The sequence below is a fragment of the Tetrao urogallus genome, assembly GCF_951394365.1.
Source record: "Tetrao urogallus genome assembly, chromosome: 2".
Classification (NCBI taxonomy): domain Eukaryota; kingdom Metazoa; phylum Chordata; class Aves; order Galliformes; family Phasianidae; genus Tetrao; species Tetrao urogallus.
In genome coordinates this window covers 59,200,032-60,353,464 of record NC_136814.1, presented here as the reverse complement: position 1 = coordinate 60,353,464, position 1,153,433 = coordinate 59,200,032, and the positions used below count along the sequence as shown (strand labels likewise).

The 1,153,433-nt window shown below is 36.9% G+C and overlaps 7 protein-coding genes across 8 annotated transcripts; 6 read left to right on the top strand and 1 right to left on the bottom strand.

Moving 5' to 3' along the window:
- Positions 1–47,346: 47,346 nt before the first annotated feature.
- PKIB (cAMP-dependent protein kinase inhibitor beta) lies at positions 47,347–51,934 on the top strand (the record flags this gene model as incomplete). Its single annotated transcript, XM_079550062.1, has 2 exons — positions 47,347–47,494; positions 51,849–51,934. 2 exons carry the CDS (start codon positions 47,347–47,349, stop codon positions 51,932–51,934), a joined length of 234 nt encoding a protein of 77 aa, XP_079406188.1.
- A 12,543-nt stretch (positions 51,935–64,477) lies between these two features.
- Positions 64,478–67,529, top strand: FABP7 (fatty acid binding protein 7; the record flags this gene model as incomplete). Its single annotated transcript, XM_079532836.1, has 4 exons — positions 64,478–64,550; positions 65,075–65,247; positions 65,860–65,961; positions 67,479–67,529. 4 exons carry the CDS (start codon positions 64,478–64,480, stop codon positions 67,527–67,529), a joined length of 399 nt encoding a protein of 132 aa, XP_079388962.1.
- A 2,833-nt stretch (positions 67,530–70,362) lies between these two features.
- On the top strand, positions 70,363–82,452 carry SMPDL3A (sphingomyelin phosphodiesterase acid like 3A; the record flags this gene model as incomplete). Its single annotated transcript, XM_079550234.1, has 8 exons — positions 70,363–70,477; positions 72,174–72,387; positions 72,860–73,004; positions 76,038–76,134; positions 77,316–77,494; positions 78,598–78,778; positions 80,819–80,943; positions 82,141–82,452. 8 exons carry the CDS (start codon positions 70,363–70,365, stop codon positions 82,450–82,452), a joined length of 1,368 nt encoding a protein of 455 aa, XP_079406360.1.
- A 62,112-nt stretch (positions 82,453–144,564) lies between these two features.
- Positions 144,565–192,129, top strand: CLVS2 (clavesin 2; the record flags this gene model as incomplete). The annotated part of the gene is made up of 5 exons (XM_079532623.1): positions 144,565–144,953; positions 153,916–154,090; positions 183,753–183,863; positions 187,573–187,793; positions 192,042–192,129. 5 exons carry the CDS (start codon positions 144,565–144,567, stop codon positions 192,127–192,129), a joined length of 984 nt encoding a protein of 327 aa, XP_079388749.1.
- Positions 192,130–248,328: 56,199 nt separating this feature from the next.
- On the bottom strand, positions 248,329–443,922 carry TRDN (triadin; the record flags this gene model as incomplete). Its single annotated transcript, XM_079550350.1, has 39 exons — positions 248,329–248,471; positions 257,448–257,495; positions 258,438–258,482; positions 259,141–259,176; positions 260,459–260,485; positions 264,494–264,514; positions 265,399–265,446; positions 267,046–267,063; positions 268,506–268,550; positions 273,033–273,080; positions 274,019–274,045; positions 286,006–286,035; positions 294,717–294,767; positions 295,346–295,396; positions 296,071–296,121; positions 299,179–299,229; positions 299,728–299,778; positions 302,616–302,639; positions 305,260–305,307; positions 310,701–310,727; positions 311,995–312,027; positions 312,131–312,160; positions 322,167–322,220; positions 324,797–324,832; positions 343,286–343,348; positions 344,190–344,248; positions 356,186–356,261; positions 372,545–372,604; positions 377,147–377,341; positions 378,244–378,303; positions 380,491–380,550; positions 382,019–382,069; positions 384,531–384,585; positions 388,740–388,849; positions 389,271–389,321; positions 405,772–405,909; positions 411,961–412,002; positions 418,715–418,921; positions 443,901–443,922. The coding sequence occupies 39 exons, from the start codon at positions 443,920–443,922 to the stop codon at positions 248,329–248,331; spliced, it is 2,292 nt and encodes a 763-aa protein (XP_079406476.1).
- Positions 443,923–509,174: 65,252 nt separating this feature from the next.
- NKAIN2 (sodium/potassium transporting ATPase interacting 2) lies at positions 509,175–1,009,004 on the top strand (the record flags this gene model as incomplete). Of its 2 annotated transcripts, XM_079550097.1 has the most annotated exons (6): positions 509,175–509,228; positions 742,221–742,358; positions 781,803–781,883; positions 940,827–941,027; positions 992,577–992,637; positions 1,008,919–1,009,004. In XM_079550097.1, the coding sequence occupies 6 exons, from the start codon at positions 509,175–509,177 to the stop codon at positions 1,009,002–1,009,004; spliced, it is 621 nt and encodes a 206-aa protein (XP_079406223.1). The 2 variants fall into 2 exon arrangements, with proteins under 2 accessions (XP_079406223.1, XP_079406224.1); XM_079550098.1 differs by lacking the exon at positions 940,827–941,027.
- Positions 1,009,005–1,060,465: 51,461 nt separating this feature from the next.
- RNF217 (ring finger protein 217) lies at positions 1,060,466–1,113,752 on the top strand (the record flags this gene model as incomplete). Its single annotated transcript, XM_079532863.1, has 7 exons — positions 1,060,466–1,061,077; positions 1,090,894–1,091,127; positions 1,098,445–1,098,609; positions 1,102,510–1,102,765; positions 1,110,488–1,110,559; positions 1,112,415–1,112,474; positions 1,113,625–1,113,752. 7 exons carry the CDS (start codon positions 1,060,466–1,060,468, stop codon positions 1,113,750–1,113,752), a joined length of 1,527 nt encoding a protein of 508 aa, XP_079388989.1.
- Positions 1,113,753–1,153,433: the final 39,681 nt, after the last annotated feature.

Here is a 1,153,433-nt window from a genome sequence, read left to right as displayed (position 1 = left end):
AGAGTTTCGAGAATGTAATGGCAGAACTCCAAACCGGAGCTCTCATACTATATTTGGAAAGGTCTAATAAAAATGCAAGATAATCAACCAATTTTAAACCATCCACTGAGTTCTCAGGTATTTAAAGCTCCCATTGTAAACTGAGTTACTGTAATAAATGGATAAAAAATCTTGACAACAAATTCCAGGCATTCTTGTTCACATCAGGAAAATGAAGATAGTAAAATAAGGGGATTTTAGGTTCAGAACCCCAATTTAAAATAGTATAAAATCCTAACTTTTCCGCTGCCTTCATTTATTATCATATATAATGATGATAAAAAGCTTGACATAGTGTAGTGTAGTGTAGTGCTTTGTAGTGTAAGCATTGAAAAACCCACATGTAATACCCATCTTTAGCTGAACCTGTCCAGTCCTGAGTATTATCTATACATGGAAAACCTCTGTGAGGGTCACTCATCGTTTGGCTGGAGGTTAATGGAAGGATAAGGGCTCAGGTAGATTTGCACCGGTTGTAATGAGACTTCCAAAAAAGGATTTCAGAGTGAATAGTCTAGAGTCCTTTGCAATAACGTAAAAACTATATCAAAATCAATGTCTAAAATTTCGAGATCACTCAAGAAGCTTTCAAAGCTTGAGTAATATAATACAATCTTATGCAAACGGATGTACAGGGCTGGATGATTCCTCCATACACCCTAACAAGCCAGGTCTTAACTTTCGAGTTTTCATTGCAACGCAACCATTCACACCCAGAACTTGCTACACTGTCCCCAGGGCAGCACTTCGGGAAGAATACTCAGAGCTATTGCTGCCCAGCTGCCGCTCGAGGCGCGTCCCGGCGGGCGGGAGCCCTCCGTCAGGCTGCAGGCGCAGCGCGGCCCCGGGACGGCAAGGGGGCGGCCGCCGGCGGGGCCGGGCTCCCGCGGGGGCGGCGCTCGAGCGGGCGGCAGCGGAGCGGCGGGGCAGCTGCGCCCGGAGCCGGGCTCCTGCGGCCGGCAGAGCCCCGCCGAGCGGGGACCCACAGGCGTGCAGGTAACGCGTGTCCGTGCCGGGACGACCGGTCCTGCGGGCATCCCCTCGGCTCGGGTCTGCCCTAGTACGCGGCTGGGGAGGAGGACGGGGAGAAGTGAGAACAGGAGAGGGGAGCCCGGGTGCTCCGGGGCAATTTGAACATCTGGTGTACCGGGAGGGCTGCTGCTGGGCGTCCCACCGTGTCACCGGGAGAGTCTGCGCCGCGCTGCCCTGCAGATCGGCACCAGGTGTGATGTTGTTAGGGCTGTGTTCTAACGCTTAGGATTTGCCGGGAGAAACTACGAGTAGATGTCATCGGGAGGTTGCATCTCATCGCGGAGAAAACTAAAGTGACGTTTTCCTCAGGCAGAAAAGCAATCAGAAGTGCTCTTGTTGCGATTTCTCTCTCCCAGATTCTATTTCTACAATTAATCAGTACTAGGAACATAGAAAAGTACGGAGTTAAAATAATCTGCTCTGCTCACGTGGTGGTACTGCTTAGTAAGATTAAAATACATTTCTGAAAAATAAGTCTTGTGCATAATGTCTATAACTGAAGTTGAGTGACAAGGGAATGAAGTAACCCTTAGTTTGTCAATGCAGAAGATGGCCCTGAGAAGTCAGTTAAAATACGTCACTGACTTCCATCCTTCTGTGATTGTTAGGAGAGTCCTTAAAAGAGTGTTTTGAACACTGACAAGAAGGAATTTTTCTGATTGCAACAAGATTGTGGCAGTGTGACGGTTTTTCTGAATTCAGTTAGAATAGATGCGCCTCTGCATTTGTGAAAAGTTCTTTGTGGACTCAGGAGGCCAGGCAAGGGCTTTCAGAGAAGGAAAAAGTGAAAATATTATAAATATTTTGCAGCGATACATAAAGTGGTCTCCATCATGCTGTTTGGTTGGTACAAATACACCCAGTCCTTGAATGTTTGAATTTTGGAAAATAGTGACATTTTAGTAATTTCAGGAAAATCTTTGCCTTTGGGAGCAGCAGAGTTAGAAATGATGAATGTGAAAATAGATAGGGTGTGCTGGCTTACCCAGTATACCTTCATCCCGTTTTGTACACAGCAAAATCCAGATTGGAGCCTGAAAATGTGTGAAGTAAAAGCCATGACTGTTTGTTTACCTTTCCTCACTGAAAAAGCCATAGGGATGATGATGGTCTAGATGTTTTTTGTTTATTTGGTTGGTTGGATATTTTTTTCTATTGTTATTATTCCCTTTGAAATAATAAATGTCTTTTTTACGATGTCTGTGAAATGTTACACTGTGACTGATAAAAACCATTTATGTGGAAGTAAAAATAAATTGGAACTTCACTAGAAATATCCAATTAACTTCTGAAAACGATCACTTTACCATTAGCATGTTTCATTCTATAGACATTTTGAAATAAACCCTGTTGGAATAGACTGATCTATTTTGTCTTTGATACGTCAAGACCGTTACAAATTTAAGCAAAGAAGCACAACATGCATCAGCACACTATGAAAATATTAATGGGCTTCAAAATCAAGACAAATATAAAAAAATATTGATGTAAGTCACAAAATACAGAGATAGAAAAACTCATTGCATATTGTTAATGTGCCTGGGAGAGCAAAATTTTTCCCTTACATCCATTTGTTGGTTGATCCTATTCAAGTAATATTTTCTGCCAGTGTAATGGTGGACGTTTTTAATGTATCATTCAGAATGTACCTTCTTTCCTTGGCTTTCAAAACCTGGGAGAATCCTGCGTACTTTTCTCCATCAGCTAAAGATGATTCTCTTGTGATACTGAACACTGTCTGAACTCCTATCGGGCTTCTTCCTGCAATTTATTGATTTATTTTTCTGTTGAGTGTACTCTAGGGCCTTACTTACCCCTGTTTTGGAGAAAAGGGAGGCTCTGCGAAAACAGTGAGGGAAATTTGTGTTCTCTCTCCATTTCTTGAGTGCTGAAGAACTTTCATTCACTGCACGTGTTAGCACGTTCCTTGTTTTCTCAAACAGTTTTGTGAGCAGTGAAACGATTGAAGATTAAGAATTGAGCAATAGCTCACATGGAAATGAATTATCAACCTATTATGTCAGGCTTGGAAATGCCAACAGTTGTTATTGTATCATATTGACTCGATTTGTATTTGAGTAACCTCGAGCAGTGACTTCTCTTCAGAAGATACGTAATGAAGTTGTGGCTTTCTGGAGAATAAGGAAGCACACTTTAATACCAGACATGCCAGAAAGACAACCATACCAGCTTTATCCTAAGTCTGTCTTTGTCATTTAAAAGTATACATTTCTCAAAGGCTGCTGATGACTTGATTTATTCCACTGTTTGGCAGCCAGGCTGGCCACACCCATGGGACTGTTTTGCTCTGTGACAGCCTGCACCAAAAGGCAGTAATTATAAAAATACATCCAATAGATCTTTCCTGGTAGGCATATTTGAATAGTCAAGTACTTATGTTTTAGAATTTGGATAGTCAAATATTCTTTGTTAGAGTGGATTGAGATTCTGGCATTTAAATTTTTGCAAGGGCGTGGAGATCATCCAGATTTTTGTTGCAACCTGTGAGTGTGGCTTAGCAGAAATTGTAGGAAATCAAGAATGGTGATCAGTGTGAAAAGCTCCAAAATCTATCTTTCCACGCATATAATAATATCTTCTTTACCAGACATAATAGTTCTAATTGTGGGAGGTTTCCCAGTTTGAGATTTCTGTATATTATTTCTTGCCTTCTGTCCTGACTATATTTTTTCACCTGTTTTCCTACAGAGATGAAGTTGAAATAATAATGATGTCCAATTGATAACTCCACTCATAGTCCTGCAGTAATTTTCTTTTTTTTTTTTTTTACCCCTGGTTATCAGTTTCAACCAGTATAAATATAAGAGCAGAGATTTCAAAGTGATAAAATTCTGACACACCTCAAGACTGCTGGTGACCAGGGAGATAAGAGAGGTGATGTTGATGCCCCACTGAGGGAAGGGCAGTGGCAAGCATTCAGCTTATTAGGCACCAGAAGAATCTTGTAGGTACTCCATAGGATGCTGAACATCATAGCTTTTGCTGCTCACAAGGTTGATGATTACAGCTTTCAATTTCTGTGCTCCTTGGGAGTGCAGAGTCTCTGGGATGTTTTGATCATGCATTTTCTTCTCTGTAGTCAGTTCAAATAAGCTCTTGTCAGAGATGTTTCCAGTAATGAGATAGATGGCAGTGCTGCTGTTGTTCCTCAACTTTATAAATCTGATGTGTTGCTTTCCTAACCCCTAATTTAATACTTTTTGATACAGGTCAATAACCTACAGAGGAGTAATTTTCTTTGTTGTCCTGTCTCAGTGCAAACATTTGGTTGCTGTGAGCACAATAAAATGTACTCCTTTCCACAGTCAGTTTCTCTGAGTTTCATGCAAGTTTTTGATCAGGATGTTATTTGTTTCTTATTGTCACTACTGTTTCTTCTGGTTACGTCTGCATCTGAACTTCCTCTTCTGCTTTCTTTTCATAGAATGGTGTCAAAACAATGTGTGCATTATGACAGCAGAAAGATAATCAGGATAAATAGGAAAATGTGTCGTAAGCTTATCTAGCTTATTTTTTATAAATAACTATTGCTCTTATTGTCTTTTAAGTGGCAAGCATTCTAATTATTTTTTTCTGTTACGTAACTGCAGTTAAGAGAATTATTTGTGGGATACTGATGGATAATTACCAATTTTCTTCTTCCTTGCTTTTCCAGTATTAATGCTATTACAGTATTTGCCTTTCTTCTCTCTTTCATTACTTTTCTTGAAAATAACTTTGGATGTTTGGATCTAGAAAGTTTTAATGCTAGTTGATTTGTTAGCTTAATCCTACTGTACAAGTCCTATTGACTGGACTTGCTGTCTGTGCATGAATGTATACAAATTAAATCATCTGAGAAAAGTGCTTAGTGGCTAATGCTGATTTCTTGTTAAATATTCATCTGCTTTCAGGTCGTGTTAAGTTCTTCTTTACATACTATAGAAATCATTTAAATATTATTAAAATCAGCATTCCCCACTCAGAGTGTTGAGCTTGAATAGCAATTACATTTGACTCTATTCTACTGGTTTATATTAGTTAGAGGGAGAAGGAATGAAGCACATAAAAATGTTTGTTTTTTTTTTCCTGCAGAAGCAAGAATGTATGCAGGTGTGACAGCTTGCCCTGCCTCCTCATCTTGTACTGTGACAGGGATGAACAGCCACCTTCCCCACTGCAAGGGTCAGGGCCTCCTGGCACTCGCAAAGTTGAGCTCCATGGCAGTGCCCACTACTGCATGCAGTGAGGCCAGGTCTGCTCCTCTGGTCATCACCCAGCTGGTTGGAGAGGCTTTTCCCTCTTCTGCCTCTCCACCCCAGCCAGCACCTCGAATTATTGCTTCTCTTCTGGGAGCATGGGATGTAGCACCACATGTAGGTGCTACCCAGTCTGCTTCAGTTAAGCTGGATCCAGAGGGTCTCGGAAACCTTTGCCAGTGAGAGTGTTTAATGTGAATCTCTTTGGCAGATCTGATAGGGTGTGGAAACACCTGGGGTTATGTCGGCAGGTCTGGGAAGGAAGGGCAGTGACATCCTGCAGAGAAAGGGAAACAGCCCGAGGCCAGGAGAGTGGGTTGGGATGTGACAACCAGCAGCTGGGCTCTGAGCAGCCTTCTGGCTTGACTCAGCTGCAGACAAAGCAGCATAGCTGGCTTCAGCCTGAAAAAGAGTGTCAACAGAAGGAGGCAAAGGTTCCACCAAATTGTCAGATATCTGTTCCTGTGGAAAGATGTGTACTTTGAGCAGTCTCTGAACTTAGAGACTAAGCATTTGTACAGAAGCTCTTACAGCTCACTTTCCGCAACACAGTAAGTACTGAATGTTTGCAGCAGAAGCTCTTCTCTATGTGCTTTCCTGGATATATAGTACAGATCTTTCCTTGATAATGGCAATTCTGTGCTAGGCTATGCTGCAAAGACACAGATTTTAATTAAAAATGCAATTTCACTGTGTTGTCTTTCGGAGGATCACAGGGAAACAATTGCTGATCGGGAAGCACTTCCTTCTTTTTTTCTTCTGTAATCCATATTATGCAGTATTTGCTACATGTGTTATGTTAGCAACAAGTTGTCTTCCTCTCTGTTGGCTTTCCCCTTCCTGTCTGCACATTCCATCTGAATGAGGAAGGTGAAGTGGGCTTGCTGCTCACGACGTTTATGTCTGCAGACCAAAGCACACACTGATGTAGGACAGGGGAATCATTTCTGCCACTTTCCAGCCTTCTTGGACAAACAGACCACCATTTATTAGCCTTTTTTTGTTACTTTTAAACTGGATCACAGCATTCCATGGAGAAACCACAAGTTTGACAATAGACTCCTGAACAACCTGAAACTGTGTTCAATCGTGCAACTGCAGAGTTGTTGAAGCATCCTTGCAAGAGATGTAGGAGCAGCTTTTCCTCTTAAATCAAAGCTGATTTGGAGGCAGCCTTGAGTGAGACTGAACTTATGCACCTTTCTTTGTGTAAGGAGGAGCTAGTAAGTCAAGAAACAAGTATTCAAGTGAATATTGCTGTAGTGCACAAAACATTCTTATAAAACAAATCTAAATGCTTTCGGATCTCTTTATGATTATTATTCCAAATGGAATAAGCTGACTTGTAGGATATCCTCCAAAGCATCTTGAGTCAGTTGTAAATTCGTAGTGACTAGCAGTGCTCACATGGTAGGTCTTAATAGAAAACGAACCAACAAAAATTCAAGTGATGAAAACCAAGGAGGAAGTTTCAGTCTGTGTGCCCTAAGCATTAATAGCACTATTTCTTTGTACTTCGCAGACTTTATTGCATTAGAGCTTGTAAATTTTTGCCACGATATGGCATGTTACAACTAGGAAGCTTCGCAGAGGTATCTTAGGAGCTCTGTGGGTTTCAGTACATTAATGTGCTACAGAAAAGACTTGAAAATGTGGTATTTCATGAGCTCTGTACCGTTGTTTAGTGAAAGAGATACTAGACAGACATTAATAAAATTTATGCAACTATGCTTTCTGTCTGGATAATGAATTCCTTTTTGTTCAGATTTGACACATTCTTTAAATTCCATTTTGCCTAGCTTTGAGTCCTGCTTAATTTGTATTCTCTAGGTGAGATCCTCACCCATTGGTATTTATGATGTCTTCATTACAAGGTGTCTGCTTAGGCAGAACCAGAAGTCTTGGCAGCTGCTGCATATTTCACACAAGCTAATGAAAGTGTTCTGTCACACACCACCGTGTGATGCCAGAAAGATTATTTCTAAGTTGAATATATGCCCTTCCAGTGTCTTGTAAAAAATAGCTGTAATTCTTGGTCAGTGCGTAGTATGCTTTGTTCATAAGTAATCAGTAACTACAAAGTTGGATATTAGAGTCCTTAACAAAGAGAGTATTTGTCTAACAGTGTCAGTAAGATTTGCCATGGAAGTATTTATATGAAGTACTTGGTCTCTTCTGTCTGTTGTGGACAGTGTTTGGTTAGCTGTGAGGGATAAAAGGAGCAGAAGACAGGAAGAGGATATCTGGAAGTTCTATCTCCGAGTGGAAAGCAGTTCTGAAAATAGTATTTGCAATGTAACTAGAGTTTCCCTCAAGGTACCACACAGAAGGATGTGGCTTGCTCAGTGCCTGAAGTATATCGACATATGTCAAGGCTCAGGCAGTTTTGAATAGCACTGTTTGATTTGGCAGCTGGCGTGACAGGATGTTAAGCAATCATGTGGCACCTCATTTTAATTTAAGCCTAAGGTACAGTGGGAATACTGGAGCTTTTCTGCTGCTGTATGAATAAAAATCTGGAGGACTAGCTTTATATACAGTCCTTGGAAAAAGGAAAGCTGCTCTGGAACCAAGGAGCAGAACAAAGCTCTTTGTTTCTGCTGCCAAGGGTGATTCCAAGGGTGAATGGGATGTTCTTACAGAGAAAACCTGTAGCTGGAAGATGAGGTAGATGCCAGGTATGGTGGTTTGCCTGCAGTCCTGCCTGGAGCAGAGACTTGCTTGGATGTACTTGGATAATGCTGCAGCTCAAGTTCACCAGGGCTGTCAGCATGACCCATTTCCCTCTCATAGAAGGCTTCTTCCCTCAGGGAATGTTGGGGGACCAGGGCTGGCCCAGCCTTAAGGAGGTGGTGGAGAAAGGGAGATGGAGATATGAGGAATCTCATCTGAACCAAGGGAAAAATTTACTCCTTGTGGAGCAAGCTGCAAGGGAAGGCCATGCTGGCTCCATCTTCAGGGTTTCCAGCCCCAGCCACGCTCAGCCTTGAGCACCTGGCCTGGCCTCAGCTCAGCCTATTTCCAGGGCTGGGCCATGAGCATCCTAAGCACCCCTGCCAGGCCCAGCTGTCCTGAGATCCCACCATCCAAAGTACAAAGCTAAGTCTCTGAGTGGTTCTTGTCAAGATCTCATTGCCATCTGCGCATGAGAAACAACAAAAAAGAGAGACCCTTGTTTCCCAGACTAGAAGAAGGACGGTGGCAAATTATTAAGAAATAACAAAGAGGTCATTACAACAGTATGCAGGTTTGCAATCCCCATCTTTAAAAGAGATTACATTGCATTAGCAATATATTTAATACGATTGCATTCAATTTTGTGAAATCATTTGTAAGTGTACTCCACGTGCTCTGTTTCAGGCTTCAAGTATAACTCAGTGAGCAGCTGCTTTTGTTAACCTAAGAAAAGCTTTCTGCAGAGCACAATGAACTATTATGAATAGCAGGGACTACTGTAAACATGTTTTGCTTGAGCGTTTGCATGTGATACTTATGTTCTACTAATTCTCTTGCTTTCTTGGAAGTAGTTGTCACTTGTAAAGATGTGATGTTGAGGCTTTGAAGAAAAAGGTCTCTTGGTGGAGATAGGCTCCTTAACATACATTTTTTGTTTTTTTTCTTGTAAAACTCAAATATTAAAAATTCTACACCACTGTTCTTGTGTTTTCTTTAAGTGTCTTCTCAGGGGAGCTGGAATGCAGTGAAACCTTGTGAGGATGAAGTCTCTGGAGGAGACAGTCATTCACTACTGTGTTATTAAGACTGTAGGTTGCTTCTACTTAGAGAGAGAGAGAAAGGCAAAATAAAAGCAATTGCTTCCACAGTCTCACTTAAACAAATATCAAGCAAAAAGCTCCTGTCAGTGTTGTCAAAGTTAGTTCATAAGCAGTAATTGAACATATGTTCCTGAGTAGTATAAAGGAGTTTGAGTTAACAAGCCAGAGGTGCTTTCAACCACCTCCTTGCTCTTCCCCCTCATTACTTGGAAATTGTCACTAGCAGTGCTTGCTGTTTACATCAGAGAGCTTAAAAAAGCTTAAGAAGATGAGCGTGTGAGGGCTCAAAGAATATTTTTTTTCCTCTCCTTGAGATTTCATTTGTTTGCTGGAAAAGCTAGAATTATGAAAGGAATTAAACTGAATAAAAAACCTCTTCCATTTACTAATGGAGGCATCCCTTTATTGATGTGGTTATAAGCTCTCCACTCCAATGTGAAAGACACATATCACAGAGCCAGGGCACAATGTCCTTACAAAAAGGACACTGGGAGGACAGTGGTAGCTTTTGCTGTTCTGAATTTGGTAGCTTTGTTACTGATAGTTTGCAGAGAGTGCACGCACTCTCCATGCAGTTTCTTTTATAAATAGATTCCCTCTTTTGTTTACCTTTGCTCCTTCCAGATTCTCATTACTTAGACGTAGCTGGAAGTAGCACTTAAAATAGAATAAATGGGAACAAATTCTCAAACAGATTTAATAGAGCCAGCTTTTTTTTTTTCTGTTCTACCAAGTTTTGAAAGTAAAATAACTATATATTCATAACACAAATTCATTAGACTTCACTGCTTATTAAAATAACTCCAGATGGAAATCTAGTTGCTGTAATCCCATTTAAGTAGGGACAGCTACTTGTTTTGAGTGAGCTATAACAAATCATGCTTCTCACCATGGAAATTGAATTCTGTTACGGGAAACTCACTTATTTTGAATGGAAATAGTAAAAGATTTAATTGTATAGTCTCTGTGTTAATTAAGTGACTGGTTAATAACTCAACATTTGTAGAGAGTTTAATTATGTCACGTAAAGAGAACAAACAAATTTGTATCCTCCTTTAGAAAGAAGTAGTAATTGTTGAAGCATTTAAAGAGAACAGAAGAAAACTGAACTAATTTACCCAGCTGACCTATTTTGCAAGTTCACATGAAGTGATATTTGCCTCTTTTGACATCCAAACAATATCAATTAAAGCCTTGTACTGTAAAGATCTTAAAAGTTGTTTATTCCTTAAATTTCTATAAAATTTCTTTAAATTTCTATAGAAAGCTATTGCTTAAAACTGGTTACAAATTTATACTATGGAAAAAGTGAAAGATGAGATGCAGGGACATATTTCTTTTTAAAAGGGAACTTTTAAGATATATTTGATTGCTTGATCAGCTTTTGCTATAAGTATTTGACGATGAATGTTTTCTAATAGTATGTTATGAAATGGTCATTATTTTATCTATTTCTGTGCTTTTTTTAGTATGATTTTTCTGCCTAGAGCTTAAGAAAAAGTGTTTAAGATTACAGTGGATGCAAATGTGTTTTGTTGTTGAAGTAAATTCACATTTTGGACTATGGAGGCAAACACTCCTCCCCTCTGATTTTGTGCCTTGCAAATAGATACAAATACAATCAATGCTTTTCAAAGCTTGTTGAAAGCTCATGGATGTGTTGAGTGAGTGAGTAATCGGTCTGACAGTGAATGGGAGCACATGTTTTTAAAAGGGGGATGAACATGGAGGAAAGATGCTTAGCCCTATTGACCTGTGAGAGGAAGAATTGTGTTGCTGAGATGCAAGGCTCCCAGTCTCTTTTTGAGAAGCTTGTAAGCAGGTTGATATGCCTGTGACTCTGTAGTTGGACAACATTTTCAAATTCCAAGGTGACAGCAACAAACCACACATGAGCTGAGCTGGCAGGTGGTTCTGGCTCCATTCCAGCCATTCTGAGTTGAAAATGAGACAATCTAGACAGCTGAACAAAATATGTGCAGAGTAAGACCTAGTTCTGATTTTTCTGGTATTCATGTTGACCTGTCCTATATTTTCAGGCAAGGAGCTGGTGGAGACACATGCTTTCTCAACTGAGTTCTCTTTAAGACTTGATCTCACAAGAGAGAGTGTAGGGGTTCAGAAGCATGAGAATAGATGGCTCATTACTAAATGGGATGTGATGATGAGGAAGATGCTAAGTCTAAAGCAATGTGGGAGCTAAAATCAGCTTGGTGTTTTGGGATCTGTACTTGCACAGATCCAGCAGGAGTGTGTCAGTTGGTACAGTAAGCACTGAAGTTGTGAGCAGTTTGAGTAGTTCTGGGGTTGTTCAAAGGTGTGCATCCTCGAAGAGGGAAAAACCCCTAAGCTGTGTAAAGAATATTACAGCATATCTATGGCTAGTGTCGGTATGTGAGTTTCAAAACTTGTTAAGCAAATAAGCATATGGGCTGCAGTGTCTAAAAGGCACATTGGCTTTTTTGAGCAAGAACATAACAGGCACTCTTCTCCATTTTATGTCTCTTTGGAAAGTGTCTTCACACATTTTATTGTATATTTATGACTCTGAATTTAGAGAGGGAGGCTGGGGAGAAAGGGAAGCTGAGGAGACAGCAGTGCTGGGATTTGATGGAGATAAGCACCAGTTTGTTTGCAAATTGAAGCTGCAGAGGAGCGCAGTGATGTGTTATATTGTTAATTATGTTTCAGTGTAAAAGCTGCTGCTCAGGAGAAAAAGTCATTTCCAGTAACAGCTCTGGAGCTGGAGCTCCAAGCAGAAGCGCTTGCCTACATGAATGTGGTGCTTTGTATCTTTTGGTGAACTGTGACATGTGAAATGATCCTGCTGTACATAAAAATAGAACCTAACTGTGCAGAACAGTCAAGCACTTACTGAGACTCCAATTTCAATGTTTAAACTGTGAACATAATATCAAGAAAAAAAAAAAAAAAAAAACAACCCAAATTCTGTGGCATCTAGCTTCTGAAGAAAATTGCTTCCTCATTTTCTAAACTAGAGAACCAAAAATCAGTCATAGGTTTTGTTTGTTTTTGTTGTTGCTTTGCCTTGGACTGTGCTGTATTTGGTCACAAATAGCAGCAAAATAGCTCACAAAGTTCCTGTGCTTCTCATTTGGATCACTGAGTTTGTAGGATGCAGTTGCACCTGCCGTTAAACACATGGCGCAGGAACTGTGGCAGGTTATTTTCCTCTGTCAAGGTAGAAGACACTTTGATAGTAGTACTGACCTGTATCATAGAATCATAGAATCGTAGCATTGTAGAATGGCCTGGGCTGAAAAGGACCACAATGATCATCTAGTTTCAAACCCCCTGCTATTTGCAGGTTTGCCAACCACCAGACCAGGCTGCCCAGAGCCACATCCAGCCTGGCCTTGAATGCCTCCAGGGATGGGGCATCCACAGCCTCCCTGGGCAACCTGTTCCAGTGTGTCACCACCCTCTGTGCAAAAAAATTCCACCTAACATCTAACCTAAACCTCCCCTATCTCAGTTTAAAAACATTCCCCCTTGTCCTATCACTATCCACCCTTATAAACAGCATTTGCCCCTCCTGTACTGTTAAGCTTCTTCTGTTCTGGTTGCAAACACTACCTTGTTCTCTTTCATAGCTCGGGAAAACTCTCATGTTGCAATGTACCATTTTTTTGGACAGGAAATGTAATAAAAGTCTATACATACAGGGTGAGTCTACATAATCGGGAAATAAATCTGTAATCAAGCTTGAACACCTGTAGGAAAGGTGACTTTTCGCAGTTTAGGCTGTGGCATCGCACAGATGCTCCCCGTTGTGGTTTGGCAGAGGCCAGCAGTATGTTTTCAGTCTGAAGAAAGGGTTCTGAGAGTGCTTTACAGGCCTGAGATCCTGTAAAACAGTCTACAGGAAAGTGTGTGTTCTCATGAAGAAATTTCAAGTTGCCCTGTAATCTGTAATAGTCTTGAGAATAAACTTTACCTTCTGAGTTGTAAGTCAAAGCCTTCAGAATGCAGAACAGACAATGTTACAGGGAAACTTTATTGAAAGATTGAATAGTTTCCTTTATTTAATGAGGCAAATGGGTGACATCCTCAGGCTTCAGTTGTGCCAAACAGATGATAAAGGAAAATCATTATTTGTGAAAAAGTTTAAAATTCCAGGTGTTTCTTGACACATAAGTAAAGCATTCTGTATAATCCAAGTGATCTGACATCACACTGACTGAGGTCCATTATTTCACTTTAATTATATTTCCCTACAGCCATCTCCAATGAACTATTTTGAGTTACTTAATAAGCAATCTGAAATGACTGCTATGTGAAACCGCATCTATTAAATACAGCTTTTCTGGATATGTAGCTTCAGCATATTCTCTTGCTGATTGAAATCTCAGTAAGGCTGTTGTTTTATCCTGCCTTTTATTTATTTGTTTGTTATACCTGTTTACAGTTTCAAGTAAAACTTCCACTTGCAATGGACTTAAAATGAGCTTCAGGTTCACCATCCTTTGACTAATTTATTTTGTCAACGTCAATATATGGTATCTGGAAACAACTTTTCAACCTCCAATTCTGTAGCTGAAAAACTGTACTTACAGGAGAGCGATTTATTTGTGAATGGTGCTGCTTTTTTTTCTTCATAGAGATGTAAATTTCATATGTTCATTGAATAATTTGATGGCCCCAGATGTTTTCAAAATGAACTTGTCTCTAGAAATAAATAATGAAATTTAGTGAGCATGAAAACTGAGAGGACAGTATAAGACCAGCTGACTGATGCATCCATAGGAAAAACCCATGGTAGGAAGAAAAATGAGTAACAGACACAGAACTGAACAGTGGTATTTGTGGCAGGGTAGCTCTCCTGTTAGATAATAGATGTGATAGTGCTGCTAATTCTGTGCTGTCTCCTCTCCTTCATGCTGCCCTGAGAATTCTCTGGAATACCACAGAAGCACTAAGTGCAAACAGTGAGAGAAGACCCAGTACCATATAGAAGAAGCTGGCTGTGGGGCTGTATGGGCATGCATTCTTCTGAGACTGAACGCAACCCCAGAGGAAACCTGGCTGAATCATGAGGGCTATGCCACATGCTTATTTGGTTCTGTGAGATCTATCCTGCACCTTGCAGGTTATCTCAAAGCAAGAGCAGGTTCTTCAGGGCTTTCTGTTTGAGGAAAAAACTTCACAGCCACTCTGGGCCCCATTTTCACAGCTTGACCACGTTCACTACAAATCTTTGCCCAAAGTGAACTTGCCTTGTGAATGATGTATCTTGGATCGAATGGTGCCACTTGCTCAGCCTCACCTTGTATGTCGTTTGCTCCAGCCCCCTAAATCGTGCCATGTCCCCCAGCAGGCTACCCTCGTATGCAGGACTCTGGTGCTGGGTTGCCATTGGACACAGCAGTCATGGATTGGCCTTGCCACTGCTGAACAGTGGGAATGAATTATGGGATGTCTTTTTAATACATGTAAGCTATAAATGTTCTATTAAGAGCAAAGTGGATTGTACATAAACATATTCTTCCTGTTGCTGTGCATACTTGAGAGATGAAGCAGGAATAATAGTTGGTGAATTAAAATCAGAATTACATTCACTTACAGGCTGCTAAAAGCCACATAAGTAGTCTCCTGTCATATATAAACGATTTACATAGCAGACAGAAAGGCAAGAATGCCATTAGAATGCCTGAGGTTTGGTTTCATAGCACAGTGAATCCGGAGGTGACCTTTAGTTATCATCAATGTGATATCCTTGGAGATACCAGGCGCCAAGGGTTCCTTCCTTCCCAGGGCTTATCTGGGGCTTGATATCAGCGATACCTGATGCGGAACAACAAGCTGCCGATCAGCCTGCTAGGTTAAAAGCAACTGTAGCAGATATCATTGCGGATCCTGCATGACAGTAACTCAGGTGCTAACAAGCACAGGGATTTGTGCAGGAGATGGAGGGAGAAAGTGCTCTGATAAAGCGGCATGAAACTGAGGAGGGAAAATCTCTGAAGTGTGACAGAGTGGGGGATGCTGTGGTCAATCTGGGCATGAGATGGCAGTTTTCAAACACACTTCTTTTTAGGCTTATCATCTTCCTGCTTTAGCATCAGTTATGTTTATTGTTGTTGTTGTCATTGCTATGTGAAAATGCAAATAGTGTGTTTTTCTGATGTGTAAAATTGCATTCTCATACTGATAGTGCCAAGAGGTCTTGCAAGGGGGATTGCAAAACACTTGTGAAAAGTCTGTTTTGTGGATGAACTATAATGGAATATGCAGTTGGTAGGGCTGGGCCATAGCGATTCCTGCTCTCCCTCTCCTGCTTTTTGCAGAAATGCTGTTGTTCAGGGGAGGGCTAAGAGGTGCAGTCTTAATCCTCAGGGATCTCCTTGGGCTGCAGCTGTGCCTGATCTAAGCTTTGCGTATTCTAAGAACAAAATCCAAGGAAAACTTTCTGTTGTCCCTTTACACCTCCTAAGGGATCAGAGACAATTTACAGTCTTTCCCAGGGGCCCACTGCCCCTCACCTCCAAATGTCATTCAGCCTTAGGCAAGCCCTGGTGGAGCAGCGGATTTCTGCAGCTGAGCACCAGCAAGCCACTGCAAGCTGTGGCTGTGGTGGCTGTGGGCTTCTGGCATCCTTTTCCTTCAAACATGTTTGTTTGAAAGAGGGTTTTAGTTTTGGAACTGCTGACTTCAGCTCTCATATCCATGCTTTATTTACAACAGATGCATCATATAAGCCGTCATGTCCTGACTGTCCAATGTCAGGGATGTCTCTGTAGGCAGGAGAGCAGGTGTTGTACCTTTGGAGCATTTGCCTTTTAAATTTCCACAGTGTCACCTTGCTTGAAAGGGCACCGCCTGTGGAACTGATTGCTGCCCTTTTGGAAGGGCAGCCTGCAGCCCTGTAAGGCTGCCTCTGCAGCCACCAGCAAGAGTGCCAGGGCTTTGGGGATGATCGATACAGAAAAACCTGTGTACTCAGCTGTATATACTCTGCAAAACTTACTTTTTCTCATTCGAGCAGAGTTCAGTGCAAGTACAGGGGTCACACAACTTCAATAGGAGGACAAAATTGATAATCTTTATGCTCTTTCCTGATTGAGCTTTTTCAATCACTAGAGAGCTTTTTCGTTCCCTTATTCTTTTTTGAAATCAAAAACCAAACCAAATGAACAGATAATAGAGTCTTTTCCCTTGAAAGCTATAATGTCTTATTAGCCCAAAATACCCATGCAATTTGCCACTTTCACATTCTGCTTTTTGCCTTTCCAAAATCAGCAGACGATCTGAGTTTTCCTTGCTACAGGAGGAACTGGTTCTTCCCATCTGGAGGGCTACTGTAAGGCTAGTTGGAGGACATCTCATGGACCAGCTACTGGAAGTGGAAAATCAAAACTGAAGATGTTTTTTATGCTCTTCTTTTCACTGAAAATCTGATGTAATTCCTTGTTTCAGCACAAGGCTGCAAACATCAAAGCCTGTGTGTGCTGTGTCTGGAAAGGGGTGGTTTTACCTATATCAGTGTAGACTAAATTATTTGAAGGACCTGGGTGTCCTGGTGGACTACAGGTTGGCCATAAGCCAGCTGCGTGCCCTGGTGGCCTAGAAGGCTGGTGGTATCCTGGGGTGCATTAAAAAGAGTTGGCCATCAGGTTGAGGGAGGTGATCCTACTCCTCTGCTCTGCCCTAGAGAGGCCAGAATACTGTGTCCAGTTCTAGGCTCCCTAGAGGGAGATTTCATTTGTGTCTTTTTAGTTTATTATTTTATTTTCATATTTTCCTACAGATAACAAGAAGAATTGTACTGGATCAGATTGAATGGCTGTTATTAATTATTAATATGTTATTATTTACCTGCTAGACTCCTCAATTATTTCTCCAGATGTTCACATCCAGGATTGATTTGCTATAGACATCCAGGTGTTGCTACTTAATGTCACCTGTGTGACACCAACCAACTTCTGTTTGGGAAACAATTGAGATTTGCAACAACTTCCAGATTCTGTGGACATCTGAAATGCTAAGACATGTGCAGTGGAAAGCAAGCCATACACCCACCTGTGGAAGTGTGGGAATTTGCAGTACTGGCCAAGTGACAAGACATACAGAATGAAAGCCCTGGTCTTTTCAAAGCCGAGCCTTACTACTGCATTATCCTTATTTCTTTTCATTTATTCTTATTTCTTCCTTACTGTCTTCTGCCAGCTGTGTGACTGTCTCCTTGTCCCGACCCCAGATATGCCCACTGTTTTTGTTCAGGTGTGTAGAGAAGTTGCCGGTGCCTTATAGAGTAAGAAGTTTTGGGGGCAGGAACATTGTCTCCCAGCACACAAAGATGTACTGAGGTGAGATGAGTTGCTAGGTGCACTGAACACCCTTCAGATCATTTAGCTGCTGCTCTTTTGGTTTCAGAAGGTATACGTTCAGATGTCTCAGAGGAGAAGAATGAAATAGGAACTTGTCACTGCTCTGGAAGAAACCAAAATAATCCTGGTGATTCCTAACATGCTGTTTAGGCATACAGAGCTACTTAATGTTCTGTTTGTCAAACAGAAAAAAATGTATATTAAAGGTAGCTTCTAAACTAGTGCCATTAAAACTGAAGCCTAATTACAGTAGATGTTTTCTATACTGTGTCACTTGCCCATGTTTGTAGAGCTTTCATATGAGAAGTGCAGATATTCAGCAGGAGTTCAAATCAGATATTCAGTAAGTACGCACAGCCAGAAGTTTTGAAGAGAAGGATGGTTACTTTGGCCTCCTTCATGTAGAATGACTTGGGCTTGAAGATTTTCTGTTGCTGGAAACAAGTTTTTTTGGGGGGTATTCATTCCTGAATGTTGAGAACAGACTTTAAATATCTCAATGTTTGAAATACTTATGAATAAGTTGAAGTAACACAGGATATGAAAAACAGTTTTTTCCATCTGCAGCTGTGAAATTTCTTCTGAATGCAGTAGAATGTTCTTGCTTAGGCAAGTGACTGGTAGAGGAAGGAGCTACAACAGGGAATAGAAGCAGCTTAAGCATGATTAATCTCTTGATGTTCTGTTGACATTTTTCTTTTTAACTTAATAGAAGCAGAATTTCTGAAATATGGGTGTTTTTTTTTCCTTATTTCACTATAGATAACACTCATGACACAAGTTACGTAGCTTAATAGTTTACAACATGAGATCAGAAATTAAATTAACCTCTTATATCTGTTCTGAGGTAGAACTCTCATATCTGTCTGGGAATGATGAAAATGTGGAAATTGATAAGCTGCATCCTTTTTTTTTTTTTTTTTTTTTTAAGATAAATTTCTCAAATGTGGATTTGCAGTGTGGAAATCAGGCCTGCCAGTATTCTTTCATATCTAGCACAGTCTGCATGAGGAGGATTAAGTGGTCATGCACCTTCCTGACATTCAGAGATGTCTGACCAAAGGCAGAATTCTGCACTGCTAGTCCAAGCCTTGATAAAATCCCTCTATTCTGAATCTGAAGTCCTGAGAAGGCTCTCCTGATTTCAGTGTGACTTGGGTTAGGTGCTCAATGCATGTTAACTTCATATATTTATTTTTTTAATACAGATTCTTCCTGCCCCCATTTTCTTTAATTCAGAGCTCTCTGTACTGCATAGGCCCAACAATGAAGTGGACAACGCTGACACCAAAGTCAATATAATTAGGTTATACAAGGTGGGAATTACGATAAAGAACTTCTGCATTGGAGAGACCATGTGTAAACTCATTAAAAAAAAAAAAAAAAAAAAAAAAAAGGATGGTGGAATCTGTAAAGCTATTCTGTGTGCATATTATGGTGTCTTATTAAAGCACTGCATGAACTAAACTTCCATGTTTATGTATTTCCAAAGATAGAGCAAGCTGTCCTTATGCAGCCAAAGAGATGCTCTAATTACTGTCATGGGAGCAAGTAGGAAACCTAAGAAGGAGACAGCTCTGTCCCTAGGATGAACTTTTGGTCCTTCATCTGCTGTAGGGCTTTCTCCAGCCAGCAAGACTCTGGATCTCCACAGTTGTCATTAAATGCCTTTCAGGTGAGATCAGCACTTTGGAGGCTGACTCCTAACAATGGTGAAAAGTGACCTGAAGGCAGAGTGAGCCAAATACTAAGTGTGTCAGGATCCTGTGACTGAGAAGCACTTCATCAGTATGATCTATAGGCTGTGTCTTTCTGTGGATGATGGGACAGGGCTGTCTCCTCTGTGTTACTCTTCTCCAGTCCATGGTGGACAAGGAACAGATGCACATTTGATATAACTGTTTGGAGAAGCTAATTGCTGGTGGTTGCTCCATCTAAATCACAAGTAAATGAAAACCATAAATTCTCTCTTAGGAGGCATGTCTCTGTCTTGGTTTCGAGGCTGTTCAACAAGATTTGGGCAGTGCTACAGCATGGACTGTTGGTGCCCTTATTCCTCACTGCTTCTGAGAACTGTAGTTTTTAATGTTTTTCAAGGTTAAATAATAATAAAAAATTCAACAGAATCAGTATCAGCATCATCTATCACAGCATAATGGCAAATCTGTCATGGAAGCCAAGCTCTGTCTTCGCTTTTTGCTCTTCTCTGAGACAAAGAAAGAGAAGGGAAAAAAAGCTAGCGAATACTTCCAGGTGGTTGCATTGAAGTTTAGAAATTAGAACTGGGCTAGGGGAACACAGCCTTCGATGTAGGTTCCAGAGAAGCAAATTTGAATTTGAAAGAGGAATACAAAAGGTAGAATTTTTGACTTGTTTTGCTTGTTTGTTCTAGTGTTCTGCTTATGTTTGCTTTTTACGGGCCAAATTTTTATCAGGCAAATATCATTCCACTACAATCTTACACTAGTACAGAAGGAAAGTATATTATCAAATATAGTGGTTTGCTGTTTGTAGTCATATAAATAAATGTTCAGCAAGCTATTTACTATAGTTGTTTATACAAATTATAGTTGTTTAACACCAGAAGAAACAAAAGAGCCAGAGAGTAGATGTAGTTATATAAAGATTGTATTTCCAAGAGAGCACTGGGAGTAAAAAGGAAACAGTCTAAAAGGCACATATCATGTCTTTGGGGCTCATGTACATAAAGATAGTAGTAAAGAAAAGCAGCTGGAGCAGAGCACTGGTTTAGCATTTCTAAACTTGCAGTGTTAATGGCTTCTACAGTGGTGCTGAGTCAGCTGCATAGGAGTGCAAGGTTTGTGATCTTGAAGTCAGCAAAAGCATATGGAGAGAAGGTAATGAAAATATTCATGAGATCTGTGACCCTTACTGTTTTGTTGTATTTTTTTTTGTCTTAATGATGACCTTGGTTTTAGAAATGAATGTGGAAGACAAATGAATCATCATTTTGGTGTGGCAAATACAATAGTATTGTGCAATATTCTGTTCTTTGCTGGGTTTTTCTGTAATGCCTGCATGGAAATGCCTTCCATGTTGACCTGCATGGTAAATGAGTTATTTATGACAAAACTCTTTCAGGTCAAAGGTAGACTGTTTCTATTCATTCTACTGCATAGTCTTTAAACTAAGGATTTTGGAATTGTGGCTTTTTAGTTTTTTCTTATTGGCTGTTAGAGCTCAGGGAGCTTTCTCACTTGCTCTAACAACTTACTTGCATGTTTCTGATCTTCCGTTGTCATTTCCCTTTGCAAAATGTAACGGATATAATCAAAGTATGGCCTTTGATCGTAAGGATCATCCAGCATCAGTGGGTCTGTTCTTCAGTTGATTCCTATGCAGTTTGAAAACCATAATTTGGTCCTGTCATAGTTTAAAACTGAAATCATTAGCGGCTTCTGAATTTTGATTTTGGAACAAACATTTTACCTATTGGGGTCTGGTGCCCTGCTGGACAATAATGCCACCTGCTGAGAGACAAGTCAGAAGTGGAGCTGAATAGATTTAATTCCACACGAAAGCAGATGTAAAGCACAGCTTCCTTGCGCATAATGGAACTCTGTGACTGCCTATCCTTACTCCTGAAGTGTTACAGAGAGCACAAATACCTTGAACAGCTTTCAGGAGGTATCTGTATTTCACGACTACTTGTTAGTGAAATACTGCTGAACTTAATTTGTAGGAGAAAACTACAGAGATGATTGCTTTTCACCAAATTGGCACTTTAATGAGGTGTATTAACACTCTGCTGCAAAGGCTTACATATCATCAATTCCCTTTATTTTTCTAGCTTCAAAACAGCATGCAGCTTGGTTCTATCTCTGCTCCTCGTTTTGTTCATGTAACACACATGTAAGAAAGAGGCCAACAGCACACTGAAGTTCAGGGCAACTCGATTTTTTTCCTATCTAAGCAAAATAAACATCTGTGTCTTTTTCTGATTTGACATTTCAGCTGTAGTATATGCAAAGTGATACAAGCACTTATCTATCTTAACAGCTGCCATATATATATGTCATGAATGCCCACTTTACAAAGATTAGGACAGCCCTAGTGAAACGAGTAGAATGGAAGAAGTTACAGCTTTTTTCTAAGTGATCTTCTAATGATTTAAGAAGTTATTCCTGGAGCTGACCAGTTGTCTGGGAATGAGTTGTGGGAGCATTTTTGTAAGCTATTTTTGTGTATCACCCCAGATAAGCTCAAAAACTTGTGAGCATGTAACTTACTCTGGTGGGTCAAAGGTGGGACAGGCTTCAGTAAGCTTAGTGAAGGATGTCTCATTACCCACTACCCACTGACCCAGTGTCTACTCACAGTATTTTTGCACACGTCTCCAGGGTGCTGTAAGAATTTCAAGCAAGTTTGTTACTAGCATTATGACAGCTAGATATACAGCTATGATCAGTCAATGGCATTGGCAGATTCAGTTGCTGTCCTGTTCTGAAATCGTGCCTAATGAAAGAGGGGCACTGTCACACAATAAATGTTTACACCTGAGACTTACATGAAAAATAAAACATAGATGAATGGAAGATATAAGAGGTGGTTGTTTCTGTTCAAATGGCTTCCATTTTTGAAGGAAAATTACAAAGTGCTAGGCTGTCAGAAAGCAGTGATATTTAGGCATCTAATCAATTAGACAATACCAAGACTATCTTACTGAGGCTGGCTGAAGTTTGTGCATGGGTCTTTGTGTTGGAATTATTTTCATCCACATTTAGTAATGTGCCTGCTAGAATAATGACAGGCAGCAGGCTGTTGAAAACAGTTATAGCTGGAAACTGCTAGAGTGGAGGGGAGGGGGAGGGGAAAGGGGAAAACAAACAAACAAAAAACAATGTAGAGATATCAGCAACTTTGCTGATGCTTTGGCTGCTGGATATTTCTGGGATGAGTATGGCAGAAATTTGCCCTGCAAGCTGAATGCAGAAATCGTTGTCGAAAAGATCATTTTCTTCAGGAATTTTTACCCAGAGAGAGGAACACATTTCTAATGAAAAATAAAAGTAAGTAACAAGCTGGGAAAGAAAGGGAAAAGAAGCTGATGAAATTTCTATTTAATTAGCACTTGTAAAGACTGCTATCTTGGGAAGGTGAAGAGGCATTACAGTGCGAATATTTATGCATTGTTTCAGCTACCAGAGTATGGCTGTATTCTCAGAAGTCACTTTTAATGCTCAAGGCAAAAAAAAAATGCAAGGTATCATTTACATGCTGTACTTTGTTGCTTGCCATTCTGTTTGGCACAGAACCATTGCTCTTTTACCACTGACCTTTTTTATTTTCTACCATTTTTTTCAATTGATATATAAAAACTAGGGTTGAATGGAGGAATTAAATGATTATAATGTACAATTTCCATTTTTGTTAGAAGAGAACATTTTCATGGTAGCCATAAACTTCCACCTGCAGTTTTCCAGGAGTCTGTTTCTTTAAAAAGATGTTTTCAAGATTGATTGGTATCAGGTGCGCAGTGCCGTGTGATTTAGGCGTTACTATGGTGATAACTCTTTTTAGAGAGGATGTCAGGGACCATAATTGCACTTAAAAAATCCTATGTGCAGTATGATAACCTGCACGGAAATAAGCTGTAGCCTCCCTCAGATTTAGGTCTATCTGTGTGACTGAGTCACAACTGCAAACCACCAAAGATTACAGACTGTTTTAGGGGGAGATTGCTCTCCCTCTCAATTTCTGTGTGACAAATAGGCAGGATCAGCTCTACCAGCTGAAAAAATGAGATCATTCTGAGCTGAGTCCCTCCCCGTCTACTTTTGAGTCTGTGGCTTTCTCTGTGTCTCAGCCTAGCAGATCCAGCCTGTAGGTGCTCTGGTGAAGTCCACAGTCTTTCAGTTATGTCCACCTTGTGCTAGGGCTTATGAATAAAGGGATTTTTCTTACTTCCACACTAATATCTCCCCGGTTGCACAGTGGACGGTGATAAGCCTGGACCTCTTCCTCAGTCTTCAACGAATCTCTGACTGGTGATTAAAATTACATTTCCCGAAGTTGAACTTACTCTTCAAAATGCTCCTTGCTCATCCCTTGTATGTCTTAGGTCCTAGCACTGCAGCTATACATTTGCTTTTTTCACAGTGCAGCCAGCAGTAGTGATACACTTGTTCACAAAATTCTAACTTATGCCCCAAGCCCTGCAACTGTCCCTCTCTGTAGAGTGCCCATGCTCAGTTTCCATAGCCTGTAGATCCTGGATTTCTGCTTCAAGCCAAATAATATATAGTTCTTTCGCAGAGTAATAAACTCACAAAGCTTATTAGCTTGAATTCTGTGTCAGTAAGATGGAAGGAAAAAAGGCAGGTTGATAAAGTGTGAGGAAACCATGACCGGGCTTCAAGGCCAAGAGGCATGGGCTGAAGAAGCAGTGGAGTCAGGGGTTTCTGTGCTGTTCTGTCCCAGCTCCTCCACCCCAGCTATTGTTGCTCAGCAGCAGCAAGGAGCTTCATGCTCACCTCCTCTCATTGTGTATTAACAGGATGGTATGAGTAACAAGATGAATCCTGTTTTTTGTGCCTTGGCCCTTTTAGTCTTCTCAGAGGATTTGAGCTCTGGGCCATGGCTGCCTGTATGTCAGCTTACCAGGCTGCTACATGCTTTCAAACACAGGGAATGAACTCCTGCTAGTAAATAACATTTCCTTGGAGTTTATTAATGACAGAAACTTCTGATGAAAGCTTGCAGATTGCTACAATTTTAGCAGAGCTTGATCCTTTAAGTCATTAAGTAACTTCATCTCTCCCCAATACCTGCAGAACTCAAAAATACTCAGGACTTATCAGAATTAAGAATATAAAGTTGCATATTTTGACCTGTTGTCCCTTCATGGTCTTAAGCCTGTGACTGCTATTTTGAAAGACCAAACTTGAAAATATGAGCAAATGAGCAATTATGGCCCCAGCTGAACAGAGTACTTATGTGTGTGCTTTTAAGTGTGCAATTACAAAAATTAAACACGACGGAATGCTGTAATCTACTGGAGCTATGCAGTACAATGATGTACAGAGCCACAACTTTAGAGTAAATGTGCCATTTGATTTAATATTGCTCTGTAGCTCAGTTCAATGATTTGACATTATCCTCTATTGTATTTGAGTTTTCTTTTGCTGTATAATAAGTAGGCTCTAATACAATAAATAAACGGAATTTAGTAAAATAGCTAAAGGTGGGTGAATTCAGCACTGCCATGTCCCTACTCTTTTAAGAATGTGCCCATCAGCCATTCCTTTTGAAGCCAGAATTACTACCAGAGTTAAATTATTTGATTTAATTTTCCCATTGATTTTTAATGGTATTTATCAGCTAATTGGATTTAAACAGTCCTTAATACAAGCACCAAGCAGTTTGAAAAATTTGCTCAAAAGCAAATAAGGAGCTAAACAAGTCAGACTTGGTAGAGCACAGAGTACAGACACCAATATGGAGAAGGTTGAAATCCAAGGGGATGATAAACAACAACATCTGTCCTTTCAAAGACCATGTTTGTTAATAAAGTTATAAATAAACATGGTAATTGGCTGCTTTGCATCTAGCCATATAAATGAGACTGGAAAATGCCAGCCAAAGCTGCTATGGACCACAGAGTCAGCTGAATTGTTTGGCATAAAAGTGAGAGCTTTCACGGTTTTTTTTTCTTATTTGAGAAAACAGTGACACAGGATGTTACTTAATTTACTGATTATTGCCTTAGTCTTTTCATTTTTGCTTCAGTTTCCCTGATTTCTTGTTTCTCTCTGGGAAAGGCTTTCAATTCTGATTTTGCTGCATTCCCCTATGTAATAGAAACACACAACAGAAAACCATCTGGAAACCAGTACCGGTGCCAGCCCCATTCAGAATAACTGAGCTGATTTTTTGATGCCTGATTTGTATATCACATGCTCTGCCTGACAGGAAATCTGGTGCTATGCCAGTTTCACAAAGATGGAGGCTTTCAGAATGCAAAGTAATGTGGATTCAGTTGAAAGCTCTCCATCTTTTGGGCACTTCTCTGGGTGAGCAGCTCAGTCTGAAAACTCTCAGTAACTGTGATGGTCTTAATCCTGCTTTGTTCATTGCCTTCAGTGAACTTAATGTTACTTGGGAGACTGTGCTGGCAACAAGGAAGGTGTAATGAGATACTGAGTTGCATTTGTTAGACTGTGTCTGGAAGAACGTGACTCACTTTGCCTCTGCCTTACAAGAAGGATGTTGATAACTGGAGCAGAAGACCATGAGGTAAGTCAGGGAAAAAACATTTGCAGTGTGAATAGAGGCTGAAGGTTTGGGGCTTTCACAGCCTGGAAAAGAGTCTAGGGGGGTCTGAGAGTGGCCTTCCCTTACCTACAAAGTATTACTGAGAAGATGGAGTTAGGCTCTTTATAGTGTTGCACAACAGAGAGGACATAAGATTGTGGTTTCAAACTAGAGCGTGGCAGATTCTGACTTGAGGTAAAGAAAAGCTTTTTTTGCCATGAAAACAGTTAAGTCCTGGCAGAGATTGCTCAGAAAGGTTGTGGAGTCTCTGTCCTTGGAGGCATTCAAAACCCAAATTTTTGGACAAATCCCTGAGCAACTTGGTTTGTATAGTAGAGCCTGCTTTGATCAGGAGGTTGGAATAGATGTGGTCCCTTCCAACTTGAATTTTTCTTTTAATATATATCACCAAGTTTTCAGCCTTACTTCATCCTATGCTTCTGGCTCTGTCCCAGACGTCTCCTGGCTGCATGTCCTGTCCCATTTGGAGACCTGTGAGTAATCCAAGATATCACTGCTGTTCACTGTCAAGTGAGCCTTGACATGATAGAAAGTATGTTGGTTTTGAGGTGTTGGCAGGTGGTTACTTTGAGACAACCCTACCTTGACTTCTTAAAAGAGGTGATTAACTAGGATTAGTAGGCAACTGTCCAAACAGGAAGTATCTTTTTGTTTTCCTTCCATGCTGCCAGAAATGCACTTTAACAAATACCTGGATGAGTTGATATAAGTAAAATAGAAAAAATATATTTTTTTTTTTATTATTATTTTATTTTTTATTTTATTTTATTATTATTTTATTTTTTTTTATTTTATTTTATTTCTGCTTTTACAAATTAAGAAATAATATTTCTTTCAAGAGTTTTAACATCAAATAAGTTCAAAGATTTTGTGTTCAGAGTCCAAAATTAAATGGAAGAATTTCTGAGAGTAGAAGCAGGAAATGAGCCAAAGACAGTGACTTTGAATGTCAAATGAACAGTGTATGTTCATTTAGACAAAAAGACAGATGTTTGTGGACCATACAACAGTAAGGGGCAGGGGAATGAGTGACTTTCTGCATTAGTGAAGTGCAGAATATGTTCAACTTGCTCTGTACCAGAGTTGAAACGTATGCCACTCTATCCTTGCTGCCTTTTAACTGCTTAGTAAAAAGATGGCTTTGACCAGAAGAGTAAATTATTAATTTCCACCTGTTTGCCATATCAATTTACTTTCATCTGAATAGCAAAACTTGTTCTGTTAGCCTGTTCTCAATGTGAAATAAATGGTTACTGCACCCCCTCCTCCCCCCAGACATTGACATTTTAGGATATTCCTAAATTTATTTCTGTTTAGTATTCAGAAGAATGTACAAGCAGCCTCTGAAAAACCACCAGAGTTTGCTTCCCCTGAGATATTTCTTTATGGCTCCTTCACTCCATCTATTTGTAAAGTCTTCAGCAAAGTCAAGTAGGATATCTTGTTTTGATTTAATTAAGCTTTCGATTGTCCCAGAAGTGGTGACCCTAATTTATTTTCATATGCAGAACTCTTTTAGAAGACTGGGCAGGATGAAGTTGAACTATTTTATTTTTCCTAATGCTAATGCTTCCTTTCCCCCCTATTAGAAAATATTAGAAAAACTCAAAAAGCTCATGCTTTTCTTCAGGAACAAAGTCAGAAATAAAGTTAGGAAAATTGCAGAATTTATTTTCTTTCCTAAAATTAGAGGACTCTCAGGTCTTATTTCTAAAGTTGATTAATGATATATAATTCTTCTAAAATTGTGATGAAATATAACACTTTCTCTTTGGACCAGTCCTGAATCTTTAGTAAGGCATCTTTGGGGGGCTGAAATTTGCTAGTGGCTGACAGTGAGTGTTCTCTTAGCAGTTGTTAAGAGTTCACTGACTTCAAATCCAGTCATTAACTTGAGAAGTAACTGAGAATATCTCTCTAGAAAGGCAAATGCAACTCGAGTGTCTGGAGATTGAACTCATAGTAGAAACACAGCTGATGTAGAGGTGACACTCAGAAATTCCAAACCAAATACCTAATTGTCTTTGATTCATTTTATGTGTATTAAAGACTAGTTTTTCTCAAGCACGGTGCATTTGACAGCTTATGCTGACCTCCTTTACTGTTTTTTTCAGGGCTCTAACTCCAATATTTTGGGCAAATTCATGCATGCAAAGCGTTTAAACTTCACTAAGACTAGCAAGATGAAAATGTTTATTTTCTTGTGAGTTTTGTTGCCCTAGAAATGTCTAGAAGTTCCTCCAGAGCAAATAATCACTGATTGAGTATGGTACTTGCAATTAATACATGCAATTGAAAATCTTTCAATTCTTCAGTTGACTCTTCAGTTTTCTCTTAATCCTGTTTCTTTCTTATTACCATGGACAAATTCTAACAAGTAGGGAGAGAAGGAGAGTGAGATAAGACAAACTATTAGTTATTCTGAGCCAAGAGAGCATGAGTCAACAGAGGAAATCGTAACTGTCCTATAATCAGATTAGCAGGTCTGTTTTGTGATTCATCTCATTTACTTTCAGTTACAAAAAAGGTAGATCTTTTGCAACTGTTGCTTCTAACACAGCATCTTGTTGGAATGCTTTCTTTATCAGTATTTTGCCAATGTAATACTGGCAGTGCAAAGAAAATATTGTTTCAGAGAAATCATTAGCAGTCCCTTGGAACATGATCAATGTTTTCAGTGTCAAGTCTTACTTAAATAAACGGACAATGTTTTTAATTTAATTTTGTTTTCATTTTACTCATGTTTTCTTTAACTCCTCCTAACAGCTCAGTGCTCTGGATGTTTTTACTTGCCTTTTTGGGAGCTAAATAGAGAAGAGGACAGGCAAGAATTCATGATTTAGGGAGGCAAAATGAGTACAGTCATTAATAGCTTTAGTGGAAAACGTGGGAGTTTTGAACCTTGTACTGACACCAAAGGCTCTTTCTTCTGCTGTAAGAACTAGTCACTGCACAAATCATAGAAGAAGTCTAGATTTCAAGCATAATATTTTTCCCTCTGTTTCAAGTGGTGGCCTGACATGCCAATCCTGACCTCAACTTCTGTGGCATGCCACTTTTTTTCCTATAAAGAAGACATTGTTACTTATAATCAAATAAATAAAGTAATATATTAGAATATTAGTCATTGAAGTGTGAAGATTGTAGCAAAAGTTAATTGACATTGAAAGGACTGAATTTCACTTAGAATACTTTCACTGTCTTATGCACATTGGAAATTACTGTTGGTCAGCTTAATCTTTTCCCTAGCTAAATCAAAGCATTCACCTAGGAGACAGAAGCTCAAGGCAGTTTTCCTTAAAAACTCTAAGTATGCTCTTCTAGGCATATTTTCAAAAAAAAGGATTGAGCCCTGCTTGGTGATTTGAAGGGGTCATAGAATTGTTTGAGTTGGAAGGTACTGTTAAGGGTCATCTAAGTCCAACTCCTCTGCAATGAACAGGGACACTGACATCTAGATCAGGTTGCTCAGAGCCCCATCAGCCTGACCTTGAACATCTCCAAGGAAGGGGCATCTACTGCGTATCTGGGCAATCTGTTCTAGCGCTTCACCACCCTCACTGTAAAAAACATTTTTCTATATCCAGTCTAAATCTCTCCTCTTTTAGTTTGAAATAATTTCCCCTTGTCCTGTCACCACAGGAATGTTAAGGAATCTGCTAAGGAATCTGCCTCCTTCCTTATAACCCCTCTTTAAATACTGAAAGGCCACTGCCAGGTCTCCCCAGCGCCTTCTCTTCTCCAGGTTGAACAGCCCCAGCTCTCTCAACCTATTCTCAATAGGGAGATGAATCATTGCAGAGGTGGTTATTTCTTCATCTGATTAACTTGCTGGTGAGTAAATGGAGGCACTTCTTCAGCAAAGCCAAGTCTGCAATGGCTAAGGATCCCTAGGCATGCCTTTCTCCCAGGTATTATCTATTGACTAGTTTCAGGTGACTCTCCTTTTATACGTGAGATCTGTAGATTGAAGCAGTTTTCTGAATCAATCTCATTGGTGCTTTGGCATCTACTTGCATGATTTGGATTCATTCTACCTTGCAGGGCTGGTACCTCAAGTGAAAGTATAGTGGCACCCATCTTAAGTGCACACACTGAAAAAGGAAGAAGTGTCCAGACCCAGATGTTGTGAAGAACTGTAGTTGGTAGAACAAGAAATGAGGCATGATAAGGTCCAGGGACAGTATTGGCCTTCATAGTGACAATCCACAAAAAGCTTAATTTGTATATGGCTAATATGTAAGTTATTCAATTAATACAATTTACTCCATCTTTGCTCACTTCAGAGATATTTTTTTTTCTCATCAGGTGTAGTATGAGCCTGTACAGTTCCATAGCCAGTCAAATTTAGAGAAGTCTCTTTTCATCCATAGTCACGTTACTTTAAAGTCCTTTGCAACAGTACAAGGTGGAAAAATAATTTAGATGACATATGTCTCAGACATCAATGTAGAAGCGTGTGTATTATGTCCATATAATACAAAATAAATGCTAAATGACCTGAAATGGCCTTTGTATGCATAGGTGAGCATTTGATTTATAAAACTAAGAGCATTCTGGACATAAATATCATATCTCATGCTCTAGCTTTAATTTATTTACAGATTTTGTAAAGAATAGCTTGGTTGAAGTATAGTCAGTAGTTCTTGAGCTCAGACTTAACTGAGCTCAAGCATACTGAGCTTAAGTTGAGAAGACTTTGTAAACTTTCTTCATCTGTTTAAAAAATAATAAGTAAACTTCTTACTGTAGAAAAAGTCAGCAAGGAAAAGTCTGAGCAGTACAATTTGGAAAATAATTTTCTTGGAATGGAAATGCAAAATTCTTTCTTAATAAATGATGACATGCCAGAATAGACTTTCCACAGCCCAAACATCTTGTTGCATGGGAGACTGTAATTACTCTGAGCATTGCAAGACCAATGAAGTTTATCCACGTTTACAGCAAATAATCTGTCCTTACATATGTAATGAGTGAACTTTAATCAGAGCATCCTGCTACTTGTAAGGAAGCTGTCAGATGAAGAATAGCTTATCTTGCACCAAGCCACTTGCCAAAAGTGTTGTTGCTGAGTCACAGTTTCAGAAGCTGCAGCTACAGCTCAGAAAAATCTGTCCTTGTGAAAAGCTGGTGAAAACCCTGGAGAGCTTCAAAGGTGTAGAATATATGTGCTTCTGAACTTCAGAATAGAAGAGAGAGAACTCATTGACAGACTTTTTATGTATGCATGTTTTTTTCTTCCTCTCTCAGAACTTAGGTAAATACAGAGCATCTAAAATCAACAAATCAAATGTCAAATCAGAAAGGGCACGTATGTGAAAAAAGCATTTCAGTCTGAGGGTGTGGCTTGGAGCACTGACTGTACCCACTGCCTGTCCAGTAATACAGCAGCTCAGGTAAAAACATGATTTTCAGTATTCAGGAAAGAAAGAGATTTGGAATGAAAGAATGTTTTACCTTCAAAGTTACCTGTTTCTTAAGTAGAACTCGATTCTTGCTTTGACTTAAAGCTGTATTTGTAAAATCAACAAAGTATATCTTGTATGTGACCAAGGATGGTTATGTTAATTGAGCAAAGCCAATAAGATAGGCATAATTGACAAACACAAGAACAAAACTAATTTAGAAGGTGCTAAAGGCTGCAGGGAAGGCTGCAATTTTTCATGTAAATGTTTGCTTATTTATGGTAGCAATTACTGTTACAAAAATATTGAGGTGGAGGTCAAGAAGTGATACAACTGATTCTGCATCATTTTGAAATACAGTAATCTCCGTAATGAACTCACATCTACTTCAAAATGCTGATCTTCATACTACTATTCTAGTAACTTTCTGGACAGTTGTTTTTTATAATTTGTACCTTTGGAACGTCAGGGGTTTGTACTGTGTTTGTACAGAGCTTCAAGAATTAATATCGACTAAGGTGATAAAGTGCAAAAAAGGAATGTAAATCTATGCAAACTGATCTCTATTTTTGCTAACTTACTTTATGATTCTACTGACATCTACTCAAATATCCTGTTTTATATAAGCCTTTTTCCCTTTAGTAAGGAAATAATTGGCTGATGTGAACATTTTGTGGGATGACCCTGATCTCAGTTGCCTGGATGAGGAGCTACGAGAGATGGTTTAGTGCTTGTGGTACTAATAGGAATGGGAGGGTGGTTGGACTAGATGATCTTGCAGGTCATTTCCAACCTTGTGATTCTGTGATTCTGTGATATATGAGGGCTGCTCCAAAAGTAATGCCTTCTATTTTATTTTGTCCGCCCACAACATCAGGGGCAGATGTTGGTGGCCTGGCAGTGGAGGTTGAATCTTCCCATCAGTACTCAAGTACATCTTGCTGCATGTGACAGATGGCAGCAGAGGGGCAGCCTCTGGTATCTGGCATGGAAGTGTGTATGAAGCAAAGGTGTGTCATTTTATTTCTCCATGTGGAAAAAATTGCACCTGTTGATATTCATGGACACTTGCTGAGCATTGGAGACCAAGTGTGGATGTGAGCACAGTGAGGGGGTGGGCAGTACGTTTCAGCAGTGGTGACAGTGGCAGTGAATCACCTCCTCGTGTGCAGATATTTATGACCACAGCAGGCAAGCTCTTCTTCATCACTCATGAAAATGCATAGCTAAAGGTGGTGACTGTGTTGAAAACCAGTGTTTTGTAGGTGAGAATTTGCTCTGTCAAACAGTTATTATATAACAGTTATTGTGCTCTTTGTATCTGCTGTACCTTCCGTAAAAATAAATAGGAGGTTTTACTTTCAGAGTGATCTACATACATCTGGAGGAATGCAATCCCAGAGGCATTGTCCCAGATTCACAGCAGTAGTTTAATTCAACTTGGGTCCTGTGTCAGAAGAAGTCTACCCAGCAGTAAATAAAACCCCATCTTCCCTTTGCTTTCCTAGCTGTAGGTATCTGACCCTTGGAAAATGTCTTTGTATAAGTGGTTGAGTCATTTTCTTGATTGAGAAGTTCGTTTTTCCTCAGTGTTCCTTTTCTTGTTTTTCCTTGTTGATGCACTCTGCATATAAGAGCTTTTTTTTTATTATTTGTATAGCTTCAAGTTGTTTCAGCCTTTCAGATTTTTTAAAGCAGGGAGGCTTTTCCAATGTCAGTCTGCCTCTCTGGTAGATGTGTACTGGCAGGTTATTTTTGAGGAGATGCTGGAAGCCAAGCTACCCTTGCCTGTCTGGATGTTCCCTGCTGTGATCGCTCACAGCTCCACCAATGGCTTTCTCCTCTTGCTAGCTCATACCCAGCACATCTTCAGGAACAATCATTTTGGGGGCCGGATGCATGCCTGAACCATGGACTGTAATGTACTTGGCATTTTAGTTGACGAGACTGGCCAACTGATTCTCTTCCCTGCAGGCCAGTTGATTCTCCACACAAATCTGCTGATATCTAATACAAAATTAAGCAATGTGGTTATTTCCAGGTAGCTTTTTTTGAGTGCTGTGACACAGTGTGTAGATGCTGAAATATCTGTTGTAGTAGACATTTGCTGCAAGTTGGGTGGAAAAGTATTGTTTATCTCATAAGTGTGAAAGCAGTTTTTATGCTGCAGTGTTGTCTTGGCTGGCTGTTGACATCTTCTGAATTATCATTTCTGATAGATGCCATTGAATAGACACAGCTTGCTTTCTTATGTAGCATCTAGGCAGTAATTACTACCTTTGGAGTGAATGCGGCAGCACAGCTTGTGCAGAGAATTTCACTCTTTCCAGAGGATGGAGAATTCATTCTAAGACACTGTTGTTAAGGACTGAGTGTAGAAAGTTGATTTTTCTACCATAAATGCCCTAAATGAAAATGTGGAAGATTTAAAGGCTTCCTGCCAAGGCATATGATCCTTCTGTATGTGGACGTATTCTTTACTTATTTGAAAGGTGTTTAAGTTTTCTTTCCCCCTTGGCAATAATTCAGCTTTCCCTTGGAAAGCTGTAGTCAGTTCAAAGTCAGACACTGAGATCATGTTTTAGTTGTTCCTGTGATACTCAGTAACCCCTTTTTGCTATCCTGTGAGCTCTCATTTTGCTGTCCTTATGCTCTCATCTGCTATATTCTGTCACTTAAATTCTCTACCTCTTGTAGGCAGGGATTTAATAAAAACAACAACAAACAAAATCAGAACAAATAAAACAAGCAAACAAGCGTAAAAAACCCCAATAGCAATTATTTTATGAGGCTTCATAAGTGTCCACCATTTCTAAGGAGCTTTAGTTAACGAGCTGTGCATGTCTCTGTGTTGCTGTTAACAAATTAGACAAACAGAAAAAGAACTCTTAAATGCAAAAGTTCCTAGCCTTGCTGATGTTTTCCTTCTTGCTTAGCTTTTACATACATGCAACAAAGATTTCTTTGTCTTCGTAGGCCTTCCATTTAAACATTAGAGTAAGTATCTATCCGGAATAATGAATGTGGTTAGATTAAAAAAAAACCCGAACCTCTAGATTTATGTCCACATTTTATTCTTTGCCTGTGAGTGTCAGTGCTTTACAGAGCTCTCTCTTGAGAAGTGCAGAAGTGGCTTCAATTTTATTGTGGATGCATTTCTTCCTGCTTCAGAGAGGTAGAGTGATTAATCGGGCAGGTCTGGGGAAAGCCTCTGTTTATGTGGCCCTTCACACGCAGACTGTCACGGCCGTCCTACTGAGAGACCTGTATCACTGCCAGATTTTTGGAGTGCCCCATAGCCAGGAGGAGCCTGAGATGGGGCATTGACCATAAGTAACTCTGAGCTGAACAAAGAATGCTGCGTGCCTTGGACCTCCCCTGTCGGTTCTCCACACAGTCCTTGTGAATTCCAGGGACTTAAAATTTTGGGATGACTTTTACAGTTTTCAAGGCAGGAACAATTCCTGCCTCTTTTTTTTTTTTTTTTAATCCCTCAAAATGAATGAGCAAGTCTTTTGTGGAGTGATATCTGCAGAGATTTCTTTTTTATCAGCTTTTTCCTAAACCTCTGTTTTGCTGAACAAATCTGTAGTGACTGATATTACAAGGAACAGAATATTAGTGCAGCATAGAGGGCTATTCAGTGAAAATCTACAACTAAGAAAAATCTGAATTATTTCTTCTTCTTTTTTTAAAGAAAAACTCATGAATAAAATAAAAATAAACTTTGCAACAGCTTACTTGAAAGTAGCCTGTACAAATGTGGTGAAGAAAATCAAACAAAAGTGTCCCATGTTCCCTGTGGCCTTCTGTATCTCTTCCAGGTGATCATCTGAGAAAAAACAGTGGACTGAAATCACATCATCTGCAGTTCTCCACTCAGATTCACTTGAAAGTTTAGAGCTGTACTCATCTCCAATGTTGACTGGAGTTTAGAAAAACAGAATCCACTGTCTCTAAGGATATACGTTGAGCAGGAAAGCATAGCAAGCATCCTTCTTATTTTTGTCTTTTCAAAAATGCAAGCCTCAATGGAGAAGTAAATGCCAGGAGGCAAAATAAAACGTAAATATTTGGAATGCTAGAACAACATTAAACAGAGCCCCAGTTATGCTAACACGGTTATTATAATATCTAGGGTTTTGTTTTGAAAATCATAACTCTGTATTTCTGCAAACAAAACTCTCCTGGATCTTCCATCAAGCAATGCAATTTAGTCTCTCTGTTTCTGGGAAAAAATTCATCTTTTTAGAGTGCATCCTCCAAGACTGTATTTGTGTTGGTTTAAATCCATCTGAAAAAATAAATTTTGCTCAGTGATATTGCCTATCTATTTTCCTTCTTCTCTCCCTGCCTGCTTAGTAAGACAAAATTGGGAAAAATTCAATTCTGAGGGATTTGCTTGGAAAAATAAATAAAAAATTAATTTACACTGCCAGGTATCATGCTGTAATATGATTAGGCTGGCAAAGATAAAACAAAGGAAATGTTTAGAGCATTTGAAATTTTAGGAAAGGTCATTAGCTGAAGTGGATGGGAAATATTTTGTTTCTGAGCATTCAGCAGTTCCTGATCCCACACAACATGTTACATGCACGTGCACATAGGCCAATTGCTGTGGACGCTGGTAGCTTATGATGGCGGTATTCCAGTTTAATATAAAGCCTTAGGGCTACAAAATGTCAGTGCTGAAGAGTAATCCGTTGCCAACTGGCAACTGCTTCTCTCAGGCACTCATTGTTCAACTTTCCGACTGATCACAGACATGGTGCTTGCTGTTTAACTCCCTCCCTCTCGGTAGGAAATCCTACCCAATTCTGCTCTGAAGAAAAACTGAGTGGAAAAATCTTTCTCAGACTGGTCTTGTTTGTTCCTTTTTCTGTTGTTAGTGGGAGAAGGTCTTTCGTCTGATGTGTCAAAACTGAACCCATTTTTCACTTTTTCAGAATACAGCAGACAGAAATGTTAAATTAAAAATAATGAGGACAAAGGACAAATGAAAGCTGATGGTTGAACTTTTAAAACTAAAATGTTCATCAAGTAAACTAGTATGCAGGCCTGCAAACTGAAATTATTTGTATGACAGACAGGAAGAAGACTCGTTGTCTTTTTTATGTTTTAGTTTCCATCCCTCCACCTTTCCTTAGGCATGGGTGGCCCGTGCAGATTAAGAAAGTTAAATAAAAATTCTGTGCTTGGTTGCATTCCAGCTAAAAATAGCTTAAGGATCTAGCCATGCTTGATTCAATTCCTTTCTAAAAGCACACTTTTTTTTTTTTTTTTTTTTTTTTTACTTTCTCCCTGAAAACTTTTAAGTGTCCTGTTTGTACTGGCTGTTTTCACAGCCTCATTATGATTTGGGACTTAAAAAGTGTTTTTGCTTGGTTCTTATTTAAAGCTCTTTAAAAGATGTTTCTATAGTTAGGCATGTTTACTGAAGGAGAATGTACCAAAATAGAAAAGACTGAGAGTGATCTGTCTTGATTAGAACTATTTTTAATTAAATTAATTTACAATATATTAAATCAATCATGTGGAAATTTTCTGATTGCCAGCACAGTACATGCCTTGGAAATGGCAGTTTGGTGTTTATTCTTGTACAACAGGTAGGCCATAGTACTTGGTGGTAGAGATTTGGTTTTAGAGCTCACTTTTTTTTGAAGTGACAGTAATTCTCCTCAATTGCTGAATAATCTCAGTGAGACCGTAAAACCATTTCCTTAGTATATTTTACTGAGATTTTGATCAAAATGTCTGTTTCACCGAGCTACTCTGAACTGTGAAGGTCTAAGACAGTAAGGCTGTTTAATATCCTAGAGTAAGGGCACTGGAGGGTAATCGAGCTGATTCATACTTTCATAAAATGGAAGTACATTGAAAGGCTACAGTATTAAACCAAATGAATCCCAAGCGTAATTCCACTGACTTGTTTAGCCTTATAACTAGTATGAATTTCACCTATTAGGCCAATTCTCTTGGGGGAAGGAGACGCTCTGAAATAGCATAAAAGTCGGGGAGTTTATAAATCACTGCGATTGCTTTTAGGAGAGCTGCAGAAGGAAAAAAAATGGAACCATCTAAAAATAGGAAGGCAAGAGCAAGTTGAGTGCTACAGTAAACCCTTCACCTGAGTGTAAAATTAATCCAAATCAATTGCAAGGAAAAAGTTCTTAGTACATACTGTGTTTAGTCATACAGCCTACTTGTTTCCATCATTGGTCCTCAAGAAATTGTGGTTTCAGGGTTCTGGTTTTTTTTTCTCAATAATTTGAAATTTTATTTCTGCAGTGTTATTCAGTGCAGCAGGCTGTAGCTGGTTTATTCCCAGGAAATTTAGGGACAAGATGCTCTCAAATATTTATGCCACTATTCTGTGGAAAACTTAGACAAGCTTTTACTCCAGTCTCATATTTTTCTCACAGATGAGTAAATCTAAGACTTGCCCCACTTTCAGCTTCTCTGCCTGTATGCACACGCAGATCTCCAAAGTCTCTGACCATTACATCAGCCATGATCATCTCTGTGTAGACAAATCACCAAGGGCCTGAACAGGCAGGTGTCCAATCCAGTGGAGATGAGTGTTTTCTCCACAAATCAGAGTTGGAGAAATCCCTCCTGGTGATGTGTTGTTGAGTGTTAGAGAGCATATTCCTACCTCAGTGTCTTAGAATCATAGAACATACTGAGTTGGAATGGACCACAAGGATCACTGAGTCCAACACAGGCTCCACACAGGACTGCCTGAAATTCAAACCCTATGTCTGAACCCTTCTTGAACATCTAGGGCTCTGCCCACTGCCCTGGTGTAAAGTGAAATTGAAATGAAAAATTATTAATTTGATACTGAAGAAATATTGTAAATGAAGTAAAATAAATGCTAAAGCATAAGGAAAATATAAATGCAACGTGCAGAGCAAGGGAAAAAGGTGGAAATGAGAATCGAGATTTAGAATTCAATTTCAGAAGAAAATGCAGAAATGCAGTAAAACACAAATTCTCAAAACGTAGCCTTACGTTCTATTGATTTTACATCTCTGTGAATGTTAAAGCCACTGGGTTGTTGAGCAGTAGGAGGCTTCAGTGCATCAGGATGACTTGCAGGTCAGAGTTAGCTCTGTTCTGTTTGTGTTAGGCTTCACATGCCAAGTGATTGTTTTCTTCCAGGGCTCACTTGGAAGCCCTCAGATTACTGTGAAAAACACAGAAGCCTCCATTGGTTCATCTTTTTCAGAGAGCAGACTGAACAAAAGTGATTTTCTTTCCATCATCTGTGTTGGCCTAAGGATGTGGTTGAGACAGAGTTTTTTTGGAGGAGAAAGTATCTTTTATTAGTTAGGTAAATGTCCTTGGAAGAACTTTTGGGTATACTAATTCTCCTTCAAAGTGAGATGGTATTTTAGAATTATCCTAAAATAGCTCTCTTATATTTATAAAGTCAAAGACCTTTTACTAGCATTGAGCTAATAAAATAATATTTTATTACCTAACTAAACATTGATTCAGTTGAGCAAACACATTTTGCTTTCCAGCATCCTATCCACTGAAGAATGCCAAATGCAGTATTCTGGTTGGGTTTTCCAGAATCGTGGGTGAGCTAGAAGAAAATTTCAGGAAAACCAAGTCATTTGTGGGTAAAAGAAGCAAGTGAGGGACAGAATAAACTATAGGGAAAATAGTTATGCAGAACTTCATGGTGAAACTGAAGAACTTGAGATGATGGAAACCCTGAGAGCCATGTCTTGTAGCCATCACCCCAGTATTTCACTCAAACATCCGAACAGCTACTGAACTGATATTTGCTCTTTGTGAATAGAGTGGAATAGGTGCTAGCATCAACAATAAGCACTAGTGAATTATCTGAAGTTGTCATCAGCTTTGCCTTGCAATCTGGTTTTTAAAGAAGCTAGTCAAATAATAAAAACTTGACCAGTGTTAGATTTAGAAACTCCTTCATGAAAATAACAAGCAAGTTTTGTTGCAGTTTGCTGTTAAGGAAAATAAAATTAGCTTTTGCTACTTTGGTAGTACATTAGTTCTTTGATTACCCAATAAGGAGTTGAGGGTTAAGCTGGTTTAACTTTGAATACTGTATTCAGACCTGTATGAGCAATTAGCAATGAAATGCTAAATATCCCTTCAGGTTTTTCATTTTTTCCTTTAGAAGAAAAAACTGCTGCAAGTAATTATTCATCTGGAAATAGTGATATTGTTGGTCTGGAAACAGTGACTTCTCCTTGTGTGTTTGGCACTATGAAGTTAGAATGCAGAAAAAAAGAAAAACTAAAGTAGGAGTTTTACTCCAGCATAAGGAGACAAGTTGGTGCTTAGATTTCAGTACACTTCAGCTCTTCCAAAACATCCAGCAGGCATGAACTATACATAGCATCTCAAGAAAGAGTATTCTCTCCTGTATTTAGACAAAGAAGCATAATGGAATGCAATTGCAAAACTGGCTAAACACAAATGTTTCCACATCAGTGAGGTGCAGTTGACCCTGAAAAGGGAAGAAGCCCAGATGTACATAGGGTGCACTATTTTACAGGTACAGTCCAGTTCAATCTGAGGTTGGGTCTAGCGCTGCCTATATGAAAAAGTGCTTTACTAATGTACATAGTGTGTCTTTTAAGCCAGTGTAGATCTATTTGTTTGAATTTCCCTGAGTTTCGCTGCACTAACAAAGGACAAAACATAGCCTTATGTAGTTTTATAAAGTGCTCATAAACCAATAAATTCAGTACTTCAAATATTTGTTGTTATTTAAAAAACTGAAAGAAACAGCTAGTAGGTTCAAAGGAGGAAGAATCATACAAATAGATAATGATTAATATGTTTTAAAATATAATTATGAAATGTTACCTAACCATGACAAAGATAAGAAAACCAAATGTCAGCTTTCATTTGCATAAATAAAATTATAAAATGCTTCTGAGAGCTTGTATTGTTTTTTAATTGAAATTGTTACATGTTTAAAAGCCTAGGGACTTAGCCAGCTACCTGCTGCTATTCATACATTATTCCTTTCTCACTAACTAGCTGGAAAGAAGGACTGAGTTTTATAAAGGCAGGACAGGTTTTTCTTCAAACTTGCTTCTGCTTCCCTCTGGAAGTCTGAACATATTGCAGACTGGGACCTTGCTCCCTAGTAAGGAGCTGCTGCAGAAGCTCACCTTGCAGCTCCTTGTTCTTTTGAGGAGTTCACACAATGTCAGTTGATGGAGGCCATCACTGATACTACATCGTCAGTTAACAAAATGTTCTATCATGTGTGATGTTAACAAAATTATTTATGCTTCTAAAAATAAAATTTAGAAATCTGTAGTTAAGTAAGCTCTTCTTTCTTGCATGGACTCTTGGTTTTCTGTATGTGGGCATATTGGGATAATTATACATATAATCTTTTAAGCAAATAAATGCCTGCTTTACTACTACCTAGCTAGTTTGCTGCTAATCTGTAGCTTCTGCTGGCGATCTCCAATGGAGCTGATCTTCTGAAAACATCCCCAAATGTTACTGTTCTTGCCTGCATCCAACTTGCCATCCAGATGAGCTCCTCATTACATGATTTCATCCCTCTTCAGTAATTTTTCAGAGCTCTCCTTTCTTGTCTTTCCAGTTAGCCTCTCCCAATGTACAAACAAACACAGTCATAGTCTCCTATTTCTCTGTCATCCCTGTGCTCCTGTCTTTTGCTTTCTGCGCTGCTTCAGCTACACTGAGTGGCTTGTTGAAGCAGTTTCCTTCCACAGGGAGAGCAAGCTGAGGACTAAATCACTCACTGAATCTCATAAAGAATACAGTACTGACATGCATGTGTGTGCTGGCTTTTATAGCTATGCATTTGTGTGTGCTTCAGGAAGTGTCCCTGGGACTCTGGGGCCACAGCTATCAAAGCACAGGGAAAATTCCCCCCCAAAGAATTCATAGTTCAGAGGCTGGGGAACAAAATGATGAGAGAATGTGGGGAAAAAGTATGATGTGAGCATGATGATAGCAACACAACTAATAGTCTCTCTTGCCTGGTATTGACTGCCTTCAGCTACTGTCACTTCATTTATCGCTTGCTGTAGAGAACTTCTGATTAAGTTGTCAGTATTATGACCCATTCCCCTTTATTCCTTATTTTTTTTCACAACAGGACATTTGTACCATTACTTAGTGCTATTATTAGTCTTGTGATTTGTTTTTCTGTATATCAGAGCACCATGCATATCGTGCATATAACGCATATCATAGCAAGCCTATTCTATTCTATATGGCTTTGTAGAAGGTAAACCTTACTGTAGCATAGAAGTAAAAAAAGCAACACAACTAAAAAGTTGTGTAGCTTTTTCTCTCTTTTCTTTTGGACAGAAGATGTTTGTGATAGTCCTTAATACTTAACAAAATTAATTCTCCATATTGAGCCATTTCTAATGAAAACACAGATAAGATATATCTAGAATTGTACCGAGGCATACAAACTGTCAGCTCCTCTATTTATTCTGCAGCTTTGGCTAAGCTTTCAGATTCTGTACCCTAAACTGATGAGCACCTGAAAATATGATCAAGATCTTGGACTTTGACTCAATGCTTCTGAAACCAGGGCAGGAAATGAAGGAATTGTGTAATCTTGCTATCTTGGGCTGACTGGTTTGGGACTAAGTGATAAAAATTTCCAAAAATCTCATCTGGGATCCACTTTTGCACATTATCAGATTATATTGCCCAAGGAACAAAGAGGAAAGGTAAGTCATACCAAGAGCATACCCAATACCTAGAGCAGAAAAGCACAGCTTTGTGTCCCGCTGTGTACATTGCCAATAACCCTGAATGAAAACCTGTTATACAACGTACTGAGCCTTCAGATGTTATACCGCAAATGTCATATGACTTATGGGCCCCCAGCTGAGATATAAGGTGCAGAAGGATCCAGGCATGTTTCTACACTGTAGATTCATTGAGACAGGAAATAATTTATTTTCTCTGAATGGGAAAACAGCTTACAAATTTTTTAGAGGACTTGAGCTGGAGATGCCCTGGAATACCTGAAAGGTACTAGAAGGCCAAATCTATCATGGAAAATTAAAAGGAACTTGTTTCAACTTCAGTGATATATTAAAAACCCTGAAAGCTAAAGAATTTACTTCTTTGCCTAAGTGCTTCATTTTTAACTTTTGTATACTTGTCTGTATTTTTTTCACCTTGCCATTTAAGAAATCTATAAGCCCAAAACAATAAAGATTTCTGGTTTTGATAGAGATATGCTATGCATGTGGTCTCCTAGCACTAGGCGTAGATATGCGTTATAAATTTAATTGGAGGGGAAAAACATGAAACAGAAATCTACTCACAAAAAATATAACGTAACAGCACAGGCTACTATTAGTCATTGTCATAATCTCTGAGCCGTTTTCATTGAAATCATGACTGTTCTTAATTTTTTCCCTTTCTTTGGCCCAGTGCTACCTCAGCATTAAGCATGAGGATTACATTAACACAAATGAGAACATTCTTATTCTGATGTCTTTGAGAAAAGCAGCAAAGCCAGCAGGATGCAGCAGCACCAGAAGAGGATGTGAAAGCATGGCAATTGTATAGCAAGTGGTTTTCATTTGGGTTTTACAGTGAGAAGTACTTCATTCTATTAAGTTTTCTGTTTTCCTTCCTGAAACACTTCTGCAACTACAAACCTTAAGGGAAAAGGTGCTTGAAGAACACTCTTACTGCTTAAAAGTAAAGCAAGAAAATAAACACAGGATACTGAAATGCATCTTACAGCATGAGACCATCAAGACACAAAATTGATCAGTCCAGCTCTAGCAGTATTACACAGCTACTGTGTTTTGCAGATGCTTCTTAGGGGTTTTCATTTTTTTCCAGTCTATTCTCAGTAATGGTCATTCAAAAGGAACAATGTTTGGGAAGTGCACCATTCTGTTCAATACTGCAGACAAAGACAGAGATCTAAGAGAAAAGTTTCCAAAAGGAGAAAAGTGTGTTTGAGTGGCAAAGACTGATGTGTTTGGTTGTTCAGCCTCCTATGCAGAGCTCCAACAACACCAGTGTCAGAAACATTTTTGACATTTCCTGAGGAATAGTTTGTCCTTCTACAGAGAACAAAACCAGTATTTTCAATCTGTGTAAGACAGTGAAAAGATCAGAGAGAAAAAGATCCCTCACGAACATGTATGGTGATGATTTATCTACTTCCTAGCAGAGAGGATGAGGAAGAGACAGTGCTGACATTTAATGTGGATCATAGTACTTGTTACAACTGAGCATTGTAAAGCATTTTTCCCTTGATCCTCAACATGAGTTGTTTCAGGAGAAGTATTTTTTCTTTCCCTTTGTCATTTATTTAAACAAATTCCTATCAGCTTCTGTGACTTGTCCTTCGAAAGAGACCGACAATGCTGCTGACAAAGGAGGACTCAAAGATTAACTATCTGTCTCACATAGACATGCTGGTAGTTTTCTTTGAGGACACTTGGATGTCTGATAGATTTGCTTATCAGTTTTTTCTTCTCTTTTCTTCTCTCTTGGTAGCCAGTTTGCACAAGCAGACGCTTCCTACTCCCATGTACACCAGAGTGGTCAGTTCTGCAGCTGCGTGGTCCTGCAGGCATTTTGGAGGGCTATTGGAGAAGGTTAACTCCTCACTCCTGAAAACCCCTTAGCACAGTGTCATGGCCCAGTAATAATAAGCAAAGTTAATCTGGTGTCATGGAGTACTGGTGGAATACTTGATGGCATAGTTTTTGTAATTTATCATGACAGTCAAAGACCTTGGATTCTAATTTAAGTAGGAGAGCTTTTTTGGAAGTCCACCTGCCTTCCTCTGTTGACACTTTGTAAACAGCCACCTTCCCTGTGTGACTCATGTCCCACTCAGTGCCTTTCAGTGTCTGGACCACATGGGTCTTGCTGTGATAAAATAAGAGAGGCAGGAAAGCAGGCAATCTTTTGCTCTAGCAATCTGTCACTCTTCTTTTACAACTGTGTGCCAATAGTGTAATGAGTGGTGACATGGGAGGAACATGACAATAATTTAGAAGCTGAGAGAAGCAACTGCATGCTGGCATTGGCAAGGTATGTGTATATTTATCTTGGGTAAGAGTACAGAAAAATGAGTGCAGTGAAGCTGCAGGAGATGTTGCCAGCAGGAGGAGGAATGGCATTGGGAAAATTGCAGCCTTGCACACTGTGATTATTATTTACCCTGTGAAGAAGCAAGAAAAGTGCTAAACATAACACAGGTAAGATGCCTGCCTCAAAAAGGTAGTTACTTCCTGAGGGAAATATTAAAAAAATTAAAGCTGGAGGCAGATAAAGAGCAAAGAAACTAAACTATTCTAAGACAGCACCAGGATGAAACTGAACAAATTTCTTAGAATGGAAGAAAGAAATGGCATTTGGCTATAGTACAGTAGAAAGCTACTTTGAATATGGTCTGTTGAACCTTTGGAGTTACGTTTTGATTCATATGAATATAAATGGACCAAAGTTTTGATTTATATCATCAATTATAATCCTGCTGGAATAGTCCCTTATCTTTGGAATATACTTGATCAGTGTCAATGTCTGAGTTAAGACCTTTCCTGTCCAAATTAGAAGTGTGCTAGCTCAGTGAGAAGCCCTTAGCATTTGAACTCAGCCTTCTCCTCATCTCTGATACCTGAAGTTTGGTACAAAAAAAAGCGAAGGTGAAACCTTCACTTTTAATGGTAACTGCTATTCAGAAGACAGTATGCTTTTATTATTTTTAGATAGCTACATTTGAATTACATCCACCAGTCTGACAGATGATGGGCTGATTTTCTGCCCAACAGATGTTCCAAGATTTGTCTCTGCAGGCTTTTTAAATCAAGTACATAAATCAAAATTCATGTACATGGAAGCAAGTCAGACTGTGTCCTTCATTATCTTTGCCTTGTGTTGTGCACTGGAGGAAGATTACATCGGGGAGAGAGAGCCTGGTGTGGAAAATGGAGAAAAAAGAAAAAAAAAAAAAAGAAGAAGAAGACAGACTTGAGAAGGTCTTTGCTGTGTTTTAACGTTAATGTCAGTCTGTTGATCTTCAAGTGAGTAGCAGTCAGCTCAGAACTGCGTTGTCCTACCAACTGCATGAGCTGAACTGAATGTGCAAGCACTGTGGCCATGCTGGTATTTTGTCACTGCGAACGAAACTTAACAGCTTTATCCAGCAAAGGAAGATGCTGTTTATTGTTCTGAAGTGTAATTTACAGTGTCTTGCAACTCTGAAGAAATATATGTTGGACAACTACAGTTAAGTGAATATGAACACTCAGAAAAAAAAGAAACAAAAAAAACACCATGAGACTGCGTCTGTGAATTTGGATTCATTCTCCTTATTTTGATATTTCTTGTAAAGTGTCAAGCTCATTCATTTCAGTGAATATACAATATAATACTGTACCTAAATCAGAATTGTCATACATATATCTTGTATATTTTCTCAACATTGGATGCTCAAATTTTTCTATTGCTTCAATGTTTTTGTTACTTATGGAAAGGATTCATTTGGACTTGCTCTGACTGTTTTCACATAAGATGGGAACTTCAAAATCTCAAGGTCAGAAACTTTAATCACTGACTTTATTTAAAGAAAGTTGTTCATTTGTTAGTTAAGTCATCTTTCAGATGTGCAGATTTTATTCATGTCATCACTTCCTGCCAAGTAGGATTCATTTATTTTATTATTCAGTATTCAGAGATATAGAGATAGTTAAGAATATTTATTATTGTAGTTGAGTATCACACATGAAAAGAAGTTTGAGAGAGAAAAGGAAAATGCTCTTTGCTGTTGATACACAAGGGCAGCATCAGTAATTGAAGTGCTGCTGCTCCCTTCTTGCACATCAGAATAGGTTAGGTTTGATTTAAAGATCTGCCTCAGTTTTTCTATCCATGAAAGGAGAGTACCAATAATTTCTAGCCCTAGCAGGAATTTAGAATGGTGATCATGATGCTCTGTTTCTTACATGAAGAACAGTAAAAATGGAACTTTGAACTTTGCTTATCTAATTCTTATTCTAAATACAGGCAGTCATCAATCAAGCTGGTACTCTTTCATCAGATTGTCTCCAACCCCATCTGTACACTTTCCTACATAATGTGCTGACTATAGCTACACTAAGACACAACATTCCTGTTGCACTCTACACAGAACTGCACTTATTTGAGCAAGTATTGTTTTTGATTGAGCAGTTAATGGCAAATTATTAGGAATTACTCTGTTAATTAATGGAAGTCATGATGTGCAAATCTGGTATGATAATCATTTGTGATACTTAATAAAACAGGGGTAATGGAAGTTTTTTCAAACTGTCCTTGCATGCTACTTGCGATGAAGTATCTGCCTTCTGCTTCAAGTGCTCTCACTTCAGCTGCTGCCCTGAGGTGTGATCCTTCACACATATCTATGCCTTAACCAAAGCCCATTTTCATCAGCAGGAATTTTCACATTCAATTCCATGAGCTTTGAGAAAACTCAGCACCACTGGTTCTGTTAAGCACAGGATTGCATTATTTATTCAGAAAAGGCACGTGCATGAGCTGGAGTTAGACCAAATTAGTTATTTCCGTAGGAGCAGAGGAAAGCAAGTGGTTTGGTATTTGTAGGCTTAAGAAATTTTTTGCAGATTTTTATTTTTAGTTTGTTGAGAGGCCTTTTTATACAATTTACTCCCCGTGAAAGGAATTTGTTGTAATAACATCCTAAATAAGAGTCCAAACAAGATTCCTAATAAAGAAAAGCTAATGGTTCATGGAGACAGTATGACTAAACAGAATTTCAGTTCCCTTCCCCATGGCAGTGTGGCAAAAACCACTTGAAAGCGATGCTCGGGTGTAAGAAGCCACACAAGTGGTGGACAGAACAGTCTGTTGCTGACCTTATCTACAGGTTTCCTGTAGATACACAACTGCTCATTATGCTCCTCAGTTGTGCAAATGGCAACATAATAGAATGCACAGAGGTTCTTCTCTAAGGCTTTAGCACCCAGCATTGAAGTACATGGCTTTACTAAGAAAAGACCCTCTGGGGCAAACAAAGCCCATGGCTGTTGTGTTGATCTGGTGAATAGAATCCAGACTGAAGAAGCAGACCTGTTTAGTGTTCTGATTCCAGGCTACACCTTTTTTCTTCTATTTGTTCTATCTACAGATGTTGCTATGAGGAAAAGAGTCAGCAATGACTGATGTGGAGCCCCTGGTGACAGACTTCGCAGCATCGGGCAGGGCAGGCCGCCGCAATGCCTTACCTGACATCCTGGGCTCTCCTGCTGGTGCCGGGACCTCGGACTTGCCGCACAAACTGGCCGAGCTGTCTGTTTCTGAAGGTAGCACCTGTGTGTTCCAGAAGCGGGCATCTGCATGTAGCCATCCTTTGCTTTCTCCTTAAGACTTCTGGCACCATGTAATTTTGATGTCAGTGCCAATAGTTCTTTCTTCATTCGGGTTTAAGTTCAGTCTTCCAAAACAGTTTTGTACTCCTAACAAGACAAGTTAATTTTAACCCAGACTGAGTCTGCCATATCCACCCACAGACTCCCTGTGCAGAAGTCTGGGGAAGGGTGCTGGGAACTGAATGCTGGCTCACATGAAGAAGAGGAACCACAGTTGCATTGCTGGACAGCTTGGCAAACCACCATGCCAGCTATTAATTAGAGTCTCCTCTTGCTCAAGGGTAGCTTAGCACAAGACAGTAAGCTGTGCTGCTGATCCAATTACAGCTATCATTCTAACTTAGAGATAAAAATTAGGAGTGCTGAGTCCTCCTGCTAAGCTTCAGACTTTGCTGTCTGAGATCAGTTCTGCATTTCTGATGCTGATGAAGTGAGAATTATAGGTTGCCTCTGAGCATGGGTTGCTCCTACTTTTTAAATCTTGATTTGGAAGAATATTTTTCTTCTCATGCCTGCCGCTCCCAAGGTGGTCCCACTTCCAGCAGCAGCAGTGGTCTGCAGGCAGCAGAGTAGGAGGCAAGCCTGTGCTGAATGGTAGAGGGCTCATGAATTCCAACTGAAATAGGTTACAGGAAAATTCTCAAGCTCGAAGGTTGTATATCGTGCTTCTATATTACTTGAAGTAGTGTTGAATTTACATCCTCTTAAAGCACCATAAAACTGTGGGAAATTCTTTGATTACAAATTGTCCTTGTTTTGATCATTTCATTTATATTCATGTATTTGGACTTTTGTAATTGAAGCCCATCTGGGGCCTGTTGAAGGACTTCTGGGGGTGAAGAAGAGGATGAGTAGAGATATCACTTCTACGAGGAATGAAAAGAGAGACTGGATCACAACGTCCTCTCTTGAAACTAGGAAGGGGAGGAAAAAACATTATCTGAATGGGTGCTGGAAGGAGGCATTACTTTTGCAAAAGGAAAGGCCAAGGATTTATGAAGAGGAGAGGACAGACATAAATAAGTGAAAGCCAGCAAGGACAGTTATATATGCCTAGGTGGAAGGGCAGTACTGAGGAGAACTGGGGGAATCTGGAAAAGCAGATGGAAGGGCACTGTGTTAAGAGTGCATACAAGGTTACGCAGGTCAGTAACGGCAGATGAGACGCAGTTCAGACTCCTTGAATTTGAGATGTCCTTGCAGATGTCCTCTTTCTGGTGTACGTGATTGCAGCATTGCAAATCCATTCCAAAGTATAGACAGGCAATTAACATTTAATGCTTTCATTTTCAAATATCTTCTTTTTAATTCCGAAAAAGCTCTTCCACTTGGCACCATTGCACACAGTGACCAGGGGCCACGTTTCTGCAGGAGGGAACTGTTTCCCTTGTCAAAGAGGAGGCAGGTGGGAATTTGACATTGTGGAAGTAAAGCTCTTGGACTGGGAAGTCCAACCCATTGGAATATTCATTGCTATGCTATGAATAACTAACCTTTGTATTGCTTAGAGCAATTAAGCTTGAGGGGCATACATAAAACCATGTTAAACAAAGCTCAAAAAATACAACAGTACAGGTAAGTTCCTCATGTTTGTTTCATTTTGACTCTGGAAAATTGGAAATAATATACTTTTTAAGGCATGGAAAATTTTTCTCCGATATATATATATTTTTTCCTGCATAAAAGTAAACATGAAAGAGTGGGTATCTTCTTAAAAGAAATGTTAAAGTACAAGATAATAGAAGTACTCCAGACAGAGTAATCCTTTCCTGGTGCTCATCCAAGTGCATTAAGAAGAAATGAAACACAGCTACATTAGTTTGAGCAGTATGTACCAGTGCTTTCTTAAAAACAAAAGGAGATTTGAAGAACAATTCATAGCATGGAATTATCCTTTGCTTTTTTCATTGGCACCAGAGCACTCCCAGAAGGAGTAATTGCTGTTATCAGCATTTTGCAGTCATGATAATAAGTGAATGCAGGATACAGCTAGACACACTGTGACTAGTGGACACTGCTTGGGTGCTTTTGTGAATTGGGAATTCCGCAAGCATCAAAATGGGAATTGCAGCCTCATTTTCTTGTCAGTTAAACATCCAATTGGGCAGCAAGCAAAACTGAGGGAAAGTCATCAAAATAAAACGAAAGTTTACAATGCCATGACTGGGAAATTGTTTGTTTGTGATACATTTGGGGCTGTAATGGACAAAACTTGCTTGTCTTTGGCTTTAGCAATAAGCTGTTAAAATGAAAGCCATTGCCAGCTCAGAACAAAGAGGTTAGATAAATGAGAAAAGCAGAGAAGATAGAACATGTGGCTATATAAAGCATGCCCTATTTTTTTCTGAAAGATTTAGTGAAGACTACGGGGAATGGTGAGGAGGGCTCTCCATCTTGCTTCACATTTAGCTAATGCTCATTGGATCATACATTTCTTTTCCTTCTAAAAAGCTGTCACTTGCTGTCAGAGTGAAAGGTCAGAAACGGGATTTGCTAATACCTTCTGTCCGGTTTAGAAGATAAAAGAGACTTTGCATATATTCTTTATGAAAATGCAAGGACCATTGCTGTGTGATACAAATTTCTGTGCACTCTGGACATTCCACTAAATTAATATTCACTTTGAAATGAATGGAGATGTTTTGGCATCAGCTATTTTTCACAGAGCCCAAGTCTGACAGGAAGGCTATCTGTACCCTACCCACCTCTGCTGATGTGTTAGTTTTGGAGAGTTGATACTTCCCAAAGGTAGTCTGATGGGAAGCTATAGTGGAACCATATTAAACAATCATAGAGTCATAGAATCATAGCATCATAGAATGTTCTGGGTTGAAAAGGACCACAATGATCATCTAGTTTCAACCCCCTTGCTATGCGCAGGGTTGCCAACTACTAGACCAGGCTGCCCAGAGCCACATCCAGCCTGGCCTTCAATGCCACCAGGGTCGGGGCATCCACAACATCCTTGGGCAACCTGTTCCAGTGTGTCACCACCCTCTGTTGTGATATCAGTTGATCACTGTAATCTGCTTTGGGGGTCTGTTCTGCTAATAATTTATGTTGCTTGGTGAAAATAATTCTAGGTAACTGTGTATAACTGTCTGGATACACAGCAGCTTAGCACCTGTAGCACCTGTGCTGTAAATAAGTTTGGATTTCCTCTAGCAAACTCTGTTTACCCTGTCTACAAGACTCCACTAATATTGGACATCAAGCCCCAAACAGAAGCAGACAATAGAGGACATGATTCTGTCTTTCCTTAAAAGTGCTGTGCTATGTAATACTGAAGAATGTCAAATAACTGAGTTCTTAATTTACCAGTGTTAAACTATGAAGCCTCCAAACCAGAGGCTGTTGCAGACGACATCAAGCAGTTTATTGTGTACAGTGGTGTAAATTTACTGTGGTAAGCGGTGACGAATATATATAATATTGTCTGTTTGTGATGTGTTAATGGCAAATCTCCAGGGAAATTCCTGAAATTTGACCTCTTAGATTATGATTATTAAATCAGATAAAAGTTGGAAGATGAATCAACCAGATTTGCAGAAGCTACGGTCTGTCTTAGGTCTGAGTATACAAACTGTTTTGTTACCATTGTTAATGCTATGTGAGACTTGAGGACAGTGTGAAAATAATTGTGCTTTGCAAGGAAATCAAGGCAAGAGGAGCTGTCATTTCTCAGTGAGAGAATATGGGCTTCAGAAGAGACAGAGCAGAATTCCACATATCTAATGATGACCATGACCATGAATCAGTTCTGCTGGTGTGCTTTTATTTGTACTAGCCATGTCATCGTTCCATTCTGATCTATGAAAGAGTGAACTTCAAAATCAGAATTACAAAAATATATATATATATACCCTCATCTTGTGAAAAAAAAAATAATTCTGCTATGTTTTTAGTGGCAAAGAAGGTCAGACAAATAATGGACATGTTCATAAAACGTAATGTTATCTACCAGAATCTAAACTGTGCTCAGAGGAGTGCTATATTCTAACCTGACTTTGAAAACAACTCAGAAAAAAAGAAAAGTTATATCTGATCTGATGCTTAAAATTTATCAGAATGTGCAAGGAGCATGGAAATCAGAACCAATAGGAAATTGTTTTTGGACAATGTCTGTGCAGGTTCTTTATATTTTGAGTTTATCACTCTTTCCAGAGCACCCATGAGTTTGGTAATAAAGAGCCAATCCAAATAGAAGTGATCGATAAGCCCAAATATTTGACTGTAATTAAAAAGCTGTAAGAATGTGTGCATTATAAATGTTTGTGTTTTTTTCTAGATGAAGGAGCAGAGGGTGGAGAAGTATCATCGTCCAAAGCCTTGCTGGAAAGTCAAGAGGCAGAAGGAAAGAGCAGCAATTCCTAATACCTAAGGACTGCTCGACTGATGAAACCTGTCGACAGACTTTGCAGAGTTTCCCTGTTACCTATTTTGAAGTGTGGTAGCAATTGCAACAGCACAGGAGAGACTTTCGTGACACACTTATATGTAGATGGCTTTAACATGGAACTACTGTTTTTTCTGCTGTTGTTCATCAGAAAAAATGTTCTACACATCCAAATGGGAAGAGAACTAAAGAATGTATCTGTTCTGCTTCTTTTTTTTTTTTTTCTTTTTTTTTCTTTTTTTTTGTTTTTGTTTGTTTGCTTAATGATTACTTTATTCACCCAAACTAATCTTCTTTGGGAGTTTTAATGAACATAGATAGCAGATGTACCAGGTAATGATTACTTTAAAATAAAAGTCCTATTTCTTAATTTTCTAAAATAGCTTCTTTGTTACACAGAGGTGTATTCACTCTCCTTTAAGATAATAAATATGTATTAGATTACAGACCCAATCTGCAGTATATCTTCAGAGATTTTTGTTCTCATTAGGTATAAGAAGATGGATGTGACAAATAGGAAAACTAACTTTTTTCTCTCTTCTTCCTGACTTCAAAGCATTTTGTTTAGCATTTAAACTACCAGTGTTCATTTTTTAAGTCTCTTTACACTCTATTTAATTATGGCAGATCATCTCACCTATCCCACTCCTAACAGTCTTGCTATTTCTGTCATTTCTGTTTTCAGGCTTATTATTGTAGCTGTTCATGTATATCTGAAATAAAATAGCCATGTTTGTAAGTGATTAAAACTGTTCATCTCACTATGGAAATTAAATAGCTAACGTATTTTCTGTCTTCTGTTGAATCTTTGATGTTTCTTTTATATGACAAGACTCAAAACCCCATAATAATATATAATTATTGCATCTCATTTTTGCTTTACTGTTTGCTGCTGATGAAAGTGTTCCAGTGTGATTTTTACAGAGTTTTATCTATTTAAATGTTGGGGTTTTTGTTTTGTTTTGTTTTGGTTTTTTTTTTTTTTGTGTGTGTGTGTGTGTGTGATGAAGGCCATGCTCCTGAAACTACCCAGCATGCAGTCCTTTACTGTAGGAATCCAAGATTCATGCACAGACACCCTTACTGCTGTCTAGAGCTGCAGCTGTTTTTTGTACTTTGTGAGACTTGACCAATACTGACAATCACATTATTTTATTTACCCACACAGTCTCTCTGCTTGGCTGTGGCAAGATGGAAGTAGTGTCCCACATAGGCACATCACACAATTGACTGATATTCCACCTACAAAATATTTGTGAATTTTATGGCTGGACATCTTGCAAGAGGCTTTTCCACATAGCTACCATTCATAATAGGCTTTTGCATTTATTAATAGGCTGTCTTTTAGGGACCATTCAGTAAAGGGTGGATTTTATCCAGCTGAAGCAACACTGGGTTCTCTCCAGCTATCTGTGCTCATTCAACAAGTGCAGCATCCCAGAGTTGCTTTCAAGTTTGAAATAGGAAATAACATACTCCACTGTAGCAAAACGGGTGGCTTAAGACAGTCTGAAAACTTGAGCTAGCAGAGGACAAAAGCTGAAAACCACAATGGAGAGGGACATAAAATTAACTGTATTTGTGATGCACACTTTTGTTCTGTGTTACAGTCCTTTTCTCATACTCCAGTCTCCTTTATAGCATCGGGACACATGAAAGCGTTCAATTTAAGATGTTAAAATGATCCAATGGGATTCAAGTAGTTGAGTATTACTGAAGCAGAATTCCTTATACGCTTTAAGTGGAGCGTATGTTAAAGTGCTCTTCTGGGTCACAGCCTATATTGAATTCTTCTTTCACAGTTGCAGCACTGGATATATTTAGAATTTTCTCTTACGTTAAACAGACTCTGAAATTTGGGTTACAGGAACAGATACTTAAATATTTTTCTACTTTGAAAAGCTTTGAAGGTTTTTTGTTTTTATTTTTCCTATTAAAATACCAATCGTGAACCAATTAAAGTTAGCAAATTATTCATGTGTTAAACCGCCTATAAAATTACTCAGCAGACATACATACGTACCACTACTCACAGATATTGAATTTAGAACCTTAACCAGGGTGATAAACAAGTAGGAGAATTGGTGCTTACTTTTGCTGTATGAACCTGTCATTGAGAGTGTAGAAAGAAGCTTAAGAAGAAACTCTGCATAAGATGTAAAGACAAACAGGAAGATTTAAAATGCAACTCAGTTAAAAACAATTGGCATGAGAGACATTGTGCTGAAAACTTTGGTCCAGAAGAATTTATTAGTTCTGTATTACTCCTCACTCAGGCAGACAGGAGTTAGCCAAGCCCCTTCTGAGCTCTTTGGGTACCTCAAGGCCACGGTACCCAGGAATCAGGGGTTTAAGCAGGGTTACTGTCCGAAGTATAGCTAGAGTTGGGCAAGCTCTGGTTCCTTTTCTTGCTGGTATCTAGAAGATAGACAGTAACTCCTGCTGGACTTTAGCTGTGCCTGTAAAGAGCTAAGTGCTTCTGAATACTCCCTGCTGAGCCAGTTTATCCAGTTTTAACTAATATCCAGGACATACCACCTTCCTATTAGCTCAGATAATGAATAATTAATGCTAGTGTTTTCTCTTAATCCATATAGTTACAAAGTTATGGCCATGAATCAGCAGAATATTCTAAAATATGCTTAGCTTTAATTGTAGATTAGTCTCACTGAAGTAAGTAGAAATACTTAGTGCTTAAAATTAGGTGCATATTTAATTAACTTGATAAATTACAGCAGCAAACTTCTATTAAGGCTAATTTTGTATTATAACGCATTAATCCCAATTTCCATTTGCAGCAAATGCAGCACAGGTAATAGCATCTTTTTCATCAGCATAAAAGCACCATCCTGGGCTTTTATACAGAGCCAAGACGTTTATTTTAGTACCAAGCAAAAACAGTAACTTTATTGTCTCCAAATTTCAGAACTCAGTGAGGTAAAGATTAATTCTCAGCCACTCTGCATACTTAAAAAAAAAAGGATAGAAAATAAAACTCTGTAACTTAATTGTGCATACATTAGAAAATTTAATAATTTAGATTCTTCGAACACATAAAAAAAAATGGCCTCTTTTTCAGATATCATTAAGAAGGTAATTTTCTTTTGTTCAGCTGTTCATCATGAGCTCCATGTAAGAGGCAAGTGAACATGCTGAGGCATATCTTCTGTTATTATAAATTAGGAAAGTTCCATTTGTTTTCTGGAAGGCAATGAAGGAGTAAGTAGATTTTAAGGTAGGGGACTGATTATTAGAACAATCTAATTTATGCTTTCTCATGATTTCTCATGATTTATGCTTTCTTATGATTTCTCATTTAACTACCTTCATCTGTGCCACATACTATCATTCTGGTGTAACTGCATAGGCTGAGCTTTAAAAAGAAATGCTGGATGAAATGATCATCAAAGCACTGGTATACTTTATAAGGAATTTCCAAAGCATTGATGGTAATGTATAGGTCATATCCAGTTGTCACTGAAGGAAAAGACTGTTTTACATCAACTGCAGTTTTAACTCAGGAGTTACTAAGTGTACAGAAAATGTCTCCCATTCTGTAAAGTCCTTGAACAAATACTTGAGGCAAGGAAACTACTCACTGGTAACATCATATAATTTTGCATTGTTCAAGACATTGTATTTGATTATATGGACCTATGATCCTACTCACAGTGACCAATTCTCTGTTGCACAACATTCACTCCAGCTCATAACAGGGCAGTAATGACTTACAGTAATGACGAAACATATACAATGTTTTGCATACATTGTATGTTTCCAAATTGGGCCTTGCAGATGAAGAGTTATGCATATTCATATTTCTTCAAGTTTACCATGCAAGCCAGTCAATTTCAAAGTGTATTTTAATTAGTAACTCACTTCATGAATGCTGTTAATAAACAGATTATGATAAATGATAAACTGGCTGCTATATGCGTATATACCATGTATTTATTTAAATAATCCTTAGCTACTTCTATGTAAGAGTCACATCAAAACATTAGCTGATTGTTAATTTTTGCTTGTTATACCAGTATATTTATACTTATACTACAACGGCCTACTGTTTGACAATAGGATATGTGGAAGTGTATCTTCTATATCATTCCCAAATAGTGAGAGGATACACAGTTATTACACGTTGATAAATACAGTGGTGATCATATGGAGTCTTAACTGTGCTTGCATTAGTTAACAATGACAACACAGCAGTAGGTATATGATATGCAATCCACACTTTACCATAATGTATTCCAAATATCTTTTACATATTTCAGGATGCAGCAGATTACTTAGGGTTGATTTGTATTCCTCTGTTCTGCCTGCTGGTGCTTTGTGTGTGGTAAAACACATGAGGAAGAATTAAAGAGTCAGAGATTTCCATACTGATTTCTCCACCAGTTTTGCACAGGCTATATTTGCTCTGCTGAGATCTGCAGATCTGCTGTGAATCGCGAGGGGTGCCCAGGTCACCCCAGCACAGACCTGAAGGGCTGAGCCCGCTGGAGTGCACTGATTGTGCTATCCAAAGCGGTTTGGCTGAAAGCAGCAAGAGCTTAACTGTCCTGCCATCTAGTGGGATCCTCAGCCTGCCAGGTAGCCTGCTTGAATAAACTGAGTCTGGTGATCAAGAAACCTAAAATGAGCAAAGTGCAAGGCAGCTGGCCTATCAGTTTATCTGAGGCACTCACAGGTTTTTACTAGGGGTCCGTGCATCTTGTAAGAGTCATGTGATCCTGAGCATGCAGAAAGGTAACTGCAAACAGCAGTCTCTCATCACTGAGAATACTGTTCTAATGGATTGTGTAGGCTGGGAAAATAGCCCTAGCTAAACACTCTCAGCTACACAGTGCTGTCACTGATCCTTCCTGGTGTCACTTCCAGCTCACTCCCTTGCACAGTGTCTGCCCACATAATGTTCCATCCCTGCTCTGTGCTTTGGGTCGGGGTGCTAACACCACCACATGACAGTTTTGATTTTTTCAAGCAGAACTATTTCACCTTCCCTACTTGAAGCTGTTCTATACTGGGTAATGATTAGCAGTAAGTGGAGACCTGCTATTTTATTATTTCACTTTATCTCCCTGCTCAGCTGGGTGAGAACCAGGTCACGCTCACGAGGCCGGGCACGAGATGGCGCCCGAGCCCACGCCAGGCCAGCTGCCGGGCCCTGAGTGTTCATTGCCGCGCCCGCCTCAGAAATGGCAGAGTTCGGTCCTCTCCCTGTAAGAACCGAAGGGGAGAGCTGCGGCAGCGCCCCGCAGCCCGGCCCCGGTAGGGACCCACAACACGCTCCGCAGGGGAGCCGAGCGCAGCCGGCAGAGGGCGCTGCCGCCCGCCCTGCTGGGGCCTCGGCTACCGCTGCTAACAGCCGGTACAGCCGGTCTGCGTCTCGTCGAGCGGGTAGCCTTCTGCTTGAAGCATCCAACCAGCCTGCCCATTCCGGTCCTCCCCTGTGCCTGAATTTCATATTTAACGCCATTCAAAGCTTGCATCAATCTCATCGCTGCCTCTCCTCAGTGCTTGCCCCTTGCTTTGCTCACTTAGACCTCCTCATGCCTCCTTATATCCAATATCACCAGGTAGTGCTTTAAACAGCAACCTGAGTAATGCAGTTGACACAACAGAAAGGAAGAGATGCCGTCCAGAAGGACCTGGGCAGGATGGAAAAGTGGTCCACATGAACCTAATAAGGTTTAACAAGGGCAAGTGCAAGGTGTTGCTCTTGGGTCAAGGTAATCCCAGATTATCTGGGGAAGATTTCATTGAGAGCAGCCCTGCAAAGAACAACTTGGGGATTCTGGTGGATGAAAATCTGATCATAAGCCAGCTGTGTGCTCTTGCAGCCCAGAAGGGTAACTCTGTCCTGGGTTGCATCAAAAGGAGGATGGCCAGCAGTGCAAGGGACATAATTGCTCCCCACTGCTCTGCCTTTGTGAGGGCCCATCTGGAGTACTGCATCCAGGCCTGGGGCCCCCAACATAGGAAGGATGCAGGGATGTTGGAGGGGGTTGTTTAGCTTGGAGAAGAACAGGCTCTGGGGAGACCTCACTGCAGCCTTCCAGTTCTTAAAGGGAAGTTATAATCAGGAGAGAGACAGACCTTTTACATAGCCTGATAGTGACAGGACAAGCGGGAATGGCTTTAAACTAAAAGAGGGGAAATTTATGTTAATTTTCAGGAAAAAATCTTCATTCAGAGGATGGTGAAGCACTAGCACAGGCTACCCAAAGAAGCTGGGCTCAATATTTTGAGGTGTTCAAGGCCAGGTTGGATGGGGCCCTGAGCTGCCGTATCTGGTGGGTGCCAACCATGTCTGCAGCTTGAGCTATAACCTGAATAGTCTGTATTGTGTACTTAAAGTTGCTCTAGAGAAAAGTAGCATGTGATCATGCAAATAGAGCTGGTTTTGCAACGTAAGGAAGTGCTAAAATAAGTTTATCCCAGGCATGTCCTTTTAGACAGCCTTCGATCTCTTGACTTCATGGTGTTTTTCTTTTGTTGTTGTTGTTGTTTTTAACATGAGCTTTCAGGAGTGGGAATTTCTAGCTAAGTTTATAAAAGATAGAATGAAATACTGATATGTAAGAATGAAAATAATTGTAGTTGGGGAGACAAAGGACAGTGAGAAGAGTTAAAAGACAGAAAGCTGTGTCACTTCCCTCTGCAGTCCTTCATTAAGCAAAGCAGCCAAGCCCATCTTGGCATGAGTGAGTCAGACCTGCTCTTGCACCTTTCCTTGCTTCCGGACTCTGGATGTCTTCAGCACTGGCTGTAGCTCCCACCACCTGCTCAAGGAAGTTTCAAAGGTCTGGAGGAAGATGCTACTAGAAGCCTTGCTGAAATATTACAGAGTGATTTAAGGAGCTTGTGATAAACAGAGGCTCTTGGTTGTGTTTACCACGGTCCTATGGTGGAGGAGATATTTTGAAACATGAACATGGATGCATAAATTTAAAGGAATAGTAGATGTATCTATACATCTCCACTTGGCAATTGCTTCAGGACAGTCCTGGAAGTGAGTCCCATGATTATCCAGGCAGGGATACTACATGCCTAGTTTCTTTCTAATGCTTATCTGCATCTTCTCCTGTTGCAGAGTCTGGATCTGACAAAGCATAATCCTACACACATGGCTGGATGTGTCTTTTAAGTCTCTTAGTCTAGACTTACTCATTGTGACTGTCTCATGTGATTTCTTGCATAATCCAGGATATGGAACTTCTCTGAATTTCTTCCTCTATCACGTCTAAAAAAAAAAAACATGCTTGTACCTTTTAATCCAGTTTACAGCTGACAGGAATTAAATGTATAATAAGGTGGTTTTAAAGTTATTCTGGTACTTTACAACAATTATGCACTTTATTTGTAATATAAATTTATATAGACTTAACTTCTACTTAGAAGCTTTCATACCTTTGTATACTAGACTGAAGATCCAGTCTTATTTTAGTTTCTCCAGGGTTAATCTCCTAACAGCAAAGACGATGAGTTTTCCCCAAGTTTGTCTTGTTATTAGTTCTTATTTAAAGCTAGTAATAGGCTATTTTGCAATGCTTAAACTTGCTCTTGAACTTTATGTTTGAGGAAGCTTATGTATTTAGACTTGTGAAAACTGAAAAATAATTCGTTTCACACAAACCAATGTGTAAAGCAGGGATATATTTGCACTATGTAAATGAATTGACAAGGAAGGTATGTAATTATATCTAGGTCACCTAGTATGAGCTAACATTTCAGAAGTACTTCTGCCTGATCTGTGATAGGCATATTTTCCTTAACAACAGACCCATAAGTTGATAATCTAATTAAATTATTTATCAAGACTGTGGAACTCAGCATTTTTTTCAAGGTTACATTAACCATACCTGGATCCCTCTGCCAGTTTAGGACTTCAAAGGAAATGGCTTGTGCCACATGAGAGATTTTGAATCAGAGGAAACAATGCCACAGGGGTGTGGCTTTGGCAGGCTGTGACTCCCCTGTCAGTCCACAGCTGGATAAACAGAGAGGCATCCAGGTAATATCCAAATGTTCAAGACTGCTTATGTTGAATGTCAAATATTCTCAGTAAGTATTAGGCAGCCTCCATGGCATTTACTAGGGCTGCAGAAAGATAACATATTACTTAGAGATTACCTGTATCTTTAATACTGTAAAATTTGGATTGCTGATGTTAAAAAGCATTCCCTATGTTTGTTATAATCACAGAATTGCAGGGCTTGGAAGGGGCTTCAATAGAACATTGAGTCCAACCCTTCTGAAGGTACCCTACAATAGGTTGCACAGGTAGACATCCACACGAGTCTTGAATATCTCCAGAGAAGGAGACTCCACCAGCTCTCCTGGCAACATGTTCCAGTGCTCTGCCACCTTTGCCATAAAGAAATTCTTCTGCGTGTTAGTATGAAACTTCCTATGTTCAAGTTTTAGGCCATTACTCCTTGTGCTATCGCTACACACCACTGAGAAGACCCTGGCCTCATCCACTTGCCTCTTACCTCCCTTTAGATATTTATAAATATTTATCAGATTCCTCCTCAGTCTTTTTTTCGCCAGGCTGAGCAGACCCAGGTTACTCACCCTTTCTTCATATAGAAGGTGCTCCTGAACCTTAATCAGCTTTGTAGCCTTCTGCTGGATTCCTTGTAAGAGATCACTCTCTTTTTTTGAACTGGGGAGCCCAGAACTGGACACAGTATTCTAAATATGGCCTTACTAGGGCAGAGCAGATGGAGAAGGTAACTTCCCTTGCCATGCTGGCTATGCTTTTTGTAATGCAGTCCAAGATACCATTGGTCTTCTTGGCCGCAGAGTAATACAGCATCCTTAGATTCTGCTCCACTAGTATTCTCACTGGTCTGTTCTGAACACCAAGTTTACACAAGTCTTCCAGAGTCGGTCAAACTAGAATCTAGTCAAACGCAAGTCATCTATTCGGCTTAAACATGTGCACTATTCTTATGTTTATACAAATTGCAATATTTTAACTTAGTGTGTTCACCCTATTTGTATGGCTTCAAAGTTTCACTCAGAGTCACTATTGCCCCTGCAATAATCATTTATATATTTATTTCAACCAAGCTAACATCACACTTAGCCAGGCTAATATTGTACAAGAGCTGCTTCAAAAGTAATGCCTCCTATTTTATTATGTTGGCCCACAATGTCAGAGGTGGATGCTGGTGGTGTCTTTTTCACTAGGCATTTCTCTCTTTTGTTTAAACAAGGATTTCTGAAGAGCTGCATATCAATAGAGTAAACCTAGTGTTTTTCTATGACTCACCAAAAGCACTTAAATTGTTTATTTTTATTAGCTGGATCAGCAAATCTCTTAGACAACTAGAGAACATATGAGATAATTTTAGTTAAGGACATTCTACTGCCCTCTTTGCCATTACATATTTCTGCAGCACCAAAAATCAAATCACACTCAGCCCTGAAGCTACACCACCCCATCTGACATAATAGATACTAAACTCTAGCCCTTTCTGTATTACATGGACATCAGAGCCACACAGAAGTCACATCAGGGCTTCATACAAGGTTAGAGAGTGCTGAGAATACCCTAGCCTGCTCTATGTAAATGAAAGAAATATTTACTTTCAGATACACATTATTTTTGATTCACTTAATTCATATGTAGCTCCCTGTGTATTTCAGAATGCTAAGAGATTCCTCAAATTCCTGAATCAGTTGGGACCCTGAATCATGCTGGTTTTCAATGGAATTTTATACTTACAAGGCCTTGGTGTTTCAATATTTGCTTTCACATCAGAGGAGTTAGGATCTGATATCACTTTGCATACATGAGAACATGTGAAAATATTCTCCAGCTGCAGAACCTTTGCTGATCCAAACACAGAAATGTTTCAATAATGCAGTCAACACTGAATTATCTGAAATTCTTATAATGTAATATCTCCTTAACTGTTAACCAAACTCTACTCTATAGAGTAATGTCTTATTCCTGGCTATTGTACTACAAGGATGTGAAATGATAGGTTTAACTGAGTTGCTTTAGGAAGGGAACTCCTCCTGTGTTAGATCCACAGAGAGACTTGCAGAAGGCTAGATAAACCTTTCTTCAAACACTATTTCTTCAAACACTATTTGCACCAATTTTTCTACTTTTCCATAATCAATATACTAAGCCTTTTGTGATTGGCTGCACTGATTCGTTTCTCAGCTGCTCCCAGCACTGAGTATGAGGTATTCATGTATAACAACTGCTTAGTCAAACTTTGCCATCGCAGTTGCCTGATGACAGTTTTGTGCTGCTCTCCTTTTTTTCCCCTTGAACAAGTGAATTTTTTTAAGGGCTGAGTGGAGCTGACCTGAGGCTGCTCCTCTATTCTTGGAATGCCTGAGGACATGTGAAGCAGGGCTTGAACACGAGGGAAGAGTAGCAAAAACCAGGTTTTGTGTCCTGTATTCAAAGGTTGAAGGTTAGACCAGTCCCACATTCACCCTAAATGACCTTTGGGAGCCAGGGTTACTCATTACATAGTGCTGTCTTGCTACAGTATTTTCATCTTTCAAGTTGTTCTTTCACAGAGATTTCAAATGTGCCTACTTGACACTGCTCAAGTGGCATAAAGAGTTCAGTATAAATGAGAACGTCCCCAGGTGGCCAGAAGGAAATCTCTGGAGATACCATTCATCACATCAGTTTTCTGTGCTATGGCATATACAGTCTGTTGAAACCTTCACAGTCTCCTCAGAGTTTAACAGGAACTCTAAGCTTGTCTCTTATGCAGCAAATTACACAAGGTCAGTATATTTCACACTGCTGTGTGATTCCAGAGAACAGAAAAGCATTGCTATAGGCTTGTGCTAGCTGTTGACATGAACACATCTCTGGCATAAAGACCTACAAGACAAGGCAATGGAAAGTGTTTCTGGCTGTGGTCACCCCAGAAGATGTCGGTAATGCAACATAGATCCTCTTTCAATCCTCTTTCAATCCTCTTTCTGGTTTATCCTGCTCCCAGATCATCACCACCATAGACAGGTGGGATCTCACCATCATATAACCTAGTGCCATGACTTTGGCAACCTGACTAAGAAGCAGAGGGAATGTGGACATTTTATCAGACCCTGTTTAACATCTGAAGCATGGTGCAAAGTGTGAAAGTGTTATTTTTACTGAAGACTAAATACTTGTCTTAGCCAAGAATGTTGAGAAATCCTGGTAGAACTGAGCCATCAGTGTAGGTGTGATTGCTTAAATTAGGTTGGATCCTGAAGTGGCTGCCTCCCGGGGGTCAGGCTGCAGTGCTGCAAAAATGAATATACAAGACAGAAGAATCTTTGAATAGTCCAGCTACCAGCAGTGGCATTGCTTCACTTTTACGAGTTTTCTATCCTGCAATATCCATGAGGCTGTTTCTGTGCAACAAGACCCAGAGAATAGAAAGAGCAAGGAGACATCCCAGGGCTCTCTGCATTCGTAAAGCATCAGAAGCAGCAGCACCAGAAGGATCAGCGGAGACTCCAGGGCTTCTGCAAATAGTATCTATTTGAGCATATATGTCCATGATGCTCTTCCTCTCCCTGTTTTTGATCACAAGTTGAAAAGTCTTGGAAATACAGCTCAGAAGAGTTGAAGACTCCCAGAAACAAAGGTTCAGAAACTTCAGAAACAAAGAAAGTCGGATATAAACCAAGGAGCTGCGGGAGGGCATGCGTAACCACTGACACTTTATGTCTCTGCCTGTACTTCAAATAAAGGAGATGGAAAATTAAAGAGAAGTAGTCCCTACCCTTAGTTAGGCTATCAAGACTAACAAAACTTGTGTTTTGTGGTGTGAGGAATTAGGATTGTATCCCTGGGGTTCAGAGAGGAGTTAATTCTTCTGAGGACAAGTAAAAAGTGATAAATCAAGCGTCAATGCCCTAGACTAAAAGAAGGTGCCACAGCACAAAAGCCAGAAAGAAAAGCTAATGGTGGCCTAAAAATAATGTTGAGAAGACTAATAGTTATTATGGCTGGCCCAGGTAGACAGTTGTTGAGGTTTTATTCCCAAATCACAGAAAACTGCCTTCACTTAGCCCCTGAGCTTTGTTGTGAGAACTGAGAGCTAGAATCAAGGCTGTGGAATCCGCTCGGGAAAATCGCCCAAAAACCTTGTCCTACTGAGCTGGGCAACCTCCTGCAAGACACAAAAGGGACAGGCCCCAGTGCTTCTAGTGGATTTCAAAGAATAAGTAGAAGAAAGAAAACTCTCCGTCCAGATGGAAAAAAAATAAATAAAAAAAATTCCCGCCGCTGGGATAATGATGCCGCCCTGCGGGCGCCCCATCACCCGTCGGCCCCACCAATCCCCGAGCAGCCCGATTTGCCGCGGGGCGGGGAGAGCCCTCCAAGCGGGGCGGGCAGACTCCGGCCCCGGCCCCGTCCGGCCCTGTGGGCGGCTCTCCCGCCGCTCCCCTCCCGCCGGCCCCCCGCCGGGCGCGGGCTTTAAATGCGGGACGGTGAGGCGCCTGTGGTGTTTCCCGGCACTCCGGCAACCGCTGTCATGGTTGAGGCGTTCTGCGCGACGTGGAAGCTGGCGGACAGCCACAATTTTGACGAGTACATGAAGGCGCTGGGTAGGTGCTACCGGGAGATCCGGAGCCGAGAATATGCATCACAGTGAAATACAAAATAAATCGGAGTCCTACAGAAGAGCTATCGGGGAGAACGAGAGCCCCCTGCTCCTTGCCGGGGGTGCCCGGGTAGCTATGCGGGAAGCTCAGTGTCGGGATGGCTGCCCTCAGCCTGCTGCAAGCAGCCCCGGGTCACGGGAGAGCGTGGGATAAGAGCTGAGCTGCTGCAGCTACGCGGCAGACAAATAGAGATAAGCGTTGTGCCGGGGCATCATCCGGGCGGCCCCGGCCCCGCGGCGTTGCGCGGGCTCCGCGAGGGGTGATCCAACGCCTCACCCACGTGGAGGGACGGGTGTGCGGGGATGGAAGCGAGACGGGAAGCAGCATCGCACTGCGGCGTCCCAAAGCTGTAGAGCGGGGGAAGAATTGTCTGCGCCTGTGTGTGTGAACGAAAGGGTGTATATAAAAAAAAAAAAAAAAAAAAAAAAAAAGCGGGTGATGATTTCTGCTTTTCCCTGGCGGTGTAGGAGTGGGGTTTGCGATGCGGCAGGTGGGGAACGTGACTAAGCCCACGGTGATCATCAGCAGCGAGGGGGACAAAGTCGTGATCAGGACTCAGAGCACTTTTAAAAACACAGAAATCAGCTTTAAACTGGGCGAGGAATTTGATGAAACTACCCCCGACGACAGAAACTGCAAAGTAAGTGACCTCTCGTTCAGAGAATCCCTTCTTTTCTCCCCCTTCCCAGTGGTATCCTTGCACGGTGGGGTGGAAGGGAAAATGTAACTGTTGCCGCAGTTGTAGCGCTACGAAGGATGGGGGGGAAAAAGACAGGATTGCATTGTATTTGGTGACGTGTGCTGGGTCTTTTTTTGAATCAGCGTATTGTGTTTTCAGCCCCATTTCTCCTGTCCAGTGCTGAGGAGTTCTTTTTTTCCATTTTTCTTTACTTTCGACACAAAGACCATTTAGCGTAACCCTTTCCAAAATGAAAGAACGCTTCTCCCTCTGTCTTTAGGGGCTCAACATAAATGTTATCCCAAAGCACATCCAAAATGATGGTTCCTGAGAGACTAGAACTCTAAAGAAAAAAATTTTTCCCATTTTTTGATACGAACATGAATTGTATGGATCCCATCCTTAAAATAAGGATGATTCATGTACTTTGCTTTGCCTGCCTGGGACCACTTTATTGTCGTAGGTCCTCGTATCTGTTGAAAAGAATTCCATTGAGAAGTATATGCTTACCCTGTGAGTAGAATTTCAAATATCCCAGGTAAATGAGTGTTTGTATTCTTTAATATCTCACAGTCAGTTGTGACCCTGGATGGAGACAAGCTAGTGCATGTACAGAAATGGGATGGCAAAGAGACAAACTTTGTAAGAGAAATAAAGGATGGCAGAATGGTAATGGTGAGTACAAAAGTCACTGAGCATTCATGTACACCACTAACGCTCCTCCTTCACATTTGCCTCAAGCTTGTGAATTTCGCAGGTATCTGTAACACAGAACCTAAACCCAGGATGAAGCTAGTGGACACTTCTCAGATCATTACTTTTTGTTTGGCATCTTGCTGGAAAATTGCTGATGGCTCTGTGGCTCCAGGCAGGACAGTCTGTGGGTTCTCGAAGTGCATCCTTTCTAGAGTTCATGGAAATGCCCAAATGAATACATATTGCAAATCACAATTTTAATACATGCATTTATACATAACATAATTTCTTTTGAGTTGTGAAATATAATAATCAAGAATTTAATATGTAGACAGTGCTCTGTTCAGATTTCTTTAATAGCTTGTTCCGTATATGCACATGTAAATAATAGAGAATTACACAGAACAAGTATTTCTCCAGGAGAATAAAACTTCAGTACTACAGGAGGTAATAGCTTTTCCTATTTCATACAAAAGGACTTATTCTCCCTTTCTTGTTTAAAAATGTTTAAAATAGCATTTGTACAAAAATAAAAAAAAATAATTTTTGTTTTAAGTTTGTTCTCTTGCCGAATTTTCAGGAGTAGGAGTATGGGGTGAATAAGTGGCGTAAGTTACTCTAATGTCCAGGCTGATTTTCATGGCTATGTTTGGTATACGGATGTATCTTGCAGGGGAAAAAAACAAAAAAACAAAAAACAAAAAAACTTCAACCACAGTAATATGTGTAAATTGGCTGTTGGATGAAAACAGTTTGCTTTGTTTTCTGAATACTTCAGAGAACACTCTTGTGGATGGAGAATTCCAAACAACAAAAACTTCTTATGGTCAGTGCAACACAATGTGACAGTGATTCAAGGAAAACTACGTGCTTTGTTTTTTGGGAACATCTACATGCATATGCAGGAAAGCATTTCCTTCAGAATTTGAATGCAGTTGGAGGCAGTATTCCACTTAGTGAAATACTCAAGCTTACATTCTGCAGTCAGCGTTGTACACTACTGTAGAAACCAGAATACTTGGTAGTTTTAGCCACATGAGTGTATAGGGTGCATTTATCTTAGTATGAGATTCTTCTTAAGTGTATGCTTATGTAGAATAACATAGAACATGAAAATAGAGAAGTTAGCTTTAAAATTCTACGTTTTGCAAGTAGATCAGCATTGGCAAAATAAGTATTAAATCTTTTTCAAACCAAAGCTGTATTTGAGAAATTGTATTCACAAAATTAGAAAGACATTTCTGTCCTTACCTTGGTTGTATTGCAAAAGTGCATTATGAGCTTCTTAGGTTTGAAAGCAAGGAGAAAGTTGGATTTATTATGGCACCTACAACTTTGAGATTTCTCTTGTTACTTACTTAAAATATCAGTAATCTTGGCAACTTGTTTATTATGCTATGTAGCTTATAGACAAATCTTGTTCTTGTACAGACTTCTTAACGTGTTAGCCGTTACAGAAAATGGTTGAGCATCTAATACTTCTCTTTTCCTTGCAGACCCTTACCTTTGGTGATGTGGTGGCTGTTCGCCACTATGAGAAAGCATAGAGTTCACCTTACCAGATGTTACATCTAGTGGATGGATTAATGTACTGTCCAAAATTGAAAGTAGCTTAAATGTACATTTCTGACATTGAAAGGTTAATAAAGAATTTTTTTTTCTGGGGGGGGGGGGGGTATTTTTTTTTTTTTTAAAGAAACTTTTTGCCATCAAGTTGGCAAGCTTTTGCTGTATATTGCAACAAGATAAAATTTGCATAAAAACTCTGAAACATTTGTTTTGTTTTGTTTTTACAGTAAATGAAATATATTTGAGTTGTTTTAGAATGGAGATCCAACAAATTAAAAGATTTTTTAAACTTGTGCTCCTTTTTGTGTTTCTTGGGCCAATAGTCCAGTGTTTTAGAGGGAGCTGCTGTACAAGTTCCTTTTTTCTCAGTTGAACAGCAGAAAAACATAGTCCATGCTGCCCCAGTGATCTATACTATGTGGAAAATGGAAAAAGTGCCTTCCTACCACTGAAGTGGCTTTTTGCTGAAGAAATCTAAAGCCCTAGTAGGCAAATAGGTGAAAGGCTCAACCCAGTTTCAGCTAGTCTCTTGGATCTTGTGATCTGGGACAGGCTGAGGTCAGCACGTAGATAACCTTTGATGTCGTTTTGGTTTTAATAGTTAAGAGAAGTTTGTTTTGTTTCAGCAAAACAAAACACAGCATATATACAAAAGACTGGAGTACATCAGAGTGCAGAGAATCAAGTGTTTCATAGGGTGAGAGGAAAGAACCAACGTGACAGGGTGGGTCTGGGGGAACCACAAGCACAAAGCTTGCCTTTCATCAGTCTCCACAGGGCTGGGAAGAGACAGGGGAAATAATATCAAACAAACCTTTTGGGCTTCTTCTTCCTGTGCTGTAGTTTTACAGCTAATATGTAATGGGTGTAATAATAACGTGCACTCTGAACAAAAAGAGAAATTAAAACTTTATCCTGTGTAATATTCCATAACAGATTAGTATGGTGGAAGAGTGCCCTACTTTTCAGCTTATTAGGAACACTGAAATGGGTTGCTGGCATTACAGAGGAGCATAGTTGGAAGATCTCATGTTTTCTAGTGTGCTGACCCATGACCCATTTTGATATGCTGGTACTATACCCTCTCACCCAGGCTGAGGGAGCACAGCACTCAGCTACTTGGGGCTGTGCAGGAGGGGGCCCAGTCTTCCAGGCCTCATCCTGCAACTGTGCTTCTTTTGATCTGCCCCCAGTGTCATGAGAAGTGGCCTCCTACATCCATGTACAGCATTCTTCCCTTCACTTTTGCTTTTTCAGAAAAGGAAGAACATCCGGGTGTTTATCTCTTATGGAGAGCAGTATAAATGTAGAAGAATGAGTCTTCAACTATAAACAATCATAAATACATTTTAAATGGTGCATATTGCTAGCTTTTAAAATCTAGGAGATGTCTTCTTTCATCAGAGAAATGAAAACTTGTTTCACTGACATAGGGAGCTTCATTCTCTGTGTTTTGGGCTGCTTCAGGTTTTCTATAGTACGTGTACTTGAGCAGCGCCTTCTGCCCTTGAGTTTTTTTTGCCCAGTTACATTTCAGTCTCTGTGCCTAATGCTGTTCCCATCCGTCTGCCTGTGCAGCTGCCTCCCAATCCACACGCATTCACTGTGTGACTGCATTCCTGTAGCCCTTGGAGGAAAGCAGGAGCAACCTTTGTCACAGGTAGTGCAGTCTAGGGTTCCCCCCAGTAGGATTCATGTTCCTGATGAGTGATGAGACCATGAAGTAAAAACCCACAGTTTTGTCACATTTAGAAAAGGAACAAAGGGAGAGAGATTGTTAAAACTTGCTTTATACGTTGTTAAAGCTTGGTTTAAACGTTTAATGGTGGATATTTTACATTGCTGCCACTTAAAAAAAAAAAAAAAAAAAAAAAAGGCTTTTTTCTATGTTCTATATGTAACATGTGAAACCATCATTACTGACAAAGTATTTTGCTGTTCTAAGAGGAACAGTGTTAACGCCAAAGTAAATACGGGTAAGAGAAGTGGTGGTTGGGAAGTGCCTGCAGCACTGTGGGAAAGACCACAGAAACGCCGAATGAGGGGCCTGCAGCCCTGCCAGCCCTGCCTTTGCCAACACCGGAAAGCAGAGCCAAGCAGAAAGCACTCACAGTGGGGGACACTGAGGGGCAGCTGGGGATTCTTGACAGCTATTCTGATTTGCTAACCAAACTGACACTGAGCCATTCACAGGAGGCTGTTCCTTAGCAGATCTTTAACTACGAAGCAACAGGGACTCAGCAGCAACAGGGACAGCTTACAGTATGCCTCAGCACTTTCCTTAATAAAAATAGCACACTTTTAATACTGAAGCTGTATTCCTCGACTTTCTTAGATGTATGTTAAGCAATCAGAAGCAATTTAACGTGTATACTAAAAGAAACCTTCCTTCCATAAAGATTCTGTGGACATGTTTTAAACTCCTGTATGACTCCTGAGCGCTGCCTGAACACAGGGACAAGGCCTTCCCTAGGGCTGCAGGCATTGTGGGCACGCAGCACCTCGGCCATCAAGGTGTTTCGCTTGACCAGAGCCATCAGGGTGAGGCCAGGCCGTGCTCCAGGAGCAGTGCTTGCTGGCAACGCGGCCAGGCCGGATGCCCCTTTTGGGAATAAAGGAGGCAGCCCTGGACGTCACAGCGATTCCCCGGCACCGAGCAGACAGCCCGGGTTCAGGCGTCGCTCGCACCGGGGCGGAGCGCGGCGGCGGCGGCTTCCGGCGGCCCCGGCCAGGTTGCGAAAGGTTAAGGCTTGCCCGAGCCGTCCCGGGCTCACCCCTTTCCTCCTCTAGGGCGCTCCCGGTACCGCCGACATGGAGTCGCCAGTGGGGCACGCCGCCCGCCTGGCCCTCGGCCTGGTGCTGCTCTGCTCTGCGCTGCGAGCTGCCGCGGCGGCGCCGGCCGGCCCGGGGCCCCGCTCCGCTGTGGGTGAGTGCGCCTGGAGGGCAGCGGCCGAAGCGGGCGGCGGGAGGGTTACGGATGAGGGGTGGCCCTGTCCCTGCTGACGGGTGCCCGTCAGGGAGCTCGGCTGCCGCCTGTAGGAGCCGGGCCGGCCCGCACCTCCTGCCCTGTCCGAAGTCGGGAGTTGTTTTGTGCCTCCCTTCGTGGCTTTACCAAATATAGCCAGCTGCGCTTCTATATCCAACTAGCTGCAATATCGAGTCAGTTTTAAATATGTAATTACGGTGCCGTTCAGGTTACGGGAGGGTTAAATGGAGCCTTTACGTAGCTCCCAGGGTACCTGGCACTCCAGGCAGCAGCGGGTAGGTGAGGTGAGCCCTGCCCTGCCGGCGGTGTGTGCGCTGCAAACACTGGCTGTGCGTCTGTGCTGTCAGCCGGCAAACACGCTTTGATCGGCCTGACTCCAGCACGGTGACAGACACAGGTGAGTGCTTTGGCACTGGCTCCGCGGGACTTTCAGTTCCTGTGGCTCACAGACACCACAAACCAATGCAGAGCCGCATTCACGTGTTTCTGTGTCTCTCGTGGTGTTGTGGATCTCAGAGGTTACTGCTGAGCTTTGCTTCCTGAAACAAAACTCCAAAGGGTCAGCTCGTGTGCTGCCTGCTCTGTCACTGACTGAGAATGTGGCCCTGGGAAAATCAATTGGTGGCAGTCCCAGTTTTACAGCAGGTAACCCGGATACACATTCCTTTTCCAAATGCTTTGAAACTGACAGAAAGAAAATATTCATATATTTTACTGAATGTAAAAGCTGGCAGTTTCACACAAGCATAGTTCATCATGTTCAACATATTGCCATACATCTTAGTGCTTCTTCTTTTTTCTTTTTCTTTTTTTTTTTTTTCCTTCACGTGTGGTGCTAAGCACCACTAAGCACCATTCTCAGCAGTGGCTGAGAGTGTGTCAGCCTGGACAGTACTGGGTAGGTAAGGCTTTCTGATAAGGAGCCCAGTCAGTCTGTTGGCAGCTCCTTGCACTCATGCTGTATCCTGCTATTTTTTTCTAGATTGTTATACTTAATAGTAACTTCAAGCCAGGCAAGATCTAGGAAAATAATTAAGATTACAACTACCTCACTTTTTAGTTGGTGTAATTCAGAAGTCCGTCTATCACCTCTTCTGCTCTCTATCACTTCCTCAACTATCGAGTTTCCAGATTTTTATAAGTGAAGAGCTTTATATACCAGCCCATACCAACCTCCAATTTTAATTTTTTTTTTCTGCTGAATTGCTTAAACCCGTGCTTCTGTTACCATTTTTTTCTAAGCAGATTGTATGAAGGACTCACACCAGGAATGCACCTCTCAAACACATTAACCAGACAGGAAAATTAGCAATTTGTTTTAAAATAATTCTCCAAAACTTCAAAGAGAAATGGCAGTAGAAAAACTGGAGCAAACTTTGAGTTACCCATGTGTATCCTGTTCATGTCTGCAAGTTGTAATCATAAAGCCACAAAATCACTACTTTTTTTTTAAAGAAAAAGACTTGCATTTTTCAGAAATCAATGTCAGCAATTCCTGGTGATATTTAGATTCAGCTAATAAGTACTTTTTTTTTTTTTTTTTTTTTTTTTTTTCTCCAGGCTATATAAGGAATGGTATTCTTGAAAACCTGTTGGAAATAATGCATTTTCTTTAACTTTTGTTTTCTGAAAACAGGGCAGTTCTGGCATATATCTGATCTGCACTTAGATCCAACTTACCACATCACTCCTGATCACACCAAAGTTTGTTCTTCTTCCAAAGGAGCCAATGCCTCTAACCCAGGCCCTTTTGGAGACTTTTTATGTGATTCTCCTTATGAACTTATTTTGTCAGCATTTACTTTCATGAAGGATTCAAAACAGCAGGCTTCATTCATGATTTGGACAGGGTAAGTGTTCAAGTCACTCTACGGAGCAATACTTCACAAATTTGTATTTGCACCAACACATCTCATTTTAGTATCTAAAAAATACTACTTTCTAGAGTTTGTTTTCTTGTCTGATTGGCTAGTAAGTGAATGATTGAGCATTATAAGGCCTCAGGAACAGATCTTAATCTCTGTAATCATTTGAAGATACTGTTCATTGGGACATTTACAACATGACTGTTAGTGCAAATTAATAGAAGTGGTGAAGGGAGAGTAAGTGTAAAGAAAGATCAGAGAAATAAGTGACTGGAATGAATTGTCATGGAAGGCACTGGATTTTCTAAGTCTTAAGGGCATTAAATGTGAAGTGGGTTCTTTTTTTTCAGAAGATGCCCTTTGTTGGATTCTGTGAGAGGTAACTACAATCAACAGTATTACAGCTTACAACTTCTAATCTTAAATTCTTTGTTCATAAAATTTTCTCTTTTTTCAGAGATAGCCCTCCTCATGTTCCAGTGGAAGAACTCTCCACAAAGTTGGTCATTAATATCATTGGCAATATGAGTTCTACAATTCACAGTTTCTTTCCAGATCTTCAGGTTTTTCCAGCCTTGGGAAATCATGATTACTGGCCACAGGTAGAGCAAATGAGAAACTTGTTTATGTACCATACTGAACTTGTTCTTCAGAGGCCAAGTTTAAAAAAAAAAACAAACATTACAGTAGTGGAATACGTGTGACTATTATTCTGGAAATAGATCCTGCAGATCTCCAATTAGCATTTAAAATTATCAAGAATTCCAATCAAGAATACAGAGTCACGTCTATGTGTTAAATTACCCAAACAAATGCTTGTGTCAGGTAAAATCTGTATTTTGCCTGAGGTGATGCAAATTTGGTTCTAATCATTCTTCATGGCTTAGAACAACCAGGTCTTACCAATGTGTTTCATTTACACTCTCATTTTTCCTTGCTGTGTAAGTCAGGCAAGTGTGTATCACAACCATCGGACAGAGATACATCCTCAGTGCATATGGCAGCATGTGGTAGGATTCAAGGCATACTGGAATGCCTACTAGAAACCTATCTATGTACATCACTGACTTATTTTTTTAATCAGAGACTGTTGGAAGAATTTTTGAAGTGTACAAATGTATTTTGTAAATAGTTTTGACACTGTTATTAAAATATCATTTTTTTTCTTTCCTCATTCAACTGTTAGAAATATTCCCATTGACAATTTACTGGATATGTGGGCCACTGCAGCTGAGAACAGTGCTTCTTTGCTTTCAGTGTTGTATGGATATTGTTCTTGGCACAGCTCAAAAATAAACAGTTGCTTCATTTGTCGTAGTGCAAGTTGATCTGGCAGTGCTCAGGACTGAGAAACAAATTCAGTCATTGGATCTGAGAGGATCGGAAGGGATGTTTAGCAGGTCAACTAAAATAATTTATAAAGACATTTATTCCAGCCTTCTGTGCTATTCATTAGGCCTGTAATGGAATACTTGCTACAGTAAATGATTTTGGTATACTAGTATCATTGTCTGGAGTTAGTGGTTCCCAAACCTGGGAGTAATAGAAATGCTTGGAGAAGGGAATGGATTGTATGAGAAGGAAAATCAGAGCTAATAATGTAGTGTAGCTTGGAGCTGTAGGTGCCTGGATGAAGACAGGACTTCAGTCTTTTGTGTTCCGATGCTTGTAGTATAGCTTGACCTTGTCATTTGCAGTAACAGGAGATCAGGTTGGTTCACCAGAGACTATTGGTAGAACATTTTACCACCTTAAATGAAGTTTAAATTCAATTGAATTGGTTGTATTTATTTGTCTGCTTATTTATTTATTTATTTATTACTGTGTTTGCAGAGAGGAGTTGTCCTTCAGCATTCTCCTTTGGTATAGAGGGGAAAAAGCTGTGTACAGTAACCTTTCAGACAAAGAATGAAGTAAATCCACGTGGCAGACAAGTCTAGTGGCTTTTATGACAGATGAGAGCTTGTTTATGAAATTGAATTTGAAGGTGGAAGAAATACTGTCAGCAGGGGCAACTGGACACCAAATAGCATTTTGAAACAGGCTGCTCATTGGGAAAACTGTTGTATTTTCTCTGTGCTAAAACACACGAGTATTTCTGTGTTGCTTTGTTTGAAATGTCACACTTTTCTAATGTGCAGAACTATGTTCTATCACTGTTGGAGAAAGACTGTGGGTTTAGAAATTCCCCACTATGAGATTGTTGGATTTTTTTATTTTATTTTATTTTTTTCTTTTAAAGATGTTTCTGCTTTTCTTGTGGATATGCTTGGCAAGATGTGCTGAAGACTGGAAGCCATGTGGAGCAAACCACATGCCATAGGCTGTTTCAGGGTCTGTGAAGGCTGTTTGCTTATTGTGCACCAGAGAACTTTATTGCTTTCTTTTATGTACTGACCTATCATAACAGTTTCATGATCTTGGATGATTTTTCTTGCAGAACCTATTAAAAGTACTGGTCAAGTTAATCAGGCACTGGAATACCTTTCAAGTTGTGTATTGTGACCTTCATTTTTCTGCATAGGCTCACTTTGTTTCACATTCTTGTCCCTGCTTACAAGTGCCCTAACTGCTGCTTGATCTGAGTGTTCACAGAAGGCTGGATTGCCTTTTAGAGCCTGAGACCAAACCAATTTGAGGCCATAATGTGGCCTGTTATCTAAAATCAGACTTTGCTGTGTCTGTTAGTGACTTAACTCTGGCTGAACTGATGTGGCGCAAAGCTTTCTTAGTAACTAATATCTGTGCACTGAAGGCAACAAATGTCTGAACAGACTCCTGATTGCACCACTTCTAGGCTGAGACTTATTGCCTAAGCCTCTAATAAAGTATGTTTAGTTTCAAAGATCTAAGGTCAAATTTTGAGCTTAAGAAAACATATACTGTAAGAGTGTTCCTATTTTTTGACCCTGGATTTTTTTTCTTCTAGCACTAAGCATCCAAGCAGCTATCTTAGGAAAGACAAGGATAAGCTGGAATCATCCTGTTGGGCTCAGATGTGAGCGTGGCAGTAGTGTAGGCTGGAGTAATTGGGCATTACTTGGCTTAGACTGAAAAGTGTTACAGTCCTTGTTAGAGCAGGTGGGAGAAAAGACTAAAAACCTTATATTTTAAATGCTTTGTCATCAGAACTATATGAAGTCGAAGATATATTGGCAAATTTAATCAAAATATTTCTTAGCACCTTAGTGGAATTTTGGGGAGCTGCTGTGAACCCCAAGTTGCATGAAAGAATCATCTTCTATATAATAAACTTGAGTTCAAGGTTGTCCTCCAGGAGACTGTATTTTCAAAAGGCAAATGAACTGTACATCTTCTGTTTATAGTTTTGCAGAATGTATGGTTTTCCACTCCACACTATGGTGTGCTCCTAAGGCTTGAAATATTTCTGACATTAGTTTATCAGTGCATTAACATTCAAGAAATGTAAACCATGCTGTCAGTTCTGAATAAGCTCATATGTTTGTTCTTGATCAGCATTAGTGGATGGAGAGAGGTTCTTTTTTTCTTTCTTAAGTTCTTCCTGGTGATGACTGGTTACATTTGTGTTTTCAGAAAAGTCAGGTGGGATGTTGGTTTTGTTTTTATACATATGGCTGAATGACAGCACTTAGGAAGGTTATACTGTCTCACAGGATCAGCTTCCTGTAACGACCAGTGAAGTTTACAATGCTGTAGCAGATTTCTGGAAGCCTTGGCTAACTGATGAAGCCATCAGCACCTTCAGAAAAGGTAAAGAACATCAGTAATATATTGTAAGGCTAAGGCTTAGAGAACTAATAATCCTACAGATTTGCCCCCTTTGCTCAGGTAAGTCACACAGGTTCTATCAGTTCAATGAACTGATAGTGCTTCTTCTGGAAGAAGCTATTTATCTTTTTGTATGTCACTGTTTATCTTCAGGATACGTTTGTTCTCCTCTGGTGCAATAATTACTACTGCTTTTTGTAACACGTGCAGTTTTATTGGCTTTGCACAAGTACTTGTAAAGCTACCTTCAGGGTTTCATAATAAAAATAGCTTTCTAGATGCACAAGAAGAGTTAACTTTCGCTTTACAGAAATTGATTAAATGCTCTCTCTGTTTTGATACTACATGTATTTCAGAGTAAGTTTGTAACTGTATATTTCCTAAATTCATAACAGCACATAGTCTTTCTTACATTGTTAATTCCATTGTGTTTGTATTCAGCTTCCTAAACTGGGAAACTATTTATATCCTTATTATGATTTTCATTTAGCAAAGGACTAGAAGATTCAACTCAATTTCCAACCCAGAAATTATGGATTTGGAATTTTAATTTGTGTTTTTGTGACCTCTGGATAAGAATGGAATTAAGTATTCTAATAGTAAAGTAAAACTCAGCAAGGCAGATCTAATAGTGTTACAGCTGTATTGTCGTTGCTTCTCTGGAGTCTGGTGAACTATGAAATTGCACTCATTGATGTTCTGTATGCCATGGAGGATTTTAGGAACTTGGACTCATAGAAAAATAAGATGTTTACTCGTAATTATTTTCCAGTCTAAAGTTAACAGACTTTCAAAGTACAGGGCTACTAAACTCAAACAGTTCTTCCAAGAGGAAAGAGGAACGTGTGTGCTTGTAGTATTTTAGGGAATGTGTACTTTTAGCAGCTACTGCATCTCTGTCTATGGAAGAAATATGAACTGGATAAAGGCATACGAAAGCTCAAACACAAAGCAGTTACAGGAAAAAAAAAAATCATGAAATATTCAGTATCAACTTTTCCTACTAAAATGTTGGTGAAAACAGATTCTTAAGATGTTCTGGTGGTGGTACATGGCTTGGCTAAGAGTGACATGTTCAATGTTACTAGAATGAACAATGCTAGATTCTTTTTCAGTGGCTTGAAACTTTTTTTTTTCAGATGATGTTGATCTTATTTTCACAGGTGGCTTTTACACACAACTGTTTGAATCAAATGTGAGCTCTGAACCACTCAGGATAATCAGTTTGAACACAAATTTGTATTACAGCCCAAACCATGTGACTGTGAATATCACAGACCCAGCCAACCAGTTGGCCTGGCTGGAAGGAATACTAGAAGCCTCTTCACAAAAGAAGGAAAAGGTAGGGGCCATGAACAGAACCCACTGGCATGGTTTGTTTAAACTTTGACAATTTAAAAAAAAAAGAGAGAGAGACAGTGAAAATATAAACATTATTCATGTTACCAAAGAGATTGCAAATGCTGAAGTTGCATGTGAACGTAGTAATAGTTCTTCCTTGAATATTCATATTGTGTACATACTGCAATAATCAATAAATTAATTGAATACCCTTTCTGAAATTATGCAGTAAAATTCCTTTTCTTACCTACCTATGTACAATACTGTAGGAACCGGAATGAAAATGTTTTCACTTTTGCTTCTGAATCTTTTTATTCATAGCCTTTAATTTTAAAATGTGCACTCTTGGTCTGAGACAAAAATTAGTATATTTTACATTTTTATGTAATTATGAATATAAAGAAAAAAGATTTTATTAACCACAAAACTTAGTCAAGCTGTAGCTATTGCTGCAGTCTGAGCGTTAATAATTAACTGCCTTATAAGTTCTTAAAATGAGGTTATAAAATGTTGGCTCATTTTAATTGACTGATGTGGGGATTGCATTGTTAGCTGAGCAAGAAAAGTGTTTAATTTGAAACCTGTTTACAGAGCTTGTCTTCTTTTTACTAACAAGGAAAATAGTAACTTTTTTAAACATTGTAATACAAAAGAGAGAGTAGGAATCCATTTTCAGTCCAAGACAGGGATTTTAACTAGCTCTTGTATTCTGCTGAATGTCAGAGCATGCAGTCTCTATAAAATTCTAACATAACATTTTCTTATTATCCTCTTGAAACGTCAAGTCATAACTCTTGCTGTAATAACTTATTAATTATGTCAAATGAAAAAAAAATGTTTTTCTTTGCACTATAGACATGCATAGACTTATCAGAACTTTTCAAAGATACACTGAATTCATGAAGAAAATAGTACTTTTCTCATTACAAGTTTAAACTTAGAGTTTGTGTTTTGTCTAGCAAAACTGTGGTCATTTCCAGCTTTCAGAATGCCATGTCAGAGATAACGATGATTAACACGGTTTTATAATAATGCTAAGTTACAGTTAAAAATGTGAGTTTTGAAGGAAGATGCTAATTGTGCTTTTTCCATCTAATTCCTTAGGTATATGTAATAGGACATGTACCAATAGGATATTTGCCGTTTGCAAGAAATACCACAGCTATCAGAGAATATTACAATGAGAGACTGGTAAAAATATTTCGCAAATACAGTAGTGTTATTGCTGGCCAATTTTTTGGACACACACATAGAGATAGTATCATGGTCCTCCTGGATGAAGAAGGTAGTGATGTTTGTTGAATCCTTCATCTTATTCTTTTTGATTAAAAGCAAATTAATATTTTCTTGCATAGTGTTATCAGTCAGACTCTGGTAGAAATGGAAATTGGGAAATTCTGCTGTTTTTCTGCAAGAATTCAAGTCTCGCACACTTCCAATTTTTTTCTTTCTTTTTTTTTTTTTTTCTGAAATCAGAAAAGACTCTGCAAGCTTCCTATTTTTATTTTTATTTTTATTTTTTTTTAATGAATGCTTATGCCTAGACAAGAATTTCTAGTCTTAGCTCTCTACTTTCTCAGTGACAGGGGCAAATTGTACTAGCTAGTTGCTATTGTGTAATGTGTCAAAGAGAATGTTCTCAGGCCAACTAGACATGCTCTGTGTTCTTATGTTTCCTGCATCATTACTGTGCCTCTCTGCTGAGTTCCCTGCTGCTTTGAAGTTAATTAAGATAAGGGTAAGCAGGAGGCAGGGGAAAAAAAGTCTCTGCTTGTTGCATCTCTTAGATCAGCTAATTTCCCTTCATGAAAAGCACCCAGGTTTGAAAATGTTGTTTATTGCTTTGAAATCCCTTAGTTTTAGTCATGGATATGTATGTACTCTTACATCTTTAGCTGAATCTCTCTAACAATTAGCTAGTGAAATGGATATTTGTATATATACCACAGTGAGTGGTCCACTGCTTTGGTTTATGTAAAATACTCAAATGTTAAGCTGCTCTTCATCTTTCTGCTTTATGTGAACTCCTAAAAGTAGTGCCTGAAATAATGACTGGGATCATAGAATCATTAATGTTGGAAAAGACCTCTAAGATCATTAGTCCAACTGTCCATATACAGTGATAGGTTTACTCAAAGAGATCTAGACAGCTGCCAAGATACGTCGTATTCGAGTTTACCTTTTTGCATGCAGTTATCATGAATTAATGCCAAATAAAAAGGAATCCAGTCAAAGTGAAAGAAATGGCCTGTGATATGTTTAAATGGTTTTTCAAGGCAGACATATACCCACATATTTTTGGACCTTGTCCTATTTGTGCATAAAATCAACACCTGTACTACAGATTTCACTCAAGAAATACAGAACTTATAAAAATTTTCATATGCAAGTAGCAAATTATTTTAATAATTCTGCATTTTTTGACAGAATTCAAACAGTGAACTTTAATGTAGCTAAATGCAGCTCATGTTTATTTGTACTGTTTTAGGCTCTCTTTTACTGATGTCATTTTTCTTTTAGAAAATTTTAGAAAATTTCAGAGAATTCAAAGTTCATATCGTACTGATTGATGTAGCCAATATCAATGTGCTGAGATACAGAGTTCAGTTCTATCTCTGCTAGAAGCATCTACTAATTTCCTAGCTTTTAAAGCTTATGGCCTTGTGATTTCACTGCTGTGGTGTCAGAGAAAGGAGTAGTTAAGGTTGTTTTTTTTTTTTTTTTCTTCCACAGGGAACCTCAAAATATCCTTGATGCATATTCTATTTATTGAAACCTTTGCACATCCTCATGTTTCAGTTGCTCTGAAGTGTTCATATCCTAGGTTCTGGGCTGGTCTAGATGTGTGAAGATATCAGTTTATGATATCTTAATGTTTCTAATAATATTATAACTACATGAAGAAAAAGTCCAAAAAGCAACATATAAAGTACAACATGAAGATTCAAAGTTCAGAATATTTCTTCAGTAGAAATGTGCAAAATAAAGAGACCTTAGTTGTAGGGAAGACCATTTAGCACTTAGGTAGTTGAATTGGTGGGAAGCCTCTAATATAGATAAATTTCACTGATATGCAGTGGAATGTGGGCTGTGGTAATTCAGTAATTAACCCTTTTTTTTTTTTTTTTTTTGTTACCGAGTGGACGTGTAGAAGGAGTTCACAGTGATGCAGCTAATCCAGGGTTTAAAATAAATAAATAAATAAAATTGTGATGCACCTAAGTCAGTAACTATAGTTCTTCCTGTAGTGGTTTTCCCCAGAAACATTATTTAAAAAATTAATGACTGAAGGTTAACTGTTTCCTCATCTTTCCTTTTCCTGCAGGGAAGCCAGTAAATTCCTTGTTTGTGGCACCTGCTGTAACCCCAGTGAAGAATGTATGGCAAATGGAGTCCAATAACCCAGGTGTCAGATTGTATCAATATGATCTCCTTAATTATAGCTTGCTGGTAAGTAAGGGTTTTAAAACATGTTTAAGGCTTTTGAAATACTTAAGTACATTGTCATTACAAATTACAGCAGGATGTCAGCCTTTGTAGTATTATGGTAATCGGTGGAACTTAGGTGCTTACCATTGTTTTTCTTCCTGGGAAAAGAAAATGAAATCAGACAATTTCATCAGTCTGTCTCTATCTGCAAGACTACTCAGTACTTCCTGTTCTCTATGAATATCTTACAATATGGAAGCAAAAATGATTACAAATTTCTGAGCAGAACCCTCAAATTGCAAGGAACAGGAGAGCTCTGCAATACTGAAAAAAGCTTGCCTAAATCCTGGGCTCCTTTACATACCAGTCTTTGCTGGAGACTGCCTGGGCTTTGGGAGGCAATCCATGAAATGCTTCTAAGGGTTGTAGAACTGCAGATAAAGAAAATCACACTTTTAGCCATGTGATGCCTTTTATGTAGCTTTCTAAATAACGTTTCTACTTTTAATAGGAAATTGTAAGGAAACTTAGACAAATTAGGATACTTCTATAGACTTATTTGATTTTTTTTTGGAGAGAAATTGAATCCTATAAAGCTGTTTTGGCTCTAACTAACTTAGATGTTCTCTGGGTAATTCAGGGTAAAATCTTGCCCTTGCTGAGTTCAGTAACAATGCATCCTGGAGCTTGATTGAAACTGGGGATTTCCTCTGGAGATCTATGCTAATATGGACTGCTCCTTTCTTGCACAGATTTCATTCCTGTATCTTCATCATTTCTTTTTCCCTGAATTCTTCCTGGGCCATTATTTTTTCCCTCTCATTTTGCTGTTCAAGCAGAACCCATAGAGGAAAAAAAAAAAAAAAGGAAAAAAAAAAAAGGTTCTGTGTTTCACCTTGTTGCCTCAGTCCCAAACCAGACACAACCAAAGTGGCATTTTCTTTACAGTTTGGACAGGAAAGATTTCTAACAGTGCCACTGTTTCCTTTTGTCTTCCTTTTTTCTTCTCCCCATCCCCCCACGATTACCACACTGCATGTTCCAGTTTTGGGTGTAAGCCCAGCTCTTGGGGTGGGACGTGACCTTCTATTCAGTTGTAAATAATGAGGAGTGACAGCTTCCTAATCAATATATCACTCTGGGGACTTAATGAAGCAGGGAAGAAAGCAATACAGCCGTGCCTTTTTTTTTTTTTCTTTTTTCTTTTTTTAACTGTAGGATCTTTGGCAGTTTTACATGGACCTCAGAGATGCCAACAAGAAAAATGAATCAAACTGGAAATTAGAATACATCTTGACTAAAGCTTACGGCATTGAAGACTTGAAGCCAGAAAGTTTATATGAAATGGCCAAGCAGTTGTCTGTGCCACATAGCACGTTGTTTGAGCAGTATTACAATAACTTCATTGTGAGTTATAACAAAACCATTGTCTGTGAAGAGGGGTGCAAGATCTGCCAAATATGTGCAATCCAATATCTGGATTATTCCTCATACACAGATTGTATCAATCAGGAAGAAGCATGGAGATGAAATCTCCAATGCAATTTATGCTAAAGATAACCAGAGCCTTTGATTTAATGAACCCTCTCATCCTCTCACTCAAGCTCTGACGCACTGGTGTGGAACCTGTGGGACTTCTCCGAATTTCAGGGGAGTAATAAATCTCCCTAGATCTTCCTTCTTGTAATCACGTTTTCCTTCCATATCCCAATGAAAGTTTATTGGCTATGTAACAGTGGGCAGATATTTGGCTGTTTTTTCAAGTGTCTTGTGCCTCCTGTAAGAGGCATTAGAAAATGTGGGAATAGAAGTTAGTTCTTTGGAAATCCAAGCCTGCTATTAGGGTTTATACATGTAGGCAATGCCATTTCAGGCATGAGATTTATATATGGACAGATTTCAGTCATTTGCAGATATTTTCAAAGCATAATTTTCAAAACCTGTGTTTGCTGAGGCTGGAGTGGAGTTACCTTGTTGATATGATGCCAGTATTAGGCATCTTCCTGTCCCTGTGCCAAGTTTCCTTTTCTCTCTTAAAGAGCTGTTAAATCCAGCTCTGTTTAGAGGCATGTTCTAATGTCAGCATCGATGTCACTTGATGGATCACGAAACTGCAAACTGAAAATGCTTAGTGCAATTTTAGAGTAAGTGTCCAGCACCAAGTGCCTCTTTCATATAATAGGGCTGTGTGTATTAGTACTGCTCTCAAGCAGTCAACTGCTATAAGATTTTGCAGTACACTGTGAATTTAAATTGATAAATAACAATCATTAGACAAAGCATATACATATTGTGTCCAGTACATGTAAACACATGTCATATTTTTTGGGTTTCTCAGGTTTATTTTTTCAAAGAGCACTCTAATTCTTAATGTGAAGCTTATCATATGTATCAATTTACTGTGATTACGTGTGCAAGATGATAATATTAAAAAGACAGTTTTTCTATAGTATGTAATCAAGAACAGCAAGTTAACAGGAATTTTCTGCAGACTGTGTGAGGAAGTACAGAAAAAATTCAGTGGTAAAAAGTGATTATTCTCTCTATGTTTCTTGGTTGAGTTTCTCATGGCTGCGTTCATTAAAAAATGCTTCTATTACCAGTGTCATTTCTCCAAGGGCAAGCAAAGTTATGGGTGGATAGCATGCAGGCAATAATAGGACAGCTGAGGTTGCTCCAGTTTGTCGGGTGGGTTTTGTTCAACTCAGTTTTGTGCTTTGGACAACTGTCTCTTTCACTGTTCTGGGTTTTTTGCTTTGTTTTCATTTTTTTTCTGACTTCTGGTTAAACTTAATACTACCGAAAAAAAAAAAACCCAAAAAACAAAAAAACCCCAACCAACTACAAGGCATCCTGGAAACGTGCAATAAAAATTACCTAGCTACATTCTTCGTCTGTTGCTGAATCTTAGGGAAAGACTTGAACTGTGTAGCAGATTATTAGCTACGGAGCTCTTGGATGCTGTTAATGATCTGTTTGGATTGTTGCTTCCTAGATTTTTTTTTTTTTTTTTTGGTATGTGTTACTATTTAGTGAGCATGAGCAAATAAATGTCTTCAAATGTCTAAATACCAAATTATGCTTGAGATTTTTTTTTTTTTTAAAAGACATACAATCTGAATTTATCTGAACTTTAGCTGAAGCTTTAATTGGAGCCAATAGTTGGTATGGCACCAGCCAAGGAAGTTGTTTCAGCCAGAGGGATTTATCCCTCAAAGAGTTGCATTTAGCCGGGGTATGTCCATCAAGATGCATCCTGTTAGGCAGGCTGGCATTCTCTGCTTCTACTATATGTAACTACTTGTGCAAAGTGCAAACTGAACTGGCCAAGAAGGATCCAGGAATAGTTTGACTGCATCAGCTTGTAAATAGGAAATAAAATACAAAGAACTAAGAGCTGCTAAGAATTTTACACTGAAAAAATCCTAAGGTAGATCACATAAACTTAAAAGTCACCTGTATCTAAGACGAAATAGAAGGTGATATTTTTTTATTTCAGATTCATGCTGTATTTCTCTATGAATCTAAAAATATTTTAGAAGTAAGTTATGTTTTCCTGACAGCAGACTTTTTTTTTTCTTTTTTTTTGTGGAATCATAACAATTAAACATCAAAAAGGAATGACATGATAAAACTTCTGACTCCCACAGACAACATTCCACATTTCAAATGATATTTTGTGGCCCCATCTTCAATGAAAGGCTCGGAGGAATATTTTTAAGGCTGCATATGACAGAAAGACAAATTACACCACCTAGTGGAGTAGAAAACTTTGCATATATCTATACAGTTTGAGATGTATTGAAAGGGAGAGTTATTTCTCAAATCTTCTAGGACTTACCTGCTAATTATCTCTTTTGCAGCAGTACTACCATGTTGCTCATTTCTTCCTGAGTATTAAATGATTTCAGGCTCCTAGAGTCCATGCCACTTAAGGGGAGCCTGAACCCCGAGGTAAGTGCAGGTCTCGGCCGATAAACTGAGAATAACTGAAGTTTACAGAAGGGATCTTCAGAGGCCAGCTCAGCTAGCCAGGAGTAAAGCAAGTGATGGAAACAAAAGATTTCCTTCCAATTAGTTTTCATGCTTTGCTTCTCTCCTGGAATTAAGTACCTGAGCTTATGTCTACCTTAAAAGGTACCGCCACCTAATAGGAGCACTTCCTTTAACAAGAGATTTGGTTCTGAGAAACTGATTCCACTGCAGCAGATCCCGTTTGCAGTTGCAGGACACTAGATGTACCCTTGAAGTGCACCCACTGTCTGCACTGCATCTGAAAGACCACTCTCCATGAGCACTCTACAGCCTGAATGAAAGCACAGTAAGTGGGAATGATCATTAAACTCAGATGAGAGGTGTGCTTCTGATTCAAGCTAAAAGTAAGGTACGCCCTGAGGCCACTATTGTTTTAGATTGGGGAACTGACTGCTGTCTCATCATTTCTATTTTTCCACTTGTCAGCTTGAAGAGATGACTGGAGGAGATGGGCAGTGTGTGTTAGTGGAAGTGGTGTTGAGCTTGAGTTGCCTGAAGACAGAAATAGGTAATGAGGTACTCCTAGTTTCCTGTGATGCATTTTCTGTGTGGGCAATTGATGAACACACAGAATCTTTAAGGATGAGTATCTAGTTTAGCAGTCATGTAAGTTCTCTTTGTTGAAGCAGACATTTCAAGAGGGTGAGCTGTCACATTTGTCTAAGAATAAAACCACTGGGAAATCCCTGATGCACAATGAAGAGGAACTGTGCCAATGTTCATGAAGAATGGGACTGTAAATGTCTAGAAAAGACTAGCTGCTTTCCTTCTTTACTTCCCAAAAACTGGAGGGAGACTTTTTTTTTATCTGCTTAGTGCTACAGCTTTCAGGAGAGAAAAAAAAAAAAAAAAAAAAAAAAAAAAAAAAGAATCGCTGTAATTTCACTTGTCATCTGTCAGCTCCAGCTTTCTTGTTCTGATGGAGGAAAATCCTACCTGGGAATTCTGCCCAGTTTTGTTAGTCACTGGTGACATGAATGTTGTTTTCATATTAATGTGAACTATCATAGCTATAGAAATTCAAAGAAAACACATGGACAAAAAATTAACCAAAAATGTTAACCATCACACATTTAATTAGTTTTTGATAACTGTGGAAGTGGCAAAGGCAGTTTGCTAAATGAACATTTCCAATGTTACTGGATTACTTACATCAGATCCTGTGAACGAGCAGTTTGTGTTTTTCAGAGCTGCCCCTGCAGGTGTAAGAGGAGTCACCAACAGGACAGAAGGTGCAGAAGATGTCTGACTGAAATCACAATGAGGGAGCTGCTTAAAAGCAAGGATACTGAAAGTAAAACCAATGGAAATCTGGCAAGTTGCAGCTCAATGCACTCAGTGAAGCAGTGGGAGGAGCGCTGATGATGTTAAACACGTGCTTATAAATGTAGACAAATTACAGATTTTCACATGCAACTTACATTGCATTCAATGGTAGATCTATATTTAAAGAGCACCTGAAAAAAATCCTTCAATTGTCTTTATTTTAATCTAGTGATCTGAATCTAGCTGTTAAATGTGTGACAGATAATTGCTGAAATATTCCTTTGTCATGTCTTCTAATGCACAGAAGGTAAAAGAAAATTAGCACACTGTTCTCATACCCCATAAAACTCTGAGTTAGATTTTAAAGCAACCACTCAGACATCAGGAATATTTAAGCTCAAAAAATTTCTGTGGAACTAGATTTTTTCCTGTCCTGAAAATCATCCTGAGACTTCAATATGTTGCACTGGAATAAAATCAAGACTTTGCTGAGGTTTTAGGCAGGGAGATATGCAAAGTGGAGTTTTGCACCTGAGCCTGATACCTTGTCTTCGGTAGTTGCTCTGCATCTGTCATGGTGCTGAGTGTGCTTTCTCCTCCTACCCTGGAACATACCTTTCAAATTAAAATTTGCTTTAGAACCATTGCATTAATATGAAATACCTGGAACTTGAGCAAGGCCTTTGACATGGTTCCCTACCACATTCTTATCTCCAAATGGGAGGGATATGGATTTGATGGGTGGACCACTCGATGCATAAGAAACTGGTTGAAAGGCCACAGACTGAGGGTGGTCTATGGTTCTGTGTCCAGATGGAGGCCGGTAATTAGTGGCGTCCCCCAGGGGTCTGTCTTGGGACCGGTGCTCTTTAACATCTTTATCAGTGACATTGATGATGGAATTGAGTGCACCCTCAGCAAGTTTGCTGACGGCACAAAGCTGAATGGTGCGGTCAACATGGTGGAAGGAAAGGATGCCATTCAGAGGGACCTCGACAGGCTGTAAAGGTGGGCCCGGGTGAACCTGATGAGGTTCAACACAGCAAAGTGCAGAGTTTTGCATTTGGGACAGAGGAATCCCAGGCATCCATACAGAGTGGAAGGAGTGGTCCTTGAGAGCAGCCCTGCAGAGAAGGACCTGGGGTCTTGATAGATAAAAAGCTTAACATGAGCCAGCAGTGTGCCCTTGCGGCTCGGAAGGCAAATGGTATCCTGGGCTCCATCAAAAGAGGGGTGGCCAGCAGGGACAGGGAGGTGATTGTCCCCCTCTACTCTGCTCTTGTGAGTACATCCGGAGTACTGCGTCCAAGTGTGGAGCCCCCCGTACAAAAAAAGATAGGGAGCTGTTGGAGAGGGTCCAGAGGAGAGCCACAAAGATGATCAGGGGACTGGAGCACCTCTGCTATGAAGACAGGTTGAGGGAGCTGGGCTTGTTCAGCCTAGATAAAAGAAGGCTGCATGGTGACCTCATTGCAGCCTTTCAATACCTAAAGGGAGCCTACAAACAGGAGGGGAATCAACTTTTTGAAAGGGTTGATAACTGCAGGATAAGGGGAAACAGTTTTAAGTTGAGGAAGGGGAGATTTAGTTTGGATGTTAGGGAGAAATTCTTTACAGGGAGAGTGGTGAGGTGCTGGAACAGGCTGCCTAGAGAGGTTGTGGATGCCCCATCCCTGGAGGTGTTCAAATCCAGGTTGGATGGGGCCCTGGGCAGCCTGGTCTAGTATTAAATGGGGAGGTTGGTGGCCCTGCCTGTGGCAGGGGGGTTGGAGATTCATGATCCTTGAGGTCCCTTCCAACCCTGGCCATTCTGTGATTCTGTGATTCAGTGAAAAAATCTGATAGTGACACAACACTTTCAGCTGGAAAGTGTGTGAAGCAATTTTCAAGAACTTCTTCCACTTGATAAACAGTTGAACATCTTGCTTGTCCAACAAAATACACCAATATTTGCATTCAAGCAGTTCTTTCATCCTATGTAATTTATGATTTCTGATGGTTCTTGTGGGCTGGATGATCATCTGATAAAAACTGACTTCAGACTACTGAGGTTAATTATGAATTAATTAATAAAATATTGAATAGCCTTAATTGAGATTTGGGAATAGGTTTTCAAGACATGATCAAAATATTTGTGGGACATAATGCAGTCCTACCTCAATTAGCAGATTTGGGTAACAGTAGTAATTATTAGCCATAGTGCTTATTCTGGAATAATTCTTCTTGTAGACTGGATGTATGAGGTAACAGAGCTCTCCTGCTGTGTTATGCAGGTGAAATCTTCCAAGCTACCTGGGATGTTTGCATTGATTTGTGTCGTGTCAATACAATACCATCTGACTTAAACATACAAACCCAAATTAAAAGAGTTGGAAGTTGGGCCTCCTGGGTCTGGGTATTCTGGTTCGATGGTTGTTGGCTGTAGATGCAGAACACTTAAGCAGTGCGTCTGGGGAGGAGAGATGATCTGCATCTTTCATATTTTTATGTTTCCAAGGCTGCTAAACGATGGCAGTTTCTGTAGGTTCTTGTATAGGCAATGAAATTAGCAACTTCTCCAGTCTAGCAGGATCTTTCTTCTTGTGGGTGTGATAAGAAAAGACTGTAGTGGTGTCACTCAAAATATATGCAGAAAAGTTATTCTTCCAGATGGGGATGGAACCTTAAAACTCCTGCATACTGCTGTGGCTTCTTATACCTTATAAAGTGGGAAGCACCTGTTTTTAGACATTCTGAAAAGCCTTTCCTGGCCAACTGCTCATTCCTAATTTGTTGGATGTTTGAGGTAGAACTTGTCCCTTGTATTGGAATATTTTACACCTACAGAAACTGCTATCTGCCACAAAACATTTCAAAACTAGTTGAAACAGGAGACTTTGGTAAAGTATCCCACTAAAAGATTCTGATGTTGTTGCAGCTGATTGCAATGAACCGTGCATTTTACCTAGCCTTAATTGAGTCACTGCAAAGAACATTTAACTTAGCCTCACAGGAGGGGATATTTCATGTTGTTTTTACATCAACCTAGATGAAACCTTCCAACATTTCTAACAGACTTTGTTGATAGCTAACAAGACATGCTTCAAGCCGTCTGTTCTTAAGTCTCCTCTTTTTTTCTTTTTTCTTTTTTTTTAATCTAATTGAAAGTATTTATACAGAACTTGAAATTCTGGACAGGCACAGGATTTTACTCAGAATAATTGCTGGTGTACAATAGAGGGCTTTTCTACAGTATTTTTTTTGTGTGTGTTTCTCTCCTCCTCCAGTCTGCAGCCAAAGCAAATTTCTGCTAAGCTGTGTCAAAAAACCATAGCAACTATCTTGTGACAGATCTGAGTAGGTTCTGTTCTTCAAAGGATTAATCTTACATTGCCATGCTCCCATCCAGTGTGATTCTGAGCATTTTTTGCTAAAAACTTGCTAAATATTTGTGTGAGTTGAGTGTTCCCATCATAGCAACCGATGGGCGAAGCATAGTGTGTTAGTCACAATGTGTGGCAGTGGGAGGTTTCAGGGATGCTGGGGTTCTCTCACGAGGCGGGAGGAGTGGGAGCAGGTTGGAGGCAGAGCTGGCAGGGCAGAGGGGAGAGCAGAGCAAATTGGTGGGCTCCTTCGGGCACACATCTGATGGTTTCCTTTGGGCTGTGGGTATTAGAGACCTACTCATGGCTTGAATGTGTCTCCTCTCATTCCAGCAGCACAGGCTACCCGCTCTCAGCAGCTGATGAAATAGCCATCATTTGTTTCCTCAGCTCTCTACTCAAAGTTTTAAGCTTGTCCTCCAAATCTCCATGTTTTTTTGCCATTATTTTTGCTATTACTTGTTTCTTTTTGCATAGTGTCAGTTCAAATCAATGTGTGTTTTCAGTGGAGTTAAGGATACGCCAACTCCAAAGTTAAGCTTTGAACGATCAAAACAATCTGCGTTTACTGGCCTAGTGTTCCAAAAACTGTCCCAGCTGCCCACTGGAGTTTGCATTCTTGAATATACCAGTTGCCTATGATAGTAACAGCCAGTTCAAATACTTCTTGGAATTTAGAGTCCAGAAAAATGAATAGTTAGCAAATTTTAATGTTGCTCTTCTTGTATCTTAATTGCCAATATTTGCCCTGATACACGAGCAAGAAAAGCCTGAAGACAGAAAGTATTTCTGCACTCTAATCATACTTGCTATTTTCATATGATGATACACAACAGCAGTTGTTATGTGATCAGCCGGGTGGAAGCAGAAGTGACTGTTTGTTCATGGAAGGCAGGTGGTCCTCAGCCCCCACAATGTTCTGGAGTGCCATTGGGATGGAAAATAGGATCCCATCGTACCTAATGATTTATGTGAAAACATGTCAGAGCTTCTCAATGCCTTGAAGGAGATGTTTTCCCACGGAAATTTGCATATCTGACCTAGTGCTGTCCTTATGTCTTTACATCAGACCATTCTAAGCAGCCACTACATGGGACAAAATAACAGTCAGAGCCTCATAGTATGCCATGTCCTTTGCAGATATGTTGAGTCCCTTTTGGGGCCCCAAACTGCATTTGGTCTCTTTTGCTTTGCTTTCCCCCCTGAAACAGCTCTGAGGCTTTTATAAAGAGACCTTTCCTCTCCTAAGCTGAGGTGAGGCACATCATGATCACGGGAGGGGAAAAACTGTTGCTTCAGCTGCGCTTTGAGGAGTGTTATGCTACTGCTGAATGAAACCTCATGATAGATTTTTTTTTGGCTGTCTCTGAATTCCCTCTTCTTAGGTTTGTTCTCAGGTGGCAATTTTTTCTAACACCTTGTATATGTGTAGGTGAGGTGAGAGAACAGCATCTGTCTTTAAACTGCAGTGTTTAGTTCTGTGTGATTTATTGCTTATTGGGTGTTCAGCTTGAAGAATCATCTCTGCTCATTTCCTTTGTTTAGGTATAAAACCCATCTGTCAGTCAGCAAAAGCACAAAATGTGTTTCTCATGATTTTAGAAATCAGACTACAGAAAGTGTTTGGTTTTTTTCCCCCCATGTATTTGAGGAAGGAGAGGAGGATACTCTGGAAAATGAGGAAGATGTGGTAAAAATGTGAATTAACCAACACTAGTGGGTTGAACTGTGTGGGCTGAGACTTAGACTGACAGGCATAGGATTGATATGACTGCAGTGAGGTCAGGATGAGCCCTGCATCTATGTGTTTCAGCCCTGCATATGAGAAGGCAAATAACACATGGACTGCAAGCTGTGTTTTCCATTCATTGTACAGGGTGAAAAAAGCCTTCATATATATGCCAAGTGTACAGAAAAGAATGTATTAGAAACAGTGATTTTGTTTTAAACTTTTCATTGTTAACCAGACAGGACTTGAGCTTGTTGAATTCCTTACTTAATTCTGTGCCTGCCACTGTGGTTTTCAGCATCTGGCCAATTTTTATTTCAAGAATATCCTTATTTGTATTTGTCCAAATTTATCAAGACTTTGTCATTCACTGACATGCAAAATAATTTGAATTTAGTGCTTACAGAATATATACTAAACTTATATATATGTTATCTAGAAAGCATATAAAATCACGAGAAAAGCCATCTCTTTTCTGTTGCAACTTTTTGGGCATTCAGAATCAGTAAAAATTTCTGTTTCCCTGCAGAGCTGATACCAGTTCTCCAATCTCACTTTTTTACACTCATTCTCTCTGTTCTACATCCGTTCATCTCCCAGTTATGAATCAGAAGTGTTATGAAGAAGACACACTCTTCATTTTGTTGAGCATTGTAAAATATTCACTAGAATCATGTAAGGATTTGTCCCACTCCTGGCAGAAAGCAGTTCTAAAAACAGTGTGGTCCTTTGTTTGCCAGAAGCATAGTAACAAATGGATTATGTGTAAGAGCCATCTATAGAGCTTTTATTTCATCTCCATTCAGGCTCTACATGTTTTGCACTGCTTTTAATGAGGCTGCCTGAACTATGGTAACCCCACGGCACATTTGTAAGCAAGAGATATCAGACGAATTGGCCCCTTCCAGGGCTGCATTATGAGGTAATCTGCTTTCATTACAGGATTTATTTTATAGGTGGTAGACCTCAGTGAGAAGACGCTGCAGGCACAAGCAGCACTTATCTGCTCTGTAAGGCCAAGTTCAGAATCTGCATGAATGTGAATCTGCTTTCCCACAGTTCAATCTCCTTTCCTTGCGAGGCTGGAAACACAACCTTTTTGTGCATGACCCCTTGTTTGCTCCCCTTCTGACTTAGACTCATACTGGAATGATTGATAGTCTTTTATAAAATACTCCATAAAGAACTATTTTACTTCCACATCGGCATGAAAGCTTGGGTCCCACATACAAAACAAGTACAAAAACAAGCATCTCACATCAGAATGAAAAGCCTCTTCTTCCTTCTGCCTTTCTGAAGTGTGCAGATTATTCTCTGCAACTGGAAATGTTTATTCCCCTGGCAGTAGAACTGACTGTTGTCAAAAACAACCAAATACATATTCAGAGCATAGATAGATGCCTTATTTTTTCTCTAGAGGCCTATGAATATTTTACTTTTTTTTTATGTACCTCTTTTTTTTTTCTTTATTTCTTTTCTTTTTTCTTTTTTAAAAATGGTTTGCAAATTTTACCAGAAAAAAACAGGATTCACAAGTTGCAGAGCCTACTTAAGGCTTCTGTAGTTTGTCTGAATGTAATCTGTTCTCCTGAACTTCTGTTTGTTCTGCTGCTCTTCAGACACCATCAGAATCAAAACCAGCTTGTTTTTTTAGAGGGAATATTGCTACAGTTCAGAAGATGATTATAAGCACAGTAACAAAGCCACTTAGCAGCCTCATCTTCCTCCTCTCTGGAGATATTTTCTATATGTTGCTTAAAGTTTGTTGTTGTTAGACACCATAGTTCAATAAATTCTTACCTTTGTAAGTAGAGAACCCAGTGAAAACCTGGGGGTGGTGGAAGCTGTATAAGAGATGCTCTTGTTTTGGATCACCACAGATCCAAACCTGAAGTCCAGAACAGGACTTAGAAGTTCAAGTGTTGAAGTCAACACTTGACTTCTTCAACATTTGAAGAAGATTGTTAGGATTTCAGATCTCGTGCCTGGAAGGTGGCTTTCTCTACTGGCAGTAAGGTAAAATCAGATTGAACTGTGTACTGTTGAGTCTTAATAAGAATCCTAACAACACTGAACACCTAGAAGTAATTGTTTTCTTCATCATCTCGCAACTGTGAAGAGCAAAACCCTGTGACTAACAGACTCATGAAACAAACAAGATAGGTCTTATAACACAGCTTGTTATTGTAGGAAAAAAAGAAAAAAAAATTCTAATGATGCAGACAAATCGATTAGCAAAGAAAACTGCTTGGAGGAAGACATTACATTTTTCTTTCTTTTTTTCCCTATCAATAATGAATTGACACCAAACATTTCCTGGCTCCATTTAATGTAAAAATATTCAGTGGCAGGTTCAGAAATTTTTCCAGTTACTTTATTCATAGTTTTTCTTAGAAAAAAAGAGGTCAATTTTCCAAATGCCTTCAGTTTCTGGTGTTACTAGTGCAGTTGCAGCATGTGCATTAATGAGACACAGTAAGGTAAGGAGAAACAGACCTTGAATGTGAGTGCATGGCTTTGCTGTACATAGCAATATCACAGTTTTGGCTTTATCATTTTTTATATGTCGATCTCCAAATGCCAATACCTGGAAGGCAGCCTCTCATATCCTGAATGAAAAAGGTCATTACACTTTACGTGCATACACTTCATGTCGTTGAGCTGCAGAAACAGGAAGCACCTGAATACTCCTGAGAAATGGACTGAAATAGAGCAAAGAAAGATTACTTATGTGTTTGGAAGTGCTTGAAAAGGCTGATGAAAAACTTGAGGGAAGGGTTTTTGTAAAATTACTATTTATATTACTGGCTGATAAGAACATGCTTACTTAGTAGTGCTTTACTCTTGTACTTCAACTCAAGGTTTTGATGAGTATGAAGGAATCCTATTCAATCATTTGGGTACTTATTTCCATTATAATTAACAATTGATGAATTAATTTCCAAACTTTAATTAGGCAATTTAGATACAGCACATTTCAAATTCAAGGCTCTGGGAGGCATTTAAGAGAATGAAACTATACACTGTCAGGAGTCTGTTATGCGAGTTTAAGAGATACCTGTCTTGATAGGTTACAACAAGTAACCTATCTAACTAAGTAAGTTGACTTATAGTTTAGAGGATTTAATTTTAGAGTGAAAGATTCTTCCCATTCATCTTCCTCCCCTCCCCTTAACATCTAATATTTTCTTAGAAAAATATGGTTATATGCTTTCAGGGTCTTGCCTGTATGAAAACAAGCTGCAGTCTTAATCTGTCAAGGGGCTGTAGCTATTTGTGAGCAACAAAGTGTTTGGATGTCTCACCACAGGAGTCAACCTTTGATGGGCTGAGTGAAGACAGAATGATGACTGAAAGAGCTAAGTTAGTTAACAAGTTTGTTACCAAGTGTAAATCCTGCATTTGCTAATGTGAAAGAACCTCAAGTATTTAATCAGACCTTTCTGTGGCAGGTGTCTGGTGAGATCACACAGTAAGCGTGAGAAAAGTGTCTCTCCTTCCAGGAGTGTAACTCATTTTAAGAATTAGAACTGAAAAGTCCATCATAAACAATCACCACATTTTGATAAAGGTTTTTGTTGTTGTTGTTGTTGTATTTTTTTGTTGTTTTCTTTTTTTTTGGGGGGTGGGGGGTGGGCTTTGGGGAAGGGGGTTTAGTGGTGTTTTGGGAATAATGAATATTTTTTAAATAACATGAAAATTTCTAAAATAATAAAAACTGCAACTAGTTTTAAACTCATTACCTAAATGCCTCAATTCAAATAGATACTTGCATACATTCACACATTTGGCTTGCTCCTTGTCCTAGAAGAAGCTGTGCCACAATTTTGGGGTACGGCTACCTGTCAACCAACTTACACGCACTTGAATATACACTGAGGGCAATGATACCCATGATACCATGATACCATGCTGATTTATGTCGGTTGAGATCTGGCTTTATACCCTATGGGAAAGAAAAAAAAAAGGTTAGTTTTCTTCCCCTCTGCCAGCCCCAGTTTCACAGAACACTTCCTCCAGCTCATCATCATCATCATCTCTGTGCCTGCCAGGATGCAGGGAGCCCTCAGTGTGGCAGGAGGACCCCATGCTCAGCTGGCACCCTGTTGGCCTCTCAGTGCTCCCCCCAGCCTTTCTGTGGGCCCGCCGAGGTGTGAGGCAGCCAGCAGCTCGTTGTGTTCCATATGTGGACAGAGCATGACCAGTTTGGCGGCAGCCACTCAGCACCGGGCTTTGCTGTTACATCAGCGTCAGCCCACAGCGTAGCCAGGCAGAGCCAAACAGGCTCTTCGTTGTTTTTCCTCTCTTAATGGACAAGAAGAAAGCCTGGGAAAAGAGCAGGGATCCCAGACCTTCCTTGAGAACAGCCGTATATTGTCTGCATGGTAATGAAGGGAACAAAACAAAGAGCGCACAACTCCTCCCCCCCCCTCCCTCCCTCCAAGTCAGGATTCACAAAAGCAGAAGAATAATCCGGAGGAGTGAGACAGGGCAGCAAAGGATGCTGAGGAAATTACCGGCAGTCCCACAGCTCCCTGACCGTGCTGAGGTCTCCGGGGGTGCCAGTCAGCTGCAGCCATCCTTGTTTCCGTCCGTCACAGTGATGCCCTTACAGCAGGGCTGAGGGGCTTGTGGTAACACAGCAGTGGGATGTCTCTTAGAAAAAGCATTATAGTGCACAGCATGCATTTGTGATGCCGGTTTTCTGTTCCACCCACAAATCCAAGGTGGTGAGCACACACGGATCATCTTTATTCATGCATTTATGTATTCTTATATTACCTTAAGAGAATGTGATGCTTAGTTTATTCTGTTCTGAGATTCAAAAGAAGTTGGATTTTCTGTTTGCAATGACAGTCTTAGGTGTCCAGGAAAATTGAACTGGGGAAGCGCTGGACACTCTGATTCATTTCCATCTTCTGGGGACAGATGCAGCTCCTGTGAAATGTCTGCTCCATTTTCCATGTTGTTCCTTTTCTAAAATGTCAAAAGGAGTGCATCGTTGGGGTGGCTGGGAGGAACCTTATTCACCCTAGGTGTTCTATGGTTGCTGCTGTTCAGTTAAACCAAGTGGCAATGATAATGTAGTTATTTGGGAATTGAGATCTCTTGGTCTCAAAACACCTCTGAGAATTATCAGTAGCTGTCTAGCAATTTACAGTTGTGTTTTCTTCATCATCAGTCTTTTACCATGTTTTCATGAGAATATTGTTGCATAAATTAAGCTAGTCTTTCCCTTTTCCAGTGTTTAGCCTTCTAATTTATGGGAAACAATCACTCCTTCCCAGACTTCTCTTGGATACTCCTAAAAAGCCAACCTCTTTCTGAAACACTGTTTAACATTGTTCTTGTCTAGTCTGCGAACATGGCGATTCTTTTAGAGAAAATGATGTGGAGAAGGGTTGGGTGCACATCAGGATTAGGCCTGAGGATGCTACGTTTGTATGTTTTCATTGCATACAACACATCTAGTAGCTCAAGTCAGGGCTCTTTGGTAGCCTTCCTCTGATCTGCTCCACTTTATCTTGTTTTTTGATCAGAGCAAACCAGAACAGTGGATGAAGTCCTACTGGTTCATAAAGCAGCATTCAGACCTCTTCATCTCTATGAGAATTCCACTTCTTTATGTGCCCTAAAACAGGCACTGCATAGCATTGCCTCACAACCATTCTGTGATTAACCAACACATACAGGTTTACTCCTTTTTTATTATGTGTTGTATGATATGAAAGACAGTGTAAAAGTTCTCCAGAGAAATAAAGAAATTTATATATACATGGATTACCCATTCATAAAGCCTTTCTGTTCTCTGCAGTGATACGTTTTTCCACTAACACACGAGATCTGATTTTAGCCTGCATCATTATGAATGTTACCACTGGTTACCACTACTTAAAACAACAACAACAACAAAAAGTTGCTATAATTAAAACAGAGTCCTCATTCAGATGTGCTTTTACAAAGAAAGACCTCTGTGCATGTTCTCTGTTGTGACAGTACATTCTGACAGGCAGAAAATGGGAAGAATTGTCTCAGCTTTTTACGCTACTGTGAGCATGATGGTAATTAGTTATGTAAATAGATGTGTGCTGTTCATTTTTGTTGACAAAACATACCCCCTTTGCACATGAAGATGAATTGCAGTTTCCCGTAAAGAACAAAGTCCCTAGCAAATGTAATAAATTTACAAATAACCTTGCAAAAGACTTCTTGGAAGTGCAGTGTGGGTTGTGATCCATTATTTAAATGTGTCAGTTCTTCAGTGCTGTAGCCCACTTAGAGCAAGGACCTGAAAAAACACTTTTTTTTACACTGAAACTTAATTTGAGTGAAATGGAGACAAACGAATACCTAAGCAAACTACAGTCTGGTTCACACCATCTCTCTACCCTTCCCAGAGACCAATGGGATCTTTGTAAACTCCTGGCAAGGATGTATTTTCTCTTTCTCAGGTGGGAGATGATAAAACAGCAATCTTGGCTTCAGCAGCTTTTCCCAAAGATTATGGAATTGGTTTAATTAACTCAAATTGATTCTATCAAAGTTTCTCCTTCATTTCACAAAACAAATAAATAAACAAACAAATAACAACAACAAAACAAACAACAAAAACCAAAAAAACCCACATGGAGATGTATGATGAATCTGAAATAATTTGGGAGCCAATTTACATGTCGGGCAAAGCATTTCTTCCTCTTTCAAATTAGTGTGCAACTCTTTAGTGCCCTCCCGTGTTCCAGTTCGGAAATGCCTATGTCATGCAGTGGAACACTTCAGCCGTGGTTAAGAACATTACATTGTGAATTTATTCCTAAAAGGAAAAATCATTGTTGTTTGTTTTCTCTCCAAATTCCACTAATTTGTATCGGAAGTGGAGAGCATCACGTTTCATTCATTTGGAGAAGAAGAAATCAAAGAGCAGAATAGGAGAGTGTGAAATCTCTCTTCTTATTTTGCGCATGATAGTGACTTCTTGGTGAAATACGTCAGAAATGCAAATGGAAATGAAGTTCAAGTTAATAGCTAAAACTCTCCACTCTCTACATCCCTCAAGAACTCTTTCATCTGGATCATTTAGCACTGAACATGCTGTGCATTTTACACGGATGAGGGAAGATCTGTGTGCTGTGCACCATCTAAATAGTCACATTAATCAAAGAAAAGAATGTAAGGGTATCATAAGGAGTGATAAAGGCAATGTACAGAAGAGTGAATGAAAGATCTCTCGTGCTTGTAGAGGCAGAATGCTCTCATCATCAGTACTTGAAGACAGCTTCATGGATGCAGTGGACAGCCAGCGCACTGTCTCCCCTGCCTATCTGCTCCATTTATGACTTCACATCCTTGGTGCAGAGTCTCAGTAAAATTTACTTAGGCAACATCCATCTCATTTCTTATCTAGTAGAAAATAGTTTTCCCATATGTCTGATTCTTTCTGTCTCATCTTTCCTTTTTCCTCAATAATGTATTCAGTTCCTAGCTTTGGTTAGCATCGTAAACAGTGGTGATGTGAGAGGCATAAGCAACATGAGGTGTTTTTGTTGCTTTGTTCTATTTTCTTCCTATTATCACTCTGTGGAGTAGAGGGAAATTTAAGCCCTGCTTTCCACTGGTTTCTTTCTGCCATGCAGTGTGTACTAAAAGGATTGGTCCATCTGTCTTCCTTTAGTACACAGCTACCTTTTTCATAACTAAAATTGGATCTTATAATCCATAAGACACTTATATGGGTTAGTTTATCTTAAAATTATGTAAAGACAAGTAAATGGAAAAAACACAGTTACTAGAATATATATGTCAAAGATTTCTTCTTCCTTTAGATAATCCAGTTATTTTAAAAAGAAGCAGAAGTTAATCTTAAAAGCTAAGTTTATACAAATCAATTATGAATATTGCTTCAAAATCCCACATGCATTTAATGTTTTATTTTTATTTATTTGTTCATTTGTTTATTGTTACATATTACATATCTCAGTTAAAACAGTGGAAACAAAAATGCATATTATGTTTTTTGGTTATTGGAAGTAAACATTTTCAAGCAGTAGTTTTCAAATGGTAATTTGAAAATGTTTCAAATGTTTGGATTAGCTGTGGCTGTGTCAGGACTGAACTGAAGATTTGTAACATTTATCAGAACATCTGAAACAACCTGTAGCTGATTTGTGCTTTAGCTTTGACTATATCATGATCATCTCTACAGGTCAATCTGTGCAGACTTCACTTTAAGATCATACATTTGAGATATTCACATGCCACGCAGCCATACTCACAGATGTGTAGATAGATATCTGCCCACAGAAATTCAAATTTAGAAGGAACAGTGGGTTCTCTTCTTAGATAAGCCTGGTTAGAAAAAAATAGTCTTTGAATACAGAACAAAGACAACAGTATTTCAGAAATGCATGTAGTATCATTTCAAGGTTTTGCTGAGAATAAATCCATCCTATTATTTGCTATTTCAACTACTCAGAGAATTTTAGAAGCTGGCGAGCTTACCACCCTGCAGCACCATACTGGCTGGCAGTGCCGTCTACCCATGGTCACTCTGAGTCAATTCACTTTTTATCATCACGGTGAAGCAAAAGCATTATCTCATGAGACTATTATGTTTCTGTGCCTTTATCTCCAAACACTGGGAAAATTTGTCTTTATCTGCCTTTTGCTGAAAATAAATGTTGGAGCACAGAGCTGTCTATGGCTGCTGCTCACAGCAGTGAGAGATTTTGTATCTGTTGCTAAGCCTTCAAAACCAAGATGTTGTTATGGTTGTCTAAACCTCATTAAAAACTTCTGGGTTGAACAATAGCTTTTTTGAAGGATAAAGGTAAGAAATGATTAAGCTTCTGAAAGTATTCAGGGAGCTAAAACAAAAAGAGCTTCCGCCTAAAATAAAGACAAAGCATGAATATGTTTTGCTATGTGATGGTTTTCAGATCCGTGAGGTATGGACTGACAAAAATAGCTGAGAAAAAAAAGTCTACAGGAGGCAGATAGAAATAGAGATGAAACTAGAAAATATTTGGTCTAAGTGTTGTTCAGAAAAGGATGTTGATCTATGTGCTATGAAATTTATTCTTGCTACTTAATTTCTCTTGCATTCAGGAAAGGTGACTTCGTAATAAGTTGCTTGGTTCTACTAATTTCTGCTCCATTTGAAATAACTCATGAGACCCCAGACTCTAGGCTAGAAAGGGAAAATATCATCTTTTCTTTGAAAGAGATAATTTGGTTATAATGCTTCCTTTATTCTGAAATACAATTAATTGCATAGCATTAGATAGCATTAGAGTGTTCCTTACTGAACTGCAGTGGGTGTCTGTGGGTAACAAACAGCGAACGAGTCAGTTGCCTGTGCCTCAGTAGAGAATGTGAAGAAATCTGAGTCATGGGCATTATCATTTCTGATTCCAAATGAAATCAGGAGAGGTTAGTCTGAAATCTCCCTGCAGATGACTAATGTGTTCTAAAGAAGTTTAGAAAATACCACCAATATTGAAGTGTGGAAATACCTTCCAGTTATGATTGGATTTGATTACGATTAGATTCCTGAAGTCTACTGGGAGCAACCATATTTTCAGTTGCAATGTTCTTAGTTTATCTCACTTCTACGATCCAACTGAATTTTTAGCAGGAAAATGTTTTCAAACTGTAATTGGCTTATTTTGGCAAAATACATTTTTACTTTCTTTTCTGGCAAGGACTGTCTTTTACTTGTTGATCTGTAGCACAAAGCAGGAAATTTCACGCAGAGTCTTGAACAAATATGGCTTGACGATGTTCCAGCAGTGGCCATGAAGGTCACAGACTTTATCTGTCACTAGATTTCTCTACTTTGCTAGTTTATTTTCTTTCCTAGAAAAGAGACATTATTATTGAACCACCTGCTTGGAAAACAAGCAAACAAGCAAAGAAAAATCCATCCAAGCCAATCATGGTTCCACAAGGCAGGAGCTCCTAAAGATCTCTGCTGATACTCAGATCTTGGCTTGCCATCAGATTTGGACTATTTTCTTTTCTCTTCTTATTTATGTAGTTGACATCAGCTGAAACTGCTAACTTTGGGATGCTCAGCTGCTCTTCCCTTCCTTCAGTTTCACAAATGTGTACGGACTACTGCTGCAAACTCTGCTTCAGCCTTCCTTTCCCTCTAAGAAAGAGAGGTGTTTATCAGATGTTGCTGCTTCTTGTCCTAGGTTGTTGGCTAGTGATCCATCAAAAACATAAATGCAGATCAAAGAAAGAGTTCAAGCAAATAGGACTGTATTGCAGCCTTTTAACTGGAGTATATTTGCTCAGTGCGGTGCACAAAATTCCCCCACTCCAAAACACTTATCCTTAATTATTCAAAATCCTATACCACAGAGACTGCTTTTGTTTTTTGTTTTTTCCTCAAAAAAACAGAAGTTGGATTTTGTATCTGTCATGCTGTGAATGATACCTTAATACAACTTTCAAAAATGAAAATAAAAAGTACTACAAAAAGTAATGTATTTAAGCTCAATATGTCATATAATAAGAATATGCCATTACGAGTCACGTAATTTACTGACCCAACAGTTCAGAAAACTAAATTTCATTTCAGATTGCACTTTAGCTAGCTAAGTGCTAGTTTAAGTATAGCTACCTTTTTGTTTTAGGACTGCTAATTCTTTTAGCTTGAGAAAGAACTTGATGATATTGCTGTATCATGGTAATGCTGCATTAGTAGCAGATGTTGCATACCTGAGGTAAAAACATGCAAGCATTTCAGCTACAAGCTTTCATGCAGATAGTATATAGCAGATACAAGCAACTCATTCTATCCTAAGCAAAAACAGTTAATGAAAGGTAAGAATTACCTTTCAGATAGCTATTTATTATGCATGTAAAATAGTGACAGAATCAGATATGATTTCATTGTACATTTTTGGAATTCATTTACATTACATATTTTCAGTTTGTATGACTAACTATGCAGGGTTTAAAAATGATTTCTAAATGAAATTAAATATCATGGTAATGTTACACAGAATAGTGAAGGATGTTTGACACTTGGTGCTTCTCTGAAGAAGGGTTATAATCCTGCAGCATAGCACTGGATCACAAAAGTAACTGAAATATTCTGATACAAAATAAAATACTCCACTGTCAGCTTCTACAAATATGAAGTACATCATCAGCCTCTATTTTCAGACGTAGGCTAGGGGTGAGCAAGAGATTGATAGGGGATACAACTGAGACAGCTGTCTTGATCTGGCAGAAAGGATATTCTGTATGATGCAATATCACACTGAGCAACAGAAACTGAGGTAGGTGAAGAATGAAGTGAGGTTTTTGGCTTCCATCTTGTCAGAGACTGACTGGCTTGTATGACATGGTATATGACTGCCTTTGCATCACTTGTTTTTTTCCCCTCTTTCCTTCGTCCATTAAATTGTGTTTATCTTGGCCCACAAGGTTTCTCATGTTTGTTGTGAACAAAGAACTGTGTAGGTTATTGGCAGCTGGTTGAAATCCAAACAAGTTCAACTTGAGGATCCCATGTAAAATTCAAGTGCCTTTAGTTAGAGACAACAACTAGATCTGTTTCTCTGGATGCAGGCAGGCAGTATTCTGGCATTTGCAGCTTGAGCCGTAATCAGTCTGGGAACAAGGCCAGAGCTGAAACAGGCCTGGGCCCTCAGCAGGGCAGGGGAGTCCCCAGGGGAGGCTGGGTGACCCAGTGCCCTTAGAAAGTGTTTGGTTCGTTAGCGAGGTGCAGCCAGGTTAAAACAAAACCATTTTAGTGCAATATAACCCAGAGCTCTTTCAAAATCACAAAAGGAATAAACTGCAAACTATCTTTTTAGCGCAACAATAGCAATAATCTTACTGTTTTCAGAATATCTGCACTGTAAGAGGCATCTGAAAACACCTAATGTATAACTCTTTATTAGTTGTCTCACTTTTTTATGCTGTAAAATGCACTGGTTACTTTTTCTAGCTTCTTCTGCAGAAAGTTGCTTGTCTCTTAGGAGTAGATTGGTCCCACGATCTCTTCTTCTGACTATGTCTTTTATCTCCTGAGGCTGATATTTTTCACCATTATCAAGTTTTTGCCTTTGACATAATTTTATGTCTTTCAAACTGTTAATTTCCTTGCTGTGTTTTACCTTCTGCTCACAGTTTTGTCCAGCATTTTTTCGGCTTGCTGAATTTTCATCTCAGCTATATTTAGCAACATATCTTCATGTCTCCTTTTTCTCTTTCACTCTAAATTTATCTATAAAACATCCTTTTTCTTTCTTTAGAGCCTCTTTTTCTAATTTCCTCATCCTTCTCTCAGTCAGCTGACCAAGGATATCTTGAGATCTTTGAAGCTTTTATTCCTCTGTAATTCTCTTGCTAAACTCATTGGCTTTGGCCTGGTGATTAATTTACTTTAGACATTCATGTTTTCTCTTTTCTTTGTATGAGTTTAGAGTTTAACTCTTCTTCAGTTTCTTTCAAACACTGTTTCTTAAAAGCCTGAGCAAACTTGTCTCTGAGCAGAATACAGTTCACATCTCCAGTAGCTCTCTCTATGATCTGCATCTCTCTCAGCTATTTTTCTTGAAAATGTTTATTTCTTCTACTATCTTAGAGATTTGATCTTTCAAGTTTTACCTTGCACTGGTTTTCTTCCACCTGTGGCAATCTCTGTCGTTTCTTCTCTCAAAACATTGGTTGTTTTGGCCTGGCCTCCTGATGACATTCCCCATCCAGCCTGCACTCAGCCTTCCTTGTATCCCACTCTCTTTGCTACCTTTTTCAGGCTTTCTGCCAGCAGCTGTCACCTTTCTTTCTCTGCTCAGGATCTTATTTTCTTATTCTGTCTTCTCTCCTCATTCTCAGAGGCCTGTAGCTGCCTCTTCTTGCATATCCTGCTCTTTCTGGCAGCCAGACAGCACTAAAGCAGTCATCTCCCCACCTCTTTCAAGAGTGAAATCCTGAATAACCCTTCTAGCCTTGACCTGTGCTAACAGCAACAACTCTGGCTCCTTTCTTCCTGCCTTGCTGTAGATGGCCCATCCAGCAAGAAACAGGATAGGCAGGGGAAGGTAGGCACAATGACCTAGCCTGCCTCAGTTTCTGGGGATATGATGCACAAAAGGCAGAAACTTCCATAGGAAAAACCAGGAAAGCTTCATCCAAAGCCAAGTGTCTTGTCAGGTGGATGGGAAAGTCCCCCAGCCTAGAGGAGTGCGCTGATAGGCATGAGGGAGCATCCCACTCTGTCCTCTGTCCCATTTAATGAGGAAGACAATGCCATCTAATCTGGTTGCCATTCTCCTGGGATGCCCCTCACTAGGTTGGGACTCTTGTAAGTTTTTTGGAGTGTGTCACACACACCACTGAATTGCTGTCACTTTCCCAGAACCCACACCTAAACATCCATAGGATTTCACTAGTATTACAACCATCCTTCCTACCCTCTTTAAAATGAGAAGAGTGAAGTTGACAAAAATGTTATTTAGGGTGGTAAGGACTATACTAAGGATAGTCGGGACTAAGGATAATCTTAATATGGTGTATTTCTATCAGAGATACTCATGAGGTGAGTATTGTTGTACTGCAAATACCATAAGGAGTCCACCCATGGTATTACAGAAGAATCTTAATGGATGTTTGTGATGTGGTTGTGCTTGCACTTCATTTTAGTCACAGATAGGAATGCCAGCAATGCTTAAGCACTGACCTTATGGACCTGAGGAGGAATGTCCAATACTCAATCCCTTCGTGAATATAGTCTCTAGTTCTGCCAATGTAATGAATACCTCTTTCAACAAGGAGCTTGTGGTCCATCTAATATGAAGGTTCATCAGATCACTGTGCCCCGTACCAAAGAAGGTCACTTGGTCTCTCTGTTTGCCTTCTAGTCATGCTACAGAACAGAATGATAGAGGCTAGTGTACTTATCTCTAATACCGCTAAAATAGGTTGTTATGATTTAAATTGGCTGAAGCTCTTTTAAATCTTGGTATGTACACCGAGTTGTACAGTTAGAAATGTTAATCCACTGTGGATCTTAGTAAGATGGAGATTGTCTCTAATCAATAATTAGGAGGCACAGTCTTCTCAGAGATGGTTTTCAGTTAAACTTCCAATGAAAGAAGCTGTGTTTCTATCAGACTCATCAGTGAGTGTTAACTATTTTAGCAATGAGTGCATTTTCAATAGTGCTGTAATGCAGGGTTAGTCAGTTTGATGTACTCTGACAGTCAATATATTGTGTAAATTTCATTAAAATTATTAACTTTATTTCATTTTCAACATAAATTTTTTTTAAATGTAAGTTCTGTTTGATGGCTGAGAAATTTCCATTTGATGTTTTCATACACCTCTCTTGAATATGAATAAGTACTGCGTACCCATGTTGAAGATTTGGCCTGAGTTTTCTTAGGTCACACTACCTTCTTTAAAATTTGATCGAGAAATTTAGATTATTCCAGTACTCTGATACAGCAGCTTTGTGCATGCAGTTTCTTTAAACATAAAAATAAAAATAACTCCCTGAACTCATGAATGAATAGTAATGCAAGCTCACTGCCCCTCCTTGTGTATATCTGCTCTTCTCCTATATTACAACAGATAAAATTTGTAATAAGAAGAGTTCTTACTCTCTTTTAAAGAGGCAGAGGTAATTCAATTTTAGGATTATTATTTTGGTAGTTTCTACATACGTAGCTCAGAGCAGAGCTCAAATGGTGAATGATGCAAATGAAAACATATGGCCTTCTCAAACTATTTGATTTATGAAATGACTTATGAAAATGGAACATATGGGTAATGAATTAGAATGGGACCAATTATTTGGTATGTAACAACAATGCCTACAGAAACAAGGAGATATACTAAAAATACAGTAAACATGCTGAAAATTTGAAAATTTGAGTACTTTTATACAAAAAAAAAGAAGTCTGCCAGCCTACAACATTCCTTTCAATTGATATTTCAAAAAAAAAAAAAAAAACTTTTTTTTTTTACAAAAGAACAACAACAACAAATAGAACTCGAACACCCAAACCAAAACAGCAATCTAACACAAATATTATCAATTATAATTAATTAATATTATTATTATAATATTATATATTATATATATATAATATATATAATTATATATATTATTACATATATAATTATATAATATATATATATAATATATATATATAATTATAATAATTAATATTATCAATCAAAAACCAAACAAACAGCAATCTAACAAAAATATTAATACCAAACTATTGATATTTTTCCTCAGAACCTCATACATCTCTGTAAAGTAAACAAAAAAGGTTGCCCTTGTTTTAGAGGGGGGGAACTGAAGAGGACAAATTGGAACATAGGATGTCTCTGTTGAGCAAACAATTGAGTCAGTCTTTTCTGACAGGTTGCACTGACCTCCTCTTCCTCTCTGATAAACCAACTGCACTTGCATGTATTTGTAGTATAGTTCTGACACTACTGACATAACTGAATTTGGAGTTACTCACCATGGATTTTGTAATCAGAGGTGGCTCTTGCCTGGAATTTTACATTACTTAGCCTACATTTCTTCATGCTGGACAGGTTGTGGGGAAGTGGGGCTTGCCTGAAGTTTTATCTGAAATATTGAGGAGCAACATTTTTCTGAGGAAATATCATTTTTAAAAGTATGAATGTCAGCTCTTTGGCTCCTCACATAGCTTAGAGAAGACAGCTTCAGAGAAGATGCCAGGCAGAGACACAGTGACTTCTGGCTATTTGTCTGAGTACAAAAGCTCCTCTGCCCCTATTTCTTTAGTTATGACATATACACACTGGTGCTGTCAGATGTTTAGGTCAGAGTCTGAGTGCTGTATCATTTCACTAGCCTTACAGCCCTATGAAAACTAAACAAGAACATGTTATATGAAGGTGGTATTATTAATAAGAATTGTATAATTTACACGATAGTATAGCTCATTAAGGCATATAAGTAGCCACGAGTTTCCTTTCACAGTATAAAAGGGGAATGGCTTTATGCTAATGATCAAAACATACTTCTAAAAGTTCATTAAAATGCTTAAAACATCTTTTTTTTTAGTGGACATGTTGTCAGATTTTTGAGACACAGAATAGCTGCTGCAGTCAGCCATTAAATCAGTCTTTAGATAATTGAGTACTAAAATAACTGTATAAGTAGAGTAATAATACAAATGGAACTCAAAGCCAAATATTTTATGGTACTTCATTCCTTGTACCTGAAATGGCTATGTGTCTAGGGAAATCTAGCTTTCCTCTCACCTGCCCATGAGATGGAACAATTCAAATAAACTCCTTGCTAAACAACATTAGTAAGATATACCCATGAGAGCTGAAACAGAAGTGGCTATTTTTTCCCACTCTCATTGTTTCTTACTCCTGCAGTTTAGTTACAACACTTGGCTGATCATATAATGCATTTGTTTTGCAGGGTCTGAAGCAGAGATCCAGAGTTCATACTTTGGATTACATCTAAATGGCTATAAAATTTAATTATAAAAACCAAGCCATGGTAAGAATACATCTTTCACGATATGGTCAGATATAGACAGTGAGGCTTAAAGAGATAAATGGATTAAGGACTCTGGAATAAATCTTTTCTTCAGGAAATAAATTAAGTATGTGAAAAAATTGCTATCTGATATGAGAAATGCTGGAGGTGAAAGGTTTATGACCTGAACCAAGACAGAAGTTTAGGGTGGATTGCTTGTATCACATGCAGTAAACAGCATATAACTGCATGCTTACGGAAGAAAACATTTGACAACATTATATTAAAACTAAACAGACTGGTTCTTTAGCTCATATGGAAAGGTGTCTGTCTATTGATTCTGATAGTGTAGTTTTACATGTGGCTTGTCCTAAGAAAATGTTTCTTGGCTTATCCCTAGGTGGTAAGAAATACTGCACATAGAGACAGAGCTGATCAGTAGAATAAATATTTAACCTGTCCCTTGTTTCTTGCAACCTAGATGTTGGTTCAACTTTTGCCAGAGGAGAAACTACCTTTAATGTTCATTTCCTGGTGTCTAAGAAGTTTAAGCCTGCTAGTATGATGCCAGACACATGAAAGCTGTCCTGTGTCAGCCTCCCTGCTGGAGGGGGAGCTGCCTACCAGAATAAAATGAAACCGTTATGTCTTGATGGTAAACAGATATGAGTGGTGATAGCAAGTAGTACTGATGATGCTTACATTTGCTTTAATTCAAGCCCTAAAAATGATAAAAATGTTGCAAGAAAGGACTGAGGGGTCTATGGAGGGGCAGCAATGTATTTTCTCATCTGAGCGGCTCAGCCCATGAGAGGTTTGTCACTGTAACCAGGTTTTTCCCATTCAAGCTGCTCCCTGGCAGCAGAGAGCATTCTTGAGGGAGTCCAGTAGGGTGCACTAGGAGGCTGCTACACATGCTGCTGCTGGGAAATGGCACTCAGATCAAACAATGTGAGGATTAATTTTTTTGTGCTGGCTTTTTTTTTTTTTTTTTTTTTTTTCCTTTAAAGGTGACTATATTAATTTGGAAAACAACAGTACCTTTTATGAGTGATCAAAGCTGTCATGTAAGAAATTGCAGGGGAACTTCACATATTCAGGCTATAACAGTGCCAAGTTGGGCAGCTTTCCTCAGAGAGGCATTATAAATACAATTTCATTTTGTGAGCACTCTGAAATTGCAGCAGAATCATTCATAACGTGATTGAGGTCAGCGATTTTATCTCAAAATAGGTCCCGCTAATCACTCGGCTTCATGTGTTATTGGTTGTGAGGAAGACTCTAATTATGTTTCAACCCTGTGAAGGGGCTGGTTAACACAAAGAAATCTCATCTTCTTTTATGATGTGTTCAGCCCAGCAGTTACTTTTGTTCTAAATTGGGCCTGGCAGCCTCCAGGGTGAGTGATTGACATGTCAGTGTGCTAACAGAAGCCAGAACAAATTCTCTTGTCTGACACCTCCTTTCCTCCTCTGAATATTAATGATGAGTGACCCAGCTGAGTGAATGAAAAGTGCACGCGTCCCTTGTGGCTCCATGCAGATGCTCAGAGATGACAGCGAGCCCTGCCCAGGAGAGGATGCAAAACCATAAAGCCATCTGGTATTACGGAGTGAGCTTAATCTGTTCACTGGCTAGGCCAAATGCTTGGTAAATCAAATGTTGACAGGAAGGAATTCACAATATTTGTGCTTTAAAAATATAGTCAAAACAGCACTGAGATAACTAGCAACCATGGGTGAAACCCTAGACAACACAAGGAGTGCAGCTCAGCTTTTGAGCTAGGTAAATGGCAAGAAATATCTAAAATTGTTTCAGATAAGATAATAAGCCATTTGTTTTCTTTAATAGTGTTTACAGTTACCTTGGGATTGGCTTCATGTAGCACAGGATGTTGGTGATCATCACAGGTTTTATAGCACTTCATCACAATTTCCTAAAACATCCAGTCCTGGAAGCCATTACAGTCAATCAGTATTTCTCAGCCAATAATTATAATTTGGTTGATTCAAATCTTCTGTCTGTTTTTAGCCAGGAATGGGTGGTATTTATTATTACAAACTGACAGTACAAACAGACAGTATTAAATGTGTAGTAAGACTATTCAGACTAGAAGATACAATGCATTATCAGTGAGCAGATTTCTTTATTTGATCATGTCAGTTTTATTCATTCTTTTAATAAAATAGATTGCCTTTGGTAATGCACCAATTAAAGTTATCCTACTTAGGTGTTTCTAGTATCTCACTAAGTGACTGCCACAATAGACAACAACAAAAAGAATCCATACTAACAGGCAATGAATTATTTCTCATTGTGAGGCCCAAATTCAGCTCAAAGATGAAGTATCTTTTCTCACCACATTTTGCATATAATCTCTTTTATCTCCAGAGCAGTAAAAATACAATCTATTTCCACATTCAGTGCCTTTCATCTTTTGCAGATGCTGTAGTTGAATACCCTTTGTGCTCTCACACTACCCCAAAGATTGGTGAGTCTTTTGGATCCCTACAGGACACTCTTGTATTCACACATGAAGCAAATCTTGCACTGATTATTACAAACCATTCCTCTTGACAGCTTTTCTATTTCCTTCTATACCACACGACAGCCCAGTCAGACATATCTAGTTGCTGCAAAATCATTTCTTCTTGCACTTCAAATCCTTTTGTGTGGTCCCATTTGATTACCTGCCTTGGTTCTTTCCCATCTTCCAAATTTTTTCCACTTACCCCAAAGGGCCCTGCTCACCTCCCTTTTATTTCTCAGCAGCTGATGACATTAACTTTGGCTGATCCTTTTTCACTTGTCATGGCATACATTTCACCTAACTTTTCAGTCTAAGAGCTAAATGTCTGGTCTAAGCCAGATGCCTAAGTTAGTGGAGAGAAAGGATACTTTCAGAGCACATTCATTTCATCCAAGTCAGATATAAGTATCTAAGTTAAGTCAGGTGGTCTCTGCATATTCCCTTCATGGTTTGGCTGGTGCCTTACAAAGCATGGAAAATCAATCTCACTTTTAGTCCATTGTCCCAGAGGTTTCATAAGTACCATGTTCCCTTTTTCTTCAAGGTCTTCTATACTAGTACCTCATCCTCACCCCTGGGATCCATCCATTTGCTATTACTTTTTCTACTTAGATGTGCTATTTAAAATCTTGGTCATTGAGAATGTACATAAACTTTTATTATAAAAAAGAGCTTGAAAATAATTTTAAAAAGTTTCTGCTAACTTCTCAGCACTTTATGGATTGAACTTTTGTTTCTAGGGTACGGCCATGTTTCTCTCAGAGAGTGCCTTTCTATTCCTGTTGTACATACAGTAAGAATGCTAAAGTTTACAAATTAAAAAACTTCCAACAGATACCTAAATGATACCTGTGACACCAGCCCCATAAAGATAGGGTACAACTGACGGCCAGGCCTGCTGTATGCAGAGTGATGACTCAGGCTCAAGTTTGGACATGAGTTATTTAGATTCAGAATGGATTTTTTTTTTTTTAAATTATGTTACTTGTTTGAACACAATCCTTTCCCATCATTACAGCAGCAAAATCAATAATCCAAAATGGCCCGTAACGTTTGATTTTTCATTATTCTACAACAAAATATTTGACAAAATATTATAAGCTGATAAAAATCGTATCTTCTTTCTTTAATTTTGCATTTTAAAAATAGCCAAGTACTTAATTTCTAAGCATTTACAAAGGGAATCACTCTGGGGTTAAACCACTGCAGGAAAAAAATCATCTGTAAGCAGGATTTTGTACTTTTAGGGTTGTTTTTTTTTTTTTTTTCCATGCAGATAAAAAGCTAAATCATAAATGTCCCATAAGAACAATTGTCAAAGGTTCATAAAGAATATAGAGCTGCACCTCAAAGATTTATGACAATTCATTTATTGGTCCAACTGAAAAGTAAAGAAGTTTTTTCAGCTGTAGTTTGCTGTCTAATGAGTTGTGCTTCTTCAGATTAAGTAGAATGAGATGATGAAATGTGTAAGTACTAAAAAAATTGATAAATGCCATCAGGTTCTTTTTCCAGAATTAAAAATATATCACAACTATGTCATTCCAATGGACAAAGCCTCTTCAATAAAGCCATATGCTTTTTCTCACGTCTACCAAATTCAGCTCTGAAACTGCCAGAGAAGGCATTATTTCCTCATAAAATGTTTCTAGGTTTCTTGTTCCATCTGCCTGGATGCCCAACTTGCTTTCTGCCTCTCCACTGCAGTGTCCTGAAAAGACAGTTCAACAAAGAACAGGTCTCCAAGGCTTGGATTCAGGACAGCAGGTACATGGATTTTGCTCCTGGAGGAAAACTATTTTGCTAAAGCATGCTGTAAGAAAAAGGAGGCCTTTCTATGATATTTTAAATGCTTAACTTTGACTTTTCATGTTGGATGTATGTATACATTTTTTGATGGGCGACAGTCAGCAAGTTCTTTTGCAGACTGTGCCCCATGATTTTCAGCCAAGGCAGAACCAATGCTGGAAATCTCATAGCAAAAGTGAATTTTCTCACACTCATGAGAGCAAATTCAGTCTGTGAAGAAGCATAGTAGGTGTGTGTATGTATCAGTTCTTCTGGCTAAGCCATGCTCTAAAAGGAAAACCAAGAACCAACCAACCAAAATAAAAAAACTGGCAGGAGAACAAAGTTCAATCAGAGAAAGCTTTTATCACAACAGATATTCCAAGTGCCTCCAACAAAGAGAGATGGTAATAAATCAGAGCTAAATTATTGAAAGGTTAGCTGCATTGTTCCCCTATAGAATGCTAAGAGAATTGCTCCTATTAGGATGAGATTTAGGGGGATGGGAATTAGGAGAGGCCAAGTTTCCATCTGTCAGGGCCAAAGCAGAGGTACTGTGCAGATGGGATAGATCTCAGTGGAATGGATGCAATCCAGTTATCCTGTGTCTCTAGGATGCATAGGATAGAATGTTAGGATTTTTAGTGTCCAGTTCCAGGGAAGAAAAAATCTGTTACAGTAATTCAGAGTGCCACTCCGAGTAGACTTAACTCAGTTTCAGATGGTCAGAACCACTGAAGAACATTTCTCTCTTCTAAAAAAGATGTTAATCTGAACTATTTGGTCACTACTTGAACTACTGAGTGAAGCCCTCACACATGATGGATGATCGGGCAGGAGCAATACAGGAACACAGTGTGCCATGGTTCTCTGTGTCTACTCATACTGAGCTTTCAGGCCAGTGGGAAACCACTGTTGTGCTCATGGTGTTCAGGAGGATTAAAAATAGCACTGAAAAAAGGCTTTCTATTCTATTTTTTAAAAGGGTGGACATGCACAATAAAAAATCCAGCATGGATTTAAGGTTAGGGATAGAAGGGAGATAAGGAGCTTAAGCCCCTTGCGTTAGCACTAACTGGTGCTGTGCACACACGCTGTGACTGTGACTGTGTCTGAGCTCATGCCAGTGCACAGCCTTCCCACTGCAGTAGGGCCAGGAAAGCAATTGGTCTGTCAGCTGGGCACACCATAGACTCTGCTCTTCAGCTGTGTCCTGCAGGTTAAGTAAAACTAATGAGAACATACAGAAGTAACCCTGCTGTCAAGGGGGTCCAGCCTGAACGTACCTACTAGAGTTGCTTTGCAGCTGAGTCAAAATCGTTACAAGAAGCACACAGTGAACATTCTTGTCCAAGTGTAAAGCAGGTTGTTTCAAATATTTAATTTCATATTCAAGCTCAGGGAAGGTAGACTGAGGTTGGATATAAGGAAAAAGTCTTTTACAGTGACAGAGGCAAGGCACTGGGACAGGTTACCCAGTGTTGTGGCTGATGCCCCATCCGTGGAGAGAAGGCTGGATCAAGCCCTGGGAAACCTAATCTAGCTGTGATGTTCCTGTCCATTGCAGGGGAGTTGGACTAGAAGGCCCTCAGAGGTCCCTTCCAACTTTAAGGATTTCATGTTTCTATGATATTTCAATCAAACACTGCCTCCCTCCTCTCAGCAAAGCACAAACACCCCTACACAAGCACTACACTAAACCAAAAAACCATGTCTGACAGTATACCCTGACATCTTGAAGGATCAAAGAGATCAATAGCTTGGGTTTACCACAGAAATATAAACAGACTTCTGAGTCTTTATTAGCCATATCCCAGTGGATGTCAACCCTGTTCACAACAGGGTGTTGGAACTAGGTGATCTTCAAGGTCCCTTCCAACCAAAACCATTCTGTCATGTGATATTCTATGCTGATTTCCATTGCAGCTCACTGAATTCCTACCTTGGGATTTACTATCAGTACAACTGAAATAAATAGCACGTGAGGCTTAGTGTTAACAGATTCTAAGCACATGCATCTCTAACTGAAATAATTTTAATCTTATCTAACTACATCAATATTATGAGGTGAAACAACAATAGGTATGCCTTCATCTTGTCTACAGTGCAACTTTCACTGTCTGCATCAGTGATGCTGCAAAACAGCTGAATTAAGCTGCAGTACTTGCTATTCTGAACATGGGCTAAGTGACTGAAAACTGTTTTGAGAGATTAGCGGATGAAATATATACTGTTCACATTTTTTTTGCATCCACAAAGATAAGGATCCAGTTGTAGCAAGAGCTGAGCATAACAGATGATCCATCCCAGCTGAAATTAGTGATAAGCTGTCTTCTGACTTCAGCAGTGCAAGATTTTTACTTTGCACGCTTTTAATGAATTTATGAAGTTTACGTTTTGTTTTTGTTCTTTCAGTGGAAACTAAAACGTGAGGGAAACAAATTGTATTCTATTTGTGGTTCCATTTAGGAATACATTGCATCTATTATATCTCCATTTTATTTCCTTCCTATGATATACATAAGCAGAGATTTATTGATCTTCTTTTTATCGTTCTCGCTGTATTTTCCTGGGAATAGATCTACTTCTAAATCAGGCATATATTGCAGCTGTCATCAAATGTTTAATGATTTTTCCAATTCTTGTGTCTTAAAATAATTCTGAAAAAAAGATTTATTTGTCCATTAGTACCATGTTGTTTTCTCAGTGGAAGAGGTAAAGTTTAAATAATGCAACTGTAACAGAATTTTAAGAGATTTTTAAAGATGTAATTTGTCACAAGTGGAATTACTGAAATATTATTTTATAAAGTCATATTTATTATAATTTTCCCTTCTTCTTTATGTATTTGGCTATCATGGATATTTTTCCCTCTATCAACAAAGTTTATTACTACTTAATTTTTATCATCCAGAAAAATTACTCTATTTTACTTCTAGCCTCTTTATAACCATGCTCTGTTCTCATCAGACTTACCCATTATTCACGGAAAAATTTCTCACTACAAAGAGATTTTCAGCTACTGATCAGTTTACGTCACATGAAACTGATAGAAAGTACAGTTCAGGAAGGCTGCATTAAACTTGATCAACCCTGTCCACAGTGCGCTTCCTACTAATAGCTACTCACTTACAAATGCATTCTCTGCATAGAAGGACTAATTGTGCCAGTAATAACCAGGAAAAGGTGACAAATTTATGATCGTGATCATGCTATTAGTAGAGGGGGAGGCAGTACAGTATAGCAGCAGAACTGATTTATGTGCAGATACCAACTTTCTCTTCAGCGTAGCATGTTGTAGAGAAAAGCTGGTTTTCACAGCTCCTAAATCCAGCCAGTTCTTACCTGGAAAGGGATTTTAGGTCATTGCCATTCAAGACACCCCTTGAATTTTTGGAGAAATAAAAAGTTTGCAAATAAAATGTTACTTCATTTCATAACTGAAAAGCTTTTGTGCAGTTTGAAAATATGAGAAATCTATGAGATTTTTTTTGGAAACAACAATACTTTTGAAGAACAAAATTATTGGTGTGCCATTGGGAATCCCCGTGGGTTCACTAAGAATCTTCTAATATTGGTTTGTGAGGTAATGAACTTTGTAGCAGTCCTTGTAAGTAACACTTTGTGGTGTTCTACAACACAGAACTTTCTTAGATTATGTAATAGGTGATATATAATAAATGAATTAAAGCAAACAAGCAACAAAATGAACTGGCAAAATATATAGGTGTATAATATGCATACATTTCTAAAAAAGTACATAGTATGAGAGTCAGCACTTCCATACTTTTAACTAAACTAGTGATACAGTTTCTAATTCATTATCTTTAAACTGTCAGTAACCCACAGAGCATGAAAATGAGTGCTATCAAAGATGTCTGTAAATGCACTTCAAATGCTGATAATGCAGTATGTTGAGGTCCTTGTCCATCACAAAATGTAGTTTTGTGGGCAATGCTCCACAGAAATTCTCTTTCTCAGCAGCTGTGCAAGTCTAGTTTGAATCAGCAACTAAAAAATCCATCTCACTGACCACAAAGAAGAAAATTTCCAAAACTGGGGGAGACCTTGATTTGCACTCTTCCCAGTGACATGTCTTTTCTTTAGAGGAAATTGCCAAAGACTTGTAAAAGACTGCCTTGAAAGAAGTATTCTGGAATAAAGGTAGTTTTTTTTGGATAACCAATTATTATCTCCTCCTTTGCCCGTTTTTCCATTAGGGAATGTGTTGTGAGGTTTGAAGTGCTCATGAGAGTTCTCAAAGCCACAGAATGAACAAAGAGTGAGGGAGAGATTGAAGGAAGGAAGGAAGGAAGGAAGGAAGGAAGGAAGGAAGGAAGGAAGGAAGGAAGGAAGGAAGGAAGGAAGGAAGGAAGGAAGGAAGGAAGGAAGGAAGGAAGGAAGGAAGGAAGGAAGGAAGGAAGGAAGGAAGGAAGGAAGGAAGGAAGGAAGGGACAGAGGGGGGGAGGAAGGAAGGAAGGAAGGGACAGAGGGGGGGAGGAAGGAAGGAAAGGAAGCAAGAATCCAATGCTTTTTCCTAATCTCCCATGAAAGAGCAAAGCGTGTTTTTTTTTTTTCTCCCTCTAGCTGTTCTAGTTTTCGACAGCCTTTCCTATCCAGTTTTCAAACAGTCAATACTTCTTGCTTCATTGTTTCCTCCAGCAATCATACACACTTACTCAAACAAAGAAAAGGTAAGGAACTCAGAGAAATTCTACACCTCTCACTGCATTAAGTTGCTGCATGAAACCCTATTTCCAAATCCAAGATTTACTTTCCTTCCCTGTCAGATGGCTTTGACTATCGAGTTAGAGAAATTGATTCATGAGGAAAGGTTAAGGAGCTAAATAGAAATAGCTTGGCTGCACAGTGACTAAGACAGATGGGAACATCATAATAGCCTCCAGAATACTATTGGACTGAGAAGGAAGGGTCTCTGGGGAAAGGCATAAAACAGAATGTGGCTCATTTTTTGAGTCTTCCAATTGTCACTAAACCATCATGGTAAAAAGGGAAGCAGGTGGCCACTTAACATACTTTTTGAATTTAAATAAGTCCCAGCAGAAGCACTTTGTCAGTTATGGGTTATCATAAGTGTTCAATATTAGCCTTGCTCCTTTAGATCAAAGCTCTGTCCATCTGTGGCTCCCGCCTCCTGCATCACTGTGTGGCAGATGCTCTGGAGCTGAGCAAATTCACAGTGTTCCTTCCCTTGGTCTTCTCCCAGTTCCCAGCAGTTTGTGTCTTAGGGTTTTCTTCGGGTTTTATTAAGTATATGAGTTTAATACCTACAAATTTAACTAACCTTCAATATTTGTCTACTTTTGAACCTAATAATGATTTTGATGTTGGGAATGATTTTCCCATCTTAGTTACGTGTGCAGTGCAACTGTTGTCCAGTTAGTAGATTGTATTTTCTTGACTGTTATGTTGAAAGACATAGTAGATGTCTTTCTAGTTATTCAGACTGTGAGTTCAAGCTTTCCTTCATTTTCTTCCTTTCCAAGACTGTCCTGGTCTATGCAGTCTCTAATCTTAAAGTCTTGCTCTAAATAACCATTCTACATTTCTTGTGATCTTTTGCTTTTTTGCCTATTACTGAGCAAGGTTGACATGTTCACAGTGCCATAGGGTGGGTCCAATTCTCATTCCTATGCAGTGGTAGTAAATAATATTGTTTTTGTCTGATTGTTTTGTCCCAGGTGTCTTCGATCACTAGATGTTGAAAATATTTTATCCACTGTCCCAGTCTAATCTTTGCACATATGCATCAGGGAGGCCTAATTCTTTTACTTCTCTCCCACTGAATACAAGGAAAAAGGTTTTTCTTTCCTCCTCCACAGTTACATGGATTTTAAAAGGGTAATTCTTGCCTTTGTCCAAGAGCTAAAGGCATAGAACAGATGGACGGGCAAGGATTCTTATTTTCTTTATTCCTTCTATGTGTCAAACAGATTGCTGCTTTCAGCAGCAGTTGTAATGTGAGAAAGAGGAAGAGGAGAATGAAAGATTTACATAGGTGAAGAGAGGAGAGATAGTAGATTTAATGAAGAAAGATGACAAAGATGGCAAGTGGAGGTAGTTCATGGCAGCAATGCTTTTTTTGAAACATCCCCAGTTTGGTTTAGGCTGTAGAATGCATACAGCATTGATAGGGTTAGGTTAATTCAGCACAGAAATAAAAGCAAAGTTCAATTAACCCCATGTGTGCATTGCCTGAGTTTGCTAAGAGCTTTGCCAGTAAGTGCACATTCATTTGTAATGTAATGACTTTAAGCAACAGAGATGCAAATATTATTTCTAAAATCTCTCTGATAAAGCTGCTTTGGAACTAAAAGACTCCAAGCTTTCTTTATGTCAGTACTTCCCTAAACCAACAGAACCTGCAGAAGAACATGTTCCTTCTAAAAATAAATCTTTTCTTGTTCAAAGATATTGGCAAGATTAGAAGAACACAGGAATCTGAGAAAACGTGCATTAATATACTTTCATAGCTTGTGCTATTCAAAAGCTGTCATTTAAAAAACTGATGTTCAAGCAATTAACAGTAATATTAACATGCCAAACTATAATTTAACTGAAGCTTTGTGACTAAGACACAATAAAGATAAGAAAATGTCAAGCAATCAATGTTCTTTAGGAAACTCCAAAGGGGGAAGCAACTTGAACATATCATAGTGCTCATTTCACTTGATAATCTCTCAGAGGTTTTCCAGAAAAACTCAAATATCATATATCAGTCCTCATATACATACAAGAACATCTCCTACGGATACCTCTGTGAGCGACAAAACCCTAAAAGTGGGGAAGTTTCCCCCATTTGAAAACAGAACATTACATAGTATAACAGTATGCAAATTTTTTCAGGATAATCACATTTCATGTGGAACTCTAAATATAAATTAAGATGAACAAAGTTCTGGCATGCAGAGAAAAGAATGTGCTTATACTGATAGCACTGTAGTAGACATTGAGTGCAGTATTTTAAAAATTACTGACAAATTGCTTTGAGCCATTCAGTAAAAATTATTTTTCCTGATAGAAATGCAGCTTAGCATTCATGAAGAATATTATAAAGATCCAGTTTTTTTCTGTGTAGTTTGCGTTCCATTTTGTAATGAAAAAAAGACAGTGAAAAAGATATTTTTAATCTATAAAAATATCAACTTACTGAGTGTTTTGTTACTACTTCCTCTAATAAGATGCTTTCTCTAAGTCTCTGCTTTCCTGTAATCAAATTTCAAATAGAGGCTATATTTTTTCACAGTATGTCACTGGAGTAAGACAAAGAGATCCACTGTAATTTAATATACTCTTAAATTCTGCGCTTTCCTCCACTATCTGTCCTGATGGGGAAAAAGACAGATGTATGCAGTATCAATTCCATCATTTCCAGATGCGACCTTTGCTTTGGAAGGAAATTTGCTCTCCAGAATTGGACTTCTTTAGCATTATGATTTTGACTGAGAATACTGGATTAACCTGATGAACATGAAGATTTTTCTACATGAAAGAAATAATTCATGAGCTATTTTGCTGTTTTGCTCTAGCAGAGCAATTCCAGGCTCTCCTGGCTCATATACAGCACTGTGAAAAAAAATGCCATATACAAATGCTCTGCTTTTGTAGCACATTGTTTTAGGCATCCCTCATCTCCAGGATTTATATACTATGTGGTAAAGAAAATGTCAAAAAATTCAATCATAACTTTTATTTTAAAACTTAAGTTTTTATACAGTTCTTCAGAAGGAGATATAGTGAAACAGCCTTCTAATCATTGCCTTTTATGTTACTGAAACCACAAGAAATGATGAAATAAAAGAGGAATATATTTGTATATGTTTAACTTGGCTGTTTCTTGCTGATTCATACCAATTTTCAGTATAATGATAGAATACCAGGCAATAAATAAGTTAGAAGTAATCATTTCTGCACTCAATATCCATAATATGTTTTCGTACTTCATTTTTGCCATATACAGCTACTTATTTTCCTGCAGGTCGTGCTTACACTACTCTACTTTATAGCTTGCCTCTTAAAAGTGTGGCCTATTTATTATCTCTTATTTGGATTTATATTGTCAAAATCTGCTTCTATTTACCATGCTAGCCCAGCTTCCATACCTTCTTTTAGCAGGTATCTTTTTCTCACCTTTTTATTGAAATAATTTTGGGGTATTTTGCACGTGGACTATTTAAAACTACTTTTTCCAAGGCTATCTACAAAGCATGTTCACTGTTTGCCTTCAGGGTCTCTTTTGTAAGTGGTGTCTGCCAAAACCTACAAAAACTGTTAAGCTACTGCCAGTCTGAGGGTGCTGCTTTTTCCACTGACCTCTGCATTAAGAAGCTTTCTGAGAAGCTCAGAAATTGAGCCTGTCTGACAGTGACAAACAAAAATCATGTCAGAGCAAAGTAACTCTCCTCTAAGAATGAGAAGCAAAATAGAAATAGGAGCAAATGTTTGTGAATATACTGGATTAGCTTGAAAGAGCCAAGGGGAAGTACCTAGGAGCACTTCTTTTAAAGAACACTGTTGGATGTGCTATATTTTTAGTGAAATCTCGAAAATTCAACACAGAACATGCTGGTGGCATACTGACCTTGAGGCCAGCTGACCCTGAGCTTGCAGGGTCTTATTTAATAACTTGTAGGACTAACAAGGACAAGCTGTGACAAAAAACATGTGTCTTTAAAGTAAAATAAAAAAGTTTTGTTTTTTCTATAACCTACTCATGCTTAAAGTGCTTAAATACCAAGCAGCATTTCCATGCTGTACCCCAGGCAAGGCAGAGCAGATCCACTTTAGCTTAATACATGCTGCACTGGCTGAAGCCTCGAGGAAGGTTCATTAGTTTTGCTGTTGTAAAAGCAACTTAGTCAGCTCCCTTTTCTGAGACACAGATAAGCACATTTTCTAAAGTAAAGGGAACTTACTTTTCTATGCTTACCTGTACCATATGTTTTCTTGGAGCATTCAAAGAAGCACTTCCTAGGAACAAAAATCGTAATAGCTCACAATGCTAGAAGAGTCTGTAAGGATTTGGGTTTTTAAATCTTTGTCCACTACCAAGGCAAAGAATACAATATTCATAACCAGGAACTAAAAATTCTGGCAGCTACTTTGATAATTCTAGAAGACAGAAGACATTAAGTGAACTGGAGTAGATGCAGAGTGGTAAAGTTGAGAGTCTGATGCAGCTGCTCTGGCTGGAGCTCATCCAAAGAGTAGGATAGTGACTACAATTTCAGTGTCAGTAGTCTTTTTTCACTGACTCCAGTGGAAATCCAAGTCAATCTCTGGGAAGAATTCCACCAAAAAAAAGACATTTCCATTTGGCCTTCATGTTTGTAGTTACACACACAATGGTTATTGTAGAAAGAAATGTGAGAAGCTGAAGAAAGATGAAACCTTGTGGAGGGGTGATTCATTTCACCTAATGCAAGCCAATCTAAAAGGTCAGTACCTGACCTAAGCCAGTTGTCTGGGCTCCTTATCGTCAGAAAAAGCACAGAGATAGAATGTTGTCCAAGGGGTGACCAACCTTATGTATGATAGACATCCATCTCAGGATAGAGATAGTGAATTGACAATGGAGATGGCTCTCCTTGCAGCAACTAAGCTGCTATTCTAGGCAAGATATTTAATTTCTAAATGGCTAAAAGTTAAGCAGATTGAGTCCCTCATTCTTCCTCTAATCACCAGAATATATTTTGTTTCCTAATTGCCCATGCATAACTTCTTGTACCATTTATTTTGGATATATTATTATTTATACAATATTTAAAAGTTGTATTTACATCTTGTCAATTTTTTAAATTAAAATGACAGAATAAAATAACGGTATTGATTATTACTTATATTTATCTTAGCCACTTTATTCATTGTGTTTTAAGCAGATTAAAGCTTAATAGGAAGCACAAAATATTGCAGTACGGAAATTATGCTTGCAGGTGTCAAAAGATAGAGAAGGTTTATTTATAAAGGTAAAGAAAACATTGCTTCTTCTAAGGAGCACATTTTTATTTCCTGTCTTCTCCAATCATTGCAAAGCCACTAGAAGTCTTCAGGCCGTTAGTGAGCAATACAAAGAGTAAAAAGCATTACATCAGTAATATTCATTTGCCTTCCTTTCCTTGTCTCTCTGTCCTCTGTTTATCTGTCTCTCTCTCTCTTTTGTCTTTTCTCAACAAAGCACATCTGTTTCTTTTTAAATAGGTGTGATACTCCCTTGGGCTGAACTACGCTTCAGCAGATGCAGAGTGTATGTAGAAGTGTGGCTTGTTGCCTATATCTTAATTTGGGAGCCAATTCTGTGAAATGAAATTGACTTTTCCTTGTCATCTGCTGACATATCAAATCAGGTAGAGGCAAGAAATACATACCTGGATTAGGTAGTGAAAAAGATGAAACAAATTCAACAAAGCTAGTTGATGTGTTCATGTTTGGAGAGGGTCACCAGCAATAGATAAGGCAAATTAACAAAGAAACTATCAAATACAAAAGTCCACTGGAGATTGCAAGGCCTGCTTAAACTTCTGTTTTTAATGCTTTCTAAAGAGACAATCTGTAATCATGCTGTCTCCCATGGGGAGAATGCCTATGAACATGCTGTGGTTGCAGGCCAGTGAGTGAGTACTGGCTGTTTGTCTGGGGTTTCTAGCACTCTGGAGACCATAGGGAAGGTCCTGGTCCTGACAACCCAGAAGCCCAGGATTGGTCTACATTAGGGTGAGGAGTCCTGCTTTTTCTGTTTACCACACAGCAGTGTGGTAAGCAGCTTGATTTGGTTCTCTGTCCCGTCCTGTCTTGTTCTGTCCAATTCTATCCCATCTTATCCTATCATCAATTCTATTGTCATATAATATAACATGTAATTTACAAGGCATTTTATAACAAGAGCTTAATCCAGCAACTAATACTTCGCAGGGGAAGTCTGAAGACTTCAGTAGTGCCATAGACATACTGCGCATTTGCAGAGGGAAATGGTGAAACAGAAACTACATTTGAACTGACAGCATTCATATTCCATAAAGTTGTGGAGTTTTGAACTTCCTTACCACAGTTCTCCAGTCTTGTACTCAGCACTCTTTGACATGAGTTTTTCTAAACACCCAACTGATTCCAGAATCCAAGTCCTGTTGACACCAAAGTGCTTGAAGTACCTGCCCATATCTTTTTCTTGATAGTAGGAAGGTTGAGGAAAGAAGGAGCAGCAGCTGTGCTGGTGTGTGCAAGTATTTGATTTTCCCTTTGAAATGGTAGCTATGACTCTCAGAGGGGGATAGTGATTACATTCTTGGAATGTGTAAGTTATAAAACTACCCTTGTGATCAGTTAAAAAATGTGTAGAAAAGCACTTGCCTTCAGGAGAGTTAATGTTAAAGTTTCATTTCCTCTAGAGACAAATATCAACTCAGAGGAGCAGGAGAAGATAGAAAAGAATGAACCAGTTAACTGTAAGAGTGTGGGGGTCATTCTTATATAATTCCAGACATTTTTGCAAAAGCTGGAATATTAAATCTCACTAGGTGGAGAGATACATGCAGACTAAGGGCAACCTAGAGGGAAATTGAACTAATGAAAGTTTTCTCTCTCAGTAGTATGTAAAGAATGTCTCCAATATTGTGCTCACTAAAATAGTGTCTCTAGGCGATATGAGAATAATCATAGCTAGAAATTACACTTCCCTACTAGAATCACATGAACAAGAATAAAAGCTGTGTCTGAAAGAACATGAGCTGTAGATTTCTGCAAGCTGTCTTACTTTTAATGGTATTTGAGGATCTGAGATTTTCTAACATAATGAGATTTCTGGCTGGATTAGACAACATCTTCATTCCCTTGAATCCTTCAGCAATGTTGATTACTGTCTGATTTTCTTCTTCGTTCATATTTGGTTTGTGGAGTTTCTATACTGGAGTTGTTAAAACAATCTATTTGACTATGTCTATTACGACAGAGCTACGAGACATAATTTCGTTGAAGGATTAATCTACATTTACTAAAATTGAAAGAACTCCTGAGAATTATCCTAATAATTTTCAAGAAAGGACTGGAAGAGTTTATGTGTTTATATAGACTCCAGGATTTTACAAGAAAGAGAGCTTGTGAGAAATAGGATCTTAAGGCCAAAGATCATAGAATCACAGAATGATTGAGGTTGGAAGGGACTTTTGGAAATCAACCAATTCAGACCTCTGGCTTAGAGCAGGGCCAGCTGGACTACGTTGCTTAAGGTCACATCCAACGATCTGGGTTTACAATAATTCCAAGAATGGAAAACCACACAATCTCTTTGGGCAACTAGTTACCGTGTTTGATAACCCTCAGTGAGAAAAAGCTTTTTCTTATGTTTAAATGGAATTTCCTTTATTTGTGTCCATTTCTTCTTTTTACAGTCTGACAGAAGGTGTTCTCTACCCCATCAAGGATGCCCAAGGATGTTGTGGATACCTCATCCCTGGATGCATTCAGGGCCAGGCCGGATGCAGCTCTGCAGCTCTGGGCAGCCTGGTCTAGTGGTTGGCACCTGAACAGGACACTGTTCTCCTGAATTCAATTTGTGGTCCTGCTTTTCCCCTTGTTTCCTCCTCTCAGCATCCTGAACTCTGACCTTTCATGGCCACCATCTCATGATCACTGCAGCCAAGGTGGTGCCTTGTAGACCTTCACATAACTGACTGGTTCTTCCTCTTTGTAGATATGGGGTCCAGTAGAGTGGTCTCTCTTCATCATCACAATTGCCTGTGCTAGTAATGCACTTCAGAAACCTCCTAGATTGCACTTCTGTATTGTCCTTCCACCAGATATAGGAGTGGTTAAAATCTCCTACAAGGACCAGGGCCTGCAAACATGGGGCTTCTTCCAGTTGTCTGAAGAAGGCCACACTTATTCCCAGTTGCAGGTCAGTAGCTGACACATACCACAACACCTCAACCATTTTGGTCTGTATACCCATTCTGACTCATATACTGACATCTGGCTCATTATCTTTCCCCAGGCAGAGCTCCATGCATTCCTGCTGCTCTGTCATGTAAAGGACAACTTCACCTGCTTGATTACTCAGCCTGTTCTTTCTAAAGAGAGCATCCCCTACTCTCCGCTATGATCCTCAGGGTGTACACACGTGCGTGGCTAGACACAGAACAGCCCTTGGTCATTCATTTACGCTTTAACCTGAGGAACAAGATAACTCTGGTTCCAATACCATTCAGTTGTATAAGAGAAGTTGTTAGGTTGCACATCAGTAACTCCTATTGCATATTAGTCCATTTTAATCTCTCTCTCTTCAGCCTGGTTGCCGTATGTTACATCAATCTTAGAGTTCACCTATTAGACTAGACTGCTGGAAAACCTGAAAACTGAAAACTGAAATTTGGCCACTTGTGAGCAGAAAAAATAAATCTAGCATTTTCCCTACACATTTTAAAAATGGTTAAGTAAGATATACATCGCTATGTTACTGTATCCTTTAGTTAAAGAAAGACAAAAAAGCTGTAGGAAATATGCTCAGTTTAACAAAAATAGCAGGGTCCTAGTTAGATGTAGCTACTTAAATGATAAGGTGATGAGGAATCCAGATCCTTGGACATTTGAGTGGAATTAATCAATTTTAACTAACTGATTTTAATACCATGCAATCAGTTTTCTTTACCTGAATATTATAAAAACATTTGTGTATTAGTTGTTACAACTCATATAAATCTTTATTCATGTTAATAAAAAGGTTTTTAAAAAATTATTCTATCTCTTGAAATATTACTATTGGATATTCCACTGTGCTATAACTATTGCCTGCAAAAAGAAAAAACAAACAAACAAACAAAAAAACCTCTTGAAGAACTTTTAACATCATCTTCATGAACTCTGTTCTATACACTTGTCCCTTCTACTTTTTCTTTCCTGTCTATATTATCATTAATTTCCATACTGCACAGATGAAATGAACTGCCCCGTTTCTTCTTACAAATTGTAAGATATCTTGGTAGCAGACCTCTGATGTCTGCTGGATACCAGTTCTGGCAGATGCTGTAAAACTTACCCAAATGGAAATATCTCTTTCCTTGACCCAAATGGAAATTTTTCTTTCCTAGAAATGACAAGCATTTTAATGCAAATTTACTTGCAGGGAGATATGCTGTAACCTTTCTTGGCCTTTCTAGAGGAAAAGTCAGTTAATGGCCTGTGTATGCCTCCCTAGCAAGTCGTGAACATTTAAAATGGGAATGCAGACGGAGACATTGCTTGCCATCTAATTTCTAGTAACTAGAAGGTCAATAATTTCCTTTCTTCCTGTCCTAAAGTGATGTTTTAGGGATTTCAATATCCTGATTTTGGCAAACTGATTGATACTGACAGGAAATAAGTGAGAGGGGACCCAAAGTCCCTGCTATCAGAAGGATTTGATTCAAGTTGAAATGCTATGTGCACTGATAAAATATAACTATACCACTTTACATATGGCTTATTCCTTCTGTGTTCTTGCACCACAATGCTGTGTGGTATGGTATTCTCAAGTCACTTTGATCACATAAAATGTTATATATAATGATACATATCCTAGATTGTTACAATTACAAATGTATAAATGTCTCAGGTTAATCAAAATCTCGGAATGTGTGTTCTCAGTATTGTCTAGAAAAGAAATGAAGTAAATCCAATTTAAATATCCATCGACTATTTTGTGATAAACATGTTGGAAGAAAGTGGGGTAGCGTTGCTACCATGTATGAATAACCACACATTCATCCTTTCATGGTTTCATGAGAGTTTGTTGACTCCCATTTACCTTGAGTATAGAATAAAGAATAGCGATTACAAACCCTGTCTGCCCCTGCTCTGGCTCAGGGTACTGCCTTTAAAATAGTGTTTGCAGAGAAAATCCAAAGGATCCTGTACAAGTGGAGGATGTTACCATTTTTATTTATTCTCTTGCTCCCTGCCAGTTGTTCTGGAGCTTGGGATAACTGATGCAGTTTACCTACTGGAACCTGCATAAAAATTATCTGCACTTTTAAGAGAAATGAAGAAGGTTTCATACCTCATATAGGACAACAAGAGCCAAGCATATAACCAAAACAAAAGTCCAATTTGTAAATCATTTCCACTTATTTAAGTAGGAAAGATGAATAAATTTTCCTACTTCGTATCCTTTTAACTTTCTAATTCTTAACAGACAAGCTGACATCTCAAACTGATATAGTTGATGTCAATTACTGTCTACAAGAATCGCAAAAGTGACAGAGGCTGAAGGTTGCTGTAAATTAATTATTTTGTGAATAAATTCTGGAAAATCACTAGTTGTGATTTCATTTAGTGATCTTCTCTGATCTGAATTGCTCTGGCTAGTCATCTTTGTACTTCTATCATATCACTGCTAAGAGGGAAATGAGTGCATTTTTGTCCTCAGACTGCAGAAAGGAGAGATAAATGAAGCATTGACGTAGGATTCGAAAGAGAATCCAAGGATAATTCATTAACTGATGACTAATGGAATATATGCTGACAGCCTACAGAGAGCTATCTGCTTTCTGGGTTCTTTTTTTTTTTTTTTTTTCTTTTTTCCTAAGTGATCACCTGCATGAAAAGATAGAGGAAATCTACAGTGATTAATTTTGTAGTAGTATTTTCATACAGCCCATTGTTCTAGTTAATATGTGGACACAGCTATGTTAAGCGCAGAGAAGAATGGAGGACAATTTTTTTCATGAGTGAGAGTGTAGGAATTAATGATTGATGGATAGTTATAGATGAGCACTGCAAAAAGCAAGCAAAGAAGATCACAAATAAACAACCCCAAGCTCAGCTTAAAAGTTCATTCTAGAAACGGATGTAATTGGATCTTTTGCAGCTTTTTTTTTTTTTTTGTCTGAGATTGTCTCTAGGTTTTCAGGAATCCACCTCTTCCCTGTTTGCCAGAAAGCATTTCTTACATTCTTAGAACATTTCATTTCCTGTTCTAAAAATTTCTTCATCCCTTTTTTAGGGTCCTTGTTATTTATACAGTTCTGGCTCTTTTAGATGATTACTACCTCCCACCAACATATGCTGTATTTTTTTTATTTTAAAATTAGGAGTAAAATCAAATTACTATGGGATAGAGAATCTTTCTCAGATTTGGACAACTGAAAGAAGTCTGAACTGGGTGCATCCTTGCGGGGATTATTTTCTAAGGAAAGGTTAATTTCCCTGCACAGAGGAAGAAGTCAACTCCTCTTTTGAGCTTTTGAAATTCTCCTCCCTCCGTTTTCCTCTGCTTCTGTAATCTGGCTGTGCTGAAGGACACCTACAAGAGTCAAGTGTCACCTTGCAACTGGCTAGCAGAAAAAAATCCCTGAATGGAAAAGCGCAGTTTTGCAATTAAACTTAAATCTCTCTTTTTGTGATGTCTCTTTCATTTCTCCTTCTACAGTTCTGCTTGTATTATTTTGACAAGGACTTCTGTAAACTCCCAAGATGCCAACCTGAAACTGACAGGAATGGTGGCAAAAATACTCGACGCGCAAATTCTTCTGACGGACTAAGAGTAGTCTGTCGTCTGCTGGAATCACCTTTCTTTTTCTCCCTGTGCATTTCTCCTGCTCTGCCCTCCATACACACCTCGGTGACAGCCTGAGGGTGTCAAGCGTAATTCTGCAAAGACACAGAGAAGGAGAAGAAAATGCCAAATGTCAAGTCTATCCCATGACCTTCTGCTACAGCATAAACTGAAAATAGCAGCTCTGGGAAAGCAGCCTGTTAGCTTTTTTAGTCTTGATAGGTTGAATTGGCTTTCAAGTGTTTTCACAGCTACTCTGGAGAATTATCAGTACTTAGGGTCTGATGCACTGTCTGCTGAAATCTGTAAGACTCCTTTCACTGACTGCAGTGGACTGAATGCTGACCCTGGTTTTCACCATGAGTCTTCTGTACCAAAACAATCTAATGATGCATGTTTGTAAAACTATAAAAAATTCCTACCATTAGCCTGTAAAATTAAGGAGACAAGGGGATGAGTCTTTTGTATTGGAAATACAAATTCAGTAAAGTTGTCTGGAAGCATGTGAGATCAGATACGTGTTGTTATAGATTAAAAAAAGCTTTTTTTTTTTACAATTACTGCTGCAGTAACATTTCTATTGTTATTGATCCAGTGCTGTATTATGGAGCTTTTCTGAAGAAAACTGTTTGCTGTCATTGCCAAAGCTCACCATTCTGTTGTATTGTCTAAGTAGTAACATTCAAGAGAAATATGAATAAACACACTGAAAAGAACATATCTTTGCAAAGACAAAACACTGACTTTGATAAAAATTGAATGAAATTGCAACATTTAGATAACCCATCTCCTTGAATATTTACCATTCTAGCTGATTCTGTTTTAAAACAAAGATTCTTCACTTCAAAGAGCTGATGTTTTACAACTACTCACTTCAATGTTTGTTTGTGCTCTGGATACCTGCCTTTACTGCCATTTACCACAAATGCTGATATGTGTATGCACACATTGTATAGGCAAAAGATAATGGTAGATCTTAATAAACAAGCTGGTGATAAATATTCACTTTTCAATGCAAGAGTTGTGTTAAATTAATTGATGTTACTTATTTCACATCTTTTGGAGCTGGAGTTTGCATGGGAAAGAATTGTTGTATGAAGTATAACATTCCACAGGTTTGCAAAATTAGGTTTGATTTTCCTAACATCTGTGAACTTATTTTCAACACTTCAGTCGCAAATAAAATCCACTTGAACAAACTTGTCATATAAATAACTTGCAGTACTGAAGACATGAGTTCAAAGTAAAAATGGGGAAGATATAGTCCCTACTTGGCAAGAAGAGCTAATATATCCTAGCAGTCAGAGCAGGTGGCTGGAGTGGCTTAAGTAATCCATGCTTTTTTTTTTTTTTTTTTTTTTTTCCCCAGGAAATTTCTTTAGATATCCAAAACTTAACAAAACAATCTATTCCTTTAGAACAAGAATGCTAGTGTATAGATGAAGTCTTCTTCCACTTGTACTTCTTCTATTGAACAAATAATTTTCAGCACTGTCTCCCCATTTATCATCTTAGACCTCCAGTTATTGCACCTCATCTTCCCTTGTACCCCTTTGCAATACAATCATATGCTGAACTGTCCTTAATCTGTATTTATGCCCAAGTAAAACATACTGGGCTTTTATAAATTCAGTTTGAAATAGCCACGTGGTGGGGCAAACATTAAAAAAAAAAAAAAAAAAAAAAAAATCTTTGGTTTGATTCTCATCTCTTACCACTGCAAATCAAGGATAATCCTTCTGAGGCTATTGGAGTTACATAACAACATAAGGAGGTGCTTGCTCCAGCTGGATGTTCTTGACTCTTTTTAAGCAAGGGTCTGGTAATATAATCAAAAGCAGTGACAAATCCTTAATAGATACCTATTGTTCACAGTCAAATGGCCTTTTAGGTCAATTGTCAAATGGCCTTTAAGGTCAACTATCAAATTGCTTAATAAGCATTAGTATCTTATGTTATCTTATGATATTAGTATCTTATGTTATGTTATGATATTAGTATCCATTCAGTGCCTAGTGTTGAGTGATACATTCCTGACAAGCAAAAGAAAATCCAGTTACCTACTTTTCTTAATTGAATCTTCAGGAAATGTTTAAATTTTAATATGGCAGCTGGCCATACAATACGGATATTTTCAAGGTCTCTTTAGAAGAATAATATTTTTGTAACTTTCATAAAAGTAAAAGACAGAACCAATTTGCTGCTGCAGCTATGAAGAAAACAGCATAAAATCTTTGTCTGGATAGAATCTCGGAGAATATTACAAAAAAGTCATAGAAAATGTTATATTGCATGTCTGATTTCCATTCTCTTGGACCAGCCAGCTTGTGTTAGGAGGGTTGCTATGAAACAAATGCCACCAAACAGGAGCTATCTGTCATAAGCACTTCTGTGAAGAGGAAACAATTACAGGCCTTTTGCAACTATTCTGAGGCCAGTTTTATAAAGTTCTTCAGAATCAGGTAAGTGGCCATTGAGTTTCAAGTTACAGGAGACATCCAGCTCTGAAAGTAAGAAGACTTGTGTTCACTCATGGCTCTACAGCAGTGTTTCTCAGACTGTTTTGGAGGATCAGTTAATGCTCGTGATAAAAATACATCCCAAACTTTGCTTGTGTGTATGCAATACTACTGAGATGAGCATGAGATTCCTGTCTTCTTCCTTTTGTAGGGGTGTATGTGTGAGGGAGGGGTGTGCATGTGCACACTTCACAGTAGAAACAAATTTACCAAGCAGAAACAGGTGCAAACCATGCCTGTATCTCACACAATTTTATAACTGTTAAATACTATTTAATTGTTTGTTTGTTTGTTTGTTTGTTTATTGCAGTTTTAGCTTTATTTTATGGCTATTTCCTCTGTAAAGAAAAGGAGAATCTGTCTGGATTCTTGCTACTTTAAAAGTCAGCATAGCTTTCTGCCCTTTAAAAATTATAATAAATGTAACTGGCAGGACTTTTGAGACTCAAGAGCTAGATTTTCTGTGGCTGAATAAATAGTACCCTGAAAATAGATTCCATTGTCTTCAAATGCCATGGGATGACTCTGACCTTTGAATGTAAAGTTTCAGATTAGTAAGTTTTACCCCAAAAGATTCTCATTAGCATTTGTGGCAGTTAAAAAGCTGAATGCTATTCTGCTGAACTAAAATTTAACTCTATACCATGGACGATGAATTCATATAATGAAAGTTGGAGGAAGCGCAAAATACACTTTCTCATTTTCTAACATTACCTTGCAACAGATTTGAGCATATTCTGGACTCATTATGTGTTGTCCTGGTAGTTTAAGACTTCATGACATTTGGACTTGAGATGTTTAAAGATTTATTTAACACTTCTTTGATGTAGGAATATCAAATAAGTTTTATCAAATCTGTAGAAGGTGCTTTCTTTTACAAAATGCTTCTCATTTTTAAGGCTGTTTACCCTGTTGGACAAAGAATCTATAGAACTACACCTGCTCCTCCATCAAGCGTGTTTTCTATATATTAAGCCGCATTGTCTATGTATTTTTTACAAAATCTTGGAAACTCATCTGCTCCATCTGATGATGTCAGTTTTGCTTCTCCCTGAGTTTTACGAATTCCTTGGCAGTAATTTTCTTAGTTAGCACTGCGGTATGTCATTGCTTATTTTTATTTCACTATTAACAGTGAGACAGTTGACCTCACAGACATTACGCTTTACAGATTCACTTACATTTTTAAGGCCAGAGGCACTGCTGTGTTAGTCTATGCTAACACAGAAGTTATAGAAATATAGAAGAAATATTCTTCCTTACTTGCAGAAATTTGAGTTTCCTTACTTCTCAAGGGCAGAAGGAAAATTCCCCCTGACTTTGTGCATCAAGACTTTATAATCTGCAATACATTTTTCCCTGAACTGACATGCAGAAACAAATAAACTCATAGGTTTGGTGTGATCACTTCAGAGAGGTAATTCACTGGAAGAAGCTGAAAGTTAAAGTTTATAAGGGAATGTCTGCATTCAGAAGAATTCTATACAGGAGACTTGTCAAACAAGGACCACATTTTATTTTTATCTACAGGACCATACTGTTACCTCTTGACTCCATTTTTTCCCCTACATTTACAATTTGATGACAGGGACACAGATTCAAAATGTCTTCTCTTCAACACAGAATCACAGAATCACAGAATTGTAGGGGTTGGAAGGGACCTCTAGAGATCATTGAGACCAACCTCCCTGCCAAAGCAGGTTCCCTACACCAGGTCGCACAGGTAGGCATCCAGGCAAGACTTGAACATCTCCAGAGAAGGAGACTCCACAACCCTCCTGGGCAGCCTGTTCCAGTGCTCCGTCACCCTCACCGTAAAGAAGATCTTGAGCACATTTGTGCGGAACTTCCTATGCTCCACACACAGAATACACTCAGACCTCTCTTAGCTGTTTGAAAGTGCATTTCTTCTGCTCAGAGGTCTCATTTTCACCAAGAACAACCCACAGCAGATGCTGGCATTTCTCCTTGAACAGGGTAGGTTAAACGAGGACTCCTCTTGCTGCTATGAGCATTTCTGTGTGCCTTAATTTGTGCCTCACCTCTTCTTTGCTCCCCTATCTTCTGCATTGCCTTTGTGAAGGAAGTTTAGACACGGAACCCATGATTCCTCAGTGATTGTTATTTAATATCCAGTGTGAATCAAACAGTACTTGGAAATCTCAGTTTGTCAAAAGTGTTCAGCAACCACCTTATGTTGGACTCCTTTTTTTCCATGAACTTTCTAGGTATAAAGGGGTCTAACACTTACACAGGCAAAACTAAAAGCAGTTGCTTGCCTCTGTAATTAACATATTGATTATAGGAGTACTTTTTGCCACTTAACACATCATAGTTTCACAAACAGTAAAACAACCAAATAATAGCTAATGTTTAAATTTGTCACCGAAAAAATGGGAAGAAAACTCTTTAACTCTAATGTGCTGTTACAAAGCCAGCATTCCTTTATCCTTATGATATTTACCAGGTGACTTGACAAAACAAGCATGTGCTTTCAGATTTCAAGTACTACATTTAAACAGGGCATACATACAAAATACATTGGCGTACATACTCATTCTTTTCCAAGAACTCATGAATATATGCTACTGCCTCTCTAGAATGTGCAAAAAATAGCTTTGGAGGTCATCTCCCCCTTATTTCATCCTCATAACTTTGTCATTATCTTCTTCCCAGTGCCCCTTGGCAGACCTTTAGCTATTTTCTCCCAGTTTGGCAAACCTTCATGTCTTGTTTATGCTATAATGAGCAACTTTCTCTCTTGGTAAAATGTACCTCTAAACAACTTATATGAAATAAAAAAAAAAAGTCCTTGCACCTGGTGGATGCAAAGATAAAAGTACTCTATTGTGGCTTCAGTGCTTCAGTGAGCCAGGGATCATTCAGAAAAACAAGACTGTTCACATACCAAGCAAAGCTAAACTGGAAAGTTTTAGAACTAGAACACATTAATTCCTTTTGCTAAACTAATGTACTGGTCCTTAAGCTAATATAGTGATCCTTATTGCTAAACCAGCCTATATCAACTTCCGCTGGAAGTAAATATACAATTCTATATTGTGGCTGGCAGGTGGAACACAAAAGCTATGGGCAACCCTTGCCTTCCAGAGCACCAGCTGAAGTTCAGGCGTGATTGCTGAAGGCATTTCAAGTGACTCTGAATGTCTGTACTTTTGCAGCTGAATTGAATCTTAAGTGACTGAATGAAGTATAAAATTAGCATTTCTAAGGTGATAAAATCAAATCACCTGCAGCGGTAGCTGCATTTTTGGAAATGAACTAACTTCATTTCCAAAAACAAATGTGTCAACGGTTGGTAGTGTTGAGCTCTTTCCATCCATACTTTCAAAGAAGACTGAGCTTTAATTTGCTATTGCAGTTTCTGTCTGTAATAAGTGCAGATAAGCTCTCCGTAAGCCATGTGGGTAAGGTTAGAAAACATAGCCCCCTCTCTGCTCCTTCTAGTCCAAGGATTTTCAGTGTCTCCATTTATTTTGAAAGACGTTAACAGCAGAAGGTAATTTTGCTACTTGATAGCTTTGAGTGCAATCTGTTTTTGACTTAGTAAATAGATGAAGCTCTCAAATACCCTGAATTCTTTAATTGGAAAAAGAAAAAAAAATACTGGAATCAAAATAGAGAGGCAAAAAGCTTATTCATGCCTCGCAATATTCTGAAAAAAAATAATAATAAATCATGAAATATGTGGATGATATTCCAAGTTTTCAAAGAAGGGAAGAATAATGGAAAATCCTAATGAAATTAGGCTGCATCACCAAACACAGTCCATGTTTGTACACAGTACCTTGCCACACAAGTATTTCTACTGTGATGGTGATCCAATGCATTTTCCTGAACAAGCTGAAAGTTTTGCCTTAGGAAAACAAGCTGATTTGAGCTTTATTCACTTGCTTTGCTTTCAGGCAGTTTTTGCTATTTCAAGGTGACTGACAGAACTGAAACAAGTTTACAAGCTCAGACATGTTAATTCATATAAATTCTGACATTTAAGATCAGAATGGGTATTTCAGTGAAGATTTCTGGGCAGTACTATACTGTAATGGTAGATGAAAATAATCAGCTTTTATAGATGGCATGTGGTTTTGTTCATTCTGCTTATGGAAGGTGACATCGAAGTTCATAAGAGTTCACCTGTAGATTATACCAAGTAATCTGCTGATCAGTGAATATAACCAAGTCAACAGTGAGAAATTAGTTACTGTGTCTTGATGTGGGGACTAAACAGTACCAGATATGGTGTTGTGATACTGGAGGACTAATATCAGTAGTTGTAACCAGCTTACAACTGGCAATGTCACATACATCATTATTCCTGTTGATATTATGGGGTGTTATCACAACCTGCTGGAGAGGAGCTCTTCATGGAAGGACCTATGTGCTCAGGTGGACAGCAGGTTGGCCATAAGTCAGCAGTGTGCCCTCGTGGCCAAGAAGGCCAGTGGTATCCTGGGGTGCATTAAAAAGAGCATGGCCAGCAGGTTGAGGGAGGTGATAATTTCCCTCTACTCTGCCCTGATGAGGCCACATTTAGAATACTGTGTCCAGTTCTGGGCTCTCCAGTTCAAAAAAGACAGAGAAGGAGTCCAGTGGAGGGCCACAAAGATGACTAAGGGCCTGGAGCATCTCCAATATGAGGAAAGACTGAGTCACCCCATTCTGTTCAGCCTGGGGAAAAGAAGACTGAGGAGAGACCTGATTAACATTTATAAATATCTAAAGGGAAGTGGGAAGCAAATGGGTGAGGCCAGGCTCTTCTCAGTGGTGTGTAGTGATAGGACAAGGAGCGATGGCCTAAAACTTGAACAGAGGAAGTTCAATGTAAACATACAGAAGAATTTCTTTAAGGTAAGAGCAATGGAGCACAGGAACAGGTTGTTCAGAGAGGTGGTGGACTCTCCTTCTATTCAAGACCCATCTGGAGGTCTGTCTGTGTGACCTATTGTACGGTACCTGCTTTAGCAGTGAGGCTGGACTTGATGATTTCTTGAGGTCCCTTCCAACCCCTGCAATTCTGCAATTCAGTGATTCTGATTATTTGAGTTAAGCTTACCTAAAGAATGCTGAAAACAGTATAGTACTAAGAACTACTTACGAAACTGGTAATGAAATCACATATCATGGGAAAAGTATCCTAAAAAAAGATGTTACATTAAAGCAAAAAAATTTCTATATGTCTCAATCAGGAGACATGATGTGGTACAAAGAGTCATATTTAAGGATAAAACATGATGCTGTGCACACCATCAGGCATCCATGTCACCTAAACTGTAGAAGAGACTTACAGTGAAGAAGTGTAAAGTTTTCTGACCATGTGGACAAAGTGGGAGTTAAAAATATTGTAAAAAAATATCAGGAAACGGGAGCTGGGAAACAGAATATGATAGTTTAAATAGGAAATGTTTACTTGCTTGGTAGAAAATGAGCTCCAAACATGATATATAGTTAGACAAACAGAAAAAATAAGTCAGGGAGTACAGTAATAAGCCACAGAAACCTCTGCAAAGGCTGTATTATCAGCAACAGAAGACCATTCTTTATGAAAACAAAGCACTGTTGTCTATCCAGTCAGACAAAAGTTGCAGCTAACTCCAAAATCAAATCCAGAAAGAGATTTTGAAGCTGGACAATCTTAGTTTCCCTGAATTCAACATTGAAAAGGTGAAAGTGTGTCCCCACTAGACAAAGGAGTTCTTCAAGTAACTGTATGGTCAGGATTCTACCTGATAGCATCTCTCCCATCAGGATCTGAAGAATCCAATCCTAGATGCGACAGTGCTCAGCCTCCCAAACTGTAAGCTAAATGAGGCTTACTGAAGTTAGAAGCACCTTAATTTGCACAGCCAGAACAGACATTACCTGGTTTCCAATGCAGTGAATTTAGTAGCTACTCTGGCATTAGTAATCAGTACCATAAACTAGCCTGGATTTTTCAATCTACATGACATCCATATGCGGCTGTCACTCATCTGGTGCATATGTTGTTATATATAAAAGGACATCTTCTACTTAGAAACACAACTTTGGATACTGACTTCAAGAAAGTCAAGGCAAAGACCACCATCATCTGGAGCAGAGTTGCACATCTTTCCTGTACTTGCATAAAAATGAATAATTTTATCCCCTAACTGCAATTATCCATTTTTAATAAAATGAGCATTTATTCCAAACTTTCCAATCTTCAACATTCTGTATTAATTTTGTACCTAAATTTTAGAATGTTTAATGTCCTAACTCATTATTTGACTAAGCTTACTGGAACTATTGGCTCAGTTGTGAGTTCCTATGCTTTTATTTCTCACATATCTCTGATATGCAAATTTTTATAGAAATGAATGACTGCATTGCTTCCAGTTAATGCAGTATTAATATAACAATGAACTTCATTATATAGCCAGATACCTTTTAACTTACAGTACATTAATATTTGAACTTGCTTGATAAAAAGTCCTTAGAATTGCCTATTTTAAAAAAAAAAAAAAAAAGTTCAGATATTAAGATATTTTGTGGTGGTCTAATGCTAGATGAAACTTTCTTTTTTGTTTATCATTTGCCTGTGATGTGCTGACTTTTCTAAATCACAGTTCATTTTTTTGATCTAGAAATTGATGTCAGATTGTCTGTTCCAACAGTAAAAATGGCATGGCAAGTAGATAGAAGAAGAAAGCCCAGCAAAATGGTGTCCCCAGGATGCTAATACCCTGCCCTGCTCACACCCATTTCAAATGCTATAAATTCAAATTACAGAGATTTTGCGGACAGGAAGAGGAGAGACATTTTACCTGAGCTTTATAGCAATCTCCAAATTAAAGAAAACATAGCTACAAAATAAAGTACTCTGTCAGTCTACGGTAGATAAGATGAAAAGCAATGGGCTAAATTGCAGCAGGTGAAAGGTAGATTAGACCTTGGGAAAAATGTGCGGTGTGGATACTGAAGGTCTGGGACAGGCTGCCTAGAGAAGCTGTAGAGCTGCTGGAGATTTTTAAACACCATTCAGAAAACCATTTATCAGGATAGGGGATAGATAAACTAGACAATCTCTTAAAAACTCTTCTAGTTCTATTTTTTATGATTTTTTTTTTTTTTTTTTAAAGTAGGCTTGTCATACTGAAGTATTTATCTGATTAAGGTCTGATGCTATCACTTGTCTACTGTAGGGCTATTTATTCTTATGTTGTTAGATATATGATGATGAATAAAAGACATAGATGACTAGTTTACTTTCTAAAGCCAATTTTTCAGCTGGTCAGCATTTGAATTTACAGATGGATTGTCAACATAGCTTAGTTCTAGATGTTCCCTTGTTCCAGTTACGAAGGAACTTCATAGGTCTAGCATCTTGACCCTTTCTATGTATCTGCTTAATTAAAGCAGGAATTCAAGAACTTAACACCAACTCAGATACTGTCCCTTAGTCTTCTATGCTACGCCATTGTAAAGGTATGCTACGGAGCCATAAAGACGCTTATTCTGAACCTCTATACTTGTTCTTGTGCTCTTAAAATGTTTAAATGAACTTTCTAAATCACTTTAGAAAATGGGACCTAGACTGAATTTATCTGCTTTTGATTAAGCCATCATTTAGGTCTGAAATTATATTTAGCCCTTTTCAAAATCTTCAAGAACGTGCTTAATTATATACACCTACACAAATACTTTGCTGAAGAGAAATGGATGCTGGCATGTATTCCCGTTTTTATGTACTTTCAAATATGTTATTAACCTCTTCAGCTATATCATAGCTAAATGAGACAAACGCTCTTGGATACTTAATCCTATACCCACGTTTTCATGAAGTAATACTTGGAGCAGGATGCTGAGGATAATATAAATGAAGCCTAAGATGGCAGCAAGAGCTGTCCAAAGTCTTAAACCAACTTCACAGAAAGTAAGGTATCAATAACATCAATACTGGTCTTAATTGAGTTTTTATGATGGCTGCTCCAAAAGTAATGCTTTCTATTTTATTATGTTGGCCCATGATGTCAGAGGTGGATGCTGACGTGGCAGTAGAGTAATAGAAAACCAATTTTCTATTACATGTTGTTTTGTATGGCATGTTGTTTTATGGATGGCAGCAGAGGGGCATTCTGACACAATGATATCTGACATGGAAGTGCCTATGAAGCAAAGGGGTTAAAATGAATTCTTCCATGGAGAAAAAATTGTACCCATTAACACTGCATTCACATTTGCTGAATGTTTATGGAGACCAAACAGTGGATGTGAGCATGGTGAGGCAGTGGGTGGTGCGTTTCAGGAAAGGTGACAGCGATGTGGAAGATAAGCCACATTCCAGATGGACATGCACAGCTGTCACACTGTGAAATGAAAAATGTTTTTATGAGCTCATTCATGCAAACTGGCAGATTACAATCGGGGAAGTGTATGGAGCTGAATATTGGTTTCAGTGCATTGGAAACAATGGTGGCAATGTTGAAAAGTTTGCTCCAGGTGGGTGCCATAAACACACGTGAACAGAAAGAACACTGTATGCAAGTTTGTCAGGACCTATTAAACCAATATGAGGCTGAAAGTAAGTTTCCTGCATCACAGGATTACTGAGGATGAGATGTGGTATAACGACTACGAGCCGGAGTCAAAATGGCTGTTCATGAGGTGGTGACTTGTGAATTCCTCATTGAAGAGAAAGCTCAAGACATATCTCTCAGCAGGTTAAGTGACAAGCACTCTCTTCTGGGATAGCAAAGGAGCGATCCTTCTAGATTTCCTGGAACCATCAACTCTGACCGCTACATTGTGACAGTGACTAAGCTAAGTCTCAAATGTCCAGAGTCAGGCCAGAGAAGACACCCTTTCTCTTGCGACATGATAACGCCAGGCCCCACAGCACTTTGAAGACCATAGAAAACACTGCCCATCTTGGCTGAGCTGTCCTACCACACTGACTGTATAGATTTGGTGCTTTCTGACTTCCACCTGTTCAGCCTGATGAAAGATGGACTGTGTGGGCAGCATTTTCCCAGCAAGGATGCTATCATAACAGCTGTGAAACAGTGGGTCACCTCTGCCGGTGCAGATTTTTATAAGCGTGGCATTCAAGCTCTTCTTCATCACTGGTGAAAATGCATGGCTAATGGTGATGATTATGTTCAAATAGTTCACTGTAGCCGAGAACTTTCTCTATCAAACAGTGATTATTGTACTCTTTGTAGTTTCTATAGAAATAAATAAGAGGCATTACTTTCTGAGTGACCTAAATTTTTAGTTTCATGCCTGTATTCCATATTTGTTCCTGAATGCTCCAGTCTATTACTGATGTTATACAATTTTGTTCTGAATGCCAATCAGCAACCTGGTACAACCTACACAAACACCTTTGTACCTTATTTGTGTTTTATTTTTATTTCAAATCAGGTGCTTAATTGTAGTGCTTGTAGGATTGCAAGACTCAGATTTTAGTTCAGAAAAATGTAACTATAAAAATATCAAGGAAAAATAATATTTTGTAAGAAAATGTGAAAGGATGCTTAGATTTACATAATGGCATTATTCAGATACCCTGCTGTTTCACAGAGGGAAAAGTGCATGTGCACAATAAATAAATTACACTGTGCCATCAATATGTTGCATTTAACTGCATTAGAGGCTTCATTCTTTTCTCCTCATGACTTAGGTAGCACGACATGTTGGAAAACACATATTTCTTCATTATATTATTTAAATGGTTTGGTAGATCTGCTTCTAGATGATAAAGACAATTTTATTGCTCCTACCAAGTTGTTTATACTTAAAACAAATCTTTCATGCTTTTATACACAAAGTTTCAAAATATTTTTAAATGTTAGCATCTTAATAAGCCCCAACTGTGGCTTGGGTAGAATATGACCAAAATCTTGTTTCATTGATTTGCTCTACCTTCAGGCTGCCTTGCTGCATGCATTTTTCTTAATGAGATCCTTCTGAATCCACTCGGATCAGGAGAGAGCTCTGTAAACTGTTTCATTCATGATGACGACATTTTGACCTATGATTCAACTACAGAATTCACTAAAAAAAGTTTTCTTGAAATTCTGTTACTGGCTGTTGAATTTCATTCTAATGTGATGAAGTACTTGCTAGAAATTTTTATATCAGTAAATCCATTTTTATGGAAATTGATCTGTTCTTTGAAAATGAAGCTTGTTAAATAGGATTTCTTTGGTTGGTGAAATAATTTATTTGCTTCTAGATTTTTTTAATCCTCTACCTTTGCACTTTTTCACTTTTTCCTTTTTTTTTTTTTTTCTTGTGTGTGTGTGTGTGTGTGTCTGTGTGTGTGCTTTTTCTATTTAGGAAAGGGTGAAGAGAGGAATCAATTAATTTGGTCAAGAAGGGGAAAAACAAAAAGATAATTGCAAACGAAAGTTTTCAGATAAACTTCCATGTATTTTCTTAACTTTTTAAAAATTATTTTAATCTTCTGATTTAACTTTTTATGTAATTTCAGAATTATAATATTTCAATTTTTGCCAGCTCAGTTTTTTTTCCCTCTTCACTGCATTTGTGTACTGAAATACATGAGAAAAATCTGCTATGTGTGTATGTTTCCCTTTGTAAAAGAAAAAACAAATTAAGGGATGTGTTACTGGAAGTCATATATGGGCTTGATTTTTCAAGATGAATGCCCACAGTCTGCCTGGCACAAAGTGAATTTGAGGCACTTGTCACATGACCTACTCTTTTATAGATTTGTAACAGAGGAAATGGCAGAGCAGTAGCATTAGAAAGGGGAAATGATGACAGGGAAAGCCTGGTCAGCAGTTCCCTATGGCAAATGGAAACAGCTACTCTGAAAGGGTCACTCAGAAGAATATGTGAGTAATATACAGGTAGACAGTGAGAGTGAAGGAAAAGGAAGACTTAACAGTGATACAAACTGGCACAAAACAAAACAAAACAAAAAAAAAAAGAAAAGCACAAACTATTTCTGGAGCAATGACTACTCTAAGAAAGAGTTACCAACCACACATTTACCACATATATGTAAGGAAGCTACTTCAAAAGCATCTTAGGAAACAGAGAATATCAAAGAATATCCGAAGTTGAAAGGGACCCACAATGATTATTAAGTCCAGCTCCTGGCTCCACATGGGACCACCCAAAAATCAGATCATGTGTCCAAGAGCGTTGTCCAAACACTTTTTGAACTCTGGAGGCTTAGGACCATGACCACTGCCTTGGGAAGCGTGTTCCATGCCCGACCATCCCCTGGTGAAGAACCTTTCCCTAAAACTCACCAGACTCTCCCCTGACAAAGCTCCATGCCGTTTCCTCTGGTCCTACTGCTGTCACCAGAGAGCAGAATTCAGCGCTGCCCCTCTGCTACCCTCATGAGGAGCTGTAGGCTGCTATGAGGCCTCCCCTCAGCTTCCCCTCCCATAAAGAGTTGGCTTTTCTAGAGAGCAATTCAGTCCTTAGCTGGACCGTGCTCCTTCCTCTCTTGTGTGGCATCCCACAGTACACGGTATAGCTGGATGGAAGAAATAGGGACTCTCCCACACTGGCCTACCTTTAGATCATGTCATTCGTGCCCAGGAAGGACTGTTTCTGCTGCCCTCCCAGCCACTCACATTGCAAGTATTTTGAGATTGGGCTGCTGTGAGGAAATAGGTAAAACCCGTATTGGCACAAGGTTTCTGGTGAAGAACTGTTAGATCTCATAGAACACTGTGAGAACAAAACCTCCCTGAAGTCCCCTGGTGAGTAATGATTTTGCCATCTCACACCTCTCCCGGCATAGCCCCACACTCGCTGCCAACAGCTCCCCCTGCTGCTGACCTCATATGTTCCACCTGAAGCTTTGCAGAAAACGCAGGGCACCATTTAATTGTTTTTATGAGTATCTTTATTTGTCTTAGAACTCAGCCTATACTTCCCACTGGTCTCGTTCCCATCTGCACTCTGCAAACGGATCAGTGATTTCACTGCCTTTTCAATAATTCAGGCTGTGTGCTTTAGCGATGTCATCTCGGGAAAGAAGCACCAAGGCGCTGCGCTTCCCACCGGCGGGAGGAGGAGGCGCACGGCGGAGGCTTCCCTGAACCTTTCGCTTCATTTTCAGAGACATTAGCATCAGAAAGGTCCAGTCCCTCAGACAAAGGTCAGATGCTCTTCAGCGGGAACTTTTCCCTGAAATCTGACCGCAGACCCAAACTTTCTGCATCAAAAAAGCATCTTTCCTCACTGACATCTCCAATATACAGGAGCACGGTATTTTTGCTCATTGCAACACAATGCATTTTAAGACATGCGAGGCCAAAACAGAAGGCTGCTGTATTTCAAGCCCAGGCTCTTACTCCTACAACGCTGCACGTTAAGAAATGCCGCCCCGAGAGGGCTGGAGGCAGCACACAGGCCTCTGATGACACCCCGAGCTCTGCGCGGCCCCTCCCGCAGCAACACCACCATCTTGCAGCTCTCGGCGCCGGCGCAAATTCCGCGCAACGCCGCGGGCAAAGGCTGAGTCTCCGCTTCTCCCCATCCTGTCCGCGGGGGCGGTGTCCGCTGGCGTTGTCGGCGCTCTGCTGCCTGGGCGTGTGTCCGTCCGTCTGTCTGTCCGTCCGTGTCCCCGCAAGGCGGGGCCGCGCAGACCGCGCCGGCTGCTGCCATCTGGGAGCCGGGGCGTGGAGCGGAGGAGGGCGCAGGGGGGGGACGAGCATCCTTCAGGCCGAGGCTCCGTTCGTTTCTGCGGGTTCCGTGCCCGCTCTTGGGCACCGGTACCAACGAAGTACCTGCAGAATCGGTTTGCCTCCTCCTCCTTTTTTTTTTTTTTTTTTTTTTTTTTTTTTTTTTTACCTTGGTGATTTTTTATTTTTATTTTTATTATTATTTTTTTTTTCCCTCCCACGAAGAAGCTTCCGAAACTGGGCGAGAGCTGATTTCCCGTAGATGGTGCCGCGGCGGGGAGGGCAGCTCCCTTGCCACCCCCGGGCCGGGGGAGCAGCCCCCGGCTCCGCTCGCCCTGCCTAGCGGCTCTTTCCGCGGCACCGGTAGCGGGGCGAGCGGCAGCCGTCAGCCCGCAGCCCCGTCCCCGGTGGCGGGCGGCGGCGCCTCCGCTGAGAGGCTGCGGGGAAGATGCGGCCCGGAGAAGCCCGCCGCGGGGAGGGCGCTATGCGGGAGAGATAACGCGGCTCCGCCAGCAGCCGGGGGCGTCGCGGTGCCGGCGGGGGGAGTCAGCAGCCCCCGGGACCCGGGAACCTCCGGAGCGGGCCGGAGAACGGCGGGACGCAGCCCGGCGGCGGGAAGCGGCGATTTGCCGTGCCCGGCTCCGCGCCTCGGGACCGGCGTGCGGGAGGCTGAGGAGCGCGGGCGGCAGCAGGAGGAGGAGGAGGAGGAGGAGGAGGAGGGCAGCGCCATGACTCACTTACAGGCAGGGCTCTCCCCTGAGACTCTGGAGAAAGCCCGGCTGGAGCTGAACGAGAACCCCGACACCTTGCACCAGGACATCCAGGAGGTGCGGGACATGGTCATCACCCGGCCGGACATCGGCTTCCTCCGCACCGATGATGCCTTCATCCTACGGTTCCTGCGGGCCAGGAAGTTTCAACACTTCGAGGCGTTTCGCCTCCTGGCCCAATACTTTGAGTACCGCCAGCAGAACCTGGACATGTTCAAGAGCTTCAAGGCCACCGACCCGGGCATCAAACAGGCGCTGAAGGATGGTTTCCCTGGCGGGCTAGCCAACCTGGACCACTATGGCAGGAAGATCCTCGTCCTTTTTGCTGCCAACTGGGACCAGAGCAGGTAAATGCGGGGCCACCTGCCTGCTTTTATCCCTTCTTCCCCAGGGGGATGTGTGGGAAAAGCTGTGCCAGAGCAGAGGGAGTGGGTGGGTGGATAGTGGGACACACGAGCAGGGCAGCAGCCTGGAGGTAAGGGAGGAAAAGAAATGTATTTGATGACTTAGCACCTCTTCAGCCCTTTCATCCTTTAGGTTCTGAATTTTTGGGAGCTGCTCAGGTGCTCTTCTCAGTCAGGTGCTTTGGGGTTTATGCCCATCTGCTTCCCCTTCACCACAGGGGTTGATATGGCAGATGCTATGCTCAACCCTGACAAAGGCTGGCTGCACTCATTGTGCTGGTCTCCCTGCTTCAGCACACACAGAGCTGCTCAGGTACAGTAGGACAAAGTGGGAGATACTCTTTGCAAATCAAGGGTGTCCATCATGGTTTTGGAACTGAGAAGTTTGCCCGTGCAAAAAGCTGAGGCTCCAAATCCTTTCCCTCATCTAAAGAAAGCCCTTTCTGAGCCACCTGGAAATGCTGGGATGAAAGTTACTAAACCATTTCTTTTCCCCACTCATGCTACTCTGAGTGTGAATCCACTTGCTGGTATGATCCAGGCATACAAAGCTCTGGTGGCAGGTTGAAGGAGGCTGATGCAGTCTCCAGAATAATCTCATTCTTCTGGGGACTGCTCTAGCCTGAAGATGACTTGGCAGGCTGGCCAGAAAACTGCCTATCATTAGGGCCCTTTCTTTTAGCTTTTGGCTGGGTATTATAAGACTGTCAGATGCCATGCCTATTTTCTCCTGCAGTCGTAAATCACCAACACAGCTTGACTTCAGAACATGTAAGTGTGTGCATCCATAAAGAGAGGACTCTAAAACCTGCAGCTTTGAGCACTGCATCTCTAGGCTTCTCCAGGGTCTTCAGTGCATGTAGATTTAAGATCTGCAGCACTTAGTGAGAAAATCAAAACACCTGCTAGTTGCCTTCACCCACATTATCCTATACAGACAACACAATCTGGGCAGTGGCAGTGCTGAGCACTGAGGGATCTCCCTCAGCTGCTTTGAAACGGGCAGGACACAAATGTTGATCATAGTGGATAGAATGGGTGCAGAAGTATAAGTGTTTGTGCAGGGCCCACCCACAGGCTGTCCATGGCCATTGTGGGAGGGGGCTCATTCTGCTCCCATTACCAGTGGGTGCTTCAGCTGGAGTGGATCTCTACCTGCTGTGCCTTTCTTCCTCCAGATAGAGTGGCCACATACATGCTGCCTGCCAGAGAAGCTTCCTTGCCCCTGCTAGCCCTTGGGTTGTACCCAGGGGTCAGAAAGTTGCTGTCTAGCACAAACTGAAACTGCACCCACCACCACACTGACCAGGAAAATACAGATGGAGGTGGGCAGACCTGGGGCCAGATCCTCACTCTGGTGTGGTTTTCTGGCATATGGAGCCACTGACGAGAAGTGATGAGCCAGGGTGATATGGCTGGGGACTCTGAGGAGCTTCATTGTCCTTCCTAGGGACCAGGTCAAATTCTTATTTTAAAAACAGCTCCACAAACTCTTAAAATCAGCAAAGGAGGAGTTAGCAGAGGAGTGGATGTTCAGGCCATTTATTAAATCATGCATCTACCATGAAGAATTTCCCATGTTTAAGATAGCATGGACTGCTAAATGCCATTATTTCTCAGTAATGAAGAAAATTCCTGAAACTTTCTGACGCTTTGCAGATCATCAGCACTTAATCAGATGAATGCCAAGAACTGGAAACCTACCCTAAGGAACCTGCTTTAGCAGGGGAGGTGGAGTATATGATCCCCTGAGGTCCTTTTCAACCCCTACGATTCTGTGGTTTTGTGTAACCTGAGCTCAGACAGATTAGCACTTCAAAAAACATATATATATATATAAATTGCCATGTGAATAGAATAACTTCATTTTCTTCTTAATTTTGATTGTGCTGATATTTAAATTGCAGGAGACCAGCTGACACAACAGTACATTTACTGTGATTTTTGTCCGTAAGTGCTGTTGGTACAATTCTTTATCTTACAACAGCAGAGTGACTGAGGTCCACCAGCATACCCAATGGCCATGTCTGCAGCAGAGCTCCTGCTCCTCAGCAGCACATGCCTCAAGCATGCTCTCCTCTGGCTGAGAGATTCATTTTGAGACCACAGCACAGACAAAGGGGAGAGCCCTGGAGCCTAGCTGTGGGGAGTGGCTTGCTCCGAGGCTCAGAACACATCAGCAACAGACCTGGGAATGAAGCTAGGCCACTCTTTCTTCCTAATTATCCATTTCCATTATCTGTTGTCCAGCAGCTGCATCTATGGGGTATTGTGTGGGGAGCACACTGAGGCTTCTGCACAGTATGTCTCAAGCTCATGCTCTAACTGATTTGAAATAGTGAAGCAAGTAAACAGTGTTCCTCTGACAGCAGTGCTGGGAGGATTCCTTTTCAAAGTTTGTTTTGTTAGGACCTTATTACATGCTTCATAAACTAAGTGAATAGAGCACAGCAAGTCTCCAAATTTATTATGGCCAGCATGGAACCATTAGAAATAAAAAGTTCTGAGGTTTTTTTTTTTTTTTTTTTTTTTTTTTTAAGATGAGTTTCAGACATGCTATAAGTAATTTATTTAGCATCAGTAGTCTTTATCATTTACACTGTTCCAATTAGAATGAAAAGCATGGGAGGCAAGAATTCCTATGGTAAAACAAACCCGTCTACTCAGTGTTAAATCATTAAATTAAAGCAGGGCCTGATAACTGTACCAGCTGTCCTTCCTTCTGAACAACTAAATCAGGATCAAGTAGCCCAAAAGCTTTCCAGACCCTGTTCACTCTCCATCATCCTTGCCAAGATGACACTTGGGGTAGTGGGATCAGCCTCCCATATGAGCTTCCAGGTCATGGATTCATATCTGTGTGTGGCTTGTAGGTGTGTATTTGCATTTGAAGATTCCACTTTTTCACATGTCCAGATGGTGAAGTTGTTTTGGGTTAATGGAATGAATAACTTCAGCTCTCACAGCAAAGGATCTTTTGCTGTTCATGTTCTTCAGTATGCTTTGTGGCATCTGTACACAAGCTCCTCATAAAATTGGTCCATTTTGATGCTATTTTCTTGAGCTCTTTCCTTGTATTAGCTATCTCAGAGATTTCCTAGAAAGTGCAGGAGACAAGTACACTAATTCATGGTTCTTGTCTGTGGTGTAGTGACCATGAAGCAAGGAAATCTGAGTGTGTATACCTTGTGTATATTTTGAGGGCTCTTCTTTCACTGAAATTGTGAAAAAATTATTAAGCCAGAACAGTAGATTAGAAGTGAGATGATGGCTCAGACTCAGATAGCTTTCTTCTTTAAGCCACAGTGGCACAATGGCTCATTTGAAAGAAATCTTTACTTGCCAAGACAGAGATGATACTAAAATACAAGTTGTGGATTCTATACGTGTTTGGCACTTTCAGGAGACATGTGGTTTAAATTCAAGCAAAGGATTTGTCATTTATGTCTTCTAGTTAACAGTTTGCGCCTTGAGTGACATAATCATTCCACCCAGTTTTAATCCTCAAATTAACTTAAAACTTTTTGATATTGTGGGTAGGATGGCAATTAAGACAATAGGATAACTGCCAAATTGGATTATCTGTTGTTCAATTTGAATGTGAACTGGCTGGAATCAAAATGTGTCTAAACATAAGATGTGGTGGTTGCCACCTATCACCAAAGATGTTTGGTATTAAAAACAGCTGTCCGCTAGATTTGACAAGACTTCTGTCTCCTGTGTTCTCCCTATCCCGTCCTTCTCTTGGCCATGTGGAAACCACAGTGGCTTCTGGTAGCAGAGTTAAAAGGTGAAAGATTGTAGTGAAGTACTACCAAGAATGTCTTCCAGACTGTTTTTCCTATAAACCATTTGAAAACTTTGATGCTGTTTGTATCCCTTAAAAAATTCTCATAGAACTATTCTGTAAATTGCTGCCACTGTTAAATAACGAGAGAGTGGGATGTTCAGCAGGTTGAGCTGTTCTGTTCTTGACAAATCAAGGCCTCAGTGAGTGATTACTCTAGCAGGCCTTGTTGCTGTAGAAATGGTAGCCCTCTTACATTTATAAGAATCACTGTCAGCATGGCTATTAACTTGTCAAGCCTTTCTAGCCTCATTGCCTCAAAGTCAACTGGAACAGAACATTTCAGGAGGCAGTAGAGCGTATCTACACGCTGGTCCCCACCTCATTTGAACTCAAGCTGGGGTTGACATAGAAAAGGAACATTACGAGTGTATTATGTATGTGATGATGTATTTTCAGCTTGTGTTACTCACTTTAACAGCCAGGCTAAAGAAGTTGTCTGAGCTCTTCATTGAATTAAGCATGACTCTATAAATAGAGGACATTAAATACATATAAATTAGCCATGAGTTCTAGATTATCCTAGGAATTAGTGGTACCTTGCTAGCTACAGAGTGTGCTGGAAGAGTCTGCTGGAACAAGGGAACGTTGGGCATAAATAAAGCAGGACTTGTCTGTGCCCAGCTCACCTCCAGGCTGCCTCAAGACATGCACAGCAGTAAGGCTGCTAGTGCACCCTGCTTCCAACAGCTCTGCAGCCAATGCCTTGGAACTGGGACCAGAGTGAAATGAGGGTCTCCTAAATAAGCACTGCAACTTAGCACACATCAGTAAGAATAAAATGATTGTGTCTTTTCTTCATATTTTGTTCTCTTTACATTAAAGGTTAACGTGTTATATTTTTTTCTTTTTGCTTTAAAGTATAGAAAAGCAGTCAGAGCCAATTTGTACCAAATTTATTTCACAGTCACTAGTAGCTCTCATCCTGCTTTTCTCCCTTTTCATTGGTTGTATTTCTGTATCTATATAGAATATAATTTCAGTGTGGAGTGAAAGCTTCAGCAGTGCAATCCCAAGGACTGGGAGTTAACGCTATCTTATCTAGAGAAAGGCTTTTTCTAAGAAAAATAAGCTACCTACTTGGAGTTTGTAGAAGTTGATGGTAATCTGCAAAATATTAAAGTAAAAGCCTGCATTAAACCAGTAATTTGAATATCACCTAAAAGCTGCAGTTTCTGCATCAGCTTTTACATAGTGCTCTCGGTGCTGTATTTCTGCAGAAATATAATTTATTAAATGCAGAATAATGTATATTTCTCAAACCAGTATACTGGTTTTTCAGAGGCTCACAATTCGTGAAGGATTGGGAGTTCAGCTTTTAGCTGTAAAGGTGCAAAGTACATTTCATCACACATCTCTGAAAGCTGAAATGGTAATTATTTTGGCAAATATTTCTATCAAGGTTTTGGCTGGAACAAAGCTAATTATGGGGAAGCACTTCCCTATGTGGAATAACTAATGCAGCAGTAAGATCACATGGCTGTTGTGAAAAACAGCTCCCAATTCTCAGATGTTATTTATCCAGGGTAATATTGCAGTTGTCTTACCTACTGGTTAAATTTCCAGTGCTTGTCTGGAGATTGGCTGTATCAGATAGTTTGTGTGAGATTATGTAAAGAAGTTCAGTGCCATTTGGGTTAGCTTGTGGTTGGCTGTAGGCAATGGAATAGCCATAGGTTAGCTTGATGTGTGTTTTTTTTGTGTATCTGAATCAAGTAAATTTTTCCACCTTCTGTTTATGTGGGATTTTCATGTCCCTAAAGCCCAGCTATGATTGGAGAGCACCTGTTGTGGTAAAGCCTGTGCATCCTGGTGCAAATGTGAGCAGTAGTAGCAGTGAGGTGAAATGCTGGACAACATGTAGCTGTCTGTACACAAATAAGTCTACTGTGTGAAAGCTTTACTATAGTTTCCTTAATCATATTTCATTTGCTTGGATTGTTCAGGTGGTACATTCAGTACTCAGCTTGCCATTTGCAGCACCTGAGATTTCATCTATCACACCAAGCTCACATTTCTGGCTTACCTCAGCATGTGTCCAGCAGAAAAGCTGCTTTAAATATCCATTAATGGATTTGTGTTTCTTGTCTGGTTTTCTGTACTGTACTTAAGTAATGTATCAGAAGCAGAAGAGGAGATCCATTACAGAATGAAAGATCACTCTTATTTCCAGCTAATTGCCCTAAAGCGTATTAGAGGGGGGAAACTTGGTTATCAATGTCAAGTCCCTGTGTAAACCTAATGTGGATTTTCAGACTTAAATGAGTATCTCAGATACTTCCCTTTGACAGAGAGAGTTGTTGCTTGCTTCTAGCTAGATATTTGTTCTTCAGGATGTTGTTTTCAACGAGAAAACAACCTTTTGTTTTTTACATTGGGTAAACATACAACATTGTCATTGTCACTGTAGACAGTATTTCTCACACTAAGCAAACATGCAATAGGCGATGGTGAATATACTATATATAGATTTGTGGAGACCCAGCCCTGTGGCTATTGGTTACTCTCTGTGGTGGCTGAAGTCCTCGTTGATATCTAACAGTTTTCCCACTGTCTTGAGCAATTTCAGGATATTATTAGGTACATACATACATATATAATTCAAGTATATATATATATATGTAAATAAATAAAGATGTACTGTTTACAGAACTGATCAAACAAAGCAAAGTAGCCTTTTGCCACCAGAGAGCCATTAATCTAAGGCATACAATATCTTTTTAAAGTCCCATAGGGAGAGTGTTTAGGGATCTATTGCAGGAAACTGGGAATCTTGGACTGGAGGTTGGTGTTTCCACTAGCCTCCTGCTTTGTGGAGCCCCTGTCATGGACAATAAGGTCACCTAAATAAGGTAGCACATACGGCAAGTGGGATTGAGGCTAACTGTATAATTTGAGTAATTCCAATTTATTTTTCTTGTAAATATGAGATCTGATAGAAGGTCTGCCTAAGGCTGAGATATTTGTAAATAGCTGCTGTCACATTGCCTCACCTGGGGATGCTTTCCTTCTCTGTGCCACCTTTCCCCTTGGAAGATCTCTTACAGAGTGTATTTCTATCTAATTTTATATTAAAAAATACTAATTCTGAGACATGCCCCATTGGTTTTGAAGGCAGTTGGGCACTCTCCAGCCCTGCCCCTGAACCCAAACACAATGCTGTGTACCTCACCCCCTCAGACAAAGTATGCTTTGATCCTAATTCTGGCAGTTATACAAGACATTGACCGTACAGGGGAACTTCAGTACTCTTCTTGATTAGGCATCCCCTAATGTCTTTGCATGCCTGTGCTGTAGCGGATAGGTTAACTGGTGACTCAAGGTGCATTAAGACCATTTTAGTGCCAGTGTAATCTTCTATAGCCTTCCTGCTGCAGAACACCCTGAACATATCTCATTTCACTTCGGTCAGGAAAGAGACGATGGATGATTTCATTTTTCCTCAAGTCACTTTTTACACTACGGAGTTGTGGATATTTGTTGCTTGTTCAGAGACATCAACAGCAACTTTGGCATTTCCGCCTCCCTAATGGATGTTGCATGCAGCAATTGGGCTAGGGGAGCTGTTTTGCCTGGAGAGAGGGAGAGAGCATCAACTGGGCCAAGCCTGAGGCACTGTCTGTGCCTGTGGGAAGCTTTACCCAGGTTTGCTTCACTGTACCTTCTGCAGAAATGGGGTCCTGGGATTACAGCTCTTTGATCTCCCTGTGGAAAAATTTCCATTTGCAGTAATGGCCTTTTCTTTTTTCTTTTTTTTTCTTGCCAAAAGGAAATAGAGAATTTCAGAATTTTGAGGACTTCCATAGGGAAATTACAGAGAAGAATTTTTCTTCTGCAGTTCTCTCTCTCTACTGGAAAAATCTGAACAATAAAAGGGACATACAAAACTACCTGCAAATGTGAGCTCTTTGAACAGTAAAAAATTAGAAAAAAGTGACTTCTCAGAAAAGTGGAAAATAGAGAGAGGAGAATATGAAAACTCTTATCCTAGTCAACCAAACCAAATTCAAATCAAAGAAAGAGTTTTTAAAATGAAGAGAAATATCATAGTAAACAATAGTTCCCCTATTCTTTTCAGAGGAAAACAAGCTTTTTCTTGTTGACTTGAGTTAGGCTGACATTAATTATCCCCTTTCCCGGGACTGTGTAGTCAGGAGATTCCTCAACTTTTATTAGGCTAAAACAAAACTACGTGGAAAAATGTGAGAAGTTAGCTGGATCAGACGGCTATCACTTTTTTTCCTTCTTTCAAAACATAGTATTGTGTATAATGGAACAGTGCACACACTGTATTAAAAGAAGTAGCATTTAATATAATTTAATGCTTTATTGAAATAGGCATATGTACTTTTTGCTGGATATACAATATAGTGGAGATTTCTCTGAAAGTTCAGAACATTGAGAACTTCTGTGTTTGATAATGTCACAGGGCCTTATTGAAAGGACCAGAGACACCAGAGAAAGGCTATTACTCTTAACCAGAGGCACTCCAACCCTATTGTATGTTACTTTCCAGTTTTGAGATCCTTGAGGCTCATTACAGATCAGCCTTCTTTGTAGATTTAAGAGAAAACATTACGGGTAAGAGGATCATGTGGAAATTCCATTTTTTAATAGGGTAATTTTGGGAGGCTATTTTTTCAATTATTTGAAAAGAAAATATAGGAGGAAACTTTGGATCTATGTTTCTGGTATTAGACTCAGATTTGATATAATTATGATTTCAGGAAAATACTATTTGTATACATTTGTACAGACATTTGAGATAATATCCAGAATAATTAGGCAGTCTCCTAGAAAAAAGTTCAAATTTGCTTTTGGTGTTTCATATTCTTGTATTCTTTTGGTTGGCTGATGGTCTAGATATATGTAATCATTCCTCAGAGGATGAAGTCAACTAACCAAGCTTTTGAGATCTTCCTAAGCTTACATATCCACGACTTCTGAAGTTATGTATGCTGTTGGACTCTGGATAAACAGTGCAAAGGAGGAATGTTCAGAACTTCCACCATACCTTGATGTACATGGCTTAACCGATTCTTGCTTTCACATTCACAGGTACACACTGGTGGATATTTTGCGCGCCATACTTCTTTCTTTAGAAGCCATGATAGAAGACCCTGAGCTTCAAGTGAATGGATTTGTTTTGATTATAGACTGGAGCAACTTCACCTTCAAGCAGGCCTCCAAGCTCACACCAAGTATGCTTAGGTTAGCCATAGAGGGCCTTCAGGTAATATTCTTCTTTCTTTCTTTTCCCAATTCTTTTTTTTTTTTTTTTTTATTTTTGGCAGTTCATTGTAAATCTGGAAGGCTAAGAAAGCACCAAAACAAAAACAAGAATTATGCATCCTTCCAAATAGCAAGGCTCTTAGCACCTTAATGTATCTTCAGACAAATTACAGTGGAGGAAGCTAATATGTGAGCTCAGTCTGCTAACTGCACTAAGTCCTGGCATGTAGGCTCCTTCTTTGCCATAAATAAGAGGGAATATCTCTGTCTTTATCCCAAAGTGACTGTCTTCCTGCAAATTCAGACCATAGCTTCTGCAGCTGCAACTTAGAAACAATCAGTTGATTTGTCATTCTGAACGGGCTAATGGAGTGTGGGGTGCTGCTGCCTTGCTAGGCCATTTGTTTTGTTGGCTGTACTGGAGACAAACTCACACTATATCAGTTGGCCTGAAAAGTGTGGGACAGATAGTATTTACTCATGGAAAGGCCAGCATGTGCTTGACTTTTTATTGGGTTAGGATTAATTTGAGTGGCATCTTTTAGGACTGAGTATGCTGTGATTTAAATTTCTTTCTGCTCCTTCTACATGTACTTTACGTGGAACAGGCACAAACGTGGAAAACATACTGTTGACTCCTGTGGTTTTTTAATGCTTATTAAAATTAAAAACTGGAATCCATGAAGTGGTTGTTTCCTGTAGAATCTTGAGATACTGTGTTAAAAATACCTGTAATTCACTACTAAACAAGGTAGTGTACTTTGATTTTTCAAGGACGTATACTTATTTTCTGTGATATTTTCATCCTTTTTATGTTTTTATTACTTATAAAGCAGAATAGCAACCTCAACTTTGAACTTGCTTCTTTGATATTGAACTTTGATATTGCTATTTTGAAGAAACATGTATAGCAGTAATTTGGAGTTTTGATCTAAATCTTCAAATGGCTGAAAGAGTACTCAGCCTGCTGTTGCACACAGAAAGGTAGTGACAGTCATTAATGATGATTTGAATTTTCATTTTGTTGTGCTTACTTATGCAATGGTGTACTTACATAGTTTCAAATGTATATCACAAAGCAGCAGTGGGATCTGTGCTTTAAAAGTCCTGTTTTCTTCTATTGCTTTCAACATTGTTTTCTTCTTTGTGTTGCTTTTCAAAGTTAGCAGTTGTTTTCTCATTTAGATCATGAATAAATACTTCAGTACTCCTTGCTTTTAAATTATGGTGTCTCTTCTTGTACTTTAACCAGAGGTTATTTTGAGGATGTCAGTGGATAAGTTAGTTGGACTCTTAAACTGTGTTCTCACGGCATTAGTTGTTTCATTGCTGAGTTGAGGTGAAGTCCATTTGATTAGTTTACCCATCTGGAGACAAAACAGTCCCCAGTTTTGTATGTGCTAATATCCTCAATCTGACAGTGGTAAGCACCTAGGGCATTATTTTCTCACTGTCTCCAGTCTTGTTGACTTCAGGTAAGTAGAGATGCAACTCTATGTAGATTTATCTTGGAATCAATGAAAAGGGCTCAAGCCAATTGCATTGATCATCTTGGACAGCAAACCTCCCTTCAGAAATAATTATGATGAGGAAAAAAAGAAGAGAATATCTTGGTAGAAAGATTATGCAGAGAAACCCTGGGCAAGGGATGCATTTACTTGCATCTTCTTGCAGCATTTAGTGCCTAAAATATTCCATTTCCTTACACTCTATAATGATTGCCTTTTATTTTTAACAAAAATTTGTAGCAGAAACATAATTCTGAACAACATTAAAGTAAGAAGCACTGAGGTAGTGTGAAGAAGAATAAAAGCAGCTCAGCCACACAATTTATTTGTGATCTTTGTAAATACTCTCTGTTTAATCACAGAAATAGAATTTACTTTGGCTTATAAGATTTAACAGGGCTCAAGATGCTTAAAGTTACCACTTAGAGAATTTAAATATTTTTCTTACTTGGGTGGGAAGGGAAAATGGGATTAGTGACCACTATATTTGATATTAACCAAGTCTCTTTGCCTCCTCAATGAAATCTACTAAATTTGCATTTTATTTGGTTAGCTTTCATTATGAATAGAATATGGCAAGTTCCAAACTGAACTTACTACAAGCTATGGCATTTCCAGGCTCTTCATAACTGTTTATTTTTCAAGAAATGTCTATTGAAAGTATAATAAATAAATACATACAGTTTTCCACTGTATGCAGGCTCTGCTTTACACTTTGTCTACATGTATGTGTTAAATGGGAGCATGAAAAGAATCATGCCCCTGATTTACTTGAATACATTAGAAAAATATTAAAAGCACATGCAGTTGCTTTCAGGAAAATAACCTTTTGGCTATGGAATTTTTTAATCTTAAAGGACAGTGATTATCTGTGATTCAGCAATTAACTAATATGAATTTCTAGCATATCCATTCCAACTGTGCCGTGCCATCCAGCTGGTGCAGTGTAGACCGCTTTTGATTTTCAGATCAAAGGGGATTACTAGCCAAGAAACGGTTATTGTCTCCTGTGGAGGTTGAGGCAGTTGGCTGGGATTCTTGACACTGCAGTCCTGGCTGATTCACCGGCCTTGTCCTTGTGGAAAAGAGCAATACACTTCACTGTGGATGCAAGTGGGTGTGGGATTTATGTTGTTCCTAGTCAGTGAGAAAGAATTTAAACTTAGATTCCTTATCTTTTCTGTAATGAAGGATAAGCTCATAAGCAAATGTAACATGTAGTATTCTATTTTCTGAGAATGGTTTGTCTGAGTTAGGTAAATATGAGTACCTAAAAGCTCAAGGCTGTGAAATCTGGGCAGAAGGAAGCATCAAATACACAAGAGTGAAACTCTTAAACTCATGTCCTGACTTAGCACCTGGCAAAGTACTGACTCTTGCCAGAGTATTCAGTCCTAATCTTTAGGTGCCCCAAAAGGGAGTTGGCTTTGATGATTTCTTGATGTCCCTTCCAACCTCTGCAATTCTGTGATTCTGTGCAATTCTGTGATTCTTTATCCCTTACTTTTTTCTGTTTTCATAGCTTGGAATACTTGGGCAGAAGGAAGAAAGAGGTTCTAGGTATGATTCTTTTATTTGTGATAGCTGCTTTATAGCTACTTGGGCTTTTATTATTCATCAGGGCACCGTTGTTTTCAGAAAGAAGTTAAAAAACCGTGTCAAAGACTAAAAATTCAATTTCAAAATTATATTGAAAGTTTTTTGCAGACTGGAAAGTTGTGGGCATACACGAAACGCTCTGTGTGATGGCTGATTAACTGATAATTAGGATTTTAAAAACTTGGACTCTAAATCATTCTTGAATACTTTATTTCTATTTAGCTCACAGTAGTGCTTGTAAACTGTATACAGATTGATTTTGCACGTTCCCATACAGATAGGTTTTGCAAAACTGCGTAAGTATCGAAGGCTGAATATTAATGCATTTTGCCTAAGTGAAAAACTGGGGAACAAGAGATAATACACGTTTACACTGCAAACTGAACATATATGGGGACAGTCAGTACTGTCGCAGAAGACAGAAGACTTTCAAATTGAGGATTTTTACAGGGAGACAGTGAAAGCCTTGTGGGGACAAGGCAGGCCGTTCAACTGATCATGACTTCTTTTTGTAACAGAGGGAGGATTCACAAGCTAAAACAAACTGGTTACTGTGAACATGAAAATAAAACAGAAAGATCACAGAGGCAGCATATTTGCAGCTACTATAGCTATCCAAAACATCTTTCAGTCAGCTGTTCTTGTGAATTGTGAGCATAATATCCCCAGTCAGATTTGCCTCAGTAGTGTAAAGTGGAAGTAAAAGAGACCAGAGCATGTAGAATCCGGTGATGAAAAGGACAGGGCTTTCTATGCCCATTTTCTCTGAATATAAACTTCATTAGTATCTTACAGGGAGTCCGATCTGAACATTATGGTTGGTTCGTTTTCATTTTATTAAACATCCATATACAGTGCTGAAATTTAGTCATCTAGTTCTGTATTACATCTGTGCAACAAACAATTTGTCTGTCAGGATCTACTAGAACAAAGAGCCTCTGAAAATACTATTTTTTTTTTCTTTTTTTAAGGTTTGCTGGCTATTTGCTGTGAAAAAAGAGTGGGCTGGAGCTGATTGTTAATGCTGGCTCTTCACCTGATGTTTGGATAGGCTAAACCCGCCAGTTAAGAAAGCTTGAGTGCATTTGCTTACAGGCATGTCCATATAGACACAGCTGTTCTTCAGCACGATCCATGTTGTTAAAAACCTATTATTTGAAGGCAGACTAATTCATTTGCTTGCCAGATTTTGTTATGATGCTCATCAATAAAAGGCACTGTATTCCTTTTTAATGTTAATATATTTATTCACACAAACACACTTTAAAGATATGGGGATACTCTTCTCTCTCTCTCTTTTTTTCTCTCCAGGTGAGAGCTATTCCACTGAAAAATTACTGCTAAAAATGTCTACTAATTTGTGGTGCCCACTGTGATCTTGTTTTTGTGCACTTTTAATATTTTCCCTGTCCAGCTGCCTTTGACTCTCAGTGAGGAGGAAGATTTGAAGATTTGATCCTGAACTGTCAAGCCAGGAGCCTGGATTCTAGCATTATGTAAATTTAAAGTTTCTTATTAATTGCTCTTTGCATCTGTCTCTATGTGGGCTGCTACCTCTTTGAAATAAGTGGTAGGAAGCAACAAAACTTTCTCCCCAGAAATTGTATTTTGCTGAAAGCCACAAGGACCTGTAATGGGGTTAAATATCCATCCTGCAAATTCTGCTGCTGGAGTTAGTGGAGTAACTGACTGTAGTGGTTTGTCATCCTCTTTTTGAAGCAGTATGAGGAAGAGAGTGGGCACTTTGCCATTGTTTCGCAGCTATTTGCTGTAAGCAAGGCTTGATGAGTTGTGAGGATCCTGGCTTTCATTCAGACTCCTTGATCTAGCTGGCAGATTCTTAGGCCTGTTCCTTCTGCCCTCTTCCTCCGAGCCTTTGTCCCTGTCCTGCCACTGCCTTAATTCCTTATCCCACTCCTTTCCACATTGTCTTATTTTGTACCAGTCTTCACTGATGTCTTGGTGTCATGCTCTGAAATCTCAGCTGCTGTGGGTGATTGCATGGCATGGTAAGATCATCCCAGATTCCTAAGGAGATCTCAGCCTTTTCTTGTCCCTCTGTCCAAATATTCTCCACATATGGTATCTAGTCAGCTTCAAATCTCCTTACTGCTTCCCTGTAACCAGGGTTCTCATTGCTTTTTGTGTCACTCTGGAAAGCAACATTAGAGAATGAGTCCTGATCTCTTCATGTATGAAATAAACGAGGCCTCTGGCCACAAAGCTGTTAAAGAAACTGTCCTTGCAGTTGCTCAGTCTGAAGCTGGTCTGTTTGATATAGATGACTCAGAGCTCATTGGGCCTGGAGACAACAGGAACGTCTGGCAGAGGTAGTGGAATGACACTGCATGATCAGGGAAGATATATCTGAAGATTTCTTCTGCTTTAACAAGCTAGCCACGATTAGTGTAAAGGCCAATGAAAATAGTTACCAACTCCCCATCATCCTGTTAATAGAGAGAAGCATCCAATTAATATTATTGCTGCTTGAGAGAAAGAACATAGAAGAGATTTTTTCTATATGTACACACTACCTCTTTCATTAGCCTTTGTTAAACGCTAATGACTTTTCATTTTTCTTTTTTAATTTGGGAAACTGAATCTATCTGTATTAAATATTGATAATAAATAAATTGCCTCAGTTAAGCTAAAGAGTTAGAGTTATGCTAAGGTGAATGCCACCAGCATGAAAAAAGAAGGGCTTGCATCATAAGCTTGGCAAAGGGAATTAACTCTTGGTTCCATCATTGTCTTCCTGTCTCTAGTAGACCATACTCAGTGAATACATGGTTATGACCATTCCTCAATTTTAAAATATATAATAATTTTTTGAAATGATTTTCTTCAATCAAGACTTAAATATTTCTCTTTGCTTGCATATCGTAAGTTTTTCCATATCAGAAATAAAACTAATTTGTTCTAAATTGTAAAGACAGAGACAGAAGACATGTTTTAAGGTCATAGTTCACCTTCCTCGTAAGGCATGATTAGCTCTCATGTATTATATTTTCAACTACTTTGCACAGTTTAATGTAAAGGCTTAAAGGCAGGTATGGCTCATTCTTTGGAGACCTTTCCACAGCTACTTTCTCTTCAGATTTTCTCTCAGTGCTAATCCTTATTTTTTTATTTTGTAATGTCACCCCCTATAAACCCTTCGTTATTTCATCAGATGCTGTTGGGTCCAAAGCAGAAACTGGTGTGTGAATATCTGTTTTTGATTCACAATAAGGCAAAAAATTGCATTATTTGATGAAGTATCTGCAGCAACAATGATGTGGAATCAGAACCTAAGGAGATTCTTCCTGTCTTGTTTGCCAGAGGGGATGTAAGATTTGTGGTCTCTTTCTTAGTATGAACATCAGCAAAATCCTTCTTATGTTTGGAACTTAAATTTGCTTTTTGTTAAAGTGTTCAGACTGCCTATGTTATCTATCTATTTTTTATGTACTTCTTCTAGTTTTACCTCAGAAAGATATGTTGGATCATTTTTGGAATTATTTTCTGATATTAGTATAACCTTTGTTTTCTGTGACACAAATCCTCTGTGATCTTATTAGGCTGTGCACAGTTGGCTTTCTGTTACTGTCTTCTCTACGTGGTGTCTTTGCACATCATCCCTGTCTTATTAACTAAACTGTCAGTGCTCTCTCCCCAAAATATTATAGTGCAATTTATTGTGATTGTTTTGTTCATTCATTTATTTTTCTTATCAAGGGTTCAGTTCCTATAAAAATTATTTTTTTTTAGTCCAATTTAATTCAGTTTATAAGCAAAAATTTGGCTTTGGTTATAAGTGGTTGTCATATGGGAAAAACTGCAAACGTTCCTAATGTTGAAAAAGCACACATGGGAGACTTCCTTGGGTGAACTGCTACAAAAATGTGTAATTATATTGTTTAGCTGGAGATGTTTTTTTCTCATCTTATGTTTCATAATCATAAAAAATTAGAATGGTTTGATTCTCATTTGTTTTAATTGCTGCAACTGTGTTTAAATAGGTGTTACTCTAGTGCTCTAAACTCACTCAGGATCTGCAAGTTTAGATTTGTAACATGTAAAGAAAACTACATTTTAAAGGAAAAAATAAGTAAAAGAAAAACAACTTGGATAATATATCAAAAAAGAACAGCAAAACAAAACAACAGCAATAAACCCACAGAAAAGAAACTAACCAAAGGCAAAACAGATTTCTCCATTCATTTCCTGCGTATTCTGTGAAGATTGAAAGAAGTTCCTAAAAAGCAATTTCGAGTTATTATTGTGTAGAATGGAAAAAGAATGCTTGTAATCCATTCCAGTGTCTTCTGCAATGAAAAAGAATGAGCACTAATGTTTGTCTAAATGTAATGAATATCCGAACATGGATGTGGACTGAGCTCTGAGATGGCTGCACTTATCTTTCGTTTTGTGGAGGTCTGAGTGTAGATTCAGTAAAAAAAAATACATGTAATCCAACACTCGAAACTGGTAAAGTCCTGTGTCAACATCTCACCCCAGACAGTTCTGGCTATGCTATAATGCTTACTGCTTCTTGGATTAGATTGAATGTGGTGCCTCACAGTTTAGGCCTGAGTTTCAACTATAAGTAGGTACTCATTGTTATGGCTGACTCGAATAACATACAATCTGAGGTTAAAGAATGTCTTCAAATGTATTTGTTAATATCTTGCTTGTGTAAGTTGGTTCTTAGGAATCTGTTAAACATTCTGGAAGAACCCAGAAATCCAGAAAGCTGAATTTCAACTTTCTGCACTTCTGCACTAAAATTTCTCTCTAAAATAGGTTTTTAAAGCTACATTGTCATACCTGTGATAATTAGCCTGTTTCACACCACCAAATATTATCAGTGGCTTTTAGCTTTGCTTGGTAATCACACCACCACTACATGGTGACTTATATGTTAGCTCAAGACTCCAGCAAGATATTTGCATTACAAGGTGATTCAGTTAAGTAGTTACAATTGATGAGGGATTATATATCACTGTGGAGCTGGCTGAGCCCTCTACCCACTTGTTTTCCCATTCTTTCTCTTTGGTGGTTTTAAGTTAGAATTGCAAGTAAGGTTTGCTGAGTCTTGCTTTTCAAATCATTTTATTATGAATATTCAGCAATTGATTTTCACTGGAAAACCTGAGGGCATCTTCATACTATTGCTATCAGTATGATCCAATTCTGTTCTCCACAGAAATTCAGCAGGGGTGCAATTTAATGAGACCAGTGAAAGAAATCTGACCTCTTTATTTATAGAACACTAATTGATCAGGGTAGCTGTAGTAAGAGGAAACTTCAGAGAAAATCAATGCTGTATCAAATGAAAGTAGCACTCAAGCCCTTAAAGAGAGGTGCATGGAAAGCCAATTAAGTATGAATCTATTTGATGATCCATGGGAAAAGCTAGGACCATGCTTGTTCTTACTTCAAGTTACAGGAAATAAATCAAACTAAATAGTATCTAACTTACAATGTTATCCTTGTGATATATTTTCCTCTTCATCCTGTTGATATTCTCTCCCATTAAATCTTGATGAATTATATTGCTTTCATATGGAAACCTTAAAGCATTTTCTTTTAAGAGCCTACCTTTGACTGCCTTATGCAATTTTTGTAATGAGATCTGATATCCCTTCCTGAAGATAGCAGCAATATTGCATCATGAGTGCGCAGCCTCTTGGTTTTCTATCTAGGACTCTGTCACAGTCCAAAGTCTCAGGGGTTTCACTTAAATGCAGGGAGAATGTGATTGTTTTATGTTCATTTTCATTCCTGTCATCCAAATACTACCAAAGTTCTGGTAGATACAAAACTTAATCACATATATTATTGCTGGTGTTTCTCAAAGATGATGCAACGTGTTTGCAGCATATGCAGATGTTTGCTCTCTTTTCTAATTGCATTTTTTTCTTCTTGAAATCTGCTAGAAGTCCTGATCAAACCTCTATGCTCCATTACGAAGAATTAAAAAAAATAAAAATAAAAATAAAATACAGAGCAAAAGGGAGAATTACTGCTTATGCCTTACACACAAAACTGTTCCAGCTAGTAGCATGTGTCTCTCTTCCTTTGGTGCTTAACTGTGTTTGCAATTAAATGGATAAAAACCTTGCTTTCTTTTACAGTATGTATAATATAATGCATTCATTCATTTTCTGAGGAAGAATTCACATGCTTTTTTTTTATTCAGTAGCATAATCAAAGACACTGCATTAAGGAGTTGTTGTATAAATAATTCTGTTTTTCTGCTTTTGATTGGGAAAGGAGTAAATAATCTGTACCTTCCATGAATGCTGAATTTCTGTGGGCTAAGTTAATATCATGCCAACAACTGAGTTAATAATGCTGCATTTTTAGTTCATTCAGTTTTAAGCATAGGTAATGACATAGGGTTGTGCTTTAATTAGCTGGATGAATAATGTCAAAAATATTGTCAATTATCAATATGGTTTTCATCTTTCTGTAAGCCCTGGTTGGAATCTAGTTCCCAGTGACATCAGCAGTTGCCGTGGTGAAGTTTCATAAGCTACTCTTTAATCTTTCATCATATCACAGGCTAAGGAAGCAGACATGAAGACTCAGATGAAAAAAAAAACCAACCACATACATTTGTAGCATTGATGTATTCTCTGAAAAAGTATAAAAGGCATGTCTCTGTGTTTTTAGAAAGAAAAATTTGCTGCGTTGGTGAGCATACTATCAACCACATATATCATCTACACAACACCGTGAAAACATAATTTGTAGGATGTAAGCAGAGCTGAAATGTGTTGTGCTTGAGAGCAGTCAAAAGCAAGGATGACACCAGGGCCTGAATAGTGATAAATAGCTTGGTGCTGTTATGCACAGTGTTGGAAAATGGAGGTAAGGATGATAAGTTTAGCAGCTCTTCTTGATACATTGGACTTTTGGTAAAAGTGGAACATTGTTCAGTTCTAGGCGAGATAAAACAGTGTAGTTTTAAATTACTGAACAGGAGTCTGGGGAAATCTCCATGTAATCTACCAACATGGAGATGTTTGAGTTCATATCTGTGGAGTTGTGTGTCCTGGCTGACACATAGCGAGAGAAGTGGAAGGGACTGAGGGTTGAGTACTTTCAGCCCATATGAAGAAAGACTAAGAAACAACCTCAGGAAAAGATAGAGCAGGAAGGAAAGCCAACAAAGCAAATAAAAATTGTGATCAAGTGTAATACTAGTTTTCTGTGGGAGGACAGGCTACAGAGTCTGACTTTCATTAGGACCTCTGAATGCAGAACAGTGAAGAGCTATAGAGCATCTTAAGGATACCAAATGAGCAATGTGCACAGTTAGGAGGGCAAATGGAAAGTAGACTGCGACTATGTCTGTTGCACTGAGCTGAATTAAGAGTAGAAGTATCTGTATCAGCAACGAGGAACACAAAAGCATCATCTAAATCTTTCATTTAGAACAACTCCCTGAAATAGCAATTTGGTTCAAAATGTAATTGTCTCATTCTATGCTGTTTTGCCTACATCACTGTCTAGAACTTTAACGTGCTTGTGTCATTACAGCATTGTGGCTTTAAGAATACCATCATTATAATTGTCATTTGCACCATTCTTCTCTGCAGTTTGTTTCTGGATAGTTTTTACTTTACCTAAGCTTTGTACTATACCTAAGCTAGGAACCACTGAACAGAACTGGATGCCAATCCAGAGTTTGTCTGTGTGCTTTTCAATCTGTGATGTGGCTCCTTTTTGGGAAAAGAAATACAGTTACAATTTCGTAGTTGTTTTGCCACACTAGAAATGAAGTGATGATAATTTTACAACTTGGAAATGGAAAAGATGTTGAAGAGGCAGTAAAGAACAAGGCTACAACTGTTCTACTTCATTTTGCAAATGCATTAATTGAGAAAAAAACCCTAGAAAAGCCAAATTGAAACTTTTTTTTTTTTTAAACAGACCTTGATGTTGAAATTGATTTCCTTTAAAATCATGAGGTCTAACTCACAAGACTTATGTTTTCCCTGAGGCTTTTCTTTCCTGGAAAGGTTTTTGGCAATTTTAACTTAGTCAGAAGTAGAACATTAAGCAGTAATTTATGTTGTATAGCATTGTTTCCTAAAGAACTACCTTCTCACACATAGGTCCATACTGGTGAAACAGTGCTGAATAGAATTTAAACAGGTCTTAATAGAAGAAGTTATCCGTGAGAGAATGCTGTTGCATTTTTTTACCAGCACCAGCTTGACACTTGTGTCCTTGAAAAATACTGCTTGTGTGCGTGACAGACTGCTACAGGACTGGGACATAGGTTATTGCTGTGAGATGGGAGCCTTTCGGAAATCCTCTGAGTCAGTGGTGCCATCTGTCTCTATTCCCAAAATTAGTCTGGAATGGTGCGAGCAAAGTTCTGTCATGCTATTCAGCTTTTTATTTGGCATTCCAGAGCTTGGATCAACTGCAGGCTGATGGGGAGGCTGGTTTAGAATAACTTGTTTTGTTCCATAATCTGCAGTGAACTCTGGGCATAATCTGCTTTGATTCACATATTGTATTATAGGAGACATTTTTCTGCTAAGTGGAACTTTTTTTTTTTTTTTTTTTGCCATTAGTGCATCAGACTGGGCTACATGCTGTTTTCTGTTTACACCTCCTCACTTAGAAGTTTGTTTTTGTTTTGAACACAATTAAAAACTACAAAGGAGATTCAGTCAGACTCATTTAGAATTTAGTCTGCAGTTATCCTCATCCACATAGTGTCATTCTGATTTACTTCTCTGCTTTTCCTTGTGAAAGATGTGTTCTTGTTCTTCTTTTCTTGGGTTTGATCATTCTTACATGGACTGAAGTTCACATCCCTGGACTCATCAGACCAAAATTGATACCTACACTGTTGTCAAGGAAGGCATTTTAGGTGGTGGTCTTGCACTGAGAGCAATGGTCTTAGAAGAGAACAGGACTTTATGGATGAAAACAAGGATATTTGATTAGCACAGAGTTTTGGGGGATTGCAGTAGCACTACAGAAAATAAAAAAATAAGAGAATTTGAGCTTCATGTTGGTTAGTGAGCTTTCAGCCAAGTAGTATGAAATATGAGGCTTGTCTGTGGAAGACAGAATGTAGGGAGATGTGTTTCAGCCTGGGGATGGCAGCTAAACGCTTGCAAGTGAAGCAAATTCTGCAGGGATAGCACCTAGTGGGAAGAGAATGTTAAAGAAGGGCGGAGTTCTTTGTGTCTGTGTAAAAACAGGAACTGAACAGGTGCTAAATGGGAAACAGAGTAGAGTTAGGAAAAAAAGAAAAGGTCTAGAGGAGGATGTAAATACAAGGGTGAACTGTAGAAGTGTGGGGAGGGCAGTCTGCGAAGAATGGAGAGGCTGGGAAGGGGATAGAAAATGGATACAGCTGTTGAGGGCATCCCATTTCTTAAGGAATGATAATTGAATAGAGGAGAGATGAAGAGTGAAGGAGACAAATGCATTTATATGCTAAAGAAAATGACAAGGGAAGAAGAGGGAGAGAAAAGAGGAGCCAGTGCTGCAAGAAAATGTAATTGGGAGTACAATTAAAGGAACTGGTACTAAAAAGCCTCATCTGTTGGTAGGTTTCCAAGGTAACAAGTGAAAGTGTCATGGGGCAGGTGAGACTGAAATGTGGAGCACATCTGCTGTGCAGTGTGACTTGAGGGGTTGTGGTTTCATGTTTAGGTATGCTGTTAGTTTTGTCCTCATTTTCGTGTTCCTAAAATAGATCCTAAGTTTCCCTTAGCATTACTTAACAGTGAATCAAAACCAAGATTTAAACATCTTTAATTAGTTTTAACAATCAAATTTCTAGTTAACACATTTAATATAATAAGGCTGCTGTCCATTACGGGCAGAAGAACTTCAAGCAGGGAGCTTTTGTCAAAGCCTATCAAACCTCTGCTACTGTTTTCTTGAGCTACGTAAGATGATCCAGTGCAGGAGGTCAGAACTTTCCAGTCTGCACTGCCTCTGGTCTTCTTTATCAGACATCCTCACACTTTTCCTTGCCCTGTACTCATGCTGTATGCATGTGTGATCTTTGGTGCATCATGGTGCCTGCAGCCTGCAACCTCCTGCAGCCCTGCAGTGCCCACCTGTCAACAGAGATCACCAGAGACAGTGTCAATTTGATATGAATTTCAACAAAGCTAGGCCTGCCAGATTGGACAGAGAGTTACTTGCTTGAATTTCAAAATTTTGGTTTCTGGTTTGATTCTTGCTTCAGGCATTATTTCAGATCCCATGTCTGGAAAAAAAAAAAAAAAAAAAGTATCTTCTCTTTCTGGCTAGAAGCTGTGTTCAGGGCAATGTGGTATGATCGTTTCTGGGAATACTTTACATCTGCAGTAATGCTAGATCACCCACTTACTTGTGCATATGAACAGCAACTGCAATTTTTACTGCTTTGTGTGGTACTGGACAACGCATCTTGGTGTGATGGATACAGGCTAGGGAAGGTTTATAGTTTGTGTGGATAAACTATATATATCCTGATAATCATGCCATGATACTTTTGTCTTATAAAGTTGATACTCTAGCAGAATGTGTATATCAAGCTTTCTGCATTGGTGCTGGATTCTATTAACCTGTCACCACTAGTTTAGCAATAGCACTTCAGAAAAGATCACTTAATTTTTTTTTTAATTTTTTTTTTTTGTGACTGTATCTACTTTTATGTCAAAAAACACACAGTGAGGGAGAGTTTTTTTTGCCCCAACAAATAGAATACTTGTAAACTGATTTTTCTTCTGTGAAATACAGGACCATGAAAAGGTCTTGATCACAGTACTTTTTTACTATGAATTCAACTTCTCTGCTAGCCTAGCTTATATTTGCTTTGGGGCTGTGCTTTTTCAGCCTGCTGATGATAGGAGGTAAATTATTTTTAATATGATGTTTATGAAGTCTCTCATACATAAAAAGGGTTCAGTAGATATTCAGTAATAGAGAACCATTTTCTGCCAGAAAATAGTTGATAAGCATAGTTTTGAATAAAAAGTGTCTTACAGCCTTGGTGATGTTCTCTTTAAGATCATGAGAACTCACTGTTAACATGAATAAGCATATTACTGGTTACTGGGTTACTTTAGACTTGTTAATTCTGTGCTCAGACTGGGCCTGCTTCCAAGGTGGCACTTTCTGTGCCCTCACTTCCCCTAAGCACAAATTTCATAATTGATCCTCATCTGTTAAGGTTGATACTCTTGAGTTACTACTGAGTTAGGAAGAATATTGGCAGAATTTCCAAACACGCAGGTGTCATGTTGTGTCCACGTGCATGTGCACATGCACATTTATTTTTTATTTTTTATAATATAATAAAATTCACCAAGAAAGTGTCTGGCTGCATGGTGAAGTATGGCCCATCCGATGTTGTACAAATACAGTGCCATCCATGTATCAGTTCCTCAGATTATTTTATTTAATCTTATTTAAGATTACCTACTTAACATTGCTCTTAAGTAACACTACATTGCTCAATTCTAAAGGGAAGGAACTGGGATACTGAAGAGCTAAGAAAGTAATAATTAGAAAGTGTTCTGCTTGGAGAACAGTTTACATATTGAAAGTATTTCCACTCTATTTTCTGGGCTGTACAGAATTTGGACAAGAAAAGTTTCAACAACAGAATATGAACAAAAGAATTTATGTGATACTAATTTTCTTAAGAAAAAGCTATCCAGTAGAGTTCACTACAGTGGGTGAAAACAGCTCTCAAGACTCCTTAAAATGTATTTACACAATAGACTTCATAGTGCTTGAGTGGTCACTCTGTTTAATTAGTGGTACTTAAAAGATTTAATCAGTATAATCAATAGTATTTAGAAGGTCTGTAGCTTTCATTTGAAAGTGAATTTGTTTTGTGTAAGACATAATAACGTTACACTACTTCATATTTTTATGAGTTTTCCACTGTTTTATAATGGGCAGCTGCCAGTGGAGAGTATTTCTAACACAGTGCAGCAATGTCTGTATTAATAAAGGAGACATGCCCAGGGCTGCTGCCTGCTGTTGAGGCCATGGAATAGCTACATCCTGGCTATTAAAGTTGTTGTCATCTTAAACAAATGGCTACACGTGAAGACCCTTTTGAGAGTGGTGTTGAAGTACACAAACTGCCAAAATGTTTGGAAAAGTGCAGGGTGGCTTTGATCTTCTCTAAATTTCACGGTATAGTTGTTTGAGTTTTTCCTCTATGAATGCTTTTGGGTGCTAAATGCCCGACATAGATGTTACTTGGGTTTTGAAAAACATTATTTTGTGCATCTTGGTATTTCCTCTGGTACATTTTAAGAAGATAGACAGATTACGGACTACACTTAATGCAGTCAAACTGGTGCCAAGTCCCCAAAGACCTCAGGAGAGCAAGCTCCATTTGAAGAACATTGTTTTGGAGATCTTTGCACTCACCCTTGCAGGTGAGTGGAGGAGAAAAGCTGGAATGTCACAGAGTTGAGTTTAGCGGGATCACCTGCTATTAGCTTTCATGTACTTATAATTGGAAGTGTTTGCAGTGTGATGACAAGAGTGCATCTTGCATCAAATGAATAGTCATGTCTGGAGTTTTTCAGCGTCTGGTGACACTTTGAGGCAGCCAAAAGCTGCAGTAAATATGCTGGAGTCAGCTGAAGGTGTAGCATTTAGATGGACAGAATTAGATTACTTGAGCTGTTATTTGATCAAGACATTGGGGTTAATACCTCTACTTCTATAGTGGCACCATGGGGCTTTGTACAAATAGAAGTGGTCAAGGCCTCAATTGCACTTTTCTGCTGAAAGCTGGCAATTCCAGCAAGCACAGCAATCTCCTATGGTGTTGCAGGAACTTAGGCAGAGCTGAGTCAGGAGGAGCCATGTACTGAAGTGCCAGCACCATTGTGCAGCACTGTGGCTGCCACCTGGAGATGAATCTGCACAGCCTCATTTCTCAGGTGACCTATGCCACAGTTGCTGAGATAGTTTCCAGAAGCACAACAACTTAAAATAACAAAGAAATCTGTATACTCAGAATTTATTGAGACAAAGACAGTGCTCACCTGTAGTTTCTTCATCACACAGCTTCATACGTCAGTTCTGCATGCAGTTCAATTTCTGATCCTGGTGTATGCTTGCATTTTATATAATCACATCAAATAACAAGGTGGAATCTATTAGGATAGCATGAGGTGCTATGTTTGTACACATGTGAAAACACATGTAAAACAGGACATTCTTGTTTTAAAAATTTAAGCAGAAATATTATAAGCTTAGAGACTACATTCTTTCTAAGAAGAGTTATATATTTTCCATCCAGGGTAAATGAAAATGCTCATGTAAAGTGTCTCCTTTGTAGAGAGCTTTTTCTTCCTTCAGGCAAATATCAAATGGGTCAGAACTGAACCATTTTGTTTGGGAAGACTGCCAGTACCAAATGGAGTATCCAGACACCTCACGTACCACCTCCAGGCTGTATCTGTTCCTGTTTTCAGGAGAGACTACTGTGCACCATGGAAAATAGATTTCAACCAAATAATGTTCTCTGTATAAGGCGATAGAAGCCTAGAGCACTCAGAGCACTAAAACTGCAACTCCTAGTGGTAGCCAGCAAGCATTTTGAGATAATTTTTCCTCTTTTTTTTATTTTTTTATTTTTTTTAAATCCCCCCTCTTTCCCCTCTGTTCTGTATTGCAGCAAACTCAAATTCAAAGGTTGCCTTTGCCTTTTGTACACTGGCAGATTTAGCTGCTGCATTCTTATCACAAAACACTTAAATATTCATGCTGCTTTTAATTTTAGTGCTGCAAGGCTGTGGTAGTGGATATGATGGTGCAGAAAATTGTGGTCAGAAAATGGAAGGCTTTTTAAGCTTGAGCTGTGTGTGAATATTTTTCAGTTGGCCTCAAAGTGAGCAAAGCTGACTGGAGTATTGCTTTAAATTATCTATTTCAGTAAATGCACAGCCATGATCTTTAAATAGTTAAGCATACAGCTGGTGTCTGGTATCTAGAATGTGGCTTGAAATATTATTCATTCAGGATAAGAACAGATCTTGGATCTGTTGTACTAAAATGTATAAATATGGACACATCAGCAGATTCTTTTTCCCGAATTGCCAAAAAGAAGGGTAACAGTGTAGCATATTAAAATTAATCTTATTTCAATTGGAATTTATTACATTTGAGGGAATTTAAGTGAATTATCTGTACAGTTCATATTTCCTTCTTTGCTGGCAGTAGGCAGCCTGTCTCTCTATGGTTGGCATTTGTCTGATTAATTGGCCCTTTGTTTTCCTTTCTTTTTGTATATAGCTTATTCTAGTCCTTTCTCTTTTTCATATGGTAGCATCACATTAGCTCAAGGTCTGTGAACTAAAATGGATTAAAAGTCACGAAGCAGCACTAATACATAATTGATCTACCAGTAGAACTCAAAGAACTGATTCTCATTCAGAGATAAGAAATGCCTACTTTTTTGTCTTATGCTGACAGTCTGAGCTCTGAAGTCTGTTTCAGATTAAAGTGAATAGGTTACCGGAAACTGACAAATAGTGTTTAGACAAATAATGTTCAGACAAACAGAAACAGACAGTGGTTTATTACCCATGACAATAATCTATTTACAATATTAATGTGATATTTCATTTGAGGTATAATTATTTTCATACTCAAAAAGACTCATAATTTTGACACATTTTAAAATTTCATTGTGTTTTTGTTCACTGGCTCTTGAAAATGCCTTATGTCTAAGATATGTTATGTGGTTTGGGTCTGTATTTGTCTCTTGCTGTGATCCTATACCTGTTAGTACCTAATGGAAGATTTTAACCGCTTAACTATTTTCTGTGGAGGTATGATATGTGTGTGCCATTCACTTCAGATTCCCTCAACAACTACATGCTTTTGCAAGTGGACAGACTGAAAAAGGCTGCGTCTGCTCACATTAACATTGGCTCTGATTTTGCTTCAGCTTGGCATATGTCACTTTTCTTAGTTGCTGAGGAATGACTCTTGACTGTTCAGTTAAAAGGAGATGGAAGCTTGTTTAAGGCTTAATAGGCTTAATGTTTAATAATATCCTCACTGAAGTGAATTCTTCTGTATTTTCAGGCTCCTGTGAAGGTACACATGGCAGTCACAGCAGGGGCGTTTGCAGCTATAGCATGAATGACAAGAGTATGATGGTTGCACAGTTGTGTGACTAATAGCCTGTGTATGCCGGATGGTGTAGCAAGGTACAGCCAATGGTGCTAATGGATAGGAAACAAGCAACAGTCTTTAGGGTGTTTCTCCCTTCCATTAAGTCCATTCAGGCATGCCATATGTCATCATCCATGTACTGGGGATTTAATTCTCCTCTTGGTATCAACTGCTAACACTGCAGTGAAAGTAATGTAAGAAAGCAGAAAATTTAAGTCATTCTGGTAGAAGAGGGCTGCAAATCAAAAGGTGACTAAGTGAGAAGAGTAGTAAGAAAGGAGTAGTAAGAAAATAGTACTTCTTGTGCTTTTTTTTTAAGGCTGTGTATGTGATAAATAGGTTGCCCAATTTTAGCATACTGCATTAGACTTGAGACATTACAATCTGAATACTACATTAACAGTACAGCAGTAAACATTACACAAAATACAGTTACTAACATTTAAGATGTTACATGTGCAATAAAAATATCTTTTATTAAACAAATGCTATACTTGGAAAAAGGCATTCTTTCACATGCAGTCACTCTTTATTAGGTTGGTAATGCTATGAGCATAGCAGTAATCAGCCTCAAAATGGAAACTGAACTTACTTCCTAGAGACTTTGTTATTGAAATTAATCAGTGTTGCACGCTTTCCTTGCAACTGTTCCCTTTGTAACATTTCTGAAAAGCTGAACTTCTAGGTATGTATAGATCCATATAGAGGAGAGAAGCTCATTCCCAGCTTTTGGAAGCTAAGCTTGTTCAGCCTTCTGCAGGCAGCTTGGCAGTATCAACACCTTGTTAATCCTTGTCCAGTAAATAAGATGTATGAAACTTTGAAGTTTTCAAGTAAGTCAAGTCTTCATTTAGGTGATTAAGGCTTTCATATTTTATGCTGTTACTTCTGATGAAAAGATGACTGATCTCAGGCAAACCAAGAGCTTGAGTACATTACACAGGGTAAAAAAGTCTACCTGCAGATCATTTTTTTTTTTTTATTTATCTTGAGAAGTCTATCTTCACATTGGTTGGTGATGAACTTGAAAAACAACCTTGGGAAATGAAGAAATTTTTGAAAATATACAAAGACCTCCTGTAGTTTTGTATTTTTTTGTCAGTGGCTAACTTGGTTAGAATTGGCAGCGTGCTCTCTTTCGTTGTTTTCTTATGTTCAGAACAAACAGTTTGTATTCTGGTTTGTGTCCATGGCCTCTCGTCTTGGCAATGGGCAGCACCTCTTTGCATCTTCCCTGCAGGTATGCATACAGACAGATAAGATGTCCTGAGCCTTCTCTTCTCCAAGCTAGACAGCCCAATCTCTCTCAGCCTCTCCTTGAAAGTCAGGTGCTACAGTATCTTAGTTGTCTTGTGTCCCTTTGTTGGCTTTAATCCAGTGTATCTCTGTCTGCCTTGTACTGGGGAGCCCAGAAGTGGACTGGCACTCCAGACGTTGCCAGAGTCCAGTTCTTTTTCTCTGTGAGTATCCATATAACATGGAATGAAGCTACAGTTATTTTTTTCTTCTTGAGAAGAGATTCACATGGGCTGCACTTTGGTCTTAGAAATGCAAATATCTTCTTGCTACTTTTGATCTTCTCCCTCCTGAAACCTTTTGGGTATGAGTTTTCAAGAGCCACAGAAGTGGGATTTCAGGATAGGGTAAATGACATTTTTTCATTATTAACACAGTAATTGCATATTATGTGTCCTAGATATGTATGATAAAATAAATATTCATTTATTTGCCCAGTTTTTACGAACCTCTGTTTTTTGACTGTTGGGGTTTATGTTGCAGCAGCTAACACAGAAACAGCCATGCTCGCGTGACTTAAAAAGACAAGGTATTGGTGTCTGGAGTTAGAATTTATTAACAATGATTAACAGTAATACTCCAGAGTAATAACCAGATTTATAGTTCTCCCTCAAATAATACTGTAATTCCTTGGGCTTCCTGGAGGGTTTTATGTGTGCATACTGCCAGCAGTCATTCAGAAGAGAGAAACTGTGGTGGGGTTACCTTATAGGAAGCCACATCTTTTCAAGCATCTTTGCAAAGAGAAAGCACAGATCGGCAGTTCAGACTGAGGCTTTCTTAAAGCCGGAAGGCTGACATAAATCTACATTTTATGCTATGATAAAGACGTTTGAACACTTTTTGGAACTGGTATCGTTTTTTACTGCTGAAAACTGACCTTTTGAAAATTTATATGCTTCGTAGTTCAAGATAACTCTACTTTTAATAAAATATAATACTTATTAATGGATCTCAAGTCAGATATTCAATTTCCCTAGTAATTTAAAGCTTAATTAGGCTGCATTCTAGATCTCAGTGGCTGTCCTTAACTGATTCTTCTTTAGTCAGTATCCCTCCAATTTTACAGTTCAGTTCAATTCTCAGGACTCTAATTTGCATAGAGTGACAGGTTAAAATTGGATAGCTAGAAGGATTTCTGCTTTTAGTGCCTGCTGCATTGGTGAAGATTAATTCCTCATAGTATGAGGAGATATGGCTTATGAAGTAACTTTTGAATCATTGCAGTTTTCAGTCTGTTGTATTGTTGTAAATTGAAGCTGGTGAAGTGATGATCTAATTTTAATGTGGCCTGTCTGAAACTAAATGTTACATATGTGGAGAGTTTTCCATAATTATATTGTAGACAACAATTTATGAGTTCTTCATCTGTTGGAAAAAAGGGGATTGTTTTGATTGGAGAATTGTTTTTTTCAGATCAGTGGTTAGTTGCTGCCACAACAAAGAAGCTTGCATTTTTACCTCTGTTCACCCTATTCATTTGCAGACCTGTGCACTTTGTTGCCTATATAGGTAATATATACAGTTCAGATGTAATTTCTTGCAGATTTTGGTTGAAATCCTTAGATAGGCTCTGGTTCATCTGGGAAATTTCCAATTGGGATGATATGCAGATACGATACAGAAACTATAAGATTTGGTATTTGCTTACCCTGCTTGAGATTAGGTCTGCAAAATCCATTCAGTCTTCACCTGTTATAAAAAAACGTGGGTCCTCTGTGTAAGACTGTTATTCATTTCTCTTTCCCTGACTTTCTATTCAAATTTTGAAGATGAACTACAGAAGAAATATGATGAATATGTTTTTCTCTTGTGCATCATGGTAATTTCTCTGTATTCCTCTTTGAATTAAGTTTAATTTAATCTCTTCCTTTTCCTCCGCTCCTTACTCTTATGCTATTGCTCTGATTCCTGCCCTCTCATTGTTTCTCCCTATCTTTGTTGTTTTCCAAATGTTTCTCTTTCCTCTTCTCTGAAAGAACTGTGAGATCACACAAGAGATCATGTTTTGGTTATATCTCACAGAACAAATAGGTGTATCTTCCCTAAGGCAAATTTATGTGTGATGTTACATAGTCTTCTAACATGTGGAAGTGGTCACAGTGTGAGGCAGAAGCTGCGTATATTTGTGCTCCTCTTTGAAATGGCCTTGGGGTTGTGGGAAGCTTCCCTCATCATGAAAAGCACCATGACAATCATCCTGTGGGCAGTGAACTCAGTAGAGACCATGGGCTTTTTGGGATCAGGTTAACCTCTTTGACTAAAAGATGGTGACTTCATGACCATGTTGGTAGGAGTTCAGATGCTGGTGTGGCATTTCACCCTCCTAAGTGCCATTCCTGACCAAAGACATTTGCCTTCAGAAATTTGATTATGATATATTTTAGGAATGGTAATTTCCTGAATTATTTTTATTCCATCAACATTACAAAGGTAGTGCTATTATATTTATGCACTGCACCATTTTCACAGAATCATAGGAATTGGAGAGAAGTTCTAGAATTCAGCATCCAACCGCCCTGCTAAAGCAAGTTCCCTGCAGAATTTGTAAAGGAAAATGTCCAGGTAGATTTTCAATATCTCAAGAGAAGGAGACTCCACAGCTTCACTGGGCAAGCCTGTTCCAGTGCTCTATCACCTTCAAACTGCTGGCTCATGCCGAAACTCATGTCCACCAGGACACCCAGGTCCTTCTCCACAGAGCTCCTTTCCAGCTCCTAGCCTGTAGTTATTGCACATAGTTATTCCTTTTCAGATGCAGGACTCTGCACTCACTCTGGTTGAACCTTGTAAGGTTTCTCTCCACGCAAGTGTACTCCCTAGCCTGTCCGGGTCTTGCTGAATCACGGCGCAGCCTACTGGTGTGTCCCCCCCTCCTCCCAGCAAACTTGCTGATAGCATAGTGTTTTTCCATTTGTCTGTAAACTTAATTTAATAAGACATTCACAAGCTGCCTAGAAAATGGATTCTTTTCCCCTATGGGAATTTCCACATCTGATAATTGCCTATTGTAAAAAATGATTTCCATCACAGGAAAAGAAGATGGTATGGAAGAACCTACTCTACTGACTATCTCTTACTGCTTTTCTGGTTTTGCCGATTTGGGAACAGCATTACACTTTGAAAAGAAATTTTTTTTTCCTTTCTATTATCTCACATTCCAAACTGTTAAAGTGTTATGCAAAATTTTTAAAAAAAAAGAGCCAGGATTTGTAGCTGAAGATAGAATTCTCCTTGGAAAACAGCATTTTAAAATTTCCTTTATAAAATTAAATTCTTCGTATTCCCAAATTCAAGATGAAAATTGAGCAAAGGGAAAAAAATACTCAAACCCCCCAAACCGCTGTCAAAACAAGAAAATATTGCTTAAAGAATTTCACACAATTTCTAATTGAACTTTAACTCCTACAAAATATCAGGCCAAAAGACTCTTGAAGTTAATTTACAAAAATGAAGTAATTCTAAATGCAGAGGAGAGCTTTTATGCAAAATATTTTCTTTATCAAGTGCATGTAATTAAAAAAAATGACAGTGATTGGAGTTCTCTAAATAATGGAAACATGAATTCTGTATGATTTATATATTATTATATTCATATATAAACATGCATACAAAAAAATGTCTTTTAAATCACTACCCACCTAATTAATCTTATCAATATATAGTTTTTATGATTAACATATTGAAATGAAAGATGCAAGATTATTTGAAATTATAACAGATACTTCAGTGAAAAGAGCAATGTTCTCACTGTATGGATATAATCTCTCTCTGTTCTCAACTCATTCAATTTAACATATTTCTATATGAGCTGTGAGATAAAAGGACTAATAGAAATGAAAAGGAGAACTGCCAAAAGTCAAATTGCCTCATTGGAAGCTTCTTAGCAAAATTACAACATCCAGTTCTAGATAATTAAATCTTATTTTGTAGGAGTGTCACTGAATGATGTTAATTTGCCTGTAGGTAGTGCTCTTTAAGTTGAACAGAGTAACAAAAATTTATTTGGGCACTTTTAGTTTGTGTTAGAAATGGTTTAACATTGTTTAATGAAAAAGGAAAGCTTCAGCTGAGGGATAACAACACCGTACTTACAGAGGAAAATCATTAAAGCAACTAACTAGCATATGAATATATCCATATATTTTTAGATAGGAGGAAATTTCTTAGTCAATATCTCTTTCATTGAAACTAGTTTTGATTCAGATTATGTAGATGTTACAAATATTTCAGAGATCTATAAAAATTTCACCAGCTTTGAAAAAAATGAAACCTGAAAAATGAAATGTCTGGTTGCTTTTTCAGCAGTCTAATAGTAAAAGTGGTCTATAATAGATTGCAATTAAACATCTGCTTTAGTATCTTGAATTTCTTTATGTTAAGAAAGTTTTGGGGCTCAAACCTTAAAAAGTTTAGCACAGAGAAGTAGATCACAAGATGAAGTCTCCTGTTGCTACAAGCTGGAGAGCAGCTTCCTCATAATTTAATAATCATTGTCTCAAAGTCTCTGACGAACTTTATAATCCTCCTAACTCGGGATATTCCATGATTCTATGAAAATGCGTTAGCTTGCTTCCCCCCGTATTTGTTTTATGTTCATGATTCGAGTCTCTCTGCTGTTTTTCAGTCAAGCTGTGGTCATGGTAAACTGTTACACTTTTGTTTGGGTGTCATTGTTGTCCTTTGTTTTGAATGAGTCTTTTCTCATCTGTCATTTATTTTCTGTAGCATGATTATAGATAGCATCTGCCTTCTGGTATTCCATAAGCCGAACGGTCCTAATTCTCCTAGAATCTTTATCATCCCACCATACCAGTGGATACAATCGCAGTTTAAAGCCATGTCTTGAGCAGGTATGGTTTTTTTAGACATTGTAAATACTTTTGTCAAGGATGGATGCCTGCAGGAAGCTTGGTATTAGAAATGTTTTATTTTCTAATTCCTTCAATGAAAATTGCAGTTTTGGAGCAAAACTTTTCTTATGTGCACAGCAGTGGCTCTTTGTTCCTCTGGTACTTCAAACCTTGTAGTACCAAGGAAGTGAAGCTTGAATTTTCCAGTTATGGCTTTTCTGTCTCTGATTTTGCATGGTTTCCTCTTTAACATACTAAAAATTAAGTTTAGTCATGCTGCATCTTTCATCTTACAGAATGTTTCAGTATTTTTCTCATGGAGCTTTCCATTATGAAAGTACTGTTTGGGCTCATTATAATGACTTTTTTTCTCTGCAGTGCTTGATTTTTTTGAATAACTGGAGGAGATCTGAATTTTTCTTTTTTTTTTTTAACTTTTCTTAAGTGACTTTTAAGATATTAATAATTCAATATGCCATCTTTGAACTTGTGATTTTTATTATGAATATACAATTTTCACAGTCTTGACCCTGTAACCTCTGGTTGACTGTGGATGCTATGACCTGAATTCAGCACAGTACTCAAACATAGCCTTAAGTAAAGCTTTTTTTTTTTTTTTTTTTTTTTTAATTGTCTAGACAGTCCATTGAAGGATATATCGAGACTGTCCACAAAAAAACAGCTTCACTTGCTGTCACCATAAGGACAGCAAACCCTCAGAATAGAACTCTTGAGCATATGTGCCTAAGCACAGTGTTTGTGCATGGTAAGGCATGTCTGGACAAGGTGGTAGGCAATGTGCTCATGCAGCCAAGATGTGGCTGGGCTGTAAGTGCATCTCTGGGCTTTCAGAATGTGACTGGAACTCTTTTAACAGCTGTGAAAACAAAGATTAACTCAGTACTGATTTCATCTGGAGGAACTAAAAGTAGACAGGATATTTGAATGACAAATTTTATGTGGAGATGACAATATTGTGATTTTAAAAAGTTTGTTTATTTTTCATATTTTTTATTATCTTAGTTATCTTAGTACGATAATAATGCTCACACCACTAAGAAGACCCTCATACTCAGTTGGAATTTGGGCACTTTCCTCTCTTAAGTACTGATAATATTGTATACTGGTTTTGGTGTTATTACATGTGCTACAGATATTTCTTCAGGCCTTCAGTTTCTTCAGAGAAGGCCAGGTAATCCAAGGTAATTTCTTCAGATCATGGTTGAGCCTAGCACAGGGTGGGATGTGGTGTGAAGCAAGAGGAAACCTGGCCTCTCAGCATGTGCTATGAGTTGTAAGAGCAGCTAACTCCTTGGGAAGAAAGTGAAGGGAGTCAGATCTTTCAAACTGTGAGAGGAAGAGAAAAAACTGCTGTGTGTGAGTAAAACTCTGCTGTTAGGAAATCCAGTAGAGTGTGTCAGGCCTTGACTGACCTGGAGGCATTAGAGGAGAGGTCAGTTAGTGCCATGCAATGGTAATCAAACGGCACTGTAGAGTAAGGCTGCACTTCTTCCTTGACAGCACACTCTTAATTGTCATTTATGTGCCTTGTATCACAAGGAACACAGGCCTTAATTCTAAATTCCTGTCTGCCTGTGTTGGTGGAATGGCTACATCACAAGATATCTGGAGTATCTTTACGTTGTTTTCTGCTTACAGGTTATAGCTTATTGTGAATGCTAAAATCCTTATGTTTTGCATATATAATTAGACCTTTTCAGGGGTTTGGTAATTCCCCATCTGATTTATTACTTTTCTAGTAAAATGCATGGCTTACTTTGTGGCTGATCTCCATTTCTGGCATGGGATATCTTTTGCTAAAGATTTGTATGATTCATGGCTTACAGGCTTTTCTGTAGAAATACAGAATGTGTAGAGAAGCAGTCATGACTACCACCTTACCTGTGACTTCATTATATAAAACCAAAACAAAACACAACACACAAGAGTCAGTGATTTGGAGAAAATTCTTACCTGCTGTTTGTGTAGAATGGCCATCTGTCGGGCAAATCCCAATGCACTAGTCAGATAGATTTGAGAAGAGCCAGACAACCTTATGATGCCTCTTTCTCCAGCAGCTGTTGTTTTTTTTTTTTTTTTTTTTTTTTGTCTTATGTGCTGATGAGGCAGGTTTTTTTGTTTGTTTGTTTTGTTGTTTTTCTTTTGTTTCTTTTTTTTAAATCTGTATTCAGAAGATTTTGAATTCTACTCTTGGCACTGTTGATAATGCAGAATATTTTGACCAAGTCACCCATTCTCATTATGGGCGTAAATTTTTTGGGTACCCACTTAGAACTGAAATTGCACATGGGTGTAGTCACATAAAATGTTAAATATCCAAGAACTTCAGTCAGGTTTGGAAACCACCTTTAGAATTGCTGAAAAACACCAAGATGAGCTTCTTGTAATGTCAAATGGCATATCCTATTGGAGGATCATTGCAGACATTCACAATTGTCCATGTAAATGGATTCCAAGATGCAGGAAAATCGTGAAGTGTCAAAGTAGTAATTTCTAAACATACTCCATTTATCTCTTAGAAATGTAATATCTTCATAAATAACCAAATTGTCAGGGAATCCATTTTGAGTACACAATAGAATACAATTGCTGTTGGCTCTGCTCAGTGTGCATTCATGCGTAGCCTATTGAGATCTTCTCATTCAAAAATTGTCAGTTTCTGTGGGAGGCATTTTTTAAGCAGTAAAGAATAAGCATTCCATAGTTTTGTGTGTGTAATTTTGGGGGCACTTGTACTAATTTTAAAACTTTATAATAATTATGCAGGAAGGCATTACTGTTAGGGATGTCTTGTTTATTTTGTTGTATTCTGTGTTAGATTATAAAAAATGTTTGATCTTTGCAAGTCTTAACATAGTTAACATTTCAGTGTTAATTCTGAAGATATCTTCAAAGACATTTAGATGGCAAAATATATCTTCTGCAGATATAGTGAGTGTTCTTTTGTGTTTGCAGCCTGCTGCATTGCACTTCCTTGCTGGATAAACCAAATACACGCAACCTTCCATAGATGAATGGTATCTCCTGCAACAAAAGGTTAAGATGTCATCCAATGATTTATCCTTCCCACTGGATTCATTGGGTTCCTGTGATAGGGACAAAATTTACTACCTTTCATATATCAGAGGTTGTGCTCTCAAAATGGTGCTTGGGGATTTATGATATTGAACAGGGTGAATTACATGTCATATTATCAACCATCCTGTCTGACATTTAGTGTTGGCAGGAAATGGGCATTTAGCAAGTAGCACAATCTTCCAGTAGGATTGTTTTATTTCAAGGATTTTGTTAATCAAATATTTCTGAAGAAAATCTTCAAAATAGACCGTTAATCACATTGGCATCTGTGGCCATCTAGATGTTAGTGGTGTCTGTTTAAGCTGTCAACCTCCCTGCAGAATATTTTTAAGGTATTGTCTTCTTCATGAAAGTATTTCTTCCTTGAATCCACACAGATGTTGGAATTACAAGGTAAGTGGCACGCAGAAAAAGGGTGACAGAGAGTAAGGGAAAAGGAGATACTGTATTAATCACATAGATTGAGATTCTGAAAAACAAGTTTGCACATGTGTGTCGGCATTTGTCAGTTCTATATAACACATATGCATATGTGCAAGACAATTAAATCTTTATTCTGATTACAGTTTTGCATCACGTCGTGTTGCTTCTGAGTGGATAAGACTGCCTTGGTTAGGAGTGCCTACCAGTATCTGAATGGTACTGTTCAGAGAAGCAAATGGCCTCTTCAGTCTTCTTTTTTGCAGCAGTTCTGATAACTCTAGCAGAATATGGAAATTTCTTGGCACATACACTTTTTCAAAGTATGTTACTAACTGGCGACATTTCATTAAAGGTTTCCTTCCTGCTTTCCTTATTTGAGAACTCTTGCTTGGTTGATATAGCTTATGACTTTTTCTTGTCTTTTTTTTTTTTTTTTTTTTTTTTTTTTTACAGTGCTCTATGACCTTAAATCAATATGCTTCAAATGGTGCTTTGTGAGTTATATCTAGACTAGTGGATACTTGTATATGGCCTGCTATCTTGTCTCCAGGGGAAAAAAAAAAGAAGTGTATTTAAACAGATGGTCCTGACAAAATATTTGATTGCCTCATTCTGAGGTTCTGATCCCTCTGACACTGGCCTGAATCTGCATTATTGCAGCCACACAAGAGTGGGAGATGTAGCTGGCAAACATGTCCTTGTCTGTACCTATATTGTCAAGCAAGAGATAGGAATGGCTGCTGCTGTAAGAAAATATGGTTTTGATATAAGTGACTATCATGATTGCCTGGGATATGGACCACATGTTGAATAAAGGTTCAAAAGGAGGCCATTTATTTAGTAAACTTGTACACCTAACACGATAAAGGTTCTGACATAACCTGGGGAAACAAAAAAGGGGCTTTCGTCAAGTCTGATGCCTGTAAATCTAGGCAATATGGGAAGCAGCAGCAGCTTATTGCATTGTTTGAGTATATGATCAATCAGACAAAGAGAAAATCAGGACACGTGGTGAGTTTGGAAATAGTATTTCAGGACAGAGTGTCTGTCCTCTTCAGACTGCCAAATCCTTTGGCATATTCTCTTCACTTAGAAACTGAAAATGCAAATCAGAAACTTTACTAGGGAGTTATCTACCCTTTGTGTTTTTCTATAAGAAAAAAATGTCATTTCTTCAATACAGATATTCTATCCATACATTTAAGTTCCCAGAAGGCTTCTGCCAACATGAGAAAAATTATGGTCTAATGTATTTTCAGTTTTGTGAAATATGAATAATACTGGAGAGATTTTTAATAGTAGTGGAAATCAGAGGGACATTTCCAGTGCTCTTTAGTGACACTGGTAGTGATAAGTAAATAAAATGAATAAAATTTCAAAGAAATGGGAAGGAGAAAATATTGCATTGATAAGATATGGACAAGTGATGTGTGTTCAGAGCACTTCTGGAGCTTAGAAAGACCGTCCGTTCTTGTTTTTTGAATGTCATTGCTGTTTCATCACAGTTCTCAACCAGTCTGCTCCTTGGATGTGTTGCTCCTTGGTATAGAAGATTGACGCACACTGAAAGGACACCTTTTTTTGAAAAATATTTCTTTTCATTTAAGCTATAAAAATAAAAACATTCAGTATTTTAAAAAACATATTTGATATATGTGTGTGCTACTTCTGTTAGGAGTTAACATTGCATCTACTATTTTTTTTTTCTCATGTACAGGACAGTTTTCCAGCTCGCTTTGGAGGAATACATTTTGTCAATCAACCATGGTATATTCATGCCCTCTACACAGTTATACGGCCCTTTTTAAAGGAGAAGACACGAAAAAGGGTATTCTTTTTTTTCATTTTCTATTATCTGGTAATTGTAGTCAGCAGATGTATTGTAATATAAATAGATTGTTATTGGTGGAAAGTTTTTAATTGCAATTGCATTGTAAAAACCTTCTTTAGCTGTTTTACAGACATCCTTCAAGGACCTTGTAAACAGTGTTTTTAAATGTATTTTTGCATACAAGCATATGATTCCTTCTGGATTATATAATGGTATTGTCAGCATTGCAATTTCTATAAGAAAGTTGTGGCAAAATAAAATTTGGGAATGATTTGTGTCTTTCTCTTATGATAGACACATTGAATACCAAGTCTTTTCCTAGTGATTTCTTTGACACTAGTATAAACTAAAATACAACATGCACAGTAGCTTGAAAATAGTCACTTGAGTTAAAGCCAGTGAAAGGAAATATGTGTGCATGTGTCTGCATAAGCACAAGCAGTCTCTCAGACGTTGATTAATTTGCAGCATTTGCATCAGTGCAATTAAGTTACAGCTTGGTAGCACATAGAATGATATTATTTCTGTAACAGGAAATTTGTCATCCAGCAAAACATAGCATTCCATACAAAATCATTACAAAGAGCATGATGATAATTTTTGCTTGTTCACTTACAGGATCAGGTCTCTAAGGAGCTCTGTTTTTTTCTCTGCAAAGAGTCTACAAGGCTACAATGTTCCTTGGTGTTTACCTGTTTTTTACTGACATTATGCTTTAGAGGCCTCTGTATTCGCAGATTTTTAACTATAGATTACAAAGGCTTTTATGTAATATTTGTTATAAATATGCAAATGAAAACTCATTCTGCAGGATTCAGTTGCGCTCAACTGATTACAGCTTCAATGTAGAACAATACAGTGCCAGATATGTTTGAGGCCTATCCAAGCCAAGGACCATCTGTCTACAACCAGGCAGCGCAGTACACCTCCTGGGTTTGTTACAAGATTAAAAATAAGTGACAAGGCAGTGCAATGATCAGGTATCTAAGTATTTATTGAGACATCTGAGTCAGTGGCTGGTGGCTCCAGCTCTTTCAGCCTGGCCTCGTAGGAGAGGTGTTCCATCCCTTGGATCGTTTTTGTGGTCCTCCTCTGGATGCGTGCTCCAACAGGTCTGTGTCTCTCATATACTGAGGACTCCACATCTGGACATGGTACTCCAGGTGAGTCTCACCAGCACAGAGAGTAGAGGGGCAGGATCACCTGCCTTGACCTGCTGGCCACGCTTTTTTTGATGCAGCCCAGGATATGGTTGGCTTTCTGAGCTGTGAGGGCACATTGCTGGCTCATGTTCAGCTTCCCATCCACCAGCACCCAAGGTCTTTTTCATCAGGGCTGCGCTCAATCCTTTAATCCCCCAGCTTGTATTGGTGTGGGGGTTGCCTCGACCCAAGTGCAAGACCTTGCATTTGGATTTGGATTTGTGAGCCTGGGCTCACTGCTCAAGCCTGCGTAGGGTCCTCTGAATGGCATCCTGTAGCTCTGGAGTGTTGACTGCACCTCACAGTTTGGTGTCATCAGAAACTTGCTGAGGGTGCAATTGATCTCCCTGTTGACGTAATTGATGAAGATATTAAAGAGTATCAGTCTCAGCACTGACACCTGTAGGACACCACTCGTCACTGATCTCCATCCAGACACCGAGCCACTGACTACCACTCTCTGAATTTGATCTTGCAGCCAGTTCTCTGTTTGCTGAACAGTCTACCCATCAAATCCATATCTTAACAATATGGAGAGAAGGATGTTGTGGGATACAAAGTGTCATAAGCCTTACTGAAGTCCAGATAGATGACATCAGTGGCTCTTCACTTGTCCAAATGCAAACTTTTTACAGCAGTTTTTGTTAATTCTTAGTCAGTTCTTCCATTAGTCAGATAGTTAAATATTGCAGTTAATAACGTTTGTTTTTCAATAGGAAAGAGAACAAATTATTGTGAGGAAAAAAAAAAATCCCACAGAATTATCTTCAGAAGTGTATGAAGATCTCATTATTTATCTTTCATGTATTTCCTGAATTATTTTTGCAGTTTTTGAGAGGTCTGGTAGATTTGCAACTGATAATTGCATTGAGATAAATGTAGTACTCAGCATATATAAAGCAACTGCTAAAATAGTGAAACATCCAGTTTGAAAATGACCATAAAATAAATTGCTTTTGCTATTAATATTTGTTCTATCACTCAAAGATAACTCCTTTCTGAGAAGGAAATACTGTATTTGCATGTTTACATTAAACTTTCTGTCTATGCAGCTGACTGGAAGATGACAAAATTTGTGACTGTTTCTTTTCTCATTCCCATTACAGCATCAGTTTTCCAGTTGAGGTACAGAGATGTCCCACAACCAAGTGGGCTAAAATATGAGACAAGCATATATTTGCTTTTTTTTTTTTTTTTTTTGTCTGTCTGCCTTTTGAATTTAACATATGATAAATCAAGGGTTAGCTCCCCAGAGAAGTTACTGCAAGGTGAAGTAGGATAAAAACTGGTGGCACTCCATGTGCATGCACACCCTGTCTTCCCCATGGAGAGCAAGAGGCAGCGGTATGAGGCAATAACCTCCCTTGCTTACTTGGCTGCTTCTGCACAAGTCAATTAAAAGAGGACTGGGCACTGCCATTCCTACTGTTTAATTGTACAGGCACTCTCTGGCATGGCACTGGCCAGTGCCAGCTAGTACTCTCTTAGACATTGCCTTGGAACAATTCAAGGATTAGTAAGTAGTGTTGATGAGTTCTGTTCTGGAGATAAAGGGAATTTAACTCTGTGGATGTAAACTGTGCTGTAGTACTTGCTCCTGGTACAAGAAATGAATCCTGGCCTTTTTGCTACTCTAGAAATCTTCTTTGAGCTATCTGTGAAGCCACACTCAAGAGAAGGCATATCCTCTCAATGGAAGGTCTACAGATCCTCCAAAGTGGGAGAAGGCTATCCAAATCCAGAGATCCTCCATTTTTAGTACTCATTGATCACCTGTTGCAGATTTCTGAGGAGAAACAATGAGGTTAAATATAAACAGAAGTATAAATGTCAGTGTAGGTATATGTGCATATTGTATACATACATACACTATATATATGTAAATGTAAAGCGTATCTGAAAATAAATCAGTCAATAAAAATTCTGATTGACAATATCAAATAGTCTATCAGAATTCCCTTGTTGTCACTGAAAGTATTTTACTGTTATTACTTGCTTTGTTGCTTGCCATGTACAAACAGAAGGAAGAAATTTTCTTCATTATATTCTTGTTTGTCTTTTTAATTTTCTTTTCATAGAACTCAAGGGTGGATGCTTGGAAGTCAATATATTCCTTAATGTATATAATGAATGCTAATTTTATTTACTGAATTATGTGCTTATTTTATGTACTTAATTTATTTCTCAGGATTAGGAGAAACAAATTACAAAAGATAAGCAGTCTGTCTGTCTTGACTTCTGTCTGTCTTGTTAGTCAGCATTAGTTCATACAATCCTTACGTTGCTTGTCCTGCAAACATTAATGCTTTAATTGCTTTGTAGGTGTATGAACATTGTCTGACTGTACTGAAGGTAGAAGTAATGTGTGCCTTGTTGGCTATTGTGTTAGCCCAACATAGGCATAAAATTGGAACGGTACAATATTCTGTCATAATAATGATGTAATTTGGGCTTTGATGATTTTTGTGATACTGTTTTGTTTTTATCTTTTTATATAAATACAGATATTCCTTCATGGTAATAACCTCAACAGTCTACATCAGCTGATACATCCTGAGATCCTGCCTTCAGAGTTTGGAGGAATGTTGCCCCCATATGACATGGGAACATGGGCAAGAACACTGCTAGACCACGAGTATGATGATGACAGTGAATGCAATGCGGACTCCTACAATGCTCCAGCAAAAGATATAGAAAAGGACCTCTCTCCTAAGTCCATGAAGAGGTGGGTTAAAGATACTAATATGTTAACCTCATATTGCCATGAGGTTAACATTTGCCTTCTCACAAAATCATAGAATCACAGAATTGTAGGGGTTGGAAGGGGCCTATAAGTGAGCATTGAGTCCATTCCCCTGCTAAAACAAGATCCTTGTAGAAGGTCACACAAGTATTTATCCAGATAGGTCTTTATTATCTCCAGAGGAGACTCCACAACCTCTCTGGGCAGCCTGTTCCAGTTCACTCTCACAGTAAAGAAATTCTTCATTGTGTTTGTATGGAACTTCTATGTTCCTTGTTTATGAACCTGTTGGTAGTTTCCTCAGCTTATTAGGTATAAGGACTTTTTTTTCCTTAAGAAGACTCTTGGCTATAATCCACAGCATTAATTTTCGCCTCTTGTCCTATCACTAGTTGCTAGGCAGAAGAGGCTGACCAATTCATGCAGTGAACATATGGGACAGAGAATCTACATAAACTCTTTCAAATTAAGTTGGAATATGCTAACTTGAGAATTCATTTTCAGAACTTGGCATTTGGTGCAGAAAGAAGAGAGAATTTGGAAGCAAGTCAAACAGGAGAAAATATTTTGAGACTTGTCAGCCAGGAAAATGATGTTGTCTGGAGTATATCTTAAAGACTTGTTAAGACAGTGTAGCTTGAAAGAGATATATTTTTTAGGAAATGGGGCGGAGAAAATTGCCATAGAAATAAAAACAAACACATACACACACACAAAGAAAAACAACAAAATAACAAAAGATTTTATATCAGAAATCTAAAATACATTGAAAGTGGGAAATGTTCAGAGCCTGGCTGGGAATGAACTAGGATAAGTAAAGTTAAAAAAGATTGTGAATGCATATGAAAAAGATGCAACTACCACAATTGTTTGAGAAAATAGGACAGGAAAAGAGTAGCAAGGGGAGAGCAAGAAAATGAGTGGCATATTTATATACAATTTGTACTTAGAATTATGTAACAATTGTACATATGTAGAATTATTTGTAGCAAGAATTATGAAACAGTAGAGAAGCTTACTTGGAAAAATGGGTGGAATGTAGGAGCTGAAATACGGAATTCTTAGTGATGCAATTAAGCCATGAGAGGAAGTTGCCTCATACAAGGATGCAGGAAGGACCCATGAGCAATTCTTTGACAAGACTTTCTGAAGCAGAGTTTCCCAGACTACTCTGAAGAAATACTTTGGAAAAGCAGCAGATTGACAGATTCTTTTTTCTTTAAGGGGAGAAAGCATACCTACTTTCTTCTCATTTAACTGGTGCTGAAAAGTCTTTCAAGCCAACTTATACTTCATTATATACTTCTAATTGATCTGCAGTTTACTGTCAGATATTCTTTCAATATAGGCTAGCTGACGCTGTAGGAAACCTATTGCAGAAAATAAGGATGTTGAAAATTGGATCTATGTTAAATCCAGCTGAAATTTCCTCACCATCATTATATTCATTTTCAGTTAGCATATCTGCAGTACCTGCTGAATCCTCCTTCCCAGCTGTTGGATATAAAAGGTACTAAGTAGGCTTACTGTGATAGTACCAAGTAGGAGGGAGTGGTAGCAAAATTCTGGACAAAATCCCACAGTTTTGTAGTATTAGCTGCACAAACATTTTAAAAATAGAAATAAAGAAGTTAGGATAGGTAGAAAGAGATAAACACTATAAAGTTTAAAATTAAATTTAACTTGAATTGGATATCGGACAGATTATACTTCTCTCTGCTTAAAACCACATTAAGTGTGGTATGTTACTGCAGAAACAGGACATCTGAAAACATGAGGTAGGTCAGTGAAAGTGCTTAAGTTCATAGGCAAAATTTCACAAGGGTAACAAATTGCCAACAGTTACCTTGTTTAATTTGGTTTGGCAGTCTAGAATTAACTTCTTGCTTTGAAACATTATCATTCATAAACCAAGATTATGCTAAGAGTTCATTTCTTTGTTATTCATTTTTCCCTTTACGTGAACCACTGAAGTTCCTTAAGATCTGCTTGAACTTTGGATAAATTGGATGACCTCTCCTTGAAAAAAAGGCTGATCGTGGGTAGATTGGTGGAGATAAGGAGAAATTAACCCCACCAAATAGTGTAAATCTCTTATGAGAACACCTTCACAATGTGACACTGCTGCAGCTGTCTCAGTAATTGTATTTAGTTTGTGGCCATGTACACCCATGGCTCTCATGGCTGAGGCATTCAGATGGGGTCACAAGGATCTGCACATCTAACTCCGCAGGGCAGATGTCTGAGTTGACCAAGTTTGCAAATTATCTTTGTATAGCTTTGGTTCCTTGCCTCTGCAATGAACCTCTGTCCTGTTGTGACTTGTGAGAATATATTCAGCAATGTCTGTAAAGTTGTTTGGGAGACAGAAATAAAAGATGTTACAGATTTACATAAATACTTTCCCTTTTATGTGACTTTGTTCAGGAATTGCTGCTGAATTGGAAGACAATAATTGTTGATTTAAATAAAATGAAAGCTATTTCTTCTTCTTCTACAAGGAATTTGTTCTCCTGAGCTTGCAAACCATAGGTTAGGATTTGTGCAGTTTCATTTTCACATCTGTCTTGGAATTGGGAAGCTTGGAGGCCCTGAGAATTTATGGTCGTTACTGCCTCTCTGGGAATTTGAGTCCCGGTTTGCCTACTTTTCATCTCTCCTTTAATTCCACAGATGAGAAATGGAAACTTCAGTTTCTCAGATATTGGCAGCCTAAGAAGGCTCAGTCTGCTGTTAGTACTTAAATTCAATTGGGAATTCTATGAAATTAGTATGCTCCCACAGCATTTTTTATCTTGGTGAACTGGATCTTCCAGTACAGTTTCCCACCAGTAATTTTTAATCAGCTTTGATTTAAAAAAAGCCTTTTCATTTCACTGGTTTAACTTTTTGCCTGTTGAGCTGACTAACATTCTAGATGACGGTTATTGTACAGTATTATTTTTAATTGTGTTTATCACAAGAGAGGCCATCAGATTTTCAAAGTTGATTTTCTCAATTGTAGCACTGGTAAGAGCATAATTACTGTTTGAAAATATCCTTGAATTTCAAGAATTCACATGAAGTTTGATTCAGATGTTTTTCCTTGTTTGTTTTTTTAAATGTTTTCCTTATAGTTTTTGAAAAAAAAACAAATCAACTCCTGCAAGCAGACTCATTCATTGGCTTCAGGGGATCGTTCTAGAGTGGGATACTGATAATATGTTTTTATCTTAAATTGATCAAGATTTTTCTCTGTGCTGTAGTCTTTAAGGTGGGCAAACTTGTAATGTTTCTTCTGATCAAAAATTTGTACCTATATTGTTGAGATGCACACACATTCTAGCCATATAAGTCCTCTTTGCAGGAAGGAAGAGAAATTTATATCTCTAGCAGTAGATTCATCACACTTTAAAGGAAACATCTATCAAATATTTCTTTTACTGTACCCTAGAAGTGTCTGTTTTTTGACAATCTTGTGACATGATGTGAGACTCATTCTTACCACTTCAGGCTTTGTTTCCAACAGAATGTTTTATTTTGCTGGAGGCTGGGGCTTCTTTCTCCCTCACAAATGGCCGTTGCATGGTATCCATACCAGTGTCATGCTTCTGTGCTGAATCAGAGAATCTGGAAAAGATTTACAATCATCACTGAATTCGTCCTTTTGCCATCCTTTTCTGCTGTGTTTAACTGAGCTGACAAGCGAGTTTGACAGATGTGTCCACTGCTCCAGAAATCCTGCTGGCTATGGCAGGCTTCCCCAGGGTTGGCTTAGGAGCATGCTCTGTTGCATTAAGTGCTGTTTGCAAAAGGAACAAATACACCTCTAGCTAATACATGCCACTAATTGCTGCATGCCGTTTGCCAGCTGGGTGGCTGAATTATGCCTTCTTTACCAGACAACTGCTTTCTGGTAGAGGAGGTCAATGCTTACATCAGTACAAAAGACAGCTTAGTTTGCTCTTTGTTATGTGCTAAGGACGTGCTTTACTTGCTCCTTCACTGAATAAAGGAGGATCTATTTTATTGCACTTTTTGCCCCTATTTCCACAAACCAACTCAGAGCTCTTTAAAGGCATGTATCCACTCTTTAAGGGTATTTTCTGACCATTTGTGTTGACTGGATGCTCAGTGTAACAGTATCATTGTTTTTAAGCCCTGGCAGAAAGGAAAAGCAAAAGAAAGCTGAGATTTATCTTCATTTGTTTTCATCTAGAAATGTCAAATAAGCATGTTGCCCTTCTGCAGGTCTCAGTCAGTGGTGGATCCTGGGGTGCTAAAACGCATGGATAAGAATGAAGAAGAAAACATGCAGCCTTTGCTTTCCCTTGACTAACAGTTCCTGAGCATCAAACATGAACTGCAGTGGAAGGCACTCAGCAACAAGCAAACCATTGGGAAAGAGTGTACCAGCTGGAATCCTATTTACTCATGTTTATGTAGCATAATGGAAGCAGGCACAAGATTTTACTATTCTGCCTGAATTCTGGATGCCCTGGGGTGAAAAGGAAGAGAAGAAAGAAGGAAAATAATTAAAAATAGGAATCAGTAATTTATTCTGTAAGTGCCAACCTGTTTGTAAATACAACATAATCCTCTACTTTGACTTTCTAAGATATGGTAAGCAAATGCTATGAGTGACTTCTAAATATGTCAGTGAAGTGCATCGTACAAAAGAGTAGAAAATGTGCTTGCATACACACGTGTGCACACACAGAGAAACACGTACTGGACAAGAAAAAGTATCAAAGCCAATTAAATGTTGTCCTTCTTATAGGAAGCCATACTGCAGCTAGTATATTGACTGCAATATACAGTATATTCTCTGCAATGCTCAGTAATGTGCAAAGATAAAGAGGGATTATAAGAACTTGGGGATGCTGTAGCCAGTCAAGTATTTCCTAAATGTAGGAATTTATTTCCAACTAACTTTGTGGCTTAGAATTGTGACTTAGCATAAACCATGTAGCATTGTGAAGAAGATAACAGATGAGCTGGAGCCAACTCTTTGACAGTTTGATGTTTGGCTGTATGAGTCTGTGAGGTTTCTTCCTTAACTTTTTATTTACAGTTTGCAAGTAACCCAGCGTGTTACCCTAAACTGGGTGCTGTAATGTGGGTCATGTTGGAGTTATTTCTCTTGCATTTTGGGTGCACGTCAAGAAGTTTTCCAGAACTCTGTTCTCCCTCGTAATGAGAAAATAATCCTCTAAATTCAGTGTAAGAACCAATGTTTGAAGTTAAAGCCTGGCAGCAGAGTTCAAAAGTTAATCACTGAATCCTGTGCATTGGGAGACTTGGATACATACATATATATATTTTTTACCAATCTCTGACAAACATGTAAGGTGACATTGTTAGGCAAGTATATTTAATTGAAGGTTTATACAGGAAATCATACCAATTCAGTGTACTTAGATATATTATAGATTGTATATTGAGATGACTTCATGATTAATATAGTGCAACTTTCCATAGAACAACAGCATCCCACTCCAAGCAAGGATTTATATGAATAAGTTGTAGTCAAATATCTCAGCCTATGTGTTTGGGGCACTTTTTTGTTTGTTTGTTTGTTTTTGTAGTGTAAGTGTATGTATTTAACATGTGCCATAATAGAAAAATATGTTTTACCTCAAAAGGGCAACAGGTTTCAGTAGGTATTAAGTCAGCTGAAATGCAGGGGCTGTATAATCATTGTGTGTTGACACGAGTACCATTTGTTATATGCTGAGACAGGAATACATCCTTTGAACTAGACAGACATTTCTTATTAAGGCTTAACTTTGCAATCAGAATAAGACAGCATGGGATGCTCACCTAAACATCCAAATAATTGGAGATATTGCAACGCAGTGATTAGAAATATGCTCAACAGATGACCACTAGGGAGGCAGTAGCTCATAGGTACCTTGCCTCTGAAGCTCTGTGGTAAGAGTTTACTCCATCACTTCAGTATTCACTGAAATTTCAAAATTGCTGGTTATGGTTACCTCTCCTTGCCTAGGATGATTCCAGATTTCAGAAATGGTGGACTGTGGAGAGTTGAGAGAAATCTTGCAAATGTGTCATCTCAGAATTTGTCCATGGTGGCAACTTTGGCATTCCTCAGTGCTGAGATAAGCCAGTCTCTTCCAGGATCGCCCCTGATTAGCTCAGGCAGTACATAGATAAAGCAGTTCATTAGGAATACTGATAAATAGAATATGCTTCAACATGCATATTGCAGAAACTTGTCTGAACCAGTCATCTTTTCACACTCTTATTTCTATTTTCATGATATGTGTTATGGAGAAACAAAGGGAAAAGATACAGAGCCTGAATTTGAGAAGTATTAATCAGTGGCAGTTGCAGAAAGGGTGATTGGGAACTGTAGCTGCCTACATCTTTGCAGTCTGTCCTACAAATTTTCAGTAGGTGAAAGTATTGTAATACTACTTCCACTCTTTGATGGGCTTGAATGTATGATGAGTTCTTATCTACAATTTTATTCTATTTTTTATGATTCTTGTAACATCATGCTATATAGTTAAGATGTATCTCTAGGATTTATGTAAGTGCCATATTTGAATGTATGTTATACATTCCCACATCTATGGCTAGTGGAATAGTGTATTGCTGTAGCTGATTCTTAAATCCTTACTAGATAAACTGTAATATCAGTATAAATGTTCTCTTCGTAAGGGCTTTGGGATTTAGTCACATCTGTGTAAACTGTGACACAGTAGTGATCAAAGTCTTCACAGATGCTGTTGTATACTTGGGCCAAACCTTAGTGTGAGCCAGCCCAGCACTGATTGCAGAGTACACCAGCTGTCTGGACAGAAAATGCAAATGCCTCTTAATCCTGACAGAGTATCTTTGTAGGAAAGTATATCTGCTCAACTGTATGAAGCTTCTGCATACCAACTGATAAATTTATTTTGTTTGTGAGGTCTTTATTAGCTGTAATTTATGTAACGTTTTCTGATGCCTGATTTCAGCTTGAAATTAGTGAGCATTAATTATTATTTACAGTTAGTGAAAGTGGGGTATATTATAAATTTGCATTACTTGGTCTTCATCTTTCACCAAGAACAAACCTACTTTTTCAATAAGATCCTCACTGTTAAGGAGTTAGGCTACAGCTTTTATTTCACTGAAGCAAATTCTTGCAGTAGTAACTGCAGTTGTGACACTGGAAAAAATGGATAAAAATGGATAAGAAAACCAATTTTCTGTCACATGCTCTTGGTATTCTTTGAAGGCTTTTCTCTTTTACTCGTTAGAGTACATAAAGTGTTTTCCCCTTCTCCCTGCTTCTTGTAGAAAATCTTTATAGATAGGTCAATTTTTAATAGCTGAAATTTGGACTGAAAACTTTTTCCAATCTTTATTATGATGAGACTTAATGTTGAATTTTTATAGCAGAATTGAAGTGCTAAAAATAAAATTCAAATGTTTGGGAGGGTCATTTTTATTTCTGACCTTTGTTGTATACTGGGTAGAATAAATCTTGTGCTTATGCATGCTGATATGCATACCAGAAGAATCCTGCCATATGAGGAACTTAGTGGAAAGACTGGATTCACCTGTTCAACCAGCTAAGTGAAAAAAAAAAAAATAAAAAGGAGAAAAAATGTGTAAAATTGATTTAATGCTTTTGACAAGAACAAAAAAATGCTTTCATAGAGTCTTTTCCACAAAAGACTATTGAACATACATGGAGAAGTTGTGGAAACTTTAATGCCCAAAGCTCTTTGATCCTGCAATGACAGATGTGCAAGTCTGTTGGCCTTATAAAGACAGGTAATCAGTCCCACTAAGCTCCAACAAACATGCAGGTTCCCAATAGATATTAGGTGTAATATAGCTTTAAGAAGTCTTTACAAAAATGTAAATTTATTGTACAGCATATTTAAAAAGATGTTTTGCACTCTGCAAACATGAGATGCCTATCACTAAAGATATTTATAATGGTATACATAACACAGAATTAAAGAAAATAGGTGTAGAAGGGACCTCAAGATGTCAGCTGTATTGTTGTGTGGAAGAGCAGATTTTCTTCAGTCGTGTTTCTCTTAAAGAATTGTTTTAACTCAGTACATTGCATGGAATGTTCTTTGTATCATTTAAACACAGCCACAGCAAAGCCTAAGCACAATATCTGACAAAATTGTAACTTGATCATATTACGTTAATTTCTTTTATTATTTACTTTCATTATTTCTCTTTGGGAAATTAAAAAAGTTTACCAAATATAATAATTCTACCATTCAGAATTACCTGTAAATCAATTTACAGTAAGCTCTGGTCATGTCCCTGTTAATATATTGTTTTTATTACTATTAATGTATTCAACTGTTCAGATTTTTGAAAGGCATGTTTGGAAGAACATGCGCTTAAGAAAAAAGTTCAAAATAAGACTTAAGGATTGCAGGCAGGGGAAAGCTGAGTTTGTTTTGGATAATTTTTACTTGCCTCTGGGGCAAGTCCTTTTGAGCTATCAACAGGATTAGGTACTAGGACAAATTTGTAAGAATATCAGTGTGAAAAACAAGAGACAAGATCTCAAAGAGATTGAGTACTGAAAAATCACTTGGCTAGCTGTGTAATGTCCTTTTAATGAAAGGCATTTTGTGAGTAGCTTCTGTGCATGCATTTGTGGTGTTGAGACTTTGGACTTTCATCCAAAAACTTTAAAATATAATATGAAATCAAGAAAATAATAATCATCCCATTTCTCAGGTAGCAATATGGAAACAGTCAGTTAGAGACGTTCAAATCTCAAAAGAATACATTTGTGTTGAGTTTATGTATGGCAAAAGCAATGCTTTGATCACTCAGTCTGGTTTGAAATGAAAGAAAGAAAATCTTTTTTGTGAGAAGAATGTCTAGCTGTTGATTCAGTCATGCCCAGTTTCCTTAGAAATGTCCTACGCATTTTAGCTTGAGCCCTTTGCAAACCAGGGATGGTTTGCTTGAGTTACATCTGAATGTACGTGCCTTCTGCTGAGGAGCTGGTAAAAAAGGAGTATGTCCCCAAAATGAAATAACATTTTCACCACCTAACTGATGAAAAACTGTTTACTGTTGGCTGCCCAATAGAGAACTCTGAACCTGTCAAGGGAGGATCTCTTCATGATGGCTTTGAACAGTAAGTCCTGTTAGCCATATAAGGAACACTGACATTTCATTTGGAGGCATTCTTAAGTGACCTCCAGTGAAAGTGCAGGCTAGCTAGATAGGATTCCACATTCTGTACTGTCTTGTAAATTTTAATGATGCTTTTTCAAAGGTCTGTATTTAGGACATTAACTTTGACGTATCATTCAGTCTGCATTTCAGCTTCCATTTGAGCAGGAATTTTTTTTCCTATCAGATTCTGGGATCTTAGTTTGTTTCCTTTACACGAGTCTGTTGCCACAAATATGGCACTGAGCCCTGATGGAATGCACAAGTTGCAACTTGATTTTGCTGTTTAAAAATTGGTGCAGTTGAAGCATGGGTCACAAGCTCACACTAACGTGTCATTTATTCTCCAGTGTTTTGTGTATATAAAGTGCTTTGATTGATAGCAGATATATCAAACTCCAGTTTAAAATTTAAAAAAAAAAATAATAATTTCTACAGTGAGTTCAAAATCTGAGTTGGTGATATTTCTGCAGAATTCAAGGAAAGGAAACACTGCTCTAAGGGAAAACGTGGATGCTCTTTTTATGGCATGCTATTTATGTTAAAACACAACCAAAGTATTTTGTCTATGGGAACTCTAGTCAGGCAATTCTTTTGTCTCTGTACCAATCACAAACAACAAGCCATCTCTAATAAAGAGGTGTGACAAATCTATTTGCTTTTGGCAAATGATTTCCAGTGAATTGCCATATCTCAACAGCAGACAGATGGTGGGAATTAATTAGGATTTGTATTTAATATGGAAATACTGCTGTGATTCCTTAAAATGCTGCTACATCATCAGCAATGCACAGCAGTGCCTAAAGGCAAGCATCTCAAATGGGGTCCCTTGGTTAATAAAAATTTAAGGGGACAAAACAAAGAGAAGAGATAATAGAAAATTGATAAAATGCAATAATTAAAGACAGAAGGTGGCCTGTACTGGAAACCTGGAATGGCAAAAGTTATGTGAAGGTCTACCACATATATTATGAGTAGAGTTCCCATTTTGTTCCCACACCATTTCACTTGTATGGCTATAATGGAGTTTCCCAAATCTTCAGAAGATGCTTCTGAGCTACCTTGTGAAATCACATACAGAGTGGTTGAGCCTGAGAACATGACTTCACAGATCAGTGCTTGACATCAGATCATCAGCTAGAGAGGAGACCCGGGCTGATTGAGACTTGGGCACTTGAAGGAAGATGCAAACTGCTGTGCCCTGCCTGGCTGAAGAAGTCATGCAGGAAGAGAAGGCAAGGAGCCATACACCCAAAAGTAAAGGTGGGAGGCCTGTGGAATAAAGGACAATGGGGAGGTGGAGTGAACAGAACAATCATTGGAATAAAATGGTGAGAGAGGCTTTCATTTGCTCTGTAATTGATGTTAAAGAGGCTTTACAAAGCCCAATGGCGAATTTGCCATCAGAAGGGTAAAAAAATATATTTCTCACTTTCCAATACAAACTTGATTTTGATGTATTTAAACCTGATACGTACAGCAGGCCTGAACTGTCTCCACTGCTGTTTCCAATGGGGCTTTGGGATGTGGGCATCACATAGCATCCAGGAACTGCAAAGCTCATGTTCACAAACCTGTCCAGAGGAGGAGAAGGAAGGGATATATTCTGCAAGTCCCTGCTACAGAGGTAACTTCACAGGAGAATGAATTCAAGTCTGTTTTGCCCTATCATCTGTATCTGCGTAGAAGGCTGTGAGCATAAATGGTACAGAGACCTCCCCTACACACCATGGTGCTGTGCGATAATTATGCAGCCTTCAAGCTATTGCTAATGGTGTGTCCTGTATCATTAACAGGTCTGCTGGTGATGTTAGTAGTAGCCACTAGGCACCCAGAGTGGAGATGATTTAAAGGAAAGAGAATTTTATGAACTACGCTTAAATATAAACATACTAAATTGGTGATTGTTGCAAGTAATGGCTAAGATTATAATGAATTAAAGGTTTTCAGTGTTTGGTTGCATTGTATCCTTGATGAGACTTAGCGTGTAATCAATTTCCCTGAAATATGATTTTCCATGAGGTTCATGTGCACCTTTCATGCTTCAGTGGCAGAAGGAATTGAATGGTAGAAAATATTTTAAAGCTATAAATTTATTCAGATGGACACTTGTAAAATACCTATCTGTATTAAAAATAAATTTTGCAATTAACTAGGTTTCAGCTTGACAATAATAGCTCTTAAATCAGTTGGCTCTAGCATTTTCATGGACTGTTGTATGAAATGTATCCTGCTAACCTTTCTCATGTGCATTCTTTTTTTTTTTTATCCCTTGCATTCCACAACATCTTGTTTTCTGTATATAATTCATTCTGTGTGTAACTGGGGAAAACTGTTAAAGGAAAAAAAAAACAACCAACGAAACACTGACGATCTACAGACAGGAGTTTGAAAGCTATTATTTTAAAAGTTTCCCTTACAGAAATCTCTGGTGAGTGAATCTCCCTTCCAGAGTGAAATGGAAGATGGAATAGAGACTGACTCCACCATAGATGAATACAAAAAAAAGATTTGGACTAGAAATCCATAAAGGTGTAGATAGACAATTACCGGGATAGCTTTTGTGATTTAAGGTGTTGCCTCCTCCTGGCTGTTAACAATCACTCTTCAGCTAGATTACTGCCCCAACACTTACGCAGTAGTAGATTATGACAGCAGTCCTTTTCCAATGAATGTTGTTAACAAGCTCACACTGTTGGTTCTGTTTTCATGCATGTGTAAAAACATTCATGTAATCTATTAGAACATCTTAGATGATAGTGATTAACAGCTAGTCATGGCAACATCTAAAATTGCAGAAGCTAGGTTGGCTGTCTGTGCCTTAAGCCTCTCCTGATCTGTAGTACTTGTGTAGTAGTGACCACTGAATACTTTTTTCTTTCTTTTTTTTTTTTTTTTTTGCATGCAGTAATCTACTTTGGAGCCTTGCAGAAAAGCCTATAGCACCATATCAAGAATTCAGAAGTTAGAGAAGTAATGTACAAACAGCATTTGTATCCTCAGGATAAATTTTGTTTGTTCGTTTCTAATATAGTATTGTTAGGACTCAGGGGGTCTGAGATTTGTAAAGTCAGGACAAGTCTATCAGTCATGTTCTATGTATATTTTCATTAAGTATTCTATTTTCACAACTTGTTGTCAGTTTGAACTTTATTATTGGACCTAGTAAGATTGTTACTTATGGTCTGTTGTGTTCCAACCTAAAATCTGAAGATTAAGCAACTTGTGAAACATGTCACTCTTTATAGTGCATATTTAAATATCATCAGTTCTCTGTGATCAGTGGGCTGCTTTGGAGGGTACTACTACTTTAAGTCACTGTTGGATACTGAGGAAGAATTACATTGTTAAATAAAATATGACCAAATGAAAATTAAAATACATATATATTTTTGTGTTGTATTTGGAGTGTTTGTCTGGCTTGCTAGCACTAAAAAAAAAAAAAAATACATGTGAAGGACAGATGTTAATGAACTCCATTTTTACAGGCTTTGGAAAGAAACTATTTCTTTCTGCTCAACATTAGGCTTTATACACCTAACACATTACACCTTTACAATGATATGGGTAAAATACAAATGCCCAGGTAGCCCAGACATGGGATCCGGTTGGAGTCTCTTGCAGCTCCTGTTGACTACCTCACCTTGGTTTCCTACTAGAGGAGTCCAGGCTGCAGGACATGGGGAGGAGGACCAGTTTTGTGTTTGGCCTAATGGAAGTGGGTTGTTGGTGCCCACTACAATAGAGCTACAGGGTAATTTAGATATATGGCATCATCAAAGCAGGTAGTCAGGAAGGGAAGAGCAATCCTACTAATTCCCTAATGGATTATAGAGCTAAGATTTTGCTATCAGACACCAGTGGTTTTTTTGTTTGTTTGTTTTGTTTTTGTTTGTTATTTTAAAAACACAAGCTAAAGGTCATACACACCTTCCAGCCAAATGGAGTAGCAGTGTAGCTCCCACTTCCACTGTATGTACCTCCATACTTTTTGGCCACAAGGGCACACTGCTGGCCCATGGCTGAGCTCTTGTACACCAGAACACCCAAGTCCTTCTCTGCAGAGCTCTTCACCAGTTGACTATCCTCTAACCTATACCGATGCACGTGGTCATTCCTCCCCATGTGTAAGACTCCACACTTGTCCTTATTGAACTAGAGCAGGTTCCTTTCTGCCCAAATCTCTGGTCTGTTCGTCTCCATAGCAGCACAGCTTTTTAACATCTCCACTACTCACCTCAGATTCACATCATCAGCAGACTTCTTGAAGGTGTACTCTATTCCCTCATAATGCAACAGAAAGCACAGCAGAAACAACAGAGCAGTAAGATTCCAGGCTGTAGCAAGTGCAGAACAGCTCAAATACAACAGCCGTAGACACAGAAATAAAGAAAAAAATACTACTTACCTTCAGAAGGCCTCAGATATACAGAGATCTCCAGCAAGATACTCCTACCTCCACTGTCAACCTTTAAATGAGCTCTCGGAAGAGGTGCGTCCAGGTTCCACCCCTTCCAGTTGCTCAGGTGCATTGAATGCACCTGAGATCTCATAGATTGGCGCTGCCTTTCACTATTTCAGGCTGTGACTTAGCATTTCTGCTACACCCTTCAGATTAATTTACCTCAATTCCTGCTTGTATCTTGACAGGCCTGGTTGGCCTTCTAGATATGTACAGAAGGTTAGCTAGTCAAAAGCACTTCCAGCACCCGAATCCTGACTGACAGAGTGTTCCTTCCCCTCTGGATAAATTAGTAGGCTGTCAAACAATCTTTCTTCCCTTCATCCATCTACTTAACTGTTGAAAACTCTGGAGATTAACAACCAAGAAACGTGTATATGCATCAAAAATATGTTGTATTGATCAAAATAGAGGGAATATTTTTATGCTACTTTTCTATTCATATCTATTCTATTTATATCAAACGTATTAACTTTTCTATCACTGAAGTTTTTAAAAAAACAGTGAAAATTATTTAATATTAATAAAAATCATTTTTAAAATGTTACTTACAACAATGGTAATGATAGAGGATGCAGTTAATTATACAAATTGATAGCAATATTTTTTATTTCAATCTCTGAAAACAAATACATTTCCTTAATAGATGGCACTTCTTCACGAAGCAAGAAATACTACACCTAGTCACAGAATCCCTGCAGAAAACCTAACCTGATGAAGAAGCTGGAATTTAAATGATCACAGAATCACAGAATCACAGAATTGTAGGGGTTGGAAGGGACCTCCAGAGATCATCGAGTCCAACCCCCCTGCCAAAGCAGGTTCCCTAGACCAAATGATGGTCTCAATGAAAAAAAAAATATATATATATTTGATATATATATATATATATATTTGATATATATATCAAAATCTGATTTTATTTTGATGTGCTAACTGAAAAATTGCAAAATTTGAATATGAAAATTTTTTTTTTATTATTTTTTGATTTTTTAATTTTTGTTTTCTATATTGACACAATGCTGAAAAATTACAACATTCAAAAGCTTACAGTTCATTTTTTTCACAATTTAATAAATTGTGAAATTTATTAATTTTCATTGCATATAAATTTTCACAATTCTTATCAAGGTACCAACAAACAAGAAAATAACCTGAAATATTAAAGTGATCAGCATAAAACATAAAGCACAGCTGTTTATCAGACTATCAACTGAAAATTTTCTAGTTATTAAGGCTTTACATTAGCACTAGATCCTCTTAATGCTTGGATAACAAAGATCCCAATGATCTTCTGTACAGAAAACAGTAACAAAGGAGAAAAGATACAAGGCATATCACAGCTCATTCTGATCTGTTTATTTCATTCTTCATACATATGACTTCTTTAAAATATCTAGATCCATGCACTGCCTCTGAGTGATCTTTTTTGGAACTGACGCCCCATGTACAAGCACATTAAACCATAATAACATCTTATGTTATTATAGTGTGATTGCTTTCAAGCTACTTCAAAGCATTTGTGGACTAAACTTGACAATGAAATAATTCTAGAGCTCTAAAGAAAGTGTTTGGAAAAATCCTTCAAGAGATATATCAAGTACCTAGTTCTTCAAGGGACATGGTTTGCTGTTCACTTTAGGGCACAATGGTCTTCAAACCCAAAATAAGTGAAAAGAAAGCAAAAAAGCAAAAAATGCATGTATCTGCTAGAAATATTGTCTGACTTAATAGGCTTAAATAAGCTGACTTAATAAGCAATCTTGCAATGGAAAATTGACTTTGGCTTACTCTTTAGTTCACACTATGATAATACTGCCATACCGTAACGTTTTGATAAAATGCAGAGGAAACCAAAGTGCAATGTGGATTGGTTAAAATGCAGGCAGGCATTATGTAAGATTTACCTCAAGTCAGAATTCTTGTGAATGACATACTTACACTTTTTTTTCTTTTTTTTTGAGGATCTTTACAGAAGTTTTCAGAAAAGACATGAGTTACTACCACCGATTCTTTGCTTCTTTATTAAGTTCCATTACCTTTATTTTTTCCCTACATTATGAAAGGGAGTAGATGGTCCTTTTATATAGGGATTTCTTTACTCTCCACTTATTGCCTGTATTCTGTCTTCTAATTTTATCAATTCTGACGTTATTTTTGTGTCATTTTTTTCAAAGGAAAGTGAGGAGATAAGTCATTTTTTTTTTTTCCTTTTGAAGGTAATTAACCAAGTGATGTTTTCATAACTCAGCAGCTGTAGACATTTATTTTTGGCTGTTTGATTTCAAAACCTCTCACCCCATCCTCCCTGTTTATTATTCAAGGATCAGCTGTTCATAATTATTAAATATAAGCATCTCAGCTGTGTGCAATGATACCAATTTTCTGCCTAGTTTCCTTTTCCTGGAAGCACCTTATCACTGCAATATAAAACTCATTGACAGCAATTTACACCCTTGTGTAGATAGTAAAATGTATAAAATGTTGCTTAGCTTAAGTATTTTCCTCTGAAAACAATTAATTTTACCTTATCATAATTTTCCCTTGTGCAAAAAATATACAATAATAATATAGCTTTTTCATTTATTTTACTTCAGAAAAGAATTTTTCTGTTACAAATAACTATCAGCAAACATGTATTTTTTGGATGCAACATCCAGTTACTTGCTTATTGCCTTTTGTCACTGTTTGTTTATAGTGTGTAATTTGTTGTTGTCAGATTACTGAATTGAGTTCGTGTTATGGGCTGAAGCCACTAAATGGAGGCTGTGAAGGCTGGTTGCAGAATGGTTCATGATTTGGATTTGGAATGTACAAAGTTTTTGTTTTTGTTTTTTTCCCTATAAATGATATTTGACGTGGTTCTTAGTCTCTTGAGGATTTTTTTTGTCACTTATCCTCACTGAGTATGGCACCCTAGGGATAAATGTATAGGTGCTTTCAGAGAAATCATTTTGGAAAGGCAGAGAATGTAACTGTCAGCGTTCTTGAGCTCAGTTTCCCAAAGGAACTTTTTATGTTGTGACAAAACTTCCGCAGGCTTATAGTGTTACTGGTGTTGATTTCAATATTCTAGTTTGCAGTTTTTATGCGCAAGAGCATTTTGAGTAAAATGATATTAGCCTTTAGTTTTCCTTTTCAAAATGTCTTTAATTTTAAAATGATTTCATGACATATGTAGCTAAAATCATTAAAATGATTTTATTTTTTATTGAAACTGCTATTCTGATTACCAGTATTAAAATGATATCATTAATGAGCCTGAATGACTAACATTAAATTTTTTGAAGGCAACCTCAGATCGTATTTGGTTTGGTTATGTTGGAATGAATTGAAACTACCACAATTTCCCATGGAAAAGGAATTCTTAGATTGAAGCTTCTCTATTGTTCAATTTCTGTCAAGAGAAATGAAAGGCAGTAAACATATAAGTTCTTTTCACTAATGCATCCAACAAAGATTAGAGAATAAAAAGAATGCTGTAAGTTACTTACTTGCTGATTTCCTGAACTAGAATATAATCAGATAATGAGCTCCTATCTTAAAATATAAGACTGGGCTTCTGAGAAGTTTAGCTCATGCCTGCACCTGCTCTATAGATTTAAGTAACTCAACCTTCTGCTTTATTACTTGCATAACACTTATAACCATGGCGTACATTTTTCCAGAGCAGGGCAGTGTTGCTTAATTTAATGCTATTTGAATTTCATATAGTAGTTCAGTAACAGAGATAATCAGAAACTGGTGTTATCTGCAAATTTACTCAGTGCCCTCATGCAGATCAGCAGTAAAGATTGAAAATGACTGGGTCCTTGACCTTGGGGGATCACCACTAGTGACCAGTCACCAGCTGGACTTAACTCCATTCACCACCACTCTCTGGACCTGGTCCTCCAGCCAGGTCCATATGCAGCAAAGAATGTACCTGTCCCAGCCATGGGCTGCCAGCTTCTGCATGAGAATACCGTGGGAGGGAGTGTCAAAGGCTTTGCTGAAGGTAGACCAGATCAACAGCCTTTTCCCTCATCTACCAGGCAGGTTGCTAGATCATAGAAGGAGATCAGGTTGATCAAGCAGGACCTGGTCTTGTGAACCCATGCTGGCTAGGCCTGATCTCTCTGTTGTCCCACACATGCCATGTGATCTTCCTCAGGACAATCTGCTCCATAAACTTCCCTGGCGCTGAGGTCAGGCTGACAAGCATGTAGTTCTCCACATCCTCCTTGCGACCCTCCTTGTAGTTGAGAGTCACATTGGCAAGTCTCCAGTCTTCTGGGACTTCTCCAGTTGGCCAGGAACACTGATAGATTATGGAAAACAGCTCAGCTATCACCTTCACCAGTTCCCTCAGAACTCTCGGATGGATCTCATCTGGCCCCATGGACTTGTGGCAGTCTGGGTGGAATAGTAGGTCTCTGTGTCCTCCTGAATCATGGGGGTTTAGTCTGCTCCCTTCCCAACTGAGAAAAACCAGGTCAAAGAGTAGGGTACCTTGAGGATACCTGGTGTGACTTTTAAAGACAGACATAAAGAAGGCATTGAGAACCTCAGCCTTCTCCTTATCCTTAGTGGTCACGTTCCCAGCCACATCCATTAAAGAACAGAGATTTTTCTTGATCCTCCTCTTACTGTTATTATATTTGTAAAAAAATTTCTTGTTCCTTTTTACCCCAGTGGCCAAGTTGAGTTCAAGCTGGGAGAGCATTAGGATACACGTAAAATGCATGTAATTCTCATGTGTAAGGGCCCCCTTTCTTTTCTGATCAGTTAATCAAATGAAAATCAACTATATAAATTGATTTTATATATTAGCAAAAAGCACACCACATGCTGGTGCATTATTTACAAGAGATTATCTCCCCTTTGCAGTGCTAATGACCGCCATCAACAGTCAGTCTAGAAAGGACATTTATAAGTTGGCTTGCACAGAGAGGACATAATAAAACTAAAAGTTCACTGAGAGGGATAACAAAGATGATGTTACAGTATCTGCACATGGGGAATAAATGCAATAGGACAGTTAAGCACAGAAAATAGCCTGTGGGGTTTGAGGCATACAAACTCATGAATGGCTTGGAGAAACTGAATAGCTTTATTTTTCTATTTTTAAATATAAGAACAAAGAGTCACCACCCAAAATGATCTGTAAGCACATTTGGAACACACAAAAGGAGGTGTGTCTTCATGTGACCTGTAATTCAAATCTGTCCTTCATTGCCGCATGGCACTGTAGGTGCTGAAAGTATAAATGATTTCAAAAGACGTTTTCATAAAATAATTATTTCTATAAGGTCATTATAGGCTAAAAAAATGTATAGCCACTGACTCAGGGAGTTCTTGAGATACAAGAATATGTGCAGTTCATCAAGGGAACACAATTGCCTGCTTGCAGTATTCATATATCCTTCCTGAGCATCTGCACCTGCCCATTGTTGGAAAAGACCAGGCAGGACTTCAATCAGGCCTAGATGGACAAGGACACATCCATGAAATATTACAGAATCACAGAGTCACAGAATTATTGGGGCTGGAAGGGACCTCTAAAGATCATCTAGTCCACCCCCTCCCCCCCACCAAAGCAGGCTCCCTAGACCAGGTTGCACAGATAGGTGTCCAGGGTCTTGAATGTCTGCACAGGAGACTCCACAACCTCCCCGGGCAGTTTGTTCCAGTGCTCCATCACCTTTACCTTGAAGAAGTTCTTATGCATAGTTGTGAGGAACTTCCTATGCTCCAGTTTATGGCTGCTTCCCCTTGTCCTCTCTCCACACACTACTGAAAAGAGTCTAGCCCTGTCCCTTTGCCTATTGCACTTTAGATATTTATAGACATTGATCAGGTCTGCTCTGAGTCTTCTTTTCTCAAGGCTGAGCAGACCCAGGTCACTCAGGTAGGTAGATAGGGTAGATGCTCCAGGTCCTCCACTGGACTCTTTTCAGGCAGTCCTTGGTTTTTTTTGCTTATTTTTCACCTGAATGTTTTCCTTATCCCCAGTGAATTACATCTTCCCAATGTATATCTGTATATATGTTTATGATTATACCTATACCTTTAACTATATATTTTTTTCCAAGTTGGCAATCTTCCCTTAATGTCTCTCTGCAAATATAATAGGCAATTATTTCTTCTTCATTATGCTTAAATTGCTCATTGCTCCTCCTCCGTCAGCCAAATTAAATGTACTACAGCATTTTGAAGACACTCCATCTATCCTGAGACAGGGTTCTTTACATAATCTAGACTCCAAATGTTATGTTTTGCACTGTTAATTTTGAAGGGAACTACCTGCAGACATGGTGTGATTTGTTTGGATGTAATGGTACAGCTACAGGTTACTTATCTGAAGGAGAATGTCCAAATTTGAGCTACATGTGAGTTAGCCGTACATGCTCTAGTCACTAAGAAAAAAAATTGCTTCTAAGGCATTAGTCATCCTGTCTAGGGAAAACTGTTGGCATTACTGGCAAGAGAAGCATACTGGGAAACTGAAATTGCATACATGCTGCACAGAATCAGTATAGAAAATAGAATGTTTCCTTCTTAAATTATTGAATGCTGAGAGTAAGCCATTTCACAACATTTACTTGTCATGAAAATGTAAGTCTCCAAAAGGAAAATGTTTGCTTAATATAATATATTTAATCAAGACCTTAATCTTTGAAGAGATGCTGTGTATATGTGTTCCCATTTCCTGCACAAAAGACATGTTGACTAGTATAATGAAATGTACTCAGTCTACTCTTCAGGAGCAAAGAAAAAGAAATGTATGAAATTATGGCTCAAACTTTTCCCAAGTTGTTGTTAATGATGATGAATATTAAAGTTTTCAGAAGTGTGAGGCATGCAGGCTTGGTCTTTCCACACTGCAGTGGATCTTAAAAGAAAGTGACTCTTAGCACATTCTGTATATACTGAAAAGTAAACAAGCTTTTGGGATGTATGTATACCATACTTTGAATTTTTTTCTTCTTTCTTAAAAAAAACAGCAACAAAAACAAAACAACCTTGAAATCATAGGCAACCATGCCAGATCTAAGGACTCACTGCCTATAAATCTTGACACTTGATTTTCTGAGGTCAATCAAATTCTTGAAAAACTCAGCTTCTACTAAAACAGCAATGCAGATTCAGGCTTTCTGCTTGGAGTCTTTACTCTGAGCTCTCCCAGTCCCTTTTGCTAAGAGGATACCGTAACCCAGAGATCCTGAGCTGTTTTAAGTGGTTTAATTAGAGCACACCCTTTTACATTTTTGGATTATTCTCATTTTATTTACATTTTGGGTTATTCTCTTGTTGTGTAAACTGCAGGAAACCTTCAGTATGAGATTCTGCTTGCTTTTGTTGGGTGGTATAAATAACTTAGCCTCTGCTCTAAGCAATAACTTAGTGAGTTTGAGCAGTGGCTGAACACTGACTCATGAGAACAGAGAATGGAAATGCAGCTCTCGTTCTTGGAACAACAGTCAGTGCAGGTAGGATTATTACTTGCAGAAAATTTTTTCATAGCAGCTTGTTGCATAATTTTAAAGGACGAATATCCTCTTATATACTGACTGTAAAAGAGGCAAAAGAGCAGAAGGAAAGTCAGATATGAGAGCCAAGCATTTAAAGTACTAGGATATCTATCTTATTATGTGGGTTTGAGTTCTATTCTAATGCTAAAATCTCTCATTTAACACAAGTGCAACTGTATACCTGCCATTTGAGGCAGGGTGTTGAGTTGTTGCTAGATGTGCAGTCAGACATGGGAAGTTGGAGATTGCTCTCCTTCAGAAGAGACTGGCTTCATGTGCAGAGCCAAAGCCTATGTATTGCCGTATACCCAAATGTGGCTGCTTTTCAGAATGAGTACCATCTGTAGATTTGGGAGCCTGCAATTAAGTGTGACCAGGCAAAATCTGTTTCACTAGAAATCATGATATTCCGAGGCCCAAGTTTAGTGCAAAATGGCAGCTCATTCTTTCTAGCAATTTTAAAAAACCTTCTTCCTGTCTTCTCAAGAACTGTCTGTGCTTCTAACTCATTCAATAGCTCTTGCTTTCAAGAGTATCACAGTACTACCATCTTCAGCCATGCTTTGTCTATTCTTTGGTGTACAAATTGTACCATTTTCTTCTGTCACATTTTCATGGAGAGGTGGATAGTAGCAACGATTACTATGCAAGTTTGAACTTTTTTGTTTTGTTTTGTTTTGTTTTCTTTAATTCAGAGAGTTCTGTTCTAGTTCTAATGTTAATGTTAATGAACAATGACTAATGTTAATGAACAAAAAAGAAATGCTATCAATAATGGTTAAAAGGCAATTTAAAGAGTTTGCAGCAGGAAAAGAAAATGCTGTGCAGAAACTAGTTTTATAAATTTCAGACTTTCTTCTTAAAAGATACAGGTGGTAGCTTCCCTGTCATGAGAAATTGGAAAAGATTGGAAATCAATCAATCCTTCCACAGGAATCTATTAGACTAGGTTAATCATAGCAATCTATTACACCTCATTGATTGATTCTGCATCACTCTCTGATTTCCTGGACTTGCATTTACCAATGATTTAGGATGGCTGGCATCTCTAAAATACATGAATTGACTGTACTACTACTGTGAGTAAATTCTTATATAAGGATGCATATTAATCATAACCTGACTGAGTGCTTTAGTGTGAAGGTATGTGTTGTCATGGTTTTATGATTTTTGGTTATCGGTATTCCACATCATGTAGTGCACTGGGAATTCAACTGCTAATGCTCAAGTTCCGGGTACCTGTTTGGAAGAGAAGAAGAACTACATTCCTCAGGGGGCTTTGCGGTCGAGAGGAGATATAACTCCTGGCAAGGTCTCCTTATGCGCTCTTCTTCTTCCACTCCTTTTCTTCGTCTGCTCTTCTTTCGTCTCCCTGCTGCTCAACTGGATTGCACGTCTCACCTCAGCGTTGTGGTGAGGCCTATCCACCTTTCAGACATTCTCTCTCTCATTATATTTGATTTATTAGCTTCAATTTAATTATATTGTATTATGGTGTGTTATCTTGCATTCCAATACTCTGTTTAGTAAATTAGTTTGTTTCTCCTCAAATCGTTGCCGCTGTTTTTGGTTATTTTGGGGTCCCCTGTTCCCTTTTCTGGAGGAGCGGATTTTGCAAAATCCCTCTGCCCTGCTAATCACGGAACTGGGCCAAACCAGCCCGTAAGCCGTTGACATCATAGCCTGAGTGCTTTAGTGTGAAGATATGTGTTTGCTCTCACACAGGAGCTGGTCAGGAGTTAGATTTTTTTCCTGGTGTGGGGATGACCTGAAATGATCTTCCCATTGGATCCAAGGATATGAAGGAGGAAATTAGCACTGAGCACATTTTGATATTTGCCAATGTTTAATGTAGTATTTATGTTGATATTTACTAAGATTCTTCTAAACAATACTTACAGAAGCAGAAAGCAGCTATGTTTTTAGGCAAGTACTGGGGGAAGAATTAAATATACATTTTAATTTGCTGGGAGAAAGGAGCATATTTCCTGTTAGTAGAGTAACAAGAGCAATTAATCATGTAATGTATTTATGTATGATACTGAAATGTTTGTCTAAAAAAGTCTAAAAGTCTAATTAGTTAATTAGGAAGTGTGAACATTGGAAGACCTTATAAGACATTCCTGCATTTTCTAAGAAGGCTGATCTTCAGAAATATTTTTACTCCAAGGATACTGAACAGTAGATATGTATTGAATAACTTGTAATGTTTTAAACCAATAATCATAGTGTATATATGCTTATTTCAGTTATGTAGTCTGAATAACATGTTAAGGAATGGAAACATTTATTTAAAGCAAAAACCTGTAAGATATGTCATTTATTGTGTTAGTCATAAGCCAAGAAGAAAGGTGGATATCAGTTTCTCTTAAAAAGTTTATTTGTTTATTTGAAGATTTGTAGTAAACATTTATTTTATTGTTTTACTATATAAACATAAATATTTATTTTAAGGAAATAAGTAGTTTAATGTGTTTGAAAAGGTTTATCTAACTGAAAAAAATGCATATTTAATTGATTTATATATGTCCAAGAGCCCAGAAACATGCAGCCATACATCACTTCATTTCCACAGATATTTTGAGTAGAATTAAGAGTACTTCTCCAGTTGTCATGGAATCAACAAGTTGAGTCCTGCTGACGAAATGTCATTTTTAGTCTGACTGTATAGGTAAAGGATCAGGAGACTGAGCACAACCCCAAGGAGGGCTCTTAAATCTTCTGCAGGATCCATAGAATGTTGGCTGATGGGAATCTTGTGCAACACTTCAATTAAAAAAAAAAAAAAAGAAATCAACAAACAACCGAGGAGGTCTTACTCCTAAGAAACATGTCTATTTCCCACTCTCTTAATATTGAGGAGAAACAAGTTTCCCATCTTTATCTTGTGCACCAGATTGAGCTGAATAGAAGCAAGGATACAGGATATGGGACCTTGCACTTGTCACCACACTGAGTGAGAGTGCTGAGACTCTCTTAAGAACTGAGAGCCAGGAGCATAATTCAGGAGTAACCTCCTTTCAACTAATTCTCAGCACCACACACATGTGTGAGAGTGCTGAGCAACACTGTTAGCAAAGAAGGCAAAGGGCAAAGGAAAATTGGCTGTGAGCATAGCAATGTTGTGCTGTCTGGTGATTCTGTATGGCACTTCACTTCTTCTGAAACAGCTCATACTTTTGTCCACTGGGTGCTACACATAGAAAAGAGATGGATGCAATGAAGAATGGCAGTGAGCAAGGTATCTGTGTGTTTAGGCTGTGACAATTCTTGGTAGTTTCTCCTCTAGCATTCCTGTGCTGGCCTTATTTGTGTCCCATACAGAGGTATGCTCTTATCCCCAGCTTCTATTCCGCTATTTACACACTTGCAGTGACTTTGTTATCTCTCTTTTACCACATTATCACACTGGAAGTTCCTGCTCAGTAGTTTTCTCAGTGTGGTTCTCACAGACTGCCTGTTCTATATGCAGTATTTAATTTGAGAGGCATGGTCCAGATGCTTCAGCCTAGATACTTGGCATTTAAAAAGTTTATTTTTTTTGAGTGCACCCAGACTGACAAGTTGTGTGCCTTCATCATTACTATCTGCCACTTTGACAAGCTCTGTGTTATCAACAAATGCTACTAGCAGTAATATTGTGGTTTTTTTCAGAGCATTAATAAAACATTATTGAATTAATCTCTGCAAAGGGATCATTGTTAGAATATTCCTCATTTGATGATTCTCCATTGACAGCTGCATTTGGGCATCTGCCAATTAGTGATTCTTAATACACATAATGTGTTCTCTATTGGCTTATAAAAGACTAATTTTATAATAAAACTCACATGTGGTACTAAATCAAACACCTTATGAAAGGCAAAATTGCCAATTTTTATCAAGTGAGTTAAAAATCTAATCAAGAAAAAACAGAGGTAAAATCACTATGTGGATGGAGTTAAAGAATTTGAATCAAAACTTCTTCTAAAGAGAAAAGAATTTAAATATCTTTTTACAGCTAATTTCTCTAAGGAAATTAAGAACTGAGAGCCAGGAGCATAATTCAGGAGTTACCTCCTTTCAACTAATTCCTTTGCCACCTACAATGAATAAGTGAAAGAATGTCAGGTGTAGCATCTGCAATAGGAGGAAATGAAGATACTTTCTCTTGCTTCTCTCTCACTAGCAGTTTCCTCCCTGAATATTCTTGCTATTCAAACTGTTTATTACAATTTGTGAGAGAGGCCTTAATGCACTGTGGACAAAAGAGGAGGGGGACCTGCTCTGTTGAGTTCTGTCAGTCTTTTCCCACAGTGCAACTTCTACACAGCCTCCAGGGGCTGAGACTCCACCAGTTCCCCAGGTAGACTGTTCAATGCTTGATCACCCTCTCCACGAAGAAATTCTTCCTGATACTGAATATAAACCTCTAGCAAAGTTTGAGACCATTTCATCGTGTCCTATCACTTGTCACCTGAGAAAAGAGACTGACATTCTCCTTGCTGCAACTCTTTTCATGTTGCTTTAGAGGGAGAGGAGGTTTCTCCTTAGTATCTTCTTTTCCGGACTAAACAACTCTAGTTCTCTCAGCTGTTCCTCATATGTCTTGTTTTCAGTCCCTTCACCGGCTTCTTCCCTTCTCTTTGCACACTCTTGAACAACTCAACATCCCGCTTGTAGTGAGTGGCCCAAAACTGAGCAAAGTATTCAAGAATTCAAAGGGGCAATTAGTGGTCACACTATGTCCATGCAGGCCAGATGCTGTTGGCCTTCTTGGTCACCTGAACACACTGCTGGCTTGTGTTCAGCTGGATTTTTACCATCACTCCAAGCTTCTTTTCTGTCAGGCAACTTTTCAGTCACAATTCCCCAAGCCACTACCACTACATAGAATTGTTATGACCCAAGTAGAGTACCTAATACTGAGACTTGTTGAATGGCTTGCTATTGGACTTGACCCATAAATCTAGCCTCTGCAAAGTTTTCCATGGTGTTTTGCTTCTTCTCCTGGGTAACTAGCAACAGGACAAGAGAAAATTGGATATCAGATTGGATATTATGAACTTCATTCACTGGAACTCTTTTAGCCTGGCCTTACAGCCGATTCTTAACTCAGTAAACCTTACACCTGTCTAAGCCACAAGCAGACAGTTTTTTCCAGGAAAACACAGCAGGAAACATGCTTGTCTAAATGCTTGACTAAAATCCAGGTAAACAACATCCACAACCTTTCCCTCAACTACTCACTAGGTCATCTTATCATAGGAGATAAGGCTAGTCAGGCAGGACCTGCCTTTCATAGACCCCAGTGGCTGCATCCAATCATTTGATTATCCTATGAATACTGTGTGATGTCCTTCAAGATGATATGTTCCATAAACTTCCCTGGTATGGAAGTTGGACTGATATGCCTTTAGTTCTCTGGATCTGCCTTCCTGCCCTTCTTGTAGATTGGAGTTACATCTGCTCACCTCCAGTCAACTGAGACCTCCCTGGTAAGTTAGAACAGCTGGCAAATTATTAAAAGTAGCTTGGTGAGCATTTCTGTCAACTTCTTCAATACAATTGAATGACTTCCATCTGGTCCCATAGACATATGTTCAAATGAAATTCAAACATATTTTCATTCTTCATTTTTTCAATCATATTCTTCAGCTATTTTCAGACACTTTAGCTCTGACTAACCTGAATGTAGAAGCTAGTACTGCCCCTCAAATACTGGCTCATCTCTGATTTAGAAGTGAATCCTTATACTTATGTCAGTTGTTTGCCCATGTTTATTTCCACTTGGAATGCAAGTATATGTGTGTGCAGATACTTGATCTGTGATTACCCAGCTGGCGTTTATGCACGTAAATCTACAAACATCCACAAACATCTGTGTTTGCTTGTCACAGAAAGTCTGGTTCTCAGTGAGTTAAATGCCATCCTAGTTAAAAACATAGCTTCATACCATATAGGTCTATTTATATATAATAGAATCTATGAGTCCCAGGTCTGAAAGAACAGTCATAAACTCTGCATAATGCTGAGTTGGTGCTGAGTTATTTTTATGAGTTTAATAGATTGCTGTGAGTCTATAAACCTATTAATAGTAACACTGGTAGAGCTTTGTACAGGTTTTCTGACAAGGTGGAACTGAAAACAATATAGGTGATGTTACTGTGTATGTACTTTATGAACAAATGTGATTCCCCTTTGTTTGATTTGATAACTATGAAAAAATGATTGTAGAGCCTTCACCCAAAAATACAAAAGTAAGCAGAAAATAAGGAGAATAATTTTCTAAATGAAGTATGCCCAATTAAGCGTGAGGTAGCTAAATGCCTGATTGCACTCCCAATTTGCACATTAAATTTCATGCTTGCTTAATCGGTTCGGGTAATTGTGCGTGCAGATGAACAGGTAGTCACGTAACCCATCATTTATGTAAGTAACTAACTGACACATATAAGTGTAATTACTTTCTTTGTAACCAAATCCAAATTCTGACTCCTTAAAGTTCATTAAGAACAAGTCCATTCAACAGGAAATTAAGACCAATGATCCACTGACAAAGGTAAATTCACCCAAAGTGAGATGTTATCTTGCCAATCTAGATTATCCTAGAATGTTTTCTTTTCATCTGGGTGTGGAGGATACCATCTTGTCTGGAAGTGATAGATGGCAAGATCTTTGCAGATGTAAGCCTAGAAACAAAAAATTACTTTTAGTATCTACTAAGTTGTTAATATTATTCTTAAGAGGATTAAAAACAGAAATAATTGATCAATTCACTAATGATTTTTATATTAAATAGCATAGACACCATATAGGCACCTAATATATTAATGTGAGAAACGTAGTCTCATCACTGTTGTGATGTAACAGGCATAACACAGATGGGATAATTCATTTGACTGGAAGATGAACGTAAATTTTTACAGTATGCTCATGAAGGACAAGCAAAGAAGGGAAAACTTATTATAATGTGCATGCAAGATAACACACTTGCTTAGAGGTTGCAAGTAAATTTATGACAACATGTTTTAGGTAATATTTAAAGAGAAGAGGGAATAAAGACTGCAAATTTGTGTGGAAAAAAACCCAAAATTAATCTCAATGGGAACACAGAAAAAAAAAAAAAAAAGAGAGAGAAAAAAAGATGAAATATCTGTTATTTGAGATAGAATCTGGGCTTTATGGTAGAAAATAAGCAGAACATGAGTTAGTAATCTTGCACAGATATTAACATGGGGAAGTATGCTTAGAAAAACAGCCCATGGGATGTCTTCTTCTCTCAGATCTGTATGACCAAACTGTTTGTTGTGGTCCTTACACCTTGAGAAATATGTGAAGCAGCTGGAGAGAGTCCAGGAGATTTTCTTGTGAAGATAGATTTTGGGGAAACACTGAAAGAATAGAACCTGTATAATACACAGAATGGGAAATGGTCAGGCTGAGGTAACAGACTTTACGTGAATAAAAGTGTGATAAAAGGTTGAGAGGATAAGCTCTTTTCTAAGTCTTTGGACCTCTTAAAACTGTTAAACAACGTAAAACTGTTGTTTTAAGGAAGAGAAGATCAAATTAGATATTAGGAAACATTTTCTAATTATCAGGTAAGCAATAGTGCTTGTCAAAAATACAGCTTTGTGTACTATGAGCAGACATCTGCAGAGGTTGTAAAAATCTTAATTGCTAGAGATATTAAAAACAGCTTAGCCATGTATTTGTTATGAATGATATAGGGATAATTTCTCCTACAGGGCTGTGTTAACTGATTTTCTCAGGGTTGCTCCCGACTGTTCTTTATATAATTCCATTAATTTATAGTTAGGTTTAAAATCATGTATTTTTAGTAATTGCTTAGGCTTTTACAAAACCAGAATTGAGAATACTTTAATAAATTAGCTACCAGCAATTCCTGACCTTCTATTGGCCTCTTTATTTAGTGGGTCTTTCTAGAAAAACTGGTTTTGCAGTTTACTTGTGCTCATCCCTATGGAGAGACCCTAAGGGAAGGTTGATGGTAATATCTCTGTCCTAGAGAGAAACAGTCATGAAGACTTTATTCCTCTGATGCTGACTAATCCAAATGGTCAGGGCTGTCTGGATTGGGTAATTCACAAGGTCTCTCAAGGACAAAATGATTGTCTACTTTTTTTTTTATTATTATTTGTTATCCTTCATGCTCTGAGCATCTATGGGAGGTAACTGAAAATATAGCAAAATCCTGAGATCTATAAGTTTAACCTTTAAGGAGAGCTTCTTTTGAATCTTTCATCCAAAAACCTGAAAGCCGGAAAAAGATACTGAGGAGGGAAGACCGTTGTCTGCCTTTAAACTTTTCTGAAGTCTCTATCCATAGAAGTTACAAACAGCCTCAAGAGAAAGTTGAAGAAAAACAAAAAGTCAATGTTTTATTAAAATAGATATGTCTTATATTTTAATTCAGACTACTGAATTGAATTATTTTAAAAATTTTGATTCTTGCAATGAGGATTCAACAAAGTTTACTAATTATTTCATGAAAGATTAAGATTAAAATTGGCTTCTAAGGTCAACATATGCTGCAAAGTCTTTTTTGTAAAACACCCCTTTACCCCTTTATTTTTATGAATACCAATTTCTATCACCTATGACTGAAGTTTTGTAGGTATAATTCTGAATTTGTTACCTTCATCTCTGACAAATAAGCCTCTATTTTGTCTTACAGCAGTCTCTGTGTTATTAGGCAATGAAATGACTGAATGAAAGCAGCAAATTGAGTAGGTCTGGTCTGACAGAGAGTGAATTCAAGGAGGCAGCTCAGAGATGTCCACCCCCTGGTGCAGTGGAGCGGGAGGTTATGTTAGCAGCAACTGCAACAGGAGGTTCTCTAGAAGCCACAACCAGAAGTTCTGCAAGAGTCAAGCAAAAGTAGGTATGTCAGTCTTGGATCTCAGCTGAGCTTCCAGAGCCATGTACTGAGACCAGAGCCTACTGGCCACCATGCTGCAGGAAAAAGCTCTGAGTTAGAAATGAGTTACTGAAAACTTACGATGCCATGCAGAGATTTGCCTGGACTAGGTTAAACAGGTGTTAGTAAGATTCCTGGCCTCTGAGACATTATTGTGCAAGGCAGAATCCTTTATGGGGAGCTCAACTCAACTGGGGTTATGGTTTCTTCTCTGAGAGAAGACAAATACATTTGCCATTTATATTTATAATAAAAAGATCACTGCCAATTCAGACTGAAAATCATAGCCATATTTTTCTCGCTGCTTTTTAAAACTTTCAAGGATCTCTGCACCATTAAATAGTCAGGCATACATTCAAGCAAGCTCTCTATTCAAAACATGAGGCAAAACCACTGATGCTGGAAACTCAGATACATAATCTTTATGCAAGAAGCTTTTTTGCAGTATGTTGATGCTGCTTTCAGACCGTTTTACAGCTATTAGAATTGTGCTTTACTAGAGTATATCTTCCCTGCACTAAAGTAATTAATTTAAATGGGATGGCAATAGTGATTGAACCTTCCCACCAATACAACTTTACATTTTGCTCCATACAACTGATGACAGAAGAAGGGAAATCTGGCAGAGTGGAATTTGACCTGGTGTATATGAAACAAAGGTGTGTCACTGAATTCCTCCATGTGGAAAAAATGACACCCACTGACATCCACTCATACCTGCTGAATGGTTATAGAGATCAAATAGAGGATGTGAGCACAGTGAGGTGGTGGATAGTGCATTTCAACAGTAGTGACAGTAATATGAAAGAGAAGTTCTGGATGGCCATGTACAGCTGTCACACCAGGTAATGAAGACTGCTTGACCAGCTCATCCATGTGAATTGGCTAACAGTGGTGACTATGTTGAAATAAATGACAAAGGGTCAGATGACTAAAAACTCTTAATTGTAAGCAGAGAACAAAACTGGGCTAGGAAGCTGAAATAAGTGACATCTTGAAGGTGTCTCTGAATAAGCTTTTATGTTTTCTACAGAAAGGTGTCAGCTATCATCTGTCCAGAATATATAGCAACAAACATGATGGCATTAAATTCTAAGTATTTTTTCAATCAAGATTCTTCTAAAATTCAAGTGAATCCATGCAGATTCTCCATTTAAGAACTATTTTACTTAGCAGTAGCTGAAAAAAAAAAGTATATCACATTTGAGTTGCTCGTATAGCTGAAGAAATCACGGTAAGAGCTTGATGACCATCTATTTTCTATATTAATTTTGCCAGATCCAAGTTTCTGTAAAAATTTTCATTTTATTTGGTGGCTTAATAAATTTCTTTCCTCCTAGTGTGATCCAAACTTAGGTAAATGAAAATCATAATTTTGTAAGTAAGAACATAGATCTTATATTTCACTAAGTTGTCCATAAAAGGTGCTTAATTTGTGTACTTAATTTATTTCTCAGGATTAGGAGAAACAAATTACAAAAGATAAGCAGTCTGTCTTGTTAGTCAGCATTAGTTCATATAATCCTTACGTTGCTTGTCCTGCAAACATTAATGCTTTAATTGCTTTGTAGGTGTATGAACATTGCCTGACTGTACTGAAGGTAGAAGTAATGTGTGCCTTGTTGGCTATTGTGTTAGCCCAACATAGGCATAAAATTGGAACGGTACAATATTCTATCATAATAATGATGTAATTTGGGCTTTGATGATTTTTGTGATACTGTTTTGTTTTTATCTTCTTATATAAATACAGATATTCCAGCTTTTCTTGAGTAGCGGCAACTAATACTTAATACTGACAGTGCCAACTAACTGTTCAGGAATAGCTGGTAATATTTGTGTAAAAACAGTGCAGCACTGGAACACAGCACCCTGAAAAGCTTTTGCAGCTTTATCATTGGAGGTTTTTAAAAAGTACAGCAGGCAAGAATTTGTTAGGAACAATTTAGACATAGCTTATCTAGCATACTCAAGATTCTTCTAACCTTGTTTTCTATTATTTACTTGTTTATATCACATATCTTGAACTAATTTTTTAAGCTCCATTTCCTGTCACTGTGAGAATGCAGACTGTCAATGAAAAATAAGTTCCCACTGTTCCCGCCATCACAGGAGTGCTGAAATAATTGACTCTAAGGTAGCCTGAGGATCCAGCACAAGAAAAATTTAATAGTAAAATCCCACTCTTAAAACACATTGTTCTGTGAACAACAGAACGGAGGAGGCCTATTTTCCTGTGGATACTTGGGTCACATTTCTTGCCTCTCCATTTTAACAATCTTAATTCCCTGCAACTACTCCATTCCCCTTGTTACCTTTTTCAATCTGTCAGGACAAGTCCTTCAGCTTTCTTATATTAGCAAGGGATATTGTTCCTCCCCAAGAATCTCCTTTGCTCTACCTGTCTCTTCAAAATGCTGCTGGGGCAAGCAACAACATTCCCTGAGTGACTCAAAGTTGTGAAAATGGTGACTGGCAACTGTTGCTACTGGGCAACATAAACAGGAGAGGTGATGTGCCCCTGCCTTTCCAAAATCAGCCCCACCATTAGCAATTTTCATTTATTGCCATTTGCAGGCCTTAATATTTTTGAGACCCCAATACTTCTGAGGTCTTGATTAAAATTAGATAGCATCCAAAAGTTATTCTGAGAGACTGGCAGACACACAATGTGATCACTGAAATTTCAATTAAATTAGCTAAAATAAACTTTCAAGATAATGAAGCTTTTGGGAATCAGGCCCACGATTCTCAAACTGTTGGCAGGGGTAGTTCTGAACAAAATGTACTTTATAATAAATAATTCTATAATCCAGAATCTTGTAAGCAGTCTCACTGGCTGCTTTAAGTCAGCTTCCATTTTTGTCAGGAGTGTAGCTTCACTCTTTCATTTTACCCACAATGGTGTGGAATTGTTCTGAAAAATTAATACATATTTCTCTGAAATTTAGACTGATTCCAAGTAACTTAAAATAAGAGATTTAAAAGCTGATAATGGATGTCTTGCAGGGGTGATTAAAAAAATGTAAACACTAGGGAGTTGTATGTTCTAATGTCAGGAGTTCTTTCAGAAATACAAATGTGTTCCTTTATACTACCTACACTTGGGAAAGCACAAAATATACTGATATTAATTCTTATTACTATAACTTGTTTTGTCAGAGGCTATACATTTTCTTTAAAATGAGTTTAGATTATTTTTCCATTGCAGGTAATGATTGTAAAACTGAAGATCATCTTTGGAATATAAAACCTTGACAGTAGTTTATTAAGTAATGCAACTTTTAAAATATTTTGTGTGTAGAATTTTGGTTTTGATAACTAAATTGAAAAGAATTCATAAATCTGAAGAACAAGAATGAAATGTTAATTTGTACCGTGAGCAGAACTAGTATTTATGAAATAATCACTTCAAATACTTAAAAATAATATTCAGAAAATTAAAAAAAAAAAAAAAGTAGTCCCAAAGGACTCTCTTTCAAATATGTTTTGATGTTCTCTCCAGTGATTTACTATGGCAGAAAAGAAACGCCAAAGATTGCACAGTAGCAGGAGTTCATGGCTTTGCTGTGGTCATCTAACCTAATTCAGTTAGAACGCCAGATCTGGAATTAGTAGCTCTAAAATTTAAACTGAGAGGATTATTCTCTGCTTGGTGGTGAACTGCAGTTCTTTTCGGGTTACAAGTATAAAGTAGAAAATGGATGTGGAAAAGACTCATCATCAAAGACCATCCCACAAATAGCATCTGAAGACTATGTACAGAAAATAATATTTCTTCACTGCTATGCTTTTTCTATAGTTAAAACAGCAGTAAATCATAGTGGCTTTGACTTCTGAAATTTTATTCTCAGTAAGATTTTGTTATCCTCAAGCCAGAGGAAAAAAAAAAGCTCACATTCTTTCTCAAAGTGAAATTGGAACTTACTGTCATCGCATTCTCTGTCATCTCCTTTTGGACTGAAGCAGTAGAGTGAGTTTGGACATGGAATATTTGAGACCGAAGATTTGGATTTCACAGAATAATGTTTGGAAAACCAATTGCTTTAAGTGTCAAAACATGGGGTGAGAAAGGAATGTCTTTCCCTGGACAGTGATAATTGTTATCTAAAAGATGTCTAAAAGACATTATGGCCTAAATTTTGACATCTAAAAGATCAGAAATTATCTTTTACAGATGTGCATAGATAGAAATTATATAATCTGCTTTTCAGATGAGAATTCTCCTCATTGATTCTTAGTTTTTTCTTCTTAGTTATTTCCACCATAATCACATGTTGTGGTGAAATTACCCTGATGTACAATCACCACACCAGATTTTCTAGGATATTTGGTGATGTGGAAATGCAAAGCAACAGCCAAAAATAATGGGACCTTGGGGCCATATGCCCTGAAGAGAGCCCCTGGAGGGACCACGAGACCATATTTTGGCTTCATCCTCAGGCTTTCTAGCCTAAGCCATGCTCAGCTCTGAGCTACCCAGCCTGGCCTCAGCACTGAGACTGCTGTGGGTCTGAATTGCAGACACTCAGAACTCCTGGCCAGGTCCAGCTGTCCTGAGATCCTGTGGTATCTATGGTAACCTGTGTGTACAATCAAGATGTTATAATCACAATATAATCAAGAGAATTAGGCAAAGTAGACGACGATCACAAAAGAGAATAAGTGGAAGAGCTTACCCTGCGGCTGAGCTCACCAAAAAACACCAAGAAAAGTGATCTCCAGAAGAGATCCTTCCTCTCTGGTAGCCAGCTCTTAAATAGGTCTAGGAGGGGTGGAGCCAGGCTTCCGGCAGCACAGGTGAATTGCCTTCACCTGTGCTCCTCTGGCTGACTCATGGCTCGCCTCAGGTAATCAATCAGAGGTTCAGGCTGTGACTCAGCAGTTCCCATACACCTGTGATTAATGCACTTTACTTTCATTAACTGTGGTATTTCCAAATTCTTACTAATTTCTGACCACATTTCTCTGGGTAAGGATGAGTTTAGAGACAAGACTGCAGGTGGTGTTGCCAGAATTGTGTAGATGACAGAGTTAAAGCTGATCTGAAATGCACAGAGCCAACAAATCTAATTGTGTGATTCCAGCTTCTGTTATGCTGCTCCACATATGAAGAGCAAAACATCTGCCTTCTCTGGAATGGCCAAATGAAAGTTTTGTTATGAAATGGAGTCTTTGCATCAAAAGGTTTGATCACCTGTATGGAGAAAAATCACTGAGTATTTTGAATTTAATAAAATCTCTTTGATTTAGAATAACAGAAATTAAGAAACTCCAAATATTTATATGGTAATAAAGTGACTTCTCAGTATTTCGCTCATTGGATGAGTATGTCTCTGTAGACAGCAGCTTACAGACACTGCCAGTAAAGTAATTGTTTCTGAAAAGGTCCTGGGGCTTTTTGCTTGGAGTACTGGAATGCCTTTTTCCCTCTAAATGTTAGGCCTTTCCATGACTTCTTTTCACTGTGGACTACTAGTTCACCACCTTTCCATTCTAGTCTAGCAATTACTGTCCCTTACATTTCAATAAAATTGGCCATTTTCCTAAAAAAAAAATGACAGAAAGGAAGGAAGGAATGAGGGAAGGAGGAAGGAAGGAAGGAAGGAAGGAAGGAAGGAAGGCCTCAGCTATACCACCATTAATCATGTTGGACAGTATCAACAAAAATAGCACATTAGATAGCTAACAATCACTTTATCTAATCTGGATTTTAGCAGCAGTATGTGAGCTATAGGATCCACACAACAAATATCAGCTTCCCAAGCCAGTGAACTGCTATGCATTCATAAAGAAAAACTTGAATTCTACTATTAAGTAGAATCATTTTTGTACCAGGACTATTGGTAGTGGAAATGTTATCACGGACAGACCCAGAGTGAGGGAATATGTGCCCTGGCTAGTCAATGCAGACTTGCCCAGCCAGACAGTGGGGGAAGCTGCAAGTCACATTCTCTCTCAGATACTTCTTTCTTAAATTATACTTGTTCTCTTTACATTGCTGACAAGGGCTCCAATGATGAGGAAGGGATCCTGTGGTGACTTCCATCTACCATTCAGTGAGGTGAACTCTTGCATCCTAGTCTAGGAAAGTTTTGGGTAGGCCATAACTCTAAACTCACCTGCATTGATCATGAGTCATCTTTAAACCTTAACTGTTAGCGCAGGTGATGGAGATGTTCTTCAAAATATGCTATCCTGCCCTCCCAGTAGTGATTAATGAATTTTGTATCACAAAGCAAAGAGATTTCTGAAAGATTTATAGCATGTTAATTAGAGCTTTTGTAAGATCCAATTAAGAACATACATATTTTTGAAAGTGAGTTGTGTTATTCAGAAACAGCTTGATGATACTCCTATTTGTGTGTTCAACACTTTACATTTGAGCTGGCAAAGGAAAAAGTGAAATGACAGGCATGGCTAACCTGATCTAAATGTAGCATTGTTAATAGCAATCTAAGAGTCTGTCTTATTTTCCTCTGCAGCTATAAAATGATGAACAATGGTTCTTTGTTACTTGATCAAAGTTTTTTTTAATCTACTGCCAAGATCATTTTAGTTTGCTGAACCAAAATAACAGATATCTGCTGAAGTGGGCATGAGTGAATTGTTATGCTGTTAACTTTAGTCAAGAACATAAATATATACTCAAAGAAGAATTTGGTATAACATGAGGATTTATCATTCATATTTATAATTCTCATTCATCCACTAAAAAACCCAAATATATATATGTATAAATTTGCAGATGGAAAGCATCAGTTCAACAGGTGCATGTCTGTAGGAGCTGCAGTTACCATAATGGTAATGGATAGCTGATTAATCAGTGAGCTGGCTGGAAACTTGTGTTTAGTTCAGTTTTCAGATCTCTCATATGACTTACATGACCTTGGGTAAATCACACTTACACACAACATCTGGCATTTTATGCATTTCATAACCCATGAAGAATGAGTAGGAAGCCACATAGCCCAGCTTTTACCACCCTTACACCTTACTGATTTTCTCTGATAGAAATTGGTCCTGCATTACTTAGTGTAACAGAGGTTCCAATACTAAGCATACCATGGTTGGAATTGGAATTCAGTCTGAAGGAATCACAAGGAAGTTTTGGTTAGAAGGAAGCTCAGCAAGTCACCCGGTCTCACCTTCTGTGCAGACCTGAACTACTGCCAAAGTTGTATCATTTTGCTCATGAAATGACTTGGCCAGTGAAATATTTCTTAAATTTCTGAGGATAGAGCTTCCATAGTATTCCTGGGTGCCTACTCTGACGGTGACATTTTTTTCTCTTGTTGCACCTTGTGAGAATGACACCTCCAGGAAGAACTCTCCACCACTGCAAGGATGCACTGTTGCCTCAAGTTTAGCTTGATTTCCACCATCATCCTCATGAGTTTTTTTTCTTTTTTCTTCCCACAGAATTCAGTAGCCTGTACAATTCTGTGGATTTTTCTTGCCACTTGGTACAAAAGTTTGCCTTTATTGAAGCTCCCTGTGTCCTCTGTCACTTCATCTGTTGAGGTCTTCAGTCAATCACTGATGCACTGTGACGATACATTTTATCTCTCTTCCACAGGTGGTCACCGAACAAGTTAAACATATGGGATTCATTATTAAACTCTGTGGGATAAAACTGGCTGCCAATTAAACTCTGGAACATTAATCATGACTTCAACCTAATTTTTGGTCCAGCAAGTGATTCACCTACCTTGTAGTTTAGCCATCCAGTCCACTAATCTAAATCTTACAGAGATTATTATTGTTATGTTTTTATTTCTAGTCCCATTGTTATAACTTCCAATTTAGCTCACTGAGTTAATGACAGTGAAACACACAGAGAGAAGAAGTTTTCCATTTTCATTTAGCAATAAAGAGGATTGATTTCAGTGTTTGAATAAGCTATCAAGCAGAATCTGTTCTGGGCAGTTTACAGCTCAAATATTGCAATTTTATTGCAGGAAGGAAGGAATCCTGAGTCAGGCTGACAAGGAATAAATAGTGACGCTCCAGTCAGTGCCAAGGGACACCATCAAGGATGCACAATGACAGTGCTGGTTGAGAGGATGATAGAGCAGTGCTGAGGGTCTGCACAGGAGGTCTGGTTCAGGGGACTGTGGACATTTTGAAAAGTCCTAAAATGAGAAGGATAATTACTCCTCAAACTATAAGTGAATTCCAAAGATTAATTGTCACAGCCATCTCATTTACTCTTTGCCTGCTGCCCTCCCTCCCTGTAGGTATGTTATCATTTTGTGCAGCTTACTGGTTGGGCATTAGACTCCCAGAGGGATGATGTTAGCAGGAGTTAGCACACTCAATTTCCCTGAAGCAGGAATGTTGAAAATATGCATATGCAGTTCATTAATTTTTGTTCTCATTAGAGTTCTATGAAGCATATTTATTTTACTGCTATTTATACTGTTATCTCTGGAGTTGTGTATTTACAATAAAGTATTAATGTTATGAATCAAATTCCCAGAAAAGTACTGCTACATTTTCAGTGCTATTCCTACAGTACATTTAATTCAACAGTGTGTCTGACCTTGAGAATAATGTAAATGAATTTAAGAGCAATAGGCCTGTTCACTTTAAATGAAATTAAGTATTTGCTGCAAATGAAGGATTTCAACACTTGTGTTCAAATTTTTGAAAATATTTCTTTTTCTCCACAATGGAGAAAAATTGTGTTTAGAGAGCAGTGAGGTACTTTTTCCATTTTGAAGGGAAGAATTCTAAAAACACGTTAGGAGATGGAACCAGAATCTGTAAAAGCACAGCTGCCTGAAGGGAGAGGTAACAGGAGAAAACCATTAAGTAATTGGATTAACCTCTATTTGGCCTTTCTCAGCTGACTGATATTTGTTTTGATAGCATGCTGTTTGTTTCCATCTGGGTTTGCACACAATATAGAGGCTTTTCACAAAGACTGAAAAGAAAGCTGAAGAATGCATCTTAGTAAAAGCCCCTTAATGAGTAATAAAGTAATACATCTTTCTGAGTCTTGAAAAGTAAAGGAAGGTTATCCACGTAGCCATAGTCTGAATAATACTAATGGAGAGACTGTCTTATGCACAGCTGTTTTCCAAACTGCAGCTATGAGGAAAACGTGCAGAAAGTAGGAAGCAAATGACAAAAAAAATCTTCTTCTTTTACTTGAAAATGGATTTACTAGAAAAAACAACAACAACAACAACAACAACAACAAAAACCCACAACTATCTTGAGTTAGAATAAAACAACAAAATCTAAGGATTTGCAAAATTGAAGTCCAACTGATTCAAGTAAAATATTTTTCACTAATTTTTAATATTAACAAGTTAAACTGGAAATCTTTAGCTTAATTGAAAAACAAGATTATTTTCAAAGAAAAAAGTGTAATATTCTTGTTAGATAAGATATAAACTGTTCTGACAATTTTGAAAGTAATGTAAAAATAATATTTCTTCTAAAATCCTAGCCTATTGTGCAGGTACATTATTGTAAAAACTCTCTAACACAAGTACATTTTGTAGCATCTGTGGGAAATGCTTATTTGAATTAGGGTCACCATTTTCATATTTAGTATGAGGAGAACTTCAGCAAGCATAAATTACATCTTCCATTTATGTGAACAAGTTACAAGGTTTCCTTTATCTGCTGTAAATGGATCTGGTGTCAGTGGGGTCGAGCTCACGACCTTGAGCTGAATCCATCCAGAATATCCAACTCAGCCTGTGTGTATTATTGAGATGGGTGTGCAGCCAAGGGCTGGATGGCTGATGTCTAATTTGAAAAGAACTAAAATGCTGGTTACAGAAAACAGCAGGAACAGATGGCAAAGATAATATTGCTAGTTTTGACTTGGAAGAGTCAGGTAGGAATGAAGTTAGTTCACTGCTGATGCTAAAAAAATCAGAGAGCTATTATAGAGAAACGTATGTGGTTATCTTCCTTGTCCTTCACTCTTATTTAGTTAAGCAGCTGAACTTTTTTTTTCTTCTTTTTTTTCTTTTTTTTCTTTTTTCTTTTTTTTTTTTTTCTGCAGGTCTAACATTTGGTAGCTATTACTTTCAGCTTAGATTTTGTAATGTATTTTACTCAGGGCTATTCTTTGCAACCATCTGGAGACTGAAAGTGTAGCACAATTCAAGTATCTATTCATTAAGAACACATCTTTCTGGAGTGTACAAACTAATGTTTCTGTATTTGTACCATCTACACAGTAGGAACTAAATGGATTTTTTTTTTTTTTAATTTGCTGGCCTGGGACCAGCTTTGCTGTAGTCTCCAGTATGTTATTGCTGTAGTTGGAAGGAGACATGTTTCATCCCTTGCCTCAAAATGACCCAAATGTATACAAAGGACATTGCAATCATCTACCTACTTGACAGGGTCCTGGAGACCAGCAGTGAGTCTGGCAGACATGGGGCAAACCACATCGGGGTGCATTAAACACAGCACAGCCAGGTGGTCAAAAGAAGTGATACTCCCACTGCATTTAGCATTCATGCAGCCTCGCCTTGAATACTGTGTACAGTTCTGGGCTTCAAAATATAGAAAGTATTGTAAAGTCCTTGAAAGGATTCAGAGGAAGGCAACAAAGCCGGAAACAAGCTGGAAGGCATGTCCTGTGAGGAGACGCTGAGGACATTGGGTTGCCCAGCCTGGAAAGGCAGAGGCCAAGAGGCAACCTCACTGCTCCCTGCAGCTCCCTGAGGAGAGGAAGCAGAAGGAGGTGCCGGGCTCTGTCCCTGGTCACTGATGGCCTGGTGGGAATGGTACAAACTGCACCGTGGAGGGGCAGATGGGCACTGGGAAACATTTGTTTACTGTGAGGGCAGTCAAATCCCAGAAAAGCCTTCATAGAAAGGCTTCTATGTCACTTCATTGACATGATGTAACTTCTGGTTTTTCCCAGAGGTCAATCAGTTGGAGTTGAAAACCTTTGTAGGTCTCTTCCAACTGAACTATTTTGTGTCAATAGCTTCAAAAGAATTTTGATTGTATAACACTGAATGTAATTCTGTGCATGGCTGCTTTTCTGTATCTTTAACAGTCTTTGGAAAAAAAGCTCATTTTACCACATAAAATGGTTTGACTCAAACTAGTATATTTTGCTTAGCTTAGTTATCTGAGGTGGAATTTTCATAAAAAGTCAAAATTTTGGATCCAAAATATTATAATATATCTGGAATTTCATGCCTCCTTTGTGACCTCACAGATTTAGGTGTAGAGCTGAACAAAGCTAATGAAATCTGATTACGTTTTACAAATATTTTTCCACTGTGCAATTTTCTTATGACAGTATTTTACTAGAAATTGTCATGCTTCCCTTGTGTAGAAGATAGAGTGCTGGACTAACTTCTGATTCTTTGAATCTTTGAAGAATACAGAATGTAAATGGTTCCTAGAGAAAAGTAACTTCCAGTACTATAGTTTAAGACTTACAACTTCTTCCTTTCAAATTTCGTGTTGGAATTCAACAAGAGACAAACAATGAAATTAGAATGACAAAAAATATTTCAGACAATATATTTTCCTATTAAAAAATCACTGGTAAGCCCAAAGAAAATAGTATGGACTTGTGCAATCTCTACTTTTTATTATAAAGAGGAACAGAACTTGAACTTAAATTGCAAAAGAATTCTTTACCTTTGTGATTATCTTATGAAACAAAATCAGATGTAAATACCAATCCATGCAAACGTACACACTAAGAAACCTTTCCAGAGGGGCTTGCTGGATTGGGTATATCAGGTGTATAGAAAGAGAAAATATAGAGTTTTAGATAAATGTGATCATGCAGGATCACATTTATCAGACTATTTGTGCCAAAGGATCTTAGTAGTAAGCTGTGCATTCAGTTTTCATGCAGCAGAACTAACTATGCCCTAAGCATCAAATATAGACCAAATGGCGATTCTAACATTTCATTCTCCATCTTTGTTCATGTTGTAGGCTGGAAACAAATACAATTCTTTTTCCTGCAATTATTTTTCTTCCCGAATACTGCTACTGATATTCACTTATGCTTCTTTGCAGAGGGTAAAGATATCTCATTCCTTACCTAACTATTAAATATCTGGAAGTTGCAGAAAGTACTATTCTGAGACTTTAGTGTAGAGACAGTTGGTCATTCTACATGCTTTTGCTTTTGCTGTGATTAAGGCTGAAAACATCCAACTCCACAAGAAGCTAAAGATCTGGAAGTTAAGAGCTGATAATCTGATGTCAGTAAGCAGCACTGAATTATTTGAATGTTGAATGATTTATAGATAATAATGGGTTTTCTTGAGGCAAGAGGAAAGTGTGTTGTTAGGGAATATCATGTATCATATACTCTTGCAGACATAAAACAGAGGGAAAGCCTTACTTAATCCCTGAAAAAGTCTCACTGCATTTAAGTTTCTTGTTTATTTTTCTTCTCTGATCAGAAAAGAAAATTTATGTGCCCTGTCTTCTTATTTCTTCACTGTTTGAATGTTTCTTACAATGTTGTCATTTTATATATATTGACTTAGAAAAGACTTCAGAAATAACTACTTAGGAAGCCAATGTGGTGCATAGGTGAGATGCCCTTGGTGTGTTTATTTAGTTAAGGTAACTTTCATTCTCTTCTCTCAATATGCTTAGAAATTTTAATAGGCACACTTAAAGGAGACTGTAACAAATGTGGTATCTCTTTTTGCTCTCAATAAGATTATGTGCTTCCTCATTTTGAAAATATTTTCTGTAGTTACAGGAAGCAGAAAAGGTTGAGTTCATATCTTGTATAACTCAGATTGGATTTGAATTTTGTTATAACCAATAACTGATAATTCATGTTAGGAAATATGTTCTGAAAATCCATAAAGGGGAAATTGGCTTAAATGAGGGGACCGGGATGAAATGAATTATTTTCTAGCAGCTTATTTCAGTGGTCAAATATCCCTGCCCTGAAATCTTAATTGCACAAAAAATTTTGGTCATTTTCCAGAAAACTATAGATGATAGGTTCTAAAAGCACAGGCAGTGTATTATGGGTCAAATATTATGCACTGTCACAAATTTAGATCTGAAGCAAATATGTATTTCAGTCAGGACACTTAATATAAGTTGAGTGATAAATTAAATATAAATTAAACGTACAACAGAATTTGATGTTAGGAAAAGCAAAGGTGTCAAAACATGAATCCAGAATTTGAACTATTTTCTTTCCTAAGCAGAAGTGTTAAAAGAAATACATAATGTTTTTTTTTATAACTATATTGTTACAGGGAGCTGAAACAATAGTTTTTTCTCTATATATGTATACATATATGTATACATATATATACACATTCAATTTTCTTGTATCTACATCACACAGATAATAAACCTCTCCATCAGTTATCCTCATTCTTACGCTTTTTCACTTCTATAAATTTACTGTCAGGTCACAGTCTGCCTGTGAACATCCTCCTTCTCTGCAGTACCTTATTTCATCCCTCCCTGTTGTGCTAGCTCCTAAGATCATGTAGCTCTTTCCTCTACTCCCTGAATTGATATTATTATTTCTTGAGTTTTATAATATTTTTGATATTATGGTTCTACTTATTTTATCCTGATGAAGTTTTTTTGGCAATTAAATTATTTCTGCTGAAGAACATCCTCCTGAACCTTCATTTCTCTTATGTTCTCCCTTGTCTGGCACACTGATTTCGGATGGGCTACAAAACTGATCTGGTGGTGATGATTTTCCCCACATAAAAAGCAACTATGTTATTTTTTTCAAGGTTACATCAGAGTTTTAATACAGAAATATGTGTGACAATAAATACTAATTTATTTAACGGTAAAGAAATCAGACACAGAAGTCAGGTCAGTATCTTCACAGATAGACTGACCATTGACATAAATACACATGTTGCAAAGACTGCATGATCCTAGGAAAAAAAAAATTAGTATTCAGTCACTCATATCTAGAACTTGAAATTGAAATCACACTGTAATTTATTCTAACATTTCATAAGCAGAGATATCAGTTAAGAAACAAATCCAATACAGTTGCAGGCAGCAAAATATTGAAAAATCTTAGAAGACTACATACTGGATAAATGTTTCTATATTATTTATAAGATATTACATATTATACTAGGCCTTTCTAATGAATAGCAATGATGTGGCACAACTGGGAACCATTACATTGGATAAAAAACATAGGAAAATTAGCCTGATGAATGCACAGTTTGTCTTTTGATCTTCATTCTATGAACAGTTCCAAAACGCTACAAGAAATCTTTTGGATTGCAACGAAGTTTACTTTGTTCCAAGAATTACCAGACTGTAGTGGAGGTGGAGTGTGGGGCTTTTTTCTATTGCAAGTGAAATTGCTGGAAAATTGAAGAAGAGATTATGCACATTTAGCTGAATCTGACTGAGAGGGACAAACCAACCAAGCTATGAAAAAGACAATTGTACTTATCTAATATGTTAGAAAATTCTATCCATAGAATCTATCATCTATTATTTTAATGTTACTTACAAAAATTGTCCTTTAAATAAATGATTTTATTGCCTATTTCATGATAGTTATTGAATTTGAAAAAGTTTTTAATGGGAATTTTTTTTTCTAATCAAGGGAGGCCATCTTTTCTTTCAGAGGCTGTAGGAAAAGGGAAGGCAGAAAGAGGGAAGATAAAAAGCTAGAAATAATAGAAACTAAAGAGAACTATTATTTTCCCAAAAAGCTGATATTTTTCAATCTGAGAAAAACTGCTGTGGCATAAACTGTTTGATGATGTGTTCCAATGCTTTCATTGCAAGTCAAATAAAAATAATTGTTTAAATATCACAAATTATCAGAATTACCTAACACAAAACACAGAAACAAAATATTTCTTATAGTATTAATTTCTTCACTCTTAAGAGAATACACTTCTGTTCTAGTGATTTGCATGTTGAAAATAATAACAGTTCAGATGGCATTGCTTCGTGGTGTTCAGAGAGTAGAAAACTATTGCTTGTCTGGAGCTAATGCTGTGCCTTTTATGCAGATTAGCCATTGCCAATACATTTATGGACGGTTAAAAGTAACTAATAATTTGACTAAATTCAGTGGAGTTTTGCTAAACTGACTAACAGTGTATGTGACTAAGCATTGGCCCTTGGATTATAGATCAGATATAGAAGCCTCATTTCAGCAGTTGGTTCAGCGGGGTTATGTCGCACCAATGCTAACAAAACCTCACTAAACTAGCTTCCACGTTGGAGTAAGTTCAAAATCAAAGTTAACTGAAAAAAAAGTGAAAAAAGGGTCTTCTCCATAGTCACAGTTCTGATCATAACTGAAAACATTAAAGTAAATCAGGAAAGATGATCACAGTTGTTCCTTGGTTGGCCTGGGACGTGTTTTCTTTCAGTGTTCTAACTGAGAAGGAACTGCTCTATTTGTGAGTGAAGTGCATTTAAGTAGTTTTGGACCATAAGTTTGTCTACAGATGCGATATGTCTTTCTCCATCATTGGTTTTGCCTGTTATGGTCTTAGCATGACAGATTTTTCAAAATCTAACAGTTCAGGAAACGTCCTCTCTAGGCTCTTATTTTTATTGAGAAAGCATGCTATAAGGGAAATAAAGATCATCTCATCCAAACAGCATGAGAGCTCATTGTTCACCTCTTTCAGAATGATTCATGAAGCTTCTGAAAATGATTAAGAGGGAGATAGGGGAGAGAAATAGAGGAAATCTGATGTTAAAAAGTACTCATAATTAGGAGCTGTCTCAAGTAGTTTTCTGGGGTAAAAGTCTCCTTTAAAAACAATCAGAATTAACATTGTTGCCCTAAGTTAGAGGAGGATTGTAATTTATTTTTCATTAATTAACTAAAGAAAGAGAATGTAAAGGTGATATGAATTAATGCAATTGGAAATTGGAAACCTTGAATAAATGGCAGAACATCAAAAGACAAGGCATTTCCACTTCAGTAACATACAGGAAAGTAGAGGTCACCCTACTTAAAGATTTAAAAATTTAAATCATTCTGATGGGAAACATGTCCCTTGTCATAGCTCAAGCCAATTCAGATTTCAACTTTACCAACTCATACATTACAGTTTTTGACAAAATATTTTGATCCAAAGAAGACCATGCATAGAAGATGGACTGTGTGAGTGGAAAAAGGTAATAGTAATACTAATATATTATGTCAGCAGAACTTTCCAGTTTGGTGCAGAATTATTATTAAACTTACAATTCTGATAGATGGAAACTGGCTTCTTGAAAACTGCCTGTAGAAACAGAATTTTTGAGAACTTTTTGAGACCATTTTCTTAAAGAAATGAGCTGATGAGACTTTATGACTTTTCGTGTCTGTTTTCCTCATTCACTTTTGAATTGTTAAGGCAAACTTCAGCCAAATATGATAAAGAAGACAGTTTTTGAAGTGAATTTGTTTCAGCAAATATCGCACAAAGTGGTGCTTAGTCAGACGAGAGATTCCCACATTGATGATCCGTCTGTTTGAATGTAGATGGAAACAGGAACCACAGTAGGCTATTCAAGTGATAGTGCAGATCAGCATGTCTTCAAGAAGTGAAGTCTTGGCCAGCCTGTTACCCAGCAGATAAAAATGATGAGCATACCATAAGAGAAGGGGAAATTCATGACATCGTGGGAGAAGCTTATAAGGATTTGACAGGTTATTCCAAAACAGTGAAAATCACAGGAATTGGGAAGGGAATCATTGTTTTAGAGGGATATGACAGAATCATTAGTTGAGCTGCTTCAGAACACTTGCTGTTGTTTCTTCTCTTAATTTGTTCATTTCAACATTAATCATGCTGTTCTCCTTAATTATTTTTTGCCTTCCTCCTCCTTAGTTTCCCATATGTGCAATGATACTGATGTTCTTCCCGTGTCTTGCAAACACTCAGATTATTTAAAAAAAATGTTATTAGTCTACTGGAAGGCATCAAATAAGATAAGCGTAATTAAACAAATAGGACAATGTCCGAAGATGATTTTGGCAACAATGTGGCATGAAAATTTTATTTAGAGAAAACTAATTCTGTTAATGTGTTGTTGGACTGGTAAAAAGGAAGGAGTTCTGGAAAGAATCTTCCTGGCAGTTGTGGAGAGATATAAACCTTTCATGACTGAAAGAAATAATATGCAGTCTGATTTGCTTAAGAATACAGAAAAGTATGATCACCACTTGAATGAATGAACAAATTTCATGGGACATATCAGACAGAAAATGCCAATGTGAATCTTAGAAAGGCTTGTAGGTTCAAAACTGTGCAAATAAGCCCAATGATGAATCATTACAATTACTTTTTGAAAGGACTGGTTATGTTTATGTAGCACATTTTGACTGTTATCCTGTATGCCTCTTCACTTCATTCATGTAAATCAAAACATAGATTATACAGACTAAAAAATCATGCATATTTCAGACACTTACTTGTAGAAATCATGTTCATTCATCTCTGAGGATGAGTCAAAAACCTAATGGATGTTACTAAGTTATTTAAGTAGTCAGCCTAGACTATTTAACTAGTTCATGGAGAAGGATAAACACTTTCATAAAATGATTCAGAGGAATCAGAATCAGCTTATGTCTTAACTAGATATATTAAATGATTATACATGAGTGGAGTGACACAGACCAAATCTGGATATATTTAGTGGGAGGAGCCCACTATAGTGTGTCTTTCTTGTTGGTACTCTAGAAAATAGCCAGGGAGAAAAAAAGGGTACATTTTATCATGTTAATTTATTGTGGAGTGAAGGTGGCCATATTGCATTCAGGCTGAAAAAGAACCAAAGTACAGTGTTACCAGAACAGTATGGGAAGAAATGATGACTCATGATCCCATTTCTTCAGATAATGTTGGAGCTTCTCAGCTATGTATAATCTCTTGAATAAAGCTTGTTGAAATAATAGACTTGTTAATAATATTAGTCTATGTGAAAGTCTTACTAGTGGTAATTAATGTATTACATACTTAAAAACACTGAAGGAGTGGCTTAACATGGCACTGAACACAGACGCATACCAGGTGCTGAAGCAAATGCAAAAATAATTTCAGAGCTGATAACTGTAACCAAGAAATAGAAATGGGAGCTGTACAGTGAAAGATTTCTATTGCTAGTGGAAGGATGACAAAACAGGAAATACACTTCTCTGTATTTCTGTGTTTTCACTTTGTTTAGTCCTTTATCTCAAAAAATATTATTCTTATTTTTAGAGATGAAAGTAAAAAAAAGTATGATGGTGTTATTTCCCCCCCTGTAGTTCTCAACAGTCTAAATTATCTGGATGTATAAAATATAAGCTATTCTGTTTGCTATTCTGTTCTCATAACTACTATCAGCTGTTATCTCCGGGTATGCTGTAAATATATTCTTGAAAGCAAATTTAATTGTTTTTATTATTTTATTTTACAAGCAATATTTTTAACTCAAATGTCCTCAGAAGAATTCAATCTTACATTTAAAAGCATTTTATGAGGGTATTATTGTCAGTGGTGGGTGTTAGTTGGATGGGACTAGAGAAACCACAGAGCAGCAAAGGCATTTGTTGACATTGCAGAGTTCTCCCACTGGCTCACCAGAGCAATTCATTCCTTATTTCATTCACTGAAAGAGTCAGATTGCCTAAATCCACAAGATTAAAACTTTGGGAACTGCTGATGAGTGGAACAAAGAGTGGGAGGCAGTGGCTCTGGCTTTGTAATATGGGATTCTTTTCATCAGATGAAGCGAAATAGAAAAATAATTGGTTTCACAGTTGGCTGCACTATCATGTAGAAATAATGCTCAGACAATAGCAGATCTGGCTTGAAACCAGCTTCCAGTGTTGAGCCTTGGTATCCCAATACTATTCCCCATTCCTCTACAGCTGTTTGACTATAAAATTTAGTCAACTACCAACACGTTTCATGAGCACTGTGGTGTAGAAAATGAATAGGTAAATTTTCAGTAGTTGTGCAATAACAGGTTATTTTTGTTTGTCTCCTTAACAGGAGATGAATTGTTTCATTGTGTGGTTCTGTGCTGTCACACTCTAAGGTCTTATCACTCACACCAACACATTTTCAAAAAAAAATAGTTTTAATAAAGAAGGACAATGGCATCCTGGCTTGTATCAGGAATAGTGTGGTGATCAGGACTAGGGAAGTAATTCTACCCCTGTACTTGGCACTAATGGGGCCCAATCTCTGGCACTGTGGTCAGTTTTGGGCATCTCAATACAAAAGGATACTGAGGTGCTGGAATGGTTAGAAAACACCTAGTTTATTTCACGGTGAAACAGTGAAGAGCTCCAAAATTTTAACAATGTGGAAGCAAAGATCCATTGCTTTATAGATGCTGCAAGGGAAGGAGAATTTATTGTGGTTGAAATAATATTGCTGGCTAGCTAAGCCTTTTTTCCTCCATCACACAGAAAGGAAAAAGATGACTTTCAACTTAATTCTTTAAATTGCCTCTTCTTTCTCTGTTGCCCTAAGAGCAATTAAATATTTGGACACATCCCTTAAGTCACTGACTAGCTTTATATTAAAACATAAGGGAAAGAAAAAAGGGAAAGCCAAATTGGAAAGACTGAATAATAAGTTCTGAACTGCAACCAAGGACACAAAAACTTGTGTGTGATGTCAGCCCATTAAGCAGTGCTTTAATAGGGTGAATTGCAATACAGTTTGCCAGCACCTCTTCACATATAAGCTCCTCTGCACTCATTCATTCCATATGTAAAGGAGATACTGAAAGCCTTAGTATGACTCTATATTTTCCAAGGAATAAATAAGAATTTTAATGTTTACACATTAGAATTTAACACACTAAAATCTTCTATTTATCATGTGATGACAAAAAAGCATTCAGAAATTATGTATTCCTTACCAGCTTTGTATTAATCAATTTGTGTTTCATTGGAACTATTCCTTATCTGCAGTATAAAAAAAAGTATTTATATTTATTAAAGAATTCTTATTAAGCTAATTTTAGTTATAGATTCTAATTTAAAAGAAAGTTTCATTAATTTTATGAAGAAGTACAAACACTAAAAATAATTAATAGAAATCCTTTAGTAGTACTGTTACACTATACTTTTGGGATTATGGTATATAGTGGGTTTCAAGAAAGGCAGCCCTAAGAAGATCAGTGACCAAGATGAGATAACAACAGCTTATCAGCCAGTGAGCAGCATGTCATGAGGATGCTGTGTCTGCTCCTTCCAAGGGCTCTCATCATAGCAAACACCTGGCTGAAAGCAGTCATTGAGTCCTCTGAGGCCTCTCCAGACACAGGAACCAATGGCAACCCAGACAGAGATCCTCAGGGAGCATGCAGCTAACTAGGACTCAGACTGCAGGGTGTGCCCGAGCTTTCTGTCAATGTCTGCTGACAGAAATGAACACACCTGGGAGGTGTGCCTGGGTTGAAGAACTGCTCAGTCTGGGGGCAGAGCTCTGGGAGGAGGTGGGCTGTCTGGGAGGAGGTGTACTAGGGAACCAGAGAGAGAGATGGACTGGTGGAATTGTTCTCTGCCATCCCTTGAGACAGATGAGTCAACCAGGCACAGCATAAGAAATGAAGAATCCTCTACCCTTCTGCCACCATGCAGAAGGAGGTGACCTAAGGGACAGAAGGGAATGGAATCAGATTTCTGCTTTGGGCAGCAGGCTAAGCCCCTCCCTGCCTACCTCACCTTCACAGGTGCTCTTAAACACCAGATATGAGACTCTGAAACTTGATGGACAGGCAAATCATGATATGGTTAAAGGTCCATCCATATCAAAGAGGTCACCTAGAGCTCACGAGCCTATCTCCCATATCATAACAACATCTGCCAAGAAGAACAAAGGTGATGTTACAGCTCAGTCATTTCTGAGGAGAAGAGAGGGCCTGATATTCTGATCAGACCTGACTCATAAGGAAGCCTGCTGCCTCCTTGGGTCCTGGGTAAGAGACATTATGAGAAAAATCACTAGCCTGGTATAGCCCTCTGATTGGTATCCGTTATTGTTTTTTCATATTAGTGGTGATGAGGTAGCAAAAAGAAATCCAAGGTCGATCAAAAGGGACTTCCAGGCTTTTGGGTGATTTGTCAAGATCTCTCCGTTAAGACCTCTCTACTTTTGAGGGACTCAATAGTTTCTATTAATTTAGTGTTGTCTTGTAAAAATAATAATAATAAAAAAACAGCATTAACATTGACAGTGATAAAGAAAAAACAAAAGAAGGACTGATATTTTGGTCTCTCTTGATGTTATAACACACTAAAGTAGGAGTAAAATATGTTCGGTATGCAAGAAGTGTGACAGGGCTGTGTACACAGAGCTCTATCAGCTTTGGTAGGCATCTGACACAGCAGAAATGTCTTGCACTCTGGACAATTGAGGAGTAAGGATAGCCCAGCAAGGGATTGCCTCCACAGTGTTATCATTGAGGAATTGTCTGAGGTATTTATAATGTACCCAATAATTGAAACAATCCTTATATTCTATGTAATTCTGCAAGAGGGAGAGGTAGGCATGGAACAGTTGGGAAAATATTGTTTAGAGTTTGAGATGATTAACACTCATGTTGTTTTGAATTCCATCTGGCTGCTGGTGTATTAACTTTCTATTATACTGTTTCCTGTGTTAAATCTTCTAATTCTTGAGGAGAAAATTGGAGGGACATGGAAAACAGCCAACTTCTTTGTGGGTCTAGGGACCCAACAGCCAGGTTAAGCACTTGGTACTTAGAGACAGATTTTCCTTGCTTGGATCTGCAGTAACTATGTGCTACAAGAAGATATTTCGAACATGAGTAAATGCTTGTGTAGCATATCCCCCATCATAATCACTGCAAAGATACGAAGCCTCCAGTGCCACGTTATTATTGCCCACTTTTCATTCAGTAGATATAGATATGTAGATAGTGATAACTTTTGTGAAACATCATCTCTTCATCTGATGAGAACAATGTCCGATTAGAAAGTCAAGTGAAGACATACTCTTATGACATCTAGGTGACAGGCTATTAAAACAAGAGAGGGAAAAATAAGAGGCAGTAATGTACCAAATCTAGTACTTTCTTTTTGGCAACTAAAAATTGTATGAGATGCAGAGAATGTTGCATTGCACTTTATAGATAAATAAATTTTTCTAAGATTGTGATTGTATTGAAGCATGCCAAAGTTAAGCATGGTATATAGTACCATACATGAACCTTATACTGTTTCAGCCCTATGAAATCTAGAGAGATCTGCTCTTAACTAGTTGAAAATACAGCAAATGAAGAAAGATGACTTTTTCTTGGGCCTAATTCATCCTACCTCTCAGATAGTTACTGCAGAAAATGTAGACTGTCATCAGGAGTTACCTCATGTCTCTCATCACTGACTACAGATTTAAAATTGACTGAGCTACTGCCTTAGGCTGGACACCTGACAGACCACTGATAAAGTTAAATGAGATAAATAACATCTAAAGTGCCCATTGAGTGATACGGTTCTGAATTCACTGTGAACTTCAGCTGTTCTACTTTTGTGTAGCAGATTTTCACTATGACCTACTGGGAAAGAAGAAATACAGCCTCAGAACGTAAAAAGGATTATAGATTTATTCTGATAATGTCTAGAGTAATAGAAATCTATTGGTTGGTTGTTTTTCACTTCTATATGTCTATAGAAATTAGAATAGCTGCAGGTACAGGAATCTTAAATAACAGGATTTTCGCTTCTACATGTTGCTAGTACTCAACATTTCTGAATGTCTCCTTGGGATTCACAGATGTTTCATTATCAAAGTGAGCTCTGAACTACAAAAATTAAGTTTAATGCAGCCCAACATTTTCAAATGTATTTGAAAATATGCCATAATAATGAAAAATAGAATGCAAGTATTTCTACAAAAACACCTCAATGGTGTTTTGGAAGCTGGTTATCTTCAGAGGAACCTGTACTGTCTCCTCATGTCAGAAATTTTTCATACAACCTACTTGTAATTTGCACGGGAAATGAAATGAATTCTCTATTCATAAAAGTAAACAGGGACATGACACATCCAAAGATATTGCCTCGGAAATAGTTGCAGTATTGAGCAGCTCTCCAGTTGTGACTTTCTTCTCATCTGCTTTCACTCCTGTCTTCCATTGGTTCCAGAGGTGACCAAGTCCTTGCAGTCTTGGTCTCTCCTTCCAGCTGGAGTGGGAAGAAATGGAAGATGATTTTCCTCAGCAAGGAGAACTTTCTTTAGGTCATGTGCACTAATGTTTGTGCCTTTAAGCTATCACCCTCATGTATGTGATTTTCTACACAATAGCTTACCCACAGCTGTCTTTCTCACAAGTCCCGCAACTTCCCAATTTAAATTTAATCATTTTCTTTCACTTAAAAATTTTTGGTTAAGTTCTATATATAACAAAGGAAAAAAAACACAAGAAATAGATGATTTAAAATTAAATAAGGAACTTAATTATACTATAGTTCTACAGTTCTATGACAAGCCTAAAACACTCAGCTCCATACTAAAATTAGACATTTGTATCTTAGCCAATGATTTTATTTTTAGAGCATGTTAGTAGTAGATGATGAATGTAAGAGAAGGGCTTTAACGCTGTAAAACTCTACATGTATCTAAACAAAAATAGAGGACAGTACATTCTTTGTAGCAAAAGATTCGCAGTGGTTGAACAGCATATAAGCTACAGAAGCAGTCTCGATATAAAGGATGGAAAATGTCAAATGGGATCTTACTCAAACCTTGTTAACTGCTCTGTTGCTACATTTTTTTTTTTTTCACAGAATCTGTGATGTCAACTAAATTGCAGAAACCCTTCTCTCTGCAGTGTGTCAATCACTACCATCCACAATACAGAAGTTCACAAGCAGATGTATCTTTAAAGTACTCCTTATTTATATATATATAAATAAAGTATATAAGTATATAAATACTTATTTAAAATAATGACAAAAGTGAATAGGTCTCCTTTACATGGATTATCTGACAATATTTTTACAATCTTTGGTTACATGGGCTTAAAATTCCCACTAATTTTATTTCACCAAAACTGTAGGACACCTAAACACTACTAAAACCTGAAAATGTCTAAATTATTTTTTTCCTTAAATCATTACATTTCAGGCAAATTAGAGGCATGCTACTGGCTATTTTCTGAAGGCTGAAGCACCCAGATGTTCCATTTTCAGTGACACTTCATGTTTAATAACCTCACCATCATTGGTAATAACTCTCTGCTTTTGGTTTGAAAATGAAGATGTGAAAAGATGCTTTGATACTTTAGTTTTCTGTTTTTTAGGGAAGCTACCAAGATGGTTAGCTAAATGACCAATCAGTTCAAAATTTGGATTCAAAGTTGGATCCAAACATCCTACAAGTCTATATGATCCTGTTAACTTCAATGGCCACACTACTTGTGCCCAGAGATGATAAATAAATTGGTGAGATTTTCATGGGAAAACACACTTGCGAGTTAACTAAAAAGGAAAATTTGCCTGACTTAAATAGTTATGTGTGATCCTAAAAATTTTTTAGAAAGGCAGATAAACAGATAAAGACTTCTGCCTTCCAAACCATCTCCAAGCAGCAGTGATTTATACAGGTTTTCTCAAACTAAACTTTTACCCACTCAAAACAAGGTCAAGGAGAGAACAAAGAGAATCAGTTTGGAGAAGGAGTGACCATGTCTCTTTGACAGGAAGATACAATACTTAGTGAGGCATATGGAACATTCTCATCAAGTTGTCATCATGTTGCCTTTTTACTCATTGAAATACTACAGCTAGGCTGTAATTTAACAGCATGGTACTCAAGGCTCCCTCTTTGCATTGCTTCTGAAAGAAAAAAAACAAGTTGGGTTGCACTATCATTTATATATCTGTCTTGTAGCTAGAAAATATGTTTGATTATTAATGTCAGCAACTTTGTTTTCCCATTTCCTTAAGAGATTCAAAACTAAGAGAACCTTCATTCTGTAGTGCCCCTCAGTGGAATAAAGAAGTTGTTGATGTGTTTCTGTCTAACTTTTTCAATAATTACGATTTTTCTCTTTGGTGATTTGATTTCAGACAATTATTGCTTTTTCTGGAAGCTAGAACTTAGCATGCAGTAGATAGGAGAACAATTGTATTTCTGAGTAAATTTTACCACAAAATAAATGAGAAAACTTATAAAAGTGAAAAGTATCCTGTATAAAAATATTCTTCCAGTACTGGAAAATGAGACTATTTGGGATTTTCTTAACAGAGAACAAGAAAGAGAACCTAGGGGTCAAAATGGTCATCTAAACAAGGATATACTTCTCTCTTTGAGAATAAGCTATCTATACAAAGTAACAGGCTGAAAGCTGTAAACAAATTTTGTCTGTGTGTATTGGTAAAACAGAGCCTCCTTTCCCTGCATGCATGATGAACACATCACTGAATTATTTAAATTGCTGGGATTTTGGACCAAGTAAATTAAAATAATGTTCTAATAATTTTACTAATTTCTGTTATAATAAGAGATAAAACAGTGGACAAAACTCCTGAGGAAGTATTTACAGCAATATCTAATACAATCTTTGAGACACGAGTACAGAAGAAAGGATTGTTGTTGTGTGGAGGACGTTATTACAAACAAGCACACAAAAAATTTCATAAATGAAGACAGCAAGCACAAAGGATCATGTTCCTTCTTTTTTGATTAAAAAGACAACGGCTCCTACATTAAGAAGCACACTTTGTACAGGAATGCTTTGCTCACAGGTGAATAATATGATTCTTTATCTCTTAGTTAATTGGGAATTTTTTGAGAACTTTAGTCAGGACAAATGGGTAATATGAAAGCTGTATATCTGACCTTTTCAGCTGTATAAATAATATATAAATCATATTTTAATTTACCCTTGTATTTCTTAGTTCTGAAAAACTACAAGATAGGAGAAATAGATTCATCTTCAGTATATTATTCTTTTTTATGAATATTCATAATCATAGGAGGTTCATTCATGAGAATTCTCACAAGACATTTCCTTTTTTTTTATCAGTTATCAGCCCTTCACACTTTCACATTCTCCTCCCAGTAGTGTTCACATTCCTTTATCTTTTCTTCTTGGCTTCCAGTGTCTTGTATCCTTGGTAAGAAGTGCTAGTGTTGGTATGTAACTGTGAAGAGTTAGCTGCTGACTCTATGTGAAGCCCAAAGCAGCTTAAACAAGTGCTTTCTCTAAGGGAGAAAGACTTTCATTCATTTCTCACTGTACCAGGTGGATTATACAGTAGGATGCTGGAGTGGATAATAAAGCACTAAGTAAGATAGGAAAGGGAAGAGACTCAGTTGCTCTTCTGAGTGTTTATGCTCTGGCAGATAAAGACATCCCTCTGCAAGTGGGCTTACTGCATTTCTGTTCTCTTCTGTTGGATTAAAGCAAAATTTCACAGAACTTTTTCTGCAGGGAATTTTGCATCTAAGCTGGACCATACTAAGTTGTAAATGGCAGTGTAGAGAAAAAGCTAGGGTATTTCCAGGGTTTGGGATCAACAGGAGAAATCTTCATAGTGATAACAAATTAAACATGTTCTGTCTTGAGTTCTAAGTGGAAAACGTAATATGGAACAAATAGAAATTTGTTGGCATTCTGCATCAATTAGTAAGAGCAGGATGTGTATAGATCTGTGCAACAACAAGCTGCAGTGTGCTACCTTTTGCTAACAGCCAAATTCTACCTAGATATTTGTTCACTGCTTCAGCAGGATAGGGGAAGAAAACTGGAAGAATAGAAATGAGAAGGCTCATGGGAAGAGGGAGCTCAGGGAGCTTGCTTGCTAATTTCCACCATGGACAAAGCAGGCATAGTTTTGTGAAAGTTAAATTTATTGCCAATTAAAATAAATGTCATTAATAAAAATGTCATTAATAATTGGACTGTAGGAAACAGAAAGGCAAACATTCAGACAAAACCCTTCATCCCCCTTTTCCAGAGTCTACTTCAGTCTCAACCGCCCCTCCTTGATCAATTAGAAATGACCCATTGTGAGAACCCATGGTTTGCTGGAAAGAGGGGATGAGAATTAATTAACTCTAGAAGCTGTAAAAGGCTGAAATTAGACTCCAGCTGCAACAGAAGTAACAGTGTGAAACAATGAATGCGGTCAGAGGGCTGAAGATGAGATCAGTGAACTGTATTAGCAGGAGCAGGCAGCTCTCTGGTGATCACTTTGCTCTTGGCTGAGCAACGTAAAATTTATCTATTGGGCTTCTGCAAGCCTTGATGAAGCCTTTCTGTTCCTGTTTACTTCAGCAGAATTTTAGCATCTCAGGGAAAGGTGAACTGCAAGAGGAGTTTCATCTCATGAAATGTTGATTCACCTGCACAACAATCCTATGGAGCAATAAGCCTTTCATGTGCAAAGACTCACCAAACTCCATGGGCAGAGAGACTTCAAATCCCAAAACAGGGATATGCAATTAGTTATGCTGTCTTCAGACCATAGTCTGGTTCTTGCATCACCTCCTGGGTTTTAGCAATTGCTAGTATAGACAAGCCATAGTTCTTAAAAGTGTTAAAAAAATCTTATTGTAAAAAAATCTCACAATTTTTGGTCTCTCTGTTTCTTGGCCATCGAGATCATCTTGACCTCAGATTAGCTATAGGAGAATGCATTTTTCTTTCTTTTCTTTTTCTTTTTTTTTTTTTTTCCTAGTTTTACAATAATAGTTTAAATAAGTATCTTGACAAATGTGGGTTATTTTGGTACCAAATGAAGTTCTGTCTTAAATGGCTGTAAATAATTTGACTGAACTGTTAGAGTATAATCCATAAAAAAAGTGTGTGGAAACACTAGTTAAGTATTGCAAAAAGCCCATTAGGAGTGAATAAAATGGGGAACGATTCATTTTCAGCTGTAAGAAATGCCATCTTCATATTTATAGGATTTGCAATTACTTAGCAGTAATTACTTAGTAATTACTTAGTAGGAATAAAATTTTACATACATAAACTCCTACCTTCCACTTTTGCATTCACAAAAACAATCTTACAGTCACAGAAACACAGTATATAACCTTTATTTTTCAAAACAGATAACAATCAGCGTATGATTTTGAAATATTTCAGGCTAATTTGAGTAAAGCCATGCAATTCAAATAATACTTTTTAAGGTTCCAGTTGAATTTAAAGAGAAAAATGCTTGCCATTTTGAGAGCACAACTGTTTCCTTTGTTCTTAGAGGATATCAGATTGATATTAGAGAAGAAAAATAAATAGCTCATTTCATATTACTTTTTCAGTGATAATCAATATTTATGTTTACAAAGCGCTCAGAGGCATAACTGAGACATTATGGGAATGATACATGAAACATATCCTCACCACCTCTCAACTCAAATGAGAAAGAAAGGTTATGGCTAATCATAGTGTATGGAATTGACAGTGGTAAAAAATGTTGAAAAAAATGAAGGCTTATAGTGCAATCTTGCTTTGATTATTGAAATTGGATAAAGTCCTGAACGAAATTAAATGATTTTTGGAAAGTTATAGTCTTATTTTAAGATTCACAATACAAGCCTAAGGCAATAACATCCATAATAATATACACATAATCATAAATTGGGGAAAAAAAACAAAACCAAAACAATAGAACCCAACACTGGAAATATAAAAAGGCCTACTGAAACAAAAGTAACAAGTGACATTTTATCATGAAATATTCTCTGCCAGCAGCTTTATATCACTGTAAATCTGCGAAAATGATTTAACAGGTAACAGCGGAGGCCTGAACTTTTTTTTATCTGCCATGCACTCCAGTATGGAAAGAGCTACTCCTAGAGAATGATCCTACCTCTTTTCAGAAACCATTATCTAAGTCGCTTGTTGCAATCACAGATTTTACAGCAAAGGACAAAATATGAGACTGGATCTAGTCTATGTGAGGCCGTGATCAATAATCAGAGTATCAGCTTGACTCAACAGTGCAACAGCAAAGCAATCTGAATTGCATTAGTTTGTCAGAGATTCAGTTGTCCGAAACACATGTGAGTCCGTTATTTAATTGAGATATGAACAGGTTGGCAGGCAGAGAGAATAGGGAAAAGCAGTGATATTGCCTGGAATTATGCAGAAAATAGAGCAATGGATTGTTACAGGTGTGGTCAGATGCTACAAGTATCCAGTTGTACAATGAATGTAGTGTTCCTTCAGCTGGTAGTTGTGTCTCTAAGATCACTGCTGTACCTTTCATAGATTAAATGCAAGCATACAGCAGCTTGAGAAAATGCGTAGCATTTTACATTGTCAGATGTATAAACAAGTAAGGTACTGATTTTCAGTTACGGGTTTTCAGGGATCTAATGTCTTCCCATCACTTTCTTAAGGTAACCAATCAATTATTTCTATAGAAACAAACAAAAGAAAGTTGAAGATAGGCTTATTTACTTTCAGTTCTCATCTATAATTTATCAACAGGGATGTATTCTGAAAAAATCCTTCTACTAGCTCAGAAACTCTGTCTATGGGGAGGAGTTACTTCTAGTAAAATCAACTACCTGGATTATTGCATATGCTTCTGATTTTATTTTTATTTTTTCTCTCACTGATCTGAGATTGTAACAAATTGGCATGCATGCACCCTGGGTATTTGGATTGGTTTCATGTTTTGACCAGCATCATATATCACAGCTTTTCATCTTATGCTCATAGAAAATGGTTGGCTGGTGTATTCTCAATTTTCATGGTTTTTGCTGCAAATAGATCTGATTTTGTTTTGTTTTGTTTTGCTTGTTTCTTGGGATCGTCATGTTGATAAAACATCGATTTTTCTCACCTTTGCCATGTTGTTTTACTTTCTCTTCTCACTTTGGGCTTCATAACGTGAACTACTTGTATTTTGCCAGCAGGCAGGGCAAACATAGTGCCTTTAACTGCTTCAGGTTAAACAGAAATATCCATCATTAGCATGACTTGAAGAATCAACTTACTGGTAGTATGCTGAGCTGCTGATAGCAACTGTGAACTTCAAGACACACTAGTCAATGAGAAATAAAAATAGCACCAGTTGCAGGGCACATTTTCATGATTTATTGAGACTTTCTCCTGTCAGCAATTTGATTGAACTTTAAGAAGAAGTGATTTAGGATTGCCGGCAGTCTTGCAATCTTGCTGATATAAAAGCTATGTTCAGCCTCACACTCCCTAGTTAAGAATAAATGGAAAACAGACTGACTTTAATGCTGAGCAGGTTAAGAAAAACGGAGCTAAAGAGGCAGGAAATCACACACACGCTCACACGCACAATCAGGCCAATGCTTTGTTAGCAGCCTTTCCATGAGAAATGGGGTGCTTTTACTTCTCTGCCTTTGTCAAACACAGCTTATTACTCTTTGTTTTGCCCGTGTCTCATGGAAACTTTTCCAGGTACATGTGACAAATGGATCACATTCTTGCAATGACAAGTACCACTGTGACTACTGTGGACCTCAGCAGAAAAGATAATGTGCAAAATGCGAGCAATCACAGGACTCAGTCTCTCTACTGTCCTGGCTTCCTTGTCTTTCTCTTGGAAGTCTTTGAGTGACTCTTTTCTTCCTTGTCTGAAAAAGGATTGGTAGGAAACTGCAGTCCAAATCCGTTAGGTCCGTTTATGAAAACACATTGAAAATAGCGGACAGGAGCTAGGAAAACAAAGAAGAGATGGTTAACATTTATAATTTCCAAATCGACACCATGAGTCTCTGTTGTATTCCCTCAGAAAAGGACTGTATAATTTAATTCCCATTAATTGAGTTACAACAACACACATCTTTAGTGTCTCACAAGGCAGATTCCACATGTCAACAAGATTTTAGCTGAAGAGTTCAGCATGAGATATTTGTAGAAGTTTAGAAACTATAGACAATTTACATTTTTTTTTCCATTATTCCACACAGTTGTAGGCCTTTTTTTTTTTTTTTTTTTTTTTTTTTTTTTTTCCCACAGAATATTTACATTCTAGGATAGCTGAGTGGAAACTCCTGAAAGCAACACGCATATTTTCTGATCTTGTATTTCACAGACACTTTCAGATAGATTGAGAAGTTCCAGTAGGTCTCCAGTGAAATGGTGATGGTGTCATTTTCTATTAGGGTTCAGATGAGTATATACATGTATCTATTGGTCTGAAAAGGGCAATACATGGCACTGGCTCCTTTTTTTGATTTTTGAGCACTGCTCTGTATAGTCACACTTAATTGTGCAATGTTTTAAAGGTTTTCAGGAACAGATCTTTTCAGCACAGATGAAATAGACCTTATTTGTTACAGAAGCTGAGTTGTGTGGACTCTGAAATTAATGCTGACAAGATTTTAAAAGATAACTATGAGTCTGGCATGCATTTGTGAAAATGATTGGAGGAGTGCTGGAATCTGAAAAAGTTAGTTCTCATACAATTATTTTTCTGCTGACCATTTCTTTCCCCTGCTGTTCATTCCACATTAAAAAAAAAAAAAAAAAAAAAAAAAAAAACCAAAAAACAAGCTGTTTATTGTAACAGGTCCGATCTGAGATGGACTCCAAGGCTCCCTTGTGTTTTGAACTCAAAAGCAAGGTTTGTTTATTTACCGCCAAGTCACAATAAAAAGTTGAACACAGAATGGTGTGTCAGAAATGCTGGTATGTTCAACCCAATTATTTTATCCTCTGTGGCTTTCTTGCTTCACTCATTCAAAGGTTAAGTATATACTGTCTAAAAGGCTCACTTGAAAGTGATGTTAGAAATAAGATTCTTCTGAAAATGACTTACTGCTTTCCCTCTAAATCTAAGAATAGAACCATTTTTTCCCCTCAGGCTATTGGTATTTTCACTGTGGTCCTCTGTAAGATGAATCCAGGATCTCTTTTAGAAAGATGAAATTAGATTAGAGAAATCACCTTCTGATTAGAGCCCACAGCAAGGATATAGAGATTATTATAAAGGCATTTATAGAAACATGGAATCATAGAATCACAGAGTTGGAAGGGACTCACAAGAATCATGGAGTCCAGCTTCTGCCTCCACACAGGACCACCACTGAAATCCTACATATGAAAATGTTGTCCAATTCCAGCAGTCTTGGTGCCTGTTTCATGCTTGACCACCCTCTGGTGAAGATCTTTTCCCTAACCCCCAAATGACCCTCCCCGGATGGAGCTCCACGCTGTTCCATTGGATCCTGACACTGTCACCAGACAGCAGAGTTCAGTGCTACTCCTCCACTCCCTGTGAGGAGCTGTAGGCCACCATGAGGTCTCCCCTCAGCCCCCTCTGCTCTGGGCATCTCTTAATGTGGATCAGCTATATTCTCTGTGTTTGCTTACTGTGTGGTATACAGTAGTTTCTGGGATATATAATATTCACAATTAACAGGCTGATTTCACTCAGTAAGATATCTTTCCTAAGTAAAGCTAATTAAAAACAATAAATTGCCACAAAAGAAGCTATGATTAAAACCAATCGTTTCCTATCAAAATGCTCTGCCAGAGATTTCTCAATAGGTTTCACTTAATTTAAAAAAAAATAAATAATCAAGACTAAAATCGACTCCCACTGAGCGTCAATTTGATAAAAAAATATTTTATGGGAAAGAAATTGCCAATTTAAAACTCACCTTTATCTTTTTAAATGGAAATAATTTCTGCATATTCCTCTAATGGATATAAAAATTTTAAAAAAACTGAAATAAAATTTAAAAATAATTTAAAAAATAGTCAGTAGCCAGTTCACTCTTCCTTATGAAGAAGGCAAGTAGGGTATCATGCACTTTCTAGCCGCAGTAAATACCAGTGAGTACTTTATTTAAAGACAGTAGAAATCGTTTCAAAAATAACTGTGCATGCCGTCAGAATGCAAAATTCAACTCTTTCTTTCACACATTCAGTAAGTCCTGATACATACTAGATCTTTTATAGGAAGTACTTTAAACATGTTTATATATATCATAATCAGCATGCTTGACACCACAGCATTTTGTAAAGAGGTTATTTTTAGTTTTTGGATGGTATTCAAACTTTTTTTTTTTTTTTTTTTCAAATTGTCTTGGTTGGTTAGTTTTCCTATTAATACTCCCAGCACATAACTGCTCCTCATTGTTTGCCTTTTTTTTTTTTTTTTTTTTTTTTTAAAGCATATAAAACAAACCCAGTCGCCTATACACAAGAAATCCTTTTCCACTATTTCTCTTTAATGTTGTCCTTTTTCAGCTGCTTTATCATGCAAACCTGAGCTGCAAAAAAAATGCAGATAAAATGTCATTCAAACAAATGCCAACATCTTTGGAACTATGTATGTATCAGAATCTGCAGCATTGTTACGATGCACCATAGCTAGGAAACAAATTGAATTTTGGCATGCAAAGAGGACTATGAATGTAACCCCTTCTGCTTTTATAATTCCCACATTAAATATGAATACAGAATGTGTCTTCTAACTGAAGAATGTTCCCAATTCTAATGTATTGTCTCATATCTTCAGGGCAAATGTTATTTAAAAAAGAGAGATGAGCAGTAGGAAACATGGCTTGACGTTATAATTCTTTCCCTAGATTATCAGAGGAAAAAGTCTTATATCTGGACTTATGCTTTTGGATAGGATGTAATTTATGATAGCTTTCAATTCTTTAGCAAAAGAGGAAAAAGACTGGGTGTCATGCTTGAGGCCTTTTTTCATTAAAAAGTTACTCTAATGCTTTAATCATCTTCATGACCCTTTGCTGGATTCTCTCCAGTAAATCCACATTTCTCTTGTATTGGGGAGCCCAGAATTGGACCCAGTAAACTACACATGCCCTTACTAATGCTGGTGTATCCACGGCTCCTAATTTTAAGCCATCTGCAAACTTCTGACAGTACACTCTGCCTCATCATTAGTACAATTAATGAAGACATTAAATAGGATCGACTCCTGTGCTCACTCTCTGACATTTCCAGCTTAAAATCCCCATAATAAAAATGATCATACGTCTCACTTTCATGGACTTTATGCATACTGAAAATCAAGTCCAAGTGAACTTTTGTCCTTCTGCTCCACAAGAGGTTTCCGGTATCCCTAAGCTCATCTTAGGAGACCTGCTTTACATTTTGACAGGTGTACCATCCCAGTGAAACTCCTGGGGAGTACACTGCTATCTGCTCTCCAACTTTGTACCATGGATCACCACAACCTGGGCCCTGTCATTCAGACAGTTTTCAATCCGTATCACTGTTTGCTCATCCAGCCCTTACTTCTCCATGAGCATCCTATTGCTGATAGTGCTGAAACCGGTAGACAGCGTTCACTTCTCATCTCAGCTTAACACAGCTACCAGTGCACTCAATCAGAGAAATTATCAGGTAGATCAAGCATTTTTTCAGTGACTATCTTGAAGGATTTTGTCTGTAGATGTCAGTGATCAAACCCAGACCTTTATATGAAATGGATAAATCGTGTCTAGTGTTCTACAGTACTAATGACTCTAATGGATCTGGAATGCTGTTAGTGCAAAGGAACAGGCAGCTGTGTCCTGCTTGTATTATTCTGTAATTTTGTACTCTTGCTGATCTTCTAGGAAGAGGTGTGAATTTGAATGTCTCCAGATAAGAGCAGTCTGAAAAACTGTCAAATTAACTGGGACAGCAGTTCCTAATTATAAACCAGTTCTGACAACAAATAAACTCGAGGTAAGGTAACAGAACTGACAAACTCAGACAAGATTAATAAAGGGGGTTAGTACAGTGGTTGGGGTAGATGTCGCAGATGTCCTCCTGTAGTAGGAGCAGCATAAATCCAAAATTCTTCTAGATCATCCACGTGACTTTGATTATTTCAAAAAAGAGTACCACTTAACTTCGATTACAATATCAGTGTGCAGAGAGGCTACCCATAAGTGTATAATTAAAATAAAAATGGATGTTTTTCCTATTTGTGGTTTGTATGTACAGATTTTGAATTTAAAACTCATTACAATCTACAGTTTTCTAGTGATATTTAATTGGCTTCAGATCAGATCATAAAGCTTTCATAGTTTACCTATGACTATGTCTGATATTTCCCCCTTATGTGAATTTTTAGAACAGGAATATTAATTTGAGTTAACTTTTAAAATAGATTAACTAGCCCACACAAAAATTGATGCGTGGGAACTCATCTAGAATTAAAGCAGCCCCAGTGAAATTGTCTTCAATTTCAAAATAGGTTCAACCAGATTAAATCAAAGTCACTTTAGTTCTTAATATGTGATCACTCAAGCATTTTGCACTGTTTAACCTCTCCTTAAACTTTTTCTTATTAACACACGGTATTTGTCCATATCAGTGGTTTGACAAGCCTACTGAGAGTTAGTCTCCAACTATTTCATAAAGATCAGCTTCAGAATGGTGGAATTACTAAGATCAAGTTACTGGAAAGGTTGAATAGGCAGCCTTGGTTCTCAAACCCTAACAAACCTCAAACATTGAACCATTCATGGCCAGTACTTAAAAGGTGTATGCCTGAAGATCAGAGGCTGTTCTACATGAACTCTCTTGCAGGCAGCATTACCATGCTGCTTGTTCTACTATCATGCTGCATGCTTACAGTGAAGAATGGTGATGACCCTGGGGAAATCTTGCTGCATGAGAAGATCTGTGTAGACACAGGACTTGTAAATGAATGGACACTGATCTTACTTAAAAGTTTTTGAAAAACTCTCAGTGTGCCAGTTCCTTCTATTATTTTTTAGCCAATGGTACACATCCTGATGTCCAGGAAAAACAGTATGAATATTAATGATTTATTGCTGAATGTTAGTGAGGAAAAAAAAAAGATAAACATCTAATTCAAGTTATTTCAAGGATGTTACTACTGTTTTCATTACTACCCTCAGAGACGCAGCTATTAATGTTCTCTTTATTGATCTATGCTTTTATTTTGAGAAAAGATTTAATATCTTTTCTATATTTTTGGGCAGCTTCTCTGGTGAAGTTGTATTCATATGATCAGTTTTGAGAGAGTGAGTCTGTGCAAACGATGTTCTGAAAGAAACTACTGACAAAATACTGGAATCATCACAACTCTGAGATATACGGGCTACCTGGATGATGAGCAAAGTAGAAAATATATTATCCACAGTTCATCAGAATGATGAGTTTCTCACCTATCTCACCTATAGGAGCAATCTATTTTGCACTCTCTTCTGACTACTGTGTATTTTATTTTATTTTATTTTATTTTATTTTATTTTATTTTATTTTATTTTATTTTATTTATAGTAGTTCAATTCTTATATTTTATGGAATCAGACAAATATGTTTCTGCTTAATGATATTAACAGAGTGCATCTACAAAATGATTAAATAAACCATACTTCAAATATGGAGTCTCCAAATACTTCATGCCAGTGAGAAAGAAAAAAGGAAAGCATTCTCATTCTCAGTGAAAATAATGATCAGAGGAAAAAAATCTTATATTGCATTTCTGACAAGTTTGTGACCCCTGAGCCCTGAGGAAACATCCTTAAATATCTCACATTCAATAGAACTTTCACCTTTTTTTTTTTTTCCTTTCTGAAATTTGGAGATCATACTTGCATTGGAAAATATGTTAGAGATACAAATGGTGAAAGGCAACTAAATAATTTTATAAATACAAACTAATCACCATATGCTAATACAGACACATAATGACTTCACCCATTGCAGCTGCTGAGGTTTTCATGTGCAATCTTTTGCTGATAATATGTTGAAAATATTATTTTTATGCTGGAAAACATCTGAGAAACAGTGTTCCAGAAGCAGAGAATAAATCTAGTTGAGAAATGCTTTTTTTCATAGAAAAGATAGCGTAGTATATTCAAATAAAGGATGTTTCAATTGGACCTAATGGTAAGTTTAATTTTTCCAGATGTACAATATCTTTGACTAGACATAGGAGTTCATAGGATAGAAAATCTTATGTCCAAGAAACTGTCAACCTCTTAGCAATTTATAAGGGTAGATACATGAATTATGTAAGACACAGGATGCTGGGGAATTTAGCATGACTAATTTGATTTCTATTTACCTTTAAAACAATCCACATATTTCTGTAGTTTAACCTATTTATACAGGTTTAAGATCAATCTCATTATTTCTCACTTTTCAAGCTCTTTCATCACTGCCTCTCTTTAATTTTGCCATATTTGCATATTTGTCGTTTAAGATAACAGCTTAAAAAAAAGTCAATCTCTTTAGCTAACAGTGTGACAAATGAAAGAAAGTGTTTCCTGGGCTTTCAGCCATAAGGACAGTTACATGGCAATTGCAATAAACATAATCATGTACTGGTTACTTTAAATTTTCATGCTCTGATGTGAGCATTGAAGCAGATTAGGACTTAGAGTCTACAGTTGTTTATATAAAGGATATGGAAGACAACTCTCATCACAAAGTTGAATTTGTACTCTTCTCAAATTCTACTCCAAATGCCCAAAAATCTGCTTGTGTCTGCTTGTGAATAAATTTCTTGTAAGGCAGAAGGAAAAACTAGTGCCTAAGTTTCATTCTGAGCACAGGTGTCAGTTTTGACACTTAGGACAGGAGAAAGTAGGGGGAAGAATTTTGAGTAATTGCTTGCAGCTCTACAGGGGAGAGAAATTTAGTGTCTACTGCACATATCACCACTGCTTATATGAAAGGTACAGAGATGCTTAAAATTCTGTCCAAATGTGAAACTTTCTGAAAACTGAAGATATATTCATCTTTTTAAATTGCTTATTTCACTTTATCTGAGTGCTTCATAATACCGGGAAAAGGCTGAACTTCTCTGATCAGATCAATCTAAGTACATGTGAATCTAATCTATTCAGCTTTTCAAACTGGAAAGGAGATTTACTATTTAAATTTTTAGATTCGCTCAGAAAGTGTAAATCCCATTTATCAGCAGAAATTATTACAATTTGGTGCATTGGAGAAAATGCTCTGTCTTCATCTTCAAACAACACAGGAAGAATAAATCAACTTCAAAAGGACATGACCTACAATTCAGTCTCAGCTTTTAAATTCTCAAACTGAGCAAATACCAAAGAACAACACTGAAAAGAAAAAAAAAAGTTGATGTTCTTTTGGAAACCTTTCACCCACTTTCTGAAAGCTTACTAATTCTATTTAGTGGACAAAGAAGATACTGACGTAAAGTTATGTTTGTGAAGCCAGTTACACAGGACTGTTTGCATAGAGTTGTTTCTGATCTAGGAAACATCCAGTCAGTTGTGTGATATTAGAATATAATTAGATTAACCAATAACAGCAATTATTGTTAATAAAAACAGTTTTCGAATGATGCAAACTTTGGTGTGCAGAAGACACGATAATTAGTTTAGCACACGCTTATCTTGAATTTGTAATTTTACTACAGAAGAAAATCTCTGCTTTAATTCATTAATTTACTTGTTATTTGCTGTCACTATTGCTATACTGTTAGAATGGGTATGACTTTTAGCATAGGGTCTACATTCTGTGTATTTTGGTCAATTACAGAATTATAAAAATACTAAGAGGAATTTAATTTTATACCTGATTCTAAAATTGCATGCATTCCCTATCAAAGAAAAAATATATAAAAGGCTAAGCTAAGCCAAGCCATTCTTATATAGATATATCTAGCGGCACTCATACAACAAATTCTTGTGAGCTATGTGTGCAGCACACTACCATTTGGGAGCTTGAGTTTAACATTTCATTCACATTTTCTTTCCCTTGATGTCTGATTGCACTGCATATGTTTTGCACTTAGCTATCATTTTTAGGTTTATTAAAATATTTATATTTAAAATTTATAGATACATATTTATACATACATAAATGTATCTACACGTGCATCACACATTTTCCATCATATATATGGGATTGTAAAACATTCTGCCTATAGTAAGCATGGAGAAAAAAAAACAAAAAACAACATACAACAAAGCAATCTGAATTATTTGAGATGAAGTCATTTTCTCGACTGTCTAAGAACAACAAAGTTTTAACAGGAAGATTCATATTAATATTTAGTACATATTTTGGTTTTACATAAGTACATAAGTTACATCTCAAGGTGAGATAAATAACCTAGATCCTTGTCTAGTGTGAATCAGTGCAGTTCCACTGAAGTTGCAGGGATCAATATCAGTCAAGTATCTGGAATGTATTTTTATTCTTATCTTAAACTAGGAAAAACATGGAGCAAACAATAACGCAGTGAGAGGAGATGTCCTCCTCAGATGCCCTACTCTTTTTCACCTTTTTTTTTTTTTGTGGAGAGGATGTGAATTTGAAGAGACAATATTTATTCTTGTAAGAACAAATAAATGGAACACAGTCCTCATTATGTAGTTTTGCTACGGAACAGATTTTCTATGAGAAACACACGCTTATTTACATAAATTACTGCCAAATTAATTATAGGTCACTTGGTTTATAATTAGCTACTTATTTCTTTAGAAGTTTAGTAAAATCATAAAGCAATACAATTTGAATACATTGTTTTCCACAGGAATAATACTTGTGGGTCTTACTTACTTTGTTTTCCTTGCATCATGTTGCCTTGACATGAATAACAGATACAAAACGGCTGTAGGAGTGACATCTCTTACAACAACAGGAACACTTTGGAAAGGAAAAGGAATTTCTTTTATGAAAAAAGAAGGAAAACTATATACCTGATGTCAGGTTGTGGTGTTTTGGAGCTTCTTTTGCTGGTGGAGCTCCTAAAAAACAAAACATAGATCATAACTTAGTTTTCTGTTTAAGGACGAAACATTTAATTAGATTTCAGTGAGAAACATCCTGGTGTTGGAATGAACTATGAGATAGTATTGGTATGATCCCAACTGTTTTTCAAATATGACTTTCTTTAAGCATAGAAACTGTATGTCTAGTAAACCCATAGAGGCAGACTGTTCCTAGTTTAGTAGATCTGCACTAGTACAATTAAGCATATGTTATTCTTTGAGATTCCAAGATTTTAATCATACATAGCACCAAATTGTTCTTGAAGACTAACGTATGTAGATCTGACTTCAAATCTTCACTTCTGTAAAAATCTCACAGCCTTTAGCAAATGTAAAGAGGATGTTTGTGTCATAGACCACTAACTTAAAATGTATTAGTGTATATTACTATTGATTATCTTCAGAGGTATAGAAGAAATAATTTCTATTAATATAGAGAAACAATCAGGGTGGTGCTTTATCAAAATGTTAACCAGACTATAAAAGACCATGAAGTATACAACACACACAAAAAAGTGTTCTGTTATGACACAATCATTCTACAATATGAGGTGGATGATCTAAAGCATCAAACAAGCTATGGAAGTGAACAATACACCACCATATCAGCGACCATAGCAGCAGACTGATTAGGGTAACCCGCTCATCTGAGGACACAGAGCCAGAGCACCCAGTAGATCAGCTAATGATGTACCACTTTTGGGGTCACAGACAGGGCACCTCTGCAGCCAGATTGGACATAGAGCTGTAGTACTTGATGTTGACACTTAGAGGAGCCATCAGACATTCAGTTACTGGGAATCTCCACACAATTTCATCATTTTGGTGTACTTGCATATGTTTAAAAATGTTAACAAAGCTCCTCTTTCCAACCCCATGAAAAAAGCTGGTTTGCAGAGATTTTCATCCATTTATTACCTTTGTGTTTTTCATCTTTCAGATGTTTCTTCTCAGTTGCTTTTTCTAGGCAGAAAAATGAAAGGTAACTGAGTCCAAGGTTGGAAATAATTTAAATTCTAATTCTTAATAGATTATTATCTAGACTTTTCAAGTACAATTCTTTGAAAATTAATACAGTCTTTTAGGAGCTTTTTCATATACAAATATATGTAAAATTATGATCTGATATTATTGTACAGTCATAGAATCATAGGTTTGTGTTGGAAGAGACCTTAACGACATCTAGTTCCAAGCCCCCTGCCATAGGCAGGGTTGCAAAACACTAAGTCAAGTGCTAGATCAGGCAGCCCAAGGCCCCATCCAGCTTGGTCTTGAACACTTCCAGGTACGGGGCATTCACAGCTTCCCAGGAAAGTCGTTCCAGTCTCTAAGTGAAGAATTTCTGCCTAACATCTAAAGTAATTCTCACCTCTTTTAGTTTAAAATCTTTCCCCCTTGTCCTGTCACTACCAGACAGTGTAAAAAGTCTGTCCCTTTCCTGATTATAAGCTCACTTTAAGTATTGGAAGGCTGAAAGGAGGTCTCCCCAGAGCCTTCTCTTTTCTAGGCTGAACAAGTTGAGCTCCTTCCACCTGTCTTCATAGGGGAGGTGCTCAAGTACTCTGATCATCCTTGTGATCTTCCATCTACACACACATGCATACACAGAGTAATTTCCTACCTTCTTTTTGCTTAGACGTCTTTCCTTTTTTCGGGGCTAGAAAGAATTGCAAGGAAAGAACATTAAGTGACAGCTCTCAGAAACATAATATAATCATAGAATCATAGAACGGTTTGAGTTAGAGGGGACCTTTAAGATCATCTAGTTCCAACTCCCCTGCTATAGGCAGGAACACCTCCCTCTTAGAGCAGGTTGCTCACAACCCCATCCAGGCTGGCCTTGAATGCTTCCAGGAAGTAGGCATCAACAGCCTCTCTGGGCAACCTGTTCCTCAAAGCAAAGAATTATTTTCCTCATATCTAATCTAAAACGAGGCTCTCACAGCAAACACATCGCACAGAGCTGATCTCCTTAGTAATTTTCCTGGAAAAACTGGGCTAAATGTGTCTCATGGCATATATACAATGGATCTAATATTACAATAATAGTTGTTACCCTAGTGGTAGTAGCAGCTCTGAGCTTTCCGAACAGCCTTTGGAAATCTTCTGAATATTGCTTGTTGTAGAGTACTTCAGAAAGTTCTGATCGAGACTTTGGGCACTAGAATTCTGTAATTCCCTAGCAACTGAGAGAATTGCCTAACTGTTCATTGCCAAAACTGCACCAGGGAAGGATCCCTTTGCCTTCTACCTTCTTCTTACTATATTTCCTTGGGCAAACCTGATTGCCTGAAACAAATAAACAGCAGGACTTGGAGCTAGATGTACCTTCAGAATTGCCAGATATGACCATTCTGAAGTCATACAGCAATAGATTCTTCTTTATTTGATTTATTTATTTTTTTCTCAAATTGTACATCCACTTAGAAAACGTGTTCTTTCTTTCTGACGTCCTTTTCTCCAGACTCCGAACAAGAGTGGTTGGTCTGTGATTCCATTCAACAAGGCAGACTGACTGAAAGTAAGTGAGGTGTATTGCTGGCAGGTGCCTAAACCCATTTCATTATTCCCTGTTGACTATAGCAGAAAACTAGCAGGCTGCTTTCAAAGTGTTCATTTTCACTTAGCATGGTCCAACCACTTCTAATATGAATTTCCTCAATGTCTTCTGATGCCTATGTAATCTGATTATTGCTAGCTTGCTCAGTGCTTATCATCTGTGTATATCTCCCAAGAAACGTGCTACAGAACAGTTAAAATAAGATAAAATAATCAACTGATAAAAGCATTCTTTGATAGAGAACTTTACATCTGCATTTATGTCAGTTTACCAGTGCTGGTTCACATCAGCATTGTTAACTGTTGATGAATGTTACGTGCTCTTCAACAACGTTCATTATTTCTTTCTACAAGACATAGCAGAAAAATGTAACATTTACCTGTTATTTGGATTTCACTTGTTGACTCTACAGGAAAATTGTTAAAAATGAGGATGAAGGGGGAAGGAAAAGAATATGAGGCTTAGTACCATGGTTGCTTTTTTTTTTTTTTTTTTCCTCAAGAAAAGTAACCATTTAAATAGATCTTCTCTTTCATCTGCAACTTTTCTGCAGGATATTAATTTGCAATAAAAAGTGTCTTAATGGCATGTACATAGGATTTCACAGTGAAAGCTAAGAGCCCCACTCTTTGAAGTACTATAATCCAGCATGCAATGGTTAATGCAAGTGCAAACACTGTACCAATCAAAGCTTTCAAGCAAGTGAATATTTAGAGCTCTTTTAAAACATGAACTCAAGGTTATAGCTGCCTTTGCTCTTTCCCCCCAAAACATATTGTTTATTACCTCTCTTTTCTTATCATCTACACATCTCAACCAAAGACTGACTCTTGAATAGCTGACATTCACCTCTGTATAACTTTCTCCTGCACCATCAGACTCCCCCCCCTTTTTACAGTAAAAGCTCTTGGAAGCTGGAAAAACTTTTGATTATGTGTTTGTATAGCACAAAATCAGCATATATTAATACCCGTAATAGTTAAAGATAATTGAGCAACACAATGAGATAAAAATTCCCTGGTGTAAATGATCATTACTCTTTTGTAATCAAAAGAATTTATGATGTCGGGATTTGGAATCCATGAGATTCTTACCCCTCACTTCTTTGCTAGTCCGTTTTATTTTAGAACTTCATTGTAAGTAAGGAAAATAACCTTGAATAAGGTCACAGAGCACTTTGGGGTCTCCTCTGACTGAATTATCCCAATGTTTACTTCCTTGTTGAATACTGACATAAGATGAATGTGAGGTTCTACAGATGATGGAAACCCACATGAAGGCAAAAATCTTTCAATACCCTCTTTTACAACAGGAAGTATGAGCAATTAAGCATAGCTTTCACTAACATATCCCAGGAAACTTTGAGTCTTGATTTTGGTTCGTAAGGAGAGTCATAAATTTCAGTGCTCAGAACAGGAACCTCAGGCACTCAGTAAAGGCCAATTTTACTGCTATTAAATGCTAACATGCTTAAATCCTTTAATATTTACAGTTCTGCTTATAATCTTGCCCACAGATGTTGAAAACTTGTACATTACAGCATTCTGAGTATATTAAAACTGCTTCTCATTTTTATTTAAGAAAATGTTCTCTTTGAGGTACTAAATCTGCAAAATGGATTAATGTTCTGACTCCTTAACTAGGAGTTGCCTAACTCTGAGGGACAGGCTCAGTTTTCTCTGCAATTTCTAATATTTACGTTCAGATGATTATTGTTTGCCTCCTATAGATCACATAAATTCTAATTTGGGATTAGAAATTCTCTTAGTTGACCCAAAGCATGGTTTGTTTTACTTCTGTTGTATTCAAGATAGAGGACATTTTCTTTTTCCAACACATCAAGAAGTTCCCACTTACTCTCAGATCTTTGGAAAACACTTTGCCTCTACCGTAGTATTCTCATTACGGAGTTAAATGGCAATAAAGTTTGGCCAATGCTGAAATTTTGCTTAAAATACCAGCCTCTATAGTCTTCCTGTTTTTTTTGTTGTTGTTGTTGCTTTGTTGTTGTTGCTTTTTTTTTTTTTTTTTTTTTTTTTTTTTTTGGCAAAACTGTTTACAGTTTGGTGCAATTTCCTGCATGAGTCTGAAATACTATAGTTTTGTCCTCTGTTCAAGGTGACTTCTCTCACAGTTTGAGAATCCTTAGTGAGTATGCGGAGATTATGAATTTCATTTAAAATCCAAATTGGACATAGGGTCAATTGCTGTCATTGACCTTCATGTGAGCTAAACTAAGAAAATAAGTAAACTAATTACTTTTATAATAACATAATAATTAACAAGTGACTATAAAAATGCATTTGGTTTTAATTTGGGGAATTTTCAAACTCAGCCTTGTATTTCTGTTTATTGTTGGTAAATCATTTGATGATAGAAAATCTACCAGTTCAATCCACATTTAATTCAACATTAAGATTACCTGGGGTGTAATATATGAATAGATTTGGCCCAGGATGAATGTATGGATTTATTATTTGGTCTTAACTAGACCTAAACTCCAAAGTCAGTGAGCTTTTGTGTCCATGACTGTATCTCATGCTGAATTACAGAATAGCTACCTCATGTTCCAAGTAGCAAGCATACTATACATCTGGCTGAGAATTATATGAAGCAAAGATATACTGAGCTTTAGAAAAAAAAAAGGAAGGAGGAATTCAAATACTGTTCTCCTTTGAGTGGAAAAAAAAAAAAAAAAAGTAGTTTTTTAGCTCAGATGTTTAAAATCTTAAACTAGATTTATTCAAGGAGAGTTAGTTCAGAATAGGGAGTATAAATATAATTATTTTTGTGTATAATAATGGGTCTGTTTGATACTACTTTTTTCTTTTCCTTTTTCTTTCTTTTTTTCTTTTTCTTTTTCTTTTTTTAAATCATTGTTAACCTTTATAATCATTTGAAGCAGCAGAATATAATTTCAAGACTGTAGTACAAATATCTCCAAAGGTCAAAAGAAAATATCTTGGCTGTTCATTATATTCCAAATATGTCAGGTGATACAGTTTTTGATATAATAGCCATATAGGCAGTGACTTTTGGTTAAAAGATTGTTACTGTGGAAAGCATGAGTTAATTTCTGATGCTTCTGTAACAGAAGAGAGTATCATCAGTAGGTCTACTGTATAAACTAGTACAGAAGATAGATCCACTGGACACAAAACTGAACAAATTTGAGTAATAGAATTAAACAAAGGAAAGAATACCTAAAATATGGGCAAAAAGAAAAAAATACGTAAAAACAACTGCCAAAAGACAATACACATAGCTTCATGGGACATGATAATTTTTTAATGATGATGTAAATGCTTAACACTAGTATTTAGGCTTGCAGGAGATCCTTCTGCAGAGGCATATTTCAGATGCTTCATGTTCCCTATTTCCTCTTAGAGATGTGATCCAGATCAGCACTATGTCTTTTTACAGTTGTATAAAAGCAGTTATTTGTCTTGTCTAACCTACAGCACCTAATGAGGAGATTAATTTATGAATCTTAATAGAACCAGCTTGCTTTGCCATATTGTCAACTTCTGAAACAGGAAGAGGACTGTGCCACAAGGGGCTTAGTCTTACATTTGTGTACTCTTTATAGATTACTTAACATCAGAATAACACATGGTTTGGTCTTGATGTGCCAGACAAAATTCAAGAAAGAAATCAAAGATTCTATCCTAAGGAGACTCCAACTAATTGAACAGTGAAGGTGCATACTTTACAACACTCACAATTCAAAGTGTGAAGTGTAAACATTGCCCTTCTGATTGTTGTCTGATCATGATTTGACATATGTAACATGTAATTACTAGCCACAATAAGCATAGATTACAGCCTTTAGACATTCAGAAGTCTTAATGACCTTACGAAGACATTATCAAATGTTCTCAGTGGAATCTTTGTTATGCAAAATATTTCCCTTGAATACTCTTTTCTTCAATTTAACTTTAGTTATTTTTTATTAAGGTGAAAAAAGTATTAAAACAAGGCCAATAAAATATGTTTATTATATTCATGAAATAAATCATCTCCAAAGCACAAAAGAAGTTCTGTAAAGATTTTCTAATTCAGCTACTATATTGTAATTTTAGAAAAAGATGAATTTACATAAAGTTACATTATGTACCTGCACTCATCTAAAATCACCAGAACATTAATTATGCATCTAGCATAATTTCCTTTACTGTTATAAATAGTAAAAATTTCAGAATTTGAATACTGCCACTTCACAGCATTTTATTGCAAATGTGTTTTGATGTATTCGGATGTTACTAAGCAGACTAAGAACAATGTAAGCATATAATTAGTGTAAGCAAGAAAATACTAATAACTAAAAAGAAAAAAATTACTAAAATGTGAATTGAGACAACATGCATCTGAAAAACAGGTTTATATTGCATAGAAAGCAAGGCATGGCACGTACTTGCAGTTGTTTTCAGTTTGACTGGGAATAAAAAAGAAGAAAAATGGTCAGAACAGTGAGATGCAGCATAACATTTCCATGCTGGAGAACTGCTTTATTTGTACTTTGTATTTACTGAATATTGAAAAAATTTAGTAACTGTACTGTAATTAAAAACAAACTAATGATGGATAATAATAGTAGGCATATTTTTCTCTGCACATGGTAATCACTATGCTATAGTAAAGGATGAATAATATGATCAATAATAACTTTATTTCTTCACCTATTTCCTTACACTGAGAAGAGTAGAGAGGACTTGTTAAACCCTTGGTGACTGCTTCACCTCAAAACTGAACTATGCAGCTTCCTATAACTGCAGCAATTTTGCTCTATCTTATGCAGGAGAGGTTGCAAAGGAATTATGATATGCAGGGACAGATACCACGAACCGTGGCTGTTGCCAGATCATGAACTGACATGATCTGAACATATTACTAGTATGGAAAACTAAATTGCTGATGTTGCTGAGGAATTAAATCATGCAGGAAGGCTGTAAAGTCCAAATAAAAGGCAGATACCAACAAATAATTCCCAAAATGAAGCCATTTAAAATAAACATCTTAAAACAATGGTTCAAATTCTTCATCAGCATAGCTTCTTTGATGCCAGTGGAATTACAAAACAGAAAATTGACCTTTGAGATATGTATATATATATCTTCAGAAAATGACAAAAGGCACTGTAAATAAGTACTGTGCTAGGTTTGCTATGGTATGACATGTAAAAGATGTTCGATGCTGCAAAATAGCTCACAGGACCATGATTTTGTTCATTCTGACATTTGTCATATGCAATTATATTTTCCTATTTGTTTAAAGAACAGTTTCAAAAGTAATAAACACATAAAATGCAGGAGTGCCTACCTGGCTTTGTATGTGGAACATCTTTTTCATGCCTGACTGCTTCATGCTCTAGACAAAAGAAAGAACATAACGAAATTGTCATGTTTCTAAGTTATGTTGTGTCTTTTTTTTTTTTTTTTTTTTTTTTTAATTAAGAAGGACTGCATGTATGCTTTTCAGAAAAAAAAGTTACTTTTCTATTGCTTCATGCAGTTACTTTGGAAAGAAGCCAAATGACTACTTGCTAACAGATTATCCTCTAAGGAATCTGCTACAAAATTATGAACTTCAGTAGTATTGCACATGGCTTCACATAAATGGCTGCAATTAATTTTAGTGGGAGCTATGCACACATATTAAGGAAAAAGTCAGTTTAGAAAAGGATTCCCCTCAATTTCTGAAGTGCAATTTACATCCACTCTCCAACCTTGTTATTTGGAAGGAGAATACAAACCATACCCAGAAACCTTTTGCTCAACCTTTATGCTGAGTCAGGAATAATACCATTGAATTCCCAAAGCTTTGAAGACATCCCATTCTGTATGAATAAACTGTATATCGCTGTGGGAAATTAGAGAACTAGCAGTGCTTTGCAGGCCACGCACTTTTTTCCTCCTTTTTTTTTTATATCATAATTATTATAGAAAATAATGAGATTTGGTATAAGATTGCTAGAAATAGAAAGGATGATAAAAGGGTCTAGCACTATGTAATCTGTACCAAAGCTATGTCTATTTAAAAGGAATTAAAAAAAAAAAAAACAAAACAATACCAACAAACCAGATTTTGTAGCATAGTAGCAGCTAAGCTGTATGTATGAAAAATAGGGGCCGTGGTATATTTTAGAGTTGAGGAATCAATGGACTATTATGATGGCCTTGTATCTAGGCTTCTTTCTGAGCAACAAGTAGGATGCAAAGAGTGTTATAAAGTGCAAATGTTTAAAATGTGAGTAACCCCTAAAAAAAAGAGCAATGTGTTTCATCACTTCTGCCATTTGATGAATAACTGAACACCTAGAAACTATGATTGCAGGTGAACATATATTCCAGGAAATGCTAAGATTTAGACAAGATAAGGAATTTCAAGCTTTATGAGGTTTGAATTAAAAATTATGAGAGTGATATTTTTCTCAAGTTCAGGCTTTTCCTAGGAGTGGAGGTTTATGGGAACACAATCATTCTATTTTTTTTTTTTTTTTTAACTTTTGCAGTTTATATTTGCATGCTGAAGGTATGAAAGATACAGAAATTTAACATGCAGGCTGCATACTAAATTAGTGCATGGGCTTTTCGGTTCTTGACGGAGAAAATTGCTAGATTTAGTCGCATTAGAAATATTGTATTCATATGAGTAGGAAAACAATGCAGTGATTTTTTTCTTAATCAGTAGTATTAATTAAAAGCATTTAATTCTTAACAATGAAATTTAAAAAGCTTATCACTGCTATATTAATACCTGTATTATTAGACCAGGAAAGAGCAATGACAAGACAATATGTTAAATGAAAATACTCAAAGACATAGGAAAAGGCGGGGGGAGAGGAAGGTGGATAAATACACAATAATTTAAAGCAAAACAAGGAAGTATTAAGGGAAAGTTTCCATGTATTCACACATATCCAGCTATATTACAGGAATTTTTCTGATCAAGGTAGGTACCACGTACTTGCTGGCTTTGCCTGGACTACAGAAGACAAAAGAAGGTGAACTGTAGCATTTAGATATAAAAAAGATTTCTTTGCCATTTTAATATTCAAATATTCTTATCATATCATGATTCTCATTTTTTCTTAGCTTTCCCCACTCAGGTAAACGTGTACAGCATTCAAGCTGCTAAAATGCAGATAGTCTTTAACATACATAGACCTTTGCAAGTTCCTCTGTCTAACTGCTCTTGTTGAAATAATGCCACAGCCTACTTGTTTGGCTATTGCTAATTTGTAAAACATTCTGGTTAGAAATATATTGAGGCCATTTCTCCAACTCTATTAACAGAAACATTGTTCATGGTTTTGAACAAGCTACAGCAGTTTATGGTTAGATAAAAGCTATCAAAACTTTCCTGGTTATATAGTGCTACAAAATATCACTTCAAGTTAAAATGATTGATTAACTTGTGAGTTCTTACAGAAAGCAATATAACCAACAGGTTATGTGAACGTTCACAATTAGAGACAGAACAATACTATTCAGTATAGAATCTATTCTGCTACTGAAGTGAAGGAAAACCACATACCAAATGAGAATGGAAATGAGGTAGCAAAATGCACTATTCAGCTTAAAATAAAATGGCATTTTATTTTATTGAGAAAATTCATTATCATCACTACAACAATCATCACATCATACCAACACCATCTGTTGATTTTACATAATTGTCTGAGATTTGGCGACTTTTCATTGATTTTGGAGTAAAGAATGCTCCTAGTAGAAATATAGGCCGATATCTAGTTAAAATCTTCCCCCCCCAAAAAAACAACTGTGTAATCCGTGAGAAATTATGAGAATGTTCTAATTGCTTGAGTGACACTCCAGGGCTTCTACACAAGTTAATGTTGCTTGAACCATTATTATCACAAAATCTACAAGGACCCCAAGGCCTATAAGTAAGACCTATAAGTTATTTCCAAAATCAGTTTTTCCATGAGAAAGCCAGATTGAGATGCATTCAAGTTCCTAAACCACCTAGTGATTCATCCTCCTACGTCATTCCCTGCATGTGCAGTTCTCTGTGCTGTAAATTCAGTCACAGGAAGGTTCTGAGCTTGGGGAAAAAATAATAATAATAATAAAAAAAATCAGTGATTTGCACTGGAGATAAACTTGGGAGAGATCTGATTTACAGCTCCACTCCATTCCATTAGCCCATCTCTGGCACAGGAGGAAAAATCAGCACAGAGCTGAAACACCTCGACCTGGCATTGTCATTGGAAAGACTGTTGGAACTGCATTTGCATTTGCCACTCTGCTAGATTTGCACAAAGAACCATTTTCAGCCACGTATTTCAAAATATCATAAAAACTGACTGTAATGTAAGTGTATGACATTGGAAGAATTATGAATAGTGTTTAATGCTCCCCACACTCACAGCCCCCCTAAAACAGGAAATAATGACTTGTTCCTACCTGATTTCTCAGTGGGAGCTGTCTTTTGTTGTTTAATTTTCTCCTCTGTATTGTGAAAGCAGCATAAAAGTTAGAAATTCATACTGTGTTAGCATAGGTACATATAACCGGAAAAACATTTCTAAACATTATATGTATGGTTCACAGTGGCAAAATAAATGCATGCCTTTGTCATCACTATCTCACAATGGTATCGTAAAAGAGCATGCATGCATGCATTGTGAGTTCTGGCTATGTGGTGAGATCATACACAACGGAAAAATAAATTAGTGGGACTAATGCTTGTCACCAGATAACAGCCACATACCTGTTAATGTCTTTCAAGTAGGCATTAAGATGGAAACTGTATTTCTATTATACAACTAATATAACTTTGTGGACCTTGCCCCGATTCCTAAGTTCAACAGTTAGATACTATGTGACCCTGAAAACTCAGATGTTGCCTAGGCACAAACATTGACTTATACATCTACAATTTGAACACAGGAAATGTATGGAGACCCTCAAGAACATGTTAACTCACACAGGCACATCCATCCAGGGCAGTGTCAATATGAATGACAGTTCACATAATACTGGCTTAGCTTACTTAGACCTAGCAGGATATCTGTCACGAAGCCTTACAGAAGACCTGAGTTTCTGCTAGTTTCATGAGAAAAGCTGCCCAACCCCACAGACTTCTGAACTGCCTGTGGCCTCGCTCAGCACGGCTCTCAGGTGACACAGGCACATGTCAACATCAGCCTCCAGACCTGAGCAGATGTCCTACAGGCAAGCAGGTGGTGAAACTTCAGGAATAAGGCAAGTCAGGTGAGAATTGTAACATTTGTTTTCAGATCTCTACCCAATGACTTGAACATTCCTCTTTCTGATCTTCTAAAAGCTCTGCTCCCACTTTCTCACTTTACCCATATCTGAATTTAAAATTCTTTCTTAACACCTATTTTTCCACATTCACATACAACACTATTTAAGACACTATTTTAGACATATTCAGAACGTATTTCCACTTCCTCTCTGATGGAGGCATTTACAGCCACAGGCTTCTGGCCCTTCTCTTTCTCTCAAGACCTCTGCTGGGTATCAGCTTCAAGCTGAAACAGGTCAGCTTGGATAGAGCTATCTTGTCCCCTAAAGACATACAACTAATCTGAGCACTAGCTGACTAGAAATACTGCTGGATAGTCTGTGCATGCACAAAACTTCTTGGCTCTTGAGCAGGAGCAGTGTTTCCAACCTGCCAAATGTCCTTAAACATGGGAGAAAGCATCAGAGACGGGTGGAAAGGAACTGCCTGTGAATCGCCGTGTTACCTCTCTACCAGTGCACCCTTATGGTCAACATTAAGATCTACTTCTTTTTTGTGGGAGCAGTTTCTGTAGACTCTAAATGTCTAAGGTGGATACTAGACCCTAGTCTGCACTCTGACTAAGCATGTAGAATGGAATTTAGAGTGTAACTTCTACGTAACTTCTTTGTTTTTTCCTCCTGAGGGTAGAGAGAAGGTTCATCTGCTTCTCTGCAACCATTAATTTTTAACTTAACTCTCTGAGATTCCCAGAGCTATACACATGCCAAACAGGATAAACAGGGCTATTGCCATTTTATCATGTGGCAACAGACAGAGAAGCAGTCTCATTTTTGCAGTCTGTGCTTTTTGTAGGGAAGTATTGAGGGGAGAAAATACAGGGAAAAGTAAAGCTCAATTTCGGTTGATCTTTTCTATTCTTTGGAAATAAAGAAAAAGATTTGCACTGCTGTGCTTTACAGTTGTCATCTGGTGGGTGGTGATTTAATTTCTTTTCACCCGTATTAAGTTTAGAGCTTTTTTTTTCCCCTTACTCAGCTATTGTTATGAATGCAGTGAATTAAAAATCTCATCTCTGTTTCATGGCTGCCTGTGAAAGTGGAAATGTTTTTATAGCACAAGCAGCAACTTGCTGAGATCAGGTATTCTCTTTCTGCTCTTTGAAGACCTTTAACATATTAATTAATTCACATATTCACTTATTGAAATTAGGATATTGAGTTTTCTATACACTAATAAACAAAACAAATGAAAAAACAACCCAAGGATTGGTGACTTTATACATAACCCTTTAACTCTTCACTGGATTAATGACAAGTAAAACTCAGAATGTGTGTAGCTTTTTTGTAGCTTCTCTTTATTTGGACATTATCCCTGCTCTCTTTAACACTAGATTGGATATTCTTTCTTTTTCTAATTCTGATGAGAATTTACATCAATGCTTGCCCTATAACTGTAGGAATCTACAAACCAAATCTGTGAGTGGATGGCATGTCTGATTCATCTAAAAGTATGAGGAGGACTTTCTTTTCAAAGCAAATTCATTTCTGAAAATAGTGTGTCTTGAATGGGCCTAATAACATGCATTCATCTGGAGATAAATGCAGTAATTCTTTGGTATTTGTTCACCTATCTACTCCGCAACTTAACTGTACAGCAACTATTGATCTTCTGATTCCACTGGAGAGCACCATGAAGGCTGCATCTCCTCTTTTCCTGGCAGATCTCCAGATCGTGACTGTATGGCTTTTTGTCTGTGTCCAAAAACTGGTTATAAGTAGAAGGAAACCAAATGAGCAAATTAGCAAACCTTAAGAATTTACAGTCTCTACAAGGGAACACTCTTCAAGAAATCAAGAATTTTCACAAAATCATATCAGTTTACTAAACTTTCCATGTGGAGAAAAGCAGTGAAAAGAACTACGTTTGACCAAAATACAAGAAATGCTTCAGCCTTTTATCATAGATATTTTATACCTCATTTAATTCTTTTATTACTATATCATGAGGACTCCAACAGTAACATTAAAAATTTGATGACTTCGTAAAGATACAAAAATTCCAAAATATTATCATTTGTGAAATATTCGGAATTATAAAAAAAATTCTAAAATACTAGAGACTTTTTTAATTTTCTCTGCAGCACTTCTGTGCAGTACTACCAGCATTAATATTCATTTTTTGGGGGATATCTAATTTAAATAGGAAAAATATAAAGCTGTAAATATTTCTGTGTATTTCAGGTAGCTTTAGATGATTTACAGCAGGAAAGAATCCTCCCGCTTTACCTGCTTCTGCACATCCCCTAAACACTTTTTAATTTCCCTATAGAATCACTCTATTTTCTGAGATTCTCTAGTTACTCGGTCATGTGACACTTCTAAAACTGATGACAGCAGACATAAGAATAATAGTTTGAAGCTGCTCTGTATCAAGGTGAAAAAGGAGGCCGCTGCTTTGTACAGAACGAGGCTTTTGTAATTCAGCTGCAAACTCATAGAGCTCTCATTGGCAGGCAGAAGCATTATTACCACCTGTGTTGGCACATTAATACTTGCAGTCATCATCTGAAGTTCAGAAGAGCCAATGCTCTCCAAAGGAACTGTTAATCACTGGAAATTTTTTACGATAAAGGAAATGTAGCAAGTCTTTTTTTGTTTGTTTGTTTTGTTTTTAATTATTATTATTATTATTTTCAAATTCCAAAGGCTTTAATCTGGAATTTACTATACCAGAGCAAACTTCTCATCAGTCTGATGTACAGGCTATGATAAGATGCTCTGATGTTTGCAAGTGCCTTACAATATAAATTCAGTTAAGTGTTAATATCTCGATCAAAAAAAGCTAATTGTGCAGATAGAGCTGGTTCCGTTTTGGTGGGTAGGGGAACTGTTGTGCTGCCTGCCTTGGTGACACAATAATGGGCATTAAGACCCCTGCCATCACATGCAGTGCCAGACAAAGTGACTTTCTCACCAGGGCATGTCCACCTCAGCCAAGCTCACCCACCCCTGTCTGCTGGCTAAAACATCTGCTAGCTCTTAATATCTGAAAGGTGGACAAGGAGGCAACATTTCTTGGTGTGTGCCTTTAAAGGCTGGAGTGAGGAACATTCCTTTTTTTTGTCCTGTTGACTCAAAAACAGCAGTATAACTAAATCAGTTGTTAAAGTCTTGTAGGGAACTGTCAAACTGTCCATGAAATATTTAACTTGCAATTTGGACACCGTATTATAAAAACAAAAGAGAAGTAAAAGTACAGGAAAAAAAATTGTTATCTTACAAATAATCCCCCCCCCCCCAAAAAAAAATTAGGAAAAGAAAAAGATGAAAAACAAGGCTTTTTGGTCACCATTGAACAAGGTTTTAAGGGGTTTATTTGATTATTTATTCGTGACTCATTTTTTATGCGAAATTTAAACAGCAGCACTACCAAAATTGTTCATTAGACACCAACGCAATGGCCATACAGCCTTCAGCCAGATCACATGGAGCTATATATGCAGAGCAATAGATGAGATATGCTGTCAGTCTTGTTTCTTTACAGCAGACAGATTGTAGGTCTCTGTCTTCCTCCTCAAAAAGTACAATGAGGACCAAAGCCCCAGTCACACAACAAAATCTCACAAGCACGTAACTCAAGCCTCTAAGTTTTGCAGACCCCAGTGGTCCATATTGAGCTGAGCATGGAGTGACTGGCAATTGAATTACCAAACTTACCTGGCTTAGTGTGAGAGATTGATTTTTCATGTTTAATATGTTCATGCTCTGCAAATAAGAAGAACCCCTACTTTAGAGGTTTTTCATTTTTACATTTTAAAAATAAAAAGATTCTCTTTATAATTTTAGGAAGTTATTTTGCATTATGTGTTAACATTAGACTTGATTTTTATAAATGCTAGTCTTGAAAAAAGATTTAAAAAATCTTTCTCAAAATCAAAATAATAATAAAAAAAAAATTCTCATCATTTCTCCTTGATGTTTAATGTAGAAAATATTGAAGCTTTTTTTTTTTTTTTTTTTTTTTTTTTACTTTAGAAATGAAGCAGTATTGCATCAAATGGAAAAGAAAGCTTAATATACTGCATAAACAAAAATTAGCTTTTCATATTTCTCTGTCATCCTGGGACCAGTTTTTCTGGATTCCACGTATGCAATGTGAAGCAGTGACAGAAATAAATATTACATTTTATTAATACACAAGCTGAATGCAATTTTGGAGCTTTTAAAAACATTGATATTAGAAAATATAATATGGAATAGAAAAAGGAAAGCAAAGGAATATCAGAGGAAATACTAAAAACATATTTCATTCTGATTTATAGCAGCTATGTCTAAACTGCGCAGCACAGCAGGAGGTAAATCCCTCCATTTTATGGGTCAGAGCTTGGACAAGGAAGCGCACAGACCCTTCCTGGTCTATGTTACTCATGATTTCTGCCAGTGCCTCATGGAAAAAGAAGGCACAGTTTAGTTCTTATCCAAACCTGAACCGGAGTAGAGTTTCCACACATGCTGGGGCTTGTGAAACATACCTGATCCTGCGCTACAGAGACTGTCACTGAACGTCAGTTTCAAAAGTCAAAATTTCCTGTGAGCGTTTGCTGATGAATCTCACTTTGTGCTGCCAAGACTTTGAAGATGTAAAAAAGTATCTTTCTCTTAAAACCTGAAGTAACAGCATTCTTCAACAACTTTATACTTACTGTGTTCGTGAGGTTTCTCTGAAGTGCCTAGAAGTAACAAAAATCTTTTAATACTTTTATGACTACAAAACAGGATTTAATGCATTTATTTGTGACATTTGCAAATGGATAGAACATTTAACATTCAGTTAATTCTCTATTAAAATGTTTGACACTTTATATATTCTTTATACTATCCATCTCAGCCACCTAACTGGGACACTTAAGAAACATAGGCGCTTTAAAATCCTCATTGAGCTGATGCTTGATACAACTGCCTCTGTCAGACTTCTACGTGTCCTTTGTGGGCTGAGTTGCCTGCACTAAACAATGGCCATGTCTGTAACCTAAGTTAGTGACACTGGTAGGCGAGGTGCCCAGTTCAGTGTTGGTTATTCAAATCTGGAAGTGCCCAATACTGGAAAAAAAAAATAGATAATACTTGTTGGAGTGACAAAGTGACACCTAAGGCAAACTAAATCAGACCTTATGTCAGCCCTGACAAACACACCTGACAGTAAGGTCAGTACGCTTTAGATGTATAAGTGACACTCCAATGAGCAGAAAGAAATATCTGAAAATAAGTGGGGTGCAACTAAACAAAAAGCCTCATTGCTTCACTGCCACATCTCTTAAACTTTCCACTTCTTTTTGTTTCCCCAGAAAAGAACAGATTAAATAAAATTAAAACCTGAACTAATGGTTTGCATGAGCAATGAGAGAGAGGTAAAAGCTTAGGAAGTCATGCCCCATACCATTAGTAGTGCTATGGAAGGAAATCCAGTGCTTAGGCCTGGCTTGCCATGTGGATTTTTCCTTTTAACTTTTGTAAGGCAGGTGTTTCTCAGGCCATAAAGGCTCTGCCACCTGTATGTATCAGTCTGCCACAGTCTGAGAAGATGCAGCAGTGCAGGATGAGCTGCCTTTGCAGGCCCAGACACACAAGCAGTAATTTCTGTTTTACTCGCTTTCACCATCGTAGAATCATAGAATCATAGAATTGCTTGGGTTGGAAGGGACCTCAAGGATCATCAAGCTCCAAACCCCCTCCTGCAGGCAAGGGCTGCCAACCACCATATCTAATACTAGACCAGGCTTCCCAGGGGCCCATCCAATCTGGCCTTGAACACCTCCAGGGATGGGGCATCCACAGCCTCTCTGAGAAGCCTGTTCCAGCACCTAACTACTCTCTTGGTAAAGAACTTCCCCCTGATATCCAACCTAAATCTTCCCTCCTTCAATTTAAAACCATTTCCCCTTGTCCTGTCAAGGGGCTTTCCTGCTTTCCTGGAAGGGGCAAAGCCTTTTCATTTTACGTCAAGTATCTGTTTAATCCAAGTTGTCTCTGTGATGTGAAGAGTCAATGGAGATGACATGAAGAATAAAGCAAAAATAATGGAACATTTTATTGGGGCAGTAGATTAAAGATGCAAATTAGAGGGACATACTTGCTTACAAGTTTAGTCAAATCCCAATGTAGTTGAGTATCCAAGAAAAATGTTGGAAATCTGAAAAGATGATTCACTTTGTATTGTATCAAAAGGTGTTATGAGATGCACTCAACAGCTACAAATTTCTGTTTACTAAAGGAAATTCATGGAAAATATAAAAATATCCTGCACTTTGGGTGCTCGTATACTGACTTATATAACAGACTAGTGTTATTCTTACAATTAAAAAACATCACCTATAATGATCAGAGGTACACCCTGCCTTCTGTTTCTGGTGTAACACAGCATACATATACAGATAAAAAACAAATCAGAGACGAAAAAATGAAAATCTCAAATTAAAAAAAGATTACAGACCATGTCAGCTATGTTAAAATTTAGCATAAATAATAATTTGTTCTGCCAAATATGCCATGACTTCAGTCAGTTAAATATTAAGCTTATTATTAAGCTTCATTTGTGCCATATTATTTCATCAAAGATGACATTCGAACTACTTACACAGCAAACAAAACCCCAAAATGGAATCCCAAGAATCTTATTTCCTTTTTTTCAGTATCATAGTTGTTTGTGACACAGATATCCAGACTATTAACTCAGTGAAAACGTGATGATAAAAACTAGATGTCAATTATCTATTCAGAATTTCCAGAATATTTTATTATATATTATATGGTATTTAATTTAGAGAGTGAGAAATTAAAGGTTGTGTTCTGCTGCTCTCCCTCATCTCATGTACTATATTGTTCTGAAAGTGAACCTATATTCAATTTTTGTGCTTAAATAATATTTCTTTACACAGTACCTAGACAAGCTTTGATACTCCACGCTGCAGAATGCGCGAATGTTGAAAATTTTCATCATTTTGAAAAGTGAGTAGGCAAATTACAGAAGAGTCTACTTAGAACATGAAATACTATTTCTGGCTTAGGAAGTGTCTGAGATGAGGTCATGGGAGATCGTGAGACTCTGTTATGTGACTGTTTCCTTTTGTACTCTTCCCTAGACTTAGTGTTTTGGGTATTGGATTAGATAAACTCTTGATATCTCTTCAAACAGCTGCTCTGATGTTATTAACTAGCAGCACTATCATCTGGGTAAATAACCCCTTGTTTTTCACAATGTTTTAAAAGTCAGTCCTTAGTAATTGTTTTATCTCTATTTGCTTAACACTTAAAGAAGAAAAAGGATCAGATGCAGATCTAATGAGAATAGAGAAAGCTTTGATGAAATACTTGAAGCTACATAACATCTGAATTAGATCAATGAAACTATCTAGGTCTAAGCTCAGCAGAAACTTTTTTGAAATTTCTTTTATGTCATTCTAAATTAATCTTGGTAACTGGGATTAATAGTTATCTTGCTGTATTTCACATTTGCTTAGAATTTTCTTTGACTCTTGTCTGCTATTCTGAATGCCAGAAGGGTATTAATTATATACAGCATATTTTTGTAAATTAGCTTCAAATAGGGGTTCAGAATAGAAGTCTTCTGGTTTATTGAACGGTAAATTGGTGAGGTTAAAAGAAGAACATACTTTTTGATTACAACATGGCTATTTTCCATCTGGATAACAGTTATTTGCTGTTCAGATACAAATATATCATCAAGCATGCATACTCTGTAAGGAAATAATATGTTATGCAGGAAATGGAAGCAACACTAGAACTATTTCTTTTAGTGAAGAATAACAAAATACTAATACATTATGTAGCTGAGAAAACTACTTTTTATTGCATAAATACCTGTGTATGATAAATAAGATAGTTACTTTCCATTATACTAAATACAAACCTAGTTCATCACCCATTAAAGAAAGCACAAAGGCTAACAGGATTTGGACTGGGTATTAGATTAGCACAATAGTGACATCACTCTGATGATGAATTAATGGAATTCTCAAGATTTGAGCCTAAATTTATGGTTGAAACAGTTTTGTTCTAGGCAAATGCAAGGGTTTTCGGATTGGGGAGCAACTGTGTTATCAAAAAGACAAGCGGAGTAAAATACATTCCTTATATTTGGACAGTTCAGAAGGCCTTAGATCACATAAACTTTGGAAAATGATAAAAATATAATGCAAAGAGATTCATCACAACTTAGCATTGTACAAGAGCAGTAGGAGGCTCTGTGAAGTTATTGCCTCACTACTTATTGCCACTTATGGGAGCAGTCATAGAATCATTAAAGGTGGAAAATACCACTAAGATCATCTAGTCCAAGCATAAACCATCACCACCATGCCCATGACCATGTCCCTCAGTGCCATACCTACACAGTTCTGCAAAACTTCCAATCAAATGTTCCCACAAGTTTTCCTGATCAGCAAACCTGACCTCTTATATCTGCCTATGTCCTCCTCGATTCCTGCTGGCTGGCTAAGCAGCTGGCATACCGATTGTGCAGAAAAAACAGCCTAATGAGCATAAGTCTAAAAAATTACTCATCAAAAAGTAGATTAGTTGCAGCACGGTTCTGTTAAGAGACTGGTTTATGCTCTCCCTCATCCTTGCTCTAGGTTAGGACATTTCCTCAACAGTATATGGCCAATAGTTACACTATGGAAGGGTCAAAGTAAAGAAAGCATGAAGAGTGTGGTAGTGACATAAATAAAGGGAGCTGGTATGTGAATATTGTAAATTGAATGCTCTGTAAGCCTTACCTTTACAGAATCTCTTAATTTCCTTCAGAGTTCATTTTATATTTCTGTTTAATTTTAAATATATCTTCAGGATATTTGTCCAGGTTTCTACCCATTAAGGAAGTACTATGCCACATTAGCAAGACAGGTATTACATACTAAGAGATTTGTTGAGTTTATCTGCAAAGTCTGCTAAAGATAAAGGAAGCAGAGAAACCAGATTTCCAGAAAGTACTTTCCATCTTGTTTAATAGCAGAGAGTGTTTGTTTTAGTCTCTACAGCATCACAAACTTCTTTGGGCTACCATTTCAGCATGAGTCTTGCGACTAGTGAGGGCGATAGTGTACGTGACTAAAGGCCGTCACTCCCAAAAATGCCATGATTTGGCATTAAAATTAATAATTAATTGCTGCCATTAGAATGTATAGGGTATTAACCTCTGACAGATCAATATTTCTGCTATTCACCAAAAGTGAGCAGGCTGTTCTCACAGTCTCTACTGCCTTATTTCCACTACCAGATAAATGCCTTCCTGCAGTTAGCATGTTTGTGTCCTTGCTGTTTGATTTGTCATTTACCTTAGGGCTGCATAGTGAAGAATGAGATGACTCTTGGTTCTGGGAGATTTTGCTGTAATTCTCTAGAGCCACTTTTTTTTTTTTTTTAATTTATTTTTAACAGAAATTCAACACTGTTTTATATAACTGGGAAAAACAAAAAGTACTTCACAGAGAGAATGGAAGAAAAAAAACTTTACCACGGGGTAAATATAATAGAACTAGCAAAGAAATACAGACATTTGCAATATTTTTAAATGTTTTTTAATGAGAGGAATTGCTTCTACTTGATTCTGAGATGCATGCCTTTAGGGAGCATCAGTAATGATCCCAATCTTTCTCTGTTTCCCAGTTTGTCAGTTAAACAATAGAACTGCACTGGGAAGTATAAGTCTTGTTGAAACAGCAATCTCATATGATAGCAGTAAAAGCTATTGCCTTTAAAGTACTATAAGTCTTAAAATCCCAGGAGTACACATCTTCCATCGACGGAGCTGGAAAGTATAAAATTTCAGCCAAATGCAGATGAGATACATGTTCTGTATTAATGCATTTCATCTTTAGGTACGTGTGTTGAAAGGCCTGAAGAGCTTCCTCTCAATATCCTCAGCTTCTGGCGTTTTCATGTGCTCTTCTCTGAAATTATGGGATGGGAACATATAGATCAGGGAGAATATGCTTAACAAGCCTTTATTTAAGTAATATTTTTTTCTTTTACGTATAATTAAGGTAGAACATAGCAAAGCTCAGGCCATATTTTATATTAAAAAAAATTATTGGCACATAAAGGGTAACTGAGTGAAATCAGGCAGATTAAGATACGTAGGTTGTTAGAGTGATTACATCTTTTTCTGAATATTAACACTAGTTTCTACAAAAATAGTGTTGTTTACCATTCCAGATAAGCAATTGGAGCTGAAAGGAGTGCCTCTTGCAGGTGTTGTTAATACTTATTAATATTTAGATGTTCAGTCTATTTCATAATGCCTGTTATTTGTTAAAGAAGCCAGACTAATTCCCTGGGTCCAGACTCCATGCAAGTATCTTGACTATGAGCATTTTTTTTTTAGCTCCTTCTTAAATATGAATGAATTTTATGTATAACCATGGATGACATATATATTACTACATGAATGTAAAATAGTGGTCATTAAGACAACAATGAGATGACCTAACCAAAATCTAGAAAAGAAAATCGGAAAAGAGATTAGTTCATATTAGGAATGGAAAATAATAAGAAAGCAATTAGCACTTGAAAAAATGGACTTTTCCCAATATACTATCCATATTAATATGTTGATTAAATCAGAGGACTAATGGCTAGCTTCTAGGGGCAGAATATCCTAAGCCATAATTTTTTCTCATGAATTGCTGCTGATCTCTTCTTTTTGCTTTGATTACAACTTTGTAAGAGCACAGTTTCTTTGAGTATTCATTTACAACCGTCTTTGTATGGGGTAATAACCGAATATTTGTCCCATGGGTAAATTTTTAGCCAATTAACCATGTGCTATATGGATATTCATGTGTTTAATTATATTATGCTGATTGACAGCTGAAAGTGTTGCTGACAATGCTAATATACATGTGTTACACCTAACTTATAGGAATAACACAGGCCACCAATTACACAGATCACACTTCCCTCAGAAATCACAGCTGTTGAGTAATCATTATAAACTAGTTTAGCTGTCTTCCTTTATTGGCAGCAGGGGCTGAATAAATTACTGCTGCACTTTAACAGAAACCACAATCATAACTGCATTTGAAATGCTATGCAAGATCTGCCAATGTGAATTGTTTTCCAGGTTTATCATTTAATAATACACACAGAAAATTGTAGCGTTGCCACAGTTTTACCTTAAAGGGACTACAAAGATTTAACTGACATCAGGTTTTAGATTGTCTTGTTGAGAATGTAATTTTGGGTAAGTTTAAAAATATATTGATGTAAGTTTAACACCATTGGTTTTTTGTGCCTTAACTTAATAATGAGTACAATAAAAATTAAGTGAAAGGATTCTAAACATGGATTTTGTAGCTTAATGCTAAGCATTCTAGATTAAATATTTACATTAGCCCCGCTGTCTATATATAACAAGAATAGCTATTTAGTCAACTACTAATAAAAGTAAATAACTTTCTTCTTTTTCACACTCTTTTCTTTTGATGTTAAGCTCTTAGAAGAGGAAAACAAAGGTTTAAGGAGGGTTGTTGAGGTAAGAAACAAACTATCCTGATGTTTATTGCAGTATGTTTTACGTTTTTTTTATTAATCCTGAACTGTGTACCTTGTTATTGCCAGATCAGAAATACACAGAATTCCAGGAGGAAGATCGTTGTATCCTGACAGATATCTAAGGCAGATTAATCACTCAATCCCTCTCTGGGACTCTTATTTCTCTCCAATAACTCTTAAATAAGACAAGGGTGAATAGCTTCAACTTATAAGCCTCACTTTAGACTTCTAAATTTGTGTGAGATAAAACCTTTTAAAAGTTAGCTCATCTGAAGTGTTTTAAATTTGTGAATTCAGTGAAGATGCATAACATGGATTGGTCTTGAGCCCAGCGCACTTACTGCTCCTCTGCCTATTTTCTACTTCCATTGAATGGGTAATCTGGAGGGTGTATTCCTGTCATGTCTTATCCTAATGCAAGTACTTGCAACATGAAAAGCACAGGAGCCTGTTTCCTCAAGATCTGGCCATCACTTAACGGTGGTTTTGAATGAGAGCATTAAGACTCAGCCCTGCAGAATGCACATTCATTATTTATTTTCTCTGAGATTGTTGAGACAAGGCGTACAGAGGCCAAGCAAATTTCTGCTATTCAATGTCTACTTTTCAGTCTATCTTCCATATTTCATGTAAATTCTACATTTGTTTTCCTGGAAAACGCCTTGGTTTTGCTTCCTCAGCATTGGAAGCCAAAAAACACTGATGTATAACAACAGTTGTCTATGAAATGAAAAACATCTTTAGGCAGGAGTAGATTAATATTAAAAAGTACCTTGTCTGTTACTAAAGTCTCTCATAAAATCGGTTTTTCTGTTTAATAAAGACAGCACTATTTTGTTCTTTATCTGATTCAGGAGGGCAACGCTAACAACCGGTTCGCAGATCCCTTGGGCTCCATCTTGTGGCGAATTCAATGAGTGTTATCCCTTGGGAGAGAGTCCTACCTCGAGCTACAGTCAAAATAGCACTGATTATTTTACACAACATAGTTGATTGTGACTGCTTGTTTCATTTTCTCACACACACAAAAAATATATTTAATACTATTTTTCAGATCAGAATTTAAATAAATATTCTACTTTTGTTTCTCCATTTAGAAATACACATTCTGCCAGGGGGATGCATGATGCACTTCACAGTTATGCAATTAAGGCATCTAATTTCTTGTCTTTTGAAGCATTTTAAAAAACTACATTATGGAGATGGGGTTTATATTACACCAGAGATAACTGCAGCTGAACAAAACTCCCATGCTGCCATGGGCTTTATTAATAAGATGGTTGCCTTACTTTTTTTTCTGGTCAAAATCAAACATAAGCAGTTCTGAAATCCAGTACTACCCAGTTCATTTTCAGTTTGACAAGCATCATGATTTTTCTATACATTTCAAAGGGATATTGCTTTTCCTTAGCCAGTTTGTACCACACTGTATGGGGATCAACAATTTCCCATTACCATGAACAATTCTAAGAATTTTTTTTATTGGATTGGCAAAAAAAAAAAAAAAAGTTTGGATCTTGAATGTATATATTTTACTTATTTTATGCATTTGTTTTATACTAGTTGCACTCAGACTATATATTTTTTGTTTACACCATAATGTGTTTATTGCAAAAACACAAATTTTGATCATGCGTGCCATCCTATCAATTTTCTGTTAATGAAACTTGTCAGCTGAATGTGTTTTTAGCCTTCTAAAAACTGTTAAATGAATTTAAGAGCAAGCTGCCAGAGTGATAATGCTGAAAACCAGAAGTAATGTTATCGTCTACTAACATTAATATGCAAATAACTTCTGTACCTCACTGACTTACAAGAGTTTATAACATCAAACAATCTATATAGGAAATGAGAATTCCAGAAGACAACCAGTCTAACTGTCCTAGAAGTAAGACAGAGCTCCCTCTCTCACTCATTAGCTGTAAGGAACCTACAGAAACAGATTTCCTGGCAGATCAGGTTCTCAATTCATGTTATGCAATGACATGGTTCTTACGCTTATGCACGTGGATTTGTAATCCTCTGGGATTATGTGGTTGTTAAATCCTGTTTGACTTCTCTAGATGTTTTTTCACTATAATCACAGAAGTAATGAATCTTCAGGGAAAGTTTCCCAAAACTGACCTTGAGAGAGAATTTACTAAACTTTTTAAGGTTGTTTGTTTGACATCCCCATCTCAGTCCATGACCTCTTCAGTCAGAAATCAATCAGGTATGGAAGCTATGAAGTGAATTGAGAAATTGGCTTTAATCTGGCTCCATTTTGCACAAAGCATTTTTGGAACATTCTGTAACTATGCAACAATTTTTGAGTGATAAATGTGCTGTTTTTGTTTACCATATTAACACTTTGTTCCTGCATTGAAAAGGTCACATAGAACTGAAATTTGCTGAAACGTTTTGGTATTAAAGTTCTGTTTATCATTTTCTTGAGGTACACTGAAACTGATGGGCTTTATTTCACATCACTAATATCCAGTTCTGTTCTAATCCATGTAAATTTTGACTTGTGCTTTTAAAAAGAGTTAAATTTTTTTTTTGTCCTAGCAGCAAAATTTGCTCTTGGGGATTTTAGGAAATGCCTTCGTCACGCAGAGTTGCTGCCTCTTGCCCTTTAGAAACTGACAGTTCTTTATACGTTCCTATGATGGCTCCTCTGTCCCACACATGTTGAAATACGGCATAACATGATTCTGTGAGCTGAAGCTGACTGTTTTCTTCAGACTTCAGACGCAAAGTCTTAGGGAACTAACTTTTCAAATAGAAGGGATTAATGCATAAATTTCATGCATAAACTGTGCCCAACTGTTCCTTGCTAGAATCACTCATTTTCTCTATTTAGATAAATCAATGAAATTTATAAGCCTTTTCCATCTTAATTCTGTTCTTTTCTGCCTTTTTCAAACCCCTTTATGTCTGATTTATGCTGTGTACAGAATGTACTGTCGAAACTAAGTGTCATTCCATCTTTATCTCTTCTCTTCTTATGATGGCTTGTCACCCTGCGTTGCTCATTATTAACGCTTTTCTAACTGAAGGGTGTGAATTGGAATAAGAAGGAATAATTGAAGAAAGCTTCATAGACAATACAGTGCCTATGTACTTCATGATTCGCATGAGAAATGATAAAGTGCTATTTGAACTGTGCATGCTAGTACCATAATGTATTTTGGATAATGAGCCAGTCAATTTAGAGCACTGCCTGGCTACTTCTATTATTTTTGCAGCTGGGCAAAAGAATACTGTATACTAAAGGAAAAACAGCAAGCATTTCTTCTTTGTATTGCCAGTCGAAGGAATACACATGCAGCCTGGAGCAATTTTCAATAATAACACAATAAACAAAAATAAATAAAATCTGACAGTATCAGGAGTTAGCTATTAATATGCCATATTTTCTGTTTGGAGCCTGCAGAAAGTGTGAAGCTGGATGTGGAAACTAAAGTATGCTATGTTCATCTTTGGGAAGAGGCCCATTTTCCAGCTTAGTGCCTAAGACAGGAACTTTAATTAATAGCCAGTTTTCCTTACTTGCTGGAAGATGTCAGATCAACAAGTTTTTCACTACAATCACAACCTTCCTTCCTGAAAAATGTTGGACTTAGAAACCCAACAGTAAGTTTAATAATAATAATAATTAAAAAATAAAGAAATTATTTTAAGAAGAATGACTTTTAGCTCTATTCACACCTCTACATTTCTGCAAAGTAATTAGCTGCAGGAAGTTCACTCCTCAGCCAAGTGCTTGAAAGTATCCTACAAGTTCCTCCTGGCAAAATCCTCTGAATTAATTAAAAAAACAATTTTTTTTTTTTTATAAGCAAATATATAAAGAACAATTAAAAAAAAAAAAGAAAAATACATCAACCTGTTATGCCTCAGTTACTGCAAATAAATCTTTGGACAAAATACCCTGCTTGATGCCTGTTCAGCAGGGTGGCTTTTTTAATAACCAAGATTAATTTTATTATTCTCTTAAACACATGAAGTGAAATGTTGGCTCCAATGGAGTGAATGGGAATTTTGCCACTGACATCAACAGCCAAGATTTCACTCATGAACTGTTAAAACAGTTAAGACTACTATTTCTTTTTTCCAGTTCAATTAATGACTCTGTACAGGAATAACGGGGGGGGGGGGGGGGGGGGAGGAGGGGGAGGAAAGAAAAAAAAAAAAAAGCAGGATTAAAAATGTCTTCATGAATAGCCAGCAAAGAATGGCTCTGATGTTCAGCTATGTGAATCCTAGGATCTTCAAATTCTTTTGAAATGACAAAAGAAACATCTCCCTCCTCTTTACTCCCTCTCTCCCCCTCACCCTTTCACCCCCACAAAAAAAGAAAAAGAAATTAATATCCTTCATAAATAAAGAACCAGTTCTACTCACATTTACTAAACACTAAATCTAAAAAAAATATCTATAGAAATCTATGGATAAGTTCTGAGATTGTTCCCAGATAAACATGCAGCATGTGGCTCACTAATCAAATAATCAATAACGTTGATTCTATTAAATAAAACATCACTGTTAATGATAGTATTTCATCATTTTTGCAATTGAATTAAAATAGAAAAGTGATAAAAAATGATAATACAATAAATAGATACATCCAATAAATACAGGATGTTTATCTTTACAAACTTTAATTACTATTCTAGGTTCTGTTTCAGGATGAAGTTTTCTACCAATCTGTTAAAATACCAAAGAGTGACTTTAACAAAGCTTACGTTCATGTTACATGCATATCTGGAAAGAGGAAATTAAATGCACTATAGAAAGCACATTCTGCAAAGAACAAGCAGTCAGGTCAGCATGCATGGTGCACTAGAAGTTTTGTTCTCTTTGACAGATCCTAACACGATAACAAAAGCCTGCCATTTTCTTCCCAATCAGAACGATGAAGTATCTGATTCTGGGCATAGTTTGCCTATGGTAAGAAGGAGCAAACAATACTGGGAATGACAACTATGTTATCACAGTTGGAGTAGACAAAGCTGGCTGATGGTAGCACATGAGGTGGTGTATGTCATCGCAATTGTATCACTGAATGAAAAAAAACATTTTTCATAGCAGTCAGAGCCTGAAAGACACTTCAGTCAAGGGAAAATAATTGGCTTACCTTTCTTCTCCTCTTGCTTCTTCACTGCAGCTGAAATGGAAACAAAAACAGTATTTTTTCACAACTGAATTTAATAACATGTAGTATAAGTAAAAATAACTCAAACTTTCTAATATCTCAAAAATTACATATATTATGCAATATAGGAATAGATTTCTTTGGCAAAACAAGAAACTGATAATCAGAAATCTGATCTGTTTCCTCAGACTCCTAACTCTATGATTAATGAGAGCAAGATCCATCTTACCAGATTCTCACATTTTAGTAACAAAGTCAGTGTTCCTCTCAGACACTAATAACGGCAGATAAGAGGAGTAGAGTGAATAAATAAATGAGATGGAGTGTATTTCAGACTAGGAAGGCATGAATTAGAAAGCAGAGACTAAAGGAATGGTATTATGAACCATTTGTGTCTTAAAAAAACCCAACAAAACAGCAACATATGAAGACATGTTTGGTTTCTAATCTTCTGCCTAAGACAGGAAATTGTAAGATCTGGGAAGGAACACAGACCACAAGCTAACTGTTGTATTTTCCTTAGGTTAAGAAACCGGGAATCAGTTCCCCCAGAACAAACTGCTGCGTGACTGCTATCCAATTTCTAGACCCAAAAAAATGCCCCAAAAGCTCAACTTGGGGTTCCAATACAGAATCACATTTATCCACAGGGAGTACAGTGAAAGTGTATCAAGATTTTAGTCAAAGGACTGAAACATCTGAAATAGGAGACAGTTACCTACATTTGCAGATTATTGCTCCAAACCTGATGGAAGTTAGCCAAACTTATACCTAAGTCCATCTGAATTCCATGTACTACCTATTTCCCAACCTTCATTTATAGAACCTTCTAAGAATGCCAATTTATTTTGAAATTATCTGCTAGGATAAGTGTAGCTCTAGGATAAGTGTAGTGAGCCCTGCCTTAGGCTAGCATTTGCTGGCTACAGAAGACAGAAGAATTCACATTTGTAGCTCTTAAACCCCTGAAAATTGTACCCAGCAACAAACTGTCAATGCAAATGGATCTGCTGTGGTGCTGAAGCTGGAAAGAAAATTAGCAGAAGCATTGCTCTGCCCTTCCTTTGGAGAATGGGCCCAAGAAATCAAGGGTCATGAGGTCGGAGGAGAGAGCAGGCATTCTCTCAAAGGTTTGCATTTTGAGTTTCAGAGCTGATCTCTTCCTTTTCAGTGTTCTTAAACTAAAAAGCTACTATTTTTCTACTTTTTGTTTGTTTGTTTGTTTGTTTGGCAGTGTATTTGGTTAAAATAGAGAAAAAAGGAAAAGCCTGAACCTGAAATTACTGAAATGGTATTTACAAATGGCTTGAGGCAAAAATGAAGTAGATTTTAAAGATTTTTCATGCTGTAGGCCTCTTATTCTACTTTGAGAATAAAACAAATGTTTACTATCTCAGGAATGTGTCCAGGAGTGGAAAAAAAATTAATGTCTAGAATCAGTAAAGAATAGGCACAAAGATTCCAGGATTGGTCTTCTTTGTAATCACTTTTCTTTCATGGGTGACGTGTGCATCAAACCCATGAAGTGTGCATTTAGTATAATGGTCATTTCAGAGGATTTAGTATTTTTTCCCCAGAAGCTGCTATAGAAGCCTCAATGGCTCTCAGAAAGCTTTTTACTAATTAATTTCTGATCCACACAGACCAAAAATTTAGTATGCCATTAAATCATGTGGTGGCATCTGTTTGAATTTTCACCTTGGCCATGATTTTTCTGGTGGCATTCACTGTAAATACTCAGCAAATCTTAAGACTAACTACTGTTGCCAGTAGCATTGCTCTGATCAAATCCTATTATTCAAACTTATAACAACTAGGAAAAATTGAAAAAGAGCACAAATAACACCATTCACATGACTCTTTTGGAAGATGAGCAATGTGTTAGTAACTGAAATGCAGAAAAAAAGGATGGATAGATCAGTCAAAGAATTTGGCCTAAAAATGATAAAAACTTGTTTACCTGCTGAGAACAAATGTAATACATCATAGTGAAGGACATGAAATAAAGTAGAAGGATGAACTAGAGAAGATGATACTCAGATATCAGAGATGGTCTTAAGTGTATTCTTTTTCAATGTTGTTTGGAGTAAGAACAAATTCCTATGCTGTTTCTGTGCTATACTGATGATAGTTATTACCTATTTCTTGAATTAGGAATTTGTGCCTACAGATCATGATAAAATAAGATGCCATTAACAATCATAAATGACAGTGACTCTAGCCAGTCACTGTTTTTTCTTTCCCAAGCTTATTCAATTTCAATCATACATTTCCAGTTCTTATCAGTATTATACAAAGAAAAATGTTTATGAGGGAAACATAACATAAATGGGAAACACCCCATTTTTTCAGGGATAATGAATCCAGAATAACAGTCAGTACATAAACCAAAAATCCTCACAGATTCAGAATGGATATATCGTATTTAACTTGGATCAGAAATTTAAATTTGAATCACCAGCAGTCCTTTAATTCCACACGGGTGGTTCAGAGGGATTTATTCCTGAGCTTAACAGAAATACTTTTTAAAAATCTTGAAAATGTCTTGTAAGCACCATTTCCTATTCAACAATAGTCTGATCTTTGTGGCTTGATAGCCCAGCAGTAGCCAGGAAGTAATACTTAGTTTGAATACTGTAAAATAAATTATTCTTCCATGAATTCTACTTTTCTTTTAGAAGAAATTGATTTCCATCCTGAGGCATGAAATTTAACTTCCTTTCTAAATTTATAATAATTAATTATGAAAAGTTGAGCTATGAAAACTGCTCTGCCATGTAAATATCTAGTTCCTCTGTGGTGTTTTTGAAGAGCCCTTGACATAGACTCATGATTTACAGTCCTCCAATAGTGATCATACTAATTAATCCCACAGGTAACCTGAGTCTTCCTATTTCTTATTTGACAAGTAAGAGAATTATTTCTCTCCATTTCTCTTCTGTTTCTCTTTCCTATCCTGCTCTGGTGCCACATTATCATGTAAGAGTTTTGCATACAGCACTCCAGGACAAGATGCACTTTTGATTTATGCTTTATGACTTGATGTCCTAATGCATCTGCATATGGAAGAAAGTTCATTCAATTTTCTGCGTAAAAACTTAGGGACCTTTTTAGAATTTATTAAGGTTATTCAGAGACATATTCTTCCCAATCTATCTTCCCATATTTCCCTCCCAATCTGTATTGCATTATGGTTAGTGACACTACATTTTTTTTCCATTCTGCTGTCCATTCACCTGGTAAATTCAGTGTGTCACAACTCCTTCTGATCCTGAACTCTTTAGTAAATCTTATGGCATCAAAACATTTCATTACATTACTCTTTCCATCTTCTGTTAATTAAGGAACATAACACATCTAGGCAAGGAATTATTTTATGAATGGGCTTTAATACGGAAATGAATCAATAACTGTTTCTTAATCAAAGACTGAATTTTTTCAATAATGTCCCAGTTATGCAGCAGCTATTAAATTTCTGCAGTGCTTCCTATTCTGGAACTTTTTATAGGCCTATTTAAACCATCCCATAAAAGCTGTGTTTTATTGAGGTCTATGAAGCACTTACCTCTAAGACACAATTTCTCTTTTTAGAAACCATGCAACCTTGACTCTGTCACTTAATTTTCTAGACATGTTTTTGTCCTGACTTTAATCATGATTTCACCTTTTTCCTGACTGATTCTTCAGTCTCTGAATAACTCTTGAGAGTTAAAATATATTTAGCCCAACACACCTTCAGACAGTAACTTCTTTTGCTGAAGTTGTCAGAAGTTTTGACTAAGTTCTAACATTTATTTTGATAACAGACATAAGACCTGCAGTAAGACAAAAATAAAGCACAGACTCATTCCACATGTCAGGTACTTTATGATAACTGCTCATTGCATGCTGTTATGCTGAAGTGAAAATTGCCTCATGCAAGCAGCTACAGCAAAGCAGCTGGCAGCCACTAGTTGATACTGCCTTTGCCCATCTCACCATAAATTGTCCATCTGTTCATAGTCTGAGAAGAAGGTGCAGTTTTAAAATATTTATGAACCATATAAAGTGATATTTCTCTCTCAGATATTCCTAACAGATATTTTGTCTCTCTTTGTCTGTCTTTCTAAGCTCAGAATTGCTCTTCTGCCATGTCAATGACAATGTCAAGAGAAATTTTTATCACATTAAAAATCAGTATAGTGAGCATCAGAAAGGACAATTTAGCCTTTCAATTGTCTAGAGCATCTGTGTTTAGAATAATTTTCACTGAGTATCAGAAAACACCTTTCCTGCCCTTTCCCTCTTCTAGTTCAGGTTTTAATGAACAGGCTTGGTGGAATGACTTCTCATTTGATTATCATCACCGATTTTGTTATTAATGGGTAAGGAATATGTTGTGGTTGAAATCCCCTGCAAACTGGATATTTCTTTTGTTCTAATTTGCAAGAACTGGCTGTGAGACCTACTAAGAAAAATTTCATTCACTAGGTAACATCCAAAAAAGTTAGTAGCACTTTTTTCTTCATTACTAGCAATGCCTTAATGAGAATACATAAGCCCACTTTACTAGAATGAAAGCAGCACGAGTGTGTGAGTTCTGTTTCAGCACAGACTCTTTTGCACTTCAAGTTATTCTTATTCCAGGGAGCAGGAATAAGGATATAAAATGAACAGAAATCATGGACGTCTTTGGATTTAGATCACTTGGATCACCTCAACAGCCCATAAAGTCATTGGGTAGAAGCACTAACAGAGCGAGTGCATTACTGAGATCCTTGGACTGTATATGCAGTCTGATCCTTCTTCTCATTGATAGTGAACAGGAAATACCAACTACCTACAGGAATCTTTCTTCTCCTGTGCCTATGTAGGTTCCTGACACTTAATGCCTACTAGGTTCAAGCATGCTTCCAAAGATAGGTAAAAATCTTTTTTTAATAACATAGCAAAAGAGCAAGGAGCAGAGGAGAGCTAACCAGACTTCTTGTCTTTCTACAGCATGAGAAGGCACAAATCTCTTACTACCTCTCTCATCTTTCAGAGGAAGTGCCCAAAGTACTAACAGCAGTTTTTCACTTGAACAGTGCAATAAAGAGAGCAATATTCTCGGGACCAAAGGTAAGCAATAAAGCAGAGGGATACTGAATCTGTAATTTGTTGAGAAGCATATAATTCTGGGCAGGGAAAATCCTTATTATTGGTCTCAAATATTGTGTGAAATGAATGTTTTGCAAAATTGTCTTTTACCGCACAAGAATGTATAAACAAAAAGTTACATATATGCACTCAGAGGACTTGCATTATGAAGAAATGGGAATTCTAGCATGTGCCTACCTCCAGGAAATAGCCTAAATATCAGTCGGCATACTTTCACTTATGAACACATTTTGTCTACTGAATATATGCCTCCACATATGTATGCGCATGCTACTTCATTTTGGTTTGACTGAAAAAAAAAATTGCCTCAAAACAAGCAAACATCAAACAAAAAGTATGAAATGATAAGGACAAAGTTACATTTTATTTATTAAAAAAACTGCTCCATTTTCATTTTATATGAACTGTTTTTTTAATTAAAATTTTAGCTCTTTTTTTTTTTTTTTTTTTTAAATGGCTTACATTAATATTGTGCATTTTTTATTGCTGTTCTTCTCTTCTTTTCTATATCTATTTGAAGACTTTTTTTTTGGAGAAGTTCTGCCTTACAATAGGAATTTACTACCTTACCCTGCATCTCAGTCTTGGCATTTATAAATCAGTCATTATCTTGATGTCTGAGTTTTAAAGCTCTGGTGCCTTCTTGAAGTATTTCTAATCGGCACTGTTCAGAAATGAGATGACCAATTCTGCCATAGTTGGACCACATAGGCAGGCTCGTGTAGCAAATTTTATACACCTTATATATATAGAATATATAGAATATATAGATACATAACTTATATTTAAGCTCTATTATTCAGTAATTTCTATTGTAATTTTACCTCCAACTTTTGCAAATTCAACATTCATTTTTCAAAATGTGTTTGTCTTAACAAAGTGGGGATTAGACTGTGGTCACTTCAGTTAATGCAGTTTATACTGGATTAGACAGATCACTGCAAAGTGGCAAACCACTGCAACTTCTCCAGGTGTTTTTCTGGTTAGCTATTTTAAACTAAGATGTCTATTAAAGAAGCTTCTTGTGTACCCTTAGTTGTCTAAAAAAGGTACCTCTTGTTCTTACTTCTTTACATGGCAATGATCACAAAATTTCTGGAGCACTTTCCCTACAAAGGCTTTTCTCAAACCGTCTGATCTATGTGACATGTCACTTATTATTTTTAAGAAAGAGAGGTTTAGTGAGGCACAGCATCCCACAAGGATGCTTAAAGCCACTTTGTGCATTGGGGTTACAGTTTTCTGACAAAATGTCAATATCTTGTCATACATATTCAGTGTCACCGAGTTAGTTGTATTTGTTTTTGGAAGTACTGCACGCATATGAATTCCATCATCTAAGAAATGGCTTGTGAATATCTCTCACAAGGAATTGAGCTGAACTGTCTGCGAAGTGAGCTTGTATAAGATTTGCTTTGTCATGAACTTCGGTGACTGAAAAATGACTGAATCCTATTATAGACTGTGAGGTTGCTTCACTATACACATGTATTCAACCTGAAATCTTCCCATTTAAATTTCATTTTTCTGTTAAACTCCAGGGCTCTTAAAGGGTCTGCAGTTCTGCTCAGAATAACCACTTTACAGAATTACGATAAACAATACTTAAAGAAAACGATTGGCCCAATGTGCCAGGTAGCATCTAATTTAAATGATTTAAGTTCTTATAGAGTCAATTGGAGACAAAGAGAAAAGCAGAGTGCTGTGAGATACCAGTTTTTCTCAGTGAACCAGCAAGGCATCAAGCACATCCACAAGTAACCTGCAAGGATGAATGCTAGCCAATAGGGAAAACCAGAGTTGATATTTCTCATCTCACTCAGGAAGCTGGCAGAGGCTCTGTGGAGTCAACACTTTTAGCCTGCAATGGACTATGGCTTTGCTCATCTTAGCATCCTGCCAATATTATGAAAACCAATCAGCTCTTTTTCAGGCTTCATCCAAGTCATTGCTCTTAGTCACAAGAATATCAGGTCTCTCTAATGTAACCTTGTACTGCATATTTGGCACAAAATATTCGTATCTTGGCTCTTGTAAGCTATAAGACACAACCACACAAGATTTTTTATGCCTCTTGCAGTGTTTCAATTTGTAATTTAAAAAAAAAAAAAAGCCTAAATGGAAGAGTTGTGTGTGATATGTCCTATGAAATACAATGTTAGTGGAGTTGTTTCCTGGTAGAGTTTTATTCTCAAAAACTTTGAGCACAAACCACTTCACATGCAGTCAGTGAAAACCAGCAGCGTTTAGATAAACGTTATCTTCCTTGATAGAACATGTTTTGGCTGATAAAACTGAGTTAATCAGCTCATTTTTTAAACTTTCATTTCTTGTACCACTGAGTGTTTGGCAGTTCACTCAATCCAATTCATTAGCAGTGCATCTAGAAAACTCTTGTGGATATAGAATCATAGAATCCTTAGCATTGAAAGGGACCTTTGAAAGTCATCCTGTATAACTCCTCTGCAATGAAGGGACATGAACAGCTAGATCAGGTAGCCCAGGGCCTGATCCAGCTTTGCCTTGAATATCTCCAGGGATGGGGCATCAACCACATCTCTGGGCAGCTTGCTCCAGTGCCTCACCACCCTCACAGTAAAATACTTGTTCCTTACATCGAATCTAAATCTACACTCTTTAAGTTTGAAACCATTTCCTCTTGTTCTATCACCACAGACCCTGCTAAAGAGTCTGTCCCCTTCTTTCCAGTAGCTCCCATTTACGTTACTTCCTTATACTATTTGATCTTTTATAATAAATAATGTTTTATTTTATTACCACTACATTTAAATAAATCAGTCTTTAAATCAAAAATATTTTTGGATGTTGAAGAAAAAATTAAATTAAAAACTCAACAGGAAGTTCAATATTCAAATATATTAGACTCTAACTAATGTTTAATGCCTCAATAAACTACCTAAACTTACATATGTTTGCAAGAACTGAGTCAGAAGCCAATAGGACTCGGTTTCCTAAAGCTTGAATATAAAGCTAAGTTGTATTGAAATATTAGTGTACCAAGAAAAAAAAAAAAGTACTTCAGTATTCATTGTTGACTAAAGTAAGCTGAAAGAAATTGCACAATAATGCATCAATATTTTCTTCATGTCCTAGACCTTGAAATAACAATCTGAGCTCACCCACTCTGCTTCAAAAAGATCCAGACTATTTAAGACCTGTTTTATTATAATCATAGTTTTATCATTGTCTAAAAATGCCGAGGTCATGCCCTATATTTTGCAGCTGATCTTTATTTGATGACTAGTACTGATATTTCAGTGTAAGAGAGAGTAAATCACAGTAAAATAATATATTATAGAAGCGAAATACAATGTGAAAGGAGGAATTTAAATAGCAAGAATGAGAAGAAATTAAGAAAGAGGAAAGAAAGACCCTATAGCTTTTGAGGCTAAACAGTACTGATGACATCTTAGTCTCATATAGATCTCTTCTTTATCACACAAATAAAAAAAAGGTACAGAAGTGAAGGATGCTATTCGAAGACAGCATAGCTAAGTCTTAAATTAGAGTTCTACTCAACTTGTGATTTTTACCTTTATCCTTTGTCATAGCTGGGACTTTAATTTCCTTTCCTTTTGAAGAATCTGAAAAAAATATCAGACAAAAAAAAAAATGAAGGGGAAAGTCAGCTATGACAGTATATACTATATCTGTCTATACTGTAACAAACATATATAACTCCTGATTAACCAAAATTTTGAAAAAGATAGGTGTTAGGAATTAGAATTTCTATTTATTTCAATACAAGGCTCAAATTAGAATTTGAAAACTAAACAAAAATAATTCCTACTAAATTACCTGGCAAAGACACTGCATTTCAAATCATACTCTCGGATTTATGAAGTCTATCACTTAAGTCTATCATGAGTTTAGAAACAGCTCTGTTACTAACTTACTGAAGTGGACCGGAATTGGCTACAGTTAACTGTCAAGCAACAGTTAAAGAACATCATAGTGATGAACATGATTTCATAATTTCTGAATTATGTAAGATGATATTCACTTTGATGTATGAGATTTATTAAGGGACAAGAAGAGAGCTATAGCTCCTTTTCACTAAAAACCTATAATACAAAAATGAAAAGAAATTGCAATATATATTGATACCAATAGGCTGTGTAAAGATAATGTGTTATTTCCTAACTACATGATGTGACATTACCCTTTTCCTTTAAGACTGTTGGAGCCATCACATCTTTTCTTTTACCAGTCTCTAGAAAGAAACATTTAACATTTATCACAAGTCAGGTTAGAGAAATAAGATGACACTTGAAAAGAAAACAAGTTAGACATTTTGATATTTTGAGAGCAAAAAAGATGTGATAATTAAATGGATTTAACAGCGTGGAAACAAAGAACAGGACAAAACTGTAAGGTCTTTCATTCATCCTTTTAGACTTGGATGTGCAAAAAAATAAACAAAAAAAACTTCCAATATGTCATTACTGTCTCTGCATTTGGGGGAAACTGTTAACCTTTCTCTCAAGCAGGCAATGAAAAACAATTATTTACAAGGTGAAAAGCAATTTAATAGACTAGCTAGTGTTAATAAAATTTTCTTTTACTGAACCCAAGTTAAAATTTAATCCACACAGATACGGTTAAAATATTAGAACTTGAATGCCAGAGGCTTCTGATAAAGGTAAATGGGAACTTTATTTTTTGATTTAACACAAGGACAAGAACTCAGTTATTCTTTTAACATCAAGGAGGTGTACTGCCTGTGAATAAAAGCACACTTTCTACATGTTTGTAGCCCTTTAAAATCACAGGAAAGCTGGGTATAAAATAACAGCAGTATATCAGAATAACAGCAGTATATCAGAATGTATATTCGTATACACTGTTCTGATAATCAGTTCTGAAATTCTTAACTTCTCTACCTACCTTTTTCCTTTGACCCTTCTGGATTCTTGGGATTTTTTCCTTTCAGTGATTCTGTAGGAAATAATTGAGTTTTTGAGATGCACGATATAAGCCTTTGACCTTTATTTACCTTACCTCTAGAGACAATATTGTAGTTCTTAAGATGTAACACTATTACTAGCAATCATGGTAATAAATATAATATAAATAACTCTGTCAGTGAAGACCTCACTAGGTAGAAACTAGGAAGGATTAAGGCAAATACAATTAATGCCAAAGAATTAGGAATTTTTAGGGCCTTATCCAACACTTCACGAAGGAAGGATTATTTTGGTTTTCTCTCATGGGCTGAAGCCAAATTTTTTTGCCTTAGTCCTTTAGATAGCATGTTTCCAGTATCGGCAAATGCAGGAAAAGCATATCATATGATAAATAAACAGTTGATATAAAGTACAAATACAAAATGTATATATTTTTGAAAGCAACTGCCTCTTGAAGTATTAAGTGTGTGTATCAGAGAACATTAGTAGAAAATCGTAATGGGTTTATATACATTCTTGGTTTAAGTGAGAGAACATCAGAGTCTGCACAATGCTGAGTAGACCTAATTATACTCCATCTGTTAGGTTATACCACCTAAACAACTAAAAAAAAACCAAAACCACTTTGTTTATTCCAGATTAACATTAACAAAATTTTCAGTATGAAAAAAACCAAAACCATAAACGGATCTTGATTAAAGAAAATGTATTTCAAAATAAGCTCATAAGTGACAGTCCTACTGGCTGTCATGGCAGCAGAATGTGATCCCACTTATCCAACTGGCTTCAAGTGTGACTTGCTACAGAAAAAGTTGACTTACAGTGTGGTTGAATCCTTTAGAGAAATCACACCATGACTAGATAAGTACTTAAGCAGGGAGCTTGGTCTTCACAGTAGCAGGTGGATTCCTTCAAGGGATTCAGAGAAAACTTCAGTGTGAAGACTAAAATCTTTTGAAGAGGCTATAGAAGAAGTGTGCTTGACCATTTGTGCATGTCTGTGATTTCAAAGATAAGCAGCCACTATTTCAGCCACCAGGACAAACCAATACATTTTGACTGGTGGTGACCACAAGGTATTTTTTGTCTCTTGCGTACCTCATCTACAATTGGCTAGTCCTAAAATAAATTCAGCACTTTGGACTCTCATTCTTTTGGATGCCTTTGTTAATCAGTGCAGGATATTTTCGCTGGGGCATCGTCTTATTCAACATGCTTCTGAGATCAGCATCTTGCTTCCCTTCCAGGGAGCAGAACTTCCTCGTCAGAGACTTAAGCAGGGACTCACTAAAGGTGGTTCAAACTTTTTGTCTCTACTGACCATTTCCCTGGTCCCAGAAAAGGGAAAGATCGAAATTGTCTTAAAGCCAATATTTATACTGCTGCTTTCCTCCTGCATCCTAATCCAAGAGTGAAGCTCAGGAGCTAAGAAAGTGATAATGAAGTATGCAACAGCAGTATACGAACTTTAGTGTAAAGATCTAGTTTTCATACAAACAGCAGCAACAAATATGTAAATGTAAATAGAAGGAAATACTAACTCAAGCAATATTGCTTTTCGGCGCTTTCCTTTAAAGTCAGAGGGGGTATCATTTCTATGTAGGTGTGTCACAAAATAGCTTTCTATGTTTAGAGAAAAAAAATGTTCCAGACAAAAATGCTATGGGCAAATGTTATTTCATTGTACGTTTACTTCAAAGGAAGCATCTGAATTGCTCAACAGAAGTAAATCAGTACATTTGTTTATTTAATGTCAGTGTGCTCTTATGTTTATGGCAAAAAGGCAATACTCACTACTTATTTCCCCTGACACTCTGTGCATATAAATAAATACACTTATTATCCACCCAGAAGTTACGTAAGCAAAGATGCAAATACATCCTAAAACATGGCAGAAGCAAACAAGAGAGAAAGAAAGAGCATTTGTTTGGAAAACAGATTGTGTAGCACAAAGTATGAGTGAATTTGCATTATCTGTACAGCACAAACACTGTCATCTTAATAACTCAACATAACTCACAATGCAATTCAAGTGCATCTGTTAGAAAAATTTTGTGAAAAGTTGCATATAGTATGTCATAAGCTTTTTAGTGTTACTGTTAGAGATTCTGTATGAACCAGCTTCTACTATCATTAGCTGGGTAATATATCAAAAAACTGCATGACAAATTATAGCCTAGAGTTTCCTTGTCTTCACATTATTTGAATATGCTCATGTCAACAGCAAATCAACTCTTATATTAATTATTCTAAGTGGCCTTTTTTCTTGAGCTGAAAAGCTAGTTATAAATTCAGTAGATGTGAGATAACATTAGTGAAAAGAAAAGGGAAGGAAATATATTTTTCCAGTGTTCACCTTAATCATTCCCAATAAAATGAGACTGTAAGATTGAAGATATTTTATTCACATCATAAAACAGATAGGTTAACACTGTAATATTGTGATCTACGGAGTATCTCAGAGCTTCAAATTCGAGAATTTATTTTCTCTGACTCATTTTTAAATAGTGCTATTGCCAAAACAATTGTAGGACAGAAGAACAGAAGCTTTGGATTCAAAATGGATTCAAAAGAAGCTCTTAAAACAGAGGAATTCGAGTTTTGGGTCTCTTCACTGTGAAGTGCTCACATCCACTGTTTAGTCTCCGTGAAGGTTCAGCAAGTGTCAGTGAATGTCAATGGGTGCCATTTTTCCTGCATGGAGGAATTCAATGAGACACCATTTCTTCATATGTACTTCCATGTCAGATGCCATTTTGTTAGTCTGCCCCTCTGCTGCCATTACTTTCAGAGCCCTCATACATTTTCTATTGTTCAGAAAACAAGGTTTTTAGGAAAAATCTTAACTATAACTCAGAAAGTCTTTGTGATATTTAATTAATTTTGAGTCTCCTGAACATTAATTGTTCTATTTATGGTTTTTTGGTCTTTTTTTGCTGTAAATCCCTTATGTAATTTTAACCAATTAAATATTGATTGGATAAGATTTCTAAAAGATTAAATTTCCAATGATTATTTTTAAATGAATACATTCATTCTACATTGTGTGGTTTTAAAATAAGTATTATATTATTTTGTGTATCCTTACCTTTATCTTTTAGAGCTGTAGGATTCTTTCCTTCCTTTTCTTTGCCATGTTCTGTAAAAATAATTTATTAATCTTCAAGCTAGAGTGATAAAAGGTTAAACCTCTGGGATAACGATTGATTGAATAATTGGTGGTTTCTAACTGAGCCATGATACTAATTTAATGTGTAGTACAAAACACTATGTGCACTTTGTGCATGCTCACAAAGTGAAGAAATGAAAATTTCTTAATTTTGATATAAGAAAAAATATCACTGAAAAATCACTTATTTCACTCTGCAGCATGTAATAGAAAATGCTATCAAGTGTTCTTAAATTCTGAGTTTGGACTTCTACGTTGTTTTTTTTAACATGTTTCACGTTAGTGAAGATTTATCTGCACTGCTGATAATACTAATAAAGTTTTATTACAAATTTACTGAACTATTATTACACTTATAAATTCCTTTCTAAGATGTAAGATAAAAACAAAATGCCCAATTCATTGCAAGATATTTTCTTGATGTGAATATATCCTTAGGTTTTCTACAATTATGTCCTATGACATTACCTTTATCCTTGATAGCAGCTGAATATTTCAATTCTTTCTCTTTTCCAGGATCTGTAAAAAAATGTATTTGTACACCAACAAAGTGACAGTCAGAAGCAATAATGGAGTGAAACTAGAAGACTTAAGCTTCAGAGAATGTATATCATATGAGAGACTACAACTATGTACTGGAAGAAACAGTGTCAAGCAGTGACTGGGAAAGTTGTACAAAATTCTCCCTTTTCTGTTCACCAAGTGCAGGTCACAAAATGTCTTCTACTGATTTAATTATGATGTCTATCAATGTGTAAAATTTTACTTATTGTGGGATAAGTATATTATGTCAACTTCCTTAAGTAGAGAAGGCAAAAATCACCCTTTGACGATTTTGACTTATAAGAAGTGGTTCCAGTCTACTTCCCTCATCTGGGATTCTCCATTCATGCTGAGCAGGTCCAAGGATCTCCTTATTGAAACTGTTCTTTCATGAGTGTCAGATGCATGCCAAAAGGGAGAGCAGCACAATAGTGAAATAGGTCAAAGAGGTATTTTTATTCTGCCTCCCAATGAGTAGTGAAGATGGCTATGTGGCATCATCCTTAATGGAAACTGGATGATGAGGGATAGTTACCTGACCAGCAGGAAATAAGCAATAGTTTTGTTTTGGATAAAACAAGAGATTATGATTCTGGTCTGATGAAATGTATCCTAAACTTCCCCTCTTTTCCAAAATCAGGAGGACAGATGAATCTGTTCCAAACAAATTAGTCAGAAAAAAACCAGAAACTTGGATTTTGAATTTCCGCATGCTGAGTGTTTTAACTCTCTAATGATTTCAGGGGTTTAAATATATTATCTGAGAAGCATTAATTAAGTGGCATTTTCTGGAAAAGAAACACAATGTCATTCATCATATATGAAGTAAAACTTTATCGCAACCAAGAAACTCAGCAGCAACTCAGTGCCAGAAAATCTTGAAGAGCTTTGTAAGAAGGTCCCCTTGGTTTCTCAAAATGGGATAAGATTCCTTGTTAGAAGGAAACTGCATTGTGTCTAGTAGACAGATCTGACAGAACTTGCAGCAGCTGCAGTGGGTAGTTGTGATGATTGTTTACTGTCTGAAAGCACACACAGTTCACAAATTGGCACCTTTGTAATGAAAGCATTTAACATATCCAATAGCAATTTATCATTATTAATACTGTTTCTTATTCATAATTTACTACTGGGGTCCATATAAGACAAGATGAGTTTATGGGGAATTTACATCAAAAGAATTCAGCCATAATATAACTTTATTTATGCTTATTTAAATATATTATTTATTTATTTATTTAAATACATTATTTAATATGACAGAAGTAAATAGGTGAAAAAATAACATTTACTTTTGACATTAAAACACATTTTCTGGAGTGGCTGGCTTCAAGGGTTAAATGTTTAATTCTTCTTCACCTTCTAAGCTGTGCCTCTAAAATGGCCATACAATTAGACTGTACAATTTTGAAAAGAGATTTGGGAGAGGAATTTGTAAAACAATGTAAAAAAAAAAAAAAAGCAAAATGAAATTTCACTGTAATAAAGCTGTCTTTTTCCATCCTCATCACATCTGCTTCAGTATCTGCCTGTGCTCTCCTGCTTCTACCTGCTTCTCAGGATTTTATGATTCAGTCATTAATTTACAAATTTAGAAGACTTTTCATTTCAATTACAGATTTAGAAGACACTTCGAATATCCATGGAACATACATAGGAGAACTAAGTAACTCTAATAAGCCCTTTCAAAAACCTAAGCAACATTAGTATTTAAATACTAAGCTAATGCCAATTGCCAATGTTAATAGAAAAAAAAGAATCATTGAGAAGGCTGAAAAATACTCTCTTCTGTGCTCATGAGTTACTGAAAAATTCCAAATTTCCTTATTCATTACAGCACTCTACAACGAGAGGAGTTTGGAAGACACAAACGTTTCCTCTCTTGCTTCACTCTCTCATTATTACTTCTTTTCTAAAAAATAATTTCTGATTAATCCAAAAAATAAATAATATGCTACCTTGTCAGTATGGAATTAAATTATTTAATGCACAGTATAAAACCTCTTGTGTTCAGGAGCATTTCCAGGGTAATAATTTACAGCATGTCCATTGTTAATAAGAGTTACCTAAGCTGTTTTAAAAAAAAAAGGCTGGACATGGTTCTGAGCAACATGGTCTAGCTGTAGGTGTCCCTGTTCATTGCAGAGGAGTTAGACTAGATGGCCTTTAAGTGTCCATTCCAAATCAAGCAATTCTATACTTCCATGAATCTGTCAAACTCTGGCATAAGTTGCAGCACAAGTTCCACAAGAGCTTTGCTTTGTACTGATTTCCAGTGCTAAACATATATTGAGATCAGAAAGCATAGTTGAAACCTATAGAGTGCACAACAGGTTTGGAGAGATCTGTAGTGAGTTTAACAGACTTGGAGACAAGAATTTATTGTGGAAAAAAAATATATTTGTACACTTTGCAAATAGGTTAATCATAAGTGCATAGCAAAAGTCTCTTCCTTTTGTCACTGAAGAATACAACGTTATGGGATGAAACTTTGGCTTAAATAGACTCACATGTCTTCACATATCCATTATTACTAGTCTGAACCTACCTGTGTGATCTATTCTAGGGTACCTGCTTTGACAGGGGGCTTGGACTTGATGATCTCTTGAGGTCCCTTTAAACCCCTGCAATTCTGAGATTCTGTGATTCTGTTACAAATATCATCTTTGCTGTGTCAGCTCTAGTTTATCTACCACAATCTTGTCCAATTCTCAGTAATAGCAGCATTTTTTTATACACATTATTTTCCACTTATAGATAAAACATTGATTTATCCATTACAGGAAGAAGTAATATCTAAATATTTTGCTTACTTGCATGTTTCATCTTTGGTTTATCTGAGGAAAGAGAAAAAGAAGGAAAGAAAAGGTGAAAAGATAAAATAAAAAAAGAATTATTATAATACATATTCATGTAGGAAAATATTTTTAATTCAAGCAGCTATTGAAAATGTATTCAAAGAAATATTGTTCCTATATACTTAAATACAGCTTGAAAGTGATTTTGACTCTATTGTTGCTTGGCAGCATGTATGAAAAAATTTCATTGTTCTCATCTAGTACCACGCAGACATGAAACCGAAGCATAAAAATACCCATCTCATAATAGCCTGTTTTAAGTGATGCTAGCTTTCTTATAACCTTTCTTAATTCTAGTAGGTAACATGAGAAAATATTTTTGCCTTTTCCTCATTTTATCAAGCTACTTCCTGACTTTTTTTTTCTATTTGCTACACAAATAGAGCTATTCACACTCTAGCACTTCTGGAAGCCTCCTTATATTTCGTATTTTTCTTATATCACAAATTCTAATTTTAACCAGCTCCCTCTGCTTGTTAACATGTATCCTGGTATACAATAGTTAGCACAATAAGATTTCATTTCTCAATTCCTTCAAAATTCCTTCAATTTAAATATTATTTTTTCACAAATTCAACTTTTCCTCATTAAGAAAAGGAGTCTTCACTTTTCCTCAGATCTTTTAGACTACTATGACCTGTTAATTAAGTGTAGATTTCTCTTTAGTCAAAACACAACTGAGTGCTGCTTCCATCACCATATATTTTTACAGTTCCATAAGAAATACAGAAGTGCTAATATTCAAAAAATCATCTGAAAAGTGCTTCTGGCTTATTTGCCTTGGAATGAGCAACATATTGGCAGTACACACAGGACACAGAAATGAGAAGCAGAAGCAGTAACTATCTGAAAGTATACATGTTCACTTGTACGCTGCAGAGGAACAGAGCTGCCTGCCAGTAGATGGAAGTAGCTGCAGAAGTAGTTGAGATAGATATTTTATGTTGTTCTTATCCCTTTGACTTGCAAAAACTAGGTGGTCATGGGCACGGGGAGATAGAATTTCTCCTGCTGATTGCAGGTGGAAAAATTACTTTGGCCCAGTTCTGAGCATCTCAGGAATCAAAACCAATGATTTAAAAATCCCAGCTCAATGCCAACCAGGTAAAACTATGGTTTTTACTGCTCCATCTGTGCTCTGTATAGCACAGATAACATTATTTTGAAGATAACATCCCATCTATTGATGGTATATCGTAGAAGAGACAAATCTTTCAGCAAACACCACTTTGTTGTATGAGATGGTCAAATAGAAGGAAGGCAGTGCAGATAGCACTTGTGCAGAAATTAGAAAATTAGAAAACTGAAAATAGCATGGCAATACCCAGAGTAACAATGAATTAAATCTAGGCTAAGGCCTAACTAATTATAACATTTTCCATGACAACTAACAAGCAGTTGACAGCTGCTGCAGGATGCCCACACTATCTTGAATAATGCTGAGTAAAGCTGAAGCTGAAAAACTAGAGAAAGGAACAATAGCTCCATTGACGAAAGTTACAGCTGTAATAATTCCCTTTACATTATTCTAAAGGTCACTTGCAAGTTTTAGAAAGACTCCAGTATGAATGAAAATGCCAAGTTCATCATTAGGTCCCTAATGGGCAATTGGAGAATGAGTAAATACATAAATCACCTTGATAGGCAGTTAGCAGCAAAACAGTATAGGTTAGGGTATGTATCATATAAAGGAAGCCAAGTCTTACACGCTTTAGGTCTATCATTAGTTTTACTGCTCTGCTTTTTGCCATAAAATACAGAGAATTTTTTTTTTTTAAAGCGAACTAGAAGCAAGGATATAAAACTGAAAATGTACAATAATAATAAATACAATTGTATATAATGGAGAAACGGGAGTCCTGATAGGAGAGGACTCGCTCGCTCCCTTACGACCATACTTAGTGCCAAGAAGTCTGTGACCAAGTAGTCAGTCCAACATTTAAGCAATGAGATCTCAGTATTCAGGCAATTGGGCTGGGAGCCCTTGCAGAGGACAAGCACTGCCAGCTGCCAAACACCAAGCATATCTCATGTGTTTTTTGAAGTTTGGCAGCTTCATGTTGATATCCTCTGAGCCTTCTGCACTTCAGAAGCTGACATTGACTGTCATCTTTTTCCTTTCTAATCTGTTTGACCTCTGCATTATTTTATCACTGTCCTTGGTTTCTTCATCTAGATGCTTTAAGATTCCAACCTTTTTCTTTATATTTTCACTACCATCTTGGTGGTGGTGGACGGAGATTTGCATTAACCTTAGTGTTGACCATTCCATGCTTTTTTCTGCTCTGGGTGACCTGGGAAACTGTACATAGATGTACCAGCTGAAAAACATTCCATTAACACTTACAGTTCTTGTATCCTCTCTTCTGTTGTTTTTACTCTGAGACCTTACGATTCATACCTCATCCATACAAATCATACCCCACCCCAAGGTTCTTCTACAAACATCTGTAAGTTCTGCTATCAAAAGCCTCTTAAGCCTTTCAGAGCAACAGATTTAAAGGTTGCTGTCATCCAGCAGTCTGAATCTGAGGTTTTTGTTTCTGTGCAGCTGCCTTTCAAAGAGAGACAATGCCAACATGCTTTGTTTTCTTTTTACCTTTCTCTGCTGCCTTTGTTGCTTTTACTTCCTTCTTTTCATGTACTGCTGCAAAGCAAAGATAAGGTGTAAATAACATTTCTGGTCAGAAGCATTACTCCAACAGACAAAGCTTTTCTTAAATGCCTACAGATTACTTTGAAACAAATGAATATTTCAGAGATTTGCAACCATGAGATCTCTTTGTTTCTGATATATGACTACATAACATTTTACATACTACATACATTTGGCCTATTTAAAAAAAAAAAAAAAAAAAAAAGAGGAAAAGCAAACAGGGAATTTCTTTTAAAAAAGGATTTTACAACTTTTCTTTTTTCTTTTTTTTTTGTGGAAAAGAGACTACACTGCTGTGTGTATCATCTTAACTGAGGAAACAGCAAAGCAAAGCGTTGCACAGCCATGTGTGGCTTCTCCATGCAAGTATGGTTGTTTCTGCACCAGCAGAAAATTCCAGCCTGCATCCCTGACACAGCAAGCTATTTCCATGTGTTCTCATTTTCAAGCACGTATTTAGTCTTACATCTTATTGTATCTTACTAAGAAGGGTTCACAGTCAGACTAAGACTTTAGTGTAGACACCTAAATTAGTCCTTGTGAATTCTGCAGTTTCTGAGCACGAGAGAAGAAAATCAGATCACTTGTGCAGCCTGGCTGTTGGTTCTCTACTGATACTATAGGGAAGCAGCAGTAACAAGATCAGGATGCCTGAACATATTCAAACAACTATGACCAAGCTTTAGCTTGCACACTCCCCAAACTGTTTTGCACAGATTCAGAGATAGGGGACAGAGGCTACTTGTTTTTACTTCCATGCTAAGGATTGCATCATAGAATCATAGAATGGTCTGGATTGAAAAGGACCACAATGATCATTGAGTTTCAATCCCCCTGCTATGTGCAGGGTCGGCAACCACTAGACCAGGCTGCCCAGAGCCACATCCAGCCTGGCCTTGAATGCCTCCAGGGACGGGGCATCCACAATCTCATTGGGCAACCTGTTCCAGTGCGTCACCACCCTCTAACAGGGGTCTAACATGATCTAACAGGAGAAGGCTCAAGAAAAAATCTCTTCAGACTTAATTCTCCTGGGAAGCTTACTCAGTGCTTTGTAATCTCTTACACTCTGTATGGAAAATTTGGCAATGTACAGGACCTCCTGTAGATTTCTCAATCTATGTAGAACAACATATATTTTGGTTCATCTAATTTAATTATTCAGGATTAAGTCTTGCAAATATGTAAACATGCTTCTTTAGCTGTAAATGACTACTATCATCTCACATGTGTAAAGTTGAGCTTTTATAGTTGTAATTTATAGCCATCACGCAGAGTGAAAATAGCTGCTTTTAGTTTGAAAAGGTATCCTCCTACAGGGTGCAATAGATGAAAAGGTGGCATTCAGAAAATGTGCTTCACTGTTATTGCCTAGTTTAGAAGAGCTGTAAAGAGTAAGCAATCAGCATACATGGCAAGTTGTACATTGGAAAATTAATTTACTTCAAATGATCAGTATCTTAAGCACTGAAAAATCTTTGCAGCTATAGTGTTATCAGCACAGAACATCCACTCAGCTTGTTAGCATTCTAACCTGACAAGTACAGGAATGTTTCAGTGGTAGTAAATTAAGTGTGAATTTTAGAGTCAAGGTACATAGTGAGGTCACGTTCTGTTATTGTTATTTATGACAAGCAATTCACTGAATTAAAAATGCTTCCAGACATGCTCACTACTCTTTCAGGGATGCCCTGGTGGCCACCCTGGGTCCAAGCTTGTAGCCCAGCAGCATGGAAGCCTTGTCAAGCTGCTGGGTCCAAGAAAACCTGCTCAGCTGTGGGCAGTCTGCAGTGCCTGCAAGTGGACAGAATACCAGAAGAAGGATCTTCTGTTCCCATTAGGAACTCTTTTCAGAGATTCACTGAAATGTCAGGTGTGGACAGATGAATTACTTAAGATTGAATAGGATGGACCAGCTCTCATGTATCAATCATTTCCTGACACTTGTTCTTGCTTATTGCAGGTGCTGTGGTGCGAGTGTGTGTTTGAAGGCAACTTCCATATAAACAGTGAAATACTGTACCTCTGCACCTCAGTTACATCAGTTAGCATGTTTTATTGAAGTTTGCCTGAAAGTTAATTCAAAGCTGAAGGGATGACTGACTGTATCCATAAAAAACATAGAACCTCAGTTCCTTCTCAAGTATCTAACTTCATGTTTGCGTCATTGAACATACAGAAAAGAGGAGCAAAATATTTTGATATTTATTGTAGATCTCTGCTATTAACATCCATGTTACTTAGGCCTTGTAATAAATCGGTAATAGATTCCTGATATAAATTAAATTCAGTGATTCTGCCTACTTGTCCAGGTAAATGTGGGCATTGAGTCTTGCCACTGTGAGCATAGAGCTTTAAAAATCTTGCTGAAATAGTCAAATATTGAGAAACAAGTTTAATATATGTTTTAAAAAAACATACGGAAACAGGTGCTAGGAAATAAATTCACATACTTTCCAAAATGCATTTTTGCTCAGCTACTCTAAAATTAATTTTTGTTTATCCTGTTAGCTAATCTAAAGCAGTTTGATTTTGTTCAATGTCTTAAAACAAGAATACTGATAGAATAAAAATTGAAACTAGCTTCTGGATACTGAAGATCAATACAATCTTCTGAGATGAACTGGTATTTACAATCATCAAAATTGTGTGGCAAGGTAGACAAAGTACAGTTACAATGAGGGAACCAGCCACTCTTGAGCAGTACTGAGGCTAATATATAAAAATAACTAGCTATTGCTACCAATACTATTCTGGCTACCAGTGCATTCAGCAATGTAGCAGTGCTTCTCTGAGAGTTTGTAAAAAAATTGCTGAGATAGATCAGCACTTTAATAGCTGTTGGGAACTGGCAAGTAGCATTATTTAGACATAGCAGAGCAGTGTTTGGAAGGACAAATAGGACGACGCTTTATCATCTCAGCTTTTTGAGAAGGAGGTGACACGGCTTTGGAGATGTTGAGAGGTCTTTTAGTCTCAAGGTAATTAGTGTCACTTTAATGGTCTTCATAAATAGAAAGCCTAAACACACAGAATCACTGTTTGGAATGAGACTCTGCATAAGATTTTGTCTTATTTGTATTAGAATAGGGGAAAGTTTTCTGAGTTGTTCAAAAAAGGAAAACAAGGAAATAAAGAGAAGCAGTAAAAGACAAAACAAAAGCAGACTGAAAAGCTTGTTCAGATTTGATGAAAAGTATCGCTGCTAAAGACTGCTAAAATTTGTCTATCATTGTAAAAAAATAAATCTAGAAGAAAACAACAGCATTTTTACATTATTCTTAGTAAAATTAGGAAGAACAGCTGTTCTATTCTGTATTTAAAAAACATATATTGCTTTTTTTCCCCTAGAGTTCAAGGCATCTTTGAGTTTCAAAATTTGCAACATAGACATAAATGATTTGTTAGTAAGTAATTTTTCAGAAATTAACAATTATTCCAGAACTAAAATCAGCTGTTTCTCTTTAACGTTGATTGGTGACTGCTGTTATTTACTTAAATATGGAAGAATTAAAGGTTCAATATTAGGCTGATCCCATGATTAAACTGAGATGGCCGAAACCAAAATTTTTGGTTGTAAGACTATTCTTTTGACAGCAGAAAAAAGCAAAATGGTTCCTGTCAGTCATAATCAAAGCACACAGTTTTCATTTATCCTTAGCAAACTCTGTATAAGAGGAGTGTGCCTTAATTCTAGAACTCATATGTTAGCGTTCTTTTCCATCCTTCAAAATGCTGGGAAGAAGATAAAGACAAATTGCATTTGCAAGTGCTTGTCTCTTATCTAAAGAAATATGAAGTACACTATTTGGCAGACAAACTTGGGGAACCAGGTACAGAGGTAAAGACTCTTGTTTCATAGACCCCACTAATTCTGGATGTAACCATCACAAATGACCTAAAGAAAACAACTCTTAATAATAGGTAAATATAGTTGGAACAAGATGTACAAAAGGCCTATGACAACATTTCCCAGTAGTGGTGAAAGAAAACTTCGAGTTTGCAGAAATTGACTCAATTCTGCAAGAAAAATTCTTCACGTTTTTCAGATTCTAATGGATAAAAGTTTGGCAGGAATGAGTTCACAGTTTTGAAATGTTGGCATAGAATGTTATAGAAGAAATAAAATGTATCAAAAAGATTTCCTTAGAGTCTTCAAGCAGTAGTGGAAAGCTTTATTCAGACACCTAGAGAATCAAGACTACTTTTATTTTCTGTTTTGTTTGGTGGGAGAAAAAGGAGAACAAATTAAAGTTTAAATTAGTCTGTTTTCTGTTTTGCTCAATAAAATTAACTTCATGGCAATGACAGCATTATGAACATAGTCCATGAAGAAGAGAGCTTAAAAACATCCAATAAAGAGAATGCTGCATCAGCTTTAATTTGCTTACATTAATCTCCAAGTGATTCTGCACCCCTTCCTCACATTAGAGAAGAGCACTCTACTGACTTCCACTGACGCCTCTGAGATAAACTCTCAAAGAAGATACTTGAGTGACAGCGGGATATTAAAACATGTTAATTTGCATTTCTCTGGTTTGACTTGTGACAGACAGCTTTGGAAGCCATGGATCACAAGTTCTGAGCAGTTAATAAAATAGCACTGTTGTTTCAAGAGGAATGTTTGTAAAGGAAGGTGGTCTTTAAATAGGAATAAACACAGTAGTGCAGGGATTCAGGATGAAGTGCTTTTGCAGTTTGTAATATCATCACTTTTTTCACTTGTTCTTAAGATATATGTGACAGCGGTAACATTCCTGAAGACAATTTGGGGCTAAATCCTTTTATGTATGTAAAAAGTCAGATGCAAACATTCAGTTTGAATTTAAGCCCCTAAGGCTTCTGACCAATCCAAGTGCTCTGTGCCTTCAGGGAAGGAACAGATGGTGGAGAAGAATCTGATGCCACCATATCAGCTCCATATCTCCCACCTTCTCCTGTTGACAGTTCTCAGATGAAAATAAGGAAAACACTGAACTTCTCTTTAAAACCTCCTAGACTCAGTAAACACCTAATCCATCACTGGTTTTCAGCCACAGCTGGACAGATGAAAAGAAAAATATGACCCTGTATTAGGATCCAGAGGACACTGATTATTTATACTTTATTTCTCTCACAAAAACCTTGTGGTCTCAGTTAAGGTCAAAAAAAGAATTTGAAAGAGTTTTAGAACTAGAGTTTGCAAGTCCATTGACAATTTGAGAAAAAGAAACCTGTTTTTCAGGAGACTTTGAGGTGTTGCAAGGAAGGAGCCATTAACATTTAAAAGGTCCACTTTCTTTTACACCTGCCAGCATCTTTGTCACTAGAGGCTTTCTCATTAAGAACAGAGTTAACACCAGTACTTTTTCATTTCAGTTTATAAACTGAAAAAATTTACTCACTTTTTGACTTCATGGTTTCTACAGATGCTGTTAAATAAAAAAAAAATAATAATTACGGGGAATACATTGTACAATTACATAAAATCCTCTTATGATCAGACTTACAGAATAGAACAGGATATCCTAATATATTCATCATCTGCTCAATCTGCTACCCATTTACACAGAACAGCCTAGTAGCTCACTTATTAGTTTTTATTCAGGGGAAAACTGAGACACACATATGTTACTTGTTTGGATAGTCTGATGGCAGCTGACTAATAAACCTGCAGCTTAAAAGCAAAAGAAATCAAGGTCAACAGGTAAAGTATATGACAAGGTTTCACAGCTTCACCATTTTCAGGTAACAAGAGAAGGGGGAAAAACACGTTTTAGGATGAAACATGGGTGGAGAATATGCAACAGAAGTCTCCTTTTAGTTATTTCAGTTATTTAGGGAAGTTAAGACCATTTTCCTTCAAGCTCTTGAAAGCTTTAGGCACAGTTTAGGAAAAAGAACCATTTTAATATTCATACAGGTGGCAACCAATTTTCCAAAGTATTGCTTGAACGTATCTTTCAGTTTCATCTGCTTATTATTCTTCATAGTTAAAGTACCTAAATCCAAATTAATTGAACAACCACACTTTCCTTTCCCATTATTGATACCTTCATTTTGAAGAACTGTGACAGGTTTTTCTGCTATAGCAGAGTTTTTTTTTCCCCTATAGTTTGACTGTCTACTGTAGGTAATTTTTGCTCAGGAGTTGTATGTGATAAAATAGAATCATTAGATGAATTAGTCATCAAACTTGGCAGTAAAAGGAGTTGAGAATCTTTAGGTTATTCCAAATTTAGTTAAAATGGAGAAGTAAAATGCTGTCAGGAATAAGAGCACTTAGCTACAGCAATAAAATGTGTAGATGATTGAAATAATACTAGAACAAAGCCTACTTCTTTTTTCCCCTCCAAATACTGAAACTCTTATTTTATGTTTTGTTCTCTACAGGTTTGCTCTAATCTTCAAGCAGGGCCCCTTCCTCCCTGAAAATATCAAAAGTCTATAAAAAGATGAAATAAAACAATCTCACCCTCATTATTCTTCTCAGCTACATTTGATAAGATCTCAGTTTCAGAAGGCCAAATGTCTGCATGGCTGCTCCAGTGTCTGTCACTTGCCCAAGTACATTCAAATAAATCAACGGATCATAATCACTGGCTTCACTTCTCTTGTCCCTTTAACTAATCCTGTCTGAACTTAAAATCAAACCAAATAAATGTGACTCTAAAGCTTATTGTTTTTCACAGGTCTTACCATGTGCTTTTAGGTCTTTCTTCGCTGTTCTGGCTGTTAAAACAAACATGAAACAAATACTTACTTATAGCAGGAATTATATTCAAACAGTAAGATTGTTGGAAAGTAACATGAAAAAAAAAATGAGAATATTCACCAGTTTCCACTGATTTTTCTTTCTTGTGATCTGAAAAAGAAAAAATATACAAGTATACTTTCATTTTCTTTGGACAGTAATTTTCATGTTATCAGCGACTTGTGTTCTCTTGGGTTAGATGAGCCTTTCTCTGTCTTTTGGTACACGAAAATGAAAGCTTTATAGTTATCATTCTTTATTTCTTTATCCCTGGTGGTTTTCATGCTATGCAAATGGGATCAGTTTAGCTGCTAATATTGGACATCAAAGAATTTAACTCATATTGTAAGGTGCTAAAGGGAATCCTAGCAGCAGTGAGAGTTAAAATACACGCAGGTTTACCTCATGGTGGCCTGTGAACCTGCCATATGTGCTTCTGTGGGCAACTGTGATATGCTACTTGCTTCTTGTCATAGGGAATGGAGAATGTGATTCTATGATCTCATCCAGCCACTGCAGCTTTTCAGCCATAGTCCAGCCTTAATCACCAAAGTAAGGTGGGATATGCAGCTGAAAAACTTCATCCACCTAAATCCTGTACCCTGAGGCAAACTATGTCTGGGATTGGCACATTTTTAACAGCAATTTCTGTAAGGGCTCTTTTGATCAGGATTCGCATCCAAATTCCTTCAGAGAAGGAGTACACAGCCAACCAGAGGGAAGAGGGAGGAGATTACTGAGCTTGCCTCTCAGGAACTCAACATTATCTACCAGTCAAGACTAATGTTTATAATAACAAAACAAACAAACAAACAAAAAAAAACCCCTCAGCTTTCAAAATTGGCATATGGTGCCTGCGGATTCTTTTAAATAGCATATGTAAAAGTTTTGGTGTGTTCAGCATTTGATCTACACAGGAGAAGTATCTACATTTAAAATATTTGAGCTGACTAATGGAAAGAACAACAGCAGTTTGCATTAAATACAAACATCTACCCATGCTACATTTTCTCCATGTTTATTACGTGAGTTATTTGTATTAATGCTGTAGTATGAGGTCCAGGAATAGTAGTGCCTTAATATTCAACTTTAACTCTAGAATCAAGGTATAAAGTTCCATATGCAAAGTGACTATGCTGTACCTCAATAAAATAAAGCCTATCCTTAAGTATGACTTATCCTTCAACGGAAGAAGTAAGAAATAATTTCAATAGGAAATAGAATATTTTAACCAATAACATATTAGTATAAATAGAATTTACATTCAATATTAATTCATGTCCAATATTAATACAATATTGATTTTTGATATTAATATTAAAAGTGGACATCTAAAAGAAATAAACATCATGTAGAGCTATGAAAATAATTGGTATTTTTAAAGGCAGGCTTATACCAATTATTAAAAAATACAACCATTAAGTTTTTAAATGCAATGTGTCATTACTACGCACTCCTACTCACAGTATATTTGTATCATGCAAAGCATGTTCAATCTGCAAAGAAATATTCATTTCTATTCTGTTTTTAAACCTACCTGAAAAGCCAGCTTATATATATATTAAAGCAAAATATAGCCTCTAGATAAAGGTTTGTTTTGAGATGTAACAAAAAAAGAAACAAAAAAAAAACACAAAAAGACCCACAAACAAAACAACACAAACAAACAGCAACAAAAAATAAACACAAAAGAGTTTCATTTTTTGTCCTTTTACCAAAAACTTTACTGATGATGTAATGTCATGACAATTTCATAAGCAATTTTGATCAGTCAAAATCTGTACTTCAAAGCACAAAGACTAGTTGCCTGAAATCAGGGACCCAGCTTCTATATTGTTACATAAGGCACACTTGAATGTATTTATTACATAATGAGCTTTATATCAAATTATCTTTGGTACTTTACTGACACATTGTAATATATGACATGAGAGTCAATGGAAAAGTTCGTGCCTTGGGTTGCTGTGGCCAAGCAACAAGCTGCAAATACAAATTTTCCAGCAATATGAATACCTGGTGCAGAGAGAATAGGTTGGCACTAAGTAGTTCATTATCTGGATAAATCTTATGTTTCTCTCATGGTGTCCTAGCTTAGGTGGCAATCCTAGTAAATGCCAAGGAGGAGAAGAAGCAAAAAGTGAGAGGACAGAAGTTTGGAACTCATTGGTTTGGCTGACTCAGTGAGCATGATCTTAACAACAACTTTGGCCTTTGTTTTGTGCAGCCCAAGCACTCTTTGGAGTATCCAATTCCATTCAGGTATTTTAGGACTCATTCTGTGAAAGAAGAGTTTTGGTTGGTTTTGTTGGGTTTTTAGTTTTTCTTTTGCTTTGGAGTGCTTCTTGAAAACTGAAAGTAATGTACTTCTACTTTAGTGATACGGAGGCAATTATTTTTCCCTCTGGCTGTCAGATCTTATGAGATCAGAGAACAATATGACATTAGCAAACCTTGGCAAGTGTTTTTGCAAAATATAACATTTTTCAGTTGTTTAGCTTTGTTTCCTGTTTTTCAAACTGTAAATATCAAGGAAGTTCAGGAGAGCTTTTTAATAATAGTGTTACTACCAAAAGCACTTGAAAAGAAGCACGCTATCACAAAGTACATTAGAAAAGAAAAAGTCAATAAGTAGCAATACTGCATGTCAAGCAGCACTTCTGTGAAATAGGGGATACAATATTTTAAGTGTGACTTCCCCTGGTATTATACTGGAATGAAATGAAACATTTAATTGCATGAACCATAAACTTCACATCTAAATCTTTTCTTTTTGGCTTCATATTATTATTACTTGGTTTCAATTTTATTTATTTATTTTGATAGCAGCTAGTTAGTATGATGCTAACTAATGATACTGTCAACGCGAAGCACGTTATGCATTAGCCATGATATTTGTCATTACTTTTATCTATAAAGTTTTTTTGTACTTTTTTGTAAAGAAATTTACAAAATGTTTTCATTTTTGGAAATTTCTGCAAGTAGTATATTATTTTTCTAACATGCATGAAATAGAGATTTGATTTAGTTTGGTATTTTATCATCTTAGTAAACTCTGAAGATTTCGAGAAATGGCTTTTCCCTTTTATGAAAAATGGCAAAGTTATGTATAAACTGCTCTTTAAACCACATATGGGCATTTTTTGTTCATTACTGGTAGTACATTCCTGGACATCCCAGGAGCAGGTGGAAGACAGCAAAGAAACTGATCTTGCATTCTTAATTTTCCCTAGATTCTTTCCTAAAAAGTGTCAACAGTCCTGAAAAGCATCCAGACTGGCACATTTGCTGTGGTATACTTTAATCTTCAGTAGCAGGGTGGACAGTCAGAAATGGTGGCCCTCTGCCATCTCCCAGGAGATAAGAATTGACATTCTATTCTGGTTTGTATATATATGTGTGCACATGTGTGTATGCTATGCTCTAATCCAGATACGTTCAAGAAGGTTTTTTAAAAATATTCTATTGTGGATGCACACAGATTAGGAAAAAGTTTACATAAATAACATTTCAAGTGCTTTTCTTATTCTCGGGTATATGTAACACCAAAAACCAATGTGATTTTGATTGTGTTCTGTAGCTGCAAAAAAAAGTGGTTTCTGTACTGTTTAGTTTTGCCACAAGTATTTTAATGAATCTAGTTAAAGCCTACTGTTGTCATATTCTGTGTAGTGTCTAGAATACTTAAATCCTCAGAGCAAAAAGTTAGGCTGGTGTTACAGTCATGTAATCTTTGCTTTATAGGCTATGTGCCTGTCATTTCCCCTCTCAGTTCTTTATAGCTTGTTGGCTAACTAAAACCAAACAAAATAGAGTAATAAAGCTCTTCAAGATATCCTTTCAATTAGAGTACTGTAAGCATAAACCACTGCCAGATGCAGAAAAGTTTCCTTTAGACTCTCTCAGTGAAAGGAAAGAATGCAATATGAGCTGAATCATGTTTTTAGATCGGAGATAATCCACACAAGAATGCTTCACACTACACCACTCAAAATTTTTCAAATTGCTCCCCAGAATTATTTGTTCTGTTACATCTGACTACTGCTTCCCTGACTGGATCAGTGTAGGGAAATCCACTGTCAATTTCACTGCCATCATACAGTTCAGATTATAAAGATAATGAACTGAACTAATACATTTCTTTCTGGAATAAGAACACACTTGGAAAATACTTTTGGTGAAATCATGTCACACACACTTGCTTATATTAGCATTTTTCAACTCTTCGGATAAGGAAGATCATTTTCTGCAGATTTCTGTATCATTACCTTTGTATTGTAAATCTCCTACCATGTGGGAAAAACATTTTGCAACAAAGGGGAAATAGAAAAGAGGTCTAGAAAAAATGTAAATGTTTTCAGTCCAATCTATTGAATTTTCAGATTTTCTTCATGAACAGAAAGTGATAACTGAAGAGGGAAGACATCACTACTGAGAAATGTCTCAGTATTTCTCAGTATGTCTCAGGAGCCCACAGAGCCCTTTCATGTAGAATCACATTATATCTGTACCAAATCAGTATGGTTATACTGAAGCCTAAGGATGAAACTGTCTCTGGGAAGAGGTAGATACTTTTCCTCTCTCAAGTCTGAAATGTACTACTGGTTTCTACAAATGTTGTGATAATCAAGAGAAGAGGAACTGTCATAAGGAATAAATGAAAAGAGAACAGATTTCAAGTGTTTGTCCCGACAACCTGGCAAATCTTTTCTCTTGGAGAAAAACATCTCACAAGGACTCATGTAAATGTAAATATGGATGCTCAAGTCAATACTCCTAAAGTGCATGTTTATGTAAATGAAGAGTAGATTCGGTCACTCCTAAGAAAACAACACTGAGAGCTTTTGTTGCATGACAATGGGAAGGTGCACCCACAGATCAGCCGCAGCAGGTGTGTGCATGCTCTTCGGCTACAGCAAGAAGTAATTCAATTTTGCCTAACCTTCTCTCACTTTACCGTAAAAAGTAAAATGACTCAGGGTAGTTTGGAGAGTGTCAATAATTTGGGTAATTCTAAGTCTTTACTTTTTGCTCATGCTTCAACTTGTTCGTAATGCATCTTCTTTTGACAAGACAATATCTTCAAGATCTGTAAACCACTGAAAATTTTAGAATATTTCAGAAAAGAAAGAAAATTGCAATAAATTGTAGTTCAAGATTTTACCTGTCACTAGGTAAACGTGATATGCAGTTTAGATTAGTAAATTGATTAAAAACAAAAAACAACAAAAAACCCCACTAGATTATAAAATGTAATGCACCAAGATCCTACAGGAATAAATGTAAGTGAAAGATACTGAACTTAGAACAGAAGCTGTAAGAGTAGTGCCTGACTTGGAGCTCAGTGCTGATGTTGACTGTCCAATAAGAAAACGGTAGAAGGAGGCAATGACTGAAAGATTTTGTGTATATGTTCTCAAAGTGTGAGTCGAAAGACATACAAGTGGTTAGATATTTTTAAAGGCTTCTATGACTAACTTAACTAGGTCATGAATCTTTTTAAGGGGTATCTAAAGAGACAGAATCATGCAGGAGGACATCAACAGAAGATGCTAGAAGTGTGCAGCTCTGACAGCCAGTAAAATGCTGGAAGCTGTCTAGAGCATGTCTGAAATAAAATCTGCAACTAATATTTCTGAAACACATAAATCTCCAAGAAGCTGCCATACCAGGGAAAACTCATCATGTTATTTGTAGCACTGCAGAACGAGCTAGTGCTGAACACTGGTAATAGCATGTTTTGTACTTCTGATACTACACCGCAACATGTTGATGCAGAGACATATCTGTAGTAGACCTCTATGATATAAAAAACTCATACCTAAGAAAGCTCAGGGTGAAGGATATTATTTATACTCTCTATCCTTACTAACATAGTACTTCAAAATTCAAAAACATTATAAACCCCATATGAATGTAATTATATATATAATATAATCATAAGTTTTATAGAAAACTCTAGTCCACCTTACCTCTTTTGACTGAATAGAGGTACCCCTTCTCTGAAAATAAAGTTTTATTTTTCTTATGGCCTCAATGGGCAAGGTGAGGCATATTTATTCCCTTTCTATCCAAATGAAGGTGATACCAATTACCAAAGATGAATATCTGAGAATGTAATTGTATACACAGTGTATGTGATAGACTGGATTCAACACAGCTTGAACACATGACTCAAGAGAGACTGAAAGATATGATAAATGCTTTGAAATTGGGTCCAATTCATTATGAAAGAGAAATTAATCATAAAAGAAATTCAGGGCTATGAAATCTTACCAGCCACAGAACAAACCCCCTTAAAATGCCAATTTCCATTAAAAAAAAGTGGACATCTAATCCTTTTAATTCTCATTTGTATTTAAATAGCATTTAATTTTGATGCTTTCCATCACTGCTACTTTAATGTACTAAAGTACCAAATCATTTCTTTTTTTTTTTTTTTTTTTTTTGTAGTTAACTTGCTCCCCCTGCCTTGTTCTTGAAGTAATGCTATCCTAGTGTTAGCATTACAACAGTATATTTCTGCACTGTGGGATTTAATAATATCTTGGAATAGTCAAAGAAACAAAGATGCATTTTTAAGTATACTTTTAGTATAGCATAACTATAGTGTGAGCAAAAGTACAGGAAATTATTTTAATCTGATACTGAAATGCAGCATTCTGTAAGGAAAGTTCAAATGTAACAGTAATATGCCAGGCTAGGAGACTAGGTATCTCATAATCCTAGCAAAACTAGGAAAAAAAATAGTAAAAAATATCCTCAATTCTAGGTAACTTACTCAAGTTTTTAAAAATGGAGGGACAAAAACTGGATTTCAGATTAGAAAGCTTAGTGTAAAATAAGCTACTTCATGCTTCATTTAAATAAATCTAGTATGTGAAAATCCAAAGTAGTAAAGTAAAATCTTCTAATATTGGAAAATTCTTCCCTCATTGTGATATAAGTCAAGAATTCATTTTTCCGATACCATTAAGAGTTGGATAATGACCCAGCTTACATGATCCAGTGGACAATATAAGACCTTTTGGTCTGCAATATCTTCTTAGACTTGAGTGGGAATGAAAATCTTAGTAGGCTGGAAGAATTCGTAGAATTTATCAACATCCACGCAGTAGATTTTTGTGAATATTAAGAAATGGTTGTGAGTGGCAGACTACAATAGCTGCAAAGTATTTACTGCTGAGAGTATGACGCATTCCTTGCAGACAAGGAGCAGAGTCAGCTGTTAAGCTTCACTAACAGACCAGAGAAAACTCTCTGGGACAAATAGGTGAGGATCAAGTCCCAGCTTCTTCAGTTTAGTGCGAAACTGTCTACTGTGCAAAGATAGCCAAACCTGTAACTCTACCTTTAAGACCAGAAAGAAACCAAACAATTCAGAGAAGAGGCTATATTTAGATACCCCAAAAGTTAAGGTGAGATTGAGGAACAGTTGTGCTAATCTGGACCAAAAGAAAACTTCTGCTGTTCAAAAGGAATTCTATACAATGGTTTGGTTTTTTTTCTTTTTTTTTCTTTTTTTCTTCTTTCCTTTCTTCTTACCAATAGTGAAGAAACCAGAGGCATAATAAAATAATAATAATTCTAGTACAATTGATGGAGTGCGTTTGAGAAACTGGATGCAGCCCTGTCTGAGCCCTCTCTGTCATACTGATTTTATTCTTTCTGAATACCAATTAAATTTCACTGATTTTCTGGGGCAAATGGTGCTCAAATTATGAACCCAAGGGGAGTAATGAATAAGATTTTTTGAATGTGGTGTGAAGAGGAAGACAGGACTAATTAGGCATTAAAAACATATTACATTAAATTACATTGCATTAAAAACAATTATGCAATTACGTGAAAGTACAAAATTTGTTAAATACACTATGAAACCAAATTAAAAATTGCAAGACCATTCCAGGGAAATTCTTAGCTGCAATCAGGACTTAAGTTTTTATAATGGCGGAAAGAGTTGGGTTTGATTTTAAACCAAGCAAATCATGAGGGAGAAACAGTCACTGGCACTAAGAGAATTTGCAGCAATGTGTGTAACGTTGGGTATTTCATGGCGGGCACATGCAGACTCCTGACTCTAGCTAAGGGAGTACATGGGTCTTGGTGGTTTTGAAGTTCCTTGCTGCCCACCAGGAAAACCAGCAACCTCTCTGTTCTTACCAAACAGTTCCCTGTGTCTCGTGGGCATGTTTCACATACTTCCATCCCTGCCTGTCACTGCCCTGTACTTGCTCTTCTTTTTCTCCCTGTAGGATAACAGCACTTGTCCAGGGAAGCGGTGGAGTTACCATCCCTGATGGTGTTCCAGAAATGTGTAGATGAGGCACTGAAGGACATGGTTTAGTGCATGGTGGGGATGATTGGACTAGTGGTCTTGGAGGACTTTTCCAAACTTAATGATTCTACAAAACTATTACACTTTTCTTTGAAGTCAAGTTCTCTTTCCAGCTCAGCTTCAGAGAGGAAATCTTTCCAGTTATATATAAGTACATTTGAAAATGTCCACTCTGAATATCAATTAACAGATAGTCATGGAGGTTGTGTTCCCATAGCACGCATAAGTTTCTAGACTGAGAAGTTCTCATAGACTTCAAAATTTCACAGTAATTTTCTCTGCTTTCTCCATACAAAAAAAAAAAAAAAAAAGAAAAGAAAAGAAAAGAAAAGAAAAGAAGCTAAAAATAGTGCACAGTGTGTTAGGCAGGGATTTCGTTACCAGTGATGTTAAGATCAAGAACATATGTGGTGTAGAAGCACTGAAGATGACCAGCTGTGCTCTCAGTCTGTGCTGTCATTCTGTTAACAAGAATAAGCCTTCAGCTTTAGGCATTCTGGGGTACAGGTTGCAAAGTAATAAGATATGTGGAAGAAATTGAAATATGAAATTGGGTAATGTATTTAATTTACTGTACTAATAGGCAGCAGTCTAGTTAAAATGTTGCCAAACAAGCATATTTAATATTTGCTGTGGTGATTTATACTGGGGATAAATTAATTTTCAGAGAACAGTTACATCTGGGGATGGGAAAAATAAAGTAAAAGTCAAAAAAACTACTGCTTTGTCCCATTTTTAAGGAAGATGAGATTTTTAGAATTGAATCAGAAGAGACAAATCCATTTAATTTTTCCATAATAAGCCATGCCAGTATTTCCTCTTTTCCTTGTCACAAGCAGATTGCTGCAATCGCCATTCTTGCCAAGAAACAGACTCATTGGAATATTTTTCAAAAAAGAACACAAATATTGGATGAATGCAGGTGGAATAAATTAATTATAAGCATATGGTTCTAACATAATTATTTCTGCAGTGTAGTGTCGAGACGTCTAAGAATCCAGCTATATGATACTCCCTGGCAACAAAGCTGCTTTAAGAAATTATCATGGACATAAATGTTTGTTGAGTCAGACTTAGTGAAATGATTCAGACAGAATACCCTGTGCCACACACACATTTCTAAGACATTTTTTTAACTAGCCCATGGCAATGATGTGGTTTACGCTGTTTATCCAGTTGTGCTAGCACAAGAGAACACAGAAGGCAGGGACTGGGAGAATCTTTGAGGAAAAAGCACTTCTTAGATCAGCTTCACACAGTTAACTGCTCTATAATAAGCCAGTCTGTATCAGCTGCATTTCAAGTCTGAAAGTCATTTTGCAATAGAGACAATCAAAATGTTACTGGCTAGCATTGACCCCTATCCAGTTCCCAGTCTCCTCTACCAGTGTAAGGTATCACTCTCTACTCTCTTATTTGATAAATGTGTGAAGTAGATTAATGAAAAGGTTGGAATTAGAGAAAGAAAGTTAAAGAACAGTCTCTTAAAAAAAAAAAAAAAAAAAAAGAGGAAAAAGAGCACAAATCAACAAAAGAACTCTGCTAGAGGCAAGAAGAAGCAGGGACAGTGGACAGGCCATGGAGACAGCCCTTTGCCTGGAACAGCACAATAATTTAGATCAAACTGACAAAAAAACAAACAAACAACAACAACAACAACAAAATCCAACAAAACCAAAACAGTGTCTTTTCTATAATCCAGCAGATGGTGCTATGATGCAATAAACTGGTTAAAAAATAAGTACAAGAAATATGAGAAAAGTGAACCTTTTGCTCCTTTACCTGGTGCTGCTGCTTTTTTAGTAGCTGGAGAAGCTGCAGGGGCTTTTGTTGGCTCTGAAAAACAAACCAAACAAAACAAATTAAAACAATCACTACAAACTGGTATAAAAAACAGAAATGTGAGGAAAGGCTTCCAGTGAGGCACATACAGCCTGCAGTAATTTCTCCACTGAAGAGTCGGACAAAGAGATTACCCAAAGAGAATTGAGCAGAGCTGCTCTCAAGTAACTCAAAGGCATCAACAAAATGGGCAGGAGTAGTAAGCTCTTGTCATAAGACACTGAATCCCTTATCTGGTTCTACTGAATTATTCCATATTCACTGGCAAAGCACAGAGTGGTGAGTAACCAAGGTTTTGGGCTGGGCCTCCCCACCCAGGCAGCTGCTGGGAGCAGAGAGCCTCCATGTCTGGTCTTGCACCTGTGTGAGCAAGGGCTCCTGAACTAGACTGCAGAAGCTGGTATCTGCCCTTGGCGGAGTAGCAGATACAGAATGGCACCTCCTTGATTCCCACAGCTATTCAAACTGCTATCCATTCCCCTAATCCCAATCTCTCCCTGATGGAAAAACAACAGCAACAATTGCACTACCTCTGCAAAGTACGTCCACATAGGCATGGAGGAATCTTGACAATGATGAACATGAGGGAACAATTTCATGTGGTTTGGTACTGCATTTGAAAAAGTAATTGCCTGGTTCTTCTAGGGAAGCAGGGCTACTTAGCTTGTGCTTGTTTGTTGTTCTCATAAAACATTTGCATTATCTTCTCTATATTGAGGTAGAACATTTCCTTGCGGAAAGAAGTCCCAAACAGGGAACACAGCACATAGATTCCCAAAGCAGACATGAAGAATCTTAACCCTGTGTAGAAGAACCTGAAATGCCTTCTAGATTTATTTACTCTTTAGTGGAGTTTAATTAATTCTTTTTATCCTCAGGAACTGAAAATAGACAGTACTTAAACCAGTATAAAATAATAAATTTCTATAAGTTAACTCCAGATTTTCATATCAACCAGAAGATCATCTAACTTAAAATTCGCATTTCCATATTTTGAGAGGAAATAATTAATCATTTCCATCACAATCTGTATTACTGAATGTCAAAAAAATGTTAGTTAATCCTTCACATCTGTCAAGAGTTATTACCAAGAAAAAGAATGTGGTTATCAGGAATGCAATCTTGAGTTATTCCCCTCCAGTCTTTCAGATTGTCTTGTGAAACAAAATATGAAAATAAAATATAGTTTTGCATGTGTGAGATTGTTTTGTTTCCATCCATATAAAAATCTGCAGCGGATAGTTACATCCTAACTTATTTATTATCATAGTGTTGTAACTACTTGGGGTGCTCACTCCTCCTTCAGAGGAATATGTAGAAAACCTTGAAGAATTCTCCTAAGGACTACTTTCCTGAGTACCTGTTCCTGCAGAAGAAACAGCAGACACAGTATGCATGTTACACAATTGTCTGGGTGGATTTCATAGAGAACTGCAGGACTCCTGCATCTATTCCTTCTGAGCTCTCAGCTAGAACTTGTTGACCAACAAGACTTGATTTTGGTTTTCATAACATCTGTGAAACAAATTAAGTTATATTCTTTTTGCTCTGTTATTATTATTTTTTTTTAATTTACATTTGGAATACTTTGGAGCAATTTTTTTTTTTCAACAGTAAGATTTGTATATTACTTATTTACATTCTCACTAATGTTGAAACAAAGTACCAAATGTTTTCAACTTCTTTATTGTTTGGAAGTATATGCTTTTTAGTTCATAACTTACAAATTATTTCTGTGCTAGGATTTTGCCTATTTATATGAAAAATTTTCAGATGAAAATAAGAATAGTGGGGGATTCTTCTGCCATAAGGCTAAGAACATTGTATTAAGTATTGTATATAGCATCTGGAGTTAGTGCATTCTTTAATCATGAACTTGTATGAGTTTTCAAAGTCCCATAGTTGCAGAGCAGAGATAAGAGCAGATGAAATCTTGTCTGTGTACCAGTGTAACTATGTCATACTATTATTACTGTACTGAGGCATTGATGCTTATGGTTTTGTTGAAGAAAAAGGTCTAATTATTCCCTTGTTAACAATGCCATGTTCCCAGAGCAATTTTGTTCTTTATGCAGAAGAGCCCAGCCCCTACCTCTCTTGTGCCTTTAATGTTCCTTTTCCATATTTGTGATAACTAGATAGGCAGGCAGGACTGTGGTTTTGCATTTGTGAAGATAAATTTGATGATCCTTTGGCACACCAGACTTTCTGTCTTCTCAGCCCATTTACCAAACTTGCTGCCACTGAGAGCATGTTCAGCTGAGAACTCATTTGACATATTCTTACCCATGAAATCTTTGTTTTCAAAGACGGTGACAAAAAGGAGAGGAAGGCAAAACTGTCAGTCACAAAGAGAAATGTGAAAATAGAAGTAGAATAAGAATGGTTTCAGGTAGCAGGAGGCAACTGAAAACTAGACATGTAATTTTTCAGTTATAAATGGTGTAGCTACTATATTATTTGTGATTTCTACAATTCAATAACAATTATTGTGGATTATTGAAATGTGCTGTTTGAAACTGTATGACATGTAAAAGAGATCATAACCTAATGCACAAGTAGCATCTTACTTCTGAGTTCTTTGGTCACAGCAGCTTCTTTTTTATCTGTCAGAAGAAAAGAAAAGAAAAAAAACAACATATGCATTAAAACATATAGGCAAAAAGTATATAGATGAACAGAAAATTTCAGCTCGTGCTTTATTGTTGCAAAGTGCATTTGAATGATACAGTGAATCATTTATTTTCTGTTTCATGGTGAAGTTGTACTAATTTAAATGCAAGTGTAAATGTAACAAATCTGTGCGAAGGTGTATATTTATTTTCAATTTAGTGAGATTCAATATATGGTCGAATTACAATGGCATACATGTACTAACTGAGCCATGGCTGCATACCATGTGCACATTCTCAGGTTTTAGAAATGTAAGGGAAGAACAGAGTTGAACAATTAAAAGCATTAGTCTCCCTGCCACTGTTGACACCATGCAATTGACGCCTAGTTTGGAAGGCTCTGCTCAGTCCTAGCCAAAACTAGTCGCCATATGCTTCCCACATATCATAACAAATCAAAGATTTAAATCTAAAGAATAAAGAGACAAAGCTTCTGAGATGTCCCTCCAGTCCAGTCTGAAAGATTGCTGCTAGGATAGGAAGAAGAGATGCAGGTAATAATGGTAGATGATGCTTCTTTGAGTGCTCATGAAGGGAAGTACATCCTCTCTAATAATTAACAGGGTGCCTAGAATATAAGCAGGATAGTCCTTCTGACCACAACATATGAATGATAAATCAATTTTGCTCTTAAGTACTAAAACAAGAAATATTTCAGGGTAGAAGCTGCCAAAGCAAGTAGCTTTCAAAACCAAGATTTGTGTTATTGATCACAATATAAACTTACTTTAATTTCACAGCTCGCAAAATTACTGTGAAATAGCTGATATGAGATAAAAAAATGCAAATGACTGCCAAGTATTCTAATAAAAAGTCTTCAAAAATTCAATGCAAAACACATTCCATTTTGGGTTATACGCTGCTCTGAACTGAAATGTTTCTAGGTTAATCCTCAGCTTCCACTAACTCTCTATGAAAGCATGTTTTGCAGGCATTACTTCAAAGTATGATAATTACCACATTCAGATGAAATTAATCATGAAGCAGCTTTCAGCTACGTTATCTGGCTAAGAAGCCTATTGAAGCCTTAAAGAAGTGCCTATAGGTTGCCAGATATGGAAATCTTAAAAGGTGTATATTGCAGTGATATGAATCATTTATCACAATAATCTTCTGTTGCTGGAGGATATAAAAAAATAAATAAATTGGCAGCACCATTTAGAATAACAGACAGGATCTAAATAGAGCCCTCAAGCTCATTCTTTCCTTCTTTCATATAAGCCATCAATTATTAGGACAACATATTTTAATATATTCTCAAGACATAATTTATGTTAAAAGAATTAATGTGATTTTTCCATTTTTTGAAATACAAAATATATAGTAAATTTTGTGTAAATATCTGGACAGCCTTTCTAGTAAGATCTTGATTTTTTTTTTTTTTTTTTTTTTTTTTTGGAGAGCAGAAAAATTAACAATAGCTGATTTTAATAACATTTGATGATAAAAAATGCAAATGCTTTTATTCTTCTCTTCATGCCAAGATGCCTAAACTTAGATTCCTAATGCCATACTTACGCAAGTAAGATTGAATGATTTACAGAAAATTGTCTAGAGAAGGTTTATTAGGACCCTGATCTACAGGGATTGTCTGATGGTATATAACATTTACATCTAGACACATCACACTAGATTTAAATAAATGTTAGTAAATTAATGCTAGTTAAAAAGAACTGAATAATTGGTCAATCTCACAGGAGGCATAACTTATCATGACTTCTGAAGTCCCTAAAAGTAATTGCTTGCTGTGAGTCACAAATTGTAGATAACTAAGCAACTAAAAAGTAGTAAATAGCTGAACAATTAGTTATATTAGGGTAATTAAAATTGGGGAGCTTTTTGCCTTATTTGTTTTTGCTTTGCAAATGTCTTGGTTTTACCTTTTTAATTAAGAGACAGTATATGTGGTTGGGGAAGGAAGTTTGTATTACAACAGGTTTTCATAGCAATTATTTTTTTCTCAAAAACAACTACAAAAGGAACAAAATCTCTCTGGTATTTCTACTACCTCATTAATGGTTCTGTTTTTCAGGTGAATTATGAAGAGGAATTTCTGGAAAAAGTTATCTTATTTCAAACATCACTTCTAGGCATCATATAAACATTATCCTAAATAGTCCTTGCCAGTCAGCCTGGGATGATAATCTCCAGAGCTTTAGGTCACTTTCTTTTTAAAGATTCACATCTGAAATCTTGCAACTGAGAAGGTATACGTGTGTCATGAGAATTATGCCTAAACTTATTGGAAGCAAACTAACATCATTAAGACATACATAGAATACGAAGGGAAATATGGTTGCTCTAGTAACCTTGACTAGAAATGCAGTCAAAGACACTGCAACCACTAGTATTGGTGACTGAACTTCTTGATATACAAAAGCAAGGAATTCACTTCTACTGCAGTGTAAATAAAGCAATAAATAAATTTTAATAGACTGTGGGGACTCACTGCAAGAGATGGATGAGACTTCACAATCCAACCTTCTTCCACATCAGTACCAAAACTCAGAGTACTCTATTTTTAGGAGTTGCTGAAGACCTATTTTATATTTATGTCTTCTTGAAAAGTTTGCATAAATAATCCACTTACTCAGAGGTCCAAAAGCATTGGACTGCTCTAGACATTGTTTTTTTTTTGCAATAGGCTTTATGGGAACTGTGAGGTCACGGTTTGAACCAGTGATTGAGCACCTGGTGAAGGGGCATAGCCAGCAGATGGTAGCAATTCACCTTTGTGACTGGAAGGCTTTCCTTTTCTAACCTCATTTAAGAGCTGGCAGCCACACTAGAAGCAGCTTTTCTTGGAGATTGCTTTCCTTGGAGTGTTTGGAAAACTCTGCTCCTTAGAAAGGGATATGCAGTTCATTCTTTATTACCGGATTGTGACATCAACCTTTCTTGGGTGATCCTAAAAGCTGATTTAAAGCAACTACATCTGCTGCTGCTTATCTTTATATATGCTATAGCTAACAAAATTATTTGTTAGCTGTGGAGAACTGTGGAGCGTCCTTTTCTGTTTGCAGAATTGTTTGAAGACAGTTATATTCTTGTCTACATTCTCAAAAAGTGAATATGATTTTACAAGGTCTGCTCTTCTGAGATGAATGAACAGTATTTTTTTTACCTGCTCTTGACGAATGCTGAAGAATAGCGAAAATCTTCTTTTTTAATTAAAAGACACCAAATATTTCAACAAACACGATCCAACTCTGTTCTTATCTGCACAGGGTAAGTGGATCAGTTTTGAATTCAAGCTAGGAATGAGCATCTGGCAGCCAGCATAGATGTAGCACAGTGAAATAGAAAAAGCAGTACTCTATTCTTTTTCCTCTTTTAGCACATAGCTATGTCTTTTCCTCAGGCCTCAATCAGCATTCTTTTGAAGTAAACTATCAGTACACAGTATTTGCAAATGATATGTAAACTACACGAGGCAAGAAAAAAACCACATCCCTTTAAGAACATATCCCTTTAAGCTCAATAGCACCTTTCATGCCATTCAGTCCCTAGGAGGTTCATAATAAGCCATTAGGCAAGGGTGCCCCAGCACTCTAGTACAGAGTATAGCTGTTTGAGTTTAAACAAATCCTGAAAATATGGTATTTCAAACATTGCTCTGATATGATTTGTAGGTCTAAGGTTCAAACAAAATTTTGGAGATTTTGCAGTAGACTTGCTATACAATGTCTATTGTACATTTGGGAATAGCAGTAGAAATTGAACAGCTTTGTTCAATCTCTAATCTCTCTATATAAACATCAGTTCCGGAAACTAAATGGCTTTCAAGTTTTACTCTCTGGAAAGGTTTCTCCGTGTTTTTTCTTTCTTGAAAATGTTCTCTAATATGTTTAATGGAACAAAAAAGTCCTAAATTAAAGGTATTCTTTAGATAAACTAATGTTTCAAAGAAGATACATCGACATCTTTGCTAATGCTTCACTGATTAAAATAGCTGCTAGAACCTTATCAAAGAATATGACAGTAATATCATATTTACAGACAGAAACTAATTTCAGCATCATTTAGTAACCACAGTGTCTGAATTAAACAGTAGATAATATCCTAATCAAACATCATGTAACTCAGCAGGTAAGATTCAGAATGCAAGACTTCTGAGGCTGATCTGAACAAAGCACCAAGACCCCGGGGAATTACTAGATACTTCTGAAAAACATGGTTTGCTAAATCAAAAACGGAAGGAGGAACTCTCATCCTACACCTCACTTATCAGTGATCAGCTGCCTTTTAGCTGATGATCATATACTAAAATGGATTTATCAAACAACGTTTGTTGGCTAACAGTCTATGATTACCCACAGAAAAAGAGTTTTATAATGAAGATGCCTCACACAATATGACCAGTAGTACCACCGGCTGTCTCAAAGATTTCCAGTAAGTCTTACAGAAACTTGCTTGTCCTTGCTTGTTTTATATGATTTATTTTTATAATCATCTTGAAAAAATCATATTTTCCAAAGTGCTGTGTATCCACAGTAAAAATCTTTTGGTCTTATTGACCGAAACACAACTGAGAGCACACATTAGAATTTTGGTTTTTGTTTCACAGATGCAGTACAATAGCAGAGTTTTAAGATAAGATAGTGCACCTCCAAAATGTGACAGCTAACACTCCCTTTGGAGTAATGCTCACAAGAGGAAATTTTGTTAGCAGGTGGCATTTGATCATTGAGAATTTCCATCATGTGAATGATATACATAATTAAAGTCTCTTAGAGACCAGTTCAGTACAGTCTGCTCTCAAGCTAGCAGATGTACCAGAATTCAAAAACAACTTATTATGTAGAAAGATTTGCAGTTAATGTGATTTAGGAGAAAGACACCCTAGATAGATGAGTGTCATGAAATTAATAATGAACTGCTATTGAACACATAGTAGTTAAATAATCATTTTAAAACCTTCAAATATATTGAGATGTATTATAGTTAAGCATTTCTTTTTCTTTTTTATTTACTAGAAGTTATAAAATGTCTTTTTTTCCCTACAAAATAGTAAAAATTTCAAGTACAATTCTGACACTGAAAATCGTTTACTTCTGAACTTCCTCTTAAAATTGATAACTCCATTGCTTTCTAATTTATATATATTTGATGATATTTTAACTCAAATTTTATAGTATTAACAAAGTCACTATCATCTTAACCATATCTCGAAGTTTTGGGGTGCATTAATTTTTATTTTAATTTCAGTCACTGAGAAAATGTATCCTTGCTAATATTCGCAATTTTTCAGAGTGTCTGAACTTTCTGTTTTAAAGTGTATGTTTTATGATAATGTGATTCAAAATGTCATATCAAGGAGAATTAAAATAATATTGTTTTTTCTTTTCAGTGGGATCAATAACTAGCAAGACTCTATCTAAATTGCACTTACTAAGAATCCTTTCTTAACATGCTTTTCTGAAATCGCTATTAGCATAAAATAATTGTTCAGAAATACCAATACTTCGCCCACGTGGAAGATTCTGTCTTTGTACTAGAACTTGGTTTTGTTCCCTTCTTTATTCATTGGGCAAGATACCAACATATGTTGTATGACAATTACTGAAAAAGATTCTCCTTGACTCTCCAAAATGTTTTTGGTAAGTGTGAGAAATTCTAGCATTTTTGTAGTCTTCTTGACTGCTTTGTAAATATACAAAAAAAGTATCTGAATAATCATAGAATAGAATTAAAGAATCATATTAACACAGTAGTAATAGACCTAATAGCTACCCCTTCTGCAGAGTTCAGGAAATGTTATATGGGGAGGTCAGTAAGTATCGAGTCTCAGACGGCAGGATTTGTGTCTAAACCTCTCCAGGCAGGACAGCAAGAGAAGGAAAAGTGCAGAAGACATTACTGTTTCCGGGTAGAATCTAGAGGAAATGGAGCTACTATCAGGTAAATTCAAGGTCTCTGAAGTGACGTGAGACTAAATTATAAGAATGATAATGGAGAAAAAAACATGAGATAAAAAAGGGTTTGAAGAATTTAGGTTTATGAAAAAGCTGATAACATTCTTGGTGATAGCACTTCTTTAAAATTCTGACATCATTAAAATTTATTTCACAGATTGTTGTGGAAGGGGTAATTTTATATTTTTGTCTTGGGTATTTTAGAAAAAGTACATATTTAACATAAAATAAATTGCTTTTAAGCACCTCTTAATGAATAATCAAATATTTTATCTCCTTTACTCTACACGAGAAACATATTTCCTTGTGAAAAGAATGTTAAGATATTAGCCATTTATTTTAAATAAAGCCAACAGTTAAAACCTGGAATGTATCAGATAACCTAGAAGATAACGGATAAGTTATTTATAAATAGAATTTTGATCTTCATATTTTATCATTATTGGCTTATTATCTAAACATAGCTGAACAGTTATTTAAAAAAAAAACAAAGTTTTAAATATAATTCAGAGTAGCTGGGTACCTGTATCCTTGTGCCACCATATGTGACAAAAGAGTCCTAATTTCACCTCAAAGAGATTTCTCAAGATTATTTGAAAAAATTTCTTTCAAAGGCTCAAAAAATGTAGAGAGTCATAAGCAAACAAGTGATTCATCTGCATTTGTAGTAAGAAACATTCTGCACTTTGGGAACAGCCGACTTCCACTGTACCAGTGACTCATGGTTCCACTAATTACTGATTTCTCCTTTCTACTTCATAATTGCTGGAATGGATTCTGTTTCCCCCACTGCAATGCAGGTGCAGACATGTTCTATTGCCTTCAGAATTCATCAGGAATGATTTAAAAAAGCAAAACTCTGGAGCACGATATGAAAGCACAGTCATCCGTACACAGGAAGACGTAAGTGCACTTAATTACACATGCTGCAGTCATTTAGGGAAAAAGTAATGATTTTTGTGTAGCATATGTAGGCAATAACATTAATTCCTAAAATTTCAGAGTCAGATCTTTTCCTGGAATAAACTGGCATTTGAATTAGTGGAAATGTAACAGCTGAAATTTTTCTTCAAAATTTTTACCTTTTCTTGAAAAAAGATGGGGAATATACTATCTGTACAACTTTCTTAAGAAAGGTCTGCACCAATACTTCCTGAGTTAATCACAAGAGGGTTTTTTTAGTCATAATGGGCTTTGTTAAGTGTATACATGCTATGCATCCTTCTGATGCATCTTTACTTGTTAACACATTTCAATTTCTTCCATATTGTCAGATAAAGGGCTGCACAGATAGCATCTGTAGACATAAGATACAGATATATTTTACTTCTGAACATGGATTCAGTCAGCATCCCCAAGCCAAGGAAAGGGAAATCTTAAATAGTGTAATGTCCATATGTTCATCTTTATAGGTGGCACACTACCCTTGTTACACTCTATGAGAGTGAAGTGAAGCAGAGTAAGTGAGAGTGAAGTGAAGAGAGTAAGTGAAGCAAAATCTATGAGAAAGCAACCTCATGCAGAATCTACTGCAATCAAGCTAAAAATCAATTCACTTATAACCCAAGCTATGTATAGCTCTTCCACTATAGCTCTTCCACTTAAGAGCCTGGTCTGTTATACAAATCATTCAATAATACTTCATCTGACTTAGTCTCTCAGAGTGACATATGGCAAAAGCACAAATTTGGCTCTACTTCCTGAAAAACAGATAAATATGAGAACAAGCGAGGCCATTGGGAACATTTATTGTAAGGTTAAACAACCTTAACTAGGAGTAAAGCACAAAGGATGCCATACTATAAATCATGGATACTGTCGGTCTATGAACTTTCCTAAGAGAAAAGCATCCAAGGGATGGAATTACACTTTGGAAAATGTGTCATGGAAGACTTTATCAAATATGTATTAATTAAAACCTAGTATAAAAAAACTAAGTCTTAATTTCAGGGTCAAAAGAGTACAATTTTTTTGTTTAAAAACTGAAGTGAAAGGAAAGAACAAAATCAGCCTTATCCAAAACGCCAAAGATTTCCACTAACTTTATTTAGATCTCCACAAAGCCTTCAATTTTTCCTTTGAACAACAGCAGAAATTTTATAGCAGTGTGTAGGTATGTCATCACCACCTGATGATGTGTCTGTGCATGGGTGTTTCACATATAACGATTATCTTAAACATCAGGCCTGCTGACTGCTGTACACCTTATTTTAAGGGAACAGATCTGTTTCCTTACATTTAAAAGATTAGCTTTTTGTTGTTTGAGGCATGTTCTAATCCTGTTATTTCTGGATATGACTGGAAAAATAAGAACTACATTAATCTCTCGACCAACATAAACAGAGTTGATGCAGTAAATTAGATTCTTTAATTAAAGCTATGCCACCCAGCTGCTTGCATGACACAGGTACTTTGTACATATCTGAATGTCCAAAGGCAAAATGATTGTTTGGTTACCTGTGTGGTATTTAGATTGAATGTCACCCTCAAGTTTGATATGTATTCTGTTATCTAGATTTCTTATATTGTCTTTCTCCAAAACCTTTTTTACAATGACACTGCAGAAAAGATGCTAAAATGACTTCTCTGCTTTACTCAAAGAATATTTTCTTGTTATTTAATCAAAAAGTGACTTTGTAGTTTAAATCCAAGCTTCCTCCTCTTTGTCTTTATTTACTGAAAGTCTCGTATTTCTAATTCTTTGCCAGCAAGATATTACCACCATTTTCCTTTATCCTTCTTTGCTCAGTTGTAGTCAAAGATGGAAAAAAACAAACACAGTGAAACATGCCCAGGCTGAGCAATATTCAGCGTAGTTTAGAAAGCACTTAACATATGGGCATTAGTAAAGGCTGAACCACTGAAAGGTGCTTGAAGTTCATTCATCTGCTGCTAGTATTTCTTGGGAAGAACAATTCATTTACAATCATAGAATGGAAAAGAATAATTTGAGTTGGAAGGGACTCTTAAAGATGACCTGCTCCAACTCCCATGCAATGAATAGGGCCACCTACAGCTAGATCAGGTTGCTCAGAATCCTGCCCAGCCTGACCTTGAATATGTCCACAGACGAAGCATTCGCCATCTCTCTGGGGAACTGGCTTAGTCTCACCATTCAGTGTCTCACCACTCTTATAATAAAAAACTTCTTCCTTCTATCCAGTGTAAATCTCCCCTCTTTTAATTTGAAATCATTCATCCACAGTCAATTGCAATGAAAAATCAATTATATATTGAGCCAGTTGTTACTGTAAGGTCAAGGAGAAACAAGGGAAAGGTAGGACAAAAACTTGTTTCTACCTCTGTCTCTGGAGTTCACCTCACTTATAGTTCTTACTTGACCTTGAAGGGTGTAAGTGGTTGGTCTTAGAATAAGTAACATTAGTATTACTATTCCCACCCTTTCAGTAGGTAATAACATATAATATTTTCAGAGCCACCGCAGTGACCTTACCACCTCTGTACTTTTTTCAGAATCAGTGGGAGTTATGTGCCTGGCCTACTTTGATGTGTTTGTAAATCCTGCTATGTGCCACACTGCTTCTTTAGGCACCTAAAAATCTTTGAAATTGTGTTGTCAGTCATTGCTGAAAATGGAGCTTAACATTCAAAGTCCACTGAGGGCTCTGAAACTTTCAGGTTAGGATACACGGGACATCTTTTGAGCTACCTTTTGTCTTTATTCAGGAACAGACTCCCCTAGTGTCCAGTCATACAGAGACCGTAATGATTGCTTTTCTGCTTTGTTTGCACTGCCCCTCACTGTGATCTTGCTTTTATTTTTCTGTCTTGAGTGATACAATTTGATTTTCACTAAGTAGTTATATTTGTCTCTTGATGTTTTCTGGAAATATCAATTGAAAAATCAGACTCTTTAATTTTTCATGAAAACTGAGTATTTAGAAAATTATTATGAATTATGTGCTTCATCTTGCAAAGCACATAAAAATAAATTGAAAGAGAACTCTCATTCTTCCAGAAAACCTGCAGGACTTGTCTCCAATGGCATTTCTTCACTGATTTTCTACTACATTCTCTGTTGTCTTGTCATATGTATCTCTGAGATTGTACATGTATAATGTTCAGGACTAGAATAAGCCATCACATTATCTAAATTGAAATTTTGTTGCTGAGTCTCCTGTATTCCAGGTAGTTACTTTTTCAGTGGATGCCTATCTTCCACTAGGTAAACAATGCTCTTCTACACAATCCTCTTCTATGTAAATCAAGGAAAGCAAAACCATGGTAGTTTATCATGTAGTGTTAAGAACATGTACCTCATTTTCAGTCTGAAGTCACTCAGCTTCAGCTTCCACTTATTCATCCTTTGTTTAACTTTTTCTAGTAGTCTAAAGGAGCTGCAGCAGGAAGAATCAATCTCTTTTTCCTGCAAGTTCTTAGAATTCACTCTAACAGTCATCTCTTTTTAAAGATATGAATACTTTACCTCTATGATGAATATCCTTAATTTATAAATTACTTCAGTGACTTTTTCTATTTTTTGTCCAGTTCAGACACCACATTTATATGCATCCTTCAGCCTCTCTATTGCCTTCCACACAAGTGACATGTGGCCATGGCCATTGTTCCCTGTTGCAAGGTTCACAGTTGAACACTGCAAATTCACAGTTGTAGGAAAGAAACAAAACAAAACAAAACAAAACAAACAAACAAAAACACCAAGAAATAACCTCAGCTTGCCATTCACCTTGTCAGTTTTAAAGATATTCTGTGGATGTAAATGCAAATGGTAATATAATGCATGAGACATTAAGGAATTGAGCCCTGAGGTTAGAGAGACTATATTTGGGTGTCATGAGAGAATATAACTCTGAGTAATGGGATAAAATTAAGCAAGTGAAAATTTAGGCAGACTAGAATGAAACACTTCTTAACTCTGAGAGATCTATTAGGTTGTAGAATAATCTGTGGGAATTGATGGAGGCTGGGCTACAAACTGAACTGGATAAAGCACTAGATGATATTCTGCAAGAAATTATCCAGCATTGCCAAGAGAAAGGATTAGATGACCTACAGGTCATTTTCATCTCTACTTTCTGTGATTTTGCTGTACAAAGACCCACAAATATGAAATTGTTAACAAAATCATGAGATGTCAATACACCCTGTCAGGGAAAGAATAGTGAATAACATCACCTGCTGGTAACCATGCAAGAATCCTAATCTAGCATTTCTGTGTGTTAGAAAATGCAACCAGAGCTGTAGGCTGCATGCTCAGTTCGTGTCTGAAAAGAGAAACCTCTACCAATGCAAAAATGTCAGGAAACAGCAGGTGAGCTATGAATAGGAACCAGAAGAGGAGGAGGAAAGAACAGAATCAGGATGGGCTTGAGAAGCATAATCGTGTCATGAATAAATTAGTCAGGAATGAATCAGCATGTTGTGCAAGGATTGAAACCTGAAGCTCCAGTAAACCAAGTGGAAAAAGTAGAAATTTTTGTAGGCTTTGGTGTATAAGCATTGATTCACATAATAGTAATACAATATTGAAGGGCTGAGACCATAGCCAGTGTCTTTGCCAACCTTTGTACAAACACAGCAAGCCATGGCCCCCACAGAAACCAATATGTGGATGGGCGAGCTGAGAGTGAAAGCTCTCAGGAGAGCTTCAGTAATAACCTAAGGAAAGATCACACACAGTTTTGAGGTGTATGTGTTCCTAAATTTGATCTGAACTTATATCTCACTGTTCTTCCTTAATTTTTGCTGTTACAGATTCATTTTATTAGCATGAGGAATCACTAGACAACTCACTGTGTATTATTTCTGTTACTTAATCTTTGCATTTCTCTTCTCCCAGTCTTTCCAAACCAAGCTGCAAATGAATATGAATTACAGACACCTGTACTATGTCTAGCTAGAATGAGGTTAATTTTCTTCACAGTAGCCCACTATGGTGCTATGTTTTGGACTTGTGGCTACAACAGTCTTGGTAGCACACCGATATCTTTGCTATTACTGAGCAGTGGTTGCAAAGCATCAAGGCTTTCTCTGTTGCAATGCTGACCCTTTTTTCTCTTTCTGCCTCCCTACATCAAGTAATGAAAAATTTATGAGGGACACAGCCAGGACAGCTGACTTAAGTTTGCCAAAGCAATATTCCACACCATACGAAAATGTGTGCAAGCAAGAAAACTCGAAGTAGAGGAGTAAAAGGCAGAAAGCTCTTCTTACAGTGTGATCATTGCTCAAAGTCTGGTTGGGCAGTGATCAGCCCACTGGAAGGTGTGTTATATGGCAGCCTCAAAATCTCATTTTATTTTTCTTCGTTTTACTTATTAAGAAGTCCTTATCTTGATCTATGCATTTTCTCACATATCTTTTCCTGTTGTTTGCCCTTTCTCATTGTGGGATGCGGAGCGAGTAAGTGACATCCTGGGTGCTTAGCTGCTGGATAGAGTCAGCCTGCCATTGTGCCCTTTTTAATTAAAAAAAAAAAAAAAAAAAAAAAGTTTAGAATGAATCAGACTTCTTTCTATACGTTACAACAACTGCTGTAAAAATAGAAAAATAGACCTGGACAGTCCAAATGGCACTTAGTACCTTAGTTTGTCACCACTGTAGTTTTTCCCTTTTTCTCATACTTTTCTAGCTAGACAGAAGAAAAACTGTGAATAAACTTATTTTTTTTTCTGTTCATGACCAGTCACTTCCAAAATATCTTGGGCTATCTTCGTCTGACTTGACACCTCAAATTTGCCTTTGTAAGCAGCCTAAACTGAGACAGCTGCTACATCCCACTGGCCCTTGCAGAGCTAAAACTGGGGTTCTTCTAAAAGCATCCACCATTCCGCTGTCTGCTGACATCTATCGTGTGACATCTTTCTCATTAGGCAACATGAAACACATGGCAATGTTCATGCTGGGGACAGCATGCTGAAAGCTGTCAGCACTTAAGCTAAATATGCTGCTGGGAGTGAGCAGGGCAGAGTGAGGAGTTTCCAACCCTGCTCTTGAGACACAGCAAAGATGTATTCCTACAGATGTGTGCAAGCAAGCAAGTATGAGATCAACATCTGGTTCCCAGACAAAAGCACTCAATCCACTGCAGATTGATTCACCCAAAGCACTTCAGGTAGTGTGCTGTGCATCCAGTCCTCTAAATGACTGGAGTATGTGAAGTACATAATTGTCATAAGGTATATTTTAATTGATCTGGAAGTAGCGGTTCTCTAAAATATTACTTCTGAGAGTGATGTGAAACCCGAATGACACTGTAATACCTTTTCAGACATTACAGTAATAGGAGAAGGAGCTGGATGAAATAAGTAAAAGGTACATCATTTTATCAATGACTTTTAAAATATCCACATTTGAAAACGAACAATAAAAAACATGCAGACAGAATAAAATAAAAAGATAATTGTCCACCAGATGTCACTAGCTCTTTTCTTATAACAGAACTATTTATATCAAATCTGAAAGGGTAAGGTTGAGCCAAGAAAGTTGCAAAACTAAATGCCTTTTCTGTTTCTTCTTTCTTGCTTTCTAAGACTGGCATTTAAAACAAATTAAACACAACTGATGACAATATATCATGCAGAAAAATCCCTGAGAGCTGAGAAGTCATATTTTCTCATGCCTGATTATCTCCCCTCTGCTCTGCCTACTTTCTACTGCAACACTGACTGAACATAGACTTCACTCTCAGCTACTTGATCTCACTGAATGACAAAATAGTGGGAGTGACCTAGCTATCCTGGCTCCTTGGCAGTTACAAGGAATTGTTTTCAGTTTTTACATCTGTGATCAACTTTTATTTTATTTTCTCATAATAGCAGAGTGATTTTTCATGACTGTTATAGTGACATCACTGCGGTGTACTTTAGTGTCTGTATCTTTAGCCCCATAGCAACTTTTTCTGTTCAGGAGACAAAGATTTACTTAGGTTGTAAGTAATTCCCAATTCCCTCCTCTCCTAACACTTTGTGGAGTGAAACATATGACACCATAACATGCATCACAGATGTTTCCATAACAGTGGATGTGCAAGCATTGTGACTTAGTTCTCTTTTTTAGATAGAGACTGCAGTGATCCTTCATAAGGCTCAGATGAAAGACACTGGTCTACTGGGTGAGTGAGTGAGCCACTGGTCTACTATGAGTGGGTGAGTAGTCTACACAACACAACCCTAACTTGTTTTATCTCTGTTAAGGAGAGCTGATCAGAGTGGTCGATACCTGCAAATAATAAAGGTGTCAGGAAATTTGGGATGTTTAATCCAGCTAGCACTGATTTGGTGCTCAGAAGATATATATTACAGACTCAGTGAAAATCTGGCCTGCATGACATATCTAGACCTGAATTTATGTTTGTAGAAAGTGAGGGAAAAGGCACTAACTACCCTTGCAAAAGAGTTAAAGGATTTATTATGGGACAATGCTGCTCAAGATCTAGGTATTTTTACTACCATAATCATTTGAAATTATGAAGCTATAACTGGAATGTAAGATCATCAATGACAGCTGAGCAGAGCTTTAGTTAGGAAATAGTGTAAAGATCCAGGGTGACATTTTCTGTGTTTTATCAGCTCCCTTATTACCTATGCTATTTCTTGTGAGAACAAAACAAAACGGGAAAGAAGGAATCAAAGGCAAATGCTGCTCAGGAACTTTATGAATTTTCAGAAGGAGCAGCAAAGCTCCAGACAGTTGGGACCATTAGAAGACAATCTTCAGGCAAACTACAGGTATATGAAGAACATCAAACTCCACATAATGTTGTTTCCGTTAAAAAATAAAGTCTGATCTGACCTTACTATCAGAATTACTTTTTACAAGCTCAGATAGTAAGCAGAATATAAGAATGAAAGGGGGAAAAACTTCTTTCTCTCAGTCCATTTCTTGTTTGTAATTTGTGAACCAGGATGCTTTGAGCAACTATTCCCACCTTCATAATGATTCTCTGTCACATTTCAGTGTTTTACAAGAAGTTAGAGGCCATGTTTACTTCCACCCCAGGCTAGTGGTGTTTCTAAAAGCCCCAGTTTATCCAGGAGTCTGGACACCAAAGTTTTGGAAGAGAGATTCCTCAGTTCTTTCAGACTGGAGGCTGAATCCCTCTGATCTGAATCATCCTTCCCACAGGAGCCTTGGAAAGCCAGGCAAAAGCATTTCTCTGCTCAGGCTCAACACATCCCATCACAGGGATTTGGAGATGTAGTTTCCTCCTCATCCTGAATAGCTCCGGATAGAATTTCTTAAAATGGTTTGAAGTGTGACTGTGCCATACCCTTGTGCCTGACAATTATGTTTGTTTAAGCAAGACCTCTAAGTTTGTAACAATGGAATTATCTATTTTTCAGGACAATTAACACAATGTTTTTGTACTAGCTGAAGGTCAGAGGATTAATATGGTTTTATCTACAGTGCATTTTTAAAAGCTAATTAATAATCATTCAGTTCATTTTGTACTAAAGACTGAGGACATTTCACATTAGATGACTTTTGCTCCTCTACAGCAACAGAAGACAAGGAGAGAGAGAAATGCAGTGAGAGAGGCACTGAGAAGGAGTGAAATGGTATGCAAATAAACAAATACATCACACAGATGCAGCTAATGGAGAGCAAGAAAAAACTATACTCTGGTAAATTGTTTCCTGGACAAAGGGGCTAATCTAAAGCATTAATCAGCAAAAATATTCAGCATTTGCTGGGGAATGATGAAGCACTTATTGTTAGAGGAAGAGAGGTGGAGAGGAAGTGCTGCTCTCAGGGCATTATTTTAGAGAAGTTTGCATCACCCACTGCTTATGAAGCATCCCCACCTCTCCATCATGTTTGCATCCAGCAGTCTAGTCTGTATATTGCACCAAGGAGATCACTTGGGTAATAGGTCAGATGTGAGGCTTCCAAGAGGCTCTGCATGGAGGTGAGGAACAGGAGAGGGAACATGAATCAAGAGGGCATCTTCTGGCAGCAGCACCGCTTTCTGGTACAGGGATGGAAACAGGTGGTGTCAAGGAAGCAGCATGCTCCTTGGCTCTTGGGACATCAGTGTTTGGGGAGAGCAGAATGATAGAAAACAGAGATGTTCAGGGATAACATAGTGGCTTGAAAACAATGGGAAGGAGTTTATTAGGGCCACAAAAAAGGTCCAAGTGATGGAACACCTCTCCTACGAGGACAGGCTGAGAGAGCTGGGGCTGTTCAGACAGGAGAAAAGAAGGCTACAAGGTGACCTGATAGCAGCCTTTCAGTATCTAAAGTGTGTGTGTGGGGGGGGGGAGGAAAGAGGGGGGGTTAAAAATGAAGGGGACAGACCCTTTAGTAGAATCTTTTCTGATGGGATAAGGTGAAAATATTTCAAACTAAAGGAGAGGAGATTTAGACTGGATATAAGAAAGAAGTATTTTACAATAAGGGGTGGTGAGGCACTGGAACAGGTTGCTCAGAGAGGGATGCCTCATCCCTGGAGACATTCGAGATCAGTCTGGACAGGGTTCTAAGCAACCTGATCTAGCTGTGGATGTCATTTTCATTGCTGGGGAGTTGGACCACATGACCTTTAAGAGACCTTCCCAACTAAGGATTCTATGATATTAATGCAGTGGCCACTGTATAACCTTTTAATGGGAAAAGTTAACAATATGGGAAGCCTCTTCTACTCTCTTACTTGTGGATATTTATTGATGCTGCTGATTAAGCGCTCTGAAATTTTTTCATTGTGTCTGCCCAAAGCGCATAAATTCTATCAGACACGGAAGCATCTCCTTTCAAAACTGGGCTATGCACCACTATTCTGTTGATCAAATGTGGCAATTATTTCAGGCTTAAAACCTTTTAGGGATAACAATAGGTACTGCCAATCAAAGCTAGAAAATACACATGCATTCAAAGAGAAAACTGAATGAGGAATAACAACAACATGTGTAGCAAGAATATATTATGGATTACCATCCTCTTACACAAAGGCTAGTAAACTCTTTAAAATGCAGCAACCTACAGAGCTTATAAAAGGGACAGGAATGTGCGGAAGTCTTGGTTTGTCTAATCTGTGTCTTTTTAGCATTGGTCGGATGACTCATTGGATTTAGCAACAGCTTGTGAAGATGAGCATATTAATAACTTTGTGCTGCAGCTCTGGCATAAAATGTAATATTTTAAAATTCTGTATTCTCAAATGAAATACAAGCTTGGAACTAGAATAGAGTTAGGAGAGATATTTGAATTGTCAGCTTATTTTCTTTTAAAATATGTGCTTATACATTTAAATATGCAACTTGTGAAAGGCTATCCCTCCCTCAGTGTTCCTCTTGCTACTATAGTAGATTGAATTGTACTTAAATATGGGGCTGCCAGTACAGTACTTTATGGTATCCAGAGTTGTCCTCTGTATTTTTATTTTATGGAGCATAAATTAACATTGAACAGGGAAACATATGTAGATCATACATGACAAAATGGCAAATACATGCATATTCAGATTTGCATATGTAATCTACAGCATTAGTAAAGAATGGGATGTGTCATTTTGCCTTTTGATAAAGTTCAACAGATTTAAATAATTAGGTAACATAACACAAGCCTTACTTTGAGGATGTAGCAACTAAAATCCTAAATCTTTCAGTCTTAATTTCAACCTTTTTCCAGAATTACTCTAGTCTACAGAAAGACTCATTTGTGCTCTGTATGACCTGCAGATTATGTAGAATATATTTAGCAAACTAGAAAGCAGAACCAGTGTCTTTAGGTGTTAAAACGACGACCTAGGCCACTAGACTGACCCTTTCATTTCTGTATGATTTTAATGAGAACTGATTTTAATGAGACAGCTGTGTACCTTACTGGAGATATTTTTGCATTTGTATGTTAAATCTGCTCACAAATGTACTGAAATAACAGGGAAGAAAAATTACAATTATCTTAGATCCAAAGGTTAATTTCCTGTCTGATTGAAATTTGAATCTTTCAATATTAAATACTATAAAACACCATGGATCGATTTAAGGACACTTACTAACTTCATTTTTAATCTTAAAAATATATATTTTGAGTGTGGATAAAGTCTCGGAAAAATAATTAAACTATTTTCTACTACAGTAAGTGATTTGATATGCAGATGTTACTATTTATTACTTAAAATGATTTGAACTTGTGAAAAAAATCATGCAAAATTCAATGCACCACGTTCAGTTTTTTCATGTCATGTACTCTTTTAAACTGCTTCTTCTTTTACTGATTTCAAGTACAAACTGAAAATTGTGCGTATAGTCTGTAGATATATATATGCACATATATAATATGCATAAAACACTATAGATATTTTATGTAATGTAAATGCAGTAGTTAAAATACACTGTGATATATATGTATACATATCTATTTCTAGCTTGGATTCTTAATTGATAATGAATTGTGAGCATCACTATCTCAAAAGAGTTAAAACTGAAAGTGCTCAAACTAACCGGTCAGATATCTATTGCAGAGAAAGGAGACTTCATCTTCTTACCTGCTTTTTTAATTTCAGGGGTGGCTGTTTTCTCTTGTGCTTTCTCTTTTTTCCCTTCTTTTTCTAAGATTTAATCAAAGAAAGTCATTTGATAAGTTATAACACTGAATCATACACTCAAATATGCATTCATCTAAGCCCTGGTGAGCACATTCTGAAAAAAAGTACTTTATCTGGGAGTTTAACTCAGACTATTCCCTTATAGCACTTGCACCTGACTAGATACAGAGCAATCAGCTGAAAACGAAAATTAATCAGCATGCATCAACTATGAATGATTTTGACCCTCAATAATTCATCAAAGGCTAGACGAAAATCATCAGTGCATGAACATAGTACCTTTTAGCTTAAGTTCCAGTAGCAATGAAATCATTAATAAATAATAAATGACATAAATATTTTTTCCATCAAAGAAAACTCCTAATGGATTTTAGATGCTTCCTGGGAATGAATAATCCAAAGTTTTATTTAGGTGAATATTAAGGCTTTGCAGTTTGGTCACTATAATTTTTGTTTGTGATTCTGTTAAAAAAAATCAAATCAACAAATCCCACTATCATATATTTGTACACAGTAATCTAAGTGATATACTGAGTTTAGTATATGGCAGTACCGATGTGTACGGTTATTTATAAGGTCTCCATTAAATTGCCTAACAAGCCCATATATGGCCACCAATCATGATTTTTTTATTTTTTCAGGAAAAGAGTTCAGAAAATATCAGTCATTAAACTCATCAGATACTGAAGAAGAAGCAGTAACATGCAAATGTTGATTAAGGAAATAAAGGAGAGGAATACAGAGCCAGAACCATAGGACTAGCCTAATCAAAATCAGCAGGATTTGATTCAGGAGGGGGAATAAAAGCTGAATGAAGTCAACAAGAAACATTAACAAATCATACCTTTCTTCTTAGTTTCAGAGGTAGTCCTCCTTACATCCATCACTTTCTTTTCCTCCTTTCTCTCTAAATATGGAAAGAAAAGGTTGACTATTTTCATACATATGTATGCATGTTTGTGTATATATATATATATATATATATGTATATAATCTGGCATGAAAATTCTTAAATTACTGTAATAGGTACTAAATTTGATAAGCTAGCCACTTATTTAGGAGTTTAACATCAGCATCTTAGAAATACATCTTGCTTCTCAGAGAGTATATTTGAAGTTAAGGATAGAACTGGAACTAGTGCATACGTCAGATACTTACTACAGTAAATACTAATTTAAGAAATCATGCTCATTATCCTGGTAGGAGTTTATTATGGTGATTCAGTAGCCATGCACCTGTGCTGCCCAAGTGTTTCTTTAAGAAATCTAACTTAGTGGCAGCAAAATATAAATGATACTCAGGAATGGATGCATAATGCCATGAAAAGCCTGCCTAAGTAATATGCCTTTTTAACTCTTTTAATGAATTGAACCTTTGAAACTGTCTTAGGACTTCATGGAGAACTGCAGTTAACAGATTACCTACAAATAAAACAATTCATTCTTATACATCATCTGCCTCCATTTTTTCGAATAATTGGACAGAGGCAGAAATAAGGATAATGTCTTTGCTTTTTTTTACAAAAGCTATGACAATTTAATTACTTATTCCATGAACATTATTAATTAGAAAATTGTGATTTCAGCAGGGTAAATCAGGAAGTTATGATTCTTATTTTTAATTCCAGGAAATGAATCCTCATTTAAATGGGGAAGAATACAAGAGTGTTAGAATAGCTAACTTAAATACTTTTTATTTTTTAACTCTTCATTTACATAGAAAAAGGAAAATTTATCATCTTCAGGTTGTGCTGCACGGCTTAGGATGTTGATTAAATTAATGGAACTACTTTTATTTTTGTGATACTTTACTTTATGAATGTGGATAAGAAAGCAAGCTTTATTACCATAAAAAATGGCACAAACACAGGAGCAGAGGTCTGTGAGTCTTTTTTTGAAAATTATTTAAGGGGTAGGCATATTTCCTGAAGCCAGAAGATCCAAGAAGCAATTATACTATCATCCCTTGCATAAATTAAAATGAAGATAAAGGAACTTACTTTTCATTTCCCCAGCTACCACAATAGAATTTTATTCTTTGTGAAAAAATATGTACAAACAGGGAATGAAAAAAATTAATTAACACACTGCACAGTGTGCTTCCTATGCCAAAATGAGGGTATGCTTGATAGGAAAAAACGATATTTTCATAGAGTACATGAATTTCACAATATGTCCATGATTGTTTCATAAACAGTTATTTTGCCTACCATGGAGTGGTTTCACCAATATCCAGGTTCTCCTCTAACCATACTTCTGCTGAATTTCTGACAGCGATGTTTATATTAAGGTTAATATTACCACGATTCATTTCTTTCTTGTTTGAAATGTGTTTTCTCAATGCATTTCTCTTGTCATTGTTGTGACAAAATGAAGCGGAAAATCATTGCATGCATTTTTCAGAATTGTTCTCCCCATATTTTGTGTTTAAATCTACCTGCTTAATTTGTGAGCATACTGGACTTCAGGCTTCAGATTCCTTTGTGTCTTGAGTACACTTTATGGTACTCAGGTTTCTTGAGTACCTGCAGAGTGTTGGAAGATTCTTTTGTTTGGTATATTTTAATATTCTTGTTATTGTCTAGCTCTAAGGTTCCCCGAGTTTCTGTCTCACGCTTTGAAACAGTGTTTCAGAAACCCATGCTAGAGATCATGGACATCTGAAAAGAAAATGCTCTTCAGCCTTAGATTACACAATGAACAGTGTAATAGCTTTGCTTTCCTTGCTACATACGGTTTTTAGTTTTTCCTTTCCACATGTAGTCAACTCTTTAATTTCTAATGCATAGTTTGTTTGCTAACTCCACCTGATTAAACTGAAAACGTTTAACATAGCAAGCCTGTCAGTTACTGTCAGAAAAAAAGCTTCCTTCTACCTTCTTTCTTCTAACCTTTACTCCTAGCAACCACGAATGAACTGCTACTAGTATTTCTGTGTTTTCTCTTCCATTTATTTTTTACGACTCCCTCTGTTCTGGTGGAACAGCTGATTAATTGCTTTTGCTTCAACATATTCCATGTTCCAGGTGGCGCACAGGATGCACTGTAAGCCTTAAGTCTTCACAATCAAAAAACTCTTTTTAATCAGAGACCATTTCTGTCTTTGTGCAGCATATCACAAGGTTCTGGGGCTCACCTGTGTCACATAAAATCCACTCTGCATATCACAGAAATATTCAGAGTTAAATGTGTTCTGAGAGTCATGAACTGAGACATGAAGCTCTGAGAAATAGAACTTTGAATAGTAGACTTATGGAGGGTAGCAAGGAGGAGGCTGCAATTAACTTAAAGAGCAAAGAGAATATATCCCTGGCTGCAGAGATTTTATTGCTAAATTCTTCCACCAATTAATTCAACTGATAGAATTTTCTAATACAAGGCTCTTAAGTAACAATATTCAGAGTGCTCAGTGAGCCTAGTGGCATCTCTACCTGTTACAAATTTTCTAGAGGATGTTTACAGAGAGGTATAAAAGTACTGTGGCTCCCAATTACCACTAATGCTGCCCAATGTCATGCATAATCTTGGTCAAAATCTCAGGGAAAGCAGTTTCAGAATTTCCATCAAATTCTCAGTTGCATCTAGCCCCATTGATGCCCTTTACACTTATTGCTGACAAAACTTTATGTAAGTGAGATGATAAATTTGGTAGGTCTGTACTATATAAAGAATTATTTATGATTTAAGGAAGAAGTTCAATTTCTTGAATTTATTTCTCCTAAGCCTGAGTAGTTCAACTTTAGAATATGGCATATTAAGTGTATATTTAGCACCAGTAAAAATAACAATTTTTGAAACTGTAAATGCAGTGGTATTCCTCTGGATATGTACACTAAATGGCAGAGGAAGTAAATAAATAGGAAATTTGACAAGTCTTCTGCACTATAAGTTATAAATTCCTGTTATTTGAAAGTGATTTTTTGTTAAAAATACAAGTAGGAGGATTATACAACTCTATGGATCAGTGACATAGAGGGATCATCATACGCATAATAGTGGGTTATGTAAGAGAACACAAAATGTTTCTGATGATTCAAGATTGACTACAAGATGAATTCAACTGTCTTTTTAAATATCTGTTGTTATTATTACTGTTACTTTTAGCTGATAATGTAATTAACACTATATTTTTTTTTCCCAACAGCAGCACTAGATGTGGCTGATATCTTTATGTGCAGGTGTAATATGGATGCAGACATGAAGATCTCACTTTTAAAAGCCTGCAATACTTTTTCAAGAGTGAGATATTAGCTGATGATAGAGTATAAGGCAACAGGATCAATCAGGAAGTAGAGCAATGGACTTTGCATTTAGTCAATTTATTTCATATTTCTACGTAAAATTGGAATTTAGTTTACGACAAGGAGGAAACTGATTAATATAAGATTCAATTAAAGCAGTTATATGTTTTGGAAATTTTTTTAATTGGGAAAATAAAAATAAAGAAATCCATATAATTTTCCTGAGACTAGGGGAATATGAACAGTTCAAAAGAAGCACCTGAGATGGAATGCTTTGTTTCTAGGTAAATGATGAGGGACTGAGGGCACTGCTTGAAATCCAAGTGAAATTCAAAAGAGACCAAGAAAGAGGTGTTTCGGTCTGAATTACCTTTGACAGCTCTGAAAATGTCTTTGTGTTATTCACAAGGGATGTTAGCTAATGCTGGGCCAACGCTGGGACAGGAGATAAAAGAAACATGCTAACAATGCTCCACTTGAAAACAGGCATGGTAATACCAGCATGTTATTGTGGCAGAACTGAGGGGGTAATCTAAATTTAGGGATGCGTGTGAGTTCTGAGGCATGATGTCATGGAAATGCTTTCCAGGCCCTGAAAGAGGAAGGTGCTGTGAGAATTTCCTTTCTATTGTTCCAGGTGCTCCATGTGCTTAGGGGGACACTGACTTTGGAAGGACTTATCAGCACATCCCATCCCCTCTGAGAGATGGAGGTAAGGAGAGCAGCAAAGTACAGACTCAGATACTTTCTTAAGGAGAGGCACGAGCATAAGAAAAACTAACTAGCTGAGTGAATGCCAGAAGTTCAGAGATGTTTTCATTTAGATAAGCCTTCTAAAGTTCAGATATTTATACAAGGCTTATCTGCATTTATCTAAAACCCTGTTGCCAGGAAATATTGGGAGAAAAGCTCTTGTGAGAGACTTTTGATATTGCCTGGCTTTGTGAAATACAACAGCTTTTCTTCCTTACTTATTCTCATCCTGACAGGAGCAAGAAACAGCGGAGGTGCATGCACACTCAAAAATATACAAAATAGAACAAAGAATGAGTTGATTTAATTTACACTGTGAAACTATAATTCAGACTGGATACAACAGGTAAAACTTAATTCCTCTTTTCTACAGATACGTCTGTACACCTTAATTACAGTCATAATTTTAAATTTCATTACAAAACCCCTATATTTTAATTTCCTTATTAGTTTTGAAGATATTACAGCTATTCTTCCTTTGTTTTAATTAGTACTGACAGCCTTTCTCTGCTGAACTCTATGAAAGATTTGCCATTCATTTCTGTGGGATCTGAATTATATTTTAAATATTAAAATGACTCATTACCTTTCAGCTTTTGATAACACGTTCTTCCCCTCTGTATTTTGCTTGGGGTGGAGAGTGTTAAGGACTAGTCAGAGTTTTTTTGTATTAATATCACATTAATTCAGATAGAAAGACACTTCTATGGTTGGAAACTCTTAGATCAAGAAAGCAAGGAAACACTTCTAATTAGTTTAGTATGTCACAGAAACTCCAAATGTTTCAATTCAATTTTAGTTTCATGTCAAATTTGACCTCAGCTATATCTAAAAAAAATCCCATACTTGGGTAAGATTGTCCACGTAGGTGCAATTATTTTATCCGTGAGAAACAATTTTGTCTTGTTTTTGCCAAACTACGTGGCCAAAGTCAAGTAAAATCAAGTAAACCTAAACAGAATTAATTCAGACTTCTTAGAATTGATTCTTCTCACACAAAAACACATATACTCACACATTCTCCTTAAAATACTGATGAGTGCTTAGACTAAATTTATGTACATTTTCTTCCACGTTCTCTTTCAAACTGCATCTTTTCGTTTCAGCAGTTTAATGTGCTGCAATTTGTTCTCTTATTGAGCAGGTGAATGAGACACATAGGTCACTGGAGATATAGTACACTCTGATGTCCCGGGCAATCTCTACAGCCTGTTTTTGCATTTTGATACCACTTCACTGTTTTCAAATCCCAATTTGAAATAGTATTTGGTAGTTTTGAAGATTCCTTCATGGAGATATTTTCAAGTTCTTCAGAAAGTAAACAATAATGATATCGTGATTGAAATTCCCAGTGCTTTCATCTGACCCACGTAAGTGTTCTTCGTTTCTTCCTAGAGTGATTATAGGCTTCTCAGCTCTGTCGAGTTAAGCACCAAAACTATTTGCTAATAGAATGGGGCTATATGTTGCCCTCACTAAACAACATAGTGGGGGCAAAGAAGAATAGACACCAGTATAATGAAGCCATAAAATTCATGTCAAGGGAAAAAGATGGCATACCAACCTCCATGGCAAGACCTGCATTAAAATTCATCAATGACAAATGCAGTGTGAATATGATGACTAGATATTAACCAGATGAGGTTTAACAAAAGCAAGTGTAGAGTCTTGCATCTAGGCAGGAATAATTGCATGCACCGGTACAGGCTGGGAGATGACCTGCTGGAGAGGAGCTCTGCAGAGAGAAGGACCTGGGTGTCCTGGTGGACAACAGGTTGGCCATGAGCCAGCAGTATGCACATGTGGCCAAAAGGGCCAATGGCATCCTGGGGTGCATTAAAAAGAGCATGGCCAGCAGGTCGAGGGAGGTGATCCTCCCAATCTACTCTGCCCTGGTAAGGCTTCATCTGGAGTACTGTGTCCAGTTCTGGGCTCCCCAGTACAAAAAGACAGGGATCTCTTGGAAAGAGTCCAGCAGAAGGCCACAAAGATGGTGAAGGGCCTGGAGCATCTCCCCTATGAAGAAAGGCTGAGTGAACTGGGTCTGTTCAGCCTTGAGAAAAGAAGACTGAGAGGAGACCTGATCCAGGTCTATAAATGTCTAAGGTGTGGGGAGCAGAGTGGTGAGGCCAGACCCTTTTCAGCAGTGTGTGGAGACAGGACAAGGGGAAACAGCCAGAAACTGCAGCATAGGAAGTTCTGCACAAATGTGCGCAAGAACTTCTTTACAGTGAGGGTGATGGAGTGTTATAACAGGCTGCCCAGGGAGGTTGTGGAGTCTCCTTCTCTGGAGATGTTCAAGACCTGCCTGGACACCTACTTGCACAACCTGGTGTAGGGAACCTGCTTTGGCAGGGGGTTGGACTCAATGATCCCTGGAGGTCCCTTCCAACCCCTACGATTCTGTGACTGTGATTCTGTGATAGCAGTGAAGAATTAAATTCCTAAGGGAAGAGTGGCACATTAGGATACTGTCTTCTTTGGCAAGAGTCATACCAAGAAAGCTAAAGCAGCAGGCTACCCTGTGCTCATGGCTGACACTCTTACTAGGCAATAAGAATCAAGGATATCACCAACTGTGTTATTTATTTTGAGAAAAAATTTGATGATTATTTTTATGCATCATTCTTTTGAAGAAAAAAAAAACAAAAAAAACCAAAACATCTGAAGTTTTAGGAACAAGGGATGATCAGGCAAAGTATGATCTGGATGCTTTGCCTCATTTTTCCAAAGCAGCAGTGAAACTTCTTCATTTGAAATCCCGGAGAATCTTGATCCAAGTAAGCTTTCTCCATTTGCAATTGCATCATAGGCAAAAAGTTATTACTTACCAGTAACACTTTAAAAAACAAGTCTCTTAGATAATCTTCAGAATTATTTAGTCTTGTTTTACTGTGTACATTTTGATGAATATTTATTTTTAATTGTAAAATTAAATATTGTGAATTGGATAAATAATATTAAAGATGAGAAAATATAATAATTTATCCAATCAATATATATATACCTTTATAATTTAATTCATTTTATATATTCTCGTAAGCATTTATTTAGTGCCATTTCATTATTTTTTCTTATGGTAGAATAAAAGCAGTACATAAGAGCCTTGTCATTAAATAAAGTGTCAAGGGGTTTCTGAAGATTTAGGCTGTTTTCATCATAGCTAAATTATCTAGATTTTACTGTTTAAATGTCTAACCTAAATCATCAGATAAATCACTTTGAAACTTTGTTTAGATGATTTCATAGCTTTTGCTGTCTTCAGTACAGACTCATGGAAATGTAAGGCATATATTTCTCAAAAAAAAAAAAAAGAAAAAGAAAAAGAAAAAGAAAAAGAAAAAGAAAAAGAAAAAGAAAAAAAACCAACCCACCCCAAACCTTTGTTTTTAATCTGTATATATAGTACCTTGTTTAAGATATCCGACCTGTTTTTTATAACAGATTGGTTTAAAATCTAGCCCATTGCCTTATGATATTTCTGACAGAAACATTTTTCTTACTTGCTTTTATTTATCCCTAGATTAGAAAATTATCAGACAATTGACTGTTGCAAAAAAATATCAATATTATTAAAAATATTCAGAATATTGGGATTAAAAAATCAAAATTTTGCATTGTTGAAAGGCTGTTAGTGTATCTTTCATTGGAATGATTATTTTAAAGGATAATTTATTTATAACAATGAAATATATTTTATAGAGCAATCTATGTACAGAACAGAAGGTCATTGATAGACAGAGGCAGATTGATTTGTATAAGATTTATGCACTTCTGTACATCAAGGAAGCTTTGTCAAAATATTTGTGGGACTCAGTAATTTAGATGCTCTTGGATATACCTCCTAATGTTGTATTCATGAGCTGAGATATAGACTAGAATTTCTTCCGAAGATAGTCAGGTAGTATACATTCTATGCAGATTTATATTTCAGTATGAGTTTAGCCTCTGCAAGAGTTGTGGAGGAAACTAAAGAAATTTATTTCTCAGTAATTCAATTTACTGCATTCTTCAAAATTTGTAATTGAGGGATTCAAACAGTGATCTAGAGAAAGCTTTTTTTTTTTGTTACTATTCCTTCACAGATGTAGCAGAGATATAGGGGTTTTTTTTCTTTCTTTCTTTCTTTCTTTTTTTTTTTCTTCTACTTCGTGTATTATCACAAATAATAACAAGATGGCAAAGAGCAGTCAAAGGAAGGAGAAATTTTAGAACTTATCATGATCCATTAGCAGATCAGAACAATTATGTTAATCACTCTTCCGTAATGCTCTTCCACTCAAAGATGTGACCTTTTTAGGACAATATAGCCTGGAAAATCGCACTCACATACAATGATGTTCAAAGCATTTTTGTGATACAATGCTCTTCAAAGTACTTTTGTGCTACAAAGCATGCTATTGGAGATCACAGGGTAATGTGCATTAAGATGTCTTCCACTGAGAGGATTTAGATATAGCCTTCTCACAAAGGTACTCGTGAAAAAATGAAGACATATTTTTCTGTAACAGTTAATATGAAATTTTACTAATAACTAACCAAGCTTCTGAACATGGTTTTGATATTAATTGTCTAACTGCAGCATCTTCCCTAGAAATTGCCCAGCCATGTCAGAGAACAGAGCAGGATTGTCATTCTCAGGGGCAATAAGGAAAGCTAAAAACTGTGTGATCTCAGAAAAAAACGTCAAGACCTGAGAAAGTAGATTCACAGAGAACCAACATTCATTGCAGAGCAGCCATAGGATGTCAGTGGATAACAAAACACAAGAAAGTCACCATTAAAAGAGGTAGAGAAGACAGTCACAGGAGATGCATATTAAACCCAGAAGTTCAGAGAGTCACAGAAAGCAGATTTGTTTAAGTAACAGTCAGTTCCAGTTTCCTCTCTAGATAGCAGCTTCACAGTGCTAGTTTGAGAGAGGTGGGAGTGAAGCTTCCAGAAGAAGTGTAAGAGAAACGATTTTAAATGAGTTGTTCTATTTCATGGCTGGTAAGTAAAGGTTTGGAGACCTGGAATTCAAATAGAAGTTTGAATCCATGTCTTCATCTCCATAGATTCCCTTTTCCTCTTTCTCTTGCTTATTGCTTCTGGATATTGTTACTTTGTTTTCCTTTGGTTTAGTTTTGTTTGCTTATACTTTTCTGTCTGTAACCTAAAACTTCAAAGCCTTTTTGAACTTTGAATGTAGGATCTCAAGATAGCAATGCTTTTTTAATAGAGCCTAAACACCATGAAGTAGGACAGTAATGATAGTTTTTTCCCTTCTGACTATATGAGTACAAAGAATTTTACTTTCCTACTTGGATATAACTGAAAAGTTCAGTTCATATTTATGTACTTCAATGTTCTATATTTCATACTGAGAATACAGCATACAAGTTAAGATTTTCTTGTCAAAAAGTTTTCCTATAGAGATAAAGGGAGGTCAATGACAAGCAGAAAATGATTGAGATTTAAAACATAACAACAATGTGCTGATTGTCTAAGAGACCTCATGAATTCAGCAGAGCATGATTTCTACTTAGTATTGAATATTAGCCAGGAAAGACTTTCTATTTTAAGATATTGGAATACCTACTAATATTAGAAATATCTGGTACATACTGTCATTATTTTCACATTATCAGAAATCAAGAATTGTCCGAGATTACTTAAGAAGACAGGTGCAAAACAGAGCAGTAATGAAAACATCTCCATCTAGAAAAAAAAGAATCAAATCTTTTCAACTTTTACCAGCTGCATACTTTTGTATTTACCCTCTGTTGCTGAATTGGAAAGCATAGGGTCTAAATAGATTATTTTTTTCTGTGACAATTATTCTCTTATTTCCAACAATTCTACCTTTTCTTCAGGGTTTGCCAAAGTCCTTTCCTAAATTACATTTCTCAATTAATTAATGATTGTACTTGTTCACTATGCTGAGAAGTTATCATACTTTAGAATAAAAACCAGTCCTTTCAGTAATATCTAGGGATGTACTGCTCAAAAAGGCACGATAAACATTAAAAAGAACCAGATAGACATCCCCTTGACCATTCCAGGAATTCAGACATTTTCTGATATTGTGTCAAATTTTCTTATAAATTACTTATTATTTTCCCAAGATCTGAAATAAAACCTCAGAGTTTAAGGCACCTAAAGCATGGAAATATATATTTGTTTGTTTCTCATATATATATATATATATATATAAAACACAGTACTGCATTATAATAATTTTTAACATCAACATTTTACAAGTTATTCTTCCTTTTTTCTTTATTCCAAAAATCTTGCATGGATATTGTATCCTAGTGATAGGCTTTAGCCTTGAAGAGAATTTGGTTGAATGATTCTGAACAGAAAATCTGCCCCCCAGTTTGTTTGCCAAATGAGTGTGTAATTTACATTCACAATTAACTCAATTGCACGCATAAATGAGCTAATGAAACACAGAAATGTGTAAATGGTCATAAATACTCATTTCCATGCGCAATTGCAGTAATTGCATGCGTCTCATGATTTTGAAAATCAAGAACTTCACGCTAATTTGATGCTAGTTTATGTTGTGCAACAGTTATATTTAAGATTAAGCTTATCACTCAACAAATGCAGCCATCTTTTTCTCCTATGTGCTTTTCTTCTTTTTTCTTTTTCTTTTTCTTCTTTTTTTTTTTTTTCCATTGTGGTGAATTGGTGGATTACAGTGTTTAACATGGACTTCTTTTTGCTGACAAGCAGGGTTTAAACATTTGCCTCAAACTGGCAAAACTGCAAATCTATTTATATACGGTGCTGTGTCTCTGTAAGTACTGATTTATACTCCTTCACACAGTGTATCTATTAAGAAATAGCATGGTGTATTGTGTATTTTTTTTTCGTGAGGTAATATGGAAAAAAAGATACAAAGTCACTTAGTTGCTCTTATCCAAACATTCTGATTCACAGTAATCACATTAGAGAAATATCAAATTAATTTAAGCCTTTGTTTCAATCACAGGTTTTGCTAAAAGCTCTCTCTCATTTTCCATTTACAAATGCAGGCAAATCTAGCATCTTGTTAATTAGGCATCCCTTTGTTTTGTTTTGTTTTGGTTTGTTTGTTTGTTTGTTTTTTAACTGCAATTTATTTCTGAATAGATTAAAACTAAGACCTCTACTAGCAAATCCCATGGTGTGACTGACTTCCCTATATGAAATCTGCTAAATAATTATATAAGAAGACTAACATATTTTGTGTCAATAAGTATTTTGATGTAGAGACCAAGAATGCATGTTGCAGTAGTTGTTTTAAGTCATCATACATAGTCCATTTTAAAATCTAAAGGCTTATTTCAAGAATCTCATTGATATGATTATACTGTAAGCAACATAATTCAATTGAAGTGTTAATCTTCTGAAAGTAAGATCTAACTTTATACGTGCATATTATTTTTCGGTGGTTTTAACAATTGGGATAAATATACAGCCAGAAATATGATCTTCATTACCGTAGAAAATACACAGAAAAAATGTCTGAATAATAATAGCTCAAAGATTAATCAACGCAAATTAAGAGGATAATGCTAGTTGTGTTTTACAGTTAGATGGCAACATATAGTTGGACACCATCCAAGGTATTTTAGAGATTGGGCTTTGGTTTGAAATCTATTTCATGCAGGCAATCCCCTGAGCCACCTGTGGGACTACTAAACGTAATTTTTAGGTCTAGCAATGCAAACATGTTTATATTCATTCATTCCCTAGGCCTAGAAACTCGAAGGTTTTGTGTTATCGGTTATATTTATAAAAATATTAGTAATCCAATAGAACATCAAGTTAAAACATAGAAATCTACAAAGGAGAAAAAAAAAAAAAGGACAAACTTGCCTTCAATAGCTGCTGGTTTCTTTCTTGGACTATGCTCTAGAAGAAGACGAGGTGATACCATTTCCTTATGTCCTGCACATGAATATACAGGTTAAGAAACATGGAAAATACATTAACTAAAAATCTGAGCAAGGAAGATGATTTCCCTTCAGAATTGCTCATGTATAAAATATTACATTTCATACATATCTGTTATCTTCCAGACACCATAGGAATAAAACGTATTTCTAAAAAAATATAGTGATTTAACTTTAAGGGATGCATTTTAAATCAATAAAGACCAAGTGACTCAAGCATGTGCTGAAATGCTTACAGGTCCATTTTTCTTCATGAGATTAAAAGCCTCAGAAGATAATACTATAATAATAACGTTACATATTCATGATGTCTGATCTACGGTAAAAGCATATTTTCTTCTGGCAGGCAAATGATCTTCATTTTTCCTTCTAGTCCACTTATTACGAATGTCTAGAAACTCTGCTAAAAAATATTATGCTTCCCATCCTTATGAACTGTTCTTAATTATCCAACACCAAACAGGTTGTACATTTGTAAATACTGCTTAACTTCTGATTCCCACTGCCAAGTGAAATACCTCAACTCTCTTGGAGTTATGAACTGTACTTTCTCATAGATTTAAATTGGGCTTTTTTTTACTAACCAGATGCCCAGTTTTCACTTTGTTTCTTCAAGTATTAACAAACACATATTTATTTTCTAGTTTATAATGTCAATTTGAGGTTTCCTGATTTTCTTCTGTTTATTTTTTTAATATCTGGCATTTATTTTTATTCACTATTATGTCATTGTCACTTGGACAGCACAGTTTCTCGAGTATCCTGTGATATACATGTATTAGTGGAATACAATACAAATACAGTCATATGCACCAGCACACACTGCACAAGAGCACACATGCAATCAGGCTGTTAGATTTCAGATCCAGCTCCACAGCAAAAACTCAAATGCGTGCCTTGTGCTTGGTGGTAGACTCAGAAAAGAAATAAAGATTGAAACGAGCCTTGGAAATTGGAGTATTGTACTTACCCTTCTCATTTACAAAGGCATTTATACTCATGGGAATGCATGAGAAAAACATCATCTTGAAGGTAGCAGTGGGATTTGAGCACCATGAGAAAAACATCATCTTGAAGGTAGCAGTGAAATTTAAGCACCACAGTCTCAAAGTTTTTGTATCTCATCAGCATACATATGATTGCAGGCAAATAATTTGCAAGCTTAGTTTACCTGCTAGATTATATAAAATATCACACATGGAGTTACTCAAGCTAGACTTATATGCCTGAGCCACTGATAAAATTAATGTACTTAAGGCACTACACAACAAATGGTAAAAATCTCAGGTTTTAGACGTATTTCCTGTCTTGTCAGTAGTCACAACTGAATATTGATTTCATCACAGAATGTCACTAGCTTCATGTGACTGAAATGAACAGTAGGCAAACTTCAGGAATTCAGATGTCTAGCCATAATTTTCCACTTTCTGATTTAAAAAAACATCTTGCAATTGCTAACTGAGCTAACAAGATGCTGAGTAGCATTTGTTTCCAGTGAGAACAGAAATATTACGTCTATAACCTCTGTCAATGTACAGAAACTCCATTAACTGTTAATTCAGTCTGAACATCCTAGTTCAGAAGGAAAACTAAAACAATGTAAATTTTAATCAAGAATGAGCAAATAATATTGTTCTTTCTGCTAGATTTGATTATTGGCTTGGACAGTTGTTAGATATTTGTTTTTATTTTATGTTTAATTTGTTTGTATTTATTCTAGATCACTATACTAGATGGACAAAAATGATAAATTTTACAATTTACATCAATTGCCTTGTATTAAAAATAATAAAATACAGTGCCTCATAATGTTGAGTAGGTAAGTAGTAAGAAAAGGTAGCCAATAATTTGGATTTCAGAGTGGTATCTACTGTGTGGAGCACTGACCTAACACTTTTAGGTCAAAGTATAGGATGGCCCTATTATTTTCCTGTTCTTTGCTGCTGCAGCAGTTTGCTAATGATTGCACCAGTGCTAGTTAGTATAATGCCAGTGCAATGCCACTTATTGCTAATGACTTGTCAAATTCTATTTTACAGTTTTACAAGTTTTAAGCAAATCACTTATTTCATGCAAATTGATCACATGATCTGAGAGTGTTTTAAGCACCAAAATCTTAAGATTCACAGATCAAAAACTTTCCCTTAGGCCAGAATGTTTGTTCTGAACAGGTTCCCATCCACTCTGATAAAAATCCTCTTTAATGTTTCCATGTGTTATTAAATGTATCTCTATTCACTTTGATGGGAATGCAAAGGACACTAGCTGAATAAATATTTTATCCATTCTTTTGATGAAATATGTTAAAATGGTTACCCTAAGTCAAATTTCTTCTCTCTTCCTTTTTCTTTCCTCTGTAAGTTATAAAGTACATGTGGCTTTCTGCACTATGGAAAATTCATAAATTAAAAATGAAGAATTGGCCTCAGTATATCAGACCATTAGAATGAATGATGTCTGCTATCTTGACAAAGCAGTGGCCAGTTGGACATATATATGATGTAAATAAGAGGAAGGCAGGATATGTTTAAAGATCCCTGTAGATGATCAATCTAATTTGTGAATTACGAGAAGTCATTACACAGAATACTACTATTATTATTGGACATACAGTTACCTCTTTGCTTTATAAATGCAGCCACACCATAACTCCAGCTTTTATAGACTGCATGTTTGTTTGCTCCTCTTTTCCCATGTAGTCTTTGTTTTTCCATCATGTAATAATCTAAACAATTTCATAAATATTTATTAGGGTTTGATTCCCCCACAGGCTTGTAGTTGCAAACACAAAAGTGTGTATAAATTTCTATGCATAATCAATCAGTTCATGTAGTTGTACTACAGACACATTCATATATCCATATATGATATTGTAAATAGCAATCTGAGAATATACACAGTTGATGGAGACTGACAAAGAATTAAATGTTTTCACTTTAAGCTCACTGGAATGCACTCACCAAGACAGAAAATGTCATGTTAAGACATGACTATCTTCCTGTACTGCCTGAAAGGAAAAAAACATGCTGCAAAGATAATTAGGAGCTGTAAGACACTAGATACTAAAATGAATACTTCATTGATACTAAGCTACAGTCCTCAAGATCTGTGAAACTTCTCTCATCGACGTTTATTAAAACATTTGAGTTGTAATAAGGAAATTCCTTCTGACTTGGTTTATGGATATTTTAGATTTTATATTGCATGATAAGGAATAAAAGACAAACTATGATTATCTGAGAAATGATACCACTGTGGAAAGCATTTTGATGACTGTAAACTTCCCCATAACACAGAATCATAGAATGGCTTGGGTTGAAAGAGATGTTAAAGCTTTCCTTAATGCCACCTTCTAGATCAAGTTGTCCAGGACCCCATTCAACCTGGCTGTGAGCATCTCCAGGAATGGGACATGCACATCTTCTCTGGGCAATTGGCTCCAGTGCCTCACCACTCTCTGAGTAAAAAAAAAAAAACTTAATATCTAAACTAAATCTCCCTCTTTCAGTTTAAAGACATTTCCACATGTTCTATATGCCTGGGTAAACAGTTGGTCTCCCTCTTGTTTATAAGCTCCCTTTAAGTTCTGGAAGGCTGCAATGAGATTTCCTCAAAGACTTCTCTTCTCCAGACTAAACAAGCTCAACTACCTCAGCCTTTCCTCACAGAAGAAGTGCTCCAGCCTTCTCATCATTTTTGTAGCCCTCCTCTATACTTGCTCCAACAGCTCCACTGATGATTTCCTCATATCCAAGTTTTGGTTATCTGAACATCAGGAATCCTACAGGCCAACAGTACTAATGCTTTGGCAACACCTCTCAAATAGTACAGAAAAATATCTTCAAATAAATCTTGATTTGCCCAGATGTGATATTCTTCCTTAAAGATAGTAGGGGGAAAAAAATAAAAATAAAAATCAGGTAAGTGAATTCTGCAGAATCATTTATTATGAAACATAGATTCAGATCAAATGTTTCGTGAAGCTCAGATGAAGAAATGGAGTAGGAGAATGAGATAAGACTGCCAAATGTGCTTTTAGAGGACACAAATCTTAACAGAATCCCACTGTTCTGTCTAGGCTTCGAGTTTTGACATGTAACTTACTTGAAGTTAAAGTTGAGCCTCCCTTGTTGTTATTCGTTATTCTTCAAAGTTAGGCTTTCACTGTTCTGAGGAAGGTTGTTGCCACTTAGCATACGTGCATGAAAAACTACGAGCAAATCATTTTGCATTGTGATAGAATAGCTGAGGATCAAGAGACTGTGTAACTGTTCTGAATAATAGCAATACTCACTTTGGGGAAGGAAGAAAGGAAGGAGCTGAAATGCAGGCACCCTAAATAGGTAATTTTTCTGAGAAAAGAATACTTCTGCTAATGTGATGGCTTTCTGTAGACTAGTAAATTAAATAGTGCCTGGAAATATTATTGGGTTCTGGAATAAAAATACACATAGCATGCAACATTGTTTGATTGATATCTGACAATTTTGATTGGTCGGTGCCAAATAGCACCCTCTCAAACAATTCATTGGCTCAGTTTGGGAGTTAGCAAGGGACAGGCTCCATTCTCAACAGACAGATGAAACAAAGACAGCCACTTTTACCTAGAGGAGATGTTATGAATGTGGATGATTGCAGCAGAAGGAATAAAATCCAGAAAACAGTTTAATTTAGTTATCTAAATTAAAAGTGATAACAAAATACTGTCAAAAGGGAAAAAAATAGTTTAAATAGAACCTTAAGGGGCCTTCTGCAACTCAATTTTAAACAGTTATGATAGAAATAATGTATAATAAAAGGAACCTTTCAGGGAAGTCTGTCCTGGTAGACAGTAAGTACTTCAGTTTTTCGATTGCACTCAGGTTATGGGCGCTTATAAATGGATAATAGCGTGATGTGCATTGAAAATCTCATTTTGCATGGGGTTGATATCAGCTAAGGAAGAACATTTTTACAGTATGTCTAGCAATTACTAGTAGCTTTAAATTTTTGTATTCTGTATCATATTCTGGCTATTTGCCAGTCATTATTATGATGCATAAGAAAATGTTAAAACTACGTGTTCCACTTAGGTTTTGAATAGAGCAGATAGCACTGGAACTCTACTTAGTGTCTAACTTGTGCATAAAGCATTTTATTGAAAGATACTCCTCCCTCAACATAGATAACAAATCCTAGCTTATTAAAAGTAACCTAACAGCCTTGGGGGGTCAACCACCTATTATGCTAAAAGCATGGACTGATAGGTTTGACAGTAAAGGTGCAGGAAGGATGGTTGCAAACTGATAATCGAAATGCTTTTTGGAGTATAGTAAGGTGAAAGATTAAATTTCCTTTCTCAACAAGTCGACTAAATAGCAGCAGCAACTTTATAGTCTCCTGTTTTTAATATGTAGACATTTGATTTCATCCTTTAGTTTTAGTGATGCATTCCTATCTGTAATTACATGTTCACACCTATACAATATATTAGATACTTGTGCATGTATGGGCACATGTGTGCATATGTATATATATATACATGCAAATTTATGTAGGTTTTTAAATGAAGTTTCTGAAGAGAAAATGTTTGTCTTGTTCAACGTGGCTTAATAAATGAACAGGTATGAATTTCCATTGGATCCTTTTCCCAGAGCTTGTGTGAACATCAGTTTGTACATTTTCATGTAGCTACTAAATTTGCAGGTGGGAACTTGCTTGATATATTTTTCTCTTCCTGTGGTTTTGTATCTCACACTGTACAAATGCACATACGAAATATAAAATTGATACAAGCAAGAGACAGAACGGCAGAGCTATGAGAGTGATATTTGCTGTTTTAACCTACAACCAGCTTTACTAGTTCCAACCAGAAATTTATGCAATGTATCTTAGTCACACCAGAGAGCTGAGCAGTTAGATTCACTTACAACAATATATCTGTTGAGAATTCTTTTCAAGATATTTTTACACATCAAGGTTCCAAAATCCCTCTTTCACTCAATATGTATCTTGTGAAAACTGTTGAAATTTTTTTTGTTCAAAAGATTAAAGTCTGTAAGAATAAAGTTTTAACTTTTTTTCCCCACTACACATTAAATCACATGTTCTGACATTAAAAGGAGGTAATTGAATAGAAACATCAGATTTATAGTGTTCTGGCATCTCCACTTCATTATGGCACCAGTAATCGCACCATACTTCAGCTGTACATTGTGTAGCAAATTATAGTCAGCCTGGCCAAGAATTAATGAGTGGGAAGTTTATTAATATCATTTCATGTGGGTTTGCTTCTGTACTATGTCATCATCACATGATACTCAGCTCCCTCTGCTGTCCCTACTTCCTCCTGCTACTTATCACCTGCATTTTAGTGTGTAAAGATAATCCTACAAGTTATGTTTAGAAATATTTAAAGCCAAATCTCAAGAAACTGAGTTCATGGGAAGTGAAAACGAGTTATTCTATGAAAATAATACACTGCTATTGTTGCACACTGGAATGCTAAAAGACTGTACAAGCAGATTATAAAATGAAGAGACATATCCAGCTTTTCCCTCTCCTTAAATAGCCTTTAATAAATTGGTATCATGTCCAGCAATCCCCAGTATAATTAACATGAATGTATAGAGTTCGTACAGATTAATACTTTTTGCAATATGAAGTATTGACTTCATATAATTAAAATGGATAAAAGAAAACAGTGCAATTAAATATTTTCTGCTAACAAACAGAATGGAAGGGACTGATAAGCTGTTATGGGGAAAGGCAATATGCTGAGTATGTCAAGGAATCACTGCTCAGTAATTTGCAAATTATTTGTATTTGGTTTATCTATACATACTGTCATTCCAACTGTCATTAGTCCAAATACACTCAGTTCTAAACTCAGGAAAGCTAACTGGACATTACTTCAGGACTGCAAAAACTTTATATTGTTTTCAAGAAAAAATGCATGTGCCAAGTCTTGTTAAACAATGACAGCATGATATTAGCCAAGTCAAATTACAAATCTCTCACTGTGATCTTGCACAAATCTCTCACTATTCTCACACAAAATGTCATACAAATGCCTCACTATAATCAGATATATTTGCTAATAATGAATACATTACTATAGAAATCACTGGAAATCCAACGGAATCCAAATAGATGTGAGCAGAAACCAAGAAGTTTTCAACCTCTCTTCTTTTCCAGAATGAAAGCAATAAAAGGTTGAGTCACCTGACCATCACCAAACAGAGTGAATCTATAAACATTTTGCAGTTAGGGAGAAAAGAGCTGAGAAATTCTATGAGAACAAATATCAGGATTAGGGCACAGTTTTGCAGAGGTGTTTCTCCTGTTTCTCACTCCTACTGAAATCAATGAAAGAAAAGTATTAGGTAGGCACTAAGTTTGTAATACCTTTCAAGGTTAGACTCTTTGTTATTAATAAAGTATCGTATTGATAATACAGAACTTTTGAAATTTGAGTCTAAAATTTATATCCCTTAAAATATGTGATGGTGTTAAGTTTAATGTAACGCTTGTCATCAAATGTTGTTTCTACAGCACAGCAGTATACTTGGCTTGAAGTATTTCAGGATGAAACAATTTCCAATGAAGCTTCTGCCTTTCTATAAATAATGGGAAGGAAGGTGGGATACTCTGGAACAGACAGAATCTAACTGGAAATAATCATCTCTTTATCCAAACTCATTTTGCTTAAGTTTGATTCTTCTGCTCCCTTTTCTTTTTGCCAGGAAAGATTTTGTTTTTTACAGGTGGCTGTTTTAAGATAAACAGTCCTGAGACCTACTTTCATGAATTCCAGTCCTTGTGCTGCAGGTCTTTATGCTGATTTTTGGGAAACTGACTTGACTTACCATACCATATTTTATTTATTTATTTATTTATTTATTTATTTTTGTGACAAGGATATTTAAGCTTCTTTTGTTTGGCGCATTCAGAAAATGAATGCTCTCTATGTACTTCCAAAAAATTATTTCTCATCATATTTTTTTCCTTTGTCCCTTCTGTCATTTCCAAAATGCTATTGTCTTTTCTCCAACTTTTCATACTTTTTGGAGTAGCATTGCTGATTTCTTGGCTGAGCCAACAGCTGCTCCCATTTATGCCATTTGAAATCTTATATGAAAACATGTCATTTTATATCTTTATTTGAACAAAATTGTTGCTTGAGTATTTTTGGAATACTTCTTGAATGTTTGCAGGCTCTTTTTCAACCAGCTTTAGACTTTTAGAAGTTAACTTTTAGGCAGTTAAATCTAGATAAGTCACCCGAGGGATCCATTTATAGTCAATGGAGAGAAATTGGTACCTTCAAAGGGTGATTCATCTTTTCTATCTTAGGCATCTCTTTTAGGATTAAATTGTTCTCTAGAGGCCTCCATTTCATACCATTGGCTATAAAGACATCTAAAGGTTAGAGTTTGGCAATTAACTTTTCGATATGTATGTGAGGAGCAATGAATTACAAACATTTCATTTTGCAGTTGTACTTAAGTATGATGCTATACGCCACCAAAATATTTCAGGACTAAAATTAAGAGCCGTGCATGTTCCCCCCCCCACCCCGAATAACTGCAGCCAAGTAATGTAATGCTTTCCCACCACCTGGGAATTCTATAAATGAAGATCATATGGCATGAAAGGATTCTGTTGTCAAGCCTACAAAAAAAAAAAAAAAAATATTACTGATATTTAATGTTTTTTGTGTGCATTGAATGTCTTTTGAACTCTGTGTGCTATTTACTCTGTCAACTCTGTCACATAACCATGTATTGAATGACAAAGTGAAAAAAGAAGGGAAGGAAACTTCCATCTTTGCTAGAAGAATAATCTGTCAAGATAAAGTTTGAACCCTACTAACTGAAGTTTGTAAGAGGTATTTGCTACTGACTTTAGTAACAGACTTTGGTACCAGCCTTGCTTGTAATGTTATCTCAGATCTCTTGATGAAAATCATTAATAATTCCTACAAATAACTAGTTTTATGGGTTACAAATACAGATACTGTCACCAAAACCTACAATATAAATAACCATTAGGTTATTTTCAATATACTGATTTTTAAAAGCTACTCAACAGAGGACTGAATATGAGCCCCTTTCTTTCAGTTGTGCTTTTTTCCCACATTTGAAGCCATTAAACATCTAAAAACCGAATACATATGCTCTTATATGCTGATACTTGTTTTTTTAGAAACAAAATTTTGTTTCTTTTATCTTTGCTTGCTTTCTGAGTAACTTAGCTTCAAAACTAAAGTGTCTTTTGATTTTAGATTTTTTAGATACTATTAGAGAATTTTTTGAAATGACCTTTGATTTGTAATTTTATGAATGAACTATATGAAATATCTGTATGTAATAAGAGAAGATTGCCCCAGTTTGCCCAGTTTGCCCAGAGACGTGGTGTATGCCTTGTCCCTGGAGACTTTCAAGGTGAGGCTGGATCAGGCCCTGATCAATCTGATCTATCTGTTGTGCCCCTGTTCATTGCAGGGGAGTTGGACTAGACAACGTTTAAAGGCCCTTTCCAACCCTAAGGCTTATAAGATTCTATGATTCTAAGAATAATAATAAAAATGCAGTAATACTGAAGCAATAATTTGTTAATATAATCTTTCATATTCAATTGATTTATTTCCATTAAAATCAAGAATTTAGCCTCATACCATCAAAGGCTTTGGCTTTATATTATATCACAGAGCTGATTCCATGGAGTGCTATTAAAAAAAGGAACTATTAAAAAAAGGAATCAATTCCTCTCTACAGAATCAGAATGCCAAGCATTCCCTGGATAGCTGCTTCTGAGACAGTGAAAGTCACTTGAAATTTTTTTTGGCAAAGTTACAGTAAAATGCCATAAGAGTGTTGACAGATGCAGCTTGGTGTGCCAGCATCTGGCTCTGATTCACAGTGGGATGATATAAACAGGCAGTAACAGATAGCTGTTTTGCCACTGTGGGACAGTGTCAGGATTGTGTGCTGATAACGTCTCTATTAGAAGATCAATGTCATTTCAGAGTTTACTTAAATAGACACATCTACTGGGGTGAGAAGGGAGTCACAGAGAACAACAAGATTGAAATGACACCAGTAGACGTTTTCTCATAGCTTTGTACAACAAAATTGAAATGTAAATCCAGCAATATTTAGACACTAAATGACAGCTAAAACTCTTGCAAGAATTTATCATTAATAAATTAGTTAGACATTTTCCAACAATTAATACATAATTTCAGTTTATTACTTCTTTGTTTTCAGACTGTACTCAGAACTCTCCGAGGAGATCACTAGTGTAATAAATACTTCTATCACTGAATCATCTCCATTTACGTCAGCTGCAGAAATAAATGTACTGACAAGTTTCATCATAGGAACCTTTTTTTTCCATAAACAACTATGGATAAGCAACTGCCAGCTCTAAACATCAATCTAAATGAGTCTCCATAAATTTGGGGATACAGCTCTACCTTCAGATGGAGAATGTTGTCACATACCTTCCCTGTTTAAAAAGAAAAACTGAAACATTTTCACAGCTTTCAAACTCTTCCTTTAGCATTTCACTAACGTAAATGTCTGTGTTGCTTATTTTGGACTCTAGAGAAGAGGACTACTGAATAGGGTACAACAGAAAACATATCTTTCCCTCTGCCAAATAATAGTAATAATAATAATAATAATAATAGTTATATATGTGGATTCTCTATCCAGTGTTCTCCGGCAAATTTGAAAGAGTGTAACTCTGCCAGTATTTTCTCTTGCTGAATTCCTCTGAACAAGAAGCAAATATCCTCTTATTCTCTTATTGAATATGATTGTTTTTCCTGCATCAATATACAATGAGAGGAACTCCACTCGTAACAAAGTTAACCCCATATAAATCTGATGTAATAGTGTGAAAAGTTAAACAGTGCCATTGGCATATCCACAACAGATCCTAGTCTTCAATCAAGTAAGAGTGACACTTAAAAATAGTTCAGTGTTTTAAAGAGAGAACAGAAGAGGGCAAGCATTTAACTCCAGAGCTGTAGCTCCCCCACAGAGAATGTAGTTCTTTTTACATTCAAAATTAGTTAATCAATACTCTCAGATCTTGCACAGCATTTTTTTTCCCATGATCTTAAAATACTAATGTACACTTACATCCGTATCTGCATAAATCATATTAGATATTAAATAGCAAGTATCACACTGGCACTGTCTTGTACTTCTCTTACCACATTCATGTAATAGAAATAATCCCTGCTCTACAACTGAATACCTTTTGACAATGGAAAAAAGGAGACAAGTATTGTAAGAACATCATAGACACAGAAGCCATTGAATCTGTCACTTCTTTCAGAAATTAAGCTAACTCTAGGATTCCTTACAGAATCTGGTCACAACTTACCTGAATTTGTTATCTGTATTTTATATATGTGTGTATATATATACAAACATACACATATATATATACATACATACATATATATACACATACATACATACATACATACATATATATACATATATATATATACTTCTTATTAACATATTGCACTTCGGGTGAGACTTGGATTAATTTTTAATGAGAAAGTGGGATGACTTTTCCATTATAAGATACACCCTTGCAGTACACATATGCCAGAAATCTTAATGAAATTCTCCTTTGCAAATGTTATGCCAACAGCACAAGATTAGCAGGACTGTCTACTTTGGCCTCTGGAAATACACAATGAACATATGAGGGTAGACTGATGAAATGAAGTGTTATGGTCACACTCCTTTGCAGTACAGCTGTTTTTGGAGATGGTCATTTGGTGATATAAGCTTCATAAGGTAGCTGAATACTTTAGTGCAAAGATTTTAAATATGCTAAACTGTCAATAATGTAATATATGTGCTGCCTGAATTATTACTGTCATTGTCAATGAGTCAACTTTAAAGATCATCCACTAGTGAGGACAAGGTATTGTTCAGTGCAAGTTTTTTAACAAAAACTGGAACACTGTAAAATGAATTCAGTAAAGTAAAGGAAAAGTAATCCATCAGGTATCAAAATGGGGCTGTAAGAAGGGGACAGAATCTTTAGCAGAGCCTGCTGTGATAGGAGAAAGTAAAGTGGTTTCAAGGTAAAAGAGGAGAGACTGGATATAAAGTTTTTTATGCTAAGGTGATGAGACACTGGAACAGGTTGCCCAGACAGGTAATAGATACCCCATGCTTGAAGACATTCAAGGTCAGGCTGAATGGGGCTCTGAGCAACCTGATCTAGTGGTAGGTGTCCCTGTTCATTGCAGAAGAGATGGACTAGATGATCTTTAAGGGTCTCTTCCAACTGAACTCTAACTCAAATGATTCTATGATTCTAAAGCTAACTAAAATAAACTTCCAAGTAATTGAAATAAGAACAAAAGCTAAACAGAAATATTTGGTATATCTTCAGGAAACAAGGGTGCTAAATTAGAATCAAATAACCAAAAGATGCTTATCACTTAACTCAGCAGTATGCACCATGCACAACCACATGCTGAGACAGGCATGCAAAAAAAAGGTCACAAAAATAATTGCTTCTTTAGATACTTGCAAAGAAAATAAGTTTCTTGGAACAACATAATCTGTCAAAGTAATGCAGAAAATGTCATTTATACTATTCTGGATGAAGCACGTGATAAAATTACAGGGAAAACAATGGAGTAGAATATTGTGGAAGGTGAAGAAAATAGAGTGGATCCAGTTAGAGAAGTGTACTCCAAACAAAAGTATTGTCCAGACACTGTCACTGAAATACCATCTGTGTCAATGAAAATTTCAAACTCTCAAAAGGCAAGGAAATACTTATAAAAATAAAATTAGAGGTTTGTGCTAAAATATAATCTTCTCTCCTACCAATAACATGGAAATATGAATATGAACACCAGAAATATCCCTCAGAACAAAGTTCAAGTATACTAAATAAATTATCAAATATCTGTAGATGACTTTATCCATGAAACTGGACAAAAGAAATTCAGTAGCATTTTACATCAGAAAGGGTATCTTGGGCCTCAGAGTCAGTAAAAGAATAGAGGTGACAGTCAGAATGAATATGTCACAACATCTATTTAAAAACAAGTCTCTCCCTGTAGATCTCAAAGCTTTATAAATGAAACTTAAAATCCTGACAGAAATTCAAATTCATTCATAGGAATTAAAAAAGAATAAAAAGCAATTTGGATAAAGGATTTTGTTAATGATCAGACAATACAGTCCATACTTGGCTGCATAACACTTATCCACTGATAAATAAGATCAGAAAATCTGTCCTGTGGTGGAAAAATTGTTAAACAGTACTTCTGGAATGTTGGCACACATGCAGGCTAGATAGAAAATAAAAAATATTCTCAAGCTCTGTACTCTGTCAGATAAAATTAGAAAGTTGATTTTTATCCTATATGTAGTAGAGTTCAAGACTGTGATATATTCTTTTCTCAGACTGGGCCATTGTTGCAGTCAAGATACTAAAATATTGGACTTCTGATCTAGAAAATCCTATCCATGCCAATGGCTAAAACTCCACTGATAGCTATTGTAAAGTTACGAGGACCTTGGATGCTCTCTTTTACACTATGTAAAACAGAAATCTTGGAAGATAATTTATATTGATATAATTATTAGGAATTAAAGGCGGATTTGTATGAAACTACTCAATGTTGGGGACAAATACTGATCAGAGAAACAAGAAAGTGATTGTAGATGCTTCATGAAGAAACTTAGCAAGAATTCCTCTTTCTACAGTGTCTTATAGATCCATTGTGTACAGTGGAATAATTGAATGAATATTTCATTCGTTTTTTAGAGTGACATCAACAGTAACAATGTAAAACATTGCGTAAATGAATAAAAAATCAGTCTTACTTTTTAAAAGCAAAGCAAGAGCATTAACTCATCTCCAATATGTTGTTCAAGCGACTACAAAAATATATTAACTGAAATATTTTGAAAAGTGTATGTAATTCAGGAAATGCATGCCTGTGGGTGTAGCTTTTAATTATATGATCAATATAAAATGCCAAGTTAAGTATCTACTTTAAAATCGTGTATATATTTATATAAACCTAAAATTATTCAATATTGCCAATAAGTAATATGATTTTTTTCATTAATTGCTATAATTGAAATAGTCCATATATTGTGTCTAAAGAATATAATGAATGGGAAACAGATCTTAAACTCGGAAATAGAATTTCACGTTTGGTATAAACATTGAATATATTTTACAAAATAGCCAGTACATTTCTGTGAAGAAATTTTCCTTTTTTTTTTTTTTTTGTTCTCTTTCACAAATAGCACAGAACTAAGCATACTGGGCCTTTACCTTGCTTCTCAGAAATGTGGTCTGAATTTTTCAACACTGTTTCTCACAAAGTGTGAATTGACTAAATCTGGTTATGAAGGCAATACTTTTTCTTAACTTTCACAAATATAAGTCATGCTTTTCCACAACAATCATTCACAACATTTAACTTTTCATATAACAAATGACTTAGTAAATCAAAAAGCATCTGTTTCACAGTGGAGTCACTGCTAGACTTTTGGAGATCCAAAGTTGAGGAGCTGCTCTCTTCTTAGAAATCAAATGATATAAGCACCTCTATAATTTGTTTTTGCTTTCTGGGGACTTGAACTGTTTCTCTTTTTGTTTACCTGTAATGGCAACTGAACACCCAATAACAACAGAATATTTATTATTCTATGTTTATTCTGTGATTTCTCAACACAGCTCTGTCATAGCATAGTGAGGTAGCACACAGCAAATACTGGGAAGAAAGCGTAGCCAGTTGTGTATTTTATCTTCTGAAATTCAACTCACTACAGACACCCCTGTCTGTCTCCACTTCCCTTCATGGTCATTCCAGTTTTCTTCTGTCTAGAAAGATAAAAACTGGAGAGCAATCTTCCCCAAAATGCCCTTCTCACAGCAGGTCTGCTCTGCCTTAGTAGAGTGCAAATAGCCCAGGAAGCTGCCTGGAGAAACAGCTCTGACACTTGTCAAAGCTGCTTTCAGGCATCAAGAGAACTCCAAGAGAAAAAAACTTGAGGAGCTCCACAGATCTCTTCACACTGTATATTATTAATGATACAGCTGCACAAAGCCAAAGACTAGGTGAATCACATCTGGTACAGGATGTTATTTTGTAAATTAAAGCAAAACTGAAGGTCTCAGGAAGGTTTTTTAATATTTCTCACAATCTGAGGCTAGATGATCAGTCCATCTATTCATAACTAGATGTCTTTAGAAAACCCAGAGGTGATATATTTTTCTCTCTTTTAATGCAACCATGACTCTCTCCATGTCATTCTTCGAGAAAAGGCCAAACCAATATTCTCCCTTTAAAATACCTAGGTTATTCATTTTCTCTCCACAAATAACTGTGTCCTTCCTCTCCCCATTTTGAGAGCATGTATACATCCTTAGGGTATCCTAGCTATAACTGTACCAGAACATACCAAGAGAAGAGCAAAGGTACAAAGTAGAGATAAGGAAACACAGACATTTCAGATGAGTACCAGTGGAGATCTTCTTGTTCAAATAATGACAAAACAAAGCTTGTAATGCTTATGATGTACCTTTGTATTTCATCCCTGATTTTATAAATATCATTGCTTTTCATTTCTAGGATTATGTTGTTCTATCTTATTCTGTTGTGTTGGATGATTTCCATTATGATTTCAGAAGGAACTGTGACAATCAAATGAAGTCTGGGCAAACTGAATTGATCTAACATGATAAAACAGTACTCAGTCATGGTCAGTTGCTTTAGCTACATATCTGCCTAAGATCTTTGTGTATTAGAACAGATAAGCATGGAGATGTGGAAAGGGGGAAGATAAAGCACAGAGGTGATTGCTCAGCTAAGATATTTGATATACTAAGAGCAACAATAATTCACTTCTAGAAGCATTTTGGGGTTAAGGTTTACTATTTGCAGGGATAAAAAAAGCAATGAGCTATTAACAAAAAGTTCCTTTCTCTTGCATTTCAGACACACGCACACAAAAAAGCATGGAATATTTTAGCAATTTCTACAGGCTTCATTTGACTCTACTTTTAACATAACCTTATTTTTAATTCATGCATAGTAGACAGAAAATTAAAAGCTTTAATAAGACAGCCATTAGATCTTATGCTTTATTAAAACTATTTGCACAATCTTTCTTGCACTTGTGAAATCTTTCAACAACACAAATCACACTTCCAATGCATAAAGAAGCAGAAATTCTCAGGAAAACAGAAGAATATTAGGAGTTCAATGATGTAGGAAAGTACCTGGATAAAAATCCCCGTGCGCAAACATGTCAATCACATAGCGACAGAACGCATATTGATCTAACAGATGAAAGAGGAAAAAAGAGTAATGAAGAAAGCAAATTAAACTGTTGTTTCTACTTAATGATGAAGATATAGTTTGGCAATGTGAAGACTCACTTAGGGGATATTTTTGCATATTCTTACTTATTTTGTTTTTTTTTTCCCCCTGGACTTGACTTCTAGACATTTTCAGAAAGAGACAATTTATTGTACAGATATAACTGTGAGCCACCCAGTCAAGTACTTAAGAGCTACCTCAGAGTCACTACCTCTTCTTTCTAGCCTGCAATGTGTAGAGCAGTTCAGCAATGTACTATCTTGCTCCCCACAGAGGCACAATCCAAACTACTATATGGTCCAAAGAATATTTCATATCCCTGCGAATCCATTTTATATTGTCTCAATAAGACAATAGCAAAATTCAATAAACTTTTAAATCACAGTATTTTGTTAATACTGCGTTAACAGTATAATCAATATGTAAGCTTATTGAATGGGAATATAAAAAGAACTCTGTGTACTTACACTTCTGCAGCAATAAGATTTTCAACTGAATTTTATCATTTCACTACATAATTATTTTCCAAAATCTTTACATATATCTTTACATAGAAATATATAATGCATATAATAAATTTGGTTATAAATAGTAAAACTTTGCTATTCAGCTTCTTTATCTACATGAAACTCAGAATTCAGAAATGTTGATTGTCTACTGATTTCTTTTATATATAATCAGAGAGGTAGACTTCAATCAAAATTGCTAAGATTAAGAATCTTTATATAACTGAGTGCAAATGAATTACAATATTTTTGCTGAACTCTCCAGTTGGCTGGAAAAATATGTTGTCCCACTGGACTACAAGGGACACTATCTTCCAGCGTTAATGATGATGATCAAATGCCAGCTTTGGTTAGCTGTGTTAGTTTACAACAGCCTTCGAATAAAGGGGCTGAGCAAAGTAATCTGTCTGTCCTATACAGTTACCACATACTTCCAAGGTAAGGTTACATAAGCTACATTCTCCATCTCCAGTTGCATCTCATTCCTGCACACCTATAAAGCCACTTTTTCTCTTTGCCATCTTCAAAACAGTATTATACGGACTTTGAAATGCTTCAAATGTAAAAAAATAATAATGATAAAAAAGAAAATATAAAATCATATTCTTAACAATGTAAAATTTTATTATTTACTTTCTTACAGAGTTCACTAGAGCATCAATAGTAGTTAAACCAATTGTTTCTATAGTCCATTAGAGCCCATGCAGCTGTTTCCTATTACTAAATTGCCAGGACTTCTAGTTAGAATTGAAGGACTTGGGCCAAACTTGCCAGAACATACACAAGTCCATGAGTGCTTATAAACTTTTAATGACTATCCATAATAGTTTCTGATTTTGAATTTAGGAATTCACATTTACCATTTTGATCAGCTCCAGTCTTGAATTCCGTCCTTAAGGAATCTGAACATTTTGGCTGCAATATCTGTACTAAGCCTATGTGCTAATTTTCTGTCATGGAGAGGGGGTTGGTGAGAGAGGAAAGTAGAAGCAGGAAAAAGTACTCTCAGTAAGCCCCTCTGAAGTCAGCTTACTGACTTCAACATGCTTGGAAATAGGACCTCAGTGAGTTAGTCAATCAGCTTATGTCTGTATAATAAAAATGACCACAGTTAATTGTTTAGCCCTGAGAGAAAATGGCAGGGCACAGCTCATGCCCAGAAACCTGAATTTTCCTTACCCCCATTTTGCTGGGAGGCTGTCTGTCTTTATCCATGCTGCCAATTTGGAAGAGCCTCTGGATTATTTCCAGGCACTGTATAAGAGACTGCTAAAAGGCAATGATACTAAACTGTCAGGGCACATAAGCTGTATGGACTGTCACAGGACAGAGGACAAGCTTGTGCTGAATCTATTTAAGTTATGATACAGGCATAGCCTGGGGGACTTAGCAGTTCACACAGTTCCCTTGATACTAAAATAATATGTTTTTTAATGATAGTAATACAAACAAGGATCAAAATAGACATTTTTTTTTCTGTGATAAATATAAAAACATTATTTTTCTGAATAAACATAAAATAGTAATAATAGTTTTAACCACACCTGGAAAGGAAGACTTTGTATTAATCTTCTTTTAGTAACTCAACTCCTGAAAAATGGTACTTGTAAAGAAAACTGAAGGCAAAATTCTAAACTGAACAACACAAATAGTATTTCTACTATATATGAAATAATAAGGTGCACAGTAACATTCTATTAAAGTCCAATTCTGCCAACTGGCAAAGACTGAAACATTGGGAATTTTAAATGAGTACGATTCTCCAAACAACACTTCATGGCTAAAAATTAATTTCAATTTAAACTCTCCTGCTCAAATGAGAATTTCACGATAGTTTTAACCTTGTAAGTCTATCATGATGATACAGATTTTCACCTGATGATTGAAAGTTCATCTCAATGTTTGGAGCTAAATTCTTATTAATAAAAACAGTCACGGGTATTCCTTTGTTACTTGACCTCATCAGATTTACCTGGGAAACAGACTTTTTTATCTTTTTTTTTATCTTTTTTAATTTTTAATTTATCTTTTTTAATTTTAATTTCATTGAGGACTGATACAACAGTGGGAGCATCATAACAACTCCTATTTATGTTTACTGCAATTCTTTTTACAGTCTTCAGGAAATGCTGGCTAAACCACTCCCTTGAACAAGGAAAAGTAAGGATTGCAAGATCAGGGAACATTGGTTAAAGCATTTTAAATTTAAAATTATGATCATCATGGGCCACAGTGAGTCTGAAATGCAGATCTGAATTTTCTGAGAGTATCTGGCTGGATAGCAGCAGTTTGCGGTGAAAGGAACAGAAGTGAAAGAGGCAGCATTCACTGAATGTGTGTGACTCTATCTCCAGTGATAAGGACAGTTTAAGAGACTCCTTTCTTTCTATGCTCCAGCTGTTCATTTCCACTTCCACCTGATGTGGTTCAGTGCACAGTCCCTGGGGTCACAATCTAAAGCAGACTTACAAAGTGATATGTTAATCTTTGATGTTAAAACTGATCATTTTCCTAATTTTTATCAGTTAAAAGAAAAACAAACAAACAAACCACACCCCTCCTCTATCTATTTCACATCCATCTATTTCTCTCTTTGATCCCAACTCACTTTAAACACGTTTTCTATCAAGGGAATAAAGTGCCTCATCTGCACAACTGTTGCTTTTTGAGAGCTTTAACCTGAACAGTACAAAGTGAACTTTGTGAACTTTTCCACTGTTTACCAAAACTTTGTCATCGCAAACAGAAACTAAAAGAGGCTTGCACATCCCAATGGCAACTCAACAGTTTGCTGGACTTTTCCATTCATCAGAACGTTATGAATGATGCTGCTTGATTTTATACCTCAAGGGCTGCAGTATTTCAAGTGAAAACCGGAATTAACTTAAATACATTTATTTGTATAAATTGTATAAAATAATGCTCTCTCAATATACTACACATGTCAGAAAGGGGCTTTGTCTCAAAAACTCCCCTTTCAGATTTCTAGAAATACATAATTTAAACAACCCCTACGGCGTCCAGAACTTATGAGTATGACGTTCTTGGAGGATTTGCCCCTTTAGATTCAGACATTCAGATAGGGATAGCTGTGTAGCAATAGCTGTTTTGATGCTCAGCCATAATAATTTATTTGTGGTTATCAGTTGAAATGATCAGATAGGTGTGCTGTGCAATGCAGAGCTAACTCTATTAATGTCAGAATAGTCCTGTGGCTGCTGTGGCAGTTCTTACAGAAAGTCAGCTTCTACTTCATGCATACAAAGTTGAATCTAATTCACTAGAATAGTTAGAGGTTTATCGAGGGACAGAGCATTCATAGTGACTTGGGAGTGCAACATCTGAGGCTGACTGAGAAAGAGGAGCATATAACTAACAGCTGCATTTTGTGTTGATGCATGTTGATTCCTTATTTTATAATTTAATTTCTTCCTTTCATCAAGGAAATGGCATTTCTTTCCTTTTTAGGAGAAATTTGGAATGCAATCATATCAAATAACATCAGGCAGGCATATAATTATGTCATACAGTACATGGCAATGTCTCACATACTCTGATGCAATACAAATGATTACACATTCTTTCATTTGCTGCTACTTTTATAATTGTTAATGAGGACATGGAGATAGAGAAAATAAACAGAATTTCCAACAGATTTTTGAGCAGTTGGTATTTTCCAAAGTAAATTTTGTAAAAAAAATAACATTCTACTGAGCAAATCCATGAAGACTCCAGCCTACTGGGGACATTGGTCCTTGGTAAAGGAGGATTCAAACTAAAAATGAATCTTTAGCCATGAAAAAACAGTTATTTGCATTAAACTTATTGTATTCTTGATAGTTTCCATCTAACAACCTGAGATTCAGCTGGAATTTGTTTTGCTCTTTTCTTTTTCATGGGTGGATTTTGGTCCTTGCCAGTTCTAACTTCCTTCTTTCTCCTTTATTTCTACTACTTTTTTAAGATCTTCATCTGTTTCCTCCTCATACTGTTTACCTTTCTTTTCCGATTTAGTAAGAGGCTGAAGAGCTTTCTCCTCCTTGAATTTCGGTTTGGCCTTTATTAACCCAACTTCTGTTGTTTTAGTCTCTGTCTGCTTGATCTTCTCGGTCATCTTTGCTTCTCCTTTTCCATCCTTCACTTCCTTTTTAACTTTTGTTTCCACTTTGGTGTGCTTTACTTTCTTCTCCTCTGCAAGTAATCAAGTCAAAATTTCAGTTCATTCTTTTCCCCAAAAATAATAATAACATTTTCTCTTGTGTTGTGTGGTTATTAATGAATATTTTTCATCAACATATTGTTTAGATCTGATGAAAACTATAATTCCTCAAAGCCAAACAGATTTAGACAGAAATACTATATGTGAACATTTTTTTTGTTTTTATGTTTTTTTTGTTTTTTTTTTTTTTTTAATGGTTATTGTAGCTTTTTTGGATAGGTTTAGGTTTCTGATCAAGGAGTCTTGTGTTTTTGAGTCTTTCTTTGACCACATTTGTTCTGAGACAGGACTATTCATAATGTGCCCTGCAGCAGAGTGAAGGGGTTTCCAAATGTCTTACATACCTTACAGTGGTCTTTCAGTATATAAGGACGGAGAGTGACACTTGGGCAGATAGTGATAGGTCAAAAAGGAATGGTTTTAAACTAACAGAGGAGAGGCTTAGGTTATATGTTAGAAGGAAATTGTTTATTCATAGAGTCATGTGGAACTGGCACAGCTTGTCCGAAGAAGCTGTAGGTGCACCATTCCTGGAGATGCTCAAGACCAGGTTGGATGGGGCCCTGGGCAGACTGATATAGTGGGTGGCAACCTTGCCCATCACAAGAGATTTGAAACTAGATGATATTTGAGATCCCTACCAACCCAACACTCCTTGATTCTTTGGATTTCAGTCATTGAAATTTCAACAGGTTCAAATGGTTTACGCATAGAACTAACCTCTGGTTGCTCTTAAGAAGTTTTAATTCATTCAAATTTTAGTGTAACGTAGATGATTTTTCATATACATTCTATTCTCTACTCCAATTAAATAAAGTTTATAAATTTTGAAGTAAGTTCTAGTTTTAAAATATATAAATAAATAAATAAATACCTTTGGGAGGAGGTTTCTTTTCAGTTCTTTCATGTCTTTCAAGTTTGTGTTTCTGAATTACTAGAAATGAGTACAGTTATTTATTAGGAAAATTTTAAAAACAAGCAAACAAACAAACAAACAAACAAATGAGAAAACTTGTTAAAATTTGAAATTTTAAAATTTGAAAAAATTGTTAAAACACAACAGCTTTCCTGAAAGTTTCACATTTCTTTACGACTCATGTTTGTTTGTGTGTTTTGTAAAATTCTTCTTTTTTCTCAGGTTCACTAGGTTGAAAAGCTTCAAAATACCTACTGAGAATCACCTAAGCAGAGGACATTGCAATTACACAGAAATGAACATTTTTACAGAATGTTTGTATTGTATATTCCAAATGTCATAAACTTGCTCTGCACAAGCTCTGAGTAGACATAGGCTTGCTCTGCCTGTGCTCAAGCCAACAGTAATCTGTGTGACTACACTAGTCTCATTATTCTGACAGAAAAAGGGGCTTCTTAACCTGGATTTGCTGTGAACACAGCCACAAGGTTGGTGCTCACTTCAGAGCTATATCTGAGAGAGTTTATGTCTGCACAAGGAAGTATATGTACACGATGGATGTCCCAGAAAGGCAGTCAAAATGCTATGAAGTGACTTCTATCTTTCCTTTGGAATTTGCTGTCCAGATACATTGCTGGATACAAAATAGGGACAGTTAATTACCCCTCTTGCAAATGATACTACTCTAACTGAATTTCAGCTTGGAATTGCTATCTATATGTCCTACGACTGATATTTTTCTTTATTTTTATTTTTATTTTTATTTTTATTTTTATTTTTATTTTTATTTTTATTTCTATTTTTATTTCTATTTCTATTTCTATTTTTAAGTTCACTCTTAGAAGATCTCTTTGATTACAACTTATATTTGTCATGGTTTTATGACTTTTGGTAATCAGTATTCCTCATCATAACATCATGTAGTGCACTGGGAGTTAAAGAGTTAATGCTCCAGTTCCAGGTACCTGTCCAGAAGAGAAGAACTACATACCCCAGAGGACTTTGCATTCAGAGAGGGGATATAAGCTCTGGTAGATAACCTGACCTGTCCTTTTTTCGGCTCTCTCTTGTCCCTGCTGCTTGTCCCGACCGTGTGTCTCACTTCTGCGCTATGTTGAGGCCTTTCCACCTTTCGGACGCTCTCTCTCATTATATTTGATTAGTTAGTTTCAGTTCTAATTATATTGTATCGTAGTGCGTTATCTTCCATTCCAATACCATATGTATTAAAGTAGTTTGTTTCTTCTCAGATTGTTGCCACTGTTTTTAATGATTTGGGGTCTCCTTTCTTCCCCTTTCCAGAAGTGTGGATTCATGAACCCCTCCACCCTACTGGTCATGGAACTGGGCTGAACCAGCCTGTAAAACCATTGACAATATTACTGAAATTTTCTGGAATACTTAACAGTGTTTGAAGAGCTCTTTTTTTGGGGCATAGAAAAAAATCTCACAACAGGGGAAGCAGCTGCAAGTCTTTTCTGGAATATTTGTTCCCTGAAGTTAGCCTAGACTTGAGCATTCTCATTTCCCCATAACTGTTATTTTTCAGTCTTTAAAGTCTTTATGTCATTACAGTTTCTCTCTCTTCACTGCCACCTAAAGTTTTAACATTTGAGTCTCTATTCTCTGGACAGAGTAAAATCACACCTAACTATTTTGTGTTTCCCATTATCATCAGATTGCCATAAAAATTATCAAATTCCATAAAAGGCTGATACTAAGATACATTGTATTGTATTTTTTTTTGTGGTTTGACTGAATAAAATTAAGCAAAGACTAGAATCTAACTTCATTGTAGAAATACCTGGTTCTTTCAAAAAAAACAAAACAAAACAAAACACAACAAAACAACACTTAAGATAATTAAGAAAGCTTAAGAGCAAAAAAATTCAAATACCAAGCAATAATAAATATTTGTCTTGAAAAATGAGAGCATGGGAAAAGCTGATTGTATTTTTTTAAATCCCCCAGACTGATTAGGGGGGGATCTGTGCATCTAAACAAGAGAACTAAACAAGAAATATACACTGTAGACTTCACTTAGAGGATGATTAAGATCTGCTCAAGTAAAAGTGAGAGCTGCCACAGACTGTACTATGGGGACTAAAACAGTTTTAAACATTACATCTCATCTTCACACGTTCCCCAAATACACAAGTCATAAAAATCTAAAATTGTACAGTATTCAATAATAATTATTGTTACCTTTAGAAGGTGCTTTTTTTTCATGCTTTTCTGGCTTTTCAGATTTCTCTCTGTGGATCACTAAAAATAAGTAAGAGCAATATTAACTGATGTTAAAAAAGAGAAGTTTTGCAAATGGATGAGAAAAAGAAGAGGATTAAGAACAATCTAGGCACCATGACCAGAAAGACTAAATCAGCTGCAGCTGTCTGCTGATGGTGTCAAAACATACAACCAGAATTGTCAAAGATTCATGTAGTACCTTTGAGGTTTGTCATTGGCTGGGAGAAGAAGGGACTTTTTAGCACAACTGTAATCCAATGACAGAAAGTAGCCAGGGGTTGTGCATATTTTTGTTTATTATTTTTTTTGGTAATGGTATACTTTGGTTCTTTCTTATTTTAGAGCTTTCTTGGTTATTACTTTGTTGGGTATTTCTTTCTGAAGGACTTTCTGATCTCCACATAATAACTAACAGTTTTTTCAGCCATGAATGATTGAACACTATAATTAATTACAAATCTAATTGCAGTGGCATTATAACTAATGCTCTTTGGGGCTTCTTGTTTGCTTTTAATTTCCACTTCACAAATTGAAATAAAGTACACTAAAGTGACAAGTTTTCTGGTTAAAATACACCTGATTGTGCAGTAGTCATTTAGTGGTGCATATTTTGAAATATTTTCCACTGTGGGATCTGACTTTATAATTTTTTGTTAGTTTATCTTTATACAGTAACCTATTCACAGGTGCCCAGAACTGATATCTATACATGTTCTTATTCACTGACAAACCCTACAAGGACCAGATGTGTGAAAACATTCAGCTAGTTGTTTGACTTTGGCATATGAGTTTATACTGAGAACACAGAAATGTATGCGTGAGCATTGTTATTTATCTTCCAGGCTTGTGACGATGTTTCACATGAAACTTAGAATTCTTGAAGATAAAATAAATACTAGATATCATTTTTTTTTTGCAAGTAAATGCTTAAAATATCAGTTCTGGTCATTTCAATGACTATGAAATAGGTCTAGTCAGTACTGTAATTAAAATATTTGTTTATTGCTATTTTCTTGTTTGTGTATTTATTCCCCGCATGGCTTGCTTCATTACATTTGTTTACGTTCTCTCTTTTGATGTTAGAGATTTTTCCTGGATTACCATATTTTCTTAGTAACCATATGTACTGTGAATGCTGGAAATACTCAGAGATTACTGAGAAATTATAGTAAACCAGAGTATAAAATATATCATCTCTAAAAAAAAAAAAAGAAAAAAAAACAACCAACAATACACACACACACAAAAAGAAAAAAACAAGACAAAGAAACCAACCTAAGTAAAACAGAAAAAGCAAACAAAAAACATGCATGAGGTATGCAACATTCTTGTCAGTACATATGTTTGCAAACCCTTACACAACTTCATGATTTCTACTAAAAGTTCTATCATATTTTTTCCATTTGCAAAGATACATGTAAAGAAGTGAAGTAGAAAATTATTCCTGGGTTACCACAAAATATGAATCCTAACATTAAATCTTTACCTGTATGCCTCTCCCTTTTTTCAGGTTTTTCTGATCTGTCTTTGTGTGTCACTAGAAAAGAAGAAAAGTTTTCATATAAAATGTTGAACAAGAAACTTAAGAATAAAAATTATTCCAAGTTAAGTCATTTGAGATGAAATGACAAGTTGTGTTGTTAATGTGTTATCCTATGCATATCTGCACAGCACACACCATACACGGTTATTATTAGGCAACAGTAGCTAAGTCACTGCTTCCAAATCATAGTTACATTCCCCAACTGTTTTCTACAGTATGAACAACTTTTGCAACTGTCTGTTCCTGAAGACTGTTTTTCAGAAAGCTGTCAAGGACAAAGACAGAGCTCATAGTAAATGCTGCTCCCTGCACTAGAAGCAGTACATCATATGGACCCCTCCATTTTCTGTCAGGCAAAGTCTCATAAAACTCTGGAATCAATCTTGGAGCATTAGAGTGCCACATGCACAAATGGCACTTCTGTCACATGCCAGCTGGCTTGGGATGGATAACTAGCAATGGATATGGATAGCTAGTAATAGATATGGATAGCTAGTAACACTAGCTGAGATCACCTGCTGACAAACGATGATCCCAAAGCCATAATTAGCTGCCCAGTATGTGCAAAGACAAAACTAACTTTTTGACAGTGGAAACTGCATTGTGATATTCAGTCAATCACGTAATATTTCCCACTCACCTTTCTTAGAATTTCAAACAGCAATTTTCAAGACAATGGAAAATAAGCATGAGGATTTAAGAGCACTTCAGAAAAATCAGCCATGAAACTGCAGGCTGGTTTTAATTATATCTCCTGTGGGGATTTTATCCCACTCAAGTAAAATTCTTTGGCCAAACATGAGCAAATAAGGAAGATCTTTAACAGTAGCTTGAATTTCATATGTGACTGGAAAAAAAAGAAGAGCAGGGAACACTCGCTCTCATGTTTTTTTAGCAGTACAGTGATGGAATACCTCAGAGTGAGTTCCTGACATACCTGACTGAGTCATTTTTAAGGGCAGCTATTTATTCTCTGTGTCATTAGATAACTTTTCTTTTTCTCTTTAAACTAAGGAGAAATTAATTAGAAATTAGACTAGGATGCTGTTTACTATCTCCATATGCTAATCTTGAAAAGAGAATGTATGAAAAGTAGAAAAATATGGGGATTCAGTGAAAATTTTGTGTTCCTCCAGGCGTTCTAAAAAAAAAAAAGAGCCTTAGAAAGACACATATCTACAGTCATAATTTTAATATAAAATGTACCAACTAGACCAATCTTCCTTATTATAGCAAATGCAGAATATTTCTATCCACAGTAGCATTATTGGAGTAATTGTAGCAATAGTTCACTAGATAGAACTAAGAAATCATAAAAATTGGGAGAAGCTTTAAAAATCCTTATTCTTCTTCATTTGCTCAGGTTCTATGAACATTTTTCCCTGCCCTTAGAAATATTTTAAAACATTAAATTCTTCTCATTCAAAGGAAATAAAAGCATTTCTCTTTTTCTCCAAAAAAATAAAATAAATAAATAAATAAAAAATATATAGAAGTCAATGGCACATTCATGTTGTAATATGAGACATGATAGTTTTTGATCTGTCATTTTGCCAAATAGAAAAAATGTTCTTTCGTTACAACTATTCCATTTTCTAGTAATAAATATTCACTCTAATAAACACCTGAAGTTATGTGCCTGTCATTAATCTCTAGTTAGACTTTCTAACTCTTGAAATTTGAATTATTTATATAAAATGGAAAAGCTCCAATTGGAGACGACTAGAGAGATCTAGTCAAGCACAAATTTTAGAAAGTACATATTCACTTTTGTTGTGGGAGTTGTCTTCTTTTTCTGAAATAAATTAGCAGTGGCTAGATCTTATTAGTCTTTCCATATTTTGGATGATTCTTTATGGCCATACACCTATTTGCTCTTCTAAAATGAGTTTTTTCCTCCAGTCTGACACTTCATTAATCAAGGTTTTATGTAAAAGTCATGTTCACAGAAGCCTTGTAGTGTTTTGACAAGTAGGCAGGTTTCGACAAAATACTGGCTATTCACTAACAGCAAATCAACACATTTTCTCTAATGCTCTCCCTTTATTACCGCCAAAACGAGTTTGGGGAAAAAAAATTATTAAAGGAAGTCCTCATGTTGTGTTTATGTTGTGATTTAGGCACTATATTTTGCTCAGAATTATGCCTAAAGAAAAATATTTTTCTTGGATTTATTCAATAAGAATAAAAGGCACCTGTTTATGCTTTGGGCATATTTTACATAAGTAAATAATACAGTAAAAACTTATTAATTTATGAATATAATTTTAGATTTTCTGCAGAGTGCTGAATCCAAAGTGTCTTTAAAATCCTCATTCTCTTTCCACCAGGCTTTTACAGAACCTTCTCCACTCTTAAACACAATTGGGATTTACAGAAAGGCCTAGGGGTCAACAAATCTGGCAGTTTTGAGACTTTGATAAAAAGAAAAAAAGATCAAGTGTTAAATACATACCTTTCAGATGTTCCTTCCTTTCATTTCTTTCTTGTTTTTGAGGCTTTTCTCTGTGAATTACTAGAAATATAAAAACAGAAAATTAAATGGTAAATCTGTAGTCTCCTGGTATTATGCACGCATTTTATTCTGCAAAAGCAATTGAAGAAAATTTTTGTAAAAACAAAAAATGAATTTTATCTCTGAGTAACAGACACTGGATCTTGTATAGATCTTCTCAGTGTCAATATTTTATTCCAGGAGCAAGAGAAATGCTTTGTCTTTGAGTAAGTCTTCAGATTTTGGATCACGATTTGGCAACAAATATAATTATTCAGCAACTTTCAGATTTGTTTTAATTCCATTACATAAGCACAGTGGCTCTAAGATTTCTGATGGAGGAAATTATTTTCAGTTCTTGACAGAAATGCTTTCTATTATTATCAATAAATGGCTAGCATACTGCTTTCCATGCTCTCTTTATTTTTAGATGTTACTTCAGCCACAAGATGGATTAATAGGAATACATCTCTTTTAATAAAAAAGTAATTTCAGAAGGAACAGCTGTTGAAAGCAATCAGGTACACATCCAGCTAGAAGCAGGCAAATTTGTATCCTTATGGACTCTACTGACCATTTAACTTTTGGACCACGTTTATGGACAAGGCTGTAACACACAACAATTCAGATAAATATATTCCTTGTCAAACTCCACTTTTGAAAGACTAGAGCTTTTGCCAGTTTCAGTGGGGAATTATTTTCTTTGCAATACTTAAGATTTTGTACTCAAGTAAACCACAGAAAACATAACCCTGGTTAGAAGACAACTGTGAGTTTTATACACAAACATAGTAATATTTTTGCATACACTCTTTTCACCGTTTTGGCAGCAAATGTAATTTAATAGGGGTGCAAACATATTTTTTCTTGGTTAAATATTTCCTCATTAAAATATAGGTTCATGTCTTTAGGAAAAATCATTCCAAATTTCACTAATTTCATCATGTCTTTGCATGTGTTTGCTTTATTGAAATACATTTCCTGTCATAATAGGTAAATAATTGCTGATAACAATTAGCAGTACAGTAGAAACAAACTACAAGGAAATTTTTCAAAGCCTTTAAGGAATGTGGACAGCTAATTTACACTAAAAACCAGGCTGTGAAGAACACAGCAGCAATATGCTACTGCATGAAGGACAGGATGACTCATTCAATTACTTTAGGACTTCTAATACCATACCAAAGAAAAACACTTTTTCCTTATATCCAGAAGGCCTTAGGCTGTGAATTTTTGCAGAAATTGTAGCATGCTGTTACATCTTATATCTATACTAGCAAGTGAAACCACTGTGCAAAATACTTCAAGCCAGCATGTTGCCAATTTTGGATGGGACAGGTAAAAAATTTTGAAAAATCTCTGTCAATGGTATTTGGTAGTTAAATGTGAACTTTTGATTCCCTCTCCAAATGCTTTTATATTTATATTTTATATAAATATATAAATATTTTATATAAATATATATTATATAGCTTTTATATTCAAATTTGCATATAATCCTGGAACCTCGTCATAAGCAACACTTCATCACGTACACATCTTTTCCAGATTTATTTACCTGGATATATACTTTCTTTTTTGCAAATGGCTTAACATACACCATTTCTCGAGCCCTCAAAGATTAAATGGAAGAATTATGTTAGGATTAGAAATAAGCCAAGTTGGCCATATGGTGAAGTTTCTGAGAAACAAACTAGAGTTAATAAAATATTTTTGTATATATAACAAACATGACAAACTATATAAAACCATTTTTAAATCAGTTAAGTCAGGCACTCTTCAGCTGAAAAATGCTGAATCTAGAGCGGCCCATTCTACTTTAATTCAGTATTTTATTTGGTTTATGTCACACTTTGCAATTGAAATATCACATATTTTGTTTTTCTTAATAGGATACTGGATTCACCTGGAAAACAAAAAATAAGAATGAAATATGTCTTTGTAATAAATGTCTATGCTGAAATTTTCGCGCAACTTAAATAAATTTGCTTGGACTTCCTTGCAAATATAAAAAATAAAAACTAACAAACAAATAAAAAAAAACCCAAACACATAAGCTCAGAATGGACTGGTATTAGCACTGAAAAAAATACAATGCCCCAACATAGTGCTCACTAACCTAGATTTTGGAAATTGCTGACACATTTTTACATGAGTTTGAATGAAAATTCAGCCTGAGGCGAAAAGCCAAGCAAAATTTATCCTCAGTGACTGAAGTATGGTAAATTTATAAATAAACTAAAATAGGAGCTTATAATGGAAAATTTTACAGCAATTTAACAATGTATTCTCAGTTTAATCACATAAGAATCTTGCTATTTATTTCACTCAAAATTTAAAACAAGAAGTGTAGCATATATGTGGGTTTTCCAAATTTAAATCATCTAACATTATATTTGATTTAGCACCAAATGGAAAACATAGTAAAGGGAAATTAGATTGTTTTTCTTAATTAGAATGTCTGAGAACGTATTGGATAACATCTCTGACCTCAGAAAAAATAAGTGCAAAAAGAAGAGATGAGGAGGAACTGATTCCACATTTAAGCTAAGTAAAATAAGTAAAAATAGTTTCCAGCTGAGTAAGTCTTTGTCCACTGCTTAGTATAAGGCTAAAAGTGATGAGTGGAATGAGCACAAAGTGGAGATTGCTTGTTCCAGCTAACTAAGTGCTTGTCCGCAGAGTAGCACTCACAAAAGTTAAAATAAATGGGCTCATACAATGAAGTTACAATGCATTAGTCAGAGAGTATTAAATCTCTGTGTAGATGCTTTCATTCAGAAGCCAAGTAACCTTAGATGGCTCTAACATTATCCTTTTTGAAGAAATCCTCAATTTAAAGTTAGGTTTAATTGCAGCACTCAGAGGTTGTTATCATCATCTGAACTGAGGTTCAGTTTTACCAGCTACTGATGCTGATAAAATACTTGCATTGTGAGTTTTACCCCAAGCTGCTCTCAACCTATATATAGAGAGGTGTCCCTGCCTATATCAGGGTGATTGGAACTAGATAATCTTAAAGGTCCCTTCCAATCCAAGCCATTCTATGATTCTGTGAAATGTAAAAATAATATTTTCAAGACCAGATTGGAGAGAGCTTTAGGCAACCTTGTCTAGTGAAGTGTTTCCATGCCTACCACAGGGAGGTTGGAGCTAGATGTTTATATGGGGCTGCTGAATCACGGCCTGAACCTCTGATTGATCACCTGAGGTGAGCAATGAGTCAGCCATGGAAGCACAGGGGAAGGCAATTCACCTGTGCTGCAGGAAGAGGTGGAGCCTGGTTGCACATCTCTTAGACCCATTTAAGAACTGACTGCCAGGGGGAAGGATCTCTTCTGGAGATCTACTCCACGGGAGTTTATTATGTGAGTCCAGAATAGGGTGAGTGTCCTCTATTCCTTACTCTAGTGTCATAATTGCATCAGACATACTCCTGGATATACTATACCATCTGTATATTCATTGATTGGGCCTGGTTATTGAAGGACATTTTCATCCCAAAATATTCTGTGATTCTATGAAATATTAGAAACAAAAAAAAATTGTCCTGTGTTTCAGTACAGCATATAATTAAAACAGCATTATAAGATCGCAAAAAGAGACTTAACTGATGACATGTCAGTGTCTTTCTTTCTGCAATCTTATAATGTTTTTGTGATTATCTTCGCCACAGTAACATTCCTCCATGTAAAGCAAAGCATTTCTCTATAGACAGTGCTGTACACAACAGTCTGTTTTGGTCAAGGCTGCAGTTTCATCTGTATTTCTAGAATACAAGTTTTGAAAAGTCCCTAACTAGAATCCTTTGCTAATGGATCTGAGTTAGTTATTACTCAGCTAACCTAGTGGCATCCTAAAAAAATCATTTCCATACTACATGATTTATTAAGTACTTGGGAAGAGATTCTAGGCACTACACACGACCCTGATTAGCACAGAGCTGAAAAGTTACCACTAGAGTTGTAAAATACTATAAAAACCTATGAAGAAAATATATGTATATAAAGGATATAACTGTGTAAGGGAGAGTGTATGTATATGCACATTACTTTTAATGAGACTCCCATTGCTTTCTCTTGCCATTACTGAGCACAGCATTGGTACATGAGAGAGAGAGATGCTCATCAAATTTTATTTGGCCTACACTTACTGAGGAGGTTTCATTACGCAAAAAATCTGCACGTATCCCAGGAAACGTATTTGTTTATCTGACCTCTGAAAACCAGTTGAAGCTAGCTCCTTTATAGATTTTTTGAAAGTGCCGGTTAGAGGACACTCTAAAAAAGTAGGTTCTTATAGCGGAGATTTTTCTTATCTTTCATACACACCTTGCTCACTCTTAACTATGTCTAACTTGGGTGGCACCCACCGGTCTATAAATATACTTTCTTTCTTGCCCAATGCACGAAAGGTATTTTGCACCAGAGAAACTCTATCTTCTTGCACTTTTGCTATAAAAACAGTCCTGGATAGATTCAGACAAGATAATTTTATTATGAATTTGAGTTTGCAATATAACCCCACAAATTTAAAATGACACTATTTGTTAATGCCAAGGCATAAATGAAGTTCTCATTATTTACAGTCTGTGCCAATTAATCTCTGGATTATTTTATAATAGGATAATTATAACACATGCAGTTGGCAAAGACAGCATATATTACATACATGTATGTAGGTAAATAGACAAAGAATTACCTTTCGGTGTTGTTCGTTTTTCATATCTCTCTGTTTTCTCTTTATGAATTTCTGAAAACAATGCAATGCAGAAATTAATCATGACTATTAAAGTAATTTTAACACAAGAAAATATCAGATGAATTATTTGAATAAAAATAGCGAATTGGTCAAATATTATAACACGGTTATGACTTTATAATCTGCATATTCTTAATTATATACAATAAAATTTGTTTATCAGTGTATATATCATTTTTCATTTATATATGCCTATATATACATTCATGTACAAGATATGTAGACAAGAATCACAAAAGTAAATTACTTTAATAATCATTCTGATTTAAATTGAGCAGCAGTAGCGCTTTTAAAGTCAAGAACATGTTGTGCTCATCAGCAACAGCTATATAATAACATATGTTGGTTATGAATCAGAAAAAAAACATGCTTTTATTCAGCATTTTTCTCTATGTATCTCTAGTTGCTTGCCAGGATTAGTATTTTGTATTTTACAAATTAATTTTCAAAGGTAAAGTTAATTCAAAAGTAATGTTTTCACTGCATGTTCCAGGTTTTTAAAGCTCAGATTCTCAGTCGGTAACTTCAACTCATGACAAAAGATGGACTCAATGCTGTACATAAATTTACAAACGCATCTAAAAGTTGCTGGGTTAGGGATCAGAGTTTCTGAGAATGACTCATTTTAAGCATGCTGTATACTAAAGCACATTTCATAAATACCTTAGCTAAGATCTGCCTTGTTAGAAGAAAAAGTAGTATAGTATTTATATGTCCTTGCTATGTGACCCTTTATAAATAAAATTTCTCACGTGACATTGATACTGTTCTTACTGCTATATAACTTCGTAGTTATTTTTTCTACAGTCCTTTTTGTGCCAAAACCACAATAATACAGAAAATGAAAAATGTGAAATTTAGGAAAAGCAAACCAGAATTAAATCAAGATTTCATGATGCTGTTTGCTTTCAGTGGTAGAAATTTAAAGGACATTTGTTAGAAGTGCCAAATACATTCATAATATTAAACAGAGCATCTAGTTTATAGCAATATACATATTTTCCTGCAGTGGAAAACTGGTATAAAATACTGGACCAAACAGATCTTTGACAAAATCACATATAACTCTCACCAGAGTCCATTACTTCCTTTTTTCAAGGGTGAGATTTGATCTTTAGATTCTAAATAACTTGTGTTCTGGCCTTCAAAGTAAAACAACAGATTAAAAGCTGCACATATTACATCTCAACTCTAAGCAGTTACTCTAATATTTGTTAAAGAGAATAGAAATGTTCTATTTATCCCACTAGTTATTTGCTCCAGTTGTAACAGAACATACACTGTCAAAGAGATATAGTAGCAAATGGTATTTTCTCTTTTCAATATTGATTTGTGCATTATAAATAAATACAGAATGTTTTTATTGAATGGTGTAAGTCATCTAAAATAAAGATTTTGCTTTGTTCACAAGAAACATAACTATGCTACAAAATCAGGCTATGTAGCCATCAGAAAGGATAGTATTTCATGGAGGTAAATGATAACAAAGGAAAAAATATGTATTAGTGTTAGCTGCCTATGTATGGCAGCATAACTAAGCTAATTATATGATGTCAATGAGCCAAAAGGACTTTTGTTCTATTTTTGTCTTGTACTTTGCAGTTTGGGTGTGTAGTTCATTTTTTGTTCTACAAACCTCAAATGTGGTGATTAGGAAAAAATCATCTTATATTGATTTACAGTACTTCAGCTGAGCTTGGATTATTTTTCTTCACACAAATATATGAGGATAATTTTTCCATCTACTGAGAGAATCCTATTGCTGGATTTTCAAACATTTCCCTCTTGTTCTGCTTAAAAGGATACTTAAACTGGTTTCTGTAACATGATCATAGAAATAGTGCAAGATAGATTATTTGCAGCTACATGATTCCTCCCTGATTCTGAGCATATCTGAGAAATTCTCCATGCGACTGCTCCAGATTACCTTCCTTACAATGCATTTAAGAAAGTTCAGTTACTTCCTTTGCACAACAATATATATATAGGAGTCATATCTCAGCCATCCCAAAGGTCATTCTACATAAAGATATGATTGTGGCTCACAAAGTGACAAATCACATTCTACAGAGACTAATATAAAAATCATAGAATCCTTAGAATTGGAAGCGACCTCTGAAGGCCATCTAGTCCAGCTCCCCTGCAATGTAACAGGGGCATCCAAGCTGAGTGTTATGGTTGACACACTGGAGGGAAGGGAAGCCATTGAGGCTTCCCAGAGGGATCTGGATCTCTGGAGTTGGAGAAGTGGACCCATGAGAACTTAACGAGGTTCAACAAGGCCAAGTGTAAGGTACTGTGCTTGGGGTTGGGGCAATCCCAGGTATTGATACAAACTGGGGGAAGATCTCCTTGAGAGTACCCCTGCTGAAATGGACTTGGGCATCCTGGTAGACAAGTAGCTGGACATAAGCCAGGAATGTGCACTTGCAGCCCAGAAAGCCAACTATATTCTGGGCTGCATTAAAAGAGGAGCGGACAGTAGGACTTGATCCTTGGAAGGGTTCATTCACAATCTCTCTCAGCAACCTGTTCCCCTGTCTCACCACCCTCACTATAAAAAAATAATAAATGTCTTCTTTATCTCCAATCTAAGTCTACTGTCTTTCAGTTCAAAGCCATTTACCCTTGACCTATCCTTACATGACTCAAGATGACTCAACTTCACTGGGTTCCCATTACCTTTAATGTATTTCTCTATAAAAAAAAAAAAAAAAAAAAAAAAAAAGAGAAAGAAAAAGAAATCCTTTTCTTGAAAAAAAAATATGTATAAATAGGTATTTTTTAAAAAAAGGTTTTAAAACTTTGTGATTTTAGCAATTTTCTTTTTTCTTACTTTTGTCTGCGAAATATATATGAAACAATGATTGTAGAGGTGGCCATCTAAATCAGCTTCATATTTTGTCAGTAATTAATTTTACTGACATAAGCACTGCAGTAATGCATATAAAGTGATACTTGCTAGAGAGCAACAGTGATAATTTCACCTAATTTTCTGCTACAGTTAGGATTCCATATATTGCACAAAACTCTATAGAAATTCCTTGAAGTGATCTTCATAGTGCATAAGTTTGTATATGTATTTTTATGTATTACAAAATATGCCATCATTAAGATCTCTTCACAAACTTCCCATTATACTTAGAACTGTCATAAAATGCAATAGCCTGAAAGACATCAGTTCTAATGCATTACAATATAAATTTTCCCAGCACAAGTAAATCTAGTTTCAATATATGCTGATCTTGATTAATCTACAAGAAAAGAAGTAGAGACTGTTAGCTAACTCTGAAAGATTTAAAATAAATAAACACATTAGATTATTCTACTGATGTTTTTCTCTGATCAGTTTTATACTGCCTCATCCTTTAAGACAAAGAGCTTTAATTTTCTAGTAATCATATCATATCTTATTGCTGAGTTGACAAAGTGGCTACAATATTATAGAAGACGTACATGACCAGTTTAAAGTATGCAATTTATTTCTATCAATGTGACCCATTGTTAATAAATCCTAAATATTATTAATTCATTTTTAGAAAAATGACAGAATCAAGTAGCAGCAAGGATAATCTTCATCACCACGGCAACCATCCTGATTATGAGATGACAGCACGGTTTATTACATTATTGGAAAGGAGTATGTATTTCAAAGCTGTATTTTATTGTTTTCTTTTTTATTTATCAGACAGATGTGAAAATTGTCTTTCCCTTTTTTTGTTTCTTAGATTTTGAATGGATAAGTACTTTATTTTTTTAAATATGGGTATTGATTGACACTAGTTTCTCTAGACCTTGAGTGCTGTGTGGATATATAGAACATAGATGTTCTTTTTGTTTTAAATAACTTCTAGAAGGGAAACTAGTAGACCTCTTACTGACTAAAGATGCTTAATGGAGATATTTTAGCAGGCCAATATACCCAGAACAGGCTCTCAAAATCTTCTGAGGATCTGTATTGCAGGCAGCTTTACTGAAAATCCCTGTTGAAAATGTAATTTTGACATTATCTTCCCCCACCCCTCACCAAGCTAATTTCTACTATCAACAATTTGCAGTGTCTAAAAACAACCTGGCACTGGCTATGTACTGTGAAGCCCCAGATACGGGAAAATCTGGGTTGGAAAAAAGAATGCAGTTCTCTGATGCAGGATGGGCTCAGCGATCTGTGAATTTACTAGAGCATGACTGAAGAAGCACCACCGCAGCATGGCTTAGCACAAAGAGATTCTTATGTTTCTGTCAACACAATTCCCTTCTTCATCAGCTTTTGTCTGCTCTCCTGTTGCTGACTTTGTATTTTGCTAGTTACTTTGTGAGTTTGGTTTGTTGTTGTCGTTGTTGTTGTTGTTGTTTTGCTTTGTTTTTCTTGTTTTAAGGTATATGTCACCTGTAAGATGGAAAATGAGCTGGAGGAGCAGTCTAGGAGCAGTCTTACCAAGGCCAATTTGCTTCTCACAGCTTTTCTGGTTAACAGGGGCTGAGGCTTATAGGTGCTGCCATAATACAATACTATAAGAACAGCCTAAAATAAAAGAATAAAACTATAAAATAAAATAATAATGCTATATATTATACTATGTTAAAAAGAGAAAATAACAAAAGTCAAAGTGTCAATGGCAAAAGAGCCAAAGTGAGGAAGAAATGAATTATTTTTCCTACTGGAAAACACAAGACAGATTCACTCAATGTAACTCGGGAAGTCAGCAAAAGCACTGGGAATTTAACTCTGATGTTTGTCATTTAATATTATGTTCTGATGTTTAAGTAATCCTTTTTATACTTAAATACTGTAGTAAACATGGAAATTAGGTTCAGCAACTTTACTGCTTAAAAGTATAGTTGAACTGATGGAATTTCATTTGAAATGGCAATACTCTTTTTTTTCTTTTTTCCTAAGGAAATTTTACCAGTTGGTTTTCTTTTTCATTTTCACTCACAGGAAACACAGAAATATGTACCTCTAGTGCTTTGACACTTTTTTTATTGAAGTATGAAAAGGAGAATGAGTCCTACTGATAGTTCTGATGTACCAGAGGTTAATAATTTGCTTTTGAGAAGTCAAAACCCTTGCATCTATTGCCAGCAATTTAATGGGACTATATCCATGCTAGTTCATCAAGACTAATTAGTAGAAGGCAGCTGATTATCCTGAAGAGATGATGGAAACTGATACTGAGGGCAAGACAAGAGTGAGTGGTGTTAAGAGCCTTAGAAGATGAGAGGAATGTCATTTCTAATGTTTCTTGATGCTGTCTGTATGAAGAATTATAGTCAACTCTCCTGCTGCTGGTATCCTCAGGAGGAATTTGCAATTGTGCAGCTGATGTCTATTTTTAATCTAGATAGTACCAGCTGGTGATGGTGACAGTTATCCTTATTGGGCTAGGAGGAGAATAAAGGAATCTGTGTGTTTGAGCAACTTCTAGCTAACTACTAATACATCATTAGCTGTAGTCTAGAGGGAAGAAAAAAAATTGCAACAGGCATAATTGGGAAAAATATGAAGAAATAATCGAAAATCTTTAATTGGGAAATAAAAATGGTGTGTTGTACATATATCTATGCACCAAAATCAATGTAATATTATAGGAGGATTTAAGTACTCACATTCACTGTTAACAAATCTGAGTGACACATACAACAAATGTAGGTCCTTCCCTAAATCTTGCTGGTTGTATAGTCTTATCAATGGTGTTTCCTTAGATCTCATCCTGTTCTGCAGACTTGCAGAAACTTCAGGTTGGGGTACTGAGCAATTTCTGAAGGCATGCAAATGTGATAAGAAATTATCTCTTATCCGCGAAAATACTGAAGGGACTGTGTGCTCATCCACTGTATGATATATCAGGCCAAAGTGCCTCTTAAGTACGTAACACTTTTGAAATTACAACCACAATTTGGAGTGAAAATTAAGATTTATGCATATATATATATATATATATATATATATATTTTCTTTAGAATTGTACAGCATATCTTTCATGTCCTGTGTAAGACTACACAGGATAGGTCACAGAAGAACATTTCTCATTTTTATTAGCACAAACATTCTGTTCAGTGTGTATTTAGCCAGAACTGTGAATTGATTTTGACTGCTCCTAAATCTATTTTTGAAGCTTGCCTACTTCACATTGTCTTTATTTCCTACACTTCATAGTTTGTTCTGTGTCACTTAAAAGCTATCAGAAACAGAGAGAGCATGACCCTTGAGTATTTCATAGCAACTTATCTTCAGTAGCATACAGCAAGCAAGTAGGCTTTCCTACTAAGGAGTTCCTCTTAGAATATAGAGACTTAACCTTGCCTTGCTGATATATTTTAATCTTTTTATAATGTCAAAATGGGACAAAAATAAACTAATTAGATTCTAGTTCAGGAGATATTCAGATGTTTCCCCACTATTGTAATTTCACCAGTCTGTAATATAAATGCTTTGCTGATGACCTGCGGACATCTTCTTCATCTTGCTAAGCAGTGCTTTGATCCTGGTGTGATATTTTATTTTATTTTATTTTTAGCAGAGCATGCACCAAAGGAGACACATTTGAAAGAAGGTATTTTCAGAACAGAGTGTATGCTATTTTCATATCAGCAAAACACCGTGGTCCACATAAAGATGTTATTATAAGCTACTATAAGTTCCAAAATTTCCATAATTTTCTTTTTAGCGTTATTTACGTTTGGACTTGAAGGTCTTTGAGGTCTTTTCCAACCTGAACAATTCTGTGATTCTGTGATTATATACAAGACAATTTATTATATCCAAATTTTTCACACTGCTATGTTTGAAATATCATTACACATTGCTATAGAATAAAATAGCTTTAGAAATTAGTGCTGAGTAGAACTGTATCACTATTATTACTGCAAAATCATTGATGGGTGTCACTGATCTTCACTCCCCCCTTCTTCCTCCCCCTCTTTTTCTTCCCCCCCTCCCATTTTATTGTTAATATATTTTGGTAATTTCTTATTTCATTTACCATGACTGATTAAAAATGTAGTACTTCATAATGTTTCAATACAAAATTGTCTTTTAGAAAAATAATAAAATATTTCTTTGTCCTGAAAAACTGAGATGAAAGAAAAAGTTTCTTCCACAGCTGAAGAATTATCTGTTAACATAGGAGCTATTATATGGTTAATTAAGAATATGTTTATTTGAGGTATGTGCTGTGTGCTCCACCAAAAAAAGGTAATGGTTGTGGTCCTAAGAGACGAAGTCCAGCTTGAAAGCTCCAATTTACCAGAGCACATGAGACTTGACATAGTTGCCCAAACTTTTATTTCAGAGGCATTTTTTATGTTTGGAGGTTTTTTTCCCCCTCTGGTAAAGTTTAAATTTGCAGTAAAAAAATAATTTCTTAAAAGAAATGTTTTGACTGTTTTGTGTGATTAATGATCTTGGATGCTATAAGCTGCACTAGCATATTTCAAGAAGACTATAGACAGACAGTTACTTTATGGAGGAATTGTAGTGACTGGATTTTGGAAAGAATTAAAAGTGGAAGATATTTTACACACGTAGTTTCTATTCTATTAAAAGTATATAATATGCTAAGACTCCTCCACCCCCCCCCCCCCTTCTTTTTTTTGTTCCCCAATTACAATTTTGTATCTTGGTTCTGAAATGAAAAAGAAATTTAATGAAACTTGCATTTTAAAAAGTGCTACACATACATAAAACCCATTTCTCCAGAAAAGAAAAAATGAATTAGAGATGGAACAATGGAATCAAAAAGCAGGTTGTCCTTTTCTTTCTGTAGGAGTAAAATGGTTGTGATAAATTTCTTCTTACGAATTCCATCTCAAACAGATGTTATTTAACCAGTTTTAAATGATGTTTTTCATAATCAATTTTATCATAATCTGCACTTAATTTAATGTAATCTTACACAGACAAAATGCAAACAATATCTAATTTCTGTGTGTGTGAATTAAAAACCACACACAAAAAAAGAAAGCGAGAGAATAATCACACTTCCTATTCTCAGCTTAAAAAGTGCAAGCTTTGCAAATCCTGTCTTAATCTATTATCATGTCAATTTGTATTATTTGTTTCTAGATTTGCTAAGAGGGTTTTTTTTTTTTAAAGTCCTGGCAAGCAAGAGAAAGATACTGAATCTAAAGGTCACAAGCATAGGGCCCCACTTGTAACAGCCTCTATCTGGAACTGTCATAGGGATTTGAGTTTATTTGAATATGCAGGACCCTGAATTTTGGTACTGTAGGTTTATTTGTGTTTCAAATGGACTTTCAAACTTCTCCTTTTTTTGTGATATCACCAGATAAGTTCTCAACAAATATCTTTATAGGCAGTGGAGAAAAAACTATCTAGAGATGAGGAGAAATCTAGTACAACAGAAACCTTTTTCCACCTGGAAAATGATTGAAATGAATGTTATATATATATGCATATATATATGTATGTATATCTTCTCCCTGTCCTTTCTTAGCTCTCACTTACTAGATCAGACATCAGTCTCTGGTACAGCAAGTTCCCAGGCAGAGGGGAATCTGCCTAACGCTCCCTTTTTTTTTAGTAAGACCATCCTGAGACCTCACTGCTAGAACACAAATGTTATCCACTATGATAACATGGGTAGATTCACCTAAGATTTTTCATGGTTTAAGAGGATAGCTTAAACACCTGAAAACCTCTGCTACACTTCAGCTCAGCTTTGAACAGCTACCCTTGTTGTTCAAAGCTCTCTGCATATCTTTGAAGAAATAGCCAGCAACTTTGGATTAAAATGTTCCAACTCAAATTGAAGCTCAATCCCCATTCTTCATCTGAGAAAAGAGCTATAATTGAGCATCCCTATTCCCTAGAATATGCAGTTTTATTTCACCTGGATAATATGGAAAATATTTTCCTTATGTTAAAAAATGTTATAAAATACTATTTCATAGTGGATATGCTATTACTGTATTCATGATAGTAAGAAAACAAGGCAAGATTGTTAAAAGAATATTAGCAACAGAAATGGATGCCACAAAATATGTAAAGAACACATATCTGTAAAAGCAGTTTAACATCTGAGAATAGAACCAATCAAGGATTTTCATCTTTTAACACAGTGTATACTTCACACAATGATACACCAAATGCTTTGTAGTAAAGGGCAACCTAGGGAGACAGTGAAAGCCTTTTACAGAGATCTGTAATAGCAATTCATATGCAGAAAATTGAACATTACCATATGGCAACATAAAAGAAACTGAATTCAGAAGGAGTTACCAGTACAAATGGATATATACTTTAGGGATGAATGGAACTGAATAATTGATTTCTAGAATATGACAACCACTCCAGCAATTCAGTTTTCAGATTGCATCTATTTTACTTTGAATTTCTTTTCTCTAGTGTATTACCAACTTTCTGGTTGGAAAATGCTTATTTCTTTGCATAAATATTTTCTAAACATGAGTATTATTTCTAGAAGACTCATTTGCTTTCTTTATAATTCCAGATTTTTTTACTGAATTACAAGAGAACTTCTAGATGATAGAAGATGATGTTGTATTTTCTGTATTTTTCCCAAGAAGAAGGGATAGATATGATGTTAGCTATCAATGTGAAGTTTTTCTAGCGGTTCTGCCGATATAAGCTATGGTAAGAGTCAATTATTATCTTTTATAAATTACAGTTCTTTTTAAGAATGTAGAAAAGTTTGGCCAGAGCTGCTGAGGATAAGTCAGTGAAATGAACTGTGTCCTTAGAAGTTGCCATATCTTTTCAGAAGCTCATGAACTACATGTTATCAGCATATTAATTACCAGTCTAATCATCAGGGAAATACATTCTCAGCTGAACAGAAGACAGGGTGGAAAGAGGGATGTGATACTTTCCAAAAAGTTTATTTATAATTAGCAATGTTTCTTGTAACAGAAAATTCTGGAGGGCTTTTTTTTTGGGGGGGAGGGGGGTGTTGGTGTTTTTTTTTTTTTTTTTTTTTTTTGTGGCTTCTTATTTTAATCTATGATCTGTTAACTGCATTTTTTTAAAATAAAAAAAAGTAAAGAGAATAGGACCATTTCATATAACTATTTTCATATTTTATAAATCTTTCCATCTCATACAGATGCTCTAACTCGCAGAGATCTATCTAATGTCTAGATATCACGGAAGTCAAGTTTGATGTGATTGCTGTTATAGAATAATCTTATGTCAATACATACTTATTTGTTCATACTGAGATCATAACAATACCACAATGTTACTTTTCTGATTCAGTGTTCTCAAAGTTCACTGTATTATTTTAAATGAGAATCTCTTACAAAGGGACTTATTTTTGGAAGTGAGGTAGGAGGTGGACTCCATTGAAGGCCAAATAAAAAAATAAAGAAAAATATCTTATAAAATCAATTTACTAAGCCTCAGAGTGCAAGATTAAAAACTAAACAGCTCTAGTGTTAGTATATTTTTTAAAGATTTTGAACAACTTCTTCGTAAGACTAAGTATGAGTTTCATGTTTCAGAGCCAGAATGCATTGCCTGTGTTGAAGTAAAAGAAAATGCTACTTTAACATACAGAATTAAATGTTACAAATGCTCAGTTTGTCAGATGTACACTAGTAAGCTAAACAAATTTGTATTTAGATTTAAATTTCTAATTACATGTATGTTAACTGGAGTGAGGTTCCAGTTTAATAATTGTATTTTATCCATTGACAGTACTGAAGTGTTTGCACTTGCCTATATTTTACAGGTCATTATTTTCAATTTTGTGCACCATGTTTCTCAGCTCTTTACAAGTCTCACATCTGATGCCAAATGCACACATCAAAAGACAATAAATATTTATCTCTGTTTCTGTAGCAATAAATTTTAGTAAAAAGACAAAAATATGAAAAAACTTGTGGATTAAAAATAAATGGATTTATCTCTAAAGGTTAAACTAACCCGTAGAAAATGAACAACATTATCCCTCATAACAATTGTTCTAGAAATAAATGCAGTTTTTTAAGCCTATAAGAAACTATTATTAGACATCTAATTGTCTTTTGTGAGAAAGCACCACAATTTTGTCATGTTGAGAGTACTCACTGTTGAGGACAGCAAAGTCCTCTGCAGTACAATCTTTCAGTAACTCTGATTGAGATTATGGTTTCCTTGGACATTATGAATGTTCACACTCCCAATTACTAAAGATAAATATTAGTGAAAGGCAGGATGGCAAAAATAATTGCAATAAGAAGGGAAGTGTTTTCATCCCTTTTTTAAGGATTCTGAGATTGATACTAGTTCTGTTATACATGCCAGCCCATTTTTAATACTTGCATTATTATCTTTACTTTCAATTTACATCTCCACAAAAGTGATCTTCACTTTCTTTGGGCTTGTAATTATCACTACACTCTTCTCTCCTACTTTCATCACTGCAGAGTATCCTCACCACTACCCTTTTATTTTTCAGCTTTGAGAAAAGAAGACTGAGAGGGGACCTGATCCAGGTCTATAAATATCTAAGGTGTAGGGGGCTGAATGGCATGGCTGGACTCTTTTCAGTGGTGAGTGGAGACAGGACAAGGGGAAACGGCCGGAAACTGCAGCATAGGAAGTTCTGCACAAATGTGCACAAGAACTTCTTCACAGTGAGGGTGATGGAGCACTGGAACAGGCTGCCCAGGGAGGTGGTGGAGTCTCCTTCTCTGGAGATGTTCAAGACCTGCCTGGATGCCTACCTGTGCGACCTGGTGTAGGGAACCTGCTTTGGCAGGGGGGTTGGACACGATGATCTCTGGAGGTCCCTTCCAACCCCTACAATTCTGTGATTCTGTGATTCTGTGATTTTAGTATGTGATTGTATTGTATTAGCAACAATCTTCATGTTTTTGCGTTTACTATATTTACATTACAAAGTAAATCTAGTGCTAACTTTTTAGTGTTCATAAAAATTGCCAGCAAATAAAGAAATAAAATGGAGGCATATCCATATACCCAAAATAGGTGAGAAGATATTTCAAAAGCTCTCATCTGCTTATTCATGAAAGTTCTTTCCACACAAATACTTAAAAAACAGGTACAACAGTATTTGATCTACTACGCATATTTACAGATTGAAATTTGAGAGAAATTTCTCTTAAATATGTGCAAAAAATCAAACTGTTCCTCTACTGGAGTGTACTACTTGGTCTCACTCTTGCTATTTGTTTAGGATGTTCAAATGCCCTGTTGTAAGAGCCATCTAAAGTACAGTTCCCATGGACAGAAATGCTGCACAGAGTAGATAAGACCATGATGCAGAAATGGTCCTTTGAATGAAAACAGAAAATACTCTAAAGCCTAAAAGTGTAATGTTGATTTTGTGGATCTAGCTACAAATATTTTTATATCCAAAATATGGCAAAAGTTGCTGATCCTTCTTTTGGTCCAACCCTAATAGTGGCCACATGAGAAAAACCATGGCTTCATGCCAGATATGTTTTATTTTTGTCACCCAGAAAAAGAGATGACAAAAAGGCCAGACTGTAGTCATCGAGATGAAATGGAAATCTTCTGCAGTCTGGAGATGGTAACAAGCTATTTGCAGACATGCCTCTGTGAAAATTTATGCCTGTGTTTTGGTAGAGTCTTAGGACACTTCCTTCATCAGTCTTAGCCAAGAAATATCTTGTTACAAGAAGACAAGGATGAAACAACCTCTGAAACATCCCAGATCAGACAGCTACATTGGCTTATGATGAGTAGGCCCCTTTCAGTCATGTGCCTATGGGCTCTGACAGCAACATGCTGCAACTTCAGATTCTGAACCCACTGTCATATTAACAATGCATTTCTCTTTATGGGAGAAGAGAAAGGGAACCCTTTTGAAAATCTTAAAAATGGATTAAGATGGAATGTTTTCCTACAACATCAGTCCAAATATGAAAAATCATTCATTGGATGATGCCTTGGTCTCCAAACCTATTTAGTCCTTGGATACCCTATTGAGACTGATAAATTGTATCACTAAATGTGCTCTTGAACCAGTTACACTTCAGAGAAAATTGGACTGTAATCTCAGGTGATAGATTCTTCAAGATAGATATTTACCTTTTGGTATACCATTCAATGGATACCAAATTCAAGTCAAACAGTCCAGGTAACACATCTTGTTATTATCAACTAATCAATCAACTTATCTTGTTATTATCAAATTATCAATTTGGAGTAAAAATGTGCCTAGTTTTTAAAAGCTTTACATCCTATCAACAATATCCCAAGCCTTTTAAATACATTTTCTTTTTCATTTAATAGGAGTTGAACTAAAGTTTTATGTTTCGGCATGGCAGTCTTCAAGTCTGGGAAGATTTATATTATAAATCCTACCTGTTTCATTCTTGTCTTGTTACTTGTTAACTAAGTAATTTTTTTTCAGAAGATTCAAAGGTAGACCTTATTTTAGGTCTTTTCATTGGCACAATGTAGTATGTTCTTACATCTTGTCATTATTTCTCCATAAATTTTCCTTATATATTCTTATTTCTAAACACCATTTCTATGCAGACATACATGTAATTCACAAAAACATTAATAAAAGATCTGTATACAGGGCAAGGCTACAAATAATATCGTTACAGTAATTTTATCAGTTTGATATGACTTTTTTCAGCTTTTCTAGATAATATTTAATTCTCGCAAAGAGAAAACATTTCAGCAAGTTTTATAAATTGAATTTCTGATTCAGTAATTTTCTTAAAGCACAATACTCGTGGTTGGTAGATAGAAATGTTAGTAATGACAGAATCCATACCACAGACATACTTGTTTACTCTGAATATACGTTGCAAAAAAATTGCCATCTATAGGGAAGCATCTGACCAACCTTTTATCACAGAAGATTCCACTTCACCTAAACAAAGAGAAAAACAAAAACAAAACAAATGGCAAATAAGAGGCTTCATAATAAAACCAAACCAAAGCAAAATACATATGCACAACACATTATTTCTCCTATTGACTCATTATCACTTTTAAATGCATTTTATTCCTTCTGTGCTGAAAGGCAAGCATCCTATTCTGAGTTTGGATTTTCACAGAATCTGTCTCTTATTGTAGAAGGTTTCTGGGTCTGGGACAGATAAATTCAGTGTGCAGTAGTAACCAAAGAAATTCCCAAATCTGTATTTGTGCTTCTGAATATAAAATTGTGATGATGTATTTACAATTTGCTTGAATGTATGCATGCACTCATGTTGTAAGGAAAGGTCCAGTGGTTCCAGTGGTAAACTGCAGATTATAAAATGAACGCACAGGATAGCAAGGTTGTAAATGTAACAGCACTTCTAGTGAAATCCATGGCAAAAGAGACTCAGTTTCAGAGGAACAATGAGCTATCAATTTGAATTTGAAGGATTCATCCTGGAAAATGAAGCTTTCTTTTTAAGGATACAAAGCAGTAAATTGTTTTCTGCCATTTCACACTACAGGTAGACATAGGTGAAATGCCACCTGGCTAATGGAACTGAAGTTTCCAAGCACTCCGAGCATTCAGATCTTGAGTATTTTCATGTCAGTTACTTTATGACCTTTCCTACTTCCTTTAACACATATACACTCAAGTACTTGAACACTCTAAAAGGGAGAAACACCATCCAGAGGGACCTGGACTCAAAAAGTGGGCACATGAAAATCTAATGAGTTTGAACAAGACCAAGTGGGAGGTGTTGCACTTGGGTCACAACAATCTCAGATACTAGTACAGACTGGGAGAAGAACTCATCAAGAACAGTCCTGTGGAGAAGGACTTGGGGGTCCTGATGGATGAAAAAGTGGACATGAACCAGCAGTGTGCTCTTGCAGCCCAGAAGGCCAACAGTATCCTGGGCTGCATCAAAAGAGGAGTGGCCAGCACTGCAAGAGAGGTTCCCTGCTGCTCCACCCTTGTGAGGTCCTATCTGGAGTACTGTGTCCAGGCCAGGGGTCCCAAGCACAAGAAGGATGCAGAGCTGTTGGAGTGAGTCCAAATTATGATCAAAGAGCTGGAGCAACCCCTCTATCAAGAGACATTGAGGAAGTTGGGCTTCTTTATCTTGGAGAAGAGAAGGCTGTGCAGCAACCTCATAGTGGACTTCCAGTTCTTGAAAGGAGCTTACTATCAAGAAGGGGAGCAAATTTTCACACAGTCTGGTAGTGATAGGACAAGGGGGAATGGCTTTAAACTGAAAGAGGAGAGATTCAGATTAGATATCAGGAAAAGATTTTTTACTAAGAAGGTGGTTAGGCACTGAAACAGGTTTCCCAGAAAGGTTATGGATGCCACATCTCTGGATGCATTCAAGGCCTAGTTGGATGGGATCTTGGGCAGCACAGTCTAGTAGGTGCAATCCTGCCCATGGCAGGGGGGTTGGGACTGGATGATCTTTAAGGTCCCCTCCAACTTAAGCCAGTCTATGATTTTATGACATTATTCTATGAACACAAAATGGTAAAAATAAAAAGTTTTGAAGTTTTATCAAGCTCTCAATATTACATATTTTCTGTTTCTCAACCATATAAGGGGATGGCTTTCTGTAGATCATACCTGAGAATAGGATATCCTGTTCACAAACTCACATGTAGCTGCTTATGTATCATTGTTCATATGTGGTACGAGTATATAAAGTTCATCCATACATTTAAAAGTGAATTTGATAATATCTCAAGCTTATGAACAAACAGGTAGAAGTCATTTTCAGTCTTTCTGGGGTAGACAAATTGAATAGAAAATAAATTATTTTGAAATGAAGATGTCACTCCTACACTCATCATTTCTCAATATGACCAATGCAGTGTGGCATAAAAATCCACTACTGCTCTGCTCACACAGAGCTATTTGTTTTTTTTTAATAACAGAAAGATAATTGTTTCCAAATTTGTTATGTTAGCAGCTTACTTTCATTTATCAGATGATGTCAGATGAAGAAAATTACTGTAATGATAACATCAAAATTTTTAGTAAAATGCATTGTTTGTAAATTGCCATCCAAACTACCCTTAGTCTAGTCAAAATTTTTTTTTCTTATATTTTTCTTTTAACAATATATTGTTCTGTCATTGGTATATAGAAACTAAATATATAAGTTTCTTGATCTACCTTATATTTTTACAGGCTAATTTTAGATTGTTGCTGATTAAAAGAAAATAGCTGTTGCCATGCTCTGAAGCAATATTCTGGTGCATATTTTTATTGTGATTTTGAAGTCTTATATAAATTAGTACTCTCTACTTCAAGATGTACTAATGGTAATATTTAATTCTGACAGCTTTTCTGTAATGGTACATTAAACATGAAATGAAAGCTAACAAAGAGATGAATTTATTCATTGGAATAGCCAGTAGATACTTTATCAGCAACAACATTCACTTTTATTTTGTTTGACCTTTCTGACTAAGAAGTTAAAGCTGAGTAAGCCAACATATTATACACAAAACAGCAATTAGTACAATTACAGAAATCTACATTATGAATACCTTCATCATTGTCATCATCGTCACTCCATATGATGTCAGACAGTAAAGAAATAAAGCCATAAAGCCAGTCAGTGGATTCTTCCAGTGTCTCATGAATGATTCTCAGTGGTTCTGTGCTGAGCTTGTTAACAGATCTTCCTGAGTGCAGAGTTTAAAAAAAAAAAAAAAAAAATAGAAAAAGATTTGGTGCTTAAGGTTAATCCACATTTTCTAGAAGACTAATTATACAACCTTCTTTAACAGAAACAATGATTTTTACTGTTGATTTTCGTTATTCAAATGTTTGAGAACAGCTTTCCTTCCTGTGCATGTAAATTGTCCTTGCAGTTAGCAAAGTGATTTATAGCCCAGTGGACAATGTGGTCTGATAGTGTTCTCCCAGTTCTGACTCTTCTTCTGAGGCTTTGTTGGGTTCAGTATAAATATAGATTTGATTCTACCCCATATTTAGACTTCTAGATAATTTCTTCCTTTCAGTCTAGTTTATTTCTCTGGCCGAGGTCCCCTGCCTCTTGATGTCTATTTAGTATTCACTACTGTTGGTTTCCCAGTCCTATGTCACATCTACCTTCAAGACTATTCTGACTGAGGAAACTGATAAGGCTTGGTTTAACTGCATGGACACTTCTCACCTTTCTCTTGGAGTACATGGAAAAAGTGAATAAAAGAAAACTGTGCATACTTGGGTCAAAACAAAACTGAGTCCAGGATGAAGGGGACAATGGAGCCCAAGTTGTGGCACACAACCAGATACACTCAAACACATAAACTCACAAATCTGTTTCTCTTACATTTTTTAGGGAGTTTCATTCACATATATGTGTGAATATTTAACTAGTTGCTGCCTTCTTGCTCCTGTAGGTCAACAAACAAGGAAGCTGCAACATTCCATATGCTCCATCTTCCTGGTTACTGCTATGGAAGAAAGGCCCCTCCACATGTCTTCAGTTGAGGGCGAACAATCACTAGTGATTAATATAAGTATTCCTTTAAAGGCTTTTCCAGTTATAATGTCACCAAATTTCTCCATACCCTGTTTGTGCTGACATAGTATTTCATGAGAAATCTCCAGTCATTCATTCTATGTTACTATCCATCATAACTGAAATAGTAGACTGTCCTGTGTATGCAAAGTTTGCACAGAAGTTTCACAGAAGTTTAAACAATTGAAGGTAAATCACAAATTCGATTTAATTCATTGGCCTAGTCTTGTTTCTAGTAGTTTAAATAGAAATACATATATTTAAATAGAAATAAAAACCACATCTCTGTTTACCACTCTTTTTTTGTATGCAAATACTTTTAAAAGAAATTAAATGTGAACTTCTTCACAACTACTTCTGGCTGCAGAGCTCTGACTCACAAGAACAAATCTTAGCAGTAATCAACAGTCTCACGTGAACTTGCAGGTTACAAAGACAGGCAAAGTGCAGGCTTGAAGCAATTTCTTTTTATGGCAGCAGCATGAACAGTTATTTTCTAGAAGTGCTGTAACAAAACGTATGAGTAAATTTATTTGAAATATAAATACAACAATGAATAACTCCTTTTACATCCTAGTAATTTTAAGTATAAAATTTTATTTAAAAATTATTGTTATTTCAGATCTGCTTATTGATAGTGTAGATCAAATAAATATTTTGGTTGGGGTGTATGGTGCTTTTTGTTTCCTGGAAATTGTATTATATAGATATATGCTACTGAACAATCAGGCACATCAGATAACTTAGTCATGCACACTGCTGAAATGACAACATTGTAAAGAAATATTAATTAATTCTTCTTCTAATGTACTGTTTTGTGCTAACATTTGCAACTGATTAAATAATTCAGAAAGATTTTGAGTAGTATACCAGGATGTATTGACTTTTCTTATTGTAAGGCATCTATTTATTTGCACTGGACTTCCATATTGAGGTCCAGAGATTTTAATTTTTCAACAGATTTGCCACAAATGACTTTCTCCGTTGTTTACAAGGAGAATTATATATGTATTATATAAATATGTACATTTATATTCAGACTATAAAAATAAATCTGTAACCTGAGCCTTGGTGCCATTTGCATTTACTCTAATTTAGAGATGCTAAAGTGTGTAAGTGGACACACAGAATTAAATGGCCAGAGGGGTATCAGCATAACTAAGCTTTAGATTCACAAGCAAGGGTGGTTAAACATCATACAGCTGTCCTAGTTTCTATCCTCATTTTCTGCCCACCCTGTACCCACTGGATGCTTAGGGATGGCTCAGCTGTTTCTACAGTCACAGAAATTTATAGCCACAGGGACCACATCTATAAACAAAACAAAAATTCTTGCCAGTGTATTTTAATATTTGAGGCTACATATTAGCAGTTCAAGAACTGCTTCACAGGTAGGAGAGCTGTCCCCCCAGGCAGGCATCGGAACTGCTCAGAGAAGATCTAAAAAGCAGAGGAAATTATTGCAACCACCCCAAGGCAAGCCATCTTTGCTGATGAATTAGAGCCTTCAACGTCATATCCTGGTCTTTAATTCATAACATCTTCATAGCAAACTGTGGAAAAGGGATTAGAAATCGTAAGTGTCCAGAGGCTAATTTTTCCGGGAATACCTACACTAACAGGCCAGAGCTGCAAATCCTGTTTCAAATAGAAAATTCAGAAAAAAATTGACTTGGGGCTTTGTAGATAAAACTTCAGTGGTATTTGCAAAATTAAACTTGCAAAATTAAACAGATCCATTTGCAGTGTGATTCAAGTGACATAGACTGGGAAAGTTTACTTGTGCACAGATCTTCTACTTAATTTTTAAAAAATATTTCCTGAATTTTTAAAATATCGGGCTAAGAGTAATAACTCATCTTAAAATGCTTATGAACACCACACCAGATAATCCTGAATGGAAAGAGCTACTGATCAAACCCATGCTTTTAGATTTCCCTGCAACTTTGTCAATAGGAGATTGTTCTTCCTCTAGCAGAACAAAACACACATGAAGCAAAGGAAAGAAAGCAATTTGAGAGAAAAAAAGCAGAAAGATGCCATTTAGCTCACACACATGCAAAGAAAGATTTTCATACTTCTGTATGAAGAGTATAGCTGAGAAATACACATTTCAAGATAAAATTTAAACTTGACATCTTCTTGCAATATAGATTTTTTAAAATTAAATTATTCTTTCTTTACAGATGTCCAGTAATGCTACAGCTTGATGACTTTTGTTTTCAATAGTCATGCATTCAACACATTCAGATTGGATTAATTGTCTTTTGCATAATTCTGTCTGGCTCTTCATGTCTTGTCAGACACTGCAATACAAAGTATTTATAATGCTAAACTGAAAATATACTTCTCTTATTAGCATGTGGTATATAACATATAATACATAATATATAATTTGTAATTAATCTATAACCATAATCTGTATTTATAATCATGAATGAATGATATTTGTAATCATGAATTAATGAATGTATATATAGATATGTATTTTATGTTGTGTCTGTTGTGCTGGGACTGCTGTGAGCAGCAGAGGCAGGACCCCGAAAATAAATTGTAAAGAGGCTTTATGAAGACAGCATAGTTCTCAAGTAAATCCAGGCTGTGAAGTTCTACTGTTAGTAGAACTGGTAAGTAGAAACTGAGGCAATTGTTCCTCTTAGATTATGTAGTAGAAAAATACAAAATGTTGATTGAGAATAGAGGAGGGAAAAGAGGAGGAAGGAAGAAAATGGTTACTAAACAGATTAAATTGAGGGACGAAACACAACACTGAAGGCCTTTTGTTAACATGATGTCATTTCATTTAATCACAGCTTAAACTCCGATCGTCCTATCTAGTCAAATGTACTGAAAGCCAGATGTTGAGTCCCTGGTGAATCTGGACTCTCTCAAAAGCCAACTCAGAAAGCTATTTTGACCTTCAGATAAGAAAAATTGTCACCTCCATCTCACATCCTTTTAGAATGATATGAATTAATTTCCAAACATGCTCTTCCTTTTTTTTATTTTATTTTCCTAGTGGGACCTTCAAATTTTTGGTTCCAGAATGCTCTAGAAAATGCTTAAATATGGAAGAATTATTGCTGACAGGGTACGAATTATAGTAAAATTGAAAGATTTTATACATTACTTTTCAAGAAAACCTTATCATAGGAAAACTCAACTGAATTTCCTAGTCGAGTATTTTTACCTCTTTTATGTATCTGCAAGGAAATTTGGAGTCTTGTTTGAATTTTCTTTAAAAACATGCACAAAGGTGGTTAAAATAATTTTCAAATATACTTTTGTTGTATATAAATGTTTCTGGAAACTCTCTATGTATTTTGAAGCCGGTTTTCATGCTCATTACATCTAAATTAAATTGCTATAATCCTTTGAAGCTCTCCAGCATTATTGTTGCAGAAACAATAATTTGGTTAAAAAGGTGAGCACAAGAATTCCAAGCAACTGATTTATCCCACTCTAAATTCTCCTTGACTCACAATTTCTACTCCAGTTGATTTGGAAATAGATGTTGTACCTTTAAAGTCAATTAATATTTCACCTTTCATTAGCTTCTTTAAAATCAAGCAATGATGATTTTCATAAAGTGACAAAGTCATTTCAACTGCAGTAAAATTGTGCTGTTTGAAAGCAAAAGAAAACTTTTTTTGGTTTGTTTTTAACTGGAACTGACAGTAAGTACTGTAACAGCAGCTTTTCACAACAGTAATTGGTTAATCACACAGTATGATTCATTGCAGTACCTCAAGCAAATTTGCTTATGTTTCAAAGTCTGTGTTATTTATTCATGTGAATTGCACAATAAAAAGTGGCTAATTGATTTATTTGTGCAAATGACTTCAGTTATGCTGGTTTTAATAACTCTGACAAAGAATGTGGTCTTCTATCAATCTTTCTCCTGTCAAATAGTTAAACATATAGTCAGAGTTAAACCTCTTTTAAAGTTATTTTTAAATGAATGTCTGTGAATTATTTAATATTGTTGGATTTTCATCAATTACATATTTTGACTTCACTGAATTGAATGCAATTAAAATACAAATGATGGTAATTATCTGGTGTAAAGACTGATCTATTAGATAGAACCTAATTCATTAATACTGACAAGATACAGCTGACGAAGACAGAATTTCTGTCATGTTTGATAAAATACAAAAGCTTAATACTAGTTCTTTATAATAAAACATATCCTAGTCTAGTAAAATATTCTGCTATAGTGATAAAATTATTTTAAATTGAAAGTTTATACTTTCTTAAGATTTGTGATAACTATTTTTAGTCTGGTCATCTGAATAGACTTTGGTGGCTATCAATGAATTACAGCTGTATAAAACAATTCTAAAAAAACTCAACCTCAGTATTTCCCAGAAATTCCCCTTGTATATGTACCTCAAATATAAATATGAAGATTGCATTCTGTACTAAACATTATCTCTTTCTAATATCAGCCTAAGATAATTGATCAGGTCCATAGCGGAAACCTCACATGAAACTGGACAAAAATATTTTATCCCAAAAGACAGCAGTTATAAATAGAGTATATTTATATAAAATGTGGAATATGAATAATAGAATACACGGAATATAAGTAGAATTTCCAAATTTTACAATTAAATTCACAGTGTTTCATAAAGTATCAAGAAATTTCTGATACTTTTGATATAGACAAATAAAAAAATGTGGACAGGAATGTAAGTTTAGCATCAGCTTTGTATGTTACTTATGTGACTTGGTTTGATATCAGGTGAAAGGCTTCAGATTTGCTGGATCAGACCTAAATGAAGTGTTGTTTTTTAAACAGCCAGATATTTAATCCAAAATATTTTGAATCTTTATTTTTCACTCATTCTGAAGTTTGTATTCTCTAACTGAGAGTACAGATTTTAACTTCACATTCATAATGCAGTCCCGTTAAATAATTGTCCAGTGATATTCAAAAATGCATTCATCATGATGAAGTGAATATCCCCCTGGTTATCGCTGATACTGAGTATCTGCTGACTGGAGGAATGACACTGACCAACCTGTCTCGGGTGTGAATGTTGGGAGCACTCTATTGTAATGAACTTTGCAGACCTGGGTTTAGCCGAGGAGCAGTGCTACTGCACCCTAGTACTCTGCTCATGTCCGTGCATTGTTACCTCAGCAAGCAGAGAGCACATGCACACACATATTCAGAACACTGCAGGCACAGCGTCTTTACCAGGTGGTAAACAGGGATCATCGCAACGCTGTGAATAGCTGGCTAGAGCGGATGACAACATGATGAACACAAGAAAGGCCAATAAAAAAAAGGGAGAAACAACATTAGCAGTCATGAACATCCTCAGTTGTTGCTCAAATAAATGAAGCAGTTACTGAGAGAAGTGACAACTTATTTAATCTTGGGGGCTGCTGTTATGAAGCAGAAATTGGAGTTCATTAAAAAGATAAACAACTACAAAGAGGATTCTTCCAGGAAAATCACTGCTTCAGGGTTCCAGTGGACAGTTATCCAGACATGTTAGATAATATAGTACAAATCACAGCAATTTAAAAATACTGTTAAATACAACACACGTATTTTCTAAAGTTATGCATTCTATTGCTAAAAAGAATACACGATACGTATAGGCAGCTCTAGTTATTTGGATTTCTTCCATAGCAAATAACAAGAAAGTCACATTTTTGGAATTGTTACTGAAATGAATTACAATCCTGAAGTATGGTTTCTATTTCATATCCCATGTAGCTTATTTAGGTATGTGAGTCTTCTTTCTCTTCTTGGCTCTTTTCCTGTCCATTGAATGAGGTTCTGAAATTTTATACTTTCAAGTTTGCGAGCTCATGAAGTTTGATCTATCAGGTTATGATCTTGCATATGTTGGACCATTTGAGATGTAGTACTTGAAGAACTACAGTATTTCATAGACTATCATTCTTCAGAGTACAAACTCATTTTCTAGGGGTTTTTAACTCAGCTGTAATATTTATTGCATTGTGAAACACAGGATGTAGGATATCTCCTGAGCACCCCTTCTTTAAGTTGAAATTCATAAATTCATCTTTAGCACCCCCACGCTCCCACGCTTTCTTTTTTTTTTTTTTTTTTTTTTTGTGTGTGTAGTCATTTTGGAAAGCAATGAAAAAAATTTTTTTTGGATGTTAGGTACATTTGTAGAATTTGAACAATTTAATTAAGAACCTTGAAAAGCTGTTTACTTATGCTTTAGACTGACACCTGTAAATACAGTAAAAATTGTATTTTAAAAGATTACATCAGTGTTTTGGTCAAAGATATCCACGATATCCAAGATATTTCATTTTATATTTCATATTTCATATTTTATACTTTATTTTTTATATTTTTATATTTTATATTTTTATTATTTTACATTCCACTCCTGCATTCCATTGGAGATTTTTCTTGGGCTTTGCATGTCTGGAAAACCTTTTAGCAATTATTTTAATTTGGTGATACTTTTAAACACCCCTTGCACTGAGAGGCAAAAATATTTGTTCTATTTGTTTGCTGGCACTTTAAGCAAAAACAAAAGTAAGTTAATTTTATTAGTAAAATTGGAAAAAATACCAATCTTAATATAAGTACTCTCTTCTTTTTTTTTTCCTCTCAATTTTTAGAAGTTATAATTGAACATAAATGCAACAGAATGACTGTATTAGGATAAAACTCCAGAAGAAAAATGAATGTATGTGGGTTGGTCCAAAAGTAGTGCCTCCTTTTTTTTACTGTATTGGCCCACGACATCAGAAGTGGCTGTTGGTGGTATGACAGTAGGAGTTGAACCTTCTCACCAGTATTCTGTTACATTTGTTGCCTTGTGATAGGTGGCAGCAGAGAGGCTGTCTGACAAATGGTATCTGACATGAAAGTGCGTATGAAGCAAAGGTGTGTCACTGATTTCCTCCATTTAGAAAAAAGTCATGACTGTCATTGATGCTTGCTGAATGTTGATGGAAACCAAAGTGTGAATGACAGGACAGTGAGTCAGTTGGTGGCGACAGTGAGTGTGTCACCTCTGCTGGTGTAGATTTTTATGAGCACATCAGGCAGATTCTTGCTCACCACTGTTGAAAATGCATAGCTAATGGTGGCCACCATGAAAAATAGTGTTTTGTAGCTAATAATTTGATCTATCAAATAGACTTGTTGTGTTCCTTGTATCTGTTGTCGTTTCCATGGAAATAAATAGGAGACATTACTTTTATGGCAACCTAGTTACATGTTCCTGATAATGTTTATCTCAAAAAAATAGAGAAATAAATAAATAGACAAATAAAGTAATAGGCAAGTAGTAGTGTAGTAGAGTAGCTGTCTTTTTTGAATTCCACTTGTCATAATCAGGTTTTGAAATTTACAATTTTTTCATGCAGAAGACTGGAACAAAAAATGTGCCAACTACACAGCACAAATTACTTAGAGTCCTGTTCACCATTTTCTTGGGTCTTTTTCTCTTCAAAATACAGATGTTAAAATGAAAACTAGGGTCTTAATTTTTTGTTTGTTTGTTTTCCTTTACTGGAAAATATGTATATCACTCTGGATACCCAGGACCTTCCAAAACAAAAGTGACCATAAACTAAAGACAGGGAAATGGTGATTTCAGACTGTGTTAGTCAGAAGCTGATGTCCAAGAGCCCAGAACAATTTGGCCAGTTGTTTTCCTATTATCTACCTTAAAAGAAAGGAAAAAAGAAAAATAAAAAGCATTAAGGAGAACATCTTACTGATATAATCCTTGCAGTTTCGCATTGAGGCAGCAGCTCTATGTCTCCATTGATAGGCATTACCTCCACAGAGATCTGCCTTGGCTGGAGATCTCTAAAATGCCTCTTTTGGTTGAGAACAATGAATTATCTACAAGGAAGGTCCTATCCTTTTTGCATTTATGAATGTGATTAAAAGAAAATGGGAACCTGCATTTCCCATGTCTTGTGCCCTTTTTGCTTATTATTTTCTAGCTATTTGGGGGTTTTGTACATTTGCTGAGGTTCCACTAGGTTTGTCCTAGTCTGGCTCTTAGGTGACTGGCAACATCACTGTCAATTTACTCTGAATGTTACAATCTGAATCTGAAATTAGGGTAATGTTAATTATGTGTAATTGGTCATGGAGAGGGTGGGGAATTCTGAGCCCTTTATTCGCCCATTAGCAAATGCAGATTCCTGGGCAATCAAAACTTGGAACTGAAATAATCTTAAATTATTTAGTTACATGTACTAATTAAAATATATGATCCAGCTATGTGTACAAGAAATGCATGAAATACATTCATGAATTATGAAGCCAATTAGTGAAATAAATGTTTTTGAACTTTAGGGATGGAAGTAATTACAAATTGTTGCAAAGCACGCATAAAACAAAAATGAATCTTTTTGCTTTTCTAGAAATATTGAGAATGTATAAGAGATCTCCCAGTGTGGTATGCTACTTATTGCATATTCATACATGTTACGTACTACATGAGTTTTATAGTGTGATAGCCTTTTGTAATGCATGTCTTCTTCAAACGACACTAGAAATATTTCAGTCATGTTTACAGTTTTCCAAATAACATGATAGGAATGCAAGTTTTCATTACATTTATTTCAGGATGAGAACAAATACTTCATTTTCATATTGTTATATGTGTGATAAATCTCAATTAGCATAAATCTTCAAAATTTCCAAACTTGAGTTTGATACCGTAGTTCTCAAAAAGCAAAATCTGTGGGTTGGTTTTCTATAACCAGTAGGAATTAGGAGGAGCAAATCTAAGTATATTCCTTAGATATGCAGAACCTGGCCTGGCCTATTATGTCTACAAACTGCTGTTTTCTTCTACAGTCAGTTCTGTGCAGAATAGTCATTAATAGTGACTTTGCTATGGAATTGGCATTTCTTGCTCATAAATATGATGAAAGTCTGTCATGGGAGTCACTAGGTCAGTGGGTGCCAGCATGTAGGTGTGTGACATTTTACCCAGCAATCTCAGCTCAGGTTCTTGCTTCCTGCAAACCTGGTAGAGGGCTAGCTCTGCAGATGTGCACAGTGTATTTTTAACTGCACTAACAAGTGACTGAAATCTTGACTACGATGGCTCACAGATTCACACCCCATATATGAGGCTGGGGAAATCCACCCCAGATTTGTGAAGTCCAATGAGATCTCTGGCAATGTGCTTTCTAAATACCTTATTAAATTCTGACAGAGGTTTTCATAGAATCATATAATCATGTAGACATGGATCAGAGGCATCCCTGAAATTCATCTAGTGCAATCCTTCTCAGCAAGGGACTTCTGCTACCACTGGAGCCAGATAGCCATGACCAGCTCACAAAGTCTCAAAGACTTCCAAGGATGGAAAATCTGCAGTCTTAGTGTTGCTCTACCCTCATGATAAGGATTTTGTTCCCAGTGTCCAACATAAACCTCCTGTGACACAACTTCAGGCCATTTCACCTTGTTATATCACCTGATACTACAGGAAAATCATCTTGGTAACTGTTTGTCATCTACTACTTTTTCAGCTGCCCTTTGAAAGAGTGTGTTGCTCTTAGATCAAATCTCGGTTCCCTCTTCGACAGACTAAACAAGTTTTCCTCTCAGCTTTTCCCTGCCTATTTTCTAGAGTTGAGCTTAATGGAACTTCAAGGAAAGAAATCTGAAAAAAAAATGTATGCACTGACTTAAGAAAGGCAAGTTCTACCTCAGGAAAAAAAAGACACTGAATGTTATGTGTTTTGTACATAAAAAAAAATACACAGTCACATTTAATTTATTTGGCATCTTTCATTTACATTTAAAAACTAATAAATTAAATTTAATCATGCTTGAAAAATTAAATTTACAGCAATGAAAGTAATGATTAAGATTTTTTAAACTGTATGTTATTCAAGGAAGAATGTCATTGTAAAATGAAACTATTCCTGGATTTTAGATTTAAGGGGTCACTTAAAACATGCTCCAAGTTTTCCTTCACAGCTCCACTGGAGGCAAAGGCCACACTGTCAGAGGGTGAAAATAATTTCAGTATCAGTACTCCCAGCCAGGTGACTCTATGTGAAGTCTTCAGCTATTGCCACAGGTGGGTTTCAGCTGGACAACTGCAGCTGATTAGGAAGTCAGGAGCTGAAACCCTGGCCATAATAAAAGCTATACAGCCACCGTTATGTATCCGTAAAAATAGAAAGCAGTCTGATAAATCTAGGTCTGAAGGAGCACAGTAGTTCTTTCATTTAACATTTCACCATTAATAGATTATTTAAATGTTGCTTTAATTAATCATGTAGGAACAGAAATATATTTGGGAAGAAAAAGACTTGAACCCATGAAAGTACTGAAATATCATCACTCAGAGATCTCTACAAAATATGAACTCCTTCTGCAGATTAAATTTTACATTATTTTGTTTCTACTGCCTGGTCTGAAAATGTCAGTTTGCATCAGTGCCCTTGGGATTTAAGCTCATTTAACCAATACAACGTGAACATCAGATTTCCATCTGCCTAGAAATTTTCCCTCAGTCCACCAAAAAAATATAGTTTTGCATTGCTTAATATTACCCTGAGTAGTATACAGAGCATGCATAAGCTGACAGCTAGTCTATGAATTGCTTAGTTTAGGAGTTTTGTCTAAGGCATACCCTTGTTCCTTACTGAAAAAATAGTAAGAATATGATTGACTGATAGTTAATATGGAAAATTACAAGCAAAATATGGTGGTTGCTCTCCCTTGGTTTATGTCCATTTTGCCACATTTTTTTGGGTGTTCATATTAAAATCTGATGCTTGTGTAGAAAGGGTCACTCAGAAGGAAGTTTCTACGTTACTGAAACTCAAGTGAATTCCTTCTGAAAACAAATTAGAAGTAAAAAATTAAAATGAGATCTGCCATACATTTTGTCTATATTCCAAGCTTCTGTGTCATCCATCAAATCAGAATTAGTAGGTTTCTTTCAAGCTCTTTGCCTCAAAAGATTTTTCAGCGAATCTTGAGGTCAATATTGATTTACAGCAGGACTAAAATCTATGGATTTATCAGTAAGCTAATAAAATGGCTGAATTTCTATTCCTAGTTAATTATTGTTATAGATGAGGTCACTGTAGAGCTGGTGTTCTTCTTTAGAAAAGAAAAGGACCTTCATCATTTCTTTTCTAGTTTTGCTTCACATATTCCCCAGTCACTACAGCCTGCTTATCTCATGCTTGCTGAATAGTATGCTTTAAAAACAAAAATTTATTTTAATTTCTGTTATACATGACTGCCAGCTACAAGGTATAAAAATCAAGTAATGATGAGCTCATTTTTATTCACCATTTCTTTCTTCTCATTCCTCAACCAGAATCATAGTCCTTGTGCCAAATGAATATGCCTTGCCCTCAAAAACCAATCTATTCCCAAACTTGATCCTGTATACTCAGTTTGACCAATCTTAAAATGCCTAAGGGTATGGTTATGGCTTAGCTAATGCTAAGAATCTGTCTTTCTGTACTTACGAGTTTTGCAGATGAATTTACAGTTAGTATGTTTACAAATGGTGTTTTTCATATTTTTTGTGATGGAATTGTATAAGCAGATGTCAGAATACTTAAGGAAACTAAGAGAAATTTGAAAATATATTTAAGAAGATGGAAATTAATAATTCATTTTATTAGTTTTGAAATATTTTTATATTGAAATTGCAAAACAGAAATCTGAGCATGTATGCTCATATGCATATCATATGACTGTCAACATATACATTTTCCAGGATAAAGATGGGCTGCAAAATGGAAAGATTTAAATAATAACGACTTATGAAGTATAAATGAATATATTCTGACGTTTCTCACAATATCTTCCCTAACAGTAAACTCAGCAGAGACAGTGTGCTGACTCTAAGAAGGTATTCATTCATATTTACATAATACACACACCTTCATAATTTTTTAAATTTTTATATAAAATATATCAAACAAAAGATGCTGAGTTTTACCTGCAAAGGCTTTGTAATCCACCAAGTCAAACATTACAATAGCTACTGCTGACCAGGTAACAATCAGAGCCACAACAAGAAGCCATGCTGCTGGGGAGCTGAATGTTGTCACAAGGTCTTCTGTAACTGATTTCTTGCCCATTCTCATGGATGATGGAACAGATCCATTCTTACCATCTGTTATTGTAGTGGTCGTAGACATACGTCCTAGGCAAGTAAAAGCAAAGGAATGAGAATATAAAACTTGGAGCCTAAGATGCAAGAATTTGACTGTTGTATTGAAATACATCTATTCTCAGAACATGTAAATTAAAAGTAAATATTACAAAAGTAAATATTACATTTTCTGAAAGAAGATTTTCCTGAACTAGGGCCACAATTAGTAAATTTTATTTGAATGCAAACATGGTGAAATAGCCATGACTGGCCTTTTTGTTTATGATGTGACATTTTTCAGTCTGCCACAGATAGCTACAGACCTAGGAGAGTGATTGATGAAAACATCAAATATTATTACCCTCCAAAGGACTGTATTGTTATGGGCTGTAGGCCAGATTCTTAGGTGATGTGATTAAGTGTACTTCCATTATCTGTAATGGAGCTAACGCATTTATGCCACTTGAGGTTTGGCTTGAATTCTGCTGTCAAGGACGTTTATATCCCATTTTATCCAACAGAAACACAAAAGATTTAAACATACAGTATCATTACACTCCAAGGAAGCTTGTACCTGATTTTTAAATACCTTAGATCTTCTCATTTTCACATAATTAAATTATCTCTTTAGAAGAAAGAGTTACAATGCCAAAGTAGGCTTAATTTCAAAAAGCATTCATTGGTTTGGTCCCAGTAAGAAGGTAGGAAGGTGAATACTAACATTAACTAAGTTAACTGTTGCTATAAATTAAATGTTTAATGGAGAGTTAAAAAGTTAATCTACTTTTTCTTAGGGTATTGAGAAAAACTATTTCTCCACACAAATCTTAATTTTGGTAAATGAAAACTGACAGCATTTGAAATGCTCCATATTATTCTTCCTCATAAAATACAGTGATAGCCTAAAAAATCTTGGTTGGTAGTTGTTTTCCAGAATATAAAACAATAAAAGTAAAAATATTCATAGCTTCACAGTTAAAAACAGTAGAACATGTTACTCCACCAGCTTAGTCTACAAATCTGCTGGTAACCTACTGTTAAGCTACTGTATGATATATATGATATGACATATGTTCCCAGTGTAGGTGGGTTCATTTTTTAACAACTCTCAATAAATGTCAGTGATTTTAGGGACCTTTGTCCACACAGAGGTCTGAACTTTCAAGGAATAAGGTGATGCCTGATTTTCTCATACCTCTATTTCTCACCTTGATATCAAATATGTTCCTTTGCAGCTACTCAACCAAAAGCTAATAATTTTCTAGGATGATAGGGGTATAGAAAGTGAAAGAGCTGCACTACACAAAGATGAATATACTCCCCACTACCATTTTTGCAGTACTTATGGTGCAATCCTGATGTTTTTCCCTGCCTTGTCCTTCATTTTGAGTGCCCAAATGTTGTGTGCTTTGTTGTCCATCTCCTACTGATCTTAACTTCTTTCCCAAATCTAGCAGTCCTGCTATTTTCACAATTAGATCAGTAAAGAAAGATGGGACAAGTATAGGCAGCATTATTCACAAATCTAATTAGCTGTACTTGCTCTCTTCCTCTGAAAAATATTCACGGAATCACAGAACCGGAGGAGTTGGAAGGGACCTCAAGAGAACATCAAGTCCAAACCCCTGCTAAAGCAGGTAGCCTACAATAGATTGCACAGGTAGGCATCCAGACCAGTCTAGAATATCTCCCTAAATGAGATTCTACAACCCCTCTGGGCAACCTGTGCCAGTGTCCAGTTACCCTTACCGTAAATTTCTTCTGCATATTAGTACGGAATTTCTTACGTATGTTCAAGTTTTAGGCCATTGCTCCTTGTTCCACACAAAACCGAGAAGAGCCTGGCCTCATCTATTTCCCTCCCACCTCCCTCTAGTTATTTATAAACATTTGTCAGATCCCCTCTCAGTCTCCTCCCCAGGCTGAACAGACCTAGGTTACTTCAATCTTTTCTCCTACAGGAGATGCTCCAGGTCCTTAATTATCTTTGAGTCCTTCCACTGGACTCCTAGGAAATCCAGTACTACAGTTGAGCAGAGCTTCTGCCCAAGCAGACATATTTGCTGCCTTGAAATCAACTGCTGGAGCCTATCAAGTGTCCCTTTCCCACTTGAGAGGTGTCACTCAGCAACAGGTTAAAATCAAATTCCAGACATTCCCACCCATATAATTAGCATTTTCATGCCCAAGACCAATTTCTCTGCCTGTGTTATAGCCAACCAGAATCCAAGCCAGTTTAGTATACTTAGATGAACATTGCAGTAGGTTAGGAGATTTGTGAACACATCAGCAGTCCCAGATGTGGGGGTGGCAACATCTTTTTTAATAGTGGAGGGTGCAGCTGAAGGCTGTTAAAATTTCAGCCATCCAATTTCAGCCCACTGCCACATCTGTGAGAGCCTCCTGGCGCACAGAGTTGTGATTGTTAATGATTTTCAATGGGGCTAGGAACTTTTAAAAGTTATGCACATTTCATAAAAAGATTATTCCAGAGATATATACATTTGACTCCACATCACAATTTCTCATGCACACAGAACTGCCCCATCAGGTCACAAATATCACATTTGCATCAACAGATTGATTTGCTAAATTCTAAACCGCTGAAACACTGAGATTCTTACTAATCCTTTGGCTTCAGTCTTGTCACTTAGGATACAATCTAAAGACCCATAAGGTCTCAGAGGTATAAATAAACCTTGACAATCAGTGACAATGTTGAGGAGAATACTGTGCAACTTTTAGAGTTTAGGGTGAACTTGTAGTTCTGGCAGTTAACCCCTTTGGGTTAGTGAGCTGAGTTCTCCTTAAGGCATAATAAGCATAGGGAGTCTATGGTCAAGGAATGAAGAAATGGGCAATTTAGCATCTAGGCTTCCCAGTACCCCTGAAGAAAAATTAGAAAAAGAAAAAAAAAAAAAAAAAAAACCAGCCCTATACTGTCCAGACTCATTCAAATATAAAATAGTCATTTCCTGTATTTATGTTATTTCCTACATATCTTCTGTATTACAGCCTTCATCCTGAGAATAGAATTTTAAAAAATTAAAAAATCAAGTAGAATACTTAATGCAAAACGTAATTTTAAGACTGGGTAATACTGGATGTATTAAAAACAAAGGGCTATCCATGCTGCTAGGAAGAAGGAGGTTGCTGTTTTTTAAATAATAACATTACTTCTAGGGCAATTCAGTTGAGACTTGAGAAGCCTCAGAGCAGTCTGCCTTTAAATGGAAGAGATAGTAGATTTTGACTTCTCTATTCTGCTTCCCAGATGAACACTCCAATAAACAGACTACAGAGTGCTCTGGATTAGGGTCATTAATGGCTCCTGTTCAACTTATTTCACTTCACTTGGAATATTTAAATATTAATTAAGGGAGTAGAAAACAGAAAGAATGACTGTATAAATTTACACTGTATGTTAAACTCTCGCTTGAGCCTTGGGCTTTAACCCAGTGACCTTATCAATTCACCACTCTTGTGGCAGGCTGGAATCTGAATCTACAGAAGGAGGATGCCAGAGGGAGAAAAGAGGTAGAGATTAGAACCCTTTGGAGAAGGACTGGGCAATGTGTATACAATAATCTGATGCATTCTTTAAGGTCCATCATATCATCTTCACTGAGCGTGCAGACTGCTGCAGCTCTGATGATAATTACTATTTTCCCATACACATAAAAATACCCAAAGTGAAGTGTCTGTTCCTGTTTTTTAGGTGGTATGCATTGCTATAGTTCTCTTTTCATCTCTCTAATATGATTTCTGCCCCCTTGGTTTATACAAGTGGAAAGAAAAAGGCAGAATTTCTGATGCAGTTAATAGTAACTTGCAAAAAAAAAATTCCTGAAGTGGCCTTATAACTTTTGTCCAGCAACTTTCTGCCTTCATAGAATCACAGAATTGTAGGGGTTGGAAGGGACCTCCCAAAGCAGGTTCCCTACACCAGGTTGCGCAAGTAGGCGTCCAGGCGGGTCTTGAATATCTCCAGAGAAGGAGACTCCACAACCTCCCTGGGCAGCCTGTTATAACACTCCATCACCCTCACCGTAAAGAAGTTCTTGCGCACATTTGTGCAGAACTTCCTATGCTGCAGTTTCTGGCTGTTTCCCCTTATCCTGTCTCCACACACTGCTGGAAAGTCTGGCCTAACCACTCTGCTCCCCACACTTTAGATATTTATAGACCTGGATCAGGTCTCCTCTCAGTCTTCTTTTCTCAAGGCTGAACAGACCCAGTTCACTCAGCCTTTCTTCATAGGGGAGATGCTCCAGGCCCTTCACCATCTTTGTGGCCTTCTGCTGGACTCTTTCCAAGAGATCCCTGTCTTTTTGTACTGGGGAGCCCAGAACTGGACACAGTACTCTATATGAAGCCTTACCAGGGCAGAGTAGATTGGGAGGATCACCTCCCTTGACCTGCTGGCCAAGCTCTTTTTAATGCGCCCAAAAAGTATATAGATGATTTGGCCAATTTTTCAAAGGCACAAGGAGTTGGAAACTCTACATTGGACTCATGCCTTTTTCTTGAATACATTTGGGAACAGTGAAATTCTGGTATCTTTCAACTGATTAAGAACCTTCTTAGATCCACTAATATGTGTCATGGTTCCTATTGAACAAACATAGTAATACAAGGGCAAGGATTCCTAATAATGACGGAGAGGTAGATGGAATCAGTGAAAGATATCTCAAATAGGCAAATTCAGTTTATCTTTGCAAGCTCCTCTCTCACCACTATTGGCAACAGGCTCTGTGGATAGGGCAAAGAGATTCAGTTCAGCACAGAAATGGGTAATAGGCACCTACCTATCATAGGTGTTCTGAGTTTAAAGGAGCTTCTGCAATTTGATAAGCAGAAATGTAACAAATCCACAAAAAAATAATTTATTTAGAGCTGCAGCATAAATCCTCTCTTAAGATGGCTGACTCAATCAAATCTTTTTTTCTGTTTCATACTGCATACCACTATGTATGAATGAAAGAATACAACTGGAATGATTAACAGGAAAAAATATGTAGAAGGAGTTTCACAACTGATCCCAGAATATACAGATTTTGAAAGTCATCGCACAGGGTACTGACATATTGCTCTACTCACAGCTTATATAATCAAAATGCAAAAAGAAAAACCTCTCAACACGTATGTATATGTTGGCAAACTTCTCAAAGTCAAAAGGTAGCATCTTTGCAGACTAATGGCTTAAAAAGTTGTAACTGGGGCTGTCTGTTAGGGAACATTTGCGGATTTATTGGCGACTGATAGTTATAAAAATGTAATATTCTTTATGAAATGTGGAAAATAGGGTTGGAGATTATGCAGTAACCAATTCTACACTACAAAAGAAATAGAATAGAGATTATGGAATATAGAGTGGATGGAGCATGAAAATTAACTGAACAATTGAATTCAGAAAAGCACTTACAATTACATACTGTGCTGTATATTCTTTTAATTTCCTTTTCTGTTATTATAGCTGCATTGGTTTTATTTTTGATAGATAGCATCTGATAATTTTGAGAAGTTCTATTAATGATTCCCATTCATTCTCCAAGGAATTATGTATACCAATCTGTTGAACACATGCATCAATTTCAATAAGAAGTTTGTAGAATAAAAGATATATTTTATTGTCATTTCAATATAATTCCTTGAAAATGTGAATTTTATGCAATATAAATAAATAATACTACTATTAATTAATATTAATTACTGTTATTTATTACTAAGAATAAATAGTGTAAGTGAACACAATAGAAGTTATTAATTCTGTATTCTAAGCTGTGATCCATATTTTGGCATTCTAGTAAAGATGCTTTGTTAGGATACAGTAGTACCACATGCTATGTGGAAAAAAAAAAAACACAAAGTAAAGTTTCCCTGAATAAATTACTTATTTAACTAATAACAACTTCATGAGCAGAAAATGAAAATGCCTTTCCAATGAGATATGGCCATGTTATGACAAGGACTGGGAAATGTCATGGAAAAAAAATCAGTACTTTTAAAAACAAATATATAATCTCTAGCTCAGGGATCGCCCTTATTTCAAATCTCTATATGCTGGAGGTTCTAGCATATTATGGTAGAATAAGGAGTAAACATTTAATACTTCAACTCAATACTTTTTCTTCAGCATTATGCAGTGGCTACTGATGAAGACATGATAACACACTACCTGGACCAGTCAACTGCCATGTTGACAGTTCTCATGCTCTTGATAACCTCATTCTCACCAGCTAAATCTATGCTTTGAAGTAGGTCTGCTGACTTTGAAGTACCTGCTCATAGCATGAAATGATCATTGTAACTAATGAATGAAACTGGGAGAGAAGATCAAAAAGTTCAACAAGCAATAGTTTAGTTATGTTATTACTTCTCCACTGCTCTTTCTTTGTAATTCCACTTAAATGGAAACAGGATTTTTTCATTTTGAAAATTCATTAGACACTACTGCTTATGTCCTGCTTGGATTCATAATTCTTCCATTGCGAAATAATAGCAATTTCCTCATCAATATACTGTGAGGAGTATGGTGATTCTAAATGGGAGAGAGCAGCAAGAGAAAATGAACTTTTCAGAAACAAATTACTATTTTTTATGCAATGCTGTTATAATAAAAAGACAGAATATGTTTTTGGGGGAGCATTCTTTTTTATATAGAACAATTTTTCAAAACCCTCTGTGAAGAGATAGTAACTCTCAATAAAAGAAACAGTGTAAACACAGAAAGTTCCAATGTTTTTAAATTTCTTACTACGTTTTGATATTTCTTATATAGTGCACCATAATACCTGGTATAAATAAATTGCTGAACTGATTAAACAGTTGAAGCACAACAGCTCTTCATCACATTCCAAGAATATCAAATAAAAATACCTTTAAGGAACATCATTTCTGTCTAGCTACAATTTTTGAAGGCATGTGTCTGTCCATCCTTTCTTATTCTTTCTCTTTTTTTCTTTTTTTCTTTCTTTTTCTTTCTTTTTTTTTTTTTTTTTCCTGAGAACAGCTACAAAGATCATTTTTAAAAAAACTTCTGTGCATATAAAAAAGTATATGTACATCATATATTGAGATGGCTTACATAGTTAACTTCTTTCCATGCAGATTTAGATGATGGATTTGGACCAGTGCTGTAAGCAAAGAGCCAGAATCCATTAGGGTATCCTGGCTTCACTGCCACAAGAGCTCTCCTCAGCAAGGATGGGAGGAGGGTAGGGGGGACGAGATGGGGCAGGGATGGAAATCCCAGAAGTAGCTATGAAATTTTTTTGTTGAGGAAAACAAATGTGACAGTAGGGAAGGAAAATACAATTCACTGAAGTGTAACAGCAAATAAGATCTTCAGAAAATTAAGATGTGGATTAAGAGGAACAAGACACATTGACCCTGAAAGGAAGATTAAGTAAAAAAGTCTTTCCAAACAGCACATTCCACAATTTATAAACCCTGAAAATGATATGGTTGTAAACATCTGAAACAGGCAGCATTTTTATTTCTTTACATATTTTGATTTCATAGTTCAGCAGAGGATTGGTTGATATTTCACATTAAGTACTGGAAAATTTGTCTGGTGTACCTTTCCAAGGCAGTGTAAAATACTTTCACTTCATTCTGAAATTGCTTATGAAGAATATTGTGCTGAGATGACTTTTAACATTCTTTCTGTGCTTTTTTTTTTCCCGTGTGCATATATATTTCAAAGAACTTTTACATTATCCTGGTTATTATTCAAGTATAACAGGCATAGAAGGAATGAACAGTTATTAGCTGCTAACAGATTCTCTCTGTTGTTGAGCCTGCTGAAATAGTCTTATACGACATTGTATTGTAAGCTTCCTTACAAGAATTCACATCTGAAATGACTTTAGGAAAAAAAGGAAGGGAAGGAAAACTCTAAGGTCCAGGTTTAAAAGACAGGAGATTTTACTGGGAAATTGTATATATCATTTTATTGACAGGTCTATTACTTCATATAGTGATTTCTTGAGAACTTAGAAAACCACTGAGTTAACAATAATCAACATGGAATAAATTATTCCTACAAAGACAAAACTGCAAAAAGTACAGTTGTTCATACTGAATAAGAAAAGAAGTACCATTTACTGCATATGAAACCAGCAGCCAACTACAGCAAAGGGACACGCAAGATACTCACTTTCCAAAAGGCAGTAGACATATCTGTGAGTTGGAGACTTACATCTTTCTGATTGAAATGCCTAATCACTTTGACCCCTCTTTTACATTTTCTTCTAAATATTCTGAGATTTGTTCAAAAATCTCGTTTCTTTTCGAATTCCTCATTATGCAGATAAGAAAAGAGTGTAACTGACTTCTAAGCATACAACACTAAACTCTCAGTATCCTGAAAAATTCATTATTTGTTGTACTCTGTACAAGATACTTTTTATTGATTGGTAGTAATACCTTCCCTTTTTGGAAACAAGCTTTTTTTCTGTAAAACAGTAAAAAGAATTTTTACTTACTGTTCATTTTAGAATTCTGACATTTATGAAAGAGGTGCCAAAGGGTTATTCAGACATACTTGTGAGTTGATATAAGCTGAGAGGTATATCTTATCTTATAAAATGTCAAAATGAAGGTTAGAGGAAAATGGTTGCCATTTATCTTTAAATAGCATGAAACCTTCTGAAGCAACAGCACTGTATGCATCCTTTTTGTTATTTGTTTTTGGAAACTCAACTTCATACAGTCCTAAAATGTTTATAAGGGATTACAGAAATACGCTAATTTTTTTTTTTCTATAAGAAAAAGAAAGTCCATTTAGATGCTCCCATCTGTAAAATATTGATAGTTATAATAAATATTGAAGGATAAATTGTAGGTTACAAATACCTGTTTTCACTCCCAGCAACTATACCACCATACCAGTATAAAGAATCTCTGTAAAAAAATTCCAGATCTGTGTTTCTCCTGGTGGAACTAGCATTATCTCTCACATTTTTGTCTTTGAATGATTAACAAGATGATTTTTTGGTTTCTTTTATTTCAAGCTACCTGTAGTTAGCTACAGTATGTAGTAAAAAAGGAGCTTTTGAACAAAGGTCCACCTTTTGTCAAGGAGTCTAATAAAAAAGTAGTAGCAGTAGTCTTGATCAAGATGGCTCCTTTGAAGTCATTTTTCTCCTTTTTTTTTTGGTCTGGAGGAATCCTTTGGAGAGCATTCCTCTGGATTTAGGACAAAAAAGATTCTTGAACTCATGGGGATGGAATTCGGCATTAAGTAAAAGTTACTGGATTATAGCAAGGACAAATTTTTGAAAATGTGAAACAGTTATGGAAGCAAGCTTGATGAGAAAAGATCACAGAGTATTCATGTACAGGTATAAAGTCTTTTTTCTCTATGCTGATATTCATACGGCATTTCATCTACACACTGAAAAGAAGGAAAAGCCAGGGAAGCCATCCAGAGGGACCTGGACAATCTGGAGAAGTGGGCACATGAAAAAAAAACTAATGAGGTTCAATAAGGCAAAGTGCAGCATGCTGCACTTGGGTCAGAGCAATCCCAGTTATTTATACAAACTGAGGGAAGATCTGCTTGAGAGCAGCCCTGCAGAGACGGACTTGGGGGTCCTGGTAGACAAGAAGCAGGACATGAGCCAGCAGTGTGTGCTTGTAGCCCAAAAGGCCAACTGTGTTCTGGGCTGCATTAAAAAGGGGTGGCAACCAGGGAGAGGGAGGTGATTGTCCCCCTCTACTCCGCTCTTGTGAGGCCCCAGCTGGAGTACTGCATCCAGGCCTGGGGACCCCAGAACATGAAGGACGTGGAGCTCTTGGAACGGGTCCAGAGGAGGGCCACTAAGATGATCAGAGGGCTGGAGCAGCTCTCCTATGAGGAAAGGTTGATGGAACTGGGCTTGTTTAGCTTGGAGAAGAGAAGGCTCCAGGGAGATCTCATTGCAGCCTTCCAATACTTGAAGGGAGCATATAAACAGGAGAGAGAATGGCTATTTATGAGGGTGGATAGTGATAGGACAAGAGGGAATGGTTTAAAACTGAGACAGGGGAGGTTTAGGTAAGATATCAGAAGGAAGTTTTTCACACAGACGGTGGTGACGTGGTGGAACAGGTTGCCCAAGGAGGTTGTGGATGCCCCATCCCTGGAGGGCCAGGCTGGTCTAGAGGTTGACGACCCTGCCCATGGCAGGGAGGTTGAAACTCGATGATCATTGTGGTCCTTTTCAACCCAGGCCATTCTATGATTCTATGAAAAACAAGATCATTTAGATTTCTTTGAAGGTTACCTGAAGAATAAAAAAAATCACTTCAGTAATTGTACCCACTACCTGCATTTTTCCTTCTGAGAGCTCAAATCTATCTGTTTTCAGCTGAACAAGGTTATGAACAGATTTTAGAAATTACTAGAGACATCTGACTTTTATCCAGAAGTAGATTAACAACAAATGAGACTATTAGAGAGTCTATCTTGTACCTGTGCCTAAGCCCTAAGGACTTCTAATATTTCTAATTTTCACACCAACACATTGTGAACAAACCAGCCCAGAAGGATTGCTCAACAGCACAATGAATAGCCTAAAGATTGGTTCAGGGACTCCTGCTTCTCTGACCTGGAAACCAGGCCTCAAATTCTTGTTATCTAATTTTATCTATTATAGGAATCCAGAGATGGAACTGCACTTTAAATCTTTCTAGTGCACCTATTCAGATCTCTGCAGAGCAAATGAGACAAAATAATAAAGACCTTACCTGACCAAACAGATATGAGAGTCTGAATGGTCTCTAATTTATCCCAGTGATAAACGCCAAGAAGTGGTTACCTGGTTCCATTATTCAGCTCCAGAAATAGAGCCATTCTCCATAATAATTCATAGAAATATCGCTCACCAGACAGTGATATATCCATATGACATATAAAGTGAAACTGAAATGTTCCCTGTGTCCCAAATGTGTCAGACTGTGCCTGTTGACAGCAAGACTGTTCTGTTCTTATCTATGGGCAAGTTTAGAACTAGAGAGATGCACAGGCAGATACTTTTCTGTACCTTCCCGCTGCCATTAATCTGAAGAAGATGTGAAATCCAAATTCAAATAACTCAAATTCTGGGGCCAGCTATTACTTTCTCTTGGGGAAAATAAAAAAAAAAAGTAATGTTGCATGAAAGGCAACACTTTGATGTGTGCGCTTAAAATGGCTAATGGTTTTACTTCCAGACTATAACTGAAATTCCCAGTTCTAAAGCAACTCTAAATTGAAAGATAATTGTAAGTTGTATTAAAGACATGGAAAAAAACAAAGAACCAAGAAGTGAAAGGCTTTTTTTTTTTTTTTTTTTTTTTTGTGCCTGATATTTGTATTATTATGTGGGCAGCAAAATTTCTTTAGTCTTTTCTGGTATATAGTAATAGCATAATAGCATCATACAACCATTATGATTCACAGAAAGGGAAATGGCAGAATTATCAACTGATTAATCTAGCTCAAGAGTTTTCTGTTTCCTACAGCAAATGCTAACTTATTTTCCCAACTGACGTAGTAAAACCAAATCCCAAAATAATGCTTTTTACTTTCTATATATATTGAGTCAAAAACTCAACCTTAATGGTTTTCACATAAAGAAATAATGAGGTAATTTAAAATCAACATTCTTTTCATTATGTAGAAAATTGCCAGTGTTTGTACACGATATGTTCCTATATTTGTGAATATATGTATTTCTCCAGTATTAGCTTGCTGTATAAAAAGTAAAAATGGCTTCCCCTACATTCTTGAAAATAGAAATATTTACCTACATAAAAGCTACAGTATCTGAAGAGAATGTTTTCAGTATTAAGTCAGATGTTGGAAAGGAAAATAATTTTGATCCATGGTTGGATTTTTAAATGATTCAGAAAAGTGTCATCTTAATCCTGAAAATTATTTATATGGAAGATTTACTTGTAAGTTAAGAGTCCCTTAAATTTATTTTGATAGATAGATGGAATTCCTCTCTGGATCCAGAAATATCTAAATCAAATGATGATTTTTAAAAATACTTTTAGTATCTATCTGAACAGAGTATGCTTTATACCACTTACATTGAGCTCCTAAGCATATAAGCCAAAATGGGGAGAATAAATTAATAATAGCCCTGTGACATTTAAAAAATATATAAGATTCTTAATTTTACAAAACAAATTCAAACTATATATGTCTGTGCAGAGCATAGAATGTTGCAAAATGTTCATTAATTTTAATTCATTTTAGTTGCATTTGTCTAATTAGTGCTAGCATAAAGATGGAACAAAATTGTTGAAACAACTCTGAGATTCCCTTTCTGAGCATCTTCCTGCTCTATGCATTGATAGGTCATCCAGTTACTTACATTTTCAGAATATGAATATTTCTCAAGGCCATAGCCTCTCTTACTTCTTGTGTCTGTACTAAAACATTAGACACAAAATTGAGCTCCCCCTTACTTGGTCATGGAAGACTGAATAACATCTAAGCAGATTTCAGCAAAGCAGTCCTCAAATCTCAGTGATGTATCTTAGAGCAGAAGTAAGCCTTTCCACTTTTTAATGGAATAATAAAAAAAAATCAGTATCTTAAAATCTCACCTCAGCACAGTTTAAAAGACTTAATTTTGAGAAAATAAAGGTCTCCATTTTAAGATGACCTTGCTATGTTACTGCAAACTGGAACAGAAAATTAGATACACCAGGGAAAAATTTTGGTCTAGTTGGAATGATTGTTTCCTTATTTCATCTCATGGATTCTAAACCAAATATTGTTTAGCAATTGCTGGAAACATGCACAAAGTCACCACAAAATCATTCTGCTGCCATCAAATGGTAATACCCCCCACAGGTTCTCTGCAATAGCAAATCCACATAGTAGGAGATCACATATTTGTAGCCCATGCAAACAGCAGGTGCTGCAAAGCTTCATCCCAGCTAGGGTGCCTTGTATGCACATCAGACACTTGCAAGACCTCTACAAAATTTCTGGCATCTCACCTCAGTCTTAGCTCAGCAGCTTTTTATGTGCCTCCTACCCCGACTCTTATGGCAGCAGGAAAAGAGAAGATTGTATACTTACATTGCAAGTTCAAGCATGATAACTAAAAAGAATATTTATACATATTTGTGTCAGTTTCATCCATTTCCCTTCAACTAACAGAAAAAAAAAAAAAAAACACCTCTTTTGTTCCTTGATTAACCAGGGCTATATCAATGAAACAGAAACAGCACCTGAAAGGACATTTATCTGCCTGTTATTACTTTTCAAATTACCTACGCAGTACTCACAGAGCTTCTGTTATACTTAAACATGTCCCATGTAAACCCAGTGTTTTCAGATTTACATCCACACTGTCCCAAGTCATATACAAGGCACACAGCACTGCTCCATGTATATTTAAAGGTATTCAGATTTGGATGTATTTGCCTCTAGTCTTCTAATATATATCTTCCTCCAGCTCACTACGAGGTAAGATCATACTACTTTCGCTTGAAAGGAAGGAAGCAATGAAGCAATTAAGTCAATAGTTCCAGTCATACTGGAAATCGGCAGGAGACAGAACTGATCCCACATCTCTCCTTCTAACTTTTGGCTCATTACATCTCTACATTGTGTAAAGTTTCAGCAAAATACATCACAGATTTTCTCTGAATGCTACTGTTTATCTCCTTTGCCTGCCTTTTGAAGGTGTTTGTATACATTCAATGTGTGTATAAAGTTTCTTTCAGTTTTTGTTTATTTTTAATCTTGGATTTTAAGTATATCAAAGCTACAGTTACTTTCTTATTTCAGAAAACTTTCAAGCAGTTCTCTGAAGTTTCTTTAATATTAATACAGCAACCTCAACTCATATCTTTGCTAGTATAATGAAAAGAGATAGAGACGTCCTCTGCAGATTTTGAAGTTGATAGTCCTTTCTAAATTTTTAAGAAAGCTTTGGAGAGCTACTCAGTTATTCTGTGTATATCTTTGCAAGATTTTACAGGTTGTTATATTCTGGTCAAAGGCCTATTCATTATCTAACCTCTCTTTATTAATTTCCTTTTCTATTATATCAATAGAGTGCAGCTTCAGCTGTAATTAGATAGGTACTAATAAATAAAAAATGCATACTTTCACATTTATTGAAGATGAACATTTACATTACAGTCGATATTTCAGCCTTACAGATTACACTGACTATATTCTTACAGTCACAAAAATGATAATCTTTCACTCACTAACACAATTCATCCCCAGAAAAGTACAATGCATTCCGAATGCTATTAAACTATTATAATGGAAGATGAGAATAGATGCAAAGTGTATATAAAATAATTGAATGACTAATAGTGTGCAATATTCACATGGTAGAATGCTGAAATAGAAGCAGGCCATTAGACATTTGCTACTGTAACTTAACCCTGTTGTGATTAGAATGAAAATAAAAGCACAAACAGTACAAAAAGAAAAAAATAATCAACTGTGGCAATAAGGTAAATGAGACTTCTATTTTCATCAGTTTATAATATATATTGGAATGGAAGGGAAGAAATGGGAGGGTCAAAAGTTAGACAGAACACAGAATTTTGATCATCTCTTGGCATTTTATTTGTTAGCCCTTAGGGCAGGTGCCACGCGGAAGTGTGAAAGAAATTGTGTAGGATGAAATTCTTAAAAGAATTTACCCACATACTGCACAGCATCCTGTGTACTCCCCAGGACCCACGCAGACAGGCTGCCTTTGGCAGGAGTATTGGAGAAATGTTAAAATGCCTTTAGGGTTCTTCCACCATTAAGAACTATGACAAAAGCTTCACACCACATAAGCAGACAAATAAAACTTAAATAAGACTGATGTCTCATTTACAGCTGAGCCTGTTTTCAAGTTCAGATCAACAGTGACCTCCCACTCAAGCTGCTGATTAGTTCAGGAGTGGTATTATTAGCTTTTAAGGGACATTCATGAGACATGTACTGGAGGAAAGAAATGAAAATTGGTTTCCAAATGGTCAAGTTAGATTTTTTTCTCCTCCATTTCCAGAATTGCTTTCCCTGGTGGACTACAATCTGACAGTCCTTTGGTATTCTATCCTCAGTGGGTGCTGTTCCAAGCCACTGAAAAAACGGGAGATCATTAAGTATCTAGAGCTTATCTCTAGATCTTCGTTCCTGTGATCGAGTGCTGAAAATGCCTTTACTAGATTCTGTGAGCATAAGGAAAGTGTTATGGAAATGAGCTTGTCATGGAAAACACAAATTCTGGGGGTTGTGTTATGCACAGCACACCTTTGGACAGGCGCTACTTCTCTGCAGAAAGAAGCATAGGATAAAAGTGCAAGAAAGCAGAGCTAGATTCATATTATTGAAAGGTGAGGAAGATAACTTTTATACTGAGTAAATTTTGATGATGGACATGAAAAGGAAAGGATGAAGAGCACAAGCCAGTAAAATTATATTTGTGCAAGAGATCTGCTGAAAATGAGTAGTCTGCATAGTCTGAGTAGTCTGCTGGGAAGTTCACATGCTTCATATCTATGTCCAGAAAGTTGTTGATGAAATACTGGTTAAGTCAGTAAGAAATGCAATAGTTTATAATTCCACATCCTACCACTTCACTGTCATAGAACATAAACAAGTTGGAAATATTTTTGCAACCATAAATTAGTGAGCAATTTACTAACTAAAAATATATGCTGTTTCATGTAAAACATGTTTTACTTTTTCAGTCGATGAGACACTGTAGTCCTAGTGTTACTCAAAATCATTGAAAATATTCTCTCCAATCGCTGTGAGAATAAAAGATAATATTTCTACATTTGATGTAGCAGGAACACTTGATTCTTCTAATTAAAAGAATGAAAGAAAAGGAAATACTGAAAGCAAAGAGCAAGTCCTGACTATATGTGAAGACAAGAAAGTATTTTCCTAAACAAAATTCAGTGATTTAGCAAACTCCATGAAGATAACTTAAATGAAAGATCTAAGTGGGTGTATCTACCTTTTGAAGAATTCAAATAATTCAGTTATACAAAGTGAAACAATTCTCAACAAAACCTTAAAAATAACAAGGACTGTGTTTGTACCGGGAACAATAGTGATTTCAAAGGCATTAACTTGACAGATTCAGTGAGTTCTCAAATGTAAAAGAGTTTACAGTAAGTGGTAAAAGTAGAATAAAAATAGAATTGATGTAGAAAAAAATGGTGGGATGTGATGTTCAAGAATATGACTGCAGAGCACAAATCCTCTAAAAGCACAAACTATTAGCAGAGTTTTCACTGACACTAATTGAATTACTGAATCTGTAGGAAGGATTTTTCATTTGTATATTCCTTAGGGACAGTTGACAAAAACTGTTTTAGGTTTTAGTGAGGAAACTAACATGACAACTATTACTATGAAGCAAGCTTTCGAAAGCACGCTGAAGATACTGAAGGTTTTATGACATGATCCTGCAAAATCACAGACCTTAAGACAGGGTGCAGTTCTTCATGAAGTGCTCTAGGCTTTAAGATTTTAAAATCCTCATTTCTCTATTTGAAGAACACACAAAATATTCTATTTTAAAATGCATTCATGTTCTATTCTGTGCTTACTTGATGTTTACATAAATAAAGCATATTCTAAATGAAAATGCACATACCTGTGTTTTTGCTTATGTTACAAGTTGAAAACCGACAAGAGGAATGCAGTGTACAACTAGGAATTCAAAGTTGTAAATACTACATATTTTTTAGCACACATCATGCAATTTTGTTCTAACTTGATCTTAGATGGCTATACTTATGACAAAAAAAAAAAAAAAAAAAAAAAAAGATATATGTGATTTTATTTAGTTTTGGTTTTTAGTCTAGGGATTGATCTTCACATTATACAGTGCTGCAGGCTGCTCAGGTATCTGAGAAAATAAGTATTGCTGGGTGGGAAACAGATCTAGGGAATTTTTTAAGGATTTACTAATACAAGATTTATTTTACTGTTCCTTTCTAATTGTAAATGCAATAAACTAATATTAATCATAGCCATTTTTTTAATGTCCTGTGTAGCTACAGAAACGAGAGCTGAAATGTCTGCACAAGTTTTTGCAAACCTCCTACAGGACAAGAAGAAAGGTCTTAATTCCTGCTTATTCATGCAATGACAAGATGACAGGGAGAAGTAAAACTGGCTGAAAATAAGATTCTTGAATAGGAAATGACACGTAATAGCATTATAAAGAGGATTTTTTACTAGTTAAATAATTTCACTTGGAAAATTCTTCCTCCAGCAGACTACAGTTGACAATACAATTTCTCCAATGGAACTGATCTACACCTATTTTAAGAAGAAGATAAAACCAAATTATCTGTCTGCCCAGGAATTTTCAGAGAAAGAAGGAACATCTGAAAGATGAAATGATGTTCATATTTGAAAAGTGCTAAGAAAATGTAAACGGATAAATGAAAATAATAATGGTGAAAGTGGCTGAGTTTGCAGATACAGTAGATATAACATTAAAACCTTACAACGTTTGTAAATAACTATTATCATAGAATCATAGAATCATAAGGGTAGGAAAAGACCTCTAAGATCACCAAGTCCAGTCATCAGTTCATCCTCGCAATGCCCACTAACTATGTCACCTCTCTTTGAAGAGGACAGTATCTGCCAGAAGTGCATGTACACATACCAGCATATGTGTGTGAAGTACAAGACAGAATAGGGAGCAAAAAAAAATGAACATATTGACACCAGAAAGGGAGAGGAGAAAAGTTTTTGAGCACTGTCAAATCACTTTTTTTTGAAGCAGCAGAAACCCTTGTACCTCAGAATGCACACTCTACTACCAAAATAACATTTTTATCAACTTTAGTAGGGGTTGTGACACACAGAGATTAGAAGCATTAGAAGCTGCACCAGGTGATAGGGTAGTCAGCCATACAGTCATGTAGCAGTGCCATGCAGAAAAAGGCCACAATTGTCAGAGACCTTTAGCTATTAATAGTCACAACAATATTCTTGGTGAAAAAATAAAAGAAAAGCAACAGTAAATTTTTAAAGACATGAGTATGGTTTTTACACCTCGTGAAATGCTCACAATTTTAACTCCTACCATGAATGATAATATGAAAAATCTCTAAGAAGAAAAAGATTTAAAGTTTTTCTTTAAAACAAGCAAAAACAGTTGAAATAAGTTATGCTGATTTCAAGTTACAATTGCTGGTTATATACTGAAGTTTAAAAATTATGAAGTAGTTAGCTTGAACTTTATCATACATGTGATGTTGCCTTTTTGGGATGTTAAGCTGTTGTAATATGTGTCACATGCTTACATCCCCCAACTGACTTCAGTAGGAATTACACAGATAAATCTGAGGCCAAAACTAACAACTAAGGTTCTAGCCATTATAGGAGGAAAAAGCCCAAGTAAAACGAGGATCTTAACATTTGAATAATGTGTAAAATTATGCGTCCGAAACAGTAAAATAGTTACCAGAAAACTATATTTATGGTAATTGTGTCAATTGTGAATTAGCAGAGATTGAAACAAGATTTAGCCTTCCTGACATGCACAGAGAACCACAACTTAAATCTACATAATAGAATAAAGGAGAAAAAAAAGAGTTAATTTACATACCAAAGGAGGCTACAAAAGCTGAGATTCATTGTGCCTTTGACAATCTGACTGCAGGCAAAGGTACAGAGATACTTTTGAAGTTGTGAGAACATAAGCATGTACAGGCAGTAGCAGGTCTTTACTCATTACATATTTGTAAAGGATTTTTTAATACTATCTTTGAAGATAGAAAAAGGAGACTTCTACGGTGAGAAAGTTTTTCTATGCCTGGCATTTTGTATTTTCATTCTTATGGAAAATGATTTCATGTAGCACCAAGCAGAACTTTCAGTCCAGAGACACTGTAAAACTGATTCTAAAAAAAGCTCAAAGGAAACGCAGGACTCAAGTGGGAGTGGTGCTTATTAAGGACTTAAAACCATAGCTTTTTCACTCAGATTCCTAAGGGTAAAGCAAACACTGACCGTGATTTGAGCAACTGAACTGTCTTGATTATAATTGTTATATAGGGTAGATTCAGTGTATGAAACAGTTTTGAATAAAAAAAAAATCCAGTGCTTTCTACTGCTTTGCTGTTTAGCATCCGTGTATACCTTACATGATCTGTTCTGTTAGTTTAGCTCTTTTTCTCAAAATCCAGTGAGTTTGCATATTTCCACTCAGTGATCGAAAGCCTAAACTGTTCTATCTTAATGCACCAAAGATTTGTATAGAGAGACAGGGCTAAGACCAAAATATGAAACAATCTAAATTTTGAATGAAAACATTTCAAGCTGCCAAGAGAACATGACTGTGGGATCAAATGGATGAGAAGCATAGCTAGACATTCATAGTTTCAAGCTAAGTCTTTAGGTGTAGTAACTTTAAAGTTCAGACCCCCTTATCTACTTCATGCCCTCTGTTCTCAGTGTGATCTTAGCCATTGTTGCTGTTTTTCACTATCTATACATCTGCAACTGCTGAAGACATATCAGTATTCATTTTCAGTAGTTCTTCATAAGTTCTACTCAAATGATGCTACATTCTGGGAACGCAGGAAATACAATTGCTGCTACTTTTTGAGTAACAAACCCAAGTTTTTATTAAATGCTTTTAAAAATTAATATTTTAAAAAATTAATTTGAAAGTAAGAGAACATGTGGTAAGGGCTACACTTTTATACTACTTTCTAACAAATTCACTTTTATTTAAATGAAAAACTATGATCAAGCCATTAAAGTTATTAATAATCAACCAGTAGAAATCAGTCTCTCATTTTCATTCTTTTTCCTGGAAAACAAGCAAAAATAATATTAAAATTGCTGCTTTCAAATCCTATTTCCTGTTTGTTGATTTAAATCATGATTAAAATTGGTGATTTAAAAGGTTTTTCAATTATTTTAATTTAAAGCAATCTACCCTCTTCTGCTTTAAATATCATTTAAGCTAGTAAAGTGAGTACTGTCCACTACTTCAATCTGCTTAAGCAGAGCAGAAACCAGCCAATACTGGCATCAGAGAGAACAGGAAAGCTTTGCCATTCCCACAAGCAGCTGCCCTGCCTTGCAGAGGGCACCTCCAGTTTCCCTGTCCTCAGTGTGTCCTGGACTGATGCCAGACCTGCATTATGAAATGCAGTTTAACCTAAATCAAACTCTGCTCTCCAGAACAGAGCTCAGATTTTGAAGGTTTAATTATGGCAGCAGAAGCAGCATGAATCCACCCCTTAGTGTTTACATTGTAGGCAATGAGCAGAACCTCTCAAAACATTTATAGATTTTTTTCTAGGATTAGGTACCTGATTGGTGCTTTTGTGAATCTAACAGGTTGCACAGATTTCATTTTGGAATCAGTGGGAGCTGGACACACATAATTTGAAAATGTTGCCAAGATTTTATATCTCACTCGTTATGTAAGTAACCATAAAAACGTTCCAAATGCTGCTGAGCACAAAGATCTTTAAAAAAAAAGAATAATAAAATAAATGGTCCAACCTGTGTTCACACCGTTAACACACTCATAAACACAAGTTAGCTGTGCACAGTCAATTTTTAGACCATGACAGGGCAGTGTCACTGCATGTTAGATTATGCTCTGTTTACATGTTCTAAGCCTTCCCATTGTCCATAGCTAATTTCACTTTCCAGAGGGATCCCTAACGTAAAAGTCTGTTAAGTCTCTGTACTGATTAAGCATGCATGCATAGTGTTGCAGCTGTGAGTAAAAGTGCCCTCTAATTTTTAAGCCTGAAATTTAGGTTAGCAAATTTGGTCACAGGCCTGCTTGCCTCAGGCTACAAAGTGCCAGACAGACCAATCAGCTCAGGTGTTCAAAATATAGGCAGAGGGAAAACCAAGTTTTGTGGAACTTCAGAGAGAATATGCAGCTTCTGTTACCCTGGAAGGTTTACATTTTTACAGGCAGTCCTGAGTTTTCTTTTTCTTTCCAGATAATAAGGCTGTTGACTTTACTTTTGAATGGGAGAAGAATGATTGCTTCAAAAAAGTCATTGCCAAAATTATCCTGTTTTTATTTCCTCTTTTCCCTGCAGAAGGCAGTCTATTTTCTTCTTTGTCAACACCTGAGGCATGAAAAAGATTATATCCTTTCATATTGCAAATTGTCTTCTTGCAAATAAATTCTATATAAACTTTCTAAATCTAACAGTCTAACCAAAGGACAGGAAACATCTCACATGACTTAATCAAAATGAACTATAACACCAAATAATCTAACCTAATTCATTCACCTAGGCTGCTTTTGCTGCCAGCAGAACTAGCAGCACTTTGTGAATTACCATGAAAAGTAGCCAACAGTGACTTTGCTAGTTATTGCCTTCTCAAAACTATTGCTAGTTTCTGGCCATTGCCCTCTGCAAGTCTTTATCACTTTACCTGCTGGCTCTTGCACGTTATTTCCCATATTTTTCAGGTTTAATGTATATTCATTTTCAAACATGCAGATCACATTAAATCTGCTTTTTGAAATGTTCTACATCTTAAGACTTTCAGTAGTTATCAAACAGCCAGAGACGAGGACCAAAAGTCACAAGCTAATTTGGAGTTTGTCACTGACAAGCTGCCTGTAGCCTCAGGGCTCACCTGTCTTGCAGCCTACTCTGAGAAAATGTGTAGTCGCATAGCTCTCAGCAATAAAATAAGGACCAAATTGTGACTCACTGACACATTTCTGTTCGATGCCTGCTTCTCTCTTGCTCCACTGGGGAAATAAATTGTGGCAGACAAACAGCTGGAGGAGAAACCTCATCTTTCTACTCTCCTCACCTCTCTGGAACAGATCAGTGCACAGTCTCCAGTGCATTGAAGCAAGGAGAGGCTCTGAATGCTTCTAAGCCTCTGCTCATTCTTCCATGTGTGGGAGGAAAATGTGCCAGAGGATGGCCATCAGCTTTGCTCTGCGACCTGCGGTAGATTGGGCAAGTAGAAATGACCAAGTATAGGGCAGCTGCTGCAGCTATCGTACACATACAGATAAAGCTGTACATTGATACAAGCCATTTCTCAGAGCAACAAGGGTTTCTGTATTCATATTTCAGTGGTGGCAGCTCTAACTGTGTGTGCCATAGAGCCCAGGCCAATCACTGTTCATAAGCACAGCATAGGTGCATAAATAGATACCCCTGTCTTTCCAGGCAAGCTCCTAAGAGGTCATAGAAGTCTTTGACATTTATAGAAATCTCAGCAGCAGCTGAAATTAATAATAATAATAATAATAGTAATTATTATAAATAATAACTACTACAATTACTGAGAGCATTACAAAGACAGAGTAGTCATATCTCTACTGAACTTTTATTTGTACACAGTTGTATGGACTTCCAGCTTTCAGTAGTGCAACTCTGCGATTGCAGTTACTTGTAATATGAGAATGCTGAAGATAATCCCTTGGAATCTTCTAAATATTTACCAGCAGGATACCTAAGTCCTGGCAGCTTTCTCAGGATATTAATAGGTTGCTGTCTTCACAGATTATTTTTTGCCTTTTGCCAGGTATACTTCACCAGTAAATCTGAACATCATACAATTTGTTGTTATGATAATGTAGAGACAGCATGTGAGTCTTACAGTTCAAGGAGTTGTTGCTTTGTGAATACATTTTTCAGTGAAATTTTGTCATTGTCATTACAGTGAGGTCAACCTGAAAGAGCACTCCATCAAGCCAATGTATCTGCCTACCATAGGCCATGGCATTGGCTGTCAGAAAATACCTTGAGATGTGTGTCAATAGTATCAATATGCCCAGGCTGAACCACCTCCATAAATCAGTAGCCACACTGGCCATGGCAGACCCAAGGCCTGCATAGCTCCTTACACACTGCTATACACACTCTGATATGTCAGAATGTTACTCCATGGACAAAGAGTGAGATGTGGCTGACATTACAAAACAGAGGTTGGAATTCCAACCACTTGGAGCAAGGATTTTAAACCTAGGGAAATCATTAAGACCTGAGCAAATAACAGACTGAGAAAAAATAAGAATAATAAAAAAAAATAAAAATCAAAAAGGCATTATATAAAACAAGACATACTTTTTTTGTTTGTTTGTTTGCAGAAACTGTAAGTTGCTGAATTTTAGACCTAAACTTTCAGATTTATTTGTGACTGCCAGGAGTAGCCCCAGAGGAAAATAAACTGCAGTGGAACATTAGTCTCAGGCTGAATTCTTAGTTTTTTACCATGAGTACAATTTCCACCTCATGGATGAAGTTTAAAAATCAGCCAATCAACATAAGCCTATTCCAAATATACAAAAGAACAACAGCTAGTCTCTAGCGAATTTCCCTGTCCTGCTGAAAGACAGGTACTGAGGAGCTGATTGATGCCTCTTGTCACCTAAGTCTACTGATTTGCACAAAAGCAAAAAAGCAGGCACTGTGACAGCTAAGGAGCACTCGTAAACACTGTGAAAACATTTTCAGATCCCATGTTTGTTGGGTTTTTTTTAGGATCTTTTATCTTCTTTCTTTGATTAGCTAAGTTATTGAAAATACACTTTTGGACTAAAAAGTCATTTAAGCTTGCTACAAATTTCAAAGAATCTTGATATTTTTTACTTTGTTTTGCTTGGAGAGCATCGCAAGAAGTAATTCTACAATGCTCCTCTAACAGTGATGGTGTTAATGTACACATTTTGGAAAACAAATGTAATTTCATAGATTTCCTGACAACAACTACAAAGTAATCAATGTTTTCAACAAAACCAATTAAGAAATTCCAAATAAACTAGTGCAAGCATTCGGATTAGGGCTGTCATACAGAGATACGTGTTTTGGCAGTATTTGCAGCCAGAAGTGGCTTATAGATCCATTCAACTGGTGATCAGAAAATCATCCCCACATTGTCTACTTGCTGTGGTTAAGCAGACATCAGACAAGGATTGTACAGTTTGACATATTTCTAACATGAATTTTTGGAAGACAATTTGGTTCACTCTCTAATACTGCTTAATACAAATTCTCTTAAAAATAATAGTGAAAAATAGAAGACAAAAAGTACAACTTTGGTACACTAAAATGCACATAACCTTGACAAGTAGAATAAAAATAACTTTCAGAAGAATGTTTTAAACTTTTGTGCCTGTTTTTTTTGTTTGTTTGTATGTTGTTGGGGTTTTCTGTTTTTTTTTTTCTTTTTTCTGTTTTTTGTGTGTATGTGGTGTCATTGTTAAATTTGGATAAACAGTCGAGTAATCCACACTGAAATAAAAAGAGAGGAATGAAATTGAACTGAAAAAATCAGTATTAAAGAAGCTGAGTTTTAAAAATATTCTGTCTCGCTGTGGTTGATAAAATATTGTTATGCATCTACAATGTTATTTAAATATGAATGGTCAGGAAATATTGAAGTACATGAAATATTCATACTGTAGAATATGTATTTATAGGTTATACAACTGCCTTTCATTCTTGCAGGCCAAACTCTGGAATAATCATTTCAGTACAACTTTCACTGACTCTTTTAGAAGTTTACCTGAATAAGGGTTGAAGGACAAGTAGCTTTCACCCTGCATTAACCTGATGTGAAGTTCACAAATGCTCTGCACTTCATAAAAAAATCAGGGCCAATAACTAAGCTCCCTTGTTTATACTTGGGAATATTTCTGCCTGTAAGGGACCACCAATGATTTACGTGAGAAAACAATTAACAGTGGAAACACCTGGCATTCAGGCATTCCTCTTTCTTGTATCACTCCACTGGAGCTGCTCTGCATATGAGACTAATGCTATTTTTAGAGGTGTACAAAAAACTTGCTTCTGAAACTGGTAAAAATTCTGCCTACAAGTGAAAAAGGAAAAAAAAAAAAAAAAAAAAAAAAAACAACACACCACAACCCAAAGACAAGAAAGAGAGGAAGAAAGCAACCCAACAAACAGTTGAAATGATCCTGGAGTGAAAGAACTGTATTCTAAGAGCAATAAATCATATTGACACACCAGCTCAATTGCACTGTCAAAGTACATATCATTTTTGTTAAATTATATTTGAAAATAGTTACCGTACCTTCTGCTGTAACCTCGGCCATGATGATGATGGTAAGAGATACTCTGTTAAAAAGGTCAAGATCTACAGTGGCAGCTTAGATAATACCTCTGGGTTGCTCACTCTTGCAGGAGCTGCAGAACAATCAGGAGGGAGGTACTCCACTTTTTCTAATTCTGTTCGTTCTTCTTTTGTGCCCCTCTGAACTTTCTCTTTCCTCCGCAGACTCCTGCCCTCACCGAGCAACCTCAGGCCTTCCAGCAGCAATACTTCAAGCTCAGTCTTAAGTATCAGCCTCTAACAAAAATAGCCATGCCTTCCAGTGAGTTTTCTCTAATATCCTAAGAACCATGTGCATGGCAAACAAACAGCAGAAAGGCTCATCTCTAAACAGGGAAGGAAAGCATGGAGAAGCAGCAAAAAAAACACCCCAACAAAACAAAAGAACTGGGAAAGAGCTGTTTAACGCTCCTGCAGCCTCACTAACATAATTGCTGTTCTTTGGGGGGTATGTCAGGAAACATGAAATATGGAGTTCAAAGTAACCTTATCCACCCCAGCTCAACTTTATTCTTAGCACACTCAATGCTTAGCACATTCTTCCTGGCCTTATTTGGTTTAGGGAGGGTCCTACACAGCTTACTGCTGACTAAGGGGGAGGGTAAAATTAGGTAATTTTCTCCACTTTGATTCCTAATCACAGTTACAGAGCTAATAAAGACACCATTTTAAACCTATGGAATTGTTAACTTCTTTTATTTTGATTTTTTGGAAGACTCTTGATGTGCTGACATTAATGTACATACTTCTGAAGTTCATCTAAGTACTAATGAACACTTTTGAAAGTATTAATAGCTTATATGCCGCAAAATCACCAAGTATGCAAAAATATTATGGAAAAACAGATTTTTCACAGATCATAAGAAACATTCATAAGAAACATTAAATTTAGTACAAAATATTGGTGATTATAAACAAGTTTTTATAAAGCTGTAAACAAACTTAGAAGAGTAAAAACACTAACAATTATTATGAAAATAATTTAAAAACTTGAGCAATATATTCAGAGCATTGCTTATAATTTCACACTTGTGAAATTATGTGTGTGGGCAGAGCTTGAAAGTGATTTTAGCAGAAAAGTGCCCTCAAGCCAGCATGCTTCTATATAAATGTCATCGTCACATGAAATCAGAAACCATCTTGACCAGTTCTTACTAGGGAACCTATAGTAAGCTCTTCTCTGCTACAGAGGCTGGCATTTGCACTTCTCATCTTCCCTCCAGGAGATATAAGCACCTGGCTCTATGGCAAAGTACAAGGAAAGGAATATGTTTATCCGGAGCACAAGAGGCAGAAATGAAGGCTCACTGAACAGTCACCATCAGGACTTTTCCTTCTGCCTTGTCACACTTCAAACCTGACACAAATCAAAAAATGATAGCCATTTTCTATCCAAAGCTCAGAGACAAAGCTCAATTCCCTTCTTCCTGATGAAATTTGTTACATTAAGCTTTTATTACTTGGTGTTCAGTATTCAGCGTGTTCTGATAAACTCCTGTTCCTCCCTTCACTCTTTTAGCCTGTCCTCACTAAGGCTGACAAAAACATTTTAGAAATAAACATATTCATTTGAAAAATGCTCTTTCATGAAAACCTAAATGTTCTGTGGAATTATATTAACATCAACAGAACAGCAGATAGCTCAGTGGTTAGTAAAGTGTGTTAGGATGTGTGATACTAAAATAAAGTCCTTGTCCTTAATTACTTCTCTCTCTTCAGCTGAATTAATTCCATTTTATGTGAACAATTACATATGTTGGGTCAACTGTATTTTGACAGCTAAGCTACTAGCATGAGGTGGGAGAAATATTGCCTCATCAAGCACAGAGCTAATAAATATTGCAAAGTCAAGATTGCTTCCATTTGTATTACCATTCAAATAAAGTAATAAATGCTTGGGGTATATTACAAGAGAAAACTGAATAAAACATTCATGTCTGAATTTTGTCCTTATGTAGCAAGATCCTGAAATGTAAACTATATACAGGCATGTATGTTTGTATGACTGAATGTGTTGTCTCTCCTTCACTGTTTCCATTTCAGCTTCTACTACTTGCACTCTTGCCTCCATGCCTTATTTCCTTTATTGCTATTTTTGCTCTGCCCTCATTCACATACTGATATCTGAAACCAAAATATAAGAGCAGAGAAAGTGAGAGAATACATCTGGAAATCAATTTTACACATCAGCCCAGTGGCCAGAAAGAATTTCTTGGCAGTTTCTGCAACCTCTGCATTCTTTCTAGATGCAAAACACTCACTCTGGAAGGAGGCTAAAGCTATAGTACACAAAATACCTTACAAAAAGTATAGCTCTAGGCAACTGCATTGAAAGTTTTATTTGTTCCCTCCAGGGAGGTCAAAGTCAAGGCAGATGGGTGTAACATTTATTGGAGATAATTAGTTTGCAAAGAACCAGGTAAACAAGGTTCTGCTGTTTGTTCATGACCCATAAGATTCATCATCTGAAAATTATAGAGGACATTAGATTTCTTCTTTTGATGGTTGGGCAAGAGAAATTCTCAAAACTAAATTTAGGCATTGTTAAAACTTTAGTTAAAATCTGAAGTTTAGCATCTGGCTCAAATTTAGGAGCTTCTTAAATTCTAAACTGTGAAATCCACATTATGCAGAAGGCCAAGAGAATATCCGTACAGATCTTCAACCCTAACATAATGTATTTAAGCTGACACAGAATGCATTTTGGTGGGATCCATCACTGTTTAATTGGGTAGGACATCATCTTGTATAAAATGCCATTTCTCCCTCCTTGTTCATATTTTTAACCATAACAAAAATAGAAAATATAAAATTACTTCGGTTCTTACAAGTAATATGCAAACTTGGACTTACAAAATTTCTCCTCATTTTCTTCCCATCAGGTCTCAGACACAATGGGGAAATGCTCTTGGCTTGAGTCCCTTCTCAGATTCCTGAGATATAAAAGTCTGTGTTAAATACAAACAAAATAAAGATTTCTCTTTATGGCTTTCTGAGTAGAGAAAACAGTCTTACTAACAGCAGCTATGTGCTGCTACAGATGTCTGTATGTAACCATGTGCCTTGATCTCAGATAATGTGTATTTCAGCGGAAGTCCTAACTAATGAATCAAATAAAATCATTTATTTATTTGAATATTTTATCTTAGGAAGAGTCTGAGGTTTACTGTTTCAGAAGTTGTACTATAAAATCCTGTTTATAGATGAATCACAGAATCACAAAAATACAAAATGACTTTAGCTGGAAAAAGTTATGTTGTTCATATAATCAAAGTAGAAATATACAGATGTTTTTTGAGATGATTCTTGGGTTGCCACCGTATTGAAAAGGGAATAGAGAAAGTACACCACATTGAATTACTGAGTGTTAAAAGGGAAGTCTTTTGTACTGATTCAGGGAAGCATTAGTAAAATTGTTGGTCAACAAGCAAATTTAGAACGAAATTTGAGCTTGTCTTCTAATGCGTTACTGAGTAATTCTTGGAGTTCAGCGCTACAAAATCAAACTAAGCAAAAGCAAAAGATTTGATATGTTAGTGCATGTTCAGGACTTCAGGGTCATGGACAAGATACTTTACCTTACCTCCCATATATATTATGAATCCTGGGAGTATGCTGTAATCAGAAATAGTCAGCAATTATCTGATAAGAACAAATACAGGATGGAGGTATAAAGCTAGAGAGGAAGTGAGAGGTACTCAATCCAGTGAATAGTAAAAACACATGCAGAAGCAAATAGAGGATTTGAATTACGTCTGTTGGTGAGCCTATATACCCATGAAGAAAAATACTAGTATTTTGGTTGGTACTGGATGGATTTCTCTGAAGTAGGCATTTCCAGTCTTTTTATTGTTGATTTTTTTGTCTGTTATTTAGGAGTGAGACTTTCATTCAGCTTCAGTGATAAGACTTTGTTTTTCATTATAAAACATGAGCAGATTCAGATTCTGATGCCCTTGTGATTAGTCAGAGATATAGTCATTTTGACCTTCTATGGAGCATTAGCAAAACTCTAAAATAATTGTTTTTCTTTCATGATTAATATTTTATGAATGAGAGTTGCAAGATTTTGGGAATCAATATGACAAAATTAGACTTATTATGGATATACTATAGACATAGAACAAAAAAAATCTAGGTATACTGTCTGATTGTGATTAAATTTAGCAACATTTAAGCATTGTTATAAACCATAAATTGTAAGCCTTCTGATAAATCAGTGTGAATCATTTTTTCAGTGAGAGTTAGATACATAATACTTTAATGTGTAGGAGACAATTAATTGAACACCATGGTAGATCTGTCCTACATTTAATGTCAACTACTGACAGATGAGTGCAGAATACAATTATGATTGTTTCTCTCTGTAGGCTGACTGCTCTGAATTCAAGTCAACCTTTGCTGGAGGACAGCTGACAGGTACACTGGGGTCACATCACCTTGGCATTCCAGGCTCATTAAGGGACATTTCACAGGTTAGGTTTCACAGAAAGAATTTTCTCCAAAGCTACATGATAAAAAGTCATGATACAGAAGAAAATATCTATGATACTGAGTGTTCCACTTTACCATAGACAGTACTCCCAGTTATACATAATACTACCAAATTGCTGAAGTAACCAGTCTGAGTGTGACATTCTGATTAATCATTTCTAACATCTAATAAGGTCCACTGATTATAAAACTGTTTAAAACCCAGGAAACAAGGTTGTTACAAGATATCGTTTCTCTGATATATCTGTAGAGAGACAGTGAAGAAAAATTAGTATGGAGCAACTTTCCTTGTTTAGGTGTGTTTTCTTTAAATCTATTGTGATACTATGAGCTAAATTCAGGAAGGGCATCTACTGCAGCATGTCAACTTAGATAAGTTTGGATGAGATTTAGCAACTCCATATTTTGCGCCTTGTTTTTTCATTTAATCTATTTTTTCTATTTTAAGAGAGAATTTTCTTATTACAATACTTGTGGCTTTACTTTTATACCTGGGAAATTTTCACAGAAAGCCTCCAGGGTAGTGAAGAAGGTATATCTGGAACTGAATCCTTTTTAATATGTAATGTACAGAAAGTCACTTTAATAGTCTTTTTCTATAGAAAAAGTTGCATCCAAGGTTAATGTTGTACAGAATACAGCAGTGGCCAAATAATAGAAACGTGGGCTGCTGTTGACAGAATATCAAGTGAGAACAGTTCTAGCATCCTAACAAACTTAGAGTGCTTCCTGATCAAAAATACTCTTTCAAAGAAAGATGACTACATGCCTTCTGATATATTTTTGTTTGAGAAGAGGGGGAAAAAATGACAGTGCTTTCAAAACTTTGAAAACAATTTCCTATTTTAAAATCACAAGACTCAGAAGTATGTAGGTCCCTTCAAAAGTAGTGCCACTTACTTATTTCCATGGAAACTACAACATAAACAAAGAGTGCAACACTAGTTGATAGGGCACATCCTCAGCCACACAACACTCTTTTTCAAAATAACCACCACTATAAGCTATGCATTTCTGACAGCAATGAACAAGACTGCATGACAAGCTGTGCATCAGAAGAGGTGACTACTGTTGCTATCACCACTCTGCTGAAACACACCATCCACTGCCTTACTGTGCTCACATCTACTGTTTGGTCTCCATCAATGTTCAGCAAGTGTTGATGAATGTCAGTGGCTGCCGCTTTTTCCCACATGGAGGAATTCAGTGACACACCTTTGCTTCAAAAGCACTTCCCTGTCAGTATTTCATTCTGTCAGACCACCCCTCTGCTGTCATCTGTCACATGGCAACAAAATGTCAGGGGATATTGGCGGGGACGCCATAGATATCAGGGGCCAACATAATAAAATAGGGAGCGTTACTTTTGGAGCAGCCCTAATTCATCACAGAAATATATGTAGCAAAATAAATGAGTTACTTCTGAGCTCCCAAATTCAGACCCAGATCCAAATTTACACTGAGACTTTTCAAGTTTGTCTCAGACCTTACTCCTAAAAAAAAAAATCTGCAGCAACCAGCATTATTATTTTTTTTTTTTTTTCAGATGCTCATATTTGAGCATACTGTCAAAAGCAGTCTAAAAAAGACAAAGAAAAATACATGTTGCTGTGCCAAGTACCTTGAAAAATAATATGGGGTAAAATTAGTACTCTACATATCCTCTCTAGTGTAAACTCCACTGGGATAGCTCAAGACAGTCTACTCATTCTGACCATAACAAACAAGGGGAAGCCTCACTTTATTTTCATTTAGCTACTTATCTTCTGCTTGTGGCAAGTCATTATGTTATTATACATTATGTTCCATTAAGTTAAATTATGTTATATTGAGCTAAAGATTATGTGTTAGGCACGCAGGCTTTGACTTGTCCCCCTCAGTCATATTAGCAAAAGATACCCCACATAAATAATTCCAGCCAAGGCCTCAAGAGTATCAGATTTTAATTCTTCTCTAGCTCTTCTAAGAAAAAACACTAAGGATTTGGGTTCCCTGAATAGAAAGAATTTTCTAGACTAAACCAACAGCACTATGGAAATAAATTTAGATAATAAAATTTGTGTGTCTTAACCATTCCCTGCAAATCAGTAGAACTTCTCCTAGATGTCCCCTCTGTGTGTGATTCAGATTGTATCTCTAAGTGGTCATGAAGACACTTTGTGTCTCCTGGGCTGTTATTTACAGAAGATCTTTCTTCACTTTCAAACTCCATGTTTTCCTTGGAATACCAGAACTTGGTACAGTTATGAATTTCCACAGATGGGATAGATATCAGCTCCTGGAAGTGAACTGGCAGCTATGTCCAATTGAAAATAATTCTTCGACTCATGTAATACAAAAGGCAGCAGCTGTGATTAAGTCACAGCAGCTGTGACACAAAGTCTGCCTTCCACTCAACAGTACACAAATCTGTGCCAGAAAATTCTCAAGAACACTGGCATCTGTTATTCGTCACAAGCATACAGAGTGAGTTTGATACAGAAGAAAGGAGAAAAAGGTATAAAGAACTATAGCAACTATCAGCCATAGGAAATAAATTGCATGGCATCACACAAGTTTATGAAAATATAGAATATTAAAGGAAAAATATTTTCGTTTTGACAATAGCTGTATTTTTTCTTTCTGTTTCCTCTTTTTTTTCTCCCTTATTCAAGCCACAGTCTTGGGCAGATCAAAGTCAGAATTGCAGATGAAGGACCTGCTTTGTTATTATCATTGTTATCACTACTTAAAAAGAAAACTGAAACAGATTTTTAATTAGGCTATTTAGACTTTTTACAGAGCATGAGTAAAAGATATTAATTAATTAACTCAACCCCGTCAGTGCTGACAGCTGCAACTGCACTGAAAAAAAGTACTTCTGAAAAATAAAGGATCTTTTAAAAGCAGAAATAAACTTGAGCTTTAATGCCTTTATCGCTCATCATAGCAGGTATATACTAATTTTCCTTGAATAGAGTGTTACCATTTGTCACTGTCAATCACATCAGATTCCTGCTCAAGCTCCAACACAAGTCCAAGTCAACTTTCTAATACAAACCATAAAAAATACTTGCTTGTACCACAGATACCGCAAAGTCTTACTATGTCCTTCTTACTCCTCCCCCTGCCTCCCTGGAATAGCAAAAAACAGACAGATCAAATGCAAAGGAATGCAATGGTACTAAAGAGATAGCCAAACCATTGCTCTTTCCAAATTTACTGTTTAAATGAAAATAAAAGAATTACCTAGAGACACAAAGCAGAATGTCCTCAGCTGCGTCTCCAGGGCTTGGACAGCAAGGCAAGGACACTAGGGACTTTTGGAAGCTCCTGCTCACATTCTCAGGCCCTGAGGAAATTGTGGGCAGCCCTGGTACAGCTGGCATGGGCTGCAGCTGCCAAGGAGCTGCTGGCAGCTTGTGCCTGCAGGGTGAATGCCACCCTAAACCCAGATGGGGACATGGGTAGTTTCTCCATAAAGGGGATTTGGCCTCCAGTTATAGAGTTTCGTGCTTATGGCTTTTCTATGGGTGTTGGAAATAATGTCTTCACTTTGTATGTTAAATTTGTAAACATCTTTTGAAGTGGGTATTAGGCCATAAAATCCCATTTTACATCCCTCGTGTCCAGAAGATTTTATTCTGTGATCACTTTCCCCTCTCCTGATTTGAGCCATTAAGACAGTTCAAACATGCTGTCATTGATGCCTGGTAAGAGGATTTGTGAAACAACCATAGCCTGATGTTTGGATTTCATTCCATCTCATAGTGCTTCTTGATGATGAACAAGGAGAAGCTGTGTTTCTTGTTGCTTAGGTAACAGACAAAGGTGAGAGTGAAGGTGGTTTTGTGGGTTTTTTTGTTTTTTTTTTTGTTTTTTTGTTTGTTTCAGAGAGGGAAGGTAACTAGAGTTTTACTTAATTTCTGCAGAAGGCATATATAGCAGTACTACTCCATGCTGCAGAGTAAAAGCAAAAAGTATTCTCTTTTCTACATCTATGAAACAGAGCTGAGGAATACAACACTGGGAAGGCTGCAGCAGAAGTGAAAGCAACATGGCATCAAAACTGTACAAAAGCATGAAGAGAACAGACAACCAGCAGATGCACCTTTTCACACATCACCAATGTCATGCTTATAATCACGATTCCATTTATGTTTCCCATACTGCTGTAAGAGATTGTTCTTTTACATCATTGTCTCAAAGCTTGCTGAGAACACAGATGAACAAGCCCAAGCAAGTCCCTGACCAGGACTGAGAAATCCTCTGTCTGGAGAACACAAATGGATTAGTCCTGGGCAAGGGTTGCAAAATCCTTTGTCTGAGGGACACAGATGAACAAGGCCAGGGGAAACGAGAGAGATAAGCCACAGATTAATGGCTGGGAAGCAGTCTTTTGTGTGGGCTTATCTTGAGGAAGATGGCCATCTCAGGGGGTGCTGCACATGACTCTTACTCAAGTGCCCAGGAATGCCACGCTGGCAGGAGAAGGATAAAAAAGGGGACCTACAATCATGTTGACGTTTCTGACATGAAAAGCCTCATGACCTGCCTCTCTCCCTCCTGGACTTGCTCTGCGTTCTGCCTGCTTGTTGCCTAAGGCCAACCATGTTGCTGCTGCTCTCCCCCAAGAGGTGTCTGCCATCAGATCCTTTACTACAGAACGCCTGCATGCTGATGGATTCTCCTGGACCTGCTGCTTCCTCCTGAACTTAACCTGCTTCTTCTTCCTGGTAACTGCTTCCTGCCCAAGGCCGACCATGCTGCTCTCCCCCTGTTCTTTTGCCTCGGACCATTGGAACAGCGTGCAACGGGATGCTGCTGAATCCTGGTGGTGACTATTCCCGCTTTACACAAGTTTTGCTTCTTTCCTATTTTTTCTATCACCCACCTTCCCTTCCCCATCACCCTAATTCGTAGCAGGTCACCAGCATCTCCTTTCCCATCTCCCTGATTAGTATTTGTAAAAAAATGGTCGGACCAACATTTGAATGGTTTCTTCTTAATCTCACGCCAGGTATACATTTATCAAAGAACCTTCTCTCACTCAGATAAATTGGAGCGAGACAACTGCAAAGAGCTGCATGACAGAAGTCTGGGTGCTGTGCAGTCTTGGTAAGGCAGAAGCAGTGCAAGGTGCATGCCACAAGCAGGTGCACAATCCCATTTTCTCATCCTTGTCAGACTAACATACAATCCGTCTCTGAAAAAGGCATGCCTCTGGCTCCCTTAACAGCATTTGTCAAACAGGCCCTCCTGACACCACTCTGCCCACCAGCATATTTGTTTTATTAGCTCTTTTTAACTCTCATTTGTTACAGCAGTTCCCTGACTGAAACCGGGAAAGGCCACTGGCAGACTGAATCCTCACAGTCTTTTTAAATCACTCAGAGGACTCTTTCCAGATCTTCTATTCCACACTAATACAAGTTTTTCCTCCTTAGAGATTTTCATCAATACATATTAGGAAGAGACCAAAGTCTCTTTTGACGTGTCTGGCCATGTAAAATGTATCAACCTGTTCCTTTGGATCAAAAGTTGTGGAGGATCAGGTACTTAAATCTGGTGGTTCTGAAGTAAATTCATGCCTTGAATAGTCTGTTTGTTGTTTTTTTTTTTTCTTTTTTTTTTCGAGAAGGTAATTTAAGAGTGACACCTGTCACTCTTAAGTCCAAGGCGGTTGGAGGATATTAATATTCTCTTGAATTATTTAAAAGATATGACTAATGCTTCATGTACCATAAGACTGTTATCTGCAAAAATAACATCCGTGACAGTCATTGCTGGTCAGTTAGGGTTTCATCACTAGCATTTTTTGAAATTTCTGAGTCCTGCCTGTGTGCAAAGGATTCCTCCAGGTCGTCATCTTTACTTCACTTTCTAAAGACCAATTTACAGACTCTGTCACGTTGTTTCATTTCAATCAGAGTGAATCAGACAAAGATGTGTGGGCTCCTTCCTGAATAAAATACCGTATTAAAAGATCAAAAGTATTTCAGAAAGATTTCTCATAAACTATTTTAAGAGTGCAGTATGGATAAGTTAGACATTCTGGCAAAAGCCCTGTCTCAAGAAGGCAGAAAAAGATCCTACAAATTTTTTGTTGAAGTTCATAAGAAGAGCAATATCTAACACTCAAGGGACTGAACTGAATGCGATCTGCAAAACAGAAAAAAATCCCCATAGTTCATGTTGTACCTCTTCAGCCACAGTGGTATTGTGGCCAGATAAATCTAAAATACAGTCTTCACTTGTATGCTAGCAGTAAAACATAACTGTAAGGAAATATAAAGTGCTTTATAAAGAACAAAAATAGAAATTTAAGTTCAATTATGCTACAGCATACCTGTCCCCTATGACATGTGTTTGATATCATATGAAGAATACTTAGTTATGGATAATATTCTAGTAATTATCTGGTGCTGTTTCAAGAAATAGTCCACAAAGGAGTTTGTTTTCCATTCCGCTGCTTCCAAGTAGAGTAGCACCGACACAGCAAATCATGTATTCCTTTAAAAATTTATCTTCCTCAGAAATTTAGAAAACTGAATGCAGATTATATGCTTGCATTGCATGTATACTTGCATTGAATATGTTATCAATAATTGTAAACTCAAGAGATTAAATGAAAACATAAATATGATGTGATAATTCTGACAAAAATAATTTTATTCACTTAATTTTTGTCAGTCCTTGCACTAAACATCTTTCAGCAAATGCAAAACAACAACAACAAAAACCAGTATACCCAGTCAGTCAGGTTTTAGAAGGAATGCATGAACACATGCCATGCATTTTAAAGATCAAGTCCTTTATTATTTGTTAATCTCAGTCTGAAAGAACGTGTAATATTTCTGTAACATTTATTTGTAAATCTTCCTTTCATTTTTTGTTTACTTCTATAATATTATTGAACGCAAAATTGAATTTGCCACAAAATTGAATTTTATTTCCATAATTGTGTGTATCAAGACAATGGCTTCCAGATTTCAGTTTAATTTCCTAAATAGTTTGTTTTACACTTCCTTGAACCATTAAAACATACTGTAAAATAGTCCTATGGTTAGTTCATCAACAAAATGTTAGCTGGTAGCTTCACGGAGAATTAGCTATGTACCTAATCATTGTTACTGATAGAAAGAAAATGAACAGTTCTTGCAAAATAGGGAGCTTGCAAACAGGAGGGGAATCAACTCTTTGAAAGGGTTGATAACTGCAGAAGGGGAAAATGGTTTTAAGTTGAGGGAGGGAAGATTTAGGTTGAATGTCAGGGGGAAGTTCTTTACAGAGAGTGGTGAGGTGCTGGAACGGGCTGCCCAGAGAGGCTGTGGATGCCCTGTCCCTGGAGGTGTTCAAAGCCAGGTTGGATGGGCCCTGGGCAGCCTGGTCTAGCATTAAGTGGGGAGGTTGGTGGCCCTGCATGTGGCAGAGGGGGTTGGAGATTCATGGTCCTTGAGGTCCCTTTCAATCCTCTTTGATTTGGCCACTCTGAGATTCTGTGATTCTGTGAAAATACATTCCCCCTCACCCCGCACCCCCCACCCCCACCCCCCCGCCCGCACCCTGATATTAATTATATTTCTATAGATTTTCTAAAAATTTATTTTTCACAACAGTACTACCCGAAGTATTTTCATTTATGTCTTGATTAAATCCTGATGTGTTGCAGGTAGCCACTGCATAAGCATTGGAATACTGTGGAAATGGGAACTGTTACATTGCTTCACTTCTGTCTAAAGATATAGTTGGAACTTTTGATTGTGCATGCTGGTAAAACCTGGCCTGGGAAGATTCATAAAAATTTCTATTGATACTTTCTAAAACATTCTGAGAGACATGACCTTGTAAGGACTGGCTAGCTTTGTGGGGTTGCTGCTATGTCAATCATAGAAGTAAAAATATTTGAACATTTTGGGAGTCAATAATTCAGTAAGGAGCCCAGATATGATAAGTACAACTTGAACAGTTGCAGCATGTTTTCCTAGGTCTGTGGTTAGATATGCTTGAAAGAGCAGATTGCTACAGACCAGCTGGGGGCAGGCACAGAGAGGATTGAGCATCGGTCATCTCAATACCTAGAATTGTGCTACCATTCATCAGAGATTTTTTACATACAAGCATCTGTAGTAAACAGATCTGGGTATATCAAATATTTTACAAATGACAAGTTCTGATCCAGGTGCATAAGTTCTGATCTTGTCCTGAGACTTGTTTTCTGCCATCCTTTCAGATAAGAAAGCAATTTATATCCACTTATATTCTAAAGAAGAGGTTTTAATGCACATTTTTTAGTTAGGCTGTTGTGGCAACGGCTTTTAAAATGAAACGCAAAGAAGTAAAAATATAAACTATTACTTTATCAATCTTTACAAGAATCTGGAACCCAGTGAAGAAGAAGTTTACACCTGCAATCACGTACTGTGTCTGTCGTTCAACACCAAAATAACATAGGGAGTTCTCATCTGTCACTGTTAAAAGGAAATAAAACAGCACTATTAAATATAAGCTCACCATAAGAATTTTAAACAGTTTGACACATTTTTATATTAAAAAAAAACCACTTACAAGCTATTTTTCAAGTGATTAAAATTGATTAATTCACCACTAAAAAGACTATTTGCATAATTTTGGGGATATATAATTAACACAGTGATTTGTATGAACACTTTAGTCTTAAAAGACTTTCTAAAGTTTCTCCATTCAAATCAAGCTATTTTTGTATTCATAATCAGTAAGGCAAAATTAAATATATATGGCTTGTTCCTTGTACTGTCCATAGTCATGTTATGGAGAATAAGAGCACATTTTGAGGCTGTTCAAATGAACCATTGGTGATGGAAACACTTTGTCTGAGTGTTCTGACAGGTACATAATATGGTATATTGCTCCTCCACCTTAATTATATATTATTAAGGTGGAAGAATTCCAGTGGCAATTAGAGCTTTACTGGGTTTTACAACAGATGACTGCTGCTAATGCCTGATCACTACTGACAGAAAGCCCAGTATTTTTTAGCCACTGAGATCAGAATTGAAGAATCAGACTTACTTGTTTAGAAAGCATGAATGTCAAAATGCAAAAGCAAAAGGACATCAAATACTAGTGTATGCATGACAAGAGCAACACACAGTTTTCTCCTATTATTTCTGAACAGGAAAAAGAAATGCAGAATTTGTAACTTTCTATTACCCATTGAATCCTTTTAAGATAATCTGGTGTTAGAGCCCCTGTGATCCCAATGAAACAAGACAAACCAGTAACAGAAACAAAACACCTCCATTGTTTATTTAATATCTGGCTGATGTGAAGTTCACACATTGATTTTGCAAAGAAAGAAAAAAAAAAGAAAATTTCTCAGATATGTATCAATAAAAAGAGCAGTAAAGGATTCACAATCCAGTACAGAATTAAAATGGCTGTCCCTGACTAGTATTTGGAAATACCAAAAGAATGGCAGAAAAAAAAATATATAGAGTGGGAGCAGACTGGTATGATTCTACTGCTGCTAAAAATTTGTTTTTAGCCAAAAATGCTAGTTCTTTGGTGAGATTTTATCAAGAAAATCCAGCTGCTTCAGTTTAACATCTAGCTTACTTTTCATTCCAGGCAAATATTGAAACCTTCTCCATATTTTGGAGAAGTCTTCTATCATTACATTAGATGATTTGTCAGCAGTACAATTCACTTCTTTTTTTATTAAAAAAAAAAAAAAAAGACTCCCATACCTGATTACAAAGATTTCCTTTACAAATTATTTATAAAATGAGGGTATATTTTCTCTTTCATTTCCTCCTAGAAAACATAGCATTCACAAATTTGATCTTTTGTCTTGCAGATTTTCAAACTTCTCCTAAAACCTGTACAATGTACAATTGATTGTGCCATTGAGCTTGAAATGAATCTAGACTGTTCTTGATATTTTTATTTAGCTGTTCTGTCTCAAAGTCTTTATTAAAAATTCTTACCATTTATCATTTCTTTTCTTTAGCTCCATCTGACCAAAAGAATACTGAAGGAACATATTCCCCCAGCATTTCTCATGGAACTATTCCATTCTGCTCTAGCAGTTTGAATAGATTGCAGTGAATGAAGACTAGAAGAGACTGGCAAGTAATTCTGCCTGACTCTACAAACTTACTTCATCTGACTCTAAGGAGTTTTAATCTTATTTATTTGAGAGATCTCATACTAGAGGCAGCTGATATCTGTAAAGAACTACCAGTCTGCTACCATACTAATCTCCGTTAGTCCCATGGAAGCCCTCTACTACCCGGAACGATCTGTTTCTTAGCTGAATGAGAAACAGGTGGATTACCTTATCCACGGGTTGATGAATAAAAAGGTTGCTTTTGTCTTGCAAGAGTCATCAGAGATAAATAGTGCAATTTCTTTAGGCATGTTTGCTTAGGCAGAAGGTGATTAGCAAAACACAAAATATCTTATGTCAGTAGTTAGCCTAAGTTTTCATTTTCTTGGTAGCAAAAGGGATGCCAGAATACATTAATTTCATGCAGTTCATTCGGTTTTCACAAGCAAACTCCTGCTGCAGATGTTCACCAAATACAAGCAACATCAGATGCATGTCTTTCTTCCCTTGTGAGTCTCCAGGTACTATTTCTTACCAGATACACTTCATCGGAGGCATCAGTTAGTTGGGTAATAACAGTGCATCAGGGCTGAATACTGACAAACAGCTTCTCTCTGGAGGAGTACAGTGCCAGGTGAGAATTGACAGCTTCACTGCATATGCCTTTGTGGTTACAGTGTTCTCACAGAGACACTATAGTTTCTTTAGTTCCTGTGAAACCTCCAGTAACAGTGGGAAACGTGATGATGCATATAACTAAGGGCCAAAATCACAAGCCACAAAATACCGGTTCTTCCAATTTCTGTCTTTGTCCCTTTCTCCCCCAAAAAAATATGGATCCAGTAATCCATCTGCCCTTTGAAACCTCCACTATCTTCTCATGCCTACCTGCTTTCAGCTGTTTTGATAACTTGCCTAATTTATGAGACAGTTGCATTAGTATTTCCACTCTTTTCATTTTAGCAATTCAGCACAGTCACTTCAGTGCTCACCATCAAATCTCCTTGAAGAACAAAACTGTGAGCACGAGGTATGGATGACTTTGTGGTTCAAATTTGAGTCTAAATAAAATGGATGGGCAATAATCAAATGAAAATCTACCCAAGAGGGAATGATTTAGCATTCTGAATCAAGTTCTGGAGCGCAGATGGTCAGTGAGGGGAAATAGAAAAAAAAAGAAGAAAAAAAAAAACAGCATAGAAAAAGATTACTATAGCACATCTAGTCAGTTGTACTGAGCAATGGCCATCTTTCATCACAAAGAGTTAAATACAGTCTAACAACATAACACTCTGCATATCAAGACCAAAGGGACCTATGAACCTATTCCTACTTTCCCTATAAGGAGCTGAAATGCACCATTATTAAACTGTAATGTGGATGAGTAGTGCTATTAGTATACCCATGTGACAATTCAGTGCCATCATATGCTTGCTTGGAAAGAGGGAAAAAAAGCTTTCATGAGAATTGTGATAAATAAAAATATTCCATTAAATAACAGTTGTGTGGCTTCGTGCTGCATTTAAAGCCTTCTCTAGGGACTGCAGATCCCTAAGAATATAAGTTACTCATGACTCAAAGCATTCATATGACTCTGAGTGTACTGATATTGACAAGGTTTCTATTATAAGTTTTATTATTTTAGTAATTAGATGGTCACAGAAATTGCTGAAGATTTCATTTTATTGTTCACTTCACCAAGATAAAATGAGTTCATAAGTTGATTTAGTTCTGATGAATTTCTTCTTAAAATAAAATTAAAAACATAAAAATAGTATGCTTTCTCTCTGTGCTTTAGATATGCACAGACTGTTTGTGTGAAACTCTCTAGGGATATTTGAGAACTGAATATAAACAATTCTATTAATTTTCATAAACTATGGCTAAGTTACGAGGTTTTCCTCCTGTCTGCTATGGTCTATTCATTTTGGTCTTTGGTGGTTAGAATTGAAGTGAAATTCTTGAATTTAGGTGTGGTGTTTTTTTTTTTTTTTGTTTTTTTTTTTTGTTTTTTTAATTGTAACTATTAATCCAACTAAAATGGAAGTTAAATGTTACTGGGACTTCAAAGGAAAATTTGCAGACAAAGGATTTGTTTAGAGCTGCCTGCTGTCAGGTCACCGTTGACCGTTAGCTACTAGCTCTAACTGAAATGCACTCTTACCCTCAAGGGATTTCATTGTTACCCTTGTATTGCTCCAAACTTAAACCCAGAAGAGTTTGCTTCGCATTGCTTTAAATAAGTGAGTTTCACCATCTTGCAACAGAGCCCTCGTTTTTGTACCTGACATCAGAGAATGGGAGAGCAGTACAGAGGGAACAGACACTGGAATCTTTCATTTCTAGAAACAGAAAGAATCCTGCAAACTTTCATCATAAAAAATCAAATGCAACCCTAAAATGTGCTCTTTGGATGAGATTTCTAAACCTCACTATGGACGAGGACAATCTATGAAAATTAAGCTGAGAGATCTGAGAAAGGAGGAATTGCAAGGTACCAGGCTGATCCTAAAACTGTCATCCAAATATTCTGGAATAGACCATATTCTTGTATTTATTGTCTAGTTTTTGCACTCATTCCCTGGAGAAGGAAAAAAATTGTATCCTTACACATATTACGTGCAAGAGAATGTAACAGGTAGTTGTAGATGCTTTCTCCCAAATGTTTCTCCCTAGCTAGGGGCAATACTACTCTCTAACTGCTAGCAGATCAATCCATTTAAAATGGCTTTCACCAATGTTCACTTTACCCTAACAGAAGTTAGTTGCAGATGAAGAGGAATACACTTTCTCTGACCTCATTAAAGTTTAGAACTGTAGAGCACATCATCAAACTGTATTCCACAAGCAGACTTCTGTGAATTTAAAGAAAGACTTCAAAGAAGTTAAAAATCATTTATTTCAATGTAACAGGATTGGCATCACAATTTCTAATCATTAGAGAAAGTAAAGGAGCAGTACCATCACATATACTTCACAGCACTTACTGCTGGGAATGCTTCCAGAGAGGAGTAGATAAACACAATTTCTTAAGTTATTGAAGTCAGGTTGTAATGAAGAGCAGTTTTAGAAAACACTGGAGACATCAAGGAATGTGATAACAGGGAACAATGGGCATTCACATTGGAGGGAAGTTGCTCTATCCCCTGCATCTGCACGTCTATTAGAGAAAATTATTTGAAAGTTGTTTACTATGGGCACCCTATGTCCAGAGGTTCAGTGAACACTAGCTGGGAAAAATGGGTTAAAGCTTGTTAGGGTTGATGAAAAGCAAAACGTTTACAGTGCCTCAAATACTGTATCAGTGTCCAAATGACATTTCCAAAGTCAATCCTTTTGCAGCCTTAATTAGACAACAAATTATATTTCCACTGTGCTTTTCTTATGATATTTTTAGATTCTCTAGTCAAAGAAAATAACAGCTTGAGAAAGAAGAAATTCATTTTTCATGTGTTAGTGACTACCAGATGTTCAGTTCTAAGCAGCTAGAAAAGCAATGACAGATATGAAAAAAAAATCTATAGAACTTGAAGCACCCTAATATATCATGTTCTCCATTGTGCGACTACACCACAAGGAGAATTCTATGATATATTTCTTAAGCAAAAAAGAATGTGAAATAACTTTTGTAGCCTTCACTAAACATATTAGATATGTATTTGAGTTGGTGAATTTGAAAAGAGTAAATATTTTGGATTGTTTTCTGAATAAGCGGTCAAGTGAAGCACATATAAAATAGAGAATTTTTTTTGTTTTCTTCTCTCAGCAATATCAAAAATACATTATTTTTCTATTTCCTGTCCAGATAAAGTTTGATCTATTATTTTTCATTAATAGCTGAATTATCTAGTCCACTAGAATCTTGTCTTTATATTCCAGTGAATACAAATAGTCCAAGGAAAAGGTGAAATATGAAAAAGAGAGATTGAGTATTTTGTTATGAATGGAATAAATCTCTCTGTTATGCCTTTTCAGTACTCTAAACTGAATGTTTTAGCACTAAACCTTTCTTCCAGATTAAATCAAAATTCTTCATATTTTCCATTTGCTGCTCAAGATTGGCAGTAAAAGCAGGGATATGTGGCCCAGAAAGAATACAGGGATACCTTCCAAATGTACACATCAGGAAAGCTATGTTACACATAGTGTTCAAGGCCTGTTTGGACAACCTGATTTAGTGTCTGATTTAGTAATTGGCAACTGTGTTCACAGAATGAGGTATGGAACAGGGGTAGTTTAAGATCCCTTCCATCCTGAGCCATTCTGTGATGGTTCTGTGGCATTGAAGATATGTTAGACTTGAGTAAATTACTGTATTTTTTGGTCATGCTGGATAACAAATCATAATTCAGCTGATCATTGGAGGAGATAGAGTTTGGACAAAGTAGTCATCACCAGTCATCAGCAACTGCTGAATGTCCCATATACAGACCAGAGAATATAGGGGGTGGATTCCTAGATCTCTGTCACAGTTTTGCAGCACAGTTTCTGGCTAAGCCATTTGCAAAAGATCAGACTTTATTAAACATATTCAGAGATCCACAGTGAACAGGAAATCTAGGAAAAACAGGCATGGTCTATTTGCTTTCTCTATTTTGAGCCAAAGTAACAAAGTGCAACTTATAGAGATAAGGAGGGTCAGTTTCATGGAGTCATTGCAGATAGTCTTTTTTAGTTCTGAAACAGTAGCAATTGCCTAAATATAAAAAGCAGTGTCCTTTGACTTTCTAGTTCAAATAGGAATCAGGACAGAAGAAAACCAACAGAAACCTAAGAAGAATTTGCTCTCCCCAGCAATCATACATTGTAAAAATAAGCACTAGTATATGTTCTGATCAGCTTTCCAAGTCTAACTATGGAATTAACCACAAACTGCCAAATTCTGACGAAAACTGAAAATCTTTAAGAGATGCATGGCAACTCTCTTTCCAGTTGCGTACTAATTTGGGGATTTGTGTAATACCAGCACACCAGTCATAGAAGACAGCCTAAAATTTTTCCTGCTCATCTTCAATTGTCCCTATCATAGATAGTGGTGTGGCCCAGATTAATACCATGCCTGCCACGTTTTATTGATGTCTGTTCCCAGCATAGTTCAGGTCTGCTGAAAAGGTTGTAAGAAGCCTGTCCACATCTGTTTTCCTTAATTGCTGAGTCACAGAAATTATCTTCAGTCTGGTCCTGGAGTTTACACAGCCCTAGTGGATGATCAGCCTCAGACTCTACCTCAAAAAAGTGGCATCAATTTGGGGACAAACTAATACCAAATAGCCAAGAGCTATTTTTCTTCCCTCTTACTTTTCTTGATGATCTTTTTGCTTCTAATGCATTAAACAAATAATTTTCACATTATAGAATATGTCATACGTGTTAACATTAATTTTGTTAGATTGTTAGTTGTTATATTCTAATATTCATGTATCAATCCTTCTCATGAACGATTTATGTTAAGTCAAACTAAACAAAATACAAAGTAAAATAGATGCAAATCTTGAAAAGTACACGCAAATGCCAAACGAGAGACCTATAGGATAATACACCTCTTAGGAAACTCCCTTAAATTTAAATATATATATAAAAAAAGGAAAAATAATTAACTAATGGCACACAACAGAGAATTTGATTATCCCATGATAATGATTCCCCCAGGCATTCCCATCAGTTTTTAATCCAAGATATAAATAGCATCTCAGTAAATGCTTACAACTGGGTTTCATACTCATTTTCTATCTTATCACTGTGAGGATCTAAAGGGGTGCATTCCAGACAATGTCCATCATATCCTTCTGCAAAAAGAGCAGAATTTCAGAGTTCTGAACAATAGGCTTTATGGAAAAAAAAATAAATAAGAAAGTGTCTTTCTCCTTTCTCCTTTCTCCTTTCTCCTTTCTTCCCCTTTCTCCTCTCCTCTCCTCTCCTCTCCTCTCCTCTCCTCTCCTCTCCTCTCCTCTCCTCTCCTCTCCTCTCCTCTCCTCTCCTCTCCTCTCCTCTCCTCTCCTCTCCTCTCCTCTCCTCTCCTCTCCTCTCCTCTCCTCTCCTCTCCTCTCCTCTCCTCTCCTCTCCTCTCCTCTCCTCTCCTCTCCTCTCCTTTTTTTTTTTTTAATTTTTTTTTAACAAATCATAAAATAGAAGGAGATGCTTTATGGAAAATCTCACACTTTTCATATGCATAGTGTAAAAAAAAAATATGTTTCTGCCTCTGAATCATATTTATGAGAACACCAGAACACTAATAATAAACATCATGTTTCCATTAGTGTTTATATTATGTACCCAGATTACAGAAGACTGTTGTGTGACAGCTGGAAAGAATACAGATTAAAAATGTGTTAAGTAGTAACTCACCAGGCTGTCTACGAGTTTGGGGAATTCTTGAATCAAGAAAATTTAGTGAGATTTCACACAGTTAAAAAATATTCAGAAAGAGGTTTTTACGGCTTTTAACAATTGAAAGGGATAAGAAAATATTTCACTAGAGAAGCAGATTTTTGGGAGGATTTTATAGAGATAATCTGTTGTAGTACTTTTCCACCCTCACATTCGGTGTTTTCAATTTTAATAACAAGATAAGGCAACCATAAATAAATTCTGGGAAGTCATCATAACAAACTGGAACTCTTTAGAGGCACAGCTCACTGATCAAACTTGACATATCCTAATTAATATACAGTCTCAGAAGCTTTCAGAGACAATGTTTGACAGGGTCCAGTGGACCTGTTATCTTTTCTCAGGTTGCATCTCATGCATGGTGATACGAAAGGTAGCCCCGTTAACTTTCTTGAAGTTGCTTCTTTCAGTGAAGATGGCAGAAAATAGTACTTCTGAATTCTTCTGAATCTAGCATAATATTTTTCTGTTAGAACAGAAGACCACTCAGAAATAAATCCCCTATACAGCTGGCTCTTTATATTCTTAGCTACACGTAACTCTGAGCTTTTATGATTAATAAAAACTGAAGTGTGGAAGACATGCAACAGTTCATCTTAATTTATGTCCCTTATAGTTTGATTTTCATGGGTGGTTCTCAAAGTTATGTGACATGAGATAACATTACTGACTTCCATTTTTAGGTATGAGATACACAGAGAGGAATATATAATTACAAGCAGTTACTAAACAGTTGTATTTGGAACACAAAACAGATTTCTTGGGTCTCATGCCATCACACCATTTCTAGTTATTCCACTGATCAAGTCTTTACACTTCAATAAATATTTATGAAAAATATTTTATCAGCCCTAGTTCAGATTATCAACTAAGAACTATAAGCAATTGATGTCTCATGGCAGAGTTAAGCTTGTCACAGGATCGGTTCTACTCACAATTTCCATGTCTATTTTTCCTCAAAGCACATGCTTACTTTTCTGAACAATTTTAAGGAAAAAAAAAATTCCAAAAATTCAGAATATAAATTTAAATAATCACAGGAGAAACATAATTTCCTATTGCAAAGACATCCACTTAGCATCAGTTATTCTTTTTCTATTCTTACAATGTACCAGATGTTAATTTGGCTCACAGCCCCTTGCATACAGCCCTTTTGCTACTTTAATCAAGTGATTAAGAGAGCTGTTATTTCATTAGTGCATCTTTTTACTGATCATTGCAACACATTAGTCATAGATAAATGGGTACCAGTGGTTTTCTCCAAAAATTATTTGTTGTAGTTTCAACCTTCATCCTGCAAAACTGTCATTTTTAAAGAACTATATGGATTCATATTTCTTCCATCTCTGTAGAAAAGATCTTTAATTGTAGGAAAAGATAAAAAGAAAGAAGGAATGAAAAAGAAACAAGGAAAGAAAGGAAGGAAGAGAAGGAAGAAAAGAAAAAAACAAGGAAAGGAAGAAAGAAAGAGAAGAAAAAAGGTGAAGAAAAAAAAGTGATGCAGATGAATACTTGAGCTTCTTGATTCAAAGGAAAGTTTTATTGCTAATAATTAGCCAGAGACCTCCTCTATTACTTGAAAAAATTACTTACCTGCCCCCCCAAAAAACCACTATGCTACTGTCAGTTTCCAGAGTTTGCTGGCCTGTATATGCAAATGACTAAAGTGAATGAATTTGAACAGCAAACACTGCAATGGATTCTAATAAGAAATGTACTTCGTAGTGTAATCTAAAGTTTAGAAGGCCTAAGGCAATGCTATTAATGACCAGAATTGTAGTATTTGTATTACCAGTTGCCCAATTTTTGAGTTATGTGTGAAAAACTTCAGAAGTTACCACACAGATAATATAAAAACAAATTACACGTAGCTTAATCATTTAGTGAGAAAAGTCAGAAATCTGTGAAATCCATTCTATATCCCAAGACATCTTTAGCTTCATAATACGTGAACGTAGTTAAGAATATAATGGCTGAAAAACTGTGTCCTTATATTCTGTTTAGGTATTCATGTACAGCTGTGATTTTTCCATTTTGGAGCATGCTTGGGGCTCAGCAGCCCTGCAGCTGACCGCAGAGTCCTTCTCAAAGGCCATTCCGGAGACCATGTCGGACTTCCCCAGGGTGGAGTCTGTGCTCTTCCATCTGCCTTCATCTCAAGAAGTCAGATTCAGAATGACAATGAATGGTCACTGAAGGATTCCTGGATCTGAATGTATCAAAGGTGTGTTTGAGGAAGATTTTTTTTAATGTTGAAAGAAATCACTTTTTGTCTTCCAATACAGTCAGCTACACAGCTCAGAGACCAAGGGAAAAGGTAACTGAGATTTTTGATTTAAGAAGCATTTCAACTTCCTGCAAGAGAGGACTTTTTATTTTGAACCAGTGTGAGAGTCTAACAGGGCAGGTCATTTTTTTCTCCTCAGTTTCAACAGGAATTTATAAGATAAACGGATTTGTAAATAGCCATTCATTCCACCAAGAAAAGATGGCTTTCAGAATTGCTATTAAAGAAGCATTTGACATCCTATTATTACAGCCTAATTGCTAAACACCTTCACAATGCCATAAAACTGTGAAAGCGTATGCCGTTACTTTTTGCTGGCAAGTGTATTGTGATGTAAAATGTACAGAAGTATAGAATATGAAAGAACTGTAGTGAAATTCAATTCCTGTAACACACATATAGTCTTTGAGAAAAAATGTAACAGGAACATACAGCTCTGTGTTACTGGCAGATAATCAAAGCACTGGCTTCTTTTCACAATTGTTGTAAGGGATTTTCCATTAAAGCTTCTCATTTTATTTTATAAAGAATAAAATAGAGTTTATACTTTAATGATTACACAAACAACCAAGCAAGAGCCAAAAGAATGAGATGAATTAACAAAAATCATATTTGCTCTCCTGTAAACTCCCCTGCTTGCACACACACACACACACACACACACAAAAAAAAAAAAAAAAAAAAAAAGCAGGATAGCCCTGTATTTTATTATAGGTTTCATCAGTAGTTTCAGATCCAGAGCTGTGATTAGGGCCTGAAAAACTCAGGTTGAAAATGAAAGATGTACTTCAGCCCAAATATGTAGCAATTATCATGAAATGAAGTTCATTTCATATTTTAGCTAATCACCATGGAAACCTATATTCATTGGCTCCTAATTGGAAACATTCCAGACCTGGAAAACATTGTAGGCTTAAGGCTGTATAATTTCTTATTTAAGCAACTGTACTATTCTTCTCGGTTTGTGACAGTATATTGTGACAATTTTTTGCAATATCTCTAGAGAAAAAAAATATTATCCCGAGAAGCTTGTATTTGCAAATATTTTTCTCAGTGTAATGGGACTTTTGCCCCTATAAGATTGCTTTGTCAAGCCACTTCTAGCTTGTGATATTAATACAGGACAATACACACACAATTATTATGCTTGATTACCACAAGAAGCAAAACAATATTAAAATATATATATATATTGTATGCATTTACTGAATTTTCCTAGTAAATGTATGGCTAAATTTTAAAACTTCAGTATCATCTGTTAGATATCATTAATGCCATTTTTAGAAAAATGCTTGGACTGACATAAGCAAAGTTGACACATTATTTTCCATCTATACATTTCCAGTTCTATCCTCCAGATATGAAAATATCCTAACATTCAAAAACAATGAATACTTGCAGGTTTCATACATGTTAGTAATACCCATTCTAATGTTTTTAAAAAGCACATTATTCTGTTAGTTCACTCCTTTCCTCTTACATCTTGACCTTTACTTTTCAAAATGTTTTGAACACCAAAATGTTTCAGCATTTTTCATGTATGCTTTCTGAGTGTGTGTATGTATGTGAGATTTGTATGATCTGTTACAAAATTTTTATTAATGAAGAACACAAATTCTGGTTGCACAGGAACATTTTAGAAAAATGTTTAACTACTTTAATGATTACACAAACAACCAAGCAAGAGCCAAAAGAATGAGATGAATGAACAAAAATCATATTCACTCTCCTGTAACTCCCCTGCTTGCACACACACACGTACACTTGAAGTTGCTCTTAGATGTTCTTAGAAGATTTTCATTCTCTTTTGAATGATTACATTTTCTGGCTTGTAAAAGAGCTGCAGTAATTTTCCATACCTTTCAAAATGAAGGGTTCAGGCAAGAGTTAATTTCCAGAGAGAAACATTCATTAAATTTCTAGGTTAGCCTGTTTGCAAAGTTTCCATTCCTAGCATTCCCAGAAATATGTACAAAACTGAACATGTATTTCTTCCCAATTCCAGGGGTATAATGAGGGCTGTATTTTTCTATTTGAAAGAAAACTGTGGTCTTGTGAAAGCTTTAGGGAAATTCATACAATAAATTGTTCCTCAGCAATTATTCAACTTACTTCCATAACACAGTATATCATTAGACAGGAAGAAGTAAGCACAGGCTTAAATAAAGCTATTCAGTATGAGTCCTGTATTAGAATCACATGGCTAGATCAAATTCAAGAGCATATCCACACTGCAGAGCTATAGCCATCTGAATTAGTTGGTTTTAAACCAGTTCATGTGAAGTCACTCTACTAGAAAACAAGGCAAATGTTTCTCAGACTGCTATTGCGAAAATGTGTTTCTTTTATCTATTACTATCTTTAAGGTAAAATATGCATATGGAAAATTTTCATACAGTGGTAATTCTAACGATAACAGTCACATGTATGGTCCATTGAGTTTGTTGTAACGTCAGATGGTGTTAGGCATAGTATTGGTGGTGTTAGGCATAGCACCACATAGTTTGTTGGAATAATATTAGTTTGTGAAATTTTATTTCTTATCTGAAGGGCTCTTTATCTCTAATGCCTTTTTTTTTTTTTTGCCAGAAAATTAAAGAAAAGATGAAAACCAAAAGAACATATTCCTCATATTCAAAAAACCGAAATGAAAGGTGATTCTGTGTGAAAATCTGTTCTTCAGGTAGAGTAGAGAGCCTGTGGACAAGGTATTGTGTGATGAAGTTACTGCATTTATTTTTATCTGTGTGTCTAAACATTTTCATGGGTTCAACCTTCTTTGACAGTGGGAAGCATAGAGAAATAATAGAACTGTCACAGGGTCAAGTGATAGATTTTTGGGGCCATTTACAATGAAGTTGCAGGTGCATATATCATACCTTTACCTTTATTCATCAGCTCTTGGTTTAGACTTTGTCTGTAAGTCCATAAAACCTTCACCGTGCCTTCTGCATTTTGCTCTGATAACCTGCTAAGTATGTACTCCTATCCTACTCTGCAAAGCGTATGTCATAGGGAACCTCAGTATTTTTATATTATTTGATGTATATATTTAATTATCTGGTCTTCCTGCAATGGAAATAGTCTCAGGTTCATGACTGGCCTCGAGTGGCTAGCCACAGCTGGATCTGGGGCTGCAAGGTTTCAAGCAGTGACAAAAGCTGCTCCCATCCCTTCTACTTCCCAGTGCCCCTCTTACAACTGTAGTTTCTATCCATCCTTTTTTTTTTCTCTCTCTCTTTTTTTTCTTTTTTTTTTTTCCCAAGCCCTTCTTAGTTCCCCACCCCTTTCTATTTCCCAAGTAATAGTCACCTAATAACCCTTTCTGCTTTTCCTCCTGTGATTCTATGGGCATGAGATAACAAAGGAACAGGGCACCCAACTTGCACCCAATTTGGTGTCAGGACAAGGAAGGATAAGTGTGATTAGATGCCAGGGACGTACTGTTGTGTGAAAAGATAATACTCTTTCTCCAGAAAGTGGCCATTGAAATACCGTTGGGCACTACACTCATCTGCTCTCACCTAGCTAATTTGCTAAATTTGAGATTTCATCAGGATTTTGTTGCCTCGGTAGCTAAAACATACAATCAATATTTATTTCCATGTTTTTCCATATTCCAGTATTTATTTACTTTACTTCAGAGAGGCAACTGCACTTCCTGTGGGCTACTAAAATTTTAAATGTATATTTAAAATATCTCTTACACTGACTTTTAAACCTCCCAGACTTAAGGAAAACATTCTCAACAAAACAATACAGACCAGCATATTAATTCAGCTGACAGTGAGAAAACTTTCAAACTTTGTTTTAGCCCATCTTCAACCTTCAGGCCTTGATATATCTGGGAGCTGAAGTTTGCATACAAAACTTCTACTCCTCCTACATCTCCTGAGTAACTTATGAATAAACAGTCTTCAAACTACTACATGTCTTCACTGATTTTATTAATGCTTCCTCTCTCTGAACAGTGTTCTTTCTTTCATGCAAATATTTGGTAAACTTTGAAATTTTATGTTATTCTAGCACTTAAAGAGAGTTCGGAGACTACTGATAAGCATTTGCCAAAGTACTCCCTACCAGTCTTGTTACTGCCCTCAGAAGAGCCACTTTACTCCAGTAAACACTTCTGTGATGAATACATGTTTACTGCTAGTTGCATTACAAAATGAAAATTTCTCTTTATTAGTTCATGCTTTGAATTCTCGTTCTCTGAAATCCATTTGCACGAAAGAAACAGTCTGATGATGATAAATTAAAGTGTATCCATTTTAAGTCTGATTACTCTCTTAATGATTGCACTCCTGTATATATCTTATTCCTTTACCAGGTTATTTATGATGGCAAATAGGAGTCTCAAAAATGACTGGGCTTTTCCACTTCAGCTGCACAGAAAAGAAATGTAAGAGATTAAAATTAGGTTTAATTAAACATAAGAAAAAAAAGCAAAACAAAAGGAATTAATATAAGAAATGAGTGCATATTCATTATTATTTATGTTCATTGTTCATCATTCATTAACAGCAGGGCTATTGCTTTGTTAGTTTATGTAATAGACAGATAAATAAAGGGCTGGTCTGTGGTTGCAGTTGCCATCTTTTTCCCAGAAATGAAGTACTTGAAAGACTCTCCCAGAATGGATGAGGTAAAGAATTAAATTCACTGCCAAACTTTAGTGATGTAAATAATAAAACCCAGGCTGAAAGTATCATACCCATTTTTAAGAAGGGTAGAAAAAATGACCTGTGAAACTACTGACCTGTTAGCCTTACATCTTTGCAAGGAAAGACCATGTAACATATATTCCTGGAAGCCACACTAAGGCACATGGAAGACATGGAAATGATACAAAAAAAAAACCAGTATGGTTTCATCCAGGGCAGGTTCTACTTGATCAACCTAGTGGCCTTCCATGACAGCATCAATGGACTAAGAAATCATCACTCATGTCAACTACTGGGACTTCGAGTAAGGCTTTTGACATGATCCTCCATAATACCCTTCTCTCCAAATTGGAAAGATATGGATTTGATGAATAGACAAGGAACTGGTTTTAAGATTGTTCCCAGAGAGCAGCGGTCAATGGTTCAGAGGTCCAAATGGAGATCAGTGATGAGAGGTGTCCGTCAGGGATTGGTACCAATACTGATGTTCTTTAGCGGGATCATCAATAATGTCAGCTTTGGGAAGCTCAGCATGTTTGTAGATGACACCAAGCTTTCTACTGTGGTTGACAACCCTGAAAGACAGCAAACTATCCAGATAGACCTAGACAGGCTTGAGCAGTGGACCCAGGAGAATATTCTGAGGTTCAACAAAGCCAAGTGCAAGGTCTTGCACCTGTGTTGCAGCAACCTCCCACTATCAATACAAGTTGGAGAACAAAAGCATTGAACACAGCCCTGCTGAAAATGTCTTGGGATACTGGTTGATGGAAAGATGGACATGAAACAGCAATGTGCCCTTGCAGCCCAGAAAGCCAACTATATCCTGAGCTGCATCAAAAGAAATGTGGCGAGCACTACTGTACACTGGTGAGACTTCATCTGGAGTACTGTGTCCAGATGTGGAGTCCTCAGTAATGAACACTGACAAGAGACATGGATCTGATGGAGTGCATTCAGAAAAGGGTTGCAAAAATGATCCAAGGAACACCTCCCCTGTGAGGATAGGATGAGGGAGCTGGGGCTGTTTAGCCTGAAGAAGAGAGGGCTCTGCAGAAACCTGATAGCATTTTTTCAGTATCTAAATCATAGAATCATAGAATCGTAGAATCACAAGGTTGGAAATGACCTACAAGATCATCTATTCCAACTGTCTCCTCATCACCACTGCCACCACTAGCACTAAAAACGCTATAACAAAAAAGGGGACAGACTTTTTAGCAGGACAGAAGAAGGGGAAATGATTTTAAACTAAAAGAGGGAAGATTTAAATTGGATATAAGAAAAAAGTTTTATGATAAGAGTAATAAAGCCCTGTTCTTAGAGACATTCAAAGTCAGGACAATCTGGCTCCGAGCAATGTTGAGCATGTTCCTGTTTATTGCAGGTGAGTTGGACTAGGTGACCTTTAAAGATCCCTTCCAATTTGAACTATTCTACAGTTCTGTGATTCTTTATCCCAATGTAGAGACAATGGGAAGTTTTCTATTTTCCTGTTATATGTAATGTGTCATTTTTCATACAGTACTTTACTACTAACCTAATCACAGAAAAAATGACCAAACCTTTTTATATTTACTTATATTTATATATTTATTTATATACTTATATTTATATATTTACTTATATTAAGAATTACTTACTTATATTAGTATATTCTTTCAAACACAAAATTTTCAGAAATCTGCATTTTACTCCCTGAAAATTGTTTTTAAAGAAATAAAAAGTAGTTGTGTGAACAAATATGTTTTCATCTTCCCTCACAGAATCCATCTGGACAACATGACTGTGCAAGATGAACAGGTTCAAGTTATGCTGGGTGATGTACTGGTTCAACTGTAGAACTCAAAGTGTTGTAGTAAACGGAACTACACCTCACTGACAGATGGTCACCAGTGATGTTTCCCAGGGACCCTTTGTAGGGCCAGTTCTATTGAACATTTTTGTCAATCATATAGATAGAGGAGTAGAAAGAATCCTTCCTCAGCACTGAAAGGTGCTGATGACTCTCTGGAGAGACCAGAGGCCTTACAGAGGAATGTAGGATAGATTGGAGCTCTGGGTGGTTAGCAGTGTTATGAAGATCAATGAAGGAAAATGCCAGGTGCTGCTTGAGAGTACCCACAGGAGGGCAACAAAGCTGGTAAGAGCTCTGGAAGGCTTGTACTTTGAGGAGAGTTTGAGAACACTCAGATTGCTCTACATGGAGAAGAGGAGGCTGAGAAAGTATTTCAGGGCTCCCTGCAGCTCCCTGAGGAAGGGAAGCAGAGGGATTTGTCAGGTTCTGCTCCTGGCCACAGCTGGCAGGGTAGGAACAACACAAGGCTGCACTATGGGAAGATCAGAGGACATTAGGAAACCTTTATTTACTGAAACCCTGGAATGGGCTTCTTAAATAAATGGCTCATGCTTTATGCTTGTCAGTGTTTAGAAGGCATTTGGACAATGCCTTCAATAACATAATATAATTCTTTTTTTTTCCTGAAGTGGTCAGGCAGTTGGAACTGGATGACCTTTGTAGATCTCTTTCAATTAACTATTCTATGCTTTGCTGTGCTGTGCTATGCTTCTTAGTGCTATTTTAATTGAGCTAAACCATTTATCCTGTGGTGGACAAAGAGTTGCAAGGAGGAGGATCAATACCAATGTATTTTTTAAAGAGAGGAATTAATTTTAAGTTTCACAAGGAACAGACAAGGGAAGACATGCATTAGTAGGTGTTTGAAAGCAGAGAGGTTGCTACAATTTCAAAACCTTTAAATGCCTATTTTATATGTTAACTTAAATCCACCATGCTATTAAAGTAATGTAATGGTATTCTCTTTCTGTAAAGAGTATGAGGAAGCTTGAATAGTACTACATTAGTTCAGATGGAATAAGTTGGGCAGGCTTTGTAAAGTTGTTCTTGTAAACTTATTGCTGTATAATTATGTAAATAATAATGTAAAATTCAGGATTTGAGTATCATGATAATAAACATTATCAAAAATCTTTGCAGGTTTTACTGGAGATACAGAAATGAAAAGAGAAAATAGTTAAATGTTATGACATATAAGGAACTAAAAAAGGTAATTTTAAACAACAGTTTTTCTATTTGTCTCCACTTTTGCTCTAAAGCTCTTAGAAATAGGCTTTGTACATCACAGCTTTTAGATGGGATTAACTGTCCATTTGGGACAGAGAAAAAAAAGGAAAAACATTTTAAATAGATGTTCTTGTTGCTATTTTCATCCTTCGGAACAAAAGAAGATAAACACAGACAAAAAGAAGAGAAAAAGAGCAGAAAAAAAAGGGAAATTTATCTTCTTTTTATTTTAGTTTCACTTTTCAATATGGACTCGAATTTAAAGAGAAATTATGATAAAGACCATGCTCTATTTTTTGGACAAGATGGAGCAAGCACATTCTTCCACTGAACATAAATGAACCAGTGCAAGACTCAGGGTCTGTGTTAAGGCTATCATTCCTTAATTAAATTTTCAAGGCATTTAATGATAGGTAAATTTCCTTGGCCACAGAGAGAAGAGGATTCTGTGATCTGAATAGAAGTCATAATATTCTATCTTGCCCTTCAGAAAGATGATGTGAACTTTCTAAAACACAAAGGTTCCTCAAAATCATTATTGTCTTGGGACATCAGGAGAGCTTAGAGGCTGCCCTAGCTAATTTAGGTTGTCCAGTCATGCTACTACAGACACATGTTCTCTTTTGCTCCCAGCTGTGCTGCCTGAAGAGGCTGCTTTTATCAGACAGATGAGGACAAAGTAATTGCTCACCACAAATAGTTAGTCCCTGGCTGAAGTTTAGGAAAGCCTCTTTCAGGAGCAGATTATATTACAACATTTATTTAGCAACTTGTATGCAGTGAAGCTTTGGCTTTCTTAAGCACACTTTTTTTATATATATGCAGAAGATGAAAAGACAAAAAGTAAAAGAGAAAGAAGCTAAAAAGATAGGAGGAAAAGAGTGGCAATATTACGGCTTTAGCTCATACTGTGAGTCTGACATTTGCACTTAATTCTCTCCATCTGTCATGATGTGTTTAGGGCATTTGTCACAAATGGCTAGTGGATAATTTGAGTTTTATGATGGACCCCAAAGTTCTCAGTTGCAGCACCTTGGAGTGTAGATCTAGATTCTTTCAGTAAAGAAACTGGTTATGACAGTAGGAAAATCCTAACCTTTTAGATTCTTGTCTACCAAATAAAATGCAGTGCTTTGTGGTCCCATTTTCTTGTCTGTCAGAAACGATCTTAGCATAGTCTTCTGCAGATAATTTGTGATAATTCTTTTTTTTTTTTTTTTTTTTTTTTTTTGAAAGAAATGAACAGCTTGGCACAGTCAGTATAATACTGGCTTAACAATCTCTGTATGAGATGAATTCAGAGAGTCAGAATTTGCATAGTAAACCAATTGCAGTAATTACATTTACAAACCAAAGCCATTAATTGAAGAACCTGTGTTTGAAGATAATGCCTTTACTTATAATAAGGTTCAAAATTTCTGGCAAAAGTGAATCCTTGCAATGACAAGTGAGTTAGGGAGAGGATAGTAATTCACAATAAGTTCAATGGCTGTAACTTTTTATTCTTCGAAGAATAGAAAAATATTCTTTATAGACTTAAAAATGAAAGTGAGCTATATCTGGCTGTATAACACTGATCTTTTTAACCTTGACACTTTTGCAAATGTCTGTCATTATAGCAGCTGTAGCTAGGCAGCCAGTTAATGTCAATCAAAGCCTAAGAGGTATTTTAAAAATTAGTCTCTGTTGATATACAATGATATTTGAATTTAGAGAAAGTGATGTAGCCATTTGTCATTGTAGTAGCTGTATTTCCAAATAGCCTATTTGGATATTTTTGTTGTACATGCCATGTGTATTTTATGCATTTTGTCTTACTCAAAGCATTTTAATTGAATAACACAAGTGGCTGAAGATGCTGATATTGTCAGAAATCTTTCCTTAATCTATCAAGTACAAGGGAAGAGAATAATAATTTTTACTTTATTCTTAACTTCATTTTGCAGAGGTTATTTATTTCACATTTTATTACACACTGAGAAGTTATAACCAGAGCCCTTCTGACAATATTTTAGAACCAAATTTGGCAATAAGCAAAAGACAATATTCTAGGACAGAAAGAATCCAGAGTGAAAATGCCCATCTCAGTAAAGGAGGCTAGCTTAAATCTGATGATTATGATTGAGTTGTTCTGACATTTTACCAGTGAATCAAGTAATGAGAATCTATTCCATATTTTTCAGTCACTTATGCACACCTGCACTGAAACTAGCGGGAACTTCCTAAGTGTGTTGGCACTCAGTCCCTTTTACTCCCCCGAATATTTGACAGGGAAAAAGGATCAGAAATGAATGACGTTTTTGCAGCATTTCTCTATCCATTGGCAGGGGATCACCCACAGCATAAAGAATCAATTCAGCACCTGGCTGATAAGCAACGATAATAGAAAATTAACGCCATACGAATATACTGTTTTAATTATCTTGTATTGTTCTAGATTTTAAGTGGTAAAGTGTCTTTGTTTCTCTTTATTTCTAAAATACGGCTCTTTCACGTGTAATAGTCTTCACTAAAACAGCACAGTATTCTTGCTACCACTATTCTTGAATTATTTGCATTACACACGCTGATCTTTGCATATTAGATCTCAACTATTTTAGACATTAATTTGCCACCTATTTGGCCTATTCTCCTTAGAAACTGATAGTTCTTTTAAATAACTCTTGATGATTAAATGATTCTGAATTTTGAGGGGACATGAAGTTATAAAGAATAAGGTGCTTTTTTGCAGTGAGATTAGAGGAAGTTTCAATAGTAAGATATAATAAAAGGAAATCTATGCATTTCAATTACTGATATCAAGTAGTTACAAATTTGTGAGGCAATCATGAGTAGAAGAGACAAACAGCAATCATGAGGCATGAAACCTCTGTTTCTTCTTGCCAGATACTGTTTTGTATGTTCAGTAGTAGTCAAGAGATTTAGATGTTAAAGCCTCATTGGATGTGCCTTTGAAAGTTCTCTAGAGCAGAAGGGAAGGAATTTTGTACAAGAAGTAATTAAGAGTTTGCTCTTGCGATCTGAATAGATGCAAAATCAGACATCTGTGAAGAAATTAGGCCCATCACATCACTTATTTTACTTATGAATCAAGTCCTCATTCACCACTGTGCTTTCTCCTAAGTATACTCTACATACAGAAAGAAGACCAATGGTCAGCTGATATCATTCCTTCCTTAAATTCTTCAAAAAATCTCCCCATAATTATTTATATGTTATCTGATGAGTTAACTATGTTTTTCATTTCAGCTTCCTGCTACACTCTTGACATGAGGTTGAATATTATACAAAAATGACAAAACAGAAATGCTACAAGGTAGAGTCTGACCTGAAGAGACAAATAAAAACAGGTAAGAGGGGATTATAGGGACTCGTAGCTATGGGAGATATATGTAAAGATATAATGGGGACAAAAAGAGACAAACAAGTCAATATCAGTCAAACTCCTTTGAGGAAAGTGTTTTAAAAGATTTTGCAGGTTACAGTACCACTGTTAAAATAAAAGCAAAAATCCAGTTGGTGGGAGATTCATATTTTCCAGATATAAATTAAGAATAAAAGCCATTAAAATAGCAAGACTGAGAAGAGAGCTGATTGTTCACTCACAGTGTAAATACCAGAAGGAACTGAGAGTTGATTTACAATGAAGGACAGAACTGGTATAGAGCACATCAGTGTACATTTGTGAGGGATGAATTCAGGATGGAAATTAGGAGCAATCTAATCATCTCAAGAGCAGGCTTCCAAAATACTCAGCGTGTGGCCCAGAAAAATAATCCATTTTATACTGGAACATGAGAAATTTATGAGGACAGTCGCCTCATAGTTTCATATCCTGGGAAGTGATTAGAAAGCGAAAAAACACCTCCTGTCAACTGTTCAGTTGGCCTGCTGTTTATCATTACATACTTAAACTTTAAGGAGCAATTATCTTTTCACCATATATTTGGACACAATAAAGGAGAAACCTAATCAAATACAGCTAACATGGTAGAAATAATAACAAAATAATATCAAGGTTTAAAAAAGCTATTTAGTGGAAAGATTAAATTATGATAATGCCTTCCATAGAATATTTCAATAAATCTGCTACAGTCAGGTATATTCAGAATCAATGAGACTGGCTATGACTGCATTTATTGGATAGAAATGACCCAAGTGAGTCATTTCTATGAGTGGAAAAAATCAAGGAAGAAATGGGAAATAGCTTTTTGGAAAAATGAGAACTTGAAGCTCACTCAACACAAACATTCTGTGTTTTCTTTCTAAGCACAATAGAAGGGTCTGTATCCTTTGAAGTCACCAAATCAACCTAGATATATCTTTTACATTTAAAATACTGGTCAAATAACAAGAATCATGTAACAATAAATGACTTCATTGAAAATAAATATTTTAGTGGGCTATTACTGTTTATTCAAATGTCTTCAAATTCATGTAGAAGGAAGATACTATTATCCCGTGACAATGTTCTGTTCAATTCATGCCACCTCCTAATTAATGTGTATGTAATGCAGACACTTACTAAAATAATTGTTTGCATAAAGCAAGGATAGCACAGAAGTAAAAATCCCAGTCATCTTGATATTATTCAGAGATCATTGCTAGTTACTTTCTTGAGTAAAAGTACGGTTCTTATAAGAAATTGGGATGAATTAGTACACAAATTACTTACTAGGCTTGTAAGCCTAGCTAGAACTATGAATGGAAGATTAAAAGAAATATTTTGCAACTGTGAGGTTTGGTGATCCTGTTTGCAGACTCAAATACATAATTAAATTTTCCATTCATGCAAAACAAATTTATGTATGAGCACTGCCAACCCTACCTACAAAAAGTATTCAATATGTTGTCAGAGATGTCTTCTTCTCTGGAATCACGAACCTGGGTATTCACAGTGGACGTTTGATTGAAATTCATCAATAGCATTGATATTTTCATTGCCCCTTTCTCTGAGATAAATTTACCCGATTATGACAAATAATGCTGTGAACTTTTCTTCAACAATTCTCCCAAAGCAATGACGTGGAAAGTCACTTCTTTTTTTGTTGTTGTTGTCATTTGCTTATTCCTCTCTCCTGAAGGCATATCTGAGCTGTCCAAACATGAGTGAAAAAACTGTTTAATTATACCAAGAATTTGAGAGAAATTCTCTCCACATGCAGAGAATTCCCCCAACAGCTATTAACTTGGTAATGTAATATTAAATGAAGAATTGCCATGCCATGTTCTTTGACTACTCTTATTTAACAGAGAAAAGATACTATTGCCTTAGACATTGTTTCAGAAGACTACAACATACAAAGCTTAGGAATCCAAATCAGCCTTTGATTGAACACTTAATTTTCAATGATGTGGATATTAATTGTTATAAATTGTATTAATTTATCATCTGCAGGCTTTATTGATGTCTTCTATGCAGTGATTATAATTGTCTTAGCTAAAACCAATCTTGAAACTTTTTCAAGGCTGGATGTAGAAACACACCGGAAAACTCACTGTTAAACTATACTATTGGGTGATATCTCTGTAATCAGAAAAGAAAATTACAGTTTCTTAACACATAGGTGTTTTGACTTCAGTTGTGCTGAAGATACAAAATTTCCCTTTCATATCAACTTAAAAATAGCCAAATTTATATTCCTGAAGTTGAAGATTTTGCTGAATTACTGAACTGGCTTTATAATAGAGAAAAAAAAAGAAACAACCCACAGAATTACTTGTAAATTGTGGAATTGGCTCTGAACTCAGCCTGAAATTGGTTGCTATGGCTGCTGCTTGTGAAAGCAGCTGGCTTCTTCAGCATCTGATTATTATAATATATTAAGTGACAATCTCAGAGTGCCAGAATTTTAAAAATATATGTATGCCTTTAAAATAAAAGCTGAATAGACAGCATTAAGAAAAACATAATCTATTTAAATATTCCATGTCTTGACATTCCTCTTTGTGTACTGCTTCACTTATTGTGCTCAGCCAGATATACTGTATAGGACTCGATGGACAAATTGTCTCTGTCTGCGTTGTAGATTCTATGTTTCTACTACTGATGAATTCAGCTTGATGCTGTGGTATTTCCTTTTAGTTGTAAGGAGACTCATTCATATCTATTCTTTTCAATTTTTCCTTTCTATTTTTTTACCATGAAACTGTATAGGAAACAAAAAAGAAAAAAAAAAAAAGAATGAAAGAGGGGGATTACCTAGATTAAAGTTGCTATGAAGTTAGTTTTGAAAGAAATCATTAAATGCCAGCATCAATCTGTTTTCAGTAACTTTTATATACTGTTCTAAAACATACAGTCAATTTTCTTTAGGTAACAAATTTTAATGCCTAATTTATTTAGGAAAACTGTTTGTCTTCTTTTATTCTGTATATTCTAGAACGTAAATACAGGTGATAGTCTTTCCTTGGGTGCACAAGTCATTACTAGTTCTTGTGTGATGTCTATTTGCTATCTTATAACACGAATTTCATGTTCAGCTACACCGACTTTCAGAAGACTGTTATTTTTAAGACTTAACCTTGGAGAAGTTCCAAACCATTACCTAAATTTACAATCTTCTCTGTCTGGAAATACGCTTTTAGAACTTGTAGACCTTGTCCTATTCCACTGAAGTCAGTAGGAGTTTTGCAGTTGACGTCATTGTAAAAGCGTAACCCTGTATTTGGTAAAGAATAACTGAAAGTCTTTTGTTCTCTTGTTATTCTGCTTAGATATGCTTCACTGTCTATATTATATGTTTTTATAGACATCTAGAAAAGACCTGCATTTTTGCAGAAAAAGGATGATTAGGGGCAGAAGAGTGATGTTCTCTCATAAGAATATTATTTATACACAGATACTGCTGAGACATTTCTTACGTTCAACATGCAATATAGCAGCCAGTTAATGTATGTAGGAGCTCCTTTGTAAGACAGAAGGTGAAATCCTGTTTTCCCTCAATTGTAAGGTAAAGTCCTTCAGCAGTAAAGGACTGAACTACTAATTCTGATTTGAAATGGAAAACTTGGAGAGCTGAACTTAAAAGAACATGGTATACTAATATCAGACATCTTAGAATTCAAATGGCTCCCTGGTTGCAAAGATTGTGATAAATAAGGTAATGTTTCTGAGCTGGGAAATAAAACCTACAAAGATCTGCAAAAAATCTTCACCTAGAAAAGAAGATTTGTTGTTAATTTTTTAATAATCTGTTGTTTTAATAATCTGTTGTTATTTTTTTCCTCAGGAGACATTTCACATATTTGAAATTAAGTAAACGCTTAGTTAAGACCAAATTCCAGTGGCTTACCAGTATCCTTGTTAGACTGAAATTTCATGATTTAGGAGAGCATCAGAACAATTGTTCCCAGATTTGGCTGATTTGTGTTGTGTGTCAGAAAGAGCAACAACAAAAAAAGACAGATTATCTTTCTTTTCTGCAGTCAGTCTCAGACTATCTTTCCTTCCAATTTTATGAGAGTTAGCTCAAGAAGCAGAGACAGGAAAGTAAAGCAAAAATCCATCTCAAACAATTCTACTGCTTTTCTGGCCATAAAAGCGACTTAATGTTTCTGGCAACTTATATTTTTCCCTCGGCAGGAAGAATTCAGCAGCTCAGAACTGTCTGCCAAAGCAAATGCATAATCTAGGCCATTGCCTCTCGACTGCTTTTGTGAGGGTTGTTAAATGAGACACTCCTTGGATAAATACTGTGAGAATCTTGAAATTAGAGAGCTTAAATAAAAATGGCAGAATTCACTTGTCCAGCCTTTATTAGAAGAGCAGGTTAGTTAAACAATTTAGGCATGGAGCTATTTTTTTGCTTAGTTTTAAAAAATATATTTTATTACTTCCTCCCTAACCACTCACAAAAGAAAGAACTAGCTGGTAATTTTAATTTATAGAATACTCTATGCATGAAATTGAGCATTTTTTCATCACATTTTCCTAATCATCATTGCATCTTGAATATCAGAAGAATAAAACCACCAGAAGATTAACCAGAAGCCATTTTCAGCTAGTGTTCCAGCACTATAGCTTTCTTATCGGGTAGAGAGGTATTGTGCTGTGATGATGTTTTTCTCTCCATTTTTAATTTTTTGATGCTCTTCTCCAATTATTCCATTTCTTTTCTCTCTCCATACATACACACATGCTTGCATACATGCCTATTCAATAAATTAGTTAGCAATTTGCATTTTTGGGTTTGCTAGAAATCGGTGCTTTGTTTGGGGGATTTGGAGACTGCTATTTGCTCAGCTGTCTTGTGTTGAAAGCACTCCCATAAATATTCACAGAAAAAAAAAATCACTGCACTCACCATCCTCAATAATGTTCTATCCAGTAGAATATTGTATGCTACTGATAGAGATCTCCTTCACATCAGAGCAGTCTGGTGGAACTGTCATCTGCCACATATAATTAAAACATTTCTGTATTTGATTCTCTACCTCTGGAGCTCATCTTTGCTCAAAGTATGGCTAGCTTAGGGCAGGTTGTTTAGGGCAAAATTTCTCAGCCTCTCTGAGAAACCTGCTCCAGTTTTTGATTGCAGTCTGGTGTTGTTTTTGCAATATAAGATTGGAATTTCCTCTGTTGTAACTGATGCCTGTTACCTCTTGTCCTTTCTCTGCTGACTTCTAAGAACGTCTAACTGCTTTATGTCTACATCCCCTCATTAGGTGGTTGAAAATAGCAATAAGATCCTCATTAGTCTTCTCAAGGCTGAACAAGTGTTGTTGTTTTAGCCTCTTCTCACATGTTATGTGCTGCAGCTCTTCAATCAACTTCTGCACTGTCCAGCAGTTATTTTCCACAGATAGCAGATTCACATATCCACGTACTTATCCACATATCTGTCTGCAGGCTTACAGAACTGCAATTAATATAAGAAACGAACAAACAAAACAACACTCAGTTACCTCTTTCTGGGCAGTGAAAGTAGTGAAAATAGTGAAATAGGAGATTACTAGGTCTGAATTAAAGATCACCTCTGTACCTAATTAGAAAAGGAAGACCTTGGAATTTACTTTGTCATGCTTTTCCTACTAAAATATTAATTCTGTGTAGACAAAGCGTGCTTAATGACTCAGTCATTATTCTCTGAAAGATTTCTTAACTATTTCTGATATTGATTGTGGAAAAGAGTCAATGTCTTTTAAAGGAATATGCCTCTGTTAACAGTTAGAAATCTGAAAAGTAAATAAAAATAAAGAGTTAAATGCATGTACTTTTACATAAAGAATAAAGATATTATAAAAATAGGGAGAGGGGGGGCTTCATTAGCATGTGACAGTGTTGCCATGAGATTTGCTGATCAGAAGGAATATAAACATAAATCCCAGACGTCAAGTTAAAAGCCTCTTGATCTCTAATTGTTAATCACCGATATTATCAGTAAGAAGTCAGAAACTCTTGGACATGGCATTAGGTAAAACCCAATTGGATATAATAGAGCCTGTTGGCCAATTTCATGACTACATTCATGAAATTCCTTTCTCAAGCAGCATTGTACTGAACGTATTCTAGTTAACATAGTCTAAAGATAATAAATGAAAAAAAGAAATAAATAAATAATGGAACTGAAATGAACCACAGTGAGCATTTCTTAATATTTTTATATTCTTACCATAAAGACAGATGTGTTCCCTTTGTACTGTCACATACATGTGTCCCTGAAGCAACAGCCACATGAGGTCACTGTTGTTCATACATGAAGCACAAGCTTCATTCACTGTACTTTCTGTTGGCTGAAGCCAAGATGTGTAACTGGAAAATACACTTCTTTGTACTATGTGTTAACAAAGGCATGCAAAAAAAAAAAGCATTGACTCATGATATGTATATCCATTAAATGCAAACAGTAATTGTATAAAATAGAGAATGCAAATTTGTAGTTTATTTGAAAATGTATTTATTTGAAAAACAGTTTAAAGCTATGCCGTGATGGCTGAAGAAAAAGCAATGGTATTATCTTCTATATTTACTGGCACTTCCTCTATATTGCTTGATTTCCTCTGTACCTGAGTATAGACTGATAGGCTGTGCTGCCCTAAAAACACCAAAAGTTTTTCAGAAAGAATTAGTAGTCTTCAATTGTACAATTGCTTATAGTTTGGGGTTTTTTTTGTTTGTTTGTTTGTTTTCAAAGGTTGCATTTCCTCTGAAATTGAGAGGCTCTGGCATTAGAGGAATAATGGCTCTGGCAATTAGATAAGCATTGTTACAGTAAACCTGTGTACTGAACTGTGATATGAAGTCATTCTGACTGGAAATTTGCTTACATTACTTTTATTCCTTGATTCTTTTAATATATTATACCTATTATGTTGAATTTCTCTGAATTATTCATCCATGAGCTTGTATTAAATAATATTTTCTATTATAACATCTTCTCTTAAAAGTTTATGTTATGAATTCAGCGTTATGGAATATCAGAGAAGGTACAATTGTATTCTACAAGATTATTCTAATTGAAGAGTAGAGTGTCATATAAACCAACACAGTACAGTTATGAAATTAAAAACCTTATAATCACCAAAATAATCAAGAGCGTAGAACTGAAATAGCAATCAAAAATGTCAGCTGAGTTTGTAAAATTGCATGATTAAAATCTTACTTGGAAAACTGAATCATATTCACCTTCAAATGCCCAGATTCTTTGGGGTAGACATGTTTTCATGCAGGTGTATTTATTAGTGTGCATTTAGATGCAAAAATGAGACTTATTCACCTAATAAAATAAAAGATATTTTTAAGAATTTATTAGTTTTGCAACATCTTTCATCAAAGTACCATTAATATTAGCTTGTAAATTAAACATAAAAGAAAAATCAAACCTCCACGTAATGTACAAAAAAGACTGCTTTCATAGAACATTAAGATAGTAAAAATAATAAGCAATAACTCTCAGTAAGTGTCTCACAGTGGTTCTCTAGTTAGATGAATTCATGGTTGTAAAGGAAGGCTAAAAGGAGATGCAGGAGTGAGTGCATGCAAGACTTCACCCTCCTGCAGAAGTCAATAATATTTAGAAAATTTGTTGAAACAGTTGGTGAAATATCAGGAACAACAGTATATGCAGCAGATGGCTGTTCAAGAGCAGAAACAAGTTTGTGTGTGCAAGGCTGCAACAGCTGTTCTGTGACCTGAGGGGGGAAGATGGGGTTTACCTCAAGATTTGTCAGCTGGGTCCTTGAGGCAGCAGCTTGGCCAGCAGTGCTCTCAAAGAGAAGTCAAACCACCACCCGGGGAAATGTTGGGTAGGTTTGGTAGCACTAATGGGGCATTTTCACTTGCAGACCACAACGTATAAAATTGCTTGGTAGTGCCATGATGAGGGAACATAGGAACCTGTTACGCTCCCAGACTCAGATCACTGCCCTGGGACAACTGAATCTTTTTGCTCTGGGTCTTATACCCTAACAGAACCTGATACATTGTATTAACAATTGTCCTAACATCTCTGACCTTTTAAACCATACCAAGTGACAAATTCTGTACAAGATAAGATTTCAGGAACAAGAAACATGACAAAGAGTTTCAACTTAATATTGCTTAGGCACTTATCAAGGGTTGAGTTGCTTCTTTCATCTGCTATTTTTCTAATAAATTATTTCTTCCTAAGCAAGCAAGATCTCATGCCTCCTGCTAACTTGCCTTTACTCTGTGTAATAAAAATCCTTACTGAAAGAATTTATCATAGGAAAAGGAACATATTTTTTGAGTGGAATCCCTTCAAGCTATTGGCAACACATCACTAGCTTCCCTAGGAAAAAGAAAATAGCTCCTTTAATAGAAAATTCATGTTTCAGTGCCAGCTACAATCCCACTAAAAGATCAACAATCCAGGAGACTACTCTTGATTGCTGGGTGTTATTGCCTGACTGTGTCACTCCAGCAGATCAGAATGGGTTAGGTGGAGAATACTCCTATTCACTTCTTTCAAGTGAGTTTTAATTTATTCTTCACTATTTGTTTTTTTTTGTTGTTGTTTGTTTGTTTGTTTGTTTTTCATGGAGAACTTCTGTTCCTTGCCTCAGTAACCTATTTTGTTCAGTGTGGCTGCCAAGCCACCTAAGGAGGAGATGAGATAACATTTTTGTGTCAATTTTATGCTGTTAGTAGTCCGAGATATTTTACTGTCCGAAGTAGCATAGATCTTTCGTCTCATAGATGGTTTTACCATTACTGGTTAAAAGTTTAAAGGAATATATGGCCAGTCTACCTAAGGGACAGCTGACCTGCAGTCAGAAAATACATTCCAGAATTTTTAGATCATCAAGGTTCAAATATCATTCCGATAAATTGAGCAAAAAGCCTTTTGTTACAGCCCTGGGATTTTCAATATAGCTTTTGTATTGCATCCTTATAGCTTGCAACTTATATGGGTATCATTTGTAGCATTTCTTCGTATTAGTTGTTCTAGATAACATTTATAAGAGAAGAATTCCACCCACTGACTCTTTTATAGCACCTCTATTTTTCATAAGAAACATATATATTTTTTAATAAGAAATTTAAATATCTTGTAAATCAACACATTATAATTTTTGCCTTTCTTTTTTCAACAGATTAAGCATCCATCTGTAGAGATGTAGAGATTCTTGTTAATGCAAGCATCAAGTAAGGACTTAAAATCATTTGGAGGTCTAACAGGTTATAACAATAGTGATAATTATTATTGTTATTATATTAAAAATCATGATCATAATTAAAGCTGTACATAACGACAATATGAAATAAAAAAATATATCCCAATTGTTGTGTAGGTTTCTTGAACACTTTACTCTCAGTACAACGGATTCATCTTTCAAATCAAATATGTCAGTGTTCAGGTTCATACAGAACAATACCTCTCACTTGAATGTTTGACTTGTTCCTATTGTGTGTATATCTCCTGTACATAACTTCCCTGCAGATGTGAGGGTGGAGTTTTTTTTATCTCCATTGTATAACGATATCTGCAATACATAAATTTGGAGTTATTTATCATCAAGGCATATTTGCAATCCATTTTTTTTCTTGTGAAATGTGAATATATGTAAAAAGGATCCCAGAATAATTTAAATTAGAAGAGACTTCCAGAGGTCCTCTTACTCCACACTCCCAGCTCAAGACAGATTCAGTGATCCTTGTGGGTACCTTCCAACTCAGGATATTCTATTCTGTCACTCTAATTAGGCAAGAAACAACGAATTATTTATTTATACTGGCATTGGAACAGCTATGAAAAAGACACATATTATTGATAAAATAGTCCAGTAGCTTGTAATTTTGTACTGCCGGCACACAGTTCTTCAGCTGCCTTTCTGGCATATACACATTCATATTTTCATTCATGTATATATATAATCTACACTGCATATAAAGATGCAAACATAACATTTGGGAAGAGATATGAAAAGATGTTTAAATATGTATACATCTCAGAAAACCATATTTGTAAAAAGGAATATGCTTACATCTAATGTTCTGAAAAACAGGCAAATCCACGGAGTTTACTAAGTGAGCTATAAGAGGTCAGAAGGTAAAAGCACTTGTCGTTTATTTACATAAACCTTTTCTAACAAAAGTATCATGCATAATGGAGCCAGGATACAAGATGTGACATTTCGAGAGCACATCAGTTGCCCTTCAGTGCATTCCACATGAGCTTAACAAGTCAATGCTAACCTGGGTGATGACTAATTTACATGCTATTAATGAGACTGTAAAAACTGGGGCCGTTAGAGATTCCTGATTACTGGTCATTATATGGGGAGAAATGTCCCTGAGTGAAAGTTTGATGTTTTAAACAGGTTTTACAGAGAACAGCTCTCTGTGGTAAACAGAAAACAAATGCAGTTAATCATGCAGATATCAGCAAAACAGAACATTACGCCTTTGTGTTCATGCAGACAGAAAATGTGTCTGATGTAGATGTTTAGCTTTATAATAGCTTAATAGAACCAATATTTTGCGTATTCAAACACTGAACTAGAAACAAATGTGCTGTCACTCTGAAAGCTTTTATATGGTTGCAATTTTCAAATTAGCGAAGTGAAAATTATCTAAAAGGCAACATATTGCTATACTCTAATGGGCCATTATGACATAACTTATTTACTTATAGAGTTATCTGCTCAAGCTCAAATTCAATTGCTGCAAAATTTTGGGCTCAGAAGCCCTGGAGATCTTTCAAAATTTGGCCTCTGCCAAGCCTAGTCCTTTCTCAAGAAGTAGACATTACTTCTGGCCTGTATTAGAGGAGCATGAATACTAGAGGACTTGGCAGTGCAACCATCTAAATAAGCGTGACCTGTGTAGGCATATTTTTGCTATACTTATTACCCCTTCTACAGGAATAGTGTAATGCAGAGGCTCTCTATTCATGGCCAGTCATCACATACAGCAATGCAGCAAGACTTTGCAGAAAAAATAACACACAAGGAGAAGTTGATTGAAACCACACTGCAGCCAATTGACCTGGAAGCCAAACATCCATGATTCTATACTATGCCCATTGATACTCTACTGACAGAAAGGCATTTATATTCAAGATAATTTGCTTGCAATTTCTCCCCATAACATTTTATTTCCCTAGTTTTAAACCAGAGCACCTGAGAGAAAAGTTGCCTTCTTTATTCCATGCACATAATGTTAACCCAGTAATGCTTTTTTTTTGCAGATTCAGCATCTTTTCCGTATCCTAAATTTACTATTCACGATGTAGATATCTGTGTATGAAACACTCACTCTAAATTGGCTTTATAACCAACTGAAAGCTAGTCTGTGTAGTTCACACAGAATCTACTTGAGGGGAAAATTAATCCATAGATTCTTTTCATTGTAATTACCAGTCCTCTGCTGACTACAGAGATACTGTGTGGTGATTTCTCAGAGATAGATGCTGACTTTATACATACCTTTTTTTCTGGTCTGACAACTCCTAGAATTATCCCAATTTTCTTAATCATAACTTATTGCTCACATGTAGTTACATCTAGAAGAAAACTCTGAAAACATTATTATCTCATTCCCCTAACTTCTGAATGAAGGATTGTTTCTTTAAAACAACTGTTCTTTCACTCTTACACATCTAAGTGATTTTCTCAATTCATTTTGATTTTCATATACAAAATCAGAGGACATATAAGTAAGAAAGTAAAAGTTATTCTCCATGAAGCTCAGAGATAACCACTACTAGAACATTAAAATCAGTTTTAATTTAGCATTTTCTTTTCTCCACTGGCACCAAATATTCAGTTTCACTTTGTAGTTTTATCCAGTCTACTACAGTCTGTTGAAGGGTTTACACTGATGTCCACACTTACTGGATTAGGTTCCAGATATTAAGATTCTTTCAGTGTTTTGGAAGAACAACAACAACAACAAAAACAACTCCGAGTTAGCTTTGATTTTTTATTGGTCAGGTAATCTGGATGTTCCATTCCTACATGGATACTGTATAGGAAATTGGCAATTTTTTTCCAAAATGATTTAAAAACTTTTTAGCTCTTCTCAGAGCTGCCTTCAGTTTTCAACATTTTCCTACAGAGAATAGAGAGATGCCCAGAATTGGTCAGAATATTTTGAGCGTAACCAGCCCTAAGTTTTACAAACAGAAGCAATTATGTCCTTGCTAATGCATTTCTTTACATACGCCAAGCAAATATTTGTTTCCCTTGGTAGCTGCAATATTACAATTGAATACCTGCTTCATTGCCTACTGGCACCTTACTGCTTTGAAGAATAATGAAAATCAAGCTGTTACTGCCCATAGAAAACATTATTGTTTATTGTTCAACAAATGAAACTGTTTTCCTTGTATAAGTCCTCAGCGGTACCTGCAAAATATAGTGTATTATCTCCTAATTCATGAATATACTATCCATTCTATTTCTTCCAAGCTTTTACTTTAGAAGGAAAAATTGTCTCACTTATCATTGACTAAAGAGTAGCCATATGACACAGTTATAGCTGTTGACAGCATAGATAATCTTTTCAATTCATTATTTATCTCTTACAAAATTACTATGATTTTCTCTTTGTTTTACAAATAATTATATAATGTGTGTTAAAGAAAAGGGAAAAAAAATCCACAAATCTCTGACTATATTCAAACTATTTTCAAGTTTTTTAGGCAGGGGTTTGTGTTCACTATAGCTGAATTATAAGCAGATTCCAGCATATTCCTCCGAATGGAGTTAGACTACTGTGCTCTCATAATCATGCGTTTAAATACATTCACTGTATTAGAAACAGGAACCAGAAGTCAAGTATCTTCCCCCATAGATAAAGTCTTGTTAGTGGTTTGCTACAAGTGGCATTTCCTTGTCTTGCCATCTCTTTTTTCCCCATGGATGTGAGAAAAATCTTACTCGTATGGTATAAAAAGAGCTTAAGACAGTTTTCTTGAGCTAGTGTGGAGCTGTTGCTGCAGATTAGTCACACAAGACTAGGTGCTACAAACTATGAGCTACAGTACAAGACTGTATGATTAACAGCAGAAAAGAAGTCTTATGTTCACAATATGTGTATGGACAAGAGAGTTTCAACCATGTTTTCCTCATTGGCTCACACTCTGCAAGAGAAATATGACACATTATGCCTTTCTAAACAACATTTCTAGTCGTAGGAGGATGTTTTTTGATTCTCTGATACTATCTTTATATGCATGCCAGTTTATAACTGCAGGAAAATAGTTACTAGTAAGATTTCAGATACTCTCTGTGTCTGTTTTCTGTTTTGAACATCCCTTCCACTTGTCATACTTGCAATACTCTTGACATTCTTGTAGTTTTTCTTATAGCCAGAATCTTCCACAAAAACAAATGGATAATTTGCTACCATTTTCTTATCTCCCCTGTCATTATTATGTCTTTTTCCTCAAAGATAATGAGCTAAGTCATGTGTCAAAAAAATGCCCAATATATTATTGACACCGTTATTGTGCATATCTAATATTTTAATGTGTTTGATAATATCCAGACATCATTATAACTATGAGCCACTCACATTTTTAAGCTATATTTTCTATAGAGTAATAGATCAAAGATCATTTTCACTTCACATGAAACACATAAGAAACCATTGGTTGTAGTGATATTACATGATCTGTATACAGACTGGCTCTTTAGACCTAATAAAAAGTCCTTTTTTGAAGTAATAGTGCCCCCCAGTTCTCTTGGATTTATTGTGCTGCAAATCAAACACTCTTGATTAGCCTTACAGATAGCAGATCTGTAAAATCTTCAGATAATAACAGAGAAAATTATTTAAATATTTTACCTACACTTGTAGCTCCCTAAAACACCCTGCCTAAGCAAGGACTTCGCTGTGGTGCACCTCTGCTGCCTTCTGTTGCAAAGCATACTTAGTCCTGAGGCCTGACACCTGCAATGTGGTACCTCCCTGAAGTCTGTCAGAGATCCCATCTGCAAATTACACTCAAATTGCATGGAAACTGGAAGGAGATGAAAAGCTTGCAAAAGAGATGCTGTATGCCCTTATCTTGCTACACCAGTATAACCTGAAACTTCTACACTTGGGCTTCTGCAAATTAGGAGTTTCAGCCTATGTTACAGTGCTCAATTCACCACTTCCAGCTCATCATTTTTTGTTTTTGCAAATGGATACTTCCAAGATTTTTGATGCGCATTTCATTTTAAGATTGGCTGAAAAATTAAAATTCACCATCCTGGAGGAAGCCTCAGAAGCATCCTTTGTTACGTCGATATTCTGCAGTGCATCATTCCTGGTTTGCTACTGCTTTCTTTTCCTATGCAAAATCATTTGATCTAACTCAACTGTAAGTAATTAATCCCACAAAATGCACTATTCTTCCTTATGCCAATAAAAAAATACAAGCATTTCCCAGTTTGGCACAAGGAGCATCTGTCACGTCTTGTGACCAAATAGCGGCTGCGCCCTACATATAAACAAGAAATTCCTTGACAATGCATCAGCCATCAGCTACCACCTCTCCCTCTTGATAGTGGATCAGAAAATTACTTAATAATCACCCACTTCTTTTTTTTTGGACCAAGTAAGCCACAGTTAAAACTCTTCTTATTTAAAATAAAATGTACCATCTTCCCATCATGCCTTTACCTCAAGGAAGCATCTGAGAGTCATGTGAAAAATCTGGCATATTTGATCAAGAATATGTTTCACTAAGATATCTGTCATCATCCCACCAATGAGGGAAGTTTATGGGAGTAACCAAAACAAGTTTTCATAGCTATTTGTTCTGTTACTCAAACCCAATCTTTTGCTCAGTACTGCTTTTTTTTTTTTTTCGGTGGAACCAGGGAACCATGTATATTAAAGGGTAATTTTCTGAAATGTTATAAATCTTCACATTGCTTGTATTAGGACTCAAATAGGAAGAATGCTGTTAAAGATAAACATAATGTTTATAGACATTTATATGGCAGGTGAAATGGAAAAATTATTCTGTTTTATTGAGAAATAATGATTACTTCTTATGACTAAATTTTATAGTGTTGCATTATTTACAAAGCTTTGGGCAGACATATTAAAATAGTCATTACCAAAGGGAGGATTCTCCTTTCATTCTGTCTCTGTTCTTTCACATAAAAGAACATATTGCAAATGTAAACACACTTTGAGCTGAATATATACAGTATTTTTAACACTCTTTCTGGCATCTTGCTAGCAGATGACTAGCTGTGATATAAAAAATGTTTTTGTGACAATTGTTTCATATTCTTTTCACTGGAACATTTTTTTCTGACATATGTGCTGTCAGCATGAACTTGTACAACATATTTATGCTCTATTGACCATCCATATTTAATTTATACCAGCTGCATATAGGATGAGGAATGTAGTCAGTTTTGAACAACTATGTATCAGCTTTGCAAAACAGAAATCCAGGCAGCCTTTAACAGTTGCACATCTCAGTGCCTCCGTGTTTCTATTTTCTAGCTTGTGTCTCTTTACTCCATTTGTACAAACCAGAAGGAAAAATAAAAAAGAAACATGCACAGATTATTATTCCAGGTGAAATGAGGATTTTCAACACAGACATAGCTGCAGTGTTTGTTTTCAGCCCAGCAGTCCCATGATTAGCTTGAGCCAACTGTGTGTTCCTCTGAAACACAGTGTTTTATTCATTTCTTTTGCAGCCTTTGAATCGGAATATGGTAGAGGCTGAGAGCAAATACCATCAGCAAATCACTTTTCCCCTCAGCTACTTCTTCCTATGAATTAATTGAGAAGGCCAAGAAGCAAGGCTCAGCAAGTGCTTGCTGCTGTCTCTATGAGGCTCTATGCAGACAGTTTTGCTGCAGAAAGCAAATGCCCACTGCCAGTACAGCACTGCTCTGTGCTTTCCCATACATGGAGGTGTAGATGTTAATCAGGAGTTTTGGCTGTAATGTTGTTAAAAATTGTGTGGGCCTACATGAAAGGAGTAATCAAGACGGAGAGGGGGTGGGAGGCTGAGCACCATTTACATCTGTAGAATGCAAAAAGAAGGTCTTACTCCTTTGCAAAAGGCACAGCCCACAGGGGAGCGGATTATTGCTGTGCTCTTGATGTATCCATAAGCGGATTGCATGGTGTGTAGGGTGGATGTGCAGAGATACGAGGGAAAGAAGGGAAGCCTGTGGCTCTCTGGGCTGAATGTGTTTCTGGTTAGGCAACAGTTCCTTAAACAGTCCCAGTACGTTGGCCGAGATGGCAGCTGCCACATGTATGCTCTAAAAAGATCACCTTGAGTGAATCATCCATAATAATGGCATCAAGGAGGCAGAAAGCAGGCAAATTTGGAAGAAAATGAATTCAACTCATACAAGCTGGTGTTAAAAAATAATGTAACACTGATCATATGCCCTTATTTGCTGTGATTTGCATTATCCAAGTCAGTTCTACCCACTCCTACAATCTTGTCTGATGAAATGAAAGTCACTTTAGGAATACAGTTTGCAAAGAGCATGAAGAACAAGATTGTTTATTCTTGTTATAATTTTATTAATCTGCATATGTGCATGGGAAGTTTCTCACTATCAGGAGAAAAAAAATAAAAGTTTATAGCTTGAGAATTCACTTCCAATATTTATTTTTTCACTTATATTTCATTTTTAGATCATTAAAAAGAAAGCAACTAGTATTTACAGATAAAAACAGGTCAAAGAATCCATTGTAACAGGGAATTCTGGCAATGTCAAAAACAGCGTGACTTAAGTATCTTCCTTTCTTGATTCTATTTACAAGATTTTTGACCAAATAGATATAATTTATCAGAATAAATTATCAGAACTGGAAAGAATTTCCAGTATCTCTTGAGTCTTCCTCTATTTTACCCTGTAGCCAGATGCAGCCCTTTTCAAACAATGATCAGAATGCTCTGACTAATGTTTTGAATCTGAGGAATAACAAATAAATGTGAAAGCAAGCCTTAGGACTAACAGTGAGATCACCCTGAGAATTTCCTGCAGGAATTACCTGCAAATGAACCACACAGTGCTTATGAATGTTTGGGATGTGGAAGGGAGTTTAGCAAGTGAAGAAAGAGCTTTAGTGATGTGATGAAAGCTCAGTGACAGAAGCAACACCTACAGATAGAGAGAGTAAAAAGAAAGTGAGCCCATACCTGCAAAAGGAACAGTGTCAGGGAGTAAAAGAGCTGAGGAAAAAGTGATACAATAAAAAAACTAACAGCAGCAGAAATAAAATGCAGTTGAAGAATATGGTTTAATTATGGGTTATTTATTTATGTAGAATCTTTCTAAGGAGCAGTGAAAGATCATTCCAGACTGGTTAAACCTTCTCAAACAAAGTGATCCTAAAGAACAGCTCAAGAAGTGAAGGTTTAGATGGGTTATCAGGGGGGAAATTCTTTACAGAGAGAGTGATAAGGTGCTGAAACAGGCTGCCCAGAGAGGTTACTCTGTCCCTGGAGGTATTCAAGACCAGGTTGAATGGGGACCTGGGCAATTTGGTCTAGTATCAGAGGTAGGTGGCTCTGCTGTGGCAGGGGGGTTGGAACTTGATGATCCTTGAGATCCCTTCTTACTCAAACCATTCTATGATTCTATGATTCTATGAAGAGACTGAACAAGGAAATTCATTTTGGATTTTTATAGAATATAATGGTAAAAGTACCACTGAAGTCTTCACCCTCAGAAATAAATGTTTTGGGTAGGGTGTTTGTTTGTTTGTTTGCTTGTTTGTTTTTTTTTTTAGATTCTTTACCATACTGTTTCTTGAGACTCAAAGTCAGAATGTTTTCTGATAATTTTCAGAACACTGAAGGAGTCTGATGACAAAAATCATGTTTTCTAACTCTTCAAGTCACAGCCAATCCACACTAGTTTTGTGGCACTTCTGGTATAGCAGCATGGGAAAGTAGTACTCAGTAACTGTCTGGAGGAATGGATAGGAAATACACAGGCGTATTAGGTGAGGGCATGAGGAACTGCAATGCACCTCAAGATCTTAAATGCCTAACAACAGATGATTTCCTAAAAATGGAAAATGAGTCAAGTGATCTGCATCCAGAAAGGGAATAAAACAAGTCAAATAAGGTGGCTCTCTCCAGAGAGGAATGTAAAGATGTACCCTGGGCCATTGGCAAAAGGTATAGGTAGAAGTAAATAACAACAAATCTTAAGGAAAAAAATGTCAGAATGTAGGAACAATTACAGTAGATTCTGGGTTATGGTGGCTGTAGGAACTGATGAAAAGTTCTCGTTCAAATCTGATCTCAAGGTAGACCATGAAAAGTGTGAAAAAGCATCAATTGCAAGAAAACATAGAAGCTGACATCTGCCATGGCCAATGAAAAAATAACAAACAAACACAAGACTAAATCACATTGAAATATTCAAAGAATTTATGAGCAACTGAAAAAAATATACATGGTCTGATAATGACAGGACAAAGAGAATGGTTTTTCTGGGAGACATAGGTTAGATATTGGTAGGAAACACTTGACTCAGAACACAATGAGGCACTGACACAGGCTGACCAGAGAAGTTTTTGATGCCCGTTTCCTGAAGGTGCTCAAGGCCAGGTTATTTGAGAACTGGGACAACCTGAGCTGCTGGGTGGCTGCCCTGCCCATGGCAAGGGGTTGGAAATTGATCACCTTTAATGGCCTTTCCAGCCGAAGCCATTCATTCATTCTATGACTCTTAAAAAACATACACAAAATAGGAGCTCAAAGATCACAGTTCTTTAATGCTATAGCTTTTTAATTGTTCATCCTTTAAATATCCAAATATATTTCACAATACAGCTAAGGGCACAATCTCTGCCCTGAAGAATTCACTCTAGATTTTAAATGCAGCTTAGAACCAAAAACTATTCTACAGAAAGGACTAGAAATGGTAATATCTGGCTACACTGGTCAGATGGTTGCTTGTTTACAAGCTTACACGTATCTCGGTTGTTTATGAAATATGTGTTCCTTCTTGGAAAAAGAATGTCAAAGATTAATTTTAAAGAAAGGTTTAAAGAAAGAGAAGCTAATGGGATGAGAGTGAGAGAACAAAATAAATACTAAGTTTCTAAAAATAATCAGAGACTGCTGCTTCAAAATAATCAGCTTGGCAGAAAATTCAGGAGCCAATTACTATACAGAAAAAAGAATCATAACTAAAGATCAAAGCTTAATCTGTCTTCTTGGCTCTCAGGTAGGTTAGTGACAGCAGGAAAGGAGTATACTTCACAGTTTTATGATGAGATTACTTTTTTTTTTACAGGTTTGTTATAGCTAGCTTCCATTAAAAGATATAATTTCTGTCCTGAAAAATTGTTCGACCTAAATGTTCCTTATTTTACTTGAATGGAAAGACAAAATAAATCTGAAAATAGTAAAGACTAGTCAAGGTTATTGTAACAACTAAACTAAAAACATGTAGTTGTCTGAAAGCATTTGTTATCAGGACAATAACATCTTGCTGCTATCATCTCCATATTATTCAGGCCACCCCAAATCTCTATGTCAGCTATATAGTGAAGAAAATAATCACTCAGAAAAGATAAACAGAAAGGATCTCCTTCCAGAAGCATATAGAGACCATAACATACTTTGCTGTTATCTGACTGTCAAGACACAAAATATGACACTGCCATTTGGTAAACTTTTTAAGCCAGAGAGCAAAACCTAATCTATGGAAGTCCTTCCCTTGCTCTGAATGGACTGACCTAATCCCATAGCTGGAACTGCTCCTGTGCTCTTTGTACTGTATTTTCAAGCAGAGAAGAGTAGAGAAGTATCATAAAAAAAAAAAAAAAAAAAAAAAAAAAGACCTCTTCCCTACTTCCTCTCTTTCACAGAGCACTGCTCTGGCGGTGGAGAGACCACTTGCAACATCTTGACATGGGTTGCACAGGGAGCATCCGACACTGCTCATTTTACCAGACAGCAAGGCACTAGAGCCCTCTTGTAAATGTTGCCTGAGGATGAGAAAGTAATAACAAAAGGGGAGGATGGAGTGGGGAAGGGAGCAGAGAAGTCATTTAACACAAAATCAAGACAATAAGAACAAAATTAATCAAAGCTCCAAGGGATGTGAAGAAGAAAAATGCCTTTAATTGCCCATTACTCTGAGGCTAGGAGACCCGTTAGTAAACAAGACTTGGAATGACTCATTTATGAGCATGAATGTGTCCTCATTGGTATTACTGAGACTAAGCAGGGTGATCTGCATGATTGGAATGTTGAAACCACAAAGTATAATCTGTTTAGGAAAGATGAAGCAGGAAAAAAAAGTGGAAAAAGACACTTCATATCAACAGTGGCATTACCTCTTTCCCAGAGATGACAGTGTAGAAGTGATCAATATGGAAGGTTTATGGATGAATATTTAACTGGCAGATTGCAAAGTGCTATCTGGGATTTGCTGTAAGTAGCCACAACGCAGCAGGGAAGCAGGTGCTGAACTGAGTACCTGTCTATAAGCAGGAAGAATGGGAATATGGGTTATCAGAGGGACTTCAGCTTGAGTGACATATGAGGAACTTCTGATGCCAATGTTCAAACTTGTCTAGAATTGTAAAATGTTTTAGATAAGAAAGTCTGACATACTACTAGGTACAAAATAATGGTTACATTCATGCAAATTTCCAGATTTGTTGTTTGCATAGAGAACAAAGCCTAGTCAAGACTGGTTAGGTATTGTCTCAGATGTATTGAGAGAGAGTTGGTAGCAATTAAGGATCAAATTAAATGAGAAAAAAAAAAAATTAAAATCACACTAAACAAACAAACAAATGAAAAAACAAAGATAGTACCAGAATACAAAATGAACATTGAAGTAGGGACTGGAGAAAATAGATAAAAGAAATATAAGTATATAAAATTATTTTATAATTAACCAGATCCAAGTAAATCAAGATAAATCAATTACAAGACTGAAAAGGCATCAAGACCTACCATGGCTACTAAGGTCAATGGGAAGAGAGACTATCTTGTTTTTGGTTTTTTTTTCAGAAGGATATTAAAAGTAAATAAAATGAGAAGAAAAATATTGGCTTTATACTAGCAGATGGGAATTGCAGAATAAAGAATAATAGCAAGGATAAGGCAGAAGTGCACAGAGTATAGCTCTGTTCTGTATATAGGAGGTGAAAAAGTAGAATTTTTATCGTAAGGTATTTTCCATTCCATTGGTCACTCCAGAGAATTAAAAGGCAGTTACCAATAGCACATGCTTCCAAATAAAAAGCCCAGATGATTTTCATTGAAGAGTTTTTGAAAAACCTGGCAAAGAAATTATCTGGACCATTAATGTTGATTTTCAATAAAAGTTGGAGCACCAGTAAACCCCAGAGGGAAGGAGGAAAGCTAATGTTGTGCCAATATTTTAAAGGAGTAAATGAGATGACCTGGGCAATTATATACCTGTCAGTCTAACTTGATCTGAATCAAAATGATGAAACAGCTGATACAAGGCTCAATTAATAAAGAACTAAAGGAGGATAATATAATTAATGCTGATCAACGTGAGTTTATAGAAAGCAGATCTTGTTGAGCTAACTTGATGGCTTTTATTGATGAGATTACAAATTTGGATGGCAGTGATAGTTGTGTTGGTTTAGCCATTTTAAGCACATTTTGATGAACATTTAAGAAAACTAGAATGATGAAAAGTCAACACCAAGTATATATAATTGCTCAAAAATGTAGCTAACTATTGTGTCTGAAATTGTAATTTTAAATGAAAAGCAATCACAGGCTATGTCAATAGCACCTTGTACCAAACTTACCCTTTAAATTATTTCCACACAAAAGGAAAGATGAAATTGCTAGGAATGTTTTGGGAGAGGAAAATCAGCTTGAGTAGCACGCAGAAAACATGACTAGCTACTGTGTATTTGGTAAGATGAACATGAAGAAACATCTGTCTCAACAGACCAGAATGTGAAGACCTGACAATATCCATGGTAGACTCCTTCCAGGGAAACTGAGAAGATATCACAGGACTATGGGAGACACACTGTTGAGCAGGACTTCTGGTCACAAGAATGCAGGTGAAAATGCCATGAGATTTTTTGCATTTGGTAATGATAAATTCACTACTAGTATATTTTGTTGTCTTCTGCTGTTCACTCTTCTAGAAAATGTTGAAAAATTAGTAAATCTTTCAATATATGCTGCAAGAACAATTAAAGAACTAGAAAACATGCCTGGTGATCTAAGACAGAGAGCCCAAGCTCCTTAGCTCATCAGAAGGAAGCTTGTCAGAAGGAAGAACACACTGTCGAAAAAATGAGTTTTAGACTGGAATTAAAAATGTAAATTTTTAACACTATATCTTCTAGTGAATTTCTAAAGTATATTACATAATATCCTGTGCATTCCTCATTTTTAGTAAGTTTTAAATGAAGTCTGGATCTGTCTTTCTGCCACAGTTTTAGTTTGATCAGAACTTAGTCCAAGGATTACTGACAACTTCTTGCAGGAGGCTTATATAGGGAAACAAAAACAAAAACAAAACAAAACAAAAAAAAACAACCCAGACCTTATTTCCACCTAAAAATCTATCAAATTGTTACAAACACACAAAATAAATGCTTTTATTTGTTCCTCTCTGATCAGTCGCATGAGTTATAGTTTCACTCATGTTCTCATGAAAACAGAATGGCTTTCAAAGATCAATTCCTATCAGAGCCCAGAGGGTCTGCTGATGCATCCCGTGCACTTTCCCTCTTGCATTTCACTCCTTGTGGAGCCCATTCATCTACTTGGATGACAAAGTGTGACCACACTGGAAAAAATGAGCTTGCAGCCTGTGCACCAGCATTCTTAGCTTTCTGCAGCCGGTGAAGCCATAGGCACTGGTGATGCCAACATGGGCAGCTGGTAGGGCTGGGAAATGCTGGCTGGGAATCTGTGCATCCATACCAACAAGAACAACCGTCCTCGATTTCAGGTCCTCTGTGTAGATATGAACACAGTGCCCTCTTTTGACGGGTTGTAGTTCAGAGAGAACATAAAGGTTCAGCTGTTGCTAATAGCTACTCAAACTCTTCTGACATCTCAAATTCTGACATAATCTGTCCACAAAAGCGACAGAAATGTACCTTCTATTTTTCTATTTGACCATCCAGTTTTCTTTTGAAACTTTTTTTTTCCTTTCCCCCTTAGGACTTCTTTTTCTATTTCTAAGACCATCATCACTCTTCTGTCACAGCCTTAGCACAAAATACACTATCCCTGTGTGTTTTTCCAAATGCCAGGATTTGAATTTCACTGATAATAGGGCCATTTTATTTCAGAATTTAAATAAATTAATGCTTTGTTAGTTTGATTAAATTGAATGAAAACTTAAGATATGGAAATATTAACTTGCTAGTGACTTATGGAAAAAAAACAAACTCATGCACTGTAATAGTTGTATGCTTAAAAATGCTTTGTTATTGGAAATGTACCCATGATTTCACAGCAATGAGGCAAATATAAAATAAACACTCGTCACAAAGAGTAATTTTACATCCACATAGGCCAATTTTATAAGTTAAAGGAAATTCCAGTGGTAGGAAAAGGATTTCTCCCTTGTGTTACCTTGCCCTGGGCAAAATGAGAACACATTTATTTTCCAGATGAGGTATATATGAAGCAGAATGTTTAAGTGGCTTTCTAAAGGTTACACAAGTTCATATTAGATGGATAACAAAATCTACTGTGTGAATGTTCAAAGTACCTAACATGAATTATTTCACATCTTTGTGCTCAAATCGATTGAAAAATAGAATCAATAGTACACATTTACCTATACAATGCTTTAGCATCCACAAATGAAAAAGCATCAACTGAAAATAAAGCAGTGATAGCATTATTAGACCCATTTGTTTTTTTTCTGACTGGCCAATAAAAGCAGAGAGAACTACAGTGGTAGTTAAGAAAAACACTGTACAAATAATATCTACAAAGAGAAGTGGTAAGCCTTGAAATGGCAATTTATTAACCCTGTACCTGTGTGAAGCAACAAAACATAGAAGGAGTTCTTGCTCCCTTCTGATTCCTTCTTTTTTCCCATTCACACACATGACCGTTTAGCTGTTTAGGAATTCTGAGAGTAGTTGCACCATGCTGTCTCTCCAGTCTGGGAGAATACACACCTCAGAAACAGGATGCAGTGTCAGCACTTGGCTGTCTTTGTTCTGTGGTCATGAAGCACATTTTTTCCACTTTTGGTGTGCTGTGTTTGGTGGCCCAGGAAGGTAAGAGTTGTCCTTGAGCATTGCTCTGCTGAGCTCTGTTCATGCCTCATAAGAGCACCTGGCTACAGCACCTCTCCAGATAGGTTCAATGCTCCACCAAATGTTTAATTAACAATTTTCTATTAGCATTCGTAATAGCAAGTATGACCAGACTGTGCTGTCCACAAAACCAGTGTGTGACAGAGTGCTAGGGATACATCATTCTCTACACCATTCTCTTCTGCAATCTAATATCTTGTGGAGCTTCCCTAGCCCAATCCCTTCACATTTTGAAACTGTTTTTTTTTTCCCCACACACAAGAAGTTGGGATGTTGTCATTGCTGCTCCATTTACTCATTAACAATAATAGTAACCTCTGGAAAGCTCCTCAACTGGTTAGTATTGCAAGGTAGAAAAGACGCATCACATTATTGACTAAATCTAGTCACTCAGAATCACTCCAGAAATTGGATATGTTAAGTGAATGCATTATCTGTATTAATTTTATTCCTTGTAACTCATCTAAGGCATGGATATCATCAAATAAGGAAGGTATATCTTGTTATTCTCATTCACACCAGTTCTGGTAACCAAATATCTCTTCACAGTCAAGGGGAGTCTGTTTTCCTCTCCAGTAGCCAGGGTGCATTACATGGCCTCAGATCCTCCATGTAAGCTCATAGGAACAATGGCTTTTCCAAACAGGAATCAAGGAATTTTCCCATTTGTAGCAGCTGGGATGTATCACAAGGCTTCCCATTTCTGTCCTTCATTTCTTTCATGAAACAATGCCCTCCTGATTTGCCACACCCTTTGGCTATTTGTCGTCTGGTGTTTGACAGGTCTTAAATTCGTGCCTAAAATGTATATTACTGGTCTTCTCATTCAGTTAAAACAAAGATTGCTTAAAAAAAAAAAAAAAAAAAAAAAAAAGTGCACATTTAAACCCAATCTTAATGTTTCAAATATCATTATTTTCAGTAGAAACTGCTTCTTAGTTAAATGGCTTTCAGGCATCAGACTATTATATGACAGACAATTTTGTCACTATGCAAAATGTGAAACCTGTAATCAACTTGTTATGGCATTTCACAAAAGTATGTGACAGTAAAATAAGTAAACTGTCATTTGGGCAATCAAGTCTTGAAATCCTGCAGGAGGAAAAAAAGTACCTGACACTCAATCTTTGTGGTAAAATGAGGTTCAAAAAATAATATAGTACTGCTAAAGTCTTGCAGATTTTAATAGAATTCTTACTGCAGTGTGCTTAAACCTACAATAATTTTATGTTGTGTTTTAATAACGTATTTTCCCCCTTAATTAATTTTTCCCATCACACAGCAAGGTCTGCTCTGTTAACAAAATGTTTGTTAAACTGGAAAAGTATTTCCCCCTTCCTATCAACATGATCAACATGATCAATTACCAAGCAGTGTAGAACTGGTGTGATATGGGGATGGATACAGCTGGGAAGAGCTTCTGCTGGTTTACCAGCTGTTCCAGTGGTGGGTTGCAGACACAGTGAGAGTGAAGCATTGCCAAACCTGCACTGCACTGGATTTACAGGGTTATAGAATCACAGAACATCCCAAGTTGTAAGGAATCCATAAGGATCACCAGGTCTAACTCCTGGCCCCATACAGGACCACGCAACAATCAAATCCTGTGTCTGAGACTTCTCCAAACGTTCCTTAAACTCCAGCAGCTTGGGGCCATGACCAAGGCCCTGGGCAGCCTGTTGCATGCCTGACTGCCTTCTGGTTAAGAACCTTTTCTGAACCCCCAGCCTGACCACACCCTGACACAGCTCCATGCTGTTGCCTCAGGTCCCATCGCTGTCACCAGAGAGCAGAGCTCAGTACTGCCCTTCCACTCTCCTTGTGAGGAGCAGTAGACTCTATGTGGTCTCTGCTCAGCCTTCTCTGCTCTGGGCTGAACAAACCAAGTGACCCCAGCCACCCCTCATACACCTTACCCACTAGGTCCTTCACCATTTTGTAGCCCTGAAGCACAAACGGTAGGCATACAAGTAGGATTGGCACACAAGTTTTATTAAAGGAAGGATATACAAGCTGGGCTTGTGGCTCTAGAGGCTGAATCGTTTGGCTTGTGGCTTGCTGTGGAAAGCCCTCATTCTCCCCAGAGCTGTGGTTTTGATGTTCCCTGAGTCCTCAGCTTCCCCTGGTGCTCCCCCAGGCTCAGGGACAGACTTGCAGCCACTTAGAAAGGCTGTCACATTACCAGGCACACACTGCTTGCGGCTGTCTGCCACTGGGCCATTAAAGACATGTTTCCTACTCACTCCAGAGGGCAGACATTGTCCTATCCAGACACTATAAATAAGTTCTCATAACTTGGACCATAGAACACAACAGAAGCCTTGCATTTCCAGTCATTAGTGAAAGCCACAAATTTTGGAAATAACCAGTTCCCAGAGATGACTTACAAAAAAATAACACTTCATTATGAGAAAAACAAAAATGATTATTTTTTTTTTTTTTTTCCCTCTTGTTGCCTCTTTAATATTAAAAACCAATGGTTGAAACCACCAAAGTCTATAAGTATTTTGCATAGCATAACCTTCAGTGAAGAGCACTGCATAGCCCAGTTTCTAAGAAAACTGGTTTTGCTTTGACAAAGTTACGAAGATTCAGAAATTACTCACTGCACACACACAACAGACCTTTTGTTAAGTCTAACTGGGAACATATAAAATGATATTACTGTATGTGTATGGCTGATTGTGCTGTGTGTTGGAACTGCAGAGCCTGTGAGCAGGCTCAGACTGGTCCAGGAAGGTCCCCGAGCATCTGAGGATAGCTGAAAGTGATTTTCCTGAAGTTCTCCAAAGCACTCAGGCAGTGGGCTCAGGGCAGGGCTGTAAGCATTCTCCTCCTGCCAGAACCATTCCAGACTTCTTTTTTTTCTTCTTCCCCCCTTCCCTCCCGTTTCCAATATATAATTTGTAGTTTCCCTGACTGCACAGATGCACAGAGCAAGCAAAGGCAAGCCCACAGCAAGTGACGAACCTGTTGGTGGTGAGGCTGGGGAGAAAAGGAATTCTCCAATAACTCAAAAGTTGGCTGCAGCTACAGACTCTTCCTACTCGACAAAAGGATTTAACAGAGAGGGAGGGATGCCTTCTGCTTTAAAACTCACTTTTTGGTAAGACTTGTGCTTGGAAAAGAAGAAAGCAATAGAGAGAGACAGCTGCAGAGGTGGCACCAGGCTCAAACAAGACAGGGGAACAGAGCAGCTCATATGAGTTACTTCTGTTACTTCAATTCTGAGGCCTTGCTCTGCTCTTTGGAGGCCCTTACCAAGCAGCTCTGGTCACAAGCAGAGGCAGGACAAAATACAGGCCACATGTGAGTGTGGTGCAGCATTCAATACTGTGGGACACTGTCCCTAGCTCCTAGTGAAAAATGGGGCCCAGAGGAGCCCAGAAGAGCCCAAAGAAATTAGGACATTGGAGTGGAAAAAGGCAGATAGGGGAAAGGTGAGCCATGGACAGAGGGTACAGGAGAAGGCAAAAAGCAGAGGTTTTGACTAAGAGGCAAAGCTGTAGTAGAAGGTGCTGAGAAAGAGAAAAGGGTAACAGAGCACTGGGAAGCTACAGGAGACCATGGAGACCCTCCTCTTGGGTTCTCTCATATTTTCCTTAGGAAAACTCCCATAGTATTAACACCCAGATCAGCTATGGACGTGCAACATCAGATTCTGAAGGGTCCCAGTCTCTGATAATCAAATGCATTGTTCTTGCCACGTTGCCAGTCTTAAGGTGACAACTCTTGCAGATGAATAGAAGTGTTTTCAGTTTCTTTTTGGCCACCCTGACATCTCAGTGAGGTGGGATTCACTGTATCAACAGAAATCTACATAAGGCAATGAGACAGACGCAATTACAGAGCAACTGTGATGCTACTGCTACACCTAATCCAGTTCAAATCTGCAGCCTGAACAACCATAATGCCAGATAACACCTGCACACCAATGGCAGTGACGTAAAAAAACATCATGAGTGGCATTCTGACAAAGTCAAGAAAGACCCAGCTCCACTGGGTGAAATGCTGGATGGATGGCTGACCCAAAAAGATGTGGTCAGTGGAATTAAATCCAGTTGGCAGCCAGTCATGAGTGGTGTCCCCCAGGGCTCCACTTCTGGGGGCCACTTCTACTTATCATCTTTATTAATTATCCTGATGAGGGGGCTGAGTGCAATCTTAGTAAGTTTGCAGATGACACCAAGTTGGGAGGGAGTGTTGATCTGCCTGAGGCCTCATCTCGAATACTGTGTTCAGTTTTGGGCACTTCAGTTCAGAAAGAACACTGAGGTGCTGGAGCAGGTCCAAAGAAGGGCAACAAGGCTTATGAAAGGCTTGGAGAACATGTCCTACGAGAAGAGACTGAAGGAAATGGGGCTGTTTAGTTTGGGAAGAAAAGGCTGAGAGGAGACCTTATTGCTTTCTTCTATTATCTGAAAGATGCTTACAATGAGAGCGGGTTGATCTCTTCTCACTGGTGACAGGTGATAGGATGAGGAGAAATGACCTCAAGTTGTGTCAGGGGAGGTTTAGGTTGGACATAAGGAATGACTTCTTAACAGAAAGGGTTGTTAAGCACTGGAATAGGCTCCTCAGGGATGTGGTTGAGTCACCATCCCTGCATGTGTTTAAAAACCATCTGGACGTGATGCTCAGGTACATGATTTAGTGAAGAGTTGTTAGTTAGGGTAGTATGGGTAAGTTGCAGTTGGACTTGATCTTTAAAGTCTTTTCCAACCTAAGCAATTCTATGATTCTATGATTCTATGATTCTAAGACCATTTGAACCCATAGGTGCCTCCTCAGGTACTGAGGTGAGTGTGCTGGTTGTGCTTGGAGCACTGCATGGCCAGTGGTTTGGCACAGCAACAGCTTCTGGTAGCACAGAGACTGCTGACAAGCAGAAGGCTGTCCTGATGGAGCAGAGGACAATCAGTGTCACCCTTGTGAGTACGTTGTTCCCTTTTGGAGTGCTCATTACTTTGTATAGCATTTCAGGATTCATAACTGCTAACCTGACAGCCTGTAGCTATTTGGACAAGCCTGCTAGGAAAATGAGAGGCTTTCAGGGCGTCATGTTTCCAGAGAGCTTCTGGTTCCACATATTTTTGCTGCAAATGAACACACACATCTGATCAAAGAGCCTTACGATGTTCCACAAGTTCATAAGCATGATGTCACTGCTAAATCTGCATCTGTTAATAGGCAGTTCAACAAAAAAGTGACCTGGTCCAAACACAATGTCAAGATTGCCACTGATGACACAGCAAGTAAGAGATTCTGATGCTAACTTCAAAATATGATACATTTTCCGCCAACTTTATGCACTCTGGATATTTTAAGTAGCAGAGAAAGCTTGGGCCATGCCAGCCAGTGCAGCTCATCGTGAAAGGGAGCTGAACCTCCTTTCTAAACCAGTTAATACTTTTGTCCTAAGGCTGTCATTTTTGCCCTTCTCTCCTTGCTGTCGCCCTAAAACTCTCGGCCTCTGCTCCTGATCCTTCCCGGTACTCCAGGTCGTCCTGTTCCTACCCATCCCCGCCTCCGCGCTCTGCCGTGGTTCTCTACACGGCCGTGGAGCGCCGCGGTCCCGCAGCTCTGGAGGAAGGAGCTCTCCCCGGTGCCGGCAGCTTGCGCGGAGGCCGGGCCGGCGCCCTTCCCTGCATCTCTCGCGGCGGCCCGGCAGGCGGCAGCAGAGCGCCCCTCGGGGCCGTGGCCGTGCCGGCTTTTCTTCGCGGGCCGCGGTTGGGGGTGGCGAAAGGTGCGCTGTGCCCCTCTGCGGGCCCGGCCCTGGGCCTCTCGCTTTGCGGAGCGGTGTGCGGACGGCCAGGGTGCGCTGGTCCATGTCAGGCCGAGCCGGGGTGCGGGATAGCCCCGAGCGTGTGGACGCGGAGCGATGTCCTGCAGAGACAAAGGCGCGCGGGTGCGGGGGGGTCGTGAAGCATCCTTCGCCACGCCAGAGCAGACAAAGCGGTGGAGAAGCGGCCGGCACGGCACTGCGCCGCGCCCCCGGGTCTTCCAGTGCTGGGCTGCAGAGCCCCGCCGGGAGGAGGAGGAGGAAGGAGGTTGGGGGTGCGCCTCTGCCGCGGGCAGAGGGAAGCCGCTCTCTGAGCGTGAACCGAGCTCCGCGCCGCCGCCGACCCGCCCGCCTCGCCTCGCCTCCCCGTCCCTCCGCCCTCCTCCCTCCCCCCGCCTCCCTCCCGCCGCAGCCGGCCGCGAGCCCGGATGGTTTGCGAGCTGAGTTGAGGGGGCAAACTTTGAAGCCCAGATGCCTCTGGGGCTGAGCGGCAGAGCGCGGCTGCTCCTGCAGGCACCTGCCGCCGCCCTCCCCCCGGCGCTGCCGCCCTCCGCGGGGGCGGCCGGCCCCGCTGCCGGCGGCCGCCGAGGCGGTGGGCGCTGCGGCCGCGGCTGAGGGCGGGCGGGCGGCGGGCGCGCCCCCATGCGGGTCCCGGGCCGGGGCACGCCGACGGCAGGCGGGAGCCGGGCGGCGGCCGGGCGGTGCTCTCCCGCCGCCTGAGTGGGCGCGGCGCGGGACGGCGGCGCGGGGTGCCGGGAGCCATGGGCTATTGCAGCGGCCGGTGCACGCTGGTGGCGGTGTGCGGCGCGCAGCTGGTGAGTGGCGGCGGGGGCGGCCCGCGGAAGGAGGGAGGAATGGTGGGTGGGAGGTGGCGGGGCGGTTGGGCGGCTCCCCTGTGCCCGGAGCGGTGTCCGGGGGCACTGCCCGCGTCCTGGGGTCGGCGCGGGGAGAGGCGGGCGGGCGGGTAGGAGATGGGGCTGCGTTACAGGTAGTTCGGCGCGGCTCGAGCTGGGCGGGCGCGCGGCGGAGTTAATAAAGTCGGGCATTTGTGGCAGCCTGATCTCAACTTGGTGCCCGCTCTGCCGCCCCGCGCTCGGTCTTATGCACTGCGTGGCCGGGGCCATGTCACGCGTGGTGCGTGGCTGGCGGGCAGTGTGCCGTAGAGGTGTGTGCGTGGGAAGTTGTTCTGTCTGAGCTCTTCTGCAGATGTGTATTTTTGTGTCTTTCGGACTTAGCGGTGCGTGCTAACACTTTATCGTTAGGCTGTTACGGAACGGAGCAGATTATATCTTTATACTCACATATACAGGGGACATGTGGCAGTATTTGTGCTGCTGCCAGGCGAAACTAGACTGAGTTTGAAAAGTGAGCGCTGAAATACAATAACAAAGAAACTGCCTAAAAATAAACCCGCTTCCAAGGTGTGCACACGACATGCAGTGGTACTGTAGCACTTTCAAAGTGACTGCGTTTAAAGTTAATGAACTGCCGGAATGTCTCTTCTAGTAACATGTACCTGGATTAGTATCATCCACTCTGGTACATGATGTATGGCATTCCTATGGATTTGGAGGCTGTGACACATGGCTAAAGAGCATTCCTTCTTTTCTTGAGACCTTTAGTGTGGATGTACTGGCAGCACTGGTACAGACAGCACTTCTGTTAAGCAGTTAACCTTATTGCAGAAAGGAAATAATTTGCATTACCCCATTCATCCGCTTCGTACTGAATAGTAGAGCTGAGGAGTGTTGGTCGGTCTCAATAGCAACCGTCATTGTCACCAATCCTTCTCCTGCAGACAGGTGCTAAGAGAACTACAGAAGAGAAAACCCGATGGGTTTCAGGGACCAAAATGAGTGCAAAAAAGGACAAGGTGTTAGCAGATCAGAAACCCAAAATGCCTGTGATCTTCCTACTGGCTGTAATCGGCCCTTAATCCCTTTGTGTTCCAGAAAGCATTTTATTTCTAGGTTCTGTTCTCCACCTAAGTTGTCTGATTCTTTGTAACTAGATGGATCTTATCAGATGTGATTTATTCATGCACACTGTCTAAAAAATGAATCTTAAATAGAAGTAGTGAATCTCAAGTAGAATGGCAGGAATGTAACCTTTTCCAGCAATTTAGAAACATAAAATTAATCACTGAAGTTCTTTAAAGCCATTTAAGTTTTAGAAGCATACTTTTCATGTTTTCTGCAAAGAGAACAAAAATGGCTTAAATAGTGCCTTGTGTGGCTAAAAGGCTGTGTTTGAAATGCAGTCAACAGCCAGGAGATTATGACAAAGGTGGAATGTGCTAAGATGTTCAAATGTTATTGTTTTGGGAGCCTGTGAAGGCAAACGTATTTGCTAACTCACGGTGATAAAAATACATAAAAAACAGTGGTGAAGACGTAAACAGAAATGCCCCACAGGAATATACCAGCAGGTGGACAAGCAGGTAAGCTGATGTAGAACTCTAGCATTATTGTAAGCTTTTTATAAGTGATCGTGAGCTGCAGTGTCATATATATATAGCTGGAGTTAGGATTGTCTTCTGAGTAGCTTGAGCAAACTTCTAATGCAAAGATGTTTTCATGAACTGAAAACAAACCTGGGAAGGTTTCCTGGGTGCAAAAAGAACATGCTAGCAGCAACACACATCTCTGAGTCACATCTGGCCTCTGTCATGGCATTTGAAAAGGTCCAAAGCAAGAATAATCATTTACTTGGGGGGAAAAAAAATACCTCTTTGCACTTGTTGTATTCTTGATGGTATATTACCATAAACCATCAGATCTCAGGTTTTAAGTTAAGGAGGTTTAACTCTTACACGTAGGCCTGAGGTTGGTTGATCATTTATCACTTCTTTTTAGGCAAAGTCTGCTTGAAGGAGAAATGCTGCTAAGGTTCACCCTGGAATTAGCAGCCATGTTAATACTAATGTAAAACAAAGGATGAAGATGTCATCTGGGTGATGAGCACTTCTATAGTGATAAGGATACTTAAAAAAAACCCAAAAAACAAAAAAAACCCAAAAAGCAACCTAGAACTTCTAACAGGAAATCTTTTTATTACTAATACATGGATTTCAATTTTTAAATGATCATCCAAAGCAGAAAATATACCTTTATTTGAGGGGGAAAAAAAGGTGGTTTTTTTTTTTTTTAATTTAATTTTTTTGTTTGTTTGTTTGTTTTTGTGAAAAGGTATTCTTCCATTTCTGCAGTGCTAGGACGTGTTGTGGTGTGACTGGTCTTTGTAGTAACAAGAAGTAGTATTGAGGGATACTGCAGCTCATTGGAGACATTGTTGCATATCATATTCACAGAGGATGCAGATGTCCATGAATGCGCAAAAAAAGATTGTTTCAAATCCTGGTTCAGAAGTAGAGCTTCATCAACTTAGGGGAGTCCCTGCACAAGCAAAATTATTTTCGTAAATGCATTTTATGTGCTCCTAGCTGATGCGACATACTCTACAATCTGATTATCGGAAAGCTTGAGGAATGTTTCTTCTCTCAAGGGCATACTGATCATTGCTCCCCTGCTTATTAACATACATATACCTTCCTATTTGTGCACTCATTTGTACTATGGAAAACAACCTACGACAGCTCATTTTCCTATGTATTTCAAGCCAATGAGAAGAATTAACAGCAAGTAACAGCTAATTTTGCTGATGTTGGGAACAAGGCATTTCTTTCTGTACACAATGTTAATGATCTCAAAGTATCTTTTCAGTTTTAAAATATGTTAATCTTGGTCTCTCTTATCCTTTGTCCTTCTGAAGGGAACCCTGGACATAGGGGCTCTGCTGCTTTTTGTTGTTGTGTCAGCCATCCTGGTTGCACTGAGAGAATCCTTTGCTGTTTCATTTTGTCCTTTATATCTCTTTATTTTTGGGTTTCTCTCTTTGTATTAATAGCTTAAATCAGTAACACTAATATCTGTTTGTCAGACTTCTTATTGGCAAGAACAGCAAAGGTGAACCTGCCATGATTATTGTTGATTTGGTGCTTTCTTAAAAGCTTCAAGAGCCCCATGGAAGCCAGTCAGAAACTCCTAGTGTCTTCTGTGGCTGCTTTCGAAAACATGGAGCAGTAGCAAAAAAGGCAAAGTACTGCATTTTCTCAGCTTAGAAGCTCTCTTTCCAAGTGGAATGGTGATAAAGGGCAATATTTCCAAAGGAAACTTTGGAAAATCTTCATGAATCATTATCTTATTGTTTCTATCCATCAAGCAAGGTTTTTTATTATTATTATTATTATTATTATTATTATTATTATTAAAGTAAATTGTAACTCAGTTCAGATATAGAAGCTAAGCATTACAGCCGATGAAATTTGTAACCAAGCTGCATACATATCAAGGCTCAGCTGATGATTGTGAGGGATTTAATCGTATGCTCTGAAGGAGCATGTACTACAACAGGCACAATTTCCCCAAATTCTGAAAATGGGTGCTTTCTACAGGCAAAGATTTACAAAGGTTGAAGTCTCCTTTTCCTCACCAACAGCCCATGTTTGGGATATAATCTCACCTGACACCTTACCAGATTGCCCCTGGGTGACCTCTTCCAGAAGTCACCATCTGAGATGTATAGTAGCTAAGCAGAACGATGAAGGCCCCAAGTTTGATTGCCCCAGTCTTTAGTTTTGCTTAGAGCTAAGAAAAAATGATCAAAAGTCTAACAAGTTGCATGGAAATGTACTTGTTTTGTACTTTTTCACGAATGAATAATATCAATTAAGAGTGTATTCAAGTACTTTATTTCAAAAACTGTATCATATGAAGTGATTTCTATACTTTCCTGTGGTACCAGTATCCATAACCACATATTTAGTTACCTTGTTGCACATGAGGGCACACTTGATCTGCTTTCATCATGTTTCAAAAATGAGCAGCAAATATCTGTGTTCTTTTTTTTTTTCAGTCATGGGCAAAATATTTACTTACTGTTTTGGTGGGGTTTTTTTTGTTTTTTTTTTTTGTTTTGTTTTGTTTTGTTTTTTCCTCCCGGCGTCATCGGCTTTAGTTTGTTTATAATCTGAGTGTTTGAAACCAAGGTAAAAGTCTTCAAAAATGGTGATCTTGCAAGGTTCTCATCTGTTTCACAAACCTACCTACAATGCTTGCTACTACTTTATACTACGAATAGTCTTGCTTGGATGTTAAAACTCACATTTCAACAGTTTGCAGATTGAATTATCTCTGAACCTTCAGGGAGTGAGATTTGGCAGATTAGAGCCAGGGTCCCTCAGAAAGCAAAGTAAACACATTCATAGCAGAGATTCTCTAGCATTAGCTGCTCTACAGTTTTGTAGTTTTATGTAATTAACATCTCTTTTTAATATAGACTCTTAAACCTTGCTTATCACTAGAGTACTTTCCAAATGCACATCAAAGAACTTAACTAGCATGTAGAGTTTTTTGATTTTTTTTTTAATTTTTATTTTTACAGTGGGAAAAATTTTGGTGTTTGCTTCCAATTGCTGAGTTTCAGGGAGTGTTGTGTTTCTTTTTCTGTGTGCTTGTTTTTTTAATTGTGTTTCATTGTTGCTGTTGCCAATGGTTTTCAATAGCAGCTTTAGAAGAAAAGGGTCTGCAGTAGAAAATTGTGATGACATGTACATGTTCCTACATTTTCTGCTGGCACCAGGGAAATTAAAGAAATGAGCTTCACAAGTGGAAGGGAAAGTGATTATGTTATTCCTCTTAGCCTGTAGATCTGGAGGTTTATCAATCTAGAAAGAGTGTAGAAAGAATTGTTGTCTCCATTTTGGAGACAACACTTAAAAAGTACTTACTTTTAAGTCCCTGCCTGCCTTTGAAATTGTGGCTGTCAATGACTACTGTCTGTGCCTTCTTTAAAATTCCGTTGCTTGCTTTGTTTCAATTTTGATAGGAAAGGAAGAGAAAGTCTTAGTTTCATTGTAAAACATTGAAAACATAGTGATCGTACTAGCAGTGAAAAGGAAACAATCTTATGAATAGCAGATTTTCAGCAGGTGTAGGTTTGAAAGCTGTAATACTAAGATGCTGATTTTGAGGTGTTGCTGGGAATATATAAAAGAGGGAATTGCTCATGAATTCAGTGAGTGAACATCTCTTGTTGCTATGAAAAGAATATGTAGCAACCTTTTTTGGTTTAAGCAAGACCTTGGTAGAAAAGTAAACAATATTTTCCTGTTTTGTTTTTGAGATAAATACCAAAGATTCATAACCAAGCTTTTTATTTCTAGTAACTTGAGGTCAAAAGTGGTGACATATACAGAAAGTGGATGTCAAAGGTTGCAATCCATTACATCATTCAGTTTTAGTGGATTGACTTTCAGTATGAAATGTACAGTATGGTTTTTTTTTCATATAAATGTGAATGAGTAATAATAATTGTGAATAAGCAATCATGCACTTCAAGAAAAATAGAGTTTCTTGTTTTAAGTTACAGAGGTAAGAGATTCAAAGCAGCTGAACAGCAAATCTAATTCACTGCTTCTCAACACTGAACTACTTTAGAGTTCAGTGAGCAGACTCAGCATTCAGATACTGCAATGATGGGTGGGATGGAAAGGCTTAAATAGATTGAGAAGAGGCGAATAGACTACCTGGATATAGGAACCTAGAATATCTAGCTAAGTTACTGTTCTTGTATAGCCATGAGGCAAGTCTTTGGCAGCAGGAATTAATTTCGTTTTGACAGACTTGAGCTAGCAGCTTGAATGATGAGCAGCAGGAAGGATTTTTGTTTTGCTTTTTAGTTTCTTTGCAAGAAGCACTAAGTAAGCAATTTTTAAAGAATAATAAACTCCATAGTCATTCTGTAGACAGTGGAGAGAAATCTATCGCTTGGTAGTCAACGGAAAGAAATATGTTCCATAGCAGAATTGTTGAAAGCAAAAAAAACCAAAAACAAAAACAAAAAAAACAAAAAAAAAAACACCCAAAAAACCAAAAAAACCCCCCAACAAAAACAACAAAAAAACCAACATGTGCTTGATGATGTGAATGGCTTAGTTCCTGAAAAGAAGAAATCATCTTGGTAGTCTTCTCAATGTCTTGGTCCATCAGATGAGGCCCTCCATGCATCCTGTAGACAGTTCTTATCATCTATTTTACGTGTATTTCTTTAAGTGACATTTAGAGAAGAATGACAATAATGGGTATTTTTGTATTTGTACTGGGACAAGGGTATATATGATCTGACAAATTTAGGGTGAAGACTGTACATCATCTCCATATTGAGAAGTGCTGCTTTGGAAAGCCATTTGTTTCCTTTGAGTATAGAAGGAAATGAAGGAGCCTGGTTTCACCACAGTAATGTCGGCTGTTCGGCGCACTTCTATTAAGATCCTCTTGAAAACATATAAACAAGACACCGCTTTTCATTCTTCTGTAACCACTCACTGATGCTAAAATCAAACTGATTAAACTAACTTATGCTCACTTTGATTATTAGATAATTTTCTGCAGGCTTTCTACAGGAACAAGGAAGCCAGGGACCACTGTAAATAAGATGTGATCATAAAAAAATATGCTGAAAACACAATAATTTTAAAGCATCAAATATTTTATTGTCATCCAGATAAATCTCCTCTTTCTTTTATATATGTGTGTGTGTAGATATATTTATATTACAGTGAGTGAAAGAGGGAGGCTGTTGAGTGCTAGGAATTGATAAGTAGAATGAACACAATAGCTGAAAGGACACTTTCTTGCCCCCGTGACAAGCAGAGATTTCACAATTTGTTATTTTATCCCCTCTGCACAGATGTACGTGTACCAACTGGATGGCATGTGAGAGTAGTTTCAGCTTTATATCACTGTATGACCCTCTAATGGAAATGACATTTAGAGGAAAAGTTACTGATATCTGTGTTCACTAAAAAGTAAATACGCATAGCTAATAGTTCTATTCACCACAGATCATACTTATGTATTTTTAATAAAAACTTGATTTTAATTCATACATAACTTATGAGAAATGTTTATCAGTTTAGGGCTTTATTAACTTCACTTAAATGTTTACTTATAACTGATTACTTTGAAAATTTCTTTCATCTGAGGCTCAGATTTACTTGTCATACACAAACTTGCTTTTCTGCTGCCTAAATAATGATGTAACATACATAAGAAGTACTGATTATACTACTGATTGCTAAAATCAGTAAAAATACCCAGTATATGACATAAACAAATCTCAGATTTCTCAATGCTGTTTGCAGCAATGGCTTCTAACGCCACTTTCCACTTTTTTTCCCCCTTTTTTTTTTTTTTTTTTTTTTTCCTCAGTTAGGATTTTAGATGGCATTTCTACTGGCAAGTCACCAGTTACACAGAACTGGCGATTTACCAGTTTCATGAATGAGAATAGGAAAAGTCTATCGTATCCTACATTCATACCATAACAGATTGACTCACCCTTCTTTTCTTATAAAAGAAATCTCATTAGTAGAGTTTTATACAGAAGGCAGCATATGAAGTTAATTCAGTTATTTCTGAAAGAAATGTTGAAATGATACTGCCAGTCATATGTCACATCACCTTTCAGAATGCAAAAATGAAGGGCCATTTGCAGATAGCAGGAGAGAGATTTGTGCTTTTCTCTTTTAAGCACGTAATGTGTAGGCTATGGACCAGTTTCTGAAGGTGGCTGCCTCTTTCTGTTGGCTGTATACAGATCTTTGAGTTGCTGCCCAGTCAGTAACGTAATGATTGCATCTCTCCTTCACACACCTTTGTTTACTTCACTGCACAGTCTACTCTTCTTTGGCAATGTCTTTGTGTTGAGGAAGCAAAGGCAGTCTGCAGACCTGTTATTTAGAATATTGTCAGAATAAACATGGGTGACCTTTATGTGATTCTGTGATGCATAACTTTTCTTCTACATGAATGGAAGTCATGCTAGAGGTCTGTAACGGAGGTCAGAGTGCTACCCTGTTCACCTTGTGTAACATTTACTGTCTCTCTTGAGTGATCCCATGTAGTGAAGGGAAATGGTTTACAGAGCAACACAACATTGGGAGACAGAGGATCTCAAGTCAATCAAGGTGCTGATTAACATTTATGTAAGAAAACTTCACTGTTTTAAGAACTAATGTAATTCCTTCCAGATGACTCATAGCATGGGTGAATTTACTAATTAAAAATTCCTTTAAACTTCTTCATAAGAGACTACAAATTGACCACCGACAAGTATATTATTTCTCATTTGAAGATAAAAAGCTTTTGTGAGGAAAGGAAGATGGATGTCTCTTTAGAACAATGCATGGATCTTTGAAAAGTCATTCTTCAATAATTAAACAAAATGTAAAGTTTGCAGATTTTTGCTATGGTCTACAATGGCCCAGCATTTTCCATTATTCTCTGGCCCCAGTCTCTGTGGCAGGCTGTTCTATTACAAAGCAGAAACAAAAGGAGAAAAAAACCGTTTGCATTCACAAAGCCACAAATACATGAAACTGAAGATAGTGCTCATTGTGCACTTGAGCCACCAATGACAAAGGTCCTGTGAGTACCACTGAATACCAGGCAGTCATATGTCATTACATCACTGTTCAAATTCGTAGAGCAGATGACAGCAGAATAAATAAATAAATAAATGAAAACATCAGCAGCTAAAGGAATGCAAAAGAATGAGGCTTGTCTGAAAAAAGAATTTAAAATATAGATTTTTTTTTCCATTAGCTATGAAGTTGATATTTCCCTTTTTTATTTTAATTTTTAAAGCCATTCATATCTCATGCTCTTTAGGCTTGCTAGCTTTTATGACATTAGTAATGGTCACAGGCAGTAACAGCAGCTGGTGACAAGCCAGATGATGGCACTGGTAGTGTTAACATAAGACATGGGCTTCAGAGCATCCTGAAAACAGAGTTCATTGTCATGAATTTTATCAGACTCGCTTTCCTGAGTGTGGAGCTGGCAGTAAATTTGGTACTCGCAGAGGGAAAACTACAACAAACTGGAACTGGACATAACATTCATCAATACAGCAAGCAATGCCTTTTTCTGATCCTGGCAGCTTCTCAGAATATTTACTGAGACTGCTGTCTAATAATTTATTTTTTTTTTTTTTAATGAAAGCCATCACTGAGAGGTAGGGTCATAATGGCAGAAACGGAAGAAAGTTGCTGGGCTCAACTGCTGGAAAAGATGGTGTCTGTTCTGCATAGTGCTAAACTGTGCTTTTTGAGATGCATAATAAAAGTTATTTATGGACACCGATAAAATGGTATCTGTTGTATAATATCACAGATAAGCATAAGGACAATAACAAAAGGCAGCTGGTTTAGTAAGCTCTATTTGCTGCAGAAATGTGCTGCTCTTTGCAAATTGAAATAAAAAAAGTATGGGGAGAATGTGTTTTTGTGGCTTCTGGCATTTGCAATCATTTTTGCTTTGCTGTGTACTTACAAAGACAATTATGTGGGTTCCATGTCTGTATTATATTTGTCATGACTAGCGTCTTATTAGAGGACAGCTGCTGCTTTCTGCCCAGCACATGTACGTAACTGCCCCCAATGATAATGGAAGTTATGAATGTAACCCTCTGTGCTGCACCGAAGTGGGCTGCTGGAGCACTCGGGGTTTCAGTTAATTAGTGCAGGTGTAAAACAGGAATGAAGCAGTGATGAATCTTGGATTATTCACATGCTTGTTAAAAGTGCAGTACCTGTAAGGTTGCTTTGAACTCCCAGCAATCTTTAATTGGCCCTTGTAATGGGAGTGTGAGAAAGGTATCAACATCTGAGTGTCTCAGATCACACTGAGAGCCTTCCCAAGGAGGTCAGGTCCTCAGGTCCCTGTCAACCTTGTGCAGCTTTGAGAAATTTTGGTGCCTGAGGGATATTTCCAGGTTGTAAGCATTTTACAGTAACTCCTCAATATCACTTTTGTTACAGCAGGATTAAAAATGGGTGACCAGCAGACTGCTCCAAAGCCCCTTATATAGTGTAATGGTGCTTCAGCTGCTGTTGCTTCTGCGAGAACTGGGCCAATCTGAGTGAAAGAGGAATGTAGAAGTGGCACAGTGCCACAAAAATGCAGTTAGGAGCTAATGTAAACTAAACCAGGAAAAAGTATTTCCAATGAACAGCAAGGTTTGTTGGCCCAACAAGAATGTATTTTCAAGAACCAGCTCTTTCTGTTTTGTCTGTTGAGTTGGATGTGCACATCCTCAAGTACTTCTTTAAGTTCAAATCTGCAGAGTGCAGCTCAGACCTGCTTAGTGAATGTAAATGTGTCCAGCTCTGTGTAGGTTTTTCTTTTGTTCCTGCTTTAGGTTTGTTTTTCAGAGCTTGAATGAATTTAAAGCTCTGCAGTATTTGGGGTAACTAATTGGGCTTCTGGGTGTAAACAAACCCTGACTTTTCTTGAAAGGTGAACAAACATTATTCTGAAAACAGAACATCTATTCCAAATGGTTTCCTAACTAATTTAAAGCAAAACAGCTATACAAAACTACAGTGATTAATGGATTGAACAGTTAATATCTGACATTTCATTTTATGATTATAGCATTTAATAATAGCTGGCTTTTGACACACTACTGGTATGTTTTTATATGAATTAAGGAAATCGGGATTTACATTAAAGAGTTCCTTATTACCTTTTTGTTTGAGGTCTCCAAAGAATGATTGCACTGAAGATCTTAGTTGCCCTGATACTCTATGCAAGCATTGATACATTCAATAATAGTGGTTTGGAGGGTAGAGGAATTCATTTGCCCCCGTGACTGGACAGGTAGGATGATGAAAGGAGATATTTGGAGAATAGCAGGACAGGTGAACTTAGGGGAAAGTTGTTTTTAATGTTCTGAGGTATTTTAGATCTCTGTAAAAATGAGAACAGACAATCCCAAGTGCCAGAAAAGTACTTGAGAATAGGCTGGTCTGAGACACTTTGGAGGTATGTCTGCCACAATTGGAATGTATGGGAGATGCAAACAGTATTTTCATCTTTCCAGACTTCAGGAAAATTTGATTCCAATCTTGGTATCCCATAGTCACCTTTTGGATAAGATTTTGTCTGATCTCGTGAACATCTCCCTCCTGATGTTGGTAGCGCCCAGCTGTGTCTTGGGTTTGAGGAAGGGTGCGCATGTGTAGTATCCATGCAAGCTTTGAATAGTGGCATCATTCTTACCCCAACATATCGATGTCTACCAAGTTGGCCACATCCCCAGTTTTTCAGTATTGAATGAGTTCATAGTGAAATACATCAGTTTCTCACCCACATAATCCAACAGGAATTGGATTATTTTGAAGATGGGGAAATTTATTGAGAGGATTTTGCTGAGGGAAGGGTTGGGTAATCTTCCAGGAACATTTGCATGTAAAGTGTCAACTTGCATTCATGAAGAACCTTTCCTGATGAATGATGTGGTCTCTGCAAATTCTGCCTTCCTAATTATGCAGATCTTTCCTAGAGTGGTGTGATTTTGTGCTGTCTCTTATATAGAGTTCAATCCTGACCCAAATGTTTATGTGACAGGTAACTATTCTTTTCTACTAATGTTATGATTTACATGGTAGCAATACTGGAGCTTGTATAAGGTCAATATGCTAATGCAGTTACCTGAATCCCTTTAGAAGATCAAATTTGATAAAGATAAAATGTGCTTAGTGAATATTTTTTTAAAGGTCAAAAAGTAAAGACTATTTATTTACTTCAATTGAAATTGGTAATGTCTTAGTTTATGGTGTGGGACAAAGGAAAAAATCTGAAGAACTGTTATTCTTGACACTATGTTGATTAATAATTGTCTCAATATGGGCTGAAAGTGAGCTGGAAAGCAGTTTTACGAATTTGCATAAATATTTCTGATTGTAGTTCATTTTGTAATATTGATCTACCTAGATATTTTGTTCCACGCTTTGCCTCCACATTAATGTATCACGAAAGTTAGAACATCCCCATTTTTTATTAAAAATGGGTAAGAAAATCTTGTATTTCACTTAATATTCCTGGAGTGTGAGAAAAATTCTTGTTTTGTTTTCATTAATGTGCTAATTTCACAAGGAAGAATACTTTACACAACACTGATTTTAATGGATAACCCTTGCCATGAGTAGTGCTACTATAAAGAAGTTGGCCTTGGAAAGGGGAATAATCAGTCAAGGAAGATGTGCATCTATAAAGTCCTTTTAAGAAGAATGCTCGTGTTTGCAAAATATTATATTGTTATTATCCTTTATAACCTCTTTCTTGTTACAGCTACTTTACAGTCTCCTTGTGATTCCAAAAGTAACACAAGCTCTTTCATTAGCCAGCTAGTATAATCTTAAAGTAAATGTTTCTAGTGCGTAATATTGGAGATCTGCATCATTTTATGTACCTCTTTCCTTTTTTGCTGCTATACTTCCCAATTTGTGCAAATACCTGAGAGGAATTCACACCAGGTACCTTGGTGTTGAGGCTGCCTATCAAGGTGATGTAGGCAGGCATGTGCCCCAAGGGGTGAATTCACTACCCTATTACTAGTATTTAGCAAACTTAGGTGCTCTGAATTATTCTTTGAAAGAATCAACATCTCTACCAACCTGATAAAGAACATCAGGTCCTAGATTTGGTGCCTAGATTTCAAGTACTCAGAAAGCCTGCACACTGACTTCCCCTGTGCTCACTGGTGTACACTGGTGTAGCACTCTGTGCTAAGCATACAGTAGATTATTGACTAAACTTTTTTTTTTTTTTTTTTTTTTTTTTACTCCTCTCATCACACAGTTCTGCCCTGTCTCTTCCACATACATTTACACACATGTGGACACATACAAACACACTATACTATAACCAGAGTTGTTAACTGACTGCATTTGCTTATGAGTCTGCACGGTATGTGGACAAAAACAAACAGGAAAAAAGAGGTAGTTTCTTCAGGCTTGCTTATGTATAAAAATGAATTTAATTATAAACAGTAAAGTTGTAGAATAGAGTTAATAAAATTCATCCTTATAAGGACTATTTACTCTCATAATGGTGATCGACTCTCTGTTTTTCTAAGAGCTCTACAGGCACTAATGGAGAATGCAAAAGCAGTTTTTTTTCATACCCTCTTTTTGTCACTGCTTATATCTTTTCACCACTTTGGGTCCTACTTGTATTACTTCCATTAAATGCCTTGATACTAACAAAAGGTAGCTAGAACCGTTGCTTATTTGATATTTGTTGTATTATCTTGCCTTGATCTGCTGCCATAAGGAATATAATTTATACAGCCATAAACTAAGTGACATAAGCAGCAACAATTTCCTCCTAGATAGCTTCTAATGAACAGTGTATATTTCCAGACATAATCACTCCTTCTGATTCTTTCATATCTCATTGAGTCTTAATGAATCTTCTTGGTTGTAGTTAATGATCTACTTGGTTACAAGGCAATGTCTAGCCAAACAAATCTGCCTACATTTTACTGGTTTATCTTTTTTTTCCCAGTAAGTAACAGGTTAAAAATGTAGGGAAAATATCATGTCTGTTGCTCCAAAACAGGAGAAAAAGGTGCAGAGAAACTTCCAAGAAATGCTGCCTGTGCTGTGGAAAAGAGTCTTTCGTGTAAGAAAATCTGTTTACATAAGTGAATAGGATAATAGCAAGGCTTAATCATTTCAAGAAGTGTATCTAAGAAATATGAACTGAGTTTTGACATAGTAACAGAACCATTGTGAGATGTGAGGATAAAGAAATGGGGAGAGGAAAATGAAAGGAGACAGAGTCCCATCAGAGGCAGGACTGATAGTGAATTTTGGGAATTTACTTTCACAGAGGTGTGTTTTTTTCCCCAGACCAATTTATTTTCTATGCTGCTCTGAAATCGAAAAGGTCAAAATGAATGATTGTTTTTCAGGGATTCATAGTCCATGCCAGTCTGAAGCATTTAGTTTAATATATTTATCCATACCCAGGAAATGGGTGAGTGTGTTTTACAGACAAATAAATATACACAGGAAAAAAATAGTATGTCTCAAAGCTGTGTAAAGATGTTATATTTGGCATCGAATTCAGATCTGAAGCAGTTATATGTCAGCTATTGCAGGTGTGTTGAAGTGCACGCATGATGGTACACAATATGTCTTGGAGTCTGGGGACTTTAACAGGAAAGCTCATATACCTCTGTAGCTTGAAATGGTAAACTGGGCTTCGTGGAGATGATGTTAGCAGATGTAGCTTAGGCACAGGCAGAGGCTTAAGTCAAACATTGTTAAGTATAAGCAGTGGGTTTCATGTCCATTTTCAGCACAGTGTTGTGAGAAAGGAGACAGCAGTTTAAGCAGATATGCCTGAGTGAAGTCATAGCTCTGAATGTATGTCCTGTGAGTTTTAAAATAGAATCCTGGTGAGTTGAATAGAATCATATTCTCCTACACTGCATGGGTGGTACTCAGGACTTCAGGAGAATGGATGATAGATCTGATATTAATGGAAGTGTATTAGAAACAGATAAGAATTTATCTTCGTGCATGTGTCACAGGTGAATTTGTCTTTAGCAGTCCTATAAGCCAAGTAAATGATAAATGTTTCATATTTATGTCACTGAATTAAATAGGAAAAGGTCATTCATGCTGCCACTTTCTACTATTGTTACCGATGCTAACTTGCTAATCTGGGAGAAAGACAAAAGGAGAGAAGAGAAAAAGAAAAATTAAACTGGGGGTAGAAGGCAAAGGACCCTGCTAGGACCCTGAAGACATAGAGAAGTCATAGAGAAGACATAGAGAAGTCATAGAGAAGACATAGAGAAGTCCTTTTCAGAGCTGATGTGAGCTCCAAAGGTGAGTATACAAGATGGATCACTGATGAAGCTGGCTCACTTGGGAACTGGTTGGTTGTGACCACTATTGAGAGGCACTGAAGTCCCTGTGGAGCTGAGAGGTCTGTGCAATGTGTCCATTGGTGAAGAAATACCCCTTGTTGCTATCCATTCCATTCACCTGTGACTCAGTCACCTAAGAGAGAAATCAGCTGTGCCATTTGAACAGTGCACATGGAAAAAATACTTCTAGCTTATATGTGCCAACAGCAAGTAGGTGCACTGCAAGTTTGTTTTGTAAATAACATAAAAATACACTTACTCGAGTAACCTGATAGTGCATATTTTATAATACAAAACCACAAAATCGTAGGTGTTGGGAGAGATCACCTAGTCCAACTTCCTGCTAAAGCAGGTTCCCTAGAATAGATTGCAAAGAAAAGTGTCCAAGCACGTCTTGAATATATCTAGAAAGGAGACACTACAACTTCTCTTGGCAGCTTGTTCCAGTTCTCTGTCACCCTCATAGTAAAGTTGTTTTCCTCTCATTTATATGGAACTTCCCCTTGGTGAACTCACCTTGACTGTTCCTGATAACCTCCTTTTGAAGCTGTCAGCTCTTGATGACATCCAGATCATCAGCTGACATCCAGAGTAATCTGCTCCATTACCTTTCCAGGGATGGAGGTGAGGATGACTCACTTGTAGTTTCCCAGATCCTCCTTCTTGCCCTCTTGGAAAATCAGTGAAACTGGCTTTCTTCCAGTCCTCAAGTACCTCTCCCATTCTCCATGGCCTTTCAAAGACAATAGAGAGCAGTATGGCAGTCACTTCTCCTAGTTCCCTCAGCACTTATGGGTGCATCCCATCGGGGCCTGTGTTTTTCTGGATGTGTATAAAAAGTGTTATTTTCATTTTGTTAATACATACAGATACCAGATTTTAACTCTGTCTTGTCCTTATTTGATTTTAGTTCTCTCTTAAAAATGTATTTATCATTAGCTTCACCAATTATCACACAAAAACTATGCTCAATATTTAAGTATTTACTAAAATCCTCTGAAGCTGGATGTGATATTGATATGTTTAGTAGCTTACTGAGCTAAATGATTTTCCCTTAGTATGCTCATCTATATTTTTCCAGCTTGTCTTAACTTCTAATGAGGCCTGAAGGCAGCATTCTTTTTATGCTTCAGCTACTTGGTATACTGAAAAGCAGTAAATGTAGTGAAGCTACTTAAATAGGCCTTGCAGACCTGCCTCAGGTCCTAACAGAAGAATTTATGAGTTTCTCTGCAAAGAATGAGATGAATAGGGCAGACTGAAGTGGAGTGAGGGTCTGGGTTTAGATGTACACCCTATGCCTACCTTCAGCGCACGTGTAGGGCTAGGATCTGCACTTACAGCCTGTGCTGGAGTCAGGCACAAAGAGTGTTCCTTTGGTGCTATGGGAGGTTCTGTCCTTTCTGTTGCAGCATGTCTGGGGAGGAGTGATGGTAGCTGTAGTGCCTCCTACGCACAGCAAGTCACATAACAGGCGACTTGTTGGATTGTGCACACAAGAATGAACATTTGTATGTTGCCGTCTTTAGTAGTTGGGAGTTGAAATTTTCGTTTCTCTGCCTTTCCTAGAGGACATGAGAGGATCAGTGGGAACATCTGTCTGCTTCTTTTTCAGGCTGAGTCAAGAATGGGAGAAAGAAAGGAAGAAAAGACCCAAAGTCCCTATATGTGAAAAGAAGGAGTTATATACAGAAATGTTATAACTCCTTGGATCACCTATGCCTTTTCTGTTATTTGTTTGGAATTTGTTTTATATGATACTGAGTCAAGTAAAAGTAACCTCTGTGACTTGTCCAGAGTCATGGTATCAGACATGAAGCTTTAAACCTTGACATTTTCCATTCCAGAATTGATTTTAATTTCTTATTTAGTGATCAAGTTCAAAGTTTGATAAAGGTCTAGGTAACTGAATTTTGACTTATTGCTGTTACCAACAAACTTGATCCAGACCCCAAGATAAATGCCTTTTTATGAAACAATATTTATTTGTGAAAAAATGTTTACTAAAAGCATTAAGAAAACTCTCAAGAAAATTCCTTCTGAATGCTACTTTAATACAGTACTAGGTTGCTTTTTCAGAAGAAGCAGGAATGATCAAATGTAACTTTTATTTCTTTTGCTTGCACTCTAAAATGTTGTTTATATCATCTTTAGCAGTTATCTAAAAAAGCCTTGCAAAGTGATTTTTTTAAAGCTTTCTTTCTCCTACTATTTAGTGGTCAAATTCTGATTTAAAGCCAGTCTCAACAATAAGAAGAACTGAGCATACTTGGAGTTCTCTGTGCCTACTAGTAAGACTAGATAAAACTGAATCTGGGCTGTATGAAAATGCTCATAACATTGTTCTTTCTTGCTCATTCTCTCATCTCCAATCCTCTTCCAATTCAGTGCCCTGTGCAGCCTGAGGCCAAGCCCCTCAGAAGCAGGACTACTGACCGAGGGCTGTGAGCAGAACACTGGCACTACACACCAAATTGCAGTCTTTCACCTTTGAGTATATCTTTTTAATTTCTCTGTATGCCTTTTTTATTTCTCTGAACTTCTCCTTCAAGCAATTTCCAGAGCCACTGAAGATACTCTGTTTGAATTGGAATTTTTTTGGTCATCTTTCCAACATGCTCTTTTCAATCTCCCTGAATCATGTTTAGCACACAATGGAATTTCTGCACATCATTGGCCTGTGTTTTACGTCCCTGGCATCCCATGGGCGGAACTGAGCTCTTTTTCTCATCTGTTCTTTTCTTTGGCTGTGTCATCGTTTGAATCTATGGGAAAAAAAGAGGATGTTTTGGTTTATTTATTGCATATCCATCTGATTAGTGTTGCTATGAGCTTACTGCCATCTGCCAGACTAGGAAAAAAGCACCAAACAACAACAACAACAAAAATCCTCACAGTATAATCTATTTCTTTATGATCTACGGTCTTCATAAATACAGTTCTCGTACAGTTAGATGGATGAGTTTCTTTCTAGGTTTCTGAAAGTCATTTACTTTTTTTGTGTTTTCAGCACTTTTCAGTTCAGGTAAGTGTGTTTTCAGTGGACCAGTTCTCAGTTCATGGAATTAAGACTAAGGTTTTTGAAAGCTGACCCTGTTTTCAGTCACTTAGATCTGTTAAAATTTAAATATAAAATGTTGAAAGTCTTAACTTATGGGAACTCTTGTAATTGCCAGAGTAATTGTCCATGTAACCTGTGTATCTGCCAAGTGATTCAGGGAAATTATTAGTAGCCACAATTATGTTTTTTTTTTCACTGGCAAAAACATTAATGTAGTGGCTTTGCTGTCTTGCTTCAGTTTTTCAGCAGTAAAAAATATGATTCATTGGAAATGTTCTGCTTGCTGTACTTTATCTAATGTTGTCTTTCCTTTTTTTCTGTCTTATTTATATTTAGAATCATGGAGTCATAGAATGGTTTGGGTTGGAAGGGAACTTTAAGACCATCTAGTTCCACCCCCTGCTATAGGCAGGATACCTCCTTCACCATCTTGCTCATAGCCCCATCCAGCCTGGCCTTGAATGCTTCCAGGGAGGGGGCATTTACAACCTCTCTGGGCAACCTGTTCCAGTGTCTCACCACTCTCACAGTAAAAAATTTCTTCCTAGTATCTCTCTTCCAGTTTAAAGCATTTCCCCTTGTCCTTCTGCTACATTCCCTTATAAAAAGTCCTTATAAAAAGTCCCTCCTCAGGTTTCCTGTAGGCCCCCTTCAGGTACTGGAAGGCCTCTATAAGGTCCCCCCCCCAGACCTTCCTCTTCTCCAGTCTAAAGAGCTCCAGCTCTCTCAGTCTGTCGTCACAGGGGATGTGTTCCAGCTCTCTGATCATCTCTGTGGCCCTCCTCTGGTTCTGCTCAAACAGCTGTATTTCTTTCTTGCATTGGGGGCTGCAAAACTGGACACTATTATAACTATATAATTTATTATATGCATAAATATTCATCAGTTGATGAAGTGTGATGTTTGTAAAGGTTAAAATGCTCCTTTTCTGGGGCAATATGAAGTTCTATCATGGATCTTTCTCAGATTTGGTTACTTCTAAACATAATGCCTTCTAGCTTTCACTTTTTTTTTCTCACCTGAAATTGCAGTTGTAAATATTGTCAGAAAGGTAAAAATCAGTTTCCTGACTACTTATGTATTTTTTCTTGTTTTTCCCATAAAATCTTATAAAATAAAGTTAAAAAAAATAATCTGACTTCCTTTTCTATACGAGGTGATTAAATGTTATGTCAAATGTATTCTATAGAACAGATGGGCAGTTATATGCATGATATCAAATGCTATTTTAAAATCTTTAAAATTATCCTAATATGATTATTTACTTGTATATACATTTTTGTCTCTTTGGGGAACCAATAAGAAATTCTTTTTGTTGTATGTAAAGCATGTTTTCCCTCTGTTTATCAAGTACCAGTTAAACTCAGTTCACACTGACTTTGTGAATAACTGCATTTGATATTACGACAAAAAATGTAGATTGTGGTTATCATTTGGTCTAATGATGAAAAAGAATATGAAATATTGTTGATGTCCGGGGACATACTTCTTAATTCAGTGGTATGGCAAGTCTGAAGTAATACTACATCTGTGTTCTCCATACAAAAATATCAGCTAACATAGATTGTTATCTGTCAAAGCTGACAGGGCTGTTAAGATACGCTGCAAATTTAAGTAATTTGTCAGTGGCTACAAACTTTCTGGTATCTCAGAGGAATGCATACTGGAAATTGTCATTGGCATGGTTTCCTTAGCTGGCTGTAGGGAATCACCTTCTCAGTCCTAAAAGTTCCTTCAAGAACTGGAAGGAAAGCAAGAGTATCTGGTTACTTTGCCATTTATGTTGTCTCTTTTGCAGAATAGAATATGAAAGATTTATGGCAAACAATAACATATTAAAGCTCTGCTTTTAAACATTTGGAAAAAAAGTAAATGAAGGAACATATTTTGCTGCCAGTGAATATGAGTGCTGAGATAGAAGTTTGTTATTAAAAATTGAGTTGAGATGGTGATGTGGATTTTAACTAGTGACCTTCCAGTGAACAGATCTCTGTACCTGTTCATTTTGGAATTCTGTTGAAGGATCTTTTGTTATTACTAACAAAGTGGCTTTGTTTTACTACTGTATATGTAATGTTTCTACTGACTTCTGGAGTGTAATCCATTACGGTCTGTCAGGAAAATTTGAGTTTTCTGCTGTTCACAAACACTCTGACACCTTTTACATTTGTATACTCTTACTTTATTTTCCTTCACCTAATAACATGTATGTTTAACTTCAAACATTTTCAGTTTTTCTTTTCTTCTTTGACTTTGCATAAGAAAATTTAGCACATACTGTAATAGTTATAACTGTTTAATACTATATTCTTTTCAATTGCCATTATATTTTAAATACTACTTAGATATTCTTACCAAATGATTATATACTATTCTTAAAATATTTGCTTTTTAAATAGAAATTGAATTCAGTAAAAATTTACATATAAATTATGCTTTATTGCTGAAAGAAGTAGGATTCTTGGCCCTGCCCCTACAGAGATTTATACCCTGGACAACTGTTGAGGTTAGATGTCCTTTTAATTTTTTTGTAGCTCCTTATGCTGTCTGTGCACATCCTTGCTTCTCTACTGTGTAAGTGTTGTTGAGGACTCGAGTGTTGATGGATTGCTGTACAATCTAAAGTGGGGTTCTGCTGTTTCAGTTCATTTCCTCTAAAGATGCTAAGATTCTTTGTTATTGGCTTTTTTTTTTTCTATGACAAAATTCTGACTTCTAGAAGTAGCCACAGCTTTTGATACATTAGGATACAAGATTAACAGTTCTGAAGCAGTAGTCTTGAATTCTGTCTGAATTATGTCTGATTTTCTGCTCTTAGTTTTTCTTAACATGTTTGGTTTTTTTTTTTTTTCTTTTTTTTTTTCCACCTATCTTTAAATTTTATCACTTTTTAAATTTGTGTTAAGGGAGCTGTGTGATTGTGTGATTGAAGAATATATCCTAATGCATTCCTGAATGTTTTTTCATAAGGCTAGAAGATCAAATCTGCAGAGACTGCCTTTTGACATTTTTCTCCAAGTATTTTAATCAAAATTTTTGATTTTTTTTTCTGTTAATAAAGCACTTGCTAGACATATACACTCAAATGCACAAACAATGAAACACAGTAAATTTCTCCATTTTGAACCCTGCTGGCTGCTAGATCAGTTTGCAGTGTCACTGATAGCTCTGTAGTTTGCTTGTCCTCCTTTGTGTCAGTCATTATTAGAGTCTAGTGTCTGCAGCATGCTTTGAGGATGGTTTTCACAGCTGTCTGCTCACAGCAGAACAGCATAGAGATGTGAAAGGTGTACTGCCCCTTTGATTGTGCTTCATGCAGAGGTGCCCTTCCAATGCTGAGAGATGCTTGCTCAAGAACCTGGAACTTGATTCTAGAGTCTTTACCACTATCTGCTCTCAGCAAGCAGTTGGGAAACCTTTTGTCAAGATATCTCATCTCCACATATCTTACTCAAAGTAGTATGATCTTACCATCAATTACATGCTATGTTCAATCTTCTGGCTGTCATATTATCTGCTGTTACTGACCCTATAATATTTGTTATGAACACAGGATCTAATTGAAACTTTGGAATGGAGAATGGGAGAAAAGCTTCCACCTCCTGTGTAGGCTTTCTTATTCATTATGATTTCCATTTCCTCAGATTTCAGCATTTCCAGGGACTGGAATGCTGTTTTATGTATTGCTAGCACTCTGGAAGGTTTTGGACCTCAATGCCAGTGTCTCCTGTAGCATCAGGAGACCTACAGCATCTAGACCATGGATACTGCCTTGTATTGCTCCATACATCTCCCTCCTTCATCTCTGTACTGCACAGGGTGTCATTTTTCCCTTCCCACCACTGTGCCAGGTTTGTCCGCATCCCATCTGCTGTATCTTTGCAACCCACCTACTCTTTATTCAGTTACTTTCCTAAATGGGCCCTCTTAAAATATAGAGGCAAAGTGCTCCATTCCTGTGTAAGAAATGAGAAGCAATTTACTCTTTCTGTACCACATAATCTCATCCCTATTTCAGAAACCTCAAAATACTTGTCTAACAGTTCCTACTTTTTGCATTCCCTCCTACCGTGATCCTTCCCATTCTTCTTGGGCCTCCATCTTTCTTTTTCACCCATCCTTCATTTTTCATCTTGCTTCCTGTTTCCTTCCTACTTCTTTGATTTGCTTTGTGGGAATCGGGCTCATTTTTCCTTTGTATGGTATTGTTTGGCATAACTGTAAGTCAGTAAAAAAAACACAGGAAAAATATGAAATGACAACATACAAGTGGATTCAAGTGAGTTGGTGAGACATTTACTGCTCTCATCTGTCAGCTGTTCTGGATATTGTTCATACATGTCAGAGACATGCTTGATGCAGATCCTGACCATCAATGTGTAACTGTATTTGGTGAGCAAGAGTCCTGGTACTGTTGCTAGTAAGATCTGATGTCCTCTCTAGTTAGTCAGCCAATGGATGTAAGAAAGGCACGGCCAGTGGAGCAGAAACCACATCAGATGACCAACCTTTCGTCATGAGTCAATACTCTTAGAATAGAAAATGCTAGCTGCATGATATTTAACGTGGTAATGTTTTAAGAAATGAAAAAAAACTTGATCATTGAGATAAATGATGATAAGGAGGCAGGAAGCATCATCTCTGATGTGTCGTTATAGTCTCTGGCATGTGATTCTATTTGATGTATAGCATGGTTCTTTGAAATACAAAGCATACATGTGAACTTAAGCTATGAAACTTTGAATCACAGAATCACAAGGTTGGAAACGACCTGCAAGATCATCCAGTCCAACCACCCTCCCATTCCTATCAGTGCCACAAGCTACTAAACCATCTCTCGTAGCTCCTCATCCAGGCGCCTCTTGAATACTGCCAGGGACGGCGACTCCACCACCTCCCTGGGCAGGCCATTCCAGTGCCTGACCACCCTTTGAGAGAAAAAGTTTCTCCTAATATCCAACCTAAACCTCCTCTGGTATAACTTCTTGCCATTTCCTCGGGTCCTACTATTTGCCTGGGAGAAGAGGCCAGACCCTTTTGCACCACAACCTCCCTTCAGGAAGTTGTAGAGTGCAATGAGGTCTCCCCTGAGCCTCCTCTTCTCCAGATTGAACAATCCCAGCTCCCTCAGCCACTCCTCATAAGACTTGTGCTCCAGACCCCTCACCAGTTTCGTTGCCCTTCTCTGGACACGCTCCAGGGCCTCAATGTCTTTCTTGTAGTGAGGGGCCCAAAACTGAACACAATACTCGAGGTGCGGCCTCACCAGTGCTGAGTACAGGGGATGATCACCTCCCTGCTCCTGCTGGCCACGCTATTTCCAATGCAGGCCAGGATGCCGTTGGCCCTCTTGACCACCTGGGCACACTGTCGGCTCATGTTCAGCCGAGCATCAACCAACACCCCCAGGTCCCTTTCCTCTTCACAATCATCCAACCACTCATTCCCAAGCCTGTATTGCTGCATGGGGTGGTTGTGGCCAAAGTGCAGAACCCGACACTTGGCCTTGTTAAACCTCATCCCATTCATCTCAGCCCAGCGATCCAGCTTATCTAGATCCCTCTGCAGGGCCTCCCTGTCCTCAGGCAGATCAACACAACCTCCCAACTTGGTGTCATCTGCAAACTTACTCAGGGTACACTCAATCCCTTCATCTAAGTCGTCAATGAAGACATTAAACAGGATGGGCCCCAGTACCGACCCCTGGGGGACACCACTTGTAACAGGTCTCCAGCTGGACTTCACTCCATTGACCACCACCCGTTGAGCATGGCCCTCCAGCCAGTTCCTTATCCAAAGGAGGGTAAAACTGTCCAAGCCATGGGCAGCCAGTTTCCGCAGAAGGATACTGTGTGAGACCATGTCAAAGGCTTTGCTGAAGTCTAGGTAGACTACATCAACTGCCTTTCCCTCATCTACCAGTTTGGTCACCCAGTCGTAGAAGGAGATGAGGTTGGTCAAACACGACCTGCCTTTCATGAACCCATGCTGGCTGGGCCAAGCGTGATTTGAGTAGCGTGATTAACATGTGGACAAAAATCTAGTTGCTGGCATTTGTTTTCATCTAGTTTTACAAGCGATTAGGCAATCTTCCAGTCCTACATTTCAAAATTAAGATTCCTTTGCCACTTTCCAAATAAATCAAATTCAAAATTGGAAAAAGCTGGTAATGTATTTTGGTAGTTCCTCTGCTGATTATCCTGGAAGTGTGATTAATAAAATCATGATGTAATTTTCAATATATTGGCTTGGATAACGACTTCTGGAAGAATGCTTCATTCCTTCTAAAAATGAAAATACCTCCATGTATTTTATCATATCTCTTATCAGAGAAGATGGTTTGTTTTATCCCTCATTGATGAAAAACAAAACAAAATGTGTTGCATTAAGAAAGACAGGAAGAACACTGGATTTGTAAAATACTGGCAGTCAGACCAACAAACTTTTTGAATGTACTGGGATGACAGACATAGCAAGTCTTTGTCCTCCTTTCTGCAGCTCTCTGAATCTCAGAGAGGACACGCTCTAATGCTGCTGAGGTTGAGGGACGTCACAGTGGACATATCTGCAGTGGGGGGTGATGGTGAGATGTCTTCTGTGGGGTCCCTGTGTCTCTGGCTCTTCACTGATACAGACATCATTAAGGTTGGATGATGAAGCAGTTACCTGGTCCTTAGGGGTGCACCACAGCAGCCTTCAGAACAGCCCTGACCTCCCATGTGACACTAACATGGCAGCATGGTAGCCATGCGGCAGTACTCAAGTGTCACTGTTGAAATGATTGGTTTGGGCTCTAGGCAAAGAAGATCCTGAGCCAAAAATTTCATGAACAAGCACAACATCTCTAGACACTGTTCCCACAAGGAGATAGGGGTTTAAGCAGCTACAGAATTACAGAGTGATGGCCACAGGCAGTACTGCAGCTGTCATGGTATCTGAATGCCATGAATTCATTAATCACAGAATTTGTCGTAATGTGATTGTCCCAGATCTAGGATGTATAGTTGCCAGAAAGATCGTCAGAACTGCACTTCAACTCCCTGTGGAAATGGTCTTTATTTACTGTATAATTAATTGCTAAGTTTAACAGCTGAATAAAACAAGGCCTGGCATTAAGTGTGATGATGGTTTTCTGTCAGCCCCTCTGGGCAGTGCTCTCCCTCTCAGTGTTCCCAGCATAATTAAATATCATTCAGCCTTTGAAGGACTACTCAGGTAGGAAGGAAAGGAAAGAGGGGAGGAGGAGCAAACAAGTTGCAGGGGAAAGAGAGAGCAGAGTAAGGGCCCCTAGCATGGCAGGAAAGGGAGGTGGGAACAGAGTAGGTACAGTGCCTGGTGCAGGTGGATGTGATTAGCGGGCATGCTTTGCTTGTAACTGAGAGCAGCTGGGGATTGCAAAGGTTTCAAGGACACAAGCAAGTTATTATGGTATCAACTGATACACTGTAATACATTCTGCATATTCTAAAATTAAAAATTTTAAAGTCCTTATTTCTTTGACTTTCCAGTACCTCTGTACCTACGTACACTCGTAGATGTTAGGAAATGATTTTAAAAGGATGGGGACCCCATGTACAGTAGTAGCCACCGCTCAATTTTAAATTAATAACCTGAAATACACTAGGAGGTAATTTCACTGAGGTTTGTCGCCACAGATCTGCTCAGATGTTTAAAACAAAGTATATTTGCCATACTTTAACTATTTGATAAAACATTTCTGGAATTTAAAACAAATTTTTCTTTGGATAGGATGCATGAAATAGCTGTGTTTCCCTGTAAAAATACTAGCCACAAAGTGATTTTCCCATTCCCATATCACAGTAGTAGGAAAAGCAACAATGTTCTGGATATAATCTATGCAATTTATTCAAAGATATGATGTGCATTGGAAATGAAAGTAGTATTATACTGCGATAAGAGTGTATAATGATAATTTGCAACTCCAGAAGTTTGTTCTCGTGGAGTTCACAAGTTCTGATTATGGGTCTGTTGTTTATAGAAGTTAAAAACCATTTTGTAGCTTAGGAAGTAAGTTGAGAACTACATCTTTGTAGTTTTCATCAAGAGTCAGTTATGATAAAAAAGGGTAGAAATTTACTCTTAACTAAAGGCCTATGACTAATTCAAGCTTTTTTTCTCTTTCAGCAGCGATAAAAAAGAAAGCAATGGGTGGCACAGGATGTATTGAATTAAGAAGTTAAAAATACAGAATTGAGCATAGAATGAGCCTTAGGGTAACAATCAGAAAGCATTCAAAGAACAAGTCTGTTGATGAGTTTCTATCTAAAAGATAGGTACTTTTTAGACAGACAGATTTGATAAGGGATCAAATCTTGGAGCTCATGGATTGTAACTAGCTGAGTTTCTAGCCCGGGGGATTACCATTCCTTTGAGGATCTATTTTCCTACTCTTCAAGTACTATTTCTCATAAATTGCACTGAATATTAATGGCAATATGTGAAAATCTAGCAAGGAATTGGCTGTACTTTTATGGTAACTTGCATTTTCTGCAGCTTTGCTGCTGTCAGCTGTCATACATCTGTGTTTAAAGTACCTGATTTTTACTGTTGAACGTAAGTGCTCAGAGCTAAATTGGGCCTGACTGCTATTGCTCCTAAGGGTGGGAGGACCACAGAGCAGAACATGGCTTTTTTTGACCTGAAAACGTAGTGAGCACAGTCTCTGCAGGGAGCTGCAGCTGAACATTGATACCCCAGCTTTTGTGCATCTGTCTTTGCACCTCTGGAGCATCGTCCAGAGCAGGGGGCATAGAGACCCTTTGCTAGATTTTATTTTTCTTACTTACATTCATTTCAGTGTGTCCTGACTGATCATTAGGTAAATGTTTTGCAATTTCCTTATGTTGCTCTGTGCATTCATTAGATGTGTAGAATAAAGAAGGTTAATCGTACAGTGAGTCTGTAAAAAAAATAAATATATCAGTGAATCAGTAGATGGAGAAATACTGTTATTAGGCTGTCAGCTTTTCTCAATAGAGACTTTCAGATTTATCGTCCAACAAACTTCAGCCAAGTGACCTAGAAAGGTGTATGCTTTATCTAGCTGTCAGCCTGCTGCTCAGGAAATAAGGTATTACGATGTAAGCGCTGGCCACTGCGTGCTGACCTCTGATAGGTCTGCACTGCTGCAAATGGGTTTCTGCTCTCGCCCCACCTCCTCTAGCAAATGGCACGAGCTCTTGCAGATCCTTGCACAATGCAGGAATTATTTCACTGGGGTGATTTTAATTTAAGTCAGCCTCTTTCATATCTCACCATAAACCCATTAAGTGTGTTGCTGGTTTACCATCAGGTAGGCTAAGGCTGTGGGCTGTTTCTGACCACAGTTATATCTGAATCTTTCCCCAAAGTGTCTTGACTCTCTGTACCCTTCTGTTATCTTCCATATATACCTTGGCTTGTGTACTACTGTATTTTGCCTTTGCATTATACCAAGTCCTGGGCTTGGATTTTACACAGTACGAGAATGTGACTATCAAATTTACTTCCCCTTATAAAAGCTGTTGCACTAATCTGTTTAAGACTCCATTGCCAAAGTAACACTATAATACTTAATACTTTGAAATTGGGCTAAGCAGAATGTGGTTATGACCAGTTCCTACCTCACAGAAGTCATTAATCCTGAAGAAATGCTAGTAATAAAAATGTGGAGGAAAAGATGTGAGATGTCCTTGGTAGGATATTGATTTGCCTACCTCACCACTTTCGTTCATTTCTAAGCACAGCATCAATTCTTACATCCTTCAGAAATTCATTCATGGAGGCAAAATCAAGCAGGAACCCACACTTTTCACATAAATGAGATAGTACCAGTCAACATGCTTTGATAATGTGAGAATTGTAAGTTACTTTGCTTCCAGACTCTCAGGATCTCAGTGGGTCCCACAGCTTTGTGGAAACCTGTGTTTTTCCAACTATGATTATGTGCAATGACACACCAGTGGTCTGGCATACTATTTTCTGCTGACCTGCTTTGGCCATTATTTATCTGAAGCACTCCACACGCCCTCTAGAAGGATAGTAATGAAATTAAGTAAAAGCATATAATAGTAAGTAAAGAACAAGGTGCTGTATTTTATCACCTAGCTTTGCTATGTGTGTAAGCTGAGTATCCTATTAATGTAATTTTTCTGTATGTAACTTATTTTTCAGATTTCTTTGCCTGCCTCCAGAATGTTCATAATTAAGAAACATAATGAGGTCATCAGCACTATTGAAAGTGCTCATAATTAGCATCAGGAGAAGGGTGTTTCTGTGAGTGCAGATGGACCATAGTGCAGATGGAGCATGCATGTTGCCAGTAGGTTTTTGAAAATGTTTATAATATCAGTGATATAAAGAGAATCTGAACTCTTTCGGATGGTTTTGAGAGGAATGCATAGAAGCATTTGTATCTAGGAGTTTCAGATGAAACTGACTATCCTGTGTAATGAAAAAGTGTAAGCAACAGAGAAATGCATGCATATAGGAGTATAAATGCATAGAAAATACATATGTATCTGCAGTGTAGTTGGGAAGCTCCAATATATATGTAGTTGGGAAGCTCCAATATAAAATGCAAGCCAGAATAAACTTTGACATAGATGCATTGTGTACTTCTTTCATTGTTTTGATTTTTGATATGACTGGATAGTGACACCTCAGTGCCAGGTCACCTATATCAGGCCCCAGCCCAAGCAATTTGATCAGCTCATGATATATATATTCTCCTCCCCACCCACCCTTACTCTTCTGTTTATCAACCAGGCTGTAATATTTTTCTTTTAAAGTTGATACCGGAGTATTTTTACCTCGACAGTTTGATTTTGTGCTAAAAGAATGGATGCTTGTGCCCTCTTTATCTCTCCTGACTAGCCCAATCAGATTATTCCTAGTGGACTGGTTTCTTATCTAGAAAAATAGAGGCAATCAAAATTGTGCAGAACATTTATGTACACCTGTGTTAGCATTACATGAAGCCTAAGCTTTCCGTTTCATGAAAGATTTACTTCCACAGCCTTTTGCTTCTTATTCTCTTTCTTCTTTTTCTCTTTCTATTCTTTTTTTTTTTTTTTTTTTTTTTTTTTTCATTTTTAATTATAGGTGTTTTGAATTCCTAAAATCTTTATCTGTCAGACAAACGGACATGCTGGGGAAAAAAAAAGCAACAAAAAACAAATCAACCACACAATCCTGTCCTTTACTGCCCTTTTAATGTTAATGCAAAGTTGTCTGTGAATGACTGAGGCCAACAATACTTTTGTTAAAATCTGTAGCCCTGTGGGTTCCAATGATTTCAAAAATCTGATTACTGCACAGTCCTGGGAAAGCATCATATCCTCCTGGGCATCCACGTTTTGCAGATTTGTTTACTGTTTCAATTAGAATGGAAACTTCAACAGGGATCAAATGACTTCCATAGAAAGATGGTGATCTCTTTATTAATACGCTTATAATATTTGGGCTGGCCTATACATTTCCATAAAAATAGCTGTTCTACTCTGGTATACTAAACTAAGATGTTGAAACAGTCTGAACAGTACTTGCTGATCTGCTCTTTTTTGTTTGGTTGCTTTATTTGTTGTTGCTTTTCCTGGAATCCTTTAGCTTTGTAGAATTTGCTTCTGGTAAATTAACTGCAAAGATTTTCAGTTCCTCATATTCTCTAAATGATTCTTACTTTCTTTGCTGATTCTTTTCTGCTAATGTTTGATTTTCATTTATTTTTTAGGCTCTCATCTTCTGTTCTTGTCCTTTCAAATTATTGAAAAATTGTTCTTCTGAATGATTTTTTCTGGATTGTTACTTGAACAAACTTCTGCAGTAGAAATTCATATTTTCTTAGCTTGAAGTCTCAGAACTTTATTTTCGTTTTTCTTGGGTCTGATTTTTACCCCTGTATATGATAGGAGCACAATTCCTATCTCTGGAAATCTCAAAGATGAAAGCAAAATCTTCCAGTAGGCTGACAATGGAAGCATGCTTGTTGTCCTCTGTCCTCACATACAACAGATCAGAACAGACATTATGATTTGCTCATTTTAGTACAAATGAGCAAAGAGACAGTGGAATAAAGGATTACACAGTATATTATTATATGATAATAAAACTTTACTGTTTGTTTTGTGACAAGATTGAGAAAAAGAGCAGGGGAAGGCCAATTTATATACTCCATCTAATGACTGTATCCTAATCACTATAACAGGGAAAAAACATAAGATGGAAAGAAGCAGGCGAACAGAAGAACAACAAACTCCAGTGACTGGTATTGTTAGAAAGCTGTTCAGTTTGTGGAGAGCTTCTCCATGAAGTACTGCTAGAATCATAGAGTTGTAGAATGGCTTAATTTGAAAGGGACCTTAAAGACCATCAACTTCCACTCCCCTACCATCAGCAGAGCTGTCATCCACTAGGTCAGGATGCCAAGGGCCCGATCTTGGTGTCAAAGACAAAGGATAATTTTTCTAATGTTAAGCTTGGGGCTTCAGAAGTTGCTTGCAATAAAATATTTGTTGATAAAATGTTTCACTTTTATCTTAGTACACCCCTGCAGCACTGTGGCACAGGAGTGCATGACATGTGATCGGCAGGGCCTTGCCAGCTGCTCGAATGCTCTCTCCTGGTTTGTGCAGCTCTTCATGACCTGGTCACCCAGAAGCATAGCTTCACAAAGAAGCAGGCTTGTCTTGAAGTGAGCTTTTGCACACCACAAAGGAAGAAAGGCATCACATGGATGATATAGTCTGTCTCCTTGAAAAGCATCGCTTTTGGGTCGCTTAGGTGGGAGGTCTAGATGTTTGTTTCTTGCATGGAGAACTAACCAATCCAGGTGGCTTAGTCATCTCTTCTCAAGTGTGTGTCATAACTAGCACCATGCTATGATGCCATCACATTCCCATAACTGCTTCTCAAGTGGCATGGCTTTTCCATGGACCAAGTTTGCATAAATATGATATAGAAGTAAAGATGAAGTCTAGAAAAAGATAGCAGGGAAGATTAAAAAAAAAAAAAGCTTTAAAATCAAGGTCTAGGAGAATGGCAATTCTGATAAGTTATGAAATATTAGATTCTTGATGTAATGTTGCTGATATATCAATTAAAATACTTATAAATGTATATACTTTTGAGCTTAGAACTCATAACAAAGAATATGAAAATACTGTTTGGGGCTTTCTAAGTTTTAGATTTCCCATTTGAGACCTGTTTCTGAAAGAAGCTGCAAAGGGTATACATAACATGAAGTGTATTTTTATACTAGTTTCTGAAGATTTTATTTGTAATTTCCTAGTAAATGTGTGTCACTGTCAGGAGAATTACATATCAAATTCTTGTGCTTTAATTTTAGCGAGACTTTTCTTATGTTTTATTTCAAGTTTTAATTGTGGCTATTTATAATCCTTCTGTGTATGATAATATATGAAGATGATCCATTAAGAAAAAAATATTGTTCTTCTGTTAAACTTGGATGGATGAATGGATGATGTTTTGTTGCTTCTCTGTAGGATCAGCTATAGGATACACAGAAAAAGCAGGTTAATTTATCTGGAATACAACTAAATCTAATTTAAGTTACTAGTAGCTTCTAAAATTGTGAAAAGATTTCAGTCTAGGCTATTTTAGTGTCAGCTTGCTTTTTGGGACTGTGAACAAGTGATAACCATCATTTATCATGTAGAAGAAAGCATGTGCAAAGAATATGAAGTAGATTTGTTTGATATCCTGAAATTACTTCAGTTTGGCTTTATCACTTTATCTCTTCATATATTTACAGTTTATATAAATAATCTGGGTCTGTGTTTCCTTTGGCTTGGTGTTCCAGAGAAAAAGAAACACAAAATCTTTACATGAGAGGAATAATTTTCTGTTCAAGAGGAAAACATCTCTGCTAAGGTGGATAACAGTGAAAAGCCAATTTTCTGAAAAGACCATAGTGTCTTGGAAGCAGCCCACAGGAATTCTTGTTCAATTTAGTATGAAGAGCATAAACACTTGAAGATGAATAAGAGAAATGGTTTGTTTGTGGGTATGTGCACACTTGTCATTGTTCTCAAGTCTTTGTGTTCAGCTCCCTGGACTTTGGATTCTGCCCATGCTGATGGAAAACAAGCTCTGATGGCCACCTACAGGTATGATTCTTTAACTGATGAGTGTGTAAATGTGCCCACTGTTTTATCTTCATGTAAATAATCTAGTCATAGGATGTAACTCCAAGATGGTCTATAGATCTTATTATTTAAGTGCCACCACGTTATTGACAGTTAAACTGCTTTCTGAAATAACTATAATAAACCAAAGTATAAAGACAGCCCTAAGTGTTTATTATAAACTTCCTGTGCTTGTAGTGTTGTATTTCATGTATTTCTGCCTTGAAAAGTAATTCTCTGAGAATGGCGTTAAAAGGTTCCATTTTATGTCATCTTTTTTTACTTCTTGTAAGTGTTCAATTTACAAGTAAAACAGTATTTTGTTTTATTTCTTTTATTTTCCAACCAGTTACCAGCATACCTGGAATTGAGGACCAGGATCCTCCATATAGTCTGTTTATAACACTAAAATGATTCACTTCAAGATGAATAGGTTGTTCAGTACCTGCATATCTGTGGGCTTATAACAGATCAGAGTTAGTAAGTAATTCTGTTGACTGAAGAAGGAAAAGCTCTGGCTTGTGCTGTCTGTGTTAGCTCAGGAGTTTACCCCAGGAGTTGGTCCCGATTCTAGCCTATTGGAGGCACTGAGAGACATTAAGCTGGTGACAGGAGAAGTAGCCTGAATTCTTAAACAGAGTATAACTGTTGAGGAAGAAGAACTTTCCTACAGAATTTTTAAAGGTCTTTAGGTGCTGACCTAATCCCAATCAATTTCACTGTGTGAAACGCCTAAATAACACATCTGACACGCAGAGACATCTTTGCTGTCCTGTGTACTCCTATTATCTTCATAGGCATCTAAATGGTGGGAGGTACTGTGCAAATAAAGATATATGAAAGAGAGTACTCTCATTCATTATAAAGATGACCTTTGGAAAATGCATGATGTATTAAAAAAAAATTGCTTTCATGGTAATATGACCTACTACACCCATGTTAGAAACCAATTTAAACAGAAGTTCTGGTTAAATTGCCTTTTAATACAAATGCTGTTTTATTCCTCCTTCTCCTGCGTATTTGTCAAGTAGAGATGTACAACTGAAAGTACTGCTCAATGACAGATAATTTTTTTTTTTTGTTAAGCATCGGTATCCAGGCTAGAATTCTAAGTTTTCTATCAATCTTTGTTGTCAGATTATCTATAATTGTTACAGTCTTTTTGTTACTTAATGGCATGTGGTACATGCAACATAATATCAAGTATGACTATACACAAACACACTGGTGTTTGTGCATTAGACATCACTACTTTCTGACAGTTTAGGTCTTTCAGCATCTGGCATGCAGATATTACTGGCCAGGATCTTAAATTAATGTGGATGTTCATTTGAATATTGTTACATTAACTGGTATACATAGACTTATGGCAACACTAATAAGGCTGTTGTAAGGTTGTACATGCCGTGTGCTAACTGTGACTGGGTAATTACAAAATAAATATAGTTCTGGGAGTTTAAGTGCAAGAATGCTGTACTTCCTCAAAGCACTGGAATTACTGTAATGTCAAATGGCCCATCACTTGACAGTTGCTGTGAGGGAAAAAGGAATATCTCCCCTCACCTCCCCTCCCCTCCCCTCCTTTTCTTCGTGTGAAGATTAAGCTGAATTCTTCACTAAAATACATTTTCTCTACTCTGTGGCAGTACCTACAAGTTAAAAGGAAATCTTTGATCCCAAATCACAGTTGTTCTTCTAAAAGCATTTCCCTGATGTTTTCTTAAAGATTTTTTCTGAGTTCCCAGAAGTATGGAATATTCACATCAGCTATTGTATGAGTGTTTTGCTAGCATGTCATACTTTAACAATGAACAATGATGTGATTTGATTAGGATACAAAATCCAAAGAAGGGAACTGAAACACTATTTTTACTATTTCTGAATATTCTAGCAATTGTACAGTGTGCAGAGTAAAAACATTTACCTGATACAGATTCATTGAAATGGTTCACTGAAGGCATATTAGTGATGGTTATCAACTCTAAACTGATGAGATGCTCTATCTGGCCTTCACATATGAGAAATTCATGGTTGCTCCCATTCTTGATGGATGTTTTATTCATGGACTACTATGTTAAGCTAATATAAATTAATTTTCAAATCTTGTTCCAAATATACATACAGTCCCTTAAAATTTCAGTTTTGGGCAGGATAATGCGCTGCACAGATAGAGAAGCAAGTCCAAGACACGGAGGTTTATAGTATGATCTTTGGGTTCCTTGCTGACTTAGCCAAAAACATCAAGTCATTTTGTGCTTAGAGTAGAGCCTAAAACCTCAAAATTTGACACACACCTGAGTTCTGAAATAGTGGAGATAGATATTTATCTTATCCTTTCCTGTTTTTTTATGATAGAGTATTTTAGACTGACCCTTTTCTATTCATTTTTATTTATTTAAATTTAAGTGTATCTAAAATAAAAATATCAGGCTTAAATATCTAAAATATACAGCTAAGGTCTTATTTTGTCATTACTAAAGGTAAACACAGCCTGTAACTGCAAGCTTTTCAGTCTATATTTTCTGAAACTGATAGTCCTTGGTGGCTTTAAAGTAGCTCTAATCATGTAAAAATGTAATTAAAGAATTTTTTTTTTAGAAAAAAATACACGTGTATTTTTTTAGATAGCCCATAATGGCTCCAGTGTGTAAACATGTAATTACAGAGTTTTCTTAAACGCTTGCTATTTACTCAATAGGCCGTGAGGGCTACAGAAGGAGCTCTTTATTACTTTGCAGATCATTGAACTTATAGACTGCATAATAGCTCTTCTGAAACCAACACGCGCTATTTTAATGTGGGTGCTGTGTGGAATCCACATGCTTGCATCCCATTTTAAAGAGAGAATAGTAAATTGACCTTCTCCTAACAAACAAACAAACAAACAGTATGTCTACCCTGTAGGAGTCTTCAAATATTGTTCTGAAGAACAGAAACCTTGATTGATTGAGGGAGATAAGGTTTGGAGTTTTGTTAGGTATTCTGTGACTTTTATTTTTAGGCTGTGTATATGGGAGCTGTTAGGTCATGACCTGAACCGGTGATTGAGCACCTGGTGAAGGGGCATAACCAGCCCTAGGAGCACAGGTTGAAGCAATTAACTGGTACAACTGGAAGGAGCAGATGCAGGGTCCGCCTCTGCCTAACCTTATTTAAAGGCTGGCAGCTGAAAGGGAAGCATCTTTACATGAAGACTGCTTCCTTTGGGAGTTTTCAATGGGCCCTGATCCTTGGAAGGGGTAAGTTATTTCTTTTTTATTACTGACTCGTGACTACTACCTTTCTTGGTTGATACAAACCTGGTGAAAGCCAATGATATTTTCTGTATCCTGTTCTTATGCTGTGTGACTTTTTTTGCAGCTAAGTAATGACTATCTTAATACAGTCCATACAAAGAAAATTTTTTATTTCTTCTGGACTTTTCAAGTGTGGATGTGGGGAAGTTGCTGATTCCTGAGTGGATTAGGGATGGTATAGAGAGAATCTGTCTCCTACTCATTGTTACTGGTAGTACTCAAGAGTGTTTTTTGTCCTGTTCAACTTCCCAATTTCAGTTCTGGGCCTGATCAATGAGGTGCCTGGCATACCGAGTGCCAGGTATGAATGGAGAGAAGTCAGTTTTTTATGCTTTAATGTGATAAAGAAAACTTATATGGAGGGACACAGCAGAAATTGGATTAAATGAAGGACTGTATTTGAAGCACTTGTCGGACTGGAATATGATACAGTTGATGATCTGTGTCAGGGAAGAAAATTACGTGGCCAAAAGGATGGGAGAAAGAAAGCCTTTTGTTAGTTCTTCAGAGATCGTTGTATAGTTGTTAGTTGGTTGTGGGTTTTTTTGTATTCTAAAAGAGGGCAGTAAACATTAGTTAGTTTTAACAAGCTATTTCTACTTAGTGTTGTGAAAACTAAAGTAGTATTATTGAGTAGTGTGGGTACAAGATGAAAACTTCTGTTTTCATAACTTCATTTAACTTCTTTGATATGTAACTAGTTACGTCCAGATACCCAGGAAATTATATGTGAAGAGTAGAAGTGATGCAAATTCTGACTGACAAGACTAATGAGCTAAAAAGCAAAGTATCCCCTCTTCTTTCATCAGAATATTTTTCTTTTTTTCTTCTTTAAGAGTTCTTGTCTACCGAGGGCCTCACTACAAACTGAAACTTCATCTCAAAATAAATCTTTTTGGAAGGAGGAAAATGGGGATTTCAGTGTGTATTGTAAATAGCTTAATTTCAGATGCAAGATGCTTGCAAATAAGGAATGAAGAGTTTGGAGAGTAACTGTGCCTAAGTATGAATGCTAGTGTTCAAGATAGAGATTTAATTAAGATAAGAGTTCTTAAATAGCAACAATCCGTTAGGATATTTGAGATGAGTGTATTGTGAATTAAGAGTTTGATGTAATGTCAACATACATGTTAAAGGTGGATACAGCACCATGAATTAGGAATAACAACGTTGTCAAATTTTATTAATGTATTTCATGTTTTTATGATTTAGCATAATGATGTTTTGTTAGCTGTCTAATTTGTTGATGTTCTATACAGAAGGGCCATTAGATGCATTGACATAAAAACATTTTCTATCAGTAATTCACAGAAGAGTTTATTAAAAGGCAACATTCAGAATATCTTATTGGTTCCTAATTCAGTTTGTAGTTTGTTACTAGTTGCACTAATTGACCCTGTCTTGGTAGAGATGAATAACCTTCTGTCTTTTCTCAGCCCTTGAATTGACTTTTCCAGAACCATCAAATTAACACACAGGTTGCATTCCCTTTATCTTTTTTGAAACTTGTGCTAATGTGACAGGGCTGTACAGTCTAGAGCTTTTTCAGACTTGCATTCTCTTGAAAACATATTTTGCAATCATATAAGCAAGTAAAATAAAGGCATAAAAGAAAATCCCTATTCTCTGCTTTTTTCTTTCCTATATTGTTTTCCCCTAAAAATGCTCGGATTTAAAGTGAAATAGGTAAAAACCATGACACTTTATTTGTCAGACTTCTAAACCTATCTCATAAGGGCAGGTTGGTAGATGCTTTCAATGCCCTTCAAAATGAAGTGTGTTCACATTACCTGTTTGAAAGATTTTATGGAGAGTGGACTGAGAAACCCGAAATCTCATTTTCCCCAGGAAGCAGCATCTGAAATGCAGTTAAGTATTTAAAAATGACCCATTGAGATAAAGCTAGTTACAGCTGCAGGGGAGAAGGGATAATAGTGACTTGATTTGTTTTTTGGAATTGTCCTTGAAGTTCAGAGATCTGACTTAGGTTGACATGAGTTGTCCACAAGATATACCTTTTTTGTTTCTTTTCACCACAGCTAGCATAAGATTTCTAGTTTAGATATAACTAGCTCTGAGGGTTCTGAAGTCAAATTATACAGATTTCACCACGACTGTATTCCTATGAAAGCCCTTGTGCATCTCTTTTTGTGAATTTATTGAATGCTTTGCTTAGAAATCTCCATAATCTCGTGTGCAGCAACTTTTAGAAATGAATACTTTTGTAAGACAAAGTAAACATTGTAAACATTGTGTACTGAGTATAAAGTCTTAGTTACTACAGTATCAATATAAGAAGCATTTTAAAATGCATCTCAATAGTACAAGCACCAGTAGGAAGAGTATGGAAAGTATTTTATCCTACCAACTAGTACTTTGCTAATCTGTTTATTTCCACACCAATTCCTCCTTCAGTGGATAAAATAATAAGGAAAAATAAGGAAAATAATAATAATAAGGATAAAATCATAATCTGTTCCCCATATCCTAGTTCTGTTAATGCTCTTTTATTTTGTAAAATAAAGAGTTGTATTTCTGATACCACTTCAATCAGTGTAGAAAAATGCTGTTTCCCTATTTAAAAACAAAAAACAAAAAACTTGAGCAGCAACCATGTACAGGAAGATTGCACTCAAGTCCTAGGCTGTACCTGGTTTCAAAATATGTTTTGTTTGTAGGATGTATAGGTAAAAACATTTCAATTTCTTCAGCTTTGAAATTTTTTGTCGTTATATTAAGGAACATATTTTAGCAGAGGGAGAGAACTTTTAGGTATAAGCTTCAGTGTCTGAACCTCCAGGTATAGATAGGTAAAGCATCATTTTGAAATAAAATAGCCATGGCTTGACTGTAGCAATGCCAATATGCCTGTGGCCTTGTAGGCCCCAGTGCATTTGGCAGTAGCAAGAAGGAGAGTCTTGTGGGGGAGTGTGCAGCCCATGTAATGGGGGCCCGCAGAAGAGCCCTGGGGTGAAGTAGACCTGCATATGTTAGGAGTGATTCGGTCAATAGCAGCATGCTACTGAGCTCCAGGCATGCAGCAGACACGCAGATCCCTTTTTATGACTTGCAAATCTTGTGACTTGTAGGGAAGGTTGCGAAGAAGTCAATTCACCTTTTTTTTTTTTTTTTTTTAATGGGATGTATTTCTCACCAGAATGTGTTGGGATTTTTATGAATTTAACAGAACACTGAGACAAATGTGAACCTGTTGATGGGATGATGGGATTAAACACATTTCCAGTGAATAACAGGAAATTGTAATCAGCCTCTTTAGCTATTGTAAGAATCTTAAGGGAAAGGACACAACAATAGAGGATAATTGAGGGGAAAAAACATACAAACAAAAACAACAAACCTGTCCTTCCAGCTACAGCTGGAAAGCATTGTGAAACAGCCATTAATGGTATTGATGGATCTTTTGAGCAGCTGCAAAATTAACAATGAAGTTTGCTGCACTTGGGGAGAAAAAGAAAGGTGGTTAAGATCTTGTAGAAACAGTTTGATTATGAAAGTGTCTGTGTACCAGGTTAGGAATAAAAAAAAAAAAAATTTGCAAAAGTGTTTGTTTAAAAAACAAAACAAGCTATCTAAACAAGCATCATCTAGACTGACAGTTAGATACCTCAGTTTAGATAAAGATAGATTCAATGCCAATGAGTTCTTCAAGGCACTGCTGTCTCTGAGTTTAATTTAATCCCTATCCTCTGGTATGTTTTAGCCAAAAGCAGAGAGGTTAGGAAATAGTATTGTTCCAATTAGTTAGAACTTCCTGCAGTATGCACAGCAGCAGAACCTAGGCACTAAGTTGTGTTTTGTAGGGACCAACAATTAATCTGACCAGACAGTTTCTGTCAGAATGGTCTTTCAGAAAATATGCTGCTACTTCTAAACTCTGGTTTGGGTGGAATTTGTCAAGTGAACCATATAAAAGCAACCACACTCTCTTATCCAGATTTGTCTTCCTGGGGTTACTGGTGCTCAAATACTTCTTTAGAAGCTGAAACTCAGCTTACTGTCTATGCTGTTCTTAGTTTAAAACACAGTCTCCCATGTTTCAAGGAAGTATTCAGATCTCAAGTCGATTTACTCTTCAGTATTCTTTCCTTAGTTTGTTCAAAGATTTTCTTTTAGTTCCAGTTCAGTCTGTAGATTTTAAAACCTTCATGTTTTCATGGGAGTAAAGCTCAGCTTCTTGCACTGCTCTGTTTGTGCCAACTGATATAGAGCAGAGCAATCCCAAAGGGATATGTGCAACTTGCCAAGGGAAGAGTCAGTACAGATGGTAGCAGTTCGTTTTTTTTCTCTTGGAACCTGGGAACAGAACAGGATATCTACTAATGTTGTTGTTAATGCTCTCAAACTGACATACAGATTGTAAACTGTTATGAAAATGTATGAGACTGGAGGGAGTTGTAAACATTACTGAAAGAAAGTGATTTAAATGAATAAAAGTAGTAGTGATGGTATCATCATTCAGTCTGACAGGGGAACAGTGATTTAGTTTTGAGTAACAGGCCTGGTACTGTTGTCACATCTAGGCTCAGGAAGGTGACAGTTGAGTTCTACATGTGGAGTACCGGGACATGTGAATAACTGAGACTGCTTTATTTATTGGTATGCCTTCAAGAACTTGCCAAGGAACTCCCAAGCTTGAAAAAGGGGGAAGGTTGCAGAATAATGAGCTTTTGACTTGGGGAAAAAAAAAAAAAAAAAAAAGAAACTGTGCAATCTTGCTAGTAAGTAGGCAGAAGGAACCCTGTTTTCAGTTGAGGAATTTGAAAACCTTCTGATTCAGTGTTAGTGATTTTTTTTTTTTTAAACAAACAAAAACCCCCCAATGTTTTGTCGTATTATATGTTATATTTATTTAAGATTAATTTGGGAAAACATAATAGGAATGTTAAATGGTGTCAGCTTGATCTTCAATTGGCAATGTATGGAAATCCAGCCATTAAAACTAATGCATCACAAAGATTTCCCACTAGTGTCAAGTTTGTTGTGCACTTTCTTACCAAAATTGATGTCATTAAATCCTAATGAGTTTTGTCCTTATTCTAGGTGATTCAGGCTTTTTCTGGTTTTGTGTGTGACTTGATTTCACTTCTGGAATAGAATCGAGTATGAGTTAGATAGCTAAATGACCCAAGCAGGAGCAAATGGCAGCCCTATTCTGTATGTTTTAAATTGGTCTTGTAGCCTTCAGGTTGGTGTTGGTGCAGATTATCATATGCACAATACAGCTAGGGAAGAAGTGTTAGCTTCTTGTCTGACATAAAGCTTTATGTCAGGAAGTTTTAATTAAGATGACCCAACCTTTTGTTTAATAAACTTCAGTTGATGCATCCATTCAAATAGACACTAGTGTGCCCAATATCTGGAAGTATGATCTATTTTTAGGAAGGTTATTGTACCTATTTTCATTAGGTACTTCTTGCTGGGGGAATGCAAACTGTTACATTTTAAAAGCTGCCAGTAGTCATAGAATTTTCTTTCTCAATTCTCTATCGCTATAATTAGGACTAGATTTAAAGACTAAATGTCTGGTTTGAGTATTAATTCACAGGGTGAGGAAGGTAAAATAATTCTATCCTACCAAGAAGCATTGTACTGGAAGCAAATAGCCAATGAAGTCGTGGTTAGACAACAAACTTAGTCAGGTGAAATTCTTGAACCACATAAAATCACTTTGACTGCTGAGCTTAATGCTGCTGTGGGAGCTACAGCTTAAACTTAACCAAGAATGCCAGCTGAATACTAGTGTGACAGACTTTGGGTCTGTAAGAAAAGAATGTCTCTAGAATAAACTGGAAATGCTGAAGAAAGCATAGGGGATTATGTGTCTGAACAGCTATTACGTATTTTAGAAGTCACAGTTGGGAAGAAGCCTATCCCTTATTACTGAGATGAATATCCTGTAAGAAGATGCTGCTCTCAAAAGAGGAATATGAGCAAACACTAAACTATTAGAAGTAAAATGAGCTAATGAGATATCATACATATTATTCAAAGAACTTAATAAAGATCGCCCTCCCCCCCTCAAAAAAAAAAAAAAAAAAAACAACCTGTAATTTGGTAGCAGAATTTGCCACAAGGGAAATATTATCCTCTAATTGTTGTTAAGTAGCTCAAGTAACTGTGAGATGTGTTCTGAAACTCTGTGACATCTTAATAGGATTTCGGGAAAGGGGCTGTGTGTACTATACCTGGAACAACTACATTCCAGTAAACAAATCTTTCTAGCTTATGTTCTAGAGACTTTGTCCACTCTGGGTAAGCCCTAGCTACAGTGTAAATTTCTTTGATCATTAATGGGACTAAATATCATTTTGGGGAAATACTGTAGCCAGAAGGAGGTATTTAATAAAAACAGATAATGAAGGTATCTAGAGTAGCAAAATAATAGTGAAACTTCTCACTGTGCAGAGACAAAAAAAAAAAAAAAAAGATTTGGCAAATAAAATGAGGTACTTTTTTGTCGGGAAGACTGGTCCTTCTAAGAGACAGCACCCCCACTTTATGTAGGTATATAAAGACACGCACACAAAAGTCATATCCATGATCCGTACATGGAACTCTAAAACACCAATGTCATCAATTAAGTCTGGATTTCCTTTTTGCATACTTGATGCAACTGCCTGAAATATTTCTTATATTTTCTTTTAAGAATTCCTTAAATAAAATATATCCTCCTATGCTTTCGTGACATAAAAAATGTGACACAAATAATGAAAAATTAGAAATCTCATGTTTTCTAATGTCTTTCATCACATTAATTGAACTCAGTAGTGAAGTGAGACATAAAGTTAAGATTTGTTAAATGTGGAATGGTTCGAAGACTATTGCATATGTTTTCCAAAGAACACGTACTGTTTGTGATGCAGATATTTTAAAGCATGAGGTTAAACCAACTGAAAAAGATTCAACACTTCTTTGCAGTATGGACTTTTCAATTGGTATTTTGCTACGTGGAAATAAAATGTGTTTCCAATTTTTACTGCAGTAGGAGCTGTCAAAAGGGATTTAAAATACTAAGCACCTGAAGTATTAAGGAGCTTCTGTATAATCAATAACTATGCCTTGTAACATCCTCTTTTGGGGAAAAAAAAAAAGCTGCAGAAATGATCTTTTTTCTATTTTTGAATGAATCCTGTTTTTAAAGAAATTAAATTTTTTTGTTCAATAAGTGTTGATGATATTAAGATGGGATCTGGATTGGATTTCTTTTATTACTTAAGAAAAAAACATATTTGTGCTTAATCCAGAGGTTATTTTGCAATAAATAGTTTTCAAGTGAAAGAGCAGTAGGTATCTTTCAAAAGGTACTGTGGTAAATATTTTCTATGTCCTTTCCATAAGTATCTATTCTTTGTGTTTTTGGCAATCTTCCATCAGTGATTTGAGCAGATGATGCTTTCTAGAGTTGTTGCAACTCTCCAGTAATGGTAAAAATTGAGTGTAGAATAAACCCATAACCCATAAACCTTAATAAAACACTCACTTTTAGTCTTATCCTACACTTAGCTTTGAAGGATAAAATTTAAAACCTTTATTAAGCAGGAGTGGTTAACTAGAAACTTTCCAAAACTGCCTGAGTTCATGTTTTCTCTACAGAAAGGAAGCTTATTCTTGAGTCTCTAAAGATTAATTATTGTCTTATTGGAGTGTAACAAATAGTAGCTGTGTATTCTGGCTTCCAAGATAAAGCAGCAGAATCTCTCTATCTCCACATGAGCAGCTGAAATCTCACAGCTTTTTAATGCTTACGGGCAGGATATAATTTTTTTTTTTGCCAGCTTTACATTGGAAGTAGATACAGATTCAGGAACGGAACCCACTCCACTGTAGCGCATGATTATGTTTTCAGTCTGCATTTCTGCCTTGTCCTGTTTGACTGTTTTCACAGCTGTCAATTCTTCCCATTCTTTCCCATATATGTGCAGTAACTTAAATTTAAAGAATTCAACCTCTGATACTAATGTTCTCTCTTCTACCCAGACTTGTCTGTGATTTCTTTTTTTTTGAATCTGAGAGATTAACTTTGTGAAACATTGCTCAGAATACAAATTAGCAATCTATTTACCTCAATCATTTGTTTAGCCCAGAATATGTTTCTATTAGCACCCTTGTGGAAACTAACAGAAAAATGATTTCCTCATGAAAAGCAGAAAAGGTAAAATTCAGAGAGATTATTTCTTTCCTCACCTGTGTATCTTTGGGACCAACCAACTGGAAAACAGTAGTAAAATAAGTGTGATCTTTAGGGGGAGAAAAGAAAATCGGGATTGTGGACTACTCTTGGTTTCCCACATGACTCTAAAGTTTTATTTCTTTAATTGCAAAGTGTTTTTTATTGAATTGTAGGCATTGATAGAGTGAAATATGGCAGTAAGTTAGCCAATCCAGTTTAACTCTCTAACATAATTTCTTCACAGTCATTTGCCAAAAGAATTGAAACAACAATTTCATTTCAGAAAAGGATACATCAGCCTTTAAAAAGTTTTGGAGCTCTTTTCTTTCTTATTCTCAGCAATTGCTTTATTTTTTGACATCTTATGTAATAAATTCCAGAATTGAGTTGTTCCCTTGTGATGAATAGAAAGCATCTCCTCTCAGAAAGGAAAACCATTAGGTTATCTTATACCAGGACATAATAGATCTTTGGTATTAACCTTTTCCTTGCCTGATTTCATGTTCTTACTCTTTATTAAGCATCTTTAATCAGAATTAGTCAGTGTACTTAGCCTGAGTACTATTTTTTTTCTTTCTGGAGGACATACCAAATGCATTTATGGTCATCTTTTATTTGGCTCAGAATTGTGTTTTTTGAAGTGAATATCCTGTACTTTCCCAGTTTCAGCACAGTAGTTCCCAATGAAGATATGGACTAAACTAGGACTGCTGAGAACAAACTATGATGATTCTTATTGTGAAAGGAAACTCTGGTCTTGGGATGAGATTAAGAGTGAGTTCTTTTCTCAAATGTGTGGATATCTGTTCTTCAGCATTAACTGTTTTGCTCTGCAAAACAATCTTCAGTACTTGCTAGTGTGGATATCTTCATTCAGTTCATAGAGTCGTTTGTGTTGGATGGGACCTTTAAAGGTCTAACTCTTCTGCAATGAACAGGGATACCTACAGCTAGATCAAGTTGCCCTATCCAGCCTGGCCTTGAATGTGTCTAAGGATGGGGCTTCCACCACTTCTCTGGGCAACCTGTTTCAGTGCCTTACCACCGATATGGTAAAAACAAATAAACAAAACTTTTTCCTTATATTCAACCTAAATTAAGTATTTTTCTTATTTGACTTCAATATTCTCAACGCCTCTACTGTAGGCTAGGGCTGAAACTCAAGAAAATTCCAGTTTATCATAATCACTGTGAATGACATTAGCCTTGTCATTACTGCCCTCTGTGGCTGTGTCTGAATCTCTGAGATGTGGAAATAATTTTTGCCCAAGTTTTTAAGTGTTCATGCATAGTAAATGTACAAGCAAAACCTTGATGCTCTTGCTGCTACTGAATTTCAGACAGCCTGTTTTTTAACACCCTGAGCATGTGTCTAATAATAATAAAAATGATAAAACATAATCAGGAAATGTGAACAAATTAACATAATGTCATATTTGTTTTCCTGTGAAGAAAGATTAGAGATACAGTTCAGTCAGAAAGCAGTTCCAGTAAGACCTTGAAGGATATTAGACATTATATCACAGTAAAAGTGTCTGAAAGAGGATTGATATTTTGCTGAAAGAAATAGAAATGGATGCTTTCTTTGTATGGCCAGTAGTCTTTACATTTATCTATTAGCTCTGAGAGAATTATGTAGATTACTCAGTGGTAGAAATGTTGTCTTCTACATAGGTATTATTTGTATTTTTATTTACTTTTATGCATACTTTGTGAAGTTAACAGCATAACATAAAATGCTGCCCTTATCTTCATGTTGTGGATGCAGCTGACTGAAAGCATTGCGTAACTTAGCAATACTAAAATAATTTGATTTTGACAGAAACAAAAGCAGCCTTTTTTTCCAGGAGGAATTATTGATGCTGAAATAACGTTTCAACAATAAAACATAAAAGTGATACCGAGTCAGAGATCATTAAAAAGTATCCTGACACTTGAATCAGACCATGTATTGTAATGCAGATTATATTGATTTAGTTTCAAAATGAAACTAGAGTTCCCCCCAAGTGATAACAGGTACAGAATCTCTTTGAATTATGGTGGTGAGCAACAGGGTATTTGGTACATCTCTCTTCTCAAAAACTTGAGATCAGAAGGTTATTAGCTGGAGGTTTTCAGACTTCTTTCTGGAAGCTCAATTAATTATTAAGCAACTGTATTCATAATATTTTCAGTACTGCCCATAGATGGATTGCATTTTTTTCTCTTTAAAAAAAAAAAAAGCAGTGCTGTGCTTTTACTTCTCTTGTAAGGCAAAGCATAATTCATCTTGCTCTTTTCAGTGATTAAAAGACATTGCCTTTACTCAACTAGAGGCAAGATATCCTTTCCCAAAACCTAAATTCAAGCCTTCCTCATTATGGTTCTCTCAAGGCTGTCTGAACACTTCTTCTCCTGCCCTAATGTCCTAATGTTATAGCTCTTACCTTTAGTAGATACTGCATCCCACATCCTTGAAGGAGTAGTAAAGCTGTAACAGAATGGCATATGAAGACTGTGGCTGCTACAATTATCTTCTCATGTAATTGCTGTGAAATCTTAAAGTATCAGATGTAATAGCAAAGTTCTCGGAGTTAATCTGATGAATCCACATCATGAAAAATTGAGTCTTCCTACCATTTAGATATAGTGATCTTTTATTTGTGTCCTGCCAGCTGAAGCCCATTGCAGTACAGCATGTTCAGTTTCCATGACAATTCACAGAAAGTTCTGTGGGAACATACACCAATACACCAAGGCTGATGAGGCGCTCTTGAGTTCTGAGAGACAAATGACTGTGTAAATCTACCTCAGTTGAAAGCCAGTAACAACAAGCCTGATTCAGTTATACTAATGTGTCTTGGGTTGTTTTGATAGACTGAAGCAATCTGATGATTATAGAAATGACACTTTCTGTGTAAGTGGTAACAGTAGCCAGGGCAGAGCAATTATTACTATGTGAATCAGCTACAGTCTCTAAAGGGAAAGCTGAACTTAGAGGAGAAAATTTAAGAGTGAATGAATCTAGGGCTTTATACTGATCTCTACTCTTGTGGCCTTTGATCAGGAAACATCTGTTGTTAAGGGAGACCACTGGAACTCAAACCCTTATTGATTTTTCACTGCTGAGGACACAGGGCCTCAGCCTGCATCTAAATGCTGAAGTACAAATTCTGGGTGATTCAGTGCTCGGCTCTTCTCCTCAGCACTTTCTTCTGTTGCAAAAATTGCATATTTGTGAGCTGGGACTAGGGAATGGAATGAGATCAAAATTTCCAAGAAGCTGGTGATAGTACCTTTAAGGATCACAACAATACTAAAAGCTACTGTAGATTTTCATCACTTTTCAGAGAAACTGCATTCAATTTCTGCTCCTTTGATGTCTTGTGTCAGATACATCAGGCTTTGTTTCACATTAGATCTGGCTTTGAAAAATATTATTTTACCATTTCTTTCCCTGAAAGAATTTGAAACTAAAGTGAAAGAGCTGTGATTCTATTTTTTTTTTAGCTTGATTTAGTACTCTGAAGCAAGCACTTTTTCTGTACGTGTATATTCTTACTGTTATTGAATTTAGCTCTTGTAGGAAAAATAACCTTTCAGGCTGTGTCCCTATTCCAGAAGAGGGATGATGTGAGTATCTGCTCTTTGTCCTTGGCATTACTCTGTCAGCACATTCACCTTACATCAAGAAGCTCTTCTTAATCATAAAGAACAGTTCTTTCTTAGGTCTGTTTCATCTTGGGCATTTTTGCCATGCCTGTTGTGATGGTATGAAGTTGCAGAGGTTGGATTTTTATTGTGGCATTTTCTTAATTGGGATTTGGATTGAGTCTGCTATATTGTGTCATGTAAACTAATGAATATGGAACGCAGTGCAGGCAGTTCAAATCATTCTACAACTTTAAGTAGCCAATTTCTGTCAGTTCCTGTCAAAATTATACCTTTTATAATTTTGGAAGGATTCCTTATAAAATAGAAAAAATGTAGCAGAGCCGTGTCCCCCATATTGTGCCAGAACTTCAGCTGAATGTGCATTGCTTAGTGCTAGTATGGTAATTTAGTGTAATTTGTGTATTTCTAAAGGAAAGAAGGGGAGGCGTCTGACCAGGTGCAAGTCTAAAAGCCTTTCAGTGTTGTTAAATTACTGGATTTGAGTATAGATTGTTGAACGTTGATTGAAAGTAAGTTAAAAAGGATTACAGGAAAAACAAAATCTAGTACCTTAAGGTAGTACATTTAAGAAAAAAATGGTGTAGATTTTTGTGTCAATGTCTATGAGATTCCACCCTTATAAAGCTTTTTGTTTGTAAAGCTTTTCCTGAGGGATTACGCAGTTTTCTGCAAACACAATTATGAGAGACTTATTAATGTTTGAAAATGAGCATTCATTATTTGGGCTTGTCTTATCATATGTGATATACTGCATCCCACTTTGCTCCACATTGTTTTTATTTTCTCCAATATTCAAAATCTGCTGGAGAAATATTCTTACTCTTGTTTGCTTTTCAGGAGATGTGTCTTTACCAAATGCTAGATTTTTTTTTCAGCATATTATGTGTTTGTGCCAAAAGTAATCATTACCCTTTTCAATGTTTGGATCTTGGATTTCAATTTGTTATGCTGTTATGTTATTTATTGCTGTCTTACAGAAGACTTAGTAATGCATATGTACCACAGCTATAGCAGTTCTGGAGAAGAGCTAAATTAATGGCAAATTCATGGAAGAGAGTTAACTGGCAACCACTGGGAAACCAGTGAATTAATCAGCCTAAATTACAGTTTAGTAGGGATTGTTCAATATGGAGTTCATAGAAAACAGACTTAAACATGTCAATACAACAGATAGAAGTAGAGATTTTTGTTCAGTAATTCTTTCTTGATCAGAAGGGTCAATTTGATCTGGACAGTTGCAAGATATAAAGTCACTTTTGTAATTAACATTTTTGTTTGTTTGTTTCAAGCTCTCAACCCCCCTTTAATGTGGAAAGAAGCTAGTATTTCAGATTCAAGTTTCCTGGAACATATTCCATTTGGATGGGTTAGGATTTGCCTCCTTTTCAGGCATGTAAACTGAAGTTCTTTTCACCTAGTAATTTCTGAAGCTAGTCATCTCAGTCTAAATGGGTTGTTTACTCTTTGTTTCTTTCCAATAAGGGGAAAAAAAAATTGAGCAAAGGTAAGTATCTCTTATCTTTACAGTGGAATGAAGTAAATTTCAGAGGTACCTATTTCTCCATGTCAATTGTAGAAGATTCTAGTCTAGAGCACAGCTAGTCTTAGCTAACCTTTCAATGCCTGAGTTACGCAGAGCAATTGTATTCCTGATCCTTATGTCCAAGTTCACAATTTGCCACTGAATCTTCTTAGAAGAGTTGAAGCATGCAGTGAAACTGTAGGAACATTTGTTTTAAAAATAAAAATAAAAATAAAAATCCCAAAACTCATTCAACCGGGACCTGAAAAAAACACTTTTTTTAGCTGGAGGTTAGGCATGTCCTCCATTTGAACTCTTCCTTAAAAATGTATGATTAAGCTCTGGGCTTTGGAAGCAGTCTTTGACAATATTCCTGTATCATATTGCCGTGCAAATAAGAGACAGATGAAAGGAGAAGACGAAGGAAGACCTTAACTTGCACTAGCTCTTGGGTCAGTTGGAGAGCTTCAAAAGAGATAAGTTATCTTTGCAGACCGGAAACTGACCCAATAAAAAACCAAGAAGAGTAGAGTCATAGTGGTATATCCCCATTTATTCATGACCCTCTAATAAAAAGATTTTGGGAGTTTTTCTGTAGTTATAATATTTTTTCAGTTTAGAATGTTCAGTGGCAAAGCAAGTAGACACAGGGAGCTTTATGGAATGGTTTTGCACACAAGAAGTTTTGCTCATGTGACAGCTTCCAGTTCTAAAAGGAATATTTTAATTAATAATGTGAAGGATACAATTTGTCAACAGTTAAAGGTGGAGGTGATAAAGCTACATTCCTAAAGATGAAGTCTTTTTGAGGACTTGGCATGCTTCTACCTCTTCAAAAATATGTACAAGTTTGCAAAGTATAACAATAACAGTATATTTCCTAATGAATTCCAACTGATAAAATCACTAAACCCTGACAATGACCGGGCTTAAAGTTCATTTTAATCAGGGCTCATGAAACAATGTATACATGTTGTTAAGACGGTTCTACAGTGCATTTTCACCATTGCTTATTGTAAATAAATTAACATTAAAATATGGTGGTAGCAACACCAATGTTTTAAGATTTTTTTTTTTTCCACAGTCTGTTACTCATTTCTTGTGGTGTATGTATACCATATTGCATAGTTTGTTTTTAGAAGTCATTGTGATTGCTGTATCTGGAAGGTTGCATCTAGCAAATGCCTGCACTTCTAGCACTGACCAAATTAAGTTTTCCCATTAGCATCTTACTGGAGTTGGTTCTTCACTTATACCCCTTGAGAGGTGCAGTGAAGCAAGTAACAGAAGAATGTTAAAGGAAAAAAGTGTCAGCCTTCCTGCGTATTTCCTTCTTTTCTTGCAGTTCTCTATTGTTTTTTCTTTCTTTTTACCACTTTTCAGTTTCCTGGTAGTATTGTGATAATCCAACTGATGTCTATGTTTTCTTCAACTCTAGATCTTTCCTATATTGTGCCCATTTGTGGTATAGGTAACAGATGATTCAGTTTTGGAAGAGAATTTTAGGTGGAATTTAAGAGAAGTAAGCATAATTTGAACTATCTCTTGGAATTACCTTTTCTATGTACTGCATAAATTATAAAAGAGTAAAAGAATACAACAATTGGTTTATTCATAGGGGAGTTAACTGTTTCATATGCATTCTTCTGTGTCATTCTGAAAACAGCTGTCAGACTAAATAAAAATGTGATAAAAACAGACTCATCTTTTTAATTGATTTTAATCTATCTGCATCCAGCCAAATAATGTTCCCCATTGATATGGCAAATAGTGTGAATGCAATTAGTTAGCAATTCAATGTGCCTTCCAGAAAACAGACTTTAAACCTTCCTGGGAATATCTTTCTTTTATCTTAAGCAATGATTATTTATTTGCTTATTGAGACCTGTGAAACCGCTAGGTTTTAGAATCTCTTCAGATCTGTATTTTTCAAAGAAGCTATGTAACTAACAGTGGCATGCCATACCATATAGAAACTTTTCTGAAAACATAGCATTTACACATTTTTTTTTCTACCAGTCCTGGTGAACTGATGATTCCAGAGAGTACGCTGAAGAACTGTAGTAACTCTTTTATTTTATTGTTTTAAAAGTACAGTTGTGACTAGAGATGGAGAAAGGGGAAAAACAAAGAAACAAACAGAAGGCTAATTTTTATGTATTAAATTATACATTTGGTCACAACATACAATTATTCACCCACAGTACCACATCAAAATTGGTGATCAGTCCAGCATGTACATGTCATAGCTAAGTTAGTCTTGAGTGTTCTGCAGTAAAAATGAAAGTCTTCGCTGAACTGTGCCTCAGATACCAATACTACTAATTATCTCAAATCAGTTACACACTGTTCTTTCTGCACTGGTTTGCAGGCTAGCTTTAAACATCCTCAGCCATATCAAGTCCCTTCTTTCAGACACTGTAACTCTACGGTAATTGTTTGCTCTAGATGATCCACCAATTATTTGCTGCACATGATGCTACTACGTCTAGGATGGCAAACAAATGATTACTAGTGTAGTAACAGAACTAAAATCAAAAGACAAAAGGCTACAAACATGAAGAACATTGAGGAACATCTGGAGTGACAGCCTCTGGATGTCTTCTCTATCTGATAGCCTTTGATTATCTTCTCTTTATTGACCACCCAACCTCATTCTTTTTGCAGTTCATATAAGGTTATCATTGCTGAAGGCATGATAAGCAACAACTTTTAATTTCCAAGCTGGTATATCTGGATATAGACAGTTGGACTACTGTTATTACCCTTGTTCCTTTTTTTTGCCCAAGACACTTTAGTTGATGTGAATTGTATCAAAGCATGAAGGAGAAGTTGTTATTCATCTGTTCTCAATGGGAGATGAACTTCTCCCAGGCTCTCATTGAAATGCTGAAGAAGGTTGTTTCTTTTGGAGTTTTTCATTTATTGTGATTACCTGAGGCTAATTAGATGGCTCCACAAAATGACCAGGAATGAATGAAAATCAAATACCCTGTTCTTATAATTGCTTGTAAAGTTTGTGCCCAATCTTACAGCTGGTTCCCCATTTTCCATCCATTTCTAACAGATCATTGACAGGCAAGTAAGAATCTTACACATTTTGCTGCTGCAAAAACTCAAATTCTAGTTGACTCATTGCTTCTGTGCTGATTTGAGGTACCTGCCTCACTGTTCAGCATTGTTCAAGGCTAGCCTGGCCCTACAAGTAACCCTCCCATTTATGTGTTATTGCTTCTCTAATTGGTTGCAATTACAAGTCTCCATTGTTACTGAGCCTACCTTGAAAACAGATAATTTCTTTTCCAATCTCTTCAGAGGGAGCTACCTCTAGATTATTGCTTAATCTCAGTTGATTTGCACTCTCTACTGCAAGGAGATTTGAAATTTTTACAGGAAAACTCCTGAGGCATTTTTCATCAAGAGGTTTTCCCAGTAGATTGAGTCTGATGTAATTTTCCAGCACATACTAAGATTTCCTGACTCCCTGGTTTGTGATACTTTTAAAATCATCTACTGTCTTAATTTTAGGTAGCTGAAGGTGGCTTAGTCTATGTATTTCTACATAGTGGCCATTCATTCCAGTTATGTTTGTACATGTAAGGCAAGGTAAGGCTTTCCTTAATTCTCAAAATCTATCCTTCTGGTGAAGTGAATGACCTTTGTTAACATAGTAGTTGCACATTTTTCCTTTCCAAGAAGTTTCTCTGAAAGCAGAGCTACAGGCATAATGTATTACCGAAACTAAACGTAGTGAAAAATCACTTTAACAGAAATTATTTTTAGTTGTCACCTAGTGATCCCTACCTTTTAGTTTAAATACTCTCCATGGAATAACATGAAGTTATTTTTGCCTGAAGGCTATTTCTGTTAGATATATGAAAAATACTTGTGATTTATATAAACCAGCTTCTTTCCTCATGTGTGATTTTTGCCTATAGGACTTCCATTATCAATTCACTTGACATCTTCTGGAAGTCAGATATAATTACAAAAAGCTGAAGGCATTTGTTTACTGAAATAACTTCCTGAACTATAGGAGGAACATGTGCTCATTCTAGGAAATATTCAGATATTTAATCTCATGAGGATTATGCTGTGAAGTGCATAATCTAATGCTAAACATAGCTTTACCCCTTAATAGATCCTCAGTGGATGCCCATACCACTGTGGCACCTGAACATTCAATATGTGAGTGAGCTTCATTTCTCTGATTGTTAAAGTGACTTAGGTAGAAATGAGATGCTTTGTGTTCTGTGTAATGCAGTGTTCTTAGGTGGAAGAATGAAAATATGCAAATAGAAGATATTTCTATTATAAAAGTATAAGGTTCCACTAGGTCAGTGACAATGCAGTGCAGGATTGACTTTCTCGATCTGAGACCCTAAATGCACTTTATATGTAGCAGTATGATCATCCTGCATTTTCTTTGGAGTAATCAGTAAGATCTTCCCTAATTCTTTCAGGGGTTTGATACTGCTTTTTAAAAAAAAAAAGAAAATTATAATAAATTCTTGTTTTTCTAGCAGTAGATGATAGATTAAGATGAGTGCTAATTATTTTGTAAAGAGCTCCTCCGCTGTCTTGCATAGCACGTAGTGCCCATTTAATGACAGTTTGTATTATCTGTGTTCCTTGAACCTTGTGGACTAAGGATGTGAGGGAAGAGGACTCATTATAAGATAGAATTTATATAAGAACAGTAGCTGTTCTGTTAATTTAGTAAGTTTAAACAGATGGAAAAACTTCACTTTCTGAGGACAAATGAAAGGACTCAAATGTTGATTTTTATGGAAGTAACTGCTCTTGTGGAAGACAAATGTATTTGATTTTAGTAGATTCTAGCAGTGTATATTTATTTTAGATTTATCTGACACATTAAAAAGCACCCATCCAAAACTGGAAATGCCTTTGACATTTATTGAAAATCCAGGCTTACTCTAAGCAATTGCTGTTTCTTTCCATAATTATACAGCCTAGGACTCAGCAAAGCATGTATGTAACTTCAAGTACACACTTAAACGCTCTGATGGATAGGACGGCTAGGCAGTGAGGAAGAATGAATTGGAAAGGTCATATTCTCTTCTCTGTTGGAGTCATTCTGGCACAGCAAAGAAACCAGGAATTGGGCAAATTTAAGCACTGGATGTGGGACCAGCAGAGCCAGATTTTATTTCAGAGTCTCTCAAAGCAGCATTACAAAAACATGAAGAGACACTTGGCAGGAACCCGGCAGCCTGCAGCAGATTCATTGGCTGTTAAAAGTATCTGGTGAAAATGAGATCAGACAGAGAAAGGAGAAGTAAAGGCCTGATCTGTGAGAGCTTAGGGTCTGGTTCTGATCAGGGACTGCAAGAAATATTATTATCCTTGCCTCAAACGTATTTCAAAACAATGTGGTGTTACAGTTTTTAAGGTTAGGTAAATGTGTCTCACAAAGAAGTTTTTTTTGTTTCATTCATTAAGCAGAGAACAGATGAATTGAAGAATACTTGAGTGCAGTTGTACCATTTGTACAACCTCTGTTTGAGTAGACTTACTTAGATTAATGTTCATTTAAAAAGAAGTTAGGAAAAACATTTCCTAGCGTGATTCTGTGTAAATCTAACATCTTCTCAGTGACCTAGATGATTTTTCCACCAACTTATTTCGTTATTACTGATAAGAACACTGGGTTTCAGGCCTATTTCTGGAAGGAAATAGAAGGAAACACAGCTAACAAAGGGACAACTGTACTGTTTCTGTTCCAAGTGCCTTCTCAGACGGTTGCCTGCAAGCAGATAACATGAACTATAGGCTGTCCTGAATTACTATTTTGAGGAGAAAAAAATAAGCAGCTCTGAAATATTTCATGTGGTTTTGACTACAGGTTTAAAACTGTGACTTGATGTATAGAAAGCTGGTAACCTCATATTCTTCCTACTTCATAAAGTTCATGTGTCTGAATTCTCAGATTCATAGTGATCACTAAATAAGAAATCTCGAAGGAGAGTTGTTTTTGTTTTTTTTTTTTTTTTTTTTAAAGAGAGATTTGGTTAGAAAAGTAGCTGCTGTGCTTTGAGAATGAGAAGATTAGTATCACCGTACCACATATAATGGTTTGTACCTGGAAGATGAGGCATCCATAGGAGAATCTCACTCCAAAGGCTTTCTATAAAACAAAGTACGTTAGAAATAATTCAATCCCAAACTTGGGTAAAATGTTAAGATTTTTAATCTTTTAACAAAATCAAGAAGTTCTTGGTTTAAAATAAAATTATTCTGCATCATTTCAATTTTGGCTACTTTTCACTACTAGAAGTAAATTTTTGAGTGGAAGAATTAGCCTATTTCCAATCAGAGTACTGTGTGGTTAAATCTAAGAAATTAGAAATAAAGGTGTAGTTTTCTTTCTGTAGGTTTTCATGTTGAAAGCTGGCATTAATAAGTTGGTATTTTTTTCAAGTAAAACATTTAATTAAGATATTATATATCACCAACCAGCTAGATTAGCAAACTAGTAATCAGTGTTCCTAGATGAAGCTGTCCTACCTCCAGTTTAAAAGATGTGTTGTAATGACATGTTTTATTTCTTTTATTAGAAAACCCTGTCTTAGTTTTTGATGCAATATTTTCATTTGTTAGGATGATTTAGAGAGCATATAACAAACAACTGAAGATGAACAGCTGAGATGCAGAAACTAAATAGTGGTCACCTAGAAATCCAGAAAATGAATCAGAAGTGAGATTCTTGTACTAGAAATCACAAAGTAGAAATAATAGCTTAACTGTTGTGCAGGATAAGAACTAAACAGTAAAATCATAAGTTGATTTAGGAGTCTTATACTAGAATCAATTCTTCTTGCCACATGGACTAGTTTAACACAGAACTGTTGCTTTCATTGTTTCTGATTTCTTTCTCTTTTCCTTCATTGTTTTTTTTTTTCTTCCAGTGACATCAAGCACTCCTGGACACCTGCATCACTTTTCTCTTGACATTATGTACTGTAGCTGGGAAGATCTTATGAGAAGTACAGATGTTTTCATAGAGGCTCATTGTGTGCCTATAGAAGATGTATGCTAATCTTCCTCTTGCAAACTTAGCTCTTTAGGTCTTTAAAATAGTCTGTATAAAACAAGCAAATGCAAATACTCTAGAGAAGAATATGGAAACCCATGCAGGAAGAGTAGATTTATGCCAATCTGTTATATCGATTTGACAATGACTATATACCTAACAGTTTTTCTGCAACAGATGTTTGTGAAAGCTGCAGAACAGAGATGTAGTAGGACTCCAGAAGAGGAAGAGGAAGATGTTTATAATGAACTGTATGAAAATGATATGGACACTTGCTATGTTGTCTAAAAACTTAGTAGTTGACTTCCTGTTTACGTACTGTGGGAGAGAAGAAGTGCTCAAACAAGCACCCCGAAACCAATAAAAATTCTTGAAACAGAGAAAAGTCAAGATTTACTTGGCAAGGTAGCTTAAAGTGAAGGGTTTGACAGCCTATCATCTGTCTTTTTCCTCCCCTCCTAGCCTGCTATGCTTGTAGAGTAGATTGTGCTCTGCTGTCATTACAGCAACTTTCATCAGCTTTCTGAGTTGCAACAAATTCTGCAAATCCCTTTTGAATCTCTTGGAATGTCTCTTTCTTTATCATCAGCTCTGAGGTTTGTTTTTTTGAGCTTGTTCCCTGCTTTTCTTAGGAGACTCTTAATCTCTGCTTTTGCTGGAGGCCCCTATCTTGCTGTGTTTCTCAGTCATTCTGTTTGCTTCATCTTGCATTCAAAAGCATCCACACTGAGAGGACCATCCACTCTCATCCAGGTTTCACAGTAGGCTGTATGCTATATGTGTGCTGTAGCTGGCAAACGGAAAAAAGAATTGTTGCCTTTTATCTTTCCATTGACCACCTGAAAGATGTGCTAACATGGCAATGATGAAGGAAAGTTAGCTGTGCCATGAATTTGGGAGGCCTGATGAGAAGAAGTGTAAGTGGAGTATTTTTTTTTATTGTTGTGTCCTAGTATTTAAGAAGAGGTGTAGAGACAAAGAATAACAGCAAGTAATTGAAGGACTGTTTCCTTTCATAGTATGTTAATATTGTATCGGTTGCTCATGTTAAAGGATTTTAGCTGTTGTTCCCTTCATGTTTACTGGGTGTGAGAGGCCAAGTATGGTTCCAAGTAATAGTGAATGATGAATGGCTACTTCCAGGCAAATTCTTCTTCCCTCAGATGACAACAGAAAGGAACAGAATAATGGGTGGAAACTGTCACTTGATGATATATTTTAATAAAAAAAAGTTAATATACCTTTTAAGAATCAAAATAAAAACGTTTCTCAGCTTAACTAATGGTTGTCTAGCTTAATTGTGTTGGTAGAAGCTTGGGGGAGAAAATAAAAACAAAACCATAAAGAAGTTGAGCCAGTCATCTTAGAATGAAGTGTATAGCATAGTGAAAAACAAGCTTTGAGAGAACAGATTTACAATTGACCAAAGCATAGCTTGCATCTGTCCTTCAAATAAATGAAAATGCAGCTGTTCAATGATATGACATTAGACTAATGTACCAAGGGCTACAAGGCTAAATGATGGCATCAGAGTCGTTTGGCTTATATGAAATAGGCATTGAAATTAATCACTGTCTTGGAGTGAATGTCATTGAAAACAAAGATCCTGTCTCGATATTTATTCTTGATCAGTTCCTTGTCTCTCTCTGCTCTGTAGGCGTAGTACCAATTGTGTAGCCACAGATTCTAAGAATTCCTGAATGTATATATTATGTGCATGCTGTGAAGGATAAGTTAAGGCACACGATTCACAAAAAGCAAAGTGATTTTCTGACTTAGTCATTATGGGTATGAAAGGAAATGGGTCACTTCTAGTCGTTTGACAGTTTTGTTTTCATAAGTGGGTCACATTATTGGAATACTAATGTATTTCCATGAACTTAATTTCTTGCAGTTGCAAGAAATTAAGAAAAGGGTTTTAACTGTGACTTCCAGATCTGCATTGAGTTATATTAATACGGAAAAGCAGTCATTGATTGCCTTTCTTATTTTCTTTAGTAAAGAAACCAAAATTGTTTTATCCAAAATCTTTTTGCCTGCATGTATAGACTTTTTTTTTTTTTTAAAATCTGAATGCATATAGCATTTTATAATGCTTAGTCTTAACGGTTAAAGGAAGGCATCTTGTTATTTGTATGCCTATGCACTTTGTGGGTTTTGTTTTCTGAGAAACAAATGGAAGTAATTTGAGAGAATGTCACAAAGAACTTGACCTGGATCTCAATCAAAACTGTGAACCTTGTAGAGAAGACACAATCTATGTTTTGAAAGATCAGGCTTTAAAATATAAAGCTTTCTCTCACATCAGCGTCACTGATGAAGAGCTGGTTTCACAGAGGGTTCTGCTTTTAATTGTAGATCACTACATCAAATTCCAGAAGATAAATGAATGTGGAACAAATTTATACTGACTCTGTCAGTAACTTCTGACACTAGCATTTTACCTCTTGGACAAAGGGTACATTGGGATCCAGAAAAGATGACTAAAAAGCCTTCTCTTTGTGTTTAATTTGAATGTTAAATTCCTATCAACTCAAGCACTGCACTATTAATTAAAAAAAAAAAAAAAAGCTGATGTTTGCTTTTTTTCCAGAGTGTGCACACATGCTGTTTTACTGAGACCTTTACAAGCTGCTGTTGGCTAACTGTACACTCCTGAGGCTGTTTTATTATTGTTCACCCTTTCTGCAGAAAACGAAATACAGCAACTTATGCCATGACATTTTGTGACATTTCCAGATATGAACATCTGGGAAGTTTAGTGTGACAGTGACAGCAAAGCTGACAGTGGTTTTTTTTTTTTCCAGTGCCATGTACAGCCTGGGCATCTGCAGTTGTTGTCTTTTTCATTTTGTTTTCCTTTCTTTCTCTCTCCTTCTCCTACCTGGAAGTGTAATACAGGCATTCTCTATTCTGGCCTTGGAGATAGAATAATATACCCTATTTATTTCAAAGCTGTGCATGGAGCATTGTATATCAAGTGCATCAAAAAACAGTTCAGAGTGAAAGGGATTCCAGCTTTCCAGAGGAAACGCAGCTGCACAAGTTGGTCTAATTGCAGGCATTGGGTGGATTTGATCATCAGATGTCTACTCTGCATAAAATGGAACTTAAACAGCTAAACATTAATTACTTCTATTATTGTATTTATATATTGAGATGGGGGGGGGAGGGGAACAACTTCACACTCTGTGGATATTAAGCCAAAGGGGAGAGGGGGGGAGGGGGAGGACACCAAACCCACCTGCCAAACAGTTGCTGTATTTAAATTGTAAAATGTTTGATTTCTGAAAGGAAAGATGTTCAGGAGGAAGGTAATGCTTTTAAAAAAATCCCTCAAACTGCAACACTAATCCAGTTAATAATGTAAAACAAAGTATACCAAGACTTGGAAAATGTTACCTGAATCATGTCAAATTAGAATGTCGTTGAGAAATGTTGGTGTGGGAGATGGCAGGGAGTTAGAGATGGGAAAAACTGTGGGCCCCTATACACATTCATATTGGATTTAATCTCTGCATCTATCAATTTATCTAAAAGGAAGTTTAAATGTGAAATTATGATTTTCTGCAACCTAATGGTGTGAGGCACGAACAGTGAGTCAATGTGTTATTTCAAGTCTGTTTTCAACTTAAATTATTTCTTTGCTTTTTCTGTTGTCTTAGATGCAAACAGAAACTGCTTTGTAAGCAACAGTTTCTTTCTTGTTGTGAAATCTAATACTGAATAGCATATCAACAACGTGTCTTGGATTTGTTTTTATTTGCAGCTATAAATTCATGTGGAAGAAGTCAATAAAATCATCAGCTAGGACTTAAAATTGCACTGTGGCTTTTAAAGATAATTTCAAAGGCTAATGCCTCAAATACTTCCCTATCTAAAAAAGGTATTCTAATGTAAGATTCTGTATCCTTAATTTTTATCCTTTGAGAACGTCTACTTCATATCAGAGTAATAGCTAAGTAGCTTATATGTAATTATTTTGTTTGGATTTCTGCAGGTAAGCACTGTTCTGAGTTTGGCTGTGTTTACTCACAATACTGATCTTGCATGCATTTTTCCCACAAGGAACAGCCTTGAAATATTTGTAGTGGTGATTGAAAAAAAAAAAAAAAAAAAGTTGCATAAAGAGGAAGAAGAAAGCAGGATATGAGAGAAAAGTGATATTTGCTAGGTGAGCATATTCCAGTATCCTCTAGGAAAACTTATGTTCACTGTTTTTTTTTTTTTTGTTTTTTTTTTTAAGATAATAGAAATAGCTATATCAAATCCAGACTTCATTTCTTCATTTCTGTCCTAGCATGGGTACTATTCCTAGATACAGTGCCGGGTCTCTGGACAGAAAAATCTCGTCCTAGTCTTTATTATTAGAGATTCCCTGAACAAGTTGTTCACAAAATTTTCTTTTCTTTTCTTTGAAAAATAGAGCAGTTTCCCTGCATTTTGTTTGAAAGCCTCTCTACTAAGCTCATTTATTAGCATTTGCCTCTAAGGGATATTCTAAAGAACAGTGATAGCAGTGTGCAGAGGCCATAGTTTGTGAAATGGAATCAAAGAATTGGTGGATTGAGCTTGCACAGCAGCTCCTTACTCAGCCCAGGAAAGCTGTTCCTGGAGGAGAAGCAGAGCTGGTGGATGCCTCTTGTCGCATTCTGGTTGAGGGCTTTGCTGGCCAAGAGGCAATCATGACTTCTGAGGTGATTTGCTACCTTGTCCTAGAGAAATATAATCAATCATAGAGTATGTCTGAACATTTTTTTAGTCTTCCATTAGGAAGTGGTCGTTCAGCCTGAGACAGTGCTGATTGAAATGAAGTAATTTCCTTACCTACCTGAATATGTTAAAACAAAGGAGATTATAATAACTTTAGCTGGGAGGTTCCTGATTAATTGAATTCCAGGAAGAGTTTCTCTTTTACCTCTTTTTCCCTCCTCCTCTTCTTCAGCTTTCCCTTCAAATGAAACTCTCACACATCTTTCCTTTCTTTGTGTTGTTTGTTTTGATCCTTTTTATCCCTGTCATAAACCTAATCAAATTGGTAGAGCAAAATCCAAATACAAGTGTCAACATCCTACAGAGAGGTTTCCTTAGAAGACAGCAGGAAGCAGACTTCTTTTTTTCTGCTTCACGTTATGGGGATGTAGCAGATATGACCAGCTGTTCCATGGTGCGTTTTGGCAAAGTGAAATCATTTTGTGTAGTGATGCTTTGGCCTCACCCCAAGCTTTTTCTCTCCAAGCTCTCTTACTGAAGAGTTCTGACTGGGCCCTCTTCCTCTCCACCCCAGCCCCTAGACATCTCTATGGTTTGAGCCCCACTGTAGAGAAGGAATAATCTTCCTATTGCTTTCTGTTTCTTTTGGCTTGTGTGCATTGGTGTCAGTGAATATAAGATCTTTGTATCCCCATCCCTGACTGGTGCCTGGCTCACAATGTTGCATTGTCTAAGACACCTATTTCAGTTTTCAGCTTGGCTGACAGACCCTCTATTCACCCTGTCTTTGCTTCCTTATTAGTGGCAAGAATAGCAAATTCATTCCTGTTTACTGCAGCTCTGATTCTTTCATTCCTGGGGACTTCTGAGATTTTCATCTTTCTGAAGTGATAAGCGCTTTTCAACATATCTAGAGGTGCTACTGCTTTTAGTGTGTCTTCTACCATCTGTCTTCATGATTGTAATATCTTCATAGGAATGTTCTTGTAGTTGAACTCTGAATTAGTTCTCCAATTCTTCCTCTGTTTTTGGTGAGTCTTCCTATGCAAACTGAGCTGAACTCCATGCACTGTGCTGTATGTAGCCTAACTGATTTTAGGCGTGTAGTTCAGTCAAAGTTGAAAAAAACCTAGTAAATAGTTCTTGCATCTGTTACAGATCTTGGATACTAAGACAGCACTCTGTAGGTGATATTGGTATCCATACAGTGCAGGCTGCAATGACACAGGTGCAACCACGTAAGAAGTTGCCGTACTAGAGCAGATGACATACCAGAATCAAACCTGAAGCTGGAACTGAATGAAATGAGAAACACCTCAAACATTGAGGTGACAGAGTTACAGCTAATATATCTAAAATAAGCATGCAAATGTACAGAGTCAATCAAAGTAGAAATGTTTTAAAGATATTTTGGCATATTGTGGAGCCTGTAGCTGATACCTTCAGGATGCTAGGCATAGAATTTTCCCCAACTTTAACCTTTTAGCTAGCATCTTGTACCTTGTAAGAGAGACTCCTGTAGGCTCCAAATGACTTTTTGTTTTAAAGAATAAAGACTACATAGAACAGTCAAGTGAACTAAAGGTAGATATTGTATCACACTGCTTAGTTCATACTTCTCAATCCATGCTGTTTTCTATGCTAGTAGCTTGGATGTGAGTTTCGTAAGCAATTTAGTAGAATGGTATGAAATAAAAGAGCATAGAAATATTACAAAAATCAAAATAGTTAAAGTCAACATGGTCATTTTTCAGACTCTAAGACAGGTGGCAACTGCTAGGTTTGGTGTGTATGCTTGTTCTGTGAATCTGTCTATTAGAGGTCCTACCAAGACATTGTCTAGGACTGTACACAGTATGTTACATTCTGATTTTTCCCTCTGACACAACACTAGCTTTCACCCTCAAGCTCTGTATTGTTTTTTGCCATGTGTTAATTTCTTGCATGAATGCCTTATTTACCTTCATTTAGAGTATGCTGCAGGTGGAAACAGAACAATGCTTACTGGCAATATTTGTGGTGGCAAAAAACTGAAGGACAGCTCAGGGTCTTGCATAGCTCCAGGGTATCACCACTGTGAAAGCAATTTGGAGTTGTGATTTGTCATTAAGGAGGACTGGCTTCTTAAGTATTGGTGCTTCATAGAACTAAGTATTGTGGAGTTTAGCAGCCTCCTCAACGCAAGCAGATCCAGCAGTTTCTGGGCCCCATCCAAAAGTCATTCAAGGCAACAGGAGTTTTTTCTGGAATTTCATTCAGTGTCTGATCAGCCCTCAGAGATGTTTTTTCCCTCTGAAAATGAGGGATAAGAACCGCTGAACTGTTGGTGCTAAAAGTACAAATTTACATAATAATGGAGGTAGTAAGATTAAATATTCGTTGTAAACTGTTGTGCTTTATAAGCATCACTGAAGTTGTATTTATACAATTTATATTTTGTCTTATAACTCAGATGCGCTGACTTCATTAGTTGTAGTTATAGTGGATATTCAGCAAGGGTAGTTAGGCACAAGTATAAATTAATAAAAGTTCACCCCCCCCAGTGCAGCAGGCTTTGTAGGAGATCCTTTAAGTACTCCATATGGAGAAATCATTCCTTTACATTTGCTGATTGTTTTCCTTTGTTACCTGAGTAGTTCTTGGTTTTCAAACTCTTTTAGATCCTTGCTCTGTATGTATGAGTTTTCCATCATCGTGGAGTCTTCATATCTGTTTTGCTCTGCCAGCATTTAGTGCTCTAGTGATACAAGCAGTTGAGCTGGTATTTCCCAAATAGTTTAGAATGCACATTTCTTCTGTTAGCTTTTATAACTAAATGAGTAAGTACCCCAAAAGTAGTGCCTCTTATTTGTTTTCGTGGGAACGACAAAGAGGTACAAAGAGCACAATAACTTTCTATTGCTAAAGACACTTTAAAACACTGTAAAGCAGATTTAATAGCCTTCGAGGAGAATGATCAAGGAAAAAAGGGAAAAACATGAAAATTACATGTTACATTGCCCGAATAGCCTAGGGAATTCAGCCATATGCAAGGGTGGTTCTGAAAGTAATGTGGATGAAAGATGTGAAATCGTATGTTGAAAAACTGTTTTGTAGTTGAGAATTTGCTCTATCAAATAGTTCTGTTGTGTTCTTTCTATCTTTTGAAGTTTCCACAGAAAAAAAATAGAAGGCATTACTTTCAGAGCAACCTATGTACATTCATCTTTGTTTGTGGTATTGAATCATTGTCAGAAATGCTATTATTAAATATTCATGTGGGTATGAGTGCATGTATACATATATGTGTATTTTTCATGTGAACTTATACCATGTTTGTGACAGAATAAAAGGAGAGAGTAGGAAATGTTTGTTGTAACTCTCTATACTATGTGCTTCTTGCTTGTCTTTCTAGGAGTGCAGAAACATGACTTGCATTTGCCTTGTAGATAAATGCAGGAGTTACTTAAAACCGTAGTAAAACTGAAACCACAAATAAATGCCTTAAAATTAAACACACAATAACAATCCAGTTATACTTGAACAGTGATCTTACTGTCATAAGACAGCACATGACTTCAAGTATAAAACAGTATCTATTAACACTCATTCTTCTGAGTGTAGACGTTCTTCTAAATTCAGATTTAAGACGGAACTTTACTTATTGAAAGGTTATGCCATAATTGCCAATTTCATGGTTTCTTGCCCTTTTCCTCTCAAGCTTCTGATACTGGTCACTGTCAGAGGATATTGGACTAGATGAATTGGTCTGAATCACCATGGCAATGCTTGTGTTTAGTGTGAGGAAATGATCATTTTGATGGATATTTTACCAATAAGAACACTTCTAACAGGTAGACGTTAGAGAAACAAATTGTGATAACGCGCTTGACCACTGTGATGATTTTAGAATGCATGGTTTTTAAAATTCAAACTTACAGGCTGATCAACAAATCTTTATATAGACAAATTAACTGATAAGTTGTACCTTTAAAAAAAAAAATCATAAAACATGATTCAGTGTTTCACTCAAACTCATGAAATTTCAAAGTTAGCAAATAACGTACGTTACAAGGGGTGATAAATTTCAGACAAGAGCACCTAAGGATTTCTTCAGAGAAACAAATCTTCATATGAATTTCACACAGCAATTTTTGATCTGTAACTTGAACTTCTAGATTATATAAATATCAGATTGTAATAATGCTACTAAATGATTTTTTTTCCCTTTTACTTATGATTTTTCTATTTTCAATAGTACTGGTAAAACTACAAGTCCCTTTGAAGTAACATGTTATGGGTCAGAGAGAAAATACATGTCATGGTAAACGTTTCTGTGCTGGGTTATGCAGAGGATGTTTCTTTTTCCTGCTTTCTTTTTCTGTAAATTCTTTCTCCACTAGATGTCCCAAGTACAAGAAATTTGGGATTCATGTCACTTGGTTTGAAACACTGGATTTTTTTCCCCAAGTCAAGCAGTCGTCTTAGGACATATTCAGTGTTCATTTGCTTTCATTCCAGGGATTTAATGCATCCCAGTGAGGTTCTGTTATCAAAAATATTTTTAAGAAAAGATGAGACTGGAGTCATGAAAAACATAAATGTATCCTTAATGGACTTGTAAAACTGACTTCCAAAACATCACTGAGGCTACTGTAAAGTTGAAGGTCTCTGCAGCATTGAGACAACCATCCTTGAATAATTATGTCTTCCTTAAAGAGTTAAGAGTAATAAAGAGTCAATTCTTGTTGGCAATTGTGCATCAGATGATTCTTAATCTTTCCAGAGATCTGTGAAGGAGAGACTAATTGTTCCAAATTCTTCATAAGAATATGCATGGAAGCAATAAATTATTGGACGTCCTGCATACTTCAGTGCCATGGAGAAAAAAACTCTCTGTTAATGAGGCCACATTGGAACTCAAAAAATATTTGGCAAGCACCTTGAATTGTCATTGCAGCTTCAAAGGTAGCAGACAAAAGTACTGTGTACCATTTGTGAGGACAGAATGGACTGATGCAAACTCCTGCTGAGGGAAAGCCAAGATGGCCAGATCTGCATGGTCATAAAAGTTATTTAGTGGCAAGCTCACAGTTTAGCATGTCAAATTATTAGGTCCTTCTGGCATGTTATGATTTTCTTAATTATAGGAAGTTTACAGATTTTGTTGATGAGGTCACTGCAGGAATGCAGAAAAGAATTTGAATCCCTAATTGCTGAGGGACAGCTGGTAGCAAGAACACCTTTGCAAACAGCTCTAGATGCTGCAGTTGCTATGTTAAAGTCAATGGAAATATATGCGCTGATGAGCCGCTTTCTACTTGCTCTAGAATTCTGAGATCCCAGGAGCGATGTATTAAACAGAGTAGCATCTTCTGCTTGGATGATGTGATTAGTTCTGCGTGAAAAAGGGCAATGCCCTTCATGCTTTGGATGATTCCTTTGCTGCAATTATTTCTTTTAATGTATATGATTGTGGAAGGAAAAAAAGAAAAACAATCTTCTGATAGCTGGTCCATGTCCATGATAGGATAACACAAAAATCTGATCTTTGGGAATGCCATGAGGCCCCATAATACTTAAGGTATCATGAAATGATTCACATTGTTCTCTTTTTTTTTTTTTTTTTTTTTTTTTTTTTTCAAGTAACAATCCTGAGAAGATGGATTTGAGTTACCATTTTGCCATTTGTATGGATTTTAGTCATTTTTCACTTTAGAAGCTATCTTCTCATTCTTGCTTCTGAGGTTTACAGCAACGTGGACTGCAAGGCCAGATAGCATTGTGAGTTGCCTCATATTTGTCTCCAACTGTTTTATCTACCTTTAGAATCCACTCCTGCCATGAGACTGAGGAAATAAATATTCTTTCTTGCAACAAATACAAAGTTCCTCATGAATAACAAAAAATTCCTATTCGAACTATTTTTAAAATTTTTTCCACCCTAGAGGAATGCTTCAGAGTCTTCCCTGCTTTCACTGGCCTACTGAACTCCAGAAAGATTTCCAGAATTTTACTAGATTCTCAGATGATAATCAGTGCTGAAAAACACAGACAGAGCAAATTCTAGTTTTTTTTTTTTTGTTTGTTTGTTTGTTTTTTTAAGCCCTCTTAACTGTAATTATGCTAGAAAATAGCACTAGTTGAAAGCATAACATTTTGTCCAGGCACAATTTAGACATATTCTCCTTACTGACTTCTGACACAAAGATCTTGACAGAGTAAAGAAAAAAGAAAAGATATTTAGACAAGGACTATGGTGACCTGTATGGCTGAGGTTATAAAAGCCACTGTAATAGATAAAAGCCCTTTATGTAATGTGTGTAGGAACCTAATGACTGTGCAGACAGACCATGACATACTTTCTTCAGTAACAGGTTGCCCAGGGAGGTTGTGGATGCCCCATCACCAGAGGGTGGTCATTCAAGGCCAGGCTGGATGTGGCTCTGGGAAGCTTGGTATAGTGATGGGAGACATGCCCACAGCAGGGGAGTTGAAACTGGATGATCTTTGAGGTCCTTTCCAATCCAGGTGATTCTATGATGATTTTGCATGCTGTTTCCAGAACATTCCCATGCATATCCTGAGAATAATACAGTTGCAGATCAACATCAGTATAGGCTTTATAGTCACGATAATTGATACTCTAAATGGACGTCTTGAACTGGTATAGTACTTCCTGGAACTCCTCCATACCAAACTTCCATACCAATTTGATGGGCATCCCACTCCTTGCAGTACTCCTTGCAGCCTTCTCTTCTCCAAGCTGAACATGACCAGCTCCCTTGGCATGCCATCATAGGAGAGATGCTCCAGCCCTCTGATCATCTTCATGACCCTTCCCCTTTGATCAAGTTACTGCTTTTTAATTGTTAAATAACCATTGCAATCTTTGAATAAGAAAGTAAAAATACTTGTTTGTATATCACCATAAGTTCTTAGGTATTTGTTGTCCCTAACTTTGTTATAATGCATGGTATTCTTCAGTTGGCTTTCTTTTCTATGTATGATAAAAACATGGAAAAAAAGAAAAAGTTTTCTGCAATGGAGAAAGACCAAAATATAGCTTCCACTGTTTCCTGATGAGAGAGATCACAATGCAGTCTCTGTCAGGTACTGATGCATATTTCCCATCTGATATTTTCAAGCCTAAGAATACTGAATGGAAGTACATAATTCCTGGGATGAACAGCAGACATATCAAGAAAGTGTATTCATCCTTTTTATTATCATCCTTTTTATTAATTACTGAATTCTAGTTTGCTCTCTGCTCTGGGCATTTTGTTCTTTTGAATGTGTTCATATTTTCTTAGAGAAAAGCATATTTCTTTCCTTGATCCTGAGAACCATTTGTAGTGTCACATACAGGGGATGCATAAACTAACTGTTTCTTTTACCCTGAAGAAGTCATCTTTAGATGAAATATAATTCTAACTATTCTGATTCTACTTAGTGCTCTGCTGCACTAGTTGAGAAACTTAAATTGTATAATCTTCAGTACTCATTCAGAAGCTTTGGGCAAATAATGAACATTTTGTGGCTCATCAATAAATGGCTGCCAAAGACCTTGTGTAGAAAAGGGTTTATTTTTGATTGGTTAATGTATGGATATGTGAAGAATTGTAGCCCTCTGAACATAATGCCTTTTACTGTCAAAATACTAGCTAGCACACTAGGAGAAATTCAAAACTGTACAGTTTACAGTCATTTCATTCTTAAGAAATCTTTACTATAGACTAGGATATGTAGAATATTTGTATCTAGAATGGCTATGCAAGTATGTGGCTGATACACAAGACTAGCTTTCCCATCGTTAATAGCAGAAGTTAAATGTCTCTCCTTTAAGCTTTTTTTATCCATGGAGATAACTTGCCAAGCCATTTTCAGCATCCAGTGCCACGTGTTCAGATGTCAGTGCTGGGTTTATTGAGGATGCCCTCAGCTTCAAAGTGAAATGGGGTCTTTGCATTCAGATTTCCTAAGCAGTATTGCCATTCTTATTTATAACAATGGAAATATCAAAATGGAGATGTCTGCAACTACTTTGCCACAAATGTTTGCACAGTGTGGCAGAGAAGATGCACTTCTCATCCTTGCCAGCAGCAACACCAGGTGAGGTTAAAGCATTCAAGATGTGTAACATGAGTGTATTGTACCTCTTCCAAGAGGAGCTACTGGCTGCTTTTTCTCTGGTTGACAGACAAGTGCCACATATTTGAGTTGTCTCTCTGCATCTGAGAAAGATGCTTGACTGAACAAATTTGGGCAGTTTCCAGTATCCCGCCTTAAACTCATAGGCAGTATAAAGCTGCAAGAGATTATTTGATCCAAAAGAGCAGATCCAATTGATCCAATATCTGATATATCCAATTTCTTCCTAAAAAATACTGATTAATAGAATATCTTTCTAAAGATAAGCGTGATGAATTGAACAGTCATTGTCAAGATGTAAACGATTCTAACTTATGTCTCAGCATGTAGCCAGTATTTTTAAGAAATTAAAACTGTGAAATTTTAGCACAAAATACCATGTATCAGAGCTACTAATTATCAACTGATTAGTCCTTTAAGCAAAATAATTATCAGAGTGGAAAAACAGATACTATAACACAGTAATGAAAAGTTATGCTTCTGTAAATCATCATCTTACTGGTTCATTTCTTAATTTTCTATCTTGCTCTGATGCCTTGCAGAACTTAGTCATATAAGGAAATGCAAATTAGAGAGATCTTTGGAGACTGAAATCTCTTTTAGTGTGAATACTGCTATTCAGGAATTCCAACCCCAGAGAATTGGACAGCTTGTTCCAAGATTTTCCTGTGGAGGGAAAGACTGAGCATCTTTGGTATCAGATTCAGTAGCTGTTGTTCTGGAACTAACCATTCAAGACAAGTGAGATAAGATACCTGCTTCTACAGGGATGTAAAGATGAGAGCATTTTGAACAGTCAGAAATATATCAGCTTTCAAGACAGTATTTCAAAAAGAAGGGGGAGAAAAGGCTTTGTGGAGCACTGTTACCTTGTTGAAAAGCTTCTTTGGGGCAATATATTTACATTAAAGGTGTGGTTCTATTGTCTTAAGGAACATAAACCCAGATGTATGCAGATCTCTTCTTTCACAGTTCTTTCTTGCCTTAGTTATCTCAGTAATCTCTTTCAGCAATTGAAAATGCATGTTGACAATTGTAAATCTGTAGGTGACATTCTAGTAAGGAAAGACAAAATTGTAAAAACATAATATCATAAATGCACTGACTTGCCTCCAGTGTCCCATTTTCAACAAAAAAGGAAATAACTCTTAAAATGTGCATAAAGCTCTCCTGCCATATTTTGCTGTTATACTCGATTCATTAAACACTTCCTTGCTATAATAAAACCTGTGAGAAAATGGCCATAGAAAAAATGATGAAAAATAAAAGCACATTTGCTTGTCCGTTATTATTACTGTTAAACAGCACTGTGGGAGTTTTTTAGTAGTATGGACTTTCCATAGTGTGTCTTAGTCCTTAGCTAAGTTATTCTGTGTAAGGTACTAGAGACAGGATAGCAATGTGAGACACCAGAAAAGCAGCAATTATATATGGGCAGATATTTCAGGTAGGCCTCAATTTAGTGCAAATGTATATTCAGTATTGACTGAAACAAAACCCTCATTGTGCCAACAAACATGCAGGTATATTTGGGAGAGATCACTCAGAAAATATCTGTGTTGTAATAGGGCAGAAGGCCAGAATTCTTGATAGCATAACAACACTATTCTGAGCCAGAATCACTAGGGCACTGCCAAACCTCCACAATACTGAGCTTAGGAGTACCTAAGCTTGTTTACAATATAAATATAATAGCAGAAGCAGTAGAGTCTCCTAGGCGGGGAGCTGGTACATTTCTGTGATCTTGTCTCAGATTCTTATGAACAGCAGAGAAGTGCACTCAAATATTTTAAGTAATTCTGTCCTATCTAGCTTTGGAAATTGCACTTTGGAAATTGAAGATTGTAAGTCTGAAATTATGGAAACAACTCAGGTAAAATGGTACTGTTGATTAAACACCCAATCTGTCTGTGCTAGGGCTTTCCACACACCTCTGAAAGACGCATGGCCAAATTATATTGATCAGGATCTCGAACCTTAAGCAATTCAGGATTGGTTAGAAGCACAAATCTTTCTTTTCTTTTTCTTTCCCCTAGAAGTTATAGTTGCTAAAGTATCAGAAGTTCAGGATCCAGAGAAAGACTTTTTTTTTTCTTCTTTGAGTCAGTAAGTGCATATATATAGATTGAAAACTTTTGGCTCTTCCCTTTTTATTGTAGGAAGGACATCTGATTACCACAGGTGAAAAAGTAAGAGATTAGAAAGCTTTTCTAGTACTTTAATTTAGGATTAGTTTTCCTTGATTAGTTTTGATGTGTTCGCTCTATGTTAGGCTAGGTGATTGACGGAAGAGAATGGAAGTGTTAAATGACCTTTGTTCAGTGCTATCGAAGGTTTTAATAGAGTTACTGTGTTGCAATTCTGTGGTACATGCCCTATTTGTAGGGTATTGAGTCTCTTCCGATTATGGTAATGCTACTTTTTCTCTTTAGCTTGGAAAGGAAGCATTGTGAAGAGGTATGAAAGTACTGCTGTTAGTTCAGTGATTTAGTTTCATCCTCACAGAAAGTAGTCTATAAACCACCTGAGTGGAAACAGGACCTAAAGGCTGTTCCATGTTTCAAGAGATGTCTCAGTGGGAGAAGATTTGGTGTTTCTGCACTTTTGGTAAGGTTGAGTGGTTTGTATAGGTGAATGAATTAAATTAAATTCTGTTCTTCTATCTTCCTCCAGCTTTCTCTTATCTCAGGTCTATTACTCAAACTGTGTGAGAAAATGGCTGAAGATGCTTTTTTATTTCTGTCAGGTTGTGGAAGGTGCACCACTGGATGTGGTTATCAGAGTCTTCTTTTGTGATGGAAAGTTAGTATGGGAAAAAAAAGGAGAAGCTTGTTGAATTTGGAGTCAGTAAAGGATTAAGGACTTCAGTAGGTGCTGTTTTTCTGTATCGCTGAGACCTAGTAGTCTGTAGCCTTTCTTGTACTGAGAAATCCTGAATTAGTAATGAAGTGATTATCAGAGTTTCAATTTCAAGGAGCTCAGACCTCAGTTTTACGACAGGAAGCAGATGAAGATATGGAAAGAAGTATCTGTTAGACATTATGTTCTGATTTTAAGTTCTAAATCTCTATGCTATTAGACAGTAAATAACTTTGTCAGTATCTAGTATTAAAGATCTGTTTTTCTTGGAAAATTGTTTATGACTGTCTCTCTGTATCTATGTATACATAACATAAGTGTGTCTTGGTTGCTTACATAGCCTTGAAACTTTTGTCCCCTGAAGCCAAGTGAAGAAGTTTCCCTAATTAGTAGAATTAAAATATTGTTGTGTTGTATGATCTCTGGAATTTCAAACACTAAAATCTAACCTCTTTTACATGGAGGTTTCTGTGTCTGTGACTTTTTAAAATGGAGCTGGCCTATTTTGAAGGGAATGTTTGCCCTCAAATAATTTGCTCATATTTAAAATGATAGTACATTGGTGAGCTAAGCTGTTGGCTGGTTTTTGCAAACATCATGACTATTGTGATCACTATTTAACCATTGTGAAGACTTAGAATAGATTCTGGGTAAGCACAGACTGCATGTGTTCAGTGACTCAATTTATGCCTATAGAAAAATTTAACAAATTAAATGTTTGCTAAAATACTTTCTGTTAAATTAAATTTTTGTCAAATATTTAAAACTTTTTTTTTTAACATCTGTTAATTTTGATGTGCTTTAACAGAAAGGTACGTTTTACTGCAGTTTTTACTATAAATCCTTTCTTGCTTTCTTTGTGATGTTGTGAATATCATTTTTCTGATCTTTCTTTCTGGAACTGATTTGAGGAAGGGCCCAAGACTTAGTCTCATTAGAACAAATTTTGTTCTGGGTTATTAGTTGGTTATATCTTCAAGGCTGAGTGAATCATGGATCAGATTTAAGTGGCAAGGAAGAGGAAAAACATATATAGTTGGACCTATGATTTCACTTGGGAGCAAAAAGAGATCAATAAGAATTCCAGGTAGGGAATGCTAGTCTGTGAAAGATGTGACCATGATGCCAGTTATTTGATGGAAGGTGATAAGATTTTTCATTTTTAAGAAATTGCCCATAGGCTATCGTAATAAAAGCTCTTCTTTTAATAAAGAATTACTCAGCCAGTGTTCTGCAGTAGGTAACTCTAGTTAATCACACTTAAATCCTGCAGAGCTAAAGCCTTTCTTTCTTCCATGGGTTCAAGTTAGGAAAAATATCCTTCCTGAGGATTTAGAAAGTGAGCACTCACATACAGATTTATTGAAGCTATGATAGTTTTTACATTGAGCAAAGAAATAGAAGAACTTTATTTTGCATTATTGAATTCTACTGACCTTTTTGGGCCCCTCACTACAGGAAAGACATTGAAGCCCTGGAGCATATCCAGAGAAAGGCAGCAAAACTGGTGAGGGGTCTGGAGCACAGGTCTTACGAAGAGTGGCTGAGGGAGCTGGGATTGTTTAGTCTGTAGAAGAGGAGGCTCACAGGAGTCCTCATTGCACTCTACAACCTCCTGAAGGGAGGTGATGGTGAAGAGGGGTCTGGCCTCTTCTCCCAGGCAACGAACAGGACCTGGGGAAATGGCAACAAGTTGTACCAGAGAAGGTTTAGGTTGGGCATAAAAAACTTTTTCTCTCAGAGAGTGGTCAGGCACTGGAATGGCTGCCCAGGGAGGTGGTGGAGTCACCGTCCCTGGCAGTGTTCAATGGGCGTCTGGTTGAGAAGCTATGAGATGTGATTTAGTGCTAGTGGTGGCAATCGTAATGAGAGGACGGTTGGACTAGATGATCTTACAGGTCATTTCCAAACTTGTGATTCTATGATTCTATGAATAGCTGCATAGCTGGTGATCCAGATGATGATCTAAAGCCTTCAGATGGAAAGCTAGACTAATTTTTAAAATCTTGATATATATATATATTTTTTTTCCCCTTGGGGAGGGGTGTTGATGATGGTAGGGGAGTAGGAATAAATGCTTCCTGTCAGTTTTCCAAACAATGGTATTTTCTTTCTTTTGGAAATATAGAAGAACAACAGAAAATATTGATCTTATAGGCCCTATATTGATATTTGCTATCAAGGAAACTGGCTAAATTGGTCACTAAATCATCTTATTGATAAAGGAAATAAGATGAGCTTTCTGAAGTGCGTGGTACTTTTAAGAAAAAAAAAAAAGAATCCCCAGTCTCTGAGGAGGAGCAATGGAAATGTGGGCAAGCACGATTGGAAAATGATCTTGAAGAACTTTGCTTTTTTGTACTTGCATAGATTTGAGTTTGAAACCGTTATGCTAAGCAGATAAATTTAGAATGTGGTCTGTGTTCAAGTACAGAGTGCCATGCTTTAAGAGCTTATTTATGGTAGAACAGAAAATTAAGATGCTAAGCCTTCAGTATAAAGTGCCTCATTTGCTAGTCAGTCACTCTAGTTGATTTCAGTTGATCTACATTAGTGTTAATCTTTTATGTCTACTTGTCAGATTGGGAAATTTCTGCTCTATGTATAATTGAAATGTTGCATTTTCTTGAGAACATTCCGGTTACGGCTTCATATCATTTTGTGTGGCTGTGGAGTCAGTGTTCAACTTAAACGATGTACTACACCTAAACATTTAATAATAGAAGGCTGTATTTTGGGGAAGTAAATGTCTATAGAGCCATTTAATGCTCCAATGGTGCTTAGAGAGGAAAATAAAGATTTGTGTGTTTTCTTGTGCTTCTGGAAGCAAAGGCTTTATAACAGTGTATGTTCTGAGTATTTTTATAGCTAAGTACCCTAGGTGGGAGATACCTAACTCTCCAAATTAATACTTTATTCTTCCTGTCTCTTATAGTTCTACAGGTAAAATGTTTGGAAAATGATGATGATGGTTAAAAACTACACTTCTTTGTGTGTGTATAGTTCTTGATCAGGCTTAGGATATATATACTCTACAGTATTTTTCATCCCATAATCATATACTTATAATCTGAAAATAATGAAAGATTAGCTGTAACTGAGAACCATTCATTTTAGTGGTGATTCCATTCAAATGAAATGAAAAGCATCTACTCCTTTGTATTAGACCAAACTCAATAGCAGTGCAGCCACTTTCCCTAATGCTGTACTTGTAGCTTTGTTTTCTGTCTAATTGCTTCATTTTGTTCTTTACTACAATTATTATATTTTCTCATATTGAGAAATTGATTACCTACACATAGGAAAGCAGGTACTGTGTTCTTACTAATTTTTACCCTTTACTTTCTGAGTAAGAACTACTGAAGGTGTGACTGTCAGTGTTTTTGTGTGAGCTAGACTGATGCGTGTGCTCTAGAGGGTAAAATTAGACAACCCTTGTGCTTCTTAAGGCTGTTCAGTGGTGCAAGAAATACCAAAGAACTGATACTCATTTGTTTAGGAATCCAAGTCCTAGTTAATACATTGACTATATAAGCCCTTCTTGAAAATTTAGGGTTTGTGATTTGAGGTTTTTTTTTTTTTTTTTTTTTTTTTCTTCCTCTCTCAAGCCCCATGTGTGATGGAAGGAGAGGGCAAAGAGATCCTCATCCTCGAAGAGGTGGGTGGGAAAATCAGTAGAAGGGAATCTCAACTAAATGTGGTGAATTAAGGAGGCCTCTGTTCAAAAGATAGCCATAGCATTCAGATGGCAGCAAGTAGTCAGCAGGAGGAGAGAGCAGGAACACAGTGAACACAGTGCCATTTGCTATAATGATTGACATGAATTCTCTGCATTGTCTTGCTTCCACTTCCTATTTTGTTAAGGAGCTGATGGTGAGGGGCAAAAGAAAATCAGATCTGAGGATGAAAATGTAGTATGGTGTAGAAGTTTACATTCAAATCAATTGAAGTACAAAATGAAACAGAAGATGCTGAAGCTTTTGATGCTGAATTTTCCAAGTTATCTAAAACTCCATCCTGTCTCTGGAGTTCCAGCCTCACCTGTCTTTTGTGAGTTTTGAGATGACTAGGTAGTTAGAAAATAAACAGGAAACATCAGAATTTGTATGAAAATGGATTTGAGGAACTAGAAATACTTAAGTTGGTTGCATATGCTTCCATTTTTTATTTACCAAACAATTCTGTGCTGTTCTTGCTGTTTCTTGGAGACATGCTTGGAGAAGACTACCTGAATCAGATCTCTTGCAATCTATCTCTGCCGTACATTCTGTAATCAGGACAGAAATTACCTGTTGGAGGAACTAGATTAAGTACTGTGAAAATGTAGAGGGTTGGTCCTCTTGACCACTGGGTTTGGATTAGGTGGACACTGTGCCAAGGTATTGGCTCACCGTAAGTGTAGCCAAATCTTTGAAGTGCCGTGGGAAGGGTACATAGCAGAGTACTAGAAAACCAACCATAAATTTTAACCTTTGAGATATGTGGTCTTGATTTTTTTTTGACAATGTGCTTTAAACTCTTGCAACTACTAGCAAAGTGATCTGTTTAAGACAAGAAATCCATAGTCAGTGTTTGGATGATAATTGTCACATGGATGTTGGTATCTACCTATGGATTTTCTGGATTTTAGTAAATTATTTCAATGAAACCCAGAGCAAATGTTCACCTCCTAGTTATGTCAGCTTTGGCCTAGATGATACTACTACCACTGAGACAAAACAAAATTCAGTAGCAGGACAATAACCAAGAAAACAACAAATGTTGTGCTTTTGTCTTGATCCAGCCTTATTGTATGAATTCTAGTGTTTGCAGATTCTTTGTTGTAAACACTTCTACACTTGATGCTCTGCAGGATCTTTGGGAAACTTTTATCTTGGTTCCTACTTGGCAATTAAAAACAAAGAGTTCCCTCTAAGTCTTTTGATGGTGTTAAAGTCAGGCTGCTGCCTAGATATGCAGGAATTGTGTTCCAATTTAGAAGAAGTTATTGCCAGTATTAGGCACCAGTTCCATCAGATAAAAAACATGGAAAAACTATGAAGTTTCCTCAACAGCCCTGGCAGCTACTTTAATTTGTTTCCTATAAGCCTTTCTGCTGACTGAGAGTATATTGTTTCTTGTCAGTAGCAGGACTGTTTGCCAGCCCTTTGACTTCAGTGGGAGAATTTTGAGCTTTTACAAAAGTTGAAGTTGAGCAGATGGACAGCATGCAAGAGGCCAGAATGACTTAAAGGGAACCCTTAGCTTGTAGACTGGTACAGAGAGTACTGGTACAGGACTGAAAGTGAAGGAAAATACTGTGATAATTGACAGCACAAAATGCACAAGAATTTTATAACTCCTTCCTAGTTCTTTATGCTAGATAAAGAATGTGAAAATTGAAAGACTGATACACGAGAAGCTTTGCTGTCCTTTCTTACTCAACTTATGCTTTATAGTTAGCCAACACACAGACTTTCTGAATTGTTTCCACCAAAGATATTGAGGCATGTCACTGTGACCCTGCAAAAGATGTAGGGTTCCCTTCTGGTATGGTTGCACTTAGGATTTTCAAACCTCTCAGCAGAAAGTGCTTAATGCACTAGCAATGCGGAAACTGTCTTAGACTTCACACAGTGACCCTACAAAAGTGATTAATGCAAGAGGATAGTCTTTCCTCTCCAGAACTAGGAACAGAAAAGAAATTGAAGCCATGAAAAGGGAAAGAAAAAAATTAAGCACACCAAAGCTTAAGAACTCAACTGCTTGTCTCCCTCCTCAGAGGCTTCTTGCTTTGTTGGAGGCTGAGAGGCATTGGCATTTGACCCACAGGGTTTTAAAGAAAAAACTCAGGACAGATTGTTCCCAAAGGATTTCTTTGATACTGTGGTCAAACAGTCATAAAATTTTTAGAGCTATAGCTGGCAAAGGGAAAAATGTAAGCTGAAACAAGAGGAATTCTAATAGTAAAAAGGAATCTGATTCTTTCCCCTTAAGACAAGACTTGAAGACAAATTCAGAGGTCCTTGAAGAAAAGCTCTGAAATGTCAACAGTGACATTGTAGGAGAGAGAAGGGGAGAAATAAAATCCCAGTCATCCACTGATTTTACTCAAACATGTTCTACTGTTTAACTTATTAAACAGTAAATTATAAAAAGAAAAAAACAAAGGGCATGGCTGCCATTTTGTTAGATCTTTCTATAGCAGTAGCTTTGCCTTTGTTAATCTTCAAGAATTATGACATTAGCAGTAGCCTTGGCAGTAATGTATTTGCTCTATCTTCAGTGGTGCAGTTCCTGTTGCTCTGGAAAGCAAAGGTCCATTGGAAAATGCATTTGTTAAAGAAAAAGAGAGCGGAGTATTGCATAACAGTGTAAGAATAGCTAGAAAATAATCTGTTCTTTCAGCTGTGTCATTCAGTGAATGATTACAGGGATACCAGGCAGATATTAATCCCAAGGGGACAGAGATTGAAAAATTCAGCCGCTTTACTTTTTCTCATTGTGTTATAGAAGAGTATCCCAGATGTGAAACTCTGTACGTTAAGTTACCATGGAGTGTTCTTTGTAGTGGCAAAAGGTAAAAATACCTTGTGTGCGTTGTTATGGCCTGTGCAGGGATTAATGTGCTTCCTTATAACCTGAAGGATGTGGAAGGGAAATTTCTATTACAGAAATGATTGCCATCAGTAGGGCTAGTGTTATACCTCACGTCTTTCAAAAACTTGTGCATTTCTAAAAAATATGGTTTTAGTTAAGATGAAATAGTTATGCCAAGAAAACACTGATAATATATTTCAGGAGGCCTTCTGAGATTCAGTTACTATTCTGGTCTCGGTCCCAACATGGATATTAATGAAGTGTTCACATCTTGCAGTTTCTAAGAGCTCATTTGAGATAGATGCACTTGTGCAGGCAAAAACCTAGCAATTGTAATCAACTGACTTATCTTTTAAATGTAGCATGGAATGTAGCTATGGAAACAATACTGATATATATAAAGAAATGCGAAGTTAGATATTGAAAGACAGCTGGAAAATTAAATTCTCTTCCATAAACCTTCAATAGGGGTCAAAAAAGGTTAGAAAGGTAAGGGAAGAAGTAGTGAGTTTCAGAAGAGGACTTAAGGGGTGCAATGTTTTGGAGACTTTTATCAGCTGGTATTTAGCTGGTACATCACCTAAACTAAGGGCATGAGTACGATCCACTTCTCCCCATCATATTCTGATCAGTATTTATTTTGGGGGAGACAGGCAGCGATCCCTTAATACTCTTGTGCAATCTGCCCTTTACTACTGCTAATCTTGATAGTGTGCATTGACGAGGATTTGTGTGTAGGCAGTTACTAGTGTCTGGATCCTTCAGAACAGCACAGAAGAATTCTCCAGTGAAAAATCAATCCCCTAAGGGAACATTCAGTATGTAATGATTGATAGGATTTTTGCAACTTTTTTTTTTTTGTGATTTCATTCATGTTTTCATATCTGTGGTTTTATTTTTCTTCAGTTTTAAGATTTTTTTTCTATGGATGCCTTTTGATAAAATCTCAAAATTCAAGAGGCCTGCTGTACTTCATGTATAATACACACTCTTTGATTCACAGAAACTGGTAGTTTCCATCTCTTTATTATCGCTTCGTACAATTTGATAAATTAGGTGTTATCTATCTTCTTTTAATTGCAAGTTCCTGAGTCTTTCTGATTTGCCTTTTATAACTGTTTGACCATGGTGGAACAGAAGACAGAGAAAGTGTACAAGTCTATGCTAGAGAAATTGAATTTGAGGTTAGAATTTGGAACTGATCTATGAGTTGGAGTGTATGTTACTTAGGCATTGGATTAAGAAGTAGTTATGCAATGACACAGCATGGTTCCTGTTATTTTAGTGTAGTGCAAACCATAGGTAAATTATGCTTGCTTAGAGAGAAATTAGTTTTACTACTTTACCCGTGCAGGCATAAACATGCACTGAGAATTACTTACCAGTTATATTCTTCTGGCTTTTACATGAACACTGAAAAATGCTTGCAAGCAGCCTGACTTTGAGGAATAATGGTTTTTTATTATTATTTCTGAAGTTATAAAATGGCAAATACTGTTATTCTACTTCAGTCACAAGCTATTCAAGGTCACGGCTTTGCACACATAGTTTTGGTCTGAAGTGGAGTTGTACATTTTGAGCCTTATGAAACTCTCAAGATGCACTGATGGTACTTTGTGTTAACAGTACAAATGTGGGTGTCCTCATTTTGGTTATTACTACTGCTGAGAGTTCAGATAAAGTCATTCTGCTGTGCATCAAACCCCTGAATTGTCATGTATGTTCGTTTTAACTTATGAACAGGGATAAAATGCCTGTAATTGGAATCTATAGAGGCAAAGCACCTGCTTTCTACCTGTCATCTTATTCTCTATTTGAATTGGATAGGTCTGACTACAGCTAAATGAAAAGCAAGGTTTTTGTCTGTGGGAGGTCTTGGTTATATATTTTAGAAAATGAGCTATAGCTCAAGACGAGCTTCATTTAGGAGAGAGTTGTCAGTATTTTTATCTGCAGCAACATTTCAGTTCAAGTGAACAATGTGTGGGTTTTTTTTAAGGTTTTTTTTTTTTAAGAGATTTGGGGATTGTACCAAGAAGGATACTTTTGTTAACATGGTGCAAAGTTCCTTTTGGATGAAGCAGACTTAGCAGATGTGTGCTGTTGTTATACTAATGTATCCTGATGGCTAATGGAGACATACTACTCCATGGGTCTGCACTGTAGCTACTTGGAAATAAGAAGCCTACAAAACATCCTCTGGCATCAAGTGTTTCATTGTATAAATCTGCAGTATTTGCTAATGTAGTGAATTATGCTGTCACTAGAATTTGGGTCTCCAAGACTTGGAAAAAAAAATATTGGGTATTGATGAATTCTAAATTCTAATATATAAAAATGTTTTGGGTTGCATTTTGATCTATTTAGTAGATGCCTACTTTTACGATGCAATCAATCTCTATAGGTCCCTTCCAACCCCTGCATTTCAGTGATTCTATGTTGGCTGTTTCTCTCCTCTGACCTCAAAACAAAACCCCAATACTTACATAGTTGGCTATGATATACAAAATTGATGCATTTCTAAGATGCAAGTCAGTTAAGCTCTTTATTAGTAGAGTGAAAGGCAGTTGTTCTAAAGTTTTGCTTGGGATTTATAAACTTTCCATATTGTTGCTACAGGAACAAACAGTCAAGGTCTGCTGTGAGTGGAATTCAAAATCAATGCTTACAATTTAAGACAGAAATCCTATAAATACATACTTAGTTTGGTATTTTATTGTCTGGTTTAGTGTTTTACACTTGTTAATAAAAGTATAATTTTCCCAATTTATTTTAACTGAATATCCATAAACGTTGTGTATCCATTTATGACATAAACTGTGATATGGCAATTAAAAGTTTTTAGAATTGTTAGTTGTAGGTATGATTATATGGACAATTCTTAACCCAAATCCCTAATTTGATGCTTGTAAAATTTCATAGTGTTTTGTCTTTTGCACTGTCTTCTTCCCGTTATCTTTCCTGCCTGAAGAGGTTTCCGGTGGTGTTTTACTGCAGAACTCCAGCAACAGAAACAGTTTGACCATTTTTTGAGTGTACAAAAGCAGGAGGAGTCTTTCCCTTCCAGTGCTTATTGGTTTTGTGTTAAAAGCACTACACTAGCCAGCAAGGTTGGAGATGAAAAGAGAAATAACTCCTGCTATGGAAAAGCTAGTTTTCAGTGTTCTGGGTGTTGTAGTTTAACCTAGCAAGCAGCTCAATTTGTTCCCCTTCCTCTCCCCACTGAGTTGAGGGACGGAGTAGCGGATAAAAAGTTAAAACTTGTGGATTGAGCTAAGGTGATGCACAATATAATTGCTCATCATCCACCAATGGATGCCTGGTCAGTCTTCAAGCAGAGGCAGCCACCCCACCCTAGCCAACTCCCTACAGTTTTATAGCTCAGAAAGGTACCATATGGCGCAGGACATCCCTCTGACTAGTTTGGATCATCTATACTCGTTCTGTCCACTCCCATCTCCTTGTGCATCCTCAGCTCCCACTGGTAGCAATACAGTACAAGAAGCTGAAATGTCCTTAGCTCTGTACAGCAGTGCTCAGCAACAACTAGAATGTCTGTTATCAGAATTGTATTGTATTAAATCCAAAACAAGTACTACACCAGCCATTCTGAAGAAAGTTAACTCTATCAAGCTGAAACCATGATGTTAGTGGAAACTAATTTCAGTTAGAGCAAATCAGGAGGAAACTGCAGAAATGTACACATTAATTCTCTTGTATTTTACATAACCATTTTAATGTGACTTTCACCACAAAACTCAAGTATCTATGGGTATTAAGTAAGAACTTTGCAATAGAATGACTATCAGTTCTATATTCCAAAACAGTGTACTCAGATAGTGAGCAATAACTTTTTACATTGTGTTTATGTGGTTCTTATTTTAGCTGTCAGATGACCATTTTCAGAGCATTGTAAAAGGGTAAAATATTATTACATCATACCTAATTTTTATGAGTTTATGTGTAGCTCTTTGGACCTAGAAAAGAAGTTTTATTTAATTTTTGCAGTTTTCAAATCTAGCATTGTGTTTTTTTCACTGGAAGAATATTACAGCCTTTCACTGGTAGTGCAGTATCTCTAAATCTTCTCAAATAGTATGTAAAGCTGGTGGTAACAGGCTTTAGAAGTTTCTTCGTGCTTTATGTGAAGACTGTGAGTTTGGTTTATGTCATAATGTACTTAAACACAGCTCTTTCATATCAAACAAATTGCATTGGCAATGTCAGTTTTGGGGAGAAAATATAATAGAGGATAAGCACCGATGTACCAAAAAAAAAAAAAAAAAAAAAAAAAGCTATATTGTGCAGTGCATCAATAGCAGATGTATTATCTAGGTATTTGCAAATCTATGTTATGAACAAAAGGTAGGTATTTAAGGCCGGTCTTGTACAGGTACAGTTAATGTGCTGTGTCTGGGGTTCTTGGTCTGTGGCCAATTAGCTGTTTTGGTGTTTTTGAAACAGACAAGAACAGAATTAGTAAAAGAAGCATTGCTAATCATCTCTGTCCTGGGGTTTCTGATGGCACCTGTAATATGATACCTTTATGCGATATCTTTATGCATCACAGTAATATATGTTCAATAAAAATAGTGATTTTTTTAAAAAAATGTATTTGTAATGTTATTGTTAATGAGCTTTTTGTATTTGGGGGTAGATTTGAGCTGAAGAAAGAAAAGGGGAGAATGAAGTTTGGGGAATGGGACTATAAGTGGACAAAAACATTTTGTAGAAATAGAAGGATGTGTTATTCATAAGGCAGCATCTATCACTGTCTACCTACAACTGAGTACCCATTGTCTTTCATTAACTTCAAGAGGAAATGTCTCCATTTCCTCATGCTGCCAGAAATAAAGAATATGAATTGGCTGATACAGAATTTCGAAGAATAGAATGCAAAGCTGTTAATGAGCTGTAGTAGGTGCTTTCTATGAGAAAGACAAGTTGCTTTCATCAGAAAGGTCATGCATGTCAGATAGCATTATTGTTTCCTATGTTAGCTTGGCTCTACCCCAGTCTGGAGGAATTAAGATTTCAATGAACATTACTAATAGTTAAGACACATGTCTGGAGATGTGGATACTTCTGCATTCAGCTCTGCTGAAAATTCACTTTTTATTGGCATTACTGTTAAATACTACTTAAATACAACTGGCTTATGCATGTCACTGAAGCCACTAAAGTCAGGCAAGTATTTAATTTATAGGACAGAAGATAGCTCGGGGATCAGTGAGGAACTCCTTGTTCCAGCTTGGACTTGAAGATGCTCTTAGAATTCATCATGCGAAGGTTTAAGTGCTGTAACTGTATTTTTTATGCATGTAGGAAAGAAAATGGGAGGTTTGTAAGGAATTCATCTGGGAATTTTCAGCAAATAACAATTCTCTGTAGTGAGTGGACAGGCTCTTCTACTTTGAATGCAGGAGGCTAGAGAAGCACATGTTTGGAGATATTTGGAGTATAGCTGCCTTCTTGGACTGGCTGAGTGTCTCAAAGAGTGTAGATACAGGCTTCATTCTCCTTTCCTACTGATCATTGATGTTATGTACTTATACCTGTTAGTCACTGAATAGAAAAATCAGTGCAAATTTAAAGCAAATAAATTCAGATATATCTTTATTTGGTAAAGAAAAAGTCAGTTTCTCCAAATACATTGAGCTGCTGGCGAGTGACTATGAGACACTAGGCCTATGAAGGAGATACACTATCTAGAAAGGAGAGAGAGATCCTTTCACAATATGATTTCTCAAATAACAGAAGTATGCTTGCAGAATAAATCCAGGATAATCTCATCTTCATATTCTCATGGCTTTTGGTGAGCTTTTGTCCTATGCTCGTCATTTGATTATTTATATGCAAAAAAAGATGGATGTGTTCATCTGTAAGGGATGAGAAAACTGTTTTTGTCTGCATATCATCTGAAATTGGTGAGGGGGAGGAGTAGTATGTGTGTGTGCAAAGAAAATAAAACCCATTCATCAAACCTGAATGTTTGGGAAAATGTATCATGTGCCTTGATGAGCATTTCAGCAGTTCTGGCTAGACTATTTTCCTACTAACTCCTCTAGCTAAAGCAGCAAGAGATTTCTGAAGTTCAAGAGGAATCCCTGTCCCACCAGAAAGAGCAGTGTTGTTCTCTCTGTTCTGTTGACCTGCAGCAGTGCTAAACTGTTCAGAAAGTCCTTTATCACAGCTTGAGTAGAAAGGCAGGTGGTCTTCTTGTATAGAGCTATAACAGACAAATACAATTCACCAGGAGGAAAAAAGGCATGAAAATGAATTTAGTTCATTATTACTATTATAAATCTTTCTCAAATAGCTGGACTGAGGTCAAGAGTCTTTTCTGCATCTACAGAAATGGCTGATAAAGGGCAACATGGGAAAGGATTGCTTTCAGAAATTGCATGACAAACTTGCCATGTCAACTCTTTTCATTGACAAGGAGAGACTGTGTACTTCTGTGTTGTTTTTTTTTTTCTTACATTGCTGATATTTTTCTTCTCTGATTCACCTCAGTGAGAACCACCAAGTTTTAATCACAGGATTTTTCTCCCTACCCTGCCTAAATTTTTTTCAAGTGAAGCAGATAGTTGGTATTTTTAACCAAGAAGTTAAAGAATACAGTTTAGTAATACAAGAACTGAGAGAAATGTCCAGAAACCTGGGGGGAAAATCAAGAGGAGAATAAGGCAGTGCAATAGCATGGAAGGAGTATGTGTATGTACACCAGGTGCTTATTAGAAATCATACAAATTGATACCACTTTTACCTATGGGAGCTGTTGTGTTTTAGTGAGCGTGCATCTAGAAATTACCAGGCGTGCATTCAGCATTACTCTTAAGAAAATGATCAGTCATCACTTCTTGCTGTACTTTCTGTTTATGCAAACACAATGGAGAATACTTTTCAAAGGAGAGGACTGTACACAGCAAGGTAAGTGCGGACTCGACAGGAGTGCAACAGGGCCCAAGTATCTTTTCTCCCGAGATCTATGATACTGTACAGAAAAGCTAGTACACTTTTCATGTTTGTAATCTTCGTCTTCCACTCCCATTTAAATGTATTCTCAAACATGGATACTCAGCCAGGATTATTTTCTTCAGTTAAAAAAAAATCTCTTCATTTTCTTACCTGAGCTGTTTTCCTTAATCTAACAGAGTTGTGTATCCTCTATCCAAACTGTCTTCCATTTTTCATCTTCACCATGGAAAATAGGAAAGTATATGTAGTGCCACTAACTAGTGATTGAAATAAACTTCTCAATAAAAAGAAAACTCAGTAGTACCTTCTAACCAAAGTAGATAAATTGATGATTAGGAATTACAACAGGGACAGCACAAAAATGGAAAAAAGTTCTCCTTTCTTTAAGATGACCTAGAGGCAACAATCATCTTTGAATGTGCTACTAGATCAACGTGGGGGTGAGGGTAGGCTGTGGCAATTCTGATTACACTGAAGCAGCAGCAGTGTTTGTCGACTCATTCCTGTTTGTGGTGTTACAGAGCTCCCCACCAAAGGAAAGCTAGAAAATATCTGTATTAGAGGCAAGCTCTGCAATTCATTTTTGGTTGCTAAGGAGTGAACAAGAGAAGCATCCTAGCAAGCATGGTTTTAGATGTATTTTTGAAGGCTGAAGGCTTCACTCTGCCAATATGCTTTCATATGATTTCTAGATAATGAAGAGGTTTAAAAAAAAAAAAAATATGTTAACACCTTTCCCGTGTTGTCCTATGCAAGAATGATGTGGTTTAAATCCTTTTTGAAAGATAAGAAGAAAAAATTGAAAAAAAATTGAAGAAGTACAACTTTTCTGGCTTCCTTTTTTTTTTTTTTTTTTTTTTTTTTTTTTTTTTTTTTTTAAGGCAGGCTATTCAATAATATTCTAGGCTTATTCTGATTTTCATCTGTTGAATGAAGATGTGAAAATGTAATTGAATTCCTGTAGCTACACATGGTGAGGCCAAGAGGAGCAAAAGGAGCATTTTACAAGTTGCCCAAGAACTTCATTCAGGGTGCTTGAGATCCTACTAGCCAGATTAAAAGTGTCCCAGAAATCAAATATCTGAACTTGATACTTGTGCTGACATCCACTCAATCTTGCACCTGTGTAACAGAAGTGATTAGGAATGTGTTGTAAAAGGTAGTTGTAGCTTCATGTACTCTGTATTCAGTGCAGATATTATCAGTAATATATAGGTGCTTATTCCACTGGATCATGAGCTGTTATTTTTAAAAAAAGTTACTTTAGTTTTGAGATTTCCTCTTATGTCTGTAAGTGTCTACAGGAGCTGTACTTTATTACAGAAAAATAAAAAATAAAAAAAAAAATCATTCTGCAAGCAAAAGCCCTACTGATCAATTTTCTAGTAGCGTTAAAGTATGCTAAACTGTACTTGCATCCCTCTTGTTGCTTCTTCCATCCCAAATGAAGTACTAAGGCTGCTGCTGCAAGCAGGAGTGTGTTGAACTTTTAGTGCTTCGGTTGCCCCCTAGTGATGTAGTAACGGTTGGGGATGCAGATGAAGCTGCACTGCTGCGGGTGTGTTTAAATATGAAAAATCAAGTTGTATTGTTAGTAGCACATTTTCATCCCAGGTTGTTTGGAATTGGAATCCCTATGGTAAAGGATATGTCACAAGTACAAAGAGTTGCCTGATGATCCTCTTGTCCAATAAAAATGCTTTGGCTGTGAGTTGGGGAAGCTGTCCTTCCAAGTAAAGTAAGTTACTTCATTTACAGCGATGCTCAACACACTAGCCAGAGAACTGCAGTTGAAAGTGGTATAAACATTGACTCATGCTTGTGTTGCTAGAAGACTTCTTAAGTTCTGTAGTAGCAACAGATTTTTTTACTGATATTTTCACTTCAGTGATTTCTGTAGAATAACGTTAATTACATTTCATTATCTGTTTTTAAATTAAAGACATAATGAAATGCTAATTTATTTGCATCTCAGAGAATCTCCTTTGCTTAGTCACAAGAAAAAAAAAATTGTTGATTTGCCTTAATGTTGTGTTCTTTTCTTTTTTTTTTTTATACTTTTGTTTTGGTCTGCCTGATAGCTAAAAGCGTCTTCTGCCACCTACGCTTAAAACTTTGTCTGCAGTGAGATAGTTACACCAAGTTAGAGCAATGATCAAAATGCCATTTCAGATTTTGATCATGCGGCTGAATATTATGCTTTCCTCTTTTGCAGGAAAAAGTTCATTGCTCTTTGACACTACAAAAAAGATGCCTTTTGCCACTGCTGTTAAATATTGTTGTCCTCCACTTACTACTTTGAGCTCTCTCTCTCTTTTTTTTTTTTTTTTTTAAAGTTCAGTTAGATTTTCCAAACTTCACTGTAAAATGCTGTAAAATTGTATTGTTTACCCAGATTGTTACTCTGTTAATCATTGACAGTGGTCTGTCTGTGTGTAAGGCCTTTAGGACTTTTTTCAAATAAACTTCTTAAAATGTTTTTTATTTTAAGTACAGGTCTTCTGCTTGGTGTCTTACTGCTAGTTCTTTTACTTTTATAATCGCTTGTTGGGGTTTTTGGAACCATTCTCATAACAAAGTTTAGTTTCTGTTCTATTAAAGGGATTTTAGATATTTTAATGGACATGGAAGTGTTGTCAAGTTGATAGAGCATCACTAAGAGCCATTTCATTCATCCTTACACTTTAAATGTAGTTGACTCTGAATTTACCAAGATTAGCATAAAATAAAAAGTGGTTTCTTTTGTATGAGTTAATTGTATACAAAACATTAAATAGACAAAGACAGCCTTTGAACATTTGCATGCTGAATTCATTAATGCATCTTTGTGAGATGTTTGCTGAAATCACATGTGAAAGCTGAATATACGTAACAGAAAATCTGTAAAACATGAACAAGTGTAAAACTGTAGATGGCTGTGTCATGGCTGCATTCAGTTCATACCTTCCCAGCAGACCAATGTGCTGTACTCTTACAAAGGCTTTTTTCTCTGCCTGATGGAATCTTCTAGCCAAGGATGGTGGTACACACAAATGCTGATGGATTTGTCACATAGTACAACTCATTACTTTATTGATGAAAAATACAGTAACTTGTCAAGAACCTTGAAAATGTACCAAATTTGCTTGTAGCTGCCAAAGCTATTTTGTTGAGGTTGGGTACTATGATTGTGTCCATGCTTACAATCATATTCCAAGTTTTGAAATGAGAAAATGCATATACCAATAAAATGCTTACACGTGTTCTAGCGCCCCTTTTGTCTGTAACATACTCAAGTATACTCAAGTATTGTCTTTCATACATCAGTTCCAATCTGAAAGCAACAGAATCTCAGATTATAATTACAAGGGAAAGTTGAAGCTATATTGACATTACCAGAAGTTTGCCTGGAATAAAGACCACAGACATAAAAATGTACACAGGATTCCAGAACCTAAGAATACTCTTTCAAAGATGAGCATTGAAAACAGGGAGAGGTGAATGTGGAGAGATTGCTTGGAATTGAGCAATGGCTTATAAAAGTCAACTTGTACTTAGCTGTTGAAGCTTATCCTGCTGTATGAAGTGCTCATAGAGTTTGCACATGCAGGGATAAGCATTTCACTATTTATCTTGAAGAAATGTAGAAAACACTAGATCCAGTGAAGAAGAGCCTGGCAGGGTTTATATGATTGTTATTCTAATTACAATTAAAACACAAAAAGAAGAAGAGAAGAGAGAGCACTGAAGAGTGAGGGATCATCGCAAACATTAAGGTTAACCTAATGAGTTATATCTGCCTAACTGGCCTCTTTAATTATGTGAATAAAGGAAGTAAAAGGCTTAGAAATATTTGTTTCAATAGGCCAAAGTCATTATTTTGTGATGACTACCTTTCTCTGCTCTGGGAAGTCTGTAATATGTAACTCAGTGAAACCAAGGAAGGGAGATGATTGGTACACTATATTAACATGGACAGCCTCCAGTGCTGCTACTTAGATTGACAAAAACCAATACTTTCAGCAGAGCTTCTGGCAGATAACTATTTCTAAAGCAAAGGTGTTTATTTCATCTTGATGCCCTGGATCTAGCTTCTGTATCTTGTTAGCATTAATGTCTTCCATTGCCACTACATAACAACAGCTTTGAAGGTAAATGGGCAAGAGGTCCAGTCAAGTCAGAGGAAACAAAGGCAGTTACTTTGTAATAAACATCAAGTAGTCTGGTTTGAAAGAGTGTAGGACTTTCTCCCTTTGTACCCTGTAGTAAAGATACAGAAACAATCTCTGATGTATAAAGAACGCTTGACTGTAAGGAATGAGAATTAAAGTATGTACTGAAAATTAGACTATTTTCTGAGATGGAACTAATTATTTTAATTATTTCAAGCAAACCATAAAATGAAATACAACATTTGGCCTTCCTTGTTGGGATTTCTCTTGACCCTTCAGGTAAAACTCAGAGTATTCGTTATTTCTATGCTGAGTTGTACTGTGTGGGATCTGATTGCAGTATAAGTTTGAAATAATTTTAAACATTTCTCTGAACAGATTTCTTTTATAGCTCTTTTGATGTCTGTTCAGATTATGATGAAGAAAAGATACAGAATTACAGAAAACTACTTTAATGTCTGGTCTCTACAAATAATTATTAAAAAAAATACGTGAGACTGCTGCTTTTAACCTTTTTTCTTCTTTAAAGGAGGAAAAACAGGCATATTTTGAAGTCTTGTGCTTCAACTCTTAAATTAAAATTGTTCTTACTACGCATTTTTTTTTGTGTGTTTTACTGCTGAGGATTGAGAATTTAGTTACTTTTAAGACTTGAAAGCATTTCGGTTTGTAAGATGTAAATAACGTTAGTGTTTTCACACCCACTAGTTAAATAGACTTAACAACTGTGCCATCAAAATTGCAGCTACTATGGTATTTAATATTGAGGCTTCGTGTGAGATGAGGTTTTTGTTTTCATTTCTCTCATAAATTAGCTTTTATCTATCATCTGACTCTGCATCTCTGGGGAAATTTATACAGAGTTTGATTCCCTCTAGAAAAAATACTGCCTTGAGTTTTCATACGTGCTAAAATGCGATTCACTCAACATCTGAGTGAAAATAAGGAAAAAAAAAAATAATAGGAGAGACTTTACATAAAGGAAAGGAGAAATATGAAGGTAATGATGGGTTTTTGTTCTATCTATATTTTTTAGATATCATGAATGAAGTAGACTTTTAAAGAAATGGAAAAAAACAGTCTTTAAATAATATGAAGCTGAAATGTACATTGTATCTGCCCATTTTTATGTTATGTCATCAATATTTAACCAAACCTAAAATCTGCATTATATAGAAAGATTTTTTGAAATACATAAAGAAATAATCTGGACTCCTCAAGGGGTTTGAAGGAGCAGAAACCAAAAGTATATCTTTACCCTAATGCTGTTGTAATTCATTAGTAAAATGCTCCGTCTGCACTTCTTTTGTGCTTATTTAAGAGGTATCGTCTTCCTAGTTTTTCTCTTTTTTTTTTTTTCATGACTGTAGAATTTGAACTGTGATTCAGTATGCTTTAAAAAGCAGAACAATTGTTCATTGCTTCATCAAATCAACAGCAGAAACTTATTAGAAAATAGTAGAACTATGGTTGGCATTTGTTTGCCTCCCCAAACATGTCATGAAGTTGAATAATGAACACCCTGAGTAATGAAAAAAAATTGTGTACTGGGGGAAAAATAGCAGAATAAACTTTAAGAGTCATTAAGGACAGACCCACAAAAATTTCTAATGAAGATGAGAGCGTAAGTGTCCTCTGAACAAGATAGCCACAACAGCTTTTGAGAGCCAGCTAATATGTCTAAACTCTAGCAAGCCATTAGCTGAAAGGATACACACATGGGTTTTTAATATACCTCATTTGGACTGTTCACATTCTGGCCAGCATTTCTGCCTTCCTGAAAATAGTTTATGAAGTTATTATGGCATTTTGTTTAGGTACATAATTTCTGCTTGGAGAGAAGCCTCTGAATGGCTCAAGAACACTCTTCAGGCTTTTTTAAGAGGTTGCAGGTAATAGAGCCCAAAGTGGTAATTTCAAAAAGTATGCAGAAAACTGTGTAAGTTTTGCATTGGAAAGAAGAGTTTTTCAGGACTCATTTTAGAGCTGCACATGTACATCGTGCTAATTTCGCTGAATACATTTGTAGTTGCTATAATTTTTGGTATATTCTGCAAATGAATAGGTGGGGTGCGACTATCTTTGTACCATCTATGATTACCTTTGGAAACAGGAACACAGTGATCTCAGAATACATTTGTTATAGTCTGACAAAATCCTGACCATTCTGAAATAAATAGAAACTTATAAAGATTACAATAGAATTAAGATTTGACTTTTAATTATCAGTACTTATTGTGTGTTCACAAAATGCTCTCCTGTTATGGACTGGTAATTGCTTGTTGCCTCAGAAGTCTTTGCTCAATTATATCTATGAGAGAAGAGGTCTCTAGAGTAGCTGATATGCAATGGTCTCTATTATAGATGCTAACTAGTGTTGCCAAGGATTTCATTTATGCTGTCAGGTCAGCTTTTTAAAAGGATCAAAACTTAGTGTGATAATTGTGTTAATATTTGGCATTGAAATGGAGCTGAACTCATCTGAGAATGTTGGTCTATTTGAGTTACAAACTGTCATGTGAATTGCATAGGTGTGAGAATTGCCAAGTGATACCGGTGAGTTTTACAGAACTGTCACTTCATTAAGTTACAAGGATGTGGTTTAACCCAGCAGGTGGCTCAGCACCATACAGTCGTTTGCTTGCTCCTCACTTCCCAGTGGGATGGGGGAGAAAATAGGAAAAAAACTAACAAAGTAGAACTCAAGGATTGAGATAAAATTATTTACTAAGAGAAATGGGGAAGGTCAATATTAATGGCAAATATATATACAAATATATATATCAAGTGATATTCAAGCAATTGCTTACCATTCTGTGATTGATGTTCAGCTAACCCCCAGACAGCTAAAGGAAGTCCGACAAACTCCCACCCCCTTCAAAACTTTACTTCCGCATGATGTTATGTGATAAGGAATATCCCCTTTGACTAGTTTAAGTCAGCTCTCCTAATTCTGTTCCCTCCCAGCTCCTTGGGCCATTCGTCACTGTGAATGGCCTTGGCTCTGTACAACATTGCTTAGAAGCAGTTATAAACACTGGTGTATTCTCAACATTGTTTTTCTATGGGAATAAAAACATTGCATCATATCAGACTGTTTTCTGAAGAAAGCAATTCAATTCCAGCTGAAACTAAGATAAAGAAATAAACGTTGTTTTTGTTTTTTTGACTTAAAAGTAATCTTTTGAAACTGAAGTTAATCTTAAGAAGGCTGAAAGATTCTTCACAAGTGAAAGCATTTTTATATGTAATACTTTGTTTAATAGTCTTTCACGAAGACAAGATAAATGAAATCCTACCCTGGGAAAGTGAGTGTTGTAAATGTTAGGGATTTTTACTTTAGGTCTCTTTCTTGGCGTTTGAAAAACAAAAGAAGAGGGTTTTTTTGTCTGTTTGTTTTTTAAATGTTTTTATTTACTGGAAAGTAAGAGAAATTAATCTATTAAACCTTTCTGAAACACTAAATATAAAATTGCTGTCAATATATTCAAATAGCAATTTTCCAGGAAATTGAATGCAGTTTTTAAAAACTTGGAATCAGTGAAGCTTGGGCTTATATGGATACCTGTATGTTCACGAAAATGACTCGAGTGGTTACTCGAGTGCTAAATGAGAAGAGTACGTAAAAAATACCAGGCTTGAAGGTTAAAATATTAATGAATCATGAGCTCTAAAAATAGCTGGATGTTTTATTCAGGCTATGTTAAGAGGATTTTAGATGGAAAGTCACTTTCTTGCCTTTTGTGCCTTCAGTATATCTATGGATGTGTGTGTAGTCTTATACCAGCTTTACAACATATGTATTTCGAATCAGTAGAGTTCCTGCTTCAAGTTGCTATTCCAAACTGGGACCCATTTTGGAGGCTTGACTAACTGTGGAGACTTCATCAGTACAAATTATCTTATGATAAAACGAGCTGTACATCTAGCATTGAAACTTCTTTATTATTATTTTTTTTCATTAGGAAGTACAGTAGTTGTGAGGAAACAGAGGAATTATGTTAAGGATCTGCTGACAGCCCCTACAGGCTTATGCTGAATGTGAATTCACAAGCCTGCTACGGATGAGAAGGTGCATTCAGCTGGTTTATAAATAGATTGTAGTTTGCTTTGAAATTCATCCTTTTTATTCTGAGCTTCCAGAGAAGTCCCATAGATATGCATCTCCAGTGGAGAGCTCCAAAGTTAGTAATAAAGAGAAAGTGACAGGAGTTTTATTTGGAATTTTCTGACAGCTATGGAAGAAAAATAAACCCGTGTGTCTGTTCTTTTTTCTCTGAAAAGTGAAAGAATAGATAGAAAAGTTTTTGTTCGCAGAAACAAGCCCTTGTTGTGATACAAATGTATAAGCTAGGTGTGAATGAAAATGAATAAGGTTCAAGAAGCTTTCCCCTTGGTGTGCTCTCTCTCGTATTTCGATGCAATAATTCCATGTATGTTCTGGAAGAAGTCAGGTAATATTGTTTTCTTTTAGTGTAAAGGACATAGGAAGACAAATGATTTTTGTTTGGCTCAGGCAGGCACTTGTCTGAACACGCAATGCAGTACAATCCTTCTCATGATATCAGCAGTAAAAGCAGTATTGTGTGCTGCTCAGTCTCAATAAGTTTTGTCTTGTAGGAAGTGACTAGCTAGACTTGGATCCAAGGACTAGCACAGTGCCTGTTTGACAAGGATGTCTGTACACTAGACTATTGTACAGTGTAGCCTTGATCTTTAGGTGAATTAGACAGTGTAACATCCTAAGGGGTATATGACAGCAAGGATATTACTCTTTGCATGATAAGGAATAATTCTTTGTCAAGCTCCTTTGGTTGTAATCTGAGGCAAGATTGCATTTTTTCAGTTTATTTTTAAAATATGCTTTTTATGTACAGCATATGTACTTCTACATATACATACTACATACATGTAGTATGTACTTCTACATACTACAAATGTACAGCATGTACTTCTAATACTGATCGATATGTTGGAAGCTCTGACTTTTGTGTGTAGTTTTTAGCTTTTTAGAATTTGACTGAAAGATTCTCAGTCCTATACTGAACATGAGAAAGGGTAACAGTGAGGTAGGTTGAGAACTGGCTGACTGGCAGAGCACAGAGGGTTGTCGTTGGTGGTGCAGAGTCTGGCTGGAGACCTGTAACCAGTGGTGTCCCCCAGGGGTCTGTGCTGGGTCCGGTCTTGTTCAACATCTTCATCAATGACCTTGATGAGGGGATAGTGGCTACCCTCAGCAAGTTTGCTGATGATATGAAGTAGGGAGGATTGGCTGACACGCCTGAAGGCCATGCTGCCATTCAGCAAGACCTGGACAGGCTGGAGAGCTGGGCAGTAAGAAACTGGATGAGGTTCAACAAAAGCAATTGTAGAGTCTTACACCTAGGGAGGAATAATTGCATGCACCAATACAGGCTGGGGGATGAGCTGCTGGAGAGGAGCTCTGCAGAGAGGGACCTGGGTGTCCTGGTGGACGATAGGTTGGCCATGAGCCAGCAGTGTGCCCTTGTGGCCAGAAAGGCCAATGGCATTCTGGGGTGCATTAAAAAGAGCGTGGCCAGCAGGTCGAGGGAGGTGATTTTCCCTCCCTACTCTGCCCTGGTAAGGCCTCATCTGGAGCACTGCGTCCAGTTCTGGGCTCCCCAGTACAAAAAAAGACAGGGATCTCTTGGAAAGTCCAGTGGAGGGCCACAAAGATGGTGAAGGGCCTGGAGCATCTCCCCTATGAAGAAAGGCTGAGTGAACTGGGTCTATTTAGCCTTGAGAAAAGAAGGCTGAGAGGGGGACCTGATCCAGGTTTATAAATATCTAAGGTGTGGGGGCCATAGTGTGAGGCCAGTCTCTTTTCAGTGGTGAGTGGAGAAAGGACAAGGGGAAACGGACATAAGCTGCAGCATAGGAAGTTTCAAACGAATGTGCGCAAGAACTTCTTTACAGTGAGGGTGACGGAGCACTGGAACAGGCTGCCCAGGGAGGTGGTGGAGTCTCCTTCTCTGGAGATGTTCAAGACCTGCCTGGATGCCTACTTGTGTGACCTGCTGTAGGGAACCTGCTTTGGCAGGGGGTTGGACTCGATGATCTCTGGAGGTCCCTTCCAATCCCTACAATTCTGTGATTCTGTGATTCTGTATTTTGCTGCTCAACAAAATCTTAGCATAGCCTGTTACATTCTACAAATAATTTGTTGTTTTGTTGAGAGCAATAATGAAAACAAACCAACAAAGTTGTGAGTCTTTAGCTTGCTTCAGGAATGTGATGTCCTCTTAATTGTTACCAGTTTTGAAATCTGTCTGACCATAAGCTATTCATACAGGGTGATGAGAGTGAAAGAGTGCAACATGGAGAGCATACCCCTTTGCAGAACTTATTCACATAAACTATAATGGGTTTCTGGAGAAATGATATATGTGTGATTGCAAACTCTGGAAGCTGTCTTTGCACAGGTAAGAGATAAGAGGGAGATAGTTTGATAAATATAATTTATGGATGGAACAGAGTGGTTCAGTTTGTGTCAATCCAGTGACTAATGGGAGAGGACTTCCAGGTAGTAGGAGAGGTGTTTGTTGCTTGTTTGATGCTGCCTGACAAACTCTGGTTCTGTAGGCTTTCTGCTATGCTGATGTAGTCATCAGATACGAAGTAGAAATAGATATAATTTTAATCCATAAAATGGAGAGAGCAATACTGTTCCTTCTTTGAATTTGTTACATACTGCCTAACTCAAGCCAGAAGGGGTGCTCTCCCCTTGATAAGATCTTTCATATTCTTTTCTATGCTGCCACTGGTTTTCAATTGGAAAAATAGCTACATATGTATATCTAGCTAGAAAATAGCTAAAAATAAGTATTTTAAAATATTATTTAAAATTAAGTTTTACGGTTGTCCAAATTCTTCTTGACTAAATTCTCAATCATGGTGTGGAGTTGGTTTTAGCTTTAGGATTTAAATGGGCATTTATTATTCTCAATTCCTAAGAGTCTAATTAAGAGCTTGTCAGCTTTTACTTACAACCCTACTCACTAAGGCATTATAGAACTGAGCCTGCCAGTCTTTGAATGACTGAAATTTTTCATGGCAAGTGACTGCCTTCTCTTGAGTTGAATGTATACATCCCTTTGCTAGATGACGTACCAACCTCTCCAAAGCCAGTATAGAATGAGATGGTTCCCCTACAAGTAAAGAGATGCAATAGGTCACTGGGCCCTGCCTAGTTTAGAATATTTAGGAAGAACCATGATGTAGCAGGGCAGGAAGAATTCTTATGTTCCTTTTTTCTTTCTTTTTTTTTTCCCCCCCCCCTAAGCAAACTGCAAAATTCCTAGTTCTCTGGATCACGAAAATATCACTTCATGTTCTGAATGCAATTACTAGCCTTGTTAGGAGGAAACAAACTTGAAGCACTGCAATTCTAATATTGAACAAAAATATCTAATAATGACTAGTAATAGTCATCTTTGTTCTTCCACCTCTCACTGCCTCCTAAGCAGTACTTCCTTTTTCTCAATCTTCTAGGCACCCTTCTCTTGGAAGGAGTCAGGTGTCCAATCTCTTTGGGTATTTCAGTCCGTGCATTGGTGCTTCTTTCTGTCTCAATCATAACAGACACGTGTTGTGAATTTTTAAGGTAACTGCAATCCTTGTAGTTAACAACATGTTCTGAGGCAATATCAACTTTTCCATGCTAAAATAAGACTGCTGAGTTCAGTTTTCTTATTTCAAAGCACTGAGAACAAAAACATACTATTGTTGCAAAATATTCTGTCAGAATGTACGTGAGGTCATATTATCCTGGAAGAATGTTTCTTGTGATTATTTTCTGAAATTAATAACCACGTTCTTTTAAGTACTTATTTTTCCAGTGTAGTGTGGCTGTTATAATGCCATTGTACCCTCTGAGGGTAGTGCAGATTTACACAACAGCCTCCCTTTAGTGAGTTTATGCTGCTGGAAGTTAGAAAAAAATAAATTTTATATATATATATATATATATATATATATATATATATATATATATATGTAAATTGAGCACATTTGGCCATTGAGATACAATAAGCACACTGCATAATGATACCACTTTTATAGTCACATTTCAAAGAATGAGTACACTTCATTTTGACCCCTTTGTTCTAGTGCTGAAAATAGATGTTAGCTGCTGAATAAGTGTCACAAGAAAAGTTTTTTATTCAGGAACCAAAGAAAGTTACTCTATTGAACAGAACCAATAATAATTCTGAAGATTTTCAGGTTTTTTTGAACTTTTGCAACAATCGGTTTCAGTGGGCATGAAAGTGCTTCTGCCTTGACGTTTGCAAGGTGCTCTGAGCTATCGCTCAGGACGAGCACTGAATCTATGCAGCTACACTACAGTAGCTAACATGTAATAACAAATATTTTCTTTCTCTAAGTATTTGCTTAGCTTTAGGAAAAACTCCAGATTCATCTCTTCCCCAGGGAAAAAAACAAACAACAAAAAAATAATGTTTATGGGAAGCTTACTTTCGTAGTGCATAGAGCATGAGGCTCAAAAGGAACCTCATGTTCAGGATGGGGTGATGGGATGGAGAATTAACAGTTTTGGTAGGGAGTCTTCTTACTAGGATATTGATACTTTCCATATCATACAACTATTAGATGGTGCAAAACTCAATTCCTCTGACAGTTTGCAGTGTTTCTGTTCAATGTGTGGCTTATGAACAATGTTTTCCATGTCTTATAATTTACTCCCAAGCACATATTTTCTATTTGTTTATACAAATGATGGCCATAGTTGATTTCCCTATTCCTACTTTCTAGCAATCTCATCTAGTTTATTTTCTCACTCTGCTCTTGAGGAAATGTCTTCACGCAGTTCAACTCCTACCAAAGTGACATATGCAAGACTCAAGTGCATTTGTTTCTTAAGATATAGATCTTTTTGTCCTTTCTCCTCTTTAAAGGTTGGCAAACTAAGATAAGAGGAAGCTTACACTACTGGTAAGCAAAGAAAAATACATAGACTCACTGCACAGAATTTTGCATTAATGTTGCATTATTTGTCTGAGTTGTCATCCACTGACTTACCTAAGTATCATCAATGGCCTTTAATGCAAGGATTTTTGTCTGTTATATTCTCAACTCTGGTTAGCCTATACCTTGAGTACTCTGTTCAGTTTTCGGCCCTCACTGCAAGACAATTGCCCTGGAGCACATCCAGAAAAGGACAGTGAGAGATCTGGAGCATATGTCTTATGGGGAGTGGCTGAGGGAACTGGAATTGTTTAGTCTGGAAAAGAGGAGGCTCATGGGAGAACTTATTGCTCTCTATAACTACCTGAAGGGAGGTTGTGTCAAGGTAGGGATTGGTCTTTTCTCTTGGATAGCAGTGATAGGATGAGAGGTAATGGCCTTAAGTTATGCCATCGGAGGTTCAGGTAGGATACTGGGGAAAAAATTATTCTTCAGAAGAGTGGTGAGGTGTTGGAACAGTCTGCCCAGGGAAGTGGTAGAGCCTCTGGAGGTATTCAAGAACCATGCAGATGTGGCACTAAGGGACATAGCGAGCATAGTGAAGGTGAATTTGTAGTTAGACCTTAGTTATCTTTTCCAACCTGAATAATTCTATGGTTATGATCATAGCAGCAATGTTTGGCTAAATTAATCTCAAAGCAGAAAGGATGTGTTCAAGATTGTTCTTTCTAATTTTCTATAACAGACACAGAAAAATATCTAGAAAGTATAATTATAAAAGTTTGTAGCTATGTTATTATTTCATATTAGTTCTTGGAAAACATACTTGGTCAGATGAACTTGGCTGTCTGATCATATTTTTTGTGGATAGGACAAAGTAAAATATAGGACATGTTTCACTTCAAAATGACTTTCTCAAGGTTTTTACTTTTTTGTCCATTTTAACAAAATGTGGATTTTGCCTTAAGGGGATGGCACATAAGCAGCTCAGTGTAGAGAATCTAAAGTACTTACTATCAAACGTAAGAAATCCTGTGTAGATGTATAGCAAAAAAACACAAACAAAAACACCAACACATCTAGAACATAGCTTCTGTGCCCCCTCGATAAATTCTTCATTTCCACAAAATAATCTGTTCCTATCCCGTCGGTGAAGTGGCCTTTGGAGCACTGACCTTTTTGTGCTTTGTCACAGACTTGAGGACTATGCCCAGCTGTGATCTAATATGGGCACAAGCACTAAATCATGGTAATTCTGTGTTGAAATCTGGGATTCAGGCCTAGATCGCTCTCCTAATCTACATCTTACTGTAATTAGTCAAGAAATATGGATGCTTCTGTCAGAAAGAGCCTGGCTGGGCTTCTTTGCACATTTTGGCCAGAGAAAGGTAGTAGAGGATCTGATTTATATTGGGAACTGAATTTTGTGTGAAGTCACTGAAGAAGAATAATGAAAAAACTTCCCTCTTTCCACCCCCTGTGGTGCTTTCTGTGAAGTTAAGAGCAATAAAATATTTTAAAGCTGTCCTCAGATAACCTTATTTGCCTCACAAAGCTTTTATTGGTAAATATCTGCTGGCTGATATTGTAGTTTTGCAGGCTGAGTTCAGTGTACCATCATAGTCTGAACAGCATCTTGCATATCTGATGTATCACCTAGATAGTAGTCAGCCTGTCTCATAAACTCAAGTGTTTTTACTGGTTTATTTCATAGTTCATTAAAAGACTCACATTTTCCTCCAACAGTTGAGTGGCAAATGAAAATACTACTGGATTGCAGAGACTGTGCTGCTAAGTAATTCTAGCCTGACTGGCCATGCATCTAGTAAGCGGTAAAATCATTAACTGTGACAGCACTGCTATTAATAACATCTCATTCTTCTTTGTGGTAACCTGCTTGGCTTCAACAGCTTTTTTTTAATGCATATTCCTTAACATTATTTTAAATTATTCCCTGAAAAAAGAAAAGGGGATAGACTTAATTCATCTTTTTATAAAAAGCCCTGATGCTCTGTGTTCATTTATGTACTCAAAATTTAGACAGGAAATAAAGCTGAATTATTGACTTATTTCCAAAAGGCATTCTTATGCAAGGCTTGATTTACGTTGATTAATGGAGCAGTTTACCACACATTTCAAAAATGTTGGTAGTATTTTTAGCTCTAAATATGTTTGGATACCTTAGCATTTCCTACCATATTCTATCAATGCTGTTTAGACTTCAAATGCTATTTAATTTTAGCAGATACAGTGAGATTTTATTTAAAACACTATTTGATAATAATACTCATGTAGTTTTCATGCCATGTTTCTTTTTTCTTTTTTCTTTTTCTCAGCACTTCTTGGGCCAACCGTTTTGAACACTATTTAGATTCTTTGAGTAAGCTATTCCAGTTTTTCCATTGTGTTATTAAAATAAATAAATAAATAAATAAATAAATAAATAAATAAATGAAATGGTATCAGGAAGTTAGAACATAAAGCAGAATCAATTCCACTCCTCTCACTCCCAAATCTGCCCATTACCAAAAATCAACTTGCAACAGCTAGAATGTAGGATAGGTAACGTATTCATTATGAGATTTGAAACACGCACAAAAAAAGGAGCAGGCACACCTAAAGTTTTATTTCTCAATATTTTCCTTTTTTTGAGAGAGACAGAATATGGAAAAATGTCAGTATTATAAATGCACAAACTAGCTTTACTTTTTGTTCACTTGTCTTGACTGCTCCTTTTCAGAGGCACCAGTCTTTTCAATTTATATATGAATGTTTTTACACAAATGAATTGCTATTCATTTGATGTAGTAAGAACTAGATGTTCTAGATTTTTTTTAGGATAAAGTAGTGTTTCACTTATATCTGTATGAGCTTGTACAGCAATACTGATATGGAACAAAGATGAGCTGCTTGATAACTTTTCTTTTTCTTCTGGCTTTTTTTTCCTCTAGTAATTGCTACTCTTCAAACTTTCATTAGGACAAAAAGGTGAAATGGGCGCATCTGGCTATTTCCAGATCCTGAGTGTTGAAGCTGAGCCCAATAGAAAGCTGGAATTAGGAAAGTAAATGAGATTTTTGAAACACACACACAAAAATATAGATATGTAGATACGTCGATATTATTTATCATGGTAATTAGCTGAAACAGAGCTATAAATGTGTTAAGGCTGGATACTGAAAAGTGTTTTGGTTCCAGTGATGCTTTAAAGATTAAAAAGTTTTTGATAGACTATGTTTGCACAACCCAGGGTGGTTGGGGACGGCCACCATGTATTTGTGGCAGCAGCACCTGATCTCAGGTGATATTTGAAGCTAGAAACAGCCAGCAAGCAGTTAGGACATCAGAGGAGTAAAATACAATAGTGAACTGCCCTAACTCTTACTGCTTATGAAAATAAATGAGACAAATATGTTTCTTGCAGAGATAGGCACATAGCTACACTGGCAATAATGGTTGAATAGTTGAAAATTGTAGGTAATGCACTATTTTTTAGACACTCTTGAACCATTTCTAGTTTCTTTTAGGCTTTGCATATAACCATTTGTTATATTTGTCAAGTCATCTAGAAACAGTATTGTCAGTGATGTGCATATTCAAAAATTTGAGTAAGATTAGAGAATTTTCTTTCATGCTTATCTTTAAATTGTCTGTATTAAAATATTTGTATTTTGTTATGGATTATGCAACATTTTCTCACGGCACCTTTTCATAGACTGCAGGTATCATACACCGTTCCAGTGGCTTCGGTTTATGCTAGGTAAGGCTTGCAGTGAATAAACTCAGAAAACGATCAATAAAAGTAATCAAACATATCTTTGGATTCTATTGAACTACTGGAAAGATAACTTTTTCAATATATTTCAGATTCATTTTTTCTTGTTTAAGCCTCTCTCAGGCTTTTGCTGTATTTTTTTTTTTATTTTACTATTAAGTGGAATTGAACGTGCATTTTAGTAAATAGGGGGGAAAAAATCCCTCCAAGAATTGCTCCTTTGTCCTACTCCTATATAGTGTGCTACTTCTGCTTTAATTCATCTGATTTTACTACTAAATTGCATGTTTTAACAAAAGTAGATTTTATGCTGCCGTCCTAGTTCATTAAGCTACGTCCAGTAGTTCACTGTCAATACAAGAAAACCTACAGCTGTTCCTAGGGTTATTCTTTTTTTTCATGTTTCATATTCTATTTTTTTCATGTGCACTTAAAAACACTATCTGCGCTTAAGAGGTTTTCTTCTGAAGCTCAGTCTCAGAACTATGTGCCATAGATACAAAGCACATTTCCCCAGGCTTAAAGTCAGCTTCAGATAGACCATCGTCAGACCTCATTTCTTATAATTTTTTCAACTTAATTTTTCTTAATGTTTCTCCATATCACAATTTTTTCTCATTAACTCTTCTCCTAATGGTACCACATCACCTGAGGTGCTTCAGCACTTCTACTCAGGCTTTGTATTCAGTGATGCAGGTTGATTCCCATTCATCACTAGCACAGTATTATGCCTTCTTGAATAAATCCCCTACTTTCCTAATGTACCAAATTACTGAAGCAATTTCAGACGCCTCTTCACATTTCTGAGACTGATCAGTGGCTCTTGTGAACCCTCCTTAGTTTTCCAGAGCTGCAGACCTAAATGCTTTTTTTTTTTTTTTTTTTTTTTTTTTAAACTAACGAATTACAAGAAAGGGGGAAATCAGGTGCCTAAGCAGGAGCATCAGAGGAATATGCCATGCAGTATCTAAGACTTCAACGGAGGCTGGGCAGATGGGATGTGTGATTAATTGAAGACTTCTGGGGTAGCAGACTACTTACACATGATACTTTAAGGAAGCAGATGTCTGGTTTTCAGGGTTCCACATTATTCTCCAGAACTGCATCTCAATTTTTTTTTTTAAAAAGTACAGTTCAAAGTTTTCATTTGATTTTTTTTCAGATTTTAATGTTTGTAATTGCAGTGTTTTTACTAGTTAAAGTGTATAAAATTGCCGAAATATTTGTCTGTACATCGCCAGGTCTTGTGAAAAATCATGAGGAACAACCCTTGAGTAAATACTGCCAAAGTAAAGAAATTAAAGAAAGAGGCATCTGAAAAAAGAATATTTGTTCTAGTAGACGTGGAAGAAAAAGTTTTCAGTGCTGGCAAGCATTTCTGAATATGCTTTGGTGTGGCACTGAAGGAAGAATTAATTTACTGAAATATATATACAAATACATTCTTTTTCAAGTCTGTCTGACATTTGTTTTCCCTCTGTATTTCCTTCAGTCTGAACAGTAAAATAGCACTCTTCATTCTTACAGAACTTCATTTTCTGATTCTTGTGCTGTAGAATTATTTTAATTTCCTGTTAGTACCAGAATTCCTTCACTTTGAAATTTCAGATTTTATTTTATTGAAATTGAGAAAACACTTTCTGAGGATCTCTTTCTTTCCTTACAGAAGATCTTTGTCTTAAAGAGTGAGGGTGGGAGAATGAATATCCACTTGTGTTAATGCCAGAAATAAAGTAAGGCTGAAGTGTAATTTTCTTTCACTGAAGCAAAGAAAATGAGAAGGGTTGCTTAAAAACTGCTAATGAAGGACTCAATTATTAAAAAAAATCTGCAGAATTCAGAGCACCCAGGAAATTGCTACTTATTCATGTTGTGGTGAAATACATTTGGTCCTATTGGGTAATTTTTTTATGATACAAAGACATAATTACTTCAACTATTGCATAGCCTTGACTCCCACACACAGCTGCACTGATATTTAGGATTAGGCATTCAGAAATAAGCATTGCTGTGGCCGGATTTCTTCTTATCCTTAATGGGTTGAAGTGATAGAGGAGAAGCTGATATATCTCAGGGAAAATAAGTAGGAGATTCCTTGAAGAGAGTCTGATCTTGCTGCCTTGAATAAGGCTTTAAGAGGAGTATCTACACTTACGTGTTTAATCTGTTCTTTTCAATTGAGAGATTATACAAATAAGTGAAGCATTATCCTTCTTTAGAAAGTTCTTTGTTAGTGAAGTGACATTTCTGTGTTGGAAAAATCCTGTAACAATGGCAAATAGCTGATACCTCTATGCAAAATATTTTCACATCCTCGTTGGAAAGAAAACAGCAGTTCAGAAAGGTAGAACAACTAATGATGACTTCAAGTATGTCCAAGGCATTTTCTTGATGAGAGCGAAGCTCTTGTCCTTTGTTTTTGTTGTAGTTTCATGCAAAGATATTTTAAGATATTTGACTATTTTAACAATTGTGACATTGCTTCACATTATCACATTTGGTTGTTCTATCATTGAAGACAAACACCAGCCCGTAAAAAGAAAGAAGCATCTAAATTATTAACCACCTGATTAACTGCAACTGAATTGGAAATTTTGTTGGGTCATTTATGCTGGGAGGTTGTCAGGGAAACAGGAATAACAAACTACTTGAAAGATGAAACCTTTTAACATATTTTTTGGTTGTCAATAGCTGAGTTGAATTTGCAAATATTGCTGAAATGAAAAAAATAGTAATTATTTTGATTTAACACAGAAAATTTAGGTAATTTAAATATTAAATCTTGATATATGGCTCAGTATTTTGAGTAATGAGAATCTTCTTGTGTTTTTGTCATGTTACTCATGTCTCTCACTTTTTCCCTGCCCTAGCGCATTGATCTGTACTGTGTTTGAAGACTTCTTGGTATCTTGGCAATTTACAGGCAATTAAATAGTGCTCTGAAGCTCACTGCAGATTAGTTTTCCATATGTGATAAACTAAAGCCCAAGTGGTTCAGGAACCACCATTTCAGAATAACATTTTATTTAAGGTTGTCTGTCCTTTGCTAGTCATATACTTTTCCGGACTAGCAATGGGCATGTGCAATGGCTCAGACCTTTGCCTTCATTATGTTTGATAAAACAACTGTGTGGAAAGGCAAATTGAGTCGTAGGCAGGAGAAAGTCTATGTTCAACTTAAAGAAATATCCAGTCTGGAGGGCTGAGGGTGGTGAAGAACTGGGTATCCTGTCTGCATTGCTTGCAGTTAGGCTATAATGATTTGTGAAATAGAGTCTTTCATTATGAAATATTTCAAAATTCGGTAACAAAGTTATTAAAATTGATTGGTAGTCTATAGGGCTTGCTTAATTTCCCAAACATTTTGCTGTCTGGAATGAATTCTGCTAGAAGGAGGTAAAAAACAATTGTTACAAGAATATCTCTATTTCAAGACTGTCTGCCAAATGTGGTCCTTCTTCACCAGTTATCAACTCTCTGGTCAACAAAAGTAGATAAAGAGTTTCTGAACACTGAACCAAAGAAGTGTGCTTGAATACTGTAGATAGCATCAAATTAAACTGACTTCTGCTTAGACGTTTAGGTAATGGACAGCATGAATTATCATTGACTATAACCTATATTCACCAAACGTTAAAGGATCTATTATTCAGCAAATGATCTCCTGAAGTTTTGTGCTAAATAGGAGCAATCATGAGCAATGATGCTACTGAAAGTTTATTGGACACATGTAATTTCAGGTCCCAGGTTGAGATGTCATGGGATGAAAGAAACAATTAAAAGGAAGCATTGGATTTTACGGCATGTAGTGACAAAAACAAACAAACAAACAAACTTTAAAATGTTAGTGGTTTCAGGATTCCTGATTAAACCATGCTATTGTTACCGTAGCCATCCTGTGATACCTGTAGTCAGATTTTCTTGAAGTTTTGTCATTGCAGTGGAATAGCTGTTAAAGTAATTTTACTTCTTGTTCTCTTATAAAGTGCTGTGCCAATCTAATATTCTCCATGCAGATAGATAAAAAAGTAGGGAGACTCTGTCTTAATTTTTATCATTCAAATGTGCAATAGTGACAATGAACTCACTGCTTTGACTATTCTAAGTCACTGCTTCTTTATTCCTCACTTCTCTACAAGATCTCCTCCTTTTACAGTGCTTGAAATGGCACAGTTTGTCATCAGCATAATTTGGCTGTTTCTAGGTCTGTATGCTGCCTTCACAGAATCACAGAATCACAGAATTGTAGGGGTTGGAAGGGACCTCCAGAGATCATCGAGTCCAACCCCCCTGCCAAAGCAGGTTCCCTACAGCAGGTCGCACAGGTAGGCATCCAGGCAGGTCTTGAACATCTCCAGAGAAGGAGACTCCACCACCTCCCTGGGCAGCCTGTATGCCTTAATGGAGAACAACTTATTTAGCTCAGCTAGTTGTCTATATCCACTCTATACTTGGTGAATGGAAACAAGCATTTTACTGCATACATAAATACCTACTTTCAGTGCAGTTCCACTGACTTCATAAACATGTGTATGTATGTTGGGTTTGGACAATTAGCTCAATATCTGAAGTGTTTAAATCGATATCTGGTGGATGAAATACACTTAAGTTGACAAAAGCTGGTAAAATTATAGCTTGTATTTGTATATGGAAATAAACCATTTTCAATCAGATTCTCTCATCAAGCATCTCCCTACTGGTTAGGGGTCTTGAATAGAGAGTAATTTAGCACTTTGATGACAGAAGTTTTCTTTAATATGTAAGGTGGTATGTGCCTCACTAGGTGTTACAACTGTTCTTCTCTTTATGGTACAAGTAAAGTTATACTCTGCATGTTCACAAGGTAAATGTTGCTTTCTTGACCAATTATCAGAATTGTCTTCTAGAAAGAAACAATATTTCATCTCTTTTCTTCCTTAGCATATGATCTATTTTCCTCTTAACTGAAATGGCAAAATAATTTTTTCAGCTCCTTTTATAGTTTTGTTTGATTCTTTTACAAGCAAACATTTTACAAATGTAACATTAAAAGAAACTCCTCACGTTGCTTTTTGGGAGGCAAAACTATGCCACCATAGTATTCAGCATCAATTTCTTCTCTATTTCAAAGTAGTGTGTATTTGTTTGGTTTTTATTATTATTATTATTATTATTATTATTATTATTATTATTATTTATTTTTAAACTCGTAATGAAAGTATTGTACAGTTGACTTCTGAAGGGGGGAAAAACTTTCATTTATTTTTCTTCTCATAGTTTCTTTGCTATCAAGTTACGGTTCAGAAGCACAACCATTTTGCTATTCAGAACCAAATTCATTTGAAGCACTGTCAAAGTGCATTCAAATTATTAAATTCACATTCTTGCTGTAAAATACAATATTGGGGTGAAAACGCTGATCTGACATTTCATGGATAACTTGAAAATATTGAGCTAAGAAACTAGAGATGAAATTACTCATGATTCCTGCTTGTAGGTGATTGTTTTAATCTTCTACCATGCATTGAAATATCGTTTTCCTTTCAGTTGTTTTTTTTTTTCTTCCTCTAACCATTTAGTCAAATGCCTCAATTTATTATTCTCTATAGTGATCATTTAAACTGGAGGCACTCAAGTTTTCATAGCTGAAGAGTTACTTTAATATCAAGCACAGTTATAGAAAACCACAAAAGCCTTGCATGCAGCAGGGACTCAGACAATGCAAATATTATATTTGTTAGTGAATTTAATGAGATCTCTTGTGGTAAATGGAGATCAGATTGTCAGAAGATAACTAATTTTTTTTCTGAGTTGCACAATTACTGGAATATATTGCATATGCTTGTATACCTGCCCATAACACTGGTGGTCCTCTGTGACAAAGTCTGGATTAAATAGAGAAGGAGCCTGACTCTATCCAGTTATGTGGAATTCATGGTTGTTTCTCTGGTGGTATTTTCCATCTCTTCTTGACAAAGTGGATTACTATTTATTGAAGGTCAGTTGTACCTTAACAAAAAGGTAATTGTTGTGTTACTGTCACGTCATGTTACTAACTACTCAGTAAAATGAGTAAATGGGGTAAAATGAGTATGCTGTATATGCTGTATTAGACTTGCTTAGATGGTGCTCCTGGAAGAGTTTTCAAATTTCAGCCTGTCTAGATGCTTCTCAGAAAACAAAGACACAAAGTTCAAATTGAGGGTTGCAGGTCTTGAAAAGTCATCAAGGAAAGACCAAGATGTCTTGGGGAGAAGGAAGGCAAGATTGGATGGGGCCCTGAGCAGCTTGGTGTAGTAATAAAAGGGGAGGTTGGTGGCCCTGCATGTGCAGGGGGTTGGAGATTCGTGATCCTTGAGGTCCCTTCCAACCCTGGCCATTCTGTGATTCTGTGAAGATATGATTAACAAAACAAAGTTTTGTGTGATGCATGAGGATAAAATCCTAAATTTTAATTTTGAGTGACAATAATCATGATGTTGCACAAATAGGGATAAAAATAGAAGGAAATGTTTTCTTTTTGAGAATTTAATGTTTAGAACACACCAAACTTAGAATGGGTAGCATTACACTTCCAGCCCTGAATGGAGTTTGATTCATAATTTAACAACTGAGGTATCTACAGCTGGAAGATATCAGAAGAAAGCAGTTCTGTCTGACAAATATTTAGGTTTGAGGGACCATTGGTGCCTTGGTTTTCCTATGCGCTTACTACAAATAAGGTTCCAAAGAGCTTTTCTTGTACATGTAAAACTAAAGAAAATACTTTTATTTCTATTTCATACGGTCTGGACAAAATGGAGAAATAGGAGCTTTATCAGTTTTATGGGTTATAATTTCTATATTTATAGATTAAATTCAATAATTAGGTATTTATATTTTCCACAGTAATTAGTTTTGTCTGCCTAGTGTTATAAAATTTTCACACTTGACATGTTTAACATCTTTTTCTGATGACTAATTAGCAGAGAGACAATATTCAGTTCTTTTGATTCTACGCAGGGAAGTGGCATTATGGTAAAATGATCATTTATCATTAATACGTGTAGTTGAGGAGGCTGATTCTTCAGTTTATAGTCCTTCCAAATTCTGTATTGTATTGTATTAATAATATGTTACATTGGTATTTTTTGCAGCTCTTTTCATTTAGTTAGTAGATATCCCAGTTTGCAGTCCATATTCCACTTGATCCTTGGCTCTTACTCAATGATTGATGGTCTTATTTGAGCTAATGTGAAGGATTGAAGGGATTATGACCCATCATTTAGATAATAATATTCAAGGATAAACAGATGAATAGTAGTTTTCCTTTGCTGATTTTTAATATGAACCCCTTTGAAAGTGACTTGGTCCTTTCTTGATTCTGTCAAACTTTTAAAGTTTTTCAAAATCTATTGGAGTTCATTAGCTTCTCTATCTAGGGCAATTGTAGGAAACCAATTTGTTGGGTTTTTTTGTTCCTTCTGTTTTGGGAGTTTTTCTTCCATTTTCTTATAGAAAAACAAAACAAAGCAAAACATTAGTGTTATTTTTAAAATCTTTGGGAAAGCTTTTTGACATCCAGTGGGAAAAAATATTTATGTTTCAGACTTAAGTCAGACTTAAGTGTCTCCCAGTTCTCCATGTACTTCCTTTTATTATTATTATTATTAATAACAATAATATAATAATTTTATTAAAATTATTATTTTATGTAAATAAAAATAATAAAAATAATAAATTAATAATAATAATAATAATTTTTTCTCTAGAACTCAGAGAGCTCAGCAACCTTCAGAAACTGGAAACTTATCTTACTGAGCAGTTAAATTTGCTTTTAAATTCAATTAGATTTTTTTCTCCCCAAAGATGCAGTATTCGTATTTACCTTCTGTCCCCTTGGAAAAGGTTGGTTGGATTTCAGTTTAGGCCCTTGGGCATAGAGAAAACCTGTTTAGCACGCTGGAGAGACATTCTGAAGATAACTTCTATAATACCAGAGGTAGTACTCCACATCTGCCTCATACTCTATAGATGTCTCTTCTAGTGAATTCTTATAACTGTGATTAACAAAAAAATGACCAAGTAGCATGTAAAACAAACAGCTTATTTTTTCCATTGCCATGCAAAATGAAAAAACTGTTTTAGAGCCAGATGTCATGACCACGCATTTAAGAAGTCAAGGCACTGGCCTTTGTGCTTTCTCTATTCCACAAGAAGCCAAGGTCAGTTTATGATGGTGGTGAATAGCAGTGAGATACAGAGTCATGGAAAATATACTGTGGTGCTGACAGTTTATTGCAAGTGTGTTAGAGAAGATTAAATAATTTTGGCAACAAAACTCATTATTTGGATTGTGTCTGTTTGAGCACTTATGAAATGAATCCATTTCTACTATTTCATATCGTATATGTTTGCCCTTGTCTGAACAATTGCTGCAAAAACAGGCACAAGAGTTTAATTCTTTCTGGTAGAAAACAAGGATGGTAACCTTTGTTTCCTTCAGAGACTTAAAAATGAGGCTAAGTGATTCTTTCTTGGTGGTGGTGATTACAGTGATTCAGCATATGTTATTTCAAGTTATACTTAACTCATCTAGAAAAAAAAACCAAAACCAACTCAGAATTGATACAATGCATACAAAACCAAGATTCTTCCTCTTATTTTCTGTTACCCCACTCCCACTTCTCCTTGTTAGTTAGAATGTTCTAACTTACAGTAACTCATTTCTACATTTATCTATATACAGTCAGAGAACATGATTGATACTTCCTCTTTTAATTAATTCTTTCACTTGTACAAGTAACTAATGCTTTCTTGGAACTCTTTTAGAGAGCTAGGAGTCTTACCCAAATCTCACTCAAGTCAACAGGATGACTTAAAGGGATTTCTGTAGATTTCAGTTGTTACACAATCATTCATCGGTATCACATCTTGAAAGCAGTCCATCAGATTTTATTGCTAACAAAATTTTGCATGCTAAAAATCAAACTACAGCTTTTGATTGTTTCTTGCCTAACAAAACTACCTCCATCCTAAACATGGAGTTCTATAAGTAGGGCAATACTTATAATAATAAGCATGATTAGGGAAAAATAAAAATAAAAATTAAATGGAGAAAATATCTGATTTTAGGAAAAGAGGTTAAAATCACCTGCTCTGACCCACCATTATTTTGTTGTGGCATGTTGGATGAATTGCTGAGATATAAAGACGGTGTGAGAACAAAAACATATCTGAAAATTTGGATTTGTTTTTTTCTTAGGTTTTGGGATTTGTTTTTGTTTTACTTTGCATGTTACTCGTCAGGTATTGGATTTTCTTTTTGAGGATAAAGCATTTTTCTTATTTATGTTACTATTAAAACAAAGCAAGCATCATCTAGTGATGAAGTATTACTGGAAATAAGAGGATTAAAGGTATAGCAACCCATTGTTTTCCTTTGAAGTTGGTGCCTGTTTTATTTATGAGTGAAGGTAAAGATCATGAGTTATTTCCAAACAGATAAACAAAAGAATCAGTTCATAAACTGAGGAAAATCATGTTTACTTTAATGCATATTCTGACTACTCATGCATTATCTGTCTTATTTAGAAATGCTGAAAGTTCTTTCCATCCGCCTCCCCCCTTTACATCTGTTGCATTGGAAATGTTACTTTTCTTACTTCAGTGGAAAGCCCTGAAAGATTAATAGTTTCACTGTTTCATTACAGTATAATTCTAAAAGTGATTAGAGAATTCTAAAGAAACTTTATAGCAGAATCAATATAATAATTCTAATTTATATGCATACTTATAAACTTGCTGGGAAAAGTCTCTGCTTATAGGTAAATAACTTGCTTTTTTAGGCTTGAATGAATAATAGAAGCTGCTGTGAGAGTGAATAAAATTAAACAAAGACATTCACTAATGCACTGAAGATGGGGAACAAAAGTAATTCATCTACTGTAGGTCATAAAGAGGATAATCATATGTAGAGAGCAGTAAGAATGCTAAAACCTGTAACTTGATGTTACTTGTGAGACAAATAGTGCCGTAAAACCCAGCAGAGCGTAAGTGCATGGGCAGTAGAAATATTCAATTTAAAGTAACATGGCATTTCATTTATGGAAAGTACAAAACTTTTAAGAATCCTCTTGCCTTTTTCTTCTGCTAGAGCAAGACTGTGAAATCTTAATAAAACAATATTTTGGTTTAAAAAAAATAAAATATCAGTGTTGAACTGTGGTAATACAAATTACTACAAGATGGACTTAAGACTTAACTGCAGTTCTATAAGGTACTCAAATTTATCTTCTACATATTATAGAAGACTGTTAGTTCTTCCAGTAAATTCAGATTTTACTTATCTTATTCTCATTTTGCTTATTTGGTTGATGATGGCTTAGTCAATAGTAAGTTAAAATAGCTGATAGATACTAAGATGTCTGTGTCCTAGAAAAATTGTGGGTTTAATTTTTTACAAGAAATAACTGCATTGTGATTTTTCAGTATAAATTAGAAATCTAACTGCACAGTAGTTTTTATAGCACTTAGCCATTAAAAGCACATTCAAAATGAATTGAGACCAACATTTGGAAAAAGTGAATGAGCTGCCTTCATTTCCAGGTCCTGCAGAGTTTTGGGTCTAAAACAAACTGAGAAATAGCTGGGAGAAACACACTTGAAGGTGTTTTCATGGAAGCTGACTTTTTCATTTTAGTTTATTTTGTTGTTGTTGCATATATTTTTTTTTGTTGTTAATATATGCTTACTGATTCTGAATTTAGGATTTCTTAGGAAAATGGAGCAGTGATAAATATGCTTAGAGCAATTGCATATTCATTTAAGTTTAGAAAAAGAGCAGATGAAGTATTACTTTGTGGCAGGTGTCTCTTCTAAGTATATGAAATATAAACATGAAAATAAACAGTGATTCCTTTAAAATAAAGGAAGTATCTTCTGTCAAAAGCTTTAAAGCTTTTTTTTCCTCATCTGAATGATGTTTCAGTAGGGATGACACAGGTTGTATTTATGAAAGCAGTAAGGTAGAAATTTCATTTCCATGTATGTATGCAGTGGAAGTTCAGGGTCTTTTTTTTTTTTTTTTTTTTTCCATTAATGTTTTAGTTTTAACTAATGCACTCAATCTACTGGAATAAGTGGAAATAAAGCAATGACTTCCAGGTCATTAAGTAATGAATACCAAATGTATGACAAATGCTATTCTTTCCTCAGTTTCCAAATTGCTCATTTTTGTGTGGCATCAACTTGATCTACAGCAATCTTCTGGCTCTGTAAATTCATAACATCTTTGTGAACATGAATACCCAAACATTTTTTCAAAGATTTATTTTATGTTAATTCTATACTTAAATTGATGTGATTAAAGGAGATTTGTGTGAATATATGAAACAGCTGCTGGGATGGGCTTCTCAAATACTAACACAGGTGCTAAATTTGAAGGAAGTGTTATCTAGTGAAGGTAAAGTACCCTGGCTGGGTGGAGGTCTACCTCCTACATGAGCAATAACAGGACTGCTGTGATCAGGAAGGGATTTTACAGGTCATTTTGGAGACTTAAAAATTTTAAATAAAGAATAAGTAGTTCCTCTTGCAAATTTTTGTAAACTTCTCTGTTGCAAGAATATTTGTAAGGGCTAGACATCAATAATAATAATAGTAGCAGCAACATGGGTGTAACTGTGCCTTTCTGGTAATTCTCTATGATATGGTGAGCTAATATTTGATTATATTTCAATCATTCACAATATTTCCATTGGCTTCTGTGGTTTTTGAACATGGCCTTTTTCAGCTGTCTTAAACTCCATCATGGAATAACTTCCATTTTTTCTAATTAATATTCCTCTTTTTAGAAAAGTGTTTTACCTTGGAGCTCATGGATTAAGACTATTATTGAGCAAATTAAGGTTTCTTGTCACAGTATCTTGCTCACTGACAGAGGAAAAAATCTTTTAAGATGAATGAGGACATATCTGACATTTTTATGGGCAGAAATCACCTGTCCTCATGAACATGCAGCTTTTATATCTTGTCTCGCTCCAATTTATAGGAGGGAGATGAGGTTCTTGTTAATATCTGTATACCTGGCGTGAGATTAAGAAACAATGGTTCAAATGTTGGTCTGACCAGTTTATTATAAATCCTGATCAGGGAGATGGCGAAGGGAAGAATGGCGACTATTATGAATTAGGGTGATGGGGAAAGGAAGAAGGGCGATAGAAAAGATAGGAATAAGCAAGAATTGCATAAAGTGGGGATAGTCAGCACCAGGATCCAGCAGCGTCCTGTTGCATGACGTTTCGAAGGTCTGAGGCAAAAGCAGCAGGAGGGGAGAGCAGCAGCGTGGCCGGCCTTGGGCAGCAAGCAGATAGCAGGAAGAAGTCACAGAGCCAATTTGGGAGGAAGCAGCAGGACTCAGATAGCAGGCCCAGGAGAGTCCGACAGCATGCAGGAATTCTGTAGGGAGGAATCTGATAGCAGACACCTTTGTTCTTCAGTATTGTGATAGAGCGCAGAGCAAGTCCAGGAGGGAGAGAGGCAGGTCGTGAGGCTTCTCATGGCAGAAACCTCTTCTTCATGAAGAATCTGTTGCCAGAAAACCTCAGTTCTTCTTCATGAGGAATCTGTTGCCAGAAATACTAAACCTCATGATTGTAGGTCCTCTTTTTATCCTCCTTCTTCTGCCAGCGTGGCATTCCTGGGCAGTTGGCTAAGAGTCATGTGCAGCACTTCCTGAGATGGCCATCTTCCTTGAGATAAGTCCACACAAAAGACCGCTTCACGACCATTAAGCTGCGACTTATCTGTCTCTTGTTGCTCCTGGCCTTGTCCATCAGTGTTCTCCAGACAAACAGTTTCACAACCCTTGCCCAGGACTTGCTTGGACTTGTTTATCTGTGTCCCCAGCAAGCTTTGAGACAATGATGTAAAAGAATAATCTTTTGCATATCTGAACTTCAACTATTTCCCATTGTGCAAGTGTGGTATATTAAGGCTAAATGGATTTAGTATTTCTCAGAAGATAGATGTAGATACCATACACAAATTTGTATTTAAATGAAAAATCTTGCATAGATTTCTCATCTGAAGTTTAACTTGTAGTCAGCAGATCCATGTGAAGCCTTGCGAAGAACACTGACAGTACTTTATGTAGAATAAATTCTATTTGCTTTGTATTTAGAAAGTGTACTGGGGTCAAAAGGCAGAGACAGTGTGGACATGTAATAAGTTATTTACAAATGTTAGCAGTTTGTACATAAAACAGTCATGGCTGTTTTTCAGGCAACTGCTACTATCAAGGCCCCTTGTGTTATTGTGTGAAACTTGTTTCATCCCATGGTCAGGCCTGGGTGATGGTGCTACTGTTTTCCAGCCCGTGAAGTTGGCATCCTCGCAAAGCATAAGTAGTCCCCATGCTTTCTCTTGAGAGAATCTATCTCCTCCAGGTAATGTACTGTATTGTTACAGTTAGGCTTTGTCTCTGCATGTGTCATGAAAGATCAAAAAGACCCCTGATCTGTCACATGTTAATCCATTAAAGGCAAAATATGTTGTTCAGAGTTGGATTTCTTTTGGGTCAGAATGTGCTTTATCTAAAATAGGCAAGTAATAACTTTGTATCATAAATCATTTATAGGCTAGTAGGAGAATACAAGATCAACTTAATCCTTTTGGACATTGACAAGTGCGTGCTGCCACTTTAAATAATGGCATAAAAGGCATCATTGCTACCTAATATGGATTTACCATAGTAAATGAGTTTGAGTTACTGTACGCATTTTGCTTTCCATACCCTGTTATCAATAACAGTCCTCAGGCTTCACAAAGGGCAGTACAAGCAGGAAAAGAATAATTGCCATTCTGCATGGAGCCAGTTTATTGATGAGGTGGACAGAAGTAATATTTTTAGCCTGCTGGGTGTCCATCTGTAAGCAGTTTCCTGGAGCTGCCACTTCTCCTTTCTCTGGAAACTGTTATGGCTTTGTCTGCCCAAGTGAAATAATGAGATCCATCTATCAAACAGAGAACAAACAATAAACTCTATACCTTCCAATTAATTTGTTTTTCACCTCTGTTTACCAATGTGCATGCAGTTAACTATCCATCATATTATATGCATGTAAAGAAGTACATTTTTCAAGAGGTTGAATCTATTAACCCTTTTGCTAGTAAAATATATCTGCATGCCCTCCAGCTAAAAAGACTTGGGAAAAAAAATCAATCCTTTTGAAGTGCCACTACCTAACAACACAGAGCGTGATGTAAAATCGTACCACCCAATCTTAGATCTGTACCCTCTGTTATGTTAATGAGACATAGTGAATAAAAACATACTTTTACAAAAAAAAAAAAAAAAAAAATTAACACAATTTAGTCCAGCTCAACTGATTATATTGTGTCATTTCAGGATTTAATATCTTTGCATTAAATATAAAGATCCCTCAGAAAGTGTGTTGAGCACTATTTAAAACTGTAGTGCCTTCTCGCTACTTTACATTAATTTACTTTCTTGTCCTAGATGTACTTCCATCTTTGAGGTTTTTTTGTTATTCTTGCATGGGGATTTTTAATGAATGGGGGAACAGCTGTGCCAGATGCTGCCTGAGCTATGTAGTCCTCTTTGCCATTGATATGGTAATACAATAATTTGCTTTTTTTTCTTCTCAGAATATTGGTATGCTATGGCATTTTGTTTTTGTGTACAATTTTACCATTTGTATAATTAAGGGGCACAGTAATCCAGATATTATTCATCTACTTAAACAGGTTTGTGTGCTATTTCCATGAGCAAAACATGTGAGTTCATTTTTTCAGGGCACAGATGGCAAATGAAAATAAATCTGAAGAGCCAACTAGATAGAAACATTAAAAATCTGGCTTGGTACCACACACGTACAGGCATACACACACAGTGGGCTCCTAGAAATCATCCAATTCCTAATATTTCATTAGCTTTTAGTGCATTAAAGGTTTGAATACTGGGGATGATCCAAAACAGCGTAGTCAGCCTTCTCAGAAAATGTCTGGGAAATGCCTAGTGATAGAAAAATAAGTGATGCCTTAGATCTTGGGAATCTGTCTGGTGGTGAATAATGCTGTAGGAATGGCTCAAGCTCTGGATCATTGCCATCAAGCCCTCTGAAATGCAGCCAAATTCCTTTGGGGAGAATCTCATTTGCTTTTTAAAAAAGAATCTCTGTTGTACAGGAAAAGGTTAAGAGGCTTCAGAACTGAAGTGTGAAGAAAAGAAAACAAGATGAGGAAGAGATAAAGCCAAGAAGAAAATGTCTTCCTGTGTATTTCTCTCCAAATCAAATCAATTTCTATCTGCCCTAAGTTAAACAATTGTGAGATGACATTTTATGTAGATGAATCAACATGTTCTCAGTTATATTTATATATACAATATCTAACATGTAGTCAGCATTTTAACTAGAATTTTTTTAGCAAGCTGCTCTGAGCTCACCCACAAATATGTCATAGAGAGAATTCTGTATGTTTTGAGTAAGTGTGAATTAGAGAGGCAGATGTATAACCTGGGAAGATTTCCAGATTCATCTTTCTTAAAAGTAGATGTGTTTAGCGCTGGCTACGCTTAACAGGATTATTCTTTGAGCCACAAGCCTTTAGAACATCATTACCATGATCATAATTCAGATATAAGTCCAGACTCACCAACAGATATATTTGAGTCCTGGCCTCAGCTTCAGGAATTGGTAAGTCTTCAAGAAGAGAATTTTTTTGCTGTTCTCTGGTTATTTCTGTCTTAATAGTGGGAAGCTAAATACTCAGCTAGTAAGAATTGGCACAACTCCATTCAATTTAATGCTTAGCTAACAATCTACATAGAAAATAGCATACTTATTAGTCACAAATTTCTTAAGCATCTGAAATTATAAAAAGCTCCCCTGCTTTTCTGTCTTTTGTTTTCCCATCTGGTTGCAAGTTTACGTCTTTAACCTCTATCCTTTATTACCTTTATATTGTTCATTGCTGCTGCACTGCCTTTTCTCTGAAGCAGCATCAACTTCATATTTAAAGGTGGTCCTCCTTCTCGGATCTTAGTATAGTTCATTTAGTCTGAATTTCAGTACTAAAGCTATCTATGCAAAGTACCTTACTGTAGGATCACTGTTATTTTAGTAGGACTGGAAGTGAATGATAATCAAAGTGATCTCATGTACATTGCAACATACCACAAAGGATTTCAATATTCACTTATGTCATTTTAGTAAAATCTCCCTGGGAAAAGGTTGCTCATTACTCAAAGAACACAATCACTCTTGATTGGCAAAGACTCAACAAGACTCCTACAGAAGGTTATGTTCTCAAGTTTCCCAAGCAAAGATACGTTTGGAGATTCCAAGTCCTCAAATTCTAAAGTTTGAATATCAGATGGGGAAATATAGTTTCCTGAATATGTGTAAATTTTATCTGAAGTGTGGATTCCCATGAAATAGAAGCTAGACTGTAATAGAGCTGCATTGAAACTAATGTTTTCTATATTATTATGTTGGCCCACAACATCAGAGGGGGACATTAGTGTGGCAGTAGAGGCTGAACCTTCTTGATATTCTGTTACATTTTGTAAAGGTGTGGCAAATGGCAGTAGAGAGGCAGTCTGACAAAGCAGTATCAGAAATGGAAGTGCATATGAGACAAAGGCATGTAATTTAATTCCTCAGTGTAGAATAAAATGTGCCCACTGACATTTATCAATTATTGCTGAACGTTTCGGGAGACTGTACAGTGGGTGTGAGCACAGTGAGGCAGTGGGTGGTGCATTTCAGTGCTGGCAACAGTGACGTGAAAGCCAAGCTACATTCCAGACACCCATGTACAGCTGTCACATCATGAAATGAAGAGTCTTGATCAGCTCATCATGCAAATTGGCTAATGACAGTCACTATGTTGAAAACATGTTTTATAGCTGAGAATTTGCTCAATTAGATAGTGCTGTCATGCTCTTTATATCTATTGTATTTTTCATGGAAATAATTAAGAGACATTACTTTCAGTGACCTATCTTTTGGGAAAAGCAGGCCAGCAATGTGAGGCAATTGAGTTGCTCTTTATGTAAGAGAGCAAGTGGAGAAAGTATTGAGCTCTGTTTAGGGATGAATGATGGAATAGAGAGCTTATGGGTAAGAATTTGAGTCACTCTAATGTGGGCAATACGATTGTTAGTATTTACTACAGGCCACCTATTCAGGGTACTGGGTGGATGAAACAGGGCTATAAGTGGAATTGCATCCCTGAACTTTGACCTTTCCAAATATGTACTTGGAGGGTATCCTATGGGTTAGAGCATTGGAATATAAGAGGGCCCAAGCAAACTGGTTGGTGGTCAAGCATCGCTTCTTCCAAGCTCAAGGTTGGTCATCCCTGTGAGTAAAAAACTGAGTAAAGGTGGCAAGAGACCTGCATGGATGAGCAAGTACCTGATGAAAATACTCAAATGGAAGATGAAAGTCTACAGAATGTGGAAAGGACATCTGGCCACTTGAGAGAAACATAGGAGTGTGCTGTGGGCAAGCAAGGAAGCAGTTTGGAATACTAAGGCCCACTTGAAATTAAATATAGTGAGGAAGGTTAAGGACGACAAGAAGGGCTTCTTTAAGTGTATCTGTAGGAAAAGGAAGACTAGGGAAAATGTGGGCCTGCTGCTGAATGAGGTGTCTTGGTTGCAAAGAACACTGAGAAGGTGGAGTTATTGAACACCTTCTTTGCTTTACTCATTAGTGCTAGGACTAATGAGTACTAGCTAGGAATCACAGACCTTGGAGATATCTGGAGAAGAAAGATTTCTCTTTGATTTGGGAATCTGTTCTGAGGTCATCTGGGTTAACTCCATGCACACAGATACATGGACCCTGACAGGATACACCCCCGAGTTCTTAGGGAGCTGGCAGAAATGATCACCAAGCCATTCCCTATCATCTTTGAAAGATCATGGAGACTGTGAGAGGTTCTTGAGGACTGGAAGAATGCCAGCATTACTCCAGTCCTCAAAAAGGTGGACTTGGGAAACTGCAGGCCAGTCAATCTCACCTCCATTCCTGGGGAGATGACAGAACAGTATATGCTGGATATTATCTCCAAGCAAGTGGAAGTTTATCAGGAGGAGTCACCATGAATTTATCCAAGGGGAATTCATGCTTGACTAACTTGGTAGCCTTCTATGATGTCATGACTGTCTGGGTAGATAAAGGGAGGGCAGTGGATATTGTGTACTTTTACTTCAGCAAGGCTCCTGTAAATGACTCTTATTACATCCTCATAGGTAAAACTAAGATGTGTGGGTTAGGTGAGTGTACAGTGAGGTGAACAGAGAACTGACTGACTAACAGAGCTCAGAGGATTGTGATCTGTGATGCAGTCTTTTTGGAGGCCTGTAGCTAGTGGTGTTCTCTAAGGACCAGTACTGGGTATGATGTTGTTCAACATCTTCATCAGTGATCCAGATGAAGAAATAGAATGCACTGTCAGCAAATTTGCTGATGAGATAAACCTTGGAGGAGTGGCTGACACACCAGAATGCTGTGAGACCTAGAGAGTATTACAGCATTTGAGAGACCAAGCTATTCTACTCTATCATAGCAAGTCTTATTTGGAATTAACATGATACATATTAAAAATGTCTGCAAAATCTTTGCCATGGTAAACTTGCAGAAACAGGTCTACATTACTCATGCTAGTGCGTTTCTCCCAGCAGACAACCCTTACACAAATGTTTAACATTCTACATACTGTCTATAGGTAGCAGTTCACCACTACTGCCCTGTTTTTTTTAATTAATTTGAGTTTTTTAAAAATGTTTTCTATCAGATATCCTTTTATTTGTGGCTACATGTAATTAGAGTTATCAGTCCTGCATGCCTACAGCATGCAAGTTTAGTCAACCTATTGCATGGTGGATATAAAGTGTGTAAAAAAATATGAAATGCCAATAAAACTTAATATCTCAGCAGCTGAAGTCTGTTTAGAGAAACTGAGGAAAAAATGCTGATCTTTACATGATAACCCATAGCATAAAGTCAACTTTAAGTAGTAAATGAAAGAATCAGATTGCTGAACACTGTGGTTTTAGGGAATCTGGACACATGAAAATTTGTATCTTTTTTTTTTTGTGCTTCAAATATTTTGTAATTGACCAATATGGCTGGTGAACTGCTACAAGGAAATGTGTAAAATGCAGGTTCCCAAAACAGATCCTTCAAGCTTTACAGTAGATAAGCAGCCTGGCCACAGCTTACATAATACTTGCATGTGCAGCTTTGAACACTGACCGGTCTCGTCATCACACTGAAGTGATATTGTCACGTATGTCATCAAGACAACTTCGGTACATAGCCTTACTAACATGCTTAGGATGCCCAAGATTAGAAAAGTTTAAGTGAAACAAGTGCATTTTTTAATGAACAAGATTTTAGCTGCTGTGGGAGGGAGATGACACCACGTTATAGTTTGTCTCCAGAATGAAACAAACTTTTTGTGAATGCTGCAGCTAGAAGTTCTATAGTAAAAATAGATCAAAATTTGAAAAAAAATGGAACTATGAAAAATACTGTTCTTTCTTGTTTTAATTTGATACTTGCATGATCTTAATTAGTGGTTCTGAAGGATACTTCAAAAAGATGCTGGATATAGCTACTGCTGAATGATTAATGTTTCTGAACCAGAACATTTGACGTGATGCCCAATGTGTGATGGACTGTGAGTTGTTGAGGAAGCTAGGTTTCGAATACTATAAGTAATAATTAAAAAAAAAAAAAGAAGAAAATAAAAAAAGCAGCATTATATTTGAAGCTATTTCAAATATGCTATATTAAGAAAAGATAGAAGTGCTGCTGTCTTGAGTCATTGTCTGTTGTTTGTATTTATTTATATATTGAAAACAGAAATTGTTGGAGAAATACTTGATTTGGAAAAAAAATGAATAGATTGTTCTATAAAAATGGAATTTGATTTGCAGTGCTTCAGTTAAAGTGGGATCTCTCAAAAGATCAGACAAAGATCACAGCAAATTAGAAGGAAAATGAGGAAAATCAGCAAAGAACAAAATAATCAGGTGAAAAGTTCTAGTCAGAGAAGAAAAGTTCTTTTCATTTTTGAAGAGAATGTAGATAGGAGAAAGTATGGCTGTTTGGAGTTGGGAGTCAGGAGTTCATGAATCAGAGAAGACGGTGCCTGGCAAGCATTGAAAAAGGGAGGAAAAAATCATCAGGTAGAAAACAGTACCTTGTCTTTACACTTTTATAGCATTTTTATGTTTTCTAGGCTGATACAAATGTTTCTAGGAAGTAAAATCCAAAGTAGGTATTACAGATAAATAAATGATTTAAGCATATGAACATGGCAAAATATGTATGACGATTCCATTAGTGGCCTGAGCTAAGTGTTGTTGCAAGCCTATGTAGATATGCTTATTACTTTTATTACTTTTTTTACTTTTCACTTTTTTTTTTACATCTTCCTTTTTATTTGTGTATATATTTTTTTCCAAATGAAATCAATGTATGTAATAGTATGAAAGTGTTCAAAAGAGGAATTTTGTAGACATTCTCCAGAATCTGAAACTCATTAAAACTTCCCTGATACAAATTTGTCATGCAGACAAACTCCAATTATCTTTATAGTATGCACTGAAATAACACTGCTGGATAGTTTTGCAGTGGTAATTTCATCAATGTTTTTTGCAGTAGAGCTTATTTTCAAATCAGCTCAAACTGATGCAGAATGATTAACTAATTCTGAGAAAAAGTTGCAGGAAAAATCATGATTTTCAGCAGACAAATTGAATGAGGGAACAAATGGAAGAAAAAAAACTCCATGCATTTCCTAAAGGATGTTAAACTTGGGAAGGCTATCAGAAATGTTAGCAAACAGCTCATCAATGTCTTTACTTTGCTACTTGCTCATTTCAGAATAACCAAATTCTTTATGTGGTATAACCAAATTATTTATGTGGTTGACAGTTCAACTCACAATACACTGCAGTAAGTCATGCTAGTTGTTATTTGCTTTGGTTAGAAATGAAGGAGGTGTTTAAAAATAAACCAGCAAGATTCTAACCATTAAAGATTGTAGCTTATTGGTGATGATTCACTGATATTTCAAAGCAACAGCAAGGAACAAAATACGTATGGAACTGGCAAAAATCAGACCCAGTTCCAGTCTTCTGCCTTGCCTATGATATCTCAAGATGCCACGTCTTGCACATTTTATAGGAAGATGCTAACAGTTAATCTAGCAGGGAATTTTAAACGTCATCATTTCTGAAAGTGTTAGAAGGAAAAATACTATTATTTTAATAGGAAGAGAATTAAGATATTTGCTAATGAAAGTGCGTAGTATAAAACTGCACTATAAAAATGTTTTAAGTGAGCATGATCAGTTCTTGGTGCAATATTTCTGGCAGTGAGAGCATCACTAAAACAATCCTGTATTTAAAATCAGAAAGCTACAAGCACAAATGCATAACTGGAGATTAGATGTAGTTTCTGTAAGTATTATTCTTGAATGTTAAATGCTGGTTGGTTTACATGCTTGCATAATATTTTGTTCTTGAGAGACTTCAGAAATGAAATTTTTCCTTTGGATATCTTAAGCATGCCTATGTGGTTGACAGAAGCCAATGCCCTAGTTATTCCCACCAGGACTCAGGTTCCCGCTATTTATTTCTGAAGGAAATTAAGTTTTCTCATGTTAACATCTGAGACCGTGTTCACAAGAAAATATATCCTTGTAACATTCCTGTTGAAATCTGGTGATCATACCTGAGCTTAACCCTAAATCACTGTACATGTTGATCTGCATGACCCCAGAGACTTATCTCTTCCCTCACAGAGGAGCCGCACTACTTCTTTTGCCTGTTTGGTTTTGTGTATGAGAAATAGGCTGAGCTGTACCCAATAGAGTTTGACTTTCTTACTTTTTTGGGGAGAAAAAAAAAAAAACAAGAAAACCTTGAACGTATTTTAAAGTCACGTTTCTATCCTTTTACTGAATTACATTTTTCTTGTACAAAGCAATTGGTAATAGAAAGAAGTTCATTATATAAGAGTTGGTATGGAACAGTGCCAATAATTTCAATGTTGTGTTACAGGATTTTGAAAAATGGAATAAGATGCTTAAAGCAATTAAAAACCATCAGATTTCCATTCTAGATTCTAAATCTGATTAGAAACTGTAAATGAATAATACTCCCAGTTGTTCTGTGAGCAGGTTTTCATGCTCTGTAGCTATAATAAGAATAGTTGTATTTCCATTTATTTGCAAAGACCATCAAAATATTATTTTGATTAATGAGCTCTACTCTGCTAGAGAATTGCAGAGTTATAAACCATGGGTCTCTTTATTAAAGCAGAGAAGACTGAATCTGATATATGAGAAAAGTTGTAAGGATTCTTTGAATCACAAGCTTTTGGATGTTAATTCATATCTAAATTCTATTTAGGAATAATGTTATAACATACAGTGTGGGTCTTTTTTTTTTTTTGAGGAAGAGTTGGGTTTTTTATTATTTATTTGTTTGTTTGTTTATTTGTGGTGTATAGTCAGCATAAGTAATTGTACGAAGAACTAAAACTTATTGCCTTCTGTATTTTTAGCCATTTAAAAGATTTTCTTCTATCAATTCCAAGCCTTTCTAAAGGAAAACAGACAACAAATAAAACCAATGCTCTGGCAATTTTTTGAAAGATTTTCTGTCTTTGCTAACAGTTCACTGAAGAAGCCGTTTTTATTAGGCAGTTGAGGAAAGTAGCAGTCATATAAAGACAATCATGGATGAGCAATTGGGATTGCCTGAGCCAACTCATATTTTAGTGTTAATCATATGGGAACATTTTTCAGTTAATCACTACTCCCACCCTAGTGATAGAGTTATTATAATTCTTCAGTTCTTCATGTTGTTTTCTTTGCTTTTGACTATATGAAAGTTACACAATGAAAAATTATGCTTCTATTTTAAGTACTGGTATTTGTTTGGAGATGGGAATTAAAGGTCTTACAAGGACTTCTTACCCATATGCTTTTTATTCATGCTAACTGTGTAAAAGGCCCTTTGTAAGAATATGCTTCCAGTACTTTAATCATTCATGTATTTGCTAGGAAGCAGCAGCCTCTCACTTGATCATGTATTATCCTAGTGACATTTACTAATTTCCATATTAATTTTTCCATTTGGTTGTAATAATTTTATGAACGTCTGTTTTGTTGATTCTCCCCCTTCTTTTCCTTCCTGCTGTCTTTCTTTGTGCACAGGGGTCAGCTGAGAGCTATCATGGTCTCTTTGTGTTGTTCCAGAAATAAAGCTAGGTATTTCACTATCACCAAAGCTAACACTTTGTCATTAACCATTTCTGCTCATAGATAAATGCAGTGGACAGAGAATTTAAATTGGACTGGGATATCTACATCCCTTTATGTTTTGTATTTAGTCTTGGTTCTCCATTGCATAGCTCATTTCATAATCAATTGCATCACTACAAATGGATGAACTACATCATTCTAAACAAAAGTTTTCATTTCCATATAACTGTTGAAAAGGAGAAGGCTCATCTGGTCAATCTTCCTGTTCCTGGAAAACAACACATTTGTATATGTCTTACTTGCAAGATCTTAATAGTCTCTTATGATGGAGACTATGTAATATTTGTAGGCAATCTGGTACATATTTCACTGTGTTCATCCATACAATCTATGCATGTATACACCCACCCACATATGCATCTGATCATTTGCCCACACCATCTAGAAGTCCCTCACAGAAGTTAAAGCCCCTCTTGCTATTTGTCCTATTCACTGTGGATTCAGCAAACAATTCAGAAGCCTGATTTCCTGTTATGTCTCAGGTTGGTCCTTCCTGAAGTAGACAAGCTCTCTACTTTGGGTCATTTCATCACAACAATAGAAGCAGTTAAAGGAGGTAATTTTAGATTTTGAATGGTTATTTTGTCTTTTAAAGGTGATAGTGGTCACAAAAAGTGTGCTTATTTTCTCATTCCCTCTTTTTTTGTTGTTGCTATTATGTATAGCTCTTGGGACAAATTTTAACTAACTACCACTTCATCAAGGGCTGAAGGCCCACATACATTGTGCTTTTGTGGACAGGCATAAGAATGAAGGTTTGTGTTTTAATTTTTCTGCAACAACATGGCTTTGCTAGGAAACAAAGTAATCAGTGCTGATTGTGTAGTCTTAAAAGCAGTGCCACGTTATTACAATTTAGTATAAAACAATGACAAGCTAATCACTAAATTTGACATTGGAAGTAACAATACCACATTAATCTGATTTGTCAAACCTTTTTTTTTTTTTTTTTTTTTTTAGAGATTCTGCTTGACTTGGCTATTGTAATAATATTTGCAAAACTTAACATTTTTAGGGCAGATAATAATCATTTGCTTTATGGCATTTCTTTTTACACACATCCAGACATCCAAACGATATGGTGTATGCATTTTTTCATTGATCTGGATGTTGAGTTGGAAGTGAGGGAAGTATAACCTATTTGCTCCTTTCTCCAAAATTATGTGTAATGCAGGTACAGATCCCAGGTAAAGGCATCAGATGGTGCAGACGAGGTGTCTGAGCACAGTCAGTGTACAGTTTCCTGGTCCTGGGCTGTGTTGGTGACCCTGTGCCTGGGATCAGAATGGGGAGCCCCAGGTTGGGGGGTGTCAGTGGGGCTGGGGAGCTACATTTGAGGGTGGCGGAGTGCATGCACATTGCTGCAGCACTCATGCATCTCAGCTCTCAGTTGACATCTTCTCATTGCACGAAGAATTATTCTTTAGAGACTTGCTTTTCTTCTGCTAATCAACAGCAGTGATATTGTATTGTCCTTAGCTTGCTTTTATCATTCTTAGCATTCTCCACTTGGTTTATTTTCCTCCAGCATCAAACTCTAGATTTAATTCATCTCTTGCGCAGATAAGCCAAAAGCTGCAGTTATTTACTGTGTGTGAGGAGGAAGGTACGGACTGCATTAATTTATAAATCACTTCAAATTTACTATTCATAAAAGGTAGCTTATGGAGTATGCTGGCCTCCAGCCACTCCACTTAGCCAGAAAACAAAAGACCTTTTTAGTCAGAAGCAACGATAACTATTGCTATACCCTACAGCAGCCTTGAAAGAGATGTTTGCGTTTCCCTGACCCTGCACTGTTAGTGGCCTTGCTGCTACAGAAGTCAATATGCTTCCTAGTTCTAATGTTTGGATTTTTCTCCTGTTTTGGGACTGAATTGGGATTGAGGGCTTGTTTTGCCTGCAGCAGACAAGCAGACAAAAGAGAGCAGTGGTCTGGGGAGTGATGACCTGGAGGGAGTCAACAGTGTCCTGTACCAGGATGCTCTGGTTGCCCGTGGCCTTTTCAGTTGGAGCTGTGAAGAGAGAAAAAGAAATTAGCTCATCATGTGTTCTTAGGCTATGTGCCATTAAATTACAAAAGACTTGGCAAGTAATTTTCTGAGATATGCAGTATATGAAGAACACATGGAAAGAAGAATATTTGAGTATTACCATGAGTATTTCTCATGATAAGAAATAAGAAGCACAGTGGTTACTCAAAATATTTGGTAATGACCAGTAAAACACATGCTTCAAAATTACAAGTGGGAAAATGTCATGTGACATAAAAAAGAAAACTAAGTATATGTATCTCATGAAGTACCCCACCTGTAAGGAGCACTGCTGCTTTAAGGGGCTGGGCATCTAACTGTTTTTCATGCAAACCCCAAACATTCCAGAAACAGCAAGTGGAGGTTGTGAAACTCTGTGAAGGTGTGCCCCAAGTGCCTCTCCACCTGGATTATGGTGCTGACGGGGTGGCAGGGACTTGTTGACTATGCCCACATCTATGTTTTCTGCACAGGAATGAGCACATCTACGGTCCAATCATAGCCTTTAATTATGATTTGCATGATAAAATCTCTGCTATTCATCCTGGCAACCAATGACATCCTTATTCCTCTGTCTCACCTTGTAGGTTCCTGTTGACCCAAGTTTTCCAACCATTGTGTTTTTCTTTGTGGCAGCCTCTTCAGTGGCACAGTGCCATAATGTAGGCTTCCATTTCCTGACTAGTCAATTACAGTCTCTTTAAAAATTAGTCATTTTTTTCTTTAAATTCAACCTTATTTAAACTGTTCTTTTCTGTCCCAGCCTTTCATGCAAGTGATGGTTACAGTCAGGTATGTAGCAATGATCTCTAACTGTTATCTGAATTTGCCACATCTCACTTCTAAAGAACTGTTAAAACAAATACAGGGTCAGATACCATCATCCTAATCAACTAGCTTCACTGAAGGCAGTACCATTCAACTTCTGGTTGATACCAAACACTGACATTCTACCATCTGATATTTTAAATTAACTAAGCCAGATCAGCTGCATCTAACTGTAAAGTAAACAAGCTGGGTTGGGGAAATCTCCCTGCTGAGCTAGGATAACACCCTCAGAAAATAAGCATGCACAAACGCCTTCAACTGAAGTTCGTGTGTGCTTTTTGTCTCCACTTTAACGTTTCACCTTGTATGCAAGGATTTTTCCTTGTGTGTGTGAGGGATGATACATGTATAAATCTTAAGATTCTGAAAATGATCCTCAATGTACCACCTATGTTGTATGTGAAACTCATTGGGAAAAAGCAATATGAAATGGGGATCATGAGCAAACAATGCTGAGATTCATGGGTACTGCTCTCCTTGAATCACTTCTATAAAAACAAATTTTCTATGGTACGTTCATTATAAGAACCTTTGCACCTTAACTTTTCTCTCTTTCTGTCAATGATAGTGAAATTTGTAAGGAATAATGCGCTGTAACATTGAAAAATGGATTCTGGACAATTTTGAGATATCTGATACAGAAAGGAAGCTTTCCAAAATAAACCGTGCGTTTGGAAATGGCTCCCTACAGTGTTATAGCAGAAAATGAATGATCTGCAGCGGACAGTGAGGGTTTTGTATAAGGTTAAGTACTGTAGCCCTTAACTGGCAGTATTTCTTTGAACATTTTAACCACAGTGAAAGTTCTTGCATGCTTTCATTGAAGCATAGTCTTAAATGTTTTGCTTGGCTAAGTGGCTAGCATTCTCAGCATTTAGTAATTTCAAATTTTGTGTTAGTATCAAGGTTATAGAAATCCTTTTGTTTAGCTTGACTATTTTGAATTCTAGACTATTTCTTTGTGAAGCGAGACATTTAGACCTGTGCTTTGGGAATTGTGCTTTATTTTAATGATGGGAATACTGAGGTGCAATAGAAAGCATTTGGAAATGAGTAAATAAATGATAAAGGAGTGAGATATTTTATTTTCTTAATTAAAGTGAGAGTTTATGATGCAAATGTGTAGTTAGGATACATTACTACAGAGACTAATTCTCAACTGACAGAACTAGAATTTCCATAGACAAATGTGTATTAGGGTATTGTATTCAATTGTAGCATTGCAGGATTTTATAAATAAACTAAATTGATTGTATTGGTTACATTATAACTTCTATTAAAGAATTGATGCAGTATTGATTATTTTTATTACTTCTGTTAGATGGTACTCTGATTATGACTAAACATCAGTCATAATTGCAGTAAAAGACAGTGGAAAAAGAACAGGTTAGGCTTTTAATGCACGCAGCAGTCCTTGAAAGTTACTATTTTCAGTTTCAGCTAGTTCAGGTAGATCTGAAAGTCATTTATGCCAATGCAGCATCAGTCTTGGGAGTATAGAGTGGCATTCTCAGGCAGAGAACTCAGGAGTAAAGTTGGAATGATCCTTTACATCTTGAATGAAATAACTACATATGGTTTTATTTAATATTTCAAAAGAAATTAAAGTGAGATGTAAATATGAAGATAGTATTTCATAACTAACAACTACAGTTAAACTAACAACTGAAAATATCAGTTGTACGAAAGTGTAACAGTGGGAATGTTTAACTGTCTATGTTAATAGAAAACATTATAAAAAGATGGCTAACTAAATGCCAGTGTTGGAAGGATCTGTTTGACAAAACTGGACTACAAATTCCAAGAGGGAAAAAAGGGTTACAAAAAGATGCAGCATTTCTTGTGCAAGTGTCCATTTATGCTAATTTTTATCAGTTTCAGTTTCTGCAACTAACCATAAGTTCAACTAGTAAATTTTCATTATCCAAACCCACACAAGTTTTAAAATAAATTATTAGAAACTGGACTTAAAATGCCATATTTTAGTCATATATGCAAATTGAAAATATGTTCTTTAAAGATTTTGCCAAGACTAGGTTATCATCTTGCTCATGTTAGCAGTTAAACATCATGAATCTACTCCAGAGTGGGTATTACTGACTGAGTAAGACTGAGTTAATCTAATAAATCAAAACTAATCTAGGGGGAGATTATGCTTTTCTGTCCCACTAACTTAAATCTACACCTGGTGGTTCTACCTCTTGTTTGCCCTGGAACTTACTGTATGCCTTTTGGGGGTTGTTTTAGCTTACTACTTTGTAGAAAATCATATATTTCAGTTTTCAGATCACTCATTATTTTTAATTTAGCAACTTGAATCAATGCATCATCAAACTGGCACACAAACTGGCATAGAATGATGAGAGAGTGAAGTATGATGTCTTCCTATGAGCACATGCTGAGAGAGGTGGGGCTCTTCAGCCTGGAGAAGAGAAGACTCCAAAGAGGGGGCCTACAGGAAAGCTGGAGAGGGACTTTTTATAAAGGCAGGTAGCAGTCAGAGGAGGGGAAATGGTTCTAAACTGGATGAGGGTAGATTTAGACTAGATAATAGGAAAAAATTCTTTGCTGTGAAAGTGGTGAGACTCTGGAACAGGTTGCCCAGAGAAGTTGTGGATGCCCCCCTCTCTGGAAGCATTCAAGGCCAGGCTGGATGGGGTTTTGAGCAACCTGGTTTAGAGGGAGGCGTCCCTGCCTATAGCAGGGTGGAACTAGATGGTCTTAAAGGTCTCTTCCAACCCAAACCATTCTATGATGCTGTGAAAATAGTATGCACTCAAAATATGATGTGTAATAGCATCTTGAGCAGAACTGGTTCTCAAAGTGCATGATACGATCTTTAAACTCCACATGGTTGAATTTTCTTTTCAGAAGCTATTTTTTTACTGTTACTATTTCCCCCGTTCTTTTTCTATTATGAAAAAAAAGAGAAGCATATGACTTCTAAGTGATGCTATCTGCCCTGAGTTTGAGGCAACAATCCCTTCGTTAGCTTACTGGAGCTACTTTTGCTATTTTGTCCTTTAAGCGTCTGAGTAAAAGTAACATTTAAAAGATCATCCACGAGACATAAGGCTTATTCCTGTTGAAGATAAGCTTTGCTTAATGCGCCTTCAAGTGGAAAACTTTCATGAGATATCAATCTGGCATTGTCTTAGCTGATTGAATGGAAACAAGTTATGAATAAACCACAGAATTTGAGTACAGGAAACAGAGAAGACATAAAGGCAGGTTGAAACCAGACACAGTAACTTTCTATTAGCTCAGCTTTAGGAGATGCTATAACTGAAGACATGGTCCAGTTCTTTTAGATTGAATTTAGGTTGGATATCAGGGGGAAGTTTTTTACCAAGAGAGTGATGAGGTGCTGGAATAGGCTGCCCAGAGAGGTTTTGGATGCCCCATCCCTGGAGGTGTTCAAGGCCAGGTTGGATGGGGCCCTGGGCAGCCTGGCCTAGTATTAGATATGGAAGTTAGCAGCCCTGCCTGTGGGGGGTTGGAGCTTGATGATCCTTAAGGTTCCTTCCAACTCAAGTCATCCTATGATTCTATGATTTTGTGTTCCCAAAACAAAGCTTTACTTACTGCTTTTTAGGTAGTGACTCGCTATACAGCAGGTAAAAAAAGCCTTAAGATCCCAGCAATAAGGGAAAAAAAATCCTGCCAACTAACATCTTTACTGCATATTTACTGTTCTGAAGCACTAGGAATATTTGCTTGCCAATGTTTGCAGGTACTTGAGCTCTTCACTTGCCCTGTATATATTTTGCTATCTGTATAGATTTTGTAATTCAAGCAGTAAAAAAAAAAAAAAATCAAAAACTTGAAACATTCTCTTGGGCTATTACCTTCTGTAAATATCACAATATCTATGAGGGTCTGTTTTGGTAAAAGTGGAAGGAAAGAGCTGAGAGAACGTGCACTAATTTTCAGTCCCTTTTAATATGTTTCCCTTATCTTGATGATGATGATGGTGATATATTGTTTTAAGCTCAGTCGTGCAGCTGAGCTTTGCATGGACTCTGCTATTCCATTCTTCAATTGTTTTCACTTGAAAAACTGACCATTATAGTGAATCATTTCTATTGTTACTCAGTGGGCTCCAATCGATCAGGATCTTATGGAATTTTGGGACTGAGATATAGATAACAGAGACCCTTGGAATTAGATGATATTCAGAAACAAAAATAGTGTGCAGTTTTTTATCTGTGTGTATATAATATGTGCATATATGTACATGTGTATAAATACAAAATTGCAAAAATGTGCCCATGAACATCATACATACACACACACAGGAATGATAAACTGTAACACCTAATGGTGTCTTACACAAATGGGTCAGCAATTTTAAATACATTCTCAAAATCACTGCTCCTTGCTTTGTGATCTTGATTTATATGTAAAACAATTAAAAGAATATTTAGAATAGAAGACTGCTGTTTTCACAAGGGATCTGAATGAACAGCACCTTTGAAGTTTTGAGCGTGGAGTAAATTATTCTCATCTGATGATACATTGAATTAGTTTAGATATTTGAATAGGAGTATTTGTCTTAGTCTTGCTCTGTCTCCCATATATATGCTGCAGCTCATTTTTCAATTAAAAAGAAAGACTCTTGGGCTGAGTTGGTAAATTTCAGCATAAATTTTTGTTACAAGTTATAAGCCCCAGAAAATAAGAATGAGGAAGATTATAACTGTCTACCCTGCCTTATCTGTATAGCTGAGAACAGCATAACTACAATAAAAGAAGATAGTAGTGTCCTCCATTGATTGTTGTTTGATGAATGTAAAGCAATTTTCTGGAATGCAATTAGCATTTGCAATTGCATTACTGTGGGGATTTTTTATGCTTCCTTTGAATTGAAAAATCTATACATTTTTCTGGTTATGAGTCACTTGTAAGGAAGCTTTCTTTTTTTTCTTCAAGGTTTCAGAGCTATAATTTCTGGATTGCTTGAAGGAAGCAAACCTAGAATTTTTATGTTTAAAATATGCTGAAGGACAAATTGCACAGTAGATCTACTGCAGTAGATGAGCTGGATTTAAATCTGTAATGTATGAATTTAACTTTTTTAATACTATAAAGAAATATATTTGAAAAATAAATGACTTTAGATATCTATATACTAGCAACCTTGAAATAATTTCATAAATATATGATTCAAGAATCTTGAAAGACATGGATTAAACAAGTAAAGCAATACACTGAAACAATAACATCTCTAAGAATAACAATACTGCAAGTAGTAAGTAACAGTGCTACATATTCACCAGAAAAACCATGCATGAATACAATTGCTTAGTTGGAAACAATGCTCCTGCATTTTAAAAGGATGTACATTTAGGCTAGAAACTTTGGCCCCATTGACAAAATGTCAAATACATTCTCCGATGACCTAAATCGCCCAATACAAAATGAAAAGAGCAAGATTGAGATAAATCTGAGACTATATAAGCAGACATCTTAATCATTTTCTAAAAATAGAAAAAAAAAAAAAATTAAAAATGTTTCTTCTATAGAAAGCAATAGAAAATCTAAGACTGTATTGCTGAGTTTATTGCTGGATGTGTTCCAAACATAACTATTGCTAATAATTTTCATGTCAAAAGATTTGTATCATTTATGTGATAAACTCTTTATCCTTTATATGGATAAACTCTTGAAGCTCATCATATCTTCTATCTGTATTGCTGTCTTACCCAGATCACAAATTGCAGTGTCATGCCATCACTTTCCTCACCAAACAGTTGAAGGCTAAAAGCAGATAACTTTATCACGTATGGGTCAAAATATTTTCTGTGCTGTGATTTTGTGTTTGCAAAGCTGGGATAGCACTTAGCATTTTAATGAATGTATTTTAGTCCTCAGTCTTATTCTTCTGGAACATAAATATTTTCTGGGCTTCAGTGGAGTCCATCATTTCATCCAGATAAAGTGTGTGACCACTGCTGAGACTAAGCTGTGCATGTAATACTTGTAATTGAGTGCTGGTTTGTGTCTCCCCAGCGCTCATACTGGGGAATATACTTTGCTGCTGCTTTTTCTATTTTATGAACAGCGACTTACAGCGAACGAGGGATGGGCTGGCTCAGAAATTGCACCTGACACAAAAGCAGGAGTGTGCCAGGCAACTGCTTTGGGTACTTTACTCCTATGTGATCAATGACTCCTGCTTCCTGGTAACTTCCACAAAGCAGGAGCCAGTGCACAGCAGGTGATAGGAGTCACTGTTTATTGAATCACTGATTATCTGATCAGTGTTGTCTTGCCTCTATGAAGGCAACAGCTCCTACTGTGTACCTGAAGGTACCTGTGGCTCCTCAGAGAGATGCCTAATAGGCTGCACAAAACCTATCTCTTGCCCTATACTATTTTGCAGCCATTGTTGGAGGCTCAGCCCACCCTGAAGGAAGACGGTGAGCGATAGAAGCCCAGAGCTATTGTTTACCTGGAAGAGAGACTATGGCTATCATATAGGAATATGAGGGGCAATGGCTCCTGTAATTACGGGAAATAACTAGGAAGCAGAATCTCCTTCACGGTAGTTCGGATGACTCCAGAAGATGATACTTTACCACTTTCATGTGAGCCAGGGACCCTAACTTACTTTCTCTCCAACCAAACTATATACAAGAAACCTTTTGTTTTTTCTTTAATTTTTTATTATTTAAGGATCTGTAGCAGAGGTGAAGGCGATGACTGTTGAGCAGAACCTTTGCAGTGAAAGTGGAGGGGTTGGACTCGATGATCTCTGGAGGTCCCTTCCAACCACTACAGTTCTGTGATTCTGTAAAGTTAACCTGTTGAGCTTATGCAAGTTCTGCAAACTGTTTTGGGAAAGAGTTGATTTCAGAGACTTCTTCCCCTCACTATAAATAACTTAAAGAAAGGTCATTCAATGACTGCAAGAGAGATAGAACAGAGGTATTTCAGGTGGAACATAAAGGACCTTCACAGAGGCTAAGTGGGGAGTGATAAAGATGTACCAGTGGTACTCTTGCTGTTTTGAGAACAGATTACAGAAAGTACAGTTAACTTTGGTCAAATATGGAAGCAAGTAATTTGAATGTAAGTTGGCAAAACTGGATCAGGAGTTGCTTACCATGCTAGGGTTAAAATATCAAATTTTTTTTTTTCCACCAATATGATCAATAAGTAAGTAGCAGGAAAAGTCATAATTGGCAAGTTAGAGCTGCTTAGAAACAGTAAAATGAAAGCATTTAAACTTATTTTTAATGCATCTTCTGGAGAGGAAAAACAAGAGGAAGTCCAACACTATACAGTGAAAATGATGTTTTTAGAAAAGAAGAATACATATATAAAAATAAGTTACTGGACAGATTGGCATTACCCATTAGGAAAACACAGTAAGCATTACCAGTTCAGCTCATGAAATCAAATGCAGAATTTGAAAATGATATACCGACAAAGAGCTCATGGAAAAAGCAATTGCAGTATCTTGCACACAACTGATTCTTGGGAATAACTTGGAACAGAAAGCTGAGCTCCATCTCCAACAGTGATATATATATTGAGGTCTCATTTGCATATTTTCTCTGATAATGAACTTTACAGGCAGCCATCAAGAACAGAAAAAGTGTCAAAAGGACTAACTCATCTTTTATTAGTTAGAAATCCTGATTGGAAACAGAAAGTGCGGGGTTTTTTGAAGTACCTTCTTGTTTTGCGTGTTTCTCTGTTGTATCGAGTGTGTTTTGTTTGGTCCTGCTGAGATTACAAAAATATAATAATTGATATGTGAAAAATAATTTTAGGAAATTGGTGTTAATAAGCAAGATAGAAAGCAGGATAATAAGTTGGTGAACAAAGCGCTGGCAGGAGTGTGATGTCCTTTGAAACAAATGTTTGTTGAAATCAAATTAGTAACTGAAGCAGCAGGAGTTTATCTCAACAGGAGAAGTGTCTCAAAACATAATTTCTTTCATGAAGAACATAGAAGTTTGAACAAGCAACTTTTAAAAGTGAAGCATATCTTCAATGAAGAAACTGACAAGGATCATCATAGTAAATATCGTCTATGGAATAAGTAGTCTGACAGTGAGATGCTTATGAAATTCTTTCAGAAAGGGGAAGAAACATCTGCATCTGTTTCTGTGGAACCAGGACTTCCAACTAAGTGCACTAAAGGGGAATTTCAGTGCCTTTGACAGTCAGGGTCTGTGCTTTGCAAAAAAAAACCTCTTAGGTAGAGGGATAAAACTGAAAATTTATTTAACTGTAAGCAGTGGAATGAACTTGGCCGTTGAATAGGAAGTAAATTACAGATAGGCTAGATCTCAGTTGTTTGTTAAGATGGTAATTTCCTGAGGATTTTGAGAACTCTTATTTGAGCACATATCCTTCAAAAAGGAGATGTGCACTGAAAGGATGGACTGAAATCCTCTTTCCTTGTAAAACAGGCATGAGTATTTCTGCTATAAACAGTACATATGAAAGGAAAGTAGATGGTTCAAAACTACTTGAAGGAATGTTCTGGGAGTTAGAAGCAACTCAATGGGAAGGCTGGATTCTCATATCTGCTTTTTGTTCCCTGTTGTGCTGTTGTAGATGCCTTCTACAGATCCTACTGCATGCTGAACAAGAGCAAAACTAACTACTCACTAAAGTGACTTTGCTCAGTGAAGTGTTACGGGCTTTTCCTGTTCTGGTTTATCTTTTGTACCATTCCATTGAGAATATTACTTGAAGAAAGTAAATTAAAAATATGTGACTATGTGTCAGAATGCTAACTGCAGCTAAAAAGTATTAAGTTGATTCAGGAAGGCTGAAGTTTCTGCTTTCAAGTTAGGCAGTAGCTGACAAATGTCACCCCAACCTCTAGAATTCGTCATGCTTTATAGCCATAACAACCTGCCAACCTATGTTTTCACTTCTGCAAGGCTGAATGTTACAGCACACCAGTGGGCAGAAGAATTACCTGACTGCAACTTTGAAAGTGAAGGGAAATCTAATATGGAGCTTTATTCATTATTCTTCTTTTGAGAAGAGGGAAATTATATATGACAGAGGAATGAATAACGGATATTTTAATGTTGCATATCATTCTTTGGCATAGCATAAAGTGCCAAGATATCTTGGCTAATAGATATTCCTACTAACCATCAGCAGTAAAAAGCTTCTCTGTGGACATTAAAGCTTCCATCAAGCTTATTACCCAAGAAGATATCTGAATAATACCAGAAAGATCAACCTATTGTAAACTGTCTCACTGTAACTCAACATAAATCATAGATAACAATATATAATTGTGGATGCTTCTCTAGATAATCAAGAAGAGACATGAGACTGGTAAAATCCCCAGAATGGGAAGAGTGCTGTTTGGGAAATGATTCACTTTTCTGTGATTTCAAGAAACTGAATCAACTGTTATTAACTGTACAGCACAAACAGAATTGAGTTCTTCAAAATAGGTTGCCTAATTCAAGAGTAAATAATGTGGAATTGTCTGTTACATATCAGACACGCCAGAGGTTTGGACACATGGAAGGTGAAACAGTTATCAGCAAACAAAAGTGATGGTTTTTGTAACGTTCATTATGCACCTGTCTTACCCATTCATTTAAAAACTCTTACAAAGCTGGAACTAAAGACGAATAGAAGGCCCTTTCTTGGAAAAAATAACACTTGCATGGTATTTGTATGCTTTTGTTTCAGGAAAGTGGGTTATTAAAATGAAAATAAGAGTATACTTTTCTTCATTCTTCCCATTTCTTACTGAAATAGAGCTATTCTCCATAGACAAAGGCCAAAAAAAAAAAAAAGAAAAAAAAAAGAAAAAAGTCAGACAAGGTTAAGGACTAGCAAAAAGTAATCCAGACTACAGTAGGAATTTTAGTAATATTGTTTCTAGTAAGTAAAATACGATAATATGAAAACCTCACGTAGCACATCAACTCCGAATTCAGAGACAAAGCACTTCACCTGTTTCTGGTAAATGAGGGTGCTTTAGCATTTGGAGTTTAATGGTCAGATGGAAGGCACACTTGAACAAGCTGTTAAAAGACATGGCTATTAGAACAGTATTACTGAAACTGTAACAGGTAATTCATGAGGGAGAAGTCTGCAAAACGGGAAGTATGGCAGGGCTTCTGGTCAAAAAGAACCATCAAGCTTTTGATGTTTTGAATATTTGGAGACATATCAGCATTTTAGTGCTTTTGGGAACAGCAGGTCAGGGGATTGTCTTTGATATGTCACAGCTCCTCATTGTATCACTATGCATTTTATTGAAGACTGATTTTATACTGATAAATGACAGGACATAGAATTGTTATAAATGTTTTTCTAAATCAAATGACTAATAATTCTACTTTGTCAGAGTGATTTAGTCAATCGTCTATACAGTAATTTCCTCTACTCCCATGGACATTTAGAAAATATACTTGAAATATAATATGACTTCATTATTTATCTTCATGGAAATTAAACTGTTCTGGAGGCTTGGATCTGGGAAGGAGGAGGAGAATGGGACAGGGAAGTGATTTGCTGTGTGAAGGGTACTATGCTTAGGGTTTGGGGGTCTATGATCTTGGACATACCTATAAGAGACTGGACATGCTGTTGGATAGGAGGTAACTGACCAGGTGGGGCAAGAACGTTCTGGGAAGCAAGCCGGCTGAACTGTTCAGCAGATCTTTTAACTGGATTTGATGGTAGAAGTGGAAGGACTTTCAAGTGACAGAGAAGGACTGGGGAATGTTGTCACTTCAGGAAGCAGCAGGTAAAAACCTCAGATGTGTCCCAAATTAAATTGGCAGGGCTCCTCCAAGAAGATGACATGACCAGTCCTCCCAGTGAGGGATTTCAACCACTTAGATGTCTGCTGAGAAAGCAGCACTATAGGCTGCAAGCAATCCAGTACACTCCCGGAGTGCATTGAGGATTACTTCCTGGTCCAGATATTAGATAAACCAGAAGAGAAATGTTGCTGGACATGGTGTTCATCTGTGCGGATATGTTTGTTGAAGAGTTTAAGACTGGAGGCAGTCTGGGATAAAGAAACCATGTCCTTGTTGAGTTTATGATCTTGAGGAATGTGTGCCTGGCAAAAAGCCAAGTCAGGACTCTGACTTTCAGGAGAGTGGAATTCTAACTGTTAAGGACTTACTGAATGAGATTTCCTGGGGAGCTATCCTTAGGGACAAAGGAGTGGATGCAGAGCTGCCAGCTTTTGTAAGGACATCTTTCCTCCTTCTGGTATAAGAAATTCCGCAGAAGAGGCAGGAAACCACTGTGACTGAACAAGAACAAATTGAGGGATAAGAGGGACATGTTTTTTTCAGTGATATGGAGATGTGTGGCTTGGGAAGAATACAGTTATGCCATCCAGTTGTGCAGAGACAAGATCAAATAATTCAAAGGATACATGGAACTGAACTTGGCGAGGGATGTGAAAAAGAACAATAAGAAGTTCTAAAGGTGTATTGATCAGAAGAAAAAGGGTACAGAGCGTTGTCCCTCTGATGTATGGGAAGGGAGTACTGGCTACAATAGACATGAGGGCTGAGGTTTTCAACAAATTCTTTGTTAGTTTTCACTGGTATTCAGTATTCCTACATCTCATGTAACTGAACTTCTTGGCAGGGGTTAGGGGAGCAAAATTCCTCCCACTGTAAGAGTGGAGCAAATCTGAGACCACTTCATGAGTTTGAATGCATATAATTCTATAACGTGGACAACGGGCATCTGTCTCACTCCAATTTATAGGAGGGAGATGAGGTTCTTGTTAATATCTGTATACCTGGCGTGAGATTAAGAAACAATGGTTCAAATGTTGGTCTGACCAGTTTATTATAAATCCTGATCAGGGAGATGGCGAAGGGAAGGATGGCGACTATTATGAATTAGGGTGATGGGGAAAGGAAGAAGGGCGATAGAAAAGATAGGAAATAAGCAAGAATTGCATAAAGTGGGGATAGTCAGCACCAGGATCCAGCAGCGTCCTGTTGCATGACGTTTCGAAGGTCTGAGGCAAAAGCAGCAGGAGGGGAGAGCAGCAGCGTGGCCGGCCTTGGGCAGCAAGCAGGTAGCAGGAAGAAGTCGCAGAGCCAATTTGGGAGGAAGCAGCAGGACTCAGGTAGCAGGCCCAGGAGAGTCCGACAGCATGCAGGAATTCCGTAGGGAGGAATCTGATGGCAGACACCTTTGTTCTTCCTCAGCATCGTGGTAGAGCACAGAGCAAGTCCAGGAGGGAGAGAGGCAGGTCGTGAGGCTTCTCATGGCAGAAACCTCTTCTTCATGAAGAATCTGTTGCCAGAAAACCTAACCTCGTGGTTGCAGTTCCCCTTTTTATCCTTCTTTTGCCAGCGTGGCATTCCTGGGCAGTTGGCTAAGAGTCATGTGCAGCACTTCCTGAGATGGTCATCTTCCTTGAGATAAGTCCACACAAAAGACTGCTTCCTGGCCATTAATCTGCAGCTTATCCCTCTCTTGTTGCCCATGCCCTTGTCCATCTGTGCCCCTCAGACAAACAGTTTCACAACCCTTGCCCAGGACTTGTCCATCAGTGTTCTCCAGACAAAGGATTTCTCAACCCTTGCCCAGGACTTGCTTGGACTTGTTTATCTGTGTCCCCAGCAAGCTTTGAGACAATGATGTAAAAGAATAATCTCTTACAGCATCCTAGGGTCCTGAAATAACTGGCTAATGTCATGACTGTCAGGTGACTAAAGAAATGAAAATATCACTTCCATTCCTAAGAAAAAAAGAAATACCCAGGGAACTGCAGGCTGGTGAGCCTCACCTCTCTTCCTGGAAAGAACATGGATCAGATTATCCTGGAAGCTACGTGGAGAAATACTTGGGAGTCCTGGTGGACAAAAAGCTGGACGTGAGCCAGCAGTACGTGCTTGCTGCCCGAAAGGCCAGCAGTATCTTGGGATGTGTCAAAAGAGATCAAGAGAGGTGATTGATTGGTCCCTTTACTCTGTCCTTGTGAAACCTCTTTTGGAATACTGTGTCAAGGTCTGGGGCCCCCAGCATAAGAAAGAAGTGGAGCTGTTTGGAGTGAGTCAAGAGAAGGGCCAGAATGACCATCGCAGGGCTGGAGCACCTCTCTTGTGAAGAAAGGCTGAGGCATCTGGGCTTGTTCAGCTTGGAGAAGAGTCTAGGGAGACCTCACTGATGTCTTCCAGTACTTAAAGAGAGCTTATTACCAGGAGGGAAACTGACTTTTTCACAGTCTCGTAGTGATAAGGCAATGGGGAATGACTTTAACAGAAAGAGAGAAGTTTTATATTAGATGTTAGGAGGTAATTTTTTTTTTTTTTTTTTTTTAAAATTATTTTAACTCCTTGGGTGGTGAGGCACTAAAATAAGTTGTCAGTGCTCCATCCCAAGAGGTGTTTAAGACCAGGTTGGATGGGGCCCTGAGCAATCTGACCTAGTACTGGATTTAGTGGTTGACTACCCTCTGATATCAGGGAGTTTGGATCAAGATGATCTTCAAGGTCCCTTCCAATACAAGCCATTCTGTGTTTCAATGATTATGCTGCTAAAATTTGGAGTTCTAATTACCTTTGCTTAATGTCATAACGGAGAAAGGCATGTATGTATTTTTTGTCAATAGCAAAGTTTTCATGGTCTGAAAGAAGGATATCCGCATCAGAGCTGTGATATTCTGAGGGATTGTGGAACTTATGGAAAGGGGTTGGACTTGATTGTCTCCAGAGGTACCTTCCAAGCTCTATGATTCTGTGAATGTTAATGTAAACTGTAATGCCAGAATCATATTATACTGAGCATTAGGGGAATTTCAGGGTCACAGTGAAATGGTATTTATCCTTCACTCACTACTCATGTCTGAATGGCACATGAAAAAAGATTAGAAGTGTTCTCACAGAAAGTCAGGTTTTTTTCTTTAGCAAAGGAGTTAGTTACCACCTGTCATCTGAAAAAAACATATGTTTGCTACATTTTTATAATAAATATCTGTAATCATATAAGGTTACATTAATAAGATCATAAATAAAGGCTCACAGAAGGAGATAAAACTTCTGAAGTTTTAGGAAGAATAATTGTTTACAGTTATGGATGGTTACTAGAATAGCTTTGATGCAGTACTAGGTGCTCACAGTTTATGGGTAGGAATTCCCAGTAAAAGTAGAACAGTGGAATTTTTCTCTATACCTGTATTTTCATTCTGTCATATTAAAATTCCAAAACATGCTTACTCTCATTTAGAAAAAATAGTATCGAAACTTCTTCAGAACTTCAAAAATTTTCGGATTAAGTTTTGATTTTTACAGAGGTTCCTGTTATTTTGTAATCCAATTTAACTGTGCTCATATCCTAATGATTCAGAAAGCAGGCTGTTTTTCATCTGAGTAGTATGCAACATGAACGTATATCAGTATCCACAATTTATCAATATTGATCACTGTAATAAGGAGAAAAAAAACTAACAAGAAAAAAGCAACAATGACTTTAGAGTCACCAAGGAAATTGTGCTTCTGTAGGGCTAAAGGAATAATTTCTGTCTGATTGAAAATTATAAAATTCTGCTTCATTTGGGATACTGTATTTCATTCTATGTGATTTAGCTCTAGAAGATGGTAAGATGATGCCACTTAAATTTGTGTATTTTTTTTTTAATCAAAATTTTTCACTGTGTTCCCAAGAGAAAACGTGTATTTTCATTTTGTGTACTCCGTTGAAGAAAATGTTTAACATTTGGAACTTTTCCAGATGAAAAAAGTGATATGAAGCTATTCAGTGATTTGAAATGATAAAATGTCTCTCATGGGAATGCTGAATGAGCAGTTGATTTGATCAGGCAGGTAGGAGACAAAAACTGTGCAGATGTGGTTAAATTGTTTTAAATGCACACAAATCCTCAAGTATTTACTACCTAGTTAGTGCCTCTTCTGAATTTGCGTTATATTATGTGAGTATATCTACGTATTTTACTGAAAAATCCTCTGTTAAGATTGTTTTAATAAGCATTCAGTCTGTCAGTATACAGGAAATGCCTCTTCAACAGCTCCAATTTTGTATCATTCTGTTTGGAAAAGAAGTAGGAAGTGATCATATTTCTCAGCAAGCTGCTTTGTAATAAGCATCAAATTCAGTATTTCCCAGGAGTGTTATTAGATGCACTGCTGTAGTGGCTGTTGTACTATTTAAAATAGCAGTTGGTGGTACTACGGCATATATGCAGTAATATGAATGTTCCTGTCTGTGTGAATTTGTGCACATTTATATCCATACATAAAAAATTTTCGAATATCTGTTGATTTCTCTGATCATATTTCTTTCATAGAGTAGTTCATGAATGTCATTCATAGAAGAGGGAAGGGCTTAGTTTGGGGAAAAAAAAAATGGTGTGGGGTGGGGGAAGTATCTACTTATCTAGCACAGTAAATAATTGTGTTTCTAAGAAAAAGTTATTGTTCTATTTGTTACACTGACTGATGGAAAAAATGACAGTGATATACTAGAGTTGCAGCACTTCTCCTTCCTTACATTCAAACATAAATCTTGTAGTTACTTTGATAACTTCGCAGTCTTTGCAAATACTTCCTCGAGCGTTTGTCATTGCTTAGTAAGACAAATTAAGACACGGAAAGCACTAAGCAACTGTGTGGCTCCACCTGCCTGTTTATTTGATTTAACAAAAATAATAATAATAATAATAATAATAAAATCCTGTAACTAGAAACTGATTATATGTTCAGTGCCATTTTTTAATGCAAACTCATTTTATACTGATCATCTTGGTATAGAAGAGCTCAACCTAGTTGTGTGTATGTGTCCATAGTAGAACATGCATCTTGCCTTATGAATTTTGTTGTGTTGTGCTTGACATCTATAATTGGACCATTGAATCTGGAACAGTGTCCCACCAGTGATGGTTGTGCTGAACATGTTTTCTGAGCTTTTAAATATAGCAAAAATAATCTGTGATTGTGATTTGGGAAAACATTTTTTCCAAGCTATCTGAGGATGCTTTCTAATGTGGACAGACATTGCTTATCTTCGGGTGTTTCTTTGAAGAAGGGACGTAATTGAGAAGAAAATACAGGTGTAAAGCAGGCACGATCAACCCATAGGCTGAATGCAGCCTGGAACAGCTAATAATGCCACCCGATGGCTCTTCCCCCTGGGCAGACCTGTATGGCCCTTGGCACATGCTCAGCTGCCTCAAAAAAGAGGCACTTTCCCGCCATATAAACCTTGCCTTACCGAGAGACATGGGAGCATGTTGGCAAAAAGATTGTCACTTTTGCCATTGCTTCACTGCAGCACTTGTGAACTGTAAATAGAATATATTAACAGTATATTTAATTTTCATTAATGAAAGCTACTTGTGCTTCTTGAAGTGATTTATGTAAGCTGCTGATAAAATCCGCTGCATGGGTGTCTGAACTTTAGGGTTGTTTGGAGTGAAGAATTTTCTTGGGCTGCATGTAAAAACATACAATGTAATGAATGTATTTAAGTAATTAAACATTTTTATTTTTACATCTTTTTATTTAAACATAAAAAAGAAGGCAACAAAAACATAATATTTACAGTCTTTCAACAGTCCATCCTCTAAGCTATGTTTATTTGACATTATCGGATATTATGTTGTAGTGTGGTAAGACGTACAGGCAGTAGGCAAACCAATTGTCTATGCTGTTATCTCCAGGTCTAGTGTGTGTGTTCTGCATTGTACATCTTAATCTCTCAAATTTCACTCATTTACATATTAATCTCTCATAATTGATTAGCATAATTAGAAAGTTGAATTCAAAACAGTAAAAATGATATCTTGTAGGGAACTTCTTAATCTGCAGAAACCGGACTGGCTTTGAGGGTGTGGTAGCTGCAGTGGCTGTAACCATCTCTAACAGCATTCCTCATATGGTTCTTTCCCTGGAGCAGCAGCTATGTTCCTGATGTCGTTCTTCATTGAAAGCAAGATTTTGTGCTGGATGAAGGCATGTTTTAGCAAAAAATAAAAATTTAAAAAAAAAAAAAAATATATCTGAAAGCTGTTCGCCTCTCTTCTCTACCTGGTGTTTTAGATTTCCACTGAATAAATTGCAACCTTTTTTTGCTGCGCTTTTTCATTTTTTCCTCCCAAAGGCTTAGCCTTTTGAATTTAAATAATAAAAATTACATAAGCAATTTGCCAGCATCAGAAAAAAAAATTGTGGAGTCTACAAAACATCTACTTTTTTTTATAAACCACCTGTAAATGTATAAATTAGTGTTACTACTGGTAGTTATTCTAGTAAAACAGTCATTTTACTATAGTTAAAATTCTCTTCTGAACATTTGAGAAATGTTTTGTCTTTCAAGTTACTCTTTGGCAGATGATAATGCTTTAATATTAAGCTATAGTTAAATAGTAATATCTGTAATAAGTAGGTTTGTATCTGGCTTCTGTAGGGCTTCAGTTATGAGGTTGGAAGATGAAGCCATACTGTAACAAGCTTCAATGAAAAATCTATGCTCTTCTTGTTTAGATATGGAAAAAGATTCCTTGGAATCTAAGGAATTCCAAACCTAAATTTAACCCTTTATGTTATCCTTGAACAGTACATTAAAGGCTAGCTTTCAAGTGTCTTTCACAGCTTTCCTTATATATGCTGTCTCCTTCCTGTGTGCCGTATGTACACTCCCCAATGTCTGGGTAGAGTTGCACCCTTTCTGCAATATTATGCACTTTGGTTTTGTTTTCCAGTAGCACAAACCCATGGGCTTAGTGAAGTAACTGAGATGCAGTGAAATCCTACAAAATGCATTTCAAAGAACTTTTGTGCCTTTCAGTAACTACTCTTACTGCTTTTTAAAATTTATTTAAATTTCTGTATCTTACGCCGGGAAACTGCATTGTTTTAGTGCTAAAAAGGCTTTCACACCTCATCCAGAAATGGCACTGCACTAATGTGTTTTCATGGAGCCTACAACTGGATAAAGAAAATGCAATTGTATAATAACAGCAACGGAATAACAGCAACGGATGATGTTTAGAGAGGATAGAAAAAGTATCTCTTACTCAAAGCACCCAAATGGCCTAAAATGGTAGCATATATATAACTGCCAGTGTATGAAAAACATGATATACTGGAGCTATCAAGGTATGGACATCTGAACAGATGGGGAGAAAGAGTAAATGTCACTGAAATAGAACAGATAATGGCTTTTTGTTGCTACGTAAGTGCTGAGGCCACAAGGTGATGCAGAAGACATTTTAAAACAGGCAGCATTGATCCTGTGATAAGACCCATTATCATGATTTTATTTCTGTGACACTGTTTGATTGATATAGATGTAATCAATTCATTTTCCAGTTGCAGTAGAAGAGCATTTCATTAGTATCTGTACAGTTCCTCTTTCCTTACACAGCTGCAGTGTCCACTTGTATTTCTGTACTCATGTGGCAGAATATAACCTGATGACATGGTACATCTGTATTTTACTTTGAGGCAGCCATGAGTGTGGTGGTTTTATTACATTACATATTTTTTCTGTATAATCTAGATGCTTCTGGAAGTTTTGTGATACATGAATTGCACTGTTAGAAAATTGTGGGTATGCATCTAGTGGTACGATGAGTCAGATACAGAAACTGCTAGCAAATATAAGGCAGTAATTTTATTAAAACCAAAAGCAAACACAAACAAAGTAGCAGTTTTCAGTTGTTGGAAATTAGTTAAAACTGTGGAACTTGCGTTAAGTTACGTGGCTTATGCTTACTCAAGATCTAGCCCTAAAATGCTTGTAGTTGTGGTATTTTAAAATATATTTTATCTTAAGGAGTTCAAAACAAGTTATTTACTGGAAAATTGTATTCAGTGAGGAAAATTAAATACATAAGAAAATTTAAAGGGAGAATATTCATAGTTTTGTAGAGTGCTTACTGATGGTATAGTTGAGATTATTTAAGGAAACTAGAGAAGTGCCTGTAAGGAACATATATTTTATCAGAGAAACTAATACAGTTGAAAGAGGGGGACAAACAAGATTTCTAGCACCCAAACTCTTCTTCCTACATATGTTTGTTCTGTCATTCAGGAGTGCAATTCAGAGACTACAAAATATTCCATATATCTCTGCCAAAATGGTCGTAATTTCTGTCTTCAAAACTTAATTTCTTGTGCTAGCATATTTCTAGTTTCAAAGAAGTACGTAAGTACCTTTCAGTCTTGCAAGAGTTTATTTCATAATTTGCCTTATCCAAATAACTACTACTATTGTTAGAAAAGTTACACTTACCTGATATTCTAAAGGTTCTCTTTCTGTGGTGGTATTTTTAAATGTTTCTAGATATAGAAATATTATTCAACAGCAACAGCCTGTCTGTTACTTTCTTGTCTGACAGAATCATAATAAAATTCAATGTGCATTGGAACAGAAGACAAATCTCTTGATTTTCATTCTTGTTTGCATCAGTGTGACTGAGAAATAATTTGGATTTCTCCAAGTAATATTTCAGTTCCAATGAAGTCACCACGTGACTACCAAGGTGCTAAGTATTATATATTTCCACATGGAGTTAGTACTCATTCATTCTGGACACAGCAATCAATGAATAAAAGATTTGGCTGTTGAACACATCAGAGATTTTTCTGACACTTTTATGCAGGAGTTAAGTTGAAGGTAATTTCAGTCTGGGTTTTGATACTCGTCTGTTCTGAATGTCTGGCATATCAAGGACTATCTGTATCTCAATTTACTACCAGAACTCCTGTAATAGAGAAGGCAAGAAAAGATAACCAGAAATAAAATATTTTCTGATCAGGAAATTCTTATGACATAGTTTCCATTTCACGTATGAACTGCCTTGCTGATGGCCTTTTGCACGTCCTTGCTCATAACTACTGTTCAATTCTTTCTTATACCATTGCCAATCTTGTCTATTCTTTCACCCCCCCAAAATATAAAAATAAAAAAACTAAAAAAAGAATACATGTATATGATATCTTCAAGACATTTGACATTAGTTTGTCTTGAACTGGTTGATCTCTAATTATTTATTATGTCCATGTGGATATAAAGTACCAACCAAAGGCTAAGTTGAAACATCTTTTCTTCTTAGCCATTTGTGCTGAAAATATGCCCCCTGCACTTCATTGGCTGACTCCCACAATGGTTTTTTTGTTTATATATATTTTCCACTGCCTTTTCATAGCTTATCTGAGAAAACAAATCTATATATATTACTTTCCAGTTCAAATCTTTTTTGTTTCTCTGATAAAAGTCCAACTTTGATAGGGAGCATGTCTAGATACCCAATCTAAGTGTGACAAGTCTTGCCTTTTGCCTTTATTTTTTCCCATATATTTCTGACTGCACTCACTTCCTTCAGGTCAAATCTTTTCTTTGTACCTTTGTCCACTGCCATAATCCCACTCATGTCTATGAATGGTTGGAGAAACATTGCTTCCATATAATTATCACTTCCCACATTCCAATTAGCAACAGCAGAAATGAGGGAGGACAAATATCCCTGCAGCCGTTCCCAATGCTTATGATCAATGGAAGTGCCTTGTTTTTTTCCCTACAAGAGAGAGTTGAATTACCTGCTGAAATTTATAATTTTAAAATTAGTTTTCTGCCCACTCAGTAAAAGAATTTTTATTCAGAAGCTGAGTTGTGTTCCCCATTTGATTACCACATATAAGATACCAATAAGAAATGAAGTGTAAATGAAATATTTTCTTTTGCCTCATCAAAAATCTTTTCTTATTCTAGTTGAGCAAAAGTTTATTATTGTCTGAGTAAACATGATAACTACAAAAAAAAAATCTAAATTTGTTTTTAATTAAATCTGATCTTTTAGTGAATTGGCGTAGTTTTGTCTTTGGAATTTGACTCTTAAGGGTAATTTGGCTCTAATTCACTTGGGATTGTTCAGTAGATACTTGAGCTGAATTTTCCCCAAGAGATTGATTGAAAAGGCAAATGGCATCCTTTCTACTCCAGTGTATTACTTTTTAAGATGCAGTCAAACATTAACTTAAACTCAAGTTCTTAATTTATGCTGTAATGAAATTGTGAACTTATCCTATATGTAGTACAGATTTTAAATAGGTTCTGCAGCAGGTTTCCCAAGATCACAGTGTCCTAAAATGCTCTTTGCATCATTTTTGGTTAGTGCACAAAATGTTGAATGGCATATGCATTTTCAAAATCATTTTTCATGTTTCATACAACTAACAGCAATTGTTTGCAGCACTCTTTTAAGAGAATCAGTGAATTCCCGAACATGGTTCTAGAGCATTATTTCTCTTCTGGTTTGCAAATAAACAGAGAAATGACCCACATGGTATTTTAAGATTTACATAAAATCTATAATCATTTTCACTACTATTAGTGAGAATTACAGGCATCAAGCACCTAAATTAATTGGAGATCAATCTCTAAGTGTAAAGCAAGACCAACATGCTTAGAATTAATGAAATGTATAAACTGATAAATATGTTGTGTTGCTGAACTTGAATACAATGAAGTAGCATACATAAGAATTTTTGAAAGTAGACTGAGCTTTTGTATCAGGGTATGTTCTGTTTTGTTTTATTAAAGACAATAAAACACATGAAAAAAAGAGACAAAATTTTTTAGAAGTACTGTATTGAAGGTATTTCTGGCTTTTATATCTTTCAGGATATTTTCTGCCTGAGTTTTAAGATAGATTCTTTGTTCTAGAAGACAACATGTAGAACAGAAATTCTCCAGGGCATGTATGTTTATATAGCAAAGAATGAAAAACATTGCCAATACTGCTATTGTTTTAGATAACTCTCCTATTATGAATTTTAAAACCCCACCCAACCCTGTATTGGTATGCTACTCAAATCCACAAAAAAAAAGAAAGAAAAATTGTCAACTTTATGGTATCTTGGTAATAGAGTTGTTTCTAGTTCTTGGACAGTTTTATAGAGGAAATAAAGCAATGATTTTTAGAGTGCTGACAATATTTAATTTGTCTTGCATGTTGATGGAAAAATCTGATGTCAAATAGGGAACAGGCAAACCAGTAGAGGAAATTGGTTGCAGTAATGATGAGACTGAGTATGGATGGGTAGTGGCAAATTCACTGTAATAACATCTGTGTCTTCTTGAGCTCACCGTGTTTCATTTTATTTGTGGAGCTCTCAGAGAATCGTACATAATGCTATTTTTAGTGTAATTTTTAATAAATAATATGAAAATGTACTCTTTTAAGTAAAGGAGCACATTTTTTGATGGTGCAAGACATTTTTCTAATTGGTGTTCACAGTACTATATTAACTAGGATATTTTAAATAGTATTTATGCTGAATGTGTTTATACTTGTAAAGGACCTTGTGTATTATATGATCAAGAATCCTAGTTCTGTAGTTATTATTTTTAAATTGTGGTGTGTTGCAGTGGTTAAATACCCTGGTAGATGGGTTCCTTCTTTTGATGATACTAGATTTCTAAGTTAGTACATGCACGAGCTGTGCAAAATGGGTGCAGATTTAAGGTCAAAAGCATGAAGCACACATACATTCTTATTTATAATCCATGTTTAACATCTCTTTTACTCGTGTAGGCAAGTTGCTGAATATCTATTTATAGTGGGTTGAAATGCTATGAATATTTATGACATTTAATATGTCTTATATCTGATTATCCTGAAATACCGTTCCCATAAATAAATACTCGAACAAGTAAATGAACTGCAGAACAAATATAATGCATATCAGTGTCATCTGACAAACTGTGAAATGGAAACTTGTAATGAAAGAGAAATCACTAAAGAAAAAAATCATTTTTTGCATGTCATTTATATACATTTATTTTATTTATCATATGGATGTGAATTTATCTAATTAAAATGCTGGCATGCAGAAGTAGTCTAGAGTCACATAAATGGACAGAACACAGATATTCCCTGTAAAGTCTTGAACAACATGTTCTTCTTAATTGATATGCATCATGAGCTCTTATATGCTTCAAAATGTATTACTGTTTATATCATAAAGAAAAAGTTGCATGAATTGTGCTGATCTTAATATGCCCCAAATTCAAATATTTCAGACTTGTGGGAGGTGATCTCAGGAAGCATAACCTGGAGGCAGATTAATATTTCAAAGTTGCATGTAGAATTGAAAAGTGCTAAATAAATGGCTATCCAACTCAGAAGTAGCAAGCTGTTTAGGAATAATGTGAAACATTGTCTAGGATTTCTCAAAACTTAAAATGTTAAAATAAAAATAAAAATAAAAATAAAAATAAAAATAAAAATAATCCAGAACAGCTGAGGAAAATCATTGTTCTTGTTGGGCGTTCTAACTACCTAGGGTTCTGGTAGCGTTACGCAAATTCGACTCTAGATACAATTCCTATAAATGCTTTTAGATCAGACAAACTTGAGCTAATGAGACCTGCATGTTAACTTTATAATCCTTCCAGCAATAACCAAGCACAGCACACTTAAATGATAAATTTACTCTCCTTCTTAGTACTTAAGATATCTGTTTAGAAAAACCTGTGGTTCAGTTTTTCCTTGCAGCAAATCAAATGGAATTGGGTTGCTTTTTACTGTAATGACTACAGATAGAAACAGTTGCACTGCCTTTGTACTGCTCTTGAGAGGGTGGAGAGGGAGAGGGCTCTTGGCTTTGTTTTCATCATACCTTGTGGTTGAGATTATCACCAATGATATCCATGACTGAAACCTCACCTTTCAAAAGTGTTTTCTCAGGAGAAGCATTGCTATTATTTGTACTGTTTGTAGGAGCCAGAGGCAGCTGTCTACTGAGCAGCCAGCTCAGCAGCTCCTGGCTGTGCTCCTCAGGCAGGTACTGACTGGGATGATTCCAGGGGTGCCCAGTTCAGCCTTCCAGCTAGAGTTCTTGTACAAGATGAAGGTAGGAGTCTTCCTGTCTCTGTCTAACCTGACCCTCTGTGAGGATCAAACAAGACAGCAATTCTGGTGTGGTCTTTCCAATATCACTGGTAGAAGTTGCAACTCCACAGTTGTGGCTAACCTGTTATACATTTGCTAACAGCTGGGTTGCTCCAGACCACAGCACTGCCAATGTAACACTACAATTTAAGTCCGCTTGAGATGGGTTAAAGTGCATATAGATGAATAAAACACACAGAAAGCAGTGCAGCAAGACTCAGCATGGATTACTCATAATTAGGATGGGGAGAATGAGTGAACAGCATAATAATTGCAGGAGCCTGAATAACCAGCCTTAGGATCCCTCTGCAGTGATTGGCAACTACTCATTCAGAGTGCTTAGCCTGAGCAAAAGACATGGATATATACAAAAACAAAGTTGATTAATTAGTTCCTCAAAAATCATTACTACCTCTGGCTGTGTTTTTTTTGTTGTTGTTTTTGTTTTGTTTTGTTTTTGTTTGTGTTTTGCTTTGACTAGGCTATTGTCTCTACCTGAATCATCTTTTACTATTAGCTTAGGGGGTTTGCCCAGTATTAATTTAAGCATCTTTGCCAATAATCAGAAAATAAGACACTAATACAATGGGATTTTTTACATAAACTTTGAGGAAGCAATAATTTCTCCTTCTTCAGAGCAGCATAAGAACTTGTTAGTGTAGGAGAGAAATCACACTTGAGAGGGAATAATTTTCTGTTTAAGTTTGGGAAAGATTTTATGACAATGAATTATGCAACAGAATTGACCACTGCACTGAACCTCTGATACCAACAAAATCAGTTTCTTAGTTTGTGTCTTCTGCCATATCACTGCTCTTTTTACATTACATCAGCTTATTTTGTCTCTTCTCCTAGTTATAGCATTACAACAGCTCGCAATGCCCATTATTATTCCTGCTTTATTTTCTCTTATTTGATGCGGAAAGATAATTGATATCTCTAATTTAGCCCTATTTCTGTAGTCCACCGTTTTCCAGATTACTGTAAACCTACCACTTCCATATTTTTTCTGTATAGACTTCTGTATTTGTGCAAGAGCTTTATTTTAATATAGACTACTTCAATTTTATCATTCCTTTATATTTCTTGCAGCAAGGGGAGGAAGAGTGTAAAATTTGGAACTAATATGAAAAACACTGCCTTTTAACTTTTATAACTGTTTTTGTTCTATTCACGTTTAAGACTCGGACTTTGGTTCCTTCAAAATGATCCAGTAAGTATATCCATAGAGAAATGTGTTCACTGCCTAGGGTCTTGTCCAAGAACCTTTCAGATGATACTCATTCAACTGACTATACTTCTTTGGATTGAATGAATGCCCCCATAGAGGTGCCTGTTGCTTTTTCTTGGGCACAGAAGAGATGCCTCTCTTGGATTACTCTATAAATAAGAAAAATCTGGTGTCTTCTTCAGTTCTCTCTCTTTTCTGATGAATCTGACTTTTAGATTAAAGTACTGACATAGGAATAAGAGCAGTTTATATTAATCTTAGGAGTCGGCGTCTTCTCTTGCTTTTGAACTCTCTTGGTAAGATAATTGTTTGACAAAGCTAGGGAAGTTGGATAGGGGGCAGGGGCTGTACCATTGCTGACCCAGTGGCCTTAGGAAATTCGCAAAGAAATTACAGCATCCCATCTTTTCCTATAGACTACCTATGTGTCCTTCACACAAGCTGTATTTTTTTGGTTAACAGCAGAAACCTAACTGTTCTCCTCGATGCGGTACATATGTATCACTACTACTGCCACAACACTCCAATATCATTTTAATATTTACCTGTTAACGACTTACCTCTTAACTGTGAAAATAGGTTTTTCCATTTCCTGTTTGCTTCCATTTCAGTGTTCACATTGTTTCTGCTGCTGCCTTTTCATTTAATGCATGTAATTATAATTCCCAGTGATATTAAAGGTTCTTAAGCATGAATATCTAAAAACATAAGTTGGAATGTCTTCCTTCTCTTGTTTAGGCTTTTTTTTTCTTTTTCACCCACTTGATTCTGTGATTCTTTTAAGGTATTATTTTCTTCTTGCTTTTTATAGCTGAGTGCCTGTGTCTAATAGACTATGTTATCTTCCCTTAGTACTTTAACTAGTATTATACCTCCTTGACCTAGAAGAGCAAGGGCACTTTTTCTGAAGCAAGCAAATTATATACTTCAGGTTGTGTAGCAACATGGTGCTGATGAGCAACTCCTTTCAAGATGTTCTGCAGCAAAAGCTTTTGAATTACAATATACAGAACTAGTAACATCTTCTTTTTCTATTATGGTATTTTTGTGTTGCTTTTAACAACACAAAACGAATCCCATCATTAAAGGCAGGGTAGTACAATTTTCTAAATATAAATTTAGATCTAAAGCATCTCTAATAGTTTCCAAAATATCATAACAAGAATAATTATTAATAATCTATTTATTACTTTCATTAGTTAAAATACAACTTTGTATGCAAGATTAAAAAAAAAAAAACAGTCAATTAAATATGGGGGCAAAGAGAAGTCAAGCTACAAGGACTATTTCTAGAAATTATCTGGCAAAAGCTATACTGAGCAATTGGTTTGGGAAGTGCGTGTAAACCTGTGTTGCTTAGTTAAACTTCTGCTGTGTGTAGGGAGCAAAAGCAGTGTTGGTTAATCGCAAAGCTTTGATGTGGCTGAATGTCAGAAGAGTGCAGCACTGCTAAGAGTTAAACTCAGTGGGGATCAGGGTGGTAATTAAAGTTCTCTCCTACTCCCCTGAGACCTAATCATTAATTCCTTTCTCTCCAGTGAGGGCTAAGATTCTCCTTCATGCTGCTCGTCGCCACAGATCTGCAGAGCCTATGGGGTCTGTAACCAGAGCCTGGGTGTAAGAAAACAAGGGGCCCAGTGAGTGCAATAAATTGGCTGCCAGCATGGGACTGTAATTGAAGCACAAAACTAGACAAAGCTCACCTTTTCTCTGCCCAGCAGAGATTCATTTGCAATGCTCTGTGTCACTTGCACAGGCATGGAAGAAGATGTCAGCTTCACCTTTTCTAATTAGGTGCTGAAGGCTAAAAATATTCTTCTTGTATGTGATAAAAAGACAAGATAAGGTATGCATACTGACTCCCACATGCTACAAACAAGTAAGGTTGCATTTGCTGAATGGCAATTGAGTTAAAACCAGGAAAATTTACCATCCATACGAAGTTTCAGAGGGTAACACCAGAAAGATCTGCACGTTTTACTTGCATTAAAGAAAACACCTCCCACACACTGAACTCTAATAGAGGCAGCATGTCCCTCTCCAAATCTGCAGATGTGCACAGGTTAGAGGAGTTCCCTTGAGCTCTCTGCAAGTGCAAACCATTGAGAGAGGTGAATAATACCACAAAAGGACAGAGAGCTATAGTTCTGTTAGTGAAGACGTTTTCAACTTTTGAAACTGTATCTTCCTGTAGCAATTCAGAGGCACTTTAAGCTGAAAAATGGTATATGTATTTTGGCAGGAATTAAACTTTCTGAAGAAGACGTAGGACATTAGGTAGCTGACAGAAAAGATTTTTCAGTCTTAAATAAAAGGACCAAAATAACTGTACCATTAAAAGTCCCTTGGCAAGAAGCTGTTAGCACTTTCTATTCTTGTTGAATTTTGTCTAGTTAAAACCATCCCAGCTACTCTATATTGAAAAGTGCTACCACGACTAAACTTGAATTTTGTTTTATTTGCATTCTGCTCAGAGGGGATTTAAAGCAAGAGCAGAGAACAAAATACTGGGTAGAGCACAGTGGCTATGAAAACAGGCCACCTTCTCCTCAGATATATTGACTCCTGTGGAAGACCTAAGCAGATCTATGAAAAATTAAATGTGTTGATGGTGATCTTTTCCCTTTCTTGACACTAGCTGTCTAGTTACATCAGTGTGGCTACTCTGTCAAAAGAGTGTTAAGTATGTGATCCTTCAGGTCAGCTTTTCAAAGAAGTGATGACTTTAGCTACATAGGGTTCTTATCTTTAATGTAACTTATTCACACACAGTGGTGCTTGACCGAAGATGGTCCATTAGTTTGCAAAGCTATAGTCTCTGCCCCCAGCGATTCCGGTGGAGACAATCAGAGAGCTTCTCCTCCATCTGAACTGTCACAAGTCCATGGGACCGGATGGGCTGCACCCTTGGGTGCTGAGGGAGCTGGTGGGGGTGATTGCTGAGCCCCTCTCGGCCATCTATCAGCACTCCTGGTTAACTGGTGAGGTCCCAGAGGATCGGAGGTTTGCTGATGAGACTCCCATCTTCAAGAAGGGCCATAAGGAGGATGCGGGGAACTATAGGCCTGTCAGCCTGACCTCAGTACCAGGGAAGGTTATGGAGCAAATCATTTTGGATGAGATTGCACGGCATGTGCGTGGTATCCAGGGGATCAGGCCCAACCAGCACGGATTCATGAAAGGCAGGTCGTGCTTGAGCAACCTCATCTCCTTCTATGACTGGTTGATTAGTCTGGTAGATGAGGGAAGGGCTGTTGATGCAGTCTACCTGGACTTCAGCAAAGCCTTTGACACAGTCTCTCATAGGCTTCTTCTGGGGAAACTGGCTGCCCGTGGCCTGGACAGGTATACACTTCGTTTGGTAAGGAACTGTCTACAGGGCCGTGCCCAGTGGGTTGTGGTGAATGGAGTGAAGTCCAGCTGGCGACCCATTTCAAGTGGTGTCTCCCAGAGCTCGGTACTGGGGCCCATCTTGTTTAATATCTTTATTGATGACCTAGATGAGGGGATGGAGTGTACCCTCAGTAAGTTTGCAGATGACACTAAGTTGGGAGGTGGTGTTGATCTGCCTGAGGGTAGGGTGGCCCTTCAGAGGGATTTAGACAGGCTGAACCACTGGGCTGAGGTGAACGGGATGAGGTTCAACAAGGCCAAGTGTCAGGTCCTGCACTTTGGGCACAACAACCCCATGCAGCGCTATAGGCTTGGGGACGAGTGGCTGGATGAGTGTGAAGAAGAGAAGGACCTGGGGGTGTTGGTTGATGCTCGGCTGAACATGAGCCGACAGTGTGCCCAGGTGGCCAAGAGGGCCAACGGCATCCTGACCTGCATTAGAAATAGTGTGGCCAGCAGGAGCAGGGAGGTGATCATCCCCTTCTACTCAGCTCTGGTGAGGCTGCACCTTGAGTACTGTGTTCAATTTTGGGCTCCTCACTACAGGAAAGATGTTGAGGCCCTGGAGCGTGTCCAGAGAAGGGCAACGAAACTGGTGAGGGGTCTGGAGCACAAGTCTTATGAGGAGCAGCTGAGGGAGCTGGGATTGTTCAGTCTGGAGAAGAGGAGGCTCAAGGGAGACCTCATTACACTCTACAACTTCCTGAAGGGAGGTTGTGGTAAAGAGGGATTTGGCCTCTTCTCCCAGGCAACAAGCAGGACACGGGGTAATGGCCACAAGTTGTATCAGATGAGGTTTAGATTAGACATAAGGAAGAACTTTTTCTCTCAGAGAGTGGTCAGGCACTGGAATGGCCTGCCCAGAGAGGTGGTGGAGTCGCCATCCCTGGCAGTGTTCAAGAGGTGTCTGGATGACGTGCTGTGTGATATGGTTTAGTGCTAGTGGTGACAGTGGTGATGAGGAGATGGTTGGACAAGATGATCTTGTAGGTCGCTTCCAACCTTGTGATTCTATGATTCTGTGATTCTCCTAGGTACCTCAGATCCACATTATCTTGCATAGCCACTGAGTCTAAAACTAAGAATAAATTTTACTCTCTCTGGCAAACCAAAACCAAAACAATAACAACAAAAATCACCATAAATGTCTTCCTTCAAGGAATCAAGTCAGGGTTTCTAATTATTTTTGCCAGGTGCCATCTTCCAGATCAAGTGTTACAGTTCAGTGTCTACAAGTTACCTTTTTCATGGAAATTTCTGGTGGTGTTTACAATCGCAGATGTAACTTATGTTTTTAATACTGGGAGAAGAATAATCTTGTGAAAGCTACATGCTGTCCAATTATAAAAGGAAAAAAATGCATTAAAATTTTAAAACTATCACAAAGCATTTGACATCTTGGATAGTCTCAAGTAGTTGACTATCCCTGCGCATGTTCGTGAATCCCAAGTATCCTGCAATTTGTGATAACTTCAAGTACTTTGATTAGTGCCTTGGTATTGTGCTCATCAAGTAAGAAAGGGTCACCACTGTTGGCTTTAGCAACTTGGTATAAATGTTAAGACAATAATTTTCAAATATTACCAGGATAGTGCCTATAAACACCAGTCAAAGCATTCTAAATGTTCACATCTTTGATATAACAAACTAGACTATATTATACAAAATCTCGTGTGAGGGTCCCCAAACCATTTTTAATAAAAGAATATGAGAAGTAAGGTAAAGGGTAGACTATAAGAACTGGTGCTTTGTCTGTGTTTTTTTTTTGTTGTTGGTTTTTGGGGTTTTTTTGAGCTTTTCTTACTGGCCAACAAAACTAAAGGTTTAGTTTATTTATTTACAGTATCTGATATTCTCATGTAATCTGCGGCGTTTAGGATTAAACACTCAAAATTATGACCCTTGTAAGTATGAGTAATATAGATAATTGCTTATTAGTGATTACAAGAGCAAAATATGAGATATTCTTTAAATTTTGAAATGTTTGAGTTTATTGAGATAATATGTTGTTTAAAAATATAGTCTATGGATATTCTTCAATTGTTGTTTTTCAAAAAGAAAATTCTTAAAATAAACTAATGTAAAAGCACTCACTTTAGTAGTTAAGCTGCTTAACTTTTCTTTTTTCCTTTCCCTTAAAAGATGATTCAAAGTGAAATCAATTTTCATTTAGATGTTCATTCTAAAACTTGAATTCATTGTACCTGGGAGATTACAGTATTGTTTACTGGACATATTTTGTATTTCTACTTTGAAATCTCAAGATCAAGAAAGTACATAAGCCAATAAAAACTGTGGTACAATGGAGTATGTTACTTCTGATCTTTTCTACAGATAGATAGGAAGAGAATATATGGAATCAAAAAGGAAGTGGATAAAGAAAGGATTCATGCTGATGTTAATCCTGTTGTTTTTGTTATTTTTGTTTATATTTGTTGTTTATTGCATTATTATTTTTTTTTGGAAGGGGTAGTAATGCTCTGAGAAGGATAGATTGGCACAGAAAGGTACAAACAACAAAGTTAGATGAATTTAAGATTATTCACTGATATTCAGTCTGTAGTGTAGGGGATCTGAATTAAAGATGGCATTCAAAATCTTTGTTTCTTTTGTAAAGTTAGTGATCCTCATCCATACATGGAACAGTAGCATTAAACCTTTCACTGTGCCTGTATGCCATTTTTTTAATTGGCTCTAAACATCCTTTAGTTACAAGTAGTTCCATAATATATATATTTTTTTTGCTACATTGATTTTCATGTCATTATTTCATGGAGTTTTTCCATCTGCAATAATCAAATAATCATAGAAAAATAGATATGCAGTAATATCTGAAGCAAAACAGTTAAAACCAAGAAGGGCAAGAGTGTCTTGGTGGAAATGGTATTTTGTTTAGTTGGAAGTTTGATAGGTAGGCTTAGTCATTACCCAAGACATAAAGAAAGTCAAGTTTATCAGGGAGAGTTCAACTTTTATATTAAAGTCAAATTTTGGAGAGTATTTTCGTTTTGAATTTATTATTTATTTATTTAAAATTATTATTTATTTTTTAATAAAAGCTCTTAAACTAAGTCTAATAGATAAATGTTTAGACTTGTCTGCCTAGCAAAGAAATCTGGGTTAGTTTCACAGGGAGAATTGTGTGACACAAGATCTCAGCTAGAAATTGAATTGGCAAATTTGAATTTCAGATGAATGAGACAATCAGTCAAGGATTCTTGGGTGAAGGTACAAGTTCAAATGAAGAGGAGTGAATGAAATTTATCACCCATCACTCAGAAAGAATAGTGATAATTAAACCACTGTGGAGAAATCTGATTTATCACAGCACCAAATCTCAGAGCATTTATTGTTGGTAGTGAAAATAACGGATAAAGTAGTTAATTTTTGCATTTTGGAAATCGTTGACATAAATTAATCCTGCCACTTTTGTTAGCTGATAGACAGCCCTGGGTATCCTATTTCCCATCATGCCATTTGAATAGGTTGTGTCTACAGTACTGACTGATGCAGCATGAATTAAGAAAAGAATTTTGATTTGTCATGTCCTTTTACTTTTCTGTGAGCGTATATCTTTTTATGTGTGTGTGTGTCTAGTGGCAAAGTGGTTGATGCTAGTCTCTAGTCTTAGGCACATAATATGAATCTGTACCAAACAGACAATATAAAGCAGATCTCTGTATGGCGATTTCAGATGACTATTCCTGTTGCTCATGCTGTTTCTAATAGAAATTCATGCATGTGCAGTGATTATTCTTCTGGAGAACCTCTGAGGCAATTTCTGAGTAAGGCATTTTGTATACAAATATCACGTGGAGTATTCTACCCTGATGTATTGCGTCAGCCTTTGTTCTGCCTGTGGAGAAAACTTTTTGTGTGTTCCAATTTTATTTCAAGTGCATTTCACGACTCAAATGCAGGTGCAGTGTAATGCATTTCTATTACAATTTGCAAGTGAAAAGAAGAGTTGCAGTGTATTAAGTGAGTTATGTGAGTTATGTAGATGTACCCTGTTCAGTATACATTCCTTTTGCTATAGCAGCTTCTGATCTTTGCCAGTCCTACCTGACAGATAATTAGGAATACCTCTGTTTAATTACTAGCTTTAAAACAAATATCACTATTGTCTGCTGAATTGACTTTTTTTTTTAATCATTCTGGCAGTGTGATTTCTAGTTTCATGTAGTATTTTTGTAATACACCATATTCCTACCATAAATATCTATTCCCATCTATGAATGACAGATTTGTTCTTGGTGTGCTAAAACAGATTGTATCTATAGAGAGAAGTAGATAGGGGTTAGTTCTCTTCATCATATGCAATATTTAGATCAGTATATCTAAGAACAGTATTTAGACATCTTATCTGTAATTAATCTTATTTATGGCTTGATATATTTTTCCAAGAAAGTGGTACAATATTGCCACAGATCTAAGCATATAATTGCTCTCATTCATTTTGTATGTGAAGGCTTCAAAATATATGTGTGACGTCTGTTCCACATAAGCCTTTTTGAGGGTATAATGTTTTGAAAATAGTGTTGGGTAGAATGACAATCTCGTGGGCGTATACATATAATCTGGGGAGCAAGTTCATTTGTAACAGGCTTATTTTTCCCAAAGGTCTCTATCCACCATAAATGATTTGTTTAATGAATGCATTTTAGCTATTGCTTCAAATCTCTCAGGGTTAGAGTTCTTAAATATTTTAGTGTCATTAGCTACCATTGGAAATCTCAGTTTAATCTTGAAGAAGATAGTTGTATCAAGGTGTTCAGTGTTCTTTTCAGTCAAATATTTTTTTTCCCAGAATACAAATTGTAAAGTAAGCATTGCTTTTCCTACCTGATTTGGTATCATCACCCAGTAATCTTCAGGTGAAGAGTATAGGCTTGGTACAATTACCATGTCTGATCATGTTTAATTAATGTCTTTTCTGTCAAATATTTTGTTTTCTTTAGCTGTGTGGATTTTTTAGATTTAATTCTTGATCTATATGTGATACTTCATGTTTCTGGTTCTTTGGCAGCAGGTAGCATCATGCAATATTTTACTTTGTTGAAGGAGTCCAGTCTGTCACCAGTGAAGCTATGAAAGCATTGTTTTTGAGGAGTCAAAGCCAAGAAGTATCCACATCAAGGAGATATCTTTGAAGGGAAAGGGTTCTTAAGACTGATATCTACATAGATTGAAATTGTTGGATCAACTTTTTAGAGCTCTTATTTTCAAATTCTACTGAAGATGTTATTGGTATTTTTCAGATAAGCTGAATATGCTAAAGACAGCTGTAGCTAAAAAAAAAAATAGGAATAATCTTCAACCACATGGACAACATTCTTTATATTACATTCTTCCAAGGTGTTACTTCTAATAGTTACATCATGCAGCTCTCAAGGATAGGCAAAACAGTGATGTGTTAAGTGAGTTGCTGGGAAGAAGTAGAGCATTGGAAGGATACCTGTCAATATATTACTTATTATTATTCTATCATTTATGAAATAAATTTGTCTATTTCATTGTGTTTATTATTAATTTATCAATAGTATAAACCTTTAAAAATAAACAGAACAACAACAATAAACAATGAAGCAAAAAGTAAAGAAATTAAAACTTCCTTTTGTGAATGTGACTGACTAGAATTGTATGAGATATCCAACGTTGAGTCCTGTCACTTCCTTGTGTACTACCTTCATTACTTTCTTTACCAGACCTAGTGCAGTGTTATGTGATGACTTATTCATGTTGCTAATTAATATTATATTCTTTTTAAATTTTGAATCTGTTGCAGAAATACTATTAGTTAACCTCCATTGATTAATCTTGTAGTTGTTATTTCTGTGACTTCTGCTTTTGTGTTCAGATTTTTTTTTGGTCTGTGATACTGCCTTTTTTATCTAAATGTTATTCTACTTAAGAAGAAGGTTCTTTCATGTTGGAATTTTTCACCAAAATTGAGATTTTTGGAAGGAGAAGGATAAAATAAGGAAGTGATTACAGAAATTTTCAGTCATTTCTTTTTGATTGTGGTAACTATTTTGGTGAAGTAAGTATTAGGGAAGGTAATCATGTCCTGGCAGCTGAAAAGCTGTTTTGGTACTGCATGATGCTAAACAGGATATTTTCTTAAAGCAATAAATGCTTTTTACTGCCATAAGACAAAAGGAAATTAAGAATTCAGATAAAATTTTGGTTTTATTTTTCTGGATTCTAATTTGAAAGTCTTAGGTGTGAACTAATGTGATATTTGAAACTGACGTTGTAGATGATGAAAAATATTGAGCATCTTGCAAAGTTGATCCACATGTATGCATTTACTGTGTCACTTACGGATTCATTTGTTTCATTTAATTAGCTCAGCTCTTTTACTCATTCCCTTGAAACACTGTAGTGTAGTGTTTATGAAAGTACAAGTGACCTTCGATATATACTCCTAGCCATTCACTTGTCTTCTGAGAATACAAAATCTATACAGTGCTCTCCGGAAAGGAAACATTTATGCTGCCTTGATGCCAAATTAGTTGTCATTACATTTGAATAAAAGGTGAAATAGTTTGAGGCAAAATCTAATTATCATCTATTGTCGCTTACATTCTTTGCGCAAATTGAACATTTACATTTTTTAATAACAGTGCAGAAGATCAAATTACATCTTTGTCAATTTTGCTAGTTACTGCCATCTATGCTGGTGTCATAAACTCTGGTATAGACACACAGACTGACAGAATAGCTGGAGAGCTAATTGCTTGAAATAGGTTTCATGAAAGCTATTAATAAAGTGCTGTCACAATTATCGCATGTGAAAGCCTGAAGAGTGCTGTATTATTACCTGTGAAGCAAGGCATTTTTTAAAAAAAGTTTCTATTGAGGAATAAATATGACTTGACTGAAACTATTTAAGAACTTGTAATGAATTTTTCGTCTAAAGTAATTAAGAGAGTGGATATCCTTCATTTTATGAATAAAATAATTGTTAACTTCTCAGCTCAAAACATTTCATTTCAAAATGCACTTTTAAAAAATGATCATTATTCACACACACACACACACACACACAAAAATCCAAAACTAAATGTGGCCCTAATTTAAAGACTCTCAATATTCATTTGTGGGGCACAGAATTTTAAAAAGATTAATTCCTATTTTCAGTTTATCAAAAGCATTTCCCATTGTGACACTGATGAACAGATTATGCAGAGCTCAGCAGCTGACACGCTTGCTGATTTTTTCTTGCAATTTAATTATTTACCATAGGAGTTTGAAAATCCTGGTGACAGTGCGCTACCCAAAGGAAGCACTTGCTTGTGCTCGCAGATGGTTTCATCAACTGCAACAACAGTGACGATTAGACATGATACTCTGTTTGGGTGTGCTTTCAACATATCTTTTGAAAGGAATATGGCTGGACCTCTCTGTTCTCAAATAACTAGGAGAATTTTCAAGCTGGGCATATTTCATGCAACTGTCAAATAATCAGTTGCGAAGTAATAACACTTCTGAAATTCCTCATGCTTGTAACACATTGCAGGTAAAAACAGATTTTTCTTGGTAAAATTAGATAAATACTATCTTGCTTGAGCTCCTGAAAGTCATATTAATATTTTTTTACATGCAAATTATGTAGTTGAATTCATCCTTAGTATCTCAAAATCAACCTTGTAATTTAAATGGATTTTTTAATGTGTGTTAATTTTAATGAGTTACTGGGAGGTTTATTGGAAGAAGGTAGACAAAGTATTGTCACTGAAGCCTTGCTATCTAATCAAATAGCTGTAAATAACCTTTGATACTGTAAGCCCCTACCTAGAGCTGATTCATCTCAACTAATTTCTGCAGTTGAGAATGTTCCTGAGCACAAGCCTACATTCACCTCCTCCTATCAACCCTCACCCCCCAAAATTACCTTACAGTAGTAGGGTTTAAGTACTGTGTAGCTTGCCAATGCTTTGCTCCATGTTCATTTGGCAATGAAAACTCATTGTATTTAACATACCATAGATTCACATTCATGCACGTGCTCAATTATTGGTCATGGATGAGTCATGGTGAGGGTAAAAACAGCATACCCTTGATTTGTGCATGCTCCATTCAATCTATGCAGCAAAAGCAGAGAAAGTTTGGCTCTGCCCTCATACAGACTTCAAAGAGAATCTAATAAGAGGTGGTGTAATGTGAATGTGAATCAGAGTTTTGTGCTGTTGGGGACTTCTTTCAAAATTTTGCTGAGAATGGCTATCAGTTCCTCTAGAAGAAAATTTTCTTATTCTCTGTAATGGATCATTGCCATTGTTTCATGTTTTAGCAAGACACTAGAACATTAAACATTAATGCAAACCACTATGCTTGGAGTTTCTGTTTTTGAAAGCATAATTTTGACACTAAAAAGTTAATTGTCAAAATAAAAACCAAATAGATGGTGTGCCAGCTGTCCAGCATTCAATTCTTGTTCCTGCGCATTTCAACTAAATAATTTTATTCCTTTTTTCTTTCTTTATTGTTTGTTATTCTGACATATTGTTTTGTGGTCCTTTTCTTTTGACCTTACTGTATTCATTCCAGTTTGTAGTTTGCATCTATTATTTTATATTCATAGCTTTTTGAAAATGTAAATCACGGTAAATGTGTGCATGTTTATATATATCTTCATGGATGTGTTTACCATCATATCTCTTTGCAAATAATAAGGGAATTTTGAAGAAACTGCAGCAGGTTCAAGAGAAGTCAAATTAAGCTGAACCTCTCATCTTAGTAATGACTTCAAAGTGCTTGATTTTTAGAATTTTACTATCTTAAGTCTGGAGTCTCAAGTCTGACTCTTATTTCCCAGCATTTTTTGCTCATAGTCTCAGCTGAGAAACTGGGTATTGAGTGGCCTATAGAATAGGAAATTACTGTGCCTACTGGATATATTGATTTCAGATTAGAGATATTTTGTAATAGCGAGTAAATGTGAGCTAATTGGCACCACCAGCACTTCTAAAAGCTGGTCTGCAGTTTAGACATAATCTTGGTATAAAATAAGAGCATAGTAGTCTAGACCTAAATTTGTAAAGTAGAGTCTTTACATTTGCAGAGTTTGTCTATCTAGAAATGGAACATGGCAAGCTTGCAGTTGTCTTTGTGGCAGCCTTGGGAATGAACATTTGAAATTTGCAGTTCCCTCTCCTCAGCATGGATGTTACATTTCCAGTGAAAGGTTTCAAGAGTAAGTTTTCCCTGGTGAACCTACTTAAATGCCTTCCTTCTCATCTTGCTTTGTTGTGCATTGGGCTGCACACCAAATTGGCTATATTTCAACACTGCTGAATGTGTACAGCTTGATAAGCATGTAGCAAATCTTCAGGATGAAAGGCACTGTATAAACGTCAAGTTATTTACCCATTTTAAAGGATTTCATCCTCCAGAGCCATAAATTCAGTACCATTTGCTAACACAAAATTAACTTTTTAATGTTGTAGAACACTCTAAACCTAACACATATATTATCACCCACATTCTTGCTGGTGGAGGGCGAAGACTGGTTTGACTAGAAAGTGAAGCTTCAGCAATTTATGTTCTTTATTCCCATCAGATTTGTAGTCACAGTACTTGGCCATACCAGATCTCAGAGCTCAGCAGCTTCCATTACTGTTACCCTGACTGCTCTTACAAGCAGTGTGGACCAAATATGCTCACATACATATTGTTGAGAATGACAGAAATGAGCAGGAGAAATAAGAATATAATTAAGGACAGAATAGGACTCCAAGTTTCTTATTGATAAAGTCATCATAGGGATACTGCATCTATTCTGTCTATTACTATATTTGCTTCATACAAGATTGATGACTTCTTTTATGGCAATTAGTTGTGTTCACCTGAAAAGTTGAAAAAATGGCATTTGTTTATTTCCAGGCTTGTCATGTTTTACACACCTTGTGTTTTATCTTCTTCGTTGTTCTGTTACAAATTACTTTTTTTGCCAGGTCATTCTCTTTACGTTCTCTTGCCCAATTTTTTCTTACTACTCTCATGTCCTTTTCTTAGAAGAAACAATCAATAGACTGTGCTTTTAGCAGTGGCATAGCATGGTGATTTCCTATGGTGTAGGATTTGGGTGGTGTCGACACTTCTGATCTTCTATATATTGGTATTTTGGTTAAGGAAAAAGTATCATGTTGTGTTCCTTTAATATGTCCTTATTGTGCCTGAATATGTCTGGAGCTGGGCTTTGTAAATATGCTTGCTTCAGATTCTGAGAGAAAACCTAATGCTGAATTTTATTTACTATTTTTTAGTATTTTCTTAAAGAATATTTGTTCATATATATTGTTAATAAAATGCTTGATAATACTAAACGAAGGTAACATAAAAATATTGCATGAAAATATATACTATTTTCATTAGGATTTTACTGTGACATGGTGCAACACTTTATTACTGTTTATTTAAATATCACTTCATATTTTTAAAGGAAAACAGCCAAAACAAAGTTTGTAAGAATTGTAATAATGCAGAATGGATGAGATTTTTGACCATTTGTTGTGGATAGGCATACAATATGCACAGCATTTGTTTTGAATGAAAATGCAAAATACTCTCTTTTGTCACCTAATTATTTGCTTCTCCACAGCATAGGTAGGCAGATTTTTGGCTTTTTTAAGATTCTCCAGGAAGGCTTCAGACATAGAAAAAGTTTTCAACATTTAAACTAGGTGAAAATATTAAATATTATCTGAATAACTCTGTTTTATTTCTCTCATGTATATATATATATATATATACATATATATTCATTATTTGCCTTGGGCAATATTTAGGCATGTTTCTAATAACGTTTTTTAGAAGGAAGGTGAGGGCAGTCTGTCACAGCATCTGCCTATTTTAAACCACCTATTTTCAGAATTTCTCCAATGTTGAAAGTTGAGAAGTGAGGATGGGTTCTTGTGCTGTAATGCATTGAGTCTTTACCCCATTCATCCTGTTAGTTTGTTGGTTTTTTTTTTTCCTTTTGTATTAATATAACAGCATAAATATATTTGTCTTTCTTTAGAATTGTACCATTTGACTGAAATTAAATGGCTTTAGTCTCTGAAAGGTTTGAGTCTTTCATAGGACTAAGTTAGGTTGCAAATAAGAAATTTTTTGAAAATATTATCTTCACCAACCAGATGTAGTTATTACTTAAATTGGATCTCTCACTTTCTCTATTATTATTATTATTATCATCATCATCATCATTATTTTGAGAGGAAGATGTAACATGTCACCGAGCTGTGAGATAAAGCCTCACAAATTCCAGTGCCTTCCTGATCAATTTCTTTGTTGCTGAAGTTAGCCCAGAATTGGTATCTGCAGAGCCAAATAGTAGAAAACAGGAACTTGTATTGTGACTGGGTGAGTTCAGGGATGTTCCATTATGAATGCAAGTAGAAATGACTACCTGAAGCCATCTTTTAAAAACCTTGAAAATCAGTGTAAAGTCATTCAGGAGATTTTAAAAATAGTTATTACTTAACATATCTTTTTTTTTTATCTTTTTATCTCCTTCCTAAGGATAGTTTAGTTTCAGAATATTTAGTAAATGCATTCCATACAGATTTGTGGGAACACAAAGAGTTTGAAGAAGTTGCAGAAACAAAATGCCTAGTATATGTAAACACATTAAGTGCTGTTTTGCATTTTATCTGCTTATTTATTATTCACAGAGATAAGTAAAGGTCATCTTTTGGTAATGACATTATAACCTTAGCTCCCTTGGTGTCAAAATGTTAAATATTGTAAAGAAATTTTCCTGTAGGGAGAGGATTTTATTAGCATAAAATAGATCTTTGCTTTCATTTTAGCACCAGTCCATTCACCTTCCATACTGAAGTTCTCAGTAATTTATTCATGACCTTTAACTACTTTTAAGAAATGTAGATTGGAAATTATTTTGCTTCTTGTCATTAAAAGTGCTGAGGCAGGAATACTTTGTGAAGCTTCAAGGGACTTTATTAATGAGATCCACTTCCCAGATTAGAATAAAGCAACTGAAGCTGATATTTTTCTCATATAAATGGGGAGAATTGATGTTTAAATTGTAGAGATTTTTTATATAAGATAAACAAGCAATCAGAGCAGAGGAGAATATTTATTTATGCATATATTTATGCATCAATATACGAGATTCATAATCTGCTTTGTTTAGAATTAATATTCAGCCTTCACAATTCTGAATTTCCTCACTCTAAAAGTTGGGATTATATGAGAAAACATTTGGTGTTCAGAGCTGAATAAGAAAATAAGAACTTTCTCCATGTATGTGTAGGAGCATATAACGCATCTACACATGTTTATGTGACTTATGTTCAGACAGAAGATATAAAGTGTAGTTCTTCTCCATATACCTTTGTTGCAATGAGTTAATGCTCATTGTAGACAAAAACTTCAAAGAAAGTGAGATTTAGATAGTAGTTACCTGGGAACTGTTGACATTTCTATGAAGCTTTTCCTTTTTTTTTTTTTTTTTTTTTTTTTTTTAATTAATCCTGAGCTGTGATTCTATGATTCCTTACTGTTTAGTGAAGTTCAGCATCCTAGAAGACTAACAATGGTTAGTCTTGGGAACACTATCTACTCTTTGAAGTTTCACTTCCCATACCACGATCTATTTCAGATAACTCCTTCATCCTCTGGTAGCTTTAGGCTTGGAGGCATGTAGAAAACAGGGCAGGGAGAAAGGTTGATACCAAGAAGCTATGAGAAGACAGAGGCCGTGAGAGGAGGAAGGAAGATTTAAAGAACATTTATTCAAGACTAGAATCATAAGAGCATTACAGTTAGAAAAGACCTTTAATATCATCTAATCCAACTGTCAAACCATCACCGCCACCTCCACTAAAGCATGTGCCCCTCAGTGCCATATCTACCCTTTTCTTGAAATCCTTCAGGGACTCCACCACTTCCATGTGCAGTTTATTCCAATGCATTACTACGCTTTCTGAGAAGAAATTTTTCCTAATATCTATGCTGAACCTTCCCGATGTGGGTTGACACTGTTTGCTCTTATCTGATCATTAGTTACCTGGCAGAAGAGGCCTGAGATCAGGAAAGACTGAGTGAAGCATATGCTATTTTAGGACCCTTGTGAATAATTGTGAAATTTTGACAAGATGTGCATGTCAGAAGATTGCATTTTTCTTGGTTTACTTGCTTACATCAGGAAATTCTTTTATGGATCTTTACGGTCTAGCTACTTTCATGACCAATACTTCATACTGACTATTAGAATTTGTGAATTTAATGTTTTATTTTTCTGAGATGAAAGGAATTATTTTAATTATTGCAAAATACAAGTGTAGATCTCTAGTGATTAACAGTGAAGATCTGGCAATCCTTTTTAGTATAATTATTTTATAATTAATGCCTTTTGACACATTCTGTCCTGTGAATTACATTTTGTTTAGACAAATGTAGTTAGCCTGTCTTTTTAACTTTATTTACTCCTATTCTGCATCCACTTAATCCCCTACAGCAAAGTAAAACAATACTTTTCAGAAATCTCTTCTTCAACTCACTTCAAATTTTGTAGAAAGATGTACTATGGACCAGATATGAACAAATAATACACTTTTAAGAAGGATTAATTTAGACTCAGAAAAAACTCAGTTGTAACCTTTGTAGTGGAATGAATGTTATCGATATGTTCTGTTGGAGGTCATGAAAATCTCATGTCCTGTTTCTTTTCTACTGACTAAGTGATATGCTCCTCGCCAACAGTAGAATTTTTTTTTTTTTCAATGTAGTCTCTTGTGGCTAAAATAAAGTTATTATTTTAACAGTCTAAGATGTGATACAGTGGAACTAAAGCATAAGGTTTTGTTCTTAGTTGTAAAATAAATAAATATACTATACAGACATTTATTAAGATGTCCTTGATTAAGAGTTTCTGCTGGGTACTCGTTAAATTAATCTTTAAATACGTGTATGACTTCTCTTAATTTATGAATGCTTGGCAACAGGATTACCTGCACAACTTTGCAGTTGACACAGCCTGTCATATTCTGAGGAAACCCCTTGGTCTTGTTGCAAGTTATTGTAAAAAATCAGGCCCACAAGATGCCTTGCATCGCATAGCTAAATTTTAGATCTTGTTGCAAGATTTTGTTGAGTTTCCAAATGTTAATGTTTCCCAGGTATTCTCAAATTCAAATATAGACTTGCAATAATTTTTACAAAGTCACTTTCCTGTATTAAATGCATAAGCAATAAGATGATTGACATTCAGCATTTGAAGACCTGATGACTAGTTACAATGTTGGCAAATGTGTCTTATAAGGGTTTTGTTTTACATGTTAGGATCTCCCTATAAGAAATCCACCAAGTGAGCCAGGAGAGAGATCACAGGAGTCTGTACATGAGAAGGAAAGGGATAGAGTAAAAATGCAATTAAAGACAGGGATTAAGACATTTCTAAGAGATAAACAGGGAACAAATGAGGAAAGGAGGAGCACAGAAAAGTCAGGGCAGGGCTAGTTCTGACAAGATGTGGGATGGGGGTTGGAAATGATGAATCAGTAAGATCAGTGACTGGAAAGCATTTGGGTCAGAAAGGAAAGATGAGAAACGAAGGAATGGGTGAGATGAGGTCAGAAACAGGTAAGAAAGATTAATTAGTTTAGATATCAAAAATAACATCTCTGTGGCAAGAGGCTTCACACTAGCAAAATTTTTTCTTTTCAGAGCACTCCATATTTTTCCTCTAGGTGTTGACTACTTCAACTTGCAGTATTCCTCAGTATGTTAAGAGATCACCTAAGATTCAGTGCCTGAAAGAGGAGTGTAGTAAGCTTTGCTGAGAAAAGCAACTTGAAACTGGGTTGGTGGGCTTGTACAGGTCCATTTTAGTCAACAAGAAAAACTGAGAAAATCACTGAAGGTTTCAAAGAAATAGTAGTGGGAGAAGATTTAATGGAGAGAGGAAAGGTCAAGCTTGTGAAGAACAGGCAGAAGAGTGACCCCAGGTGACCACTGTCTTGGGATATCCTTAAGGGCTCCTGAATGCAGTGATTCTTCTGATAGCTATAAATGTTTCTAAAAAACATCCGCGGTTTCTGTACCGATGTTACCTATGTTTCAATTATTCCAGCAGTCATCTGTCTGCTACTGCTACTACATCTAAAAGCTCCCCAAATATCTGATGCTGGAATACTAATATTAGTGAAGCATGGAATAATGAATTTTAGTCTTCTGCTCTTCTTTTAAACTCAGTTGAGACAACTAAGAAATAATAAGCAGGAATAGCTCAAAAGAACACCATGGAAATTTTGAAAGCAGATTTACAAATGTTACTACTATAAATGTTTCCACAACTTCAGCTATTTCTTCTTGTAACACAGTTGTAATATTTTTTCTTTTTACTACTTCAAACAAAGAGCAGGATGAGCCTACTCTGGGAAACCACCAGTGCTAAGTAATGCATGGAAATTATTTTTTCATCAGAATTCTTCCTCATTTTTTACAAAAGTTGGAAAGCATGCTCTTTAAGTAAGCAGAGTACTGCAGGATAGTACTTTCAGGATAGAAGCATTTGCTCTGAGATTTCTTCTAAGCCTCCCACTGACATTGTTTCCTACCTTATATCTGGCTGGCAACTAAGTAGGCTTTCCCTTGTGTGATTTTATGTTCTTTGTTTTTAAGTTTCTTAACCTCAGATTCTGATTTGCAGATGTGTGGAATGTTCTCAACTGCTTATGATTTCTTGGGAAATGAACTTTGATGTAGAATTTCCTTAACAATCAGATCTTCAGTTTCTCATCCTGATATTCAAGAAATAATGGTTGCCTTGACATTAACGTCTTTCTGCTGTTGTAGTAGTAGCCACTAGTGTAAGAGTGTTGTTAACCCAAATTAATGAACTTTCATGGTAACGCATGAAAGGCCTTTAAAAGAGAACTAGCAGTGTCGCTCTGTGAAAATTAATAATTCTAGGAGGATAGTAATAATTCCTTCTTTGGAGCAAGATGTAAACTGTGTGCTGTAAGTAATGTGTGAAGCCACGTGTTGAACACCTAAGGTAAACTTTTGAATTAGTAACTAGTTAAGAAAGTGCTGTCCATTAGAAGGCCTAAATAAGGTTGAGATTATACAAAAATGAATTAAAAAGAATAGCATACAAAGACACATTCATACTGCATTTGCAAAAAGGTCTATGTGAAAGTTGCAGTCAGCCTCTGTAATTGCTTCACATTTGAGTACTCAACCTTGCAACAATTGTAATGTTCTTCAATTAGAATTTTGCTTCATAAAAACTCATTTGTGCATAAATCTATGTATATTTCTGCACAAATGTTTATTACACTGATTCTAATTGAGTGATTAAATTTTCTTTCAGTAGCACACTAGATTTCTCCTATTCAAGCTTTTGTTTTAGTAGACCCTAGAGGACTAATCCAGGCTTGAATATTCCTATTCAGGCATGACTCTAAAAGCCTTTTTTTCCCAGCAGTGTTAATACTGATATATATTATTTGGAGTTACCACTCAGAATGCTTTGTACTAAGTTTATTTCTTTAAGAAATCATTTTTCTTACTGTTCTGACTGTTAAGGATTTGGCCTGCAAATGCGTCATGCTGTATGCATATGTCAGATGATCTTTCCTGTAAATTTTGAAAATTTGTAGTTTATTAATTATTATTACATATACATGCATGCATACACACCAATTTATATGTTAAAAAATGAGGTGTGAGTTGTCAGTGTATATCTAAATTCAGAACTTTTTCTATGTTTGGATTCTGGCAAAGAAGTAGTTCAAATGAAGTACATGATTTTAAAAGCCTCACTAAAAGCTCACACTAGATTTGAATATAGATGGATTTTCAACAGAACAACAGCTGTCTTCACTTTGAAATACTGTCAAAGAAAGAAAATGAAAAGTTATTCCTTTGTATGTGTGTGTTGGAGGCGTTTGTCTTTTACTTTTCCAAGTATGGTAGAAATAGGAAAAGCTTGATTTGTATAGCTGATGCAGGAGAGAATGTGGACATCACTGTTAAAGAAAGTAATTTGGAACTGGAAAAAAAAACAAAAACTAAAAGCTAAATTTGCTGCTGTGGAAGAGGACTTTGCCAGATAAAGAAGCATCCTGTTCTTATTTTGAAAACATCTCAATCCCATCTTTTACCAAGTAGTCATAACTGCCACTTATTGCATCGCCTGGCAGAAAAGCATGTGGGCTTTTTTTTTTTTTTTTTTTTTTTTTTTTTTTTTTTTTGTCAGAGAAGGGCTAGCAATCGGTGTTTTCATCCCTATTCATCCCTATATTATATAGAGGACTTCCAACTAGTACATTTTATGAAAATGTGGAATAGTAAAAAAAACAAAAAATCAACAGACGAAATCTCTTGCAATAACTGTCATCTTTTCTTGACATATCTGAAGATATGTATCTATGTATCCAGATAGTTACTGTTTCTAGAATTGTAATAAGCCAAAATTTTGATTTTGCAGAGAATTCTACAAAATCTAAATTGGCAAGCTTTAGAATCAGTAAACTGAAAATGATATTGCAATAAAAATTAAAACATATTACCCCCTTTAAAAATTACACTGCTGTTTAACTGCAATGTAGAAATACAGTTTTTATACAAGAAGCTTATTCTGAAGGTAATAAGCAAGTTTTCTATTTCCCAAATGAAATCCAAAGCTGTACACCATTGCAATAAGCTTCAGTATGGACAGAATGCCTTTCTGTGTAGCTTTTCAAAAATTGAAGATACTTTCTGGTGGAAAACTGTTCTGTGAAAATTTTTCTAATCTGTTCAAATCATACCAGCCTTTTATCTAATCCATAAGAATAAATGAATTTCTTTGATATGGAAATTCATTTTTAAGTAGGAAGAGGAACTCTCTGAGCCTATATTTCTTTCATTAAAAGTTATGCAAGTTTAGTTATTACTTGATGTACTTAAACAGTTTTCTCATTGCTATCAAGCTACCTAACAAGATTATAAGATAAAAATATATCTGAAATCCCATTTCACTGGCAACTGTTTAGTTTTCTTGTAAAATGAATGGACTACAATGAAGTAAAATATATAGAAAAGGATTGTATTTATTTATTTATTTATTTATTTATTTAAGTTTGATTTCATTTTGGGGTTGAAAAGTAAGAGTAGGAATTCAGGATGCCTGGGAGCAGAAGCACCATTTTGGATTCACAATATATGGAGAATCTGAATGTGGTGGACTGTAACTAGCCTAGAAGACTTGAATTTGCTGGAAAGCATGTATTCCAGAACTTCTTCCTTCCCTGAACCGAATATTTTCCTTAGCTTTTTACATCTATCTACATTTAGGATAAGTATAAGCTTTTGTGATTATTCTCAGTATCTCAGCTCTTGTCTTTTCTGCCTATCAGAAGGACCAAAAGTTGTGCAACTTGGCAGGTGAAGTTGGACAACAAGGATTCTACTGTAAATTGGCAAATCCCAAGTTGGAAGGGACCTATAAAGATCACTGAGTGATTCAAATCACTGAGTGATTCAAATGTGGGAGAGCAGTGTTCAAACAATCCTTGAACTCCAACACTTGGGGCTGTAACCACTGCTGTGGAGAGGCTGTTCCATTCCTACTGCCTTCTGGTGAAGAGTCTTTTCCTAATTCCTAACCCCTGACCCTCCCCTGATGCAATTCCATGCTGCTCCCTCAGGTCCTGTTGCTGTCACCCGAAACTTTCTGGGTTTTCAGAGGTAAAAAAAGACCCAAGTCACAACTGACTGTGAAAGCAAAAGACTGGACCAGCAAATAGCCATCTCAGGAAGTCTTATTGGGCAGCAGTATTAAGTAAAATACAGGAGAAGCGTAGTCACTATTGTGCCACTTTACTGACTTGGTTAATCTCTGTAAAACACAATTTTAGTGAACCAGTATACTCCTACAGAAAAACAAAAATTACAGAACCTCCAGTGACATTCGTATTTCATGGCACATGTTATTCGGCAAAACTGTCTGCTTAAGCCATTTTTTGCAGTGTAGGAGAGCTACAACTGGCCAAATGTGTCAGTTCTCCAACTTTATCTCCTTGGCTCTGTCAGATGTGTCTGGGACTGTTTTCAGAATGCACAATACTGAAAGGCACAAGTGACTAAAAAAGACCTATCGAGTGGCCTGGCAGTAATTAGTTCAGTAACTGACATACTTCATGGTTGACAAATGAAAGTTAGTGCTCTTTGAAAAGCATAATTTGATTTAACTATAAACATTGCCAGATTCCATAAATAGTCCAAGGAACAAGGACTTGGTATTGTCAGAGATTATTCAATGATGGCTACAACAGGTGGAAAAGTGTATGGTGCTGGAAAGTTTATAAAGAAAGATAGAAAATAGTGCCGTGTTACATGCAGGTAAATTATAACCACTCCACTGGAATACAACATTTATGTTTGAGTAAATAAAATAAAATAAGATATATATATTGAAAACAGAGTAGATATATGAAGGGAGGCTGATTGGAAAGATTTTTATATAAATACTCAACATATTTTGATTTAAAAAGGATTAAAGGGAAGAAATGATAGAATTGTATAAATAGATACATACAGGGTAGACAAAACACAGTCTCATACTTACTTCTTTTGCTATATAAAACCAACAACAAAAAATGAATAACTGGAAGAAAATGAAGAAAGATGTACTTCTGAAAAATACAGATTTAGTAAGTTCTGACTATGTCTGAATCTCATTTTCGCTAGCAGGCTAGAATTGAGTCTAAGATCTTAATACAGTTTCTAAATGATTTAGAAGTCTGCATGCTTCTTTCAACCTGGTATTACATTGAATAAAGATTTTGTAAGCAATATGCCTTTCAGGCTTAAGAGTTAAGAAGGAACATCTCCAATAGGCAGATTATTCCATAACTGTTCATTACTTTCCCCAAGACATCTTGTCAGACTCTCTGTTTGAGACAGGCTTCTGGAATAAACCACTCTTATAACTTGTTAATAAAAGTACACTAAACAGTATTTTGAATGACTATTTTGAATGACATTAGACCTAGCTATGTTTAAGCATTTTTGAGACATTGTGACTTTAGCTTTGAGAAACATATAGGCATTCCTACAGATTCTTGCTGTGCCTCCTATCAGTAAGACTTTCTGTTCTAGCTCATTCTGAGTCTCAGCATGAGGCAGATAAGAGAGAATATAAGCTACAAACTATACAGAAAATGAGAAAAAGATTTATCAGCCAAAGAGGTCTCAATATATAGTGAAATGGCTGAATTGACTTTGTAATCCATTCCATTTATGAATCTTTAACTCAGAATTTATTTTGTGCTCTAACAAAGGTTGAATGAAGAAAAGACATTTTACAAAGATTGTCTTTTTACACTTACTTTGCTTTAAAACTGGGCTGGGAAACTAAAATATTATTCACTGGAAACATTCAGAAACATGATAAAGCATTAAAGATACTTAGATTAACTAGCAAATATATTAATGAGAAACTGAGGAGCAGTCAGAAGTTGAGTATTTAATGTTTTTTATGATCTCTTGTATTTTTCAGCGCTGTTTTCCATTTCAGGATTTGAAATAAAAAATGTACAAGTTTACTACACTTTGTACACTAAACTCTGCAGTTACTCTTGTGTACTGCTACACACCAGTATGAACTGCTGTGAACTGGAGTCCTTACAGCAATAACCTCTCCCGTTACTGGTCTGTGCTCAGGAAAATAAGGCCTCTACCTTGGTCATGTTTTAATAATAGAAAAATTCAGCAAATTATGGAATGAAATCCTGCCTTCCTGAAGTCAGCTTGGTGACAGTGCTATTGCTCACTTGAATGGGATCAGGATCAGAGCAAATTTACTCTAACCTATTGAACTATTGTCTCCAACAGCAGCTAAATGTGAATGGGCATGAAGTCAGAATAGGTCTGTCATAGCGGTTCTCCAGAATACTATCATCCACTAAGATTGAGGTGTTACCTTTCTATTATTTTAGCTCTAATAGTCCTTTTTTCTTTAGCTTGTCTAGTCTCCCCTTATATGCATCTACATTTTAGTTATCCACCTACTGCCGAAGAAAGATTTTCACAGGTTAAGTACACATTACATCAACATTTCCCTCAGTTTCCCTCTTTTTAGGTTTCATTTGATATTACCCACTTTTGAGATTTGAAATGGTGGTGTGTGACAATGCTTTCTACAACAGTACAGCATAAAGCAAATGAAACATTACATACTTGCATTTTTTTTTCTGATAAGAAATACATAGCTTTGAAAGAAAAGGTAAAGGTTGTCCAATTGAGTTTTATGTTGAAATTAGGCAAGAGATTTTTGCCTGATTATTGGGATCCCATGAATTTTGTTTTTTAAAAAGGAGAAAGGTTTAAAACCTCCAGAGATCTTGTTTTAATTATAATGCAGAACTTTAGGGAAGAATTGTGTGTTTGTTGAACTGCATTGAGCTTGAGTAGGCATTCTGCCATGAGTAGCTGCTTGGACAACTGGTTGCTTTCCCAGAGACTCATTATTTTTCTTAAGTTTTACAGAGTTTGAGAAGGCAGATAATGATCTTCTTAACATTCACTGTGAGTGACCAGGGTACTAAATATAAGTGTTAAAAAACTTCAGATCAACACCTTTAGTATTAGGGCTATGGTGTTCAGTTGATATTTTGCACTTGCATAAGTAGATTGCCATCTGTGGGACCATGGCAGAAGGCAGCAGCACAGTAGAGAGGAAAAAGAATGGCCTAGGGGCAAGAATAAATGGCAGCACGGTTTCTCCAGGGTGAGAAATAACTGAAGGCATCATGCCATAGTATTAGAGCAGACCCATAGGACCTGGATGCAGATATCCATGATATCCATCCATGCAGAGTTAACAAGACGATGTGGGGTTTAAGATTCAAAATTCAATGAGAGTCCTTCCACTGATTTCAATCAAAATTAAATAATCTGCAATTCAGCATGTTGGTTAAGAACATGCCTAGTCTTAGAAAAGTAATTCTTTTCAGAGGGACCTGGTACAAGTGTAAGAACCTTAGTGAATTCAAATTATACTGAATTATAAGCTGTCTGTTAGGAGTAACTTAGATGTGAAGACTATAAAATCTAATAAAAATAAATAAATAAATAAAAACAGAAATGTGAAGTTAGTAGGGTTCAGTGTTGTCATATTTTTTTTGCTAGATGTACAGAATTTGATTTCTCCATTTCCATTCAGGAAAATCTTCCTTAAAACTCTTCCAGCACTCAAATAAATTGTGAAATGGTTAATGTTATTTTGGCAGAATTAGTTTGGCACAGAAAGGTTCAAAAGGAAACACGTTTCAAAAGAAATGCACTTAAAAGAAATACATAACCCAATCTCTACTACTCTAATACAGTGAATGCTAGATGTTATGTTGGTCTTGTTTGTATTTGTCAGAAACTTTAGAGAAGATACACTTTATATAATAAAGCAATTTATATCTGTTAAAGAAATTGAAGATTATTCCTTTGATTTTGCTGGTTATATGTTCTAAAAGTTACATGATTTGAAAGTATTAGCCAATTAGTAGCAGCAGAGTTAAAGACTTAATGTAAGGACAATTACATTATTCTGTTCTTTTTTACAAAGAATTGTTTTCATCAATTCTAGTTTATATGAAATGTTGAGACATGAAGACTTTCCCTAACTCTGTTCAGCTGCTCCTGATCAGAGATTTTCAGCATTTCTACATAGCTGGGAAGCCTCCAGCTAGTAGAAAGCAACAATTTCTGTTTCATCTCTTTTTCTGTCACAGTATGCTGGTGTGTTGGATTGAATGGTCTGGTTATGCTTATATTTGATCCTATGTTAGAGCAACTATTAAGCTGTGCTAAAACACGTAATATCTTACTGTTTGTTTGAGAAATTCAAATTCTCTAAACTCAGTGGTTTCTAGTTTCTAGTGGTGTAATTTCATGCAGTGATAGCAGCATAAAATAGGAAGAACAACACGCTATTGAAGCAAGCCCTCATCATAAATAAGTTTATAATAAACAGATGCTGAGTAGAAGGGGGATTCATCCACTGTTCATTCACTTTAAAGTAAAAAAAAATGTTCTGTTGCCTTCATTTTTCCATATATTGTCAGATTCCAAAAGTTATTTTACAAAAGTTTGGAATTAACATGTTTATTGTTAGGTCCTGCTTAACAGTTTTATACTGTTTGCTAACCATCTGGGTATCTGAATAGCCACTGTAACAATCATTTGGTCGAGCTTCTTTACTTGTGATAACTGCTAGTTATAAAAGATAATGACTTGGAAATGAAAATATACAGCTCACATGGGGAGCACAAGAATTTTTTTTAGCTAGCTGTGTGATTTTTTTCTATTCTGGTTCTTCATGTTCACAAGAGGAACAAACCTTCTAACCTTCCTGTACTCCACAAAGAACCTGATGTGCAGTGTGCATGAGCATTTGCTTTGCTTTATACACTTCACATGACCAGATATGCAAGAGCAAAACAAAGATAAAAGCTTTTTCCTCCTGAGCATTTTGTGTTCATAGAGACTAATAGCCAATTAAGAAAAAAGGAAATATTTGATGGCTAAAATCCAGTAATATTATCTGTCCCAGGTCAATTTGATATTTAATATGTTGTTTCCTCTTCAGCAATTTTATTACAAAGAGCAATTTCAGCATTTGAAGACAGGGAGTAAACTATTTCTGTCCTTCGTTCTGTCTTGTTTTTATTTTAACGGTGCTGTTTTATCATTACAGCAGTGATTTCTTTTTTAAATATATATATATATATATATATATATATATGATTATAGAAAAGATTTATTTTACTGTAAGGGCTTTATTAAGAATAATAATGACCTCCTGAAGAATTTGTATTTTTAAAATGATTTAAGTTAGAGGCTATTGAGTTATTAGATTTTCCTTTCCAAACATGACAGTAAAATAGTGGGAAAAGAAGCTATATATTTTTCTGTGTGAATGTTTTAGTAAATTAGTGATGGATCAACCAGGATGCCCAAATGGTTAGAAGCGTAAGTAAGTTGTCAGCAACCACAATGATATAGACTCATGAACAATCAGTAACTACTGCAAGTTTTGATTCTTAGTTGGATAACTTTGCTTCTCTAAATGATTACATATCCCTTCATGAGCAGTAGTCGCAGCAAGTTCTTTTGTAGTGGATTGGAGTGCTGAAAGGGAAATGTAAATTTCAGTAATATTTTTTTTTAACTGTTAAATAATTACATTAACATATTTTTAAAAGTTTTCTTTACAAGTCATTTCTCAGAGCAAAAGCAGAAAATGATAAACATTGGGTTATATTTCATAGCTGTCACTGGTAGCAACCAAAACATGCTTGTAAGTCCATAAGTTTGCAGGATTTCTTCACTTTATCTGGCAATACTGTTTCATATAATCATTTATAACTAATGACTGGCAAAGAGAAACCATCTTTTTATTGAATCCATCTCCCTTTCAGCTGAAGAGCCCAAAGTGCTTTTTAAGTCTTTTTCATAGCACACTGAAAACAGTTATGTAAAGTTGTCTTTTGCTTGTGTGATAACTCAGACAAGATTTATACATGGATTTTTTTTTGCTAGAAAGTTTTACTTGGTTTCAAAAAGTAATAGCAATATATCATGGTAAAAACTAAAATCATTGACAGAATGAAAATATCAGCAGACGCAAAATGTACAGTCTCTGAGGTATGTCCTGGAAGCAGAGAGAGTATACCATAGGAAGGGCCACTTCACACTTCTGTTTTCAGAGGCCACTGCCCAGATATGGATAACAAGACAGATAGACTTTGGTCTGAGTGTGTTATGACTATATAGAACTGTGCCTTGTTTAATATAAACCTGAAGAAAATCTTAAGGAAATTATTGGAAAGATCATAGAATGACCTGAGTTGAAAGGGACCACAATGATCATCTAATTCGAACCCCCCTGCTACGTGCAGGGTCACCAACCACTAGAACAGGCTGCCCAGAGCCACATCCAGCCTGGCCTTGAATGCCTCCAGGGATGAGGCATCCACAACCTCCTTGGACAACCTGTTCCAGTGCTTCTCCACCCTCTGTGTGAAGAACTTCCTCCTAATATCTAACCTAAACATCCCATCTTACTTTAAAACGAGTTCCCCTTGTCTTATCACTATCTCAACTCTCTACAAAAGTAATCATACTACTTTAGCAGGAATTTGTTTTATAGCAAAGAGTGCCTAAACAAGAGACCTGAAACCTCTCCCCCAAATATCCAGTATCTCCTCTAGCATCAATATCTTTGTAGACTATGCAAATGTTCTTCAATTCCTATTCTCTTTTTTTCTCTTTATAATTTCAAACTGAGAGATTACAAAAATTAAAATATGTATTTTGCCCTTCATGCATCTCGAATTTCTTTCTAGAGAACTCCATCTTTTCAGTCAAAATGGTTTTCAACTTGTTAAAATTCTCTCATTTCCTGTGGTTTGCACTTTAAAACCATACACACACACACACACATATATATATAAATAGATGTGTATATATATGGCCTGTGGTTTTCTTCGGATTAATAGTTCAGATCTGGTTCAAAAGATACCTCTGCTGTTTCACATTACAGACTGGAGAAGAAAATGTACTCAGCTAAATCTCTTTAAATATAATGATTAAGCAATTCATATATATAATCCATGAGTTGGAAATGCTGGACCCAGTCCTTTAAATGCAGATGTCTTTTCAAATGCATGCCTTTTGTTATGCTTCAATGATTGCATTCCTGTTGCAAAATATTTCTTCATATCAGGACCATGAAAAAAACTCAGTGCTTCAATCTAATTTTCTATCCAGTATAAATTTTGTGCATCTTGCCCACTGGTTATGATGGAATTTACACATTCCCTTCCAAATCACTGCTCATGATAAAGATGGACTGACAAATATTTTGTTTCTGTTTGGATTTTGGAGGACATATCCTCATGCATATTCAGTATTACTCTAGTGTCTGTGTGAGATTTAGAATGGCCATGATAGCTGTTTCCTCTCATACCAAGGAGAGGAAACCTAGCCACTGGAGCAAAGGTGAGAGAACAAGTTCAGTTCCATGGTTGATGACTCTTCCACATCCTGGTTAGCTGTCTTGAGGAAAAGAAAGGGGTATAAAAAAGTCTAATTCTCTGCATTTATTCTGGGCCTACTCATAGCAAAAAATGTAAAAAGCTTTACCTTCAAAAAAATATCTGTTGTACTCAGGTTAAAATAAAGGTTAACCACAGCTATATGCCTACTCCCTAGCCCCCACTGGATGGTGATATTTTACAGGCAGACTTCTTTAATTTCCTCTGGGATGTTAAACATTTGTTCTAATTAGAGATTTGAAGTTTAGCTCAAAACACCAGAACACTTACATATATGTTCTCTTAGCATTTAATGAAAATGTGCATTCTTTATCATACACCAGAATCCTATTGTACCAAGTAGAATGTAAACATAGGAAGAAAAAAATTGCCCTTGCTCAAAGAGGTTATGAGACAAGAGATGGCAGGTTGCTATAGACAGATGGGAAAGCGGGTTGAAGCAAGGAGAAAGAGCTGCTCAGCTGAAGAAGCAGCATTGCCAGCATACCAGGGACTTAATCACTGTCAAGCAGCAGAAAGTTTCAAGGAGGGTTTTAAAGAAGGTTAAAGAGGTATCTCTGTGAATGCTTAAAGGGATCTCCTATTACACATGAGAGGCAAGTCTGAAGACATTTTCTATTTGAAAGTACAGTTAGTAGCAATGCAAGTGTTGTAAATTGATCAAGAACAGGAACTGCGTCAAAAGAAAAAAAAAAAATAATTAGCCTTTGATTTATTTTTTCTTTGAAAATTAAGTGAAAACAAGTCAGTTAAAGTTTATACTGAAGTGAACTACACAAGTAGTGCTGCTATTGTCATAACAATACCCTGGGAAAGTGATCTTTGCAAAAATAGATGTTTGAAGAATGCAATTGGCTTTCTAAAAGTAAGACTTCAGTGTCTTCTGGAGAACTCTTAGGGGCTGTGAATAGGAATTTCCGCTCAATTGTGCGGAAAAAAATCTGCATATCTTTTTGTTGTTGTTGTTATGCACTTTTGTACAAGTTCAGTTTAAATAATCTTATTTCTATTTTCTTTCAAATCAAACATTTATTTTCATGTTTAAGTTCCTTAAAAACTTCAAATTAAAATGTCTTGTTTTTTTTTCATCAGGTTTGCACTCCACTATGACTAATTCTGTTACAGAAACCTTCTTATCATTCAACTACTCCTAAAATCTCAGCATGAATAACTTCAATAAGAAGTTATACAAGTTATATAACAGATTTTATAGAAATGGTTCTCTGCTGTGCTACTTCCGATTGACACATGACTGTTATTGAGATAAGGAATTTGTAAGGAATTTAGCAAATTGTCTTAATGGCAGGACAAGGTGTAATCATTTTCAGTTGAAGGAGGGAAGATTTAGTTTGGATGTCAGTAGGAAGTTCTTTACCAAGAGAGTAATGAGGTGCTGGGACAGGCTCCTCAAAGTCTTTGTGGGTGCTTTGTCCCTGAAGGTGTTCAAGGCCAGGTTGGAGGGTGCCCTGGGCAGTCTGGTCTATGATATGGAGATTGGTGGCTACCTGTGATAGGGGGGTTGGAGCTTGATGATCCTTGAGGTCCCTTCCAACCCAAGCCATTCTATGAAAAGGATTGGAAGAAGTGAAGGAATCAAAATCAAAACTTGTAAAGGTCTGTAGGACAAACTATTCCTATTTCTCATCTCAAAATATTTTTAAGTTGGTCTTTACTTCTCAAGAATTCAATAGAAAAGTGAATTTGAGATTAATCAGATATTTTCATTTTTTCTCTAATTTTTTTTGTTGTTGTTATTGTTTTTTGTTTTTTGTATTTTCCTTGTAGATTTATAATAGATCATACTCTACAGTACATCATATTGTGGATTATTTGGGGGGGCTCAGTTTATTCATCAGATCTAATAGTGAAACTTCTTTTTTTCTCTTCAAAATCTGAGAGAAAATAGAGCATTGATCTGTCAAATGTTATAATGTGGTAATAGATCCAATTTATATTACATCCAAAATTACACAGATTGTCTAGATTATCTACTCTGTTTATATATGTATGCATATATGTATGAGGGGTATTGCAGATTAGAGTAGATGAGTATAATCGTTCTATAATTTTCATATTCTCCTTCAGCTTAAGCTTTATGCACATATTGGATGCTGGGTGACCTAGAAGTTGTGTGAAAGAATGAAAAGCATTTGTATAGCATATTTTTATCTCCTTGTCTGTCTACCGTGAGAAGTCTTGTGCTTTCCCCAACAGTAAGAGAGAGCTTCGCAGATTTTAATCTTTAATACACCACCATATGGATGAATTAAACATATTAGCCAAAACTGTCAATGGAAAAAGTGTAAATTTATTACAGGACTACTGTATGAAATTTATTTAAGAAAATCTGGCAAGGATTCACAAATCTATTTTTATAGAACTTGGAGAATTTTGAAAACAGTATGAAAAAACTCAGTGTAGGCCAAAGTATTTGTCATGTGTAGCCCATACACTATTAATAACGATGCAAAAAATGTTTCACTTATGGTGCAAGTCCAACTCACAGCTTTGCAACAAGAAAATAAGCAGCGTTCTCTTTATTTGTTACTAAAGCATCGACTTGAATTCTAAATTATTCTCTCGTGCCAAATGCTGAATTGCTGCAAAAGCTCTTTGGAATAGCAGCACTACCCTACTTGCTATTATTTTCTATTTATGAAGATAGTTCTGTGTCTCCTAAACAGTGCACATGTATTGAGATGATATTGAAGGAATAAGGAATGCCATGTCTGATTCATTAGTTGAAATCACTTATCATAATTCATTATTTATCTTGATTTATAGTGGATAGAAAGAAGCTACCCAGGGTCATTTTAGCATGAATGATAAATGAAGTCTCATAAAACAATTAAACTAGGAACTAGTGCTTGTCTATTAAGTGGACAATAATTAATGTAAGATTGAGAAAATTCCAACCAATGCTTCCCTCAGTCTTTTATATGCGACTCTAATGACAAAATCTGGCCATTCTTTCCTAAAGCTTGGAAACCTCTGGAAAATTTTTAGCAAATGATTAATAATCAAATTAAGGCCTGTGTGGAATTGGGCACTTTTCTCAGCATGGTCAACAAAACTTATTCTTCAATGTCAGCAGCAGAAAGAATTCAGCCACCTATGAAAACAGTATATCTTAAGCAGGCTAGTGAATATATGTAAGTATAATAATAGTTGTTCTATCAGCTGTATAGCTAATGAGAGTGCCTGGTTTCCTACAGACTTTTGTCCTTTAATCTTCCAAATCTGTCTTCCATGGCAATAACATCTGTTCCTTCCTGGATCTGTCTGTGACACCCCTGCAGATAAAGCATTTTGTCATTAATCTGCAACGAGATATGCGCAGATTGCCTGGCCCAGCTGCCTTCAGATAGGATGTGTTGTGTTATGTTCTGTCTACCTTCCTCTCAGGAAATTATACCTCAGGATGTAGCTGTGTCAATAGTTTTCTATTTACCTCCCCTTTTTCTAGTCTCCAATTATATAAAATCTTTTATAAAGATTCTGACTTTTATAGGACAGGTTATCTTCGAACTTTCTATCACTTTACTAGATGTATATGAAATTGGTCTGGCAAAATGGTATCTGACATGGAAGTGCATACGAAGCAAAGGTGTGTCATTGAATTCCTCCATGCAGAAAAAATGGCATCCATTAACATTCACTGATGCTTGCTGAACATTTATGGTGACCAAAGTGAAGATGTGAGTACACTGAGGTGGTGGATGGTGGCTTTCTATAGTGGTGACAGTGACACGAAGGACAAAAACCACTTTCCAGACAATCATGCACAGCTGTTCACACCATGAAATAAAGTGAGTCTTCGTGAGCTCATCACATAAATTGGCTAATGATGGTGGCTATATTCAAAAGCAGCATTTTGTAGCTGAAAATACTCTTTATCGTGCTCTTTGTATCTGTTGCAGTTTCCATGGAAATGAGTAGGAGACATTAATTTTGGAGCAACCTCCATATATTATAATTGATAAAATGAGAATAATCTGTATGTAGCACATTCATAAATATGGATAAGGTCCATAGCATACTGTCTAGTCTGCAATCTTCACCATATGAATCTTATAAGTAAATTTATGAAGCACGTTTTTCCATCAAGTATATCACAGTATTTGAATTTTTTTAATCAACTTTCTGCTTATATGTTTTTATTTTCATTTATGGACTGGCATGCAGGATTTTGATTAACATGCACAATGCATGGTTTGTACAGAGTTTATGTAAAAATAAAAATAAGCATGTTGACTTGTGTTTAGAGTTACTTTGAATAGCCACTCAGACTTTTTGCGTTTTTTTATAGCTTCTTGCAATATTTTCACACTCTGTGTATTTCAGGAACTCTCCATGCAGAGGCCAATACTGTAGGTAACTTCTCAGCTATAGATTTTGCCATGTGAAGAGGATGAATTGGAATGTTGCTAGATTTTTATTACATATACCTAAAAGCACAGATTGTAGAGGAGGCTAAGAAAACACTAGCACACATGAAAATAATTGGCTTAGTCTATTACATTTTTCCTTTCTGAATTATTCATAGATAATATAACAGATAACTCCTCTCTGCCCCCTAACAATTCATCACTTGATGGATGGATAGGTGGGACTTCAAAATAAATTACTACCATTAAAAAAAAAATAATCAAGTGTAAGGACTTGATTACCACTGCAAGTATTGTTCCACTATTAAATCTGCAGTGTGTGCTGCATACAAATGCCAGAGTTCGGTGGTAAATGATAAGATGGATGGCCGTACTACCATGTGCTTTCTAATTAACTAGCACTGAAAGTAGCTTTGTCATGAGAGAATAGTCATTGTCACTATAACTAAGAAGCAAATGATTTCTCTTCTTTGACCAATAGATGAATATAGAAGCAGACTGGCAATGGATGTCACTGGGAATAAAATGAAAGCTTACAGAAGATTCTCAGGTGTCAAAGACACTTTTTAATTCTGTATCAAGCATTTGGGCAATATAAGACTACCAGACTTGCAGTTTTTTACTAGTAGCCCTAAAGTGTATGGACAGCAACAAAGTGAAACAGAAATGAAGAGTTTAAGCAGGCAGTGCTGCCAAGGTCCATTAGTTTTATTCTATATAATCATTTTTTCTGCTATTCTTCCAAAATCTTATTTAATGTTTCTGAAGCTTGCAATAACTTTTGCCTCTGCATTTTCTTGAAATGTGTATATTTATAAGCAGCAGTGAAAATAATAAGAATTATTAGAAAATTTGTGTTTTATGATTTGCTGTGATAATTCTGTATTTGGTTAAAATAGACTTATCTGAAAATCAGACAAATGTAATACAGCTATCCCAGACAGTCTCATTTTCCTTACTACTATTAACAACACATTTCTTTGTGAATAGCTGTTTTTTAACAAATAATTGAGACTGATCTGATGCTTGATCCTATGCTTCTCAGAGGTGTTGCACTAAGGTAGCTGATACTGGAAGTAAACTGTGAAGCATGATTTGATTTTAAGAAACTAGATATTATAGTAACTTTTAATAGGAAAGAAAGCAGTTAAAGGATATTAAATATCTGCTGTTAGCAACTGTAATTTGGGCATGCAGCCTCTGTGTTATGACTCTGACAATGTATCACTATTTCCTACAGTTTCTATGCAACTAGATGGTAACTGTAAGTAATTGAAAAAGATCTAATACAATGCATTTCCAGTTGTGGGAAATATAAGTAATTATTCTTGGTTTTGAAGATAACGAATGATTAGAAGGGGTAGTATTTTAACATTAGGAGGCAGATTGTAATGGTCATTCCTAGAGAAAGAGTTGTTGTAAGGATATGGACCCAACTAGCAAAGAAAAAAATGAATGTATCTTTTTCCTAGGGGACAAAACATCTCTCTGTTGCCCATAAATATCATGCAGTTTTGCACTGAGTCGTGCACCTCACAGAGCAATAATACCACATGAAGCTCTGTTCATGTCAGGGAACATGACTGACAATAAGGATGTACTACCAGACTGCCCTTTCAAGCCTAGTGGGTTTTATTCAATAACATCCATGAATTTAGGCACAGTTCTCAATCAGTTAAAAAAATTTTTAATATAATATTGGGAAATTAATAGTGATAGGATAAATGTCCTTAGGCTCAAGATATTAATTATTTGTATTTGTTTAGTAGTGGGGAAAAAATATGGCAGTACAAAAATTACTATCCACTATCCATGCCTACAGTATAATGGAAGGTGCTTGGTCTTTCAGTGAGCACTTCTTTTGATGTAATAATTCAATCTAACAAATTCATAGAATCACAAAATGGCTTAGGTTGGAAGGGATCTTAAAGAACATCTATTTCCAACCCCCCTACCATGAGCAGGGTTGCCATCCACCAGATCAGGCTGCTCATCCAACCTGGTCTTGAATACTTCCAGAGATGGGGAATCGACAACTACTCTGGGCAACCTGTACCAGTGCATCACCACACTCTGAGTATAATTTTTGTCCCCGAATATCTAACTAAATCTCACCTCTTTTAGCTTAAAACCATTTCTCCTTTTCCTATCACCATCTGCCTGTGTAAAAAGTTGGTCTCCCTCCTGTTTATAAGTTCCTTTTAAGTACTGAAAGGCTGCAGTGAGATCGCCTTTCCCTTCTCGCAGCTTTACAAACCCAGCTTCTCAGCCTTTCTTTGTAAGAAAGGTTCCCCAGCCCTTTGATTATTTGCGTGGCCATACTCTGGACTCCTTCCAACAGCTCTGCAACCTTTCTGTGTTGGAGGCCACAGACCTGAACCAGTATTCCAGATGGGACCTCACAAGGGCAGAGCAGAGGACAACAATCATCTCCCTCTCCCTTCTGGCCATCCCTCTATTGATGCGCCCCAGGATACAGCTGGCCTTCCATCTGAAAGACTCAATAAACAACACTTTTTAAAATTAAAAAAAAAAAAAAAAAAAAAAGGGAAAAAAAGTGATTCTGGACTCTAGAATGGAATAAATGTTACTAGCATGTGTTTTTATGATATTATAGATAATTCACTTCACATTAAAATGAAGTGTTCTTGTTTACAGCCTTTTATGTATATATCATCATTTTGTGATAAGTGTTTACTACCAAATTCAAGTAACTGGAAGGTGAACTGCATAATTGCTCCTGGGAAACCTTCTCAAGGTGTGTGTTGGAGCAGATGACCTCCATAGGCCCCTTCCTACCTCAGCCATTTTGTGTTTTTATGTTTTTGCAATTTTGAATCGTTTATGTACAAATGTAATGCATATGCACCTGAACTCCATAAAAGACACACTCTCAACCTAAAAATAAAGCATTAGTGGTTGTAGCAATTAATGGTAATCATGATCAAAAATCCCCAGCAATATTTACAATGGAAGAATGATCATTCCATTATAGCCTTTTACCATAATTTCCAGTAGTTTATTATTACATGATTTCTAGAAATCTGTAGTATTAAATGTCAAGCACAAAATGTTGCAGATGCAAACACTGTTTAATTCCTGAGGAAAAGTCAAGAGAAGGGGAAAAAAATTACATTTCTGCGTTTGAAACAACATAAATATACTTTGTAGATTAAGATTAGTATCATCTATCATTAATGTAAATACTGACTCACAGAAAATATTCAGGAATTTGTATTAGCGGTGTGATACAGTAACTTTTTGAGTTCATGGATAAAGAAACTATTTTGCAGCTCAGGGACACTGCAAAAGATAATAGTGGATATTTTAGTAGGAAAATATTTGACATAATTTTAAATTATTTATATATACCAGCCTTTGTGTAATGAAGTGACATGCCTGAAAAATCTCACTTAACACCCCTCTACTAGTACTGGTGAAGTGAAAATAAAAGAACCAGGTAGGTATTTAGATAATTAATTCTCTTTGCTTTCATTGTGCACCAGACAAAACCATTGACAGTTTAAACCATTGTTAGTTTAAATCCATTTTCTTTGACTTCTATCTGTAAAGTTGCACCTAGTAATATCAGCAGTAGACTTTCAACATCCAACAGAAAAGGACCAGCAAGCAGCGTTTTTACGTAGGCACTCATCTTTATTTCTGTAGTCATTTCAAACATTTGTTTCTAGAAATCTGCAAATTGTTCTTCTCAGAATACATCTGATGATTACAACTGAGGGAAATTTGGATGAACTGACAACTCTGAGTATATTTGGGTTTTATAGTTGAAGTTTCAAGACTATTGGATGTGATTGGCTGTAAATCCACTTGTTACATTAGCTAGACAGTTTCTGAAAGTCTGTGTGATTATCTTGAAAAGAGATACAAATGAGCAACTCTCCCTTTGAATTAGGTGTGGGTATTTTTTTCATTATAAAATTGCACTAAATTAATTTCCTTTAAGTATGTATGAGAACTCCAAGTACATAAGCAAAATGTAAAGAACAGACCCATGTAATATGTAGGTGAAATTTCTTAGAACACAGCTGTTAAGTTAGCAGAGGAACTTACTTTGGTGAAAAGAATTACAAAAGAATTGTACAGACTAGCACTAAATAGAACAAAAGCATCTGATGGAAGTGAACCCTATACTCAGAAATGACAGCATGAGCAATATCATTGTCTTGGATTCTTATTCGTAAGTTAGTTGAGTAGCTGCAATAAATGTTTTCCATATTCGTCAAAGCTAAAATGCTGTGGAGTTTATTTTTAGAGTATTTATGGTTTATTTAGAATTAAGAACTGTAATTTCCAGCAGCTGTCATTCTCAGTATATGGATGCCAGTGCTGATGCCCAAGTGGCATTCTCATTAACAAAAGTTCTTTTAATTTGCATATCAGTATAAAATTACTATAAATCATCTTTTGCTGTTGTCTAGATAACATTTTTTAAAAGACTGTTGCTGTCTTCAGCCAGAGAAAAAATTCTTTAAGAAAAGAAGTGTAACCATAGTTACTAAAAAGCCTACTTGCTATAATTTGTTGTAATTTTAAAAAATCTAATCACAACTTAGTTTTTCCTTCTCAAAATATAATGAAATTTATAATCAAGTATCTACAATAAAATGTGTTGTGCTTCTACCTAGTGTTCAAATTCACTAAAATTTTGAAGGAGAAAAATGCTATGGTTTATCAGTTCTATTTAAATAAGGTTTGGTTTCAGTTTTAAGTAAAAAGATTTTATCAAGATGATTCTAACTGTGGATTTATGTTTGCATATTCTCAATCCCACTTAGTGACTATCTTGAAAATATTTGTGTAGGGCACTTTTAATGAAGCTCTTACAACAGTTCTGGTTGTAAGTTTTCAATTGTTCTCCTTTTATCATTGATAGTGTCTTATCATTCCTTGTTGTTTTTGTAATTCTACTTTTGGTAACTAAAACCTATACACAATACAGATAAAAAGTGTAAACTTGCAGGGATTTTTGCAAATCAGTGCTCTTCTGAAAAAGAAAAAGAAAAGAAATAGTGGAGGGAAGCAGAAATAATAAGTCAACTCTTCTCAGATTAGAATAAAGAGTGCTCTCTTTAATTACATTTTAGAACTGGGGAACTTTGAAGTCAAGCAATAGCAACCTTCCCCCTTTGGGATTTAAATAAAATAACTAATTAGCCTCTGAGAGAAAAAAGGAGTCCCATGAAGTTGAGCATTTGGCTTCATGTTTTCATGACCTCTGTGTATTATGAAGGTCTTATTTTGTAAGTGAAGAACTGTTTTGTGGGAAAATGTTATTTGAGGGGTTTCCTGCATGATTAAAACCTGTAGTGTCTTTGTTCAGAGATTGACCAAGTGTAGATTTCTGGGAATTGAGACACACATACTGAAAGAAGATTACTTTTGCCAAAAGCCTTAATGCTGTGCACTTGCTGAATGAAACATATTCTCCATATAACTTCCAATCATAGTAATTGTCTTGTTAAAGACATTTTTATATTTTGCTCTCACTTACAAGGCAAGTATGGCATTTACTTTCAATTCTTGGAGGAGATACAAATTACAGTCTCTTCCTGCACTGTCTCTTTTTCTTACATTCTTTAAAAGATCTCTCTTCTACAGCAGGTCTTCTACAGGTCTGAAATACTTGCCCATTTCAGTATCTGAATTTCATGGGTGGGTCCAGATAACATATACACACCCCTTAATCCTAACATTTGCAAGCTTCATGGAAAAAGCTTTTGCATAAGCTAAGTAGGAAAAAAAAAAAAAGTGAACTTCCTACCACTCACTATTTCTCATGTCCACATCAGTAATTGATTGCAGTTTCAGAAACCACCATTAACTTAGAATATCACAAATGAAATGGAGAGATTTCAATATCAATCAAAACTTCAATATAGGAATAGATTAAATGGTTTCTATGTTGAAGTCTATCCATTTGAAGAATCGCGCAAAAGGCAAGCTGTCTCCTTTACAGAATTTATGTACTTTGAAGCATCTTTCTATCAAGAGAGAATATATAATATAAACTCAGGACAATCAATTTTTGTAAAATATATCCAGATTTTATAAAAGACTCATGATGGAAGAAAACAAAGTGATGCAATTAGTGCAAATCAATGTGCCTGAAATGGGAAGAGCTAAGAATATCTTCTACCCATATTTCTACTCTTCAAAATTTAACACTTTCTCCAACACAAATTTCATTTGGTATTTCCTTACAAATGAACTTTGAAGTGTAGTTCAATCTCATGTATGATATTTTTCCAATAAATTTCTTTGAAATCGCTGTATCTGTGACAGAAAAATATTGTCATGATTTATTCTACAGTTGCAGATCTGCCATTCTGTTCAAGCTCTCATAGCTCCTTTTGGAGTTCCTGCTTTATTAAGTTCTTTCTAGGGAAAAGAATTTCTTCTATGGCAATTATGATTTTGAGACAGCTCAAAATATTGAACTGGTTTAAAAATAACATTCCTTTGTTAAAGAGAGACCTGAATAAAGGGTAGTATATCATTATGTAATTAAAAGGCATATAAAAAATTCACATGTACAGGGGATATAACTTTGAAAGTTCCAATTTAACTTTTGAATCTCTGGTTTTTGATGAGGGAAAGTTAATATTGCGTCAATGTAGGATCTTCCATAGAATTTAGTTTAAAATTAAATATATATATATATTCATTTTCCTTACCACAAAAATGTTTGGATTTATAAATCTGTTCTTTAACTCATCTTATTCTTTTATTTTATTTTATTTTATTTTATACTATTCTTATTTCATCTCTGGGTGCATGATTAATTAAAAGTCAAATTGCCCTCTCCTTCTCTGTTGTGATATAGCATCTCTGTCTCAACCTTTCTCTGGAAGAAGCTTTTATATTATTGTGTTTCAACAGAGAGTATAGCATCATGCAGGTACTTTTTAAACAACTAGAAGCTAATATGGATTTTTGAGAACTTGAGAGGGAAAAAAAGTCTTTTCTGTAAAGAGTATTCAAAGAATTTATATTCTCAGTTGCTCTTACCTGGAATATGTCTCAGTCCTGATAACATTGTACTTGAAAAAAAGTATCAATTTGGATGATCTCCTATACTTGGTTTTACCATGGGCTGAAGACTCCTTCAGGCCACATGCACTGCACTTTGGGCTCCTCCATGGGCTACACATGAAGATCTGTTCCACATGTTGCCTGTGTGCTGCAGAGAGACAGCCTGCTTTACCATAGTCTTCTTCTGAGATGCTCTGTGCTCTATGCCACCTGCCCTCCTTCTGCACTGACCCTGGTGGGCTGCAGGGCTGTTTCTCTCACATTTCTCACTCCTCTCTCTCAGCATCCATTTTCTCTTTCTTCAATCTGCTCTCAGTAAACCATACTCAGAGTCACTTACAGTTCAGCATCAAGCCCCTTTTGGGGCATCTGGAGCTTGCTGTGTTTTGATATGGGGCAGTGTTGGGCTCTGCATACAGCGGCAACCCTCTGCTACCAAAACCTCATCACATAAACCCAAAACATGAAATCAGGAAAGTGGTTATTCTTTTCCACAGTAAAAAACAACAACAACAAAAACCTAACAATACATCAAGATCAGGTCATATATATAAAGTATTGGTTCCAGTCTGGGGACTCCCAGTACAATAGAAACTTTGACAAACTTGATAAAGTCCAAAGGAGGACTGCTATACTTGTTGGGTGCCTACAGCACAGAATGTACAGGAAAGCTGCAGGAGCAATTCTTGTTTAGCCTGAGGAGTTGGGGAAGAGGAATACAGCTGCACTTTTCTGCTCCCAAATGATTTTTATACAAAGGAACTGACTCTTTAGTATTGCAAAAGAATGTTTGCAGACTGCAGCGATGGAAATTCCAGTGAGTTATGAGAAAAATGAGTGTTGCTGAGTGTGAGTGTTTGGACACTGGAGCCAGTAACCTAAGTGGCTGAGGAATCTCCACCCATGAAGTTTTTCAAAATGTGTTTGGAGACTGCTATGTGGAAAGTTAACTGGTTTTGAATCTACCTCTGTCCTGAGCAGAAGTTTGGACTAGATGACCTTCAGAGGTCCCCTGTGAAGTAGCATTTCCCATGTTTCTATGATAATTTCATCCTACCTAAGAGGTTTTTTAAAATTATTTTTAACTTGACTTAAATTCTATGATTTGTGATGGCAGGCCACAATTTCATGCTCATAAGAATTCCATATTACAATCTAGTTAGTAGAGTGAACTTTAGTCTTTGTCTTTTTATTTTTGTCATGTTCCAAAGCCATAGTTGAAAAACCAGCTTCAGAAAAACTGAAACACCTGTGCATTTCTGTGCTGTTATATTTTAGTACTTCTTCCCTAAAGTGTTTAAATACCACAAGAAAATTATATTCTGCCCAGGGCAATGATAGCTGTATATATAATAAATGTTTTGCTGATTTGCTCTTTGACTGAAATTGGCAATCTTGTATTTTGACACTATATAATGTCAACTGCACTGCATTCCAGGCAGATATCATGGGCATCTGACATTTTTGACATAAGCTTTCATTTAGAAGTATTAACTTATGTCTCTACCTTTTAAATTAGTGCCCATTGAAATATTACTGGAGATAAATTGTTACATGCTAAGAAAACTATGGATGGATAGATGACTGTCATTTGTGTCTTGAAAAAGACACAAACTGCAATTTTACTGCAACATACCACAATAGGTTGCAGTACAATACACACTGGCATTGTCAACTAGTTAAAATGGTATCAGTATGTCCATATACATTAATATGTAACCTGGAACATAATTGCCACTTTGATGAAATCAAACCCATTCACAATTTTTAATTTAAGTACTTGCGGAATTGTTATTCACTTAAGCCTGCGCAAGTCCTTCTGACTGACTCATATGCCTTCTATATACCACTGACGTACTCTTTACCAAACCAAGACATTATCTGATTTTGGAGGAGATCATGAATGCTTAGGAGTGTGTATTCTTCAGGGAGATTAATATAGTCCTTCTGGGGAAAAAGGTTTTTGTGGTACTGTAGATTAGTTTCTAGAGGGCTACTGTATAATAGAAACTAACTTCGGTATTTTGAGTGTTTAAATTCTTCTGCTCCAAACTCTTTTCCTACCCTGACTTGGCTGAAAAGTTTTCCCTAGTCTTCAGCAATCTGTTGTCCTAAAGTGCTGCCATTCAAATGGGAGCTATCAAGGTTTTATTGTTCCTTGTGTAGGAGACCCATGACATGGCCTTGATGGCATCTACTGAGGTGTTTAATGATGCAGCAACTTCATAGCCTCAATTAGAATTCTACTTGCATATAAAGAGATTCCCTGAATTGTCATATCCTCAAATCACATCTCCTCCGTTATGTAAATGAAGTGTAAAAATGGCTTACAGCTCCTACAAGATGCACTGCTGTACAGAGAGCTGCTCATAAAATTACTGAATAGAATGAATGGATTAAAAAACATTCACACTGTTACTTTCAGTGGATTAAATCTCCATACTTTTTATTTCAAGTTAATCAGCACTTTGTATTGCAGGACAAAAAACCGCTAACTGTTCACTAAGCCTCGGTAGTGGGAATCATTATCATGCTAAAGAACTTCCATTGCCATGAACAAACTGCTGAACTTTTAGAGATGCCAAATTGCAATTCCTAAATATGTAATATTTTTGTTCTTTTCAAATTGAGCATAGAAGTTTATTAAATTATGTATTCAAAAGTTTTGAATGGAAAAAGTTACACAAATAACCTAAGCTGTGTTGTTTTTTCTGAATAAATAATAATACACAGTCTGTATTGTATACGTCAATAGATTCCTACATATGACATTACTTTTTTCTGACATAGTTTGTTGCTTTTGAACCTCTTAAGAAAGAGATTTTTGTTGAGACTTACTTAGTGCACAGAATCCCCTATTATTTTCTGTTTAACCTAGTAATAATTAAACAAGTAAGGAATATATTTTCATAAAAACAAGATGCATGAATTCGGATCCATAATAGAAGCCCTTGTGCAACATTAACTCTGACACACTATACAAAGTGCCTGTCGTAACTGCATATTACAGCTCATAAAAATTGTAACTTTTCCATTATAATGTGAATTTACAAACTGTAGACAGTCTTTTGAAAAATGCATACATGCTTGTTCTTCCTAGCAATAGGAGGTGTAACACTGACTGTGCCTTTATTAAAAGAGCATAATAAACTTCAATCATTTCCTCTAATAGAGGCTCACCAATGTGCCATATCTGTATTAAAACCTGAAGAATAGATGAGTCTCAACAATTATCATGTGTGTAATACCAGTTGTATCACAGTTGTTGAGGCCTTTTCAGGATGATGCTTTTTAAATCAGATGATTTAATGAAAAAGAGTTTGAGAGCTTGTATTACATTTTAGAAAAGGCATGTGAGAGCACCTAAAGTATTCTGGAAATGCTGGGGGAGTTGGCATTGTTTCTACTTCAACCAGGCGCTGTATCCTTCTGTTCACCCCCACTTTCTTCTGTGAGTAAATGTTTCCTTTGTCAAAGACCTTGAGACTATCTCCCTGTTTAGACAGTCTTCACGATGATGCTTCTGCTTTCAGCCTGTATCTTAAGACAGCAGGGTAAATCTATATTTGTTTCTCATCACCATGCATAAGTAATTATTTCAAATGATCTTGGGTTAAGATTTGAAGATTTAAGCTGCCCTCCCCAGATGAGTCCTTCTTCCTTGGTCCCTAAAGTGAAATGTTGCTCTTGAGTATTACCACAACAATAACTACTGCCATAGCTTGACAAGGGCCAAAACCATTATTTTGTTTTTTTACAATTCTGAAGTGCTAATTATTTGGAATGTTTTCTTATCCTGAAGACTAATGTAGCCTGCTTAAAATAAATAAAAAGTTTGTAAAACTTAAACATTTATGTACAAGGTGAAATCCCCATGTAGGCTGCCATTTAAGTAAGAGCATTGCAAATGTCTGTCACTAAAACGAAAGGCTACTGTAGTTTTATAACAATGGTGTAACTCCTAGGTAACTCCTGGGTAAGAGGTGTTAGCTAACATCTGACTAGGAACCTGATCCATTTGTTTTATGAGGTATTTTGTGAAACTGCTGGATGTAGTTTCTTAACAGAACTGAAAACAGATCTTTAAATTCTCTGTTTATAATTGAATTAAAATATAGTTATATATAACTATATATATCCTATATATATACCCTATGTATATAGGATACTAGTTTGTTCATGTAACACAACTAGCCAGTGCTAATGTGGGGCAGTTGTAATCATCCTTTTAACCCCAGCATGTCCTCAGCAAACCTCTGCACAGAGATATAAACAGCTGCCAGAAAAGATAAGAACAGAATGCATTCTTCTGGCTTACAGCTCAGTGTACTTCCCCCAGGCTATGGGGAATTTACTTGTTGGAAACATCTAGCTGAAGGATACCAATTCTGTCATGACTTGCCAGCGTAACACAGCAGACAGTGGGATTTGGTTGAAGGCCTGATACTTCTGATTTGGGAAAGCCTTGATGTATCTTTTTCTCCTAGTCATTAAATACTCCTTCTGTATTAAGCACAGTTAAGCTTTTGAAACTTTTGTCTTCATTTGTGATCTAGTATTGTGCTGAGCATTTCTATTTTGAGAGGGAAATAAGGATCGCGAGTGGGAGGACTTTATGTTACCTCTGACAACATCAGCAGGAGCATTTTTCTCCCTTTTAAATTTTATTTTATTCAAGTTGTTGCTCTTCTAACGCTGTTTCCCTAGTGTATCTCCCAGGTTACAAATACGATAAATATTACTGAATGAATTAATATTGACTTGACTGTATCTTGTCTTCTTGATTTTTGACATATCTCTGTACAATTGCTGCTGAAGTTCTGTCAGATGAGAGCCATTACATTTACTGGAATTCTTTGTCCGCCCTATCACAAGCTATAGTGTCATCTTCACTAGGAGGTGTTAAGTGAGAAGGTCAGTCCTGTTTTCCATGGTTTTGGAAGCTGTATCTGGGTGTAGGGTAGTTCTTGGCCCTATTCTGCCTTTTCGCAGAGGCTCTGCATACTTTTAGATCTACAAGCATGCCAACACAGAGTGTTGCTCTCTCAGCCTTTTCTATCAAAATGAGACACCACTATCACTCAGGATGCAGTGAACTAGACCAGGATGACAAATTAAAGAATAATAACTTATGCAGCTACATCCACAGGTCCATGACTCAATGTGATGAAACACAGAGAGACCTTTATTCTTTTAACACAGTTCAGCTCAAAGAAGCATGCAATATCCTAGTGCAGTCCAAATGATACACAGCTTTTATAAAGTTCTGTTTACATATGCACTTAAAAGGTGCTACTGAATTTATGATATGGATTACAGTAGGTCAATACTAAACTGTTATCACTTAGGTACCAGTTCTGCAGTCACTAGATAGATCTGATGGCTCTTCACTAAAACACCTCAGCACCTCTATATTTGAGAGCAGAAGTTTTGGGATATCATCCAAAATGCATTACAAGCAGTGCTGTTTACTTCAGGCTTGAATAGGTTCCTAATAGGACATGCCATTTTGGTGCCATGGTATTGATACGGCAGGGAAAGAAGCTGAGACACCACAGATTAGTCAAGGTAGCTTACTGTATTCATGCTTAAATACATGAATGCAATTGCCAAACTAATAGAAGTTAGGTATTTTATCTTTATTTGCTAAGGGACAAGTTGCCAGGAACAAGTTGACAGTAAAACTGCACTGTAAGTTGTCTCAGAAACTTTCTCAAAGTCTTTTTATTTTTAAATTTATGTGTTGCAAATAATTTGTTGAATGACTTAACATCCTTCTTTCAATAAGCTTTTTAGTATTTTTAAGAGAATTTTTCTCTGATCCTAAATGTCAAGAAAAGAGTTTGGTTAATGTGTGCAGTAAATCTTTCCTTTTCAGTGGCAATTAGATGAGTAACAATTCAATTTAATAAACACGGGATAAATATCATCACAGGTAACCCTGACTTCAGTTATGGGTTCTTGACCCATAACATAGCCCACAACCTGTCCATACTGCTTGCAGCTAAATTAAATTGTATTGTTGTTTTTTTTTTCAATTATTTGCTCAAAATATTTCTCAAACGATAATAATAAAATATTGTCAAATATTCTCTCCCTAGCACAAATATTTTGTCTTGAAGTGTTCTTTTGTATGCCACCCAACAAAATTAAGCAAATTGCCAGAGCATTTCCCAGACTTTTCTGTTATAGCTGCTTGTGTGGCCAGAACTGATCAACCACGTGCTGCTTCCACACTGCTGAACTCAGCAAATCATCTGTGCAGAACTCCAGCAGATGGGCCCATTGTCTTCTGATGGTGCATGCTGTCTTATGGACCATTTTATAGCTTGTACTTCTTTGGTTTAGCACCGTAATAGATACACTAATAAAGATGAAACAACATGCCTTGATTTCAGTGAGACCACGGGAGGTTTGTGCCATCTGATTTAACTTTTTTTCTTCAGCATCCCCAGATGATGACTGTTACATATTCTTTTAGAAATAAATATATTAAAATATGCTATGTTGATAGGACTTGCAGTCCTGAGCTGCAGACAGATCTCTGTGCTGGATGCGATGAACCTCATGCTGCCAACCCTTCTATGGGGAGTCTCTGGGAAGCAGATTAGGCTCACTGCAAACACAAAAATCCTAATTACATGTAAAAGCAATTAACCAATACTCAAAAACACTGTGCTCAAGACCTTTTCTGGACCTGATTTAAACATCAGTCAGCTTTTTTTTTTTTTTGCACTCAGGCATAAGCCTGTCCTTTACAGAGAGAGTATATGATAAGAGATTTGGAAAACAGAAGTAGCTAACAAAAAAAAAAAAAAAAAAAAAAAAAAAACCCACACACAAAAACAACAGAAATATAAGAGAAAAACATACAAATATCAGCTTTGAAAAATTCATCTCATACATGCCAAGCGAACAACTACAAGATTATTCAAATGGGAATGCATTTCTGCTACTCACAGTATTTTTTAGTCCTTTAAACCAATTTCCCCCATTTGAAAACAGAACATAAAAATGTGAATATGTTGCTGCAAGTCCCAAACACCACTATTTGAAATAATGTCTTCCAGGATACAGCAAAAATGGATTAGGCATCACTTAATTAAAGCAAACTTTGAATGAAATAATGTTTTGACTCTGGGTTTTGTGATAGCAGGGCTGTGGGCCAGGACAAAGGTTTGGGGACTCAGTAGTTCTGTCAGCTCTCTAGTAGCTGCTGTAAGCCCTATTTCATTCTGCTCTGCTAATATGGATGTAGTGCTATCATTTGATGTAAAAAAAATAAGATAGTTCTAGAACTGACAGTGTCTGTTGTCTGCAGAATGAGAAGGAGGTTTTTTAAATACCCCTTTTTAAGCTAAAAGGATACTCAATGTTTATTACAACTTATCAGAGATGCGCTTATAGGAGCTTTTAATGTTGTAGATTTCTTTCTTTTTTTCTTTTTTTTTCTTTTTCTTTCGTATTTTGGGAGATTCAGAACATGCTCAAGGCACGACCTAGAAGCAAGTAGCTTTGCCTGCCATCATGTGTTCTGCTTTTGTGGGCTGAGGGAAATTACTGGGTGGCTGGAGCGAACACTTTCTGTAGGCCTCCTTAATGTTTAGATCTATACATTTCCTCTTGATTTCACAAAGGCTCCTTAGAGTCAGAGAATGAAAGGACACATGCAGGAAAAAGGCTCTGGATCTTTCAAAAAAGCCTTATCAATACAGTGTGTTTGAGAAAAACATCTTCACTGCAAAGCAGCTTCTTCAATGCTTCTAGCTGTGCTATGTGGCTACAGCAGCAGTAGAGTAGAGGGAGCTGGCATCCTTTCTCTTTCTCCCAACTGTCAAAATCCTCCTACATCCTTGTGTTTTTTCTAGAACTTTCTACAACATAACTCACCCATCACTCGGCCTCTGCAGCATATGTCCTTCTGTGTATTATGGAGATTTCTTGGCTTACTAAGACTTTCCATGTTTGAAGCAAAAGTACTAGCCTTTCTACCTTCCTAGAACAAATTTGACAGCTGTAAAATTCTATCAACTACACGAATACAAAATATAATCCAACTTGAAACAGTGGCAATCCCCCTGTGCATACAGGAGGAAAAAGTATGCTTGCTTAAATACCAAAATCTTTGGAAAAATGATGTGAATGGACAATATGAAGCAAGAAAGGTCAAATAGTATACATTGAAAACCTTTTCAACATTTAATCCTTTGACTCTGTGTTTTAGCAATATAGGGCAATGTATTGCTATGTAACAAGTCAATTAAAGAATCAGACGATTTAGTTACAAAAGTAATAACTAAACTTTCATTTCTTTATTTCAATTTCATTCTTTTGTGCTCTGAAAAACAGTAAATAAATGAGGAAATTTGAATAAAAAGGTTTTAGAACCAGGAGTGCTTTGTTATTAGATATTTTTTACTCTCTCATTTTGTATTTATTTCTATATTTCTTCTAAACGCAAGACTTAGATGCATATTATTAAACTTTTTTTTTTAATCAATCTCAATCATCTATGAAAAAGACCAGAAATGATCATGAGACTGTTTAGGTATAGAAGTTTTTAAGTGCTTTTTTCATAGGTTAAAAAGCCAGTTACTCTATTTAGTTCTTTTCTAAGATTTTGCAATTGCCTTTACATTGAAACTCTGCACTGGGCAAATAATTGAGTTGATAACAAAAAAAGAAGTGTCAGAAATGATGACTACTGTGTTATTAGATTCCCTTGTTCACCTTTGTGGAAAGAGATGCTTACATTTTGCTCATCAGCCCACTGTACCCAATAACTGCTAAGGAGTCTGTCTTCTAATAGCTTGAAAAAAAAAAAAAAAAAGCTGTAAAATCTCAAAGTGGAAAAGAGCAGAAATGACCCAAAGGCAGATAACATGTCAGAAGGACTCAGAAAATCTTCATTTTGTTTCATTAGTCTTAGGAAATTAACTCTATCCCTGAAATGATCAATGGTAGTTTAAGCCCATTATTTGATCTGAATTTGAGCCAAGTGGAACGGGTTATTTAGTGGCAAATACCCTCATCTTCTGGACCCGTTCCTGCCAGATGTTCTTCTGGAAGTTACACAATAGATATGTGTTAAAGACACAGTTTTGAAATATCAGTATCGATGAACATCTTAAGTTTTAAACTACATAGCCGCTGCATATTTAATATTGAATCTATATAATCATATTTTTTTCTAACCGTTTTCTAATTAAATTTGATCTCTAGTTCTTGGATCACATCAGTCAGTGACAATGTAAGTTAAAATTCGCCATGTTTCACTGTGGTAGAGGATCCTTCCACTGTTTCACCTTAGACTTGCACACTACAAATTAAGAGAGTGAATAGAAATGCCAGGACAAAACATTCTCAGTGAGAAGGTTTACATGTTAAGGATAAATCTTTTCTTGCTGATACATTATCAACAAAAGTTTTCATTGTTTATCAGTTTGTGAAAGATTCCAAATTCAATTAATCTGTTCTGCAGTTATATTTTGCTGCCTATCATTTTGACATTTGTGATGTCATCCTGCACATCACATATCTTCTATGAGGAGTGCCTCTAATATTTGCTATTTGTAGTCCATGATTATCATGCTAAGTCATGCCATAATTGTGTGCTTTTTATTGACTTCAAAAGGAATAAAATTACATTGATTAGCTACTAGCTATTTCACTGTAAAAATAGAATGACAATAAACTGATTCTACAAAGGCTCTTCTGTAAACTGCTTTTGTCTGAAGTGTTATAGAAAATTACTGTATAAGCTCAAATCAGGATGAATGGAACTCAGTTGTTTTTTTGTTTTGGTTTCTTTTTCATTTGTTGTTGTTTTTGTTTCGTTTTTGTTTCTGGTTTTGGTTTTTTGTTGTTGGTTTTTTTGTTTGTTTTGTTTTGCTTTTCATTTTGTTGAGTTTATTAATTTATTATCTTTAGTATTTTGTAGAAGCTTCAGTCATGGCTCAGGACCCTCTGTCCCTATCCTTAAAGTCAGATTTTATGTCAAGAAATTTCAGAGAAAAAATGACAGTGCTGAGGAGTGTAACAGGGGATGTTTTAACAATCTAACTGTTATCAAATCTTGTAATAGCTTTTGTAGAAAGAAAAATTTTGCTCAAGGATGTGATGGGGTACTCTTGCATGTTTATCAGGAAATAGGAGTAGCAAAAAATCATTTCTAAATGCTGTAAATGGGTGAAGAGTTGGATCATGAGTTCATCAGTGGTAGAAGCTGGTCTATGGGACTAATGAAAGAGAAATGATCTTGATAGTTGAAGCTGATATTTGTGTTGGTAGTAAAGGAAGGTCAACAAATGGGATAGAATGAAATGGATGCTCCAGAGTGACTCACTCAAAACAAAGATCCTTGCAACAATGTTATAAATAGAGATAACAAAGCAAGACCACATATACCAAGGCCAGAGAAAAAGATGATACCATGGTTGAAAATTCAGATGACGGAAAATTTATAATTTATATTTACAAATAGAAAAGCAAAAAATAGGTAAGATGTTATTCAGTGAGAATCTGCAGTCCAAGTCTAAGTACAGAGGCATTTGGAGGATAATCTCTGATTTAATATCTTACTGATTTAAAAGAATGAAATAACATGTTAATGAAATTCATAGATAATGAATGTTGACAGGAGTTGTAAAGATATTTAGCACTAAGTTATCCAAGGACTGGAAGAACTAGTTTGTGAGAAAATATGTAAATGCAAATTTAGTAAAGAATTATTTACAAGCTGCTGGAATATTATAGAAAAAGACACGAGATCACTAAAAATAGAATACCTTCAGGTCAAGATATGTGACAGAACTGTGGAAAAATTCGAAGTTCATATTTGAGAGCTTGTCATAGATTTCCAGTGTGAGGTTTGGTGTTGTATATATATGTACATGTTAATGTTAGTTTGGCAGTAGTCAACATTACAAGAATAAATGTCTCCTGGGAGTTCTGAAGTCACCTGATAAAAACTAAACAATAATCAATAATCAATCTACCAGTTAAAGAGTACTTTCTGTTTCTTGTATGTTGACAAGTCATTATATAAGACTTGTTTTAAAGCATGTAAGTGTTCCTGAGATGAATGAGTTTGGAACACACACAAAAAAGCAATACATAAAATCTAAAAAATATTCTTTATTTTAAAAGTGGAAATGTGAGTAATTATGTAGACTATCTTGCGAATTAAACATTTCCAGAATTTAAAAAGTCAAGAAGACTTAGCCTTTTATAAGCAGAGATGCAAAGGATACCTGAGCTAAGGGAAAATATTTCATAAGTAATAGTTCAATACCACAATTGTTCAGGACAGATGAGGAAATGTTAAATGTGGTTAATATGTCCAAAATAGTTAATGACAATTTTGTCAAATCTTTCAATCAAGGCAATGGCATGGAATAAGAAGAGATAAAATGATGAAAATGAAGACATAGGAATGTATGCTTAACAGCGTAAAAAAATGCTTTAAAAATTCTATGTTATCAAGATGAGGGAGATTAGATAAAATTCATTCCAGAGTTTTGAAAATGACATATTTGAAACAACTGGTCTATTATAAGGTTGATAACTCTTATCAACCTATCCCAGTTGATAGTCTGCACTCAGGGAATGTGGTAAATCCTACATTTATAATTTAAAGGGAGACATAAGTAATTAGGGACTGTGGGTTCATCTGGCTTTAATATCATGCAAAGTTTTAGAACAAATTTCTGCTGAAATTGTAATTAAATGCATGAACAGAATTAGAAATAGGACAAAACATGTTTTTAACTGCTATTTTTCTTTGAAAAATAGTTTTCTAGTCAAATGACATGGAATAAAGCTCGTCTATTTGGACTTTAGTTAAATATTTGATATAGTGCCAAAGAGTAAATTAAAAATAGGATTAGTACAAGAATTTTAATGTGCTATGAGGAAATGACTAAAGAGTAGAAAACCAGATTGAAATAGTTAAGATGCACTGTACTGGAATTAGGTTATTGCAGGATTTTTTTAGAGTTGGTTTGTAAGAGTTCCTATTTAATAATTTTCTTTGTCCTTAGTCCGAAGTGCAGGAGAACATCATTGGAATTTCTGATGGCACATATTTACAAGGATTTTCTCAGTTTAAGATCCCTTCCAATCCACAACATTTTGTAATAATTGAAGGAAAAATTGACAAAGGAAATGGAAGGAACAGAAAAAAAATTAAACAGTAATTGGAAAATGGAATTAAATTCAGTGGATTTTGCAGTGTAGATTGTCACTGGAGTGTCATGGATTTAGGATCTGATAAGGATTTGCACATTAAACTGGTAGATATCCAGTAGGTATGAAGGAAAAAGAGATGTGTGAATTATGTCACTGAATCATCAAAACCACACAGGCATGAGGAAAGTCTGTAACCAAATCTTTAAGCCTTTCCTGAAAAGTATTGTAAAACTGAGGTTACTAAGACAAAGAAAAGAATATTTCACAGTATAACGGCTGAATGAAAGAATCAAACAGGATTAAAACATAATCTAGTAGAAGACACCTTCTAGTAGAAGAAGTTGGGGGGAAAAAAAACCACGAAAGCTAAGAACAGGTATGATTTTCTCCTATAAATCTACCAAATGGATATGTATAGGAAAAGAGAAAACTGCAAAACTAGAAAGTTGATCTGCCACCAGAATTAAATGGGTATATATATTATTATACATTAATTATTTTAAGCTAGAAGTTATAAGATTTCTAACCAGCTTTGTGTTTACAGCTTTCCATCAAAAATAGAAAAATAAGAAATGAACTTTTTTTAGGTTAATGCATGTTTACTTCACAAAATAAGATGGACTAGCAGTAAAATATAGTAAGTGAGCCATAAACTCTTTTTCAATCCAATGTTCTTTTCATAACCAGTGGGAAGCATGACACAAATATCTGAAAGATATTTCATTTTTCCGTTCCATTATTACTTATGATGTTGTGAATAGTGATAAAATTATTGTAAGAGTGCTAGAATACAATATCTGAAAAGTATGAAATTCCTCACTTTCTTCTTTCTCTGCAATAGCTCTTCAAGAAAAGTGGTGGTAGCTTCATCTCTTGGGACTTTTAAAACTAGTTTCAACACTACTGAAGAAAAATGTAGGGAGCAAACTGAGAGAAAGGAAGAAATTTAATAAGCGTTTTTTTTCCCTGGTCTGCTTGCCTACTTGCTGAAGTACCAGTTCTTCTGATGTTCTTTATTCTTGTCTGGCATCTCCAGGTCTCTGCACAGCACTGCTGGCTTTCTAAGTGCAGAGATTAGCAGTCGCTAGTTCAAATGTTCAGGAACTATTTTCAAATTTAAGTCATTTTGTATTTCACTTTTTTCTGTTAATTACAGCAACCACTCGCCCATAAATCTTGCATATCCTTTGGTTGTTATTCAGGAATTTAATTTTCTGGTTGAATATTCTGCTGAATATTCATTTTAATTGAATATTTGACTCAAAGAAAATAACAGTTTCTGGAAACTAATAATAAATTTCCAAGAATTATTAAGAACTACAAAATACTTCTTTTCTTCTTTTTTATTGTGGAACCATAAAATTGGCGAACTTGACCATAAGAAATGAATACACTCCATTTCTTGTGAGGTACTTTACTTACCAATAAACACAAAGCAACTTCTAAAACTGCACTGAATACAGTCAGTTTTACTTTCAGAATAAGTGCTGAAGTCCTTAGTCTGTAACGTCAAAAGTATCTGCTTCTACTCTCACAGAGAAAACAGTATGCAAACAATAAAATACGCTATAGACTTCTCATATCATTGTGTTTTATCTAAAGCTAAACCCAAAGCTGTTGATTCACAAGTTACTATGTGCTAGGAGACCATTCAACATTCTCACAGCCTTTTAGACTTAACAGTCTCTCATCTGAAACCGAGCAGTCCATATGTACATTTTAGCTTTCAGAAACAGTAATATAGTGTGGGGAGCAACTCTGCACTGAGACAGAAAAAAGTAGACTGTAACCTAACAGTATTTGTTATCATAGCCAGTCTTCCACAGTTTGTACAAAACCTGTATGGCATTGGCTCAAGATTTTATAATACTTTTATTTATCCTGTAATAGAGGTAATCAAGCTAAAAACATGCATTAGAATGATTAAATTATTGCTGTGGAGGTCCAGTTTTGAAAGAGATAATAAATTCATTTTGAACATTTTACAATAATGGAGGAAGGATGAAAGAAATTTCTCTTCCTAGCCCCAACACTGAAACACTGAAATTGCCTGGTTTAATTCTCCAGTTCATTTATTTGTAAATTGTTAACCTAACATAAAACAAAATAAAAAAATAACCCTTGCTTTTACCGCATCAGTTAAGTAAATATCCTTCCTATCTTGAAGAAAGTCTTACATCTCTAAGAAAATGCTTACACTGACCTTGTATTTAAAGTCTATGCTTTTCATTAGATGTGCAATATCACAGCAATATTTTTTGTGCACTGAAGCACTGAAGAGTTCACTGAGAACAAAAGAAAATAGTAAATTTGCTGCTATTTAATGGCACCATTTTCAGTAAGACTGAGTAGTTAGGCAAAGTATTGCTAGGTGCAGTATAAATTTAACAATAACATATTATTACATGTGCAAATAGCCTAGAAATACTCCATTTAATAAGTACATCTTGTTAGTTGACACACAATTATGTTAATGCAATAGAATCAGAGAGTAATTTAAATGTAATTATAATTTTAGGACTTAAAAGATAAATCATACAGAACATGGGACTTGTTCTTCTAGAGTATGTCTGAAATACTGTTCTATCTTTGAAATCCGTTTTTGCAAATGAAGTAGAATAAGAGTAATTTGCAAATCAAAACACAATTGTGTTGTTCAGCGGTTCAGCTCAATTCCAGGTTTAGACTTCCACAATTAACATCAAAAAGCATACAGGTGAAGTTTAGACTAAATATATTTCTGTTGTAGCTACACTTCAATTTCTTTACTAACATATGACTTAACGGTATTAATCTACCTACCTATCCAACTATCTGTCCATCTGTCTACCTGCCAGCCCATGTTTATGCATGTTATTCATTATCATAGAGATAACTAAAGATTCATTTGTGGACATCAGTCTTATGACAGTACAAGTTTTAGAAAGAAAATGGATTAATTTCTGATTTCACTACATCCATATTGTTTAATGTTAATATTTAGAAATTGCTAGTTTGTTATACACAGTATACAGACAACTCTGCACTGTATTTAAAATAACCCTTTTAGAAAATCTCACACATTTTTCTCACAGACAGCATGGTTAAGTTTAAAATGTCATAATCCTTAATATATGTGTACGTATATATGTGTATGTATATTTGAAAATCAAGTGTTTATATTTTCAAGCACCATATGATTATTAGGCCTTTTATCACAGAAATAGATAACTAACTGTGGTCAGTCTTCAATGATCACTTATTTGTTTTGATGTTTTTGCTAATGGCTTACTACTGAACAGTTTCATAATTGCTGTTGAATTGTGGTTTTTTTTATCTCATTTTTCTTGAGGAATCCATTTGCCCAAATATTCTTGTTACTGGAAATATTCTTTAGTATTCTGGTTAATTTTTCATTTTCAAATCCACAATTACTCTATCTTCATCTGTTCATGATTCCTTTTTCTTCTATTGTTAGAATGAATGTATTTATAGATTGGAATAATGATTTTTCTATGTTTTATAAATTTAAGTTTTCCACTCTTGCCCCATTTCTCTTATTCTCTTCACTCGATGGTATTGTAAAGTAAAAAAAAAAATTTTTGCTCCTTTTCTCACACACAGAGGGTCTGCCTTCCTTACACACTCACACACATGCACACAAAGAAGAATACAAGATTTATAAAGCAAGAGTGAACAAGAAAAAAAAACACAACATGTATAGTTATAGTTATGAAGACACACCCTCTGTCAGTGAGCACTTGAAAATTTATTCTTTTTGTAACTATGATATGATTATGTGCCTGCTCTGCATTAGAAATCAAATGCTCTGCATGCCTGGGCTAGGCGTATGCTCTCTTGTTTTTTGTCTTGTCCTTAGGTATTCCCTAGGTATTAGTGACTAATAATCATTAGGCTTATATATAATAAGTTGAGGCCTGCCACTAAATTGACAATTGTTTTGTTCTGCCTCCCATGATTTTGACTGGAAGTTGTTTGTGCTGGACTCTGGTGTCTTTGTGCCCTGAATACCCCTGTAGGGCCAGGCACTTGCATTTAGGCACATGATATTTAAATCTGAAATTAACTGATACAACAGACAGCCCAGTGCTCACCTCAGCAAAAATGACAATGGCGTGCATTATATATCACTGTATAAATTCAACTGTCTGGGTAATTTTATTCTGATATAAATAGGCACTTAAAGCCTTTCTGACACTTTTTAAAATATGCTTTCAGACTTAGAGCAAAACCTAATCTAGTCTTTTACGTGTCTCAGATTAACTTAACCACACATCAAATCCTTGACATCATTGTCAAAAGGTGACCAACATCTCTTGAACAACTACCGAACAGCAGAACTACCTAAATTCCTTATAAAATAAGGAACAACAAGCCAGTGATTCTGAATCCCTGCACTGTTGCTACGGATGGTTTTGCCCACCAAAGTCTCTATTTTGAGCATGCACCTAATTTAGTCAGCTGCAGAAGACCACACTAAGTTAATTTGTCATCCTGTCATCCTTATATGACGCTTACCTACAAATCCAGTAAGAAATGGCCATCACCTCCTGGTTAACCTCCTTGGACTGTCACCTTTTTGTCACCATATAGTGCTTCGGCTTCAGTAGAAGACAGAGAACTCTTACATTCAGGATACTACAGAACAAGCTTGCTCCGCTTTTGGAAAACATACAGCCCCAAACGCTGTACATAACTCAGAATGAACATCTGCTGTTTTCTTGATCAGTGCTTTTAGCTCCCCGTTGTTAGGTAAGTGAGAGGTTCCAAATTCAACTTCAAAAGCTTTTTTAATGTAAATTAAACAGACTTCATATCTGTCTGTGTGATTCTGGATTGGAATGGAGCCTTTGGAAATATAGATCATCTCCCCTGCCTTTGGGGCAATTTTAAGCATGCACAGATGAGCAGACAGGGTAAGACAACCTACTTATTTTAACTACCTTCAGAATTAGTCAATTGGAAAGGAGATTTATTAGATCTCGGTTGGGGTCCCACATTTGGTTTTCGGCCACAAATAAATCTTGCTTTGTTCAGGATTCAAGACAACTAAGTTCTGTCTTGTACAGTTTTTTTCTGGAAACTCTTCAAACACCTCTAAATTCACAAGTTTTACTTTCATCCTCTTCAGACTAATAGAGTAAATGCAGAGTACGAGGGACCACCTAACTGTTTGGAGAAAAATGCATTGGCTCCTAATCTTCAGACAACTGAATATAAGCACAGAAGAAGAACAAAGCCAATTTTATTGTTCTGAAATTATTAGAATAGTAAGAAAAGTTTTCTTAATTCAGACAAAAGAAAATGATTGTCAATTGTGTGAAGCTGTACTGCAGCAAAATCTGGAAGCACTGAGTATAGTCCTGAGCCTAACGTTGTCTATTCTGCTTCATTTTGTTCTAAAAAGTAATTTGCAACACATCTTGATTGATAAATAGAGACTCTGCATTCTGTGTGACAATCTTATACACTTTTTTTAGAAGAGACTTCTGGCTATCTCAATGGTCTAGAAGTATAAGCATTTTTCACTAAGGCATTATTCCAGGTATCTGTGCTAGAATACGATATTCAGTATGTGTTGTTTGTTTCAAATCAATATTCTTTTTGCTCTTTAAGATATGTTTGGATTAATATTTCATTTGTTAAGTATCCATGGCCAAGGATTGGCCAAGTAGCACCAGCTACCACTCTTCTCCAGAAAGTCTGAACTGCTTCAAGTTTCACTCTCAAGTGTATGTAAAAATTAGGTTTAACAATAAACATTTATAGAATCAGAATTCAATTCAGAATGTATTGGTATGAAAGGGGGGGAAACTGTGAGACAAGCAACTCAAAACTACAAGATAATTTAAACATTTCAAGGAACTTAGTATAAGCTCATTTGAAGAATAGAACATATTCTAAGTGATATAGATTAACACTGTACATGAAATCTTGAATTCTGAGGTGCAAACCTCAAATCTGCTTGATCAGCTAAGTACGGCATTCTGTGGTAGAAAGCTTTTTCCATAAATCTTCCTTGATAAGTCACTAAGAAAAATATATCATCTTAAAACAAAACAAAATAAGCCATCAGAACAAAAACAACCAAAAACTTCTCAATGGAAGCTAAGGCTGATGAAGGTAAATAACTTTAGTGCAAACATAGCTTATACAGAGTGGCAGTGAGAGCAAGAATGAAATTAGAGTGATGATATACTTTGGCAAGGGCCTGTCCCTCCTGGCTCTGGATGAGAAGTATTTGCTTCTAGATGACAGGTTTAAAAAACCTGCTGACATTCTTTAATATTTATTAAAACGTTGTCATTCTCCCTTGTAAAACAGTTGTAATCTCAAGAAAAGTAGAAAACTTCTACGCGGAGTTCTTTCAGTTCTCCAATGGAACTTCTACAGATAGATTGTATGTATAAAATATAATGCAATGTAATGAGTTTGGTCAATGCTATCTAAAGCTTATTTCCATTTACTTGGTGGTCACATCTGCAGTATTTCTTAGCTGTTTTTCTAACGCATTAAATTTCTTAAAATACTTTTTTTTTTTTTTTTTTTTAAACATGAGGCAAACAGAAAATACCACTGAATTAGTGGCACTATTGAGGGCAAGTCTGTAAGATTGCAAGGAAATATAATAGTTTTTTTTATTTTTCTGTTCTCCTTGATGACCACAAGATTCACGTACCCCTCAGCGCAAATTCAATATGGAACAACCACACTGTAATCTCATCTGTTTCTGAGGTCATAGTTGGCAGCTGTGAGAGAGACCATGCAGAGGACGTATGAAAATTGAGGCTATAATTGGTAGTAGGACATGTCACTGAACAATCAGAAGGTCATAAAGGAAGGATAGGATTGGTCTTTTCCAACCTTGGTGATTCTGTGATTCTATAAGGAACACGACTATTGAGGCAATGGTGGTTTAATGATAATGGTTTAGATGATCTATCAGTACAGTTGATCAGATGTCCATGGATCAGATATTTTGCTTCAAATGGAAGAATTTGTATTGCAGTCCCTGGATTTCACTACAGCAGTACCTTGTTGCAAAGGAGCCTAGGCTGTAAGCCTCAACACAGTCATGGGCTCAAAAATATATGAATTCATTTTCTATTCTTGCTAAAGCAGCAAATTAAGTACATTTTATGAAAATCCAAGACATGAATGTTTTGGTTTACCATTTTCAAACATTCACAGTAAAACACAGTAGGTCTTCCAGAATAGAATACAATTTCTGTGAGGCTGGTTGGAGGCTTACCAAAGGTTCATTGACACTTAAGTATTATTGAAAAATTTTCATTTTCAATTTACACAAAGGGAAAAGCAAAACCAAAAGAAATATAAGCATTATTTTTTTTTTTTCCTTTGTGAGTCCTGTATCTGTTGGTTATAGAAGAAATTCAGAGTCAAGAACAGATTTTATGATGTGTCATCCAAATCATGGACCCATTTTTTACTGCAAGATACATTCTTCATCAGCAAGGGGAGAAAAAAAGTCTTTTCAAAAGAAGAGCAAGAGCACATGCATTCTTTTTTTTCTTTATCAGATGTTAGTTTAATTTTGCTGCTCCATTTTGAGAAGGAGCAGAGATAAAAACATCCATGGTATGAAAATGACTATTATCCAAATTCTTGCAGTTTTGTAAGTTATTAGTGTGATCTGTAATCAGAGAAATAAAATATCAAAACTATTCCGAAAAGCCAGCAGCTATTTCGAATGTAGATACTTCAGTTGTAAAGAAAACAACCATAAAACTATTTCACTGTTATGGTACAGATTTAATTTTGTCTCAACTCTCTCGTCATTTTGCAAGTTTGCTATCTTTTTTTGCTTTGTCTTCTTTTCTTTTCCCCTTGACAAGTAATCTTCATCTGCAATTTGAACTTCAGGCGAAGAGTTTGTTGTCTATAAAATCTTTTCTCCTATTTCTTACTTTCTCAGGTGTAACAGATCTCCAGGAAATGTATTGCTTCCTTTCCAAGCTATCATAGCTAGTCTAGTCAGGGACACTCACTCCTTACAAAGATACATGGAAGATGCTCCAAGCATTTAAACACAAATTTGTTTCACCTTCTTGACAGTTTCCTGCTATGGCACGTGGGAATGATTATTAATTTATCTCATTCAATGTTCTGCTTCTGGCATTGGCTTATAACATGATGCTGAAAATGAGATGTTCATACACATGGCAATTGGATTACTCCAAGTGAAGTAGGATGAACCGATCCTTTCAAAATGAATGTGAATATTTTTATCAGTTAATTTCTCAACAAGTGTATCTTTGAATACAGCATACTTGCGAATCCCTTGGCTGGAGTTTCTTTGTCTGAAATAGAGGAGATGTAGAGCTGACCCTGTGCAGTGACAGGTACTCTGAGAAAGCCGGGCATGAGATACAAAGTAAGATTGAAGCAGAGCTCATCCTCCATGGAAGATGCGTGGAGTGCATTGTCCTTGTCAGAGTACTTTGTGATCACAACCTTGGTATGGAAAGCCCTTTTGGCCAATTGGTTTGGGATATGTTTAAAGATATAAGACTTCATCTCTAATAAAGTGTCAGAGCAGTAATTCTGTGAGCTATTAGCATGTCTATAGTTGAAAGCATTACATGATTTCATACAGCTGCACTTAAAAAAATATATCCATAACCAGACTAATAATTTGTAAGCATTATGTACTGTAATAACATATGGAATTTTCTGATTGCAAACTGATGGGAGTTTTATGTGTACATAAATGTTCGATTTTTATTTTGGCTTTTTTTTTTCTGTTATTCAGTCTTGTCATTTAGGACCTCTAGGAGATAACGTGGCATCACGTTTTCAAGTGCTGGAGTCAGAGGTGGTTTTTTATTAAGCAGAATTTTTCAGTTACAGGAAAGGGACAAGAAAAGATGGACTTAGGACTTGAATAATTAGACATGATTTGTTTTCGTGAACTGGATGAAATGTATTTGCCAGATGTCCAAGATACCTCTGAGATTCAGGAAGAATTTTATCGCATCATCCAGGAAATCCTTATCAAAACACAGCTTGGATCCCTGGCAGTGCTGGGTGTATGGTTAGATATGTAAGTCCCATTTGCTTGTCCGCTCACCAGTCCTTTGTAGCAGAGAGCATTTATTAAGAAAACAGATGGGAAAACATCAGTTATCTTTTGTGCCTTCTGCTTTCTATAAAGGCCAGAAAGACAAGGCAAACTCAAGCAAAATAATCCAAGGGTTTGTAGAGTAAATTTGGTAAGTCAGGGGAGAACAGCTTCACTACAGATCAAGTAGTTGTATTACGTCTGATAAACTGTTTTGATTATAGGTTAGTTAAAGAGCTCTAATTTTGAAAGGCTGTAGATCCTTTCTAAAGAAATTTTATCTATAATATTACTTTATATTAGATTATAATAATAATATTACTTTACATGCATACTGTTGTACTAAGCAAGCTTGCAATTGGTATAAAGCATAGTAGCCTTTTAGAAATTGAGAGTTCGAGATGCTGAACAACTACATGCAGTTTTTATAGAGTTCTGTGGAAATGGTTATTTGGTTGTATAGTTATGAACTATAAAAATCCAACAGAAATTATTTTTCATCATAATCAGTATTTTTGGCCCAACAAATAACTTCTGTTGTAGTATCTCAGGTCTAGTGTGTCTCTCTTAGTTGTTGGAACTTGGCCAGCTACCAGACACCTGCCCAGCTGTTCGCTCTTACTGCTTTTTCACCATAAAAAGAGAGCAAAAAAGATGAAAAAAACTTCTAGGTTGAAACAGTGGCAAGGAGATCACTAACCAATTGCCATCATTGGCAAAACAGAATCAGTTTGGAGAAAATCAACCTAACTTATTGATGATTAAAAGGGATTTAATTTGTAGGAAACAAAACCTGAAGCACCTTTTCCCTCTCCTTCTTCCCAGGCTGATCTTCACTCCTTCATTCCTTCTCCAGTACTTCCCACTTGCCTAAACGGCACAGGGAGTGGGAATTTGGTTAGTCTAGAACAACTCCTCTTAGCCACTTCTTCCTTCCCACTTTCCCCCATGCTTCAGCATGGATCCTTCTTAGGGACTGAAGTTCCTGCAAGGAAAACACACCCAGCAGTGAGCTCTCCATAGCCTATAATCTCATTCAGGGCTTGTGTACCCATTTCAACATGGGGTCCTTCTCAGGTGCAATGCAGATAGCTGCTCTGGTGCCTAAAGCACCTTCTCGCCTCCTGCTCCAGGGTTGTTTCTCACCGCTTTATTTCTTCACTCCACACACATCACTGTGCAGCATTTTTACTTTTCTTAAGCATGTGTTTTCTAGAGGTGTCCCAGCTGTCTGCTGGGGCCATTGGAACCAGCTGAAGCTGGCTGTGTCCTGAACAGTGCAACCCCAACCACACCTCACGGAGACAGTGTCTGTAATAGAGTCATTTAACTCGATTTATTAATAGAATGGTGCCCTAGATGGTATTGCAAAATCACACAAAATTTTGTGTTTAATAGCCCTTAAAATAGCTTCACAAAGAACAACATGGGGTTTTTTTTTTGGCACATGTTGCCACCAGTGAAGTAATAATAATGTATTTGTAGAATGTCAACCAACCTGCTTTCAAAGCAAAGTGCAAAATCCAAGCTAGATGATGAAGGAAGGAAATCTTATTATCCAGCACCTTTGCTGCCATTATTGGCACAAACATACCACTCATCCGATTTCCTTGTGGCAGCAAGGAAGTTTGTAGAAGCAAGTTTGTAGTTTAAGTATTGGAAAGCTTTGATGTGGAGTTTTGTGTACAGGAAGACTTACAAGACTAGTTAGAAACAAAGTCTTGTGTGTTTTGCTCACTACTCATTATTTCAGATACTTCTGCCCCTTTCAGTGCAGAACTTGATTTTTTTATGACTAAAGTAAGTGATTCATCATTACTCTAAACCTCTACACTTTAGCACTACTGCCAGCTTCATCTTCCATCTTATGACTTAATAAGGTGTATCTTTTTTACTGCACTTACCATTCAGTGGCTTGCAGGTGGCTCCTAAAGCACTCAGTGGAGTTTTCCATATGCTGTTGCATCCTTCCTATCCAGGCTTTGTAGGACATGTGTTTTCTCCTCAAACATTATACTTCAAGACTCCAAAAGATGCTTTTCTCTCTCCCATTACATTGCACTAATCTGCCCTAAGTGATAATTTTACTTTGAAAATATGCTGTGATTTGTTCCCATGGTTTTGAGTGGTGTTGTATTCTGCAGCAGTTACCAGATGTGTCACATCTTGGTGCTGTGCCAGAGAGTGTTCATTCCGTTAACAATTTGATTAAAATAAGGAAGTGTTCATATTTTGAATTCATTGAAAGCATCAAGAACACCATGACCGCGTGTTATTAATGTACCTCACAGGCTTACATTTTTCATGGCATATATTGTTAGAGCCAAGTAACAACACAATAAAGTAATAACACATCTAGCAGGTTTTTATTAGAAACAGATGGTTTTCTTCTACTTGCTCATAACAAAAGGTAAAGGTAAATCCCACCTAACTGTTGTCTTCAGAGCAAACGAAGGCAATGAACTTTACTGGCTAAGGTTCTGTGCAGTACTTGAGATCTCCTCAGCCGTTCTCCATACTGGGTTTCACCAGCTGTCTTAGTAAGTTAAGTCTCTATCCTTATTATACTTCAGGTCCTTATTTTTAGAATGAAGACTGTTTAACTGGAAACAAATAGATAAGGAAATAAAGGAAATGTAAGTAATGGAAGTGATTTCATTTTATGGGTCTCCTAATTCTTAGTCCTTCCCTTTAGCCATCAGAGAGAAGGGTTTCACAGACCTCTGAAAAGGTCCTGCAGTGTTACTCATATTTGGGGGAGAGTTCAGAAGTGATCATATTTAAATGTCTTTTTATAAATAAATGTAACAAGAAATAATATTTCAGATTGTGTTCTTGAATCAATTTAAATCTTAACACTCAGAAATTTGAAGACATAGTATTCTATGATTTAGGCATAAGTATACATATTCTTGTATGTTATCAACATACATAACATTAGTATGATTTATGGTTTTACAGCAATTTCATTCTAATTTAAAAAGAAAAAAAAAGCTACAAGCTGGATCAAATGGAAGATTAAAAAAATCATGTTTGAATAGAACAAAGGATCACTTAAGCATAGAAAATAGCATCAAACAGCAGCCAGCAGCAGTTGCACAGCAAGCAGGTCAGGATGAGGCCATTCCTCCCATGTTTCTTCAATAAAATTTACCCTCCCAAGTTCTAACAGCTGGTAATTATGAGAATTCTTAAACCAAAATCCATGGCTAGACCACTGTTTATATTCACCATCAGTGAACTGATTTTCCATAAACTTGTCTTAATATTTATTATGTGTACACCACAAAAGCATGTGGCAATAATTGACGTGGCTTCATTATTCACTTTTAGAAAAAATTTTAGTCAAAAAGAAACACTTTTTCTAAAAGTGAAAAAAAATATATTAAGACAAGTTTATGGAAAGTCAGTTCACTGATGGTGAATATAAGGTTTCTTTTTCTTTTTGACTTTTAGGTTTTCTCAAATCATTCCATCTACTTGCCTCTATTGCTATTATGAAGAAAAATAATAAGACTTGTTCCCTATGTATTAATATGATCCTTGATTTTGAATATTTTTAAATATCCCTCTACAGCTCTCTATATAGTGAATTCATGAGTCCTAGTTGGTTTAGTTTGTCCTCAGCAGAAAACTTCATCTTATTCTGTTCATTCCCATTGCATTTCTTCATACTTTTTCAGTTCTACTGTGTCTACTACTGTCACTGTGTTGCCCTCTCCAATAGTAGAGTTCCCTATTTCATCCCCCACTCCTTCCTAATTGTTACCAAAATCTAGGGGTTGTTCATGATCATGCTGAAATTTTTAGAAGACAAGCTGTAATGATTTCATAATGCCCTGAGTAGTAATAGTTAATTCATGGCATATGTTGCATATTCTTTGCCAGGACAGTACATTATTTCGAACTTATTTGCTTATCATCTGCTATTTTCATGCCTAATCATTCGATGTTACAATATCTTGTGTCACAATTAAAAAAGTCTATTTTAATATTTTCTTCCTTGCTTATTTTGAATCATCAGAAAATTTAGCTTTCCCATACATAACCACTTACGGCAGACTTCTTCATGTACTTACTTTGGCCAGTGTTTATAAAATAAGGTACATAATGGGAGGGTTTCGTTTGATTGAATGATTCTTAAATGCAATTTTCATTCCCATACCACAAATTAAACTTATCAAAATTTTTCCAAACCTACAGTCTTTAAAAACAGGCTGTGTTTTGTTCTAGTTAGTCTATTAGTCTGCTAGAATCAATTTATGCCATGAGATATTTCTTAAAAACTGAACTGATAGTGTTTCTGATGAAAAAATTTCTCTCATGCAAAGGTAACACAGAGCAATTTTAAAGGAACGGATTGTCTACATTTCATATTCTTTACCATGAAAGCCATCATGAGAATGATTTTTAAATAATGTAGATATGCTTTGATAATAATTCAATAGTTAATTTTAAAATATTGTAACAAATTGCTAGTTTCAATACAAATAAATTGCAATTTAAATGCATCATTTGTATATATCAGCAGGGGCAAGAGATACAGTCACTCTCAGGTAATCAGACCCTAATAATTTTAGAAGCAGTAGGTTCACATGTAACTAGTGAATGCTGAATGTGAGGGGTGTATTAAAGTAATAAAGAAGAAAAGAAATAAAAAACTAGACGTTGTTCTCTAGTCAGAAAAATATTCTAAATACTTTAATACAATTTATAAGACTTTTCCTTAATTTTGTTTAATAATGTACTGATGATTTCTGTAATAACTGATTTAGTTCTTTCTTTGAGTATCTTAGCAAAAGTGGAAAAACAAAAAGGGGTGTTTGCTAAGTGATGAATTATGTATGTAGCCTACAATGCAAAAGAAAAAAAAAAAAGGAAAAGAAATTGGTTGATGACAAGAATAGCATTTGACCAAATTTATACTCTATCATGCTGACTGCTTTTGGGACATTATCTGGTGTCACCTCTGGTTCCTTATCATCTTTTCTAAGGGTAGAAGTCCAGTGTATAATAAAATAAGGTTAAACTGGTGCACAGTATAAAATATTGAAAAACTTCTAAGTAAATTAAAAACTTAATAATTGGAGAAGGTCAATGAAAATTCTGAGTGCTTCATCTCAAAAACAGAATTGAATTACTGCCTGCAAGTGTTACCCTGAGATTAAAAGGCTTTGTCTGAATCCCATGAGTAATCTGTGGCAGACCATAGAGCAAAATACAACTTGGAATTCTATTCATAGTCTATCAGCTGTATCAGTTAATTTAGTAATAATTGAAAGTCTTTTAGATGAAAAAGGGAAGTGAATTGAATTTGGTTTGTCTTACTTGTACAAATCCACTTAGTCAGACCAGATCTGTTGCTGAATGTGTTCCTTTCAGTTTTTACCAGGAATTTGGTGGAGGCTCAGACCTAATAACTAGACAGAATTTGGTGTCCTATGTATAGTAGATTGGACTTTGATTCTGCTTTCTGAGTAGAAGTTATGACCACAATGGTCCAGTGTTCATTTTTTCCAGGAAAGAATTGTTGAGAAGATTTTGTTTCTCAGATCTGTTTGAAATCGAGTGTGTTGAAACATGGCTCTGGGCAAGGGTTGAATGAAGAGACTTGATTGCAGGTTAGCAGCATCTGCTGCAGCAGGGAGGGCAGACTTGTGGAAAGGGGTGCAGGAAGAAGTTGTTCCTACCTGAGCTTATCATGAAGTAGGAATCTGAATGTCACTTCAAAAATGTCATAGATGCTGACAGCTACTGGCAATTCTGTATAGAAACCAGTCATCTACTGACAATTTACTTAGCTTCGCACAATACAAATCTATCTTTACCCTGGAGTTTCCTTATGGGCGTAATTTGCTTTCATAGTGACATAAATTAAGGGAGGATTTGATGACTCCTACTTTTTGTTCATATTTTCCCAAGCACACACAACATTTGTCTATTCCTCTCTCCTCTTCACTGTAGAGCTACTTGTCAATAGCAGGGCATTTTGAATGGGTATTGATCCTTTCCTTAGCTGCAATAACAGAGCAGTAGGGATTGAGAGAGCAGAGTGAAGTTGACTCTTCTTTGGCTATTTTTTACCTCTCAGAAAGAAGGCAGTTCTGTTTCAAATAAGTTCATTTTCCACTAATCAGTGTGTCATTGGTGTAGAGATAAACCATGGAACAAACCATTACCCCAGTCAAAGCAGCGTCATGCAGAACAAAGCAGGAATCAGCAGGTGCAACATTCATTGCATAAAAAGCATGTTCTTGCTTTAGCAGTGAAGCAGTATATACAGTATTATCAGATTATCTTTTCTTGAGTTAAAAATCCTCTCTCCAGAAAGGTTACCTATTACACTAGGAATCACACAGACTTTTGATGTTATGCCAGTGTTATTTTTTTCCTATTGTTTCAATAACAGTAGGAGTTCACTTTGAAAAATACATTGTAGTTACACTCAATTAAATGTTATTGTCTAGCACAGGTTAGAAAGCCAGTAGACATAAATCATTTAAAACACTGAGTAATATTATTTTAGAAGAAAAAAGTTCCACTATTTGATTTTTTTACTACATTCTGTAAGTCAGTCTGCACTATGAAACTGAATTGAACACCGTTCACCTTTCTTTCCTAGTCTAATTCACGCTAAAGTGGTCAAAAATAAATTCACGCTAAAGTGGTCAAAAATAATTATAAGCACTTCTTTGACAGGTCGTGATTGGATAGATGATTGTTCCTTGCTTAATTCAAGGAGGTAATTTACTAGCAAGGCAGAGAATTTAAAATGGCAAGACTTCAGCAGCTAACCTAAAAAACCTAAAATCGTTCTCTCTCTCTCTCTCTCTTTTTTTTTTTTGCCAGACAGTGTAGAAGAGTCTGGCTTGGACAATTTAATTTGCCTTTCATAGTCTTTCACAACACTGATGATAATTTCTTGCAGCAAAATATTCAGTGCAACAAATTAGTAGATTCTGTTATGTTAGTTGGGCTGCATTCCAATTCCTGCCTTAGTGATGCTAGCTGCCTTCAGCACTGCCAGCACAATAATTATTGCTGAGTTTTCTAGACCTCATCAAACCAGCAAGGTGTTTGCCCTTTTGGAACAGATGGGGATATGAGGTACGGAGAAGTGAAAAGAAATTACTGCAACTCTTTGCTATTGTGCCAGCAAGTACCACTTGAACGATGGCAGATATTGGCAGAATTATGGCACTGCTGGAAGAGAAGTTCCAGATTATAACTTTTGCTGCTTTCAAGGAGAATTACTGCGGGCACTGAAGCACAGAAAACAAATTGGAAGGTGAGGAAAATTGAGATTTGAAGGGAAATATAGAAGAAGAGATTCTGATTTGTGAGAATGAAATAATTTCTGTTTTACTATATGTGATTGGCTCTCTTATGAAGCAAAAAACCTCCACAAGCACTGTAATGTAAGCTATGCAGGTTTGTTATGAAGCCTTTTCTGGTCTTTGTGATGTAATTTAGGTACTGACTAGAGTCAGGAAACCAACACCATTCTTCCTCTAGTACAATGAAGTAGAGAAGCAAAGTAAAACCATCTTATTTTAAGCATTCAGTGTCAAAATACCTACAAAGAAACTACTACTGTGCTTGAGTACATGTTTTGGATAAATAAGTGGTTTAATCCCGGGCACTGCACACTAACCTTTATACAAAATAAACACAATAAAACTCAGAGTTTAGCCTCAATTTAGTTGATAGAAATTATCTTTGTGTAAACTTGAGAAATGCCAGTGACTACAGTAGAAAAACATGCAAATAAGGAGGTCCACTAGACCCTTCTATATGGTATCTCAATTTTATATCTTGATTCCTCCATTTTCGTTGCACAATTTAAGTTTGGTTCCACTACATTTTATTTTCTAGTCAATTTACTTGTATGGAAGTGTAATATTCTGACACTGTCTTCATTACTTCAGTAGCACCTTTCATCATCTGGAATTTGGAAGTGTTCATAGTCTGTGTGGTCTTTTGTCAAAGCTTTGTTTGTCCCTCATCTTACCAGATTGAGCATAGAGTTTGTGATTTACCATCTGTTAAGCATGAAATGTTATAGTACTCTGTTTTCCAGTGTTTGTTACTTTGTAGACTGATAAGGCTTGGCTGCAAACATCAGATATTTCAGAAACAATCTACTTGAAAAGAGATATTTCTATCTTAATCTTAAAAAGAGGTCAACATACTTCAATGTTAGTCTAGCTTTTCATCCACTGCATTGTCATCACATAGAGAAAAGAGGAATATCGTGCTGTCTTTTTAATTATTTTATAGTTTTAGTGTTGGAAGAGATGAGAATCCTGGGGAAAAGACCAAACTGCTCTGCTTACTTATAGTACAGTGAGTCTGTTCTATCTACTTGAAGATGATTTTTTTTTTCTTATTCATGTACTAAATCAAAATGAAAAAAAAAAAATTGTGGAATATTAAAAAATGGTGCATATTGGCTGCTCTAATCAATAATTCTTGAGTTGAATGTGAATACCCCTTTCTTTTTACAATAAACTGACTCACTCTTAGAATAGAAATTTCTACCTTCATGTGGAACTGGACTTTAGGTAAAAATCAACATTCCCCAGCTGTGGTTAAATTTAAAGATGTTGGACTTGGGTCACTGGGCATCTGGAAGATGAGATTTGAGACTCTGTCCATGCGACTCTGGTGCAGAGACCAGATGACAAATATAACTCTTGAGGTGACCATGTTACAGGGCAGATGCTTTGCTACCTTCAGCACTGCCTGAAGTTCCCTAAGAACTAACAGCTTTATGCACAGGTAATAGGCAAAGTTTAGCAGCTAAAAACTTTCCAGACTATATCTGACATCAGTTATCTCTCTTCCATAAAGTGGTCTGCATAGTTTAAATGTCATTTTTCAACTTATGCCAAGGCATGAAAATCTAGTAGATGCTTCACATATTCTATTTAACAATAATGAATATTCCAACAGGACCATCTTAAAAGAGAGGCTTCTGGAAGGTCAGAAAAAGTCAGCCTCCTGCTTATCCAGGTTTAGTTGTGGAATAAGTGACTACAAAGCAAAGAGCCCTCTGTGCCTTACAGTTCTGAAATAGATTAGCAATCTTTCTCGTTTGCTTTGTAGGCACTGTAGTATGTCTGAATACAAGTACAATTACCATAGTAACTCTAGACTGGCTATTTTTACTTGATAAAGTCTTATGATACCAAATCCCCTACTATTATTATCACATCACCCAGTCCCATTGAGATAGTTTGTGATCCCTGCCAATATCTGTCAAAATTATTAGGTTAATGAGTTTTTTTTAGTGGGGTGTCTTTCCTTCTGAGAAGAAGTACAAACTGATGTTTTGTTGTGAGAAGGTAACTTTTTTCAGACGTGAACACATGCTATTTTTTGCTGACACATACAACATAGTTTCACTAATTCAAGAGGAGATGCCTGATATGATTTGACTTAGCTGGTGGCCCAGCATCACACAGTCACTTGCTTGCTCTCCCCTCCCAATGGGATGGGGCAAATTAATTTTTTTTCTTAAATAATTAAAAAAAAAAATCCAAACTTGTGGGCTGGGATAAAAACTAAGATAGAAAAGGAAGAGAAAATTGAGAAAATGGAAATAATAGAACATATATTAATACAATATATATTTACAAAACAACTGATTCCTCATTACCTGCTGACTGATACCCAGCCAGTCTCTGAGTACAGGACGCTCCCCTTGGCCTACTCCCCACAGCTATTGAAGTTTTTTCTCATGATGTTGTGTATAGAATATCCCTTTATCTAGTCTGGGTCAGCTGTCCTGCTTCTATTACAGCACCTTGTGCCACCTCAGGCTGGCAGGACATCACAAGAAGCTGAAATGTCCTTTGCTCTGTACAGTTCTGCTCAGCAAACTAAAACATCACTGTTATCAACATTGTTTTTCTCCCAAAACCAAAACATAATATCGCAGACACCATGAAGAAAATCAACTCTGTTCCAGCTGAAACCAGGACAATATCCTAGATTTATTGTCTTGTCAACTCCAAATCAGGATTATCAGATCTTTGTTGAGTTTACAAGTTCTAGTTGTGTTTCTGTGATTGAGAATGAGACGTGTTTTATTGACAAATATTTTCATAAAGGCAGAAACAATTATTCAGTATTAGATAAGGCTAATCTTTCAGAATTCTCACTGAGTGCTTGATTTTGCCTTCAGACTTTACTGCAAGCAAATTTACATTGTATAGTTATAAAATATTATTAATGTTTAATTCAATAGTGTTTCTTTTGTCCGGAACTGTCTGAAGGCTTCTCAACAGCATCAGTAAAGCTGAATTTTGCCACCTTATGTATGAGGTGTGGGAGACGTCCTTCTGCCAGAAGGACACGAAGAAGGCAGAAGGAATAAGGCTGAGGCAGATGGCTGGAAAGAAATCCCTGAGAGATCAGTCTTGATTGTTGATGGCAGAATGGAAGAAGATGTGATCAGGCATGTTTGCAGTTTTTAAAATTCTGTCCACAAATGGCCATCAACCCATCCCCCTTTGGCTGTAGTATTAAGCCTGATCACATACACTGAGTATGTAGCCTGGCTCTACAGAGTATTGTCATAAGCAAGATATTTGCCATTTCCAATATCGTGTTCATGACCTAGGTGACTTTTGTACCAGGTCATATGAAGCCCATGATGCAGAGCACTGTACATGCTGGGTTGCCAACACATTTACAAGCTTCTGTTAATCCTCAAGCTTATCTGTAAGTTCTGTGTTCCTATATAAAACATTTTTTGTGACTATTTGCTCCAGATTTCATATCTTTACTTCTTGCAGGAAGACCTTTTAACTAATTCCATTTTTGTCATAATTCTACTAGTATGGTTCCCATATGATTCTTCTATAGTGATTTTGAAAAACAGTATTAAAAAAAGGAAAAAGTCACCAACAACAAAATAGAAATGCAATCACTGCACAATTCAATATAAAGTAAGAGACTTTTACTCCAATTTATTTTTCATAATTTATCTCTTCCTGCACTATCACCTGGAGTACTGCGTCCAGATGTGGAGTCTGTTGCATTGCCTACAGGAGTCCTGAGTAAAGGAGAGACACAGATCTGTTGGAGCGTGTGTAGAGGAGGGCTACAGAAATGATTCACAGAATGGAACGCCTCTCTTACAAGGACATGCTGAGAGAGCTGGGGCTATTCAGCCTGGAGAAGAGAAGGCTGCGAGGTGACCTGTAGTAGCCTTTGAGCATCTAAAAGGGAGCTACAGGAAAGACGGACACACTCTTCAGCAAGGTCTGTGGTGGTAGAACAAGGGGAAATGGCATCAAGCTCAAAGAGTAGATTTAGGTTAGACATAAGGAAAAAATTATTTACAGTGAGTGTGGTGAGGCACTGGAACAAGTTGCCTAGTGATGCGCCTGTCACCCTGTCCCTGGAGACTTTCAAGCAAGGCTGGATCAGGGCCTGAGCAACCTGAGCTAGCTGTGGGTGAGTTGGACTAAATAACCTTCAAAGATACCTCCCAACTCTAAGGATTCTATGGTTCTATGAATTCCCCCTTTTTGTTACCTTTTCACACAGAGGGTAACTTTTTTATGGAAGTACTTGGAAGACAGAGTTTTGATGTTCTTATTGTTCAAGTCGCTGTGCCTTCATGTATGTATGGTGGAGTCTATATACTTACAAATTGTAATTATAATAACCTGAAGATACATTCAGTGCACAGCAAATCAGTTTTATTTAAACCAGCTGTCAGTTTCACCAGCTCAGATTTAGCTAGATTCTTTCTTATATTCTTGTCATGAAGTCTTATTTAGATAACAGTTCTGCTCATTACTGCAGAACTAAAAACCCAATGAAGAAAGATTGCATTTACCCTTATTTAATTATTGTTATGTTCAGTTAGAGAAGTCAGCAGAAGAGTCCTCAAATACAGTCTATGCAGAGCCCTGTTGTCCTCAGTAGGTCACTGCATAAATCCACTCTCACACAAAACGATGCAGGGATGTGGTCCCATACAGGATTTTTAAAAAACATGCCTACCTTCTTATCAACTCCAGAGGCCTATTCCTTCTCTCAGCAGCATCAGGCAGATTAAAGACAGGAGCTTAGTATTATATTTGTGATTCCTTTAAAGAACCAATGGACAAGTGGAAACTAATTCCTTGTTGATTCTTACTTGAATTATCTCCACTTGTCATGGTTTTTATTATATGTACTGAGAATACCACTGTGCCCATAGCTCTCTGCAGAACTCCATTTTAGTTTTGCCTTCCTTCTCACAAAATTGTTTAAATCTTTTTCTTGACCTGGTGCCTTATTGTAAAGGATTTTACTTGCATGCACAGACACACTTGCAGATGTTTTTTCTTTATGGACTTTGAAATGTTATTCTGTTTTTCTGGTGAGGAACTATTGGAAATTCATTGAATAACTGGTCCCTCTATCTCAGGACAGAATACTGAAATTAGAAATTTTGTTGTAAATCTAAATGAACTCCATTAAGATATGGTGTGAAGCATGAATTCTGCCTCAAATTGACAAAGCGAGCAGAAAGCCTAGCCTTGTGCATGGTTCAAATAGGCTTCAGCATTGTAGAGCTTTTGTGCATTTACAGGCCCAAAGTGCTTGTGCTTCCTAGGAAGTTTTTACATTTATATGCCATAAAACCAAAAATTTAACTCACTAAAGAACAAATGAGCTGAAGACTTAAAGAGTTACTGATGACTGCTTAGTTTCTATAACTTGTTCTTCACTTGCCCTACTTAAGAGATGAAGCACGATTGCTTAATTTTCCCTCACAGTGAGTTACATTAACACAGTTTTATTCTTTGGGTGAGTGAGAGCCTCATGCCATGACTCAGCTGGTGAGTTCACCGTTCTAAAGTGATCCTACACTAGTCCTTGCTTCACTAGGGGCCCAGGCTGGCAAGCTTTTGTGCATGAAGGATTGTGTGACCAAGTGCACTTTAATTTATATCAGTGCAAACTTTTGGGTGTGTTCTTTTGTGAAGTTGTTGTGGTTAAGTTTCTTTTCAAGGAGCTTTCTAAGGAAAAGCATTTTGTCATTTTCAATTTTGGTATTTGTGTTATAAATCATCTTTTGACTGGTTTCTCCTTTGTGATTCCTGTCTGAAATTTTACTCCTATCATATACTTAAAACCATCTCAAAATGGTTTTCTTTATCCTCTGGAAATTCAATTCTTTATATCCCTCAGGGTCAGTAACACTGTTAACCTATTAACAGCCATCCTCAGACAAGAATCGGTAAACAGTTTGAGCTATTCCAACTTGACAGTGTACGGACTGATTTTATTTTGTATATATTTTTAAAACAGCTAGCAGAAGTCTGGAAAAAATAATGAATTAGTAGAAATGGTTTTCACTTTGCTCTTCTATAATTTATCAGTGATTAGATAAAATAATCTATCAGTGGTATTTTATTTATTTGGAAACCTGAGACAGTTTGATGGATGTTTAATTTCTAAAATTAGGAACTGAGACTCCATAATCGTATGTTTTGGGTTCAGTGAATTATTAAAATGGAATTCAATAAAAAAATTTCTTTTCTTCCAATAGTCTAATTTTTCATTCAAAGCATGCATTTTTTCTCTTGTCTGTTCTCATTTTAAATTCTGGTTTCCAGAAGAATAAGAAAGAAAATGTGCAATTCCTTCTGTTCCTAGAACTTTAAATATGAGTATTTCTATGTCAGTCTTTTTTTTTCTTTTCTTCTTTGTGTGCTTGAAACATTATTAAACATTTTCAGCTAATGGGTTGTACTTGCAGAAAGAAATGCAGTTGTTTAACATTTTTAAGTTTTTAAAGTAAAAAAAAAGTCCTTTCAAAATCAGATCCGTATTTGGTATTTCTAAGTGAGGAAATCCCTCATGATTCTGGCACCTGTGCAAGAGGTGGAAGCCACATAATACTGTTTTTAATAGATTTTGTCAGTACTTTGTCCTACTTTTTATTTTTCCCCTCCTGGAATCACAAGGATAGACAAAATGACATTTTTTAAGTAACAGCGTGTTACAGTTCTGGCCCAGTTCATCCCAGTTCTGTGACTAATGGAGCAGAGGGACCCACAGACCCATGCCCTGGGAGAGGGAGGAAAGGGAGATGAGAGGGAAAAGGAAGGGAGATGGGCCTAAAAACAAAGCAGCAACAACAAGTTAAGGGAGAAAATTAATTTACTAAATATGAGAGCGGAATGCAAGATAACACAATATGATACAATATAATTGGAATTGAAGCTAATAAATCAAATAAATGAGAGGGAGTGTCCAGAACTGAAGACATTACTCTAATGCTGAAGGTAAGATGGCTAAGGAGCACACACCTCAGAGAAAAGCAGAAAAAGAAGGGGCAGTCTTGTGTCTCCCAAGCAGTTTCACCTTTCCCTCTAAATGGAAAACAGAAACGGAACAGTGAAGTGTTTTGAGAGATGTGGGTCTTCTTCACTTTCATGAAAGGTAGTGTGGAAGTATTGATAATCCATGGAACTGGAGCTTTAACTACTTAACTCCCAGTGCTCTACATGATTTAATGATGTGGAATACCTATAACAAAGATCATAAAACCGTGAGATTGCTTAAGTCTATATTGGTTTTCTGTATTTTTTTTCTTTCCACCTTCATCTCTTAAGAAAGAGGAATGAAAATCCAGCTCTGTCCTAAATTTTCCATTTGATAAATCTGTGATGCTTCTTGCTGTGGTAGTCTGAACTTCTGTGGAGCAGTAGTTGCATTTCATCAGCCTTTTATATCTACAAGTCCTACCAGAATAGTCCCTACATGCAACTGATGCCTTCAAATGACAGGAGGAAGTTTAATAGAAAGTATGCCTATCAAAATTATGAGGTAGATACATAAGCATGGAAATGGTGCAGACACGTCTCCTACTCCTGCTTAGTTGATATGTAATGCCTGCTTTACATGTCTTGTTGACCATCAGCAGGACACAGCACGTATGGACAGGCAGGCTACTGCAGTAGGTGCCCTCCACCTGACATTTCAACACAGCCACAGTGTGAGAGGAGTGGTTGCTTGGTACAGAAGCAATTGCTGGCCATCAAAAATAAGGATATACGCTGACATGTGGGAAGTGCAGATTTCATACAGAACAGTCATATATCCAGTACAGCCCCTTAAAAACGCTTTTCAGAAACTAATTTATTTCTCAGAGAAAAAGAAGAAATAAATAAATAAAAAAGCAAAGCAAAACAGCTTTATTCATGATAGAATAACTTCTTCTTAACCTAAAATTAAAACAGGAGTGTTAGGCTTTTAACTTTGTTTTTTAATACAATTAACTACCCTGCTGCGATTTTCTTCTATAGTTGAAATTCTTAGCTGTATAATTTCTTATTCATTGAATGGTTTCTTCATTCCTAGTATTTTTTGCTTATTGAATTTCTACTATTAAATCTATTATATACTTGATCAGTCTAGACTCTTTTTGCTTCAGCCTTGCTTGGTGCTCAGAGTGAGTGTTCTCCCTTCCTTACCCGTTTAATGGTGCTTGAGGTGTAGCAAGTCTTTTGCTAATAGCTCAAAGGGTCTTCACACAAACCTGCGTAACACTATGCCACTTGTTTATCTTTCATATGTAAATAGCTAAGCTGATAGTCACGGAAATAGTTTTTAATGATAAATTTAAAAGCACAAGGAGAGGTAGATTTCATGAAACTTGTAGTGCAGCTTAATCGAGTTTTTGTTTCTTTTTCACTGTTTTCACTTTTAGAATGCTGTGTCCTGGGGTTCTGTGAATGCTTCTATTACATTTATTTTCTAGAGAGAGTTGCAGGATAGCAAAAATCACTCCATTAAGACCTCAGATGATGTAGTACCAGGATCTCTTTGTGTCAATATATCTGTAAAATAAAATGCTAGGCGAAATATTAACACTGGAAGTGTTAAGCTAGAAGTACTCTATGAAAGTAATTTTTGTTGTAAAGAGGAATTCAGTGATTAACATGAATCTCTGAACTTTCAAATGGGCTCAAAATTCAAAATTATATGGCTTCCCCAGTGTTAATTTGAGAATCCCTATTTTAAAGTGCAACATATGCCCGTAAGCATTACATAACTAACACTCTACATTTGCAGTGCTGGTGCAAGTGTAGGCTGTCTTTTTAATTGCAAGCCTTCTTAGTCAATTTCAAAAATGAATTGGTGTGAGAGTGGACTGCGGCATGAAAGTTAAATGACTCTTCCATAGCTATATCATGTAAGAAGAGTGCTGAACAGTGGTTAATTATTCATCTAGTATTTGATTTCAAAAGGTGTTATCTTTTAAATGAATAATGTGTGTGACAGATACATCTAAATCAAGTAATTTATTGTATAATATAAACTGAGTAAATAGCCTACTGTCAGTTAGTGAAACTTTGTGAAGAAGCAGTCTGTTTTTATTTCTTCTGGGTGTTTTACTACTATTACATACATTTTCATAAAACTCATCTACTGAATTCTAATTAGTAAAATCAGTGAAATAACTCAAATGTCAAAGAAACTTGGTACCCTTTCTCTCTAAATTCACATCAGCCTTCATTGCCTTTTAATTTTCATATCAATATTACTTAAATCAAAACATGCCATTCTGCCTATGGTTTGTTATGCAGTGCTGAATTTTACTATAATGTCTGAATACAAGGTAAGGGACATTTGATGTTTGAATTCAGAATAATGAATTCTACCAACATTATTAGAAATACAGGTTGTTTTTTTTTTTTTTTACCTTCTGATCTATCTGCTTAGAATGGCATTAACTCAAAACAGCCATCGACAACTCAAGATTGTACCATAATTCGTTTTCAAAAATGAAGTGTCAGGAGTTGTGAGTAACAGCTTATATTTGAGTTATTTGTGACAGTGAGAGAAGATAAACTAGAGTAATTATCAATAGAACCAGGTCGAAAAGTTGTATACATTTCAACAGAGGTAAAAGCCCATTCACCAGATAGCTAGAAAGAGAAGGAATAGAAAGAAAAAAAAATAAAAAGAGAAAATAATGAAAGAAAATAGACAGGATTAAGCTGAAGGATGGTTTTTGTAGATGGAACAAAAGTAGCTGAGAAAAGATCATAAACCCAGCACATATTTTCAGCACCAGTACTCTAGGACATTATAGCATTTGCTGGTGTATATAACAAAATGATTTGTGGTTCTTCACCTGCAAACATAACATCCTAGGAAACGCTTTAGTATCTCAGTAAAATTGCCCACATTAATATTTTAGGTAACTGAATATAATTCAGTAATCTGTCAGTGAGAAATGCAGCTTTCATTAAAACAAGAAAGTGAAATATTGCAAACTCATTTCTTTGTGCTGCTGATACTGCTGACTGAATTTGTTCTTGTTTTTGTTTTTAACATAGAGCAATTATCTTGCTATGGGATGGGACAATGTCCCAGTAGATATTTTCTGGTGTGTTCTAATCTATTTATTCTTTTGCTTTTTAATCATAGGTTTCTGTGCTCGAGAGGCAAATATTTGACTTCCTTGGTTATCAGTGGGCACCCATCTTGGCAAATTTCATACACATTATTGTAGTCATACTTGGCTTATTTGGAACCATCCAGTATAGACCTCGTTACATAACAGGAGTGAGTATTTCATTTTATATATATATTTTAATCTGCATATTTAATAAAAAAGTTCCAAACTGTACTGCTTATAGAAGAAATAGAACTCATTTTGATTTCACCTACTTCTGTAATATTTTACATTCACTCATTACACTTCTGGATCACCTGAGTAATTAAATGGTAACAACCTGCCACAGTTAAAAATAAAGTAACAGGAAAATATGAACATTGCAGAAGTGAATAAATTTTCTAGATTCACCTGACCTATGCAGTAGATCCATCACTTCTTATAGTATTTCATTATTGTTCTTTACCAGGATTGGGGGAATGCCTACATGTTATGTGTAGAAATAGTCCAAATTAGGAAATGAAGTAAGAGAGTATGGTAAGAAACGTGGTTATGACAGTTGCAGACTGAGGGCTCTGGATAAAAATAAGGATTTGGATCTTTAGTTTTTTATCCATTTCTTTTCCTTATTTGACTGTTCACTACTCACATGTGTTATTGTTGTACTCACTAGTACAATACAGCTTTAATGAAATCTTCATGTTATATTTCAGATTTATTTTTTTTCCCCCAGATATGTAGGGCTCTAAAGACAGAGCAACAGATTTCAAAACCATTGTTTAGAACACCTTTTGTTGGAAATAAATGTGTATAATATTTATATCCAATTTATCTACTAATTCAGATAACGCTTGCAATACTTCTCATAGATAGACAACAGTCCAAAAGATTTGCTGTTGTACAACCATATTTTCAATGTATGAATGTATAAATGAGTTAACTACACTGAATCTGTACCTCCTTCTGCAAAGTCTATGTTCTGTCATAGTGTTCCTTTATATAACAGTAATCACTCAGGATGTAGAAAATTTTTTTTTTTCTTCTACCCCTGTTCTACCATCCATTTTCTAATAGTGCTATGTAGTAGTAATACATTGATATATGCATCTATATTTCTATTTATCTTATTTGCTGTATATAGAACTTGTGTGATGTATTTATTATACTCATGTAAATTACTGTAATCAAAACATTTGTTGCAAAAACTAAGAAATATATTGCAAGTCTGAAACATTTTGAATAATTTCTTCAATTGACAACCTTGGGAGCAATATAAATGTGAACTGGAATATTCTTTCATTTCTAGTACTTTGACTAGTCCAAAAATCTTGAGAATAAAAAACAAAAACAAAACAACAAAATTTCAAGCAAATGCCAGTTAAAAACAATAAAAAAACTCTGTCCTCTGGCATAAGAAATCAAGCAAAGGAGGCAGGAAACAAGCATAGTTGAGTGAGGACCTAATGATCAAACTCAGAGGTTGAAGGAGTTGGGCTTGTTTCACTTGCAGAAGTGAAGGATCTAGGGAGACCTAGGTACAGCTTTCCTGTACTTGAAGAGAGCTTCTAAGCGGGAGTCAGACAGACTTTTTACATGGTTAGGAAGAAATTCATTGCTATGAGGGTGGTGAGGCTCTGCAATAGATTGCTCAAATAACTTGTGGATGCTCTATCACTGGATAGAAGCATTCAAGGCCAGGTTAGATGAGGCCCTGGGCAACTTCCATTTGGTGGATGGGAGCACTGTCCATGGCAAGGGGGTTGGAACAAGATGATATTTAAGGTCCCTTCCAACCTAAGCCATCCTATGTTATTTTATATTCAGTTATTACAGCTGTATGATTCTATAGAAAGTGAAATTTAATATATTGAGAAGGGTTCATGTAGGTTCAGAAAACACACTTATCTGTATTTGTAAGCCTAAACCATTTACCAGTATGCCAATACTTGACTGAGAGGGTAAAACATCTGCTCTAAGGGCAGAAATGAGTGAACAGAAATGTATTTTCTAAAGATAATAAGTAAACCTTTTTTCCTTGTGTAAATGATAATGATGAAAGAACTGCTCAGCAGCAGTTCTGAAGCTTTACGAATAGAGATTTCAGGAGAAACAAAAACTGACCAGTAGAATGAGACTTAAATGTGCTTCTAGCATCACTGACAGAAGATTGTGCAAGACAAATGCATAAGGGGTAATACCAATGCAAGTTACTAAGGATTCTGAAAAGCTGTGCTTTTCACCAGGGTAGAGTTCTGTTTGGAGGCTGTTTTTACCAGTTCCTTTTCTACAGGGATTCCATCCTTGTTAGTAGGCTCAGCACATATTCCTCACTCTGCTATGGTGTTACAGAAATGCTAAGTCTGAAACAGTGTTTGAGCACCTGTTGGGAAGGCAGGACCAACCCAGGGAAGCTCAGGTGCATGCAACTTGGTACTTTCCATCCCATGAAGGCATTAGATATGGGTTATAAGAAGAATAAGGGAATGACACTGAATGCACATATGTGTTCTGATTCCTGCCTGAATGAGAAATCTCATTCTACTATTTTCTTAATTTTTCTGTAAGGCATTCTCAGAATTTACAAAGACAAGAAGCCTCATTTACACTCAGTGTCATTGTCTTCTCTAAACGCAGGAATTGACCTGACATGTGAAGCCCAGTACTTTGTAGTACTTCAGTGCTGCAGGGGTATCACTGTAAAAATAAGTACTTTGTTTCTCCACTGCCATTTCTAGAAGATAAGGAAATATTTAATGGAGCTTGGCAGTGACATAAACAGATAAATTTGGAAATAAATTATGAAATAAAAGAATTTGAAGACAGTGATGTCTGAGAGATAGGTATCTACCATTTCTACTGCTCCTTTGTATATTTAGAAGCTGTTATTTTTATTTCTTCTAGAATTAGTTTGAAGAAAGTGAGAATATTTTTGTACAGTTCTGTAGGTTTTATTGAGTAACCTTGTAGAAAAGCAAGAGCACTGAGAAAGTGAAAAAGCATCTGCATTGAAGAACGAACAAATTTTCCTGCCTTGAGCATACAGTGAGGATGCAACAGAGCAAGCTTTTAATCTAGATGGAACTGCCTTGTTTTTAAATTGATAGTAGGAGAATTGTATAAAGTGCTTTCTCATAACAAAGTGGTTTATTGTAAAGTTAAAGTGGACTTTGGTTGTGTATGTAGCAAGATTATAGAGAGGACAACAACATTACTAACATTTTCCCACGGAATACTGTATTCTATTTTAACATTTCTTTCTCTTAGACATAATAGTAAAAAAGCCCCCGAACCCTAAGAATAGTGAATGTCATAAAGACTCTTGAGAAACTAATACAGACCACGGAATACTAGGAGAAGACTATAAGGATCTCAGTTTGACATGCTTGTGAACTTTAAGAACGAAAATAATTTATTACAAGACAGTACTTGGCCATGTTAAGTCTGGGGGGAAAAAAAGGATGGATTATTCATTACTTAACACATGATTGCTGATATATATTAAAAAAGAGGCAATTACTTTGTCTGAGACTTCTTGCAGCAGCATCAGTCTGTAAAACTGCTAAGCCCCAAAGAGTATAACCGATCTAATTTATGTCTTTTTAAAGACTGGTCATAGCCAATGACTTCAACACCCTTAGTGGGATCTACTTAATGACAAGTATCCCTAAATCTATCAGACGTGTTTATAGGTTTTTGACTTGTATATTGCAGATTAGTATCTTCTATATTTTTAAATGTTTTAAAATTTTTAAAAGCAGTACATGTCAGTGTGTAGCAGTTAATCTCTTAAAAGTACATGTCAGAATACTCTCAAACAACATCAACCATGTTACAGAATAGTATAAAGCAAGAAACAGCAGGAAAGCTGCAATTCTGGAGCCATGTTCTCTCAGTTGCTTTTTTGAAATTTGGGGATGGGCGTAGTATAGTTAATTATTGGCTAGATTTTTTGGTGAAATAACATCTCAGGATGCAGAATGTTGTAAGAGAATCAGATTTTTTTCTTCTCATTTTTCTCAATGAAAAAGTTACTTACCATAATTTAAAAAAGAGAGTCTTGTGCTTCATACTCGTAACAACACAAATCTGAAATTAATTTACCTTATTGACTTTATCCAGTTCTTCTTCAAGATACTTGTTTTCTTCTTTTATTTAAAATTTTAAAAATAGTGTAGTAATTTTACATATAGATCCATTCCTTGGTAGAAGACAACGGACACGAAAGAGTGTACAAAATACTTTGCCCAGCTTTTTCTGAGCCTGTGATGATTTGTGGGCGCAAGTAATGATCTTCTGCACAACCATTTCGTGCTAATGCTCAATAATACTATATTAAGCTAAGGAAATGCAGGCCTTGAGCATTTTAGTACCAACTTTATCTGTTGGCTGTCACAGGAGACTGTGAATCAGAACAGTTATTCTGTGTCAAGATGTGCCATTGACAAGGTGTTTTGTTTGCTAACATGTCAATCAAGGATATACAATGATATTCTTCAGTTTGTTCCTTGATTCTATAGCTTTCCATGGATAATAACTAATGTAAGTGTTTGTTGTTATTTTTCAGTAGTTGTCTATGCACTTTCAGTGTGTTCCGTTACTGAATACAATATTGTCAATATTCAGAATAGCTTTCTGATAATTTTGGTTCTGAGTTAAGTAACAAAATAGCTATTTAAATAAATAAATATCCGGTCAATCTTTCTAAATAGACCAGTCTCTTAAACTACCATTTCTGGCACAAAAGCGTTAGAGAAAAAAAATACACATATATTTTCTACAAACATTAATAGCAGAAGCAGAAGGAATATTTTTTTGAATCTTTGGTCACTACATTTACTGCAAATGAGAAAACAAGTTGAACTGGACTGAAGTAAATGCACACAAAATTGGGAATATAATTTGTTTGAAGCGTTTTTTTTATCTATGCTGTCCTCAGTGTAAAATTTCCAGTTTATTGTTTTCAGGCAGGTAGAAAATGTCATGAGCCAAGTTATTTGATTTTCCACTTTTTTACCACTTAAAGACCAGATCAAACCAAGGAAGTATATGACAACAGGGGTTGTTTTTACATCTTAGTGGAAAAATCTGTGTCACTTAAAAGTTATTCTAGTTATTCCAAATATATCAACACCTACTGTAGAAGCTGAGAAAGAGGAAAAATAAAGAGAGAGAGGAATCTGAGGTATTTCAATGACAAGCAATAAAAGAGAAAAATGAGAATACAGTAATTGACAAAAATTGGTAGAATTTCAGAAATTAAGTACTGCACAATGAATACAGAATGACAGAATTGATGTTTTGTTTGTGAAGTTCATGCATACAAAGAAGTTCTTACACTTAGGGGAAAAAATAATTTGTAGTATTCGTCCAGTACTCTCAATTTCAAATCACCCCATAATTATATTTTAAATGAAGATCAGAAAGATTCAGAAGACACCAATTATACCAGAACAAGCATTCAGAAAGTGGTCATTATGGAAAGGTCTGTCTGCACCTTAAATAGAACAAATACTATGTCAGGTCAAACTCCACTGAGTAATTGTTTCATTGCTTAGTCAATGCATTCATTCAGGGATTGTTCATTAAAAACTGTTCACACAGAACGATCAGTTGAGAGTAAATCAAACGAGTCTGTTAAAAAAAAAAATTCTCTCTGAATCATTACATTATAGCAACTTTTGAAATTAGTGGTCACTGTAACTCATGAAATAACAAGAATTTATTTTTATTACTTTATTATTTATTACTATTTTGCATCCTGTTGAGAAAGGGCAATTAAAAAATTATTATAGATTAGGAATGCCAGGGCCTCCCAAACTGAAAAGGGAAAGCAAATGAGAAAAAGTGTAGTCTTATTGCTAGTTAACAGAGATTGTTAACTAAAATAATTGTTTTTTGGGAGTTTATCTGGTGAAGTAAACTAAATAACAAGAAAATTACCAAAATTTTAAGACAGCACAGAATTGTGGAAAAGTAAGAAAAACTTTGAAGAGCACACAGTATGAGCAAGATTGTAAGGACAAAACACAAAAAGAGCAGAATAAAAATAGAGAAGTTAAAAAAGTAGATGTTCAAAATGAGTATTGCAGAAGCATTTTTGGGGCACTTCAAGTAAATCTCAAAATCATAATATGAGCTAAGACTATTACAGTGCTGGAGAATCCACTTCAACCCCAGATTAACCCCAGATTTCATTCATGGTTTTGTTTTCATTATGCTAGATAAATTGATGTTAGATGAAGCACTGGTATTTTATGACATAGTAATTACCGCATAGGTGCACTTTCCTAAAATGCTTTCCATGTCATGAATAGCAACTTGAATTCTCCTTAGCCCTTCTGTGATAAATCTTTGCTATCTTTAACATTCTTTGCATTACAGAGAGTATATTAAATACTTTGAGGGATACTTGTAGTCCATAGTGCCTAAGCTTGCTAAAAAGATCCTTTGTCACGGTCTCCTTTTCAGTAGTCCTCCTTCAAGCCTCATCATAGTTTTCTGAAATATCTTTATTATTCTCTTAAAATTTTTCTTTTAAAATTCTTATGAAAGATTGCAGATGGGAATTTAGATGTTATGAAAGAGTGGAGTCTGAGGATTCTTTTTGTATTTTGTCCTTTCATTACTGGATGCAATTTCATAGATGTGATCTTTGTAAAACTTGCTAACTGCTGTTTTATTGGAGGGTTTTGCTCACTTTGGCAGATGCTGTGAAAAATCAGTAGGGATGTAAGTAGAAGATTACCCTTTGGACTTTAAACAACATTTTCTGAAAGAGATTTCAATTCACAGGAAAGTACGTGTAATAGGGTGCTTTTTGCGGCTATTGTGTTAAAGGATTAGATTTTATTTTGTTGTGGACTTAAATGTGCTTTCATTCATATTTAAAAGGATAGGATCCAAAGTTTACTTTTGAAATTGAGTCTAGCCTACTTCATAGTAGGGATAGGAGTGTGAAGGGAGTAGCATGTAGAGAATAGCTGGTCAGTGTCATCACAGTAGTTCAACTAATCCAAATTGTAAGTGTGATTTGTGAGCATGCAGAACTTAAACAAAATAAAGCATAAGGATTCCAGTCGACAAAAAGTCATTCTTTCTTTGTTTGTTTGTGGGTTTATTGATGGGCTATTGATTATCAGTTTGAAATATATTGTCTATTTTTTTTTTTTTTACTTCATATTCTGATAAGATATTCTAGGCTTAGATTACATTAGGATTTTATTTTGATTACTTTTTTTAGAAATATTTTTGATAACTTGCAAGAGATCTCAATAGATATCGGATTCTCCAGCCTCTTAGATTCGGCTGATCCTTGAGCAAGTATGTCTTACAATGTAATACTATACAGAACACAGCGGTCTTGACTGTATGGAAGCAGATGAAAGAAGATTGCCTCCATTAAGTGTCTCTGGCACTATCTACATTTTCTGGATATAGCCTTTATAATTTTTATAGTTTTTAGAAAAAGAATCTACACTATATGTATATATATTTCACAGGCAGAGAATTATTATAGTAAGATTTGACTACTTTCATCTGTTCTCTTTACTGAAACATTATTAGGCATGATGCACCAAGGTGCAGAATTAATCTAAAGAAAATTATGAATGAGAAATGTCTTCTAATGTCTTCTCTGATCAGAAAACCTGACTGAACTCCTTAAGAAAGTATAAAATATTCTTTCAAGATTAAACATCATTAGCCTGACCTCTTTGGCAAAGCATAATAGAAAAAAAAATCTGTTTATCAATTAGTCAAGTGATGTCAAGTCATAAAAAGGGAAAACCAAGATAAGAGTTCCTAAATATCTGATTCCTCTAGTTTTGTGTAGAATATCCCTCTTTCAAGAAGGCCCCTACTTGACAAATAACAAAGTTCTAAAGAGGAAAAGTGTACTAGTCCTCTGAAAGTTTATGGTAGATAATGAAATGAGAAGCTCTTAGACTTTTAGAGGCCTTCAAATAGTTAGCATTTTGAGAATATGTTAAATTCCTCTCATTGAGTGGAGAAAGAGACATCCATCAAGTTCTTAAAGAACCTGAATCCACTGAATCTTGAAAATGAATCTGGGATTCTTTTCAGAAACTTTTGTGCAAAACACTCTGGAAAAACTCCAGGACAGACCTTACTTTACAGTATTCTGCTTAGAGTTTTCTTGTCTTTCAGACTGAGATGATTTTTTGTTAATTTTCAGAGACTATTTTAGTTTTCCATAAAAATTTCATAAAATTTCAAGTTAAATATACTTTGTTAATACTTTATTTGAGCTTATATATGTATACAGGATTAAAAATTATAACTTATATCATATAATGAAGAACATTATTTACTTCCAGTAAATTTTAGGCAGAACATGTTCAGTGCACAATGATGTCCAACAATTTTAATTTAATTTTAAATAGAATCATAAAATTGCCTGGGTTGAAAAAGACCTCAAAGTTCATCTATTTTCAACACCCCTGCTATGTACAGGGTCACTAATCACCAGACAAGGCTGCCCAGAAGCACATCCAGCCTGGCCTTTTTGAAGTTGATGCCATTTTCCCTTCATCTGTCACCACAGATCCTGCTGGAGAGTCTGTCCCCTTCCTTCCTATAGCTCCCCTTTAGGGGGAGGTTTCTCTTCTGTGAGGTGACCTGATGAGAGCGATGTCTCACTGTCATTCACTCCAAAGGAAAAAATGTCTTTCCAGCGAGTTGACATTAAGGAGGCCAGTTCTATGTAGAACTAGAAGTGATATAAAATGAAGATGTTATTTCTTCCTTTAATTCAAGCCAGGGAGCTCACCAACAGCATCCCTGGAAAGATGCCAGAGCATGAATTTCCTCTACATTTCATTTTCTCTTTCTTTAGAATTGAACCTCTGGTTTGTTAGTATAATGACAAGTGGGATTTACTCTACAGATATATTTTTATTTATTTATTTATTTTTAAGAACAAGCAGTGCTTTCTGTTAAATGAATGTGTAATTGGCACTTTGTAGTCAAAATACTATGAAAGGCATGAAGAAAGAACAACTTAGCTGATGATGTATTTAGTAGATACACAGAGGAAGAGATTAGAGAGAAAATCCATGGCTTTTGCTACTGTTATCTATACTGCAGTTGAAAGCATTAAAATTGCCTCAAACAGCCAATAGTTCTGGACAACTAAAGGTAATCAAAAATCAAGCAGGTATAAGGTAATGTTTCCACTGCCCTGAAATTACCTCTGTAGTTTAGTGCTAAATATTTCTCTATGCAAAGTAATCAGTGTTGCTTATAATTTCCACAATTGTTCCTATTACTGCATAGTTTATTTAGTATTTTTTCTAGCTAATATCTATCAATTACTGATGACATTCTCTTTTCTGTGAGACAATACGTCAGTCTTTTTTACTTGCATATGTTTATAGCATGCCTTCCTTGGAGTACCTGCCCACCTCAGAACTTTTGACATCTCTATTCTTGTGCTACACTACTGAAGCAGAGAAGTACTTCTCCCAGCTGCTTTACAAAATTGGAACTGAAACACAGAAAAACAGGGACTTTCTCACTACCAGAGCAAAAGGTTGTGACACATCAACATGTGAATCCTTTTATCTTTCAAGTCTCACTGTATTCTGAAAACAGAGAAATACCCCAAACTCTCCACAAAGTCTAGGAATATAGATTGGGATCACAGCTACTTAGCAGCATGGAGCACTTATGTAAGAAAAAGAATCTTAAACCATCTTTGGACAATATATCTTGTACTGAGGGAAAAGATTTCTGCCTCAAGCTTTCTGTGATAACTCTTTTGTTAGAATCGGAGGCTACTGTGATCACACCTGGGACCTGTAACTGAACTCTTTCCAGGAAGAGATTAATATATTTTAATGAACAGCTTATGCCGCAGTAAGATAAGCATTAGAAAAGAAATGGAAACACTGCCTCAGGTTCAAACCACCTATCCAAGTCTCAAATTCTTCTACTCTGCTCTTTCCTTGCAACAGGCTGTAGATTTGGAGCCTGCTACAGCTCTGTAACAGCAGATCTGCTGCTGTTCCCCTCTCTATTTCAGCACCCTCTGTACTCCTGTCTACCTCTTCCTCTATTCTCTTCACCTTGGTTCAGCCACTAATCTCTACATGTGTACTTAAAATGTTATTTTACTGCATGCAGATAAAACTAAGCTATCTATTTTAATTTTTCAGCTTGAAGTCTGAGTAACACTGCTTACCAGTATATTGCATTGAAAGCCAATTCTTGTTTTGCCCACTTGGTTAAGACTTAAGTAATTTGATTTGATTCATTTTTTTTAGGTAATATCATTCATTCAAGTACAGCTGACTTTATTCATAGTAATTTCCGATCCCTTCAGAGGATCAACTTCCAGTACCTGAAGTCCTTTTATATCCTTTTTTCGAAGAGGTTTTTCTAGGCAATGTGACTGATTCTCTTCATCTGTGAGTTTCATTGTCACCCTGAGGTTATGCTTCAGGAAAGATGCATTGAGATTCACATGGAGCTGTAATTTCCTATTCATTTACAAATCAGCACTTTCAATTTTAGGAGAATATAAAGGTAGGACTGTAGTCCAATTCTGAATGTAGCCTTTTTTTGCTTTCCATGGAAGAACTTAGAAATCTTCCTATTAAGCTTCTTGTCATGAATCTTCATTGCAGAATTTCAGAGATGTTTCTCACTTCCCATCTGTATGTATCTTCTTAAATTTTTTATGTTTTCATAGTGATTTTCAGCTCCTGAAACTCCACAAGAAAGGAGACACCATACTTTGTCAAGCTTTGCCTGTTGTATAGAGTACCATCACTAGTTAAGATGCATTTTCTGGCTGACTCTGAAAGGCAAAATAAGCAATGAGAAGATCTGTAAAATGCACTACTAAACATGCTTCAAAATTTACATTGCTCCTTATTTCCATAATTGAGCTGCCCAGGGCATTGTGTATTTGTATTTGTATTTAGTTATAGATGTTATTATGTGTATTTGAGCATAGATGTTAGTGTCACATACATTCATGTTGGATAAATTTAAGCATAAATAATAAAATTAAAATAATAAAAATTGTAGAAAAGTGTCATTTTGCATACAAGGAGCTCAGCAGACAAAATTTGAGTTATAAATGCTTCTAAGGATAGTGTTTTGCATATCAATATACATTTTACTTGTAAACAACCCTAATATAGTAAATATAGATTATTACTAGTGCTGCTGCTCAACTTGTTTCCCAATCTCTCACCTATTTCCAGCTGTACTTTTGGTAAGATTTATTTATTTATTTTCCATGCAGCTCTTTAGCTGTTTTTATTCCAGTATCAATTTTGAGCAAGTGTGGAAATAACCAGCTTTGGTCTTCATGCTTTTATATTCAGCCACTAAAAAACAGAGATTTTTTTGGTGCTTACAGACTGAAATTAATGAATGTTTTGTTTGCTTTTCTTTTCTTTATGGATGGAACAAAAATTAATATTTGGCTGCAATGAGTTGGCTGTCCAAATGGAAAATACAATGCTTATTAGAAATAGTTACAGTTCCGAGTTACTTAGTCACCAACTTTGGTGAGAGCCTGGGTGTTGGTCCCTGTAAGCTTTTTGTTAAAAGAGTAGCATTGTTTAAGTAGTGCATAAACAATGACAATTATTGCAGCTATTTTTTAAAAATATTCTGAATAAGTGGTAAATCTGAATAAATCATAAATTTTAATGTAGTATCTTTAATTGATTACTTTTAAGAACTTCTGAATTTCTAATCCAGATCTGAAGTAATGTAGGGAAACCATTATGTCATGGCCTGAACTGATGATTGAGCACCTGGTGAAGGGAGTAGCTGGCTCAGGAAGCACAGGTGCAAGCAATTCTCTAGTACCTCCCAGGTGACTGGAAGGATGCTGGGTCCACCCATCATACCAAACCAGCTCATTGAAGGGCTAGCCTCCAAAGGGAGGGTATGTTGTGGATGATGGTCTTTTCCTGATAAGGAATGTTCTGTAGGTAGAGATCCTATTGTCTGTTGGGTGAGTTAACTTTTTTCTGTATAATATTTATTGATATTCTTAACCATGCTTTGCCTGATATCACAAAGAACTTACGAGAGGCAGTTTCACTGTTTCTGAGGACCAACGGTGTATAACAATGAGGATGTTACTTCTAGCTTGTTGTACTGGAAATGCTGAATATTTCAACTGAATAATGCATTTTCCTGAACAGTAAGTTACTGTTTCAAGTTTAATGTAAAAAAAATACTTGTCACGGTTTATATTTATGAGTTTGGTTTTACTACGTGTTACTGCTGTTTTGTGAAACAAGATGCAATTTCTGTTACTAGTCTTGCTGAAGTACTTATTTCTGAGTTTGAAATACCTTTTCGGTGATATAAGAAGGAAAAAAAAACTTGGTTCTATACAATTAACCATGATAGCTAAATGTTTTTTTGAATTTATTATCATGCGCTCTATTTAGTAAAAACTCAAATCCCATTTCTGTCCTGTGACACTTCTCACTGTTATTAGTTTAATTACTATTGATATTAGTGCTTTCGTTTATATGTGTTAGGTTGATTGAAAAGTCTCTAAGCTTGTAGATATGTCACTGTTCAATTTCGGTGTGTATAGGTGATGTGAAGCCTTTTGTGATATATATTTCTTTTTAAGATGGATAGCTGTTTTGTGTCAGATGTGTTTTTTGGGTGATGTTGTCTTCTAACCTGTTCTATCATAACTGATCCTGTAAGATGCAGTCACAAAAAATCTGAAAATGAGTGTTGGATCTCAGATGCAGATAAGCAGATGAATAAGCAGTATCTAATATATCTTTCAGAGACATAAACTGAATAAATTCATTTATTAGATATATTTAGGTTATTATGCAGGAGTGAAACTTGCCACAGAAGTCCAGGTGACAGTATTTCAGCTTAGCAGATATAACCTCTTCAGTGCTGTAAAGGTCTAAGATAAGACATGGGTGTAAATGAACAATTCTGCTGTGGAGAATTTACCCACAAAAATAGAGTAACCACACTACTGTCTGAGAAAACTTGTCCAGTTGCATTAATACTAAACAAATGTTATTCCTGTATCTTAAGCATTATGTGAAAAATAATTAAGCTGATGTTATAATAAATAATGTGACTGCAGTGTCTGAAGCACAGCCACTGGTATCCTTCTGGGACTTGAAGAGTAAGTCTGTACATAAGGTAACGTAAGAGCTGTTGTTTTTTTCTTAATTTAGCTATTTCTTCAGTGTAATTACTACTTCCTTTGGATAGGTCATTCCCTGCTAGTTTACTTTGAACCATGTTTTGAGTAAGTTGCCAGTAGTGCGTATTTCCCCAATATTTGAATAACAAAATATATTGGTGTTTCTGTGTATGCACAACACAGATATTCACTATTCAACTAAGCCTGGAGAGCTGATAAACTTGAGGATTTCTTTTCAGCACTCATAAGTATGTTTTTGCAGAAATTAATGCTACTGGCTAGAATTTACTTACATTAGCATATGTGTGAAATCACCTAGAGATAGTAATCTTTCAAGCTGAGGTTGAATTTACCAACTCCACCATGAATTTCCTTTATTAGAAAAATAAAGTATCTCGCACGCAGTAGTGTGTTCAACTGTTTCTTTGTTAGAAGACTAATTTTACTAGAGTTAAAATTTGTCATGGAAATGTATCTGTTTTGACAAAACATTAATTTCTGCCAAGATATTTCAAATAATCTGTACAGGGGTGGTGGTAAGTGAAAGTAGATTTTAGTATACTAGAATGCTCACCTGAGCCAGGGAGATATGAGATTTAAGACTGAGCTCTGAATTGCTTTTGTCCATCCTGTGGTAGTGCTATATTATCAAGCCACTATCTGTTATTGACAGTGCCTTTGTTACTGATTTCTTTTGTGCGTGGTCCTGTTTCTTTTCTTTTTTCCCCAGTATACTTAGAAATCAAATAAAAAAAATAAATAAATCAAATCCTATTTTTCATAATGGGAAACTTATCTGGGTGTCTCTATCAAGTATTCTGTGAAGGATTTAAATCTATTAAAGTAATCATGGTCAGACTTCACTGTTACTTGAGTGGGAGGGTATTTTGTGTTCCTTTACAGTATAACCTTTTTCATGAAGGAGTACAAAAATCAGAGAGATGTAAGCCCTTTCCCTGTAGGGGTTGACACTCAATGAATAATCCGTCATCTATTTCTCTGACTATTTTATATAATTTGTTTCAAGCTCCATGGTGAGTGATGAGTACTGAATGCTGGTGATAGCTGTGTTAAGCCAGGCAGGAATATTCATTAATATGATTATAAACAGTTTTCTTTCATTTATCAACTATTTGGAGCTGCTTCTATTCACTTGTTAGGAAACATTTGCACTCATGAAACTGAAGTTACTTAAAAGGCTCAGGTAATCTTGAGAAATAATGTTTTGTAGATTATTATTCATAACTCTGTCAATATTCAAAGGTCCAGTACCCATTCAAACTGTTCAGCTTACTGGCTAAGCATAGACAAGTCATCATTGTCTTGGCTGACAGCACATAAAGTAGAAATATAATATCACATCTCTGTTCTAATTTCTTGGGGGTAAAATAAACAAATGTTTCTCTCAAATTGTGTGAACGCAAAGTGCTCCAGTGCAAGTTAGAAGGGAGGCCTGACTTCCCTCCTTTTTTCTTTCTTACTACCTGAATGCTTTAAATTGCTGTATTTTACTGGTTCAAAGCTCAGTAAAATTCTGAAAATGAAGTACACTTCATTCCTACACCAATTTAGGAAGTGGGTACCAATTCAAATGCAGTTAATGAATCTAACCCCCTCCTGCATGTGGCAGGGGGGTTGGAGATTCATGATCCTTTGAGGTCCCTTCCGACCCTGGCCATTCTGTGATTCTGTAATGAATTAATTTGCGGTCCACACTTCTTTTGAAACTCCAAATTCTTCTGGAATAGACATTTGGAAGTTTCTTACAGCTCAATAGGTGTGTGCTAGTGTATGTTGGAGGCTTTTGTGTTGATGGATAGATTAGAGAAGACTACTACCCCTTCCTAGAGAAAAATATCTACAACTGGAAACATCCTATAGAGTCAAGAATGCATGCACGTGAACTGAAAGATGTGGAAGTTGTCATGATGCAGTAATCAAAGACCAGAATAATACAGAAACACTATAGATGCAGGGGATCTCAGAATGTCTGTAGTCCAACTTTTTCAAGGCACGTTCAACATTGAATTTATGCCAAATTACAACAACTAGGTCTGGAAAACTTTGAAAGATTTATGTTACTTGGCTTTAATTTTAATGCCAAAATTCAGAGCTCTACTCAAAGCGTTTCTAGAGGATTGTGTTACTGAGCCTAATAAAAAAGGGATTGTACTCATAACTGTAATAACAGGACTGGAGAAGATAAAGCACAGACAGACCTAAATAACGTAGCCATACGGATTCCATCCTGACGTGCCTCAGTTTAGGCTGTTTTCAGTTATAATTCTAATTAGATTTACCAAGAACAAGAAAACCATAGCACAAGAGTTAGTTAAGAAATTCAAGGCATTTTAAGGAATGTGCAGTGCTGCACTGAGAGCTGTATTCCATCATCATAAGATTTACCTGATGTAAAACTTCGGGGGGGAATGGAATGGTACAAGAATAGTGTTGTTAACAGTTTACCTATTTGAAATTTTCCTGCGCTGTAGATGAAATATTTATAGCTATCAGGGAGAAACACTATTAAACCGTTCCTTGTGGAAGGCTTTTAGTCAATAGCTGTGTGCATGCTGTGGTTGTCACTGATGAAAGTGGAAAGCTTTTAATATACATAACAGATAATATTTGTAATTGAAAATCTGTTTTTCCTTCCAGTACACCAAAAAATAAACTGCACTTTAAAAACACGTTATATAAATGCAGCATTTTGTCTTGCTACTTATTTAAAAATGCTTTTCCAATTGTAAGTTTTCTCTTGTAGTTTATGCAATTTCACATTTCCTCCCACAAACGTCCAATTGCTTTGTGATAAGGGGTTTTATGCAACTAAACTTGTATATGATCTTGGTTTAATTACATTAAACATGACAATTTGCAGAATGCTAGGATAAATGCTCTTTGCTAACTTTTCTGAATGTTTAAGAGCCTGTCTGAATTCAAGAACAGATATAGCATATGTCTACTTAATCTCGTTGTACAGAGACTTTAGCAAGTATTGCAAATGTAGAAAGTTACTGAGAATGTTAGGAGTACAAAAGGCTAACATTGATACTAATGCGGAGTCTAATTAGGTGTTTTCCATTTTGCTTATTCATGAAAGTGATTGAACTACCTATACTTTGATTTGTCTGTGAACAGACAGCTGTGTGAAGTCATGAGAGACTTGCTGTAATGAACAAAGGCGTTCAGACAACAGAAGAACTAATCCTACATACATCTATGTATCTGTTTTAACGTTTTACATATCAAATATTGAACTCAGTGAGGCAACTTAGGTTCTGTTGAACACAACTTGGGAATAGTTGTTATAAACTCTGATCTACAATATGATTGAATGAAAGTAATTTGATCCAGAAATAAAACAGTAATCAAAAATACTCTTCTTTAAATTAAACCAAAACTCAATGCAAATATACAATGGAAATTATTTTTACTTAATTAACTTTCTAACACCCCCCCCTACCCTCCTTAAACAGAATGATGACTTGGCATTTCAGGTCTATGAGGTGGGTATACTTGCAACATGAATTTTGAAAATGTCTTACCCAATGAATATGGCTGGTCAACCTTGCAAAACACTTTTAAAAATATTTATGCAACAAATCAAATTGCATTGCTCCTTGTGACTTTACTTCCTAGCTGCGTTCTTATAAATGAACTTAAGAAGCTTGGGACTTTAAGATTGTGGGAGGGGAAAAAAAAAAAAAAAAGAAAATCAAACAACAATTGTAATCTTGTACATTCGAGTACTTGTCGGTTGAATGCGGACTAACTACATTGATGTCTGATTCATAGTTGACTTTATTGCTTATGAAGTAAATAAACAGCCATGCACACATGCAATTTCATATGATCTATAAAGCAAGCTGAAGCAAGAGAAATATGTACTATCTTCACTGAACAAACGGATCAAAAATATTACTGTTAAACTTACTATCTAGTAAATCAATACATCAATAATTTCTTTTTGTGCCTGAACCTGGCAGGTGGCTCACTAATTCTTCCCCCTAGGTGGAATGAGGGAGAGTATTACAAATGAAATAAAACTTGCAGGCTGAGATAAGAAATATTTACTTAAAAATAAAAAATTAAAAAAAAAAATGCAGATTAAAAAAAAAGTAAAGAATGTGATGAGAGAGGGATTTATAAATAGCTATATACTTGCTATCTGTTGACTGATGCCCTACTAGCAATGCTGTTTCTCACCACTCCACTGACTGACACCTACCTAATCCCCGAACAGCACCTGGCCCCTGCCTACAGCTTTATATTCTTCCACATGCCCTGCCTCACTCCTATCAGCATCCTCATAGCTAAACTGAGGAAGCATGGTCTGGGAGATTGGACAGTGGAGTGGCTGAAGGAAACAAGCCAGAGAGTTGTGGTTGATGGGACAGAGCCTAGCTGGAGGCCTTTATCTATTGGAGTCCCTCAAGATTTGGTACTGTGATCAGTACTATTCAGTATATTCACCAAAGACTTTGAGGGAGTATAGTGTGCTGTCAGCAAGTTTGCTGATGACACAAAACTGGGAGGAGTGGCTGACATGCCAGAAGGCTGTGCTGATATCTAATGAGGTCTAGATAGGCTGAAGAGCTGAGTATGGAGAAATGTAATGAAATATAACAAGGGGGGCTGTAGTCTAGCATCTGGGCAAAAGCAACTCCAAGTATCAGTATGGGTTGTGGGCTGACCTGTTGGGAGAGCAGCATTGGGGAAAGGGATCTGGGGGTCCTGGTGGACAGCAAAATGACTGGGAGCCAGATAAAGGATGTGTGTCAAGAGGACAGGGCCACGGTCTTCTCAGTGACATCCAATAATAGGACAAGGGGCCATCAGGTGCAAACTGGAACATAGGAAGTTCTATGTAAATATGAGAAAAAACTTCTTCATGGGGAGGGTAACAGAATGTTGCAGCGGACTGCCATGGAGAGGTTCTGGGATCTCCTTTTCTGGAGATATTCAAAACCCACCTGGATATGTTTCTGTGTGACTAATCTAGGAGTTCCTGCCCTGGCAGGATAATTGGGGTAGGTGATCTTTCAAGGTCCCTTCAAATCCCTGGCATTCTCTGGTTCAGTTAGCAGCAACCAAACTAGTTGTTGTATACTAGTTAGTGTATTATCAACAGTGCCTTAGCTGAAATCGGAGCACTCTTGTATGTTGTTGGAGTTGCACTTTTGAGTGAAAATATTCTTATTTAAATATCTTTTACTATTTTTAAGACTTTATACGTTTGCAATTTTGAAAATGTATTTATGAGCATTATCATCTGTATCCCTCTAAAGTGTTGTTTTGTTTTTTTTTTTTTTTTTTTCTCATTTGCTTGAGGAAGACAGGGATAAGTCACGGAGGCTCTGATTTTCTATAGTCTGGTGTCTGCGCTTTGAATGCTGCTACAGTACAATTATTGATTATCTTAAAATAAGAGCTTACAGATGTGTCTTTTCAGCTTTGTCTCCTTTTCTAACAAGATGACATGTTAGATACCATGCAACTTATTAAATGTCTGTGTATCAGAGAACATCACAAAAATATCACACAGTTATCATAGGCCTGCAGACATGGGGATTTAAAATCCTAGCTTGAATTATATCCCTAGAATAAATACCTGGCATGCCGTTGCATTTACTGAAACTCTGTGGAATATGTTATGTAAGAATTTAGTGTTAAGGACTGAAAGTAGAATTGATAAGATGCTTTTATCCCCCATGGTAAATGAAAAACAAAAGCGATAACAAAGCAGAAAACTGTAAGAAAGCGTATGAGATGCTGAAAGCAACCAGTACCAATTCTATCAACTCCCTTCCTCCCTTCCAAAAATTGCATAATATTCTAGATGCGGAACTTAGGTGAAGTTTTGCATTTTTGCTTTTCTTACATAAATTTAAATCTAACAAAGGCAGCTTGAGCATCAGAAAAGCAGTGTTTTTTTATCCACTGAATAGAGACCAGTGTACAGTAGATGACATCTGGATTAGCATCTCCACTGTAGCCTGTCATGTACCTTATCCTAGGCCAATAGGTGAAGAGTAGTTTACTTCTGATATTAATGTATGCAAATTTTCTGTGACTAAATATTTTAGTCTTTGGCCTATCTGCCAAATCTAATCTAATCAAAATAGGATTTTTACAGCACTCTTCACTGCAGTTCCCAAGTGCCTCGCAAATGTTTTAAAATATTAGAATTTTAAAAATGAGAAGCGTATATTTCTAAAAATATAAAGATTAATCCTCTCTCTTAACATTATTTGTTGCCCTACTGATTATTATTTTTTTTTTTTAACCTCACTATTTCCTCCTGTTATCTCATCATTCCTTTTTTCTTTCTAGTCTGTTATTTTTATAGAAGAGATGAAATCATTGCAAGCAGTGACAAGGTAATTCAGTTTTGATGAGTAGTGTCTCTCAGGTATGCAGAATGTTTAACAAAACCAAAGCCTGAAGATTGTTCTTCAGTAAGTTTAAATTTAATGCTGCACTTTGTCCGACCAGATAATCTCATGTTCAGTGTGTTACATTGACTCCAGTGGACTTTGCTTGAAGTTGAGCATGTATCACACATCTTTTTTTTGAATGTGTATTAAATTAATCATGTTAAATTAGAGTGTTTTATCTCTAGTACTGTGGAAGTTTTTCACCTCTGTGGTCCGTATTACCTAATGTGGACACTGGGATTCCTTCATTTACTGCTATTAACTGAAGTCAGTTGATCTTGTTACAGAAGGGGAATGGTTAAGGTAGCTTTGATCTGTCGTCTTGAGATTTTACTAGGTTAAGATCTGAATCTAGAATGCAATATGAAATTCTCGAGTGTGCTGTGTAAATGTTTTCAGCACTAGGTTAATATTTTCCCACCTGTCACATAGTGAATGTACTGTTGCATTTTGCGCTGTGTAAGAGTTTGCTGAAGGGCAAACACAAATGGACATGCAGGAATAACGTATGGCACGCACACAGAAACTGTAAACATTAATAAACAGATTTTGCAGAAACTACAGTCCAAGTAATTAAGAAATGTGAGGTTTGCAGGGAAGTCATGCCAAATTCTAACACTTTTTTTTTTTCTCTAATTTTTATCCCTAAAAACCAGTGAAGAGTCAGGTTGAATTATTAGTGTTTGAGTGGCAAAGGGGAAAATACTGAGGGCTAAAAAAAAAAAAAAGTGAATACGTGGGTGGTGAGAAACAGCAACGTTTTTGGAGGTAGAAACAGTTGTCACAGATGCAGAAAGAGCCGTTTACAGAGGAAGTTAAAATGTCCACAGAAAGTCAGCCAATATGTGATAATATTGCTAAAAGTGAAAGGAAGAAGATAAATATGCGTATGGGGAAAAAAAAAAAGTGATGGTGTTCGCAGTCTTCAGCTATTCAGCTTTAATTTCAAAGACATATATAGCTGAGTTACTTCATCTTCCATGCCTAAGAATCTGGAATTTTCTATAGAGCTGCTCACTGTAGGAGTGGAACACACACATGAGCTGAAGTACTTGGCCCCAAGTTAATACAGTGGTAATAAATATTGTGGGTGAAATAAGAATGAGCATTTAAAGTTGACCAGAAAAATACTTTCAGGTCAATAACTTTGGGCTTTAGAAAAGGTTTTTGAATTTGTACCAGGAAATATGATAAGGTGATGTTGAGGTGTTTTTGTTTTACCTTTATTTATAATTTCTAGAATTTGTGGGAAGATTTGCCCCCACCCCCACCCCCCCCTTTTTTTTTTTTATTATTCCTGTGCTTGCACGTGAATCAATAAAGCCATCAAATCTTCTTGAATACTTGCAACAAGGCAATGGGAGTTTAAAGACTTGACTAGATTTTTTTTTTTTTTTTTTTTTTTTTTTTAAGGAAATTACAGAAAGTAAGTAGAAATCAAGTAAGTAGAAAGTAAATACACACCATTTTTGGGGGTGGGGGGAGGGGAAGGTAGGGAAAGCATTGAAGGCTGATCTTTCTTAGGGTAACAACACAAGGCAGAAAATCTCATACTACTGGGAAATCTCTATATATGCCAGAAGCAACTGACAAGTGTAAAGCTATTTTTGGAGTACTGCAAAACTACAAACAAGCTAAAAAATAATAATAATATTTATTGTCAGTATGTCTGACAGCAGAATCAAAAGATTAAAGGCAACAAGTTCTGTTGTGAAGTCTCAGCTTTGGATGGAAATTTAGGTTGATATTTGAATTTTATTGCCTGTTTGAATGACTTGCCCAGTATTTTTGCATGATTTTTATCACATCATTCAAAAGAAAGCTGATCTAAACCAAATGTACTCTTATAAGTAAGATGGGAATAGGTGCAGTTATTCTTTTTCTTGAAATTAAGTTTGAAGGAAGATAACACAGTAATGAGGTAGCATTTATACTGATGGTCTAATAGCAGTCACGTAAATGCAGTTAGGTATGTTTTCCCCCTTGATGGTGTCAAATATTACCACCAAGAACATAAGTAAACTTTATTTGCAAAGTAGTGCTAAAGTCCTTTGTTATTATTAAAAAGAACTGTTTTTCTCATTTTGTTCTTGGAGTAACACATTTAGAATTTAGTGTTTTTAAAATTTGTTCTGGCTAGAAAATCTGATCAGAGATCAAATGTCTGATCACAGTTTAAATGTTATAATGTGAGGGTTTTTTTTTCTGTAAAACACCATATATCTTCTGGAGGCATCTTAATAGGCTGTGCAGTTTTATCACTTGAGGATAACATGTAACAAGCATAAATAGAAATGCAACGTCTCCAGCATATTTTGTGTTATTCGTTATTTTTCTATCAGCGACACATCTTTTGCTTTGCTTTACCTTAGAATTTTTACCGTTATTAGATCTTCAGAATTATAGAATCTATTGCATAAGATTCATATCCATCCAGATATAGTCTTCCTTTCTGTATTTTCTGCAATGACTGGTAATGAGGTAATTAACCTTAATCAAGTAGGCTTAAGGTAGTTAACCTTAAACAAGTGCTTTTTAAACATTTACACACCTGATCTTTTACATACATCCATCACAACTGATCCTTAGTACAGAATCGTTATTGTTATTTGTATCACATAATAGGTTCTTCATAGGTGCACATGACTGAAAGGGTTAGAGTAGGTCTTCTCTGCATTGTTTGGAGACATGTATGAAGAGGTAAAACAAGTTCTGACTTGACAAACTACCATGTAGAAGTACAGTGGATATCATAGCTATTTCCCAACTCAAACACTGTTTTCATGGCACTGTTCTTTAATAAATGTTTGTATGTGGAAGTGCCACAACCACTGTGATATACAGGAACTCATCTTGGAAAAAGTATAGCTATGTGACTAATACTCTTGCTGTTTTCCAGATGTGAAGGAAAATGAACCCAAGGTTGTTTGATCTTTTTTTTTTTTTTGAGTGGCTTTTTAATTCCTAGGAATTACTGTAAAATGGGAAAATCAGCTATAATGCTAACTTTCACAATGTTTTTTGGAAGTAAACCTCTGTGTCTGAGGTATTGTATACTTTACATATGCAGTTTAGGGTCCATTGTGTTCTTACTTTCTAGCGCGTAGAGAGCAGAGGAAGAGAACTAATTATTCTAAAGGTTATGAAATTTCTGGACAGCTGCAGTTTGTCTCTTTTTCTCTTCTTCCTGTGATCATCTTATTTTTATGCCAAATTCATAAGATCTGGAATACTTTGGGTATGAAGAGGCATATGGGAAGGGACTGCATACTTGCCATGCTGAACATACATTCTCACTCAGTCTGTCATGGCAGTGCTTTGTACGAGCTGGCTACAGATTGTTTTGAGGAGGAATTCTGAACAGGGCAAGTCATGCCAGAGTGAAAAATGTAGCTGACTAACATGTTTTCTGAGATACTACTTTTCTGTAGTTAGGCAGATGTTCCCTTATCTTTATTTTACTGATTTTAAAAAAAGTGTATTTCCTGCAATGACTGATCTTATCAGTGCTCTAGACTTCTTAAGGCTTAATTTCTGAAGGTTTCTATATAGTGATATTTCAGTTTCCACAACAAAGCAAGGTATTATGTTAGAAATCCCTCTGATCCAAACAATTGTATAAACTAGACTCTGGCTTCCTTCCAGTGGGAGTTAGGACATCACATCTGCAGTCTGCACTTGAGACCTTTTGTAAGACTTGCCATTTATTAGTTTGAATGCACAGCAAGAATATCTCATGGGATAACTTAAAGTAGATCCACTTCATTGCCTCCTAATACACCTTGAGCAGGCAGAAGCATCAGTACACTTAGAACAGATTTGGAATAAATAGGAGATGTGAGCTAGTTATCCATCCTAGATACACAGCAGTCTCTTAAGATATTTTGCCTGCTTTCTGCAAAATGAGTTCCAAAATGAGCATCATGGGAGTATGGTTATGGCAATATGTTCTCACTTCTTGGGAGAAGATAAGCATTAATTCACCCAGACATTGACTTCAAAGATTGGATCTAGGTTTAGGACAAGGGTGCGCTATGCCTTCTTCTCCAACCATTCACCCTCAGGCAGATAGTAGCAGGTCAAATAAGACAAGCAAAGGGTTAGTAATGGAGAGGGACTTTGAAATCTAAAGGTGCCCTTCTTACTTGACTTACTTAACCATCTATCTTCTCCCATGTAGCCCAGTTAACACAATGAGCCTTGAAATGAATCTGCATCAATACTTCTAAGCCAAGACTCTTAGGTACTTTTGGAACAACTCAGTTTGTCAGTGGACAGGTAGTATTCTAATTTTGTATCTAGATGTATGCAACAAGTCCATAGATGTCCAAGATTTTGATCTTTTATTTCAAATGTTACTTCCATCACTTTTCTACAGAATTATGGTTTAGCAACTAAGAGATTACAAACATGAGCTAATTGTTCTTTTATCTTTCTTGAAATTTCATTAGTGTTCTGGGATGGAATCCAAATGCCATGAAGTTTTCTTAATCCTCTGACTCATTTCTTGCTGATTCCTACTGACCTAATGATATCCTGACAGTTTTTTGTTTGTTTTTTTTTTTTTAAACAGGAAAAACATAAAAAAGGAAATTATATATATATTTTTTTCTGGATCATGCTTATGTGAGGCATGGATCCTGTCTACATTTTAGTATCATCTTTCTCTTCTGTCAATTAAATCACCACTTTTCATACCTTAAAGATTTTACCATGCTATCTGTTAACCTCTTGTGTCTTATATATTTCAATGTTGTCTTCTTTACTTTACTTTTTGTTCACTACTTAGTGTTTCAAAACTTCTTGTCTAAGCGTCTCTTGATATTTATACTTCAATCTTCCTTATCCTCTTTGCTTTGGAAACTTTCCTGTTTATTCTCTGTATTACTACTGTTAGGGAGTGTCTATAATGAAGGTATAATGAAGGCATAAGAATTTATGTTGACAAGGAGAGGTGACCATTAAAAAGCAGATAATCCAGTTAAATTTCTTGTATATGAAAGGACAGCAGAATTTTTCTATGGGACTCTGTTTCTTCTGAAGTAATCATCAAAGAATGGGAACGTATCTGTTGAATATTGCTCAAGTCCCAGCAGTGCATTTACTCAGTGTCTGAAGTTCTAAAGAAGGAAGAGGAAAAAGAAATGACTGGATCAACTTATTGATTTACGTAATGATTGTCAGGTTTGGGAATAAGTCTTTACACATGAAATTGTCTGGCATTTTCTTTTTAAGGACCTTGATATGAAAAATATATATCCTGAGATGGCTACAGATAAGTCTTTCAAACTAGTTATGCCTATGGCTATTTATTATTTTAGAGTTAAAGCAATTCAGCCTGATTTTCTGTATCAATAGAATACTATTAAAAAAAAAAAAAAGTCAATGGAAAAATATTTCTTAGTAGCTATTACATTAATACTTTAAAATTATTCTTCCTTTCAATGTTGGTGTGAGGTGTGACATGGAAAGAGGAAACAGATGCTGCATGGCATCATTTCAGGCTAAACCTTGTTCTCACTGCAAATCTTTCTAGCTTTGTTTCAGTGCATAGTGATTTCAAATTAAGGGGGTTGGAACTAGGTTATTTTTAAGGTCCCTTCCCACTCAAGCCATTCTGTGAGTGAAAAAACTTCTCCGTAAGGGTGCCAGTATGCAGCTGTGCATCCCATGGCTGAGCTCCTGCCCCAAAGGTGCAAAATTCTGGGGGCCTGCGGGTGCTCAATCTGCCCTTTCCTGGCTTGGGCAGCTGGCACTCATGCAGGACTGAGACAGACCATCCTTTCTACTCATGAACCATACAGAGAAGAGATAGGAAGCCATTACTTGATTCAGGGGAAGATAGAGAGGCAGCCTACAGAAGCACATGTATTTGTGGCTGGTTTCTACTTCTGTGGTTTTGCTGCCTCGAGTGGCACAAATCTGTTTTGAGAGGTTGAGGGTCTCTAACAGATCATGTATGTCAACATCACTCTAGTGGTGTTTTAGTTGTCTTCAACATCTCCTTTAAATAAAGTGGAAGCATTTATACTGATGTACTAAGAGAAAACTTATCTGGGAGCTAAAAGAGCATTATCCTCCTGCTGCCATTGGCTCATGCAGTGAACACTGCTCATCACACACTAACTGTGGCTTCCTGCCTGTCTAATGCCCTCTACCCACAGTATAAATACAATTATGAAAATACCTTCACACTCAATTATACATACACAGGAACAAAAGCTTATTAAAGCTGCGAATGCAACACTCAGGACAGAGAAAATTCCAGAATTTAATCTACTTCTGTGATCTTCACTTAGTTACTTGTTTTTGAATTATGCTGCAGCATTAAATTATATGGTCATAGCAAGCAACTCCTTATTAGTGCACAACATGGATTTCTCTCACTGGTAATGAATAATGTGGTTGCCTTCAACGCTCCAGACTTATTTGTGGCAGAAATTTCTCATCTCTAACATGAAACTAATAACTGTTACCTTACTCTGCCAGGGTCGTAAAAAGGTAGTCCACACTTAAGAAATGTTCAGAAGCTGTAATAAGTTAACTTCCTTCCAGTATTTGAAGGGAGCATATAAAGAGGAGGGAGTACAACTGTTAACGAGGATGGATAGTGATAGGACAAGAGGGAATGGTTTGAAACTGAGACGGGGAAGGTTTGGGTTAGATATTAGGAAAAAAATTTTTCACTCAGAGGATGGTGATGCACTGGAACAGGTTGCCCAAGGAGGTTGTGGATGCTCCATCTGTGGAGGCATTCAAGGCCAGGCTGGATGTGGCTCTGGGCAGCCTGGTCTAGTGGCTGTCGACCTTACAAATAGCAGGGAGGCTCAAATTCGGTGAACTTAGAGGTCTTTTTCAACGCGGGCCATTGAATGATTTTATAAACTAGCCTAAGAAAATATGACAAGAAACTTAATGTGGATGATAGTAAATAAAGTCCAAGGGTTAAATGAGTGATGAAAGTGAAAAGAAACATTGAACAGCAGCATCCAGTGAACCTCATTTCCTTGTGCTACTGCTTTAAAAAAAAAAAATAATAAAAAAAAAATTAACAATTGGCTGTTGATATAACAGCATAGAAAAAGCGAGAATGAGAGGTTTATCTAGTTTTTCAGTGTTCTTCTTAAATCTGGATGCATGGAAGCATTTTTTTTGTGTTAACGTGAAATTATTATATTTGGACAGGAAATACATTTTGAATTATCCAGGCAATCAGGGCAGTAGCGTACTGTAATTTATTCATGAAACATAAGCATGAACTTTAGCTTGCATAGTTACTTTTTTCTTTCCCCTCCAATAGTTGCAATAGTATCCCATTAAACTGAAGGCGACAATAATAATAATAATAATAAAAAGACAGTATTCTTCTGTGTATGTAAGTGCTTATTTCTGTAAATAAGGAAGACTATGTACTTTATTTTTTTATATGTACTTTTTTTTGGGCGACCTCATTGCAGCCTATCAATACCTGAAGGGAACCTACACCCAGGAGGGGAGTAAACTCTTCAAAAGGGCTGACAATAGCAGGACTAGGGGAAATGGATCCAAGTTGAAGGAGGGAAGATTTAGGTTGGATGTTAGGGGGAAGTTCTTTACAAGGAGAGTGGTTAGGCCCTGGAACGGGCTGCCCAGGGAGGTTGTGGATGCCCCGTCCTTGGACGTGTTCAAGGCCAGGTTGGACGGGGTCCTGGGCAGCCTGATCTAAATGTGTATGTTTGGTGGCCCTGCTAGGCAGGGGGGTTGGAACTACATGATCCTTGAGGTCCCTTCCAACCCGGGTGATTCTGTGATTTATCTGGCACTTTAAGATACCACTGGAGAGGAAGAGAAACTTATTTTTATTATAATTCACAGAATTTAGAGTAGTTCAATCCAGACTCTTTTTTTTAAAAAAAAAAAAAAAAAAATCATTTCTTTTCCAGTCAAAGTTATCAGTTTGTCATGCTGTTGTCTCCTGTCATAAAACTGTCATCACAGACTCTCTAATGTGGCAGTGCTAGGGGCACTAGTGAAGATTCTTGGCTTATTGTGCTCTGATTTTTGCATGGCAGGTTGAGTGGCTGCAATGAATGTTGCATGGCTGTTTCACCACACTGTGGGAGCTACCGTGATTTTCATTGCTAATGTCACCAAATACCATTTTCACATCTAGGTATATTCCCACTCCACTTGAAGCATCAGCTGTTTATTCCCTCACTGTTGACCTTTCTTACCATCTTTTCAACAACTTGCTATTTTCTTTCTGAGAAGTGCTCAGAAAAGGGTCTGTGTCACACTGAGTGTTTATGAACATAGTGGATATGATTTTCCATCTAAACTGTGTATAGGGTCATGATGATAAGAAAGATATGTAACAATCAAAGAATCAGGGGAAAAACTGGGTTGGGAGAAATCCCCGAAGGACAGGAAATTCAACAGCTCCCTCAAAGCTAAGCAAAGACTCTCTGCTCCTTTTGTGAGGAACTGTAGGTCTCCCTCAGCCTCCACTGCTCTGGGCTGAACAAACAAAGTGGCCTCAGCTGCTCCTCATACACTTTGCCTTCTAACCCCTTTACTGTCTTTGTAGCCCTCCTTTGGATGCTCTCTAAAAGTTCTATATCTGTGTTCATATACTGTGGTGACCAAAGCTGCATGCAGGCTCTGAGGTGAGGATTCCACTTGAAGTTTAACTCCTTTGTGATGACTTACTTAATTTGAAGACTAAAGACTTCTATGGAGTACTTACTATATTTTATTGATATGTGGACTCATCCAAAACAGAATTTGACTTCTATGCTCTCCAAGTAGTTTAATAACGGATAGAAACCCAGAACTTTATTTTTCTTTTTCTTTTCCTATTTTTTATCAGCAATGATCCTCGGAATTCAGAACTTTGATTTATCACTGTTGTTGTTCTTATTTATTTGTTGAAAATAATCGGCTGATGTTGCAAATATTTCTTGTCAAAGCTACTTTGACTAGCTGCTTTCACCTTATGATTAGTACTGTGTTCTTTTTTTGTTGTTGTTTCACTGGCAGTAGATATTTCCATGAACAATTTCCCATTAAATTCATATTCAGGTGTAAGATTTTTTTAATGCCTAAATAAGTAAAAGATTATTTTACTATGAACTACTAATGTGAAAAAAATTCATATTCTAAATAGCTGCAGCTTCTACCTTTACCTTTATACCTAGATCCAGTATTATCCTATTATTGCTGTTTGTTCTGATGCAGTTAAGGTTTCAAGGGAAGTTTGTGATCCTGTGACATGCAACTAGGAGGAAAATCTTAATTTCTTCTGAAAGGTTGAGTAAAATCATGTAACAAACTGAAAAAGTACTACACTTCTGTGAGCATTAAGTTTCATTCCTCTAAGCTACATATTGCCTTAAAGTAATCTGTTTGAATTCTGAATTACTCTCAGTGTAATCCAGGTCCTGCATTTGCAGACCTTTCTTTGTTCTGAGTGTTTTGAAATGAGCAAAACAAGATGAAGTTGTACTTCTTCAAGGTTTTTTGTCCTTTGTTTTAGTGATATGTACTGTTACTTAGTGCAGGATACCAAAAATATATTTCTACTGTGTGAAATTTATTTTAAGATAAACTTTTAGTCCTTTATTTTATGCCTGGATTTATTTTGTAATGCTTTTGCTCATCAGCGTCTTACTTGTAGATATTGCTGTCTTTGTCTACCAGTATCTTTTTTCTGAAAGAGATAAAAATAGATTTGGCAAAACCATCTTCTGTCAATGCAAAAAAATTACACAAAGACATATTAGTATCTATTAGTATCTCAGCGCTATCGCTTCCTTCTACAAAATAAATGGCACTTCCAGGGTTACACAGGCTACTGATGCAAAACCTTTATTTGGCACTTCTGCATACTGGAACTGTCCAACTAGCTGATAAGTGGGCACTGTGCCATTGAAACAGATGGGCATTGCTGTAGATAGCCAAAAGACAATGTATGTGCATCAAGTGTGGATGTTGGTGGCACGCTTCCCAGTCAGTGATGTCTTAACGATTAAATGTCCTGAGTTTGGTGTTGGTGGTTTTTTTTTTGTTTTTTTTTTTGTTTTTTTTTTTTTGCATCTGTAGTTACAGACATGCCAGCCTTGCTCCTGGATGATCTTTGAAAAATCTCTCCTGTTTTAAATTATAAATAACTTTTTGAGAATACCTGATCTTGAAGACCAGAGACAAGAAGGCTAAAAGCAAAGGAAACAGAAGAAATAATCTTTCCCGATCCAAAACAAGCACATAATCTCATACAAAACAGAGCTGAACACTGGTGCTCCAGAGGAAGGGCAGAGGAAGAGACAGAGGACTGTGATGGGTATTTGAGATGCACAGTGGAGAGAAGTAACATGTACTTTCAGAAAAATAAAATCAGATACAGTCAGAGAAATGTGATGAACATAATTTTAGCCAAAAAAAAGAAGGGCTTGAGGACTATGACATGAATGAAAGAGACCTGAAGCCATAAGGAACACTATGCTAATCTTTGATAGTACCCACCTCTATGAAAAATAATTTTTCCAGTCTATCTATATATAAACAAAGCTGTACTGCAGAATTACTTGGTTCCATGTATTCTCTGAACTGAAAGGTGCTAATACATGCAGTATCTTTGGCTTTTTTTTGTACAATTGGAAGTGATGGAAAGGAATCTCTCTAACATAGGCCAATATTAAGTTTTCCTTTTATTCCTGAATAATAAGCAAAACATGCAGAACCAGATATAGCCTTCCTTAGGAAATCTTGTAACTCAGCCAATAAAAAAATGAAAGTGTAATGTTTTCTGGTGCATTTAGGTAAGATCAGGCATTGATTAACTAATAAAGAAAATAGTTTAAGAATACAACTTCTCTGAATGTATGCTATTTGGTTTTGTTGAGTGATAACTATTCTTAGACAGAAACAGTGTTAAATTTTCCCAAATAAACTAGAAAATGAGGCCCGTTTTGTACTGAATATTCTATAAGAGTGAGTGATTTATGAGAATTTATTTTTACTGTTATGGCTTCAGATTTCTTCATCTCATTGCATTTTTTCAAGATTTTAAAAAGCTATTCTGATTTAAAACCTTGTAATTTCAATATGCAAATCAAATAGTTTTGCCAATCAACTGTACCAGAAAGAAACAAGGAACCGAGCCATCCTTACCCTACTGTCTACCCTCCATATGTCTCACTAGTGTTGCTAAATAAGGCAGTCACAGACCCTGTGGTACAGTGGCAATCACACAGGTGTTCCCTCCATACACAAGGAGGCATCTAACCCTGTGCTCACCATACAATTTTAGGAAGCTAGTTTTTGTGTATCCATAATTTGGCTTCATCCATTCCGTTCATCTTACTCTCCTAAAACGGAATAAATTTCAGGCTCCACAATTGAGGACAATTACTCCTCAACAGCTGTGCTACTGGTGGTCCCTTTAAAGCTGAACGCTTTGTAGAGCCTACTACTATGTTTGTTTTCTCCAAAGAGTGGGAGGTGACCTTTGAAGTAATGGCCAGCAGCCTCCCAAAACAGAGCCACCAGCCAGTGATTTTTTTGAAGTCTGTGTTACTTTCCCCAACCCTGAACCACAAGCTCTCCGAAGCTTCTGCACCAGTTCCCAAATTTTTTTTTCAGAATTTTGAAGTTATCTTAGGAATTTTTGAAAATTTATATTTTAGGTAAAAAATCAGAGAGAGGTAGAGGAAGCACTTTTTTTTTTTTTTTTAATTAAGTATTCCTTGGCATATGAACAACAATGATTAAATTAAAAGCGTGTGAACTCAGGGCAGCACTCCCCTTTGCTTTGAGTGTTGAAGTGTTCTGTCAAAGAAAATTGAAGGGGGAAAAGAAAACTGGATAGCTGTGTATGAGTCTCTCATTTTATCAAAAAAAGATCTTGTACACTGCTTAGTTTTAGCAAGATTTTGATGTTTGCACTGAGAGAGATGGATTCTCTTTATAAATAGTTGCAATTGACACTCAAATACTGGGGCATCAATAAAAGAATCTAGATAAATGTCATTGGAGTCTTCTTCCTAGCAACAGTATCTATTGATTCTATTTTTTTGCATTCTGTTAAAACTGAACACTGGAGGAATTCTGAGTGTACTGATTTGTATTTTTAATAAGGAGCTTAAATGCACACAGCTTCTAAAACCTCCATTAAAATAAACTGTTCAATGTCTGAATTATCATCACAGTTTTTCCTTAAAAGTATTTCTGAAAGATCCAGAGGCACCAAGGAAGAACGCATTTTACTTTTAGCTCTACAAATGACACTGTCTGAAGAAAATTACAGGGGCCAGTGTCCAGGACTCCCACCTTTCCAGAGAAGCACTTCTCATTAGGTTACTCATGTTTATTTTTATCTAGGCAAGAATTCCTCACTGCTTTTCTGTGACTGCACCTCTTGTAGTTCAAGTAGGAGAGAGAAATAATGTTCCTACCAAGGTCTGGTTGCTCAGCAGAGTGAGTTCCACCTAATTCTGTTGGAAACAATAACTATACTGATCACTGTCACACACACAAACTCTGAGAGAATTCAGGACTTCAAACAGTATCTTAAGATTAGATGAGATAGCAGAGTTTCAGAAATTTTTGTCAAAATAGTTCTAGCCCTCATGCTGGGAAACCAAACAGGCTAAACAATCACAATTTTAGTTTCTTTCTGTGTTGACTACAACATAAATTTAATAGTTGATAAGAACTGCTCAAATAAATAAAATAAGCTGCTAGAGATAGGTTTGAAATTGTATGAAATATTAATCTAGAATTACAGGGTTTTTAGACCTCTTACAACATTGATTTCTAGTGCAAGAAGCTCTTGAGGTAGACCCTGGTCGATTTATGTTGAAATTGAGCTAGAAGGGTGGAAGAGGATCAAAACAACCTAATGTTAGGGTTCAGCATCACTTGAACAACTGAAGTTGTGTTTTGAAAAGCAGAGATTTTTCTATAATTCTGATTTAAAGCTACCGTTTGCAGCTCTATTTAAGTGAAAATCATTTGTATGTTGTTTTCCTGTTACTTGCATTTAATTAGTCATTTCTGTTTTGAGAGATTTTTTTAAATCTCTATCACACAAGCAAATAATAGAATGATTAAAAAACAACCAAACAAACTGGGTGAGTCACATATCTGTCCATCCATGAATATATTTAAGATGTGCATGCAGCTGGATGGATATTTACTGAGTTGCAATAAATTGTGTATGAATATTTAAAGTTTCTTCTTGCTGTTATGTTTCAAAACAAAGATCTGGTCAAAAGAAATATAGGAATTGAATGATAAGTGTAGTAAAACCAATTAAATATGTTCTTCTAAGTCAGAAAGATAAAATAAGCACATCCTGTTAAGATTTTTGCCTTTTGCCTCACCTTGCTTTTTTTCAGTAGACAAAATACACTTTAAGAGGGCCATGAGCCCTCTTAAACCTATGTATGTCCATATATGGATTGAGAAGAAACAAGGAAGCAAAAACAAAAAAATTTCTGTGCTCCTGATCTCTAAGAAGAATGTTAGAACAGTTCATGGGGTTTTTGTGCTGTTGTTTTTTTTTTGTTTGTTTGTTTGTTTGTTTGCTGTTTAGTTACAGAATAAATTCATTTGGGGATCTGGAATATTTGTAGCACACTGGACTGACTTAGTAAGCTGACTGAACTGTAGAAAATGATAACTTATGTATTTCTATGGGCTTATTTTTATGTTTCGGGCATTCATCCCTTGAGCATTGTACAAAAAGTAAACATTTATGATGAACAGGGTGATGGCACTGGGACCATATTGTGCATCTTTCTCATGAAGTTTTTATAAATGGGCAGATACGTCTTCTAAGTTTTTCACAGAATTTTTGAATGGAAATTTTGTATTTTCTCTGTGGTGTTATATTTTGATTGTACAGTTGAATGTTGAGAAAAAAAAAAAAAAAGAAAAAAAAAAAAAAAACAATTCAGTACCCAAAAGGAGGTGCCATATTATTCTCAAGCTTTTCCACTAAAACCTAAAGAGCTTTGAATCTAAGAAAAAGAAAATGGACAGATGAGTGAATCAAGTTAAAGCAGTAATGGAGCATTAGTATGCTTAGGATACAAAGAACAGTAGTTCTTAAAAGATATCTCTTCAGAAGTCCTTTGTGAATATTTTAAACTGCTGATATTTAAAATTATTTGCTCTTTTTGTTTGCATGGAAGAAAGGCAGTGAGTGTCTGTGTAGCACACTGTGCTTCTGTTTCATTTTTGATGTCACAGGTTTGAGATTTCTAATGGGCTTCTGTGACATTGGGAATTTTGCCTCAAAGGACTTCAGCTTTCCAGACAGCAGGGGTGGAATGATCTGTGTCAGATGTTGAGAAATGAACTCAGTCCTGGAAGTGCCTTTCCTCTCAATTGACTGTAATGGGGATCTAGACATTGCTCAGAGGAGGACATCTGCACTGCAGACATCTAAATGTGGGCAGATGGTGCCACTGGCAGTAATGTGCTCTACAGAAAACCAGCTTCTCTTGTGCAGGAGTTGGAACTATGTCTTCAGAAAAAGTGACTCTCTACTATGCATTCTATGTTTCTGGCACATCAGAAAATGGAAATAAAATAGTAAAAGATAAAAGAAATGAAGTCAGTCCCACCCAAGTGATTACTTCTTGGCTGTCAGTAAAAGGGAAGGGGTGAGTGGGCATCACAGCACTGTGCTGAGCCCTGGGCTGTCCCTTCATCTGTTTGTAACCTGACGAGAGCATGCCTCAGCTTTTTTCTTGCCTTTTATGCTTAAAAATCCTTCCCACACACATTTAAGTAAAAATAGAGTTAATACATTTCTATATAAAGTCAGAGCATATAACTGAGTCCAAGGAGCTTGAATTCTTAAATATAGCCAGTGGATGTATAGAAGCCTCCAGGAAGAAATTTTAAGCAGCACTAGCTCTGTATCTGCAAGCAGTGATAGCTTAGGAGTAAAAAAAACAATCCAACAGTAATTTTCCTTTTGTTGTTGACCAGTTCTGATGTACTTGACAGTTCAGTAGCTGTCCGTTGGGTTTGACAGAGGACAGTAATTATTAAAATGTAATGTAGATAAAGTAAAACATCATAATATTTTTTTCTTCCTTTTTTTTTTTTACCCGAGGAAGCAAAGGGAAGGTGAAAATACATATTCATTTATGACTGACGGAAGGGTGAAAAGGCAAAACTTAGTAATGTTGGAGGGTTAAAATGTTCCTTGATAAACTCAAGTATACAAAATAGACCGTCATTATAGATTGAATAGGAAAACTCCAACTACTCAGAAATGTATCCTACAAAATCAATACATATTAGCTTGTCAACAGAAACTCATAAAGATGGACAGTGCTCTGGCAATGTAGCCATGATTAAAAAAGTGAAAAACAGCAAGAAAAACCCGAGTCCTGATGATATGAAGAATTCAGTCAAGCAAAACTAGTGCAAGATACAAGCCATGGCAACTAACGAACGATGAAAAGATTCAGAGTTCTGTCATTCCAGAAGATCTTGCTAGTACATTCAAGGAAGAGAATAACTTTGAAGTTGGCTTCGTTGCATAAAGTCCTCTGCTGCCAGGAACATTGCTATTTGTTGTCAAGGCTACTGGCTTTGGCCTTGAGCTCTTGTTCTTTGTGGACTGTAGATAACTGCTGTGCAGGAAAGACTTTCATCTAGATCATTAAAAGCAGAGCGTGGTTGCTATTTGTGTTTGGTTGCTGAGAGTAATGTTTTTTCTTTAAGCGAATATGTATTCAGTAACTAAATCTCTCCTGGGTGCAGATTTTGTTCCTGATTACTATCTGGAGATGCAGTGGTCCCTAACATTTCTCAGCACTGGAAGCTTCTTGCTGAAGGTTGGTTCCTTCCAGCCACCAGGGCTGGACTCAGTGCAGTACCACAATGCCTGAACCCTTGTCTGCTATGTAATTTCTCAGGGTAAAGACTCTGGCAGTGGAAAAGAGAGAGCACAAGGTGCATATTAAATTAGAGAATGGTGCCTACTAGATGGCCGTGTGAGGTCACCCTGCAGGTTGCTCTGATTGCCATGTTGGATGGCTTTCTCCTGAGTGAGTCTGGGTGAGGTTTTTTACTCATCTCAGGAAAGAGGAAACAAGAAAAATGGAACTTCTGCTTTTTGATTCTGAAGAGGTTTAGACAACAGCACAAAAGTTTACTGTAATTAATCAAAGGGGGTTCCTGTTTAGGAGTGTCTCTACCAAATATTAGCTTTTTCTGTTTCAGAGGGACTTTTTGAAGATAAGCAAAGATATAGACACCTCAGAGATTAATCAAATGAATCAAACGTTATCATTAACTTCAGATAGCATGTTGATGACAAGAATTCTGCTTGTTATCAGACATGACTTAAAGATAAAGAAAGATAAGTTTAAAAACTGTGGTTTAAAGTGATATATTTTCCTAGCCAGGGGAAATTAAAGGAAAATAACTTCAGAAGCAAAGGTAATGATAATTGCGGACAATTGTTACTGTGTTACTGGGAAAAGATGCTGGATTCAGGTTGATCTTTGAACAACTCAAGTACTGTTGCCTAGGTAGCAAAAATAATCCAATCTTTAATTCCTACAGTAAATGTCATTTCATTTTAGAGATGCTCTTAGGGTTTAATTCTTTGGTTTTGGCTTTGTTTTCTTCTCCTGAATTAAATATGAAACTGTCTGAGGTATTCTATTTTCAGCTTTGGAGGAACCTAAGACTAAAGTTATATACATTTGTAGAAGGAAAATATCTAGCAAATCACTAATCACAATAATGATTCAGTTTACTGCTGCCTTTGAATTGCATAAGGTAACATCTAGGTCTGGAGCCCTTGTACTTTTAGTCAAATGTGATTGAAATTGACTCGCATATCCAAAAGCTATTGGAGTGTAATAGAAATGTAAGGTAAAGATTTGTGAGAAGAAAGTTTAAATTTAAATTAGCTCACAGCTATCAGAGTTGCTTACAGTCTGTACTTGGAAAGTACACGACATATTTCTCTTTCAGCCAAAGTAACCACACAGTTCTGGTGACCAGGTCTGTATCAAAGGCAGTAGTGGGTTATCTTGAACTTCAGTTCTGGTGTCCTCACCACCATTTTTACAATTGGTTTATGAAATTAAGTCTAGTTATTTAATTTCTGTGGCCATCATTTTCACTTTTAGTAAACTGGAGATGGTGAACCTCAACCAACTTTGAAATGTGAAGGGAGTTATATACATTAGTACCATTACAGGAATTTTAATACTTCAGATCTCCTCTTACTAAGAAGAGTGAAAAGGTATCTTAGGATATTTTGTGATAATTTAACAGCAAACTTTCAAACTTGAAAGTTACATGGTATCAATAAATCATGAAGTCATTTTTCTCGTAATCCCTCATAGATTGCTATAATACTTTTTTTTTTTTTTTAATGAATGGTAAATATTCTAATATTGAGAGCTTTCTATATATAATTTCTTTTCTGGAAAGAAATACCTTTTATATATTGGCTACAACTTTGCTTAAAAAAGGAAACATTTAAGCTTCAGCTTAGCATTCCAGCTATACCACTTTAAATCACATATTTCCGTAAAAATAATAAGTTGTCATTGCTATACCTCCTGTCAGTATCTCATGCTTGGTCAAGTGTGTTCATCAAGGTTCTTGTCTTTTTGAAATATGACTGCTGTAACACCATGGTGGCTTCTGTCAGATAATGCTTCTGTCAGATAATGCAGCTGTCTTGAGCTCTTACATATGAGGGGGAAAAAAAAAAACAACAACCATCTATAGCCCTCTGATGAACCCTTATAAAAAATTGTGTTTCTAATTAGATACATATAATAGAGAGTACCACAGGGATTTGTTCATTGTCACAGATCTTCAGAGCTGCGTTTCTGTAGCAGTTTGCTGAAACACATAGACAACAAGAGGCATTTGTGACTGCATGTGATCCAGAGAGATAAGAGATAGGTTAGATCTGAAGCACCTGAAATAAGAAGTAGAAATAAGAAGCAGAAGCATTCTTGTATTTCGAGATAATTATATTCAGTTTATTCACAGAATTCAGGCAGCAAACACTTATATAACATTTCAAAAGGAAGCAATTTTAAAAAATACAGTTAAAAGATATTTTAAACCTCATCTGTAGTCCAATTATAGCAGATGATAATTTAAAAAGTATATCTAAAAGACAGATAAATTTTCCTTTTAGAGGGAATGGGGATGTGGTTGTAAAAGGAAGTAGACTATATAACAACAAAGAGAACTTTCATTTCTTCATATAAACGTACGACTGTTTGCTAATAGATGCAGCTCCAGAGTGCCTTGGAATTTTCTGCTAAATGTGCTGTGCATAGGGGCGTTTTTACAGTATTTAGAATCAAGTGAAAAATGGCATGATCAAGTTTTGCTATTAATGGACTTTGAAACATAGTAACTTAATTCAAATTAATGGACTTAATATTTCCTTTAAAAACAAAAAAAAAACCCACAAATCTGAGGCATTAAAGGCATTGAATCTGATACAAAACAGCACTTCAAAGAGAAATGCAAGAAGAATCCCACATAAGTTGTTGCTGAATTTAGAGAATGAGATCGTCATTCATGACAAACAATGGTTAGATATACACTATCTACTTCTTACAAAATCATATATTCTAAAGTGTTGTCTGCTTCATCAGTTGGTGAGGTAGAATAAAGGAAAGCAGAAAAATCCCAATAATGCTAAACATAATCGAGAACAGTAGCTTAGCAAAATTTAACTAGTTCATTTTAGAGAAAAGACAACCAAACATTAATTCTATAAATACTTGACAGAAATGGGTTGCTAATATAAAATGAGGAAGTAACCTTCATCTGTAACGGGCAGAGAATCGTGTCACATCTTTGTCATTGTATTTCACGCATACGCAGTACCATGAACGTAATGAAATTAGAAAACATGCAGAGTTGAATTATGAATAACTAGAGGATAGTGACAACAATCATTAGAAAACCAGCTGTACATCCAAAGGTTGTTAAAGTTGTTGCTCTTAACAGTGTCAATAGCAGCTCAAACTTTGTTACCCATGATCCTCCAGCAGTACAGAAAAGAAATGTAGTTTCCAATCCCAGTACATGAGGTGTTCTGAACAGAAAATAATATTAAACTATTGGACAGAAGGAGGAAAAATATACTCCATTACTCACATGAATATACGCAAATAAGAATTTCAGTAACCACCAGTGAACAAATTCTGAGCATGAATACTCATGCTATACATTGTAGTTAAACCTAAAAGCAACAAAAAAGAAAATGGCAGTTAAAAACAGTTTGCTCCTGAGGGAGCTCCTGAATAATTTTTAATTGTGACTTGGAATATTGTAAAATATGTTTATATATATAGCTGTTACAACTGAGGAAAATCTCTACATATTTTGTAGAAATAACCAAAATGTATATATGTATTCTTGAGAATACAGAATTAATTATTATAGATATTAATTAATATAAAGAATAAAACTGAAGTGTTGTGAAGTACAGTAATGTAAGTTGGAAATGACCCACAAGGCTCATCAAGTCCAACCCCTGGCTCCACACAGGACCACTTAAAGTCCAAACCCTATGTCTGAGAGCATTGTCCCAACACACCGTGAATTCCAGCAGCTCAGGGCCATGCCCACTGCCCTCTCAGACAGAGCCTTTCCCTAACCCACACTTGCCCCTCTCCTGACACAACTCCGTGTTCCCTTAGCAGTATCACAGAGAGCAGAAAAACAAGAGATTGAGATTAGTCTCATATTTGAATATTAGGTCTACGATCTGTTTTGTCATATACAGATTTTCTGGTGTGACCCAGTACTCATTAGTTAATGCTAGACTGTGTCTATGAAAGACAAGAATTTATTTTTGATTCTTTTTTATATGTAACATTTTATTCATGTGCACAGTACCTACTCTCTGTTTTTGAATTGGATTGAACTGAGGGTCTAGCAAAATACTGTTAATTAAGCTGACTGTAAAATTACTAATGCATCATTTCTCTCTTCTACAGTATGCTGTCTGGCTGATCCTTTGGGTTTCATGGAACGTGTTTGTTATCTGCTTCTATTTGGAGGCTGGAGACCTTTCAAAGGTAATTTACTATCAGATACATTTAAACTATGGGTACTGTGTTAGCATCAGTTAGCTTCAGTTCAAAGGTTGTCTCTTCTGTATTAATCACTGGAATAGTATGATAGAAATTTAGAGTATTCTGGATATGTTTAAAACCTCAGTCCTAGACATCTTCTGATGCCCACCACAACAATGGCTTGTGACTTTTAAAGGAAAAATACCTCACTTGTTTTCCTTCCTTGTTTGAAATACGATTTACGACATAAATTTCATCTGGATGAGAAATGCAAATTAGTGATTTCACAAATACAAAAGATTATTATCTCAAGAGTAAACAATTTTTTTATTACTTTTATTTCTTACTGTTCAGCTTGCTTTTACTTAGCTGGATTCCTTCCAGGGGTCTTGTACTACAGCATAATAATTATAAAAGAAAGTGTAATCTCTCATTAAAATATAAACTGAAGTGCTAGAATAGATTGTTATTTGGCTCTAGCAATGTTTTTTTTAACCTTGTACTCCTCATACAAATATTATGACTGAGGGCTTCAATACAGTAAAAAAAAAAAAACAAAACAAAACAAACCTACAGGAAAAACATATATATTTTTAAAAAGAATGACGTATTTATACGGTTTTATTGATACTGTAAGTGATAACACGTAAAGTGGTAATTGTTAATGCACTCAAACCAGGATTTCAAACCAAAACCTTCTCTTTCTAAAGTGAACCCAGAGGACTGGCAAATGGTGGGATAAAAGATTAGCAATGGTAATAAGCTTTGACTTAGCCTAAATATTGCAGCCTGTGCTGAGTTATGTTCACAGTGGTGTGAACTGACCAGCAAGGAGAATTCTACTTGTGAAAGAAACTACATTCATCTCTCAACTCACATATTTAATTGCCTTTTCTGAGTAAAGAGAATTTAGACTAACTGTAAGTTACAGGTATAATTCTCTGATCCTTTGTGAGTTACTGATGTGTTATGATGCAGTTAACACTTTTATAGGAAGAATGAATGAGGTAAAGATACTTCCATACTTACATGTTGTCCCAAATTGTAGAAAAATGGTGGAAACTGGGATTGTTTAGACTTGCGTCGTCAAAAGAAAGTCATTTCCTGAGGCTATAAAATAATTTTCTGCAGGTAAACCAATGTTACACTTTTGGGTGTTTACTCCTTCAGATAAGAGCAGCTTCATTAAGATCTTGGCAAACATGTAGTAAATACAAGACTTTGCCTATACTGTCTTCTATTGACTCAGAATGTTTTCTTTATTGCTAAGTGAACTGATGTTTGTAACAAACCCAGCACCTGTTGTACCATTGCACTCATCCCATCTTCTCCACCTGCTCATTTCAACCACCTGCATGTTTAACGTTGAGATGCTCATAATGTCTTGGGAAGTGAAAGGAGATGGGAAAGAAAGTAGAAACTAAAAACACCTGTTTTTACTGACGGTATTTAAATTAGAATAAAATTAGCTTAAGAACACTGGTAATTGCTGCTTGGAACGAAATCAGACCAGACAACAATGCCTACACCTGGAACTGTTTGTTTCTGAAGACTTGAACTGTGTGATCTGGTCTTTCTCAAGCAACCATGTACTTGAGGTATATATTTGGCTGCAGTTAAACTGTTTCTTTGGTCTATAGAGGCATAATTTAGTTGGATGTGATCTGCCTGAGAATATCCAGTCAAGTACATTTCTCCACTTCTGGTTTTCAGGCCAGTAGCATTACTGACAAGAGGAAGAAAAGGAAAAGTAAACTGAAAACAGATTTTGGAAATGGTTATAGATTGACTCATTGCCTACAGAAGTCCTAATTCACATGTGAAACAACTTTCTCTTCTCCTTTCCAGCTGTGTGTGGTACAACAAAATGTCTCCAAATAATCAAATATCTTGCAAGATTTATGGCTTAGAAATATGTGTACAATAGAAAGACACCCAACTATTTGGACATACAAAACTTACCTTCATATTCTAGATCTTTAAAAAGCTCAAACTGCTTAGTATAAGTAGACATCTAATGAAACGGAACATTTTTATCTTTGTTTCTCAGTTATGTTCACAGGTCTTCAACTGAATCTCCTTTATTGTTTATATTCTCATCAGGGAGTAACTGCAGCTTAAAATCTGTAATGGTACTCCCATGTATTTTTTTTTATGTTTGAAATGGCACATAGAACCTTAAAAAAAAGCTCTAGGTCTGAAATGGTTCTAAATAGAGAATAAAAAATAACCTTTAAATAAGTACCAGAGGGATGCCTCTGAGGCTGTAAACCATAAGAGAGGAGCCTGCACAGCATGGTTTTAGGAATTGATAGGTTAAAATTACAGCCTAATAATAGTTCAACTGGGTATAGTTTATTTTTATATGTATAATTTATAGCTTTCTGCCAAGGAACAGAAAAGCTTCCTTTTCCGAAAGTTTTGAGAACAGCTTTTATTCTATGTGTACGTATACAAATTTTTCCACTTTATCTATGAATACAATGGGAAAATCTTATTTAAATTGTTAACATACCTTATTAAAATACACTTTTTAAACAAGTTATGCAGACAGGAGGTCATGACATTTTTACGACTTTTCCTTATTACAATGTAATGGGCCTGTAAGGACTCAGAAATTTTTAGAACCGTAAGATAGTACTGTCTGAAGAGGCTGAGAAGGCTCAAGGCTCATTAGTGAATAGCCATACAAGTCTGTTTACATGCTACCATTACAGTCATATGTATGCTGTGGAAAATGGTGTCACACTCTAAGTATTGTCCAACTTTCAGGCATAGTTAATGTCTTTGCTAATGCTCTTTCACAGTAAGCTGAAATATTTATGTCTGAGAAGATTTCTAACAAAGAAAATGCAATCAGTTTTTCTTAACCTTATTATATGGATCTGTGTGTGAATAGCTAGAGAGCGGACTTCTGAGACTTACTTTTCAGTGTCACACTTCAATAATATTTAATTAGTCTGTGTTACTATGATTTTTTGGTGAGTGCCATTCTCAGTATAAGACTTTAAGCTTTTGGGATCTCTAAGTAGTCGTATTTAGTTTGGCCAGTGGCTAAGTCAGTGTATCATATGAAAAGCATAACCTTTCATCTTAAACGAAACAAATCTGAAGTACACTAGTGAAATGAAAAAAAGGAAAAATAATAGAAGGCATATATGAGAAACTGTGGTGATTCAATGACTTGTTTAAATATATCAGGAAAGAAAACAAGGAACTAGATTCAGCTGTCTTGGAAGAAAAATAAAAAATAAAAAAGAATCTAAAAAGTTAACAGTCTGCCCAGCACTTTTGACCTTCTTCAGGCAGAAGTCTCATTTGCATCTGTGTGACTAAGCTACAATGTCTGAATAAATGCCCTCAATAGAGAGTTCTGCAAATGGTCATGTAATGAAGAAAGAGCACCATTTGCTTCAAGGCTTTTAAAAGCTTCTACTAATGATGCCTGTGGATCCCACAAGCAGCAAAGAAGCAGAATAAGATCTACTGAACTCCCATTCTTAGTTTATTGGCCTTCTTTTCTGTGAAAAATGCATGGCTAAAATTGTAAGTGAGGATAGGTAGACATGCTGCTGCCTGTTATTGGAAGACAAGACAGACTCATGGTGCTGGATAAGGGGAATCAATTAGGATCGGGGTCCAGAGCAGCCCTTATGCACATGCTCTCATCCCAACCCTTAGGGCTCTTCTTGTGTGTGACCCCCACCTGTGTGACCAGATGCAGGAGCTCTCCTCTCACTGTAGTGTCCTCAGTTCCATGTGAATGTGACCAAGAACAGTTTGTGTGTGCTTTCACAGTTGCAGTTGACGTAATTTCTGTTTGGGTTTCTTGACACGTCCCTTAATTTTTCCGAGTAATATTGAAAGATTACATTTAATATATTAAAACATAAGGTTATAAGTACTTATGTTTTCTAACAGAAAAGTTAAGTGTCTGAATGTCAAATGCTATAGCATGAAGAAATGCCAGAATTAAGGTTGCTTGCATAAGCATAGTTTAGCTCTCTCTGTGCATTCATTTTTTTTATATAGCTCTTAATTATGAGGTCATAATACTTTTCTTAATCTCTGTACAGCTTGGCCTATTTTAGAGATGAACTGGGTTTGGGAACTTAGTGATGTTGCCATACAGCATCACACTCCATGGATTGCAGTAGTTAGGAAAAGCTAAATAAAGAGGCAGGAAATAAATATGTTGTGCTTTTCTTACTGTGTACAGCCATTACATATTTTTTTTCTTCTCAGAGGTTAGTATGTAATTCATTTCTGTATTCCAAGAAAATAAATCCTGTTTTTTCCACTTTACTCTGAAAACATGTAGAATGTTATGAAAGCTTACATACAGAATCATGGCACTTAGAAACCCTGAGCACATTGATAGTTATATTTACGTAGCTTACCACGTTTACAGAAAGCCTGATTTTAGCACTTATTCTACTGATCTTAGATCTACTGATCTAAAATATTTATTTTAGATAAATACTAATTTGTATTCAACTGAAGTTACTTCGATTTCTGTCATTCCCTGAGTTGCACAGAGTTGACCAGGAGCATGAAGGAATAGGAAAAAAAAAAAAAGAAAAAAAAAAAAAAAAAAAGGCAAAAAACCCACCGCTTATTTCTTAATTTCACTTCTAAATATGATACAAAGTACTGAATGGATTGTAGGTATTAAAATGTAAACTAAATAAAAGTACGTATTTAGCTTGTTTTCTGCTAGAAGTTTTAAGAGAAATCAAATGTTTCTAATACAGAATCACAGAATTGTAGGGGTTGGAAGGGACCTCCAGACATCATCGAGTCCAACCCCCTGCCAAAGCAGGTTCCCTACACCAGGTCGCACAAGTAGGTGTCCAGGCAGGTCTTGAACATCTCCAGAGAAGGAGACTCCACCACCTCCCTGGGCAGCCTGTTCCAGTGCTCCGTCACCCTCACTGTAAAGAAGTTCTTGCGCATGTTTGTGCGGAACTTCCTATGCTGCAGTTTCCAGCCGTTTCCCCTTGTCCTGTCTCCACTCACCGCTGAAAACAGTCTGGCTTCGCCATGCTGCCCCCCACACCTTAGATATTTATAGACCTGGATCAGGTCCCCTCTCAGTCTTCTCTTCTCAAGGCTGAACAGACCCAGTTCACTCAGCCTTTCCTCATAGGAGAGATGCTCCAGGCTCTTCACCATCTTCGTGGCCCTCCGCTGGACTCTTTCCAAGAGATCCTTGTCTTTTTTGTACTGGGGAGCCCAGAACTGGACGCAGTACTCCAGATGAGGCCTCACCAGGGCAGAGTAGAGGGGGAGGATCACCTCCCTCAACCTGCTGGACACGTTCTTTTTAATGCACCCCAGTAAGCCAGCAGAGGGGCCATCTGACAAAATGGCATCTGACATGGAAGTACATATGAAGCAAAGGTATAGAACTGAATTCCTCCACGTGGAACAAATTGCACCCACTGACTTTCATCGACTCTTGCTGAATGTTTATGGAGACCAAACAGTGGATGTGAGCACAGTGAGTGGGTGGCGCATTTAAGCAGTGGTGACAGCAACAGTGGGTCAGATCCGCTGCAGATTTTTTGGAAAGTGACGTGCAGGCTTTTGTTCATTAGCTGTGCCTTAATGATGGTGACTTGAAAAATAGTGTTTTGTAGCTGAGAATTTTCTCTATCAAATGATGCTGTTGTGCTCTTTGTATCTGTTGTAATTTCCACGGAAATAAGGCTTTACTTTCAGAGGACCTAGGTGGAAGATAACTTACACCACAAATTTGCAGTCTAATTCGTGTTGGAAGAGACTTCAAGTCAGTTGATCCAACCTCGTGCTCAGGATAGTACCAAATTCAAAGTTAGGTGAGGTTGTTCAGAGTTTTAGCAAGCCAAGTTTTAAAAAATTCTAAGTTGTAAAAATTCTACAACTTCTTTATTTCTAAACTGTTTACATTGTAAAATATTTTCCCCTGATATGTAGCTGAAATTTTTGTTTCTACAGTCTGTGACATTGCCTCTTGTCCTTTCATTGTACCTCTGAGAAGATTTGTGCTCCTGCTCAATTTCCTCTCTTTTGCTTTTAACTGAAATGAAGTACTTCAGGTTTCTTTTTGACTGTTCTGTATATGAATTCTTATTTCGAGACCTACAGAATGGTACACTTCATAAGGAAAGAAAAAATCTAATTATCATGTCATAAATAATCAGTTCACTTTTCACAACTGCACATGCTTTATTATGGGAAAAAATTGAAGGGTATTTTATATATTTATACAAATATTTAAAAAAAAAAAAAAAAATCTACGTATTAAAAAAAATCCCCTAAGTAATAGCTTTAGGAAAATGCAGAAAGATAAGTTACCCTTATTATCTAGGAGAAGTAATACCAGAGGTTTCAATGCTTGTTGCAGTTTCAGCCAACAGAGAAATTGCAATAGTCCTACATTGCTAGTAGGGATAAATGGAGGGGAGAGGAAATCTGAGAGCCATGTTTCCTTCCAGTAGTCCATTTGTCCCCACAAACTTTTCCAGCAAACTACACACCTGCTAGTATTTTTCTATTTCAGCATCTGAACACTAGCAAGATCTCTTCCACCTATCTGTCTGACTTTCATATGCCACTGCTTAGATTGATACTCAGGAGCTCTGAAGTGCAGTTTATATCCATATGCAAATTAACTTCAATAATGCAAATTACTTCAGGATATGATTTGCATAGCTTGTCACTCATGCTCCTTAAAAACATGTTGGCTATGAGTGCTGAGCACTTTAAGCAGCTAGTGTACTGTGATTTTAAAGGGATAGTATGTAGCCTCCGTGAAGCTAATGAAAGAAACAAAAGAAATGGGTCATTCATCTTCAGTGTAAGTCAGCTGTAGCAAAGCAATGAACTTGGCAACAAGGTTGAACATGAACTACTTAGAAATTCATTTGATGTTACTTTATGTCGATTAGTATTATTGTTATACTACTTTGATTTCGCATTTACTAATTATTTTTGTAAGGCAGTGGTCGTTAACAGTTAAATGTCAATGTTGTACGTTCTCTACTAAAACAACCTGCGGGATGTTTAATTTTGAACATATTACCTTCCTTGGATGTTGTTTTAACAGATGTCCTGTTAAGATAACAGAGAAATTAAATTAGTTTTCAACTCAAAGCATCTGGTTAACTTTGTAGGTAAATGCCTTTGAGCAGTAAATCTGACCGGGGTTTTCAGATAAATAGCTATCAGAATGTTTTAAGTAAATGACTTTATTTTTTCACTTCTATTACTCAGGGCAGATTTGACATGCTTGATCATATATCTAACAGATGAAAATTGAAAATAGAGCTGGCAACCAGCAGTGTTAGGTTATTCTGAGGATAGTTTCATGGGTAGATACTATTAAGTATGCTTATGGTTTCAGATAATTTAGTTTTGCAGCAATTTTTAAACCTCAAGATCTTTGCCAGCTAGAAGGTAAGCGATCATAAAATTTAAAGTGCTTTACTACTGGAGAGATAACATTTTAACATAGATAAAAGTGAATTTTTATCTCTTTTATGGTGAAACAAATTGTGATTGAAAATTACTCAAAGTATACAAAAAATATGAAAAATGTTTGTCCAGATTTTTCTTATTGTGCGATGTTTATATTTTAAAATTTGAGAATGTGTTTTTTGTTGAGTTCATGAAAAATCATACATATGCCTATTGATTTACATATACGGGATATGCATGTATATCTAATAGTTACTGCGTGGAATACAGGAACATATGAAATTGAGTGTAGTGAATGATAAAATGATGATTCTATATGATAATTTACAAATGTGTGCACATAGATACAAGTATCTCTGTATGTTCCAGTTATGTGGAGTTTCTAGTCTATCTCTTGAGATAATGCCATGCAGATTGCTACAAATCTTTCAAATGATACCGTGAGAACATTGCAGAAAGAAAAAAAGAACAACCGCATGTATTTATGAGATTACTTTTTAATATTTATTAATTATAATGTAGTACCATCTAGTGGCCCCAGTTTGATGGCAGGATGACATTATGCTATGAGCGTCATATAATGCATGTAATATAAATAGGACCTGTCCTGCTTATGACCAAGTGGCATTTTCTAATCTCCTTCGCTTTTCTTCATTCTCACTTATCCTTCTTTATTTTCACTTTTGAATGCTATAGAGCACTATTGATAGCATTTCACCAACCGTGGTGAAATGGTTATAGGTGAAAATCTCTTAATTTTACATAAAATGAGGAAAAAAACCCACAAGAATTTATTTCCTGAATCACATTTACCTGAATGCGCATTTGCCATAACAGCTCTTCTGGGGAGCTGTCTGTGCTTCATATAGACTGGACCTTCCCCGTGGATTAGGTGGGCTACAGAAGTAGCTAAGAACAATTGCTGAGGAGTTATTTAGTGGAAACTTAGGGTCTCTGCCAGAGCTTATTTGTCTCTTTTGAATGTATGAAAACATGGAAATATGTTCTGTTCTTTAAAGCTATTACATTTCACTGTCTCATGGTATTTTCTTTCTTTCATTAATTATTCTTCTTGAGTAATATACAATGCATTAAAATAGTCCTTAACTATTTGTTGCTCTAAATGTAGCAATGGATAGAATATGCTTTCTCTACATCTTTAGTCACTCTAGGTAAAAATAAGAAAATGTCCTTCCAACTATATTGGATAAGCTTAACCTTGTGAACCTGGACCTACCAGAATCTTCAAGGACACTCTAAGCTGACACTCTGGGAAGTTTTGCATCACTTGAATTTCAGAAGGAAATCATCCTAAACCTTCTGTTACTGACAGTTACTTAAATTTATTCCACTGGTAATCCAGTAGGAAATAAAAATTCTGTATTGCCTTCAGCATCTTTTCACATATGAATAAGCATCTACTGAACCTAGGAAAACAACATGAGCTGTAAAACACTCTCCTTTTTTGATTCTGTGTAATATTGAGCCTATCCCACAGAATAGTGTGTGTGCAGCCAAGCAGTACAGGGTCATTTTGAGCACACTCCATCCACACTGTAAGTGGTGCTAGGCAGTGAGTTCAGAGACCAGAAGACCATATGCTGAAAAAGGCTGCAGTGGCTGGCCATCTCATAGTGGTTCATAATCCGATAATGTTCCTCAATTGTTGTTCCCTTCTATTGAAAGTCCCCACTTCCACAGCCCTGCCAGAGTACTCAAGCACTTGAACATCTGTGTTCTATCTCTGGGCAAAAATATGCAGGTGTTTTGCGGGACATGACAGTGTCTTAAGCTACACCCAGAAGCCATTTAAAATTTGTTTACCCATAGGCACTCAACTTTCTGCTGAAGATAGTAGCTCCTATAGAAGACACTAATAAAAGATCAAGAAGCAACAATACATTTAAGCTGTCTCAGATATTTCCTAGTAAATGTCTGCAATGCCTTAGTCATAGAATCATGTTGTTTATTCTGTACCTCAAGAGAATCGACTCTCATTTGTTAAATCTCCTAAAACATTTAAACACATCATTAAAAAGATATTTCCAGCAACGTAGTGCAATGTAACTAATTGAGATACAATAGAAATTCTTTTTTCTCCTGCAGAATTTGCAGCATCAAAACTTTGTAGTTCATCTTGGATATTAGCAACCTCTCCCTGTTATTTTTGCTTATTGTTCCAATGAAATAAGTGTTTCCAAAGCTGCTATTGAAAGACGGTGATCTGCGATATATGGATAAATGAATTAGCTAAGTTAACTTAGATAACTCTGTAGGATTTGATGATGAATTTTTATTAATTGCCAGTAATAAATTAGAAAAATTATTTTCTGGCAAAACATCATTGACTTCAGTGTTTTCACATGGCAGCTGACAGCATGCTCCCAGCTTGTTTTGTTGATTCCATATGCACAGAATGAAAGGGTAGCTATGAAAAATATTTGTTTTCCTTTCCTTATAATCCACAAAACTGGATGATTACCTTTGTGAATTTATCCTTGAAGCCTGAGTTCACTCTAGTGCTGACATTTTCAACACTTGTTTCTCTTTCAACAACATTAATTTTAAGGTGCATCCTATCTATTCAAGAATAAACTGCTGTACTCTGGCATTATATCCCACTTATCAGACTACCACAAAAGCCTATTTGGATAGGAATTGGATTCTGCATTTTGAGGGTAGGATTTGATTGATTAAGTAACCTCATGAATTGAACAAAAGTGTGGTTTATTGTGGGTTTCTTTAAAAAGTCTATTCTTCAGCAGGCCACAAGGTAACTCAGGCTATTTTTCTTCCACTCTACGATAGCTAACTAATTCAGCGATAATGAGGTGATCAGTAACGTGCTGTGGCTGAATATCTCACCGGTATCTTTAAACTGCCAATGAACCCTTTTATAGAAAAACTGCTGTTTGCAACATACAGAGAGGGCGATGATCAGAATGCTCACCTAAACTAAGAACTAGACAAAAGAATGGATTCTTCTCTACAGATAATTGAGATGTACCTTACAACTTAGATGAAAAAAGAAGTTGCATTTCTCAGGCTTTCACCCCATCTTTAAAATAAAGAGCACTCCCTGTCTATTTAAGGGTTCCATACTTGTTTTATAATCAAATGCAAAATAGCTCTCTTTCCTCCCCTCTCTTTTTCCCTCTTTGCTATTGTATATTTTTTTGCTTTTCTCATTTGTATTTTTCACTTTCCTCCTTTTCTCTTTTGGCTTGTTAAAGCTGAATGCTTTTTTCTTTTTCTTTTTCTTTTTTTTTAAACCTCGGCATTGCCTGCCACTGGCCCATTTCTCTAGTTGTTCTTGCATACAAATGTATTCTAGCTGTTTGAGGCTAAAATTACAGGTTTTATTTTGCTTTGGAAATAAGGAAAATTCTGTATTAGAATGCAATTTCAATTAGGTATTTATTTTTAAGTGCCACTTACAGAATACACCAAATGTTGTAATACTGAATTTCACTACCCTTTGTAACCACTTGCGCCTTTTTCATGTTGTCTTTCCACTTGTTCCCATAGATATACTTGGGTTTTAAGAACAAGACACCTGTCTTGCATCAGCAATGATGGGAATTCCTTTGCGTTAGGTGAAATGGAGTAGTTGGAACGTTTTTGTTAAAGATTAGACTTGTGTGCATTTTTAAGCTTCTTTTTTTTTCTTAATAGGATATTCAAAATCACGTTTGTGTAGGTGCGTTTGTTCTTTCATCTGTTGTGCAAAACAATACATTATCATAGAATCATAGAATGGTTTGGGTTGGATGGGAACCTTAAGATCATCTAGTTCCAATCACCCCACCCCCCACACTATAGGCAGGGACACCGCTCTCTAGACCATGTTGCTCAAAGCCCCGTTCAGCCTGGCCTTGAATGCTTCCAGGGAAAGGGCATCCACAGTCTCTCAGGGCAACCTGTTATGACATTGTATGATATCATAACAAAATATTGCAGATAAAATCTAGATAAAAACTGCTTTTAAACTATATATGTAACTATTTTCCTAAGAATAATGTAAAAATTTGTACCTTAGGTTACACAAAAGTTTTCCATGAACATTATCCTTTACTTATCTGTAGTTCATACCAGATGTGCAAATGGCTGTTGAAGGCACACTGCTATGGGTAATAATGAAATAAATTCCTCCACTGGAAAAACTCATTCCTAAGCCTAGGGAGAAGACCACTCACTTCTATTGCTTAAAAAAAAAAACATGCACACACATGTATACTCATAAACATGATCACACTTTTCCTTTCATTTAGCAGTGCCTTTCTGTATCTAGTTCTTTTTCTTTTGTACTATTTTTTTTATTTCTTTATCATCTTCTGAGCATAAATTCTATGGGAAAAAAGATACCCACAGCAACAAAAAAAAACCAAACAAGTGCTGCTCATGGCACTGTAGCCTTTGTTTACATTGTGCAAACATACCCTAACTTCTTTTAGTTATCCTGTCTTGAGTAGTTCCTATTCTACTTGCCAAACATTATCTCTGCCTTAGTGAATGGTGTAAAGTATTTCCATCAAATATGTATTTTCAACTCAGTACAAGCATGTATATAATAGCACATTTTTTGTAGAATTGGGAAGCTTTTGAGTTTCTGACTATTTATTTTGCATGGTTGGCAAACAATCAGATTTCTAGATGTTCCTAAAACTATGACTTCCGTTTGCACTGTTTGCCTTCCTGAAAACTATGGTTTTAATTTTTAATAAAGGAAGAAGTTATAAGCTCAGACAGCTGTTTGGAAGAAGAGGTTACAGAAGTGCTTAGTAACAACAGACTATGATACTATATAATTAGGTTTTTTTTCTCTTCATTAGCATATACAACCTGCTACAGGAATGAGAATATAATGATAATTGCTAGACTCTTGGGTTTTCACACTTGGAGATAGTGTAAAGTACAAATCTGAAGTAATTGGAATTCTTAAAGAAATGTCTCTCTCTACATAGTGATACTAGGAGCTCGTAACAGACTATGGAGACTTAATTTTGATGTTATATTTCCGGCAAGGCGTCTTCAGGAGATAATGGTACTTATCTTGATTCAGGGCTTCAAGTGAAAATGAGTGTAGCAATCTCTAACTTATCATTAGGGAATGTTTGTCTGTATCACAGTATGTAGCATTAATGATTCTGTAGAGCAGTATTACCTCCATATGAAAAGTCACTGAAAACTGAACTTTACTGAAAGAATTTTCATGGAAAATTTGTCTGGTTCATGTACCCATTCTGTTCATCGTTAAGCAGTTCTATTTTTTATTTTTCTATCGTTCCATTTTTTAAAAGCATACAAATGTGTCTGGTAAAAGAGCATATAAAAAGTAAAATAATTGTGTAAGATGACCCTCCCTTGTTTTGCTTTATAAAGAAACAGATATGCAAAATTGCTAAGAATCAAACACAATCTCTTTCCTATCTCATACAAGGTAGTGCAAAATATTACATATATATGTAATATTACATATATTGCAATTTACATATAATTGCAATTTACGTATAACTTGAGTCTAAGATAATTCACACACTGAAAATGAAGTTTTCTTCAAATAATATTCTGTTAATCTTGCATTTATTTAAGATCACAAAACTGTAGAAAGAGTGAGGTTGGCGGTAATCTGGTTAACTCTCCTTCTTAATGAGAAAGCCCCTTGCCTAGGCCCATGTCCAAGTGGTTTTTGAAAGCTGGTAAGGACAAAACTCCACAGCCTTTCTGGGAAATCTGTGCCAGTGTTCTGTCACCACACTGCAAAGCAGCTCCTGGTGCTTACATGGAATCTCTTGTTTTCCACTTTGTGCCTATTATCCTTTGTGCTGGCAGTGGCGTGCTGAAGAGAACCTGGCTCTGTTTTAATTGCATCCTCCATTTGGGTATTTATATATATCAATTAAACCACAAACATTCTCTTCTCCAGACTGAATAGCCCCAGCTCTCTTGGCCTTTCCTTGTATGAAAGGTACCCCAGTTCCTTCATCACCTTAGTGGCCCAACACTGGGCTCCTTCCAGTATAGCCAAGTCTCTGTGTTACCAGTGACCTCAGAATTGGATGCAGCACTGCTTGTGCAGCTTCACTAGTGCTGACACCACTCACCAATGGCTGCACTTCTTCTAGTACAGCCAGTAGTATTGTTAGCTTTCTTAGCAACAGGGGCACATTGCTGACTCATGTTCAACTTGGTATCCACCAGGACACCCAGATCTATTTAATCAAACATGGTTTTTGTCTGAGTGCCCATGGCATGTCCTGGTGCCTAGGATTGTTTTTCCACAGACGCAGGACTTTATACTTTTCCTAGTTGGACTTCATAATCTTGTCAGACTATTTCTTCAGCCTGTCCTGGTCCCTCTGGATAGCATGACCATTGTTCATATCAACCTCTCCCCTCCATTATTTTTTTTTTTAATATTATTATTTTTTATAATCACTGAAGGCACACACTACCCCACATTCCACTTCATTGGTGAAAATGTTGAAGAGCAGACCAACTGTTAACATCTGGTGTACAGCACTACTTGCTGGCCCCTAACTAGACTTTACACTAATGTTCATTACCTTCTGGGCCCAGACATTCAGCCAGTTTTCATCCACATCGCTGTCTACTCATCCAATCCATATTTCAAAAATTTTTCTATGAGGATCTTGTTGGTTATCGTGTCAAAAGCCTTCCTGAATTCCAGGAAGACAATATATTCCCCCCTCATTCATCAGACCTGTGATTTCAGTGTAGGTGTTTGTCAGATTAGTTAAGGATGACATCCCCTTGGTGAATCCATGGTAATGATTTTCTTGCCCTTCACGTGTCAGGTAATGGTTTCGAGGATTAGTTGTACCATCATATTCCCCGGGTTTATGGTGGGGTTGACCAGGCTGTAATTCTCCCTCTACTCCTTCTTGCCCTTCTTGAAGACTGATGTTTGCTTTCCTTTAGTGTTCAAACACTTCTCTCAGTTGCCACAATCAATTAAAATTATCAAGAGTGGCCCTGTAATGACATCTGCCAGGTCCTTCAGCAATTGTGGGTGCATTCCATCAGAGCCCATAGACTTCAGTATTTTGCTTAGGTATTCCCAGTCCTTAACCTCTTCCACCAGTGGTACATCTTCTTTGTTCCAGCTCTTCCTTCCAGTCTCTGGAACCATTTGTGTTACAGGCGTGTAAACACAGGTTCAGGGAAACAAGCAAGCCACTGCAGATTCCAAGGCTGATGATGTGACTCCTGCTCCTTCTCAGAAGAACATGGCACAATGTTCTGCTATCCTCCCATGCCTATGTGACATGCCTTTTTTCACATAATTTCTCTTTTTTTTTTTTCTTTTACACTTCTCATGTTTTCCTAAAAAACATGATGACTGATGACGGACTAAAACACTCTGGAGATACTTCCCTGCTTAGACTACTGACACAGCACAGTACTAGATAGACAATGTTGAATTGTAAGAGTCCAACCATAAGTGACTATTGCCCATTGAATTCATACCACTTAATCACAATAGGATGCCTTTCTTTTAACACTTAGCAACAAATGTACATAAAAATCTGATCCTATGGAGACAAAACTGCATTTAAACTGGTTATTAGTGTGTTAAGTTTCTAAATCATTTCTGAAAATGGCATTTACATTCTAGCAACAAAAATTCCTTATTATTATTTTTTTTTAATCCTGAATTTATTCATTTTCAACAGATTTGTTTTCAAGAGAAGGAAAAAGAATGACAGTGGCAGAGTTTTCATTTATAAATGTACTGAAAAACTATATTTTCAGTTGGAGGTCACATAGTCTATTTGATTCTCTTCCTTCATTGATTATCATTATGTTTCAGAGTAAGGCAGTGATGCTGCTCATGAAATAAATTGAAAACCTTCCTACCATGTCCACGAAACAATGGGTGTCAATTTTGAAAATCCTATACAAAAAGTCATACCAACATGCAAATGAATAATAAGCATTTAGATTTTCAGCTCAGAGCATTGAATAGACACTTTAAAAGACAAATGAAGTAAGTGCAAGCTTCAAAGCAAAGAGCAGTGTCAAGAATGTATGCCTCTATATTGATTAGTACTACAGAAAACACTCATAATAAGAAAAATAAAAAGACTGCATTAAAAATTCAAAGCATAAGATCTGATCTGAAGATTTCCAGTAGTGAGCATGGGTTATATATTCAGCCTTCTTACAAATTTGGGGGTATATTTTTATTAATGATTTTTTCCTTTATGCAGTACTTCTTTGTGATGGGCTTCATAGCACATATTAGATAAGGTAAAAAGCAAAAGAGAAAAGGAAAACTCTTGAATTTGTAAGTACTTTACATTTTAGAATTATATGCTAAACTGTAGAAACATAAAACTCATGTATTTTATACATAGAAAGTCAGGCAGTACTATGTTATGTTTTTTTTTAAAAAAAAAAAGACGAAGAAGGAAAAAAATCTATATTCATATATTGTTGATGCATTTAGAATATACTCATGAGTCTAGAATGTTCTTTCTCTTTTTCTCTTCTGCTTAGATGGTGCTCAGTTACCTATAGCAGAATTATACAAGAGCTTTCCAGCTTTTTAGCAATATTTCTTCAGAAATAATATTTCTTGTGCATAGAGAGAAACAATATTTAATCCATCCTTAACACTTGCTTAGCTAAATGTTACTTTAAAATATCATAAAATAGGTGCTGTATTATAGCATCTATATCAAGTAGCTTATTTATGCATGCAGAGTATTTTCTCTGATATTTAACCAAAATGATTTTCCTGATTTTCATTCACTTTTCCCAAACAGTTATGACAAACATTATCCCACCTGTACACTGACTTTTATCATACTGACTCTTCATTTTTGCTCCTTTTTAGCTTAATCAGGCACATTTCTATATGCTTCCTTACTGCTCTTATTTTCTGCCACCTATGGTTGTTCTCAAGGTTCTTCCCAGGTTTTTAATATTCAAAAGAAAGGTTTTTTACTGTAGGTTTTTTCAAAAGAAACTGTAGGTTTTTTTCAAAAGAAACTGTAGGTTTTTTCAAAAGAAATTCTAGTTGAGACCTCAGCAGCAACAAGTAAAACAGACCAATACAACTTTGAGTATTTTACTTATAAAGCTGACACTAAAATTTTATTCATTTTGAATTAGGCTTCCTGGGTTTTACCTAGCTCTACTGAGCTGATTTTTATTTTTGACACACTCTGTAAACTTCTTGCCATTCTTTTTGCCACATTTTGCTACCTTGCCAAATGTTACTTGCTTTCAATTTTTGATTGCTCCTGAGTAGATAGTATGTTGCTCCTTATTTAATTCTCCTCCTTCTTCTTGGTTCTTCTCTTCATTTTGTTAAGAACTTTTGGATTCCAGTCCTGACCTCTGCAGAGTTTGCTTTTCTTTTTCTCCATGGTATAAACCATGGCATAAACCATGGAGAAAAATCACCCAAATCATTGAAAATGAGTTGGATGTGCAGTGGATATCCCCCTTCGATTTCAAACTGCTTCTCAGCTTAACAGCTGAACACTGATAAAAAATTTTTAAGAACAGGTTTTAAAACTGCTGTACATTTGTTTCATGGTGGTTTACATCCACTGTGTACTATTTTAGATTGCATATAAATGATTTTAACACATGGCCAAGTGGTAAAACCCAGAATAAAGTCAAGTACATCCTACCTACTAATCTGCTTGCGCAAAACCACCACAGCCAACTCATCCGTCACATATGAAGGAGGAAATTTGTTTTATTATGAACTGGTAAGCTCATATAATGTCAGTTTCTTGTTATTTCAAAAGAGCACAGGGATGGATAATTCGTAATATTGTCACAGAACCTCAGGAATGAAGACAGAGTCGCTAGTCTAAAACAAACAAAAACATCTAGCTGTCTTTCTGATTTCTGTGGTTGTTCTTTCAGCTTTTTAATTAATTCATTTAAGAAGGGGGAGAAATTTCAAGTGAAGTTGTGTATTGACTGAAGTCAATGCATGGGGCTTTTTATTCCATTGACTAAATGAGGCCAGAAGCTGACAGATTTTTCAAGGGTTTCTCAAAGTGTCAAGTCTTATCCCTAAAAGCGCAATGATGTCTTCAAAATTCTGCACATCAAAAACAATTGCATAATAGCAGATTTCAGTTTCATTGATATGGTAATCATGTTATGTAGTGTGTACCCTGCTAGCATTTGATGTCTAAACCATTAGTGGAAGGCATGCATAGATAATTTCCATCCTCCGTTTAACATCGAAAACATTGTTAAATTAATTTTAGGGGAAAAAAAAAAGGCATACTGGTATTTATTATCACAAAACACAGATAAACATGTGAGTAATGGTATGAGTTCTATTTTGCTTTTTGGCTTTCATAATTCAATGATCTTGGAATATAAAAGATGTGCAAATGTTAGGGGATCTGAATCTGTACATGAAAAAGAAAACATTTATTAATCTATTAAATATCATCTACTCACTGAATAAGCCATCTATTTATCTGCAGAAGAGGAGCAGGATATGGTAGTACAAATCACTGGATTTAATATTGGGAAATTTTAGTCTATTTTTCAGCTCTGACCCAGATTAATTGTAAATTGAAGCTTCTGTCTCAACTTTAGCTCTCAGCTCTTGCCGCTGTTAAACAAAGATGATTGTAGCTGCTTGCAAGAGGTTCAGCTCAGGATATCTCAAGGACCTGCAGTGTGGCTTGAGACATCTTATTCTGGTGATTCACCACATCTAGACATGTTTGCATTGGTGGATTGAAGCCTAGTTCATATAAATGAGCCCCATTAGGTTTTCTCATGTGCGAATTGTTCATTGAGTCACTGAAAATATATCCAATTGCTAACAAGACAAGTAGTTAAAACATTTCTTCTGATAACTTCCGTTGACTACTACAGTTATTACTCGTGTTCAAATGGTTTGTACAATTTTTCTGGGAGAGATAAAATCTCTCTTCTAGGGTATACTCACACTGAAAAATCTTCACCACCAAATGACTAACAGTCCTTTTGGTCCAAATATATATTTATTTTTATTGATTAAATGAGTATAATTGAATTAGATTAGTCTATTTATTTGGTATATTGAATTTGCCAAATTTTTGTCCTGAAAAATCACTGATAAAAAAATTAAGCTTTTTCAAGGTTGTACCAGTTTATACACCTATACTTTAAAAAATGATGTTTTCTTAGTCACAAATACCACATCCATTTAAAAATTTTGCTGGGAAATGTGTGGCAGAACTTTTGTAATGATTTCTTTCTTCAGAGCTTTGGGTAAATAAATATGAAGAATGGATCCAAAGAACAGATCAGCAATTTAAGCTGTTCTATATTAACTTAGGACAATTGTAATTGTTTTAATGAATCATAGAATGGTTTAGGTTGGAATAATACTTACTGTCTTTCAAAAATATATTTCTATCCAGATTCTTACTTCCACACTTAGAGCAGATGTTTTACCTCCTTGTTCATATACTGGCATACTGGTTAATGGTTTAGATTTATGAAAGAAAAGAGGTGTGTTTCCCAAACTTATGTTAATACTTCTGGATATATTTAATTTCACTTTTCATAGAATTGTAGAAGTGTAATAATTGAATGTAAAATATCATAGAATGGCTTAGGTTGGAAGGGACCTTAAAGATTAATTGTCTGGCTGTAGGCAGGGTTGCCACGTACCGTATAAGGTTCCTTGGGGCCCCATTTAGCCTGGCCTTGAATACCTCTGGAGATGGAGCACACATAAGTGAGATATTACTGAATCATAAATAAGCTTATATGGAACAAAAATATAAAACAGGAAGATAATCTGTCCTCTGTAAGTGAAGATTTGGTTTGAGGCCACCCATAGAATATCAAGTTACAAAAGCTCACAGGATCTGACAAGATTGATTCATAGATTCTGAGGAAACTGGTGGATAAAGCTGTCAAGCTGCTATCCATTGTATTTGAAAGGTCATGGCAGTCTGGTGAAGTTCCCATTGACGGGAAATGAGGAAACAACTTCAATTTTCAAGAAGGGGGGAAGAAAGAGATCCAGAGACCTACAGGCCAGTTGGTCTCACTTCTGTACCTGGCAAGATCGTGCATCAGATCCTCCTGAAGGCCGTACTAAAGCACCTGGAAAATAAATTGGTTATTGGTGGTAACCACCATGGCTTCACCAAGGGCAAATCCTGCTTGCAAACTTGGTGGTCTTTCATGATGGAGTTACAGAGTCAGTGCATAAAGGAAGAGCAACTGACATCATCTATTTGGACCTGGATGGTTGCACTCAAAGAGTTGTGGTCAATGACTCAATGTCCGAATGGAGACTGGTGGTGAGTGATGTTCCTTGGAGATCAGTTCTGGGCTCTGCGCTATCTAAAATCTTTGTAGATAATGGATAGTAGAATTGAGTGCACCCTCAGCAAGTTTGCCAATGACACCAAGCTGAGTGGTGCAGTTGACTCACTAGAGGGAAGGGATGCCATCCAAAGGGACCTGGACTGGCTTGAGAGGTGGGCCCATGACAATCTCATGAAGTTCAACAACGCCAGACAGACCTGGGCAGAAAATAGCTTGAGAGCAGCCCTGAGGAGAAGGATTTGAAAGTGTCAATTGATGACAGACTCAACACAAGCCAGCAATCCGTGCTTGCAGCCCAGAAGGCCAACCATATCCTGGGTTGCATCTAGAGAAGCATGGCCAATCAGGTCAACAGGAGGCATTCTGCCCCTCTACTCTGCTCTTGTGAGACTCCACCTGGAGTACTGCATCTAGTTCTGGGACTCCCAATACTAGAAGATTATCAAACTGTTGAAGCAGACCAGAGGAGGACAACCATTCTATGATTCTATGATAATTTTCACAGGGCCACTGATTGTAGGAGGATTTGTTCCAGAGTCTTTGTTCCAGCAAAATATTCAGTGTTGGTCAAGAAAAGTGATGAATAAAGTGAGGTGACAGCAACAGCTAGACAGAGTGGTTTGAGTCAGTGAAAGTTAAGAGAGACTGGATACAACAGGGCAGATCTTGCAACATAAAACATTAATCTCAGAGATTAAATTGAACAATGTTAAGAAGAAAGTAGCCCTTATAGTACAATTCCATCTTGATAAACATCTCAAAATAGTCTTAAATTAGTTCTTACCACTTAGAAAAAATATCAACGATATGGTTAGGTCTCTAAAAGCATCAACTCAACACTGAAAAACAATTTTCAGATCTGCTACGAAAGGAGAAGAGCACCAAATAAGGAATAACATTATTCTACTTTCAAAAAACGTGATGCAGACCAGAATTCACTGCTTTGTTCAGTTCTATTAACCAGTAAAAGAATTAACAAAATAGTTCAAGAGAAAGGAATAGAAATGAGTGAGTAGTTGTATGGAGGTTGGCTGTCACTGCTTCATGGAACAAATAGCATTTTCCTTCAGTATCTCTTTAACACTGAGTCTCAGGGTTGCAGTTTTATTGTAGGCTATGACTCCCCCGTTGTCTTGTTTTCAAGTTTGTTTATCTTGTTTTAGTTTGTAGCTTGTAAATATTTTTCTCTTAGCAGCAAGAATTAAAAAACAAACAGGCAAAAAAAAAAAAAAAAAAAAAAAAAGGAAACGTAAAAACCCCTGAAAGACAAAGACATCTGGCCAAAATTATTTAGGATGTGTCTTGTATTTACTTTTTTTTTCTTTTGTAGTTGTTGAATCACCCTGCCTACCTCTCCCTCTCCTCTTCTGCTCCAGTAGAGCAGAGAGAAAAACAGCAGCGATAATCCTCTTGGACTGAAATATTTTACACTTGTTTGGTAGGTGATAAATGCTTCATTCCAAGGGGATTAGCACAGTGAAACTTCACTAAAGCAGTGAGGTTATTTGCATGCACGTTAAGTAATTTGGAGCCTTGTTGTATTAATGGTAGTGTCCATACTTTTTGTTCTGTGGGAAAGCTAATATAGGAAAAACAGCCATAATGACATTAACCAGAAACTGTTTTTTATAAGAAATTACATTGTTCTACTGCAATTACTGTAAACATACATAATTGTTTTGTTCACTGGTTTATACTAATCTGTGAACTTCAATTAAATCTGAACTGAGTTAGTAACATATACTTTGTCTTCATGGGAAGTGAGACACTTTTAGGCAATTTAATGTTCTAAACCAGAAGGAACACGTGTAATGATCAGCATTACAACCACCATAAAATCTTAATAAACATATCTACCAATAAACACATAGGGTATAATATTCCAAGTGAAACATCTCTCCTTTTTAGTGGTTTCCTATAATTTCTTTAGACATTTCAATATCATTAAAACCAGTCCTTTAAAAGTTATACTAAATTTTCAAGAAAGGCAAATGAAAGAGTATTTTGCATTTCTTCCCCAAATCTATAAGCATTTAAAAATATTGTTGTGAGAATTCAGGTTTATTTCTTGCCATAGTGGAAACGTAATAACTGAAGCATGCTTGAAAGAAGAAATCAATTTGATGATTATGAGCTTTTTTAACTCCGTTTCTCCAGATATGTCAAGTTAATGTTTTAACAAATACTATTGCCTGGAATTACTTCAGTCTGTGTAGAATACCCTATTCTAACACTGAATTCTAACAATATTAGATCTAAAGGATAATAAGGAAAGAGCAAAGTGCAATTGTTTTCTAGTTCCTTGATATACAATCACAGAAAGTAATCAAACATCTGATGGGTAACATACGTTTATGGATGTTTGATATTTTATTTAATTTTCACCGTACTGTTACATACTCTCCTTAGTCTTGTCCTAATGGCCAGGCAGAAGGCTGATAGAGGATCACCAGGAACAAAGAACACAAAGAACCCACTACTGCATCTACTGCTAGATATTTCATTCACCAAATGGTATTATAAGAATAATCTGAATTTGAATGCTTTCTGCTAGAACTGAGTGCACCCTCTGTAACAGACATGTCCAGCTACCTGATATGAAAATAGTTCTTTTCATCTCCATTTCTCTGACAGAGACCAATACACTGTTGTTTTCTTTAAGCCTTGCTTTGAGCGGGATTATATGTACCATTAAGCACCGTTGTAAGATGATGTCCAGTGAATTGATGCCAATAGATTGCAGCGTGCTTGCTCATACATGAAGATTGTTTGTCTTATAATCATTAATAGGGTTTATTGCCATACCTGATCTCAACATTGAAGTATTTGAAGGAAGAAGGCATTACATAGTTAAATTTCATTTCCTTTTCAGATTTTATTTTGTGCAGTTCTTCTTTTATGAACGTAGGATCACAGACTGAGAAGATCCATGTTGCATGGATATTATTGATAAACAATATAGTGGAGAAGATGAGAGAATTATAGACTAGACTGATAGGGAGTAGTCAGCCTACATGTTGTATGATTGCTGGGAATAATTATAGACTTTCCCTTTAGTTTTTTATGCAGATATTTTCTCTAGTGACATCTAATATAACAAGTTCTTAGGCTATACATACTGTAGGCTGTTAAAGGAGAAATCTTTTCTATCTATCTATCTATCTATTTATCTATCTAATTCCATTGAAAATTCCATTGAAAGATAAAAAAAAAAAAAAAAAAAACAAAAAAACTAGCTAGGGTAAAATCCAGAAATGGGTGAAATTAAGAATATTTTCTGTATTCATTGCCTTGACATGAAGTACACAATTTAAATGGTAGGCAATGCATTTAAAATAAACAGTAAGCAAGGAGAGGAGAATCCTAATAAGTCACACTACTGTGTTTTTATGAAGAAAATGTCTGTTTTTCGATTTGGAAAAAGGTACCAGTGATGATTAATAAGACCTTGAATTTAATGTTAAAATACTGTAATTTTTTTAGCCACCTTATATAGAAAGCCATCAAAAAGTGCATTTACATTACTTGGCTTAGAATAGGTTATTTCATGGCTTTGTTCCGACTCTGCAATATGAAATGCCCTTATGATGGCAGAAGATAAAATGATTCCTCCTCTGCTGATTTAGGCTATAACATTTAAGTGCTGCAGTATCTGGAGAAACTGTCTGCATCTTAGTGGTAATTGTTAGTAATTTGTTGAGCTGCTAGAAATTTTCATGACATATGCAAAATAGAAGAATAAAACATTTCCACATTAATGCTGCAAAACTAAAAAATATGTTAATATTTTTGGAGAAATTATTTGATTACTAACACAGAAACATTTCTTTTCACAGAGTGAAAGTTTTTAGCACTTTAGACAAAAATAATGCTTATGGCAATAAAAATGCAGAATGTTTGTAAATCTATTTAATATATTTCCATGTGTATGAAATATCAAGTGATTTTATTTTCAGATTAGTATGCCTAAAAGTCCAAAAATATGTTTATGGAATATGTTATCTCATTCCCAAAGTTACATCTCCATCACCAAATGGAAAGGATGGAGAAAGTTCAGTGGAATTAGTCAAAGTTCTCTTAAAGAAGTTCTCTAATGAAGAGTTTGTATAAATTTCCTCTCTTTGCTTAAACCAAAGTCATTCTAAGTCATTAAATAACGGTTTGGTGTTTGGAGGGGTTGCTTGTTTTACAGGGCCCAGTGGAGAAAATTCTCTAGAGATTGCTTGAGGACTGTACCTAGGTGTGAGAATTCTGAGGTTTTCTGAAGTAGTGATTTTTGTGATGGGCACACTCCAGCACTAACATTATGCAGGTTACAAATCTAGGTAATAAAAAGCTATTGTAAAATTGATTCAATGCAGAAGATCATCAGTATAAAAAAAAAGTAGGTTTTTCTTCAACAACTCTGATATTTTGAGCCATTTCTGCTTTATTTACAAAATAAATATATTTTTCTTTTTATTGCCTGATTATTACAATGTTAGGACAAATATGAACAAGTTTTTAATGACTGACATTACTTAATGAGTTGCACTTTTCAAAGCCTTTGAAAGTGATTAGACACAATTCTTGAGAGAAAATTTACTATGAGTTAAGATTTATATGGGACATAAATTATCCTAGCACATCTTTGTATGGATAGTGGCATGATGAAAAAAGCGACAGTTTAATTTCAGATCTTATACTGAATGTGGGGGTTCTTTGTTCTTTTACCAGGAGACCATTTAGGAAAATTAGAATTGGAGCCCTGGGTTTAAAGTCCTGTGTAATTCTATGACAACATTTTAAGAACTGTGAGGTTGTAGTATATTAAGATCTTTTGAAACAAGTCATTTTGCTGAAATACTCTAGCATCTTTCTTTTACCTTGTGGATCATAGAAATGAATATGGTTTTCACCAGAGTGAGAAGTACATTTATAGTCTAAGAGCATGAAATGTATGATTAGTGAATGTGGTCATTAGATGACAATATTTTTTTGTTTTATATGTTTCAAAAAATGAATAGCCAACAGGATATCATCAATAGTTATAAAATGATGCTATTATTTATGAATGTTGTACTATCTTTTAATATGTGTAAAACATGTAACAGTACAGTAAGTATGCACCAGCCTGTGAAAATTTTAGCATATGAAAAGGAAGGAATGTAGGAGTAGGAAATGTTGCAAGAGAGATTGGATGTTGTAAAGAAAAAGCTATAAAATATTTTCAGATTAGAATGATGTAGCTTTTTTGTTGTTATTGTAAAGATAAGATATTTAAGTAACTTAGTTTTAAAATAATCTAATTATTTTAAGTCTTACCAGAACTATGATATTTATGAATTTCATCTGCTTTATAATGGGAAAATCATTTCACTCAGTTCAACTTTGCTTCAGATTCAGAAACCATTAAAATGATAATTCCTCCTGAGAGAGAGAATAGGTCTATATTTCGTTGGGGGAAAATAAAAAGGTCGAAGGCTTTTTCTGAAGTGTTATGACAATTTGTCCTTTATGGTTAGCGTGTGCTTTTCTGTTGAAAAATACATACTTGTGATCTGAGATGTAAGTAATCAATTTTAAGACTGAGAACTTACTAAGATCTTCTTGTTTGATCTTTTGAATTACACAATCCTTTGAATGTCACTAATCTTTATAATTCTGATGGTGCTTCTTATCTTATGGATTTAAACTCACCTGAGTCTTAAAGACTTAGAATCATCGAATCATAGCATTGTTCAGGTTGGAAAAGACCTTCAAGATCATCAAATCCAAATGTAGTTATTAGGAAAATTCATTGTTTTAAATGACTCATTCTACTGAGAAGCCATCTCTAGTGTTAAAAAAAAAAAAAAAAAGTTCTCTCTTCACCTGACTTCCAGTTTCTACTTCCAAGTTGTATATTTCTATAACTTTCTCTGGTAAATTTAGAATCTTCTGTCATCAGAAATATTTTCTGCATATTTAGAGTGTCTTTACTTTTGCACTGCTCATATTATATCTTCTTTACCAAGCCTAAATTATGACTATGATTATTCGACTATTATCTTAACTTATCTTAAGAAAATTACTTATCTTAAGAAAATTATGTCTCAAATCTCACATATTAATTCATGCTTCCCTGACCCAAAACAAGTATTTGGGCTCTTCCCTTGTTTCAGCATTCATTTGAAAGTGTGGGCATGGGACCTGTTTCTCAGTAATGGTTTTAACAGTGTCAAGAACAGGATCATTAGAATTTCCAGTTTGAACACACACATCCCCCACTTATATTCAGGAATTTTGTCAATTTTCTTCTCCCTGATATTATTCTGGGAATTCTATTTCTTTATATTGATCTCAAAATCCTTTATGACAGCTATTTTTGCAAAACACAGGTACCCATTAAAAAATCGGTGAGCTGAGCTCCTAGTTCTTAATCATAAGATGTGGCATTTAGCTCTATTAAAATGTATTTCAACTTTGTAATTCAAATCCATATGTAACATTATCTATTATTTTCATATTATTTTCATTCAACTATTGTTATATCATATGTTTTTACCAGCATGAAAATGCAGTTTCTTCTGGATAGTACTGGGACAAGATCTTTGTAATAGCCAATTAGAAATTCCTCTTTGCACTATTTTTCCCAACTGACAGTTGTTTTCTAATACTTGTCAGTGAACTTTTCAATTGACAGTGAATTTCTCAAATCATTAACACGTACTACAAGGAATTTTCTAGAGTTATAATCTTTGAATTTGGGAATACAAATGCTCTTACAGAATTTATGGTATGTCAACACACTTTCCTCTCTGAGCTGAACTTTTCACCTCATCAGAAGTTTTGACAGACCTGTTTTCCATAAAACTTGTGCTCATTGGCACTAATTATGCTACCACCCTTAATTCTTTAGTACTTATATGTTGCATCAGCTTTTCTATGACTTTGTCCAGAACTGTTGTTCAGCTAACCAGACTATAATTATTTGGGTCATCTTGCCTTCCCTCTAAAAAGTATGTTACAATGGATAATTACAAGATTTTTTCCTTTATAAACATTGTCTTAGGTATCCATGCAGAATTGAAAATGTGATTTTGTTTAATATATCCTTGAAGAGGATTCAGATTTGTAGGTCACAGAACAGGATGTTTCAGAAAGAACAGAGTACCTGCAGTACAGATGAAAAGGTTGAACATTCCTTGCTTCTCCCATTTACAAACACAGCCTTCTCTTGTGCAATAGATGAGGTTGGCACATACAAAGAGAGTAAATATAATTTTTAGTTACTTTCCCAGCTAATAAGATACACATTTTGTTGCCATCCTGATTTAAATAAAAATAGTTTGAAGACAAAGCGCTCTTGAAATGTGCCAGCAAAAATATTATACTGGAAGTCTTTCTCTCCCCCTCCATTCTCCCGAGGTTACAATTCAATTTAAATTAACAAAATTCTGAATGCTCAGAATTGAAAATAAAGTACAATGATTCTGGTTACTGTGTGAAAAGTAGAAACAAAATCTATTTGATTATCCAGATTAATGGAAATGTCACATAGCAGATATTACCTTGAGCAACTACTTGCTCATGTTCATGCATATATACATGCAGCTTTCTGAATGTGACACAAAGTTTTTCTCTAATTTACTAATATTAAAGTGCAAATAAAATTATTTTAAAAATCATAAAGAGACTAAAAGTCCTTGAATCTCAACTTGGTAAAATAAGTGTATCATAGTGATCAGCCATTAGAAAGTTTCAAATTAATTCATACTTTTATCTGAAACCTACTTGCCTACTCTTTTACCTATCGATTTTGTTTGTCTTCCTTCCAGAATTAGTCTCAGGGATACTCCAAACATTCAAGAGCACTTATTAGTTATTTATTGGTGGTCCGAAGTTGTGCATCCTTAATAGTAGACATCCATGTACTGTCTGATTTTGTGTTCAGTGTGCTCTGTATTTCAAATGGACAATTTTATGTTTTGGAGGCTCCTATTTAGCATGAAAGTCTAAACACAGTCTAATTCTGGGCAAAATCATAGAACTTGATCCAGTTTGAATCACCTGGAAATGTACCCCTTTTTTCTCCATTGAAGCTGCCTGAATAAATTTTATTACTGTGTGCCATATCAACCTGCTTGTTATATAAGCAATATAAATAAATAAATATAAATAAATCTGTCATAACCCAATGAAGGCATATCTGCAAACAGTATCTAGAAGCCATGTGTTCATATGGTGATAAGTTGATAAACAGGTGACTTTTCTTTCATCCTTCAGTGCACTTTGATTTCCTTTTACCATGCTGTCAATAGACTGTGTTGCAAACTTCTTGTAATGCTATATAATTTGAAAAGATGTCCTTGTTTAAATGGAGTTTTAGTTATGATTTCATAAGTTCTTAAGGCTTTAAGGAGTTTCATAAAATCACTATCTTAAACTAGGTTCTCAACATTAGATGTAACACTTGGAAAACTGCTAACATAACACTTGTGTTTAGAATGTCTTTTAATTGTAACACTCTTGATATTTTTGAATCCATCATATGCATATTTGGACTCTACAGAGCCAGTAGTATCTGACTCTAGAAAAATAATCATGGATGATCTGTCACATGTCGATATAGAAAAGAGACAAAAGATTCTTGAACTTAATATTCTTCTATATGAAGTTAGTATTTCTGAAGTAACTTGTTTTCCATAAGTCTGATCTTTTTTGTTTGTATTGAAAAACTGATGAATAGATGCACCAAAAAATAGAGTAATTAAAAAAATTTCCACAAAGTGTTAAATAAAAGTGATATAAGCGAACAATTTCCAAGAACTATTGTGCTGGCATATTTTGAAGTAACTAATGTTAATTGTATAGTCAGACTTACATTATTCTGTAAAGATTTGCAAAGAAAAAAGTCTTCTACTCTATTTTCCTGTCTAAGAAACTGATTATTCAGATATTTTAGACAATTGACAGAATTATGACAGGATAGAGGAAACTGAAACCTAATTAACTGAGATACTTTTTTTTCATACTCTGATTTGATTACTATCTGTTTTATCACTTTAGATGAAACATGAAAGCTAATTTTTTTTCTTGTCTGTATATTCAAGGATAGAAAAACTCAGTTGTGAGGGATGAACAGAATAAAAACACAGAGATACAAAAACAAATGACAGATGGCAAACAGTAGGAAAAAATCATCATATCAACAGGCAAGATTTTTTCTGGTGAAAAGTTGATTTTTTTTCTTCCTTTTATTCTATTTATTCTGTTTAGGATCCAGTTCATGGAATTAGTTTTACCATATTTTGCTCAATTTTTTTTATCGTACACTGAATTATAATTCATTTGGGAATGGGAACTGTAAAAGTGAAACATCCTTACTGCTCATCTTGAATAAAAGACGATTTCCAAAGAAAATTTACAAGGATAAAGGCTTGCTTCTTTTACTGAATTTTGCATGGAAGAGAGGAATTAATTGCATGTAGTTTTAGTTTCCAGGTTCAGGGGAAAACAAGAGCAGAAAGAAAGAACAGTCATGTTTGGGCAGGGCTCCGTGTTCTCCTGGGACAATTCTTATTTTTCAAAGTTTTAGATAAATTTCTTATCTAAAGCTTAATATTCTGAAAATGTGATAGTTAAAAAAAAAAAAAAAGTACCAAGGTAAGTAATTTATTATTCTTTTTTTTCCTCTGATTTTTATAAATTGTTTAATTGCTATCTCTTTTTTATTATCATTATTATTTGTTTGTTTGTTTGTTTTGGGGAGAACTGAGTATCACTATTGTTCACAGGAATTTGAATAAAATTCTGTAAGAACTGTAAAAATCACAGCAATTCCATCTGTAAGAAATCTGTAAAAATTATAATTTATATAAAATATTCATAATATATTCATATGTATATTATAAATATTATATTATGAATAATATTATATATAATACATATAAATATACCTACTGGGGGCATTATTGCTGATATGTATATACACAATATATGTATTATTGATTATATATTGCATTATTTATAGTATATATGTTATATATTATAAATATATGCATATAAATTTTAGATTATATCATTTATATATTATTTATATATATATATAATATTTGTAGTTATATTATTATACATTATATCATGTATCATGTATCATGGTTTTAAACTGAGACGGGGGGGGTTAAGGTTAGATATTAGGAGGAATTTTTTCACTCTGAGGGTGATAAAACACTGGAACAGGTTGGCCAGAGGAGGTTGTGGATGCCCCGTCCCTGGAGGCATTCAAGGCCAAGCTCAAAAAGGCTCTGGGCAGTCTGGTCTAGTGGTTGATGACCCTGCAGATAGCAGAGGGGTTCAAACTAGATGATCATTTTGTTGTTGTCCTTTTTAACCCTGGCCATTCTATGCTAATGCTTTCAAAACATGACACCACACTGCAAATATCTCTCATTCCACTCTTCTTTAGGTGCAGCCCATAAAAGAAATACATGAGGTAGGTCTTAGTTACATTGCTCAGTATCTATTAAATGTAAGAATCAAAGAGTAATGAAAGGTTACATTTATATTTTATTTGCTTCTCCCTGAAGAATTACTTCTATAATGCATTTACATTTATCTTATTCCTCAACAAATGAAACTAGAGAAGTGATGGATTCATGAGTCTAATGATAATTCATGTCTTAATAATTCTTGTCTTAATTCATGTTTTTATATCACCATATTCTGGTTATGATCTAAAACAGTAACACAGTTTGTATCATGACTTAATTGTTCCACATTACCCAATCTACACAGAGTAGGAGCAGTACTCTCTGAAATGGTGCCTTTGTAACTACTTCATTTTCCCTTTAAAGTCACTACTTTGACAAAAAAAGCATGTCTAGTGCTTTGTCCTCTTGACTCTTCTTTTCTTAACAAACTTTCATTTGCAAGAAACAGAGTAATTATGTATTAAAACTGATAATATATCAGAAAATAATATGTGCTAAGGTTAAAAAAAAAAAAAAAGTTGAAAGTCACATAGATTAGAAATAGTTGTGCAAATTTATCCAGATAAGGCAAGTCAAGTTTTCTTCTGAATTAGCTCACCATTGGCAGAGTATTAACAGAACAGAAGGTGAATCAGGCATTTCAGCTCCCCAGCTATTCTTTAATAGCTGTTCCTTTCATCCTAATGACTTATTTCAGGAATGTCTCATAATCCAATTGCACTGCATCTAATAACTCTGGCCTGCCTTTCTAGGAAGAATGTCAACAGAAGTGATAATAGTCTAGAGTATTTTTATCATAAATTTTCTCCAAATGCTTCGCGTGAGCATGTTTGTCCCTGTTGTTCATTCAGTGCTCTGAAATAATCTTTAGGATGACATGTACCAAATCCTCAGCAAGCTCAGTGGTTTACTCCACATTCAAAATTTGGGATTTATATCCCAAAATGCAATTTTGTCTTCTCACATTGCAAGAAGGTCCCTAGATATTTCACTAACTGCAAGTCTTATCTGCACTGATTGTGTGTCTCCTCTGGAAGCTGGCACACTGAGCTACTGAATGGTTTCTCAGTATTATGTTGAGACATTGGTCTGCTACTGAGAAGGAAGATTGCCAAACACTGAATCACTAGTGCTACTTTCTTTAGCACCTGGGATTTTCTTTGGAAAGTTCCCAGCCAATTATTACACAGGCCAGATTCTGCTTCATTTATGAGATCTGACAAGATCACAACCTGAAGAAATACAAATGAAAAGACCTTCCTATCATTACCAGCATCCACAAGAAAAGTAACTATTTTCTGTTCAAATCTCCTTCTAGGAAGACTTAGTGTTTGATGCATATAATTATGTTAAGCATGAATCCAGGACTGGATGTGAAGCTATTTGCAGTGTGTAGACAGTGTATCTCAGTATGAAAGTCCTAACAGTCCTAATATCTCCAGTATATGTACGCAGCCAAGGTGTCTCAAAAGATGTATCAGAGCTCTGTAACTCAGTTTTTTTATTGCACATCAATTGTAGGAAAAAGCAAAAGCAAAAACAAACAATCCTACCAAAAGAAAAAAAAAAGACTTTCTTTGAAGGGGTAATGGAGTATGTTTCAAAAAAAACTGGAAAGAGACCCTCTATAAATATGTCAATTCAAGAGTCATGGGAAATATACAAGCCTCTCACTATAAGAAAACAATGAAACAAACAAAAAAGAACACCTAGATTTCCCATCTGACATTGCTGAAATAACATTGGAGCCCACGAGAGTTGTTCCAATCAGAAGGCTGAGGAGAGATGAGAATGAACATGCTCTCTGATAACATGGGAGGCCTAGCCACAGGATTAAGGAAGTCATTCCCACTTTCATTTCTGGCTTAGTAAATATCTTGTAATTTTATGTACTGGAATGGCATCCCGGTATGGGTTTACAAGGATATACTGCTACTGTATCTACCCCAGATTACAACAGGCAAAGCTGAGAGATGTGTTTCAGAACACTTTATTGCTGACAAAAGATGTCATATATCTGAATGATGGGAGAGTTTAAATCAGGTCAGTAAGAGATTCTGATCACTAATATTCATTGTATGTTGTCCAATCAATATGTCATCAAATACAGAAGAAGAGGCCAAAAACAGACCAATACACTTCAGTTTTCTAAGTGAGAGAACGGAGTGTTAGGAATTGCTGCAATTAGTTGTTTAAATTTATCTATGGTTTGGTACCCCACATAGTTGGATTTTGTACAACAGGTAAAATGCAACAAATGGAAGTAATGAATAAATGAAATGTGCAAGAAGTGTTACGTTAGTGTCCATGTATGTATATATACATACAGACAAGGGTAGGTACCATCTACCTCCTCTGGTTTTGAACTGCAGATTTTCTTGAAAACCATCTTTTCTGATAGCCTGTTTTTCCAAAATATCTTTAGATTTTCTGTTTTTAAAATGATCTGTTTTTCTTTCACAGAAGTCATTTTGCAATTCATTTCTTCCTCCATATCAAGCTGCCTTTCTCATACAGCTGAATTGCAGTGGTTTGCCTCAGATATATCACAGTTCTTTTCATTGATCACAACCTGTGACCCTCTTCAAGTGCCTACAATACATCTAAAACAACAAAGATGAATCTGTCTAGTTATCATTTATCTGCCTCCTTTTTTTTTTTTTTTTTTTTTTTTTGTATACTTCTGTTGTCCTTCAGGGCAATCATTTCACCAGCAGGGAAACTGTGCTTATAATATTTCCCACTTGAGTGTACATGAAAGAAGTTATCAGTCTGATTAATATGCTTGGAAATGTTATTCTTCTGACTCATTTTAGGGTGGGAGCAGACAAGTGCCTGAAGAAAGACACTTTTTATTTCTCTTGTGTGTTCTCCAATCCATAAATAAATACTGAAGAATATCATCTACCCATAGGCAGAAAACCCTCCCACAAAATGCGAACACAGACTTGCCTGCATACCATTGTGTGGTACCCATCATCTCAATCCGCTCTGCAATTATGATACCATTTTACTTTACAAAACTGCTGCAATTAGCATCTCTAAACATAGCCCTTTCAAAGTGTGCCGTTTAGCTCAAATTATCAGCATTTCCATTGTATAAAATTCCATTTTAATAATCCATGAAGGTCAAGCTATTAGCAAGATACACACAAGCTCCCCAAAAGCATGCCTGAAGCACAGTGGAAAATTCATGACACTAAGTGACTTGGCTATAATTCCTTTTCATCTCAATAGCCCTTAAAACTCTCCACATGAAAACAGCAATAACCTTGTAACAGTTGCAGGGCAGTGCATTTTCTGGACATTTGATCACTTGATTTTTTTTAACCTAAGGGTAATGTACAATGTCAGCATATTTGAAAAAAGTTAAAGGCTGAAATGGACTTCAAAACTGGTTCTGTTTTTTGTTTGTTTGTTTGTTTTGTTTTTTGTTTTTGTTTAGTTCTTTTTTCCCACAGGAGACTTACAATAGCTTAAAAATAAAATATTTTTTTTTAAAAAAAGAAAACTATGTAAACATAATGAACTTTCATATTCATAGTATTTTCTCAGTGCTATGGTTTTATGATATTTGGTTATCAATATTCCACATCGTAACATCATGTAGTGCACTGGGAATTAAAGAGTTAATGCTCCAGTTCTGAACACCAGTCTGGAAGAGAACTACATACCCCAGAGGACTTAGCATTCAGAGAGGAGATATAACCCCTGGCAAGGTCACAAGATCTGCCCTTTTTTGGCTCTCCTCCCTGCGCTCAACCCAACTATGTGTCTCACCTCAGCATTATGGTGAGGCCTTTATACCTTTCGGACACACTCTCTCATTATATTTGATTTATTAGATTCAATTATATTGTATTATAATGTGTTATCTTGCATTCTGATACCATATTTAGTATATTAGTTAGTTTTTCCCCAGATCATTGCAGATGTTTTTAATTATTTTGGGGACCCCCTTTTCCCCTTTCTGGAGGTGTGGATTTGTGAATTCCTCCACTCCGTCAGTCATGGAACTGGGCTGAACCAGCCCATAAACCGTTGACAAAAAGAAAGTCAATTTCAGTCTATATCTTCTTTTCTTTTGTCCCACGGTATCATTGTTTCTTTCTACTGCTCAATTTCTGCATGAGGTTGTGTGCCTCATACATTAAATTCTGTAAGAGGTGAAATTTCACCAGGATTATTTTAACAAATTTTAAATTTTAACAAATTTTAACAAATTGTGCTTGAATTGTAAGTTCTGAAAAGTGAAGTATTTGGCCACACCTGCTCCCTATGTTTTAATTTTTACAATGCAAAGCAACAACAGCAAAACAGACACTTTTACACATATTTTTCTGCAAATTATTAGCATGTTTCACGCCATGGATGTAAATTGGTTTCTCAGTGCCTTTAGGATTCAATTTAATAAGCAATTTTTAATTGCCCTAATTTTGACCTCCCAGAGACCTTCATATTTATTTTTGGTTTTGCATTTAATTCATGTTATCAGAAGGTGTTTGTTTGTTTGTTTGTTTCTGCATACTGCATGCACGTTTCTATTTACTAGTATTATCTACAGTGCAAAATTGGCCTACTGGTCCATGTCATTAACAGTGTAAATGTGACAAGCAAGTAACTATTGTCTAATGATGCATACACCTTGATGCAAAATCAGATGAATTAATGTTTCAGGAGTTAGTAAGAAGAGGTGTAGGGGTTTTCTGCTACCCAGGTCAATGTTAAGAATGACGATAGTCAGTGCTAGAGGAGTAGAAAACAGGCAGCTGATGTTGGTATTCAGTCATTTGGGCTAAGTAAATAAGACACATGCTCATTACCTGCTGTGCTACAAGTATCGGATTTCAGACACTTTCACACTTGTAACTTACTGGTATTAGCATGCATTCTAAGGGGAACAGTTTGGTAAGCTGTGGCATGAAATTTTTGCTCCTGGAGAACCAGTTTTAAGCTAGATTTAGCTACGCATTATGTTGTGTCCTAATGGTTATCTACATAATGATTAAATGGTTTTAGTTTAAACCATGGTTTCTTCTACTGTGTACCTGTTTTATTCTTTGTTATAGAACATTTTCTACTCTAAATTTTGCCATTATCAGCGTGATTATCCTGACAATGATTCTATAACTGATAAGAAGGTCCACCTTCACAGAGGAATGCAGAGAATAGGGAACACATTGGATCACACCACTCCCATAACATCATTCATCTGCAGATGTCATTTAGATGTCATTATCTCCTGTCTTGTCACTTAGCTAGAGGGCTTTGCCTACCCAAAGTGATCAAGAAAATAAAATGTAATCATTGCAAAAGATATCAATTGGAGAAATTCATCCTAGAGCCCAAAAGAAACAAAAATTCAACCATAAAAAGAAACGTTATTTTCTTGTACATTCTTATGTATGTTTCTAAATTTGTTCAAGGGGCAGACTGTGTTCAAGGGGAAACTTTGTGGGCCTAGTTTGATTTTTTTTTTCTACCTTTTTAATGGGGACAACTATTTGCTTAAGGGCACGTAATTATTCATTGCTAGGATTAATGAATAATATTTACATAGTACATATTAACTCATGGGCAACTTTGACAGAAGATGAATCAGTAGCTTAACTGGCTATCTTGCACTAAGTAAAAATCCTGAACACCAAATAATTCCAATTTTTTTTTTTTATATAACAAATACATAAAACAGACACAACATTAGAGCAGCAATTTCTATAAATACTTCCAGTGTGCCTACCCTATTGTTTTCATTTTGTAGTTTATTAAAAATGGAAACAAGTGACAGTAGCAGGGTTCCTATTCAATGAAGCAGTACTCTGTAGTGAAAGATTTCAGAATTACAGAATTACAGAATTAATTTTTTAAGAATTTCTGTGCAGTTTTTTGTTTTTCTTGGTCAGGGAAAACATTAGGAGACTCAGAAGTCAAAATGAGAAATGAATGCTCCATGAACTGAAAGTAAATAGTAATTGTAAGATCAGTGGATTCAAAACGTTATGTTATTTGTACTTAAGCCCAGTAGATGTGAACTTGATCAGTATTCTCACTCTATCACTATATCAAGTGTTTGCACGTATACATGTACGCATTTGTTTTGTTAGTGAGTCAGATTGTAATTTTTAATGGGAGCATTAAGCCTTGCAAGATGCCCTCCAACAACAAGATCAACTGTGTGTCTTATTTCTACCACCAGCCTCTATGACTTCGTATAAAATTCCAGAATTCTGATAAACTGTCATTGGGAAAAATGATAAAGTGATTTATACTCGATTTTGCTGGAAGGGAGAAATGCAGAGGCTGTCAGTCTGGGTCTTCAGAACAAATGAGTTACAGTTCATGAGGCAGCTCAATAAGGCTATCATTTCCCATCAGCTTCTGTCACTGACAGCCACAGATTTACTGGATGGGGAAAGGGAAAATGGCTGAGTTTTGGTGCCAGGTGAGTCGGCACTATTACTCCATCAACCAGACTTGTGTCGACAAGATGCTACCATGAATATTTGATAGACACCTCTTCCCAGAAGTGCCTGTGGAAAGCAGTAAAGCTGTTCTTTCATTTGCTTAAAAAAAAGTGCTCTCTCTGTCTCTCTGGATCCCGTTGAAAATGTCCATTTGTAAACCACTAAGGTTTCTCTGATTTATTTTGTGTGTGTGCATTTGTTTCATTCAACAGTCTGTTTTGTGCCACATGGCTTATTTATAGCCCTCTCAGAATGAAATAAAAGAATCCTGAGTCCTCTGGGATTTCATATACAATGCATTTGTCACTATCCGTCTCGCAAAATGGCAATGCAAGCAGAGCCTCAGAGCCACCTGTGCATGCCCAGAGGAAACAGGCCTTTGATCTGCCACAATTACAGATTGTTAGAAATATCTATGTCCCAATTCCAGGCAGAAAAAGATTCTAGTCAAAGCTGAAGAACTTACTTTCTATATATTCTCATTAAAATAGTTCAACATAACTGATTTCTGTATTATCCCAGCTTTCTATTGCACGAAACTTTCCAGTAGCTTCAAAGAACTACTATGCTTACTGCCTTCTTTTATTTTTGAGGATATTTGCAAAGTAGGTTTTCCTAGTTGAAATAAAGATTTACCTTGCAGGTACTCAGATGCTAAAATGTTTAGTTTTAGGTTCCTATTCATAAAATCATAGAATCATAGAATGCCCTGGGTTGAAAAAGACCACAATGATCGTCTAGTTTCAACCCCCCTGCCATGGTCAGGGTCAGCAACCACTAGACCAGGCTGCCCAGAGACACATCCAGCCTTACCTTGAATGCCTCCAGGGACTTTAGTTTAATCTTAATGATCGGTAGTGGATTTGATCCCTTGATGTCAGCATTAAATATTCTGTTAGGCTAGATTGTGGTGCTACAAGATCTGCACAGGTTAATAATATAATAATACAGCAATATAATAATAATACACAATACCATAATATATATAATATTAATATTATATTTATAATATAATGCAGTGATATAATATAATAATAATATAACAATATAATAATAAAACACAAGCAAGTGTCATTGCCTGATTCTTTTTGAGGCAGATGCACACTTCTTTAGAAGGATTTAATGACAGTTAGAAACAAAGAGCTTTGTTTTGACTCGCACTGATACTCCTAACTCAATATGTAAGTCTGTGTAACTTGTGAGTTAAACACCACAACTCATTTATCAGTCACCACACCTATCCCATAATTAAATAGAAAAAAAGATTTTTACCCATTGCAGGTGTCTGTAACTTATAAAATTATTTTTTAAATATCTGGTTTTTTTTTACAGAAAATCCTTCTATTACCCACACACTTAGAAAATAATGCAGTTTGAGCATTAATAAAAAAGAACTCAAATTATTATCAAGTATGGGCTCTTGTTAAAAAAACATTTAAAAAAATATTTAAGATGAAATAGCATTTACATGGTTTGTCAGAATCCTCTTGGCCATCTTCTCAAGTGACTCTCATTTATTTTAGTCCATAAATCATTCCTTCCAGATCTGCAGTTGTTTTCCTAGGTAGTAAATAAACATATAAATATAACCCTTATGTCCCCAGAACATCTACGGACAATCTTCTTTTGTGATTCTGTTCTGGAGCCTAAGGAAACTTAATTTATTGTTTTTATTTTAGAATCTGAGAAGTCTATGGCAATGATATTCAGACATTGCAGCTATGAATAACTATGTGCCAGAAATACTAGTGGGGTCAGATTTTATTTGAGCCAGATGGTTTTTTTATGCTGCAAAGAGAATTCAGAATAACCTTAAGCCTTCCCAAAATTAAGAAAAATTACGTCTAACATCTATATTGTTAATTTTAAAATGATGGTTCCTTACTAGAATTTTAAACTGAAAGCTGTGTTTTTCATTTGCATGTTTGTTTTGGCAAAGAAAACATGTATGTTTAAAAATATGGTTATTAGGGTGTTTTGATTTGTTTTGTTTTCCATGTGGTTAAGCTTTTCCTCATCATTGCTAATAGGTACCATTTCTTTTTTCAAATACTGTTCTGCTTTCATTTGTTTTAATGATTGAAAGCTGTGTACCAGCTCTATCTTTAATCTTTTTCCCTTAAGCTTTGAGAATCTCAGTAAATACACTTTCTAAAATAGAAAAAAATAATTCAAAGTCAAATCAGATTAACGGGTTTGTCATTTCACAGACCATTTTTCATCTAGTAATAATGAATATGAAGAAGTATTTTTATTCCTAGTTTTCTACAGGATCTAGAGATGCAGACTGATGCAAACCAAAAGTGTGTCAAAAATGAATCACATTCTGTACCGACAGAGTAAGAAATGTGCAGGATGACTGTAGTCATAAATTCCTCATGTTGTCATCTGTCTTGTTAAGCTCTCAGAATACATAGCAAAATACATACTGATCTAGTCTAATAAATCTTAACAGATCTAATTGTCACACGTTTTCCTAGTCCTTTTATCTTTATCTAACTGGAAAAGAGAGTGATATTATGGCATAGCCTTACAATTTTTGGGGGAGAGAGCAGGAATTTGTTGGAATCCCTGCGTGACTTCAGTTTTTGTCTTCTTTATATTCACGTATGACTGTGAAAGTGGGGAGCAAAGCGAGAAACTAGACTCCATTTTCTTATACTGCTACAGTTTCCTGCTCTCTGCTGTGACTGAAGCATTGAGTATGAACTAGAAAACTTTTTTTTTTTTTCTTGTGTGTCAGTTGATTTTTCACAGTCCACAACATCCTGTATCTCTGTGAGCTGAAAGGAAAGGCAAGGAAAGGAAAGGTGGGGAAAAGCCACCTTTGGAAGAGATTTTAGTATCTAAAGAGTGGAGAAGCTTGAAATATCTAAAGGAGGGTTATAAGAAGGAATGGGACAGACTTCTTAGCAGGGTCTGTTGTGATAGGACAAGAAAAATATTTTTTGTAGTAACAGGCAGTGAAGCACCAATAGGTTGCCCAGAGAGGTAATCATCCCATCCTTTAAGACATTCAAGAACAGGGCTCTGAGTAACTTGATCTATCTGTAGGTGTTCCTGTTCATTGCAGGGGAGTTGGACTAAATGACCTTTAAGGGTCCCTTCTAACTCAGACAATTCTATGATTCTATGAATGGGGAAAATAGAAAAAGAAGAGGGAAAATGGGAAAAGAGAGAAAGAGAGAACAAGGAAGTGGAAGGAGGGAGGAAAAGGAGAAAAGAACAGGCAGGGGAAAGGAAAGAGTAAGGAGAATGAAGAATGGAAATAATTCGTGGCAGAATTTGAGATAACTTAAATTTCTCACTGAATCAAGAATGTTTCTAATTTTATCCTGTTTATCCTACTTATGCTTCACTAAAGAAATGAGCACCTCAGCTGAGAATGCTAGCAAGATATTTTTCTTATAGTTTCCTCTTCCATCTTGCCTAACTATAACTGACTCTTAGATCAGAACTATGGAGATACTAGGACTTTCAACAAAAATATTCTAAATTCTTTGATCTAACACATGGTACATCTTGAATTTGGCCTACTTCCTAAATGAACTGTATCATGTCTGGGCCTCTGGTTTCTAACAAAAAACCTGGAATGCAAGAGAAAATTAATTTTCAGCTTCAGTCTATAGTTCACGTTTGAAAGCCATTCATATCACAAAAACATTATGCAAGTTGGCAAGGATAGCAGCAGAAGAAAACCAGAACTGGAATAATCAGGCATGATGAATGTATAGCTGAAGAGCATCACATGAGCAGTTTCTACATTGCTTGCCTGTCTGCCTTCCCGCAATTTCTGGCACTGGTTCTTACTTTTCTGTGAGCATCCTGTTTTATCTGAATCGTAGTCTCTCCCTCTGATTTGGCTCTCCGAGGGACGAAACAACAAAATATGTGAGGATTTAGTCAAAATCTTTGGAGCATCAGAGGATTTAGAGTCGGTACAACAGTAGCACATCTTCAGTACTTGCAGAAGCCCTTCTGTGGTTATACTGAACATTAATATTATCTTCAAGAGGAAGGTGTGTTGTGAACCCTTCAGTTGCAGATTTGCTGGTGAATATGTGTACAATTAAATGTCTTTATCTCCATTGTATTTTCTAGTTGCCACATAAGAGCTAGCTAAAGACAGAGGCCTGTAGAGGAAAAAAAAAAAAAAAAAAAAAAGGAGAGAGAGAGCCACAATGGGCATGATTATGCTTCATCTTCATTCTACACAGTACCACAGGGATTAGAACAGTAGCTGCCATGGTAGACACTTCAAGTTTTCCTTCTGTCTTGGGGAAGGCAGCCATAAACCTCTCACCATACCGAACAGAAATGTCAGTGATATGCTCTTTAGAAATTGTGATACTCTTCATCATTCAAGCACAAACTGTTATACACTGTAGACAAGAATTCAGATGTATTTGTTCTTGAGATAATGAGCCCTGTAATTCAGAACATAGTAACTGGGAATCTCAAATGCCCACCAGAAGGTCAGAGGATGGGGAATGGGGAATTTTGTCTCCCTTGTTATCTTCAAATCTATCAGTGGAAATTGATAACATTCCTATGAAATATCTTGATTTCTTCAAATGAGTGTTTGCCAGTGGTTAACATTTCCACTGGCAAAGTTGCAACTAACTCTTCTCTGTGAGACACTGAGAAAATCTGACAAGATAACAAATTCATGTTAAATTTCTTTTATAAATAGAGATCTGTCAGTTGTACTGGCAACAAAAAATAATGATTTGATTTTCATGTAAAATATGCAAGAATCCAACAATTCCAACAAGCTGGAAAAATTTCTAGCTTGTGACACTTCTTCATTGCCTAAACATACAGATATTTACAGAAAGCACTAAAGCACTACAAATTCTTTTTTTCTCTTTTTATTTAAAATATATTTTAAAAATATAGATAGGATGAATTCTTTTTTTTTTTATTTAAAAAGTTTTTTTAATTTAAAAAGCATAACTGACTTGTCAGAACTTAGCATGCCTTATTTGCTTCCCGCTTGCATAATGAAACAATTATTTAACCTTAATAGAAGTATTATTATTTTCAGAATTATTATTTCAGTTGTAGTATGATGCTTATATATCTCTTGTATTATATGTGCTGGGCCATATTATTATATACTGTCAAGTTTATTGAAGTTCTCATCTAAAATAGTTGCAACTGTTCTTGCTTTTAGCTCTTATGTAGTTAAAATAAGTTTTGATCTTAACAGAGTCATAAGCTCTGTTAAGAATTTATGTCTATTCTTCCTTAGAAATTCTGCTATGCCTGTTACCACAGCTGTTCTTTCATAAATATTAGAAGTTTTCTTTATTAGAAACAGAATTAGAGGACTTAAAATTCTTCTTTTTCAGCTGAATGTTTTGCTTCTATTTCAGCTTTTAAATTTTGCATTAACAATTTACAAAACAGAATTCCAACTTCATCTCAAACAAAATAAAAATATCTTGACTTGTGTTTAAAGTAAACCTCCCTGGATTATCATGTTCTCATACAGCATTTTTACCACAGTAAATGAGCATTTCTCAACAGAAAATGTTTCAAAAATCTTGATATCTTTTGAATTGCCTTTGTACAATCCTAGCAATTATGGCATCCTCCATCTTATTCTGAGCTTTTGATATGCTTTCATATTCAGTTTAGACTTCGTAATCCTACACTTTGAAGAAAGGTCTAAGGTAGGAGATTAGCACTTTTGCTTCAAAGTTAATTTTATTCATTTTCCACTGATATTTTCCACTCTTAGCTGATGATGATCAGGATCTTCAAAGTAAGCCTATTTAGATTCTTTATTATATGCATTTTTGTATATACATTTTCATACTAGCATTACCATGCTTTACTGGTTTTGCTGCTTTCTGTTTCTTTAGCATTGCTTTTCTATCCTGTATTATTATACTTTTTTAAAAATAGTATGTATGTCTTACTATGTATAAGTCCTTCATTTATTTTGTTAGGATAGTTATCCCAGATTTTTCTAAATTCATCACATGCTCCTCATTAAAGAACAGAACTTGACTGCTACTACTGGCCAGGACAATTATTACAATGTTTTTTGGAAAGACAAACTGTGGAAAAGAATAAATGTTCAATCTTTGGTGTAATGTCATATTTTCCTTTTTTTTTTTTTTTAACCTCCATTTTGCTCTGTCCATTCTATAACAAAAAAAAAAAAAAAAAAAAAGTGCCTGTCATTGGACTATGTAAAAGAAATTGAGAATTTGAAGTTTCTCCTTTTAGTATAATTTAAGCTATCAAAGTGAATGGATCAGTTTTTCGGCATACTATTCTCTTCTTAGTTTCAAAACCTACTCACATAACAGCTCACTGAGTGAAACTATATTTATTTTCATTCTAATACTGTCAGCCTATTTTAAAAGCAGTGTAAAATGATCTCCATACTTTCCCTCTGTTTTCAGGGACCTGAGATTCCTGAACGATGGTTCTGCTGATGAAGACTAAGGGAAAGGAGGCCTTCAGTACCTCAAACTTTTCCATGTCAATTATCATTATTTGACTTATCCCGCTCAGCAGATTGCCTACATTTTCCCTAGTCCCTATTGCTGCTTGTCTGCTTGTAGAATCTTCCCTTTTTGCCTTTCATATCCTTCGCTAGATTGAACTCCTAGTTAGCCTTAGCTTTTCAACTCTATCCCAGTAAGGCTGGATATTGCAGCTCTGGACTCATCCTTGGTCACCTGCCCGTGCATCTACCTCTTGTGCACATCTTTTTTATGTATGAGTTCAGCCAGAAACACTGTGTTCATCCATGAAGGCCTCTTGCAACCATCATTTGATTTCTTACTTGGCAAGGTGAGTGTCTATTGAGCTTGTACAATGTGATCCTTAAATATAAGCTAATTTTCTTTGACCTTCTCTCCAGGGATATATCCCATGAAACACTTCTAAGCAGATTCCTGAAGTTATTTACATCATTTCTCCTTAAATCCAGGGTTGTGATGTTGCTTTTCGCCTGTTCCCTTTTAGGATCTGGAACTCCATCATCTTGTGGTCACGGTAACCACGCCTGCCCCAAATTTTCATGTTACTGCCCAGTTCTTCCTTTTCTTATTTGTAAGTGTCAGGTCCAGCAGAGCACTTTTTCTTGTTGGCTTCTCAATTACCTGTGCCAGGAAACTGTCCTGGATTTTTTTTACCTGGATTTTTTTTTACCCCTGCTGTAATGTCCTCCCAGCAGTGTCAGATTAGTTAAAGCCACGGTAAGGACCAAGGCCTCAGGCAAACATGGGACTTCATCCAGTTGTTTGAAGAAGACCTCACATCTTCCTTATCAGGAGATCTATAGCAGATGCCCACTGTAATAATGCCCATGCTGGTCTGCCTACTAAACCTCACCCAAAAGCTCTCAACTGATACTTCACCCACGCCAAGGAAGAGCTCCGTCCATTCCAGTTCATCTCACACATAAGAGATCAACTTGCCATTCTTGCCTTCCCTGCTTATCCTTAAATGTTCTCCACCACAGCATCCCAATCATGTCAGCCATCCCATGACATCTTTATAACAATGCATTTTTATCATAACAATGCTTTGCAATTCTGCACATTCCATGCTGCATATGCATGCGTAGAGGCATTTCAAAGAGCCATCCAACCATCCTGATTCCTCAGTATAGGTTTGAGAGCTTTCCCAATAAGGCCATTCTATTGGCATTTCCTACTGCTGTGGGAAAGATGGTCCTCCTCAAATGCCTAGGTTAGTCTGGGGCTGTGAAACAGATTTCGCAAAATAGCAAATGCGTTGTGAGTAATCTATTGGAAAAATGAGAAACTGTAAAAAGCAACACCTGAATCCTTTTATCAGAAACTTCAGCAGGGTATAAATATTCTCAGTGTATCATTGCTCTATAAATCAAAAATGATAAACATTAATATAAAGTAGGTTTAAAGAAACTGTGATAGTGCCTGCTTGTACTTGACTCTTTCTAAACCATCTGCAGTAGATTTCTGCTCCTTAAATTTTGTTTTAAACTGCAAATTCAAAAAAAGCACTGAGCTTAAGAGAGTGGAATTTCTCTTAAAATTAAATCACAGGAAAAAGAATCTGAATCATTAAATGATACTATCTGTAACAAAGGAGGAAAACCAGAATCTAATTATATACCGTGTTGCAAACCTTTAAAAGCTGAAAGCTGAAGCTGAATTTTAGTTAACTGAAAATGTCTTTTGAATTTAAAGAGAACCAAGTAACAACTCTTAGCACAAATATATGAATTTTTAATAAATTCATCTCTCAGTTCTTATCATGTTGTGTGCTCAGTGCACACATAGACTTCCAGGACGTACATATCAATATCAAGGGAATATTAATTCCAAAAGCTACATGGATATATTGATTTTTTTCATGTTATTGAATCTAATATTTCAAATTATTAATCTTTTGACGTGTATTTAGGATAAAACGTTATCAGAAAACATCCATTTGTGTGGCGAAATCAACAGAGAGAAATGTTAACAGAAAAAAATGGAATAGCAAAACCATAATGAGATGAAGATGTAGTTGGTTGAAGAAATTTAAAGTTATTTTGATAAGAGAGATTACTAGAGAAAATATTTAAATTTGTGCTGTTTGGCAATCTGCTGTTTATCAAAGTTTCATTCATAATTTTTCATAATGTAAAGCTATTTACAGAAAGCGTATTTTTGATTTAATCTTTCTGCAGCTTTTGTCCAAGTCACTGTATATCTTAAAAGATCTTATGGTATCTGAGAACTTCAGGTGCATGTATTTCAGGTTGCTTAAGGGTTTAAAATCTGCTGGTAAGGAGCACAGTATAGGAGGTTATAGTGATGTATGAAAAACAGATGTAGCCCAGCAGTGAAACAGTACAGAAGATGGCTAAAATACATGCCAGCAAAAACTGAATATGGAAAAGCCTGTTAAAATCATTAATATCTGTCAATGTGACTACAGCTTCTCTGTGTCGTAGAATTAGTGGGACTTTGCAAGTTCCTCTACATACATATTTTCAATACAGTGAGATCCAATGATGTTCAAAAGTAGTACTGCTGTGTTTAGAGTTTTCCAGATATTATGATCTGTGTATTCCTTTGTTCTGAACTATCCTTATTATTACTGCATTGCTGGTATAAAGATGTTGAGAAACAAAGCTCTATATTCTTTCTACCATCTCACTGCTGCTTTACTTTGAAAAAGTCATTTAATACTTTGGATGAAAATTTTGAAGAAGGAGTATCTGAAGTTTGGTTCCTATGTATTCCAGTGTTGATAGCATGTTTTTGGAGATACCAAGTGCAGATGGTTGCCATGTTGTCTCAATGGAAAAATTTGACAAAAACATCTGTTTTCTAAAATTCTAAAATTTGTAAAAGAGGAGTATTTTGTCTTCCCAGTGAAGGACTTCTAATGTAATTCTTAGAAACACTCCTTTGGTGGAAAATTTGGCAAGATTTCAAATATATATATATATACATGGGTGCATTTAAAGAATATGTTAGCCTCATGGAAATGATTTTTCCAATTACAAAAGTTTGGGGTATTTTTTACATTGTCTGCAGTTTTTATCAGTCCAACAAAAGTGGCCTGCTTATTCTTTCTTGATTGCAATTTTCTCTCATATGAATAGAACAATGCAAGTTCAATATCAACATTATTACTGTGCACTTTATATTTGGATAATCTCAAAATTCTTGCATGTTTCAGTGTGCTTCCTTCTGCATGGAATATCTGAAAGAAAGAAAAGTAGGACATAGACACCACGCATTTCCTGCTTTTCTGTCTTTCTTAATGCAGGTTCAACTTGTTGAAAACCAACAACACAGAAAACCTTGTTAGCCATCTTTAACCAAGTAACATTTCATACAAACACAAAATTGTGTATGAAAGTGTGAATACTGTAAGAATGGTACAGTAGATGGAGCGCTAGCATGTCATATATACTATCATTTAGATCTAACCTTAAGGTTTTAACCATAATTAGAACAGTGTTTTAGGATTATTACCTGTTAGACAGGTAGTAGTCCCCCATTATCTATAATTGAGAGAACATAATTTATAGCAATTAGTTTTAATTCTCCTCTTCAGTCTGCATTCAGCAGAATACTGGGACAAATAGTCCCAGTATTCTGACAGTCACTTTACTTTAATAGATATCATCCTCAGGTCATTTCCTAGTTCAATGCTAGATATTTTGATACTCTCAAAAAAAGAAAATAAAAAAAGGGAATTTGCATCAGCATCTATCACAAGCTTTATTTTTTTTTAGGCATTCTTGTGAATTCAGTTAACAGAGAGGGCACCTCAGGCAGAAGATATCTTAAAGTGTGTACCAGGCAAAGAGAAAACCTGTGTTGCACCTTTGCTTGGTATTTGCGCAGTTGCTTCCTGAGGGTGATGGCAAATTTGAGAAAATGACAATTTTTTTTTTCCTTTTATAAATGTGATTTCTCTGTTTCTTCCTTCCTCCCGTGATTTATCACGTTTGCCTCACATGCGACAGGTCCCCTGGGATATGTACTTCTTCTCTTCAGAGAACCAGGTATCCAGAAAGTAGTCAGTACGTGGAACTGGAGTATTAACTCTTTAATGACCCGTGCACTACATGATGTTATGATGTGGAATACCGAAAACCAAAAAAAATCACTAAACCATGACATATCATTACTGTCTTCTGGAAAAACTGACACAATGTGACTTCATGTTACAGAGAACTTGCTTACTGAATTCTGTATTAGAGATATCTATGGATGGCAGTAGCATTATATGAAATAATACAACCCACTGCCGTCCTCTCATAATGAATGCTCAATCAGTATTGCATCTCAGAATAAGTTTTGAATTAAAATTATAAGGTTTTTTGGGTTTATTTCTTTTACAGTGTTTAATAGGAACTGAACAGAAATGTTTGTGGGCCTTTGTGTTCCTAAAGGAAACTTAGGGTAGTTGTATTTTCTTCTTGGAGTGTAAAGATAATATTCACTTCCAGATGCTATTCTCTTAACAATCCGTTTCTATTACACCAGCATCACCTCTTTCAGACCCTGTAAGTACCCTTGCTCAGCATCAGGAGCACACACTTATTTTTCAGAAAAATAAAAATAGACGCAGATATGGGAAATGTAATCATGTATTTTGGTAAGAATAAAATATTATATACCAGAAATTATTATTTTGTAAACTGCTGGGATGAGAGGGAAATCTGCCTCAAAACACAAGTGTAAAATAGTACAGTAATTGGGGAAATTTATATATTGAAGAATCAATATTTTACTCATTCACTTGAGATATAAGATCTGTGCATGAAAAGTGCTGGTTTTGACCTATGAGCAATGGAGAATTTAAACAGTCTCTTCAGTGCAGTAACAACAAAGCACATATTATAGCATCTTCCCTAAAAGAGTCACAAGAGACCTATCTGCGATCTTTCAGCACGTCAAACACAGTGGTTCTGACTAATTTCTAATGTGCTGAAAGGAAAAATAAATGTTGCTTATGTTTCCTAGACAACAGCCTATGCTTTGAAAGTAAGCTATGGTATATTTTTTATTCAAATCTATCATACAGTCTGAGAGTAAAAGAACATATATGTCTGGCATTGTTTGCCTGGGCTGCTTCAGATAGACAAAAATATTGTCAGGCATCTGTATTACTCATTTGGTATCATTTTGGGGGTATAGATATCTGGACAGTACTTCTCCATTTACTTATAGAAAGGCTAATTTTCTTGATCATCCTTGTTCTTTCTTAAGGATTATGTTTCTTATATGTTCATTCTATTCTTCAAATAGGCAACAAATGGCAATGTATTTCTTTGTAATTTTTTATGTATTCCCTTTTTAACAAAATATTATTTTCCATCTTTCTCCACACATATTTCCTCCTTCTGCATACTTTAACCTTACTGATAGATGTCTGCCATCCTCAACTGCCAATTCAAGAACGATAGTAATATGGATTAGACTGAAATTTTTGTAACATGACACAGAACAGGAAATATTCTCCACAGAAAGTAACAAGTAATTTAATCATTACTTTCCTATGTACTGTTGATGATAATATCTATAAAACCATTATTATGAAACAACCCTTATATGATTTCTATCGTACACTTTATCATATAGAAGCATTGTTTTGTAGTGTTGATTTAAACTCCAAATGGTTTTTCTAAGTGAGCTGATTTTCAGATACAACATATTTCAGGTGAAATTGTAGTGAACCAATTCAAATTTAATGGAATCTTTTTGCCAGTACTGTTTCTTGCAGAAAGAGGGAAGAAATCAAATAAAATATTCTGATTTTTTTTTTTTTTTTTAAAGGCAGGCAATTTCTCCATGGCATTTTATTCCAAAGAAATAAGCTTTCTACATGAACTGTTGAATTTTGGGAGTAGAAATTGATTCTGCGGCTCCATTTTCTGCCTTTTAAATAATGCTAAAGTGACGAAACAGAAAAAAAAAAAAAAAAAAAAAAGCTGTTTTCTATGAAAATGAATGCTCGAGATCCCCAAAATTTATGAGACTTTTTCTCCAGATTGATATTGCTTTTCTCTATCAGACAAAATAAATGTTTAGTTCTTTATTCAATCATTGCTTTTAAAATACATCACAGACACAACCAAAAAAGTCTAAAAATATTAATTTAAGAATCTATAAATGTGAATTATGCCTCTATTAAATTAGGTGTGTTTACCGAATTATTTGTCATTTTAAATACACTGTGTGAATGAATATATGAGTAGTTATTCTTGTTTAGTAAATTAAAATATGTGACAGTTCATCAAGTAGTCTGAGTTCAAAACAGACCTTTTTTGGCTGTCTGACTGCATTCTGTCATTTACTTCCAGAAATAAAACCTTGCAATGCACATGTATGGTTGTGACTATTCTGATGCAAAATAACAAAGTAATTACGTATATAACTAACGGTTACTTTTTTCATTGAAAGTCTTGATGTATATTTCCAGAGCAGTTGGTTATGTGAGAAACACTCAAAGTCAAAAATTTCGAGTTAGGCAACGATCTTAGTGATAGCAGCAAAGTTTATTCGTTATTGAAATGATGGGCACACGCCGCCTATTGGCAAGGGAGAAATTGCACGCCGGTCATGGAAATTCATTCCGTTATATAGCCTAAACCAGACGCAGGTAGTGCTCTCCTGGCGCTTGCTCATTGGTTGAGTGGCTCAGACTCACAATCTCTCTGCCGCTGTTGCTATGATATATTTCCGTATAAAGCTCCTTACCAACCTGTTGTTTCTTGGGTATATTATGTACTCCTCCCATGTGGAGATGGGAGGGCAATAATTTCAAGAACGAGCACATTCGTTCTGTCCTGTGCTAGGCGCTCTCCCCACCCTGCATATTTTGTACAAGGCTCAATTCTGCCCCAGTCAGAGCGCCCCAAATCTTAACTTTTTATTCTGTTCAGCAACTTTCCTTAGTGGAAGAAAAACAGCTATTTCACGAGATATAGTTCACGAGTTATAAGTTCAGTAATGATCTATACTACATACAGAAAATATTGGAAGCTGGAAGCTTCTACTGCAAGAACACAATCCATGTCTCACAGTTATGTCAGAATTGGCCAAGAAGCTCCTTTCTGTTGAAGGATGTCTGTAGGAACCATTTTACTGCTGAAAAGAGTTATAAAGTTCTTTCAGCTGTTTCATGTCAATGTTAACAACTGTATAATTATCCAGAGGAAATAAATTTAAATTATTTGTTTTATGCCACTTTAACTGTATGTACACTTTAAGATGAGAAATGAATAGGTAGACTCAGAGTCAGAGATAGCTTAAAAGTCATATCATGTTATTAGTAAGCTGTCAGTATTTTTTTAGATGAGGTCTCTTTAAAACACGCATATAAAATGGACTCCTTTCTTCACTCACACCAACTTTTAGTGAAGTGTAATTCTACAGTGTTTGGGGGATATTTATAAAACCATCTCCAGCCTCTTCATCCTAAAACCCTGAAGTGAAGAAAAGTAACCCTTAGTAAATTTAGTGAGAATCTGTCCTGACATGCTGGTATTGGGTTGCATTTACCTGGGGACAGGATGGGTAGGAGAGGATGCAGGATCAGCGCCTATATGTGATGAGGATCCAGCCAAGTGAATCGGGGAATGCAAAGGATGACATACTTCATTCAGCAGCTTCTTGTCCCCACTCAATGGGAGGACCATTGTCTGACCTGGATAGTACAAATGCCATGCAGTCCTATCAAGTTTCCACATTTCACAGCAGAATGTCTGAGGCTGGTGTGTGAGAACAGGTCAGCTGCTAACTGCTGAAAGCTGGAAGATGCACCAGTGAATAATCACGGGATGAGTGCCTGCATGTGTTATCCTCCAGAGCACACAAAACTATTCTGTGTCTGTGTGCTCCACGGATGAGGGGGTTTATTTTCACTCTCTAGGAGTTGAAAGATGAAAGCAATATTGGACTTTCTGCCACCAAAATGCAGTGCAAGAGTTTTTTTTTAAGGTAGAAGCCTTTGCAGTAGCACAGCATGGGCACAACATAACTTGTGTCAGGTTATATTTAAAAAACTGTTGGAATAACTTCAGCACACACATGGTTTAAGCACATTTGGCCACAGATGCCACTGTGAGATCCCAAATTGCCATTGCAAATAGCTAGGGTATTAATGGGGAATTAAATCTCTTCCCAGTAAAAGCTGGAGACAGCATCTCCTTTTATGCTTCCCTGCCCTGTCTGAACTACTTCCCTTTTATAACAGCTGCATTTCTGCCAAGTGCTTCATCCTTGCAGCCAGGAACTATAAAAGCAAAGTGTCCTTGCCATTTGGGAGAGATGGTGACAGGAGGTAGATGCAATGATCCCCTGCATACTTACAGCATCAATTCTTTCCCAGTAGCATCACATATTCGTTAATGACTAACTGCCAAATGCCACTCTCTGGAATGAAGACAGTACTGGAGAGTCTAGTCTGGGTCCCTGTGACAACAAAATTCAAATTCTTATTTCTCCATAGGAATGAGCTTAAAATCAACTTTAGTAATAAACAGAGAAGGGAGCATAAACAAGACACTGAATTGAATTCACAATTCAGAGATGAATTTCTACATAAAGTGCACGGAAATGATGTAACTTAAAGTACTATGCTCAGCAGCAAGTGGGACACTATATTTAGAGGGAATAAATTATCCAAAGGTAGGAGGGCAGCATGATTCAATCTTTGGTCTTGAAAATTAAGTGATGCATTTCAGTTTCATTCCAATGACAGAAATGATATTGAAATTAGGGTAGGATATCTAAGCCTTCCTGGGCCTAAATGAAACGTAGTAATAACAGACTATAACATTTAGTAGGAATCAATGAACTAAAGTGATCTGGGTTTTCGAACATTACAGTGTAGTTCTGGTAAGTACCAGCCACAGAAGAAAAGCTGTGTTTTCTCAGTGCTAAACCTGGGCATGCAATGTGTATGTATTTGTCTGTAATATTGGCAAACCAAGCAGATGGTAAAACAGTGCTCTGCAAGTGTCAGAATATGGAATATGTATAGGGACAGTTGATCTCAACGCAACATGCAGATGGTAAAGCAGCACTTGAGCTCCAAGGTCATTTTACTTAAAAAAAAAAATTAATACTGTAATTTATATTAGTAGTAACCTATTTTGCATGGCTAGGAGTAATGTGAGTAATTAACAGTTTCCATGAAAGTCCTTGAAGTCAGCATTTTATTTGCTAAGAACTGTTGTACAGCACATGCTGAGCATTGCCTGCTAGCTATTGGGTAATTCAGATATCTCTACAGAGACAGCAAGAACAACAAAATTACAGTATCCTAGGGTCCTGCAAACTGAAATGATGATTGTCCACTGGAAGAAAGGCTGCTCCCTTTATAAGAATGTGTGTGGATTCTCCTTTTAGAAATAGAAAGGTGTCCAAGCTAAATCTCCTTTCTGCTCTTGCTTTTAATTTAGGCTGTGGCGCCTTTTCATTGAAGAGTGAAACAAATTCTTAGCAGATAGATAGGTTTTAGAAATAAAAATGGCAACCATTTCACACTCTGTAGAGGTGTGACATGTTACAAGTCATCTTAGAAGAAATGGAGTAGTGGGGAGAGTGCAGGTGGAGTGTTCAAAGCTGCGTGTATAATTCACACTCAGTGCTATGGCTGCTACCAAAAAAATCAATGCATAAACTCTAAAGCAGATGGAATTTATCACATATTTCTGCTGTTTGTCCCCTGATTATCAGCAGTATGTATAGATGTGTCTCTATAAGTTTATCTTATTTTCTTTCTAAATAATACAAGATAAATCTACATTAACTCCTGTAAAGAGAACTAGATAATTTAGTGTAAAATATGACTATGATTTTTTGAGTCTTCAGCTGGAAATAACTTCCTTCTCACCAGAACAAAGTGTATCTATTCTGACTACTATGTTTACTTTTCACTGAGTGATCTGTCACATCAGTGTTTCATTTTGGATATCTCATTCTGTTGAAGTACACAATAATTACTTTATCTGTAATAAAATACAAAAAGATAACAAGATCTATTGATAGTTTTGATCATTGTAGCATTCCAGTTAAATATATTACGCTTCATTACAATACCTAAGCCAGACACCAGTTTCTCAGAAGTAGAATATCATAGTTTTGCCATTTATTTGAAATAGGGTACTTCTAAAAGGATGAGGAATTACAGAGATATGTTCTTGCTGTGGTAAATAAAAAATGACCTTTGGGACTTTGATATGATATTGAAAAATGGCCTATTGAAGTGGAACAGTAGGAATTTGAACTACAATATAGAATTGTCATCTTTCTGAGGGACACTTTTCTCCTAGTTTAAATTGTAAACACCTACAAATCCAGTGTACAGCAGACATTTTAATATGTTTGCCTTGAAGCCTCAAAAGCAAAATCCTGTGTATAAATACTATGACTTCAAGAAGCAGAGAGAAAAATAACCATTGGTGCTTATAAATATGAAGTCTGCAGAGTGTAAGCAGACTGAATTTATAGAAAAAACCTTGAACAATTCCTACAACATCAGCCCAGCTTCATTCTGAACTGTTGAGCCAGAAATATGAGAAAATGAAGTGACTGAAGCCTGTCAGAAAAGAAAAACCACTAGTTGAGTGATGATATGAATCCACAGAAGGCTGTATTGAATCCAGTATCTTCACTACATTGATTAAATTCTGTTTCTATTCAGGTGAATTGAAACCTTCATGAAGCCATGGTGGAGATGTGCACAATAAAAAGTCATTTGTCATTTGCAACTCAGTAGGACTCTGAAGCAGAGAACTCTTCTTCTTTCTCCTCTTTTCTTTTTTTTTTTTTTTACTTCAACTGAGTAATATTAGATGGCTCATGGGAAGAAATATATATTGTGTATATGACTTCTCAATACCTTGGTTTACAGCAATCAGATTAGGTAAGATCTATTATGAGATTAGGCTTTCCAAATATATCACTACCTTAGTATTATAGTTTGTAGCTTGTGTTCAACCAGTTTGCATAAAACACTGCATAACATCTGGTCTCATTTAAAGATGAATCTGAAGCTTGCAGATACCACAAGTTACAATATGCTCTGCTCTTTTTGGATCCAAATTATGATATCCAAATCTCATGTCACTTGTGATTTAAAAAAAAAAGACATTTTTCTTGGATTTCTCACTAACATATATTCAGTAATTGAAAATTATGGAGTTTCTGTGTGTGAATGTGTGTGTGTGTATGAATCTTCTACTCCAGTTTTAGTTAAATCTTTATCAGTTTAATATTTCACAGTTTGAGGACAGATTAACTGATAAAAGTCAGAGGCATTGCCCTCTGGACAGTCCTATAGCCCAGATGATTGCCAGGGTGGAGGTATTTACCCCAAGCTTCTTCCCTTATTCAGAAATGAGTGCCTAGGCTGGGTTGGTCTCCCACATTTCAGTCACACCTCCTGCACATACAGCCATTCAGTGTTATGTGCAGATCTCAAATTCTTGTGTGGGAACTGCTCCATTTTGAAGAAATTGTTCAGGGAAGTTATTCCAAAAGTTAAATTTGATCTGATCTGCCTTCCTTAAAATGAATGTCACTGTACCTTGAGTACTGTGTTCAGTTTTGGGCCCCCCACTACAAGAAAGACATTGGAACGCTGGAGCATGTTCAGAGAAGAGCAATGAAGCTGGTGAGGAATCTGGAGCACAAGTTTTATGAGGAGAGGCTGAGGGAACTGGAATTGTTCAGTCTGGAGAAGAGGAGGCTCAGGGGAGACTTTCTAACTCTCTACAATTATCTGAAGGGAAATTGTGACAAGGCAGGTATCGGCCTCTTTTCCCATGTAAGTAGCGATAACACTAGAAGGAGTGATCTTAAGTTGCAGCAGGGAAGATTTGGGTTCAACATTAGGAAAAACTTCTCTGAAAGAGTGGTCAGGTACTGGAAAGGGCTGGCCAGGGAGGTAGTGGAATCACCAACCCTGGAAGTGTTCAAGAAACATCTAGATGTTGTATTAAGGGACATGGTTTAGTGGGAAATACTAGTGGTAGATGGATGGTTGGACTGGATGATCTTAGAGGTCTTTTACAACCTTGGTGATTCTATGATTCTGTATGTTAGACTTCTCATCATTTAAAAAAATCTTATTTTACTACCATTATTAAATATGTTATTTATGATGAGCTAACACTCATGAACATCAGGTGTATAAAAAATGCCCAAACAGCCTAACAGAGGCATTCCAGTTTTTGATGCCTGTCAAAACTTTGGCACAGATTTAACAAGATTCAGCAAAACAATACATATTTACTTAGTTAGTTTTTTTCCCGACCATCCTTTTTTCTAACTTTTTCCTTTTTTTTTTTTTAATTTTAATTCATTAATATTTAGTGGTAACAGAAACAGCAAGTGAATAATACCCATTCATGTTCAAGAGTAACACTGAAAAATGACAACTTTGATACATACATAATTCTTCTCACCCGTACATGATTTGCTTTAGAATTAAAAACATATTTGGTATGCAGCTAGAGAGTCTTCTGTTTGGGCAGTTCCTGTATTTTTATGACAATCTGCTATACATTGTAATAAGTAATATTTAAAAATGCTGAAATTATTTTTTGATAAAAAATATTGTGAGATTTTATCCTGATAGATTTTACATAAGTGACAGATTTAGATGTAATAACCATAAAATGAAGACTCTGTCTAGACTTTAAAAAAAGTTTCTATTGCGTTCTGTAAAATAATTCCTGCAGGTTACAGCAAAAGCAAACCGCAGCTATGTTGTCATGAACGCAGCAGAACAAACTTCTGCTCTATTACTCACATATGCATAGTAGCACAAATCAAATAAAGAGCACTCACGGATGTTTAAGGCTAAATTAATGATTTCCTCCAATAACTAGGTTGACATTATTTTAAATCCATAAAAATTATGGATTGTGAATTACCATTAAATTATTCCAGAATCCTTGTTGTCTAACAGGCAGTTATAAAACAGTTGTTTCTGGAGAAGAAAAAAAAAAAAAAAAGTTAAATAGTGAACAAAAAAACCTTATAGTGTATGTGAAATATTTTGGAAAGCATGACTTACAACAGCAGTATTTTACAAAGCATTCTCATTCTAACAAAATCAGCCAATCCAAGACAATCTGCTATGCTGCAGCATTGCTTCTATAGAAAAGCTTTCAAAAATCAGTTGAAAAATCCATACTAATTTCACAAGATAATCTTATTTTAGCAGTCAAAGCTCAGCTTTTTCAGTGTGCTTTATCTCCTCTCATTAATTTTTTTACATCACCATAGAAGAGATCTGAAACCTGCTGAAAATATTTTGTGAAATATTGGTTGGGGTTTTTTTGGAAATTTCAGGAAACACTTGTTTCCTGCACAGCTGACAGAGTACTGGCATAGGTTGCCCAGAAATGCTGTGGTGTCACCTCCTTGGAGTTCTTCAGAGGCCATCTGGACATGGGCCTGAGCACTCTGCTCTGGGTGGCCCTGTTAGACTGAGGGTTGGACAAGATGGACCCAGAAGTCCCCGCCAACCTCAACCATTCTGTGATTGTGTAAACTCTTAGAATATGAAGACCATGTTTTGAATTTGCAGTGAGGAATTATAAAAGTTGGTAATTGTTTGAGATTCTAAGTGAAAGATTTTATTTCAAATGACATTGCCTAAGAGCTCCATATGATTTGAGTCTCACTCTTCATGGAATAAAATTTTGAGTAACTCAGCAATCTCTGACGCAGATTTCTTTAGTTAAATATGGTTATTTAGAATCTATTAAGATTGATTAACAAAGCTTTGTTAACAAAACACTTTGAAGGTTGTAGAGAAACTGTTCTATTTTACTATTTAAAATTGTTTATATCACTCCTAGTGAATTTATCCGCACTACACAAAGCTTCTTAAGTAGTAGAAAAATATCAATCCTACTAGTGCAAATTCATATTTCAGGCAGAAAGCCAGAGCAAAATGTCCCTTTCATATTTGTAATTTAAATCTGGTGCGCTTGAATGTAAATCAGTAAATGAAAATTTTTACTTAAAAACAAAATATTGATGAAATAATATCCCAAAATATGACAAAATTTTGCACATTTTTGCAATATCCTCAAGATGAATAATAGCCGAAAGGAGAGCCTGATCAGGTTCTTAGGTCCTCTTCATTCCTTCTGCATGAGCTGACCTTACTTCATCAATTCAAACAACGCATTACTACAGTGAGTTGTTTACATGCTAGCAACAGCTAACATAAACTAGATTTCTAGTGTTCTTGGTAAACTGGAATGTCAAGCATATATTTTGTTGGTGCTATGTGTTTTCCAGCAATTACCAGTTAACCTTAATGTGAAATTCAAGGTGTTGGCACATAACCCCCACTATTTAACATCTCATTTCCTTCAAGATAGCTTTCCTGCCTGTGCATAGCCACGTTCCTATATCTAGTTGCTTGTCCCTTGAGCAGTGAAGTCACATGCTATTCACTGTGCTGGGCTAACATTTCTGGAACTGCTTCTTGCTGGATAAGTGTGTGACTACTTTGAGCTACGTTTAAGTTTTCTACTTTGTGTCTCTTGTCATTTAGATTCCCTGCAATTTCTTCTTGGCTCTTTGATCTTTTCAGGGAGTTAGTTCACTTGCTGCAAGGGATCACACTATCTCAGAGAAAAATTCTCTTTTTCCCTTTCATCATGTTTAAATCCTGCAAGGATCCCAGATATCATGGAATGGGAGTTTTACATATGTTCATGTCAGTAACTCTAGTTAAAATTACTTAGAATCTGTGCTTCTGTACTAATTTGGGAGCAAATAAATACCTCTGTTCAAAGAATGACAAGTCTATTACTATACAAATAGCAGGAAATTTTGTAAGCTTTTTTTCCCAAACATGAGAGTATATTATATGATTTGTGGCAGTTAATATCAGACTTTGGAAACAATGTTTCTTTTTAGTAAAATCACTCCATCCACTGTTATAATACTCAGAACATTGAATGTCATACCTTTCAATAGCTTATGTGAGAGAAGTGAGAGATAAAAACATTCTGTATCTTCCAAATTTGAGCTTTTTATCACCCATCATGCATTTACAGATTATATAAATTTTCACATCTTTGCTTTCGTTTACCTGGTATAAGAATGAACAAAAATATCAACAAAGACGCATTTTGTCTTGTATTGAGTGCAGCCATGTGGTTAGTCAAGGAATACTGCAGCAGAATAGACTTATTTTTCCTTGTGAATTCTCCCAACTTCAGCTCATCAATAGTTTAAGGACTTTCTGAACCAAAATTTGCATCCAGTTCATTTTTTTTAGTAGCCTACAATGAACCTTTCTTGATTCCAAAGTCTATGGTCGCTTTCCTAATACATTTAAAATTCCAGCATTGAAAGCGCCTAATAGCAGTAAATGCCCCAACTGAAATAGGTGAAGCCTAGAAAGGCCTAGAAAGGCCTTTCTTATTGTTAGTTTTACATCATATTCTTAATTACTTCATTTAGTAACCTTATTAGGAGTAATGATGAATAAATAATTTCTTATTCACACTTTCATCACATTTGTTGCTGCACTGATATTTATAGCCACACCTTCTCCAAGCTGTAGACTGTCTACCTCTCCCCTACACAGTTATAACTTCTCGGATTATGGAAGCCATTCTCCTTGTTTGATCTGTTTTATCCCATTTTCTGCACCTGTTCAAGTTTTTCAGCTTCATATATTTGAAGATTAGGTAAGTAAAACTGTGCATATTATCCATGGAATGATACCATGGCCTTAAAGCAACATAGTGACAATTTGGTTCGCTGTTGCTCTCTCAATAATTTCTAGCATTTATTTTTTTTTTTTCCTTTGGAACAATTCTGATTATTAAGCTCCAGTTTTGAGGAGTTCATCTCCTATGAACTCTTTCTAGACTAGATGGACTGGAAATATCATTTTAGAAGCAACCTTCAGGTGCAGTATTTTGTATTTTACCAACACTGTATTACATCTTGCTTTTTTGTTGCTCAGTTGCAAGTAATTTCCTAAATCCATCACAGTTCCAGTATTTACTGGTCTGAAAAATTTTGTATTGTAAAAATCAGGGAGAGTTTTGAAGTGTCAGACATTTGCACAACGCTACATATATTCATTCTTCAGTTAATATAATCCAATTCAGGTGATTTCTTTTTCTTCAGTTTATCGTGTATTGATTTATTCTATGACTTTTTATTCTAAAACCTATTATACTGAGTCCAGTCTATGATGTTCTAGACTTATGCCCAAAAATAAAAGAAAAAAATATCCTCCTAATGAACATCTTTAGAAAGAATTAGTTCAGTTTTACTGCTCTGAGCTGCTCATACAACACTGCAACAATGTCTAAATACTGCAAACCTTTTGGCTGATTGAACTCTTCTAATCTCACTTTTAAAAAAGATTCTTTCCTGAGTTTAATACATTCACAAAGTAGGTCCTCAACATATCTTTTTGGCTTGCATCATAATTCTTTTACTTTGAACTTCCTGGATATTATGTTATCTCTTTTCTTCTGATCTGGACACAAATTAGTTTTTGAAAGGTATGTTTTATTGCTAATAGCTTCTCTCATTTCTTTTGGTCTGCTTGAAATCTTACTGATGTGTGTTTATTGCTCTGATAAATATACTCTTTCTGAGGCACACAAAGTCACTCAAATTTACATAGGTTTTCAGAGAGGACAGACAAGAGTTAGCCATATCACAGTATTTTAATCAATGCACCACAGCAGTAGCTAATATAGTCACACCCATTGATTTCTTCTGAAACTCCTTGTTGTGTTTTGAACACTACCCAATGATAACTGTACACATTTTGTTTTTTAAGCTTCTCCTTTTCATTTCTTTTTAGTAAGCATCCTCACTTTGTCAATTAGAAATTAGGTACTATTTGGATTTTACCTTTAAAGTATATTTCCTACAGTTCTTCAGATCTTTATTTTACTGTGACAATAGCAACATGGGCCTTATAGTCAGTATGCCTTAAGGCAAATTCTGTGCAGCTATACAGTTTAACATAAAATTGTAAATAGATTATTATATACATGTATCTGTAAAGTAAAACTACTGAAATATATATAAGAATATGACAAAATGAATGAATTTTTACTTACCAATGTAATATACAAAATACTGATGATTGCACATTGAAAATCAGGTGTAAACTGTGCTAAGATGACCGAACACCCTCAAAGAAAAGCATTTTTAACAAAAGTAGTTACAGTTCATCTACTGCAGGCAAAATCATAAATCCATCATAAATATAACTGCTATTATTATGTGGCAGAACAGCAAAAAGCAGATGGACCTTATTTGTAGTAATGTAGCTGGGCTGGAAGTATTTTTCCACCTCTCTTCCTGTATTAATAATGACAGGTGGTGTTGAAGATAATTTTAACCAGATTATGATGAGCTATAGTTCAGATTCAAAGACATTTTTTTCCAGCTTCTCATGCTTGGTATATGACTGAACATACTTTTAAATGCAATTCTTCAAAAACAGCATTTGAAGATTTGTGTGTGAGAGAGTTGATGAGGTGCTTGCCTTTTCTGAAAAGAATTCTTTGAAAAACTTAAAAAGCATATATTTCAAAAAAGGTTCCTCTGACTTTCATGTGAAGATACCTATTTTTGATATGAAAATGCTTGTAAATGGAATTTCTGTATAGCAGATTCCCCTCTTCTTAAAAAAAAAAAAAAAAGATCATGAAGAACAAAAAGAGGATTCTGTGCTTACTTGCTTACTTTAGATCTTGCAAGCTAACAAGATAGTGTATTTAATTACTAACTGATTGCAAGGTAGTGTTTCTTCTTTATAAGAAAGAAAGAAGTTTATAAATTTATGTGGTACTTGGTTTACCTCGTAGCTCAGTGAGATACTTTCAAAGCTAGCTCAGCCCTTGAAGAGAATTTCAGTTTCTTAACTCATCTTCTTTGAGTTTCACCTTCTGTGCTATGTGTATTTATGCATATGAACGTATGCAGATATGTGCAAATGACTGCATACGTTCAAACTTTCAGTAGTTGCTTAACAGTCTGTAGGGGGAAAGTAATGTAGAATTACCTAGTGCTTAGGCTATAATTTATCTCTTAAGTGAGGAAAGAAATAATTTTTGAAAGGGTTAAAAACCATAAAAACCAGTTCATGTGAATGGTGATATATTTTAATGAAATATCAGATAGATAATTTGTGTTTTCTCCTTTGTTTGTGATAGAAATTTTCATTTTTGTTTACTGGAAAATAAAAGGCTACCTTCAAACACATGAAACTGAAGACACAAATTAATTTTTTTAAAATTGAGTCTAACCCCGGTGCTATTTGGAATGACATCTGAATTAGCAACCTTTAGCAAGATTTGGAAGAATGTTAGCTGCAGGTAGTTGATCATTTCAAAAGGCCTAATTTGCTTGAGAAAAATAGTACAAAGAACAGTGGTAATGGAGCATATTTCCAGTCGCTGAGTCTGAATAATTACAACCTCTGTGAATGTTTGTTTATTATGATTGTTGAAACTAAAACTTGATGCACTTAGATTCTGCTATCTGAAATAATTCTGCAAAGTTTGTATAGTTGCAAACACATTAAAGTAATAATACTTTCTTACTTAGTACTTCTTTAGACCATGTTTGAATTCATTTTTGTCATGATCCTATCCTGAGAGACAGCTGCTTGAAGCCCAGGGTTCTTGCTAAGGGCATGGTCTCCTTCTTCTTTCTGTTTGTCCATCAGATGGTTTCTTTACTAACTGCTTTGCCCAGCCAAAGTCCCAGCCATGCTTACAGCAAGCTTACAGTCTGTTTAAAAGTTCCTTATAACATGCCATGAGTTCCCTTCACTCAAGTGATCCCGTAAGAGGGACCGAAGCACTGTTTGCCTTTTCCAATGTGAACTCACTAAGGCCACTCAAAGATAGTTCAGAAAACACGTTTCTCCCAAATCAATTCCCTGTCATAAAAAGAATCTGCATAAGACACAGCCTTCCTTTTAAATACCTTGTTGTGTTTGAAGATTGTGCTCCAATCCAGGATTTTAATTTGTTCTTGGTATGAAGTATTTGTACAACCTATTCACATGCTTTTACATCTCATCTGCATGCACAGTGCAGTAGCCCTTTTCAGATATTGACTGTTAGTTACTGTCCAAAGTAGCAAGATAATTAGCAATATCAGCAGACATCTAAAATTGCTGAACCTGCGAGGCATCATTTTAGCTTAAAATATCAGAATTGGATTTGTGATGCTGTTATCTTGGTTCACCCAGATGTAATAAATCTGACTAATTTAACTAAACAATAGGATGCCTTGAACACTGCCAGGGACAGTGACCACCTCCTCCCTGGGGTGGTCTTTCCAGCACCTGACCACTCTTTGAGAGAGAAAGTTTTTCCTTATATCTAATCTAAATCTCCCCTGGCACAACTTGTGGCCATTTCCCCAGGTCCTGTTTGTTGCCTGAGAGAAGAAGCTGACACGCTCGTCTTCACAACTTCCCTTTAGGAAGTTACAGAGTGCGATGAGGTCTCCCCTGAGCCTCCTCTTCTCCAGAAAAATCACATAAAACTCTCTGAAATCTATGTTCTTGTACATTTAGGGGTGATGTGAGATCAAAATGAACAAACTGTGAACAAAATGAAAAAAGGGCTGGATTGTTTCCTGCGGTGAAGACAGTGGACTGTAATGATTTATTCATATTAAATAATGATCTACTGTCTTCTAATATACTATGAAAAAGTGATTCATTTTGTATGCAAACCAAAGTACAGGCCAAAAATTATTTTTAACATTAGCATTTAAGATGAACTGTTACTAGCCTTCAGCATATGCTTCAGTTCTATTGAACTTCCAAGTAAAGAAAGCCTTAAGTGTGTACTCATGGACTTCTTCAAACTGGGACTCTTCATCATTATTAACTCTACTGATGAAAGCACAGGTTCTCTGAACCTATAGTAAATTGTAACTGAAAAAAATGGAATATCTCTTTTGGCCAGTTAAATTCAACTGTCCTACTTCTATTCCCTCTCAGCTCCTTGGGCCCCTCACTATGAATGGCCTCAGCTCTGTACAGCACTGCTTAGCAGCAGCTATAAACATCATTGTGCTACCAACATTGCTTTTATCATAGAACCAAAGCACAGCATCATACCAGACACTCTGAAGAGAACAGTTCCATCCTAGATGAAACTAAGACACGACTGAGATCTGCAGGTCTTTTGGAGGCAAAGCACAGTATTTGCACTAGTAAGTTATGGAAGAGAAAATGATGAAAAATTTCTCCCTAAGAGGAGACTCTCCCTTTCAATAGCAGAGTCTGCTATTGCTACGAGGCATGAAACTGGAAATTGTATTCGGACAATTAGAGAGAAGAATGTGGATGTATATTATTGTTGTTCTATAAGGATAGCCAGTCACTAGTGAGGGAGACCATTGTTAAGAGCACGAAAGCATTTTGGTTGAATGGAATGAGGAAAAAGAAAAACTCGCCTTAGGAAGGTACTATGTTTCCATAGCAGAAGGCTAACATAGAATATCTAACTGTTTTTAAAATGTGTGTTTTATTCAGGATAAAATGTTGCCAGAATCCAGTTATTTAAAAATAAATAAGCAGCAGCTTGAATGCAGATAAAGGTACCCAACTCAATTAGAAAGGATTTTTTTTTTCCAAATCTGAAAGCAGGCATTATCCTCATTTGATAGAAAAACACAGCTGTGCAGTGCTAAGATACTAATACAGTCTGCATTCAGCAGATTGTAGAGAAAACAGACATTCTTATTTTGGATAGAATTCAAACTTTTGTCAGGGTCTTCCAGATTTTGAGGCCATTTACAGCATTTCATTATAATGCACACATATTGTTCATACCTTGTTGTATGCTGATTAACTTTAAGTAAGTATTTACATGTTATTGCTCTGTAGCTTGAGAGGCATTTCATTTCAGAATTTTAAATATTTAGTGACCAGGTGCTTAACTGCCAAATACAAATTGCCACATCTGCTTCTTATGAGGAAAAAATGTAGCTGATGCAGTAAGACCATACCTAAGTAGTGAAGAGTACAAAAAATGTAGTAAGCTAAATAAACAAGCAATGGTTCCTCTGAAACAAAAAACATACCGCCATATATATTTGATTTTAATTAAAATTAGAATTTAGATTGTAGTGTATCAGTATGTTAGTGATATTTTATGTTAAAACACAAATACGAATGAATGGAATCACTAATCATTGGAGGAATGAAGAAAACAAACAAAAAAATGTCATTAAAGCTTTTTTTAATTGGCATTTTCATCTTTTTCCAATGATTATTCACAATTTATATTTGTTTTACTTGGTTTTCAGTGTTTTGTGGTTTTGCTTTTTGTTTAATTTGATGGATGACTCTTAGACTCTTTAACATGTATCTAAACAAAAACGGTTTGATTTTCAAAGTTATAATACATCTTTTGCTCTACTTGATTTTTCGTTATTTGACCATACAATGACTGTTAAAATGAGTGCAATGGTATCATAAAAAAGATAGATGAGCAATGTCAGGTAAGGTTTTTCCAGTAGAAAATGCAAAATACAAAAGCTATTTTAAAAGATGTAGCTGAATATTCAGATAAATAATACAGGGTATAGTTCCTGTGTTTTCATCAATGTACAAAGAATTCAAAAGCAACAAATGTAAACAAAAGCTATTGGGATCATCAGAGGTTTGCAGAACTTACAAGAACTGACTGAAATAGCTTGCTTATTCAATGCAAAAAAATGGCACTTGAGAGAAGTTATTGTTGTCTGTGTAGGCAACAGGGACTAAAAACAAGCAAAGAGAATCTTAGAAGACACTGTTTATACAAGAATAAGTTTTCCATATGAGCAGTTGGGCCATGGAGCTGAGAGATAGTTATTATGGAAAGTAAATAAGATTTTACTGATGAAATAGGACACATCTTTAAAGGGTGTGATTTTTTTTCTGATAATGTGACACCAGCTAGGAATAGGAGTATATTCCTTTCAATGCTGACCTCTATATGAAGCAACTATCCTAAACTGAGAATCATTATCATCTTTTCCTAAAAGGTTATGTATGAGTAATGGTCATACATCTTCATTTTTAGGTCAGAAAACATTCATTTCCAGGAAGTTATTAGGAAAAGCTTTCACCTCAAGTTGAAGTTAAAATGATCATACTAAATGAGACCAAATATCTATTTATTCTTGATTTTTGTCTCTGATAATAATGTTTACTTAAGAAAAAAAGGAGAAAAAAAAAAAAAAAGAAAAAGGGCAACAAGAGGGTGTTCTCTTCCTGATATTTCTAGATTGTAAATTAGTGATTATAGACTTTCAGATTTGTTTAAAGCTCTTCTATACTCATAGTCATCCTTGTCACTTTATATGTACCATGAATAATATCATAAAATGATGTCTGAAATAAATAAGGTAAAGTGTGTACACAGTATTTGAGATTTCTGTACATTGTCTACTTTTATAGTGGCATTGTCAGGTTTTCAACTTTCCCACTTTTCTTTAGTTTCTTACCTTGCTTGCTCTAGAGTATAATTCAGATTTTCTATTTGTCTTTCTATTATTACTGATATTTTCAAAGTCATAACAATTCCAAAATCTCTTTCCTGGGTAGTAATATCTAATTGAAAATTAGCCAAGGTTTTTGTAAATTAGGGATTTTTTCTTTACGTGCTTTACTTCCTAGCAATTGGTGCTGAATTTCATCAGCCACTCATTTCATTCACATACTATTTATACAGAAAGTTAACTGGCCCTTGTAAATAGGCTACATCTATTTTACTATACCTACAAGAACTGTGGTGATGGGTTGGATCAGATGCTCAAATTCTTGGAATTATCAGGCCAGGAGTGCACAGCTTAGCTTTACAATTAAGAGGGTGTTTTATTATTTAATTTTCTACTTAAATCTGCTACTTCTGTCCTATTTTTTATGCAAGAATAATAGAACAGTTTACTTACTAGCAATTTCTACTGTGCTCCCCCTCAGATTTTGCCTTTATTTTGCAGATAGTCTTGAACAGTTTTCTCACATTTTCATGGCTTCAGCTCTTTTTCTTCTCTACTCCGTGTTTCTGTCAGCCACGGCTTTTTTTTAAGCTGGTACCCAGCACAGTTGTTTGAACTGCTCCATCAGAGGCATTGCCAGTGATGATAAGAGAAAAATGTTGCCTTGCATGTCTCAAAGAAGAGACTGGTCTTTTGCTTCTTACTATGGTATTAGCTACTTGAGCTACTTCCTCTGTTTCTGCCTATCTGTCCTTCATCAGTTACCTGTTGACATTAGTTATCCAATCTGGATCCTGATGCTTCTCAGTTATCATGTTTGGCCATATAATGGGTTTTACAGTTTAAGCATATTTCCTGTACCTCTCACCTTACTGTAGTGGTATTCATCAATGAGTTTTCCCAATATCCAAGTCTGTAATTAAAAGTGTAATCTCACCACCATCACTACACAATGCAACTGTCACTTATTTTTCTGACCAGCAGCCTGCCTTTCAATTTACCTACAGGCTTCTATAACTGACTACCACCATGGGTCTTTGTTAAAAACAACAAGGTTTTTAACTGTTCTGTCAGTTCACTGAAATATCTTGGTATCAGAGAAGCCAAAACATTATTGTCAATGTCATTGCATAATCAAATAATAATCTCCATGAACCACCTGCTCTTCACCATACATGCTTTCTATTCTTGCACTTTGCTACAAAGAAAAAACAGCCCTACATCAGAGAAAATTAATTTTGTGATGCAGGTTAATCACCAGGTGTTCAAGTCTCCATTCATAATCTAGGTATAACCATTTGTAAAGCATAATATACAGAGAATAAATGTAACATATGTGAAGTCAAGTGTAATGGAAACATTCAAGGTCAGGCTGAACCAGGCTCTGCACAACTAATCCAGTTGGAGATGTCTCTGTTCATTTCAGGGGAGATTGACTAGATGACTTTCCAATGTCCCTTCTAACTCAAAAGATTATATGATTCTACGGTAATGCAGAGGGATGATCACTAAATTCTCCCTTCCCCAGTGTGAGAGATTTTACCAGTAGTACATAGGAAACCGATCTATTTCCCTAACATGCAACTGCTTTCTTCAGGGATATTCCACTATAAAAACTCTTTAGAAGATGTTCAACAACAAAATACTTTCATTTCTGAATTTCTTAATTTTCCTGTACAGTTGATTTCACATTATAAAAGCCGATCACCTTTTACCAAGGCTGTCATTTATTTTAAGCAATCTGAACCATCTTAACCAGATGCCTGTGTGAATAACACACTTTGAAAGAGAGTGATTAATTAATGAGTTTTCTTAATCAGGGTTAATTATTAAAACTTGAGCTTTTAATACTTACTCTATATCATGGAATTGTTTCTTTTTCTATTTTAACTTAAAGCACCATGGTCATATATGTTTCATCAGACAAATACAGAGAGTCTTCAACTAGCCGAGTATTTTGTTAGGTCAGATTTCAGCTATAGGAAACTAAAATGAGTTGATAAAACTTTGAAGGAATGAAGTTTGTAATGTGATCTCTAGATAAAATGTTGAGGACTATTTTATATTCCTTTTTCTTTTAGAGGTCCATTTTTTTAAGCTACATTAAAAAAAAAAAAAAAAAAAAAAAAAAAAAAGTTTTACCATGGAACTCTTCCAGATACTTTCTTTCCCTCTACCTGAATCACTAAGGTAAAGTGGAAATGAAAGTGTGTGAATACAGGAGGAATTAGTTCTTTATAAGAAGCAAATCCTCTTTGAATTGCAAGTAGAATCACTATGGACACTTTTGTTGTCCTAAGTCTTCCAAAAACAAATGCAAAAAGTCATGTTATAAGCCATTCAAAACTAGATTTTTGGATGAGCTTGATTAAGAATCCATAAGAAATTCTATAAAGAATTTGTGCACTGTAATGCTTTACCTTTATATTATGAATGATTATGATTATTTTAACATATTTTACTGAGTTTTCCTTTGCTTTTCCTTTTCTTTTATAATGTAACTTATCCAATTTTCTTTATTTTCCAAATGCATAATTATATAATCTAAAAATAGATGCTGGATTTGTCTTCTCACTTTCCGTTTTCCACAAATTTGGAAGTTTGTTATATGTTTTTCTGTCACACAGTCAGATAGAGAATCTGGACACATACATCTCAGTAGTGGTGGAAGGTATCTGCTCAGTCAACTGGAAGGCGGTTTGCTTTGAAGTCCCATAAAGTTTTCTACCTCTTCTTTGACAAGTCACTTCTTGTCATCATCCTTCTTGAAAAACTGATTATTCATGAGAAAGCCTGAAGTAAGTCCTGTACATAGTTTCACACAATCTAACATCTCATCTATAAAACTTTGAATTCCAGTCTCCTGACATTCATTAGTCTCATGGGAGAAAAGAAGGTGCCTTCTAAAATAAAACAAACAGAATGCACTATTGTAAATATCAGGCTGTCAAAAATGTGACTGTTTCCTTGCTAAGACTAAAATCTTGATTAAATGGTAATGGCTTCTGAAAAATGACATTTCTTAAGTACTAAAAGGATTCGTAAAGGCATCACCAAACAAAGTTATGATATATGGGCTCAGAAAGGGGTCTTAGTGCAACAGAGATTGTCCTTACAGTAGTCTTACTTTCAGATATTCTAAGTTTTGAATGCCAGCAATCACCGATGTGAACACAATATTACAATATTGATTTAGAACACAGGAATATTTGAATTAACTGGTTTACTATTCCCTTCTCTGCAAAACAGAGGACCTCACTTTAGCTTCTGGTAATTCCGTTCCCTTGTTGTGCTATTATTTATCTGTACTCGATTGCCAAACTTAAGAGGATGCCCAAGTTAGGTAATGTTTTATTTTTATTTTATTAACTCCAGCCTTGGTCCCTTGTTCACTTACTCTTGCTTAGTGCCACTGTAGACATTTCATTTAATGAGTACTATCAGGAGTTATGAACAAACAATAAAAATGATTGAGGGTCTAGAAGGGAGTGATTTATGAGGAATAGAAGAAGTGCTAAATACAGAGCACCTGTCTAAATTGTGATGCAGAAATGACATGTATTTTAAGGAAAATGAGAGAGGATTCATGTAGAGTGGTTCAAAGTAACCAGGAATGACTGAATAGAACTAAGTAAAGGAAAGATTACGGATACTCTTCTTTGTAGCCATAAAAATCTCCCAGGGGCACTTAAAGAAGTGCTGCAATTTAACTGAATCAAGTGCATCATCAAACTACTTTAAGAAACAAATCACTAATGGTTGTAAGATTTGTTTTTGTGTGAGTATCTCAAACTGCTATGCATCTGACGCTTAACACCTTCTGATATCTTTTGTGTCAGGTGAAGAATGAATGTTAGTGAGTAAAATCAGTCTAGACATGGATGTTTGCAAATTTTACAAAATTACACACAAATTTAATCTGAAAAACTTTAGTTTGAACCACAGAATTAGGAAAAATAAACAAAAACAAACAAACAAAACAAAACAAAGCAAAGAAAAACAACTCCTAGCAGCCTATCTAAAGTGCTCAGAAAGTCTTGGTGATTTGACAGTGTTGTCTCCTAAAGAAAATCGAGTCACTCACATACCAGTCACTCATGTATAAAGCTAACAAGTATGAAATCTGGGGGTTGCAGTATTCCTATTTTTAGATAATTAAGCTATTCTGCTTCTGAGAAAATTATTGTTTCAACTGCAGCACGAGTAAGAGTAACTCTGTGATGCTGGCAGTCCTTTGGAAAATATGTGTCACTTTTCTCTAAGTAGGGGTAGAGAATGTAACTTCCAAAACCTGGTGAGTATGCAGATCCTGGCTGTGATGGATGTTTCACATAGATACACTGATATTGTGTAAAAGGAACTTGAAGAACTAAAACATTTCATTCATCCCCAGTAATGTTTTATTTTGTGTCCTTTTCTCAATTTTATATTCACTTTGAACTGCAACTTTTTTTCGGTGTGTCACTTCAGGTTTGAAAACAAAAAGCCTGTCACACAGTTGCCAATCAGAAGTGAAAGTGTTGCCTTTCCCTTTTAAGTCCCAAATGCCCTTTTACCTGCAGAGCTGGATGACCTAGATATATTCATAGCACTAAGATTAAGTGAGAAAGCCAGCTGCCAAGTATCTCACAATAATACCAGTGAGACAGAGAAAAGGGGAACTTTGAATCTCTGTAAAGTTGCTCTTTTCAGAAGATCCAACACGCTTTTATTTTTTGTAATGCAGAGTTATAAAGAACAGTTACAGTGTGCTTCCTCTGGTCTATTATTTTATAGCTTTATTTCCCTATTAGAAGAGCCTGCTGAGTTTGTAGTGTTCACGAAAATGTATTTCCATTGTAGCCCCTACAGAAGATGCAGTTCTCAGGAGATGACGAAGAGGTTTATGATGCCAATTCTAAAATAGTATGTGGAACAGAATGCAGAATCACAGTATAGCTGATTTTGAAAACAACTTCTGGAAGTCATTTAGAGAAACCTGTTGCTTAAACAGGGACACCTAGATCCACTTGCCCAGGACCATGTGTAGATTTTTCAAAAATCTTCAAGGAGGGAGATTCTGCAGCCTCTCTGAGTAAACTATGCCAATGCTCAGTCACCATCTTGTAACTAAAGCACATATAATAGGAAAATATTAAAAATTATTATTTTTTTCCCTTGTATTCAGGCAGAACTTCCTGTGCTTCAGTTTGTGCTCATCACCTCTTGCCCTGGCACTGGGCACCACTGTGAAGAGCTCTGTCCTCTTTGCATTCTCTCATCAGATATTTATGTATGTTGGTAAGATGCTCTGTGAGACTTCCCCTTACTAGACTGTCCTGTCTCCCTCAACCTTTTCTCAAAAGACAAGCTTGAGTACCATCATTGTCATTACTGCTGTTCTCTGCACTCTCCCCAGTATATCCATGCTTATCTTGTATGAGGTGTACTCAGAACTGGACAGAGCACTCCAGTTGTGGACTTACTAGAGCTGAACAGAGAGGAAGGATCACCTATCTATCTTTACTTGCTGGGAGCATTCTGCCTAATGCAGTCCTGGATGTCATTAACCTTCTTTGCTATAAGGATATATTGTTGACTCATTTTCAACTTGGTGTCCACTGTGATTCCCGAGTATTTTTACGCGAACCTTTTTTTCCAGGTAATCATCCTCCAGCGTGTACAGGGGGTCGTCCTTCCTCATGTGTAGGAATTTGTTTAACCATGAGATCGGGATAACAATGTTCCAAATTTATGTGAAAGACATTTTTTTCCCTATCATTCCTTTTCGCAAACATCTTCTTAATTCACAATTTCAGTTTGTTCATGTACCATTAGCAAGGAAGTTGTATATTGATAGTAGGCCTACTAGCATATAGTAACATCTACTCACTCACATGCTGCCTTGGATTTTGCCTTTGCCAAGTGAATCTGGACAAAACCTAGTCAAGATGTGTGTGCCAGTCAGGAATCAGTGTGTTTGATTTTTGGCTTCTTCAAGGAAAGCTGATATGCAAAGGTACTTTGATTCTTAGTATAATGGACAAATAACTTTCTCTATGTCTGCTAATTTAATCTCTTGCCAAACGCACTCCACATTAGCTCTTATATTTTTCTCCTTTTACATTGTACTTCTTGCAAGAACTTATTGCAATAATTAGTTCTCTCCAATAGTAGTAGTGAAACAATTTTTAGGAGAATAATGTTTTTCCTCATTGTCCAATCCTACCATCTTTTTTGGACTTGCATTGGTTTATGTATCAGGATTAATTACAGCAACAGTAATATTTTCTCTCTAGAATACAGCAGCAAGTGTAGAGGTTGCACTATATATCATCCATGTACATAGATGAGTATAACTAATACTAATGCAGAGTACATCAAAAAGAAATCTACCCTGTGGTACTATGCACGAGTCACAGATTCCATAGTATTATATTTAGAATAATAATAGGACAAGAAATAACAGACTCACAAAATTTAATAAGGTCATTTAGTTAAAAGTATGTTTCCAGGTTGTGTCAAACTACAGGCCAGTGTTATATATGCTTTGTCCTTTTTCTTCTTTTCCTTTTTTCTATTAAAAAAAAACACGTGCAGTGGAAATATAAATTGCTATGAAGTTGGAACATAACCTCAGTGAGGCAATATGAGGTATCTGCAGGTTTTTTTCATGATCATATTGCCTGCATATTATAGGAATCAGTGCAATGAAAGTGAACAACTCCAATATAGATTGTCTTATAAGTGAGTAAGACTTATGATATCACTGTAGCTGATAAAGGCAGCATAGAAAGGCTAAGACCTGATACTCATACAAAAAGGTAGATGAATAACCTTTTAAAAAGGTCAGAAATCAGCAGATGCATTGCTTCCTCAATCTGCTTGGAAGAGAAGTTTATGACATATTAAACACCAAAGGAATGCATCTCAAAATGATAGTATCAGAGAGGACATTTTGACCAGTCTCTGATATATCCTGGAAAAAGGGAATAAATGCTCTAGTAACTTAAATAAATAATACAGTGATGGAGTAACTGCCAAGAAATTTTTGCTATTCTGAAAACTGCAGTGACGTGTTCTTTCAGCTTGAATTTTACCTATCTGTAATGTGCAGGATGAGCAAATGCTGCAAAATCCTGGTATTCTGAACTATTTGTGAAATTTTGAACTGAAAGAAAACCTAAGAGAACTACAGACAATCCACTATAAAAGAAAAGGCTCTATAAATGTTAATGTCTTCATTCTTTTGAACATTCAATAAATTTGAGGTGAGGATTTTTCAATAGATAACCTGTTACCATAAAAATGTATAGTTATTTCAGCGTATGATCTCTCTTCACTCATCCGTGTTTGCTTTTATTTGTTTTTCTGAGATCTCTTTATTCTTTCAATATCTTAACCATACACACAGAGCAACATAAATTGTCCTAATATTTCAGTTGTAGATGGCATTCTTTACTTCTCTAGTACTGAATCTGTATGCTAGCCTTGAGTTAGCAGATATTGATGGTGATTATCTATCACTGCAGAAATACAGAACAAACTGCTTTAAAACCATACAAGAATGCTAAGCAGAACTAGCAAATGACCTGCAGGAAGAAGAAAGGAAAGATTATTTGAGAAGGCCCTTCTATTTTGCCCATTAATAGTTTACCAGCATAAATCTTGAAAAGTCACCTTCATCAGGTGATATTTGCTGTTCTTGACATTGGTTAATTTGAGGATCATTATTTAGGATGCTCTGCAATTTGCACAGTATACTTAATACAGATAAACTGATTTTATCATAAAGCAGAAAATGGAATGCATTAGGAAAAATACTTTGCTAATACTTATTGAGAAAGAGGACTTTGGACTGATGCCAGCATGTTGGGTAATTAATTGTGGTGGTCAAAAGTTATGATGCTGTCAAAGACTCTCAACTTCTATATAGTGTTGATGTGTTTTTATCCCCTACAGAGATAAGAAATAGGTTGCTAGGAAACACTTAAGCATAACAACAAATAATGTAGGCATCTTGTCTATGAAAACAATATGTGTGCCAAAAGCTTTGTTACTTAAAGCTACATGCTTGCCTAGAATGCCTTTTTCCTTGGTTTGCAGTGGGTGGACAGGGGCACCTGTGTATCTGCACAGAAATATTTTAATTCTGATCACCACTGTGATGTGTTAGAGTGTACCTAAATCTAACTCCAGGACTTCCCTGAGACTTCTTGGCATTATTTCATTAACAGAAACACACAAGTGTTTGAGATGTATCAATGAAAGCATCAAGTTACAATACCTTGTCTTGCCTCAGTTTGGAGACAGTAAAGGGGAATTCTTTGTTTTTGACTTTTAAGAGAACTGCAACTCTGATTCTCTTCACATTAGCCCTGAAGACTAGGTCTGTGCAAAGTTTGGGGTTCTCTATTCGTGAATGCAGCATTCTCCATTCAAATACACATGAAGGGGCATTGAAAATACTCTTGTGCCTTCCTCACTTTGAAATACAATAATGCTTAAGAGAATTCAGACAACCTACATGATAGGCTCTTTTAGACATTGTTATCACTGCACCTGCATGTGAAGGTGGTGAATACACTAAAGTACCTGTCTTAATCCAGTGACATTTTGCACCAGACCACAGTTTTACTGTGATCATAGTAACTTTTTCATGAAACTTCTTCTGGAAACATTCTGTCCCTTGTTTGAGTGCTATTGATATAATAATCTTGAGTTAAAAATAACGTGTCAAAGGGAAAATCAAAACAAACCTTTTGGTTTTCAGTCTGCTTACCACAGTCAGAATCTGAAATCATAGACATTCAGGATATTGAATAGGAGTTCCAAGTGTGAAGGTGAATAAAATTTTTGAGTTATAAGTATCATTTCAGAGGGAAAATTATTTCTCAAAACTTCAGTCAAAAGTACTCGCTTTACTTAGCAAATTGTGTTTTCTTGAGACTGGAAATTCCCCTGTCAAACTTGAATCACAAACTACTCTGTTTTTCTGGAAGTATACTGGCATTAAGCATATGGTTTGGATAAGAATGGCTCCTTCTAGGAGAAGTATTTATATAGCCAAAAAGATTAGTCTGTAACAAAGTGGTAAGAGAGAAATACCCCAGTTGTCAGGCATCTCAGAACAGGTAAATATGAGATTTGGAGAGACTACCGTGTATACACCAAAACTTCCAGAAGTTAAAACTATGGAAATAATAAGAACTGCATTTTTATGGTTATGAAAGCAATTGCAGAACGGAGATTTGATTAAGGAATTCAATGCAACCACTGTGGTTAGAAGAAAGGAATCTAGAAAGGTGAAACAGGGAGACTTGTGAAACATTAGGGGATTACATCTGTCAAAATCAATCATCTTCTGAAAGTTAAGCAGTTTATATCAAACCAGTTACATACATACAATGTAAGCTACACTATTATTCATATTTCATATTTCAGTGTAATTGTTCTAAATATAAAGATAATAATCAATATTGTAAATATGCTTAAAGTTCACTAATTCACAAAGGAATATGAATTTGTCCAACGCTGCCTAAGTTTGAAAAAAGGAGAAATAATCAGAGATTCTTGGTTCGTAAAGATCTGAGCTGAGAAACACAGATCCCTTGTAAGACCAAAGTTTGCGCTCAATTCCAAATGGGCAGAAAATTAGTTTCTTCAGGTTCTTCAAGATAAAATGTGCTACCGACTGAGAGTTTGTCTAACGATGAGAAAAAACTTGGTGAGTCTGATGATCCTGCAAATGAGACGCTTCTATTTTGCCTCTTCATTAAAGCACGGTTGCAGTGATAATTGATATTTCTTCTCTAGAGTTTGCAGCAACATTTTAATATCTGTCATATTCAGGAGCAGTTTTTGTTCATTTCCAGCATCCACAACACTACAAAGATCAATCTGTGCTGTATGACATAAAAAGAGCTGAAAGGTGTATGCTTCAACTTGATAAAAAAAGCTACAGTTTCTTTTTATACTAATAAAATTGCCTTCAATACTGAACAAAATCAGCCTTAAAAGTAGTGAATGGAAAGCTTATGTTCATAGATTTGCTAACAAATTTTACAAGCAGAAAAAAATAACAGGTAATGATAAAGGAAAGATTAAGGCTTAGGTCTCGTGAAGGATGTGGCTATCTAAAATGAATATTGAGCTAAAGAAGCAGGACCTGTGACGTTAAAAAATATTATTCAAGTTCATCTGACCATGAAGACATTATCAGATCCCTCACTGAAAAATTCTTTGGCTATCTCAATTCTTCAGTAAACTTTTCTTGCACGTGTTCTGAACTGCCCTCATTTGAGGATCCTGTTTCCCACCTAAAATATAAGCTTTGTATGTGCCTGTATTCTCTAAGGGGCCTAATATATTATAAAATATAAGGTGAATTTTTGAGACTATCAAATGGGTAGATTTCTTATACAGAAGAGAGGCCAGAGATTCTCTTCAATTCTCTTCTTCCCATGCTAGCATTCTAAAGAATAAAAATAATAGTCTCCAATCTCCTAGAGAAGTCCCTTTGTCAATAATCTGTGCAGAAGTACTTCAGAGTAAACATCTCTCCATCATTTTGAGGCAGAGACCCTCAGCAGGAAAGAACTTGAAGCTGAAAGAGGGAATGTAAAAGAGGAAGCATGATTCTCAACCTTTTAATCAGAGCACTCATTTTCCAAGAGAAGTGTATAAGTTCAGTCTTGTTTGTGCATTTTATGTTCCACTGTCAGTGGCTAAAATATTAAATAACGTATCTTAGAGAACAGATCCAAACCCTGATCTCTTCTCTCCTGGGTGATTACCATACTTTCTAAAGTTCAGGGAATCAGAATTCTGCCTTTTATTTTTACATTCAAGACCTGACAGAGGGGCTCAGATATCAAATAAATTATGTAACACGGGAGTGAATGTAAGTTTTATAGAAGGCCTTTTTTATATAAAGCCTCTTTTTATAAGGCCTAACATTTGCTTGTTCAGTGCTTAGATCTTTTCAGTTGCAATTCATTTCACTGGGGATCAAGCTGCTCCAGCAAACATTAAGACAGTCTTATCCTGGTGATGTCAAAAGGGCTGGAAAATCAGTGATTTCAAATCATACCCTGGAAAGACACAGAACCGACATTACAGAAACCCTACCAGTTCCTCAGTATCACCTTCACCAGAATATCAGCTATTGTGCAAAGTTGTCTCATGTCTCATGCAATGCAATGATGTTCTCAGTACTGTGAACAGTCACACAATGCCATGAAATGCACAATGGAGTCTAAGCAAGTTGTTTCATCCTACAGTACATACGTATTGCCTTGTTATCTGAATCACTCCCAGGACTCCATTGACTATCTCCATTAACTACAGTGAAGCATTATATTCCATGTAATGGGAATTTAGATACTTGTCACACAGTCAGACCTGTATTTGAAACCATTGAAGTTATAGGTCTTAATCTTGCACTGGATTTATTTCTTGAAATCAGAACTTTGCCTGTCTGAAGTTCACAAAAAGTTTTGTAAGCGTTAGTAGAGTATTCTTATTCAAACCATTCATGCTAGGATGATTCTATTCAGTATAACCCTTTATAAAAGTTGGGCATTTAGTGTCCCAGAATAGACTCAAAAAGATGGCTTCCCCATACAGTGAAACTAAATTACTTAATACTGTGTTTTTGCAGAACTGTGAGCTTTTCATTCAGAACATGAATTTATTTTTGTTTTTGGAATAAGTATGTTTATTAAGTAAATTTAGGTTTTTCATTTTTACAGGATTTCAATCAAACAGCAATTTTTAGAAATGATTGATTATCAGGGAGCTCTTGGTGCCAATGAAAAACTCTCCTTCTCTTTGGCTGCTGCTATCCATTCCTCTCTTAAAGAAGAGCAGTAACTCATTTCTCCATGTGCTGAGGGACAGATTGTTCCTCAGCAACAGACACAGACAGTGCCTCACAGCTGAAGGCCTGGGGTCACCTCTCTATACTTAAATCATTTATGTTAGCTTTGTGGTTTTTGGTATTACTCCTTCCAGTTCCTTTTAGTTCTTTCTTTTACATCATCCATCCTGGAAGGTGGAGGGCAAGATCTCTCTCAGTTTTAGAGTAGCAAGAGTTCCACTTTAAGAGGCAAGGAAATCTTTTAAAGACATAGATTATTTGAAACAGATTCTTAAAATGTAGCTGAAATGGGACTGTAGCATCTGTAAAGGAAAAAAAAAAATATTTCAGAACCAGGAAAAGGAAATGCTTTACAAGAGGTGAAAATGAGAAAGAGAGTAAAATGCTGGCAGTTTTCTGGTAAGGAGATAGAAGAGTCAAAATGTGGTATCTGAATAGGAGAATACAATTATGTGTTTCACGAGGAAAATGTATCCTTGGATACATCCTTGGATGTAACATACTTAAAAGGCTACCTTTGTGATCTCTGGGAAGCAGAAGAAAGGAAAAAAATTGGTGTTTGGTGGTTTTTTTTTCCTTAGTCAGTTGAGTTTTTTAATTTGTTTTGTTTTTGTTTTTGTTTTTTCAATCTAGACAGAATGGTTTCACAGAAAAAAAAAATTCTTTCTGAGGATGCAGCGACTTCAAGGTTTTTTTGCAGTTTGCATATGTAATAGGAGTGAGTAATATCATTTGTTGCTTTCAAACACTTCATCTGTGCTTGAAGTGAAAAAAATATCATTCATTATGTCTGCTGACACAGTTTCTCTTCATTGACCCCAATTATATAAGCTATCACTGTTTAAACTTAAGAAAATACTTAAGCATATACTTGAGATCCATTAATTGGACTTTAGTGGGGAAAGGCAGATACATGCTTGAGTGCTTTGCTGAATAGGAGCCACTAGCCTAGCCATTCCTAAAAGAATAACAGATATAACATTCCTGCAAGAATAACCTCACCGATTCCATCAAGGCAGCTCACAAACATGTCACAAATGTCAAAATTAAGCTCATATCTGATTACTGGAAGAATCAGAAGTTTAATATCTGTTGGTGTAGTGTGTAACTGCAAGACAGCTTCATCCGCAATGGAAGTTGGCAGCATACTCACTAGGTCAAATCCTATGGGTGTTGTGGTAAGTCTAGGATGATAAAGATAGACCATTTGTTGGGCAGCTATTGTCTCTACTTACTTGGGTCGTCAATCATATATCATTGCACAACAGTGATGTACATCACTGGCTCAGTTCTGGATTGCAGAACAAGAAAAAAACAGGCAATTGAGGACTCCATGCCTCTGCATTAAGCATTTCTTTTGTTTATTCAGTCTGTGAACAAGAGAGTGACTCAAAATGTCATTCACAATTGTATGGTTCATGTGCAGCTGCTGGAGTTAGACATTTGAAACATTTCCTCAACTCTCACTTGGAGAGCATTTCCATGGTGTGGAACATCTCATGGGCATTTGAAGCCGGAAGCAAGTATGCGTTTTCTCAGGAAAAGAAGAAATGGTGAAGATAGCCAAGCAAAACTGGGAAATTAAAATAATTTTGCCAATCTGTATTTTTTTCTTATGATGTACTGAGATTCAATAGAAGAAAGGAAGCTAAGGGTAAGCATCCATGGTTAAAAAATTCATAATCATTATTTATATGTGTACATAGCCTGAAGTTTTCAGATGAGCACAAAATTTGTAGAGAGGCAATGTCTGTAATTCTGTACTAAACCATGAACCACATTCACAGTTTGTCATTCACTTTTCTTTGATTATTCCATGCTTGTATTGCTGAAGTAGATTTTACATTCACATGACAGTACTTTGAATTTAACACAAACATCTCACTCCTGTTCTTGACAGACTCACCCATCCTTGTAAGATGGGATTACACAAAACAGCCTTTCTCTCCCTTCTGTCACTATGAAAGTAATGCACTGATGCTTCAGGTGCAGAACTTGTTGCTAAAAATATAACCTGCCAAGAAGGAAACAAATGTATAAATTGCCTTTGGCCAGCCATCATATTTAATTGTTTTCCTAAGCTGTATTACCTCCTAGGCACTTTCTGCAATGCTCTTGTATCAGAACAGATAATAATACAGCATCGTGATTTTTCAGAAAAAAAGAAAGGGATTTTAATGAAAATGCCACATTTAATAAGAAAACTCAATAATATTCAGTCTTAGTTGTTCCAGCTGAGATATTAATGTCTTTGCACATTTTTCTGGAATTCAATAACAGAGAGGGGAAAAGGTAGAGATGCAGAGTTAAGGAATATTGGTTGTGCTGAGAATATAAGGTCACTTATATGCCGGTCTCTTAAATGTTGGTGGCAAACTCATTTAACAATGCTTGCTCTGTAAAGACTCTTACTCTATTTTTCAAGTCAGCTAGAAGGGAATTTCTCATCTGCCTACAGGATAAAAGTGATAACACTTTTACTGAGAGGCAGAAAACATATTAGACATCGTCTAAGAAAAATCTGAAACAATTTGGAATACAACTTCTTTGTACCATTGCCACTTTGTTCACAGGGACAATGGCAGAATGTAACTACTCTTCAGTGCTCCAGAATGGTGCAAGAGAGGACATGGTGATCAAATCTTGTAACAAGGAGGTTTTACATCCACATTTCCCCTTTAAGATGCTCCATTTGACCTAAAAAGTAATGTGGAGACCTGCTGGCTAGGTATCTGTTAAAGTGTAGTCTTGTATTGTCATATGTGATTGCGATCAATAGATATGTTGCAATTGCACAGTCAAATGTGAATTCGGAGGGCCTGTGCTGAGGAGGTTTTTGAGAGGGGTGGACACTTTTTCTTTACAGGCTTTTTACTTCACAAATGCTCAAGTAACTTTGCCATGTATGTTGCAAATCTCTACAATTTAGAAAGGAACTATAGACAGCAGCTGAAAGGTATTTTGATAGAAATTTCATCGCATGAACCTTCCTAAATATTGTTATTTCTCCACCTAAGCCATGCTGGTTTTGGAACCTGTATTTTTATAAATGATAACTTCCAAAAACTCAGCAAGACCAATGTTTTTCTTATTCTTCTTTGCTCCTCTTATTTCTTATTGTGTGATATATTTTAGTATTTAGATGAATAAAACAAATAAACAGGAGGAATGCTGACTGACACTAAGTGAAGTCTTTCATCCTAACATTTATTTTTTTCAACAGGAGACAAAATTTAGAGCATTATTTCTTTTCATATACCACTTTGTTTACAAAAATCTGCCAGTTTAAGAAGAAAAATTTTGACCATTTTACTCTGGCCAGTTTTATAGTTTCAAAAGGAAAATTTCCAGCTTCAATTCTAAAATAAAAATTAAAGCAGCAATATAAAATGTCTGAATATTTAAAATTATTTTTACAATCCAAAGTAATGTGTTTCTTCTAACCTATAAAGAGCTTTAATAAGTAAAAACATAAATAGATAGTAAAAACACAGGAGTAAGAAAAAAAATTATTTGGGAACATGGGTGTATAACTGAGGACAGAATAATAAGCATTGCAATTTATTCAAACTGAAGAGTACAGAATTTAGATAAATGCCCAGTAGACCGTGTTTCAGTCATTTTAGAAAGTCAGCCACTGGAAAATGATATTTGGGTAATGAAACTAGACCTTATCTTTTACAAATAGTGTAATAATTAAAGCTTTTTCTCAGTTGATGTAAAATCTAAGTCAGAAGTCTCTACACCAGATTTCAGGGTGTCAAATCTTAATCTGCTGCTTTCATGGAAAATTTATCAACTAAGTGGGGCACAGAATAGCTAGGAAATAAATGGGAATAACAAAGCTGGGCCCCAGAGTAACCAAGTATTCAAGATTTATGAGGCCCTAAAAAGAAAACAAAAAGACTGAACTTCTTAGTCAAAAGGTTAGTTTACTCCCTTAGAAAGGGAAAAATACTCAGTCAAAGTCCTTGTCTCCAGACTTTTTTGTATTTTACTCACTAGAGAAGTACTGGATACAAAATAAAAATATTGTAAAGAAATCACTGTAAAACAGATGAGCTTCTTTGATACAATTGTTTTAAGTAAAAAATAGCTCTTTTTTTCCTTTTTCTTTTCTTTCTTCCCAAGGAAGAAAGGCTGAGATTGCAGGTAGACATTACATGAATGCTGATGTTACACTTGATTTCCATTCGTATTGTGTTTCAAAGATAGTCACCACTTGTGGGGGGTTCTAAGAGATAAAATAATAGAAACAGTTTGAATGACATAATCACAGACTGGTTGAGGATGGCAGGACCATCTGCTCCAACTTTTGCCCAAAAAGGAACACCAGAGCAGGAGGACAGTGCCCACAACTAGTTAACTTTTGGAGATCGCTAAGGAGGACATTCCACAGCCTCTCAGTGCCACACAGTAAAAAATATCTGACTGATAGTCAGAGAGAGTCTCCTGTGTTCCATTTTATGCCCACTGCTTCTTGTGCTGTCACTTGGCAGTACTGAAGAGCCTAGCTCTGTCCCCTTTATGCCCTCCCTTCAGGTATTTATTAACATTGATAAGATTATCTCTGAACATAAACTCACTCAATCTTTCCTCATAAGAGAGATGCTCCAATCCCATAATCATTTTTCTGGTCCTTTGTTGGATTCTCTCTAGTGTGTCCATAACTTTCTTATACTGGATGTGTTAGAGGAGATAGAGCTACACTCAGCACTCCAAATGTGCTGAGCTGAGGGGAAGGATCATCTGCCTTGACCTACTGTCAGCTTTCTCTCCCACCATGTACTGGTGCTAGGAGTTACTTCTTTCCAAAGGCAGAACTTCACATTTTCCTTTGTTGACCTTCATGGGATTTCTGTATGGAGGAAATGGCAGAACACCAGTCTGTGCTTCCATGGCTCAAATTCTTCCTGTATTTCTAACACTTATGTGAATAGAATTCATAAATAAAGAAACAATTCAGAATTATAAAGCACAAGTCTTCTAATGTAATTAGCTAGTGCACAATGCATGAAACAGAGTAGAAGAGATCTGTCTACTAGTGCTCTCAGCAAGGAAGAGAAGGTGATTAATAGGAGAATAAAGCAACACACTGGAACAGAACAGCAGGAAATGTAGAAAGTCTTAGACTACCTGTAATGCTTATTTCCAGGAAAACAAACCAATGTTGCATAAACAGGAAAGTGGTGGTAACAAAAACTAAACTGACGTTTGTAGCCAGTCTGGGGGTGAAAGCATAAAAATGAAAATATGAAGATAAAGTTCATTACTGCCACTTTCAAAGGAAAGATTAGGAAGTCAGGAAGACAGCGTGGACAGAAATAATGTTATGATACCAAAAGACTAGCAAACGTGACAGGAAGGAACAGGTTGAATCTGGTCTGTGTTTTAGGGAAAACTGATCTGCATTTGGCTTTGGGTGCCCACCAAACTTCTGTAGTGAACAGACTTCTTGCCAGCAGTTCATTCCATCCTAAAAAATGTCAGAGATGATTTATCTCCACTTCATAAGAAAAATCTTCAATTAGTTTATATTTAAATGTGATGTTATAAGATTAGGTGAAAGAGATTTCATTGATAAAGACAAGAATTATGCCACTTGTTTAAATAATTTGTTTTATTCTGCAACCAGGAATGGACCTCAAAAGATTATTGATAGCTATGTTTGCCATCACTCTAGATAAATTATTCCAGTTTTCATTACTTTTTACATGAAAACACTGTTATCATGAAACAGAAATTCTCTGAGGATTACTAAACACATAGTGAACACTGTGCAGCAAGAGCATTTCAAGAAATAATGGTAATATACTTGTCCCTCTCTGTCTGCCTCCCAAGACATCTGCTTCTGGCCACTTAGACAATCAGGGCAGGAGGCAGGATACATCTTTGGCCTGACCCTTTACGTCTATGCTAACTTTCTAATGTTGCCCCTTAGCTTTCTCTTCTTGATAAAACTACACAGTACCATTCCTTTTGGAAGAATACAAAGTAAGCTTGTGTCAGAGACAAGATCAGTTGTGAGATTTGTGATGTCAGTTTCTAGGGAAGACTATTTCAAAGCAACAAACTAGGCTGATTCCAAACCAAGGACTGGGCTACCCAGGGTAATACTTAAAGATGCTAATCTCTGCTGCAAAACAAGAGTGAGTGTCTAGGCTTCAGATGCTCAAGCAGCAAGAGAGAAACCCTAAAGGTTTTGGCACAGATGGTCCATTATGTGTATCATCAAAATCAGTATGATTAGAAGGAAGTGCCCACTCACTATTCTGTGGTGAAAATAGAGTGAAAAATAACGCCAGCCATTCCAGTAGGGCTTCTTGTATTCTGCTTGCTCCAAAAGGCCTGGTGCCTCAGCATCAGCATCAGCAGCAGAATCTTGCACAGTGTCAAGTTGCCCAGGAACTGCCAGGATTTCAGACCACAGTCCAATTTCTTCAGAATGCAACAACAGAGGAAACAGATAGCAGAGCAATAAGCAGCCTTGCTGCCTTGTGTGGAGAAGCATGTCTCACTTTCCTAACACTGCCTGGCAGGACTGTAGGAGCAAATTGTCTTTAGATTGAATTGGGCTCATGTCCTCTATCTCACCAAAACAGTATCTATGATGTTTATCAGAATTATCAGACTAATTATAGGAGCAGAGAACACACGGGCACTGGAACACATGCATATATACATGCAGAAATACATATAACACTTCTAGAACAGTGATGCAATAGTTTCAATATACAAGAATATTTCATGTATCTATAGCATCTGTCAAATGTCAATATAATATTCTCTGATTGCTGCATTCTTCCAAAACATCACATCCATTACAGAAGATGACATCCATTCTGCTGCTGTATTTTGTAATGGCATTACTAGATCAGTGAGAATTTTGATTCCAGCTTGTTTGTGGAGGCAGCAACAATGTAACCACTGTGACACTGAAAAGCAGAGGTTTTATAGGGGAGGAGTAAGGCCAAGTGCTAATGCTTTATAAAAGGAAAATAATCTGAGGCCAGTAAGCAGATGTGGTACATTGATCTATTTATCAGAGTGCTGATAAATAGGATATTTGTTGACTTCTGCAAACAGCAGCAGCAATAGCTGGTAGGGAGCTGGACAAAGCAGTCTATATATTTAATTTCAGTGCAGCACCAGAATATTCTTAAACTGAAAAAGAACAATTATAAGAGGTCTGCGCAGCTCACTAACAAGTAGTAAGGATATAGTGCAAGGAAACTGAAAAACTTTTACTTAGACTAAGATTCTGCACTGCTCCTAAACAATTTCTCAGAACATGTAGAAGATGTCTTTCTGAGCCCACAATGTTCACAATGTCCAGATCATACAGGAAAAAGTGTGTTCTGTATGTAAACAAGCACCGTTAGCTGCTCTAAGAGGGGGAATGCCTATAAACACAAATATTGTAAAAGTTGGACCGTCCACAAAATGTACCAGAAATGACCAAAAAGACCAAGGATTTTATTATGCTAAAGAGTACTGTACAATTCCATCACAGGAATCACAGACAGTACAAAGAAGCTGCTGAGATAATGTCAGGCTCAGCAGGAACCCTTTAACAGCAAAGGAGCTGAGAATCAAGGAATCCTGTTTGATTCAGCAGTAATTCAAATAAAACAACACTGAAAGACATCAGGCTGAGCTTCAAGGGCCAAGCACCAAATTCAAGGATGAAAATAGGGGAAGCTGTCATAGATTGAGAGCAGTTCCTCATCAGCTGCAATAGCACACCAAACAAGAAAGGATATTGTTTTGTTCAGCATATCTGAAGAATGGTTTTGATTACTAAAGAAAAAAAGGTTGAGAGTGAAAATCATTTTGCTAAATTAACTCTATGCTCGAATATTTCGTATCAGCAAGTTAGTTAAGATATTTAAGAACAAAATAAATTCTCAGGAATGGAGAGAAGCAGAGGTTATGAAGAAAGGTTGAGGGAGGCGGCTGGGTGGCTAGAAAGCAGTCTACATGTTGTAAACAGCTGTAATGGTACTGCAATGGTAGGCAATTGCAGTATCCCTGTAAACAGACAGCAGTTTCGAATGAAAATTGTAGTTTAGTCTTACGCATTCTTATATAATGCAGGCAACAGACGTTAAGACGAAACTGAACATCTTAAAAATCTGCAACTAGAAAGCATGCATGTCATCTACCAGCACTGTGCTTTCTCATAGACGAGCTGTACCTGACCAGACTGCATCTGGTACAGGCCGGGAGTGACAAGAGCAGAACTGCTCCAGGATGAGATCATGAGGTGGGAGTAAGGTGACCACAGCCCAGGCAGGGCCCTCAAGGGACACTCTATTGATTATTCCAAAAATGTTTATGTCAGTGTTAGCAGTGCTCTATTTTCTAATTGTACATGACCACACACTCTAGATTCATACCAGCAGCAGAAATTCTTACCGTGATTTCCTGATATTTTTTTTTTAACTGATGAAAATACATTATTTAGGAAAAATGTAATCAATAATTAATCAGAAGTCATAAGCATTAAAAGACCAATGTTGCAATACTGCATCAGAAACCTTATATTTTCTTGGGTTGAAGTAGGGGAAAAGTGTGCTTTATTAATATTTAAGAACTGTTCTTTAACTTGCTAAACCAGATTCTTGTTCATAAAGTAAAACTTATTGTCAACTATATGGGGTAAGAGTCCTCATTGTATTTTTTAGTTTGCAATGTTGAAAACATTGTTTCTTTTCTGAGATATGAATACAGCTGAGTGACCCTAAATCCCATGAAAAATTCAAAAGAAAAAAAAAAAAAAAAAACACCGCATTTTTTAGTTTTGTATAATTTTATGGTCGGTACATTTTAGTGAAGTGAAAATCAGAGAGGTTTTGCTTCATAAAAGCTTTCATTTGCACAGACGGAGTACCGGACCAAAGAGACCTCCTGGGTACTGTGGAGCTTGTGTCATATCAGTGAAAGCTGCCGACTTGCCCTGAGGAGGGAAAGGCCATCCTGTGAGGGTGATACAATTACCACTCTTGTGACAAGTAAATGCAAAGCCGAATGTTACACAAATATGAATGCAAGGATTTTCTTCTATAAAGCTTTACATTTTTCACATAAGAAGTTATTTCTGTCTTGTGTAGTAGCCTAGCAAGTGATCATTTAAATTGTGTTATAAAAATATCCAGGGCATTTTTCTCATGCTTGATGCTAGAGCAGCATGCTTTCCTTCAGTGAGGTTTACAAATACATTGATAATATATTAATAAGTTTCCTTTTTCTTGTTTCCAAAGCACACTGAATTGTACATGAAGGATGGATTAAACGCTTGGAAACTAGGAGCACCTAGCAGCAACTCCGTATTTTGCAAGCAGAATTCTCTGCCTTGCTCCATTTCTTTCAAATAAGGTTTGCCATTGTATTTACAAATGATTCTCGATGAGGCACACTTGTAGATACTAATAATTATAATGGGCCCTTGTTAATGCTCCTTAGATTGAATGCCCAAAAGCACCCAGAGGGTCTTCTTAAACAAAGGAATTAAAAAGTAGCTAAAGCTCTAAGCTGATCACTTGGTAAAGTCTCATTTGCTTTCTCATCTGGCCAAGCCCCACCTGCCCTCTTAACCATGAACCATGTTCGCTTTCTTTCTCTACCTTCCCTCCCAGCTGAAATACGTGTGTAGTGTGTGTGCTTAGAAGCTGAAGCTACCACGTGCTGCAGCACCAGGGAAAACATCTATGATGTTGTTAAAATATTTATACATCTGGTTTCGTGGAGATGCAGCTTCTCCTTTTAAGTTAACAAGCTTCTGTCAACAGCTAGATAGAAAAAAAAAATAAAAGACAACTTTTATTATTTAGAACCAAGCCTTCTTCAGACAATTTCTGTTGCAGTTTTATGAACCATGTAATTCACAACATCATTTAAAACACCATGCAGTGCCACATTCCAAATACAGTCCAGAATACATACGTAAATGTGTGTAGAGTATGCATCTACTTTTCTTAGGTCTCTATTTAGGAACATTTTCTTTTATTCTAATTGGAAAGACAAATCATTTCCAGGATAAGAGGAAAATCAAGTCATCGTCAAGGTGAAACCAAAGTCACGTTTGTTTCTTTGTATGCTAGTTGCTCTGTATTCTAGCTGTTCTGACTGAAGAAAGTATCTTCCTAACAGCAGCGCTCAGAGCTGAATTGCTTTTATGTGTCTGAGATTAAGCTATTATGCCTGGAGTAAATTAAAGGTTAATATACAGTATCTATTCCAGTCAGCCATATCATTATTTTTGCACTGAAAATAGCATCTGAAGTTACTGATTTGAAATCACTAACTTAGAAAACAACAACAACAACAAAATTCTATATGCACAGTAACAAGACCTAGCTAATGCATATTATTGTTGGTATAACTCAATATACAGGCAGGTTGTATAGAAAGACTGATGGGGTGTGTCTGGGTATCTCTAGATATCTCATGGTTTGGGAAGCTTAATTTTCTGTTGTGAGATGGTGCAAAGAGACTACCTTCATGAATAAACTATAGATAAGACACTATCCTATGGTTCAACAGTAGTCAGGATTCATACCCAGTTGCATACACTGGGCTTGAGCATTATGTTCTATGACTGTGTTGGCAGCATAGAGAAGAGCAGGCTGAGAGATGACCTCACTACTGTCTGCAGCTGCCTGAGGAGAGGAAGCAGAGGGAGATGCTGGGCTTTGGTTCTGGTCACCTGTGGCAGGCTGAGAACAGCACAAAGTGCATCAGGTGAGGGTCAGATGGGCATTAGGAAACATTTCTTTGCGATGAGGCTGGTCAAAACCTAGAACAGACTTCATGAAGATTTGATTGATGTATCCTGCTTGTTAGTGTTCCAGAGGCATTTGGACAATGTCCTCAATAGCATGATGTAACTTTTGTTTTTTCCTGAAGTGGTCAGGTGGTTGCACTCCGTGATCTTTATAGGTCTCTTCCTACTGGACTATTCTATCCTATTCTATTTATTCTAATGCCAGGCTGTGTCCAATCACTAATATAAGCCCCTAGAAACACTCATTCCCCAAGGCAATTTCCTAACAACATCTCATGTTTAACGTTTCCTTTTTAAGAATATTACACAGTTTTGGCAGCAAGATTTGTATGGCATTAATACCCAGTGTTGCCCACAACTTTGTTTACCAGCTATCCTACAGAAGAGACAATACCGCAAGCTAAAGTCAGGTATCTCTGCAAACTTTCTTCTCATCAGGTTCAGACCATGCCTCCAATTTGAGATACTGAGTGGTTACAAATTTTGAATTTGAGGTGTAGACATGATTTCTCTAAAACTTCATTGTGTTTTCCTCTCTCTGTAGTTAACAAAGCAAACACATTTATATTTTTATGATTGTAAGGATACCAAATAGGTGGATTTTCAGGGAAATGATGTTCCTGCCAGCTTTACAGCAAACAGTGGCAAGAACGTTAGTTTTATTATAGGCTGTAAGAGGTCATTTGTTGGGTTAGAGCTCTAGGGCAAGTCTGCTAGTTCAATGTCTAATTTGGACATGGACTGGGATCTGATTAGGACTGAAACTAAATTATAAGCAAACAAAATTCCTAACAACTGAAAAAAAATGGGTTTTGGCTAGCTTGACTGATAAATAATTATGAGGTCAAGTCAGCTTTATAGATTAATCTAGATTTCTTGGTGAAATGGGCTCATCTGAAAAATGCAAACAGTGTCAAATCCAAGGTCATGCATCTAGGAAAAAAAAAAAAAAGAGAGATGTAGGTTATTCCTGTGAGATGGGAAGGAATATCTTGGATTGCCTATGCTGGAAAGAATTTGGAGACACCAGAGATAAGAGAATGACTTGGTTAGACACTGTAGCTCTGAGGATAAACTTGACCTATGGATATTAAATGCTTCATTTGTGAACTGCTTTTAGTCTCCTGAGTGTAGTTTTGTTGCGTACATTTTAGAGGTATGGGAAACAGCAAGAGAAGTGCGGGGAAATAATGATTAATATAACATAGCAAGAAATGGAGGAAACTCAATCTCTTCAGTTTGTTCACGAAAAATAAAAACAATCTAGCATATTTCTGCACAGCAGTCTAGCAGATATTTCTTTACAGGAAAAAAAGTTATAGTGAAAGCTAATGATTTTAGGTTCTTAGTAAATAAATTTAAAGTGCTTACTAATAGAATAGAAATAAATAATGTTCCTTAAAGATGTGGAGGAGCACTTATCATTTGAAGTAGTTAAGTTACTATTCTATATATTGTGAATTCCCTACGAACTCTACTAGACAGTATGTACTGGGAAACTGTCTGAAATTCTCTGTCCTGTTCTTATTAGGAAAAATCATCTTAACATTCCCCTCTCACTTGAAAATCTGCATTTCTTGTAACCTAGTGCTTTTTCTTCATGGAGATCTCTGCCATTTCCTGAAATACTGGTGACATTCAGCATCTCCTACTTCCTCTTGTATTCTGAGGGCTAGTGAATAATATTGTAACTCCACGGGTGGAGCCTTAATTAGATGTACACTTAAAGGGAGAATTATCTGTGGATACATGTATGACAAATTTGTATGGCAGCTGCTTTCAAAATCTTACCTGAATCCCTATCAGTGTTCAGTCTACATATAGAGGTCTGGGCTGCAGCCAACTGCATTCAGAGAGGAAATAATTACATTTACATATGCAAACAAAATCATCTCCAGTAACCTAGGTCTTGGAAGCAAGGTCACTGATTAAACTGATTACTTTTATCAAACTGTCCTTAGAAAAAAGGGGGGAGAGAGAGAGAGGGAGACAAAAAGAGAAGAGACAGAGAGAGAGCCGACTTATCTGGGCTTCCACGGCCTGCAGTCAATCTGTATTTAGAAGCAGGGATTACAACGTTTGAGTGTGTTTTACCTGGCTGGTTTTGACTCTGATTCTAATTGCTCATGCTGTCTTCAGGGATAGTTTTCATAATATGAGGCATTGCTCAACACAAGCAATAGTGACAAAATTGTACCTCTCAACAGCAAAGACAGCAAGGTGAATTACATGTAGCCCTCAGTGAATAAAACTTTGTCCTTTTTTTTTAGTTATTATATTGACAAAAAGCTGAAATTGAAGCAAGGATTTAAAGGTTGGGGTTTTTGGTTTGGTTTGGTTTTTTTTGACAGATTCTCCCATATTTCCAGGAGCTGCAAGATAAGAAACAAACGAAACCCAGATTAGCAAGATATGTTTATTAACAAACAAATAAACCAGTTTGATTTTATATTACTGAGCACAGAGACCTTGAGCACAGCAGTGGTCTTAGGCAGGTGACATTTTGATTTTTGTTTATCTGGTAAAGGTACAAAAATTCAAAAATATATTTCTTCAGAAATACCAGTAAATGATTTAATGTTAATAAAATATTATATTTTAGTATCTTCGTGAAGTTATAACATCCTGTTGTGCTGTCCTTTATGCATTAGAATTTCAGAGCTGAAAGCCACCCATATATTAAGCAGCCTGGCTCACAGCAAGGAGTTCAACTTGACATTTTGAAGAGCATGGATATTTCTATCTCTTGTTTTTTCAGCTTAATGCATGATAATTACACATTTTAAAGCATTTTTTGTTCCAATTTATTGCTTTCATTCCAAGTTATATTGCTCCCCAAGTCTCATATACTTTATGACAGTATAATTAATATATATATTTTTAAACTAGTTCCTCTCTGTAATCTCTGATGCATCTAGTGTTATTTCTTGGAATCTAATATAGATACATTAAAAAAAAATCCCCCTCAAGCTCTTGTTTATCTCTTGTTCTATACACACAGTAAGAAATGATGTATCTATGCTTCGTGAAAATTAGCACTATGCATACTTTACATTTTTCAAGTGCACTGCATACTTTAAAATATTCAGACTATGTACTTATAAACAATGTAGACCTGGGCTTCCTGAGTAACTTAGAATGTGAAAAATTCTAGTTCTCTCTCTACATGAACTTAATAGGGATTCTAGCATTCTTAATTTGGGAAGCTGAGCTCGTCTACGTAGCCAGCAGAATTAATCTCCTACTCTATTTAAATTGGAGGTGCATGAAGCAACAAGCCTGTGTGCTATTGCTGCTGATTTATTTGAGTCACACTCACAGTGATTTTATTCACAAACATTTGTACAAGGAAGACTTTATTCACAAGAATAGTAAAGGGAAGGGAATGAATCAGAAATACTAGAAAGAATGGATCTGTAGGGTATTCACAGATAGTAGAAGGAATCGTGGCTCTGTATTAATGCCTTTTTTTGCCTTTGTCACAGGAGTCATCAAAAACTGTATATTCATGTATAATTCATTAACAAACAAGATATTTTTCCTGCTTATAATACAGAGGTCATCCATTCCTGGAGCAGAAATAATGCTATCTGATTCTGGTGATTAATCAAAGTGCACAAAGAGTAAATGGTAAATAATCATACTGACCAGTTATGAATAAATTCCACAGGAGGTTAAAAATGGTACATATGAGCTACTGCTAATAAACAAATGCAAAGATTTAATAGCCTGCTCAGGGATAATTTGCAGCATGACTAAATTCATCAAAACAGTTGTTCTCCAAAGTTAACAAAAGCAATAAATATTTATGTTTTAGTGTTCTACTGCAATGCTAGGGCAAGGAAAGTTTGTTCCTATAGTCAGCCCTCCACGGAGTTGGAGACATTTGTATCATATTGGCAACTATAAATGGAGGCTGTATACTTCCATTATTCAGAATATAGACTTGGGAAACCCCATGCAAAGAGCAGAATCCCAAAAAGATAGAATATAAATCAGCAAATACAAAACCAATTGTTGAATGTGCAGAGTAACAACCAAGACCTGATTTCCTATGATTTTGTATCCTTCACAATCATGATCACTGCCACTACCCTCTGTCCTGTCAATGTACTCTTCCACAGTACTCTCTCCCTTTCTACAGCTGTCATAAATAATTCTCAGATCTTACCTCAATTACTGACACTCACTTCTCATTTGTGATAATACCTAAGTTTTCCAAAATAAAATAAAATAAAATAAAATTAAATTAAAAAAAAGCACTCAGGCAAAGCGTAACACCTTGGTGATCCACCAAGCCAGCCCTTAGGAAAAACTGTATACTCATTTTTGGGTTTTTTCAGAGAGCATAGTAATAGGCTCCTCTTTCCCATTTCATATCTTCATAAAATTTGTATGAGTTTAATATCTAGACATCTCTGTCAGACTTTGTTAATATCTGCAATTGGGCTCAAAAATTCAGTAGAAGAAAAGGAGTTAGGCAGAAAGAGAGGAAAATAACAGGCAAGCAGTAAGATGTTGGAAACTTTTTTTTTTTTTTCCAAAACTATTCTAAAGTAGCTCCTGGTATACATAGATAAGTACAGAGCTCTACATATTTATTCAGATTCAAGAACACACACACAGTTCATGTGAAACAAAAGTTGTAATTGAAAGTAACCATTTTCCTAAGACAGATGATGTGCAGGATCTGTGGCAGGTCTCAGCAGGCAGGTGATTAGTGATAAGAATGGAAAACCCACAGATATGCTCGTGGTAGCAAACTAAGAACCTCTCACTTAATCTTCAGACTGGGGGGAACTCAAAGTGGATGGCATATTTAGCTCTGATGGTTTTTTACTGCTTGGCAGCCAGGAGGCCCAGAAGAAACATCAGCAGCCCTGATTCCTGAGAGTGAGTGTGGATGCAACACGTCTGTCAGGTTTTCCATCTCTGTGCTGAGGCATTCTTAAAAGCGGTCAGTTAGCTGCTTGCCTGTCTCTCTGTTATAAATATCTAGGCATTTCCTGAAGAAAAAAGTATATATTACTGGAAATGTAAGCAAACCTTCACTCTGCATGTAAGAAATCACATTCCTGATGGAAACTCTTGGCTAGTGGTCACATACAATATGCAGAGAACAGAGAGAATTTTTTAAATCTGAGATAATCATCTCTAAAAAATAAAAATAAAATTCCTCTGTATCATCCAGAATGCCACATGACTCCATCTTTTCTGATTACTAGGTTACCTCACAGTTTTTTTGTTAATGACATCTCTTTTCTGTGTAAGTACATGGGAACTGCTGAGTCACGTCCTGAACCTCTGATTGATCACCTGAGGCAAGCAATGAGTCAGCCCTGGGAGCACAGGTGAAGGCAATTCACCTGTGCTGCTGGGAGGGGTGGAGCTCGGCTCTACCTCTCCTAGACCCCATTTAACAGCTGACTAGCAGCAGGGAAGAATCTCTTTTTGGAGATCCCTCCCTTTGGGATTTGCTAACAAGCCCAGGATAAGGGTAAGCCCTCTATCTCTTCTTTGGTGTAGTAATCTGCTTAGTCAAACTCTCTTGTATGTTTCTTAATTATAACACTTGTTTTTTCATTGATTATGCAGCAAGCAAATTACCTGGCAGTGTCAGTCATGGACCAAGATATTTCCTGCCAAGGTCTGTAAGGTCTGTATAAGCACAGGATGAGAAGATAGTCCTGTGCGCTATTTAAAGTCTGAGGGGAAAAAAAATCCCCAAAGGCTAAGGAATATAAGATAACTCTAATGTTAGAAGGTGGTTGTTTTTTTAGAATGTTTTAACTCAGCGTCTGTGTGCTTTTCCCTATTTCCTGTATTTCACTTTAGATTTGTTTAGCAGGCTGCTTTTGCTTTCATTTTTTTAATGTTTTTTTTTGTCTGGTTTGGTGTTGTTTTTTTAATATTTGTGGGTTTAATACTCTGCAGTACTGCATTTATTTCCATTTGTTTTACAGATACATATTTACAATCACACTAAGTTTTAACAAAGAGCTGGGAGGCAGAGGTTTCCCAAAACCAGTATTTCCTCGTGGTTTGTGACTTGTAATTCCTATCCATTCCTAGACAATAACCATTTTCTGCCCAGGCGGAAATACTTAATATCTTCTATGCAAAGATACCACACTTCTGGAAGAGAATAGCTTATTTAGGAATTAATTTCCCATGCAGAGGATTTGGTAAAAGCCCAGCTTACCTTCTCATACTGTGTCTTAAAAATACAAAGGCTCACTAGCTTCAGAGGGTGGATCTGTTGCACCACCTGCTTCTTTTCTCCAGCAAGGATTGCAGTAAACACTGCACTAATAAAGTGGATAGTTTGCTTCCCCCCCCCCCCCCCCCCCCCCCCACCACCACTTCACATTTCCATCCTTGTGGCTTTTAAAGTAACTTCTCTCCAACATGCAAGGTGTTAATTCTTTGTGTATTCCAATTTCTCCACAGAACTGAGTGAAATGAAGTATGCAGGATGGATATTGTGTGGTATGTTCCACTGTTGATTTCCAGTGCAAGCAGTTACATTTGCTGATAACAAAATGCATTTATCTTCAGTGGCATTTTAGATTGCTCCACAACCTGCTGCGTATTCTAATGAAACCTGTATCACTACCAATTAGACACCTGCAGAAGAAGTGGCTATGCAAATACCTTGCCCCCCAAATGCTATTTTCCTTCTCTCATTAAGCTTTCAAACTAAACTGTATCACAGTTAATGGCTGAAAACTTTCCCCTCAAATTTCAGTGTTGCATGGAATTTAGCCAAACATCTCTCACTGGTTTTAATTGGAGCTGTGTAACTGCAAGTCTCTGAAAATGGATTTTCCTCATTTCTCCTATGCCTAACCTAACCCTGCACCTGACCGTGTTCTTTTTCTTGCAGACATGCACAGAAATAACTCTCTTCTCTCCTCTGGCCCCCATCCTCCCACTCTCCAATGCCTTGACGAAGTATTGTGGTGGGCTTGGCAAACTGCAGATTATTGTTATGCTTTTCATCACTGGAGGTCCTTGAGTTCAAATATGAGTAGATGTATGCTTAGCCAGTGAATGTTTGTTTACAGCAAGCATGACTTACAAGGTAGAGAATGAATAACAGATATCTCACTTAGGAGTTTATATTTCCATCGAGGTGTTCCAGTGATATTATAAACCATGAGAGAAAAGCAAAGATGATTTATAAGCTTGCCAAAAGTCCCAAGATAGAACTATATCTTCATAATTCACACTCACCAGTTTGTTTCGTGTGAATCTCGGGACCTGTTTTAAGCTCTGCCTGGGATACATTTCCCATCTTGCTCTCACAACTGTTGCATTAACCTTTTATCTGCTCCTGGCTCCTGCTGTTTCTGCCCCATATTCCAATTTGTCTGGCTACTGCTCTAGTTGCTTTCATCTCCTTCTCCAGGGTGCTCTCTGCTGAATGCCTTGGCAGGAGCTGTAAGCATTACCCCATATCTTTTAATTACACATGCAAGCATATTTCTGAAAGCAAGCTGTGTGTTCGTAAGTCAAAATTGGATTCTGAGATGCCTAAACAGTTTGTGCTTACAAGTGAGGATAAAAACATGATCATCTCTGCAAATGTGGACAGCACAGATTTGGTAGTAGGCTTTAGATTCTTCTTGTGCACATTTGGCCATATAGTTTTAAGCAAATTTTGAAGAAAAATTTCTAAAGAACAGCTAAACAGAAATTTAAAGATGATTTATGAAGTTAGTAGAAGGGAAGCTATCAATTATTTTGCTGCACTTTGGGCTGGTGTCACTTAAACAAGATCCTTTTTACATATCAGTAGATTTAATGTGCCGTAGAAAAGCCATTAGTGATCTGAGGAAAACATGGATCTCCAGGTTTGACAGTTGCAGCCACAAAAGTGAAAGCAAGTGGGTCACTTCAATTCTGTCTACCTGCATTTATAATAAAGGTTGAACATAGCTGTGTCCTATGCTTTTTTCTTGGATGATTTCAGTAGTGCCAGTTGTAAGAACACCCTTGGTTACTGTAAGGAGTCACTGTCTTATTTTCACGCACATTGTTGCATGAAAATAAAATTGTCTAAAATAAAATTTGGTAAACATAGATATTTCTGAAAGATTTTTTTTTTTTAAAAGAGAAGCTAATGATTTTTAGCTTTGCATTCAAATCCATGCTTGAGATTTTGCTTTTCATATTCTCACTGGTAAGTAATTGGTAAAAAGGAAAAAAAACTTTCCAGTTTGAGAAGCATTTAAAATATAGAATGCTTGTATGAGAAGTTTGGGTAGAAGTATTAGTATGAAAGAAACATTGACAATGTTGTCTTTCTAGCTATCTCTAAAATGGCAAGAAATTTGCACAGTAATGTTAACTGCAAATATTGCTTTTAGCACAGTTCAACATAACTGGATATAAAGCAAGCATTTACAGTGTGAGCTTATCTTTATCACAGGCTCCCTGGCCCAAGGGCAGGCTCTGTAAAAAGGAATGTCAAATGACTGCTTAGTGAATAAAGTTTGATTCTATTCTCTGGATGGGTTTTTGGTATTTCTTCTGTTAGCATGCAGTAACACCTGTCTAGGTGACAGAAAACATTTGAGTTTGCTTTATTTGCTTTCTCTTACAAAACCTACAGTATAAAATTGTGCAATTATTTTGTCTTAATATAATAAATGTTTTAGATACTGTAGGAAACCTTATTGCTAACCTGCTTACCTTGAATATTTCCTTGACAGCATATAAGATTCCTTTGAATCATAAACAGGCACTGTTGTCTATCTCAGAACGAAGTACTAGTTGTTATTGATTAAAGTATGTTTCTGTTGTTAATTCAAAATTGAGGAAGATATATATATATTCCTTTTAATCTAGTTTTCTATGTAGCTTGCATGAAAAGATAAGAGGAGTTTGAAATATTAGTCTGGATTTCTATTTCTATAAGATTGATTGAAAATGTTTGTCCTCTTCAGTTCCATTCACAGAGAACTCGGGTAAAATGTCACAATCTTGGTCAAAAAAAAACAAGCACAATGAATGAAGAGTTTTCCTATACCTAAAGATGGTCAGCACCCAGAACCCACTAAAACAAGTGAACTGTGCTCCTTCGTACCAGCAGTTTCAGTTTCTTTCAGCTGTTAGCATAGGGTGATTCAAGTTCCTGTAAACTGCAACTCTACTAGTTACATTTTGTATTATTTGTTTGCTTGTTTTCTTTTTTTTCTGAGTTTCTAGAGTTGATTCATCATTTCTATCATATGAACATGCTAATGAAAGATCTCAAAGCCAGTAGTTGAAAACAGTTCAATGACAACACTCAGATTTGTTAAACATTTGAAGGCGTGACACATTCTACTCAAAGTTTGATAAACTACCAAAGGGAAACATTTAATTTTGTTAATTCTTTTAATCCTAATCCTTGTTTTCTGAGACGCAGATTCAAGTTTGAAGTTGAAAGCCAATCCACATGCAAGGGGTCCTTGCTGGACCTTTTCTCTCACAGTCATTCAGTATTATTCTTAAGCCAATATCTGTTTCTTCTATGAGAAACTGCAGAGAGCACCAATGGAGGGGAGTGCTTTCCAACCTTCTTCCCAAAATACTTAGTTAAAAGTTCTGCTGGTGTCCTTTTGGGCTACCTAGGATACCATGAACCTGTTAGCAGCCATCAGAATACTAGGACTTGTATGACCAATGATAAGAGATTGGCATGCTTGGATGGCTGTTCATTTTACATATCTTAAAAATCTATCTATGACCCTTTGTATGTTAACTGGCTGAGAAGGGAGCTGAGGAATAATCTAAAATCTGTCTGTTGGAAGGCCAAAATCAGGTGGACTGCACCCTGACCTTTGTTGGTGGGTTTATATAGCAACTGGAATTTGAGAAACACTTTGTGCTGACCCCATACAGCCAATGCTATTTTATCTTTTTTTGTTTTGTTTCGTGGAAAAACTGAAGGATTGTTTTGACAATATGCTATTGATCTGGATGAATCGCAACCAGTAAGTATTATAGGCTACTCAGTGGCTAGATTATTAGAAAAATAAATTGGGAACTATCCTACTGGTAAATAGCCATTATTTACAGTGATGGGTAGAAAAGAATTGTATATGTGTCATGGTGTGTCTTTCATTTGCAAATGCAAAGAGACCTTTTCTAATATTATAAATTTCATTTATTGATCAGAGACCATGATAAAGTGATTTATTTTGGAGTGCACTTTGTCTCAGCCCTTTCTTTTAAATTAAGAATCTATTTTACATTACATAACCCAGCATAATAACTATGTCCCTGTTTGTGTGCAAGCAAGTCAGTTTTCTCTCTTCTGTTCCAACACAACTGACTTGGCAGCCCTCCTGATTAAGAGAAAAATAATCTATTTTTGTCTTTCTCTCACTGATCTTTGCATTCAGGTATGGTAAACTTATATTGTTTCCTATTATGGCTTATGCTACAGGCAATTCTGACATTTGCATTTGCACATCATGTGCATTTTGAAATAAAGAAGTGACAGCTTATCTCCTTGTTGAAAGCAGGTTTTTGTAATGGTATTGCCCTGAAGTTTCTTTGTTTGTTTGTTTGTTTTCTTTGCTTTGTTTCTGCTGAAAGATCTTGCAGTCTGCTGGGAAGATTTTCTTTGCATGTTATAGAAGGAAAAAAGCATAAGTCCCACAGAGGGACAGTAGTTGGTACAGAGCAAAACTGACTGACAGCGTGCTAGGCATTGATGAGAGATTCAAGCCTTTGAGTTCACAACAATAAAAATATACCAAGGTAGCCACCGATTCCCTGCAGGAGAATTTGCCCTTTCCAAACACACCTTCCATGTTGTGTTAATGGAGGGATGACAGGGTTTGAAAATTCAACTGCTCATCCTTAAACAAAGTGAAAAAAGGTTGTGATGGAGAAATACACAGAATTCAGTACGCAAAAAGATGTTTCCAAACTGTGACATGTATAGCTCTGGTCTCCCTTGTAAATAGCAATAATGAAAAGCATCTGGCTAACTATGTATGTGCATTTGTCTGTCCTGGTACTAGGCAAATGCCACCTCAGAGATAATGACACGTGAACAGCTGACAGAATTAGAAGTGGATAGAGGAAAAGGGGTGAGTTTGGGTTTGTGGAAAGTAGAGAAAGTGGGAATACAGAAAATGACACTAGTACAAAGGAGAAAGAAAGATGTTAAGATAAAGAGACCTATAGGCATAACAATCTATGTGCTGTTATTTTCTTGAGGTTATTTTTAATGCAAAGCTGTCTAAAAATTCAATATCTGCAATGTAAAAGTTTGGAAGCTAGATCAATACAAATCATTGCTGTTCAGGTCTGCCTAAAATTCTCACTGAACGACAAGAAGAATCTGAACCTGAGCAGGATGTATTTCCTGCTTTGGCACAGTTATAGGGAAGTACCAGGGAACAGAATTAATAAGTGAGCACAGGGTTGAAGTGGAAAAAAGAAGAACTTACTGAATGAACTGATGACAGATCTTATGATTATGCCATATCAAGAGTAAAATTGCATCTCGGTACTACAGAAAGATGTTGAGGACAACACTGAGGTAAAGGGCAGCACAATATCTTGTGTGTCAGACTGTGTATTTCAAGCCCTTCCTCCTCTGTCAAGTGCATATGTACAGAGGAATTTTCTTCTCATTTCCAAACAAGAATGCAATTGTTATCTCAGAAGTCAGTAACCTGACTGGCAGGTTCGGAAGCTGAGTTGTACATTCCTTCCCTCCTCCCCCAGCTAGAAAATGAGGTCATGTCAGTACCCAGAGAGAGTTTATGAAGCAGTAAATTCATTATTGCCTTCAACAGACGGTTGCAGATACCCTTTAATAGGAATGAGATTAAGACTGAGAAAACCACAGCTTTTCTATGGGATCATATATATCATTGAATGTTTGACTCTTTCAGAGTAATCAATACAGTTTAATTTTTGTTTGGTTTGCTCTTTATAATATTACTTTAAAAAAATAGCATGAATGTAGCACTCAGAAAGTGTTTCATGTTTCTAATTTACAGTTCAATGCAGGTTGTATCTAATCTTCAGTCTACAAATCTCCTCCTCCAGGTTTTATGAATGTACACATTCAAGAGAACAGAGAAGTAATTCATTGTACTGATCCAGTCCCTGGCCTTGCATCAACAGTTAAGAGCAACTTCCATAACATATTTGCCCACCCACCCCCCCCCATATATTCCATAAAGCAGATCTGTGGGTACTGGTAGAAACCATCCATAAGAGATGAAGGAAAAAAAATCACCTTTTTTGCATTTTAACAAATGCAAGAAAGGAGTGAAGCAGAATAATGAGAAAATATTAGGACACTCTTAGAAATGTTCTCTACTACAGAAGAGTATGTGATGTCCTGTTTTTAAATAGTACTTTGAGATTTTCAGTGTGTGTAACTAAATGGCACATCTGTACAGCACCAAGAAGAAAAAGGAAAACCTGAGGTGTTATTGTTATACAGGCAAATCTGTAGTTCAGGGTGTAAGGGTGTAAGTGGCAGATGCTGACATCTACATGCATCAAATCGCCATGTTTCCAGTTCCTTCTGACTGATATTGTTCTCATTAAAATAAAAAAAGGCTTCCAGAAGATAACATTGGCCTTATGGAGAATTTTGCTTCCTCCTGTAAAAAGGTTTATAGATATTTATCGGTATCTCCATTCTCTTGTTTCCTGTTCTTCCCTGTGGAGAAGAGGTTGACTGCTACCACTTACCTACTGCTTTCCTCTATGGAACTGCACCTTTATAAGCAGACTGTATTTTTGCAGTGTTGTTTGAAATAAAAAAATACTATATCCTTCTTGGAACAGAGAAGTGAAAGAAATATAAGTATTACTTAAAATAAATAAATAAATAAATTGGTTTGTTTTGTTTTTCCCCTAGTTGTTAATTTTTATGTTTTTTTTTTTTTTGTTTTTGTTTTTTTTTACCAGATCTTACCAATCATTTGCTTGGCCAATGCCAAGATATCTGGATCCAAAATCCAGGTAGCATCACATCTGCTTACTTAGTTCCTTAGCTTCCTTGCACTCCTGTAATGGTACAGTTTAAGTAAATACTATACAATGTGGATAGACTTTCTTCTCAGAGCATGCAATAGTTGCTTTAATTTTATGATCTATGTACTCTTGTGTAGAATTTGAATGCTATAGGGAGCATCGAAGTGAGTGTGTATGCCAGGAGTGAGCATGTCAGATGTTGTACAAAATGCTTAAAGGCACATCCAAAATTGTATTGGTTATAGATAGTTCTGTAAATGAAATATACTGTCAGAAGAACTAAACCAAGTTTGTTTTGTCCAATGAAATAGCATGCTAGGGAATTATGTGAACATTTATTTAAATTTCCCTGGAAAGCAGCTCTTATCACTTGAATACCCAGGCTACAGCTCAACAGTACTTGTTTATAGCCACAAAACCTAGTCTATAAACAAGCACAACACTGTGTGATGTTGCACTATCTTTATTTTACTTTGATTAGGACAAACAGCCAAATCAGTCCCACTTCTTATATTTGCAAAATGACCAGACTGTTAATTAATGTGGCACTATTTTGCAAGGGATAAGGACAAACTGTGCAAAGCAGGTTCCTCCAGCACCCTTTCTTTCCTTTGATCATTACTTCTTTTATGTTGTTTTCAGCCAGAAGAGCACCACATGACCTTTGAGAAATGCCAGGAAAACATTATTTTCTCTGCAATGCTCCAGTTTGCAGGCATTGTACAGCCTTATCCTGCACCCTGCTCAGTTGCTCTGGGACCAGTTGCTCAGCAGTCTTTGGCCATGCCCTCAAAGAAGCTGTGCACCCCCCTTAGCAGAGCAGCAGGGTGTGAGGGGGCAGAAGGTGAAGTTGTCTTCTTTCCAGCCTCTTTGCATCTCTTCTGCTCATTGGAATACAGACAAAATACAGACAAAGCAGCAGCTCTGCAGAGCTGTTTTTCCTGCACTCCAGGGAAAATTGTGAGTTTAACAGTAATGAGAAAGAAAATTTTTTTGCCTTTCTATTAGGAGTAGAGTCTCAGCTGGATTAGGTAACAGAAGAATATATCCTTCATTGCTCTGTACAGCTATGTGTAGTTTAAAACAGGCAAAGCCTCTGGTTTAACAAAATACAAAATGGAAAGAAATCACAGTATTAACAAGAATTTAGTTGTGACTATGCCAGTGGGATACACAAAAGAGCTCTTACTTGCTTACGTGTTTAGTTACTTTCTGATAAGTATGTTTTCTGCTCTGCATTTTGCAGCTTTTTTTGTATGGGTCAGTATTCCATGACTCAGTGGGAATGAATGCTGTGCTTCATCTATGGGCAGCTATGCCAGTGAGAGGATTTGAGCGTACCAGGCAGATGTTTTATTCACTAAGGCTAAAAAGCTTTTTTCTGTAGAGTTAAATATTGAATATTGAATGATGGTCGCAGTATCTTTCAATCTTTTTTTCTTTTTGGTTATCAAGGAACCATCATATCTATCTCTTAGGCAGAGGAGAAATACTAAATTGTATTTCACAAAAACTTCCAGAGCAAGCAATACAATTATATTTGGACATTATGAAAGCTCAGTAACCTTTTTCTTCTTTTTTCTTTCTTTTTTTTTTTTTTTTTTAAACAGGCAAATGCCATCCAACTGATTTAAACCCTGTCTAATGAACATGACACCATATGATGTGCTTCAGAGTTAGGACTAGTCTTTAGGTGCTATTATAGAATGATTTCTTTGGGAAAACTGTAATGGTAAAACAGTATTTGCTGTCTGTCTGCATGTAAATTCTTGCACGTAGATATTGGGCTTGGTTCAGGATCTTTGAAACACCTGTTTTATTTGTTCAAGTCTTGTATGAAGAGCCCTGACTATCAGAACAAATGAAGTAGGAAAAGGAAAGGATATGAACATATACATATAATAATATGAATATATATATAATAATATGAATAATAATAATAACAATAAAAAGGATCTTTACTGTTTGACCAAGTTTGCAATTGATATAAGGAAGTGCAAACATTTCACTTAGACTGATACTGGCAATAATCATATCTGGATGTTTTAAGCCCTTGATTTAATTAAAAATTTTGCAGCAGTGTGTAAATTATTATATTTCTTTAAAAAAAATGCTCTATGCACTTTGCAGTTACTGCACATACACCAGATAATTTCATCCATCTCTCCATCACCTGTATTTGTCTGTCTGTGGGGAAAAACACAGTGATAACATCAGCAATTTGAAGTGATTGTCATTTAAGTTTGAGTTGGATTAAAGTTCATTTTATGGGTGATATGTGCCTGGAGCTCTTCTTGTTACATTGACAGCAGCCTTAACTTTTCTGGTTGCTTGGATTAGAGGAAGGAGCAGGTGCAGGTGCACAAAGGCAGACAGATCATAGGGTTTGTGCCCTCCTCTGCCTTCCTTCTTCCACTTCCCCAGGACATGAACCAACAGCCTCAGCCAGAAGAAAGCACTGAATGTTTCTTTCTGTCTGTGATACCAAAAGCACCTGATCTACATAGTACCTTTCTAAGCTGCTATAGTGAAATTCTACTTATAGTTTCTAGCTGTGTTAGCTCAAAAGTCAGACCTCTGGGAGCTTTGGCTCTGCAGTGGGCAGCTAAGCAACGCTCAAGATGAAATACCAGCTTTCTAACTGGAATGGGATCTGCTTTCTTAGCACTCACTCAACAGCAAGCTCTTTGAAGAGCACTTTTTGCCCAGATGTGATTCCTGAGTCTCTAGTGGAATAATGTTAGTGGCTCAAGAGACTAGAAAAGTTGTTGGAATAGATATATGTGGCAGACAAAATGTACTGAATTTTCTTAGCTGACTAAAGATCTTTGTAAAAAAATCTTTATATATTAAATAGGATACTGAGCCAAAAATTATCTAAAATCTATATAAATCATAGAGTCCTGAACAAATAAAATAATTTATGCAGGTATTTCTGTGAATAGAATCAATAGCTGTCTGCATATATCCTAGCTTTTTCAAAAGGAGAGAATGTTTCATTATTTAGAAAGTTATTGTTGGTTAAGCATCTGGTCATCAAATAATATACTATTGTGACTCTTATTTCCATTTAGGAAGAAGATGGTATTCTGTATGTAAATATCATGCATTTTCAAACAATTCAGCAATATATTTTCAGCAATATATTTTTCGGGATTTTTTTTTTTTTTTATTAGAGTGGAAAATAAGACCTTTAGCTATCTTTGAAAATGTCAGCAAAAGTCTGGCATATGAAGTCACATTTCTCCTGCACAAGTTATCTGTAACACTTGGAGATTTAAAAATCTCTTATTGAGGTGAGTTAATTCATTTTTATCAAACAAGAATAAGTTTATGTGGAAGATGTAGTTGAAGAATTTCTAGACCTACTTGTGAAAAAACTATCAGTTCTGCACTCAATTGCTTAAACAGCTGTATGTTTTTCTTTGATAATTTTCTTATTAATGTTCACAGTGCTTAGAGCTCTGATGAAATAGTAGAAAGGCACTCATGATCTCATGCTAATATTTGAGTAAATTTTCCTTCATGTAGTTACAGAATTCCAGCAAAACCTGTCTGGATGAGGATGTGTTTTCAGAAACTGAGAGAGGAAGAAAATTCATTGTTGTGTCCAAATAGCCTACAAAAAGAATTGGTTTGTAGTTTGGAGGCTGTGGATCTGAACTCAAAGTTGGAAGGAGCGCTTTGGTCTTCATCATGACTCTTGTAATTTGGCAGATATCTTTAAATCCAGAAGATAAATGTCTTCATAGTAGTTGTAGCTGTACAGGAAGGGAGTGCACCTTTCCCATAGCCCGTGTTTGGCTAACTGACCTACATGGAGCACTGTGAGGCTGCAGCTGAATGGCTAACCAAGCTAGTTAAGACGAGCTCTAATCTGTCTGCCTCTATGATATGCCCTTGGAGGACATAGAAACCTTTCAAATCTCTCTCTTCTTTGAAGCCAGTAGCAAAACTCCAGCTGATTTCCATGTAGAGGGACTCACATCCGGTTTAATTTTGTCTTGGCATCACCTCTTGACACCTGCACTGACTGCATTTTGTCAGATCATATATTGTAACAACTTTTTGCTTGATGGTTAATAGCTATGGAAAGATTTACATATGATGTATTTCAGCATGACATATTTCTCATTCAAGGTTGTCATGTCTATGCTGTATAACACAGCAGGAAGCAAGAGCAGTAAGTCCTGTTATTGTAAGCCAGAGCTCAGCACTTCAATCCCAGTGAGAGGTGGGCAGTAATTTAGTAAGTGTCTGTTATTTCCAGGAAAAAATGTGTGCTTATTGTACTGTAAGCTGTACTTGCAGAGTTTATACATTTCCCAGAGAGGAGTATAACTGTCCCAGGTGATGCAACATGCCACACGTCTCCTTGGAGACTGGGGTTATCCTGTGTGAACATCCCAGCTCACCTGGGCATTAAGGCACATATTGCTGTGTAGAAGTTTACCTTTTACCTTCCACTGCCTAGGTAAGGTCTTTTCAATACTCCTACAAATGTTTAATTGAAGAATTGCAGCATTATGTCAAGGAGAGCTTGAATCACGTTTCTGCTACTTTTAGTGAGAGTCTTGAATTATGTTCTGAAAAATAATATTTATTAGATTCAATATAACCAATTACTCTGCTTTATGTTGAATTGGAGATATTAATTAACGACATATTGAAAATAACTCTGAGAGTATGGAGACATAGTGACACTCAGAAAATCTTGCAGGGAAAAGTAGGCAGAATAAACCTGTGGGCACACTGTTCAAAAGACAAAACAGTCTTGGAAGGCTGGAAGGTGCTCTGAATGTGTTTTGGGATTGCTGAAAATATGAGGCTGAAAAGGAGAAAGTAGAAGTAGAAAAATGGAAGATAATCTTTATGTTTGTCTCTGACAAATAACATGAAAGGTCTTTAAAAATATTTGTTGAAGAGGGTTATTTATTTATGAATTTTTAATCTCAGGTCTGTGCCATTGATGTGTGTTTTGATGTCTATTCTTTCTCTTAAAAGGTTCAAACTGTCAGCAATGCATCTATTTCTATGTTCCTCTAACTTATAGAGTGTGTAATCAATAGTGGAGTCTGTGGCTGATATTCTGTGCTCTTCCACATCTAAAAGTAATGAGAAACTATTTTATGGACACAAATATCTTTTGACTACTAACACTAGAAAAAGAAGATTTTCATTGAAGCTGATAGATTCCAAAAAATAGTGAAACTGTTGTTAAGAATAATATTAATTCCACTAGCATTCATAAAGATATCTTATTAACAACTTTAAGTGTAGTAAAATATGCCATAAATTATTTTGCAATGCTCATCTATCTGGTATGGGCAGACCTGGTCTAGTAATAGTAGGGAGGTTGGTGGCCCTGCCTGTAGCAGGGGGGTTAGAACTTGATGATTCTTGAGGTCCCTTCCAACCTGGGCCATTCTGTGATTCTATGAAGACTGCTTTCAGACTCACTATGCTGAACTGCATCTACAGCCAGGTGAAAATGTTCCAAAGTCTCACTTTGCCCAGATTAGTTTGGGGTTGTATTTCTTCGTTGTTGGGTTTGGTGCTTTTTTGTTGTTGTTTTTGTTTTTTTTTTCCAATTGTTCTGCACTCCAGAATTAGAGCAGGATACTTAGAAACTATCCCCAATAATCTTTTTCTATCAAGTGCCACAGTAGTGTCCATTTCTGTGTTGAACAAAATGAATAGCTACTGATGTACTTTAATATGTACAGCTGCATCTGCTCAGAAAATAAGGTAGTGTTAGGAAATTTTACAGGAAAAATATATTTAATTATCTCACTTCTACTATGGAATTCACCAGGCTCAATTGCTGTAAAGTGTATTTAATGCTATTTTAAAAGATAAAAACAGTGTCTATGGAGGAAGATTTACATTTAAATCATATTTCAATCAACGTTAAGGGTGCTGTTTACACAGTAATAGTATATGTTATCTCATTAAATATGCAGAATGTTTTGCATTGCAGAAGGGATCTGGATTGTACTTTCAATTTCCAAGCAAATTAAACTTGCTGTCAGAAAGCACATAGTAGTTGGATACAGTGGGATCTGTGGAAACCATTTTAAACAATTTATGCTTGTACTTAAAAGTTGGGTGAAATGGATTTTGGATAAATTCTCAGTGACATGTTTAGATTCCTCTTACAAGGCGAAAAAGAATCCTCATCTCTTATAGGCAAGGGATATTTCCTCTCTTTTTGATCATATATTAAGGTCTATGCTTTTATCTTCCATGAATTGAAAGGGCTGAGGATCCCATGCTGAAGGCACAAAATACATGAAGCAGTGAGTAGAACAGCCTCTAGGACTTAGCAGTAACCAGCTGTATCTTGCCAATTACACATCAGGGCTTGGTCAGTTCATGTGTAGCTTGCAGACCATCTCACTCATCCCTATCCTTCTTCTGTGCAAATGCAGTCATTCCAGTGAGCAGCCTTATGTTATCCTATTTTCTTTTCTCATGTCAACACACAACTTCAAAATTAACTTAAAAAAAAAAAAAAAAAGGAGGGCAAAAGAAGGGCAAACCCTCTTATCCTGTAACTAGTTTTTTATTGACTAAGGTACAATTAATAAACTACGTTGTAAATTAAAGTTTCGAACATCAGCTTTCCTCTCTTTTCTGGACCCTTAATGAACAGTCAGGAGCATATCTTCACATATAATTGTTCTTGGCATTAAGTGCACTTAAAAAATACGCTAAACACTTCCAAATACTGATTTATCAAAATACTCAGAACTCATTTGTTGGGGAAAAAAAATGTTTATGATAAAGATAAAGCTTTGGAGTAACTGCTGGCATTTAAGTGAAAAGCTTCTTACGTAGTTGTATGTCTACTGTAAGCCAAATCAAAATAATTTTGTAGGTAATCAAATATCTGAGGTAAGATAATTTTACTGAACAGCTGTAATTCATTACTAATAATATATTCATGTCCTTTCGTTAGAGGATACTGGAGCCCTTTACCATATACACTCACTGTTTTCATAAAAATGAGCAGAAAGTTCAGGATGGTACTCTCAAAAGTTAAATGGCTATTATAGTCATTTTATGACACTTCCTCAAAAAGAATCTGGGAGGTATTGCATTTCCATCATATTCTCCCAATCAATGTATTGTGAAATTGCTGCCTTCGCTATTGAAGAAATTGAATTATGTTTCAGTAAATCCCAACGGTACTTTCAGCCTGCTTATCTCTGGACAACAATCACAGTGAGTCCAATTTCTAGCTATAAAGCTTCTTTTTCCAAAAGTGGTATCCATCTCTCACAAGACTCCCATCAGACTCTTCTGTTAGCATCCTTCAAGCTTCGTCTGGATGAATCTTTCATGCAATTAGGTTACTGATGGGCTGCCATGACAGATAGTTGCTTTTTGATGTATTTTTGATTCTGTTGCTTTAAGTATTTTCTTTTTCTAAATACAGTCTTCTGGGACACTATTTTATGTTTTGAACAAAATACTTGCAGAAACACCTTTTTTTTTTCTTTCTTTCTTTTTTTTCCCTGAAATCATGGAACAGGCTACGTGACTTATTTTCTCAAGTGTAAATTTTATTTTGAACACTGCTTACTGTGTTGTGGAATATTCTGTTGGCAAAAGAGTGTATTTAGTTACCATTTTTCTCTGCTCTGGAAGTGTTAGCCAACAATACTCAGTCCGTTGCTAATAATGTACAACTGTACACAAATAATCAGTGAAATCTTTCAGTTGGTAAAATAAAAGTTCTAATTTTTCCTAAATATCTAAATGTGCTTTTACAGGGGGGGAGGCACATTTTATTTGTCCCTGCCGCCTGTGCTTTATGATACCATCTTTAATTATGTTATGGTTTACTGTTTTTTCCTCAAGATCTCTGCCTTGTTCACTGCACAGTGGAATGGATCTGTAGATAAATCACATCTAAGCAATGAAAGAAACTGTTGTCTGTCGGACCCTATTTGCTATTTGCTGAGGCTGGAATAGTAAGGCTACTAAAAAAAGAAAATCTAAGAAAGCTATCGCTGCCCTGAAGGACTAGATTCTACTTGTGTTTTTATTGCCCGAGTTTCTGAGTAATGCTTCTGTCCATAGCAACTTTCTAGTGTAAGTTTTGTCTAGTAATTGTATTTCTTTTCTGTTGCCAATTAAATTTGCACTGATATATCTAGAAGAAAAACAGAATGCTGTCATAAAAACTTAGGAGAAGGAAAATCAAACTTGTCTTTTTTCTGGTTGAATAATCCCACAACTAACTTCAGACACAAATTCTGACTGCCTTAAGATATGTTGGAAGGGTGCTAGGTAAGCAATCATGACAACTTTTAATCTGAGTGTGTAAAAGATCATTGCCAAACAATTATAGAATTCACTCTTAATTTTTCCCTGGCACATTCTTCTAATGTATTCTTGTCTTGTTTTTGGCTGTTTTTTTCTTACACTGCTATGGAATAAATGAGGTCAAAGAGACTTTCCTTGCTAGAATTATGTACTTAAATTGTAATCAGTATAAGCTTTTACAAAACTAACTTCAAAACCATTTGCATTGCTAGTTCCTATTACCTTCATTAATAAATTATGAATGCAGATTTTAATGACATAAATGTGAGGATATTGCTTTTGAGTTTTGCAAAACATCTAGAGGCAAAGAAATAAAATGACCTCTCAAAAGATATGTTTGGTACTGCAGGTGGATAGGCAACTTCTTAGCTGTTTTGTGCAGTACTACTCTTGTGCATAATTTATGCAAATATATAACAATATTCAGGATCTGCCTTTAAAAAGATCTACAACTAAATTGGGCTTGAATAGTAAAGAATGGTATTGTCAAGAGTTACAATTCCAGTTTTATTGCATTCTTTTCTCTTTTTTTGCTTTAACATCCTTGTAACTTAAAATACAAATTGCCTTGGTGTTAATGAGGCATAATTATTTCCATTTTCTTAGCACTGACAAAGGGAATTTTTAAGAATGTATGTACATTCACACCCTTCATTAAGGCAGTTAGAGGATGGGTTTTTCCAAAGCAGCTAAGTGATTTAGGAATGCAAGTCCTACTAATTTTAAACAAAGAACGCTTTTCAGTGAAAGGTAGTATAAATCTTTCAGAGCTCTTGACACAGTGAGGCGCTGGCAGAGGATGCCCAGAGAAGCTGTGGATGCTCCATTCCTGAGGTTGCTCAAGGCCACGTTGGATGGGGTCTTGGGAGGGCTGATTTGGTGAATGGCAGTCTATCCACAGCAGGGAGCTGGAACTATATGAACTTTAGGATCCCTTCCAACTCAAGCCATTCTGTGATTCTATGATACAATTCTGTGATAAACTGACAATCAAGTATATAAGATGATGACTTGGCCTAAAAACACTTTGTCAATATCCAGACTATAAAGCAAGCAGAGATAGGAAACAAGAAATGGGTTGAAGGGACCTGGACACACAAACTGATGGGCCAAGGTAAACTGTATGAGTTTCAGTAGGGCCAAGTGTCAGGTCCTGCCTTTTGGTCACAACAATTCCAGGCTTGGGGAAGAGTGGCTGGAAAGCTGCTGATGGAAAGGGACCTCGGTGTGCTGATGGACAGTATTCAGTTTTGGTCACCTCAATACAGAAAGGACATTGAGGTGCTGGAGCAGGTCCAAAGAAAGGCAACAAGACTTGTGAAGGTTTTGGAGAATATGTCCTATGAGGAGAGACTGGAGGAACTGGGGCTGTTTAGTCTGGGGAAAAAGAGGCTGAGGGGAGACCTTATTGCTCTCTTTCAATATCTGAACGGTGCTTACAGCGAGAGTGGGGTTGGTCTCTTCTCACTGGTGACAAGTGACAGGACAAGGGAAAATGGCCTCCAGTTGCTCCAGGGGAGTTTTAGGTTGGATATCAGGAAAAACTTCTTTACTGAAAGGGTTGTTAGGCACTGGAATGGGCTCCCCAGGGAAGTGGTTGAGTCACCATCCCTGAATGTGTTTAAAAATTGTTTGGATGTGGTGCTCAGGGACATGATTCAGCAGAGGGTTGTTAGAGTTTGGATAGTATGGTTAGGGCACAGTTGGACTCGATGATCTTTAAGGTCTTTTCCAATCTGAGCTATTCTATGATACTATGATTCTATGAAATAAAAAATAGTGATCACAATTAGAGGTTGACTTATATCCCAGATTCTTTCCATCACTCTTTCCTAAGTATGAACTCACCCTACTTTACTTTTATGTGGTCATCCTTCTATTGAAAGCAAGTCATTAAGTCCCCGAAAAAAATGTATTTATGTTAATACTGTAAATAATGAAAGTTGGGAAGAAGGTTCTACTTTTTCACATAAAACCTCAGCTTCTATATGAAGTTGTCTTTAAGTCTGAAGCTGCTGCCTATTTAACCGTACTGTTTACCAGTGTATTTAAGAACTTCGGCACACTTCATGTTATCAGAATAACATTTGTATACATTTGTCATATACTAATTAGACGACTTTGTTTCATCTATAAGCTGTTTCAGTCTCCAAGTACTAAGGATATTGCCTTTGTATGGCATACTAAGGAAAAGTAGAAGAAATGATACTAACTAGCAAATATGACTTTTTCTTAAAATATTAATACACTCCCCATATAGTCATTATAACTAAAAGGAAAAAATTGCTTTTGAGCATTTCCTATTCATCAATAGTTCATGAAAATACGTAAGTTATGACACATCTAATAAAGATGAAAGGGATAAAAATCTTTGTGAATTTTTAATATGGATAATAAAAGGCATTAATACAGCTTAATTATAAGAATAAATAATTAAAATTACTTTTTAAACTATGTTTCATTTTTATTTCATATATCTTTATTTAGCACTCAGAAGAATTACATACACTGTAGTGGAAATGCTATGTCATGGCCTGAAACAGTGATTGAGCGCCTAGTGGGAAGGCAGGGTTAACCCAGAGGAGCTCAGGTGCATGCATTGTACCTGAGTGATTGGAAGAGGTGGAGCCAGGATCCACCCCTTTCCATACCTCATTTAAGGGTTGGCAGTGGAGGCGAGGGTATCTTTTGCTGGTGATCCCTGCCTATCTGAGGCTTTCTGGAGTTAAATAGCTTCTTTTTTTTATTTCTCTTCTTGCAGCTGTTGCATATGAGCAAATCCTCACTTGCTGCAGCCTGGGACTGTGCTGGGCTCTGCTGTTATTGCTGCACTTTTCATTGCATTACATACATGGTATGACAGTGCCAGCCACTCTGTAAGGGAAGTAGAAGTGGCTGTGTCAATTACGTGAGTAAATGACTATTTAAAACATTCTCAGGAATTTTCACAAAATGTTATGTTTTGTTTTGTTTTTTTTTAAATATCCTTTTAAATCTGAAGTTTAGATTAATATTAAATACTAGTGAAAATAAGAATGTTTTGTTTGAGGTCAGATAGTTCATCTGGCTGTTACTACTAAGGTAAATCACTTTCTGTACCTATCAGTACTGACAGGGGCCATGTTTGATGTTTAGGAAGCTCCAGAAGTGTTGAGTTAAAGAGAAGGTGGGAATTTAACTTGTAGTCAGGTGGGCATTTAGTTGAAATCCAGACACTTAAGCCAAAGCTCAATACTAAGTCCCCAACTTTACCTATGTGAATTTTCTTAACTTTCCCTTAGCAAGATAAGCTAATATGTCTAGAGAGCACCACGTACTTACCAGTTCAGGACTGCTATGCTTCTAACAAGTGACTCTTCCATTTTTCTGCATTTTCATGGGGAGCTGCAGCTCCCTTTCTCCTCTTACTCAGTTCTGTCTTTGCCTTCCCTCACTGGAGTGTGCTGTCACTGAACTGCACAAATTACTATTCTAAAAACAAGACAAGTTGCTAACTGCTGCAGTCTTACCAAATAACTTAGTTTCTTCCTTTCTGGTGCTGGTAGAAAGCGAAAAAGGAGCTGCAGCCTTCTTAAATAACCAATACAGTGTATTCTTATAGGAGAAAATTATCTTGAAGACTTATTAATTACCTGCAGTGATGCTACCTGATAACATGTTGAACATACCTAGTGCCTCCAAAAGGATCCGAAGGAGTCTTGAACGCTTCACCTAAAATGGTCTCCTTAAACCTCAGGTAGAGATGTTTCTTAACAGCTCTACAGCCTGTAACTCCTTTTCAGAGTATTCCCCTGCTCTTGATCAGTTCAAAGCCTCGGTATTGTGTTGCTGTTCATGCATAAAAGAATCATAATTCTTAACTGGGAGGTAACTTGAACTGTCTCCATTCTCCTGTTTGGCACATTCCTAGAGTGAAATGATTAACCTGCAATGTAAAAACACTGTCAGTAAGCAATCCAACAACTGTATTAATAAATTATTGCTGTCCCAGCCTGTTTGTCACAACCTCCATATGGTTTTAAAATATTTATTAACTGAATAGTACTTTGTGGAAGTGTGGTCTTATATACATTAAAAATAAATAATTTGGGTCAAAAGCATTAGATACTAGCAGTTATTGTGAGCTTTTAGTAGAAACCTGAAAAATGAAGTTTTGATGGCCACCAAATCAAACGTGTGCCAGCAATGTTTTCTTGCTGCAAAGACTAATGGTATCCTTGGCTGCATTATACAAAATGTTACCAGCAGGTTGTGGAAGTGATTCTTCCTCTCTCTCCACTGTACTGAGGCTACAGCTGGAACATTTTTCTAGGATAACTCATCAAGTTGCTATTGGTACAAGTTTAGAGAAGGGCCATGAATATCATGGAGGGATTGGTGCAGCTCTCCTATGAAAGAGCTGCAACCGTTCAGCTTGAAGACGGACAAGGGGTGGATCTCATCAATGTCTATAAATATCTGAAGGTAAGGTATAAAGTAGAGCCAGACTCTTTTCAGTGGTGCCCAGTGCTGGGACAAGAGGCAATGGGCTCAAGCTGAAATGCAGAAACTTCTGACCGAAGACCAGGAAGAGCTTTTTTACTGTGAGGGTGACTGAGCCCCAGAAAGGGTTTTCTCTATCCCTCCTTGGACATCCTCAAAAGCCATCTGAGCAAATGGCTATAAAGGGCCTTAGTTGAAAAGTGAGATAGGAGCATAAGGCCTTCAGAATTCCCTTACAGTGTCAACCATTCTGTAATTCCATGATTCATATTCTTCTGTATTTTTTTTCAGAAAGACCTTTCAAAAAGGCTTTAAGGTTTTTAGTAGGCATAGGGTAATCATAATGGAGATTGGTGTTAGTGGCAACAGACAGCAGTAAATACTCTTTAATTGCAAAATTGATAAGACACATATCTCTCACTTTCTTCAGAAATCCTTTGCATCCCCCTTCAAACTGTTATTTATGAAATTCCTCAGGCACTCTTCGTGTCTGTTTATTTAACATCTGGTGGGTCTTTCTACCATGAATTACTACATCTGCCAGTATATTACAGCAATAGCTTCCAGAGCTGCATTACTGGTGTTATAACAGTTAATGCTTCAACTTTAAAATAGAGAGTTTTACTAAATGTTTTGAGACAGAGTATCCAAAGGCACGTGGAAAAACAGGGAAGCCATACTTGTTGAAAAACTTTCCCTTTCCTTTCTGCGCAGATGACATTTATGGCTTCAAGCCAGATACTATTCACTTTGAATTTTAGTCTTTGAACTTTGTACTGATATAAAGATTTCACTTAGAATAACAAAATTAGATTTCGTATTTTATTGCCAAGGTAAGGGAAAGAATATTGTTATAATATGTAAATTGAATATTTTGTGATGTCATTGTCTGGGCTAACGAATGTGATGCATACCACTCGCTGTTCAATGCTTAAAGAAACAGGAAGACCCTTTCCAGCTTTTTGTAGGTCCCTTTTATGTACTGGAAGGTCACAAAGAGGTCTCCTCATAAGAGACCTCTTTCTCTTTTCTAAGAGCCCCAGCTTTCTCTGTCTGTCCCCATAGGGGGGTTGCATCAGCCCTCTAATCATCTTTGTGGCCCTTCTTTGGACCTACTCCAACAGCTCTGTGTCTTTCTTGTATTAGGGGCCACAGAACTGGACTCAGTACTCCAGGTGGTGTCTCCTGAGAGCAGAGGGGCAGAAACTCTCCCTTGACCTGATGGTCACGGTTCTCTTGATGCAACTTAGGATATGGCCTTCTGGGCCATGACCAGTTTATGTCCATGGCTTCATTCCTGGCTCAGTCTCTCTGTTCAAGCAGCAAAATTCAGGCTTGGAACTGCTCAGCAACCAATTTCTGTTAAAGAGGCAGTGATTGGGTTCAGCAGTTCACAGGGGTTTTCTGGAGCACAGACTTTGCTGCTGGGAGAAAGGAGTTCCTTTTTTTCAAAAGGAAAAGAGGAGTTCAAAGTGAAAGCTTAGCTGCTTAACTTTCAACTAAATGCTACTTTGTTAGGTGGAGACTTCGGGGAAAAATCAACTATTACCATTGGGTGTGTTTATGCATATATATGTGTAGTAAATATATGGGAGGGTATGTATCTTGTAGTAAAATAACAGACTGAGATACTTTTCTCTGTTTACTACTTTTCCCTTGTACTTTAGACTTGGTTATTTCCTTCCATAAAAATTAAATTTTGACTTTAAAGACTATTATTTCTTGAATACACTGTTCCTATTTACCATAATATTTTCTCCTTTATGACAAAAATTTAACCTAGGAGAAATGACAGAATATCCTACTCATGTGCTGTTATGGAATACAGCTCAGTAAAGTTTGCAGGGAATTTGGCCTTTGTCATATGAAACTGAAAAGATGCTGTCACGAGTAAAACAGGAAACAAAAACAAAACAACAAAAACAAGAATGAACAGATATAGCTGTCTCTATTTCTCTACTTTCCTTTGTTTAGGAGTTCTTCTAAACCGTCAAGCCTTACATAAAAGTAATATCGAGTCTTTTTTTCTTTGTGGTATCTGTAATCATTTTTCAAATACTGTGCTCTGGAATAGTTTTCTGAGATGAGTAGTTCATCCTCTGTAGTTCTTGAGAGAGCTGAAACCTCTTGCTCTGCTCAGATTCATTATTTGCGTGAGTGTACAGGAAAGCTGGGAAGAGTAAATTGGCAGAACCATCACTGCTCACCATTCTGCAGAGAGGTTAGGGTACGTGGCACTGAAAGGAGCACTATAACTTTCCAGATTTTACGAGGCACTTTGGAATATTGTGCTTCTTTACAGGCAAGATGTCTGGCCTTTGATAAGGCACTTGTAAATAAATCATTACAACAAAAACTTGCAAGAACTGTACATTGCAGTAAATAAACCCTAAAATCAACGATAATTCAGGGCACACAAATATTTTCTTTACTACTTTAAACAAGAAAAAAAGGTGTAGGAAAGCAAATGTGGAGGTAGACTATGTTTCAATCAAGATATTTTGTGTGCCTTATTCAGATCTTGCGTCTTCTAGGGCAGACATTTCTCTGTGTCTAGCCAGGATGTAAAAAGAGGAGGGGAATAGCTATCTGGGGAGGTTTACCTGCCTACACCAATTAACTTGGTGGCCGGAACTGTGGGAGCAGTCAATGTCTGTGAATGTAGGCTACCAATGAGTTGCTAGCTTTCTGCAGAAGACAAGGAGGGTATTGATATAATCTCTTCCCTGAGATATTCCCCAAATGAATGAGAACCATAACAACTGCCACAGTAGGCACACCAGTATGGCTAAAGCACTGCTTTCGATACATACTCTGCTGTGGCAATTCCCAAAAAGTGCCATGACCCAATCTAACTCCAGGCAACTGCTGTTCAAACCTACAACTCAATGTGATAGGCAGCCAGCCTGAAAGAAATGCATATCTGAGCTGAACTACTAACCTGAAGGTAGAGCACATTGGTGTATGCAGCTGTGAAATCCCTGAGTCAAGGATCAGAGTGGCTGGCTCTTATCTAAAAAAATTATCCTAAAAATGGAAATAGAAAATACAAAATTCAACTGAATCTGTATTTGCATACGAAGTGTAAAGTTTAAAACTGTAATTCCCAAAGGAATTATGAACTCACAGGTACTCTGTGGAAGCTATAGCTCTTCGTGTTTATGGTCTCATTCTCAATGTTTTTATTCTTAACTATTACCAATAAGCACAATGCAGCAGTGACATTTTATAAAGGATACAGAAAAATTTTTTTACCAGGGATGAACATTTAAAAAGAGATAATTAAAAGATAGAAGTGAAAAATCTAACCTGCATTAAGCGATTTTTCATTTGTAATGATTGCCTTCTATATTCAAAGTTGCCTTCGTGGCTTTTCATGATATTTAATTCAAGACCATTTCAGCTAGACTGTTGTTTGCCAATAATCCTTTACTACTTTTTAAATTCTGAATGTTGTAATAATGTCGTATCAACCTCTATCAACATGAAAACTGCATTTTTCTTATAGGCTTTGCAAACACAAATAAAATGTAAATATGCACACATACAGCATGACTTCATCTCTTTAAAACAAAGCAAACGCTGAAAAAAAGTTTTATTTTAATTCAACTTTTTGTTGCTGTGAGCTTCTTGTATTTTCAGATACAGATATTTTCAAGCCATTAAATCAGACAGGGCAAAACATTAGAATATCAATTCTGCACCAGTAGGTAAACAGAGCAACACAGTATGTTTTCATAAAGATGTTTTCTATTGTCTTCATTTCCTTCTGAATCAGAACACAAAGTAAAATTGTGCAGCAGAAATTCATATTTTCATCCTGTACTGTTCACTATAAAATAGCAATTTTTCTAGACTACTGAAAGTAGGCAGCAGAGACGTAGAGAAAAAAAAAAGAATCTTATCTGTTTTACTGCTGTATCTAAAGCTATTTGTGAGGGAGCAAATTAAAAACTCAAGTTCCAATTCAGATTCCCTGTTTACACTGCACAGATCTTGTTTACTGATTTAATGAGTCTATAAAACTCAACTGTAAACAATTGTCATTAATTTAAAATCAAGTCTTCATGTCTGGGTTTCTTTGCAAAATACTGATGCAAAGGATGCAGAATTGTGTGCCTTTTTTTTTATTATTATTGATTTTTTTCCTTTTCTGCTTGCTATGTCTTTTTCCTTCTGCATAGTCATCTATTCAGTTTCTTTTTTCTTTTTTTATTTTACTATTTCTTTTCTTGTAAGTTCTAACTGAATGTAGGAGACAGGCTTGTTAAACTGAGCTAGTAACTTAGGATTTAGCAGGGCATTTCAGCACGTTACGTGTCATGTTCTGTTTGCTAGAAGTACAGTTTTCCTGACCTGAAAAAAATGTTTCAAACTGTGTATGTTCTCTCCTTTTTTTATGTTGGAATACGAAAAAGTTAGATGGTCTTATACCTGGGGAGGGAAAAACCTGCACATGAGATGAAAAGACAGAAAAAGGACAAATAAAGCAAAAGTGGAGTATATTGCTTTTCAGTTATCGCATGCTAAGAGAGAGATTCATCTTCTTTAGTATCTCCATCAGTTTACCAGATAATCAGATAATCTAGGTTACTATATTTTAGTTAATGTAAAAAAAGTAGCTCCTGAGTAAGATTTCTCTGCCTTGTGTTATATAGGTCAGACCAATAACAAAATAGCTGGGGCTGATGTTTTTATTGTAAAAAGATTTTAGAAAACTCCCTCAGCTCAGTTTTGCTAGTCCAAAAGTGGTTACATTTTAGATGTATAGAAATAGTTGAGATGATTCCTGCCCTAACTGCCTGTTAAAGTGCTAAGTTAAACTTAGTTTACAGTAAGTAAATTAGCTGGATTATACAACACTCAGGTGGGATTCAATTGATGGCAATACATAGCTCTGTGTCTGAGTCAGCCACTCCTTTAACAATTATTGGAATTATATTCAAATATATTCAAAAAACAGGCTCTGGGATCCAAACCATCCCATCTATGAGTCTAATTAGCTATTACAGGTTATATAAATCCCAGCTTAAAAGTGAGCGTTTGCCTCTGTTGACAACAAAGAGTCTGTAATGTAGCTATGAAGGAAGTGCCTAACTTGTAAATGCCTAGTTCCTGCAGTGCAATCTACACCTTTTGGTTGTAGACCAAAGCTACACTGTATGGGAAGCATTAAATAGCCCAGAAGATAATTATTTATTCTATTGACATCTACTACAATTATCTTCATTCATTCATTTAAGTTGTATCCCCTCATGATTAATTGGGCTAAGGGCGTGCTCATGGACCCTTCTAGCTGCTCAGCTGACAAGAGGCAGCTTGTTAAGTCACCGCAATTCAATTGTGTTTGATTGTACAGCTATAACCTGAAGCTTTGGCTTTCCTCTGCTGCTGGTTTAAATTACAAGTTACTTCCCTGAAGGATTTAGATTTATTTCACAGAATAAAACCAACACAAGAAGAGAATCAGGGCCTCAAGCCAACCAGCTTATACAACAAAAGGGAGAAGGGGAATTTATGGATGGCATCAGCAAGGAGGGTCATAAAACCAATCTTACATTTAAAATAGTTACTCTAATTAAGGAACTAGATTGCAGAAGTTGAAGATTATAATGTAGATAACCACACAGCATCAAACAACAAAAAGTGAACTTCTTTTTTACTAGAAATCCAGCTGTGGAATGATATGTAAATCTCACATGAGTCTTGAATCATGAATGGTTTAACGTAATCAGAGACACAGGAGTATGTATTCTGTACAGTGAAAACACACAGCTTAGGCGAATCTCTTAAGTGAGTGTGAAGTCTTCAAGTTACCTAGAGAATTTCTTACAGTAGGTGTCTGAGGCATGAACATTATTTTTCAATTGCATATATTTAAAAGCAGAAGCAAAACCAACGTACCACACTGTTCAACATTTTATAACAATTATTCTGTTCAATCAGTTCTTTAAAAACAAAGCCATTCCAGAGCAGCTGGAAGCCTACAAGTGACATTTATAGCAAGTGCAAACGGTAGTTAACATAATGCAGCAAAAGAAAAGATTGACTCTTTTTGTCTTTTTCTCCACGTTTTACTATAAAAATTATATTCAATTTATGATTTGCATGTAATATCTTACCTATTCTTTTTACTACCCTGAAAAGTTCTAATGAGCCATTCTTCTTGGCTTTGATTCACCCGTCAACAGGATTCCATGCTAATGTGTTGTAGCATGCCCAAAGTCTTGCTTGGAATATTTTCATAGCAGTATTCGTATTTTGCTTGTTTGTTTATTTCAACTTCAGATACAACCTTTTAAGCATAATGTTCTGTACCAAAATGAATTATATCAGGTAAATTTGCATAACTGCTCATAGCTGATGAATTACTTCTAAATGCACCTGTAAAAAAAAAAAATATTATTTTTATCTTGACAAGTTATATCTGATGAGGTAGTGACGTTTAGGATAGATGCCAATAAAAATCAAGGTAAGTCACTCCAAAGAGATACTCTGAAATGATTTGTGTCTGAAGAATTAAAAAAGAGTGTAAATTCTTGCTTTGAGAGGCTCTGTCCTGTTCTTGTTATCTCAGTTATGATGACTAAATACTAAAGCAGATCAGTTCAGATTTCCAAAACCAGAAATGACCCACTGTTATGGAGTGGTTGAGTTAATATGTCAAGACATTGTGTTGACTATGTGATCCCCTTAGCAATGCAATAATATGAGCAAATATTTTATTTAAATCAATAGCCAGAAGTTATAAATTCAGAGCAATGAATTGAAAGCATTCATTGATGAAAGGTCAAAGCCAGGTTCACGGCAAGGTTCAACAACTGTGGAACCAGCCCTGGAAATGTCTTGAAAAGTCTAAGGAAACATGCCTCAGGTTACATCTACCTTCTTTGTGGGTAAGTTCCAGACTTCAGCAATCCTATCTGCTGTTACTAGGTGTTTCACGCCACTGACATCACACAGTCATAATTCGTCCTAGGGAAGGCATATGCTGTTTACTGCTGATGCACAGTGCTGCCTGCACAAACTTAGTAGGTGCAGACTGTAAGAAAGTTCCTGGGACATCAATCTTCTACTCAAACCAGTTAGCTTGGCTGCCACGAACACATCTTCATAAACTTTTCCAGAGTTTAGTTATGTCTCCTGCGTTAATCTCCTTCTCTGAGGATCCCTTTGGAGGATTTGGTCACACTCCAGTGACTGCAGAACAAGCTCAGGGAGAATGGGCTTCTAAATTAGATGCTTCCACCTGACTACCTAATGCTGGGTTCTGTGAATCTCCACCAGCATGCCCATTCTGTCTGAGTACCTGGGGCATTTGAATGAACTCATGCAGTAGTTACTAACAAGAATTTTAGCTGCTGCATACATACAAATATATCTGGGGTTTCTTATGCTTCATGTTTAAGATGGAGAGTGTGTTTAAGTTTTGTATTTTTGTTTTTCGGTTTTTTTACTTTCAACTACTTCTACCCAGATCCATAAAAAGGCATACTAGACAGTAGGAGAACAATGTGGACAGCCTTCACGTACCATGTTAAATTTTTCCACCCTCACTTAGATTAGTTGCACAACAGCTCACTGAACAGTAATTGATTAGAGTTTATACTGCTCCATCAACATTCTCTATGTAAGAATTTGGAGAGGAAGAGACAATGACAGCTTATTGGAGAGATCAATATGGAGATCTTTTTAGAGATCTTTAACCTTAAATAGATTAGTACAAGGCTAATGTACTGCTAAATGATTTTCCTGAAACTTAGTGAATTCTTAATTCCTGTGTTGCCAAACCAATGGTTTTCAGGTGTTGTGCTTTTCCTATGGTACAATTCAAATTTTCTTTTGGGTCTGGACCAGTTCTACCAGTCAGGAGTAATCCTGTAACTAGCAGTGGCTGAGCACAAACAAAAGAGTCATTATTATAGTTGTCACTGTGCCACAACCTGTATTTTAGCATATAATTTTCTGTCATGTAACCCCAACTCATGCCATCCAAAGCTCCTCAACATATTACAAATGAATCTTTAAAATTTGTCTTTTGCAAAATATGATATTTCATTGGTGACATAATTCCTGTTATTTTAGCAAGAAGAATAGGCTTGTCTGTGTTAGCATATTTGCTTTCATGTGATGGATGTTTAAACAGTGCTTAAAAAAGAGAATTAAATTGCTTTTTGACTTTATGACTTTGCTTTTTTTTTTTTTTTTCTGCTTTAGGATGATGGGATGAGTGAGATGCCATTCTGCTGTCTTTCCTTGTGTTTTTCTCATTTTCAGATACATTTGCATTTAAAAAAAAAAAAAAAAAAAAAGCTCTTTTCCAATGCATTTCAGAATGGTGTTCTTTAAAATTCTTTTCTTTGTCCCAGTTAATAATGCTGCTTGGAATCTTGACTACTAACAATTCAGATTTTGTTGTAGACTGTCTGAGACTGTTCATCTAGAGCACAGTTTCAACTTATGACAGCAGCTAAATCTGTGTACCCTGGGTTTTACTTCAGACATTTTGGGCTGTAAATCTCTCATGTCTCATTGAGCCTTAACAAAATAAGTTTTGATGACTGTAATACACAGAAAATGAAGAAAATGTCTGTACCATCAATTCAACCTCGACTACAGTCATGCTAACATTCAAGACATATCTTCATATAAGATATGATGACTCGGTTTCCAATTCTCCATTTTCTCATCCCATGGGCTCTCTAAATGGGTAAATATTTCCTAAATCCATGTCATCTCTTTTTGCCATCTAATGCTATGAAAGTCTGGCATTGTTTTGAGTAGGAGGCACCAGCTGCAGCTCTCTATGCAGCTCTCTCTGCAGACTATGAGTTGTCCAAGGCACCACTAATCAGCTTAAGATAATAATTTGGGTAGGTGAGATGACTCAGCTGCTGAAGGCAGCAGCCATACCTTTGTCTTGCTGAATGAGCCACAACAACCAGATTAGTCTAGACACTCAGCAATTAGTCAGCCATACTCAGTCAGCTAAAGACAAGTGAGATGAATCTTAACTTCTACTCATAAAATTACTCTTAGTAAGAAGCTGTTCTTAGCCCCAGAGTACCTTAAGGAATTAGATGTCAGCAGGTACCTTTCACTGAAGTAGATGCCAGTGTATTTGTAGACCTGAACTTTGTGTAGGGTTGTCAATTTACTGCTAAAAGCCCGCAAGAGAAGCTCAGAGTCTTGTTGGCTGTTCATTTTTACAGTCCTTAAATGGGATTATCGATGCCTGTCCTTAAAAGATTTGTAAATTAGTCTCAGCAGTCATATCTTTCCCAATAAATTGCTTCTGCTCTCTAAGTCTGGGAGAAAGTCCTTAGGTGCACTGAGCCAGGATTCCCAGGCAATTTTATTTTAAGTCCATACATTTTATTTCTTTTGACCAGCTGTCTTAGAATATGGATGCACATTAGTGATTTCCTGGCTCAACTTTGTAGATAATTCACCCCCAGTAATGGAGGGTGAAGGAAAAAAAAAAAAAAAAAAGATATCTACCAGGTTTTTTAATCCATCATCAGTCTTTGATCGAGCTTTGCCTTAGTGCATTGCTCTGGAATTTTCCATCAGATGTGTCCCTCAGCCTGGTGCTCGGCAACTATCAGCATAATTAAGTAAGCCATTATGCCCTTCTGTTCTCCTGTATGATTTGTATCATCTGGGAACATCTGTAGGAAAAAGTGGAGCAATGCCATCAATTATGATGTGTCGATTAGACCTAAATTCTATGTTCACCATTTGTCTTGGAAATACTCATAAATGCATGAGTGTAAATATCCCAGGTTAGTGGATAATTTTAATTTTCAAGCAGATTTTTCTCAAGTGATCCATAGGAGAAAGAAAAGATTGTTTTGGGTGCATCTGAAATTAAATCCACAAAGATTTTCAAGCTTTTCATAACGGTCCTTTTCTTTTCCTGCTTTCTAGGGTAAAAAAAAGGGAGAACGTGAACCAAATTACATAATCCATTTTGTAGCTTGTTCTGAAATCAGATGTAGAAAAAGGATGTTTAAATGAAATGAAAAAATACTGAGAATGAAAAGGTTATTTCTCATTGTGAAGTTCTTTTATTATTATTACTATTACTGACTTATTACTGCTTATCACCCATATAGTAAGAACTGGTTATGGTGGAAATTAAGGTTGAAAGGGTACATATACTGTTAGCTGTACAAATTTATCTACTATTGATTGTGGATGTTTTTCTTTCTGTTCTTCACCAGGAATCTGTTTCTGTGATTGATTTCTTCTCCATTTTTAAAATTCTGCCACACTTGCATACAAGGCAGAGGAACAGTGCTTTTTATGTATTTATGTATTTTTTAATTTATACTTTGTCATATAGATTCGCAATTTGCCGTTATTTCAGTATTTTCATTTTTGTTGCGTCAAGGTTAGAGTTTAAAAGGGTTGATTTTAGAACAAAGAGGAGCATCATTAAGGATTTTTTAAAAATATTAATTTATGTTGGAGTATTGGGCAGCAGCCAAAACAAAATAATTCCTTTACAGAGGATTTTGCTCTTATGGCTGTGAACATCTACATGTGCTGAAAAATTCCTGTAAATACTGAATGTGTGCGGGGAGAAAAGGATAAGTATGAGGAATGAATTGGAGCTGAACTGTCTGCTTAAAGAAACATATCATGTCTTGCTACATTCATTTGTGGAGACACATAAAACAAAGCTTCTATGGAGATATCCAGAACAACTTTTTTAATACAGTTCAAGGTAATTTAATGCAAATCAGGATGTTTTCTTCTACAATGTTTTGCAACTGCCTCTTGCACTTTGGAGTTCTGAAAAATTATTAGAATAGGAAACATCAAATCTATTTATATGTAAAGATGCTTTAAATTTAATATAATTTTGTCATTTCCATCACTTTCTTAATGTAAATCTGTATTAGCTATCAGTTATGGTTATAGATAAAATGTATTTTCAAAAATCAGCCCAATGGTGTTTTTTAAGATATCAGTGTTAGAAAAAATGAGCTCAGAGATAAACAGAAATCCTACCAATCTGGAATGGCATTGGAGCTTTTTGATTCTATTACATGCATTGCAGACTCCCTGGTGTAACCCTGCAGAAATCTGTTTTGAAGTGAGCCTTGAGGACCATGAAGAGATTGATCATTTATATAAAATAATGTTCTTTTTTGGTTTATTCTGTTTGTGCAACCACTGGAAAAACACTTCCTTTCCTGACAAAAGTATTGTTCACCACCCGACAAGTCTCTTGAAGCCAAAAGAAATACTTTATTTTGCACTAGTAGATAGAATCCTTACTTAATACTTTACCATTATATTAAGTATTATTTTGTGTGCCTCCTGGGTTCCAGTCATTTTTTCACAACTCTCCTGTCATGGATAGGGACACCTAAAGTTAGATCAGGTTATTTGGCACTCTGTTCAGCCTGACCTTGAATTTTCCAGGGGTGGGGTATCCACCACCTCTCTGGGCAGTCTGTTCCAGTGCTTCATACCCTTATTGTAGAATACTTCTTCCTTATATCCAAACTAAATCTTTCCTCTTTTAGTTTGAAACAATATCCCCTTGACCTATCACACCAAATCTTGCTAAAGAGTCTGTTGCCTTCGTTCCCTTTAGATACTGAGAGGTCACTGTTGGGTCTCCCTGCAACCTTCTCCACCTGCACAGCCCCAACTCACTCAGTGTGTGAAATTGTAGCAGAGGTGTTTAATCTGGATAATTTTTGTGGCCCTCCTCTGGATATGCTCCAACAGGTCTATGTCTCTCCATTACTGAGGACTCTATACCTAGACTCAGTGCTCCAAGTGAGGTCTCACCAGCACAGAGTAGAGGTGCAGGATCACCTGACTACTGGCTACAATTCTTTTGATGCAGCTCAGGATATAGCTGGTTTTCTGGGCTGCAAGGACACAATTCTTTTCATTCTTATGGCTTTATATCAGCAAGATGTTTAGTCTTACCTAACTTTTACCATTGAAAAGCACAAGAATACAGATCAGGTCAAGGTTTGTTGGAATCCTACATACTTTGCTTATCTGACATTCTGAATATATCCATTTTTTAATAACATAATAGGATTTTCTTGAATTTAAGGGACTCCAAAACCATTTCTGGTGGAGTCACCACTGACCATCTTCAGCAGTTGAAGATGGTGGACAAAGTTGCCAGAGAGTTCCTGAAAGAGTCAGGAAAATTGCTAACAAATATATGAGATATGCACTGTGTTTCTCTCATGGATGCTATTCTCATAAACGTGCTTTCTCAGACTCTGTATAAATTTGACTTAAAGAAAAATAGTCCTATCATGTTAGCAAGTAAAACTGTAATTGACCACAACACCAATAAGCAAATAAATGTAGTTATTTTCTACTGTCATAATTCTGATGCTAACTTGAAAAAAGATATCTGGACTTTTAAAAGATCGCTTCTCGTGTAAGTTGTAGGTGTACTAAGAAGCTAATTATAAATCTATCTGAAGAGAAGACCAATAGACTCAATCCATAATTAGTCTACAATTCACTGATTTTATTCTGAAAGGATAGTGAAAAGTGGAGTCTTCTGGAATTTTAGGCACAGTACTTCGACCATTAAAATAAATCCCTAGCACTGCTACTTAGGATTTTTTTAATAGATCAAACTTTTCCTATTGCAGTGATTTTTTAAAAACATATTTTAAAAAATATCATTATACTAAACACCTACTGATGCAGTTTATTATAAAACTCCATTCCAATGTCTATATGCATCTTAGCATACAATGTTATAACAATATGACCTAGATTCAAAGGAGGACATCCTGATATTTTGAACCCAATATGTAATAAATAAATAAATAAGAATTTGTTCAGCTATTTCTTGAACTAGAGTTTTAGCTGAGGCATAGATAAAGAATAATGGGAGCTGCAAAGGGCAATATTTCTCCTCTGCAACAAAAGTGACTGTGAAAATAAAGGTGGGAAAAAAAGGAACCTCAGAGATTTTGATAGTAAACCTTAGAAAAACATTGGTGAGGGTTTTTTTATTATTAGCTTTTAGTTTTCAAACTCAAAAGAATCCTTTATTCTCCACTCATTTCAAAGATAATTTTTAAATCAGATGAATGTCCTTTTTATGTTCATTCAGTAGACCTTGAATATGTAAATGATGCTGTCTAATCAATATATAGGAATAAGCATTAAGGTAGAAATATTATCATTGCCAAAAATATCCCCATACAGCTGGAGAAAAAGTGGAGATGAAAAATGATTTTTCTAAGTATAACCTCATAGTGAACTTATATTTACTCAGGTGGAATCTTAGCAATTGATAGTAATGAACCAAAAAAAAACAAAAAACAAAAAAAAAACTTGACATATACAAGGACATTAATTATACAAAAAACAATATCAATATGAAGGGTAACAATATGTACTAAAATAAAAACACTTATTTTTCAGCCTTAATTTTAAGTTCAGGAAAGCTACCGTGTTTATTGATTGATATGAGAGGGCTACAGGAAAAGGTTTGAAGTATCTTCTTGAGGCATAACATGTAACTGACAATGAGCTGACCTTAATGTCCTTACTTCATTCTGAACAATGCCTTTCTTTTGAAAGAAATTCATGGAATTTGACCCAATTGACAGGCTAATCAAGAGAATGTGAGTTCTCCATTAACACATAAGGAGAAAAAAGAACTCCTATGAAGAACTGAACACATTGAGGGATAAAAATTATTTTTGCAGTTTCACTGAATGTGTAGAAATATCAAGCAAACAATAAAAATCAAACAGATTAAGAACTATATATAACCCTGAATATTTGAATAAATGCAAATCGATGCTTTGATAAATGCAAATGTTGGTGAGAGAAATCTTTGAGGTATTATTGAAATACATGTCCCTGGGTATTTCACAAAGTTTAAAATTCCCATTCAAAATCGTAGTTTTTGTCCAGAGGCAATCTCCTTAAATAATCAAGGGAAAGCTTTGCCTGTGCTAACACAACTGTGTAATGTGCTTTCTGTGTGTTGACTGACAAATGAATTGAAAAGACTGTTGAATTAGTTAAGTTTTCCCTGACCCAGCAGCAAAGTTTGGAGTTTTTTGTGTTGGTTTTTTTTTTAAATTAAAATACTTATTTGACCTTGGATTATTAAGTAGAAAAAAAACATCGGTATATATATAGAATATTTTGATAGTCTTTCGGTTCTTCATCCTGTTATCCAATAAAGCAGAACACTTAAGTCTTACTATCAAACAGTTAAAACTACTCTGTCAAGCATGACTTTTTAAACCTGTCAAGCAGTCATTCCTTCTCTGCTGAAAAACATACAACTTCAAGCTTCCTAGCCTTCTTCCCAAACAAATGTTTCAGAAAAATATGCAGTAAAATCTCATCTTATAAAAGCCTCTCAACAAAACCTTTCTCAAAACAAAGGCTTGAAAGATGTTCCAATTAATATTTCTGTTTAGAAGCTCACATTGTGTTAAATGGTGTTTCTGCACAGAAGTCAGAGCAACTTCTATTAACAACAGTTCAGCAGGGAACAATCCAAATCAGCTAATATTTTGGCCGACTTTTTACCACCTGTCAAGAGTTAGTCACCCATGGCATTTTGTTATCAAACCATCAACATCTGATTAAAAGTTGTGTTCTTTAGTTATAGCACAGATTGTGTAATTAAAAGAGTCTGTACTGCCACCTCAGCAGGAAATTTTAGTATTAAACATTAACTCTTCATATCAGTAAACTACAGAAAGTAAATAAAAGTGATGTTCTCAGGCAATGGGTAGTGTTTGAAATTTATATATGAAAGTACTTAATACAGTCCTCTAAGAAATCCTGGTTTTCAGCAGCTTATGACTTTGCCTTAGGTTAACCTTTCATGCTGAATTTTTTGTACTCGTTCTCAGCTTCAGGCTTTTCTTTTTCTGTAGAGGGGTGGGTGATAAGTTTCAGCAGAGGTTCAGCTACTTCAAAGAATGAGAGTAGATGGTACTTTTACCAAAATTAATTTCCAGGTATTTGACTGAAGAATTCTGAACTATTTATGCTTTAGAACAGCATTATGAAGAGAAAAGTGAAGACTGGTATTGGAGATGTGCATCTCCATTTGAAATTTGAATTTGAATGAACTAGCACTTACAGTGCACCTGTTCCGTAGTGCATCTACAATATGGCACAGATCTGTTGGTGATTCAGGTGCCTTACTCCTGTTCTGGTCTCACAGTGTGCCAACTATACTGAGACCTCCACCATAGGAACAAAGCACTTGTCTCAGAAGGAAAGGCACTTAGAATCATCAGATTCCTTTCCAAACAGCCTAGGGCAGCAGTAAGTTGGGAATTACAGTTTACAAATGTATGCCTTCAGCTCTTTTCATGACTTTATTATTTCTGCACCTTAAAAAGTAGCACATAGTCTCTTCTGAAATATCTGAAGCTGTCACCTCATCATCCTATGGCAAAATTTCTCTACTTATTAGGGAACTGTAAGAGAAAGTAAACGCTTTCAAGAAGATCCTTTCAATATTTGGATATTAGCCAGAGTATCTTCATGGCTGGTAAAACACTGAAATGGGCTGCCCATGGAATAGTCTCCATCCCTCAAGGTATTTAAAAGATGTGGGTATGGTACCGAGGGACATTAGCTTGGTGATGTGACTCAATTGATCACGTTGATTATTGGGTTTGGTGATCTTGAAGGTGTTTTCTAATGAAGATGATTTTATGAGTTTGCTATTCCTCATACAATACAATGTTTTTCTGTTTTACCAGTAAAAGATGTAAATTATTCCCATCATCTGTTATAAACTGAGACGTGAAATCCAGCTGCTATGTTTTCAATAAACAGTTGGCTGAGCTCTCAGCTGACCATCTTTACACAAGTAACAGTCAAAGTCAATAGGCTACTGATGAATATTTGGAATAAGCTGGATACCTTTCGCTAACATTCATTATAATAAACATATTTTGATGTATAGAAGTGCCCTGGGAAATCCCAAACAGAATCTTGAACTTACTGAAACAAGTGTACACCATTGCTCTGTCATTTTACAAAGTGTTTTTACTCTTCTTTGTAAATCATCTTCTGTGTACAGAGGATATAATAAGAACATTTTTTCTAAAGAACTCTTCCAAAATGTTTAGCAACATATTATATTTTTAATGTGTTCTGTAATGGGCTAAATTGTTTTTTCACTTTTTTCAGGAAAGGAAATAAACCACACATCTCATATATGAGTCATGTTGTTTCAGTTTCTAGTGGAGAACAGCTAGAGATTACAGTGATGAGATCAGTATAAGGCTCTATACTGAATAAAATGGCATTGCTTAGCGACAGCAGAGAAGATGAATTTGTGACAGCAATTCTGGAGATGTATATTGAACATAGAGCAAGGCAGAATAGCATGGTAATAAAAGCATCTGCAGCCACGTTTAAGCTCCATAGCTGGTATCCATGGTAAGTTGCTTTGTTTTAGTTTAAATAGACAAATTTTATCTACCCAGTGATTATTATAAGCTTACAGAAACAGGATGAAAGCATCAGCCTCTAAATGGAGGAGTTAGCAGAAACACAGAAAATCAAAGCTCCTGATTTTAGAATATAAAGATCTTTTTCTTCTTTGTACTGAAATGCAAGACACGGACTGCATTTCAGAATGGTATAGAACATGCTACAAAGAGAAAAAAAGAATGTTAAAATAGTAGGACACTCGCATCAAGCCCCTGGGGCCTGCACAAAATGATTTGCTGTCTTTATAGTGCTCTGTAGAATTTCATTCACAGAGAACATCTGAGGATAATTTGCATATAATGGTTAACTTTTTGCAAACCCTTTGCAGCATGTTATTATTCTCTAATCCTTCCGTTTTCTAAGACATCAAAGTGGTCTTTGGTAAACCATTTGCATCAGAGAGTTGCCTTTGCAGATATCTAGGCTTTGCAGGTTGGCACATATTTCTCTGACTCAGACAGGAAGAAGCACATCCTGAATGAAAAATAGACAATCACAAATCATGTGTCTAGAATATATTCCTATTCAGTTTCAAGTCAGTTCTGTGTAGGATACTATGAAGACCTTTCTGAATAATCTGTATTATGCACTCAGTTGAGCATAGGGCACAACTGAAGTTTATGTGGTTCGCTCTTTAATTTCTACATGGGGCAAAATCAGCTGGTATAAGAATATGACAATTGTATTCAGAGAAGAGATACAAATGGAATATGGGCCAAGTGGTATAATGAGTTGCTGAGCAGACAATATCTCTTATATTTAAAGTTACTGAGGACACGCTAATAACATCACTTCTATATTTCCCTGAGTGCAAATGATAAAATTATATATTTTATTTCTGAACTAGGCTCTCTCTATTATTGTACCTTGCTCATAAATTTATGTAGATCCATTGCATATAGGAAAAGGAAAATATTACTGCTTTTTGAGATTAAAAAAATAAAACATTGGTTTCCCTGTTAATTTTTTATAAACTAAAAAATTTTATTAAGTAGGTTTGAAAATAATGACTTGATAAAAGTTATGTTTATAAAACAAAATTGGATAAAATTCTATCAATTTCCTTGAAAATAATCATCAGTGTAAGACTAGTTTTCAAGTTTTGAATCTTGGGTAACAATTTTTATAAACCTCACCATTAGTCATCCCTATAAGACACGTCAGCATCCAAATGCAGAAAAAATGACATGTATTTTGGGTGATGAAAACCGTATGATGTAATTACATGTATTTAAAGCAAGCTGTACCAGAGCATTGACTTTCTGCTTGCTTATTGGCAAGAGCTTTGCTCTCTGTGTTTGGGCTTATGTGCAGGTTACAAAACAGTTCTCAGTTGATTGTGAGAATATGAAAAAATATACAGTATGAATTCTTAAAAGGGGAAAGTAAACTCACAGTCATATTGGGGTTCTCTGTGCTAAATGATGGGTGCATTACTAACACATTTAAAAATGTAAAAGACAAAAAATCACAACTAATTTTGCTAAGATTTCCAGACTTTTCATAAAATGTTGCTGTTGTGACTCTCCTTGAAGCTATGAGACTTGTCTATTTGATAAACTCCTTAATCATTTGCATGTAGAAGCCCAACATTTAGGTATGGGAACCTGCTTATACATAATAATTCTGAAGTTGGTTTCCATTTATGTAATGTTTGTATCCTATCTTATCTCTTAACATAATATCTTACTGTGAACACTCAAAGCATTTTGCAGCTTTCACACTTTTCAGTGTGTGACCAACTCCAGACTGACTGTAAGGGGCCAGGGCTGATCAGGAGATGGGACTGACCTGACAAATGAACATCAGATCTGCAACAAACCTTGCAGTCATGATTCTTAAATGCTTCTTATTGTCAAAATCATGGGCATCCAAAGCATCTTTTCAGAGCCAAATGTCTGAAGCCACATGGAACAACATGCCCCAGCTGTCAGGTCAGTGTACAGAGAATTCTCCTTTGATGCAGCCCTGCCGAGGGCAAGTGTTCCTCAGTCTCATAGTATGCAGTTGCTGCAGGAGATGAAACAAGCGGCTGGATATTTGCTCTGTATATGACACAGAAAATTTGCTTTTGTAAGAATCCCTCAGAGCCTGCAGTACATACAGTATATCTGAAATGCTTTTGGAAGTAGTATTGACATGAAAAGTTGCATTTTGACTTATCTTTCTATCCTTTTGCCCAAGTGACAATGAAGAAATTTTAGCAGAAGATCCTTCTCCTTTAAGATTGTAAAATTACTTGAGAAACTAAAGGATCTTCCCCCAAACTCATTTGTGCATACTTTCTCTGTAGCAGTAATAATTGACAAACTTTGCAAAATTTTCTTTAGAAGTCAGTCTTCATTCTTATTCTGTAAAGTCTCTGCAAATCTCTTCTATGTAAGGAGAGATGCTTCTTAAGCTATGCTTTAGTCAAATGTTCTTTTTCACAGGACAATGCATGTTTTTAAAATTATTTCATTACCATGGACTTTTATTTTTTCTTTTATCCTTATGGTAGGCATATAATTAAGCTTGATACAATAGCAAAGTTTTGCTCCTTATTAACTTATTGTAATCAAATTAGTTATGAAGTTGAATAGAATTACAAAGACATCTCCAGTATAGAGGTTAATAATGTGGCTCAGTAACTGTGTTTTTTTCCAGAGGGTAGTGTGATAGCAGAGCTATAAATTTTAGTTTTACAAAGACTAAGCCAAAAGAATATTAACAAGCACAGTAATTTATCTCTGCTGTTAGATTGCTTATGCAAACACACTTTTCTTTATAATGGTTTTGCCATGAGCCCTTGTGGAAAGTGGGTATGGAGGATCCTCAGTTTAGAAGAGTTGTTTGTCATTTTGAAGCACTTACGAGTAGAATACAAAGAATGCCTTTATTTCGCGGAGGCACTCACTGTATTTATAAAAATGAGCAAGTGAAAAGCAAAACTTAAAAAATCAATACACTGGGTGATATAAACTTAATTGCTACATCAAACTTCAAACATGAATGTACCTTTAAGCATTTTAGTGCACCTTGCATCTTACCTCTGTCCACGAGGTTTGTGCAGGAAATAAAATTCCATCAGGTTTTATCATGCAAGTTCTCTTTTGTGTCAGTTGTATGCTAATGCTGTTACTTCACAGAATGCAACAGCATTAATTTCAGTTGTAGCATATCAGTACTTCCCAAATGATCACAGTAGTCAGAGCACTGACATCTGGTCATTGTCTGCTGCAACTGATAAACCCTCCTCTCATAAAGATCTGCCTTTTCTTGTTAGGTTTGGTGTGGAAAGAAGATAATTTCTCATTAGTACAGTTACTGGCACAAGACTTCTGTGCCAGAGTCCAGCATATTAAAAGTTCCAAAGTGATCAACACACAATTATAAAACTTTGAAATATCAGGCTTATACTGAACTTTTCAAAAGCATTTCTGCACCTTACTTTATAGAGGTTTGTTAACATTGTGGGTGGCTAAGTTGCACTTTTCCTAAGTGGGACAAGCATCATTAGCTCCAGCTGAATTCATGTATAAAATCCGAAGTCTATATTCTCTTTCACATCCTGCTTACATAGAACCCTTGTAAACAGTTTTTAAAGTCCGTCCCATAAAAAGCTTCAATCCCTTCTCAAAAAGGTCTAAGACCTATAAAAATTGATCTTGTATTCCTTTTTATATAGACATGAAAACATGGCTCCATTTTTCATCGTGCTTTTATTCTTCTTTAGGAAAGGTTGCCAGAAGTTCTTTGGTAGATAGAAAAGTAATTAGAATGGAAAGAAGCTTTATGTATATATATGTAAACAAACATCTCTTAGTAAACGTAAACTCTAGGAAAAGTGACATTCAGCAATGATTTCATTAAACCTCCCATAAATTATTTGCTGAACAGACAAAAAAAAAAAAGCTGAGACTTTTTGGATTCTCTTGGAATACACAGTATGCAATACTGAGACAAAAACTCTGGACTATGAGCTTAGAACTTTTTTTAGTTTTCTGGACTACACTGCTTTATGGCATTTATTAACATGGAAAAATTATGAAAGTTGCTGGAGCCTGGACTTCATTTACTTTTTATCTCCTTATGTTTGTCACCAAAACTGGTATCATTCAGGAAAAAAACGCAGATTTTTTAGCAGACTTAGCAATTCCCATGCATGTCAAAATAAGAACTGTGAAACTTATTTCCACAGAAAAAAAATCCATGTCTTTTTAAACAATGATCTAATTCTGCAAGATAGATAAAAACAAACAAGTAAATTAATGCACAGAGATTATTTGGACTATCTTTTTAACATTAATTACGGAGGTTTTTTTCACAGCTTCACATGCAGTTGTCACTGATATTATCTGCTCTAAATCATTTTTAGGCTGCTGTGGTGGTATGCAATTGAGAAGACTATGTGCCATGTGGAGGTTACATTAATAGTTGACATTTTGATAGGGTTTTAAATTTTTTTTGTAGATATACCCAGTAATTGATCTGGAATGGTAAAATATTGATTATTGTCCTCATTTCCTCTATAATGATGGTTTAATATCCTCAGTTAGAACCAGATTCAAAAACAATTCATTTGATATTCAGCATTATTGATGGAGCAGAACTGCTCATCTGCAAGGATGGGTAGGAATCACTTATGGTATTGGTGCTGTCTAAGAGGAGAAAGTTTCTGTAAGCTCTGAGGATGTATCACTCTACAGTATTTGTTGTTGTGGTCTATTAGGAGGAAGATGAGTTTGGAAGCTAGAAGTTTGTGGGCTGATAACTGATATTCATAGCCACAGATTGATAATAAATTAAATTGAGATGTCATCTGTTACTTTCTAGGTAGCATGGAGTCTTGATGTAGCAAAATCTCCTTTTTCTAAACTGCTATTGAAGTTTAGAGTAAATGATATTGAAGAAACATCCTGCTGCATACCATACAGAAGTATTTACCATTATGCAAAAGTATATTTTCTCAGGCCATTTGACAGTTAAAAATGCAACCAGGTTGACTGCAGTCGATCTTGAGTAACTCAAATACATACAGAAGATAATGCAGTAGCATGTATTATTATTATTATTATTATTTTCTTAAAAGAGAACTTTTCCCTAAAAAGTATTTTGTCAGGAAAAGATGGAGTAAATACAGACAGTATATTCTTCTTTGGAGCATCATTAATTGCTTTAGCATTACCAGAAGTACTGCAAAGAGCAATTTAGTTCCTCTTATGGCTACTTATTCGTGAGTGACATTAATCTGGAAATGTACAGTATCAAATACTTTTGCATTCACTGATATCCTCGGAGATGAGTATTCAAACGTAAATCAAGACTTATTGTGCAGATATGCTTTTCTAAATGAATTTCATTTTCAGCATGATAAGAGATGACAGAAATTGCAGTAAGAGTTTAATCCCATACCCACACAGGCTAGTGAAACAAAAAGCAAAAAAAAAAAATTCTAATTGACTGAAGTATATTTTGAATCTACTTCTTGTTCAGTTGTATTAATTGCTAATCTGTGAAATAGAAAAATTGTTCCTCCTTTTGTTTTTTGAAGGGAACATCTATTGCTCTAGGCTTTGTTAACTAAAGTTAAATCTTACCTTATGTCTTCATTAAAAAGCATAGAGGAGAGAGGTAATTTAGTATACTGCCCAAACAAAGTTAGAAAAAAAGTCTCCAGTCCCAATTCACATTCTTGTCTCAGTTTCTCCACCTTTAATTGTTTTATTACTACTACTATACACCTCATGTTATTCATGAATTATAAAGTGCTTTGAAAATATAAGGAGTCAAATGTTGTTATTAAATCACTAAACAAAATAATTAAACTGTCTAAACAGAATTACAAAGAATAATTAGCAATTAAACAGGATGCTATTATCTATGCAGTGTAATGATGAGAGTAAGAGTAGGAGAATGAAAAAACGATTTGAATGTAGGGCAACAGAGCGCTGAAACAGGCTGCTCAGAGAGGTTGTGGAGTCTCCTTCTTTGAAGATATTGAAAACCCACCTGGATGCTTTCCTGTGCAACCTACTTTACCTGTACTTTACCTGTTACCTACTTTACCAGTTACCTGTAGGCAACTGCTTTAGTATGGTGTTGGATTGGATGATATCCAGAGGTCTCTTCCAACTCCTATGATTCTGTGATTCTGTGAAACAATCAACAGTGAAAACCTTTGCAAGTTTTGACTCATTAAAATGCACCTAAATAGCTTTAAAATATTGTTGTCTCATAATAAATGATCAAATTTAAGATTTTGACAGTCATCTTTATTTTCATTTCCAACTGAATTCTGTTGTTTAGCTTCTAAACAATCAAGCAGAAAATCCTTCTTGAAAGTATCAATGAAATGGGAGCTTCCAGTAGCTTCATCAATGTTATTCAAAGAACATAAAGGTTAGAACAGAAAGGTGGAGCCAGAAATCTGTAGGTAGTGCCAGATCAGACCTCCCAACCCAAGCCATTCTATGATATAGCAACAAGCTGCAAGAAATTCAAATGAGCTGGTTTTACATTTATATATATATATAAATATGAATTGACCTGATGATAATCGTGAGGTAAAAATATTTCAGTAAGTAAACTTGATGTTTTTCCTTAAATTAGAACATTGAAATATAACTTGGTTCCAAATAGGTGTGGTGCAATAAATAATAATTTTAAGAAAATGCATTTGTTACCTCCTGACAAAATTCTGACTTTCACAAGAGATGTAATTATTTTAACATGTTCTCAGAGATGCCCTAATTAAAGTGTTTGATCTTTTAGTTATACATCCCGGGTAATATTTAAATAATATCCATCTGCTAGTAAAAATATGCAACTACCTATAAATCCCCACAAACAAGGTATGTTAGTACATTCTAAACATAAAATCTCATGATTTAGTAAGAACTCTTCAAGGAATAGCTATTATCTGAAGTCTTAATTGTAACTGGTCCATCAGCTACACTAGATATCAGTGGGAAAGAAATAAATGTGAGTTCCCTCAATTTTTTTGTAGCGAACTATGCTGCTTAGACTTTAAATGGTCCCAGCTGAGTAGATAGAACCACTGTGCACACCTGCTGTTTAGTCAGCCATCTGATCAGAGATTCTTTTTCAAGTTGGAGATTAGTAAAGCGCAGTTTACTGAGAGAGCGTTCAGGAAATGGAACAAGCTTCCTGAGGCAGTGGTCACAGCCCCAAGACTGTCAGAGTTCAAGAAGCATTTGGGCAATGCTCTCAGACATAGGGGCTGAATTTCGGATGGTCCTGTGTAGAGCCATAAGTTGGACTTGATGATCCTGTGGGTTCCTTCCAACTCAGGATATTCTACGATTCTGTGAAACAGTTCAAAGGAAATGGAAGGAATTTCAATGCAACGTCCAAGGGAGATAAGCAAAAGCAAATGCAGATCAGAGTTAAATGTGGCATGCTAGAGATTTTCAAGTTGCAGAATAGTATGCCAGACACATGACGGACTGTGATCAGAGACGTGTGTTGAGGACAGCATGCAGACATGACTGAGGTAGCACAAGGGTAGCAAAGGTAGCAAGAACAATCAGTGGGAATAGATCTTGGACGCCACTAAAGAAACTCTGTAATGACAGTAAGAGACAACCAATGAATGGAGAAGAAGTTATCTCTCAAGGGTCTAGCTTGCTGTTTGGGAAACAGACTGTCACTGCTGGTTGACAGATGCTGATATTTGTCTAATAACTGGTCAGGTTACTAAAAGAGACAAATGTATTTTCTTTACAGATTAAAAGTCAGATACTGCTGAAACTTGCTTCATCACTCTGCCAAAGTATATTGTATTCTCATGTGCATTGAGTTGCTCATGAAATACTTCACTGATCAGAGTTTAAAACATGCAGATAAAATTTAAAGGATTTGACTTGTTGGCCTTCAGTTAGCAAACTGGAATTTACAGAGCTAATTTTGACTAAATGACAGATCTGAAATGTTGATAACCTTTAGTACAGTGTAGAAGAGAGGTCTTCAGCCAACACAGATCTGTTGGATAAAAGGTATGTCTGAAGCCTACATGCTTTATTTTGGTATTGGACTTAATACCAGAATAATTAGGTACAATAGACTGCATTGATAGTTCTAAAATATTTTTAAAGGTTTTCAGGAGTGTGCGTATGAACACTTTTCTTCTTATTTGTAAAACAACCATTGCAAAATAAAGGCATGTAGAATTAAAATTCTGTATTAAGCTCCTTTGAAAAGGCAACTCCTGAAAGGCATTACATTATGGGGCATTACAGCTTAAAGAAACACAGTGACATCAAGAAACACTAATACTATATGAGTGAATGATCAAACATACTGACTAAAAGTACAAAGAAGTCACATTAACCCATGCCAGTTCAGCTCCCTTGCACTGCATCATCCTGTATAGAATATGCACTGTCTGTGAAATATAAAAGGTTTTGCAGCAATAAAATAATTTGTTTTGTCACACTTATTAGTCACCTCCTGGTTTTCTGGATCAACAAGAGAATATTCTTCTCTATCTGTTGTGAGTTACATCTCTTATTAATTTCACATATTTCTTAGAATTGTGCCCAAAGAAAGAACTACTACATGAGGTTCTGAACTGAATACTGATGTGGCATTAGCAGCTTTTATAAATAAAGCTTAGGGGTTTAGGTGGCAGAGTAAGCTAGGTTTTCACGGTAAACTGAGCCTTTTAGCATTGTGTACATTCAAGTCAAATTTATTAGTTTCTAATTGAAAAACTGGCTCAGAATCTTGGAGGGTTTTCTAGTAAGTAAAAATAAATAAGCACAGCCTCTCAAAGCCAGAAGGATCTAGTTTAAATCCTGTGGAAGAATACTAGAAACAGTCTGCCAGAGAGATCAAATGAACGATGTTTGAAAATAGTAGCCACCATAGCAATGCATTTATGATCCTGATGTACCAGAAGACACCCGTTTGGAATCATTACACTTAAACAAATTAAACAAATAAACACAAAAGCGAAAATGAGGAAAAAGAACACCAAAAAACCTTTGTCTATATGAAAATGTCCAGGGACTTTTCTGCAGCCATACCTGTAGTACAAATTTTATCTCTGTAACTGACAAACAACCAAGGAAGTCTTTCTTGCAGAAAGGTGTACACTTAACTGCACACAACCTACTTCCACTTGTGAAGTACAAGTGTCACATGCTTGGAAACCCCAGAATTAAGTTTATTACACAGCTGCAATTCCTTACTGTACACAGGCATTATAATATGGTTTTCATGTAATGTTCACACCCTACTATTATCTAAGGGTACATCTTTTGCAGCATACAAGGTAGAGAATGTTAATGCTTTCCAGTTCTTATGTTTATTTGTTTTCTTATTCTTTGTTCACTAGAGCTAGCTTTGTGATATAGTTATTTTGTGCTATTCAAGGACAACTACTTCCTCTTCGAAAGGCTATTTAAAAAGGGAGGAGAATGAATGAGAAATAACAAGCCACTAGGCTTTTTATTTCTTCCTTGCAAAGTACATTGGTTAAAATAAATTTACAAACGATTCAACAACCCTTTCTACCAGGAAAATGATAGTAGTGTAGTGCATGCCAGAATCAAGTAAACAAAGAATAGCTCTAAAATATAATTTTCATTGCAAGAAAGATTTAAGATAGCATTTTGTGTATACAGAACCATGGCAGTTTTATTTTGTCTAGGTTCGATGCTGATAACCATATACCTACAGTAATGAGGATCTTAAGTCACAAGATGATGTAGGACCTCCAAGTGGATGAATTTTTCTTCGTACATTCTTCATTAATATTAACAACAAATTTTTCTGCTTTGGGTGGTTCGGTTAATGTTAAGCTTCATCCAGAGCCCTTGCTGAAGGAATTCTTATGTCAGTTTGTAAAATAATTATCATAACATCTAGAAGATAAATAAGATTCCACTGGCGATTATAAAATTATAAAAGGATTATAAAGGATTCATTAGATTCATTAGAGTAATTGCAGTGTACTTATCTAAAAAATCTCAGAGCCTGGAATACATGAAAAGTTAGAATTTATTTAATATGTAATTTTCTGATACAGAGGAGTCCGCAACATATACGCAAGATTTCTGAATGTAAATATTACTTATGCTAGTAGTTTGATAGGAGGGCTGATTGGTAAAGATTCTGCCTTAAATTTTCCAGATTGTAGTTTTCTAGTTTAGTGTATATTTCTATATACAAATGTTACGAAATTAAAGGAAGCAAAAATAGAAGTCCTATTTTAAATATATTTCCCATTAAATTGCATAGTTTTCTTTATACTGGCTCAATTGTGATGATCTATGATAACAGCAGGGAGTTTGCTGAAAAGAATTTTCAATGAATTTCATGCTCTTTCTGATTACTAAACTAAAGTTCTTGATAGATTAATCTTGATAGAGAATTTGAAACATACTTCCAATTCAAACATCAGAGAAATAAAGATATCTTTGTCTATGTGATTTTCTAACAATAATACCTTAAATAATGTGAAAAGGTTAGCCTTTTCACAAATTCCCTACTGTTCATCCTTTTTTTTTTTTTTTTTTTTTTAATGAAAATGCTTCAGATACTCTCTTGATCAAAGGAAATATTTTTCAGTTTTTATTTAAGGCAAATGAATTCATATTATCTTTTCCTCCTATGGACAGATTAAGACAAGTACACTTTCAGGCTATGTAGGAGTGGAGTGAGTATCTCCAACGGGGCTTTCAGGGAAGGTATCTAATATATAATCTAGATAAAGAAATATCTTTTGTACTCTGAAGAACATAAGTGAAAACAGATTATTTATGCTTGTTGTAATATAACTTTCATGTATCAACATGTTACAAAATAGTACTGTCTGTCACTTTTATGAGATTAGTATTGAAGATAACGTACAGATATTTAAATAATCCTGAAATTAGCAGAGTGTGTATATGTAGTGCTCATCTTAACAGGGCAGCATATGTTTACTCAGTCATGTGTAGCCATGTACATATCTGTTACAATAAGTCACTTAGGTCTAAAGAAAGCAACTACTGTTGCAAAAAGAATATATTTCAAGGGACAAGGAAGAGATTTCAATATTGTAATGCATGGAGTGTAATTCAAGTACATTTACATTTATAGAAATTTTCCCCTAGTTTCTGTAGACTTCAAATAAGGCTTCTTCCAGCTTCAGGAATATTAAGAAAAATATAAGTAACCCAAATAATCTAATGTTTGTTTAAATTTAAGGCATTTAGACTATAGCCATTCAGGCCAGTGGAAAATTGTTTCCTTACCAGAGACTTTATTACAGGCATCTTTGTAAGAACAGAAAGATTGCTATCAACAGTTGCCATCTAGTGCTACCTGATCCTCTCCATTACCTATAGCTCAACCAAAGGTTTTAATTTTGAGCAGACACCTAACTTGCAGAAGATTCAAGTTAAGTAAGTTTAGTCCTGCCCTGAAAATCTATTTAAAAATTGACTTTGATTTTAACTTCTAGTAATAAAAATTTTAGAGGGTTTGCTGCGTTTGCTGCATTCTTTGATACTACATTTCTTCAACATGGAAATCTTAAAGGCACAAGAATGAGCTGTTCCTAAATGCCATAAGGCAAGCCATAGGGGAAGAAGACCAGTATGGATGAATGGGGAACTACTGTTGAGACTCTGGAAGAAAAGGAGAGTCTATGTTCTCTGGAAGAAGGGACAGGCTACTTGGGGAGATAACAAGGAAGTTGCTAAGGTATGCAGGGAGAAAGTTAGGAAGGCAAAAGCCCAACTTGAACTCGGGTTGGCCACTGCAGTAAAAGAGAATAAGAAATCCTTTTATAAATATATCAGTGGTAAGAGAAGAACCAAGAAGAATTTCCATCCTTTACTTGATGCAGCGCGGAATGTGGCCACTGAGGATAAGGAGAAGGCTGAGGTCCTCAATGCCTTCTTTACATCTGTCTTTAATAGGCAGATCTGTTATCCTCAGAGCACTTTACACCCTGATCTGGAAGTCTGGGATGCTATGCAGAATACACCCCTATTAATTTGAGTGGAGACAGTTAGAGAGCTCCTTCTCCATCTAGACTGTCACAAGTTCCATGGGACCAGAGGGGCTCCAGCCTCAGTTGCTGAGGGAACTGGGGGGGTGATTGCCGAGCTGCTTACGGCCATCTACCAGCGCTTCTGGCTATCTGGAGAGGTCCCAGAGGATTGGAGGCTTGCTGATATGACTCCCATCTACAAGAAGGGCCTTAAGGAGGATCCAGAGAACTACAGGCCTGTCAGCCTAAATCAGCCTAACCTCAGTACCAGGGAAAGTTATGGAGCAAATCATCTTGGATGAGATCATGTGCGTGGCGTCCAGGGGATTCAGGCCCAGCCAGCACAGCTTCATGAAAGGCAGATCATGCTTGACAAACCTCATCTCCTTCTATGACTTGGTGACCAGATTTGTAGATGAGGAAAAGGCTACCTAGACTTCAGCTCTGTTTTTTCCCCTGAAGATGTTTATTCTTAATGGCTCAGTGAGAGAGAGATCAGGTTTTCAGCCATATTATGCAATGTAAACATGGTAGCTTAAAGAAGATCATGTCATTTTATAGCAATGGGCAGAGGTCTGCTTGTATTCTGTTTCTGCAATCCATAGTTTAGTTGTGAATAGTTAAACTATGAAAATGAAATTCTAACTCCATAAAGTATATATAATGTATATCCCCTTCTTGATGAGATTTTTCCATCTCTCCTGATCAAGGAGTTTACAATCTCACATTTGGGATTTATCAGAGATTTAACTCTGTCTTGATATATATCATTTCCATGTTTATTTAAACAGCCTGTTCTGCATCACAGGAATAATATACTTCTAAAAAAGTAATAATGGGTTTTAACAGGAAATGTAAAGTATGATTTTTGATTTGACATCCAGTGATGATATTAGGACCTTCATTTCACTGAATTCTATCTAAAGATCCAGTGGAAGTGTTTATCATTACTGAACAAACACTGCCACTAATGACTGATTTAGTATTGTAATATTGATCAGAATAGAGCTTATGCATGTAGAGCAGGAATCGTAAACTTTGATCAGCTATTATCAGGAACTAATACTGTATATTAGTCCAATGATTATGTAATTTAAAACAAGAAGTAAGAGCCATATCTGCTGGTATTTGTAAGCATATGGACTCATGGCGAAATGCAAGAGCCACTGTATCTTACATAATCATAGGCATACATATTACATGAGTTTTAGATGATATCTCCAAGCAGAGATTGGAATTTTTCAGGGGAAAAATCGAGTATCATTGCAGCTAAAAAGCAGAATAATATTTTGTAGGAAATTAAAACTTGAAAGTTATGAAAAATCATCATTAAAAAAATGGAAACTAGGAAAATTATTTTGGTTTTGTAGTAAAACAAAACATATACACATGGCTACCTGTCCCGCTAATCACAGAATAAATTTATCACAAGCACACTCCACTTTGCAAAATCCAGAACATACCAAGGGCAACTTCGTTTTGCAGGGAGATTTAAATTTAAAATTCAAAATCAGGTGATATCATATTTTAATCTTCTGAATAAAACATGAACCAAACATGCTTAGTCCTGCTACAAGTTTACATTCCAAAATTTTTCAGTTGCATTTCTGCATTTTAATAAATCAGTAAAGACTATGCTGATAAATATGACAACTTGAGCTACAGGAAATTCTACTGTCTTCAGGTTTAGAGGAAAAAAACTTTTTTCATCCACATTCTGTCCATTTAATAAAAACAGCTACTGAAATTAGTGCAGTTGATTTTTGAAAGTCTGATTTCATCCCAAGCACAGTTTCTCCTTCTATCTCTCTAGTTGAATACTTGTTTATACAATTATTTGTATATATTCTCATAATACTTTTTTTTACTATACCTGGGACTTTCTTATAACTGAGCATTCATGACTTTCTCTTTCCATTTGGGGCAACTCAAAGCTATGCTGTCAGAAAAAAAATCCTAAAAAGTGCATTACATTGCCTTAACCTCCTATTACAGAGCTTATAATTTTCAGTTTGCAAACTGGTTCTTCCTTATAGAATTAGGTAAAAGTTACTTACCTGCAAATTGCATTTTGTTCTTTTCTCTCTCTCTCTCTCTTTCTTTCTTTCTTTCTCTCTTTCTTTCTCTCTCTCTCTCTCTCTCTCTCTCTCTCTCTCTTTCTCTCTTTCTCTCTTTCTCTCTTTCTTTCTTTCTCTCTTTCTCTCTCTCTCTCTTTCTTTCTTTCTTTCTTTCTTTCTTTCTTTCTTTCTTTCTTTCTTTCTTTCTTTCTTTCTTTCTTTCTTTCTTTCTTTCTTTCTTTCTTTCTTTCTTTCTTTCTTTCTTTCTTTCTTTCTTTCTTTCTTTCTTTCTTTCTTTCTTTCTTTCTTTCTTTCTATCATATACCCACTTAAATCATGAAAATCCTGAATTCTACGGAAGTTTTGATCCCATTACCAATATAATGTCTAATTTGTCTTCTGTCCAGTTTTGGGGTGGAACTGAGAAGTTGACAGTTAGTTCCAACTGAATAGGTTGGAATAGATTGGGATTTTGCTACAGACCAGATATAGTACAGAATTACTAGTCTCCTTTGGGAATTGATTCCAGTACCACCAAAGTTCTCTGAGATCATAGACACCCATCAATCAATCATGTATTTAGTTGAGACAGAAATCAGTTTTCTGCTGTCACAGAACCCAGGAATATTTTCTTAATCCTCACATTTCTCAGGCTGCATGAGCTCATAGATGGTGAATACCACATTTCCAAAAGTCTGAGGAAGTTTTGGAATTCTACATATATGTAAAAGCAAAATATCACCTAATATTCAAGCAGAAGTTCAGCACTCTTCCAAAAGAAATGTCATGTTAAATATTTAACAAGAATATTTGTTTACATATGGGCAAATTTCAAATTTATAATATGGATATTCTACTACATAGAATCATTGAATGGTTTGGATGGGACCTTTGAAAATCATCACCATAGGCAGGGATACCTTCTACTTAATTGGATTGCTCAAAGTCTCATCCAAATCTGAGACTGAGCACTTGCAGGGAGGAGAAATGCAAAACTTCTTTAAGCAACCTGTTCTAGTAACCATCAAGTATTTCTAGTAAAAGTTTCTTAGCATATACATGCTCTAGAGTAAGTACTCATGGTTATCAAATATGTATAAATACAATTATTTATCTTTAATCCAAACTGCATGTATATCAGGTTATCATGTTGTAGCAAAAGTGCTAAGTCACAGCCTGAAATAGTGATTTAGCACCTGATAGGAAGGCAGGGCCAACCCAGGGGATTTCAGGTGCATGCAATGCACCTGAGTGATGGAAGGAGTGGAGCCAGGATCCACCCCCTCCCAGACCTCACTTAAGGTTGGCAGTGGAGGTGAGGGTATTTTGTTGGAGTTCCTTGCCTATCTGAGATCTCCCAAGGGTAAGCAGTTTTTCTTCCTTTGTTTCTATGTCTGTGGCTGCTGCATTTGAGCTTGACCTTGTTTGCTGTAGTCTAGGATTGTGCCACCCCGCTATTGCTGCTATACTTACTATCGCATTATTGCATTGCAGCATTATATGTGTCTTTAAATTGGGTCCATGAACTACTGAATAATATGAATAACAGTAATATGGAATTGCATATGCATTCACTGCACATCTTTCAGAAATATTTATCTTTAAGTCTGGTTAAAATATAACAAATTTAATCTCGCATACTGTGAGAGTCCTACTAATTTAATGGAATTTTTTGTAGTACTTATCTAGAATCAAGTTGTAAGTTTGTATTGTTATAAGACTGAAAAATGTGAGGGTAGCATAATGATAAAATATTATAGTATGCTGTGTATTTAGCTCAGATTGATGAAATAATGTGTAATTAAATGCTGTACTGTAGTACGGGGGTAGCATTGAGACAGAACCAACCAGGTGTTTATTATTTCCTAGCATTTAGTTGAAGAAAAAAAAAAAAACCATGAAACTTCAGTCTTTATTTTCAGCCCCAAGTCTGCTTTACATATATTATATTACATATATTATAACAAATTATTCTTTTAGGTGAAATTCCAACATTTACTTTTACGTTAGAAAAATATTTACTACTACCTGCTTCAGAAAACTATATTTCCCAATAAAATCAGAATTGTACTACTGTACATCCTAGAAGACTGCTTTAGCTTTAGTACTTTAAATATGTTTGTTCGAGGAGAGGAAATCAGTGCTGTTGATGTAAAAGCTGTGTGTTTGGAAATCAGATTCCTCTTACAGGTGTTTTATGAGCTTTTTTTTGAAAGGGAGAATATGTCATATATTTTATGCACTTAATAGTGATATTACTGTGTAGAAACCGTGAAACTGAGTTATTTATTGAAGTTTGTATTTTTCCATTGAGCAGGGACATATTCCCAAGAAAATATTTTTACCCAGACTATATTTAATAAACTAAATATGTATGTTTATTTCTCAACTGAAAAAATTGAATGCTGCTTCTTGGAATGCACAGTGTTCTGCAATATTCTTAAACACCAGGAAAATCAAAGATTTGCTCTCTGTATCATTCTTCCCTTGTGAGTGCTTTATTGTGTATATCCCCTTTCCAATTCAAAGTAATAAAAGCATCGATTTTCTAACATCTTGACAGTGAAGTTCCTTTAATTCTGCATTAGCACTAAACACAAACAAAAAATTTAGTATAAGCAGCCCCAAGAGGCAGTTCAACCAAATTTCTGCATTTCCCTGGGCTAAATCAGCTCCTGAAAACTTAATTTAAGAAACTGACAGAGACACCACAGTTAGAATGGTAAATCTACTTCCCAGCAGCTTCTTAAAGTTTTCCATCACTGATTCTGTCTACCGAGATAGATCTTTGTTTAAGCTAACACTCTCAAGCTGCACTCATTAGAGATCATTGCTCTTAGTATTTCATCTCAGTCTTGGCTAGAAACTGGAGGGTCTATGGATTATAAACCTGGGTACTGAAGTGATTTTTCTTAAGTGAAATTTTAGTTAACCAGCATGAACTGCTTGCAAATAAAATATGCACCCCTTAATATCATGATGCTGTGATTCAAGTGGAATGAATGAAACAGAAGTTATTTTGAAATAATTTTTTTGACCTCTCTCATTAGTTTATTCTAGTTTAGCTGTGATATTTAATTAGCAAGTTAAAGAGCCTTAAGCTGTGTTATTTGTAGTCTCTACAGCATCTTCAGGGCCAATATCTGCTCCACTCAAGTGGTACCTTTTCTTTCCTCTTCCCCAAGGAGGTACAGTCAGCTTGTTCAGAGTTGAAAGCATGTAAGTTAAATGGCTGTTATTGGTTCCTAGAAGGATGTTATCCCTGCAGAAATAGATCACACATTATTTATAAGCCCAGCATACAAGTCAGATTTGAGCTGTTGTTTTCTTACTACTGCTGTGTTCCCAGTGTGTCATAAGATTTTGAGGGATATTCCAAGAATATTCAAGCTACAGAAAGCCAATTTATTCTATAATTGTTTTGTTGGGTTAGTTGCATTTTTAAAGGGTTTGGGGCTTTGTTAGTTGGTGTACTTGTTTTTTTTTTTTTGTTTTTTTTGTTGTTTTTTAATTGTTTCTGAAGAACAGTAGAAATGCTGGAAGTCTTCAAGGGAGAACACTCAAGTTACAGAATGATTTAGGTTGTAAGGTTACCTAGGGCAACTCTCTTTTTAAAGGAGTGTCGACTACATTATACTTTTTAAGTGCTTTTCTGGTCAAGCTTGGAGTATCAACAAGGCTGAATGCTTCCTCATCTCTAGTCATCTCTTCTACCGTTGGACCACTCTCATGGTAAAATATATATAAATATATACAAATAAACAATTCTTAGTTCTGTTCAGAATATACTGTTTCCCAGCTAGTGTTGTTTGCCTCTTGTCCCTGTGCATCGTGCACCTCAAATGCCCTGTTTTCCAGTTCCTGATCAGCTTGGTGGCCTTCACTGGATTCGCCCACTGTGCCCATGTCTCTCTTGTGCTGAGGGGCCCAGCACTGGACCCAGCATTCCAGTATAACGTCACCAGTTCTGAGCAGAGAATGATCACTTTCCTCCACCTGCTGGTGATACTGCCCAGAATGTTGTTGTCCTTGTTTGCCACAAATGCACGTGCTGGCCCGTGATCACTTTATTACCTACTAGAACCTCCAGGCCATACAGACTCCTCTCTGAGCTGGCACTCAAACGCAAAAGGCGGAGTTTACTTTCTCATGCTAAAATGAGAAAATTGGAGACAGGCTCAGCTGAAAGCAGAATAAAAATAAAAATTTATCCGTTTCACAATGTCTTTAACTAGTCAATATAAATGTGAACTGAAAAGTAATTTTCTTTTTTGCACAATATTGTGAGATGGAAAAAAAAGCATTAAAACATGTCATCACTTGATAACATCATCAGTTCAAAACTGTGATGCACAATGGATCTGTGTAATTTTATATACATTTTATGTACATATGGAACTGGTGCTAGGTATAAAAGTAGCCAATTGCTGGATGTTTTTATTGAGCTAATTCTGATGTATCGTGGTTAGATGCTCCAATATTCTGCCGGTAGTCCTCTATGCTTTAGCTGCCTTGCATGCAGAGCACTCAAAATGTAAATGGCAGCCTATTCATCTATGAATTAGTACCTTAAATGGATTAAATTGCTACTGTTCTTTTGCAGTATATTAGGTATTTTCATGCTGGCTAAAAACATCTAGAATGGCATCATGATATTATTCTTTAGGGTATGCTTTTGAAAACTTAATAAAACCTATACATTTACCCAGAGTTAGGCACTGAATCTTTTTAAATGTCCCCAAATTGTCCTTATGAGGCTGTAGTTTACAGAAGCAGTGGGCATCATCAGTTTTAGCAATAGCTTACAAGAGGAACAGAAGTGCACTTGAAATGTTTGCCAACATCAAACTGTTTGATGTTGTGGCTTGCTTATTAATGTAGATGAGAATGTTTCTTTTTTGTCTGTTGTCATGAGACATGCAATGTCAGAATAGAAATTGGTGAAGTAGCTTACTTTTCATTTCTGTATCAAGGAAAGAGGAGAATTAAATATATATCACTTACAGCAGATATTTAGAGCCCTAAGATTTTCCATTCCAATTTGTAAGTATTGCCTAAATGCCTTAATAAGTCAAATTAGGAAAAGTATAATATTAATCTACTGAAAAATGTTGAAGCAATTTTTGTGATGTTGTTCCCATTCTTCTCACTTTTTAGGCTAAAACTAGTCTCCAAATTCCAGAAATATTTCTAAGCTGCCTCATCCTTCAAAATGATTTCTGAGACACAGTGTAGAAAGAAGAGAACTAGCAGCTATAGAACAGTAAAAACTATTAATTTGTTTCTAAGAAATAATTTATTATAATTCTCAAATGCTGGAAGTTGCCTATTTACAAGGCAACTGTAACTTGCTCTGCATTCGAGATAAGATAGAAATTATTTCTGTAGTTAGATGAGAGTAGTGGATAATCAAATTAGCTTTAATAAAACTAACCTGTGGTCCATGCTGAGTGACACAGTATCATACCACAAAAAGGAAGAGCACTTTCACCTACTGTTAAATTAATTACTGCATATAAAGTGAAATGAGTTTGATTTATCAGGTTTGAATACAGCCTTAGGTATTGTAATAAATATCATCACCAGTAAGGACATAAATGAACTCTTTATGAACTGAAGTTTATCACACTCATATAATATAGTTCTTTGATAATTGTAGTCTTTGTTTAAAAAACAAATACAACCTTTTGGAAATGAAACAAAGGTGATTTTCAAAATCTGTACTGCAAACTCTGTAATGCAAATACAGGCATGTGGAACTCAGGCCAGACATTAGCACTGCAAACTGCATTATAGGGTTTCCCGTGTCACACAGTACAGTTGCATTTGTATTTTTCCTTGCATTAAAATTGGATAAGAGTCACATTTAGGTGTAAACTGTGTCAAAATCGGAAACTTTCTTGCATGAATATTCATTGGTGTTGCAATAGAGACTGCTACACTCAGGCTTTGTGCACATACTGCTGAGCATGGGCTTTACCAATTTGACTTTGTTTTACTGGCCCAAATTTGCAAGCTCCATGAATGCTGTACTCTTTCAGATCCGAAGTTAAATTTGTAGATTTACTAGCCTGGCCAATTGTGGTCTACATTACAGTGGAAGAACCTGAAGTAGTCAGTACAGAATCAATTTCCACACCATTGCTGTAACAGGACATAGAGGTTATACAGAGATGACCCACATGTCACTTTGCCTCTGTGCTTCCTTGTATGGCTGCCTTCCTGTTCAACATCTTATTTAGGTTCAATCAGCAGCTTTCAGAGTCCTTGAGGGATACTTAACTCTCTTTCAACTGGGTACGCTTTATTGATTGTAAATAAATTCAAAGCATCTAAATTTGCCTGTTTCACAACGAGAATGCAAGTTGGTTGTGAGGACTAGTTATGCATCTTAAATTAACGTTTTAGCTTATTGCAACCTTCCTTTGGAGGAAGACTCTTGAAAATAACCATCTGGGCTAGATTTGAACTAAACTGGCTAAGACAATTCTGCACATTTTTCAGTAATTTCTGAACTCACCCAGTCATCTTTTAAATTGTTCTGAAATCTTAATGCATATAAAAACAGTGCTGTCTGGAACCATTTAAACTATTGCATGTTGTGTACTGTACGTGTTTGTGTTCAGCATGGTCTTTCACAAAGCTTTTGTACAAGACTACAATCTTATGTTTCCTAACACCGCTTTTGGGGTAAGAACATTGTATGGCCTGAGAAATCTCTTAAGTCTACTTACACCTTTCTCTCCTTCCTGTATACACTGCAGGTGGTAGATTTTCTGTCTTCAACAGCAGATCCTGATTCAAACACATAAGAATTGGCATAATTGTACAAATGAGTTCTGCCCTAGGGTTACAAGTGATTTGGGTTGTTTTAAAAAAAAAAAAAAAAAAAAAAAAAAAAAAAATCTTATCTTGATAGACAAGATTTCATTTTTTAAAGAGAATACAGATTCATAGGAAATAGGAAAAACAAACCGTGTCAACTGGAATTTCTTTCTGTGCATACTGTATAAAACTACTGAAGTTTGAGTCAATTTCTACGCCATCCAGCTTTGCAACCTTCCCTACTAAATGGTGGACGATGCTAAAATTTTCTCCTCAGATGGAGATGATCAAACAAACCATTCTTCATAATTTGGCAACTCAGTAAACCATTCGCTCTAGAAAGAGAAATGTTTTAAGGATTTTTATTTCATCCTATTATTTTACTGTACACTTTTCTGTTTGTATTCTGCAGAGCTTGGTTCTCAGCTCACTTGAAGCTCCATGTAGCCTGTTGGAAAATACCCAAATATAAGATGTGTTAGTGTTTAGAAAGATTTTATTTAGAATTTAGAGTTTATTATAATAATATTAAAATTTGCAGATGTTATTAATCTGTATATATTTGCCAAGAAGAGACATACTTTACCATTTAAAAAGGAAAAAAAAAAATATTTCAAGATACAGTTGTACCTAGTAAGTTGCACCTGGTGTCTTCAGGTTTAATCCAAAATTTTGAAGAGTGTTGTGCCAAGGAATGAGAGAAGCTAGGTGTTGGTCTTGATTCTAATATAATCTGTGAGTAACTCCGTGCCAACCAGTAGCACTAGAAGACAGTAGATCAGCTGAGTCTGGAGTAGCAACCACTGGACACTTACATAAAGTATTGTGAGGCAAACTGCTTTCCTCAGAGAATGGTCACTTGTCAGAACGAGTTTTCAAAGCAAGGTGTTACATCCAACTCAATCTTCTTCAACGGATTCCTCAGTTCCCAAATGATATCCCTGATTATGCTACGGTGAGAAATAAATAATATTTCATAGAGTTAGCTTCTACTCTGGGATGTGAGGACTACTGGTCAACTACCTAGTTCAGTGTATTTTTGCACTGCACAAACTAGAAATATTTCAGAAAGTCACTTTCCAGGCAACTACAAAAAAAATCTACTGCTCAGGAACTTTGCTGTATACATAGAAGACTCAGATTAAAATTTTTGTGTGATAGCACGGGGACTGCAGCCTGTCAGACTCCAGTGATAAATGGCAGAACTTTATTGTGCTACTAGGATGGGTTTTATTCTTTTGGTTTACGCAATAAATAAAAATAAAAAAATTAATGATCCCAGTCCAGAAAAATCTTAGTCTAAAAATATTCTCATTAAATATTAAAGATATTCATGAGGTAGCAATTATTTTATCTTTGCAGTACAAACTGTTTTTACTTTCTTTTCAGGGTATTTTTAATTGAAGATCTACATAGATAGAAAATTTCTTAAGGATGCTAATGGGAAAAATTGAAGCCACAGTACTGATGAAATTAATATTCTAAAGTTTAGTAGGTATCTTCCTTTTTTTGTAATGAATTGAAGCAGAGTAGATCAAAATTGTTAAGATTCTCAATGTATATATTCTAATACAAGAAAACTATGATGATCTTAATTAAGATAACATTGCTTGCAGCTCTAGCAATTTCATAAAGTTATTGGTAAGAATTGTATAAAGTAATAGGTCACAATGTGAATCCCTGTATTGCAGTAGCTGTGGTTTTTGAAGACTCTTTTGTACCGTTTTGTTAATGCTCAGGTTTCATTTTAGACAAGAAAATCAGGATACCTGAGTCATCCCTTTCTCTCATGCTTACATCTTTTAAGTAATTCTATGAAATCTTCACATTTACACTGGCAATTACTTAAGATACATTTGGAATATTTTTAACAGAATACTGATAACAACTAAGAATGAGGGAATGTTTGATATTTTCCATGTACGAACTTCAGAAGTAAATCTATTGAGTGGATCTAGTTAAACCTTATCACCTAAATTGAATTTTGGAATTATACTGGTATAAAGTTTTGTGAGAGGAAATTAACAGCCAGAATTCCTGGTTACTGAGGGGGAAAAAAAAAAAAATCAAGTGAAAAGTAGTTGTACATGTAAAAAAAAAAGTTCAGAGAGAAAAATCAGCTTAAGTGCAACCAGATTTAAAATATTAGGTAGTTTTAGAATCTGTGATCTCCACAGAATTATTCAACAATTAATTTCTGTTTATCAGCTGAGGAAAAAAAGTTTACACTGAAAAAGAAAAACATGCAGCCAAGCAATATTTTGACCCTTTCATGAGATCAGTTTTTCTTTAGGCAAGAAAATGTCTGCTTGCTTCTGTCATGCAGTACCATTTTCTCACACTAGTTTTAGTGGAGAAGTTAGATAACAGAAGGAAAAAACATTGCCTGTAGAGACCTGTGCATCTGAGGCATCCACAACTACAGATGCTTTCAGACCCTGATCTTCACTGAATCCTTGTGCGATCATTCAATCTTCAAACAGTCTCTTCTTGCTAGATTGAGAATGAAACAAGTGGTTACACGGTTCTATTTGAAAAAGCTTGTCCAGAATCCAGGCATGTTTGCACAGATTTTATCAATTCCTAATTAGAAAAAACAGAGGCAGCTCGCTTCCCAAAGAATAGCAAAGCACAACCACTGAAATCAGTACAAACTCCTTGTGCCCGCAGTGCCTTATGGACTTCCAAAGAGGGTCATACTGAATCACTGCTTTTTCTTTCCTCTTGGCATTGTATTTGGAATCAGCATCTCTAAACTGCACCAGAGCACTAATAAAATAATTTTAACAGTGTTTCCTTGTAATTACTACATATCTTCATTGTGAGCATTGCAGGCCTCCTGCTGCTCTTTAATGCAAAGAAAGTTGTATTCATTTCTGGCAACTCTCACAAAATTTTATATTGCCGTGTTTTTTCATCAGGTGTCCTCATCCACAGAATGTTATATACTGTTCAGTTGACTCCAGGAGAAGTTGTTATATATTGTGTGTACCAAAATAATCATCAAAGCTCAAGTTTTCTTTTTTTTTACACAAACCATCCTAAAATAAATAAGGTTAGAGACTTAATTGGAAGAGGTCTCAGTTTCTGTTTTTTTTTTTTTTTTTACATCTGAGCCTCTGAGACCTCCAAACTCCAGCCTTTGTCTAGCTCATAACCATTACAAATATCAACACATCTTGAGTGTTAGCAAACATGCCTTACTAAATATTTTCCTCTGAATTTTCACTCCTCAGTGAATAGCGAAATCTATTTTAATGCACCAATTTTCATTAACAGGCTTTACAAATATCAGCAGGATTTACAAAACCATCATAGTGATCATCCGTAAAGCTCATACAGATGTATTTTTGTGTTCATGAAGGAAGCAGCTGTTTGTTGAATTTAAGTTAGTGAAATCTTTTTTGACATACAGACTGTGAACATCATCATATTGGCATGCCCAATACATATCAACAGTTCCTGTTGTGTTTCATAGCTTCAAGGCTTATTAGACCATTTCTCTGCAATTCCCTGGGCAGTGTTTGAGCCACAGATGTCGAAAAGAAAACAGACGGCAAATACACAGGAGAGTACAGAAAATCCTCTACTTCCTTTGTAGACTTAGTCTATGTCCACTAAAACTGTATTCAAACAGTGAACAGAGTAAATGGCAGGAGGAATTTGTCAAATAATAGTTCTAAATCTTTTCAGTACAAAAGATGTTAATGACAGATACATCATGCTCTCTTTGGCTCGCAGAGTTCTCTCATTTGTTTTCCTGATACATTGTGAGTTTTTCATAAGTTGGGTGACTTTCACTACTAAAACACAGGAAATGGTCTACTAATATGAGCGCGTATGAGTGCATACATGGTTTAGAGGTTACAGGCAAGATCAGAGTACATACCAATTTATATTTTGAATGATCTGACTGTGGCAGCTGATGTTGTAGTAAATAGGCTCCGTCTGCATCTATACTTATCCCGCGTATTTTGGAAATATGAATTTTCAGGACCTAACTTATGCTTGTTTTTGAAAATCTGACTTGGTCATTGAATTTGCCCTTAGAAGTGAATGATGCCTAATATTGCCACAACCAGAGTTTGTCTCCACTTACTGTTTTGCTTTCTGAAATTCACCTTGTTTATTAAGTAATTCTGTGATTCTGTAATTCAATATATAATAACAACCCTGCTTGATAGCCTTTTCAGCCACGTTATTCAGAGTTAAGTTTTCAAGTGTGGGCTTTCATCAGGATTTGTGTTGTGGTTTAACCTGGCAACAGCTCAGCACCATGTAGCCATTTGCTCATTTCCCTCCAGGTGTGATGAGGGAGAGAACTGGAAAGGAAATAGAACTCATGCATTGACATAAAAAATACTTTCTAAGGCTTAAAAAAAAAAAAAAAAAGAAACAAAAATGTGATGATAACTATCCATACTTATATATCCACAATGCAAGTGCTCACCACCTTTATGACCTTCTGCATGATGTCACGCAGTATGGAACACCCGCCTGTCCTGGTTCAGTTCTGCCCTGCCTACTGTTGCTGTGCCATAAAGGCAGTGGCTCTTCCTGTCAAGTAACCTGGCTTGGTCCCACATATGTCCCAGCCCTTCAGCAACAAGTATGGGTGTGCTATTAACACTGTTTCAGCTGCAACCAGAAAGATTTGTTTTTACTAGTACCCGGAATTAAGAGACATAAGACTGTGACAAGTATCCAGACTATTTTTTGAGCAGAGGGAATAATGCAGTATTTTACTGGGTGCTCAAAGACAGGAATAAAATATAGATCTGGTAGACTATAGGATTTTTTTATTTATTAGCACTAAATTGCTAGCACTAGGATTTTTTTTTCTTGTTAGCACCAAAAGACTATTATTGGACAACTTATTAGCACTAAAAGACTATTATTGGACAAAACAGTCTTGTCACAGTATACAACTTAATTTTGAAATGATGTTTTGAGGGCAGTGGAATTTTCTAAATGTTGTGGATTATTTCAGAAAATCAACTGGGCATAAATTCTGGGACGTAAGAAAGCAAGATGTTGTGAAGTTTATTTACATAGCTAATTATAAGTATATAAGTGTTATAAGTATTTCAACGTGTGATTATATTTACTTCGCACTTGTGTTTTTAACCTGTAAAGTTTTGGTCTACTGCATCCTGTGTAAGCAAATGTAGCTGTCTTTAGAAGAATTAGAATATTCTAATCACAGAGACTAGTTTTGATCTTTGCTTAGCTCCTCCTGTTCCCTTTTAACATCATCTAGCAGATGCATAACAAATAACTGGTTCCTTCCAGCCAGCTAATCCCTTTCCTTTTTAGGCAATACATATTTCATACTACGTCTGCACTTTTTAGTTCATTGTGACTCTTCTGAAGGTACCACAAATAATAAAATAAAGAATGCCAGTAAGTTCTATTCATTCATGCTGCTGCTCTGATAAGAGACTAGAGGTTAAGAATTTTCCATGGCAACTAGAATGAATTAAAGGTCTTCTATGAATATGTGATGGAGTTTTATTTTCCTCGTTCAGGAAAAAGTTGATGTCTTAAACCAAAGTTGCTCCAAATATACTAATTCTTCAACTTCTTATGCAAGGTTAAAAGGCCAATGTACAACTGAGGAGTTCTAACAGCCCTGAGTACAGAAATAAAAATAGTCTTCTGGATTGAGTGTTGGGGGGAAAAAAGCTCATTTGCAAGAAACAATAGGCAGGCACTAGACTAGCAGCTTTGCTGCAGAGAGGCACAGAGAAAGGAAAAGTTTATTGTGTATGAAAGCTTGTGGCCATATGTAAATATATCAATTTCTGAAAAATTTGGGTTGTTTATTCCAAAAATTCATGGTTGCTTTAATCATCTTTAAATGTCTGAAGTTAGTTGTGACGATTCATATAATTGAAAGATACATATTTACTCACAGAGCACGTTAATTGCTGGATCATGCTGCTGTGCGGATGTAGAATCACAAAATCACAAAAATATTTATAGTCCTTCTTGCCATCTGTTAAGTGGATGTGCTCGGGAAGGGTAGTCATTGATTTTTTTTTTAATGTACTGAAATTCTGCATGTAATTAGGAACTTGAACTTAAAAAAAAAATCAGCTGTGCTACAGAATAATCACAGATCAATTGATATGTCAGTCATGTTGTTATCTGAAACCTCTCTGAAATCTCTATCAAGTTACTTTTGTTTGAAGTAGTACAAAAAGGAAAAATATGTGAAACTGAAAAAATTACTTCTTCTGAAGGAAGGGAAATTTGGACACAGCATATCAGCTATAGAATGGCATTCTTTTCCTTTTGTCTTGGTAAGCCTAATTAAATAGTTACATTTTAAATTTTTATGATAATTTTAATTATTAATGTCATCAACACTGAAAAAAAAGTAGGTTAGGTGTGGGGAGAATTTGACTCTGCAAAGACACTACTTAAAAGCAATTTTTTTTGCATGACTGAGCACATGTGCACAAGATAGTCACACTTTACAATGAGGTTACACATAAATAATTTATGAAGAGTTGGTAAATACTGTAGGCTATTACAGAATCCGCAAAGTTCATAGTTTTGTTATAACTATGTATAGTACCCTCAAGTAATGTTCAACCAAGTATAATTTATGAAAGTCATATCTGTAGTATTATTTATGATGTATATTAATCATTCATTAATCCTTTATGAACTATTCATAAATGCAATCTTAGTTGAGAGCATGGCTGAATCTCTTGCACTAGCTCCCTTGTATCAGCTGCACAAGACTTGAAGGTTGCAGGCTTCTTTTCCCTTTTGTTTAACAAGCTGAGAAGTCTTTAGACAAGGCAACACATAGCAGCTGTTTCCGTACAGATTTCTACACAGAATTAGAAGACTAAGACAAGCTTTGCAGAGAAGCAGTGCTTTTAATCAGCTGTACAGAATCTTTTTTCTGATCCTTCTCCAATATTCCGGCAGAGTTGCTAGAATTCTGCTTTGCAGAGTCCATGTGAGAAAAACTGCATATGATCTACACATAGTAAAGTCTCAGATATTGAGGACTCTTGTACAGTTTGGTAGATTGCACCAGCAAAATATGAGCCAAATGAGCACAGGAGGGTTGCTGTGAAATGTGCTTGTCCATCAGTCCCTGTGGTTTCCCATAGGATAATAATCAATATAAAATGACTGTATGGTACAGATTAGTATAATGTTTGGGAGCAGATCCTGGCTTCAAGAATTATTCTTCTGCTTCAAAAAAAATCTGCCTGTCAAGGTGCAGCTACTTGCATTTCTTGCTGGCAAACTCAGCTGATTTTCATGTGAAGGTATGATTTTATTGGTGTTCTTTTCTTCTTTAAGTGTACTGTGAAATCTCTAGCTGAGACATTTAGTACCAGAGTACCATCCCAAAATTAATTCCTCCCACATTGTTTTGCAGGAAACAGATCTCATTCTGACATTTAATATCTCAATGCATCGTTCATGGTGGATGGAGAATGGACCAGGATGCACCGTGACCTCAGTAACACCAGCCCCAGACTGGGCTCCAGAGGATCATCGTTATATCACTGTCTCGGGGTGTTTTCTTGAGTATCAGTACATAGAAGTGGCTCACAGTTCTCTTCAGATCTTCCTTGCAGTAAGTATACAATAGATATCCTCACTCATGTTGCCTTTTTTAGCTTTCTTCTTGGAGAATCTTACTACCAGAAAAGTAGAGTGTTGTGGCCTTTATTTAAAAACCTTGTCTAAATGTTGGCATTTTTAATATATAATTAATATATTCATATATGTAGAGATAAATATATATGTAACTGCAAATAAAATTGTTGCTATGCATACAAGTTTTGTCCAGTGCCTGGGTACATAACTCCTACCACATAAACTTCTCCTTAAGAGATTCCAATATTTTGTCCAAAGAGGGGCCATACAGGCAAAAGAGAGAGGATATTTGTTCATCCTGATCCTGAAGTTAATGTAAATCATTGGAACAGTTGCCAACATCCAATATGGCCACCAGACAATCAAAAAGTGAACAGCTTCCCTATCTGTCTTTTCCTCAGTCTAGGTGTAAATGGCCAACAACAGGTGAGTTTAGGCAAATATATCTCTGTGTCAGTACATCTCTGTGTGGATTCCATGTGTGAAGCTTAGTGGCAGATTCACCTGAAAGTTGTCGACGGTTTACGGGCTAGTTCAGCCTGGTTCCATGATGAGCAGGGCAGAGGGATCTGAGGATCTGCACCTCCAGAAAAAAAGGAAACAGGGGATCCCAAAATAATTAAAAACAGCAGCACCGACCTGAGAGACTAATTTACTAAATATAGTATCGGAATGCAAGATAACACACCATAATACGATATAATCAGAATTGAAGCTAATAAATCAAATATAATGAGAGAGAGAATGTCCGAAAGGGTGGGTAGGCTTCACCACAATGCTGAGGTGAGATGCACAGGCCAGTTGAGCAGCAGGGAGACAGGAGCAGCACCCACAACGAAGAGCAGGCGAAAAAGAGCATCAGGTGAACTTTCCAGGAGTTAAACCTCCTCTCCCTGACCGCAAAGTCCCCTGGGGAATGTAGTTCTTTTTCTCTTCTGGGCAGGTACCCAGGACTTGAGCATTAAGAGTTAGACTCCCAGTGTCCCACGTGATGTTATGATGTGGAATACCGAAAATCAAAAATCACAAAACTGTGACAAAGTCCATCTACCTCCCAGGTCTCTTCCATACACCTCAGCTGGTCCCACTATAGGAAAGCATAAGGACCCTGACCAAGTAGTTATTAAGGCAGGCACTGGGCAGATCTGAAAGATAAAATAAATTTCTTGCCCAGATACATCACATCTTCAATTTTGGCAAGTTACAGCCGATACAAAAAACAACAAGACAAGTACAAAAAAAATAATAAATCAAAGTGACTAAGTCAATGAATTAAAATAGCTTTACAACATTATTTACAAGCAATTGTTATTTACTCAATCATAACTCAGAGAAAGATATCTGGTCCTTTTTTATTTTATTCTGGGTTTGGATTGTTGGTTTTTTTGGTGTGCAATGAATAATGAACAAAAACCTCAAGGTATATATAGTTTAAGCTTGATTCTTTTCTTGGTACAACAAGGTTTTTCGTGCATCTCTGCCTAAACAGAAATGTGTTTCTAGATAAGAAAGTCTTTACAAAGCAGGAGAATGGCACAGAATAACAAACCATCAGTCATCTGGTAGCTGCGGGCAGCTACAACTATTTTTATATTTCCATTCATGGTACTGCAAACATAATTATCATAGATAAAGAGCAACTCAGTAATAGTATGGGCCAGTTTTCCAGACCAGGTTCTTCAAACTTTAATGTTTATATATTTTCACATTTCTGATAGTGGGCACGTTGTTCTTTTTCTAATAGAAGCACTAGCATAATGTCGCAATTATAAAAACGTGTCGAGAAAGACAGGAATTGCTTGGTGTGACTCAGTAACATATAACACAAAGCTGGAACAAAACATATTTCTTTGTTTTCGGTAAACAAGCTTTCAACAAACCCAAACCTTGCACCAGATTTATCTCCCTTTAGTGGAAAGAAATTAATCTTTCCTTTCAATTTCCTTTTATGGGCACTTAAGTGGATCTTGCACTTTAACTGTAGATCTATAAATTGCTACCTGCAAATTGGTTACTCGCTTCCTATTTGTGATTTCATGACAGTGATCAAGCTAATGTTGATCTTGGCTTTTTCACAGACTGGTGGCACTGCGGTATTTTTTTAAGGATGTTTTCTACTGTCTATAGACAAAAAGTTACAAAGAAATTCGTCTCCACTGAGGCCCATTTACATCAGTCTTTGAAAACATTATGCTGTGTATAGTTTGTATAGCTTGCCGGTAAGGTTGTATGGAAGCTGGGTGACAAAGTTTATGCTCGACATAGACGTGGTGTTTGCTGTGGAATACTTAGTGGAAGGAATACAAGAGCTAAAATAAAAGCTATAAATTCTCCAGTATTTATACTTTCTAAAAAGAAAGACTTAAATTAGGATGTGGAATATTTCAGAACTGCAGACAGACTCTCCTGAAGAGGTGCAGAATATTTATTTTCTGCTAGTCACCTTATCTCCCCAGATATCTCCCTGAAAACAAAAACCACCAGACTGCAAATGATCCAAATGCTACTGCTAATTTTGTGCAAGTAAGCACTGATTTTAGTTTTCTAAGGGCGAAATTTTGTAGAACTTTCTTTGATTTTACTGCCTATAAAAAAAAATGTAGTAATTAAGACAACTAGAAGGTTAAATAGTCCCAAATTTCAGAATCCTCAGCATGTAGAGTGATATTGTTCATTGCATAATACCTGGCTTAAAGACTAAAGAGAAATGATGGCGCACAGATGATTTGCTACTGCAGAGTGGGTTTTGCACAGGGTAAATAAATGACTGGATAAAATTCCTACTTCAGCCCACATTGCAGAAGTAACAGAAAATTGTGGCTGGTGGTCTCTGTGCTTTGACTAAATGAACATTTGTTGCTTAGAAAAGCTTCAAATTTGGGAAAAATATTTGAGACTTAATATGTGCAAGGAAATGTTCTGATAAAACAAGACTTCTCCTGATTTGGCTATTTAGCATTTATGTATGCAAAGGCAAGGTTGGAACAATCCACAGTGATAATGGGGGCTGCAAAGCAGCCACAACCTCTCCTTTGTCTCATACCAAACAGCATTTTATCTGGTGGTTCTGGTGGGAGACTACAGCCTTTACAGAGCTGTATCAACCAATCCTTGCATCAGAAAAATAAAAAAATAATGCACAATTATATTTGTCTTGCAGCCATTCTCCTTTCAGCGCATCTTTCTTAGCCACTAACTGATTCATCTTTGTGAAATTGACTTATTTATTTAATTGCACTGATTTTCATTCCACTGATGTGATGTTTTTTTCTGAAACATTTCACCACCAAAATGTCAGTGCCACACACCATGCTTGTCACTTTCCCTTTTGTGCTCTATAGTAATACCTCCTGCATGGTTCTTTTGAGACTGAGCTGAGCCTTGGTGCTATCACTCTATCTGTGTGTATTATCTTCTTCCAGTAAGTTAAAGAGTGTGGCTTAGAGTGAGAAAGGGAGAAAGTGGAGAATGACGATATATGTGAAGTGTAGCTTTGCACCCTGCAGTGATGCAAAATATGTAAACATACTTTTCGGGCACCACTTGCAGCAGGCAGCTGTTTTGAACTGAACAGAACTGCTAAGGGTAGGATTTCAGTTCAGTTTTGTGTGAAACCCAGAGGTCTGGGAAAAACTGTGGGGACAGTATTTCTATTGAATGATTCTTGTCCTCCCCAATTCTTGGTGAATGCTATAGATGTGTCTGAGAAGGTAACGGCTTCACATCTGAGGTGTCACTGAATTTTGCCAACAGTAATTTTTAATCATCAGTGCTGATATATGGTCAAAAAATATATCACTTCAGCCATGGCTAACCAATTTGCCTTGTTGCACAAACCCATTTGTCCCTGCAGCCTGTGCTCACATACTAGGCCAAATCCTCTCCTTTACTTGTCTCTCCCAGGAATACTTCATTTGCAAAGCTGTGACATCTGAGTACTTGGACCATTTGAAGTTCTCTGTGAAGACCACAGCTTGTCCTGTATGCCTACGTATTACCAAAATTAATTGGTCTACTGATGGCATGACTTGGATACTCATATGTTTCATATTTTAAAGTGTCCTTATGGCTTTAATGGATATTGATTCTCAATGCTTACACTAGAGAAGCTATTTCATTTTCAGAACTCCTGGGTTATCTAGGGCAGATAAATTACTGATCTCTGGAGATGATTTTTCCAGGTAAAGAATGAGGCCAGTAGTACTAATGGAGATTTGATTTGGTACTGTTTTGTGAAATTTGAGTTGCATTCTGCATACTGTGTATGTAGTGAAGACTGAATGAAAGTTCCCACCAATCCTCAGACAATTGGAAAAAAGCAGGAGAAAAAACATGGGAAGGCAGTGCTTGGGGAGGTACAGTGAAGACTGTATGCCCCTGCTAACCTTGGCATGTAATGTCAGTGCTTAGAGAGGGCATGAGCTTTATGTATTGATAGAAAATGCACCTTTTTTTGATACTGTGGCCAAGAAAAGGTCTCAAGCTCACAGTCTCACGGGTACTCACATGCATCAATGTCAAATTCTAGCTACAGATTCAGTGTACAGTTTTCTTCACTTGGGCTTTTTATTGAACTCATCTTAGTACAGCAAATGGAAATTATTTCAGTTCAGACCCTGAGCTGTGCTTCAGATCAATTGGTTCTGTTTCCAAGCCTACCATAATGTCCTTGAGAAAGTCATTTCTTCTTTCTGCCTCTTCCCAAGTGCTGCAGTGAGAAAAGCATTCTTAAATTGTTCATGTTCAGTTTATAAGATTGTAATGTTTGCATAGATAGGGATCCATTCATCTCTCAAAAAAACTCTGAACGCGGATGATACCCAGTATAGTAAGGCTGTTTTCTGGTACAAAAGAGTTACAATAATGGTAATTGCATTTCATACAGAATCAGAGCTTCTGTAGCTTCTCTACATCTTCCTTCTGCCTGTGTTCAGTGCTTTGATTATGTATGACCTGCCCCCACTCCGACAAGGCTGTTTTTAAAAATAGACAAATTAAAATCCATTTGTAGATCAAAACTCTCAAAATATGCAAATAAAAGATTAACCATGGTGATAAGTTTGACAGAATTATGTATCTATTTGCCAACACAGGATTTAAAGAATTTATTATGCTTGTCTTTCACTCCTCACTTACCCACTCACAAGTCTATTGATTTGAGTGGAACTAAGTGACTGATCTATGGGAATAAGACTAATGTGAAGGAATCACCTCAGCCAATTTGAATTTGTGAAGGCTGCTCTGAAATAATGCTTCCTATTTCATTGTTTGCCCACGATGTCATAACCAATATGGGTGACCTTCCCACCAATATTCCATTACATTTTGTTCCCATGAGGCAGACTGCAGCAGAGAGCCAGTCTGACAAAATGATGTCAAAGTGTGTATGAAGCAAAGGCATGTTTGAACACCTTGATGTGGAAAAAATGGCACCCACTGATATTCATTGACACTTCTTGAATGCGTATGGAGACCAGATAGTGGATATGAGCACAGTGAGGCAGTAGTGATGTACTGATGTCTTCCAGTAGTGGAGACAGCAACAGTAGGTTACCTCCACTGGTGCAGATTTTTACAAGCATGGCATACAGGCTTTTGCATGTAGATGATGAAAATGCATAGCTAATGTTGGTAACTTTGTAAAGGAATGGTATTTTGTAGCTGAGAATTTGCTTTATCAAGTGGTGTTATTGTATCTTTGTATCTGTTGTTGTTTCTGTAGAAATAAATAGGAGGCATTATTTTCAGGGCAACCAACATAGTAATACAGATATTGTAAAGATAAGTGTGCAACATTATTCCAGTTAAATGAGTAGGGGACAAGCATTTCTTACATACTGTATCTATATTATTGATGATAAATTACATGCCAAATAAATAAAACCTTAAGTAAACAGTTACATGAAAGTATTGACCATATTCATAGTGGTCTTTTTCACTCACTTTTATGTGCTGTGCATTAGTCTTAATTCCTTTCTGTTCCTTCCTGAGCGTATGCTTTATGCAATCATTTAAATTATTATTTCATGCTTTAAAATTTGTAATATGTAATTAACCATCCATACTAGTTACAGTAAATGTATACTGTTTGGTATTCTGCAAAGTCTGTATTGTAGTACCTTCCAAGCTACGATGCTGTCAGATTGATTTAAAGCATCATGAAACATAACAGTGCTATTAAGAGGCAATAATAAAGCCAAACAGTTAGGACACCAGCTTCAAAATCTTTGCTTTGTTGTAGACTTACAGTACAACCTTTGGCAGGGTGCTTAACTTGTGCCAATTTTTTTCTGTACTACATAAACAATAGTTCCTAAATACCTCAGAAAGATGTTGACAGGATAATTCCATTAAAACACTGCAAAGTAATCAAGTATTAAATTAAAGTGGTCTTAGAAGAACAGAGAAGCAGTAACAGTCTCTGCTTCTCTGAAGGATTGACAGTAATTAGAAGTAGGTACTCTAAAAATCTTAATGTTAGCATAGCACAGCTGATGTTGTAGTCTCATGTCCTTGTGGAGAGATGGAAGTAGATTTACTGGGTGAGTGATGAGGAGGAGAGAACAGCAGAAGTTAGAGAAATGGTGCTCTTGTACATTAAGTGTTAGAGCAGAAAAGGAAAATGAGAGTTCTGTAGGGAAAAGTATATTCTTTTTTGGGTGGGAGAAGGAATATATTGATAAGACCTGAGCAGAGTGAAAGACCTGAAATTCCACTAGAGACTCCCAAATGACAGAGCAGGACTAAAAAAAGTGTGCAATGAGTGTAAATCATAAATATAAGCACATATTTCATCAGGACAGACTATATGACAGGAGCAGAGCAAAAGAGTGAAATACAGAAGAAGAGGGAGGGAGTCACAGAATTGCATGAAAAATAAAAGCAGTTATACCATTAGGATTGAGGCAAGGACCAAAATGGTGTTTCTCTGAGTCCCAAAATACTCATGAGTGAAAACAAACAAAAAATTATTTGACCCTGGATACTCCAGCTTGAAATGCCTGGGTCCTTTTGTCAGAGCTACAAAGGCTCAGGGCCAGGGATCATCTGAGAGCTTGTACAGTGTAAAGGGTCTTCAAATGAGTTCAGATGGATAACATTTATCTTTTAGGAAGTGCCACAGCTTGATATAGGCTTTGGGTTTTAATAATTACCCAGCACATCCCATTTTTGTGCTCCAAATGTGCATAATGAGATATGCTTAATATGTACGTGTCAGATATGCTTAGCAGTAAATTGACATTGGATTCTTAATTTCCCATTCCTCAGTTCCTTTGTGTTGATCATGAGTAGCATATATTAAATCTTTTTGCAGTAAAAACCTGATGCCGTTTTTCCTTTCTAGACAACACAAAACTTCTTTTGTTCTGGAAGTACATCTTGCACGCAAAAGCTCTCACTCAGTTTTACTCTTGCTCATTTTCTTCCCCCACCGCTCTTTTGACCTCTTCTGCATATACATACGCATGCATATACCTTGCACGTTGGTTGCTTTCTCCTGAGCTAGAAAAGTGATGAGAGTATTTATAGGTGAGAAAGGAGATAAGAGTTCATGTGATCAAATTTTGACTCTTTGACCCTAATGGGAAAAAATAACGTTATTTAATTAAGGTGGAGTTCCTTTTTAGGGCAACACAGAGATTGAAGTAAAATTGATTCTTAATGATACAGATCTGTATTTTAAGAAAGACTGTTTTCTCACAGCAAGGTTGGGCAAAATCAGTACAATGGGTATGAATTGTTGTAAAGTGCTACTTCAATAACATTGTTGTGCCGTGTTAGCAGAGGAGCAACATCAGGTTCAGGCATCTTTGACATCACAGTAGAGTATATTTGCTGTTTCTCTGTTTGACAATAATGTTAGAGCATGCCATTAGTTTTGAAGGATTATTGTAAGAGTTATCTTTTTGCTTACACATGTTCTCTGTAGTTACTTCTATCATATTTTACCTGCATTTCTTTACCAATACTTGCAGAAAACAGAATTGTACACATCAAAGCATAAACTGTTTTTTAATGAGCGTGGAGCTTTGTAAGTGAAATTGTACCATTCATTTCCCTAGAAGCTTCCCTTCCCTTAATGAACTGGGAACACTCATACACAGCTAAGTTGTATGATAATTTTCTGAAAATAAATTTGCTGCAACTCAGTGGAGAGATGTCAGCTTTAAATAGAGCTACAAGGCCAGTGCGCATAGGATTTTCTCTGAGAGGTTCATCTCCCTGATGGATAGAAAGGCTCCAGCACCAGCATGAGCTGAGACTGGAAGAAGCAGTTCCAACTCTCACAGATCCTCTTATACAAGCAAAGGCAAATGGTGAATGTGATTTGGGCAGGAACAGAGTTGTGATTATCAAGAGCTGAACATTAGAGTCATTACTATGGGGCCTAGAGGGAAGTTTCCTGAGAATTTGTTTTGACCATCTCATATGTATTCCTTCACACAGGGGACTCTGATTTGGCCTGACCCTGTAGGGATAAATAGTCATATGATGCAGCAATGAGATTATGGTTCCCCAGGTTCAGTGCCTCATGGCTGTCTTGGGGCTATGTGATGCTGGTAGTGCTGTGTTACCTGGTGTTGCTGGCTAGCTGATTTTCTTCCTTGTACAGCTGGGATTTAAATTATTCTTCAGCTTCTGTACTAGCACAGTTCTGCTGTGATTTTATGACACTGCTCTAGTGAAAGTGCTGCAAGTAAGCCACTTCCTACTATACACAGCTCAAAAGCCTTGAATTTAGGGTCATTTCATGTAGTAATCTTTTTTGGGTTTTGCATCTTTTGAAGACTCTGAACAAAGAGCCTTGTCCATTTTCTTTCTACAGATATTCTATGCAAGTGAGTTTGCATAGTAAAAAAAAAAACTTGCTTTAGATGGAAGAATAATGTTAATCTGAATAACAATAATATCACAAGCTTCTATAATCTTAAGTAATTAAAAAAAAAGAAAGCCCTCTTCATATTGAAAATTTGTAGTGAACTGCTAGGTTCACCAACCCCTTTCCTGAGCTGATTGTGATGGCACAAATCATCCAATGGAACACTGCTCTTTAAATGTCTGAAAAAAGCCTCAGTATGAATTTACCCCAGCATTTCTCTGCTCAGTATTCTAACATTAAAATACTGCCTTATAAAAGTGAAAGCTCATATTTTGTCATTTTGTTCAACACCTTGTAAAGGACATTTTCCATTCTGAAAGAAAGTAGCCTCAATTCATGAGTAAGGTAATCTTGCCTGAATGTATGTGAAGGACTTTGGTACTGAGATATTTTCACCCCTCAAAAATGCAGAAAATACCCATGCTTTGGCTGTCTTCCAGGCAAGGGTTTCACATATCTGTTGAAATTTGTCTATTCCATTTTATGTAGTGTACTTTCATGTTTCAGCTTTCTGAGTGGATGAAAGTATAGATTTATCTCTGAAAATGTAAAATTACCTATTGTGCAGTTTCAGTCATGACAATCCTGGTCATAATGCCACAGTACAGAAAATCCGCTCTACACTCCAAATTCTCCAAAGACAAATAATGTGTGCTCTATGACTCACAGCAACTGCAACTGAACCTGTATCGACTACTAAATTTCTAAAATTCAGTGTAATTCTAAATTTCTAAAAAACAATTCAGTTGTTTTTGGTGTAACTAACTACTCCACTAAAAATATTAACTATTTCTAGGGAAAGTAGAAATCTTAGAAGCATTTAGATGTACTTTATGAGCGTGTAAAATAAGAGCATTAAGTATTATTACATTATGTACTTTGTAAATTTTTTTCACTACTTCCCAGCAAAGACAATGTGACAAGTCCATTGCATTCTAGAAAGTACGTAACTTTCTGTTGTAACCATATGTCCTAGGGCCCTTGGAGTATGTATCCTAGGCAGGTCAAGAAAGCAAGATCAGAAAACTGCTCCTAATATTTTTGCTGATTGAGGTTTCTCATTGCAATCTCAGAAGTCGGTCTGAGTGGAAATTTTCTGAAGAAACAGGGCTCTTGGAAAATACATCAGCCCTAAACTGTTTTGTCCTAGTATGACAGTGACAGTGAACTTCATCTAATGTGCAGGAAGTGTGAAATAACGTAGTACCTGTCTTCCTGCTAGATTTCTCAGCTAGCTCCTTTGGCTCTGCACATTCACTATGTTTTTTCTGAGATGGTTAACCACCTGCTACTGTCAATGTCGTTTATCTAGCCCAGACAGCAGCAGGGCATAGGGGCAGGGACTGTGCAAACCAGGGAGCATCCTTACGCATAGTTTGGGTCTGCTTGCCTTGTTCTGGATTTGAAAAGACCTTATTTGTGTGAACAAAAGCTATGCCATACCTTTTGGCTTCCAGGCCAGAAGGCAGTCTCTAGGTTATTTCATTTGTTAATCCCCCTGTACATCCACCATGCCAAGGCAATTGCATACATAAGATCTGAGATACCTAGAGCTGCAGTAATATCAGTGTTAGCCAGATTTGTAGCTAGTGTTTGAACCATGCTGTTGGGCCAGAGCATGATGTCCAAGAAAGGACCATGAATTGTAACCTAGTAACATGGAGTCAAATAGTCATTATTTGTAGAAAAATTCTCAATTTTCTACCACTCATGTAGCACATGAAAGTCTATGCAGTACAGTGAGTATAATTCTCTGCAGACACATTCTAAGGACTTTTAGCTCTTGTGACTTCTACAGTGCTGCAGGGTAAGGAGAGAATGTTTTTTTCTATAAATTTGCTGAAGCTTTCACATGAATAACAGATTTTAAATTCCAGGTAATACTCATTACTGAAAAACATCATTGTTTTATCCAAGTAAAGAAAATTACTGTCTCTTGAAATCAGAGATAATCTGTCTTTGCACATATGCTCAGTAAACATCAGCCAACTCTCACCATTTCTTTAATAGATGTTACTTTCAGCTCCGGTTGGACAGTTAGCATATTTTCACACTGCTGATGTGTTTGGGGGAGACTATCAAATGTATTCCTTAGCAGTATCATTCAGCTAAAATGCAGTACTATTGAGACAGCAGTTTTTCTGTTTCCTACTGCTTGAAAGTGATTGCCATAAAGCGATTCCTGTTTTCATAACCAATAGAGCAGATTTTTTTCCAGCACACATCATTCTTTTAATGCTAGCCTTGGGCTCTGTTATCTTAGCCTCCAGTCTCTCCCAAAATGTACAAATGAAATAATTAATTCTTAACATATACAAATAAGAAATGAAGCATTGGGACTTTGCCTCTACTTTATTTTTATTTTTGGATGTCTGGGGTTTTTATGAACAGATCAGTCACGTGGGATTAGTCACAAGCTGAGGAAATAAAGGATCTGCAAAATCATAGGGGCATTTGTCTGCCAATAATAACTGTTGCCATAGATGAGAATTCAACATTGACACAACATAATTTATATTTCCTGATATGTAGGCAAAGATCAAATAGTGACATCTGGAGTCTACCCTGGAGGTTCAAGTCAATAAAATATTAATAGCTGCCATTTCCAGCAAGGACAGTGTAATAAGAGCACAGCAGCACAATCTCTGACATTTTTGCACCTATTGTTCTTCCTAATCAGTTAACTGTTTCCTTTTTCACATTTTCTCCTCCTAATATTACGAAAACAAAATTGGGAGATAAAACTTCCTGCCTCCAGCGTAGGTAAATTGGTCAAAGATGTGCTCTGTTGGGAAGTGGCTACACAACAGGCAACAGCAGGATGTATCCCTTGGGGCTCCTCAACAAGCAGCTCCCACTAAAGCTGGAGGCAGGTGGCCTGAATGCTTACTGCTTGCTTATAATGAAAACCAGACACAGAATTGAGGAGTATATTAACCAGTCTCATCTTAAGTGTTCCCCATTTTACTAGAAGATTTAGGCTTTCCTTTGCAACTGAATTCAGTATTCAGACACAATGAGCAAAGAAAAAGCATGGTAGAGGACTGTTGAGCCTTGTTTCTGACAACACTATTCTTCCCATTCCTCTCATTCAGTGAGTTAGTATTAATAGTCACTTATGCATAAGATGAAATAATGAGGTTTAATGAATCTCTAAAGATCAGTTACTTCATAAAAGCAAATGCCACACTTTTATCTGTTAAAGGCCTTTAAGTCCAACATCAGCAGCAGAGGGAATTTTTATTTTAAAGCAAATTGCACCCAGTTTCAGTAAATTATCGTAGAATCATTACTCAACTTTTATCCAGTCAATGTTATGCTTCCCCAGTGAATTGGTTTATTGTCAATATGTCTGCTTCAAAACATGTCTTTCCTGGAAAGCATTTCATCATTCAGCTTCTGCTGCTGGAGGCAGACAACAGCTTGAAGCTAGCAGCTGCTCTTGAACAAGGCAGGTAGAGATGCAGGAAGGCTGCTGAATCCATAACAATAAGCACATCATGACATAATTACTGTAAATCTCCAGAGTGGTCTGTACACACAGAATGCCATATGGTTTGGGTAAAGGAAGTGTGTGTTAGTAAAACTATAGTATAAGCATAAGTATTTTCCACACAAGTGCTGATAGCTTGAAATTGTTGGGTTTTTTTTGTCTGGAAAATTAGCATTGACATAACAGAGGACAGTGCATGAATGGTCAGCAAGTTAGAATGGGGAATCTAATTAATGTCCTGAAGGATAAGAGAGTTTGGGGGATTTTCCAGTTGCAATTGTACATAATCTAATAGACGGTACATTCATTTAACTTTTCTTTGATGCAGTCTTCATTCACCACAGTGTGTAAGAGCTGTTCTGTTTTCTAAATGTCTTCATCTGACTTTGAACAGGTTAATAGGATTTACTGCTTCTGCAGCTCACCTATACAAAATAGATTGTCCATATGAACAATACTCTGTGGTCTGTCAGGGAATAATAGACTACATTCACCATCCCTGCTTTTAGGAATTGATTTAGTTTCCAGAGATTCAGATACAAATGGGAGGAGAGGGTTGGTATTTTTCTGTGCAAGTCTTGCCTAGCTTGTACTGCTAAATAGCCACTTGGCATTTGCTGTATCAGCTGGTGGTGCTCACCTCATTCTGAGATGACAGCCTCCTGATTTTCTATTAGACGTCTGCAGAAATTTTGCTGTGGCTAGATACCAATGTACAGAATGGATAAACCCAGATATATTTCAAAGATTGCAGTGAACTCTTGCAAACATTTTCTGCTACACATTGCATGAGTTAATCTCATCTTTAAAAGCATTAATCTCCTAAATCTTTGTTTTGTGTTCTGCCTGAACCTGCATTTTAGGTTTCAGTGGCTTTTTATATTGAAAAGATGTTGCTAACATCACTGTCTGTCAAAAGAACACAATTTTTTCCTACTTCTTTCTTCTGTGCTGCAGTGATCAGAATATAACAGTGCAGAAAATTTTACAGCAATGTAAACTGCATGAACAAAACATATTATCATTTTCTAAAGCACCGTGTCCTTTCACAGCCTTCTGCACATTTACAGTGCTATAATTTGTGATGCTTTGACTGATGGAAAGAGGGTAGTGTCATTAAAATTATTATACTTGTTTTATGTAAAATATAGGTAAGCAGTATTTATTGCTTTTTCAGTGTGTTTCAAAGCTGTGAAACAGTATTGGAGCCATAAGATTCACAGTGACTATGAAAGCCTAAAAATTACCTGAAATAATTGTCATCTAATCCTACCACTTTGAAAAATCAGAGATGAAGAAGATCCCACCACAACACATTGTGCTCTCAGTCCAAAAATGCTCCTTCTGAGAAGCTGTTCAGTCTCCTTGAACTTACTCATTTTAACAATGACAATCTAGAAGAGCACAGGCAAGAGAAGGAACAAGTTTTTTTGTTTTCTCTATGTGTAATTGTCCTTAAGTTGAAAAAAATTAACAAATTTGTTTACAAAGTCATATAAAGTTATTACTCTTTTACATCCTTACTGGTAGTCACCTCTGGTGATGGTCGAGATGTAAAGTCTCAACTTGCTTACATGCAAACATTAGAGTACTTTCAGTGTAACAAAATGAATCCCATCTACTTCCAGACTATGGACAGCCACAAATGACAGCTACCATTAGTGGACTGAACTAATGCCCAGCATCTGAGCGTTGTTTACTTCAGGGAGTTTAATCTTACAATCATCTCTGAACTTTGCAGTGAACTTGGCAAAGGTGCCTTCTTGAACCTTAACACGCTTAAGAGCAAGAGGTTGTATTTGACTATAGCTCTTTATAGAGCTATGAGTAGGTCTCAGAGGAAATCTTGAAGGGAGAGTGAGAAGTGATTATACCATTAACTTCCTCATGGATTGATTCTGTGGCACTTTTGTTATTTTTTTGCCACTGCATAGATTATTGAGAAGAGTCATAATTCTTTCTCTAAATTCAAGTGTTTGAACAAAACTTAATTGAAATTAAAAACAATTTTCCAAAGACTTTGAGAAGTTTTATTCTGTCCCAAATAGACTGTTAGTCAGGAAACTACAAGTGGTGTTTGGAGCCTCTGAAAACATGCTAGGATCCAGAAAGATATAATTGCCACCTAAGACCTTTCAGCATCCAATAGACAGTAGGTTAATGTTTTGTTTCTTGTAAGTGCTGGGTTGGGAGCTAAATTGTTGTACATTAACTGAGTCTTAACTCCTGTTCTGTACATATGAACACAGAGGTTAATTGAGACTGAAAAGTTAACTCTTTTTACGATTTTTAATATCCTAGGAAGGTATATGCTGTTTATCTTGCTCCAGAGCTTCTGCTCTGAACAGTTTTTCTTGTATTCCCACAGGTGTATAAAAAAAAATCACCATTGTGTTCCTCTATCTATAATTCCCTTCAAAAATCCATTGCACTGAAAATTTTCAAAATAAGTTTTATGATTCTGCTTGATTATTTGTGAAAAAAAAAAATTATACCAACTCTAGATTCTATCATTGTCCTATACACAACAGTTACACAAATTGATGTTGAAATTCATAATCAAATGTTTTTCAAAATGTCTTAGAAATTGAAGTTGCACATGAAAATTCTACTGCAAAAGGTAAACATCAGAGTGGTTAAACTATTCAACATTTCTCTGCATGACTAGCCTACTGAAATATGAAAGCATTACATTAGTTAGCATTTTCTTATTCTACATTAAAAACTACTGCTGGTGTTGTTAGTTTCAGTTGTTACTGCATGATTGTTGATACCATTTTTATTTGATTTCACTGGGTAAACTGTTGACTCTTACTTTGATCATTTATCAAATGTCATTTAAAGTGAAATCAGAAAATAAGTAAATATCACATAGCAACAGATTGTAGAACTGCCATAATATAATACAGATTTTTACACGTTTAACATAGCCTGTTTGCATTCGCATTCTACTTACGTGAGATATCATCTATTAAATATTAGCAAGCTTTACATGAGTTGCCATAATGCAGTATGTCTGTTTCATTTTTTTGTACCCTTATTTATCATGAATGGCAACTGCAAAAATTGCAGTCTGTTAATGTAAACTTGGACGTCATTCAGTTGACCTCCATGCACAAAGGAACTCTGGCTATGCTTTGTGACATATAGAGCTTTTGTTTGCTCTTCTTCCTGATAATAAATACTGTAAGAAAGCTACAGAAATAAACAGACTACCATGGGAATGTACCTGAAAGTTCCAAGATTTGGAATGCTCATAGAGCTACATTATTTCAACTGCAGCTCCATAATAAAAAAAAAACTGTGACTAAGCAAGTGATTGGAAGTGGAGATGCATACAGACAGATGGATTAAGATAGTAGATATACTATTTTCACTTGATTATAATATTAACAGACTCCAGGTAATTTCCATTTTTTACAGCGTCACTCATTTCAACAAGTCCCAGCAGGCCTGAAAGTAGAGGAGATGCATCCTGCTTTTCATATGAATCTGTTTCCATTGTGAGCACTTAAGAGAGTTCTTCTGTTGAAAAGCAATTAGCTTCTACAGTCTAGGGTACCATTTAGAATATCCAGGCTCACGTGTTTCATCATAAAATTGACCTTTTAAATTTTTTATGTCTGAGATTCCCCACTAAAAGACTAAGCATTAAAAAAATACAACCCTAGAGAAAATACTAAAGGCACATGTAGAATTTATTAAAGGATGTCTGGCCCTGAAGTGCTGCAGATAGCAACTCCATCTGAATATAATAAATACAAAGTATGCAGTATTGTGTGCTTAATTTTTAAATAATTGGTGTCATTATGTAGCTTAATGATACCGATTACATAAAAAGCAGAGAAAAGCAATATGTGCTACATTTACAGACTCACATTTTTCCTGTAGTAATTGCTTTTCCAAATGTTGTCTGTTGATATCTCTGAATACCTGTATACTAATTATCCTAATGTTTCAGAGTTTGTTTTGCTTTTTAGTAAAATTTTCTAACTTAGGAGTGTATTTTTTGGTAAAGTTTTGCATAATTTCGATGTAAAAAATTTCAAAATCTTACATTCAGCATAGGCAAAGAAATACCTCTTTTGCCCAAACAACGTGAGTAAAAATACTGTCAGCAGCACTGACATCTTCCTTCCACCTCTGGGAACTATCAAGTTTCCATGGAGACATTAGAGAATTTCAATAGTGCAAGAGTATTTGGGGCTTGAAGTACAAATAGATGTTAAGCATTAGAGATTTTTGACAGAAGCTGACATAATCTTATACCAGTAAGTATCCTTCAGTACTTTTGTTCTAAAATTTTGTAGCGTGTTTCACTTAAAGTTCCTACTACTCAGACAGAAAGAGGACATGATAACATCCTTCATTCTACTTGGACGTTGTTTGAGGTCAACTACAGCTTGATGTGGACATCCAGTCATGATTTAGTGCTTAATATCCTTACAAAATGTTCCTTTGTTGTAGCATATTAAAGAAATTTTTTTATATTTGTTGAATCATCTTCAAGCCTTCTGATCTTATTTGAAGCTTTTCATACTCTTGAATTTATGGAAATCACTCTGCCTCTGATCACCTTTATTTTCTTCCTATTTCTGTGACTCCCAGTTCGTTTTCCAATAATTCCTACCAATCAGCAACTTTTCTTTGTTCTAAAATCCTTTTTGAAACTCTTTGTTGTCTTCTTCTCATGACAAATCTTTTTTCTCAGCATTTTCCCTATGTAATCTTTGCTGCATATATATCTCATATTCTTTAGATACTAAGTCCTTTTATGCAAAGGATGCCACTTTGTCTATCTGTCTGGTACAAAATTACTGCCCTCTGTAAAGCAATAGTGAGGGCACAGTATTTGTCGGATAAATGAATTTAAAAGGATGTTTCAAATGATTAATGAATCTTCTAAATCAACTAGGAGACCTGCTAGTTATTTTCGAGATACTGAAAATCATAATAACAACCATAGCTTGCTTAATATTCTGGCAAAGTTTTGCTGTTGTTGTAATGGCAAGAAGTCTCTGAAAATTACTTAGCCATTAATTCCTTTCCTCCACAATGCATCCTGTAGGAAGAAGTGCTCCAGATTTTGCTTTTTAATAAAATATTTAAGCTTAAACTCCCACAAGCCATTCTGTGAGGAGAAGCATGGGCAAACATGGAGAAGTGAAGTAGCCAGGAGAAGAAAGCACTGTACTTAGTAATTTTCCTCTAAGTATGGTAGATTGCAGCTCCTTGAAGCAGAGTCCTTGATTTCAGAAAAACAATTTCTGGCAGATTGCAGAGGTTATTCCCCTTTGGTTTTCCAGCATCAAAGAGGAGATGGGAAAGGAGGACCCTCTCGTGGGGGCCTGATAACTTCACAGAAAAACATATGGGACGTGACAGGTTATCTCCAAGAGACAGAGTCTCTGAAGCAGGAAGCAAGGATGCCTGAATGACTATGAGAAAAGCTCCTTTTAAACTGTGAGAATCAAGGACTCTTTTGACAGGATGCAACATCCTTTCACAGGCTACCAACCGTCCTGTTTCTTATGTGACAGTCTTATCAGTCAAAGGTGTTATTAGGAGTTGTGAAATATTTGGCTAGAAAAGCCGGTACAGTACAAGCTGTCTTTACTTGTTTTTGACAAGAACAATTTGCTTTAATTTTTTTAATTCATGCTCCTAACTTAATCTCAAGCCTCTGCTGTGTAAAAGGCCCACCACTAAAATCATATCTCCTTCACCTGTGTTGTCATTTAAGTTTCTTATAAATACTGTAAAACTAAAAAGAAATTGTGTTCCAAAAATACTTAAAGTTTAAACAGTTCTGACAGCCTCTGAAATTCTAATCTCATGTCTTGAGAACATAATTGAGTGCTTGCAGAAGTCACGTGTTGTGTCTGTCAGAAAAGAGCTGTCCCAGAGGAGTCAACTCTGTACTTCATAGGAATATGAGCAGGTACTTTTCTTCACTAGCTACAGGAAAGCATACATGCTTTCAGCAAATGATGAGAATAAGGTTTTTGTTTTTGCAGAAAACAAAGAAAGCTAGATGAAAAGTGGTAATGCGTAGGTCCTGATCTAGTCTTCTGAATAAAAGTGATTGGTCTAGATGATATCCAGAGGTCCTTTCCAACCCCTATGATTCCATTTGTAGCTTTCGGAGAAAGATAAATTCCTGTATATCTCCAGAGGGCTGTTCAGCTCTTAGATTTTCATTCTGCTTGAAGCAGAGATGTACACAAAATGCATATAAGTGTTTGGACCATGGTTTGTGTGCAAGGCAACATATGATCTCCTTGATATTCAAGAAAGGACCTATCAGGAGAGATTGAGAAGAGATCGCATATCCAAGGAAGGCGTGAGTGAAAATCCACATCAGAACCAGTGCTCATTTCAAACAGCTGTCTTGGATCAGGTGCTTCCTATTATTGGATACAAGGATGGCAATAAAAACTTGACCACTACAGGGTGTAGGAATCTGAATACAAGCTGAGCCCAAATGAACATTTACAGCACAAGAATAAGAACTGTGGATGAATGCTATGACTGCAGTTTTAAGTCATTTGCTGTCTCCCAGCCCTGGGCTGTGGCAGTGGTGATACAGGTGCCTACAAGAACTCGTCTGTTGGTACAGCATTTGCAGCTCAGTACTTCTTATTCTCACTGACTGTTAGGGTATTCTTGGAAAGTAACATTATCATTGTACCTTGCACAGCTGTTCCTGGGGATCCAGTCCCCATCTTGGTCTTTGACCCACACAAAAGAAGAAGACATTATTACAGCAAGACATAATTACATGTTGTGCAGATTGGCAATACATTCTTAAGTAGCTTTCCATTTTCCAAGAAATGCATCTGAAAACACAGTTAATACAGTTACCTCTTGCTGAAATATTAGGAGCAGGTTCCTAGCATAATATGCCAATAGGAATATGTATGTAAATAAATCTCAGATATGCAGGAAAATAGATCTGGTACAATATAAACAGTAAGTGAAGCTGAATTTTTGATGCACACTAATGTATTTTTAGCTGTGCTCCCGTTCATGTAACAAAGAAATATATGAATATTTTCATTGAGTTTTAATTAATAGAGTCCTTTCCTATTCCTCTTTACACTTCTATTATCAATTTCTTTTAATGCACTTCATTCATCATTTTTAAAAATTAAACCAATTTAGTAACATAATTTGAATCCATAATTGAATTTGCCAGCTACTCTCAGACCATACAAGTTAATGAAATGGCATAGTTTTAAACACATTTTCAGTGCTTGGGAAAAACTATATTGGTGAACAATCAGTTCATTTAAAATGGGAAACTCTTAAATCTTATTCTCAGCCAGGTTCTGTACTGATTAAACTTTCTCTCATCACAAATAATAGAGTAGGCTTTTTCAATTCTCTTATAAAAATTGATGACAGAAGGCCACATAGAAAACGAATAAAATATAATTCCAGTTAAAAATGGGAAATGACAAATAAATGAAATATGCAAAATGAAGTGGAAGAGAAATGTCTAATTGAGCAGCACCAGAACCACATGTCAAATGCCCTCTTAGATAAGAGACAAGAAAGGAAAATTCCCAACATCAGCTCAGTGGAAACACCAAACCTTCTCATTTTTGCCAGAATGTCATGGGCTAACTGGGGACATTTGACCTGATTTAGCATTTGACAAGTCAGCATCTCTGTTTAAGAGTTCTGTCACACAGTCAATCCTTTTTTTTCTCCACTCCCTCTCACTAAAACTAAAAAAGCCACTCAAAGTAGGCTATCAGAAAGTAACTCAAGTAAATTAGGCTGAGTCAACACGTCTTCTATCAGAGTTAATCAATATATCAGAAAGCTGACTTGTTTTAAGCCCTGATATGTTTGAATTGTTGCTTGTGTCAGATTTCAATGGATTTGTGTCAGACATTATTTCAGAAGTCTGGCAAACAATATGTATGTATATGTAACGTTTGTGAGGATGTGTGTGTCTGGAATAGAAGTAAAGAAATCATTGCTTCATCATGGAAATATAAATGGAAAACAGCCTTGAAAACTCATGCAATGCTATTATGAATGTCTCTTGAAACAGTTTTTTCCTACTGCTGGCAGTATAACTTTACCAGCAAAACCATGAGTGTTCATGCAGTTACATTTTCAAAATCAAAATCTGTTCATGAAACTGGCACAAGCTATAGCAGCAGAAAATTGATTTTATCAATATACCTTGCACCTCTGTTAGAAGACTTTGCTTGTGCAACTGTATTGATTTTCAGTGCAGATATGTGCTTCCATTTTAATAATATTCCTCTTTTCCTTATTTTGTTGGCATGTGGTCAAAAACATTGAGCAAACGAACCAATAAAAGCAACAACATCTTTTTCCCTTCCTCTCAATAGAAGTATTGCTTGTTGAGAGTAAAATATATAACTTTAAGCATCACCAGAAGTCCTGCAAATGACATTTTGTGGCTACATTGTGTAATTATTAATAACTCTTTGAACATCTTTGTTAGCACTCACATTTCCTGTGCAGCCCAATCCAATCCAGCTAATGATATGTAGGTTGTGTGGCTCCACTGTTTGTGGCTACACACAGCTTAGCAGCATTCCTGTACTTTTCCCAGTATACCTGTCCCTGCTTCCACTGCCTGTTCATGTCCTTCCTTCTCTCCAGTTTTGCCACTGAGTCCAGGTTCAGCTATGCCATCTCTTGTCTTGGCTCCTACACCTGGGGATTGAGAGCTCTTATGCACTAAGGAAAGCTTCCTTAAAGATCCACCAGCTCTGCTCCTCCCCCTTGTCTTTGAGGACAGTTATCCAGTGGGTTTTGTTGACTAATTCTCAGAAGAACTAGATGTTGGCTTTCCTAAAATTTAGCATCTTGATTGTTACTGTTTGTCTGTCCCAAATCCCTCAAGAGTGTGAACTCCACCACTGTATGATTACTGCAGCCCAGGCAGCTTCCGATTGCGTTGTCATTATCAGTTCACTAGCGCTGCTGAGTAACAGATCCAGTATTGTATTCCTCTCTGGTGGGGCTCACTGAGTCTCCTGACTCAAGAATTTATCCTCAATACATTCCAAAAGCCTCCTGAATTGTCTATAGCTTGCCATGCTACTTTTCCAGCAGTTCTCAGGTGGTTGAAATCTGTCAGCAGGATGAGAGCCTGCAGTCATGACGCCTCCTGGAAGAATGCTTGACACTGGAGGAAGAAGGCTTCTACAATAGGTTCCACTTGATTAGGCAGCTTGTAGTAGACACCAATCACAAGACTCCTTTTTTCACCTCAGTCTCTAACTCTCTTTTACTTCCCTGTGGCCTTTCTTCAGGGAGAGCTCTTCACATTCTGTTCCTTTCTTGATGTACAGGGCAGTGTCTCCTCCTCTCCTTCCTGGCTTGTCCCTTCTGAACAACTTGTAGCTGTTGATATCCAGACTACTGTTGTAGGAATCATCCCACCAGGTTTCAGTGACAGAAATGGTCATGGTTTTCCAGTAGCACAGTGGCTTCCAGCTTCTTTTGTTTCCTAAGCTGTATGTGTTGGTACAGGGGCACTTCCGATGAAGAGCCAGCCTTGTCACCTTCTTGGAGAATAACTCCTTAATTCCTTTGAAGTATTTCCCTTGAGTTTCTCTGTTGTGTTCTCCTACTGCCTCATGGTCCCTGGCTCATTGTTGTAAGATTTCAAGTGTGCTGCAGTGTTGCCAGCACATCTTAGTGCAGCAGGTCGAAGTCTCCCGATAACACCGTTACTCTAAACTTTCTCATTCCACACCTTATCATTAGGAGGCTATTAGCCCTCTCTCCCTTCAAATCTGGTTTAAAGCCCTGCCAGTGATTTCTCCTAGGTCTTCCACAAGGACCCTGTTCACCCTTTGAGAGAAGTGAAAGTCATCTCGTGATTGCAAGACTTGCAAGAAATGCAGGCCATTCTGTTGTCAAAATACTCAAAGTTTTGGCAGTGGTACCAGCCACAAAGCCAAGCATTTCTAGATTGGGCCCTTCTGTTCCTTTCAGTGTCTTTACCCTCTACAGGAAGCAGAGAAGAGAAGCTGATCTGTTTTTATTTATGTGAGAAACCATTCATCTTTCATCAGCTTTGGAGCCATCCATTACCCACCTCTCTGAACATGAATGTCTTTCAGGTCTTTGATACACTTCTAATACTGGGATGCAACAACAGCAATTGCACTGCTAAACAAGTGCTGGCCAAGCCTCACTCCATGGTGTATGCAGTTACATTCATCAACTACCTCACCTAGTTCAGCACTGCCATGAAATCAGGAATGATGTGGCTGTTTTTTCAGGAGAAAACAAAATTAGTGGAGCAAAGTGGTGCATCACCACATTTTGACACTTCACTAATTTGAAAATGCCCCACAACAGTTCCAAATCACTGTCCATTTAATTTGAATGTAGCTGTATATTTTTATCCTAAATACAGTATACAGTTTTAGACTTAAGGAAGAATACCTTGATCTTTTGTTCCTCTTTCATTCCATTAAATAATTAAAATGGGGGGGAAAATGCATTGAAATTCACTTTTTTAATTTAGCAGCTGTTTTAAAATCTTTCATAATAACTGGTGTTCCTATTGTTTGTGTGTAGCCCACAACAGAAGGAGGCTGACTAGTAAATGATTTAGTTTTATTTTCCTAGCATATTTTCAGTTGCAGCATAGAATTTTCAAGAAAGATCCTAGAAATATAATTTTAGTTTTAAATAGAAAGATGAAAAAGGTCTAAGAACACAAGTTGTAATAAAAAACAACAATTTAATTCTCTGTGGGTATCAAAGTAAGTGAAATGGTACTTAGAGTTTCAATTAGCAACATTTGGCTAAAAGCCGAAGAAAAATTAACAAAAGTGTAGAATGTACTTCTCAGACTGATTCTTTTCCTGATAGAACTGTACTTCTAAAAAGGAGTCCTACTAGACTCTAAGTTCCAAAACCCAGCGTAATTTCCAAAACTGAGTTTGAAGATTTATTGCATTTTCACCCTTCTCTTCTGATTCCCAGACACTATCTGCTTTCAGCAATTAATACAAATGTTAAGGGTTTTGATTTGCTTTGCTACAGCATGTGAACTCAATTTGTTTTAATTTGTAGCTTTGAAATAGCATAAGTCTCTTGTGCCAGACTTTCACATTGCACTGGTACCACTTACTGCACTATAGGCTCACACCATCAGTCAGCAGTCCAGACTGCATCCCTTCTGTTTTAGTCTCAGTGCACCCACTGTCAGTTATGTCGAGGCAGTGAGTTAGACAGACAAATGTTATAAACGGGTTGGAAATGGTCTTCTGAATAACAACAAACATTTTTACATGGGATAGGATGGAAGCAGAGAACACCCCATGGCTAAGGTAACACTACGACTTTGAGGATGAGAGCTTCATTCATTTTTTGTTACGCAGATTGGTATTCTTAGGAGAACTCATGTTGCACATCTCAGGCTGTTCTTACATTTGGCCACATCCTCTCTTACAGACTAGCAAATGTATTGAAGCAAACCAGTTTTATGACTATCAGCTCCAACCAAATTTCCACTTGGAAATAACTAATGTCAGACTGTGGATGGAACAGTTATCAACATTATATCTGTGTAGGTATTAGTAAATTCCATGGAGGGACATTTCAAATGTGTTCCCTTTTCAAAATGCTGCTGCTATCCTGTTTTCCTCTGGAGAATGAAAAGATGAAAAAGGCAAGAACAAAGAAAGTTGAGAGTAAAAGAATTATTAAAATGTAGTATTTATGTGATCACATGTGAAGAAAGTTAGACATTCTTGAAAATTAAATGAAGATATTCATTTCTACCATTAACAAATACAGAGATGATTGTAGGAAAGACATCTGAAAATACAAACTTTAAAAAAGGCAGTAACCCAAATACCATGGAGAGTCATAAAAGATATAGATTATGCTTATACATAATCTTCTCTTAGATTTGCTTCCACTAGACATTGATTTACAAGCTTTGTCTTATTACCGTTCTTAGTGCCATTGCTGACCATCCAAGAGTTAATGGTTGAACTGGTAAAGTTCATGGTAAAGATAATTGTGCTCATCACAGCTAAATTGTTGTTTAGAAGATTTACCTCCACAGTAAGTGTTTATGAGGCTTTATTGACCACTCCTTTTTAAAGCTCTTCTACTTAGAAAATATGTAGAAAATATTATTCAAAAAACGAACCTGGTTTGTTTTTTGAATAATAGAACACTCAGACACTCATAAGCATGTCATTGCAAATACCAGTATAAGGTGAAAGGCCAGAAAACTAGTCTTGTCCACTGAACCAGATCTGAAATATGAGTTACAAAATAAATAGCAGTCTTGCAAAATGTGTTGTACACCAAACAGCTAAATGAAATCTCTGTAGAAGTAATGCAAATTTGTATTTTTAAGGACTACAAGATAGATAGACCTCAATTCCTGCTTAAATGGCCACTATAACCAGCTTGATGAGATCTTTTGAGAAGAAACTCAGATTCTCAGCTCTGCACAAATTTCACAATATCGACACTGCTAGAAAGATGGGCCTTAACTTCCAAAGACATGTGAGTAGGAGCCCTGCTGTGAAAATTTTTTATCTTACTTTGGAGCTAACATTTATAACAGCAGTAAAGCAAGTGTTGGAGCTTAATAGCATGATGCATTCTCAGTTACTGTTATGTACACGTATCAGCCAAGATAGCCTTCTCTATCAGCCAATTTCATCCAATCTAGGTTAGCAGTCAAGAGACAATGATGTGTCATCTTGTCACTGCTAAAAATAATTCTGTGAAACTTTGAATGTCGCACAGTTTGTCAAGTATACTTAATTGAGTTAAAGTATCTCAGCCACTGATCAAATCCCTGTGGTATCATAGTGGCATAATAGGCAACAGCACATGGCAGTACAAATTACAGAAAGTCTTAAATGATAGGTAAATAATTTGAATTACAAGAATGTGAATTCACCAGGGGATTCTGGGAGTGCTATAATAGACCATAAATGCAAAGCTCCAATAATATCATATTTACTTGCATCCTTGATCTTGTTCACCATTCCTTTTTTGTACTGATGAGATATACACAAAATTGCAAGTGTCAAATGAGCCAATTTGCTTTTTCTTTTAAAATCTGAATTCACTGGTGTGATTTCTGTGTGATGCTACTTTCAATTTGCCAGAGGTATTTTAATGCATGTCATTTCTGTTTTTCCCGTTTAATGAGACATGTACCACATGGTGGCAAAGTATGAGCTGGCAATGTTTATAAGGTTTTATTCAGCTTTTAAAAGAAATCCTGCTCTGATTTTTCTCCCTTGCTTTTGTCTTTCCACTGTTGATTAATTATCTACAGAGCGAACTAGAATATTATGACTTGTCACATTGAGTAGTATAAGGGGTTCTTCCTGGATTGCACCTATTCTGATAGGCATCTGCAAGACTAGAAAACAGCTGCCATCTTTGTGAGTTATTGCTTTTCTGTAAGTTAGGAAGGCAAAGCAAAGAATCCTAAAAAAAAAAAAAATCTTGTGACTGCAAAGGACACCAGGCACTCAGCTAGTAGGAGGATTGGTATAGATTGTTGTTACCTGCATATCCAACTGCATGACTTGCAGCTAATGGATAGCACTATATTTAAAACATCAAAGTCTATAGAGACTATAGAGACTCTTTTCACTGTGCCAATAAACCAGGACCATTGGCAAAGCAGGGTGGAGAGACTGCTTTTTGCACCCTAGATAAAAAATTATTATCTAAACCTGGGAAGCTTAGTCTCAGAACATTAGAGTTTTTTAGGAGGACTGTATTTTGAATTACAGATAAATAATATGGTAAATTGACCATTGTCAAAGTCTGCTCTCATTTCAAAGAAAGAAATGGTTGCTAACAGGCTCTGTAAATATACCAACTTTCAGTAATGTTAAAGACAAATATGGTTATGTTCCTGTTCCAGTTGCTAGTAAAGCATTGTTAATTGCTCTCATTTCACACACAACACAAAAAAAAAATACAGGGAAACTTTTATGTCTCCTTATAGGATTTGTTACCTTCCAACACAGAAAAAAACCTAAATTATCTGGAAATTCTTTAAGAGCCATCTTCTGGAGGTTCTTCAATTCCTCCTCATCTCCAAAAAAAAGAGAGATTTTACTTACAATTACTCTTAGCTTTCTATGTAGAAAGCTGAAATCTTAGAATCATAGAATCACAAGATTGGAAATGACCTTCAAGATTGTCTAGTCCAACCACCCTCCCATTACCACTGCTACCACAAGCACGAAACCATATCTCATAGCTCCTCATCCAGACACCTCTTGAACTCTGCCAGGGACAGCGACTCCACCACCTTCCTGGGCAGCCATTCCAGTGCCTGACCACTTTCTGAGAGAAAAAATTCTTTCTTATGTCTAACCTAAACCTCCTCTGGTACAACTTGCGTCCATTTCCTTGGGTCCTGTTTGTTGCCTGGGAGAAGAGGCCAAATCCCTCCTCACAACTTCCCTTCAATAAGTTGTAGAGTGCAATGAGGTCTCCTCTGAGCCTCCTCTTCTCCAGACTGAACAATCCCAGCTCCTCATAAGACTCATAAAACTCATGCTCCAGACCCCTCACCAGTTTCGTTGCCCTTCTCTGGACACGCTCCAGGGCCTCAATGTCTTTCTTGTAGTGAGGAACCCAAAACTGAATGCAGTACTCAAGGTGTGGCCTCACCAGTGCTGAGTATAGGGGGATGATCACCTCCCTGCTCCTGCTGGCCACACTATTTTTAATGCAGGCTAGGATGCCGTTGGCCCTCTTGGCCACCTGGGCACACTGCTGGCTCACATTCAGTTATTCTTGTATAAGAAAAAATTTTTAGAAACACATGAACATAAAATATTGTATTTCCCTTTACTTCTGTAGCTGGACTGGGGTTAAAGAAGTAGTTCTTTTGATCTTTGAGCAAAGTATCCCCCTGGAACATCTGTATTTTTCATTTTCTAGACTATAAGATAGAATCAGTATGTACTTCAATTGCACATGTTCCCAGATAATTGGCCTCTAGCATAAGTCACAAAAAAATTGGAATTTTTCTACTCAAATTTTCCTTGAGTGTGCATAGAGACTTCTCTTGTGATGACTGAAAAACACAAGGATTATTTACCTGGTCCCACATCTAGCTTCATGGCTTAATTTGGACTGTATGTAGTTTCCGAAGATTTTTTTCTGAGATGAATACTTCATTTACAATAAAAGTCCAACAGTTTTGTGAGACACTATTAATTATTCCTGTCTTTTTGAATTTGCATTTGGTTTTCATTAATTCACAAATAACATCACCTGCAAACTGAAAAATAATTGCATTCAAGTTTGATTGGCATCACTGACTATGTCATAGTCCTTTTGCTTTCAGATATGGTGCATGGCACAGCACGAAGTTTTTATTTTCTCACTTTTTCTAGTAGGCTGTTAGTTGTAGTACCTAACACAAGTTTTCGTTTACAAGTTGCTAATACAACACTGAGAAAAATCACTGCCAGATTTCTTTCCTCTTTTTTCAGTGTGTTAGAAAGTCTCAAAGAGAAATGAATATGAATGACGCTGATAAATTATTATTTTTATCAATCCATGCAAAAGGTCTAAAGACACTCACAACGCTTTCTCAGTAGAACTTTACAGTGGAAATTTTAGTCTGTGGTAACAGATCATAAACAGCTGTTGAACAAAGAAGCAAATCATGTAATCATATTAACACTTACACTAGTGATAGCTGTTTTATAATGGTGGAAATTAGGTAAAGGCATTCCATATAGCAGGGACAGAAAAGCATAGAATGCCTTCCTAAAATCTTGTGTTCAAAGTGATACTTAAGCTTAATTCATTACCATAGAGAAAACTGTAGAATGTTACTACCTGTTACACATCTTAACATTTTCAGCTCCTCCATTATGAATTTGTGTCTTCATACTCAGTTTTTCAACATTTTCATCTTTATCTGCTTATCAGGCATTAAGTGAAAACAGTAAAAGGTCATAGTCACTGGGTAACTATTGATGCAATTGAAAAAAATAAGGACTATTTGAAAGAAAAAGATATATATGATTGGAAATTGAAATAAAAAATGAAGGGGTGAAAAAGCACTAAGATCTTCATATCACTCTGATATGAAAGAACGTGAATGAAGAATATTATTGCTGTTTGCAGACAAATTATGTCTGCCTGGATAAGAAATGTCAGTTGCAAATTCAAACTACAACTGTGCTGAAAAGCAGTTTTGAATGAACTCTTTTATTAGACCTTGAATAGTAATTTTGCCAAATCCAACACAAATATACAAATATTGCTTTATTTTCAGATACATTAACAATTACCAGTATTTGGAAGTAGCTGCAATGTGCTGTAGAACTTTCAATAAAACAAAGTCAGAGGTTTGTCCCGAGATTCTCACAGTCTACAGAAAGACAATTTAAGAGAATAGCTCAAGATTAAGTTTGATGCAGCACATTCAGCACTGCATGAATTTTCAAAGCCAAGAGAAAGGAAAGGAAAAGATTTTGTTTTGTTCATAATTTCATTTATTGCTAAAATCAAAGGACTGACTTTGAAAAATAATATAAAATATTCTTAGAAAATAATTAACTGAAACAAATTCATTGGACTTCACACACAAACCATAAGAATGAAAATGTTGCTATGCTCCATTAATCTTTCTAACATAGCTAGAAATTTTTGCTATTTTTACTGGAACAATGACACCATCCATTGATGAAAGCTCATAAGATCATTTTAGCACTAAAAAACCATTACACAGAAATAATAAACATAACATAAAGCTGAATTGTCACTGATCTTTCTGCTAGGTTACAGAAGTGACATTGGAGCACAGTCATAGAGACACTCAGATGGACAGTCAGTCTTTTGCTGTGCCTTTAATCTTAGAGCAGCTTATAAACTTGATCCATTCAAAGCATAGATCGTAATGTTTTCTCTTAAGCTTCCAAAAGGTATTACATCCGGAATGTAAAATGCCTGTAGAGACATTGTAGAAGAGGTTCTGGTGTGATTCAGCATGTAGGTTAGATGCCCTTAGCTAGACAGTATGATTAACTATTTCCTGCCTTTGCTCAACTAATATCTAACCCTATGAGTGGCCAGAGCCTGCATTCCAAGTTTATTCTGGTGGACTTCCATTACCATCTAATGATTTTATTTTGCTCAGAAGTATCAGTTTTTCTGCCATTGAGCAATTTGATATCTGTATTTAGACTCTACACCTTAAGCCTCTGATTTTTCAGTTGTGATTTTACAGTTAACTGCAGCTGATACCTAACTGTGAAACATGGTTTTCACCATCTAATGACCCCATAGTGCCTATTCTATGCTTTCTGAGAGCTATATTGCTGAGGAGCAAATGTACAGGCTGAAAACTGACACTGCAAATAAAGAATGTTGGTGTGCTTTTTTCTGACTTCACAATTTCAGTGCTTAGTAAAGGTGAATGTAAGAAGACTGCAGTGAGCATGAAGGTAGCTATGTCTCAACCACACGTTGTGAGCCTGAACCCAACTAGAGTCCAAGATTGCACCCAGTGCCCATCACAGCAGTTTTCTTCAGACCAGGACTAGAACCCAGGACTCCCCTGTCCCACTTGCTTAGAAAATTCATGTTTCAGAAGTGAACACTGGAAAGGTTAGTGAATAAACTTTTCAGACTTTTTTAATTATTATTGTAGTTCTTCTGTTTAAATTGCAGCGAGAAAGATATATGAGGGCTGCTCTGGAAGTAATGTGTCCTATTTTATTTGTTGGCTCAAAACATCAGAGAAAGATGTTGGTGGTATGCCAGTAGAGATTGAACCTTCCCATCAATATCATTACATTTGTTGCCATACAGGGTCAGTCTGACAAAATGATGTCTGACATGGAAATGCATATAAAACAAAGACATGGAATTTAAATCCTCCACGTGGAAAAAAAAAAAATGGCACCCACTGACATTCATCAACACTTGCTGGATGTTGATGGAGAGTATGCAGTGGATGTGATCACAGTGAGATGGTGGGTAGTGCATTTCAGCAATGCTGACAACAGTGAGTCACTTTCAATGGTGCATATTTTTACAAGCATGGCATGCAGGCTCTCATTCATAGCTGGTGAAAATGAAGAGCTAATGGTGGTGACCTTGTCAAAGAATAATGTTTTGTAGCTGATAATTTGCTCTATCAAAAAGTGCTACTGTGATCTTTGTGTCTTTGTATTGTAGTTTCCTTGGAAATAAATAGGAAGCATTAATTTTAAAGCAGTCTGTATAGAAGAAGCACAGTGCTTCTTTGCTAAATACAGAAGCAGAGTGTGGATAAAGTAGGGCAAACAAATTATAATCAGGAGAGGTTTTTAAGACTTTCTAACCCTCTTCCAGCAAAACATCTGAAACAGTATAGGTAGAGCTGACTAACCTGAGGTTGTACAAGACAGTAGATGTACTCCTCACACTTTCCAAATATTGGAGTTCCAATTCCAAGTGTTCCTTGAAAATGGATGATAAGTTTGAGAGGTGGACCAGATCCAAGAAGCAATGATGCATATATATGCTCACCTGACAACAAAGAAGGAAATGTATGTGTTCATCAGAGCAAAAACATTACATAACCTCATGAGAAGTGTTTAGCACAGTGATAACCTGCCTTTTTCTTAGGTTGGCCCCATACTCACACTACTACTACACTAGGAACCTTCTCCTGGCTCCTACTGGTGGCTTTCATATACACATATCACTCTCAGACTCAGAGTATTATATCCAAGTCAGTCAGCACTGGGACCTGGGAAGTAGTAGAGTAAAGACACATGGAGGATAATCACAGTAAACCTGTTTCTGTCCGGCTTCTGTCTCCCGTAATTCACCTTTCCTGAGGAGCCAGGATGATGGGGGATCAATAGAGACCACAATCAAGACAGACTGTGTATTGTGCCTGTGCTCATTCTTTGAATATAATGTTATGTGAGTTGAAGATATAGAAGTAGCACTACAGGAAAAGGGAAGATCAAGCCAATAGATGAAAATGAATGAAGCATAATTCAATTTGTAGCGCTGCCCCTTCCTTCCCATACTCCTCTTTGGCCTAATGCTGCCTTGCATTAAATGAAACAGAAAGAAAAGTATTTTCAGTCACACAAAGAACAGAACTGCTACTCTTTCCTTCTTTCTTGTCAGTCTCCAAAAGTTAATGCATCTGGTCAAGGAGAAAATAATGCATTTCTTCTGAAGACAACTTGTACTGAGGAACAGAAATTTTAGAACTGCTAAGGGATAAGAAAACAAATATCTGGACTGAAACCAATACAGGGAAGAGTTGTGAAAGGACTGTGTTGTCATTCAGCATGCTCTGCATGAGGGAGTTTACCTGTCATCACAGGGAAAAGTAATTTCTACTGGATATTGAAAGAGGAGCTGTTACTCCTGCAGATGCAGCTGCACTGAATGAGTCTACAGCAAAGCCAACACAGTCTATGCAAAGCCCAGGGGCCCTCTCTTGCTGTATGCCATCCTGGCAACCCCTAAAGCATCATCAGCTAACAGGGAGCAAAGCACAACGTCACCTGTTTCTTCCCTCCCCAAGACTAGTAAACTCACAGTCAAATAGAAGACCCATGAGGAACAACTGAAAAGTCATATTGTACCCTAAATTACTTGGGGTTTATTTCTGAAGGAAAAAAATTCTTCTTCCTCAGTATTCAAAACGAAGAGCTTGAAAGGAAAGAAGTGCTTCCCATGACATCTTTAAGGGAGATCATGGGGAAAAGTTGTCAACAGTGAATATATAGAACATGCAACACATGCTAAAGAGATGAGACCATGGTGTCAGAGTGTAGCTAGAAAGAGAAACGGCATTTTGACAATTGGATTGAGACCACCATATGCACTTAAAAATGTCATGGCCTTCTTCCCTGGTATTCACTCATCACACAAAAATTGTAACATACTGCATTTATTTTAAAGCACTGCTGCACTTTAACACTGATTCCAACTCCACTGGAGAAATGTTAAGTAATAGAGTGTTGATTTTTAATGTACTACATTACACTACATGGAAAATATGTCCAATGGATTTATGTATATAGTTCCTTTGTACTGCTTTAAACATTTTCTCCCTAAGGGCTCTTATTCACTAACCTGTTTGTTTTTGTCAGACGTTCAAAATATCCAACACCGCTAGCATGTTTATCAAGTAGGGTGACCAGGTGTTCAGAAACACTAGCAAAGACTGAGGTTAAATATCTCCCTTAGGGAGATATTTCTCTTCTTTACATATTTCATGACTACACGTTATCTTAAAGAGTATTGAACTGTCTTTTCTGTTGCCTTAACACAGCATTACAGAGAGTACAGGGAAACAAAGGCTGAATGACAGAGAAACTGAAAAACTGATAATAGAAAGTTTATATGATACGTATATATCAAACTACTTTATATGTATTAGTTTGATAGTTGGTTATTAGTTACCTGGTATAATATATGCCTTTACTCTCTCCTACTCCCTGATTATTTGTTTTTTAGCAATCATACCTAAGGTAGTCATATTGATGTGGCGCAGATTTTCCTACTGAGAGCACTTTCAGCCATAGTGAGTTAGAAATTCATTAGTAAACATTTTCCTAGAGATTTACCTTAAAAATGTTTCCAACATTATTTTACTATAAAGAGGTTTGTTTCTCTCTCTTTTTTTTTCCTTCTTTTTTTTTTTTTTCCTCTCCTGTGCTTTGGGGTTTTTTCCAAGAATGGATTTGCAGTCATAATTAAGAAATGTGTTAAACCTTCTGTCAATTAGCTTAATTGATGTAAAAACCTGACTGGGTCCTGGGAGGAATGAATTTCCCCAGCTGAACCTTATCAAACAACAGCTTAGCACAAAATGAGGAAGAAACCCAAATGTGTAAGACTGCCAGGAAAAAGCCTGTGATGCCTTGAGACAAGGTGAAAGAAAAATTGTGTTCAGGCTGCTTCATAGGTGTTTTAAAAATAAGCCAAGCGTTTACTGAATATGTTCATTTTAGTGCATAGACTTAATATGATGCCTTTAAGAGCAGAAATGAAGCAGATATTCCCATAGGGTATAAGATTTATCAGGAAATAGCATCAGAATGTGGGAAGAACGGGGCTTAAAAAAAAAAAAAAAAAAAAAAAAAAACAGAAAAGTGACTTAGTTTTTTTTGTTTCTCCTTTCTACTGGAAATGCTGGTTATAGAACAGAGATAATGCAGAGTGTGTAGGGACTGTGATGACAGAGGCCTTAGCTATGTGATGTTATCAAGGGAATGGTGTGCAAGCTAATAAAAATATTGGTAATGATTGGTGCTGGAAACTTAAACCTGAATGAGAAAAAGCTGCTGCAAATTTGGGGGTCTGTGTAGAAAGTGCTTGGCCAAGTAATGGATTCATTCATCTGCTAAAGTATTTGTTTAAGCTATGAGTTTCTTCTTAGAAGAGTTTCTTTTCCTTCTGGTTTGATTAATTAAATGTTTCCTGGGAGGTAAATTTTATTTCTACCTGAAATTAAATAGAAATTCAGTCTCTAAACCAGGATTGGAGCTTGTGGTCCTAAATTCCATTCGGAATAGGGTGACTCAGTGAACTGGTAAGCCACTCATCTTGCTGTATTTAGTATATATAGTTCACAGGAAAAGGGAAAAGTAATAAGTTACCTAACATAATCTGTAACCTCATAAATACTTTGGTTTACATAGAGGAGAGAAAAATCATTCAAATTCCTTATTTTGTTTGGTTCTAAGATGTACTGGGAATGATAATTCAGGTCCATCAATTCTGATGGAGAAATTGATAAATAATGCTATGTGCAGATCAGATTCTACTAGGTGGATTTTACTGTAGTTAATCTAAATTCCAAAGTCGATCAAGAATTTGCTGTGTTAATGCATGTTCTGATTTCTACTAGTATACTCTTTCAGTGACAAAAAATACTTATGTCTCGTCTTTTTTTTTTTTTCTTCCTCTTATAGTGAGGTCAGAAAGATTAAGAAGGAACAGCAGGCAGCATTCTTCTTGATGCAAGTGTCTATATTGAGTTTTCTTTGACTATGTGTTTTAGTATTTATTTAAATAGATATTAAACTACAGCTGGACATAAACCTTAGGTGACATTAATTTTCAGTAATGTTGTACCATGAAATCAGAGCCTTTAAAGAGTGATGACCAAATGCTGTCAGACTGTATTTCCCATAAAATCTTTTTCACTGTGGTTAGTCTAAAGAGGAAAATATATTTCCTGTAGGCAGAAATTATAATCTGTAAGAAAAGGAAGAATGGAGCAACAAGTACAGCCTGTCCCTTTGTATCAGGTTCTGTCTCACTTGTATGTGTGCACTCACAGATGCACATCATACGTGGAAGAACTTTTAAACAGAACAAAACTAGCAAGTACTTTTGCCAGTTTTTACTCCAATTTAAAGGCAGGTGGGAAATAGGGGGAGGGTTACCAGAAGGGAGTGGTTTTATAATTTCCGGAAGAAAGAAACCAAGGACATAGTAGGGTTAATACAGAGCGCAAACTGTTTTATGCACCATGCAAATAAATGAACAACTCACAGAACTAGATGAAGGCTATCCTACAACTAAAAGAAAGAGTGCATTCTCCTACAGATGAAAGGCAGACCTTAAACATGGTCAGTAGAAAAAGTGATAAGGGAAACAGCTCTTCATCTGTCCAACTGATCCCAGTTGAGGAGCAAATATTTGTACTAATTTTGCTAATATTAAGTAGGCCTTTTATCTCACCAAGGTTGTCTGGAGGAAGTAAACACTGCTTTAAGTTTGGGGATTTGCAGAATAATAATCATTCTACCCATGTGTTTTGAGTATGGTGGCAACTCTTTGAATCATAGGTGAGGAAAGGCCTAAAAAGGAACATCCTCAGAGGGTACTTCTATCTTCATAATAAGAGAGGGCCAGTGAGAAATTCAAGCACGGGGTGCTGATAAATTACATTACTTATATTTTGCAGCACTTCCACAAGCATTTTCACACTACATACTATAGTATGTGTACAACTGGTATAGTGCTAACATTTTATCATATCATTCTTCTCAGAGAACTTTTCCAAAAAGTAGGATGGATGAGTCTGCACCGTGTTTATCTGCCTCAGGCTTACAGAGGTTCCCAGTGTTGTACCCAGATATTTCCTACCCTCGTGTACACCCTCAGGCCCTATTCAAGAAGCACAACGAATTTCTGAGTTTTATGTCCAAGAGCAGTTTTCAGAGTTAAAAACAAAATCAAGGAAATGTCTCTATGCAGACATCAATGCCAAACGAAAATCTTTTCTACTGTCTCTTCTCTGCCTTGCTACCTTCACTGTGAGGAAAAAATTAGATGAGTATGATGTGGCATAGCCTTTTTGTGGTACAGCAACAGTGTACTAGAAGAGAAAGATTCACTCTGCTGGGCTGTGACACAGCCCTTGTTATTTCAGACACTTTGAACTGTAAAAAAAATGAGCAGAGAAGACATCAATGCCTTGGAAGCAGTAAAACCCAGTGGACAGGGTTCATAGGAGGCTCAGTGAAGTGTTGCAATCTTCACACTATTCCTGCACTGGAGATGTGCCCAAGCAACATGGGCAATAGGCAGTCTACACAATTTGACCTTGAAACCACAGATTGGCCCTAGGCCTCTTCTGTTTTAGCAGAATAGACATAGCCAGAGTACCTCTCCCTGCATCATTAATTACCCGAGTCCTATGAATGTACTCTGTTTTATGAAGATAAAGTATTTCCAGTTCTTTAGGCAGCACAGTGCCTCTGCTTCATTAGTGTGGCCCTATTCCATAAGACCTTTGATTTATGTCACTGTACAATTTCCTGTCATTGCTATCTCTATAGTTCACTTCTTTTAATATGTTCCACGAAGGCTACGTGCTGATACTCCCTACCTGTGGTGTGCAGCCTCAGTGTTCTCACAGCCTTCAGTGCCTACACCTGATCATTTCCTAAAAGCAAGTGACTGGATTCAAGGCTGGGTGGTGATCTGCAGGCATGAGCTGTGTTTGCCTCAGGCAACCTCCTGCCAGCAGTGCAATGTTTATTTTGAAATTTTGTCTCTCTGCACATTTCATATGACTTCACAACATTCTGCAGAATAGAGGAGTCAGAAACATTATGCTCCTTAAAAAAACTAAAAATTAAAAGAAAAGGAAGAAGTGAAAGAAAGAGTCAAGGTGACACGTGACATGTTCCCTTGATCTCTTTTCTTGCTTTTACCCTATTCCCAAATGCTCTTTGCATTCTAAAAATCCTATATATTTTGTTTCAAAGGTATACTTCGGCTTTTTTTTTTTTTTCTGGAGATGCAATTCCTGATATAATGTTTGAAACTTTTGAGATGTGCTTTCTTCCTTCATCTTTGTGTGTTAAATATTAAACTGAGATCTGGAGTAAGCTGGTTACTTCTCTCCTGGGATTCTCTGGATTTAATTTAGCACTTATATAAATAGCAATGCAAATTACATGTCTAGTGAATTAGGTGTAGTAATAATGGTGTAATAGGTACCATACTACTTAATACTGCATATGCAAATTGAAGGTAATTTGCTTGTGAAGAAAATCGTGAAAGAAATCATAGTACAGTTGAAATTGTACTCCGCTGTACCAGAGCGAGCTAGATACTAATTGTAAATACTGTACTATTGCTGGAAGATTCTCTGTGATTCTTCCACTAAAGCAAAGTGCTTATTTTCTCCATTTGTAGAATTAATTTCTTTCACAAACACTACTATTTAATAAAAATGTTGCATATCAACATTGTATGCACCATCTTAGAGTCACAAATCTTGAAGCCATAAGAAAACGCATAATTACCTAGTCTGACCTCCTACAGGCCATAGAGGCCCTCTGAATTAATTGCTGTCTGAAATAAAATTAAAAATGCATGTAATCTTAATTTTAAAATGTCACACAGTAGAAAGTTCACCAAAATCCTTATTTAAACTTAGCTTCTTCCTTGCCTAAATTTTAGTTTCTAGTCCAGAAGTTTACATTTATCTAATAGGCTGCAATGTCCTGTCATTTGCAAGTTTACTCCCTGTTTTTATGTTTTGTGATGAAGTTATTCTCTTTTGCTTAGGCAACCTGCTTAATCTCCTCCCGATTTGCGAGCTGCTTATATTTTCCAGTCTTCCAGTCATTTTTGTGAACTTTCTCTTAGCCTTCTTACTTTGTTCTAGAGAAAGATTCACCTCAAATCACTAAACTTCAGTTATCTGAAACTTAGTATCTAGTCTAAGCTAAACAAAAAGGAGCTTTTTCCTTATCTAAGAGAAAATACAGACAATTCTAGAGAGATTCATACCAATCTGATTTAGATAATTTAGATGCCTAAAGTGGGTGGGAATAATTGTTCACTCAAGAGATACTTGGAGAAACTTTGTGAACATATTTCATATTCATGGAGAAGAAGGAAGAGAATTATAATTGTCGTTAATTATTTTCATGATTCTGGAGATGAAAATTTCTGGAAGCTATTGGGCAAATAAAACTTGTGAAGAAGTCAGACAGGGAAATTATGCATTTGAAAGTTGCAGATGTGGATCCTAAGCTGTTATCAGGGAAGAAACTCAATACTGAAACACTGTGCCTGACTGAGTCAGCAGCAAGAACAATAAGGTTGTCTTCATTGATACTGGACTCAATAAGACCTCAAGGTCAAGTAAATCAGAGTAAGAACAAAGACAAAAATATACCATCATAAGGACTACTGTGTTTGGTACAGAAATATAATGACCTAAAAATAAAGCTAAAAGGAACTTGTAAGGTTGTCTCCAAAAGAACACGGGATTGTTAGGATGACTGTCAAATTCAGATCATAAGATGAATGGGATTCTCTATTTTGAGGTTGAATGAAATGGCTTGATCAAATGATCAGGTCGAGGAATTCAAGGATCCCAAAGAAAGCTTTGTGCTGAATGCCATCCGCCACATAAAATAGGTATCTTCATAGGTCATCCAATTAACATGTCTGAATACGATTGAAACTTCGCATTTGTTTGCTGCCCAGTCTTAAGGTCTTCCTTCATGGCTAAATTACTGCATGCTGAACATTATTGTGAAATTCACAGGCAAGCATCCTCTCATCAGGCACATATTAAACCCCTTGCAAGGAATTATGCACTTGGTGGCAATTTTGCAGACTTTTCATAAGAAATTCATGAGCATTCAGTCTTTCTGGGAATAGAAGCAGCCACCTGCATCTACAAATTTGCTGTTTTAATTGCAGAGGAACAGCAAGCCCCTGAAAATGTGAATGAAAACCTGTGCTTCTTCATCCAAAGCCTCAGCCATTTAAGAGAATGAACCAAGACCTCAAGATGACAGGAGCTTAGTCAAACCGGTCATTTAGACACAACCTGTAGCACCTCTGAAAATACGATGTTTTTGCTCTAGCAAATTCTGGGTTTGGAGTCTGTTTACTTGTTCATCTTTAGTTTTAACCTATTTATTCAGTATTATTAATGTATCTGATCTGTTTCAGACTTTTTGCAAATACAGACATTCTCATTGGACCAGTGTCAACTCTGGTTTGTAGACATTCAAGCAAAGAATCTACTTTATTTGGGTAGTACATCCATATATCAAACTTTGCAAAAGGTACATTTTATCTATAATAAGACCTGCTGTCACTCCAGACCCCGTTTGCGAAATGTTTGGATACTCTAAATGCTCTTCATTTGTCTTGCCATAATATGTTTTTTTCAGACTCAATTTGCTTTTCCTCTAACTGCAAATTTATTCTGCTGTGTCTCTGCCCATCCACTGGACTTGCATATCTAATATATAACACCTGCTGCACATTTGCATCATTTTCAGATTTATTACTTATTATCCACTAATACTGTGTCTAGAATTTGTCTGTAACAAGAGCCCTCACAAAGATAAGGCATTTTATTTTGATTCTTAGATCAAACAACACAGTAATGCATAGCTTCAGAAATTACAGTAACCTTACCTATGATGTGCATGACATTTAACAAAATAATAAAGCATAATAGAATGGAGCTATTAAGAAGCAATTGTTTACCTCTGTGGTGAAGAATTCGAGGGTCTATTCACCTATCTGATTAGTGGGAATTATCAAGAATTTTATGATTTAATTGAAAGTTTCTTGAGTTTGTGTGGATAAAATACAGCTGTCACTTTGCATTCTCTTCTATAAGTAGGCTAAAATTGGTGCCTAGTTTAAACTGAAATGTGTATGCAGTATTTATAAAAGTTGGAGTTTGACGAAAGATCTAAAATCTGTCAAGACTAATTCACATATTTCTCTGTCTAATGGTCATTAATAAGCTCCAAAATCCCTTGGTCAATTTTAAAGGGGGGCTTCTAAGTCAGGTTTACTTTAGAAAAACATTTGTCTGTCCCATTTAATTTATTTTCACTTGTGTAGATATAGACATAGAACAAATTTTTAAATTTACTTTATAAATCAAATAGCAGGATTTGGTAAAAAAAACATCACTAGGTTTTTGTAAATGGACTATGGGAGTAATGACTTTTCACAGTGATTCATAACAGCAGGAAATGTATATATTTGCTTCAATTGTCATCTCTATCACTGTGGAATGGAAAGTAGCTGGAATGTAATGTTCTGTAGCTCAAAGCGAGGCTCTTCCACACAAATTAACAGCTTTTTTGTCAGATTCTGTCTTCCCACCTCTTAACAGAGAGATATTTCCAAGTTTATCTTGTATTTCCAAGGAATTTAAGAATGATACTTTATTGGATATATTACATTTCACATTCCTATAGTAATATTTTTGTTTTGATTGGTTGGTTGATTTTTGTGGGGGCTTTTTTTTGTTTTGTTTTTTGTTTTTTTGGGATGGGGGCTTTTTGTTGTTTGCTAACTTCACAAGTTATGCAGAAAAACAGGGCCCACAGTGCTTCAGATGTGACATACACAATGGCACAAGAAATGATGAAGATACCAAGTGCACAACGTGTTGATAAGTGTAGTGGAAATGCTGAGTCACCCTTGAAGCAGTGGTGGAGCACCTGGTGGGAAGACAGGGCCAACTCAGGGGAGCTCTTGAGTGACAAGAAGGGATGTAGCCAGTGTCCATGCCCTCCCAGACCCCATGTAAGGATTAGCAGTGGAAGGAAGGGTATTTTGAATTTCCTACCTACCTGAGGTCTTACAAGGGAAAACAGATTTTTTTCCTTATGTTTCCTATGTATTTGAGCATATCCTCACTTGCTGCAGCCCAGGACTTTGCTTCTCTGCTATTATTGTTGTATTTTCCATCGTTTTACAGCATTACAGTAAGTCAACTAGTTTTGCATACACTTTAATGAAGGATGGTTTCAGAAATAAATACCGTTCAATAATGTTGTAATCTCTAGCTATCAACATGACAATGTTCTTTTATGTCTTGCCAACTAAAGTATCCTCCCTCCTGTTTATTCTGCCAAGGCAATAAAACCAGATGAAATTAGGCCACACTTTTCACTTTTGACACTGGACTGTTGGTGGAGGAGCACAAAGCATCTAAGAATCGTTTCTTGTCTGACACTTATGTTATAATATTGTGTTTCTTTTTTCAAAAATATAGTGAATATGTTAAAGTTGGTAACACTAAATCTCTATGTACTAGGGATCTATTATCTGAGAAATAAAGATATCATAAAATATATGATATATAGGCAGTTGGAGTACTTAAATACTTTAATATAAAAATATTAAATATAAGAAACTTAGGCGTCACTGTTGTTCTTCAGAAAGCACTCTTATAATTAAAAAGGATAAAATAAAGTACATACCTGTAGTACTTTTAAAGTTTTTCATCAGAAATTTCAAAGCAAAAGTTATAAAGATGAGCAAAACCTTACAGTGCCATTGGGATATTGGCTTTATCGCATACACCATATAGATTCTGTAAATGGAACTCAGAAGGGAAAAAAAAAGATTTTCACTGCTCTAGTTTGAGTTTTGTGTTAGGGAGCACTGCTGCTCTGTGTCACAAAGTTGGGAACTTCTGGGGCCAAGGAGAAAGAAAGAACATTTTCATTAACAAACAAAGACACAGATGCTGTGCCAGCATGTTGGCTACAGTGTGTGCTGCTGCCAGAGCAGAAGGAAAAGGACTGCAGCCTTTTCTCTCACTTCTTGCAGTCCACTGCCAGCATGCAGGCTGCATGGAGGCTGTCCTGCTCTGCTGGTACAGAAACCTTCCCTCACCCTTCCTTTTGCCCCTCTGCAGGAGCTGAGACATCCCATTCTGCTGCTGAGTAGGTTGCCAAAGGTCACCCTGGCCCGGAGTGACCATGCTTGGAATAGGTGTTAGACCTGCAGCCTTTACACTTACAGGTTAAAAAACTCACAAAACTCCCATTTTTTGTGAGAGACTAACATGTCAAATTACTGCTGTCACTTGCATTCTTCCTACCAGGGCAGCTTCTTCATCAGCATGTTAAATAGTTTTTTACTGAGACCTAGGGAAGAGGTGTGTGGTGTGAGCCACATGGAGCAACAGAGCTTCAAGCTGAAGATCAGTGCTTTAGAGGATAACAAGGAAAGAGACTGATTCAGATGAAACATTTAGTTTTAAACAGGCATCTGATGTCTGTCGATGGCAGAGGTCTAATTTAGACTTCCTTGATCACTGTAGCTGGCTCACTCCCAGGTACTGCATTATATTAACAAGGTTCATAAACTGTCAGATATAACTCATCCACTTAACTCTCTGCAATGAGGCACAGACTCTAAGGACACGGCCTTTCCGAGAATGTTCTCTCTTTATAATTCATCATTCCCCCAAAATGTTTAATGTGATATGATGTTACTGGAATCTTCAGCTAAAAGGATCACCTTTTTTTGGTCATGCGTACTACAGAATGTATTAATGCGTCTTCTTTTACCCTAGGCTGTGACTGGGACCTTTACTATAACTATTTCCTTTTGTGCCAAAGAGATTGCTATTTTTCATGCTGAATAAACTAGAAAGTGATTCCCTGCCTTTCACAAGAAGGACGGTCAAGGAAAAGGTGTTTTTGGCCAAGGTATTCAAATTGTCCTTCCATTTGGAGGCTCTAGAGGGTCAACTCTCTTCATACCAGTCTAGGCTGCATGGTGCTGTACTGCATTATACTTCTTTAAACTCTCCAGTGGTTCTCCTTTCACAGGGAAGGTTTCACAAAGCACTTTAGCATTTGCTTTTTGAAGCCTGCTTAGCTGATTTTGCTGAATGGAAAAGGTAGCACTGAAATATCTTTTATTACAGATTACAAAGGTGGAAAAAGCCTGCAGTAGGCTAATGCTGTGAGGGAAAAATAGCGCAGAAACTTGAGCTGAGTTCAGTTACTTTAAACATTAGATGCCACAGGAAGAGGTATTATTGACCTTGAAACCCCCCTGACACTCAATGCTGTTATATTGTGCATCTAAAGCAAAATGTTTGCACTAAGCAATGCATCTGCTGAATATATAGATCCTAGGTAGATGCAGTGATGTGGAGTCCCACTATGTAGGCTGCTTTATTCTTTCATTGAGATACCTCTAATTCCTTATGCTAGAGCATAAGGCTTGAGGGAGGTATTTGGTTAAGATATGTTCATTCTTCCTTCAGCTGCTTTATGGAGATCAGACAGGCAAAGCCTCCTTCTAATTTAACCATCTTCCTGGCTGCTGTGCTGCTGATGGTGCTGCCAAAGAGATCTGTCTATGCTCTGCTGCTAGTCCACATTTCCCACTTGCCTTTTGAATGACGATTATTGTGTTTTAACAGTCAATCACTGTTCAGGTTTTATCACTTAAAGCCCTTTTCATCTAGATCACACCATCTAGAGCATTTGCAATGAATGACAATGTATGCAGTATTTGGCTTTCTTTTTGTAAGTTAAAATAATTAACTTGACTGTTGAGGCTGCTGAAGAGCTGCTTCAGCTGAGCAGAGCACTTTGCTTACCATCTATCACTCTTCCTTCTCAACAGTGCCATCACTGGCCAACACAGAAGCATTTAGACCAGAGCATCATTAGGGTGTTATGCAATGACTAGTGCCATGAAGCCAAGGTAGAGTTGAAGTTGGCATGAAGCTTCCTGATCCTACAGCCACTGTCAGAGTCTTCAAATAAACAAAAGCTCATCACGAGGAAAATGAATAACATCAGGGGAAAAGTCAGTCTTTCCAGTAAAAACTCTCTAATAAAATGTTCTGGCTTTTGCCATTTATGAGACAGCATTGCTCTAACATGGTGATGGACAAGAGTAAATTATCCGTGCATCTCTGGTGAACTTTTATGCTGTTTAAATGGTGGGTTACATTCTTGAGAAATTGACAGACGCAACATATTCACAACATATTACTGCCCTTCTTATTGTTTCCTCATTCCTTACACTTCTGTTTCCTACATCCAAGGTCCCAGTGTTCACAGTCACATCATCGAGGCTTGCCTGCCATATATGTGTCTCAAAAAAGAGGGACAAGTTCTTACTGAGCAGAAACACTTGTGTTTGTTTATCAGGAATTCAGAGTTATGTTGAACCATCAGAATATTTTCCCCTAAACAATCTGTACAAACATCAGAAATGCACATATTTTTTTCTGACTGTCCCCCAAAAGAGTGAGTAGCACTGATAATCAACAGTTTCATCTAATTCAGTTCAATTTAAAATGCTCGGCATTCATTTGGTAGGCTGTGAGCAGTCTGTGGCTTTGTTAGATCTTCAGCGTAAGGAACCAATTTTTCTTATCCTAATTCTATGACTGTTGGAAAAGGTGACACAGAGTTAGACGTAACGATAAGAAAAGCTACTGCTGTGAAAGGCAGTCAGATACCAAAGTCAGATGATTAAACCACTGCAATGAATTTCCAGAAGACAAGGGGGAAAAGGTCCAAAGTTGTTTCCAGTAAAAGTTTTTCTTGCTATAACACCTTCAGTGCAAAGCCCACATAACAGATTCTTGCTGTAGTAATCTATTCCAATTAATAACAGAATAGCCAGGGTGAGATGTATTTTAAAGCCTTTTACTTTGTATTTTTGTTTCAACTTCATTCTTTGTTTTCTTATTTTGCTGTTGCTGAATGGATAGAGACTGGCTTTGTTTTAAAAATAAATGGGATGACTTTTCTGAATCTACACAGCTCTAATGGCTAAATCACTTTGATGCAAGCAACAGTCACTGCTCAGTGTTGACCCCTGTACAATCAGAGCTCTGTTCTAGCAATGACAAGTTGGCTTGTAGAGCTGTACAGAGAGAGGAAGCAACAAGGAACTTTTCAGTTTTCAGGACTTCCCATAACCTGTTTGGATGGAATAAACAAACATTTGTAACCAAACATATCTTTAACCCTACTCAAGTGAGAAAAGGCAAGGTAGAGACATTTCCACAAAGAACAGAAAAGAAAAAATCAAGTTTGCAGGTTACTACTTATGCATTATTGATGCTTCCAGCTTGCACTGAGCAATGTGCACTGAGGGTGCACTCAGTATCTACAGGATGAGGCTAGTGGATATTTTCTCCTAGCTTCCTATCCCTACCACTGCTTGAAGTGGTAATCTGGGGATTAGCACAGGTTAGACTGCCATGGCTCCCTCCTGCCCCTCAAGACATGCCTGCTTCAGTTTCCTGAGAGAGTCCAGCAAATCCCAGGTAGGCATTTCACCTTTGGGAGCAAGGATGTAAATTTCATCCCTGAGCCTGAATCTTCAGAGTGCCCTGCAGTTATTTAACAGAGGTCAGCAATAAAGGATCCCTGCTTCTATTTCAAACAAGCTGGATGCCCCTATGTTTTGGGTTGTGTTTGATGTCTGAAACAGGAAGAAGCACATCCTTCTCTTTAGCTGTGAGATGAAATTGTGAAAAAATGCCAAATATTGAGTGGTTATCAAAAGCATAATCAGACTGAAATACCAACGAATAGGAGAGATCTGCAGAAAGTTTTAGGTCAGACTTACTGTAAAGTCTTGCTAAAGTTTCAGAAAATTTGGGTCAAGCTGAGTATCTGTAGTACAGCTTTAAAACAGGTAAGTATGTCCTGTCTTCCACTGTTGTTAAAGGCTTGCACAGCTCTTATCTGACAAGCCACAGCACTGTGATTTTCAGTGCCCCTGTGGTCTCTTCCATTCATCAGGTGAAAAAACATGCCAGGGAATACACTTAGGGAACAGTTGCCCTGAACAAGACAGAACAGCTCTCAAGCGCCCAGCAGCATTTCAAACAAAAGCATTCTAGTAGGTCTTCACAATGATCTTCAAATGCTTATTCAAAAGGAAATCTCCAGAAAATTGACTGCACCACTGAGAAATAAAGAAAGACTATGCTAAGTACCTTTTAGACAGCTGATATAACAAAGATTATGATACATTGGTTGAAACAAATACATTTTTATCATACTTCTGTTTTCCAATGTGTATCTGTACGTATGATTCATATTTTATTGTACCTGCTGGGAAAAAAAATCAAAAACCTCTTGGACAGCTTTCAGACTAAGAAAGGAAAAAAATAATTTGACCATTACAAAGGTTGAGAAATTATAGGCTTTTTTATTTTTTTAATTTCCTGCTTATCCACTTACTATTATGGTGGCTCTGGTAATTTGGAGTTGGCAGTTTTTAAAAAGTAATTCTACTGCACATAAGAAAGGTGCTTGTCTTTACCAAGGAATGATTATTTCCAGGTAAAACACAGACCATTAATTCTGTGGAATAATGACAACAAGTCAATATAGTCTACATTTCCTCTCAGGAATCTGGTCTGGTACCAACAGTTCTCCAATGGCCCTCTTATGATGGATGATAAACTTGGAGGAACAGCGGAGTTCTGGAAATCGTAAACATAAGCGTAAATAAACTGTACCTTCACCCAGCAATTCCCATATAACATAGCTTGAGTTTTATATTAAACTCTAGTAATGATGTTTGCTCACCAATACAGCAGGTGATGAAATTATGCTTGAAAGAGTTTTTTCAGGGGTCAACATCACAACCCACGGCTGTGACTTAGTTCAACAGGTAATGAGAAAGCTCTCTGCATCACCCTTCCTGTCAGATAATGAGTATGTTTTTTTTTGAGAATCAATATGCTGAAAGTATTTTATGTAGTAATTCTTCAGTTCTTCAGTTACACCATAACGTGTGTGTGTATGTATATATGTATATATATTTATGTACATATCTAAGTTCATGTCAGACATCGTTTTGTCAGGCTGCCCCTCTGCTGCCATCTGTCACATGGAAGCAAAATTTAACAAAATATTGGTTGGGAAACTCAGCCTCTACTGCCATACCACCATCTGCCTCTGATGTCATGGGCCAACATAATAAAATAGGAGGCATTCCTTTCAGAACAGCTCACATTCATATACGTAATACAGCTTTCTAAAAAGGCTCTATGTGTGCAATCTTCTGCAAGCTTAAGAAATGTGATTAAATTGCACGTAGGTATCACATAGCTTGGCAATATAAAGTTTCCAGAACCAAAATTAAACTTTATGTAATTCTGTGTTGTTACTGCTTGAAATAGCCTTTTTTTTTTTTCTCCCTAAGATCTTGAAACAAAGTGTTTATATTATCCAGAAAAAAAAAAACTTAGTAATGAAAAATAAATACAAGTGCCTCAGCATTAACTGACTCAGCAAATATTGTAATAACTTTGCATAGGAAAACGTAATGATTTGGTGTTTCTTAAGTTTGAACTTGCATTCAGTGAAGTAAATTCCATGGGCTGTTTCTGTAACTCTTAAGTCATTGACTTCATCTTGAGCCTGCTAATCACCTCATCTGAGACAGATCTTACCTACTTTTAATTGTTGTTTCTTTCTTGCTGTCATTCTTTTGTTTCAGGCATGCAGTTTAATAAAGACAACTCCTAATAATCATGTATCTAGATATCGCTTTAAAAGAGGTAAAGGAGGGAGCATCGACCAAGAGTGATGATCATATGATGATATATAATCGCTTTTTCCCAAATCTGATGCTATTTGCTGTGTAAGAAAAAAATCATCTCTGTGAAAGAGCTGAGAGAAAATAAGACAGGATTTTGATCAATGCTGATTCTGGTTAAGTTTGATCACAGCACTTGACTTTTTGGGCAAGTCTGGAAGTATACTCACAGAAAACTCAGGTTTTGCTAAGAGTAACAGGACTCTACTAGTTCAGGTAGGGAATGCTTGATCTATTTTTTCACTTGTCTCATCTAGCCATAATAATGGAATAAGATGCACTAACAATTCAGTAATTAATCTCACTGCTATCTCTTTAGTGAAGCTGTTACATTGCTGACAGTTTTCAGCTGTTTCTTTTCTTGATTTTTTCTTTGGCAGAAGGAATGATGGTTTTCTCAAGGTGTTTATAGAGATTTAAAAATATATATATTTTTTTTTAATTAGGAGATCATTGTATTATTGCCTCCATCTACAGAGATGGTCATTGGGTTCCATCAAAGCAACACCCAGGGAGTTTGTGCTGGGATGGGTAGTGTATACTTTCCAGAAAAAGCAGTGTTTATTTATGAATATATCAGGAAGAATAGTAAAGAGCAATTTTTTTTTCAAGTTTCAGGAAATGAGATTCATAAAAACATTAATTCCCTGATCACTATAGGTATAAATGAGCAGGAGTGTTAATAGTTCCTTCTCCTCTGGAGGCCCATGCTGCAGTATTAAAATGTAAATGAGACACATGTAGACACCTAATCTGGATGAGTCTGGGATGCAGATCTGTTCTTCTGTTCATTACATCTATTAATTTTTATTGCTACATGGTTTATAGAAAAAAAGCCTGGTTAATATATAAATATATTTATCTTTGGGGATTTTTTTTTTAAATGAAAAAGATGCAAAGAAGCTAGACTTTCTAAGGTAGTCTTCCTAGTTTTAAAATGATTTTCTGAGACAGTCAGGCTCATTCTCTTCTATATCTCTAAGGACTCATTCCTGTCCTTCTCATAAAAGACAAAAATCCTCCTGAGAATCAGGAAGATAGTATAATTCTTATACTGAGTTCAGCACAGCTATGTTTGAGGACTTTCCAAGAATGCATTAAGCATTGTGACTAACCTCTTTTTTTTCTTTTTTTCTCATCTTCTCCAGGGGGAGAAGTGTACTCAGTGATATGTTTGCAATTTACTTTACGTATATAGTGCTGAACATAAGTGGATAGGGTGTGTTTTTATTAGGTAAAGTGAAAGAAAGGCAGCTTGCACTATAACAAAAGTGACAAATTTAGTGACAGCTCTTTGTCCCTGTGAGAATGCATTAACAATTTTAGCTGACTTTTCCACACAAGAGCTCTGTTGTGTTCCCCAGTAAGTTCCACTCTTCTCATCAGAAGCCTGAGTCCACTGGGGAGGAAGCAGTCTTCTGTTCCCCATCCCAGAGATCTCTGTAGTCACCATGGGCTCGGGCCATCAAGCACACTCATACTGAAGTCCTCCACTTTCAGATCTGAATTCTCACTTCCAGTAAAGGCGGTCTGTTGCTAATGTAATTAGGTGATTAATATTGAATGTCTACCACTGAATCAGAACTGATAAATACATTGGTCTAAAAAAAAAAAGTGGGGTGGGGGGGCAGAAAAGAAAAAAGAAATGAAAAAAGAAAAAGAGAAAAAACACAAAAACACACATGAACCAAAAAATGCAATGTTCAAATTAATTTATTTTTTTTTGTTTGTACCAAGGAAAGGTTTGGATAGATGTGGGAGAAAGGGAGCTTTATTTTAAAACTTTAATTATCTCAAGGGAAGCAAACTTCCATTTGTATTTAGAACAGAACAATTTCTAGCTTAAAGGCAGTCTTTTAATCAGCAAGCTCATCTGATGAAATGCTGTAGGATTTACTTATATATCAAAAGAGTTCCCTAGACATTTAAGAGATGCAACTGAATACGATTAAAAGATCAGTTTTAAACAGTTTGTGATACAGTTTGTTTGCTGTGCTTTGTGAGAGAAGTTTAGTTAATAACGTGAGCTTGTAGTGTTTTAGAAGATAGTAAAGTATTGAAAGAAAAACCACCATTGTAGTTGCCTAGCAGAGATGCAACTGTTCAGTTTTTTGGATGTGATTGTCTGTAAAAAGTGAACAGAGAAACTATTAAGCCAAGGATTGTACCCAAAAATAGAATCATTTATGAATAACCTTTCTGGATCTAATTCTTTGCTGGATTAAACCTCATGTAATGTCACTGTAGTCAGTGGTGCATAAATCAGTGGAGTAAATTAGCCCTGTCATGAAACCAAGAAACCAAAGGAAAGAACAGTCCAATAAAGCAGAGATGAAATGCTGATATTAGCAGAATGCCACTGTTCTTGGTATACTGCATTCTTAGTGCCCAGCAGTGAATATTTCATTCTTCCCAGGTGCAAAATCTTCCCAGCAGCACTATAAGGTAGATTTATAATAAATGACAAAATTAATGATTTAGTTCTGTTATAATGCCACTTTAGGGCTCCCAACAGGAGCCTAAGCAGTTAGTAGACAACATCTGTACTCCTGCAATGTGGTCTCCAAATCAAGTCTCAATCTCTTCAGAAAAATTTTGGGACTGCTTTTTTTTTGCTATCTGTTTTTCTTTAGCTGTATCTCACACATACAGATACTAGAAACTAGCATTCATACGTGTGGAGAGCTTTCTACAATGAAGACTGAAGGAAATACTAGGAAGATCTATGTAAGAGCTGGAGTAAACTAAGTATTGTCACAGCCTCCACTATGAAACCAGTAGAAAACAGAATGGATTTGTTTGTATTTCATGTCTACATAATATTAATGGCTTTAAGAACCCAGAATATTCCAGTGACTTTAGAAGTGCCTTGGATGCATTAAAAAAAATCCATTTACTCTAATCAGCATCCATAACAACACATGGTCTTGTCTCAGACCTCATACTCTTTTGACTGTCTGACCCAGCGATTAGCTTGTCTGAAATTAAGATTGTGATTTCCCTCAGCCGCAGACAATGATTTTTGCACCATACACATTGAGAGTCAAGTCCTGGATGGAGCCTTTAGGTATTATTATGATCCTCATAAAGAGCTGATTGAAAATCCTACTGTTGAGTCTGCAGCTATACAACTGAACTATTCAGAATAACACATATCAACAGCACAGCTCACTTCTCACTGCAAAGAGGTGAAACAACCTGAATTCTTTTGAATTCCTACCATGCAGACTTCAGTGATGAGCTGAAGGATGAGAAACAGTTTGCTGTAAATAAGTAGGGAAAGCTTTCTGGACCTACATATAAGGAAACCATGTAAAGAATGCAACATGCAGCACATGTGCTGTTATGTTGCATCTGGTGTAGGTATAACGTCTTGGCCATTGAACAGAACTTGCTGGAAGGACTAGCAGAGGACTCAGATCATACTTGTCCCATGGCATCTGTGATATTTGCCATTTTTTACCTATTTTTATGTTTTTTTCATGTGATGGTTTCAGATAAGCAATCTGCCATGGTATTCGAGCACCTCTCCAGATTTTCAATTTATTTATTGAAATTCTGTTATTTCTGTTTAGAATTCACCTCTGGGCATGTTCTGAGGAGAGGAATGAAGGGAACAAGATCTGAATTTGCCAGCAGCAACATGAGATGCTTATGCAAACACATCCAGACCTACCCAAATTGGCAGATATGTCTTTAGGCTTGGAGTGATTGGAGATATGGAAACACATTCCAGAGTCAGATCTACAGCCCTAATTTCAAGTGATAAAACATCATTACAACGTTGGTTTATAAGTGCACAAAGTTTAGGTGGCAATGTTCTGCTAAAAAAGCAGAGTTCTGCAAGAGGGTTAGGTTTTGTTGACAAATAACTCTGACTTTGGTATAAGTATTTACATTTGCAGCTGTTCAACTCCATCCACCCAGCCATCCACTTAGTTTTCTGGTTTTCAATAATTAAAATAAGATATTTCTGCAATGGAAAAAAATTGATCAATTTTTGGAAGTTTTATTGAAGGATATGTTGCATTTTTTAAAATGCCAACTCATGACAATTTCAAAAAGAATCACATAAAATAAGTCAATTAACTCATTCTTAGATTTAAGTAATTGTTATAAAGAATTATCATTGCCTCATGAAACATAGTCTACTGAATTTTGTTACTTCTGTTGTTTCTGTTACTGCTTTTCTAAAACAAACTCATCTTTTTCTATGGTATTTGCTTTACATCTAATGCTATTATATTTTGTTTCAGCTGGCAGGCTTCATCTATGCCTGTTATGTTGTGAAATGTATTACTGAAGAAGAGGACAGCTGTAAGTACTAAAGCTTTATTACATACAAAATGAATTCTGTTTTTTAAATCACCCCTCTGCTATGTTGGCTCTTGCTGACTTCTACCTAATTCCCTATTATTCTGTAGCCAGAACTTGCTTTCTGCCCATCTATCTTGATCTAAAATTTCCAAATGCCTGGAAGACAAAGGAGTAATGAAATGCAGCTTAAAATAATGCACACTCGTTTCTTCTGAATAGACCACTGTAAATTTTTCTTTTCTCACAGCTTAAGACACACACACCAAAAAATCCCAGTTGACAAACACAACCTTTTTGTCCTTTTTTTCTTTTTTTTTAAATTCTTATTCCAGGCTGTTAACTGTCTTCACAGTAATTGGCTTCCACTGAGGGTATAGCTCTTCTGTGTTGACCTCAGTGCTGTATTGTAGAAGCACTTCTGGCAAGAAATAGCTTTAGATCATTGCAGGACCTTCGTTTATGAGAGGTGAAACTGTGGAGTTTCTCTTTGTTTGTGCTTCTCCCAGGGTACAATTACAAGGAGCAAAATGATTTAATGTAGATGTATGTTTGTGTTTCTTCTGTTTATTTATATCAATATAGGCCTGTTGATCAGAATTTGCTTTTAACACATGCAATGAAGCCAAGCCATTTTATTTTTTCTCTACCCTAACCTTGATTTTTTTAAAAGGGCCACTGCAGTGTTTCAGTACATCTTGGGATTCATGCTAAAGCACTTTAGAAGCAAGTATCAGAGCTGCATGTAACTTTGATAAAATATACATGAATCCTAGAGAGAGTTTTGCAACAGGAAGCTAAAGGGCTTTTATTTGACTGAGAGCACTGCTAGGGCTGGCAGGGGTTCCTTTGTGTGCTCTGCTGTGTATTGAAAGCAGCTGAAACCCTGTAATCTATTGGCAATACAGTGTCACTGTGAGCCATCAAGGGAAGATTTAGTGCTGAAACTAAACCTCATTCGGAGGTCTCTCAGATGATGCTCCTCTCAGTTGTCTGTGTATCTGTGGAGGTGAGAAGGCATAAGAGTAAAAGGAATTTGAGACAAGTGTGTGGAGCAGGGGTGCACTTTGAATGTGTTTCATTTCTTAGAGATGGACTCAAAGTATGTGTGCTTTTTCCTGCTTTCCAGCTAAGTGCTGGAGGATGGTGAATCCTTGCCCCTAGGTGAAATCCCTTTTTACTACCATCTTGCCTTCTTTTCTGAGGACTTAAATCTTTGTCAGTCTTCTGCAACGCTTTAAGAAACAATGTAAGTAAAAAGCAAGGAAGGGACTAGTGTCTTGGCTTGCTGAACAGGCACAAAAGTCGAAGCACATTTGGAAGATCTCTCCTGTGGGCTGTAAGACGTGTTCCTGGCAGCAAAGCACCGTGGCCAATATGCTATTGTTTCCTGCTCACAGCTGAGGGAGCTCCCTGTTGTTCAGAAGCCACAGATTGTCATGCTTCTTTGAACGTTTTCTTGTGGTTGTCTTGCCTACTTTGAGGCCTTTATTACTTTGTTAGCACACCTCCACCAGGTTACTCCTTCCTGCCAGTGAGCCATCCTGACAGCCTGTCAGAGCCCACTGGCACACTGGGATAAAGCCCCACTCCACCTGCCGTGTGGTCTCACTGCTTTGGGATCCTGGTTGGAAAAAATGGTGAAAGGAAACTTCACAGTGGCTAAGTTATCCCTATGCAGTAATAACTCTCAGACCAGATTTGGCCCCTTGAGGTACCATAAATTTCTCCTTCACACTTGCCTGATCTGCATGAGATGATTCCATCTGTGAAAGTACTGAAGAAGGTATGTTTAGGTGTCTTCTTATCAAATATAAACACTAAATAGCATAGCATCCATAAGGGATTTTTTACTCCCAGAGGAGTGCAATAGAATGACATGTTGCCAAAGGAGAGAGAAAGCACAAGAAAACAAATCTAAATTGAGTAAAAGATTCTAAAACTAGAACTGGGCAGGGAGTGCTCCCAGTAGAAATTAAGACAGCTTTAATTTCACAATACTTCAAGCTGCCAAATCTGGCGTGCTGCTAAGAAGAAAGCTCTGTAGCACAGAAAACAACCCTCCTGCCCACAGTGAGCTCCCTTCCACAGGCTTACTGGATATCTAGCACAGTACGAATTATTGTGCTGCCCATAATCACTGCTCAGCATCCATGCCTGGTAAGAGGTGAGAACGGGCTTGTGCTTACATGCAGTTTGGCAACTTGTGCACCTTTGGCACATTAAAGATATGTCCGCTGTGGAGGACCAGTTGCCACAAAACAGCTCCTCCACACTTCTTTCCCAGCTTCCGAAGAGGTCTAGGAAGAACAAGAGGGGAAAACAGACATTTTTTAACCACCTCTGTATTCATAGGCATCACAGGAGAAATCTAGATTTCTGGTTTTCAGTACCAACCATAACTGTATGAAAGGGGTGCGCTCCTGCCAAACACAGATGACCATAAGGACAACCGTATCAACACACTCCAAAGGAGTCCCAAATACCATCTGATGAGACAGAGTCGGTAGAAAAAGCCTTTTGATACCTGTGATGGATTTGGTGAATATCCATATCTTCGGTTTCATTTCTTTTGCTAATGGGTCATGGGAGCTAACAGCAGCCCAGAAAAGAAGTGTTAGAGGCAAGAACACTGAGCCAGCAGGAGTAGACAGCATTGCATGAGACTACAGAAAAAGTCAAGCAATCTCTAATAGCCAGCCAGAAGAGTGTTCCAAACTTTAAACAGATCAGCTTATCAGCATTTCTCTGGAAAAGAGAAGGTGCCTCATCTCCTGTTGGCGTAGAGTCTCAACTGTAGAAACACAATCAAGTTACGTTTCAGCTGAATTAGCTTTGCTCTCAGAGCAATTGGAAGCTGAAATAATAACTATATTCTCGTAAAAGAAAAAATGAGCAAGGGTAGAATTAAGCAAGTATTTCACTAGATTAACCTATTCTAACCTCACTGAAGGATTAAGAATGGAACAATGGAGTGATCAAGTCAGGGTCATAAGTAAGGCTGAGTCAGCAAGCCTTGGGGTTTTGATAACTCACACCAAATAAATCCAGCAGGAAACCCTCTAAAAGTACAAGTCTGAACGACTTTTCATGAAAACAACATGCTTTGGATTAAATCTACATCAAAAATTACAGAGAAAGCTGCTTTCCTGCTCACTGTAATCTCAAGCAGTACCCTAACAGTGTGAACACCAGAGCCAAAACACAGCAGCCATCTCCAAGAATGAGACAAACATGGCTTTTCCCCAGTTACTTCTCTTGTCAGTGTTTCACCACTCCTGGTGGCCCCGTCTGCATCTTGTTCCCTATGGTTGTGTAGTGAGGATGACCCTTGAAGCTTGGGCAGCTCAGGTCTGGTCTGGGAAATACAAGGGAGGATGGGTGCCCAGCAGGACTGCTGTCAACTCAGCACTCTCCTTTTCAGTATTGCCACTGGAATGACTAAGCTATTGTCATTCTTTCTTCATTAGTGTTATTAGCTGTAGCAATTAAAAATAAAGCATGAATATGTCAGCAACAATCATTACTTGGAGGCATTCCACAGCTGTAAACTTACCGGAGCACCTCATTTGCTTTCCAAAATCATATTAGTCCTGCATTTTTCAAAGGCTGCACATTATTTTTAATAACACTGAAATGTTCATTTAATGTGCATTTCCTCACTAGCAATTTGGCACCCTGCTATAAGATGTTACTGCCTTAGTAAAGTAAATTCAGTGTATTTCTGAAAACGTTATTAAATACACAGATATTTAGTAGAAAGCTCTAGATTCCAAGCAATGAAGCTTCATCCTCCTGGGGATTTTTGTCTGCAAACAATAGAAAAAAAAAGAAGCCTAGGTTACTGAAGAGGGAATTCTACACTCTCCTTGCAGATTCTGGTGAGAGAAAGTGGACTGCCTTGCTATTAGAGAGACTGCTCTGGTCAGGAATGAATCTCAGCCCAAATGACTGGAGATAATCGCAAACTCAGTCTGTGTTCTACAGTGAAATCTTAATCCAGCTCCAGTTTGGACCTGTTTTCCAAACAAGGGGGAAAAGCAGCATTTATCCACCATATCACAATTCCAAGGCAAACAGAAGAAATCTGACCTGATTATTCCCAGAGTGCAATGAGATACAACCTTTGCACTATCATCTCACACTAGCAAGAACTCAACTTGTATATTCACTGTCTTCTTTTCTCTCAGCACTGTTACTAGGTAAAGAGTGAAGAAAAAGAAATTGCAGCTGGGTTCAAATAGATTTTTCTCTATATCCCATTGAGCACAGCATTTGTGTCTGTCTGACACAGAAATAAAGCTTTAGATAACCTTTTGAAATTATTTTATTCCCCTCTGAAAAAGCTTGAATTCAAGATTCTATTTGAATTACAGAAAACATTCAAGAATACAATACCCTGGATAGTGGATATCGTCTGGTATGCAATGCAGCATAGCTGTTATGTTCCAATAAACTCAATGCCAAACAACAACCCATTCTGGGATCCTATGCTTGACTATGTAGTACAAAGATGGTGAAAAGATTTTCTTTTAGAAGACAGTATTAAATGTATTATTTGTAAGAGATGAGAAACTTTGATAAACATATCAAAATAGGGAGAAAAGACTTTTATTGTTAGCTCTGTTACAGCCTGCCTTCCACCTATGGTTAGGTTGTTTAACCTCACAATACTCCTGTTTCCCTTGTCTAAAATGGAAAATAATGGCAGGGAGAAATCTGCAAGCGTGTTCCTCATAACTTTGAGCTTCTGGGATGAAAGGCACTTTTGAAATACAGAATATGCTTAGATATCACTTCTGTGACAAATTCTTTTCAAGGTCTGCTTAGTGAGACATGACAGAGAAGTAATACCCCAGCTTCCATCCCTACTTAAAAATCTCTAAAACAAAGAGAAACTAGTAGCAAATGTTCAGCATTAATTGTCCTTATTTCGTTCTCTTCCCATCTTCTGGTCAATAAGGCTGTAAATTCTGAGTCTACCAGGACAGGAGAAGGCTAGAAAGGATGAAGAGATGGAGCAGAATCTAATGTTGAGGGATGGTGTCTCGCTCCAATTTATAGGAGGGAGAGGAGGTTCTTTTATTATCTATATACCCGGCGTGAGATTAAGAAGCAACAGTTCAAATGTTGGTCCGACCAGTTTATTACAAGTTTTAATCAGGGAAATGGGGAAGGGGAGGACGGACACTATTATGAATTAGGGTAATGGGGGAAGGGAAGGAGGGCGATAGAAAAGATAGAAAGAAGAGGCAAAGAGTCTTTATAGGCAGCAAGAGGGACATAGTCACCACCATGGATCCAGCGTGGTCCGTAGTTCAGTCTTTGATCTTCAGTAGCGGTGGGTCGTCAGGCAGAGTTGTTCTGTTGACAACAACGACCAGAAGCACAACGACGACCAGAAGCACGACGATGACGGCGACCATGGCGATGATGGCCCCTTTTCAATGCTTTCAAAGTGGTCGAGTCAGCTGTCTTTGGAGTGACAGCTCAAATCCAAAGTGGTTGTGTCAGCTCTCCTTTGAGTGGCAGCTTCTGGCTCTGGGATCTCAGCAGAAACTCCTTTGTTCCCATTTTCCGGGCCTTGCCAGCAGATAAGAGGGTGCAGGGATGCCCATCTGCATCCTGTTTCTCACAGAACACGATGGTATCGTTCCCCAATTTTCCCACAACTAGCTGGAGCTGTTTAGTCACAGGCCAGATCTTCTGCCAGTGAACACTCCTGAGCACTCTCATCCGCTCTTCTACAGAGCAAGCAGCTCTGGGGGAAGGGGCTTTCAAATGTTCCCAAAGCGATATCGATTGTCACACGGTTAGCACCCATTAGTTGCCTCCTCAACAAATCATTCGGAGTCTTATCACAAGAAATACCTCAGGAAGCAAGCTTTGAGCCAAAAAACAAAGAAGGATTCTCACAGATGGCTGTAGATAACTGAAACCACCTTTCTTTGTACAGGTTTGAGCCTAAATGCGACTCTGGAGGTCATTTTCCTGGCCAGCTTTTTAGGTCTCTTTACTCCCACAGCTGCAATATGCAAGATAGTGTTACCTGCCTGTTACACATGAACAAAAAAATTAGAAGGGAGGTATCAGCTCTATCCAGCTTAATATCCTATATCAAGCAGTGAAGAATACCTGATGCTTACTTGGACATATACATCCCATACAGACACCTAAGAACAGAGCAGGTCTGTGGCTCCCTGAAAATTTTGGCAGTAATTTGCAATTCAGGAACTTGCCAGAAGTGGTTTCATTGTGGTCACACTTGGCTGCAGACAATGGGCCTTTCTTCCTAAACGTGTACCCTTCTGTTTCTACCAAGAACATATTCATCAGACACAGCCTCCTGGGTGAAGGAGTTCCAGCACTTCAGACATGTTTTGTTACCTTTGCACCTACCATTAATATGTGTAATGTGCCCTCTGTCTTGCACCAAGCAATCATTCTGTCTTCACTTTTTTCCATGCTACCACAGGTTTTCAAAATCTTCAAGTGCCTCCTTCAAATTGTGAAGGAATACTACAAAATTTATGGTTAATTTTTGGTAAGTGGGAGGGGATTCTTCATTTTCAAACCCTTTAAATCATCAAAGCAGAACCTGGCATAAAGAATGGCAGTATGGTAAGGAGAAACACCCTTGCATTTCTGTCCCCCTCACAGATGTCACAGGATGCCATGGAGGAGATTCATCTCACATGCCTACATACCTACATACCTACATACCATACCTACAGCCATATGTAACCAGGCCTCCAGTTTAAACCAATAATCAGAAATTCTACTGTAGTCAGTAACACCAAGGAGCATCTTGCCCTGTCTACATTAAACACTTTATTCACAACAGGATGAACTGTTGGTCTGATCTGGTTGGTCAATGCTAAGAAAAGCCCAGGCAGTTTAAAAGGAAGCATAGGAACAAAATAATGTAGTAACAATTACAAGCCAACGTTAAAAACAATTGTTCTCCAGCTGTTGAACAGGTCATTCATGAATGAGAATTCAATGAACAAACTACAGAAGCTGAAGCTAAAGTTTGCTTTTCTCAGCTGTGCTCTCTAATTTATAGCCTGTGGCTAAATTAGAAGCTTTTTTTGTTTACTTTCGTTTCGTTTAGGGTAGTGACTGCTACATGAACAAAAGTAAACCAAAGGGAGAGAAATAAGAGATAAATAAGAGATAATAAGCTGCCATGATGCTGATGGAAGCAGGAGTGAAGCCTTTGAAATCCCATGGTACCGCCTCATGGTAGTTATCCTAAAGAGAGTTTGCTTGGAGAGCTGCTCTGCCACCAGGACCACCCAGGAAATTTCTGAGTTGCCTGTACAGAATCATCCTTTTTCAAATATCAGAAACTGTTTCTCATGTCATTCTTTCCAGTCATGTCTTACTTTGGATGGAACTTCTGCAAGAGCAGAAGGCTCTTGTTGAGCATCTCATTCTTGATGGTGCAAACCAGAGACATTCTGCATCCCACGAGTCTTGCTTGCCGGTTAGAAAGCCCAGGCTGAAGATGTCAGAGCTGCAGAGTATGAGACTAAAATACTGGGAAAAAGCCTACTGTGGGATACTGTGACAACTGAGAATGGCTGTGTTTGAGATGCAAGTGGACCTGAGCATTCCAGGTGCCACAGGGCTTGGGAAACATTATACAGCCTGATCGTGGATCATTTGGTATTGCACTGAAGAGAGAGAAAGAAACTTAAAGCTCAGAGGAGGTGCAGTTTGTTTAAATAATAGCAAGTAATTAGTCTGAAGACAAAATCAGTGATGGCATTTTATAATTACAATTAATTTAAAGGTTAATTTCCTTTGGTGTTAAAATCTTATTTAAAACATTTACCAGGAAAGGAAATTAGGATGTTACTATCAAGATGCATAGAGTACTTCTGGGAATCCTTGCCTATTATCAGTAGAAAATTAGGTTAGATTCAAAGTGGGAATTTCAATTCATTTTAGTGTATAATAGATGGTGGTCAGGACCTTGAGTCAGAGGGGTTGCTTAGGGTAGACTGTACAATTTGCATTTTCTTTGTTTGTGGGATTAATTGCAAATGTTTCTAACAAAAGGGCTGGGTTTATACATGAACAAGCTTGACATGAAAAGAAAATTGGTTATGGATTGCTGCCTTCATAACTAATGAAGTTGATGTTCAAGGAATCCCTAGGAGACAGGACTGTAGTATGAGGCAAGTATATAAATAAAAACACACAGGGGGAAATGCTGCCATTGCTGGCTTCATCTATGCTAATTTTTGTTCTCCCTTGCTGTCTTCCCTGCCACTCCCCTTGCATCCATCACTGCCTCTTGTGGGGCTTGTCAACTTCAAGTTTTAAGAATGTCTAAATAACATAATGTGGGGCTTGAAGGAAGTAATATTTCCATTCCAACAGCTCATCACAATTGAATACTGCTTAATAAAATCAATGTGCTGTAACAGCCAGAGGGATATATTGCATCTTTTTTTTTAACTATTCACCATCTATGTTTTATCTTTTCAAGAAAGACATGTTGCAGAATTGTTGGAAAAGATCAACACATGAATGCTGAATGAGGGAATGAACAGTTAGCATCTTTTTTACAAAGAAGAAAGTATTTTTTACCAAAATGCTTTGTAAATATTACTTGTCTTATCATTAATTATTTTTGGGGAAGAAGGCAAAGAAATCCAGCTCACATATAACATTGTCCTCATGGCTGTGTAAAACAGATGGCAGAAATGAGGTAGTGACTAGTGACAGCTTTGACAGCAAAAGCCACACTTGATTTTTAACGCATTCCCGGATTGTTGCCATGGTTGAATAGGAAATGTGAAAAAATATTTTGAGATTGAAAAATAAAACATATTTGAAATCAGGCAAGGTTAAAAATAAATAAATAAATAAATAATAATAAAAAAAAGACACTTGCATGGAAAATGGTTTCAGGCAGACTGTTGCGCTCTGTTTTATCAGTGGTGAAAGACTTCATTTACATTTGAATCATTTATTGCTACTTGTTGGGATCAGCCAAAACGAGCAGGTGTAGCACAGTCAGCCTTGGCCAGCCAGGCTCAGCCCCGACTGAGGGGTGGCAACATCTCGGGTGAAAGGAGGTGTTGGTGTGCCACTGTGGTTGGGACAGGTTTGCATTCACATCCAGCAGCCCTGGAGAGGCCACCTGCCCATGACCTTGGTGTTCTCCTACTGAAAATCAGTGTGAGCTCCCTACAGTTTCCCACAAGCTTGGGACATAACTTTGTGCTAAATTCGTCTTACCAGCACGCCTTCTGCTAAAGTTTTCCTTATTACTTTCCCTTTTAAATAGCTAGATAAGTCTTCATTATTACTAGGTTGTTAACTTTCATAGATTTGGGCTTTAATTCTCCACTTTGTTACACCTACTAATGAGTCTTATTCTAATTTATTAATGCGGTGGTCACACTTGGAGACCACTGCCCCAGGCATTTTCTTTTTCCTCTCCTTTTTCTTTTTTTTTTCACCTCTTTTTTCTTTTTTCCTCTTTTTATCACTTGCCCCTAGCAATGAATTGGCTTAGAACAATTTTATTCTAGTGATTCATTGATTTCATTTGCTCTATGATAATTCAGCCCTAGTCTGCATTTTCTTTAATTCCTAGAATGCATTATCAGACAAAAGCCGTTTCAGGGCTAGATTTTTTTGCTCAGTAAGAACATTTGGAAGTAAATGGCTGTTATCTGGCAATAACCAGGTCTGTCCAGCTTAGAAAAAGAACATATTCTACAGATTACTACTATTCTTGCAGCTGAGCAGACATCTTTGACAGGTGCTTTATGAGGCTTCGACAAGCCCCACTGCTTGTCACAGAAAAAAAAAAACCTGAGCCTTTGTCATCCAGCAGGTATGGATAAAGATGACAGGTATACCTTATCCAACAAGTAACATCATAAGAAGAGAAGAATCTAAAGGGGAAAAAAAACAACATACAAAACAACAAAAAGGAGTGGGGCAAATATCAGAGAATAATTTGACAATTGTAAAAATAAACAGGAAGGAAATAATGGCAGCCGGGCAGAATACGAGCTGAGAAACTGCAGAAATTTGTGTGGGGCTTTCCCATACCACTGTGGATATCATGGGGCTCAGAAATGCTGTAAAGTTCTGATTTTAAAACCCAGTGTTTCAGTTTCACCTAATAAATAAGAGAGCTAGGAGCACTCGCAGGCAGCTCATTGCACAGCAAGAGCCAGGCCCTGCCTCCAAGTCCTTATGCCATTGCGGACCATCCTTGTGCTGGCAGGAAGTGTTCAGCTGCATTTCCTGGCAAATGCCCTCCTTCCCTGCTTTATCATGCTTCGTGAGTCTAAATTTAGTGATATGCTCAATGCAAAGAGCAATAACATTTGACGATGATTGTAAACAAACTTTATTGAGACTGTTTTCAAGCAAATCTCCTCCTGCTCGCTGCACTGTGTAACCTGCACCAGACTATGTTCACAGCACAGAAAGGCTACAGCCCTAATGCCTATGGAAGCATCATCACCAGTGCGGCGGGTGGCAGGGTACTGGCAAAGCTGCAGGAGCAAGGGTTTCTCCATATGTTCTTTTATATACTTTTTTCTATTTCTCATTTCCAAGGTTATTAAAGACAAGTTTTATGTTATTCCTCTCTGTTGTTTTTTGTTTGTTTGTTTGTTTGTTTGTTTCTGAATTTGGCTAGCTTTTAACTCTCAGCAGTTGTGCATAACTCACTCTTTCCTCAGACATTTGTACACCAGCATTGTCTCAGTGATGTGTTTCATCCTAGCCAGGAGCACAGAGTGGTGCCTTGCTGTGCAGTGAATTTGATCACTGCTTCCCTGAGGCTACGGGGCCTGAATCTTTGCCCTCCAGAATCAGTGCCTTCACAATGCAGATGTAGCACATGTACACCGCATGTTCTCTCTCTGTGCTGTACCATGCAGGAATCATGTGCAGTCATGTTGCACAAATGCAGAAAACACCCGTGTGTACAAGTACATATGCTTCTTTGGTCATAGGACTTTTTTAAATGATGCCATCTTTATTCTGTACAGTAGTAAATTTTTAATATTATGTTAGGGCTTCAGGTTCATTAATATATTTAAGGATGAGCATGATGCCAATCGCTGTACAAAGCCAGCTCTGCTTTTTGGAGCTTGCAATCTATTTATCAGACAACAGGCAGCTGCTGAGTACAGGCAAAAAGCACAAAGAACAAACATTAGTCTCTGTAGTAGACAAGAATATCAGTGCACTGACACTTCTGAGACAACTGTTTATGAAGAACTTCTCAGAAGGAGAGAAAATATTTGGAAATTTTACAAGTACACAGGTCAAGCTGGCAGCATGGGGGCAGAACTTAGCATTAAAAATTGAAGAAGGAAAGACTGACGTGGAGTCCCTACAAAAGGCTTTAAGTGTAGAAGGATTTAGCTTCTACTTGATGTGATATAGAAGATGTGATCAGTAGCAGGATGCAGAGAGGAGTATCACAGCCAAAGCTCTGCCCTTTTGGTTTCTTAACTCAACATTTGGGGAGTACAGAAAAGGAACAGTAATGATGTTTGACACCAAGAGCCCTGGGTAAATGTTATAGCTGTGTCAACAGACAAAAAAGTCTTCCTCTTCAATATGCAAAAATAATCGTCAGAAATTAAATCATATGCAAACCAAACCAAAGCTGACGTCTAACTTGTAACCCCAAATGACAGGCATAGCTGTGCCATTGCTCACAGGGAGTAGAGGCTGAGAGTGTTGGTATTAGCCATTCTGAACTGGAAGTGGTGTTTAATTATGCGATAAATATCACGGAGAAAAGGTGAGATTTGGTTTTGTATAGAAGCTGAACCACTCTCAATCATATTTGAAAAGTCGTGGTGGTCAGGTAAAGTCCCTGCTGGTAGAAAAAAGTCACACCCATTTTTAAGAGTAGATAGGATGATCCAGGAACTAGCAATCTGGTATAGGACTAGGAGCAATGGCTTAAAACTTGAATATAGGAAGTTCCATACAAACATGTGGAAGACCTTTTTGATAAAGATGACAGAGCACTGGAGTAGGTTGCCCCAGAGAGGTTGTGGAGTCTCCTTCTACAGAGATATCCCAGACCCATCTGGATGCCTACCTGTGTAACCTATTGTAGGGTACCTGCTTTAGCAGGGGTGTTGGACTTGATGAGTTCTTGAGATGCCTTCCAACCCCTGCAATTTTGTGATTCACTGGTTCTGTGTGAGGAAAGTGAGCACAAACCCATTTCTCTGTGACAAAAAGGTTTTCAAAAAAACCACAAACCAGTGGTCATATGAAGTGCAGCTGGGTGACCACAGAGAACACTGTGCTCCAGCACCCGGATCTGGGTAAGAAGGGACAATCTGACTGTGATTTGAGCTGCCTGCAAGGGACAGAATACAAGATGAGAAAAATCTTCTGCAGAAATAGAGAAAAATATCTCTAGAAAGCAATAGAAAATATATCCCTATGTTGAAGCTAATGTTCTGTTTGTATTACAGTTACAACCACCATCTCATGCTTCACAAGGCCCTTAGCATCAGCAAAGGAAGAAAAAACTCAGGCCAAATTTCTTGTAACATTTTTTACAAATAAATAGGACTGTTATTATACTATTTAAATCCAGCTAAGAAAATAAGCATTTCAGAATCCAATAGTTCAAATGAATGGGATTCTGTGTTTGTTTATATACACACATGCTTTTACTCGAGCAAAACATGACAAAAGAGACACTTCTGATAACAGTGACAAGTAAGATGAATGTAAAATAGAATAGTCAAAAAACATATTTGATGGATAAGGTTAAGGATAGAAGCCTCAGTAGTGATTCAGCTAATGAGCCTTGTTTTATTCATCTCATGTTAGTGCTGCCAGGAATGTATCAGTCGAACGACACTTTTAGTGACCTTTCAGGCACAGCAAGAATAAAATGCCTGCAGAAAGGGCAGCATTTTGCATGTGTTAAGAAACTACCTCAGAGTCCACGGGGAGCTTTTAACGCAGTCTGGACACTGCAGGCTTTGCAAGGCTAACTGAGAAGCTACTGCCATGAATCAAACTTGCTACAAAGAAATTACTGAAATTCTTTGCATTGAAATTCACTTTCTATTACTTATGTTTACATACCTAGCCACGTCTGTTGTTGCATTGTACATGTACATTGTACATCTCAACAAGGTCTCAATAGTATCTTCTGCCCTGGTTATCAAGAGTGGTCAGGTGCTGGAATGGGCTTCCCAGGGAGTTGGTGCAGTCATGAGTGTTACCAAGGGACATGGGTTAGTGGGAAAATATTGGTGGTAGGTGAGTGTTTGGACAGGTGATCTTGGAGATCTTTTCTGACTTTGGTGATTCTATGGTCATTTGGTTACACACGTGGGAGCTTCTACTATCAGCCTAATACAGCTTTATGATCTTGTCTTGTCACCTAACAATCTGATGTAGTAACACTTTGTGTTTACTTTGTGCAGCAGGACAAAGATGAGTGCACATAGAAATACTTAGCATGCATCTTTCTCTTGTGCCCACACAAACTTGTTTTACTTAGAGAAATCTTTTTTTTTTTTTTTTTAACACATTGTTTCATTCTTCCTTTCTGAAAACAACCCTAAAGCACCCTTGAGACCTTTTACCCCATGATTGTAAAACAGAGCATCAATCCCCGCAGCCTTCTAATAATGATTTACTGGTTGCGTGAAGGGTCTTGAGAAGATGAAAAAATGCAAAGCAGGACAATTCCATATCAGATAAATTGCATGAATTGACACCAGTGGGATACTCATTCAAACGTACATCTTGTCAAAGATCAAGAGTGAGAAAAACAAAACAAACAAAACAAAGCTAAACAAAAACAAGCAGACAAAAAAGTTACAGCAAAGGTTTCCATTCTTTTTGCTGCATTCATTATGTTTGAGGTTTTTTTCATTTCTTCCAACTTAGTATTTCACTAAATAACATTCATAGTAAATTCTTCATTCGCTTCCTATTAATGTAGTGTGCTTCCAAACATACATTCGTGTTGTAATACAGTTTTTCTGATTGTTGCAAGCAGTGAATAAGTGGGAAGCAACAAATGGTATTTATCTTGATTTTAGCAAGATTTTGACCCTTTGAGATGTTTGCAAGTAAGCCAGTGAACCACTGTCCAGATAAAGTCAGTTTGCTGCAAAATTGCTTGAAACTCTGTTTGAAATTTAGTTATCAACCAGCTGGGATTACATTTCAGATGGGATCCTAGTAGGCCTTTGGCTAGTAAGATAATGATCTTCATTGTTTTTATTAACTGCAAGGATGTTAGAGAAGAAAATGTTTACAAAAATTTCAGATAAAACCAAACTGGAAGGGTTTGGAGCACTTGCAAGGTTGGGATTAGTACCCAGAATGAGCTTGAGAAGTGGACTGAAAAAGATGAAATTCAATACAGACAAGTATAAAAGAACTCCTGTGGGTTACAATCAATCTGAACTCTTCAGACAAAAGACCACCTGGATAGACTACACTTATCAGATAAAGATCTGATTATTTAGCATGAGTGTGATGCCTTTGGAAAAAAAAAAAAAAAAAGGAAAAAAAGAGAAAGAAAAGAAAGGAAAAGGAAGAAAAAGAAAAAGGAAAAAAAAATAGAAAAAAAAAGGAAATAGTATTATCTACAAAAAAAACTTTAAAATAGTCATAAAAGGAAAAAAAAATGGCTCATTTTCCTTCATATCCTTTGGAAGAGAAGACCAAAAAGTAGAAAAGTAGTTAATTTGCAGGAAATTAAATTTAAATTAGACATTAGGAAGTTAAGCACATGGAAAGGCAACACAGAGAGACTATAGAATCTTCTTCATGACTAGTATCAAAGATTAATTTAGTTAAACGTCATTCTGAGACAGGATATATTTAATCCTGCCACAGGGCACAGAATTGGATAAATGACTTCTTTAGGGGTCATTCTGGCCATGAAAGAAGGTGGATGACAAGTTCAACATGCCCATGGTTGCAATGGAGGCAAACAGTGGTGGTCCAACATAGAGTGTTGGTGGCTATTTGCTTGCAAGCTAGATGGTGGACAGAGGATTACAAGAACATGATGTTATAACACTTGGAGTGCATGTAAAGGCACTCTTAAGTGTGGTAGATATTGAGGGAAATCTTAATTAAAAAAAAAAAGATCTCATAAATGCAAGTTTAAGGACATAAACCACTGTGAAAGTTCTCAAACCAATAGTTATAAATCTACATTTTGTGATTTTTGTGGGAATGTTACTGTGTTTATATCCACAATAAGGCATCTTCTGTCAAAATATCTTATTACTTTTTCTGTTGTTATTATTTTTTAATCTACACAAAGCCAGTCTGTCAGTAACAATGTACAGACTTATGAAGAATGCACTTCTATATCTGAATTCTTTCTCCATTTCCTTTCAAAGTAAAATCAATTTCACATCTGTGTATGAGAGACAATATGTCAGGAACAAGAGGTGCCCAGAAATAAACCTGAAAAGCCAACAGTCAGATCCCTTGGTGCAAAAGAAGCAAAGGGTGTGCATTTACCTGTGTAAAAAGAGTGTTAAATTAGAGAAACAGGAGTTTCAGAGTCAGATGAGATTGAGTTGCCCTGGAAGTTGTTTAAAATAAACATGAGAAGACCATTGGGAGCTGTGAGTGTTGTGAATTAATAAAAAACACCCACCCTGCAACCTTCCTACAGACCTCCAGTGCCTCGAGAGAAATGCTGCTTCCCTTAGATCTGTCTCATCTCTGAAGCTCAGATAAATTGTTCCAGCCCTCTGCGCATTGCAACCCAAATGTCAAAGGAGGGAATCAGGGAAACTTCTGTGTCTCAGAGTCAGATCAATGTGCTTTCTCCTCTACATCACTAAACCATAGTATGTCAGCAAGGCAGACAGTAATCACAGTCAGAAGTAATGTATTCACACTAACAAATGGTTTGCAGCATCTGTAATGTCTGAATAGCATGTTGCTTTGTACTCCAGTCAGGTGGCCCACACGAAAAAGAGTGATATGTGTCTCCTCCTGACAGACAGACGATTTTTATTGCTTATTGTCTTTCTGTGATTTAAAATTTATTTTCATTTAAAAGATAAAGAAGGACCTTTTCCTTTTTCCTTTTTTTTCCCACCCATTTTATGCGTCACCACAATTAGCTGTTCTCATTTTAACAGATTATTAGGGGGTCCATCAAAAATAATCTGTGCCGGGTGGCTCTTGAATGATAATGCTTGAATTATCTTGAATGATAATCACTTCTGCAAAGATGTTCCTAATGAAGGTAATTTGCTTCTTTTTCAGTTGATTTCATAGGTGGATTTGACTCTTACGGCTATCAAGGCCCACAGAAGACATCTCATTTACAGCTACAGCCTATGTATATGTAAGTACTCAACTTCAGAGATGTTCTGCAGTGGCAGGCTGATATTAAAGGATCATTGAAGTGAAAGATGACATCACTTAAAAATTCAGAATAGGCAGAAGCCTTTTTGCTGAACTGAATTCAAGCTACACTTAAGCACCGGCATTATTCTTCTGCTGGTTGATAATGATTTCTTATGCAGGATACAAAGTGTCGCTGTTGTTTAAATAACACTGAGCTCTCACCTGATTTTACCTCATTTCCATTCATGCAGATTCCACTCCAAGGCAGCACAAATTTCATTTAGTAGGAACTAGTCAGCTGACAAAACTTGGATGTCAAAAGTGGACGCATTCAGTATTAGTCTCTACTAATACAGATATCTGTTCACTGAAGCACATCTGTGCCTCATTTCCAGTCTCTACATTAAATTATAATAATAAAAGAAAAAAAAATAGCAACATATTGTTTTTAAAAATAGATTGAATAGAAAGTGGTATTTTATCTATCCAGTGAGAGTGAGAATTCCATCCCGCCTAAAAGTGCAGCCAAACACATAAATCTCAGCACACAGACTCAACTGAAGTACATTCACACTGGAACTTACACACAGACATAGACCAAGCCAGAAATAATAATCTCCAAATATTTCTGGATGCTCACTGCAATTCAAAGCAGCCCTGACTGCCTAGATAAATTGTACCTTACTGCTGCAGCCTTTTGAATTTTGTTTTATTTACCATCATCAGCCAAAGTGACAAAAGTATAATAAGCAACAGCTCACGAGGGAGTAGTATTTAGTTTTTTCCTTTGTTACTCTTTTCACCACTTCTTTTGAGGAAAAAAAACCCTAAATACAGGAAAACAGTATCTATCCCAACACACACTCCCTACAGCCTTTAGTATGATTTCATTTCTTGTGATTAATGGACTAAGTCTGCTGGTGGTTTAGTAGCTTTGGAACTGGCATTTATTCCTTTATCAGCAGTGCAATCAATTCTGCGGTAGTGCTTAGGATTGGGCCCTATGGGAGCTTTGCTAGGAGCTTTTTAATAATCTCAAATTACAATAGTACGTATCTCCAATGCCATCTTAACTTCAGCTTTCCATCTGTCTGTGCTCAAGTGAAGATTTTTCACCTGCACTTTTGGCGCAGTGCTGTGCATTTAGAAAATGTTATTTCCTTCCTAGTATTATGTGTGGCTCATAGGTGCTTAGAACAATTCTAATCCTATTTCTTTCTCAGTATACCATAGCTTGCATCAACATATGGAGCCCTCTAGCTGAGATATTATCCCATTCTCTTTATGCTCTCAGTGTTTCTTCCAGAACAGCAGATTACATTTAGTAGCATCTTCATACTGACAGAAAAGAAAACTAGATCCTCTGAAAAAAAAAGAAGGTGATATTTTTACACTTTTAGCTGAGATAGAGATGTATGATGAATCCATGTAAACTGTGTTCTGCCTTATTTCAATCTGCATTCTTGGTGTAGCGTAGGTGATTTTGGTGTCTTAACTGGGAGACAGAAATCAGTATGTAAGTTGACATTTTGTCCAATCAACCCACAAAAGTATTGCCATGTCCCAGCAGCAGTCAAACAAAGACACTTCATGTTTCCCTCTGACTATATAGTATTTGACAAGGTCCTCTAGAATTGCTGCAGCCTGTTCTTAAGAAGCTTTTACAGCATTTAGGAATACCTTTTTGTTGTTTACAACTGAGGCATGCTAGGAGTGCATGCATATGTATTTGCACTGCAGTTGCTCCATAAATGTAGGCAGGCCATTAGGCAGTTGAATGACAAATTTGAATGTCAAATTAATCAAGCCGTCGTTTGATCTGCTTGTAGCACTATTTACAGCAATAATATATACTGGAAGTCAAAACAAGCTGATATGATAACAGCAGGCTATAGAAAATGTTTTAAAGCATTATTCGTTGGAAGGAAGAATTGGGTTCCTTAGGGATTCTTATGGATGTTGACCACCAAAGAATATTAGCATTAATCTCTGTAGTATTCAAGAAGAAAAAAATGTAGAAGACCTTACTCTCTAAGTGAAGTCACCTGCACCTTACAGTACTCAGCATTCCTTGGGAATGAGTAAGATCAGAATCATTTGACATAGAAAAGCAGAAGACAGAATAGGAAAGACCTCTGCTTTATGTATGCTGCTGCTGTACTCTCATGAAGTCATAAGAGTATAATCATATCCTTTCAGGATACAACTATTCCCATATATACATCCATAGAGCTATGTCCATGTAACAATTTCCATGATTTTATCAGCTGCTAGAAAAGATTGTTGAATCCATAGACAGCAGAGAATATATTAAACTTTATCTCAATTCCTGCAAGAGACCAAGAAAATGTAAAGGCAACTTGTTGTCTCCTTTATGTGCTTTACTATCCAGGCTCACAGTGAGTGCAACTAGTGAAGAGAAATCAGAGATAGATGGTTTATTTTACATATTCTGGCTACTGTCAAAAGCACAATAACACTTCTTTTTTTTTTTTAATCGGTGGTATAGTAGTACATATTGGCCAGCATATCAGGCATGCAATAGAAATGAAAGAGAAAAAATGACCTCAGCTTTGCAGGACTCACCAGAAGAATATCAGCTTGTAATGATGATGAGGTTCTGACAAAATGCAAATTTTAACATGTATTTCAATAATAAGTGTAAAAACATCCCTCATTATTTACTAAATCATTTCATATGCAGAAACAATACAAAGGTGTTTATAATTGTGTGGTAGCTGTCAGTTGTTATCCTCATACTGCTTGCAGACATGAATTGATTTAGCAGATTATGATGACAGAATTCCATCAACACAAACTTTTGTCTCAATTCAAGCCAGACTGATTTACATCCAAGTGATTTAAATCAATCTGAAGTGTTTTACACATGCACAGTTTAATTATTATCCTGAAGGAATGCTGTGTTTAGTAATTGCTAACTGTTAAGACACACTGTTTTGCAACCAGAACTTTCTCCTGTTGTGCTGCAGTTAGCACTTCATTTTGTTAATTTGGAGTTTATACTGAACTTACACAAATCTACATGTGCAATTAAATAGTTATAATGATTTATTCAGACTCTTCATTTTAACATTTCCGTTCTGTCAGTAGTTATTTAATTAAAGAATTAATACTTTCGTGATTTCAGTCGAGCTCTCCCAAAAAGAGCATTATAACTCAGTTTACGCGTGCACACTACATTCATATAGAGTTTCATCAGTTATGCAAAAAAAAATCTTGATTTACAAAAAGGAAGCGTTGATAGTGAATTGAGGTGACTGTCTATGACTACTAATTCCATAAATTGCCTACTATTAGATTCAGACTCACCTTGTCTCTTTTCTCTACATTTTAGGCTTCGAGTTCCAATCGAAACTTTCCATGTCAACTCTTGCAATTTCACCTTTAATTTAAATCAGTGTTGTTTTATTTAAAGAAAAAATCAATTTATACTGTTTTAAATAAAATAATGGTGCTTTGGGGGAGGATTCTAATTGTGACTATTATCTACCTGTTATAAATGGCTTTTTCATTATTTAAGTGCCAACAGTGTGCTCTATGCTGTGCAAGCCAAGAAGCCTATGCAGTCCCTTCAAAACGAATATGCATTTTAACGGGACAGAACCACTGCTCATGTATCTCCATGCAGTGTGGCCACAGCTGATGTCCTAAAAAACAGCTTCCCAGCATTCTGAGCTGGAGATGCCAGTGCTCATCTCCCGACAATGGGACGAGAACACAATAAGATGATGGAAATCAATTGTCAAGAGAGAATTCTGCTCTTGGGAGGTGACCGCAGATGGTGACTAAACACTGTATGCACTGATTCTGCTGTACATGAAAAAAATACAGTTATGATCGTGGAACAAGACTGCACTGCATGACCACAGTAGGGAGGAGGAACAGGAAAGAAATTTTTCTTTCCTTTCTTCATGATAAACTTGCTTGTTCATGAAAAGAAGAAGTGAAGCGAAAAAAAAAAACATGCATGTCTGATGCTGATTCCTAATGCACTGGAGAAATTGCTCAAAAGCAGCTTAGCCCTAAAGTGAAACTTGCTTTCCTTGTACTGAGAAGTCTGTACTATGTATATATACATATGTATATACATATATATACGCATACATGTGTACTATGTATACATAGAAACACATAATTATGCACATACAAACCCTACATATATGCGTGTATGCACACACACACACACCAGGGCTGCTCTGAAATCAATGCATCCTATTTTATTATGTTGACTGTCAGCCTCAGAGTCAGATGTTGGTGTTAGGGCAATAGAAGGTGAACCTTTCCAACAGTACTATCAGCAAAGCCTTGTGTAGCAACCAACAGTATCTCTTCTGCCTCAGATTGTGAAAGCTTGGGTTTAAACACAGTGGTTGAGGTTGACACTGGCTTTCTGACTATAACTAATTACTCCTGCTTGAAGTATGATTTTGAATGGTTTACTAACCCTGTGCTGACTTCTCTGAATGTACTCCAAAGGAAACCAAGTGATCACCTGAGCAAACACCTTTTCCTTTCTGTCCTCTCCTACTTGTGCACAGCCGAGCTGTTACTGGTTAGTGGTTTACACTGGCTTGCAAAAGGGCACCAGAGCTGCAGGGCAGTAATCGGGAATGTTTCTGGTGAATTATATGTATCTTTGTTTCCCTATCTTTCTCCTAGGTCAAAGTGAAAACGGGGACTGCTCAAGGTGGGCTGGAGCACCTGTCAAAGAAAATGTTTTGGGATTGCCCTCTGGTTCTTCAAAGAGCAAAAAAAAATCCAGTTTTTGTGCTAAAAAAACAAACAAACAAACAAAAAAGGCTGATTGAACAATGAGACAAAATACAACAGACACATTCAGCCTCTCTTTCTAACAGGTACTAAGGGAGATGCCCCAGACCTCCTTCCTGCTTCCCAGCACCACAGGGCCAGAGCAGAGGCGCTGGTGCTTCCCTCTGGCTCCTCTGGACTGCAGCCTCGACCGCCAGTGGGGCCCATCTGGATTAAGACACGAACCAAGCCAATACAGTGCTTTTGGAGCCCCCTCCGCACTCCTGGCCGCATTCAGTCTCTGTAGTCAACACAAGGCTAAGAATACTGGGATGACCTTGCAACAGAAGTCAATAGACAGCACGTTGTTTGCCCTGAAGGCTGTACAGTTCATACTTGCCTTAACCTAACTGCATTGCACATCAGAGAAATTCAGTGCAAGCTTTCTGAAGTAACGTCCTTTAGGCTCAACACGCTGTCATTAATTCTGAACGATTTCTAAGTCAGTAGTTTTCTTTGTTTTGTTTTGTTTTCATGTCAGGGAATAAGGCTCTGTTGCTCCGTGGCTCCAGAGTGACCTAGTAGAAAACTGCCAGCTATCAGAAAGTGCTTTACTTTTGAGGCTCCACAGTGGTCAAGAAACAAACCGTTTATAATGATTAAAAAAAAGAAGAAAAAAAAAAAGAAATAAGATCTTTTGGGGGGTCAGGGAGGGGGAAGGGGTAACATAGACTAATGATTGAACCTACTGGAAATAAGCAACATAAACAGTGCTTCTTAATCCCGCTGTTTTTGTTTATCGCACTTTAGGTGCTTTTATAGCTATCTCTAAATGTCTTTTACTAACTACAGAGACATTGCAGATTTCTATCAACAAAGGCCAACTGAATATATACTAGCTATGTTTACTCTTTTATATCTAATTTCAACTGAAAATTCTCTGTAAGTGAGCTTTTTTTTCTAATCGCACCCTAAGGGATCTATATATTTTATTTTTTGGTTTTGGTTGGGGAGGGCGGGAAGGGACTAGCTGAGTTGAAGAAATATTGAAGACCTTTTTGTGGTATATTTGGGGGATCTGTTGTGTGTTAGAATGTGTATTTTATCTTCCTGTATTATTGTGGCTGAAAAAAACTGTGCTGTTACGTAGTTGGCAACAAGATGCCTTTGGGAATTTTGCTAGTAGGTCAATGTGTATATGAAATACTCTGAACTCCTAGGAACATATGTTTTGTTCTAAATCTGATCTGTATTTTCAAGCACTTAGGTGGCTTTCATTAGGAGAAACCAATGTTTTACTCAGGCTTTTCAGGATCTTGAATTATCACTGTTTCTTTGCTCAGACCCTGCACAGGCAAATACACACATCTACACACCTGTGGTGGCCACATAGGTTTTGAGGGCAAGGGGGAAGGTCAGTGCGTGGAAGCGCTCAAGCTGCCCTCAAATGACTGACTTTTCCTCATTCGCCAAACCCTGGTGCCCACGTGGCTTCTGAGCTCCCACAGCCCATGCACAAACTCAACGCATCCATCCCTATACAAACCAATGCCCTTTGCGTGTCTGCATGGATGTAAAGCGTCACAAACCACCACTCTGGACAATGACAGAGGAACAGACCAGTGAAGATAAGATACAGGACACGTTCAGGAACTATACTTACATTTATCCAGTGAGATATATATATATATTTATGTACGTGTGTGTGTGTGTGTATGAATATATAATACACAGGAATAACTATTGAGAGGGGCTGCATAATCCTGGGAGTGTCTGGTGCATGGGGCCAGAACTCCAGGTCCTGTTCATTATTTCCTGCATGAATAAGGCAAGTCACTTAAGCCTGATCCAGTAGAACATTCAATGCTGTTTTGGATCTCAAGTTCAATTTTTCAGACTTGGGTACCTGAAATTCTGATCTCATTCTGGGGTGGAGCTGCTTTCCAGTCCCTGGGAAATCATGCAATTTCCAAGTGCCAAGCTGAAATTTCCCATAAGCTGAAAATTTTTGAAAGTTTTATGTAATATTTAATGTAGCAGATGTATAATATTAAACACAATGTAGAGGTTTAAATGGAATGAAAATGTCATAACAGGGTATTTTAGCTTTCCCTGTATAGCAGTTAATCAAAATCATGTTTCTATAAAAATCATTTTCTTAATATGGAAAGAAACCAGTTTAGGCACTTAACTGATGATCCAATTTTGAGCAGATAATTTTTCATACCTTTCAGTGATTTCCCACAGAATGGCAACTACAGGTAGTTAGTAATTTTAGAAGTCAGAAAATTTAATGAAGCATCTACAAATAGTTTGTGGGCCTAATTTTAATTTTTTTTAAAAAAGGCCTTAATTTCTCTGTCTTAGTCTTCCCATCTATACAAAGGGAATAATATCTGCCTCACATATTTGTGTGAGGTTTGAACTGTTTATGTTTGTAAAGTGCTTAGGAAATAGGAAAAACATTTAATGATTAAGTATTACAGTGGTAACTGCTTATTCATATATTACATATAGAGTAGATATACACACACTCACACATGGATTACACATATATATATATACATATATGCCTATATGAAGTTGATATTCATAACCTTGCTTAAGTTGCAGTTAGAACACCACCATTAAAAGGAAATTAGGACTGTTGACTACTAAACTAAATGATTAGTGGACAGATCTCTTCTGGAAGCAGTTTAGAGCACAGTAAAGTGAGAATATCTGGATAACAATTTTGATTTGTACAGCTGTATCCTCCTCAAAATCCAGTAAAGAATGTTATTTTTCTAGGCTGGGCTTTTGTTATAAACTTAAATATTCAGAACGCAAGAGATACAATCCAAATGTGTCTTTTTTTTTCTTTTCTTTTTGGCATTTGTTAATTCTGAATGTATTTTTAACAGAAGTGATTTTTTTGACTTACTAGTGTAATTTGCATTTAAAACAATAAATGGAAAAAATATAGGTTTCCAAGCTATTCATGGCCCCTTGCTGCTATTCACAACTTACAGGAAACTTAGAATTACAGTTGCCAGCTGAGCAACAATGCAGGATAAAGAATCCTGTTACATTTACATGATGACAATCCTGATCTGTGCAGTGCATGGATGTGACAGCACTGAATAGAAATTGCCGGGTCATGACACCATTTTAATGCAGCCATAGGTAGCAAGAATTTTCATTATCACTGACACTAAAAGGTTTCTTTTACAAGACTGACTGCAATGGACTCTTCCCTTAGAAAGCATCTTTTTTTTTGCCCACTCATTGTGAATTTTAAGCATATAGTAGGTTTACAGTTGCCAACAGTGCTAAATATGGCAGAAGTAATACTTGGTAAGAGGGAGCTATGTAACATTAATATTTCTATTGCATTCATTTTCCTTTATATGATATTCCTTGTCTCTATACTGCAATGAAGAAATCCTGTCTTAGGTAATGTCTTTACAGAGCTCTTGTATATTGACAGCTTGCCTAAGGGGCTTTAATGAGGGACCATATACATTTCAAGATATCTGACTGTGTTCTCTTCATACTATTCCTTAGTTCATTAATTGTTGCCTGTAGGATTTTTTTATGCTGTAATTGTAGTGAAAGTGGTACTTTTCAGTCAGGTAAAGAGAAAATGCTTGTGCTCCACTTGCTCAATTTAAGTACTGTTTGCAATGTTCAGGAGCCATACAGCATTTTGAAACAGGCTGGTGCAATATGTATTGATTCCCGAATGTCTCCAGATAGGAATGGCTGCTAACTCAGTCCTAGAAGGTTTTTTAGCCATTTGCACTCTCACCTTCCATTTGAATACACTGATAGCAGGCAAAACAAAACTGCATACAGCACTAGTCCTTTCAGCATTTAATACTTTTATTTTCAGTTCTCTGTTTTCTTTTGAATGCAATTATTCAGAGGTTGTCTCTCAGTAAATCTCATCCAAATCCAAATCTGAATTTCCAACCAAAGGCAGAAAGCCCCACAAATAGGCTACATATGTTTCTTTTTTTCATTTTCTTTCTTTTACTTTCTTATTTGCTCCAAGAAGTCTCTTCAACTTACCTGAGATCAAACAGGTAAACTTTCTGAGTTTTTTTTCTAGCTAATGTAAATCTGGCTTCTTTATAGTGCATGTGGATTGGAGACAACCACTAAAGGTGAATGAGATTTTGTTAAAGAACCAATACATACGAGTATTGCAGAAGGTATTGTGTCCACTGTTCCTTTGGGAACGATGCGGATCAGTTGTCATGCTAATCAATCCGCTACAAGCTAAGTGCAATAATAAATGTAATTACCATATATAAAAGAAACTGCCCTTCAAACTACAGTTGCTCATTCTCATAAAGAAGTAGCACAACACCAAATGAGTGAATGAAAACCGTTTCCTTCTCTTATTGTCTATCAAACTTCATCCCCCCATGGATCACAGAAATTGTTTCTGGTCTTGCATCCTGACAGGTGCCTCTGTTGAGTCCTTGACAAGGAGAAACAACTGTGGTCAACTGGATCTGTAACCTTCTCTCCTGATGGGAGAGGAGGAAGGACACTGTACCAAATACTGTACTTTAAGTAGTGTCATGCATGCATTGTTATCCATCTTCCTCCACACGTACAAAAGAGGTCTCTCAAAATGCTCTGTTCCTTCATCTCAGAAACCGGGACAGATAGTCTTTTACAAGGTGCTTCCAAATTCTGTTGACATCAGTAAAGAGTTTTTTCTTTAAGTATAATTAAAGCACAATTTTTTCTGTTTTCTCTTGAGTAGAAGACAGCTCTCAAAACTTCCAGAAGCCTTGGGATTAAATATTTTGAGCAGGCTGTGAAAATTGAAAATTCAAAAAATTGCTTGGGGCCATATCTGTCTCAAAATGAAATCACGAGGACAAAGGCAAGACTTTCTACATTCACTAGTTAAAAAGCATCTTCACTATCATCTCTTACCTATCTACTTCCCCAGCATTGTCTTCATCCTGCTGGCAAATAAGTCATATGGAGCTAAACATGGAAAAGTATTAATTTATACTCTTCAACAGTCTGCTGTATTCCCATGCATTCCAGAGTCACCCTTACCTGATAATAGTCCTCTCTTTTTTTTCCCTGTCACCATCTTCCTGACCCTTTCTTACTCCTGTTCTGCCTGAATACATCTACAAATCTCCTACTTAAAATACATACTGCTCTTTGTCATATACATTGTTTCAAACTCTCCTTATGATGACAGTGATTGCAATAATGGAAGATGATGTCATTGAGGTTATGTACAAAACTGGAAGAACAAGAAGCTTAAAGGTTACATATGTCCTCCAAAGGCCCAAGATATAGTGAGACACTTTATACAGCTATAAAGGTTGACAGTGTTACAGATACCATGAGATTCAACTGGCCTTAGTAAGAATCATTTTCAAATGTGCAATTGCATTTGCTAAAACTATAGTTCCGTTGATACAGGGAGTCATAAATACCTAGAGTTACACAAGATACAGGTGAAATAGAAACAGATATGTTTATAAACACTTTGACCAAATCAGACTTGAATTTCAGTCTCTTTGAATTTGTCTCAGATTTTTTTCCTATTGCAAATATTTGGATGGTTGATTTCTGTGCATGCAGGTGTTCAGAAATGAACTCCTTGTTCCTAGGGGGACGTATAAGTGTGTGCAGTTACACTGATTTACGTGAGATTCTCAGTATTCAAGCATCTATGTGCATTCACAATGTGTTGGCTCATTTCTCTCTGCAATATACGTACATAAATATTATCTGAGTATATTTCACAGTGGAGAAACAAAACTTTATACACAGTGTCTCATCTTTTCTACTTTTAACTTCTCCTGCCCTTCATCTCAAAGGACTCAATGCCCTGAGTGTTAATTTTTCAGATGGGCATTCTTTATATAGAAATTACATTTCCTTATACTTACATTCCCGTGTATGAGCATGATGCAACATATGAACACAGTAAATAAAATGGTCCCTTCTGCAAAGAGCTTGTATATTAAATAAAATAAATGAGATCATCTCAATTAAAAAGGAAAAAAGGAAAAAAAGAAAATATTAACCCAATGATCTCACAGTCCCACTCAGAAGCTAAAACTTGATGAAAAAAAAAAAAAAATAGTGCCAAACAACTCCAGGAAAAATAACAGGGCAGGAAAACAAAACAAACAAACAAACAAGCAAACAAACAAAAAAAAAAACAGTTATGATTTACAATTATAATGTTTTGTAGCTACTTTAAGTACATGCATATGAAAATAGGGTAAAAAAATTAGCCAATTATATCCCACTAGAATATCCAATTAACTTATGATAGCTCCATATAGATGTATTACAAGAAATACTAAATTTTAGAGGCATTTAAAGCAGTAGCTATGGAAGAACAGCATTGAAGTAACTGTAAATTGATGCCATCACAAAAGGTTGATGGATTGATTCAATTAATCAGTAAGTCATTTCTAAGAGTTCTGCAGGGATTTATTTACCAAACACTTACATTGTTTATTTTCCTCTCTGGAGGGCATGTATGCTATCATTTTTCTTCATTATTATTCTCATTTCATTCATCAATTTCTGACAAATATTTTCATGCCAATATGTGGCACGTTGCGCGTGTAAATTGCCTACATTCACTGATTTAAAGCAATATACTCAGAGCTACCAGCAGGCAAAAAGTTTTGTTTTATTTCCCTCAGGTCCCAAGAAACTCTGTTCATCTATAATCACCATCAAGACATGCTTCCTGTTTGAACTTTTCTTTCATTTTTCAATGACAGGGATGTTTAAGGTCTTGTCTAGCACAACATGTGGGTACCTGCTTAAACTTCAGACAGAAACTTCACAAGAAAAATATTTTGGACACTGTTGACACTATCATATAAATATTGGTTTAACCTTATATTTTATAGTTCAGGAAATCCAGGAAAACAATACAAGAATCATTTGAAGAATTTCAGCAGTGGCATTATGTTTTCCACAGGATTTGACTGATCTTAGTTTTAAGTATTTTCATAGCATGTCTTTTAAAAGAAATGCATGGAAATGGCCAAGTGAGATCAAATTGCATACTATGAAATTGCAGATGCTGGGCGGGTCAGAAGACTGGGGCAGTCCACACTGTCTGAGGAACTTCTCCAGTGCATTCATAAAATTCCTGCTATGTATTAGATTGGGATCAACAACAGAGAGGTGGTGACAGCAAAATTGAAAGAACCTCATCTAAAATACTAAGTTGCTGGCAGAGTGAAATCCCTGTATGGGTCTAATTGCAGCTGGACTGCAGATAAACAGTTTAAGATGTCAGGGGAAATTGTGTCAATATTATCAAGGGACTAACCCCTGTACCGTATACCCTTGACTGACTTAAAGGAGTAATGGTGCGTGTACGGCATGAGTAATGACGTAATGCTGTCGCATCTGCAAAAATGATTTGTGATTGAGAAAGTCAGCACGTGGTCACATTGTAGGTGGTGGTAACACACAGGCAATGATCTCAGACATCCATATAACATATAGCCAGCATTATTCATCCGTATATTTCCATTTTCCTCTGCCCACCAAGTTTCTTCTGTTGGGATTGTTTCCAGTAATGCAGATACTCACTAGAATTCATGTTATTAAATATTTTATTATTACTATTTTTGCATCAACAGTGAAAAAATGATTTTCTTTTCCTTTCGGATTTGAAATTATTTTCATTTAAGTAAAATGAGCTGCACTCATAGATACAAAATATTTAGCTCTATCCACAGGTCTGTTTGTAAAGGACAGATGGAGCCAGATAACTTCATAGTGGCAACCAGTGAGAGTGAGAAGCAACAGGCACAAACTGACATACAAGCAATTTTTAATAAGCTATAACTTATTTACTGTGGAGCACTGGAAACCCAGAGAGGGTGCAGAGTCTTTTCCTCAGAGATCTTCAGATCCTGTCCATGGTCCTAGGCAACCTGCTCTGGGTATTTCTCCCTGTGCAGGTAACCTCCAGAAGTCCCTGCCACCCGCAGCCATTCTGTCATCCTCGCCTCTCATTTAAGCTATATTTGTTTCCCTCTAAAAATATCCCCAGTGTCTACAGACAATGAGAAAATTTTGTTTGCTGTCTTGGGGTAGACTCAGAATTAACCTCTGTTAATAGCAATGCCAGCTTCATTAAGATCATTAGGAATTTTGCTGTTTGTTTCACTGAGATCACATCTCACTCTTCACAATTAAGATGCCTGAATATTTGCTTTCCTAGAAAAACAAACATCCACAGCAATTACCTCCAATAACTTTTAAATGGCTCTACAAAATGTCTGGGGTTCTTTTTTTCCCACTTTCATGCTCAGCATTTATGAAACACATGGGATGGTGATCAAAAATATATATTCATTTGCACTGACCTTCGTGACTCGCTCATTACAGCATTCGTACCAGTAAAATCTTTCTATCATTACCACTCTTCTGTGCATTTTATTTCATGTGAATAAGTATCACTCCAGAGGATTAGCACCCTGGGAGGCTTTCTTCAAAACATGAGTGCTAAGGAGGAATCAAAAGACATTTGCATAGCTGTTTGGCCCATGTGATAGTGGAAATCTGCTGCATGGCCTCTTTTCTTTCATAATAAATGTTAAACATCAATTGTAACCTACAACTGTCAGTCTAAGTATTTCACATTCTTCTAGCTTCTTGCTCAACTGTATCGTGCTCTTCAGACTTGATAAGTTTTTCGTTGAGCAAACTCATTCAACAGCTGGGAAATTTTTGCACATAAGCAGAAAGATAAAGGACAATCTTGAAAGGCAGGTTAATAGTATCCAGTCCTTATGGATATATAATACTTGCTAGAAACATCACTCACTTTGGACTTTCTCCTATTCTGAAGTGCCTCTCTCATTAACATGGCCTGAAATATAGTTCCTAACAAAACTCTGTCCAAGTTAGACCTCCACCCTGACAGCCGCTTCCTTTCCAAGACGATGTACACAAGTTGCTATGAGTCCTTCATCAGCTTTTGAAAACTATCTCAGGTTTATAGTCTTTATGACACAACACAGCAGTCCTGAGTCTTCACAGGTAGCCCAGGTGGGCAGCTGGAAAAGGCAATAGTTACCAGTGGGGAACAGCCCTACCATTGTTCATTTTCTAACTTATCTGAAGCACACTGGAGCTTTGACAGCAGAGGAAAAGACCTATCACTTGTGACCCTTTATATGAGGAACTAAGTACAAAACTAACCCTTCTTCATACTACTGGCTCCAGTGAAGCAGGATGTGCATTCAAATGTTATGCCCACCTTCCTTGGATTTTGGTGCAGCCAGTAATATCCTGCTCTGTGTACAAATAGAGGGCAGAAATTCTTCTGCTGAGATCTCTGAGCACAGTTAACACTTCTGTAGAGTCAAGACCTTGCCCAGAGAACCTGCCCTGTGCCACAGCCTGGGCACACAGCCCACAGCCTGGTCTGCACACCAATGTAAAATACAAAGGGCTCCATCACTTGAAAGAGCAACTCAAGCCTCTTTTATTACCCTGAGCCTCTTCTACCCCTCTAGAACTATAAAGGGGTCTTAAAGAGAGGAAGAAAGTCTAAATACTTCTAAGTATACTTAGAGTCTTGATACTTCTGGCTGCCTCATTTGACTGCAAGAGCACACAGAGGTCCCACTGAACACTGGAACTTGGCCCAACATCAGCAGATCAGATACAAAGCTCTTTATTGGTATTCATAGAATTACAGATTAATAGAGTCATGGAATCATAGAATGGTTTGGACTGGAAGGGACCTTAAAGACCATCTAGTTCCAATCCCCTCCCATAGGCAGGGACACCTCCCACTAAATCAGGCTGCCCAGGGCCCCATCCCACCCCTATCCAACCTGGTCTTCCTAACCTGATCTCCCATGGATGGGGCATCAGCAGCTACTCTAGATAACCTGTCCCCAGTACTTTACTGTCCTCATATTAAAGAATTTCTGCATATTGTCTAGTCTAAATCCACTCTCTTTTTATGTAAAGCATTAGCCTTTTTCTATTAGTACACTCCCTGTTAAGAGTCTCCAACATCTTTCCTGTAGGCCTCCTATAGGTACTGGAAAGCCACTACAGGATCTCTCAGAAGACTTCTCCAGGCTAAACAAACCGAGCTTCTTCAGCCTGTCTTGTTAGCAGAGGTACTCCAGCCCTCTGATCATCTTCCCAGCCTTCTCTGGCCATCCCAACAGCTCTATGTCAAGAATATTAAAGCAGGGATTTTTCATGCCCAGTGTGACTATGGAATCCCTCTGACAAGTGCTGAAGCACAATGGCTCTTTAGCCCTCACCACAATTTGGTACAATTAATACCCTTGCATAGGGGGCACAAAAGTTACAGAGGCAAAACAGAGTAACGGAGATTAACAGACAATGAAGAATGCAGTATATTTAGTAAAAGCTTAATGAGAAAATCCCATGGTAACCGTCAAGCTTTGGCTTTTGTGTACAGCTATCTGCTGCACTGGCTCATGTATGGTTTGCTGCTGACTGTTCGAGAGAGAAAAATTGTGTGAAGGACTGAATTACTCAGAACTATAGCAATGGGAGAGAAAGGTAGGGGTATGGCACATGTATGTGAGCAAGGTACATGTACTCTAGTGTCCTGGAGAAGATGACTGCAAAGTGTCATGGTGTGGAACATACAATTCAAATGGATTTGTATCAGATTTTGGTCCTAAGTGCACTGAAAAGAATGGAAACCAATTATTAAACCATGTAATGGCAGAATCACAACAAAGGTCTTCTTCCACATTCCATTTGCTGTGATAGCTGCCATCCTCGCTGTCCTTTCTTTTTCACTGTGTTCTCAGAACTCTGATCTAGGATCAGACTAGCCTGAAATAAATGCACAGGCTTTCAAATTAATAAAGATTTTTTAAATATTATATTATTTTAACTCAGGTTTGGCACATGCTGGTAGCAACCAAGAAACTATTTAGGTGTTAACAGCGCCTGCTCTCTTGAAAATGTGTGGCTACAGAAAGTTAACATCATGATTTAAAACATAAAAACAACTATAAAACAACTGTATTTTGTCACACTGTGCCATAAATGCGAAGTCTGCCTCACATTCCTGCAGATGAATTGCTTTAACATACATCAGACAGGGATTTGGAGAGTCTCATTGCAGAACTTGGGGCTCTGGGACATTAGTAAAACTGTCACTAAGGAACTGACTCTGACAGAGTGTTCTTTCACACATCTGTGGTGGGTTTGCAGGTCTGAGTCACACTAGTGAGTCACACTGTCAGCCAAGAATAATGTTAGGTGCCATAGCTGGTATGTTGCTTGGGTCTCAAGCCTGCTTCGTGTCTCCCTGCTGCTTGCTCCCTACTTTGGCTGATAGGAAGGGATATTTCTAACTACCAGCTTAGCAGATTATGTAGCCAGTTTGCAGAAAAAAAAAAAAAATAAGTGCTCTGGATGTGAGTAGATTTTCCCATGGATATTTCCCACCCTGGAAAGTAAATTGCTTAGCATTTATCGGGCCAGCCTGAAATAGTTCCCAAAATAGAAGAATGTATAACATTAAATAAAAGGTATTTGCTCTAGAATGACTAAAGGAAAGCAAGGGAACTGTTTACTGGTTTTGCAAGTGAGTACAAAGAAATGAAACAAGTTGGCCGTGAGCCAGCAATGTTCCCTTGTGGCCAAGAAGGCCAGTGGTATCCTGGGGTGCATTAAAAAGAGCATGGCCAGCAGGTTGAGGGAGGTGATCCTCCCCCTCTACTCTGCCATGGTGAAGCCACATTTAGAATACTGTGTCCAGTTCAGGGCTCCCCAGTTCATTTATGAACTGGGGAGCCCTGAACTGGACACAGTATTGTATCCAGACCGGAATCTCCTACAAGGAGTCCAACGGAGGGCCACAAAGATAATTAAGGGCCTGGAGCATCTCCTGTATGAGGAAAGACTGAGTAACCTGGGTCTGTTCAGCCTGGGAAAACACAGACTGAGAGGGAACCTGATAAATCTTTATAAATATCTAAAGGGAGGTGGGAGGCAAATGAATGAGGCCAGGTGGTGGTGTGTAGCAATAGGACAAGGAGTAATGGCCTAAAACTTGAACACAGGAAATTCTATGCTAACATGTGGAAGAACTTCCTTACGGTAAGGGTGATGGAGCAATGGAACAGTTTGCCCAGAGAGGTTGTGGAGTCACCTATGGATATATTAAAAACGCTTCTGGATGCCTACCTACGTAACCTATGGTACACTACCTGCTTTAGCAGGGAGTTTGGACTTGATGATCACTTGAGGTCCCTTCCAACCCCTGCAATTCTGTGCTTCTGTGAAATGACAACACACCTTCAAACTGCTTTGTGTGTCAACTGAGTGTTAGGCTGTGTTGTCCATTTTGCTCACCTGGCAAATTGTGACAATTACACATTCATCAGAATTAGGGCCTAAATCTTTAGACAGATCACTCCTTTTGAGTATTATCTCTCCAAATGAAATCCTAAACTGATGTAAATAATCTGCAAAGAATCCCCTGGACTGAGATGCATCCCTTCATCTTGCGAATTGCAATTTTGGTAATTACTTGAAAACTGTGACACTAGCTCTGAAGTTTTTTAATCATGAATTGCTATTTATCATAATGTAAGCCTTGAATATGCAAAGAAAAATGTGCTTTGGAAACCAAAACAGACTCATTCTGGGCAGCCTACTCTAGATGACTGTGCTCATTTCCAGAGGTGCCTTCCCACCTACACCCTCCAGTGATTCAAGTCTACATACTAGTCTGTTACTTGAGTTTAAACATTCAAATTCTATATGTTCCACACCAGAATTACTGCTTGTATAAGATTCCAACCCAGTTCTTGCTATAATTCACAAAAATCAACGGGAAGTGATTCAAGCCTTAAGAATTAAGGTGTTTGGAATTAACAGTACCACCCTAAGTCCTACCTATGATATTTGGAGGACTTTAAGACAGTGAGTTGTTAGAGCTTGAGCTTCTGCACGGGTTAAATTCCCTGGACAACACAGAGAAGGTGACCGATGCTGTTTCACTTCTTGAGAAGGGAATCAGGAGGTCATAAACGACTAAAAGCAAGTGCCAGAAAGAAGATGTATGCGTGGTAGAGAAATACCCCTGAAGAAAAAAAAAAAGAACCTTAGTGCAGGTGGGGAGACAGGTGAATCTGGTTAGTTTTTACAACCATGAGTTATCTCACTGCTTAATCAGATGCAGGTGGGCACAGTTTTCCTCTCAATTGATGTGGCAGTGCAGTTCACAGAATGATATGGATGTTTTCCCCTTCTACAGGTAAGGTGATTCTAAACACGGGATATTACACTTAGGAAGCCTGTTTTATACAGTAAAAAATCTTACGTTGTTAGTATATGCATCTTTGAAGCCCCTGAGCAGAAGTATGCAAACTTTCATAGGCCAGATAAAGCTCCAGGAAACCACACGTTCTGAGTTAAGGCTAGGATGCTAGAAATGAGTGTAGTTAGGCCATAGAGGGGAGACACCCCAGCAGATGCTTTGGGTTTTAAAGTCTGTGTGTTCTCCCACACAGACAACAAAGTCTGTACTGTGAGTTTTTATAATAGGTCTGCCACAGAGTGTGTAGGCTATGAGTTTTGTTGTTTGTTTTATCCCAGAAGTCAGTGGCTTGCTGAGAATCATCTTGTCAGTGTCATGGGTTTTGTATGGCCATCACCTGCTGGGGTCAAACGGACAAGAGCAGTTCCTAAGCATTTATAATTTCACCCAGAAATCAGGGTGGAACATAAGCCTGGGATGTTTGGTTATTTCACTAGAATTACCTTGACCCTTATTATCCTGTTTTGAGGAGTAATTTGTTTACTGGTATTTTTATCATGAATAGTATTTCTACTTTATTTCTGTTTGTTATTTGTGTTATTTCACCCTGATGTGAGGCTTCCTAAAGATAAAGACATGCATTTCTTAGAGGTCGCAGCTCTGAGCTCCTTACCAGAGCCTGTGAAGATGAAATGTTTGACTCCAGGGGAGTGTTTTAGCAGCTTAATTGACCATCCTGAACAGTACCAGAACCTGCTTGCTGATTTGTGTGCACCTCCACTGGACCATGGGGTGGTTGGCAATACAAGTGCTGACAACATGTAGGCTCATCAGTGAAATGCTGGTGCTTTGAAATTTTTCAAGTGTGTCCTGTAGTTCCTAGCGTGAACTCTTCACTGTTGTTTTGGTCATATTCTCTTTGAGTCATTAAGTCCAGAGGTCTATGATACATCTGTTCTTGAAACGACTTGAAATATATTTTTGTAATAATAATAACAATCTAGCATCAGGTTAAGGATATCCTCTAAATAAGTTATCCACTGCTCCGAGGCTCTCTAAAGTATATCATCTGTTAGTGCAAGAGCCTCTTTTTCTGCGTTTAGCAGTTTCTATAATGAAAGTATCTGTTAAATGGTTAATGCAAATTAGTTTATTCAAATAGTTCAAATGTTGCTATTGACTTTTCATTGCCTAATGAAAGAAAAAGGTATAAAACAACAGCATGTCCTAAGCATATCTAATCTTTTACACACAGTTGGGACCAATGATGTTTGATTCTTGGATTTCCAATAACATTATTGGCAGATTTATGAATCTTTTCAGATGCCTGGAAGGTATTTTCTTCAGTGTCATTGCTCTTTTTCCTTTTATTTTCTAGGTTAGCTTTGTTTTCTTACACTCCAGAAGCCCTGATAGGTCACAAGAACTTGTTTTGGGTGAGCCGTTCTGACCTATTTTTATAAAAGATTTATCATATTCATGCTCTCTACCTTTTTCCTCAGCATTTCTGCTCCCCTTTTTTTGCAGATACCAGTACATATTACTACAAGAATTTCTTTTCTGGGTTTGTCTTTCTCTTTGAAGTCATACCTTAGTAGGTTTATGATCATATGTGAAATCTAGTTGCTGCAGAAGCTTAAGATCTGTCAAGTGTAGCCTGTAAGGTTTGTGATCTATTCAAATATACTGCTGCTATTTGCCGACGACCAGTGACAGTGGCAAATTCTTCTCTATTTGACTATAATTTTCCTGTGGTTTTTCTACATTCTCATTCCTTATGCCCCAAAGTGTCTCCCACAAAAATACTGAATCATCCACTATTTCTAACATATCTACCTTTTCAGCATCATAATCTGAATTTCTAGGAATGCACCCTGGAGTGCATGCAGTGAATTTGCTGCTGCCGTTTATTGCTCCCATTGATTGCTGTTTAAAAATGATACAGCCTCTGTGCTCTCAAAGCTATCATCAAATTTTCCCAATATCATGCTTTTTCTTTTTACCTTGGATTTCTTAACAGAGGTCTGCGTTATTCTATGCTATTTAAACCAACACGGTCGGGAGTTCTGATTTTTCCAACAAGAACCTGATGATTTGAAAATGCTTCATTGTGTTTTCTTTATTCAAAGAGGACCAGAGGTGTTTTGGTGTGTTTTTTGTTGTGTTTTTTTTTTGTGTTTTTTTTTTTTTTTTTTAAGTTCTGCTCAGAAGAACTTGTACAACACTGATTTTTATTTTGCTATGATTCAGTTTTAGATGGAACTCCATTATGAGTACTGCTATTAGGTTTTTGCTGAGTGTCTCTATATACTAGATTGTCAATAGCAAGGACTTCTACTCCCTCTAATATTTCACTGCACCCTTTCTGAACTTGTGCAGATACTGTAAGAATATACCAGGAGGCATAGTCTGGAAGAGCTGTCTTTAGGCAGGTAGTGCAGTACTTCAGTTTTTCCTTTGTCCTGTCTGAAGCAGTGTCCAGATGCAGGCTGTAGCTGCTGAAGAGGGTCTGTAAGTAATGTCCTCTAGGACAGGTAAACTGTAGCTGGGCTTCAGGCAGGAAAGAAAGCCAAGTGGGACGCTTCCAAGGTCATGTCTTGTGTGATCATATAATAGACAGAAAAAGGGAGATGAGTGGGAGATGCTAGTCTAGCTCAGACTCAGTAGAGACTCTCCTTAGTTTTGCTGATTGATTTTAGTAGCTCCGTAAGGCTTATGCTGATTACTAGCACTCTCAGAAGTGCTAGTAACCTCAGCCACTGAGATTTCCTCTTTCAGTTATACTCAGCCGTATCTTGCTGCTCATTTCCCACACTGGTCCAATGCCATTAGTTGCATTTGTCATGGCAAGAGTGCTACTTGCACTGTGTTTGGATGGAGCTGAGTCTTTGAGATTGGAATGCATTGGGTATTCTTTAATAATAAAAAAAGTGAAGAAAATCTTCCTCAATCTTCTCTGCCGTAAGACAAATTCTATAGGCATCCCATAAATAATAAAATTGTAATCAGGCTTCCTAATGTTAAGGTAAACGGTCTCAGAAGTGACTCTGCTGTCAGAGCTATCTCACAGGCATCAAGGTAACAGTATTAATCCATGCATTTACATCTAACTGTGCATTTTCTCAGTGCTTCCATGACTATTTCAGCCTTGCTGAAAAACCACATGAATGTTGTGGTTTGGACCCAACATTTTCAATTATTCTGTCTGTTCTGGCAAACTAATTCAGGTAACATAACAATGCAGCATAAGTAGTACATATGTAATTTGCATGGCAGCAAAACTGAACCTCTATGCTGTGGCTAATCACTATGCAGGGACTTAAACTGTATTTTATTCTGTGCGTATATATCATGTTGTGCAGAATGCTTTGTTCTCACACACTTCATGCAAATTCTTATCTGACAACACTGGCACAGCTTTCTTCCTCAGTTGTCCTTTCCAGCTTCCCAAAGGGGAAGAGTTCTGTCAGGTGTCCTGAAATCCTAGCTTACTGTCCACACATCTGCAAATCTGGACAGTCAGTGCACACACAGCCATTGCACAACACGCACGCAGTGTGATGGATGCTTGCTACTGATATACCACATGTGTATGCTTCTTATTTGGGGACTTTTGACCAGAAAAATTTTTAGGCTTTTAGCCAACAGCAAATTTATCCAGCCTTAAAACATCAGCTCTTTGGCAAGAAGTCCTGCTTGCAGGCAGTTTTTCTTTGAGTGATGCGGTCTGGCAGAAACTACATGCTTCCTATGTTTGTGCTCTACCACATGCTTTCCTTCAATTGCTTTGCATATCTTGATATTGCCTTCATACTTTATTTGTTTATGCCTGATTTCTGGTTATACAGCTCATCATAGTATAAATGTCATAATGTCTTAGGAAGTCAACTTTGGTTCATTTCTGTCTTCCTGTCTTCACATATGCTTGCATGCTGTGTCTTCCTCTGCCTGCAACTGCTCTCTTTTTATCTGCTAGAGATGTTTCATCTGACTACTGCAGCTGTTGCCACTTTCTCCCTTCTATATGCATTTTCTCATTTAAATTAATCTGATGCATGAGAACCACATTGTTTTGCATATCTTTTTGATTCTATCTCTTAAATTGTTCCAAGGTGTTTCTTTGCATCACCTCCAGATTATTTCCTTTCTATTTTCTTTAGAAAATATCACCTCTCCTGTACCTGAAAAAGAATCTGTCTCTTTTCCCATGATTCAGCTCTATCAGTAATGCTGGCCTTGATGAATTCTGACTAGACTTGCATTTTTCTAATCAGTGCCTTTGTATGGTCTTCCATCCTAAACTCTAAGTCTTGCACGAACATCTCCAAACTTGGCATCAGGCCACTTATTTTGTTCAACCAAACCTTGCCTAAAATAATTTGTTTTAGTACTAAAGGTCTAGAATAGACCTTATTTAAGGAAAAAAAAATTGTGTCTTCTGACTAATATGAGTGTCATGTTATTGTCATTCGCCAGTTTTACTTCTTTCTCCTCAACAGCACTGTTTTTCACCTCTGTGTCAGTTTAAATCTTTGGACCTTTTCAAAACATTTCTCTAAGGACACACTATGCTTTTCATTGGTGGAATTATGGAAAAAGAAATTTCTTATCTGTGGGCACATGACATTTCCAGATAATCACCATTTTAGTCAAATGAAGATGAAATTTAACCAGAATTATGCAGTCGGTTCTTTCTGAGCAGCCCTGACAAATTTTAGTTCTTAAATTCAGTGGAAACGCAGCTCAGATCTTACCTCAAAACCAGCTGTCCCCAGTAGACTTACCACAGCTACACTGACGCTCTACCACTAGTTCAAATAGTGGTTCAGAATTAGACTTTGTTCCACAGAGACATATGAAAGCAAATTCCAAATTCTCTTAAAACATTTTATTAGGAAACATGAATGCATGAGCTAAGCAACTCAACTCTGGATGTGCTGGTTGCTGCTAGGATGATTTAAAGGCATGAAAATAGTTCAGATTTCCCTGTAACTGGGGTAATACAGTCTGCATAGCTGATTACCAGGTTGTCATCTTTAATGAAGTTGAAAACATGTTGACAATTCTGTAATGTTTTCTTTTCAGCTGTACAAATGCTGTGACAATAGATTACAGCTGGATTGCAAGTACTTAGCGGGAGCATTATAAAAAGAAAAGAATAATTGGGATAGGAGAGGAAAAGAGAGTTAAACATGTAAATGAATTAATGAAAAATAAGCAGTTTTCTTTACTCTAAAATTTAGAAATACAACAGCAGAAGAACAAGTACACTTACTGGTTTATGTATCAATTTTGAAGTTGTCTTCCTGCCCTTATTTTCCTTTCACCAGGAAAAATAGTGGGCAATGGGACTTCTGCAAGCTCTGACCATTCAATAAAATGACACAACAAATGTTTCACCGGATGCATTTCTGAACTTTTTTTCTATTATTCTGAGTTCAGCATAACCTCTAATGCCCTGATTTTGTTATGCTGATGTGTGCTTACACAAAATTCATTTCTCATCCCTACTCTATCCCTGCTCTGTCCAATAGCAAATTGTCAAAATGAAGAAATAGTCCTCACCATGGAATGGGATAAAGAAGTTTCTCTTCTAGCTTCTGGTATAATAAGTAAAGTACATTAAAGAAAGGCTTATGATTCCTAGCACAGTTTCTCCTTCCCTGCTTTCCTGGTCCCTTGATGATCCACTGAACAAGACATGGGTATAGATGTCCTCTCCTGGATCTTCCTAGATCACCTTTAACATCACAGATCTCAGTTCAGGATATAAAGTGTTTTCAGAAGCATCTAAATTGCACTGCAAATAGTGGCATCTGGCATATGTAAAGATGTGTCTTCATTCCACTAGGTAAGAAATATTGACATACAAAAAGACGTATATACCTTCGTCAAAGCTGCTCTAAATAGCTGCTGGACCTTTGCATAAGCAGAGTTTCTATAAGGACAGAAAAACAACAAAGCATCCACCCAGTCATGTGTGCACCATGCTAGCAGGTTTAATCAGATTCTACATCACCAGCAATACCATGGCAAATACAGCAGAATCTCCTTTTCTGGGTAGTTATTATGCAATAAATGAAGAAGTAACTGGTTGGAAATGTTTCAAAATGTCCTAGATGTCTGTCAAGATCATTGAAATGGAACTCAAACCATATGCATATAAAAAGAAATGTAGGGAAAAAGTCATAGCAGAAAATTTGTGAATGTTTTCTACGATTAAAATAATAGGCAATTTGCTACACAAAAGAGATAAGAATATAGTACAGAATGCATTTGACTAATGCTGTTTATATAAAGTTACCAGGAGTTGCTGTGCTGTATTTTCTGTTTTAAAAATGCTAATCATAAAGTATATTTACAGCACAAAGCTAAATATTCTCCTTCCATCCACCCAAGCAAGCAGGCGAATTACAAAGCAAGGAGAATTTAAAGTTCTGGTATGCTGCTGTCTGCTATGAATGGTCTTACTATCTGACACCCTTAAATAATTGCTTAGAAACAACATCAACAGTAAATACATTTAATTCCCAGAAGACCCACTGCAGTATTTCACTTAGTGTCAACGAGTTTGATTCACAAAAGAAACAGTTGGTGCTTATTGGTAAATCTGTTTAGCAAGTGGAGACAGGACACCATTTCAAGAATTCTTGATCAGTTGCATAGAGGATTTCTTCAGACTTCTTGGATACTGTGGGAGGGAGAAGCAGATTTTGGGGGGCTTTTCTGAATCAGGCTGGACACTCCAGCTCAGCACCGCACCACCATTTCATTTTGAATTTCTCATTACCTCTGTTCTCCTGGTTAAGAGAAAGACATCGGGGGATAATTTCAGAGGCAAGTTTGAAGTTCAGTGACTCGATTTACAAAACAATGCCACACCATCTTAGGCATGTGCATCTGAAAGTTATAAAATAATTAGAAGAGCTTGATCTCTTGGACATTTTTCATAAGCCTGCTTGCAAATGCAGAATTCAAGTACTTTGAAGTTAGTATCTCCCTATCCCATAATACATTTTCTAGCACTGTTTCCCTTGCTATTTTATAGTATATTATTCTAAAATTTCAAAGTTTTTGGAAAACTCCATATTGAAAGTGTTCTGGCATGTCAATTGGAAAGCATCACTGTAGTATTCTGTGGCTTAGGTTAAGCAATGCCAAGTTGCATCTCTGACAAAACTGACCTCTGTCGTAGTCCTTGGCTCTGCATGAATTCTGAATTTTTAGGGCATTTTTCCAGCATCCATAAGCAAATCCTGTCCACGCTGCAAACTGAACAGAGGCTACAAATTTGTGCTCCTCTGGCTCTTCATCTGCTAGTCTTGCTTAGATCCTGCTTCCCTACAGAATCAACTGGTGACATGTACATAGCTTTTTTTTTTTTTTTCATTTTATGATGACTTTGCCTGCTCTACCTCAAGAAACAAGGCTTATGAAGTTCTACAACCTATGTTTAAGTTAAAAGTGTTGCATTTTTCACATAAAAAGGTTATATAAAAGCAGATGTTGGGAAGGAGGGTTTTCTAGATAGACTTCACAGCAGTAGCACTACAAGATGCTCGTAGCATCAGGATGAACAGCCTAATTCTAACAGAAAGATCAGTTACTTTGTAAAATGCCTGAACATTTTAGACATTTCAGAAAATGAGCATACTGAAAAGTACATCTTGATCACTTCATGGAATCGTTGGTTTTGTGATAGAAATGTCCCAGCCTGGACTTAATGAGCCTCTCACTGAAGTGGTTTTTCTGTCTGCCATCACCCACTTGTCCCTTTCATCTCCGGTGCTCCCCACATTCCTTCGTCCCACTGAATATACTTTAAATTGGACCCATCTCCTTCTTCAGTGTCTTACTTTAAATTTTGCTGAATTGAAATCGAAAGGATTTTGGAAAAGGGTAACAAGAAAAAGGAAAAGAACAAAAAGGAAAAGAAAAAAGAACCTGAGATCTCTATTTTATTTTTATGAGATTTGTGACCAGGTTGTTATTCCTGTTTGTATTTTTTTTCTTTGTACTTTTGAGTGTTTGCATTCATTGCCAGTACCTAGGCATTTCAGCACTGAATATACTGTCAGTGCAACCTACTGCCGCATGCAAGATAAAATACTCTCCTGGTACTCAATGTGCAGCTGCAGTTCAGGATGCATAGCAACTTTACATTTTAACTCCAGAGGCTCTATTCTCCAGTCCTAAGATTCATCCAAGGGCAGATAACAACCTTTGCTCCTCACTTTAGGTCGTTCATTAAGATGTTAAATGATTTCAGTGCTCAGAATCACCATTAGCCTTTGACATTGGATGAGGTACGTTTTTAATTTACTATCATCCTTTGTTTAAGGTATCACAGTCAGCTTTCAATCTGCATGACAGTTTTCCCTTTTGAAGTCAATTTGAATTAATTTTGAGATTACAATTTTGTGAGACTCCATAATTAAAGGTGGGAGAGCAATCCAAACACAAAGCATCTACAGCTTTTCCTTCACTTTTCACTGCTGCAAGCCTATTTTTAAAAGCAATAATTTCTGTGGCAAAGCATATTCCCTCCAAAATAAGGCTGTTTGGTGCTTGTAGTTGTTTTGTGAAGGAAAGGGGAGCCAGATCCAGCAAGTATAAGCAAAAGAAGACACCTCCTGATGACTGCTTGATCTCCGTCATTTATTACAGCACCAGGATGTCTTTGCCATTAAATCACAGCAGTGAGACAATCCCTAACGTATACTATAGAGAACAGTTTCTGGGACAAGGCAGAGTTCTCTCCTTGCCCAGAACTGTGTACATTTAGACAGATCAAAGTGCTTTGTCTTATTATAATAGAAGGCAAGTTAAAGAAATGTGAAACTTAAATCTTCCATTGTTCTCCTTTTTTTCTCTCTCTTTTTTTTTTTTTTTTCTTTCAGGTTCCTTTACACTCTGCCTCATGCAGATCTGGCATGCAGTCAAGCTGCAGCATTTGGATCATGCTGCCCTAGAGATCAGAACATATGGGATGGCCTCATTAGAAAATATAGTACCAGCAGCCACTCCTAGTACGGTGTGTTAATCTGGTATTGGGGGAAAAATAAAATTAAATTTACATTAATATTTTTATACATAAAACAAGCTTTCATAGATAAAGTAGCTGTGGATCATTAACACTGTTGCATATGTAGCCTACTAAAACAGCTGGGTTATTAACACTCATGAAGTTAGCTGAAGTTAGACATTTGTACCTTTGTATCAGACACACACACTAAAAAAAAAAAAAAAAAAAAAAAAAAAGAAATGTTCCCATTGGTCTTATTTTGTCTTCTTCCAGGGTTTTGATATACTTTATCTTGATCCCACCAAGAAATCTTAATCCTGGTCCATGAATGTTTTCTACAAGAGCTAAAAGTACCTTATCATCTCTCCCCTTGCTTTTTCTTTAGCAAACACACTGTTACAGAGTGAGTGACATGTACTGCAGAATAAGGATTAACTGCTTCGACCTGCTGTAAAAGACTAGAGTTTCAGGGTAGATTATAATATCTGTCTCTTTTTTGAAATGTATTGGTAATATGTTTGCACATCCTCATGATCACATTGGACATATTCACATAATTCATAGAATTTTTTAATGAGGGGTTCCCCAGCTATCACATTTTCCTCTCCCCATTTCCTTTTTCACAAGGTTTTTCCCAGTATATACCATTAAACTGGAAAACATAGCCTGTCAGTAGCCTCAGAATTTTCCCTGCAGCACAGAGTTAAGGAGCTTGAGCTGAAATCGTTAATGTAAAGAAACAAACCAAGACTGAGTTTTTACAGAGAAAGCCACCATTGCAGACCATGCTTACAATCTGCATTAAAGAGCCTTCTCACCTACCATTTCTGAGGCTCTTTATCAGAAATGCCAGTTTCTTGTTTCATCATTTGTCCTTTCTTGTTATGAAAAAATTAAAAGGGTACTAGAATCCATTAAAATATGGTTTTAAGCTATATACAGTATGTGCTACTGAGCTTTGAAATGGATAGTCTTCTCACTGATCCAAATGTCATATGAATGGTTCTTGCTTACTGCCTAGTGCCATCTATTGATGAAAAAGTGGAAAGAATTTGTTGCAAAATATATGCCTTCAATAACCTTCAGCTAGATAGCGTGGGAAAGGAGAAGGCTGCAGTCACCAAAACGCTTCCATTGAGGGTTTACCCTATTAAAGCCCATTCCATTGGGCTTTAACCCTATCCCTATCTCCAGACATTAAAGGTTCCCTGGGAGCCTTGCAAGAAGCAGGATCTGTCCTTGCACTCATCACTTGCCTTTACAAGCTCTGCATTCACCCAAATCCTAGTAGCATTTACCATTATGCTCAACATCAGCAGGAAACCAAGGAGTTAGTACTTGCCCAGATCCACATAGGATAGCAAGAGGCTTTTTCTACACCATGCAGGAGAAAAATTCAGCCAACAGGCTGCATGTCATTTCTCACTGGATGGTGTCTGTGGGCTGCAGGGGAACAGCCTGCTCCACATGGGCCTCTCCTGGACTGCAGGAAACCACTGCTCCAGCTTGGAGCACCTCCTGCCTGTCCGTGCTGGGTGCCTGCAGGACCATCTCTCACATTTCTCACTCCTCTCTCTCTCAGCTGTAGTTGTGCAGCAATTTTTCCCTCTCTTCAGTCTGCTCTCCCAGAAGCACAACCAGTGTTATTCATGGCTCAGCTCTGCCCAGCAGTGGGTCACTTCTGGGGCAGCTGAAGCTGGCTCTGATCTGCCTGTCTTTGCTCACAGACAGCACACCTGCTGCCAAAACCTTGCCAAGGAAACCCAGTACAGAAGTGCAAGTTGTAAAGTGAGTATGAAAGTATATGACTATATTGCTTTGGGATTTGTGGTATTGTGTAATAAATAATTATGCAATAACTTTTCTTTCTGAAGACAAATAGCTGCCTGTAGCGTTGTAACCGTAACAAATGAGTTACACAGATTCATAAGAGATTATAGTCCGGGACATGATCTGAGAGCAGTGCTAGCTTCCTGTAAGAAATTGACAGATACTGAACTGGAAATGCACTCTGAGAAACCAAGAAAGGTAGAACGGTTAACTTCACCACTACAGTATCTAGGTTCATGCAGAAATATGAGCATAGGGGCAGAGGAAACCAAGCAAGGACACACAGTCAGCTGAAACTCATTCTTCAGTAGCCACACAGAGTATACAGAGAGCGGGAACAGAGCTGCAGGTGAGATCTCCAAGCCCCCAGCCTTTCCACTCACAGCCAGGCCCTTTCTAAAAGTATTCCTTAAAACCTTAAAGTATTCACAGCCAGTTTATTCCCACCTTTTTTTTTTTTTTTTTTTTACAGAGATGATAAAATACAACAGCTACTTCTTTTCTGACCTTTTTACTCTGTTTCTGTCTTTGAATCACATTAGTCTCTCAGCAGGTATGAGAGTCCTGTTGAGCCAGACCCTCCACAGGGAACACACAAAGCAAAACTTTGTCTCCAAGTTTCAGTAACCTGCTACATACAATATTACAGATTTCCAGACCAGGGTCAAAATGAGCACTTGCCCAGACAGAATTAATCTGGTTAATGAGGCTTTCATTTCAGGGAAAAAAGAGAATTTCCTCATATCTCTGTTTCTATATAATAGCTACTTTTGTATAATGATCAGAGTAGAATAAAATATTGTTAGTAATTCAGAAGAACAAAGTAATGAAAGGGCTCAAATAGCTTGGAGGGAAGCAAATGCACTGAACTTTAGAAGATACTTAATGCATCCATAAATAAGCTAAGATATTATATACAGCTCATATAGAGTCTCATAAGAAGCACGAAGGAAAAGAGAGCAATGATTCATAAGAAAATAAAATCTAAAATAAAAATATGCATTTGCTCCTTTTTCTGCCCCCCAACTCTCAGTGAAGATCAGGAAAGTGTCCTAAAGTTTTACCTCTGTAAAAACCCTGAGGTGCTTATTCAGCAAATGATGAAGTCTTTAAAATGTTTCTAATGCTACATCGCTTTGTGCTTTTTTCCCCTACTAATGAGTATTGTGATATCTATAATGTATGGATATTTTCCTCATATACATGAATTACTCAAATTACTTATCCAATTGGTCAGTAAGTTTTAAACAGTGGAATGATTCTTGTTTTGGCTTTTCTACCAAGCAGTGATTAAAAAAAAAAAAAAAAAAAAAAAAGAACAACAAAAAGAAAGAACATCTCCATCCCCTCAAAACTCTAGCACTTTCACAATCTGTTTTCCTTTCAGTCATAATGTAGAAATGGAAGAAAACACTGGAAGAGTAGAGAAAGAAAAATTAGAGGAAATCTCAAAGGGATGGTTGCTGACAGAGGTCTCCTCTGAGCACTCTATTCATGTCACATGTGCCTCTGTGTCACACAGTGTGAAATATGTGAGCAGCCATTGGAGCCAAGAATGGGAACCATGCAGTTATCCTAACCTTTTAGCTAGAAAACTCTCTCTTTGCCTTTTGATTCCAGTGAAACTCTTAATATTTCTTGGGAAACTGAATAACTTCAACAGGAGGGATTCAGGTTGTTCTCACTGACTCACTACCACTCCACAGCCTGGACTGTAGCTTAAGATAAAATGGGGCTAGCCAGTCTATTTCCTCCCATGGGAGATCACCTATCAAATTAGTTTCATTAGGAGAGGCATATGGAGGAGCACCAAGTTTGGAGGCTTCCAGAGGATGATAGGTGAAATAAAGAGCAAAAAACTCCACTCCAGAAAAAATCAGGAGTTCACAGGATCACAGAACTGATAAGATTGAAAGGGACCACCTGCAATTTCCTGCTCAATGCTGCTGCTCAAGCAGGGCCATCTACAGCAGGCTGAAAGGAACACAGGTTTGTGACTAGTTTTTCTTAAAAATTATCAGCTTAATTCAAGTTCTCTAAAATAGTTTTGACCCTCGTGTTAAAGGAAAACACCTCAGAGCTGCAGGTGGGACTGCCAGGACTTATGGTTCAAGTAAGGGCAGGGATCTAGAAGGAAGCAGCAGGAGGATGTCCCGCCTTGCCATCCCACAGCTGAGTCTCCTGCTGGCAGCAGACCTCAGCAAACTCCTGCAGTTATCCAGCAAAGCCAGGTTTGGGAATGTTTTGGCTGTTGCTGTTAGCAGCAGAGCTGACAAGGGCCTTGGGGGCTGCCAGGTCACAGCAGTTTCCTCCTGGCTGCCAGTGCTGGCTGTTAGCATCAAATTAGCTGTCTTAGCAATGACCACTATTTGTCCTCCACTGACACTTTAAGGCCATGGGGCAACAGCAGCGGTGATAAACCAGTAACCAACAACAGGCAGTAAAACACAACTTTTTCATGGCCTCAGCAAGGCTTTTCTCTACCTTGATGCTTTCTTAAGCTGAAATGTCACTGTGAATCTTCTGATATAAATCCATGAGTTTTAGTAGTAGTTGCTGTTAGGATGTGAAAATTTCCTCCAAACTAGGTCAAACTGTAAGACATCACAATCACACAAGTTACTGGGGATTATTGTATTTTAGCCAGATAATTTAAATACTCCATCTGCAGCCACTATAGTGCATCTCCTTGTGGCTTTTCCTTTTTCCAGATTTGATATGCCATGTCCTCAGAATGTAAAATCTTCTTTCCATTTTGGGCAATGGTAACCGTATTGAATTTTTCTCTGCACTTGTTCCCTCTGCCAGGCTTTTGTGGGATATAAGAATAGAGAACAGACATTATTTCACCTCTATTTTCAGCATTTGTTCCTCCACTCCTTTTTCTTTCTGCAGAGTTCAGTATAGGGAACAGACCTCTGATGGAGAGTCAGGATTGTGCAATAAAGAGTGGTAGTATTCTTATAAAACTTCAGTTGGACAACTGCAACAGAGCATAATGAACAGGGTCAGAATTTGCAGGAAGGGACAGGGTGGTCTTGTGGGGAAGTGAATAGAACATTGCTCCCAAGTCTATTAGCTACTAAACTATGAAATGAACGCTGTACAGTCCTCCAGCACATAGTCAGAGTTTGTGTGGTTCTGACTAGGCATTGAAACACAGTTGCTTACTGCTGCCAACCACTGCATCTTTCTTTTCTGGGCAGCCATCGTGAGACAATCAAGGCCAGACTTGCAGACCCAGTGAACACTCAACTCTAACATTTTCTTCTTCCAGCCATACATCATTTCATCCTTTTGTATTCTGTTTCTCATTTTCCTGGCCTTTCTCATTAAGGTGGATGTTTCTGTGGGACATCTGGGCTTTCAAGGAGTGTACATGACCACTGGTTAGGAGCCTGTCATCAGTCTGTCTGGAGTTCACTCTAGGTTGAGTAATACTGAACAGTGCTAAGTTCTGCTATGATGTTGATGCTGCCAGGCTAAGAGTTCAGATAACTCAGCTGACTCAGTAGTTGCAGATGGTGTTACAGATATTACATATTTCTAGCAGTTGCTTGCAAGATGGGAAAGCTCCAGATCTGAAAGCCCACAGCAATGACTGCATTGCATATATCTGTATGTGAAGTACAAAGGCAACCTATGAACTCAGTGGCTGAGTGGATGGGATATATTCGGTACAGAAAGGAAACTTAAGCTAGAGAACAGAAAGCTCTGCTGGGTTTTGACTAGTCAGAAGTATGCCACTGTCCTGCTGGCTACTGAATTAGCTAAATGAAGGGAGCTGTGGTGACAGTATTGACTGAATTGTTTGTAATGGAGAGATCAGAGTTACTGGAAAAGGTGGCTTTAGAGGGTGAGCCATCATCACAGGAAATGTAGCTATAAAATTATTTTCAACTTTTACTCAAGGAATGATAGCTTCCTGATTAAATCACTGGTTCAATCACTGGTTCTAACAGGAAAGTTCTCCTTCACATTGGAGTAACACTGAAAAATGAAATCCTGCTCTAAAGTAGTTATGCCTAGACATGCAGGTCCTCCCCAGCAGAATTCCAGAGATGTTTAGAAGCCTTGGGATGAAAGCTGACAGTTAGTAGGAAAGACAAAAAAAAAAAAAAACACAAGCAGATTCTAATAAACTCCCTGTGAAAATTAGATACTCAGCTTGTTCGGGCATTTTTGAATAACCCAGCAGGCAATGATATGCATCTTCCCAAGATTTAAAATAAATAAATAAATAAATAAATACAGCTGCTTCTGTCTCCTTTTTTAGCTGCTCACTTTAATAGTACTCCCCTAACACACTGAGGTACAATTCCTGTGAATTCACTGCCAGCTAAATGTTCAACCTGGAACAATATAAACAAGTACCTACGTAATTATGAAATAAACCAAAGCTTTAGAGCCGACCAGTTGCCGAATGTCTTGCATTTATGATAAATGTACAGGAGAGGGAGCTGTAGGACCAGATTGATTTTTCACTAAAGGCACTTCAGCAAAGTCAGACTCCGTACGTTGGCTTAAAGGGTGATATAAATAATGAGAAAATAGCTTGAGCTTCAATGTCAGCCGTGCTTTTAAAATGCTTCTAAATAGTTTTGTGCTATATGTAGCCAAGACATATGGACATCAAGATCTATGGATGCTCTTAAGCTTACCCATACTTTCCAGCCTCAGAAATATATCTTACAAAGATTCTTGACTACTTCGTGGGACATTAACACCTTCTAGGATTACTGATCAGTGTGACATAAGTGTTTGTGAGTGCAGAATGGGCAGACAAGTGGAAAACAGGCTGCTGGCATTGCTGAGATCAGCCCTCTAGAAAGATGGGAATTTGAGAGCAATTGGGATAATTTTATATCCATCCATATAGAAATGGAGTTTAGAAAAGAAAAAGAACTGTTCTACCTTAATATTTCTGTTCTTGTCATTTTGTTGTGTGTACAAGGTCCAGTACAGATTGCTTCTCTTCAGACTTTTTAAAACTTAATTTGCAAATGCTGTAGCAGTATTGACTTCATCCCTGTTTAACTTTTGTAAACCACCCCTGAAAGTGATTACAGTTGTTTAAACCCCTTACATGCACCACAGGACATCTTTCTAAAAGACATTCTGAAAGCTGATCCAAGAAGGCTTCAGTGGTTTTAAGCATGGGGATCCATTACAAGTGCTCCTTCAAGTATAAAATAGATGGTAAATTAAAGCTCCCAGCAACACGTACCAGGAGTAGCGATCTCGACTTTATGTATAAATTGGACTGTTCTCCAAAACTACAATACATGTACTGATTTTTGCTGCTCACTGTCTTATTTAGAAGTTGTTTCTTTCCTTAAACTGAGCATTCAGAGGCTGTCTTCCAGAGTACCCAGCTTAGAGATTCTAATGCAAACTTGGCATAACATTTCAGGTGCCTCTTGTGCCATTATTGTTTACCATACTTCCAGACATCATCTGCCAGTATTTGTGATGAGTTTACAATCACAGAAAGTGTCTTTAGAACTGTAAAATGTAGAAGTATTAATATCTTTTTTCCACAGAAAACTGATCCTGTGGATTTGTATTTTTTGCACATTTTATCACCTTTGTGGTTATGAGAAGCTGTGCTCTTGTTCAAAGGCTTTGCCAACAACCAGTTAAAGGAAGCGTTTTGCAATTTTTCTATCTCACAGTGAATATTTGAGATTTTTTTTTCATTTTTTTTTTCCTAGAAACCACTCATTTGCTTTTTATTTGATCATTACATCTTTCAGTGTGCATTTGCTTATAATTTGTCATGAATAACTGTGAGACCATTGGAATAATAAGTATTAGCATCACTGGAACCCTACGTATAGAAAGATAACCCTAAGCTTGCTCTAACTGAAAGAGAATGGAAACAGTGAAGAAAAGTGGGCTCTTCTGTCCTCATTCCTGGACATGAATTTGGATGAGAAAGTATGAGTTTCCTTCCTGATACATGGTATTTTCTCCATAACCTGAGAAAAACTCAAAACCGGACTAGCTTCATCCCATTTATGTGACTAACATTAGGGGAAATCAGTCCCCTGGTCAGGGCTAAATCAAACTTGGTGTGATCTGCAAAATTCCCAAAGTATTATTGTGGTAACCTGGATGAATTTTGTCTCTTGTTTTCCTCCCAAACACTGCTATGAGATGAGATGAGATGAGCTATGTCCACAAAGGCCTGACTAAATCAGATGCCATGGCAATTTTCATTAAAAGTACAGTGGGAGAAGAAACTGTACCCAGCTCTGGAACAGCAGGTGACTTGTTAGACTGTTCACTCAAGAATTGAGGGATCCACAAAAAAAAATAAAATAAAATAAAATAAAATTTAAAAAAAAAAAAAAAAAAAAGTGATTCAGTGGAAAACAAAAAAGCAGGCAACCAAAGCTGCTGTCCCTGACAGAGTGATGTCTGTGAGGATAGCTCTGTAGATGCATGGATTAGACGAAGCAAAGTGAACACAGAGGAGGTTAAAAGAGTCAAATACAACATGAGATAGTGAAGCATATGAACTTTTTATTGAAATTTGGTGCTGGATGTAACTGAGGACACTGGAGCTGTTGCTAACTGTTACCTACCATGTTTATGCCATGTTAAATTAGTCCCTTAATTTCTCCTTGTCTGCAGTCCTCACTTTGCAAAATGATGTTCCCTATTCTTAATTTTCATAAGGTCTCAGCCATAAAGCCCTGGTATAATGTGTGCACAAAAGATGTTTGCAGAAAAAATTAAGTAGCCTCACAGTATCCAAAAGCTGTGCTGAAATGTCTTTCTTGCAGTCTCCTGGCACCTCATCTGAGAGATCCCCAACAGATAGAAGCAAGATAAGTGAGGTATGATCTCTGTGTTACACCAGCTGATAGAACTCCAGAAAACAAGCAAGCTTTCAGGCCCCAAAGCCCTTCTTTCAGTGTCAGGAAGAAGTCTGCAATTCAGAGCGAAGAAAGATGTTTGTGCCCCACACAGAGGCTTCTGTCCGTGCCCCTGAGGAAGGGTTTGTATAAGCAAGGCCACTGCACTGCGGCTGTGCTCCTGCCTCGACTGGCAGCCTCGCTGCTGTGTCCATCAGGCTAACAAAAGGTATTCTTTCTTCTTCAAAAAATCGCTTGGTCTATAGCCCTAGACTATCACAAATACAATGTTGCCATTTGAAATAAATGACACCCTGAATCATTCCACTAACAGAGACCAATTTGTTCTCCACCTGGGCTGAGTTTTGTCTTTCACTGGATTTAAATAACCCAGTCCATATTTCTCATGTCTGCATCAAATGGAGCATCATAGGACAGCAAAAGCTTCCTTTTGGAAACTTCGGTTGTGCAGGGTTTGCTTTCCTTCCTCCTCCAAATAGCAGTTTGCTGAAAATTCCAAAACCTTCAGCCTTTTCACAGAATTGTTGCATGAAGGAGAGCATGAAAGAAGAAAGGCAGGAAGGAAGGAACAGTGAGCACTGCCCTATCCATGTTCATGGTTTATTCTCTATAATGCTTGCTGTGTAACAGCCCATCTAGCCCATCATGCTCTTGCCAAAATCAGCTATAAAAGATTGCTCAGGGAAAAGAAAGAACAGGAAAAGCATGTGCAATACACACCCCTCATACATTTCCAGCCTTCAGTTATTTCCAGCTCAGGGAGCTTCAGCATTAGATATATCTCCCCTGCATTTATTATCTCCTCAAAAAAGCTTGTTGCAGCTTTCCTTTTCACACCTTCTGCTTCTGATGCAGAATTAGATTCACACATGGCAGTGGGACTTCACTTTACATGTACATATTCTGCATTTCATCTGCCATTTTGCCTCCATGTGAAGGAAAAATGTGAAGTGTGGTGAAGACTTTCTGCATCCCTCACTACCATAAACAACTTAGGGCCATTCAAATTCTGTCTTTGCCATTTTGAATGATTGATCTATGCTCATCTGTGAATATGTTGAACAAGGCAGGACCCTGTTGGTAAAGTCTTCTTACTTCCGAGTTTTTGACTATTTCTTACAATTCTGCTTCTTGTTCTTAAGCAAGCTGTTGTTGTTTTCTCTTCCATGGTAGCTACATAGTTACTGTATTTTAGATGTTTGATCTGCTTCAAAACCAGAATTTATACGGCAATCGAGGCCAAAGATGACAAAGAGTATATTGGCAAACTTGATATGATCTCCTAAATTTAGGTTGTTTCTGACAGAGTTTTCAAGGGTAACTTTTGCAATTTCCAACTGCATCTAGATACCCAACATCAGAAAATAAACAAGCAAACAAACAGAAGAAAGAAAAAGAAACATTGTAGCTAGATAATCAGGAAAAAAAACCTGAAAATTCCTAGTCCTCCACTTTCTGGGGTGGTCTGTACATCCAGTAGGCTTATGGAGTGACAGAAGTCCAAGTCCACTGAAGAACCCACAGAGCAGCACAGCCTGGACGGCATATATCTTCACCTTGGCACTGCGGCTGCTCACACGCATGCTGAGTCTCCCAGAGACAATGTGCTCTTCCCAGCAGGGATGGGCAGTGGGCAGACTCACAACATGCTTTCACCATAATGCCCCAGCAGAGACATGCCTGGATGATGCTCTTGCAGTGACTGTTCTTTCACTGTGCTCTTGCAGTGACTGTTCACTGCTGCCACCAGATGTATACCATCTCCTCTCTCTTCTCTGTCCTCAGCTCTTCTCCATCACCGGTGATTATCAGCCAATAAAAAAATCATCCCAGCAGAGCAGGAAAAGTGCTAGACAATAACATCACACTTCACTGGCTGGCATCCCACCAGCGTGTGGGATTTCTTTCCAGGGAAGCTCTGTTTTCATTTGTTTCCCATTCCTAGTTCAGAAGAAAATGGAGTTCGTCATAGCTTACACTAGCCACCCAGCCATCTTAACAGTACACCAGCCCTGCTCCAAGAGCAGAAGTACAGATGCTCAGATAAAGCCAAGTTTGACAGCCTTACTTTTTATCCAGACACAAACTATTGTACCACGCTGCCCAACTGCACTGTCACCAGTGGAAAGTGCTACTCACCCTCATATACTTTGTCTTTTTCATTCTCACAGCCTCTTTGCGTTTGCAGAGAGCCTGGTCACTGTAAAGTCCTCTTCTTCTGACACAATCTTTCTACTGGCATTCCTATTAGCAAGGGAGTTTTTGCAGGCAATCAGCCTTGTTTTGGAGAGCAAGGACAGAAGAGAAGCAGAAAACACAGAGGATTTTTGGGAGCAAATTTTGGACTAACCCCTTTTTTGGCTCCATATACAATTCTGAATGAGAGCAGAGCTCTTACCCTGGGATGTCTCATGGATTGCCTCCCTCTAAATGATCTGTATAACTGGGGATTTAGGGTGTCTGCTGGACAAGCAGAAAAGACCAAGCAGATCCTGATGGCCCTCTCGGTAAAACTTCCTGGCTTCCACAGAGAACCCTGTGGTGCTGCAGGTGGCAGGAGAGTGGGCTAGGTGCCTCAACACAACTCCCTGACTGGTTGGGAGAGGAGGCCTGGGTCCCTCTGCTGTTGAACAAGGCCAGGGAGTGCCAAGCTGCGACAGTTTCTGTGCGCATTGTCCATCTTTTGCAAAGCTGAAGGCCTGCTCTATTTTCTTATTAAATGACCTCTTTTGGGCTACACAAAAAGTTGTTTTAAAAAAAGTGCTGTGCCTCCTGCATGGCCCTGGGGCACGCAGCCTGCAGGAAGGCTCTTCTGCGTGGTGTGGGGACATTTTCTTCACTTCAGCCGCTGTGGGAGGAAAGAACAAAGCTATTTTGAGAACTGAACAGCAACAGCAGTTTTGCCAAAACTAGTTCACAGCATTTATCTCCTGACAAATGCTCAGGAGAGGGCTCTGCCATCCCACACAAAGCATGTGTAGGCCCAAGGGAAGTGTTTAGACCTGCCCTCCTGGCACAAGGGGGACTCTGGTTGGGCCCCCTGGCAATAAGAGAAGGATTCCTCAGGTCTCTGACTCCTGCCTCTTAAGGAGGTGGCCACACGTGCAAAGCAAGTACTCATATGAAAGAGCAGACAGATCCTGGGGAGAACTCATGAAGAATGAGTTCCCCAAGATGCCTAGTGCTTTCCATCAGCGATGAAGAGAGAATGGAACCAGCAGAAGAGGAGCAGAACCATTTCTGTGTGTGGCACATTCAGCCACAGACTGATCATGGCACAGATGAGTGTTTCCCTGTGCTAATAAGTCCTTTGTGAATCAGGATGATGGGGGTGCCTGATGGGAACAACAACGCTGTGAGTTTAGCTGGATGTTTAACGTAGCATAAAGATTGTGCCTGCATAGACAACGGACATGCACAATGGTATATACCTTTGTGCATAAAGCAATTTGAGATTTACTGAGAGCAAAACTAGGCAAAACTTTGAGTTGCAAAACCATTTCATTTTCTTCATTAAATGAAAACAACAACAACACCACCACAAACCAGCACTGCCTATCCAAATGAGTTTGGGCAGTGTGCTTAGTGTCAAATCGATTTCTGTATGATTCTATTACTATCTGAAACAATGAATAACTTCAGCTCTTAAACTCTTTTGGTGGGTTAAGAGAAGATACAGTTACAGTTCTTTCTAAGCAGGTTAACAGTTACAAAGTTTTTGCAATATATTTGGGTTTGTTTTTTTTGTTTTGTTTTGGTTTTTTTTGTTTTGTTTTTTTGTTTTGTTTGTTTGTTTTTTCTTTCCAGACTCAAAGAAGCTAAATTAAGGCATTTCTACCTTGTGGTAAAGAATATAATTAAACCTTGTTTTTCTTTACAGTGCTGTAGTGATAAGTTAAAAAATAGATATTTGAAACCAAGACAGTTATTTGGTAAACAGAAGATTAGGAAAAGTTGCCTGTTTGACTGGTAACAATTATTTCTTTATTGCTCAGTGTTGAACTAGATAAAATCCGTTTACTGGTGTTTCTCCTTGGCTACCCATTTCTCCACCCTGACCATATGGTCAATCCATACTCAGGCATCTTCAGTACAGACTCAGTTATTCTTCTTGTTTAATGGCTGGAGGGACATCTTTTTAATTTTGTCATCACATAGCATAGGTACTACTATGAATTTCACAAGGAATAGAAAAGAGAGAAAACTCAAACTGATCATTGTTTGATCGCTTTCAAATAATTTGGCAGAAGTAGTGTAGCCTCCCTCAAATACCACCTTTTCTGTCTTTTTTTTTTTTTTTAAAGGCTTCTCCCTTAAACAAAATAGTAAATAATAATCATCATAGTGATTCTTCACAAAAACTACTAACATTAAATATTAATATTTTGCTTAACATGTTTATGAGGATGTTTAGTTGAATGTAAGAAATGGAAAATGCCTTACAAAGCAGACAACACACCAGGGCCAAGGAGATGCCAAGAAGTGCCTGAAAATTGTCTATCAGATCCTAGCTAATATTTATTTGTAAAATGTATTCATAGCACAAACAAACAAACTTTTCTGTCCAAATCTGTAGAAAAAAAAAATAGGGAAAAAATTCTTTAATTATATCTGCAGCAGGAAAAACAAGGTATAATACTTGTTGCCTGTGCCACGTGAGTGAGCTGATGCAAAATTAACTTACCAGGGAGTCTCTAGACCTCCCATATGTACGTACTATCCACCACCCCATGACTAGATACAGCAAGGTGGTAGAGCTCCACCCTGGGCCCCTCCGCCCCCAGCACCTGATCAGCTGCAGCCTGCCCTGGAGGACTGATTGCCCCGAAGGCTGCTCCTGCAAAGAAGGGAGATAAGGAATGGCTGTGACAGGACCCAGATAAGAGAAACATTCAAGCAAATATACAGTTGAAGAAGATGCTAAAGCTCCTTTGGAAGCAAAAGGATTTAATGTTTTAAACCCCATTAGCTTCAATTAGAATTAAATATGTGATAAAAGGTAAGTGCATAATTTTGTGATTAAGAATTGTTTAACGACCCTTAAATCTACAGCTGTCTCATCAACATTATCTAGAGTGGAACTAGAAATCTGAGTTTCCTGTAATCTTAGACTAAACTACTTGAAAATTAAACTTTATTGTGATCATGGGACAATGATTCATACAAGAAAACTACATTTCCCCTTCTTCCTGTCAGTCAAAATTAAACCTAAATCTTCACCCCATAGATACAAAATACTCAAGGGCTTTTATTATAGCCAATTTTTATTACCTTATTTGTAGATTTTACTTTCCTGTTAAAACAATGTATGTTACCTAATAACTTTGTTTACCTGGATAAAGACTTCATAAAACCCTCTTAAAAATTGATGGTCTCATAAAATAGCAGTCAAACATGTCAAAATTGTATTTTTCACAGCTTAACTTAGCAAACCTATAAAATAAAATCCATGTAGCTTTAAAATATCAGCAGCATGTGCTCCCACCTCTCATACCCACTACACATTCCATACCCTTCAGTAGTCTTACCCACCAGGTTAGAGTCAGCATGGATGCTGCTGTCCCACTGTATGGCACAGCAAGCTGAGGGTCACCCATGGGGCAGGTTGCCACAAAGACAGCACTCAGAGGTAGGCAGGAGCAAAGCCCTGCACCCATGTCCCAAAAGCATGTGCAAAACACCCAGAATCACCATCTCAGTACTTAAGAACTGCAGCTTTTTTTTTTTTAATTGTCTGCTCATTCTCTAAGCTCCTTTCATCTTCTGAAATACAGATTAAGAAAAAAAAATTGCAACATAAAGTTTAAATTTATTTTTTCAGAGATTTTCAATACAGTAAGAAAAACATTTACCATTTCTTCTCTTTCCCTTCATATTCCAATTTTATCTCTTTCGATATTCCACAGTCCAACAAGGAGAGGAGTAAAGAGATGCCCTATAGAGATCAATAGCATTTTTGGCCCTTTCTAGCCCCAAAACAGGAAAAAACTTCATTATTTTGAAAGAGAAATAATGATTTTCCTCTAGAAACGCTTATCATGTTCTACAGACTTGTCTTCCATGGGGTTGTAGACTTTATACTTCAGAATTTCCATGCTGTCATCCAGGAACAGGATCCTTCTAGTTGTTCTTACCTTAAACACCAGATGTCAGGTTTTCTGCCAGAACATCTTTAAACAGTTCAAAAACATTTTTGGCATTGGATAAACTCTGGTGCTATTGGAAAGAAGAAAAACATAAGAAAGGAAGAAAGGAAGAAAGGAAGAAAGGAAGAAAGGAAATAGTGACTGTACAACCTCTTTGGTATAATAAGGTTTTGACCATTAGCTCATACTCATACAAACTTTAATCTAATCAATATTAGTTCGTATTTATATTTCTAAATTCCTACCATGTTGGAGATGTCAACATGGAAATTGGATCTGCCTCTTTATGTTCTGAGGCTGGCAACAGGCTGGACACAGCATTATCATTTGACTGTGATAAATTTTATTATAACCCTGGAGACATGCTGTGTCCCTTCTATGTCCTCTCAAAAGACAGTGCAAACAAGAGATACAGACCAAAAGATATATCTAGAATTAAAGGCATGGAATAACTCATAAAATTTGCAGTTTAGATTAAAACTGAGCTCCTGTCTAGGAGCAGGGAATTTTTAAAATAGGCTATTTTCTATTGTACCAAAGCAGAACTGATTCTGAGGCATCAAGTGAAATCTTGACCTGAATGTTCCCAGAGCTTGAAGCTAGTAATGCACAGTACTGTGCATCAAAACTAATGCACAACTGAGAACTGCTTTTGTTTTAAATTAAATGATCTCTAATCTGATCCAGCTCTAAACATATGCTACCTGGCCAGCTGGAGGACTTTGTTAGATCTTGAAGGAACACGCTCCTTATCTGAAAAAGCAGAATAAAACTAACATACACTGTGCTTTCTTACCAATGGTTTTATAGATTTTACTATCACTAGAATTCAGTATAGTAGCTTTTTTTTTTTTTTTAAGAAGTTCCTTTTTGGTTTTACATAGGCTCCTACCGTTGTTGCAGGTTTCCTTCTCAGTTAATGGATTTTGCTGATGGCTTTCTTTACATATGTGAAAGCCAACATGAAAGTAACCCCATCATTTAGGTATTCGTTTGGTAGCTGATGGAGACGTCACGCACTGAGTTTTCATATATTGTTTATAATATGATCTAGAAATGATTATTCTCAGTATTATATATGTAATAAACTTCCATAAAAACAAAGACTAAACCTTTCTGTGTTTCTGGTTTCCTCTAGGCTGTACCAAAGCTATTTGAATGCTTTAGGATTTGAAATGATAACACTCTCCTGCCTGCAGTGAAGGCTTTCCCCCCACCCCAGAAAAGAACAGAATTAAAGAACTCACAGTATGTTCTTACTTCGGTGCAGAGCTTAATGTTGGCCAGTGGAGGAGCAAGAAAATATGAGTACTACAAGTAAAATTTTCAAAGAAAAAAATCCATAGCAGACAACAACGTAATCACTTAATAAATGGCAAAAGAGCAGGAAGTAGAATGTCCTGGAAATGTCCACTTTCAAAACTGGAGGAAGAAAATTAAGAAACAAAGAGATTTGTTCTGATAATGTCCCAGAAGTGGTGATTCAGGAAGTTAACCTGTTGAGGAGCGGAGGCAGGAGCTCTAAAAAAGAGTGACAGAGCAGGCAATCTCCTTGTTTTCCTCCTGAATCCTCTGCAACAGGATTTCCTTGTCACACCATGTGGAACCATGTAAATATGCCCCCTTTGGCTACGTGACAGGAATCATTTCCTCCAAAGTGCTTGCAGGGACGGAAAAAAAAAAAAAAGGTCAGGAACTTGGGGATTTGTATTAGCAGATAGCACTTAGTCAGGAAAGGGATAAAGATTACAGGGGAAATGGTGCTATTGGTCTGTAATCCTTTTCTGTCACACATACTTTTCATATTAATCATAATATTATCATACTATGTATGTGGAAAAAATAATCTTATCTATTCTTCACATTCAGTTTCTAATTGATGCTTAAATGCAAGGAATAAAGATTTCAAAATAAACCTACAGCAAGCTCATGAGCTGAAAGCTTTTTGTTTGCAAATGTGAAAGTGAGTATGTTTCTGCCTAAATTTTCTGCCAAATATTTCTGTGTCCACTTACATGTCAAAAAAAGAAATAAGGGAAAAGAGACAAGGTTAGTGGCATGACCTTAGTTGTGTTCTCTTTGTTTCATGTATTTAAATATTGGATACCAGCTTAGATTATTAGTTTAGTTTTAACATTACTGCAAATTGTATCACACAACCAAGGAGAATTAAGACTGTATGATTACAGCACCTTATCAGTCTCTGAACTGAAAGTTCACAGCATCCATTTTCAGCAGCCTAAGAAATCTGGAAGCAAGACAACAGCTGCACTGCAATCCTGTAAGTGCTGTAACCCCATTCACATGAATGCAGTTCTGCCAGTTTACAGGCTTAAGTTGTTCTGGTTTATTCCCAAATAGGAAAGGGAAAGTACTGCTCCCGTAGGAAAGCGTCCAACATATCCACAGTCACATTAGGGACTGCATCAGTATAGCACTCAGGAAAAAAAACAAGCAAACAAACAAACAAAAAAAACAAGGAATCCTTAGCCTGAAAGAGGCATGTAGGTTTCCTTAGTTGTCTGCTTACAGAACGCGCCATAATTCTTCCTGATAACACCTTGTATTTGTGTCCTGAAGGAACCACAGATAAATGTTTTCACTACAAAATCAGAAGTACTTGGTAAATGCACTTCATTAGTATTGGCAGCATGAAGACTGCTTACAGCTGTTTCATGTACATACTGCTGAACCAGTACTCTTCTCTCATCAGATCTTTCCAGATGTAAAAATTTTACCAAGAGATAAAAATTTGAAAGAAAAATCTGATTGCAATGCATGGTTATGTTTATTTCCCACAGTTGTTGCCTTTTCTTTATATTTATGGTCTGTTTTACTAGCAGATTGAATTACTTTAAGCAGCGGGTGAGGTCACACTAAGTCAAGCAATCATAAGTAATAGTAATACCTTCTGATCTAATTGATACTGTAATTATATATTTTTTTTTTAATAAAATATCTCTGTTAATGAAAAATTGAAATTTTGGACTGGGTGAGAATAAAGGTGAAAATTTTCTCCAAGTTTGTCTGAGGTTTAAAGTTATAGCAATACCTTTTACCCTGAGGTGCTCTGAGGCTGTGCAGAGCTTGTCCCACAGAGATCCACGTAGCAAGAATCTATCTTGACTGGCAATGCCTGTTGACTTCCCAGCAGATAGCCGAATGAGTAACTTCTTGAAAAAGCTGTTGTGACAGGTTGGCATTTTTGAGATGTTCTGATGCTGCTGATAAGCAATACCAGATCCACCAAAAAAAACAGCAGTGCTTTCACTGCAGCCTGGGCTTGCTGGCAGTCTCAAATTCCACCAAGAGCCTCAGAACTTCATTTTCTCTTCAGACCATATCTTGAAGTGTTACAATTTTCCCTATTTACACTTTGCTAGGACAAGAGGTTTACTGATGCCCTTTCACTACCCTAGGGACTGTTTTGACATCTCCTGCTCTTTTCTTTTTATAACTCTGTCCAGGACTTATTGTGCAAACCAAGCAACTAACCTTGTTGTTAGGGTGAGACATAATAACTTTGCACCTAAACTGACTATTAAAAAACCCAACTTCTCTATGGAGACGACAAGCTATTTCCCACCTACATTTATCAAGTTCCTGGCTGAAGTTCTCTGTTTTGTAAAAAGCTTTCCATTGCAGCCTGTAGATTGCCCTAGCTGCCCTGCACTCTTTAACATTATTACTTTTTGGCCCATTCTAAAACATTCAATAAGAAGATTGGAGAATACTTTTAGGAACAGTTCTTTCAAGGTCACTGAGTACTACACGCAGAAAGACACGTGGTGCTGTGTGCAGACTTATTGTTGGCACTCAGACAAGTGCATAGCTGTTTTCAGCTGTACACGGTAATTCCTAAGGCAAAATCCACATTTACTGACACCTTTTTTTTTTTTTTTTTACAACATATGCAATGAAATCTTTAAGAATTAGCCTTTAGCTTAACCACTGAACAGGGGGGAGGGACACAAGAGGACAAAGAATTTTCCACGCAAACAAATGGTACAGAGAAAAAAAATAATGAAATTATCTTTCAAGGAATTTGCTTAACGGATTCCTCTTGATTGCAGCCCTTCAAAGATGAGTGTGTTGCACTTCACAGACTGGAAACATACTGCATCAAGTGAGTTGCTGATTTTGGTCAAGACAATGAGCTACCTGTTCTCACTATTAATGCTTCTCATTTCCTCCTACCTTCCACCATAGGCAAACTATCTATAGAATAATCAATGCAACATATAGAATGATCAATAACTTACTGCTTTAATTTGGCAGGACCGTAATTTGGTTACCTTTTTTCCATCCAAAAGTGAAAATTTTCTGTGTGTGCCACCATTACAGTGAAGATATACAATGCAGCCTGAAAAACACAGGCGATGCTCAGGCTTACCTTGCATATTAGTGACAAAGACTTAAAAGGAACCTCTGTTTTGACCAGTGATGGTATAAATAAGGCATTCTCTTATTCTGCAGAATGATTTACTGAGGGTAAACAGACATTTCTCCTCGTGGCAGTAATAAAAATAAGCCAACAGAAAGGACATACAGCATTTTCCCCTACTGGTAAGCTAGATTTTATTCTGGCTTTTCTTTTGTTGGCAGAATTGTTGCATATGTTCTACCAAATATTTGCTTTGGTACACTAGGAAAAATCTTTCTTGAAATCTGGACACGTAACAATTATCTGAATAAGGGAAAATGCCTGTATTCCTGTTTTCTTACACAAAGAGAGCATGTTGTTAGAGGTGAGTGACGTTCCTGCTGCTAGCTCGTGCATGTAGAACTCTCACAGAACACACTGCTCAGCAGCAATTACAGCCCCACAGAAACTCTCATGGACGTGCCTTTCCTCAGGAAATGAGCAGAGTCACAGTAGCATCCAAACATACGCAGTTTTACTTTTAAGTATCCAACATGCTATTAATTAGCTAATTTCTTGCACCACACTTGATTCTGAAACTGCAGCTTTCTCTGTGCCATGCAACATCTACAGCCTGCATCCAAACCCAAGGAATGTCCTGGTCCAGGGGCACCTCAGCTGCACGCACAACTGACAGTCAGGACAACTGAGACAGGCAAAGGGCAAAAGGGGAAAAGGCAGATGAGTATCTTGTCCAAGGCTGCAGAGCTGGCCGCTCACTTGGCTGCAATTATAGGGGAGGCCCCAGCTCCTGCTGCTGCAGGACTCAGCAGAAAACACGGCCATACCCTTGCTCCAGCCCCTCCAGCTGTGTGGGTGTCACAGCACAGAAATGATGAGTCTTTATTGATAGCAGCAGGTTTTCATAGAGTCATAGAATAGTTAAGGTTGGAAAAGACAACTAAAATAATCTAGTCCAAATATGAACCTATTCCCACTGTGCCCACTAACCACATCCCTCAGTGTTACAAGTTTCTCGAACACCTCCAGGGACGGTGGAACACCTCCCTGGGCAGTCTGTGCCAATGCAACACCACTCCTTCCAAGACGAAATTCTTCCTAATATCCAACCTGAACCTCCCATGGCACAACTTGAGGCCATTACCTCTTGTCCTATCATTATTAAGCTCATCCTATCACTGAATTACAGGCAGGAGCTCAAGGATGCATTCATAACCATTTTGAAATTTGGTTTTAAGAAATAAAGATGCATACTCAAAAATAGCTGCTCTGAAAAGACCTGTTTTAGCCCACTGCCTGAGAAAGTTAATTACTTAATTTGATTATTGTCTGAAATTATTTTAAATTATTACCATTGTATAAATAAGCAAACAAAAACCAAGTAGAATACGATAAAAGCATAATTTAATAATTCTGTAATACGGGCAGACAATTGTTTTAATGAATGTTCAACTGCTTTTTGAGCCTGAAGCTAAGAATGAAAAGATAGCAATTTGCACATCAGATATTTCTGAAAAAAAAAGCTGTACAGTGTTTAACAAAACATTCTATTTGTGTGTTGTTCTACATGGTTACAATAGTTATGACATATATTTGCCCTTCAACACAATTTACTCTACTGCTGTCAGGTAACTGTGGAGAGTTATTGCCTCAGAAATAACTTCAAAAGCTCCTTAATAAAATAATGCAGTAATAGAGGTTTCTTTCCTTGGGAGACTGCAAAAACGCTGATGCAGCTTGGAATGCTCTCATGCCTGTATTGCTGCTGATGGTGGTAAATAACCTCAGCTTCCTCAAAAAGTCTGCACCACATGCAGGCTGTGCACCAAGGCAGTTCACTCCAGATTAATGTGCTGAAGGAGAGGTTGGGTGGGGCGATGGGCACCTGATCTACATGGTGGAGTTTGGTGGAGTTTAAGGTCCATTCCAACCTAAGCCATTCTGTGAGTATGAGATTCTATAAAATGACATGGTCATTGCCTGCCATGTGAGTTTTAACAAAGAAAATTGGTGACTGTTGGATACATAGATTGTCACTTTGTGTAGACATAGCTCTGGCGCTGAACGGGAATAAGCCCACCTTGTGAACCAATTCATTTTCATGCAGTTCCCAGCACAGTTTCTCAGTTTTAACTTCAAGGACTTAAAACTATATTCTGCTGTTCTACAATAAGTTTGTTGCCTACGTACCATGCTTTACCCAAATGGTTCTTTGCATTTTAAGAAGATGAAAGTGATTCCCAGGCTTGAAACCCAGATTATATTGGAGATGATAATGTGGTAAGGAAATAGAGGACGAATAAGAGATTTGGGTGAGGAGGAGAAGGCAGAAGGAGCCGCCAATGAGTCTCAGTGTGAAATTGGATTCAGCAAGATCAAGCACAGAAACCCAGTAACGAGCCTTCCACAAAGCTTTAGGCTACACGCAGAGCTCTGTGGTATTTTTAGGAAGAGAAATGTGATAAGAAAGATATTAAAACTTAGTGCTGCAGATGGAGGGCCAGGAAGCAAGCAATGTCACTGGCTTAGAAGAAGGATTTCGGAGACATATGTAGAATACGTCATTCCAAAATAAGAGCAGTGTAAAGGAGTATGGACAGAGGTTGTAGGTGCCCAGTAAAAGATGACCTGAGTCTCTGATAGAGGTCTCTCTGGAAAGAACTATCAGTTTCAGAAAAGCATCCCACTTCTTTAGCCCTGATGACCACAGACAGCAAGTATGAGGTAAGCGGAGATGAAGTCCAAAAGGTTTTATTTGTTTAGGCAGAGCTTCCTTTGCTTGAAGCTTCAACATATCAGTACATTTGTCTTATCATTTTGGTGATGTGTCAATGGCTATATTCTCCTACTATGGGTACCAAATGAATGCATATTCCGAAAGGTATTTGTTGGAATTCCTGGATAAACTTTTGAGACACAGTGATATTTTGGAAGTTGTTTCCATAGTGCTAGACAAAAATAATGGTGCAGGCTGTTTTCAAACTACATTCTGCAACAATTAAACGAGGCACAGTCATTCTTCCTGATTTAATTAGGATGTTCCTAAGAAATTACTCTAAAGCAGGGCTTTTTCTATCCTATACCTTCTGTAGAACATCCATGACTCTTTTACCTCAGAAGATGAACTGAAACCCAAGGAGATAACTCTGTATTTTCCTTCTGGCTGAGGAAACTGATCTCGTAAGGACTAAAGACAAAAACTGTCAGGGATACTTTCTTTCAAATACTGTAACTCAGGCATGAGGAGAACTTTCTGAGATGAGCTATGCAGCTGTCACCAGATAAGTTCATAGAATCATTAAGGTTGGAAAAGACCACTACAGTCATATAGTCCAAACATAAACCCACCTTCACCATGCCCACTAAGCCACATCTCTCAGTGCCACATCCACAGTTCTTGAACACCTCCAGGGACAGTGACTCTACCATCTCCCTGTGGGCAGCCTGTGCCAGTGCCTCACTACTCTTTCTGAGAAGCACTTCTTCCTAATATCCAATTTTAACCTTCCACAGCACAACCTAAGACCATTATCTCTCATCCTATTGCTAGTAATTTGCTGGAATTCCTGGCCCTATTGTAACCCATCCATGCTCAGAGCTGCAGAGGGAAGGCAAACTTAAGGTGTTCTCCACTCACAGGGAGGGCTCATCAAAGTTTTGCCATTACAGCTGTGCTGTTGTCACAAGCTTTTGTCTCAGATGGTTACTGATAATTTTTGGTTAAAAAAAAAGGTGAAACCAGCAAGCCACTTCACAACTTCTGGAAACAGGACCATGTTCACAGTGGAAATGGTACTGGCTGAATGCATTTTGGAGTATGTAAGATGATTTATTGTATGGGAGGTATGCGTGTACAATAGTGAAAACTACAAATACTGGGAGGCAAGTAGTAAGAACCCAAATTGTTATTTATTTTTTCAAAATAAATACAAGCATTCAGTTGAAGATAATTTCCACAGTATTCAGAATACTTTTGCCATTGTAGGTAACATGTGAAATAATTAAAAAAAAAAAAAAAAAGAGCATGATAAAAGAGAATGTTACAAAAACAACAACAACAACAAAAAACCCAACAAAGGTCCTACATCCAACAACCCAAGACTATGCTGCCAGTTACTTACAGCTATACATGGGAACAAATATTCAGATTTCCTCAGAGCTTTCAAACACAATCCAGAGGAATGAGTGTTAATTACTCATCCTAAAAAAAAAAATAATAATAATTGTCTTTAGTAGAAGTAATTTTCACAAAGGCTCTAGAATTGCAGTCCTGGGAAATTGAGTCCTGCTTTAGTTTGCTCAGAAAGTAATGCCTCCTAATGGTTTCCATGGAAACTATAACACAGCTACAAAGAGCACAGCAATACTATTTGATAGAGCAAACTCTCAGCTACAAAGTACGGTTTTGCAATACAGCCACCAGCATTAGTTCTGCATTTTTGTCACTGATGAACAGGAGTCTGCATACTGTGCTCATAAAAAAGTGCACCAGTGGAGGTGACCCACTGCCACTACTAAAATGCACCACCACTCTGTGCTCACTGTTTGGCCTCCATCAATGATCAGCAAGCATCAACAAATGTCAGTGGTACCACTGTTCCGCTATGAAGGAGTTCAGTAACGTGCTTTTGCTTCATATATACCTCTGTGTCAAACATGACAAAGCTCTTGCAACTCAACAGCATGGTGAGGAAAAGCCTTCTCTCCGCGGGCTGACTGACTTGGATCTGTTCTGTTTGCGCCGCTCTCTCTCACACCTCCCACACGACTTCAGTTGCGATCGGTACCGCACTCGCTGCCGCGCCCGATCACCGCACACATAGTGCTTACGCCTCAACCAGGGGCGGGACAGGGCGGCGCGTCACAGGGGACGGTGGGGCGGGGCGGGAGGCGCGGCCGGGCGCTGCCCCGCGGCTCAGGGGCGGCTGCCCGCGGCATGGGTCTTGCGCTCCGGCCGAGAGCCCGCGGGTGGCGGTGAACGGAGCGGCCCCGCCGTGTCTGCGGCCCCGGAGAGAAGAGGCCGGGCGCCCGCAGGCGGGTTGTCGCCGGGGCTGCGAGCGGCGGGGCTCGGGACCCGGAAGCAGAAGCGGGACCGGGAGGCGGCTGGATGGGAAGAAGCGGCGGCGGCGGCGGGAGGCGATGGGGGAGCAGCAGAGCTCGCTGAGCGCCTCGCGGGCTGCCGCCGCTGCGCCGCCCAGCCCGGCCGGGGGCTCACGGGAGGACGGTCCGGAGGAGAGGCCGCCGCCACGGGAGGCGGCCGGGCCGGGAGAAGGTGGGGAGCCTCCGCCCTCCATCGACTCCGAGAGACGAGGGGGCGGCGGGGACGCAGCGGGGGAGGACGAAGAGGAGGCGGCCGGGCCGGAGCCGCCGGGCGCGGGGGAATCGGCGGAGGAGGGGCTGGAGGGGGGCAGCGGTCGGCGCCGCCCGGCCCGACGGCACGTGTATTGCACCGTGTACTGCGTGGAGAACGACCGGCCGGGCCCCGGCTCCCCGCCCAGCTCCGGCAGCGCGCAGCCCCCGGCCCGGCGCGGGGTGGCGGCGGGCGGCGACCCGCTGTCAGCGGGCGGCAGCATCGAGGTGGTGGACTTGTACCTGCTGCCCGAACCCTTCTCCGGGCTGATCGGCGGCGACTTCGGGCCGCTGCTGGTGCTGAGCTGCCGAGTGTGCCTGGAAGAGAAACCCGTCAAGCCCCTGTCCTGCTGCAAGAAGGCGGTGTGCGAGGAGTGCCTCAAGCGGTACCTCAGCTCCCAGGTATGACCGGGCCCCGCGTCGCTCCCCGAAGGGATCGCTGATGCCGCGGTACCTCTGAGCCCCTCGGGGAGCTGCTGGTTCCGGGTCGGGGATTAGGCGGTCGTTCCCCAGCCCCTCTCCGCGGGCTGATGGCGGCCCTGCTGCTCGCCCGGTGACGTGCTGCCTGTGGTGTTTGCACTGTGCGGGGCGGCGGGGCTGCTGTGCAGAGGGCTCTGTGATTAGCCTTGAGGAATCACAGTTGCAGCAGCAGCAACTCTGGGGAGAAAAGAGAACAGCTTTTGCGAACTTAGAGTGACCAACTTACAGCCTGCTGCTTCATCACTGCTTTGTCAGTCGGGCTGCAGTTTCGAAGGGAAATCGGGAGCCTGAAAGCTAACCAGCCTTGCTTAGTGATGCTGGTAGCCGATTTAGCATCACAAACCACTTCTGTATGGCTCCTACCAGTGACGTAGGTGTGTCCTAAGCCCAAAGAGCCAGGCAGATGCCGGGTATGTGAGAATATCAAAACCAAGCAAAACTCTTTGCTGACCACCCTTACATATGCATTCAGCAGAGGCATGGGAGATGTACTCGGCAGAGAAGTGCTGGTGGGATGTATTTTTGCACCTGCTGGCCCTAGAAGCTGTGTTACAGTGGTCTGTGCTCCACTGGGCTGTGTGCCTGGGAATGGCTTCGCAGCTCCCGCAAGCGCTATAAATAGGTGTGGGGCTCCTCCAACCAGGCCATTTCACGGCTTGGGACTGGCACGTGCTCCTATCTGGGCACTTGCAAGTCCATGCAGCAGTTACTCGTGCTGGTAGTATTTGTTCTGGCTAATGGTACACTCACTGAGGTTTTTACAGAGCACTTTTATTGTTTTTAGATAACAGGGAAGGGCTTAATGTGGGAACTGAAGGGATGAGTGGAACAGGGCTATGTTTTTATATGTTCCCCAACACTGAAATTTGGGAACACCTTATAAGATTTCTTGCACAGAACCCAGAATGTTTTGGTTTGGTATGTAACTAACTGATGAACTCAAAGTCTAGAAAGTTTTCAGAATTCATTGCTAGTATGTGTTTGAGCCATCTTCATGTTTGCCACCAAGGCCACACGGGTCAGGATATTGTCTTACCTTGGAGATCACAAAGCAGTGTGATAGACATCAGGTGTTCTTCCTTAGCATCTGTAACCTGTGCTTCAAGACAATGGTTTGTGGTAGCTTTTCATTATTAAAACATGTAGTAAAATGCGTTGGGGAATGACCAAGTAGGGAGCTCAGTCATCATCCTAAGAATGCTCTCTGATCATTGGAGGTATTCAAAGTTGGGTTGTGTGGGTGGGGCTTTGTGCAACCTGATCTAGTGAAAGATGTCCCTGCCACTGGCAGGGGTGCATTCAAATACTGAATTCAACTGGCTAATCCTCTTCTTCAGTGAATAGAAAGGTGTTTTTGTGGCATAATTTGTCTAAAATAGTTGAAATGGCCATAGATATTTTCTCCTGTTTGTTTCCTTTGAGTAAGAAGGGATGTAGGATCCCACAATAAGATATATCAGAGTGAGATTCTGCCCCAAACACTTAATAGTACTAGTTAGTTGTGAGCTAAGGCAATAGAGAATCTCTTGCAGCAACTAGCAGTTGCTAGATTTGCATGATCTGTCAGCTAAAGCTATACTTAAGAACAGTTCTGCCTGATTTCAGCTCAGCAATTCAAGGATGATTGCATGGTTTGGTGTCTGCAAGAGCTACCTGGCTTGGGAGCTGGGTGAAAACCCCATAAAGCAAGTTTAGAATCATAGAATCACAAGGTTGGAAACAACCTGCAAGATCATCTAGTCCAACTGTCCTCCCATTACCATTGCTACCGCGAGCTTCTAACCCATATCTCATAGCGCCTCATCCAACTGCCTCTTGAACACTGCTGGGGAGAGCAACTCCACTACCTCCCTGAGCAGGCCATTCCAGTGCCTGGAATGTGAGGATGTTCTTTGCGATGAAGCCACTAGTATTGCTGAGCACTCTATAAAGCTTAGTCCAGAAGCTATTAAAAGATGTACATGGCAGATAGCCATATTGATGCTCGTATACATAAAAGATGAAACAGGGATACAGATGCAGATAAAGGAATATTTGCAATACTGCTACTGATATTGAGAACAGAGATTCACAAAGCACTTCTGCAGACACAGGGACTCTTACCCATCCTGTTATGACCCAGCAGGATTTTAGTTGAGTGATGTATTTGTTCAGGAGAAAAAGGCAACAAAACATCCTCTAAAGCAGTCCAGTGTGTTCTTAGCATATCTGTCTTTTTGGGAAAAACAAGTGATGTTTCTTTGGGAAGAACAAGAAGTAATGTTTTTCTCCTTTGTGCTGTAGAAGGCTCATGTGACTCATCCTCAGTGGAGAGGAAAAGCCTTCTCCTTGCCTGCTCTGTCAGAGGAATTTGGGGAAAGATGAGTGGAAGGACAGTATAGGATAAAGTCACCTTTTAGTCTTCTGAGTTTTAGCACTTCATGTAGTGATTTCCTTCATAAAAAGAAAACCTACCAAAAAGTTTGAAAGGAGTAAATGTTGGAAAGCTGACTCTTTTTGCAAAATCGTAACAGATTTTTGGTTTGGATACAGTCAGCTTTATGTATGGAAATGTAAGGAATGCACCTGAAATTGGGAGGGGGAGCAGAGGGAGAAGGAAAAAAATGGATGTGCATTTAGATCTTGTCTCTGTGTCAGAGAAATAGCAAGCTGTACCCTGTGTTTGAGTGGAGACTGACCTCAGGTTTCTGGAGAGGGAGTGGATTTTATACGTTGAATATGTGGAACATATTGTCAGAAATGTAACACGTGGAAGAAGATCTTTAACATAAGTATTTGTTTTCCCCCTGAAGAAAACTGGAATCTGTATAATGATTTCATCATGATTTCTGAAATGGTGTCTAATGGAATAGCAAAAACCCTGCTAATGATCTCTGCTGTACATAACTGCATTAAAACTTCTGCCCTAGAGCACTATAGATTTTTTAAAAAGTCAAGCAAAGTGTTGGGCGTTGTTGAGATGAGTATCCATATGAAAATGTGGAATTATCTTGTTTTACTGGTGGGGGGAAATGGGAGCAATGTGCTTCAGAAGGTCCTTAGAGGTCAAATCCAGTCTCTTATCACTGGCACCTGGCTGCATAATCCCTATCAAAGATTTAACACCTGGTATAGAAGCTTAGAAGGTGAGCCTGGAGCTCCAGATCTGAAGCCTGACTGTACTACAGTAAAAGACGTTATTTTACCTCTGCCTTAATTCAGATGTTCTTTCTCTGGGCCTTACACTCTTGGCTTTTAAAGGTCTAAGACCTGTTTATCTATCATTCACAAAAAGGAAAGGGAAAAAAAGACTTGGACTCAGAGAAATTGAAGAAGGAGTAGGTACGTGCATTGAGCTGTTACGAAGAGGATCATAGCTGTTGTACCTTAGGACATGGAGTATGAGTGTGATGATCTGTCTCCAGGATGGGATGCAGCCCAAAGCTGTTCTCTGTTGATGCTTGGTTGAGCAGCAGTGTTGGAGATGGCTATGCTCTTTCAAGACTGTGATGCTCACAGAGGCAGTTTACTTGAGCACTCAGGAGAATGCCTAGTTAGGTGGGAGGTGAAAAGGTGAATAGAGTGCTTTTCTTTCAGGAGGGAGCTGTGTATTTCTACACTCACACATACCGCTTATAGCCCAGGAAGTATGGGAAGCACTGGATCCCACAAGTGTAATATTGCATTCACATTTTCTTCACTTTGCCCCTTCCTCTCCATTTAGCCTCATAACAGACTTGGTTTATTCCAGAAGCTGCATCCACACAGGTTTGCTGTAGATGAGTGATTCACTTCCTCATCTCTCTTTATTGCTTGTAAATCTGAGTCAGAGGGAATACTTGTGCCTGGTTTTGCTTTTTGTGTGTGTGTCTGGGTGGGAGGTGGTTCAGAAGTACCCTGTACAAATGAGCAAACAGCCATGGGAAGAAATTTTGCTGCAGAGGGAGAAACTTACAGTTTAACTGGGGATTTATATTTAACTTATCCTCTCTACCAGGCCAGGGTAAGGTTTATGTGTTTTTCTCATCTCTCTAATTTGTAAACCTGTAAGTACTGTTCAGAATAACAATCTCACTCCTCACTTTTCAGTAAGTAAAGAGTATAAAAAATAACACTTCCTCTTTCCTAATATCTAAAAAGATATATATTGCTTAAAGTATTTATTAGGGAACATACAATTGTATCCTTTCTTGTAAAGTAGCTGTACATGTTTCATAGAAACCTTTGTGATTTGGCTGCCTGCTTTTCTACCTCTGAACTGGAGAACTAGATAATCCAGTTTTGATCCTATGCTCATTAGTGATGCTTTATTTTGTAAATCTTGTAATTCTCTTGCAGTGGTAATTTCTTACATTAAAGGACTTTGAATTAATTTAAACAATGTACTGTATTCTCAGTCAGATATTGTGGTGCTTTAATTACAGGAATGCTAATCAGATTAGTGGATGTGGATAATCAGAAGGGGTTGTTGGGGCGGGGAGGAGTTGCAGCTGGCAATGCTTGGTGTCTGACTGGCTTTGGTGGGACAAGAGTCCTACTTAGCTATTCTGAGCCTGAAATGAGGAGATTATTGTCCCTCTATCTGGGATCTGTTACCAGTTTTCCTTTGTGACTTGAGATCTTGTGTTCAACCCTTTTCTTTTTTAGTGTGTGATCTTTTTGAAAGATGCAAGGGGAGAAGAAAGCAGCAGAATGTTACAATCAGGATTTTTGTGGAAAGAGTAAGATTATGAAGTCATGCCAGCAGTAAGGAAAAGTCAGGAACAGGCTGTGTTGCCCAGAACTAGTAGTGGTTTGGAGAAAGAGGGACTTGATACCTGTGTACCTCTTCAGGTATCTGATTGTATCATGCAAATGATAGCCTTCAAAGCTGTAGTTTGGCTGCTGAAGGAAACCAGGCAGCAACATAGCCACCAGTTGCTGAATCATCTGGTTGTTAATGAGCTGCTTAGTGCCCTGATGCAAGACGGAGTTCAAAAGGGTCATCTAGTGAAGGAGATCTGTGCTCATGAGGGATATGAATCCCCAAAAATACTATAATGCTGGTTTTGAGTTACTGAGGTGGCTACAGACTGGCTGCTGAAAAGAGAAGGCAGGCTGAGAAATCACCTTCCAGCTGAAGTTACAATAGCAGGGAACTTTGCAAAGGAGGAAGAGAGGTGAAGTAGAAAAATAATATGTTATATGCTAGATTGTAGACTTTCTAAGCCAAACCACGCACTCCAGCCACTGCGAGGTATTTTATTCCTGAGGAGGAAGAGTGACAGATGTACCTGGTTCAACAGCTGTACATAATACATAAACACAGGAGTACCTAAACTTCTTCACTCTGATTTTCAGGAAACAGCTTCCTGAATGCCCCGGTGTTCCTGATGTGTGGTATGTAGTGACAGTGCTGCTGTGTGGGTAGGGGAGGTATTGGAGTCCAGGGACTGTGTCCAGGTATCCTCAGGGTTATGAGCATTCATCTTCTGAGTTGACTTGGCACACAGCTGACTTTGAGTCCCTCTGAATGCTTGCTGATGGATGCAGTTTGAGCCAAAACTGAAGTCTGAAACAAAGTCTTGCAAAATCAAGCATTGCTGGAATTGCATTTAAATTTTTTAAGAAAACAATTTCTGAGCAATGCTCTTCAATAATAATACTGCCTAGTTGCTCCAGTGCATATAGACCTAAGTATTGTCAACATAGCACCACTTTGTGTGGTGTGTCCATTCTCTGTGTAAAAGTAGCTTAAACCTTACCATATTGGGTAACTTTGAATTCCTGTTGTTTGTGTAAGTGTTTGCAAGATGTGAAGCTGGAATATATGGCCACTCTCATCCGCGCTGTTATGGTTGGAAGGGGAAACAAATGGATGTTCTTCATGCAGCTAAGAAGTTTTGCAGTATAACTGATCTGTTGGATCAGAGATGTTGGAGGCAAGATGTCACCTTGAAGCAGCTCCTTGAAGGGTTCTGCTAATGCAACAATGTCTCAATTCCAGGGATGAGGGTGAAGTGTTGTGAAACAGTTGATGTTGACAGCTGAATTGATTTTTGAAGGGTGAAGGCTTCATGTTGGCATAGAATTGCAGTGAGACGTGGAGGAGAGCTGGTGTCATTGTGAAGAAGCAGAGTTTCTGTGAAGCAGCAGCTCTGCTTTCCAGCTACCTCCTGTACCCAGTGTGTAGCACTCAACAGTAAATCTGGTGAAAGCTGGCTGGCACTGGGGCTACTGGTCCAGCTGTGCTGTGGGAATGTCACATGCTCTAGGCCTTCCCTCCTGTTGCTCTGTCAAGTGCTCCCAGGAGCTGCCAGGCATAGGCATGGGCTCAAGCCAGGGATTTCAAAGTGAAGTAGATTGAAAGCTGAGCTGTTGAGTTTTGATTGCCCAAAACGAGAGGAATGAAGGAGTTAAAGGGGGCTTGGGAACGCCCTGAGCTCTCTTCTGCCACGTTCTGTTCCTCCATTCATAACGACTACTCTCGCAACTTCTCTGTGGCCTTTCATACCTCTTGTCCTCTTGTACAAATATCTTGCTTCCTGCTGCCTGAACCAGCCAGGTTCAAGAAAAGTAGGTATCTTGAATGGCCAGGATGTAAGTACATAGTCAAAATGGTTAAGAGTTGTATGGCTGGTAATTTCTTCAAAATAATTTAGACTGGTGAGAAGGGCGTTACTTACCCACCCCATCATGCTGGTTTATCTGTTCTTCTGTTCTTTATATATACTAAAGCTGTTTGAACTTTCTCACATTTTTTTTTTTTTAGATGCTTTTTTTTTTTTTTTTTTTTGAAATAACTCCTGTTTCTAGGTTTTCTATCTGACAAGTAGCAGTGATTTTTTTTTTTTTTTTTTTTTTTTTTTTCTGATACAGGAAAAAGTGACTAAATGGTCTAGTGACAAAGAGGCCATTTAACTTTTTTGAAGTCCATTCTTAAGTACTTTAAAATTTTTTTTGGTAAATCAGAGAAATTGTGATAATAGAAATAACAGCATTCCTGCTGAAGAGGTAGCTCTTAAATGTATGTCTTTCTACTGTGGCATACATAAATTTATTGTGTAGTTAAATGCATCTTATGAAAGCATTTGCTTAACTGTAAAATAGGAAAAAATAAGATAAAAATAATAATAAAGAATTTACATATGGAGAAGAATATTTTCTGGTTTGGCAGTTCAGGAGGTCAGAAATCCAATAGTTTTAGAACCAGAGCCAGTTTTAGAACTTGGAAGGATTTAGAAATTGGAAGGATGTAAAGGCTGCTTTTATCTTAAAAATCTACTTCACTGCTTCAATTGAAGATTGTTGTTTATTTTCTCTGACTTCTTGAGATGTCAAGCTTCATTGAGCTTCTTGGGATGTACAATTGCTCCTGTTTATTTACTTAATTGTGAGGAAGGCTGTGTATTTCCTAGATTACAGTTTAATGAGAAGATCAAGAAGCTTCTAAAGCTATCACTTGTTCCTCACATTTGCGATGTAATACATTGGTAAAACAATGTGTGCCTTTTATTAGAGGTATCAGGTTGAAATAGTGGAAGTATCTTTCTATTGCTTTGGGCTTTTCTTCCATTGGTGTCTTTACTAAGTACAGCACAAGTCATATTGGATATTGCATTGGCAAGAATAAGAGGCAAAATTTAGATTTCTCAAGCCTGGTAATGCTGATGCCATTGTGTGTGTTGTTTTTTTTTTCCTGCCATTGATGTGAATGATTGGCAACAAATGCAGGTACATCTTCAGTTAGTTGGTTTGCCTCTCTGAACTCTTGGGAATGGTGTATCAGCTCAGGGGTGGGAAGGAAAGGGAAATTCTATCCAAATTGTTTCAGTTGTAGTGTGGCTCTGTGAGGTTGCTCACACAATATGAGGAAGGAAGAAGAGTGAGAAGAAGGTTGCCAGGATGGGAAGGGCTCAGTTGTGACACAAGAATAGTTTTCCCCCTGAAGGTAGACTTGCTTATGGTAAGCCTTTCATCAAACAGAAGAAAATCACAAAGACTGGTGACCTCCACGTGTAAGGTGGATCTTTAGCTTCCCAGTCTAAGACTTATAAACAGGAGAGAAATCAACTCTTTAAAAGGGTAGAAAATGGCAGGACAAGGGAAAATGGTTTTAAGTTGAAGGAGGGAAGACTTAGGTAAGATACTGGGGGGATATATCTTATCCTGCTAGCAGGGCTGCTCACTTTCTTAACATGTTCCTGCATCATCAGTTCCACCAACAGAGACACCAATCTGAATTAAAGTTAGCCTTTAGGAACTATTATTAATTTCTGTCTAATTATGTTCCTAGTTGTCTCATGCATGTGTGTATTCCACAAGAAGATGGTAGTGAACAAAGTGTCCATGGCCAAGCAGGACAACTTAATGCTGGCAACTGACACAGTTTGTCAGAGCAAAAGGATTGAAAGGCAGCATTAGAGAAGGGAAAAGAGATAGGTTGAGAAGACTGTACCTGGAAGTTTTCCTTGGAGCTTGATGAAATCAAAGCTGCAATTTGGTTGAATTGCAGCATCATTTACTCTTTTGAATGGCTTTTGTCCCATTTTTTTTTTTGAATGGCTTTTTGCACCCACAGCTGTTGGACAGGCATGGTGGTCTGGTGCGCTTCTCAGAGCCACCCACCCACAGCACTGAGGTTTCCATCCTGCCCACTTCTCAGCTGCTAATTTGTTCCTTCACTGGAACCCCCCCACTTCTTTGCTGTAGTGTTCCTGTAGTGTTGTTGAGTCATAAAGCTTTCTGATACTAGCTTCCCAGTTAACTTCTGGATTAAGTTTTTGTATTACAAAAGGTTTAGTGTTCATCAGTCCTGATAATGAAAGAGCAAGGAAAGGATTGTTTGAACCAACAAACTTTTCTATTAACTCAGTTCCTTCTTGAGCTTTCTGTTCCTCAGAGAAGCAATGCTTAGCAGTCCTGTAGCAAACATCATCCTAAATGATATTATTTCCTCTGATTGCATTTTTCTTTTGCCTTTTCTTCCATTTCCTCATCTAGGCTGTTCTCAGGCTTTTCAGAAGTAGAATGAAATCAGGTACTGTGATATCTTGGATGTCTCATTAGAGATCAGTAACAGCATTTTCATTTTTGAGGAGCTTGCCTCGCTGTTGGAACGTTAGTAGGAGGGAGCAAATCTGGATTAGTGATGGCTGATGTTGCAAGAGACTAATACAGTAGAGTCACTGAAAAAGTGAATGTAATTTGAGGATGTGTAAAGAAAGGAAAGTAATGAGGTTACTATGTGTGGTGAGGATTTGTTGGAATCCCAGGCACCAGTGCTTGTGAAAAATGGCAGGAACCAAAAACAATTTGGAAGATGTAAGTGTAGTTGTGGTTCTATTTCATTCCAGTTAATGAGAACTGAGAAGAGGAATGACTGTTTTCTCTAAATGCAAGAGAGGGCAAACTGGAAGATTTCTGTAGTTCTTTGGCACAACACAAGCTATGAAAACTGCAATGATTTAAATCAGGCTAAAAGTCAGTGTCTGCCTGTGTATCTCAGGATCTGGGAGCAACCCTGTGGGGCTCAGGAAGAAGAGTGCGATACGAGCAGTTCTCAAAGCCACCACCTGCAGTCTTATCAGAAGGGACTTTCTGGGTGTCACCATTAGACACTGAAGTTTGTCCCCAGTGAGTGGAGAAGTCCGCACAAATTCTGCAAGCACACTCTGTTGAGGCAAAGCTTGAGTTAAATGAGGAAATGCATGAAGAGACTGTCTGATATTACTCTTCATTCACTGAATTCAGTATGGTGTGTTCCAACACCCAGGGTGTACTTGCAAATAATGCTTTGTATTCTGTTTATCTTTGGTCTGTTAGAAATTTTAAGTCGCATGTTTCACACTGTTTTTATGGAAATTGGCTTTTAAATATACTTCAGAACTGTATCTTCAAGACTAGTTGTAGCTCAACTGATCTGGCTGGATCAGAACAGTTTTCATGTCAGTTCCCCTGGCTCTCCTGTCTAGGGAGAGATTATATTGCTGTTACCTGACTTGAACTTTGACTGTAGAGGATGCCTTTGTGGAACAAACTCGCCAAGGGAATTCATGCAAGTTGTTGTATAAGGAAACTTGTGAGAGAATGAACAATTAGCAAAGACCAGCAATTGTTTGTTTTAGTTTCCAGAGATTACCATGTAAACAGTGAACAGAACAGATGGTTAAGGTACCAAAAAGCTGTACAACATTGAAAAGGACTCTCTTTAGAGGATGTTTGGGTGTGGAATTTTAGTTTTATGGTGAGGCTACAGTTACAATCTAGGAAATATGCTGTTAATTACTAGAAGGTGGTAGCTGGCTGTTGAAGATTCACAGAAAGACAAGAAAGCTCAACTGCATGCTTCTCTTGGCAGGCTGCAGCTTTGTCATCCTGAATTTAACTCCTAATTTCTCACTGGAAATTTCTTTCCTCCCAGTTATTAACACCAATATTTGACAAGACTTGTAGAAAGATGTTGGTATCTTTAAAGTTCTTCTATTGGCTCTCAGGCGTATTTTGGTAGGTCAGAGTGGCTGCATGGTGATTTTTTTGGGGGGGATACTGGAGAAATCCTTCCTGGCTCTTTGCCTGTCACAGTGTGCACAGAAAGGATTTTGCTGCTCAGAAGACTGAGTTACAGTGAACATCAGCTGTCTGTATTCATCCCAAAATATACACTGCCTTAATGGGGGCTTTGAAGCTGTTGTGCACTCTCTCTGCTGCTGCTGCGTGCAGAAGTTAAACCCACAGAGAACATGAATGAATCTTCCACAGAAGTAGAGACAAGTAGCCGTGTGTGTGTTGTATGTCTTTAGTGTCTTTAAAGACTTTATAGAATTAAAATATATTTTTATTCAAGTCAGGTTAAATTTGTTTTATACTGAACTGGTCTCCTGCAGGGGCTTAGTTTCATGTAGCCTCTCTGGTTTCACCAGTGAGCTCTGCTTGGGAAGATAAGTTTCATGGAAGTGTCAATTGATTTAATTTATGAATCAGTGTAATGATAATTGATATTGGGACTAATCACAACAGATCTATTTCTAGATATGAGCAAACTATTTGCAAACATGACACTTCATATGGTGATGTCAACAGGTAGTACAGCATTAAAATATTTCTGAAAAAATGTAAGCTTGCAATTTGGTAATAAACTACTTCATATATGTAAGGCATAGTGGAAAAACTGTTGAAATTCATATCTGGAATATATCAAATAATAGTCTATCTTGTGTAATGATCTGTTGAGATGCTTGCAAAACAAAGGTACTACCCAAGAAAAAGCAGGTGAAGTAACTGAGTAATACATATTCTGAGTGAGTTATAAAACCTTTATTTATGGCAGGAAGTTGAGATTCTTCAAAAGATACACACTTATCTATTAAGTGCTGTCCAGATCCTGGAGAGTGACCTCTGTTCTTAATGTTTCCAGCTTTTGCTCTCTTTCTTCTTCCCCTTCCTGGATGAGTTTCCTTTCAGCTTTCAGTAGCATTTTAGAATGACGTTTCCTTTCCATAGTGATTCTTTTACTGTTGTACTTGCAATCATACTCTGAAAAGGTAAATTACACAATACTAACCTGGCTCTATGACAAATTATTCATGAATGCCACTAAAGTGAGAGCTCTGTGTAAGATGCATAGGCATCTGTTGTGTGGGGAAGAGTTGTTGTTCAGCCATGCTACCTCAGTCATGTGGTTGGAATGTTTGTTTTTCTTCCTGCCAATGCGCAATTGAGCGGGAACAAAAGACCTTCTTGTAGAAGAATCTGCAGGCGGTTGTGATGTCCCCTTGCCTTCAGCTGCCTTGCAGCAGGTACGTATGGTCCAGCAGTGGGCTTCTCCAGGAATTTGCCATGCTCTGTATTGGGGTTGTTGTTTTGTAGTGTTACACAGAGATTGACCCTTCCTGAGGCATCGCTTACAGCTAGCTGGGTGAGGAAGCTCTCTGCTGTTCATCATACAGCCCTGGTGAGGGGGCTGAATTGAGTTGATCTAAGTGAAAGTACAGCCTTTTATTTTGTGAGGGACATTAAATGCAAGGGTCATGAGCAGCGTGGTTACTTGTAAAGTGAAGAACTCATGATTTTTTCTTGTGGACTTGGTGTCTCTTATTCACCTGACTGATTTCAGCATGCTGATTTTGATGATCAAGCTCAGTAGCCTGCTCAGGTATTTTTGGTGTTCAAGTGGAGCAGTTGTGAAACTTTGAAGGATAAAATCATAAAAGCCTGTAACAGGAAGATATCCAGTGGTTGTACTGATCATTGGGAGGGGTTTTTCAAGACCCACTCCCCTCTCTAATGCAGTGGAAGAGTTGATTTTGTTCTTCCTTTTCCTACTTCTCTCTTAAGCTCTAGAAATGAGAAGAATGTGGATTAACATCAAGATTAAGATGTTGTTTTTCTGCTTCTCCTCTTTGGTTTGGTTTTTTTTTTTTTTTTTTTTTTCTGTTCTTTTTCTCCCTGAGTGTAGTTTGGTTTGGGGGTGACACAGCTTAAGAAAAGGAGTTTCTCTAAAATTCTTATGCTGAGTGATAGCCTTCCGTGTGGTGGCACTGGAGGAGGTACTCAGTTACACAATTAATATGTTTCAGTTAAATAAGTATATTATATGTGTTGGATGGAATAAAAACTGTTTTCATTTGGTGTAGGTGATCAAGGGCTCATTCAGGAAGTGACTAATGCTGTTGGGCAAATAAGGCTGCACTAATGAGACCAGAAACAAAATGGGCTTTATTTTCAAAGTAAATATATAAAAATAGGTGGCATCCGTCACTCTAGTTTAGAAAACACTTCACAGGGAAATGTAAATCTGATTTAGCATATTATTGCTTTGGCCACTTTTTTGTGTTCTAGAGGTGATATTTGAGTTTAGGATTGAGAGAGGTTATCTCCATATATCGTGCATTGGTTACACAACAAGAAGTTAATTGTGCTAATACTGTATGTTGCAAATCCAAGCAAACAGGAAATTGCTCATAGCTTCTTTCAGGAGAAGAAATATGGAGTTAGTGTAGGTGATCAATCTTAATTAATTAAGCCTTCCATTGATAACACTGGAAAAACCTGGGAATCACACTGACTCGTAATTCCAGTTTAAACAACTGTAGAAGTTGGTTTTGCTTCAGTTTTTGGTGGAGAAGACATTTTTGTTATGTCTTCAGCTGTCTAACAACAAACTTGTGAAATTAATTTTTTCCCATGAACTTACAGTTTTAGAGAAGACGAGTAGCCAGTCTGAAATTTGGTTGGACCTCTAATTATTTTGAGGTCATGCTGAGTTCTGTAATAATACAAGTATCTCAGACGGTGATTAAACCTTTGTAATGAAGTTAAATTGCAGATTATTCACTGAAAAAGGAAATGCATATGGTTTGGACATCTTTCTTCCCTTTCATGTTTCTTTCAAGGCTCCTTGTTTGGCCTCTTGCTATAAGTTTCCTTTTGAACTATCTGCATGCTGCAGATAATTGTGATGCTCCTGGAATAGAGATAAAGTTGGCATAGTCCTTTTTAACAGCAATTAAATAACAGTCATAATCTCTTCTAGTCTTGCTTTCCTCCTGCCCTCCACTTTTTTCCTTCCACTATTCTGTTTAGATCCCCTGAACAGTTTATGCTACTTATCTAGATACTTTGCAATAATGCACTTGTTTGCTGTTCAATGGATTTTGCTTTTCATGTGTGCTTTATGTGTTTCTGTTGTGCACTGTACATATGTGGTTTGTCTAGTTGCATGTAGCATGTGAATCTGTCACTCTTCATCATAACACTGGCATTGCTAAGGAGTTCAAGTCCCATGTGAGTTGGAAACAATCCACTCAAATCTGTGGGGAAAATTTTCAACAAGGAGTTGGTTTGAGTATCTTGGAGAGTGAATTTTGTAGGGACAACAAAATAAGTGGGCATCTACCAGTATATTTAGAAAAAAAAAAAAAAAAAAATTTAGGCTACTTCACTCAAAATCTGTGGTGCTTCCATAATTGAGTGAGGAACTCAATGCTGAAAGTGTTCTGTCTTCATTTTGGAAATGCTGTTTGGAGGTAATCAAATGCTGTAGAATGAAAAACTGCAATTAAACATGCATAATCCATTAGTAGCTCTGATAACGTTCAGCTGTCTCAGTCTTGGCAGGATGCATTTTTTTGTCCATCCCAACTCTTGAAGGTTTCCATGGAAGGTCCCAGAGCAGGATGTTATTGCTCTGCTGTTACTTCCTTGCCTTCTGGAGGAGCAGTTCAGCTGAGATGCGGCAGGAGCTCCAGGCTGCGAGTGGCAGAGAAACAAAGACAATGAGATAGGATGCCATGTTTCTGGGTACACAGGGCATGTGGTGGCAATCCAGTGAGGTCTCTAATGTGAAAGATGAAAAGAAATCTCCTTCTAGCAGCTAATGAGCATAAAATAACTGTGGTGTACTGCTGTTGGTTATCTGTAAACTCAAGCTTCAGGTTCCTCCCACCACCACCACATTTGTGACATCAGCTTTCAGCTTGTTGACAAAGCATGTAGAAGCTGATGCTCTCCCATACACCTGGTTTTGAGGAGGAGATTGCCGTAGCTTTAATGAGCCTAGGAGCCACAGGATGGAAGAGAAAAACATGGTAATTAAGGTGGGAGTACTACAGGTTTTGATGTTGATTTCTGATGCTTTTTTTTTTTTTCTCCAGCCAACTCTAGAGCTTTCCAAGGCAATCTTAAGTCAAGCCAACTAATACAGACATCTTGCAGGTGACCACTTAGTGCAGAGCCACGGTATTTGAGCTCTGCTTTTGCATTCAGCCACAGTGAGCCATGCTTTGAAATAAATAAAGGTGATGTTAGGAAAAGTACATTTGTGTTTACAAGATACTCATATACTATAATGAGACAACTCTTTCAGGGATTTGGTTTGTAGAAATAGCTGAGGATGCATGTTAAAAATGTTTTTATGATCTGTTACTTTCTTAAAGTGATGTCATTCTTCCTGTGGGCTGAAAGACTTTTTAACCTGCTCATTGTTGCTGCTCATATGACAGTTTTACAAAAGGCATCCTGGGCTATGCTAGGAAGAGCACTGCCAACAGGCCAAGGGAAACTTGGAGCTCCTGGAGCAAGTCCAGCAAAGGGCTGCTAAAATGATTTAGGGACTGGAGTATCTCCACTGTAAGTAAAGTCTGAAGGAACCTGTTAAGCCCAAAGAAGAGGAGGTTCATGGGGGATCTGATCAATGTGTGTAAGTATATGAAGGGAGAGTGGCAAGAGGGTAGGGCCAGACTCTTATCAGTGGTGCTCAGTAATAGGGTGAGAGGCAAAGGGTATTCACTGAAATAAAGGAAGTCCTGAGTGAATATGAGGGGAAACTTCCTCACTATGAGGGTGGTTGAGTGCTGGCACAGGTTTCCCAGACAGGTTGTGGATTCTCTTCTCCTAGAGATACTCAGAAGCTGCCTGGACACAGTCTGGTGTGCTTTGCATGTCATTCTGTGAAATGGAACTGTAGTTCACACTTAATTTTAAGCCTGCACATTTACACTTCAGAGATTTAGCACCTAAAACATTCAACAAATACAGAAAGGAGCACTGATACCAGATGTTTTACTCCTCTCCTAACTTTACTAATGCTTGTTTTCCTGATGCATGTAATTAGGTTGGACTTCCTCATATATTATAATTGTTGTGCAAAATTTATACAACTGTTTTGCATGTGAAGGCATGAGATGTAGCTGATCCATGGAGGGAGTTGTTGATCAGTTGAAAGCCAGAAGCTCTTTTTTCATTCCACATTACTTATGTTCTTTCCTTAGGCTTTTGTAATTATTATTATGTTTACCTTAAAATATTTACACTTAACGTTTGTTTTACTGAAGGTTGAAAGTAGACTCCAGAGACTTCATTACTAAAAATAACTGTGTAGTTAGGGTAACCTATGCACCAAAGTACAACAAAGGGTTCATTTTGCCTTTAACAAATTATGTTTCATTAAATCTAAATGATTCCGTGAAGTGTTCTTAAACTTTTCATAGTTAATGCACTACCATCATCTGACAGCAAGTGGGTTGTAGATTTAAGCATAAGCATCCTTTTGACTCTCCTATTTATCATTTCTACCTAAGTTCTTAACTTTTACATTTTAACATAAATTTCCAGAGATTTTTAGTTCCTTTTGTGAATTTCTTACTATGCAGGTAAATTATTTTCTTTTGTCTTAGTGATGTTTGACTGCAAAATCCAGTTTTTTTGTGTGTTCATATAGCTGTTTCAACTATGTGAACTTTGATTTATGTAGAGAATGCATAGAGTATGGGAGGGAGGAAACTTGAGGAGTTGGTTTTATACAGTTAACCACTGGATTTCAGGTGTGCTGTTGCAATGTCAGTATCGTGGGCTATTTAATGCTACAGTTGTAGCAATCATAGTGTTCTGGTAAGCCTATGGGTTTGTGAGAAACTGAGTTGGATGGGCACACAGCGAGCTATCAGCTGATCAAACTGAGCAGGGGAGAGAGCCAGGAACAAGTTCTGGAGTGTTGCTTCTGCCATCCCATTTCCCATCTGGGAGTGGTGGGGTGGAAGAGTCCCCAGAAGAGCACTTTTTTCACAGTCCATGAAAGTGCTAAGGCACATTTTGACAGGAACCAGAAATGTGTTAACCATTAAGGGTTAGTTCCTGTACGGAGTTGAGCTGTTTTTCAGTCCTACTAGTTCTCACAGAAATTTAGTTGTTTTTAATGGCTTATTCAGAAAGCTTCCATTGCATGGCCAGGTTGGGAGGGACTATCTAATGTTGAAACACATGGACAGAAATTCCAAAATCAATGAAATTATTATGAAGTTGACAAAGTCATATTTGTTCTGCAACTATGTTTTGATTCTTCTAGAGAAATATGGGTACAACTTGAAACTTAGCTAACAGCAGGGCGACACAGATTTCCCAAACTGCAGACTGCATTTTGGTGAAGAACACATAAAAAGAAAAAAGCACATCACCTATCAGTGTATTGCCAAAACCACCAAGTACAAGCGTTGCTACTTTTCTGGTGCATGGAAAATCAATTTTGCTTGCTGAGAAAAAGCAATTGCAATTCTGTGGCTGCTCCTGTTGTCCTTTGCAGGCTAAAAGGAGACATCAGAGGTGCAGAGTTTTCCTTGTGTGAAGATAAGGGGGAACAGGAGCAGTTGTGAAGGGAGCAAATCTCTATTTGACTTATTAAAGTGAGAGAACTTAAAATGAATTGAGAAGCCTTTGAAGAGTAGGCTCTTTTTTGCAGGGGGATACTGTCAAGGAAAAAAATTAAGATGTAGCATGGGAAAGACTGAACTGGATGGCTCTTCTTTCTTTTCCTTGACTTTTCTCCTTTTTCCCCCCACGACAATCTAGAACGGTGGTGACTGCTTTTTCCTTTCTGAAGTAAACCACTGCAGCTAATCAAGTCTCTACACTTGTGTTTATGGCAAAAAATCTTGACCTTAGCCATAGGGAGCAATTGCACTTCGAAAACACTATGTGGAAGCATTTGGTATGGAAGAATTGTTGTTTTCCTAAGGAAAAATTCTTTCAGTTTTTAATACATAGAATGAGACATATTTTGAGAGGCCATATTTGGATAGGTAGGTTAGTGGTTTAACACCAGGATGTGTACTTCGATACTTTTGCATCTGATACTTTTTTTGCATCTGCTTCAGATACTTTTATCTCCTTGATAAGAAATATCTTTTTTTTTTTTTTTTTTTTTGTAATGAAAGTTGAATCTTTTCTTTTGCTCTTATACAAAATGGAGTTGGAGAGACGCATGTCCTTGTATACATTGTGTGCATTCTATGATTGTTTTATAAGAACTAACTTCTCCTATGCTTTATTTCCTATCTGCTAGCCTCTCTCCTGCTATGGACTTAATAATTAATGAAAGTTTCCAGAACTAGTACTGTAGAATTCAGTTACTACTGAGTTTGTGCTTTCAGAAATGGAGATGGATATAGCTGATTTGATATCTGCTTCACCTCATTTCACCTGCCTACCTTCCTGTCTGTAAGCTCCAGCTCTCACTGGTGGTAGTTTGAAAACTGATGCCTTCTGGTAGGAACAAAGCTGTTTCTTTAAATATTCAGTGTGATGTAAAGTGGCAACCCAGTTTCTGGAGCCTGGCAAAGATTTAATGCTGGCATTAGTGATCTTATCTATCAACCTGCTCATCACTTTAGTAACTCCCGTAATTAATAATTCTTGTTCTGGATTTATTATTTTTAATTATTTATTTCTTGATTGTTTGGACAAGTTTTAAGTAATTTTATTTGTAAGTGGATGGGTGATTTCTACAGAAATGACAAATAGTGGCTTTCCTACTATTGTAGGCCTTTTTGTCCCCCGAAGACCTTTTCAAAATTGGAGTATCTAAAGTTGGTATCATTCTTTTTGAAACAAAACAATGAAATATATTTGAAGATTCTTTGAAATAGGTGCCAGTGTGGTGTCCTGTTCATATTATACCTTGTTTTATACAATAATATCTATTGTTTTATCTTATAGTCAACCATTTCAGTGTTCTGTAGTGTATGTGATAGAATTCCTCCCTACTACCTGTTAAGAAAATGATGGGAATATGTATTAACTTATGAAACAGTTTAGTTGTTTCAAGTAATGCTTTTCTTCTCTCTAAAAAGCCTAGTTAACTTATAACCATTCCTTTCAGCTATACAGTTGGCATTTCTTTAACACTGGGAGACTGAGTGGAGAGTAGACGTTGTTCAGGCAGTTCAGAAGTGTGAGGGCCACCTCTAAAGTGCTGTGAATATCCACTCAGACCTGAGGTTTAGTAGTGGGTTTCAACATGTGCAGTTGAGTTGTTTGAGTGCTTGTAAACAATGGGTAAATGGACATTAGCATTCATAAACAGTAATTTTGGGAGGTATGTGTAGAAAACACTGAATCATAAAATTCATGGAAAAAGAATTTGTCGCAACCCTCCCCCCTCTTTATTGTCGTTGTCATTAACTGTTTATTGAGCAGAGCTGCTGAACGTATTTCAGGCTTATTAAAAGTGATAGCAAAATTAGCACAGATACTTTATCTGTGATCTTAAGGTGTAGACATGACAGGTAGGCTGACTAATGGAAGAAATTCTTTACTGTGAGAGTGGTGAGATTCTGGAACAGGTTGCCCAGTGAGGTTGTGGAATGGGGAAGCATTCAAGGTCGGGCTGGATGGGGCGTTGAGCAACCTGGTGTAGAGGGAGGTGTCCCTGTCTATAGCAGAGTTCTGGAATTAGATGATCTTAAAGATCACTTCCAACCCTAACCATTCTACGATTCAATGATAACAGCGGCTTCTGCAAGAGCCCTTCTCCTTAGGCTGTGCATTTCCGACTTGTCTTTTGAGTTGTGAACAAGTGATTGTACGTCACAGGGAGAATTAATTCAGCAGCCAGATCAGTTGGAAAACTAATTTTAAAACACCTCAGCCTTCTCCTGTGCTAGCCAGCTGAAGATTCTCTCCATGCAGCCTCATGATCACTCTCTAGAATGCAGATGGAAAACTTTACAGGCTCCTTCAGTAATTCTTAGCCATTAGACAAGATGCTCAGCTGACTGGTCGGATGACAGGGCTGAAGAGGTCTGAGACCTGAGGATGAGGGTGCTGGACCAGCTAATAGGCGAGAGGTCTGTGTCTGCACTCTAGATCTTTCAGATTAATGTATGTATGTGTAAGTCCCAGTGATTTAGGGTGAGCCTGGTATATAGCATCTAGAAAGAGGAGACTTATATGGGTTGAAGTCGTCTTTTGCATTTTGTTCCAGTTAAATTTCCCTAAACAACATAAAAGGGTAGTTGCAGGGTTTTGAATTCAGTGATTACAGCAATTTTTCCCACCTTTTCCTTCACTCACAGCCAGTGCCCGTGTATGTGGTTGTGATTCTTGAAGGAGCAAAAGCAATGGAAAACATAGCAGAATCATGTTCTTCTTGCTGCTTGCATGTATTTCCACAGCTTTATTTAATCATGGCAGTATTGTTTCCAGAATCAAATCTCTTTGTGGTCGACTTTGAAGCTTTAGCCCAGAATCTAACTTGGCTATCATGTGAAACTGTCCTGATAGTAACAATCCCAACATTATAGCTAGGATTTGATTACAAGAATGTTTTGGCTACTAAATGCAGCATCTGCAAATCACTGAGTGCTAGACCAGTGCAACTGTGTGCTGGATTTGGTTGTTTCTGGTGCAGAATGGTTCTTTCTACTTGCATAAGAAGGTTTTTCTTTCTGTGCTCTAGCTTTCTGCTGAAGTATCTTAGATCATTGCTTTTGCCTGAAGATATGCTTTCATTTCTGCTTCTCAAAGTGTGGACTGGAGCACAGTTTAAGCTTTTTGTTTTTATCTGTTCTGTGGAGAAAGTCAGTTTTTTTGCAGATCTTGATCTTGCACACTTGCTCCCTGTTGTGGCTTTGTCATTGCATTAAATTAGTATTAAAATTTGACATACGCTTGGAATGTATTATGATAAATAACTTCATAAAGTCACATCAAATTGGAGTTTTGGCTCACTATCTAGGTCTTATCTGAATGTTGATATGTGGCTTGAAAGACTGTTCTGTGCTAGCCTTTCCCAGGAAGTGTTTATCCTTGAAAATGCATCTACGTGCACACGAGTCTATATCCCAGGTTTATTACTGCAACTACGTAAGGGTTACCAATTCATTTTCCTTTGTAGGAGCCTTTGCAGAGTAGCGTCTTTTCACCCAAAGGTACCTTTGTTTATTGTGGGTAGATACTGGTATGATGACACTGGTAGGTCTCCTTAACAGGGAGGCAGAGCAAAATAACCGTATATAATTCAGATCATAGCTATTTTGCAACAACTTCACTGCATAAACAAATTCGTGTAAGTTGTGTGGTTTGTTAGGGAAGCCAAGTGATGGCTTAGGAATTTTACCTTGAATCTAAGGAAACAGATGTTTCTGACAATGACATGTCAGATGAAAGTAGTTTTAAGAATTTCGTCTACTTTAACTTGCACCTAAGCAACTTGGCTGTTTGTGTATGAGGTCTGTCAAGAGGAGGTTGGTAGAATTTGTTTTCAAGTCTGGTCAAAGAGTCAAGACATTGCCTGTTAACATGCACAAGAAACGTGCCTACAACCTCACACCTAGCAAAGATACTGAAGTAGTTGTACTGCCTTCCTTAAGAAAGCTACAACCTACGTTTAAGGATTACAATAACATGTTTATCCTTTTCTATGGACTGTGGGCTGTGATCTGGTCAGCCAGAATAATTGAGAGATTTATGTTAAAATTTCTTACGATCTTTTTGTTACCACCTGTTTGTCTATGGTGACACTGTTTTCTTCTATAACCATCTCCTGGGATGAAGTATTGAATAGGAAAGTGGGATCCCAAGAACTTTTTGTAGCTTCTGTGTCTGGTTTGAACCCTGCCTAGTAAATTGTTGAAGAATGAGCTATTCATCTCCTCTTTTTCAGTACATATAGTTGTAAAACATACTATCACTGTAGTTGATGGATTTTTTTCTTTGTTCTGCATAAACCTGAAGTAGTGCTTCTCAATCATTTTTGAGACCATTTTCACTCTTAAGGGTGCTAGTTTTGTCTGTCTCCAAGAAAGCACAGGAAAGGATTCCAAGGAAGTTGTTAATTTACACATTGCAGTTACTCATGTATGCCTTTGCTGATTTCTTGACTACAGCTTCATAAGGAAACATTTTGTTGCTTGCTTTGGTTTTAATGCTGATTATTGTTAATAGCTGACCAGTATTAATCCTTTGGAACTGATCTCAACCTGGTTAATCCAGTCTGAACCTGTTGGAGACCAGAGCTTGACTACTCAAAGTTTGTTTTTTTTTTTTCTGCAAGTGAGATGAGGAAACAACTGTGTTCCTTTTCAACTCTTGTTCCTATCAGAGACTGGCATAGATAAAATGGCCTGCTCAAGTAACTCTGCATGCTGCTTTAATCTTAATTGGAAAGGAAGAATTGAATGTTAGAAGGGGGGGAGGGGGAACATACTAAGATAAGTTGTAGTAAATAATTGCGCCATGACCTTGTTGCTTTTGGGACCTTTTTCCGGACGCAAGTGGAATGTGTCATCTCATGGCAGTAGCAGAGTGCTTGTCACTGTGGCTGTGCTTGGGTCCCCCATGCTCAAGCTGTTCACTCAGTGCCACCCTGGGCTTTTTGCTGCCTGATCATGCCTCGCTGGTCACACATGCACAGGGCTGGTAACAAAATCAAATGCAGATGAGTTCATATACAGGCTTTATACTGGGTATAGGAAAGCAAACTGTTCTCACCTAAATTTAAGCCTCCTGACTAAAGAGTTAACCAATCAACTTTATCTTATTTGCTTTACAAATATCAGCTGTCAGAGTTGGTTTGTTTTGGTTGTGTGCTCTGTGGTGTTTGGCTGCTGAGTTTCCTGATGCTGGAAGCCTGACAAATGTTGGCTGCATTAAGGTCTCACTGCTTCTCTGCTCCCATTTCCTAAATCTTCTAAGCCTCTGAACAGCAGTGGCCAAGGCATTTGAATGCATCATGGTATGTGGATGGTCTTGGGCCCCTGTTTCCTTCCTGCAGTCCTTTCCCACACCTGCTCCTATGGGATTTTGGTCCCATCGGCAGGTGATAGCAACTTGGGCTTGAGTATGTTTTACTCTTTTCTATCTCCATGAGGATGGGTACCTGGCTCAGTCTGCCATCTTCAAAACTCTTATAAGTCTTTGTCTCTTCTACCAAAAGCAAGTATGTCTTGTGAGCACGATAATTTTCCTATTCCTTACTACTTAGAATTGCTAATATGCAAACTTGAACAAAACTAGAGAGCTGTTGTGCGCTTCCTTGTTCTCTCTAATAAGTGTTGAGAGACCTGTGGGTTTGGGTCAGGTTACTCCAAAGCCTGCAGTTCCTACATCACTTCCTGCTGGGCTGCCCTCCTTCCACCTCAGCCAGGCCTTCCCCCTCGTTCTGCCTCCACATGCTTGCCAGAACCAGAGGTGGAGACTGCTTCATCTTGTGACCTCCAGTTCTCTGAGGAGGTGGGAGCTTCCTCCCATATCTGCTGGGGAAACTCTGCCTTGCCCCTTGTCAGAAATTGTCCCAGTGGGAGGCAGTGGCCCAGGTTAAACAGTTCTAGTTTTGTGTGGATGCAAGGCTTGCTGTGGCCTCTGACATGGGTTTTAGCTCAACTCGGACACCAAAAACAGAACTGAGAGTATACAGCCTCTGTGCTTTCTGATTGTGTGCAGTATGTTCATTGAGTGATAAAGGGTAGAAACATGACCAAATGCTATGTATTTGTCTTACAGCATTGCTAAGATAAAATATTTTCCTATTTAAATGATTTGGTTCTGGAGAAGTGTAGCATGAGGTGAAAAGGTAGAGTGGGGAGCTGATGGAGGCTAACCACAGTTAATGTTGGTGGGCTGCTGAGCTGCTATGGCTCTGCTGGCTGGGGTTGCTGTAGGCTGCTGGAGGTGTGGGCTTGTGTGACTGGGCTCTGTACTGCAATCTCAGGGGGAAGGGTTGTGCTCAGAATCCCAGGCTGGAAAACCAGTTGAGCTTTTAGCAGGCTTGCTTTCAGAGTAGAAAGGTCCAACCTTTGATGTAATGGCTGGATAGCAGTTACATTTGTTGTCATTCCTGCTCAGCTTCTTACTTTTGCATGTCTTTCTAGTGAACGACGATATGTTGAAATGTTCCTCAAAAGCCCTGAGATTTTGCTTCTTTTTTCACACTGACTGTGTGATTGTTAATGCAAATCATGTAACAGTGCAGCTGAAAGAGCTAGTGTGTCCTGATGCCTGAAATGCTTGTGTTCAGATGACTTTCTCATTATAAATGTCACATGGAGCAGAAGCCATGTTAGTGTCCTGACTTCAACCAGGTGTGTGGTATCAGTGTGAAAGGAAGACAGAGTCTGTTTTCAGAGACAGGAAGGAGGACATTGAGATGTACAGTTTCCAAGTTAGTCTATGTGAGCATGTGACACATCTATTTTTTTTTTTTAAGAGTAGGTCTTGGATTGAATGTACAAATAATAGATGACCACTTAGAAAAATTAACCCGGACAACTGTCACTGTATATTAATACTAATAAGATTTTGGTGCTGGAAATAGTTAGGTTTAAGCTTCTTGCACTCTGTTATGGAAAAGAGGGATTTTTTTCTTTCCACCAGGCAACTTGAAAATGTTGCCAATGTTTGCAACTATCTTTGCATCTTGCCAGTTGCCTGCCTTGTTCTCCACTGTGAAGATAGATTGGTCATTATAGTTGTTTCTGGTTGTCGTGCAAAGCAGAAGGATTAAAACTGAGGACTAACAATTACAAATTCAGCACCAGCATGAGGGAGACTCTCATCATTTTGAACTCCTAGAACTTTTTGAGAACAGCAGTATACTTGTTACTGGTGAGTCTTCTTCCTCCTGAGTAGTAGAGGGATGGCCGCAGACTAGAGCGAGGTTACAGGTGGCAAGTGGCAGAGAGGGTGCTGTGGTGGCTTACTCAAGAGTTCAAAAAGTAAGTCTGCCACACAGAGAAGTAAATAGAAGGGAGGTACAAATGAAACTTGTGGTGGGAATATGATTGGTGAAGTAATGAACCACAGAGCAAGAACTTTAAAAATGTGCAGTGCATATGAGAAACCCAGTCTGATGATATGATCTGTTTACAAGGGCGGATACCTGTTTATGAGGGAGGATAGTGATAGGACAAGGGGGAATGGTCTTAAGCTGAGACAGGAGGTTTAGGTTAGATATAAGGAGGAAGTTTTTCACACAGAGGAGATGACTCACTGGAACAGGTTGCCCAAAGAGGTTGTGGATGCCCCATCCCTGGAGGTATTCAGGGCCAGGCTGGATGTGGCTCTGGGCAGCCTGGTCTGGTGGTTGGTGACCCTGCACATAGCAGGGGGTTGAAACTAGATGATTATTGTGTGATTCTATGATTCTGTGACTTCAGGAGCCTATCACTTCTAGCTGTTCCTTCTCACTTGTTTTGAATCACTGAGGATTTGTGTACTTTGGCAGTAAGCACAGACAGACTGAAATCTGTTTCATAGGATTACTTCTTTTTTTTTTTTCGTAAAAACAGTTTGCGGAGTGCCAGGACAGTACTGGCATAGCATGGAGACAGGGGATATAGACTGCTAAAGTTAGTACTTGCATCATAAAAATGATTGTGGAACCACAACCTTAAAGACAAGTGCAAAGTGTTTACTAAAAGTTTACACAGCCCTTTTTTATTTCTATTTGGTTTACTTGTTGAATCATGTCTATTTCAATTTCATTTGGTTAGCGCCAATCACTGTGGAGCCCTGAGCCACGGTGAGCTCTTGAAGAATTTTCCACAAAAACCTGTATGATTTGTCTTTAAGAAATAATTCAAGATGTCGCTCTCTGCTTACCAGAAGTGAAGAAAGTAATTCTTCAGTAATTTGAAACTTACCAGCAAAAATGAATGTGCAGTGTATTCAGTAACCAGAAGCAATAGAATTTTGCCTGAAAATAAAAAGAACTTTCTTCTGTTTGTTAAGCAGTAGAATATGAAAGTTCTACAGATGAGACTGTCCCTTTGCTTGCATCTGTGCAGTTCCAAGGTTTTTTTTTAAATACATGAAGTCCACATTAGGTTATAGGGGAAGGTAGTAGTGGTAGAAATTTAATCATTCTACAGTGATGCAGACTAAGCATGTTATTGTTCACTTTTGGCTTAATAGTTGACAGCTTATTGGTTTGTTTAGCTAATGTATCTCTGAATTAAGAGTCAAGTTTAATTCAGATGATGCTGTTTTGTGTCTGTCTGTTTTAAAGCAGAATGGCCCTTTTTTTTTTTTTTTTTTTTTTTTTTAAATTCAGGAATACAGCCCACCCGCCAAATTTACCCACACAGGTTGCCTTCCCGCTAGGTATGGCCAGGCTAAGTGAGAGGTACGAATTGGTGCTTCTTGTGTAGTTTGGTCTTCGCTTTCTGTGCAGCTAGCAAAGATTTTTTTTTTTTTTGTGAAAAATTTTTTCCCTTGCTCAGGTTTCTGACTCAAATGACGATAGCATCCTTTCCTATTACTCATAGCACTGTGGTCTTTTTTGAGCAGTATGTGGACTGGTGGAAAGTCTCTGCCTTCAATCTTTTGTGATAAAATGTCAAGAATTAGGGAAAATGGGAAGGTGCACTGCTGTTTTGATAGTTAAAGCATTACCTGTATATAGGATGGAAGTCATGACAGCCTGTTTCCATATGAAGGATTGTAAGTAGTAGCAGCCCTTCCAGAGATGCTTTGCGTTAGTGAAGCACAGCAGGGTGTGAGAACTGAATGCAATTTGACATTTGCCATTGCACTGCCATTCAGCTACCTTTAGACACATATTTCCTCATGCAGTGAAAATATACCGTGCTGTTGTGTAAATTGAGTGCTCTTAAGTTTTTGATACACGGTGGTATTTTAAAATTCAAATAGTTCTTAAAACTCAGTCTTTTGATACTGTGTTCAGCTGTTAAGGGATAAGGCTCTTCGAAATTTCCTTTGGAAAAAAAAAAAACAAGGGAAAAATTTAACAGCTATTATCCAGGTTAATTTTTTTCTTCTTATCCTGTTCTATAGTACCTCAGGGGTCTGCAGCAGCAGGTAGCCAACAAGCTACTTCTAAAGCTGCACTTGCATCAGTTACTGATCCTAGTGCACAAAGATAGACTGTTCTGGTAAGACAAGGCTCCATTGAAGTTACTGCTAATGAGCAAAACAGCTCTGTTCACTCAGTCCCATTCAAAACGTAGGAAAAGAATCAATCTTTGCCAAATTTGAAAGGCTGAAACTATTACAGAAGATAAAAATGATTTACTTGAAGTGGGTGTAAAACATATTTTCAAAATAAACACTGAAACCACACTTTTACCACACATTTAATCATATTCTGCGTGGGCATGAAAAATAGGAAGTGTTCAGTGTTGCATTCCTTGGTTTTATAAATGCAGGTTTGTTCTAAATAGCATGTTATATATATATATATATATATATATATATATATATATATTTAAGCACTAGCTTAAATGTCAAATGCAGTGAGCATTCTCGGCGTAAAGTGTTTCTCCTCTGCAGCTTACTCCTAGCAAAAGGGCTTACCCGCTTTTGTATTTTCCTAATTCTTTAAAGAAACAAAAAACTCAAGTAGCCGTAGATGGGATTAATTTGCCTATTTGACTTTAAATTACTGTGTGCCTACACTTCTTTAAATAGAATGTTTTATTAATCCTTGTAGTAATGCCACAGTGTTTTTGCGTTCCTGTAAAGTTTTTTCTCCTAGGTTAGCATATTTGAGTTCTTGAGAATGACTTTTGTTTCTGCTTGTTTAGCACAGATAATAAATTTCAGCTGAAAGAACAAGTGTTCTCAAATAAAATACTGATATGCATTTGGTCTTAGAAGTTGTGGGTGTTCTGTGATGCAGAGAGCTGTTGGAACTGTATATACTCTCAGGAGGAATAGGCAGCAGCAGAGCAAGAATACATGTATATTATACATTATATATATATATTTCTTTTTTTTCTTAAATGAAAATCTGTGTATGCCTCCTGGAGGCACCTGTGAAGGGCCGGGATTGCTAGAACATGAGCTGCCAGTATTGAAAGACTTGAGCATCTGCAAAACTTTTTGGGCATCAAGATTTCTAGTAATGTGACTAGATTGTTAAGAGACCCCTATTTCTTGTAAAAAATACTTTGATAAGAAGCAGAGAGCATAAGTAAATATATTTAGGATCACATGATAGAGCCATACATTCAGTATTTCAGATGATAGCACCCTAAAATAGAGATGTGCTGTCATGATGTTGTGATCTTATTGTGTTGTGGCTGTAGCTAATTTTGAATGTGTGTCAAATTGAGGTATTCTGACTTTCTGAGAAGTAATTTAAAAATTAAGGAAGAAATTTGAGTGATGCCATGCATCTGAGTTCAGTTTTCACATGCTGCTTCAAATGCCTTTTTGTCTTCCAGTTATAAAACTGGTCATTGCCTCAAGAACCTCATGGGTTCTTGTCTTTTTTTTTGTTATTTCTTTGTTTAAAAGTGTCTTCAACCATATACTCCTCTCTCTTCACTCTGATACATATAAAAGCCAGAATGTTTGAGCCTCTTTGTTTGCATGTAGTGGTAGTCTTGTCTGGATTTGAAATTTGGAGCATTTGCCTCTTGAGAACACGTGTACTTCCTCTGTCCCGTAGGAAGGTCTCCCTCCATCCTGACCTGTGCAGCACATTTGCTGTGTTCTGGTTTCTAGATGGACTGCTGCTGTCTTGTAGTTACCTGCTTCCTTTCTTCACTCTGATTTGGATCCACTGCGTTATTGGGAGACGAAAGGTAGAGCAGTGTGGATTTCTTTCTAAAGTCAATATGAACTATAGGTTTTATAACATTTTGTATGCTTTTTTTCAGTCCTCTAAATGGCTAAATTATTGTTCAGTTAGAGCCCGTGGCTCTGTAACTGGGGCAGCAGTGACGGCATTATTGCTTTATTCCATTTTTTTTTTTTTTTTTTCTTAGATTAAAAACTGCATTAGTAGTCTCTGGTGTAAGATGTCTTTCATTGTCACCATGGAGTAGGGAAATCTGCATCAGAATTTGAGAGGTTACTGTCATATGTAAGAGATTCCAATACCAGAGCCTATTGAAGAATAAACAGTATAAATTAACTGGACTGACATGCCTTGAAACAATTTCTAGAAAGAGACTGATTCCGTCCGCAGTCCCCCCCTCCTTCCTCCCTGCACAGAGAAGTTAGGTGAGGAAGGAGTTGAGCTGGTGGTCAGCTCCATGTCTGCAGTCAACACTCGTTTTCTCAACATCACTTGTGGCAGATGTGAACGTGCTCGTGCTGGGGCCTTGCAGGCTCCTCAGACCCAGCAGTGTTTATTAACTTAGGCTCAGTGTCAAGCAAATGTAGCTACGCTGCTGAGGATGTGTTGTTTTGGCATGGAGTCAGTCTCCAAGTTAGAGAAGTCTGCCAGGCGCTAAGGGTGCAGGCCTGGGTCCGGCCCTAAGATCCAGGACCTTTGTTACAGGTAACTGGCCATATGGATCAGCTTGAGACCATCAGGCCTTGTTGCATCAGCAGCAGTTTCATCCCTGACATTGAATTTGCTTGTGTGTGCATTTCTGTTTTGGTCATCTTCTCAGGCATTTTTAGTGTTGGATTTTTTTTTAACTTTATGGCACTTCCAGTACTGGGAAAATTTATTAGCTTGGCCAGCCTCGGGCTCAACTGACATGTTCTGTGCGTGCAGTATGGCATGTACTGAGCTGCTAGCAGCAAGGCAGAGCAACAGGGATAGCATTGAGTCAGTTGATGATCTTAAATTGACTTTAATTTCTCTGTGTTGTGATTCCCAGCACATTTTGAAGTGAAGCAATATACGTGTGTTTCTACTGCCTATTTTCACACTGCCTTTGTGAGCCATAGCAGTGAAGAGTTGGCCATCGCAGCTAAAGCTTAGAGTATGGCTTGGGTACTGCTAATTTAAGTTCATGTTTTGTTTTCATGGAGTACATCGCCATGGTACATACACTGAGACTATATATTTTAAAACTACAGTTGTTATAAGGGTAATTGGCTTTTCTGTTTGGATTTGGAAAGTACCCTCTGGAAAAATGGCTATGTATAATTTTAAGATGTTATGCTTGATAGTCTGTGGACTGTTAGAGTACTCTGCAAGACAATTCAATTTAATTTAGAATTTGCAAGAGTCTGCTTCCATAATAGTTGCAGAGTAGTACCTTTTCCAAGCAAAAGGTCATGCAGCTCTTCTGTTTTTTCATATGCAGGTGCAGCTGGGACAAGCAGATATAAAATGCCCGATCACAGAGTGCAGCGAACACCTGGATGAAACAACTGTCCTCTATAACCTGCCCCACGAGGACATTATCAAGTATAAATATTTCCTGGAACTCAGCCGCATCGACTCCAGCACGAAGCCATGCCCTCAGTGCAAGCACTTTACAACCTTCCGGAGGAGAGGCCACATTCCTACCCCTGCCAAATTGGAGAACAAATACAAAGTGAGCATGCTTGCCAGAGCTGTGGATTAGATGGCACAGCAAAAGTAGGACAGCATTAGTACATGGTTGCTTTAACTAGTTAATTCACTTCTAGCCATTTGAACAGGTGAACTTTAGTCCTGATAGTTTGATAGGTGGCATAATTTTGGCCTGACGTCTTTTAATTTTAACAATATTTTCTTTCTTCTCTCATGTGCAAACAGTAATCATGATCAGAAGAGACTGGGAAAGGGGAATTACACTGTAACTGATTATTCTAGCCGCACAACTCTGGCAAAAATAGGTTATTTCCTGAAAATGAGCAAATGAATTCGAGGCACTTACTGTGTTAGGTGATAGCTTCCTGTTGCTTGTTCTTTCCTAAGAACTAGAGATGTTGTCTGTCCTGCCTCTTTCTTATGATTTCTTTAATCCCTTACTAGAGGTTAAAGATTACTGTGGTTTCATGACTCTTAGTACATAAGATTGGAGGATGATCAAAAACATTTTTTCACAGAGTTTCTTCAAGTAGAAGGTTTGCTTATACTGATTTAAATCAGGCACTAAAAAGCAAGATTTTCAGTTAGAAGAAGCTTTGAGCCCTGATGGTCCATCTTGTTTCCAAAAGATGAAAGTTCTGTCTGCAGCATCATGCTTCGCATTAGCTTTACATCCAGTTATTAGATTTGTTGTGGTTAATGTCATGATTGAGCTGACCTGCCCTGACCAAACCAGTTTTCCTCAGTAGGAGTTTAGATGGTTGCTTAGATAGGCCTAATTACGACATAAGATTGAGCCCAATGTAGGGATTAAAAAGTAGAAGGTTGTGTATCCAGTGCAGTTGAAACTTCAGCAAAGCTAACTCTTGAATTCTGAGCTTCCTTCCTGTTTCTTTGCAGTGTTTGAGTTATACATAAGTAGCCACAAAGTCTAGTGTTGGACTTAAGATTTTCAGGTGCTTGGCATTTTAAGCAAAGGTGGAGGAATTCCAAATTGCAGGTTAAATTCTTTCTGCCTGAAGCCATTCTTCTTCAACCATCCATTTAACATCTCCTCAGGTACAGACAGGATGTGTGGTCCAAGGTAGACCAGCTGTTGTAATGCTTTTGCATCAGCTTCTCCTAAGGTTGTGCAGCTGTTGTAGGTAGTATGTGCATGCCAACTCAATTTGTTCATTATCTTCAGAGTACAAAAGAGTACTTTGCTTACAAATGCTGTGAGTTCAAGTGCTGTGGTTAAAATCTTCTCACCACTTCCCCAGAAATCCTAATCAAAGAAAGAATCTGAAGCTGCCTGATGCTTTATGTAGTACAAGCCTGAAGCAGTTCCCTGGTACTGTGGTAAAATGTTGTGTAGTCCTGCTCTGCAGAGCTAGAGTCTCTTCCTAAGAACAGACTGTCAAAATATGTGCTTTGAGCTGGCTGTACCCACGTGTAAGGAATGTCTAGTTGATACAGGACAGAAATACACTTGGGAAAGTACTAACAAACAGTATGGACACTCATGGTCCAGAGCTTTAGACTGATCCTTGAACCTGTGTTGTGTTCTGTTGTAGGTAAAGTTTTAGCAAACTGATAGAAGCTCAGTACACAGAAGAGTTGCTACAAGGATGAGATGTTTAAAAAAAAAAAAAAGTGTACCTGTCCTTGTGTACATGTGTAGCTGTGGACCATTATCTCAGTTTTCTTATATTCTAATGTGTTTTTTTTTCATACATTCTTTTCTGTCTTGGATTATGGGCTCTTTGGAGGTGAAGATTCATTTTTTCCACATGTAGTATAGAAGAGATCTGACCAGAGACTAGGAGCAATACGAGCAATAGAAGCACTAATTGCTTCAGAGGAATTCTGGACTGAAACCCCAGAACTGGAAGTGCTGCCTTTTCAGAAGAACAGTCATGCATGGGGAAAGCCCATGCAGAAAGGTACTGTCAGGAGCACAGAAAGGCTCTTCCCAGTACCCTTGCTGTACATATGTACTATATGCACGGACAGGAAGACACTGTAAAATCTGAGAGTATGTTTGAGAAGATATTTTTAAATGTCATTAATGGCTTTACTAACAATAGATACCCCATTTTAAATTATAAATAAAGCTAACATCTAAATTTAAAGAAGGATAAAAGTTATCAGCTTGAATATTTTTCCTTGGTATATGTTTTGTTAGCTAAACTGATGTAAGCCTAGCAGTTCAGAGTTGGCTACTCTTCATTTTAGAAACCAAAGTCTTGATGTAAGCCTTGAAAATTAACCTATGCACATATGTTGGCAGAGGAAGAGAGGTAGAAAAGGAAAACTGGCTATTGAAACATTCTTTGTCCTGTTAGTGTCACTTGAAAGAGCACCATACAGTAGATTAATTATCTAGTATACTGCATCATGTATTCATGTCACAAGAGGGATCCTAGCTTTAAGGAGACATCCCTGCCCTTTTGTCTTATGAATCAAATTGGGAATGTAAGACTCAATCAAAGAAAAGATTAGTAAACCTCTGGTGAAAGTTGAGAATAGAGAATTCAAGAGAATAGTAGTTCAACTCTTATGCATGGAACAGGCAGGTTTCAGTAGGGGATGTTGGCTTTTACTGTGAGCTTATTTTTCTTCTCCCATAAGCCTTAGGTTTCACCTTTTTAGAGCTGGCTTTTTGACCTGTTACAAAGAAGTTGTTCTTGATTGTTGGGCTTTCTGCCTTAGTCTGTGATGTTCGTGACAAAACTTTCTTGGTCACTGCTGTGAAGAGATGCCCATCACATAAAGTATGTTTGACTTCAGAAATGTGAAGCTTTTTTTCAACGTGGTTCTTAAGTAAACTATCTTTTGTTGGAACTGTTGAGAAGTTTCTGAATCTATTGCTCTAGAACTGTCAGGAATCTCTAATTGTGAAAGTATTGTGATGGAATAGATCTGTGTACCTGATACTAGTGAGTTCTTCAACTTTTTCTGATCAAATTTGAACCTAGAGTTGCAGATACTTTCATGGCTAGGTATCACTGCAGTCAGCATTAAGCCTAAACTGCTCATAAAGTGGTAATTTTGCTGTGTACTTCCTCTATGTTCTTAGCTGTTTGTTCCTGCCAACTTGCTTTTGTTCATATTGATGTTTCAGTGCTACACTGGGAGCTGGATCAAAGATCAGCTCCAATGGGATACAGGATTTGTTTTGTTGTTGCTTATTTTCAGCTGGTATAAGAAAGAAGATGGGTTGATGAGGAGGAGGAAGCAACTGTTTTGGCAGTAGCCAATATCTGTTTTGGAATGAATTAACTGTGTAGCTGTAGATAGATATTGTAATTCAACTAATCAGTTAACTGTACAATTATTTCACTCTAATATGTAGCTAGCATTCCACTAAGCTGCAGAGAATCCCATTAATCTTTCTGAAGCTTCAAGTTCTCAGAACATTTTTAATGTGAACTTAGTTTTGCTAACGTCATGTCATGGTGGGCAGTGCTTTATACTGCTGTTACCTACGAATTTTGAAAGGTCTTTTCCTGGCAGGTGAGGAAATGAAAGTTTAAATTATTTTACTGGCTGTCTAAGAAAATGGAAATTGTCAGCCTCAAAGATCAGTGTGTGAGAAAGTTGAGAACCAAGAGGATTAGTCTGAGAACTTGCGTAATCTTTTCTATTTCAAGGGAGATTGACCTTCAGCTGTTGTAAGTTTGTGTGTATCCTCTCAATTCTGATCAACTGAAATGGAAGTCACAAAATAATTGGAAAAGTTTATATTTGGAAAAACATTTTTTTTTTCAGAAATAGCATCTGTTTTGTTGGACTATACTGTATTTTGCTACTTTGAATTATCTGAATTTCTGAGTCCTTATTATGATTTATGTACTAATACTAAACATAAAGCAAATCATCTGATGGTATTCTCAGAAAAGCAGAGGAAGCATGGAGTAAGAATCTAAAAGACTGACGTAGTTGTCCTGTTGTGTTCCTATTTCTTCTTGAGCACATTCCATGCTGGTTCACTGAATCCAAGTTAGAAAACCTTTAGGGTTTTTTTTGTCTACTACTTCCAAGAAAATAAGGTTAATTTAAAATAGCATACTTCTGTTTGCATAATGTATGTTCAGATGGTAATGACCAAGAGAAGTCAAGTGGCTCATTCAGAATCTTAAATCCATTCACTAATTCAGATTTGTGGAAGATGAAAAAGGAAACTAGTCACTCCAAAGCTTGTGATGAAGTAGATTCCTTTAGTTCAATTAATCAGGGCCACTGATTAATATATTCTGAAATCCTGTGATTGCAGCCTCAATGTTTATTTCAGTGTTTTCTAAATGATGTGTTTGGAAAGATCTGATGTCAGTGTGTTACATTTCTTGTAGTTACATGTGTGCTGTAACAGCATGTGAAAAATGTTTGTTAAAAGTTCAAAAAACAAAAGAGCAAAAAAATTTGTTTCAAATTGTTACCAGGTTTTTAAGCAAGCAGCTTCCCAGATCTGTTGGCATGGGGGGTTTGTTTGAGATGGATTCATTCAGATTCCATCTGAAATGACTGAATATTGTACCTGATAAGAGCTTCCAGGTTGTAGAACACTTAATTGTGACTACACAAGGCCATTCTTTGCCTGAGGCGTGATAAACACTGAGTAACGCAGTGTGGCGTTTGCTATATCATGTCTTCCTAGCAGTGGATCACTGTGATGTATGTTATTGGAAGACATGATGCTCAAAGAAAACGTTGGGGTTATTGGTCAGGGTAGTAAGCTAGTAACCAGAGGTGACTGTTGTGCATGTTGGATTCTGGAAATGTAAATTAGTGCTCTGCATGAATTTGGTTAGTAGCAATAAATATTTAATTTTTTAGGTTCTTCAGAATGGAGATTTTCCTCTTTCCTCTTAAGCTGTTTTTATGAAGAATTAAGCAAAGATAGCAGGATAGTATATATTTTTTTTACGTAGTCTTAGCCAGTAGACCAATGAATCTGAGAAAAGGTACTGGTTGTATTTTTTATGTTGGTTGTTATATACTTTGTCCTGGCCGTAGGCCATTACCATATTCTCATACAGAAAGTAATAGTGTTTGTAATATACTTGTTATATATGTTTGTAATATGCTTGTTATAACTTCAGCATGTTGTTTCAATGCAAACAAGTTTTGTATGTTACCTACCTGTGTTTCTGGTACCTTATTTCATTGACAAAAAGCATGTAAGTGCAGTTTTCTTTTGTCAAGTATTTTAGTGTTTACTGTGGAAAAAATGCCACCCTGTCTTGCTATAACAAGCACAAAGTCATACTTGCACAGGATACAGGACATCAGAATTTACTTCTATTTTTAAATTATATTGTCTTTGTCTGCTAGATATGAAGGAAAGAACTATGTGTTCCAGCACTTAAATACTCTTTTGTTTAAGAGGAATAATGACCAGTAAATGGTGACCAACTGAAATGTTAAAACATCTTGTAAAAAGAAGAAAATCTGTCTACATCTCAAGGTTGTCTTCCTTGTTCACACTTCAGCCATGCATACAGATGACGAATTCTGGAGGGGGAAACGCCATCTTAGATACAGTGAGAAAATTGTTAAATCTTTTGAGCATGAACTCACATTCTTGCACTTGCTGATCTGTAGATTTGGATTGACTTAAAGAAGTAAGCAGAAGTGGTGCACAAAGCTGAGCAGCACATCATACGGACGATGATACTTTATCATATCAGATAAAGATAAAATACTTGGTTGAACAGTGCTACCCAGAAATATTTCACATCACACAAATGAGGCTGCGCTCTTAGAAGCTGCTGCAATGCAGAAACATTTGTTTTCTACAAGTAAAACTAAAGGCAACCGCTAAACAGTGGGTCAGTAGAGACATAAAAGTACTAGCTAGAGCCATTGTATCAATTTGCATTTAAGTTTTTGCCTTTAATTTTTCACATTAAAAAAAAAAAATCTATGCAGAAGAGGCTTAGGAAGAAGCATTAAGGGCTGCAGACAGCTTCATTTCCATCACTCATTATGAGATTAGATCAGCTTTGTATTAGCTTGCTGGTAGTAAGGGATGTAATAACTGCATGTATGAACTATAATTCTGGCTGCGCTGCAGCGAACTACTTGAGGCAGATCAGAGTGCCAGCTTTGGCCTGAGAACAGAGCTGAGGTGGCAGGCAGCTGGTGTGTCTGAGCAGAGAAACTGGACAGCTTGTGTCGTGCCAGGACTTCCAGAATGTGTTCTGTGGGCTTTACCTGGGCCATACCCCAAGGGAGACTTTCCTTCCCTCATGTGTCTGTGGTGAGTTGGAGGCAGGAGACGGCTGTGGCTGAGAAGCTGGTTTTGGTTAATTCCTCAGACCAGTCTGTGCATTGGCATAGAGTAGGGGCTGTGTTAGGCATGGACTGTGGATGGGCTGGTGGAAATGAGTGGTTGCATGAGGGTTGTGCCTTCTCCAGCTTTCCCCCACGTATTCATAGCCCCACTCAAATCTTGTGCTACCAAACACATCTGTAGTGGAGATGTTCCTGAAGCCTGGATGTGCACTGAATGTGGCTTCTGCTTGTTGCTGTCTTCAGTCACTGTCCAGGTGTGTGGCCAGACTTAATGTGTGAGCACCTGCAGAGTGCCTGTGTTGCTTAATGCTTTTACAAATACAGCTCCAGCAGCTTTTTACAAGTAATAGCCAAGCTCTAGAAGAGGGTGTGATGATTGTGTATTTGTTGTAATGATTCAAAACTAGGTGAGCAGGAAGAGTAGATCCTCTATCAATGTAATGAGCTTGGCTTACCTTTTCTGCCAATATCGTGGTTGTTAACAAGTGTGCTGCTTGGCACATGTTTGATCAGAGGTGTCTGGCATCAAAGTGGTGGTAGGGGCACTTGACTGGAAAGGAGAAGGGCCCTCACACTTGGCACCTTTTTCCCAGTCTGTTTCTAATAGAAGCTTCATAACCTATTCTGGGTTCTCCAGGATCCTGCTAGCAGAGGATTGTGTTCTCTCTGGTAGAAGGCTAGGGGAGTGTAGGTTGTCTCTGGAAGAATGAGATCCATCACAGTGAAAGTTAGCTGCTGATTTTTACCTGCTGACAAGTGTGTTTGAGGCAACTGAATTATCTTGGAAAGCAAGCTGCTCATTTGTCCTTTGCTTGACTGGAGCCTTTCCTGGGTTTTAATAATTCTTTTTTTTTTTTTTTCTCTTTAAAAATAATTTTTAAAAAGAAATCAGTGTTATGTTGCGTAACTTGTTGAATTTGTTTTTTAAATGGACATTGCAGGAAATGTTAGACCCTTATTGCTGGGCAGTTACTCTTTGACTAAGAGCAGCATTTTTAAAACACGCTTTCCAGTTGGGTCAGTGTATAGCTTGTAAATGTGTGTTTTCTCATTTGTACAGATCCAGTGTCCATCTTGCCAATTTGTCTGGTGTTTCAAGTGCCACTCTCCCTGGCATGAAGGTGTTAACTGCAAAGAGTACAAAAAGGGAGACAAGCTGTTGCGTCACTGGGCCAATGAGATTGAGCACGGGCAGAGGAATGCTCAGAAGTGTCCAAAATGCAAGGTAAGTTGCATTCTAGGGGTGCACAGATGTTAGCTTAAATCTGCTTAAATATTTATGCATTCTAAATATTTGTAGCTTCTATCCTAGGTTTGAAGCAAAATTCACACTTGCTGTGTAGATTCTTACCTTTGACCCGTACAGAAAAATGGGTATTTTACTTACCAGTCCCTGAACTGGTTTCACAGGCTCTTAACATCTAAAAGAAACATTAAAAAAATTTTTAGTCTCAACTTATAATGAGTGTGTTAGTCTGAATTATTCATATAACAAAGCTTTAAATAAATATAAAATTTTAGCAAAGTATGATGCTGTTCATCAGGTTTTCCAGAGACCTTGGAAGAATTGCATGAATTTGATGTTGGCGTAAAGCAGGAAGTACTTAAAGACAAGTAGGAGGCACTTTGAATTTTGGCAAATCCAGAAGATCTTTAGGCCTGTGAAAGGACTGACATTTAGCCCTTTCTCATAAATACTTTCAACAGAATGAAGTGCAGTCTCACGTTCTAAAAATGTCATTTTCTGTCCTTCCAGGATAGATGCCTAATTATTTGAATGAATTTGAACAATCCCCAGTGCCCTTGCCCCAGTTGCCCTCGACAAAGGTGTTTGTTATGGCTGTTCACTTTCTTTTTTCCTCAGCAGTTGTCTGCAGCTGCTGACAGTAAGAACTAAAAATCTGGAGATACTTAGTTGCACTTGGAACCTTGCTGTGTCTATAAGGGTATACTTCTCAATTTGCTAAGCTTCTTAATTTGATAATGGGAAAATAAACACATGTGTTGCCATAGTTTGAAAGACTTCAAAGCACAAAGAAAAATTAGTAAAGCTGTGAAATCCGTGGTCATTTGTTCACCCTTTCTCTTACATACACGTGACATTGAGTTTTAGCAACCTATTTGCTCAGATATGATAGGTTTGAGCCAGTTCTAAAAATGTTCAGTTTCTGGGAAGTCTTATAGTAACTTTTCTTTTTTTTTTTTTTTACAAACTTCCTTCTGGAGTGGACAGAAGTATCTTATTTTGGTTTTAATTCTTTGACCCATGTCCAGATTGATTTTCTTGATGATGCATGTGTTGTTTCTATTGAAATAAGTAGTATGAAATAAAGGAGAAAATAATTGGTTACAAATTTGCAACAGTCAAAATTTTCAGAAAAGTAAAATAAATTGAGTGTTGAGTATTTGGTCTTTACTGTGAGACTAAAGCTAGTGGAATCTAAAGACAGAAGCTTTAGTAAGGTGAGTATTCTTTACTGAGCAGACTTCTAAAGCTATTGGTAACCTAGAAGATATAATTCTGATCAATGTCATAAATTGCAACAGTATTTCACGGATATCTTCTGGATATACACTTCAGTGTATGTAAATATATAGACAAAACTTCTTTTTGCTAGCTATATCATGATTTTTATTTCTCCATGATTATCATGTCTGGGCATGCAGTTGAGAAAACAGGAGTACTCTATGGGTGGAGGGACTGTATATAGGTAAATCCTTAGGCAAGTATTCACATGTTTTTCAGTGTTTTTTTGGTAAGTGCTTTGAACATGTTTGATCCTTCATAACAGTGGCTGCTAGTACTCACGTTAAATGAGCTTAAGCCTGATTACTTTTCACAGTAGGTGGATGCAGCTTCAGCACACCTGATAGAAACAGCTTGTATTTTACTGATTCTCTGCAAGATATTCTTACAAAATAAAGTGTTACATACAAAATACTTAAATGTTTTACGTGTGAGTATAGTTAAGTATGCAAATAGTAGAAAGGGCTCCTTTTTTCCGTATCTTAAATTGATTTTTGATGCGTTGCTTTTTTTTTTTTTTTTTTTTTTTTAAGAGATTTTTCTAAACTTGTTATATGCTGCTTGGAGATAGCATAGATCATTTCTCAATTTCAGTTGAGGTTAATAACTTAAATAGACTATGGTTCAATGAAGGTGGTTAATGTTTTTCATATAAAGCCTGAAAAGTAGGAGAAAGTCAAATTGACTTTTTTAAAAAAACACCATGTGTAACTTCAAAAATTAACTGGTATAGCTGAGTAGATTTTCTTCCAGTTTACTTTAAGTGCTTAAAAGTGAGAGCTTTGAAGTTTATATTATATATCGGATTATAAAGCTCATCAGCAATGGTGTTTTCTCAGGTACTTGTGAAAAACAAGGAACCTGTCATGCAGGTAAATGAATGATAGGAACAAATAAAATCATGTTGGGCTTCTTCAGAATAGAGGGGGATGACTGTATAGTCAGCCTACTGGCATCCCTTCTATTGGATGAAATCTACTTTCCACCAGGGTGTGACTTTTTATGGCACAGTTAGTTTTTGTGAATGCCTTTCCTGTTTTATTCATAAAACAAGTATTTGAAAGTGCAGAAATCTTGAGATTGCCTTCATTGGCACAGTCATGTTGGCACACCTGTCTGGAATGACTTCTGACTACATCTGCCCTGCAGTCTTTTGCTGAAAGAAGTGCCAGTGGAAAATGTCAGCTTGTTACCTATGTAGAGTACCAGTTTCAGTAGCAGTTGAGATGGAAGAAATTTCTCAGATTCTAGGTGAAGCTTGATCAGTACCACTGTTGACCCTCTGAGGAATGTCAGATACCCCAGAAGCTGCAAACTTCTCTTGAGGTTAGAGGCTTCAGTTGCACCTGAGCTTTCATCACCTGTGGTGCTTGCAGGGCCATTAAGTGGTGATGTCTATACCTGTACCTCTCTGCAAAATAAATATGGGTTGATATGGATAAGAAATTAAGGAGGAATCATCACGAGTTTCAGCAAGAAAGATATAAGGAGTGAAGACTGTTCCTGGGGAGGGTCTGGAACAAGTAATAGTCTTTGAGCAGCATACCCGTACCGGGTGAGACAAGGCTTGAACCAATCTGGTCTGCCTTTGAAGTGCTGAGCTAGAGATTAAAATACATAACCTCTGGTTACTTCCGACCACAGTTAATGTGAAATTTTATTTTATTTTATTTGTTGCATTATGGAGCCTGTCTGTGGGGTGGTGCTATTTATCCATTTTGTGAGATAGGAAAAACTTGTTTACCACCACCCCATTAGCAATGATTTTAGTTGGCAAGATTAAAAAGAGACGCAGTCTAGGGGAAGATGTCTCATTCTATCACATTATGTGCTGCAACAATGATTACACAGTTACTTCTAAGTTTCTCGGAACTATTAACTGAAATTGAATCCTTTAAATGTGTGCTAAGTAAGTAAATGCAGAAGAGTATATGGAGGTAAAGAAATAGTAAATAAGGTACTAACATACATTGGAAAAGTAGAAGCAGAGCCTAGGCAAATCACCTTAATGCTATGCTGTGGGCATTGTAAAAGTTTATCATATTTTTTCATAGTTTTTTTGGAATCTTTCTTTTAAACACTTAAAGACAAAACAAGTGAACAAGAAAAGACAACATCCCGTGCTTTCCAAGTCCCTCTTTCTACAGCAGAGCCTTTGTGGTGCTTATTACAAAATGCCAAATCAATTTGTGGTAGTAATGAGAAACAGTGGGGCCACAGGTGCCGTGAGAGGGGAAACCCATCTATGGAGGGGTCATACAGAGTTCATAACTATATTTACTGTGCTGCTTTCTTTTCTAATAAAATTTGATGCTAATTTGTCTACTTGAGTAATAAAAACAAGTTTTCATCTTAAGTAAAGGCAAGGATCTTCTGAGATCCTTGGTTGTTTAAATGAAGGGGAAGAATGACATAGGAAGTCATTTCTTACGTAAAAGCCTGGAAACAGCTGTAACTCATGTTTGATCTGAAGCATGCCTTAAAAAAACATAGTTGTCTTAGCACATCTGCTGTATGTGGGCTGCGTTGGAGCATTGCTTGCTTTCCTCCACTTCTGGGGTTAAAAATAATCTTTTTTTTTTCCTTCTGTTCCTAAAGATCCACATCCAGAGAACAGAAGGGTGTGACCACATGACCTGTTCCCAGTGTAACACTAATTTCTGTTACCGCTGTGGGGAGAGATACCGCCAGCTCCGTTTCTTTGGAGATCACACATCAAACCTCAGTATCTTTGGATGCAAATACCGCTACCTCCCCGAGAGACCACACTTGAGGAGATTAGTGCGAGGCTCTGTCTGTGGTGAGTGGACAAATGCACTTTGTAGAGAGCGGCATAAAGAGGTGACTGAGGCAGGTGGGGTATCAGTATCTTAAAGGTATGTGTGTATGTATAGGTTTAAAGTGGAGGATGGGCAGCTTCTTTTTTAGCTATGTAAAAAATGATTTACTAAGTATATTAGAATACATTTGGAGTCACTTTCATGAGCATGGATTAGTATGGATTATGTGTGATTAACTAGTGTGTCCTATTTTGGTAGCTTGCGTTTCCTAACCTTTTTTCATAGTATTTAAGCAAACTGTAAATCTACTCAAGCAAACTGACAAGAAAGTGTCTCAACATAGGGTAGCCTTAAAGAATAACTTTGATTCTATTGAAAATTCAGTTTGCTTCTGATTACATTGTAGTGACTTCAAATACCTAAATAGACCTTCTGACACATTGCAGCTGTGAAACTGCCACGCTGTAGTTTCACATGAAGATCTTTCAATGAAACAACTTGGTTCAGTTTTACCTTTAAAATTTCATGTTTCTATTTTCTCATATTGTTGTACAGCTACCTCTGTCAGCGTGTATTTCTGTCTGCCGATGTACAAATCAAGAAGCATTTGCTCAAGCATGCTGTGAAAGCAATGCCAGGTCATGTAGCAGCAGAAACAGATCCATTGGATAAGTTGACTGTAGTCGAACAAAGGCAATAGCACAAGGTTTGACTGATGCAGTGGAGTCTGGCATCTCAGTTACATGTCTAGATTGGAGTGTGCCTGTACGACACTTGGGATGATTGTTCCCAAAAATGGATTCATGTACTGAACTGAGGGGTACCTGAGCTGTCAAGTAGGAACAGAGGAGAGAAGGAAGCATCTGAAATCCTAAATTTTCCACTAAACTTTTCAGGTCTTTTCTGAAGGGGTTGGACTCGATGATCTCTGGAGGTCACTTCCAACCCCTATAATTCTGTGATTCTGTGAAGTTTTGTTCCTTGCTACCAGCTGATGACTAGCTTATTAGTTTGGTCATCAGTAGCTCTTCTAATAGAAAGTAGATCTCTATAATTTCAGTAACAGAAAGATATGAGACAATCAGTATGTATTTGTAGGGTCTTATGTCATTCTAAAACCATACAGGAGAAATTAGTAAGAGCAGGAATCTTTTTAGATGAACCTCTGAGTGAAAGGTTTGTCTGAATAAAGCATCCTTTGGATTTGAACCTGACTTTGTTTTGATAACCAAAGCACTCAAGCTTATTCTCCTTATGTGTATATATAGGAGGACACTTAGCTGTTGGCTTTGGGTCTGAAAAAAAGATTGAACTTAAAATGCAACTATGTAATTTAATTTATCTCAAGGGAATATTGTGATTTTTTTTTTTAAAGGTAGTCTTGATTTGGTTTGAACTAGTGCACTTGTCTGAACTTACATAAGCACAAGAAAAATAAATTCTTAGCTTATTTGTTATCTTATGTATGCATTAACTTGAGTAATTGTAGTTAGTTTGTGTCATGTAAAGCTACCTGTAACATGATAGGAAATAGTTCTATTAGGTGTTGAAAGCTGGAGACCTATTAATGAAAATGGGATATCACAGTGGGTGAATTAAGGCACAGGAATTGGAAGAAAACTGAAATTCAGCTCAGATGAGAAAATGCTTTCAGTTTACAAGTTGGCTTATGTCAAATATAGAGGTAAAGGCAAGAGTCTGAATGTATGGAAGCAGATCTGTGGTAAAAACTCCTGACCAAAATATTTTCCAGTGAAAATACTAGGTGACTTCCATTTTAGAATAGTGCAAGGGTTGACACTAGACTCATAGGCCCGGTAAGAAGAATTTGCTGATCTGCAAAGTTGTAGAAAAAAAACTAAGAAACCTGCAGTGTATTTATAATGCATGTCAGTAAGTAATCCAGACCCCATTCGTTTGACTTCTGAAACTTGTAAGGTTTTTGAACAAACTTTGTAAGAGAGAATTCAAGATGGGGAAATAAATAGGAAAATGGATAAAAATTCAAAACGATTGGATATTTTCACTGTTGCATTTTCTAGAGTGAAATTCCAGCACATGAGAAGTACTATTAAAGATTAAAGACAATGCTGGCACTACAGCATGTAGGTATAAACTGTTTGTGAATAAATGTAGGCTGAAAATTCAAGGGCTATTTTTAAGTAGTTCACAATGTTTCAAAAAACTTTCAGTAAAAGCAACCACAATATAAGCTGCTTTGCTGTGATAGCAAGGGACTGAGTTCAGGGACATCGTGTTCTTTGCCATCCACGTGTAGAATTATGGGTAATGTTATCCCAAGATTAAACTTGTTTTGTTTGATGCAGATAAAAACATAAACAAGTATTTTGTTTATATTAAAATTACATGAAAACTATATTACCAAACATTACATGATGTCTTAATTTTTCCAATGCCTTATACATAAAACAAGCAGTTGACTTTTTTTTTTTTTTTTTTAATGAATGTGCATAATGCTAATTTTAAAATTATGTTCTCCTCCTTCTTGTTGTATGTTTTTTGTTTTAGGAAATAGTAGTACTTGTCATTTCTCTTTCAAAAAGAAACAACTACTACTGGTTTAAAAGAGAATTAGTTTATATGCAAACGGTAACATGGAGGTAGTAATGAAATGCGGAAGCACATGTAATAGTTAAAATTCAGTGGTAAAAATGTGTATGTTCATAATTATAAAAGTATGCATAGAGAAGGCATAAGATATTTTGCTTTCATTTCCCTTTTTTAAGTATGCTTGTGGTTTGCCTTAACTAGTAAGCCAAAAAAGATTACTGAAGCTCAAATCCTCAGTCCAAATTTCTCCAGGGGTTTGTTTCCTGCGCTGTCATTGAGTTATTTCCTACAGCAATGTTCATCACTTTAATAGAGCTGAACCTGCCAGGAAATGTATTTGTTGGCTGTGACTTTTAGCTTTGCTTGTTAACACCGAAATCCACAATGATTCAAAGAATTCTACATTGATATTCATGACCTTAAATCCTTCTGTCATCTCTAGCTGGACTTGTAGCTCTAAATGTAAATACATTCAGTCTTTGTCATTAAGTGTTACAGTGCAAGACTGAGGTCTGACTGTTACGAGAGTCAGCAGAAAGAGGAGGCTGTAGCAGAGAAACAGGCCATTAAAACAGGTCTCTTAATTTTAGTAGCATGTAGAATACTAAAAAAAAAAATAATTGATTTAGTATAGTGAGATGTCACTACTAGCTATTTAGCTACTTGGCTAAGTAGTGGAAATTAAGAGAACACTGTCTTCGCTGCCAGTAGGAGACGTAATGTGTTGCTAGATGCTTTTTCTGATGCATTTTGTTCTCTTACTATGGAGAAGAAATAATTATTTAAGTAAACGTGGTGATTTTGTAGTCTGAACAGATAAGCTTCTTTGGCTTGTTTCTACTAAATCTGGGTAGATGTAGTCCATAGAAAGGGAAGAACATTTCTTAGCAGATTGGCATGCTGTCATTTTCTGTTAAGCAGTAAATGTTTGTCACAGACTGTTCTGTAATAAAAATAAGGGGAAAACCTTTATGGCAGCATAAATTTCAACATTTTTCATTGACACGGTAAAAGGAAGGCATGACATTCAGAGGGACCTCGACAGGCTTGAAAAATGGACCCGGGTGAACCTGAGGAGGTTCAACACGGTAAAGTGCAGAGTTTTGCACTTGGACTGGAGGAATCCCAGGCATCCATACAGACTGGAAGGTCCTTGAGAGCAGCCCTGTGTAGAGGGACTTAGGGGTCTTGATAGACCCTCTTCTCTGCTCTTGTGAGACCCCATCTGGAATACTGCATCCAAGTGTGGAGCCCCTAGTACAAAAAAAGGCAGGGAGCTATTGGAGAGGGTCAAGAGGACGGCTGCAAAGATGATCAGGGGACTGGAGTACCTTCCCTACGAAGACAGGCTGAGGGAGCTGGGCTTGTTTAGTCCGGAGAAAAGAAGGCTGCGGGGTGACCTCATTGCAGCCTTTCAATACTTAAAGGGAACCTACAAACAGGAGGGGAATCACTCTTTGGAAGGGCTGACAACTGCAGGACAAGGGAAAATGGTTTTAAGTTGAGGGAGGGGAGACTTAGGTTGGATGTCAGGGGGAAGTTCTTTACACAGAGAGTGGTGAGGTGCTGGAACAGGCTGCCCAGAGAAGTTGTGGATGCCCCATCCCTGAAGGAGTTGGAGGCCAGATTAGATGGGGCCCTGGGCAGCCTGGTCTAGTAGTAAATGTGGAGGTTGATGGCCTTGCAAGTGGCAGGGGGTTGGAGATTCATGATCCTTGAGGTCCTTTCCCTTCCTGGCCATTCTGTGATTCTGTGAAAACAAATGGTTTTGTAAAGGTGAAACCAGAAGAAAATATACTGGGAGCAGAAATGATTGCTTTTTCTTGATGTCACTTCTCTCCCCACCTTAGCCAGATATGACAAATTAGAGAGGTGGGCAATGACCAAGCTGCATGAAGTTGAACAAAATCAAATATATTCTGTACCTGAGAAGGGGCAACCCTGGCTATACATACAGACTGGGGAATGAAGCACTGGAGATCTTTAGAGGAACTTTGTCCTGTAGCCAGTACTAAAAGATGAAGTTGCTAGGACTGCGAGGATGGAAAGCTGATCTGGAGATTTCATCCTCATGCTAATTAGATTCCTTTTGGTTCAGTTGTTGGAAGCAGAATGTTTGATTGCAACTTGAGTTAGTGATGAATTGATTTGTGTTGATTTGGTTATTGACCACAGGAAGGAAAAACAACATTTAGCTGTCTTACATTTAAGGTGCCATTTAAGTGCCACTTGAATTGGGTGAATCATGTTCAGAATCAATTGCTACATGCTTACTACATGGATGCACAAAAAGACAAGATGTAATTAAACAAGAAATTCTGTGCGTGGTGAGTAGTGTCTCAAACAGGATTTTGAAAGCAGCACATTTTTATATCTGATTGACACGTACTGCTGTCCCAACATGGAGTGCAAGATGCACTTTGTGCATAGTTTTGAGCACTGTGGAAGGAAGCATGCATTTTGAGGATCCAGTCTTCATTATCAACTTTACAGTTACTTTGACTTGTACAAAGTCACCTATGCACATTTGACTGGACTTCTTAAAGAGATGCAAACTTGTATTAGCATTTAAACTATGTAGATGTGACTGTTCAGATTTGTAAGTAGACACTTGTAATGTCTGTTTAATTATATATAAACAAACAGACTATGTTTCCATATCCTAAGTAACTGAATTTGTTTTCTAAAGCTAGTATATGAATTTCTAAGAATGACAAAGAATTCTTTAATGAGATTTGTAAATATTAACCCCCCTCAAAAACAAAACAAACAAACAAAAAAAAACAAACACAAAAACCCACAGCCAAACCAAAGTTATGCAAAAAAAATGCTTAGGGAAATAATTTTTCCCTTTTTTGTAGAAGAATCAGATTCTGTATATCAAAACTAATGAAACTTCTCCAAAACATTTGCAAATATGGTTACTACTTTACTACAAATAACTAAATCTTCACGTTGAGTAAGTCTGTAGAGAAATTGTCTGCTATTATTTTGATTAGAATTTAAAAAAAAATTTTTTTTTAGCCTTTTACTTGCAACAGTGTATGCAATTATCCTTAAAAACTAACTTTGGGCATTACCAGAAATGACTATCATAACCTAGACAGGCAATCAAAGGTTTTATTCTACTCTTGGACAAGGTTTACATTTGCTATTTGCTAGCGATCTTGGAGCTACCAGGAATAGGACAATAAATTAGAGTGTCATGACTCTCTGAGCCTTATAGTCCTACACATGGTAATGAATGGTATATGTCAAACTGCATTTGAATAGAAAGCAAAAAAGACATAGAAAACAGTATTTTACGTATTTGTTTTATGCCATCTTAATAGAAGATTATTTGAGTAAAATATAGGTATCTGCTGCTTTGCAGTGATTGGTGATGTTTATACTCCTAGCCATTAGTGATTTGTGTGTCTTGCTTACCTTATGTTAACTTGTTCTTTTATCTTTATCTTTGTAAAAAATAAAATTAAGGACTTAAATGCAATATCTAAGTAGAAAAGGAATTTTGTTTCATTTTTGAAGTTTAACCTTTAGGAAGAATGCATTGATAAATAAAGGGAGATAGAGCTAGTGAGCTGGTTGTCCCATGATGATGAAAGGTCTCTATCCTGTAAGATCTTGTAACTAATAAACTACACAGTACTCAGTTTCATATTCACAGGCAGAAGGGCAAAGACAAACATTCATGCTTTATTGCTGCTTTAAGTTAATTTGTCAAATGTAAATACAAAAGTTCTTAAACTGAATTAGCTTTGAAAACATTCTTTATGTGGCAAAGAAGTCACTCTGTTTCAAAAAGAAACAAACAGCTTAACCATTCTGCAGATTCTGTTGGTGTGTACTTTATCACCAATTCAGTAGATTAAGTTTAGTAGTTTTTGTACTGAACATGCCACAATCTTTTAACATTCAAATTACATGACTTAGCACATAGAAAGCTTATAATCAAAACAGAATTCTGTAAGCTTTACCAGAGCTTTAACAATTTTGAAGTAATTGTTTTTGTCATTTTTTTCTTGAGGTTTTTACATCACTCTACATTCCTTCCTGTACTTGAATAACTTATTTAAGGCAATGACAACTTCTGTGTTTACAGAATGCAGTGCAGTGGAATCTCAGGAAGGTCTGCCATTAGGGTGCCTAGCAACTAGAGTAATACCAACAGTACTTGCCAACTTTTTCTTCTAGGAATTAATGTTTCCTACTCACAACACTCCTGTGAAATTTAAAAGCTATCAAAAGAGAAGCATGAAAGGGACTGATTCATTTAACCACTGCAAATGCTTCCAAAATATCTCATTTTTCCTTTCTGCTGCCCAAATTAGTGGCTAAGGTTATGGAGAGATTTACATCATGGTTGAATGAAGTAATCCATTTATTGAAATCTGATACAAGTGGCTTGAGAGAGGGAAGGGCAGCGAAGAGAGAGATAATGAATTCACTTTTCCTCTCATTCGAGAGGTAATCTTTCAAACATATGCTTAATGTAGAAAATTGCTTAATTTCAAATCCGTGTTGAAACAGCTGGTACATTAGTAAGCATGCCTACCCTGCTGTGTTTTCACACTTCTGAGGTGACTGACTTCTTTGAAATAGCTATCCAGCCAACTCAGTGAGAGATTCTGCTGTTCAGTTTAAAGTATTAAACACAAGAAAAATAATTTGGATTCAAAGTTCAGCTTTGGCTTAGGTGTTTCAGAGGGTATCCTGCCTTGCTTCCCTGCAGTTCTACAGATTATAAACTCAAGTTATGTGAACATGCTTCTTTTGTACAGCTTTTTAAAGCATGCAAAAACATCTGTAGAAACCAGCTGATCTCATCACCTTGAGCCAATCTAAGCTCTTAAAGATGTTGGTTTGCTTGGCTTCTTTCTGGGGTTGTTGTACTGTAGGATGTTGGAGGTGCCAGAGGATAGTAGCTTGATATCCATCATGTTCCTGTCACAATGCCTAAGGGATTCCAGAATAGAAATAAATGCAAGTTAACTGTTAATGTACAAAATGAGCTGTGCTCAGTCATAGTGGGTGGAGAGAGCAGAGAAAAATATAGATAACTCCTGTCTGAATTTGTACAGTGACTTTACAAATAGGGATTGTACCAAGTATAAAAAATAATAAACTGGCTCTTGTGAGAGGTCAGATATACAAATATTTGTGGATTACTCAAAAGGGAAAAATAGAATGCTTAATTTGAATTGTTCATGAATTATCTGTTTCAGCTGGAAAGCTACTCATCACACCCCTAATACTGATTCTGGGACTGGCACTGGGAGCCGTAGCTGTTGTAGTAGGTAAGAATAATATAAATGATTGGGTCTGATTTTGCAGTGACTTTCTGTATGAATTTAGCATCTCGGTAGGTTTATCTCTAGGAGAGTCTCAGATTAGACAGACATTTCTTAGATACGTTTCTATTATGAAGCACATGCAATTTTTTAAATGGTTTGTCTTTGGAATCTTTTTCTTCCTTGCATTTCATGCCTATTGGCTTTATTTCATATTTTGCAATTATTTGGTTAAGGCTTTTTTGAAACTAAGTCTTTAATATAGTTAAAATACCGAAAGGGCTTGAGCAGTCTAACTTGTCCCCTCCCTTTTGTCACCTCAGTGGATCACAGTTCTAATATCTTGGCCATATGCGTGGCAAAATTTTGGAGGCGCCAGATATACTCCCAGTATCCCTCCATCTTGATGATGAAACAACAATAAGGAGAAAAAAAAAAAAAGCAGTGAATTAGGCTGAGTCAATCTCAGTCTGATTTAATGCATAGACTGCCAAACTGAATTCCATCACAAAAAGATGAACCATAAACTAATGTGATATACTTTCAAAGCTCTGTTAATGTGGTTGTATTTATTGCGAGTACAGTTACTCTAGCAACTGTACTCTTTGCCCTGTTTTAGTAATTTCTGCTTTAGAAACAAGCCATAAAAATAAAAATATTATTTTGGTAATACTTCTAAAGCCAGTAAAGTGTACTTTGCTCTAGTGATCTGAGATAATAAGTGCTGGGGGGAAAAATAAAAATGCCTTAAAAATTATATTACTGCAAAACTGTTCTAATGCGATAGCAGTAATACCCCGTCTGCTGTTAAAGTCCCATCCTGGGCATAGCCAGATAAAAGACAATCAGGAAAAGCGGCTTGAGTAGTCCAAAAATATTATTTATAAGAAAGTTTTGGTTTTGAGGTGATTGCAACAATATTTATGGCCAACACAACTGTTAAGGTAATCTCAATATCGTACTTAACCATTTTACACCAGTTACAAGGTGGTTCAGCAAAACAAGGACATTGCAAAAGTAGCCTTTTGCAATTTGTTATTACTGTAGTGGTGTTTGGGAAGTAAATCTGCACATTTTCAGTCTGCTGGTGGTAAGAGAAAGGAGGAGGTACTTTTTTGAGAGAGAGAGAGAGTACATCTAACAGACAATTTTCTTACATGAATAAATCTGCGTTTTGGGTTTTTTCTAAATTTGTTCAATCATTTACAGCTTCTTTTTCTCAAAAGGCTTCTTAAAAACAAATAGATCATTGTCTGGGCAAGGATAAACATTTGGTGTTACTTCTCAATAGATAAGGACATTTGAAAAACAAAAATTATATATTATAGATATTTTTATTTTTGTATATAATATATGTAAATATATAAAAATGTAAAGCTTTTGTTGCATGTTATAATGGCTCAATTAAAGATTAAGAGAATTTTTAGAATTGGTAGTCTGCTGAAGAAGATATGAACCCTGAATTAAGTATGTTAAGTAGATATTTCTTAGCTTTTAGATTTGCATGTTACATGTTTATGGAAGCAAGATTGTATTTAGGTCTGAGAATTTCTAAAGTACTGTCAAAAGTTTTTTGTTTGTATCTTATACAAAATAAAGCTTGGCTCAGGAATTAATTTGTCAGAGATGGGAGAGGGGTTAGCAGGAATTTTGTTGTAATCTAAGCAAGAGAAAGTGTAACTTAACTGATTGCCAAAGAGACTGTTGCAGGCTAGGTTTTATCTGCTTGTCCAAATTCCTGCTCTAAACTTTCTTGAGATATACAGAGCTGTGTCTTAATACTCTCTACATATAAAGAAAGAACATGTTGCATTTTTTTTTTTTTTTTTATGCCTTTTTTCTTATTTTCTTATTTTGACAGGTTTATTTGTGTTTCCTATCTATTGCCTTTGTAAAAAGCAGAGGAAGAGGTCACGGACAGGTATGCCCTGGTAAGGATGGGCCATACTCACTGAACTGAGCTGGTCCTGCAAAGGACTATACACGGTTTGTGCAACAGAGCAATACAGTGCTGGTAACGGCATCACAGCCATCGCCCTGGAAGAAGAGTGGGGGATCTCCTGCATCTTCTCTCAGCTGAAACACTACTGCAGACCAGAAAGCCTCTTTGCTCTGGTGCACTCTGAACAGGATGGGTCCCCTGACTGCTGCTTTTAAAATATTTTTTCTATTATTATTACTTTGAAGGGGTTTTTTTGAAAGATTTAAGTCTAAGTTCCTGAACTAGACAATCAAAGTCTGTATTTTAGCCACAACCCTACTACCGATTTGGCCTGTGAAGAAATCATGTAACTGCTAACATGTTCCGTTTAACTTCAGTGTTCGCCTTTAAGGGGGAAATGCTTAGAAGTGTTTGGACTCTTACTGTATACTGAGCATACTACTTTTTGGTATTAAATACTACTTCTGTAAATAACTTCCATCACACAGCATTCTGTTCAGCATACCAAAACCCCATCACATGCCAGAATATGACAGCTGGTTATCTTCTGAGTTGTCCTACTAGAGAGCAAGAGTTCAGATTGCGTTTGTGCAGCATGGATTGCCACAGCCAAATAACAGTGCCTCAGAAATATTCTTACTATTATTGAAACTTCATGATACTTACAAATATGCTGGTTGGTTTTCCTTTTGTATTTAATTTTTGGAAGTCCATTAATATTGATTAGAAATTGGCGTTTGCCAGATGAGTAGAGCATTTTGAACCTTTCTCAGTACAAGAAAAGATTTCAAGGGTTTAGATAACAAGAAGTAACTTGAGACAAAACAGGCCATTGATATCCACTGAAATGTGACACAGAACATAGAAGGAAATGAATTTGAAGAGAAGCTGGAGACCTGTTCTTCTGTTCTGAACTAGCATATAGTACATAGTCTACACACTAGGGTATGTGCAAGATTGACTTAATGAAATCCTATAACCTAAATAGCATGTACATTTGCTTTGTAAGTAGCCTACGTAAGTCTTAGAGCATCCACTGGCGTTTCATGAAGAAGATGTATGAATTCTGGTTAAAGGAAGTGATTGTTAATTATTAGGAGACCATTTCATTCTTATTCTCTACTTCCAGTGTCACTGTTCCTGGTGTGTAACAGATCTGAGGAGAATAACAATCCATGGCCTTTTTTCCTGAGCTTCAGAGTACCTCTGTTCGTCACTGGACTTCTTTCTCATCACATCACTACAAGGGCAATGTAATTTGGAGTTGAGACTCAGTTTTTCATTTCTAGTTATAATCCAAATGTATCGTACAAATACAACTTAAAAGAAAATAATGAAGTTGTGTTAACAGTGATACACCAAAGTAAGAAAATTAGAAAAATACCTACTTATATTAAAAAGAGCTGTGATCTTGAAGATTAGATTTGTAGTGTGAAGGTACTTTTTGAATGTTTGAAGACACATATGTGTATATATAGGTGCATATTTATGTGGGAGAGGGGAAAGGGAGATAATCAGTGCCCTAAGTCTACAGACTTCAAAATTAACACTCAGAAATAGTGTATCTTTTGAGAGGGTTTACTTTGTACCTCCTTCTCCGAAAGTTATTGCATCTGAATCTAGTTGTAACTTTTAAGTAAACAGTCCACTTCCCTGCCAACATAATACCCCGTTGTCATAAGATATTCACTCTGATACTCACTACTTCAAAGCCTCAGTGGAAGAACTGATGAATTCTGTTTATTTGGAAACACAAATATGAGCTGACCATAGTTGGCTAGTATGTGTCTTTTCAGACAGCTTCTGGTTTTGTTTCCTTGTTTGTTTTTTTTTTCCTCTTGTTGAAGCCGTGAACACAAGCATACTGTAACAGTCAGCAGTACTTTACTTAATTTTTTGTTTGAATTTAAGGGCGTGTTAACCATGTTGTCCTGTCAGTTGAAATAGTACCTTTGTAAGATGTGTTAATTAAGCTGGGAAGCAATGACATTTAGAAGTAAAGTTCAAATACTATTCTCAATGCAAATGCACCTGCTAATTAGATTTCTTCTTCTGTAACACATCACTTTTCTAGTTCTGTTTTATCTGCAGGTTGGAAGCTGCCTTAAAATCAAGTCTTGGTTTTGAGTGTTTTCTGAGGCCATACATATCAGTTGTCTTTGGCTTACTCAGGGATTCTTATTCCTTTGTTTAAATGTCAAATAATGAAAATATTTTTGTATTATTTAGAAAATTTCAGACCTCAGAGAGTGAGAGATGCATTTATATATATAAATAGATTTCATTTTGCAATACAGTCTGTAATACCATGTCAAACTATTCCACTTGAGAATGTTTTAGTACTTGAGATTATCTGTAACTATACAGTGTGTTAATTTCCTTTCTTTTCCTGTTTCCTTATAAACTATGTGAGATACTCTTGCAGTTGTCTTAGCTGTATTTTCTCTTCTGTTCACTATTTTCAGTTTCTGAGTTCAGTAAGATCTGAAATTAAAATGCTAGAATAATGAGCATAAAGGGAAGAAATAGATCTGCATTTATTTTACTTTCAAGAAGAATGTTATGAGTGGAGGGAAAAGCATATGTCTCAACTCCTACATTATAATTTCATTCAGACCATTTGGATTTTATCAGAACAGATTAAATGAAAGTGGTTCTTCATTTTTTTTTTTACATGCAGCAAAACTAGGCATATTTGACCATTTTAAGATGAGAGAGTCCAATCTCCATTTCTCTGTAGAGAAAAAGGTAGGAATGACAATATTTGCTTTTCTCTGTAGATAAGGAAAAAAAATGCAGGAGCTAGGCAGAGTAAGAATACTGAAGTCTTTCTATCCATATAAAAATGTGGCCATTTGAATAATATGTAATAAACAATTTTTCATTAACATTATATAGTACAGCCAGTTGAAATGTAAAATCTAACCCAGTAACTTCATCCATTGAAATGTAAATTTTACACAACTATTCTCATTATAGGAAATGTTACATTACATTCAAGTCATGTCATTTATTTTACAGTCATTAATTTTTTTAAGGAAATTGGGTGAACTGTGTAAGAGATGTAAAAGATGTTCTTCTTTCAGGACCTAATGATATTTTGGCTTTTTTAACTGTGCTCTTAAGTCTGAAACCATCAGACTCTTCTATTACATCTTCATTAGCAGGAAATATCATCAGGCAGTCTGATTAACCTGCTAAGGTGGATGTTGCTATATGCTGAGTATCCAGATTGCATTCACCATATTCAGGATTATTTTTTCTTCTAAGAATTGCTTGCTCATCAGTATCTGTATTCAGATTAAGTGCTTAAATCTGTTGTAAGTGAGCAGAATTTCTATGCTGTCTGGAAATCTTTATGTTAATGTAATGGCTCTTTTGCACTTGATCAGAGCTGCATGCCCTGCAGAGGCTCCAGGATGAGCAGAGCTTTGCTGGCTTCTGCTTGGGCAGGTCTCTGGGTTGTGCCAGTTGCAAGAGACTGCTTGCAATTCAGGCTGAAGCTGCTTTTTCACTTTGACCTGTCATCTCTCCCTGAATTTGAATAACCTGGATGGAGGTGCACAGCTTCAGCAGTGCTGGCCTTTGCTGCAGCGTGGGGCCTTTGTGGACTTCTTTGCTATCTTTTTAGGACCTGTCAGTAATTATACCCACTACGACTAAAATGTCTGTCTTGATCTTGGTCTTCAGATGAGACTGAAGTAACAAGAGTTGTTCTAGTATTGTGTCACTCTACACTTTCATGTATTTCATGTCTTCAAGTTAGCTCCTGTTTCCAGATCAGCTATTTTCAGGTTAGTATGGCATAGTTTGAGCTGCTGGAACCCTTCACGGTTTCCAGTTATGCCTTCAAACTGGCCGCTCCAGGTATGTGCTCTATATGCTGAGTAAGTCTGTATAGCCAAATAAATGTTTGTGGGTTTTTTTTTTTGTTTGTTTGGTTTTTTTTTGTGCAGATCTATTGAGTTCTGGTTTTGGTTTTTCATTCTTTTTTTTTTTTTTTTTTTTTCTTTTTCTTCCTCCTTTTGCTCCATGCTGCTTTTCTGCTTTTGAGATTTTATTAACTGGGTCAAGTTTCAGGGCTCTTAACCACGTCTGTGGCAAGGTCTTTTTTTTGCCTGCTGTGGACTTTGTGAGTGTAGTTGTGTATTGAAAGAGCTCACTCAGGATACGTAACTGGAAAATAATTGTATGGTTGTTTTTTGTAAATATATTTGACATTGAGAGTAGGAAACTGGGTTGGATAGAAGTGAGTGTCAGAAGTGCAGTTTGGAGTAGCCCTGTGCTCTGAAAGACCCATCAATTTTAGTTCTGCACAAAAAAAAAAAAAAAAAAAAAAAAATTGTTTTCAATTCTTACCACCTTCATAAGCAGTCTACTTGTAATCTTTCAGATGTCATTAAAATACAGTGCACTTTGATCTTTTGTCTTTGGGGCAGTGCAAATGTATATGAAAGGGAGTTTTTTTTTGTTTTTTTTTTTGTTTGTTTGTTTGTTTTTGTTACTACTGCTTACTTCATAACTCTTCCTGGTATGATAACTTTTTTTATTATTTACATGTATTTATTGGTTTTGACCAATGTAAAGTTGAACTTATTAAAAATATTAATTAGCCTGTGCGACATTCAGTGGTATGTAGAAAGAACAACAATTCTGTGAGAGAATACAAATTCTCCAGTGATAGAATGGTTTCTCTTGCCTCTTAGATCTGAGAAACCATTTCATGATCAGTAGCCAAACAATTTGCCATGCAGACAATGAGCTTTTTTTTTTCTTTTTTTTAATTAGTTGTGGTAGTTTTGTTCCTGAGCAGACATTGCATCAGTCATAATTCTTGGTATGATAATTACGGTATAGTGCCAAGTTGTACAGGAGAACTATGGATTACTGTTATTTTCTAATCTATATTCACCTCTGTTTGTTTTGCTAGTGAAAAGAATTATACAGAAGGAAACTAGAGAGAGAATCTCTTCGTATCTTCTAATTTTGTAGTGGGTCTGCTCCTGAAATCAGCCTTAGCCCTTTTAAATCAGGGAATTTATACGCATTTTATGCCAGCACAGTATTGGGCCAAAATTCTTTGGTATTCCAAAATACTAAGAAGTATGTTAACAGCCATAATTGACAACCATTATGCAGCTACTTGAAAATTTGATTTATTTCTGAAATGCAAAAGGAATCATAAAGGAAGATTGTCCAAATAGCATTCTTACTAAAGCAAATAGTCAGGGGAATGAATGTAAGTTTTTAATACAAGAGGGATCTTAATGATTTGACTTACCAGTAACGTTAAAAACAACGTCCACAGAAAGTGTTAAATAACCTATTTTAAAATTCCAACAAATGTAAGCATGGTATAAGAATTGGAGTTATAGCTGTTTAATGTTTTTCAGGCTTAACGCATAAACTTAAGAAGGCACATGTATTTAAAAAGTAACACTGCTGGTATATTTGCTAGCTTTTTGTACTACTACTGCATGAAAGAAACAACTGAGCCTTGATTCAGCTGCAAAACTAGCAGTGTGGTCACTGCTGAAGCTGGCACATTGCTACAGTTATTTGTGTTTTATTTTTAATTAAAAAAGCAAGCTACCAAATGTGTATTGTTTCAGTTACTTGAGAGTGTAACTTCCTTGCTGTTTCTTCCGTACTCTGTGCCTATGGGTTTAGGATCTGTACTTGTTCTCCAGTAAGGAACAGAGTGCTTATTCCTTTAGTGCAACTAATCACTGATGCTCTTAGCCTGATGTTGAAATGACATAGAGAAATGAATGAAACCAGTGCATGCTTGATTTCAGTGCTTCAATTTCATGCTTGATTTTAGTGATGACTTATATCAGGCTTTAATTAGTTATTTTGTTTAATTAGTTATTCCCTAGTTTAAAAAACAAGAAAAAGCACATAAATTTCTAAGAGTAATTCAAATTGTTCATTTCTCAATACCTTTAATTTAAAAACAGGTGTTATAGTAATTAATCTAAGAATGCATATCTGTGTGGAAGAAGTTGTCTTTGGAGCTTAGTTGACTCATCAGAACATGAAAGGTAGATCTGAACTGTGTTGTATGGATTGAAGTCTAGAGAGGAGAAAGCTATGTAAAAAATGTTTGGTTTTAGTATAAAATGGATTTTGCACATACTTGCTTGAACTTGTTGCATGCTTGCCCCATTCAGTGTTTTATCTTGCTGAAAACTTGACAAACTTAAAACAGTATTGTTGCAATTTTATTCTTCTGTTACTGAACATGATATCACTAATACAGTGCCACGTTTACCTCATTTTTAGAATGAAAATCTACTCACAGAATCCAAACAAGCTTTTCATGTATTTTAAATCTGTTTTGTAAAAACACTGATGCAGTCAAGAAATATTTTTCTTTCATGTCTTAAGATGAGGTGTTAGGCAACATGTCTTCAACATGAAGGTGGTCAAACCCTGGAACAGGCTTCTTTGAGAGGTGGCTGATGATCTATGCCTGTTCAAGGGATTTGGACAATGCCCTCAACAACATGATGTATGTTTTGGTTAGCTCTGAAGCAATCAGGAATTGGGATTCTGAAGGTTCCTTCCAACTGAACTTTTCTATTCTTATGCAAGTTGTGGATAAGGAGATCAGTTTTTACTCATGAACTAATTTTTGCATAAAAACGCAATATGAAGAGTTCTTTGGTATCAATTTACATTATGCTGTTTCATGTCCTGAAATTACAAGAACAGGTGTAGATTTTTCCATATCGCTGTTTACCAATCTCATAATAAAATGTTTACCATATTTCCATTAATTATACACTTGATTTCTAACTCCTTTTCCTTTCAGATTTTATAATCTGAAACTGATTTCTGGAAATAGTTGAAGACAAAATTGCATCTTAGGAAATGATCACATTAGATTTTGCTGAGCTATATTGAGAAAAGATTATTGTATTTATTCAAATGCAAACTACCAAAGTCTCTTCTTTATGACTTTTAATTTTGCATTTTTTTTTCCAATTGGGCAGCATTTTGTTACAGAACTAACCATCTGAGTCCAAATAACTCTTTAGGATAAATGTTGAAAATTATTTAAGTTGAAAATTATCTTGCCTGTGGTTGAGATGAGAATTAGTGCTGGTTGCTGAGAAAATATCTTCTGTGCTTCTGAGAAGGCTGTCAAAGCTGAGCTTCATCTTAGTTTTTCAGCGAGTTGATGAGAAGTTTTCTCCTTTTCCCATTTCTTTATTTTAGTATCAAGAATTCCCTTTAAGTTTAATGTGAGTAATGGGATGCAAGGTTAGAAAAGTGGCAAGTCATCCTTTTTAGTTTAGCTGTTTCTGGCACATGAAGAATGCTAGACAAAATTCAGTTTCATTAATAAAGAAACCTCTAATTCCACATTTGAGCTGCATAAAATCTATGTGCATTAGCGGTTAGAACTTTCTGCACGACTAAGAGTAAGTCTATAAAAGCTGGAGGCAGGCAATATCACTTGAATTCCGGTATTGTGTATTTTATACAATGAGAAATTTTAAATGTGTAAGTGCCTTATTGCTTGAAACAAATGAAAAGTGTTCTCCACCTTCCCCCAATAGAGCAATATCTGTTAAGTATTTCTGTTAAGTAGTCAGTCCTACACACAGATTGTTAAGCTGGACTAAATACTGGCTTGCTCAGAAGGTCGAAGAACATTGTTAGTGAGCAAGTTATTGTTTCAAGAGTGACGTTAACTTGACATGCTTATTGTAATTCTACTGATCTTCATCTCATTTCAGTTTTTTCTAACTCTCTATTCATCTTCAGACTTTACAGAAATGCATCTTATGTGTGTTGTCAGAATGAGTTTGGTCTTCCAGCATAATCAGCTAGGCATCTTCAACTACTAAAAGAACATACTTCTCTTCAGAAATAAGAATGCAACTGAATTTTTAGGTCAGGCTACAGTTGTAGTATGTACACCTTCAGTCTTCAAGGCTTGTGAAGATGGAAGTACTGAGAAGCATGGGGCACAGGGGTGCACTGTGGGTGGTTTGGGATTCAGAGCAGTTTAACAGGATTTCAGTGATATCCAATTTGATCTAACGTATCCCGTTAATACAAACTGGTATTCATCTGGGGTAGGAACCTTGATGGTTTTGTCCATCTGAGTGGATAGTGCATCCTAGTGAAGTAACTCTGGGATCTCTGTTTTGGCCTTTGCTTCAAGGGGAGATATATGATCTGCAAAAATACCATTCATTTCTCCATCTTTGGAAACCTTTCCAATGGATACTGTGGAGTTTTTCTGGGATTACTGTCCCAGGGAATGGGGCAGCTTTTAGCTTCTGTGAGTTAGATTTTTCTAATGGACTTTTCATTGCTAGCATTGCTCCCTCTTCTTTTGTCCGTATATTTGGAATCAGGTGCCAAGAAAAGCTTTATTAAAAAATTTCAATTATATGAACTCTTAGGGGAAAAAATTGGAGCTACAAAATGGTAATTATCAGAAGGAAATTGGGAGTTGACAACTGGTGGGTGTTAGATGACAAATGTTTAGGAAATCTGTTTATTGTAGATTCATAATAAAAACATTTTCACTGTTTTCAATTTCCTTCACTAAGAATTTGTGAAGGAAAAAAGGAAAAAGATGAAGATGAGAATATTATCTTCTTGGACGTTTTTGCTTGAAGTTCATTAGTTTTTCTGAACTGCTTAAGAGGCCTTTTCTCCTGCTGGGTTTCTTAATTAGTAATATGGCTGTCACTTGGAGTATCACTTCTTCATAACACATCATACATGAGTGCTTAATCAGGATTCAGCTTTCAAATCTGAAGTTTTTGATGGTAGGGAATTTGATACAGTCATATTGAATTAATTATCATGAAATACTACTAGATTCTATTTCAGTATTACCTCCAACTTTTAGGCATGAACTATGTCATTCTGTAACCCACTGAATATGAGGCACCATGTCAAAATTCTTCATCACTCCCAAGAGTTGCTGTTTATTTCAAAAAATTACTTCTTTGGGTATCATTCTGCTCTCTTAAAACCAGCAGGCACGCCACCAAAATGCTGTTAAGTTCTTCTGATATATGTCTTTTGCTTTTAGCTGATAACTATGCTTGTTGCATAGGATAGCATCAATGGGTCTTCATGATGTAACCTGACAGAGATGTTTGGTAGTCCTGGGCAATATTTTACAAATAATTCCAGTTGGTGTGTTAAATTTATACCAATAATTCCTGTTGCATATTATACCTTTGTGGCTGCTTCAGTTTGTGTCAATGTGAGGATTATGTTTTGCTACCCTTTTCAGAGTGCCTTTTAGTTTAGGAGGTCTAGAAACAGCTCACTGAAATCCTCTGTTGAATTTACCATAGTAATGTATGATTTTAAACTTGTCCTGATGAATGTATAACTGAAATCCTGTTCTTTAAAAAGCTATAGATGACACAGGCTGTATATGCACATGTACGTGCATGGATACAAGGGAAGTTGTTCTGCCAATGTTCGTCCTGCTGGACAGGACCTTTTGAAAGTAAGCGAATTTTTTAACAGTTTGTTTTCAATATGTTACCTCACTAGTATTCAGTAGTGGGTATGTCTCTGTACTGCTTCACTTTGCTAAATACAATCACACTTGTGGTAGGCAGTTCAATTTAAAAAGCTATGCGTCGATTCTGGTGTCCGTATTGAGTGAAGTTCCTAAGTCTGGACTTACGGTTCTTCATTTCCTTTCAAAGCATTCCTTTCACTTACACTGATATCCCAATCCCTTGTTATTAACAAACTGAAGAAGTGCTCCCCCATGGTGAAACGGAAGAATGTAAAGTAGCCTTTGAATGCACTCCAACTTAAAACTAACGTTTGGAAGCCATGGGGGGATTGTGCATTTAATGAATTGTGAGAAGATGTATTGTAGAGTTCATTCACTTGCACACAAGGGGTTTTACAATGTCATCTAGTAATGTCTACCTAATAAAGTTTTGAAAAAGAGAAAAGCTGTCTGTTTCACTTTTTTTCTTCGAACATTTATTTTCATAAATATTAGTCAGTCAGCTGACAAATGAATGTGTAAACTTGTAATTGTTAGTGATAGCTTCTTAAAAATCACATAGAATTACAAACTTCAGAGTATTTGTGTTCATAAACACAAAGATTAATGTGATTCTAATACAGTGTTTTAAAACTTAGTAAGAATTATTTCTTGGATATTTTTTAATGCAAAATACGGCCAGCCATATGGTTCTATCTCTGAGCTACTGTTTCCATTTTTTAAAGTATCTTAATATGCAACACAATTTTACTTTATTAATAAAAATGCTGAAATGCTAGGAGGAAAAGAAGAAAAAGAAACACTGTGTGCCAATTATCCCATTCCCCTGTAGAATGCTAAACCTCCATATTCCAGTGAGGTTTTTAGAGAAGGCAGTCTTTATTGTAGCTGGCTGTAAACTTGAAACTTGTGAGCTGTTAATTGAGCCAGGTGCCTTTCTCAGAAAAAGGAACTGATTTTAGTTTCCATGCTAATTAACTGACTTATGTGGATGTGAAGTTTTGTCTGACTTGCTGGGGATTTTGTAATGCTGAGTTTAAAATAGGTTTGGTATGTTTATGTACAAGCAGCCAAGACAGAAGACAAGGTGGTGCAATCATCTGTGTTTCATTTTTGTAGAAAATAAAGCAGGAAAAGAAAGTTCACTGCCATGAAATAGAGAGATGGAACTCCATGCTAGGTGTCTCTGGCCAATGGCGAGTCTTTTTGCCTTCTCTCCATTTCCCTCCCCCCACCCCCCCCCCTGCAAAAAAGTCAAGACTTGCAACCAAATATCAAGGCCATCATACCAGGGTTTCCTTATCTGTAGAAACTTTAGCATGCAATCTGCAGCAATTAAAGGATGCTCAGGAGTCCAAAGAAATATACTTACAGCTGAAACTGCAGTTAAAGGCTAGTTTCTCCTTTGCAGAAATAGATGCATTTTCCTTAGATAATGGATGGATTTATGTCAGCTTGCAAGAAATGAAATTTGAATTTTAATTATTAAATTAACATTCCAAAAAACTTTGAATCAATCTATTTTAATTTGTTGTGTGTTTGCTTAGGAGTTTGGCTCAGCAGCACAGCCAAGTACTGGTGTAGTGAAACGTGAGATACATGAAATACTGTTTAGTGAGAATAGAACTATAAACAAAAATGAGCAGTCCTGTGGGTAATGTTGTCATACTTCGGAAAAGCGAGCGCCTTCTCCAGCCTATCAAGTTTACTTGTCAGGAGCAGCAAGCATGCATGTAAATAATCATTTTTACGTAGCCTGTTTGGATTTGCAGAACTACTTGTTGGAGTTCTTTAGGTGAAATGGAGTAGATGTAGGCTAAGGAAGAGAATCTAACATGGAGAATGTAGCTGTTGTGGTCAGAAGATGAGCAGAGTAGCTGTAAGTAGCTCTTGCAGTGAAGGGAGCATGCCAGTTAAATCTTGCACAGACAGTTTGGAGAGCTTTGCACTTGAGCTTATTTCTACGCAATCTGGAGAAAGAGGTAAATAAAATGTTGACGGCTGAGAGAGTAAACATGAAAGCAACAATGATCAAATGAATGCTTTTTGATGATGAACAGCAAAGTAGAAGGCGGCTCTTCACCAATGAAATGATACAGCTGGCACAGTTGGGTTTGGTTCTAATAGGTCTCTGAGTACAGCAAAAATGACAGTATTTCTTTATCAGATGAACTAGGGAGCATCAAATGAGGCTAACAGGAGCTGTAACAGAAGAGGTAATATGCAAACAGTAAAAGATTGGTGGAATCTCCTGCCAAAGGATATTGTAGATCCTGATGTGGCAAGACAGAACAAGTTACAAGAGAGGTTTGTGGTGGGCCATTAAACAAAAGAATACCCATTCTTGGGTCATGGAACTTTGGTTGCATTATCTCACTTCCTTTCCCAGACATCTGGTTTCTCTTCCTGTCAGAGGTAGGATATTTAATTCCTTAGAACCTTGGTCTGGCCTTTTATCATCTTTCTGTCATTGAAGGTCACTAGACAGGGCAAATGTCAAAGTAGATTCCAGTACTGATATGCTGGGGATGGGCTCCCTCATCCTGCTTCCTGAGGAAAACGCTATCCTGCTTTTCAGGCAGAGGTGCTTCTAGATAAAACACTGATTGACAAAGCTCTGAAGTGGTGGAAACCTGTCCACTTTGTAGCATGCTATTTTCTCACCAGCACCTCATTTTGTTTCCTCATACAAGCAAAGTTCTTGCCTCAGCCTAATTTTACCTAGCTTGCCCCCTTATCATTTCTTTGCATCCACTCATAGTCACTTCAGCCTCTCCCCAGCTGTTCTTTCCTCTTCCTTGACCATTTACCAGTTGTAATACTAAATGATCTGAAGATGAGCAATGTTTTCTTTATCCAGTAAGGTAATGTAACACCTCCAACTCTGTGTTCTGTATGGTCCAGGCTCCTCCTCCTCCTCTCCTGAAGCCTTTGTCTCTTAATGAGATGGTTACCATTTTAAGTGCCTACTGCCCAGTTACGTCTGTCTTCTGTCTCTTCTGTGTTTGGCTCGGTAGATTTGGGCACAGTGAGGACAGCAAGGTCCTGGCCCTGGGTTTTACCTACGCCTGCAGCTCAGCTGGCATACTGAGAAACTGTCTTGAAGGCTCTTCTCCTGAGTTTCTGTATAACCAAGGTCATCACTCAGTTCACCCTTTCCCTGCCACCCCTGGCTTGGAAGCCTGGATACAGATTTTCATTTTGCTCATATCTTGTCAAACAGCAGTAACAGAAGCCTCAAGTATTCAGTGCCTAGCACCAAAATAACCTCACAGAGCAGAAAATACTTCGGGCTGTGACCTGCAGGAAAACCAGTGCACGTGTAGCAATAGCATGCTGTGAGGTGGCTGCCATGCCACAGCGAGAAGCCTCTCATTGCTCAGAGCTTCCCTCAAGGCTTCTGGGTTTTAACATTTTATGTTGTCAAACAACATATTCTATAATTTTCAGTTTTGCCACATGCTTGTTATTTACTAAAATATGTTTAAAATCATATTTCATTGTAACTTCATCTGGCTTTTATGAAGTGACAGACAAGTCAAAGCTCGTAATAAACTGGCTATTGGCAAACCTCTGCCAAATCAAACATTAATTATGCGGTACAGCTTTCTAACAAAGCCTTCAAAGTTTTGGACCTTCAATGAGTGCTGTTGCCTTCTTCTCAGACTCCTTTACAACAAGAACTTTATGTCACCACTCAAATTACCATGCTATTTAAAAAAAACACAGATTACTTAGATGACAGACAACACATGGCCTCCATTTAACTATCGTTTATTAAACTGTCCTTGTTTTATGTTTTCTTTGTATTATCTTTCTTACAGCAGTAAGAGGAGATGAGACAGAGAAGACTGGCTTTCCTTCACCCGTAAGTAAGCATTCAGGCATGAAACGTGATTGTCATAAGATCACATCTTCCACAGGGGCCCCTCATCAGCCCATGGCATGGCTTTGCCTGAGCAGAGGATAAGTGAGGAGCAGCTGCCTCTGCCAAATCTGTTAATCCAGCTGACAGCCTGACAGATGAGGAATGCCCCAAAAAGGCAGCTTGAATGCGAGCTTAAATGTGAGCAGGAACTGCTGTGGTGGTGGCTGCCTGTCATTAGCTGGCATACTTCCTATCTACCTGAGGAGTAAGTGTGGCACATCCCAGAACACTGGTCTCTGCATGCCTGCATGGGCTGGCTGCTACCCATTGTAGATCTGGCCAGGTAGCCAGGAACACCACACCTTCTTTCACATTCATATTTCCTCAGCACATGGATTTTGTAAGAGTATATTTGCGTTATACAGTTGGTGGCTCGTATGCATAATCAAGGTAGTAAAAGATTGTGAAATCCATGTAGCAAATTAGAAGTTACTTAACAAACTTTAATCATCACTGTGCATACTATAAGAGCCACAGATCTTCACCCATGGATCATTTCTGAAACTGAACAAGTGATAAAAGACTGAAGACTCTGTCTGGATTGTATCTGTTGTCATAAACTTAAACACTAGAAGTAATATTACCAATATGTGTTTTTTCAACTTTCTGAAACTACCATTGAAACAGCTTCCTCTCTGAAATTTTCTGATGTGGGAAAAGAGACCACAAGATGTTCAGTTAAGGCATTGCTCTAATCAGTAGAATCAGCCATGGTGAATTGCTGGGATGTAAGAAACAGAGCGCAAAGCCATCAACCAACATAGCTAATGCAAAGCAGTTGTGCTGTGGTAGCTATGACATTAAATGCTCCTTGCAGGCATTCTTTTCTGGAGTAAAGTTACTTTATTTTGGAAAAATTTGCTGATTTCTGAATGCTGATACAGAAGTAAATGCTTTCCCACATATTCCATTCCAGCCAATAAAATTACTGGGTGAAGGCAGCCTTGCCTCTTGTTTCCCCCTAGCAGACAAATATCCTCAAAATGTTGGTTCATCAGGAGCCATGCAGTCCATCTAAGCCTGTCTCCTTACTTAAATAGGGGTAAGCATCAGAAACAGATCACTTTCAAAAGGCCCAATATAGTTAAATATAACTATACATGGAAAAAACTTTCTTATTCAGTTTGGTTATATTGGCAAAAACGTGAAGCCGTAGGAGACAAAGCACTTCATTTTGCTGAACCTGTCACGTTCATGCCTGCTTATTTTATCAACAGCCCACCTTGCCAGAAAAGGGAAAGGATCAAGTGGGTTAAGAGATGTGACATTAGATTTATTGTGTGTTACTGGTTTACATCATGTTTAAGTAATATTGTGTGACATGCTCTTCTGTTACCAGGCACTTAATGAATTTGTGCAGGATTTAACGAAAGTTAAAAATGAACTAGTAGAAGAACAGCACATCAAACATATTTGCTATTATAAATCATATTAAGGAATTTTTATGAGACATTTTGTATGTAATAAAAAGAAAGAAATGCAGCCATTTCACTGAATAAGGATATTATACTTCTTGCCCAAGAACAGAATACTAAATTGAAGTAGACATAATCACCGGAGTACTGTTCATAAATGCATTGAAATTGGATGATGTCACTGTGTGACCTCGGTGGGTCTGATGGATGTGTGGTATCTTTGAAAAGATGCCACGTACTTGGAAGTACATTGGTTTACCTTTCTCAAGAATGCAGCCCAGACTTATATTTTAAAGGGGCAGGAATTGTTTGAAAAGTGTTGCATAAAGGCATATATCTTTACAATGTTTTGCAGAGAAGGGGTCTATAATTATGTTTTCAAAATAGATTTTAGCCAGATGCATACCCTGCATTTTATTGTGCATGAGTTCAAAGGTATTTGAAGTTCTAATTATCTACACTTTTTTATGTGCAACTGAAGAGGAAAAATACAGTCACCCACATTTCTGTTGACCCTGCAGAGAATACCATTGGAGGCAATATACCTCTGTCACTCAAGGTCCTTGGTATGTTGCTGCCTCAGCATATAAGCTCCAGTTCTCTGCAGATTTGACATAGCCTATCAAACATAACGATTTGCTTTGTCTCTGGCCTCTGGACATGTTACTAAGCCAGAGAGCCACAGCATGAGCACTGCATCCTGTGAAAACTCAGTTTGATGTGGTGAATAGTGTTTTCCCTCAGAAGCTGCTGTGTGCGCAGGTCATGATGAGCTACAATTAGATGTATGTAGGTGTTTAAATTTTAATGGGACCCACTGCTAGTTATCCTAAAGAGACAGAAGAGTTCTTAGTTGGGAGATATGCAGCATTGGCTGGGAATAAAGCATAGGAAGTGAGACTGGCTGAAAATGGACCACTGTTCCTCAAATATGATAATGAAAATTAGTCATAACTCACTTTCTCTAGGAACTGTTTTGGTTGCCAACAAATTTTTGGATGCACTAAGATTGCCTTATATGATGTTTTCAGAAAACTGATACAAGTCACAAATATCATTTATTTATGCATCAACCCCTATCAGTACAAGCAATTAAAACTACTTTAATTGAAATGTTACTGCAGTTAGCACAGGAATGGGGACCAATGGCATGCATTCAAAGTTCAAAGTTTTAGCATACTAAAACATACTGCTTTCAGTAAGAAGTTAGTAACAATTTGATGCTGCCTGTGTGGAATACTATCAGACACTAAGTATGGAAGTTTGTATCTGAATGCATTTATTTGGATGGATTTTTATTTTATTTGTTAAAATTTATCAGTTTGACCTGAAAGATAAAAAATCAGATGATGGACTGTTTCCACAGCAATGTTTAGGTGAAGAGATTAAATGAAATTTTTATTGTAAAATACCATAAATATTTTCTTCTAAGCATTACAAACTCAAGCCTCACTTGGAACTAAGGCAGAAGGAAAGTGGTATAAATATTGTGTGGAAAGAGAATGCCCTAATAACCATAGTGACAATAATTATTTCTTTTTCAATAGAAGAAATGCATTTTTTGTGATTTCCATTTCTCTTTCCTTCAGTCTATGCAATTTGAAAAAACTCCAGGGGCAGAGCATTTAGATTTTCATAAAATGATCTCTCCACTGACCATAAGTACCTTCTTCCTGGCTGCTGTGGGCAACGTTTGCTTCCAATCCTTGCTCAGGTCATTTTTCTCATAGATTTTCAGCTCCTTTCTACATCTCTCAATAGGAAGTTCTCCAGTACATTAGACTAAATTGTGGACACTGGGAGAAAATGAGAAGAATAAAGAAGGAACAGTCATACTAAGTCCAATTTTTGACCCTCCAGAGGTTGTAGTTTTCAGCCAGCAATAGCTTACCTGCTTACAGCAGCATACCTGAATCGCCACCTTCTGTACTTGACAGCTTGTAGAAACACTTGTGCTGGATCAAGCAGTCTGATAACACATGACTAGGGTAGTATAAGAACTTGTTAAACACTCTCCCAAAAAGTCTTCTGAAGAGAAGTGGTATTTTTCAATCTAGTTGTTTCAACAGTTATTTCCTATGTGAGTTTTCCCAGTCATTTTTGAATAGACACAAATTTTCATTAATCACAATGTCTTGTGGCAAGCACACCTCATACACATTATTTGAATCAGTAGTTTGTATATATATATATTTCTTATATGCAGATTATCTTTTCCTCTGGATTTTATCTATGTGCTTTATTACATGTTGCAGTATTCATTATAATATTTAAATGTGTTACTAAGTATTTATTATATGTGTACGTATGTAATTTGAACCCTGTCAATCATTGAACTATTTGTTTAGTCCTGTCCGTGTGATTACATAAGGTTCATTAGTACTTACATTCATCCTTACATGTAAGCAGCAGCACTTGCAGCAAGGCTGCATCGTATGACACGTACAATCACAGTGAAGCATGTGTGCCAAAAGATCCCACCCACCACAGGCGACATAAGACTGGAGCAGCTCTATTTATTAATTGAGAACAGAAGATTTTCTGGTGTCAGTGCCCATTGGAAGTGCTGGCCTGAGCCAAGGATCCCACCTGAGCTGAGCAGGGTGGGAGCTGAAAAATGAAACTGGGTAGGAGAGCAGTGATGGCAGAGGTCTTGTGCAGAACAGACAGAAATGTCCTTTCAAGCAAAATGTAGAGAAGTAAAGCCTCAGAACAAAATTTTTCATTACTAAATGCTGTGTTCAGTGCAGCAGATTAGAAACTGGGGCTAACTGAAGAGTTGGAAGCAAGATCAGTTTTCCAGGAAAAACCTGCCTTGAAAAATGCTTGGAATGCATGCTAGAGTTTGGGAGGCAGTGGTATGATTTTGCACTTTGATTGTAATTGTGCTCTGGCAGGCTTCAATCTTTGAGCTCCTGGGTTGGGGAGGTGGTTGGGAACAAACACATTTCAATATGATTTGCTTAGACTTCTGTGAAACACCTTGGCAGACAAGGTACAGTATGCACAATGGCAATGAGATAGTTATGCCTATGTATGTTTTGCAAACACTTCTGAAGTTGTGCAAGTTACTGTCATTTTTTAGTATGGTTTCTGATACCACTGTCCCACACTGAATTGAAGTAAAGCAAAGTAAAAATGATGGCAGACCTGTGTCTGAGACATTTGTCCATTAGCAGAGATGTTAGAAAATGCAGTTACATAGCTTTCCCAAATTGCAGCAACTCATAAGGTGTATTTCATAGGTCTGGTAGAAAATTTCCTCTCATGCACAGAATGGTGCACACTCATCAGTGTGGCTCAATGACAGGCTGCAGTCACTTTCACTTCTCCAGATATGGCATTGCCATGAATCCTGTATGTCATCCTGCATGAGTCCAGGCTGAAAGGTCACAAAATATGCATACTGGAAGGTATCTACAGACATCCTTCAGCTTATGACCTAGTAACTGGGCTGAGAAGATGACCTGCATAGGGTGCTTACTGCAACCCTCATACCTGCTCTTAGGGAATCAGCCTTCTTCTACTGGTGAGTCAAGATGCTCAGGTAAGTTCATTTTTATTTAGCCTTAAATATAAGTGAGAGTATTGCAAAGGGTGAGGACATTATGCTGATTTTGGAAAGGAGATAAGTATGGGGTAGACATGCTGGCAGGGATGTGTATGTGCAAAAGGAGCCCATCAGAGAGCTGTGCATACCAGGCTGTCATTATCTACTGAATGTAAATACCAGGTGGGTGGGGATTTGAGAGGGGGAGGCAAGATGAATCATTGGCACACATGCCCGCTTACAACAGTTCTCAGTGCTGAAGTTATAGTAGCTGAGTGGTAACGCCAAATCTTCAGATATCCATGATATCAAATGATAGATGTACGTTTCCCATTAAAATGAAATATGATTCAAGCTTCAACTTGAACTGTGTTTCAAAAGGTGAGTCGTTTTTGAAGCGTTAATAGCTTTGGTTAAGTGTGTAAAACATTTAGCACCATCAAGTGGTTAAATGATGTACTGCTTGTTCGTTACAGTCTCAAGAGTAGCAACCAGATAACTGCTTGGTTGCATATTACAGAGGTTCCTAAAGAATCCTTGAATACACTTCAGTGAGGTTATTCAAAATGTTCCTGAGCTTTTCTCTAGAAAACCACCCGATTTAAATGCCTGTGCTTCCAGCAAATCTAACTTGGATCAATCATTGTTTCAGCTGGAATATATTCATTATCAGCATTCAGTATCAGTATTTTTCAGTTTAAAGTACAGAAGTGGAGTTTATTTGCACATGAAATATCAGCATAGAAATATTTGTTTTAAGATAAAAGTTCATATAGAATTTTTTGGTGTCCTGCTCTTTGTGTTGCCTTAGATTTGAAGGTCTACATCATGGGAAAAGAGCTAATAACCTGCACTGTCACTGGTCTCTCTTGACTATTCCCTGTTGGCCATGGAATATTCTTGGATGGAGATAGCTACTGGTATTCCACCTCTAACAACCAACTGAACTGTGTTCAGTTTTAAACCCTCACATTGAGGCCCAGCAGTGTGTCCAGAGAAGTGCAGTGAAGCTGGTGAGGGGTCTGGGGCACAAGTCTCATGGGGAGCAGCTGAGGGAACTGGGATTGTTCAGTCTGGAGAAGAGGAGGCTCAGGAGAGACCTCATCACTCTCTACAACTATGTGAAAAGAGGTTGTGTGTTTGTGGGGGGGGGCGCTGTTCTCTCAGGTAGCAGCAAAAGGACTGAAGGGAATTGCCTCAAGTAGAACCAGGGGAGATTCAGGTTGGGTATTAGGAAAAATTTTCTCTCTGAAAGAGTAGTGATACATTGGAACAGGCTGCTCAGGGAGATGGTGGAGTCACTGTCACTGCAGGCATTCAAGAAGCATGTAGATGTGGCACTGAGGGATATTGTTAGTGCGCATGATGGGGATGAATTGACTGTAGTACTACTGAATCTTAGACATCTTTTCCAAACTTTACAATTCTATAATTTTATGGTAAAAAATATCTGCAGAAAAGACAACTGTAGCCAAATAAAATGAATAGAAATGGAATACAGAATTTGTAACAGCACAGTTAATTTGATTCCAGAGAAATAAAAACGGCAAAGTCCTTTGCTAGGCCAAACTCTGCAATCTGCTGAGATTTAAAATTAGGCAGTAATCATGCATCGTTTCAATTAATACCAGCCTGGATGTGAATAACACTTAATTTATGCATAACTTGATTAAAGAAATAATTGATCTACCTGTGGGGTAAAATGATCTATAATTATCCGGGTTTCTTGTTTCATAAATGTTTGTAATTTTGTCAGTGTGTGCTTACCAAATAAGAATAAAGGAAGAACTTTTTGTGTTACAGAAAAAAATCTCATTAAAATAACACTTCTGTTTCTGAAAAAGTCCCCTTAATGAGAAGTAGGCTTAAGATAAGAGCATACAACTGAATAGGAAGAATAGACAGACAGGCAGGCAGATCTCTGGAGATCTGCCAGTCAGGAACTAAAACTGCAGCAAACCAACCTGAGAAACAGTGAACAGAAAATCCTTGTGTTTCATCAAATGTACTTTTCCTGATATCACTGAATAACTCAAAGCATTTATTTGGATTGACTTCCCATGCTTTTCTGAGCAGAAATATCTAGTGCAGAAAACATTCCTCCATTTTGCAGTAGGTAAATAAGGATGGAACTCAGCTTATCAGAAAAGAAAATTATTCTTGTTACCATTAAAATTGCTTTCTTCAAATCTACTCTGTAGACACATAAGCATAGTATTTACTGACAGATGCAGTCTTTATAATTCACTTTTTGTTTGAAATTGGTGTTAAATAAGCCCGGAATTCTGCTTGGGAGAAGTGAAGAACATGCACAGCCTTCAGTAAACTTGGATAGTTAGGAAGTTCAACACCTTGCTACATCATTAGCTCGTAATGTTTCTCATAGGTCTTCTGAACATGCCAAAAGGGGGATGAAACTTTGAAGGACCTCAAGGGAGATCTTGACCAAATTTTAGGAAATCATATGTGAAAAAATAGTCATTAGATTGCTAAAGCTTGCTCAGCATCAGAAAGGGAGAATGAGTCCACAGAGAGAAAGGTTGGTGATTGTAGAGGTATGCAGAAGCAGGCAGAAAATTCTCTTTCAGCTTGCCAGTGTTAGACGCTAGCAAATGGCTAAGCAAGGCCAAAATGTTTATAGGTGTCTCCTTGGGAAGGGAAGGGAAGGGAAGGGAAGGGAAGGGAAGGGAAGGGAAGGGAAGGGAAGGGAAGGGAAGGGAAGGGAAGGGAAGGGAAGGGAAGGGAAGGGAAGGGAAGGGAAGGGAAGGGAAGGGAAGGGAAGGGAAGGGAAGGGAAGGGAAGGGAAGGGAAGGGAAGGGAAGGGAAGGGAAGGGAAGGGAAGGGAAGGGAAGGGAAGGGAAGGGAAGGGAAGGGAAGGGAAGGGAAGGGAAGGGAAGGGGTAGGAACTGGGAGCATGGGGGACAAATACAAGGGAGATGTACTGAGTTTTATGAAGTCTACAAAAAGTCCTTTGTATAATTCCCTTACATAAACTCTGCCTCTCTGTAAGAGACTGTGACTCTGCCTTCAGCTCAGTTTGCTGGCTGGGGCTATCTTTGCAACCCTCTGAGTTGGAGCTTGGGCAGGCTGCCCTGAAATGCAGATTGCTTCTGTTGTCTGCCTCAGAAAGCTTCTGCAGATGTACTCTGAGTGATGGAGGGCTTCATTTCAGGCCTTTGAGAGGAGTGTGCTTTGTAGATCACACATCCTTCAGCTTCATCCTCATGTCATTGTGACTCTCCCTGAATGCAGAATTCACAACACCACAGACTGTGCAGTCACTTTATTGCATGAGTAAAGCTGTGGCTTAACAAGAATTTGCTTAGACTCAGATAAATGCTGAAGTACACAGACATATAAAAAAAAAAAGATGTAGTCTTTCATTCATTTGCACTATATTTTAAGTTTGGTGATCCAGATAATAAATAGGTAGGAATGTTTTCATATTATTTTGGTCACTCCTCATCATGTGGCAGGAATGCCCTTCTACTGCATCCTGTAGATGCAGGATATAAACTGCAGAAATGGATATTAAATCCAATAATACTGAAAGTATTGGATTTTTTAGGCTTTCCAACATTATCAAGATCTCTTCAAATAGAGAGCTCCTCTAAGAGGTTGAATTAAATACTTCTCAAAAGTAGCCTGTGTACCAGCTTCCCAGTGCACACATACAAATGAATGCTGTCTAAACCCATGAAAGAACCCAGCTTAACTGCACTTCTTAGCTACATCTGGAAAACAAATCATATCCTTGCAATTAGGACAGCTTCATACCTTTTGGGCATAAAGATAACATTCTAAGAAGATACAAATAACTGTATGAGTTACGCTGAATTAAAATGAAATTGCATTGAATCTGTGTCAGAGATTGGTTTTGGCTCATTACAATTTTAATTATAATATAAATTCACCAAATTGACTTTTTTAAAAAAAACATCATTTTGCAGTATTTTCAAAGCAGCATGTTTATTGTTTCACAAGGCTGACACATTACTAGGAACACTTCACAGATCCCCCAAAAGATCCTGTGTTGTAATATGGCAGCTCTACGTTGCCATCTCAGGTCCATTAAGACACCTAAAACAGCTCTCCAGATATAAGTTAGGCCTGTTTATATTGTTTTCCTACAATTTTCCATTGTCAGGATTCAGCTCTGTGCTCTAGTGGCTGCACCTCATCTGAACCACCCTTGAGGTCTGTGGTAGGATGCCACGAACACAGTTCTAGGAGTGCAGGTTTTCTTTTACACTCTAACGTGAGAGATGGCTTTTCATTTTAGCAATTAATGCATTTCATTTCACACGTTATATGAATGAATGTTGAATTCTTTACTGCAGCATTCATAGTATTTATACTTTTTTTTTGAAAGTCCTGCAAACATCATGACTGTCAAATCCACCTTGTAAGAAATAACATCCCAATGCAACAACGTATCTCAGTGCAACACCTTGCAGGAGTACATGATAATTTATTTTAAAGCACAGCTGATTTCACTCTGTCATGCTTGCATTGTGCTCATCACAGAGACCAGGGCATGTGCATTCAGTTTGCTTGAGCATTCAAGTACCAAGGCTCTATGTCTAGACAGTGTGTCCAGGATTGCTTGCAAAGACACCACGGAGAAAAGTGGCATCAATTTTGGAGTTCCTCCCTGTGCTTCCTGGGTTCTCCTTGAATGTATGCTGATTTTGGATGTCTTATTGCACCCTTCAGGCAATGACTGGTTAATCTCTCTATGTTGTCTAACCTTGGTGAGTCACTGGAGTTTAGTCACTGTTTCTATTTCAGGTGTCAGTCACACATTCCATTTTAATAGTCCCTCTCTTGGTGATATTTTGCTCTTACATTCGCTTTTATTGCCTGTTCATATCAATATGAACATCTGTAATAGAATTTTCCACAGCACTACAAGATTTCTGAGCTTCTGTATTGTAATGCATTGTTGGCACTTTGGTACCTGCTGGAAAAATTATCTTTCAAGACTCACAGGTTTTCCTTCTGAAAGTCTCCAAGTTTCTACTACTGAACCTCAGTATTTCAGCAATTAATTATGGTTAAATTTACACTTCCCTGGCCCAATATACAAATTAAAATTATAATTAACTTACTTCTGTGCACTCCATCTATAAGTTCTATTCTTATACAATCTTCATATTTTATTTTATTGAGTTCAGTTAAGCTTTCTGGTGTGTTTACTTACTGGCTCAACATTCATTATTCAGCTCACATTATCCTATTTTATCTCAGGCAAACTGGGATAAAGTTTGAGAAGGAGAAGAAGAGACACTTTCCTTTGACATGATAGTGAGAAATATGTGGAGTAATGGGGGGAAAAAAGCATTTCTTTCATTTGTAAATGATGTTTGAATTGCTCTCCTGTGTTATTGACTGTGACAGTCAGTAAGCTGCTATTGACTGTCACACTGTTTATTTTCCAAAGATGACCTCAGTGGCTAATCAGAATTGCATTGGCTATAATAGAGATGTCGGTTGATGTCAGATAAAGATCTTGATCCAAGTTCTCTACGCAGCATTAATCGTTGGAAGCAGCTGCTGATTTTCTCCTGAGATAGCAGCATAGTGTTCAGCGCTAAATAGCCAACATGATGTTCAGTTCCACAGACCCTTGTGAGGATAAATTCAAGATGTTCAAAAGAAAATTGTGTTATGGAAGGATCAGACAGTTTTTAACTCTTACTAATAAAAGAAACATGCTTTTATGTACATTGTTATTCATGGATTATACTTTATACAGTGCTGAGTACTGAATCAACTTGAGAAAACACACAAGGTTTGTGTCTTTGTCTTACATTCCTTTAGTAGCAGCTGGTGAAAATACATTCCATAGGAAGGAAAAAATAAACTATTCAAATACCTTATCAACAGACCACTGAAGTAACTGTGGAAGTAGTTTCAGTACAACAGCCATGAAAATCTGCTGATAAAAGTGTAAGAATGTAAGCTTTCAAAGATAGAACCAGTCACTACAGAACAATGTCTTCAGGCCTTCGTATTGGTTTGAAGAGGCATGGCATGACATTCAGTTCCAGGCACTGTGGTTCACATGAAGGGAAAATAAATATGTATTTTAAATTCATTCCATACAACTTTGCATTTCCATAGTACTTCCCATGCAGACTGGAAGAAAGTTTAAGAAGCCTGCTAGTCATATAAGAAAGTTCTATGTTGCAGAATTGTGGCTTCTTAATAGAATCTTCTGAATAAGGTACTCCTGCAAAGGATCATGTTGATGGACTTGGGTTTGGGTTTTTTAATGCAGAAGTTGATGGCTTTCCTGATCTCAAATATTGTCATGGAAGTATGTCTTGTTATTTGAAATGGCACAAGTACAGGAATTTGTTCATCTGAAAACTTCTGATATGCATCTGTAAGTGGTAAACTCCAGCCTGAGGACATGCCAAATCACAGAGGCTTGTCTAGAGAAAATAATTCATGTTTTACAAGAATTCAAGTTTGAAACCCGCAGCATGCATATATTAAGGAAAAATATTAGATATCTGGAGAAATTAAGGCTTTCTTTGGCTTTTATTTTCTAAATTGTTTCTAAAGCAAAGCTGAGAAGTAAGTAATGCTGATACTTTGCAATATGGTATTTTATTTCTATGGTATTTTAATGTGAAGAACTTATTTTTCACCTCTTTAACCTCACTGCATAATCATTTTCTTTTGGATTTCTTGCTCTTGACCTAAAATATTACCTGTTAGAATAGCTCTACAAAAAATGTCCAGTACTTCCTTTGCCTGCCTTTACTTCCTTCTTTCATTACTTCTAGGTGTTATAGGTGCCAGGAAGCTACCTGCCCTCAGTTTGTCCTGGAAGTCACTCAGTAGTATCAGACACACAAATCAGATAGAGTGTCTGACTGGCAAATACATGGCAATGCAGCATTGCTAACACAAGTGTTCCGGACCCTTTCACAAGCAAAACTGACGTGGACTGATAATATGCTGGTGTTAGCAAAACCTTGAGTAAATCTGCACTGCTGATGTTGTGTCATCATGTTTATACTGCATTACTGCGAAGAACTTACCATGAATGGTAGGATAAGGAGCTATGTAATGAAAAAGCTTCATCTTTACATAAATTGCTAAATACAAGGGCTGCTCTGAAAGTAATGCTTCCTATTTTATCATGTTGGGCTACAATGTCAGAGGCAGATGTTGGTGGTATGGTGGTAGAGGCACCATATAACACCAATATTCTGTTACATTTTGTTGCTGTGTGACACGTGGCAGCAGAGGGGCAGTCTGACAAAATGGTGTCTGACAGGGAAGTGCACATGAAGCAGTAGTGTGTCACTGAATTCCTCCATCGGGAAAAAATGGCACCCACTGACATTCACTGACACTTGCTGAATGTTGATGGAGTCAGAAGAGTGCATGTGAGCATAGCAAGGTGGTACATGGTGCATTTCAGCAGCAACAACAGTGATGTGAAATGCAAGCCACATTCTGGACAGCCATGGAGATTTTTAAGAGCAGGGCATGCAGGATCTTGTTCATGACTGGCAAAAATACGTAGTAACGGTGGTGGCTGTTGAAAATAGTGTTTTGTAACTGAGAACTGAGAATCAAGCAGTGTTAACTATGCTCTTTGTATCTGTTGTGGTTTCCATGGAAATAAATAGGAGGCATTACTTTTGGAGAGATCCACGCGTGTATGACAGCTCAGACACCATCGGTACTCCTTCGGATACTTGTGCCATAGGAGATGTCACCTGAAAACCGCAAACAAACCGGGTGACTGCCCACTGCCCACACAACCGCGGCGGGCGGACTCGGCTGCCCGGCTTTGAACTCGAGACAAAGGGGCAGTTGGGTCGTGCTCCGCAACCGAGGTCGTCCCGGGTTCCCGGCACCGAGGTAGGGCCGGGCCGGGCCGGCAGGCGGCGCAGCTCTCCGCCGGGCTGGATGGTAGCGGGGCGGGGGCAGCCGCGGGCCGGCTTCTGTCAGAGCCGTCAGAGCCGCCGCTCCGGTCGACGTTGACGGCGGTGCTGCCGACCCGTCCGGGGTCATGGAGCCGCAGGCGCGAGGTGAGTCCGGTCGGGACGGGGCCCGCGGATGATGCGCGCCGGAACCGGGAGTGAGAACCGCGGCGCGGGGAGCGGAGCGCGCTGCCAGGTGGCGGCCGGAGCTGCGGATGCGTGCGGGGATGTCCCGCTGCCGGCACCGGAGCGCGGGGTGCGGAGAGGGCTGCTGTGCCTCGGCCCCGCCGGCTGCTGCTGGCGCTTCTTGCCGTGCCGAGCGGCTGTTTTTTTTTCTCTTTGGGCTTCTTCAACGCTCCGTGGTCGGGATAGTGTGTTCAGTCTCAGTGAGGGTGTTTTTTTGTTTTATTGTTGTTTTTGTGTTGTTTTCTGAAGCGTGACTTGGTCGTGTACGTCTGTAGGCTGGCAGGTAGTATGGGTATTTCCATGGGACTGGATGTTTAGAAGCCTGTCATCTGTGAAATAAATAGGGAGAAGAAGTAATAGGTGAGGAGATGTTTGTTTATTGCAACTGTGACAAAACAGCCTTCCAGTCTGGGTAATGACTGTATTAAATAAATACCAATAAAGGAGGCAAATGCTTATTACAAGTGCTGCTGTATATAAAGGTAAACGGGTGTTAGTGATGCTCAGAAAGGAGAAAGCCTTTCTGGCAAAACGTGCTGTGTCTCCTGCCCTACTGGCTCCGTGGCCCATCACAGCTGGCAAAACAAATCCTTGCCTTGCTCAGTTCCCGACGTTTTTAAAAGTCAGTGTTAAGATTGTAGCATACATCTGTTATTTAAACTGATTTCCCAACCATGTCTGTATAGACACGTGAGTGGTAGTTCCATTCTTTGAACAGGAGCTTCATATGATAAAGGATCATTTCTTGTTTTGTAGAGCTGATTACAAGCAGTATCCAACTCTAGTTAGCCAGGCAGGGGTCTGTGTTCATTTGTATTTCCTCCCCCTGTAAGGAGTGAGCACGTGTAAGTCCTTAGTAAGGTGGACACAGAAGTCCTTAGTGCATGTTAAGAATTGAAGCCAATTGATGTGTTTTGTTAATATGTTTTGGTCAGCAGCCCTGCTACTGCCACAGGAAGGAATTTTTCTTTAATGGTTTCATAGGAATGAGCTACTTTTGGTTAGTGAGGGAATGTAGCCGCATTTTGTATAGCTTGGGTTTATCTAATTAGGGCTTCTTTGCTTCCAAGATAGAATATTTTTTTTCAGGACTTTTTTTTTTTTTTTTTTTTTTTTTTTTTTTTAAGTCTTTAAGTCAGTTGACAGAAAGCCTTGAAAAATCATTTCTAGAAATGTATTTGTCTATACGCTTTAGTCACTTTCCCTCATAGGCTCAATTCAGTGCATGCTACTGCAGCTATGGAACCTTTTTAGTGCAAAGAATTTAACCTGTTAGTCTCTAATACAGTTGGATTCAGTGATGTGCATCTAAACACTGGACAGAAATGTGAGCTTCTCAATTCCACTGTGCCATTTGTAGAGCACAGTGATAGGAGGTTAGTAACAAAACAGTAGCAATTTGCTTTGGAAAAAAAAAAAACACTGAATTCAAGTATCTGCTTAAGCAGCGGGAGAAACACGCATACATTTTAATGAGTTTATGAATTACTTCTAAGGAACCCACAAAGAAATGAATCCTGAATAGTTTGTTCCAGCATGCTCTGCTGGGGCATTGCATTCCAGTTGGGAAGACAAAGTAAATCTATAAATTTGAAAGCGCTGTTGAATTACTCATATTTAACACTTTGAAGATTTTCTTCAAAAGGGCTTTTCTACATAATTGTGCTTGTGCCATTTTATATTGCCCTGAAGGGAGGACTAAGTAGATGAATTCCATGTTCCAGAAATACATTCGAGCAAATACCAAAAGTGGATTTTTTCAGAAAACGACAAAAATTCTTTTTTATGAGGCTGATTCATGCTGATACATAAAAATGCTGACAATCTTATTCCAGCTGTGGGAGGATGGGAAAGTATTATTGCATGTAAGTGCACCAAGGAACTGCACAGAGGCCACTGCTGACTCCAGGAGTTTGTGTGCTGTGAAGCACAGTCTGTCCATGGCCCAGAGACTGTGGGAGTGAAGTGTTCTGATATCTACCTGAAAGCAGTGGAGAGATTTCATGGACTGAAACAAAATTAATTACTATTATAGTTAAGTGTATCAAATACATCCTGCCTCACTGTGGTGCCAGCTTGCTAAGAGAGGCTGTCAGATGGAGAATAATATTAACCAATGTTAAGAATATTTTCTAAAGAAATAACTGTATATACTACATAAACAAATTCATGCATAATAAATATCATAAAGGATGCTTTACATTTAGGTTGGAAGATCATCTATGATCATCTAGTCCAACCATCAACCCATCACCACTATGTCCGCTAACCACCTCCCTCAGTGCCACATCTACAGGTTCCTTGAACTCCTCCAGGGATGGTGACTCCACCACCTGCCTGGCAGCCTATGCCAGTGCCTGACCTCTCTTTCAGAAATAAAATCTTTCCTAATAACCAATGTGAACATTACCTTTTGTCCTGTTGCTGCTAACTGAGAAAAGAGGCAGACTTCTTCCTTGCTATAGCCTCCTTTCAGGTCATCATAGAGACCTGTAAGGCTCTGAGCCTTCTCTTCTCCAAAGTAAATGCCTGTCTGCAGTGGAATACAGTACTTGTGAAGTGCTGTGGTGAGAACTGTAGTTAATTCATAAGTTGCCCATCCTCACTGAGGCTTGTGTCTCTGGAAAGAATCTCGCTACAGAAAGGTGGGTGAGCAGTGCATGAAGAGGTTGCTTTGCTGCAGCATCACTGCTGCGGCCATCTCACCAAAGACATCTTGGGAGGGCAGCATCTTCCCTAAATTTGTGTTTAGGGTTAGTAGCTTAACCAAGGAATACTGGCTGTTCTGTTCTATGTTAGCCTTTCCTTAAGGTGCTGAGTGAGATGTCTGGTCTGGGGCTGCATAACTGCAGTTTTTTTCATGAGCAGAAAATCCCTGTACTCAGTCAAGTCTGTCTGCATATAGGTTTGTCAGTATTGATACACATGAGAAAATAGGAAGGATGCAGTAAGGGGAATCCTGCTTTTCTTGCCCAGCAGCAGCTGCTAGTTGCTTCCATTGTGAAGAATGCAGTAATGTTCTCCACCTGCCTTTACAAGGGAGATGATTATATGTATGTGCTTCAGAGGATCCAATTCTATTAGCCAGGGGATTGTGCTGTCTCCTTCTTGCCCCCTGGAGCTCTTCATGGCTCACTTTTGCAAAGCAGGAGAGAGGCCTTCTCCAAAGTGTCAGGAGGAACTGGGGTAATTGGACCAGCCACCAGTAACTGTGCATCTGACTGCATGATGGAAGTCTCAGCTGCTGTATTAAGAAGATGATATGAAGATGAGGCCAAGTGAAAATGATGGGGTTTTAATTTATAATAGGATTCCTAAATATTTAACAAGAGTGCCCAGAGCTTGAGATAATTGCTCTTTTATCATTCATCCTGTTTTATACCAAATGGAGGGGAATGCACGGGATGAGCTGTTGGTAATATCAGATTTTAAGCAAATAAACTTCCGAAATCAAATGTACTGCTTCTCTTTTACCCTTGTGAACCTGTACGGCTTGCAGCTTAATGACACTTGTCACAAGTGGAGATTCACTTTGCTGAAGCTGAAAAAAGCTGAGTGATTTCATGCTAAATGAGATCTGAGAGCAGAATAATGGTGGGGTTTGGAAAAGAGAAAAGTAAACCTCCTCTAAAATCCAGGGCCAACATGTGATGCATTGTAGCCTTATTATTTTTACAATGCCCCCATCCCTAGAGGCCAGATTGGATGGGGCCTTGGGCACCTGACCTAGTGAGTCACAACCCTGCCCAAGGCAGCACGCTGGAACTGGATGGTCTTTAAGGTCCCTTCCAACCCAAGTCATTCTGTGACTCTGTGATGGAGATACAAAATGCAGAACATGACAAAAACCCAGCATATCAGACCCCAAAATCTTGCTATTTTATCCTCCTTTATCTTCTTTTCTTTACTCGGCTGTTGATATGAATCCTACTGTGAGGCAACTCAAGTACAGATTGAGTCTGCTCCTCACTAGTGTTCTCAGGTGCATTATTGGAAGGATTAATCTGTTAATATTGTTCTGATGCATCTTTCTGACTTGTTTAGTACAGTACAGCAATGTGTGGAGGTTTTGAGTAGCTTTGCTTAGGCCACGTATTGCTTGAAGCTCAAGAATGTGTCAAAAAGTGTGTCAGAAGACTACAGAGTGGTTGAAAAGTGTTCTGTATAGCCATATTTAGATGTATAGGTGAGGCTTAGAAGCTTGTTTTAGGATAGTTTAGCAGGGGACTGAAAACTATGGCCTGTAATACCCAGTGTCACACACGCTTTCACCAAAACCTTGGACGCATCATTTTGTTCGATTCCCTAGGACAGAGGTCATGCTGCCTAGACACCTCTGTGATCCATGGATTGATATCATAATATCTAAGTAGGCTATCATGACATTTCTGCATCAGTGGTGTGGTTAAGTACTGCAGGTGGATAACTGCAAAAGACAGTCATTTAGCAAGTGCTTTTTTTACATCTTAGCACTCATTCCTCTTTCTCCTGCCACCTCTCATCTCCTTTCTCTTGGTCTGTAAGAAGTCATTCGCTAGCGGTGAATCTTTCTGCAAATGTTCTTATCTGAAAGTGCAGAACAAAGGCAAAAAGCTGGAGATGTGTGAAGTGATAGTGAAGTGTGATAATGGCACAAGTACAATGATTATCATGATGATAATGACCTTACACTGAGTCTCCCATTCTACCTGTTCTATTGGGAACTTCTCTCCTTAAAGCTGGTCACTAAAATACAAGTTCTTTACAGCACCCAAATAGGAGTAACACTGCAGCAAAGTTTGTAAAAACAGATTTACAGAAATAAGGAAAATGCATGTTTATATGTGTATGGCCTGTGGTCAGATATAATAGCTTCTTTCATTTAGTCGTTGTCCATATAATTGTTTCTCAGGGATCCACCTCCTATGTAGTATTTACACCTTCATGCTCCTTGTCACTGAAGAAGAATCCAGATACTCAGGTAGTGGGTATAAAAATGAGAAGTAGCTCTAATGACTTGTAACCCCTCCAGAAAAGGGGAGGTAATGCTATGCCTTGAACATTTGATTTCTCCAGTAGAGGAAAGCAGCCAGGAACAATGCTGGCTTCTCAATGCTGGCTTCTCTGCTGTGGATTTTCTTGTTTCCTAGTTTTCTGGCATTTGGTTTTTGTAAAGTTGCCCTGCGATCACCACTGATTTACCTTAGCATGCAGTTATCCTTGCTGTCAACCAAGAGCCTAGTCAGTAAAGTGCTTTAAAGCAATGGCAGCATTTAAAATGAGTAGCAAAAGGAGCCGGTCACTTTTCAGCTTTTGTTCTAGAAGCAAAAACTGTTCTAGAAGCAAAACCGTTAGAAGAGTTTTGCAAATTAACAGAATCTAAAGTAATTTTAACAACAAAATCCTCAAAACGCAAATATACAATCTAGCATTTAGTATTATACAAGAACTAGGGGCTCTAGTGTTAATCAAGAGAGATACAAAATTAAACCTAAAAATATTTCTGCAAACATGAAGTGTCTATTACTGATACAGTGTTGGTTTTCCCACTAAAAAGTGTTCGCTCAAAATGTTTTTGTAGCTCAGTCTTACATTTTCAGGTGCTTTCTTGCTGAAAGCTCTACTTTCGTTTGCCAGTAAGTGAAACTGCTTACTTCACCTGACCCCAAGGGACCAGATCCTGCTGGAACCTTTTTCTTCATCTTCTAAGAGCCATCCTGATTTCTCTTTCCACTTGTATGGTCTGGTTTCTGAGATTTGCTTTAACTTGTGAAACACCATCCCTCTTTGGCCATCCAAACACAGAAACTGTCTCTCTTTAGTTCCTGTGCCCTGCTTTAATGTTGCATGTTAGAGTTGCTAGACTACTTCATAAATTGCAAATAAAATATGAAAAAGATGATAGAAGCTACATATGGCATGGATTTAAAAGACTGTATAACTTGTGTCCTCTGAATTTTTACAAATGATGGCTGAAGGGAGCTGATGCTCCATGTTTGCTCCTTCAGTGAAAATTTAGGTTAGTATGCATTCAGCTGTTTGCTCTGGATTCACCTGTTTCCTCACCTGTAATTTGGATGAGACTAAGGTGGTACATGTGTCTGGCTGCAAAAAGGTTCCTCATTACCATCTTAAAGATTTAAAATACTTCACAAAATTTCCTGGGATAGTTGCTTTGATCTGATTTGGTAATAAATTTTGCTGATGTTGGTTTGGGCATAGTAAATGCTGATCTAATTCTTCTTTCTATGTTTAACACTTTAATTGAAAGCTCCTCTGGGTAGATCTCACATCAGTCACTTTAGGGAAAGCAAATAGATTTTTAGAGAATGAGTATTCTAAGTGTATGGGTTTTTTTTCTTTACTGGGTTGGTACATACTAAATTTTCATTTAGAAATGATCAGAAATTGTGTTTAAATACAGCTCTCGGATTTCCTTACAGACAAGTGTAATCTATGTACATTAACAGAGTTAGAGTGGCAACTGTGGCAGGAACAGAAGATTATCTTCTGCTCTAAGTATTTTAAAAGGCAGATGGCAGCTATTAACTTATTATTGTGGGAGGAAGGAATCAAAGTCACAATCAGGGAGAATGATGTTTGCTGTAATGATGGTGTAATTAAACCATCTAACTATTATGTGCATATGAGTGTAGTGGATAACCACTGAAGCCTTGTGATCTTCCAAGAGTACATCCTTCAGTCATGTTATGTGTCAGATTGAGCAGAAGCATTGATAAAAGGGAGTAAAAAACAAGATGATGATGATGGAGAAGGAAAAATTACTTGAATAGCCCCATTTAAAAAAAAAAAAAAAAAAAAAAAAAGTTATTTCTATAAACTGAATTACAGTGTGGTTTAGAAGATGTAAGTAAATCTTCGCAGAGATAAATAACAGACATGCCAGGAAACTGGAAGTCAGATGCTAAGGGGAGAAAAAAAAAAATCTTATCCCTGTGGTTTTAAATTAGTTCAAAAACAGAAAAGCACAGATAAAGAGCGATATAAAGGGAGTCTGTGTTGAGCACAAGGAGTGCAAGAGAGTATTTAGTGGTAATAACCTGTACCATTTCTGAGAGTTTCAAAGATGGGTGCTAGATTTAGACATAGATACTGAATTATAAAATTGTTCACTTCTGTGTCCTTGTCAGCACAGAAATATAGAACATGAATGCAACCTGAAAGGGTCAGTGGTATTCTTGTTATAGCAAAGTGCTGCAAATGGGAATTGGACTGGGGAAAGGTAAGCAAGTTAGGACATGATTTTCACAATTGAATAGAGATTGAACGCATTAACGAAAGTTGTTAGCAGAGTTACAAGCACTAAGGAATACTGGTTTATTTTGGAAAATTACATGGTGTTATGTCCATCCTGTGACAACATCCTCAGAAGAGAAAATATACTGAAATATATACATGAAGAGGGCAGGAAAAAAAAATATAACAAAACTCCTGTATTCTTGTTTAGACCTTAAGGTAGGAGTGATACCAGTGACAACAGTAGCTGGGGTGATCTGTGTGGACTGTGGTAGATGTTTTTTGATGCTGTTACAACTCAGTGTATTCTAATGCAGCCCTGATGGGGAAGAAATTTTGTTTACTTACCTATCCCCCTTCCTCCTCTCATCAGTGTAGTTGCTGTTACTGCTACTCAGAGCAGCTCCCAGAGAAGCTGACGCTCTTTGATTCAGGAATTATACTCCTTGTTGATCTTCAAAGAGGAAAAACATTCTTTGCCTATGATGGTGGCCACTTTGGCTGATACTTGAGGATAAGGACCTCAAAGACTGAGTTTGTGGCTGGAAGTGCCAAGCTCTGTATTGTGTTCTGGTAAGAAGTCACTTATCCTGGAGCACAGTAACTACCTTCAGAGGCAAGACTCCTGTCCTCAAACTGTACCAAACAGAAAGCTGGGGACTTTGGGAACTTTGTCACAAGTGCCCAGGGCCTCAAACAGGTTCACAAAACAAACACATTTCTTTGTAATTGCATACTCCAAAACGCTGAGTGGGCAAAAGCAAGAAATTATTGATGCCAAAAAGGCCTCAACATGCAAATTAACACTGAGAGCAGAATAATAAATACCTTGTTTCACGGTTCAAGATGCCAGCTAAAAAACAAAAGGAAAAAAATATGGAATTTTGTGTTGAACAATAGTAATAATAATAATAATAATATGATTAAATAACATTGAAACAATGACCTCTATATTTATTGGTTTTAAATGAGAATGCAATTGTATTTCAGATGGACACATCCACGAGTAGATTAAGTTTCTGTAAGGAAGTCTGGTAGAGGTCCATGCAGTCAGAGAATCTCATTGGAAGGCAGAAGTGTACAGGCACCAAGTAGCTAATTGTAATCACACAGAAGGTAAGAGTTAATACAAGCTGAAGCAGATGGTGCTTAAAAACAAGCATTTGAGGAGGAAGAACAGAAGACCTGCCTGGTTTGTGGCCAGTGCTGATTCACTTCTGCTTCATGATGGCTGTGCGCTCTTAACATCAACCTGTAAGGTAAACTCTGGTGACAGGAAATGCACCTTTACCCCAACTTTGTGAGTGAATTCCTGTTACAAATTTATAAATGCAATGATGTCTATAAAGCTTAGTCACAAATCATTCAACCTTTGTGCTAAGTGATATGCAAAAAGACAAACCTGGTTCTTAAAAAACTGTAAACTTTATTCTCCCAAAATGAGAGAGTGATCAGATACCACGAGATACCCTCTCTTTCAGCATCCCTATTTCTTAATTTCAGTGTGTGTAACAATGCTGAGGTGTAATCTGAATTAGAGCAATGGAAATTATGAATTTTTGAATGTGGATAGAATAAAGGCTCTGTGATGGACCCAGCTACAATTGTTTGCTGTGTATTTTCTCTAGTAAGTTCACAAGATCAGAAGTGGCATATCTGCCTTACTAGCTGAGATAGATGATGGGGGGGAGGGTAGGGGCAAAAGAGGAGAGGGAGGGGAAGAAAAAAAAGAAGAAAGCAACCTGCTGATTATAGGAAGAATTGTCTCATTTCTAAATCAAATTTCTAAAGATCTTACTGCTTATGATCGAGAGGATACAAATTACAACTACTTGAAGAATTTCTTTTTTAATTAAAAACTACCACTTTATCACTTCTTGCAGTACAGATACTTCGTTAGGAGTTAAGTGAGGAGACTTGTGTTTAATTATATTGCAGTTAGATCACTATCAAGCAATACTCTTGCACCTGGATTTAGAAAAGTACAGTAAACTGTTCCTCTCCTTGGTGAAAAGGGTTATTTAATCATGCCGTTAAGCTTCTGTGATTTTGATTCAATGAAGCAGATGTGTGAGCTTAATTATACAGTTGGTGGGATCACAATCACTTTTACCAGCTGAAAATGGGACCCAAGATACCTGTCTATTCTGAGATTGGGAAAAACGTACCTCCATGTATTTTTAGTGTGAAAGGGTGGGTTTAAAAAATTAAACTGACAACTTCCACCTCTGACTGCTAGCGTTTTCATGTCATAGCTCTCATCTTCCCCTACATTTCTTTTTCTCTAGCTAATTAGATATGCTTCATTCCTTCATTTGTTTTGTGCAGCCTGTTAGAGTTTGTAGAGTACCTTATTTGTGGAGAACAAGTCTCTTTTGTGACTCAGTGTCATCCACTTTCTCATTCCCTATTATTCTATCGTGACTTCATCTTTTCTTTTCTTTTTTTCTGTTCTGCCTAAAGAAAGAAAAGAGATGATAACACTTCCACTTATGACATCTTTTTCTTACCCTTCATCTCATGGAAGGTTATGCAGAATGATCAATAGTAAGCACAGTAAGTGGTACAATACTGTCATTACTTTCAGTATTGACATAATAGAAGCATCTGCTGTCTTTAAACTGTTCCATTTCACAACAATTGCTTTGTATTTCCATAGCTACAGCTTAGAAAGCAATGTCACCCTTGTCTCCCCCAAGCAGGCAGGATTATTATATTATACAAAGCAAGCTAGATATTTTCAGATAAAATGGTTTTTTTGGATTATGACAACCAAGCATTTCTGGATGTTTTAGTTAATTGTTCTGCTTTGGAGATCAGTTTCTACATTGAAAGTTGGTATTTCCTTTCTGTAAGTACTATAAACATTTTTATGATGATTGCTGCTCCCACTTCCATACATTGCACTTTTATGTTTGAGATGATCATGAAACTTTTTACCAATGTCTGTGTCTTCTCCGTAAGTGATCAAGCTGTAGAGTCTATTCTCTCCCAAATATTTTTTGCACAACTTGTCTTCCTTCGCTAGCATAAGTCGCAAGCCTTCTGGGAGAAAAAAATAACCTAGTGAGATCCTCAGAGTTTGATTAGAGTGTAGAGAAACTTAGCACACTACGACTGGCTGTTTAGCCTTGCAGTCCAAATGAAAGGCTTCCTTTGTTTGCAAACCTGCCAGTCTATCTCATAGCTATGGATGGATGCCTTGTTTTGGGGATTTAAGGAAGGAATGGAAGGTTTAAGTAAGACTTGTAATAAGATGCTGCATGCTGACTGGGAGCATTTATTCTGAAATAGTAGACTGGGTCCTAGAGCTCTTGAACAGAAGCTGTCCTCCTTCATTCTCCTTGAGACCACCTTGGGCACATAGTCCACTGGAGAGAGAAAATGAAGACATTTGCCCATTCATATCTCTTACAAGGAGGGGAAAAAAAAAAAAAAAAGATGGGAAAAAAAGGCAGGTTGAGTCCTAGAGTTAACCAATAGTAGGATCTAGAATTCTGTTAAATATTTACACTTTTTATCTAAGTGGCCAGTGTGGATTGAATTCTTCCTTCACTGAGCCAAGATGAACCCAGCCACTGGTTTTAATTTCGAGTCACAAAAATTCAAAATCAGCCTTCCTTCTGCTCTGAGTTCTAAGTCCTCTAGCATGTCTTCCTGTTTAGATCTTTCCATAATAACAGGAATAAAAAAACAGTACTGGGAATCTTTGCAATTTTCAACAATTTTTACAATCTTTTTATTTTATTGTACATGAATCTAGATCTCCTAACCCCCTCCTTAATCTCTGTATCTGGCACTAAGACTACATTATAAAGAAGATCAAAGACATTAATGCAGTGTCTGGACAGTTCCTTTGTTCTACTTACCATTTCATCCCTTTGAAGATTTAATTGCAATTTAAATTTGTAAACAATTATTTTCCAATATTAAATAAGATACAGTTCTGCATAACGTGTTGTGCTGTTACCTACTGTATAATGACATGGCAAAAGAACGTGTAACGTTGTTTTGCTTAGCCTAAGGGCTATGCAATTAAATGATGGGTTGGGTTTTTTTGCTTTGATGTGGGTACTAGGTAAGAGAGAGGTTTGCTATTTTTAACTGGTCAAGAAGCAAAGAAAGAAAGATAGAACAGTAAAAGAGCTTCAGTGTTGTTGGAATAAAGGATCATCTTCTATTTATGTCCCTGAATGGCATGTTAGGGAAAGTACACAAGCAATAATTTTGTGTTGCCTTTAGTTTTGTTGTCACTGTGGTTAATTCAGAAGACATCACTGCCATTGGTGTGTTTCTTTTTTTTTTCCTAATAAGGAACCATTTTACACGGTTCCAAGGAACTATGATACATAAGTATTACATACTTTGTCCAGATACTTAATACTGTAGAAAATGCCTCAGAGGTGAGTGTGGAGAAAATGAATAAAAAGTACATAACACATAATAAAATGCTTTTATCCAGATAGTGTTCATGTATCTGAATAAGAAATCTAAAAATGTCTGGGATCTTTTTCAGTGTATTCTTTGGTTTATTTAGACTTTGTGGTATAGTTACAAATCCTGTAGTTTCTAAGTGACTTATTTAATTTGTCATCCCTGCAATCCTAATAGGAAACATATGTGCAGGTACAGATCAGTGCTGAAACAATTTCTTGCATTAAATCAGATTTAACAGCAGACTCTAAATCTTCTTTTCCTAGCCTTAGCTACAACAACCACGGACTTCAGGGGAAAACTCTGAAATGCCCACCAAGTGTTTCAGTAACTCCTTGTACTGTTGTTGCATTGCCTTATCATATGAATCTTTCAGACCACATTAGATGTGTTCTGCCAGCTATTCACCTTCTGCTCTCTGTGTAGATACCTTAATACAAATGGTTGCCTGCTTGGTCCTTCTAAGTTCACAGAATCACAGAATCACAGAATGGCCAGGGTTGGAAGGAACCTCAAGGATCATGAATCTCCAACCCCCTGCCACATGCAGGGCCACCAACCTCCACATCCAATGCTAAACCAGTTGGGTCCTTCTAAATGATTTGGGTTCCTATTGACTGATAATCCTATACTCTTCACCTTTCCTATATATTTTACCTAATCTTACGACAGAGTCTAACAGTAAGTACTAAAACTAAAAATCAAATAGCTCTCATGTGTTGATTTATACCTACTTTATGCTTTCCCATGCTTAATAACAAGTTGCTTTTTTTTTTTTTTTTTTTTTTTTTTTGCTTTTGGAGTAAAATATGTCCAGACAAGTGTAAATCTGTCTGTTTGTGAAGGGTAAATGGGGGTAACAAATGAGTATATTCTTAATACAAATTGCTTTAGGAATATGAAGTTGCATGGAACCCTACGGCTTAAGATTGCTGAGGGCAAGATGTGAAGATCCATAAGAAGAGGATCTATTTGAAAGAGATAATGGGTCAGGTGGGCTGGGTCTTGCATCTGTCTGTCTCTGGACAGAGTCTTGCGACGGTGCATCTCAGAGTTAAACCTAAACTGAATGTCTGTGTTGAGCTTGATTCTAACTAGAAGTGGAGAGAATAAGTACTGAGGACTCTTTAGTTATCTGTGGATTACGATGGATGGTTAGGTTCATAGGATATGCTCTGAGATGACTTCTGCTCTTCTTGTGTGACTGTTCTGAGGAAGAGAATTGCTGGGCACAGTAATGAAGATGGAATACGGGAAGAATATGAATGACTTAATCTGGAAAAGGTAGACCAGCAAATAGACACTAGGAAGTGGTTATGTGTGGACTTCTCTCTTCTGCTGTCCCATCTGCTAGTGGACTGCTTGAATGAGACTTGTATTCATCTAACATAGTGAACGTCCTTTGAGGTCAATGTCTAAAATTCTATGCTGCTGGGAAAGGACATGACCTATAAGATTCTGCGGGCTCTCGTAATGGCTGGTAATCAGTTAGATAAAGCTCCCAGTTCATCCTGGGCAGCTTTCAACATCCGTGCCCTAAAATGGAAGTGAAAGCCATTAAGCTTTTACATTTAATATTTAATACTAATTTCAGCCACTTGTAAAACTCTCTCCCCAAAATGACCAAACATTCCATGATTCCAAACATTATAACTGATACCTATGCATGCTTATGAGAGGTGGGCTTACATGACACCCGTAAAGTGTGCTAGAGGACAATAGGCTGCCTCTTGGAAATCCACCCTTGAAGGATGACTCCATCAGAGACTCACAGTATGTGTTTCTCTCTGTACGCTTTAGTTGCAAATGTGAGAGATGGCAGAATCTACAGATAAAGCAATAACTGGGAGAAAAATTTGGCCATCTTTTACAAACCAGCACAGTGCACAAACTCTGGGCAACTAATGTATATATCAATTAAAGCAGAGGTACTGGTTCAAGGCTCTAGAGCAGTATATTTTGTTATCAGCATGCCTGAGCTGATAAGCTGTGAGAGCATCACTTGCTAGCAGTACATAAGTCTGCACTGATGCAACTGCAGCCTGAATTTAAGCTAGTTGATACTGAAATATATTGTGTTCCATTTCAAATATAAATATGTTCAAATTGTAACAGCTCTGCATATTGTATCTGCAGTGCCATTGACTACATAGAACTTTAATTTAGCAGGATTATAACAACGTTATGCATTGGTCTGGGGAGTATCAGATGTCTTACAGTTGTTGAAGTATGTGAGCTTCAGTTCTGTGAAGTTAAACTTAATCATTACGGGTGGAAGTCCTAGTAGAGTAGTCATATTTTAGTGTGTCTGCTTTTTTGAGCACTTAGATAAAACTACATTGCATTCCTGCACATAAAGCCAGCTGATAACTTGTCAATAATTATTCTAATCAGGCATTTATTTGTCACTTCATGTGGAAAACACAACCATTGGAAAATATTTCACTTAAAAATCTTACACTTTCTATACTTTATAAGGTAAGTCACACCTGGAAGTTAATAAGTAATAAATACTTCTATATTTTTTAGGTTAGGAGAAGGAATAACTCTACATTAAATTTACAGCCTCCTCATACTTTTAGTGACCTGTTGTGAAAACAGAGCCCTGAAATGTTACCTAACTGGATTTGCATCTTCCCAACAAGTGATGTTTTTGTCTGTATCTTGCACCAGCTGAAATCAAAACAAGAGATTCAGGGCCCAGGATTCTAATACAAGTGAATATGGGA